The following is a 1,016,442-nucleotide window of genomic DNA, read 5'->3' as shown; positions in this document are numbered from 1 at the left end:
GACTCATCACTATAAGACTCATCACGAAGACTATAATACCACCTCCTCCGGAATGTTGAACCCCCAACTGTGCAACCAGGGGATAGGAAACTGAACTCATCACTGTAGACGACCTTCTTCCATCTGTCAAGGGTCGATTGCCGATGTTCCTTGACCCATGATAAGCGTTGTTGTAATGCCTGGCCGTCATCATTGGTACCCCTTGTTAGTCTCCGGTCTTGGAGTCCCAGACGAAGTAAGGTTTAGCGCATGGCGCATGTGGAAATGGGTCGAATACCCCGCTGTTGTATTGGTGTGTAAGCTGACTACGTGTGACTATTGTACATCGTTGCTGAGATACCAGTCCTGACACCCGATGCTCAACTCTAGGATCAACTACGCGTGGTTGACCAATGTGAGTCCTTCTGCTCGATGTCTGTTCATGGTTAATCCAGTTCTGGTACACCCTTGATACTAGTACGGAAACACCCAATAAGTGCGACTTTTTCCGAAATACTTGCACCTGTCCTCCAGGCCTCAACTATTTGCTCGTGGTCAATTCAGCTTACTTTGCCACGTCTCGCCATTACTGGCAAATCGAAACATTAATGTCTGTTGAGATTGTCCATAGATATTTGCATGAAAGGTTAATCACCTAGGTAAAACGTCGGTGAAAAATAGCCTAAACGGTTGTGCTGAGTAGGTGGCAGTATGAGCAAAGTGTTTACATTTGAGTGTGTGCTTGGATTGTTTCAGTAATGTGTTTTCATGTATGTTTAAATGTTACCGAATGATCGTTATTTTGATTAACAGTCTCACTTTAGTCTTATAATGAATATAAAAATGTGCTCATATGTAGGTTCTTAGGTGATTGCGAAGAATCTCATCCTATGGAATTTTTTGAATCAAGTTCAAGTACTAGCTTTTTAAGTCTACCTAATGAAATAATTAATAAAATTCTTATATTCTGCAGCATTGAGGATTTGTGTAATCTGCAGAAAGTATCTAAAAAACTTAGGGATAGTATTACATCAGAATATTTGTGGTGAGTAGATTATAATGGTTTGCTGTACAGTTGTGATTTTTGGTAATCGTTGAATAATGTAACATTTTGTCAATCTTAAATGCTTTATTGCTGCCAATTGAAACTGGTTATGTCATCCTTTGTAGCTTACACATCATGAACATCATTCCTTGAATTTATCTCGTAGTTTGTTATCTTTATTTGTAGTTTACTATTCGCATTGTTCGTTAATCGTGATTTTGCAGTCGTACTTTTCGGTATGAAGGGATCTAAAAAAGCGTTAATTAGAGATAAACATCGAGATTAGACTTTTGGCTTGGTTTGGTTGGTCGATTGGTAGAGCCTCTGCTACTAATGGCTTAGCAAGTTTGAGCGCGGTTAGTAGTTGGACGGAGTTCAGTCGTTCGATGCTGTTGGCACACTTTCCATCGATGAGGCTTTGGACTCCCTGGAGGTGTCACATAATAATAATAAATAAATTTTGTTTTGGCAGAAGCAGCTGAGGCTATGAAACAACTAGTTTTGGTCTCTAAATTGTATTTCATGTTTTTCTGGTTTGTATGTTTAGTAGGAATAAACATATTCTGGGGGAAGAATTCTACTTATATGTGAGGCCATCCAACTCGCCTGCAATTGAAAATCCCATATAAAGGCTCTCTACATCCTACACTGTCTTTCTGCCCAGGGCTTTCTGATCAAATGGGAAAGAGAAGTTAATTAGCACTACACCTGTTTTGAGATCCTTTTGATTTGAAAAATAGTAGCATCATCTGAAACATTTGTCTATTCCACCATCTGATAATTTCACTATACCTGAACTTTATGATCAGGAGTGCTTTTCTGTTGAGCACATCAATTGCATGACCTAAGGTCTTATTCCAGAGACAACTTCAAAAAAATGGTTCCATTCAATGATAATCCACTTGTCAAAAAATTATGACAAAGATATCACCTATAGATAAATCACCAGACACCCCACACACACAAAAAAAAATGAATGATTTGGTATCTGCTGAAAGTAAATTAAACTTGTCACTTGACCCATCAGATGTATTGAATATTTTACCAGAGGAAGAGATGGACACTGGCTGTCCATACTTCCCAAAAACAACAGATAAATTTAAACTTGACAAAGGTAAGCTTCCAACCTCTCAAGAACCAGACAGGTCTATAAAGTCTAAACAATAGGAGAATTTTTACAATGGAACTGGCATGGGTTTTGCCAGAATATTAATGATGTGAAGATTTTGCTGTAGAAACCTTTCTGTTTCTGTCTACAGGAAACATACTTATGACCCAGTGAGGATCCTTCCTGAAGGAATTTCACTGTTGTATGCAAGGACAGAACTGGAAGTGGTCATTGCTTATAGAGGAGCTGAGTAGCTATCCTAGTAGATAGTCATACTCCTTTCCATCATTTCCATCTTAATGCTGTGCTGGAAGCAGTACCAGTTTGTCTATTCATGGGATTTCTTATTACAGTATGTTCAGCTTATTTACAACTGAATGCTGAGTTAAATGAAATCGATCTTGATAACCTTATCTTATTGCCTAACCCATCCATCTTATGGATGACTTTAATGGTCACAGTACTCTGTGGGATAGTGCCAACACAAATGGATGAGGTCATATCATTTAATGAATCCTGAACAATAATGATCTCTCTCTTTTGAATAATGGACCCAATACTTTCTTTCATATGCTTACCTGATCATATTCTGCAATCGATCTTACAATCTGCTTCCCTTCCATTGGTCACATGGGATGTTGAAGAGAACATACATGAAAGCAATCACTTTTCTGTTCTTTGCATAGTGCCTTTATAGGACCCATGTTCTCTTACATGGATGGCTATATGGAAAATGGACCAGGCTGACGGAACATTTTTTCCCATCTTGCAAAATTTAATACTGATGCAGTCGATCAAACACCTATCAGTGAAGCAGTAAAGTATGCAATAGACTGCATTGTCCAGGCAGCAGCAGCCTCCATTCTAAGAACATCATCTCTCTCTCTCTTTCCACTCTATCCAAAGCCTTGATGGAACCCAGAATTCCAGCAGCCAAAAATGGATTAACACAGAGCATGGAGTATATTTCATAGGTACCCCACTATATCAAACTTAATAGCTTTTAAGCACGCTCTAGCCAGAGCATGTTATGTGAAACATCAAGAGTCAAAAACAATCTTTGATCCAATTTACTTCATCAATTAATCAAACAACTCAACTAGTGCAAAAATTGTATGGGATAAAATCCAGAAAATGAAAGATAGATATAGAACACACTGTTTGTCTATCTTAGACCATAATGGATGCATTATTGGTGGTCCCAAAGCTATTGCAGACACTTTGGGAGGAATGCCAAAATCTTAGCAACAGTTTCATATCCTACTGAATTTTTAATATTGAAAAAGCAGCATGAAAAACAAAGGCTAAATTTTTCTATCAGTAGGCTTGAATAATCAGCCATTTGTTAAGGAAGAACTAAAAAGAGCTCTTTTACTGTCTCACCCTAGTACAGTAGGACCAGATGACATTCATTAAGAAATGATAAAACATCTACCATTATCTTCAATAGATTTCCTTCTCTTAATATACAACAGAATATTGCTGAGGAAGAGTTTCTGGATTCTTGGCATAAGTGAGTTGTCATTGCTATCCCAAAACGAGGAAAGGATCCAAAACAAGCAAGGTCATAGCAATAATTATCAACTTATTGCTACGACCAGCTGTCTTTGTAAGATATTAGAGAAAATGGTTAATGGAAGATCACTGCTTTCTATTTACCAGCCTTCTCTGGTAAATAGAAAGCAGTGATCTTCTCTCCAATGCACAGTGTGATTTTTGTAGACATTGTTCAACTTTAGACCATTCTGTTTAGAAACTTGTATAAGAGATGCATTCGTGAAGCAAGATCTAGTTTCAATTTTCTTTGACATGGAAAAGCTTATGACACATGCCTCAGTAACTATGACACTAGGCCTCAATAACCTAGGTCTCAGATGACAACTTCTTGTATTTATTAAAAACCTTGTCTGGGCAAACTTTCCAAGTCAGAGTGGGAAGTACACTATCTCAGCTGTATCATCAAGAATAGGGTATTCCCCAGGGTTCTTAAGTGTGACATCAAAGTTAACTCAGTCAATGAACAGCTTCCTCCCACTGTAGACAATGCTTTATATGTTGATGACTTCACAATATACTGTTACTCTCATAACATAAGGATAATCAAAAGACAACTTCAGCAAGCAATTGGTTATGGTTTTGTATGGGTCTTTAGTAATGGGTTCAACAAATTTTTAGCAGAAAAAATGTGTGTGTACACTTTTGTTAAAAACACACTCTTCACCCAGGTCCTGAATTAAGAGCAGGACGAACTGTTATTCCAATAGCAGCAGAAGCCAAGTTCATGGGACTCATCTTTGACAGCAAACTTACATTCCCTGCATACATTCATCAACTAAGAGAAACATGCATGAGAGCATTGAATCACTCTGCACTCTATCCTCTACTGAATAGGGTGGAGATCAATCTTCATTTCTTCATCTTTATCATGTGCTGTGCTTAAATGCTCAAAGCTGAATATGGGTCTCAAGTGTATGGTTTTGCAAGGCAGAATAACCTGCGCTGGTTGGATCCCATTTATCAGTAGGATATATGGATAGCTACTGGTGCCTTTTGCACATCTCCCACTCAAAGTCTTTATGTTGAACCAAATGAACCAGCTCTATTGCTTAGATGGAACAGTTGTCTCTTAATTGTACCCTAAAGATAAAGTCTCTTCCAGATCATTCTACATAGACTAGTCTCTTTTCTCTCTCTGCATTGGAGAGACTACGCAAGCTGTTGGAATGAAATTTCATAACTTTATCTACACCAAGCATAACAGCATTCCTCCATGACAGGTCTACACTCCATCCTGCAACCTCTCATTATGTCAACTACAGAAGCTTTACTTCATCTGTCTACCTGCAACTGTTTAATACACACAGAGCAGCTTACTCTGATTTTCTTGCACATTTATACTGATAGTTCAAGAAATAACACCTGTGTTGGTTGTGCTGCTGTGTTTCCTGACATTACTATCTCCAACCAGATCCCACCTGATTGTAGTAATTATATGGCAGAATTGCATGCCATTCAGCTTGCATTTGTGCATATAAAAGAAAACCACTACCAAAAGTGTGAATTTATACAGACTCATTGAGTTCTTTACAGGTTGTATCCTTTCTTGTGTATCATCCACATCTAGTGCTGTGTGAGATGTTGCACCTGTTGTAAAAAATAAAAACCTTTAATTTTGATATTCGGTTATGCTGGATTCCCAGCCACATTGGAATTAAAGGAAATGAGATAGCCAATGCAGCTGTTAAATCAGCTCATACTTTTTTAACATATTGTTCAATGGTACCATATAGAGACTACAGACACTTTGCCCGTTGGCAGTCATCATGGCAGGAAGCATTGAAAAACAAATTACGTGATATTAAGTCTGAAATGAAGCATTGAAATTCTAGTCAACATAGCAAGAGAAGAGAGGAAGTTGTTCTTGCTAGGCTCTGCATAGGTCATGGTCATTTTACACATTCTTATTTACTGAGGGCTGATGACCCACCTGTGTGTGAAAAATGCAACAGTAAATTCTTCTCGCTCATGTAAAATGCTGGCATTTTACATGAGAGAGAGGGAAAGGAATGAAATTTTTACCTATCTAGCCAAGCCATATATGCTCATGCAGATGTTAGCAGAGTCAGACAGATACAAAGAATTAATTTGTATAAATACATTTGACTGTAATTTTATTTATATGTAGATGCTGCATTGCTTAACTTAATTTTGGTATACTACATATTATTTACTAGTTCATCTTTGACTATTTCTGTACTGCTGTAACCTTTGACCTTGTGCTGTTCTTGCACCGTTAAACCATAAACCAACTAACCAACTGGATAGCCATGCATGTTGCTTTTAGCATTTCAAAGTAGTTGATTTGTGTCTTGGCATCAAGGCCTGCTCGGCAAATTGCCATCCTTTGGTCTACATTCTAAGTGGGTAGCTAATTTACTGTGCTTAATCACTTTATGTCATTTTGGATGACTTCCTCTCTTTGGGCTTCTTTATAAAAGTAGCTTCAGGGTTCTATCACTTACATTCATTCTTCTATACATAAATGATCTCTCATTGACCAATTATCCTTTCCATAGTTTTTGCTCATGATAATACACTCCATTCTTCTTACCAATTCAACAAACACGGCAATGTATAAGCAACCCAGTGTTCAAAATATTCTACACCAGGAAGATTTCTGTACCATTCTTCAATGAGATAACCTTCAATGCTAACGAAACACAATCTTGTCTTCTTTCTTGCAAAAAGAATCTCAGTTTATCTTTACTGTCAGTAATACACAAATCACCGGACAAGATAAGATCTTTCATCTTGGACTGACATTTACCTCCAGCTGTTCCTTGCATAAACACATCACATCAGTATCTTTGTGTGCCTGAAAAACAAAAGGGGGAGGGCATCTTTTACTTCCATTCACAACACTGTTTTTCACCTATCCAGCTATTAACTTTGTATAAATGATCTGCCCAACTTTAGATTCTGTTTACATGTTTTAGTTGTTCACCAAAATCCTCCTTAAAAATTCTTGATGCTATCCAGAAATGGGTGATTTAGCTGATAGATGATATCTCTCTTTCACTGACTCACTTCAACCGCTATCTCACACATAGTCTGTTTCAACTATCTTTTCTGCATGTAGTTGAAACAGATAAGTGCTGCTTGTGCTTTAACAGGCACAATAGAAAGAGGAGATTATGTTGGAGGTTTAATGGATTTTGTGTGCATGTTACATTAATTGTCTTTGTAATCCCCGTAGATGTCCTAGTGACTAGGACGAAATATAGGAAGTATTAAATTCTATTTTAATTCTTTTTGAGTGTTGTAAAAAATCCATTAAACCTCCAACATAGTGTCTTCACAGCACTTAAGCCTCTACACAACAAGAGTACACAAGAAAGAGGAGAGATGACAGTCAGTTCGATGGAGTAGAATCCATGGTGCCTGTTAAAGCACAAGCAGCACTTATCCAGAAGTCTTTTTATAGCCCAGTTGTAAACTCACCAAAAATGCTTCTCCTCTTAGTTCATTTGCCTGTGTTCTCTGTAACGGCCTTCCTTGTGAAGTGTCTTTCTCATCCTTCAGCTTTTCAAGAAAAATGTCAATTTCCAAATCCACACCTACATCCCATTTTTGCACTGATGTGTTATAGGTTCTGCCATGGGATTGATATATATTCATTTACAGATGTACCCACAGAAGAAATATTAGTTCTTGTACACGATAAATTATCTTAAAAAAAAAAGAAGTCATGGCTCTTAAGTCGTATAAAATTCAGGTATTTCATTTTTCGAAACATGATCTACAAACAAAATTATGGGTTTACCATGGGCAACCCTCTGTCACCTGTACTAGCAAATACATACTTTGATGTCTTTGAGGAAAAAGCCATAAACTCCTTTCCATCGAAACCAGGAATGCAGGAAAGATATAGAGATATTGATTTCTTGATTTGGAGCCATGGTTCAGATTTACTCCAAGAGTTCTTGAACCATCTTAACCATCCTAGAATAAAACTTACAGCAGAACAAAAGGTGAATGGTTTTCTTCCTTTTCTTGATGCAAAATTTACTCATTTGAAAAACCTTAAGTTCTGTATTTACAGAAAACCTACACAAAACAACAAATATCTTCACACTCAGTCTCATTATTGTCCACCCCAAAAGCTTGGTATTATTTCTACTTTAGGAACCCATGTGCTTGTTCTCATCAGCAATGAAGAAGAGATCAGCAAAGAATTAAAGTTGCTTTTATCAATTTTTCAGAAGAATTGTTATTATAAACTGTTAATTTATAAAATCTTGTTTAATCCACCTACACACCATGTCGAAGAGAAAGGTTATCCCATTATTCCATATAACCACCCACTTTCCAACAAGTTAGCAAAAATTTCCCCAGAAATATGATTCGTACTTTATTCACTTTCTTAACAAAGCTTGAATCCTGGCTTAAAACATAACAATTTTAAGTATCAAGGTGTGTATGATCTTTGGTGTGGCTGTAATTCCTCATGTTATGGACAAACTGAGAAAATAGTTGAGTTTCATATCAAAGAACATCTCAGAGATATCCCCTTATGCAGAACCAGGGCCACAGTGTTATCCAGTCATGTTATTAATTCTTCTGATCCCAATAATGATCAGTCCACTATATACTCAGTAAACTGGGATAGATCTGAATCATATAAATGCTATGATGAACTTGAAAGATAAATATTGGAATCAACAGAAATGGCACTAAACCACTTGGAAATGAAATGACACTTTAAAATGTCAACTTCAGCTACATTTTCTGATTGTTACTCTTCTGCTATTCAGCTATGGTGGCTGCAAGACCACATCTTCATGCATGAGAACAACAATGCAACTAGTCTGAGAATTCATTTAAATGTGAGCATTCTATTGATAATTTAAAGCAATGATATGTATAATCTAGTCATGTTTTTATGTATCTCTGATTTTTTACACTTCTGTGTGATACACCTGATGTCTTCTAGAAATATAAAACTAGTAATACCTTTAAACATAAATTAGTTACTTTCTATATTTCATTCATCTATATAATCATATAAGGTATTTTTTGAAATATATAAGCTACAAAGGTGCTTGAGATGAGGCTGGAACTGCAGAGGAAGTTATTCTATAGAAGGTATTTGCAAGAAAATACCTTTGCATTAGAAATAAATATCACAAGCAAAAGTGACAAGTGTGTTAATAAGGAAGAAGAAAATGAAATATGCAAAGAAGGCCAGTAGCAATAGGATTGCTCCTAGCCTATTTTGATACTTATTCATTTCATCAGTCAATATTAATATTTTTGCATTTTTAATTTTATAGGTTTTAGAATTGGAAACAACTTGTCAAGAAATATGAAACTTTCATTTTCGTATTTACCTAGTTTTTTTGTTCCAGTAAAAGGAAAAATGAGTATGGAAGAATAGGTTTGGTGCTTGAGGTGAGATTGATATTAATAAGGGTTAAGGACTGGATGGAATATTGCAATAGGTGTTCCAGGAATGTGCACTGGAATTGTACTTTTAATTGTCATTGAGAATCTTACAACAAAGAGAGCGAGTTCCTGAGGAGTAGAAGGATGGGAAAGATAGTGCTGCTGCACTTAAAATTATACCAGTTTGTGATTTAAGATTAGATTGATGAAAATAGGAATCACTGCATAGGAGATGCATATTAATAGAACTTTTTCAGAATTTTGCAAAGGTATGTAGTAAATGCCACATGACTAATTGGTATTGAAATTGAGAGAAATGGGAATGGATATTAGGTGGGGGACTAGAGTATGAATTATGTATTGAGTCATTTTTTGGGAAGATGGAGATGTCAGTTGATATACCAGGTTCTTTTGCACAGCTGCTGCTTGTTTATCCAATTCATACATGGAAAATGTAGTCCAAGGTTTGGAGGGAAATATTCAGTTGTTTGCCAATAAGATGATACAAAATTTGGGAAGGTAATAGCAGATCATTCTGATGTATTATCCACTTTAGGATGATTTCAATAGGCAGATGGGTGGAAAGTGTAAAATTTTGCACTTTTGGACTGAGGAAATGGAATAAAGTGGAAATGCTAGAGAGGATTTAGAGGTGAGTAATTGATATTTATTGGGAATTTTGGAATATTGAGAGTTTGGATTGAGGGAGTGTGGTTTTTCATAACTTGGAGCTTATCAGATAGACTTATTTTAATTAAAAGGTATTTTAATATTAGTAATTCTAAATAAGCCTGGAAATAATACTAATATTAATTATATTTATACATTAATATTATTCAATTCATCGGGTCATTTTAATAAACTTTTTGCATTTTTGATTTTATAGGTTTCAGAAATGGCAAGAACTCGTCAAGAAATCTGGACTTTCATTTCCTTCTTTACCTTGTATTGTTGATGATGTTAAAAATTGCAGTCCTACTAGAGATGACAGTTTTAAAACAAGATGTAAACGACTTTGGCTAATTTGTCACCGTGCTGGTCAAGGATTTATTAATTTGCCTAAATGTATTCATTGCCACCATAAAACTTGTACTGGTGTTTGTTTAGATACATGGGAAAGGAAAGTTGCATTAGATATTGGGAGTAAAACAACATGGCTGCTGACTACAACTTTTGCTTTGCAACGACATCCTTCAGTACTAGTTTCACCAAGATCAAGGCAGTGGCATAGTTATTCTTGTAAAACTTGCTCAAATTGTAAACACAGGCGACAGCAACTATGTCTTGTTTGTGCACAGGACAAGTCATCCTTAGTATGTAGATGGCATTGCTTACATACTGAACAGCAAGGTAACTTAGGAAGTAATAGTGAATATTTGCCTTTGTATAGCACACCAACACAACAAGTTTCCCATCCCAAATCAAGTTATGCTACCAGTTCTTCTTATTCTGCATCATGCTTGCCAGATGACACATCTCCCTGCTCAAGTAGGACAGTTCAATATTCTGAACTCCCAGTAAATCATAGTGAAATAAACAATACTACTGAAATGAAAGATCAGCATAGAACAAATTCTTGTCTTTGGTCAGATCTTCAACTCTTTTTTCATGAATTATATCCTGATTGTGAAGTGGCAAGTCCTATAGACTGTTTTCTTGCTGAAAAGGATTTTTCAATTTTAGAACAGTATGTACAGCATCTGTTAGAGCGTTTTCAAATGTTGGAAGAGATTCAAAAACCTAATGTTTCATTTGTGTTTTGTGAACCTTTTAATTGTCCAGTGCATCTACTTAAACAGTTTGCCAAATTCATGTTTGAAAAATTACAAGTATCAAGGTAGGTTTAGCTGTTTTAAATGTACACCCATAACCTTTCATAATATTTTATATAATTCTGCTCTATAATATAATTAGCATTGGTAACTGAGCTATGATTTTTCAGAATAACTTGAGTTACTATATGACTTATGAATATGAGAAAAAAAAAATTTCATAGCTAGTATCAGGAAGAAGTGTCTTTTGTTGGTTGAGTTATTTTGTTGATATTAGAGGTAAAAGAAAATAATTATTTATAGAGAAGAAGAGATATTGGATTTTAGCATTATGAGGAGGAGGAAAGAATTGGAATAAAAACGTATTCAAGAAGTGAAAATTAGATACAAATATTTTGGTAATTTCTTTATATATCAAAAGAAAAGAGGGCTGAATATTGATTTAAAATATTTAAGCAATCTATAGTAGATGATATCATTCTAATAGCAACATCATTAAAAGAAGTAGAACACATGATTATTGAATTAAATGAAGTAAGTTTGGAGGTAGGCCTGCAATTATATATGGATAAATCAAAGACAGATGAAAATAGTGAGTTCATACTCTAGGACAGTGTTTCTCAAACTTCAGATATCTGCGTACCCCCTTCTTAAGTTTTCATTATTACCAGGTACCTCCTTATTAAAATAATAATAAATAAATAAAGTATATTTCATTATAAATGTGTATATTATTTGAATTTATATGTTCATGTAAACAAAAAATATGATTTATTTTTAACAGAATAAAATTTATAAAGATACTATACATTTTTGCCTAATTTAAATAATTTATCATCAATGAGAGAAGTGAAATTGCTTATGTTGGGATAAAATTTCAATCTCAGATGCAGTTTGACATCTATAATGCAGTTCCTCTTCTTCTTCTTAATATCTACAAGGGCCAAAAATCCAACTTTACATAGACATGAACTTGGAAATGGAAAAATGAACCTTAGAGTTTTATCTGTTAATTCAGGAAATTCCTTTATATTTGTAATCAAAATATATAATTCCATAATATCTGAAACACATTCACTATATATTTCTCAGTTTTAACACGTTCACGACGGGGTGGTGTCAAGCAAAACCATATGTTGCACCAGCAACATATGGTTTTGATTGAGTCTATACAGCAGTTTCTGTTGGAGGGGGAGATGCGATTCATTAGTGTCATTTTTATCCCAGTTATCTCTAATTGCACTATTTGTTGAGAAATATATTGCACAGACTGGGAATGTCTCTGTACCTTATTCAGTGATGCAATAAAACTACTTGTTTTTCTTGCATTTTCAATAAAGTGATGCTATTAGGGCGGGCGCGTTGTTTACCGTAGGGAGCGAGTTACTATCACTAGGATGCGAACGTAATGGCGATAGTAACTCATAAGTTGAATAGGAGAATTCATACATAATATATAATTTATTGAGAAATATATATGTTTAAAATAATTCTTTTTTTCTTAATAATGATTCCATGCATTAATGATGCATAGCCGAAAGTTGCCATGTATCCCCTGAAGACCTTTCACTTACCTGGGGTAAGTGAAAGGGCTTTGAGAAACACTGCTCCAGGACAAATCATTTCAAACAACCATAAACTTGATAATGAAATTTTCAGATAGGATAACAGAAGGATGGAAAGTTTTTAATAATTATATATATATATATATATATTATTATTATTATTATTACTTGACACCTCCAGGGAGTCCAAAGACTCATCAAGGAAGGGTATCTACTCTACAACTTTCTATCTCCACCACCCACAATCCACCAACTACAATGAACCACAACTACACCAACACCATCTACCACCCACCACCATCACTAGTATTTTCACAGACAATCACAAACATCCAAGCCCACGGCAGGATTCAAACCTGCATCCTTTTGGCTGGAGAGCGGATACACTAACCACTTAGCCAACCAGGCTGGCATATATATATATGTCTCTCTCTCTCTCTCTCTCTCTCTCTCTATATATATATATATATATATATATAGAGAGAGAGAGAGAGATTTAAAAGTAATTTACCAAACTGCCTAAAAAAAGATCTAGAACCAGTGTGTACTTCCAACAATGACCTATGACAGTGAAAACTGAGTCTGACTAAAAAAGGAGAACCTGACAATAACACAAAGAAACATGGAAAGAGCCATTTTGGGAATCACCCAGTTAGACAAAAAGAATAATACTTGTATAAGGAAGCAAACAAGGGTAATGGACTTTGCATAAAAGACAACAAATGGTTCTGGGCAAGACATGTGAGGAGAATGTCTGACAACAGATTCACAAAGAGAAACAACAGAATAGATGCCAAGAACTTGTTGTCAGAAATCAGGTAGACCAGTGGCAAGATGGGATGATGAGATAACAAGATGTTATGGACATTTAGGATGGAGAGAGAGATGCACAAGATTGGCAAAAAATGGAAAAAGCATGGAGTGGCATTCATTCAGCAGTGGTATGAAGAAAGCTGTTGGTGATGATAGCAACATCTCTATATTCCTGGTTATGATGATGATGATAGGTATGTATAAATGATTGGCAATGACGTTACACAAGGGTAATTGTGAGTATAAGAGGAAGTTGAAATGCATATGCACGAATGCTAGAGGTATCAGGAACAAGGGAGAGGAGTTTTTGTCATTGTTCAGCTTGACTTGACCAAAAATTATAGGCATCAGTGAGACCTGGTGGACAGAAAATGTTATAGTTATACGGACAGAATGTAAAGGGTATTGTATTTTCAGGGAGAATAGAGGGAATAGGACAGGAGGTGAGGTATTGCTGAAGATTTACAACCAACAAAATTAGAAGTTAAAGAGGATTTTAGGTCTGGAGGAGATGGAACATATAAATGTCATGTATCGGCAGATTAGCACAATGAGTGCAGGATATTATTATAGGAGACTTTAACTATTGGGACATAGATTGGAGGTAGGAAAGACAAGGTAGGCAATGTGCCTCCAATTGGGGGAGAGTGCCCATGCAGTCTTGTTCTGAGAAGTTGCTAAACATGTGGAATTCTCTGTCAAGAGTGGATTTATGTTGAACTATAAAGCTGGTAATTATGAGAGACTTAGAAGGCATCTTGGAACAGTGCCATGGTTTGAGAAATTACAAGAAACAAATGTCACCAGACATGGGAAGTGGTCAGGGATTGTTTGAGAGAAGCAATATCAGACTGCATACCCATAGTCAGGAGGATAAACCAAGTGTGGATTAAACAGATGAGTATAGTTATAAAGCAAGAGCTGCAAATAAAAGAAAAGTGCAAGCAAGAAGGGTGATTAGTATGGTAAAAAGGCCAAAAGAGATTTATGAAAGAAAATTAGCTAAGTAGGCCAAAATAAACCCAAACAAGTTTTTTCATTATACAACAAGTAAGAAGAAAAATTTCTATGGTAGAATGACTTTAAACAGTGCTCATGGTAGGAGAGTGATGGAACCAAAAGAAATAGTTGAATTGCTGAGTGATCATTTTGCAAAGGTGTATTATCCAGGTGGAGATTTTGCAGTTGCATATCAAAATTGAGGTAGACAAACAGGAGGTGTTTAGCATATTGAAAAATATTAATGTGAATGCAGCAGTAGGATGGAATGGCATCTCACCCCGTATACCATGTGAATGGTATACAGAGCGAGATGAAGTTGTTCAGTCTAAGTCTCAGCTCTGGCAGGGTTCCAGGGAAATGGAAAGAGGGTAAGATAGTTCTATTGCATAAAGGTGGCTTCAGGACAGAGGTGGCAAACTACAGACCAATTAATGTATCGGGAGTGGTTGTTAAAGTATTGGAAAAGTTGGTTAAAGCTAAAATCCAACAGTCGATGGATAGGAATGCAATACTCTATGGTGGGCAGCATGACTTTTTGAAGGATAGGTAGGTCCTGTCTTGGTAATTTATTTACATTTTACATTTTATAATAAATTGACAGCAGAATTGAATAAAAGAAATGACTGAACTATGATACTGCCGGACTTTGCCGAGGCATTTGACAGAAAACCACATGGAAAACTATTACATGTGGTATTACATGGAAAAATTTGATCAAATGGGAATGGATATGAAGCTGGTAGAATTGATGGTTGGGGGGGGGTGACAGACAGGCACTAGAGAGTAGTATATAGTGAAGTGGAATCTAAAAGAATAAGAATGACTAGTGAAATATCTCAGGATTCTATACGAAGGCTGCTAATTTTTTAAATTTGTATATCAGTGATATATTGAAAGATTTAAAGTCAGATATTCAGTTTTTGCTAATGATGCAAAACTAGGAAGAGCAATAGTTGATAAAGATTTTGTAGATATCCTGCGGAATGATTTAAATAAATTGACATTGTGGTCAGAGGTTGATGATTATCAGTTTAATGTTACAAAATGTAAGGTTATTAATGTAAACACTTCAGGTTGAAAAGCTTGCATATGGTGTATCATATTGATGGTACTGGATTGCAAGAAATTGATGAGGCTAGAGACTTGTGGATAATGGTGGACAGAGAATTGAAGTTTAGACGGCATATTGCAAAAGTTGATATGATGATGAGGATTTATGGTTTTGATGGTGCAAGGACAGCAAGTCATACTGCTGCATATCAAAAGTTATAGCAGTACACAAGGTGAGACAATCACAAAGATCCAATGCCTCAGTATGATTCAAACCCACAACCTGTTTGTTAGACAGCCACCTGGCCAGCTAGGCAGGTGTAAAAGTTGGTAAAATAGCTAAAAGGATTATTGGATGTTGAAAAACATGCTATCAAGTAAAGATAAGGAAATTATTATTCCTCTTTATAAGGCTATGGTTCGACTGTGTGTTGACTACTGTGCGCAGTAATCAAGATTTGTCCACTTGGGTTTCATGGAAATGAGGTGGTGGTGGTGGAGAAAAATTCAGAGACAAATGACAGGTTTGTTGAATGCTTCCTATGAGGATAAGTTTAAGGTGTTTGGGTTACCAAGTTTTGTTGATAGGCAGAAATGAGAGGACATGATAGAAACTTTTAAGATATCAAAGGGGCAGTTTTATAAAATTGATGCAAAGGAAAGTTTTCAGTATATGACAGATAGTCAAAGTATTAGGAGTCATCTGTGGAAGTTGTGTAAGAGTGTGGTTAATAGAGATGTACAGACTAGATTTTTTGCTTGGAGAGTGGTGAATGAGTGGAATCGATTGTCAGGATTAGTTGTGAGTTCTCTGACAGTGAATGAGTTTAAAGAGAAGTATGATAGATTTGTGTGTATAACAGTTAGTTTGGGTCTCCCATGATGAGTCTCCATGCTCTATGGAGATCCATGTAACAAGTTACGCGTTTGTAGCCATTATAAGTTGGAGGAATATGATGCTCCCAGGTCAGTGTAACTGTGTTTGAGTGAAATGACTGCAAGGAAGGAAGGAACTGATGGAGTTTGAAAGAGACATTGTGATAAGATGCCATGTTGCTGGCCTATGTGTTTGACAAATTGGGCCAGTCCATGTTAATAGTCTTTGATACCATACTGAGATGGAAGCGCAGGGAGTCAACTGCAAGTGCTACCACAGTGGATGTGGTAGCACTCGCCACACCCACTTCAGTCATGCTCAATTTTCTTGAGTGGTGCAAAGAGCTTGTACAGTGGAATCCCCCATAAAGTCACAAGACCCATCGCAGGAGGTCAACACTAGTGAACACAAAGTTTATCATATCACTCCTTAAAATCATCCACAGTCTGCACATTAACCACTCTCTCAGGCAATGTATTCTGTGCTCGTACCACACTCCATGCAAAACACCTACTTTATTATTATTATTATTATTATGTGACACCTCCAAGGAGTCCAAAGGCTCATTGAGGGAAGATGCTTACTCTACAACTCTCCGTCTCACCAACTCAATCCACCAGCAAACTGCAACTGCCATCAGAAACATCCATGCCCATGGTAGGATTTGAACCAGAGTGGATACGCTAACCACTTGGCCAACCAGGCTGGTAACATCTTACCCTTTTACTCACCACTTCCTTTTGCAACTTCCAGGGATGGCTTCTTGTCCTTGTTCCTTTCCCTCGTTCTACCATATGAAAAATCTCCTCAGTGTTAATAACCCTTCAACAGCTTAAATGTCTTGATCATATTCCCCTTTGCCTTCTATCCACCAAGCTCTGTAGTCCACGTGCCCTCATTATATCCTCATAATCAATGTTATACAATCCTGACATCATTTTTATCAGTCTCTGCGCGCTCTCCAAGGTTACTTTATCCCTTTCAAATCCCAGTGACCAGATCTGAGCACAGAAATCCAGAAGTGGTCTGATCAAAGTTTTATACAATGAGACTAGCTCACTTTTATCATTGTTCTCCTCAACATTGCTACAATTCTCTGAGATGTCTTCACAACCTGAGTGGAATGGATTGTAAGATGTGGTTGTCTGCATCCCAACAGTGAATCGGTTTAAGGAGATGTATGATAGGTATTGTGTTAATGGATAGAATGGGTCTTCCACAATGAGTCTTTTGACTCCGTGGAGTGCCCATATAAATGATATGATAATAAAACTTTTTCAATATGTCGGTTCACGGACAATTCATTGCGGGAAAAATTCATCGCAGGGGAAAATTCGTTCCAGGAAAAATCATCACAGAAAAAATTCGCGTTATTTGCTAGAAAATTGAAGTCCGTTTTGTTTAACACGTGTTATATAGAAGTGTGTGATATTTGACAGTAAATTGTATCTTAGAGATACCACGAACTCCGATGTCAGTATAGTATTGGTTTAGTTTTATTTATTTATTTATTTACCATCGAAAATGGCTGGAAAAATATATCGACAGGATAATCCATCAGATGTTGAAGAGATTGATTCAGCGTATGTTACTTGAGTCTGATGATGAGAATGATAGAGTCAAATGCGAAAGTGATATTTGATAGTAAATTGTATCTGAGAGATACTACCAACTCCGATGTCAGTATAGTATTGATTTAGTTTTTTTTTTTTGTTTGTTTCTTTTTTTCAATAATTTATAGAGTGTAACTGAAAATAAATAAACTATCATGCATTATATTTGTAGTTTTTTTTTTTTTATCGCATTTCAGCACATACTAGTAATGAATGAATCTCTCGGACACGCGACCTAAGCTGCAATTTTTTTCAACCGCGACCTCCAGGGTTAACCTCCCAACCACCAGGACATATATATATATTATTATTATTATTATTATTATGTGACACCTCCAGGGAGTCCTAAGACTCATCGAGGGAGAGTGTGCACAGCATTAAACAATTGAGTCCCCTCCAACTACTAACTGCACTCAAACTTGCTTAAGCTATTATTAGCAGAGGTTCTGCCAATCTACCAACATATGTCCAGCAAATCCTGGATAAGAGTCAGACCACCTGTTGAAAAAACATCGATATCAAGTGCATTCGACTGTTATATCCATTAGTAGTTGTGATAATCCTTTACTCTGACGAGAACACTTAACCAGATTCCCTCACGTACATAGCTATGTTCAGTTAATTGCCAGAAACGCAGTTGCCATTTGCTCGGTAACTGGAATCTGAATTATATTACCTACAAGTTACATTTATTTTTACTACTTGTTTTATTGTATAATTATAGTTTTTAATGCCAGTGCAAATAAGAGATCCTTTCATATTTCTTCACTCAAGATTGTATCATGAGTGAAGACAACCACGTTATTTGATGGTCTCTGGAGAACAATACCACTATCTTTTTTTTTTAATTATCTTAGTTGCCAATACATTTTATTCTCCCAGAACATGATTCAAGATAATTATTTTTGTCGAACAATTATTTTATAAATTCATAAAAATCTGAATCTTAAAATAAATACAGCCTCCACTGTTACAAATTGTTTTCTTTATTTTTTATTCAGAATCTTAGAAAAATCGTTCACAGATTGCGTGAAGGTTCACTTTTTTACAATATTACCTTATAGATAATCATATCACATAATGTATAATATTTATAATGTAATGTGCAGTTCTTTGCACGTCAACTTTCTTCGTTTCCTGGAATCGCTCATTACATATTGAAATGAATGGCTATTATGAAGTAAACTGTTATGTACATATTTTCTGCTAATTTTGATGTTATACGGCTATTTTGAAGTAGCAATACTTTTCCTACAGTTTATCATTCGAAACATGTATAGGTGTATACGTCAAAGTGAAATTTTATTTCCGGAATTTTCATAATAGAATTAAAATTCTATTTCGTTTTTGATGGCTCACTCCCCCTCCCCCCATTCCAAACTATCACACACACACAAATACTGCTAGGTAACGTGTGCACCTTCTTTTTATTTGAATTCGTTATTTTTTCAAAGTAATTGTACCAGATAACTTTTAATATTCTGATACTGAAATTAACTTGTGATTATTACAAATGAGCAAATTTTGTATATTTTCTCATTTGTATTATTTTCTGATAAATATAAATCATTAAATTATGTGATATTAGGGAAATTAATGTTTAATAAACAGTTTCATCATATAAAAGCAATATCAATTTTGAAGGAAGAAAATAAAAATGGAGAGAACCATCACAACATTCATGCCTTCTAGGTGCACAATACTTATTTTAGCATGTTTTAGCAGATAAAAAACAGCTCAAATAATTTTAATTTTCACTAATAGATTTCATGTTATCTTTTTATGTATAATATCATTTACGGTGTTCTTTTATCCCCTAAAAATAAGTCTTGATTATTACAATTGCTGATTGTTGTCAGAAATCTGAGATCTTTAATAATCCTTTCTGGTTACTAGACAGTAATCACTAGGCTAAAAGCTACATCTTAACATTGTTACGGATATAACTATTCTCCCTAAATACTCTTAAATATGGTGCTCTTTCTCCTTCACCATCCTATCCCAGTTCTGTAACAATTAATATTCCATCTACAGAGCTTGTAGTAAGAAAGAATATGAATAACCTTATATGTAAATTAAAAAAAAAATTTTTTTTCACATATATATCCGTGATGAATTTTCGTGCGATTAATTTTTCCCCACGATTAAATTTCCAGCGATGAATAATCTCCACAATGAATTTTCTCCGCGATGAATTGTCGGCGACCAATTTTCCCACGATGAACTGTCCAGACACATCTACAATCACCCCAAGATCCTTTGCTTGCTCCACTTTCTCCAGTATAACTCCACCAAGTGAGTATGAAGTATCCCTTCTGTAGATCCCAAAATTTTAAACTCTTACATTTAGTTGCATTAAATTGACATCCCCATGCCTTTGCCCACCCTTCCAGCTTATTCAAATCCTCCTGAAGAGCCAAAACATCAGCACTATTCCTAATAACCCTCCCAAGCTTCACATTATCTGCAAACAACTGAACATCTTTATGTAGTTCTGTGACAATATCACTGACATAAAGATTGAACAGCAATGGTCCTAGGACTGAACCCTGTGGTACCACTTGGAACCTTCCAGCATCCTGATATTGCTTCCCCATATACAACTCTCTAATATCCATCAGACAGCCAATCCAATTCACAACTTAAACTTGTCATGTGGTGTCCTGTCAAATGCCTTGGAAAAATGACTGTGTATGCCTTACCTTCATCCACTGCTCTTGTTACGCTATTGTAAAAGGTAACCAGATTACTAAACAAGAGCACCCTTTTAGAAATCTGTGCTGGTCTGCATAAATATTATCTTCATCTGCTCAATTCTGTATATGGGTTCTTAGCAATTTCTTCAAAATCTTAACTGCAGATGAAATACAAACAGGCTTATAGTTTGATACCTCCATTCTACCACCACCCTTTTGCAATGGTACCATCTTATCCTCCTTCCACTTTCTAGGAACCTGCCCCATTACAAGACTTTCATTAAACAACCAAATTAACGGCACAGTCAGTTCCATTGCACATTCCATTAAAACACGTGGTAAAATTCCACCTAGTCCCCTTGCCTTATTGACATTTAGTGTACTCATTATTTGGAATACATCCTCTTCATTCACTTCTAACACTTCACCACTCATCCTGGTACTACAGGAACAAAGCCTGTAGTACCAGGATGAACACTAATAAAGTGATCATTAAATAGCTCAACTATGCTATCTGCTTTGGTCACCTGATCCCCATCTCCATCCTGCAAGATAATCTGTCCACTATCATTTTTCCTCGTACCTCACCACAATCTTCTTGGATTGCATTGCCAGTCTCCTCTCATATTCTAATTTTTCTCTCCTTACGATGCTAGTCACTTTCCTAGCCCGAGCCTTGTATTCCTCATGCAACTGCTCTCCATCTTTCTCTCTCTTTATATGCCTTCCATAATCTTTTTTTCTTCTGCAATCCCCCTTTTATTCCTTTTGTCATCCATTTGACTCCAAATTGCTTTATCTTTTTCACTTGAGGTATACATTATATCATTGCTGTCAACAGTTCTTTCTTAAGAATCTCACATGCGCTAACGATCCCTCTTCCTCTAAATTCTTTCATCCACTGCACTGCTGCAAATTGATTTTGAAGTCTGTGATAGTCGCCTGCCTTAATTCTATGTAACTTCCTTCTGTTTTGATACTTCCCCCATGCCTATTCATCCTCCAAGTCGGGGCTACATGGTCACTCTCACCAACGGGGGGGGGAGATGCCTAAATATTTCCTGCTCATCGAGCCTCCGTAGCTCAGTCAGTATAGATGAAGAACTCTGTTTTTTTTATCCCACAGAACAGGCAAACTGGCACATGAACACATGGATCCACAGACATAAGACATACCTGGAGGCATAGGGCTAACCACCTTATCCTTGAGATACGGTTGCAGTTAAATGAATCGAAATCCTTCAAACCACTTCAAGGTAAAAGAGGAGGGAAGGAATAATAAGATTTCCTGCTCAGCATCATCTATATTCCCTGGTCTGTAACACCCCACTAAATATCTTGTTCTATAAACATCTATCTCACACCATATACTCTCAGACCATTAGTGTTATTTCCACTGAGATTCTCCACCCTGAGAGTGCACAATTCATCTCTTATCATGAGTAACACTCCACTACCACGTTTACCTACTCTATCCTACCAAAATGTACTATACCCTTCGATTTCTATCCCTGTTAGAACATCCTCCTCAACTAACCAAGTTTCACTGATACTAACAACCTTTGGAGAGACTGAGTTCAATCATGCCACAAACTCATTCCCTTTATTTGTAATGCTCCTAGCATTGTATAAGAAAAACCAGTGTATTGACAGCCTTCTTATAGCCATTATTACTTCCCTCACACTCCACCTAGCTCTGTAATGTAATATAGTGTGCACCCCGCTATTTCTCAAGCCTGTCCCCATGGGTCCATCTCTGCAACCTTTCACCTGTGCAGTTCTAGTTTCCCTATCCCGACACATTCACTTGCCCAGAAAACAACAATCTCTCCAAATGCTTGCACCCTCCTGCATTCAAATGCAGTCCGGCTCTTGCATCCATCTCCCTTCTATCTTCAAACATACTCTATGCATCCACATATTCCAGATCCCTTTTCCTGTACATTCTCACTATCATCTCATTCATCATCACTGCTCTTCTCCTCCACTCTGCATTATCATACCACAGCAACATGCTCACTATTTTTCCTCAGACATATTTCTGCCGCACTGTCTAACATCAGTGACATAATGACAATACAATAACAAAATAACAATGCAAATGATGTAATTAAAATTACTTAGTTTTTCTTGTATTTTGCCAAAATCATATTAGCACTCATAGGTACGCAAGTATCCTTACACAGATAATGAAAGGTCTGCATTTACTCATTAGTAAGAGAAATTAACATGTTTTTTTTTTGTTTGTGTGTGTAGGGAGGGGGTCATTGTTGGTGTGTTATGATTATTAGCTGCAGAATTTTGCTCTAGTGTGATAGTAGAGGCAGGTGATAGGCTTCTTAAACTGAATATGAGGATTTTTTTAGGTCTTATTTCTTGATGCATTCAAATATATCAGAAAACTCCAACACCTGCAAAAATAGTTAAATCTATAAACAAAAGTTTTCATATTTATATAAATAAATTAAATTTTGTAAAAATAAATGAATTTCTTCATTTACTTCTGATTTTTATTATGTGAATTAATTTTTCTGTTAACTCTTAACAATACCATTATGCACTCTCTAATTATTTATTCCTTGCCATATGTGCCCTTCTCTATTTCTCTTTTGCTAATTGCTCAACCTTACAATCGTATCACCAGAAGAAAATATGATCTACTCTGAGTTATTTGTTCCCATCTTACACATTAATTTCTCTTTCTGCTAATAGACTGAAACTAAATGGTTCCTCTCCTCTTCTGTGTAAGCAGTTTATTTCTTTCCTTTTTCTTTTGATAATATCAAATGAACCAGTAGAACACCACAACACTTTTGCAAGACATTATACGAGACCAGCATTCTCCACACAAGAGAACTAAGTAAGCTTTTTTCCTTTTCCTGTTAAGTAATTGATACTAACTCGAGCAAGCTCCTCCAGAAAAATCATAGCTTAGCTTGGCTATGAATTTTACAATTCTCTTGGTACATTTTGTCATTACAAGTGCTTATTTATATATTACAAGTACCTTTTACACATTTTATATAATATAATAATAATAATTATTATCATCATCATCATCATCATCATCAAATTCCTGCCATGTACCCTCAAGGGGTGTACAGGATATGACAGTACTACATGAAAAAATTACATCATTACTAACTTCCTATCTACAATTTTCCTCCAAATCAGTCTGTTACTTGTCAAGACTCCAACATTATCAGATCTTATATTTCTATCGTCTAAGGCACTTTGTACCGTATCAATCCACCTATATCTTGGTCTTCCTCTGGGTCGTTTTCCTGCCAACCTGGCAGAGAACACTTGTTTTGCTAATCTTTCCACTCCCATTCTATTTAAGTGACCATACCATCTGAGATTAGCTCTGCTAACGCATTCCTGGATGCTGACAATGTCAAGTTCTTTCCTAATATACTCATTTTTAATATGATATTGCCATTGATGCCATCTGTTCACGCCTCTAATCTTTCTCAGGACTCTCATATCTGCGGTCTCTAGTCTTTGGTCAAGTGTTTTACTTCTGACCCAGCTCTCAGATCCATAAGTTAAAATTGGTTTGAACACAGTCTTGTATACAGCTAATTTAGCTAATTTAATAATAATAATTATTATTATTATTATTATTATCATCTGAGACCTCCAAGGAGTCAAGGACTATAAATTACCCTAACCAATTGTCATAATCTTCTTTTAAATTCATTCAGACTATATACACTTATTACTCCTAAAGGTAAACTATTCCACTCACCCACTGCTCTGTGAGAGAAAAACCTAGCTCTTATTCCTTTGTTGATTGTGAACAAACTTAACTTCCATGGATGCCCCTGTGTTCTCTCCCCAACTTCCGTATAACAAAAAATTTCATCAGATGATATCCTGTAACATCCATTCAAAAGTTTATATACCTCTATCATCCTGTCCTGTCAGGTGTCTTCTCCTTCCAGGAGATTGACTACCATGTGTCTCCACCATGTCCTATTCTGCGCCTCTCTGCTGCATTCCTCATATGAGAGATAGGTCCAGTCTTCTATATTTTTCATCCACTCCAGTCTTTGTCTTCCTCTCTTTCTCTTTCCCTCAACAGTTCCTTCGAGAACTGTCCTTTGTAGGCAGTTATGTCTCAGAATATGTCCAAAATATCTGACTTTTCCCTTTTTAATTTCTTTCATCAGGCTCCTGTTTACGCTTGCCATCTCTAGTACCTCTTCATTTGTCTTTTTGTCTTTCCATGATATCATTCCACCTCTGTCATATCACCTCTCTTTCTCTTGTTATCAAAGTCTGTAATCCACATATTTGCAATCTGTCTTCATCATTTTCTTCTTCAGCTTATCCTATTTAAGTAGGGTAGCTGTTTTTAATCAGTCTTGGGCTGTAACCACATCTAAGGTTTTTCATCATCAGGTCCTCCTCCACCAGCTTCCTCCATCTCTTCTTTGGCCACCTGCGCTTCCTCCTCCTCCCCTCCTGCACATCCATCTGCATGACCTTTCTTCCCACATACTTGTCCTTCCTCCTCGTCACATGACCAAACTATCTCAACCTTGCCTCCCATATCTCTTCTCCTAAGTTAGTAACTTTCACCGTTCCCCTTACATAGTCATTTCCTGTCTGCAGTCTGTCTTCATAATCTAAATCCCATAAACCAGATATAATCTTTGTAACTCTTCTTTGCACTCTTTCCACAGCTTCTTTATCCCCTCGAAACCCAGGAGACCCAATCCATGCACAATCCAGGTGTGGTCATAACAAGGCCTTATAAAGAGGCAAAATGACTTCTTTATCCTTACATGTCATGGTTTGCTTCAACATCAGATTTGCACAAATTCTTATCCACCATTACACCAAGATCCCTAGGCCCATCAGTTTCTTGTAACATAACCCCGCATATAATATGCCACTGGAAATCTCATTATGCCCATGCATAACTTTACACTTACCAACATTAAACTGATAGCCATTTTCTCTTGCCCGAATTTCCAGCCTATTCAAATCATTTTGTAAGTGCTGAATATCCGTAGCATTCCTGATCGCCCTGCTTATCTTTGCATCATCGGTAAACAGTTGCACATATCCTGATAGACCTTTCTTGATATCACCACTTTTTGATATCTATCTGTCAACCATCCACCGATTCAACAGTTTATATTCCAGTCCCATATTCTCCAGTTTATGCAACAGCCTTTCATATGGTATCCTATCAAATGCCTCAGCAAAATCAACATTATCATAGTGTATCCATTCCCTTTATCCAACTCGGCTGTAACATTGTTATAAAATATGAGCAAATTGCTAAAACATGACCTTCCTTTAGTAAATCCACACGGCTCATTTCTTGTTGTCTACCCACCTCTGTATGCAAGTACTTACTAACTTCTTTAAAATCTGCACTACCATACCAGAGATACTGATATTTCAGTAGTTAGACACATCAGTTTTTGCACCACCCTTGTACAATGGAACTATCATACATTCCTTCCATTCCTGTGGTATCATTCCTGAGCTGAGACTCAAGTTATACAAACATATGAAAGACCTATCCAATTTGACTGCACATTCCTTTAGCAAACATGCTGATATTCCATCTGTCCTATTGACAAATTCTTATTTGTCGATAGGACAAAACTTTGTCAAAACCTCATTTTCATGAACTTCTAACTCTTCATCCAATGAGCAGTAGCACTGTGCACTGTCACATACACCTGGTTGATATATCTTAGCAAAATGAGCACTCATTAATTGAACAATCTCATTAGCTTCTGACATGAGAGTACCATCTGCATTCAATAAAATTATTCTTCCACATTCATTCTTTCTTTTTCTTGAGGCATAATAATAAAATTCTTTTGGGTTGCCTTTAGCTTGCATCTTTTCATATGCTGAAATCAGAATGGTATTCTGATTTAGCTTTTCACACAATATATTTTTCTGTCTTGAGCTTGATATATTTCATAACTCCTCACTCTTATTCCAACAATATTCTTTCCACATCATCTTCTTCTTGTGGATCTCTTGCTTAATAAGGTTGCACATCCATTTCATTCCTGACCTATTTAGTCTTCGCACACTAAAATACTGCCTCATTTAAGCACTTTTTCAAAGATTCTTATGCATTGTGAGATTTTCCCCATTCAACTGACTACTTTACCTACCACACTATTATTTTTCACTCTCCTTAACAACCTCATGACATCCCTCCTTACATTCTTCAGTCAGATCATTCATGCCAAATACCGCTATCTTACTCTCCTGCTCTTCCACAAAAGCAGCACCAACAACCCAGCAGAACAATAGAGCAGCATTGAAAGTTAAGGATAATGATGCATGGAATCTGGAAACGATAACTTTTATACTGATGACATAAATGAAGCAAAATTAACATATAAAATTTCAAGATTAAAAAGAATTATTCAAAAATAAAGCAGAGAGTTTGAGAGAGTAGAAAAATATTTACAAAAACTAAGAGAGGAAAAGAAAACTAAGGAGAACAATAACAGGAAGAAAAGTGCAGAAATTTGTTAATTATTAGTGAATAATAATTACAAGGTAAGTCAATTAAAATATAAGAAAAAAGAAGTGATATGTTATGGTGATTTGATAAGTAATTTTGTGCTTGACAACAGAGTCACTATATCGAGTTTCCCAGTTGCTAAAACAAAAGATGTGACAAGGACAATAAGAAAAACAGAAAAGAAAAGGGAAAGAGATGTGATGCTCATTGGAACTAATGATTTAAGTAGTGAAATAAATATATATACAGTAAAACCCCGTTTTTGCACTTTCCAGGGGACTGATGGAAAAAAGTGTAAATAGCAGAAAATGTAAAAAAGCATTTAAAAAAAGGCTAAAAGATGACTTATTGCTAGTATGTCAGTCTACATACTAGATTACAAAACTTAATAACTGAAAATAAATGAATTTACAATTACTTATCTATTTTAAAAAAAATCTTTAATTGTTGATTTTTTTTTTTTTTTTTTTTTGCTTTTTCTGCACTCTTATAAGTTCGACCTGCCTCTCCACAGTGTATAAGGCATTAAATGCCCCATCGTCTCCTGATGCACTTGCAATATACCAGTTGAAAACAAAGGCAGCTTCCATTGCTTCTTTACTAGTAGGGATGGTAGGTTCTTGATCACAGACTTCTTCCTCTTCTTCTTTACCAAGGTGGTTGGAAAGGATGTCTTCTACACTTGGTACCATTGATGTGATCACACCAGCATCAACATAGTCTTGATATGAGGAAGACTCATCCCTCACATACCAGTTGTTGGGCTCTGACATATCTTCTTTTTCCTCCTGTAGTTGTTCCTCCTCTTCCACAAACGTAACTCCTGCCTTCTGGAAACAGTTGGATATGGTTTCAGGAGTAACATGAAACCATGCTTTGGCCACATAATGCATGACATCAAGGATTGATATGGTCATTTGTTTTGGGTCCATACCATTATCATGCATAAACACAGCTTTTTTCAACAAGCATTTTTTTATATTTCCATTTAGATGCATGGATGATGCCCAGATCTAATGGCAGAAGCTCACTTGTACAATTAGGGGGAAAGAACACTAATCTAATGTTTCTGAGCTGCAGATCTTCAGGGTGTGCAGGACATTTGTCTAGCAGTAGTAGTATTTTGCAGTGATTTGCCCCCATTTTAGCATCCAGAGCATGAATGGTGGATGTGAAGATGCTGCTAGTCATCCATGCTGTGCTGTTGGCATCATACTTAGTAGGCAGATTTTTCACGTTCTTAAAACACCTTGGCTTTTTTAATTTACCAATTACCAGTGGAGGTAATATTTCTGCTCCATCAGCATTGACCATGAGCAAAACAGTTATCCCCCCTGCTTGCTGAGTTTTCCAGCGTGACACTTCTCTCCTTTAAAACACGTTTTACTTGGCAGAATGTTATAAAAGAGCCCAGTTTCATCAGCATTGGAAATATTTTTCAGTTCATAGTCCTGAATAATAGTCTTTAGTTCATGTTTCCACTGGTTTAGTTTCCCCTGGAACACTATTACTTTCTTCATGCACACTTGATTATACACAATATTGTGACGAGTTTTGAAACAATCAATCCATCCATTTGATGCAGTAAAATCATTAATCCCCGACCTTGCAGCAAATTCATGGTCTTTCGCTCTGAGTATAGTACCATCGACTGGAATACCCGACGCTCTCGTAGAAACAAACCACTGCACCACAAGTTTATCTAATTCATCGTATGTCGATGTCCTGATATATTTTCGTTTTTTTGACATAGCACCAGATTGCTTTGCATTGAGTTCAATGCTTGACTTGTTTTTTACTATCATGTTCAAAGTGAACACGAAGAGTCCAAGACCTTTTGCTAATTGCAAACGTGTTCTGGCATGCCAATCTACAGAATTGCCATTTTTTCTTCTACCGAAATACATTTTTTGTCTTTTTTCTCCATGTTACTAACATGGATCTTTTACCACAGCAACTCAAAAGCAACTATCACATGCTAAATTATGTAGCAGAAATTCTGCAATATCAATTCATACTGTGATTGAAAAATCAAGGTATTGCTCATCACTGCTGCAAGCCTGCACGTCACCGTGATGGTGGAAACGAAACTACAGCTGAAAGCAATGCCATCTGGGAACAGAAATGTGCAGATATCTGCAGAAATCGATTTGAATGAGAGGAAATCGATTCGAAAATCAGTATTGCAACCCAATAAAAAAAATGCAAATCACGGGAAATAATGTCCACATCAAGTTGTTAATGGCGGGAAAACAATACATCGTAAGAATAGGCCTTAAGACGGGACTAACGGAAAATGACATAAATTGCGGGAACATAAAAACAGGGTTTTACTGTATATATTATAAAAATATTAAAAAAAAATTTAAATATATTAATAACATCCCTATAGAACAAGTTGACTCCTACAATTACTTAGGACAAACAATAAAAATGAATAACGATTTATTTGAAGAAATAGCAAAAAGAAAGAAAGCCGCATGGCTATCATTCAACAGACTAAAAGAAACACTTACTGATCCAAATCTTGACATCTCTGCAAAGGCAAAATTATTTAATAGTGACATTCTTCCATCACTCACATATGGATCAGAAACATGGAACACGACAAGCAAAGAAGAACAGACTCTCAGAATAACTCAGCATGCAATTTATTTATTTATTTATTTATGCTTATGGCTACATGAAACGTAGGATTTGTAACATCAGCAAAATGGAATGTGTTAGAAACACGGAACTAAGATAGAGATCAGGCATAAAAGATGTAATAACTGCAGTATATGAAAGCAAGATGAGATGAGGGCAGGTCACATAGCCAGACTCATGGATAACAGATGGACATATAGAATACTCAATTTATTCTTGGCAACCAAGAATAAAGAGAAAACCAGGAAGACCACCTACAAGATGGGAAGATTCACTAGTGAAATCTATGGGTATAACATGGAAGAGGGAGAGGCTCAAGGTCGAGATCGTTGGAGGCATCTTTGTGACCTGCACTCATGGAGAAATCCTGAGTGAAACATGGGTCCATCAAGGTAAACATATTATGAGAGAGGATATGAAAGGCTTGATGGAAGAAGCAAGAAAGAAAAGTAAGAAAATAAAAATAGTTAGTTTTATTACTGAGATAGGATAGTAATGAGTTAAGAAGGAAGGCTCTGATAGCAAATGATTTAATGTGCAGGCTATGTAGAAGAAATGGGGTGTGAGTTTTTGAATGTATGGTGTTACATCCTGAATGAAGAACTTTATTAAAGAAATAATTCATTCAGGATTTAATAAGTCAGAATTAACGTACTGTTAATTGAGTATTAATCAGTTTGATTAAGTTTGATTTAGCATGTAATTGAACTAATTGAAAATGCATATTATGTCTTTAGATTCCAATAAATATGTTTTTTCTTTTATACCTGAGTTTCGCCTGTGATATGAACCAAAACTACCACTCATTAATTCGAACCATAGCCGGGGGGAATTGAAAGAAAGGTATAACGTGTTGTTATAGAGGTTACGACTGCAAACCAGAATTTACTTAGTCGTAGTAGAGCATTTGATTTAGGAGTATAAGCACTAAATTTATTCTCCTATGTGCACCAAAAGTCTGGAAAAGTTTCCCTAAATAAGAGTCCCCTCTATTCTGAGATATTGGCTGGCGCAGCTTTAAAAAATAAATTTGTCAATATCTGAAGAGGAGACGGTCCCGGACAGAAATTAGAGGATTCGTTTCTTATAGCAAGGAATAACCTTTAACAGTCAGGGTAAGCACGTGAGTAAAGTTAGGAATCGGCCAGAGATATAGAATTTGCTTTCCTTATAGAATGAACATGTAAGAAGTGATACAGATATTAGAGTCAAGGAAATTTTGTAAGTCTTGTAGTTAAAGTAGGGAGGTTAAAAGAATGAGGGAAGTAAAATGTTATAGGAAAAGCACAACGACATTAAAATGGCACACATGAGAACAACAAACCATATCAAAGAGGAACCAGATATAACAATGGAACCAGTTTAATGACAGAAAAGCCTTGTATAAGAGGAATGACTTGAATGAATTTGGAATCAGATGCCTAGAGAAATATTTATTGGATGTAGAGAGGGTCAGGGAAACTAGATCATCTTGGAAAGAAGGCTGAGGATGCATATGTAAGTTCAGCTATGATGTGCAGACGTAATAGTAATATGAATGCCAGCGAATCTGGTTAAGAATCTCTGAAGGGAAGGACTACACTTTGGATTTGCACATTTTGAGTCTGTTTGTCAAGAGATAAAAGAAAAAGTTGTCCAATGAGGCAATGCAGAGTGTAGATTTAAGTACAAGAAAATTGAGGAAGTAACTTATTTTGTCTGTACACAAATGCGAAGAGCGGAAACAAAGTAGGTGAATTTTCTGCTTTGGTGAATATGTTGTGGCCTAAAATTGGTGGTAGTGAAACCTGCATCTCAATCAGATGCATTAACTGGAATCAAGTGTAATGGATATAGTATTTTTAGGAATAACAAATAAAATAGGAGAGCAGGTGAGAACTATTAATGATATTAATGACTTAAGTCTGGTTAGAATAGAAATAACTGGAATCAAGTCATTAACGTTTAACATTCTAACTGGACTCATGACTTGAGTCCAGTTAAAATAGTAACTCATGAAAGTAATAATGATAATAATGTCCTGTGTAGCAGCGAGTTTGAGGCTATGTGGTGTGGAGGCTAATAAGATGAAATATGTGGTGGGGGTGTTGCTGGAGACCTGGCAAGTTCATTTGCTTGGGATGAAGAACTTTCATTGCCAAATTACTTTGCGTACTAAACAAGTAATTATTATAGCTGACTTATTTGAATATTAATTGGATAGCCAATAAAATTCATGATAAGAACAAAGGAGAATTTATTGCACTATTGCAAGACCACTTTCTCAAGCAATATGTGTAAAAAAAGCAACTTTAGGACAAAGACTGTTAGATTTAATCATGGTGTCAGAAGATGTCTCTGTTAAGAATGTGACTGTTTTGCCACTAGTTGGTGACAGTGATCATGCCTACTGGGAAGTAGCCAACCATGTGGATGTTCCAATCAGGAGAGGTTACATGCTGAATTACAAATCTGGAAATTATGATAAACTCAGGAGAATAGGATCTTTGGTTTTATTGTTTGAGTTACTGAATAGGACGAATATCAGTAGTGTGAGAAGCTTTTAAAAAACTTAAATGATGCAGTATCTTAATGTGTCCCTAGAGTTCAAAGAATAAATAGAATGGGAGTGAAATGGGTATGCAATCTCATTAAACAAGAGATCCATAAGAAGAAGAGTTGATGTGAAGGAAAGAGTGGTTATGAAATACAGGTATCCCTCGATTAACACGATTAATTAATCCCTCAATGTTGCCGCATATATTAAAAGCGCGGTAATCAATGGTAAAAAGTACAATTTGTCCCTGATCGATTACTGTACTAATAGTTCATTTTATATGGTACTCTTTTAGGAAATATAAAAAATGAATGCAAAGTAAATGTTTAATAAATACTTGTACCTACATTAGTTACTGCAATTTTTTTTAATCAAAAGAAGTTATAAAGAGTCGTTTGAACAGTTTTAGTTTTTTCTTATTGGCATAAATTCTATGATAACAAGCAAAATGACTCTCCAGACCTTGGCAAACAAGCATTCTTCGATTAACATCTGGATCCATATCCATTACTTGCTGCTTAAGTGATTCTAAACTGTAAAATATTCCATCCAGTTCTTTGACTGTTATTTCCTTTGGAACCTCATTTTCACATTCCATTTATTCGTTGTCTTCATGTGTACGTTGTTCAATTTCAAGAAGATCGTTTTCACTGAAATCTTTTGAATTTGAATCCAATAATTCTTTAACATCTTCTGCATCAAAACTGAGGTCTTCACCAATTGCAACGATTTCTTTGACCACGTTGTTCACAGGATTTTGAAAACAACCTAAGTCATTAACGCATTCTGGCAGAAGGTTTTTCTAAACAGCTTTCGTGCAACTAGAAGACACTTGCTACCATGAGTCACGAATGTTCTCAATTGCATGTTTAATGTTAAATTTTTTCCAAAATTCGTGGAGCGTAATCGCATTTTCTCCTGTTGTTGTTTCTACTGCCTTTGAGAATGTCTTATTAAGAAAATAGACTTTGAAAGTTGCAATGACTCCCATGTCCATAGGTTGTAACAATGATGTTGTATTTGGTGGGAAAAATAAAACTTGCACATTCTCAAACAGATCATTAAGAGAATTTGGATGACCATGAGGCTAGCAGCCTTGTAGCATGAGCATGATTTTGTATGGTAAATTTAAAGGCACGTTAATCAAAACTCTTGCCGCATATATCAAGGGAATTGCTGCAATTGATTTCGCTGCGATAATCAAATACGCGTTAAGCAAGGGATACCCGTATATAAAGCTCAGGTCAGAAAAGTTAAGAGTATTGTATGGAAAGCTAAGTTGTAGTATGAAAAGAAATTGGTTGTGCAGGCTAAAGGCAACCCAAAAGAATTTTATTGTTATTCTGCAAATAAAAGAAAGAATGAATGTCGAAGAATAACTTTTCTGAATGCAGATGGTACCCTGGTATCAGAAGTACATACATACATACATACATACATCTTCAAGGCCCACTCTTCCTAATTGGGTTGTGGGAGCAAAAGCTGCAAGAGGAACTTCCAATGGTCACGATCCTCTGCCACCAAGTTCAGGTGTTCTGGTGGGATTCCCAAACGTGTCCACCCAAGGTTTTGGATATAATCTATCCAGCGAGTCCTTGGCCTTCCACATGGCCTCCCACCCTCTGGCTTGGCAAAGAGAACCTGAGGGAGCCTCTCTTGTGGCATTCTGACCAGGTGCCTGTACCAGCGTAACTGTGATCTCTCAACACGGAGAAGTTGCAGAGCTTCTGACTCTGTCGAGTTTTGTCAGCCCCACAACCCCTCGAAGGAACCTCATTTCAGCCGCTTGGATTCGTGTCCGCATTCTTTCGGTCATTACCCAACTCTCATGACCATAGGTGAGGATGGGGACATAGACTGTATTGAAGACAGCCAGCTTTGCCTTCTGGCTTAACTCCCGCTTCAATACTACTGAACGGTATCAGAAGTAGGTGTGATATTTCAAATAATGAGGGCTTTGATCACTTTGAATACAGCTTTGACCCTTAAGCACCTCGGACGAACATTATCTTCACTCTTATTCATCATCTATATTGATCTTATTATGAAAGAAAGTAGCATTAAACCTGAAATTAGAATTGGAAATAAGAAAGTAGCATTAAACCTAATATCATCATCATCAAATTCCTGACATTTACCCTCAAGGGGTGTACAGGATATGATAGTACTACATGAAAAATTTACATCATTACTAACTTCCTATCTACAATTTTCCTACAAATCAGTCTGTTACTTGTCAAGACTCCAACATTATCAGATCTTATATTTCTATCATCTAAGGCACTTTGTACCGTATCAATCCACCTATATCTTGGTCTTCCTCTGGGTCGTTTTGCTGCCAACCTGGCAGAGAACAGTTGTTTTGCTAATCTTTCCTCGCCTATTCTGTTTAAGTGACCATACCACCTGAGATTAGTTCTGCTGACAAATTCCTGGATGCTGACAATGTCAAGTTCTTTCCTAATATCCTCGTTTTTAATATGATATTGCCACTGATGCCATCTCTTCATGCCTCTAATCTTTCTCAAGATTCTCATATCTGCGGTCTCTAGTCTTTGGTCAAGTGTTTTACTTCTGACCCAGCTCTCAGATCCATAAATTAAAACTGGTTTGAACACTGTCTTGTATACAGCTAATTTAATGTTCCGTCTAATTTCTCTGTTATTCCATATGAATTTATTCAGTTGACTGCCTACCATACCAGCTTTGTTGATTCTGTTGTCTATTTCCATATTTAATTTACCATCTTCAGCAAAAATCATGCATAAGTAGCTGAAATGTTTTACTTGTTTCACAGTTTCCCCGTTCACAACACAGTTGACATTTTCAACAATTCTGCCTATTTTCATTGTCTTTGTCTTTTTAATGCTGACCTTCATACCATATCTATTACAACAGTTATTCAGTTTAGTCAGGGAATCTTGCAAACTTGTAGCAGATTTATTTAGAAGTATAACATTATGCGATCATACGCATAAAGCAAAGAGCTGACATTAACATCTCCAATTCTGATATCATGTTTAATACCACTATCCTTCTTAATGTGATCCATATAGATAATGAATAACAGAGGGAATAATGTACATTCTTGTCTCATACCAGATTTAACATTAAACCATCTGCCTGTATTTCCTTCAATTCTAATTGCTGACTTACAACTCAAATAAAGACTGAATATTGTTTGATATAATGCCCCATTGACACCATATAACTGTAGCGTATTGAATAGCTTCTCCAATTCTTAATTGACACCATATAACTATAGCGTGTTGAATAGCTTCTCTCTTTGCACCTTGTCATATGCTTTTTCCAGATCGACAAAACTTAAATACAGATCTTTGTTATATTTCCATGCTTTCTCAACTATTTGTCGTAAAGTGAAGATCTGATCCTGACAGCCTCTATTTGGCCTGAATCCAGCTTGTTCTTCACCAAGTTTTCCTCCACAATTCTTTCCTGGCATAGATCTTGCCAGGAACACTCAGTAGGGAAATACGTCTGTAATTCAGTTTTATTTCCCTTTTTATATATAGGTACTATTAGAGCTCTACTCCAATCATCGGGAATTTGACCTGCTCTCCAGTCTGTCTGAACTATGCAGTGCAACCACTGTAAGACTCTTATACACCCGTACTTCTGCATTTCTGGTCGAATGTCATCTACTCCTGCTGCCTTTCCACATTTCAAACCTTTGATATCTTTTTCTACTTCGAGTATGGATATGTATTCCTGACTGTATGCCTGTTGAATGTTTTTTACTACTGTGCTATCACTGCTTGTTTCATTTAGCAATTTTTTGAATTAATTACTCATACTTCAAGGATATCTTTTTCTCCTGTTTGCATGTCACCTTTATCATCTCTAACTCCTTTTACAGCACTCTTTCCTCCATTCCTAAGCTTCAACAACCTCCAGAATATTTTGCCACCTCCTTGATATTTATTTTCTATGTTCTTGATAAGTCCTCCCATGACTTTTGTTTAACTAATTTTACACAGTGTTTCACTTTCTTACATTTGTCTCTGTGTTCTCTAAGAGCACAAGCTGACTTATTTGCCAGGAACTTTTGATATGCTTTCTTCTTTTCCTTCACTGCCTCTTTAACTTTCTGTGTCCACCATGGAGTTCTGATTTTTCTATCCTTGCAGGCAACCTCACCACATGCCTCTCTGGCTGAATCAATCAAGGTTTTCTTCAAGGCTTGCCATTGAATCTCTAAGGTTTGGTTCCTGTTCTCAAACTCTTTCATTTTTTCTTCAATAATCTTTGTGTATTTTAGTCTACAGTTCACATCTGAGAACTGCTCAACTTTTATTTCCTTTAAAACTTTCTTACATATTATTCTTTTCAATATGAAATTCAATTTTATCCTGCTCAAGACTAAATAGTGATCACTTTCAATTTCAAATCCTCTGTAGACTCTGGTGTCCTGCACCAGGGAGAAAACATCACTATCAAACAATAACATAGTCAATGAGACTTTTCTTATTTCTTGCCTCTCTCTCTCCATGTGAATTTGTGCACATTTTTATGTTGGAACATGGTGTTAGTAATAACCAGTCCATGTCCTGAGCAGAAATCCAACAGGTATTTGCCATTATTATTAGCTTTGCTCTTTTCTCCAAATTTTCCTAAAATATTTTTGTATGTCTGACAATCATTTCCTACTCTGCTATTTAGATCCTCAACACGCACCAACTTTTCCTTTTTCATTGTGTCAGTTGCTTTTTCTAAAGCATAAAAAAATTCCTCAACTCCTACCTTAGTAGAACCTTTTGTGGGACCATAGGCACAAATAAGTCTCATTGTCTAATTCCCCATTCTGATATTTGCCCACATAACTCTACTTGAGACTGCCTACCATTCAAGAAGATTAGCCTCATATTTTTGTTGATACTATGACTACTCCTTCTTTTCCTCGAATGTCATTTCCTGAATATAACATTTTGTATTTATCGCTCAGAAAGACCTCAGCAGTTTTTGTCTTTTTTGTTTCAGTCACACCTATTATGTCGATCTGGTACTTATCTAATTGTTCAGCTAGTTCCATTTCTTTGCCATTCAGGCTTCTTATGTTGATAGTTCCGATCTTTAACTCTGGTGATGTTGAGTTGGGGTGTGCTTTCAGATTTCAGGTTTGTTCCAGTAGTGACTTTTCGCTGTTTGCCCTGGTTCCCTGGCAAAAACAATGGGGGCCTTGTTTAACTGGGCGATGCCCCAGCTGGCATGAAATTTTGTCACGTTGTACCATCATTTTCTATATTGGTTTAAGCCAATAAGAATACAATTTGGTCGGCTAAATCCCAAATTACCAGCCCATCCTCGTTCATTCAGTATCCAGGTAGATACCCAACAGGGTGCACCACGAGAAGGTGAGGATTAGACATTAGGTCAGAAGCCCTTGTCGGTTCTCCGCATTCCTTGAAAGGCCATGTGGAGGTCTCCTCTCAGTTATACAGCTTTGACCCTTAAGCACCCCCCCCCCCAAACCTGATATTAGAATTGGAAATATTAAACTTTGCTATTTGCTTTATGCAGATGATGAAATTTCTAAATACTTGCAGTGCAGTTTTCCTTGTTTCTCTAGTTATAACATTTGACATGGAAATCAGCAATAAAACAATCCAAACTATGAAAATAGGCAGGAATTGAAAACTTCAGCAGCATTCTCAATGGTGATCCTATAGAACATTAAATTATTTCTGCTATTTAGGCACAGTTTTTAGTGAAGATGGCAAATTAAATCTGGAAATAGACCGGAGACTCATCTCTGGTGATCCAAATCCACCATCGTATGCTCAAATCATATCATGCCTCTTCTCGAATCCATTCATCGTCAAGGAACTTGCAACCAATTCTGGCAATCCATTCCACTCACAACTCTCCATACAAAAAATGTGGTCTGCACACACAGTCCTACTAACCACACTCTTACACAACTTCCATGGATGGCCCCTAGTTCTCTTGACTATTTGCTATATATATTAAAAATTTTCCTTTGCATCAATTTTATAATCCCTTTAATATCTTAAAAGTTTCTATCATGTCCCCTCTTTTTTGCTTATCAACTAAACTTTGTAACCCACACACCTGTCACTATCTTGGTCACTCTTCTCTGAATCTTTTCGACTGCCTCCTGGTCCCCAAGAAACTCACACAGTAGTCAAGATGTGGCCTAATCATAGTCTTATAAAGAGTGATAATAACTTCCTTATCTTTATTTGTTAGCATGTTTTTCAACATACAAGTAATTTGTTGAGCTATTTTACCAACTTTTGCAATATGCCCTCTGAATTTTAACTTTTTTTGCCCAAGTCCCTAGCCTCATCAGTTTCCTGCAAACCAGTACCATCAATATGATACACCATATGCAATCTTTTCAACCTGACCTTACATTTTGCAGCATTAAATTGACAATCATTATCCTTTCCCCACGATGGAAATTTATTTAAATCATCCTACAGGATATCTACATCACCTTTATCAACTATTGCTCTCCCCAGTTTTGCATCATCAGCAAACAACTGATTATTCCCTATTAAATCTTTCCCTATGTCATTGATATACAAAAAGATTAGTGACTCTAGTACTGAACCCTGAAGTACTAGGGCCACTAGTCACAAAAATTCTCCTAGACTCTGTTCCACTATATGCTACTCTCTGGTATCTGTCCATCAGCCATCCCCCTTTTCCATGCTACTAGCATCATATCCATTCCCATTTGTTCCAGTTTTTGTAATAGTTTTCCTTATGGTATTCTATCAAATGCCTTCACAGAGTTGAGCAATATCATGGTGTAGCCATTACCTTTATCTAATTCTGCTGTTACTTTATTATAAAATGTGAATTTATTTATTTGTATGCCCCCCCCCCCATTCCTCTGCTGTTCCCTTAGGACTGGTTGAGCACTCCTAATGAGGTATAAGTATGTATTTTATGACTGTAGATCCATGTGTGTATCGGCCAGTTTGCCTGTTTTGAGGGATGAAAAAAAAACCCAAGTTTCAAGGTGAAAAAATCCTCTATCTCCATATGAGACTGGCTAACTCACCTGCAGTTGAAAGAGACCAGATAAAAGTTCCTTACATCATGGACTGGATATTGAACCCATGTCTTTCTGACAAAGGGCTTCGTTTATACTGACTGAGCTACTGAGGCTCATAAAATGTGAATAAGTTACTAAGACAGGACCTGCCTTTTACAAAGCCATGCTTCGCACTATCAAGTATCACATCCCTATGCACCCACTGTTGTATTTTACCTTTCAGCAACTTTTTCAATACTTTAACAACCACTCCCAATATATTAATTGGTCTGTAGTATGCTACCTCTGTCTTAGATCCACCTTTACGCAGCAGTACTATCTTACCCTCTTTTCATTCCCTTGGAACCATGCCAGAGCTGAGACTTAGATTGAACAATTTTCTCAGAGGCAATGCCAATTCTTTTGCACATTCATGCAGTACACTGGCTGATATGCCATCCCGTCTCAGTGCTGTGTTTACATTCATATTTTTTAGTATGCTGAACACCTTCTGTTCATCCAACTCAGTGTTATGCATCTCTGCAACATCAGCAACTGTAAAATCACCACCTGGAGAATACATTTTTACAAAATGATCACTCAGCAACTCGACTATTTCTTTTGGTTTAGTCACCTTCCTACCATCAGTATTAAGTCACTCTACCATAGTCATTTTCCCTCTTACTTGCTACTTAGCAAAAAAAACTCTTTTGGGTTTACTTTGGTCTGTTTGGTTAGGTTAGGTTAGTGATTCCTTACCATACGAATCACTTTTCTTGCTTGCACTTTGTATGTAGATCAAGAGTATGCTGATCACTGTTTTCTTTATATTTCCTCCACAATGTTTTATTTTTTTGCAGCTCTTGCTTTATATCCCTACTCATCCACTTAATTCCAACTTGGATTATCCTCCTGACCTTTGGTATGCAGTCTGACTGCTACCCTCAAGCAGTCTCTGACCACTTGCGATGCACTACTGACATTCTTTTCTTGTAAGTTCCCAAGATGACTCCAGCCCTATAGTTGAACATAAACCTGCTTCTTGACAGAACTTCACATGCTTGGCTACTTCCTAGAACAAGACAGCATTGTGCTGATTTGCTGATACATGGCATCTACATCTTCCTGTGGACCTTCTGGTCTATAGCAGCACCCAACAATGTATTTTGTCCTATTTGCCACTATCTCACACCAGACAGCCTTAAATGCATCTCTCTCAGACATAAACTCCCCTTTAACTTACAATTTTGTTGGTTGTAATTCTTCAGCTATCATCAGCAATATCCCACCTCCTATCTTGTTTTCTCTATCCTCCCTGAAAATATAATAGACTTTACATTCTTTCTTTGTAATCATATCATTTTCAGTCAACTAGGTCTCAGTGATTCCTATAATTTTTGGCCAAGATTGAGCCTACCAATGTCAAAAATTCCTCACCCTTATTCCTGATATCTTGCATTCATGTACATGCATTTAAACGTCCCTTTGTTCCCATAGTTACCCTTGTGTGATGTCATTACTGATCCGTTTAAATTGGAGATCTGTGAAATCCCATTTGGCATTGCATAATCATTACTGTACCCATGCTCATTTATCACAGGGATGACTAGACACATGCTTGATTTCATCCTTCCTAATATCTCTAGTTTCTCTGGCTTTGCATTACCACATTCTCACTGAACAACACTTTCTCCAAATATCTAATTCCCAAACCATTCAAATGCAGTCCGTTAGGCATATACAAGTCCTTTCGTCCTTCAAACTCACTCCATCAATAAGCTGCACGTCATTTCTCCTGCACATGCTTCTCATTGATAATCATGACCCTTCTTCTCAGTTCTGTCCTATCATACTGAGGAAGCAGACTCACAATCTTTACTTTCTTGTCCTTCATTTTTGCTTCCAATAACAACTCTTTCATATCTTCTCTCATTGCATATTTCTCACCTTTCAAATCATTTGTGCCAGCCAATACATTCAACTCATTCACATCATTCTTCTGCATACTTACAGCATCACTAACATTCTTTATCTTTGCACCTGGAAAATATGCCTTCATCACTTTCTCATTAATTATACCACTTATCATTGAATCCCCCATACAATACTATCTCTTTTTTTCCCGGTTTCTCACACTTTTATTTTTTTCCCATTCACTCTTTCTTTTATGTTCTGTGCTTCCTTACCACTTGCCAATCATTTCTCCAGTCGCTATACTATATTCTTTCCATTCTTGTGAGATCTTTCCTGAGCTAGGACTCAAATTGTATAAATTATACATGTCAATGCCCAGCCATTTTGGTTGAACGTTCCTTTAGTACACATGCTGATCCTGTCTGTTCCTATTGCTGAATTGATATCTAGGTTATGTAGCAATTCCTGCACTTTATTCTTATGCACCTCTATCTCTTTATCCATTGTAATGGCAGTATTGTGCACAATTTTACATACACCTGGTTAGACCTTAGCAAAGTAAGCACTGATTATTTGAACATTCTTATCTGCTTCTGACACAAGGGTATTGCCTGCATTCACTAAAGATTTTCTTTTGCATTTATATTTTCTTTTATTTGAAGCATATCTATAATATTCTTTTGGGTTGCATTTAGCCTGTACAGTCAATGTCTTTTCATACTATGATTTAACTTTCCATACAATACTCATAATTTTTCTGACTTGCACCTTATATATTCATAACTCCTCTCACTTTTATTCTCGTGATATTTCTTTCACATCGTCTTCTTTTTATGGATCTCTTGTTTAATAAGCTTGTATGTCATTTCACTACCTCTCCATTTGTTCTTTGAACTCTAGTAACATATTCAGATGCTGCTGCCTCATTTATGCACTTTTTCAAAGCTTTTCATTCATTGTTGATATCATTCCTACATACTAACTAATACCTTGTGACCAAAGATAGTATTATCGTGAGTTGATCATAATTTCCAGTTTTTTAGTTCTCATGTAACCTGTTCTAATTGAACATCTTTATAGTTGGCTACTTCTCAGGTCAGTATGGCACGAAAACTGTCACCGGCTTGTGGCGAAAAAAATATTTGCAGCTAGGATCCCTTCTCATGCTATAATAAATTTGTTTCTGATTCTCCTGCTATCAGTCAGAAAAAAAGAAAAAATTTGAGCTGTTGCAAAATTAGTTTCTCGACAGCATGTGAAAGAAACTTGAGGTCAAAGAGTGTTAAGATTTGGTTATAGCATGAGAAGGGATCCTAGTTGCAAATGTTTTGCAACTAGAGAAAAGACAATTGCCCTATGCGGCAATTTTCTTTTCTCTCCACAGATCCATAAGTAAAAATTGGTTTGAACACTGTCTTGTATGCTGCTTATTTAGTGTCTTAACTAATTTCTTGTCCATATAAATTGATTCAAGTGACTTTCTATCATACCAGCTTTACTAATTTTGTTGTCTGTTTCCAAATTTAATTTGGAGTCTTCACTAAAAATTGTGCCTAAATGGCTAAAATGTTTCACTCGATCTATAGGTTCTCCATTCAGGATGCAGTTGATGTTTTCAATGTTTCTGACTATTTTCATTCTTTTTATTGTTGATTTTCATACTAAATTTATTACAGCAGTTATTCTATTTTGTCATGGAATCCTGCATCCTCGAACTGCATTTATTTAGAAATATAACGGCATTGGTGTAGTTGTGGTTCATTGTAGTTGTTGGATTGTGGGTGGTGGAGATGGAGAGTTATAGAGTAGATGCTCTCTCTTAATGAGTCTTTGGACTGCCTGGAGGTGTCGAATAATAATAAATAATAATAGCATCATCTACAGAAATAGAGTAACAAGCTGAGATTAAAATATCCAATTTTGATATCAGGTTCACACCACTTTTTTTCATAATATGATTCATATAGATGATGAATAACTGAAGATAAAGTACTCTTTTTTCCTCACACTGGATTTAATATCAAACCATCTTCCTGTATCTCCTTCATTTCTGTAATTGCTGACTTATAACTCATATATAGACTAGGTATTGCTTGATGCACTGGTGTTCAAAGGACGAACACTATTTCTGAAGATTACAACCACAAATTCAGATAAATCAGCTTGCAATTTATTTAACTGACAATTTTGATTAGAAAGCAGGTACATATTCAAATTTTTGAATCACAAGCAAAGGGGTCACATGGTAGCACTTAACAGGATAAAAGGCAAAAGGCTGCACTAAGCAAATTGTCTTTGAAGGAAGCTCTTTTCATGAAGGAATAAAGTTGCAAACTTCAATGTCTTGTCTCAAAGACATCATCTGGATGATTTTATTATTATTAGATAACATACCTCCAGGGAGCCCAATGACTCATCGTGGGAGGGCACCTACTCTACAACAACCAACTACAACGAACTGCATCTACATCAATGGCATCTACCGCCCACTGCCACCACTAGTATTTTCACAGACAATCACAAGCATCCATGCCCACGACAGGATTCAAACCCACAGCCTTTTTGGTTGGAGAGCGGATATGCTAACTACTCGGCCAACCAGGCTGACAAGAATTTTCTCACATTGTTGTTTCACATGGGGAACAATTATTGGAAAGCTTGAAGAAGGCCACAGAATTAGTGATATTGCCAGAGAGTTTGAAATCTCACATAGTGTTATATCCAAGCTCTAGGTAGCATTTCAAACCAATGGAATGTTCCAGACACTTTTGCTAAGAGGTCTCTCCCTTGCTCTACCATTGAGCATGAAGACAGATTTTTGATTATAACAGCAAGACATTATCACCACACCATGAGAGGTCAGATTGCAAGTTGGCTCCATTCCAGCACAGGTATGTGGATGTCTCTGCAAACTGAGGCAAGACATTCACAACAATTAACTTATATGCCCAAAGGCCTGTAGTCTGCATCCCTTTATCCACAGCTCATCGTAAACCACGTTTTCAGTGGTGTTGCATCCATAAAAACTGGACAAGACACCAATGAGCTAATGTACTCTTTAGAGATGAGTCATTTTAGTCTTTTCTCTGATTCTGCACAACACTTGATCTAGTGTGAAAGTGGTACTGCTTTCCATCTCAAGAATGTTCTTGCATTGTTCGATAAATGGCTTTTCAATCAATTGCCTCTTCAGCTCTAAATGGCTCTTCTGGTAGGCCAGACAAGCCCTTTGGTTTGAAAGACCTGGGTTCAAATCCTGTGTGATGTGAGGAACCTTTATCAGGTGTTTTCAGGCAAATAGTGAGTTAGGCAGTCTCATATGGAGGTGGAGGGTTTTTTGTCCCTTAAAACAGAGGCAAACTGATCAGAAGAACACATGCATTATACAGACATAAGCCACATGGGTAAGAACAATTAACCAACCTTTCCATCAGATTTAGTTTCAGATACATGAAGTGTGGGTCTATCCGTAAGCGTAAATCAGGAAGACCCTTCAGTTAACTGGTTTTAGATCTTTCACCCAAAAGTGCACATTATGTCTTATATAATGAAAAAAAAAAGTGTGTGTGTGAAAATGAAAGTTTTCTTCAAAATGATTGTAATTCATATTTATTTGTTCCAGGAGGATGTATGAGAGAGAGAGAGAGAGAGACATTTAAACAATGTTTAGACTGATTTAGTTATAGAAAATAATATGGCATTGTCACTGTCTAGGGACACTGATATTGCCAAATATTTTTTTAATAAGCACTTTTTGGATGCAAAACACTTTGCTTTTTTTTGTAGCATCTTGTTTTTTAAATGAAATCATCATTTAAAAACAAGTTTGTCATATCTCTTTTAATGAATTTGAAAAAAAGAAGCAATTTAAATTGCTGCTCTTGCAGGATTTTTTTGAAAGTGTAGAACATTCACTGGATGCTTACTCTTTTATGCTTTTCCTTTGAACATCATGTGTGTCCAGTCTCTGGAAGTTCACTTTATTCTCTACTGTTGAATTGAACTGTTTCAAGTAGATTTCTCAAAAGTTCAAAGAAATATCATCATTGTTTAATAAGGTTAATCCAAAAATTAAATTTAAAACTGAAAATTTGCTTTAACTTTTTCATCATTGGTTTAAAATTTTTGTTGCATCTTCATGTTTTCCTATACTTATTTGTTACTATCTGGTACCAACCACTCTAAATTGCGTACTGTCTCAGCTCTAATAATGAAGTCTTTAGTCAAGTTTTCAGTATTTATATCTTCAAGACACAGGTATGTTAATTAATATTCTTCCTTTTAAACTTTAGTAAATTCAACTCTTAACCTTTTGTTAATAAAGAAAAAAAAGGGTCTGCTCCATTGCAAAAATTGCTTAGCATTTTCTTTTATATTATAAACATTTTGGGAGCATCATGAATTTCAGTAATCTAAAGTATTACTATTCAGTCGATAGGATTTTACTGTACCTTTAGATGAAACAAACATAGTTTTGTGTATCTGTCAAATGTATTGCAACCGTGTTTATAATTTTAGGATTTGTTTCCTGAATAAGGCCCTTTCAACAGCAAATCTGATTGGTCTGGATACTTGTTTAGTGATAGATAGTGGTGCTTCTACTACTGTTATAACTCTGATTGTTGATGGGGAGGTACAAGTTGATAGAACACGTTATTGTCCAGTGGGTGGCACTACAATTGCTCAGTATTTAGGAGATGCCATTAGATACAGTGGTATGATGGAGAATGTAAGTATTTTTATAGTTTATTTTTTATTATAATAAAAATTAAACATTGATCTGTAGAACCACTTACTGGAACAGTGATTTTTCACATTTTTTTCATCCTAATTTCAGTCCTTTCTCCTTCCCTTGCTTAGGAAGAAAAGATTATTGCCTCTTAATAATTAAATAGTAATTAATTATTAATTAATTCATTGTTAATTAATTAAATAATAATTAATTACATTAAATAGAAAATATTTTTTCTATTATATAGAAAAATATCTAGAAAATAGAAAATAGTTTGCCAAACCTCAACAAATTTGGATGCATGAGACTGCCCCAAATTTGGGGAAACATTTATCAGAAGAACTTCAGCCCAAAGGCCAAGAACTACCAATATAGCCCGCCAGGGGGCACCATCAGGACTTTAGGAAAACGTTAGCTTCCTAGCTTCGGTTCTCATTTGCTGTTATGTAGTACTTGTGTGCACGTGTCTTTGTATTAAGTTCCCAAGAAGATGGCAACGTGACGTTTGCCGAAATATCAGAAAGTATATATTAAAGTTTATTTAATTTATATTTCTAGTATATGCTGTCAATTCCTTAATTATTAGTTATCATTAAATAGAAAATACCTTTTGATTGTACATGGCGATTGGAATGCCAAAATTGGAACAGACATCGGCAAGGATTATCTCCCATTTGTTGGACCGTATGGCTATGGGAAGACAAATGAAAGAGGTTTTGAATTGATCAATTTTGCCTCACAAAATGAACTTACCATTACTAACACTCTATTTCCCAATAAACCTTCCAGAAGATGGACATGGACTTCCCCTGATGATAAAACACACAACCAAATTGACTTTATCCTTGTAAGCACAAGATTTAAAAACTCCATCAACCTCACAAGAACCAGATCATTTCCTGGAGCTGACATTGGCAGCGACGACAACATGGTCATCGCAACTGTGAATATGAAAATGAGGGAAAGATTACGTACAAAATCAACTCGTAAAAGATATAATATTGAAAAATTAAAAGATCCCCAAATAAATACACTATATAAATAGAAATTAAAACAAATTTTTGACACAAGCTTCAAGAAATATAATAGTATCGAATCTAAAACCAAATACTTCTCACAAAAGTTAACTGAGACAGCTGAAGAAATCCTTGGATACAAAAGGAAAATAAATAAACCATGGATAACCAAAAATATTTTGGACCTATGCGATGAAAGAAGATATTTGAAATCTCATATTAATAGTGGTGATAATAGAGAACAGTATAAATATATTACTAAGATTATTAAAAAAGAAATCAAACATGCTAGAAACTTATGGATACTGGATGAATGCAAAAATATAGAAGAGGACTTAAAAAAAATAATTCTAAAAGTGCTTTTCAAATTATCAATAAGTTAACCAAACCTTTTACCTCAATTAATTGGAGCATAGATGATGAAGATGGAACTCCTATCATGGATAACCAGAAAATAGTTGATAGATGGAAATGTTACGCAACCAAGCTTTTTCAAAAGGACCCTCAGCTGACTGATGATATTTTGGACAGAATTTTGCCAGGAGGTTCGGAGGAAGGAGATTACCCGATATTAAAAGAAGAAGTTATTGCAGCAGTTATCTCCTCAAAAATAGGAATATCACCGGGAAGTGATGGTGTCACAGTGGAACTGATACGCGAAGGAGGTGACATCATCATAGACACCTCACTAAATTTATTCCAGGACGTATGGAACACAGAGACTTGGCCTTCTGATTGGTGGACTTCTGTCCTTGTACCTATCCCTAAAAAGGGAAACAGCAATAAATGTAGCAACTATAGAACAATAAGCCTTATTAGTCATCCAAGCAAAATCCTGTTAAAAATACTATTGTCAAGAATTGAAAAGAAAATAGAAAGCAGACTATCAGATGAACAAGCAGGTTTCTGGAAGTCCAGAAGTACAATTGACCATATTTTTACAGTACACGTACTAGGCGAAAAATACATAGAACATAACAAAATAATCTGTCACAACTTTTTAGACCTTCAAAAAGCTTTTGACTCAATATGGCACGAGGCATTATGGAAAATTTTCGAACATTATGGTATTGACAACAAAATCATTAGGATTATTAAATCTGTTTATTCCTCATCTGATATGAGAATTGAAATTAAAAATTACAGCAGTGAACCGTTCCGGGCAGAACAGAGTAAGACAGGGATGCATCTTGTCCCCTCTTCTTTTTAATTGTTTTCTGGAATATGTCATAGATGAAGCTCTTTATGAATATGACACTGGAATAGTAGTTGGCAGACTAACAATGAATAACTTATGTTTTGCTGATGATATCGATCTTCTGGCAGAAAGTGAAGAAGAATTACAAGAGATAACCAGCTGTGTTTTCAGAACATTAAAAAAATATGGATTATACATAAACCTACAAAAAACAAAAACAATGATAACCTCAAAATCAGACATTGAATACTTAAAGATAGAAATTGGCAATAAACAAATTGAGAATGTAAAGAAGTTCACTTATCTAGGAAGCACGTTGAGTCAAGATGGTCATTCAAAACCCGACATTAAATACCAAATTGCTAAGGCAACTGTAGCCCTACAGAAGTTAAAACCATTGTGGGGAGATAACAGAATAGCAATCACAACCAGACTAAGACTAATTGACACCTTGGTGAATTCTGTCCTTTTGTATGGTTGTGAGGCCTGGACTTTATTGAAGGAAGATGAGAGGAGACTCCTGTCTTTCGAAATGAAAACTTACAGAAGACTTTTGAGAATTCCCTCTACCGCTCATAAAACCAATGAAAATGTCCGAAAACTGATTGATTCAATAGATGGGAGAAAAAGGGAAAATATTCTCACAGTCATCAGAAGAAGACAGATGAAATGGTTCGGCCACGTGGAGAGGGATAATGGCATTCCAAAGCAAGCACTAGAAGAAATCATTCCGGGATCAAGGGTTAGGGCCGACCTCGATTAAAATGGACTGATAACATCAAAAAATGGACAAATTTCTCCCTTTCTCAACTGACATCAAGAACATGAGACCGAGACAACTGGAGGAGGCTAGCAAAGAGTATCACCTACCAGCTAACGGTAATGAACCGTTAGTCCTAAATGAACTAACGGTTCATTTAGGACTACGGGAGAAGAAGAATAATTAAATACCATTGTTACTAACATTAAAAAAGAAAATAAGCTGAGTCTTTTTTTAAAGAAAGTTTATAGTTTCAGGTCACAAAAACTATGAAAACTACAGTTGAGAATTGTTGCAGATGTGGTGTCAGTCAATTGACTTTTGGTTGGATGAGTGACAGCATACATACTCTTTAACCAATAGGATTGAAGGTCTGATTCTATGGTGGGTATGAATGTTTGAGAAGATTAATTTCATTGCTGTTTGTGAGACCATTACCTGTTTATTGAAGACCTGAAGTGACTTGAAAAGTTCCATGTTTGGTCTCTGGATTATCTGATTCTTAACCCACCCATAAATCTATAGCATAGCTTTACAACATTTTGTGGATAGGATTTCACATTAAAAAATTACTAATTTCAGAGAGGCCATTGAAGATTGTATAATTTGCTTGTTTACAGGATGTCAAGTGTAGAGGACATCCGCAACTGAACCACATATACAATGGATACTGTATATGTGGTTCATATACAGTATCCATTGGATGGATATTGTATCAAAGATAGTATGAAATAAAAGTAGTCATTGTCTATTTGAAGAAGATCTCCATGCTTTTTACATCTGCCTAAACTACCACATTCTTTTATCAGAAAAAACCAATACTCCGTTAAATAAACAATAGTGTAAAAATTAGGATTTTTATAGGTGGCGTTTTACTCAATTTTTTATTTATACTTGTTTTTAAATGTCTATTTAATATTTATCCGTTGCTCATTCAGTTATACTTATTAAATTCTTGTTGTAACGCCGAGCTCTTAATACGTTGCTTGATTTAGTCTCTTATCTTTAATCCTCTCATTCAACTTTAATTCCCCTTTTGTCTCAAGGCCATAATTGCTTCTTCACGTGCATGAAACTTTTAGAACTAAGAAATTGCCTCTGGCTGGAGCCAATTTGTTTGTTTGAACTACTCGCGTTTTTCTATATAGAATTCTGAAAATTTATTTGTTTATATCGACTGCACTATCAGGATTTGCGGATAGGAGTTGAATATCCTTCCAAAGAAAAACACTCAGCAAAACACGGAACTTTCCTCTCTTATCTCATCTTCCTTATACCCTCTTTTACCTTGCGGTGTCGAGGGTCCATTGATCATCGGACCTCACTCCGTTTACAGGATAAGGTGGTCAGCCTTATGCCCCGGTGTATCCTATGGCCTGTAGTGTTGAGTTCGCAAGGCCAGTTTGCCTGCTTTGCGGGATGAAAACCCCCAGAATAAACTGGGGAAAAAACCCTGCTGTCCACGCCCAAGACCGGCTAACTTGGCTATGGCTGAGGAAGATCCTTCAGCTCCTTACGTCACCGACGGGAATCGAACCTAGGACACTCCTTCCCCAGGCATATGGTTGCGAAGTGCATAGCCACTAGGCTAACCGCGTGGACTCCTCTCTTATACTTATTACTAAATCTAGAAACGAGAATTTACTAATTTTCAGTCGTGGCTACTTAACACTCTAGGTCACACAGATTTGATTTTTATGAGCAGTGCATTGGTATGTAGGAATCAGGCAAATTATTTGACAAACAAAACAATTTATTCACGCTAATTGAATGTACATTAAAAGTTAACACTAAACTCACAAATATTTCAGGCACTATACTTCTACATCAAATTATGTTTGGAATTATAAGTAATCCTCCTAAGTTAACAATTCTCTTTTAAATAGTTTAAGGTACTAATTTACACAGAGCAAACTTACACATGCTAAACATTAGGCAGGCTTAGCTAATAAACAATATTAAGCATATTAAATGTTCACCTTTCATTAATTCTATCCTGTCTCTACAACTAAACAAGTTAATTCAATGATTAGCTAAATGCCTTCAGTCCTCAAACAATATTAACATAAAAACTTTGAATAATCTGTCACAATTTCTGCCTCTAGTAAAATACAATATATTAGACCTTACTTTGGATATAGTCGTTTGGTCCACACTAATAGATTCTTGAAATCACTATCCTCCGTTACATTCCGATCTTGGCTACACATACGGGCACCTTTTTCTGAGATCGATGAGGTCACTTCTTATTTCTGAGATCATCAGGAACTTGGCGGCTGGAAATCCGGAACTCTTTCTTCAAAACTCAAATGAGTTATCTCGCACTTCTGGCGTCTGTTGGCTGGAACGTAGATCACCAACCTTGAATCGGCGCGACATTCTTGAACCTGGATAAGACCTCTCTTTTTATATGGCCATCTACCAGAAGACGACTGACCTCTACTCTGGTTTACAAAAATCCAACGACGCCAACGAACCATGGAAAGAACCACCTTCTGACGATGAATACCAAGACTCCTCTGTATGTGACTCTCCCCTTTGCCTTCGATGTCTCCCCCTTTTATATTGCTCCTTCGACCTTGGGTCCTGTTATGATTTTATTCCCTCGGATGTTTCATGGGTCTTCACACTGCACCCTTTTTGGTCACTGCATTAAGGCAGGAAACCCCGTACATACTTGACCTTCATGATAGCGACTGCCTTTGGTCATATCTTAATCCGTCTCAGATATATCTTTGTTTTAGCAATCCTTTGTTACAACTTAATTTTTACTTAACTTTCTTTGTTCTTTGTTATTATACAATATTTTGGCTGTTATACGATTTAACAGTTAACTCTAAAATAATTCCATATCACACAAACATAAGAAAAAATGCTAATTAACCACAAGTATGTTGTATGGATTTTCGTTCTCCAGTAAAATCGGTATATAAGGAATTTTGTTCAAAAATCCTTCTAAACAAGATTTTACAATAGGTCTCTCTGAAGAAATCCACTTAAAGATATCAAAAATAAAAAAGAATACATAAGTGAGGTCTATCCTTCAGTATAACAAGTGAAGGTAATCAAGTACTCTGAAAACAAATCAAAATGGTCTATACTGCTACAACAGCAACATCTGCAAATTTCAGGAGGCATCCAAGTTATGTATCCTCAGCTAGTGTAAAAACCAAAGACTCATTTTACACATAATCTGGTCCTCTGCTATAAAACATCCCAACCACAATGACAAAGAATATGATTAACATTGCACTTTTTACTATGATATTGCTGCACATGTATGCTACTAGTATGCATATAATTGGTGAACTGATTAATCCCTTATTCTTTTACTGTTGTTCATCATCATCAAATTCCTGCTATTTACCCTCAAGGGGTGTACAGGATATGATAGTACTACATGAAAAAAATTACATCGTTATTAAAATTAAGGGTCAAAGCTGTATAACTGAGAGGAGACCTCCACATAACCTTTAAAGGAATGCAGAGAACCGACCAGGGCTTCTGACCTAATGTCCAATCCTCACCTTCTCTTGGTGCACCCTGTTGGGTATCTACTTGGATACTGAACGAACGAGGATGGGCTGGCAATTTGGGATTTAGCCGACCAAATTGTATTCTTATTGGTTAAACCAAAATAAAAAATGATGGTACAACATGACAAAATTTACTGTTGTTTCAGTGTGTAATTATTTCAATAGCACTGACTGAGAGTGCTGCGTATTGTAATTTGTGCTATGATGCTGCTGTATAGAAAAAATAGTGAAATATTAGTAAGTTCAATTAATCAGTTGGTTTTTTTTTTCTTCTGGTGTTTTTATACTGTAAACTGTTATATATATTTTAAAAAACGGTTTAACACATGTAAAGGAAATTGGCATTTATTTACGACCTCTATATATTTTGCTCACTCTACATAAGCATTATTCAGGAAGAGAGCAAAAGAATTGGTTACAACACTTAAAATAAGACAACAATGGTTTAAACAGCATGAGTCATACTTTCATGCATTTCGGTTTCAGCTGAGTGAATAGGAGACAGCACTGAAAGTGCCAAGGAACCAGCTTAGGTTTAGTTTTCTAATGAAAAAAAAAAAAAAAAAAATACAACAATAATGAGAAATAAAGATTATTAATAGTTTACTTTTATTATGACTATTAATTTTGCAAACTGTTGCTTCTCAAAACTTGGAGATAGGCATGCAGTCTATTCAGTTAATATCAGGATGATGATGTAATGTTTCTCACGTTTCAATGAATAGACAATCCAATTTAAATCTACTATAGTGTAACATCTACCATAGTGTCTGATTCCACTGAACTCTATCTAGTGCTGATGGCATGAGAAGTAAGGCCTGAACCCTGTGCTAGTAGAAATCATGTGCAATTATGTTCATTTGTGATCTTAGCTGAACAGCCAGTCTATCCAAAATAGCAAATATGACATGAACAAGGTACTTGATAGATCCTAAGCAAGGATAGTGGAGGCACTTTGTGTATACTAGATGGTGAGAAAGAAGCAACTTTCATGCTGGTTTGAAAGTAATGTGCAGATTATATTTGCAGAAGATCCTTGTTATTTGTTCAGAATTTGCTTTAAGATAAATTCTCTTCACGTTAGATTGTTAGATTGGATATAAAGAAATTCTTTATATCCATTCGTGATTCATGTTCCATTTAATTCTTCTGATAGAAGACTGTCTGAAGAATAAATTGTACGTGCTCTGTGTAGAAGACATTTGATAATACCTGTCTTGTATGAAGGATGATGGCGTGAAGCTGATTGGATATATCTACCAGTGAAGGAAGGCTTTGTGTAGATGGAAAATTCAGTATTACCTGTAGAGTTATGGATTACTAAGATATCCAAGAAGGGAAGACTGTATTAGATTCACATTCAATAGTGAACTTGATGTAGTTCTATAAGGAGTTTCTATTTCAGAATGGGACCAGACTGCAAATATGTCATCAACAAAAATGCAGCCAGACACGAGGTTGAAGAAAAATGGAGTTAAAAAGTTGACTTTCCAGATTCTCCATGAAGTAATCAGCCAAAGCAGGTGAGATAGGGCTGCCCATGACTGTTTCTCTTCTGTTTGCTGATACAGTTTGTTCTGCCATGTGAAGTATACTGCATTGATAATAAATTTAAACAATTTAACACCATCCTTTAAATTGTTTAAATTTGCGAAAACTGAAAAGTTTCTTGGAGGGGTATGTTTTTAAGTAAAGAAACCACATCAAAAGAGACTATAAAGACTTGATGAGTATTTGGACTTGTTGGAGGTGTCACATAATAAAAAAAAATAAATAAAAATAATAATAATTTCAGAATCCAGCAAACAAATATCTTTAAGTTTCTCCTTGAAATCAATATAGCACTGTGTTTAATGTAAGTGTTAGTATGGCCAGTGGGGGCTTTGAAAGGCTTCCACATCTACTGTGATATATAAATAAGGTATGTGTCAAGGTGATAATGCCAAAATCTGGACCTTGTTTGAAAATGTGACTTTGTTTGAATCATTCTTGTGTTAATATTTTAAGTGTTGTAACAAATTCTTTTGCGCTCTCCCTAAATGATGCTCATGTTACAGTGAGTGAAATATATAGACCTACTAACTGCAGAAGAATAAAGATTGTTAATTACTGAAAAATTGCTTCCTAACCTAAAACCATTGTGAACAAATTCAAGCCTTTTCGTGTAAAACCATCCAGAATGTATGAGCACCAAAAATTCATAAACAAGATACACCACTACTCAATTAGGGATAGTATAAACAGTCCTACATATAAACTTGCTAAACATTTGGCAGAATTACTAACTTCCCCTTCACACTCATACACACATGCACGTGCACACACACACACATAGAGGTATTTCTTCCTCTTTTGTTAAAAAAAAATTTGTTCACCTATAAAGTATTAAAAGATCATATTTTAAAAAGTACAGACATATAGTGATTAGTTTCAATATTACTTCATTATTCACCAATGTACCATTAACTGAGACCCCCCCCTCTCTCTCTCCCCTTATCTAATGTGGTGCCAATTAGGATTTTGTTCTAAAAATTGAGATGTAAGAGGAAGAATTCATCATAACACATTAATAACAAAATCATGTTAATTTAAATGTCTTTATTTGCAAAATATTTTCGTAAGTTTCATAACCAATTTCAATACAGTTATTGGAAAGCACAAAAAAAGAACAACAGTCCAATTGAAGGTACATGATATTGACAATCTCTATGAAACTTATCCCAAAATTTCACAATAATGACATTTAAATTAACATAAGTGATTTCATTACTAATATATTCTAATATATTATGATGAATTAGGACTAGTTCTTTGTGTTGTCCATATATTTTACATAACACAGAAAGAATTGAAAAGCCAATTCCTTCCTGGGACCTGAAATTATCACCATAAACTGTTAAATGTCCATTTTTCAGATCCTTGTTCCTTTCAATGAATCTCAGAATTTCACTATATACTAATGTTAATTTTATTATTTTCTGTTTCTGTTACTAACCTTCTATTGTTTGTCATATTAATGATCTACAGTTGTAAAGTGTTCAGTGCCCTGTTATCGATAACAGAAGAGTTGTCGAGACTATGGACTAATATTGATACCAATAGATTTTATGTTCATTTTAGTTGCATTTCTCAATATATATATATATATATATATATATATATATATTTTTTTATCAAGAGCAGACCACTACAATAGTTTAATTCTGTCATACAGTTAAGAGATGTGCCTTAGACTCTCCATTATAATTATTTTTGATCATTTGAGAGATTATTGGTCTAATCATTCTTTGCTTGACAATGAGCTGATGATGGCTACTCGTCGAAAACTATTAATAAGCATCTATACTGCCGCCATCGAAACAACTTGGAAACACGACAACCCCAAAGATTTATCTCCTTACCATACATCAGCTCGCTCTCCACGAAACTAAGAAGAATTTTATGAAAGTTCAACATAAAAACCTGTTTCTCTACTCTTCCTAAACTAAGATTGATTTTAAGCAAATACAAACAAGCTCACAACCATCTACAATTCCCAGGAGTGTACAAAACACGTGTGACTGCGGGAAGTAATACTACGGCCAAACTGAAAAATCCATCCTCCTACGTCTGGAAGAACACCAGAGGGACATTGCCTACAAAAGAACTAGAGCAAGTGCCCTGTCAAGCCATATATTGTTTTCAGTAAACACAAATGATGAAGGTCGTCAACATGAGATAAACTGGACAACAACTTCAAACCTTCATGTATGCCGTGACAAAGTGGAGCGCCGCATAGTCGAGTCTAAGGAAATTGTTATGGACCCTCATCACATAAATAATAACCTTAGCTATAATCTACCGGACTCTTTCAGCTCTGCTATCCGATATTGGCACACTTGTGAAATCAGACGCACACAGATGCCTAACAATAGAACTTCAACACGGACTGTAGCTACAGTTCAAAGCTAACTGAATTTTATAATAGTCATTTTTATAGTGATATGATGTTTCTTATAGTGTTTATTTGCTTTCTATGTTTCCGCGCCTGAAGAAGTTGGACAATCCGATGAAACATGTTGCATTTTGAATAAATTTAATTGTTATTCTAGTCTCGGTTATAGTCGGTATATATATATATATATATATATATATATATATGTATGTAGAAAGTATTTTACCTTGGGTATAATAAATGTTAAAGATACCAAGCTATTTTAAACCTGGTTTTACTCCATTTCCCAAGTAAGCAAATAGACAAACAAGTTGAGTTTGCACCTGCAAGTGTTGCACGTCTAGCTGACTCTGCACGTAATGCAAGACCAAGGCAATTCATGGTAAAAGTAGAATAAACTCTGATCACTAATCTTAATATTTACCCTTAATGCAAAGCACATCTCCTGGAGGAGATGTATGATGCTTTGTATTAAAGGCAATGGACCACTACCCAGACCGATTTCAACCTTTATTGAGGTCTCATCAGTGGCAGCCAGGCTAGAAATACCAAGATTTTAGTAATACAGAGCTTATAAGTATTTTACCAGAACAAGTTACCATAAGGTGTTTTAACCTTATTAAATAAAAATCTCAGGAGGAGATATAAATGTAGAAAGTATTTTACCTTGGGTATAATAAATCTTAAAGATACCAAGCTATTGCATTAAAGATAAATATTAAGATTAGTGATCAGAGCTTATTTTACTTTTACCATGAGTTGCCTTGGTCTTGCACTAGACCTTTGTAACTGAGATTTTTAGTGGTCCCTTGCCTTTAATACAAAGCACCATACATCTCCTCCAGGAGATGTGCTTTGCATTAAGGGTAAATATTAAGATTAGTGATCAGAGCTTATTCTACTTTTACCATGAGTTGCCTTGGTCTTGCACTATGTGCAGGGTCAGCTAGACTTGCAACACTTGCAGGCGTAAACTCGACTTGTTTGTCTGTTTGCTTACTAGGGAAATGGAGTAAAACCAGGTTTAAAATAGCTTGGTATCTTTAACATTTATTATACCCAAGGTAAAATACTTTCTACATTTATATCTCCTCCTGAGATTTTTATTTAATAAAGTTAAAACACCTTATGGTAACTTGTTCTGGTAAAATACTTATAAGCTCTGTATTACTAAAATCTTGGTATTTCTAGCCTGGCTCGCACTGATGAGACCTCAATAAAGGTCGAAACCAGTCTGGGAAGTGGTCCCTTGCCTTTAATACAAAGCATCATACATCTCCTCCAGGAGATGTGCTTTGAATTAAGGGTAAATATTAAGATTAGTGATCAGAGCTATATTCTACTTTTACCATGAGTTGCCTTGGTCTTGCACTACGTGCAGGGTCAGCTAGACTTGCAACACTTGCAGGCGCAAACTCGACTTGTTTGTCTGTTTGCTTACTTGGGAAATGGAGTAAAACCAGGCTAAAATAGCTTGGTATCTTTAACATATATATATATATATATATATATATATATATAACAATGACATAAAAACTCAGCTCCTAAACAACCATTGCAGATAAAATAAAAATGGATTTACTGAAGTTATTGGAATTTTCTAATCCTTGTTTACTCTTCTACTTGATTCTTGACTATAGGTTTCTTTAGCATTATTCCAATGATTCCATCAGTTTTAAAGCTGATCTGTGTTTGTTCTGATATTCTGTTGTCAAAAACTAGAACTTTATTTTTGACTCAACCGTACAAATTACTGTGATTTTTTTTTTTTTTTTTTTTTTTTTTTTTTACTCTCCTTAAATCTTGATCTCTTCATTATAAAATTGTATTTGTGATGTTAACTTTTATAGCTCCCTCTAGGTTTCATTATCTGCTTTGTTGATCCACAAAACACTTCTTTGGTACACACTTAATGGTGATGAAGTGCCATTTTGATATGATTTCTGTAGTAGTATATGAGTGGAATATTATAATGGCTTTTCATCTAAAGGTGAGTTATTTATTCTCTTGCATAAGTCAGGATATTTAGATTTTCATCCTGTGAAACATGCCAATTGGCCTGATGTACTGGGCCAAATACTTTTCTCATAGCCTTAGTTTCTTTGGCATCACCTGTACAGAAAATTCACTCTACTGGTGGTAGAGATGCTGAGTGATGTATTCATAAAAACACTGAAGCCATGAACATTCATTTGAAGTTTCAGTGTTTGCTATTGTATGTTCATTAGTTACCTTAAAGAGGAGTCATTATTATTACTTGTGGTCCACAGACTCATTGAGAGAGAGATCCTAAATATTATGCCAAACACTAACATTCACACAGTATGTCCTACTTTGCTTTGAACTTATTGACTGACATGGCACCCACATCACTCTGGTAACCTATTTCACTCCCTCACCACTCTCTCTCTCTCTCTCTCTCTCTAAGTAAAAAATGTAGTCTGCACACCTATACTAACCACATACTTTGCTCAGTTTTCAGGGATGACTCTTAGTTCTCTCCTCACTTCCGTCATGTACTGAAAATTGTTAGTTTATTAGTCCTATACAACCTTTAAGTAATTTATTCATCTCTATCATATCATTCCTTTTCTGCCTATTAATGAAATTCTGTAACCAACAAATCTTCAACCTGTCCTCATACGGAGCATTCATATCTATCACAATCTTGATCACTTGTCTCTCATCCTCTTCTCTTCTTCCTCATCCCTGAGAAACCCAGGTGCATAATAATAATGAAGATGGGATCTTATCAAGTCCTTATAAAGAGGTATAATAACCTACTTATCTCTGCTCATCAGGTGTTCTTCACTCCCATATCCCTGCCTTCATCAATTTCCTGGAGTATTGCTGGTAATATTTTCATCCCTAAATGCATAACCATACACTTTGCCACATTAAACTGATAGCCATTTTCCTTTGCCCATACCAATCTATTAAATCATTCTGTGTCATCTGCAAACAACTATTTATTCTCAGATCATTTCCTATATCATTAATGTACAAATTAAATAGCAGTGGCCCAAATGCAGAGTCCTGGAATGTTGCTAGACATAGGCCTTTTACTGGACTTGACTTTTGAATAAACTACTGTTTGATATCTCTCTATCAGCTGCCCTCTTATCCACATCATCATATCTATCCCTATTTGCTGCATTTATGTAACAGAATTTCATTAGATATCCTGTCAAAATCACAGCAATATTATTGTGTAAATATTATCTTAATTCAACTCAGCAGTTACTTTATTATAAAAAATAGATTACTGAGACATGGCCTACCCTTCACAAAAAAAATGCTGCTCTCCATATAGCATCCCATCTCATTTCTATGTTCTCATTCTTGGATTTATCCCTTAACCAGTTTCTCCAGTTTCTTGACCACCGCTCTTGAGATGGTATAAGTCAGTTTGCTACCTTGGAGCATTCCTGATGCAGTGGAATTATTTTATCCTCTTTCCACTCCCTTGAGACCCACCCAGAACTCGCACTTAAACAGTCTGGTCAAGGGCAATGCCAGTTTCCTCATACAGTCTTATAATTTGTGAGTTGATATACCAACTAGTCCATAGTTGTATTCACATGAGGTTTCTGTACACCTCCAGATCCTCCCCTGTTTCCACATCAGCCCCTGCCATTCTTGTTGCTGCAATATCGCCACTTGAATGATATGCTCTTGCAATGTGATCACTTAGTAATTCAACTATTTCATCGGTTACTTCCCTACCATTAGCATTTAACAAAAATTATATAAAATTCTTTCTTTTACTTGCCGTATACCGAAAAACTCTTTGGAATCACTTTTGACTCACCTTCGGCAAAATCAGAATATGAGCGTTAATCCCCCAACTGGCCATGACGTCTATAGATGTCGAGCTAAATCTGGATACAAAGCTCTAAAACCCATTGAATAACATGGATAAGAAGTGCAATTTGGTGTCACTATTTCATCCACATTGGCCGGTAGGGAGGTTAACTGTGTTAGTTTCCTCTCATTTTCTGATTTTGCCTTCCTTACCATACTGGCTGCCTTTTTTGTCCTGTGCTTTGTTCTGCTCATGATGGCTGATCACCTTTCTCTTTAAATTCTCTCCACAAATATTTATTTTTTTGCATTTTCTGCTTAATGATGCTGTTCATCCATTTAACTTTCACTTGATCATCATGTTGGAGGTTTAATGGAGTACTGACAGCACTAGGAAAGATTATACAACACCTTCCTATCCAATACAGTTTGTGCAGAATTTAAAAAAATAATCATTCTTTCAGTGTGCAGCCATACGTTCATAAAGATTTCAGAAATGCCATCACCATCTGGGTTTTATATCAGAAAATATACCCAGGTCATTAAAAAAATACAATCTCTGCATCTGTTCTTCCAAAGATCAGCTCCATCCTCTCTCATTGCCTGGAGTATATAAAGCACCCAGTTCCTGCATGTTGGCAATGTCTATGTCTGTCTGTCCATGCAATACCATGGACAGAAGGTAGAGCAGCCTCCATCTGTTTAGATGAACACAAAACTTTTGCCTGCACGACCACAATCAATCTAGTCTTAAAGGCCATGTATCAGATACCACTCACAGGATCTCATGGAAGAAAACCACCATGCTGCATCACAGTAAATTTAAGAAAGAAAGATTGAATATTTAAAACAACTATGGAAACTATTAAAACTGTTGACTATTTAAAAGTGATTAAACATGTTGTTTAATTATTTATATGTGCTGCATTTATTCCATTAAACCTCATAATGAGTAAAAAAGAAAGTCTGTTTTTGGAATCTGCATCAGCACTTAGAAATCAACCAAATTTAAACAAATAGAGTTGCAAGAAACTTCCCATAATTTGGGAAACATTAATCCTCAGATATTTCAATTTATAACCTAGGCCTCCCTACAAATGCCCATACAGAGTGCACCACCTAGATAGGGCTTTGTAGTCATAGCCACATGATTCATTCAGTATTGTGTTACTTTTTTGTCTGTGTGTGTGTGTTACAATTGTTAGTTGTAATCCCTGAAGATGTCTCAGTGACTGAGATGAAACTATTGGAAGCATTAAAAATCATTTTTAATGCTTCCAATAGTTGTGAATACAACTATTTTTAAGCATTAAAAATCTTTCCTAGTGCTGTCAGTACTCCATTAAACCTCCAACATGATGTCATCCCAGCACTTAAGCCTTAATACACGAACTTCCACTTGATTTATACTCCTGGCCTAGGTATTCCATCTGCTATTAATTTCATCAGACATAAACTATACTGGCCGATAAATTATATTCTTTTTTAAACCTTTATCCAAGTAGTAACCCTCCCCTTAATGTAAAGCAATAAGGGGAGGGTCACTATTTACACTGGTTTCGGTCTTCATTGAAGTCTTGTAGGAGCTAAACCCAAGAAATACCAAGGTTGAATTAATGCAGAAGTCATATATTATCCACATACAAATAGTAAAAAAAATTATCACCATATTATTAAAATACTCTGGATCAGAGATAAACATAGAAAATTATTTTGCTTAGTTACACAGTAAGTTATACTTTCCAAGAAATCATATTCTTATTTAATCCTTTACACAAGTGTAAGCAAACAAAGTTTGTACATCAAGTGTCTTCATAACTAAGCTACTTGTATATAGAGGCTGTTGACTTCATGTCCATTTCCTTAATATCCCATATTGAAAAGCACACCTCCTTTCTTTGAGAGACATTATGGGATATTAACCCTCCAGAGGTCGCGTGTGGACTCCCAGCCCGCACGTTTGCTTTTTTGCGTATATTTCTAAAGCGGCTGGTTAAATCCGGTTGTGCGTTTATGTAGCTTCGTATATAGGCAGGACATATGTTAGTGTAGAATATTAAGTTGATGCGATAACAACTGTTCCCACGGAGACATTGCGCAGTCACAGATCCCATGCGACCCTTTGTGTTATAAGAATAAGCAGTCATCAAAATTTTTAAAATTGGTAAGTACTTGTGAATTATTTATATTTTTACATACAGGCTTATATATTTACACAGGAAATATATTTTTTATATGCATATATATCTATTTTATATATGTTTGTATATAATTGCAATATGGTAAATTATATTCTCTTTAGGTAAAATAAAATGGGTGACTATGAGAAGGAGCAAGAATGATTACAGAAGCTGATGAATGAACAAAGTGCAAAGTTACAAAGTGCAAAACCGGATACAATCTAGGTGCATTCGCTACAATCAATGAAAAGGTTTTCAAGGAAAATGTTCATTTCGCCAATACATACCAAGTAAACTGAATAAATACGGTATTAAAATTTTTGCATTATGTGATGCTAGAATGTACTATACAGCTAACCTTGAGGTATATGTTGGACGACAACCGGAAGGGCCGTACTTCATGAGCAATTCGCCAGGTGACGTTGTTGAGAGACTAGTAGAACCAATCAAAAATTCTGGGAGAAATATTACTTTAGATAATTAGTTCACTTCTTTTCCTTTGATTGAAAACTTGCTAAAGAAATATCGACTTACTGTAATAGGAACAGTTCGAAAAAATGAAAGAGAACTACCTCCTGAATTATTGCATGCAAATCGTCCTATATTTTTGTATAGGACAATTTGCTTTTTGTATGTTTGCTTTCAAAGATAAATGCACACTTGTATCATACTGTCCCAAAAAAAAAAAGAAATTTGTTTTGTTAGCATCAAGTTTGCATGAGGATGATGGCATTGATACAGAGAGTGGAGCTTTATACAAACCTGAAATTCTGACTACCTATAACCATACAAAAGGAGGAATAGATGTTGTTGATCAATTGTGCTAGATCAACAAGAAGATGGCCTGTGGTAGTTTTTTACTCTTGCATCAACATTGCTGGAATTAATTCTCAAGTTATTTACCATGCAAATAACATTGACAAAAAAATATTGCGACGTAAATTTCTGCAAGATCTTGGATTCTCTCTACTACAAGCACATTTTCAAGAAAGGGTATCAATTTAAAGTTTGCCAAGAAATATACTCACAGAAATTTGTGGATCACTCGAGAACAGAATTGAGAACGAAACTGCAGTTGCACATCCAGAAAAAGGAAGATGCTATTATTGTGATAGAAAAAAAAACCGTGCATCTAAATATTATTGTAAGAGATGTTACAAATTTATGTGTCTTGAACATGCTACAATCATGTGCAATGAATGTGTAGAACTTAAGTAAAAGAATGTTAATCCAGTTCTACACATTTATTGCACATGTAGTATGTAGTATATGCAGTTCTATTTCTAAGACATTTAATTATTTTTTTTATTTTGTTTTCTCTTACAAATATGTTATAATTTGAATAAATAATCGTTTTTCTACAATATGCTTATTTATTATTATTCAAAACACCTTCAATTTTGTTAAAAATGAGTGCAGAATGACAATCCATGCCCGACCCTTGATGCCAAAAATTTTCACGCGACCTCTGAAGAGTTAAGGCAGTTGATGGGAATTCAACAACCTCTATATACAAATATTCTATTCGTGAAGATACTTCATGCACAAACTTTGTTTGCTTACACTTGGGTAAAGGATATTTCTTGACAAGTATAATTTACATTTACTTTATAACCAAGTGAAAAAACTCTTCAAACATTCCTTTAACACCTTCCATAAATTAAAATTGGTTTGAACACTATCTTGTATATTACTAGCTTAGTTAATTTATCTCGTGTTCTGTATAAATTTATTCATTTGGCTCTCCATTGTATCAGCTTTACTTAATCTATTGCCTATTTTCACTATTTTAATTTGCTACTTTTTTAAAAAAATTGTGCCTTCAGAGAAATCTCTTGTAATATTTCATATACATTTAGATATTTTAAATATAAAGAATTTCTCAAAGAATTGCCTTCTCATAGCAATTCCGTAATTGCTATGAGAAGGCAAAGTATTTTTAGCTTTACATAAAGTGAAACAGAACTTAGTAGAAGTCTATATGGAGATTTCTTGGCAGTTTAAAAACTTGTCATCATAACAAATGCTAGTTAAAGCTGGTTAGACAACTGAAAATGTAAAAATTACCTTGCATCAAGCAGCCCATACGTTAAGTTGATTTCACATTACTGTTTATGCTGCAATAAATTTTATTAAATTAATCACAGTATATATCAATGATAAAAGAAAAACTGTAAGAATTAAAAATATGACCAGCAAGTTGCCAACAAATGATATTTAATCCTTTACCTAGATGTAAACCAACAAAGTTGGCATGTGAAGTATCTTCATGACATGAATAAGTTACTTATATACACTGCTTGGAAAGAAGTCAATGGACACCATAGTGTGAGGAACAAATAGCCATGGTGTCCACCTTAATTAGATGTAGGACGTCCTTTCACTGCAATGACTGCAGCAGTCCTACAGGGCATACTTTCCACAAGTGTATGATAGCAATCAATGGGAATTTTGGACCATTTTTTCCTGTAGGCATGTAATGGGGTCATGGATTGTTGTGGGGTGGATGACCTTGACCTCACCCGACACTCCAGTTCATCCCACAGATATTCAATATGGTTGAGATCAGGGCTCTGTGGAGGCCATCAAATTTAATTTGATGTTCATGTCCACAAACCACACAGTTGCAGCAGCCTTATGACACATGGCATTGTCTTACTGAAAGAGACAATGGTCACTTTTGACCATTCCAAATTTCACATTCCAGGTTGTGCACTCTGGTAAGAGACGTTTACTGGGCATCCGTCCATCTGCTCAATAGAAGGTGTAGCATGATTTACCTCTCCATAACATGTACTGTGAGAAGTTTTCCAAAGCTTCCACTTCTCACTGTACGTGCTCTTTGCACCACTGAAGATGATGCTTCCTGTTGGTTTGGGTAATGTGGGGCTTGCATATTTCTGTCCTACCATGGAAACCCATGTTGTGAGCCTCAATTCTCCATGCATTTGTGAAGATTCGTGTTCCAATCAATACCTGAAACTCCACATTCAACATGTTCCAACAAATAGTGGTTTATACATATTATTCTTTGTAATATCCTACAGGCATGTTCAGTTAGTGTGGTGGGTCATTCACTGCAAGCAGCACTTGCAGTTGACTCCCTGCACTTCCATCTCAATATGGTATTCTGATTGTTGACCTGGGATGACCCAATTTGTCAACAATTTGCCAAACAAATAGGCCTGAACATGGCATCCTATCACAATGCCTCTTTCAAACTCTGTCAGTTCCCTTCTCATAGCCATTTCACCTGGACACAGTTGTACTGACTTGGAAGTATCGTATTCCTCCAATTTATGTGCCAGCTACAAACACGTGATGCGTTACATGGCATGATACACCTTACACATGAGGGTGCCCATTGACTTCTTTCCAAGCGGTGTATATAAAGATGGATGACTTCACATCAGTTGCATTAGTATCCTATAATGCAGAGCACATTTCCTTTTGGATTTGCATAATGCTGCACATTATGGGGGGGAGGGGGGGAGTCATTCCCCAAACCACTTTCAAGCTTTATTGAGTTCTCATCACTGGGAGCCAGACCTAGGAAGGTTGAATTAATATAGAAATCATTTTCCCATATACAAATAGCAAAAAAGGAGTCTGGAGATTTTTTTTTTTTTTTTTTTTTTTTTTTTTTTTTTTTTTTTTTTTCAATTGGCTAACCAAGTGAAACTTTTTGCAAACAATGTAGCTTAAAGTTACATTGTTTGCACAAAAATATCAAAATACAAAAAAAAACATATATTGCAAACTTTGTCATCTTCTATGTTAATCAGTTCTGTAGCATTTAAAGACAGATTGACAGGTGTTCAATTTGCAACAGATGTCTTGTTTTCTATATTTTTTAATGTTAACAGTTTAGTTTTGTACTATTTTTTTTCATTGTGTACAGGGTGTTCGGGATAAATTTGACAGTTTCGTAAGGAAAAAGAAAATCTTCTTTATATCTATTAAATTTAATGAATTGACAAAAAAACATTACAGGCAGAGTTAATTACAATACTATCAACAAGATTTACTCAAAATAACCACCATTAGCATCGATCACAGCTTCAATTCTGCTTCGGAACCTCGAACAAGCTGATGCTACAGTCTCCCTGGGAAGGGCCGCAAAAACTGTTTTAATTTTATCCATTAACTGGGCTTTTGTATTACTGGAAGTGCGATTGGTGTCTTTTTCAACTGCGCCCCATACAAAATAATCCATGGGGTTAAGGTCTGGGGAGTTTGGAGGCCAAACATTTGGACTGGTGAAGTCGTAGAAATTTTCAGACAACCATTTTTGACTTTTCCCAGAGGTGTGGCAAGGGGCCGAATCCTGCTGCCATACATACGGCCTACCATTGGCTACCCTTGTTATCCAGGGCTTGACTACAGTTAGCAACTCCACGAACAAAGCCCGAATTCCAATGCCAGGGTTCTTCAACACCTGTTCCTGCAGATTTGCGAGGAATTCTGCTGTACGAACGCAATCAGATCATCTGCTAGGGATCTTTCTTCTTGCTACATCCTCGTAGTCACCATTGCAAGTCTCTAGTTCATGCCTGATTGTTTTTACTGTATTCAGGGAGCATTGGGCAGCAGTCGTAATATCCTTATTTTGATGGCGGGCACGAATCATCATGATACAAGTTATTCTCTTCCATGATTCAGGTGGGTTCCAGCTATCCATCCTTTCTGACATCTTGTATATGAATGAAGAAGGGTCCAAACTTTTAAATGAAGAGAAGTGTGTGTTAATACATGTAACTTACGGAAAAATATAATTAATTATAAATATGTCAAATTTATCCCGAACACCCTGTAATTTGCATGACTTACCTGAAAAAAAGCTACCAATTAAATGCTACCAGTAAAATGAACTTTTTCATTTGGAACAGCTTTTCAAAAGTGCTTTCATTTCCATTCACTAGTTATTTGTCATTAGTTTAAGTTTCTCAAGATTGCATTATTAATTTATTTTATTTATTTTTCCATTTTAAGATAAGTGTGCCTAGCTTAGATACAAGCCGAGTTAAGTCATGTTGTTATTTGTCCTATAACATTGCTGTAGAAGAAAGAAGAAAAACTGCTGTGAAGCGAAGCATATTTGTCAGAAGTCGAAGGTAACAATAAAAATATTATTGTATACTTAACTGCATGTAATAATGATGCATAATGGTGTGATGATATAACATCCTCAAGTAGTGGATTGTATTTGGTAATCAGTAGCACCATTGAAAGTGATCTCATACCTTTATCGTTACAGTATTTGCCTTTTATTTTAAAGAGTCACAGATTATGTTATAGTTTTAGATATTTTGCCACTTTTTTGTACTTGTGTATGGTATTATGCAATAAAAGATTTTTTTTTTACATATATGATATGCTAGATTTTGTTTTTAATTATGGATAGTTCATTTAATTATTTATTTATTTATTTATCATTCAATGTGAGCATTTATCATTCATTTTGTGAGCAAGATGTGGACTAAGGATTAGAAAATTTGGGATTCCTGTTATGCAGACTAAACATGGTACTATTTATGCTACTTCAGGTCTACAGTTAGGCAGTTTAATTTTAATGTGTTATGAATGATGAATTAATAGAATGGCAAGAGGAAAGAATCAGAATAAAATTTTAAAAAGATTTTAAATTATTTACTCTAAGGTTATTTAGGCATATGTTACTCCTGACCTTCATAAAATCAGTGTCCCCCTCCCTTTTTTTTTTTAAATATATTAATTCCACATGGGTTACAAAATCTATAGCATATCAATGTTATCTATTTGCACTTGATTAAGAAAGAACCCATTAATATATTTCTTGAACATATAGAGGTTATACTCAGTGGCGGACCTAGAACTTTTGCCGCCCGGGGCAGTCTCCAATTTGCCGCCCTTTCTAAGTCAAACAAATGGTGGTTTTTATAAATTAATAAACATAAATAAATAATTGTAATTGAGACAAACTATAGGTGGGGGCTTTTTTACCATTGGATGCCATATTTAAATTAGGCAGTAATAAAGGAGGCCGCATAAGTTGATATACCTATAAATGTAACTTTTATAAAAATACAAGATACTTTTTTAAAGGCCACAAGAAACTTACGGAGGCCGCAGGTTCCTCACCTATGAGACAAAACATATACCTAATTTTCAAAAAAAAATTACCATTAAATATTTTTTATTTTATATTTATAAATAAATAATTTCATTTCTTTTGGATAAACAAACAAATTGTACACATATGTGTATGTAAACATATTTATATATTTACTCTTCTAACTTTCATAGTAGAAAAATCGTGTATAATGCTCTCAAAATTTATATTATTTGTAATTTCTTGTTCTATGGACAATATTGCAAGATTTTGTAGTCTTAAATCACTCATTGTGGAACGAAGATAATTTTTTATCAACTTCAATTTGGAGAAGCTCCTTTTGCAACTAGTGACTGATAGCAATTGTTAAAAAAATTCTTAGCAAAATTACAATGTTGGGTACAGAATTTTCCAATCTATACTGTTGAATAAATTTTAGTAGATCAAGAGGGCCTTCCCCCCCCCCCCCCCCCCCCCCCCCCCCCCCCGTCGTTTTCCCACGTTTTGCCTCTGCTTCTAGTGTAGGTACAGCCATAAAAACCTGGATCCTTTTTCTTTCAATATGGAACTGTTCTTTATCAATGTCAATAAAGTCATTTATTTGACATTCAAATTCTTCATTTAGTAGGTTACATGGTATTATACACGAATATTTTCTTGCAAGGACATGCAACTGATCAAAGCGTTCTTTTATTTCCTTTATAATTCTATCCATATATAAAAACATTTCTCTTCGTACTTCTTGTTCTAAGGATAGCCTCACGTCTCGTCAATTTTCCCCACTCATATTTTTTCTCCTTCTAACTCGATGCTCAGTCGATATCTTCACAAATTGTTTTGGCTGCTATAACAGCGTTTTGTATTAGCGCATCTCTTTGTTCCATGAAATGGGTTTGCAAAGAATTTAGTTTTATATGGCATTGATGGATATTTAGCCCTTTTATTTGCAGGTATTTTTGCGCGTCATTAATTTCCAAAAGGACGGGTTCCCATAAATTGAGATAACATAGAAAAGAAAAAGATTGCATTGCATTGAATTGAGTAATATTCCAGCATCTGATCTCGTTTTACTATTTTCTTCTTCAGATGTCAATTTTTCTAAAGCGCTTAAAATGTAAAAAAATTGGTTTTTTTACTATAGTTACCGCTTCTGCTCTACCGCTCCAGGGAGTTTCTACACTGCGTTTAACACCTTGACCAGTGACAGAAAGTAAAACATCCCATCGATGAGTGGAAGAAGAAAACAACGAAAACAACTGTTCGATAGTACCAAAAAATGTTATAGAATCAATAGCAGTAGAAGCTGCGTGTAAACATGCCAGGTTTAAAGAATGAGTTGTACATGCTACAAATTCTGCATTTGGATTTATTTCCTTAATGCGAGTTTGAACACCGCTGTGCTTTCCTGCCATGATGGCAGCATTATCGTAAGCCTGTCCTCTGCAATTTTTTATATCTAAAACGTCATTTTCTAATTTTGTTAAAATCATATTTGTGATTTCCTCCGCAGTTTTTCCTTTAGTTTCTACAAAGTCAATAAACGATTCTACAACTTTAACTTCGCTACCATCAATAACTACATATCTAATAATTTGACTGGTTTGATCTTTGTGAGAAATATCTGGAGTGCTGTCAAATATCATACAAAAGTATTTAGCTTTCTTTATTTGATCCATAATTGTTTTTCTCACTGCGCCTCCCAGTAGCTCTATGAATTCATTCTGAATCTTCGGCGACAAATAAGAGATACTATATTTATTACCCATCCTAATTTTTATTACATGTTCACGTAATACTGGGTCGTACTTAGTCAACAAGCTCTAGAAAATTTCCTCTATTTTCCATTGAACTGATGTCTTCCTGCCTGATGAACACTTTCACGATGACCTCGAAACGCCAAATTTTGTTTTGCTAAGAATCTAATTATATCAAGTATTCTTGTAAGAATTTCTTTCCATTTTTTAATTTCCTTATCAATATTCTGTTGTTGTAGTTTATCAAAAAGTTGCGCCATGTCCAAGTCTTATTTCTAATTCCTTCCATTGGGAAAATGATCGAATGTGCAGTGGGCTCAACTCGTGTTGACTTATTTTGGGATGAAGTTTCCACCGTTTGTTAAAACCATTTTTCGTGTTAAAACTTGATTGACAAAGATCATCAAACAGTTTGCAGCAAAAACAATAAATACTTTTCTTCGATGGTGAATACACCATCCACGATCTTAACAGCTTTTCACCATTAGGCAAAATTTGAAAAAACCAGTCGCGATTAAGCTTTCTTGTTTCACCTTTGGCTTTAATTGTATTACTAGGACATTTTACTCCTTCACTAAAATCGGCATTTAAATTTTGAATTGCAAACGGACCTTGACGTACCAGGAATACTCTTGTATTGTCGTCATTCTTGTTAAGCCATAATCCAACATCTTTCATAGAAATAGATGGAATAATTTGTGCAGCAGACTCTTCATCAGAACTTGATGAACTTTCTACTTCTTTGCCAGTATGTGAGTCAGGTCTTTCTTCTTCAACAACATTGGAATAAGTTTTTTCGCCTTTGAGGGCAGCTTCTTTGCCAGTACTTGAGGCAACAATATTAAAAGAACTAGAAGTTGATTCACGGGAGATGTATTTGAGTAGTGCTCCAGTATTTTTATTCTGTATTTCCTCCCTTGCCTTCTTTTTCTTTCTAAATGACGCTCCACTTTCTTTTATTCGTTTCATCCTATGGATATATTAAAAAAATAAATTATAGAAATAAAACGTCTATTTCGTATTTTTTAATAAATAATAAATTTCGTGAAATTTTAATAGAACACAAATAATTTGTGCTACTTTAATGCAATAGAAAACAAAAGAAATTTAATTTGTAATAACTTACCTTAGAACAATTTTCTGAAAACTGAAACAGTAATATAAATTACTACTTGCAAGTTACACAATATTTGAACCACCATGCAGTAAAGAGTGTGTACAGGTCGATTGCTTAACTTATGAAAGTATATCGGATATCACGGACCTTCAAGATTATTCATACGCGGCCGCCAGTGTTTCGTCTAGTATTGTTGCCTGCGTACATTTCAGACGTAGCCTCGTGAGTGTGACTTAGCCGCGTCATCTCTATGGTAACGGTAATACTAAGCATTCGATAAACATCGAGCACGGAGTAGTACATAGAACTTCTACTCGACGTCAGCACCATTGATGTCTGTATCCGAGCAAAATTTTTAGAGATAATATTTTCTACCCTACATTGACTTGACGACGAGGAAAAATATTCAAAATCATATAGTAATTCATAATTCGTGGAAATCGAATAGTAAACTTATGAAGTGAACAAGTTGTTTTTTACAACTATAACTAAACATAAAAAATGCCGCCCCTAAATATGTGCCGCCCGGTGTGGACCGCACCCACCGCTCCTCCCTAGGTACGCCACTGGTTATACTTGGGGGGGGGGTGGATTGTGAAAGCCTTCCAAAAGATAGATAAATGGAATAAAAGAAAGAAATGAGAAGTTGGCTTGGTAGGTTTGAAGCTGAACTTAATGGAAGTCTGACATCAGTTGCTTAGAGGAAAGTGGAGGAATAATAAAGGCCACCTAAGAAAGAACAGAAAATACCTATAGAAAAGACATAAGGCAGAAACAGAATGTCTATGAGAAAGTGTGTGAGAGAAAAGAGACAGTGGCGAACCCTTTTTTTAATATCTGTTAACTAAAATAAACTTTTCTAGATAGTATGAAGAATTTTTAAGAATGTTTTAGTGCGTCATCCCCCAAATGTGACAACACTCAACACTTAGTAGCTGTTCATGTGAGAATTAGTGTCTTAAGTGGAAAAGATATAAATACTTTTGGAGATATGATGGATGTGATGTGTTTGTTCCAGGATGTTAGAAATTTGTTAGCCAACAAAGGTGTAGTCTTGTTTGGAGCCTACATGTTATCAAAGGTAAGGGGAGATAAAGTAAGATCGTTTCTCTCTAGAAAATGACACAGGACTATGTTTTGGTGGCACTGAAGTTGATGAGATTATCTGCATCTCACTAGAGAATAGTTATGAGATTAATGTTTGCACATAGTTTATGGATGGTCAAACTTGGAATGTTTGAGTATGCAAGAATTTCTAAAATGAAGAAGAGGAATAGGGTGTACTAACATCATCAGAACTATTGATAGGATTTAAGGTTATGAGTTATCAAAAGTGAGTTAGTATCTGCAGTATATTTAGAAGGAGAATTTATCAAGAAAAAAGGTTAAGAGTGTTGAGAGAATGATGAGGATTATATATGAGGTTTACCTTGATGGACCCGTGTTTCACTCAGGATTTCTCCATGAGTGTAGATCACAAAGATGCCTCCAACAATCTCAATCTTGAGCCTCTCTCTTCCATGTTATACCCATAGATTTCACTAGTGGATCTTCCCATCTTGTAGGTGGTCGTCCTGGTTTTCTCTTTATTCTTGGTTGCCAGTTGAGTATTCTATATGTCCATCTGTTATCCCTGAGTCTGGCTATGTAACCTGCCCATCTCATCTTGCTTTCATATGCTGCAGTTACCACATCTTTTATGCCTGATCTCTTTCTTAGTTCCGTGTTTCTAACATGTTCCATTCTGCTGATGTTACAAATTCTGCGTTCTATTGCACGCTGAGTTATTCTGAGAGTCTCTTCTTCTTTTCTTGTCGTGTTCCATGTTTCTGATCCACATGTGAGTGATGGTAGAATATCACTATTAAATAGTTTTGCCTTCGGAGAGATGTCAAGATTTGGATCAGTAAGTGTTTCTTTTAGTCTGTTGAATGATAGCCATGCAGCTTTCTTGCTTTTTGCTAGTTCTTCAGATAAATTGTTATTCATTTTTATTGTTTGTCCTAAGTACTTGTATGAGTCAACTTGTTCTATAGGGATGTTATCAATACATAGGTGACTGTCACTTGTGTAGATGTTTTTGATCCATTTTGTTTTTTCTAGATTCATTTCTAAGCCTATCTTACTGCTGTTTGCATATACTTTTTCACCCATTTCTTCTAGGTCTTTTGGGTTGTGGAATATCGGTACTAGATCATCGGCAAACATAAGAATTTTAGCTTTTCACCATCTATGCTTATTCCTCCGTTTAGGTCTATTTTTTTCAGAATGTATTCTAAAGTGCTGGTAAATAGATTTGGGGAGATCACATTGCCTTGGCAAACCCCTCTCTTTATATCTATATTTATAGGTTGATCAAATAGGGTTATTTGTGTGGTCTGATTTTTGTTAATTTCTTTTATTGTGTGGATATAAGTAGGATCCACATTTATTTCCAGTAAGGCACTGATGACTGTGTTGTGTTCTATGGTATCAAATGCTTTTTTAAAATCAATAAAGAGGAAACATAGAGGGATTTGGTATTCTCTGCATTTTTCTGTTAGTTGTGAAATGACCTGGATATGATCTATTGTTGAGAAGCCTCTTCTGAATCCTGCCTGCTCTCTGCTGGAGTTGTCTTTAAGAGTGTTTTGGATTCTGTTCAGTATTACTCTGTTCATGATCTTATATATGTGAGAGAGTAGACAGATTGGACGATAGTTTTTTATGTCTTCCTTGTACCCTTTTTTGAATAGAAGATGGTTTTTGAGGTTTTCCATTCCTCTGGAATCTTTCTTTGAAGTACTATGTGAATCTGGCAGCCAAGGCTTTGAAAATAATTGGTCCACCTTGTTGGATTTCTTCAGCCTTAACATGATCAAGTCCTGAGGCTTTTCCTTGACTCATTTTCTTAAGGGTATGCTCTATTTCTTCTGGAAGTACATCTGGTATATTGCTTGGTTTTGGAATGATAGGTTCTGAAACTTGGCACTTAGTTGCATAGAGATCATTATAAAAATTCTGCACAATTTCTTCTATCCTTTTTCTATTAGTATGATAGAAAAAGGATATCCTTTTTCTATTTTTCTCCATTTTGATCCTGTAAAGCAGATGGAATTTACTGTTTAAAATTTAAGTCTTTCTCTATTTTTTTCAGGCTGGTTTTTGCCTGCACTGCTTCTCTTAATTTTTGTATCCTGAAAGCTTTGTAGTCTTCTGGAATTCTTTTCCTTAGTAATTTACAGATAATTTTGTATTCTAGAAAATTTTCTTCAGATTTCTTCAGATCTTTTCTCTTTTTCAGTAGTTCTAGAGTTTGAAGTGAGAGTCATTCTCTTTTTGTTTTGTTTCACAGGAATTTGATTTTTTCTTGCACTCATTGAATTTATTAATAAAGTCAATGTAGTCATCATTTATGTAACAGTTTTTAATAGTCCATTCAGACTATTAAGCTTATGTACTTCCTGAACTTGTGGTAGTCTATTTGTTAGACGAACTTCCGATCTACAATTTTCCTCCAAATTGATCTTTTACCTGTCAAGACTCTCCAACATTATCAGATCTTACATTTCTGTCTTCTAAGGCACTTTTTACTATATCAGTCTACCTACATCTTGATCTTCCTTGGGTCTTTTTCCTGCCAACCTGGTAGATAACGCTTGTTTTGCTAATCTTTTCTCTCCCATTCTGTTTAAGTGACCATACCACCTGAGATTAGCTCTTCTAACACATTCCTGGATGCTAACAATATCAAGTTCTTTGCTAATATCCTCGGTTTTAATGTGATATTGCCTCTGATGCTATCTGTTCATGCCCATAATATTCACCAAGCTTCCCTTCCACAATCCTTCTCAACTGCTTCTTAAGTATACAACTAACCGAGCTCTCAGATCCATAAGTTAAAATTGGTTCGAACATCTTGTATACAGCTACTTTAGTGTTTTGACTAATTTCTTTGACTAATATAAGTTTATTCATTTGACTTCCTACCATACTAGTTTTGTTGATTCTGTTGTCCATATTTAATTACCACATTCACTAAAAATCGTGCCTAAGTAACTGAAATGTTTTACTTGATCTATAGGTTCTCCGTTCACGATGCAGTTGATATTTTCATTGCTTCTGCCTATTTTCATTGTCTTTGTCTTGTTATTGCTGACCTTCATACCAATTCTATTACAACAGTTATTCAATTTAGTCAGTGAATATTGCAGATTTGTACTGGATTTATTTAAAAGTATAACATCATCTGCATAAAGTAAAGAGGTGAGATTTACATCTCCAGTTTTGATATCAAGTTTAATACCACTCTCCTTCATAATGTGATCCATATAGATAATAAATAACAGAGAGGATAATGTATATCCTTGTCTGACAACAGATTTAACATCAAACCATCTTCCAATACTTCCTTTAATTTTTTACAACAACTGACTTACAACTCAAATAAAGAGTGAGTATTGCTTGATATAATGCGCTATCGACACCATATAACACTAGCATTTTGAATAGTTTTTCTCTTTTCATCTTGTTACATGCCTTTTCCATATCTACAAAACTTAAATACATCTTTGTTATATTCTTACGATTTCTCAACTATTTATCTTAAAGTGAAAATCTGATCCTGACAGCCTCTATTTCTCCTGAATCCAGCTTGTTCTTTGCCAAACTTCCTTTCCACAATCCTTCTCAACCTTTTCTCAAGTATACTTGCATAAATCTTACCAGGAACAATCAGTAGGGAAATATGAGAGCTGTACTCCATTATTCATCTGGAATTCGTCCTGCTGTTTAGGCCTTCTGAACTATGCAGTGCAGCCCTCTGCAAGACTTTTATACTTCCATACTTGAGCATTCCTGGTTAAATATCATTCACTCCTGTTGCTTTTTCACATTTCAGGCTTTTAATGGCTTTTTCTACTTCAAGTATGGATATGTATTCCTGATTGCATACCTGTTGAGTGGTTTTTACCACTGTGCTGTCACTGATTGTTTCATTTAATAATCATTCTGGCTTCAAAATCCTTAATGATGTTGAATTTTGCTTCCAAAGTCAATGTTTTTCTTTTCTTGCTAGCTGTAGAAGAATCGGACTTGCTTCTTTTGGATGACATTATTATTTTTTATGCAATAAAATTTTTATCAAGAACATAACATTAAACAATCGCAATGTTTGTAGACTATAAAAATAGTGTATGAATGGAGACTGCGCGAAACACGTCAGTGCTTGTTCACAGCATGTGCGACACTGGCGAATGCAGCCAGCGCCGGAAAGATACGACTAGTGGTGAGGCGTGAAGTGTAATGGGAATACTTACATATAAGAAACCGCGTAACTCTGGATTCGCGTAAGTCGGGGCATGACTGTATATACACACGAAGATAGTCTGAAAAGTTCTTGACCTAATAATGAAAAAAACGAATTTATAATTTCAAAATTATTTTTATTTTTCAATGTAATCTCCCTTAACTCTAATTCATTTATTCCATTGATGCTCCAGCGTCATTATCCCATCCCTGTAGTGGTTCGCGGTAAGATCTGCAAAATGCCCCTCTACAGCTTCAGTCACCTCTTGCTTCAAAGAAAAACGCTGACCAGCAAGGAAGATTTTTAGTTTTGGGAAGAGATAGAAGTCAGAGGGAGCCAAATTTGGGGAATAGGGTGGATGTTCCAACAATTCTTAGTGCAGATCCCTTAATTTTCCCATTGCCAAAATACCTTTGTGGGCAGATGCATTGTCCTGATGAAAGATGATTTTTTTCTTCTGCAAACCAGGTATTTTCTCTCGAATTTTTTCGTCTAGTCTAGTTAAAAGATCTGAATAATATTCCCCGGTTATTGTTTTACCCTTCTCAAGATAATTAATAAACAAAATGCCTTTAGCATCCCAAAACACCGATGCCATGACCTTTCCTGCTGATGGAACCGACTTTGTCTTCTTTGGCGCTGAACAACCGCTTCTGTCCACTGTTTTGACTGCTGTTTGGATTCTGGTGTGTAATGGTGGAGTCTCATCCATAGTAATAAATCGACACACAAAATCAGTTTTATTCTTGTTAAAGCACTTCAAGCACTGTTCAGAGATTTTCATGCGATTGCATTTTTGATCTGCTGTGAGCAAGTGCGGCACCCATTTTCTTCATCATCTGTTGAAAATAGTTATTCAGATTCATTGTTATATGATCGTCATATGGATCCCAGTTCAAATCCGGTGAATTGATTTCGTTTTCATCGTCATCAGTGTCCCACAACAGATATCATCTTCCATACCATCCATAAGATTAGAAATACCACACTTTTTAAACGATTTTATCAGTCTCTACTTTTGCTTTATTCCATGCTTTGTTCACAAAATTGCACAACATATCAAGTGATGGCGCTCATAGATCCACTGTTTGTAAATGATTTTTCACCAGTCAACATCCAATTATTCCACTCCTCTCACATGTGATCTTTAAATGGTTTGTTCAAGCAGACGTCTAGTGGTTGCAATATAGAAGTTAAACCACCTGGTATAACAGCAATTTTTGTGTTATTTTTTTTCTAGAAGACTTAGTATTCTTAGTTAAATGACTACGAAACATATCCCATACTAATGAACTGCATTTCTTCATTATAACGCCTGGTTGCATGCTCCACACATTATTTATCCATAATTTCACACCATGTTCATCCATCCATCCTTTTTCATGAAAATGTACAAAAACACCTGAAGGAAATTTTATCTTAGGTTTAGTTTTATGTTTGAAGATCATTGGTTTTAACTTGGTTCCATCAGCCAAACATGACAACACAACCATAAACCTTGTTTTGTCATGACCTGTACTTCGAACTAGCACACTCTTACTACCTTTAGACTCCACTGTTTTATTGCTTATCATATCAAAGCTCATAGGAGTTTCATCCATATTTCCAATATTTGACAATAGAAATTTATGTTCTTGTCTCAACTGAATAATAAATTTATGGAAACTGGTAAGTTTGTGGTCAAGATCTGTGATAATTTTTGAGCAATTTTCGTTTTTTGTTGTATTACCAGATTTTGTCTGTTCATAAAACGATTACACCATCCTGAAGTAGCTTGAAATTCTATACTTTCATCCAGATTCAATCTTGACCATTTTAGTGCTTATGCTCTAAATCATATTTCTTGTAACAAGATAACCATTCTGTCTTTGTTCGAATACCAACGTGATTTTCCAGTTGCTGCCCTCGGGTGATCCCCATTCTTATTGCAGATTTTTTCTTTGACAATTTTTTTAAAATATATTCTTTCTTCCTTCCTTCTCTTACCATCTTGGTTATGTCAAACTTTCTTGCAGCAGCACAATTATTAGTTTGCTTTGCCATTTCAATTACCCTTATTGTAAATCGAGCTTCATACTTTCTTCGTTTTGTTGCTGCTGGTTCCATGATTTTAAATAACAATTTTAATAATCCTAAAATTTAAAAAAATGCAAAATTAATAATTAATTAAAATTGGGCTAATTACTTTTAATTAGGGTAATTTGTGTAAATACTAAATCTATGCTATGCAAAAAAAATAACGGATGTGCATAGATATAAAATTAACAGATATAACAACAATACCTAACATTGCATTAATACAAGAAAGAAGAAATTGGGGGGCATCTTATACAACCAACATAAGCTTTAAACCTAAAAATAGCCTAAATTTTATGCCTCGTCTTATACGCCGACATATACAGTATATATATATATATATATGAGGTGTGACAATTTAATTCCCAGAATGCACCTGTAAAAAAACCTACATTCAGAACTATACATTATGGCTACTGTTACCTTTGAAGTAGTCCCCTTGTGCATTTATACACTGGTTTAGATGGGGTTCCCATTTTTGGAAACAAGCCTGGAACTCTTTTTCTGGAATGCTCTTGAGTTCCTTTATCACATTATCCTGGATATCAGAACTTCGTCCTTTTACCGCGGTTTAATTTTGGAAGCAGCCAGAAATCACAGGGAGCTAATTCAGGTGAATTAGCAAGATGACCTAATTTGGTAATTGAGTTTTTGGCGAGAAACACTCTCGTGATGAATACGCTATGGCTGGGCACATTGTCGTGATTGATGATCCACTTGTCAGAGCACAATTCAGGTCTTTTTCTCTGAACAGAATCTCGTAATCTTTTAGTCCTCTAAATAGCATTGTTTGTTGACCGTTTGCCCCTTTTTAATGAATCTATAGTGGACTATCCCTTTGTGATCAAAGAAACGCAACAGCATGGTCTTGAACGTGACATGCCTGCTTTTTTTGTACATGGCGAACTCGGGGGTTTTCCACTGCATGCTCTGGCATTTTGTTTCAGGATTGCACTGTAAGTACCAGGTTTCGTCACCTGTAATTACTCTCAGAAACGTGCCTATTTGCAGAAAGATCAGTCACAACTTGAAGCCACCACTGCTGCTTCTGTTCATCCATCAAGATCCAAGACACAAACTTTGCAGAAATCTTTCGCATACCCAATGCTTCAGTTAAAATTATCCTGACTGTTTCTCAATTCATTTGCATTTCATTAGCTATTAATCACACACTTAATCATCTGTCAGACCAAACTAAATCTCACACTCTGTTCACATTTGTGTCCATCATTTTCATTTTTGTTTTTGACTTCCCACTTCTGGGAAGTCAAAAACAAAAATGAAACACATCTTTTCACCCACCTTTGAATTTCTTATGCCACTCAAAGACACTGACTTTTTCAGAGCATCCACACCATATGTCACTTTCAACAGCTCCAACTTTTCAGTAGCAGTTTTGCCGATTTTCACACAAAATTTGATGTTAACATGATGCTTCAAATTTCGATTACACATTTTTATGCCAAAGTTTACAGGCAGATCTCTTATATTTACTTTAGTCAACTAGTAAATGGCTCTATCAGTTTAAGGTTTATGCATGCATTAGTTAAAACATGTACAAAGACAATTATTCACTTGACTCCAACCAAATCACCTCACTGGCAAACACTACGGGGCCATTCTGGGAATTAAATTGTCACACCTCGTATTTATACGTGGTGTCCGAAAAATAACTTTGGGGGTTTCAGTGAAATTTATTTTATGACATTTTGAAGCAGAAATGTGTGTAGCATATATTATCAAAGTACAGCAATCCCTCGATTAATGCCCCCCGATTAGTGCGTCATTTTTTTCGATACCCAGATTCAATTAGTGTGCCTGTAAAATTCGATTAGTGTGCCTATATACATCTTAAAAATAAATGTTACAGATTTTAAAAATTTTCGCTCTATAAATTTTTTATGGCTAACTGTTTTAAAAAAATCACTCACCAGGATGAAATAAATTAGTTACCGATTTGAAACATTTTACAAAGTTATTTTTTAATGGCATACTGCACTATTTCCATGTATACTATGTTCCAAATTTACCACCAACATTTATGTCGTTTGCTTTACATAGCATTTTGCTGATCATATCTCGTGCAATTGTTTTCCTTACTTTTTTATTTTAAATTATTTTCCTAACCTTTAATCGTGAGTAAAGAATTAGTGAGCAAAAAATAGAGGTGTGAAAATTATTTGAAAGTAATCTAATTGGAAGAAAAACTTGAAATAATAAAGAAAAATGAACAAACTGACTCCAGAGCAAAGATAGGACAAGAACACAAAAATGGGTGAATCCACTGCTGAATACAAAGAGAAAGGTAAGGCTGCTTCAAGTCCATCATGCATGCAGTCGAAATCAAAGTATTATAATGATTGAATTAGAGAGATGTCTTTTTATGGATCGAAGATTGTAACCAAAAATGGATCCCACTAAACACTGGCCTTATTAAATCAAAAGCATTGTCTCTTTGTAACCTGGAAAGAAAGAGCTATCTATGATGGAAAAGAAGAAGAATTCCACGTTGGTGCTGGGTGATTTCAGCGTTTCAAAAAGAGAAATAGCCTACATAATGTTCTAATCACAGGCGAAACTGCAATTGCAGATAAGGAGATATCCAGAGATTTTGAAGAAAACTGTGTAAGAAGGGGACTATTGTGATCAACAAATATTTAATGTCGATGAAACTGGCCTTTTTTTGGAAGCGAATGTCTTCCGAGACTTTTTTAACCAAATCAGAGAAATCTCATCCAGGTTATAAAGTCGCAGAGTCAAATGAAATTACTGCTAGCAATATGCGAGCCGTTTGGAAGCACATTCTTCCACATTGTGCAAATGATTTTAGAGGCTTTTCAAATGAATCTAAGTTAATTAAATCTCATTCTGAGAAGTTGAGTGATTCCGACCTGCTAAATTTAGATGCACAATGGGAAGATCCTGAAGAATATGAAGAAAATTTAATCACTGACAAGCCCAAAGAGGTTTCACAGAAACAATTTGAAAATATTTTTCATACAATCGAAGTTTTTAAGCAGCAATTCTTAGAAACTGACTCTGGTGAAGAGAGAACCAGTAAAATTTGAAGAAGAGGCAATAGGGTCATGCAATCAGTTTTATGAAAAAAAAACGCAGAATGCCTGCCAAACTACGTTAGCTCAATTCTTTGTTAAGAAGCAAAAGAATAAATTTATATTCTGAATATGTTTTATTGTCTTTCAGCTTCATGGTTTTCCTTTAACTAGGCCCTGAGACATATCCTAATTCTTTTATAAAAAAATTAAGGGTCAAAAAAGAAATTTGAGGAATGAATTATACTTTTTCCCATAGGTTATTATATTCGATTAATGCGCCTGTTTTAAAGAACGCATTAGCCTCATTAATCAAGGGATTGGTGTACAATGTCACAAGTTTGATTACCTGTAAGTGGAACTCAATGTGTGCACCATTTATAGCCCTATAGACATAAAAATGAAATTCCACCTCAGACACACTCGGGTAAGCATATCCATAGGAATAGTTTCTATGGTTGCTGTTATTCTATGGAGTAGTGGACATGGGACTGAATTTTTTCTTGATATACAGTGCCTTTTACATAGTCCCAAAGGAAGAAATCTGTTGTAGTCAAATAGTAGCTGTGCACATGTTTTTTCCACAAGGAGATGATTAAGAGTGTGGCATGTCTGGTTATGCTAGAGAACTTTGTGTTTTCCCAGATTGAGAATGTGGAGGGCCTCATTTTTCAACAGGATGAAGCCCTGCCACATTATGCAGCAATTGTGCAGACTGCTCAACAACCTATTTCCAGGAAAATGGATAGGCAGAGGAGGTCCTGTTTCTTGACCACCACTCACTCTCGATTTGACTACAATGGATTTCTTGCTCTGGGGCTACGTAAAAAGCATTGTGTATCAAAGAAAAACATCCCGTCTCTTGCCCACTGTACCATAGAATATAGGATATTCAACAGCAATCATAGAAGCAATTCCTATGGATATATTTATCCAAGTGTAATCTGAGGTGGAATTCCATCTTGATGTCTGTAGGGCTGTAAACGGTGTGCACATTGAGTTCCATTAACGTAACTTTGTACCAAAGTACAATGTACATTTGTACTTTGTACCAATATATGTATGTAACATATATTGGTAATATATGTTACATACATTTCTGCTTCAAAATGTCAAAATAAATTTCATTGAAAACCTTGGAGTTCTTTTTCAGACAACTTGTATATATGCATAAATGTTGTAGTTAAGGGGGTTATTCTTATGTTTGTTTTGTTTCTGCTGTTGTAGTACTATTGATTAGTGTTTGGTATTATGATGATTTTATAAACAAATTGTTTATAAAATTTTCTCTTTCAGCCCATCTTCTCACTCTGGCAGTGCAAAACTGAAGAAGCTTGAACTTGGATCAGAATTATATTTGGCTCCTGAAATGATGTATGTTGCTATGGAAATGCCACAGACTGTTTGTGATGTAGTTAATGGATTAGATTCAAGTCTAATAAAAGAGGCATTACGTCACATACTACTTACTGGAAGTAATACTGAACTCAATGGTTTTGCTACAAGGTCATTGCTATTCAGCTTTTATTAATTTATGTTATCAGATTTCTGTAGTTTTAGAACTTAACCTTAAAATTAGATAAACAAAAACTTTGCCGAGTTATACTTTTAAATCAGCAAAGTTTTTGTCACACAGTTGTTTTTAGATAGCCTGTATGTATTTTTTATGCTGATAGTTTAATTAAAGCTAAGTAATAGTTGACAGTGGTAGTCTACTGAAAAAAGTAGGTTTACTATTACACTCAGATTTAGAATTTGCAAAGCACTTGTTTGTGTAAATGATTAGAATGGTTTTGCAATTGCTGCATTCTGAATGAGTAATGGATATGTTTAGGATATGCCCATACTCATTCAGGTTCCATCCATAAGTTCATTGGACATCATCAGGTGCTATATGGTCACTCTGCTCCTCAGTGATGTGCCACACTAGTCCTGGCCAGGTGATCCTGTTGTATGCTTTTCTGGAAGCTTCAACTCTCTGAAGACCACTAACTCTAGATACATCATCCATCTATCTCATTGAGGGTCTATCTCTTCCTCTTTTTCCAGGGACTTTATCTTCTATTACTGTTTTGAGATGTCTTCCTTCCATTCTTTCAATGTGTCCAAAGTATTTCAGCTATTTTCTGTCATTATCCTTAAGGAGTATTAAACTTCTACCAATCCTTTCTAGCACCCATCCACATGTCTGTTTTCAACAGTCTCCTGTAACATCACATCTCAAAAGCAGTTGTCCTTTTGCTATCAAACTTCTTTTGGTTCCAGGTTTTGCATCCATAAATTGCTGTTAGTAAAACAGCTGCATCCAAAATCCTCAGCTTTGTTCCTGTGGGGATAGATCCATCCTTCCAGTCAGAGATCTGGATTAGGAAGATTAGGAATGGCTTAAACCATTCCTAATCACCCCCCCCCCCCACACACACACACATCTCTGATATCATCAGTTTCCAAGAGTACAGTGCCATCAATATGGTACACAGCTGGTAGTTTTCACCCAAAATGTATAACCTTCTACTTTGCCACATTAAACTGGCATCTGTTCTTCTTCGCCCATATTGCCAGTTTATTTAAATTATCTTGCAAAATTTTAGCATCTTTCATGACTATTGCTCTACCCAATTTTGCATCATTGGCAACTGAATAGTTCCTTTGAGATAATTTCCTATATCATACAAATTAAATAGTGGCCCAAGAACAGCCCTACAGCACACCACTAATCACAGTTCTTCTATTGGACTCTACTCTCAAATAAATTATCTGATATCTCAACATCACCATCCTCTTATCCACTTCACCAACTTTATATCCATCCCCATGTGCTGCAATTTATTGATTAGAATTCCATGTAGTATTCCTTGTCAAAAGCCTTTGCAAAGTCTAGCACACTTTAAGCATATTATTACCAAGCTCAGCTATCACTGTATTATAAAAGGTGAGCAAGTTACAAGGTATAACCTATTTCACAAAACCATGTTGTACCCCCATATAGTATTCCATTCCTGTGTACCCATTCCTGTATTTGGCTTTTAACCAACTTCTCCAATACTTTGACTATGACTTCTGAGATGGTAATTGGTTGGTAATTTCCTAACTCAGTCTTAGAGGCTCTTATATGCAATGGAACTATTTTTCCTTTTTTCCATTCCTTTGGGACCAACCCAGAGCTGAGATTTAAATTAAACAGTGTAGTCAAAATCACTGCCAATTTCCTAGTACCTTCTTGTGAAACCCAAACTGATACACCATCTAATCCCATAGCTGTATTAACATCAGGGTTCTGTAATATCCTATGCATCTCCAGCATTTACCTCTCTTTTCACATAAGCCCTTGTATCTCTTGTTACTACAATATCTCCACCTGAATGATATACTCTTGCAAAGTTTTAGTTAGTAATTCAACTATTTCATCTTATTCAGTTACCTCCCTACCATCACCATTCATTAAAATTATTTTGATATAAACATTCTTCCTTTTACTTGAAACATCTGAAAAAACTCTTTGGGATTACCCTTTGTATTGCTAATTTCCTTTCATACTCTAATTTTGCCTTTCTTACCATATTGACCACCCTTCTGGCATGTGCATTGTATTGCTCAGGTGCCATTGCTGGTCATCTTTCTCTTTGAATTCCCTCCACAAATTTTTCTTCTTTTGTAGTTCCTGTTTAATGATGGTATTCATCCATTTAACTCCCACTTGATTGATCCTCCTGACCAAGTATGCAGTCTGCTGTTACTTCCCTCAAACACTCTTTTACCACCTTCCATGCACTATCAAACATCCAGTTTTTCATTTTTTCATGCTATGGCACTGTTCCAAGCAATCTCCTAAGTTTGTCATACCACCCCTGTAATTTCACATATACCCCTCTCTTAACTGAAACTTCCACACATTTTGCCCAAGTCAATACCATGTGATCATCTTGGTTATAGACAAATTCTCTGATGCAGTTACTAGATCAAGAATTCTCAATATCCTAGTACATTCCATTCACATGCTGCCTCAGGTAATTATTCCTTAGGACACATTGGAAGAAGGAAATGAAATTTCCTTCCTCCCCTGTGTCCTTTCCTTCTTTTAATCTATGTTCCCATAGTTGAAGTTCTCTATAATAATTACCTACCCTCCACTCATTGAGCTTATTTGCTGATGCATACTATCCACATTATCCTTCACTACCCCTGGTCTATAGCAGCATCAAACTGTATATTTTGTTCTGCTGGCCTCTAACACCAGATGGCCTGAAATGTGCTATTTTCACTGGCCTACAATTGAACTGATACTCTCTGTGGTTATAATTTATCAGTTATTATCAACAATACCCCCTTCTCATTCTTTTCTCTCTATCCTGCCTGAAAATACTATACTGTTCACATTCTATCTCACTAACCATATCATCTTCTGTCTGCCACATCTCACAAATGTCAATAACCTATTGCCGAGATGAACTAACTAGTGCCAAATAAACTCCTCCTCCCCTTTGTTCTGAATGCACATCATCATCAAATTCCTGCCATGTACCCTCAAGGGGCATACAGGATATGATAGTACTACATGAAAACTTTACATTATTACTAACTTGACATAAAGTGGAATGGCCTCTTAAGAGCCATTGTACTAATTATTCCATTCTGGTTTGTTACCGGAGTACTAACTTAGCCATTTTTTTTTTTACATTCTTACATTCATCGCTCAACAGCCCCCTCCCCTCCAAAATAACTCTAGTTTCCCTGATTTTGAACATCCAATCTAACTTCATTCAACAGCACTTTTTTGCAGACTCTGAACATCAAATAAATTCAAATGTAAACCATCCACCTTGTATAAGTCCTTTTGTCCATCAAACTTAACAGCAGAAAACAATTGAAAAACATTTAGGCTACATTCATATTATGAAATATTTTAGGAAAATACATTATTCTTTCTTAACTTTCCAAGTTTTAATTTATCCACTATTAAATATCAAATTCTGCATATTCCATTCATTATCATCATCACAGCTTTCTTCATTTCACTGCTGGATGAATGTCTCTCCATGCTTCTTCCATTTTGGTTGATCTTGTGCATCTCTCTACCATAAATGTCTATAACATCTTGTTATCTCATCTTACCACTGCTCTGCTTGGTTTCTGATAGCCAGTTCTCAGTGTCCATTCTGTTGTTTTCTTTGCCCATTTAATATCTTTTATTACTAATGCAATGCCCATTACATTTGTTTGCTTCCTTATCCAAGTATTATTCTTTTTATCTATCTGGGTTATTCTGAAAATGGCTCTTTCCATGTTTCTTTGTTTTCAGTTTCTCTAGGTGTTTTTTAGTCAGACTTCAGGTTCGACTGCTATAGGTCATTGTTGGGAGTACACACTGTTTGTAGATTTTTATTTTTAAGCAGTTTGGTAAATTGCTTTTAAATATCTTTCTGTAATGGTTAAAAACTTTCCATCCTGTTGTTATTTGTAGCTGAAATTTCATTATCAAGTTTATGGTTGCTATGGCTTGTCCTAAATCTGGATGAAAATAGGGAATATTTGCACATTCTCTTACCAGGTGACAAATAAACTAATTACCACTGTCTGCCATGTATCTTAGGTCGTGGTGACCTCACAACATGTGAGGTCACCACTTTTATCTCTAAAGATAAAAGATGCATGCATATCCTATCCTCTCTTGGTCGTATTGAGTATGTGTGATTAAGTAAGGTATACAAAAACTTTTGAGATCACCGTTTAAAATGATCACTGATCACTGAATAAAGATTTTTTGAGAGAGAGACGAGATGAGTTTTCTTCGCACTGAAGGTGACTAGGTTATCCTCACCTCCATTAAATAATAGTATTGAGATCACTGTTTCCTGGTTTGTCGAATAGATAGGAGGAGTAAAACTAAAACTTTACTCCACTCCTGAAAAAAAGATCATTTGACTTGAATAGAGCTCTAGGACACTCTTGCAATGGTAGAGAAACCAGATCTGATCATGCATCCTGGAAATGCCAAGGACAGCAGCAAAGGTTACTTTCTGCGGGTTGGAGATAGTATTCAATCATATTATAATCATTTTGAAGATTTTCACCTGTATTAGTCTTCATTTTTCAGTAACTCCAATTATCTATAATTGCTTTGCTGTGTCTACCTCCTTTACATTAGTGCTTTGAATGTTGATCATTCCTGTTAACAGTTCTGTTGAGATTGTTTCAGCAGCTGACTTTTTTTTTTTTTTTGACAAAAACTATGTTGACTTTATATAACCAGGTAACACCTTAGATAGATGCCATAATGTTTGATTATATTAGAGCATTATAATGTATATGTTGTATTTTTTTATTTATTTTTTTTTTTAATGCATTCCACAGTGGTCATAGGATTGTGACAACTGCCTTCTATATCTTCACTCCATTAGCAACCATTGAAGTTACCTGTAATGAAATAAAAAATGCTTTTTTATTTTGAGTAGTTTTTCATTTTTAGTAATAACTTATATAACTTAATATTTGTAGTTAAACATGTCTTTAATTTTTTTGTAGGCTAATTAGAGATTTGCAAATGGCATTACCAGAATATTCTCATATTATTAATGTTCACACCTATGCTGGGAGCAGAAGTTGGGATGCTGTTATGGGATCTACTCGTATTTCTGTGCCTTTTCCATGCTCTTCTCCATCTGGTCATACAAGTGGCACTGCTAAGTGGGTAACAAGAGAAGATTATATTCTATATGGATTAAGCATATTTGAAATATAAATCATTTTATTTTGGTATACGTCACCTTAGTCATACATATAACTGCATAGACTTTTTTTTTTTTTTTGTAATTGTTTATGCGTAAATTTTCGAAGTTTCAGTGGCTGATTATATTGGAGCTTGTGTTTATTAAAACCAATTGTTAATGTTTATCTATTTTATTAATGTTGATTGTTTTTCTTAATAGAATGGAGACTGTTTTTGTGAGGGCTAGGGAAGGTAGGAAATTCTGATGAATCATGAAAATTTGTTTATACATATGAACAACTAGTGTACAGTCACATCTTAAGTATGGTGTGTGTGTGTGTGTTGTTGTAATTGCATTTACATTGAAATCATTACATTTATTTTTTTATTTTATTTTATTTAGGCTAATTAGCATTAAACTGATATTTGGCATTTTATGTTGCAGTGGATAGAGGATGATTATCCAAAATAGTTGGTTCACTTACTTTCAGTAAACATAGTGTCATTTAAAGAATATGAGAACTTCTAACATATTCTATTTTCTGGGTATTAATCACAAAAAAAACTGTTGATGAAAAATATTGCATCGATAAAAGTGGTAGTTGCATTTTCATGTGCAAAAATGTTAAATTAGATTTCTTTCTTGGATTCCTTAAGTTAGATTACTTGTCTAAAAAGGGTTGAATAATAGCTTTAATTTAGTTCTCTCATTTGTAAGTTTTATGTTTGTCGAAACATTTAATTTATGACTTCAGTAGTAGAAGAGGAACAGTTACACATCTGATTTATCATGCAAAAAAAAAAAGAAAAAAGAAAAAAAGGAAATGCAAGTTTTGTGAATCCACTTCTGGCACTCCGGCCTGTCTATTTATGAAGCTTTGTAAAATTCTTCACAGTTAGTACAAGAATATAGTAGTTTTAATTAGTCTTGTTCTCAGAACACTTAATGGGAATGAAATACAGTAATCTACCATTTATCTGACCTCCAAAACAGCTCTTTCAAAGATTCAAACCTTAAATCAGTTGACCCCTGAAATCGCACCTTCCTGCATTACATTAGTGCTCCTGTGCAGTGAGTCGAATTGAATCAAGTTTTTTTTTCTCTTAACACTAGATGTCATCACTCTTTATATACAGTATATTTGCCTGAACCATACTAAACTGCAAATATAACATTAAATGGGTAATATAACAGATTGCCCATTAAAAAAAAATCATAACATTGTTCAGTAAAAGAAAAAAAAAAAGCATGCCACCTTAAACAATTTTTTCACTTTTTTTTTAGAATGACATCTTAATGGATGTAATCCTAATTTATATACAGTCTCTTGTTTTTGTTTACTTAGCTATGATGATATCAATGTTTAGTTTCCTTTACGTCAATTTCTGTGAATTGTTAAAAATATACCTGTTCATTATTCATTTCTAAATTGAGTTAATTAATTTCAGTAATGAAGCCTCAATACAAAGTGTCCTTTGTATATCACAGAACAAAAACGACATATTCTGTTTCTTAACATAAAGTGTCATTTCCTGTTAGCTATGTATGGGAAATTTGTATTTACAATTATTTCATAAATTTGTAAGCTGCATATTTTTTTTTTTAATTCTTGGAAGCAAAACAATTTTTCCAGGAATGGTTCACTAATCATTTGGTGCCACAAGTAAACGTGCATGTGGAAAGCAACTTGGGCTTTGGAATTATTTTGCTAGAATGTACACATCAGTCACTTAGTGTTGTGTATGTTCATAACAATCGCTCTATGTAATTAAATTCATTTTTTTAATGAATTTAAAAGTAGAAAATAGAAACTAAGAATTTTAATTAAATTCTTTGTTTCTACTGTATTGTTAAATACAGGCATTTACCAATACAATAATATACACCAGTGGTTGATATAACGTTATTAGGGGTCGATTCGGGCTCAGGGGTCGATAGAAAAATATAAAAATATAAGCTTATTTACTTATCCTGATTGACAACGCAATTAAGAGTGAATCGTGGAAGCAGTGACATGAATAGGACCTGTAAGATGGAGCAAGGTCATGAAAATAGTAACGGAGGCCAATCATGTAGGCCTAAATGACATATTTACCAATAAACGGATGTCAGTGGTTCCCGCTGGGTGGCGCGGCGGGAGCGAGATTGCAACACATGCGTAGTTGCTTATTTACTTATACTTACATGTATTCGATCCCAGTCTCATTTTTACTCATCGGCATACAAGTGAGCGTTAATGTTCTAAAATTCATCAACATACATATTATAATTCAATCGTTATTCATTCACGAACTAAACTTCAATATGTTCAAGAGTTGAGCAGGGCTGGTAGTTTTGTACATCCTATATATACCTATAGGAAGATTGTATTATTGTTATCTAAATTAAATTTTATATTTTATATATTATTTATCCCTCCTAACAAATATGCAATATTAAGAAGGACGTCAAAAACAAAAACGTATCCTTTTGCCGTTAAACCAATATAATAATATATACTATATTATACATACAAGAAACACTGTAACTATAAAATAAACAATCTAAAAACTCACATAAGCATATTTTTTGCTTGTCCTATTATAATTACGTAATAGTAAAATAGAGGGGGGGGGGTCAAGAAACTCTTGAAGGGGTTGACGGTCAAAGAAGTTAGGCGATCCCTGATGTACACTATTACAATAAAATGTCAGAAACATTTGTACATTAAAATTATTTCATTTAAGAATTATATAATTCTTAAAGTTGACCCCTGATACACTAACCACTCAGCCAGCCTGGCTGGCCGAGTGGTTAGTGTATCCACCCTCCAGTCAAGAGGCTGCAGGTTCGAATCCCACCTTGGGCATGGATGTTTGTGATTGTCTGTGGAAATACTAGTGGTGGTGGTTAGTGAGTAGATGCTCTCCCTCGATGAGTCTTTGGACTCCCAGGAGGTGATGAATAATAATAATAATAATCATTTTACATAAAACTGAATATAAATTAGGTTTTAGGAATAATTAAGGCAATATATATTTTACTTGTATAAATATTCAAGAAATAATACTATCCAGAATATTGATTGAATTTCTCATACAATAACATCTGGATTCACACTTTTCACAATATAAATGGTGTTAAATAAATACATGAGGGAAAGTGACATGTTCATTGCTAATAATTTTGAACATAAGGAATGAATTTCACTAATTCTGTTGACTCTTATTCCCCCCCCCTCCCAACACATCCTATCTCTCTCTCTCTCTCTCTCTCTCTCTCTGAAAAACACTAAGAATTAGTTGCGTAGGAGCTTCAATACAGATTATCATCATCATCATCAAATTCCTGCCATGTACCCTCAAGGGGTGTACAGGATATGACAGTACTACATGAAAAAATTACATCATTACTAACTTCCTATCTACAATTTTCCTCCAAATCAGTCTGTTACTTGTCAAGACTCCAACATTATCAGATCTTATCTTTCTATCATCTAAGGCACTTTGTACCGTATCAATCCACCTATATCTTGGTCTTCCTCTGGGTCGTTTTCCTGCCAACCTGGCAGAGAACACTTGTTTTGCTAATCTTTCCTCTCCCATTCTATTTAAGTGACCATACCATCTGAGATTAGCTCTGCTAATGCATTCCTGGATGCTGACAATGTCAAGTTCTTTCCTAATATCCTCATTTTTAATATGATATTGCCATTGATGCCATCTGTTCACGCCTCTAATCTTTCTCAGGACTCTCATATCTGCGGTCTCTAGTCTTTGGTCAAGTGTTTTACTTCTGACCCAGCTCTCAGATCCATAAGTTAAAATTGGTTTGAACACAGTCTGTTATACAGCTAATTTAGTGTTCCGACTAATTTCTTTCTTATTCCATATGAATTTATTCAATTGACTTCCCACGAAACCAGCTTTGCTGATTCTGTTGTCTATTTCTATTTTTAATTTACCATCTTCAGTAAAAATTGTGCCTAAGTAGCTGAAATGTTTTACTTGTTCCACAGGTTCTCCATTCACAACACAGTTGAACATTTTCAATGATTCTGCCTATTTTCATTGTCTTTGTCTTTTTATTGCTGACCTTCATATCATAAACAGCTATTCAATTTAGTCAGAGAATCTTGCAAACTTGTAGCGGATTTATTTAGAAGTATAACATCATCCGCATAAAGCATAGAGCTGACATTAACATCTCCAATTTTGATATCAGGTTTAATACCACATTCCTTCATAATGTGATCCATATAGATAATGAATAACAGAGGGGATAATGTACATCCTTGTCTCACACCAGATTTAACATTAAATCATCTTCCTGTACGTCCTTCAATTCTAACTGCTGACTCACAACTCAAATAAAGACTAAGTATTGCTTGATATAATGCCCCATTGACACCATATAACTGCAGCGTATTGAATAGCTTCTCTCTTGGCACCTTGTCATATGCCTTTTCCAAATCGACAAAACTTAAATACAGATCTTTGTTATATTCCCATGCTTTCTCGACTATTTGTCGTAAAGTGAAGATCTGATCCTGACAGCCTCTATTTGGCCTGAATCCAGCTTGTTCTTCACCAAGCTTTTCTTCCACAATTCTTCTCAACCGTTTCTCAAGTATACTTACATAGATCTTGCCAGGAACACTCAGTAGGGAAATACCTCTGTAATTCTCACATTCAGTTTTATTTCCCTTTTTATATATGGGTACTATGAGAGCTCTACTCCAATCATCAGGAATTCGTCCCTCTGTCCAGGCTTTCTGAACTATGCAGTGCAGCCACTGTAAGACTCTTATAGTACGATACTTCAGCATTTCTGGTCGAATATCATCTACTCCTGCTGCCTTTCCACATTTCAAGCCTTTGATGGCTTTTTCTACTTCAAGTATGGATATGTATTCCTGACTGCATGCCTGGTCAGTGTTTTTTATCACTATGCTGTCATCACTGCTTGTTTCATTTAGCAGTTTTTCAAAGTAATTACTCCATACTTCAAGGATATCTTTTTCTCCTGTTTTCATTTCACCTTTATCATCTCTAATTCCTTTTACAGCACTCTTTCCTCCATTCCTAAGCTTCTTCAACAACCTCCAGAATATTTTGCCACCTTCTTGATATTTATTTTCTATATTCTTGCCAAAGTCCTCCGATGACTTTTGTTTAGCTAGTTTTACACACTGTTTAGCTTTCTTACATTTGTCTCTGTATTCTGTAAGAGTAAAAGCTGACTTATTTGCCAGTAACTTTTGATATGCTTTCTTCTTTTCCTTCACTGCCTCTTTAACTTCCTGTGTCCACCAGGGAGTTCTGATTTTTTTATCCTTGCACACAACCTCACCACATGCCTCTCTGGCAGAATCAATCAATGTTTCCTTCAGAGTTTGCCACTGAATCTCCAAGGTTTGATTCCTGTTCTCAAACTTTTTCATTTTCTTTTCAATAATATTTCTGTATTTTAGTCTACAGTTCACATCTGAGAGCTGCTCAACTTTTATTCGCTTTAAAACTTTCTTACATGTTATTCTTTTCAATATGAAATTCAATTTTATCTTGCTCAAGACTAAATAGTGATCACTTCCAATTTCAAATCCTCTGTATACTCTGGTGTCCTGCACCAGGGAGAAAACATCACTATCAACAATAACATAGTCAATGAGACTTTTCTTATTCCTAGCCTCTTCTCTCCATGTGAATTTGTGCACATTTTTATGTTGGAACATGGTGTTAGTAATAACCAGTCCATGTCCTGAGCAGAAATCCAACAGATATTTGCCATTATTATTAGCTTTGCTCTTTTCTCCAAATTTTCCCAAAATATTTTTGTATGTCTCACAATCATTTCCTACTCTACTATTTAGATCCCCAACAAGGACCAACTTTTCCTTTTTCATTGTGTCAGTTGCTTTTTCTAAAGCCTCAAAAAATTCCTCCACTTCTACCTTAGTAGAACCTTCTGTGGGACCATAGGCACAAATAAGTCTCATTGTCCAGTTCCCCATTCTCATATTTGCCCACATTACTCTACTTGAGACTGACTGCCATTCAAGAAGATTAGCCTCGTATTTTGTGTTGAATACTATGGCTACTCCTTCTTTTCCTTGATTGTCATTGCCTGAATATAACATTTTGTATTTATTGCTCAGAAAGATCTCACCAGTTTTGGTCTTTTGTAAAATAATTTAAAGACATTGTTTCTAATTGGGGGTGCTTAAGGGTCAAAGCTGTATAACTGAGAGGAGACCTCCATATAGCCTTTAAAGCAATGCGGAGAACCGACCAGGGCTTCTGACCTAATGTGTAATCCTCACCTTCTCGTGGTGCACCCTGTTGGGTATCTACTTGGATACTGAACGAACGAGGATGGGCTGGCAATTTGGGATTTAGCCGACCAATTTGTATTCTTATTGGTTAAACCAAAATAAAAAATGATGGTACAACGTGACAAAATTTCATGTCGGCCGAGGCGTCGCCCGGTTAAACAAGGCCCCCGTTGTATTCACCAGGGAATCAGGGTGAACAGCAAAAAGTCAGCTACTGGAACAAATCTGAAAACAAACCCCAACTCAACATCACCAGAGTTAAAGATCGGTACTTATGATACTATCAACGTAAGAAGCCTGAATGGCAAAGAAATGGAGCTAGCTGAGGAATTATATAAGTACCAGATCTACATAATAGGGGTGACTGAAACAAAAAAGACCAAAACTGGTAAGATCTTTCTGAGCAATAAATACAAAATGTTATATTCAGGCAATGACAATTAAGGAAAAGAAGGAGTAGCCATACTGTTCAACACAAAATACGAGGCTAATCTTCTTGAATGGCAGTCAGTCTCAAGTAGAGTAATGTGGGCAAATATGAGAATGGGGAACTGGACAATGAGGCTTATTTGTGCCTATGGTCCCACAGAAGGTTCTACTAAGGTAGAAGTGGAGGAATTTTTTGACACTTTAGAAAAAGCAACTGACACAATGAAAAAGGAAAAGTTGGTCCTTGTTGGGGATCTAAATAGCAGAGTAGGAAATGATTGTGAGACATATAAAAATATTTTGGGAAAATTTGGAGAAAAGAGCAAAGCCAATAATATTGGCAAATATCTGTTGGATTTCTGCTCAGGACATGGACTGGTTATTACTAACACTATGTTCCAACATAAAAATGTGCACAAATTCACATGGAGAGAAGAGGCTAGAAACAAGAAAAGTCTCATTGACTATGTTATTGTTGATAGTGATGTTTTCTCCCTGGTGCAGGACACCAGAGTGTACAGAGGATTTGAAATTGGAAGCGATCACTCTTTAGTCTTGAGCAGGATAAAATTGAATTTCATATTGAAAAGAATAACACGTAAGAAAGTTTTAAAGCGAATAAAAGTTGAGCAGCTCTCAGATGTGAACTGTAGACTAATACAGAAAGATTATTGAAAAGAAAATTAAAGAGTTTGAGAACAGGAATCAAACCTTGGAGATTCAGTGGCAAACTCTGAAGAAAACATTGATTGATTCTGCCAGAGAGGCATGTAGTGAGGTTGTGTGCAAGGATAAAAAAATCAGAACTCCCTGGTGGACACAGGAAGTTAAAGAGGCAGTGAAGGAAAAGAAGAAAGCATATCAAAAGTTCCTGGCAACTAAGTCAGCTTTTACTCTTACAGAATACAGAGACAAATGTAAGAAAGCTAAACAGTGTGTAAAACTAGCTAAACAAAAGTCATGGGAGGACTTTGGCAAGAATATAGAAAATAAATATCAAGAAGGTGGCAAAATATTCTGAAGGTTGTTGAAGAAGCTTAGGAATGGAGGAAAGAGTGCTGTAAAAGGAGTTAGAGATGATAAAGATGATATGAAAACAGGAGGAAAAGATATCCTTGAAGTATGGAGCAATTACTTTGAAAAACTGCTAAATGAAACAAGCAGTGATGACAGCACAGTGATAAAAAACACTGACTGACCAGGCATGCAGTCAGGAATACATATCCATACTTGAAGTAGAAAAAGCCATCAAAGGCTTGAAATGTGGAAAGGCAGCATGAGTCGATGATATTCGACCAGAAATGCGGAAGTATGGTGGTATAAAAGTCTTACAGTGGCTGCACTGCATAGTTCAGAAACCCTGGACTGAGGGACGAATTCCTGACGAATTCCCCATAGATCTTGCCAGGAACACTCATATATAAAAAGGGAAATAAAACTGCATGTGAAAATTACAGATTTATTTCCCTACTGAGTGTTCCTGGCAAGATCTATGCAAGTATACTTGAGAAATGGTTGAGAAGAATTGTGGAAGAAAAGCTTGGTGAAGAACAAGCTGGATTCAGGCCAAATAGAGGCTGTCAGGATCAGATCTTCACTTTACGACAAATAGTTGAGAAAGCATGGGAATATAACAAAGATCTGTATTTAAGTTTTGTCGATTTGGAAAAGGCATATGACAAGGTGCCAAGAGAGAAGCTATTCAATACGCTGCAATTATATGGTGTCAATGGGGCATTATATCAAGCAATACTTAGTCTTTATTTGAGTTGTCAGTCAGCAGTTAGAATTGAAGGAAGTACAGGAAGATGGTTTAATGTTAAATCTGGTGTGAGACAAGGATGTACATTATCCCCTCTGTTATTCATTATCTATATGGATCACATTATGAAGGAAAGTGGTATTAAACCTGATATCAAAATTGGAGATGTTAATGTCAGCTCTTTGCTTTATGCGGATGATGTTATACTTCTAAATAAATCTGCTACAAGTTTGCAAGATTCCCTGACTAAACTGAGTAACTGTTGTAATAGATATGGTATGAAAGTCAGCATTAAAAAGACAAAGACAATGAAAATAGGTAGAATTGTTGAAAATGTCAACTGTGTTGTGAACGGGGAAACTGTGAAACAAGTAAAACATTTCGGCTACTTATGCAAGATTTTTGCTGAAGATGGTAAATTAAATATGGAAATAGACAACAGAATCAACAAAGCTGGTATGGTAGGCAGTCAACTGAATAAATTCATATGGAATAACAGAGAAATTAGACGGAACATTAAATTAGCTGTATACAAGACAGTGTTCAAACCAGTTTTAACTTATGGATCTGAGAGCTGGGTCAGAAGTAAAACACTTGACCAAAGACTAGAGACCGCAGATATGAGAGTCCTGAGAAAGATTAGAGGCGTGAAAAGATGGCATCAATGGCAATATCATATTAAAAATGAGGATATTAGGAAAGAACTTGACATTGTCAGCATCCAGGAATGCATTAGCAGAGCTAATCTCAGGTGGTATTGTCATTTAAATAGAATGGACAAAGAAAGATTAGCAAAACAAGGCTTCTCTGCCAGGTTGGCAGGAAAACGACCCAGAGGAAGACCAAGATATAGGTGGATTGATATGGTACAAAGTGCCTTAGACGATAGAAATATAAGATCTGATAATGTTGGAGTCTTGACAAGTAACAGACTGATTTGGAGGAAAATTGTAGGTAGGAAGTTAGTAATGATGTAAATTTTTCATGTAGTACTGTCATATCCTGTACAACCCTTGAGGGTACATGGCAGGAATTTGATGATGATGTTTCTAATTGATATTGTTTGCAGTAACATGACAAATACTTTCATTTCAATAATTAAAACATCAATGCAGAATATTCTACATATTACTATGCTAGAATAAGCACCAATTTTATACAATTACATTGATTGAAATTACTGTAGTACAGAGGAAAAAGGAAAGAATAAAACATTGGAGATATTTCAGTATAATAATGTTTCTTTTTAATGGTAATTTATCAGTAAACTATTGCCAACTAAATTCATATCTTTTAATGCAATCAATTAATTTAAGGTATTTTGAAAAAGTTAATTTATTGTTTGAAATAATGACTCATTCTAAATATTTATATACTCATGAACAGATGCCTCATTTTGTAATGTTTGGGCTTATGTAAAAAATATGCTTAAATTAGTATTTAAAAGTATTTTTTATTTATTTATTTATTTTAATAACGGGTTCAGAAATAGTTTGGAAAGTTTACCATGAGTTTAGCTGGAAAAAAAAAAAAAGGTTTGATACACAAAATCACTCATATATAGGCGATGTGACAGAGGGTCAAACTCATGAATTTCTTAATTATTCTGCAATACCTCCTCAAGTTACACATTATTCATTACCATTTTTTAAAATATTGATAATAACTTTATACAAGTAAGATAAACTAAATAATACATAGTGAGCAAAACAATAGAAAAATCACAACTTTGCAGATGAAAGATATAAAAAACTACGTTTTCCCCACTTTTCTTCTGAAAAACATTGGTTAGGTGGTGATATGTGGCAGTTAACAATAACAAAATTTCACAAAAACCAGTTTCTTTTTTGTGAAACTTCCCCAGAGTCACTTCTTGTTTAATTTACGAGATAAGTTCCGATGGGCTGTCAGAGAAACTAAAATATACTTACAAAAAAAACTTTATTGGAAATTAAATTAGACATCTTTTGCTACTTTTCTACATAATTTCTGCCATTGTTCAGCCACTTATCATAATGGGGATCCAAGAGTTGTATACCTTTATCGTAGAAGGTTGCCGCCTGTGATGCAAATTACGTATTGACTGCTTCTATGAACTCGTCATCTTGAAACCGCTGGCCACCAAGGAAATATTTCAGATGTTTGAACAGATGAAAGTCACTTGGTGCGAGGTTGGAACTATATGGAGGATAATGGAATTGTTCCCAGCCAAAGGTGGTGAGAAGTTGTTGTGTTACACCGGCCGTGTGTGAGTGGACGTTATCATGAATCAAAACAACGCCCCTGTTAAGCATGTCCCATCGTTTTTTCTGGATCACACGACGCATTTTTGGCAGTACGTACTCACATTGATTGTGGAGCTTTGACCCAAGAAGTCTACCAGCAAAATTCCTTGTCTGTCCCAAAACACAGTGCACGTGATTTTCTGAGTGAAAACCGTTGTCTTCAATTTTGTCTTGACTGGTGATGAGGTGTGTCTCCACTCCATGGACTGTTGTTTGGATTCAGGGATTACGTGCAACGCCCGAGTATCGCCCCCGGTGACGTCTGCTCAGGAAAGGATTGCCATCCTCGTGGTAACGTGTCAAGAATTCCAACACAGTACTTAGCCGATTCACTTTGTATTGTTCTGTAAGCACTTTGGCACCCCCTGTGCACACAATTTCTGATAACTCAGTTGCGATTCGATTTCCTTAGACATTATAAACACACACGAAGAAGCATACACACTGCAAGAATCTGAAAATGGCACCAACGGCTTGCTAACGAATCAACAAATTCAGCGTGCATGCACACCATTGCGATCGCAGCGCTGAAGTGAAAATATTTAAAAACAGAACTTACTTTCTGGACGTCCCTTTAAATCCACTGCTTTTGACTTTCTCTGGTTCAAGCACTGATGACCACTCAGACCTCTTCTCATTCCTTTCTATGAAACTTGGCCATCTGCAATCCAGCTATCCAAATAGTCATTTTCCTAGGAAACCTCAAGTTTCAAAATCCCAACTGGCTCCCTTTTCCAACACTACTGACCAAGTTAGAAAAGAAGCAAGTCTTTGCTATAAGTAATGACCTAACATAAATCATACATCTGCCTACCCATATTCCTAATAAACTTCAATCTCCAAATACTCAGGATATCTTTTTGACCAGTTCTCCTTCCAGATACACAGACCACAATCTTGTACAAGTCTTTTCTTTCATAGAATGCCTCTCGTCCAGCCACTCCCAACCTTGCATCCTGCATCACCACAAAGGTGTCAATTTAGATGACCTCTGGAATTTCTGCTCCATGGAATATCATTCTCATATTTGGGATAGTACACCAAAATGTCCTCTAAAATTGCTTAATTCTATCTAGAAGAGGGCAATCCAGCTAATTAATGATTCATCTCTCAGAGATATTCAGTTTCTGCCTTGTGTCTCTTCTACAGATACTTTCATGGACAGTGATGTGCTGAATTAGCCACCATCATTCCTCCAAAATCATTAGAACAAGAGCTACAGCAAACCACAACACCCTTTTACAGTCCATCTTGAAACTCACTGAACCAACTTCACTGCTTCATTCCATCTACTTCTCTTCTTTGGAACAGTCTCCCTTATCTGCCTTCCCCAAAGAATATAACCTTCACCTGTTCAAACAAAATGTGAACAGATTCCTCCTTTTCCTCTTGCCTCTTAGCTCAGTGAAAATGGTGTTTGCACTCAGTGCTACACCGCTTAAAGAAAGTGTCCATGTGTAGAGGCTTAAGTGCTGTGAGGACATCATGTTGGAGGCTTAATGGATTTTTTACAACGCTCAAAAGAATTAAAATAGAATTTAATACTTCCTATATTTCGTCCTGGTCACTAGGACATCTACGGGGATTACAAAAACAATTAATGTAACATATACACAAATAACAATGTTTGTTATTCGTCGGTTCGATTCTAGTTACCGACTACAGGAACTTTTACTAAGAATTTTTCTTTTTATTGGTTCCTGAGTTAATTGATCTCTGGCACGGGCAAGCAACTTTTTCTCAAGATATGGGTTTTTCTTCCTGTAAACTCAATCGTTAGTAGAACCCATACTATATTTCAGCCAATAAAAATATTGTTAGAGACCATGAAATGGCAACACTTGTTAGCCGTCTTTTCACTGTGCCACTTAAATTAGTCATAGCCTTGGGCCATCTATCTTTGATTGACTACCAGTGGAGATTGAACTGCCCACTCAGTCCAAACTAGGGCTAAAACGCCGCTACTATAAGGGTATAAAAGGCCCATATAGTAAGATGTCAAAATAGTCATCAGATCAAAACAGGAAAACTTGACTCCTGTTCTCTTGCTATGGCAATTGAATGTAACTCCTGTTCACCACTATTACATTACTCAGAGATAAAGATGATCTAGCATCAATTTTACTCAAACTCCTTCATAGATGACCAAGGGAAATTGCCTCCTACCATACTGGGATTTCAAGCACCGTATCCCTCCAGAAGGTTTTCTACAAAAAAGACATCAGCAAACTACTAAATAACTTTGACACTAAAAAGTCTTCAAGTCCTGATGGCATCTCTCCAACTGTTCTCAAACATCATGCTCCGTAGCTAATACTTGTCCTGCATCTCTACAATCTATTATACGCAGCTGGTACTTATCCCAATATTTGTAAACAATGTTATATCCATCCTATTCCAGAAAAAGGGAGAAGTCTACTGACCAATTACTGTCACATCTGTCCTTTCCAAAATAATGAAAGTCATGAAAGCTAACCTGTCCACTACTGAAATCCACCAATTAATCAGCAGTCACCCAGTATGGATTTGCCTATTCAAAATCCACTGCTGACCTTGTAGCTTATGTCACCCACAATTGCACACTTACCATGGAAAGGTTTAGAAAAACTTGTCACTTCACATTTCTAGAGCTTTCTAATGTCCGTCATCGAGGCCTGCTAAACATAATGCCATCCTTCGGTCTCCTTGCCTCTCTAGTTGGGTTGCCAGTTTCTCTCTGTTCTCTGTGAGTCATGGTAGATGCTCCCTCTCTTCAAGCTTCACCACGAATGCTAGAGTGCTTCAAGGTGCTTCTACCATATTACCCACTCTCTTTTTCTTGATACATAAATGACATATTCACAATTTCTATTAATCCTATCTACAGCTTTGCAGATGATGGTACTCTCTATTTATCTTACTCTTTTGACAAACGATGCAGTACTTGACATCCCAGGCTACATGATCATCTACGACTAGTGCCTTAACCATTGATCTACATACTATCCTGTGGGGGACGAAGACAATCTTGTCACGTTCAGTGTTACCGAAACATAGTTTTGCATTTTCTCTTCCAGAAGAGATCTCAGCTCGCCTATCCTTACTCTCAGTAGTACACAAAACACCAGGCAAGATTAGATCTCTCTCTCTACAAACCCTTCGTGATTTCAAAATGCTCTCATCTTCAAGCACTTGCAGAAGTATCTGTAGAGGCCAGAAAAATGCATGGATTATGAAACATTCCAGGAACAGTTCACGAGTTATTTGGCACTCGAAGTAATCAGGTCAGTCTTGGACCTCAAGCAACCACTCTTGTGGTCTCGTTTTTAGAAAATAGCCTGGCATATCCAGAAATTGAAACTTACCAGAAGAGAGGCTCATAAATAAATGCAAAAATGAAAGGAGGGTGCATACTAATGTATATTTTAAGCATAATTTTGAAACAGCCGGTTAATTATATGCCAAGTTAAATAACTTATCACAATTCTAGTGTCAATACTTCATCGAGAGAGAAATTTATAAAACAACCCCCCCCCCCCCCCTTAGTAGCAGTGATGTAGCTAGAGCTTTTGCTGCCCCTCTCAATACACACCAAAATACTACAAAAAGTCAAAACGACGTATAGGGAAATAAATTAAAACACTAAGTTTAAGGGAGATGGTAAATCCCGTATTATTGTACAGCCGGGTACGAAACTCGGATCGAAATCCATCGAATCCTAGAGTTTCATGCCGAAAAAACTATCGGCGAGCCCAAGTGTAAGTAATCACTTGGGAAGTACAACACCAGGGCAACTCGGAGCAAAGGTGGAGCAAGCTCCGTCACTGTCCTTAATATTCTCTCATAATGTAAAACGCAGCTCCTAGGAGATGTATTACTGTTTTACATTATGAGATGAGGTCACTACCCAGACCGGTTTCAACCCTATGAATAAGTAGAGCCGTCTCTAAAAATTCGGACGATCCCTAGGCCACTCAATTGTGGGCGAAAGACCGTTCATCTCAGCGTTGGCTCCACTCAGTGATGGCCTTCCACCCACCACCACCACCGAGCAGAACCGCTCATATTCCGAAGAAAAGCATTCACCGACAAAGCCCCTCACCAGGTGTGCAGGAAAACACTTTCCTCGGAGAATATTAAAGACAGTGACGGATCTTGCTCCACCTTTGCTCCGAGTTGCACTGGCGTTGTACTTCCCAAGTGATTACTTACACTTGTGCTCGCCGATAGTTTTTTCGGCATGAAACTCTAGGATTCGATCCGAATTTCGTACCCGGCTGTACAATAATACGGGATTTACCATCTCCCTTAAACTGAACTTATATCCGATAAAATAGTCTTTTGGCTTGTTATAAATTAAAACACTTTATTTTTGAAGTAAAACTTTAATTTCAACATTCTAAAATGTTATTTTTCATGGTTTTTTTTTCGTTAGCAAAATCGCCGATGACATTTGCGAAGTCTATTTCATAGTAATGTAGGTAATTCGTAATCAATTTTATTTAGAAAAAGTCCTCTCACAACCAGCAAAACTTACAGCAATTGTGAGGAAAATTCGCTGTAGTATTACAATAGTTGGAACTGAGTTCTCGAGACTGTATTTTAGAATTGACTGCAAAAATTCAAAAAGATTCCAAGTGCTGCCCAGGGCGGACCGCCCCTTCTGCCCTTCCCTTGCTAGGCCTCTGCTTAGTAGGTTAGCCACTTTATCTGGAACCATTCATCCTTTGTCTTAGAACGTGTCTGAAAATCGCAGATTTTGTGAATAAGGCATTGGACATTTTAAAGAAAATCCAAAAAAAAAAAAAAAACGATGGAACGTTGCGCTCTTCGATTGGAAAAGGCCTAAGTTCGATTCTCGTAGTGGCAGGAGGAATCTTTATAAGGATATTTTCAATTGAAGGTGAGTTAGCCGATACACGGAGGTAGAAAGGGCTTTGTTCTCCCAAAAACTCGGGTTTTTCATCCCGCATACACACACAGATCGGTCCTTTAGAACACATGCAATTTACAGACAATGCTAGTGGTGAGCAATAGATGGCGTTGATGTAGATGACGGTACTAGAGGTTTTGATATAGATGTGAACATGGAGTCTCATCAAAGACCCTCGCTCAGACTTCGGACTCCTTGGAGGTGTCGCGAAAAATAATAGTTTTGCAAACTATGATGTGTAATAAAGTTTATTTCTGCTTTGTGCCATTGATTCCGATTTCAGCTATGTTTCTGAAATACACAAATTGGCCTTGTGAAAGTATGTTGCTTTTTTTTTTTTTTTTTTTTTTTTGGTTCTGCAGATTGATTTGTTATCAGTCTGTGGAACCAAAAAGTATAATCGCCCTCTTGGCGGTTATACTTAAATCGTTCTAATATATATAATATATATATATTAATTAAATATAATTAATATATATATATATATATTGACGTTGATATTTGCTCGGTAGATAATGTTATGAAAAATAAATTAGTTTGAATGAGTATAATACCGAGAATAAAAAAGAATAAAGTTTAATGCTGAGATACTACTAGTTTCGTTGAAAAACTCAACTTCTTCAGGTATCAGCGATAACGAATTATATAAAAAATAACAGAGACATTATAAAATTACATTAACAGATCTAATATAAAAGACCATAGTACATTTTAAACAGGAATGTGTGCTGGAGTTCCAAAAAAAGATTTACAAACAGAACTCAGGATTGGCTATGAGCAGTCTGTTCTCTCTAATTCTTGCTGATATATTTCTTAAGGACTTCGAAGAATAGGCGATTAATTCCTCAACTCTAAAACCCAAAATCTCGTACTATTATACAGATGATGTATTCCTAATTGGGAACACAGTTTAAACAATCTCAATATTTTTCTAGACGATCTCAACAAGTTTGTTGAGAAAATCAATTTCACTATATGAACTGGAATCCAACTATCTTCCCTTTTTGGACTTCAAACTTACAAGATGCGCTGAAAATATCAAAATCTATATTTTTAGAAACCCACACACACAGACAGATACCTTCATGCTTCTTCCCATCACTACCCTCCGCAAAAATTTGTTTTATTTCAACCCTGGTACATCGAGCCAGATCTTTATTAACAGACGAAACAGAGATTGAAAATGAACTCGATTTACTAAAAAGGACTTTTGTCAACAATGATTTCTCTCTTAAGAAGATTGATAAATTTATCTCTTACCATCGTTCACCTACTATTGAAGATTCTGCTACCCCAAGAGCATTTATATCTTTGCCATACATCAGCTCTCTCTCCCCAAAACTGGCAAAACTTCTTAAATTCAACATTAGAACTTGTTTGAATACGTTTCCAAACCTCCGCTCTACTAAGTAGACCTAAAGTAAAACATCTCCCTCTTCAGTATCCAGACGTCTACAAGATTATGTGTGAATGTGGCAAACCATATTATGGTCAGACGGCTAAATCTATCCTTTTACATATTGAGGAACACCAGAGAGACATATCCTACAATAGGACCAGAGCCAGCACTCTCTCTCAAGCCAAGTTCACTTCTCTATTAACTCGGATGAAGGCCACCAACACCTCGTAGACTGGCCGCAAACTTCTAACGTACATTTGTGTTATGATGACTCGAAAGAAAGGTAATCAAATCTAAAGAAATATCCCTCGATTCATCCCATATAAACAACAGCCTTAGCTACAATCTTTCTGATGCGCACATTGCCACTGTCCAGTATTGGCGCACTCGTGACAACTCACGCACGTAGTCAACTTCAATTGGAACTTCAGCACGTATTCCTGTTTAAAATGTACTACGGTCTTTTATAGTAAATCTGCTGATGTAATTTTATAATGTCTCTGTTATTTTTTTATATAATTCTTTATCGTTGATACCTGAAGAAGTTGATATTTTCAACGAAATTAGTATCTCAGCATTAAACTTGACTTTTTTATTCTCGGTATTATAGCCATTCAAACTAATTTATTTTTCATATATATATATATATCAAAAATTTTCGACCTAACAATGAAAAAAGGAATTTAAACTTTTAAAATTATTTTTATTTTTCAACATAATCTCAGTAAGACATACATTTATTCCAGCGTCATTATCCCTTCCCTGTATTGGTCCTCAGTAAGATTTGCAAAATACCCTTCTAGAGCTGCAATCAACTTTTGATTCAAAGAAAAACGCTGACCAGCGGGAAGATTTTTAGTTTTGGGAAGAGATAAAAGTCAGAAGTAGCTAAATCTGGGGGAATAGGGTGGACATTCCAACAATTCACAGTGTAGTTCCCTTCATTTTCCCATTGCCAAAATATTTTTATGGGCAGGTGCATTGTCCTGATGAAAGATGATTTTTTTTCTTCAGCAAACTGGTCTTTTCTCACGCATTTTTTGTTTAGTCTGGTTAAAAGATCGAAATAATATTCCCCGGTTATTGTTTTACCCTTTTCAAGATAATTAATAAACAAAATGCCTTCAGCATCCCACAACACAAATGCCATGACCTTTCCTGCTGAAGGAATCGACTTTGTTTTCATTGGTGCTGAACAACCGCCTTCTGTCCACTGTTTGGATTCTGATGTGTAATGATGAATCCAAGTCTCATCCATAGTAATAAATCGACGCATAAAATCAGTTTTATTCTTGTTGAAACGCTCCAGTTTCACTCGGATGAGTTTTTGATCCACTTTTTTTGGAGCAAGCGCGCCACCCATCTTGTGCAAAGCTTTTTCATTTGTAATTCTTCGTGCAAAATATATCCTACATGTTCTTTTGAAATGCCTATAGTCTCAGCAATTTCGTGCATCTTGACTCGCTGGTCATCCAATACCATATCGTGCACTTGATCGATGATTTCTGGTGTTGCTACACTTTTTGGACGTCGTTCACGTGGATCATCTTCAAGGCTGAGTTTAAACGGCCACGTTTAAACTCGGTAGCCCATTTCTTAATTGTCGAAAACGAAGGAAAAGAGTACCCATAAACTTTTATGAACTTCAAATGAATTTCTTTTGGAGTTAAACCTTCTTTTACAAAGAATTTTATAACCGCACGATACTCGGTTTTATACATTTCAAGGGATACAGACAACATGTTTGCTTCAGACAGGTGTATGAAACAAACAACTTGATAGAATGACTTGCAATTTCACATGGATGCTTATGACAGATGTACCAACTAAGAAAAAAAATCGTGCCGATAGTGTTACCATTTATGCTCAAGGCTGAGAACGTTTCAGACTACCCTCGTGTGTGTGTGTGTGTGTGTATATATATATATATATATATATATATATATATATATATATATATATATATATCAGCTAACGCCTTTTTATTCCCATATACGGGAGTAGGCGAGGCCAATTAGACTTATCTAACTTTGGAGACTGAGTGGGCAGTTCAATCTCCACTGGTACCAATCAGAGATAGATGGCCCAAGGCCATCACTAATTAAGCGGTACACAGTGAAGAGAGGCGGCTCAAATGTGCGGCCATCTCGTGATCCCTAACCCTAACACAATATATTTAATGTCTGATATAATGTGGGTTCTACGGTCGATTTTCTTGAGTTTATGGGAGGAAAAACCCGCTTTGGATGATTTCATGCGTGAAAGAATTATTGGAAAGCTCGAAGAAGGCTGCAGATTTTACCAGTTTGGAATCTCACATATCATGTATCCAAGTTTTGGGCAGCGTTACAAACCAATGGAATGTGTTTCCCTCGCTCTGCCACAGAGCATGAAGACAGACTTTTGGTAATAACAGCAAAACGTTATTGATGCACCGCAGCAGGTCAGCTTGCAAGTCAGCTCCATTCATGCAGAGGAACGCGGATTTCTCGACAAACTGAGGCGAGACGTCTACGACAAACAGACATATACGCCAGGAGGCCTGTAGTCTGCGTCCGTTTATTCACAGCTCATCGTAGAATACGTTTTTTAGTTGTGTTGCATTCATAGAATTTGGGCAAGACACCTTTGGGCTAATGCACGCTTTACAGATAAGAGATTACGATATTGTAACGAAGTTCTTCAACATCATGTTTCATTGTTCTGTGGGTAGGCAAAGAATTAATTTTTTATGGACAGTGCCATACCACATTGTACACGAGCAGTGCAGTGGAGATACTTCTGGAGAACCGAGGATAGTAATTGAGTCGAGTGGTCAGCACGCTTCTTAGATCGTAACCCCCCACACACACACACACACATAGAACATATTTGGGATGCAATAGGGAGATACATTGTGGCTCGAAATTCCTCTACAGAAAAAAAAAGTCTTATCCTTACTCTGAAGGAGGAGTGGGAAAGTTTGCCTCAAGAACTCCTGAATCGCTTGGTGATAAGCACGTATGCCGTTATGAGAGTGGAATAGCATTTTGGGGTGGACATATTCTATACTGATATCTCTCTCATAATTTTCTGTAAACACTACATTAATTCCTTAACTAGTTAAGCAAGTTTGAGTGAAGTTAGTAGTTGGAAGAGAACCAATCGTTCTGTGCTGTTGGACACTCTCCCTTGATGAGTCTGTGAACTCCCTGGAAGTGTCATGATAATAATAAGTAGAGCCTGTGCTACTAATGGTTCACGAAAAAAAGTTAAACAAGTTTGAGCGCAGTTACTAGTTAGAAGGAGTCAATCGTTCGATGCTGTGGGTACACTCTCCCTCGAAGAGTCTTTGGACTCCCTGGAGGTGTCATATAATAATAATAATAAAAAAAACTAGGTCCTTAAGAAATTTGTAATTTTTTCCAAAAACGTATTGCAATTTAATTTGTACAAAATTTACAACACACTTTTTGTGTAATATAATTTATTAGTATACTGGCAATAAATTTATGCCCACATATGGTGTAGTGATGAAAATTTTTTTCATTTGCTGGTAAAAATGTAGGTTGTCCTTAGCTTTTGGATACCAGTATATCTACAATTAAACAATAAAGGGAATAACTGAAGGTGAGATTTTTTATTATTATTATTATCCAAGACCTCCAGGAAGGCTGCAGATCACCCACACCAGACGTCATACCTTCTCTGAAACTCATTCACACCAGATGCACTCACCACTCACTACATCAACAGTTAAGTGTTGAAATAGTGAGTGAAACAATTTAATTCCTTTCGTAACCACACAAACCTAACTTCCACAGATTCCCCCTTATCCTCTTGCCACCTTCCATGTAATGAAAAATTTCATAAGTTGATAACCTATAATACCCTTTCAGAAGGTTATAGACTTCTGTCATATCACCCCCTCTTTTTCTTGTTTACTAGTGTCTGCACTCCATATACTCTATCTGTTCTCGTAATCTACTTTTCATAATCCCAATATCTTTGTTACTCTTCTTTGCACCCTTTCCACAGCTTCTTTATTCTCTCTGAATCTAAAAGACCAAATCTGCACAAAGTTGTCCAGGTGTGTTCATATCCAAGCCGTGCAAAGAGAAAAGTGATTTCTTTATCCTTACATGTCGATGGTCGATTCGACATCACAATTATCCTCTGAGATGCATTTTGCGTGTGACCTTTGAATTTCAAATTTCTATCCACCATAACTCCAAGATCCGTAGCCTCCTCAATTTCTTGTAAGATACTCCCACTATTAGTATATGCTGTTGGAATTCTCATCATGCAAAAGTGCATAACTTTATATTTACTAACATTGAATTGAGGATCCACTGTGCTATCTCATTCAGATCATTCTGTTAGTACTGTATATCAGCAGCATTGCTAATTGCCCTGCCTATCTTAGCATTATCAGCAAACAGTTGAAAATTTCCTGTCAGGTTAGGCTGACCATACGCACCGTTTTGAACGGGACAGTACCGTTTTTTTCTTATTTCCCGGCCGTCCCGTCTTTTAATAAAAATGTCAGTTTTATTCTGTTCTTAATAAAAACCATAAATATACTTTAATATTGGTCAATCATAAATTATTATTCATAACCTATAATTGCAAATCAATATCATGGATATCAGTCATTTGTATAACCAGGGAGTCGCATTGTTCGATACTAAATATCGAATTTGTAGTGATTTATTCAGAAAAAAAGAAATACATGTCGGCAACACTTGCACATCTCAGACGAGGCGTCTATTCTGCTGTAGCGTTCTGCTGGTGTCGACTGTTTACCAATTGAGATTGAATCTTGTCAAAGTATAGAAATACTTCAATATATACACAAGTTCAGAGTTGAAGAACTGAAAAACTTTTATGAATGCAGGAAACAATTATGCTAAATTGTTAGACCGTAGAAATACAAGACTTTTGTCCTTGGGGCCATCGATTGACAGAATTTTAAGTATGTTTGATGGGCTTCATTCGTATTTTCTTTCTCAAGAAAAATGCCCTATTATGTTGTGCAATTTTTTTTTAGATCCCTATTTGAAATTGTGGTTATCATTTGCAAGAGATCAAGTGTCTACGTCCCAAACATACATTAGCTTAATTGAAAAGATAATATTTCAGCTACATAAGTAGCCATGAACATTGAAAATCTTGTAAACAATTTAAAGTCCAGAAAAAGTGAAGTGTTTGTAACTACTGATGTCAAAAAACAACTGAGGATGTCGGTAGATTCAGGAGAAATAAATGAGGCTAAGCTTTTTGAGGTAGTTGAGAATTTCTATGAAATCAGCTTAGAATATGTCAATAAGTGGAAGTACAGTTTAGGAAACACTGAGAAGTTCAAGTGAGTGCTACTAAGAAAGACACCTGAATTGAAAGAAATACAGGATAGTCTGAACGAGGAACTCATCACTCACAGAAACAGAAGAAACTCGTGTATTCGATCAGTGGACCCTCAGCGAGGCGATTGGATACATGGAATAAAGAAAACATTCCTGTATTTTATAGATAGGTACAAATTTTTTTCTGAAATGAGCGAAAAGCACCTAAACTTTCAAGACTTTTGTAATATTGTAGTTTATTCTTTGTCTTCCAGAAAGTACAGCACCTGTTGAGAGATTATTTTCTGTTATGAACAGGATGTGGTCAAAGGAGAAATCTAGATTGTGCTGAGATAATGAGGGCTATATTAGTTGTAAGACAAAATTGTGTAATGGAGTGGGAGAAGTTTTGTGATAAGGTGTTGAAAGACAGAAATTTGATGCACAGGATCACTTCATTGGAGAAGTATTCATGGTATGATCATTTTGAAATACAGTCCCCTCTACGTCTACCTAAATTTTTTGTATGGGTTTTGTCACTGAAGAATAATGATAAACTCAATATGTTTATGTAATAACACTTTTTATCGTCTTTTTGAATACAGAATCTTACATAACCTCATCCCGTTTTTGCCATAGCAATGTCACGTGTTTGTCTCAAGCAAATATCGTCAGCCTATGTCAGGTCTTTTCCAATAATATTAATGTATAGACTGAACAATCATGATCCAAGAACTAATCATTGAATTGTACACCACAGGTTACTTTAAATCTGGTAAATTCACTTATCCATACATTCTGACACTTATCTGTCAGCTACCGACTTATCCAGATCGTTTATATTTCAATTCCATATTGTCTAGTTTATATAACATGTTTTCATTAAGTATCCTATCGGTTTCCATAGGAAAGTCCAATTGCATAATAGTCTATTCATTACATTTTTTATAAATTATGAACAAATTGCATAAACGTAACCCCCCCCCCCCTTTAGTAAGCCGATGCTATTCGTTTCAAAGTATAGCTTGCCTGTCAACCCATTTCTGTATGCCAGTTCTTATCAATTTCTCTAAAACCTTCACCACTCCAGAGACATTGATAAATTGTTAGTTAGATGCATCGGTTTTTGCATCACTGTTGTACAACGGAACTATTTTACATTCTTACCATTCATGTTCTTGAGCTGAGACTCAAGTTATACAAACATTTAAAATGTTGAGCCATTTCGACTGAACATATCCCATCTCGCCATATTGCCAGGTTATACAAAAGCTCTTCAACCTCATTTGTTGCTTCTATCTCTTCTAATTCAGTGATAATGCTGTGCATCATATTGTATGCACCTGGTTGATAAATTTTAACAAAGTGAGCACTCATTATTTGAACATCTAATCTGCTTCGGACACAAGGTGACCATCTGCTTTTTTATTAAAGTTATTTTTCCACATTCATTTTTTCTTTTAGTTGCAGCTTAGCATTAAAAATCTTTTGGGTTGCGTTTAGCCTGCACAGCTAATTTCTTTTCATTCAGCCATTCCTATAATGCAGATCTTTTCTACTATCAAGATGACTTGACACATCCAAAAGCTCACACCTGTTTCTTCTGGAAATACAGCTGCACATTGCATTTGTTGCTGCCATAGCTCTCCTTATTACTGTCATATCTCGGTAATAATCTAACAATTTTCATTCTTGCTTCTTCCAACAGTCTTTTCATACTGTTATTATTCGAGCCAAGAGATTCATCATGGGAGGCCCCACTCTCACATGCACAGTTCATACGATTTAAATGCATTTGCTGTCCCTGCACTTATCTCTCAGGCAATGTATTCCAATCACCTACCACCCTCCACGAAAAAAAATCTACTCCTCACATCCTCCTTATAGATAGAGCCAAATCCAGTGATGGTCTCCAGATATTCTATGAAAAATGTCATCTATGTTAATCTAGTAATTAGCCCTTACCAGCTTATACATCTCGATCATGTGTCCCCTCTTCCTTGTATCCTCTGTAATTTGTATTCTGTCCATCTACCCTCATATCCACCTTCCAGTGATCAGAAACCAACTTATTCAATAGTCTCCGAACTCTCTCCTAAAAATATCAACATCCCTAAAAAACCTGGCAACAAATCTGTGCAAAATAATCCATATGTGGCTTGATTAAAGCATTGTACAATGGAATCAAAGCATTCTTACTTCTACACGTCGGTGTTCTCACATCATTCCAATAATCGGTTGTGTTGTCCTCACAATTTTAGCAAAATGTCCACGAAATTTCAAATCCATATCTACCATTAGCTTAGATCCTTCATCTCCACCTCCTCTAAAATATTCGCACTAATCCTATACTCTATATCCTATCTTTGCTTCCGAAATTTTAAAACCTTACATTTTACAACATATCTTCTGTCATAGTATATTTGTTGCTACTTAAATCATTGGCAGATTCAACTCACCAATACTTTTAAACCACTTCAGGTCTCCAGTGAATGAGGCAATTTCTCACTGGGCGATGAGATTCATCACTCAGCAAAAGATATTGAGAAACATCCATGTCCGTAGTGGGATTTGAACACATGACAGACTTTAGTTGGATAACTCCAGAGATCAGAATTTCGGTTGTAGAAATATGGACTGTGGAAGATTTTGTCATTTGTGTGCGGTGTACCGTTTATCTAAATGAGAATAAAGACTGACTCCAATTCGTTGAGGAATAACATACTGTTATTCCTCGATGAATTGGACTTGATCTGAAGTCAAGTAGAGATCAGTGATGTAATAGACAAGCTTAGGTGTTGAACAGTATTCATAACTTATTTTAGCGGAATTAACATCAAATGAACTATTTTATTAAAAAAAAAATATCAGTTAACTAGCTTATATTTCGATAGTTTTCAAACCACCATCTGCAGAGTAGAAAGCAGCATATTATAGTTTACACGTGACAGTGAGTAAATGAAACAATTTAAAGCTAAACGGACAAAAGATCTAAAGTACTAATTGAGATACTGATTGGTCTATAATTTGCTATTGCAGTCTTAGTCTTATTCTGTATAAACATTTCATTCAGAATATCACACACTAATCCAACCAAGAGGAAGAAAAATCAATCGCAAAGACCACCTTCCTTGGCATTCTTATTAAGGCTTAGAATATGTGGATGAGGACCAGTGTTGCTAGATAAAGAAATCAGTATTGCACTGTGATGAAAATTGTCGAGGAAAAACAAATATACCAAGTGTACTTACAAGGATCAATGATGAGGAAGAATGAGTGTTTAGAGGCTGACCATGTGATTATCTGATAATCAATTTCTATATGATTGTTGACAGCATCTGCCTCAGTAGCTTTACCTAACGGATCAATGCACTTGGAGTTCTGCACATTTAAATCTCCGAGCAAGATGACTTCATTATTATGAAAGTTGGATTGGAGAAAATTACAGGTAAAGAAAGGAAATCAAAAGTTCAGAATAAGAGAAAAAGAAGGGAATAAATTCAATGGAATAAGGCATTCTTATTAAGATTCTATCAATCGAGATTCTAAGATGGACACATACTCTATTGCACAAATAAGAACTAGCATCAATAATTCCCTCTAAATCTCTTAAAATACATGCAGAAGCTATTCCATACTCTCACAATTAAATGCCAAACTCACAGAATTCTTCTCCTTGTACTTCATTCTTTTCTTCCCTCTTTGGAAGTCTACCCACTTATGTATTTCCAAGAGTAAAATCTGCAGGTCTTCAAATTTAATGTTGAGAAGTTTCTTATTTGTCGATTTTCTGCCAATCCACAGTATTAATATAATACAGGCTGAACAACTCTTGTGGAATTACCATAAAAAATATGCTAATTTTGAGACTTGTGTAATTTGAAAAAGTAAAACGAGTAGCGAGTTAAAAAGCTGAGAGTTCTGTCTTGTTAGGAAAGGTAGGTATGGTTAGTAGACCATGCAAGGAAATTAACACCAAGGTTAGAAGTGAAACCATTAACATTTGTGAAGTGGATTAGGAAGGTGTCAGGTTTGCATGTTTATTTTATTTCTCTATGCTCAGCTTTCCAGTGGGTGTCATTTAAGATGAGTTAAAACTGACAAGGACAGATTATACAGTAACAAATCATTTGCTAAGCCAAACACAATGGAAAATTTCACCCATACCCTTAGTGAATCAGTCGCTACAGTACTCTCTAGGCACAACTGACAGAAAAGTGGTACATTAATCGTTCATGTTTAATAGAGAAATCACGTCTAGAGATAAAAAACTACACAAATATATTTTGCCTTGGTCATTAAGGAATCTTCATGGTACAAAGACATAACTTGCAGAGTGGAAGGCAAAACAGAGTATAAGAAGCAGAAACCTACAGTACTAACTGGCACCCTTAATGGGTGCAGTGATGGAAACTTGCTGAAGGTCTCAAGTTTCCTATATTTATTTAGGTAAAACGAGGTCGGCAAAATTTCTTGAGATTTGGTGATGTAATGTGGTAGATTTTAGAAACAATTTCTCAGATTTATATCTGTTCCTGTATAAAAAAAGTTTTCTTCCATTGGATCTGTTGATTTCCTATGCCATTGCATAGGATACATACATACATACATGGCACGGCCCGTTACTCCAGAACTATACTGCTGTTAATGGATATAGTTTGTGTTAGATCCTATTTATCCAAAATATGAAAGTTTGCAGGACTAACGGATGCTATACACCCCACGACAATCTAGATGGAGAGAATTTTTTTGGTGAATAGTGCAGATAAGTAATTTTAAGTGTGGTTGGAACAAAGTCTGTATGTCATAGCTCTTTAAAACCATGACAATTTTTCTGAGGCATGGATGTAGGGAATAGCGATGTTTTATTTTTGGATTCAGCAGAAGGGAAATGCCATTGGCTAAAAATGTCACAGATGTGATACTGATTTCTGGAGAGATTAGTGTCATGTAAGCAAATACATGGGTGGTCAGAAAAGTTCTCAGCCCCAATCATAAATCGCGACACTATCAGCAAGCTGTTTTTCTAAGTTGGTACATCTGTCATAAGCATCGATGTGAAATTGCAAGTCATTCTATCAAGTATTTTTTTTATATATACAGCTGTCAGAAGCCAAAATGTTGTCTGTATCCCTTGAAATGGATAAAATTGAATATCATGTGGTTATAAAACTGTTTGTAAAAGGTTTAACGCCAAAAGAAGTTCATTCAAAGTCCATAAACGTTTATGGGCACTCTTCTCCTTCGTTTGCGACAATTAAAAAATGATCCGATGAGTTTAAACGCAGCTGTACCAGCCTTGAAGCTGATCCACGTAAAGTACGTCCAAAAAGTGCAACACCACCATAAATCATTGATCAGTGCACAATATGGTATGGGATGGCCAGCGAGTCAAAGTGAGTGAAATACTACCAAGGTCTTGATAACTCCATATCAGTGGGAGGGGGTGGTGATGTTACAGATGTACATTCCAGTGTGGGTAAGTTTTCTGCAGACAGAAGGATAAAAATCCATTGGGTAGTCAGGTGATCGGTGTCAAGGAAGGACAGACATTTTCCTCTTCACAGTCTATTTGTCGTACTTTTTTTTTTTTAAAAAAAAGGTCTGACATATGGACCTGAAATCACCTACCCTAATTGCTCACCAAAAAATCCTATCCATCATCTAGACCATCCTAGGGTGTACTACTACCTTGGTTATGCAAACTTCAGTATTTTGGACAAACCGGAAGAACCAACAATATTTATTTTTTTTAAAAAAAAGTCTGACATATGGACCTCCTGAAATCACCTACCCTAATTGCTTACCAAAAAATCCTATTCACCATCTAGACCAGGGGTTGCCAACCTTTTTGTTTCCTAGAGCACATTCTAAAATATCGATAGGGCGACTGGCACCATCTATTTTTTCAAGCAAATTTTTTGAATTTTTTTGTTAAATGAATACATACAAAGTTTACATTATATAAAAATTTAAATATACATATACGTAAGTTAGTGTGATCTTTGGCATTTCATTTCATTGGCCAGTGCTTCATAATTAGGAGAATATGATATTCCAGTTCTTAAATTGGAATGAACAACTTAGAATGCGCGTCTACTTTACATTGTATGCATTTAACACTCATCATGTGTCATTAACGCATACCATGAATTGTTGCGTGATTATTTCAAACTATACAGCACACGATTGAACAGCGGTGGGCACACACAAATTAGCCGACGGGCGCCATGGTGCCCGTGGGTAAGGGTTGGGAAACCCTGATCTAGACCATCCTAAGGTGTACTACTACCATGGTCATGCAAACTTCAGTATTTCGGACAAACAGGAAGAACCAACAATATTTATCTGGAGGAACATCAACTATTTCATTGTCATGGATACAGATCCAATGGAAAAAAATAACTTATATATATATATACAGGAACAGATAAATCTGAGAGAATATTTCTAAAATCGGTCATATTAAAATATTCACCAATCTGAACAAATCTGCCTACCTCCCATTACCTAAAATATAACTTATCTTGAACCCTTCAGCAAGGTTTCATCACTACTCCCCTAGAAGATGATAGGACTGTAGGATCTTGTATTTCATAGTTTAATTGCTTAATGCAGTAAATTGTTTAATAATTATTTAGTAATTATCTCTATAGACATTTTCTTCATTAAACATGAGTGATGATCATCTAGATAAAATTATTTGCTAGGTGACCTAGTAAAATTTTGGGAGGTTATATATAATAAAACATTACCATAACTACGCAAACAGGACAGCAAAAAACCGCCAAAAACAACCCAAGTACCAAAACGAACTTCCCAACACAAAAAATTATCAAACTACCATACACTCAAAACACATACAAAGCCTATAAATACATCTTCAAACATACTGACTACAAACTGGTATTCACCACAAACCAAAAACTGGCAAATCTCCTAAAATCCACCAAACCTCACACACAGAAAGAAATATTTGAACATCACAATGTAGTCTATAAACTACAAGAACACTTCCGTGATTGTAACATCTCTCTTCCTGAACATTTAAACACTAAAAAACGTAACATCAAAAAGAAAAATCGAATACAAAGCACAGGAAAAACGGAAATAGCTGTTCATGCCCTTGAACAAAAACATACTCCGCAGATCAACAAGGCCATCATAGTAGACAGACAAGACAATAAAACAATGCTTAGAATATCGGAAACAATAGCCATAAAATGCGACGCGAACTCTATCAACGTACGCAGGCCCTACATAATCTCCGAGGTTTGGAAGCTTCACAACATAAAATTGAGGTCACAACCCCAACCAATAGGCGATAACACAAGCACTTACTCGACCTAACATAGCATCCACTTTCCCAATGTGTTCAGATGACGACCAAAAATAGTCGAAACGAACCGCACCCCGTCAACCCCCTTTTCCCCTTCCTATATAAAAAATCAACCCTTTCACCTTTTCCCCACCCTATATAACATAATAATAATAATATAATATATATGCTTATATATATATCAGAAAAAACCTGGGTTTTTCTAATTTAATTCTCCCAAATTGCCTACCCCCCCACTCAGTAGTTTTCGGACATCACAGAAAAAAAGCCGCAACACCCAGAAAAAAGTGTGTAAATTTCTCTTCCTTATGCTACATATACTTTTTGGTAAATTTATATCTACAATGCCCTAAGAATCCATGAGTAAATAGCCAATGACATTTAAACAGGGGTACTCCTAAACTGAAGCAGGCAAAATAGCCGTAATTATAATACATTACCATTAGTTTTGGTTCAGTAGTAGCTAGTCTGCAGAATATTTTAAAGCTGTACCCTTGATAAGAAAACAAGTTGGTTTTCTTTATGATGCACAGTGTAATGATGAAAACATTGTTCATATGCTCATACTTGCATGATAGAAGAAAGTTTTGCTCTGGAGTTTAAAACATATTTTCTGACTGCCCCCAATAAGCAAAGTGGTGACACCAGGCAATGAAACTCTACTACCCGCTGGTGTCTAATAACAGCGAGGCTTCATTTCCTCTAAGGGATGTGGATGTTACACCTTGTTCTCTACTTATGGTAGTTCATCCTTGTTTCCACCAGTCTGACAATTTAATGCTTGATAACTAGGGGAAATATATCTAATGTTGTTAACAGGCTCTCCGATGTGAATGTGCAGGCAAATGATTTTGTTGGTTGCTGCTGACAGACTGCAGGTTTGGTATATACCCTCACTGCAGTGCCATTCAGTTTTATTAACATTTTAGACTTCCAAATTTTATCCCTTTTAAGTATTTGAAATGACTGAACTTTGTCAAGGGTTCAGGTTTTTTTTAGTACATGTTACCACAAAACAATATGCTTTAGAGAGACCAGCTCAAATGTACAAGTTCAGAAGAATTTTCAATTCTTCAGACTACTGAATAAAAAGATCTTGTGTTCAAAGTAATGAAGATCTTCCTGTGTGTGCACACCTGTGAAGAAAAATCTTAGACACTGAAACAAGTATTTTTCTATCCAACAGTGTTTCTGAGTGATAAGAATTTTCTTCATCTGGAAATCTTAGCTTTTTATTTTACTAAATAAATATTTAGTAAAATGACAACTTTCATTGTCTACTCTGCAGCAGAATATTGTTCACCAGTATGGCTAAACAGTTCTCATATCAAGAAATGTTTGCTCTTCATGCAATCCAATGAAATGAAATCCAGACTTATCTATAAGTCCACAACTTTGAGATTAGTCTCCAATTCATATTCTGAATTATGAAATTAATTTATTAATTATGTATAACATAATAAATAGGTACAGGAGTTTTTTTTTATTTTTTTTAACATCATTTTTATTATGTTTTGAATCTACCACTTTAAAATCCGGTCTGTGATACTGACAGCTAAAAGCTAAGCTTTACTATAAAACTGTAAAAAACAGTGAGTTGCATCAGAACTGTACATCATCAAGCATTATCATTAATTTGATTTTTATATTTAAAAATGAATTAATCCTTCTTAAAAGCACAACTGCCAAGAAAAGTACCCCTGTTCATGTTGGATCATAATCGAAGAAGATTACATAAGATTTTTGGAGTCAGAGGGTTCAGGCCTCGTCTCAAGCAATCAACATTATACAGAGCTCATTGGAATCAGACAAAGATGTTACACTACAGCAGATTTAATTTGTCTATTCATTGAAACATGTGAAGCACTACATCATAACCTTGATCTTAACTGAGCAGACTACATGCCCATCTTCAAGTTTCGGAAAGTAATCCCTATAAATTATTCAGTTTTTTTTTTTTTTTTTTTGAATTGTGCAATTATATCCAGTCTGGTTCCTTGAAACTTTAATAGTGTTGTCTCCTATTTATTCGACTGCAACAAAGATGTGAAAGCATAACTCATTCTTGTGTTAATATTTTAAATGTTGTAACCAACACTGTAAAGTGAGCAAAATATGAGTTGTAAATAAATTCTAATTTTCTTTACATGTGTTGAAGTGTTTTTTAAAAGCATCAGTATGTCTACATGTTTCTAAAAAAAAAAAGGTACAGTAAGAAAAATGCTATCACTATGGAGGTTAAATTAGATGCAAAATATTCTAAGAGCATTTCATAGTTACCCTGCCATTAATGATGGCAGGGTAACTAGGCATGTCTTAGTTTCATATTCCCAAGTAGATAGTAGTTAAGTGAGACTCAAGAGTGACAAGTGCAAAATGTTTAGCCAAGGAATGTATAGCCCTGTAAAACATAAGTATACCAAAGAAAAACAAATTCGATTTATGTTACAGCTCCTAGAAACAAACCTCTGCATAAACCAGAGTAGATAAACAGAATGTAGCCTGTTGAAATTTCCGTGCATACCTCATACACACATATAAATACATATAACTCTTACAAAATTCACAATTACATTGTCTTCCAAAGATAAAATGTGGTTTCGATAATTCAATTATCAAACCTACACATTTTAATTAGAACTGTATATCACATTCTTTAAACCACTATATAAAAACTGTTGTGTTATTTATTTTTTTACAAATTCTGTTTATAAACACGTCATCTCTCAAAAATCATTTTATTAGAACACGGGCTATTGTTTGTTCCATAGTATCCAGTTTTCTGTAATTATTTGAAAAATTTTCAAAATCATAAGCTCATTAATTATATACCATAAAGATCTGATATAAAAGAACAATATTGTAAGCAGCTGGTATACTGAATTTTCACATTGAACAGATTTTAAAATCAGCTTTTAATTTTTATTCAGGCTTCTAAGACAATGATGTCAACAAACATAACTGATGTGTGTTATAAAATATGCTACTTTGAGGGTAAATTTTAATAGGGGAAAAAATTATGCTTAAACAAATCTTTTATGTACAAGAGAATGCCAACATAAAATGTTGCTGTTCATATAACTGATTTCTATTAAATAATACAATATATAAATTAAATTTTACATAGGAGTGTAACTGACTTCTGCATTTCTTCTGAAATACTGAGCCGTGACTAGTTTTAATCTATGGAAAAAAAATCATGACATGCCAACTAATTAGCTACATAAGTGAACAGTATACAATTTTAAAAGAAATACAAATTTTTACATCTACATAAAAGATCACTGACCCATTGTAATCTTATATTGAGAAATTTAGTCATTAATTTTGGTAAACAGATTTTAAGTATTAGTTCACATATGAATAAGTTCTAAAACCTTCATGTATGGGATCAATATTCAAACAAAACAAATAAATAACTGCATTAGAGAAGAATCCAACTTAGGAACTCTGTTCTGCCAGACCAATAATGTTACATATCAAACTCAGTTACTTAATATTTCTCACATAATAATTTAATGCTATTATTATTCATTTCCATGAAACGTTCCTCAGTTATGCTGAAAATTCCAATTTTGTGTGTATGGATAAAAAGAAAAGGTAATTAAATAAAATAGTCTACCATGATAATTTCTGATATTAGCTGCATTCAAATTAACTGGATGCAGCTAATAAGATGAGGTTTGTAAAAATCTAACCCCATGATCAAAGAATTTCTAAAAGGATGTATAGCAAATTACCTTAAATAATGAAAAGTAACAGCCTAAAAACAGTGTTTATGCCGAGAACACTAAACTAAAATCTCCTATACCAAACTTAGCTGAATGTCAAATCCAAGTGCTACTCTATATTTTCTATAAGATCAATTAAACTTGTAACAAGTTAAACAAAAAATAGATGCAATAACATTTATACTTCAAATAAAATTTCACAACATAAATTAAAGGTAATCAAAGTGCCACAAATATTCAACAGAATGTGTTTTGTCAACATAATATACAAAATTTATGCCAATTAACAAAACGGTTCACAATGCATTGACATATTCTTCAGGAACTATCACTAAGATATATGTGTGTGTATATGTATATATATCTCTCTCTACTATACACAAATTTGCCAATACAACACTTCCAACTATACCTGTTCATTTTACTGGTAATAGCAAAAAGTTCAGTGCACTGTGATGGAACTTAACCATAGCAATGAATGCACATACATGCATGTATGCAATATATACGTGCATGCATATATATGAAGTACATAATAACAGCAGTAAAACAATTTCAACTATTTAAGAATCTGACTGGTGTTTTAAAAGCTTATTAATATTAAAACTGAGCATATACCAAGTCTATCATATACATTTTACAAGTCATTCCACAAGAGTCTGGCATTAACCATTTGGTGATAATGCTAACTGGAGAATGCAAGAATAAAAAGTATTGCATTTTTATTCTTTGAATTAGCAGCAGCCTCCTCCTTCTGCTTCTGCTTCAATTAAATGTAGATTATTTCTGGGTCGTGAAAATCCAGTTTTTATTCCATCCCACCCATCTTCCACTTTAAATTCACCAGCTTCAATTTTATTATATATATCTTGAGCTATTAGTGTAAAAGCTTCTTCTACATTATAACCTGTCTTTGCTGATGTTTCAATGAACTTTACACCATAGAATTCAGCAAAAGCTTTTCCTTCTTCACTAGGTACTTCTCTTGTTGCATCCATATCATTCTTACAGGCTACAACCTAAAGTGGACAAAGAGAGAAATGTTGTTTTAAACAGTAAAGCAAAATTTTAATGCCACCCCCTTTATTTTTTAATGGAAAAAAATTCTTTCTTTCCTAATTTGATAAGAAAATGAACTTAAAAGCCAAGTAAATTTAAGAAAAGAAAAAAAAACTTCATGTAATGAAGTATATTATTAATATTTGAATAAGCATGTTCTTGAATTGACACTGTTATAGCAATTTTATATTTTATTGTTGGAAATATTAGAAGTCATAAGTAAATATATTTAAAGTAAGTGTTGGAAGTGCTCCCACAGACTTGCAGACAAGTATTTGCTTGTTTTATCTTGTTGGTGAAGGTTCATACCAGGTGAGGGGGACATTCCTAATAAAGTTAATGACGGCTTCCTACAGATCACACAGACAATGTAGATTAAATTGATAAACTGTAATTTTATTTGATCTCCAAGGATAAAATCTTAGGAAATAGTGGATGAACTTAGCAAAAAAATATTCCTTGAACTGGTCATCATACACATCAAAAGTGCAACAGATGCATGCATGCTATACCATTAACCAAATGGAAGCAGGCATAGGTTGTAGCTGTTTGGAATTGCATAAAAAAAAATTAATGCTATGAGGCCAGTGTATTTATGTCTTTAAGATGCATGTGTTATTCTGGATGATTTGTAGAAGGAGTTTCCAGGAAGAAAAACCATGACATGCAACTGACTAGCTAACCTTCATCTAAAAAAACCCCTTATAAATGTTCTTCAAATCCCAGATGGGATTCAAACCCAGGTCTTTCTGATCAAAGGGCATTACCGATTAAGTGAAATACAGAAGCATGTGGACACAAGCAATTTCATCCTTGGTTTAAATGGCCAATGAAGGGGTAGAAAATCTTGTTGATGAGAGTTGATAAGTTCTCAAAGAGTAGGGGACCATTTACTTGACTTTGTGATATTGTGCACTATGTATACATATCAACCTTTGCATTGTGCATAGTTTTTCTGCAAGTACTATTTCACGAGTTACATGCAGATTAACTGCTGACCACATGGTTTGTGTTGGAGTTCATATACTCTGATTAATGGAATCATACTTCACTGTTAAAAAAAGACATCAAGAATGTCTTCTCTATTAGTTGCAGGAAGTCTTGAAACCACTGGCAATATTGCACATGCTAGAAGATGTCATTCTTTCAGTCATCCACTGATGCTATCATATATAAAGTAACATAAAGTAGTTTATAAGCATCTTCATTGCTGAGAATTTGCAAATGATGATCAGACTTTTCACGATATGATCAAAAATGTCCAGTACTTTGTCCTATGCAGAAATTGACATCCAGACTTTGTGTGTCTACAACTGATCCTAGCACTGTTAATTAGCAGCCATGCTATACTGTGATGTGACATGCAAAATTGATGTATATTGCAACAAATTTCTGTGAGAACTTTTCTATTGTCCAATGCACCATCAAAAATATTCGAACTTCAGTCGACAACATAAATTTTCAAATGCTTGCATGTATCCAAGCAGTTCGCTATTTATGGCATGAATAGTTGAAGACAATGGAAAACTGGTGTTTGTGTGTATGTGGAGGGAGGGAGGGAGAGAGTAAACAACAGTGCATACACCATCTACATTTAAGATTTCTTCAACCTCTTTCCACTTCCAACACAACACAACACTTCTTGCAAGCACAGAAATGAATTTTCATTCACCTGATATATCAGTAAGTTATATATATATATATATATATATAACTTGCTGATAAGAAACAGATAATCATTCACATAAATTTGAATTAAAAGGAAAATTCTTCCCATTATTACTTTTGTTACATTTTTAATTAAAAAATAAACAAGCAACCATCAAGCAAATTCATATACCTTATACAAATATGAGAATGATTAAAAAAAAAAAAGTACACTGCATTTTAACAAGATTCCAATTAACAAATTTCATCATAATGCTGATCTGGAGTGGCTTTGTTATGCATGCACACAGATAAAGCAACACTAACAGATGTTTACATATTTGATAAATATACTTTAAAAAAGTCAGAATTAAAGCTCTAAAGCATCTGCATTTAGCAATGACATACTCCACAAATCTCATTTTATTATGTGCAATTTACAAAATATTATTGACAGTTCAGCACAAAGAAATATCAATGTCTTTCCTGTAGAAAACATAATTTCACTATGCACAAATCATCAATCCAGACATCTGAATGATAATTTTAATATTAAAATTCAACAAATGTTCAACAGTTATGAGATGCCAATGAATTTTTTTGGAATTCAATTAAAGGTTTTAAATCAAATAATGTTTGCAGTGAAACATCATTCTGAAGGTAATGTTGGTGATATACAAAAGTTTGACAGAATGAGAGAATATATAAATCTCAAATAAACCTAACTTCACCTATTATCCTACAACCAAACTCCGAGAGTTTGAGAAAAACTAGTTTGGGAAACAGCTTGTACTGCTACAAATAGTACAGCATTTCTCAAAATATTTCAATGTAACCTGTAGCATCACATAGGAAATTCACTGTTGGGGCACTTTTCTACTTCAATATAGTCCTTTTAAATTCTGATGCAAACTTAAAAGTGCAAAAAGTTTTTTTTTTTTTTTGCTTTGGACTCTTGTGTTTGTAGAGCCTATATTTAGCAGTGTGTTAAGGTTTGCTGGAAGGAACTGGAGTTAGAAGCTTAATGGAGAAAAACGTCATTGAGAAGGCATTAATTCTTCCAATATTTTGTCTCGGTCACAGAGACATCTTCAGGGAATACAATATAAAACTTGCAACACAGCAAAACAAAACACGAGGATGAAAAATTATAGTCCTAACTAGGTTGGTAAACCTCTGTGAGTGCCCAGCCTGGTTAGGACTAGTTTTTTTTTTTTTTTTTTGTCTACTGTTCATCTCTGAAACCTGTTTCGGATATTAATTCTTTTTGAAACTTTCTTCCATTTTTCTTTTTAATATGATATTCATTCTTTTTTTTTCTGCTGAAAAATAAATAGTTATCACTTTGTTTTGAGTACTTAATATACTATTGTATCCTGAACTAGTAACTAGTCATTATCGTGCCGGCCTTACCATAAAGTGCCGGACTGGTTGGCCGAGTGTTAGCGGAGAGCAGATACGTTATAGAGTTAGAAGCACAGAAAATTGCAAAGCAGAAGAAAAGAGAGAAAAACTGCAGAAGAACAAGAAACTGAGAAGAGAAGTTTATAGCACAAAAACTGAGAGGCATTTGCCTTAGTTAATAAGCACTTCTGCTTGAGGAAATGGATCCCAATGGAGAGATATTTAACAAAGGAGACAGAATTATGTAAGCTGCAATTGCTTGCTATAGAGAAATTTTGAAGAAAAGATAAGGCAAACTGCAGACAATCATGTACACAATTTTAAAGAATTTCCACAAGTTATACATCCAGTGTACCATTCTTAGAACGCTCTGTTTCAATTCCTCAATTTGTTGTTGGTGAACTAATTTCTCTCTCTCTCTCTCCCTCCTCCAATGAATAAAATTAATGCATGGAATAAGAATTTCTCTTATTCCATGGGTTTCCAGGTGATTATTTTGCTGGTAAGTGCACAGAGGCAATGTACAGAAATTTTATATTATAATTTGTACAGTGGATTGTTTTGCTATAAACAAAGAATAAAATTAGTTAAAAAATACAATAAAACAGACCTACACATTTCAGCATCACTATATGGTTGATATAGTGATTTCTGACTTACAACGGGATCATCAGAATGGAATCCTGTCAACAGTCAAGGACTGGAAGCATAAGATGCTATATTGAAGTCTTGAAAGTTCACAGATTAATTTGGAAGAAGATTACAAGAACTTAACCTTCATCATCAGTACTACCATGTATTCTGTTCAACCCATATCAGGAATGTGATGATGATTGAAAACTGACTGTGCAATCCACTTCACTATTCTGGTTATTGTGTCCATTTTAATTTCTGTACTTACTGCTTTCTGTTTTCTTAACACAGTGCTGGGTTGGATCATTATTAACCTTTTATTAATTTAATTTTCTTGCAAACCTTGAGAACCAAAGGTAAATGTTTTAAAATCATAAACATCAACCCACCAGACAAAAACAAAACACAAATGGGAAACAACTATTAGCACAGGTTATAGGTTCAATGAATGCCATACAAATGTTGGTTAAATAGAATACCACTTAACCTGTCACTCAGTAGTAGAAGAGATTTGTGTAATGTGTTAAACAATGCGCTGGCTGAAATTTGAAGATTTTTCCTTTTGTGGAAATTAACATTTTCCAACTTCGTTTTAACAAAGTTTTGTTCTTAGAAATTTTGTTAAGAGAGAGGTATGGCTGTACATTTCAAGACCATGTGAAGTTTCCAATAAGCAGGGCAGTTCTCACACTGCATAAAAAAAATTGTCTGTTGCTGTAAATGTTTGCAAGCATATCCATACTACACTCAGATTCAAACCTACAGCATATTGAACACAGTGAAGATGCTATCCACTCAACCAACTAGACAATGGTTTAAGTGAATAATGCAAACTATTTAAAAATTTAATATAACTTAATTCATTAACAATTCCTGCATGACTCTTCTGTTAAAGAGGGCAGAATATAACACTAGTTACACACACACCTCTGACAACCTATGGAAGTGATGTAACAGCCCCCACCCCACCCCACCCTGGATGATCAAGAGATGCAGTATATATTTTTTGTGCATTTAAAGAGTAGCCAACATCAGGAAATACAATTCACAACAAAAGGTAAACAATCTATCCTTCTTAGACATGCTATACATCTTCCAAATGAACACACTATACATCATCCTAGTCCTGCCACCCCCACACACATACTGAAAGGTACTAGATAAGCAGTCACATCAGCATCTGGCCCAAACAGTATATGGAATTCTCAAAATACTAACCATGGCAGCACATTGGTTTCTTTTTTCTTGACTGAAATTTGTCAGTATATTTTCTCCTACAGGTGTAGGAGAAAATATACTGGCCTAGAGATTGGGAAACATCAGTATTCATCCCAATACCAAAAAAATCAAACGCCAGAGATTGAATTGTTTCCACAACTACATGACTGAGTGCTCCGAAAATGCTGTTATTATTATTTTTATATTGCTTCCACCCATGAAAGGTTATTTGCAAACCTATCTCAAGGGCTCGCTTTAGTGAGAATCGGAGTATATTATTTGTAGATTGGTTCCTACTCTTCTTTCTTTCTTTCCTTCTTGTCCTTTCCCCCAATCTTTCCTATATTACTTTTCTTCATCTCTCGCAGTTTGTTTAGCCTTACCTAGTAGGATAAACAAGCGCAGAAGAAGGCAACGGCAAACTACTTCTGTATATATTTTACCAAGAAAATCTTATGAACAGAGGCTTAAGTTATTGTGATATAGTACTGGAAGATGGAACATCTAGGTTGGAAGGCACTGAAATGGCTACTGGGGAAGAGCAGACAGGAACTTCCAATGAAGTTAACAAGAATGATGAAGCTAGATCGAAGCTTTCTGGAAGTTCAACTTCTGATAGAGTTAATCCCAGAAGAAGATGCCCCACTTTACTAATTTATATAAAATAGGAACATGGGATAAGAAGTATGTATCAAGGAAAACTGGAACTGGTGAACAAAGAAACGAGAAGAACTCGAGTTAAGATGTTAGGAATCAGTGAACTGAGATGAACAGGAATGGATCACTTTGATACTGATGATTTCATGATGTATTACTCTGTACATGAAAATCTTCAAAATAATTGGGGTAGCATTCATAGTTAGAAGAGAATACAAAAAATACATTTTGGGTTACAACCCGGTATTCGATAGAATAATTCTAATCAGAATAAAGGCATACCCAGTGAATGTTACACTCATACAGGTGTATGAGTGTAACATTCACTACAGATTCAAGTGAAGATGAGGTAGAAGAATTTTACAGCAGTTTGTGACAAGTACTATACAGTATTGATTAAAAAGATTTTCTTTTGATATTGGGTGATTGGAATGCAAAAGTGAGTGAAAAGATGAATGAGGCATCACTGGAAAATTTGGTTTAGGAATGAAGAATGAAGCAGGAGAAAGGATGTTGGAGTTTGTGTTGAGAACAGTTGCTTTATTGCAAACATGGGCTTCATCTAATGGAGAACACAGAAATCAGATAGATTACTGTTGCCAGCAGAAGGTGGAGGAGTGCTATCCGAGCAGCAAAAACACTACCTGGTGCAGAATGGGACATACGCGAATTATTGATAGCTGAATCAAATTGAAATTAAGAGCTAAGAAGAAACAAAAGGCCAGTATCAGATTTCATTTAGATCCTATAAATGAAGCATTTAAAGTAGAAGTTGGAAAGAAATTATAAAGTTTGGAGAAGACAGGAAGAGAATTAGAAGAACTGTGGAAAGAAACAAAATGTACAGTCACAGAAGAAACAAACAAGAAAGAAAGATTGTAAATGGTTGTCAGAAGAAGCTATTCAAATAGCAAAGGCAAGAAGAAAAACGAAACTTCAGAGAAACAAAGAAAGGGTCAGACAACTAAGTGCAGCTTTCCAAAGACAGGCTAGGAAAGATAAGATAAAACATCTAAACAAAAGGTGCAAGAAAACTGAAGAAAGCATATTATGGGTAGAACAAGAGATCTGTTTAGAAAAATAAATGACGTTACAAGGAAGTTAATTCCTAGATTAGGAGTTATAAAAAATAATATGGGTAAATGTCTGATGGAAGAATATGCAGTGAAAAAACATTGGAAAGATTATGTAGAGATTTGTGCAAGAAAGATAATAATATTGAAGAAGTATTTGAAAGGAGAGAATTTGTTGAGGAACCATGATAATGAAAAGTGAAGTGATATCAACAATGGAACAGCTGCCAAAAAGAAAAGCTCCTGAAGCTGATGAGTCAGTGGAATTATTGAGAGCAGCTGGGGATGAAGTAGTGAATATATTGACTGAAATTTGTCAACAGTTGTGGAAGAAAATATACTGGCCTAGAGATTGGGAAACATCAGTATTCATCCTAATTCCAAAAAAAAAAAAAAAAAAAAATCAAATGCCAGAGATTGTAGGAATTATAGAACCATTGCTTTTTCACATGCAAGTAAAGTTATTCCGAAAGGGATCCAACAAAGGTTGGAGCCATATATGCGAATAGAGAATGCTACAAGAACAGACAGGCTTTAGGAGAGAGAGAGGAACTAGAGATCAAATAGCAAACATGAGATGGATTATGGAAAAAACAAGAGAATTTCAGAAGGAAGTATTCATTTGTTTTATTGATTATAAGAAAGCTTTTGATTGTGTCGATCACAACAGACTGTGGATTATAATGAGATCAATGGGAATACCTGAACATTTAATTCTCATGCTAAGAGAGCTGTATGACAACCAAGAAGCTTCAGTAAAAACAGTCTTTGGAGAAACAGTGTTCAAGTGGAAAAAAAGGGATGCAGCAAGGTTGTATACTGTCGCCCTACCTTTTCAATATTTATAATACATATGTTATGAAAATGGCTGATTTAGACAAAAATCCAGCTGGAATTAAGATTGGTGGCAGAAAAATAAAAACTTTAAGATATGTGGATGATACAATCCTCATAGCAGAAACTAAGGAAGATCTGCAACAGTTGATTCTATTGGTTAAGACGGAAAGTAACAAAGCCAGGCTTTTCTGATGTTTAAATTGAGAATTTAAACAGAAAAAATTATAATAGAGGGAGATAAAATAGAAATTGTTGAAAGTTATGATTTACTAGGTTCAGAATCAGAAATGATGGTAAATGTTAAGATGAAATTAAAAGAGGATAGTCGGGTTAAAAAAGGCAATGTTAAACCTGACAAAAATTATGAAAGATAGAGGTTTGAGTAAGGTCACAAAAGCTAGAATTGTCAAAGTAATGGTATTTCCAGTCGTGATATATGGATGTGAGAGCAGGATTATTAAGAAAAAAGATAGAAAGCAAATTGATTCATTTGAATTATGGGTGTGTAGGAGACTATTAAGAATCTCATGTTTCTTAATAGTCTCCTACAAGAATGACCAATAAGAAGGTTTTAGAGTATAAACACAGAATGCTCCTTGGAGCATTCTGGGAGAAAAGAGCAAAAGCTAATAATAATGGCAAATACTTGTTGGATTTCTGCTCAGGACATGAACTGGTTATTACTAACAAATGTTCCAACATAAAAATGTGTACAAATTCACATGGACAGAAGATGCAAGAAAGAAATAAGAAAAGTCTCACTGACCATGTTATTGTTGATAGCGATGTTTTCTCACTGGTGCAGGACACTAGTGTGTACAGAGGATTTGAAATTGGAAGTGATCACTTCCAATTCAGTTTTATCTTGAGCAGGATAAAACTGAATTTAAAGCTGAAAAGATGAATGGGTAAGAAAGTTTTGAAGCGAATAAAACTTCAGCAGTTCTCAGATGTGAACTGTAGATTAAAATAAACAAACATTATTCAAGAAAAAATGAAAGAGTTGAGAACAGGAACCAAGCCTTGGAGATTTAGTGGCAAGTCCTGAAGAAAACATTGATTGATTCAGCCAGAGAGGTGTATGTGTTGAGATTGACTGCAAGAATAGAAAATTCAGAACTCCATGGTGAACACAGGAAGTTAAAAAGGCAGTGAAGGAAAAGATGAAAGCATATCAAATGTCACTGGCAAATAAGTCAGCTTGTGCTCTGAGAGAATACAGAGACAAATGTAAGAAAGCTAAACACTGTGTAAAACTAGCTAAACAAAAGTCATGGGAAGACTTTGGTAAGAACACAGAAAATAAATATCAGAAAGGTAGCTGTTAAAAAAGCTCAGAAATAGAGGAAAGAGTGCTGTAAAGGGAATTAGAGATGATAAAGTGAGAGAAAAAGATATCCTTGATGTATAAAGTAATTACTTCAAAAATTACTAAATTAAACAAGCAGTAACAGCACAGGGGTAAAAAAAAAAAAAAAAAAAAAAAAAAAAAAAAAAAAAAACTCAACAGGCATGCAATCAGGAATACATATCCATACTTGAAGTAGAAAAAGCAATCAAAAGCCTGAAATGTGAACAGGCAGCATTAATAAATGATATTCAACCAGAAATGCTCAAGTATGGAGGTAGAAAAGTCTTGCAGTGGTTGTGCTGCATAGCTCTCATCGTACCCATATATAAAAAAGGGAAATAAAACTGAATGTGAGAATTACAGAGGTATTTCCCTACTGAGTGTTCCTGGTAAGATTTATGCAAGTATACTTGAGAAACAGTTGAGAAGGATTGTGGAAATGAGGCTTGGTGAAGTTTTGTATACCTGCAAAAGGCATATGACAAGGTGCCATGAGAAAAAGCTATTCAAAACACTACAGTTATATGGTGTCAATGGGGTATTATATCAAGCAATACTTAGTCTTTATTTGAGTTGTAAGTCAGCAGTTAGAATTGAAGGAAGTACAGGAAGATGATTTGATATTAAATCTGGTGTCAGACAAGGTCATGTCAAGATAATGTCAGACATTATCCCCTCTGTTATTTATTATCTATATGGATCACATTATGAAGGAAAGTGGTATTAAATCTGATGTCCAAATTGGAGATGTTAATCTCAGCTCTTTACTTTATACAGATGATGTTATACTTTTAAATAAACCCAGTACAAGTCTACAAGATTTCCTAATTTCTCTCACTAATCTGAAATCCTATCCATAATTATGCTGATGACACAGGGCTGGATTAACCATTAAGCAAATTAAGCACGTGCTTAGGGCATCATGGAAAGGGGGCACCACAGAATTTCTGCTTTAGTTAGATGACGAATTTAATTTAAATGAACTTTTAATTAGTTTTTCATTGTTTTTATCTTTTCTTCCTGTTACCTACTTTGTTTCAATAAATAATGACACGTAGAAGGCCTAATAAAACTCTAATCACGTGCATGACGGTTCGTTTACACCGTATTATCGCTCACGGCGCTTTCTGGCACTACCATTGCCTCAAATGAGGTATTTTTTTATAATTAACGTAACCATTTTATTTTTTTATTTTCCTGTCTGTTTTAGGTCTTGTTTAAATAAATTATGTCTTAAAAAAGGCATTTTTATAAATTATGTCTCCAGAAGCAAATATAAAACAAATCTCGTGGTAGTCTCAGAAACGTGCCTCCGGTAAAAGGTCTAGCTGTTGCAGAAGTGCGACTCCAGTAAAATAAGAGTTAATTAAAGCACGAAATTCAGCTGTAAGCCGAAAATTAAATTGTTCATATGATTTTGCTTGTGATATGTGTAACTGTGTTGATTGCCACCTAATATTCAACAAAATAATCTTTTTATTTCTGTATTTAACAGATCCCAAGAACCAAGATGAAACGTGTTCAGTTAAGTGGTGTACAAAAGCGAAAATTATCAAAAAAAGAAACAAGAGGAGACTTTGGAATTAGATTCCAAGACTGCAAAGCTGACTGATTTCTTCACACAAGTTCCACAAAATTATATACCAATTCCTGATCAAAGCCAATCTCCATCATCAGAAGTGGACACAAATACCACTTTGATCACCTCAAAATCAAAATATGATGATGTTGGAATCATCAAGGTGTCACAAGCAGGTTCATCTAGCACATGTCTCACTACTGACCTCACTTTGTCTGTAAATTCTCTTGATATCTCTACTGCAAATGTTGATGCAAGTTGCTTTACAAAACATTCTGAGGTTAAAATAATTGCTGAAAATGAAAGTTCAGTGGACTATGGTGATGGTGGTAAAATGATTCAGTCTGCAAAAGATCTAGGGTTGTGGCTTGATTTCTCTGCTGATGATGTGGCTTATTGGACTGCTTGTGGACCCAGTGACTGTCAACACCACAATGGGCCATTTGACAAGTCTTACTGACATTTCAGTAGTGGCAAACCAGTAAGATACTGTTCGCAGAAACTTTTTGTTGGGACAAAAGCCAATGGTGAGGAATACAAGAGAGAGTGGTTATTGTGTTCACTATCAACGGGATCAGTTTATTGTTTTGTTTGTAAACTGTTTGCTCTAAAAATTTCTCACATTTTGTTACAAGAGAAGGGTTCAGTCACTGGCGAAATACTATTGTAATTGATCAACATGAAAAAAGCACTACTCACCGAGACTCTATGCTAACATACTTAACTCGTAGACAAGGTGTAGGGTTGGGACAACAGTTGGAAAAACAAATTCAGGAAGAGTGTGATTACTGGGAACATGTCCTGAGGCGCGTCATAGCTGTTATTCGTACATTAGCTGAATGTGGTTTGGATTTTCGAGGAACAGAAGAAAGATTTGGATCATTGCAAAATGGGAACTTTTTAGGGCTGTTTGAGCTCATAAGTCAGTTTGATCCATTTTTAGTAGGTCGCATTGTGAAATATGGAAATTGTGGCAAAGGAAATCCTTCTTATCTGTCCAAAGCCACCTGTGAGGAACTCATTCAACTGATGGCTCAAAAGGTCCACGTGCTTATTGTTGATGAAGTAAAATCTTCTGGTTATTTTAGTTTGTCAGTTGATTCAATACCAGATCTGTCACATATTGACAGTTAAGTGTTGTACTTAGGTACTTAAAAGATGGACAGCCTATTGAATGCTTTTTAACCTTTCTGAAAATGAAAAGCCATACTGGTGAGGAAATGGCAAATCAGGTGTTGCAGTAATTACGTAAAGGGGATGGAGCAAAAATTTTTAGAAACAAACAAGTTTGCTATTTATGTGCCCTGTGCAGCTCATTCACTAAATTTGGTAGGCCGAAGTGCTGTTGACTGCTGTCAAGAGGCGGTTAATTTCTTCTCTATAGTGTGGTTGCTCTATACCCTTTTTTCAGCCTCAATCAGCCGGTGGACAATTCTAAGGTTGTATTGGAAATGAAAAATCTTAAAATTCCTCTCTGATACCAGATGGGAGGCACATACTATGGCAATAGCAGCAATTTTGAAATCTTTCCTTCAAATTTTAGAAGCGCTAGACTGTATAACCCGAAGACCGGTCACAAAAGGGAGACACTAGAAGAGAAGCAGATAATATTGCAAATAAGATGCAAGAGCTAAAATTCGTTTTTATGTTGAATTTTTGGGATGAGATTTTGCAAAATTTTCATAGAGTAAGCCAAGTTCTACAGAATGAGGATGTCAACTTAAAAACATGTGCAGATCTGTACGGATCATTAGATGACAATTGTGCACTTCACGAAATGAATTTGAAAGATATGAAGCAGCTACAAAGGAAGTGCTACCAGATGTTGATTACAAGGTAGCTCAAACTCACAAATGTATCAGAAAGAAGGTACCGAATGACGGAGATGCTCCAGAAGTATATCTGATGCCAGAGATAAATTTCATATCACCACCTTTTACACAATTGTTGACAAACTTGAAACTGAGATGAGAAGAAGAGGAGAGATATACAAAGAAATATCAGAGAGATTTTCTTTTCTAAGTGATGTGCCACATAATGCTACTTCAGTCTTCATCATCTACTGAAATTGAAAGGTATTCTCAGTGTTGTCAAAAGTTGATTGATGCTTACTCAGAGGACTTGAACACTAATTTCTCAGTTGAGCTTCAGCAGTTTCGCTCATATGTGTGCCATAAGTTCAGTGCAACAAAAAATGTAAAAAACAAGATTCAATCATGCTGAATTTTATATGGTCACAAATTGCTCAGCTGAGTGTTCATTTTCTCAGTTGAAGTATATTAAGAATCCCATCAGGACAACTATGCAACATGAATGCCTTATCTATACTAAGGAAGCAGATGTGTTACGTAAGATTAATTTTGAGGATCTGATCAAAGACTTTGCAATTAAAAAAAGTAGGAGAAAACTTTTCAAATCTAAATAAAGTTGAAATATACAAAAATAAACATTATTTTCCATCTTACTATAAGGGGACACCAAAAAATCTTTTAAGTGCTTAAGGCCTCTATGGGTCTTAATCCGGCCCTGTGATGACAGTACACCCATACTTCATTTCAGCAGACAAACATAGTGCTCAAATATCCTTTAACAGTGATCCATATTTCAGTATGGCAAGGACAATCCTGTCACCTTTAATGCTCCCAAAACAGTCCTGCATAATTTATTAAAACAAAAATTCCACTTCACTTTTCTCTTACTTTCGATACTGACTCATATCTCTCATATTGGGCATATCTCAACACTGATTGTTTCAGCTTGTATCTCCAGCATGCTCAAAGGTGAGAAGATTCCTTCCAGTCAAAAATGGACATTAAAGGCCTGTGATATAGTCATTTACAGATCTGAGATCCTGACACTTGTCAATGCATTTTCATAATTTCTACCTTCTGTTTGATGCCTAGTTTTTTTTTCTGGTTTCTAGTGAAGTTTTCCCTTAAGAAGACAGCTATTGCAACTGATTTTAAGTATTAGGGAATTGGTAATAGAGCCCAATACTGTACCTAAAAAATAAAAAAGTTCTGCAACACCGAGTAATGTAAGTATGCTGTATAAAGAAATCAGTTAACTTTATCGTAAAACCAAAATATTTGCTCTCACCAGTGCTCACTGAATTATGCATGGAATCAAACCTGAAAGGTAAATTGCTAAAGGTTGGTCACACCATTGATGACTACTGGTGTGTGAAAATGCAACACATCAGATCAACCAGTAAAGTACCAATTCACTGTTTAAATTTGAATCGTCTTGACTGTGTGCATATTCTGGAAAGTAATTATTATAAATTATCATTAATTTTTTAAATTATAAAAGTTATAATGGGTGGGGGGATTCAGTTTACAATGCTTTAGAAAAGCACCAGTTTGGTTGTCAAGGGAAAAAAAAGAATTAACTAATAACAAATGAAGCATTTTCTATGGAAATAAAAATGAAATATTTTGTAGAATTTGCAAATTTAGGGAATCGTCCATTTCTCTCAGTGGTTTTCAACTCACAAGGAGGTTGCCACAGAAACCTCGCAATGTGGATACCTTGCAAGTGAATTAAACATATCATCCAATTTCACTTCCTTTCTGTATATTTCATTGTTGAAATGCACCAATTCATGTCTCATTTTTTACAAACTGCACTTTATTTTCAATATTTCTAATCCATCAATTTTCAGCCATAATACTCTTACAATACATTACTTCATTTCTACTTGTATATGATGCATACAAATGTAGAACAGCTGGGGAAAAATCGTCAATTTTTTTTGTTATATATATATTAAAAAATTAGGTTATGATAACAACTACTCAAAATATGCACAGGGTGTTAGTGTCTCCTCATCTCTGAATCTGTGCATCACTCTCCAGAAACTTTAAAGTCAGATTCAATTTCATTAAAGCATCATATTTCCAATTTTCATATCACTATGAAAGTTGCTTTCAGAAACCTTTTTTAAAAAAAGCATATATATACACATGCAAATAATAATTAAATTACAGAGCTTAAAGAAAGCTTAAGAGCACTAGAACACTATTCTTGATATCACAATATCCATCCATCTTCCAGGAGCAGCATATTACTTGGCATGTTGGATATTAATAGTAAGGCCTATTGGATATTAATAGTAAGTAAAAAAAAAAAAAAAGATTAAATTTTAAACAAAACAGAATTTTTATATGTATGTGCAACAATGGTTGCATTTTATGATATCACATAAAAAATAAGCTCAAAATGTCTTATACACTTCTTTAAAAATATATTCATATAAGCATCCCAATCTTAACAAAGATGCATATTCTCTTTTGCTAAGAACTAAACAATACCTAGAACTATACACGCTGTTCTCTGTTAACTGATTTTATTTTTATACAAAAAAAAAAAAAAAATGAAGAGCTAATATAAAAATTTAAAATTACTCTTAAAAGCCGAGATTTTATTTGGTTCTAATAAATGTCTACATTCAGTTAAGCTTTGTTAATTTATAAATTTCAAAATTAATAACAAATTTCACTTACCAACTTTATTGACTTAGGGTGACAGTTTTGTGGCAATTAAGTTTTAGCAGCAGCACTTATTAAAATTTTACACTATTTGTTCATTGTGAGCAAGAACAATGAAGCCACTAGTGATGTAGCAATGCAGGAATTTTTAATGCAGATTATCTAGTTTTTCATAAACAAGAGATAGTAGTAATAGCTTTTGAAAGTTTATTTTTCACTTGGTTAGACTATAATAAATTTAGTTTAATCCTTTATCCAAGTGTGAGCAAATAAAGTTTGCGCCTGAAAATATCTTCAGGACTGGGGTAAGGTAGTACACACCAGGCAACTTGCAGCAAAGGTGGAGCAAGCTAACATCACTCCTATCTCAGTATCTCCCAAAACGAAAAACACATTTCCTTGCGGATATGTATAATGTAATGCATTAAGGGAAGGGCCACTACCCAGACTAGTTTCAACCTTTATTGAGGTCTCTTCAGTGGGAGCCAGGCCCAATAGTGGAGATACCAGGCAGAAGCAATGGCAGATCATCTTTACCTATAGGAGTTGCCAAAATTTTATTAAATTACTCTGGATTTAGAGAAAGATGTTGAAAGTTTACTTTTCACTTGGTTATTATAGTCTAACCAAGTGAAAAGTAAACTTTCAACATCTTTCTCTAAATCCAGAGTAATTTAATAAAAAAAGGTGGCACACCGTTTGGCAACTCCTATAGGTAAAGATGACCTGCCATTGCTTCTGCCTGGTATCTCCACCTCTGGGCCTGGCTCCCACTGAAGAGACCTCAATAAAGGTTGAAACTAGTCTGGGTAGTGGTCCTTCCCTTAATGCATAACATTATATATATCTGCAAGGAGATGTGTTTTGCGTTATGGGAGATACTGAGATAGGAGTGATGTTAGCTTGCTCCACCTTTGCTGCGAGTTGCCCGGTGTGTACTACCTTACCCCAGCCCTGAAGATATTTTCAGGCACAAACTTTGTTTGCTCACACTTGGATAAAGGATTAAACTAAATTTATTATAGTAGTAATAGCTTGATATGAAAATTTCCTTGAAATGTTTTAGGCAATGGTTATGCATGTCCTACTAATCAAATAATACTTTCAATGACTACAAATGATTATTAGGCTGCAGTGTTATTTTATCTTTCTTGACAATTAATTATGAATTAGTTGGTGAAATTCTTTGTCAAAAGAGTATGACTAAGAATATGTATAGATACAAAATAGATTGTTCAGATAAAGAAATTAATTCAGTGTACAAATTTTTGCAGAAATGTTCTTTTCAAAAATTCGACACTGTGTTTGTCACTGGAGTATTAGCTAGTTTAATTATGATAAGTAATAAGACAGATTAAAAGGAACAAAAAAAAATTAAGTGGTATGGATATATAAAACAGCTATTCATACCTGGAATACTGCCCTCTGAGGTTCAATATGATGACGAGCTTCAAATAACCAATCAACTAGATGTTCAAAGCTGGAACGACGAGTAATATCATATACAAGCAAGGCTCCAACAGAATTACGATAATACGATCTGGTAATTGATCTAAAGTCAAAAATAAACAAATAAATAGCATCTAGATTTCTTTATTTTTCATAGTTTAACTTTTGTATGTAAGCTTTAGTCTAAATAGGATCTTAATTGTTAGTAAATTTTTTCTATAAAAACTACTTCTGTTTACAAAAGCCAAAATTTACACCAGTAATTGGAGAGTAGTGTAAAAAATATTAAAACCATAAAACCAATGTCACTTTTAAGTCAACTAAAATGTTGTCATAACAGTAAATTAATTTTTTTTTTAAAGATTCGAAATGCAAATTTCAAATTAAGTGAGTTAGCAATGCAAATCTCATATATCTTGCACTCTGCAGAATTTCATTCATACAAACTCAAGAGACCTAAACTTTCAGGTTTTGTAATAACAAGAGAGGAGTCTACACAGAAATGAACATATACGTGAAACAACTCTGAAGTCTTATTACTTTAAACTGTGTACTGAATAATACAAGAGGAATATCCACAAAGCTCAGTCTTGAATGTCATGTCACTGATATACGATACATGGTGAATCAAACATCTGAGTATATTAGGATATGTAATGTGATATCTGTGATGATTCAGCTGTTGGTGACAGCACAATTAAAGGATTGCCTACCTACTCTCAAACAGACTCAGGGTCTGTTTTTGGGGCCACTTGTTTATTTTGTATGTAAATGACATTGGAAAGGTGATATGCAATTGTTGCAGATGATGCAAAGCTGGACAGAGTTATGAAGAGTAGAGCAGATATTGTAGCTTTGCAAGAGGAGCTAAACAGACCAACTGAATGGGGGAATGTGTGGAGATGTCATTTTAATGTAACAAAGTGTAAGGTTTTAAACTTTGGGAAACAAAGATGGGATGCAGAGTATAGGATGGGTGGGGATTTTTAGAGGAGGCGAAAGATCTGGGAATGATGGTAGATAGGGATATGGACATTTTGTAAAATTGAAAACAACACAGTAGATTATGGGAATGATGCAAAGCATACTGACACATAGAAGTAAGGATGTTTTGATTCCATTGTTCAAGGCTTTGATCAGCCTGCATATGGGTTAATGTGCACAGATTTGGATACCTAGTTTTCAAATGGATGATGAGATGTTGGATAGGGTTCAGAGACAATCGACTAAGTTAGTTTCTGGAATGCTAAATATGAGAACAGATTGAGAGAATGCAAATTACAGAGTCTAGTGGATAAAAGAAAGAGGGGCATAATCGAAATTATAAGTTGGTAATGCTCATCCATGTTAATTACCAGATTAACATGGATGAGCATTTTCATAGAATGTCTGGAGAAAAGGGGAAGAATGAGAAGACATCCCTGGAAGCTGTATAAGGTGTGTGTGTGTGAGGTTTTTTGCATGGAGTGCAGTGAGTGATTGGAATGCATTGACCGAGAATGTGGCGAGTGCAGGGAGAATGAATGTTTAAGTCATTATGTATGATACCTAATGATGCACAGCAGGACCTACTGTGATAAGACTCCATGGAGGCCTGTTCATAATATTTCAGCAAGATTGGACTCATCTTCAATATCCACTCCTTGAGGGTACTACCACTGGGGAGGGAGGGAGGGAGGGAGGGAGAGAGAGAGGGAGGGAGGGAGGGAGGGGGGGGGAGAGATCCATTCCTTAGCCACTGAGAATGTCTGAGCTAACTTTTTTTTGTGTGTGTGGGGGGAGGGGGGAAAGGGGTAGACAAAAAGCAAAGTGTACTCTACTGAAAGGGTGCATGGAATCAACAGTGGCTTTTGCATTCCCTGACATGATAATGTGCAGAGGGAAAGTGAATACTGCTTTGATGACTGAGCTAGTGCAACAAATGGCACACACAATGAGTGTCTGTGACGCTGAACCATCACAGACATTACATTTATGTACTTGAATATACCTGGATGCTATGTTCCCATATATCAGATGAAATTCAAGCATACTGACAATGACCTACGTGAATGCTTCTCTGCATTTTTCAATAAACAGTTACAGGAATTCAAAGTTGTTTAATTTCTCTGCACACATCCTCTGTATATAAATTAACTTTGACATTAGTCTTTTCTTATGATAATATTTTGTTTACAGTCTTCTGAAGATGACTATTTTGAAATGTTCACCCTGTTGTTGTTCTTTTCATATATTTATTTCCTATAAAACATCACCCTCACTAAAAAAACAAGAAACCAAACTAAGCACAACTGCAGGAGACTTTAAAGTTTATAAACATTGTATATCAACTGAATCTGCATTAAAAAGATTTTACCACATCTTTTCTAATATAACAAAAATAATTAAATACACATTATATAAACAGTAAATCCACCTTAGCACTAAAAAAAAAAAAGGGGCATAACAGTCTGTGAGTTACACTTGATGATGTAAATCAACAATTTTCCCTTATAAAAAAAAAAAATAAAAATAATAAAAAAAAAAAAACGTTGCTTCAGTTATGCTGATTTTATTCAAAAGCAGCAATAGCCAAATTATGTAAAGTATAATACTTTTCATTCATTCACAAGAATCAGACAAGATTACAAAATTTCTATTTATGAAATAAAGAATTTAAAAAAGATTTAAATATAGCACATATTCTGTTCATATGGATAACTACTTATACTACATATGAACAGAATTCAACAAATTTTTCTTTTTTTTTTCTTTCTATAACATACATATTTTAACATATCTGAATAAGAAAAAGTAAAGAGAACTTGAGAGTTAATGTGTTACAGCTATTCCGCCCCCCCCCCCCAGTTAGCTAATGTTTTAACAATGCTGTGTTATGAGGGAGATGGCAGTTACTATAAGCCCATACCAATTTTTCTCTTTGATATGCTCTAAAGAGACAGCAAGCATATCATACCATTTAGGGATGTTGTGGTTGTCGGAAGATGAGATGGATATATACATGTCAAGGTCCCAACTGATGCTTTCTTGACAGCATAAGATGGTTAACTACTAGATGTTGTTGCACTTTTTGTAGTATATAGCCTCTCTGTCTCTTGACAGGGGATGCTCTGCTTAGCCTCAATTATTTATATCACCTTTTCATCTTTCCAATTTTGGCATGCTACGGAATAGGCTGGATGATCTCCCTCACAATCAGGGCATTTCAGTGTTTTGCACTCAGAGTCTTTGTTCTTGTAATCTTTACTGCCACTTCAAGCATAGATGACAGAGCCACAATTGGCAGTCCGAGAATGACCACACTTCTGACATTTAAAGCAGCACAAAGTGTTTGGGCAGATAACCTGTTTTCACAGATGTTGATTTGGTGTGTTGAATATAAGTATAATGTTCCTGGCGGGAACTAGATGACTATCACTGCATGTGAGAATTCTCCTTATGGCTATCTTTTCTTGGTCATGCAAAGCAAATATCCAAACACTCAGCAAATATCAGAGTGGTATCTCCTCATTAAGGAGATACCACTCTGATATAATGCCTATAGAAAAGTTTAAAGTTTTATGGGGTGACCATGATTGGTATTTTCCCAACAGATGTTGCCTGAAGTAGTTTGTCAGATTGTGTCATTGTTGCCACTTCAATAAGAATGTCTCCCCTTCAATTACTTTCATTTATAATATTACCACAGCATTTATAATCATATTCCTTGCTAGTTTCACAACTGGAAATTATAGATTAATATTCTCTTTGATGTTTTTAAGTTCTTAATTTATGTAAAATCCAAATCAACAAACCTTAGGATAAATATAAGTATTCTGAAAATGACCTATAGCCTCATTTCCATATATTTGCATTTAATAATGAATGGAAAATGCAGAAAAATTGAATGAAAAGTAGCTGGGTGAAATAAGTAAAAAATTATTCAAGAATGGTACTATAGGAAAATTTTAAATAAAGATATGGTGAATATGGTGAATAAGGTGCACAAGGTGTGCTTTCCAGGAGAGAGAAGATGAGCAGGGTGATTAAGGCTATGGAATATGTGGTGTAAGTGAGAAAGAGAGTTGGTGGCTGTAAAAAAAATGATTTAGTTGGACAGAAAGAGGCGAGGACTGTTATCAGGAAATTATCAAGGAGGACGAATGATAACAGTGTGGTTGAAAAGGTAATCATCATGTTGCTCAGTGATGAAGTGAGATGATAAACTAAGATGATGAATGGTATGTTGGAAGAGCGTGCCATTTGTCAAGGTGTAGAATGAATATAAGAGATGGATGAACTGTACAAAAGTGATGCATTTGAATAAATTAGGTGCAAGTCAACTGGAAAGGCAATTGCTGGAGGGGTGGGTGGGAGGGCAATGAAAAAAGTGAACAAGAGATCTGAGAAAATAAGAGATGCTGTGGAAGAACAGAAGAATAGGATATGAAGGACAAAAGAAGTGCTTGGAAATGGAGAAAAGATAATGTGAAAGGAGGATGAAATGCAAGATGGATAGGAAAATGGGTCCGAGCAGACAAGACAGGGTATAAAGAAAGTGACTGATGGAAGCAGTAGTGAATGTGTATTTGAGGATAGTCAACAAAGGAGTGAAATGGCTCAAGATACAAGGTAAATTTAACTGCAGATTAAGCATGAAGCATTTTAATCAGGAGAAAAGTATGGAATGAGTGGTGATATCAAGGAATTGCAAATAGCAGGTGTGGAGAAGTCACAGCTGAGAGGAGACATGAATAGGTTTGGTTACAAACCCAATCATGAATTACTGAATAGTGATGGAAGACGGAAGTTAATGAAATTCTTTTCAAATGTCAAGAGTATCAGAAATAAGGAAGATGAAATTGTTACATATGGTTAGAAAGGATGATATCCTTACAGGAAGAAAAATAAATGGTATGATGTCTTTCATAAGCCATAAGGATAGAAAGGACAAGGGAGGTAGGGAGAGTACTGTTGATGACAGAAAAAACTATGTCCAAGAAAGGTGGAGATGCAAAAAGGCAGTATGGTATGAGGTAGAGGTGAACAGGACGAAATATTTAGTGGATGTTGCTAATAGGAACATGAAGGACATTAACAAAGAAATGTATAAGCAAATTGGCCTAGCAAATAAGGAAAAAAAAGTGATAATTCAGGACGTTATTAATTATGGTAATATATATTGAAATGAAGAGATAGTGGTATCTGGGAGCAAAGAAAATAAATTTCTTGAATTTTTGAGGGACATCTATCTAAGGCAATATATAATACAATGATAATGAAGGGATATGAAAGATCAAGAGAGTTGGATTAAAGCATTTCTTCAAAGAATGTTATTGAAGGGATGAAAATTCTTTAAAATAACCTATAATGAAATGAGAATATAGTATTCATGATATTTAGATATAATAAGAATATATCTGAAAAATACAAGTTGGTGATTGTGGACTCAGGAGAGGGCCCAGGGCTATAACATGGAATCAGGAGTTAGGTGGAAAGGAGATCAATGCTGGAACCAGTCAAGAACTATCTAATAGTATCAATGTCAAAATGCATTTCAAACATCACAAGGTTAAATAAATAGGTGTAAAATGAAGAGATTAAGCTTGCAATCTGAAAGAAGAAGGCAGCATAAGTAGAAAGCAAATGGAAGAGCAGGAAGGTGACTCAGCAATAGCCAAGAAAAAAAATCCCAGTAAAAATGGTTACTGTTAAGGGATTTCCATTCCTTGAGTGACGTCATGCAGAGCATGAGTGGTGCAAAGGGAATGGAGGAGAAAGGAATGATAATGAGCAGTCCCTCACCATCAGTCTCTGCTTCTGGCTGATAGTAAGAGAGTATGATTTGATTATATATTACCACGTTTTAAAGGAAATGTTCGTAAGTTAATGGTAGCCTTGACATACTAGTTCGAGTCATGCAATATAAAGTCCATCAAAGAAGTGGAAGAAGGCCAAAACTGTTCCACTTTACAAAGAAGATAAGATTAAGGCTTCAACTTATAGGCCAATCTGTATGTGTGTGGAGTTGTGGTGTAACAGGATCTAGAATTGGGCTGATAAAAGTCTGTGATTTGATGGTTGTGGTCAGGTAACAGATTAGCAAGGTGTATCAACAATATCATTATCAAGCTGTAGCAAGAATATCTTTAACATATAAATTATAAGTAGGAGAGGATATCGAAGGGATTATTGATATGTAACTTATACGTTAATGATATTAGGAAATATTTAAAAGGGGATATGCAGCTGTTTGTAGATGATGGCAGGTTGAATGGAATAGAACATGTTGTGCCTTTACAAGAAAATGAAATCAACTGAGTGGAGTTACCAGTTCAATGTTACAAAAGCATAAGGTTTTAAAATTTGGACTGCATGGAGCAAACATCTTACAGAAAGTGGAGGAGATAAGGGATCCGTGGGTGACAGTAGACAAGGATCATGTCTACCATCACCCTGAGATTGTTTGGTGGGTAATGATTGCCAAAACTGTGAGGACATCACAACAGATTATGGCAGTGATTGCTATAATTTATACGCAGAATAATATTATAAAGATTATAATTCCCTAGTATTATACCAAGATAATCTTACTTCTACTTGTAATCTATATGTGGCCTTGAAGCTGCAGAAGTGCATCGACAGGATGAAGGAAATATGACAGACATGGTAGAGGCAGGCAGCGACCGAACTAAAAGTCATTCAAAAAAATTATGACATCTGCGAGCAGTGTTTTTTTTTTTTTTTTTTTTTTTTTTTTGCATGGAGTGGGTGGTAAGTGGAATGCATGCAGAGACAGTGAATAAGTTTAAGGCACGATTTGACGAATGATGTGGATGACAGTGAATCTCTGACAATGAGTCTTCTTACTACACTGGGATCTGATCCTTTATTTAACTTATTTACTTTTTTAAGGTATATTTTTGATGTACTGGTTTCCTTGTTTAGTCGCTAAATCCTTACTATGCTTTACTATATATATACATATAAGTCAAAGCACCTAAATTCTCTTAAATTTATAAAATGTATGTGAGAGAAATGAATGTATATGCAAAATGCAGGTATACTCTAAGGAGATGACGAACATGAACACGATGAAAGATGAAATGGAATGCAAGCATTCTGGAGAGCAAAATGAAAGAAAAGCAAATCTGGTTTAGTTTGGCTGGAACTACAAGCAGAGAAAACCAAGATTATTAGGCCAGCATATTACGTCTGTTAATCTTTTAGTCAGTTTGTGGGATGACACTGACAACTCTGTACAAGCTAATTCATCTTCAGTTGAAAAGTCTTTATAAAGATTTATTGCATTCTATGCAGGATGAGGCAGAAGAACAGGCAGAAAAGTCAGAGGAACAAGAGATCAAATCGCCAATGTGAGATGGATAATAGAAAGAGCACAGGAATATCAAAAGAATGTCTACCTTTCTTTCCTTGACTATAGCAAGGCTTTTGACTCTGTAGATCATGTGAAACGAGGAATGTGTTAAGAACAATGGGAGTACCAGAACCTTTCATTATCCTTCTGAGAAACCTTTATTATGAACAAGAAGCTACTGTCCGAACAGATCTTGGAGAAACTGAGTATTTCACTATAGGTAAAGGAGTGCAACAAGGATGTATTTTATCCCTGTACTGTTTAACTTATACAGTGAATACATTTTAAGAATTGCAGATCTCGGGGAGTCTTCAGTTGGAATTAAAATTCGTTGAAGAAATATTAATAATTTGATGCACGCAGATGATAACACCCTGCTAGCAGAATGCAAAGAAGATTTGGAGGAACTTATTATGAAAGTCAAAGAAGAAAGTGCTAAATATGGCCTTAAACTTAACCTCAAAAAGACAAAAGTTATGGCAATATGTGAACATTGATTTTGAAGTAAATGGGGAGAAAATGGAAGCAGTTAACAATTTTGTGCTCCTAGGATCCCGAAGTGATAAAAATAGGTACTGTACTGAAGAAATTAGAAGATTATTACTCGGAAAGAAAGCAATGCCAAATTTAAGCAAGATCTTTAAAGATATTAGCCTCACAACAAAAATCAGAATCGTGAAAGCAATGGTATTCCCTGTGGTACTGTATGGATGTGAAAGTTGGACCCTGAGAAAGAGTGAAAGGAGGAAGATAGATGCATTTGAATTACAGATTCGGAGAGCTTACTAAGAATACCATGGACTGCAAAGCAAACCAATAAATCAATGATAGACAGAATAAAGCCAGATTGCTCCCTCGAAGCTATGATCATCAAGCAAAAATTGTCATACTTCAGACATATTATGCAAGCAAGTGACAGTCAGGAGAAGATGATGATGCTTGCTAAAGTTGATGCAAGCAGGAGAAGAGGAAGACCAAGAATTAGATGGGTGGATGGAGTTAAAGAAGCAACTAGAATGCCCTTAGAAATTCTGAAAGATATATGACCAAGTACAGATCTGAATGGAGAATATGATCATAGAATCACCAGGAGTAGAAAACGACTCGATGGAACATAACAACAACATGAAGGATGAGAAGATGCGAGGAAAAGTAAGATGTTGAACAATTATCTAGAAAGAGTGTGGGATGAAACTGAAAAGTGGATAAGAAATTTGCTGGTGGAATGGAAGAAATGAGGAAAGAATGAAAGTGGCGCAGCACAAGGAAGAATGCAATAGATTTCAATTTGAACAAAAGGGGTTTGTAATGTAAGGTGCTCTCCATATATGAATTTGAAATCAATGTAGAGAGATTCAATGATTTATATATATATATATAAGGTACATAAGATAAGCATTTTAAAGTTGTACATATTAAAGGAATGAAGAGGTATTGGTTTTGCTTTTTAACTTTCAGCTTGGCAATTTATGTTTTAAGTAAGGCAGATGTTCTGAACATATACACTGGATTTTCCAAAAAGCACAACAAAAAATCATACAGAATTCACTCACCTCATCATTCCACATGGAGCATAGGATCTCAATCGTTGCTCTCCATCAGAATTTGTTCATTGCTTCTTTTTTGATCTCATTCCAGGATTTTCCCAGCAGTTTCATCTCTGCTTCGATTGCTCTCCTCCAGGTCATCTTGGAGTGTCCTCTTCTAATGATTCCCTGTGGATTCCATTCCATGACTCTTTGCTGTGGCCTATCTGCTTCCATTTTCTTTTTATTTCTGTTTTGATGTTGGATTAATTTGTTTTAAGCCAAGGTCAGTATATTCCTATTATCTTCCTAAGACATCTATTTATGTAAATCTGCAGTTTACTTAAATTCCTTTTGGTTAATCTCCAAGTTTCAGATCCATATAGTAAAATAATCTTTAGATTTACGTTGAAGTCTTATTTTTGTCTTGAGATTTATTTCTTTACTTATGTATATGCTTTTCATTATACTGAAGGCAATTTGTGCTTTTTTTTCTCTAAATTTTATTTTTTATGTCCTCTTCTGTTTCTCCTTCAGTACTCACCACTAAACCTTGATAAACAAAAGTGTCTATCTGTTCTGGTGGTTCTTCCATAATTTTGCATGTTAGGTTTGTTTGGGATTAATCTTCATTAATTTTCATCTTCTTTATTTTTAACCATAGTTTGAAGCTTCCAGGTTTAAATTATCTCTTTTCCACTGCATATGTCATTGCTTTTGAGTGAGCAAATATATTCATCAGCAAAATCTAGATCATTTAATTTATTTGTCCATGCCCATTCGTAGCAATACTTTTATCTATTGCATTTCTCATCACCCAGTCTATTGCTATTAAGATGATTGTAGGGGTGAGTATGAATCATTGCCCTACACCAGTTGTTATTATTTTTATTTCTTTAGTTCAATTCCCATACATCACACAGAAATTTATTAAATAAGAGCAATGGAAGCAGAAAAACAGCTGATTGCCTAGACAGGGTGATGCAACAGAATAATATATGGGTTGAGTGAGTGGATGGAGAAATAATATCTCAGAACAGTGACCAGTGGAATTCTACAATATTCTGTCAATGGGACAGTAGTGCACAATTTTTATGGTTATAATACCACGAGGGTCTAAAAACGATATTTGCTTATTTTCTGATTATGAAAGGTTGGAGAGTGTAAAAAAAGAATAGCATCAATGTTAATTCTTCATGATCTGAATAATGAATTATACTTTAATCATCTAATTATTTAATGAATTTTAATTCTGTTTAACCAAAACAATTTCTTTCATCCTTTGTTTTTAACCTGCTAGAATCAGCTATTATTTTATATAAGTAATCATATAAAAGAAAGTGTGATCATACAAAAAATGAAAAGCCTGAATCAGTAGCATTAAATATTGATAATTATTAAATACCACCTTGGAGAGAGAGTAAAAAAAAAAAAACATACCTGAAACGTTCCTGACCTGCTGTATCCCACAACTGCAATTTTACTCTAACACCTTCTTTTACTTCTATTAATCTGGCAAAAAAGTCAACGCCAACAGTTGGATCGGACACCTCTGCAAATTTACCATCTGTAAAAGCTTTCAATAAAGTACTTTTCCCTACGGTGCTGTCACCAATTAGTATCAAACGAAACTGGTAGTCAAAAATAGGTTCCACCATCATTCTCTTCCATTACAACTAATCCAGCAAGTAAATAAATTCTCAGGACGGAAGGTATAATAATCTTCACACAGTTAAGTCAAAATATCGTACGAGAAGAATGCTTATTTGCGTATAATAGCATATTGAAAACATTGCAGAACTCGAGGTACTGATATTAGGCCTAACACATTCCTTCAGTTCGATGAATTTACCAGCCTTTTAACAATATATGTCATTTTTTAAGTTTCAGAAGATACTGTAACAACATCATGAATGAACAAACAATTTACAAATAAACAAAACACTTATCTCCAAAAGCAAATGGAATATTCCATTTATCGAACACACACTTACTGTTAAGACAACACCGGTGTTGACTCAACCCCCTAAAATCCTTCGACAGTCACCAATAGATGTCGCCGCTGTATTGCTGATTTAGCTAGGGATGCTGGAATAACATGCTACTGAATCCTGCAGAGGTCGTTACTGCATGGCAAAGTGCAGGGATCAGAGAGAAGTGGCATTGCGCTCTTGCCCAAGACGCCAGTCCCAGGCGGAGCGAGGTTTGAGCCGTGTTCTTGATGAGTGAGGCGGTGCACATGGATGGAGATATACAGCGCGATTATGATGAGGAGTCGATGTCTTCCAGTAGGCCAACACCTTCGGCTGGCCGTAGGATACTTGGCTTCTTCGCAGAATTAGGAAAATGGTAAGTTGATCATTACTTCTTAACCTCTGAAGAACCACTTGTCAAGAGACGTCAGCAGAAGAGCTGCTGAATAGTCTTGTACATGCAGGAGATTCACAATCACACGTGAGAATTACTAGTGATTCGTGGCTAGGAAACTATGTATGATAGGATATATATACCGTCAAATGCAATATTAAATAGCTAGTTAGTTGTTAGATTATACATCAGAAAAGAACAGCTTCCTGATTACTTCCTGGGAACCTTAACGGCAATGTGAAATAGTTTTCTAAAATTTCTCTCACGGGTTGTATTTACAAGGTTTAACTCTTTGTTTTTCAGTGTTTTACAAGACCCTAAATTGGATATCATTTTGTGTTATTTATAATTGTCTAGGTGGAAAGTGAAAACGTGTTCTCTCACTAAAAGAAGCACGACTTATGGAAATATAATTGAAGTCAATAGTGTGATTGTCTATTATCCAGTTTAACTGTTTGAATTCTATTGATACCGAATTCAGTTTGAAGGGGAGAGCCTTAATTATCACCATGCAAAAATCATCGTTCTCCTGGTGATGTCATTTCCCGATAGAATAATAATAATAAAAGACTATCATTAATATTTATGTTTTATATTTTGACATTGAAGTCGGATTATCGAATATATTTTGAGTCTAAGTCATCCATTATTTTCTGCAACATTCATAAAACGCACACACAAATAGCTACTGGTTATATCTTTTAATTTCAAGGCTTAAGTATTAGTTTGGGATAATAAATTATGGAGTTTAAATACTCGCTATGATAATGAGAGTTTTATAACAAATATATGTGCTATTTCCGTTCCCCACCCTGATCATTTTTGCTTTTTTTTTAAATTATTCTTAAAATGCGAAACTCATCACTTGTTATGATACACAGATATCTCTATTTCGTCATACATTCTGTTGTTTCATATGTCTATAAATGTATGAAGAAATTTTCAATATAAAACCTCACGAGAATCGCTTGTCTATTCAAAAACTCGCGTGTTTCTAGACTGAACATACAATCGAGTATATAAAATCTGCGTGTTTGTAAACTCGGTGATCATTTGCTCATAAACACGAAGTTTACCGATTACGATATTGGCCAAACAAATAAAAATGTACATCAGAAATTGTACAGATATAGTTACGACTTTTGTGTATGTATATTTTCTCAAATGTCATGTTTATGTTTTAATCTATTACAAGACAGACATAATAGTTTTTGAAAATAATTTATCTTGATGTCATATGTTATATTTAAATATGGGAATAATTTAAGAAGGAAATACAGTTTAACACCGAAATATAAATTCTATTTCGTTTTCATCACTTTATTTCGTCTTTTCATATTGATATGGCGTGGTATTCATAAAGGCATTAAAAAACATAAAATTCTCTCTGTTTTCAGTGACATATACCACTTTTGCCTTGGGTTTCTATTTATTCTTGAAACATATATTTGTTATAAAACACTCACTGAAAGTTGCGAAATTACCTTCGAGATCTCTGACTTTACTCCTAGATGGCGCACTTGTCATTTAACTGATGTCCGTAGAAAGTATCTGGTTTTGAATTCCACCGTATTCTGTTCTATATTTTATTTGGTTTTATACGTCGAGACATTAAATAAGCGATAGGTTTATTCACATCGGAAATAAATAAAACTAAAATAGTGTTTTAATATTTCACTTTTATGGCATCTGTACTTTGTGGTACTTATTGTTTGTAATATGGAGAATGATGTAGTAGTTATTTGCTGAATGAGTTATGTGAAGTGCATGCATGAATGGCAAGAAACAGAGGATGGCTGCCGTTGACCGGGAGCTATGAGGAGTTGCATTCCAGAGTTGAACTTATACATTTACGTAAATGACTTCAGAATAATAGTTGATATAAGTCCGGTATTGTTTATGACGTTAAAGCAAAAATATAGTATATAACCACTATAAATCACCTGGATGATTCATAACTCATTTATATAACGCTAAATCATATACATAAATAAACGCACATCATTTTTCATATTGTCGAATTGTGATGAATCCATTTAGTATTCACCATTTAAAATACTAAATCGCCTTAGAAAGTATTTTAAGAAACTTAACGAAGGTAACCGAAATTTAAACTTAATAATACATGATAATTTTATATTTCGTCAACAGGGACACAATTCAATTTAGATTACGATATTAACGCCCGTTTTAACTAGTAAAGGCGTCGTTTACATCTACCTATTTTTGCTTATTGCTGTATCTGAAAGTGACCTTATCGAAATTTAAATTGATTAGAGATTAGATATTAATACCTGAAACAAATAATTTACTTATCTAGCCTCTTTTTTATGACCTCTTGTATCATCGTTCTAGTGGCGTTGCTTTTGTTTTTTTTATGTTTATGTTTGAAAATATATCCGATAAAAAGTCAATTATATATATAATAAAATTTATGACCATCATAAGCATTTCATCTGGCGATTAAAAAAAACAGAAGAAAGGTTACAAAGACACACAAGAAACGCTAAAAAGATCTCTTGAAATGAAAAGATTGCTTTCATTTGAAGCTATTCTAGATATATTGATATATACAACATTATTTATATAGGTGTTATGTATAATATTTAGCTCTGACTTTTTTTTTTTTTTTTTTTGAAGATCGGTTGGCAGCCAATTTCTACCCTTAGCCGCCACCGATAGCGCGCATAATGTTATCAGTGATTTTGTGGACATCGAGAGGACAGTATGGATAATAACTGACTCCATTTCTTGGTCCTTATCGCGATATATTGCCTGAAATAGTATGATCAACTTCGATTTTTTCGTGTTGTGGGATTAAAAATCTGAATTTTCAGAAGAAGAAAAAACTCGGAATTGGCTGCAAAATGCTCCAAAAAAGTACTTATAATGGCCTTTCTTCTGACAGACTAGTGCTATGAAAGCAATTGTATTGATAACTATATTTTCTATGAAAGATGAGAAATACAATAATGAAAATAAATATTATTTGAACGCACAAGCATTTTGTCTTCTTAGAAGACTTGATCGGGTGCATAACATGAAAAGAGAAATACAAAATATATACATTACAAGACAACAACCATAAATTAACTTGCAAACGTATTTCTGACATTTGAATGCATTCTGGATACTAATAGCTATGCATATTCACGCGGACATGATCTTGTGCACGTCAAAGTTGAATAACTGTAGAGTATATACATAATTTCTTAAATTGTATCATATAGCTGAGTAAATCAGTTGCATCAAATATACACTATCTACCAATAATTGTCCGGACACCCCTGTTATTTGAAATTATGGAACATTCCAGGTTTGTTAATAGCATAAAAACCAGTGTACAGATAGCAGGAAACAGTATTTCATCATAGCAGTTGAATACAGGTTGTATGGCAACACGACGTGAACTCAGTGACTTCGAGAGAGGTGTCATCATGAGATGTCACATGGGTGGCATGTCCATATATGCCATTACCGCCAGGAGCGAATGCTGGTCTCGAAATTCACGCTTGCTCTTGTTATCATTCAGGGAGTGAGAGGTGTGATTGAAGTCTGATTAGCGGAATAATGAATTACTGACCATTTAAATCGATGTAAGTAACCCTCGTATAACGCGGATGTCAGGTTCTGCAGAAATGTCGCGTTATGCGAGTCTCAGATCACATAGAAAAAGTAGGGTTATGTTCCGAAATTATTTATTTATTTTTTAAAATTTATAAACAACAATGACATATCCAACAAAAAATATATTTTTATTTAATTCATGGTAATTTACAGGTAATTCATGTAAGTTAAGAAAACATAAACTATGAAACAAATACATAGAATAAAAATTACAAATTGTTCTTAAACTTCATTGCTCATAATGCATAAATGTTTTAGGCAAAATAAAATAATGTATATTTTAATCTTTCATAGCACGAGGATCTGAGGCTTGGTTAATGAACACTGATTTTGTCATGTAATCACCTAATGCATTACTACAAAACGGTAGGGTAATCTGTCTCTGGAAACTTTGAATCCAGGAGCTGATCTTTCATTTTTCGAAATATAGGTGCGCTTTTTTCCAATATAACCCGGATTCTTCTCCATTGAACACCTGGTCTGCACTATAAATGTTTATAAACTTTGAGAGTTTTTTGTTTAGTAAGATTTCCATCCAAAGGAATTTTCTTTTGAGGTGCAATCTTCTATCGAAATCGTTAGAGATTTTTTCATTAGAATATCGCGTACACGCGCTTTGCACTTAACGTTGACCCAACAATAAACACTTTCTCGGATTTTATGTTCATTTTGTTTGATTGTTCGAATTGTTGATTCATTTAAATTCAAAGTCCCTGCAAAAACTCCTGGTTTTTCTCCATTTTTCAATCGATCTAAGATTTTGAATATTTTTCTTGGAGAGAAATTATTTTTGTTTTCAATGTTGGTTTTTCCCTTTCGTTGCAGTTTGTGGCCATTGTAAAAATACTTTTTTATACAAAAAAGCATTGCATATTGTATGGAACTCACCAGAAAATAAAGTGCTCAGCTTGAGATGAACACACTTATGATTTTTAATGCATTTTCCTGGCAGAAACGAGGACGATTTTCAACAATAAACGTTTTATACGTAAACAATTGAGGTGCATGCGTGCTAAAGGGTATTTCCCCTAATATAAATCCGCTACTTATAATTACATGAGGGATACAGGCAGACACAAATTTAATGAAGATAAAATTTGATTTTAAGTCGCACGATGAAAAACATATGAAAAAATAAAGGATTACTACAATTTGTAGACCGTGTTTTCATCGGAACCGTGTTGTATAAGTACCGCGTTCAACAAGGGTTACTACAATTTTAGACCGCGTTGTATAAGTACTACTGCGTTATACAAGGGTTAGCTGTATTTAGAAATTTATGTACATTTAATCATACAAATACAACATTTATTTTACAAATGATATTCTACCTTTTTCAATTTAGCTACTTGAATACAAATTCTACCCTACGGTTCTTCTTTATGAACGGGTCAATAACATCGTCATAAAAAGTTGGTTGTAACTTAATTTTCAAGCAACACGCACGCTTGTAAAGTCTGGCTGAAGCTCACTGGCTAGAGCTACTTTGACTGCGTATGGCCGTGTTTAAACAACAGGGTGAGATGACGTGGAATGAGCGGAAATGACTATGCGCGCGCATGAAATCACAGTGCTGCTGCTGCGAGGACCTGGGTGCTCCCACAACCGAGCAAGTCAAGGTAGCTTGACTAGTCTCGGCCTTCGATACACAACGCAAAACTCAATTATTGCCGCGCAAGCTTAAAACGTCTTCTGTCTAAAGAATAAAAGCCTAATTTGAATGCTTATAAATGCATGCATTTATTAACAAATAAATATTACTTCTTTCTCAATTAATGAGCTTGTGCAGCAAGCATGGAGAATTCGCCACTGATTACCGCTCAACTGGAGCATCCAAAATCAATGGTTGGCGATGTGATCAACAAATGGTTCTGTCATCAGTAGTGCAGGAAAACATCCAGGGCGGCCACCGAGAATTACTGACAGGAACAGACGAGTGGCACACAGAAACAGGCTACAATTGGCACAGACCATCTGCGATGAGTTCCAGAGCGCTAGTAACTACACGGTGAGAACTAATACTGTACGAAAAGAACTCCATTTATTGGGTTTCCACGGAAGAGCAACGGCACATAAGCCGAATATCACAACAACGAACAAGGCGGCTCATCTGTCCTGGTGCAAAGAGCGTGTGAACTGGACAATTGACTAGTGGAAAAAGGTACTCTGGAACGAGGAATCAAGGTTCACTATTGTTTCCAGTCTGATAGCAGGGAAACAAGTGAACCTTGATGGTGAACGCTTGTTACTACAGTGTGTTGTACACACAGTGATGTTTGGTGGAGGATGAGTAATGGTATGGGGTGCATTTAGCTGGTTTGGAGTGGAGCCACTAGTGGTTCTCTGTGATTCTGTGAAGGTAGCTCAATACCTTGATAGTCTGGATAATCAGGTGCTGCCTACGCAATGGTGTTTTTATGGAACGGACCCATGTTTCTTGATAGAAACATGGGTCCGTTCATGTTTCTTGATAGAAACATTTCTATCGTTTGATAGAAATGTTTCTATCAAGAAACGTTTCTAGCATGGAGTATTGTCGGGAAACGACAGTACTCCATGCTAGAAAGCTGCAGCTGTTATGTGGAATAACATGAAGAGAGAGGTGTTATACGACTTTCCTGGCTTGAACAGAGTCCTGACCCCATCGAACACCTGTGGGAAGAATTGGAGTGGCGATTGAGGTCCAGAGCAGCACGTCCTCGATCTGTCGCTGAACTGAGTGCTGCTTTGATGAATGAATGGAAAAATATTACACCTGATGCTGCCCCACATTGATGGAAACCCTCCCTCAAAGGGTGCAGGAGATGATCAAAGCCGAAGGTGGACATACCCAATATTAGGGTTCGCCTGCTGGTATCAGTTGTAAATTGCTAAAGTGCCTGGTTGTTAATATATATTAACAGTTGTTAATATGTATATATATTAACAACTGGTAAGGTATAAATATCTGTATCAAGTTGTTTATAGCTTAACAGCTTTATGTAGTTAGCTAATTTGTGTCATTGCTGTAAACATTTACAGGTGTACTCTTTTGAACTAAGCAAGGATAATCTGCAGTTTCTCTTTCTCCTTCCTCCAGGAATTTGATTTTCACAGGCCGGCTGTTATCGTTTTGTATGTTTGCAAAATTTGTACGCTTCGTCAACTTGTAAACTGCTGAACGAGGTGGACAGATCTGCTCTTCAACGTCAAGTCTCATCTTTTATTTTAAACATTTTAAATCTTTATTTTTAAAGTGCATTTTAAACATATTGTTAAATGTGTTATATATATATTTTTTATTTATTTATTTATTTTTTTTCAAAATTATTTTTTTATTTACTTCATTTTATTTACTGCATCTCTTGTGCAGTTTTTCGATAAATTAAAAAAAATCGCAGAATGTACTGATATAGAAGTAAAGGTGTGCAGAACAACAGTTTTTTTTTAAAATCAGAACTTTCTGTATAAACAGAGCAAAATGAGCGAGAAAATTGTCACAACGCGCCATTTTTTTATTTTTTATTTCGACCGTTTACGGAACATGTCTATCTTTTCGTGGAATATCTGATTGCCTACTCAGCATTATATACATTACCACTAAAAATGCATTGCATGCAAAGAAAAGGCTTGTTTTGTGCTGCTGTTATACACAAAATCTCCCATCGACGGGAACAGTTAATATTATTATTACATCACACCTCAGGGGAGTCCAAAGACTCATCGAGGGAGGGCATCTACTCTACAACTCTTCGTCTCACGACTCCACCAACCTTCATCATCTAACACCAACGCCATCTACCGCCGACTACCACCACTAGTGTTTTCACAGACAATCATAACACCCATGTCCACGGCGGGATTCGAACCCGCAGCCTTTTGGCCCGAGAGCGGATGCGCTAACTACTCAGCCAACCAGGCCGGCAGTTATACTTCGTTTTGTATGTTTGCAAAATTTGTACACTTCGTCAACTTGTAAACTGCTGAACGAGGTGGACAGATCTGCTCTTCAACACCAAGTCTAATCTTTATTTTAAACGTTTTAAACCTTCATTTTTAAAGTATATTTTAAATATATTGTTAAATATTATATATATTCATTTTTCTAAAATAACTGACTTAAAACCCGAGAATTATAACACAATGACATTTATTTGAAAAAACGCAACATGTTTCGTCAAGAATGACTTCATCAGGCGATAATAACATAGAAAGATATTAAAAGACACTGAAATTAACATTGACACACTCTAAAGCTATACAATTATAAAATATTATATATATTTCTATTTTCAAAATTATTTTTTTTATTTACTTCATTTTAGAAGTAAATAAAAAAATAAAAAATTTATTTAAGTTAAATATTCCAATAGATAGCGCTGCCGCTGCTATAACTGTTTTTTAATGATTAAGTTGTTTTCGCTGAGTTGTCTGTCCATTTCCTTGACTTTTATTATTATTATTTTAAGGGTGTCTCCATGGAGTCAAAGACTCATCGCGGGAGACCCGACATTGACACACTGACCATTATTTACACAATACCTGTCATATCTCTCCTTAAATTAATTCGCAACCACCTCTGGCAAAGCATTCCACCCATTCACAACCCTCCAAGTAAAAAATCTAGTCCTAACATCCTTGTTAACCACACTTTTACACAATCTCCAGGGATGGCCCATCGTTCTCTCACTTCCTGCACTGGTCTTAAAAATATCATCAGTATCAATCCTGTAAAATACCTTTTAACAATTTAAATACCTCTATCATATCTCCTCTTCTATGTCTATCTGCTAGTTTTTGGAGCCCACAGATCACCAATCTATCCTCATAGGGAACATCCCACAGACCTGCAACAATCTTTGTAACCCTCCTCTGAATCCTCTCCACCACTTCCGCATCATCAAGAAATCCTGGCGACCAGATCTGTGCACAATAGTCCAAGTGGGGCCTTATTAATGCCTTATAGAGTGGAACAATAACTTCCCTATCCTTGCTTGTTAGTGTGTTCCTCAGAAACCATGTAATTTGATGCGATGTTTTGGCAGTCTTTGCAATATGCCTTTAAACTTAAGTTCTCTGTCCACAATAACTCCCAAGTCTCTTGTCTCATCAACTTCCTACAGTTCAGTTCCGTTAATATAGTAAACAGCATGCGATGTCATCCTCCCGAAGTGCATCACCTTACACTTAGCCACGTTGAAATGACAGCCATTTACCTCATTCCATACCGTCAACCTATTTAAGTCATCTTGTAAAATATTTACATCATTTGAATTGATTATCGCTCTTCCAAATTTTCCATCATCAGCAAACAAGTGGATATTTCCATTCAAGGTATTTCCAATATCATTGATGTACAAATTAAACAATAGTGGACCAAGCACTGAGCTCTGAGGTAGACCACTAGTCACTTGCCTTTTCCTGGACTCAGCTCCTCCATAAACCACTCTTTGATATCTGTCCACCAGCCATCCTTTAATCCAAATCACCATCTTCGGATCCATACCCATTTGCTCTAATTTATGTAACAGAGTTCCACGTGGAATCCTGTCAAAAGCCTTTGCAGAGTCAAGCAGTATCACTGAGTAAGGATATCCTTTATCCAACTCCACTGTTACTTTATTATAGAAAGTAAACAAATTACTTAGGCAAGACCTACCCTTCATAGGACCATGTTGCCCCTTATAAAGTATCATATTAGAATTCAGGACTGTCCACCAAGTCCTGAATTCTAATTTTTACCAATTTCTCCCAAATCTTAACCACCACTCCAGATATATTGATTGGTGTATAATTTGCAACCTCAGTCTTGGAGCCTCCCTTGTGCAATGGAACTATTTCCCCCTCTTTCCACTCTATTGGCACTTTACCAGAACTGAGGCTTAAATTAAACATCCTGGTTAGAGGAGTTGCGAATTCTCTTGGACATTCTCGTAACACATGGGCCGATATGCCATCTAACCCAAATGGCAGTGTTAGCATTAAGGTTTAAGCACCTCAATTTCGTCTACCTCTAGACTCATCAGTCAATGGCACATTTGACACTGCACTATCACTACCAAGATGGTACACTTTTGCGAAATGATCACTAAGCAACTCGACTATTTGATTAGCTTCTGTAATTTCCCTACTATCAACACTTTTTAAATTAATCTTTCCATGAATATTCTTCTTTTTACTAGCCTTCGAAGGAAATAATTTGAATGATCTTGTTGCTTTGCTTTGTTTGGTATGTACTGTAATTTGATTATTTATCGAATGCTAGGTTGGGTTAGGAACGATTGGTGACATCACGAATCGTTCATAATTGTAACTAACCAATCAATCTTTGTGTGTGGTGTCATTAAAATAAGATGACTATTCGTCTGCGAACATAACTTATGACCATCCTATTTTTGTGCCCGATTTTTTTTTATTTTATTTCTCTTTTCGGATTATATTCGCCATTCCCAGCTGTTTATAAGCAGTTTAATACTTCACGTGAAAAATTTGTAAATAAATCTTAGTTTATTAATAATACATTCTTTGGAAATATATTCCATTTTCTGTTATAAATATTGTATCTAGGTGGCGTCAAAATTCGTCTTTTATACATTAGACATTCATTTAACGAAATCCATCCAAGGTTTTCAAACGTGATTATTATCGTTATAATCATACCAAGCGCGAAAGTGTCTCATTGAAGTACGGATAGAGTGAAAGAAATTGCTTAGAAAAATAGGAGACAGAATGAAATGATGTTAATCCAGTGATTTTAGTTTGGAAATCGAGGAACATACTTGAAAAAGTGACATTTTAAATTTATACGTACGTCTTCAGCAAACAAAATCATATTACTATCTGAAGAATAGCTCAAGACTCATTAACGATATTCAGTTATTCATTATTATACATATTGAAGCAGCATTCCCTCGACAGCTTTTCAATTGTTTTTGTGAAAAATCACTGCTAATAGTTGACATTCTCATGAATATAACGTTGTACAAGTGGGATTCGGTTGATTGTACAATAAATGGAAAAGGAACGCTTCCGTTTTAAAATATTCAAGTGTCATTTATAGTAAACATCTGTATTGCTATTAATAATCACAAGTAATTTCGATGCACTCTTCGCACTTAATAATGCTACCTTTGATCGTTGCAAAGATAATTACTCCTGTTAAACAGACAGATTGCTGTAGTTCTTACTGAGCTCGGTGCTTTGTGTAGGAGCTGTTGCACTCAACCTACGAGGGGGGGGGTTGGAAAGTTCTGAAAAACACCTAGAACAAAAATTAATTTTGTCGTCTTGTATATCCCAAAATAAAAGATGTTTTCTGAAAAAAACTTGTGCATGCCGTGCGTATGTGAAGTAAAAATGTCATTGCATAACTACAGAACCTAAACTTCTAATTCTAAATCCTGCAATTTTTTTCATAAATAAATCAATCTCCTAATGTCATTTGATTTCTCCACAGTCAGAATGTGAAACTTTTTTTTATCCCTAACGTTTGGAAATCGGTAGCCAGCCAGTTTTCAATTGTTATTACTGATAGTTGAGTTGAAATCTACCGATGATTTTGACAACTTGAGGGACAGTACTACGGCAAATAACTTCCACCATCTTGCGATCCTAAACCGTAACTCGTATTATTGTCTGAATTAGTAAGTTCTAGAGTTTCTAGGAAGAACCCTACATGCTTATATCAAAGGTTTAATAACTCGGTATCCAGCTGAAAAACGGCCAAGAAAATGTCATATAGAATAATAATAGAATTTTTAGTTCTTATTATTAACAACAGAAAAGATGTAAGCTTAATCCTTTGAAGAAGTGCACATTATACTATGACATAAATACTATGTATGACTTGCTTCATTAGAAACAAATGTGGAAATTAGTCTGAACATTAAATTTCCCCATTACCATTTATTTCTAGGCATTATTTTGTATATAGTATTTACAAAATTCAGTCATGATCCTTATTATATCATAATTTCTCCACTGTTATTTGATTTAAATCCGCTTGTTTTTCATCAAGTTCTGTGTCTCAGATTTTCAATGTTCAGTTTATGGAGAAAAATTATTTTTTAGAGTATTCTCTGATCGAATTTGTAGATCCTCTGATGTTACACTGAAGAAGCTGCATTATTTAAAAATAATTGGAATATGATCTACTTCAATTATCTTTATACGCTTGTGATTTCGGATGATAGATGGCTTTTATAGACCGATGGAAACACCATCTGGCTTGTTTGCTTATTGGAGGTCCAAGTTTTTTTGTTTTTTTATCACAGCAAGATCTCCAGCTTACATCCCCCCCCTCACCTCTTCTTACACTCAATGCGAGTAAAAAACAGAGGTTTTTACTCGCATTGAGTAAAACCTCTTTTATGCGACAAACTCGGGAACCTCCCCGGGCGGCACCTGAGTTTGTCGCCCCTCTCAATACACACCAATAATACTACAAAAAGTCAAAACAACATATAGGGAAATAAATTAAAACTCTATGTTTATTTTTGAAGTAAAACTTTAATTCTAACATTCTAAAATGCTATTTTTCTTGCTTTTCTGTTAGCAAAATCGTCGATGGCATTGTCGAAGTCTATTTCGTCACTCAGTTGCTGTTCTATAGACAGTATAGCAAGATTTCCCAAACAAACGCAAAGTGCCGCCCGGGGCGGACCTCCTCCCTTCTCTCCCCCTCCCCTAGCTACGCCACTGCATTTGGCATATCTAACACACACACACCGCACACACACTGCACTTAACTAAGGATTCAGTACTTTCTCCTTTTGTAGGTAAAAACCTGCAGCACCGTAAAACGGTGCTGCAGGTTTGCCACACGTGATGCATTACGAGGTTTTGGGGCTAGCTAGCGAATAATCCAAACAGGTTATGTAGGTGTGCGAGACTGTTGAAATCACGCATCAACAGAAGCATGGTGTTCCTGTGTAGAATGGCTGATTTATGAGTCTTTCTTTCCCGCACGTCGTTGCTCTGTGATTAACTTTCTCCAATCCCCATCCAAGAAAAGAACACTGCGTTTTAAAAAATAAATAAAATAAAATAAAAAATCACAGAAGATCAAAATACAACAACAACAAAAAAAAAACATGCATCTGCTCCAATCCAAAATATGGCATTTCTCAAGTGGCTCAAATCAACTTCCAGAACGTTACCATCATACATCACCCGAAGAAAGACTAACCTCCTGCATTCATATTTTGAAGATGAAGACCAATTTAGATCACCTAACAGCTGCTATGAACAGCTCATTACGTGCTTTCTCCTATATTTCGAAGAAAGATATCAGAAGATTTAGTCACCAACAAGTCTTCTGGTTTATATGGAACATCTTCCTCTACTGTGCTTAAAATTTGCGCTTAATAGTTAACGTCCATCCTATATTGTCTATACAGACTCTCATATTCGTATGACATCTACCACACAACATGAAAGCAAGCATATATGCCCATCAAAAACAACAACAAAAGGTAGATAAGTCAGCCATCAAACTAATGCTCTCACCGCACTTCTTTCGGAAACGATAGGGATCATCACTAGCTATCTTCACTGCCTGAATGCCCTCCAGTTACTTAATGATCACCAATATGGATTGTTTCACTCTGACTCCACAGCAGATCTCCTAACTAACGTCGTCTACCTTTGGACACAAGCCATGGAAACGGTTTGAAAAATTCATATAGTTGCTTCTAACATTTCTAACTTCTTAAATACAAGGCATTTGATCGGGCCTTGTATTTAAGCCTAACCGTAGTATGATATTATGTCTTCTGTCATGTGCAGCTGGATCGCCTCCAGGGTCTTGTTTTCTCCTCCCCTTCCTCTCTTCTCGTTCGTTATCATGGTAGATGACTTTGTCTTTTTTTTTCTATAACCCAAGGCTATTGCTCCCATACATTGACCTTATTATTTCCTCTTCTTCATTTTACAAACCTTATAATGCTCAAATTATCCGGACTTTAAGATATTCCATGACTAGTATTACAAATACTAGTCAGGGCATCCGTAACCTCCCAGGCCTCTAAAAGCCTTGATGTCCACTTCTGTTCCAGACAGTGTTTCTCAGGTCCGCGTCTGCTAACAATATATAAACCCCAGATTGCTCAGTGTTCGAGTATTCCTTTCACATTCGATATAGTGACGCATCAAACACTTGTCTTAAAAATGCCAGATGTTGCTCAGAAGAAGGCTGTATGCTTATTAAATGACCACCAGACTCTTTCCAATCACTTACTTATAGACTTTGTTTCTGCCTTGTTTCCTCTCTAGGTAGTTTCGTAGGTGCTGGCCCACCGACTTGACTACTGATATGCCTTGCCATTCCTCTATGCTTATAAAAACACCAGCAGTGATATCATCACCTATAGATCGCCATCTTCAAACTTACTGAACTATTTTCTCTTTCCCCCTTTTTCATGATACCTACCTGATTTTTTTTTTTTTTTTGAACAGCCATACTGTTTTTTCCAAGGTAGTAACGAATTCTAGCCATCCAACTAACAATTTTGTTTCATTTCCCTTAACTACATGTTCGCACACGACATTGTTGAGTTTTAGGTTTTTTGGGGGACCTGTTGTGTGGGTTTTAACATAATTCAGATTGTAATTTAACATAATTACAATATCCTATTATATTATATATACTCTATAATCAATTAAATAATTTTTCGTAGATAGTGTAGTTTTTTTTTTTTAATATAATTCTTTTGACTTGAAATCTGACTAGTAAGGTAAATATATTTGTGCTTAACATAAGAGATATTTACTCTACTCGTCAGCGACCTAATTTGCAATATAATGAAATCTACATTGTCTTGAAGCCAATCATGCATTTCAAATTAACAAAGATTCTTAATTTAAGAATCCCTACCATTTTTTAAGATATAAATCTTAAACACTTTTTAAAAATGAAACATCTAATTCTTCGCTTACTGAATAAAATTAGTAAGATACGTGAAAGAAACTTCAGCTCGTATAAACTGACATTTACGCTCCCCAGTTTTCAATTTTCTCGCACTTTTTTTATTATCGATGAAAAACGACATTCTATTTGCACGGTAATTGACGGTTTCGTTGTATTAACAATAATGAGAAAATTGAATATCAAAAGGTTGTAGACTAGCACACTTTTTTACCGTAATTAAATCATCATTTCTTTGTGACATTTATTTGTTAAAATTATTGTGCATAGAGCGACATTAATTACTAGTTCTGTAGCATTCTTTCGTTTAAGCCATACTTGTATATAATTAAAACATTATTTATACTGCAATGCCTCCATTTTTCAATATGCATGTATTAAAGCATTGATCCATTCAAAACGACGAGTCATTGTAGTGTCTAGGGGAGAGAGAGAGAGAGAGAGAGAGATGTGTGCTCTAAACAAGTTGTGAATATCTTCGTGCCGCTCGAGCTAGTCGATGCATATAGCAATTTTTCCTCCCTCAAGAAATCTAGGTTTTTAACCCCCTTAAAAATTAAATAAGGTAGAAATGGATTCTAACCAACGGTAAAATGGCAGACTGGCTGCCTACCAATCTCTAATAGTTAGTGCTAAAAAGTGTCCTGACTTTTCCCGTTTTAGAATAAAAAGGCATTATGGGATTTTTTTTTTTTTTTAGTTGTTCATTCTTGGCTCGATTTATATGCCTACGTTATCAAGTAGCACAAGTCGAGATAATGCATCCTAAAATATACGATATTATTATCTTGTGCTGCAACTCTAATTAGACGCTATGGAGTTAATATATATCAATGTGTAGCTTATATTTATACCAGTTAGTAGTATATACTGTATTGTTTATATGACTGTTGGACGTGAGTTTTAACGATGTTGTGACAGAACATATTTTTAACTTGTGATTTATCAGTGAAGGCTATTTGAAATTGTCAGAATTATCTTTTACTGATATTCGTAAAAAAAATTGGAGAACAAATGTAGAATATTTTCCCCGTTAAATTTCAAACAACGTTTTGAATCAGTTATTAATTTTTAAAATAGATACTTCTTATTATGAATCCATCCTTTAAATATATTTGTTTTATCAATTTGATATTACTAATGACATATTGAAGTAATTAGTTTAGTGAAGAATTTGACTGCATTTTCAAGATTCAGTAATTAAATATTAAACGAATAAAAGGAAATAATAAAAATAAAATAATAATAAATAAATAATAAAACTCTCTCAGACTACTCAGTTAATCACCATATGCCCACCTACCCCTCTCTCCCTCGCATTACTATAACTCAGAAGGGGGGGGGGAATAAATTGAAACAGTAAAGTGGAAGTGACCTAGCTGGATTCCAGATATGAAAACGGAAACCTATTTTCTTGAACGGTGGGTTTTGCACCTTGTTTATGGCGGTAGTAGAGTAAAGCTGATCGAAATTGGCTTTTCATATGAAGGGAGAGAAGAAAGACATGCACAGAATGACATGACCATTTTATTTCCATTGTCAAACCTGATTCTCGTCCAGTTTGGAGAAATACACTTTAGAGTTATTCTTTTCCCATTTTTTGACTGAATATTGATCAGTTGTTTGTCCCCCGAAATGTAAGAGTTCAGTTATGTAGCACGCATTAATACTTACATAAGTAATTGCTAAAACTGTAGCATGACTGATATTCAGTGCTATAATTATCACATTTTAATAATAACTTGTTAATAGCAATAATAATAATAATAATAAAGTAATTTAAACGTGCTATCGAAGCTTGTTTTAATGTGGTTTGAAATTATGGCCTAAAGGAGGATTAAGGCCATCAGGCTAGTGCAATTATGTCCGTAAATAGCATTATTCTTCTGCCCGGTTTATGTTGTGGGATGCAAAACCCTTTCACCTCTGTATCAGACTGGGTAACTCATCTTCAGTCGAAAATATCCTTATAAAGATTCTTCGCGTTCTTAACTGGATTCAGACGATCTTTCCATCCGAAGGTATTATCGAAAAAGACTGACCTACGGAGACTTCCGTGAAATTTAGAAAACACGCAGGTGTTCGTATAGTTTTCGCACCATAATGTAGTTAGATTAAAAAAAAAACATCTTTTTTATAGATATTATTGAATAAATTATATTATAGTAGAGTTTAATTGTAGAAACTGGGAAAAATGTACTTTATTTTAGTACTACATTACTAATGTGAATTTTTTTAAAAAAAATGCCATCCCACAGATCATTTCACATTGCAATATTACCGTCGCTGGATTAAAAAAATGTCACATAATAATAATAATAATAATAATAATAATAATAATAATAATATTATTATGTGACACCACCAAGAAATCATAGAACTCATCGCGGCAGGACACACCACTCACAACTCGCCATCACATCATTTAATTCTTTTTCTACACACAACGCCATCTTACCGTACAACAATAGTATTTTTGTGTGTCAAGTGTGTTCCTTGGCGTTTGCTTGTGTGCTGGACGAAAACCCCCGTACTTCAATACGAGATGGGCGAAATCTCGTTCGGTCTAAAAAAGTCCATATAAAGATTCTTCTCGTCACAAGTCTTTTCCAGTCGAAGACCATTGTCCATCGTTCTTCCCGTTAGGTATGGAGGCGCTAAAAATAAAGGATGAAAACAAGAATTTATTTATTTATTTGTAGAGTATATATTCTTCACTTTCATGAACATACCGCATTCTCCACATTCTGTTTGCAGAGGCTCATCTTCCTCGGTCAGCCACATTTTATTTATGTCTATAATCTTGTGTCCAGCACTCAATGCCACAAACTCGTCTTCCTTATTCGGAATGCATGCGACATTCATAAATAATCCTCTACTTCTAGATTTGTATGCCAAACCACTACTGTCTTTACTCAGTTCATCATTAACCTTAGCTGAATCAACCGGTCTCCATTTCATTTTACATTCTGTGTTTGTCTCCCCTCACCTAAGGCACTTAATTTTGTATATTTTGAGATCAGCTCCTCCAGTCATCTCTTTCTGTGCAGCCCACTTCATATTCTCCCTTGCGATTTTGAGTATACTAATACCATCAGGTCAAGAAAACATTCTTATTCAGCATTAACGTCTCTAGCCCAGAAGCATTCCTCCTCTAACCTATAGTTTGTTTCTTTATTTTTTTGTTTGTTATATATTTGTTTGTTACTCCATATAAATGTGTACGAAAGATTTGTACACATTTATATGGAGTAAGTGCCCTTTATGGAGAGAGAGAGAGGAAAAGAAATTTTGGGTCTGCTCTGCATTTCATATAAGATTCAAAGACTTTCTATGCAAGCATTCACCTTTTTTTACTTTAACTCCCCCAAAAAGGCAAAGACAGTTACCGTTATCTCTGCAAACTTGCGCGAATATGAGTAGCCCAATACGTGCAAAATCATAATGCAGAACCAATAATAGACACAATCTCCAAAGCGATTGGATGCTCGTCTATTATATAAAAATAAAAACTTTATTTTTAGCTCATTTTTAAGGTTCCACTACCAAACAGTTCAGTTTCGAATTATTACTGTTAATATCTTTTGCTTTTTATACTAGCATGAGGCTTTTAACGGTAACAGGAATATAACGATATATACACTAATTCGTTCATTAATTTCGTATGTTGATTCAACGGCCATGAGCCCCTTTTACGGGGATGTACAGCACCACCTCAATCCTCCCGTTTTTTATCCGTGCTCGGGACCGGCATAGCTGACAATTCAGACCTATGGCTGGAGGGATTGTCTTAAGTATTCCTGATTATATCCCTGTGTGTTCACGGGGCCAGTTTGAAACTAAGACACTCTTTCCCCAGGCATATGGCTTTCGAAGCGCATAGCCATTAGGCTAACCACGTAGACTATATATAATGAGACAACACGTTGACCATATACCTAGTAGGGTGTTGGGCCTTCTTTGGATAACCACTTGCTCCCATCTTGGCATTGACTCCAGTAGACTACTGAAGGTGTTCTGAAGTATTCAGTGATCGAGCGAGGTGCTGGCATCAACCGATGCCATATCCCACAAATGTTAGACGGGATTCAAATCAGGAGAGTTAGGAAACCAGGAATGCCCACTGAATGCTTGGAATTCACTTCGAACTACGCTTGCGCAATGTGAACCTTATAATAATGTAAGATGTCTTGCTGGAAGAGTCTAGATCGATCAGGCTACATTGTCATCATGTAGAGCAGTACCTGATCCGAAACGATCCTCATGTAAGAATTAGAGGTCAAAGTATGTTCAGTTGAGACAAGATGCCCCAATGATGTGCATAAGAACTATTTCCATGCTAGGAAATCGCCAACGCTGGGATTTTCGTCCAATATGCAGTCTGATTGGTCGGAATAAAGGCTTGGTGGTTCATAATATTCTGGCTCATGGATGCATGTGTATATATATGAGTAATTGCTTCTTTGTGTATTTGTTCGTTTACGATTTCCTAAATGTGGGACACAGTTTCTCTTAATCTTGCATCCAAACAGCAAAAGAGAAACATTTCGAGCTCATTGTGTCCCTCATTGTGGAAGTTGTTCAGTTCCAAGTTCGCTTTTGACTTTGCGAGAGTAGTAAATACAGCGCATGCCAACTTTTAAACATTGAAGGAGTGAATTTGACGTTGCTTCTTATGTAAGGAGCCATACATGGATAGAACGACTATGGGAAGTGAATTGTTTCTGATGGATTGGAATTATGGTCGAAACAATTACAAATCGAAATACGCAATCGAAACGAAAGTGTATTGCGCCTGTTTATTGCCGGTGTTCTACTTACCGGTTTGTGCAGAGCCTTCGTAGCTTAGTTGGAGTGACCGCGGGTTCGAATCCCGTCTAGGACCAAAGATCTTTTATATAAGGACCCTTAATGCGATGGTGAGTTCGCCGCTGTCATACGAAATTGGCACGGTTTTTCCTCTCGGTTAATGAAGTTTTTCATCCTGCAGAACGGACATACCGCTCAGGAGATCGGACCAATTCTTTCATTAGTACAAATTTATTTTTTTATTGCATTTGTGAAAGTAAAAGGAACTAATTTAATTTTTTTTTTCCCGAACTTTCCTATGTACCTAACAGAAAGCCGGTCTGATTGAGAGGATAGCATCTCTAATCTTCAGGCTATGGGTTCGATTCGCACTAGAGCATGAATATATTTAAGTGGTAAATAATTTTAATTATTATTCGAGCCAGAAATTATTTGAAAAACGTATTGTTTAGAGACTCTAGACTAGGGATTTCGGATTATCTATTCCCTAGCCACACACTGTATTAATGTACTATAATACAATATTTTGTTCTAATTTTGAACTTATAACTGCATTTTTCCATTAGGTAAAAAAGATTTCAAAGATTAGCATACATTTACTTACAAGCAATTGCAGTTTTTTTTTTTTTTTTTTTTTTTTTTTTTCCCCATGTCATTATTTCTCCTAATACGGCACTTTATGCATTAGCTGGGAGCTCTAACTGCGTAATCGAATACACTTCCTTTTGCATTATTTCCTCCTACCTTAATGCCGGATTGCGTTTTCCTGACCACAGATTTAACTCATTATACTTTCTCTCTTTTAATTATAAGAACAAAACGGATCGTATGATATTGCACCGTTTCAACAGCGAGGATATGGGGTCATAAAAAGTTGAAAGACGGTCTAACGTTGTAAACAAGATATCGTATTCATCCTATTTACATACCCCCCCCCCCCCCTGTCTTATACGCCTGGATTTAAGCGAGATTGTATTTCAGTTGTTATCGTTTGTTCATTGCTTTGGACGAAATTAATTTTGTTCTTGATTTTTATTTATTTTTTTAAAGCAAGGATTTACTTTCCCCATCGTATGAATCTCCGAGTTTCTAATAGAAAAAAAAAAAAAAAGAGAGAGAGAGGCTTTAAAAGCATCAGCGGACCTTAAAATTGAATTCAGAACCAACCGCATACTTTTTTGGGGTGGTTTTTATTTTGTGATACCTCTGATGTCCATACATAATCACGGCTGATGAATAAAAAATCATAATAGAATCTAAATATTTTCATATATGCATATTTTTATTCTATGATTTAGTATTTAGTTGCGTTTATAGATATGCAAATTACTGTTTTTTATTTATTTATTTTTATTTTTGTCTTCCATCTACCAAAGGTTGTAAACCTATAGTTCATTAGCACCGCTGGTTGGCTCAGGAATTTTTATTTATTTATTTATTTACTAATTTATTTTCTACATCCACCGAAAGGCCTGTTCTAAAAACCCAAACTTTTCCAAGTCGCTTCAGCCATCCAGTAAACGGGACGGAACGGTGGTGTCACATCGGGCGATGAAAATCATCATCCATGCCTAATCTCGCCGTGGGAGTTCCAACTCGCAACCTGTTGGTTTGAAAGCGACAATGGGATACGATGGATCAACGATGAGAAGACAAAAATATATCAAAATTATGGGAGCATAACAAAACACAAATACTGATTTAACAGATAGCAAATACCACACAGAAGTTTTATATAAAAAAATTAAAAATATACTTTTTTTATTTTTTGAAAATTTTAAGTAGGCCTAATTTTTTTAATTTTAAAGCTAAGTTATAAAACACTTAACCAGCTGGAATGTGTGTTATCGAATTCCTCTGTTCTCTCTCTCTCTCTCTCTCTCTCTCTCTCTCTCTCTCTCTCTCTCTCTCTCTCTCTGTGATATATTGCTATCATATTAATCGATAACATTGTTTGAAATGCGTTTTAGAGCTTCAAATGGACTGTACGTTGCCCCCCCTCCCAGATAATGGTTTGTTTTTCCTTTACACATTCACATTTATTTATTTTTACTTTAGTTGAAACATATAGTACCAAGTGCAAATTATATATATAGATATAGATTTTTTTTATTTTTTAAAATTTTTATTGTGAACATAACAATCTTATGTACAGGATTAACCGGTTTTTGGTTCTCTGCAGTCAGGCAGAGAGGTTACATGCTCATACTATACTACCAGCAACTGTAGTAGTAGTAATAGTAATATTTTTTAACAATAACAGTTTTATTATCTTTCAAAGAAATTACATGACTGTGGTGTACATTTTGTTACATGTTGTTAAAATTATTATAATTAGGACAATATTGTATTATAATTAATGTTAAACACTAATAATAGTCGTAACAAGAACAATTGACAATTATAGTTTTACATTAAGATAGTTATACAGTTATTTCTGCATTTTACCATTTACATGTCCGCGCGGTTAGCGTCGTGGCTATGCGATTCGCAATCCTTGGGAAAGGAGTGTCCTGCGTTCGATTCTCGTCGCCGATGAGAATACATTTATTACTCCATTGGTGCAATATAATTTGCACCAATGGAGTAATAAATGTACCATTTAGCTTCCTCAGCCGTAGCCAAGGTAGCCGGTCTTGGGCGTGGACAGCAGGGTTTTTCTCCCCAGTTTATCTGGGGTTTTTCATCCCGTAAGCAGGCAAACCGGTCCCGTGAACAAGCAGGCTACGGTCATAGCAAATACCAATGCATTTGCCCGCGTTAACCTTTTTTGAAGAGACGTGGACAGAGCGTGTTTGTTCTTTGTATTAGTGTTTGAGGGAACTTCATTATGTTTTTTTTTTAAGTAATTCCCCTCTAATTTTCCATTTCGTTATATCTATATAGCGCCTGTTTCAGCTCTCTTTAGGCCCCTAGGTTTCTGTCGTCGAATGGCAGTTTGTTTATCATGTCAGGTATGTAGAAGCTTCGGGTGGATTTTCCGAAGTGATTATTATATATTATATAGTTTGTTGACTGTCGCCTTGTTATCTGATGTGTTGTTGTAGTTATTCTCTAGTTTGGACTGAAGTAATGTTTTAGCATGACTGTGTAGTGGCATAAGTGTTTGACCATAAATCTTTTGTGTATCGTCATTTTGGCTCGTGTCAGTGTGGACTCTTTGTTCCCAGAATATCAGTTTTACCATTTTATATTGCAATGCCTGTAATCTGTTAAGTTTTAGTTTGCGCAGAATACGCATGATGTAATTGCATATCTTAAAATGTTTTCATATAATATTAGCTTTATAGATTAGTATTTTTATGTGTATCGGAGCAGTGTCTTTAATCGGTATAGTTTGCCTGAATTATCCTGAGTTTGTTGTGTAGATAATTTGTATGGCTATTCCAGCTTTAATCAGCATCGAAGTGAAGTGACAGATAGCGTGTTGTTTTCACCTGTGTGATGGTTATGGTTTTAGGATCAGTGCTTGGTGTATGGGAGGATGGATGTCGAACAGTGAGGTGCTTAGTTTCTATGGGTTGGGTCTGAGGGGTTTTTTGAATATCATTAGATTTGTTTTTTCAAAGTTTATATACATGCCATTTTCAGTTAGCCAACTGGTGATCAGATTGATGTCATGTTTGTGTAAGTTGTGTTTGCATGACGCACACGATACGGCCATAGTGCCCATTCCCAAATTGGAAGATATTATTTTTTAGGGGAAGTTAGTTAATGCAATGTGGGTATATGTTAAACAGAATTGGAGAAAGAACAGCTTCTTGTGGTACCCCCACACGACCTCCGATTCCGATATGTGCTAGTTTGTCCAACAAGGTTTTGTGTGTTATTAATAATAATAATAATCCCCTCTGTTCTGCTGTGTTGACTGCCTGGTTGACCTAATGATTAGCGTGCTCGCTCTCCGACCAAAGAGATCGTGGATTCGAGTACCACCATGAACATGGATTTGGAAATGCCTTTCAGTAGATGAATTTCTTGATCCATTATGAAACTACAATCCTTCTTATGAAAGCTTTAAGTAGGTTGAAAAGTTCTGTTTTGTTCAACAGAACAGGATTTCAGGAATATTTTACTTATTCTCGAGTATCCCTATGGTAGTAATGTACAAAAGGTTTGATGTTATGGGTGGAACTGACATTAAAATAATATTATTTCGGTGGTATCTAGGATAATTTCAAAGTAATAACTGCAGCAACATTATCTTTTAACTGTTAAGAGGTAGTAGACTTCATGCGTCCTTATCACGAGTAATGTTAGATTAATTGTATACAAGCTTTCTTTTGCAAGTGGCGAGGTTTAATTTTATAGCCACGTGTAGGTCGGATAGACTTTGCTTAACAGGAAGAAATACACCATACTTTATATTAGTATACGCCATTCATTTATTCTCTCTCTCTCTCTCTCTCGAGCAGAATGATAACCACTCCGATTCCAAAGATTGATTGTATGCTATCAGACGTATTGTTTTGGATATTGTGCAACCCTCATTGCGGCCATTGTTCTTCCATTATTATATAGCGATATAGGCATTTTATAAGGTTATAATTTTATTACAAAAGTTGATCTTTAAAACGTAAAACATAACAAAATTCAACTGCCTTATCGTTGATCTTTCCTTGCGGAATTTTGACCAAAAACCACAATCGGTAATGTATTAGGTACTACAAGATATCTCTCTATATGTCAAACGCCGTGGTGCCATCTGTTGGCTGTGCAACAAACCATCGCCTGATTACATGTACTTATTTATGAAAACAAAAACTACAAGCTATCTGTGAGTTAGCTTTTAGACCATCAAACATTTTCCTACATAGGTAAGTGAATATAAATGGGAAAAATAGTTCAATAGTAACAACATACGCAAAATCAGTCTTTAATATTATTAGTATGATTTTTTTTCTGTAAAAGAGAAAACGTGTTTTGTTTTCATATTTATTGAAATCCTAAAGTAGACTATGATTATGTCTGCATTTGTCGAAGCTTTAGTAAGATTTGTCCAGAATTTATTCTAGTCATTGTGCAATTTTAACAGATATCTAGTTGCAATAGCTAATAATGAAAGGATGGTCGCGGTCTCCAAAGTACCGATAATAGTAACATAATAATGGCGAACATATCTTTGGCTTATTTGGTGGAGTGAGACCACGAAGCTTACAACTCCGTGTCAATTTAATGGATGGATTATAAGTGTGATAGAAATATTACCAACCCAACCACATATATTTTTTAATCTTAATTATATCACGAAAAGGCAGTTGCACAGCAAAATATAAGATTTATTTATTCAGATGCTAAAGTTTTGAAGTGATGCTGAAAGAAAGCCTTAAGAATATTTTCAGCAAATCCAAGATTTGAAACATAATAAAATTTCCTAACGATCTCAGACATTTGTCATCAAGCTCTTTGTGGATGATGTAATTTCAGAACTATATTTAATTATTCATGTGCATCGCATAAGAATTTATAAAGAATGACACAATAGCTGTCCTCCTCAGTTATCGAATTCAATTATGAACTATACTCTTTCTGTATGAAAATAAAACGATGTTAACGGAATTAAGATTTGGGCTTTAAAAACCAGTGACACTAAATGGGTCATGCAAGTAGTCGTTTATTTTTCAAAGCATCTAGCGTTGCATGCTAGACAAATTTTAAATGCCACAATATATCTCTTGCTGTGGTGAGCGATATATTCACATCGTGGTTTTAGAATTTTAATGACTTGTTAGTAAATTAAACGAGTGCATTTATGTTTTTGAATGTTGCAATGAGCAATATAATTTGCACCAATGGAGTAATAAACGTACCATTTATCTTCTTTTTTTTCTATACAAGAAGAGAATGTTTCTTTGGGGGAGAATGGGATAATAACAATATTATTATTATTATGTGACACCTCCAGGGAGTCCAAAGACTCATCGAGGGAGAGTGTGCCAACAGAATCGAACGATTATTTCCTTTTAACTACTAACCGCACTCAAACTTCCTTAACTTTTTGCGTGAGCCATTAGTAGCAGAGGCTCTACCAATCGACCAACCTTTGCTGGGGTTGGTCGATTGGGGTTAGTCGAGAATGAATCAAAGGTTTAGAATGAACCTTTGATTCATTCTGATCTCTTCTGAAAACAAATAATAAATTTTAAAATCAATAATAGTCAATAAGATTGAAAGTCATGTAAAAGGCTAGGTGTAATTCACAATCATCTGTTTTTTAATATCTCTTTCGTAATTCTCGAACATTCCTTTTCATATACAGAATAACGTCTTCGTAGCTATCGATTTTGACGATTTCCTTTGGTTGGAAAGACCTGGGTTCGAATCGCTTTCGATACGAATGACGTTTATGAGTGTTTTTCATTTGAAAGTGAGTTGGCCGGTCTCCTGTAGGGTTTTTTCCTCCAGGAATTGGGATTTTTTCGTTCCGCAACCAAAGAAACCGCCTACGAGAACACACGCAGTTTACAGACACAAATACATTACAACCTTAATATTATATTATAATACTAAATAACATTATATAGGTTTCATAAGATGGTGCCGTATCTGTGCACTCGTGCCATCATCATACGCTAAATCAATATAGAATAAAAGCCTTTTGGCTCTTTATTTTAGTAAATATAGAATAATATGTGAGCCTAATCACTGCCAACGTGAAAATGCAATGGTGGAAAGAATAATGAGATGAGACGTACCAGTGGGGAACCTACAGATGGTTGGGAGGATCAAGAGGCCCTGGCACCCCACAAAGAAAAAGGGGAAAAAAAATAGAAAATTTTCCAAAAATCTTTTCATAATTAAAATTTTTTTAAAAATTTATGTTGTGCCGTGTCTTCTATTTCTATACTACTTATTAATTAGCGGTCACATAAGGTGGGAATACCCTATAGCTCTCCGGCCACTGTGAACACAAGGAGAATGAAGTAGTGCTCGGGCTGACCGAGTGCTACTTCGTTTGCCCGAGCCTGGTCAGAGGATATCATGGGTATCATGTATTGGTGATCATTGCAGATGCTCAGTCATAGGTCGTATGCGATGCGTAGTGTGTATTCTCAAATCGTCGACTCAACTCGTCCCCCCCCTAAGATTAAATCCTGAGTGCGCCACTGAGAATTCAACACGTACTCTGTGTTTAAGTAAGCACTAGGCCATGCATCCATCCATCCATTCATGTTAAGATGCCTATACTGTTATCCAAGACAATAGGTCTCTCTGTAGGATGGACTGTATAGAATGCCATATCTGTGGCCAATGGGTTCGGGACATTTGTAAAAGACACCAACACACCCAAAATCAACTGAAAGGCAATAACATCATACCCAGGAAGTTAACACAAGGGAACAAAGAAAAATGCTTTCAACAAATACAGTGCGGATTATAAATAAGCGTCACGTGTTTTTTTTAATAAAAAAACCTTTTTTAAAAAAATTAATAAAGAATTCATGTTTGTCGAAAACATCTTTCGTTAAAACAGATCACGTGTTTTGGAATTGCATCTGATATTGCTTCTTTTTTAGTGTGGTTCATTGTTAATTTGTTTTTCACTGCAAACGTTACATAATAAAAACCTTATTTTTATGTTAAATGATTTTATTTTTAACGACAGACAATCACGTTTACTAAATGCAAACGTGATTGTCTGTCGGGTCCCAGTTGTAAAACCTGCTGGTTATATTAACAAAAACAAATTCTCTGCACTGTATTACATTACACACGCCATTGCCAATTTGGCTAAATGTTTAAACTATTAGATTCAAAAAATTAGATAAATGAAAAAAAAAAAAAGTGAATATACAAGGAAGTTCATATTCATTATTTCTTCTTATAAGTAATTACATGATTATTATTATTTAAATATGTACAAAGTTAAATCTAACAAATTTAAAAATTGCTCATTGATACATGCAGTGATAGTTTCTAACTAAATCGTGCGCCTTACCCACAGTTTTGCTTTTTTTTTTTTTTTTAATTTCTTTTTCGATGTTGTTGATCGTCTTAAGCATGGATCACTTTCTATTTAAGTGCTTTCTTTCTCGAAATCGAACGAAATCGCTAGCAGAATTGTGCAATCCCCATAACATCATCTCCATGTCATTTTGAATATCCATCTTGACGAAAAATCTGCCGTTAATGGATTTCAATTCTCCGTTACTCTGCAAATCACATTCTTTCCTTACGGTTGCGTCAAATTTTAAAACAAACTTTAATACCAACACGTCACTGCGAACTTTCAAAAATTGTAAACATTTGTCACTCAACAAAATACGTTTCGATTAATTTGCTACTACAGCACAATGACGCTCCCTAGCGGTCAATAACTTATCTTGCACAAATCTGTACGATATGTTCTGCACTGCGTATAATGACAAGGCTCGACTAATATTGAATTCCTAATACTTCTTGAAAACTTCATACGCTAGATTTCAGTACTGATAATTCACCTCATTTTACGGTTCATTTGCTGACGTAAGGGAGGGCATACTCAAATTTCAGTTATCTGTTATATGGACTGAATAGTAATATCACAACATAAAATAATCAGGATTAGCAAATAATATATAGACATAGAGTAGAAAACAACACATATTTGAATACTAATCCACCCATATCTATAATACTTGGCTACGAGATTTGTGCTAAAAGCAATTCAATTCTTTTAAGACACGCGCTTACATAAATATTGCCAAAAGATATATTTGAATGAATAAAAGCAAAACATATTTTACATGAATATTTTACATCTTTGTATTTTATTTGGGTTGGGATTAAAATACAATTCATTAGTTCACATATCTAGTGATAGAATGCTGGTTTTTGATTATATTCAGGTGCTTAGGTAGCTAAAACGTTCTATCAAAGATTCACAAAGCTTATTGGTATACTTTTCACCATCATTTTTTTTCTGCTGAAGGATGGGTTATAAAAACACAAGGAACTGTCATAAAATTATACATGAATTATGTTAACAATTATTGTCAATGTATATGTCAATAACTATTAATCTGCCTTCTAAATGGTCGTAATAATATAGGTCTTAATATACTCAAGTACACTGCTTGGAAAGAAGTCAACTGACACCGCTATGGGTAAGGTGCATCGTGCCATGTAATGAGTCACGTGTTTGTCCGCTAAAAAAAAAAAAATCCGCTAACGCCTTTTTTTTTTATTCCCGTATACGGGAGTAGGCGAGGCCATTTAGCCCTATCTAACTTTTGGAGACTGAGTGGGCAGTTCAATCTCCACTGGTACCCAATCAGAGACAGATGGCCCAAAGCTATCACTAATTAAGCGGTACGCAGTGAAGAGAGACGGCTCAAATGTGCCGCCATCTCGTGGTCCCTAACCCTAACACAATATATTTAATATCTGAAATAATGTGGGTTCTACGGTCGATTTTCTTGAGTTTACAGGACGAAAAACCCGAGTTTCCGGGAGGAAAAACCTGCTTGCCCGTGCCAGAGATCGACTAACTCGGGAACCGGTCGAAAAAAGGGCTTAGAAAAATTTCCTCTAGTCGCCGACTAGACTCGAAATGAAGTCTTCCTTCGTGCGGCCAAGCGCGGTGGTGTGCAAACGCCACATCCACTGAGCTACACAGGCTCTTTGGTTGGCAAATTGTTGACAAATTGGATCATCTCAGGTCAACAATCATTGATATCATACTGAGATGGAAGCGCAGGGAGTCAACTGCAAGTGCTACCAGCAGTGGACAACCAACCACAGTGAAACGTGACCATTGGGTGCTACGAAGAATAATGTGTAAAAACCACCATTCATCAGGCGACACGTCGAATGCACAGTTCCACGCATCGACTAGAATACGAATCTGCACACAGATATTCAGAACAGAGACTCACAACATGGGTTTCCATGGTAGGACAGCAATACGCAAGCCCCCACATTACCGAACCAACATGCAGCGTCGTCTTCAGTGGTGCAAAAGCGTGTACAGTGGGACGTAGAAGTTCGAAAAGCCTGTGTTAACGGAGCGATGAATCACGTTTCACCCTCAATCGTGAAGATGGACTGGTGTGGCGGAAGGCCGGTGAACGTCTCTTACTGATTGCGTAACCTGTTTTTCCTGTTTGTGGTCCCATGAACATTGAACTTCGAGAGGTATTTGACCATTTTGAATGATCCGATGCTTCCTACTTTGTGGCATTTCTACGGAACTAACCATTGTCTCTTTCAGGAAGACAATGCATCGTGTCATAAGGTTTATAACTGCGCCGTTGTGGACATGAACGTCACCACAAACGAATCCGACTGGCATCCACAGGGCCCTAATTTCAAGCCTTGAACATCTGTGGGATGAACTGGAGCGTTGGGTGAGCTAAAGGGACGTCTGCTCCACAGCACTCCAGGACTTCATTACATGCCCACAGGAAGAATGGTCCAAAATTCCTATTGATCGCTATTATACGCTTGTGGAAAGTGTGTCTCGTAGGATTGATGCAATAATTGCAGCGAAAGGAGGTCCTGCAACTATTAAGGTGGGCACTATGGTTATTTGTTCCTATCGTGCCCGTTGACTTCTTTCCAAGCAGTGTACAATGAAGCCTTACTAAATTTCCAAACTGCAGTTTTAAAATTTAATTGGAACATTCCGCTCAGAATATGAATATTTTTTCGATTCTTAGGTTGTAATATGCGCCTTTATGAATTATTATTATTATTATTATTATTACGGGAAACTCCAAGGAGGCCTTAGACTCATCGAGGGAGGCCCTAAACACGGAATGTATGCATCTATCATACATGTGTATCTATCATACTTTGCTTTGAAATCATTTACAGTCATGGCTCCCCAAACAACAAACTCTGGCAACTTATTCCACTCATTCACCACTCTCCAAGTAAAAAATCTAGTTCTAACACCCTTGCTAACAACATTCTTGCCCAGTTTCCATGGATGGCCCCTAGTTCTCCCATCACCAGACCTGTTCTGAAAATTTTTCTCTGAATTAATCTTGTAAAGATCCTTCAGTAATTTGAACGTCTCAATCATATCACCCCTCTCCGCCTATCAACCAGTTTCTGTAACCCACAGATCTTCAACCTGTTCTCGTAAGGTTCATTCCATAGACCAGCTATCATCTTGGTCACTCGCCTCTGAATCCTCTCTACCTCCTCCCCATCAAGAAGAAACTCAGGGTCCCAGATCTGGGCACAGTAGTCAAGATGGGGTCTTATCAAGGCGCGATAAAGAAAACAATAACTTGCTTATCTCTGCTAGTCAAAGTATTCTCCAGTAACCAAGTGATCTGATGAGCTAATTTAGCCACCTTGCTATGTATCCCCTAAACTTCCACTCCCTATCCACCAACACACCCAAATCTCTGGCTTCGTCAGCCTTCTGGAGTACAGTTCCACCAATGTGATATATTGCTGCTAATTTTTTCACCCCAAAATGCATAACCTTACACTTGGCTACATTAAACTGACATCCATTCTCATTAGCCCAGACTGCCAATCTATCCAAATCATCTTGCAAAATTTTGACATCATGTGCATTCACTATTGCTCTACCCAACTTTGCATCATCAGCAAATAAATAAACAGTTCCTCTCAGATCCGTTCCTATATCATTAATGAACAAATTGAAAAGCAGTGGTCCAAGAACAGAACCCTGTGACACACCACTAGTAACAGGCTTTCTTTTGGACTCCACTCCTGAATAAACTACTCTCTGATATCTCTCCATCAACCATCCTCCTATCCGTGTCACCAACCCTATATCCATCCCCATATGCTGCAGTTTACTGATTAGAATTCCACGTGGTCTCCTGTTAAAGTCCTTAGCAAGGTCCAGTGGGATCACTGTAAACCTATTACCATTAACCAGTTCAGCCGTCACTGTGTTATAAAATGTGAGCAAGTTACTAAGGCATGATCTACACTTCACAAAACCATGCTGTTCCCCATACAGTGTCCCATTGTTCTTGACTAATATCTCCAAAACCTTGACAACGATTCCTGATATGCTGATCGGTCGGTAATTTGCAACAGCAGTCCTGGAACCTCTTTTATGTAATGGAACTATCTTCTCATCTTTCCACCCCCTCGGGACTAACCCAGAGCTGAGACCGAGACTTAAATTAAATTAAAATATATTAAATATATTTTGAAATATATAAAATACTATATGAAATACTAATCATACAATGAGGATATGAAGAACTCAAAACAGGCTTTTGAATATTTTTCGATTCTAAGTGTACTGTGGCCTAAAGGATGCAACTGTACTGTGTACAGTTGCATCCTTTTGATGTAAAGAAAGAAGATAAAATGTAGAACATTAGAGTTTGTTTGTGATTTTACTAAAAGTAAGGAATATATATGAGAGATGGGAAATATAGATCATTATGCATATATATTATTTTACGTTTTGGTCATTGATTATCCTGTTTTGATCATAACATAGCAATGAATTGCAATATATCAGTAATCTCCATTTCTGTTGGTAGCGGGGATGTTGGACTTAATCGCATGTTGTAGATATTTCAGAAGTTTTGGTTTGTGCATTTCAAATAGAGGAACATGTTTACTGTTCCTCTATTTGCATTGTTATTTAGAATGTAAAGACGAAAAAGCGGTTAGCGATTTAACTTACTCCAGTTATTAGTCAAATAAAAAAAATCTGCTAACCTCTTTTATTCTCCAAGGAAAGTAGGCGATGTCATTTAGCCTTATTTTATTTTATTTTGAAGATCGGTGAGAGTAGCCAATCACTTGAGAGCTGACCCTTGGCTATCAGCTATTTTAATAGGTATTTGGGGGACGAAAGTGCGGCAAACAATTGTTGACATTTCTTTTTCCCTGACCCTAACATTATATGTTACTGTTTAAAATAGCCTGAGTTCCACAGTCAATTTTCTCGAGTTTGAGATAACATTCACTATGATATGCGATGAGTGGTTCCAAACGAAAGTAGCCACAAAAATTATAAAAGGCATAAAGTTTTCATTTTCTTCGAAATGTTTAAGGGTGTATAGGTAGTTCCAAGTTGTTGCATAGTGTTTGCCTGTAATTGGATGAATTATGGGGAAGATCACATTTTGAATCCACATTGGCAAAATATCTACTACTAATGGATTTTTTCGTTATTTTACGGTTCGAACAAGAAAAATGGGGTAATAATGGAATGCGAAGAAACATTTATCATTAGGCATGAGCTGAATTTCCATGGCGTAATAAACCGACCAGAATAATATAGTAAACGAAAAGAAAGAGAGAAAAAAAGGACGAAAATTAAGTATGCAGGAGAAATTTTCATAGCAATTGGAAAATGTAATTAGGGGCAGAAAACTGTCTGGTTTTAAAACAGGATTTGCTTATAACACGAAAGTCTGTTGGACTTCAACACACAGGGAATTACCGTATTTTTAACAAAAGCATGATCTGGCCGTCTTGATGGTTTCAGGAACTGGAATCAGCAGCTTGTTGCTAATCCATTTATTTTAGATTCGTGAAAGAATAATCCACCACTACCTAAGGCTAGATTTATAGTTATTTAGGAATACACCAAAACCACTCAATCTAGGAGATGAATGGTTTGGTTTTCTAACAAAACTTTAGTCTAAAGAAGAATAGCTGTTTCACTTCTGTACGAGACTGATTAACTCACCTTCATTAAAAAAAATCCCTATAAATATGCCCCATATACTTCAAGAACGACCTTGCCCCTTGTTCTTTCCAACCAACGAATCCTTCTTTTGAAAGCTCTCCAATGAAAACATTCTCCAGCCATATTCACTAGGTCATCCTTCAATCTTCTCTCTCGTCGTTCAGGCATTCGTAATCTTTCATATGGATGCCACTGGGTGATTGTCTTTGTATATCTATCGCTGTTCATCCTAGTAATGTGTCCTGCCCATCTCCATTTTAATTTTAAAATCTCTTCACCTATGTCCAACACTTTTGTTTCTTTTCTTATATCTTCATTCCTTATTTTGTCTTGCTTGGATGTTGAGCAAGGTTCCCTCCATTCTGTGCGCAGTTTTCCTCATTTTGTCTAGTATCTGTTTGATTATTGATCATATTTCCGACCCATATGTCATAATTGGAATGATGCATTGGATGAAAAGTTTGGCTTCTATTGTCTGGTTTTATTTTACTGCTCAGGAATTTTTCACTTTGCAAAAGGCGTCCAGCATAGCTGAATCCTTTCTCTAAATATTATTGAATCAATTTCGAATAATGCTTTTATCTTTTTCTTACTTTATCCTTCGATATTTTTTTCTCCTCCTTCCTATCCGGTGTCTTTCATTACAGGCAGTATGAAGAAAGCTTTCCGGTCCTAGACAAGCATGTAAAAGAATAGTGTGTAAGCAGATAAAAAATGCATGAGTTGGTGGATTAAAAAATTCAGTCTACTGGGAATCGTAGCTAGTATGAGTGTTAGATTTCTTTTTCTCGTTCAAGTTAACTAATGGTGTTGGATGATAGGAGTAGGAAAAAGAGGGGTGATTGAGGGGGGGGGAGGGGATCGTAGACATGCGGTTCGATTACGAAAAACACTTAACGATAAAGTTAATTAGATTCAGGAATAAGAAGCGAAAATAAGATGTCATTTCCGGTTGCGCTGTGCCATAGTCTTCATGATTAATTACAGCGTTAAGCTCACCGCACGTGACCATGTCAGAACCTTGCGTTTGCTACCTGGCTTGTAATTAAACTTCTCCGCTACCACAGTAAGGATGTACATGGATTTGAAGTTGGGCATCCTCACATAAAAATTCATCGTGAGGATTGCATTCCAGTCATTTTCTAATTAAAGGGCCGGACTCTGGTTCTTATCATGCTTAACTCCACCCTATTAACGCCATCCTGCTTGACGGATGTGCTAAATTAACGTTCAATCCTGATTTATTTGCCCATTTTACAGTACGATTAATTGAGACAACCTTCGTAAAGAGTGATCTTGCTGTGCTTGAGGCCAAACTCCAATAGGTGTTGGTAATAAAAACGTAGACAAGAAAAATTAATGTTCCAAGATTCCATGATCTTCTAAGCCACCTGTGTACGTTGCGTTATTAGGATATACCCGAGGACAAGGAAGACAATCACTTTTATTGCCATGGGAACAAGCAAACTAAGCACTCTGGTGCTAATACAAACCTATTAATTATTGTACCGTTGTACGCAATGAATGCTAATTGATTATTCAACGTTAATTGATTCTCCATTTACCACTGTTTCTTGATTATAATTCACCATAACACGTACAGAAAAGTTCAGCCCTGTTCATTCTCATTGTCTGTTAAAAATAGGGAGAAAAATTAGTCATTAGTACTATAAAATTACTAATGACAAAAAGGCTTAGTGGCATTAGTACTTTTATAGTAGGGGAAATGAGTAGATAATATAACCATATCAAAACTATTACGTTTGCTAATGTTTTAATCAAGTAGTATTTTAAGAAGAGTGCTTACATAGCTTAGTAGTAACTTCTATGATGCTAGATCTCAAAAGAAGTACTCGTTGTCGGTCATTGTTGCATGCTAAAATAATAATTGTTTTTTTTTTTTTTTTGCTCCATCTTCAGCCAATTATCAAATTTAGTCGATCATTCGACTAAATTCGATAATTGGCGGAGAGTGATCATAGGGTCTTGACTTGGGAGGTGGCTAAAGGTGTAGAATTTTTCAATTAAGACAGGGTACATGTGGAATTATCGGGCTGGAAAGTATGACAAGCTTAGGAGTTTGATTGGCTCAGTGCAATGGCATGTACAACTGCAAGGACTAGAAGTTGATAATGCATGGAAGGCGGTAAAGAAGTGTTTGCATGAAGCAATGGCTGATTGTATACCTAGAGTCCGAATAATAAATCAAGTAGGGGTTAAATGGATGAATAACACCATTAAGCTTGAGCTGCAAAAAAAAAAAAAACAACTATGGAGGGAATTTAAGGAGAAAGGTGACCAGCAGGCACATGAACGGTATAAAACGCAGGCCAGAAGGGTAACGCGTGTGGTAAGAAAAGCAAAAAAGGATTACGAAAGAACATTGGCCATGCAGGCTAAAGAGAATCCTAAACAGTTTTTTAGATATGTAGCAAGTAAAAGGAAAAATGTACATGGCAGAATGATTTTAAAGAATGCCGATGGTAGGGAGGTAACTGAATCAGTTGAGATAGCTGAGTTACTGAGTGAGCACTTTGCAAAAGTATATCATCCAGGTGGTGACATTGCAGAAACGAATAAACCAGTAGATTATACGGGAATTGTGGTGAATGAAGTGGAGGTGAGTAGTCTATTGCATAACCTCAATGTCAATACATCCGTGGGATTGGATGGTATTCCAGCTCGTGTAGTACGAGAAGCAGCTAAAGAATTGTCAGTACCCTTGACCATTTTGTTTAATTTGAGTCTCGGGTGTGGGTTAGTCCCGAGGGGGGGGGGGGAGAGGGGAAAATAGTTCCACTGCATAAAGGTGGTTCCAAGACTGCTGTTGTAAATCTTCGACCGATTAGCATATCAAGAATCATTGTCAAGGTCTTAGAGAAATTAGTCAAGAAAATAATACAGGATTGGATAGATGAAAATGGGATATTGTATGGGGGACAACATGGTTTTGTGAAGGGGAGATCATGCCTCAGTAACTTCCTCACGTTTTATAACACAGTGACGGCTGAACTGGATAGGGGTAATGGGTTTACAGTGATACTACTGGACCTTGCCAAGGCCTTTGACAGGATATCACATGGAATTTTAATCAGTAAACTGCAGCATATGGGGTTGGTGAGATGGATAGGAGGGTGGTTGATGGAGAGATATCAGAGAGTGGTTTATTCAGGAGTAGAGTCCAAAAAGACGGCCTGTGACTAGTGGTGTGCCGCAGGGTTCTGTTCTTGGACCACTATTGTTCAGTTTGTTCATTAACGATATAGGAAAGGATCTGAGAGGAACTGTTCACTTGTTTGCTGATGATGCAAAGTTGGGTAGAGCAATTGTGAGTGCACAGGATATCAAAATTTTACAGGATGATTTGGATAGTTTGGAGGACTGGACTAGGAAAAATGGATGTCAGTTTAATGTGGCAAAGTGTAAGGTTATGCACTTTGGGGTGAAAAGAATAGCAGCAGTATATCGCATTGGTGGAACCGTACTGCAGGAGATTGATGAGGCCAGGGATTTGGGAGTGTTGGTGGATAGGGAATTGAAGTTTAGGGGGCACCTTGCAAAAGTGACTAAATCAGCTCATCAAATCACTTGGCTTCTGAAAGATACTTTAACATGCAGAGACAAACAAGTTGTTGTTCCTCTGTATCGAGACTTGATAAGACCCCACCTAGCTGGGTTTTTTACTTGGAGAGTGGTGAATGAGCGGAATAAGCTGCCAGAGTCTGTTGTGGGTGCTACGACCGTGAACGAGTTCAAGACAAGATATGATAGATACTGTGTGAATGTCGAATAGTTGTTTTTGACATGATGTTGGGGCCTCCCTCGATGAGTCTGTCGACTCCTTGGAGTTGCTCGGAACAACAACAATAATAATAATAATTCGACTAGGTGAGTAGGTTTTTATTCCGAAACAAAATGATTTTAAACCCATGACTCAGAAAAAACGACCGTAGAACAGAAGACAATATATATAAACATGTGCTAATTAGTATTAGAAACATGAGATAGCAGTAGTATCCGACTTATTTTAATACGTCGATACTACTTTTTCGCTCTCGTTTTATCCATGTCAGCTAGAAACGCATTCATCTCCTACACTGACGAAGGTAAAGACATTGCTAACCGATTGCCAAAAATGTAGGATAAAAGCACGTTCTTTGCGCTATCAACTGAAATAAAAAGGCTATAGAAGAAATAATCAGGATTACTTGAAAATGATATAAATCTCACATAGAAAGAAAGAAGGGACATAAAAGATTGCGTATGTAGGATCCATCATTAGGCGTTACCTATATGGATTGCGATAAGCAGTTTAGAGTTCAGCTGATCGAGTTTCGAATTCGGTATATCAGTAATTGCATTGCTAACTGTTCGAAACTTTCAATGTCAAAAGTAACCGAAAAAAGCGATCCGTTAATCAAAAAAAAAAAAAAAAAGAAAAAAAAAATCGATGGTTAGGGACCGACGATTGATAAACAAGGTGGTTATGTCATTCATGATAATATCCGTATACGACGCAGTCGCGATGTTGTATACGGTTTAAGCACCGGTTTAAATATACATCAAAAGAAGGAGAATTATTTTATTCAAGGCTTCAATATGATGTTCACGTTTCTATTAAACATTTAGAAAGGTGGAAAATGTAGGCGCTATTTCTTATATACAAAATGATAATAATAATTCCTCCCCGATATTTTTTCTGTTGGCTATAATCGAGTTATGCTTAGGACTGTTAAATCATTGTAGTGTGTTCTCATTTGTTAGATTGGCAGGATGACCTGCCATGTATTTAATCAGTATGCAATTGATATAATCGAATCATACCGAGAAGAAGACCACTTTGTTTCGTAAAGAACGTGCTATCACCATGTTAGTGCATAATTTATTTCGGAAGATATGGTACGTGTTTTAAGAGGTATTGGCGAGCAAGAGGAGCCATCACCAGTGCTTGAGTACCCTACGAAATCATGCAATGCAGAAACAGTCCAGTGAAAGTTTTAGAAGCCCAACAAATGCCGATAAAAGCATTTGTAAGCTGAACGGAAGGCTTATTCCCAAGGAGTGAATGTAGTTTCGCCATTAGCTACATCTGTAGTCTCTCTCTCTCTCTCTCTCTCTCTCTCTCTCTCTCTCTCTATATATATATATATATATATATATATATATATATATAAAATCCTACTTGAGGATACTCCCGTAGAAGAAATTGATCAGTTTAAATATCTAAGCAATATCTTCAATAAATATGGAAGATGAATTCAGAATGTTAGAACAAAAATTGCAAAATCAACACTGGTACTCCAAAAACTAAAACCACTATGGATAGATAACAATTACACACTGATTACGCCTTACCGACACACTAGTTAATTCAATACTTGAAGTTCTTGAAGGACTTATTCCAGGATCTCGAAAAAGAGGCAGAATTAGTGTTACTAAAAAAGAGTAGCTCCACCACAAATTGTAGTTTTGTTTTGTTTTTTGTTTAATTAATTAAATTAATCCATGGCATTTTGCTTTATGGCAAGTAATAGTTTTAATTTACGCAATTAATGGGAATTTTGAAAAAAAAATATATATCAATTGTAAGATTGCCCATCTTTACCGAAAAAAAAAAGTTATTTCCTACATGCTTTGCAAAATATGGTGCACACATTGAATGGATTACGTCAACTGAAAAAAGCGGTCATTAGGTACAAAAAGATCTACTAGACTGTAACGCACAATCCAACCAACCGACCACCTGGTTGGTAAAAGATGTCTATGAATTAGAAGTGGATTGTAAAATTTCACTCACCTAGTTCATGATTCTGTTTAATGATCTTACCGAAAGCTCGACATCAACATCCGGGCTTTCGGAACTTCAAAACGCAACAGAAATAAAATCCGAAGTACCATATGTTCGATTGCTCAACTGACTAGTAGATTGTTAAATTCCCTACTTTGGTGAATGTGCATCAATAAAGTACTATAAAAGACAGTTAGCGTTGCAATTAACTTGTAAATCGTGCAACCAAGGGACAGTATACTTCGAATATTTTCCGAATTCTTAGTTTACGGTGCGCGAAAGTAAGGAAAAAAATAAAATCTAATTGAAAACAGAAGGCGAGTGAATAGTTTGAATAACAGTTTTATTTAGTACAACATTATTTACAGCTACAAAAACAAATGTCAAATGTACTTCAGTTGTTATAACTTTATAATTATAATGTTAATAATGTATTTATAATTTTGATATTAATAAAATTTGACCGATATAATAGCCTTTTATTATTATTTCGGTTAAACTTATCCATAGAGTTTTTATTAGGTGGCGCTTTACCAAACATGAATGAGTGAAAAATTGCGCTTCACTGAAAGTACAAATTACCTGCGTCTCCAAGTTTCGTTATTAATATGGTTTAGTTTATTAATCTGGTTTTTATTAATCCTGGATTAATAAAATAAAATTAACCGACATTATAAAATAGCGCTGTAATTATTATTATTATGTCAGGTCAACGTTTCAAGCCGATTTTTATTAGGTGGCGCTTTACCTAAACGTGAAATGAGTGACGAGTGCGATATTGAGTATTAATTAACTTTCGTTTTAATATGGCTTAATTTATTCTTTCCTGGATTTTTATTTGATGGTTTCGCCTACACTAACCTATGTAAGTATTCTACTGTAATTATGATAACAAAATACATGCAGTTCATGATAATTTGTCTTCATTTGTTATCTTATATCATATACTCTATTTTGACTTAATATTTCGATGTTTTGTGATATTTACGTATTATATCGTCTGCCGCTCAACTGTTTCGCTTTTTTGTGATAAAGACTACAATCTGAATTGAAGACGTGCTTGTTTTCATCATATAAACCAGTGATTCCCAATCTTTTTCCACTTGCGTACCCCTTTAAAACCCATTTCTATAAATTGTACCCCCCCTTGTTTTTAAAATAGCATTTTCAAATATTGACACTTTTGTTCAGTGCCTATCTTAATGTAAAATAGCTTACTTGTTTTTCCCCCATGACTGATTATTTTTCGTGTACTCCAGAACGGTGTACCCCAGCACGTACCCCTGGGGGGGGGTACGCGTATCACCGGTTGGGAACCGATGATATAAACAAATAGATCACGTGAAGTGGACTTTTTTATGCATGACTTTATTTGTTAGTTTTTTTTAAAATCCAAATTGTATTTTTTTCCGAAAAAAAATAAAAAGAACGTTGATATCGTATCTTGTACACTTCAATTCTGCACCTAAAAACGCAAAAATATGTTTTCACCATATTTCACTCACCTAGTTCATGATTCTGTTTAACGATCATACCGAAAGTTCGACATCACAACATCCGGGTTTTCGGAACTTCAAAAAGCAACAGAAATAAAGCAAATATGCCGTTTTCTAAAAAAAAAAAAAAAATAATAAAAAACAAAATAAGTAATTTTTATGTGACCCTTTTTACAAAACTTTTTGTAAAAGTTCGGTTATTAATAAAAAATGAAACTTATTAATAAATTAATTCATTAAAGTACCTAATCATTTATTAATGAAGCAAATATTGTGGTCCCTGTTAATAAAATTAATAGAAATCAAAACTAATAATTACTGTAGTACCTGTTTATTATAATACTTGAACCTGAAGGTCCAAAATGTTTAAAAAATTCAACATTTCAACTGGTTTTTTTTACTAATTTGTTACATGCAAAATAAGTAATTGTTTTTAGGAGTTTGTTGGGAAATGGTGGAATATGGTCAGTTTAATTAGGTTTATTGATGATTATTTTAATGTTTGCTGAAATGTTAACTTCCTTTTGAAACGATGTCGGTATTTCTGACAACGTTTCATTTATTTGGATGTATTCGTTCGAAATGAAACATTTCTTTCAAGAAATTGATTTCTTTTCTCTGTTATGTAAATACAAGGAATCTCATACCGTAATGTGAAGAGCTGAACAGTCATAAACCACGAAGTAGTCAATTAATCTTTTAATATGTAATACGAATATAAGTACTTCATTTTTTTATTTTTTTACAAGTACTTAATATTTTTATTTATATTCAGTTATTCGGTCTTTCAATAATCATATTGGAAAGGATTTCACAAGTACACTGCTTTTTTGCTGAAGATGCAGAATAATCAGGAATGCTACTGATATGCAGTATGTACTTGCAGAATAGTGCAAGTACTTTGAATAAGTTGGAATTGTGGGCATGAAAATTGCTATCAGTTCAGTGTTAGAAAACTGAGAAGACTAGGAACCTTGGAGTTTTAGTAAATATGAATGCAATTCAGAGCATAATTGAAATGCTGAAACGAACCTTGACATATAAGACCTTACTTGGACTATTGTGATCAGGTCTGGTCTCCTGGTTTCCGTGGTGATTTTGATACCGTGGAGAGTGTGTAAAGAAGAGTGTTAAAATGATATCGGGGCTATGGTGTGTAGATTATAAGGAGAGATTGTGAATTTGTGGACTGTGGGCTCTAATAGACAGAGAAAGAGCGGTGATATGATAGACCTACAAGCTTCTGAAAGAGTCATACAGGATTCCAGTAGATGGAATTTTTTATTTTATGGAGGTTGAGGAGAACACCAGAGGGCATCAGTGGAGGTTGGGAATAAATGCAGTCATGAAAGGCCTAAGAGCTAGATTTTTCTCTCATAGAGCGGTGTGTGACTGGAATTGCTTGCCTTTGGAGGTTGTGAGCACAGATAGTTTGAATGAGTTAAAGAGAAAGTATGACATGTGGTGTGAGTGATATGTGGCCTCCCTCGACGAGTCCCCGACTCCTTGGAGGTCTCATATAATAATAATAATAATAATAATAATAACAACAACAACAACAACAACAATAATAACTTGTTATAAAATCCTTTTATTCGATTAATTTAAGTTGTATTTTATGTAATTATTTAAAATTGAATTTTATGTTTTTAAAAGATTTAGTTATAATTAAAAGACTTATTTTAAAAGTTATAAGTAATTTTTTTTCTCTTTTTGCTTCTTCGATCACATGGATTTGAACCTCAATTATATATAGTGCGTGCGTTCGTGCGCACGCGTCATAAACTAAATAGGAAGAAAATGAACTTCTAAAAGAAACACTACTTAAGGATATTCGTACAGAAAAGTTCGTTAATTCATTTTTTCTTCTTATATTTCTTCTTATTATTCTTTTCTTGAAGCATTATTACTAGATTTTGTTCTCTCTACTATGTAAAGCCAACATTCGTTTTAATTACCGTATTACTGTTTTACTCTGGAATGGAGCGATGTCATATCCTTCAAGCATCTCTCTCTCAATCTCTCTCTCTCTCTCTCTCTCTCTTTACACTATAGAAAAAAGAGAGGAGGAAATGATAATCAAATGAAACCATGATCTAAACAAATAAACATATTTTTAGGCTCCTTAGTAACCTCTTAATGCCTTTCTATAAAAATGATAGTAATTATGGTGATCTCAACAGACAATGACGATAACTTTCATCGTAAAAGCGCACACCTTGACCAATATCTAGTTTTATGCATCACCTGTTTGGGGCTTTGTCTCCGCGCTCTGAGCCAAAAGTTCTTTAACAAGATCTAATGGCGTTTATGAAATATAGCTAACACACGAATATTTAAGAAACCTATAGCAATTATTTCAGTAAGTGGGCATAGATTAAGAGAAAAGGAACCTATTGATATTCGTTAACAGCTGGAGATTGTAGTCTTTGGGAACTCGGTGAGGAAAATATTTTATAAAAACAATACAGAGTGAATTTCTTGTCCTTCTTGCATGCTAAAGTCAAGACAAATCATCCGGAGAACATGTGACATGGCCTAATTTCTGTGTCAGCATAATCCTAAACAACGAAACAACCCATGTAATATATATAACATTATAATCTGGTTTATGAAAGATTGGAAACCTATGGCATCTTAGTGCTGCAAATGCACTAATGTTTAGATTAGTCAGTAACGCTACTGGAAATAGCAGTCACGAACTTTTTTTGTTCCACTCCAAGCCCTCTCCTATAAGTAACATTGTGATATAGTGACCCCACCTAACAAATATTATCTATCGCTTAAAGAACTTTCACAGACGGCGTCCTTATCACAGTGGAATTTTTTTCTGCTCGACCATCCAAGTTAACATTAGAATTAGATTTCTTTTAGATTCAAAGTTCACAATTTTGAACTTTGAATTCAGAATAATCGTACAATTCAACGTCTTAAAGTATATCATACAATACATTTATGTTAAATTATCATTATACACATTTATATATATTTTTCCAATTTGCACCAACAGGCAATGCGCTGCTCTGATTTCTCCTTGATGTAAGTGTTTGTGATAGTCTTTAGGTTTTTATAAATGATAAATGCCTTTTGGAATCCTCACGTGGTTTGTTTAAACCGTGTTCAGTCTCATCAACGATTATCTAACCCTTCCCGTCCATGGTATGAATGTGCCATAGGTGACAAAAATAATAGGAAAAAAGACATTTATTTACATATATTTCACACATTTAATATGGATATATAATTTTAAGCGCAATTGTATGTCGAAATGTAGCGATGGAATATGTTGGAAAGCAGGCGTAAAATTAAAAGGTGAATCAGTCATTTTAAAAGCCAACAGCAGCAAATCTAAGTCTTGCTTGAGTCGGAAAGTAATAAAACTTCTGAAATCGTAAAATGTACATTTCGAGACATTAGGACTGTTAGGCATGCACTTGGAAGTTGAAAAACGCGAATTGTCTGTCATACCACTTTGAAGTGCCTACCACCACTTCAAAGAATCTGCGTGGAGTGGAGTCTGTCGAAATTCCGGGAAGTTATAACTTCCATATTTTATATGACACGATGTTTATAATGCAACTGATGTGAATTTATCAAACTTTCTATACAAATAATTGAATAAAGTTTTCCGCAGTATTTAAGACCGAGAATTGAAATTATATAATCAAATTATGTTTTTCATTCTTACTAAGAGTGGCAATATTTGCAGTTCGCCATCGATTAATTATAATCGTGACCGTTTATTATTAACTCATTTCTATAGTTACATATTGTTAAAGAGCACCAATGGATTATTATTTAATTTTTTCCCTTTCAAATATTTCATTATCATTCGTGTAAACCTGGTTGGTTAGCTTATCCGTTCTCCAACCAACAGGCTGTGGATTCGAATCTCACCTTGAGCATGCATGGTTGTTTGTAAATATATTTAGATGAAAGATAGATTTAATATTCCAGCGTGAGGCAACTGTCCGTAGGAGGAGGCCTGGAGTGGCTTGAAAAAGTTCCTTGTTTGGTCTTTAGAGCAGAGTTTCCGGATTATCTACGCTTAGACAACCCTGATAATCTAGTATAGGAAGCCCTTCCTCCTTATGGTCACGACTTAGCTTCCAGAAGCTTTCACGTCTTTGTCTCTGAACATGGACTTTGCTCAAGATTTCACAAGAGAGGCTGTGGTAAAACTACCTTCGTAATAATAATAATAAACTGCCTTCTTGGTAAAGCCGACCACATTTTAAATATACTAAGATATTCGGAAACTTGCAGAACGACAGAATAAATGTCTTGACAAAGTTGGGATTATGATGATATATAGCTTAAGGATTCCTCTTTCGTTTATATGTTCTGACATGTTCATAACTCAACAAATAAACTCAGATATTATCAAAGATTTTTCGATTTACCTTTGTAAATTTACAGGACATTATTTTAACATTCAAGCGTCTAAAACTCTTTTTTGGGGGAGTTAAACGTTCTCGATATGTACCAAAATAAGTAACTGTGTATATATCACACGTGGGCAATGCATCAAATTCTGTCAGACGCGACGGGATATGTTACTGCTCCTATCATTTCTGTTGACGCCGAGAAAACAGATCAGCTTTACTTAAACTATCATTTTGAAAGCCATTATGTTATTTTAAAACTGGATGACAGATTTTGGAGTTGAAACAGTACGTCAGCACCTCATAGTTTTATTCATGTTTTGTCTCGTGAAGGCTGGAATTGGACCACCGGGACGCTCACCAAATATTTTTGTAGATGGTGTTTTTACTGGAACCTTATTTCACACTGTTTACTTGGCGCAAAACTATGAGTAAGTGATTTTTCGCAGTTAAATCAATATCATCTGACAACGAAACATCGAATGCGTATTTGGTGGATGTACGGCATGGACCATGCTAGTTGCAATACATGGGTTACGTAACGTGGCACTAGAGTTCATCTTCATAAAGGGATCCATTACAGTTCAAGGTGATGGGAACTTAAGACTCTATTTAGATTCGTTATTTATGTGCCCTCTGAATGACATGGACATATTTAAATATGTCCATGTCATTCAGTTTTCGTTTCATTCAGATCTTTTTTTTTCCTCGTTTACAAAATGTGACAAAATGCTTAAATTTGATGACGTCATTTCCTCTCTGGCTGTATGGAATTTATTGAAAATTTGTATTATGCTTTCCAATAAAAAATAATAGTGTTTTATTTCAGTAGGATCATTTTTCGTGGCACATTAAACCAAATAAATTTATATCTATGAAGAAATCATTGGAGACTATCACAAAAATAGGCGTGTTTCATAATAACATTCTTTCGTTACAACGTCACAACTATTCAACCTAGAGCCGTTTCTGACCTCGGAAAAATGTTTAATTCCCTCCAGTTTTACTTAAAATGTTCCAGTTCCGACATTCCTCCACGTTTTTATAACCATTTAAAAACACGAGCGGTGCTGCACAACACACACACACACACACACACACACACACACACACACACACACACACACACACACACACACACTTTAAACTTACTGAACCAGTTTCTTATCTTCCTCTTTAATTCTATCTTCTGTTCTTTGAAACAGAATTCTTCATCCCCTTTCCTTCAATGAATACAACTTCCAGCTATTCGAGAAACGCACCAACATGTTCCTTCTTTCTCCTTAACTACTTGCCCTCGTAGGCATTTTTTTTATGTCGTAGGTGTTCTGTGATACTTATAACACAGAAATGCAAAGGTTGATATATGTATATAAAGTTGAAAAGACGAGATAAATTTCGAAAATTCTATTAAAATTTCATTTTAATACTTAATTTTTTTAAATTATATCAAGGCAACGAGGTATTACCACGAAACCGTTTTGCTAATAGAACAATCCAGTTATACCGGGGGGTGGGAATTTCATTTCGATTTAAATCGCTTTATCAATAAAAATGAAATTATAGCAAATTTTTCTCCCATTATTTAATCTTGAACTGGTAATTGAAGAATGTCAGTAAAATAATAGGCTTAACTAACAGCTTGTTATCATTATTGATACAATACACTATTTGTAATTGTTTGGAGTTGACTTTTCACTTGTCGATATTTCGTTTCTACGAGGATGATCTTAATTCCCGTGCCAAATTTACAGCGTTCAAAAGAGGATTATCAAATGGCGATATTGTTTCCAAAAAAACTTTTAAAAACCGATTTTTAAAACCTCGATCTGTTTTGGCGCATGTACTAAGCCCCTATCATTCTATTTTTTCTAATTTTGACATGACAGATGGTACAATTGAAATAAAATTCAACTTACCAGAAAGTTAATACAGATCCTAAAGACCAAATTTTAGTTACATTAAATTTCATTAAATATCCTCCAGCCAGTTCGAAATACTTACTATTACTTCGAATTGTCGCTAATAAAAACAGTGTCATTTACTTCAACATATTTCAGTGTACTCGTACATTCAAAATCCCAAACTTTATAAATGGTTGAATGGAGTATGATTGAATATCGCAATATGGCTGATTGAAATTTATATTGCGATATGTAATTGTGATACGTTTTGTATCCTTGCTCTACTGTATACAATTAGTTCACTGCGGAATTTCAAAAATATTTATACAGATTTATATTCAATGTATATACCATATATACAAATTACATATAATATTATATATATATTATATAAAACTTCCTTATTATATATAAAAACAGCTTCTGTTAGCGATGTATATTTGGTCGTGTGTTTAACACTATAGTAAAATGAATTCAAATTTTGGCTCCAAAATTCTTGGTAAACGGATCTCTCTCTTTCTCTCTCTTTCCGGATGGTGAGAGAGTGAGATTACGCCTGTAGTTAACCATGAGTCAAATCATGGTAGTCAACCTTCTAGATAGAAGACGACACACATGAGGTTCGGGTAGGATTCATGATTGTTATTAAATTTAGTTAACCGTTATTTTTGAAAGTTTTACTAATTATTTAGCATTGTACCGTCTCAATTTTGTTTCCTGGATACGGTAAAAATTCTGAAATTATATATTACTACAAAAGAAACACATACACAGAAGCTTCCGTAGCTCAGTCGGTATAGGCGAAGCACTTTGGTCAGAAACACTTGGGTTCCATTCCCGTCAGTGACGACTAAAGGTGAGTTAGCCGGTCTCATAGGGAGATAGGAGGGTTTTCAATGACGAAAAACCCGGAAACTCGAGTTTTTGGTCACCTAGAAGGCAAACCGGCTCGCTTCTACAGACATATGACATCTCCAGGAATAAGGAATAACCAACCTATTCCGTAGGATTTCGGTTCCGAGTGCCTACACTGTAAAATGTATAGGTCTACGCGTGAGCGTAAATTAGGATAGGGATATATATATATATATATATATATATATATATATATATATATATATATAGTGAATATGTGAATATAGTGAATATATGAATATAGTGAATTTTCAGATGAAACATTTTAGTAAAAGTACCTGTTTAATACAGCCTTCGTAATATCATTTACACTTAGGTTTAGCAATTGTTTATAGCAGTGCTAATAAAAGTGTAACTTCTTTGTTCGTGTCTGAAATTTAAATAATATCTGGAAGTCCTTAATATCGGATCTGTCATCATAACTGGAATATATCCACGTGATCATGTTTTAATTGTTATACACGGAGTTTCTGTTTGTCAAGTTTCAATATAATTATTTAAAATCCCATTGTAATGTTATATATATATATATATATATATATATATATACATATATATATATATATATATATATATATATATATATATATACACACACACCAATGTTTGCTACTGTGTATTCTTTGTGGAATTTGAAACGGTCTGGAAAACTTTGATATAATGCTTCAGGTCGCACAGAGTTTCGCTAAGGATACGTCTAATATCGACTTCGGCAATGCTGCCAATCCGAACGCGGACATAATCTCTCATTCATATGCAGAAGTCATCTGAATAAATAAAGAAAAGGCGTATACACACACATCGAACAAATCGCTCAACAGTTATTTGAATAAGAATGAGGGATTACGCTTCCATTGAAAAGGCCGTGTTCTCGTTACGGTGCGAACGGCATCGCAAAGCTGGTAACATGATTGACGTGATAGGAACGTGAAGTCTCATCAGGGTGCAATACTTCGCGACATTATTAGGAGTGATGGTTTCATATGTAATCTACAGTGGTTCGACTGAAATACTACCATTTAATTTTGGGTTTTGCTCGGTGAATGCATGTTTGCCTAAAGTCCGAAGTCTAATTTAAATACCATTACTACCGTTTATTTTAGCTTTGAAATTAACTGTTAGTTGTTATTAGAGCTTTATTAAGCAAATGAAAAAACTAAAACCAACTTAAAAAGAAAGGGTTACTCTGTTTTAAAGAAACAGAATCTTTGTAATGTATAAATTGAACAAAAGCTATTTTGATTAAAAAGATTTTACTTCCGGCTTCTAATTAGATAATTATTTTCACAGTGACTCTTTAACAGTTAGTAGCATGAGTTAGCGGGTACTTAGTGTACGATCATAACAAAAATTAAAGTCCTTTGACTAGTGGTAGTAATAACATACATGGTGTGGATATTAAATAAAGACTAGTTGCAAAAATGTGGGTTTATTATTACAACCGTACAACTTAATTGTTATCCCCTTCAACATACTCCCCTCCTCTATCTATACACCGTTGCATACGAATTTTCCCTTGTTGGAAGCAGTGCTGCAAGTCATCAGGTGTTATCTGCTTTAGTTTTCTCCTTTACCTCATTCACTAACTGAAAATGGGTGCCCTTCAATGCGGATTTCAACTTTGGAAAAAGGTAAAAGTCGCATGGAGCTAAGGTCTAAGTCCGACGAGTAAGGTGGATGGTCCAACACTGGGATCTTCTTATCAGCCAGATACTGCTTTACAGACAGTGAGCTGGAGCGTTGTCCTGATGGAAAATCCAAGCATTGTTCTTCCACAGATCGGGTCGCTTCTTCCTCACTCGTTCTCTCAGCTTGGCCATAACCTCAAGGTAATAATGTTGGTTAACTGTCTGATCCTCTGGTGCTGTGGATGAGGTAAAGGAGAAAACGGCAGCGCTACTGAAGCAGATAACACCTGATGACTTGCAGCACTGCTTCCAACAATGGAAAATTCGTATGCAACGGTGTATAGATAGAGGAGGGGAGTATGTTGAAGGGGATAACAATTAAATTGTACAATTGTAATAATAAACCACATTTTTGCAACCAGTCTCGTTATTTAATAGCCACACCTGGTATAAAGAACGCGTTGTCTCTTGGGATTAGCCATTCTTTAAGCGATATCCGAGGTTGGAAACTAACAAGAAATGATTAGAACAACCATTAATTATCCCACTGATTATAAACAGTGCCTGATTCTTTTGATAACTCAAACATCACCTGAAATAATTTGCCATTAACAATACCTATTCTCAAGCGATGTAAAAGAAATTCTTAATATTATTATTGGGAATGGGAGGCTAAGAATATTGAATGTATTTAAATTTTGTCCATGGATCGTCGGGTCCCTCTCTTTTCATTATCAGATATCTTTCCTTTTTTTTTTTTTCATCCAATCCATCAATGCTTCTGTAGTATATTCGTCATATTTTATTGGAAATAAGCATACTTTCGCTACACTGAAGAAACAGATAAAGCCGTGTGCATTCCAATAAGAATCGCCAGACGTTACTTTCGACGGAAAACCAGTCTAAAAAAAAAATAAAAAAATCTCTAGACCGACTTCGATATGATCAATTTTCTGTTGTTCTGATTACTTGTGGCAACAATGAGACAAACTTCTTCGAGCTTCTAGCATACCCATGCGACTTTATTAGCGGATATCTGATGGACCCCTTGCGGGTTTCCTTCAAGCACCCGCTCTCTGTCTGTGCTCTGATTAGTGTACGGAACATCAATAGGAAGCCACGTCTACGAATAAGCGTAACCTTACTAAAGCCCTTGACAATGTCTCCAGTGTTTCGCAGTACGGGACAAAAATCGATGCATTTGAACACTTCTTTTCGCGTCGCCGAATAAAAAAAAAATTGTAGCGATATGCAGAGTCGTGTTTAATCTTAACGTGCCCTCATATGAATTAAACATACGCGCTGGACAGAAAGAAAAAGAATGAATGAAATGCAGAAAGGAAAAGAAGGAAAAAAAGTAATAACAGCCACATTGTCCTATCTTCTCTTTAATGCTATAATAACGTTCCATTTTATTCTCGACAAGGAATTTTTTTTTAGCAAATTAACTCTTCACAATATACCTTTTTTTCCTATACGGTGAAGGAAAAACTCTTGGATAATAAAACAGAAGACGGTACATTAAATTTATTGCGAAAGTGTAGAGGAAGATTTAATATTTAGCATGCTTACTCCTGATGATTAACAAGGGATGAAGTACATTTTATTAAGGCATCCTGTATTTGTCAGGTACTTGATCAAACTGCAGGACTCGGTGTGATGAAGTCACAGCTGCTTTGAGAGGTCGTTTTTGTCGCTGTAAACATCCCTCCACTTAAATTTAAATTCAAAATCTTCTCGTTTCCATTAAACTCAGGTAATCATTACGTAACCCAGACTGATAACTTGAATTTTTCTGTTTATTTTTCTTTGAACTATTTCTTTTTCTTTGGACGTTTTTATCTTCAGCTGTCTAAATCATTTGTCACGAATGTAATCTTTTTTTTATTATTATTAGTAGATGATGTTTTGATTTGATTTTCTCATCACATAACTAAAAGAATGTATTATTTATAATCCTTGAATTTCAGTCTGTACCATTCAGAACTGAAGTCTGATTAGGCTACATGAGAGCTTCCTAGTTAGATCCCATCATTGTCTGGATCGCAGTTTTCATTTTTTACCCTGCTAAGTAACCGTTTTCCACCAGTGATTTGTCATCTTTCGCGAATGGAAAAACTGACATGTCGAACACATGAAATACGGTATCGGAAAACGCAGAAAGTAATAGCTTATTTTTATTCTACAACTTATCTATTGTTTTTCGTGACGACGGAAAAGATTCTGATTATTCCAGTTATATTTACTTTCACTATTAGGCTGACACCACATCTGTATGTATTGGGAAAAAGATAAAACATGTTCCATTCATTTATGTATGTGACATAAAATATGTAAGGTAAACTACACTGACGCTACACATAATTGTAAGCTGTATCTTCAAATTGCCATCTATGGGCCAAGAAGGGAACTAACATATATTGCTTCTAAAAAATATGTGACACTATCTTAAGAAGAATACAAACAAACAATAATAAACTGTGATATCTCTTGACGAAGCAGCAAACTAGTAATTTCTTTTATCTGCAATATGAATAAAAATGTAACTTGTCTTCAATGAGTCATTTACTGAACCATCATACATGTCTTATTTCTATAGTAGACAAGCAATGATTTGATAAAAAAAATTCTTCGTATTTAGAAGTGCCACTTATGATTTAATGTTATAGACCTATTTTCAAATAGAGGACTAGGCAACGCTATACAAATTCATGTTGTACCAATTAGGAATCGTAAGATACACCTTCTTTGAACCGAGTGATTATTTTTTTTCCCCATCCTTCCAAAAAGCTGCATTTTCATGTCATTTACGAAATGTATGGTAGGTTTGATTTTGACGCATGAGCATGAGGTTCTCGTAACTGAATCCTTGATTTGAACTTAACTAGCTACTAATATTAACCAGCGATCGTAATCAATCATATTTAGTTCTGTAGTAATAAAAAATGCCTATATCGTAATATTTAAAATAATCTCAAGTCAAGTGAAGAATAAGCTTACGCATGTTTGTAGTTGGAACTGCTTGAAATAGCAGTAACGACAAAAATTATTATAAATCTGTTATTCATGACAATAATTTATTGAGGCCAATGTGCACATTAATTCAATTATTATTTTTTTTTTGGTTAACAATGATAACAATAATTCGTCAGTTTTCAATATAACAAATGAAACAAATATTGAAAATGTAACTGTCCACTGACAAATTGATATCGTTTGTTTGTGCATTAATACCTTGCTTACAAAAGGGTCAACAAATATCGGTTTATTGATTTTAGATTTCAAATGTGCATTTTGTTAGGTACAAGTATTCCAGAGAAACGGATCGAAGTCATGACATGTAAAAGCATCGCATCTTGAGAAATGCATTGTATTGATTGGCATGCAGGACAAATGAACGAATGCAGATATACAAATTTTATATTCGATACTTCTCGTCTTTCTTTAGCTTTCATATACACGCACAAACACACGAAACATTTCCAGATGGTTGTAGACATGGGATGTTACCAGTGTCCTTTGCTTATCATTCATTCTTGTGGTACAACATTTGTCTTTTTTTCCCTTCTGGTACAATCGCTATTACATGTAATAACTTTGAACGACTGTGACATCTTTATCGACAACTATGACAGCCATGACAATATGAAACCACCCATATGAGATCAGTTGATATTTGACACTACGTGAAATGCAATTTTACTATTACATTCTGTGTGATATTCTCTTTCTCTTCTAGCGGAAATATTTTCACTCAGATACCTCTATTTAGGCTCTTTACTTTCCAGTCCAATAATACTATTTGATTTAGTTTATCACAGATGCAATTAACGTGATCTTTTGTTCGTTCTGGAATTCTATTCCTGAAAAATAAAACATTGCGTACAAATCCTGTTCGAAAAAAAAACATTGGGATTTTTTAGAAGCCATTAATCAAGCGCTAATTCAAAGTGCTTCTTGTGAAGAAAAAGTACACTTTTTTAGAAGAATAAAGAACAAGTTAGTTACAAGCTAGCGTATTTTTAAGATGCTATAATTTTATCAGTAAGTTTCAGTGTATTATGCTGAAGCTTATTACCAGTGGAGCATAGAAAAAGTTCAGGAATGTGTAGTATTCTAGTAGAACCACGAAGGAAGTAAAGATTAGAAAGAAAAGGAAAACATCTCTCATTAACTTGATATGAAATAACGATTAAATTAATATTTAATCGTTATTTCATAATCGATACTTCGGACACATAAGATGTTAATCTTAAATGATATGTCTTATTAGTGAAGTAAAATGATATTATACATAATAGATAGTGTCTGCCTATTTGTGTATTTCCAAACTGTTTTTTTGTATATGGAAGAAAGGCCCTTTTCCGGAGAGAAAACTTGTCCCCCCCCTCACAGTATTGTTGATGGATGTGTTTTCTCTACAGACTGTACTGCAGGCGCGTGGTTTATGGGGTTTCTCCCTAATTGACCTTTATTTTTTGTTTATGGGATTTTGTTTTGCCTAAAAATTCGGCTTTAAAGTCTTTCAACAGAGACCAAAGTAAAATTCAATCATATTGCAGTCCCTAGCGTGCTACAGAAGCAGTCTAGTGACTCCTTTCTAGTGAACTTCTTTTTTGAAGGCGGTCACTGGAAACACTACAGTCACAGTGTGAGATGATGTAACACCGAAAATGAGAATTCACGTCGGATTAATATGAAAATCGGATACGGATACATTTCATTGATAAGAAGTACATAAGTTCGCCATAAACAGATAGATCGATTACGTATAACATATTAATCCTATTATTTTATCATCGTACTGATTTAGTTTGATATTGGAAAATATTTAGATATTGTTTTTAATATTTTAAGAATCAAACACAGTTTGATATACGATCAAATTCAGGTTATAAATCAATAAATAAACCCAAATTTTGTTTACTTAATTAGATTTGAATTAATTACATTTTATTTTTATTTATTTTTCTTTTATTAAATTTTTATTAAACTCAATTTGATGGGGTTCATATAATGGAGCCCATCATATTGAGTTTTAATGGGGTCCATTTGTTGATTACAACCCTTCGACGTTTTCAGTATATAATTTATTTTTTGCTTTCCACTATTTTGAACTACGTACATTACCCTTTTATTTCATTTACCCAGCTGTTGTTCCCTCGATGGGCACCAGAAGTGGTGTTAACAACCTCCTTTCGGAATATGGTGGGCATTTTGTTCTCTCTCATTACATATTCCATTCATCGGGGCTCTTCTACGTGTCACTATGACTGGCTCATGTTTTATTTACGAGTGTCTAATGATTAATTGCTCTCCTCTTTGATAATATGTGCTTGCCGGCAGATTTTTTTTGTTGTTGATTTTTTTTATTCTCTTCGCCTTCTATAATGTGTTGTCAGCTGGCAATGCACTGTTATCTGAGAGCTGTCACAAGATGCACGCTGACCTTTTCCGACCTCCCTCTTTATATATCTGATCTACGATTGTTGAGTGATGTAACTCTATTTAATGTTATCTGTATACTAACCTTAGGTCTTTCCTCTCGCCATGTTCCCAACAATATGAGCTGGACTCCAACTGTCATGCCATCTAGCGATGTTAGACATTTTCTTGAAATGTAAAATTTACCATTTCGGTAACCTATTTTTATCTCATAGGCAGAGAAAGCTAAGATTAGATTTTTCAGCTGTGCGATAATAAAAACAAAAGAAGTTTTTTTTTGTTGTTGTTTTTAAAGTAGCTTTGTCGCGAAAACGAAATAAAGCCAGCTACTACATCTTATCGGTATTGATTCTAGCCTGAACGATTCTGACCTATTTATTTCTGGTGATTTAGACTGGCAAGAAAAACGAGAATTTCTCCGTTCGTATTTGTTTTTTCCTCGTTCTGACTTTCTGAAAATATCTCATTGTTTTTCTTCCTACTATTAGATGTTACCAATAATATTTTGAACAAACGGATGAGACTCGGCGAGTGAATGTGCCGGTTTAATTTATCGTTCCTCTGAGCTTTGGACGACTTTATAAATTAGGTTTAGAAAAAACACACGCGCACACACAATATTTTATTGTTTTCACAATCTTAGTGTAGAAAAATACGTAATGCACTTAGCACTGTTTTTTAAATTTAATAAGTTGGGGGAAATTTTGCTTTTAATTCATAAATTTTATATTCAAGAGCAGAAATTGCAATAAAATGTAAATATATAGCCCTAATAAACACGACCATTCCCTTTTTGATAAAAAAATAATTTACTAAAGATCATTGGAAATAGTATAATATAAAACGACATTAGTACGTTAAAATCAGACACTTCGCAACGCCTTGAAAAGACCTTGGAGTCTGTTGTCAGGCAAATATTATACTACAAGATTGTAAAACACTTAATTCTTCCACTAAGCACTCATCGCTGTATTTTGCCTCGACAATAATAATAAATATTGATTGCATTTAAAATTATCCCGGAACACCACCTGATTGCCGAGATATTATTTTATAACACATAAATTTCAACCAGCGATACTGTATTGGGAGGGCGCTGGTGCGTAATGGCGGTTGCCAAGTGTTTATATATGTGATCAGTGACTTAAATAGTTGTTATGAATAATTCGGAGTGTTGATTCAGATTTTTGATATAAGCGGAAAGCGAAGGTAATCAAGTAGCTGATGATCGTGTTGTTAATTAGCGATTGCGGTCTCGCGATAGTCCTTTAGTGCGTTATATTTTGTGTTTATACGCTATACGGAAATCCTTGAGATCCAGCTCAGGTAAGCATATATTTGAATATTTCAAACATGACCAGTTTAAGTCCCGATGACTTTATCCAATCGTTGGATAAGAAGCTAGCGCTCGACCTCCTCAAAAAACTGTTGAAGAAATTTGAGGTAGAGTGGCCAGGGTTTCTAAACCTATATTCAGCGACAGACGACTCAACAAGAGGACAACATTAGGGGAAGAAGGGAAGATGAACCTGATAATCTCTGCTCCCACTCCAAAACATGATACAGAAACCCATGCACGGAAAAAACGTAAAACAGCGGAGACTCAGATAAACGAGGGGATGGAAGAAGATGCCCCCAACACTGACCTCCCCACGCCCAGCAACGAAAAAGTTCCCCCAATTGTTCTACGGGAAAAAGAACGTTGGACGGCCCTTAGGCCTATTATGTAAAACCACCAAATTGCCTATTCTTGGGCAAAAAACGTAGACGACGGAGTTAAAATCCAGCCTACCACAGTAAGCGACTACAGACTCCTTACAAAAACCATGGACGAGTCAAATATTAAATATCATACTTACTCACTGAATTCGGAGAAAAACCTAAAAGTTGTACTCAGGGGAGTAACAGAAAACATCTGCACAGATGAAATTACTGAAGACCTCTGCCTCCACGATCTCCCACCTGTCAAAGTTAGCAGAATGCTACGGGCTGACAAGAGTCCAATGCCCCTAGTACTCGTTGAGATACCTAACACACACAAGAACATATACAACTTAACAACGATCTGTGGCCTGAAAATCACAACAGAACCACTAAGAAAAAGAGCCTGTCAGGCCACTGCTACAGATGTCAGAAGTACGGACACGCACAGAAACTCTGCAGAGCAGACTACAAATGCCTCAAATGTGGGCAAAACCACCCCACAGCAACCTGCTCAAAACCCAGGACCTCACCAGCCAAATGCGCGAACTGCGGGGGCCCCCCACCCGGCAAACTACAGAGGCTGCAGTCACTACTCTAAGAATAAAACAGACAACAAAAGGAAACAGATCTCTGAACCCTGCCCACAGGCACCTGAGTTGACTGCTCCCCAGTTGCCTGACACGCAACAAAAGACAACAAAATACCAGCTCTCACAAGTGGAAAATACCAACAGTCTGGAAAGCCACCGTCGAAGCAGGACATATGCCGAAGTAGCCCGCTCATCCAACTATATCCAGCAGGACCAAATTCTTCCAAACATGACAACAGTCATCACAGCCTCATTAGCAAACATGCTTCAAGACTTCAGTAAGTCAAACCCTTCACCAAACTCCACAAAAAGATTTCTAAACGAAACTCAAACCATATTATCAATGCTTGTTAATGAATGAAACTAGATTAATGCCAGACTCACTACAGATCGCCGCTTGGAACGCCAATGGCCCTAAAAACAAGACTCTGGAACTTCAAGAATTCTCTCACAGATACAACCTTGACGTCATCCTAATTAATGAAACTCATCTAAGACCTGCAGACAATCCAAAACTGAGAGGCTACACACTATACAGAAACGACCGACTGGACTACAAAGGTGGTGGTACAGCCATATTTATCAGGAACAATGGAATACTCGCCCCCCCCAACCTCCAACCTAGAACTCACCGGTGTGGAAGTCCACACAAATTCAACTGGAAGACTTAAAATCTACGCCGCCTACAACTCCCCTGCTAAGACCCTTCTATTTTCTGACTTGGATGCTGTACTAGGCACAAATGAATCCATCATCGTCGCTGGGGACTTAAACTCCAAACATCCCTCCTGGAACAGCAGAACCACAAATAAAAATGGCCGTATCCTCTTCAGCTACACAGGATTAAACAACGCTGTCATAACAGGACCCAGTGAACCAACCCACCACATCCCAACTGGCACAGCCGACATCCTAGACATCGCCATTCTACACAACATCAAATACCCGCACAGCATTCAAGCACTGAACGAATTATCATCAGACCACAACCCAATCCTACTTCACTTAGGGAACAAAGATCAGTCACCTCCCCCCCCCAAACCTCCATCATCTGGGAGAAACTCAAGAACGTGCTACCAGAACACATTGGTCCGGTTCCCCATATAAAAGCCAAGGAAGAAATAGACATGGCAATAAAGAACCTCACCAATCAAATCAATAAAGCCATAACAGCAGCCACAGTATCCACGATTACCCACAAACAAAATCGTCTCCCGGAAGAAATCATGGACTTAATAAGGGAAAAAAACAGACAAAGAAAAAGATATCACAACACTCGTGCTCCCCAGGACAAAACAGCCCTCAACAGATTAAACAAATCTGTCCGAGAAGCTCTTCAGAACCACTGGAACCAACAATGGGACCACAAGCTCACCTCCATCTCCACAGCAGATCATTCTATATGGAAATTCCTAAACAACCTCAGGATCAAGCGCAAATCCCTCCCCCCTCTGCAAGCAGAACAGCACCTTGCATACACAGATGCTGACAAAGCCGAAGCCATAGCAAGAAACCTAGAGAAACAATGCAGTCCTGCATATGATAACCTAAACATCAGCCACGTATACAAGATCCATCGTAAAGTCAGGTTCACAGTAAATCGTCCCGATGTCAATCCAAGTCCTATAATGCCTACCTCACCTACCGAAATAATCGGCATCATCAACCATCTCAAGATCAAAAAATCCCCAGGTCCAGATGGCACCACTAACCAAGTCATCAAGGCACTACCACGCAAATCCATAGCACATCTGGCAAACATCATAAACTCCATCCTCAAATGGCAGCACTTCCTCCAGTCATGGAAAATAGCTGACATCATCCCAATTCACAAACCAGGCAAAGACCCACACCTACCTGAAAATTACCGTCCCATCAGCCTGCTATCCAATTTAGGGAAAATAGCAGAGAAAATCATCCTCATCAGACTCCAAGATCATGTCAACCAATTAAATATCATTCCAGAAGAACAATTCGGCTTCCGTCAAAATCACAGCACCACCCATCAAGTCCATAGACTGGTAGAATACATCACCACAGGATTCAATTGGAATCAACACACTGGAGCTGTCTTCCTAGACATCTCAAAGGCCTTCGATAAGATCTGGCACCAAGGCCTCCTCTACAAACTTATCATCGCTAACCTTCCACTAAACATGATACACCTGATCAAATCATACCTCTCCAACAGGAGGATGCAAGTCAAAATCAATGAAACGGTCTCAACCCAACGGAAAATCCTCGCTGGAGTTCCTCAAGGATCACTGCTAGCCCCGATCCTGTTCAACATCTATATGGCAGACATCCCTCAAAATCCTCTCACATCCACCATCACCCTTTATGCCGATGACACGGCTATTCTAGCCAGATCTCATCAACCACTTCTCTTCACCAAAAAACTACAAGACACCATCCTGAATCTAGAAAAATGGTTTAAAGACTGGCGACTACAATTAAACTCCCAGAAAAGTACAACGATACTCTTCACAAGAAGACGAGCATCCCCCAAAGGAGACATCACCCTGTTCAACTCTAAAATTCCCTGGAAAACTGAAGCAAAATACCTAGGAATACTTCTCGATAAGCGATTATGCTTCAACAGCCACATCAAGAGCATATGCACCAAAGCTTCAAAAGTTATCGCCCAGCTATACCCCTTGATCAACAGACACAGCAAACGAAGCTCAACAAATAAAATACTACTGTACAAGACAGTGATCCGTCCCACAATTATATACGCCTCCCCAGCCTGGAGCCATACCTCCAAGACAAACATCCTCAAGCTACAAAGACTACAGAACAAATGCCTGCGAATGATTCTGGACGCCCCGTGGTTCATCAGGAACGCCCAGATCCACCGGGACATAAATATCCCCTACATCTCTCCACTACTACGCTCCCTAGCAGAAAAATTCTTTATGAAGACACCTATCCATCCAAACCAACTGATACAACAAGCCGGAAACTATGACGGTAATGACTACTGGAAACATAAAAAACCGAAAGCCATCCTAACACCCAACGACGAATAACCACTTCTGCCCACTCAGGGCGAGCTAAAATAGCTCACAAATCTCTCCCATCACTGCTCCCGAAACAGACAACAGGGAATATGAAAAGCGTCAAGCTTCACCCTCTGCGCCATATATGTCCTGCGTCCTGCGATACTGTATTCCCCCATTACAATGACGTCACAGTCAAATTAGGTTAGTTGCTGCAAGTGAGACAAAATGCAAGAACAAGCATTTTATATTAAAATATTTTACGATGGGTTTTGTAAATAATTTACCAAGTTCATTATATAAGTTCTGTACATAAATTTAAGTACAGTAGTTTATATATATATATATATATATATATATATATATATATATATATATATGCAAATTTGTTTGATGGCGCTTTGTACAGATAAGCTGAAACACAAGCACCATTTTTTTGCATTATTTATTAGTAAATACATTTAATATCTTCATGCTTCTAGTGCGTGCCACAAGAGCACAAAAGAGCGTTTAGAATGATTAAGCGGGTTTATGTATAATAAATAGTCCATTTAAAAACTATAATAAAATATGCAGAAATTACAAAAAATGGCAGACCTAATGGATCCTTTGATGTACGGCATTTTTCTTCAAGTACTTTAAAAATTCTTCCCATGATTTAAAATACATTGATGGCACATCCTCTACGAAAACGTTCAATTTACTCACCCTGACAAGGATAATAACCCCCCGTCTTTGGCCACATATGGTTGTAAACTGCAGGTCGACAGTTATATTTAAATAGTTTCTTTTGCATCTTCCTTCTTTGTTTTCAAACTGTGGCTATTTTGAGCACTAGCAGTGTCTGTCCAATGAAATGATTGCTACAAAAAGTCTCCAGATAATAATTAAAAGGCAGGGATGAGTTGCACGTTGCTACAGTACTTTATCAAGTCTTGTAAGAATACGCCGTATAGAAGCTTGAAACAATGTAACCAAAAAAAAAAAAAAACTAGTAGGAAGAGAAACAAACAGAAGATATTAGACAGCTAATTAGGGACTAAAAAACAGAAGAATTAGAGAAGAAACTTAAAAGATAAGCTATGGAGCTGTTAAAGGCAGGGAACAGGTGGTCTCTGGGAATAATTAGCAAGGAAAATAAAAGAAATCGTGAGAAAAATGAGGAGGCAGTTTATAAAAAAAGAGATTAAGTGATCAGCTAGCGTTGTAACTGAAGACGGTAAAAAATTAGTAAAGACAATGCTAATAAACTAGAACATGAGAATATTCTTATGTACAGCGCTGAACAGAATTAAAGCGAATAGCGCAAAACAAAGAAACAAAAGAAAAAAAACAATAATTGGTAAAAGTTAAACTAAATATGTATATTAGAAGAAAGCATTTATTTTAAATCTTTTTTCAGTAATTCACCCCCCCCCCCACACACACAAAGTCAACGTTTTTTTTTATAACGATTAGCATGGCGTTATTCTATTACAACTCTTATATTTGCTGCTTCAAAATACGGTAATTATTAAAATAGCATGTCAAGGAGCCGACAAGGAGGCATATAGATTAGCGAAGAAAAATGCAAAGAGAGCTGTGGCAAGGGCGAAAGCGAGGTCAGTTGATGAGGTTTATGAAGAACTGGAGAGAAACGGTGGTGAAGCTCAGTTGTTGAGAATAGCGAAAGCCAGAGATAAGGCCTCGAAAGACATAACATCAGTCAAGCAGATAAAGGATGCCTCAGGAGTAGTATTACAAGAGGAGGACAAAATCAGAAGAAGATGGAAAGAATATTTCCGTAAACTACTAAATGAGGAGAATCCGAGAGAGAGGTGTGAGGATGGAGAAGCAAACGAGAGACCGGTGAAAGACATAAGTAGAGAGGAAGTGGATTGGGTACTGAGAAAAATGAAGAATGGAAAGGCTGTGGGGGCAGACCAGATACCTGGGGAAGTGTGGAAAAGTTTGGGCAGTGAGGGCGTGGATATGTTATGGGATCTGATGAGGAAAATATCCCAACAGGAAAAGATACCAGAGGAATGGAGGAAAAGTATTCTCATCCCAATCTACAAAGGAAGAGGAGATTTTCAAGACTGTGGCAACTATAGAGGGATCAAGCTGATGTCACACACATTGAATATATGGGAAAGAGTAATTGAAGGGAGGATACGGCAGGAAACAAAAATTGGTGAGGAGCAGTTTGGATTTGTGCCAGGAAGAGGGACAACGGATGCGATATTTGCGCTAAGGCAATTGGTGGAGAAATATAGAGAGATGCAAGTGGAGCTGCACATGGTGTTTATAGACCTGGAAAAGGCATACGACAGAGTGGCCAGGCAGGAGGTATGGAGGTGTATGAGGAAGAAGGGGGTGTCGGAGAAGTACGTGAGGTTGGTGAAGGAGATGTATGAGGGAACAGAAACCCAGGTTAGGTCTAGTGTCGGCATGACAGGATTCCCCATTGTCGTAGGGCTACACCAAAGGTCAGTTCTGAGCCCCTACCTCTTTGACCTGGTCATGGATGTACTAGTGGAGGATGTCAAGAAGGGGGCACCATGGAGCATGCTGTTTGCCGACGACATTGTTCTATGCGAATTATCCCGAGAGAAGCTTGAACATACCCTGGAAGAGTGGAGAAAGGTATTCGAGGAGAGAGGCATGAAAATTAACTGGTAGAAGACTGAATATATGTCAATGGGGAGTGACGAGGATATGATCATACGACTTCAGGGTGAAAGGCTAATTTCAGGGAAGAAATTCAAGTACCTTGGGTCGGTTGTCGAGAGGAGTGGTGACCTGGATGAGGAAATAAAGCACCGAATAACATGCGGCTGGATGAACTGGAAGAAGATGAGCGGGATCCTGTGCGACAAGAGAGTGAGTTGTAAGAGGAAAGGAAAGCTGTATAAGATGGTGGTGAGGCCGGCGATGCTTCATGGCGCGGAGACGTGGTCTATAACAAAGGCACAGGAGAGGAAGATGGAGGTAGCGGAGATGCGGATGTTGAGATGGATGAGTGGTGTGACAAAGGACAGGATAAGGAATGACTACACCAGAAGGACGGTTAAGGTGGGACCAATTGGCAAGAAGATACAAGAAAGTAGGCTGAGGTGGTTCGGACATGTAGAGAGGAAGGGTGAGGAGTATGTTGGCAAACGAGTGGAGTATATGGAGTTGGAGGGAAGGAGGAAAAGAGGCAGGCCCAAGCTCAGGTGGAGGGATAAGGTGGCAGAGGATCTTAGGGAGAAAGGATGGAGTCTGAAGGACGCTCTGGACCGGAGAACTTGGAAGAGGAAGGTTAAAGATCGGTGCGCCGACCCGGTTTAACATGGGATAAGGAATAGTGAAAGAAGAAGATTAAAATAGCATGTCAATTATCGTTTTCAAGCATGCGCACATTCATCAAGCGCACCAACCATGTTCTTGTAGACAACAATACAATAATATTTATGGTATTCTTGCATAACAATATTCAATATCTGAACGGTGTTGATATCTTCATTATTTAATTTCTGTTCACGAAATGTGCATTTTTCTCAAATTTCTAACAGATGTTTATATCTTTTTTTTTTCCTATGAGGAAAAAAAAAGTTTTTGTTTTCATATTTTTTTATTTCGTCTTGATTTTAATTCACCTAATATATTAGCTACACTTATAATTTAAATTTATGATGAAATTAAGTGTGAAGGTAAATCTAACATTTCTTTTAGTTAACCTTTACGCGATAATTTATGTACATTATTGAATAGAACTTTTTGGTTGTTTTTAATGAATAGTAACAGACAAGCTGTGCATGCAGATAGCGGCATCTGTAACAAAATATCTAAATAAGTCAGCTGAGATACCGCCCATTCATATTAAACGCTGAACACATCATTTTTTTCCCTTAGTTATTTTTTCCGGAGATAGTAAATATTAGACAAGAAAAAGTAAATATAAACAAAGAAAAGTATAGATGCTGGTTTGAAGAAATGGATAGAAAAACGAGAGACAACCGCCCTGAAGGAAGAAAAGATAATGAATAAAAGATGTATAAAAATCTTCTTCTTAGGAAGTACAAAAACGGGAATCTTTGTACAGCGAAAACAAAAAAAGGACTACAGACAACTGGCTTAATGAAATTAAGTTTTGGATTTTTTGTCCCTTTCGTCAACTTCTTATTTGCTAGAAGGAATCTTTTTTTTTTCTAGAGCCGTCAAAATGTTAAACGAAAAGAAAATGCCTTATATCGATTGTTCTGTTATAGGGTTACGGTATGTAATAGAATTTCTTTAACAAAATGCAGATTTCTTTAACAAAAATACAGAAACAAAATTGTAATACAATTTTGTTTCTGCACTTTACTAGTATGTATTTAATTATAAACGAAACTTTACTGATTTGTCTTCTTAGTAATGCACTATGTTCTTCACGTATCATTTATCGAGCAAAAAAAAAGTCTGATCCTTGCAAGATCTAGTCAAAAGTCGCACCGCACAAGTGATATAAAGCTTCCTTTTCCCTGGATTTTCCTGTAAAATATTTACTTTTTTTCCCCTTTTTGATGTGAGCCTACAACTGAACCGGTGCCAAGAGACTTTGCACGTGCCTGTTTTATATGGCATCTAGCCAACTCGAGTATCCAAAGCTTTCTGAAAGTTTTCTCTTATTATCTTGAATTTGAAATTACTGAAACCACTTTAAATTAATTAAGTTATGCATGCAACAAATTCATTTGTGTGTGTGTGTGTGTGTGTGTGTGTGTGTGTGTGTGTGTGTGTGTGTGTGTGTGTGTGTGTGTGTGTGTGTGTGTGTGTGTGTGTGTGTGTGATTACGGGCAAAACTTAAATGGCACGAGAATTAAGTATATACCAATTTGGCGTCGATATTTCATATTACTTGAGATTTTAATTTATTAATGCATTTGACTGATTGATTCTTTTAACATCAATCTACGTCAAGTGTGTTTTGCGAATTTTGTAAATGTTTTTTTTTTTTTTTTTTTTTTTTTTACAACTGCAATAATAACTTATAAAATGACTAGCAGAACCATTAATAGCAGTATTAAGAAGTAACACCGAAATTAGTATCACTAAATAACTATGTCTTTAATAAGGAAGAAAAACTACGATATAAACAATACCAGTAACTGCACACGTTAATAAATTACGATTGCAGAAACAACAACAAAAAAAAACATAAAACAAACGTTTTAACATAAATATATACGCATTTTTCAAAAAATCACTTGCAACTATCACTTTTCAACAATGCGAGTTAAGATACGCGTGACCAGCTTTGATTACATGTACTGTTGTTATGTGTGCAACAAATATAGTAATCAGATCTGTTGGATAATGATTATTGCTACAATAGCGCGTTCTGTATTATGTTACTAACAATTATTAGTTCCATATTCTTGCACTGAAATTGTCGGATTGAAGCTGAAATGTACACATTTTGTTTACTAAATAGCTGAAAGTAGATCTATTTAATGGATCATAATCTGTCAACTAGATTGGGAATATAAAAGTCAGAGTATCCGATCTTAAGTTGGTTTATCATAGTCGGTATAATTTGTATTCCAATGGATAAACGAGTCTAGTATGGATCTCTACGTACTGTATCAAAAAGAGCATAATAAAATATTAATAATTTACATTACAACAACGAATACTCATAATACGTAAAAACAGTTGAATTTATTAACACAGGAATGATCGTAACATAAAACCGATCATCTACAAGTGTCATAAACTTCGGATGAATAATTTAAAATTCAAAAACAAATTAGTTTTTTATTTATTTTCACCAAGCATTGTTGCTTTATTGTTATAGATAGTTTTTCACATAAGGATAATAACTTGAACTTTGTGTTTAAAAAAAAAAAACTAGCAAAATTTCAATGCCTTTCTTCGCAAAATAACATCGTCATCCGTTTTCAATGCACGCAGTAAGCACCATGGAGTAATTCGAGATCCAAATGGTCAAATCCAGCTTAGGAGACTTGCACATGTTTTCTTTGAATTTGTTTCTTGAGTGATAAATTGAATACATTCCTCATCAAGCTAAGGAAGTAGGCAAAACGGGAAAAAATCCATTAAAGTTAATGTAAAATTCAATCAGATGAAGAAATCACATAATTGAATATTGATATGCTTACTTCCATACTTTATTCTCCGGAGAGAGAGAGAGAGCGAGCAATTATGTAAATGTGTAATTCACTCACCAGTTTAATGGCACGAGGACTTTTGTGTCACGTGAAGCTTATACTGACAAATTACATGTCTTGGGTATCCGAGTGTAGCCTCATTCCCCCCCCCCCCCGCAACGCTTTTCTCCCTTTTAGGTTTGTTCTGCTACTGTCGGTAGCACGTTCTAGATGCGAGAGCGTGAGTTCGCAAGAGACGTTTATCAAGCGAATGTTCATTTCGGAATGAATAGTGGAAATATAGATTTTCCCAACGGTATCTTTCTCTTGTTTCCGTTTCTATTGTGCCGTTTTCTTTTGTGTATATTCGGGTTCATAACTGTCCACTTGTATTATTTCGATTTCTGCGTTTTGTAGGTTCAGCTAGCGATGGTTCTCACGTAAGATCGATTCAAACATCGATCTGTGGCAAAAAGTTTTTTTTTTACTGTTTCTATATTTATGCGATCCTTTTCAGTGCTAGTTGCTGTCTAAAAATTGTTCTCCTATAAAAACATTTCACAGGAATGAAAATGATATATATATATATAATCATGAATAGACAATATATATGTATTGTCTGTTTCACTCTAAATCACATTGTCTTCTCTCTGGGAGAAAAAGCCTAAAAAGCCTGTGTTACTATTAGATGGAGAACTTGACTACCTCCGCGTGTGACGGGCTAACGCACACCTTCAGTTGAAGACTCCTTATAAAAGTTCGCGTCCCAAACAGAATTCAAATCCATGACTTCTCACTAAGCTACATGTTCCCTTAGAATCTACAGGCAACCAAAATGTAACAGAAATAAGGTGTGTGGCAATTCTTTGATATTACCATGGACACAATATATAACAGTGATGAGTAGGTTGATTTTATCGATCAAACGCAAATGTAACAAAAAAAAACCAACACTGGCACGGATCAGTCATTGTTCAGAAGGTATGCATGATAGTTGGCAGGAAAGTTAGAGTCGATGTTGTTGAAATATCTAATAAGTGACTTCCAAATGTCACTTGTTAGAATAAAATCATTCCTTGGTTTCTGTTGGATGTGCCTTGTGAGCGGATAACCAGCGTAACCTCTCTGATGTTGCAGGCGCTGAAGTTGTCTTCATGTAAGGCATGAAGCTCTTGTTCCATTCAATATTGCGGTGAGTGTAGGAGAAGTAGAAAGCTAAGCCTGAGCTGTCTTCTCAGGCTTAGCCTCCTTTTTATTGACGTCTCCAGTATTCCTTTGGCCTTATTTCTAAACTTCTGGATGTTTTCCCTATGTAAGTAAGGCCACAAGAACGTGGAATATTGTAAACTCCAGGATGTTTGTCGAAGGGGTTGTGCTCCTTAGGTGATAGAGCTCTTACAGTTACAATGGCTTTGAAGGTCACTCTTATGTCGTGAGAGTTCAGGAGATGGTATTTTGAGAGAAAGTTTGTCAATTTAAGGGATGGAAACAGAGGCTCTGTAGTGAATGTCAGGCATCTGTTGTGGGGCAGGAGTAGAGAATGGTATTCTTTATACCATTTTCTTGTAATATTCATTGCTCACCAATAGTTGGAGAAGTTAATGTAATTCTTCGTTTAGTGTTTCTTCTTCATCCCCTGTAATAGAGATCGCCCTTTTTTCAGCGTATGTACAATACCTAATTTTTGTGATACATGGTGAAATGAAGAGAAATATAGATAACGACGTATGAATGGACTTATATGCGCTAAGAGATGGGCCTCCTTCTGCTTTTTTTTTTCGAAATTAAAACAGCTAGAAAAGGCAATTTTCCTTCATTTGCAAGTTCTAAAGTGAATTTAATGTTATGGTGGAAGGAATTAATAGATGAAAAAAAATTGTGTAACTCATTCACACCGTGTTTCCACATTATAAATATGTCATCTACGTATCTCCACCAAAGCAATGGTTTCGGATTTGTAGAGAGCAGGAAATCTTTTTCAAAGTTTTCCATGAATAAGCCAGCACATGGAGGAAATAGAGGGCTTCCCATTGCAAGGCTCGATAGTAGCTTGTAGATTTTTCCCATTCCATCGGAAATAATTTGAATTGAGACAATGTCTAAATAGCTGGGAAATGTCATGAGGGAACAGACCATTTACAAGTACCATAACTTCGTCTACAGGAACATTTATGAACAACGGATTCACAAAGAACATTGGTGAATCCGTTGTTATTCACATTTGTGAATAACAACGGATATTCTAGCAAGTACAATATTGACTTGCTAGAATATCCGTTGGTAAGATAGAAATTTTTTCTAGTTTTTCTACAAATTGTTGCGAGTTTTTGATGTAAGCGTCCGTGTGTTTAATGTCCTTCTTCAGAAGATTAACAATGTTTTGATAATAAATAAGTAGACGAGCTAATACCATCTACGTAGGCCGAAGAGGAAAATTAGTGTTGTGTACCTTGAGCGTTCCATATAATCGTGGAGTTAAGGGGTGCATAGATTTCAATCTTTTCTTAAGATCCGTAGGCCATGTAGTCATGTTGCGTAAAATGTTATTTGCTTCTTCATGGTTTGTCCATGAAGAAACAAATTAGCTTCTTCATGGACAAGTGGGATTTAGCTGTATTTTTATTATTAGTTTTCTTCGCACATATGTTATTATTTGAATTTAATTTTTATTTAGTTATTAGTTTAAAACGATATCAGAGTATGATAAATCAGACTACTATAAGCGATAATATTTTATTTTTATTATTGCTCATATATTTTTTATCGTACAATATTTTGATATTTCGTTGCGTTCTCTTTACACTGTATGTATGTGTATATATATATATTTTTTTTTTTCGAATTTCTATATTACTACGATAATTGTGTTACTAAATGTCACTGTTCTGCGCATACCCAGTGATGGTATTATTATATTGGTACGCAATGAGGCATTTTGCTTTATATCTTAGACAGTATGATATCTAATTCATTAGTGCATTGGTTATTACTTTCTTCTGAATAATTACTTTCGCATTACGTGACCACCCAGTGTTATTGCGATATGATTTCACCTAGGATTAAATATTAACCCAATTTGTATCAATGTCTTTTGGTGTGTCTAAATATTTACACGTAGCCTTATTAGAGTATGTTGAACTAATTGCTTAAATAAATAAAATCTGTGCTCTACGAGAAATTGTTGTTCACCTTTTTGACCTTTAATCTGTTATCGAAAGAAAATTGCTCTGACAAATCACTGAACCTCGAAAATTGCTGGCAAATTACAATGTAGACATTGACAAAGATAAGCTATCAACAATCTGGATATGCGATAGCTCTTTTTTTGTTATTAAGTTGCAGAGAAATGTAAGGGATAACATGAAAATAATGGATTGCACTTCGTCTATGGAGTATTGTGAAATCTCGTAGCATTGTGATAAAGCGAGCTACGATATCATTCTAATGACTGAAGGATGATTACACAAAAGGATTATCTTTTCCGTTGTGATTAATAATAAATATTTGTTAATCGATTTATATAGCTTACACAGTTTTAGGATAATAAAAATATATTTATGTGAGGACTAGCCTTTCAGTGTGCATTGGTGTTTTTAAATACGCAGTTATACTCTCAAGAAAAAAAAAAAAACACAAATGGCTATTTTGAAAATGTCATTATACATCGCTTATTTTCTCTGTTTTTATTAACATGCAAATGAAATACACGCGGTGTGCAGAAATTATGGGACATCGATGCGTTGGCTTTGTTAACATGCGACTATTCATTGTTACCATTGCCTTACATTCTGATACAAAATTCCAATCTTTTAACGCTATTATTCCAAGCGAATGGAAGCGAATTGAATTACTTATTCATAGTTTAATGCGTTTTTTTTTCTTTTTCTCCACAAATGAAGCAATAAAAGAATTTACTATAGTCATTTATCCACACTTTACGACTTTTAACTTCCATACGTATTAATAGAATATAAACGAAGTGTCTGCCTGCCTATGACACAAAATATCTATTTCTCATAAAAATGGCTCCCTCTCCCCCCACAAGTTTGCACACCTCCCCCTGACGACACTGTCTTTAGTCACAGCGTTTATTACGTTAATATGCAAACCTCGGGCCCATTTGCAGGGCCGCATTTAGGTTTAATTCACCTCAGGACCTATATGCGGGCTATGAGCGTTGCACGAGAGAAAACGGCTCTTTATTGGAGGCGCGAAGGCTTTTTTTTAACGATATATTTATCATAGCGAATTCGCTGTCGGATAAAGCTGTGCAGTAGAGTGAAGCAGTCAAGGAACTGCATGTTACCATTTGTCAACCAACTGTGTGGGGTTCGCCGTTGCACGTTCTGTACGCGAGCTTCATTAATTTATCCCTTTGTCTATCGTCACGCTATTATCTGGCGTTGGTATCAGGCCTGCTTTTTTCTTATCTAGCCAATCAAGTTCCCTTTAAAGCCTCTAAAGAAATGTTATCAGTCTGCAGTATTCCGTATGGCTGCTGGGAAATTTCATGGCCGGGTCTGTTTTATATCTTCGCTGGTGCTAACTCATTATTGGAATGCAGCTTTTGTCTCGCGCGAATCTGCTAAAATACTTCATTTTTTTTATTGTTTAAGCAAACATCATCACAGCTCTACCGATAATTTGATAACTTGAATAAGCTGTATCATTAAACTTATGGAGTTTATTTAATTTTACGTTGCGTCGAGCTACGTAAAAAAACACTTAGCTGTTTAATCAGGTTTATTATTCACGCAAAACAGTTCGCATGAGGATTAAAAAGTTAAAGTAAACAGCAGTATTTTCTCATTAAATATTCCCAACAATTCGTATTATTATTGGTTAGTTTTGCATGCATTTTTGAAAACCACACGAAGCATATTTCACACGACAACAATGAAAGTGTTCATCGAACTGTCTTTAACAATTAAAAATCAAAATAATGTATTAGCAATGCATATTTTTCAGTTGTTTTTGAATATTTAAATAGGATGTCACTGGAATGTTTATCAAACTAATTAAACACATACAAATAACTCATAAATAGGATTACTATATAATCTTAAAGCATTACAGATCTTTTTGCGTTCTTATTCTCTGATCTGCTTCTGTATTCTCATTTTATTTCTTGCCGCAGTGAAACCACTCCATGTTTGATTGGACTTTTTTTTTCTTTTTTGTTTTCCCCCTGCGGTATTTTTCTTTCAGTTATTTCCCTACCACAGCACACAATCTTAAATCTGATAACCGTGAGTTTGGTAGTCTATTAACGTAATTCCTGTTAAAAATCGATCTGAAATCCTTGCGCATCTTCCTTTTGGGTCCACGTGATCCTATTATCGATGTTAGCGTCGTCATCCAACTCTAGCATATAATTGAACGCCTTTTCAAACATCGCTCTTTACTCTCTGCTTTGCGAGATATCCGTAACGCAATACCTAAAGATGAATGCACGATAATGTTTACTTTTGCACCAACATCCCTTTTCTGACAGGAAACTACAAGTCCTCTTATGTGTGTTTTTTTTTTTATGTTATTCGTAAGTTCCGATCTATATTTTAAGGATGTTTAAAGGACGAAATCAAAGGATTACTAGAGAAAAAATATTTTTTTCGTAATTAATTAATGTTTTTAAAAAATAAGCTAAACCATAAAATAATAAAACAAATAAGATAAAAAAAACACGTGCATGATGTATAGTGTACGCCTGCTTCTCAGCCTAAACATAATATTTTACAAAATAATCATTTTATTCCATTTATAATCAAAACAAACTAATTCTGTTATTATGTAACTTTATGTTTCTATGGAAACCAATAAGTTAGAGCGTCAACGATGAAGTTGAGTGAGCTGTGCGTAGCTCGGTGGAAAGATGCTCGCCATTACTTACAGACGTGCATTTGAGTCCAATTTATTACTTACGGACATTGTGCGTTATGCCACAAATATTGAATTGAAATGATTGAATTTACTTTGGGAACATTTTCTTAGTTCTTACAAGCCTGGCTATATAAGACTGAACGCATTTTCTGGAATACGGATATAGCTGGCTGCATGGAAATGTCAAATTGTATTCAGAGTAGTTCGTGGACAAATGTTAATTGCTACAAGCATAATGTTTGGCCCGGGCTTTATTGTTATTCGGTTCTGTTGGTGTAATGTTTTGCATAATTCGATCTGATTTTCCCTTTAAGACGTTTCCGAACCTAGGTGACTTTGTAGATATTGCCCACAAAGTATTCCTGGCGAGATTTTTACAGGGTAGTTCACCATTGCTTTCCCCACCCCACCCTAATTTTATCTGGCCTCGGGACCGGCATATGGCTGGGACGTATTCATGACTGTAATCCATGTATGTTCACGGGGACGATTTGCCTGTTCTGGGGGACAAAAAACTCGAGTTTCCGAATGAAAAAACCCCCTACCTCCGTATGAGACCGACTAACTTACCTTTAGTCGAAAGAGACCAGATAAATGTTCCTCACGTCATAGACGGGAATCGAACCCAGGTCTTTCCGACCGAAGGGCTTCGTCTATACTGAGTTGCGGAGGCTCTTTTGTATAATTGAGTGATTACAATTTAAAATCTTATTAATCAGAAGATTTGGTCATACATCCCTCTCTCTCTCTTTCATATTATCTTCTTTGTATTCATTTCTGATTTTGCAAATTTTATTTAGGAATTTGAAAGTAAATTAATTTAAGTTTTAAATAATTTATTGCACTCTCAGTTGACACTGAGTTTATTAAAGTTCAGAATAGTTTAAAATATTCAGAGCCTTAGAACACGACACGTTTACATGTAATTCACACATTTTCCAAAATACCTGTTTATTATGTCATTTTATTGTTAAAAACTGTAATGCAGAAGATGAAATAGCCTCATGTTGTTCAACATACTAAAGCATAAAAAGATACAATACATCAGCTAATTATAACAGTATTTTTTTCTTTATATTATTTACTATTACTGCAAAAGACAGTTCTGGCTTATTTGGCGACAAATATTAATGAATTTGGAATTAATATTTTAAAGTTCGGAGGAGTATGCCATGATTAAAAGTAAAAGTTTTTATTATTTATGCGAACAACGGGAGATTATTATTATTATTTTTTTATCAAGAGGAGAAGTCATAAGGGTTACGGTTTATTTCTGTGTATCGCTTTATTCGTTAAAGGTGATCAAAAATTGCAGTTTCTATGGACTGTCGGAGTTCTGCGCCAATGACACAGAAGACCTGTGTAGTTACAAGAGAACATTATCGGATGTATATAAGATTCCGTGGGGCATTTTTAGGTCACTTGGAGATAAAGTCAGTTTGTGAGAATATGTAGTGGCCAATATAAAAGTTTTAGGTAGCCCTGGATGCATCAATAAGTCCAAGGCAGGTATTGATTCATAATGTTTATAGGATTCAAGTAATACCAGTCGAGTTTTAGATCTATAAGCACCTTCAAAATATAGCTACGTACGTAGATCGTTAAATTCTTCATCCACAGGGGGATAGTTACTTCGGTAATCAAGGGAACAACGTAAAACAACCGATTGTCATGGCAGAGTGAGGTGAGGTAATCTATAAAAGACCGCCATCTGCGTTGAACTGCTGTGTATTGGTCTAAAACCATTACGATTCTCTCATCCGCAGAAGCCAGTCTTATTCTGTGAGCGATTGGTTGGCACCAAACTATCAGATAATAAAAACTACGTTAATAAAAAAGTAAGTCAGTTTAACTTAATAATCGAAAAGGGTTCGTATAAAATGTATTGTTTTACTGAATTTTTAAAACTTAAATAAAAAAAAAAAAGATTTCATTTTAATATCGGCTTTCAGTAAAACTTAATTTCGTTGGTATTTTAAATCGCTTGCAATTAAAAAGCAGTAAAATGCGATACCTATTAGATTCGTTAGTTTGGGAGTCTAGCTGGACTGATTTTGGTGAAATTTAGTATTCGATATGCATAAGAACATTTATTCAGTGATCTCAATTTTTCTTTCAATTAGGACATTTACAGGGATAAATGGTATTTAAATTTAGTATGTAAGTTGTAGCCAAGAATATGAGAATATTTTTTTATTGGCAAGATTTGGTTGAACGATTTTTATTACATCCATCAATTGAACTTTATTCGTACACTTTGTTTACATTATATAGATACGTGTACATATAAGTGTGTTTACTCAACATTTTCATATTTTGATTATTAAAGCAATTTGACCAGATTGTGGGCTTTAAGAGCTTGTAAAAAGTACCACGGATTATTATTACAATAAACTTTTATATAAAATTATAATATTATTTTTTGTACAAATTTTATAAAAACGTTGCTTGTTTTTTTATGCATTTAAATAAGTGAAATATTTTTCATTTTTTTAAATATCGATCGTGATCGAGATATAATAGAATATCTTGCTTCCTCGAAGTTGGGTCACGCTTCTCTGAAGTACCTAAACCAAAAACTGTTCTAGGTTCAATTGTTGAGATATGAATAACATCATCACCAGATTACGAAACCCATTGTTGTGATGAATGCATGCAGACAATCGTTTTAGTAATTGTTTTGCATTCATTCATTTCTTTACTTGCTTCATATAGAACGTGGAGAGCAACTTTTCTTCTAGTAGTTTTCATTAGACTGTCTACCAGACCTAATAATAATAATAATTAATATTTAAGTACTTCGAAAATATACACTTGAAACGTTAATTACAAGCCGGTAATTATTTCGAAAATGAAAACCTATAAGAATAAGCCGACAAAAATATTATTTATTGATTTAATTAATTGTTTAATTATAAAAATTGCATTAATCAGCAAATCTCAAAATCTAATAAGCAGATTCTTTAAAAATTTTGTTCTTTTCAATTATTTTGAATAAAAAAATAATTTGATGGAAAAAATTTATTCTGTTGTTATTTGATTGTTATTAACATAAATAAAATATTAGCTACAAGTAATATTGTTGCTTTTATCTGATTGACAGAATAACTACCTGCAATATCGGCGATATGTACGAATTATTGAAACGTAAATAAAATTTCCCTTTTATTTTTGGACGAAACTCTCGACAACTTTTTTCCTATAGCGTTATGGGTTTCGAAATGAATAATAAGACACATTTCATCGCTAAAAGATTCTTTCGATTGGCAGCCATCATTAATTGTATCACATAAATTTTCTACTTGTGACTGGTGCGTGTTGAATGCAATATTTTATGCAGTATTTCGTTTTTTTTTTCTTTCTCAAATTCCTCTTTGAACTCTTGGCATGTGGCGTTTTATAATCATGCATCCCGTCGGTGGTGAAAATGAAATAAAGCAGCGCCTATGCACGATGAGATGCATTCTCGTATAAAGGAATCAATAGCACGTGACTAACAACACTAGCTCTTTTTGGTATAACATTCTTAAATTTGTTTCCAGCAATTGGCGATGAGCATAAAACGATAGGGCTTTTTTTTTATTTTTCTGTAGGGAATCCGCATTGGAGAAAATGAAATAATTCTTAGTATAGTCATTTTTTTTAAACGACAAAATTAATCTTTGGAATTGTCTTTTTGAAATATTAGCTTTTCCGGATTATACTTTCATTCTAAGTATTAGCCCAATAAATTCTACGTAACATCAAGCTTTACTGTTATTGTGCATTCATGAGTATTTATTTTTGGCTTTTTCGCAATTCTTTTGGTGTTTGTTTGTCTCCGTAAAGAATCGCGGTTGCTTGTTAAGTGGTACGATTTTTATTTTATTTTATTTTTCATTAGCAGAAAGCGGATGTACAACATCAAATCTAGTTTCCTTTTTTTTTTGTGGACATTTCGCCAATTGATCTTGGAGAAAAGAAAGTAGTGAGCGACCATCGTTAGAATCCGAATATTTTATCTTTTATCTCAATTTGCATCCTTTTCTTTTAATTAACCTAATAATGTAAGCTGAAAGAGGAAATAACAGAAGAAAAAAAATTATGTGCCGAACAACTATTCGCTGTTTGAGCTCTTTGTCACGCATGCATTATAGATTGTTCAACCAGTATTGTTGAAGTTGATGGCATTATTGTTAGAATTCTTAATTATTATTATTTGTTGTCGATTTTATTTTGACAATAGAGTAATTGTTAAGAGATTAGGTAAAAGATTTATACGTAGTTAGCACTGCACTGCAAAATATATTGATATTCTTTTGCTTTTCATATATTAAGCAGAAAAGATAAAAATAAAATATAAAAAGATGACAACAAAAGAAGGGAAGTAGTTATTAGCGCCATTAAGCACAGATCAACCTACAGTATATTAGAGTTGGGAATGTTTTTTTAATCATTCCCACACACGATGACCTGGAAGGCTTATAGCAGTTTAATGCCATCTGTGGGGCTAGGAACAAGAACAAAGTAATTGGTTGATATTCTTCTTAAATCGAGGTTGTAGACTTGGGGAAATACTTCGTGGGTGGGAAGGCTGCTCCACAGAACTAAGATAGATAGAATGAAAGGTGATTGGAGGTAGCAGATTCGGTGATTCAGAAGTTCAACTGTAAACGGATGTTGGGCAGCTGTTTCTCGTGTTGCTGTTGATTTAGCATCCACCGTCTCTTAGATGGTAGATTGTGTGTGTATGTGTGCGCGCGCGCTTGAGAGAGAGAGAGAGAGAGATATGCCCCAAATGTGAAAACAGTATTCCTTACACTGTACAGTATTATACAAAATAAGTAACTACACAGAAAAAAAGTAATGTTTTGAGCAAACGAGGATGCTAAGTATTTTGAAAGCTAAGGCTGCTATAGTAGTGATGTGATTATTTCGCGAAAGGCTAAGGTTAAGTGCCACTCCTAGAAGAGAGAGTTCTAATATTGACTGTTGAGATGAGCATTGCCAAACATAAGGAAAGAACTAAGGTGTTTTTTTTTTTGTTTTTGTTTTTTTTGAGAGAAAAAAAAGAGAATATCATGTGTTGGAAGCATTGAAGGTGACTAGATTTTCATTGCTCATTGAGAATGGTGTGGATATCAGTGTTTAAGACACGTGTAGATCTTGAAGCTTGAGATGGTTACTCTACAGGGTTTGTCCTATGAGTAGGAAGATTGGACAGTGCTGTCATCAGCAAAAACGTGAACAGGGTTTGAGGTCAGTGAGAGCAGTTAGTTTTGTATATGTGGAAAAGGATTGGTGAAATAACAATTCTGAGAAAACTGGCAGTCCACTTGTAAAGGGAAGAAGACAGGCCACGAAGTGACAGTTTGCTAAGAAACCCAGAGTGCTAGACCTTATCAAATGCGTTGGAAATGTCGAGTGCAATCTCACAGGTTCTCCCACATCTTTCCATGGCCATTGGTGGATTACGTAGATGAGATGTTCCACTATGGATCTTGTTTAGCAAAATCCCATATTGGTGGTCGCTTATTAGTTGATAGTTCACGTGTCGAAGAAGTTGTCTATTTATGATCTTCTCCATTACTTTAGAGAACACTGAAGTGAGAGCAATAGGTCGGTAGTTTGAAGGTTGACACTGTTTTTAGAATTGACTGTGTATGGCTTTGCTTCCATGCTGTAGGGTCGATATCTGCTGAACATAATATAGCGTATAGACGACAACGAACAGGTGTTAATTTATCTCTTTGTGGAAGCTCACAGAAGGCATGCAGCGCAATGTTTCCAAGTAAAGAAGAATGTGATTTTCTAGGTAATCTATTCCGGAGTTGGATGAAAAGAATGATGCTGGGAGGACATTTTTATTTTTAGATGATTGAATACTACCCATTCTTGTTGCTGTACTAGAAATTGTGTTTGTTTATTAATTTTATATATTTTTGGTATTTTTATTTTTTTACATGGTCCGGAAACTATTCTAGAGACCAAACATGGAAATTTTCAAGCCACTTCAGGTCTCCAATAAACACGCCACTCACGAAAATTCACCTCCCATGTAAGGTTTTCCGTCATGTTAATTTAGGCTTACTGTGAAGTTAATATTTCATGCCATAACGTGGCATCAACAGTGCCTTTCGTACACCTTTACATGGCCTCCCTGTAGGTAGGACTTGTCAGCGTAGTTGGTAGCGAGATTATGCGCCAGCTAATCAGGAAGTCTCCTAAACGTGTTACCATCTAGTTCGATCCCATACACTGTCTATCGACCAGAACTTTACTGATATACCCTCGAAGAATGGGAGAGGTTCTGGACTTCTAAATTATGATTGACATGCCCTTGATGGTCATCACATACTGAAGATTTGGACTGGAGAAGGTTTACGTAATCAGCATTTGTCGGACCTCAGCTGTGACACTTTACGCGTATATCTCATCTTTCACTATTTTTTTTTTGTTTTTATTTTTAAGCTGCTGAGTTTAACTGATTAATCTGGCTTTGAATATTTTATCGATAATCTTTAATTTTCTTTCCGTGTACAATTGGAACTGAAAACTGGTAATAATGACAATACTAGTTTTCATTTCCAGGAAGTTCAACATAATAGTTTTTGCGTTTCTTTTTCTTTTTTTTTTATTATTAACAATACTATCATGAAAGCATTGTTGTTACCCAGGTTATTAAAGAAGTCAGAGGTACTCTAGACGTCCGAATATTGTGGGAAAAAGTGTTCATTTAAAGAGTTATTCTGTCGGATTTATTGGAGATGTGTAAAAATTAGTGGACTGCACATTGTACGTACATCGTTTAGAGTCTACACCGTGAAAAAGAATACGCTGAAATTCAATGATGTGGGATTACTACGTTTCAGAACACATCTTTCAAATGTTTACTGTGTATTTCTGTTTTTGGTGTAGTCACTTTTACAGAGAAAGGACCAAGTTACGAGAAAAAGCAATTCGCTTGCTTTATAAAGTCCAAGATACTAAGTTCAATTAAAGTTCGACATGACATACAAGTGAATCGCTACAGAAGCTCACAATCTAAGTAGCACAAGATGTTTATAGAGATTGGTAGCTTCCTTCGCGGAAGCCATTGGACTGCTCAAACATAAGCTTACGTCTCAATTTAGCCGGATGACTATGCGGTTAAATCGGGACGTATGGTTTTGAGCTCTTCCAAATCTGTCTCGGTGAGTTTCGTAATTTTGTCCAGGGAACGGTTGTTTTCAACTGTATTTTTAAAGAACTTTTTGTTGTTGTCGTTGTAGATTGCCGAAAGTATACTCAGTGATCTCTTTTGTATTGTAGGGTTTACTGGCGAAGAAAGGTCACATATTCATAACACGTGGATTTATTACAGCCAAATGTGTTCGGACAGAAAATAAGATATAGAAACAAAAGCAATCATTGTAAACAACCGGAGATTTTGTTTTTGAAACTTGGGTTTCCCAATGCAGTAATTAAGTACGCGCTCGGGTGATAGTGTGTGTCAAGTTGACACATTATTATTATAAAAAACACGCATTCCAGATTTTTACACTTTTCTACCTTTCATCACTGGTGTTCGTGTTGCCGTTTGTTTTTATCATACTTCCGGGTGAGTTATGTGGTTAGGGCAATGCATATAATACCTATGGCAGATTTTGTACCAGAAAACTGCGAAAAGTTATGCTAGTTTTATTTCGTTATATATAATTTATTATTATTATATGACACTTCCAGAGAGTCCAAAGACTTATCGAGGGAGGGCACCTACTCTACAGTTCTCTGTCTGTACCATTCAATCCACCAACTAACGAACCGCAACTACACCAACGCCATCTACCGCCCGCCACCACCATTAGTATTTTCACAGACAATCATAAACATCGATGGCCATGGCGGGATTCGAACCCGATTGGGAAGCCAATTTATATATTTATAAATATATAAATTCGACTATTCTTTTAGTTGGTTTCTGTATTCATCAACCGTCTAAGCGATTAAGACTCTGAATTGTGTATTCCGGGCTTTTATATTACCATAGCAACATACCAGCTTACTTACGTTTAGTTGATAGCTAATATTATGTGGAAGTAACAAGGTTTCTCCCTTCCGGAGAAACCCATTCTATTCTAAACATATACACAGATGGTAATCTGATGTATATGTTTCTTAGTAAAGAGCGAAGAAAATAAATAGGAACACCATAATGAAAGATTTCAAAAATTACAAGGACTTTAAACAGGTGGTGTGCTTCCCTAGATCTTAGTTGCTTCGTAAACTCCATAATTAGTGCACAGAAAAATCGAAAGTCGACTTGTAAGTTGGGTCTAGACTTCGTTTATCATGAACATAACACTACAACGCATGCATTTAAACACTAGCACTAAATAACTCACGCTAACTTTAGTTTAATATAATATTGGCTCGTAAATAACTGAGCTATTTTAAATGCAGTAAGAAAACTACGATTTTTTATTTTTATTTTTTATTTTTTGGCGAACTGTGCATATTCCATAGCTTTGTGTCACTTACTGTTAATAACACAGCTGAAAATGAATTGGATTATGTTGTTTGGAATTGATGTTGATGCATCCAAGACGACTGTATTACGTCCGTCAGTTGCGGATCTGTTCATCGCTCGTTTTCTCCTCTGTGAATGGAACACACAAACACACAAAAAATCGATTTTTCTGGATCAAAACTATTTCACCATCGTCTGAAATTAGGAAAATCATATGTTGAAAATGCTTCTCTCAGAATGTTTTATGAAATCCTCTTTATTATATTATATTTATTATATTAAAGTAGTATGACATGCATACTAGTTTAATATAATAAATATTATAAATTTTATTAAATTTAATAAAATTAAATATAATAAATAAACTTAAATATAATAAATTAGAAATATTTTTGAGAGAAACAAATTTCGTACTAATCTCTCGGCTAAGCGGAAAGTGTGTACGAAGAGATACATTTTTATCACTGGAATGTATAATAGCAAGGCAATCTGTATATTCGAACTGCAATAGCAACACACTGCGCATGTGTACAGTTCTTAGCGCGAGTTTTAAACTAGTTGCAGAACTTTGAATATTTTTGGGTTGCGCTATTTATATTGGTTGCAGGATTGTTAACATGATTTTAAAATCACTGGAAGGTTATTGAGGCATGGGCGTGCTGCCATTTATCCAAATGCCGTTCGCATCGGCTATTAATATTCGGAAGATCAAGTTTTGATCTGATACCTTGCAATTTGATAGTACTGGCATTGAGGACTAATGAGGTGTATTTATTGTTTTATATGGGCATTTATCTCTTGCCGAAACATCTTATCTGGAAATTTCACTTTTTTTTTTCAATCAATGTACTTATTATTATATTTACAATTTAGAATAAATGTTATGCGGAAAATTGAATCAAATTATATTAATGAATCGAATGTTAAGAAATTTAATAAGCATTTCTCAACTGTTTTTCATATATATATATATAAAACGATATAAACGGGTAGATGACTTACAGAACTCTTTAAGGTGTTCACTAATTTCAGATTTGCAGATCTAATATACGTAACAGTATGCTAGTTGTCGCCTTTATAAATATGAATGTTACTTTTCTTTTAAAGTTTGGCTTTTCTTTAATCATTACCCGTTTTCGTTTGGATATTTCCCTTAACAGTGCATATATTACGTCTTCCAACATAACTTTGTCACTGTTTCCACTGAAATCGAGTATAAATGTTGGTGGTTACTGTTGTAATCTTTAGTGATATTTTTCATTCAGCTTCTGATATGAGTGAAGGTTGATTTATCACCATCTTAAGAAGCTAGTGGTTTTTTACGATGGCAGTAATTGTCAATCCGTATGGACTTACAAACTAAGATTTTCACCACAATGTAATATATTGTAGTAAAAATGCTTCATATTATCAACTAACAATGCTTTCCATTGTTGATAATATGCGCAGTATGAAGCATTTTTGAACGTGAAACAGTAATTTGTTTTTACATTCAACAACTAACCCTCTATCAACAATAGAAAAATATTTATGGATTACAAAATTACCAGTTACTTCAGTTTTGTTGACAATTCTGTCCGTACCAGTTGAGATGAATGTCTGAATGTTTATCGTTCTAACCATCAACTAATTGTTTTCAACGTGATTACTTTCAGTTCTCGAGTTAATTTACTAACTAAGAACTGGAGAAACCACCGAATATCTTTCCATGCTTCGCATTCTATTTCACACTTCACTGCTCTATGTGTTGTTCCGTTATGTGGCTCATTACCCAGTTTTATTGGCCACACTCAACAGTTATGGGAGATACCGTGATTCATTGTATACTTTACCAAGACATTCCTTTTTTTTTTTATTTGGATTTCTCCTCTGTTCCGTTACTCTCTCTCTCACCAATTTTCTGTGGTGCAGACGAAGTGTTATGCACAACACTTTTATCGGCACTTTTTTATGCTTAATGAGTATAAACGGAAGCTGACCGTAGAAATAAACGCATTCTCTAGAAACCTATAGGGTGAGAAGCGATCGATATTTATGGAAGATAACTTGAACGGTGAATTCCAACTGGTGTGAAGGAACATAAATATCGAATTTGCCCGTCTTAAAATCCAGGAACACTCCTTTTATGACAAACAAATGAATTTGGGTAAATTGGCGCAGAAAAATTGGCAAACATCTAATTGAAGAATGGTTAGCGATAAATAAGATTCAAATATAAATGAAAATGATTTCAAAATTATCTTTAAAATACTTTTAAAAACTAAGTTTACGAAATTGAATTCGAATGCAGTCAATTATGCAAGCTCTTTTTCTCAACGCAGTTGTAATGTTATCATATGGAATATTTAAAGGTGTATGATTTTTTTTGAGTTATAGGAAATGTTTTTTTGCTAATACTAATTTTGAAATATAGATTATAAATAAAATATAAGTTAGATTATTATTTCTAAGGGAAATAAAAATTACATTTGGTAAATCGTATAAATGTGTATGCATTATTCTATTTCTCTTAAACCATCAATTTTTTAAAAAAATATTTATTTTTTTAAATATAAAGGTTTAATTTTTACATAAGATAATTTCATTCATATTACCCCGTGTTTATCTGAGCGTATAAATATAAAATGTGTTACAAGAAATAAACATTCGTCATCATCGTGGATATGTCATCTGATAATTTCAGAATGTTGGAAGACTTTATCAGTGCGAATTTTCATTGAATTCAACCATTGTAAATTAACTGTGTCGAGAGGATAAAGCTTATGACAATATTAGTTTTTATTGATTGTTGTTATTGCTACTTAATATAAAACCTAAAGATAAACGTTTAGATTTTTCAGAGCGAGCCAAATTTCTTCTGTTATGTTCCTCACAATTCCACAGAATTCTCATGACAGATTTTTGACTAGAACGCAAATTGTTTGAAAATAGTCACGCGTATCTTTTCGTTGAGCTGCTAAAAATAGAACCTGTGATTGCCATGGAAACGCGACGTCACCATGTCTGAAGCAACAAATGAAAACGTTTATTATGTAGTTCTTTTTAACATGATAATTACAAAACGAAATATTTTAGTAATTATATTTACTAATAAGAAAAAGGAGCCTCCGTAATTCAGGAGAAACTTCAGTTAGAATCCTGCCTAGAACGAGGAGAACCTTAAAATTTTTTTATCAAAATAATAAACAGAATCACCAGCTCATTGGACGAAGCTAAGCCTAATGAACGAGCTGGATTCGGGACGGGATTTAGCACAATCGACCATCTGTAGACATTCAATCTGCCAAGAGAAAAAATGCACAGAATACGACTTGCTATTGCACCTAGGTTTTATAGATTACTGGGGGGGGGGATCCATCCCCCCTAGAAATGGCGCCTACAGCCCCCCGAGTTCCGGACTGGTAGGCCGGTTCTCATTGAATTCTTGGGGGGGGGGGGGGGTGCCGGCTCCCCCCCGAGTTGCGGACTGGTAGGCCGGTTTTCCTTGAATTCTGATGACTCGAATTTTGAAGACTCGAAAGGGGGTTTATCCCCCCCCCCTCCGAGTTCCGGACTGGTAGGCCGGTTCTTGAATTCAGATGACTCGAAAGGGGGGGGGGGTTCCGTTCCTGGTGCCTAACTCCCCGAGTTCCGGACTGGTAGGCTAGTTCTCCTTGAATTCTGATGACTCGAATTTTGAAGACTCGACACTCAGTGTAGTCCGAGTTTCAAAACGCTTTAAATAATTTGACAAAAAACGTGACACGAAAACGTTACAAAAAAAGGCTTATAATTTTATATTATAGAGTAGATAAAAAACCTTCGATTCAGTTGAAAAACAAGCAATCCTAATAGCAATGAAGAAACATGGAGTAAGCTAAAATTATATATAGCTAATAAACAAAATATGTGAAAAAGCAGCTGCTTTTTTCATATATGAAAACAGTGGCTATTCCAAATAAATTCAAGGGGTATACCAAGGGCATTTTATTTCCCCCAAATTATTAATGCATTAATTAGAACATGCCCTGAATGAACTAGATTGGAGTGACAAAGGGATTAATATCAATGATAAAAAAATTGAATCATTTACGATATTGTAGTAATAGCAAACGCAAATATCCAAAGAGAACTAGAAGATGATTTAAAAAGAACTATGAATGAATTAAACGCAGATATATCAAATAAAGTAGGATTATACATGAATGAACTAGGAAAAAAAAGACAAATATTGAAGTAAACCAGATAACTGATCAAATAATAAACAAAAGAGACAAGTACAATACTAATAAGAAAAAGGAGGGCAATCGCTTCATATAATGCCCTCTAAAAGAATACCTATACATAGGAAGAATTTTTACATTAGAAAAAAGAAACATTCATGAAGAAATAAAGAGAAAAATTCAGCTAAGCTGGGTGGCTTTCGGCAAACTGAAAAGATCCCTGTGCAGAAACATAAAACGAGAAAATAAGAGGCAAACGTTTCAACCAGTACATCATCTCATTTGTGACATACGGATCAGAGTCATGGACAATAACCTAACAAATACTGGACAGGATGAGTAAAAAATTGAATGCAGAATGGAGAGAGCCATGCTAAACATTGGACTGCAAGATTAAATAAGGAATGACGATATGAGAAAACACTTTCCCTACATCCAATGTAGGGAAACATTTAAAACTGAAATGTTTCCCTACATTTCCCTACAATGTTTCCCTACATCCATATGAATCGGGGCGAACAGAGAGAAGATGAAAGGACATCCTTGTGGAGATGGCTAGTGAATCTGGCATGGGGAAGCCTTCAAAATAGAAAGATGGAAACAAAGGCCTATACTTATGGTTATCAGAAAGGGCTTAGAAGAAGAAGAAGAATATCGCTTTAGAAAATTGTCTACTGATTAATTTGACCACCAATTTTTCTTTTCGCTTAGGACTCCAAATTATGGTTAAACCTTTGATACGTCTTAGCCACACCAAAACGTTTGTTGCAATAAATCGAATTTCTACTGTTTTGGTGTAAAGTATTATAAAGTATTATAATAAATTAGATTTTTGTTTAAATCTTTTGCAGCATCGTCATTTCATTCAGATCTCAAAACAATATTTTTCATATTCATTCAGGTCCAAGAGTACACTTGCTAATTATTCGTCCATTTGCTAGAAGCTGATAAATTTCCGTCAGTTCAAATTCATAAACTAATGTTATTCGTATTTCAAATCACGTTTTCTTGTATTTTTGATTAACAGTATTTGTTTTGCATGCTTATATACCGAAGAACGCTTTAGAAAGGCGAATCACGTTTATATCTCTCCCTATTTTTTTTTTTTTTTTGCGAAATTCCACTGAAGTATGTAATTTCGTCTGCTTTATAAAAAGAAATCATGTACAAACGTAAGGAGGTTTATAGAAGAAAATCGGTTATTGTGTTAAAGGATATCAGGAAACGATTTTTATAGGAGACAATGTGCCATCATATAAAAAATTGACGTGATTACAGCAACGGCTTTATGATTGAAGGGTATCCAATCAAAGTTCAAGAAAGTCTTCTTCATATCTACAAGGCACGAACCATCGAAGACGGCAATCGCTTCATATAATGCCCTCTAAAAGATTAAAGCAGAAACGTGCAACATACCCAGAATTCCGTACGTGACAGAAATTGGTAGGAAATGAACAAAATAGCCTTCTTGTATTTGTAAGGAGTCAGCAGCCCTTCCGATCGTGCGATATCAAATTTTCTAGCTTCGTAGATGCCACACAAATACCATACATTTATAAGAGCGGGCAGGCAGCTATCGGAGCGTTAATAAAATATGCTGTAGAAGTGTCGCATCCCTAGCGTTTATTTGTCACGGTTATACGGTGAAGATGAAAAACATTCAACTGTCTTGAGAATATGTAACTCTTATTCCCTACTCGCTATAATATACCGATGGTCCACGCTGGGACGTTTATTTGCAATGTTTATCGCACGCGTTGGAAATTAGTACTGTCAAAGTTAAGTGCAGTTCGGTTTTTTACAGGTGAAATTTTCCATTTACGTTTGATTAGTTCAGAAATGTAATTTTTTTGAATCCCGATTCAATACAATTCGCTTTAAGATGTACAAGATCAGCAGATTGAATTGCAATATAATTCGCTTTCAAATGCACAACATAAGCATATTGAATGTCAACAAAACTCATCAGTAGAAGATGTGTTTTTAATATGAACTGGTAATATCTGCACATTTTTCAACTCATGTATATATTATTCTGGTTCTGTTATTATTCAGTTATAAATATCAAAGTTCTGTTATAAATATCAAAAGATAATTTTTGATATTTATCTTACCTTTGTTTGCATATCTGCTTACAGTCATATCCTAAAACTTCTAGAAACTTTTATACAATGAACAAAAAAAAATAATATTTTCCAACATTGTTTTTAACAAAAAAAAGTATGTATATTAGAAGTTTTATTAGAAGATTGGTGAATAACACTTACTAACTTTATTTCGTTCTTCAACTAATCGTCAACTCCCTTGACGCCAGTAAGTTTTCTTATGGAATGAAAAAAAAAAAAACGAAACGAAAAAATCAGTTCATGTTAAATGTGTGTCGGTTTTATTCAGTAAAAATGAAACAGTAAATATTTATTCACTGATTGTCTTGAAGAGAGTATAACTTAAATATCTTAACAGGTTGTTTACTCTAGCGACTTACATTAATTGAATTACATACTGTGTTTAATACACAAAGAAAATGCTGTTTTTAATTTGTTTAAATAAATGATTATCCTCTAAGTATATATATATATTTTCAAACCCAGCTTAATAGACAGGTATTTGACTTCCAAAGCAGTATATTAATAGATTTCAAAGTGGTTCAGATTGGTTGAATGAATGACACCAGTTTAGAAGTCTGATGCGGCTTGAAAAAACACCATGGGTAGTGTTTAGAGCATGGTTTAAGAGTTTGATATCGTCGAAACGCTGCAGCCTTTTTCAGGTGAGCTAGCCTTTCCAATTTAAAGAAACAAACAAAAAGTCCTTTCGGAATTATAAATCTATGATATCAATCCAACTACATTATGCTGTTGACATCGATTTACTTATGGCATGCTGCCTAGTCACTGTAAAACCTGCTCTGTTGTGTTGTTCAGAAACCTTCAGCTAACAACAACATATTATATATTTTTTTCTTCAAAAGACGAGCCTTATAAACTCGAACAACTATACAAGCTCGTCCAGATGAGGCTTTTTACAAACATCCATGCCTAAAGTAGAATTTGAATCTACGACCTGTTGGATGGAGAGTGGATGTGCTATTGAATCGGTCAACCTGACCGGCTGCCATATATCATTTATTGAATAAATATAGTTTGTAGAATAGTCTTCCGATAGCAGTTTTGTATAGATGATAAAAACGCAGTGGTTTTTAAACAGAATAATCATATCAGGAAAGGAAAGGGTTTAAATCCAGCTTATGAACACCCTTGCATTGAGCACATAAAAGGCAAGTCTTCCAGATTTCTGCTAAAGACTTGCCTTAATCCTGCTATCAATATAACTTGTTGCAAATGGCTGCAGTTTAGTTTTTAGCAGAGGTAGGCGCTTACTTCTGTCGGAGTATGCACCTGTCTCTGCTAAAAGATAATTTTTGATATTTATAAGATCTATGTTGACTATTCATACTGCGCGCACATTCAGACCCTCGAATTCTATTTATTTTATTCACAGCAATCCCGCATCTATTTTCTCCAAGGCTATGAATATAATATAATAAAGTACATATTATTATAATAATCATTTAACATTCCATTATAAATTCCACTACATCGCCGTCTTCCACTTTTTATAAGTAGTATATAATAATTCATTTGCTTATGTTTACTGATGTAAAATTAATGTTTATGACTGTGACGAATTAATTAAATCTTCCTGATCTCCCACCATTGTCATTAGTGTGAATGAATCGGTCGGAATTTTTTTAAGTTTTGGGGACGCATTTGTGTAATTTTCCTTTAAAATCTTTTTGATGTAAATGAGATGCGATGGAAAGAACCCACATCCCATTATAATGCTAAGTACGTATTTGAGCAATACGAGTCTTGGTGACAAATTATAATTATCTCGTCAATCACACGAACTGCAATAAAATGCCACATTCAGTGTACTTTTGCTACCGAAGTATTACAAAATGAGAGAGAGAGAGAGAGAGAGAGAGAGAGCACAAATAGCAAGGACTGTCAGAGAATGGAAATGCGAGATCGCCACACAAAACTAGACAAAGCGGCAAGAAAAGAACTAGGCGTGTGTAATTAGTAGCTGACAATAGCAGTGAAAGAAGACGAAATTATGCTATTTAGGATGAGTAGTTTCGCAACCAATCCAAAGTCCTGCTGAATTTGTTCAATCATCTTTGACCTTTAAGACGAATTAAGTAAAATCATAGAGAAATCGGTGTTACGTGCAACAAATTCCCTCTGGATATAATTACACCGGATGTAATTATGACACCGGAAACATCACGTTAAAAAATGTTCTTTTTTTTTTGTTTAGTAACAGAAATTAGTTTAATGCTATAATCAACCGTGAAAACTACATGCCAGTAAACAAAAACGTCTTACTTCAATTCCGACGCAAAAGTTTTAGAGTAAATGGAGAAAAAAATGTTGTCATGACAACCGTTAATTATTGTCAGTTTCCTGAAGCTTGCATTTTACCACATCAGTTCTTTTTGGCGATAAAGAATTCTCTAGAGTCCAGAAAGATCAATAAAGTTATTTATGTTTTATTTTTTTAAAAACATCATTGTTAGTAAGAAAAATCCATTGTTTAATGTATGTAATTGTTAAAATGCTAGCGCTCTTCTAACACTGTAATCTGTTGGCTCCAAAACGTAAATGATTTATTAATAGTAGTTTTTTACGTCAAAAAATAGCTTCATGTTATTAAGGCTGAACCTTAATAACAGCCATAAAAAAGAAAAGCAGGTGTCGTGAATGACATTCTCATTGTAAGTGAAATTTAGTTATTTGTCCCCTGCCCCGTATGAAACAAGAGAACACGACAAAACCGTTAGGAGGGCTTTTTAACTAAACTCACCTCTAGTTTTTATGAATGTTTTAGACCATTGAATAGCTTACGTTAACCTAAACACCTATCATACATGTCACTATGCAATGTACCATTTTTACTATCCGTTTGTCTATATACTGTATATGGACGTACTGTTACCACATTTTCCATCAATTCTGGTAACAAAGCATTCCATTATTCGTTACATAAATTACAGTTTTCCTGTGTATGTGTATTTATACGTATTTATATTTATATGAACATTTTATGAGAATGAAGATATTTGAAGAAGAAAAATTACTTGGTTCACTAAATGCCAAAATAATCTGGAATGCTTAATATTTGCCATTTGCATCGTGCTCCATTACTTGTGAAATGACTTCTAATGAAGCATTATTGTTGGAAAGTATTATGGGTCTATCAAAATGGATTTATTCCACTTCGTTATTAATGTGCTCGGGAAAACCTCATTTAATAGCATGCTCATTTTGTGTTTTGGAAACACAGACACGCGCCCGCTTGCTTTACGAATGTTGCAGTTCATTTAAAGATTACGTCAAAGCAAATACCGTGTGTGTGTGTATGTATGTGTGTAGCAGAGATTCTTACACGTCACTAATCATTTTCCTAAGAAATGTAATGCAATAGTTTTGGTAACCTTATGTGTATGGCTTTGAGTAATTACAATCAGAATCCTATTAAGAGAATTCAAAAGAGTCATCTGATATACAGTAATAGCTTTATTATATTTAAGAACTCTTGTGTTTAAACATCGTCCTTTGGCGGTGATGTTCTCTGGATTACATTTCGGTATTGCTTTATTAATTGCAAAAGGGTCGGAATGGGGGCACTTCTTTGATAAAGCATTGGTAGCTCCTTGCTATTGATTTTAGAATGATATCGAGATGAATAGCACTTGTTTTTTATTTTTTATTTTAATTTTGGTTTAATTTATGGTCTTACCTATCGGTGGTCGTGTAGTAGCAGACCTGTTTGCATAATATTTATAACGTAGGATGGTTAAAGAGTTGAGGTATGCACGAGGGTGGTCTGAAAAGTTCTCGGCCTACCAATGAAGAATTTATAATTTCAAAATTATTTTCATAATTATTTTTATTTTTCAACATAGTCTCCCTTAAGACTAATACATGTATTCCAGCAGCGTCATTATCCCGTCCCTGTATTGGCCCTCAGTAAGAGTTGCAAAATACCCCTCTAGAGCTGCAATCAACTTTTGATTTAAAGAAAAACGCTGACCAGCGAGGAAGATTTTTTAGTTTTGGGAAGAGATGGAAGTCAGAGGGAGCCAAATCTGCGGAATAGGGGGGGATGTTCCAAAAATTCATAGTGCAGATCCCTTAATTTTCCCATTATCAAAACATCTTTGTGGGAAGATGCATTGTTCTGATGAAAGATGATTTTTTTCTTCTGCAAACGGGGTCTTTTCTCACGAATATTTTTATCTAGTCTGATTAAAAGATCGGAATAATATCCCCCGGTTATTGTTTTATCCTTTTCAAGATAATTAATAAACAAAATGCCTTTAGCATCCCAAAACACCGATGCCATGACCTTTCCTGCTGATGGAACCGTCATGGCAATCGGTATGGCGCTGAACAACCGGCTTCTGTCCACTGTTTTGACTGCTGTTTGGATTCTGGTGTGTAATGGTGAATCCAAGTCTCATCCATAGTAATAAATCCACGCACAAAATCATTTTTATTCTTGTTAAAATGCTCCAAGCACTGTTCAGATATTTTCATGCGAGCGCGTTTTTGATCTGCTGTGAGCAACGGCGACATCCATCTTGCGCAAAGCTTTTTCATTTGCAATTCTTCATGCAAAATATACCTACACGTTCTTTTGAAATGCCTATAGTCTCAGCAATTTCACGCACTTTAACTCGCCGGTCATCCAATACCACATCGTGCACTTGATCAATGTTTTCTGGTGTTGTTACACCTTTTGGACGTCCTTCACGTGGATCATCTTCAAGGATGGTACGGCCACGTTTAAACTCGGCAACCCATTCTTAATTGTCGAAAATGTCCGTAAACTTTTATGAATTTCTTTTGGCATTAAACCTTCTTTTACAAAGAATTTTATAACTGCACGATACTCAGTTTTATCCATTTGAAAGGGATACAGACAACACTTTGGCTTCGGACAGCTGTATAAAACATACTACTTGATAGAATGACTTACAATTTCCCATGGATGCTTATGACAGATGTACCAACGTAGACAAAAAAATCTTGCTGATAGTGTTGCTATCTATGTTCGAGGACGAGAACGTTTCAGAGTACTCATTTGCTTTCCTCTGGTCAATCTAAATATATTTCGTTTCTCTTCATTATGACGTAGTTTATGTTATTCTTAAATTCCGGTATATTTAATAACAAAATTTATCTGAATAATATATTAAATTCTGTATTGTTGCGTAAAAATTATTCATAAAGACTGTTTCTTGAAAATTTTCAAAACCATTGGCTTATGTGGTTGCCATAGCAACAGTGATTGTAAAACGCCTACAGCAAATGACATGTTTTACACAATACTGCGTTGTATAATTTTACACAAACATAATTTATCTCAACAATACGTTAACCTTCAGTAGTACTGCTTAATAGTTATTCAGAAATTTCCTGAATAATCCCATGAGGAACAAATGCAGATTTAGTTTGCTTAATTCATTCCCTCAATATTTGTAAGTGTTGATTTTAATCACTACGTACTACCTGAAACCGTTGCGCCCTCCACCAGTTCGAGCTTGTGTGTTTATTATCACGTAATTAATATAGTCTAAAATATTTTAGACTATGTTTTATTAAAAAATATTTTATTAAAAAAATTTTTAAATGCTTTATTAAAAAACCTACATAATTCTGAATAAAACACTTAGGAAATTTGAAAACATTTAGTGACAAAGTTCACAGAGTGGAAGCACTAATTTACCTTCAAAAAAAGTAAACGAAGCTAAATCGTTTTCCAAAGTTTGATGCTAATCACGTGAATTGCCCCCTGCGTGTTCTCGTGCTTACTCGCGCGTTTTTCTTCGTCTGCTAAAGCGCGGTACGAACGTGCCCAAATAGTTTATTATTGCAAATTTGCATTCATTCTCTGAATTATGTAAGTGTTGCTTTATTTTTTATATTGTTTTTAAGACAAGCAATATAGAAGTTCTGTAACGATTGTCATTGTTGTTAAACACCACAATTCCCTAAAGTGTAATTTATATTTTTATGCATGCAATGTTTCATGCTAATGTTAATAGAAATAGCGAGTAACTTATGAACATAATAAAGTACTTTTCTTTTTTATTTTTTAAATGTAATTTTCTAAAAGAATTATTTACGTCTATAAATTTCATCGTGACAATCGCGAAAGGGCTATTTATTCTCATGTGGTATACGTAATATGTTAAGTAGTTAAGAATGTCGTATTTATTCTATTGAATATTTGATTAATGACTTGGACAAAAAAAAAATATCAACTTTAACAAGCAGGGTTATTGTGTTGCGAGTCCAACCGCGCTATGTGTTATTGGTGGACTTGATTTGACATATTACTTCGCATCTAGAAGTCAAATATCAAAGTGAACAAATCTAGAAAATAATAGCCTTGTATCATGAATGTATTACTTTCGGTTCCCTTGTGGCTTTGTGTAATGAACGTGCGGAATGTAATTTGACAGAGCGCACTTGTAATTGGTGTTAGCCGTTCAAAGTTTCCTGTTTCAATGACATTTGGCAGACTTTACAGGCTTCGGTTGCACATCATTAGGCCTTCTATTTATCTCATCGTTCTGAATAATCGAGTGTGTTTTCTTATGGTCCTTTTGCTCTGATCTTGTAATTTTTTATTTATCGCGGGGTCCCTTGTTAATGCGTTTTCTCAGACAAACGGCTTACTGTCATGAGGCCTGAAATAAATTTCTTGACCTTAATACATTTTGAAAGTAAAATGGCGTTAAGTGTTTATTGCTGATTCAGACCGCTGTATTTCATGATTTTTCCGCGCGTTTTTGCTCTGCCATTTATCTCAATTTTGTTGGTTCGGTGTATTTCCTTTAGACATTCTTCCGATGCCAAAGAAAGAGATGATGCATTTGGTGTCGCAGGGCTGAGATTATTTTTCTTCTCGGAAAATTCAAATCATTCGGTTTTAAATACCAGTTCGTTTGCGCAGTGTGCTAGAATGTTCAGTGGTCGGGAAACACGCAAAGTCTTGTGTGTTATTTTATTATATTAATTTGCATCCGGGTACTTTCCTATTTTAACGCGAAGTTTTGAAATAGAAAAAATTACTAAACTACATATGCAGCTTTTTTCTGATTTAAAATATACATACGGTGCAATTGTTAAAAAAACTGATTATACCAGTAGCAAGGCTATTTTATTTCTGAGTAGTCTGTCAAACACATGGTTTCTTTTGAAATTATGTGATTGAAAAGTTATTCACCCGTAGCTTGTAGTCTCTATTGTGTAAGGACCTCGTTTCTGAGGTTATTGTTAGTCTGAAAGATTGAGGAAAGGAAGGTTCTGGGGAAAAAGGAGGTAGAATAGAATGGTCGAGGAAAGAAAAGGGAAAAGTAATGGAAAAATCTCATTCCCCTTACATTTTTCATCTATAATAACGTTTTCATAGTGAAGAAAAACCTTCCCTCTACGCTTACATTTTTCTTTCTTTATTTTAAGTATCCTACTTCACTTCGTTTTCCTTTTAACCCTTTTCTTTCTTCTTCCAAGTCTTTCACACTAGCAATAACTCTATAAATGAGGCTGCCTGTTTGCACCAGTAGAAACCACAGTGATAAAGTGAATTAGACTTTCTGCATAATCAGTCAATCCAATGTAGTTTATTAATCGGAACAACTCTGGACAAATTCTAGCAGTTATAAAGTTCTCTGCATACGAAGGTAACAAACGCATAACAATCAATTATTTTTAATTGTTTTCCTGTTTCGTAATAATGAGAGCGTCCCATCCAGCTTGCAGGAATTTATCGAGTGTTTGCCAATCGCATATTTTTGCAATATACTTTTAGCTTACTTAAAGAAAGGATCAACTTACCCGTAATCCCAAGAACTTTAAAAAATTACTGTTATTAAATCAATTGTGTAAAACTAATAAGGATATAATAATAATATACTTGCCTTCTGGTATATTCAATCAAAACCTATAAACATGGCAATGTTAGATAACATATATAACCTGACATAAAATATATTTCTCTCCTAAGATAACTAATTGCTCATCCAACAATTCTCTTAATTTCGTAATTGTTGGCGATTAGTTTATCTGTAAGCTGTGGAACTTGAATGAATTTTACAGCAATTTTCCCATTTCGGTTTATATTAATATCTGTGATCATTGCGAATATGTGATTGTGCAGAAAGTTCTGTTTTAATATTTCAGTTTTATTGGTTGAAAAAAAAAAGTGCCCCACTTTACGTGCTACGAGAAAGAGAGAGAGAGAGAGAGAGAGAGAGAGAGAGAGAGAGGAGGAAAGTGTAAAAGTTAGTTGAAGATTGAAATCATCTCTTGTTCCGCATTTCTGTCGCTAATTGCTGGTTTCGAAGTCTTCGACGCAGAGAGATGAGGAAACTAATTATTTAGCGCACGTGAGAAATAAGCACCTAGAATACGTGATCGCTCCTGGTGTTCTTAAGCGCAAAGAAAGAGAAGTAGGAATTGTTGGATTTAAATTGCCGTTCTCCAGTAATTCATCACTCTGTCTGTCACCGGCATTAGGACGTTAGCCTCATTAATCATGGCCGTTTACCGAGCTTTGATGCCTTTACTTGCTACCATTGGAGATGTCTATCAGTTAGTGGATGCTGCAATATCTCTTTCGATCTGATCCCCAGTTTTGCTTTTTGGATTGCAAGCTGGAATTTTTAGGTCAGCAAGTTTGTGTTTTTCTTCTCTTCCAGTGGCGTCTTTGTTGCTCAAAATAAAACTTTTAGAAGGCAATTACTTGTCGCCACTCCACCCTGTCATTTAGGAGGTGGTAAGGCTTTTTTATTGTCACATTGAGTTCAGTTTTTTTCCTACTAATATAAAAAAAACACCAATTTTGTTCTAACTTCTACGCTTTCTGCAATACTAAGTTTCTGTGCATACTTTTCCGTAATTTCAACTTTCGTGGCCTACAAGATTATAACGCAAGAAGAAAATTAACAAATATCGAATCTCTTTTCAAATACTACTTTATTAAAATACCTTCAGCGAGTAGTGCTTGAATAAGTATGATTCTGTGATAAGAGTTGTGTTTTTTTTCACAATATATTTATAATATTCTGATATGCAACATTTAGAAGGTATATCTATGATTTTAGGCAATGTCTTAAACTAACCCCTTTCCATCTTCCCTGTTGTGTTAAGGTCAATGATCTATCAAGGGATAACCAAGTTACTCCCTTTCTTAGAAACCTGATACTACTGTTTATAATATGGCGGTTAATTTGCATTGTCGAACTATGACTGTAAACTGCATGTTCTGGCTTGTTCGCATGTTTTTACGCGATAAAAAAGTAGAATTTTCCAGATGAAAATTTCCCTGTGAGTTCTGTTTGAGACCACCTAACTCACTCTGATAAAGGATATTCGCTTTACTTTACTTTATAATTATTTACAGTAAATTATCCTACTAGGTGAATGTAAAGTGGTTTGATGGACTACTCATAGATAGTGGTGATTTACATTTTTGTATTCTTCTATAAGTCGGGTATATTCACTAGTTTTCCGTTTCACTGGTAGTACATGGCATGACAAGTGTATTTTTATTCTCTGTATTATCTGTGAATTCACTTGACTTTTTGATGGTATTTAACTGTTTATTTTTTGTTTGTTTTTTTGTATTAGAGAGTAATTTTTAATGTTTTCTATTTTAACTTCTTTTAAATTTTAACTTTTTTTAAGGTAATTAGCAAAAGAGAAATAGGAATTGCTATTTTCAATGCTCATGACTTAATTTCTCATTCATAAGCTTTGTCGGTGAATAATGTAAGTTCTATTTTTGCATCTAATGTTTAACTTAGGGTCAAAACAATGGCGCACGTAGCATAACATCGAACTTAAATGGTTCAAGAAATGTTGTCTTTTATGATATTCAACTAGGTTTGCTATTCCTGTTTAGATGACCCTAAGGTTCTCTTTGTACGTTTTTAAGATGAGAAATCCTCATCTAATTTTCCGCATTATTGTTAGTGTGTATTGCTTTATAGTTTGTTTTAGATAAAATAAACACTTTTCAGATATAGTAAATAATTGAAAATGGAAAGTTTAGAAATACGTTATTGTGGAAACGAACAAAGGATTTTAGTCAATCTGGACAAAAGAAGTTAACAATAAAAGAAGAGTGTATAGTGACTTATTAGAAATTATCACACGTCTTTCCAAGAGTTTCACAGATTGAATAAAGCCTGGGTATTTTGTTTTTACCTTCTTTTCTTCCGAGTCTTACTTCTATCTTCCTTCTTTAAATTACTTTTAAATTTGTAGTGCGATCACCTCTCGAAATCTATCGCATGTTCTAATAAAATCTTTTCTTGAAGTGGTTTAACTTGCCAGCAGCGTTCTCCTGGCATGTCCTAAAAGTAACAATCCCTCGAATTTCTCGATTACAGTTGATTTTTGTTCTTAATTCAACCACGTTTGGTCATTAATCAACAAGATAAATCCCTCTGCTATAGGCGCCAATTTGTGTCCCACTTGAACATGACTGATGATAATTACGCATTTTAATAAACCTTTCGGTAAGATATTTATTAATTCTAGCATTTATAGTATTAAGTAAGTTCCTTTTGCTGGCGAATGCATATTCCACTAAGACACCCATCAAAATGTTTTGACATATTACCGAAAACTAGCAAATTTCCCTTTAAGTCTGGCCTGTTGAGTGGCTAAGTGATAGATGCTTTTCATTTCACTGACGTGTCTAACAAATAATGGGATCTAATTCATGGACACATATTACTAATTGTACTATATTCGATATGTATTGCTTAATTGGTATCGACAATGCACTTTGGTTGGAAAGATCTGGTTTTTGGATCTCTGTTTCTTGGTTTGAAAATATATAAAGGTTCTTGACGTCCTGGACACCAATAACCTTTATAAATTTTGTAAATGTTCTTGATGTTTGAGACGCCACCTTTATAAATTTTCAAATAAAGCGCTTTAGCCAGTCTCGTGCAGTGGTAGAAGGAATTTTATTTCCCGGACTTTGGAGTTTATTCCGTGCAAAACAGACAAACCGACTAAAAGTGCACACGCAGTTAATTGCACTGACATTTAGTAATAGTTTTTTCGGCCGTAATTCCAAAAAACAGCCATGTCACTCTGATATGTACTAAGTAATATAATTGCACTGTTTAATACATTAAGACTTCGTTTGTAATTGAAATTAATTTGAGTAATTTTAAGACGTTTTGAAGTGCTGAACTCAAATTGCCAAAAATTCAGTTGAGCAAGGAATTTTTTAAAATAGATATACATGTTTTCCTAGGTTTTTGTATTATTTTATGGTATTTACTCCAGTTTGATTCACAATGTAGTATTACTGGATCGGTGAAAAACAAAGCTTTTGATTCTACCATAATACCAGTGCCGCATGCTTTAGATCCGTCGGCATCTGTTCACCCATTGTCACAGATATTACGGTATTGATGAATTGTCCGTTGCAGATAGAAAATCATCAGTTGAAAGCATTTATGAAGATATCACCAGATTTCATATGTCCGAAGAGAAGGAATTAAATGATCTTAGATATCTCCATTTGTCTAAAGGCATTTCTGAACTGCTTGAATCTCGTTTTCAGTAATAGTTCTTATTAGGTCCAAGAACAAAAACTTCTGTTTTTAGAAATAGAAGAAAAATAAATCCTCATCTCATATTTTGGGACATAAAATAGAATTTTTTACTGCTGTGATGCAGACGACCTTTTTTGTATAAAGAAATACAATTCCTGAGTCGTAAGAGTGGCGCTTATTTGTGGACTTCCCAAGCAACCTCGAAAGCATTTTTGTTGGATAATAGTAACAAGAGAAGTCTTCAATGCCTCATACATACAATACGTTTGAAGGAGTCCTTTGAAAATGTCCTTCAGATTGATGGAAATAATAACATACACGACTACCATTAGAATATTTGAGGCAATTTAAAAGGAACTGCATTACTGTCAGATATGTAAAATGGATTTTATAACCCACTGCTGATTTTTTGTGGTTATGGGAAAGCAAAGGAACTACAAAACATTACGTCCAGAAAATATACACCAAGAAGAATATATAAAATTCAAGTCCACATTGACCTCAGTAAAAGTATAAAGATATTTTGTTCACCATTTAATATTTAATAGGATTCATGAAAGCTTGTAAAAGCGCTAGAGAAACAGTTGTATTCCAATACCAAATACAAGATTGCCAAAACTTTCAGAAGCCAAATTCAAGGAAGATATATTTTTTGGGAGTCGAATTAAAAAGTATTGAAAGATGAAAATCTAGACGCCTGGAAATTATTCAGAGATATTTTTAGAAAACAGTAATAAAATTATAAAGAACTAGCTGATCCCTTCTAACAAACTAACCGAAGAAATGAATGGATTCGCTTCTGTATTTCACTTGAGCTTCTCTCCTGAAAAACTGTTGGCATAACGAATGACATAAAGCATGAATGGTTCCTCCAGGACATCTTGGTAACGGAGCAGTGATTCTACGGACACACAAGGGTACTTACAAGAAGAAATAAAACACTTAAAAGCGCGTTTATATTAGTGTATCTTAACACCGTTAATTTTCTTACTCATTTAAATATAGTAAGATAAGAAGCATGTACTTATAATACTTTATTTCTAATTAACAATCCAATCTTAATGTTTTGGCATGCTTATAACAACAAACCTTGAGTGCTAAAAATGAAAAGTTCGTTTTAAATTCTACTCACTGAAATAACTAAAATTCTGTTTTGATTGTAGTTACAGCCTTTGTAGATATTAACGTACGGTCTATTCAAAATAGCGTACCGCGTATGTAATAACTGCATTATACTTTATAAGCAGATATTAGCTCTGCGTTTTTCATGTTCTTACATTTTATTCTGATGAGGTCCGATTAAAAAGACTGTTAAACATATGGGAGTTTTATTTAAATAAATTAACAAAGTAACATAACAATCTAAACCATGATTACGTTTTGGACGTTGCTAAAAACGTTTGACAGGATATCGTATGGAAGGCTGTTACATGAGTTGGAGATATGGGATGGGATTATAAATTACAGGATGTCCCAAAATTCACGCAAGATTTAAATTTAGCGCCATTTGTGCGGTAAAGTGTTGCCAACGAGAAAAAAAGACAGCTGACAGTTCAGGGTATTACTATATTAGTGTGGATAAAAGGAGATGACTGACATTTCAAAAAAAGTGGTGTATGGGGGATGTAAGTCTAGCAAGATTTATGATGATCAGTGGTGTACTCCATGAATGAGTCCATTCTTATTAAATCTTTACATTAATGATATTGGGAAGGATTTGGCAGGACACATCACAGCTATTTACTGATGATGCAAAAACAGGCAGGATAATTGTGGGCATGTGAATATGGCTATACGTTCAATGTTAGTAATTAGTTAGTATTAATTAATTAGTTAATAAATTAATAAATAAATTAATTAGTTAGTAGTAATATAAATGTATAGTTATATACTTTGGTGTGATTAGATATCCAGTGTCGTATTATATTGGCTGGATCGTTGAGTTTTAATAGATAGGAAGATGAAGTTCAGGGTCCATATAGCAAAGATTTCAAATACAGATCAGAGGATAATTGCAAAACAAACGACATGTAAAGATCGGGAAATCATTTTGCTTCTTTACAAGGCCTTGATAGGACTTCACATGGACTATTGTGCGCAAGTCTGGTCAGGAGACCAGACTTGCGCACAATAGTCCAAGTCTGGTCTTTTGAGTTCCGTGGTGATGCAGATACAGTGGAGAGAGAGAGTGTTCGTGTGCAAAGGAGACTGTTAAATATGATATTAGGACTATGGCATGTAGATTATGAGGAGCGATTGAGAATTTGTAGACTGCAGACTATAGCAGATAGAAAAACAGGCGTGATATGACAAACAAAAGCTTGGATACCAGTAGATGGAATTTTAAATTTCATAGAGGGGCTGGGATCGGACGAGCCGGCGTCCATCGAAGTTGAGAATGAATGCAGTCTAGATTTTTCCCTCCTAGAGTGGTGCATGATTGGAATGGATTACTTTGGAGGTGGAATGAATTCAAGAAAAAGTATGGCTGGTCGTGGTGAATGATATATGGCCTCCCGCGATGAATCCATGGTGTCCTGTAACAATATTTTCACGATTAAATATTCCGATTGTATCTATTGACGTGTCTCGTTTATACTTATGTGAAAACTGTTTGTTTGCTGCTCTTTACTGAAGTTTCTCGTATGACCTATTTTTTCACTCTTGCTGCACTTTAAATAATTTCTTCGTTGTTTCAGAGTTTGTTGATTTAATTAGCATATTGGGGAAGAGAGAGACAGGTTTTATCAACTCTCACGTTTACATATGCAAATCAGTAACCAGTATTAAATTAAGTGTTACTGTTACTTTTTTCCCCCTCAAGTTTCCGGAGATATTTCAACTTAATGACTTATTCTCGACTGACATGCTTTTAATGATACATTTGTAATATAATGAAGAATATAAGCTTCCTCCGAAATCTTTGTGTGGAGGTAAATAAATGGAATAATACGCTTAGAAAACGTCAAATGAACTTTACTGTCTAAAGCATATTCTATAAGACCGAACTGCTTTCTATTAAACTTTCAATAGCTGTGGAGAATAGTGAGAATTCACCGGGGTATAATTCAAGCTCGAGCTACTGCAACAACCAAAAATATTCCATATTGATATTTTCTTCTGGTCTTTTCAGACCACACTTTCCTTCGTGTTTCTTTTGACTTTTGTACATTGCCGTTTGTGCGTGTGTCTCCTGGGAATCAGGTGGGGAGGGTAAGAAAGGAAAGACTATTTGAAAATAGGTACCGCCTGTGTTCTTGGACCGAACAGAGCGGATTTTTTTTTCCTGTGTATTTTGCGTGCATGCGGAGTTAGTTTTCTACCGCGAAACAATTTGTTAAAAAACTTTGGTGGTCATAAGGGCCCAATTTAATTTTACGTCAGTTTCAGGGGACTGTTTTTTCTTTTTTCTCTTTTTAACTATTGACCGAATCTTTTTTTCATTCTTTGAAGAAACATTCAGGGTTTTTGACACGCACAGCAAGTTACAAACTCCTTCTGTAAATAGATAGAAAAGTGTGGCGAAATACGTTTGCATAAATCAAATTTTCACTTTCTGTTCATTTTTTATGAATAAATAAAATTCCCATGGCTTTAGTGTTTTTCTCATTAATAATTGCAAACCACCAGCTGAGCCGGAAAAGACATCAAACATAAATTTTAAATTATGAACAGTGCTTTGAAACCGAATTATGAACGCAGTTTGATGACTGTTAAAAGTCACATTTCTTCTTTTAAAGGGTTCCAACGATATCATCGCTTGTTAGCAATTCTGTTTTCGAAAAGTTATCCTAAACGTGACGAAAAAAGCCATCGCAATGGGATAACCATCTGTATAGAATGTTCTAGAAAGCTTTAATGTAGTCCAATTTCGAATTCTTCCATGTTTGATAGTATCATAATAACAGGGCGTAGTGAACAAAACACACACACAGAGAGAGAGAGAGAGAGAGAGAGAGAGAATGAAAAGTAAGAAAAAACAATAAAACCCTTATGATTCTACGACAAATAAGCTTAGATAACAAAGAATTTGTTATCTAAGCCATATATAAAATGGGAAGATGCGGATCAATTTTCGATTCGAAATCACGATCCTCTGATAATCAAATAGAAAAGCCGTTGCAGAATTCGACGGCAGTTCAATATTATAAAAATTTCGTTTAGGGGATGTTTCTACCATGATTTAAAACACCATTAGTAGCACATTTGTGTAATGCTTCTTTTTTGATATATCAATTCTATTTATGGTACTACCTCTATATTGATTTTGGCTAAATCGAAATTACGTAGACACTAGTATTATCTCCCTTCCTAGATAATTTCACAGCGTACCTTTTTTGCTTAAATGACATATCAACGAAAATATCTGCCCAGTCACCACTTTTGGGCTTATCTTCCAAGATTATTTTATCAGTGGTATGATCTTGCCTTTCCTGCTTCTTACACAACAAAGTCGATAACGAATTAGACACACATTCAGAACGCGCAAATGTAAATTATAAATTACAGAACGCACGTTCTCACATAGATAGCCCATTTATGATATCTTATTTAAATCTATATTGAATTTTCTCTCTCTCTCTCTCTCTCTCTCTATTCTCGAATGAAACTTTCTACAAACCGCCTGAAGGAAGAGCTGCCGTACACTTCGGTCCTAATTAAGTCACGTGATGTTATCGTATTCACGTGCCTGTTATTCATGCTATTTCCTAGACAAAGCAGTGTTTAATAAATCCGAGCGTGAACATTCTCAACTTTGCCGCATTACTTAATGAACCAACCCAACTAATTTGGGTGCACTCCAGTTCGTATATATACACACACGGTGAATACGAAACTATCACATGACCTTAATTTCCTGTTTGTTTGTCTCGGAATTTCGAACTCCGTTGGCAGCACGGTTGGAAATTATTTTGAACAGAGAAAAATTCCTCGTAGAACATACACCTTAATAAAAGATGTTTATCTTCAAGTAGTTCTAAACCATGTTTCATAATCGGATTATGGTCTTCCGTCTCTTTCTTAATCAATTCCCACACCAACATTCAAATCCTTGGAGTTTTCCGTGTAATTGCTACCGTATGTCTAATTGCATTCTCTCCATCCTTGGAGTTCTTTGTTTTGGGAATTAATGCTTTATTGTGCAAGTAGATTTTTCCTTTAACACATGGAAGAAGATATCCGTAACAAAATCATCACAAAGAGATTTTTCCTTTAAATTTTTCCTTCAGAGGGATGAAGATCTCAGTAACAAAATCATTACAAAGAGTTTTGCACAACTTGCAAATGTTCGAACCTGATTGTAAAAGGTAAAAAACATAATCATGCGCCATATAAATAGACATCATCAGACTTAAATGGATCATTAAGAATTGGAATATTTTATTTTTGTATTCAAGATATAAATTGTAAACAACACAAGGTTATTTTGATGATTAGCATAAAATTTCATTTTGATTTTCTGCTAGCCAGGGGCGGCTCGTGCATAGGCACTACGGAACTGCTGCACCCCCAATTTTTCTCGATATATAAATATGTTTATTAATTTATTTATATTTGCTTGTAATATTTGATTTTATCATCAACAATCCTATACAGTTCTCTTATTTTGTATAAAAAATAATAAAAATCCATCTTGTAGCACTTAGGAGGGCGAAGGATGCTAGCAGCACTTTGTTTACCACAGTGCCATATTGCTACACGCGCAAGCATGTCATAGTGAGATGCGAGCTATTAGCGTAATGCGACACTGTCCGTCGCGCAGTTCGACTGTTGTTTATATGCAGTTTGCGCCAGTAGTAGTGTTCGTAGTGCTTATCGTGTTTACTCCGTCTCTTTAAATATTTGGACATTACAATTAAAGACATAGCATTTGTTATAGTTTTTATTTTAGAACATTATTGGGGTTATGATAATGGATTTTATTTTTAAGTAATTTTGAATTATACTAAACTGTATACTTTTATATAATAAACAAATTTTTTCATGAAACAAAACAAGAAGAATATATTTTATTTTTAACTAATTTTGAATTATACCAAACTATATAATTTTATCGATAATAAACAATATTTTATCATGTTTAATTTTTTTTTAAATTTTTACCATAATTTTGATATTTTTTTTCCAAACACGTCTACACTGTACTTACAGTGTGTATGTATATTTCGAAAGTTGCAGCACCCTCACGATTTCAAGCCACGAGCCGCCACTGCTGCAAGAATTTTTATTGTAGAAAATTGACTTCTTTATCGCTATAAAGATTAGAAATAAAAAAAAATAGGAAATGGAAATTTTCTGCGGAGTATTTGAGTTTTATACTCGGCCATCGAGCCGTGGTACAGTATAATAGAAAAAAAAGCACTTCTCTGGAAATAAAGTCCGAATCAAGAAAGATACCTTTGCTGTTACCGTGTGTTATGGTTAAACAAAATCATACCAAAATGGACCTTACTGCACTTTTCTCCAGTTTATGTACACAGAAGATTTTTATGCGCCGATTTTGAACCGTGTCATCCACCCTAGGTGCAGTGCAGTAAAAGTTTTGTTTGTAGTTTGCCGAAGCATTCACATTTGCCCTCAGTACATTGAAACACAATACTGTGACAGTAGCATGTTTGAAATATGCCAAATTCAGCCTGAAAATACTGATCAGAATACAGATAATCTACTTTGAAGGATATGTGATGTAATGTCAAATGTATTCGGCACTTCCTTAGCTCATTGTGCGTCCTTTGGTCTGTTTTGATCTTCTTTTCTTTCGTTTAGTGAGAGTATTTGTGAAGGTTTGGAAGTAACAGCACTTTTAATTCATCTACTGTTGGCACAGAAACATGACGTCACACTCGTTTGATGCATGCGACAAAACTTATTCATCCATAGAATGCTTGACATTTATAACTTTATAAAATGAATGCAATAAAAATAGATGTTTTTCACATTTTACGTAGAAATTATTCATTAGTTTTGGCAGGATCTTTTAATCTTTTTCAAATTCTAATTTAAAATGCAATTTAATATTTTTCCGTAAATTTTTGACCAAACACGGAAAAAATTCATTTCAATTTATGTTCAAAAATTATAATGTAATTGAATGGTGTAGATGGTTTTAATAATAATTCGTTCCTTAAACATTTTTAATTAAATAAAAAAATTAATAACTATGGGAAGCTTGATTGACTCATTTTTTATAAACAGTTTCGGTCAAATGTGTTATAAAGTAAAGAAGTCTAAATATGTAATTAGAAACACAAAATCATACAAAAATTTTGTTAACGGTATATTTGAAAGAAACATTCATGAAAAAGAATATATTTCTTAATATTATTTTTAAATACGCTAAATTGAACTAAATACCAGGCTGAGTAATTAAGATACAATTTCCCAATGAAGCAAAGCAGTTCTACATCCTAACAAGTACGCATGCTCGGTATCAATACCGAGATCAATATTATGCGAGATCAATGTTGTTTTTAGACAGAACAGTTATCTCTAGATTTGATTTCTTAAATTTTTTTTTGAATATGCAGTAACTATTAACGAATTAATCCAATACTGTTTATTGTTTAAATTTACGAGAAAACAGCTATTTAATATTAATTTGAAAATAAAAAAAAATCGAAATGAAACGAGATTGGATTATCCAATGAGAGTATTTCCTTTTAACTGTTATTCACAGATACGAATGATCCAATCCTGATGCAAGTTATAATAAGTCCATTTACCAGACTATTATCAATTAACTTCAAGATAATAAATAGAAATACAGAAGTTAGCGTCTTTTTATCTTATCTATGATCGTTTTTCTTAAGCCGAGCAAAAAAAAAAAAAAAAGGTTCCTCAAATATACATCAGATGGCGTCCTATTCGGTCAGCAAGCACACAAAGACAGTGAAAGCTTTTCTCGTCAGTCGTTCGGTATCTCAAAAATCAGCAGTTGGCTTTGGCATTCTTAGTACTTTGAAACGTCGCCGCGAGCGAAACTATACCTCTTCATTTTCCCCATCCCCCTAACATCCTACCGGATCTGTGGCTTTACAGCTGCAACAACACAGGCTCATGTCATCACCTGTACGTATCTGCGGTGAGACTCTGTTTCCTTTGAGGTTGCGGGATTTACATCTCCGCCTCAGGAGCAATCTCTGTTTCCAGAAAGTTAGGTGTGGGTGAGGGAAAAGACATCGATCCTCGTGTTGGCATGCTCGCCACGACCAAGTGTGCCGCGAACGCGGAGGGGGAAAATTTGATTAAGTGGCGAAACGGGGTGGAGGACTCACGTCCTGATTGGGTTGTGTAGGCCGCAGTCGGACTTGTCAAACAACAGAACTCCAAACTGGCAGGCACGTCTACTCTCGCATTTCTCTCTCTCTCTTCCTCCTTACATGCTCATGACTTTCTTATGTCCTTCTTTGGAAGAAGTACTTGTAATTTTGCACTTGCAGCCAATTGGTTGTATTTATTCTTTTTTCACCTTCTTCCTCCCTCCTGTTTGGATGTTAAACTAAACTTCTCTTAGCAGTGACACTCGAAGGAAACTGGCGACTTAAATTTCTGTTGAATGTTGAATATAATAAGATCCAACTTTAATCAGAAGTATTGTTTTTATTTATTTTAAATAAAAACAATGTGTAGCAAATTAGTTTAATTAAAAGTGTATATTTTGCTTACTTTTTTAAGATATTTTAACTTATCGTTATAAAATAAATACAACCTAAAATATATTTTTTATGATGGTTTATACTTTAATATTCAAAATTTAAATTCAAATAATTTATGTTAACTTATTCATACGAGTAAAATTTCATTTGTTTTGTTGATTGGATTTTAACGGTATAGATGCGAACACAGATTGATAAGAAAATAACTATTTATTAACTTAAACGCTAATATTTCGCTGGTATTATATCCAGCATCTTCAGAGCATACAAACACAGGAATTCCTGGAATCAACAGAAGCCCTGAAACATACTCCAAACCTCAACAAGTATGGCTGTATAAATCTCCCAAATATTTGGGAGACAGTAATCCTAAGACCAAATTAATGTCTTTTTTTTTATTATTATTGTTTTTTTTTTTTTTAACTTAGATGGCGCCTAATTAGGACTTTAGTCTTTGTGTTGCACGCTACAATTACTCATATTAGTCGCATTGTTACACCGGATTGTAGTTGTCTCGCTACTATAACAAACTGTGTTTGTATGCTCTGAAGATGCTGGATATAATACCAGCGAAATATTAGCGTTTAAGTTAATAAATAATTATTTTCTTATCAATCTGTGTTCGCATCTATACCGTTAAAATCCAATCGACATGTGTGACGAATACATAACCTTTCTGCAAGATTCATTTGTTTTAGTTATATTTTTAAGTAGATTTATTTTCGTTTACATATTGTTGTAATTTAACTGTTATTTTATAATTCTATAATTTTATTTCTTTGTTTTTACAATTATTTATCTGTATTTTGTTTTCGTAGCTTTGGTTATAATTATTTGTTTAGTTTACGGTAGTTTATTCATAAGAAATTTCACAAACGAAGAAACTAGAAGAAATCTTAGTTAAAATACTATTTTCCAAAGAATAAAACAAAAAAAATATATTAATGTACGAACAATTAGATTTAAAATGCATCTTTCCAAAAATATATATCTTTGTCTTGTTGGTGGCAATGAATGTAATTAAGGGATGCAACAGCTTGCCTTACGGGTTTTTTTAGTAATTATTTATTTCATAATGCAGATATATAAGTGCACCCAGGAAAGGTTTTAAACCTATACAGTGGGTGGCTAGATAATTTTTTTTTTCTATTCTTATTACTTTTTTATTTTTATTTTGGTATACCGTGAGCCTGTAAACATTACGGATCATTATACCAACACTTAACAATAATCGAAAGTTAAAAAAAATTCATTTCATTTGAAACATCACGATTAATGTTATTTTGGCAAAATGCAGCCCCCCCCCCTCCCGTGATGGATACTAATGAATACATATGTAGTATCTGTTCATCTTTTTCTGGTTTTCATTTCTTCCTATCATTTTATTACAACTTATATTTATCAATTTAAGATTTATTACAATAATCAAATTTGAAGCGGTTATTTGGCCAAATTTTTTGCGTTGTGGTTTTTTAAATTAAAAATAAAATAGAAAATAAATTAATTTTTATACGTGATTCTTTATATTCGGCTTTTATTATTCCTTCAAAATGCTCTTTATATTTATTTTTACTTATGTCTATTCCCACAAAATAATCATGGAGCTTGGCATCTGGACGACGTAGAAATTTACAACAGAGACACTGAAGATATTCACCTTTTCTATCTCTTGTCTCATTAACTCGAAATTTTATATCAAGTGATGACAAAAGAACTTCATTTGGCTTCGGTAAATTTTTACGGAGAATGTTTTTTGGGCTTTAAATGAAAAGAATAGTTTTTCTCCTTGAGTATTATTATTATTTTTTCTTTTACATAGAACGATTACAAGCTGCTGACATATTTTCATACTCCATGTACTATGTAGGTCTGTGTAATTAAAAGAATCGCTTAAAATAAGTAATCGCAGGGATTAAATAATTCCATCAATTAAAAATGTTGGGTAACATTTAAGAACAGTTCTGAAATTCTAAAAATGTATTGCTGTAATCGAAACAGTTTTTCTTTTGTTATTCAATAAAGAACTAAAAACAATCACGAGACAAGCATCGTCCATTGTTAACGATGTGATGTCTGCTGCACGAAACAAGTTGTTAATGTAAGTCTTGGGTCCATTGTTGATTTTATTTTTATGGAAAGGTTCTAAACATTGGTGTTTTTTTTATAGAAGGAGCAAGTTTAAAATACATTTCTAATCGATTTAAGTCTCTCTGTTGTTACTCTACGCACATTTGCAACGAGCAGCCTGTCCATTTTCCATTAGTACACAGAGGAAGGATTGTAAGAGCCACTACTGGGATAACAATGCTGCTCACAAGCTTAAGAGTTTGTAAACTAAAAACAACTGAATAAAAGCTTGTACCTTCTGAGGGTTTTTTTTATTTAAAAAAAATAAACGAATCAGAAGCGACCTTTTAGGGTTTTTTTCCCTTCCACCAGAAAGAAAATAAGTTTTTATAAATCAAGAAGGCTGTTTTACCTGCATTATTTCTTCGGTAGCTCTCAAGTAAACATGTCTGAGAATAAGCTGCCTGATGGTAAAGGTCGATGGTTGTTCTATCTAGTGATGTCAGGTAGTTACTCGTCTTGAGTATAACAGAAGGAGCATCAGACTTAAGAAAAGAGGATGTACCTCTTTCTCAGCGACTAGTCATAGTTTCTTTATTTTTATAATTCTGATTGCGTCTTCATTTAGAACTTGAACTAAACTTCATGTTATTCAAATAACATAGGCCCCATCTTAATATACATGCCTGAATTGGTTTGAAATTTCGGATAGTTCCTCTAAACATTCACAAATTATTTAAATTATTGCCAAATTTGTAATTTATTACAGATTAAAATCTTGTTCTTTATGTTAATTAATGATATTGCCAGATTTATGACATTATTATTTGTCTGTAGTCAAGCGAAGTGATTTTGCGTTACTTCTGAAAGAAAAGCCCAGGCAACATGCATTACCGTTAAGCTGCAGTTCATAAATAGTGCATGCGCATACATAAACAATGGACATTTTAGTCGCGTATTCTTGCGAAAGCAAATATGCTCATGAATATTTCAATTGTTGGAAAAATAACACAGTTTTCCACCTTTACAAAATCATGTAATAAAGAGTGAATGAAACGAGATACATTAATATTGTCCTGCATGCGAAATATCTTTCAAAGTTTCGTAACATTAAGGGGTTGCGCCCTGTCAGTACTTTGTTTTCACTTGTCTATTTACACTTCTGTATATTCATATAATGTATATAACTGGAAAGTGTATAAATCTACGTCAGAGGATGGAAGAATTTTGTCTCTGTAAACTTTATCGGTACATAAGCCGCATTTTTCTTATCTCTGTGACTTGGCTCTATGGTTGTCTTTCGAGCTCCATGTATCGCTGATATTCGTTTGAACAGCACACTACGGATTTTTGCTAGAGGATGATTGATTTAAAATGCTATTTTTCTTCTGTCCTTGTAGACTTATCAGTGACATTTTATCAGCCAAAACCTCTTCTTATGGGCTAATCTGAAGAGGCATTCTTTTAGGTCAAGATTTTATTCAAACGTGTTTTTTTCTCCACTTCACCCAATGTGCTATTTTTTATATTCCTCTAATGTATGCTTAGTTTTTATATACTTTCTCGATAGTTTTAATGCTTGTGTCGAATGTTTTCAAAACTCTTTTGTTATCTTCTAAGTGAAAAAAAAATTTTTTTGGGATATATTTTTTTTTATGTATTTCGCGCTACATTAAGAATACACACGCACGCACACACATATAAGACTGCAATTAATTTATTGACTGCTAAATTATCGTTTTTAATTCCTGTTCCAATTATAGTTTTATTTTATTTGTTATATTGCAACTATTGCATTTTAGAATAATACAAATGTATGCAATCCTGTGAAGAGAGCTCATTGGCTACGCATGACTAGTCTGTACAAGTCAATAAAAGGAATGCATCTAATTGTTAAATTCTAACTACAATGCACTAATAACCTTATTGCTAATAATACACTCTAAACAATCTAATTTGTGGATTATATTGGCTAGCATGATAAACATTTAATATTACACATATACTTTGAGACTGCAGTATGCAAATGAAGTTGAATGAGTTTCTCTGTTTGCTGTAAATAATTATTAAAAATATAATTATTATAATATTTATAAAATTATCAACAGCTGCTTTCACATTTAAATAACATATTTACCTGAGTACTGACAAAACATTCGCATAGACCACTTTCATTGATGTTTAGCAGTGTGTATTTAGTGCAACATGACAAATCATGACGTGTTTGACTCTAATATTTTCGTATTTTCATCCTTTTTCAATATGGTATTGTGTTTTAAATTTTACATTAAGCACAACAAAATAAATCGAAACGCTTCGAGAACGATAATGTGAATGTACCATAAAAGATGCAGTAAACAAATTACGCAAACTTGCTTTTAATTGTACTTTTATACAACTGTGGACTTGTCGTCCATTACTTGAAAATGTTTCAGAACCTCCACTGACGATTTGATAATAAACATTCTTGTGTATCAATTGCCCTGCAACGGTAGATACGAAATGTGCAGTAACGTTGATATCTGTGTTGGGACTGCAGGATTGGTAAGTGAGACCAGAAAATCGAGTCCTCACCCCCTTGTCAACTACGCTCTTGTTCAATTTAAAGGGATGCCCGCTATTTCTCTCCCTTCCAGATCTTCAACCTTTTCTCATAAGAAGTACCTGCTACCAATTTGAACCTGACCAGTTTTTGATTAATTTGATGACGTGTGTGTGTATAAATATTCCATCTTTCCTGTCACATTAGGTTCTGTTACGGCAAAGGAACTTGGCTTCTTAGAAATCTGGTAACTGCTTATGATAGGGCAATTAATCTCGTCTCCATTGTCTACTATGGCTAAACCTTTTATATTCTTATTTTTCCTGTTTTTTATGATAAAAAACAAGACTATGTAGGGAGGAAAACTCTGATACCGGCCTGTGAGACTTGATAATGATAATGCTACCACTCTGATAATAATTCTTTGTCTCCTAAGCCGAATTCCAACCCACGTCTTTCAAACCAAAGGTATCGTTTATACCTCCTAAGCTATGTATGTAGGTTTATTATTTTTATTTCATATGGGGTCCCCCCCCCTTCCACCCGTCCCTTAGGACGGGATGAGCCCTCCTAATGAGGGATTAAGTATGTATTTTATGACTGTAGATCCGCATGTGGAGCGAGTTTGCCTGTTCCGGTGGACGAAAAACTAGAGTTACCGGGTGAAAAAACCTTCTACCTCTGTATGAGACTGGCTAACTCACCTTTAGTCGAAAGAGACCAAACAAAGGTTCCTCACGTCATTGACAGGAATCGAACTCAGGTCTTTCCGACCTAAGAGGGAAGGAAGGGACATGACCTTCTTTAATCGCTCGAATAAACGCAGATTCTACCACATAGGAGTTCTTTTGAGAGAGAGAGAGAGAGAACGATGATTTCATCACGAAGAGAGAGAGTATTCAGAATAAGTATTTCTGTTTTAAAGTTTAAAGAAATCTTACATGGAGATTATATCTGAAAATATTAGGCATGTGAGATTTCTTGAATTAAGTCGCAGACTTAAAAAACTAGCCGTGGAATGTTTGTGACTAAGAGACATCATCGTAATTGGCTAATGTGTGGTTCTGCTAGTCTGGTTCCATTTGAATTTTTCACATCCATTGAAGGATTTTGTTTTCCTTTTGAAAATTGTGGAATGGAAAATTGAATTGAAAAGCATTTATACTATTAGAAAAGCTGCCAACAGACAATATCGATAAGATATTACGACTGATTGGACATAGCGATATCTTCAGTTTTATATCAGACAAGGGAAATGTATTTATTCGCGTAATCCAAAAGTGACACCATCCACTTCACCCTCAAAGTTAAAGGGATAACAAACGTAACTGCCATATTTATCGAATTGATTTTCATCACTATTGAGTTTCAGCCTGCCTGACGAGAATCCAAATAGGCTCACAACTTTGTTGAGTTTATTTGCAATAAAATGATTCATCGAAAAATATTATTTATGGGCATCAAAAACTATAAATCGGCAGCATTGATATTAATTTGGACTTATTTGAATTTCCCTAAATTGCAAGCGTTCTACTTATGTAAAAAAGCATGTTTTATTGCCCACCGATCTTTTGTATACCAAATTTATAATTAAAAATAAGCTATGTGTATCGAAATAACTTTGTAAATTCTTATGAAATACACTCAATATATTTGATAAAAGTTTTTACAGAACTTTTCATTCCTGTTTTGAATTTCTGCGATTCTTAATGTAAATACTCGCAACGTCACTCCACTTTTGTAACTACAGCGCATGCTCAGTTGGATACGGTGGGCTTAAGAAACTTGATATTGCCACAAGAGACAGTTTATTGAAACACCGATGTGGGGAACATGGTGAAGGGGAAATAAAAATTATTTCCCAGCTTAGGTTATTGCATTTTAGACGCGTAACACTTTGCAATAGATTTGTCCTAAAAGTGCATTTGGAGTGTCTATTACTAGCCATTGTGGTCGGAAAGAATTATTTGCGCACTGATGCCTTACATATGCGTTGTTCCATGGAGGACGCATTGAAAAGAAAAAGAGGCGCACAGCCTAGTCCCTTAAAAAAAACTCACCATTTTACAGGAGAATGGCAACACTTGAGCCCACAACGTGACCATCATAATTATAAAAGGTTTCAATGTAGTCTGGTCCGAAGGATGTGCTGCTTAGGAATTCCAAGTCACTTTTCCTGGCCTTGATGTTTCCCAAAAACTGCTTTACATTCAGTAAAGCGATGTGGTTGCTTTGTGTGGAAAGTGACGCTGGAGGCGAAAGGCAGAACGGAGAGATATGTCAAGATGTGACAGAGAAAACATAGAAATACACCACATACATATCCTGGAGGTTGGAGAAGAATCTGATAGATAGATAGGGAAAGGAAACGGAAGACGTTGAGTGAATAGCCACATGTGCGTTTGAGAGGAAAAGCGTGACTAGACGAAGAGGAGAATGAGATGCACGTGAATGTGGGAGACACACACAGAGAGAGAGAGAGGGAGGATGAAAATGAAAGGGATAAATGAATGTATAAAGCACAGATCGTTACAAATAGAGGAAAAAGTGGTTGATGCTGATATTCTGTGGATATAAAATGAGAGAGAAAGAGAGAAAAAAAAACATGGAAAAAGATTAAAGTCAAACTCAAAAGGAAATCAAACGAAATAAAAAAATGGCGATAGAGAGAAAAATCATATAAAAACTGGAAAGAAAAAAAAAGAAAAAAGGGAAAGAACACAATACGAAAAAGAAAATAAAAAATAAGGAAAAGATAAGGGAAACACAATAATAAGAAAAAGTAAACGGAAAGAAAACAAAAAATAAGGAAAAGATAAGGGGAACACAATAATAAGAAAAAGTAAACGGAAAGAAAACAAAAAATAAGAAAAGAAAACAAAATAAGAAAAAGAAAATAAGAAAGAAAACAAAATAAGAAAAAGAAAATAAGAAAGAAAACAAAATAAGAAAAAGAAAATAAGAAAGAAAACAAAATAAGAAAAATTAAAACGGAAAGAAAAAATAAAACAAAGAAAACGGAAAGAAAACAAAATAACAAAACACGGAAAGAGCAAAATAAGAAAAAGAAAATGGAAAGAAAAAAAGAATAAAAAATGGAAAGAAAACTATATAAGAAAGAAAACAAAATAAGAAAAAGAAAACAAAAGAAGAAAAATAAAACGGAAAGAAAACAAAAGAAGAAAAATAAAACGGAAAGAAAACAAAAGAAGAAAAATAAAACGGAAAGAACAAAATAGGAAAATAGAAAGAGAACAAATTAAGAATAAGAAAATGGAAAGAAAACGAAAACGAAAAAAAAACAAAATAAGAAAAAGAAAACGGAAAGAGAAAAAAATAAGAAAGAAAAAGTAAGAAAGAAAACAAATTAAGAAAAATAAAACGGAAAGAAAACAAAACAATAAAGAAACGGAAAGAGCAAAATAAGAAAAAGAAAATGGAAAGAAAAAAGAAAAAAAATGGAAAGAAAACAGAAAGAAAACAAAATAAAAAGAAAACGGAAAGAAAACAGAAAAAAAATAAGAAAAAGAAAATGGAAAGAAAAAAGTGTCATATAGAGCTCTAGACAAAAAAGGAAGTAATTGAAAGAAGTGTTAGGGAACAAAGAGTAATATCAAAGAATAAGTCAAAAGATGACGTCTTTAGAAAGAAACAAAGCTGCTTCTATTTTGAGTAAAGTTTACGAGCGTTAAGCGAGAATTATACTGAAGGAAAAAAAATCCAGACAAAGCAGTTAATGTAATGTTCAAGACTTTGTTAGGTAAAGACAATCGTTAAGGAAGGTTCTCTATGTCGCTTCTTCTTTTGTGAATGTTGCCAAAGGTAAAAGAAAAAAAGATTCGGCAAAGATTGGATGCGGGGATACAAGGATAGAAATCCAAAGGAAACAATGAAATAAAAATAGCTAAAAGTGAAACTCAATAAGAGAAAGAAAATGAAGGTTGCATTTAGCAACCGTTTAAAATAAACCTTCCGATAAAATTCCCGAAGAGCAGTAAAACTCCGTAAAAGAAAAAAAAAACGAGTACGAAATGGGCAAATATCCATCCTTCTTGAATTAACATCAAATCTTTGGAACATGGTCTCTAATGACCCTTCTGCTATGGACTCGCTGGACTGTTTCCAAATCTCTGCTGACAGTAGCAATTCTGATGTCGTTTTCCACTTTGTCGAGGCAGCAGGGGATGGAAATTGTAAAACAGGAGGCTGCCGGTTAAGCTTCTTAAATGAACGTGGATGTTATGTTCTGCACGATGTCTAAGTACAAATTTTATGGCAGTTTTATTCCTGTGTTATGGACTTTCATGTAATGATTCACTGTTACACTGCGTAACCATACCGTCTCTTCAGTTAAATTGCATGCAGAAGCCAAAGGCATCTCTGATCTGTGTCTGTACGTACATATCCCTTTGCATGCGATTGATTCTAGTAGAAAAGCAGGAGAAAAACTATTTTAACTGCACGCAAACTCTTTGACTGAGAAAGTGTGTAGAGTTAGGCTTAACGATGGTTGTCACTTACATCTTGCATTCCTATCTTTGATCGCTGACTCGTGTAGGCTACGAAAAATGTAAGATAGCAGCCTCCATTCTTCTCGAAGATTACCACCAACAACCATTAAGTAAATAGAGGAAGAGAACGGCTCACGTGCAAAAATTGCATAACCTTGGTGGTAGTTTTATTTCCCAAGACATAATAAATGGAGTTTCAGAACTTTGTTGTTGGTAGTCGGTTATCCATATATGGTCTCATTATTCTCGTGGCCACAGGTCATTAAACTGGTGATAAATGATGGAACATACTCACCACAACAGCTTCCTCGCTCCAGGTGCGAAATTTTTTTTCTAGATGGATTGTTTTTGTTTCTGTTCGAGTGTTTGCATATTAACCCGATTTAAATGGAATTCAGAGCAAACTGCTTGCTCATTTTCTTTTCCCTTTCTTTGTGTTTTGAGGTGAGATCAAACTTTATCGTCTACTTAATGAGACCACGCAATATTTTAAAGGTTTTATGGTGTCCAGGTGTCATGTTTCATAGAAATGAATTACTTGTGCTGAAAGAAAGTTATCTGTTTATTTATGTAGTATTTTTACATACACTCACCATATACGGATAATAAATTGTATATTCACATTTAACAACCGAAGGAGCCTATGTAGCTTGGGAAATAGCTGCCGTGAACAAAAGCACATAAGTTGAATTGAGCATTGTTATCTTTCAACCCCATTTGTTGTAATTATATTGTTGCTGGAAAGATAATGTCCAAACAGTATTGTTGGAAACGGATTTCCAGTACTGCCGTTTTTAGCATCATATGAATAGCTTGAAAAGTGGAAATCTTTTTAAAAGCAATCAATATGTCAACACACTATTCATTATCCGATATACATTATAACCATTGAAGAAAATAATTTATTTCTTACTTAAAAGGCAAATACTTGCCATTCTGTTCGTACTACAGCAACCGTGCATAACGACTTTGATGACAATTTATTAGGTTTAGTAATTCTGGTTGTGCGCCAACCCTTTACGGCTTTTAAATTGGATTGCGTTTGTTTCATGCACTGCCTGAAGGAAGGCGTTTACTCCCTAAAGGGGTCGTTATTAGCGGAGATGGTGAGAGTTTGATAAGTCCCAGACGAGCCATAACCAAAGCCATTGTACGCTGTTCAGGCTGAAAGTTAGGGAGTTGGAAGTGGAACTTTGTCACCGGAGTATACGGCATCCATTGTGACTCCTGAGGATGCAGAACCGAGCCAGCAAGAAAGAATAGAGCAATCTTTCTCCGAAGTTAACTTTTCAGACATATAAGAGTAATTGTATAAATCTCAAAGCTTTCGCCTTCACTGTGTGATATCAAGAGAGTATTTAAAGTCGTAAGGGAGCTTTGAATTAATATAATAAATTAAATCGTGATTACCAGACAGCGTGATTAACATCCAAGTACTATCTCGACCAAGTAGCGTATTGCATGTTACACGAACTCAATTACTACCTTTAAACTCATTAAAATAGTTTGATATTCTAGCTCCTTGCTCTTTTGTCTCTTTTCCAATAATCCAAATGTAAATTTGGCTTTCAATAATGCAAATATGAATGCATTACATATGATTACACAAATATTGACCAGTCTAAAATGCTCTTTGATTTTTGCTTCATTGTGACGTCATGCGATGCCCTGATAATACATCTTTCTCGTAATTCAATCCTTTGTGACAATCTACTTTTCATTGTAACTTTTTTTCCCTTCCACATGTAGCTTTACGAAGAAAGGAAAAACAGAATAATGGCATTCAGTTTAGGTAGGCTTTGTCCCCCTAAGAAAAGGGGAAAGAAGAGGACAAAAATAGATTATAGACATGATTGGTCGCACGAACTAGTAGGCACACAGCAACAACGGACGTGATTGCAGCAGCTAGGAATTTGATAACCGTGAGTTCTCTAACCTAATTCTATCGGTGCTGTTAGTCAGGGAAGATTTACAAGGGCAAAGGTGGTGTCAGAAAGAGAGAAGAAAATATTTGTAAAGCAAATATATATATATATATATATATATATATAGCAATCCATTTAATTCATTTTAGTGTATTGAATTCTATTGCGATAGTTAGTAGAAAACAAAATCACAGGAAGTGTAACAAATCGAGTAAATTGAGTCCAACATTATCTTCTGTTGTTTTCGCACACGTCACTGAACAATGCCAGCAAGTTTGTCTCGTGAGAAATCTTCAAACACGTGGCGCACGTTCTCATCGTGTAAAAATGTACATTGTTAAGAATGAATTAATTGTGTTCAGACTTTTATTTCTAGTTACCGCACGTCTGTCTTCTTAATCTCGTTCGTTTACATTTTTTCCCCTCCCATTGGCTTACTACAACCTGTAAAATCAATCGGGGTCACTTGCAAAAGGAGTGTTCGCGTCATGCGTGCATATAACGCACAGTGATGAGAATCCCAAAGAAGGAAGCAATGTTTCCTGATTGGATATCCGTCACGTTTTAGTAATGAAGTACATTGAACCGCGCGCACCAAGATGAAATTAATCGAGGAGTTAATGGAACATTAAAAGAAAAGATCGGTTAAGTTTCTCTGATTGTTCTAGAGAATAGACGACTTCCAAAGGCGTTTCACGCTTTGTTTCAAAGATAGAAGCATTGGTTAAACTCTCATTAATATTCTTGTTTTATTTGTACGATGACCGAACTATAAAATTACTCCATTTCTTGCACGCACACACATACACCAATGAACGTAATTGACAGAATGAAAATTAAAGGGAGAGTGATGGAAGGGGGGGGGATTTTTTTTATTTCGGAGGGACTGTTTTTCTTCAGTAAAATCTCCGATCATGTGACCCGCATTCACGCAATGTGAATGACTTAAGTGAAAGGGGGGAGGGAAGAGGTCCCCCGATGTCTTCAATCTCCCCAAGCATTCTTTTCGAGATTTAATTGTAAAGCATATAAGGTGAGGAAACTCCCGCATTGCATTTTAATCAGAGGGAGGAAACTAGAGAAAGAAAGAAAAAATAAACAAAAATAGAATACAAAAAAAAATTAACAGAAAGGCGACATCAGCAGATAAAAAATTATATAAATTAATTTTCCTGACACCTATTTTAATGTAAACTCAACATTTAACCTTCACACCTTCGTAGTGCAGTGAAAATGACATCCTTGCGTTCCAAAGACGTGATTAGAATCTCGTTTGCGAATGGTGAAATCTTTATACCACTTTTCAAATGAAGGAGAGATTGTCGATATAGCGAAAGGTAGGATATCTCTTTCTGGCAACTCAGATTTAACTTCTGCAACAGAAAAACAAGCCATCTCACAAGCATACTTACACTATGTTGTGGTTATAGCCTTTCGGCTATAACCACAACATAGTGTAAGCTATATAGGAGCAGCTATATACGCCACGATCTAGGGAAATGACTATGAGCAAGGTGGTAACATTGTCTCCCTTGCCGTACTATGACTGTATCTTGTGAGTTCAAGGGGCCGGTTTGTCTGCTTGCGGGATGAAAACCCCCAGATAAACTGGGGGGGGGGGGAACCCTGCTCTCCACGCCCAAGACCGGCTAACTTGGCTACGGCTGAGAAAGATCCTTAAGCTCCTCACGTCGTCGACGGGAATCGAACCTAGGACATTCCTTACCCAAGCATATGGTTGCGAAGGCACAACCACTAGGCTCACCGTGCAGACTTATATTATACAGACAGAATTAACCGCTGCATTACTCTTTTAGGTTTATATGAAGCCAAATGATGCCATTGGACTTCATAATCTGAAGAATGAAATGGGAAATTAACATTTAGAAAGAGAATATAAAGGTAGCACTATGCAATCGGAATAAAAGTTCACGCACGTTCTCTAACTAGCTTTCAATTACATAGTCAATAACGTTCTGGCAACTGTCCAATCACTTTCTTTAGATATTGTAGCAGAGCCTCTGAGGATGTGCAGCTGCAGCCATTATTACTTCCTCATCTGTTGCAAATATTACATAGAATAAACTAGTGCTTTTTCCTGCTTAATATATCCAGAATTTGTAAGAAAATAAGGTCTTATATGTGATACCCTCCCTCAAATTACTAATAAGAAAAATTAAGATGTTCGCGAATTGAGAAATGTGCTTACTGCTAGACGTCTCCTCATAACGTAGCGTCAACCACTTATGTTCTCTTCGTGGGCTTGTGGTTTAATAAAAGGCTTCTTAGACAAATTTTTATAAAGTAGCCATCTGATCTGTTATAATTGGAGAGATTCTGGACTACATCCAAGAAAAGTGCGCGTGCTTTAAATCTGGATTTCGAGATGGAATATTGTTTTCTTTCATAAGTAATGGATTTTATTGAAAGCCGTGGGAGTGTTGCTTTCAGTTGGCAATTGCTCACTTTTCTATTTTGTCTTATTATTGGTAGCTTTTCTTTGATTATCTCAAACTACAAGACCGAACAAGTGCTATTTAATGCATTTATTAGGGTTGTATATGTCAAATTTACAATTTTAAGAGAAAAAGTGCGTTGAAACAAAGCGACTAGATTAAAAGGCTTTGAAACCAATTGTTACAAACCTATTCTTTACTTTTCTTGAAGTAAAATTCGAGTTTCAAATGGAGGGGGGGGGGGAATCCCTTTCACCTCTTGCATGAGAGTAGTCCACTTGCTTTTGAAAAGATCTCTTGTCAAGACTTCATGATTCCTAGCTTCCTAGACAAAATTCGAGCCATTATGCCTATGTAATTACTGCATAAGTTTTATGTCTTTCCTTAGTCAATCTCTCATACAAAGGAGGGTTTTTCTCCCCAGAAAGTTTAGATTTTTCACCCACAAAACCGGCCTGAGAGCACAGACCATTTAGTGGTTTCATAGCCTTAGTTGTTGTTTGTACTGTGATTCCAACCAAGAAAAGCCAGCGCTTTGAAGTTACGGTTGGTGGCATACGCAAATGATATTCTTATTTCTCCGAGAGAATTTTTATTGTCTTTTTTTTTAAGTTGTGAAAAACACGTAGAAAGAAGTGATTACGGAGAACTTCTATATAGCACAGACTTTTCTATATTTTATTCAAGTAGTTGTTGTAGATATTAAAACTATAGAAGGTGATTTTAATTAAATTCCGTGTCTCATCTGCAGGTAGGATTCTCTCTCTCTGAGTGGAAAGACCGGCTGATTTCCCATCTCAGTCAGAGAAATCTTTAAGAAGGCTTCTTCGTAAAGATTCCTCTGATCCCGAGTTATCCCACTCATAAACAGATCAACTGACCTGAATGTATGCAGTGAAAGTGATTAACTTCTGTTTAGAAAACAAAATTGATTTACAAAAGCCGAGCGAACTCGATCGTGAGATGGGATGGGATTAATTTAGGATTTAATAGATTTACGCTATCATATTATTCGGCATAAGGAATGAGCGATTCTTGTCTTGGAAAACTTGCACAGTGAAGAAAAAATGATGACGAAATATACTTGTGAAAATACTTATAGTGAAATATTCTTATTCCTTCCATTCTGCAGTTTTAATCTTTTATCTCATCCTCCTTTATCATTACTTCGAAAGTATTTAATCAGCCCTGAAATTAATTTTCGACCATCTTATAATTGTTCTAGATAATGAAACCGAATGATTTGTTTTCGTAGGTGTGCCAGGTCAAAAGTCATGTAATGCATTTACGGGGTTTTAATGCGACTACGGCGATATAAATAGAAATGAATTACAGATCTGTGAATAAATTAATTATCACATTGTAACCAATTTGTATATCAGGACGGACTCTGCTAAGAGAATAATTCACAGAAAGCAATAACCGGAGCTCATCAAGCCTTAGCGGATAGTTTTATTTGAAGGCGCAGGCAGAATTTGTGTTAAATATTTCAGCACTTAGAGTTAGGTTAATGACAATAGCTCATTCAGTGTTACACGTTCTGATAAGTAGTAATAGTTTATGGTTGTGTTAAAAATAAATAAACACGATTTTAAACCGCTATTTAAAGGCGGCCAAATACCTCCGTAGCGAGCTGAAGTACCGAAATTTTCCTTTTCTTTGAAAAGGAAAATATTCGAAAAACTGGATTCGAATCGTTTCTTGGTCACGAGGAATGACTTTTCAATTGAAGGTGAGTTAGTTGGTCTCATGTGGAGGTAGAAGGGTTCTTACCAATCTTAGTTGTTTTCGCCGTAACTTTACCCATTACTAATATGCTGAACTTCGGTGTAAATGAAATTCATTTTCAAGCCATTGACTTGATTTCATCGACCAAAAATCCTATGTAAAGTTCTGATATTTTAAAAACAACTTCGTCTCAGGAAAGTATATCAAAACTGTTTTCTTTTCCACTTTCTTATATAGCAGGTTAACAAGATAAGTTTTCTCGGGCAGAGGAAGTTGATACCCAAGTGCGATCACTGGAAAGTATCCTCTTGGAACTTTAATGACCAGTCATTAGCAGAAACGCAAGAAAAATTGCTTCGGAGGCTGATGGGATATAGGCAGCCGTAAAAAGTTGTGTACAGACTGAAATGATGGGAAAGGACTCAATAAAAAAGAGAATTTCGTTTTTTTTTCTTCTTTTTTTCCAAGCAGAAATCGTACGAGGGAAGGCATCCTCATCTTGGAAGTCGGAAGCGATAAAGAAAGACCCTGGTATTTTACCGTTTTTGTGATTGATATTGTAAAAATATTAAAAATACTTTGATGAATGTTATGTTAATTCAGCAAGAGAAACTTTTCGTACTGGGAGGTTGCTTTTGAATAAAAGAAATTCCGCTGAAGAAAACTTCAGCTGCAAAGAAGTGATGAGAGAGCTTCATTTTCCTTAAGGTAGGACGAAAACGTTTTTAATGAGTTTTTTTAAGGTCACCGAAAAGCTTTTTAATATAAACTGCAGGTAATCTTTATAGCTAACGGGAGAGGAAGACAATTAGAATCAAATCTAGTAGAAAAGTAAGGCGGAGAGAAAGTTTAAAATCGAAAGTAGTCTTAAGATAATGGATGAGATTACGATGAAGACCATCATCCTCTGTTATCCTTACGAAGTTTCGAGAAGCTCATATAAATAGTTTAATAAAGTAACGGAACTCAACTCCGTGCATTTTTGAAGTGAATTTTCACGAGAAGATAATGGTATACTTTTAACTTAAAATTTCGTCATTTAATTGAAAAAGATGAATCAATGAAATTGCTTAATTGCAGTCTGTTTCTTAAAGCAGTTTAATGCAATACGAAATCCACTTCTATCAAGAGAAATGATGAGTTCAATAAAAAATGAAAATGATCAGCAAATGAACCTGGAACTGTATCAGCTATCATTGTTGAGTTGCCTGGTGATGCAATTGTTTGTTTATTTATCGACTTGTAAAACCAACAATGGATATGATTTTATGCATCTTTGTATTAGCCTGTCACGTATCACTAGCCTCGAGATAGCAAGCTCAACAATAACGGTAGTTTCAAACCTATTTTGATAAAGTTAGAGATACTTGCACGTGTTTAATTGTTAATATACTACATGATTACGTTGATACGTTTTTATTCGCTTAACTTCGAAATGTCCACGTCGCAAAAATTTCCATTTACAAACGGTGCTAAGTATTCAAGTAAAATACCAGTTTTCATCATTTGTTGTCGATCAAGCGATGTAAAAGTCAAGCCACCAGTGAGATGCCATCGTTGAATACGTGGCATGAAATACAAATTATGTATTGCTAATGCACGTGTAATGTAATGGCTTGGAATATGCGCACAGCATTTGAAATATTACCCTGTAGAAAAATCCATTTAATGAAAAGCTCTTTTCGTGGAATTATAATTGCATCACTTGTAATCTTTAAGCAATTTTATAATATCTCCGGCAGGCGATCCCTTTTTAATCTTTAATCCAAAACACGCCGCTCCTGCACATTTCTTATTCCGGTCCTCCCCTCATCGGTATGATTCCGAAAATGGTAAACGCGTCTTGTCAGGTTTCTGCCTCACTTCAAAGCCCCGCAGAATTTCATCGAAACTTTAAGAAGTTGGAAGAATGGGACGAGAAGGAGTGGGGGATTTGAAAAGAGGGGGGGGGGAGAGAAAGGGAATAAGCTGCAACCGTTTACTCATGTTCCACATGCATGAACGATCGCAATGTCAGAACAGAAAACGCCAGTTTTTAGCTTTCTTGTTGTCACGTCGGAGCATTTTAGAACTTCGATAAAAATCCATATCAGACTAGGCGGCTGCATGTAAATGGATGGCTTTAACATTTAAATTCAATCATGTAGTGCATATCTTTGAGCCACACTGTTGGCGTTATCGCGGCTAGAATAGAAAAAAAACGAAGATTCGCCAGATCACCCGGTGATATGAAACTCTAGAAAAGTTGTTAGGCCTAACAAGTTCTCGTGGCTGGAGATGTTCTTAACGGATGTTTTCGCGATTTTTTTTGTCTTTCTATTTTTTATTTTCTTCCTTTCAATCCGTTGTAATCAAAACAGGACAGACAACAATCGCGTGCTCCGGAGTTTATGATACCATGGGCAGAAAGCCATTTTTTGTAACGCGATGTTATTTCACGGGTAAAGAAGATGCGAAAATAAATCATCTGATGGGAAAAGAGATGGTAGGGGGGGGGCGCTTATTGGTTATTACGGTTTTCATAATGAACTCATTACTCTCCTTGTGGAAGACAGGATCTATCGCTAACGGAGGGCGAAACTCCCTCATATGTCCGGCCGTTATTTCGCCACATGGTAGCGCTTTTGCCAGAGTAACCACTCAGGGTTCAGTCAGCTGTGCCGGAGCGCCTCACGGCCTGCCAGGTGCCGGCTTGTCGTACGTATTAAGTCAGTAATTTCTACGCCCGTAACATGTCATTCTTGCGGTCCTGTAGTTAAGATATTATAATTATGCGAAACGGTGTTAGCAGCCCTTGCACTAGCACAAAGGCGTTATACGGATGAAATCCTTCGGAGTCATCTTTTCTCTTGCCTTCCTTTTATTGCCTCACAGTTGAGAACTAAGAATAAATGGCCTGTACCTAAGTAGGCTGTAGTACAATGATAACAGCGATATTCATCCCCGTGTGTGTGTGTGTGTGTGTGTGTGTGTGTGTGTGTCACCGGATCCTGGTAGTAATAGTGAACTACAAGCTCTGGAAGGCTTTCTAGTCTTTAGTCAAAGTACTCTGGCATTGGCGATATCTAAAAATGGCACTTCTTTGAAATCTTAAGCTAGACAGTACATACTTTGGACGGTTGATTTTTTTTTGTGCGTCTGTGCTTTCAGTCTATATCTCTCGTGTCCTTTATTATTAACATAATCTGTCTTTATTCGGTTTGTTGTATTGCAACGGGTTTGACTGGATGAATTCGGAGGAAGAAGTGTATTGAATTTTGAGACACCCTTAAAGAAGCGTTTGGGTGTGTGTTAGAAATGATACGACTTTAAGCATCGATCGAGGAATATATACGAGAGTGGTCGGAAACGTTTTAAGCCTAACAATGAAAAAACGTATTTATAATTTCAAAATTATTTTTATTTTTCAACATAATCTCCCTTAAGGCCAATACATTTATTCCAGTGATGCTCTACTCCAGCGCAATTATCCCGTCCCTGTAGTGGTTCTCAGTAAGATTTGCAAAATACCCCTCTACAGCTGCAATCACCTCTTGATTCGAAGAAAAACGCTGACCAGCGAGGAAGAGTTTTAGTTTTGGGAAGAGATAGAAGTCAGTGGGAGCCAAATCTGGGGAATAGGGTGGATGTCCCAACAATTCATAGTGCTAATCCCTTAATTTTCCCATTATCAAAACACCTTTGTGGGCAGGTGCATTGTCCTGCTGAAAGATGATTTTTTTTCTTCTGCAAACCGGGTCTTTTCTCACGAATTTTTTCGTCTAGTTCTAGTCTGGTTAAGAGATCGGAGTAATATTCTCCGGTTATTGTTTTACCCTTTTCAAGATAATTAATAAACAAAATGCCTTTAGCATCCCAAAACACCGATGCCATGAGATTTCTTGCTGATGGAACCGACTTTTGTCTTCTTTGGGGCTGAACAACCGGCTTCTGTCCACTGTTCTGACTGCTGTTTGGATTCTAGTGTGTAATGGTGAATCCAAGTCTCATCCGTAGTAATAAATCGACGCACAAAATTAGTTTTCTTCTTGTTAAAATGCTCCAACCACTGTTCGGAGATTTTCATGCGAGTGCGTTTTTGATCTGCTAACCCTTTAGAAAACGTTTGGGTGTGTTAGAAATGATGCGACTTGAAGCATCGATGACACTGCTTGGCTCCCTATGTGTTGCTGATATCGCCTACGAATAATTAAAACATTTGTTTGAAACCTGTTTCATTATAATTAATACATCAAAGTGACTGACAACAATAAATATTTAAGCACGTGGACACGATAAAGCACGTTTTGGAACAATGGATATCAATGAAATCTTTATAATTACACGTTATATGTATTTATTGAATTAAGGATTTATATAACTGCCTGCAGATGTTATGCAATTGATGATCGTTATTCAATTTAAATAGCACTTAATTCTCATAAAGTACGCCTTGAAATCTATTACCTTTATTAGTATACTTTGTCTTCTTGTTTATTATTATCATTATTAAATTTCATTTGTGAAAAGGAATCATTAACTCATTTATGAATAGAAAGAATGAGTACACGTACCTTGATCTTATTATGAAAGATAAGATTTAGCATTACAAACGCTCAGCCGTTCTTGTTTACCTATTTTCGCCCTTGCTCCATAGTTTCACTAAATCCTACTTAAGAAAGATCACATTTCTGCAAATTGCAACAATGTAATCTCTTTCCTAAGGCGGATTAACTGCTATCCGGGAGCTTTGCAAGTCCGACTGACTCGTCTCTTTGCGGCTCAGCACGTGATTCCCGAGCGGCTAGTAACAGAGAACAAATGGTGAAATGAATGATTACATTCTCAATCCCGATGTTTTGCTTGTCAGAACAAATGCTACAATTCGAATTTAGCATTTAAGAACAGATGCTACTATTCAAATTTACCATATAAAACAGATACTAGACTTAAATCCTATTAAGGCTATTAACAGTTTCCGGCATTGGAGAAAGGAATCACAACGTTAGCATAAGAGAAATTTACCACGAGACCAGCATATCTATAAAGAGAAAAGACAAAAAATGTTATGAAGTTTGCATATTAGACAATAAATTTATTGCATATTAAGCAATAAATATAAGTGCTTCAAACTTTTATATGAATCAGCAAATTATAATTTTTATATAATATGCAAATACACCTTTTCATTATTAGTATAGACATTATGGTATATAAAAGTGTGTAAGTACTGTATTTTAATTCGTCCATTAGTAGCTTTGATGTATGAAACTACTGTTATTTCATATTTTAAGCATTCCGTTTATAGAATTCATTTTTGAGATGTATCTAAAAGTTCAAGTAAAAATTTAAACCAATGCAGAAGAAAACAAAAGAGAGAAATTGAAAAGGGTAGAGATCAACTCGAAAGAGAGACTCACACACAGAAATCGATAGAAAATTAAACGGAAAATTTTTCTTCCAACTTAGAATTGCAGCGGGGTTCCCATCTTACCTGTAATTAATAATCCTGCGTTTAATGACTACTTTAATTTAGTTATCTTACTGACTAGAATAATAATAAGCGTGCAAAACAAAACAGAACATAATATGAATAAGTAAAGCTTGCACCGAAAGAATGTGCGAAGGAAATAACTTTTTTTAATTGTTCCTGCTTCTACTTTATTGTTTAATTTTATGTATTATATTTCCATCACTGAGAAATTTATTGTTGTGCTAAACCAATGTAGAAATCTTCTGGCACATTTTTATATTTCTCGTTATGTCCTCCCCCCTCCTTCGGTAGTTAGTAAGATTAAAATAAAATGGAAGCAATTTTTTCACCTGTTGTAATTCGGTAAGTGAAACAGTACAGTAGAAAATGAAAGAATAGCTGATTACGTAACCATAGTAACTAACAGATCATTGTTACATTCATCATATAATAATAGTGTAAATAATAAAAAAAACTATTATAATATATGCACATTTTTAACTTAAAAAATAGTAACCTTTCTCTAGTGAAGGACATTATGCTCTTAATATCGAGGTATTAACTAAAAATCGGAGCAAATTTACCTATTTAATTAGATATGCATACTTGTTCCTATCCTTAGTCATATCAAGAGACGTTATAAATATTTTCTGAATGCAGAAAGTTCTCTCTGTGTGTGCGTGTGTTGTGTCATCCATGTCAGCTTTGGAAAATGGATTTATGAATATAGAAAGAGTGTTTCTGGTACTACATCAATTTAATATTCAGAGTGAGGAAATCATATTCTTTTTTTACTCTTTATGTTTTCTTTTGAATTTATCATGTCTTCTCTTCTAGAAGCAGTGCTGCTGATGTGATGCTATGTAGATTCCTAGATGTTACTTATAATTTTCCCATCTCCGAAATGCTGACGCTGCATACATATTTTAAATATCTAGTTCATTTTTTTCTTTCATAAAAATATAATGGTGTTTTATGCGAATATCGATAGCATTTTCATTATATGAAATATTTAATAATTTTACTTGCTTCTATAAAAACAGTATTTCCGAAAATACTATTTTTATAGAAGCAACTCATCCATCAATTCAACTGTAATAGGTCATAATAACAATTTGTATTGAGAATATTTATTTTTGTAGCAATGTTCTGTACGTAATGCTGTGTTTTTCGTACTGATCGAAACTTTACCAATGATAATAGATCAGAAATCTTCGCGAGAGCTTTATTTATGAGATTTTCTAAAATTATTTGTGACTGAAAAAGTGTTACGGGTTTGAAAAAGATTTGTAAATATTCTTGTTTAACAAAACGTCATTGGAAAATGTTCTGAGTTAATTAAGTTTACTGACAAATGCTCTTATTGCATACTGCAGCGAAGTTTTACTTTATTGAACCACACAATATCGTTGACGCTCCACAAACATGCTTTCTTTATAAGACAAATCCTTAGCCATCTTTCCAAATCCGTTTTCAATCTCTTCATCCTTCTCTCATGAAACTGAGCCTACAATTCTGACGATTTCTTCAGCTTCGTTTTTTTTTTTTTTTTTTGATCCTCCTCTTCAAAGGTGTCTTTGTGATTTAGTAAAAACTCAAGAAATACTCAGCTCTTGCGGTTACGTCTTCCTGATGTATGGTGCGGACTTAACTTTAGCCTGAATTCGGAATTTATGGCTCAAAGACTATCGGAAATCGCTGCGTCTAGTCTTGTTTTGATTTTGCGGCTCACAATATGTTTGAATTCTTCAAAACGAGCATCTCTGTTTATTTGTCGCAGGAGAATATCAACAGAAATCGTTGGCACTTGATTTTTCTTCATCCTTTGTTTTAGAATTAATTGTTTCCGATTGCAAATATTTTTCAATAACATACTTAAGTTCAATAGGTGGTAAACGACTTTTGCTGCTTCGTATGACACCATCACTCTGTTTTTTGGAGATTTGAAGTGGATTAAAAGTTCCATGTTTAGTTACTAAAGCAGAATTAATCCCAGGATTATATAATCTTTAGTTTCAAGTTACTATAACTTAAAAGTTTTCGTGATCGGATTCACATAAAAATATGAGTTATAAACAGAATGTGCTCCTAAAGCCACTCATAACAGCACTTATAAAAACCTTCAGGTTCACAGCATATGTTTTTTTTATTTATATAAACTCTAATTAAGTGACTTTTTTTTCAATAAAGCATAGACCTTTCCTGTAAGTGCTATCTAAATTTAAGTAATAGAGTAGATTTTCAAGCAATGATTATAATTGTTAGACACATTACTGTATTATACCCTACACATCACGCTTTATGTATTAACTCCTATGTATTGCAGAGAAGCCACACAGGCAGTACTGTAAATCAATTTGTTCCGTTAGCTTGTATCCTTAATTTGATACAGATTTTTTCTTTTTTGTTTCTTTTTTGTAGACGGAAAATATCAACACCATACAGTTGTAATTTGCAGGGTACTTTTTTGATAAATAAAAGTGAACACGTTCATTTTTATTTAGTTTAAAAGCCCATCAGAATTTTCCTTGAAGTTTTTCTTCGCTTTCCTGTTCTGTGCAGCGCCTATTGGTGACGGGGTATGTTACGTGAATGATTAATAGGAAAATAAAAGGTTTGCAAATGAAAAATCAAATTAGTTGAAAGTCTGTGTGGTAGGGGCAGCAATTTAAAAATCATAAATATTATGAAATATTTTCGCTACTAGTCGAATGAAACCAGTACTAAAATAATGATCATATACAATAGACTATCGTCGTCTAATTATTTGTTAATTCAGTAGATATTCGTATCTTAATAAAGAAAAATAGCTTTATTGAAAGATCAGTGTTAGGAACTGCGGTTAACAGAACGGATTTTAAACCTCTGGTACTATAATTTCTATACATCTTCATAATCAAATTCTTTTCATTAATTCACTAAATTTTTATTTTATTTTATTATTAAACATACAGAATATGTTAATCTGTATGTTTAATAATAAAACAATTAAATATAATTGTCAGACACTTCTATAAAATGATTTTGAATCTCAAAAATCCACGTAAAATGTGTATTATTATATCCTGCACACCATGCTTTATGTGTTAAGTCACGTGTATTGCGGAGAAGCGATACCCTTTACAACATAATCTGCATGTTTAATAATAAAAATTAAAGAGCGACAAACAGTTGAATAAATCAGAGTCCATCACCTGTTTAATTCTTCAGCATTGCAATGTACTTATTTCTTTGGGAATCATGACGCCACATCCGTCTTATTCAACAACAAACAAAACTGTTTTATTATACAGAATGGAACATGAAAAGATAGGCATAAAACATGAAAAAAAAAACATTCTTAGAAATGGAAACCGGCGCAGACTTAAATCTCGGAGTGCTCCCCCTTTTAGTCTAGGCGACTGTAATTTTAATTGCGATATTCCATCAATATTGAGCTCATGATTGTAGATCAAGTTTAGTATTGATCGTTTCGACTGCGTTAATTACGAATTCACTACTTCAGGATTTCGCAACTTAAAATCCTCTCCTATATTGTTGAATTCACTGATCTGTTTGAAGAAGTTTGTCTAATTTAATTAATCGTAAGGAAATGTAGTAATTTTGCGCATTCTAATTTTCATCGAAATCAGTCCAAAGGTTAGATACCATACATGAACTTGGTATGAGGTATTTCCTCCTTTAAAAATACCTCGCATTTCATATACGAACCTCCTATTTTTGATTTATCGTATATCGTAGCACGTAATTCTTTTTCGTTTTATCAATCCAATAAATGAATGTTATTTATTCGGTCTCTTCCTGCAAAACTATCGGACAGAATTTACAACGTATAATTACGGTTGTTTATCCCCCCCCCCACACACACACCTACCGATTTTAATACGAAAACCGAGCTGCTAAGCAGAGAGAATGAGAGAAGTTGTTCTCCTAGGAACAGATTCAAAACAGGTACTCTTACTCTATCTGCCTTCCAGCTTATTATCCTATCGCATTTCCTCCCCTGCACTTTCGGCTGTTGTGCATAGCATTGTTTTGTGCAGGAATGCTACCTTCTGTGAATGGAACGTCTTTATTAAACGTAATTATCACTGTATATGGAAAGGTAATTAGTTGACCTCGCCATTGATTACCTGACAAAGCAAAGGGATTTGATGTCCCGAGGGATGAGCAGTGCCTGGCGTGTTCTCAGTTTAAATGACTACAAAGTGCACAATGGAATGCATTTAGTGTAGCGGGCAGCAGTGATATTGAATCTGATAGTGACTAATAATGCTAATATTTCGAATTCCTTATTCTCTTACAGCTGGTCGACTCGCTTTGCATCGCTTTTGCAAAGGACTGAAATTGCAAACTGAATTTCAGCGAAACTGTCTTCTCTCGCAATCGCTTGTTGTGAATAAACGCAATGTCCATATAAACCATGCATATGATGCTCGGGAACAAGTAAGAGAGAGAGACAGATTATAGAAATTCATTATTGATGCAAATTATATTTTGCACGATTGGTCGCTATTTGGAGTGTGCGTAACGTCAGCTGCTGTTTACTACTAATGGAAATGTTACTCTATTCAAATATTTTTACATGAAAGGACTCTTTGCTCTCTGAACCTGTATACCGATTTACTTATCCTACAGAATTTGAATATCTGCCGATGTGTACGATTATATGTTTCGTGTGTTAAGCCTTTCGCAAAAGATTCCAATTGATGCTTCTTAATGTTTGAACAACTAATTGCGTGCTATCAAGTATCTTACTTTATTTTAGTTGTTGACGTTTGTCGGTGTTGTTTTGAAAGTCGTTCAACGAGACTTCTAATCATTGGAGATCATCAGTTAAGATCGAAAGACCAAAAAAAATTTTTTTTCACCTTTTTAATCCTCTTAATTGCTGTTGTCTTCTGAGGAATGCACTTTTACGAAACAATTATTTTTTGAGATGGAGAAAAATACCAACACGATAGAAACAAAACTAAATATACTTGTGACAGTATCCGCGTTTTTCTGCAATATTTTTTACTCAATATGTTAAGTTTCATATTAGATCATTTTGTTTTTTATTTCTCTCATAAACCAAACTCTTATAAATTGCGAGTTAAAACGCAAATTCAAAAATTATTTTCTAAAACACAATCAAGCCTAAATTAATTTACAATAATAAAACTCAACCTTCGAAACAATAAAACACACAAAATAATAATAATAATATATTATATAATAATAAATCTGAGCAAATACTTCAAGCAATTACTCAAGAGAGCCTTCTAAAAGCAACTGGAAACAAATCCGATTACAAAAAGGAACAGCAAAATAACCGATATGTGCGCTGGAAAAATAAACCCTTGCATAGCCAATTTCTTCGAGATACTGAAGACAAAATTGACGTGAATAAGACGTGGCAATGGCTACAATATGGATATATGAAAAAGAAACAGAAGGATTTATTCTAGCAGCTCAAGAACAGGCATTACAAACTAATGCAACGAAAGCAAAACGTTTGAACATCAATAATAACAGCAAATGCAGATTATGCAATCAGAAAGATGAGACTGTAGAACAGTGATGGTTCGTACATAAGCACTGCGACACTGCAGCACCCGCAAGGAAAAAATGAAAAAATTAAATTTTGTCTGTGTTTATAAATAATAACAATGCTTGCAACATTATATAAATGCAATACAACATGTTAAAGTATACAGCTTATGTTTTGATATTGAATAGTTAATAATTGGAATTATTCGATTAACGCTTTAGATTACGAAACAAATGCACTGCGATCTAACGCCGATATTCGTTTGCGCTTGTCATTGCACGTTACGTCATTAGATACGCTGCCGCTTGGGCAGTGTATAAGCTTGTGCGCGTTATTTCTGTGAGATATGAAACGTTTATTATTGGTGCGTATTCATGGTGAACTACTTTTTGTAAATCTTTATTTTATTTTGTTTTGTTAAAATGACATATTATTATTTATTTATTATAGATACAAGGCTGAATTATGACGAATGGCACTGTTGAAAATATGAAAAGAATTATATTTTTTAAATTATCGTTACACGAAACAAATGCACTGCAATCTAACGCCGATATTCGTTTGCACTTGTCATTGCTATTGATACGAAACTTTTATTATTGGTGTTTGTTCGTGGTGAGAATCAAATATTTTTAATAAAGCATTTTTTTAATATGCAAGTTTATTTGTTAATAAATTCGTTACTGATTAAGAAAAAAGTTTTTTTTGTATATGCAGCACCCCCACTTAACATTTTCACCGGCTGCCACTGTTGTAGACCATCTAATCAGTGCCTGCAGCAAGATTGCTCAAACTGACTATAAATACCGCCATGATCAACTGGCCAAAATAATTTATTGGCAAGTATGCAAAAAATATGGCTTTTCTACTTCTGATAACTGGTGGCAGCATAAAATAGAGATTGTATTGGAAAACGAAACAGCAAAAATCCTCTGCGACTTTAGAATACAATCTGATCGACATTTGGAACACAATAGACCTGACATCACAATTATCGAACATCCACAGGTTTAGATTATCAATATCGTAGCACCCAGTGATAACAACATTAACAACAAAGAATTGGGGGAAAAATACTAAATATCGAGATCTGGTAATCGAAGCCGGCCAACTTCGATTACCAGATCTCTGGCTTAAACACACCAAAGTCATCCCAATAGTTATCGGTGCACTTTGTGTAACTTCAAAGAAGCTATCCGACTATTTACAAGAATTAAGCATCAACGAAGTGACCCCATATGACCTACAAAAAACAGCATTACTTTGAACTGTCCATATTTTATTACGCTACCTGACAGACTATTCTTAGATTCTTGGGTAGAATCTGAATTGTTCTGTATCACCAGTCAAATTGTTGTTTAAATAATATCTTGTTTTGACTGTGTGTCAATAATAATAATAATAATAATAATAATTTGAATTCAATAATATTAGAATCCAATTTTTCTCCATCCATTATGAATTGAACCGTCAATTATTTTATTAATATCACGCTATAATGCATTAAATGGCTATTTGAATTTATATCTTGAGTTAAAATATCAAATAAAAGAAAATATGTAATACACTATATTTCTTTACTGATAAAAAGCGGACATCCATAGGAGATCGTATATCTTTATTTACTGAAAAGACATCCTATAATGGTCTTGATGGAACTCTTTGAATATAAGGAAGATTTTTCGGAGAACATGAGAATAACATTTTTTCCTTCTAGGTGCAGTAGTGTTGTGAAAGAGCATGTTTATATTTCTAGCGATCCAAAAAAAAAAAAGATAAAACCATATTACGTTGTTCGGTATTTTTAAAAGAATGTCCATCCAACACTTTCAAAACTGATACCCGGTTTTAAAAATGAGAAAGCAAGTGAAACGTGGCACGCGGCAGCACTCCTCGCGGAGTAGTTGTAGGTTTCAGCGTGACTTCACCTTTTATTGAAACTCTATTTCGCGTGGAACAGAGCGTTTTGAGAACTTTATGTTCAACTATGTGACATCTCATCCAGCCACGAGATAAAAGCACCAGATATTCGCTATTGAAAAATATACGAGTTGGAAATATCCGATATTGCTAAAGCTTTTACGTACTTTTATAGAAAGACTTGTAAATAATTAGAGTGTTATTAACCGTACGGGATTATATATTTGTACGAATGAAAATTCAACAATGTTTTATGAGAATGCAAATCCAACAATATATTATAGGAACGCAAACGCAACAATGTTTTAAAACAGTTTCATATGACTGAGTATTTTTGCAATAATGAAACGAGATATTTTCTGATATTACAGCTGGGTTTGATTGTTTCGTTTTTATCGATTTTATTCCAATTCTTTGAGAAGAGCGGGAAACAGTAACCCCGTGTTTTTCAATTTTTTGGCGACCTCTTTTTTTCCCTAGCGCTTGTTTTTGTAGTCATCCAGATTAAACCTAAATCTTCCTCTTTGCAGATGCTTGCTTCTGCCATTATCTTGGCTCCCATCTCGACTGAACCGTAACTACTCAACATAAATGAGAGGGGAAAAAATTTCTTGCGACCACTCCTGAAAAGAAAAGCCTTAGTTTAATGCAACTACCAGGAAAGAGATTATCCCGTTGTTGATAATGTGTAGAGACTCATCACATTTCAGAGTCGGGGCGGACGATGGAAGATGGCATTCTTCCAAACAGTTCCTCGCTCCTCTCCCCATCTTTCCTCGCGATATTTTTTTTGCGTTCTGCTATTCCATTATATTTAATTAACGTTGTACGTGATGCAAAAATAAATATTTGCCTCGCAGTATTACTTTCTCATTGTGAAGCTAGCATGTTGTAATGGAAATTAAAATCTCTTACTAGAAGAGTAGCTTCGGTACGATAATGTCTGTTCTCTCTATAAATACTTCACTGTCGACAGCCTTTTCAATCACTGACGAAATCTTTGGACAATAGACTGAAAGATAAATTTACATGTTACATTATTATAATCCTAACGAGTTTATACATCCGCTCGTGCATTGAGATGTCTCTATTAAAAGAAATCTGCGAGTGAAACGTAAATTGTGTTATTTATGATTCGATTTGGGTGTCTCCAGTGAGGAATTAATAAAATTTTATTATATATAGAACACTTGCAAATAATATTGAATTACACTGTTTGATGGCTGTTTAACACACTTGTACTGGTATACGAAATACAAAAATTATTAAAAATTGTCTGGGGTAAAATATCTTTCCAACAATGCCAAGTTGACAGTTGGAAGGAGATTTGAATTTGAGTTGGAATGATTGGAGAAAACAAAAGGAAGTCGCAAAATACAGACAAGAGACAAAAAAAAGCACACCAAAAACAAAATGACGCAAATCGCTTGGAAGGAAAGCACTGAACAGAAGTGTCCAGGATGGTCTGAAACATTTTTCTAAGTTGGTACATCATAAGCATGCATGTGAAATTGCAAGACATTCTATCAAGTAGTTTTTTATACAACTGTCGGAAGCCAGAGTGTTGTCTGTATCCCTTTTAAATGGATAAAATTGAGTATCGTGCAGTTATAAAATTCTTTGTAAAAGAAGGTTTAACACCAAAAGAAATTCATTCAAAGTTCATAAAAGTTTATGGGCACTCTTCTCCTTTATTTCGACAATTAAGAAATGAGCTGCCGAGTTTAAATGTGACCGTACCAGCCTTGAAGATGATCCACGTGAAGGACTTCCAAAAAGTGTCCAGAAATCATTGATCAAGTGTGCACGATATGGTATTGGATGTCTTGGATGACCGGCGAGTCAAAGTGCGTGAAATTGCCGAGATTATAGGCATTTCAAAAGAACGTGTAGGATATATTTTGCATGAAGAATTGCATATGAAAAAGCTTTGCACAAGATGAGTGCTGCGCTTGCTCACAGCAGATCAAAAATGTACTCGCATGAAAATCTCTGAACAGTGCTTGGAGCGTTTTAACAAGAAATTGTTAGGCCGAGAACTTTTCAGACCACCATCGTAGATTGCGATACTTGAATGGATTGTCGGAAAACGAACTGACGGGAATTTGTGTAAAATATACCGACAGTCTTTGGAGAATAAATTGTTTTTATAATTTGAAATTCTTATGTTTATTGTTTAACCCACGTTTTTAAAGGCATCTTGAAATATTTCATGAGCTATATGTTAACTAATAGTTATTTTTTGCTTGATTTTGAGATATATATTTACGATGTTTTTAACCATGAATCCTTAAGAGAAATATAAAATATTTCTCCTCTTCGAGTATTTGGAATGTTAACTGATTTTATTTTATTTTTATTTTTCTATCTTCTTTGGAAATGCTTGTGTTGTAATCAAGTTAGAATACCACACAGACTCGTCTACGGTAATATGCTTGGTATGTGGAATGTTTTGGAAGTGTCAATAAGCGGAAGTAAAACTCTCCACATGACGTCTCTTTGTTTATGGCATTTTTTTTAGCTTTACCTCCTCTTCTTCCCCTCTTTAGCTTCCTCCTAATTTACTGGTGAACATTGTTTCTTCTTTTCGAAGAGAGACAGCGATTCACTTAATTAAGTAAAGACAGGTCGCCCTGGATAGCCGTATATACGGATCGCGCACGTGCAAGCAAGCAAACGGTACTTATGCCTTCGGGATATCGATCTCCTACTACTAGCTCGAGGTTGAAGGGAAATGTCGACTTGTTTTTCGACGACTGTCTCTTGGTGACGTTCTTCGCATGCCTGGCATTGTCTCCCTAACAAATAGATAGACTATCTTTTCAGTTTTCCATCCCTTTCTTCGCTTCCCTTCTCCCCCCCCACCCCCCAGTGAACAACGTGGAATGGCGATGTCATATTGTGTGTGTGATGTTCGCAGGTATGATTGGCGCGAGTCCCTCACCCCCTCCCAACCCACCTTAACTCAGTCAACAGCAGTTCAAAAATTACCGACATGATGGTGGAAAACATGGATAGAAATATTGCCATGTGCTTTCGTTTGCACTTTTCTTTACGGTTAATTTATTTTAGCATTTTTTTAAACCTTTGGTTATAGCAGTTTTCATCGATTTCTTCTGTCTTATTATTCCGTACTACTATTCCTTCTCATTGTGATTTTCCACACTTATAAATAATCAAAGCCATTTTGGTTCTTAGAATGTCATTGTGTTTTTTATTAAGACTTCAGTATTATTGCGTAACAATACTGAGTATTGTTACGCAATATAATGCACGTCATTGTACATTATCAGCATTTTAATTCGTGAGATTTATAGTCTGGTTTTAATCGTACGTTGTTCGCAATTAGTGCTAGTACATCTCATATTATGAATCATATTATTTACCTAATATTCCTTACATTCATGATATTGAAAAAGGTAGATGCAATACCATTTACTGTACTTAACGTAATTGTTATTAAAGATGCAACTAATGTTATTGCATTCTTATTAAGATGCACCTAATGCTATTGCATTGTTTTGAAAACATGTAACAATATTACTGCATTGTTTTGATAAAATGCGCTTACTGCAACTGCATTGTTTTGATAAAAATGCGACTAATATTATCCGATCTTGATAGTATTCGTATGAGAGTATTGTTAACAACAATGAAAATGAGAAGTGACGTTGTTCTACTAAAGCGAATCATAATCTTTTGATAGTGAAAAAGTATGTTTAAAAATATGATTTATCAAAGAAATATAAGCTTTTAAAACACACAATGACAGCATGCTTTATTAAACGGGTGGAATTAGAAAGAGTACATGCGTATTTTCCGTCCATCTATATAGCGTTTACTTGTGAACTCATTTCATATTTTCTAATTACAGGATTTAAAAATAACAGAATGGTATTAAAATGTTCGATGATGTCTGTGATCATTATTTATAAACTAGAAAAGTGTACGTTTAAGGGGGAAAACTGATTTCCTCCCAATGTCGGATAATTTCTGAATCTTGTGTTGTATTATGCTAGGGAGTTAACACATAATTGCGAGCAAACATTAACTAAAATCTTTTACGTTTGCATTAAAATACTATTGCTATTTAATTTATGTTGTGTACGAATTTATGCAGTTTTCAAAACCTAGAAAAATAACGCTAACGTGTTCTTTGAGATTTAGTATTTAAAATAAATACATCTAACGCGTCCCAGTTCTTTCAGAACACAAATGTTGAAATTTTGCCAATTTCAACAATGCATTGCCATATGGGAATTCAAGTTCTAGTGCTGCATATGCAGCGTTTTTGAAATCGGCATACTTGTCCATTGTTAGAAACTGATTACTATCGAGTATTTTATATTACAAATCCAAATCTTTCGCTATTATTGAAATACCACGTTAAAACAACATTTCCCCAGATACGTCCAGCATATATATATATATATATATATATACACACCTCTTCAATCTTATTCAGCTGTCTAAAGGCATAGGAGAAAGGTTGCGGTAGCTGTCACGGTTCCTATTAACCTAATCTGCCCTCAGTGGATTTTAATAAGGGATGCTACATAGCGATAACACACTGGACGGAGCAATTCGCTCTTGATCAGTGTCACTAAAAGACCCTAGAGATTGGATCATCCATGGGCGTTATACGAATATTCATATTTTAGCAGAAATATGGTTAATTGCCTCGATGTTATTGAGGTGAGGCTTAATTGAATTTAAACGACATTAGGATGTATCCACAGTTTTCACCTGTGTTTAAATAATCGCAATTTAAATTAGATGCTCTCTTAAAAAATAAAATTAAAACGACACGCATCCTGTTCTTGTTAAGAATGGTATCAAACATGGCATTTATTCTGTCCGTGGGCGATCGAAGCGCCGCCTAGTGGCACAAAATGGAAACAATCAAGTATTGCGTTTACTTTTATAGCCAATAAACAAAAGGTGTATATAGCAAAATTAAACACATGAAATGATTTATCGCTCGACTAGGATTTATTGTCCAATTCTCGCAGCTTAAGAATGAGTCAAAATAATTGTTTGACCCAGGTGATAAAGCTATTACTGCGTCGCTCTCACTTCCCGCGTGTCTCTTTTTTAATGTCTCTTCGAGTCATATGACAAAAAGGTATTGTTTTTCTCCCCAGTCGGTTCCGCAGCAGCTAAACCTCCCCGCAGGCTATTTATCAGGATTTAAACATCGCACGTGGCACGTGAAATTGCCACTGGGGAGGCACTGGATAACGTACCCACAGACCAACAATTTGTCGGTGGCTCCAACACCCCGAGACACTTTTTTTTACGATACGACAAAGACTAACGGTGGGGAAGGACTGTCGCGCGTGCAATGGCATTGGCTGCACACTTCTGGTCGAAAGGTATTACAAAAAGGATGGCGGGGAACCAGTGGTAAATATTGCCTTATTTTATCTGTGGAAACGGAGAATTTACGTGTTGCCAGGATTATATAATGTGCGAGTAACAGCCATGTTTATGTTCCTTCGCTCTGCTTTATATACAGACCAGATTTCTTCCTTCCAGCTATATAAAAATAGTTTCTCCAAAAGCGTTCATAAATCGAGCGATTTGGAAACGAAGGTACGGACGAGTGCGGCCCAGAGTTTGCGTTTTTTGATGATTGCCCAACTCTATTTCTCCTCAAGTTATGGAAAGTTCAAATACTCATGCGCATAGGATGTCTGCAGAACTGAGTTCTGCAGACATTACGTTTTTACTTAATGCATATGGAATTTCAATACAAGAATAAAGCAAATTGCAACAGAAATAAATTTCGTCGGATGCGTAATGTTTTATTTTACATAATGTGTCATCCATGTTGATTCTTCCGCTAAGTCTGGATCATATTCTTTTAGTATTGGAAGGAATACGGAATTTATTTCTCTCTCAGCTAGTTGTCCTCTGTACCATTTTTGAGGAAGAAAATCATTTTGAACTGCAATAATCGTCCATAATATTTGTTATCGTCAGACTTCCATTGTTGATAGCTGTTTACATTGTTGATGACTGTTTTAAACTATGCACGCGCTGCAGATTTTTTTTTATATACGTGCAACGTGATTTATTTCATTGTTAAAATACAAATTTTACCGGGTTGGTTTTATTTCAATAACACAGTTCACCTCGTTCAAACAAGGAAATAGTGATTTATGTTTACTGCACCAGGGGAAATTTATTCACCAAGATTCCCGTTCTTGTTCTTATGACTTGCAACGATTTCCTAGAAGGAAAAACAAAAAACACGAAACATTTTATGTACTTGTAAAGTAAATCCGAATAGGATTCTTTATGTATATTTTCGTTTGCTGTCTCTTTATCATCCTTGAATGGATGACAAGCGTTCTGTTTACCCTCACGATTCTAGTTAGTCTCGAGGTCACGTTTTACTTTAACCTGGTTCCTTGTTGTTTGCTGACGCGTGACTTTGACTTTTTATTAGACAGAAGGGCTTGAAGCTAACTCCAGACTAGGAAAGAAAAGAAACATTACAGAACAACAGTTGCTTTTCTGAAGGTTTTCCTCTTTGTCGTTGTCAACTGTTGGGTAATGGGAGACCGAACAATTGTTCCACCGTTTTTGCTGCGGGCGTATCGGCCGAACGAATCCTAAGGATGTAAAGTCCCCCCCTCAGTCTGAGCACGGATTTAGAAAAATCCTCTTTGTCTGTCAAAAAAAGAACGTAAAAAAAAAAACAACCTCCAGCGGATTTGGAGGCATTCTTTGGAGGCGATGGAAATGCCTATGTTTTCCGTTTATTCATTTGCAAGGATTTGTTTGAGGGAGCTCCCCCCCCTCCCCCAAAGTATAGAAGAAAAAAAAATTGTTCGTAAGAAATTAGCGTCGGTTACAGTAATCCGTGTGTGTCTGGGGCGGCACATGTCCCGAATGGCCACATATTTTCCTCCAGAACCGTACACCTTACTGCCAATTACGGCCGTTTTATGACCTTGTAAACATTAGTAGATCGTGTACGCGGGAGGCGAAAATACACCATAAGATTGGGTAATGGCTGGAAGCTGCTTCCTCGGACAAATCACGACTCCTCTCTCTGTTCTCCTCAAGGAGTTTTCTTCAAGGCGATAATTTTTCCCACCTTCTTTCCGTAGAGGTAAAAAAATGATGTCTCTCCATGCTTTATTACATCAGGGAGTACTGGATAGTGCCGCGTTACCTTCTAATCACCTTACAGCTGAAATAAGGAGGGTTTCGCAAGCTGTACAAAGTTGATGTCCTCCGATAGCTAATTTTTAACGCCGGCTATCAGCTCCAGTTACATGACCCAGCGGTGACATGAAGCCGCTGCTACTGTCTTTCGTAAGTAAAGCTAATTACGCTCACCCACTGTCACGTGGTAGTTATCTTAATGTGTGCAGGCAATAAGGGCGCAAAACTCTTCACCTACAGAGATAAATACGAACTGAGTACTCCCGTGCGTGCGCGCGCGCGTGCAGCTCATCTTGTGTTATAGTACCTTCGGAAATACGTCAATTTGTACGAAATTCTTTCGACCTCCTGCGAAACAGTGCGAACATTTTTTGCTCTATTAGGTTAGCCATTTAGAAGTAATTTTGCCAATTTTGGCTTGCGTGGAATGTGCTGAAGGTAAAAGCAGACCAGATAATTAGCAGTGATTTCAAATGGAAGCGATCCACTTCAGCTCTGTTTATCTTTTACATTCATCAAGTAACCTAATTATCAAGAACTGGGAAATGGGCTGTTTCACCATCAGTTGGTAATGCGATTAGCTGAATTACTAAGAAAAACAATCGTTCCGATTATTTTTTGCACTGATATAACCGAACATGTAAATCGATATATTTTTTCTCTGCTGTCGTCCATTTTATTCGAAATACACATCTTTTTCGCTATGTTCATTGACACTTCAATCCCGGTACTAAGTAAAGTCTAACAGTCACAATGTGGGAAGGGTAAAGAGGCCTACCGTCATGTCAAAGGACAAAATTCGGAGTAACGAAAGTCAAGAGATACTCGTAGTTGGATCTGTTGAGGTTATTGCAGGCTGCCATAAGAATTACAATGCAGATATCAACATATTTAAGTATCCTGTGTAAATCTAGAGTCCTGATGCCTCCAACGTATCTTCATACCGCTTTATTTTTCAGTTTTGGTCCCATCATTATTTTCAATGAAATATCAATCTAGTAGGGAGCATTAGAAATAGTACGATGAAAGTTATTGATAGCCAAGAAATTTGGAATTTTAAAACACGCACTTCATTTCAGAATAATTACTTCTATTCATTAGAAAATTTTTACCTTTTCTCTCATTCCAAAGCACGCGTAGAACCTTCTTTCAAATTAAACTTTTTTTACTCCTTTAAAACAGGAGAATTATTCTCTAACTGTGCTTTATTACTATTAAAATCAATTCCGCCACTAAACACTTTTCTCCTACATCACAATAATGTCCTCTGTATCGATACTTTTATTTTTATTTTGCTGTTCTCAAAATACGAGGGTCGCCGAAATACAATCGACAGTACACCATTAATCATTGAGCTAATTGTATAATGACAAATGGTTTGCAACTCAATAACAAAAGACTACTTGGATACACTTTGTCGCGAATGTGGTCCTTCATTGAAGAGCGAATTCCAATTTAAACGAACGAAATTATGGAGACTCGAACATTAACTGAAAAAAAAAAGATAGGAATTAAGAATCTTAAAAATTCCACATGCACTCCGCTTGAATTGGCTGTGGTCTGTTTATATGTACCAAATAATGGCTGGCACTATTATTGGCAAATTTTGAAGTGTATATTTTCCAAATCGGCAGCAGTTTTGTTTGTTGTCTGATAGTAATTGCGGGCAACAATCAATGTATGTTTCATTTATATCCTGCCGTTTCAGGCGTTTGATTTTTATACTTAAGACTTATAAATCATATTGTGTACCAGGTTTTAAGCTCAGGTGTGTTAGTCGACACTTACTAGCACATTTGAAAGTGGTTGACACTTTTAAACGGGCAGTGAAATTAAGTTACAAATCACGACATTCCTAATTCATTATAATTCCAGTATCATTAACACTAATGTTCTGCCTGAAGGAACGTAATCACATCTAACCCAAACCATAATAAATAATGTAAATAGAAGAAGTCACCTACAACATTCTTATTCCAGATCTATCGCAGAGATGTATATTTATTTATATCTCTTCAAATTTCAAATTTATAACTGTCAACTCATGCCTGCTTTTAATAATTCTATAATGTTTATAATTATAGAAAATTGTTCCATACTTTGATTAGTTTCTGTAAAATCGTAGCATATCTTTTAAAGATACCAAATCCATTTATCATGAATGTCCGTGTTATATACGTGTATATATACTACCAATGTTTTTTTAGCAATTCTTTCCAAGTGATTCACTTAATGATTATTTGCACGAGACTAAACAGTCGGAAGCACCTGCCAAAAATCCTAATTGCAGAAAGTGCAATTGATGTAATGAGCTACAGAAAAATTAATCACTATGGCGACTCTATCCTGAAAATCGTGTGGTGAATTTTAATTTAGTTAGTGGTGGAGAAGATAGAGAATTGTAGGAAGATGTTGCTTATCTGGATTTACAGGATTGTTTCCAATCTTGGCTCACTGCCTAGTAAAAATGTTGCTTTGTTAATAAAAGAATTAAATACAATGCCTATATATTTCATAGATATGGGCATCGTATCTTTTCTAGTTTTAAAAAATAGTAATGCTTTGTGCTTTTTTTTAAATTACCACGATGAACTTAGAGATTATCTTAATTTATCCTTATTTGAATCGAATATAACGTAAATTTTATTTAATATTATCCAGTACTCGTGATCTCTTCGTTCAAAGCATTGAAGGTGACTTAATAAGACCTTGCACTAACTTGAATATATTTTAGAGGATTCTGCTATTTCAGTGTAATTTAGACATCCTTGTCTTACCACGTTCTGAACTTTTCTACCTTCCAAGTCGGTCACCATTCGCTAGTTAGATTTTAAATGCATACATTTTGACACTGTTAGTGAAAGCGAATAAACCAAACTGACAAAAATTCCCCTTTGAATCTGAGGATGAACCTCAGGGCTAAGTAACGCCTCATTAATACCGGTTATCAGTTAAACCCACTTCCGTTGAAGCTCCTGAGGTTAAACGTGAAACTCTTTTAACGGTTCCGGTCATTGGTCATCAGAAGAGATTTCATCCTTCTCTATTGCACCGTCCACAGGGCTTGAGAAAAACAAAAGAAACACACTTATCACTTGGCCAAGTTGTTTGTTTCTCCTCAAGACAGTTTCTTCCCCGTCACTCTCCTTTTACCGTTCGCTTACTTCCATGTGCATGCGACTGTCTTTCTCTCTTCCTCCTCATTCTTAATGAGACGATCTCCTAAAGGACGGGATAGACTGGACCATTACGGAACAAGATAAGATGATCGAGACTTCCAAAGGATGCCAAGTGGTGCTCACATGTCGAGTCGTCCTCCCATTTGTTGCACTCGTTTCCCCCCCCCCTCCCTCTTTCTGGTGATCTTCCTTCACTGGGCTTCTCTACGTTACATAATACCGTCGGGTTCTGAAATCACGTGGGCTTTGGTTCGTAAAGTGCTTTGTCCGCAGGGGAAAATTTCAAACGAGACAGAGAGAGAGAGAGACTGGGCTTGCGGTATGCACGTGATCAAGGCAGTTACAGAGAAAGAGAACGCGCGCGCAAAGGCAGTCGGGATTGGTGAGCGATCGTTACGAATTTTCAGTTTGTGCAGCATTCACAATAGCATGACTCCCGTTCGGCTGTTAGGCCTAATTCCTGTCTTTGAGTGTATTAAGTTTTGGTTACACACGGTGGCTGGTTCACATGATCTTCTCCGTTATCTTTATCTCACTTCACCACCCGTAATTGATTCTTGTAGTGTGGTGCAGAAAAATCTCGTTTCTTTGCAGCCTGCGAATCGCTGGTTGACCACACAGTAAAATGAACTAGTATTGGTAATTCAGTGCATGCTTTGGCTTTTGTTGGCACTATGTTCCGCAAAATCACCGATATACGCATGAAATATTATCGCATTCGTCTATTTCTTTCATACGATATGCCAATTCTAGTAAAATTCATGAAACGTAGATTTGCTTATTATCAAACCGCACGACGATGGGCATTGACATTTCACTCTGTCACATCAAGAACGTGTTTGTTCCAAAGTCGATAAGAGCTGCTGTTTAAAAATAAGATTTTTATTTCTCTCGATAACTGAGAGCGCTTCCACACAACCCATTTGATATACTTTCACTCCTCTATAGTAGAAAAGCAACATTTTACCTGTAATAAATCTCAATTTACATAGATGCAGCTAGGGAACTGAAACACCTGACTGCTAACGGTCGCTTCGATCGTTTCCGTTTGCTCAAAGATTTCTGAGCACCAGCTGAGAGAGAGGGGGGAGGAGGAAGCAGAAATATTGTTGTTACACAGGAAAACAGGTCGTGAATAAATATTTGATCGCTCTTAAGCCTAACAGTGGACGTCTTGGTTTTGGCGTAAGACGGTGAAATCAAGCCATGCGAATAGCTTACCTTTCTCTAGTATTCCTTGCAGGATACACGCGCATTTTCCACGCTGAAAATGCAGTGTGTCCACGAAAGATATACCTTTATCTCTCTTTCTCTCTCTACCCTATGCACAAATTCGTACCTGCATATATGCAGGTGCTTTAATTCGATCATATGCCTTCATATGATGGAATTAACACTCCTTGTAGAGTCTGTAAAGGAACTGCTTCTTAAAGAGAAGGTAAAGAGTCTTGAAGGACCTGAGGATGAGGAAAGGAGTCTCTTAATTCTAATTCCAGAATATCAGAGACACCTTTTTCCTAAGGCATCTTTTGAGCAACGTATTAATATTTAAAACTGGTTAGTATGTGGAGTGTTTGTAATTAACTTTAGTTGCACCATAACCGGGTTGAAATACGGGTTTAATTCTACCGTCGGTTACTGCTACAGTACGTACACGAACTTAGTTCAAACGTTAATATTTTACGTTGTAATGGCTTTCTCTTCTGTTTTTGCTTTTTATTTCTATTTTATCTCTTCGCTTTCGCCGCCTTTTCCCAGCGCATCGAGGATACCTGTAGTAATTTTCGTTTAATTATTTACATTAGACCCCAATGCAACAGAAGAAAGAGCAGTGATGCAAACTCAGCAGGTAGCTGATGTTTCTTTGATGGCAGAAACGTAATAGAGCTGTCACATGATTGCGACAGCTACAAGAAAAAAAAACGGTACGGTTGAATGAACAATAAATTCCTTCTCACTTACATTTATGACGCATACTAAACGGAGATTTGAATTTTCAAAAACAAATAAAAGAAAGTTATTTGGAAGGATTTTTGTTTAAATCTAACGTTTCGTTGTTTGTGTGCGTCTTTATAATTTTCATTGTTGTTTTTATTTTAGATTTAATTTTTCAAATTGACTGCTTTTGATTGAGTGGCTTTTAATACATTGTTTGGATTCTATTGTTGCTTTTGCGTTAGGAGGCAGGTAGATTTTTGTCTATGGAAAATTAAGCTTACTATTTGACTTTTAAAGGAGGCGCTTCTGTAAGAGTATGCTTTCTAACAAGATAAAGCTAAGTGGGAGTAGTTACTAGTGAGAAGTTGCGTGTGTGTACTAATTACCACAGGAACTCCTTATCCTAAGCGACATTCTTTAAAGTATGATTAGAGGATTAAAGACACATAAGCTGTCTTAAAAGTAACAGGAAAGACAGATGAAAGATAAGAACAGCCTCATCTTAAAGCAATCGCATGATGACATTAATCACGTCATCCTGGATTATGACCTGCTGTTTGTCTTCAGTTTCAGAAGATTATAAAATAGGACGGGTAAGTGTAGATAAACATGCTTCTTGATATTAACGCAGACACCTAAAATACAATACCAGCAGAGAATATACTCTTCGCTATTTGTTATGAAATGGCTGTATATATGCATAGAAATGATTACAATGATTAAAATTAATTTTAAACAGACATTCTAGGAAACTAGAACTAATTCAGACGTATTTGATTACCTGAATCATTCGACTTCTCCAGTGAAGGAGATGAGGTGTTGTTGGCACGCTGTGATAAAAGATTTATAGCGAACAAGACACGCACCACCGCCACCATTCTACCCCCGAACCTGGACGTCTTCTTCCCGAGTCATAACGCCGACTGACAGACCATAATCCCCCCCCCCACCTACTTCACTCATATCCACTGGTCTGGTGGAATTAAACCTTTGCATTTCTTCCATGGAAACAAATACGATCCTAAACGGTCTGTAGAAGGTCTCAGATGCACTTTTTAGTACAGTGTATAACCGTCATGTTTGTCGATGACATCCCCCCCCCCTCCACATGTGCGTGGTAAGGATTCTGAAACACGCTTGGCGCCAGTGTGTTGGGAACAAACCTCGCGTTTTGTTACAGATGGAAGAACGCCAACAATAATAGCGGCTACGATTCTAGAGAAGATACGGGAGCTGCCTGTAATAGAGGTGTCGGAGGCTACAGTTCACGGTGATAGGATCCCTTAAGCAAGACTAATATGACTCGTATAGAATAGGTAAACCTAAAATATCCATCTAAAGCTAAGGTAGTTGATTACAGTTAACTACGGTTATACCAGATCGCTTATATTACGATCAGCAAAAATCTATTATAACTGCAGTTCGTTATGTCCAAGGTACGATAAAATTACATGTATTAAATTACTTTTCAGTTTTTTGCACACGCATATAATGAAGTAGTAATAGAAACAGATTTGAAACACATTCTTTGTCCTTGATGTACTGTATCTTCCTAGGTAAGATGCAAAGAAACATGAGGATTTTTCAAGTGAAGATAGATTAGCTAATCTGAAACATACATCGTGATGTTTATACAGGTCTCCTCCCCCCCCCCCCCCTTCCATGAGACCAAAAATCTAGCCGGACAACTCAATTCACTTATAACCGCAATTAACATGTAATGCTTTCCCGAAGTTATTTTAAACAGTGTAAAGCATGTTGAATGATCTACTGAAATTAGAAATATATATAAATAATATCGAGTTTATCATCGGACTTACAAATGACAACATTTTGAAAGCTTTCAGAGATTTCTACAATTTAAGGAGACAGTTATTTGTGTGTACACTCACTGATCTTATCTGTATCGTCGAGTTCGGTATATGCAGGAACATCAACGGCGATTTCCTTATCGATAACCAATCGGATTTTAGTTGGAGATAAATTAACAGGATCTAAACATTTTTTTGAATGTTTTTTTATTACTTTACGAAATAAACATTAAATCATGAAATCCAGAATAAATTAATTTTAGATTTTATATCGCTTGGTAGTTGGATGAAAAAAAATACTTTATTATTATTATATTTTTTAGATCCTGTAACATGCTTTAAGTTGTTGTTTCGAAGAAAACTCAGGAAAGCATTACATCTGCTAATAAACTCCAAGCTAAACATTTACTGCTGTGACTATTTATGTAACTAGCTCTGAGCAGAAACTGCTTGTTATTTCGTAAACCATTATAGCTGAGATAAATTTATTACTGGCCTAGAAATAGCGTAGAATTGCTGAGGAGTTGTTATTATAATGGAGTTGGTCTGACTGAGGGTTAATGTTTCGCATACATAGAAACAGAAGTTAGTTTTGTTTTTCTTTTAACATATTTATTACGGCAGATTCTTCCTTTAGTGAAGTCGTATTCTTTCCAAGTACACTGGATAGAATATTAAATGCTTCTCGAGGTGAATTATCACCTATGGATTATATTATTTTGTGATATTACTGGAATACTTTCAGATAAAACTTTTATACCTGAAATTTCAAAATATATTATTATTATTATATTACTTTTTATTATTATTACGTTTATTATATGTATGTGGACGAACTCATTTACTTTATTATACGTATAATATAAATTTGAATTTAAGGAATAAAGATATCGCACCGGAAACATTACCCTTAGTTCCAGACTATGAAGTAGAAACAGTCCTTATCCTTATAAGGATTGGCTTAAAGGGGTGAAGCAAAAATGCTTTTTATCTTCTCCATTATCTGTAGAGGACAGTGTTGGGATAAGGTGTTATCGAGCTATTTAAGCTCTGATCATGACAGGAGGGTAACAGCAATAGCCAAGCCTCAGTTAGAACTTCATTGGCTACAGCATTGCCATATTTAAAGGTAAAGCCGTCTCTAAAAATTCGGACGATCCCTAGGCCACTCAATCGTGGGCGAAAGACCGTCCATCTCAGCGTTGGCTCCACTCAGTGATGGCCTTCCACCCACACACCACCACCGAGCAGAACCGCTCATATTCCGAAGAAAAGCATTCACCGACAAAGTCCCTTAGCGGGCCATGCCGGAGAACACTTTCCCCGGAGTCTCAAATTGCTCCCTTAAGGCAAAAACCTTAAGAGAGCGAACTCAAACTCTCGAATCTCAGCTCCCCAGGGGTAACAGCAACAGCCGAGCCTCAGTTAAACTTCATTGGTACAGCATTGCCATCCATTACCCTGCAAGGGTATTATTAATCACCGACTATGTAAGTAAAGGTGAAATCTCAAAAAATCGGACGATCTCTAGGCCACTCCATAGTAGCGAAAGACCGTCCATATCTCAGCGTTGGTTCCACTCAATGACGGGCTCTCCAGTCACCGACCAGAACCGCTCAAAGTCCGAAGAAAATCATTCACCGACAAAGCCCCTCAGCGGGCCGTGCCGGAGAACACATTTCCCGGAGTCTCAAATGCTCCCTTAAGGCAAAAACCTTAAGAGAGCAAACTCAAAAACTCTCGAATCTCAGCGCCCAAGGGGGTAACAGCAACAGCCGAACCTCAGTTAAACTTCATTGGTTCAGCATTGCCATCCGTTACCCTATATGGACATCTCATATAAAATCAATCACCGCATCTCACGGTCGATTCACTCCTGAAGTAGAAAGTAGAAACAGCTTGTGTTTAAGACCTTTTATTTATGTCTTATGTTATCCGCTGAATGGCCGTGTTAATGTTTGTAACCAATTATATTAATTAATAATATCAATAATTTATGTAATTAATATAATATAAGCAATATTATTTTTTATATTTAATGTTATTAAATTATTATTGATACATGTATTAAAATGTTGGAATTTTAACTACTTAGGTTTGTTTTAAAACCGTAAAAAATAAAAAGCGTTAATAAGTTCTGTACTTTCTATGTGAAGGTGGTTTTGTATTTGAAGAACAGTTTAATACTCAAACGTGGCATCATAATTCTATAATTTTCTCTTAGAAGTCATACGACAAAAGGTAAAAATGAATCCTTTTATTCTATTGGATAGCTATCATATATGACTCATTCTTTATTGGTTTTTTTGGTTATTATGAAGTCATTTTTGGCCATTAATATGCTAGTAATTATGATAATCCTATTATAATTCGCTTAACGCTATTGCACTGAAAGTTTCATTTTTGATACGCTGTTAGATCGTTCGCTATAATTGACAACAAAAAAGAAATTATAGAGAGCGCCATCTGTGCTCATTAGAATAACATATAATGTATAGAATATGTCAGTAATTTATATATTCAGTGTAACTCATTCAAAATATTATGCATTCTGACAAAGTTAAAAATTACATAATGATATTTGTAAGCACACCTCTTCTTTATTAATATAACTTTTAAATTAATTTATAGTTTACTGTCAAGAGGAGTTAATGAATGAGTCAATCGACCGTGAGATGCGGTGATTGATTCATTAATGCCCTTGGGGGTGATGGATAGCAACGCAAAGCTGTACCAATGAAGTTTAACTGAGGTTCGGCTGTTGCTCTTACCCACTTGGGCGATGAGTTTTTGAGTTCGCTCTCTTAAGGTTTTTGCCTTAAGGGAGCACTTTGAGTCTCCGGGGAAGGTGTTCTCCGGCACGGCCCGCTGAGGGGCTTTGTCGGTGAATTATTTTCCTCGGAATTTGAGCGGTTCTGCTCAGTGGTCGGGGAGCCCGTCACTGAGTGGAACCAACGCTGAGATTAGGACGGTCTTTCGCCCACTATGGAGTGGCCTAGAGATAGAGATCGTCCGTATTTTTGAGATTTCACCTTTACTTACATAGTCGGTGATTGATTCATTCAATCCAATATCCTTGGAGGGTAATGGATGGCAATTCTGTAGCCGATGAAGTTCTAACTGAGGCTCAGCTATTGCTGTTACCCTCCTGCCATGATCAGAGCTTTCATTGCTCAATAACACCTTATCCCTACAGTGTCCTCTACAGATAACGGGGAAGATGAAAAGCATTCTTGCTTCGCCCCTTTAAGCCAGTCCTTATAAGGATAAAGAGGAGTTAATCACAAATATTCCCTATATTCTCTCTTATCTACAATCCTTAGTTTCCAAATTTTTTCTAAAGACGTCCACACATCCCAACGATTTGGTTCAACAAGCCAGCATACGAGCCAACGGACATTTAAATATAGAAGACCAAAAACTATATTAGCCTCCTATAGCGATATAGCGATACATAATCTCCATGCCCATTCAGGGCGAGCAAATTGCTTGTAAATTTTACCCTCACTGTAACTACGACAGATAGCGGGGAATATGCAAAGCATTTTGCTTCAACCTTAAAGAATAAATATCAATTGTCAGAGGAGTTAATCGAGCGATTATGAAATTGGAGGAAATCGACCCTTGGAGGGTTATGGATAGCAATGCTGTAGCCAATGAAGTTCTAACTGAGGCTCGGCTATTGCTGTTACCCTCCTGCCATGATCAGAGCTTTAATAACTCAATAACACCTTACACTGTCCTCTACAGATAACGGGGAAGATGAAAAGCAATTTTGCTCCGCCCCTTTAAGCCAGTCCTTATAAGGATAAGAGGGGTTAATCGACCGTGAGATGCGGTGATTAAAATACCTTTGGAGGGTAATGGATGGCAATGCTGTAGACAATGAAGTTATAACTGAGGCTTGGCTATTGCTGTTATTCTCCAGCCATGATCAGAGCTTTAATAGCTCAATAACACCTTATCCCTACACTGTCCTCTACAGATAACGGGGAAGATGAAAAGCATTCTTGCTTCGCCCCTTTAAGCCAGTTCTTATAAATGTAATGTGGGAGTCAAGGGAATAACATGGCGGCCCGCGTGTTAGTGTTTCGTGTCGTGATGGTGAATTGTGATATGTTTTTAGAGATTTATGGTTATTCATTAGTAATAGCAGTTAATTGCTTGCTGCCATAAACAGGCACTTTATTTTCATAGTGGTTTATCCAGGTAAGTCAATTGAATTTACAAGGGCGATACGCTAGGCCTACTGCCGCTAGTATCGCCAGTGTTGTATTTTATATCGTGACATCTTATTGCTGGTAGACACCTTAGTGTGTCTACGGGATTTGCGAGTGGACCCCCAAAAGTCCACAGGATTATCTTTACCTGCTCGGAACACCTGAGCAATCTCTACTCTTTCTCCATCTGTGTCTTAACACATTTCTAAATTATTGTCATGGCAAAACTTCTGAATAAGGCCAAATTCGAGGAAGTATACATGGAATTCCTCAGACTAGGAAAGCTGCTGAGTGGTAATTGGCTAGGAAAAGTCAAGCTCCTTGACACATACCACCCCCACAGCAGTCACAGAGGAAAATATGGTTGACATGAGTGAAGAGCCCATAACTCTGACGCAATCAGATTTAGCACACTCCCCAAGTATGGAAGATGCTACATCCCAAGACAGCAATCATCATACCTTGGAAACAGATACAGAGTTCCACATGGCCAAAAAGAAGAAGAAAATCTCCACCAATGTGTAAGAACCCAAAACACCAGGGATAGAAGCACTCAATGGTCCCAAAGAAAAGATACCATCAGTCATATTAAGGGATAAGGAAAAATGGATCCCTGTCTCGTCAGCGAACAAAACATCTCATTCTCATGGGCCAAAAACTCAGATGAGGGAGTTAAAATACAACCCATTACTGTCATGGATTACAGACAGATGACCAGATTTATGGACAATGCTAACGTCCCATATCACACCTTCACTTTACCCAGCGAAATGAACCTGAAGGTAGTTATACGTGGGACAGTTGAAGGTATCACTCCTGAAGACGTGAGCACTGATCTCTCCAGACAGGGTCTGTCCCCAGTAAAAGTGAGCAGGATGCTCAGATCTGATAAAAGACCAATGACTTTGGTGCTGGTGGAAAGAAGCAACACACTAAAGCAGATCTATGAACTGACTGTAGTATGCGGTCTCAAAATTTCAACTGAGCCTCTTAGGAAAAGAGCATCTGCAGGTCAGTGTCATAGATGCCAAAGGTTTGGACATGCCCAAAAATTATGTAAGGCAGCCTTCAGGTGCTTGAAGTGCGGCGAGGGACACCAGACCATCACATGCACCAAACCTCGCACAACTCCAGCATGCTGTGCAAACTGCAGACGTCCTCACCCCGCCAACTACAAGAGATGCCTTTCCATTCCAAAAACTCGAGGACCAACAAAAGTCAATCTTGCTCCTCCACGTTTTAAGCAACCAAACAAATCGTATTCCAGTCCGAAACACCTTACCTTCTACCTCACAAGAAGAAACAACCATGACTAAAACATATGATGCGGGTGCAAGAACTAAGCCTCCTACATCTCTCGAGCTAGAAAGCTCCAACATAAAATCCGTTTTAACAGCCTCACTTGCCACCATGCTGCAGGAATTCAGCAAGATATTCCCCTCAACATCTTCCAGAAATAGATTTCTGCAAGGCACTCAAAACATTATAACAGCCATCTGTCATGAGTAATAAATTCAAACCAAAAGCACTTAAGATAATTGCATGGAATGCAAATGGATTGATGAACAAGAATTTGCAACTCGTCTCAGTGCTGATATCATCTTGATTGGTGAAACACACTAAGACCAGCTAATTACCCAAAAATCCGTGGATACACTATGTACAGAAACGACAGAATTGACACAAGAGGTGGAGGCACAGCCATATATATTAAGAATTATTTGAATCATAATACAATAGACAAACCCAAAATAGTAATCTGGAGGTGACCGGTGTGGAGGTACATACCGTCAATGCTGGGAGTCTCAAGATCTATGCTGCTTATAACCCTCCGAGCATTCCTCTGCTGACAACAGATCTGGACTCCATACTTGGTCCAAATGACTCCATAATAATAGCAGGAGATCTCAACTCAACACACGCAGCTTGGAACAGCTCATCAACTAACACCAAAGGTCACACCCTTTTCAACTTTGCAATGCTCAACTCTGTTGTTCTGGCCGGCCCTACCGAGCCCACCCACTTCAGCCCTTCAGGTAGCTCGGATGTGCTGAACATTGTCATCTTTAAAAATTTAAGATACCAATTCAAATTGGAATCAGTCAACGAATTATCTTTTGACCACAGTCCCATAGTGCTTAATCTAGGTTCATCAGATCAATTCTCTCCTCTGCACACGTTCATACCGTGGGACAAGTTGGCCAAGGTTCTTCCCGATCATATTGGTCCGGTCTCCAATATCAGTAAAAAGGAAGAGCTTGACACAACAATAAATAACTTAACCATACAAATTCAGAAAGCAATAGAATCAGTCAGACAAGCCAGAGCAAATAATAGAGCCAAAAAGAGATACCAGAGCCCCACAAGATAAAACAGTATTGAACAATCTAAACAGGCAGGTCCGGGAAGCTCTTCAAAAACACAGAAACCATCAATGGGAAACCAAATTGGCTAAAATCTATACTGAAGATCATTGTGTATGGAAATTCGTAAGAGCAATCCGCACCAAAAAGCAACTCATACCCCCTATACAAACCAAAAAAACGGACAGTTCACAAAGATGAAGAGAAAGCCGAAGCACTAGTAGATAACCTAAAATCTCAGTGCAACCCTTCTTATACAAATCTAAATATCAACCTTATGTACAAGATTCATCGTCATGTTAAGACAACCTTAAGACAGAACACTGTTAACTCCGAATATATCACTCCTACAAATCCGGAAGAAATGATAAATATCCTATCTAAACAATAAAAAAGCTCCAAGACCGGATGGCATAACTAACAGAATAGTAAAACTACTTCCAAGAAAGGCCATAGTCCATCTCGTCAACATTACAAATGCCATCTTTAGATTCCAGCATTTCCCTACTACATGGAAAACAGCCACAATCATACCACTGAAGAAGCCAGGAAAAAAAATGCTCACCTTCTCGAAAGCTACAGACCCAGCCTCGGAAAGGTGACAGAGAAAGTGATCCTCTCAAGATTCCAAGCAGAAACAGATAAGTTTGGAATTTTGCCTAATGAACAGTTCGGCTTCCGTAGGACCCATAGTTCAGCTCAACAAGTGCACCGGCTGGTAGAAATCATTACTAAAGGTTTCAACTGGAAACTCAATACAGCTGCCATCTTCATCGAGGCAGAGAAGGCGTTTGACAAAGTATGGCATCAAGGCCTTCTCTACAAACCGATAAAATTTAACTTGCCATTCAAGTTAATAAAAATAATACATTCTTACCTAAAAGACAGATATATGCAAGTCAGGGTCGACGAAACGGTTTCGACCAGACGCAGGATCTCGGTAGACCTACCCAAGGGATCTCTTCCGGCACCTCTCCTGTTCTCAATCTATGTAGCCGACATCCCTCTGAACCCAAGAACAACATTCACTGCATTATATGCAGATGATACTGTACTGGTGGCAAGATCACTGAGCCCAAAACTGGCAACTAAAAGACTCCAAACCAGCATACACATTTTAGAAAAGTGGATGGCAGACTGGAGGATCCAAGTTAACCCCCAGAAAAGCTCACCTATATTGTTTACTAGAAAGAAAATCCATACCATGGAGGATATTTATTTATTGGGAGTAAAGATTCCATGGCAGACTGAAGTTAAATATCTTGGAGTGATTCTTGATAGTAAACTCCTATTTAGCAAACATATTAGTTACATTACCTCAAAGACATCCAACGTCTTATCACAGCTCTACCCCATGATCAACAGACAAAGTAAACTGGACACGCAAACAAAATTAACAATTTACAAGATGGTAATTCGACCGGTTATCCCTTACGCATCCCCAGCATGGATCCACACCGCAAATTCAAACATTCTAAAACTTCAGGGATTACAGAATGAGTGCCTGAGGATGATTCTGGATGCCCCTTGGTTTATAAGAAACACCCAGATCCATAGAGAAGTTAATATCCCTTATATCTCTTCCTTTCTCATAAATCTATCTGAGAAGTTCTTTACCAACACAAGTAACCATCCACACCCGTTAATTAAGGAAGTCACGGAATATAATGAAGAAGAAATCAACAAATATAAAAGACCAAAATCTATCTTAAGTTCAGCTGAACACAACTAACTTCACTGCCCTCAGTGGGCGAGCATATAGCTCACAAACACTCCATTCAAAGTTCTTTCAATACAACACAAAGGGGAATATGAAAAGCAATTTTGCTCCACCCATCTAGCCAGAAATGTTAAATGTAATGTGTTTCCCCGTGTGGTTGCCGGGATAAGAATAGCACCAATGCAAATCCAAGCATGTCGTAAGAGGCGACTAATTAGACGCTGAGATTCTAGCGTTTGAGTTCGCTCTCTTAAGGTTTTTGCCTTAAGGGAGCACTTTGAGTCTCCGGGGCGGGGAATTTCCGGCACGGCCCGATTAGGGGGCTTTGTCGGTGAATGCTTTTCCTCGGAATATGAGCGGTTCAGCTCGGTGGTGGTGTGTTGGTGGAAGGCCATCATTGAGTGGAGCCAACACTGAGATGGACGGTCTTTCGCCACTATTGAGTGGTCTAGGATCGTCTTAATTTTTAAAGATTGGCTTTACTTACGTATCACCAATGCAAATCGAAGCATGTCGTAAAAGGCGACTAAAATTGGTACTCAACGAGGGTAATGGATGGAAATGCTGTAGCCAATGAAGTTCTAAGTGAGGCCATGCTATTGCTGTTATCCTCTTGCCATGATCAGAGCTTTAATAACTCAATAACACGTTATCCCTACAGTGTCCTCTACAGATAACGGGGAAGATGAAAAGCATTCTTGCTTCGCCCCTTTAAGCCAGTCCTTATAAGGATAAGAAAAATGTAATGTATTAGTGAGGAACGCTGTAGCCAAAGAAGGTTTAACTGTGATGGCAACGTTGTAGCCAATGAAGTTCTAACTGAGGCTCGGCTATTGGTAATATGGGTACGCTCTCTTAAGGTTTTTGCCTTAAGGGAGCAATTTGAGTCTCTGGGGAAAGTATTCTCCAGCACGGCCCGTTGAGGGGCTTTGTCGGTGAATGCTTTTCTTCTGAATTTGAGCGGTTCTGCTTGGTGGTGGTAGGTGGAAGACCATCACTGAGTGGAGCCACCGCTGAGATGGACGGTTTTTCGCCCACAATTGAGTGGCCTATGGACCGTCCGAATTTTTAGAGACGGCTTTACCTTTAGATAAGGCTCTGCTATTGCCGTTACTCAGCCATGACTAGAGCTTTTAGCTCAATAACACCCCACCACACAGATTTTCTTTATTCAGATGACGGGATAAAGAGTCAAGGACTCGGTCCATCTCCCAGTCCTTTTTTAGGAAATGGAATGTATTGAATGTTATGAGTTGGCAACAAGAAAATCATTCATATACCTTCTGTAAATCATCAAAAGTATTAAATTATGAAACTATGAAAGTTTCATAAATTAATTATTTTGATTAACTTTAGAAATGGTTCTAGACTTGTTGAACAAAATTAGTAAGTATTAATGCCAATTTCATCCCAAAAAGTTACCCTCAAGTTTAAAGCGTAGAACTTATACTTTTTTCGCCGTATTTTAGCTGTTAATTCTTAACAAGTTATATTTTATAATCTAATAATAATTCCAATGTTATAAAGTATACTCCCTAATACTGCTTAGCCAAACAGGTATAGAAACCGCAACTATATTAGGCTGCTGTAATAGTAGCCGGAATTGTCAAGGAATTAAAATGAAGAAACTGAATTGCCCAAGGTTGCCATTATCTTCTAACAGATCTCTGTTTCTCTTTGAGTACTGAAAAGTTATTGCAGCAATGTACTAGAAATCGTCTGAGAAGCCTGTGGTCTGTAAGGTTGTATTTTTAACTGCAACAATTTACTCAGAACAAAGTAAGCACTATTGTCACAAAGCAGAGGATAAGGAAAATGCCCTGGAGAAAATCTAGCGCAGAGTAAACAGAAGCTATTAGCTAAGATTCCTGTCTTGAGTTGTTTGCACGGAGGTGCTTACACTCTGCGAATGAATCTCTGGTATATGTTCAGACGATTTTTATCAACTTGGATGAGGTCAGTTTTCTTAGAGAGGCTATCTACGGAAGGCGTAGGCACCTTTCGCGAGGTTACAGATGCAATATGCTTCTTCTTCTAATGATGTCTGGGTTGATATCCTAGCGGTGATGAACAGTGTCCCGTGGGAGGTGATTTCAGCCGCTGCCAGTGTTTTTACGACACCTGTAAACGACAACAGACTGCTTTGTCACGAGAACTAAAGCATCTGACCCACCAAGGGGGAATTAATGGCATATACGGCCTTTCTCAGGATCTTTTTGACATCAGTCGGTATTCTGTTTGTTGTTCTTGTCAGTGTTTTAATTTAGCGCATGTAGAACGTCAACAGGAAAATGTAATAGAGTCGGTATTACTTGAATTTCTCTGTTATCAAAAATAATCATTAATTTTATCACGTGACGTTTCCTAATCACGTATTCGTTTTTTTTTTTAGGATTAGTTACCGTGTAAAATATCCAAATAAACCTTTAGTTTTCTGAAATCAGCGTGTCATTTGCAGAGTTGGTGATGGATGGATGGCAGAATCTATAGCTTCATTTCCACGTGTGTTCTCTGCATCTTTACCCACAGATGCAAGCAATGATATCGACATTTTTTTTTATTCCCAATCAGTCGGATCCCCACATCACTTCCAGATGAATCATTCATCGATTCAGCAGCTGTGCCGTGTTTGTTAGGTGTTAGCAAACACCACTGATGGCATTGCCCCGCTGCTACTGCAACTACGATGGCTCTCTCCCCATATCGAATACATGCTTTCGCTTGCTATGTCTAACACCAACACACCTGGTGGCTGTGCTGGTGATTAATGAATCTATTGCGATGTTAGCACTACAAAAATATGTCACTTTTTTCAAATGCACCAAAGCTAAACGGGTGTCGATGCATAAACATTTAATGTCTGTTTTCCCTCCCATCGAACCCTTAACTTTTGTCGCTTGTGATTTATGATAAAATAAATAGATGACTTATCATTATGCCCTGCTGATTCCATGCATAGCAATGGAAAATACATGAAATACAAATGTTTGATGGCTTTATGGATATGACAAGTTAAACAAATGATTTGTGTAATCTGCTGTGCATAGCATTCAATATGAGTAATATATTAAATACTTTGCACAATTTTTCATTAAATAATTCATAATGTTATGTTTTAGTATTAATTTAGAATTATTCTTCAACATTGATGATTTGCATTGCGAATTCGCCGGAGAATAGATCCTTCTATTTTGGCATCAGCTAACTCACCTTTAGTTTTAAAGTTCTCTTTAAAGGAACCAACTTAACGTCATCTATGAGATTCGAATTTCTGTCTAAAGGGAAAATGTCGCACTGAACAACACAGTACTGCGTAGCATTTGCTACCATTCGGTTGCTTCAGCGATAACATTTACGTAGCAGCTAATCTTTTACAGAAAGAGAAACAATATATTACTTTAGCTATAATCTTCGTAAACATAAAGCCTGTTAGGCTCTTTATTATAGCAATTAACAGCAATATTTTTGTACTTTTTGTTCGCATTTTTATCTGGCTTCATAAGTATATTTCTAAATTATTTACAAAGATGTATATTTTTCAGATTTATTTACGTTTTAAAATATGAAAATTTCTATTTATTCAAGTTAAGGGATATTACATCCCATATTGTTTCATAGCCGAATAAGAAACTCAAAGAGTTTCATGCCGAATATAGAAACTATATAAAGTTCGGCGAGTCCAAGCGTAAACAAATACCTGGATAGTGTTACAACTGACCCTTTAGGGAGTGCAACACTGAGGCAACTCATGGTAAGGGTGGAGCAAGCTCCGATCACTATTCTTGATATTTCCCCATAATGTGAAACCCAGCTCCTAGGAGCTGTATTACTGTTCTACATTATGAGTGAGAGAAGGTCACTACCCAGACCGGTTAGTGAGGTTGAAACCGGTCTGGGTAGTGACCTTCTCTCACTCATAATGTAGAACAGTAATACAGCTCCTAGGAGCTGGGTTTCACATTATGGGGAAATATCAAGAATAGTGATCGGAGCTTGCTCCACCCTTACCATGAGTTGCCTCAGTGTTGCACTCCCTAAAGGGTCATTTGTAACAATATCCAGGTATTTGCTTACGCTTGGACTCGCCGAACTTTATATATTTACTATATTCGGCATGAAACTCTTTGAGTTTCTTATTCGGCTACGAAACAATATGGGATGTAATATCCCTTAACTTAAATAAGTTTATATGTCGCCGAATTGAAGCCTTTGGCTCTTCATATAATTAATAGTTCTATTTATTCGTTTTCTTTCACTCTTAAATTAATAGACGCAGAAGTTTCGACATCAATTTTGAGAAAATCGGCCGCACAAAGTTGACTTAGAGGACTCACCAAGCTACGTGTAAGATTTTGTTTTACATTGTCACCAGGAGAAAATAAGTGCAATCAGGAGATATCATTATTATTATTATTTCAATCAGCTAATAGCAGATCATTAAATAATTCATTAATGTTTAGTTTAAGAGCTGACTTACAAAGCAGTAACTTATTCTAAGGACATTGGCTGCAAAGTGGAAACACGATCAATATTGGATGAAAGAGAAGTAATTTGAATCCAGAGACACAAACATGGCCATTAAAAATTCCACTGGTCGGATAATTCGGCTTTCCATCGAACTGAAGTCTCCAGTGAGTGCTGTTTTGTAACGCTTTGATGAGTCGGCTTCCGATAATAGTTTGCTGATTTGATCTTTGTGCCTCTTAAGAGTTAATTAACAAAATAATTAGTAGTACGAAAATAGGTTTCAGTGAGATGTTAAAGATGTTAATAAATCCAGATGTATCGGAGCGTCATCTAGGATTTGGATGAGTAATTAGCAAGTTTTGTAGCCACACGCTAAAGAAGCTTGGTCACACTACTCAAGTTGCATCTCTCAAGATTAGAATCGCCTATTGGAGGAAGGATGGAGATAATTGCTGCGTATTAAGGTGATTAAAATTCTTATTCACTCTTTCCTTGAATTAGGAGGTGCATCTTGTCACCGGTGCCTCGTTGAAAATCCCAAGTGAATCTTGATAAGCGGTAATCTTGCGGGAGTCATGCATGAGATATCTTAAGGAAAGTCTTGCAGTACTATGATAGGAAAGATTTCTGTGAATTCGGCGAATCGGACATTTTATTTAATAAAAAAAAATCGAGACTTTGTTTTAAATTTCTGCGTTGTGCTCTCGTTGGACTTAGAACTCCATAATATAAGTTAATATAGTGAAAGATTTAGAAAAAAAGAGGTATTTACGTTAAATAGATCGTTAAGTAATATGGTAAAAAGTTAATCCAACAATGTTCAAAGTAGAAAAATAAGAGATCTAGACGATCGTAAATCAGTAAAATATACCAATCTGAAAGACGTCAATGTTAAATTCAGAGGGATTTAAAATAATTCGTAAAAATTCATTATAATTTTGAGACGTGAACTGTACAAGATTTAGAGAGATCGTCATATATATAAATGAATGTCTCTTTCTGTCATTGAATATATCCAATTTGTACTCACTCAGTTTTGGTTTTTATCTAAGATAAAGCTATAAATTTATCCAAGGCATACTTGAAAAAAGAAGTAAACATTACTGCATTCTGTATGGTAGTATTTTTGTGCTTTTTAAGCTTTATCATTTTAAAATGTTTACAATTTTTTTTTTTGGAAATTGTTAAAAATATTTGAAACTCATTTTAACACTTAGATTGAGATGGAAGGCAGTAGGTAGTTTCAATAGAAAGAAAGTTGACTAATCACGTTTATTATTGCATGAGTCTTATAAATAAAAATAGAAAACAGCGCGAGTAAAACAACAATAACAATGGGGGGGGGAGGGAAGAGAGTCGTGACAGACGAAGAGAATAACAATGTAAGTTGTTTCTGAATTTCGTTTGGTCAGTGATAGAATTCGAGCTAAGAGCAAAAGATAGATTTTAACAGTATCGCCTTTTATTAACAATAAAACTAAAGTACAGTTTAGGCTGTCTTTGTAATAAACGTTAATTGTGTTTCGCTTTGCTTATTTATTTAAAAAGTAGTTCTCAACTGAAGAACTTCCTCAACCACATATTTCCGGTTTGTAAGCGCCGCCCAACGTACAGCTAACGAATCTTTTGAAACCACAACATCAACGCATGCATGTCCTGAGGCTGATTTCACAGTTTCACGAACACCGACCAACACAATAAATAAAATGGAAGTTACTTTTATCGCGCCAGGCCAGTTTTACGTACGTGATGTTCAGTTTAAAGCGAAATTCCTCTGTTTAATGAGCGAATTAACGGGACTCATCAGTTACGCCCAGCTGGTGAGAGGCAGCTTCGTGGGCCATTATTGGAATGGAGATTTCATTTTCCGTTTGGAGGATTTAAGATGCGGTAATATTCTAACCCGCCCCCTTTTATGCTTGGTGTTCTTAATCACAAATAGGAACTGAATTAATGTTTGGTAAAGGCTATAAATCATTAAGGATAGGACTGTGTTGATATATATATTGGACTTTTATCGTAGATAACGGATTCAGCAGGCAGTCGGTTTTTCAGCAGTAAGACTGTTAACTAGTCGTATATGAAGACGTTATTGAAACATTTTTACATACTTCAGGTAGATCTAAAGATAATTTCACTACCTGAAAATCATAAAGTAAAATTTTGCTTGGTATACCTGAGAGATGTTTTACAAAACTGACATCTCGCAAATCTAAACGTTGCGATTAAAGGGAGAATTCCCTTCCCCCTTAGTTTGTCGTTAATTATTTTATGCCACTAAGATAAGCAAACATCTCTCTGGAGTCGACACTTCGACTGCGCTAATTTTCTGGTTTGTTTTGTGCCCGAGGAATGTTAAAGTTCGCTCGTAACTCGTTGCCACTTAACTCCTGTATCCTTGGCAGGAAGAAGTGTCGCGCGGTGTTGTCGGAGCCCACGTGTAATCACTTCTAATCACTCCGCGTGACAGCGACTTCTTGTTAAAAGCGACTCAAGGCGCTTTCTTTCTTGCCCGTCATTGAGCATGTGGGGAATTTGCATAAAACTTTGCCCAACACCTGAACCGTAAACAAGAAGTTTGGATGAGTTGCTGCCAAAATGAAGGCTGGTTTTGAAGAGCTTCAGTATGGAATTCCTAAAAAAAAAAAAATAAATAAAATAAAAACAGGGAAACGGATTTTGTTTGGCATTTTTCAAGAAGATTATTTAAAGAACATTTTCACAGAAGATAAATAAACCCCTGAATCAATTCTGGCCAGTGTTTAAAGGCGGTTGTTAGTACTATAACAGTATTTTCATTCTCAACTCAAAATGTTCTCAGTCTCTAGGCTATTTAAGAATTCTCGAAAGCTGGTGTAACTTAATGTATCTCCCTTAGGAAGGGCATCTTTCACTTGAAGCAATAAACCCGTTCTTTCTGGTCTCACATACAAAAATACGATATTTTTAGACTGCAAGGTTAAGTGCAATAGACGTTTTGCCTATCTGTTTCTCCGTTCATCCGTCTCTACACTTTATTCTTTCCTCACCCACTAGTTTCTTCAGTCTTTTAAATTTCCTCACGGAAAACTAAAACGTTTTTTTTTTTATTATCGTCAGTCAATCTCTCTCTTTCTCCTACGACTCTCCTTCAAATTTTCTTTAGCTAAATGTACTCCGGAGGTTGCTTACTATGAGTCTACGCATCGAAATGCACTCCGGAGGTGTATAAGTAAGTGTTAATTGATCGCTCTGTACTTAACGTGACATTTATGGCTCATAGGTGGCCAAGAAAATTTGACTTTTTTTTTTATAATGTCTCTCCTTTATTTTTTGTTTTTCTTCAATATTTCTGAGAAGTAAGTTTTCATGTTATTAATGTATAATGGCTAGAGCGATAAGTTGACTAAGTATTCTTATTATATACTCAGTAGCCACAGGAGAAAATGGAAGAAATCTCATTAGTACAGATAGCTGAATTGCGTTTGTTCTAAAATTACTCTTTAAGCAATTCTATTGGGATTGCGATAATTTTTCTGCATTTATTCGGTCCCCTCTCGTCCTTCAATTAAAGATGATTACTTGTGGCATTACCTTGTTTTAGTAGGACATTCGTGTAATACAGCATCACCACTCAATCTGAAGATTAGTAATGTACGTCCCGTATTGTTAGACTTTTCTGTATAACCTTATCTAGAATCTACAGAGACCCAAAATCTCTGTAGCTCAGTCGGTTTCAACGATATCCATTTGTTTGAAAGACCTGAGTTTGATTCCCGTCTAGGACTAGAAAAACATTTATTAGGACTTTTCATTCGAATGTGAATTAGCCGGAGGTGGAGGGTTTTTCTCTCGAAAACAGGTTTTTTCATTTCACAAAACAGATAAACGGTCAGAAGAACACACGTAATATATAGACATACGATATTGCTGGAATAAAGATTAGCCATCTAGTCCGCTGTTTTTTGGTATCGAACGCCTGTACTATTTGTACTAGTCGTATGTGGTTTAGCATAAGCGTAAACCAGGAAGGAAGAAATTCCATCTACGAACGAGTATTAGCCCATAGTACATTAGTAGCATAGGGGTGCTACTAATGTACTATGGGCCTGGGGCTTCATCTGAAACTTAAGCCTGGGGCTTCATCTGAAAATGAGGTACGATATTTTCTTTTTTCATGTCGGTTCAGGCCTGCAGTAAGCAGGATGTCGAAAAGAATCTAACGCCTTTTACACTGTTATAAATATTTACACGTAAATTATTATTACGTGTGGATAACTCTATTCTTCTTCTTAAGTATTCTGCAATTGAGCAGGTTCTTCTGTTAGTAGCAAAAACTTTTCTTCCACTCTCTTCTGTTTTGAGCCTTCTCTTTCAAGGTTGTGTACCTGTCTCCATTCAGCATGTCATCTAGCATTGTTTTCCTTACTCTTCCTCTGGGTCTTTTTCCGTCTATTTTTTCCTTCGATGGCATCTCTGATGATTCCATTCCCTAGAATATGTCCGATCCAGTTTCCCTTTCTTTTTATCCTCCTTAACAGAGTTCTTTCTTCTTCTACTCTTTTTAAGACCTCGTCATTAGTTATTTTATCTGTCCATTTGATTTTTTTTCCATCCTTCTCCAAATTCACATCTCAAAGCTTTCCAAAATCTTAGTTTTCTTCTTTCTTCAGTGTCCAAGTTTCAGCTGCAATAACTCTATTAAAAAAGAGAATTCTTAGAGTAAAACGCATAGAAAAAAAAGGCTATTAATACTAACAAAATTAGTTGTAACAAAATCTATATAACATTATAGATTTGTTGCGGCGTAAATTACAGAAGATATTCAAGCAATGTAATTAATTAAATTATAAATATAATTGCAATTTCCCGAAAATTGTGGGTAATTTGATCAACTTTAATAAAAAGAAATAAATGATAAAATAAAAAATTCGATCGTGCGTTGCTCTTTATCAATTGCTTTAGAATTGAAATAAATGTCAATAAAGCAATATCTACAGACATATTTAGCACTTCAACACATTCCTGCAAAAAAAGGAAAACAAAAATATTAAGGATGATATTTTGTCGGGTTGTCTGCCATATCATTTCGTATCATTGCTTTCTGAGGTGGCTTACTGCAAATTTGTGCTTTAGGCTTCCCTCCAAATAGATTTCCACGTGTGAAATATATGTCTCTAAATCCTTTATTATACGGTTTATGTACTGATTGGTTTAGATCACTCTAATAATCTCCAACAAGAAGACATCTCACAAGAAGCCCAAAGGTCATAACTACCTTCCTTTATGACGGTTGTACTGGCACACCGCACGACCCTATTACATGTTCTCCATTATATTATACCAGGATAACGGTGTCATCGCATGCTCAACAAAGTCTGTGTCGACCTCACAAAGGAAGCTAGAGCAACAGGGCACCAATGTCCCCAGGTGGTTTGAACGTGAAATAGCGAAGAGATCAGATATTGATTTCAACAAATGAGTACCTTCGTCATGTCCCTTGGGCACACAAAGGCGGTTAAAAGAAGCAAAGTGTTACCACCATTACACCTGTGTTCGACTGTAGGCACGCGGTAGTGAAGCAAAAATACTATTACAACATGGCCGCCTTCGCGATGGGTAGAATGGATTGCTGTGAAATTGCTGTCTTTAACGTGGAAATGCGGTATTTGAAGGTTCGAAACTGAAGTGATTGCGGCGTTTTGCTGTATTTCTAAGCAGAAAGAATGTATGACTCACATGGACACCTGGGACTCGCAGGAATTTTGAGGAAAGTTGTGCTATCATATAGATTCCTCAGTTTTGTTTGTGCATTGTTTTGAAGCGTTTTTTTTTTGTTAAAAAACCTGGAACAAGAAAGAAAAAAACGAAGAGCATTAAAAAAGCAAGTGATATAAAATAAATAGCTTTAAAAACGAAGCGATAAAAATGGAGAAAATAATTTTTTTCTATATAAAAAATTACATTCGAAATTGGCAACTTTCCAAATTCTAACAATGAAAAATTCAACAATGAAAGTAATAAAGAAGATTGATACAACAGAGAAAGGTTTATCTTTCTCTTTTTCGTTAAATAAATAAAACAATTTGGAATATAATTTCATTGTTTCGAGTTGGCATTTTGCCAATTCGAAACAATGAGCAAAATTACAATAAAAATGAATAAAAACAATAAATTTGAAAAATGAAGAAGAAATACACAAAAAAGAAACTGAGACCAATAAAAAAGGAATAAAAATATAGGAAAGAGTGATGAGATAGACAAAAAAAAAGGAAAAGGAAAAGACATCTGCAAAGGAAATTCACGTGATAGGGCGAAGACACCATCTAAGTTCATATATCACTCACGCATGAGCAGTTCAGACACGTGACCTGATGTGGACTCTAACAAAGTTCATCAGTTAGTTAGACGGCTGTTTACTCGCTCTTTATGGGAAAGTTTTGGAGCCGACAAATAAATCCACGAACAGAGTTTCTCATTAACATAGACACACTGTGTGTATGTTGTCTTTCAGGTTAGCTCTGCTTCATTTCGGTGCCTACATGTCTGCTGCCATTATATGTGTGGGCGCCGGAATTTCGTCTTCGCATCCTTTATATTTCCGATAGTGGCCTTCTGTGGTTTCACAAAATCTCTGAACCTGTTGCGGTCACGCACTCCTTGTGCATTTATCAGCATTACCGTTTTCAATCTACACACACAGTCAAAAGCCCCGTTCTGCATGTAATGGGCAACTGCATAAACCTTACTGCGAGTGATGTGCACTAAAATTTAGTTAATAAATAGTGAATGGATAAATAGTTTATTAAAGTTTGTCGTGTAAGATTATTTTCCATTGGAATTTAAGATGAAAAACTGGGAAATTTATTTGTCCAAATCTTATGAATATTTCAATATTCATAAGATTTTTTTGTCCAAGAGGACAAAAAATCACATGAATACTAAAATATTTTCATTACCTTGTTCTGAATTTTATTTTGGAAAAACAAATGAAATGAAAAATTGGGGATATTTTTGTTCAGAGGATAAAAAATTCATGCAAAACTGGGAGATATTTTCCCCAAGAGGAGAAAAATCTTATGAATATTAAAATATTTTCATTACTTTAACCCGAATTTTATTTTAAAAAACAAATGAGGTGATAATTGGTGATTTTTTCTCAAAGAGAAAAGATGTTATGAATATTAAAATATTTTCATTACTTTCAACGGAATTTTATTTTGAAAAACAAATGAGGTGAAAAATTGGGAGATATTTTTCTCAAAGAGGATAAAAAAGTTATGCAAAACTGGGAAATGTTTTTGTCGTAGAAGACAAAAATCTTATGAATATTAAAATATTTTCATTATTTTGTTCTGAATTCTATTTTTTTGTCCTGAATTCAGGATACTTTGTTCTAATTTTTTTGTCCAATAGGACTAAAATTTTTAGTCCTATTGTACTAAAAAATTTAGGAAATTTTTAATCCTTTTTTTAGGACTAAAATGTTTTCTAGTCCTATAAGACTAAAAAATTTTTAGTCCTATCGTATATTAAAATATTTTTTATTACTTTCACCCGAATTTTATTTTGAAAACAAATGAGATGAAAACCTGGGAGATATTTTTGTCAAAGAGGATAAAAATTTATGCAAAACTGGGAGATGTTTTTCTCTAAGAGAACAAAAATCTTATGAATATTAAAATATTTTCATTACCTTCTTGTTAGGAATTTTATTTAGGAAAACCAAATGAAATGAAAAATTGGGAATATCTTTGTCAGAGGATAAAAATGTATGCAAAACGAGATATTTTTGTCCAAGAGGACAAAAATCTTATGAATATTAAGATATTTTCATTACTTTAACCTGAACTTTATGTTGAAAAACAAATGTGGTGAAAAACTGGGAGATATTTTTGTCAAAGAGGATGAAAAATTTATGCAAAACTGGGAGATATTTTTGTCCAATAGGACAAAAATCTTATGAATATTAAAATATTTTCATGACTTTGACCTGAATTTTATGTTGGAAAAGCAAATGAAATAAAAACTGAGAGATATTTTGTCAAAAAGAAAAATTTTAATTACTTTTGTCCTTGATTTTATTTCTAGATGTTTTTGATTTGAGCAAATCAAAACATGTGAGACACTTATTTTGAAATTTGAGATAAAAATTGGGAAATTTTTGGTCAAAATGGATAAAAAATCTTATGAATATTAAACCTTTCCATTATATTTGTCCTGAATTTTTTTTATTTATATTTTGGCAAATCGAAATATGTGAGATATTCATTTTAGCGCCTAAATTTTGATGCCGCTTTTTCTTTTTTACTCTTTTTTTTTTCGCGCACTCATTGAGCGACTTATTTTTTTCCACTTCTTGTGCGATGCGTATTTTTATACCTCTTTAATTCTGTCAAGATCTGGTGTCCCCTTACCATAGAAACAGCGCACAGCGGCAAAGCGTCTTTGAATTGGCAACTTGCCAACTGGGAATAATGAAATCGACAAAAAAAAATAATATAAAAAAAAATTCAGAGCTGCGAAAATTGTATTCTGGATAAGATCTATCGTTATCACAACACAGGAAGGGGAAAGACGAACGTGAGGTTTTGGAGGGGGGGAGTAGGGGGGTTAGCAAAAGTCGCATAGAGTAATAAAAATCACCCTGTTTTGTTATCATGCTGTCTTCCAGGCGTACTAGTATGGCTGTAATCCTAGTGTGTTCCGGAATGACACGCGAGACATGCTGAGAGAGAATCGACGACCACCGCTTCCCCTTTCTTCCTTCGTCTCTCTCCGTCCACGAGCTGATGGAGGATGCACAAACGTCACTCTCTCTCTCTCTCTCTCTCTCTCTCTCTCTTTCTCTCTTCTGGCCTTTAGGACGAAGGAGAAATAATGGAAATGCTATTTTTCGTAGCCTAGTAATCTGGTCACATTTCCGACACCGGAAGAGAGGAGGCTCTATTATTCCAAGCACTGCCACCTGCCGGTGGATTAGAGGAAATCCGCCAAAAAACAACGGAAGATGAGTGTGCTGCTCAGTGCTATTATGGCAGCCATCGATCCCTCTTTGGCCGACCTAAAAGTGGTGATCGAGTTGTTGCTCGCGCAGTTACCGAAGGTGTCTGTTTGCTTTGAGTTCTCGTATTTCTCTTACAAATCAGACGGTGTTGTGTGTGTGTGTGTGTGGGGGGGATAGTTGAAGTTGCTAAACGGCTGGTTAATGCTGTCCCTTTGACCTTTTCTCCTTTATTATTCGATAGCGATATTTTAATAGCACGTAGCGACATCTATGCTTTATTGCGTATTTCAGGACACGTGTTAAAATTGTCATTTTCCGAGAGTTGATGAAATGATCTTGAATGCCTTCGTCATGTATTGTAATTGTGATACTGATGGAGTCTGCGTATTAAAATAGCCCTCGTGAACAAATGTACGATCTTCCGTCTAATAGGTTGCGTAAGAAGTTGTTCCATCACAAATGCTCTCTGATTTGGACTGCCTCTCTGACCTACAGAAGTGCATCTGATGTGTTCCCTTTATTCAGACAGTTCTTCGGATTTGGAAGAAAGATAAATATACTGTTATTTGTTGGTTTAAATGATTCGATTTAGGGGATCGATTCTTAGTACACCCTAGGTTTATATAGTCCTTTAACTGCGCTAACAGGGTCTTTTTCTAAACGAAATCGATTTATTGTTCCCTTTGGCATTTTATTCGTGTCTGTATATATGGAATCTCTCTCTCTCTCATAATAACAATATATATAATAGTCACTTACTTTCTGCATAAAAATATCGCAGTCAACACTTAGCAAAAAAAGAGATATTATCCTCGCTTTCATTTTTAATATCAGAAATTTAATATAAATCAGATTATTTAGTGTTAAAATCAAATCCGAAGTCCAAGATAAATTAATTATGATGAGCTACTTTCGTATTGTCAACAAAATCAGCCATTTTGTCATCATACATGAAAAGGTTAACTTTATCAAAATGGTGTGAAAACAACCTGTGCCACATGAGGGTAGTGAATATAATGTGGACGTCAATTAACCCCATAAGAATAGGATGCTTTTATTCTTCATTTTTATACTACTATGGAAGATAACTGCTAATCTAATATTTCTATTTCTCTGTTGATGTATTTGTTATTATTTTATAAATATTTAACACCCCATCATGCAATATTCCTACGCATCTGATTTCATTTACGGTGGTTAAATGAAGTTTTAATTTTATACCTTGATATCTGATTATAATTTTAATCTTGAGGTTTTATGTTTATTAATAATTGAAATCCCGTTTGTTTTGTAGTTGGATTTTCTTTGAATATTTTTTCCTACTCTAGTCTCTTATACAAATAGCTATACGTTTAATCAATCAAAAGGTTATAGTTTCATTTCTGCAACGTGCACAATGCACTAGGAGTTGATTTTATGCAGAAAATAAGTAGGCCATCAAATTACAAGATTACGGTTGTTTGAGACGTGAGAATATCATTCTTAATTTTCACTAATCATAGTTTCTTACACCTGCCGTGAGTTCGCAGCTGACATCTCTTTTGAGGGGGTGTGTGTGTGTTTGTTGTGCCAAGGAATAGCCCTTTATCTATTGAGTGAAACTGCTAGCTAAGCGAACATACACACGCAGGCAGCGTGTTTGTTATGGTGGGGTGGTATGACAAATGTCTTGCCAGTGTAGCCTGCAATTTTGTCTTTAGAAGAAGCTCACTGAAGGAAGCTAGATTGTCGTTAATGAGGTTTTAATCATTCTTTAATTTTGTCATTAGAGCGTTCTCCCGATGACTACTGACGTATTCAAAACTCGTTAGCAACCCTTCTCTCATTCATCACCAGTTCCGCCATGGCAAGAGATTGTTGTCTCATTTAGTACAGCGAAGGCAGTAGATAAGTTTTGTTTGTACTAATATGAAGCATCACTACGCAACCATTATCAAGTGCGTGCTTCGATATAAAGGATCGCCACATGGGTGCAGTTGCGTCACGTGTTTGTATTGTTTAAAGGAATGGTAGATGTTTGTGTGTCTTGGAATAAATTCTATGACTGACGTTGGTAACTGACTTTAAGTAAAGAGATTGTAATTGTAAATTTCATAGTTGGAATTGGCGAGTAACAGTGAAAATCCTATTCCATTGTTGTACAACTAGAAGAAAAAAGTGTAACAATTAAGCCGCGCAGTTTATTGTAGATTTCATTGTTTATTTTCCAACTACAGTGAAAATCTAGCTTCATCGTTGTTAGAACTGACTACTTGTCTTGGAGGAATAAATTCAGTGAAGTTAATTTCTCTCCAACAATGAAAATAAAGTTCCATTATTGTACAACTGACAACAATCGTAGAGTATAAATTCATTATTTGATCTGTGCATTAAGTTATATTAGGCAAAAGTTGTAGATTTCCATTGTTTGAATTTTGAAGCAACAATGAAATATAATTTCGTTGTTATTTATACATAATTATTTTAATCATCTCGATTACTCCATTGTAATATGTTTTTACATTCTGAAGATTGGATTCGTAAAATAAGCTTTCTTCACGCGCAACCATTAATGTCGCCTAATAGGCGCCACTCTATTGTGGGAGCACCACTCTAATGTCTCCAGCATTCATCTGTCAAGCTTGAACGATGATGCTGAGTTCTGTGAAAGGTAAAATTGAGGTCTCTGTTTGTGCTCACAGTTTTCTCTTTCGCCTGACTTCACCTCTTCCTTCACCTTCAACGCCACCCTATTTTCCCCACTACCCCCCCCCCCCCATCTCCAGAGCACTCCTACTGCCTCGCTCAGGTGTTCACACAGCACGTGCTCTCTACGCTCCAGCTACCTAGACGCAAAGTTGCGGGTACTTAGCTATCGACCACCGTAGCTTCGGGCCCTGTTAAGTTGAAGGGTTTGCGGGAATGTTTTGACAAAGAATGAGCACGGACCTCATCGAAGCTACAGATAACTGGCTGCTTTATTACGGAAGCATTCACAGGTGCGCACATCTGCGGATTAAATATAGCAGACAAGCGATATTTACATTCTCTGTGCATTTCGTGAAGGATGTTTTCTGTAATGAAATTTCCTGTTAAGTTTGCTCCCCAGTTTGATTATTTTCGTTATTTATCAGTTAAAATAAAGATTATTTTCTTTAGTGAAAATTTCTATTCGACATTGAAATAAAGCTTTCGCAAACGCCAAAAATATTGAAATAATAGTCAATATTTAAAACAATTAAATATTATTATTATTCGACCGGATTGTGGTAGTACGAAATAGATATCGAAGTGAAATAATATTTTTTTTCAAACTTTATTATTCATATGTAATATTTGTAATACATTACGTGAACACAATTGTGCATAACAGATACTAGCACACGTATATAATATTTTTTTAAATAATCATAATAATAATAATACTTGTTTACAGCGTATATTATTATAATATTAACAATGATGATTATTACAGATTTTTATTTACATTTTTACACTCTATATATACAATAACAATAGATATAATTTCTCTATATAATATATTTTTTTGTTTAATAATTTTTTTTTTCTGTTATCATCTTACAGAGTATTTACATATGTGCAATTAAGGCATATTACATTTTCTGCTCTGTACAAAATTCTGAACACAGTTAAGAGTAACATTTCTTTTTAATATTTTTTTCTTTTAATATAAATACACGCATATATAAGTATATAAATACACGCATATATACTTATACTTATATATATATATATATATATATATATATATATATATATATATATATAAGTATAAGTATCATTATTTATTATTATAGACCGTTCTGACATATATATTACAATAATTTGCACTCTATGATATGCAGTCTATAATAATAATTTTTTTAAAACACATTTTATTTCTCAGATAAATTACATACATACATATAATAATTTTTTTTATTAAAATCATGATTACATATTGTGATTACATATTTAAATTACATGTGATACTTACATATGATACGTACATACATTTCATTACATATGATACATACATTGATTACATTTTTTTAAAAAAATCAATCCTTTTTTTATTATTAAAAGTATGATTACATATTGTGATTACATATTTACAACGTTTTTTTTTGTAACAACGAAATTCGTACAGATTTTTCTTTTTTTTTTTCTTCTTTTTTATATCATGTGTTAATAATAGTTACTGTAGTTGCTAATTTATTGTTTCTGTGGTTGCATAGTATTGCTTTTTTACAGCATTTATATATTTTAACAATGAGTTATACATATATTTACAATTTTCATTTAATGTATTTAAGCGCTGCAACTACTGCACTTAAATGTAATATGTATATAATATATATAAAATTAAAATATTAAAATATAAAAAATTAAAAAATATAAACATAAAAGTACAAGCCATTAGGAAAAAGAAAACCAGGACGTCCTCTTAAACGATTCAATGACTTCTAAGGCCGGAACAGGCCATGCTAGGCCTAAATCCTTGATACGCATGATGATGATACTTTCTACATATATATATATATATATATATATATTTTTTTTTTTTTTTTTTTTTTTGTTGATCTTGGTTGAGATGTAATTTCTCGGCTTTCATCCTCGAGCTTATTTATTAAGCTTATCTGAGGATGACACCAGTTAGTTATTATTTATTAGTTTGTTTACTGTGTTGGGAAGTAGGCTGGTGTTTGATAGGTCTGATTTCCACTACACTGTAGGTCGAGAAATTCGCACACACACACACACACACACACTTAGACAATAATTTGGAATGTCTTGACGCGTCGCTGAACTGGAAAGCCTGAACTACTACTACTAATAATAATAAATATATGATTCAGACGTGTTTTCTGCGCAGATGGTTGATATTCTTAACAATCGAATTGTCTGTAGAGATTGTTAGTTTTGAAACAATGAACTGATTTTCATTGCAGTCCTTTGTTTACATTTCGTCTGCTCTACAGTTTAGTAAACAGTTGCATCACAATTAACATGACATTTGTTTTATGAACTGGACAAGAATGAAACGGAACATTAACAATTAGGATGTCATAGATCAATTATTAGAGAACCAAAACTTAAAAAAATAAGCAAAATTCTTTCCATTTTTATAAGATTACAGAACAGTTTTTTGTGTAGACTTGAGTTCCTATTTATTTTCGATAGTTAGTAATCAAAATGTTTAAAAGGCATATTTAGATGGTTGAAAATGAGCGAAGAAAGAAATAGAAAACGTTTTCAAGTAAAAACCATGTTAGGTGTTCAGATTAGAAATTACTACCCTGAATGATTCGGCATTTTTACGCTACAACCACTTCATCAAAGCGGAGATCGTTACCGTGAAGCGATATGCGTGTTACTTCAAAGGTTCTGGAACGCTTAATAACCTCGGAACCAAATGCAATTTTTAAAAACTATCTGCCAGAACCTGAACATAATCAGTGTTTCATTGCTAACATTGCTTATGTTCCTGATGTGCAAATTACGTAAAATGTCTTGACTTGCACGTTCCAAAGAATTGGGACTTTTTTTAACAGACTTACGACCAATTATTTTTAGTTAAAGTGAAACGAACGGAAATCAGACTAATGGTACAATAAATATTTATGGGATACGTCACGAAATCGATACATCAACTTATTAAAATTGCTCTTTTAAACAGCAAAATTTTGTTTGTGATTTCTGGATGAAAAGTCGATTCTATTTTATTCTTTAAATGTCTCATATTTAAATAACTCAAATCAGTAAAATGTATAAATACTTATAATCAATTTCTGGTTATAAAATTTAAAGAATTTCAAACGTTTTAAATAATTTAAATTAAGTAAATTAATTTTGAAAATTTTGAATTAAAAACTATCGAACAGAAATTTTATGATATGATTAAAAATTAAATAACTAATTGTACTTAATATTGTATAGCTATTTAGGTATTTTTGTTGCATGAACGTCGAAAGTTAAAAAAATTATCTAAAAGTTGCTCAGTGATAAATTAATAAAAAAAACTCAAAAATGATATTTATGATACATTTGCGTATAATAAATAACAATCGTTATTTATTATATGTATTTATAAATTCATGACACAACATAATCAAAATTATGATAAAATAATTTAAATATACAATCAAAATGATGAAAAAATTATAATTCAAAACATAATCAAAATTATGATTAAAATTAAAATTATCTTTGAAACCATAATCCAAATCATGATAATTAAAATTATCTTTGAAACCATAATCCAAATCATGATAATTAAAATTATCATTTAAAAAAATAATACAAATTATGATGAAGTTATCATTAAAACAATCAAAATTATGATAAAATTATAATTTAAAATATAATCAAAATTATGATAAAATTATAATTTAAAACAATCAAAATTATGATTAAATTATCTCTTAAATCATAATCCAATCATGATAATTAAAATTATCATTTAAACCATAATCAAAATTATGAAAATTTTGAATCGCAAAGGACGCGATATCATTGATGAAAAGAATTCCTTATAAATTGTTTGTATCGTAGATACATATTAGATTTTCTTACTTTAAAAGTATAGTTTATTTCAATAATAAAGCTAGTCAGTTTCAATATATCAATACTGAAAGAGAGAGTTAATATTCTACTCAGTAGCTGTATTTAATTATTTTCACTTTAAAATAAAGTATTACTAAGTTTGAAATTAGTCTAAACATTTAATTTTTCATTGTTGTAAACAAGTCATTTTTCTCCTATATTGTTGAATGTAACAACAGCGTTAGTTTTTGTGTAGCTGCATGAATACATAAACGATTAATTTGCAACCTCTTCCAATAATACCGTAATACTTAAGCTGTTTAATTTAATGAACATGTGCTTGCTATAGTTTATTAAAGCATTTCGAGGTATTTTCTAGGAAAAAAAACTGAAAAATACTTCGTTCTGCTCATTTAAAAAAGACCATTGAGAAGTTGCTAACCTGACTTACATGTCCTGCACAGTTGCCAGTGAGCTGGTTGCTAGGCAACGTTTTCCACCTGTTTCTAGGAAAAGCATAACATTGGTAATTGGAATGAAGCCGCTACAGCCATTGATGAAATATTCTGAATGTAGTGTGGAAAACTTACGGGAATAAGAGCTTTGGATGGTTCTTTCTTTCATTCGGGGTTTGCAAAAAAGATGAGTTGTGTACGTTAAACTTGCTCTGTTGAAGCTTTGCGGCTTTTTTTTTTAAAACCTAACGCCTGGGAATTCAATTTCACCTGTTGCCATTAACTTCATTCTAAATCTTTGTAATGTTCTGTTTTGTTGTTCCCCGAACAATTGTTTAAAAGAAATATGGATGTTTTCCATTTGGTAGGTTAGATGAGGTTATTCCGGATGGAAGCACTTCTTTGAAGTTTTTATTAGAAACATTTTAGGAATTACTGCACAGCAATTACAAAAAAAAAAAAATCTTTCAGTGATTGATTTTTCTTCAAGATTTCAACATGGAAATTACGCATGCGCGCTTGCATAGACTTTTCTGATGTTGCTTAGAAAAACACTTCCGATGAAATGAATATGAATGTCTTCATATTTCTATGTCAAGCATGCGCAACATTGAGCATGCTCAATATATTCCTAAGATAATTCTTAGAGAAATACAAGATATGCACGCGCTTTCTAGGAAGACTTGGTGCCATCTCTATGATCATGATACATTTTGCGCTCAGCTTGAAAAGATCTGAGTTAAAATTATCAAAACTCAGATCATTTCAATCTGAGGGCAAAAAAATTTCAGGTTGAAAAGAACTAAGTTCAAAACTCAAATCTTTTCAACCTGATTTTTTTTTATGTCCTAAGCAATTTTTTTTTCAACCTAATCTTTTTCATTCCCTCCTTTAGGAGATGAAAAACTCTACCTCCGTATGAGACCGGCTAACTCACCTTTAGCCGAAAGAGACCAGATAAAAGTTCCTCACTTCTTGGATGGGAATGGAACCCAGGTCTTTCCGACCTAAGGGCTTCGTCTATACCGACCGACCTACAGAGGTTCCATTTTATTTATTAGAAAACTAAAAATTGACACGAATAAAATTAAAGAATTTTGCTCTTAATTTAAATTAATTTAATACGATGTCAGTAAAAAAAATGGGATGAGAATAACAAATTAATATTAAGACCAAGCAAGATGTGTATCACGTCTCACCTATATTTCTCTTAATATGTGAGGAACAGGAATCCATTAGTATAACGTGGGACACCTCTCTCTCACATATTTAAGAAAAATATCGGTGGGGCGTGATACACATCTTGCTTGGTTTTAATATTAATTTGTTATTTCATCCCATTTTTTTGACTGACATCGTATTAAATTAATTTGAATTGAGAGCAAAATTCTTTCATTTTATAATTATTTTACTCCCAGATCGATGTTCGTAAAAGAGGGCTTTCTTTTAAGAGCAAGACGTGGATTTCGTTCAACACTTCTCCACTACGTGCTCAACACTCGCGCATCTAACATAATGCGTGTAACTTAAGTTTCTATTTTAGTTCAACTTACCGCGTATTCATTGAGTGTTTGCCTCTTAAGCGTCTAGGGAATGCCAGCGAAATATTGGCTTGTAAACACCTTCATCCCTGTAATGTTAGGCTCAGTGTCCTGTCACAGCCATGTAACGTGGCTTCATAGAAACGTAATTAATGCTATGAGAGGGCAGTTAATCCTGTCTGCTATGTCTGTCAAGATGGGTTTTCTCTGGTCAATTTGTCTGTCTTGTGTGATGGAAAGAAACTCAACTTTCCAGTAACTAAAACTATTATGAGACCGGCTTCACCGTCACCGTCTTCTACCAAACTGAGCATTTTTTCCTGTGCAGAGTTTGGTAGAAGGATATTTTGTTGTGTTAAAACAGTTCTTCTTGATAAAGATAAATAGATGACAAAAGTGACAGAAGGGAAGAGAATCAGTTATTTATTGCGACCATGTTGACACCTATAGATACAGTATCAGTTATCAGTTAGTCTCCAGCCGAACAGGATGACCAAGAAGTCATTTTCCAATATCATTTTGAAGGACTCGGGCTCAATGACCGCCTGTACAGAATCAGCTTCTTAATACCTGTCTTTGCTGATGGAGGGTTGCTTGCAGCCTCCTCCTCCTTCTTTTTCACGTCCCCCTTTCCTCCCAACAAGTTCTGTGACAGTCGTAACCACCATGGTTCACTTGGCACACACCGAATGACCGACACACCAGTAGAGGTAGTGAGTTGCCGTACTAGCAAAGGTCAGCCGACCATCGATCTTGCCTAGAAGGACAGCCCCGAACTGTAAAGCGCTCTCGAGTCAGAGTGTGTGCGGGAGGCATTGATTGTTAATGGTGTCCACACTCGTGCCCTGACAGTGCGGGGCCACTCCTGATCACTGCTTGTTCTACCATCTAACATCTGTGCTCTACAGCGTCCGTGCTAGACGGGGTAGGGTGCTGCCTCTCGCACGCTCTCTGTAAAGGGAGAGTGACGGAAATCATTGGACTGAAGCGGTCGTGTTCGATGTTGCTCAGAGCGCCAGAAGATTTCTTTGATGAGCGCAGTAAAGTGGCAACGTTAGACTCGAATGGCGTCAATTTATGACACTGACAGTTCCTCCCACTTAGAACGAACTATCTGCCCGCTCTCCCTGCTCTTAGCCACACAATATATTTCACTGTTTGTTTCCGTTTATTTAACACCTTCATGGCGATTCTTTAAAAAGAAAAGGTTAACTTGGATTTTATAGTTTTCCATTTCTTCAACTTTTGCTATCCACTACTCGTTGTTTCGACATTATTAGAGCTCATTATGAAAACCTCTTATATATATCGATGACTGTTTATAAAGCATGCTGGTTTGTTTGATAAATAGTTGTATTACATAATAATATTTTACCACACAGGCTTCGCTCTATCCAATATGAATTTTATTGCTGTTTTATGTTTCTTTAAGATGTCTGAGCTGACTTTTTCAGATCCTTTTGAGAAAGTTCGCACATTCCTGAGCAGTAAAACAATAATAAAAAGTTGTTAATATCATACAGTACCGTCCGTCCTCTTCTCCACTGTTAACTCACGCAATGCATTTAACGTGGTTCGATTCCTATCGCTGCACTAGAGGAACCTTGACGTGTACTATTATTATTTTATTTATTTTATTTTTTTGTAAATCGCAGTATTATCATATGCCTTCGGACTCCTGTGCTATCGGTGATTGAAATTGCTTTTTTTAAACATGTAGATGTCGAAAAATAATTTTAAAATATCAGATTATTCGTTTTAATGTTTTCATTTATCTTTTTAAATCATTACGATAATTTAAAAACAGCTTAAATGCAAATATTATAAACCAGAATTAAATACGCCGAAATGCACTTACTTAAAAAGCTGAAAGCGATCCTTATACTAAAAAAGAAAGGTTAGCGCAAATCAAGTTACATGACCAAGTTGCACACATCCAATAGGAAACAATTAAAAAATATTTATTTACGATATTTTATGAATGACGCATAGTCTATGCACAAGCATAACCTATTGTTGCTTCGCAAATATGGAATCATTACGTCACATAGTAGACAACAATGAAATGGAAAAAAAAACGTTTGTTGCGTAGAGAGAAAAAAATATCTTACAAGAACATTGGCTTTATTTGAGCAAGCGTGTTATTTTTTAAGTAGGTTTTTAATGTATTTTTTTATATAAATGGCGATATCCTTCCATTTTTGACACTCACGTAAAGGATTTGGTGGAGGTGAACGACTTTTGAATATTACTGATAATATTAAAAATTGCAGCAAACATGGATGTCAGGTGAAAGAATTATCTCATGACTTTATCAGATGCAAAGTGTAATTCATTGCAGGAGGACATCGTTACATTTGAGTCATGAGAAAGGTGCAAGGAACCGTGCTTTGCTATTTACCGACAACACGACAAACTAGGACAGATTTATGTTGGGATTAGTTTCATTACTTTCTCTAAGTTTCAAGTTTGGAAATTTTAGAAATCTCTGAATAAATAAATAATAAAAGTGACGTTAAATCAGTGGGAGAGTTTCATCTATAGAAGCATAAGCAAATCATCTCCGAACAGTGGACTCAAGAAGTCCTTTAAGTTTTCTCCACATTTGAAATCGAAAGATTTCAAATGTGGAGAAAATGACATAACTGTTGGATAGTCCCTTAACAGAATTAGTTCATCTGCTAGGCATTCAATACTCGATGTTTATAACCGCAGCTTCCCGAGCACCGGCACAGAGCAACCAACCTTGTTTACACGTTGTAATGGAGAAACATCAACTGTTTGTCGACGAACAGTACCTGGTCGTCCTATTCTTGTTGAATCTTCTTGTGGACCACTATTGACAATAGCATTTCCCAGGACTTGTAGGGGATTTTCTCCTATTAAAAATGAATAATTTCAAAAACCTGCTTTACAACCCTCACCGCCATCAATTTTTGCCATTATTTCGTACATGTATCATCATGGAATTTTTAACATGTTCAACATTAGGACATCGATAGCATAGCGACCAGCAGAAGGAGAAAGATTCATGGCATGTTTTTCGTTGATTTTTTATTTATTTTCTTGTATTTTGGTAGCATATTTCGCAGGTTAACTTTAAGTTCTACACTACAATATTAGCATAATATAACTGAATCATTTTCAAATGCAAAAGGTATGTTAATATATCAGTAAAAATAGGAATTTAATTTCGACTGGATTACACGTTTAACGCAAAGTATTCAAATCGAAGTATATTTTATCCAATTCTGTTGCCTGTTTTATTCTATTTGCCCACACAATTAAGGAAACTTAACAATTATTTGAAGAATTTAAGTCTACTTGAAATCAAACAGAGATAAGTTCGTACACTCGAAGACATGGCAATTTTCTACTAGTGGTAGATTATCTGTTCGATAAGTAGTTCTCTATGCACATTCCGTATTTGCCCTCCTCCCGCCCACATCAAGCTCTACCAGGTAGTTTCCCTGGCATCCCACTTTATTCCATCCTCTTCGTTCAGCTACGAATTCCCTGAACACAATATTGCCAGCAATGCGGGCTGTGGCTTCATCCTATTTGCAGTACGTTCTCAACCTTTTCCCCGTAGCAGCACAATAAACTGCATCACTAATCTTGGAACCGTTGTGTAGTTGTTATTTTCGTGAACAACAAGAATGGAATTATTCGCCGACGGGAGACACGAAACACCGAGCTTTGCGCATTGCGGAAGCATTTTGAATGTCATTTGGATTTCTACAATTCAATATTCTGTTCTGTCTGCGTTTACACTCCACAAGGTACCAATAATCCTACAGAAGTGTTTTACATATGTTGTTTACATGCATTGATGAAAGAAATATGCCTACTAGAGATATAACTGTCTTCTCCTTATCGATATAGTTAACAGAGTTGCAGTTTTTATGGCTTCCCATAACGCCAATTGTTGGTAACAAGTTTTGAATATTGCGCACATTGTTAGTAAGTTGGAACATTGTAAGTAGTTTTCTACATTGTTATCAATTATTGAGTCGGCTGCATTCTTTGTCACTTTGCTAGTGATATTAATAAAGCGTTTAATCATTTATATGTTATTTGTGTAATCACGGGGCCAGTTCCTTTTCTGAGGGATGTAAAACCCCATGTTTTACATCCCTGAGATGTTTAAGCTGTAAACTTCAAATTGCATTAAAGTATGTTAATTATGTGTTACGTAAATTTAATGGGAAGAAAGGGAATATAATCCAAACCGATGTTTAAATTAAATAAAATTTTATTTTTTGAAAGTTAGCAAGACTTTTAAGACAGAACATCTCTGCTCACGTGCGTGCGTGCGCGCCCACACACAGCCATCCGAACACAATTGTCCGTCTAGAACATATCTTTCTTTAAAATTACTTTAGTTTTCTTGTTTCTGTGGCCAAAACAAAAAAGGATTGTTTGATACGTCTTACTGTTGTAAACCACCTAATTTGGGCAACATTTTGTAGCTTCTGTCAGAGTTGGAATTACGTTGTTTTGGTGGTTTTGTGTACATTATTTGCAAAGTAATCAAAGTATTAGCTGAACCTTAAAATAGTTCTGAATGTACTAGGGAGTGTAGTTTGACCTCATTAGAATGAACTTCAAGTGCGCTCCAAGAAAAGGATGAGAGAGGATGAGAAAGAGTCGCTTGTGGCATTATCTTTGCCGATGCTATGTCTTTCCATTAGGGGCTTGGAGATGCTAAAGAAAAGCCTAACATCGCCTTTTCTTTCGTACACTGATTAACCTTCGATTTTTGCATGGTAAAGCATTGGCGGGGGACTCGTACAATGGATTAACAGATATTTTGGGACTCATCGGATAAAACGGAAAACTCCCTTGCGATTGCCTGACTTGTTTCCGGCTAAAGCGCCGTGTTTGTTGATCGGCATACAAAACAAAATCTATCCTCCCCAAAACAAATGGCAATACACCCATCACAAAAGGGAATTGTTGAGCGTGGAACGAGCGATTGAAGAAGAAAGAAAGAAAAAATAATTTGCTTTTCCCGAATCAGTTGCTTTAGTTATTTCTACGCCAAGATCGACGTCGAAATAAATATCGAAATATAAAAGAAAAACGAGATTAGATTGACCGTAGTCGAGCGTGAATGAACCAATGTATTCCAAAAATATACCGGTAAATTAGAAAATAATTCAGTTTCCTATATAGCAGATGACTTGCATTCACCTCTCTCTCTCTCTCTCATGATAGGTTCGATGTACGGTACGTTTCTACTATGAAATTCAATAAAATATTTTAAATTATGTAATTAGCATATTTTATGATACGCTAATTAATGTCGCAACTGACCTGACGTGCGTGTGTGTGTATGGGAATATCAGTGCGTTCACTAGTTAATATTAGGCTTAATGTTTAGGCAGCAGTCAAGCCAGGAGTACTTACAAATAGAAGATAGAGAAAAAGACAAACCAGCATCCTTCCTCTCAGAGTGTGTGTGTGTGTGTGTGCGCGCGCGCGCACGCACACACACACACACACACACACACTGATGCTCTAAGAGAGAGTTAAGTCGATAGATGGATAGAATCAGAAGGGACAACGTGAATGAAATCAATTCGCAGTCGAACAGTTCGCATATATTTGTCGGTAATAACGACGGTAACCAGAAAGATGTCACTTTACCTCTTCATTTCCCGCCTCAGGGGTTTCGTCAAGGGATTTGTTCGAAGGATGTATCACGGATGACCACTCTGAATGCCGGACTAGTAGCTTCCGTTAGTTGGAGGTAACCGGTTGAACGTGAAAGATAAGCCTGGTTGGACCCAGTATGCCTTTGTCGGCAGGATCAGAGGCTGCGTTCAATCAGAGGGAAACCAATCCTAGTCGAATTAAAGCAGCCACAATAAGCATCTCCTGGCAGTTCCACTCAATTATCCTCCTAGCAGTTCCGGTGAGTGGACTTAATGGATAAACGGACCGACCGTCGGGGACGCGCTAACTCCGACTACGGCCTTAGAATCACCGAGATGGCGTGTAATTTCGTCGAGAGGTCGGGATGTGGAAATTGTGCGTTCCTCCAACGTCCCCCCCCTCTCCCCTATACCGTTTTCCTCGTGCGCATCTTCACCGACACCAAAGAACTGTTTTACTGCGTCCCTCTTTCATTTCACGCGCTGCGTCTCTCCTATTGCTTCTCCACCCTCCACTCTCGAGCGCTCCGGCCGACTGAATAAACCGCCCTTATTGTGTCGATGTAAAATTACCGTTTCAGCCAGGATCGGAGGGTGGAGTTGGCTGGCACGCACTCCGAGTTTGAATCGTGTGAAATACCAGTGGCAGAGCTGGGAATAGACTGAGCGATCCTTTGGACTTCTTAATTTTTTTTATCCTTTCTCTCTCTCTCTTTCTTTCTTTCTTTCTTTCTACCTGTCTTCTCGCACGAATATCTGTCTATTGAAGAGAGAAAAATTTAGAAATTAGCCTGGCTGTCCACACATCACCCGCCAGTACACCGTAGGGTCAACGTTTACTCTCCCCGTAGGTTTTTATTATCACAGATAAACAAATAACAGTTTTTTTTTTTGTTGTTCACGGATCTTTTTTTTCCCTCCTAGTATTAACTCATAGAAAGATATTCGTGTTGTTCCTTAACCGACATACTCCATTGTAGATAAGTTTGTTTGGATGGAAGTACATCCTCTGTCCAAAAAGAGACCGAACTTTTCGAAAATAGAAGAAACTAGTGGCGTCACCTGTTGTATCTTTTTGTTGTAGAAAGCGGCAACCTTCATTAATGTTGTGTCAACTGTTTATGACATTTTTTCACTAGAAGCCGAGTTATAGTTCCAAGAGTAACTGTGTTTTGATGAACGGTCGGTCGTCACAATATTCATGCCGTACGCGACGAATTCTCGTTATCATTCGCTACAGAACTTCGAGATAAAAACTCACCATTGACTGTTTGGTCAGGCGAAACGAATTCTTTGTGGATAATGCCCTTGGAATAATAGAAACAAATCAGCATTGTCTTTACTTTTGACTTCTCCAAGCGACTTTATTTCGGATGCCCCTCTTCTGGTGGTCTCCACTCAGCACTCTCTGGCAATTTTTTTCGGGCTCTTACTGGTGACGAAACGTAGTGTTTTGAGTATGAGCCCGAAAAAAATTGCCAGAGAGTGCTGAGTGGAGACCACCAGAAGAGGGGCATCCGAAATAAAGTCGCTTGGAGAAGTCAAAAGTAAAGACAATGCTGATTTGTTTCAAGGAAGTTTGAGTCCTTAATAGCGGTTTTAATGAGGTCCTTACAGTGTTGAACTCGATACATTTTTTGGTCGTCGGTCAACTTGTGGGGAATAAATCGCGAATTCAATTTACGAAGGCCCAAACTCTCGTTCAAAATATTGTGCACAGTTGATTTTGGAATCCCCAATTCATCTTAAATCAATCTCACGGACGATTTCGAGTTAGTTTTCTTTAATGAAATCAAGCACTTTTTAGATGGTAACTGTACTCAGTCCAGTTTTTGGACGGCCCGGCTTTTCGTCTTACTCAAGCGTCTCACTACCACTTTGAAATCCCTTTAACCACTTGTAAACTTGAGTACGGGATAAGCATTCATCACTGTATGCTTTTTGAAGCATTTGATGCTTTTCGGTAAAAACTTTTACCAAGTTTAACACAAAAGTCAACCGCAGCTCTCTGTTTGAAACTCATTTTCCGACCGTTCGTCAAAACACACTTTCACTCTTGGCACTATAACTCGGCTTCTAATGAGACAAATGTCATAAACAGTTGACACAACGCTAATAAAAGTTGCCGCGTTCGACAACAAAAAGACACAACAGGTGGCGCCAGTAGGTTCTTCCATTTTCGAAAAGTTCTGTTTCTTTTTGGACAGAGAGTGTAAGACACTCCTTTTATAAATAAAATACACGATCCTATTTCTAAAAAACGTCCAATTTAAAAGTAATAATGCCTTTTATAGTATTTATAAAAAATGGAAAACAAATATGACCAAGTCCTTCACAGGTAAAAAGAAGCCATTATATTGAAAGGCTCTTTATAGATAGCATTTTGATATTACTCTGCAGAAAATGAAAATTTCCTTCCTCTATCTTTCATGGTGTAAAAGACACACAGGGATCAGAGAACGACTCGTATATCAACTGCTTTTAGCTGTGACGACCTTACTTTACAAATCATACGACTTTCCTGCGCAACACTAACATCGGCAAATAACATCGTACGAACAGAACAGTATTCAGAATGCAGTTTTTTGCTACATCCACAAGCGAGCGGCTGTGGAAGCTATAGTACATTAGTGATGTGTACTAGCAATAGGCTAAAAAAGAGAACGAATATGTTTTTCAAGAAAACACCCATCAATGTTGTTCATACATCTGGAAGTTTTTGTCCTTGGGGGAATATGCGAAAGGCTGTTTTAACGGGATAAAAAGATGGAATGAAAAAGGAATAGAAGTCATTTCGATGATTTTGAAGTTGGACTATGAATAGATGATCAACAGATGCTCAGGTTTTTATAAGCTTAGAAGAAAATGATGGGCAATAATTCAGTAAAGGAGAGCCTAGAAAAGGCACAATTGGATGTAGAACTGAGGTGACAAACTGATTGGAGTTATCCTATGAGAAAGAAAGAAAGTAATCCATAAACCAGATTGCTTCTGGATATGATCAAGGTTTTCAGAATGGCACTATTCCAAAAAGGAGAAGAGTATTCTACGATTGGACATCTTTGGGATATGTAGCTGGATGGATGAGAAGTGGTGTCTTGAACGGAAGAGGATACTATGCTGTTTTTTGGATGATGAAGTTATTGATGTCAGGAGAGGAAAGATGTGTAAATCTGGAGGAGAATAGAAATCTAATCTTGACTGGACGTCCAATTTTAACTGTGATAATAGGAAGAAAGTGAGATCTCTTTGCAAGAAATAAGACAGACTGTGTGTTTGGTTGCATTGAAGTTGACGAGGTTATCTTCTCCCAACTGAAGAATGGTAAGGAGTAAATACTTAAGACATTAATTATGGAAGATATTAAATTTTGAATAATTTGAGCACCTCAAAGTGATCAAATGATTTTCTACCAGAATTTTTGGATGTACCAAAGAGTTTTGGAACTCTAGATCTGTAGAAAGGTGTAAAATTCTGGCCTGTAGAATTAAATTTTACATCGGCAAGTAATGTTACTTTAATAATATACTTTATGAATAAGGCCTATTATGTAGCCAGGTTCTCACTGATTATTCACGTGCATTCATTAAAATGTTTAGAAGATTATTTTTCCAGTTAAAAAGGCTTCGCTATAGATATTTGGAATTTCCGATGCATTTTGGCCAATTTCTAGGAATCTGTACACATCGGTCTTTTATTTTAAAAACTTTTCTTCCTTCTAATAAGATTAATGACGCACGCCAAGACCAAGTGATAGATTTTTTTGTTCTTGTAATGGAATGGCGTCTCTGGGTTCACTAGACACTAAAGTTTTCCGTATAAGTGCCAAAGAAGTGCATTTCGAAGATATATCTCGATGATACATCACTGCTTGACCTCCGTCCATAACCTCCGGACGATCCTTTGCAGTCACGAGTTATTATCCATCCGGATATCCAGTAGTGATATAGAGGATAGAGGAGATTAGAGAAAGATGGCAGAAAACAGAAGGAAGTATTTGCCGTGCCAGTAGATGTTTGATCTCGCGAAAATTTCGTGTTCGAAGCATGTGCTTGTTTTTCTACGATTGTGTTATTTTTTACAGGAATCATAAATGCATTTCATTTTTCTTTTAAAACAAAACGAAATCACTAAGAAAATTTCGATAAAAATTCGAAAACAAAATCTTCGGGAAAAAAAAACAGTGATTCTCTTTCAAAAGAGAATCTTTGAAGAAAGCCAGCTGAAAAACAAAATCTTCCGAAAAAAATCAAAATCTTCCAAAAAATAAGTCAAAATCTTCCGAAAAAAATTAGAAAGCAAATTTTTTGGAAACAAAATTTCATTTATAAATAATTTTTGCACAAACGGAAAAAAAATTAGAAAATTAGAAATTCTTTGGAAACAAAATTTTAGTTTATAAAAATTTTCTTAGACAAACCGAAAAAAATGGCAAAAAATCTTTCGAAACAAAAATCTTTAATTTAAAAAAATCTTTGAGAAAAGAAAAACATATTCTGGAAACATCTTTGAAAACAAATTTTTTTTTAAAAAAAATTGATCACATTTTCGAAAAAACTTTGACAACAAACTTTTTGAAAAAAAAGTGGACAAAACCAGTTTCTTCAGCTTTAAACAAAAACAAAAATTTTGTCAATTTATTTGTGAAACAAAAAATCTTGGACAAAAGTTATAAAAACGCTTGCACACAACACAAAGAATGTCTGTCGAACACCGATTTCCTTTTTTCCCCCCTTCTCCACTTTCTTTTCGGAACTAAGAGCATGTCCATCAGTTCACAGTGTACTGTTTAATAGATCTCAGTGGAATTGGAAGTAAAAATAGACTCCAAATAACAAAATATGACAGCCTCTGGTGGCAGGTGAAAGTTATTCTACACCCAAGTATCATTTTGCTTAATTCTATAGAGAAGGATTGTTCGGCACTCTAGACAAGCGACTCGATGAAGACAGCAAGCCTTCTGCCAAATTTACGTCTTCGCCTTTTGCACGTTATTCTCTCCTGAGATATGTCGGCCAATTACTCGCGCCTATTGGCCGAATGCTGTCGATCCATCATTTTCCTCTAAGAGTGCTGACTTCCCTCGTTTCGTCGCCACTAGTGACGGCTACCTCTGCAGGTCCTTATCTAGTTCCTCTTAGCATTCTTGTGCCCTTCTCTGATTCTCAACTCTCTGCTGCCTCCCCCCCCCTCGTACATCCAAGTATTGATCTTACATTTATGCTCAAACAGTAGCCTTTCGTGGAGCAATTTAATAAATGGCATCCACCAAAGCTGTCTGTACGCTTGAATACGTGTCAGGAAGACTGGGAACGTCGGGGTGGGGAGGATCTCGTTCTATCTGGACCCCACCTGAAGAGATTGATCGCGAGTCGATGATCGTTTTCCCTTGGATGGAGATGCTACTCTATCGTAATGTTATCAAGAGTATCCAATAGTACGAAAAAAAAGCAGGTAGATAACCCTGCAGAGACCCAGGTGCATCAAAGTTGCACATCGAGTCTGATATTTCCAAAAATAAATGACTACGTCGCCTTCCGAGCTTCGTACTGAGAGCTATTAGCAGCGAGATACGGATTTTAGTTCGTTGTCACCGGAAAGCCGGGATATAAGCTTTAAAACCAAGGGACGAGGGTTATATTTCTACAGGGAATGGTACATCCTGTCTAGGGCGATCTCTTGTTGCACCTAGCACCGCTCATCCTTCCGAATCGAGAATAATACAGCTTGCTGGAGAAGGAAACGACGTGGATAACAGAGCCTTTGATTCCTGAACATTAACGTGATTCATTGGAGATGCAAGTTGCCGAAAAAAAAAACCAAGGATGTTACGAAGAAAAATGACAAAAATTTTAAATATAGGAATGCGTGCCAAGTATTCTTATCAAAAAAAAATACGAAAAAAAAAACCCAACCGAAATAACAAATCTCGCTCCAGACATTTCAGTTTTTACAGTTGTTTATAGGTAGAAATTGGATGCGTTTTATGGAATCTTGTTTCTGAAATTTATCACAAAAACTATGTTATTGCATATTGGTCTACAGCTTTACGCTCGTGTTTTTCAGCTGGTCCAATAAGACTTCTAAAATTTATTGAGAATCGTGTGCGCAATAAATTTTAGATGGCTTACTGATTGCACCTAAAACATGAGCAAAACATCCTTTTACAGATTCTACAGTAAAAAAAGGAGAAAGTAATTGCTTTGCATATTCTTTTCAAAATGTTTTCCTCTTAACCATTAGGCAAATAAATTTTGTTATTAAAAGATTACGAATTAATGCAAATGATAAACGAATACGTTTTTACATACCGCGAATTTTGGATGTTTTGAATAAACACACATTCTATCCCCGGTCAATGAACTTTTAGTAATAACTTCTTTCATTGATAAAGAGAAAAAAATATTTATTTGTTCGCACTTCTGTATATTATACTAAGATAATAACTTACTACTGTTCAACAATTGCTGTCAACAATACTGCTTGTTCTGATCGACAACAATGTCACTTCTGTTTTCAACAGAGCATCGCTTAACAATTACCTGCTATAATGAGTATTTAATCTCAATTTCGTTTTCTTTTCTTGTCTTGCTTGTTAGGATAGCTTTCATAAACTGTGTATGTAGTGCTTCTCACCCTTATTCATTTCGTAACATATTACGTGCTTTATTCTTCCGTCTTAAGTATAAATCAAATCATCTGTCTCCAAAAAAAAAAAACTGAAATGGTACTTGTAAAGGCAAGAAGTACCCGTAAATGTTACTACCGATACTCTCATTCTTGGAAGAGTCCTATTGGCGCGTGAGAAATCTCTAGCGTGTTATCGAAGTGTAATGAGGGATTTATGGGCGTATTGTGTACCGAATTAGGCTACTATCTTAAGAAAATAGAGGCGGCATTCAGCTTTGATTAAAACGGTAGTAAAATGAAAGTGTGTGGTGGGTTCGCCAGTGTCGCGGCGATGCATACACAAATTAGAACAGCGGGGCCGAAAGAGGATATTACATTTGTACGTGACGAGGGCGTCGTAAAGGTGGCAGCTGGTTCCGTCTCAAAGGAAGATTCGCATATCGACTGCACACACACATCAAACACGGCGACTGGTAATATCAACCCAAGGAAACAGACGCATTTAATTGGGCATTTTCGCTGCGTGTTAGGTGAATGAAAGACAACCGAAACAGCTAATGAAGGCTGGCCTCCAATCAAATAAAACCATTCAGGCGATCGGATTAATAAAATATGTTTTCGCCGTCAGAACTGATTAAGTTTGCCGAAGGGTGGAACTGGCAAATGGACTTGCTTCGTTCGAATCAAGTCTTAATTAGTCTTATTTTTAATATTTATAATTCACCCTTTGTGATGGTTTGATAGCAAGTAACCATCCCATTACTGAATTATTCTTTCAAATAACAGCTGATTGTATCTTAATCTCCTCGGATTTTTCTCGGTAATTAGGCTTCCTGCCTCTTTTAACACCTGCACTTACTATTTGGATGATTTTTCCCTTAGCTACTATTTGTTTGCAATACAATTAGGCAACTATGGAATTTGCCTAATTCTATATTTGGAATTAGGCAGATTCCATATTTGCCTAATTCCAAATATGGAAGACACCTTATTAAATTATATCGACCGAATAATGATAATTGAAACCGGCTCTACCTTTAATAGAATCACAACTTTCAGCAACTAACGTTAATGTCAGAATAAAAAGTTGCCGAACAAACATAATAAATGGAAAATAATTGTAATTGATTATTAATTATCCTATCAGCTGTCCTAACAGGCACTTAAGCGCCCACGCCATTTCCAAGTATTCTTGGACTTTGCAACAGTAACCCGAGGATAGGGGTGGTTAGCCCTATGCCTCCCGGTGTGTCTTACGTCTGTAGATGAATGTGTTCACGGGGCCGATTTTCCTGTTCTGGGGAATAAAAAAACCCAAGTTTCCGAGTTTTGAAATCCCTACCCCCCGTACCTTCGTATGAGCCCGACTAACTCACCTGTAGTCGAAAGAGGCCAGATGACGGTTCCTCACGTCACGAACCCAGGTCTTTCCGACCAAAAGGCTTCGTCTATACGGAGGCTCTGATTACTAATTAGGGATAGCTGAATAGATGAAATTTGAAAGAAGTTTTAAAAAGGGGGTAAAAGAATACGTCTAGTGGGGGGGTATGGAAAGTTCTGGTGTGATAAACACCAGAACAAAAATTAATTAATTTTATGTTTTATACATCGTGAAAGAAAAGATATTTTCTGAAAAAAATGTTTTTAATATGAAAAACATTTATGAAAAAAAAAAACACTTAATGTTTGAATCACCTACTGTTCTCATAGTCCTGCAGGACAATGGCTCAATTGGTCTTAAGTCGTTTGGTCCCGAAGCATTTGTTCATAAAAAACTTCTTCCTTTTTTTTCGTATTAGGCCTATTGGCCTGTTATGGAGCTATCCTAAGCCCTTCCAAGCCGTACCCGTCTCGAGGATAAGGTCGCTAGCCCTATGCTTCTAGATGTGTCTTATGTCTATCCTATGTGTTCACGGGGCCGGTTTGCCTGCTTTCGGGAAGAACTCCCCCTCCTTCCCCAGATAAACTGGTGAGAAAACCCCTGTAGTCCACGCCCAAGACCGGCTAACTTTGTAGGTCTGAGGAAGATCCTTAAGCTCCTCACGTCAACGACGGGAATCGAACCCAGGACACTCCTTCCCAAGGCATATAGTTGCGAAGCCCATAGCTACTCAGCTAACCGCGCGGACTGGTTCCAAACCAAGTCATCTAAAATTTGATTCAATTTTAGAACGTTTTGTTGAACAAAAGTAACGAAAATGTCTTTATACTAGTTGCATTTTTTTTTTTGTAAAATTATAATCAATAAAGATATTATTTCAATTTTAATATTGTTTAATAGTATGCATTTCCTGATACTTAATTATGTTAAATTGTTAACGCGTTAGTTGTCTGGACCTGAACCACATTTAAGATGCAGTTTAGATATCCCAGATGAACTAAGTGGGTGGCGTCTCCATTCTTTAACCAGCAAGTTTCGAATTCCACGTGGACAGATGTTTGTGAATGTCTTTGGATAGGGGTTAGAAGAGCAGGAATTTCATTGGCTTGTGAAACGACCACTATGCTTTACTTATTGAACCAAAGGCAACAAAAATGTCGAAGTTACATTCAAAGTTTATAATTTATTCAACAAACAAAGATTTTGTGATTTTTTTTTTTTTCAAATATCTTTGGGGGTAAGAATCATTGACGTACATTCAAAATTTCTGTCAGGTAAAAAAAAAATCATAATTCCATAATTTTAATTTGATTAAAATTTAAGAAAGTTAAAAAAATTTTATTATACCAGTTAATCGTTTATCATATTAAAAAAAAACTCGAAATACCGAATTATTCAGAAGAACAATATTGTTAGGCAAGTATTAAACAACAACCAAGTCGACTCGTTTGCTGCAGAGAAGTAATAGCGATCTAATGTAAACCCCAAATCAGTTTTGATTGGTTTATTTCTACATTTGATTCGCAGTTATTCTTTATTCAAATTAACAATGTTTAAATACAGTTTGATGAATAGCTTCTCTTGAATATAAAGGCAGCTTCTCCTTTGTTAGAAACGGATTCGCATTGTTAACTGAATAAACAATATAAACAATCTTTTTTTGTTTACGATCTCTTTCCATTGCTAACAGAACCGAATCGTAGCTTTGAAATCATGATTCGTTGTTACATTCTTTAATGATTTTCGTTTTGTTTGTATAAAAGAATAAAAAAAAAACGTACTTTCAAACGATAATTGTTCTGCTACAACGTCGAGTACTCACTGACATTTGTCTACATTTTTTCTCGGATATTCTTGCTTTTCCACTCTTACCAAAAGTGATTTTTGTTTATCGGATCTTAGAGATGAGTGACAGAGGATTAAAGTATCTTTGATTTCTTAAGAACCAAAAAAATCAAATATCGTTTAATGGAAGACCGTTAACATCCTCAAGAAATCAGATCTGAGAAACAGTTTGATCGAAGTGTTTTTCTCTATAGGTAAGTCTTTTCGAATGGAAGCCGAAAAGACTTACCTTTTCGGCTTCCATTTCGTTTTTATTAGATAAAATGAATTCCAAGAAGCCTGCAGTCAATTAGTGATTAATTAAGGTAGTTATACAAATATTAGAGCCTCCGTAGCTCAGTACGTATAGACAAAGACCTTTGGTCGGAAAGACCTGGGTTTGATTCCCGTCAGTGACGTGAGGAACCTTTATCTGGTCTCTTTCGAATGAAAGGTGAGTTAGCCAGTCTCATACGGAGGTAGGGGTTTTTTGTCACCCGGAAACTCGGGTTTTTCTTCCCCGCCAGAACAGGCAAACTGGCCCCGTGAACACACACTGATTACAGTAGGAATAAGGATCCAGCTATAAGCCTGATTCGTCAGCTCTACCGATCCCGAGCCCGGATAAAAATTAGGGTGGATTGAGATGTAAAAGTGGCTCACGGCCGTTGTATCATCATACGAAATAAATAAAAAAAAATACAAATACTATTTATTTATTTATTGTGAATATCACCTACGAAAGGTTTACGACCTTTCATAGGTGAGATTCTCCCCTGCTTTACGTTCAATGGGTGTACGACGGGTTAGATAATACTGAAATCCTGATTTTCAGCCAAAGATGGAAAGTTTTTGAACCATTTCAGGCCTCCTATAAGTAGGATGATGGTGGTCTCACATTGGCCAATGAGATTCGTCTTCTACCTAAAAATATTCACAAATATCCTTATTTTCATCAGGATTCGAACCCTCAACTTATTAGGGGTAGCGCAGGCGCTGCCTCCCCCTAATTTTAGGAACGCCGCCTTGGTTAACCAGGCAGCGTTTCTAAAATTACAAACACTTCTAAAACGGAAAGATTTTAATGTTTAAAACCTGAGCTTCAGGAAAATTACACAACTTCATGTATAATTCAAACACCTTACATTTACTTAAATATTCCTGTTTGATCTTTAAGCTTTTACGTTTTCACGTCTTTTTTTTTAATTTTTTTAAAATCACCATTTCAGCTTTTCATAATTGCCCCTATTTGACCTCCCTTTGAATGTGTGCGAATATTCGCGTTTAAATCTTTTGAGCCAGTTGTGTTGAAAGTAAAAGATGGAAGACAGAAAATTCTTTGGAGGTTTTTTTTTTTTTTTTTTTTGCTAAGTGACTGTACATGATTATCTTCGCGCGCTTGAATTCAACAAAAAGAAAGAAAGAAACAAACATTTGCATCCATTATTTATTTCGCACAGACAACCTGATGAATGCTGAACAAAGCGAGAAATTTAATGAATTAAGAGGATTGTCTTATTAATAAGAAATGAACTAAGGTAAACAGAGATTACTCGCTAACAAAATTAACGTCGAGAGAAAGTGAGTTCGGGCATAATATTTTAAAATGAATTACCGAAGCATTTGAAGATATTTACAGAAGGAAAGATATTTGATAGCCTCAATTCTATAGAACTACTTTAGGTCGCTTTGTTACATCAACATCACTTAAGTTAATGAGATAACATACAAGATTGGTTAGAAGTAACTTCAAAACTAGTAAGAGATTCAGTGTTAAATCTCTTCTGATAACAACCTGTGTATCAGTAATTATCGACACGTTTCATTTTATAACCGCCCTTGAAAACTGAGTCTCCGAGAAAGAGCTAATTTCGGCATCAAAATTGGTTACACATTATCAGCAGGTACAATTTTGGCTACTAAAGTATTACAACAATAAAGTACGCTATGGTTTGCTTAAGATACTTGGAAAGACTAAGATATTTAACACCAAACTTTCTATTGTATGTACGTAAAAGGCACAACTCCAAAACTCACAGCTAGTGAACTTTGACCTTCTCAGAACACCATTCAAACCACTGAATATCCCATTGTAAGAAAAAAAAAAGAACACTAAAGGTATATCAGGTATGGACAGCATGAAAAGTCAGGAGTAGCATGTCACGAAACTAAACCAATTTGTAAAGAAGAAAATTCAATTACTAATTAGATCCTGAATTTAAATCAAAACTTTTACTCACAACGCAAGACTGCCAAAATCAGAATAGCTGAATCATATATGTCGTATCACTTCAATCAGCTTTCATCGCATACAACAAAGAGTCACGATTTGGATGATTTTCATTGGCCAGAGTGACACTACCTTATCTATTTGGTTTCTGCATCAGTTCCTAGATTGTCTTACCCGCAACCCACCCACAGTGTTAGTGAATTGTTGAACAACACTTTAGCTGAGATAATTTTGTTATATCTGAGTTGGGAGTGTACTCCCTTTTTTTTGTAATCTTGACAATGCCACTAATTCTTTGGATAAACGTCGAAAGTTATTTTACTAATTTATTAAATCGATTTTTTTTCTATCTACAGTTTATTACGAACGTTACAACCATATTTCTATCCTGTTTAGTAGTAGCAAGCAACAATGGTTTTATTTTAATTTTTAACGTGCTTATTAACATCAGCCTTTTGGTTTGCATTGCTTGTAGATTATAACATATCGCAAACATATTTTCTTTTAGCTTCTTTGTACATATCGTTTTCATCTTCTTAGGTCAGAGTTTTTATTGTAGAAGTCTTTCCATGGTATTATTTCGTTATCCCCAGAACCTTTGGTGCCTATTTTAAGCTGATCAGTTCAATATGTTTATTCTTCAGCGATACATGAAGAGAAAAGTTGCTACCCGGATATAAGACGAAATCACGTGACCAAAAACGCTTTCCACTTTCTAGCCCGTTTGTTCTGGATGAAGCAATGTTTCTCTTTTGTTCTAAAACAAGAAATTAGCGCTTCAAAGTAATGAATTGAACCCTATGCATGTATTAGTTCATTTATAGCATGCATGCTACAGATGTGCAGCTGTCGCGTAAAGGTTAATGATGGCCACACAAAGTATTAAGTGCAGCCATCAAACATAATAATGTCTGATTTTAATTAAAGAGCATTATTTTGTACATTATGGCACATTTTCGTGATTTAAAACTCTGTCTGTTTTTCCTCAAGTAATCTTAGATTATAAATTAAATCCAATAGATATTTTATCATCAAATGCATATTATGTTGTACTAAATTGAAAGTAATTTTCCTTCGTTCATACATGTATTTTAATTTTAAATATTTTACTAACATGACATTTCTTACTGTATATTGTATTGTGTGTTGAGGTTTTATCTTTCAATTATTCATGTAGTTTTTTTTTATTATTACTAGACGCGAAATATGTTTGAACCTACCTGTTATTGGATTTTGTGTAAAATATTTATTTCACCTTTTAGTGATGCCAAAAACAATGTGAAACCAATCAATAAAAAAACTATCATCCACAAAGAGCATTAAAATTACAAAAATATTATTGTTCCTTACTTTATATATAATATAACATTAAGTTATATTTTGTCTATATGCTGTGGATTTCAACAATTGGATTTTTAATAATGTGGCACGCGAGTTACTTTCTGTCGCACAAAATAACAGTTATATTTTAATACCATGAATGTTAGTCTTTCAACAATTAAACTTTAACACAGTTTTGTAGTGTTAGTTTTTTAACAATGAGGCTATCTGATTCTTGATATTTCTGCAATTTTTTTAACATTTCATTCTTGCTGATTATACAAGTATATACGCGAAAGCAAATAAGTGTGGCCAGTTTTTGTCGCACACAATATTTCTAAATTTATTTTTTCCCTACAAACTTCACATTACTTTAAGTATTCTCCGGGGATATTCTTAACATTTGTCTCTTTTTCTACGATTGATTTTTGCATTAATGTTTCTTTTCCACCATACAATGCACTACTTCCAAAACATTGATTTAATATATCATTGAGGGTAACTTCGATTTGATCTTTTATTCAAACTTCCAAACAGACAAGCTCCTAATGTCTTATTTGTAAACCAGTTGAAACAAGCTAAATGATCATTTATCGTTCGTGTGTGGGTATTTTGCAAGAATATATTAAAATTACCATTTGTGTAATAACTGCAAAGCATTACCTGTAAACTGACAAACAATACCACACGAACATGATGGAGAAATAAGGGATTTTTTTTTTTTGACTTCTCAGTGAAAAAGACGTTGAAACATTTCAACAAATATCTGCAATCTAGCTTCTCATTCGTAATTGCATCGTCTGTATTCGGTGTGACAGCCTCTAAGCCGTATTAACGCTTGAGTGCCGATCTCAAAGCGTAGGTGCGGAAAGAGAAGGAGAGAGAGAGATAGAAGTGAATGTCATCGCTGAAAGGCGTCCACACTACATGGCAGGAGAGGCAAAGCAGCTTTGGGCGGTATAAATTACAAAGCCAAGAGGTATCATCAATTACTACGTCTCTTATCAATATGCATGGCAAGGTTAGCCGAGTAGGCACTGGTGGCAAAAGGGTAAGTGACGAAGGTGAAACGAGCACCGTAATAGTCCGGCGACCACAGAACCCGACCGAGTCTGTGCTGAATAAAACATTGAAACCAATCTATTCGCATCAGGAGGATTCTCCGGTTGAGCACTGAAGGTTTTCCGCTTCACCGGGGTCATCCGTGATGTAGCCTTTTACGAATAAAGATGGCGGGGTTCGGTGTTCGACTTTTTTTTCCCCTTTCTGTTGTTGTTGTTTCTCTTAAACGAATAATTGCTGTCAGGCGTGGTGACCTTTGACCTTGCCTGCAAAGAAGAATTGCTAATGAAGTCGGAATTTATTTATCGTTATTGGTGAAAGCTTTAGCGGGCGATCTATTTGAATAAGAATAAAAAAAAAAAAAAAGAAGAAACACACTTAGGTGGGAAGCTTCGTGTGAGGAGTGAGTTCGAAAGTAGTTGGGGTTTCAGATTTTATTGACGTCGCGGCGACAGTTCGCTCGTACATCACGGAATCCTCATGCGAATACAAGTATGAATTATTCATGACACCGACTACAGATCTTCTAATAGAATCTCCAATAATACTTATTTATTTGTTTTTACAGCGGTTTCATTATCATTTTTTTTATTGCTGATACGGTTGCCGATAATTATTTTAATTTTTTTTTTTTCCGTAATGCAGACTACTTTGCAACAAATCTCATCGCCTATTAAAAGCGACTTGTAATTTGATGGTAATCTGGATTTTTCCCTTTAATATATCGCTACAAAATAAGTTTTGTTAGCTGACGTCATAAGACAGACGGAACGTTATGCCTCCGTGTTTCCATAGCAATGATAGATTACGCTTTCGTCCATCAGATGGCGTTGTCAGATGAGTTGAGTAAAAATGCTTGTCGCTATCACTGCTTCTAAGCGTACTGCGCCATACACACTAGAATTAAGATGATAAATAAACCTCTTCATATTTGCTGCACTGTCTTATGCGTTTGTGTATGGTTATTCATCAATAGGTGGCGTAGCTGTCTTTTATTATTTTAAGAGGTTTTTTGTTTGTTTGTTTATTACATTCTTCCGTTTTATCGATAGACTAAATGCAATTTGCTTCGTTCACGGTAAAGCCGCGTAGGGAATCAGCAATTCAGACAAAGCCATTTCAGTAAGTCAACTGTGCTATAATCGCGTTCTTCTTCCCCCCCCCCCCCTTCCATGACAGTCATTTGGTTGTGAAGATATCGAAAACCAATAGGTGACGAGTTCATGAGTGCCTGAAACGCAAACATTGAGATATTCCTTCTATTAGATTTTCAAGTGTTTTCTGATTACTGTACCAACAGAACTTAGGAAATTATTATTATATTTTTTTAACAATAGAATAACTAATTGTTGAGAATGTAAATATCGAAGGCATTGTTAGATGTCAATAATGCAAAGATTAGATCGTATGTTGGAATGAATATATTTATAACTGAATATTTATAATTAATTTATCGCTCCACGTCTGAATTTTTTTTTTCTACGTACTAAACATATAGATAAGGTGTCTAGTGACTTTATTCCATGTTATGATTTTAATTCAGCCATTCCCACACACAAATAGAAGTATGTGGTAAAAACCACATACCATGTTTTTCATGTTCTTCCATTCATGGAAATGTATCGGAATGAGATCCAACCATGGTGTCGAATTCCGCATAGGGAAATTGCTCGTTCAAACATTGCGTAGCATTCCTGGGGATGTGTGTGCGTGCTGGAGGAAAGAGCGATCTTATCAAGATGGGAGTACATCTTTATTAGTAGTAGTACAGAACTTTCTCTAAGAGGTGCCGATAGTTTATTTTACAACCTCAATTTCACATTACAGATTAAAGACTAAATAAATGGTCGGATCCAATACCACACACACATTTCCAGAAAAACAATACTTGAAATTATTTTTTGTTGTTTTATGCCAATTGTTGTATTTTGACTTCTTCGCAGCAAACTGTGCTTGGTTGGTAAAAAAAAAGAAGGTAGCGATGCAAGTACGAGAGTCCTGGTCGTCTACTGCCTACAAAGTTAACTAAAGCAGATATCGTCTCACCTTTTCATCCCACATGGTATAGGTTAGAATCTCACTCACTATGAGCATGGCATGGTCATTCGTAATTAGACCAATTGTGAATGATGTGTTTAGGGGTAAAACCACCATCCTCCTTACTGGAGAATGACCCTGAATTCAAGCTGTTGAACTGTTGCATGGCACGGATACATTCTGAAGTATTTTCGAGTTTTTTTTTTTTTTTTCATTCTCTTAAGGCACATATTGACACATAAGGCACATATGCACACAAGTAGTACATAGGCACATATTTCTTACGATGTCATTGCTTATCCTGACAAACTTGTTTGAAACATTTGTAGTAAACACAGGTAATTGGCCATTGGTCAATAATCAGCGATTGCTGCATTTAAACAATGACTGCGAGTAAAAATTTACCCGCAGTCATTGTTTAAAATCTCCTTAAAGAAATGTTTTGCAACATTGTTGTTTTCACCTTTATCAGAGCTTTTCAGTTAAAGATGAGTTTGCCGGTCTCATACGGAGGTGAAGCATTTTTCATCCCTGTTAAACACACACATCTATAGAGATCAAATATTGTTGATCAATTATTGCTCTGTTGCTGGGAATATATCGTTATTCATTACCAACGTTTAGCAGTTGGGTCGACATATTCTAAATATATCGTTTCTCTTTTATATTGCTTGAGTTCTCTTGCAGAATAGTATTAAAAGTTTTTTGGAATTATTAAAAAATTATTAAAACAATTTTTTGAATTATGAAAAAGTATTAAAAACTTTTTTGAATTATTAAAAAGTATTAAAACTATTTTTGAATTATTAAAAATATCAAAACTATTTTTTGAATTATGAAAAAGTATTAAAGCTTTTTTGGAATTATTAAAAAAGTATTAAAAGTATTTTTTGAATTATTAAAAAGTATTAAAGCTTTTTTGGAATTATTAAAAAAGTATTAAAACTATTTTTTGAATTATTAAAAAGTATTAAAAACTATTTTTTTTTTCGAATTATCAAAAAATATCACAACTATTTTTTGAATTATGAAAAAATATTAAAAACTTAATTGAAAATGTTTCTTAGAAATAAGAAACATTATAAATTAATTTCTTGATTTATAGACTGCTTTATCTAAACAAAGATAACTAAGCTTTCATTATTCGTTGAAGAAGGTTAGATGAAGCTTATTGAAACGTCGCGTAATTAATCGTCAAGTCACTGAAAAATTATTCAAAATATATAACATAAAAAAAAAACTATTTTGCTAAAATTAAAGCCTGAAAGGTTTAATGTTAAATATGCATTAAGCCAGAGCTAAGCCTTATGTTTATGTCGTAAGTACCCAAAGAAAGAAAGAACAGCTAAAATAAAAAAAATATATATATAATATAAACGCTAACATATTTCACGCGTTCCTAACGTAATATCCAGGTTCTCCTCCTTTTAAGTACAAAGACGTGGGCACATTGCCCCTGTGGAACCTTTAGTTCGGTTGCGAGCTAGAAAAATAGCATTAGCGCGTGTTGGGATCACAAGGTGAATTTTAAAAAGGCTCCATTGCTTTGACTGCCTAAGCCATTTTAAGTCTAGGAACAGCCTCCTTCCTTCCTTTTCTGTTAGATGGGTCAGAGGACGGGGTGGGTTGCATGGAAGTGCTTAACAACCGACTGAATAGAGAGAAAGAGAGAGAGACTTAGATACGTTGAAGAGAATGATGGATACCTGACTCAGAGCATTATTCTTCTTAAAGCAGGAGGGATTTAAGGGGAGGATAATCCGAAGTGTTTTCTGGGCCCTAAGTGTAATGTAATAACTCTCGTTCCAGGCACGTAGGACAGAAAATTGTGCGATAAAGGGAACTGGGAATGTTTTAGTGATGAACCGGAGAGGCATTTTCCCCATTCGAGTTATCTGATATGTTATTAGTAACACACCCGTTGCGGTTGTAGAGTAGATACTGAAGGTTTGATCTCACGTGCAAGAAATAGAGCGAGAGAAAAAAAAAGGACTCCCTGGCGATAATTTCGGCTTAAGAAATTCTAAAGTGCTTCGAGACACACACAAGCCAAGGAAATGCATGGTACCGTCTACCGCTTTAATTTTTTTCTTTCTTATCCTATTGCATTTTACTTCCTTTTTTATATCGTACCGAAAGTGAAATTAACAATCAACAAGAACAATTGACTTTTTTTAAAAAACAAAATATTAGTTGTTGTTTGTATAGAGTTGCACCATTGTTCCGAACAATGAGACTAGATGAGTTAAATATAATGTGGCGCGTGCTTCCAACTTTTGTTATTGTTGTAGATTTCTTTTAATATAAACAGTTTTATTGTTATCATGCTAAAATGGTTTTTTTACATTGTTGCTATTTCTCCTTAGCAATGTATTGTAATAACACCATCGAAACAATGACAGCAGTAATAATGGTATTGCGAAATGTTTGCAGTCTATCCAGATCATACCGTGTCTCATAATTCCTCTTTGTGGTTATGCTTAATGGTATGTCATGGCCAAATCACTTGGCTTCATAGAAATCCAATTAATACAACTATAGGATAGTAAAGCCGGTTTGCAAAATCTGGTCTGTGAATTGCATGTGTTCTATGGGTTTATAATAAATAATAAAATATTTGGCAGTCTGTAGTTTGGTTTTTATTATATATATATATATATATATATATATATATATATATATATAATAATGTGTTACACATTAATAATGTGTAACACATTAATAAAATATTAATGTGTTACACATTAATATTTTCTATAGGTCTAATGCACAAGCATGTATAATTTTTAAATGCTAACGAGAATTACCACCTATTAAATATCTGCATCTTTACTATCCGAGATGAAAAACAAAGTCGAAAAAAAAAAGCTTATGTATAATAAAGAGTCTCGTGTTTTGAATCTAGAATTTACTCCACTGTTTCCTTCTCCCCCCCCCCCCCTCTATCATTTTTATCCATATATGTCTACTTTATAGTGTCTCGGTTACTATCACCTTGTTAGTAATGCATGTAAAGTTCTAAAATATATTTTATTTATCCTGCAATGTAAGACGACGAGTGAAAACAGCTTTGAAAATGAATTAAACAATCATTCCTAATCTTTAAGTGCATTTCGTATCAACTTATAAACTTGTGTTAGATTCGTCCGTATAATACCTAAACTGCAGATTGACAAATGTTGGTTAAATTTGATATATGGGATGTTTATTAAGATTCGTAGAGGCATCTAGAACTTTTATTGAAATAATTTTATTATGAAAATAGTGAAAAATGATTCGAAATTGCTTGCTACAGTTTGCAAGATACTGTAGTCGTACCCAACGTTTGTGCATGTCGTTTTAAAATTTAATCTATTGACATTGAAAAAAATATTTGATCTAAATTACAGTTCTTTAAGTCATTGTGTTTGCTGGCAGTCATTTAAAGGTACGAGTCCATTTTTTTTTTAAATAAGCATTCGCACAAATACCTGAAGTTAGCCTTTTCTCAATCTATTGCATATCATGTCGATTCATCATAATCCACTAAACTGAAGAATGTATCCGTTTCGATAACGAAACACCGAAACTTCCATTTCTGTTGTTTATTAGGAAGAATTTCTTATTTCGAATGTACTGTAAAAATGCATCTACCTCTAAAAAGATGTGCAGTTGATAAAACGGACGACAAACGCACGCAAGTATCCACTATATCTATTTTTTATTTTTTTTATTAAAGAGAAGATTGTTAAAAATAACATCACTGCAAGCTCCAACAATAAAAAAAAAAAGAAAAACACCAAAAGTAACAACGAGACAAACATCGATTTTGCATTGCACATATCGCGCGCTTGAATGAACTGGAAATTGTGACGCATAAGCGCTTGTGTATGCTACAAGTTACACGCATCACGCTAAGTACCATCAAATTCAAAATTTGTATATTTTACTGATTTAAAAACTAAAAGAAATGGAAATGAAAAAAAAAATAACGCTTAGAAAAGTTGTGATTTTTTTTTTTGCTATGAAAAGAAACTAAGTATATTTTTAAACCAACTGCCGTTTCCTCTTTTTTTTTTATTTTTATCGGTAACAAAACCTGCAAATGAAAGGTTTGATAAATGCCCCCAAAAGTCTCCCATTCTACAAAACTAACTGTACGTAGAATATTTTTTAAACTTCACATCCAAAATTATCACTTGAAGACCTCTCAAATGTCTAGAGAACAAAGAAGATATCTGCTTATTACAGGTAGTCATAAAATTTACGAAAGGTCGCTCTAATAATGAGACAAAAAAAATTAAGTTCTTTCTTTTGTCTGCCATTTGCATGTCCAGTACGCTGCCATTAGCCTATCGAAGATCAATATCTATCTGGAACAGTGCGCACTAGACTCCGAGAGATGGGAAGAGGGTGTTTGAAAAGCTCTTTTCTCCACAACACATTTGACTTATCTCTAACGTCAAAAGCTTTTTTTTTTTGCTTCCAACGTCAGGGTGTGTCAGAACCGTTCAAATGGAATATAAAAGGTTCCCTTATACACAACTTAAGTTTACTTTTTTCCGCTTTCTTAGCTTCGATGCTGACGTATGGGCTGCTGTTAAGAGTGAAGTAAGGTTTTATGTCGCATTGGCGAGGTTTTGCGTCTACCTGGAGCACTTTCCCAAACTTCAATCCCTAGCCACACGTTTGATTGCAAATATAAAATGAATGCGTGGGTGTGTTGGTCTTGATGGGTTCGAAGATTCTTCCAACTAGAACCCCTGCGAGGTAGTCACCTGTGAAATCAGCCTTTAGAAGTGATCAGGGTAGGAGAAAAGTTTAGAATGTAAAAACTTCCACTTTTGTAGAAGTTTCCGATCAAAATTTCATTTTAAAAATATATTTGCATAGTGGATGAGTGCAAACTAATCGCAGTTATTATAAATGGCCAAGTATGCATCCACAAGTAAGTTATAATATTTATTCGTATAAATAATTATCTAAGTAATTGTAAATTACGGTAACGTGTTGCTACTTCTTTTCGCGTAGTTGGTAGGTATTGTAGTTTATTACAAAAAATAACTATCAAGTGTGTGCAATTTACTAAGTTTAGTTTATAATACTTATAAAACATTAATGTAAGATATATGTTATATGTAATTTATACAAAATATTTTTTAGAACCGAAGAACTGAAATAGTTTTCCGAGATTTGCTTATACACCTTTAATTTATTAATATACTTAATTGTAATATATCACAAGGAAAACTAATCATTCGCTCAGATTGATGTTGAGAATCAATCGACCGTGAGATGCGGTCGATTGGTTCATTAATGCCCTTGGGGGTGATGGATAGCAACGCAAAGCTGTACCAATGAAGTTTAACTGAGGTTCGGCTGTTGCTGCTACCCACTTGGGCGATGAGTTTTTGAGTTCGCTCTCTTAAGGTTTTTGCCTTAAGGGAGCACTTTGAGTCTCCGGGGAAGGTGTTCTCCGGCGCGGCCCGCTGAGGGGCTTTGTCGGTGAATTATTTTCTTCGGAATTTGAGCGGTTCTGCTCGGTAATCGAGTTTCACTGAGTAGAACCAACGCTGAGATTTGGACGGTCTTTCGCCCACGAATGAGTGGCCTAGAGATCGTCCATATTTTTGAGATAGAACCTTTACTTACATAGTCGATTGATTCATTAATGCCCTTGGGGGTGATGGATAGCAACGCAAAGCTGTACCAATGAAGTTTAACTGAGGTTCGGCTGTTGCTCTTACCCACTTGGGCGATGAGTTTTTGAGTTCGCTCTCTTAGGGTTTTTGCCTTAAGGGAGCACTTTGAGTATCCGGGGAAGGTGTTCTCCGGCACGGCCCGCTGAGGGGCTTTGTCGGTGAATTATTTTCCTCGGAATTTGAGCGGTTCTGCTCAGTGGTCGGGGAGCCCGTCACTGAGTGGAACCAACGCTGAGATTAGGACGGTCTTTCGCCCACTATGGAGTGGCCTAGAGATCGTCCGTATTTTTGAGATTTCACCTTTACTTAACATAGTCGGTCGATTGCTTCAATATGAGATGCCCATACATATAGGGTAACGGATGGCAATGCTGAACCAATGAAGTTTAACTGAGGTTCGGCTGTTGCTGTTATCCTGGGTAAATGAGTTCACTCTCTTAGGTTTTGCCCTAAGGGAGCACTTTGAGTTACCGGGGAAAGTGTTCTCCGGCACGGCCCGCTGAGGGGTACTTGCCGGTGAATTATTTTCCTCGGAATATGAGTGGTTCGGCTCGGTACTCGAGTTTCACTGAGTAGAACCAACGTTGAGATTTGGACGGTCTTTCGCCCACGAATGAGTGGCCAAGAGATCGTCCGATATTTTTGAGATATCACCTTTACTTACACATACGGTGATTGATTTTATATGAGATGCCCATATAGGGTAACGGATGGCAATGCTGAACCAATGAAGTTTAACTGAGGTTCGGCTGTTGCTGTTATCCTGGGTAAATGAGTTCGCTCTCTTAGGTTTTGCCCTAAGGGAGCACTTTGAGTCTCCGGGGAAAGTGTTCTCCGGCACGGCCCGCTGAGGGGTACTTGCCTCTGAATTATTTTCCTCGGAATATGAGCGGTTCTGCTCGGTACTCGAGTTTCACTGAGTAGAACCAACGCTGAGATTTGGACGGTCTTTCGCCCACGAATGAGTGGCCTAGAGATCGTCCGATATTTTTGAGATATCACCTTTACTTACACATACGGTGATTGATTTTATATGAGATGCCCATATAGGGTAACGGATGGCAATGCTGAACCGATGAAGTTTAACTGAGGTTCGGCTGTTGCTGTTATCCTGGGTAAATGAGTTCGCTCTCTTAGGGTTTGCCCTAAGGGAGCACTTTGAGTCTCCGGGGAAAGTGTTCTCCGGCACGGCCCGCTGAGGGGTACTTGCCGGTGAATTATTTTCCTCGGAATGTGAGCGGTTCTGCTCGGTAATCGAGTTTCACTGAGTAGAACCAACGCTGAGATTTGGACGGTCTTTCGCCCACGAATGAGTGGCCTAGAGATCGTCCGATATTTTTGAGATATCACCTTTACTTACACATACGGTGATTGATTCATTCAATCCAATACCCTTGGAGGGTAATGGATGGCAATGCTGTAGCCAATGAAGTTCTAACTGAGGCTCGGCAATTGCTGTTACCCTCCTGCCATGATCAGAGCTTTAATAGCTCAATAACATCTTATCCCTACATTGTCCTCTACAGATAACGGGGAAGATGAAAAGCATTCTTGCTTCGCCCCTTTAAGCCAGTCCTTATAAGGACTATAAAAATCATTCGCTCAGATATTAACTGATCAGGGCCTTGCTCACACAGATGTGGACAAAGCAGAGGTTATAGCGCACAGCTTGGAAGAGCAATGCAGGCCTTCGTATGGAAACCTTGACTTTGACCACATACATAAGATTCACAGCAAGGTCAGACACTCACTCAAACTTCCTATCACCAGCACTGACCATATTGCATCAACATCACCTGCTGAGATATATGACATTATTAAAAATAAAGAACAAAAAAGCTCCTGGACCAGACGGCATTACTAATTGTGTGATTAAACTTCTGCCCCGGAGGGCAGTAGTGTACCTGACCAGTATAATAAATGCAATTTTAAGATTTCACTATTTTCCTTCCACCTGGAAACTGGCTGACGTAATTCCCATACATAAGCAAGGCAAAGACTCACAGCTACCCCAAAATTATCGTCCGATCAGTCTCATCTCAAATCTGGGTAAGGTTGCAGAGAAGGTCATCCTCTCACGACTTCAGACCTCAATAAATGACCTAAACATCCTTCCAAAAGAACAGTTTGGTTTTAGGCAACACCATAGTACTACCCAGCAAATCCACAGAATTGTTGAATACATCACAACCAGCTACAACTGGCGCCAGTGCACAGACGCTGTTTTCCTAGACTTATCCAAAGCATTTGACAAAATCTGGCATTTTGGACTCCTGCACAAGCTTATCTCAGCCGGCATCTCACCTAAAATGGTTCATTTAATCCACTCATATCTTCAAAATAGATCAATGCAAGTAAAAATCAACGGTTCTACATCCTCCCAGCGCCACATCTTTGCTGGAGTGCCGCAGGGATCTCTACTGGCTCCATTACTGTTCTCTATATACATGTCAGACATCCCGCACAATCCGATGACTTCCATTTTGGCCCTATATGCGGACGATACGGCAATTCTAACCAGATCTCTCAGACCCCTTTTCATTACCAGAAAGCTTCAAGAAAACATTCTAAAGCTGGAGGGTTGGTTCTCTAAGTGGAGATTGGAAGTCAACCCCCAGAAAAGCTCAGCCGTTCTTTTCTCAAAAAGGCCAATGTCTCCTGTAGGAGATTTGTTACTATTCAATACTAAAATTCCCTGGCAGTCAGAAACAAATTACCTGGGTGTAATTCTCGACAAAAAGCTATCTTTCAATCAGCACACCAAGTCTGCATGCACAAAGGCATCTAAAGCCATAGCACAGATCTATCCGCTAATTAATAGAAATAGCAAGCTCAGCAACAGAATCAAATTACAACTATACCAGATGACAATTCGTCCTATAATCACCTATGCCTCTCCGGCCTGGAGCCACACCTCTAATGCTAACATCATCAAAATACAGCGAGTGCAGAACAAGTGCCTGAGAATGATTTTGAACGCCCCGTGGTATGTTAGAAACATTCAACTCCACAGAGACACAAATATTCCCTATATTTTCTCTTTTCTACGATCCTTAGCCACCAAGTTTTTCCTAAAGACGTCCACACATCCCAACGATTTGGTTCAACAAGCTACAGCATACGATCCAACGGACATATTCAAATATAGAAGACCAAAAGCTATATTGGCCTCCTTTAGTGATGCATAATCTCCATGCCCAATCAGGGCGAGCATTCTGCTCATAAATTTTACCTTCACTGCAACCACAACAGATAGTGGGGAATATGAAAAGCATCTTGCTTCACCCCTAAAGACATAAATGTCAATTATCAATCATTCGCTCAGCCTGGTGAGGTTAGTTGTCTGCTACCATATAATAGGGAGATGATTATGGGGTTTCTCGTTGTCTTCTTTGCCGTAATATAATAATATAATATAGTATATTTTATGACTGTTGCCGTGTGTGTTCATGGGACCGGTTTGCCTGTATTTGAGGGATGAAAAACCCTCCACCTCCGTATGATATCGATTCACTTACCTTTAGTCGAAAGAGATTAAATAAAGGTTCCTCACGTCACAAAGGAGAATCGAACCCAAGTCTTTCCGACCAAAGGGCTTCGTCTATACTGACTAAGCTATGGAGGCTACTAGGATTAATATAATATGCATATTAGTGATGTCTAGTTCTAATTGTAATGCAGCGTAACTAGCTATAATTGGTGAAAATACAGAATTCATGGCGCGAATTCTTTATAATCACATTATCAAGTAATTGCAGAAACTACATTGAATCTAATATGAATAGTAACTCGTACCAAATCACAAGTTCCACACATAGCAGTGTTTTCCGTATGGAGTGGTCCGCTAGTGTTTTTCTTTTTAAGGAATCATTAGAAGAGTTAAATAGAGCGTGCTGATTGTATCTCAGTTTTGTTGGTCAAGTTAGTCCTTAATTCCGATATTGATTGTAGTATCTTTTAAGCAATCCTTATCCACTACTACGTATTTTTATTGCGATGATTCATTTCCATTCAACAACAATGTACCTTTTACGATGCTGCAAAGAGCTTGGCTCTGCTTCTTCTAGTCCATTAGTCAACAGACAGATTTATTAGCTCATTTTCAACTTGGCTACTAATGCTAGAGTGGCGTGTCATAGCGCATTATTCGAACAATTAGGCTACTCACTTTTTATTTAACAGAGGTTTTTAATGCACGATTAAACAATTTACTTCACTCTATTGGAAGTACGGTGGAGAATCCTTCATTTTTTATTTAACTTTCTGTTAGTTTTTTTTCTCCTTTAATTCTCACTTGGTGGCTTGAATAATTATTTTCTATTGGTTGTTGATGTGCTTTATTGTTAGGATTTCAGTGTTTGTTATCTTACCAAATTGTTTATTTTAATAGTTTTTGACTATCTTACTGATTTGTTTCGTTTAGCTAATTGCCATCTAGAATTGCTTATTTTGTCGGTGGTTTCAACTAATTGTTATCTTACTGACTTGTTTATTTTAATAGTTGGAATAATTATTATCTCATTGAATTGCTTTAATCGATTGTTATCGCAATGAATTGTTTATTTTAATAGAACAAGTAATTATTATCTCATTGAATTGCTTTAATCGATTGTTATCGCAATGAATTGTTTATTTTAATAGAACAAGTAATTATTATCTCATTAAATTAAAAATGAAACTAGAAATAGACAATGAAATAAGTAACAATTAACTGACACTGCTAAAAGACACAATTTTGTTTGACATTTCCGGTTAATTGTTGTCTTATAGAATTGTGTCTTTTGGCAGTGTCAGTTAATTGTTACTTATTTCATTGTTTATTTCTTGTTTCATTTTTAACGCTGTTAAATAATAACTGAAGAATCGTTATATATAATTTGTGTCCCGTTTTAAGAATTTTTCTCGTATGATCTGCTGCTTTTGTATTATTTGATGTACTATTCAATATAATGCTAGTGAAGTGAATGAAGTATGCATTATATAATACTTAGTTGCACAATTCAAACTTCGGTCAATTCTTATCGTTTAGTATTACCAACCACATATTTGGAATATCTACTAATTACATCACGCTGTGCTCTCGGACAACTGAAATTTTGAAAGTTGTAGGATGAGGATTTATCTCCACATTGTTCGAAAGTCGAATTAATCTGATGTTAATGATGAAAATTAATTAGAAACCGACCGAAAGGGCTTTAGATGATTAATTACACTCTGTCAGCGTCTGTGTGCCAGTGTCCAGTTGCTTTGTGACAGTATAGATGGGAAAACTTGTTATTCACGAAGTCTTTAAACTAGTAGAAAATTATAAAAGGGATTTTCTCCCACAGTCAGTAGTTTGTGTATTAAATGGATCAAAGTATTCCGGAAACCGTACATGCGAGATCAGTTGATGGGTGTCTATTTGTTTTCGGAAATTCGATAGTCTACGACATCTCCCCTCCCTGTCCTTCATAGTTGATCGAAACAGGTGGAGCCACTGTCGCTCACTTTAGCTGTGCGGTGTTTAGTTCGATGCGATTGTGTGGGAGAGAAAGAAGATGAATAAAAATACTTCAGTGACACGCAATTGACAAATGTGTTAGCCCTCAGGGAACGGCCCATCTCTGGGGGACATCACATTAAAAAAATGACTCTCCGATGACAAGTTGCGGAGATATCACGGATTGTGGTTGTTTCGTGTCTAACACCAGAGGCCACTTTTGTTAATGAAACTTTCTCCGGCCATCCGTCAATGTAAGCAATGGATGACACGACCTCACCGGTCCCTAGATAACTCGATTTTTATTTAACTTCAGAAGGCAGGAAAGAACTATGATACATGTATCTTTCACTCCACGAGAGAGAGAGAGAGAGAGAGAGAGAGAGAGAGAGAGAAAGTTTCGGTGACGATGAGTTGCGAATTTTGTATAGGATGTTAAACCAGATTGAGCGTCAAACCCAACACGTGGAGATGGCTGTCACCAACACACACATTTTCCATTTCCAACTAACATGACTGTGTTTAGCTTTAGTGCGCATGTTCAGATTTCCAACGTTACAACTTTGCTTCCATTCAGAACTGACCAAGTTAATTAGCAACACTGCTGTGAGTGGCAGTTTGAGGGATTCTGCAGCTAGTCGTAATAAATGAACTTTCCCAATCCTATCGCGGCAATAATTCGTTGTCGATCATACAAAGTGCTCATTCACACGAAAATAGAATGGCAAATTGCTTCTAGATTAAAAGCCTTTTAATGCTTTTTTTTATTTTTGGTTTCTAGGCAACAGAAAGATAAGGGAACTATTTTGTTGTACGATGAAAACTGTGGAGAATTCATGACTAAACATGCACACGTAACCACATTAATAAGATTTGTTTTTAAAATAAGTAAATATTTCATTCTGAATATCATAGGACATCGTTAGTACAGTTAATTCAAACAATACTAGGAATAACATAGGGCGCATGCTTACAATGGAATCCCTCTATGCGTGTTATAGAGTTAAATTAAAATCTATCTGGGGAAAAAAAAGGTTATTAAAATGAGATGACGTATATAAAATTATTTTAAACAATTTAGGATGACAATTTCGCAGACTTTAGGGATAGTTTATTTAAAAACATCTTATTATGGTTGCGTGTGTATTTTTAGTCATAAGGGAACTATGCACTAAAAAAGGAAGCATTCAGAAAAGACCACATAAAAATACAATAAATGTAATGATATTATTTTTATCTGGATATAATGATGAAATATAACGTGTGTTTGAAATTAAATTGTTCTCTAGGTGTGGAATTGCATACGATGCTGACTTTTCTTCTTTTTTTTTATTCGAACTGTTTTTGGAAAAACCCCTTAATCTTAGGGTATACAAATAGCGCTGTGGGACAGTAAAAATGTCATTTCATTTGTCTTCATCTCACCATTTTCTGGAGCTTCTTTCCCCCCCTTTTTTTAATTCCGCGTTTGTCACGGTCTGCGCTTTCTTTGCACTGGGCTCTTGCACAAGACCGCTATTCAAAGCACGAGAATGCTCAGAGAGAGAGAGCGAAGTTGATACGTCGCAAACCAGACATCAGTGATGTACGACGCCTGTCCCACTGCTGGTTCACTGTGTGTCGGAAGGTACCTCTGCGAACTGAAGGGGGATGAGGGGATTAACTTATCGTTTTGTCATTGGTCTTCACTTCCTTGCAGAGTCACAAGACAACGTGCACATGAGCACTGGCCAGAAAACCAAGTTTGGCGTTCCTTCCAACGCTTTCTATCCGCCAGATTATCGACAGTGACAAGAAGGGGAGTGGGGTGGAGGAGAAGCTTCACTCGAGAGAAAGTGGAAGAGCAGTTGAAGATGTAGACACGAACACGACTGGTCGGGCCCTGGGGCCATGATCCTTTCTTCTGTAGTTCCGAGTGAGTGGACGGAGGTCTTTTGAAGCGTTGCCTGCAGCTACGCCACTGGGACTCGCTTCGGAATGTGAAGAACGCACTCACCCCTTCAGTATATGGATTCTCACGAAGACTTTCCTCCCATTGCTGCTGTCGCTTTATTCGATATTCGCTCACGTGACCCAAGAAGTATTTTCTTCTCAACTTTCGCGTGCATTTACTCCTTTTGTGTTCAGCAACAGTTTAAATAAAGGTTCATAATGTAAAACTTAATCCAGTATCTTTTTCAGGACCGCCGTTAATAATTACTGACAGTTATTTTCAGGCAGCAAGTGCTTTGAAATTTGCTACAAGAACAATTTAATCGAAAAAAATTGAAAATTTTTAAAAATTGAAACAAATTTTAAATTTGAAAAATATAAGCTTTTTTTAACACGTTAAACGAAGGGGAAATAAAGACGGATCTTGTTAAATCCTGGTATTGCATTAACTAATTCATTAATAATATAATAAAAATAATAATTTCTAAAATAATCTTTAGAAAAAATTCTAAAACACGATTTCTTATTCTTCTAATTTAGAATTTAGAACATCGCGACTAGAAGAAACTTTCTTGGAATTATAGAACATTTAATTAATCAAACCTTCATAGCTAAATCCTCTAATGCTTTTCATTCCCCTTCCCCCTCCCTAATAAATAAACTCCTATTAGCCTTAACTATTGGAAATCGGTAGGCAGAAGGTCTTCAGTATCAGTAGAGTGCATTTTAAGACTTTGGGGTGAAAACAGGCAATCAACTGCCGCCATCACAGGTTCGTAATCATAATTAGTATTACTGTGAACTAATTGTTGATTTTTTGAGTTGTGACATTTACAAAGCCCACTTTCAGTGTGAAAACCCTCCTTTCCGCTCCAAATATCGATTAACTCGAAATCCTGCAGAAACAAATTCTCTAGTCGTTGAGTAAAATCGAATTTCTAAGTTTTTTTTCCTTCTGCCCTTTTATGGAAGTTGTCTCTAGCAACATAAAATTTAAACATGAAAATGCAGAATTAATTAATCACAAATTTTATTTATTTTTACTAATTCTGTATAGAATATTCTAAAGCAAGCTACGATTTTTCTTTAATTTTTAAAATCCAGGTATCTGCTAATAATTAAAACGATTAAATACTTGAGTGTTTGGTTTTTTTTTCTTCTTGATACACTAGCAGAAAAGGAATTTCACAGTAGTCTCAAATGTCTTTTTATCATACCTGTGTAACCCTGTTTTGCTTCCATGGCTCTACACCCCCCCAGAAGAAAGACTGCTGTGTATTTGATTTGAGTCGCCGATTAGAGGAACTTTTTCTTGGCCTTTTTTAAACCTTATTTCCGAGTTGATGGATCTTTAGGAGAAGAGTATGGACTTCTTTCTTCTGGAGACTCGAATTTGAACCCTGCATCTCAAAAATCTACAGAATCCTCATTATTTCAGACTAGGGGATACGGCATGGCGGTACTTGTCGGTCCGAACGGGGTGCCCACCGATTTCCAAAACTTAAGAGTAAAAACGTTCTGCATACTCCTGGGAATAAAATACATTAATGGTATTTTTTATCTTTTTTTTTTCAGAGGAATTCGCGATGATTTTTACTAAGATTAAATGTAGCATACCAGTGCTACATTTAATAATATCACACTGAGCGAAGTTCTAAATAAGCAGATATACGTTTGAGTCCTAAAATTCTCTCGCGCATCCATCGCAGACTGCGTCTTCCCACTGGATTGAAATTAAATCCTTTCCCAGAATCCAGTATCCAATTTTCCGTAACTCCCAAACGCGTAATAAGAGAAGTCAGGAAAATTGAACTGTATGAGGTGTTTCTACATAAATTTCACGTAAGGGTAATTCCAGTAACCCGGTCTCATTTCCGGGTTTGAAAAACATAACGCGTAGATTTACATACATACTACGCAGAAATATTCCACTGCTAGTTTCCGCCATCAACTGACTAAAAATAACGTATCGAAATATCACCCGTGTAGAAGTGCCGAAGTTATTTCTATACTTAATATGGAAAAGAGGTGCAGGAAAACGAAGTTATTTTCGACGCCAAATCTACAGTTAGAATTGGAGAAGCAGAAGTGTTTTTCACCTAATATTATCCTCTGTCCATATTACGATATGAATCTGGCAATTCTTGCTGCCTTTACTACAAGCTCAGCACGTCGATCTTCAATGTTCCAGTGCATTGTTGAATGTTGTCATTATTGTTCTGCTGTCCCAACAATACTTCGCTGCAGGCTAAAACATATATTATACTAATGAGTATAATATATGAGCTGATAACAAATTTCAACCGAACCTTCCATTTATCAAATATAGTTTGGCAAGCTTGAATATGTATTACTATTAGATATAATTGAGAACAAACTCGTCAAACAGGGTTTATTGTGGAAATCACGAATCTCACTGGGATTCTGAGCTTATGCCTAATTTTCATCATAGATTTGTTTGCACGCGGGCTATTACTTTCGTAACGTCATCAAATGGGTTACTTAGCAACGGAACTAAATTTGTCTATAGATATATTTTACACGATGCTTCTATTACCCGATGGACTCATTACGCTATTTTTATCTCCATCTTTCAAGGTCATTCATTCAATCTAAAATTCAAATATCTGAAATCAATTATAAAATAATTTTTATTAAGATTTCTTTAATAGTAACATTTTCAGATAAGTATTCTACATTTTCAAAACAAGTCGATGTTTGCGATAAAATTCTCAAAATAGCTTATCGTTTTCTTTTAATTGTTGCATTTTATTCAGCAAACTTGTTCTTGTTTTTTCTTTCCATTGTAGATTTTACTTTTCGTTGTTATCAACTATATTCCATATTTCAATTGTTTAAAGATGAGCGTGCTTGCAATCGGTAATAAAACATGTTGCATATACTTACTAACAATGAAATTTCATTGTTAGCAAGTATATTGTATATTTCAATTGTTTAATGATGCACGTGCGTCTTTCCATGTAGATTTTACTTTTCATTGTTAGCAAGTATATTTCAATTGTTTAATGATGCATATGCTTCTTTCCATGTAGATTTTACTTTTCATTGTTAGAAGTATATTGCATATTTCGATTGTTTAATGATGAGCCTTCCTGCAATCGTTATTTGAAACTTATTTTTTTTAAAGAATAAAATTAACTTGTAAAAATAAGCTACTGACTTATTTTTACAGCAAGTGTTTTAATCAAAATAAAAAGTTATAACTGTAACTCATGAATAAGAAATAGCTGTTTATGAAGAATATTATTGATAGTAGTATTATTCAAGCGAAAACAGATCGGATCGGTTTTTCGGTTATTGCAGTTAAAACAGATATAGAAAGCTATTACTTAAAATGTTCTGTTGTATAGCAAAGTTCCATTTCTAGAGATGAAATTTCTTCGTGTAACTAGCTGGATAATGGGGATATTTTGGACCCAGACACTGTTAAGCAATTGTTTTGTCAATATTCACAGTTTAAATTAGTGGCGTTTGCTTCGTTGTTTGTCTGCTACTTTGTAAATGATGTTTGCGACTTTGGGAAATCTTAATTTTATTAGGACAATAGTGAAAACAGACAACCAGAGTGTTGTTTATGGACTAATTTACAGTGTTGAAAGTGTATATTAAATATTTATTCTAGTGAGGATTTTAATGAAGTGTTTAACGAATTTGGATGACAAATAACTGCGAATAATTGTTTGTGAGTGAGGTGATATTAAGAGCTTCCTTGAGGCATTTGGAAGCAGTTCGTTTTGATGTTCAGATTGCATGGATTTACTGTGGGGGAGGGGGGGGGAGAACAAACACCTGCTAATTGTTAATGACGATAATAAAACGTAAGTGACCTAGATCGGGTTTGTTAAAGAATATGCAAGATTCTAGTGAGATAGTTTCCTGTTTTATGTTAAGTAAAAGATGCTGTGCTTATCGATATTGCACACATTTTAGCAGTTAGGTTTATGGGTGATCGATCTGGAAGTTCTTTCATTATTTAATTATAACATTCTTATAAAATACCTTACGAAAATACTCAACTTAATTGACTCAACTTCATTCTCTATATATCTATTAAGTCTTTTTTTTTTTTTTTTTTTGAAAATTAGAGAATATGACGGCATGCTTTATTTTATAGAGTTTATATGGTTTATGTAATTTGCGTCGCTTCTCTCAAAAATTATAACTTATATTTCAATTTTTAGTCTATAATTCATTATTTTAAGTAGTTTAAAACATTTTATGAAATTCCAAAAAAAAGTAACCAGGCTGCCGGCGTGGTTGGCCGAGTGATTAGCGTATCCGCTCTTCAGCCAAAAGGTCGCGGGTTCGATTCCCGCCGTGGGCATGGATTCCTGTGAAAATGCTAGTGCTTGTAGTCAGTGGTAGATAGCGCTAGTGTTGATGATGAAAGTAGCTACGGTTGGTGAAGTGTTAGTCGATCAGTCTTTGGACTCCCTGGAGGTGTTGCGTAGTAATAATAAAAGCATATTTAAATTTATAATAATTAAGTATATATATTTATAATTATGCATTATGTAAATAATGCACATTATAAATCCAAAAAATATTTACTTAAATATTTAAAAATTTTTTAAAGTATTTAAAAAATTAAAACTTTTTTAAAACATATACCATATCGTAATTTTAAAATGATATATAAAATTCTGTGCAATTTATAGTATAATAAATATATTTTATTATTTTATGTTATTTATTAATTTTATTATTTACTCTCTTTTTACCGTGCGGTGTCGAGGGTTTATTAATCATCGGGCCTCAAACCGTTATGGTGGTCAGCCCTACGCGGCCTTAAGTGGCGTAGGGTTGAGTTCTCAAGGACGGTTTGTTTGCTTTGAGGGATAAAAACCCCAGATAAACTGGGGGAGAAAAACCCATGCCCAAGATCAGCTAACTTGGCTATGGCTGAGAAAGATCCTTCAGCTCCTCACGTCACCGACGGGAATCGAACCTAGGACACACCTTCCCCAAGTATATGGTTGCGAAGCGCACAGCCACTAGGCTAACCAGCGGACTATTATATGATTTATTTAATATAATAAATAAATGTATTTATTATAGAATACTGTAATAAATCCGTTGTTCATAATATTAGTACAGTTTATAAAATTATAAATAATGTATCAATATTTTATATGAATACAATTATGGTATAGATTGTTCTTCAGATATCTGCATCACTTTTGTATTCATTTGAAATTATAATGACCATTTTTCTACAAAATTAAAGACTTATCATTTCGTTCATTGTTAATTTTATCTGTCCATTATTTATTTACTGCACATTAATAGGATAAATAAAAATATAATATATCGTGATGAGATTTATTATTTTTATTTTAATATTTTATTCCAGATTTTTTTGAATCTATAGTTAATACCGCGGATGGACAGAAAGTCAAAAATAAAGAATAAACTTTTTAATAATGTGAAGATCTGTAGATTAAACTCTTAAAGAATATGCTGTTCCAAAAATGCAGTAGAAGGAATAAATGAAGATGAAAAAATTGTTCTCCGAGTTTGGGGTTGAACTGTTAAGGAATGTTGATTAGCTGCATTAGGTGTTTTAATATATTCCCCATCTAAAACACCTGCAAGTGTGTTTAACATGAATATGTTAATTTATCTACGAATAATAGCAATCAATGTAAGATAAATGACTGTCTTAAATTTAAGACTATAGTGTAGTCGCGAAGAGAACTGTGCTCGAAACCCCGTCTAGGAAGCGAGATTTTTAAAAAGATTTAAATTACTTTACTACTACTACTATTACACGACGACTAACTGTATCGGGCTAGTTTTCAGCCTTTTATTGGCGAAACTGCTATGAAAAAAGCAAAAGTTAGAGATGTGTTTTTCAGGTGAAATATCTTCAACACTAGTTGTAATAAAATGATAGCAAATAATGCAACAAACGTGTGCTTAACTCATGTGGTGTGCAATAAATAATAAATACTCATGCATAGAAACATGTCCACTTCCTGATGCTAGGCGATGCACATCAGAGATTGGATGTACGTATTTCTCTCTCTCGCTGAGCATTATATATTAATATTTGAGGAGCTATTTTTAAAATAAAACGACTAACTATCTCCATTGCAATAACTGCGGAGTCAGTTTAAAGACAACTGAAAATCTCTTTCTCACATAATATTGTGAGAAAGGCATTCACTATCAGATTGTACATAAAGTAGCAAAAGAAGCAGTAAGAAAAAAGCAAAGCTAATTCAGGATGGAATGGAATCCATGGTATAAAGAATACCAGCATTTGAATTATCTACACTGAACAAAAATAGTACAAAAATCAGGGATATTTTGAATAGTGGAGTAAAAGTATTTTTAGGGAGAAAGCTTTTGGAATTATGCGGCTTACCGTACTAGTACGTATTTGAATTTCAGATTAAAGTTTTTTCCCAAGTGCGTCATTCTGTCTCTTTGAACCAACATTTACCTACATTATTAAAATGATTTTTACCTTTTCCCCTCATAAAACGTAAAAGAAATTCAACAGTGATTGTTATACCAGCATTAACAATACCTTCCTAAACAATTTTCCGAAAGTATTTGAACGATCTCGAAGTTGTTGAATTAAACTTAAAGGATTGGTTGAACTCAGTACATTGAAATCCTTTGCCGTTTGTCTAGCTGAAGCAAATGTTTTCTGATTTTTGATCCAACGTAATCATATCCACATTCTTTTACTTCAGTTTTTCAATTTCATATTTTTACTGACAACCACCAAGCGATGAGATTTACGTGTTAGAAGAAACATCCGATAGATTATTTTTACGTAGATAATTTTAAGTCGTCTGGCCTTGTGGAAATGACGTTTGAAGAAAGACCATTGTAGGTTCGATTCCAGTCACCAACTAGATTTTTCCTATGCCTTTTCTTCGACTGATTTCCGAGTTGAGCGATCATTTCCAAGCAAGTAAGGTTTCCCTCTTTTCTGGAAAATCGGTTTTTTACCAAGCACGTGTTAGGGATTATGGCCACGAGATGGCGGCACTTGTATGCTGTATAGTGTCTCTCCTGAATAACCTTGATTCATTGATATCTTGAGCTCGCTATCAGCGAACACTGCAGGATGGAGAATGTCTTCCACCTATCTTAAAAAAAAAAATAATTATGGGTAGAGGAACTGTTTGGGGAATAAAAGATATTCGAGGATTTTTTTACATAACGTATTTTATTCACAGACGTAACCAATATAATTTTTCATTAGGATTCAAATACCGAGAATACTGACGAGAATCCAGAATTATTTTACTAATAAAACCATTGTCTAGATCAGGAGTGTCAAACTCAATTGGACCGCTGGCCATTTGCCATAAAATTGTATCTCAAATCGGCCTCAAAAATGTTTTGATTAAAAAAACCTGCAATAATTAGAATCTAAGGAAAATGAAAGAATGAGTATAAATAAATTGGAAAATTAATATCAAAAATTTTATTTATTATAAGTCATTACATAACATGAAATAATAGTATAATATCATGACAACTCAAAAAAAATGAAGTTATTTAAGTTAAGGGATATTGCATCCCATATTGTTTCTTAGCCGAATATAGAAACTATATAAAGTTCGGCGATTCCAAGCGTAAGCAAATACCTGGATAGTGCAGCACCTGACCCATTTGGTAGTGTAAACTGAGGCAACTCATAGAAAGGGTGGAGCAAGCTCCGATCACTATTCTTGGTATTTACTCATAATGTGAACTTAGCTCCTAGGAGCTGTATTACTGTTCACATTATGAGAGAAGGTCACTACCTAGACCGGTTTCGACCTTTATTGAGGTCTCATCAGTGAGTAGGTAGCCCTAGTTAATACCAAGTTTGTAGCGAACAGAACTTACATCCCTTCTATGAGAATTGCCAAGAAGGTGTCCTAATAAATTACTAATTGTATGAAGAGTATTAATATTGTATTAATATAATAAAATATTAATATTTTATTATATTAATATTTATAATAAATAGCATTTAAACCAAATTAAACCGAAATTAAATTTCATTCGAATAAACAAAATATTTATACAGTCTAAAAATAGTATAATCGCTCATTAATAACCATCACAAAACTTTACAGAGCCTCGCGTTAGTTTGGATTTTTTTGTGTTTTTGTTGAAGTAAAATACTTCTATTTTTTGCGGGGGGGGGAGGTCTATATATTAGGGAATTTTTTAAATGTTAATGAAATTCTTTTAGGGAAAAATTATAATAGCATATAATTGTAGTATTTTATTTTATTTTCCGACACTAGACAATGTTTATTATTAACCAGCTTGTCAAAATTTGGACTTAAAGATTGAGAGCATACGACCTTCATTATGGCGGAAAGATTGAAGTCGGTTAATCTTGATCTGTGGGCTGTTTTCTTACCCTTCATACATGAGAATAATTGTTCACATAAATAGGTGCTTAAAAAATAACATAGAATATTTTTGCTGCAAACGTTTTTATTTCCGGATATTTTTGGAACACCAACTTATTGGTATTTTATTTCGCTTTTAGAATGGAATCGTTTTGGAAATCAATAAATTCCATTTGTATACAAATAGGAATTTTTTCGAAATTAAAGGAAAAAAAGGATCTGTAAAAAGTGAAAACACTTCTTGTTCCTTAAAATCTTTAAATCAAGTATCAAATTCTTTAATCTTTTCTGGTTTGGGACAATATTGAGAAAACTTTGATTTTGAAAGAAAACTAATTTACAACTAAAACTTGCCAGTGCATTAATCATGTGTGTTATTGAATGATCTTTCTCCTGAAGTCTGACATTTAAATCGTTCAAATCTCCTGTAATATCAACTAAGAATGCTAGATCTTGTACCCATGTCTGATCATTAAGAAGTGCAACATCATGAGTTTTCATTTCTAGGAATAATTTGATCTCCTCTAAAAGTAAAAAAAAAAAAAAAGCTTTTTAGAACCTTATGACAAGATAGCCAACGAATCTCTGTGTAATAAGGTAGCCTTTCAAATTCACTCTCCAAGTCTTTACGAAATTGTGCAAATTGGCGGTGATTGAGGCTTCTGGGTCGAATGAAGTTCACAGTATTTGTCACAGGCTTGAGTACGCTGCTCATTTCCAATACTTTGGAGCACAGAACCTGCTGATGAATAATGCAGTGGAACGATTGCAGTTTGGGAATGTCCGGATACATTTCCTCTAACTTTGCAAGTCTTTGCTGCTACACAAAACCTTTATTTTTGCCTGTCATTGCTGGAGCACCATCGGTTGTCACTGCTACGAGCCTTTTCAGAGGAAGTTGGTAATTTTCCAAAATGCTCGACACGGCGTCAAAAATGTCTTCACCTGTAGTGATTCCATGGATGGGAATCACTTCCAAGAACTCTTCAGTAATATTCATATTGTCATCGCAAGCCCGAAAAAACAGAGCAACTGGAGTCACGTCGTGAATATCGAAACTTTCGTGAAGTGGAATTGAAAACCGCTGTACCTTTGCGGATATTTCTTGCAACTGGTCACGCAGATTATCTACCATTTCGGTTATTGTTTCGATACAGTATTTCTGGACAAACAAATATGGCGAAATACTTGCACATTTTTGGGACAGATGTTTTCGGCTGCTTTTATCATACACTCCTTATCCAAGGAACCGTCACTAAAAGGTTTGGAATGTTTCGCCAATAAATAGTAGATTTCATAACTGGCTTCCACTGCTGATTCATTGTCTTTCATAATTTTGGAAAATATTTGTTGTTCACTTTGAAGTGAATTCCTCATACTTTTTAATTTTTCTTCTCTCAGTTTACTCTCAAAGCGTGAATATTGTTCTTTGTGAATTCTATCGTCTTTTCATATTATATTCTTTGGCGACATTAATTGTTTCTTTGCAAATAATGCACACAATTTTGTCCTTTGTTTCAGTGCAGAAGTAATTCAATTCCCAGTTTTCTTGAAATTTTCTCCCCTCATCAGCAATTTTCTTTTTCTTGTTGCTTAGAAAGCGACATTGCCTCGGTGAATAATTATATTATTAATAACAATTTTTATAAAAACATTTGAGTAAAAACGCACAAAAGTGTAGACCAGTGCGCGATACTATTGCAAATAAAAAATGATAAAAAAAAGGATTACTGCTAGGTTGTCGATGAATCGTGTTCGGCGCACTGACATGTGTTTCAAAGATCACTGATTGACTGTAGCAGGCAATTATAAACTCATAGCTTGGATTCATATGAAGCTTAGTATGCTGCGCATCATGTGAACAGCTGGAATTGAATCCTATTGGGTACAACTGGTCGTCGTCCGGTAGCATCCTCTAGCAAGAGGGTTACAACAGATGAACAGCTCTTCTCCATTTCTCTCTGTCTGTCGCTTCCGTCATTCTTAAACCAGTCCAATACACGATGTCATTGAACCACTCTCTAGTTGGTTTTCCACGTCTTCTCTTCCCTTCAACTTCCCCCTGTAATATAGTTCTTGTCAGGTGTCCCGAAGAACCTCTCAGAAGATGTCCTACAAATCTGGTATATCTTTGCATAATATTCTTGAGCAGTGTTCTTTCCATCCCAACTTAAAACTTCTTGATTTGATATTCTCTCTCTGTATAGCTAATCTTTTCCATCTTTCTATAACATCACATTTCCAATGCATTAATTATTTCCATATCTCTCTTTCTGAGTGTCCATGACTCACTTCCATAACTTGCAATACTCCAAACTGGTGCTTTAACTATTCCAATTCTATCACCTATTTTAATATTCTTGTTTATTAAAATTCTCTTCATTTCCATAAATGCCGATTTAGCTCTGCCTATTCTATTGGGTACAACTGGTACCCAATAGAATTCAATTTTTTCAGCACTATAAATTAATAATGAAAGCATAGATATAGTTTACGATTGATTAGGATCGGATCTAACATTGAAATTGTAATATAAATTTTTTATTATTGCAATTATATTATAGCAGATCGTTGCATCCATATTGTAACTATAAATGTCGTATGAAAACGAATAAATCGAAACCGCATTTACTCGAATATAACTCGCACTTTTGTCCCCAAAATTAAAGCTAAAAAATCGTGGTGCGAGATATATGAGGGGATTTTTAAAAACTAAAGTTTTCAGGAAAAAATTGAAAATGGGGATGACTTACCAAGAATCTCCTATTCATTATCGCTACTTCCGGTCTCGAGAGCGGTTTCTTTGTGTGCATTGTCAAAGTCATCTACCCAAATAGGGTCATCTTGTTTCCCATTATTCCAAGTAAATATTACAAGTAATTTACAAGATTTTAGATATATAGTGAACAAGCCTTCACGAATTATTAATGAGAAGTGAAAGCAAAGCGTGAAATAGACAACAATGGTACTCTGATAGAGATAGGCAGCTACGAACATGTGCATATGATTCATATGATTGGTGCAGTATTAACAAAAGATTGAGTTTCCAAAACAAAAAGTCAAGCTGATAATTTTTGAGTTGAAACGCTAATTTTCTTCAACCAAATGCCATAATATCCGAAACTGCCATAACAACATTCACTCTATATGTCTTAGTTTTAACATGTTTACGAATTTTATTGCAGCTTTGCGTTTGAGTTATTGGGTGCACTCACCAGATCTAACTAAAAACAATAGTTTTAGTTAGATACTGTGTTTGCCGGTGCAACATATGGTTCGACTTGAGTCTAAACAGCATAGTTATTGTGGGAAGAAACATGCGATTCATTAGTTAGTGCCGTTTTTCCCCAGTTGTCTATAATTGCACTAAAGACATATATTTCACATGTTGAGAAATATATTACACAGACAGCAAACGTGTCTGCACTTTATTCAGAACTACAATAAAACTACTTGTTTTTCTTTCATCTGCAATATAATGACAGTTAGGGAAAGCGTGTTGTTTACCGCGGGGAGCGAGTTATCGCCCCGACGCGAAAGTGGTTAAACTTTATTTTCGCGTGCGATGTATATGCAAAACTTTTTAATTTCTTTTTTTCATAAAGTAAAATCAGGGATACGAGTCATACGCGAGGGAGAGTTATATTCGAGTAAACACAGTATTTCTGTTTTATTATAAAAGGCAACCATCCTCTTTTTAATCTTTCCATAAGACGTCGTGGGCCACAAGAAAGTGGTTTGTGGGCCGCATGTGGCCCACAGGCCACCAGTTTGACACTCCTGGTCTAGATCCTTAAGTGTTCATAATTTGTAAAAATTACAAATTTAGAACACATTGTTCACATTGACTGTTCGTTGTTTTTCCATATTGGGCTTTGAATTATTCTTTGGGTTTCATTGGGATAATTAAATGAGGTCCTATAATATTGCTGAATTGCTCTGGGTGTTTCTAGAGGAAAGGGATCTGGAAATGTACGGAGGAACGAAGTGAGATAGTTATTGACTAGTTCAAATGACCCAGTGATAGTGTCGTTATGTAAGCCATTGCGCAGACCATATCGAGAACACTGTGCATAGATCAGATCAGCTGAATGGTTAGGGTATAGAGGTGAATATGAGTGAGACTGGTAAGAGAAATCTTTGCCGAAGCCGGTGGGCAACCCGCCAAAATCGAATCAAGTATGAAAGGAATAATAATGAAGATATGAAATTTATAAAGAAAAAAGGTATGAAAGTATGAAAGGAAAAAGAATGGAGTTCTAATATGAAATATATTAGAACTCCATAGAGAATAATTCGCTATACAACAGAACAGAATACAAAGAGTTTATTCGTTCACTCACTCACTAAGTTTGTAGCATTTTAACAGGACCTCAAAACGGCTATCCACATTCTGTCTCTTTATTTCGACATTCTGGAATATGAGAGTTTAGTCTAATTCTTGGAGGATTATCAGACAGTTGTAACGACATCTCCAAAGATCCATCCCTCTGATATATGTATAATCGAGACGTTCGTAGCTCGGATTCCTTAGGAATTTTGCATATAAAAATTTATGGAATGTGTTTCCCAGGAATTTTATAAATGCAAAGAATGCCACTGGTGTCTTAAAAAGTAGAAAGAGTCTTAACATCGGGATTAATTCCTTTATATAATTAGAATGTTAATTAGAAAATGAGTTATGGGGAATTGTCCTAAAATATACGATGAAGAGGATACTAACACCTGGGAGGGATTTTGACAAATATTACATCGCTCGAGGCTTCAAATTTTTTAATTGGTTTGCTAATGTTTTTATTCCCCTCCTCCGATATATGAAACATGTTTCACGAAGGACAGGAAGAAGGTCAATTTTCTTGACCTTCTTCTCAAAGCGCATTTGTACGATATTAATCCTACTCGAACTGCATCTTCTCTTTCCCCTACGCACGTGCATCCCGTTATCTTTAAAAAAAAATTGAAAATCTTGCTGTTTAGAGCATGTTCATATCCGAGTAAATGCAGGGAACTCATCAATAACAAATCTTTATTGTACTCAACGCCATTTTGGTGTCGAACACAATGAAGATGAAGAATAACCAAAAAATTCCTGCAATATTTACAAGAGGTTGGGGGTAATAAAAATCCCAGAGATCGACAAAAAAAAGAACAGCAAAAATCGTCATAAAACATTCCTCTGAGGAATTGGTAATAAAAAAGACGACGGCAGGTTGCGAAAAGTGCTATCGTAAAAGAGGGTGGCTTGTGAAGAACCAGTAGATAGCAATTTAGGGCAATTCATCAGTGAAAGGGAGTGAAAGAACAAACAAATCACCGTATTGAAGGTTAGTAAAAAAAAAAAAACAGCCGAGAAATTGTGTCAGCAAAGCAACACGTAAAAGAGAAAGATCAAACTGTCCTGTTATTACAATTCCTTGTTAGTAATTCTCATAGATGATTCATTGTTAGAACCTCTCATTATGACGTCATTAACAATACTTCTATGCTTACAAGTCACTGTTAGGGGCTTCCTATCGTGACAAATCCTTGTTAGGAGATTTCGTATCACTACAGTTCATTGTTAGGAATTATTATTATTAAATGAACGGAAGTCAAATACAAAATAAAATAATAGAATGACCATAAAATAGCGGTATAGAGAATTTGCATTTTAAGAAACTATAGAGAAATTCGATTCGTAATTTTGGGGGGATTTTTCTTTTTGTAATAATAATTTACTGTACTCTGCAATATAATCAGAGGCTCAAACTTAGGCTTAATCTTGCATTCAGTGTAACGTGTTACTTACGAAAATCAATAATGACAAAAATGTTCCTTAGCAGTCTTAAATGTAAACAGATGAGAAAATGGTTGCACTTGGATGATTTTGTACAAACACTCGAAAACTATAAAAAATGGCTAATTAATATTTATTCAGCAAATGGATTGGGAGCACTATTTTAAAATGCTAAGTATAAATAAGAAACCTCTAACGGGTAAATAGATTCGATCCGTTTATTTAGCTTTTATTATTATTACTTTTGGCTCTTAAAAGTTTAAGTAATTTTCGCTAATAGCCAAATACTAAAGAGCGCAACATAATCATTTAAAAGCACAAAAAAAATTTTTTTTTTTCTTTTTACGATTATAGAAACATCTTAGAATTAGAAAGTGCTTACCGGCAACAGTTAAGCCTAATATATATTAATACAACATTTTGAAATGAAATCCCACCAATATCAAACGATTTTTTTTTTTTTTTTTGGAAAAACAAACGCTCCAATTAGCTATTTTTGTATGAGGAAGCAATTATTACAGTAAGTATGAAGATGTTCGATAGTTATTACTAGAAAGTTTTTAAAAGAGTTGTGGACTTGCATAAGCTCCCTAAAAGCTTTTATTTTATCATTAAAAACAAAGCAGTAGATAAGAGATTTCGTGTGTTAAATTATCCTTTTAAGGCACGGATTTCCAATCCTTCAAGTTCATTTTCATATTTATCATCGTTAAAACAGAATCTACGTTAAAGTTTATTCATAGGACGTAGTAATTGTTGCATTTATATGCAACAATTAGCCACGTAGTAATTGTTGCATATAAATTTGGTATGTAATCATTCGGTAACTTTATTTTGCATTGTATAGGATGAGTTTTTTATGTAGTAGTCCATTAGTATCGTGAGTAGGCTAAGAATTCTTTTATATATATTTTTAATTAACTTTTTTGTATTTTTATTGATTTTTACATAGTCCATAAACCCTGCTATAGAGATTAAACATGGAACTAAATGCTAATAGGCCTCTTTAGCTTAATCGGTTTGGATGATACCCTTTGGAAAGACTTGGGTTCGAATCTAGGATGCGAAGTATCACATAAGTTTGAATTTTTTTTTTTCATCTGAAGTTGAGTTGCCTGGTCTCATACGGAGTTAATAGGGATTTTTCCGTCTGGGGATGCGAGTTTTTCACTTCACGTCAGAAGAACTCGCATTTGATAGACATAATACATTTTCTAGCCTTAGTTTCTTTGGCTTTAATTACGAATAACTAGCCAACCTCATTGAGGTTAGGTTGTTCGGAAGAACGTTACGAACTGATATAAACTACTTGGTCTTTGGTTACATACAAAAATGGTTAAAATCCGCTATGAAAAACAAATAAATGGATTTCTATACTTCACGGCGATTTCTGCTATATCACTAATAATTTTAGTCATTCTTAGCTATGTAGTCCTTATAAGGACTGGCTTAAAGGGGCGAAGCAAGAATGCTTTTCATCTTCCACGTTATCTGTAGAGATAAGGTGTTATTGAGCTATTAAAGCTCTGATCATGGCAGGAGGGTAACAGCAATAGCCGAGCCTCAGAACTTCATTAGCTACAGCATTGCCATCTATTACCCTCCAAGGGTATTAATCACCGCATCTCATCTCACGGTCGATTTATCACACCTCGACCATGCTCCTATAGCTATGTAGAACTACATGATAATTATTTGAATTTAAGTATTCAAAAACAATAATGGTATCTGAATGACTGTCCAGCTTAAAAGAATTCTGCTTATTCTAATACCTTCTGTTTCTTACTGTTGTAGATTTCTATTCTCTTGATACTTTATAATATACATGAATTCTATTTCTTTGCTTGTATAATCCGTCTATCTGAAAAAAGTATCGTTTTCAATTTCAAAAATATAAAATGGCTGGTTTTTCTTGAGTATAGGAGAAATCCTTGCGGCCAGTTATACTGCAGCGAAATATCAAGAGGGTTTGAACCTTTTTTTTTTTTTTTAAAGTTAGATCCACTCCGTTGAGATCACGTGATCAGGTGATTGATAGTAGGCGTCTGCTGCATGTATACGCTCGGTACATCAATCATTCGTCTGTCTATGGCATGTACGAGAGGGGATGCAAACCAGGACTTTGCCAGTGTTTGTATTTCCGTTAACTTAGAAGTTCACTCCTATTGTGAATCAAGATTCAGTCATGTTTTTGTGTATCGCGTTGCTCTGTTTACATTCGCCAGATTTCTACACATTAAAAGCGCAGGAAAATAAATAAAACTTGAAGAAATATAAACTGAGTATATCGCAGGATGTGTTTAATCTTTTAAGTTGGTGCATAGGTGAGTTTCAAACAATCCATCTGCTTTAAGATGCTATTTTAAAAGTATTCATGATAAAATACACACGAGACAAATCTCCAGTATAGAGATTCTCCCCATATGAGGAGATATTAAAGTAGAGATTCTCGAGTGTAGATCTATCCATCTAATCTCAAATCAAATCTCACATCAAATCTCAAATTTATCACTGCATTGTATGATGGGAGTTTACACGTTCGCAAAAGAGTGAATGAACAGTTGGTGATTGTATATCCCCCCCCCTCCCATAGAAATCACAATAATGTTAAACTTCTCAAATGACATCGAAACAGCACGAATTCAATCACACTTTAAAAATACCAAACTTTTCTGACTCTGAAACAAATTGTAAGTTATGAAAATTCCTGATACTAAAATTGAAAAAAAAAAAAAAAAGCTTTTTCAGAATGAAGCCATCCATAGATATCCAGCCACATGATTACTCCGATCTATACACTGGTCTTGTGGCATACATACAGTGGTGTTGCCTCGTAGGCACTTAGGATAATAGCACGTTGTAGTTCTTAAATTGTTTCTTCCAAGAATTCTGTTGTAAATAAAATATTCGCAATACCAATACACGCTCTCCGAAGATGTATTAGCATGCATGGAAAATATAAATTAGTTAAAAAAAATAGGGAAACTGGGATTTAATCAGAAATCTTTTTTTTTTTTTATATAAGGCTTAAGACTTGGAAAGATTATCTGGTTTTGAAATGGATGGAGTCAGTCAGTTAATGTAACAGCAGATCGGATTATTGGGTTTTCATTGTTTTCTAGAGGTAGATCTTGGTTTTGGAAAAAAAACGTTCACAGTCTGCCTGATAAAAAATGACATTTCGTATCACGTTCCCAGTGGATGACATGAAAATCGGGTGCAACTCATAATGATCTTGACTCATACAGAATAGGAATTTAACCTTGGATTTCGTTCAGAAATTCGGGTTGATCCCATGATAAAGTCACTAATACTTTTATTCCAACAGGCAAATAAAAAGAAGGGCATAAAAACCTGACATCCATCGTTCCGTTTCTTACGTAACTGAGTGCCTAAGGGTTAATAGAAGAAAAAAAAAGCTGCAATAACAGACCGCTCCATATTCAAGTAATGAAGTCCCTGTTACCAGGAATGAACGAAGAATAAAATAGACGATAATAAGAGGAAATCTAATTACATAGCTAAGTCAACAGTACTGGGCGCGCATCTTTCTACACGTGGCAATAAAAACATCCTGGAACAGGTGGCGCGAAGGCGTTCAAGGAAACAAAATAGCTAATTAAAGTCTGAAAAGATGTAACCATAATTAGAATTGGACTTAATTATTAACCGCAAAGAACTGCTGAGTGGTGCGGCTGTGGATTTCGATGGTTAGCCCAGAAAAATCACCCGTCAAGGCAATACGTGACTAAGCATTTAAATATTTTTTTTTTATTTGGGAACATTTTGGAGTGTCCCTACTGAGAGTTTAAGAAACTGCTAATGACTAATCATTTCAATATTTCTGAGTGCCGTCTGGTAAGTTTGAACTTGTGAATAAATATTTATTTTAATTTATATTTTTTGAATGCCCTCTGGTGTGAGTTTCAGAAAGTGCTATTTGAATCGAAATCTAAGATATCAGGTTTGTGGCTATTTGGAGTTTACAGATTTTTCTTTTAGGAATGAAACATACCGAACATGCTAAGCAAGGTCATACATAGTGGCGAAAAACATTCGGGGGTTAAAGGGGTGGGGGGTAAAGAAAAGCCCATCTGCAGATATTTACCATTCTAAATAAGGAACAATTTGTTTATGTTTGTTTCCATACTGCATTTTCTGAATTACTTCGGTTATTTTTATTCTAACATTTATGTTAATTTGATTTTATCGTATTTTTTTTTGTTTCCGATGGTTTTTTCTTTTATAAGTATCTTAAAAGGGAAGTTGTGAAGAGAGAGGAGCTTGTTGCTATGGTTCTTTCTAGACTCTGCATTTTTAGGTAAGTGGGGAGGAGAAGAAATGTCACTGGATGAATAGTTAGTATGACCTGTCTATAAATCATTGATGTAAGTTTTGGATAACCCGAAGCAAGAAGAGGATCTGGCTAGGATTATTTTGCATAATAAAATATTAATGATGTAGATTTGGGCGATCAAATCCCAAAATTCCATTTACGGCGAAGTAAATTGAAGTTTGTCGATGGTGAAGTTGGTGTGTGTGTGTGTGTGTGTGTCCTGACCGGCTGGCTGTCGAAATCTCTCCCTCCTTCTCTCGTCCAGAATATTTCTCCATCAAATTCACATCGCCCTTCTTCGAGGCAGGCAAGATGAATGCGCAAATCTAATTTCATATGTATGAACAGAATCAATGAAGAAATAAGTGCACCGCGAAATGAAATGGTAAGATCTTTAGGTTTCCATTCTTTCTCTATTAGATGTGCATCAGGGGAAGAACTCTTCATTCTGGATTTTTTTTTTTACTCTTCTTTGCATCAAAAGAAATATTTGATCAGTTTCTTCCGGAAAAAACCCTCAAAACCACGAAAAAATAAATCATAAATAGACGCAGAAAATTTTATTTCAAAGATATGTCTGTTACAATTTTTTTTTCTTACTTTTATCGAAGTACTTTTTTTTTTTGATGACGTTTCGACAGGACCTACGAAACGTTTTTTTCCATATACAGCTACAATTGGAAACAATGAAGTCCTTATAAGACATCTTATGAACGCAATTGAAATGACTGAAAATCATGCTACTCTGAGACGCCAACTTTATTGATTTGAACACTACCAAATGAAAATGTGCAACACTGGTGTCCCATACGTTATACAGGTAGAGTGTGTCCCTCCAGATTCTTCTTCCCCCCCCCCCCTTCGCTTCTTGCTGTCGTGAAGATCGGATGCCATTGATCACCTCACTTTGATGGTAGACGTCTGACAGGTCTTGACAGCTCGCGCGCTTCCAGGCACACCAGGGAAAAACTCGTAAATTAATTTCCTTACGTGGAAGACAGCTCTGTTGTACGACAAGACGAAGGGTGACTGATGAGGGCTTAACACCCCACTGTCGGCCCCAACTTAAATTTCTTTTGCTGGCGGGCTACTCTTATCATCATGTAATATTGTCCGTACGCGAACGTATCACGTGTTTATTAACAGCGAAAAAAAAATTGAGATTGGGATGGATTGAGTGGTTATTACGTGTACGTGTGTGTGTGTTTTCGTAATTGGATACGACTGTCTTGATCGAAACCTATTTGTAATGGGAGCTACGAGGTGTTTCGGGTTTAGCTTGACAACGCGTTATGATAGGATGACCCCGGTTTAGTTCCCATCGTAGTATGGGGAGACATTTATACGGGCTAACACACTTGAAGGAGAGTTACTCCAATGCATATAGTGGTATTAGTGTTTCTATAGCAACCGTTTTTTTTTTTATCCTGAATAATATGCAAACCACCCAAAGAACACACTAAATGTACCACCATAACCTCGGATTTTATTTTATTCGTACGAAGTTCCCCCCCGTAACTCCACTGTCTCTTAGGACTTTGAGCCCTCCAATGAGGGATTTTAAGTATATAATTTATGACTGTAGATCCGTGTGTGTGTGTGTGTTCACCGGCCAGTTTGCCTGTTCTGGGGGACGAAAAACCAGACTTTCCGGGTATAAAAATCCCTTACCTCCGTATGAGATGGGCTAACTCACCTTTAGTCGAAAGAGACCAAATAAAGGTTCCTCACATCATAAATGGGAATCGAACCCCGGTCTTTCCAACCAAATGCCTTCGTCTATATCGACTGAGCTACGGAGGCTCATAGCATTCGATGATTTGACACAATTTCAACTAAAACACAGGATATCCATTTTATAAAACATTTAAAGATTCTAACGACGCTGTTAAGAATAGGTGGGATATGAACTTCACCGTCCGGTGTGAGACCACCTCCACGCTTATTGGAATCCCAAATGGCTTGAAAAAGTTCCATGTTTGGTGTCTAGAGTAAGTTTTTCGGACTATGTAAAAATAAATTTAAAAATAAATAATATAATATCATATAGCACGATGGCAGATTTATTTAGTGCTGTTTGATTCAGTGTATATAAATTGCTCTTTATGTATAACACGTTTTATTGTATATTATAAAAAATAATAACATTTGTTTATATTGATTAATGCCTTTTTGTGTCGGGAGAGATATTAGCTCATCTGAAATATTAAAAAATAAAAAAGTGTTAAACAGACGTAATACCGAACACAACATCCAGATGGCACTGTTACCCATCCTCTTTTTTTTTTTTTTTTTTTTTCCCGGCGGTACAATTTCACAATTCACTGATGCAACGAACGCAGGATCCAATTCTGAAGAACATGTCTTCTCTTAGCATGCTTGTAAAAGGAGCACGGGAAAGGCGGACGAAGAAGACGAATGTAAATGAGACCGCGTACAGCAAAGAAGATAGGAAAGTAGAGAGATATTTATACCAGCATCTACAACCTACCTAATTTTTTTTCCTATAATTTTTCTGCGATAGAGATAGGGTTGAGGAGGTGGGTAGGGATGAGCACAGCTTACTTCTGAAATATTACCGCTGTCATTGGAATAATTTGCGTCATCATTCACCCAACCTGATAGCCGAGGTCTCTGACTGATGAGAATCAAAGCCGGAGTTAAAAACTAATAAAAAAAAAAAGAGAGAGAGTTGATTCTCTTTCATTGGCGGTAGTTAAAGCTGGCGAGTTAGAACTGCAGATTGCTTCAAGAGATAGTGTTGGGCAATGTAATCGGCGATTGCGCGTCATTTGCAAGTCATACTCAGATATGTTCGATGAGTGGCTCGATTTGAAGTAGGACAATCGCTTCTATGAAAGAAGCTTTAGGTGTAATCATGGCCACCTGGGCTTAGCCTTACATTAGAGGGAGAGTGAACCCGATAGACGTCGCTAGAGATAATGGAACAAAAGAATTGCTATTAGTCACAAAGCTGAAGTCATAGAGAATTATTGGCTACGTATTACAACAGAGTAAGGAATCATTTGAGTGATTTTTCCCCAGATAACCTAATGATTATTATACATATCTCCAATGGACGTTAGAGTTATGGAAAAATTGACCTTTTATGCGGAGATGTTGAAGAAAAGTTTGGTTCAAATTAGGAACTGTTATTCATGTTGGTAAGGGTCCATTAAAATTAGTCCAGAGGTTAGTTAGTATCATTTTGATAAGATTATTTGGTCTGCACGATATCAACATACACACACTTGTTTTATGTGTGTTAATTGGGTGTAGTTATTTGCAAAATACATTGTCAGGCGCTGTATGAATTATAATTAGTATGGTAAAGACTGATTATTATTATTATTATTTTCATCTACATGCCGAATAGACTGTCAGCCATGTGGAAAAAAAGGCTCAAGTCTATAAAAATCATTTTACTGCAGATTTATGTTATATTTGATTGTTTTCGTTTGATGCAATTATTTCTCTCAACAATAGATAGACGTGATTGTTGAAACTGGAGGCAAATTTTGTGTAATTATTAATTCTATTCTTATATCAATTAATGTTTACTATTCTCTCACGAATTTCGATCTAATAAAGAACATTTTTGTTTGAGGAATGTTCATGATTCTGTATCCGTATTAATCGTTGAGCACTACCAATTTAGTATTGCTTGCCATAAATATTAATGCGCTCTTTCTTACAAAAACTCAAGTATGCACTCGCCCACACACACACACACACACACGCACAGTGAACATCTTATTATAGGCTACCACACAAATAAAACGAATCTGGGCCATTTCTGTTTGACCGAGTTTCCGTCGAAATTGTGCACTTTTTTCTATTTTTTTTTTAAATAAAAAAAACCGTGACTGACTACTCTAAGTGGAAAATACCTCTTGAGATTTTCACTTGGAAAGTTTACTATAATAGAACTCTGCTCTTCATAGAAACTACACCCGCAGTTTCTATGGCGTCTCTTTTTAGCTTTTACACTACAGCGTTTTAGGGATTATTACTGTGAACAGATGCAGCGAAACGTAGAACTTCTGTTGAGGAAAAAGTCTTCATTAAAAAAAAAAAAATGCATCTCTCTCTCGGTACTTTGTCCATTCGTTGTGGGACAGTTACTTCAGACGTTTGAAAAGAAGTTAAAAAAGATACTTTTCAACCTGGAAACCACTTTCCAAGACTTTCTATGTGTTGGAATTCTCTGGATAGTGCGAATAAAAGAAGTGTGTGAAATGTGGTCCACACACATTTCACACCTATTGAGATCGCTTTTTTTTTTTTTCATTTATTGACTATTCACAATAAATGAAACAAAAGGCAGTCCATTCGTCTTCAAGAACGTCGAAAAAGTCGATCTCTTATAATCATCCTATCCCCCCCCCCCCACAGTTCCTTCTGAAAAAACGAATATCCTAGATTCATTCATTGTTCTTCGATTTAAACAGACTGCGCGCGATTTAATCGTGGTCGGAATGGTGCAATTCGTTTTAATTGGGTTGCTTTCCTAACGTTATTAACCCCTAAAGTGCACGAGGATATGCAATAGTTAATAACAGTTCGTGATTTTCTGTATTCTCATTTAAGGACGCACTTGCGCAAAGCATTCTGGATATGTTTCTGCCGAGACCTGTCATACACAGCCTGCGCCACTGGTGTTCCTTCAACAAATATGCCGTGAACTGGCTGCAGGCATATCTCATTTCATATTTATTTCCCATCTCCTATCAGTTGCTACTGTTTCAACAACGTCTGCTAGTAGTTCCAGGCATCGCTTTGTAAGCGGAACTACTTACGTATATATTACTATCTTAGAGTAGCTGAGAATAATTAATCTGCGGAGCAGACAGTCGAAACAAATCATATTTGTTTCTTTCGCTAAATATTGTATAATATTGTAGATTATTTGGATTAATTGCAATTCAAGACAGCTTCAGATTAATAGAGGTGGCGCCACGGTCAGTTATAATTCAGTTAAGTTTTTGCCATACGAACTTTTATTTTTATTTACTTATTATTTATCATTATTATTATTTTATTTATTTATTTATTTTTAAAATCCTATACTGTTTTCCGAAATATGTTGAAGATGGCGCCACTGGGCGGTACATTTTTTTTTTAATCTCCGAAGCATATCGTAGGTGGCGCCACTGGTGATAGCAAAACCTTACTTTTATATCGGTTTTTATTTCATTTTCACAACAGACATTTACGATTCAAGTACTACTTACAATGACTTCGTCTTAAAAAAAATATTTTAAACGCACATTTTATAACTATTTGATTACCTGTTTTATGAAACGGTTGCGTTAGCAAATATAACATTAAATTTCATACGTCGTACCCATTTAATTTTTTTTTCTTATTAAAGTTCCACTTTATTATTTTCTGTACTTCTTTTCTAGAGATTCTAACGATTGTATTGGACATTGTAAGTGTTCAAACACAAATTAAATTTTTATTGCATTTACTGATAACAAATACTGATGTTTCAGATCACGTTGTGGAAACAGACCAACATTTCGCACAATTAATTTTAAGTATGAGTAGTATTGCGCATGCCTATAATGGTCAAATTCATTGCACGCTAGTCACATGAGTAGTTGTAACTTGCAGATAGATGAAACCATTGTTAAGAAGAGCAATTTGATATGTCCATCGTTACGTCACGTGAATATCATATGCTATTCAAGCAAATGATATTCACGTGACGAATGGGAGTGAAATAAATTTATTTCATGCAGTGAATTTTAATAAATTTCACTGTTAATAAATAAATTAATAAATTTATTGTTAAAAATTAAATTATTTTATGCAATTCGTTTTTTTTTTTATTGCAACACTAAACGGGGGAAAAATTGCATCATTGTGTTGCGACATGGATTGGAAGTATAGCTCTTCCGATTGCTAATTTTCTTTCTGTATTTGGGAGGGAGAGGGAAGAATTGTCTCCATCGATAAACGTTCATGTGAGAAACGTGTCGTCTGATACAACTGTTGCTATATTTACAGTTCACACTTTAATCAACCCACCGGTCCTCTATATATCAGTCAGGGCATTTTTAAAATTGTTTGCCATGATGCCTAACAGGCATCCAACTTCGTACGATGAGAGGTCTATTTGCCGTTAAACTTCCCTATCGCTTGTTTTATCTCCCTCCGAAGTCTTAACTGCTTTAAAAATGAGCTTTTCACTCCTATCACGAATTTTAGATGCTCGAATTATGGAGATATGCACTTTCTTCGCCATCTTACAGGGATTTGCAGAATCTAGGCGTTACTTTAAAATTCCCTTCTACGCTTTATTACTTTCTTACCGCAATAATTTAGTCGGTGTGGTGGTGGTGGTGGGATTTTTTAACAGCGCGCGAAGCGGAAAAAGACGGGTTCCAAATGTTTAATTGTTTCACCTTTATGGGTTGCGTTGATGGCGTAAGCGCTAACCCAATAGAGCCACACCTAATTTTGATGTTTTGAATGATGATTTTAATGGGGGTGAGAACGCTATTCTAACAGTGATGTAATTGGATATTACGAGAGGAAATTGGTGGAATAGAGTAAGACAGTTGGACGAAGAAAGATTATAAACATAAAATCATTTTTTTTAAGTTAAAGATAACTGCATAGTTTATTTTTAATTTAATTTTGTGTTTATTTTTTTTATTATTTAATATAACTTAATATTAAATAAATAGTAATGTTTTAAAATAATTTTATTATTTAATTTTTATTTTATAAAAACATAATAAAATATTGATTTTTTTTTTTTTTTTTGTAAATTTACAGTTTCAATTTAGAATAAACGAAGTAGTGTTATTCCAGATTAATTCTGAAGTATAGTCCATTTGAGATTAATAATTTTGTTTATCTGCTTGTAATACCTGTCGGACTTTTGTCTCTTTTCTGTATTCAAAAAATCATATACATATGAATATATACACAGGTTAAAAGAACCTGACATTCTTGGTAAAGTGGTTACTTAGCTCACTGTTATCCATCGTGGGATAAAAAATGACGTTTTCGTGATTTGGCTATGTTAGTAATGAGATAATTTTATTCCCTGCTACCTTGTAAGAGATTTTATCATATTGTGCACTTATCATTGCTCGCAACTATTTTTGGCTTATTGCCAAGTTCTGAGCTTGTGAACAATTGTCAATTACAAAACGTACTTAAAAGGACTGGCTAGATGGGCGAAGCAGTAATGCTTTTCATATTCCCCGTTATCTGAAGAAGGTAAGGGTAAGGATTTTCATATTCCCCGTTATCTGTAGAGGACAGTGTAAGGGTGGGGTGTTATTGAGCTATAAAGCTCTGATCATGGCAGGAGGGTAACAGCAATAGCCGAGCCTCAGTTAGAACTTTATTGGCTACAGCATTGCCATCCTTTACCTCCCTGGGTACCCATTTTAGCACCTTGTACGAAATGTATGAGCTACATTGGGGCTGATACGTAAGTAAAGCCCTGTATAAAAATTAGAATGATCACTAAACCATTCAATAGTGGCCGAAAGATCGTCCAACTTAGCGTTAGCTCCACTCAGTGACCCCCTCCCCCACCGAGCAGACCCGCTCATATTCCAGAGAAAAGCGCCCACCGACGAGACCCCTCACAGGCCACGCCGGAGAACACCCTCCCCAGAGATTCAAAATGCTCTCCCATGGTTACTCCCCCAAAATAAGCCCCCCCCCTCACCGGGAGCAAAATTTCGGAAGAAACCTGAGAGAGCGAACTCTCGAAACTCAGCGTCCATTTTAGTCGCCTTTTACGACATGCATGTATTTATATTGGGGCTTATATGTAAGTAAAGCCGTCTCTAAAAATTAGGACGATTCCTAAACCACTCAATAGTGGCCGAAAGACCGTCCAACTCAGCGTTAGCTCCACTCAGTGATGCCCCCCCCCACCACCACTGGGCAGAATTGCTCATAATCCAGGGAAAAGCGTCCACCGACGAGGCCCCTCACTGGCCACCCCGGAGAACACCCTCCCTAGAGACTCAAAATGCTCTCCCAGGGCAAACGCCCCCCAACCGGGAGCAAAATTCCGGAAGAAACCTGAGAGAGCGAAACTTTCGAAACTCAGCGTCTATTTTAGTCGCCTCTTACGACATGCATGGATTTACATAATTGGCGATAATTAAGTAAAGCCAACTAAAAAAATTAGTTAGGACGATCTCTAGACCACTCCATAGTGGCCGAAAGACCATCCAACTCAGCGTTAGCCCTACCCAGTGACTGGTTCCCCCACCACCAGAACTGCTCATATTCCAGAGCAAGGCATCCGCCAACAAAGCCCCTGAGCGGGACGTGCCGGAGAACACCCTCCCCGGAGACTCAATATGCACTCCCAGGCAAACCTCCCGAAATCTAAGTCCCCTAACTGGGAGAGAAATTCCGGAAGAAACCTGAGAAAGTAAAACACTCGAAACTCAGCGTCCATTTAGTCGCCTCTTACGACATGATTGGATTTGCATTGGGCGATTCTTAAGTAAAGCCCTGTATAAAAATTAGAACGATTCCTAGCCCACTCAATAGTGGTCGAAAGATCGTCCAACTCAGCGTTGGCTCCACTCAGTGACGGACCCCCCCCCCACCACCACCTAGTAGAACCGCTCATATTCCAGGGAAAAGCATCCACCGACAAAGCCCCCCCCTCAGCTGGCCGTGCCGGAGGACACCCTCCCCGGAGACTCGAAATATGCACTCCCAGGCAAACCCTCCGAAATCTAAAACGCCCCCTCACCGGGAGCGAAATTCCGGAAGAAACCTGAGAGAGCAAAACTCTCGAAACTCAGCGTCCATTTTAGTCGCCTTTTACGACACGCATGGATTTGCATTGGTGCTATTCTTATCCTGGCCACCACAGAGGTAGTAACTTGCCATCAATTATAAACGTCCGCCATCAATTATAAACCATAAATTATAAGGACTGGCTTAAAGGGGCGAAGCAAGAATGCTTTCATCTTCCCCGTTATCTGTAGAGGACAGTGTGGGGATAAGGTGTTATTGAGCTATTAAAGCTCTCATCATGGTAGGAGGGTAACAGCAATAGCTAAGCATCAGTTAGAACTTCACTGGCTACAGCATTGCCATATTTAAAGGTAAAGCCGTCTCTAAAAATTCGGACGATCCCTAGGCTACTCAATCGTGGACGAAAGACCGTCCATCTCAGCGTTGGCTCCACTCAGTGATGACCTTCCACCCACACACCACCACCACCGAGCAGAACCGCTCATATTCCGAAGAAAAGCATTCACCGACAAAGCCCCTCAGCGGGTCGTGCCGGAGAACACTTTCCCCCGAGACTCAAATTGTTCCCTTAAGGCAAAAACCTTAAGAGAGCGAGCGCAAACTCTCGAATCTCTGCGTCCCGGGGGTAAAGCAACAGCCGAGCCTCAGTTAGAACTTCATTGCTATCTATTACCCTCCAATGGTATTAATTGCCGACTGTTTAAGTAAAGGTGAACTCAAAAAAATTCGGACGATATCTAGGCCACTCCATAGTGGGCGAAAGACCGTCCCTATCTCAGCGTTGGTTCCACTCAGTGACGGGCTCCCCACCACCGAGCATAACCGCTCAAATTCCGAAGAAAATCATTCACCGACAATGCCCCTCAGCGGGCCGTGCCGGAGAACACTCTCCCCGGAGACTCAAATTGTTCCCTTAAGGCAAAAACCTTAAGAGAGCGGACTCAAAAACTCTCGAATCTCATCACCCAAGGGAGTAACAGCAACAGCCGAACCTCAGTTAAACTTCATTGGTACAGCATTGCCATCCATTACCCTCCCAGGGTATTAATTAATCGCCGCATCTCACAGTCGACCTGATATTCTACCAATTACAATTATAAACTTCTTATAGTTCTTATAAGAACTGGGCGATGGACTGCGTCCTTGACTCTTTATCCCGTCATCTGAATGAAGTAAATCTGTGTGGATGGAGTGTTATTGAGCTAAAAAGCGCTCTAGTCATGACTGGGTAACGGCAATAGCCGAGCCTCAGTTAAAACTTCATTGGAGCAGCATTGCCATTTGTTACCCTGATTAGTAAGTAAAGGGTAAAATCTCAAAAAATCGGACGATCTCTAGGCCACTCCATAGTGGGCGAAAGACCGTCCATATCTCAGCGTTGGTTCCACTCAGTGACGGGCTCCCCGACCACTGAGCAGAACCGCTCAAATTCCGAGGAAAATAATTCACCGACAAGAACCCCTCAGCGGGCCGTGCCAGAGAACACCTTCCCCGGAGACTCAAAGTGCTCCCTTAAGGCAAAAACCCTAAGGGAGCGAACTCAAACACTCATCACCCAGGATAACAGCAACAGCCGAACCTCAGTTTACTTCCTCGGTTCAGCATTGCTAATTGTTACCCTGATTAGTAAGTAAAGGGTAAAATCTCAAAAAATCGGACGATCTCTAGGCCACTCCATAGTGGGCGAAAGACCGTCCATGTCTCAGCGTTGGTTCCACTCATTGACGGCCGCCCCGTCCAAGCACCCCGACGGGCTCCCCGTTTAAGCAGAACCGCTCAGCGTTGGTTCCACTCAGTGTCGGCCGCCCCATCCTAGCACCCTGATGGGCTCCCCAACTCCTGAGCAGAACCGCTCAAATTCCGAGGAAAATAATTCACCGACAAGAACCCCTCAGCGGGCCCTGCCGGAGAACACCTTCCCCGGAGACTCAAGGTGCTCCCTTAAGGCAAAAACCCTAAGGGAGCGAACTCAAAAACTCACACCCAGGATAACAGCAACAGCCGAACCTCAGTTTACTTCCTCGGTTCAGCATTGCTAATTGTTACCCTGATTAGTAAGTAAAGGGTAAAATCTCAAAAAATCGGACGATCTCTAGGCCACTCCATAGTGGGCGAAAGACCGTCCATGTCTCAGCGTTGGTTCCACTCATTGACGGCCGCCCCGTCCAAGCACCCCGACGGGCTCCCCGTTTAAGCAGAACCGCTCAGCGTTGGCTCCACTCAGTGTCGGCCGCCCCATCCTAGCACCCCGATGGGCTCCCCGACTCCTGAGCAGAACCGCTCAAATTCCGAGGAAAATAATTCACCGACAAGAACCCCTCAGCGGGCCCTGCCGGAGAACACCTTCCCCGGAGACTCAAGGTGCTCCCTTAAGGCAAAAACCCTAAGGGAGCGAACTCAAAAACTCACACCCAGGATAACAGCAACAGCCGAACCTCAGTTTACTTCCTCGGTTCAGCATTGCTAATTGTTACCCTGGAAGTCCTAAAAAGGACTATTCAAGGTTCAATACAATTATAAACTTCTAGTATGCAGTCGAATATGTAATCGTTGTTTATATAAATTTTTATGTGATGTACGAAAATGTATTATATTGTTTAATTCATTAATCATAAATTATTTATATTTATTAATATTATTATTTTAAATAATTCATGCAACTTAGTTTTATATAATGTAACTTTTGATTCTCAGTATTAAACTTTCTAAAGTAGTTTGAATCTGATATCGTGCTGTTTTGTAAAGTAGTTTGTTTTCGTAATTGAAAACAAACTACTTCACAGTAAAGTAGCAGCAAATCCCCTTTCTTCGTCAGCGTTTCTTGATTAAAGTGATTAGGCGTATGCAGCTGGTGCCGTTGACCTAATTAATAGTCCCTTATAAGCAGTACTTTAATATGCTAGTGCTAGAGCTTTCCCTCTCTTTCTTTTTCCATCAATGGCTTTCGTCATTAGTTTAAAGCGAATTGTAAGTAAGAAAAAAAAAGATTTTCTTGGCTTTTCCTTCATTTCTCACTCACTCGGGTTCATTACTTATCCAAAACAGGAACCTTTAAATATTAACTTTTCATCGCCCACCCCCACTGCCTAAACCATAGAAACTGTTTCGTGTTCCGCAAAAGGGGGGGGGGGAGGCAAGAATTAATTGTAACTTCATTAATTTTCAGGCTCAGTGCGTGATGCCTACTCAACCTTGACGAAACATTAATTTGCAAAACCTCGCTGACCTCAACGCCGACCTCTCCAGAACCCGCACTGGTAATCGTATAAGTGGAATTGCTTAGGGGGTTAATTTGTACGAAAAAAAAAAAGAATTTAGGGAATCGATGTCACTTACTTGCATACTGAGGGTGGTTTGGATTCGAGAATGCCTCCGTGAATAATAATAATTATTATATATAGAGAGATAGAAGGGAGAAGAAGCGGACTGCTAGCGCCCAAGAGCGATAGCCCTTTTAATTTCCCTCTCAGCGCACCTGGCAATAAATCTCTGACAGTGGATGGTAGAAATTTGGGGAAACAGCAGTGTTGTAGCTTCCTGCACGCTACATGGTTCGTATGCATAGATAAGGTTACCTAAATACGCTGAATCGGCATACAGTTAACAGAGAGAAGTCTTAAATTAATACTACAGTGAAAATCAAAACCAAATAGTTGCACTCCTGATGAGTCAGACAGAGCTGAGAATTGTGATTCGTTTTCTGCATGCAAGGGAAAAAATACCCACTACAGTCACACTGATCTTATTGGTGTGTATGGAGAACACGTGATGATCTGGAAACAACGCGATTGTTGAGGTCGGATGTGGAGAAACGTGATCTTCCGATCGCTGTTTGTCAATGAAGTCACCACACCCATTTTCAAATACGCTGGACCACACAGTGAATGATAAAACTCATCCACTATCTCTCTCCATAGTTCACCTGAGCCTTGTTCAACCTCTCTTTCCGTTTTGGTTATCCCATTCTCTGTTTATTTATTTACATATTCCTTATCTACTATCCTGCAGTCTTTCTATTTTGAGTTTTCAATTCTTGTTTTCGTTTTTGAATCCAATCATTTATTGGTTGTGTTTTTATTTTCCTATTTTTGTTTTATATTATGAAGTTCGTTCTCCATTTTTATCCGCAATTTCATTTATTTATCTAATTTTTGTGGTTTTTATTACAATAATATTTTTAATAGAATACTTATCTGACAACTCTTTTTTGGAATCTCAACAGAGTTAATAAGGCCACAGGGGATAGAGGGATGAGTGTTTCATATATTGATTACAAGGTTATGGGAGGCGAGATCATTACGTAAAACTGGAAGAAGTCGGTTTTCATATCACTCATCGGAAAGGAGATATGAAGGATTGCAAGAACTATAGAATTATTAGTGTAAACCCTCATGCAAGCAAGATTTTATTAAAGATCATTCTAAATAGGATTAAGGCTAAATTTGAGGTACAGATGCCTGAGGAACAAGCCGACTTTAGAACAGGAAAGGACACCAGAGATCTCCAGTTAAGGAATTTAGTCTCTCTATGGCGATGTGTTTCATAGACAGTTCTAAAGCTTTTGACTGTGCTTAGCATGCGAGACTGTGGAAAGTACGTTTTCTCAACACATTATCAGGGTTGATAGCCAACTTGTACAGGGAGCAAGAAGCCACAGTAAGAACAGATGTTGATTAACTGATTGGCTTCCGGTTGGAAAATGGAGTTAGGCAAGGATGCCTACTTTCTCCTCACTTGTTTAGTATCTATGCTGAAGACATTATGCGTTTAGCATTGGATGATCCTAAGACACGAATTAGGAAAAGGGGTGGACAGATCAGTAACCTGAGATATCATCAGCATAGCTTGTCACTGTAATGACAAGGAAGAACTTGGACAAATTCTTGACAAAGTTAACGAGATCAGTAAGATTAAAGGACTTCAACTCAATCCTAACAAGACAAATATTATGGTTCTCAAAGGAAATATAGACAGGGTAGCTCATGAGTAACAAGTTTACCTTAACGGAGAAAGCATTGAGGAAGTTAACAATTTCGAGCACCTGAGATCCATTGTTAATGTGAAGAATGGCTGTTCAGATGTCAGAAGAAGATTAGGAATGGCTAAAACAACACTAAGAGACTTGTCTAAAATCTGGAAGGATGGATCTATCTCCATGGGAACAAAGTTGAGGATTTTGGATTCAGTTGTTTTTCCAACAGCGACTTATGGATGTGAGACTTGGAACTTAAGTCTGATAGGAAAAGGATAATTGCTTTTGAGATGTGGTGTTACAGGAGGCTGTTGAGGATGTCACATACTGAAAGGAGAACAAATGGATAGTTGCTAGAAAGGATCTGTAGCACGCTACTGTCGCTTTTCATGACTTCCCTTGTTTTCGAAGTCATTTCGCTGACTGTTATTGTTGAAGTGCCTCTGAATATGCTAGCTTAACTGTGCGAAACGTCGATTTGCAAAGAATTAATTTTAGTCAGTTTGTTCTTATGCATTTATTATAAGCTCATTATCCGTATTATATATCTTTATTTATTTCTATTGTTTTTTTTCTTATTTTTAATATTATTGCTATAGCTTTTAACTGTATGAGGTCAGTAATTTATTTTCTTCCATGGTTTCTTTCTTATTTTAATTTCATCCTCTATCTTATCTATTCGAACTGGTTTTCTTTCTTTTAATTTGTGAGATTTTTTTCCTGTTAATTCAATTGTAATATTAATATCTTCATAGTAATCATTATGAAGAGGTTATATTAATTGAATTATTTTCTGTACATAAATCACTAACACAGTCTTTCCATTTATCTAATTCCAGTGTTACTTCTTTCTTTTGAGTTTATTTTATTCTCCAGAATATTCTAGTAGTAATTAAATCATATTTATTTCTTATTTGACTTTATTTTATATTATTTTATATACTTCATATATTTATCTGTTTATCTTGGAGATATTTATCAATTGTAATTTTTCTTTCCTTTGAACAAGTTTTTACCTCTAAACTATTCCACGCTGTCTATATTTATTTAGTTGTTGCACTAAAATCTAATTTAAGATGCATTTTTCAATATCCAGTATGTCCTACTGCGTATTTAATATATCTAACAGTTGGATTATTTTTATTTTCGAGCGCGGGTTGTTGTTTGTCTTTATCATTTTCGTACGTAATAATCTTTGAACTGTATCTTATACTTCCATCCAGAAATGAGTTTATCCTTTTACGTTTGTACGTTGCATTTCAAGTTAATATGTAATGTTTTTTCGTGTTTTATGTATCCAGTACTTTAGTCACTTCTTTTAACCTCTCTTTGTTACAACTCTTGTGTAAATACTTTTTCTATCCAGCGTACTATTAGTTGTAATAGTTTACAGATTTTTTTTCTTCTTTTTGTATTTTCCCCTGTTATTTTGCGTTGTATTATAATATTAAAATATATATTATTTATTTTTAATTCAGTTCTCATCTAATGCAGTAATCTATTCCATTTTCATTAATTTTCCCCCACTAAATACTACACGTATCGTGAGAGAAATGCATTGCCAATTATCGCACTGAAATCTTCAATTATTTATTTATTTATTTCATCTATTATATTTTAGAAGATTTTAGTTTTATTTATCGCGTCTCGTTATATACGCCACGAATATTTAATAATTTTTTGTTTTCTTTCATTAGTTTAAGTGGCGTATTCTTCTTAATACATAATTTGTATATGTGTGTATATATATATATATATATATATATATATATATATATACACTTCTTTTATATATATTTATGTTTCATTATTTTAACTAGAAGGGAGAATAACAAATTAGATGAAAAACTCAGCTCTTAAAACTAAGTTATTGTTCTTACTTGTCTTACTTTTCTCTAGTTGACAAACACTGTTGGAGTTATATATATTTTAGTCTTGTTTCCTCTTAATTTTTGTTTTTCTCTGTGAATAAGAGCGAAAATATATGGAGTAGTTAGAAGAATGTGAGAGAAAAAATGAATGTTTTAAAACAAGAATTGTAGGACAAGCAAACCTTAAATTTATGAAATATTTAGTGGGAGTAGAACTACTAGCATCTCATATATAAAACTAAACAAAGTGTAATTCAGAGGCAGCCTACGAAAATATTAAATACTTTAACATAACTGCTAGGCTTTAAATAATTATTTAACTAAAATGTTGTATTCTACCTTTTTAAATTCGTTTAAACAAAGCCCTTGTAAAATTCATAGATCTTGTGCAGTATACCGAACAAACACAGGCAACAATGATGATGTATAATAACACGTATTACGATGAAAAAGTGTTCTCCACTCCTTGAAGTGTTACTAGCGTATAAAAACGTGCTCCAAGACTATTCATCATCCATTTTGGTCACTTGAGCCACAGGTGGATTATGACCATGTGGCGTGTATCCGCTGCAAACTACAGAGCCCGCTCTTCCGAATACCAATAAGATAGTAGTGTGGTTAATCTACATATTTTATACTGCATCTTATCTGGGCACTGCGCGCGCTGATAACTTGCCATTATTCTAATAATAGAAAGCTGAGACACGAAATCTTAATCCTAAGACATTTATCTTACAGCACTTTCTTTCTAAGATACCACAGACATCAGGTCTAACATGTGCGCACCATTTTTTTCCCTTTTTCTTCTAAATTATTCTAAAGATAAAATATGATAATTCATAAAAATGTAAAATTAAACTTCGGGTTGCGCCTCTTTTTTTTTATTCTTGTACATCAAGTGGGTGGTTAGTTTTACTCCAATTTCCCCCCCTTATCCACATACTTTACCACTAACGCGCGACCAACCACAGTTATTGATTGAGTTACCCCCTAGCGGAGCAAAATTAAAACCAAAAATGTTATTATCAGTTTAAGAGAGTAGGAAATAGCCCAGTAAATGGTGTTAAAATTGAAAACTGTATTAAATAGATTGGAACACTAACACAGGATGCTCATAATGATATGCTAATCGAATTTATGATAATATACCTTACAAGATAATCGCATTTATGGTAATAGGGACATGAAGAATTCACAAGAAAAGTAATTATTACAATGACACTTAGGGAATTTTAAAAAAAAGTAAATAAGTATTGTAGAAGATGTAGTTTAGTGCATTTAAGATCATTTTCAATCTCTGTCTTCAAGAAGTTTTATAACTAAGGACTCGAAATTGGTTTATAGTAAATACTTGAGAAAAATGCACGTCTTATTTAAATACTTAATTTGAACTCTCGGTGAATTAAATTAGTATGACTCAAAGAATCTTTGTTTTAACGAAGATGATGATCATACTTCTGTGTATTTAATATCTGAACTGTTAAATTTGGAAATAATTTTTATAAATGATGAATTTTAAAGGTATTGCTGTATTGTTTAATATTTATTCCAGTGCTTCGATTAGAATTGTAAGTTGATTTGTATATAAATAATATACATGTTTGAAATAATCTCAAACAGATAGGAATTTGTTTTCTTTTAAGTCTTGTAAATAGAATTATGCCATTTGAAATAAGTTAAACAATGAACACGTTGACAACAATACGTAAGAGTCAGATTCAACAATAATATGCATTCTTATTGTTTGGAAGGGAGTAACAATGCGTCATGATTTTCTGCACATTAGTATGGAATGTAACTGTGACATAAGCAACTAACCACGAGGCCAGTACGTGTGTGAATTGCATGTGTATTTCCTACCAGCTGATGCATCTTCTATGGGATTAAACATCTCTTCTTCCTTCTAGCAGATTGAGTAATTCTTGTTTAGCTGAAATGGACTGTTTACGTTTCCTTGGGACCTAGACGGGAGTCGAACCCAGATGTATCAAAATGAAAGGCAAATGTGTCCTCCTCGCCACTGCTTTACTAATGCGCCCGCTCTCACATATGTGAATCGCATGCACTTTGGAAAGGCCGTAAAACCGTGCGATTTGAGAAAGATTTTGCTAGGACTGTGCGTGTTACAGATCCAATCGGCTGTTTGTGGAAACAGCAGCATTCATATTACACGTTTTATTCTGTTTTTCACTTAAATTACGAGAGCCATTTGTTGAGAGAGGTATTTCTTTTTCTTTTTTTTTTCATTCTAGAAGAATAGAAAGATGGAAAAAAAAGAAAGAAATGTCGTTTTCTGTGTGGTAATTTTCTTGTTACTTGAAAAATCTTATGATAAAAACATTCCCATATAAAAACAAATTGCATTTACAGTATTCATTATATAAAATATACAACGCGTATGTGTGTGTGGAATTTAACTTCAATTTTGCCACAATCAATCCCGTCAACCAGTATTTATGCGTTTTATGCTGTTGAAGGTGTAGCCACTTGTTTATGCATTCTACCTTTGCATCACGTATTGCCCATGTTATTGGTACTGGTTAGTCGAAATCTGCTGGACAGAGATAAGCGTATAATTACTATAGCACTGCTTTAACACACACACACACACACACACACACACACACACACACACACACACACACACACACACGTGAAATGCGTTGAATTGCATATCACTGGGATTTACAGCTGTAGAAATCTGTTATAGCAACGAGTCCTATCGTAAAACACCCCTCCAGTTCCTGCTGATTTATTTGTACTCTAAATATTATCTGTCCTGTTCAGTTGGGTGGGGGGAAGTAACTGTTAACAGAATCCGACACGAGAGAACAACAAACGCATTTCATTTCATTTCAGTGACCTTGAATGTGTCATCTGGCCGTACGAATTAATTTTTTTGCGCCAAGGTCTGTAATTAAATTGTACCTTATGGAGTCCCAGAAGTATTTGTAGTCATAAAATAAATAATCCGTTATGTTCTTTACCACCCCCCCCCCCTTTCATCTTACATGCTAAAAATGAAGTCAGCGAATTTGATAAGCTAGTCTTCAGTTTGCTGCAAACGCCCATATTTTGCCAATAAGCACAAAAAAAAGTCACGTGATTGAAGAGATCTTTCCTTCTTTAATTTCCCCAAAGAATCAAGAGAATCCTTTTTTAAAATCGATTTACCAGACGATCAGAGGATTTTGAACAGTTCAGCTAGTATCTCGTTGTTTCACCACTAAGAGAAAATCTCATTCTTTCCTTAAAATCCTCAGTAAGATATTGCTGTTGACAAGATGGTTCAATATCGCTTGCAGTTTTTAAGAGAAAATAAAATGTCTAGGAAATCACACCGTCAGAGACAAATGCTGAATTTTCAGTTTAATGATTGCTTCTAGACATGCGGCGCAGTCTCTACAACCAACGTAAACTTATTTTGTAGTCTTAGATTAAATTTGTTTTATTCTGAACTTTTTTATTGTAAAATGTACTTCATTTACACCTAGGTTGTAGCTTTCTTCTGTTATGTTGTAGTTCTTTCGTTACTGTGGGATTTTTCTGTTACGTTTACTTTTTTGTTATCTTCTAGCCCTTTATGTTGCATTGTAGTTGTTTCAATTACGTTGTATCTTTTTTCTGTTACGTTGTAGCTGTTTTCAGTTAATTTGGGACTTTTGTCAGTGAATTTGTAGCTTTTTCCGTTATGTTATAGCTTTTTCGGTCACATTATAGCTTTTTATGTTACATTGTAGTTTTTTCCTGTTTCTTGTTGATTTTCCTGTTATGTTATAGTTTTCCTGTTATGCAGTGGCTATTTTCTGTTCCGTTCTAGCTTTTTTCAGTTAAGTTATAGCCTTTTTATGTTACGTTGTATCTTTTTTTCTGTTACCTTGTAATTGTTTCAATTACGTTGCATCTTTTTTTCTGTTACGTGCTAGTTTTTTTCAGTTAAGTTGGAACTTTTTTCAGTGATATTGTAGCTTTTTTTTCTCTTACGTTGTAGCTTTTTCCGTTATGTTGTAGCTTTTTCTCTTATGTTGAAGCTTTTTTCTGTATGATGTAGCTTTTTTTTCTAATGAACCATCTTTGCTTCATTATGTTGGTACTGAAGATTTCACTAAATCTTCAGAACTGAATGATAGCTAAAGACAAACTTGGTGAAAAAATAATCGTTCTTTATCTTCCATTCTTGTTTTCTTTATACCATGCTTAATTATAATTATATTTGTCTCTTGTAAAATTTCTTATTACTCAAACTAATTATTATTGTTTTTTTTCCTGCTCAATCAAAACTAAGATCCATCTCATATGTTCTTTCTCTAGTACTGTCTCTTGTTTGATCCATTCTCTCTCTCTCTCTCTCTCTCTCTACATCTACAGTAAATATCTTCATTAAAAATAAGCTTTAGAACAATTAGAAAAAAAATTTCAAATAAAGAATCAGATTAGTTAAAGCTTAAAACACAATATGAATAAAATAGCAAGAACTAATTACTGAAACAGTCTACGATTAGAGATATTCAACAAAAAAAAGGTTATTTTTCTTCATGTGTGTCATCTCATCGGCTTCTAAGTCAAAACAATGACTTTTTTTCACTTTAAATACTTTTCGTTTATGTTTGAAATGACATTATTTCAAAACTGCAACATCATAGATTGTCACACTGTCGTGAATACGTTACCTCATCTGATTAATTAATGATATAATTTTGCGTAGCTTAAAGAAGAATTTTTATCAAATCGGCCTTTTTTATATTACGTTCAATTAATCAAACTGATAGAAATAAAAACCATCTTGCTTTCAATCTTAATTTCTAAATCTCAGTAAACACTTTTAGATACCTCTATTTTCGGACAGAAGATGGCGCTGTGTATACATTTAGATAGACTCCGTTTTCTCTATATAAACTAGGATGTATAAATTCTGTTAACAAGCACGTCTATACTTCATTCTGGTTGGCGACACATTCCATCTAAAAGAAATAGTTCTTTTTGATGTATAGTAAATCGAAATGAGGGTTCCACTTGTCCGTAAGATATGTTGATAAGAGCCATATTTATCTTGTAAAAATAGAAAGAAACACATAGCCTGCAGCATGTATTCTTTGCTGGTTTTTTTTTCCTTATCGCTGAATAGTTGGGATAAGTTTTTTCGATCTGTACGAAAACATACAAAAATACACTGAAAAAGGACTTAATGTAGGTGAATAATGACACCACAGAAGAAGGTAAACGACTTCATAGAATCGCTTACTTTCTTCTACGACATCTATTAGAAATGAGTCTTAGGGAGAGAGAGGTAAACAGGATGTCAAGTATTGGTTTAGCCCACGGCACTCGTGGTTGAACACTATATACCGTATCAATACTGAAAATGCCCACGCAATGTTTTGTGAGTGATCTTCCATAACTTGTAACTCATTCAAATATTTTTTCATATCCCAATACATTTTATTATGATTAATATTGGAAAAAATCAACTACATAATGGGCATATATAGTTATATGAAAAAAAAAAATCAAATATCGAGACATTTCCCAGAAAAAAAAGCTAACGAAAGATATTTGGCTTCTCTTAATAAATTGTTGCATTTCCTAAATAGAAATAAGAGATCTTTAATATTTTTCTGTTTATTTTACTTTGCCGAAAAGACTTGACTTCGATAACTGCATTTTCTTTTTTATAGTTATGTCCCTACGTGTATTCTCAATATTGTATGTAGATCGTTGAGATTGTCTTAAAGATAATATAAGGTAATTGTAGCAAATAATAGTATATTTGAATGAAACGTTCTTACGAGGTTGTCGTAAGAATGTTTGAAGAATAAAAATAACCTATTGAAACCTCCAAACAGGTAGAGCGGTCAGAAGAACACACGCAATTAATAGACACCCATAAACCTATCTTAAAAGATATTAACTCAGAATATTTTAAATATCTCACTGTAAGTAAATAAACAAACTATTTTATCAAAGGAAGTAAAAATAAGTTTTATATTTTTAGAATTATAAATGCAAGATCTAAAATTTAACGTTAGTATATTTTAAATATTATCTTCTTCTCCCTTCTACATATTAGGCCTAGTGGCCTGTTACAGAGCTATCTTAAGGATAAGGTGACCAGTCCTATGCCTCGCGGTATATTCCATGGCTGTAGCTGCGTGTGTTCATGGGTCAGGTTTGCCTGCTTGCGGGAGGAAAAATCCCAGATAAACTGGGGAGAAAAAACCTGCTGTCCACGCTCAGGACCTGCTAACTTGGCTATGTCTGAGAAAGATCCTTGAGCTCCCCACGTCGGCGACGGGAATCGAACCCAGGACACTCCTTTCCCAGGCATATGGTTGCGAAGCTTATAGCCACTCTAACCGCGCGGACTTTCCACATTACGAAACTTATAATCATGCCTGTGTATCTGATTATTGTGTGTATTATCTACGATAGTAGGTCCGAAGATCGAAGGTCCTTGAGAAACAACTCAGAATAGTCAAAGGGTTCTTTAAAATGTTTTTTTTTTTTTGATGGATTCCATGTATGGATGTTGTAGGCACAACTAACTGCGTTAAACAGTCTATAACAGACATATTTCTCTAGAGTATTTTTTTAATATTTTGTATCGATAATAAAAAAGTCAGCCTTGAAACTTTATGAACTAATAACGAAATTTGTATGAAAGGAGAAAACACTTTTAAAAAAAGAAGCCAAAGTTGGGTGCAGTTGCAGTGTATCGTATGGTTGCTATCCACTGGTTGTGACAACCAGTTCCGCCCACTCTCCAGCAGCTATACACTCCTAATGTAAGCTAAGACTCACAGAAGATTCTGTTGGAAACAGAAGAAAAATTTCGCATTGAGGGCCGAAGAAAATTTTTGGAAACAATAATTAGCCTATTCTAATTAATTAGGTTGTGTAAATTAATTATAGCTTGGCATGTTTTGGTAGGTTGTTGACATTAATTACACAAGTGGCGGGTATTACCCTTCGTAGTAGAAATTAATTAATTGGTCCACTGTTTTCTATCCCACTCTTCAAAGTAATTAGGTTTTATCCAATCTGCCTTAGTAAACCCTATCTTTAGCGAAGGGTGCGTGATTGAGATTGAAAAAAAAAATAATAAAAAGAGAAAATCATGACAACAAACAAGGACCAGGGATGTAAGAGAAGGAAGAGAAAAGAATTGAAAAATATATGGCGAACATTTGAAGGTTAATTATCTAGACGTTGTTTACTTTCATAATGACGTTTTGCAAAGGAGTGGTTACCATGACAACCGTGCGATGACTTTTAGATGATGAGAATGATCCTGAATTTGTCCCGCTCTTGCGAGATGGTTTCTCTGCGAATCAGGTCTTGTATTTTCGAGAGCGCCCGGAATGAGAGATAGATGAATTATGAATAGTTCGTTCTCTCTTTCCAAAAAAAAAAAATCTCTGTAGTATTAAGGAGAATATTTAAAAATTTTCGAGTGATCACTCCTTGCGACGTATTAATCGATTGGTGACCACCGACCGCAGTTTTGTTCCTCGTGAGATGTGTGTGTGTGTGTGTGTGTGTGTGTGTTATGTGCTCACGAGGGCTTCAACTTTTAGGACAACGTAGAAGGAATTTCTTGTTTTCGCCATAATTAATTATATCTCAGTAATTAAGGTTTCACATCCAACGTTGATTTATGGCCCCGAGTGTCGTGTGGGTTCATTTATAAGTGGGCGCTTGTTTTCGAAAAGAAAAAAAAAATGGTCTGCAATTTCCGGTACAAAGAGCCCTTTGAAACAATTGGCTGAAAAGACACGGACTTACAATACAAACTGGTGTGTAAAGTAATTGTCAGGATTAAGCGAGTATGAATAAAGATCTACTTAGACACGCGAGGTGCTCTTCACACAAATAATTTCCTTCAAAATGGCTCAAGATGGAAGTGACACTTGAATTCGCTTTGTCATTAGGACGGTCTTGTTTGGGAGAGAATTTCGTTTTGTTTTTTCTTTCTGTCTCTTCTTTTCAATTCTTTCTCTTCGACCATCTATTTTTCTTCGTATTACGGACATGTCACGAAGGCGCCCGTGTTGTTGATGACCTGCATGTTACCGTTTATAACAATTTGCCCTTCTTCCCTCCGATGCTCTTAACCTGTTCCTTTTCTGAATTGCACGAGAGGCTTTTTGCTCTTCCAGAATTCCCTCTTTCTCTCTCTTTGTGTTTCATTCGCTTTATGTCTAATATATAAACATGAAACTACTTATCCAGTAAATCTATTTTGAACCGACTACCATCAAACCATGCAAACTTTTGCCATTTTTATTGAAATATCAGAGGTTATTCAAGTAATATTTTCATCCTTTTACATCTGTCCATTTTATTTATGCTATTTGTGTATATCTTGTTTGATACTGAAGTCTTTTCCGCATTTCCCCAACTTTTTCGAGTATTTTCTTTCATTTGAAATTTAAAAATAAAACGTCCCACTAATAAGTAATCCATTAATAGTATTAAAAACTTATGACTTCTTGAAATCTTTAATCGCCTTCACTCATTCACAATCCCAATGCTATTGAGAAATCATTAGGCTAATATTACACAAAATATTATTTACGCAGCAGCAGGATTTAAAATATCTATCGCTGAGCTACTAAATTATTAACATTTTTGAGAACTGTAAATCCCAAGCCCATATTTATGTAATTAAGAAATGAAAAATGTATGCCTAAATATTCACTGATATCAAACAATGGCAAATAGCCGCAATATTCAGTGACATCAAAAATTCAACAACAATGGCAAATAACTGCAATATTCATTGGCATCAAAAATCAACAAGAAGAACAATGGGAAATAGACGCAATATTCATTGACATGAAACAATCAACAACAATGCCAAATAGCCGCAATATTTAGCCATATTTAACAATGAAACTACAAATATAACCACACATAGCTGAATATTCAATTAAAACTTCATTTCTGTGACATCAAATAATAAAATTAACAATAATGAAACAATAAAAGTAACATAATGAAATTAACAATATGTATCAACAATAATAAAAAAAAACATTGATAGTATGTTTCAAAATCCAAACGATGAATTAAAGTGACAATAATTAAATATTTCACGTATTAGATTTGCATTTTTTGGAAATCATGTCGCTATTCATTTCATTGTTAAATCACAATGTGCAATCGCATATGCGATCTAGGGAGGATTTATCTGCGAGATAAATGAAAATGACGATGGTCAGAGAGAGAGAGAATGATACAAGACAGGACAAACAAACCCACTGAGGAGAAATCAACTTGAAACAACGGCCTTCGTCTTGTCTTGTGTTGCCCTGTTGGTTCATCCTGCATGTCATGCCTTATTTATCCCTTCCTTCTGGCAAGTAGCCTCCCCGTGCAGTAAATACACCCTCGTTGTACTTACAGATGCCTCAATGGGACGCTAAACAGCGTCTAGTCCTGTAAGAAATCGTGAGTTACTCCAAACCTTTAAAGGTTGTTTGCAGCCAAGCGGAAGTAGGGCAAGATAAGAGTCGTATCGGTGTGCACGAGGTGAATGGCTGTCATACAAGTCGTTTGTTGTTTGTTCCCTTGAAAACAGTGGCCTCGACGGCACCCGAGAGGATGATCGTCTGAGACCCTTTCATCAGTGCATCTTACGAGAGTAAATGGACTTTTGGATGGCTGATATTCAATGTTGGGTGAGAACCGTGAGGAGAAACGGGGCCCCGAGGCAACAAGATAGTGACCAATTTCCTCTCGAAAAGCACGCATCATTTCTTTACTTCGAACTGGCCGCAGTAACACATTTGCTGTCTGCAGGGCACTCCAGTGTATAACAAGAGAGGAAATACAGCGACACACACTGATACATTCATTCACTCATTACGCTCAGAGAAAGAAAGAAAGCGCTGGATAGAGAGACGGAAAGTTAAAAAAAAAAAAGAGATGGATAAAGAGAGATGACGAGTTAAAATAGATAAAGTGGCTGAAAGTTAAATAAAAAGACCGAAAGATAAAGAGGTCGTAGATGAAAGATGACTTAAATTTCTGGAAGCTACAGGCGAAGAAGAAACAAATATCAATGGTATTAGATGGGACATGCCCTGTTGTTTAAGAGTTCGTTTCATGAACAAATAAGCAAAACTTGCCACTTGCAGTGGATGATCGAATACAAAGACTTGCAATATTGTACAATCAATACGTAAGGAAATAATCCATTTTAGAGGGTGGCTAGAAGCTGAATTAGGAAAATCTTCAAGTGTTCGAAGATATTCAGTTGATGTGTCAGTTTTTCTTTAATTCAGTTGATGACTTGAAATCTTTTTCGTTTCAAGCGATTAGAGATCCTTTCGTACTTTTCTAAGAGTCATCGGAACTAATTCTGCTGACACTCGCCCTCTATTAAAATCCCCCCGACGGCTATCATGCCCAGTACCGAGCCTTTTACAACCCCTTCTCTCAATGGGACACATTAGTCATATATATCTACTCTATAATATAAAATGATAAGCCAACGTTTTTGTGTCACGTTTTATGTCAAGTTATTTGAAACGTTTTGAAACTCAGGGACTACCCTGAGTGTCGAGTCATCAGAATTCAAGGAGAACCGTCCTACCAGTCCGGAACTCGGGGGTTGGGCGCCGTAGGCACCGGTGGGGTGGAACCCCCCTTTCGAGTTTTTAAAAATCGAGTCATCAGAATTCAAGGAGAACTGGCCTGCCAGTCCGGAACGCGGGGGTGGGCGCCGGGGGGGGGGAAGTACCCTTTTGAGTTTTCAAAATTCGAGTCATCAGAATTCAAGGAGAATCGGCCTATCAGTCCGGAACTCTGGGGTTGGGCGCCGTAGGCGCCAGGGGGGAGGATCCCCCCTAGTATATATATATTTAACTGAAAATGTTGAAGTAGGTTAAATTAAAACTGTGATTATCATTCTAGAAGAATTCTTGAGTATTGTTGAGAGTTGCATTGACAAGCAATAATGTTTTTTTTGGGGGGGGGGAGAGTAACGGTATGTGCAATACAGATTTTCATTTGTTTTTCCTCTTGAGATATATCTCCAGAAAAACAATAAATCTGTCACCGTTATTGCGTAATTTAAGGAATTATTATTTCCGTATCACTTCTTTCGTATATTGCTTCTCTCTCTCTCTCTCTCTCTCTCGTTATCTATCTAATTTAATCGATTCTTCGTAATTTGTTCTTAATCTTTCTGTACTTCACCACATCTTCTGATTCGTTTTCCAGCGAACAATGACAAAATTCACTTAACCTGACCCGTGAGGTCAAAACTGTCTCTACTAGTTATGTTTCAAAGCACACGAGATACACATTGAGTTGCTTTTGCAGCGGAAGTTTAGTTTATATTGATTCCGGTGTTGGTCTGATTAAGTGGGACATTTATTAGGATATTGAAGACAATTTCCCTAAGATTAGTAAAGACATCGGGATATTTTTGGTTTCACAGAAAAGGATTGAAAATTTGTTTTGTTTTATGTTTGAATCATCCAGGATTTTATTTCAAACTCTGTTTGCTTTGTTGAATAGAGCTTTGTTGGTTCTATTAATATATATGAAATAAAGATAGATTTTAAATAGAAATATACAAATCGTCCAGAACTGATTAAATAGTATTTAATTAGAGGATCGTCGCAATTTTGCTTACCCACGTGTTTCATATTCAACTACAAATAACATATATTCACTGATGCTAATTTGTAATCTTATTTATTGAATAAAAGCTTACGATCTGTACTAGTTAAATAATAATTATCAAGACGCACTTGACTTATTTCTTATAATAATACTTATATGTAAAATAACGGAATAAATCATCGAATAACGCTAGGATTTCTTTTTCGCTCAAGACGTTTCCTTACCGATGAACAGCTATTAACATCTGTACAAATCCCAAATCCCCCCAGCCATTGAATGCTATTCTCACATTTGAGACAGTGCCCCTAAAAGCTCCCTAAAATACTCGATTCGAGGTTGATTAATGAACCATCCCTTATCAATTCCCTCCAACTACTCTCCCACAGGCCTTTAGTTTTTGTTGCTTGCGTCTTCCATGAATACAATCACAACTTATGTTCTTCCGAACTGGCAACAATAATTCCTATCCTCTGTGAAATTCATTGAAACACGTGCATTATCTACTCACATATCCCTTCACTCTTCAACTCCAAACAATTTCCAATTTTGAATTTCAAGAAATCCATTGATGAATAATAAATTTCTTACCGATGGACGATGAATCAAATTCGCCGACTACCTTAATTAGATATCTAAAATACACCTAAAAACGAAAGAACGGGCTTCATCTTTTGACCGCAACACGTTTTGATCACGTGATCAACGTTGAAGTTTTCCATCATCAGCTTATTGACACGTACGAGCATCTTTACTGCTTCATTTGATGACGATTGAAGAGAATAATTCTCTAACAGCCTAAGCAACAGGTTGATGACGTCACGTCGAACATATACTGCAATAGATTCCATCCTTTATTATCCACACAGAGCGACTTTTAACTGCCGAGCGAATAAAGATACGGAACCGTTAGCTGTTCCTTCACTCACCGTAGCGAATGCACAGGGAACGGGATCATAAATTTATTCGATAGGAAGTTCAAAGTCAAAAGATAACGATTACGAAGATATTTTGCATAGTGAATCTCTGTAAATGATGTGTGACGTTGGAACTGTCTTTAAAAATGTCGGTAAATAATAGTGTAAAAATGGACGCAATCGCGGTGCCCATGGAATAAGTACTTTGTATGTGACGTACAGTTTTCAATATCTTCTGTCGCCTCAAGAGATATAAAAGGTCAATTTTTCACTGGACGCATCCGTACCATCAAGGCTTGTGACCGTAGATATTAAAAGACGTTTTTCTTTCTTTGGCAAAGAAGGTTTGATAAAAGCAGCCCATCACTGAAAGCTTGTATGGTAACCCGCTAAAAAATGACGGTTGCTATATTCCACCTATTTATCACAAAAAAGCAGAAATAAAAGGCCTCTATGATTTTTTTCTCCCATCGTAGTTTGTAAGTTTATTTCAATAGAGTTTTGTGCAATTTACGTTTATTTTAGCATACTATGCAATTCCAATAATGCATCGATGTTTAAATAGTTAAAATAATAATCTTAAAATACTTTTATTTCTGTCTTCCTAAAGAAAAGAATTTTAAATAAATTTCTATGGAAATACAAACAATATAGGAAGCGAAATTCCTTGGCTTTAATTAATGCTATTCAAATTTTCAAAACAATATTACGTGATAAATATTCCACTTTCGCAACAGAATAGTAGCGCTTACACGTGATCATAAGACAATAGCTACTGAAAAATTAAGATCTTCCAGTCCATATTTAACAAGTACCACGTCTAATGCATACACTGAAATTTTATTGTTCTCAATTGTTGCTACTAACAATAACAGTAAACAATGCCGAAAATAACCTCCATTGTTAAAATTCTAGAACAGATGCTCAATTGTTCAGAATCATAACAATGGAGTATGGTAGCTTATTGCATACATAACATTTTTCATTAGTGCAGATTACAGTTAGTGAATCTACGCTGGCAAAAGATTATTCATTGAAATATTTCATGTAATGTCCCGATTTTCGTGTAAATAGATGCAACATTTGACTCTTGATGGGTAGTTGTTGCGACGACCAACATATTCATTAAAAGTTGATCACAATTCTTGTTTTCGATGTTTCTTATATAAAATATATTTACGACGTCTTATTTTGTCAAGATAATATTTTGAAACGTCTTAAATGACGTTAATTCCTTAAAGGAAATCTAGTAAGCATAAATCAGTTGTGATTCTTAGCATTGCCATGGTAACGTCATCCGATATTCATATTAAAGATAGCATTTGTCTCATTACAAATTAATGAGAAGACATCAGTGATGTGAAATATCTGGACTTGATTACATTGTGCTTCTAGTGATTTCGTTCAGTGTTTATGTTAGTCTAACAGCGATAGAGGACGCTCCCGATGCCAGTTCCGAGTACTGCTCATATATGATATCTTTATATCCAGATATTACTCAGTCTTCTGCGTAAAATTTGTTTTGAGATCAATGACTTATCATAGCCAAGCAACTTAATATCCAAGGCGTTCGATCATCCGTAGCCAAGGAAGATCGAACGCAACAAGAATTTGAATTAATGTTTTTTCATACATAAAAATTAGTTCATTCTATTAATATGGAGGGATTCCCTGTTTTTTTTTTTTTTTTTTTCGTTCACTGAAAACTCTGTTAGGAAGAGGAGGGCGGAATAATTCCGCGACATTTTAAATTAATATTTTCCTAATCCAGTGAATTTTTCATTAAGGTTTTTTTTTTAAGCTGACGTGATTTTTTTAAATTTGTTTTTTATAGATAGGTAAGTTTTTTTTAGAGATGCTTCACATACGGATGCTCAACCGCAAATTTCATTTGAGTGTCTTAAATTTTATTAATTTATTTTTTCCCTTTTTTTTCGGTCTACTTAGTGCAGAAATTCTTATACTTGGAAAGATCCGATACATAAAAATATATAAATCTAAAATGTAACCATAAGAAATTGATGCAAACCACGTGACACTAAATAAAAAAAATCGAATCTGTAGTTTTATTTTCCTTTATACTAACGTATCAAATAATTAGATACATATATTGCATTCAACTGTTATTATATGACGTTCATATTTTGAACAATTCATAAGAGATTTTAATCCCCTTTAGGTTAACCCACGATCCCTTATCCCACCTTCCATTTCCCCCTTCCAAAAAAGTTAAAGGATTTATAAAGGTTATCAGATAAAAGACTCGAAGGGAATATTATGTACGTCACTGTTTACCATAAATTCTCCAAAAGGCTTGGAACACATGAAATGTCAAAACAAATAAAGTAAAACGATAATTAGCATAATATCCTGTAACCAGAGAATCCTATCGATGTTAGGATGTGCAGGGTTTCATTAGAAGAAGGTCCCACTTCATTCTCCTTGTCAGCTTCCACGGAAGATAATTTATATCGCACCCTCCCTTGCTCGGTATCACTTTATTCATATCGCGACATATAACACATCCAACTCACTTATGCTGATCTCATTATCTTCTCGACGATCTAGCATCTCCGCGGGCTGTAGCCGACAGCATCTATCTATCTATCTATCCGCATGCCGCTGTGGGAGACACCTACACGCCATTAGTAAAACCGTTTGGTGGCTAGGTCCCCGGGTCTTATTGATAATTAATAGTGAACCATACATTCTTATTACAACGGCACTGCCTGCTTGCTCTCCTTACCAACCATTACCTGATACCCACTATTTTATGTCATCTTGTTTTCCGCACTTTGCGGCCTAGCTTATGACCGAACTGGGTTTAGGAATGCACCAGATAACAAACACAGCTCTGGAGTTAACGGCTGAAAAATTCAGGCTAGGATAAATGGCATTTTAAACAATATTTCGAAGCATCTTTCAACTGTGCTGCTTGCCATTCACTTAAGTGCAATGTATGAACCATATAATGAAAAGTGAATGTGTATGCGGAGAATTAATTAGCCGTTAAAATAAGCCTATTAAAGGAAATAATTATAAAAAGAAGTTAAATTGACAAGACCTACAATTAAAGAGTAGCTGGTTGTTCTTATTTTTTTTTAAATGAGAGAAAGATCATCATAGTGGTTCCGAAGAAGAACGACATATCTGAAGAATATCACTCTTTCTTCATCGGAAGAAGAAGAAAGGGGATTAACTTATTTTGAAGACGACTCAAAATATGAATTCCCTGTAAAGAAGTGTAATGAATCATCTATCTTTTACGAAATCCAAAGAATAAGAAGAAATAATCTGCTTTATCGAAACGCCAGATTTGCTATTCCAGCAAGTAATGGAGTACATCAAGTCGTATCCTGTAATCACTATCTCCACTAGTTTCTCTCCAGAGGATATTCTTGGTTAATAAGAATCCACGTTCCATTTTTTCCCCATCCGCTACTTACAACTTACGCCATCTTTAATTTAGGCAAACTCATCGTACAGCTAATTTCTTTGGCTACACCATACGTATTCGAGAAACGAAGAAAAAGACTAATTTTCGCTGTTAGTTTCCCTTGTTATGCGGCCAAGTAGACAACATCCGTTGATACGGAGAACTAAGCGACATGCGTGAAAACTTGTAGATGCGTCTTTCGAGGTAGCGCACGTGGAATAGACTCCTCGCTCGCTGCATTTCTGTAGACAGCTGTGTTCCTTCTTTTGCAAACGGGATGATTTATTACTCTGTAATAAATTCATGCGGCCGAGTGACGCCAGGCGGCGCTGGTAGCGAAGAGAGAAACCACGTGATATTTTTAACAGCATCTTCTGCTGCTGATGTCCTCTTTATAGATGCACATAAATCATACCGGGAACAGTACCCTGAATTTAAATCCGAATTTAGATTTGAATCCTAGTTTTGATTTGAACTGAATGTAGAAATATGAAACGTATCATCTCTGCATCACACGACCAGTTCACAGTATAAGGTAAGCAATCTGGTAAACATGAAAGATTCCATACGTATTATTTTAAGTTTTCTCTGCAATAATCCCAGTATTATTTCCATTTCGTACCTTATGTTGATTTAATTAGTTTTTGTTAGCCACGTCTGTCTGTCCATATATCAAAATTCTTTTCCTGATAGATATTTAAATAACATTTAATATTTACACTGAAATTTTATGGCGAGTTTAGTTTTGATTTACATCGCACAACTTGCATGGACAAGCAGGCAAAAATTTAAATAATTATTTACTCATCTATGGCTAAATGAAATTGGATACATAAGTTAAAACGACTCCAGAGTTGGGACTTTGTCTCGCATTCATTTCTCTGCTTGTTCTTCACTTTCTTCATGGATTATCTGCAGAATTTCGGGGGTGGGGCAAAAGTAAGCAGAGCCTCCGTAGCTCAGTCAGTATAGATGCCCTTTGGTTGAAAGACCTGAGTTCGATTCCCGTCAGTGACGTGAGGAATATCTGGTCTCTTGCGACTAAAGGTGAGTTAGCCAGTTTCATACGGAGGTAGGGGATTTTTTCACCTGGAAACTAGGGTTTTTCGTCCTACAGAACAATCAAACCGGCCCCGTGAACACACATGCATTACATTCATGAATACGTCCCAGCCATATGCCGGTCCCGAGCCCGGATAAAATTGGGAGGGTTGGGGAAAGCAATGGTGAACTACCCTGTAAAAATCTCACCAGGAGTACTTTGTGGGTAATGCCTACAAAGTCACCTACGGTCGGAAAGGACTGAAAGGGAGAATCAGTAAATCATTAAAAACAACCAACAGATCTAGAAATTTCAAAAATGAATCTAATAACACTTAAAAATATTAATTTAATAGTTATTAAAATATATGCGTATACTGCATTAATGATTAAATATTTAGATATTGTTAATATAATGATAATAATATATCATAATTATGCCGGCCTGGTTGGCCGAGTGGATAGCGTATCTGCTCTCCAGCTAAAAGACTGCGGGTTCGAATCCCACCGTAGGCATGGATGATTGTGATTGTCTGTGGAAATACCAGTGGTGGTCGGCGGTAGATGGCGTTGGTGTAGTTGCGGTCGGTTGGTGATTGAATGGTTGAGACGGAGTTGCAGAGTAGGTGCTTTCTCTCGATGAGTCCTTGGACTCCCTGGAGGTGTCAAATAATAATAATTAATAGAAATGACGAATTTAGTTTCTCATCCTTCTATTCAAATAAAAATTCATTAAAAATTCTGAAAAATACATCAATATCCTACTTGCTATGAATAAAGCTACACCAGATAATTGTTATCTATTTGTGTTAATAACAAACCAAATAATTTCATGACAGATGCCATATTAGTCCTAGACAGAAATTATAGAAATACGAATTGAATCTATAATATGAAAATCTGTCCAGAACTTGTTTTTCCAATGCCATATGTTGGTATCAAGTGATTCTATTAATACGACACTTATGATACAAAAACGAAATTTCTTTCAAGAAAAAATACTGTTAGTGCCATCTATCGGAGATATAGTAAATTCACCTGTTTATAGATAAATTCTGGTTGGGGTTTAGTGGAAGTAGTGTTATTTCAAACTTTCTGATGATCCCGATCATCTGACTTTCATCAAGCTATTAAGCGAAAGTGTACGGCTTAGTTTTTTTATATAAAATATAATGCATAAACTTGATTTTTAATTAAATAGGAATCAAGTTGAACTCTGTCTTCTAATTAGGCGATAAACTTTAATGAGCTCTTTAGAGACGTGAAATGAGAAATGCTACATATTATTTAAGTAATCCTAAACCAGCATCCGGCTTTTACGAGATTCTACATTCTTAAAGAGGTAGAAAGTTAACTTTTTCCCTCCCTCCCTCCCTCTCGTCTGTCTGTCCATCTTTAATCTTTACGACCACCCTCATTAAACTCGTATCTTTGTGCAGTACATCATGCAGTGATTGCCTACAAGAAAGACAGAGATAAGGAGGGAAGGCGTACATCCGGGACAGCTAACTTACATCAAAATGTGCTGTGTAAACAAGCAAAATTTATTGGCCATTCCCGACTTGTCAGTACTCTAGAGGAACTACACCTTTTCAGGAAGTTTACGAGAAGCTAATGGCTAGCTATCTGTAAGTGGCTTGACAACATGTTTATTCCCTACCACGTCACTAGTTGAGAAAATGGTGGGTAGTTTACAGTGGCATATATCACGCGCGCTGCCTCCATAACCCCTTTTGTCGTTTAGCAAATACAACTTGGCAGCCAACACATCAAAATAGGTCTCCTGAGCCCCGATGAAAAGAATAGGAACAACAAAGATTAAGTTGGTGTCCTGGGAACTGCATTTCCGTGCAAGTTTCCGTCTTGAGACAGCGTATGAGTTCTTCCCCTTTCCTATCTTTCAACCACTCGTTTTCACACAGAAGCCTTGTTGGTTCCATACTCCGGGCCCCCTCGCTATGTGTATTAAAAGACAATCTTGATATTGCAACCGACTCGGAAGTGCAGTCTATTTCATTGAAATGGTCATTTATGACAAGAGTTGATTGTCGGTAGTGTCAAGCCACATATAATAATGAGAATCGTTAAAATAAAATGTCACCGACGAGTAAACGCCTCGGATATCACGAATACAGTTTCAGGGATGGTACTGGCGGAGGTTAATAATCACCCGTAAATTCATACCCGCTAGCAGCAGTGAAATTGCGAAACAATAGAGAAAAGAGGAATTTGTTTAGTTTATTATCTCTAGAATCATTTTAATGCGCCTTTAAAACAGAATTACTTATGTTTGTGGTAACGTAAGTATTTATATTTTTCTGTATTCTGTAGAGATTCTAGTTATGAAGTTATATTCTGTTTGCTTATTTCTTTGAACTAAAAAAAAATAATAAACCAGTTATCTCGAGATTCATAAATCGAAACTTTATCTAAAAATGACAAGTACAGAGTTCTGAAACAAGTTCCTGTTTTCAATGAATAAATTATAAGAAAAAAAATAAAATAAATATAGATGTGTTTGTGTTGAAGTGTAAGAAATATAGTGAACTCGCAATTCTCACTGAACCAATTCTGTTATTTAAGCGCATATTGAGTTTCAAAGCAAGCGAAAGAATTTTTACGAAATGGCATCCATGTTTTTTTATCTACCAAAACAATTTCATTGCACGCTTTCATTCTCATGTGAATTTAATATAAAAACCATCTGATCTACGTGCTGCGTGCTACAAGTTTCTATTGTTGTAGTAGTTTTATGTAATTCACTTAGCACGTGCTTAAATAATGGATTATTAATACTTTAATAATACTGCAGGTAATTCATTTGTGCCAGGTACGTTTACGAAGTATTACTGATCTAGTTACAGAAATTGGTATTATGATAATTGTTTATAAGAAACTCTGTACTTGTTTCGATTTCAGATATGTATATTTATCCATTTTACTGTTACCTAGGAATAGTTAGTAAAAATTGACTTAAGCTATTCTCCTTTGAGATATGATGCATATTAGTAAATCATTTTAATGTAGCTTATTTTTTATGCATTGCAAACAATCTAATTGTGGACTTCTTTACTTTGAAGGATTACCTAAACAACTAAAAAAAGAGTTCAGCTATTTTTCCTGTTAATGCATGAATGTTTCTTAAGTCGATTATCTCTTTTGTCTTCTTTATGAGATTTCATTTGTTCTTGTTCAGTTTACAGGATTTCTCCTTTCGATTTCCTTCTTATATTTTATATATGAAGGAACTGTAAGTACATTAAATATCGCGTATCACCGACAAAAGAATTTTGTTTGGAACAAATTGTTGTGATGTGGTGATAAAAGACGTCGCCATTTCTGAATTCACATTCATAGTAAAATACTAGAACAAAGAAACCAATAGAAGAACAAACTGATTACAAAACGAAAACTTAAAAGAAAAGAATAACGATTGAGGAATAAAATGTAAAACGAAAACTAAAAGAAGATCGAATTTATGCTAAGAACCAAACACTAAAAGAAAAACAATTTGATTGATGAACAAACATCTTAAGGAAGGGTAGTTGATTGTAGAATGGCAAAAACATGAAAGAATAGCGAAGTTATTAATTCATTTATTTATTATTAATTTATTAGTTATTAATTAACGAGGAATAGGGTTAACCACCCTATCCCACCTCCTTTAAAGGTAAAAGAGGAGGATTAAGAAAGAAGTACAACAGCAAAAACTTGAAAGAATAGCACAAGTACTGTAGAATAGCGAGGTTATTGTAGAATAGAAAGCAAAAAAGAATAGAGAAGTTATTAAAAACAGCAAATGCATGAAGAATGGCAAATGTATTGTAGACAGCAAACATATGAAGAATAACGAAAGTTATTGTAGAAGAGCAAATGCATGAAGAATAGGAAATTATTGTAGAATAGCAAAATCAAGAAAGAATAGGGAAGTTATTGTAGAATAGCAGAAGCAAGAATAGCGTAGTTATTGTAGAATCAAAGTTTCTGATAACTTTCTAGAACCTTTGTAGAAAGGAAAGTGAATTTATCACCAAACAATAATCTACAAGATGTATAAAATATTTGCAGATTAGCAGGATCACTGCAGAAACACGTCACTGTAAAGCACATCGAACGTAGATTACACCAGTAAAATGGTTTTTGTCTGTGGTCATCAAGATAAAATAAAAGATATAAGGATTTTAAATGTATGGATGCATTTGTGATGGTAGTTTGCCATACTATCAATGGTATATCGAGAATGGAAGTATTGCTAGTAAAAAGGTATGGGGAGAGAGAGAGAGAGAGAGAAGAGAAAAGTTGCAGAAACAAATAAATTTAAACAAAATGCTTCAAGGAACAATCGCATATCTAGTTGAACTAAGTTCCTATCCTTAGACTGTCACTGTTGTAGGGTGTTGTTCCGCTGTCGTCTTAGGCTAATTTTACCATTATATGTTGAAATATTCGTGTGACGATAAGATTTTAGTGGAAAACGGTCACTCATTCTTTTGTAATGCCCCGTTATCTGCACCATTACCGACGAAGAGGGTTGTTTCAGTAGAAAAGGACCAAGATTTATGTATGTAAAACAGATAGCGAGGTGGGGTTTTTTTCTTCCATACTCAAGCGAGTATGTCCTGTGTGAATGTCTTTGGTGTCAAAGACTGTTAAATAGAAGGTGCAGAGGGACGATAAGAAGGATGCGGCGTCATTAATTATCTCTTCCTGACATCCAGCACAGTCATTAAAGAGGTAATATAGAAGCTGTAGCTGTCTGTGTCTCTTCCAATCCTTCTTGTGTGAATGAACAAATTCTTGCTGAAGAATATATCGAGTATAATGGTTTTCTTTCATTGCTGCTGACACATTGACATTGCCCATGTGACAATGGTGGAAGGAGTCATTCCTTTTATACGGATCTCGGCTTCCCCCTCGTACCAAAAAGTCGATAAGTTTCTGTTTGATGGGTAAATGGTCCATGTCGTATCTCTATGGAAAAGTCGTAAATATTCTCTGCCTCTTCTTAATTACCTCTTCATTTATTTCGCATCCGACTTCTGTTACTGAAAAAAAATGGAATATTTTCGGCAAGCTAATTATCGTCTTGGGTTTGCTGTGGTGCCAACAACTCGCTTACATTAAAAAAATTGTCTGAAAGTTCAATTCCTTGAGACTTTTGTTCTAAGTTCTTGCAAAGTTCGCTTAATTAACAGTACCAAATTCAAACTTTCTTTTCATTTTTTTTAAACTGTGTTATTTACATTTGCGGCTGGTAAAACTGGGAAACCAGAGTGTCCCCGAAGTAAAACTACACGATGGAGTACACTAATGACTAATTCATTCAGAATGGAAAGGATTTTAAGAGAGTCAATTAAATGACGCAAATATTGAGGTGATTTCTAAACTTGTATTTAAAACCAAATACGTTTTGTTATCCATCTTAGCGTGCTTATTTGTTGAAGGAATTCTTATAAAAGATCTTATAAATTCTTTTAATAAACTTAGAACGAAAGTTAATGCCTTTTCTTCTGAATAATCAAGACGATTATCCTTGATTTGAAACTCGGTTTGGCCAGAATCCAAGTCATTTAGCCCGCTGAGTCTTTTGACAGTCGGAAGCTGATAGCATTTCGCTATGTAATATGAATTTGCAAAACTTATAGACTACGTCGGAGAAAGTAATGAGAAAGAAACTTGATACCTACGAAAAAAAAATCTGATTCGTAAAATCCATTCAAAATGATACTCTGGGGTTCCTTAGTCTGTACACGCCCATACACTGAAGACAAAAATGCCAACACTGTAAATTAACATATCTAATAATCATACTTTTCATATAAAATGTTATATTTATTTATTCGTATAGGGTTTCCCCCCTTCTTTTTCTCCTGCCTCCCTTTAGAAGGGCGGGTTGAACCCTCTTAATGAGGGATTAAGTGTATGTATTTTTGATTGTAGATCCGTGTGCTTTCACGGGACCGGTTTGCCTGTTCTGAGGGACGGAAAACCCAGGTTTTCGGGTGAATAAACCCCCTACTTCCCTCCGTATGAGACCGACTAACTCACCTTTAGTAAAGAGACCAGTTAAAGGTTCCTCACGTCACGGACGGGAATCGAACCCAGGACCAAACGGCTTCGCCCCTGTACCAACTGAGCTACGGAGGCTCTAATGTTCTCTTAATTACCAATGATAGAAATCACATGAAAGAGAATCTCCAAGATTTCAAGGGTTTGATTTTGCATTTCATTTCAGAATATATGGAATGGACTTCAGCAAAGAATTCGAAATAATTTGATAGTTTTAGATAAATGTTATGAGGAGAGAGTAAGTGATATAATATTCACTCTTATAATTGATGTACGGTTGATTCGTTTACCTACTTAGAAATATACGGTTATGTTGCCATAGTGATTATTATTGCTACTTGTCATTGTTGATTGTTCATTTTTATGACAATTAATATAAAATAATTGTTGATTATTGACAATTAATATCAATGCGTGATTGTTAAGAAATTAATTTGATGACAGATAATGCAGTTAGTTCTATTAATGCCTTGATGATGTGGTTTTATTTATGCAAAATGAAAAGTGCTTGCATTGCAACTATACAGATTATCGTAAAAATTTAGCTGGAATCGTTTTTGACACAAAACATAATAGTCCAATTATACAGCGAAAAAGATTAAAAATATTCTTAACATTTCACAACGCTTGTCGATAACAATATAATTAAAACGAAAATAAAAGAGAATTTTTTAAACCCAGGAACTAGTTGAACAATAAAAATGATTGCGTTACAACTTAGCCATGTGACTAAATAAACAAAAGCTCCGAACCTTAACAGACTTATAATTGTTTCAATACAATACAGTCAGAAACAGTTCAGAGGTGGATTTTCGATTGTCGATATTTCTTTGTTTTCGCAAGGACTTATCATGTCCGGGACAGATTTACTTCATTCAAAGAACTCTATCGAGTGGATGGTAGATTTAAAAAATCCCATGAGGGTGCTAAAAATAATTATTTGTTTTATTAAATTCCGATCATTTCTTTGACCTGTCTACTGATAAAAACGAATTTTAGGCGATTATGTGAAAATAAAATAATAAATATGATTATAAACAGAAACCAACCTGGAATTAAAAGAATAACAAAATGAATATAAAATAAATTGAAATTTGTATTCAAAGCTAATAACGTAAGAACCCTGTAATAAATGCTACAATGGATAATTTTCTTAGTACGAACTCTTATCATATCTTTTACTTAAAAGAATTCTGTGACATTGATGCGAAGGTTGTTATGTGTGTGGCGCATTTAACGTGACAGTCTACATAAAGACATAAGTAATTAGCGCGTGTCACGAATGTTGTTTTCGGAAGAAGAGCAAGTGTTATCATTGTTAACATAATGACATGTGCGACTTTGTAGTGCATTTGTATAGATGGTGCTGGGGTTTTAATAATTAGCATTTTTTATTTATTATGTTACAATTATTGTAACAATAAGTCGTTAGTGTGTTTAGATCTTGGAGTTCTTGGCGTTGCTGATACAGGTTATAAATAATAATACTAATAGGTTGTATAGTTTGTATAGAAATGTATAATTTTGTGGCAATGTAGTTTCTGACTACCATAATGCTAGACCGCCAGTTGAAAAACCTATCGGTTCTATTTCAGTCCGACTAGAGAAACATTTTTAGGCTTTCTTTTTCTGCCAGTTCAATATTAGTTTTTCTTTCACAACTAGGAGTTTTCCCCCTTCTGGAAACTTGGGTTTTAACCCGGCATCCTGTAAAAATCAATAGAGCTCACACTATTACAGAGACCACAATACGAGCATTAGGATTTGGTTTAGGAACACAAGATGGCATCAGTTGTCTTCCACTCTCTGTCTCTTTCTCTCTTCGATATGTTGAAAATCATGAAATAGCCATGAACTCTATTAGTGACAGCTGAGGTTGGATACTGGCTGATCATCGCTTTACAAAAGTTAACTAGTTATTATTTTATAATATTTTAGTCCCAACTTATGAATCTATCTTATTTAATAATAACAATAATAATAATTCAAGTGTAATTCATTATGTTTGAATTTTGTCTCCTGCAACGCTAGATCGATCATACCCTCGAAAATAAATAACAGAAGAAGAAAGCCACTCTTTTTATAGATTAATATAGATTTATTTACTAGTTAAAACAGAAAGGAAATCGATCGGTAGATTAAATTCTTAAAATGTCTATCACCACATTTGAAATACTCTTTCATTGTCTCGAATTTTCTTTCCTTTTATCTTTTTACATGCTCCAGCAACCACCGCTGGGATAATAAAATGCAAATCTGACAAACTAATGCCATGCTTTTCTTGACATAGGAAAAAAAAAAAACGTGATTTTCAATGCGGGTGTTTCACATAACTTAAGCAGCTTTTCCACCATCTAAGAAAGAAGAAAATGCTACGTAGTTAAGGATATAGCCTAGTACTTCTTTAACTAAAGTTGCAATTTCTGACCAGACGACGAAAGAGAATGCACAAGTAGTAAATTAAATTAATTTGTCATTACAAACCTTTTAGCATGGAGGGAGGGTGGAAACGGGGAGAGAGATGACAGCGGCATAGATTATGCTTTATATCTTAGCCGTTTCGGAGAAATTTCTCATACTCCAAGAAGTTAATTTTCATAATACGGCGTGTTACTTTTTAACAGCTTCTCATTATAGACACAGAAAGAGGCTGCGTTTTTTTTGTTTTTTTTTTAATATTAAAATGTCTTTGAAGTGCTTTTAGCGCAAATTTCCATTTTCGTAGTTCGTTCTTGGATTTCCCATTGAGCGAAGGCAGAATTGCGTCTTCGGAACCATTACGAGTGACAGAAAGTGTCAAGACACACACAGTCTCGTTATTAACGTATCGTAGAAATCTCGTCACACCGAAGCAAAGACATTTTGACACTCTTTTGCCAAGTTTGCTAGGTAAATGTAGCTAGCAGGTGATTAAGTTACGTCTTTCTGTTGTCTATCACACAGATCGAACGATGGACGTATAATTCTCTTAGCGACACTCTGTCACAGCCTAACCTTATTTTACTTTTCAGACCTTTCAAAATGGCATCGCATCGAACACTAATGCAGACAGACCAAAGCAAATAACAGCTGAATATCCCCTGTAAAAATACGTTCACTGCAATGCACAAATGTATATATCGGCAAGAACTGTACGAATTATTCATCAAAATCAAGTTTTGTTAACCACTGACTGATAATTATATATGATTGACATTATTGCCAGTGTGTGTAGGGGGAGGACATAATAGATAGATTAAATGCTGTAGATACGGAGAAGAATAAAAACATAATGAGTTGCTTTAGTGAACACAATCGCTTGAAATTCAACAGAAAATCCCAATTCCCTCTGTGCAACATTGCTTCTAGTTTGAGAGTGGTGCCGTGAGCAATATAGTTTGAAAGAAAAGAATGATCTTTGTTTGATAATACGCAAAAAAAAATCAGTTTTTCTTCTTTTTCTTTACATTTTACCAAGCGCGTATAAATAGACTTACGATCGTAATAAGTTCTTCTACTGAACTATTCTCTAGAAATATTAGCTCGTTTTTTACACCTTTACGAGTTTCTTTTCTTTTGAGATACTGCAATAGTTGGAGACTAATCTTCAGCATTTTTAGTAAGAGCTTTTTTTTTTTTCATATTGTAATTGAAGAAGGTTAAGTAAATATCTACTTAATTTACTGTAAAAAAGTTTCCCCGTTGCATAGCTGTGTCATGAGGAAAAGCACTCTTTACAGGGGTAACTGTAGAATTTGTGATGGAGTTTTACCATAACTGTTGCAACATTAATTTAATATATTATTTCTATTTGTTTATTATTATGCATGTGTTTTATTATATTATGAATCCGTACATTTTCACACAGTAGAGAAAACCAAAACAAAAAAAAAGCTTTGGAATATTCCTAAAAGACCTCATTGTTATTGCGCTTAAAATACAATAATTATGAGATGTTTCTAACAGTTTTCCAAAACAACACAATTTTTAGTGATATTTAGAGTATTTTTTTTAAATTTAAAATCTGCTGCTTCAAAAACACAAATCGAATCATTCATCACTAGAAAAATTACGTCATCATTTTCCGGCAGAAACAGCACGTGCATAAAACATCCTATTCTGTAAACTCCTGTTAGGTTATTTACCTCTCCGATAATATAGAGGGTGTTTTTGTGTAGGAAATTGCCCTAGAAATAACCCAAGAAATGGCTATAAAGGAGGAATTATGGGACCCGTCCTGAGCAGTAATTTAGATGGCTGTTGCATCGAGGAGGGCTAATCACTTCTCAAATTTCCTCGCAATTCACGAGCCCCTCAGTACGTGCATGGTTTGTGTTTTCTGTTTTGTCAGACACAAGATGCTTGTTTTTATCCTTATTGATTTCTCTCGCTGGGTGAATTACGACACGGCATAGACCGTTTGTGCGCACACTCGTGTAATCTTCACCAAGCATGTAGAGCCCACACGAAAATATTCTTTATTTATCTTCAGTTTCTGCTCCGGCGACAGCATAAGAGAAACGTTATTCATAACTTCCTTCATTTAAAAAAAAAAAAAAACGTATCTGCAGAACGCTATCATGCATATAATTAACTTGCACGAGTCTTTCATAAATAAAACATTCGTAGCTGTTACCTGTCTACGTACATTCTGTGTATAGTAGTTTTGGTATTAAATTCTGTATTAAAAGAAACATAGAAATGGTGTTTGATAAAGGTTCTTTTAAATTAAATAGAAATATTAAAAAAAAAAGGCTGGGAACGACGAATTCAGAGATGGGGTCCTATTTGCGTAATTATTTCTCTTTCTCTCTCTCTCTCTCTCTTCTGTGTGTGTGTGTGTGTGTTCTTACTTGAAGAGAAGTTAGATCTTTTTTCCTACTTGAGAAGTTGCAACCCATTTTTTAGTGTGCGTATGCACGCTGGATATTATTCTGTAGTCTTTTCTGTTGGCTATTTTTAATTAAAAAAAAGAAGTTGCATTCTTACCGTTTCCTAGTTGCAACAAAAGTTGCATATTGTTCTCTACTTGGAAGAAAAAAGTTGCGTATTGTTTTCTAGTTGCATAAAGTTGCATATTATTTACTAGTTGATCCGTTTTAGTTGCATAAAGATACATATTGTATTCTAGTTCCCTTTTTAGTTGCATCACCTTTTTTTGGTTGCAGAGAAGTTACATCCTCTTTCTTACTTGAGAAATTGCCGTTTTTTAGTTCATTTAAAAAATGTGATTAAATTAATATACTTTGAGATATAATATTCTAATTTCCATAAAATAAAATGAATATTTCGGAATGATAACCTTAAGAGGTTTTACTTTTAACTAATTGCATTCATTTAGCGAATTAGGTTGGTGAGGATAGCTAATAAATCCTAGAGATTCTCGTCAGGTTATTCCGAGACCTCTGAAGAGTAGTGAGCACAATTATTAGATGTACGCATTTTTGATTTAATTTCCGAGAGAATATTAAGAAATTATCCTTGGTTATTAAGAGTGTTACGGCGAGCTAATAAATGTCTGAGCGTTGCTCATTTCTGTACAAACCAAGCGGTTCCTTTTCTACAGGCTAATAATGAAATTCCCAAGTGAATTAAGAATCAGGCTAACTCCTAGGTTAATTAGAGAAGGCTAATTAAGACGTTCTCATGGTGTCTCACTTCGGCCGTAAGATAATTAAGAATTCCTCTGGTTTCTTTGTTTCGATAACACTTATAATTAAGACACTTGCAGGTTTGGTAATGCGTTAAAACACGTACCTAATTCCCTTCTTTATAAGAAAGAAAAAAAATAATATTTTATTACACTTCTTATTATAATAATGTTTCCAATGCGGATCGCAAACCGAATTTCTTCTTTAACTATCGCGTTCACCTCACCATTTTCAAATTCTTTAATTTAGTTGAATAAGAGTATATCTTTCCCTAATGACGCTACAGAGATTGTAAGAATCTATCGCTATGTGTAACGATGTTGTACTCTGCTGCTAGCTGTCTCGCCAGGGCCATAAAGGTGGCATCCAACCTTCCATACTAAACTACAATTTCCATGGTTTTCTGCTTCCAAAGTCATTCATTCATTGCCTTTAAAGCAGTGTTACCATTTACCGCATTTTGTTATTCTACCCACTACCACGTGCAATGACGTTGTAGATTTTTCTCCAGCCAGCCAGCCAGACGATTCCTCAGTTTCTGCGTTATTCACTAGATGCTGTTTACTAGCCACGCATGCGCAAACATCCACTAAGCATTTTCTCTAGTTGACTATTCAATTTTTCAGCTGCGTCTAAAGGCCATGAAATAGAATAACTGATGCCATATTTTTCTTTATGCTAGCGACACTGTCTTGCACTTCGTTAGAAGATTTTTACCCGACTGTTGTTTTACATTCTTCGTAGCAGCACAAGCTTCTTATTTCCATTCAAGTGCTTGCAGAATATATGAAACAAAACAGCGGGTTGTTTAGATGAATTCTTTTATCTTGATCTATGCACTGACGAATGTTAAAGAAATACAGTTTTTTAACAAAATAAATTGCGATTGTGTTATATTTATCCGCGTTTAATATATACTTTTTTAATTAATGACGAATAATTTATATTTTATTTTTAATTGATTCGTATTTTTCTGAATTTTATTATTTTTTTATAACACATTTATTCCACATATTTCTTTATATCCATTTTATAGAGATTTTGTTTTTATTTATATATGATTTAGCTACATATAATTTAAGCTATAATATAATATTTAATTTTTAACTATTTTATATACTTTTTATTTATTTATAATTTTGGGTCCGTCATTCCAAATATTAGTTAGGGGTCATAAACAAGATTTCAACCCAGGCCTTCGAAACCAACTGAGCTACAGACTCTCTACTTTCTATTATATTATAATTTTACATGAGCCAGGATCTTCTGTTTGAAACTTTTACTGTATATCCTATCATTCAAATTTATTTCATTCGACATAAATTTATTTTGTTAGTTCAATACGACTTTTAGGATTTTTTTTTTCTCCAGATAAGTAGCGAAAATATATTTTTTCTTATTAGGGTGACACTTCAGTGGTATCTGTTATCATTGAATTGCATTTAAATGTTTTAAGAATAGCTAATAATAATTTTAACTTATAAAAAAGTTAAAATACAGCAAAAGTGTTTATTATATTTCACAATGAGGTATTCTTCCTATGTGAAATATACGACATGTTAACGTTATTATAGAGTGATCTTATTATATTGGTTATGTATCGAAATTAAGAAAGTCGTGTATATTTACTCTTTGATTTGTATTTTAGTTTGCATTTTAAATTGTTAAATTCTTTAGATACTTGCATACTAAGAAGAAGAGTATAAGTTTCTTCCTTTCTATAAGGTCTTCCTTAAAATTACGTAAAAAAGATATTATTTTCGCAGATGATAAAAATTGCATTTCAGACAGGATTAATTTTTTGTAACAATGACAATAATATTTCATTCAGGTTCGTTGTAAATTTCTTGCAACAACGATATGTTCATTGTAAATTTCTTGCAACAATGATACGTCATTCAGGTTCGTTGTAAATTTCTTGCAACAATGATATTTCGTGCAGATTCGTTGTTCGAATTTTCTAGTTATGCTTTTAGTACTAATAAATACCTTCTTCCGAAAACAAAATCGTATTTATGGAAGCCAAAACTATCAGAAGTCCCATAGAACCAAATGTGCAGAAGAAAGGTCAAGCAAATATTCCTGAAAATTTGTCTGGCTACAATAACACCAAGTCTTCTTTCATGTTACCATTATATTCTTTGACATAAATCACTTGGTCCAAATCTTTATAACCGGTTTACTTTGATTCCTCCGCAAGAAAAGAAAGAACACACGAACTAGAGAGATCAGAAATAAAAAAAAGAGTACTTCTCTCTCCGCTCGCGGCTTTTTCCGTGCAGCAACTCAAGCCTACGACAACGCTAGGTGGTGGTGATGTCGCCTATGGCGGAAACTGGAGTGACAGTACGGGTGTCCTAGACGGCAGGGATAAGAAGCACGGTCTAGCTGACAGAGATGGATGGCTAAAGTCAGTGGCCGAGAGAGAGAGTTTCAGCAGGCAGGGTCTGTGCTGTCCAACTCTACAATATGAGACGAATAAAGAAAATTACAAATGTTTATGCGTCTTACATGTACGACTAAAACTTTAGTGGTATGTTGAATAAACGTTGTTTGTTTCTGCAGGTTTTATTCATCAGATATTTATGCACTCTATAAATTTTATAAATTATAAATTTTGCGATTCCTATATATATAGAAGAGATTTAAAGCTATAGATAGGCAGAATGAATTAATAAAATAAAATACCTGCGCATACCCAACTCTATATAAAACGAAAAATTAATATATTAAATATGGAGTCTTCATAAAGTAATAAATAACGATGAAAATCTGTTAAAATAGAAATTTGTGCCACTCTTAATATATTCGTATGCACATCACGCTTTAACATATGAGTCTTGGATATTATTTTGTTGAAACGTAAGATGGATACAATTAGACTTTTAATTTCTCTTTCTGTAAACAAAAAGAATTGCGTCTTTGTAAGTAAACAGGTTTATATATTCTGTTAATGTGTAAAAGATAATTATTCGCATTGCTTAGTATGAGCTCAAGTACTTTCATGTAATTTTAATTATGCTCATTCAACAGTTATTCTATCCAATGGATTCATTTGGCTGTTTTATTTATTTCAGAAGTATACTTTTCATTTTCATTACGCTTCTAATGCAGGGTGTTTCAAGTTCTGACAAACGATATCACGTGATTGTTGATGATATCTAACAACGAGACTTGAACAAGTTCGAGTTTCATTGTTGGACATCGTAGGCTTATCTAACAATGGATATTAAAAACTTCAACTGAATGTACATTTCATTGTTGAATAACTATCGTATTTTATTCAAATTTCCAACAATGCAACTTAAATACAAACATTGTTGATGCGATCTGCAGACGATAGAAGCTTAGCAACAACAGCAAATTATTATATCTGTTTGTATTTTATTGTTCAAATAATGTTTGATGTTCTGTTTCTTAGACAAAAATGAATACTATTTTTAATTTTAATTATAATCTACGAAATAAATCCACATAGTGATTTTTGTGATGCGCATTTAATTTTTATTGTTTTATTTCGTAAAGGATGAAAGGGGGGGGAGGGAAAGCTTAGTAAATCATAACGATGATTCCCTTTAGATTCCTTGTTCACATAATCAAGAAGATTCACATTGACTTTTGTCATCGCAGACCGTGGGATGTTGATTAACATTACTTAAGAGTGCATGGAATTTATCGACTCGCCAGATGATGACGGAGATGTAATTAACATACCGTTGCCGAAACATCAGGGGAAATAGCGCTGAAATGAGCGCACAGTAAACGCTTGTAATTCACTTTGTCCTGTGACGTTGGATATCTATCTTCCCCAGGAAATGATCCCTCACTATCGTCCCAGTCTTCCGCCACTCTCTCGTAGATAGCTCCTAGAACCCTCCCCCCCAGTACATTCCCCCCACACGAATACTGGAAAAGCCGGTAATTTCTGCACACTGTTTAGGCTGATGATAATTACCAATCCTTTGTCTACAGGTACTCTCCACACGTTATAGACAGGTGGCTGCATTCGAACTTCTTTTTTCATTCTATTTGCTTCTTTGGATCTCCGCTTTCATGCGTTCTCTAAGTATAGTTTATGGCAATAATTGTCGTTCATCTCATCTCAGGGTTTTAGTTTGAGAAGACGTTTTTCACGATGTACCAAAGTAATTTTTATTTCTCTTAAAAATAATATTTTAAGCTATATTTAATTTACAATCCGAAATATATTATTTCATATTACTTAAAATATTTTCTGAAATTCCCGAAACACTACCGACACCTTTAAAAATTCCATATCATAATATTACAATTATTACCAGTACCACTGAAATTTCTTGTGTTCCTAATAATAATATAATATAGATATAGACATAATATAGAGGGCCAAGTTGAGAAGAGGCTTGCTATGCGATTTACATGATTTAGTAAACATATATACTGTGTGAGTCCGGCAGGCTGTTGAGTTTCATATCCAGAAAACAATCGAATTAATATCGATTAATTGCTTAGTAATTGAAAAGAAGCAATGCAATGACAGATTACGTATCATACTTCATTCTGGTGTAGTTTTAAAGCAAATTATCCAACTACAAATAAATTTTGCTGTTTTCCTCGCGGAGCTGTTTAAAAACACGATAGTGTCAATGGAACAGCCTTGAAACTCTTCATATTTGACATCTTTAAGTAAAAGTGACATATTTTTTTCCTATTAGAGCTAGCCTGATGTTTTAAAGTACTTAAAGAATTTTTCCAAGTTCGTGAATCGGCTCACACAGACCTTCAGGCAGCGATCAACTTAAATTAAATTTTATACGATCAAATCCCTGTTTTTTATGTCGTAATCGTTACTTTAATTGGAAAATAGTGTTACATGATTTGGGGGTTGTCTCTTCTCCTAAACTATCGCTTAGGATGGGTTACTGAATCTGCCACTTATGAGGTAGATTGAAGCATGTTTAGTGTACTTTAATTTCACTACCTTAATCTAATGCATATTAAATTATTAAGTGTGCTGTAGTAATTTCTTTTGGAGACACTTGATTACTTTATAATTGATGCAAATCAAAGATTTATAGCAAAGATTTTTAATTAATTAAACATGGGATGGATGCGCTGAAACAAAATCCAAAAAAATTAATTAAAATAATTACGTTAAAACACTGTACCAGGATATCAGTGGCATCCTGTTTTATTTACAATGCAAAATATAATAAATAATTCTATGCAAATAAGTGTTATTTTATTTAAGAGTTGGAGAACAGTGATATCGTGCATACTATTTTTACAGTTTCTCACGATGTACCGAAGTAATTTTTATTTCTCTTAAAAATAATATTGTAAGTTATATTTAGTTTATAATCCATAAAATATTATTTCATATTTCTTAAAATATTTTCTGAAATCCTCAAAACACTGCCGACACCTTTATAAATTCTATATCATAATATTATAATTTTTACCAGTACGTACTCCCCGTGTGGTTGCCGGGATAAGAATAGCACCAATGTAGCTAATGCATGTCGTACGAGGCGACTAAAATTGGTACCCTTGGAGGGTAATGGATGGCAATGCTGTAGCCAATGAAGTTCTAACTGAGGCTCTGCTATTGCTGTTACCCTCTTGCCATGATCACAGCTTTATAGCTGAATAACACCTTCTCCTTACACTGTCCTCTACAGACAACGGGGAATATGAAAAGCAATATTGCTTCGCCCCTTTAAGCCAGTCCTTATAAGGATAAGGACTAATTTGTTTGGGAGGTCAATAGGATTGATTCATTCAATCCAATATACTTGGAGGGTAAGGGATGGCAATTCTGTAGCCAATGAAGTTCTAACTGAGGCTCGGCTATATTGCTGTTACCCTCCTGCCATGATCAGAGCCTTAATTGCTCAATAGCACCTTATCCCTACACTGTCCTCTACAGATAACGGGGAATATGAAAAGCATTCTTGCTTCGCTCCTTTAAGCCAGTCCTTATAAGGACTAATTTGTTTGGGGAGTCCTTTTTAGGACTTCCAGGGTAACAAATGGCAATGCTGTAGCAAATGAAGTTTTAACTGAGGCTCGGCTATTGCCGTTACCCAGCCATGACTAGAGCTTTTTGCTCAACAACAATCCATCCACACAGATTTAATTCATTCAGATGACGGGATAAAGAGTCAAGGACTCAGTCCATCGCCCAGTTCTTTTAAGAACTAAATTTGTTTGGGGAAAAACTCTTGAAGGATGATGAATTGTAATGCAGTAAGCCAATGAAGTTCTAACTGAGGTTCGGCTATTGCTGCTATCCTCCTGCTCAAGTTGATTTTAACTGGCATTCCATTAGATCTAGTCCAAATTATAAAGTAATTTCTTAGTGACAGATGAATGCAAGCCAAACTAAATGATATATTATCTACCCAGCGACGCATCTTGGCAGGAGTGCCTCAAGGGTCCCCACTGGCACCGATACTTTTCACGATTTACATGGCGGACATTCCGCACAATCCAATGTCATCCATCATTGCCCTATACGCAGACGACACAGCTATACTAACCAGATCTATTAAACCGCACCTTGGCACCAAGAAACTGCAAGAAAACCTGCAGAGATTAGAGCACTGGTTCTCGGAATGGAGATTGCAAGTAAACCCTCAGAAGAGTATCGCCATGTTCTTCACTAAAAACGTAATATCTTCCAAAAATGACATCTTCCTATTTAATATCAAGATTCCCTGGAAAGCAGAAGCCAAATATCTGGGTGTACTGCTGGACAGAAAACTAACCTTCAGTCCACATATAAAAGCCTCATGTACAAAAGCATCAAGAGTCATTGCACAGCTTTACCCTCTTATCAATAAGAATAGCAAGCTGGATACCAAAATAAAACTGCTTCTTTATCAGTTGATGATTCGACCCATTATTACTTATGCATCCCCAGCCTGGAGCCACACCTCAAGTACAAATATCCTCAAACTACAGAGAGTGCAAAACAAATGTCACCCCATGATCTGAAACGCACCATGGTATGTCAGAAATGTTCAACTCCACCGGGATACAAATAACCCCTACATCTACTCTTTCCTGCAGTCTTCGGCAGTAAAGTTCTTCTCAGCATACTCTTCACATCCAAATGAATTAGTGCAATAAGCAGCAAATTATGATGAAACAGACTTCTCCAAATATAGGAGACCCAAGGCCATCCTACTTCCAAATGAAGATCTTTAAATCGCACCTACTCAGGCAGAGCACTTAGCTCATAAACCTTTCCTCACACAGCAATCCTTATCAGATAGCAGGGATTATAAAAGCATTTTGCTTCACCCTTATAGTCAGCAACGTCTTGCGAAGTTTGTTTGGAGACAGGAATTATCGACCGTGAGATGCGGTGATTAATACCCTTGTAGGGTAATGGATGACAATGCTGTACCAATGAAGTTTAACTGAGGTTCGGCTGTTGCTGTTACCCCCCCCCCCCCTGGGGTCCTGAGATTCGAGAGTTTTGAGTTCGCTCTCTTAAGGTTTTTGCCTTAAGGGAGCAATTTGAGTCTCCGGGGAAAAGTGTTCTCCCACACTGCCCGCTGAGGGGCTTTGTCGGTGAATGCTTTTCTTCGGAATATGAGCGGTTCTGCTCGGTGGCGGTGTGTGGGTTGAAGGCCATCACTGAGTGGAGGCAACGCTGAGATGTACGGTCTTTCGCCCACGATTGAGTGGCCTAGGGATCGTCCGAATTTTTAGAGACGGCTTTACCTTAATATATGGCAATGCTGTAGCCAATGAAGTTTTAACTGAGGCTCAGTTATTGCTGTTACTCAGATATGACTAGAGCTTTTAGCTCAATCCACACAGATTCTCTTCATTCAGATGACGGGATAAAGAGTCAAGGACTCAGTCCATCGCCCAGTTCTTTCTAGAAGTTTGTGATTTTTGCGAAAAGTTGATTTGGAACATTTTTTTTCATAAAATTCTATTATATTATATATGAAATTTTTAATAGTTTTATTTTATATTTGATGATGGGGGGTCATCTTACTATAGAATATATGGATATGTAAAATATTACTTATGAGTAATATTTTACATATCCATATATGTAAAATATTACTCATAAGCGTACATTTATTATCCATATAAATGTACGCTTAATATTAAAAACACACAACGCAATTTTTCTGTTTTGCATTCCTAAAACGAGCGAGAAAATAGATTAGAGACTTTGAATTCTTAAATGTTAATTCATTTATAAAAAGTAGCTAATTAAATAACAGGGAAAATAAAGATTATTTTCAACCATCTATCGCCGGTAATTGTGGCGTATCCTGTGACGTCACAATACTCAGTAAAATCTCTTTATTCGACGAAAAGCAGTAATAATGATTGAAATGCTTAAACGAAAGTCGGCATAGAACTCTTTAAACTGAAACTCAACATTGGAAATTACTTCGAATCCTATTTATATTAACGAAATCCAATTAAACAAAGTGCTCTGTTTCTGTACTTAATCCTCACGCAGTTTATCTTCGTTCGTTTTCTCCGAATGTACGCTTATCGCCTGCAGACATAATAACTTTGGGATTTGAACAGTTGTCAACACAACCAAGATAATGTATACAAAGTCTCTGAGCTAACTTTATATGTATGTATTCTCTTGTAGGCCGATGGAACAAATCCCTTGTCAATAAAGCTACGGTGTTGTATCCCATCCTTTTTTTTTCCCCTTCACATTCGTTCATTTGCATGCTGACTTGCTAGCGTCGCTGGTGCTAGACCAAGTTAGATGCTTAGTACGACGCTCCGTCAATCCATCGTGCAAGTGATGGGTATCTTGGGACCTACGGCAGATGCGGACACTTCGGCTGTCGTCACGGTGAAAGGTTAAATGCCTCTAAAATCATCGTGAAATTCAGCATCGCCTATGGCACCTCCTTCCCAATGTGCTAAGGCGGAAGCGTGCCTGCTCCTCCTCCTCTTTAGTAGCCAGGATGTCGCACAGATGAGTATACTGTCCTGTTTTTCGTTGGTTCCGTCAGGGAATCAAGAAGAGAGAGAAGGAAGGAGAGAGGCAGCAAACAGTATACTCGCTAAATTGATTACACACTCTAGTGTGACAGGAAGACAGCTTGTTCTTCCACTTTACCATGGCTGATTCCAAGACATCGTATGATGGATGGTTTGTTGTCGAGATTAAAAATAACTTGGAAGTTTTTCTTGCCAAAGAAAAGAGTCATGTACACCGACAAATTCTCGACACAATCTAAAATCTATTACGAATTTAATAGAGCAAGTAATTACATTTATTTTTAGAATATTTAAACCATTATAATTTCTTTGTTTATGAAATGAACGCTAGAAGAAGTGTAGCTTTCAATTGTTGAGTTTTTTTTTTATTTGTTTACTCCTTAACAATTGAGTGATTGTTACATTATTGCGTAAGACATATTTTCTTTATTAGGTTTGTTGAATAATGATATTAACATATAAAATAGGATTGAAAAGATCGCAACAGTTGGGAAATTTATTATTACGAAACAAACAGGAAACTTGTATTGGATTTTTATTATTTCTTTTATCTGGCTATGGAAGTTTTGCTTCCAGTATCATACCACACATTGAACAGGAGTGTTTTGACACGGAAAACTGTTACAGTACTACGGCACCCTTCATGCATGGTTGGCGTTCTAAAAGTTGAATAAAAACCGATCATTTCTGTGTTCAGTCACGACTAGGGTGGCTATTGCACCGCACATTTGCCAACAAACATTGAACACACGCGATTATCGCATTTGGTCATGTCTACGTAAGACGCAAGCCGTGAGAAAACGCAAAGGAGACCCCCTCTTCCCCCCCCCCCCAACAAGGAAGGGAAAAATGTTTCTGGCAGACCTCTTCTCATGTGTCGCTCTTGCAAGTGGCGACTGTTCTTGTTATTTAGCTGACTCGTGTAGCAACGCAAAAGCATAAAAAAAGGTTCTAGCGGTGATGTAAACTTCTGCTGTTTAGTTTCCATGGATACCGAAAGAGAGCAATGGGGGATAAATACTTCTTTAACCATCAGAGCGAACTTAAAGAATTCAGAAAGAAAACACTTCAGTGGAGGTTCGTAAAGATTTTCGTATCAGAAGCAAAGGAAGTGAGATAGCAAATTGAAACGAATGCCAAATTTAAATTCGCTTCATCTGTTTCAAATTCATTCACTCTTACAGCTCGATCAGTTTATTCCACATCCGTACACCATAATAAAGTCTTAGTTTATTTCGTCAAACTTTCGACAACACCCCACTGTTGAATTCACAGTATTATCGCTCTTCAGATTTTTTTTGTATCGTATTTGTTGTTTAATAATTTATAATAATTTTAATAATTTATTGTAGTAATCCAAAGATAAATGCAATACGACGGACAGTATTTGCATTTATCGTTTTATTGGTGATAAATGAAATAAAGCATTTCAATTATTAGAAGCGCGCGTGTTTAATTTATACACAGTGTGAAATGAAGAATAAAACAGGCCTCCATATTTGTCACGCGATTAATTAAACAGCTTCAATTAGCACTTCAATTAACAGCTCTGTTGTTGTCCATTTTGATTCATGCACGCGCCTTTCATTGTTGTCATCTTTCTCATTTTATCTTGTCCATTCATTCATATTGATTAGCAGAATTTTAATATAAATGCATTGTTGGTTAGCTGGATTTACATTTATTTATTTATTTATTTTTTTTTTTTTTACAAATGTAATGAACTCTGTTTAAGCTACTCTACTCATAATTTTCCCAAACTTTCTTTACGAGCACTTAAGTTTTTATAAGATCACTTTTCTCACGAAAAAACATTGAACTGTGCTTTCTTGAAAAATCGTCACATCATGTTAAGTTCCCGACCTTAGCTGAAACAAAATGCACATGAGTTATCCTTTGAGAATAATTCTAAGAATAAACACACAAAAAGACGTACTTAATGTTCTGTCCATGATGCATTGATCGTTTTGAATTTAATGACATTTGATTTCACCACACTCTATTTCAGTAATCACTCTTATGCTTTACATTGCAGCTAAAAATCTTTAATCAAACAGTCTCGTGTTTGTTTTTTTTTTTCAAAATAAGATTGCGTGCAGAATTTATGCAAGTATTTTTGGCGAGCAGGCTTATCAGTGTACTAGTTTTGCTACACTATTTTTGCCCATTTTTCTCGTACCATGTTTTGTTATTGTTGTTTTCGTTTGCTAAACTTCTGGAGTTTGATTTTATTCAGCTTACCATTGTTATCGAGTTTGTCTCGAGCTCGCGCACTGCTATTATCATGACTGTCATTAGCCACGTGATCTGAATATTTTATGTATGTTTCCAATAGTACAATGGAATATTAAAGACATTACATAGCTGCATTCTAATTGATATTAATTAAATAAAAAGCTATGGGGATTATTTAAATATTTTGTGGTTTCTTTTTTGAACTATTCATTTACACTAAGATGAATGTAGTAAAGAGATAAGAAGTGAAAAAACATTTCTTTTTTCATGGGTTAGGTGCGCATACAGTCATTTGTATATAAAACGTCGCTTGGCGCATCTAGTCACTGTAAGATGAGGAGGGGGGAAAAAGAGGAAACTTCTCTTTGGACTGAACTGCATCATTTTCTCATTGGTCTTCCCTCTCTTCTTGAAAACCCTGCCTAACTGTGAGTTCGGCTGCCTTGGGAACGTAGAGTCGTCAGCACACTGTCACAGGCACAGAACGCAGCTGTCACTCGGTCCAGCATAGTTCACTTCTCCCGCGCGCGCCAGTCGACGGAGTTCGAAAAGCCATAGGAGGCTCTTTCTTGTTATCTTTCTTATCTTTTCATCAAAATGTATGCCGGGTAGGGAAAAAATAGAAGGAATGTAGCCAAAGAATTATCTAGCGAGGGAAGGCGTCGGAAATTTTTCGTCTGTGGCCGATACGGTGCATCAGAAAAAAAATTAAAAATATGGATTGAGCAAAACATTGGAAATGTCATCGGACCATAAAGGTACTCAACTTTATCCGGAAAAGCTTTCAGCTGGCTTTGGGAGTAGCATTCGGTTGTAGAAAAGATTTTTTTTTTGGTAGGATTTCTGTTCTCACTTCAATCTAGTAGGGATTGCTTGAAATATATTTTCAGAATTTTAATTTTTTTCATTATTTCCAAAATTTGTATTAATTTCAGAATTTCCGTAGTTTTAGAATTTTTATTTCTTGATGATTTTAATTTTTTTTCAGAATTGTTTTTTTCTAGAAGTTTTTTTTTCAGAATTTTGTTGGTTTTTCATTTTTTTCAGAATTTTGTTTTCGTTTTCAAATTTTTTTCAGATTTTTTGGATTTTTTTAGAATTTTTTCAGAATTTTGAGTAATTTTAAAATTTTTTCAGAATTTTGTTTTTTCTAATTTTTTCAAAATTTTGTTTAAAAAAAATTTTAAACATTTTTTCAGATTTTTTTTTTTTTCAAATTTTTTTCAGAAATTTTATATTTTTAAAAAATATTAGACATTTCTACCCAATTTCTTTTAATTAAATGTTTACCTTTTCCTATATTTTACCTTCATTTCATGTCGTTATTACCAACTGTGTGAACGTCTTTTGTATAATGATCGTAATACATTTTTAAGGTTGATAAGCTTCTTCTATCCACACCTGTACACTGTGAATAGTGCCTGATGAGCGATCATAACTCCCCACTGTGTGGAAAACCAACACATTCGCTTCATTTTCGTGTGGGAACTTCGGTTGATTCCTGATCACGCAAATACTGCTGAGGCTTGGTTTAGTAAATTGCGTTTCTCTTCTTATTTCCTGCATTTGAGGGCGAGAGTAATTCGAGACATGGAATGCGGGTTGTAAAAGGAGTTTGGGGATTACTTTTTTTGGTTCAGTTGCGCGATAAAAGAGATTCACACCTCTTGAGAAACGAAAGAATTAAGTACTTTATAATTAACCCTGACAGCTACTAATGAAAGTTATTTGAAAGTGGTTGCGAGTATTTAAATTAAAGAAAGTCTGGGACGTTTGTTATATTAGTTTTCTTAGGTAAGTTGTTGAATGATGCGTGTGTGCGCGCGCTCAATGGGGTTTCAAGTCACTTTTACTATTAATTAGTTCTCGTAATCTCAGAAGATATTTCGGTGCCTCCCCCCTCTCTCTCTCTCTCTCTCTCTCTCTCTCTCTCCTTTAAACCCACCTGTTTACTTTGTTCTCTACTTTAAACCCTTCTGTTTGTCTTGTTTTCTGTTTTTCGCTCTAATTTTTCCGTTATTTTTCTTGTTTTCTTCATTATGAAAAAAACAAGATATTCAAGAAAACTCAATATATTCTTTGTATACAATTTGGTTGAAAAACACTTGCGTTTGATTATCATCACTGAAATCAAGAATATTTCGTTGAATTAAAAGGACTTTTTAAAACCGAAAATGAATTAGCTATCTTCATAAAGCCAATTCACTTTCTTGAAGGAAAGAACTTGAAGTAGCGCTGAGATTTTTCCTTTCATCATCGCTGAAGATGAATGTATTTCTACAGAGCTCTAGATAAGAGGCGGTGTTCCTAATCCTAACTACTATATCTATGTATAATATTTCTTCCAGGAAGGGAAAAATTAATTGCCTGATTTAAAGAGCAAATAATCGGATATTATCTAGGGAAAAAGCGATTGGAATTGAACCTGGAAGTCTTTATTCTGAAAAACGTATTGTCATGAAGATTACAACCAAGCTACGCAGGCATCCAATATATATTTTTTTCTTATTCTTTTTTCTTTAATTTCTCTCTCTCTCTCTCTCTCTCTCGTATTTGTGTGATGCCGTTCTCTGATTGTGCTGTGCACTTGTCATTTAGTATTAAGCTCGAAGGTCGAACTCAGTACTCGCTGTCCTCGACTGGAAAATTAACGCATCAGAAGAGTCGCAGATAAGACGAATTTCACTTTCTTTTTGTACGACAGGCCGAACCTGATAAGATAAACAGGTATATAAGAAGCTTGACATTCATTCCAGCGAGGTGTCAGAGAAGCACCTTGATTTATTCGCGTCATTCATCAGGCTTCGCTGAGACTTAGTGCGTGTGTGTGTGCGTGCGTGAGTGAGTGCACGAAGCCTAATACTCCCATCAAAGAGAATGAGAGGGAATTAATTAGAATCTTTCCGCACAAAAACAGATAAAGTCATAATAATTCATGGCTATTGGAACCTAAAGTTTCCTTCTTATCTTTTAAAGATATTACTAAAAGGTCTAAGAACAAACTCAATATATTGTCGGAGAGCAATACGTCACTTTAGTCTCACTAACCTGGTTGATAGCGCAGCTCGAAATGTGCTTCTTAAGGACCGAAAGCTCACATCCGAAATCGGCACTTTCCAATAGAGAAAAAAGTCAACGCCTCCTTCGCCAAATAAAAAATAATAATAATCAGGGTGGTAAACGCGCAATTATTAATTCCAGGTATATGAAAACTACTTCAAACGCGTCTCTACAGAGTAAAAAGAGCAATCGGTAGAACTGTGTCTATTAATCCCTCCTCCCTGAGATGATAAACGCAGTGAATTTTCTCCCATCTTTACAAGCATGGGTTTATTGAGAGATCCGACAAAAGGCGTTCGATGTACCAAGAACTTAAGACTAGCATAATGCTTCAATGCGAATATCGGTTTCCAATCCACCAACCCATCAATTGCTCACAGAAAGAAACCAATCAAACGCATTCAATGCCATTTACACGGATGACTTGTTTATATACAGCTTTGCTATCGAAGATATTCGGCCTTATTATAAGTTCTCGGTTTGCTTGTCTTCGCTGATTACATTAAATATTAAATATCTCGAATTTCATTAACTTTCGGGGGGGGGGAATCGTTGTATGAACTATTAGTACCGATAGCCGGGTATCTTGCGGCCTGTTACAGAGACCATCAAGGTAAAGGAGACCCAATTAAGTAGGATTTCATCGATCATTACTGCAAGCACAGATCAATTACGCTATCGACCGACTGGATATTCTCATCCTGGAGTTTTCCAATGAATCCACCGGTCCCAGAGGCTCATGGGATGTCAGTTTATATTAGATTGAAATACTTTCTAGAGTAATGACCGTTCATATGCTGTAGGTTTTCGATTTTTTTCCCCCTTCCACTTCTAAAAATTCCTTTGAGACATCGCATGCAAGACCGGAGAGCTTCGGGATATTGATTACGCTGCTCCTTAAGCATAACCACAATCCAACGGGTTTGCGCATGCGCAGTATTGGTTTAATGCCCAGGTGGAAGGAAATAGTATCAAAGGGGGGAAAAAAACTAGAAAAAGCTTTTTTTTTTGTTCTTCTATAGGTTTTTAAAACAACATTCGTTATTAAGTTAATAACGAATATGTTATTATTATTATTATTATTAAGAGAGACCTCCTAGCAGTCAAGGATTCATCGAGGGAGGCCACATACTACACACACCAGCTTTCATACTTATTCTTGAATTCATTCACACTGCTTGCACTCACAACATCCAATGGCAATCCATTCCAATCACGCACCATCCTCTGAGAGAAAAATCTAGCCCTCACACCCTTCTTCGCTGCATTTATTCTCAGCTTCCATGGATGCCCTCTTTTCCTTTCCCCACCTTCCATAAATTGAAAAATTCCATCAACTAAAACCCTGTATGACCTTTTCAGAAACTTGTAAGTCTCAATCATATCACCCCTCATTCTCCTCTTTGCTAGTGTGTGTGTGTGTGTGTGTGTGTGTGTGTGTGTGTGTGTGTGTGTGTGTGTACAGCCTACAAATTCTCGATCTGTCTTCATAATCAGTATTCCACAATCCTGATATCATTTTAACACTCTCTTTTGCACGCTCTCTCTCTCCACTGTATCAGAATCACCATGGAAACAAGGAGACTAGACCTGTGCACAATAGTCAAAGTGAAGTCATATCAAACCCTTCTAAAGAGACAAAATGACATCCGTATCTTTACATGTGAACGTTCGTTTCAGCATTGCAATTATCTTGTGAATTGTATTTTCAATCGTTGTCACATGGCCCCTGAACTCCAACTTCCTATCTAGTAACACTCCAAGATCCCTAGCCTTATCAGTTTCTTCTAGCATAATCCCACCAATATAATACGATATTAGATATCTAATCACGCCAAAGTGAACTGACACCCATTTTCCCATGCCCACAGTTCTAGCCTATTCAAATGATTCTGCAAGTACTGCTTATCAGCAGCATTTCTGATTACCCTACCTATCTTTGCATCATCAGTAAATAGCTGTATGTCGCTTCTCAAATCCTTCCCAATATCATTAATGTACAGATTAAATAACAATGGACCAAGCACTGATCCTTGTGGTACACCACTTGTTACATTAAATTTTGCAGACTCATATCCCCCGTATACCACTTTTTGATACCACCCTCTTATCCATGCTAATATTCTATAACCAAGCCCATTTTCTCCAATTTATACAGCAGTCTTCCATGCCGTATTCTGTCAAAAGCCTTAACAAAATCCAAAAGTATCATGGTGTATCCACTTCCCTTTTCTAGTTCAATGGTAACATTGTTATAGAATGTGAGCAACTTGCTAAAACATGACCTTCCCTTAGTAAACCCATGTTGTTCATTGCAAAGTAGAGATTTACTGTCAACTCATTTCGGAATGCAAGCCCTAAACCAATTTTTACAAAATCTTCACCACCACTCCTGAGATACTAATTACCACTAATTCGTTCAGTGAAGAGGTAGCAGAACATGCCAATTAAGTTAATTCAAGAATTTAATATGTGATTATTTGGTATTATCGATATAATCGATCATCAGGTATGATAAACCACCACTAGAGGGAGCTCTTAAATGCCTTCGTAACCTAGTCACCATCACTTGTTGATAATATCACTAGTGGGCAACCACACACGCATTAAACGACTTTTTTTGTAGTTACTTGTTAGTTGTTTTTTTTCTTGTGCACTACAAAGCGATCGGAACTTCAAAATAAAAATAAGAAGGGGAAAAAGAAAGAAATATATTAAGTCCGCAAAGTTTCAGAAGAGCCGATCGTAAAAGTACAAAAGTCCTGACGTCTCTTGCTGACCTCAGCACATCCCCTTGGGAAAGTGAACACGCGAAACTGGCGCTGTCATTCGTTCCGCTAAATACGCCAAACTGTCGGAAACACAGCATGTGGTTGACGACTGTGTACATGTTGGAAGTGGAAAATGTGAAGTTGCGTAATTTAGAATTGTAGCTGCAAAACTTTCCTAAAGAAAAACAAAATAACAAAATCTGTGTAGTCTGTATTTTAATGGAAGTGCACCTGATTGTTATGAAATGGAAGTGATTGTATTGTTTTGTTATCGTTTCTGTTTACATTGTTTCATTTGATTACATCATTCGCAATCGGTATTGTTACGTCATAATGTTGAATTTCTCTTTTAAAGTTATTTTTTCCTGTTCATTTGGTTACATCATTCGCAAGCAGTATTGTTATGTCATAATGTTGAATATCTCTTTATTTTCCTGTTCTGTCAAACAGCTTTTTTTTTTTCAGATATTCACTCTTTCACTGAATAAATCGTGTCACTCATACTTACAGTGTGTTGGGTGTATGTGTTGGGGGGGGGGTAGCTACAAAGCCTTACGATCAGAAGAAATCACTCCTAAAAGTGCGGATGACCTCGTAATACTCGACCGGCTTCCGACACACACGTGCACATACTACGAAGCAAACCTCAACACCGGATTTCCACACATCCGAAAGCCTGGATCAAATGCTATTTTCAAAGGTGTAGAAAATCTTTGCAGAAGCTCTTTGGATGTCGATCTGAAAGCAGACGCTGCAGAATAAAATCGGATTATTTGTTATGGGAGTCAGAAATTATCTACATACTTTTCCATCCGTATTACTTGACGTTGGATTTGTCTTGCCAAATATCTGACAGCTCGCATCATCCTAAAGTATCTGAAAAACAATGAGAGAGCTTTATTTTGCAGTTCCTATCTATACTGTCAATGTAGTTGACAACTTTATTGTAACTGACTCAGTTACCAACATTGCCTACCTTCATATACATTTATTCTGTGTATGCTTATTGTTTTTTAAATACTTTTTGGAAGAGTATAAAATTGAGAAAAAAGTTTTAATTTTATCAGTACAAATACAAACATAAAATTAATACGGATAAACCAGTGCTTTTTTGTTAGATTAGATGCTGCAAACATACTTCGGTTTGTAATCTTTTCGAAGCTTAACATCGAATTAGTTTTGTTTTCCTCTTTTTTCATATTTATGCTGCAGAAACAACCTGAAGTCAACTTGTACATGAATTGCGTTATTGTGTTTATTATTACCACGCCGACTTCCCTTATGGTATCCCGATGGTCTTTCAACTTCAGGGACCTTTGCTGTGACACCGAACTAGTATAGAAAAGTAGATTATCACTAAGGGATAGACATCTACACGAGCTCTATTGGCAGTTCTGTCTAAGTTAAACATAAGAAATGAATCAAGTGTCTTGCACATTTCTGTATTTAAAAAAAAAAAAATCCTTTGGTGCCTTCCTGGTGCCGTTTATCCATACGTCGACTTCCCCTTTAGCTTCCGGGAGATGCTGGTAAGGGTAGCAAGCACGAGAAACATGTTAAAGGTGTCTGTTCTTGACAGATGACCTCCCTGTTCCGGTACTTCGCCATGAGACTGGACAAAAACAAAAAAAGAAAAAAAAAGAGAAAATAAAAGCGACATCACATCTTAGTGTACAATCCTACGACACCATCCACTACGTGTGACATTAACAAAGCGACGTCCCCTAAATTGATTACGACGGAGAGAAAAAAAACCGAAAACAAAAAAAAAGAAAAGGAAACAGAACAAGAGACGCTACCATTATTCACTCATACCATCCTCTGTGGTTCTATTCTCTGCCATTGCGTGGATAGAAAGAATGAAATGTAAAGCATTCTGTCTTTCATAGGGACCTTCGACAGTCCTCATCTTTCTTATGTCTCTTCTATCTTCCCTCTTTCACCCTACAGATGATTTTTTTTCCCAATGCGACCTCTAAATGACATCGTAGAACTTTGCTGTGCTTTCCACATCCATTTTATGAGCTGTGCAGGGAAGCGACCTTCTCTCACACGTCGAGTTTTATGACTATCTAATTAATATCGCCTGTAGGTGTCAGAGTAGTTTGTATTATTCTAGCATAGGTTGGAACGGTTGAATTATGTTCATTAAATAAATTCCTCCCCCTTCCCCCCGTCGTATGCGTCTTAGGAACTTCATTATAACTACTAAACTTCAATCTGCTAGAATGAAGTTATGGGCCTTTCGATAGGCAACCTTGGCTCGAATGGTGTCATCTCTCGAGCAGTTATTTTACCCAAGAGTAAAACAGTTAAATGACCTGACATGACGCCAGAATAGAGAGCGCAAGGCGTGCTTTATAAGTCATTACAATGTCACTTTTAGCGAGCTGTGAGTTTCATTAGAAGATCGCTTCGACAGTCCACTCCTGTACCGTAAATGTCATCGACTAATTATTCCACCCCCTTTTCTCGATAAATGGATGGAAATGCTTCTATCTTCTTAGCTATTGAATAAGAGTTCACAAATTTCCCATAGACCCAAATGGATAACATCGATAATTTATAATATAAATGTAAATTTCCGTACAACTTTTAATTATTTTATGAGTATGAATGACGTACCATTGCCTTACAGTTTTCTTTTATTTCAGTGGAGTGTGGAAAGCCATTATCTTGGGGCAGATTCTGTCAGCCTTACTTTGTGGTACAGGAGTAACTAGCCAGTTCCTTAACAGCACATACAGGGTCCAAGTTCCCACAGGTAGGCCGCTTCTCCTTTCTAAGCTCCGTTGGTTTTTACGTTTAAAATACTCGTCTAAAATAATCTGTAATGGTTGTACGATGATAAGCAGATCATTGTTGAAGTACTATATTTAGAGGACATGTGCTGCCGTCTATCGGTAACTGTTTGCGGAATCATGCACGCCTTTAATTACATAATTTTATTCATTTCCACAATGTACGTGTCTTGTTAGTGGGATCAGTCGGCTTTTTCTTGATCATCACACCAATGTATTGAAACCTTTTTTGTATCTATGATGATATTATTCGGTTAGTTTTTGAATGAATATGAATAAAGAATACTATTATTTATCTTTTTTGAATCATATATGCAATGAATTTGATCCACTTGCTTATCATGGCCCAGTATACAGTAAATACTGTGCAAACACAGATGCGAGACTCCTCGATATTTCTGCGCATGGCAAAAGAAGGCGAATCCATTCCGATATTAGGGTAATCAATGCGTTTCGTCGGATGAGTGTTTATTATTACACGTCAGAAAATTAGCTTCTCTTTTATGAAAATTCTAGTTTTTAAAGTGGCAACTGTTGTGCTTATACAACAGTTGGAAACGTTTACGTATAAAGCACGTGATTTCGCGTGTTGGTAACCAATTCGTACATCGCCTTATTCCTTTCTCCCCCTGTCCGACCACAGATCCGAGGGTCTCGGTTCTGTGGTCGGACAGTATCTTCCAAGTCGCGTTCTCTGAACAATTTTTCTGTTTAGCAGGATAAAAAAAGCGAGTCGCTACCGTAAGATATAGAGCAGCTCACATTCAGTTGAAAAGGCCTTGCAAAGGCTCATTGTTTACCAGATTGAGATCCGAAACCAGTTTTTTCCTAGCCAAATTTACTTTGTAATAAGTCTCGTTAAATTAAACTTTACTGTGTTTAATGCGATACGGTTAACCTGCTTCGATATTATATAAAGTCAGCAAAAAAGCCCTTTCTAAGGTTACGTATTAAAATTGTACTTTACATTTCTTTTCACGAGACAATAACGTCAACTGACTTCATTCTGTCGCCCTTCAGCTAACAATCGACTCCCTGACGCCAGACTTTTTCTCCTGGTTGTTTGAAGATCACTGATGTTGCCTACTCTGATAATCCTACGTTGCCAGAACACTTGATTCGTGTTTAATTTTATTATCCACCCCGCCTTATTTGCCACAAGCACTTCACTCTCTATTCTGTCGTAACACAATTAATTTTTCTTTTGCTTAGTGTTTTTGCCATTACACGTTTGTGCTTCTTAAGGAGTTATAGTTTCCCTTGGTTTATTTTAATTGGTGTGAACTATTACAAAAAATACGTCAATAACTTCGATTGTCTACGTGAATATATAGGTAATATGCTAAAGGCGTTATCGTGCACCAATTAAAAACGACGAAATAACTTTTCTGGGAAAAAACTAAACAAATAAATCTTTTTTGTTTCTAACAACTGTATAACGGATAAAGCTTCTCATTACTTGACTAACAGTAGCTAAGTGAATTTTAGGAACACAATCATTGATGTAACAAAAATAAGCCATCAATTACATGGGAATTTTGGAAAGAAACACGTCAAAACCTACTTCGTGAACATTAACATAAACATTTCTGGCTAGATGGGTGAAGCAAAATTGCTTTTCATATTCCCCTTTGTCTTGAAAGAACTTTGAATGGAGTGTTTGTGAGCTATATGCTCGCCCATTGAGGGCAGTGAAGTTAGTTGCGTTCAGCTGAACTTAAAATAGATTTTGGTCTTTTATATTTGTTAATTTTTGCTTCATTATATTCCGAGGCTTCCTTGATTAACGGGTTTGGATGGTTACTTGTCTTGGTAAAGAACTTCTCAGCTAGATTTATGAGAAAGGAAGAGATATAAGGGATATTAACTTCTCTGTGGATCTGGGTGTTTCTTATAAACCAAGGTGCATCCAGAATCATCCTCAGGCACTCATTCTGTAATCCCTGAAGTTTTAGAATGTTGGAATTTGCGGTGTGGATACATGCTGGGGATGCGGAAGTGATGACCGGTCGAATTACCATCTTGTAAATTGTTAATTTTGTTTGCGTGTCTAGTTTACTTTGACTGTTGATCATAAGGTAGAGCTGTGCTAAGACGTTGGATGTCTTTGAGGTAATGCAACTAATATGTTTGCTGAATAGGAGTTTACTATCAAGAATCACTCCAAGATATTTAACTTAAGTCTGCCATGGAATCTTTACTCCCAATAAATAAATATCCTCCATGGTATGGATTTTCTTTCTAGTAAACAATATAGGTGAGCTTTTCTGGGGGTTAACTTGGATCCTCCAGTCTGCCATCCACTTTTCTAAAATGTGTATGCTGGTTTGGAGTCTTTTAGTTGCCAGTTTTGGGCTCAGTGATCTTGCCACCAGTACAGTATCATCTGCATATAATGCAGTGAATGTTGTTTTTGGGTTCAGAGGGATGTCGGCTACATAGATTGAGAACAGGAGAGGTGCCAGAAGAGATCCCTTGGGTACGTCTGCCGAGATCCTGCGTCTGGTCGAAACCGTTTCGTCGACCCTGACCTGCATATATCTGTCTTTCAGGTAAGAATGTATTATTTTTATTAACTTGACTGGCAAGTTAAATTTTATCAGTTTGTAGAGAAGGCCTTGATGCCATACTTTGTCAAAAGCCTTCTCTGCGTCGATGAAGATGGCAGCTGTATTGAGTTTCCAGTTAAACCCTTTAGTAATGATTTCTACCAGCCGGTGCACTTGTTGAGCTGTACTATGGACCTTACGGAAACCGAACTGTTCATTAGGCAAAATTCCTAACTTATCTGTTTCTGCTTGGAGTCTTGAGAGGATCGCTTTCTCTGTCACTTTTCCGAGGTTGGACAACAGGCTTACGGGTCTGTAGCTTTCGGGAAGGTGAGGATATGTTCCTGGCTTTTTCAATGGCATGATGATGGCTGTTTTCCATGCAGTAGGGAAATGCTGGAATCTAAAGATGGCATTTGTAATGTTGACGAGATGGACTATGGCCTTTCTTGGAAGTAGTTTTACTATTCTGTTAGTTATGCCATCCGGTCCTGGAGCTTTTTTACTGTTTAGATGGGAGATATTTATCATTTCTGCCGGATTTGTAAGAGTGATATGTTCGGAGTTAACAGTGTTCTGTCTTAAGGTTGTCCTAACATGACGATGAATTGTCATAAGGTTGATATTTAGATTTGTTTAAGATGGATTGCACTGAGAATCTAGGTTATCTACTAGTGCTTCGCCTTTCTCTTCATCTTTGTGAACTGTACCTTTCTTGGTTTGTATAGGGGGTATGAGTTGCTTTTTGGTGCGGATTACTCTTAAGAATTTCCATACAGAATGATCTTCAGTATTGATGTTAGCCAATTTGGTTTCCCATTGATGGTTTCTGTGTTTTTGAAGAGCTTCTCGGACCTGCCTGTTTAGATTGTTCAATACTATTTATCTTGTGCGGGCTCTGGTATTGTGGTATCTCTTTCTGGCTCTGTTTTTTGCTCAGATTAGCTCCATGATTTCTTCACGGATATGGTTGGTTGGGTGGAAGACAGTGGATTGTCTGACTGATTCTATTGCTTTCTGAATTTGTATGGTTAAGTTATTTACTGCTGTGTCAATCTTCTTCCTTTTTACTGATATTGGGCACCGGACCAATATGATCGGGAAGAACCTTGGCTAACTTGTTCCATGGTATGAATGTGTGCAGAGGAGAGAATTGATCAGATGAACCTAGATTAAGCACTATGGGACTGTGGTCAGAAGATAATTCGTTGACTGATTCCAATTTGAATTGGTATCTTAAATTTTTAAAGATGACAATGTCCAGCACATCCGAGCTACCTGAAGGGCTGAAGTGGGTGGGCTCGGTAGGGCCGACCACAACAACAGAGTTGAGCATTGCAAAGTTGAAAAGTGTGTCACCTTTGGTGTTAGTTGATGAGCTGTTCCAAGCTGTGTGTGTTGAGTTGAGATCTCCTGCTATTATTATGGAGTCATTTGGACCAAGTATGGAGTCCAGATCAGTTGTCAGCAGAGGAATGCTCGGAGGGTTATAAGCAGCATAGATCTTGAGACTCCCAGAATTGCAGGTATGTACCTCCACACCTTTCACCTCCAGGTTTACTGTTTGGGGCTTGTCTATTGTATTATGATTCAAATAACTCTTAATATATATAGCTGTGCCTCCACCTCTTGTGCCAGTTCTGTCGTATGTACAGAATATTTGGGTTATTAGCTGGTCTTAGGTATGTTTCACCAATCAAGATGATATCAGCACTGAGACGAGTTGCAAATTCTTGTTCATCAATCCATTTGCATTCCATGCGATTATCTTAAGAGCTTTTGGTTTGAATTTTGTGCCTTGCAGGAATCTATTTCTGGAAGATGTTGAGGGGCATGTCTTGCTGAATTCTTGCAGCATGGTGGCAAGGTGAGGCTGTTAAAACGGGTGTTATGTTGGAGCTTTCTAGCTCGAGAGATGTAGGAGGCTTAGTTCTTGCAGCCTCAGCATATGTTTTTACGTTGTTACGTGGAGGAGTAAGATTGACTTTTGTTGATCCTCGATTTTTTGGATTGGAAAGGCATCCCTTGTAGTTTGTGGGGTGAGGTCGTCTGCAGTTTGCACAGCATTCTGGAGTTGTGCATGGCTTGGTGCATGTGATGGTCTCGTGTCCCTCGCCGCACTTCAAGCACCTGAAGGCTTCTTTACATAATTGTTGGGCATGCCCAAACTTTTGGCATCTACGACACTGACCTGAAGATGCTCTTTTCCTGAGAGGCTCAGTTGAAATCTCGAGTCCGCATACTACTGTCAGTTCATTGATCTGCTTTTGTGTGTTGCTTATTTCCACCAGCACCAAAGGCATTGGTCTTTTATCAGATCTGAGCATCCTGCTCACTTTTACTGATGACAGACCCTGTCTGGAGAGATCAGTGCTCACATCTTCAGGAGTGATACCTTCAGCTGTCCCACGTAGAACTACCTTCAGGTTCTTTTCGCTGGGTAAAGTGAAGGTATGATATGGGACGTTAGCATTGTCCATAAATCTGGTCATCTGTCTGTAATCCATGACAGTAGTGGGTTGTATTTTAACTCCCTCATCTGAGTTTTTAGCCCATGAGAATGAGATGTTTTGTTCTCTGAAGGCTGATGAGACAGGGATCCATTTTTCCTTATCCCTTAATTTGACTGGTGGTATCTTTTCTTTAGGGCCATTGAGGGCCACTATCCCTGTTGTTTTGGGTTCTTACACATTGGTGGAGATTTTCCTTTTCTTTTTGACCATTCGGAACTCTGTATCTGTTTCCAAGGTATGATGATTGCTGTCTTGGGATGTAGCATCTTCCATACTTGAGGAGTGTGCAAAATCTGATTGCCTCAGAGTTACGGGCTCTTCACTCATGTCAACCATATTTTCCTCTGTGACTGTTGTGGTGAAGAATGTGTCAAAGAGCTTGACTTTTCCTGTCCAATTATCACTCAGCGGCTGTCCTAGTCTGAGGAATTCCATGTATACTTCCTCGAATTTGGCCTCATTCAGAAGTTTTGCCATGACAATAATTTAGAAATGTGTTAAGACACAGATGGAGAAAGAGTAGAGATTGTTCAGGTGTCCCTAGCAGATTAAAGATAATCCTGTGGACTTTTGAGAATCCACTAGCAAATCCCGTAGACACTCTTAGGTGTCTACCAGCAATAAAATACAACTAGCTGTCCTATGATAGGGAAAAGGAGTGTCACGAAATCACTTGGCCACAGATTGAAATCCTATCTCCCTAAATAAAACAATAAATCCACCACCGGTCCACATTGCGGGTGGGGCCTGCCGGCCATTAGACCTCTTGCATGTTTCATGCAGAAGGGGGGGGGACAGTAGGAAACAAACTGTGTCTGTGCCAGTGCAATGCGTGTTTCGTGAAAAACCTTGTAAACAAACTAATCAGGCTCTGTCTAAAATAATACGTCCGTTCACATCAAAATCAGTCTCAAAACTCTCCACACTGACCTACTTCGTAAAATGTTTGTCACATCAAGTTATAGAAACAACATTAAGTATTTTGTGCGTAATCCTAAGTTTAGTATTTCTCTGAAACTAATTTGACTTAGCAATTATTTTAGCTTAAATATGCTAATTAATTATACTTACAACTCTTTTATATAAATCAATACCTTTTTCTTACAAACATTTAAAATTAATATTTAAATACGTATACACAATTTGCTGAATATGTTACAGTGCCTGTTTTTTGAATACTGTACAATCACCGATAATAGGCTATCTAATCAAAACACAATTTTTGTAGACTGCCTGAAAGATTAAATAAAAAATATGAAGGCTGAGTGAAGAAAAATTTATAATCTAAGTGTGAACATGACATATTACTTTTTTAAAATATTAATACAGTTAAAATCTACATTAGTATATTAACTTCCTGTTTGAGTTCTGACACCGTTAGATCAAGTAATCTAAAGCCAAAATTTAACTATCTTTACGGAAAATTATCAGTAGTCATTTCTCAACCGAGAGTGAAGCCTACTTAAATTCTCATTGCGGAGAGCCTAATATGTTATGACCCATTTATCAAAAGCTTCAACTGGAATATGAATAAAATGTTGGAATATTGCTACCATTTGTGAATAAAAGGAAACTCATGTTATCAAGTAAAAAGAATATCAAAGAAAGGAGAGTTTTTAAAAGAAAATTTGGAAACCCATTATATATAAAATCCTGATGTCAGTATAGCTGAGTCAGCTTAAAATATACAAGATATTTGATTTCAATTGAAAAGGAGAACCATGTCTAGTTTTTAGCCGATTTTTGGCTAAAATAAATAGGATTTTTTCCCAGGAAAAAAAAAAGAATTTTTAATTTAGTACTCAAAAAAATTAACTGCAGAGAACTCTCAATTACATACAAATAAATATTAGTTAGGATTGCGGACGCTAGGTGGCGCTAGTTTGCCCGATGTGTTCTCGTTGCCTTTCATTTAACCCGCTGGTCGAAGTGCACTCAACTACCCCAATGGTGGAATGCAACAATAAGGAAGCTACTGCTGACCAAATGTTAGGACTAAATGACTCTCTTATTAACATTAGGAAAGTGTTTATGATGATTTATAAAAGTTCATATCAATGATATTACTCAGAAGAGTCCACATATATATGCACCGCCTCCTTAGAAAGGTATATACGTTTGTGCCTCAACATTAATGCCTAAAAATGAAAATTATGGATTTATATTGTTTATGGGTTCCACTGGCTTACCACCCAGGAGTCCAAATAGGTGAAACTCACTGGATGCAATATTAGGACTGTGTGGTGAATTATTCAGTACCTTCCACCTCATGCCTTTGTTATAAAGAAGCCCTGGTATTTCCAATTACAAAGGTGTTACACCACATTCAAATCTGTTTCTGTGATTGGACATTTATTCCATTTTCTAGCAACAACTGAATGAATTTATGCAAGTGCGATACCGTTCATAAGCAGATCACGTTTAATTATTGAAATATGGCCATGTTTTTCTGTAATCTTGTAACCGATAATACAACCAACCATACATGATGCACGCAATGCTGCCATCTGGTGGTCATATTAGGAAAGATATGATGCAAACGCTCTCTTTGTGTTTTTACGTGATATGTTTACACCTTATTTTTTCAACACCCTCATATGAATATAATAATTTCATTTAAAAGATAAAAACACTCACAAAATGTCATGTCAGAGAAATGTAAAATGCACTTTAGTGACCAACAAACATCTGTATAATTGTTAAAACGGACAGTATTTACGAAACAACGGCTTTTAACTGGAAGCACTTCGTCAACGTGTTTTTGGTTAGTTTGCATGCATGATAGAAAAAAGATTAAAAAAAGGTAACGCTACTATAGAATTCGTGTTGTTACGTTCAGTAATCTGTTCTTGCCGGTAAGTGAATTAGTTTTTAAAGCTGTTTTTTTTTTCCAAGAGTTCTCCCTAAAAAGTAGCTTTAAGGGCAAAATAAGGCTGACAAAGGTCGTGAATCAATTTAGATTTTCTTCTATCACATTTTTCCTTCTAAGGTGTAGTTCTTATAAATAAATTAAGAACATTCATTATTGTAATAGCGTAAACAGCGCAAAAAATCTATTTATATTCAGATTACAGCGGCTCTCTGATTCTATAATTAAAAAAATAGCATCTTTTAGGAGAACTTTCATTACTAAAACGTCACCATGAATCTACAATAAAAGTTAAAATTTAATTACATTTCTTCCAAGAATTAATTATTCACCATTAAAATGTCATTAAACGCGAAAAAATAAATGAATAAAAAGTATTTTAATTCCTAATCCTTTTCTTGATTAGACATAAAAAAAGAAAGATGAAAGTAATTGAACATTTTTCTATCACTCTTGCACGAAAAATACTCACCAAGTGTACCATCATTCCCTTTCTTAGTTCTCTCAGTAATTGCTGCCTCATTAATGTTTTTAAAGCAATTCATAAAACTCAAGCTGACAGCTATAATTCATTTATTTCAAAAGATTTCACTTAGAAGTTTAGTTAGCAATGTACTAACCATCTTCAGGGTAATAAAATTAATAAAACACAACTTAGTTTCGTGTACATAGAACTGTTACGAAATATATAAATGGTCTTTATGGATTCTGCAATTAATCTGGCACTCCAGTTCGTTATCATAAGAAAATGGCGTCCACGTGCTCACATTAATTGTTCCGTGAACATTTTCAAGCTATTTTTCATTGTTGGTTGTTGTGTGCATGAATTCTAGTAGAAATACTACAGCAAACGATAGGATTATATATTGTTAGTGAACACGTAATCAAATTCTACTCTCTATATTGAACAGACGATACAACTCTTCATTGTTGGTGAAGGAACAATCGATTCTGTTAGAAAGGCATGTTGGAGGTTCAGTAGTATATAGTTGGACAGTTCGTGTTTGGCTCTGAACCAAGGTTAACGTATGCATTGTTTGTTTGTTTTATTTTGTACCAATAATCCTCCTCCTACTACTACTACTACTAATCTTTCTAAGGATATGCTGTATTTTAAATGCAGTGAAAATATGATTTTGAACAATTGATTTTGAACAATATTACTTCTACAATGAAGTATAAGGCAGTTGCAATGCATCCTCCAAGCTTGCTATAGGCTTATCTGAGATACGTAATATCGATCAGTTGTTGCGTATTAGTTTGGGCTGTTGGCGATAGTTCAGATATATACTACCGCATCAGTATGGGACTCACACACACACACACACACACACACACGCGCGCGCGCGCGCGCGATTCATAGGAATGCGATGATACCTTACTAAACTGGAAAACCTGAGCTTTCCAGTTTAGTAAGGTATCATGAATACATGAGGTCTTGTAATACGATACATCGTCCTAGCTACTATGTAGGTAGCATCAATGCTTTAGCATAACTGCATAGTGACATAGGTGTTTGGCTGTTAATATTTTATGTTCTGTCATTGCAGCGCAGATAACGTTGACATCATCTCTTTTCTCTCCCAAGATAATCCGTAATGTATTATACTGCATTCATATTAATCCGTTTAGTCTATAGTTTGCACAGAACGCATAGGTTGTTATAGCATATGTTAATACGTTTTCACATAATAGCTTGTATATAAATGCTTTTATATGTGTAGGAGCAATGTAAGTTTGATAAGCTCGCCTACTGTTATCTGTAGATGTTTATGTGGCCATTCCACTTTATATCTGCATCAAGGTAAATTCCAAGATATCGTATTATATTTAAATTTATTTAAATTAAATTATATTATATCGTATTATCGTATTAAAGTTTAATTTAACGAGACTTATTACAAAGTAAATTTGGCTAGAAAAAAACTGGTTTCGGATCTCAATCTGGTAAACAATGAGACTTTGCAAGACATTTTCAACTGAATGTGAGTTGCTCTATATCTTGGCACATTTCCAAGATATAGAGCACGAGTTGGCACATTGCCCTCGGCTGGTAGTGTGCCAGGAAGAGTCAATTCATGTTGAAGGGAAGAAAGGAATAAGGCGATGTACGAATTCGTTACCAACACGCGAAATCACGTGCTTTATACGTAAAATTTTCTAACTGTTGTGTAAGTAAAACAGTTGCCACTTTAAAAACCAGAATTTTCATAAAGAAAAACTAATTTTCCGACTTGTAATAATAAACAACTCATCCCACGATCCGCATTGATTATCCTAATATCGGAATTCACAAAATGTTTACATTATTTTGTGAAAAGATTGATTTGTCTTTAATAATAATAATAATGATAATTATAATAATAATAATAAACTGCCGTGGTGATTTATTTTCAATATATTTCCTGGATGGATTTCCAATTATTCAACCACCTCTCTAATAAGATGTAAAAAAGACAGGGAAAAAAAAAACACGGATGGAAACAAGTGTTGCTTCTTCCTCTTCATATACACACTTTATAATATTAATGTACCGTTACTATGGCGACCGCCTTTTCGCATCTCCTGTTTGCAAGAGACGTCAGAGACGATAATTAATTTTTTTTTTTTTTTTGTCGCTAGTCCGAAATGCGTTTGGTGTTTGGTAGTTGTGAAGACTTAATGTGTTCTCATTACCTGTAATATTATGTCGATATGAAGAGCACTCGAACAGGGACATTAATAAATCAGTGCTCTGATCTTCTGTTGTCGCCTTAATGACGTGTTCGATGCTGGAGGGATATGAAAAGGACATTCTCATCTGTCTTACGTTGTGGTCTGGATTCTAATGATCGCGTTATTTGACAGGGTTCGCAACGATCAGGAAAGTTGAGGGTTTTTTATTTTTATTTTTTTTTTTGCTTCTTTACTTTCTCTTTAAAAGGAATAACTTAGAAAGTCAGGCTACGTCTGTAATTAGTGCTCTACTGTATTCATTAGGTGAGCTAAAGAGTGTTCTCCGACAGGAGACAACTTGGCGATCTTCTATCTAGCGGTTTCTCTCTCTTAATGTTTCCATGGTCTAGCCACTAGATCATTTTCAGCTTGCGTATTTGTTAATTCTGTTTAGTTTCCTAACATTGAGTGATTGTTTTGAAGCGTACTGTAATATTTTATAATACAAAAAAGTTTGGTTTTCGTCCTAAGTAGGCTTTACACTTCAAGATGGCACGCGACCACCGTCTGCAGTACATAATTAGAAAAATTATTAATGAAGTAGCAATGTTTTTTTACGTTTTAATTTAAAATGTTACACCTGAAATTATAAAAGTAGTTTATATAAATTTTAAAATATAATTTGTGCAAAACACCTATTGTGAAATCGTTTGTATCAGGTCTTGTTTGATAATTTGAAATTTATGTGCAGTTATGTATTAATTTTACATTATTTATTTTACTTTTCTTAGAAATAATTATGTAAGTTATATTTTACTTATAAACAGCGAGGTAATATTTTAAGTAGATTGAAATATTTTTAAATCTCCAAAAACATAGCATACACCTGTAGATATTCAATATCGTAATATTATAATTATAACAATGTTAGAATTATGATATAGCAATGCTGTAGCCAATGAAGTTCTAACTGAGGCTCGGCTATTGCTGTTACCCTCCTGCCATGATCAGAGTTTTAATTTTTATGATTTACCTGAATGAAATAACCAACGTCATAAAACAGCTAAACAACAATAAAGTTCCATGTCCAGATGGAATTACAAACAGAATCATCAAACTACTTCCTCGAAAGGCTATTGTGCACCTGGTTAACATAACCAATTCAATACTGAGGATACAAAACTTCCCCACTGCATGGAAAACAGCCGACAGTCCTATAAGCCTTCTTTCCAACCTAGGAAAGATTGCTGAAAAAATCATCCACTCAAGACTACAAGAAAAATCAGACCAATTAGGAATAATTCCAAACGAACAATTTGGCTTCCGCCGTGTACACAGCACAGTGCAACAAATACATCGACTAGTGGAGCACATCACTCAAGGATACAACTGGAACCTTCACACAGCTGCAGTCTTTCTGGATATTGCCAAGGCCTTTGACAAGATATGGCATCAAGGATTACTCTACAAACTCATACAGGCCAACATTCTGACAAACCTTACCCGTCTAATAAAATCATACCTCACTGACAGATCCATGCAGATAAAAATAAATGGCACCATCTCAACTAGGCGCCAAATCACCGCAGGAGTACCACAGGGATCCCTGTTGGCTCCTTTACTTTTCACAATCTACGTGGCCAACATTCCACAGAACCTGAGGACTGCCATCACAGCCTTTTATGCAGATGACACAGCCATAATGACAAGATCTCTCCGCCCACACCTGGCGATCAGTCGTCTCCAGGACACCATCACAAAGCTAGAGAAATGGTTCTCGGACTGGAGGATACAAGTAAACCCTGTCAAAAGCTCAGCTATACTATTCACCAGACGCAAAGCCTTCATCCAAGATGACATCCAACTCCTCGGAAAAAAGATACCATGGCAGACAGAAACCAAATACCTTGGAGTACAGCTGGACAAAAATCTGAATTTCAACAGCCACATCAAGCTCATAGGCACAAAGACATCCAGAACCATAGCCCAACTCTATCCCCTGATCAACCGCAACAGCAAATTGGATACATGCAACAAACTGTTACTATATCAGATGGTAATACGACCAGTAATCACATATGCATCCCCAGCATGGAGTCACACATCCAAATCTAACATCCTGAAACTACAGAGGATACAAAACAAGTGCCTGAGGATGATACTGGACGCCCCATGGTTCGTCAGAAACATGCAGATCCACAGAGAAACCGGATCCCCAGACATCCATTATCTCCTTCATGACTATGCGGAAAAGTTCTTCAGCAAGGCACACTCTCATCCCAACCCACTAATCAGACAAGCTTCCAGTTATAGTGAACATGACTATCACAAACATAAAAGACTCAAGGCAATCCTGCTCTCAGCAGAACAGAGCTAACTCCGTAGTTCGCAAAGTGCGAGCATAAGGCTCTCACCCCCCCCCCCCCCATTAAGCTTCTCGACACAGACAAAGGGGAAAAACAAAAAACATTTTATGCTTTACCTAGCAAGCCAGTAACGTTGTTGTTGTTGTTATGATTTACCTGGGAGATTGCGGAAAATGAGATGATTGACCGTGAGATGCGGTGATTAATACCCTTGGAGGGTAATGAATGGTAATGCTGTAGCCAATGAAGTTCTAACTGAGGCTCGGCTATTGCTGTTACCCTCTTGCCGTGATCAGAGATTTAATAGCTCAATAACACCTTATCCCTACACTGTCCTGTACAGATAACGTAACGGGGAAGATGAAAAGCATTGTTGCTTCGCCCCTTTAAGCCAGTCCTTATAAGGGTAAGGATATGATTTACCTGATAACATCTCGTTTAAAAGATTTTTTTGCATCTTGTGGTTGCCAATGCAAATCCAAACACGTCGTAAGAGGCGACTAAAATGGGTACCCTGAGGGTAATGGATGGCAATGCTATAGCCAATGAAGTTTCAACTGAGGCTTGGCTGTTACCCCATGGGACGCTGAGTTTCGAGAATTTGAGTTTCGCTCTCTTAAGGTTTTTGCCTTGAGGGAGCAAATTTGAGTCTCCAGGGAGCGTGTTCTCCGACACGGTGAGGTGCTTTGTCGGGGGATGCTTTTCCCTGGAATATGAGCGGTTCTGTGCTCGGTGGTGGGGGAACCTGTCACTGAGTGGAGCCAACGCTGAGTTACACGATCTTTCGGCCACTATGGAGTGGTCTAGAGATCGTCCTAATTTTTAGAGTAGGCTTTACTTAAAAAAAGTATCTCATTGAAACTATCTTATCCACTTCACAGGCAATGCCAATTCTCTTGCTCATTCGTGTATGTATATGCCATATAGTTCCACAGCTGTGCTCACATTCTTATTTTTTAATATGCTGAACACCTCCTGTTTATCTACCTCAATGTTGATATGCAGCTTTTGATTGACAAATATCTATTGTGAGAAGTGGAAATCAAAAATATTGGAACTTCTGTGACAAAAAAAGCATTGTAATAATAGATTGTACGTATGCGACATTTACAGTGCTAGATTAATACTCTTTGGAACAGTCCTAGGTAAAAGTATTCGCTAAACTGTATATTAAAATTCAGTAAGAAGTGAATAAGGTAAAAATTGCGATAAATAATAAAATATTAGCACAAGTAAATACTTTCATAAAACTGATTTATCATATGAAGAATTGCCACTGGCATTAAAATATTTTAAAACTTAAATAGCGTAATAACATATTTAAACCATTTCTAATACAAAAACGTATTAGAATCAGACTCTGTAATGTCCTCCTTTGTATTTTCCTCACATAAACAGCTGCATATACGATATATGAACCACAAAAAAAAGAAGAAATCGTAATAACTGAATAAAAAACGAATACTTTATTGCATAGCTAAATATAAACAAGATCGATAGACACATCTAAATCGAATAGATAACTAAACTTATTGTATACATAATGGGAAAAGAAGAAATAGAAGACCAGAAAATCGATACCATTATCGATACTTAAAACGATGATATGATGATCAGGATATTCCTGGCATATGATGACCTCATGCGCAGCTGCCAACACGACCTTGCAAGTTATAACAATTACAGCTTGTATGTATACTAGCACTGCTATGTTGCTGGTGGATTTCGTTTAGCATGGGTACGTCTCCAGGGTTCCTGGCTTTAAATAGGATACACCTTCCCAGAAATTAGATTCAGAAGGTTTTAGATGCTTTCATCTCCCACCTGATTTGCAGCTTACCCTGGTGCATTTACTACACACGCAAGGGCGGCTCCGGAGTTAATAGAAATGGCAAGAAGATTTACTTTATTATCAGTGAACCCTTGGATCAAACTATGTCGCAGAAGTTTACAACAAGCAAGAAACCTTCGCTAGTCGAATGGCCTTCTGGGTAGTTGTAAATAGTTTGTATTGCTCGAGCTAATCCCTGGTGCCTAATATGTTTAGTTTCTTTTATCGTCGCCCGCCACGGACCGGTCTTACCTTCCATTAAGTTTGTTTCTCCCCTTTTCTTAGTAATCCTTGTCCCTCGAAGTAGGATTGTTAGAAGGCCGTTTCCTTACGATCTGCACTTCCTAGATTACTTTCTTGTTATCCCGTTAATTTACACGTCCGCAACCCAAAGCAGATCTCTCTGAGAGAGTCCTCTTGTCATTGGGAGCGAGATTAAGATCTATTGTCCGCGCTGGGTGAGTCATGACCCGTGCCATGGACTGGCTTAGGGTGTAGCTGTGTTGGTATTTTTTTATTCCCACGCTGTGATACTAGAGATAGAGTAAGAAATAAACGCTATGCTCCTTTGGGCAGTTAGAGAGCGACACTTCTTTAGTGCAATGTAAATCCCTCTAACGTCCAGTAGAGGATTAGCTACTCACTTAGCACCTGTCTTGCGAGAAAATACAGAACTTTGCCTCTCTGCTTTAAGGGCTAGCACGCGGCATTTGAACTGCTGTTCTATCGCTGTTACAGAGCGCAAATTTACATCTTTATGTAAGAGAGAGAAAGGAAAAAAATCACGCTTATATTTTAATTAAGATTTTAATATATTTAAGGTCTTAGAATGATTTCATAAACGCCTGATAATGTTCTCAAATCCTGAAATGAATTCGCACATTTTTGTTGTGATTAATCGTGTGTAGGTTATCGAAAATGTCTTCATGTCTTAGGTCAACCTAGTTAACATAAAACAATACAAATGTTGCTAACTTAGCAATGCAACGCCTGTCTGTTAATTACAAACATCGGTTCTACTTAATAACAATTAAAATATATTTTACTGGAACTTCAGCGCGCGTAGAATGCACCTATTTCGTTCGTTTTTTTTTTTTTGTAAATTAAAAAACTGGAATATTATATATACTTTTTTGTTGTGAATTAGATTTAAATGTAACACGTTTGGAAGTAATGGGAAGCATCTTATCACTGAGTTACGATGATCCCTGGAGGACATCGTAACTCAGTGAAACAGTTGCTCAGATAAAATGATAATCTTATGGTATATTAGTAGCTTTACGATGAATGCATTTTATATTAGTTATAATAATTAAGTTAGGCAATGAAATTAATACACGTTGAGTATTAGCAGCGTATTGCTGCGAGGCTGGTAATCCATCGACATTTTTAAATTTCTGTAAACTTCCTTGCGATTATTAAGCATGCGCAGTACGAGTATTAGCTAAGGCAACTTTGACATTTGAGTGCACTGCTGAAAGTGCTCAGAATGCCAATGTGATAACTGATGCGCGCATAGCACCATGACAAGTGGTAATTGTTTCCCCGAAGTTTGTTGCGAACATTTCCACAGTGTAATCAATTTGCGTTACTTTATAATTATCAATGACCAATGACCAAGTGTTTGCTTACCAGAATGCTAACATTCCTCTTTTAAAAGGTGCAAATGTCGTTTGGTTAGTGTTGAATTTACTGTTTAATTATTCAAGAGGTGTTTCAATTGTACATTGTTTATGATTATACCAAAACAATTGAGGCTACGAAGCGATTGTATTGTCTTTTGGTTTCGTGTGGAATGTGCCAGGATGTTAATATTTTCTGGTTGTATTAGGCTGAGTTCTTCACGTTCCTATTTTATTAATAGAATGCCCAAATTTGAAAGCGAGAAATCCATGTGCAGCGCAAACATAATTGTATTCTAAATTGATTATGATTATTTATTAATTTATGGGAGTAGTTTTTTTTTTAAAGGGAAATGATTTGGTGACGATGATGTCCACTTAGATGGACACCATCGCCATCAAATGGATCCATCAAAATGAATAAGGCAGTAAAATCTGCAACTTTTTTTAAAAGATTGGGAAACGACCCTAAAGGAAGTTACGGTGAAAGAGATGTTGGATAATAATATGAAGTTTTTTACATTAACGACAGAGAAAAATCGGCTTGGATGGTGATACCATTCAAGCACAAATTTGTACTTGGAATGTATCACCGTCTTATATACTAATGCACTTAGTTTAGATAAACAATCGTGTGATTTAAATTATAAACAGAAATTGGCAAGAAGTTATTATTGCTGGGATTGCATCCGAACGTGTATTCTTCTGGCCATTTTACATATTAACTAGTTTTAATAGACGTTAAGCGTCATGTTTGTTGGAATTTTTAAGTTTTGGTTATCGATGACACGATGTCTTGGCTAACATGATATCGACTTGCGTAAAGGCAATTGTAATGTTGTCAGAAGAGACTGAATACCAAAAAGGGAAGTTCTTACTTATTGGCCAATATTTGGACTATCCAATCATTATATGCATTGAATGCCTATTCAGGCCGGGATTTTGAGATACGATAAATGTATTGTGATCATGGGATCTGTACAGTTGAATTCGGGTTATGTTGCTATGATGGAGGAAGCAGTGAGAAGTGATGATATTGTGTCAGCTACTTACAGAGATATTGAAATATCACGTGAACTTAGTAGAGAGGAGATAACAATTGAGATTTCATCATAACATCAAAGGAATTAGTGAAGGACTCTATATTAATTACTTAAAAGGCGAAAAATGTTAATTAGAAGGGTTGGAATGGAATGGAATTCCATTCCATTGATGGAATTTCAAAAGCTTTTTTGAAATTCCAGGGATGGAATTTCAAAAAAGCTACCTTTGACGGAATGATATGCGAATTAAGGAGTATTACGAAGTATTAAGTAGGCGACCTTGCTGAATGGAAGTAACACCGACAGACATGTTGCATAATTTAATGTCCAAGTTTATCCTATAAGTAAATTTCGTAAAAAACATAGAATCAGCTAGTTCGTAAGGCAAAAAGCACGGACAGAGTACCGATCCAATAAATCAGTTAAGTTGTTAAGGTATTTTAGTGAACGCCACTGGTTTAAAATTACAGTCAAAGCTGCTAAGGCTACGCGACTAGTGTTAATTTGGGTTAATACATATTAACTAGTATTAATATGTATTAATTTGGGATAACGTACGCAACCCAGGGTTCGGTGTTAGAACCTTTGTTGAATATTCTCATAAACCGTAAAATTGCTCTCTTTGGTGTTGATGTAAGTTTGGGTAGATTGGTCAATTGTTTGAAGGACCCAAGTTCGTTACAAAATGATCATAAAATATTAGAAGTGTATGACAGGGAAGTGGAATTTATATTGTGAAAATGAAGGTAAGTATATTCGTTTCGGTATGACGATAATATTAAATTTAAATAGCCAGACTTTAAAAAAAGTTCAATAAAATTTAATTTGCTGTTGGTTGAATAGCTCAGAAAATTCTGTGTGCATAGATGATCTAGGAAGAATCTGAAATCATTCCGAATTGCTTTCTTTAGTGATTTTATATCAACATGATTCCGATTTCTAAATGGTATAATGTGGTTGTATTAATTTGTCTCCCTATCTTTGATTAGTCGCTTTGAATATAGTCTGCAGTGTCCAAAATTCTCAGACACGACGTATTTCCCTCGGTAAACCTTTACTCGTAAACTAATACGTGAAATAGGTTACTGTAGTCTGAAAAGTTACGGTCGGAGAATTATTTAGACAACCTAAGAACCTCTTTAACAATTCAAAACTGTGATCGGATAAATACGGTGGAACTCCATCATGATGGAAATCCACACGCCGTAGCATCTCATAAATAAACACATAAAAGTTCATTTTTGCCAAAACTTTAAAATGTTTTTTCCTATTGAGACGATCGTTGATCATATATGATGCGATGAATTACTTTCCAACACGACCACACGATACATTGACTGAACATTGTCATTGGAAATTCGTTTTAAGTGTTGCAATATATTCACCAACATTTATTGTTGATTCATCAGTGCACTACATCATCATTACTACAAAACTTTAGAGATCATGATGAAAATGATGGTGATTACATTGAAGTTATGAAGATAACGAAAAAGATAGCAATGTGTAAAGAAAAACTTGTAGGAAAAAATCTTAGTGAGCATACTGATTATATTACTCCATCTTTCAGAGACTGATAGATTCAGAAGTCTAACGTCTTGTGTATTTATTTCTCTTCTTACTCATTATATAGAGTAGCATCCTTTGGAGGATATATTTCATGAAGTAATACAATATGTCTTCTTAAATAAGCACCAACGAGATGCTATGCATTCTCTAGGGATGCAGATAAACAGCATCTATCTGAGAAGCAACGAAATGCATAGATTTTGTCTTTCTCAAGTTTCTCTCCATCGTTCTCCTTTCTTTCTGAAGAAAATTCATTTAAAACGAACATACTGTTTTTGTCTTTGCACTATCTCCTGTTTTCTCCCTCTTCCTGACTGAAGATTTTTTTTTTTCACTGTAAAAGAATTTCTTAATGAGCGATATGCGCAGTGGCTTGGCGCCACTACTGTTTCGCTACTGTAATCTTTTCTAGCAATTGTACTACCTTTCTAGTATGCAAACTTTTTCTCTTTGATCCTTATTTACTTACGTCACTCTCCAAGAACTTTCATTTCTCTTGAGCCACTTAAAAATTACAATGAAAAAGATTTTTCCTATATATAACTACGAAGAAACTTCCATATCTCACAGGAAGCATTAAAACAATACGTCTAGGAAAACGTCGATTTTTTTTTTTTTTTTTGTCTCTCGCGTTAGATTGTGTCCGTTATGAGAGAACTCATTTCGGAATTCTTTTGCAAGTTAAGGGTGAAAGATACATTTTTTTAAAGTAGATTCAGTTCATGTTTTTATCACTAGAGGTCGCTCATGGTCTTTCAGGTCAGTGTTAAAGTATTCATGATATACATTAAGTTTAGTTATAATGATAAAAAAAATTATGAAGGGAATAAAATAAAAAAACGATGGAATATATATATATATATATATATATATATATATATATATATATGGGAATAAATTTTTAACTTGGGTATATTGTATATTAGGATAACCAAGCAATTTTATATGCTTGGTTATTTTAGCTCCTAATCCCAAGTGTGCAAACAATTAAGTTTGCGCCTGAAACAAAGTTCAAGTCTAAAGATGGTACAACACCAGGGCAGCTCATTGTAAAGGTGGTTAAAGCTTTGATCACTATTCTTAGTATTTTCCCATAATGTAAAGCACATCTCACTAGAAGATGTATACTGCAATGCATTATGGGTGGGGTCACTACCCAGACCGGTTTCGACCTTTTTTGAGGTCTCCTCAGTGAGTAGCTAGACCCTAAATACCAAGGTTTTAGTAATACAAAGCCTTATCAACTTTAATTATATAAGTTGCAACAAGGTGTATTAAGTTTTAATAAAAATCTCTGGAGGAGATATTGATGGGAATAAATTTTTAACTTGGGTATATTGTATATTAGGATAATATACAATATACACCTTGTTGCAACTTATATAATTAAAGTTGATAAGGCTTTGTATTACTAAAACCTTGGTATTTAGGGTCTAGCTACTCACTGAGGAGACCTCAAAAAAGGTCGAAACCGGTCTGGGTAGTGACCCCACCCATAATGCATTGCAGTATACATCTTCTAGTGAGATGTGCTTTACATTATGGGAAAATACTAAGAATAGTGATCAAAGCTTTAACCACCTTTACAATGAGCTGCCCTGGTGTTGTACCATCTTTAGACTTGAACTTTGTTTCAGGCGCAAACTTAATTGTTTGCACACTTGGGATTAGGAGCTAAAATAACCAAGCATATAAAATTGCTTGGTTATCCTAATATATATATATATATATATATATATATATATATTTTTTTTTTTTTTTTTTTTTTTTTTTTTTTTTTTTTTTTTGCTAGATGGGTTTTCACCCATCTAGAAGAATCATTTTCATATTCCCCGTTATCTGGAAAAGAAAATTTTATTGAGCTATAAGCTGTGGTCATGGCGGGGTAACGGCAATTCGAGCTTCAGTTAAAGCATCATTGGCTACGCTGTATTATGTGCTGGGTTACCTCTCCAAAAATTCGTAAGATCTCCCAGGCCACCCAAGAATGAGTGACCCGAAGGATCTTTTAACTCAACGTTGTTCCACTCAGTGACAGGCTCACCCCGTCACCGAGAAGAACTTTCAGCGTTAGCGCTACCCAGTGGCAAGCCCCCCCCCCCCCCACTGAACAGAGCCGCTCATATTTCATCTGAGGGGTAACAGCAAATAGCCGACCCTCTGTTAACTTCATGGGCTACAGCTTTGTCATCCAATACCCCCCCCCCTCCCAGGGGGGGACCGCCGAGCCTCAGTTAAAACTTCATTGGCTACAGCAGGGCTGTCCAACCGTAGTTAATCCGAGGGCCGCATTTAAACAAAAGATTTATCCGAGGGCCGTATCCAATGTGTATCTAGTAATTTGGTCAGCAGCAACGACACAACGTCCATAGCTGAACAAACAAACAAATAACACCAATTTTGCACTGATCATGAGCTCCGGAACATGCGCTTTGGAACAAAACTGTGTAAGAACGCTTCTTTGACACATCTCATATTTGAAAAACACGTGGGTATATAGTGATGTAAAAATACCAAATAAAATTACCAACATCGAGATTATCGATTTGTGATAGAATTAAAATATCTAATACGCATTCGATTTAAATTATTATTTTATTTTTTCGCTTATGAAAATCAAAGCTCACACGTGGGCTGCGTTTTGGACAGCATTGCGACCTATTACCTTCTGGAGATCCGGTATTGAATATATTTATTTTTATATTCTGGATATATCAGGGCGAAGCAAGAATGCTTTTCATATTCCCCGTTATCTGTATCTGTAGAGGAGAGTGTAAGGTGTTATTGAGCTATATAAAGCTCTGATCATGGCGGGAGGGTAACAGCAATAGTCGAGCCTCAGTTAGAACTTCATTGGATACAGAATTGCCGTACGACATGCATGAGCTACATCGGTGCTATTATTATCCCGGACAACCACACGGGGATTCTGGATTTACCTGTTATGCTTATTTAGTGTCGCATATCACATTTATAAAAAAACTGTACTTTTAAAATTTGTTATTTTTTTTAATAATTTTGTTAGTTAGTTAAATATTTTGTATAAATAGCACGTACTATTTAAATATATTTCACATTCTATATGAAAAGGCCAATTCTTTTTCATTAATCTTATGTTACTTTAATTTCTTTCATATCTTTTATGATCTTGACAAAATCTATAGTGGCTCCATCTTACGTTAAGTATGCATATTTTTAAATATTTTCCCCTCAATACAGCAAAAAGTTACAATAATAATAAATTATTTAGGAATCCTAACTAGCGATTTATAATTTTGCTCCAGCACATGGGATTTGGGATTACTTAAAATTGACTCACAACTTATTTTAATGTTGTGTACTTAATATACCATTGTAATGCATAGACTATACAAACCTTATTATTATTTTCTAGTAGCAGAATGTTTGGAATGCACTTATTTACTGTAATTAAAAGGCAAATAATTTTCTGGTCGTGATTTATATGCCAATGTTTGTTTTAAAAACAGTACAAAATTCTGTATGCTTTTTGCTTCATTGCAAACGAAAGACTTTCATCTTATCCTACTAAAATATATTTGACCTAAAAATCAACTGAAAAGTATTGAAAATAAGGTTTTTTTATGCGTCGTACTTTTGTTAAAATAGCCATTATAGCATATAGGGATACTACATTAAGAGTGCACTTTATATTCAACCATTCCAAGCGAACAATATACATGGAAACCATACGGGAAGAAGTGCATTACCAAAGTAGGGGGGGATGTCATCGTAAAGTTATTACACTCGGTCTGAAAGGGTTTTTAGAAGCGAATGGCATACTATTCTAGAAACGACGTTATCCAAAACAAGCACATGCGTCAATTATCTCCCCGTGATAGCTATAATCAAGAATATCTTGTTTCCTAGACGGAGAGCAGCGCTAGTGTTCTTTCTTTCTTTTTTTTTTTTTACGTACATTAAATAGATTCCATTAGAGTTGAAGTGATGTCTGGCTACATTTTACTTTTGTGTTTCATGGTTCGCGACCTTCCATTAAGTGCCGAAGTTGCTATCTAAATGAAGCGTTACAAATGTGTACTGAGTTGCTTAGGAGCAAGCGAGTGTGTTTACTTGTGTGCGCTAGTCCTCCCCCCCCCCCCCCTGCGAACGTACACGTTTGAAACTAATAAACGAGAACAGTGCTTTGTAAATAACTCTTCAAACAGTTTTTTTTTAATTGTAATCGTTGTTTTGTTGTTTTTTTTTCTTTCAAAAAATAGTAACACATCAAGTGACACTCTCAATTAAAAAAAAAAACAGTAATCCACTTTAAATGATTTAGTAGACATTTGAACAACAATGGATTTTTTTACTTTGTTGCTACTTTCAATTGTTAATTTATTTAAGGTCTAAAGCGTCAAGTATATATCTTGTTATTTGTCACCTTAATTTATTTTATTTTTTCCCTCTTAAGTGTATTGATCTTATCTTCCTAAGAGCTTCAGCTATAGGTACAAAAATCGAAAAGGATTAACTTTGGAATACATTGAAACACGATTTGAATTAAGAATTGCTTAAAAGCACTTCATACATACACAGAAGTGGTACAGGAAAGATGCATTTACAGGGGAAACTCACGCTAATTTGATAAGCCTATGGACATCTGAAATGGTAGGTAGACTGAATACACGATGCTCCAAGACAAAACCAACAGTCACGATGAATTGATGATATCATTAGACTTACAGGAGTAACATGGGGAAGAAAATCTATTAAGTGTTGGAAAGAAAGACCATCCACCAACTGACTGATTTTCCCTTTCAGTCGTTTCCGACCAAAAGGGAAAATTCGTGGGCAATGCCGACGACTGTAGGCATTGCCCACGAAGTATTTCTGGTGAGATTTTTACAGGGGTAGTTCACCATTGCTATTCCCCCCCCCCCGTTTTATCCGGGCTCGGGAACTGGCATGTGGCTGGGACGTATTCATGACCGTAATCCATGCGTGTGACCGGTTCGCCTGTTCTGGGGCACGAAAAACCCGAGTTTCCGTGTGAAAAAACACCCTACATCCGTATGAGATCCGTATGAAACTCACCTTTAGTCGAAAGAGAGCACATAGCGGTACCTACCTCACTGACGGGAATCGAATCCAGGTCTTTCCGACTTGGGTTCGATTCCCGTCAGTGAATGAGCTACGGAGGCTCCTTCATCCACTAGTGGATAATAATAGCTAATGATGAGCTAAGGAATAGTAGGAAAATGAGACCCCCCCGGGGTTTAATTTTCCTATTATTCCTAATCTTGGGTTTAGATTCCTAAGGCTTATTGATCTTGTTATTCGTTGCATTTTGGCACCAAAATTGAACCAGAACCTTTGAAATAAACCCGATACCGTATTTATTCGTAAATTTTACTCTCTTTTATTCATCTTCCACATTCCACTTTACTTTTGTCCATATTATTTTACCTCAAAAAGGATCCACGACCCAATAATCAAGCAATCTCGCAGAGAGATGGTCTTCTACCAATACGAACTTTATTATTGGATTTTTTTTCTATATTGCGATATTCCTTCTCTCCATCCTTTATTTTTGAAATAGTCGCGACCACCGATAATCCCATAAGTTTCCAGACGGCTTCCATTCTTGTGTACATTTTTATTTACGGCCCACAACATTCCCGCTGTTCTCAAACACTAATCAGCTTCTCTTTTTACTTCGTTTGGCCGCGAAAGTAAGAAGTGCTTGCGCTATGTGAATTCTGTGTCTTAAATGCAGACTCCAATGCTCTCCTCATTGATTTATATGAGCCCAACGTGCTGTTCGGATGCCTTAGAGTGAAAAGTTCAACCTTCTTTTTTTTTTTTTACCATTCTCATCCGTGCGGAACACGCTAAAGTGCGTAATGCGAACTTGGATTATGACGTCATAGGAGCAAGGTGAAAAACACGAGATACGACACCAGGATAGAAAGAAAGTAAAAAAAAAGTATCCGCAAAATAAATCCCTTACCTAAGTCTTAGAAAAGAGAAGCCAAATATACGTTTCCGTATTCCACCCTCCACCGCTCTAATGTATATTACAAAATCGAATCCGCTAATGCACGTTTTACGTGTTTTATTTTTATTATTTTTTTTCCCTCTGCGATAAGAAATATTCAACAATGACCACGTGACTAATGCAACTTCTGACGTTTCAAGTTTAACAATAGCTCGCCGAGTAGGTAGTTTTCAACAATGGACTAGGACTACGGTTGATTCATTGTTATGAGAGTACGAGGTTTCTGTTCGGTGTAGATTTCAACAATGGAATATTTTGATATTGTAACAGTCAAATGATAGTGCAAATAATAAAATAAGATACTTCGAATAATAATAATCGTTGCATTATATTCGGTACAGTATTAATTGATTTAATTTAATAATTTATTAATTAGTAATTGTAAGAAAACTGTCCAACGATATTTTGACAACTTTCTTAGAAGTTATCCTGTAGGCCAAAATCACATAAGTTGAGCGCATAATTTGGAGCTCAAACTAACCGCTTGACTTTCTATGAAGTTACAAAGTCGTGTACAACTTGGCTGCTAATGGATTTTTCTGTTTTATATGGTAAAAGCAGATTTGTCAAGATCATCAATAGAGGATTTAGAGGAGAAGAGAAAGACAAATTTTGCGTTTAGATATCGTTATGCTGGAACCATCTGGATCCAGTACGATGAAAGCAGGCTGTTACTTTAGTGGCTGATGTAAGTACGTCAGGATGATCAATAGATGACAAAAATTTCCCTTTCTTTCTTAGTATTGGCCGGGATGTAGGAGCAAATCTCCGAAGTTAGAATAACTATCAATAGAATAGTACAAATAGTTGGGAAAATGTTTCAGAAGACGACCTGTTAACCGGATACTCCTCGATTAGGGCATGAAAGAAACTTTAATACATTTGAAGTGTTTATAGCAAGCGATTAGAATATATTATAATCACTCAACTTTGGTTCAAGTCATTTATCTTAATAGTGAAGATACTTGTATATCTTTAATTTCAGTGCAAATGCGACAATAAACTAAGTGGCATACCAGGTGTCTCTTCCCTACTTAGTCCCTCCCCGCCCACCAAACAATAGGGGAAACTCGTGTCTAAGTGAAATCGCAGTCAGTGATATTCACACTAAAAGATTATTCACATCTAATAAGTTTGCCATGGTGATGTTTTAAGTAATCATTTCGATTTTTTTTAAAGTTCCTGTTTCTCCTCTCTTGAAGAACTTCTGGTTATTAGTTCAAGTCCACATCTTGACGTGTGCACTTCTGTCTAAGCATATCCGGGAAGATATCGACTTCTTGTCAAGACTGGGTTTCGAAACCGTCCCCAAATTAGCTTACATGGTATTTGAACATTAACTCACCCGAAGCAAATGTGCGCCCAACTTAACAAGGGTTATTACTAATTAAAGGTTGTTGTTCATCGCCGTCCGAACACAATAAAAATAAGAAACCACAAGAGATATTCCATCTCGTGCATCTCATCTGCATCCTGTTCGTTACGGACTTCGAAATAATTCAAATTGTACGTGAATTTTATCCTCACGGAATTCTTTCTCACACAGAGCGATGAAATTCATCTCCCACTTAAGGGTAATCACATCGATGTTGATCACGGGACTCGAACCCGCAGTTTTTTGGTCGTATAACGTTTATGCGAACTAACCACCAGGGTCGGCTCGTGCATAGGCACTGCAGAACTGCAGCAACCACAATTTTTCTCGATATATAAATATATTTATTAATTTATTTATATTTGCTTGTAATATTTAATTTTATCATCCACAATCCCATACAATTCTCTTATTTTGATAAAAAAAAATAATAAAAATCCATCTTGTAGCACTTAGGAGGGCCAAAGACTCTAGCAGCACTGTGTTCACCACAGTGCCATATTGCTACGCGCGCAAGCATATGCACGTCATAGTGAGATGCGAGCTATTAGCGTAATGTCTGTCGCGCAGTTCCACTGTTGTTTATATGCAGTTTGCGCCAGTAGTAGAGTGTTCGTAGTGCTTATCGTGTTTACTCCGTCTCTTTAAATATTTGGACATTACAATTAAAGGATTTAATTGTAATGTCCAAAAATAGTAAATCCATTCCTTTAATTACAATTAAAGGAATATATTTTATTTTTAAGCAATTTTGAATTATACTAAACTGTATAATTTTATCGATAATAAACAATATTTTTCATGTTTATTTATTTATTTTTAATTTTTACCATAATTTTGATATTTTATCCAAACACATATAAACTGTACTTACAGTGTGTATGTATATTTCGAAAGTTGCAGTCCCCCCCCCCCCCACGATTTCAAGCCACGAACCGCCACTGCTAACCACTCACCAGTTAGGTGAGTAGTTAAGTACGATTTCGACCTAACTCTTTCCAAGTAATGTATTTCATGAAAAAAAACAAGAGTGTTTTGTTGAACATATAATCGATCAAAATTACAACTAGATTGTTATCGATAATCCTAATTAAAATAACAGATCAGTTTATGGACACCAGAACCCATTGTTTTTAGCAATTTAATCTAATTCGATGCATTTATCAACATTATTATTTTTTAGAAATAAAAAGGGAAATCAAGTGATCAACAACCTTGGAAGATCAATGCAAGTGATCCGCAGCAACAATGACTTGTTGCTGTTACTTTCATAATTTGAAATTGAGCGATTTATAGCAACAATGAAATTGTTGCTACTATAAATCGCAACATTGTTGCTAGAGTAATCTATAACAACAATGGAATTTGAAATTAAGGAATTTATTGCAACAATGAAATCGTGTAATTTGGAACAACAACAATGAAATTTAAAATTAAGTAACTTATAACAATGAAACCTACAGCAAAAATGAAATGCAAAACCAAATGATCTGTAGCAACAATGAAATGGTTTTTTTCAACTAAAAGGAAAGGAAATTGTATTCGACTGCTATATTATTACGTCACTTCAAACAAAGACTTATAACCGGAAAGAAAAACAATGGGCAGTGGCAGTTGGGAAATATGGAACAGTGTTAGCACGATGTAAATGGAAATCATAACCCTGCAATGTGACTATTCTGTGTTTGTATTTCCCGTCTTTTCTTATAAATATTTGGCGTTTTCTTCTTTTCCTTTCCAGCTATCGGTTCTTATCTCCTTCTTTCTTCTTCTGCACCACCCAATAATCACTCCGAGATATGTAATTCGTGACCACGTTTTGGATCTGTTTGCGAATTCTGTACGGAGAGAGATTCAGCTAACCACATCTTACCAGCACGTTTCTCGCCATTTCACAGCGATCCACGTATTGAAGTGGAAATATTTGAGATGGCTACCGAGAAAAAAAAAGAGAACAGTTTGCAGCTTTGGTGCATGTGGGAGAAGAGGGGGAAAGAGAGCGGGGAAAGCATCATTTCTGCACGAGATTCAATCTTTTAGTTTGAGGGAAAACGATACGATTTTGCGTCCCAACACTAGCGCCACTTTATGGAGTTATGGGCTGGGGCTATTGATTTTCACCTCACGGGTACCCGCTGAAATGGATGCGTTCAGTCCTAAGCGTGCTAGAATTGAAATATTTTAATGTCTGCTTTGTCCGGGTGGGAAAGGAAAAAGTAGCGCAATGGATAGGCTTTCATGTTTCAAAAGATAAGCCAAGTGTTATAAAAATACCTTGAAAAACAAGGCGTGCGCGCGACTGTAATGCATTGGAGGTTATTGGCTGGCTTTTCCACCGAATGCTGTCTCGATCAACACACAAAGGGTTCAGAGAGAGAGGAAACAGAGATGCAAATAAAATGGAGACAACCAAATAACACGAATAAAAATAGCGAGACATTTAAATTGAATGCAGAGAAAGTGGAAGATAGGTTTTGTTTCGACGAGCCATGAAAGTGACGGGAAGGTAGAGCACAAAACTTTCTTCAAAATATGTGTTTTTAAAGCGCTCAGGACGCTGACGACAGTGCCCTCTACTGGTTGAAAGAAACCCTAACAAAATCGGTTGATTACTTAATAGTCGCATTTGGAAATTTTTTTTTCTCTCCATCCGCAATAGATCCATCCCCTCCATCAACTGTTTTTTTTTATTTGCTATAGATGAAAATTTTGTTTTTCCTTGGTCCTCGTCATAACGAAGAAATTCTTACGGCGCTCTTCTCCCTTGTAGACACAACGTAATCAATCAAATCTAATAGAACGAATTTTTGTTGGTGTGTGTGTGTGTGCGCGCGTTTCGAAATGGGAGACCACAAATCTTGATGGTTTATTGTCTTGACAAAATGCTTTTTTGGCGAGTCTTTAACGTTGTCATTTTGTACGAGTCGTGCATCAGTGGATTAAATCATACACGCGCCAGGTGCTGTGAACAGATATGACAAATTGTCAACAAAACATTGACAATCAACTAGATTCCCCATGTTCACATTTCATTCCATAGTTTTGATTCAAAGACACGTTTATAAAAATTGAAGCTCATGATCAGACAACTTATTTTCTTGTGTGTACTGGTTTTAATAATATGAAATTTGTATTTCATTGTTGAGAGACATCACTGCTATTAGTGCATCTGAAGCGTGTTTCATTGTTGCAGCAATTGGATCTTCAGCGCCATTGTTTAAATTTTATCAGACAGAATCTGTATTTCATTGTTGAGAAATATCACTGCTATTAGTGTAAGCCTTGTCATTGTTGCAACAATTGGATCTTCAGCTCCATTGTTTAATTATTATCACATGGAATCTGTATTTCATTGTTGAGAGAAATCACTGCTATTAGTATATCTGAAGCCTCTTTCATTGTTGTAACAATTGTATCTACAGCTCCATTGTTTAAATTTTACCAGACAGAATGTGTATTTCATTGTTAAGATACATCGTTGCTATTAGTGTATCTGAAGCCTTTTTCATTGTTGCAACAATTGGGTAATCAATTCAATTGTTTCAATTCTATCAGATGGAATCTGTATTTCATTGTTGAGAGACTTAATATATGTAAAGTCACCCGCTTTCATTTTTGCAAATTCCTTCTATCATTCATCTTATTGTTTCATGAACTAAGTCCTAGCAAAGCTTCGAAGATTTAAATTGAAAGTTGATCTAAGAAGTAGAGGAAGTTATAAATAACTTGAACAACACATTCGGAAAGTTCCTTATCGATCCCGAAACACAAATGACCGGCACAATTTATGACTTATGTATTGTTCAATTTGGTTATCTTGTTTCGTGTTTTAGTCGCCATTAAGAGAAAGCTGTAAACATCATTACAACAATCGACAAAAGAATGTTTCCAATAATGGTTTGCTTTCATGGAAACCATCGTTATTAGCTAAAAGGTTACAGAGATTACCTTAGTCATCAATTAATGTGGGGAGGGCGAGGAGAGAGAAGACTGTTGGTATTAATTCTTCAAGCAGCGAACAACTAACTGGCCTCTGTTGTTTCCAATTCTCTCCCACGATTAATGTACTGTCTGTCGGCTACCGCGCACGTGCACACATAGCTCGAGAATAGGCAGTCCAACATACACCCAGCCACTTGATTAATTACGTCACCGGGCTGGAAGGGAATGAAACATTCTCGTGTGTATGTGCCGTCATTTTAACAACTTATGTGTATGTGTGCGTGCTCTCTGTCTGTCGTTAGTGCCCTCTATTGACAGCCGTTTGTTTTTCTCTCTCTACTTTGCTTCACTATTTCTCTTTTCGTCCATTTTAAACCTTTCTGTTATTGTTTTCCATTTCTCTTTCGTTTATTCCCCATTTGAATATCCAGGAATTTGAATTATCTTCCGTTCTTGAGTCGACAGCGTCCCCCCCCCCCAAAACCCCATCATATTCGTCAGTCTCCGTGTTCTCAGACTTGTCATTAATCCACACCAGCACTCAATCATCCATCTTCATAGTTGTCTGTGTAATTGCCTGTAAGACGAATAGTTGCCCATTGTCTGTGTGTGCGTGTGCGTGCTCTGAGAAGGACCTTATCTTGTTGACCCTTAAAGTGCGGTGTAATGTGATATCTAACTAGCCTCTCTACTGCCTTCCAGCGGAGAGGTTTGACGGACCATCTATGTTTTTACTCGGATTACTCCAGAGGATTCCCACAGTAGGAAATTTGTCACTGGGGGTAACCCCCGATACTTTTTTTTATCTGGAATCCTTGACATATGATTCCTACACTTGGATCTCAAGAGTTTAGAGCCAGGATTAAAGTTGAACTGCAAGCGTTTTCTGAGACTGTGAAAAATGACGTCACTGTTTCCAACAGGGAGGAAGGTCAAGAACTGGTGACTAATGGTGGGATGTAGACCGGTGATGCATTAGCAGAACTACGTAGCAGGACAGCAGGAGATTTGAAACTATTTCAGCTTTATTTTCTTGTCAGACCAGACCAGAGAGTTGCAATGAAAAATTGATCTAAACTTTTATCAGAAAATAAACAAGGGAAAAAAAATTCTTTTTAACCATCTCGATATATAGGATATCCTCAAGTAACGCCTATGAGTTTAAAAACTACTCTATATTATATATTCGAAGTTAGTTTTGGGATTTTAATTAGGAACGTGATTTATGTTTTAATAAATTACATCGTTATTACAAAGATGAATAACAATTATTATTTGTTAATTCCAAAACAATATTAAAATATGATTAGATTAAAAAAAAGAAAGTGAAGGCCTATATCGGTGATTATTATTTGAAAATTGATGATAAAGAATCAAAATTCATGTATAGTACTTGATTCTTCAGTGAATGGCAATTTATAGTGGTGTAGAACTTTGGTTCTTTGTTGAAGGAAGTTCTGCAGATCCAGTTCTATAGAACTCTTGCACTTCGTCGAACAACTAAGTTCTGTACTATCAATTCTCTAGAACCTTTGTTCTTTTTGTCGAACAACTAAGGTCTAAACAATTAAAGAGTTATATAAAGTAAAGTTCTACAGAACCGATTCTTTTGAACTCTTGTTATTCGCTGATAGACAGTTCAGTTCTTCAGAACCACTTCTCTAGAACCTTTGTTGCTTTTTGTCGAACAACTAAGTTCTAAACAATTAAAGAGTTATATAAAGTAAACTGCTGCAGAACCATAAAGTTTTTCCCTTCTCTACGTTTAACATCTCTGAGCTAAAATTGTTTAGAACTCGACAATGAACTTCTCAACAATTAAACAGTTGTTAGAACCTTAATTCTTAAAAGTTTTACAACAAATATTTGTCTATATAGCTCTTCTACTTTTATTGTTGTTTTCTTGAGTCGGTTTAAATGATTTCATTTGTTTTTCTCGTCTCATTTAAAAAAAAAAAGTTAGGATTTTAACTTGGAAATATAAATAAAAACAAAACGTCTACCACACGAAAATCACTGGCGAACAGATAAATAAACAGAGTTGTCTCTGGAATCCTTAATGAAAGTGGAAAAGGAAGAGTTACGACGCACAGCTGCACGCCGAAACTGTTTCACATATGTGACTATTTGCAGCGCGCGCTCTGCGGGAATGTATATATATCAGGTGAAGGATGCGAATGGTTTGTCCACCGGATTTCTCAAGTAGATTCCTCGCTTTCCATTCTGACCGGCTGTTTGGCGCGTGCGGCGGATTTTTATAGGAACTCTAGAACTCCTGGTATTTTCTTCGCAAGCGGAACATCTCTCTCTCTCTTTCTCTCTCTCGGAAAATTATGGAAAGACATTTAGCGTTTCATTAGAGAAATGTATCTTTTATTTCTTCCAGGATCGATGGGGGGGGGGGGAGGCGAGCAGTCGGTTAAGTGCGTTGTGTCTCTGGACAGCCTATTAACTTTAACGAAGCGTGGCTGTAACTTACTGTAAACGCCGTCCGGTTGAAAATGCCTATTGCGTTCTGTCTTATAGAGCTTCTGCCGTAAACGGCACACACGGTAGGGCATACCCGATTTCGTAGATTGACCTCTTTCTTCTTTTATTTTTAAGTAAACTAGTGACTCGCTACAGAAAGTAATCTGGTTTATTACGTAGATCTCGTTGTCTGGTCTGTCTCTTTCTTTCTATCTTTTATCCTCCGCGGCTGTCACTCAGTTGTTCATCGATGATTGTTTTTTTTTTTTTTTTACATCGCTATGCCTGCCAATATATCACCATCTTTGTCTATCTGTCACACTACTTACTATCCATCTCTCTCTCTTTCTGTCATCCTGTCTGCCTCTTTGTATCTTCTCTTCTTTGTGCAGATTCTCACCCGCTAAGACAATAACGGTATATCTGCAGAGTGGGTCTGGTTTTGCAGATCTCATTTGAAAGAGATTCGTAATAATTCAATCGGCTCTTCGAAGAGGAGGAAGAGATTGGGTTTTTATCAGGAAACTCATACTTTATGAAATGTAAATGCTTTGTTTCTACTATTTCATTATTTATTCTTCTGTTAATTTAAAGACACTACTTGAAATAGCGCATAATTTATCGATATAAACTGTTTTATTAAAACAGTTTAATCAAAGTAATAAAAAAGGCTGTACACAATTACACTCTATTTTATTTGTAATTAGCTAGCCAATAAGGAACAAAATGGATTCATTACGTAACAATCAGCAGATTTTTTACGTATTATCAAAACGCTACACGCGACAGAGTCTCGTATCACGTGTCCATAACTATTTGAAACGTCAACTGCTTCAGTAATTGACGTTTCAGTAGTTATAGGCACGTGACTACTTACGTCAACTGCTTCCCAATTTAAATAGTGGAAATTAAAACCACTGGAAGACAATAAAATGGCATTTTATCCACCAAAAACGATGAAATGTTGGCGTAATGAATTCCGAATTTGAAGCATTATTTTTTCATTCAATTAAATTATTAAAATTCAAAAATATGAAGTTAATTGAAGACATTTAGATGACCACAATATTACTTTATATCCTTACATTTTTCAGCGTGCCGCAGTAGTATTGAAAGAATTGATACGTGATTGGGATTTATATTGGGATAAGGGATTTATGAAAATCCCTTTTAAGAAAATTTCTAATCTCTTTGTATATTTAAGTGAAAGAGAAACACCTCGTTACCTTCTATAGTGAGATCTAAAGCACCGCAAATATAATACATAAAATGCGATAATCACTTGAACTAAGATTAAATAGTTCTAAACCACCATTCTAATAGACTACTTGCAAATCTCGCTGTCTGTTAAAATCCTCATTTGGAATTTGAATAGATGCAGTTACGACTTCGTGAGCTCTTTGATGGGAACAAGAAAACGGCTAAGGAAGGCTACTCATTTAAATCGATAATTACTTACCTTTAACTTCCATGCAGACATGAATCTCCTGTTTAATTGCTGCAGTGATAATTAAGTTGGCATCAGATGTACGATTTAGATTCAATACATGAATCGAGAAATATTTAAGGCATTTTTCCTTCAGTATTCTGCTTTTTTATTCTCTTTTTATACACGTACAATGTTAATTCTACTCGAAGAAAATGTAGTTCGTTCCCTGAATTTTTCTCACACCTATCCCGAGGTTCCTTACTTCTCCACCCTCTGTTAAATCTTTTAATAGATTACCGGCATATTTCTTTCTTACACTTTAACAACTTTTGCTCCATCGACTTTTTTCTTTTATAATTACAACATAACTTTCACGCATTAATTACCAAATATCATCACTGTTTAAAACATAATTTTTTTCAATAATTACTGCTATTAAATAGAGCAAAAGTTGTTGAAATATATTTCCTTAATAACGGTGTGCTGTAGAGTAGTGAAGTAGTTTGCCAAAGTACCAAAAGAAGATATGAAATATGATTAAGTCATGAAAATAAATATCCTGGCTTATTAATATGCACCATTAAAATCTAAATAGCAAAAAAAATCCTTAATGTGGACATTACTAGAAGTGAGTGCTATCTTGTGTCAGTTCTTGACAACGCTGTTGGAAGAAGTATGTACAAGTAGAATTAGAAATCGCCTTTGTGTAAGTTAATAGAGTAAATAAATATTCATATAATATTTAAGTATATTTAATAATTTATTTAAAACATTAGGGTTTCCGCACACTGGCACCTATGGCACCTCCCCCGTGTTCCGGACTGGTAGGCTGGTTCTCCTTGAATTCTGATGACTCAAATTTCGAAGACTAGAAAGGTGGGTTCCCCCCCGAAGCCTACTCCCCCCCCCCCCCCGAGTTCCGGACTTGTAGGCCGGTTCTCCTTGAATTCTGAAGACTCGACACTCAGGGTTGCGCCTGAGTTTCAAAACGTTTCAAATAACTTGACAAAAAACGTGACATTAAAACGTTACATAAAAAAGGGTTATCATTTTATATATATAGGGTAGATTTGTGTTTCTCGTAAGAAAAGTTACTAAATTGTTCAATATTTCGTATATAATTTTATAATCAATAAAATATTTTGAAGGCTTCAAGATTCAACTTTATTTTACGTGATACAATAATAAAACTTATTTTTAACAATGCCAAACGTATTACGTAAAAACACATATAGTATATTATATTACGTAGAAATACAGGACAGGACAGGACATATATGGCGCAAAGGGTGAAGCTTGACGCTTTTTATATTCCCTGTTGTCTGTTTCGGGAGCAGTGGTGGGAGAGATTTGTGAGCTATTTTAGCTCGCCCTGAGTGGACAGAAGTGGTTACACGTAGTTGAGCGTTAGGATGGCTTTCGGCCTTTTATCTTTCCAGTGATCATTACCGTCATAGTTTCCGGCTTGTTGTATTAGTTGATTTGGATGCGTAGATATCTTCATAAGAATTTTTCTGCTAGGGAGCGTAATAGTGAAGAGATGTAGGGGATATTTATGTCCCGGTAGATCTGGGCGTTCCTTATGAACCACGGGGCGTCCAGTATCATTCGCAGGCACTTGTTCTGTAGTCCTTGTAGCTTGAGGATGTTTGTCTTGGCGGTATGGCTCCAGGCTGGGGAGGCGTATATAATTGTGGGACGGATTACTGTCTTATAGAGTAGAATTTTGTTTCTTGAGCTTAGTTTGCTGTGTCTGTTGATCAAGGGGTATAGCTGGGCGATAACTTTTGAAACTTTGGTGCATGTGCTCTTGATGTGGCTGTTGAAGCATAATCGTTTGTCGAGAAGTATTCCGAGGTATTTTGTTTCAGTTTTCCAGGGAATTTTAGAGTTGAACAGGGTGATGTCTCCTTTGGGGGATGCTCGTCTTCTTATGAAAAGTATCGTTGTGTTTTCTGTGGGTTTAATTGTAGTCACCAGTCTGTAAACCATTTTTCTAGATTAAGGGTGGTGTCTTGTAGTTTTTTGGTTACGAGATGTGGTTGGCGGGATCTGGGTAGTATAGCCGTGTCATCTGCATAAAGGACGATGGTGAATGTGAGAGGATTTTGAGGGATGTCTGCCATGTACATGTTGAACAGGATGGGGGCTAGCAGTGATCCTTGAGGAACTCTAGCGATTTCCCGTTGGGTTGAGACTGTTTCATTGATTTTGACTTGCATCCTCCTGTTTGAGAGGTATGATTTAATCAGGTGTATCATGTTTAGTGGAATGTTTGCGATGATAAGTTTGTAGAGGAGGCCTTGGTACTACCAGATCTTATCGAAGGCCGTTGAGATGTCTAGGAAGACGGCTCCTGTGTGCTGATTCCAATGCAGTGATTTTGACGGAAGCCAAATTGTTCTTGTGGAATGATATATAGATGGTTGACATGATCTTGGATTCTGATGAGGATGATTTTCTCTGCTATTTTTCCTAAGTTGGATAGCAGGCTGATGGGACTTTCATTTTCAGGTAGGTGGGGTCTTTGCCTGGTTTGTGAATTGGGATGATGTCAACTATTTTACATGACTGGGGGAACCGCTGCCATTTGAGGATGGAGTTTATGATGTTTTATGATGTTTAGATGTGCTATGGCTTTGGGTGGTAGTGCCTTGATGACTTTGTTAGTGATGCCGTCGGGACCTGGGGCTTTTTTGATCTTGAGGTGGTTGATGATGCCGATTATTTAGGTAGGTGAGGTAGGAATTATAGGGTTTGGATTGTCATTGGGACGATTTACTGTGAACCTGACTTTACGATGGATCTTGTATACATGGCTGATGTTTAGGTTATCATATGCAGGACTGCATTGTTTCTCTAGGTTTCTTGCTATGGCTTCAGTTTTGTCAGCATCTGTGTATGCAAGGTGCTGTTCTGCTTGGAGAAGTGGGAGGGATTTGCGCTTGTTCCTGAGGTTGTTTAGGAATTTCCATATGGAATGATTTGCTGTGGAGATGGAGGTGAGTTTGTTGTCCTATTGTTGATTCCTGTGGTTCTGGAGAACTCGGACAGATTTGTCCAGTCTGTTGAGGGCTGTTTTATCCTGGGGAGCACGTGTGTTGTGGTATCTTTTTCTTTGTCTGTTTTTTTTCCCTTATTAAGTCCATGATTTCTTCCGGGAGATGGTTTTGTTTGCCGGTAATCGTGGATACTGTGGCTGCTGTTATGGCTTTATTGATTTGATTGGTGAGGTTCTTTATTGCCATGTCTATTTCTTCCTTGGCTTTTATATGGGGAACCGGACCAATGTGTTCTGGTAGCACTTTCCTAAGTTACTCCCAGACAAACGGAGGTTTGGTACACAATAAATAACGGAAAAAACTCACGTCGAAAGATTATTTATTAGTATAATTTTCGCCTGTGTGTCACAGGCATCTTCAGTACATTAAGTTCAAAATTAAACACTAACTGACAATTCCAAAAAGCACCACCTAAGTAGCTGGTGTAAGATAACTAAAAATGTCAATAACTTTCCTAAAAAAAAATAATAAAAATAAAAAAAAAGTTAGGAAAGATTAGCTGATTTGTAAAGTACTATCTCCCATAAAGGGGATAGACGTAAGCCGTCGGATCTGTTTAAGTTAGGAGAATGAAATAGAGTTTCACATGTTTCTTTATAAAGGCGTTCCATCTTTCTCCAATGAACTCTGTGTTAGTGAAGATGGCATGTTCAGAAAGTCCAGACTTTTCAGGTTTAAAGTATTCAATATAAGATTGGTGTTCTTCTAGCCGAATAGAGGCAGATCTTCCCGTTTGTCCGAAATAAGATAATCCACAAGAGCACGGAATCTGGTAGACACCTGGATGATTAAGATGTGGAAGCTTGTCCTTAGGAAAAGTGAGAAAGGTGGAGATTTTTCTAAACGGTCGAAAGGCAACAAAAATATTCAGTGGTTTTAAAACTTTTGCTATACGTTCACTGATGCCTTGTACATAAGGGATCAGTGAAGAACCAGTGTTTTAATAGTTCCTGCCTTTTGACTGGGATGGTGATGAGATTCCGCATGGATATAATATTCCTGTATGAGTCTTCTTTCTATAAACTGAGAAATGTAGGTTACCATCTGGTTGGCGAAGAATTAGAAGATCTAAAAAGGCTAACTGCTTATTTGATTCTACTTCTAGGGTAAACTTGATCCTAGGATAAAATGCGTTTAACTTAGTGAGAAATTGTTGAAGTTCATTAGAAGAGCCATTCCATACAGCAAAAATGTCATCGACATATCTGAACCAATGCGTAGGTCTGGGAGAAATATTGTCAAAGATACGTTGTTCAAAATGTTCGTAAAGAAATTGGAGATAGCAGGAGAAAGAGGATTACCCATTGCTGTTCCTTCAATTTGTTGATACAACTTATTTTTAAAGGAAAAATAACCAGAATTTATTACAAAATCAAATACGTTTACAATGTCCGAAGGAAATTCCTGTTGTAGTAATTCAATACTTTCCGAAAGAGGCACATTTGTAAATAAAGAAACAACATCTAAACTGATCATGATATTAGAAACGTCCAAATGAAGATCTGAAATTTTATTTTTGAAATCCAAAGTATTTTTTATATAAGTATCAGTTCTTCTAGTTGAAGAGGAGAGTAAATTAGATAAAACTTTTGAGATTTTGTAAGTGGGGCAACCTATCTTCTTTTCTATCTAATGGTCATAAGAATTGTTTCATTAAAAGAACTTTCAGTAGTTTTAATATATCTTCCTCTTCAAACACAGAAGAAATAACGCGCATTACTCTCCCTTATGTACAAGGCATCAGTGAACGTATAGCAAAAGTTTTAAAACCACTGAATATTTTTGTTGCCTTTCGACCGTTTAGAAAAATCTCCACCTTTCTCACTTCTCCTACGGACAAGCTTTCACATCTTAATCATCCAGGTGTCTACCAGATTCCGTGCTCTTGTGGATTATCTTATTTCGGACAAACGGGAAGATCTGCCTCTATTCGGCTAGAAGAACACCAATCTTATATTGAATACTTTAAACCTGAAAAGTTTGGACTTTCTGAACATGCCATCTTCACTAGACACAGAGTTCATTGGAGAAAGACAAGAGTTCTTCACAAAAGTCAGTTTCTCATGGATCGCCTTTATAAAGAAACATGTGAAACTCTACTTCATTCTCCTAACTTAAACAGATCCGACGGCTTGCGTCTATCCCCTTTATGGGAGATAGTACTTGACAAATCAGCTAATCTTTCCTAACTTTTTATTGTATTATTATTTTTTTTTTAAGGAAAGTTATTGACCTTTTTAGTTATCTTACACCAGCTACTTAGGTGGCGCTTTTTGGAATTGTCAGTTAGTGTTTAATTTTGAACTTAATGTACTGAAGATGCCTGTGACACACAGGCGAAAATTATACTAATAAATAATCTTTCTACGTGAGTTTTTTCCGTTATTTATTGTGTACCGATATGTCTACTCACGGTTTACCTCTTTTAAAACTTAATGGAGGTTTGGTGGTGGTGGTGGGGGGAGGTGAGTGGTCTTTGTTCCCTAAGTGAAGTAGGATTGGGTTGTGATCTGATGATAATTCGTTCAGTGCTTGAATGCTGTACTGGTATTTGATGTTGTGTAGGATGGCGATGTCTAGGATGTCGGCTGTGCCAGTTGGGCTGTGGCGGGTTGATTCGGTGGGTCCTATTACGACAGCATTGTTTAATCCTGTGTAGCTGAAGAGGATACAGCCATTTTTTCTTGTGGGTCTGCTGTTCCAGGAGGGATGTTTGGAGTTTAACTCCCCAGCGACGATGATGGATTCATTTATGCCCATTACAGCATCCAAGTCAGAAAATAGCAGTGTCTTAGCGGGGGAGTTGTAGGCGGCGTAGATTTTAAGTCTTCCAGTTGAGTTTTTGTGGACTTCGACACCAGTGAGTTCTAGGTTGGGGGGGGGGGGTTTGAGTATTCCATTGTGCCTGATAAATATGGCTGTACCACCACCTCTGTAGTCCAGTCAGTCATTTCTATACAGTGTGTAGCCTCTCAGGTTTGCATCGTTTGCAGGTCTTCGATGAGTTTCATTAATTAGGATGATGTCGGGGTTGTATCTGTGAGAGAATTCTTGAAGCTCCAGTGTCTTATTTTTTAGGCCATTGGCGTTCCAAGCGGCGGTAGTAAGTCGGGGAGTAATCTAGTTTTGTTCATTAATAAGCATTGATAAGATGTTTTGAGTTTCTTTTAGAATTTTTTTTTGTGGAGTTTGGTGAAGGGTTTGACTTACTGAAGTCTTGAAGCATGTTTGCCAATGAGGCTGTGATGACTGTTGTCATGTTTGGAAGAATTTGGTTCTGCTGGATATCTTTGGATGGATGGGCTACTTGGCGCATGTCCTGCTTCGACGGTGGCTCTCCAGACTGTTGGTATTTTCCATTTGTGAGAGCTGGTGTTTTGTTGTCTTTTGTTGAGTGTCAGGCAACTGGGGAGCCGTCGACTCTGGTGCTTGTGGACTGGGTTGAGAGATCTGTTTCCTTTTGTTGTCTGTTTTGTTCTTAGGGTAGTGACTGCAGCCTCTGTAGTTTGCCGGGTGGGGGGCCCCGAAGTTCGCGCATTTGGCTGGTGAGGTCCTGGGTTTTGAGCAGGTTGCTGCGAGTGGTTTTGTCCACATTTGAGGCATTTGTAGTCTGCTCTGCAGAGTTTCTGTGCATGTCCGTATTTCTGACATCTGTGGCACTGGCCCGACGAGGCTCTTTTCCTTAGTGGTTCAGTCGTGATTTTCAGACCACAGATAGTTGTTATGTTGTATATGTTCTTGTGTGTGTTAGGTACCTCTACGAGTACTAGGGGCATTGGACTCTTGTTAGCCCGTAACATTCTGCTGACCTTGACAGGTGGGAGATCGTGGAGGACTTCAGTTATTTCATCTGTGCAGATTTTCTGTTACTCCCCTGAGTACAACTTTTAGGTTTTTCTCTGACTTTGGTGAGTAAGTATGATATTTAATATCTAACTCATCCATGGTTTTTGTGAGGTGTTTGTAATCGCCTACTGTGACAGGCTGGATTTTAACTCCGTCATCGACGTTTTTTGCCCATGAATAGGCAATTTTGTGGTTTTGCATAATAGGCCTGAGGGCCGTCCATCGTTCTTTTTTTCCGTAGTACAATTGGCGGAACTTTTTCATTGTTGGGCGTGGGGAGTTCAGTGTTGGGGGTATCTTCTTCCATCCTCTCGTTTACCTGAGTCTCCGCTGTTTTACGCTTTTTTCAAGCATGGGTTTCTGCATGGTCGTTTGGTGTGTAAGCAGAGATTATCAGGTTCATCTTCCCTTCTTCCCCTGGAGTGGAGTTGAGTTGTCCCCTTCTATGGAGTCATCTGTCGCTGAATATAGGTTTAGAAACCCTGGCCACTCTACCTCAAATTTCTTCAACAGTTTTTTGAGGAGGTCGAGCACCTGCTTCTTATCCAGAGATCGGACAAAGCCGTCGGGACTTAAACTGTTCATGTTTAAAAGTATTCAAATATGCTTACCTGAGATATATATATATAATGGCGAAGAGAACGGGCAAGGGGCGGAAAATTGCATCAAAAGTCAAAGTCTTACCTTGTACTCCGCTAATCAAAGAAGGGTCACAAAATCTAAAACTCACTAATTACCACTGAAATCAAAACATTCTTCGCAACAACAACAACCATCATGCCGGTCTCACTTAAAACTCACGTAGATAGAAATATCATTTTAACCATTAACATTACTGACAGGATGGGTGAAGCACTTGTGCTTTTCATATTCCCCTTTATCTGTAATGAGAGTTGTTTGGGAATGGGAGGTTTGTGAGCAGTTAAGCTCGCCCTCTGAGGGAAGTTGTGTTAGCTATGATCAGTTGAGAGAAGAATAGCCTTCGGTCTTTTGTGTTTGTAGTAATCAGTCTCATTGTAATTGACAGCTTGTACGATTAGTGGGTTTGAATGTGAACTTGACTTCACGAAGAATTTTTCTGAAAGATTACGAAGAAAGGAGGAAATGTATGGAATGCCGGTTTCTCGGTGAATCTGTGAATTTCTGATGAACCACGGTGCATCCAGGATTATCCTAAGGCATTTGTTTTGGATTCTCTGTAATTTCGAAATGCTTGATCTTGAAGTGTGACTCCATGCTGGTGAGGCGTAGGTAATGACTGGACGTATTACCATCCGGTAAAGAAGCAATTTATGATGTAGGTTCAATTTGCTCTTGCGGTTGATCAGTGGGTAGAGCTGTGCTATTACTTTGGAGCCAGTGAGATTGATGTGCTTGTTAAAAAGGAGTTTCTTATCCATTAATACCCCAAGATATTTAGTCTTTGATTGCCATGGGATCTTATGACCAGAGAGCAGGATGTCTTCTTTATTGCAGACTTTTCCTCTTGAAAACAGCATGGCTGAGCTTTTCAGGAGGTTCACTTGAATCCTCCAGTTGGTGGACCAGTTTGCTAGCTCATTGATACTTCCTTGGAGTCTAGTGATTGCTAGGCGAGGGCTGAGCGATGTAGCTAGAATAGCGGTGTCGTCGGCATAAAGGGCCGTAGTAGTTGTTCTTGAATTGAGAGGAATATCTGGCATGTAAGTTGTTAAAGTATTGGGGCCAGAAGAGAACCCTGAGGTACTCCCGCCAGAATTTTGTGCCTTGATGACACAATCCCATTGAGTTTTACTTGCATGTATCTTTCATTAATATATGCGTTTCACTAGTTTAATTGGGATATTGTTTTCAATTAGTTTGAGGATAAGGCCTTGATGCCAGACCTTATCAAAGGGCTTGGCAACATCCAAAAATACAGCAGCAGCAGTGTGAAGGTGCCAGTTAAATCCATGAGTGATATGTTCTGTTAGTCGATGAATTTGTTGTACTGTGTTGTGAGCTTTGCGAAACCCAAATTGCTCATTTGGGATTATTTTTTTCTGTTTGTCCACTGGTGATTGTAGTCTTGATAGGATGACCCTTCCTATTACTTTGCCAAGACAGGAAAGAAGACTGATGGGCCTGTAGCTTTTGGGAAGTTGTGGATTATTACCAGGCTTTTTCAGAGGTATAATGTCCGCGATTTTCCAATCTGTGGGAAAGTACTGGAATCTTAAAATGGAATTGGTAATATTAACTAGATGAATTATGGCTTTCCGTGGGAGTAGCTTTATTATTTTATTGGTAATGCCGTCAGCCTTTTTATTCTTCAGAGGGGAAATAATATTTATCATTTCTGTTAGAGATGTGGGGGTGATGGTTTCTGAATCATCCTTAGGCTGTCTTAGTGCATTTCTAACTTTACAATGAACTTTGTAAATGAGATTGATATTTAAATTTACATAAGATGGGCTGCATTGATTTTCCAGATTGTCAATTAGGGCTTCTACTTTTTCTTCATCTGAGTGTGCAATTCCAAGATTGGTCTTCAAAGGGGAAAGTGGTTGTCTTTTGGTACGAAGAGATTTTACAATCTTCCACATGGAGTTATCTTCTGGGTTGATTTCCCTGAGTTTGGATTCCCATTTGGAATTCCTGTGCATCTGGAGGGCTTCTCGAACCTGTCTGTTCATGTTGTTTTGTCTTGCGGGGCTCTGGTGTTATGATATCGCTTTCTGGATTTATTTTTGGCCTTAATCAGGTCCATTATCTCTTCTGGGATCCAGTTGGGAGCGCGGAAGACAGTGGTTTGAGTGACTGATGCTATTGCTGTGTTGATTTGCCTAGTTAAATTGCTTACAGCTTGGTCTATTTCTTCATTTTTACGAATGACAGGGGCTGGACCGGGAGAACCTTAGAGAGCTTGTCCCATGGTAAGAAAGAAAGAGTGAGATAGAAATATTATAAGAACTGGGCGATGGACTGAGTCCTTGACTCTTTATCCCGTCATCTGAATGAAGTAAATCTGTGTGGATGGAGAGTTATTGAGCTAAAAAGCTCTAATCATGGCTGGGTAACGGCAATAGCCAAGCCCCAGTTAAAACTTCATTGGCTAGCATTGCCATTTGTTACCCTGATTAGTAAGTAAAGGGTAAAATCTCAAAAAATCGGACGATCTCTAGGCCACTCCATAGTGGGCGAAAGACCGTCCATGTCTCAGCGTTGGTTCCACTCATTGACGGCCGCCCCGTCCAAGCACCCCGTTTAAGCAGAACCGCTCAGCGTTGGTTCCACTCAGTGTCGGCCGCCCCATCCTAGCACCCCGATGGGCTCCCCGACTCCTGAGCAGAACCGCTCAAATTCCGAGGAAAATAATTCACCGACAAGAACCCCTCAGCGGGCCGTGCCGGAGAACACCTTCCCCGGAGACTCAAAGTGCTCCCTTAAGGCAAAAACCCTAAGGGAGCGAACTCAAAAACTCACACCCAGGATAACAGCAACAGCCGAACCTCAGTTTACTTCCTCGGTTCAGCATTGCTAATTGTTACCCTGATTAGTAAGTAAAGGGTAAAATCTCAAAAAATCGGACGATCTCTAGGCCACTCCATAGTGGGCGAAAGACCGTCCATGTCTCAGCGTTGGTTCCACTCATTGACGGCCGCCCCGTCCTAGCACCCCGACGGGCTCCCCGTTTAAGCAGAACCGCTCAGCGTTGGTTCCACTCAGTGTCGGCCGCCCCATCCTAGCACCCCGATGGGCTCCCCGACTCCTGAGCAGAACCGCTCAAATTCCGAGGAAAATAATTCACCGACAAGAACCCCTCAGCGGGCCCTGCCGGAGAACACCTTCCCCGGAGACTCAAGGTGCTCCCTTAAGGCAAAAACCCTAAGGGAGCGAACTCAAAAACTCACACCCAGGATAACAGCAACAGCCGAACCTCAGTTTACTTCCTCGGTTCAGCATTGCTAATTGTTACCCTGATTAGTAAGTAAAGGGTAAAATCTCAAAAAATCGAACGATCTCTAGGCCACTCCATAGTGGGCGAAAGACCGTCCTAATCTCAGCGTTGGTTCCACTCAGTGACGGGCTCCCCGACCACTGAGCAGAACCGCTCAAATTCCGAGGAAAATAATTCACCGGCAAGAACCCCTCAGCGGGCCGTGCCGGAGAACACCTTCCCCGGAGACTCAAAATGCTCCCTTAAGGCAAAAACCCTAAGGGAGCGAACTCAAAAACTCACACCCAGGATAACAGCAACAGCCGAACCTCAGTTTACTTCCTCGGTTCAGCATTGCTATTTGTTACCCTGGAAGTCCTAAAAAGGACTCTTCAGTCCTTCGAGATAGAAATATAGTCCTTATAAGGACTGGCTTAAAGGGGCGAAGCAAGAATGCTTTTCATCTTCCCCGTTATCTGTAGAGGACAGTGTAGGGATAAGGTGTTATTGAGCTATTAAAGCTCTGATCATGGCAGGAGGGTAACAGCAATAGCCGAGCCTCAGTTAGAGCTTCACTGGCTACAGCATTGCCATCCATTACCCTCCAAGGGTATTGGATTGAATGAATCAGTCACCGACTATGTAAGTAAACGTGAAATCTCAAAAATACGGACGATCTCTAGGCCACTCCATAGTGGGCGAAAGACCGTCCTAATCTCAGCGTTGGTTCCACTCAGTGACGGGCTCCCCGACCACTGAGCAGAACCGCTCAAATTCCGAGGAAAATAATTCACCGACAAAGCCCCTCAGCGGGCCGTGCCGGAGAACACCTTCCCCGGAGACTCAAAGTGCTCCCTTAAGGCAAAAACCTTAAGAGAGCGAACTCAAAAACTCATCGCCCAAGTGGGTAAGAGCAACAGCCGAACCTCAGTTAAACTTCATTGGTACAGCTTTGCGTTGCTATCCATCACCCCCAAGGGCATTAATGAATCAGTCACCGTATGTGTAAGTAAAGGTGATATCTCAAAAATATCGGACGATCTCTAGGCCACTAATTCGTGGGCGAAAGACCGTCCAAATCTCAGCGTTGGTTCTACTCAGTGAAACTCGAGTACCGAGCAGAACCGCTCACTTTCCGAGGAAAATAATTCACCGGCAAGCACCCCTCAGCGGGCCGTGCCGGAGAACACTTTCCCCGGAGACTCAAAGTGCTCCCTTAGGGCAAAACCTAAGAGAGCGAGCTCATTAACCCAGGATAACAGCAACAGCCGAACCTCAGTTAAACTTCATTGGTTCAGCATTGCCATCCGTTATCCTATATGGGCATCTCATAATAAAATCAGTCACCGTAATGTGTAAGTAAAGGTGATATCTCAAAAATATCGGACGATCTCTAGGCCACTCATTCGTAGGCGAAAGACCGTCCAAATCTCAGCGTTGGTTCTACTCAGTGAAACTCGAGTACCGAGCAGAACCGCTCATTCCGAAGAAAATAATTCACCGGCACGTACCCCTCAGCGGGCCGCGACGGAAAACACTTTCCCCGGTAACTCAAAGTGCTCCCTTAGGTCAAAACCTAAGAGAGCGAACTCATTTACCCAGGATAACAGCAACAGCCGAACCTCAGTTAAACTTCATTGGTTCAGCATTGCCATCCGTTACCCTATATGGGCATCTCATAATAAAATCAGTCACCGACTATGTAAGTAAAGGTGAAATCTCAAAAATACGGACGATCTCTAGGCCACTCCATAGTGGGCGAAAGACCGTCCTAATCTCAGCGTTGGTTCCACTCAGTGACGGGCTCCCCGACCACTGAGCAGAACCGCTCAAATTCCGAGGAAAATAATTCACCGACAAAGCCCCTCAGCGGGCCGTGCCGGAGAACACCTTCCCCGGATACTCAAAGTGCTCCCTTAAGGCAAAAACCCTAAGAGAGCGAACTCAAAAACTCATCGCCCAAGTGGGTAAGAGCAACAGCCGAACCTCAGTTAAACTTCATTGGTACAGCTTTGCGTTGCTATCCATCACCCCCAAGGGCATTAATGAATCAATCACCGACTATGTAAGTAAAGGTGAAATCTCAAAAATACGGACGATCTCTAGGCCACTCCATAGTGGGCGAAAGACCGTCCTAATCTCAGCGTTGGTTCCACTCCGTGACGGGCTCCCCGACCACTGAGCAGAACCGCTCAAATTCCGAGGAAAATAATTCACCGACAAAGCCCCTCAGCGGGCCGTGCCGGAGAACACCTTCCCCGGAGACTCAAAGTTCTCCCTTAAGGCAAAAACCTTAAGAGAGCCAACTCAAAAACTCATCGCCCAAGGGGGTAAGAGCAACAGCCGAACCTCAGTCAAACTTCATTGGTACAGCTTTGCGTTGCTATCCATCACTCCCAAGGGCATTAATGAATCAATCACCGTATGTGTAAGTAAAGGTGATATCTCAAAAATTTTGGACGATCTCTAGGCCACTCATTCGTGGGCGAAAGACCGTCCAAATCTCAGCGTTGGTTCTACTCAGTGAAACTCGATTACCGAGCAGAACCGCTCACATTCCGAGGAAAATAATTCACCGGCAAGTACCCCTCAGCGGGCCGTGCCGGAGAACACTTTCCCCGGAGACTCAAAGTGCTCCCTTAGGGCAAAACCTAAGAGAGCGAACTCATTTACCCAGGATAACAGCAACAGCCGAACCTCAGTTAAACTTCATTGGTTCAGCATTGCCATCCGTTACCCTATGTGGGCATCTCATATAAAATCAATCACCGACTATGTAAGTAAAGGTGAAATCTCAAAAATACGGACGATCTCTAGGCCACTCCATAGTGGGCGAAAGACCGTCCTAATCTCAGCGTTGGTTCCACTCAGTGACGGGCTCCCCGACCACTGAGCAGAACCGCTGAAATTCCGAGGAAAATAATTCACCGACAAAGCCCCTCAGCGGGCCGTGCCGGAGAACACCTTCCCTGGAGACTCAAAGTGCTCCCTTAAGGCAAAAACCTTAAGAGAGCGAACTCAAAAACTCATCGCCCAAGTGGGTAAGAGCAACAGCCGAACCTCAGTTAAACTTCATTGGTTCAGCTTTGCGTTGCTATCTATCACCCCCAAGGGCATTAATGAATCAATCACCGACTATGTAAGTAAAGGTGAAATCTCAAAAATACGGACGATCTCTAGGCCACTCCATAGTGGGCGAAAGACCGTCCTAATCTCAGCGTTGGTTCCACTCAGTGACGGGCTCCCCGACCACTGAGCAGAACCGCTCAAATTCCGAGGAAAATAATTCACCGACAAAGCCCCTCAGCGGGCCGTGCCGGAGAACACCCTCCCCGGAGACTCAAAGTGCTCCCTTAAGGCAAAAACCCTAAGAGAGCGAACTCAAAAACTCGTCGCCCAAGGGGATAAGAGGAACAGCCGAACCTCAGTTAAACTTCATTGGTACAGCTTTGCGTTGCTATCCATCACCCCCAAGGGCATTAATGAATCAATCACCGTAATGTGTAAGTAAAGGTGATATCTCAAAAATATCGGACGATCTCTAGGCCACTCATTCGTGGGCGAAAGACCGTCCAAATCTCAGCGTTGGTTCTACTCAGTGAACCTCGAGTACCGAGCAGAACCGCTCATTCCGAAGAAAATAATTCACCGGCACGTACCCCTCAGCGGGCCGTGCCGGAGAACACTTTCCCCGGTAACTCAAAGTGCTCCCTTAGGTCAAAACCTAAGAGAGCGAACTCATTAACCCAGGATAACAGCAACAGCCGAACCTCAGTTAAACTTCATTGGTTCAGCATTGCCATCCGTTACCCTATATGGGTATCTCATATGAAATCAATCACCGTAATGTGTAAGTAAAGGTGATATCTCAAAAATATCGGACGATCTCTAGGCCACTCATTCGTGGGCGAAAGATCGTCCAAATCTCAGCGTTGGTTCTACTCAGTGAACCTCGAGTACCGAGCAGAACCGCTCATTCCGAAGAAAATAATTCACCGGCACGTACCCCTCAGCGGGCCGCGACGGAGAACACTTTCCCCGGTAACTCAAAGTGCTCCCTTAGGTCAAAACCTAAGAGAGCGAACTCATTTACCCAGGATAACAGCAACAGCCGAACCTCAGTTAAGCTTCATTGATTCAGCATTGCCATCCGTTACCCTATATGGGCCTCTCATATAAAATCAATCACCGACTATGTAAGTAAAGGTGAAATCTCAAAAATACGGACGATCTCTAGGCCACTCCATAGTGGGCGAAAGACCGTCCTAATCTCAGCGTTGGTTCCACTCAGTGACGGGCTCCCCGACCACTGAGCAGAACCGCTCAAATTCCGAGGAAAATAATTCACCGACAAAGCCCCTCAGCGGGCCGTGCCGGAGAACACCTTCCCCGGAGACTCAAAGTGCTCCCTTAAGGCAAAAACCCCAAGAGAGCGAACTCAAAAACTCATCGCCCAAGGAGGTAGCAGCAACAGCCGAACCTCAGTTAAACTTCATTGGTACAGCCTTGCGTTGCTATCCATCACCCCCAAGGGCATTAATGAATCAATCACCGTATGTGTAAGTAAAGGTGATATCTCAAAAATATCGGACGGTCTCTAGGCCACTCATTCGTGGGCGAAAGACCGTCCAAATCTCAGCGTTGGTTCTACTCAGTGAAACTCGAGTACCGAGCAGAACCGCTCATATTCCGAGGAAAATAATTCACCGACAAAGCCCCTCAGCGGGCCGTGCCGGAGAACACCTTCCCCGGAGACTCAAAGTGCTCCCTTAAGGCAAAAACCCCAAGAGAGCGAACTCAAAAACTCATCGCCCAAGTGGGTAAGAGCAACAGCCGAACCTCAGTTAAACTTCATTGGTACAGCTTTGCGTTGCTATCCATCACCCCCAAGGGCATTAATGAATCAATCACCGCATCTCACGGTCGATTGATTTCATTCATCGAGATAGAAATATAAACATAGTACGTTTTTCTTATATGAAAGCTATATTAGCTACAAAATGGTGTATTTGAAAATCTTACTGCAAAGTTTTAATATTTAAAGACTAAACGATTTATTCATTATAATATATATGAGTATATGTATGGCAACATATATGTATAGTATAATTACGTTTAACTAATCTTGCGTGAGTAAATTTCTTATTGCTCTAGTATTGTGTTTATAAATAACAGTAGCGCTGTATTTATATATTGCTACTCTTTTCGATTGTTAAAGGTGTTCGCTTGGGGCATGACTTAACCACGATGGAGTTTAAAAATAAAAGGAATCTAAAACTATATTTAAATATGTGCCACTTTGAACATGCACCATAATAAACCGAGAATGTTTCTTCGATTCCCTCAGCTATCGTGTGCGAGATGAAATTCGTTCTGTTGGAAAATAAATACTTACCCTGTGCCATTCACCGTAGTCAAGCTGAAAGCTTGGGGCTCTCTGGCTGTTTATTGTTGTGTGAATGGTTGCAGAAGACAGTGTAAATTAGAACGAGGAGACAAGTATTACCACCTTAGAGACGGAACGAACATGAGGATGCTAGAGATGACAGATATATTGGCATTATCGTTGTTGCCCTGGGAAAAGGATTGTGTGTGTGCGTGTGGTGCGCAAGCAAAACTCTTGGACTTTTCTAACTGCACGCGAATGGTTGGTACTCCGTCATGATTGGTAAGTGGCCCACTGATTGCTAGAAAAGGGAATTAGCACCAGCGGAAAAATTAAACTGTTAATCCCCCCCCCAACCTTTACTCGATCGGATTTGGAAAACGATGTTCTTTAGGAAGAGAACAAAAAAAACATTAGCCGTTAGATGGCGCTAATGATTCGCTTTGAAATAAAGCGGATCTCTCGTAAAAGCATTGCAAGTGATTTTTGAGAATGCAAAGGCGATTAATGACAGAATGAACGAGGATGGCTGGCAGAATGCCAAAGTATTTAATAAACAAATAAGTGTGACAAGGACGGACACTATCTGTGGGCCGTAGCGCAGCTTCGAATGCAAATAATGACTTTATACATCCACGTCATAAAGCCGAAACTCATGCATCAAGTCAGCGAGGGATTCCAATCCTTGTAACAGATAAAATGACGCTTTTCGTTGACATGGAAACAATCCCGAATAAAAAGAAAAAACCACAATAAAAGTTAATGCTCCAACATAGTTAATTTATGCGATAAGTTCTAGCAATGCGTAAATACGATACTTTTATTTACTATCATTTTTTTTCCTAATCAAATGAGTTCTCGAAAAAAAACACTTATTTCGAAATTTATGTTATCTAAGTTAGCTATTTATTCAATTAACACATAGCTAATTATTATTAATAGAATAATTTAAAAATTTTTAAAATATCGTCTAACATTAAATTACGAAAACTAAGCTATAGAAATGGTAGATGTCAAAACTCATATTTGAATTATGAATTAAATTAATAATGTTTAAAATCAGTCGTATTAGGATAATTAAAATTCATAGATTTATTTGACAAAAATGCAATAATCTTTATTATATATTTTACATAGAATAATAACAATAATAATAGTTTCCAAATAATTGAGACTATTCAAATCACTGTTAAAAACGAAACAATAATTATTACTCTGAAATCCAGCACTTGATTTTTTTTTACTTACGCGCAGAATGTATCAATCCACAAAATACACCATTCTTATGCAACAATCGCTCACTAGTTACATAGCTCGTGAGCCATTGTTGCTTGGAATTTATTGCACGAGTTTAGTATAATATATTTCCAAATTGTAATTTTCACGTCACCTGAAATCACGAGTTGTCTCGTGCTTTATTGTTTGCCAGTAAATCGCAATTCTCGAGCCTTGTAGTATTTTAGCTTATAAATTTCACTTTACCACTATCCTGTGCCTTTAACGACTATCATATCCTAAAACAGCGAGGTTCTTTTATTTTTTTTCTTTTTGAATTTGTATTCACCATAAATTAATTTGCTCCAGGTCGTAAAATGATAAAGTATATTCTAAGGGATTTGAGATAATAGACGAATCCATAGTCTAGCATTAAAAGAATGGCAGTCAGCAAGTCTCGATGAAATATGGTTATTTACCTTTATTGCGATCATAAAGCCTCTTCGATTACTGTGTCTGCTCTAGTATTGAAGAAGGCATTGACCGTCCGACGGGATGTCGTAATTTACACAAGAAAATCGCATGCCATCAAGATAAAACAGGAGAGATGTTCTTGGAAGCACGTGTTTAGGGCAATGATGACTGAAGAATACAAGAAGACGATAGATATCTTACCTATGCATCCTAAACGCACTTTATTAAATTTGGAATAAGGAAGCACACTTTGCTGAGAGCTGATACAGCATTTTCAATGGATAAGAGATTGGAATCGTGATGCTGTGATATATATTAAATGCGCTTTTGCTTATTACTTCTCTCATTAGTCCCATGTGGTGATGGAAGCAAGGCAAACTGTGATTGGAGGAAACAAAAGAGGGTATATATATCGTTGTAAAATGCACTTTATCTTAAATCGGATATATAAAATCCGACTTGAGTTTAAGCTTGTAAATAATGCGATCAATGATTTTAATATGCAATTTTGTCATGCATACTGCGCATTTTGTAGATACACTTTATCAGTGGCTTTGTTTAACACTAATCATTTCTTATTAAAGAAGGAATGATGATTTTTTTTCTATAAGAAATAATAATGGAACAGATATTTTATATATAAATACTTAATTTAAAATTTTAAACAGCTAAAATATTTTCTAGAATTCTAAAGTCAAAACATACACCTTTCAGGATTCCATATTATAATGCTACAATTGAAGTATGATAAGAAGACTTTTGGTAGATAGTAATTGTCTTCGTCACCAAACCAAAAATCTGTCGGACCTTGTTTTCAGTAAAATTTCATTGGAATTGTCTACACGGTTGAACTTTTGGCTTCTTCAGTCAGATGATTATAATAGTAAAATTTTGAAAGGCGAGTCATTTCAGTTTAGATCGAATCAATTGTAATAGCCAAACAAAATGGTATGTTTAATGAATATAAGATAAAAATAGATCGAAGTCTTTTTGACATAGGTGCTATAACTTTTGATACACTCATCACATTTTTACCAAAAATTATCACCATTAAGTTAATAATACTACGGTGAGTTTTTCATATAATAGTTCTTGTGAAAAAGACAAAAATATACAATCGAAAATTCAACTCTGAACTATTTAAAATTGTAACAGTATGCAATTAAACCAGATGCTAAGTGTAATGTTTATTTGATCACACGTGCGCTGCAGTGGAGTAATTGTTATTAGTGGGCCTGTGGTCCAGAACTGTTCGCCGAAGGTTTAATTTTAGTTATAATTCCATTTCTAATGACAAAATTATAATTGCACTTCTCTGTGGCATTCGTGGGCTTTAATATTTATGATCTCTGCTAACAGTTGCTGAGTAATTTCAATTTTAGCTTCAATCGAACCATTTATAGCGGCAAAAGGAAGTTGTATCTACGGTACAATTTGTTATGATAAGTAAATGTATCACTATACAAGAATTTGATTACAAACCTCACGTTCTTATTATTGTATATCATATTTTCTTATTTTATTTTTACCTCATGAAACAGTTTTTCAAAGAAATATTTGATTGGTTTCTCAAAGATTTATCCAAAGTCCATGTAACAGGCAAAAGTCAACTACACATCATTTTCTTGGTTCATTTCTAGTTAATGCTTGAATGACCAACTTTTCACTAGAGGGCGCTACTGGGCATTTTTCTCTAAACAATGCCCTTAGATATTCTCTTTTATTTCATGGTATTTGGTTGATATATTATGCAGTATTTATTGAAAAATGAAAAATGTTATTGCAAACAGAAATAAATAAACTAAATATATGCCTTAACTGTGGTTATTATATTACTAGTAGTCTAAGGATGCCAAACCTATATAAGAAAGTATTTCAGATCCTCTTTCTTTCCTTACATGACAAGCGAAAGTCTTTAATAGATAGTTCGGTTTTTTTGTATTTGTCTGTCGTGATATACATGATTTTTATGATGATTACAATTCTATATTTACTATTGGGGGGGAGGGACTTGCAGTTGATTTTTTATATTACGTTTGGCTTAGAGAAAAACTTATTGTAGCATGCTGTACAAACGAGAATAAATATAACTATAAAAATGATCGGTGTTATGTTGATCTGTAAAAGACGCCTTGACAAATGTCTTCTGAAAGTAGAGTTTCTCATATTTACGATTTTTGTTTTGCAGTCTTATTTGATAGAGTTAAGACATTTTAACAATCTATTACGCTTAGGAGGCGTTGCTTCTGTGTCGCTTTGATGACCTTTCACTTCATCGTTTTCGTTTGGAACCTTTTATCAAACGATGCTTCTGAAACCAACCAACTCCATCTATAGTGATGCGTTGTCATGGTAATTGACTCTGGTAGCAAAATAAGATTTTCCTTTATCGGTTCCCATTCTCATTTTAAGCTCCTCATTTCGGACTCTATAAATTCACAGGGACAAAGACGAAGTGGGGGAATAGGTGCAATTTGTGCCCCGTTTTATACTAAAGATACTCTCGCGAGGAACAAGGATACACAAACACTCGCACACACTACATCAGATTTGTCAACACACGCACACAAAAAAGTCATCCTCTGAACCAGCCAGCGGCACTTTCACAAACGCCCTCAGCGGAGCCACCTAGGGATATAAATGTCACACAATAAAATGGCGTCGGAATATATGTCCTGACGGTGGTAAGTGCCTAGCCGAGGTGGTATTGTTGGAACTGCGAACACTGTCCGACATTCTCTGAGTAATGGGATGTTTTGATCATGGTGTTGTGTTTGCTGTTAGTCCGTATAATACCGGGGCGTCTAAATTCGGAAACTGCATTCCAAGACTACAAGGTAACCGAAATTGCTTCGGATCATATCTTTGGTGTCTTAAGATGCATGCATTTGCTATACCTCGGAACATTCCATTGTGCTAAAGATTTTATTATTTAAGAGTTAACACAATATTAATTCCAATGTAATATAATCTGACATTTCAAAATTCCATTTCCGTCTTTTAAGTTATCGTATTTGGAATTATAAATGGTGTGTCTACTTTAAGTTTGAAATTTTGTTTGAAAATTAAGAATGTTAAAGATAGAAACATGGGATCATCCGGAGTATTTCACGTCCTGTGATGTTCTTATTTGACATGTTAGCGAAACTGTGACATTCAACTGAGAGAAAGTAGCAAGGTGTGTTTGGTGTAGATGTCACTAGGCGACTTTTAAAGGAAGCTCTTGCTCATCATCAAAGTGACAAAAATCGCAAAATGACAGTCGTGAAACACGGAAACGTACTCTCAGCCTGTCTCTCTCTCTCTCTCTCTCTCTCTCTCTCTCTCTCTCTCTCTCTCTCTCTCTTTCTTTCTCTCTCTGATATCGCTAGTTCAGTGCACTGTCGAATGGTTCCGGCATTCTCATGGTGACAAAATTGAATTTATTTATGTGAGGTCGCATTTAAATATGAAATAAAAATAATAATATCCTATTATGTATGCAAATGCGATACAAAAGCTTTATAAATTACACGATAGTGCAGAAGCAGATCTTAGATTACTTTCCCAACAATTAAAAAAACACTTAACAGTTAAATCATTGTTCTAATTACATTACTCTAACAACATTCAAATGCTTTTACAACAATGAAAACGTGCAGTAAATAATAATGTACTTAATTGTTAATTAAAATGCGATTCAAATTTTCCTTTAAAAGGTACATATTATAGAAGTGTATGCTAATTTGCTATAAGATAAAAACTTAAAGAATATTAAAGTAAATAATTTTAAAAGCAAAACATATCATCTTTTTATGAACAGTTTGTTTATCAAACTTCCCATCATTGTTTCATTTGAATCAAGGTAAAGAGAACAACATCTACTTTTGTATAAGTACAACTATTTTGTTTGCAGTGTCAAAATAAATAACATGTTAAAGATCGCTTGAGTACATAACATTAAAAAAGGATTCATATATGATATCTGTTTGCTATTTTACTGAAAGCAAATAATAAATCCTATTTCCTTTTTGCTAGAGTATCGTGGGTAAATTTTGCTTCTGTGTCAATACCATCAGCGTATCTATCCATTTAGGCTACTCTTCAAAGTTCTATGTTACGTTTGGGGATTTTCCGTGTAATATCTGACACTGCACATCTCTCCTTATTGTTCAAGCACTGCGTTTTCGCGTTTTTCTTCTCTACCTTACTTTTTTTACGTAGTAAGTGATCTAAGCTTTGAAAGTTATCAATAAAAAAGCTGCATGGATCTCAAATTGCTCAAACTACAACAAAGATTTGCTCTTTATCACACCAATATAATCTATCATACATGCACGATTCTTTCTTTTTTATGTCTGGCGTATTCTGTAGATGCATCCTCCTAACAGAGAAGCAAGGAATGATAAAAATTCTCCACTTTCATCATCTATTTTTGTCTGTTTTAAAATAATGGGTGTATTACCCAGGACACCGCGAACATGATGGGATTTGAATGCCAAATCTTCCAACTGTTCGTTTCTGTTAGGAAGGTAGCATACAGGAAATAGCTTTGTGATGGGGTGGCTAGCCAATTCCACCGTGTCATCGATTACCAGGACGTGCATCACCAGTTCGATGGAGAACTTGATAAGTTGATCCACTTAAGAATGGATGGATGTAGGGGGGGGTGAAACGGGATCTGGAAGGATGATGCAATGTCTTCTCTTTTGGAGAATTGAATGGAGAAAAGATTAAAATAATTTATGGTTTTTATGTCGTTTAACCGCCTATTAAAATATTTGGTTAACCAATTAAAATCTGGTTAGAACGTTATCTTTTTAGCATAATAGTTAGCATTTTTAAAACGGGTTTTATTTATGAGAGTTATCTTGTTAAAGAACTTTTTACGTTCTCAAGTGTGTGCGTGTAACTTAAATCGATACAGCCACAATCTTTGCAAAAAAAAAATGTTTTCTTAGGTTTCTCCCATTTGGGAAGCTGAGGGTAATTTATCGTTGCATTTGCCCTCTTTTCAAAAAAAAAAGAAGAAAAAGAAAACTCGGAACGTCTTGAGAATGCTAATGGGAGCGAAGGGTGTTCGCACGATAACATTTTTAACGCACACAGGTGTTCCCAAGTTGTGGCCATTTGAGAAGAAGAAGCAACGAATGGAAAAGCTAACGCTGAAACATTTTACACAACCGGTTTTCAAGCCTCAGAGTGGTTAAGATATTTTGTGCACGGAACATTGATCGCCACAAAGCGAACAAAATACTCGAGATGTATCTGGATATTCTTCCATCGTGCGAGTAATTGGGAAAGACAAAATAGCAGAGAGAAACTCGCTAAATACATTAAACACCCCATAGTAGAAACCTTATCACGGAAGCGAGAGAAAATTTAAACGTCACTTCCTGTTTAGGTTTGTGACGTTCCTCTAACTTCCTACAATGATATCAGACGATCAGTTCCACTTGTAATTTGGTTACGAATTACTCTACAAACATGTGGGAAATGTAAGACGGCCCTTCTTGTTCTGTGGGACTTTTTTAAAGCACTAAACTACTTCATCATCAGATAAAAACAAACGTTTACTAGCAATGCACTTTAATACAGATGTGATATTTTATTTTTAATGTGGTGCACAATCTATAGATACAGTTTAATCGAATTATCTCGAATAGTTGTGCTCCAGCTTTTTTTTTGGCTAAAATAATGGTTAAGTGATTGAAGTTTAAATTGGTGCCTGTATTTTAATGTGAAATATTAATTTCTTTAATATGAAATGGTATTCTGTTGCATTTTACGCATCTACGTTACAATGGGTGTCATCTATAGAATTCGTTGGATATGTGGATTGTACTACAGGAGAGGGATGTGCCCAAACTTTAGGGAAACTAGTAAGGCATCCAAACACAAAACAAAGAGCTATATATTAAAACAAACATAATGACAATCTTTAGAACGGATGCCACAAACACAAAGAGCGCAACACGATATCGGTATTAAATGGCCATATAGGCATTGCAGCCTGTTTGCGTAAAATATCGAAAATATTTTGGTCCCAACGTATGACCAATGAATCATATAAACGAATTGAACAAAACAAAAAGTATAAAAAGTTAAATAAAAAGCATCTGGAAATGGATTGCAGCTGTACTGAGAATGGACACAGCAGATTCCAAGATGAGCTTTGACACGAATCCCGAAAGGAACACCTAAACGAACGTGACAGAGAATGATAGAAAAAGAAACAATGTGCTGGTTGGGAATTGTGACGTCACAGAATTAGTTGTGTCGTGTGCAACAGAATTAGTTGCACACGACAAGGATAACTGGAGGAAACGGATCTCGGCCTTAGTACCATGGGACACAAAGAGGATAAGTAAGTAAATAGCACAGGGATTGCTGGGAGTGGAGACCAATAGGATTTCTACTTGTCAGGCAACGATATTTAATCGAAAGTCGTTAAAATTGTTTGATTTCATATAATAGTAAATTAAAACGTTATCTATTTAATTTATGGTTTTAAATAATGATAATAATCGGGATTACCTGTTGATCAATGTATTTTGTAAAATGCATGGACACCTAGGATTTGTTTTGTCCATCCGTACGCATGCTATTGCGTAAATCAGAGTTATTCTTTTAATACATAGCTCAAAAATAGCTTACGATTCAATTGTTGTGATAATCTGTGACGTCACAATACAAGAATGCCATTGTGGAACTGTTATTATTATTATTTTCTAGGAGCATATTGTTTCTATTACTCTTTCTTTAAAGAATTGGTGGTCGATTTTATTGAAAAATAGGTCTTTAACAATCTTTATTTTAAAGATTTTTAGTGTCAGGTAAGATTAATTCCCCTGATGGTAGAAGTTCCGTTTATTTTATTTTATTTTTTACCATGAGCCTGTGTAGCTCAGTGGATGTGGCGTTTGCATACCACCGCGCTTGGCCGCACGAAGGAAGACTTGGTTTCGAGTCTAGTCGGCGACTAGAGGAAATTTTTCTAAGCCTTTTTTCGACCGGTTCCCGAGTTAGTCGATCTCTGGCACGGGCAAGCAGGTTTTTCCTCCCGGAAACTCGGGTTTTTCGTCCTGTAAACTCAAGAAAATCGACCGTAGAACCCACATTATTTCAGACATTAAATATATTGTGTTAGGGTTAGGGACCACGAGATGGCGGCACATTTGAGCTGTCTCTCTTCACTGCGCACCGCTTAATTAGTGATAGCCTTGGGCCATCTGTCTCTGATTGGGTGCCAGTGGAGATTGAACTGCCCACTCAGTCTCCAAAAGTTAGATAGGGCTAAATGGCCTCGCCTACTCCCGTATACGGGAATAAAAAGGCATTAGCTGATTTTTTTTTTATTTTTTACCATTTATTATTTATTTCAGTTGGCTTCTAATATATCAATAGATAATGTTATTAAAAATTGCAGATTATTAAATTAGTTACCAAAAAGATGCACTTTACCAGTATACGGTATCGAACATTTAAAAGATAAAAAAATATTATTTGTGTATTAATATTAAACGAATATTGATTGGTTGGTGTCTTACTGTCACAAACATCTATTGTTGAGCCTTTTGGTGTTTGGGAAATTCAGAAAATTCCCAACAATAAGCATTACGTCACAAAGTCTGTCGAATCAACAAGATAACGATGTTGTTCTCAAAGGACCGTATGGTAATATTGCTGTCATAGCAAAGACAAGATCCTCCCCATTGCCACCGTTTGTAATCCCAGATGTGTTCTAAAATGTCTTTTTCTTAATAATAATGGTTATTCTTTTGTTTTTTTTTCATTTTTACCGATAAAGGAATTCGCATGCCTGACATTCCTTGCTTGTACATGCCTTTGTTCGGATATTTGGTGTAAGTGATCAGCTGGGAGATTTTCTACCATAGCAACCATGATAAAAAAAAAAATGAAAGTAATTTTCTGTAGGCTAGGAATGAGCAGTCCTTACACCACCCACTACATTCATCAGATGATAGGGGAAAAAAATAGTAAACAGTTGTACAAACCACCGACGTTGTCTGAGAAGCAAATAGCTCGGAGGAGGAAGAGAATAACTAGGAGGCACAGTTCGCTGCCCAAAGCATCGAGTGTGATGAGACACACACACAAGCCAATATCACACTGTTCGCCCAGTCAGTATGAGCGATGTCGCTGTGATGATGGACCAGCGAAAATGCACGTGCACACAGACAGTTCTAATCTTGCTAAAGTGATATATTCGGCATGCAGTACCACATTGATTAAAGTGTTCATTAGTAGGCTATTCGAGTGTTTCAGTTCGGTTTCATGTTAATCGATGACTGTTTCTGTTTACACAAACGTTTGTAATAATGTTGAGTAATGAGTATGATCAGCCAGAATTCTACCACTATTATTTAACTGCTGCTCTAAGAGTTTTGTTTTCACTCATACTTTGGTGTTGTTTTATTGTTGAGACTTTTTAAACAAAAACGTCTTTCATGTCTTTATTATTTAAATTGTTTTTATTTTCATTGTTTCAAATGTTTCTTTTATTGTTGAGACGTTTAGGTTTTAATCATTGAAAAGTTCTTGTTTTAATTTCAAACGTTTCTGACTTGATTGTTGAGAAGTTTCATCTCCATATCATTGTTTGCCGCTTTCTGTCTTCATTGTTTAAACTGATTCTGTTTTATTGTTGGCATGTTCTATTGAATAGTTAGTTTTGAATCGTTTTCCTCTTTATTGTTTAGACACCTGATTTTATTTTAATTGTTGACATTTCCGATCATTGTTTAGTTAGTTATTATTTAAACGTTTCTCTATGTTTACAATAATCATTATTTGATTTTTAAGTTTTTTTTTTTTTTGGTTTTATATTAACATTTGGATTACTTTTATGAATCATTTCTGTACGTGATCTGAAACACAAAAGCAGTATGAATTTCCTACATTTGGCTGCGGTATCACTCAAATAAATAAAGGGATATAAAAAGGTTATCCGAAGTCATCCAACAGACAAGCTTGACTGATTATTTAAACTTTTCCTTAGTTATAATTAGAGAAATGGTATCGGTAGAGTTGACTCACCTCTAATGCCATTTCTGTTATCAGGGAGAACTTAACAGGCTTCCCTGGAGAACAGAAATGCTCACTTTTCCACGTTTGTCCCGGAAGAGATAGTCCCCATGGAGAAAAGACGAACACACTCTCACTGTTCTCTTCGCTCTTTTGAGCACTCAAGTGCTTCGTGCCATGCGAATGCACGTTTGTAGCGATGGGAATGACATTGTGCTTTAATTTAAGCACGAAACTCACAAGTTGATAGCAAGAGAAACCTCCCATTGGAGTAAGTCCCTTCTCAAGAAGAAGAGGGACGGACTCGTCCAACCCCCCCCCCCCGTTTACAACATCCCCTGTACCATCCTGGTTACTTGGAAGAACCCGCTGCTTGTAATGGTGATAGATGAGTGGGTCTCTTGTTAGTGGGCCTGCCGAATACCAGCCACAATTAAAGCACTTTGGTACGTAATTGTCGAGTTGCTTGTCACGCACTGGCGATCCCAGAGTGCATCTATAAACAAATACCGATAGCAACGGAGCACTGTAAGTGCGTCACCATGACGGTGAAACAGAGATGAAGTTTTCTATTGCTCCACTCTTGTCTTGAATCGGATTCAATCTCATTTGGATTTGGGGATTTGGAAGTGATGAGGAATTGCATGTTAATGGAGAAAAAAAAATTTTTTTTTTTTGGGGGGGGGGCTATTATTTTTCTTAATTCCACACGGTATTTAAATTCACATGAATTTTCTAGAAGAAATTCATTACATGCTTCTTCTTCTTACAAAGTTCTTAGACTTTTTTTTTACCCTTTCTCTTCTTTGTTTCAGACAGACCACAGCACGTAGAGTTTGTACCCATTAACTCCTGCACGCACGCAGTGAAGTATCTGTGTCAGCATTAATGCAAATGAGCTCATGATATTCGGTAGTAGCAAAACACCAAACTGTCCCAACAATCACTATTATTCACGTGCGCTCTCTGCGCGATGACTCGATTTATGACTTGACATTTTTGCGTGCTGGTTTTCATTGAAAGAACACAGTCTGCTTGGAAATGCTTTCGCTTTGAAACAAAGTGGGTGATTATGAGATAACATATGTCACTGAACATAGGCTTAAATTTCCATATAAACGCAAATCTTTATTTTATTTTTTTTCCTCTCTCTCTCTATCTTCCCAGAACGGTGTGCTTGTATTTCAAAGTCGTTAAAAAGAAGAGTGCTTAAAAGGCTATTTTATTGATCACCAGATTCCTGAATATTTAATCCTATAAAATGGAAGTTTTTTTCCTAGATAAATCAACTTTCTGTGAGTTGCAATGATAAGAGTGCGTTTACGATACATTCCGATTTGCATAAGACGTATCTTCATATACATATTAACGAAAAAGAAATTAATACCTGCACACTCCATATTTTAACAAAATTAAATTTGATTTTTCATATATTTATGAACTATTCATAATTTTTTAAATATTTCATAAAACAATGAAAAAAGTCCCTACAATTAAAATACTTCAAAAATTATCACGTAATTTTCATGACATTATTGGTAACCATAATTACCAAAAAAAAGCTGTTAGCATCTCATGGAATGTTTGGTAACCATGGCTACTAAATATTAGCAACCATCACGAAGCTATACTTCAAACACGTATTTGTTTGTTCGAAGTTGGGTATTGCCTACTGATAAATATTTTTTTTTTCATATTATTCATAAGCGTTTTTATAAGTTAGCTTCTAAACTCGTAGAAAAACATGCCAATAAATAGAACCTATCAGAAGAGATATAAAAAAGCCAAATAATCACAGTTCAATTGGCAACATAAACAAGATACGCATGTGTTTGAGTGATTGTTACACAGGCCTCTTTTACGGTACAGGGAATGTCTCGAGGCAACCAATCATTAAAATAGTAGACAGTGACTAAGCTATTTGTTTTTCAGAAACGGTGGGGGGGGGATATTTTCTTAGTAACTAGTAAAGTATTTCATATCGATGATTCTTTGATGTCTTTTTTTCGCGAGTATCTTAGGTTTTTTTTGGCTTTCCGCTAATTAATTTTAGAAAGAAAAATGTGACATGTTCACCACTAATATCAATCTTACATTCCGATAACGTGACAGAACACATTCTAACCCCCCCTCGACCACCTTGAGCTATCCTTTTCCAAAATTATTAACAAGCTTTTGCAAATTGCATCGAACCTCAGATGAAAACGGCAATCAATTAGGATGGCGGCACTTTAAAATAAACCTAATTTATGTTACCCAGACGATGTCGACGTATTGACAACGCAGATGTACTACTGTAACTGAATAATTTATTTCCGTGACATTTCGGCGGTCATTTAAGAAAACGCCAAGGTGAAGATTTGGTTGGTGTTGCACCTGAGCGCTCAGAATCATCTGGGAGATGATTCTGAGCGCTCAGCATTTCCTGAACTTAATTAATTTTACAAAGATAAATTTCAATACAATCCACGAATTTGAAGTGGCTGCAAACCCTATTACTAATTTAGAATAATGCTGCAAACCCTGATACTAATTTAGAATAATCCTTTGTTTCTTTATCCAAATGAAGAGGGGGGAATTTCCCCCTCTTCTTTCACTCTTTATCTGTAACAATTTAAATCATCTTTCTACGCGTGAAATCTATATACAATTACATACACTCATAATAAGCTCGGCTGAATCCTTGATTCTGATGGGTGGGATTAGCCTAAGCGGTAGATGCTGTTAGGAAATTATATTTTCCGAGGAGGTGTTTTTTTTTCCCTCCGAGTTCATCCCTTTTATTAATTATCTTGCCCATATTGGCTCTGTCTTCGAATAACCAGCTTAATGCGTCTAATTTGTCGTTCAGTCTGCAGCTTACTGTGATGACTTTCAAATCCCTTTCGACGAGTTTAGACAACACGGGATCGTTAGAACCACGACAGTGTCCAATACTTAAATGTCTTCGGAGGGACTGCTGGGCTGTTTACTTAGTTAAATTAGCTTTATGGTATTTTTTGATCTTTTAATTTTTCGTCGTGTATGTAAATTGTGCGATAATACATTCGGAGTGTGCTCTTTGTATGTAGATCACTTAGTTATTTTGAATAATGTTGCGTAGACAATTTTCGCCATTGCGTATGTACGAGTGGTGCCATCTGTAGTATTTATGAGAAACTAAAGATATCCTCCCCCACCCCAAAAAAAAACAAAACAACAAAGCTATTACTTTTTTTTAGTCAATATTTGTTTGTGTAATGAAAGTTGATGATACTTAGGTTGTTGCCTTAAAATCTGTTGTTTTCTAATAATTCTAATAGAATACAAATAGGCACACCTCCACCAATAGGCGGAGGTGTGCCTATCTTTAAGGGAGATGTTGTTGATACCAAATTAATCACCTACATGTTTTTATTCCAATTAAATGCATCTAATTAATCTAAAATGAATAATTTTAGTAATCTACAATAAAATGAATATAATTTTAATAAATTAAACTAATTTATACAACACATTTTAAATTGATTGTAATTATTACATTTTAATCAAAAATTATAATTTAATTAAAATTTAGAAATCCATATTTTGAAACTAGAGCTAAAGCACATAACTACAGGCTAAAAATATAGCTTATTTCGCTCTTAAAAGTGCGGTGCAGATGTTCGTAGAGTAATTCAGACTCGAATGCCAAACATTCGGAAGATAGTTCGCATAGTTCGTTCATGACGACGTAAAAAACCTTGGTCCCGTGATATTATTCTTATTATTACATGGCACCTTCAGGGAGTCCAAAGACTCATCGAGAGAGGACACCTACTCTACAACTCTATTTCCACCACACGATCTACCAAATACATCATCTACACCAACGCCATCTACTGCCCACCACCACCATCACCACTAGTATTTTCACAGACAATCATACCCACGACGAGATTCGAACCTACAGCCTTTTGGCTGGAGAGCGAATATGCTAACTAGGCCGGCATTTTTCTCCCATCTAGGGAGCAAAGAACCTATTCAAGTTTTTTTTTTTTTTTCACCTTATGGTGAGGAGCTGACGTCAATATGGAGATGACACGGTTTTCCTCCCAAAAACTATGGATTTTCACCCCACAAAACAGGCAAACCGACTTGAAGAAGGTAGGTGGTTAACAGACATAAATACATTAACGTTCTATCCTTAGTTGCCTGTGCTGAATTCGAAACAATCACTTCATATCCGTCTTATCATGCTAAGTAAAAACAATGAGATTGTTTTGCATGGAGACTAACAACACTGTTCGGCTAGCTGAATTCTTAATTGTTATATTTTTAATAATTGTGATGTGTTTTTTTTTTATTTAGTTTTTCAAATTCCAAACAATATTAATAAATCCAACTGTTTTCCTTTACATTTTCCCAATAATTTATAACAATAATGTGTCTTTATATGAATTGAGGAATTTCATAGAAAAAAAGTTTAAGCAGGCGTTTTTTTTATAACACGATTTTGAAAATAGTGAACGATATTGTCATATAGTAAGTCATTTTTTGACGTTGTTATTCTTTTTTTATTTAAAAAAAACAATGAAAAACAGAAAAAAAACACTGTCGATAACAAACCCTTCTTGTAATATAAGCCAGAAACTATATTTATGTGCGAGATTAATTTTATTTAAGCAGCTCATTTTTAAATGTATTAATTTATTTATCTTATATATACCATAATTAATTTATCTTAAGTCACGTGTTTTATTTAAAAATATATTCAAATATTCCCATAAAAAAAAAAGTATGTTCTTCACTTATCAGGCAATATCCCTGAAATCCGTTCAATGAATAACAACGTTATTCATCCCGTTGCCATGGTTACCGCACTTTCCACTTTTTATATTTATTTAAGGCTCATTGTTCTTGCTTGCTAGAATGGCATTTTCGTTTGCATGTTTCATTCGCGTTCTTTTCAGTGACATTTCTACGAAAAGATTAATAACATTCTCGGTGTGACTAACTCCCCCCCCCCTCATCGATTGGCGTTAGTGTTGAAGGATTGGAGTCTATTTGAAGCTCATCGCACAATCAGGAATGCGTGCAGTGTCTTGTTTCAAGTGTTTCTGAAAGCAGAGGGCGCTCTTTAAGAACATGTGTTTTCATTTGAATGTTCCGTACAAAGTTTGCTTTCTTTAAAAAAAAAAAAGTAAAAAATAAAATAAAATAAAACAAGCTTTATAAAAATCTAAAGAAGCCTTTCGAATAACAGCTAACTCCTCACAGCTCGAACTATAGAAGTGGGTGAGAGATGAATGGATACTCCATTCTGCTTAGACAGATATATCTTCATTTGTTACACCCAGCACATAGCAACGAAACAAAGAGAGCCGCCACGTGCACAAAAGAAGAATTTAACAAGACTTGAAAAATACACTAATATAAAAGATGCTTAACATTGGTTTTGTCTTTAGTCATCTGGCAAAGGAACAACTATTGTATGGTTCATGACGTCATCAAGTGAAATGTGCCACTGGCGACACTTTGACAGGGTATGCAGACAAATAGAGTTTGGTACAATTAATAAAGACAGATAATCCACTTCTTTACATTCTTTTACGCTACTCACATTCCTACTGAAATAAATTTGTAGTTTTAAAATATTTTATTGAAATGTTTTGAAATAATTTTTCGCATGCGCAGTTTGCTTTATTCACTGCGTCATTTAAAAGCATTGTTGGTGAAGAAATCTACATTTTCTAACAATGTTCAATTAGCGCGCGATTTCTGTTACAGAAATGTATTGTTGAAAAAGAACATTCGCAAGCAGACGATATATTACGTTCGGTTCATAATAAAGACAATGGGAAAAAAAAATAAAAAGAAACAGGATGATGTTTAAAAGATTTTTGAGAAGAAACAGGGTGATGTTGGGCGTCCAACACCAGATCATTAATAAACAGCCTGAGGAAAGTTGTGAAATTTTGCATGACTAATGGTATCATTAGTATGATATTATCTTGAAGGTATTTTTGATGAAAAGGTGAAGCTCTCTAACTGTTGGATAAAAAAAAAAAACGACGTTGTTCGTATCATATCACAATACTGACGAAACATTCAGCTCAGATTAAGTCGTAGGACTGCTAATTACATTAATAAGAAAATATACATTAGGAAAAATAATAAACAGCTTCAAGGGGCGCTAATAAATATCCAGATCCGATGCAAAGTGAATACCCGAGTTACCCACCTCATTAACTTCTGGGGGAAAAAATGGCGAGTTCCGAGAATGGTACCAGCAGTCATTTATTGTAGACTAATTGAAGTACTGGGTGTTGTCCAGGACAAAATTTAAATTAAATCATGTCTGTTAGCTAAGTGCGATATTGGATTGGTTTGTCCGTTTTGCATAACGAAGAATCCTGCATGAGACTGGCTAACCCCCTTTCATTAAAAATCCCTTATAAATGACCCTCTCATACTGCAATAGCATTGATGTTTATAAGATAAATAGACTCCTCAGCGCAGTCGATAGCTACGGTGATTTTCGATAAGAATGATCTGGGTTCGAACCCCATCATGACTTGTCGTACCTTTATAAGAACATGTGATTTAATGGGGAAGTTAATCTTTTTATGAAGGAGAAATCTTGGCAGAAGGACAGAATAGTATTCTCCTATTGTGAAAACAGACAATCCGATCCGAGATCGCACACATTGATAGACATAATCGACTATGCATAATAATAATAATATTAACCGTTCTATCACAGCATTATTTCGTTTCATAAGAATCCAAGTTATTTGGCTGGGACAAGCCAATCTTTTTTGTAGCATTTTTGAGATTCGTCTCCTGCAGTTTTACATTATAACACAGTGACATCTGGTTGACGGCCACCTACTGTTTCCCATCATTTTCAGTCACGTATTGAAAATATGTACAGTATACCAACGTGTTTGTAAAGTGATTTGGGGGAGGATAAAGGTTTGGAGGTGGGGGAATAGTAAATCTTAACGAATGTAGAAGTTGGCATTCTATACAGCTGTGAACATTTTGTAATCCCAGTGATGTTCGTATGCTCTCTTGAACTTTGCCATCTCTGCTCCCGCCTGGGCATTCATAGGCGTCCGTAATTGAATTCTGACGACATAACAATGACTGCAGTCATCTCCATTTATTGTCCGGAATGCATTATTAACTGGCAGATTAAATAGTGGAGAGATGTAATGAATAGCTGATTTGCATGTTTATTGCCCGCTGGGTGTTTGGGCTAATTATTAAAGAAAGAATACTTTTAAGTGATTGAAAACTTTTAAGAAACATGCGTGACTTCTTTTTTAAAAATACAATAGAATAAGAAACCATCGATGATGTTTGGAAAAGTCTGCGTTTCATTGCTTCACTTACGTTTGCTTGTCCCATATGCAAAATAGCAGGCGAAAGAGAATGTATAAAGTATTTTCATAAAGGCATTGTTGCAATCTATTTGATTTCTCGCGATGTCTCATTGTAGCAGCATTAACAATCGCACGTCGATGCACTTGAACAATGTCTCGCTACATTATTGCGTTGTATCGCGCGCTAACGTGGCACGCGTCAAATTAAACATAAACATTTGTCTTCTGGTAATGTTCATTTGAACCAGAGGTTGAATTATCAATAGTATGTACACTCCTGCAGCAAAAGATTAGGCAATTGTGCCCATATACGTTTGAGTGAACAAATATGTTTTTCTCTGAAACACGTTCTGTAGAGGAGGAGACATCATTAGTCTAGAGTGGGAATTTTTACCGCTTTTTTCTCTCTTGGGATAGAAACCACTGCGTTTTTTTTTTCCTTTTAAGAATGATGTGATTGATAGTCGGACTATATAACGCCTGCCGAAGCGTGCATCGTTTCTTGACAATAGACCTCACTCATCTTTCCTGGTTTTCTTGAAGGATGGAGCCTTGTTTTCGATCGACTTAAAATGCCATTTGTCAGGGGAGCCAAGAAGTAAAGCGGGATGGGGGAACGTCTGTGAGATCAAACATTTCGAGGTGTTTTCGGCAAAGATTGAAGGAGACGGAGGAAAAAAGTTTGGACTTTGGAATTCGGGATAAGCTGAGGATGGGTTTTGTTTAAAATATAAGTTTACGGGTAAAAATATTCTTGCTGTTGGGTCTGATAGCGTGGCAATTTTTGAAACTATTGCAGAATTGCTTAGTAAAATATCTACAAAAAAGGCCTATAAGATTAATGTTTATCTCACCATTTTCATATTCATCATATTGAAATCCACGAGTCGTTAGTGTTGCTATGACAACGACATTAAATCCAAATGAAATGCTATTTTTAATTAGGCGAGTAATATCAACAATAACTTCACGCTGTATTGAAAAGCGTGCAACCATTGTTGAAATATTTTAATTGTTGGAATCTACCTGGCTTGTTGAAAAGCATGCAACCATTGTTGATACCTCTTTAGTAACATATGCATTTTCAGTTCTTTTTTTTTTATTTTATTCCAGTCAAATTTTTTTACACGCAAGCTTACCAATAAATTAAAAAAATATAAATCGATATTTTATATAAGACAGGTCAATCAGAAAATGCAGCAAAAGCTGTTTTGGATAAGAGATGTGAACTCTTATTGTATTCAGTGGCATCTACAGGAACCTTGTGAATATTTATAGTTCCCTTCTTCCCCTTACTCACTTAAACTCTCCCCACTGTATGCTTCCATCCTACTACGAGGCAAAGCACGAACAGTTCCTTCCCGAAAGCCTATTACACTACGAACGAAGGATATCGACATAAAAGGTTTGAAATGAGCCCCTTGCCAGTGCTTGTTCGTTTTCTCCAGTTAGAAAGAGAGAAAACGAAGAAATGAAGACATTCTCTTGGCGTGTGCGGACTTACGTAGGCCCTCGTCTTTTGCTGGGAATGATCGTATTATGTAAGTTACTGAGTCTCTCTGTCTGGAAAACTCCACATCTTCCAGCAGATAATCTAATAAAAATAAAACACCATCCCGATCTGACTACATCATGGGATGCCTCTATTTCTTTTAGTTTTCTCCAAAGCACCCTTGTTCATTCAATCTCTCGGGAGTTTCTTTCTCTTCTCCCCGCCAGCTTCCTTTCCGGGGGTGGGGGGGGGAGAGTGCTATGCATCACGCGCGATAACACCACCCTTTACAGCTTGCTGATGTAATTGTGCGTGTGTGTGTGTGTGTGCGCGTGAGCGCCAGAGTTCGAACATGGGCTAGCCACTGACTTCCTCGTGATGTTTTCTTTTTTTTTCTACGTCCATTTCCTGGTAGTCCTTTCTCACTTTCTCTTCAACTCAATCTATAGAGGTGAACCGGCAGATGAAATCCAATTGCTCCGACCTATCACTAGGACTATAGTCTGTTTGTGCTTGGTACAACGTCCGTTTTTTTTTTCTTATTTAAAAAGCTTCAGATGACGTAAGAAATCAAAACCAATGTTTGTTTGTTTGCACTCTTACGTTTTTCCATTAGGCAAAGCTAAGTAGGTTATTATATGATAAAAGATTTATGCCACGTGTTCACTTTCGGCTTCCGTAGTTTGCAATTTGAGAAAATTTATTTGAACATCGGAATAGAAGAGAGGATGAAAAAAAAAAAAAAGACATCCTTAAAGTCGACGGAAAATAGCCGATCATTTAAACCCGCGCTTTCCAGTTGCGTCGCGCGCGGCTAATTATTCGCATAAAGACTCCGAACATAATGAGTGATCATTGCAGTTTCAGAGCACATCCCCCCCTTACCCCCCACACACGAGACAGGCACAAACACCAAACGAATTAAAAAGAAGCATACCTGGCTTTAAAAGAAGAAATACTTAGTGTCACATCTGCGTACAAAATATCCCACCTTCAGCTCGCGAGACTTCAGAAACGAATGCAATTTGTTAAGTTAATCCCAACTTTCTGGAAAAGTACGTCTCCGAGTAAGACGTCCTCGCGACTACTTAATGATGCCGTCAAGCGTGGAGTCTAGTGCAGAAACGGAATTATTCTCACTGTTTCCTGATGACTTACAAGATGGGTCTACATACGATGAACTTCTGTGACAGAATCTATTGCTTACAATGGAATTTCGTTTTATTATTCTGAATGAGTCGACATAATTCTCTCTTTTTTGTGTTCGATTAGGATGGCATTTGATTGGTTAGTTATTTTATTAATATAATGGATTCCTATTCCACGATGACATCGTTAATGCAGCATGTTTTGTAGGCTTCATATATAATTGTAACTACTATCCAGCGCCATTATTTGAGATTACTGCCACCTACACGGCATGTCAGTAACTATCTTGTAACTGACAATTTATTATTACGTCATTTCAGGAATATTTTTACTGTATTCATTTTAATAGATGGTGTGGGAAAATAAAAATTCTCTAAAATAGAATATTTAGATTCTATTATGATTTTAGTCCATTTTATATAATAAAATATAACTTTCTTCTTTGTTTTATATAAAATTTCGCATTCGAAATAACCGTCGAGTATTTTTATTTGAAATATCGGAAATTAAGCTTTTGATATTACTTCAGAATATGGCGAGTGTTTACTGATTTTTTTCTCTATCAGTTTAATTTTTATATGAGCAATTTTCAATTAAGTTTATCGAAATCAATTGCGTAATTCTAATTTTAGTTTGTTCGGTGGATAAAAATGTCTTTTAAAAAAACATCTTTAGTCTATAAGAAGTGTAAACGTAGAAAGAGAAAGAAGTGAACTATCCTAACTTATCTTTCGACGGAAAAGTTGTTCAAAAGAACTTCCAGTGTCAGATGGAGTTTCTAAAAGGAATAAAAGAGAGAAAAAAAAAACAAAAATAGAGTGATTCAATAGAGATAAGATGAAATGGTGCAGATTCATCGGGTTTTTGGGCTTCTTGTGTATTTTTCTTTTTGCTTTTTCACCCTCCCGTGTCGCTGTTATTCATCGCAATATCACGGCTGAAAAATTTCCAATTGGCGGCTAACCGTGTTCATCATGACGAGCAAGCCCTCACAGAGAACTTTGGACCAAGAAGTTTTTAAATCTCGCTACCTACCAGTCGTGGATTACCCCCTCTTCTTTCCCCTCTTCGCCGAGGTTAAAAATAAACCAGCCGTCACAAGACTTTTCCTTAACAAGATTTTTTAATTGTTCCTAAGAACAGATAATGAACCCTTGGCGAAAAAATAAAAAATAAAAAGAAATTAGGGAGCACGGTGTTTCACTTCTTTTTTTTTTCGCTTCTGTTTCGGAGATCTCTTTTGCTCCCAGAGGAAGATGTAAGAGAGAGGGAGAGAGAGAGAGAAGAGAGACAGGACACAGCGAAAAAAAGAGAGCTTCATGCGTAGGTTCGACTCGGCAGTGGATCGATCACCAGTGAAACGATGTATTTACGGCAGTTACCTTCAGCGAAGAAATATCCCGAGGGGTCTATGTTATCTGTCATCTCTGATTCCTTTGGCTCCATATGTACTCACCGATGTGTTCTACACACACGCACGTGGCTCGGGAGATTGAAGAAGAAGAGTTTTTAGTGGGACGGAGCCCACTCTTGTGTACATTATCAGGGCTTGATTACGTTGCGGGACCTTGCGGAGATGCTGCGCAATCGTGGCGGTTGTTCGACCGATGATTCGGTGAATGGTTTTTCTTTGCTTCATTCTTGTTTTATGTCCAATCTGAGAGCGATTTTATGGCACTGTTAATCTTCTCAGTATAGTTACTTCATAAAAGACGTTGTTGTGGTTTATTTGTTTTCCTTTTCTTCTTTGTAAGTCTTTATTTTTCTTTCCTTGTTAACTGAGATTTTTGCTCTATCTCCTGTTTGCTTGTCTCTAACATTCCATAGTTAATATTAACAAATATATCCCTAAAGGCTTACGTTTACAGTCTACTTAATACTTCTGACCAATAATAAATGGTAAATAATACTTGAAATGAGATACACGTTAAGCTTGGTTTTCAAATGCAATGTTCGTTTCTTCCCCTTGATCATCCTTGTTTGAGGCCATCGTAAAAATTTTTAGAAAAAGCATATTAAGTATAGTATTTATAAACATTAAATATTTTAAAAAATTAAAACTTTAAATTCTGAAAATCACGAAGCTTCTATATTTGATATTAAACAAAAACGCAAAGCTATTTTGGGTAATAGAGTGCCCCCCCCTTATTTATTCAACTAGGTTAAAAAGATGCTAAATAAATGGGAATTATATTAAATAGGGATTATTAATTTGACATACTTGTGTGCATTTCTTGAAAGTAAGGATGATATAGAACTTCAGCAACATTTGATCAGGCTAAGACCGTATGTACTTACAGGTACTGAAGATGAAAAACCAATAATTTGACCGTAGATATACTTGAAAAAAAAACCATGAATAAACTAATGACAAAGTAAAAATTTAAACTGGTTGAAAATAAAGAACAAAAGGAACATGAAACCTGTTATATACACGACAAGCCAACATCATGACGGTGTGCTGGCCGTTTCGTTTTAAAACGTCATCAGATATAGAAGAGAGATAACTAACCGTGAGCTTAGTACCCATCCATGAAAGGTTTTTGTATAAACGTAAGGTTCATTAGTAGCGTAGGAGGGCTAAGGATTTTTTCTATTTTTGTTTATATTGTCCGAAAACTCCGTCGTAAAACGGAAATTTTTCATGGAACAATTTCAAGCCATATCAAGCCTCCAAACAAGCAGGGCGATGGTCTTACACCGGGGGATAAAGTTCATCTCCCCAGCTAAAGACAGTGCATGCTACAGCGAGATTCGAACAGTTAGCCTCTTGGTTGGACAGCGGATACGCTAACCACTTGGTCATGCAAGCTAGTAATTGGATTGAGGTGCTCCTATTTATGCGAAGTCTGTATTTTCATTAGCTGTAGAACGAAATTTACTTATTAAATAATATACCTTTCCTGCGTTCGGATTGGTTTATTTGCAAGATCCTTTTAAACTGGAGTATTTTTATTTTTCTAATTTATTACTTGATATTAGTGTATGATTATTCATACACTAATAATATAAGTTCTACATTTTTGTTCTACACTTTTGTTCTACATTTAATTCGGGTTATTAGTACTTGGCTGGAATTCTAATTTCAATATATTTCATTTCAGTACGAGTTCTTTACATTTTATCACAATTTTACTATCTTGATAATGTTGGCAATATGGAGGATCAATGCTAATCGAATATCCTGTGTTTTTTTTTTTTTTTTTTTTAATGGAGAGTTCATCGCTGCTACACGATGCTCTCCGTACCATAAAGACGGCGCCACCATCACATTGCCGCAACACCACAACATACCGAACATATAAATCCTCATGAAGCCCATGGTAGCCAGAGTCCTTTGTTGTGGGGTTCTGTAGCCAGTTGGACAGCTTTGGCAGCCCACTGGGATTTTCGGAGTTACGCTTGTGTGAAATGTGGACGTTCAAGCCTTACAATTATTCGCAGCCGTTACAAAGTGGAGTTGTCAGGACGTTGTGTGGATGCGTAACCAGCCGATCGTTACCTGAGATGTGTTCGATGTTTTCAATCAATATATGGATCAAGAGAGAGAGAGAGAGAGAGACACTGGATGCGAGGAGGAGGGTGGGGTATAAGAGAAAGTGGGATGTGATCGCAATGATTTCTACTCGTCAATTTGTCCGAAGACTGTCGTAGATGTCATAAGCATGGACACATCGGATCCAAATTACGGCTACAAACAGGTGTAGCTGACGGGCGAGGACCCACCTTCGACGTATTATCCATTAGTGATCCTGTGCACATGCGCACTTACACGCACACAAACACAGAGATGATTTTTTTTAATCTTTCTGAAACAATTTGTTAATATCAGCTTCTATATCTGTCGGCAGGGGGAGCTAATTATACTTTTTTACGTGTGTATGTGACTTCATTTTTACTAATGATCTGCAGGCTCATTAAGGGAACAATTGGGGGGAGGCGTCTATGAGAGGGACATTAAGGGAAATTCTCGGCAGGTAGATGAAGAGATAGAAGCTCCAATGGAAGCGTTTCTAGTGTGGTGTGTGAATATTAATGAGGTCTCGTAGTTGTAGTGATTACATGGCTCCTAATTATCGGACTTGGCTAATATTCGCGTAGGGAAAAAGACAAATTCTCAGTCTCATTACTAGGAAGCTGTAGATTTGTCTACTGATAGGACTCCTACATTTGTGAAATCTTCTAAGGATCAGATTATTTTTAATTTTTTTTTTATATTTGTAATGAAATGAGTTGAATATCTGACGTCACTTCCTACACTAGTAAATTACACATTACTGTAATCCCGGTTCAAATATATTCTATCACACAGTGTCTGAGTTTACTTTCAACCGAGTCTCTCTCTGCACAGTAGCCTAACACGCCTAATTGGGGTCGGGTGGATAACCCATCATCCATCAAACGATATCCGCTGATAAAGCCTACTATGGCCTTACACTCCGACTTCCGGTGATGTAGCCCGGAAGTAGAATCTTCATCATGAGTGGCTACCGTGTGCTCACGGATAATTATTTTAATGAAACTAGACTTGCATCTAAATCTCTGTTAATCCGCCTTAGATTTAATAAGGTCAGCACATCATAGCGGAAACCACGCGATTTATGCTGCTTAGTCGACTCTTTTATTAACAACAATGCCTCTGCTAGTAAGACATAAAAAGAATTTTACTCATGTTATTTATAGTAATATTTCGCATCTCTTCTTTAGATGTAATAGCGATTTTATATTATAAAGGAAAAGTGAATAAGTCGTCTAAAACTCATTTCACATTAAAATGTGGAGTACTTTAATGAAATATTATTATACTTGATTTAAGTTAAAGAAAATGAAGAAACAAAAAAAAATTCCACAGTTTTCTAAAAAGCTTTTAGATAAGTTTGGCATTCGCCTAACAAATACACCCTGTAAATATATCTCTGCTGTAAAGCATGCCAGCTATCCGGGTTTTGTATTAGTTACCGATCTTGAAATTTTGCCACAAATGGTAAGACCGTAAGCTATGTTTGGACCATAATTTTTGATATCGTTTGCTGTTTGTCAGTTTTATGTGGTTAACTACTATCCCGGGAACAGTTCAACGTAGAGTTTTGAAAATAACGATTGTATAAGACTAACTTTTTCTTGTTTTTAGGATACTATTCTATAAAAAAAGTATACTTAATATATTGCTTTTGAGATCCAGTAATATACTATGAATACAGGTAACTTAAAAGCGATTTCGTTATCTTCGTTTTCGCATAAACGTGGTTTTTTCATTATTACGGTACATACGGACTATCGCTATTATCTATATATGTAATTTTGTAGGTGAGGAGGTGAAGGATGGGGTATTCTAGTATTAGGATCCGACCGTAAAAGGAATATTTTATGTGCTTTTTTTCGTTTAAATATTCATTACTCTCGATCACTGATCTAACTTATTATGTTTACTATCGAAGCAGACAATAGAAATCACTGCAGTAGGAAAATGTCAACTATATGAATTTTGAATACAATGTTGCTGCGTTATTTTCCATATTTTCACTTTAAAAGAATATAAAATTGATATCGTTGAAGACAAGAGATAAATCATTATTTTACCAAAATTACAGTCGTAATAAAGGAGGTAAGAAAATATATTCTGTTGCAAAGAAGAAACTGATTTCCATGGTATCTATTCAAAACAACCATTCTAAGCACAAGTCTTAGTTTAAAAATAAAAAGAGGAAAAAATACCCTTTCTGGTTTCTCTAACTCGGCATTCAGAGCAAAAGGGATCGTCATACATTGCCAAAGTTCGTTCCACTTCTTATTCTGACAAAGTTCAGTGGATAATTTAGAAGCAATCAATGCAAATCACGCTAAACAGATATTTAAAGGGTGCAAATGTATCCATCAAAAGGAAGAAACCGTTTGATCTGGAGAAAGACTTCCATGCGATGGTCTTCTTCAAAGGGCGTGTTAAGTGATTGTGAAGAAAAGCAGCAACATCACCTTTCCTCGTCACCTGTTTGGCTCACTGAGATTCTGTTTAGCTGAAGCGAGGAGCGTTTCTCCTTTGTGAATGAAAGCTGTCATAGAACTACAAGCAATAAATCTTATGTCAACACCCCGTAAATGATCCTCAAATGAGTCTGAATAAATGGAGAAAAGAAAAAAAAAGTCTTTTTTTATATCGAAGAACATTCTAATTTACAACACACAACCCCCGATGTCTGATTTTCCAAAGTTCCATTTCCCCTTTTCTAAGCAAAAAAAGCATCTCTTTGTAAATATGTTAAAAAGAAGTAAAGTGACTCCTAAGATGTAGAATATCCTTCTCGAAGAGTAAACAGGGATTTTTTTCTTTTTTTAGAAAGTAACACGTGATATGCAAATCGATTGGAAGAAAGAGATTGGCAGAGAAAGAAAGAAAGAAAGAGAGAGAGGTGCTAATGACCGAAGAAAAGGTGCTTTACAAACAACCCTGGAATACACAATAAGAATTTGCGTCTTATTTCCATTTTGGTGCCTCTAACTTCGTACATCGTTTTATTATCCTGCCAAAGCGTCAACTATACAGGGGGCTCGCCGCAGGGTCACCATTTTGTAAAATGCGATACCTTAGCATTCAATTTATCCAGTATTCCTTAGAGTGTTAAGACACTCGGGTGCTGTCTGTGTGTCTGGTGTTCTTACACGAAATCTCGTCATTATATTGATCTTGCAGACTTAAGGCAACAACCCCCCAATACAGTGGCGAACAGAGAGATGCGCGCACTGGCTGATAGTGAGACCACTGATTTGATACAAACATATTCACCCTTCTGTTAGTCGTGAAAGCTAATCACGGCCTTAGCTTGTTTATTTAAGTGTTGTGATAGAGTTATTTTCTTCTGCTCTTCAAAGTATTCCCTTTCCAAATGCCCTCATTTTAACATCTTTTCAATTATATCACCTAGAACCGCTGAGAATCGAGTGAGTTATTGTTCGGTCCATTGCAAATTTTATAGTGAAGCCTTCTTTAGTTTCTTAAAGATGTCTCTTTATGGAAAAAGTGGCGATGGTTGAAAATATTTGTTAGGAAAACTGCATTGTTGCCCACCACGGAATTTAAAATCTAGTTTGGAAAGATAACTTTATTTGCTCATAAAATTGACTATTGTGGTTCAGTTCGCATCTTAATATTTACTACTGGATTCGTTGCAAAATACACCACACAACTCCACTATACGTAAATTAGTAGGAAATATCCACCATAATTTTTTTTTTAAAAATATAAAAAAAATTATAAGGCTCATTTGTCCATCTGCAAAATCTACAGGATAGTAGCGAGACTAGCAATGACGTATGCTATGGCTCTGAGGAAAAATAACATCAGCAGGATGGAGGTAGCGGAGATGAGAATACTTAGGTGGATGTGCGGTGTGACCAGAAAGAATCGTCTGAGAAATGACTATGTGAGCGGAGCGATGAAAGTTACGATAGGAGCAAAGATACAGGAGACAAGGTTGAGATGGTTTGGTCAAGTGACGAGAAGGGAGGAAGAGTATGTGGGAAGAAAGGTCATGCAGATGGATGTGCAGGGGTGGAGGAAGCGCGGGCGACCAAAGAAGAGATGGTGGAGGAGGACTTGAGGAGAAAGAACTTGGATGTGGTTATAGCCAGTAGTGAGCTATGGAAATTTTAACAAAAGGCTCGCATCGTGGAGCAAAAAAAAAAAGGCCTAACTTAGCCCTTATAATACTTATATTGGACTTTGTAGAGCTTCTGACAGATATGATAATTCCTGTAGGATATCAATCATTAATGATTGATCTTTTAAAAAATTCGAAATTGAGAAGTCGGTTTGAAAAGCCCCTTATGTTTATCGTTCGATGCAAAATGCTTGCATAAAGCTGGGTAATTTCTCCACAAAGCAAAAACGGTTCGTAAACTGCAAGCTGCTCATCGTGGTCCAAACACACGGCCGATCTTTAAAATTTCGATACCAAGGTCTTTTGCAATCGTATTTAATTCTCGTTGATTTTTTGGTGATTGATGATAAAAAGCAAATAATTTATCCATAAATAAATAATTTATCCATAAATCAAAATAATTTACTTCTTTAATGTTTTTTATCGAATCATCTAATGCTAAGTGTAAACGATGAGCGCAATGCCAAATCAGAACGTTCGGAAATTTTTGTACAAGTTTGATTGCAACACATGATTTGTTTCCTAACATTACGCTAGCTCCATCAGAACAAAATACAATAAAATGATTTTTTATATAGTTTTCAGAAAATCCATATGAATTTAAAGTAGCAATTATAGTAGTATGTGTACATTCCACGGGGGTATTTATCTACAAGATTATTAAACAAGAATTAAAAGGGGCTCGCAAATTTCAGAAAAATTTAATAACGGGCTCGCGCGAGCCCCTTATAGCTCACCACTGGTTAATAGCCCAAGATAGGAAGATGTGGAGGAGACTCACTATAAACAGCAACCCTACTTAAGTGTGACAAGCTGCAGAAGATTTGTCCATCTGCAGTCTCAATTTCAATTGAAGATGCTCAAATAATTTGACCTTTATGGATTCGTGTAGTATAGTACGCCCATACCTGATAGAGCTTCGCTTGGATTTGTGCCAAGAATAGTCGACTCATGCTGAAGGGGGAAAGAGAAATGAAGAACGTACGAATTGGTCGCCAACACTGGAAATCACGTACTTTATAGGTAAAATTTTCCAACTGTTATACAAGCAAAATAGTTACCACTTAATAAACTACAATATTCATAAAAGAAAAATTTTAGTTCTATCAGATAGAACTAAAAGTTGTATATTATTAAAACAAATATCAAATAAGTGTAATACGTATCAATGACTAGTGCTTTATTCTCTTGATGACACCGATCTTGATGAGAAGATCGATGTCATCACATGTCAAATAACAAATATCCTACTAGTTTTGAAATATGGAGTACATTCGTTTAGTCTACAGTATTATCGGAAAGGATAACACAACTAGAATCAGACTTTATAAAACAGTTGAAGAGATTCGCAGTTAATGCGAGATTTCTGATTGTTTTTATGCAAATTTTTGTACGTGATTTTCTTTATAGCCATGCTCAAACTAGAGACCGTAATCCCATTGGCTATTCCAAATCACGTGACTTTCAACTCTATTTCAGGCATCAATAAAAATTGTTTGCATGGTGGTAATTTTTTTTTACCTCCTGGTTCTCGTGTGTGGTTTCCAATTTGCATAAAAACCGCTCAAGACTTCGACGAAATTTTGTTTTCCCCGAAGAGTTCTCCGAATTTGTCGATCAATACTTTGATTCCAAAGTGCGACTTCTGTTTATTAGCAGGCAATCTAACCGACAAATCTCTGTGATTGGCTAAAACTTCCCAATTTTCCCCCCAACAACAATTCTCGACCCTGCTACCATCTGGAACTAATCATATAGCTGCAGTGAGGTTTTCTTGCCGACGCTAGCGACTCTTTTTTTTTACCACCGCAGTATCTTAACCGAATGCAGATGATCCCGTTAACCTACTAACACTTTCGCATTGGGAAGAGGGGATGCCTTATCCCTGACGATCGAGACGTTTATGGCTCTTGGTGTCCTTGTCATTAAGCCATCAAGTGGTCCCAAGTTGGATAATAATCTTGATTTATGCGGCCCTCGACAAAAACATGCAGCTGTACTTTTCTCGTTACCATGACAATGCGCGTGCTGGTGTGCAATCAACATAAGCAAAAAAAAAAAAAAAAAAAGCGAAGTCATTTAATGAATTTTTTCCCCCAAGTGATATAAGTAAAGGCTCGCAAATTAGAACAGCGATAGAAATTTCTTCATAAAAATGTTTAAACTATTTTAGTTTAAAAAAATAGGTGAACAGAGATTGAAAAACTCAGTATAAAAGATCTTTTATATAAAATGTTCTTTTTTCGGATAGAATTTTTTTTTCCTTTTAAATTATTATTGTTTGGATATATAATTGACAAAAAGACGAAAGAAAAATGATCTTTCATTAATAAAAATACACTTTAATGAAATATTCATTAAGGTATTAATGACAAACTTTTGCTTTAGAAGCTTGTCATTGAATAATCTTTATACTAGAGGAGGGGGGGGGGGGTTGGAAGAATTGGCAAAGTGCCAGAACACGGAATTTCTCTTTCAGTAAACGTTAGGTATTATAATTAAAATAAATTTATTTATTGACATTGCGGATAATTTTTTTTTATTTTACGTAATTTAATTTTTTAAATAAAAACCAATATGATTATGCGCCTTAAATTTAGGCCTGTAAATATTGCGAATTATTTATTATTATTACGAATAAAATTCTGAGATTAAATTATTTACCACCAATAATTAAAACAAGTTATTTTCTGTAAACTACGGGGAAAATAAGATGGAAAAGCTATTACTCGTATACGTTATCCTGTTTTACAAATTTGGCAAATTCCCTACTGCTCTCATATGGACATTCTTCCTCCGGGAACTCCGGTTTTTCATACCTCAAAAGAGGTAAAGCTACCAAAAGAACATACGCACATCGCTGGCTTTGTTGCATTGGTTGCTTCGTTCCTAACTACAATACAATCCTCCTTCTCTCTCACAATGTTGCTTGTACAGAATCTCACTGCTGTTATAGAATTTCTCATCATTTGAAAACATCACGTAATTCTTAGATTTGTAGCAAGTTAAGGAATCGTCGTTGAAGGTTTTTTTTTTGTTGTTGTTGTTCGCTGGAAAAAAAAACAATCGCAAATAGATAAACCTGTTTTACAGAAATTAAATTTCTACTCCTAACGATATTAACATTTCTGACTTCAAGGGTGAAGCAAAATGCTTTTCATACTCCATGCTATCTGATAGGGAAACACTGAGTGCAAAATTTTATGAGTCATTTGCTCGCCCTGAGCAGGCTTGGAGATTAAACATCAGAATTGGAGTTTAAGATGGCTTTTGGTCTTTTATGTTTGAAGTAATCCGTTGCTTCGTAATTTGCAGCTAGTTGAACCAATTTGTTGGAGTGTACAGATGCTTTTGAAAAGAACTTTGTTGCTATAGTTTGCAGGAAAGTGTAAATATAGGGGACATCTGTGTCCCGATGGAGTTGCACATTTCTAACGAACCATGGAGCGTTTAGGATCATTCGTAGACATTTATTTTGCACTCGTTGTAATTTGAGAATATTAGTATGAGCGGTATGACTCTAGGCTGAAGAAGCATAAGTGAGTATAGGACGGACCATCGGTTTGTAGATAAGCAGTTTCATTCTGGTGTTTAGTTTTACTGTTCCCTGTTGATTAGAGGATAGAGTTGGGCAATGGCTTTTGATCCTTTTGCACAGAGAGCCTTGGTATGGCAGCTGAAAGTTAGCCTTCTGTCGAGTAGTACACCAAGGTATTTGACTTCTATTTGCCACGGGATTTTTGTGTTAAACAAGAAGATGTCCCCTTTAGGAGGTATCGGTCTTCTGGTGAATAATATGGCTATGCTCTTCTCGGGATTTACTTGCAGCCTCCATTTGGAGAACCATTTTTCAATCTGTAGTAGGTTTTCTTGCAGTTTTTTGATGGCAAGATGTGGCTGTAGAGATCTGGCTAATATTGCTGTATCATCCGCGTAAAGGGCCATGATAGATGACAATGGATTGTGTGGGATATCAAACATGTATATGGAAAATAGAATCGGTGCTAGTAAGGATCCTTGTGGGACTCCAGCCAAGATACTTTTATGTACTGATACCGCACCGTTGACCTTGATTTGCATAGGCCTGTGAAAAAGGTATGATTTAATTAAGTGAACCATTTCCAATGGTATTCCAGTTGAGATCAGTTTATGCAGCAATCCGAAATGCCAAATTTTATCAAATGCACTGGCTATGTCAAGGAAAACAGCCCCAGTGCATTAATGACAATTGTATCCCTTGGAGATGTATTCGACTAGTCTATGTATCTGTTGGGTGGTACTATGGAATTGACGGAACCCAAACTGCTCTTTAGGAAGAATGTTTAACTTGTGTACGGAGGCTTGGAGTCTGGTGAGAATAGCGTTTTCTGCGATTTTACCCAAATTTGAGATGAGGCTGATTGGCCGATAATTTTGAGGCAGGTGCGGATCTTTTCCGATTTTATGGATTGGAATTATCCATAAGACCGGAACCGCCACCTTCCAACAGGAAGGGAAATGTTTGAAACGGAGGATGGAATTAATTATGTTGGTCAGATATACAATAGCTATACGAGGCAGCAGCTTAATCACCTTGTTGGTGATGCCATCAGGTCCAGGAGCCTTTTTGTTTTTTAATTTCTTGATTATATCATATATTTCTGCTGGTGATGTGGGTCCAATTTGATTGGAGTATGTTACAGAAGATTTTAATGAACATCTAACATGCCGATGGATCTTATAGATGCGATTGAAGTGTAGATGTTCATATGAGGGTTTACACTGTTTGTCTAAGTTTTCTGCTATTGCTTCGGCTTTATCTGCATCGGTATGGATGAGGCCTAGATCTGTTTGGAGAGAGGGAAGAGATTTGTTTTTGAGCTTTCTTATTAGATTTCAAATGGAGTGATTGTCAGGAGAGACAGAAGTCAATCTTTCTTCCCAAAGTTAACTTCTATGTTTAAGGTGTTTTGTGGTGCGCGGGTATTATGAAACCTTTTTCTAGCCTTAGTTTTCTCCTTGATCAGATTCATGATATCTTTTGGCAAGTGGTTGGGCCTGAGGGCAGTTGTGGAAGTAGTGACTGCTGTAAAAGCTGTCAGGTCTTGAACAGCTGTTCGAATTTCTTCTTTGGATTTTATAAGCGTAACAGGACCAATATATATTTCGGGAGTACAGTAAACCCTCGATTAAACGGACTAATAGGGGCTAAGGAGTGTCCGTTAAATCGCGAATTTTTTTAAATAAAAATATCTGTAACATTATACTGCAATTTTATCAATATTAGCACTGTAATAACAAACAAAATTGTTTTACACACAATTTTTAACACAATTCTCACACTTCTAGATAAGTTAATGTGAAGTTAATGTCCGATGTTGAGCCGCTTCTGCTTTGAAAAAACTATGAAGTTTTTTTGTTTTTTTTTTGAACTTTTGAATTCTGCAGTTTTTTTTCATATTTAACTCCCTAAAATTACGAAAATGTGTGTAATAAAACTGCTGCAAAAAGTCACCACGCGACAAAAGAACCAGTTACAGTGCGATTGGTGTGATCACGTCCTAATCATTCGCCGAACATGTTTTATGAGCGGTGACTCATTTATGTCGGCTAAATTACTACAGTGGTTTTCCAACATATGAAGACCTATTCTTCAAAATCTGTTTAAAATAACAGGAAATTAATAACAAAAAATAACCTGTTAATTTAATTATAAGCAAATCTTGGTTAATTTTCACATGTGACATACGGACCGGAAATTTTGTCCTTTACATCCGAAGTCCGTTAAATCTAATGTTTACTGTACTTTGAACAACCTTTCCCATGATATGAATGAGTGTGTGTGGGGGGGGACAGTTTTTCTTTGTTTCCGGACTGCAGCATTATTCGATTATTGTCAGATGAAAGGTCATTTAGTGTCATTGAACGGTGCTACAGTCTCACATTCTGCAGTATGACTATGTCCAAGTCATCAGCAGTAAGTCCAGTGGGACCTGCCACAACCACATTGTTGGATCCTGTATAGATAGCAAGTATCTGGCCATTCCTATTGGTAGTTCGACTGTTCCAGGCGGGATGCTTGGCGTTTAAGTCACTGGCAATGATGACAGGCTCTCTGATGCCCAAGATGGCATCCAAATTCGAGGACAGTAATGATTTTAATTGTATGCTGCATAGATTTTTAGTCTACCAGCCGAGCTCGTGAGAACCTCTACACCTGTAACCTCAAGATTAGTGGTTGGTGGAATGTTTACAGAGTGATGACTAATATAATTCTTGATAAAAATGGCAGTGCCGCTGCCTCTGTGGGTCAGCCTGTCAATTCTGTACAGATGATATCCCCTAATTTTCGGATTGTCCGATGGTCTCATATGTGTTTCACTTATCAAAACTACATCTGGCTGATGTCTTTGGGTGAACTCTTGGAGCTCCAAGATCTTATTTCTGAGGCCGTTTGCGTTCCACGCGATAATCTGCAGAGAGTCTGGATTTATTTTATTCCTGTTCATGAGTGAACGCTGTGAGGATGGTGCGTATTCTTTAGAAATCTTTTAATAGAGGATGGTGTATGGTTGGATCTGTTGAAGTCTAGTAGCATATTTGCCAGAGAAGCGGTAGTGATAGCTGTCAGTTTTGTGTGTGTACTGGCTGATCCTGTTCATGGGTTATCTGTTTAGAACGGACTACATCCGCATATGTCCTTGTCTGTAGTTGTTCAGTTGTTCTTTTAAAGGCCTCTGACTGGCAGATGGGCTTCTGACAATTTTTGCTGGTCATTGAGAGGCTGTGGAGGTGAGGCCTCTGGCGTGCATCTACTAGGGGAGAAGACTGTCTGTCTGTCTCCGATCTTCTGTTTTTTGGGTTTTGAATACATCCTCTGTTGGCTGTGTGTGGGCCACCGCAGTTGGCACATTTAGCTGGGTTGATTTTCTGCTTTATACTGATATTGGGTGGGGATGGCTGTTCTCGCATTTTAGACATTTAAACTCGGCCTTACACATTTTCTGGGCGTGGCCAAACTTTTGACATCTGTGGCACTGACCTGTTGAAGCCCTTTTCCTTAAGGGTTCTGGACTGATTTTAAGTCCACAGATTAACGTCAGGGTCATAAATCTGTTTGTAAGATTGATGGATCTCAACTAATACTAGTGACATCGGAGTCTTGTCTTTTCTGGTCATTCTGCTGACCTTGATGGGTGGCAGGTCCTGATGGCGTAGATCAGCAGCCACTTCTTCTGTGGGTACGTCTTCAGACACTCATCTGAGCACCACCTTCAGATTTTTCGCTGAGCCGAGCGAGAAGGTGTGATTCATTGCTCCTGTCAGTTTTCGGTAGTCCATCATTGTGGTGGGCTGAATCTTGATGTCGTCGGTGACATATGAGATCTGTAGATTGGACATGGTGGCCCTAAGAGACATCCATCTTTATTTTTCGCAGAATATGATCGGAGGTATCTTTTCTCTAGTGGAGGTAGAAGAGTCCAAAACTGGACCATCTTCTTCCATTCCATCCTCTTTTGGTGGTTCAAAGGCCGTGGTGTTTCGCTACTTGCGCGCTCGGACCTCTATGAAGTCTGTGGGGGGGGGGGGAACCACCAAGTCCAGTCTCTCTTCTATTGGAGCATTGTCGTCACCGTCTTCGTCGTCCCCCGACATAGAGTAAAAATTGATTTCAAATTTTGTAAGAATCTTTTTAAGTATGTTTAGCCATCCCTCTGTCAAGTGACTCTACCAGGGCGTCAGCGTCAACTTCACTCATATGAGAAAATGAGGTGTAAAGGCACGGTTTAAGAGCGTGGGTCCTTAAGTCCGCGTAAAAGTCCCGTAGATCCAATTAATGGTCTACCCGCAGAGAGAATCCCGCAGCCACAAAGGACTGCCAGCAAAACCGAGTGTTGGAAAAACCCGCGAAATAGCAGCAATTTTTAAAATTGTAATGCCTAATAAAGGGTAAAGTCGAGAATTCATTTGGCCACAGACTGAAAACCTACCTCCCTAAAATACCATACGTCCACCACTGGTCCTCATAGCGGGTGAGGCCCACACGGAAATCAGACCTCGTCCATTTTTCATGCGGGGGGGACAGTAGGTTACAAACTGTGTTAGCGCCAGTGCAGTATGAGTTTCCCGAAAAACCTTGTATAAAATTCGATCATGCACAGCATAGCCTAACACGTCTGATCTCATCAAGAGTCACCAAAAAAATAAAAAATCATGTTTTAAAAACTCCTTCTTAAAGTTCTTAAAAGAACTGGGCGATGGACTGAGTCCTGGACTCTTTATTCCGTCATATGAATGAAGAAAATCTGTGCGGATGGGATGTTATTGAGCTAAAAGCTCTAGTCATGGCTGGGTGACGGCAATAGCCGAGCCTCGGTTAAAACTTCATTGGCTACAGCATTGCCATTCGTTACCCTGGAAGTCTCTCATTTCAGCTGGATTTAAAAACTCCTTAAATCCTTAAAAGGACTGGCTTAAAGGCGCGAAGCAAGAATGCTTTTCATCTTCCCCGTTATCTGTAGAGAACAGTGTAGGGATAAGGTGTTATTGAGCTATTAAAGCTCTGATCATGGCAGGAGGGTAACAGCAATAGCCGAGCCTCAGTTAGAACTTCATTGGCTACAGCATTGCCATCCATTACCCTCCCAGGATGGGTTCCTAGAACATTTAAAGGTGTACTCACTTCTGTTCAAAATTTTTAAATAATTAAAATTATTTTACATTTTAATCATAATTTATTTAATTATATTTAATGTGTAATATATAAATTATATTATTATTTATTATTATATGTAAAAATGAGAAAAAATAAATAAATGTATATCAAAGTCTTTGGCAACTCGTGACATTATGAACAATGACCTTCAAAGGGATAAATAGATGGAAGAACAAAATAAAAACTACAACAGTGGAAGTATTGGTTGGAAATGACTTTACGACCAAAAAAGCCAATTGTATGTGGCTAGTCTGTTAGAGAGATGAAGGCCTCCCCATTGTTGGAGTTGTTAAACCCAATCAGCTGTATATGGGCAGACATTGTTATGGGATTAGATGCTCGTAACAACGGATATATATTGACTACGACTTTTTCGATTTGCTCTTCATACGTCATCAATGACGTCATTGCGCAGCTTATCAAACTCTGTGACATACAATTACGTAATGCTTGTAAATGCACACAGAATATGATGCTTAAGACTTTATTTACTTCTAATCATATAAAGAATCTTTTTTTGAAGGAGATTTTATCAAAAAAAAAAGAGCAGATATTATTGTAAATAAGTATTAAAATTAATAACGGTTTTGTTGCTATTTTAATCTCCATAGTGTTCATAGGAGAGAGCATCGTAAACTGTTTATCGAAGTGTTGTTATGAAAGATCTTTCGGTAGCTTCTCAGTAACGTCAAACAATTTTGCCGTCTCTTAGCAACCACTAACAGGAATCTTTTGTTTCAAAAAAAGAAGAAAAAATGCATCACAAACAAAAACATCGGGTTATTCGGAGCATTCAATTTTCACCTCGATATTCGTGTCGATTGAATGTACAGACACGAATACAGAAAGACTTAAATAAACATAAGAAATAGAAAAGAGAACGCGGTTGGTTTCTGTGTCTGGAGCGATAACCAGCTGTCAGGTTGAAAACTGGCTGTGGACATTAAAAGAGAAGCAGGAATACAAAAGGAGTGGAAGTTGTTTGTGTGGAAAGACAGCGGTGAGTTCGGGCTCTGTCAGGCATTGAATATAAACGTTGTTTAAACTCCTTAAGGATGTTGCCGATGTACGTGATGTTTCGGAACACGACCAGCTCGTACCCGGAATCCAGGCTCTTACACGTGGTGGTGGTGTGCGTGCGTGCGTGGGGGGAGGGGGGGTATTATTAGCTGCGTTCGTATACTAGCGCCGAACATATACGTGTTAGAAAACGAAACTATTAATGTGTAGTTTTTATAAGCCACATTCTCACAGAGAAATATTGGTTGAACTGTGAATAGAACTCATTAGATTAGACTTATAGACTCAGCTGCCGTTTGAGATTTTAAAAAAAAAACACTCTACTAACATTAAAATGCTACGTTTCGACTTTACATGAAGATCATCTTCAGGAATATATACATTGCATTAAAGCAACTGGCACCATACTATTGCAATCTACATAAAATAAATCTAAAATTAATTAGCTAGACTAGCTTGACGTCTTGTAGTAAAATAATAAACCAACAGACAAATAATAACTAAAATAAAAATAAAATTAATGCAATAATTAATTGTAACAATTAATTAATTAACAATCAATTAATTATTTGACTGCAGTCAAACAGAAAATTATTTATTTACCATAAGAGTCAAGCTAGACGGGCTAATTTAGTCGGCGCCAGTTGCTTTAATATAATGTATATACAATATACTCGTATTCCTGAAGATGACCTGATGTAAAGGTCGAAACGTAGAATTTTAAAATTAAAGCCTTTTTTTTTTATCTCAAACAGTAGTCGAGTCCATGAATATAGTATAAAAAGTATTTTCTATTTGAGATATTTTTTATGGCTGGGTAATTTTGTTATTTCTTTAGTAGGATTTTTAAGTCTTCGATAGAATTATGAATAATTTTATAATCTCATCAATCGTCTATTATCTTGTTATTACACAAATTGGTGATAATCTTATAGTCGTATGCATATTTGCTAAGATGAATTAGAATGATAGAGAATTAATCTAATAAGGGTGTGTTTGTGTGTGTGGTCCTCTCATTAGTAAAATCTTTTCCCTGTGGGGGGAGACTGACATACTCAGTACGGAATGAAAATTTAAAAAAAAAAATTGGAAATATTCTTTTGCGATTAATTTCTAACTACAAACATCTGCTAAGTCACACAGACGCTTAGAGGAAGCTGTCCTCCTCCGTGGAGGTCACGGAAAACTTCGGTACATTTAAAATAAAGGTTGCAGTGTCAATTAATTGGTCACAAATCCGATCCGATATTAATCAGACTTTCCATGAACCACAACTATACGAAAATTGATATTTTTGAAACTTAACAACCTTTTCAGACCTTCTATAAATTAATTATTTATTTAATTACTACAAATTCAATCTTGATTCAATATCGTATCCTATTACAATGAGTACTATAATCGTAAGGGGTTAACAAGGTCGGAATTCGAAGAGTAAGACGATTGTCTTCTCTCGCCAAGGCTGTACGGATTGCATTTTCTCCGTTAGTTCAAAGGTGGAAAACGAAATTTGTTTCCACAGAGATGATACGATCTCGTTAACCTATAAACCTTAATGGTCTTTTGACCTCAGAATGGACTCGGATAACACGTTAGGGGCGGGTACACTACAAGGCATACCAATGTTCGAGTCTCTCTGAATTGTATTTAACATCTTGGGATACTCCGATTGACTTGTGTCATTGGACGATATCTTTCATGATTATTATTCATTGGAAATCAATTTGATTTGCATAATTATAAAATCACTGTAGACTACACGAACATTACGAATTTTATCATTCGATTGCAACTTGTGGAACAGTTGATGGTGCCAACAGATGGCAGCACAAGACATTCCTTCGCGTATTCGTTTTTTTTTTTTTTTTTTTTTTTACGTTTTCACCTGCAACACAGAAACAGTTTTATTTTTGTAAAAAAACGTCAGGATGACATTATTTTATTAGATAAATGGAGAATTAATCAAACTAAAAGCGTTGCCAGAGATTAGACATAAATACGTGATAGATTATTATTTTATCTTACAAATATTGGCAATCGGATGAAAGCGCCGCCTAGCGTTAAATCAATTTAATCGCCATAATTCGAATGGTTGGCTATAGTTTTGTTGAATCGTTTTAATTTAATGCGTTTTGTCTAACATTAAGGCGCTAAATAAATGAATTGATCTTATTTTAATGACAAAGAAAGCCCTTATCTCAATTCTCTCTGCCTGCGACCTCCATTTTCATTTGGCTCTCTACATAACAGAATATAACGATGTTGAACCAAAAGTGCAATGCATTCAAATTACCTGATTACGTTTGCACCTAGCGCATCGACATCCTATCGTATGTTCCGCACATCTCTACGGATATCCCTGTTCATTTACACTGGGGGGGGGGACGATTTGTAGCAAGTATTCTAGCACTTCTGCCATAGGTGTTGTACAGTTTGCCTATAGCGCAATACATTTCATAATGAGTGCATTGGTGGATAAATCCTTCCACTTTCTCTCTCTCCTGCTTCTCCGACTCTATTTTCGATAACGTTTTATTCCTCCACGAAACCAAAAACTTAGAGAGTGAATCGTAGCAAGGGAACAACCTTAGAGAGAGAGAGAGAAAGAGTGATATAAAAGCAGACAAGGTGGTCAGTATGGCTAGTGACTGAGGATGAAGTAAGAAAGGCGGTCATAAAGCGCACAACGTTGGAATCAAGGTTGTAGTCATGTCTCCGTATCGATCGAGTCCTCCAGTGAATGGGGCCAAGTGTGCAGATTGAAGGACTGATTTCGCCGTGAAACAAGAACACGAAGAGATGGCTATTATCGTGAGATACTGAAGAGGTATGGCCCTTAACGGCCTGGCTACAGGAACAGATAGAAGGATGCGAAAGAATGGGTTAAATTTCGCGAAGTCGGGGAAGGGTCTACGAGTGTTCCGCTTCAAATTAACCGACTCGAACAGTCAGTTCGTCTAAGAACACGGCAGTTAACTCTCCTCTGCAGTCTTTCGTGTAACTACACCATGCATCTTGACTCTCTTCGCTAGACAGTTATGATTCTAGTGCGAAAAAGGAAAAAAAAAAACAAGAGATGCAAAGAGAAAAAAAAAGTACAAATAATGCAGGATTCGGTAGATATAACTTCACATACATCCAAACGTTCCATTGATATAACTAGCCAGAGTCGTCGCCAGATTAGGTCGCGCCCTGGCAAACAGTTAAATATCACCCCTGATGGATTGTAAGACAAAAATATAAGAAAATCTCCAATTGCTATTTTATTTTTATTACAAGAGAAACATTAATGCAAAACAATTACATAATAATATTAATTAAATGTTTGCCTCTACGGGGATATCGCGCAATAAACCAGTTTATAAGTTCTTCTAAATTTAAATTATAAGCTATGTCCGCCTCTATCGATATAGCTGCTAGACCAACCAATCTTTCTTGAATCATTGCTGTTCGCAAATAACTTTTAATCAGTTTAAGCTTGGAAAAACGTCTTTCTGCACTTGCTACGCTAACAGGAATTGTTAGCATAGCGACGGCGCTTACCGCAATATGGCTGAACGAGCGCCCTTATATGCCGCGCCGTGAGGCAGGCTGCCTCTATGCTACACCCTGTCGACGGTACTGTAAACAGCCCTTAGAACATTATCTTAATGTGTATGACCGTGGTTAGCCACCGAGTGTTATCTTTATTTCGTTATTTATTAGCTACAACTCCTTTAACATAATACGAGAGAGGAGAAGGGGTGGGTAATGACAGTGGTGGAGCTAGAGCTTTTGCCGCCCCCCCCCGGGAGGTTCCTGAGTTTGCCAACCCTCTCAACACACACCAAAAATACTATAAAAAGTCAAGACCACGTATAGGGAAATAAATTAAAATACTATATTTATTATAGGAAAATAAAAACACTATGTTTATTTTTGAAGTAAAACTTTAATTTCAACATTCTAAAATGTTATTTTTTCTTGCTTTTCTGTTAGCAAAATCTTCGATGACATTGGTTAAGTCTATTTCGTAGTAATAGGTAATCCTTAATCTATTTTATTTAGAAAAACTCCTCTCACAAGTAGCAACACTTACAGCAATTGTGAAGAAAATTCGCTGTAGTGTTACAATAGTTGGAAATGAGGTCTCGAGACTGTATTTTAGAATTAACTGCAAAAGGTCAAAAAGGTTCAAAGTGCCGTCCCCTCCTCACCCCCCCCCCTAGCTACGCCTCTGGTGAATGAATATTAAGGACGAAAAGGAATAATGAATATTTTAGAATTCTTCATTTCCGATAGCAAACCGGAAGTTATCTTTCTCTGGAAACCCGAAATGATATCCAGACTTGCAATAAGAATTTTAGTTTTGCTATTCAAATAAAACTGCTTTAATTCGAATAGATGGCGAATAAACAAATTATTCGCCGTCACTATTCAGACGATGCAGCCGAGGAAGATTTTTCACTCGCATTTTTCCAAGATATAGAATTCATAACCGGAAATTGAACTTTTACTCTCGGGATTGAAGTTTTTAATATAGATGCTTATTTAAATCGGCCTCCCAGGTTAAATTAAAACTTATTCAAACAATCCTCAAGTTCCTCGAGATAAATAACATCGTTTTCCGGAATGCAACAGGAATTTAAACTGATATCGATGAGTTCAACAGGATAAAGTAGGATTCGTACGATCTTCTCTGCACTAAAATTAATTAAAATGAACAAAAAAAAGAAGCTACTTCGTTCGTCTGGTAGCGAGGGAATGTTTATTTGCTACTTATTGAAGTATAGAAGCAGCTATAATTTTATTATAGTTTTATTATGCACACACACAAAAGAAAATATCCAGCCTTGTAGAACGTCGTCTGGTTTCCATTTCGTATGCTGTCTGACTTTCATTGTATGCATTCTGCATTCCATTGTTTTCTGTTGTAATGAATTTTTGAACGAAAAACCAGCGTGTTTGGATTTTGGCCGTTTCGTACAGTTTACGATACTCAAAGCAGAAGGTGGAAAAAAAAAAAAAAAAAAAATGTAGTAAGATGGGAAATATGTACAGTTGATTTCACATCCAATTTTTCTTCCATTACACTTAAAAATGCTTACCGAAATATACTTACTGAATGATATACATTGATCAAAATTCATATGGAAAAAGAAATTACAAATGAAAACAATCTCGGAGCGACATCTAACGGCAACTTCCGGAACTATTTTTGTATTCTGAAAAATTTTACCGACAAAAAATAAAATAAAATAAAACTTTCCCTTATTTCTATAAGGGAGAGTTTTATGGCTATTACGTACGTAAGTGATAAGTTCTCATTTAAAGAAAGCAATTCGCCACGTGACTGCTAAACATAACAAACAGATGGTGCTCATCTTTCTATCTACCTTGATGTGTTACGTGATGTTGGACCATCAGACACTTTGATGGGTTTGGCCCGACATAAACTTGTCATTTAACCTATCTGCTAGCACCTAATTGCAGTGTAATCTCTCTCTTTCGTATTCCCTAGTCAATTCTTTTACCCCCTAATTAATCCCAAAGAGGAACCACCTCCGTGTGTTTTACGACCGAACTCCTAGGCGGGGTAGAAATCCAACCACTTTAATTCAAACAGTTATCGCCAAGTGTTTGCAAATGACAGCTCGTGCATCAGGTAATTCCCTCCATTTCTAAGATTAATAAAAGCTTAGAAGAGTGAGAGGAAAATAGCCCTGTAGTTTTTATGTTTTTGTAAGAAGATTAATCAAGTAATTTGATAAGGAATTTGATAAGTGCTAAATCTAGAATTTATAAAATAGTACGAAGAATTAAATATACATAATTCTTATTATTATTTTTACAACGAATAAATTTTATTTTAATAGTAGATGATTTTTGAAACCATTACTTATTTCATGAAAAAGGATCGTAAAATATGATCCTTTCAAAAGATTTAAACATTTTCTACAACGGAATTCAAAATTCTCCAGATGGACTTAACAATAAAAGATCAAAATGGTGTTATTTTGGAGTGGAGATTATGCTAAAATATTTGATTGAGAGATTAGTTGAGTTATCTTAGTTTTAAAATATGTTTTGTAGGCAATCTATACCTCAGATTGTGATTAATCAAGTCTAATCTATTTATTATCATCTTAACGTCCTTTATGCTACCTTTTTACACACACACACACGCGCGCGAGAGAGAGAGAAGTTGCAAAACCTAGAACATACCAATATTTACCAGTATTTAAATAATTAGTGTTTGATGATATAACGTTCTTAATACCGTACTGGTACATATAAATCTTATTAAACCGATATATTGCATGCATTCTCTGGCCAATATGTCTGTTTTACAGAATGAAAAAAAAAAACAGGGTTGACTAAACTCTTCACTTCGTATGAGACTGGGCAAACTCATCTTCTAATCTTTCTAAAAATTCTTCGCGTCCTATCCGTGAAGATCCTTCCATACAGATCCTATCTTGATTACCAACCGATTTGCGATGGCTTAGCACTGAATCAGTGTTATGTGTACAAGCAGTCAAAAAGAAAGATCTTTTGTATTTTTTGAAGAGATGTAGGTTGTAGTCCTCGAGAACAATATTGCGAGGAATGCTTTTCAGAATAGCGGTAGATGAAATTGTTTTAAGTGCTTAGAGAATGATGGTCAGTTCAGTTCAGAAGTATGGTACACCCACAGTTCATAGAACCGAGCTTGGCAATGTGCCAAGAATAGTCAATTCTTGCTGAAGGGAAGAAAGATATAAAGGATGTACGAATTGGTCACCAGCATGCGATATCACGTGTTTTATACGTAAAAAAAAATTTCCAATTGTTGTACAAGCGAAAGAGTTACCACTTTAAAAACTAGAATTTTCATAAAAGAAAAGCTAATTTTACGACGTATAATAATAAACGCTCATCCCACTAAACGCATTGGTTACCCTATTATCGGAATGGATTCTCTTTTTGTTGACATGCGCAGAAGTGTCGAAGGGTCTCGCGTCTGTGGGCGTACAGTACTCATAAAAATACCTACAGAAAACATAAGGCAGAAGTGGATAACCATCAACCGTTGTTACGGGGGATGCATCATCGCAAACGTGAGAACAGTATTCTAAAGTTTCGTGGAATCTTTGATTTGGGCAGTGTTAGAAGTTGTGCAGGAAAAGTGGTAATGCCTCGAAGGGAAAACGGCACCAAGTTTGAATGTGATGTGTTTATAACGGAAAAGACTGGCGACGTACTCCGAGAAATTTAATCGTGCATGAAGATCCGAATATTATCAGGAGGTGTTGGGAGAGATGAAGGGATCAGAATAAGTGATCGAATTGCCTTTCATATTATGTTCGATGCAGTTGGCTGCTCTGGTTGTCTAAATAAATATCGACAGGCCGTCAGTTCAAATACCATCTTAAGGATAGAAAGACTTGAACTTCATCGTCCATCAAAACACCATCATCGTACTAATTGGTGGCCTGAAATGTTTAAAAAAAAAAAAAAGCACCATGTTTGGTCTCCATGTCATTCAGATTGTCTAATCCTTATCCACCTACGCTACTATTGAACTACAAGGTCTATGACGTTTCGTGGATTTGGATTCATAAAAAGTTTTAAACTTAAATGTAGCGATAATCTTCTTTATTTTTTTTTTAAATCTATCTAACCTCAAACGTAATATTTTGCTATCTCTCCGGCCATTTTTGCACACAAATTAAGCTGATTAACACAATAAAATTAAGAAGCAGCTAAATATTTTCGAAGTAAACTGTTTTTAAGAGTAACAGCTTCTTTAGGAAACATTCGAGAAACAACATTACAGTTGGTTGGAAAAAAAAGCTTAATTTTAAATTCTTATGTTTTTTACCACTTAATTATGTCTGCAATTAAATGCAAATTCTCCTCAAATAAATTAAGTAGTTGTCATTTGTATCACTTTAAATTGTGTGAAATGTGTATATTCAGTGGGGGTAATAATTAAAGGTTAAGTTTTGAATAAAAGTTTAAGTTTTGCTAATAATGTGTTTGAATTGTTTTAAATTGAGAGCTTAACACACGCACGCACACGCACCTGACACTATGAAAGGGAATAGAAGAAATTGTCTAAACCATCAAAACACACTTTTTACAGTTGTTTCTATTTTTTTTATTTATTTATTTTTTTTGTCTCAGAAAGTAATTATGCTAAGCGCGTAAAATCACATCAAAAATGGCAGTCTCCAGATAACAGTTTGAAAAATTAATTAACCGTCTTTATTTAATTACGTAATTAGCTTGACAAACACTTTCATTAAACTGCTTTTTATCTTTTTTTAGGATAATCGACGACGCTAGTGACCTCTAGCGAATAAATCCTCGCACTATTCTAAAGCATGCAAATGAAACAAAAATTTACATCACTGACACAAACATCGTTTGGGAAATTATACGATTTTTACTTAGTAATTTCCCCCCATCTATCACTCTTTATAAAGTTATAGATTTTTTTTTTCTCTTTTGTATTTCATTCGGTGCTCACTAGAGGGCGTCTTAGCGTGACAGGTGGTCCTGTGAGTTATGTCGTTCGTATATAATCTCGTCACGTAAGGTTGCGGAGCCACTGTAGTAGGCAAGAAGATGCAATATGTCTTGGGATTCAATTGGATTTTGTTCTTAAGAAGTGGCGTAGAAGTGGCGCATTACGGGGCGGAACAGAGAAGTCATTAACCCGAGCGAGTGTGGAAGTTAGCAGAAAGGCTTCTTTCTGGTGCGTGTGTCGGTGTACAACAATAGCTTCGGCGTTCCACCGACGGAACGTGCATGTTTGCAGTGATTAGATGTCTGAGAGGTCGGATCAGATTGTCTTTGGTGTGTGTGTGTGTGTGTGTGTGTGTGTGTGCGCGCGCGCGCGGGAAGGAGATGTAAGAATGCCGATGTGATTTCATTTTCTTACGTCTTATTAAATTTGCCTTCACAGGAATGATGTTAGTGATTCTCCACTAACGTTGTTCTGGGTAAACATGATGTTCCTAAAGCCGTGTGTTCTCCAATAAAACTGTAACAGCACGTTCAAACTCAAACACACGATAATCTTTTGTGATTAAAGAACATTTCTCTCTCTCTCTATTTACATAAATATATTTGACGATCTTTTTTGCAAACAATGACGTCATACCTAATTCTTTTTTCATTTTACAAATATAATTGATTTTAGTAATTATTATTTATTTAATATATTCGTAGTTAATAATTTCTCTAAAATAATAATGTAAATTATATATGATAATAGTTTGAAATATTTTCTAAAATTCTCAAAATTTAAAATACACCTTTATTCATTCTATGTCAGAATACTACAATTGCCACAAAGTAGATGCGATTATGGGGATGATCGAGGGTTGACTGTTGCTGTTACCCCTTAAATACACAAATGAGTGACTCTGTTCGATGGTGGGGACACCTGCCACGGTGTAGAGCCTACCGGTTCTCCGAGATTCCGACTTGGTCCTGCGGACCGCTCATCCGTGGGATCTTACACCGCACCTTAACATTACTGTGGAGGGTAATGGATGGCAATGCTGTAGCGAACGAAGTTCGCTACAGCATTGCCATCCTGAGCCTACAGCATTCAGGGTAACAGCAATTGCCGAGCTAAGGCTCGGCTATTGCTGTTACCCTCCTGCCATGATCAGAGCTTTATACAGCTCAATAACACCTTATCCTTACACTGTCCTCTACAGATAACGGGGAAGATGAAAAGCATTTTTGCCTCGCCCCTTTAAGCCAGTCATTATTATATATAAGGATGCGATTATGTTTTTAACTTGCATACGCCTGTCAAAAAGGTATGATTTAATTAAGTGAACCATTTCCAATGATATTCCAGTTGAGATTAGTTTATGTTCATAAATTTTTCACTCACCGTTTCCCTATCAGATAGCTGGGAGTATGAAAAGCATTTGCTTCATCCTTTATGCCAGAAATGTTAATTGTTAATTAATTGTGTGATTAAGTTATTTTTGATTTAAATAGGTTAGAACTTTTTGCTCTCTTAAGGTTTCCGCTTAGAAGGGGGGGGCTGGCTTCAGATTTCGGGGGTTTTTGCCTTGAGAAAGCATTTTGAGTCTCCGGAGAAAGAACTTTCCAGCGTCATCCGTTTCGGCGGGTGCTTTTCCCCTGGAATATGAGCGGTTCTGCTCAGTGGGATGATCCTGTCACTGAGTGGAACCAACGCTGGTTGGAAGATCTTTCGGTCACTCGTAGGGAGTGGTCTCGGGGATCGCTTAATATTTAGATGGGACTTTACTTAAAAATCGTTCCCACTGAGGTTAGTATAGTGAGTGGGATAAGAAATTTTTATTAATTTTTTTTTTTTTACATGGCATGGCTTTATTTCTTTCTCTGCTGAATCTCAGCGCTGATTTCGTTAATGTTTATTTTGTCGGAAAACATCTACATGTGGAATCTTAAAGAAATACCCGTCTTGTGATAAATGTCACGACTATTGTTTGTAGACATTATTTATTATTGTTATTATTTTTTTTTTGAAACAAAAGAAACCGGTACATTGGAGTAGTCTTATTACTAGAGGTCGCTACTTAACCTCTAGTTGAGTATCAGGTTTTCCTCCCTGATCAAAGTCAGGTAGAAGATCGTGCAGAACCGGTGCAGAACTCATATTTCCTTATGTAATATAATAGTTTTGTTTTAGACCGGATGTGACGTGAGGGATGTGTTTTCGTTGTAATAATAGGTTCTGTTTTCTTCTACCAGATGGCAAACCTTTAGTGTATGGCAATCTTTAGTGTATGTTTGAGCTATCTCGCAGAGAGAGAGAGAGAGAGAGAGAGCGATGTCATCAATAAAATCATTCCTTGAGAGAGCGTTATTATTCATTTATTATATTCGCAATTAATAATTTTTATAAAATAATAATGTAAATTAAATTTTACTGAGCTTCTATCTTTAATGATAATTAATAGTTTTAAATATTTTCTAAAATTCTAAAAATTTAAAATACACCTTTATTCATTCTCTATTATAATACTACAATTGCACAAAGAAGTGATCGTGTTATTTTTGCATCTGACGTGTTGTGCTGAGTCTTTGTACTACCTAGACTACTCATCGATTACACTGAAAATAAATTAGTTGTAGGTTTATATATACACCATAGGAATTAGCCTTAAAGCACTGGATAAGCATTTGGCTGTCTATAGAGAGTTTAGACAGATCTGTAAATGATTGTAGGCACTTCCCGTTTAGTTGATACTAGTCTAATGCTATTGAAAGAACAAACACCTATTCGAGAACCAGATAGTGTCGTGTAGAATATACGATTCCGTTTATTTTTTTTTATTTATTAGATCACACAGTTACATTTCATGCTTTTATTAACAGTCTGGATAAAAATCATATTTTCCAGCGAGATTACTTTTCTTTAAGTACTTTTATTTCAAATTTCTCCTATGTTGACGTGATGTATTTCAGATTCGGGTGTCTGTTTAGTAATAGACACTTTTATTTAATCCAGCACTTGAAATACGATTGATAATCTCGCATTCCAATTCCATGTAAGACAAACACTGCAAAATCCCATGACTATTGCCCTCTTTTTTTTTTTTTTTCTTACGTGTGAATGTAGTAAAAAATATGATAAATTGACATCAGAAATACGCAGCCAGCTCGCGCCAGAAAACAGGAACTAATCAGGAACTGACATCTTTTGTCAAAGAATAAATTCATCACGAGGCACAAAAAGAAAAGATAGAGCTATTCGGGAAACCATAAATATGGAAATTCTACACGAACAAAGGCAAGCTAACATTTGCCTGTCCCTAAGCTATAACATGCTTCCAAAAAGATGTATCAAGGAGAAATGGATATGTCGTACGGGCGGAGGTGATCAATATTACATCTGACTTTTGTATCTTCTCCATCTTCTAATCCTTTCTTTTGTGCCAGCCTCTTTCAAATACTATATACATATGTTGATAAAGATGAACGAACGCGGAAGATAAGTAAAAGAATGTGTATGTAGAAGCAAGGTTAATTTAAATATCGATGAAAGTATACACAGCCTGCGGCATATAAAATATATTTAAAACAGCCTCTAAATAAATACGTACATACATGCATATTATTGACATGGCTAATAATTACGCATACATGATTTGTCATTGTTGTGAATAACTGAACAATATACACAAAGGCGCGAGGCAGACCTCGAGACGTCTTTTGGCTTATTACATTTCACAACTACCATTGTTGACTATGGCTTTCTTTTTGAGATAGAGCGCATGCTCATAGATATGTATTTTCACAAAACTGGTAACTGTTGGAATAGCACGTGAAAAAAAAAAAAAAAAAAAACTAAATTTAATAGAAATTGTCTGATAGGAGTAAATGCTTCGTGTTTACATAGCGGTGTGTATTTAAACTAAAGTACGAGAAATTTCCTTGTTGTAAGACACGCACACATAAAAATTTGGAAAGAAATGAGTTTCACGAAAGAAACATTTTAAGGAATTGTTATGATTTATATAGCACTTTAATTAATTTTTTTTATGTGTGTATGTGGGGGGGGGATGAATGCTTAAAATTCATTTTTGGCTTGAAAAATATATTTCAGAACATGGTTGAAAAAAAAGAATGAAAAAAAAAACGGTTGTATAAATATTTATTTTGTAAGATAAGATATTTCAGATCATAATTAAGAAATAATATCCGCGATAGAACGAAGCGGAGAGAGAAAAAAACAATCACACTTGTTAGACAATATTTTATTTCTTTATTCTCAACAAAATGATTTTTTTTGTTCCTTCCCAACTTGTCAAGAGTATTCTCCATTTTTCGCAGCAGGATAAAAATGTCTCATCCATCATCCTTCACTGTGTTGACTTTTGCTGCTCTGTACACGTTGAAGGATCACTTCTTTGGACCGAAAGATTCATTGACGAACTTTTAGGCCACCTGTAATAATTTTTTTTTATGTGTGCGAGCTACTGGAATTATTGCTGTGTGCAGTTCATCCAGGTGGTAAATGATATCGCATAAACGAAAAAAAAAAAAAGCAAAGAAAAAATCACTATCCTCAACTCAAAAACATGTTTACGTTCTTTACCGTGTTCTGTTTCACAAAACGAATAATTTTTCAGTTTTGTACACATCTTCAATGCATCTATTACAGTCCTATTAGTTTAAGAGATTTTTAATGTTAGCGTCTATGTTGCCGTCCTAAATAGACGTTTTTTCAAGTACAGCTGTCACTAATACATTTTTTTTTTACTCTAGTAAACAATGAAATCAACACGATTATTGCAACAATGTTTCAAACATTCGTGGACATTGTTGGAAACATATTGTTGTTAGAATGCTTTTCAGCAAACACTAAACAATGTTCGACATTGTTGTGCGTGGACTTTGTTGAAAAAGCATTGCTGACTTTTTTGTTTTGTTTTTTAAAACTTTTAACAAACTTAGCGTACGCATTCAACACAGACATGATGCCGTTTTGTGGAAATCTCTTATGCTTCTAGGAAAATATTTTATTTGGTCGAAAAAACGGCTATTCCTTCTTATGATTCATTTCAAATCTTTACCCACTGTTCAAATTTAATCAAATGATGTTCGAAATGTTTTTTTTTTTTAACATTTTTCGCGATGATTTATAAACACCCAATTATCTTCAGCAGTGCCGTAGGTACTTTTGTCCAATGTTGTCTGCAGGTCGAATTTTCTGGTACTTCACAAAACTATTGAGTTGGCAGGTGTTTAAGACAAGTAAATGGTTGCCTAAGACCTCTAGGGAACTTCTAAACTAATAAGGAAAGGATGAAACCGATTGATGTGCTTTTCCTTACTGTCCCTGTGGATTTCGAAGAAGGAGAAACATCATTTGCAGGTTCTCTGCTTCGAATATTAATGGATTACAACTCCATGCCCGTCAATTGGCTTGGATAAATAAATAAAAGTTTCTACCGCTAGGTGGCGCTCATCGAAAACTATGGGGGATTAACTTTTAGCTTCTAGGTAAATAGCTGCAGTTTTTCTCATCCATAAATCATAAGAATGATGAAGATAGACATCTTTCTATAATGTTTGTGTGTTTATTGTAGCTGCCGCTAGGAGCATTCTTTGGAGAATGCGGCTAAAACATAATCTCGAACTGGTTTAACAAACTACGTTGGCATCTGCTGTTGTATCATTAAGAGTTGGTAATGTAATTATTGTTTGTTTTTTATATTTATATTTAATGTCAGTAAATGTAAGAAATTCCGATGATGTTCACGTGCCTATTTAACAGCAGATGTATTTTTAATGAATATTGTTTAGATCTGTTTCAATTTGCAGCGGCCATGATGTGACATCAGACGTATTTTTACAGTATTGTTGCAAGAAACAAATATATTTAATTATCATTGTTAGATCTGCTTCCGATTTGAACAGTATTCATGTGCATTGTTAAAACATTGTTTTGTTGATTAAATGAAACAGTTATTAATATTCTGCCTACTTTTCTACCACTGCATCTTCCTCTCTATATCTTCTTCTTTGTTTAAAATTTAAAAGAAAAAAAAAAGCAGCGGTGGAATAAAGTTGGATACTTTTCTATCCGAATGCTATTGTATCGTCATCTATACTTTAGCACTAGAAAGCAGAGCTACTGTTTTTTTTTTTTTTTTTTTGAGCGTCTTTTTTGAAGTTTCAGACTTAAGAGATAGGCGTTTCTTTTTTCCCTTTTCACAATGTATATATATATATATATATATATATATATATATTATTCTCTTGCATTCTTGGAATAAAGATAGTTCGCACTTGCAAGGTAATGGCTTCTCCGTTGCGTCGTACTGAAGGATTCCGTTTATAGCTCTCGTACTTACGGCAATTCTCGGTTCAGTTGGTCCCCTCTTTGCCATGGGGACGAGGGAAAGTCCGACTATAAAAACACCAATTTCGAAAATAGAAAATAAAACGACAGAATACGTATACAGATTTTGAAGGTTTTTGTTTACCCAGCTGCAGATGAATAATATGTGTGGATTTAAATGTCTACTAATAATTTGTATAGGGTGTCCCAAAATTCACGCAAGATTTAAATTTAGCGCCATTTGTGCGGTAAAGTGTTGCCAACGAGAGAAAAAAAGACTGTGTGACAGCTGACAGTTCAAGGTTATTAAAAATGGAGCGCTACACGAAAGAACAACGCATTTTCATTGTTGAGCAATATTTTAAAAATAATGAAGGTTTGGCAGCTACAGTTCGCAATTTTCGTACAAAATATGGTCGGAATAGTGATTTAACTTCATCAACTGTGAAAAGATTAATTTAAAAATTCAAGGAAACTGGATCAATTAGTGATCTTATACACTCTGGCCGTCCTTCAACAAGTCGTTCAACAGAAAACATCGAAGCAGTTCGTGAGAGTGTTGCTGAGAGTCCAGGAACATCAATTCGCCACCGCGGTCTTGAATTGGGCATTTCGAGAAGCTCTCTACAGCGTATTCTCACAAAAGATTTGCATCTTTATGCTTCAATTGACTCAAGAACTGAAGCCTACTGACCACACACAGCGAAGAGAGTTCGTTGAATGGATTATTGAACAACAACAAGTGGATGCTTATTTTTCGAACAAAATCATCTTCAGTGATGAGGCTCATTTTCATCTTGATGGCTTCGTTAATCGACAAAATTGTCGCATTTGGGGTTCAGAAAATCCACGAGTGATTGTTGAGAAACAAATGCATCCACAACATGTCACTGTTTGGTGCGGATTATTTTGGGCTGGAGGTATCATCGGTCCATTCTTCTTCGAAAATGTGGCTGGTAAGGCAATAACAGTTAATGGTGCTCGCTATCGCGACATGATAATCCAGTTTTTTGTGCCTAAATTGCAAGATATGGATGTGGACGACATGTGGTTTCAACAAGACAGTGCCACATGCCATATAGCCCGAGAAACAATTCAATTACTGCATGAGTCATTTCCTGGTCGTGTAATTTCCCGTTTTGGTGATCAGAATTGGCCACCCAGATCATGTGACTTAACGCCGTTGGACTTTTTTCTTTGGAGGTTTTTGAAGTCTAAGGTTTATGCCAACAAGCTCACGACCACCCACGCCTTGAAGGAGGAAATTGAGCGCTGTATCAACGAAATTCAGCCACATTTATGCAAAACGGTCATGGAAAATTTCGACAAAAGAGTGCCAGCAAAGCTGTGGAGGCCATTTACCCGATATGCTGTTCCATGAATAACCCTATATTGTATACTTTATGAATCAATAAGAAATTACAATTTTTAATTAAAAACCTGTGTTTTCTATCAAAATTACTTCTTGCGTGAATTTTGGGACACCCTGTATAATATTGTATATTTAGAGCAAAAAATATGCCTTTGTAATAGCAACGAAGCCAACTGGATACGTTGATTGATTAGCTTCCTAGAAAACTTAAAAATGCCGTTGCCATAGTGATGGAGAAGTATGATTATGCGTGGAGTAGAAGGAGAAAGGTTGAAGAATTGTATTAAATATTTGCATGATGAAACAATGCCTCGTGCATAATTTAACTCAGTCAAGATTTAGTTGGAATAAACTTTCAATTATAAATTAGCAACGTTGGAAACCTCGCTGTTGTTCGTATAAGGTGCAGCTTTGGAAATACGTAGGGGAAGTAGATTTCTTCAAAACGATAGCGTAGTCTACTTATGTTTTACCTTGCTTTTGACAATATGTGGTCATATTTAAAAATTTAAGCATCGGGAATAAAATCAGTTGATGTCTATGACAATTCTCTTACGATAGATATCCTCACAAATTACTCTGTTAAAAATAGATGAATAGGAAGTGATTTAAGAACGGTAATTGCATATTTAAGTATTGATCATTTATTTATGAACAATAGACAGCAAAGTTTTTTTTCCTTCAAGCTTGGTAGAGTATACATGCAAATGTATACGATAGCATTTCAGCAATTGGAGTTACCTGAGGTTTTCAATTTCCATATGTCTAATGATAGTTTATTTCTTTGAAAATGGTTTCCAATAATAATTTTTTTTATTTAATTCTTGTTATTTAATTTAATTCCCTTAGGACGAGTTGAGCCCTCCTAATGAGGGATTAACTATGTATTTTATGACTCTAGTTCCATGTGTGTTTACGAGGACGGTTTGCCTGTTTTGAGGGATGAAAAACCCGTTACGGGAGAAAAAACTAAGCACCTCTGTATGAGACCGGTTAACTCATCTTTCGTCGAAAGAGACCAGATAAAGGTTCTGAGATACGGAGACTCAATAATAATAATAATAATAAACCTTTGCGCCTTTTATTCCCTGGAAGGAGCAGACAGTACCGTTAGTCTTCACCGATATCCGAGTTCATGACTACCGATGATTTTAAAAGCATCCCAGCGAGAGTATGGCAAACAAGTGAATCTTCTAGTGATCTAAATTCTAATTCATTTTATTGTCAAAAATAGTGTGTGGTGAGTTCGATGTCGATTTTTCGAAGTTGCGAGATAAAAAAAAAATAGTTACTGGGGGAAGAAATGTTACTTACCTGATCCAGAGATCGACAAACTTTAGAATGGAGCGGAATCAAAACTAGAAATCCAATCCATAAACAATTTGGCAATCTGACATTATAGAAACAGAAACATTAGCACAGGGAAAGAATGTTGTTTCAGTTATTATTAAATATTGAAAAATATAGCTAATTATTATCTTAACTTATTGTTGTGTTGATTGTTTCACGAAGCTGATTATTTTTATGCTAACAGCAGGAATCTCATTGTTGAGCTAATTGTTTCTGGAATCATTGTTGTAAATTATTGTATATATTTTTTCTCTAAAAAGTTTCTATGCAATGACTTAGTATATTTTTTCTTTTGCATATTTCCCAAGCTCAGAGCTTCCTCAATTACGTCTTGCTATGTACGGTTTTTACCACGTGGCTTGCATGTCGCTCAGGAGATCAGGGCCTTATTCCGGTGTTGAGGGCGCGAGGATGGAAATATTTTCTTCTGGCAGCCGTTGACGTAGAGGCCAATTTCTTGCTTGTTAAAGCCTACCAGTTCACGACGTTAACGAGTGTTCAGGTACGTTTTGGTTTTTCATTTAAAAGAAAATTTTAAATGAAAATAAATAAATAAATCACACGATAATCAAAATGATAAAAAAACTAGATATTAAACAGGCCAACGACAATGAAAAATATTACAAAATATATTTTGTAATATTTTTCAATCAATCAAACTTTAAAATTTTAAATTTTTAAAAATTCAAACTTTCAAAATTTATATATAATATAATATTTATAATACATTACATGAACACAATTGTGAATAACAGATACTTGCACGTACATTATATTTTTTAAATAATAATAATAATAATAATTGTTTACAACATATATTATTATAATATTAACATAATGATTATTACAGATTTTTTGCATTTTACACTGTATAATTTTTTAAATAATAATATTTGTTTTCAAAATTAAGTGGATGATGAATACCACATTATTTCTTAGCCGAATAAGAAACTCAAAGATAGAAAATCTAATGTAAGAGTTTCATGCCGAATATAGAAAACTATATAAAGTTCGGCGAGTCAAAGCGTAAGCCAACACCTGGTAGTGCAATGCTAGGGCAACTCGCAGTAAAAATGGAGCAAGCTCCGATCACTCTTCTTAGTATTTTCTCATAATGTAAAACACAGCTCCTAGGAGATGTATTACTGTTCTACATTATGAGAGAAGGTCGCTACCCGTCAATCAGTAATAATTTTTTCTATTATCATCATACAGAGTATTTACATATGTACAATTAAGACATTACATTTTCTGCTCTGTACAAAATTCTGTACGCAGTATAAAGTACCTTGTTTCTTTTTAATATTTTTTCTTTAAATATAAATACACATTTTTTTTTTCATATCAGTGTCATCATTTATTATTATACATAAGTTTTATTATAATTTGTAGTCTATGAAGCGGGCTAATCTCCCTACTTCGAAGTTAGGGTTAGCTTTTATGATGAGAGTAGGATTAGCCTTCACTTTCTATTTTGTTTAGTACTGTTTATGGATGGAATGTAGGCGGTGGATGCTGGTGATTTGTGATGTGTATATCAGTGTTAATGCTATATTAACTGTGTTCGTATAGCTTCCAGAGATCGTGTTTTAATGTTCTGTAGTTATCTATGTGTTTTAAATTTCTTGGTAGGTAGGTTGTTGAGTAGCATGGGTATCTGATTTGATCTCACTGTAGAACCGTATGAGTTGTTGAAGGGTCTATGGATGTAAAGAGCTGTTGTGGGTCGTGGTATGCGATATGTGTCTCTGTTGTTCCGACAGGTGATGTTGAAGTAATTCCTTGTTAATGCATGTAGTGTTTCATATTTTTAATGCTCAGGATTCTGTGTATCGCCACGGTTGGGATATTGGCTGTTGTGTATAAGGTCTCCAAATCATTGTTCACACAATTTTCTTATGTAATGTTTCTAATTTTGTTAGGTAATTCTAATTAGGTTTCTAAGTTTGCTAGGTAATAATAATAATAAGCATTTCGTGTTTGAGCCTTTGTTTGCACCATCCCACCTAATCCCACCATCCTATTTATAACGTGATACATTGTTGCAAATTTTAGTAACGACTCAAATACCAAATTTAATTAAACTCTCCTATTCAAACTGATGTTATTATCCATACAGAAGATATCGATATATATGAAATCATTGGTGTATAAAGTATTGTTGCGAAACACCTGAAAACGGTTTTGGAATTCAGTTGTGGTGCTAATGTATGACATCACCATAACAATACTTGTATATCCATTGAATTGGTGATCTAATTAATTAGTTTAATTGACAACAGTGCAGTTGCTTAAAATGTTTATAATTCTTCCGGATTACTTACAAAATATCCTCCCTAATTTTTGATAATTTTATCTTTCTCTCTCAAAAAATTCATGTCAGTAAATTATACTTTCTATATGTCTTATGTTTTTAGATGGTTCGTTTTTTTCATTTAAGGCATTGTTGTGAATTTCTAATTGTTAAAACAGCAAATTTCATTGTTGGAAATTCTAACAGAAAAAAACAAACAAAAACAATTGAATTCATTTTTGTCATTGGATTGTTGTGACTTACTTAATGGGAAGAGTTTGTAAACTAAATTAAAGTTACAAAATAAGTCATAACTATAAAGTTTTCCCTAAATTCTTTCAGAAGATAATAATTCCTATCCCATTTTTCTACTGCACCTGATTTTTATGCATTCAATAGCAGATATCAAAGCTAGCAACTGCGAAATACGACAAAAGTCGACGACCCTCAGGCATGCCTTCTTCACTAAAGAAATTGAAAATTTGTTTGTTGTGAACCCAATATAGCATCATTACTCGTCCGTCTCGGATCCTCTTTCCAACCCTATTTTGTGCATCGTAAGAAGGGAAAAAGAGAAAGAAAGATAGGATAAAAAAAAAATCGAAACTGTCCTTACGGAGATGTTCGTATTTGCTCCTTTCATACAACCATAAATACTAGAGGAATATTGATAAAGTAAAGAGGCAAAAGTAGTGAACAAAAATAGGAGATGACGTCAGAAGGTACGACGAAATATCCAATGAAGCACTGGAGTTATCATTTGCTAGAAAGAAATGTGCTTAGGAAACGGGGACTTGGCATTCGGTAATGATAAGACAGATTACCTGCACTCCGTAGCTTAGCGACGCCCGAATAGTTGCGGATTGAAATTCTTCTCAAAATATGAAAAATTTTCAAGATTTAAAATTAAAAACGTAACATCCAAATCCTCCATTTCATGATCCATATAGAGATGAAAATCAGTAATGAATTATTCGAACTGTTTCCAGAAAAAAGCGCCAGGTGGCGCTTCAGTCTCTTAGTGTTGGTGGTCAGTTGCTAGCTGATATGCTGAACCTGGAAGCTAGTGAGTTAGATTGTTGCAGCAGCAACAATAATCCTATTACGTAACAATGAAGTTCTAGTGATCAACACTAGATGGCACAAAAGTCTGCAGTGATCGTATGCGTCATCATTGCATTAACTGTACACCATTCTGCTTTCTTTTAATGCTGTACTCAGCGAAACTGATGAATCAAAGCTGACTTTTGAAGAGGAATTAAGTTTTCTTCCAGGCTTTATGTACACTTCCAGTTTACACTGGACTATTTGGTTCCTAATCCATGTTCAAAATCCTTGCAAAGAAGAAATTAGCTGTGGAAATAACTGTAAAAGAAAGTTTCTTAGCATTTCGCTAGGCTGCCACTATACATCACGTCTCTCTCTCTAGCCGAATAATTAAAGATGTGAAAAAAAAATAAATAAAATCCCCCTCAGTTATAGGTAATGTTCCGTAAAAGAGTCTCTCTTTCTCCATTTGAAATGACTGAATAGAGACAAGAAGGCGTTTAATTTCTTCACTTAATGTCCCGTGAAAATCCAAATCTTATTGGAAATTCTGGAGAGTTTAAAGAAAAATAAAAATCGTTAAATATCTTCAGTTTTGTTTGTCATTTCTTTGCTTCCTAAGGAGGATACTTCTCCTTACCTTCCATGCTGGGTATTGGAAATCTGATCTGTAGGCAGTGGCCTGGCAAACCTTCTGTAAGAAAGAAGCAAATAAAAAAAAAAATAAGTTATTAAAGCCCACGTAGATTAATATTCCACATTATAGCAGAATTCACTTTGCACTATAGCGATTTATAGCTTATAAACCACTAAAAAATACAATGACAATTCTTTTATATCAAGATTATCATAAAAAGATTTTGGTGTTTATATTTTTTGGCTATTTGTAAATTAAATAAACTAAAGACAGTAATTTTATATAAGTAGAAAATAAACAAATAAAGTAATTTTATTCGTTTTATACTTGTTTGTTTGTTTTATGTTAATTTCATAAACTAATGGCATTTTATATTAGAATATCTTTAAAATATTGCGTTAATAAACCAACTTATTTGTAGAATGTAATTTTTTTTAAGAAATTAATTCATAAAACTCTTTGAATTCATTACTATTTAAAAATGTATTGCTGCATTTATGTTGTTAAAGCTAAATATTAAATGCAAAAAAAACTTTGTTTAAAATTTTTTCTTAATTTAATATTTCAAGACCTTTTCTTATTTATCTGACAGAAGAATAGAGACATACCGACAATACTTTAATATCAAAGCTTTAAGTTGTTGTTTTTTCTGCTAGATGGGCGAAGCAAGAATGCTTTTCATATTCTCCGTTATCTGTAGAAGAAAATGTATGGATGGGGTAATATAGTGCTATAAGCTCTGATCATGGCAGGAGGGTAACAGCAATAGCCGAGCCTCAGTTAAAACTTCATTGGCTACAGCATTGCCATCCATTACCCTCCCTGGGTACCCATTTTAGTCGCCTCGTACTACATGCATGGGCTGGTATGTAAGTAAAGCCCTCTAAAAATTAAGACGATCCCCGGAACACTCCTCACGAGTGGCCGAAAGATCGTCCAACTCAGCGTTGGTTCTACTCAGTGACGGCCCCCCCCCCCCTCACCACCAAGCAGAACCGCTCATATTCCAGGGAAAAGCGTCCACCGACGAGGTCCCTCACTGGCCACGCCGGAGAACACCTTCCTAGAGACTCAAAATGCTCTCCCAGGGCAAACCCCCTCACTGGGAGCAAAATTCCGGAATTTTGCGTCCCATTTTAGTCGCGTCTTACGACATACATGGGTTACAGTAGCGCGGTATATAAGTAAAGCGCACTCTAAAAAGTAGGACGATCCCTAGACCACTCCATAGTGGGTGAAAGGTCGTCCAACTCAGCGTTGGCTCCACTCAGTGACGGGCTCCCCCACCACCGAGCAGAACCACTCATATTCCAGGGAAAAGCATCCACCGACAAAGCCCCTCACCCAGCCATGCCGGAGAACCCCCCCCCGGAGACTTAAGATGCTCTCTCAGGGCAAACCCCCCCCTCCCCCGAAAACTAAGCTCCCTCACCGGGAGCAAAATTCCGGAAGAAGCCTGCTGAGAAAGCAAAACTCTCGAAACTCAGCGTCCATTTTAGTCACCCCTTACGACATACATGGGTTACAGTAGCGCTATAGCCCGGCTACCACACGAGATCTTTAAGTTTATTATTATTATTATGTTTTGATATAAAAAGATTATTCCCCGGAGACTTAAGATGCTCTCTCAGGGCAACCCCCCCCCCCCCCCCGAAAACTAAGCTCCCTCACCGGGAGGAAAATTCCGGAAGAAGCCTGCTGAGAAAGCAAAACTCTCGAAATTCAGCGTCCATTTTAGTCACCCCTTACGACATACATGGGTTACAGTAGCGCTATAGCCCGGCTACCACACGAGATCTTTAAGTTTATTATTATTATTATGTTTTGATATAAAAAGATTATCATAAAAGCATTTGTTTGTTGTTCATATGTTTATTAATATTGTAATAGAGAGATATTACTTTTATATTAGTACGAAAAGAAATCAATTTTATTATTTATTTTATAGATTTCTTATTTGTTTATATAATAATGTTAATTTAATTTCATAAAGTAAAGATAATGTGTATATAAACCAATTCTTTTGTGTTAAGCAATAATATTTTGAGAATTAATAGTAAAACACTTTTGTATTCCTTACTCTTTTTAAATATGTTTATATTATATATATATATATACGTATATATATAAAGTTTCTCTATAGATGTTTACTTATTTTAATGTTTCGAACAATGTTGTGATTTTATCGGAAAATAGAATAGAGACATCTATCGGATGTCTCTATTCGAAAGCCATTTATGTCCAATACTTGGACATAAATGGCTTTCAGTTTTATGTGACCACTTAACCATATAGGCTTAAATAACTTCATGAAAGGATACATTATTTCCTTTTCAATAGAAAATATACACATTTGACACTCTTAAAATATTTTTGCGAACCGTTTTCAATCCATTTTTTTTCTTCCTTTGCTAAACTACCTCGTGATATAGCGATCATTAAAATAAGATTTTATCCATCTTGCAATAACTCATAGACATGCGCTGATAGAATCTTTACTGCGAATTATGATTCGATTGTGTCTGGTTTCTATGCTTCTGTTTATTGGTAGCGACAATGCAGCTATTTGTATGCGTCCACATTTACGTAAACCAAAGAAATGTGACAAGGTACGATAGCTATTGGATCTTTGGCAAGGGATAAGGAGAAAGGAAGACTTTCTGCACGTCTTGCGCTTTAAAATAAAGGGAAAAGTATTTCCCCTTCGTCGCCCACTACGTGAATTACATCCAAATGAAATTACCAGCTTCGGAAAGTGTCTTCGCCTATATCGGTGGGCTAAGACGAAAAATTCACTTTATGTGTGCAATCCCCCTGGCGAGTCGATTTTGCCTTATATCGATACAAAGTGGACGAAATGAATGTATTCTTCGCATCGCTTAGCTAATACACTTTATTCGCAGATGTCGTGAAGGCTGAGAAGAGAGAGAGAGAGATGCATTACTTTAGCTTGTTACTGTTCGGTGAATGGATTCAACCCGTTTGTTATTAAACATGTTTCATTTGGAGAAAAGGCAGTGAACTGTAAATATTTGAAGAGTTCTTGAAAAGGCATGACAGGTACGGAAAATTGGTCAAAATTTACGAATAGCTCCCAATTTCTGTTGCACTGTTTGTTGTCGCAAAATTCCATTTGATTTTTATCAAGTAGGTTGCCAAATTCCACTGATTTATCATTTGCTGTTTTTAATTTCCATTTTTTTTTAAATTTCTAGTTGAAAATATATTGCATGATATCTGTTTACTACCTAAATCTCAGATTCGATAAATTACTGTTTTAAACAAACGAGAAAAAAAATAGTATTCATAACTGTTAACAATTGGCACGTTCCATTGACAGAATGCCAAATAAACAAATAAAAAGTGCAACAATGGAAACAGTAACTCTATTACAATAAGCTCTTTCACATAAAGAACTCAAGGTGGTATATTAAGTATTCAATATGGGTTAAAATTAAATTCGGCAGTTATATTTGAGGGAAGAAAATTCTGTGCAATTTCTAATGAAGTATTTCGTTGATCTTTTGTCCATTTTCTACTTTTATTGGATTCTTATTGCAGTTTTAAGCCTTAAATATAAGCATTCTACTTCGAAGGGCTAAAATGTTTAATAATAATAGTTGAAAAAAAGTCACTGTTGCATGTCATATAACAAAAGAATCGGCACACTGCTAATTCTTTACTAGCAACAATTTATTCGGGGAAATCTAATGTTTTTAACTTGAATTTTTCTCATTAAATATATTTGAATGAGGGGAAGACTTTTTCGTTAGTAAACGTCATTAAAAAAAGTTTTGTTATAGCATTTCTCACCAACCTGAAATAACATTTCCAATTATGCTTGTTTTTTTTTTTTTTTTTTTAACCCTACCTTCGCGTGAAACGTCTACCGTTTGTTAACTATATACACATAACTATATTTTGGAAGAAAATGAACATTATATTGTTCATCGATTAATGTTATTATTATCATGAAGTTTCTTTAAAAAACATAGCAGGAATTGTAATACCTTTTGTGTTATATTTTGGAAGAAAATTTGATCCACAAGTATAGAATTTACAGGTGCATTTACGCATCTTAAATACGTCTGAAGACATGACCATGCACAAACTCCTTCCTTTCGTTAATCGTATAAAGATATGACGCCCCCCCCGTCCATACTTTTGATAGTATCTTTTCATGTTTCTTTTTTTTATTATTATTTCTCTGATTTCCCCCTCTCCATTAACATAAATATTAATATACGCACTGTTAAAGTGAAAAAATTGCTGAAGAAAAAGGAATATAATACGAATCAAGAATCACAGTAGTGTACAAAGTCCTAATACAATAGCTAAGTTATTATATTATTTTGCAAATTACTGTTATTTGAAGAACCATTAGGATCATAATGTTAGAAACCCTATGACTTCAGTTCTAAGCTAAATATTATCGACCAGCCATTTTTATTGGACGCTGTACGCCCACAGGTGCGAGACCATTCGACACTTCTGCGCATGTCAGAAGGAGAATCCATTCCGATAATAGGGTAATCAATCCGTATTGTCGGATGAGTTGTTTATTGTTACACGTCGGAAAATTAACTTCTCTTTTATGATCATTGTAGTTTTTAAAGTGGTAACTATTTTGCTCTTATAGTAGTTGGAAAATTTTACGTATAAAGCACGTGATTTCGCATGTTGGTGACATGCGAAATCGTATATCCTTTATTTCTTTCTTCCCTTCAGCATGAATTGATTCTTCTTGGCGCATTGCCAGCCCCGGTTCTATGAACTGTGGACGTACGATATTCATTAGTGCACAGCATGCAAACTTTGAAGCGATAAGTCCATGTAAAATAATAAAAGAATAGAGCAGTTTAGAAAGTGGTCAAAATCTCTAAACAAATTGTAATTGTTCTTCTCTCTCTAGCCAACTGTATAGTTCACATCATTCGATCGTATTAAAATTGTTGAGTAAGGGGTTGATTCCTTCTGAGACCCCTGTAGGTTCACATCTTTCGGCTAAATTTGGAATATAGTTGTTTCTTAGGTTGTTTAAGCGCCCCTGGCGATTTACAATTGGAACAAACTGGACCGAAGAGTTGATTGTAAAACAAATTAAAATACTTCAACTAATCGCATCCTTCAGCTGAGTGAAAGTTGATCGACTAAACATTCCTGGTGGTTTCCAGGCTATACAGTTAGATAGCAATAACAAGCAATTTGCACATCATTAGAAGAGATAATTAAAAAAAAAAGGAGTTCTTTTTTCTTCCTTTAAAATTCAGTAAATTACCTGTTTATTGAGTTTAATAAGGCTTAAAATGTCTTCTGTATAACGAGAATCAATACTTTTTTTTTTGGGGGGGGGGGGGAATAAGATTTGTTTTAGCGGAACTTCCTCGTCTTCGAAGGTATGGATTTCTAAATGCATTGTTATGAATCCCATCCACCTGTAATGGTTAACATTGATGAATTGCCCCATAGATCTTTGTGTTTTTGACAATTTATTAATTGCTTTTTAATAAAAACTTTCTTAAAACGAATGAAAAAGTAAATTACACCGCATTTGGAGGAATAGAAAGAGTTGTTAGGCAATTATTAAATTCCTGAATAGTGGAAAGTGCTTAGATTGGGGGAGGATTCGTAGCTGTTTCGCTGTGTATTTATTTCTTCGATATGGTTGCCAAGGTAATTTATCAATTAGCATAGAGTTCGAAGCATCTCTCTCTCTGTCTACGAAATTAAATTATAAGTTACGAGATGCTCTTCCGCACACGATAAAAAGGGAAAAAAAAACGGCGTTAGCCACAGGCTAGAAACAATTGATGCGTGTTCGAAATGGGGTGTCGAAAAGCCACAAGTGGCGTATTAATGAGCTGAAGAACGTACTCTTCGCTGGTTGACCATAAAACGCATCGGTGGGATGCTTCAGATTTTTCATTTGCTCCAAGAGGGCTTTCTTTACAGTTCGTTGCAGAAGCCACTTGACGTCGCTGGCGAGCGAATCCCGTCCGTAAATGTGGGCGTCACTCCCAATGGTCTTCCTTCAAACAAAGGTGCGTCGACTTTAATGCTTTCATTCTAACTTTCCCGATTTTCACCAACTTTCTTTTTCTTTCCGTTCTTTCATTCTTACCACCTTGCTTTCACTTTTTTGTTTTTCCATCTCTTTGTCTTTTAATCCTCCTCTCCCTTATTTGGTTTCTTTCTATCCTTTCCATTGTTTGTTTTTCTTTATTGTTCTTCCTTTTATTTTTATCTTCTTTTTCTTTCTTTTCAAACATTATCAATAGAAGCAATACTAAGTTTTTTTTTTTTTTGGGGGGGGGGGCTAGATGGGTGAAGCAAAAATGCTTTTCGTATTCCCTATTATCTCTAGAAAAAAGTGTATGGATGGGGTAATATAGAACTATAAGCTCTGATCATGGCAGGAGGGTAACAGCAATAGCCGAGCCTCAGTTAAAACTTCATTGGCTACAGCATTGTTATCCATTACCCCCCCCCGGGTACCCATTTTAGTCGCCTCGTATGACATGCATGAGCTACGGTGGGGGCTGGTATGTAAGTAAAGCCCTCTAAAAATTGAGACGACCCCCCCCCCCCTACGAGTGGGCGAAAGACTCCAACTCGGCTTTGGTTCCACTCAGTGACGCCCCCCACCACCACCACTGAGCAGAACCGCTCATATTCCAGGGAAAAGCATTCACCAACAAGGCCCCTCACGGGTTACGCCGGAGAACACCCACCCCCAGAGACTCAAAATGCTCTCTCAGGGCTAACCCCCTAAAATCTAAGCCCCCCCCCACACACACACCGGAAGCAAAATTCCGGAAGAAACCTAAAAGAGCGAAACTCTCGAAACTCAGCGTCCTATTTTAGTCGCCTCTTACGACATCCATTGGCTACTAATTAAGTAAAGCCCTCTCTAAAAATTAGAACGATCCCTAGACCACTCCATTGTGGCCGAAAGATGGTCTAAGTCAGCGTTGGTGGTTCCACTCAGTGACAGGTTTCCCCCACCACTGAGCAAAACTGCTCAATTTGCAGGGAAAAGCATCCACCGACAAGGCCCCTCACGGGCCAGGCCCGAGAACACCCAGAGACTCAAACTGCTCTCTCCGGGAAAGCCCCCCCCCTCACCGGGATGAAAATTCCGGAAGAAACCTAAGAGATCGAAACTCTGTGTCCATTTTAGTCGCCTCTTACGACATGCATGGGTTGCGATTAAGTAAAGCCACCTCTAAAAATTAAGACGATTCCCCGGACCACTTCCAACGAGTAGCCGAAAGACCGTTCAACCCAGCGTTGGTTCCGCTCAGTGAAGGGCCTCTCTACCGCTCATATTCCATAAAAGTGTATGAATGGGGTATGGAACATCCTCCCCAGAGACTCCGAAAACTCTCTTAGCGCAAATCCCCTGAAATCGAAGCCCTCTCACCACGGTCACCACTCTCAGCAAAAATATTTCGTACCATCTAATGCAAGAAAAAGGTACTAAATCTGATAAAAAGTACTAGATTTTTATTTGCTTTCGTTTCACTCTATTTAGGGCATTTTACGATATTACTACCTTATTATCATAGATGAACTCAATGTAAAACCTCTAAATTAACACATGTACGACAAAAATTTAAAAAAAAAAGTCAAAACTCATCTCACTGTAGTCATCTATGAGTCCAAGAGCTGTAGTTGTCATTCATCATAACAGAAATCCCAGTTGTAACTCTAGCGCTTAACATGTGTATTAATTTAATATATAATGTTTAGTGTTTAAAATAATGTAACATTAAATTTTCAGTTATTTAATACGCTATTTACATATATAAATATACAGGGAAATATACAAGAATAAATAAGAAATTTTATTCTTATTTATTGTCACTGCTGAAAATATTCTTTCAGTTTTTGCTGATGAATGACGGAGGCAGAGTCCATCTTTAACTAATGTTGTTAAATTAGGAAACATTTGTTCTCCTACAGCATTTTTCATTTCAAAAACTTTATTACATAAAACCATGAATTATTGACCTTTTTTTCAAGTGCTACTATCTTCAATAGTTGCTATTCTCTATCAAGCTCTTCGTAACGTCACTAGATATACATTTTCTATGTCTAAAAACTGACCATTGCCGGATGGATTTATCTTTTCAATGGAGTCTATGCTGTGCATAAATAGAAGGTGGTTACTCACATTAAAATATTTAATTTTTCCACTTGTTTTCATTGCTGTAGTGATCTTATAACGCGCGAGATGTGTTTGAATAGCAAAGAATATATTTTCATTAGCTAATGCCAGTCGGATTGCGTGAGTATGAGTTCAGAGGGGGGGGGGGAAGAAGGTTAGCGAACAGTGAGAGGAAAAAAGAGAAATCATGCTTGTATCACCGAATGTGACATATGGGGAGGTGGAAGAAGAGAAAAATATTAAACTCATATATCTAACTCTCGTGTTGTTATGATTCGGAAGGAAGAACGTACTAGATTCACAGTGCTTCCCAAACTTCTGGATGTCAGGGCCCCCTTTGGAAAAATTAAAATATTTCACGGCCCCCCCCCCTCAAAAAAAATCGTAATTATAGACATATATGATTATAATATTTATTGTATTTATATTCAATACAAAACATACACAGCGAATATTGCAAAAATCAAATGCAAATATTACATTTTTAGCATCTTACATACACATTTGAGATGGTATATTATCTCATATTTTTATATAGATAGATATATTGTTATTGTACATTTGCAGTACAAGCACATGGAACGTAAAACGTTTAGTAATAAAGAAAGAATTAAAAACATAAAAGAGGTTTAATAACAATTTAATGTGATGGATATGTTTCAATACTGCTACACGAAAAGTCAATATCAGGTGAAATATTTGAAACTGTAATTTTTAGATTTCTACTTTGAAATGAAACTTACATGAATAAGCATGTATTTACTAACTTCATTAAGCGCCGAAATACGCAGGAAGCAAAATTTGTGAACTTGCACCAACGTGTGAGTTTTTCCCCATTAAAATATAAAAAATAACAAAAAAGAAATAATAAAAATTAAATACGTTTCTTTGAAGATAAAAAAAAAAACCTACTTAGTCTTAAAACATTTTTAAATTTGTTTTCATTATTTCACAGCCCCCCCCCCCCCTCAACAAAACCTACGGCCCACAGTATGGGAAGCGTTGTACTATTAACACTAAAAATTTATAAAAAGTACTAGACTAGTGGTGGTCAAAATCTAGAAGGAAACTATCCTGGCCATTACACTGGATAAGATAAGACGAAGATTGAGGTACGGATTTCATATACTTCCCATATGCAAGTAATAAAAAAGGTGTATATCTTATTATTAAATTACTCTGGATTATAGTTAGATATTGAAAGATTTTTCACTTATTTTTCTATAAATTAAAGATTCCAAGATAATTATATATATAACCTTTTTTTTTTTTAGAAAAATCAGCTGTTCGTAAAACAAGAATATAATTTATAATAAGAATATGTATAATTCATTCAGTGTATGCCGGAAATAATTGCATTATTACGCATATGGAATTGAAAAAAAAGTTTGTATTCTGTATCGCAATCTACATAATTTTAAAGACAAAAATACATTCATAAATTCCTCCTTTTTTGTACTTAAAATAATCCTGTAGGGTTGACAATCCTGGTTTATTCGTTCATTCCAAGTTATTAATAATTTCCAAAGCGCATATTCCCAATAGCTCATCAAATAAACATTAAAATAAAATTATTAGAGAGAATTATTCAATAACCATGACTTCACGTGCTCTTGATGTTTGCTGTTGATTTGCTACTGTAGATGGCGCTGCGTCCATTCGTACACATAATGATAGATTAATCAAAACAAGATTAGCCTAAGTTATTTCTGGGCGTAAATTAACAGCCGCTGAGTCACGTGATAAAATAGCCTTTCCTTGTGGAGTGCACACACACACACACACACACACCGCGAAAGCATCGGACAATTTAATAAGGCTAGCAATCAGAGATCAGTGTTCGTTTATAAACAATGCATTACAACTGAAAGCCAATGGAATTCTGGGAGGACTTGGTGCTCCTTCGGATGCTATTTACAGACTCTTAAAATCAATGGCAAATTGATCTCTCGCCGTCTACTTTCGTGATTCTACGAAACGTGCGTTTACGCCCCCCCCCCTCTATCCAGCGCTGCCATCATCGGCTGTTTGTGAAAGTTGTTCGCATCTACTTTCTACACCTGGTGAGATGAAGAGTAATCATGGGATTGCTGTTGGGGATGATGTAGTTCACGTTTGCCAGGGAAGTAAAGAAATCTTATAACTACGTTCCAGTTTGTGTGTTTGTTTTTTTCTCTAAAAAAAAACGTGTTCGTAATTTACTAACTTCTAATACAATAAGTATACGTGAAGCTGAAGATTCTTTTTCATCGTGAATCTCACATGTGGTTTCTCCCATATTAAAGTTCTGTCTTTCACCTCTCGTGTTTGTTCTCGGAAAATATAACGTAAAGATTAGTTTTTGGTTTACGTCTAAGAATGTCAGTGTTTTAATTGCTGGCAATATTAAGATCAAGTAATATTGAATGCTGGAAAAGGTAATATGGTGTGCAAAGGTGTTTTATTATTATTTCATAGTGAACACATTCAATGGAAGCTCCACGTGTAGCTTCGTACACCTTTTTTGTACACCGTCAACTTTATCTTTGACTTAATCCAACAAAAAAAATACAATTAATAACATCTTACATCCGAAATACTGGGCTGTGAGAACGAAGACATAATGAATAACAATGAAGCCTATTTCAAGACATTCTGTGATTTATAAGAGGTAAAAGAATTCAATGGTTTGATCGTGCATGGAGGGAGGGTAAATGACACTAATTGAACAACCACGTGCTTACAAATAAAATGGCCAAGAAAAACCTGTTGGAACCAGCACAAGTTAGATGAATGTAGTAACGAAATACCTAAGACAACCGGATGAACAAACTCCGGATACAGATTATGATTAGGACAGATACATAAACTACCTGTTGGTGGCAGTATTATACCTGCATGGTCTATTAAGCTGTTGTAGAAGTTGGGAATGTAATGCCATACCCATAACATGAGCTAGAAATTGATTATTAGTTTTAATATATTTACACTCAACATCTATTCGGAAAATAGACCTGAGTTTGCCGTACAATGTTCTAAAAATTTATGAAAGGGATTCTGTCTAGTTGGAGGATAATACCAGGACTTTCTTTAAATTTGATTATACTAGTCTAGGTGAATTAACATGAGATAATTTTCCTAATTTCTAGTTACACAAGAATGAATCTTAGACTCGAATTTTGTGTACCATTAATAATACATCTTTTGGTTTAGTTTTTTTTTTTCCTTTTTCATATCTACCCACCGGGATGGGATAGGCGCCCATACGCGCAGAACTCTTTGATTAGGAGAACAATTACGCTCTTGGGTTAGGAAATTCTGCAATAGTTTGATGTGAAAAACTTCTTGGGCTCAACAGCATGTTATCGCTAAGTAATGTTTCAGAGCAATGTCATTTAAGCTATGGCGGGGCAATTAATTCAATGAGTTTATTCTACATCTGTCAATTATTTGAATTCGCTGACCGGTTTGATCGTTTTTCGGTATAAAAACTCGAGGTTCCAGGAGGAAAAATCCATTCTCATACGAGACTGTTAACTCGTCTTCATTCGAAACCCTCCTTATGAAGTTTTTTCGCTTTCTAGATGGATTCTTACTCTTCTTGCCATACGAGGGAATTGTTGATTGGAGGCTTTTTGAAATATTTGCAACATGGCATTCTTTTGTGGAAGAAACTTGACATTATAATTATCATATATGAATATTTCTCACTTGTTTTTCTATACAATAAAGTAAAATAGTTTCCCTTTGAATGAACATATCATCTATCAGTGAAATATAAAAGCAAATTCTTCAAGAGCAATATATCCGATACACGTGTTCTCTGCTAGGTTGGTAGGAAAAAGACCGAAAGGAAGACCAAGATGTAGGTGGATTGATTCAGTCAGAAGTGTCTTAGAAGCACGAAATGTTATCTATGACAATACTGGAGTGCTTGCAAGTAATCGATTGATTTTGAGGAAAGTTGTTAACAGGAGATTAATAATAATGTAAACGTAATCGTGTAGTTCAGTCATAGTAAACTGAACCCCTTGGGGATACATATCAGGAAATTGCTGATGTATATCAAGTGCTCATTTTTGTATATGTGCGAGATATGTTTGTATTGCTATTGGATATCTTTTATTTCAAGATTTTATCTTCAAAGAAATCACGAAAAAGCTGATCAAAATCAATCTGTTTTTTTTTTTACTTTCAAGGCTTTAACATTTTCATAAATTTCATTCAGCTGTTAAAGTTCACCGCTCAGGATTCCCTTGAATGCATCAAATAAAATAGCGAGCCAGTAATATTCAACCTTTAACAGACTTACAGCAAGTCGAATCGTAGTTCTAACCATTCTTGTAATAAGCACATCCTACGAATCTACAATACTCGGCTAAGAGTCACAGCCCACACTCTTGAAGCAGTCTGTCTTAGCTCAGCGAAACAGAATAATCTGAAAATGTGCTGTTCTTATGTGATTTAGGTTCTTATATTCCAAATAATTCCCCTATTGCTGGTTATGTTTAAATCTAGAAAGATTATTCAGTTGCTAGCATACCAAAATCTTTACAGGATGATCTTGAAAGAGCATATCGGGAAGTGGGATTTAACTTGAACAAATGCATGTATTTTGGGAAGAATATAATAGTAGGTGTACATAAATTGCATGGACGGACTTTAGAAAAAGTTGATGATTACGAAGATTTGAGTATTTTGGTTGATAAGGAACTGAACAGATTGTGGTATTAGTTAAAAGAAACTTGACTTCTATAAGGAGGGAAGGAAAGAATGCCGTTATATAAAGCTTTAGCCAGGCTACAAAGCCAATAATAATAATAATAGCCTTTCAACTGAAATGAATTAGCTGGGGCATACATAGGTGGTTGGATTCCCTTCCTGGTAACTCAAGTTTTTCAGGCAAACTAGCCGGAGAACTTGCGCAATTAACTGGCACTATCCATCCAACCATAAAAGTTTCTATTATACCAGGCAGTACGTACACTATACGGAGAAAGTACCAGGTCTCCCTTCTTCACTGCGATCTTCTACCAGAGTTTTCGAGTACAGTTGTTGGATTTTCTCTAGCTATCCTTGTTTCTTTTGCAGCGAGATTCACCGACTGTTCATACTACTCAGGACTCCAAACACCTACTTAAAAAAATTTACCAATTTTCATACTTAAAAAGAACGTGATGACAGTAAGTATCACATATCACCAACTGAGTTGAACAGTGAAGGTAAGGTGTGTATGTGTGTGTACTTAGCAAGTATGTGAAAGCTTTTTCCAATACGCGATTTTAATTCCTCTAGTTCGTCAAATTTCTTGTTGGGTTTTAGTGTTATGGATTAAGTCTGAGAGGATCAAATGTTTATCCTTCGAGTTCACTAAACTTCTTTTGAATTGGGCAAAAAGACGTTTTTTTTTTTTTTTTTTTTTTTGAGTCCGTGACTCTTCCCACATAGGCTAATTCTTTCATAATTAACCTCCTCTGAATACGGTACTTTTATAGTGTTTTATCCTATTTAAATATTTATTTTGAATTGTCGTAGAAGGAAACTCTTGACATGTATTGTTTACAGCTTCACCACGTCCATCATCATCATTCCCACTCTTTTCAAGCACATGAAAAAAAAAAAAAGCTGATGCGTCACCCAATCAGACCTGTCCTTAATGATTTCGACCGAGGGGATTAAAAACAGCGATGCGTCAAAAAGTGAAGTTTCCATCGTCCACCAAAGTCCTCATTATATCTCCAGGAATCAAGTAAATCTTGCTTCCAAAGCGACTTTTGACGTTATCCTCTTAGGAAGTTTTCCCAGCCTTCTGTAATCACGACAGCAGATCACCGTCCTGGGAGATTAGACAAGGAAATGGGTAATTAGGAAGCCCTTTATCGGCAACCATCTGATGTCGTCTGTGTAGCGTTTGCTGTGGGACTCTCCAGCGTGAAAGGCCAATACGACGAAGCTTTAAGGCGTAGCCTTTTAGATTGTCTCTTGTATCCTGGTTGTTCGCAGCCTTAGCGAGGCTCAGCGGTAAATCATATCAGGCCGAATAATACCGTCGTAGATAGTCATTCATTACAGAAGTTAAGAGTTAACCTTCACTTAGAAAGATGCCGAGGTTTGCCACATCACTAGCGAATTATTCGACCATAAATTTTAGCTATTGTTTGTGTCATGAGAATTTTCGAAAATATTGTCTGCACAATACTGAAATAATTGCGACCTCGTTATAAAATGGGCTACAGAGATTAGTTCGTTAGGAGAACTGCATAATGCTGTAATATCAATAACAGCCAATTCTTTGCTTCAGTTAGTAGATGAATATAATTGTCAGATGCCAACATGGTTGACCGATCGGGTAGTATATTTGATCTCCAACCAATAGATCGCAGGTTCGAATCCCGCTCGTGGGCATGGATATTTGTAAATATCTTTAGGTTGGAGATGAATTTCATTGTCTGGCAGAAAGTCATGTTTGACCTCTAGAGCATGGTTTCCGAATTATGTAAAAAAATCATTAAGATAAAAGCATGAGCGTCCGCAGAAAATTTTCCAGGCGGAGCAAAGCAAAATTTTCCAGGGGGGGGGGGGGGGCTTGCAGACAAATAATTACATCAATAAATTTTTATTTAATTGTTCATATTTTTGTTTTTTTTCACAAGTAGATCGGAGGGGGGAGTGGACCGTTTCCCCCTCCTCTGCGGACGTCCAAGGATAAAAGTGTTTTCACTGAAAATACTTTTATCTTGCTTTTTTCTATTTCTTGCATCCTTTTTGTTTATTATAGTTTTTTATCCCTTTCTTATTTTATATATTACATATATTATATCGGTTTCTTCTTTATCATCTTTTTTTTTTTTAACTCCATCACGTCATGTACATCACTGTCTTCAGCACGCCTTTCCCATGCACCTTTTAATCAGGTGTCTCTTATCCCTGTCACCAGTTTTGCGACTAGCTCCACGAATTCAAGGTGTTTTTATTGGGTGATGATGAAACCTGGTTTAACAAATTGAGATCTGAAATCTCCTAGTTGTCATCTTTTTTTTTTATCCATGTGGGTTCCTCCCCCCCGTTCCTCCACCGGCCCTTAGGACTAGTTGAGCCCCTCCTAATGATTAAGTACTGTATTCTATAACTGCATCCGTGTGTGTTCACTGGGCCGATTTGCCTGCTTGTGGGATGAAAAACCCCAGATAAACTGGGGGAGGGACCCTGCTGTAAACTCCTAAGACCACCTTGGCTATGGCTGAGAAAGATCCTAAAGCTCCTCACGTTGTCGACGGGAATCGAACCTAGGACACTCACTCCTTTCCCAGGCATACGGTTGCGAAGCGCAAAGCCACTAGGCTAACAGCGCGGACATCATCTTGGTAATTTCTTACAACTCAAAATAAGAGGGAGTTCTGTGGTTTATTGTTCGCAATTTGTTTTTGAGCAATATTTTTACATACAGTTCAGTGAGCAGTCTTTAAATTAGTCTTAATTCCAAATCCTAATACTTTCTCTCTCTCACTAAATGCGCAGCACAGTCTTGCTACCTCAGAATCCATAAGGCCTATTCGGAAGTGTTTCCATAACCAAACGAAGAAAATTTCCCATTTTGGTCCTCCTATCCTTCTATTTAGCCTGATCTTTGTTGCCATCGTTACGAGAATTCCATTCATTCAATTATTATTTCTTTTAAATTCTTCCACCTTCTGTTTTTTTTTCCATAATCTCGACGGATTTCAGCGACATTACCGACATCAATCTGTGTAAGGGCTCGTGTGTTTCACTATCGGCCTTCACTTACACAGACGTACGCCCCGGGGTAACAATGATCTATCTTTACACTGGAGCTGTTTAGTCTGACGACGCTACAAGTATGCGATGCTTCAGGAATCTCAGTAGTACTCCCGCATGTTTGCGACAAGATCACGTGTTTACGAAGCCCAAGAGGTGCATTGAAATAAAGTAGTTCAACGATCTTAAAAATATATATATATGCTTTACACTTCTGGAAAGTAATTAGCATTTGCGTTTTAGTGTTATTTGTTATAACTGAATTGTTGTGAGAAGTACATTGTTACGTCATTTATGTATTCTTGTGCTTTGAAAAGAGAATATCTGTGTAGATTGCTTGTAATGCGATATTATTTTTCCAGCTTGGATGGTGGTTAATACATCTGCTCTCCAGATGTCAGGAATGTCCTCTAATTGCATGGATGGGCTTTTTTTTTGTTTTCTGCAAGTCTATTAAGTTTAAGCTATATTTACATAATAATGATGACGAAACTGTTCATCTAAGGCATTTATTTCTAAACGGAGTATGTGGATCGATGGGTGGACAGCTAGCCGTCAGTGACAACTAAACTCGAGGCTGTCAGTGAATTAAGACTTTCAGATTATAGCAGGCATCTCGTGGTCCTAAACCCTAACAAGTATATATTGTCTACAATAGTCTGCGTTCTTCGTGTTTCTTTAGCTGCTGTGTTAAGACTTCGAGTTTCCAGAAGAAAAACGTTCCTTTTTTAATAATAATAATAATTATTATTATTATTATTATTTGAAATTATCTACACAGATATTGTTGACAATGTTTACACAACCAACTCAGGATAATAGTAAACAAACTATATCGACTGAAAGACATTGGTCCGACACAGACAAAAATACTAATTTATAAAGCATTATGTGAAATCATTTTAAGATGCGCAATAACATCACGTGCATTCTGCGCAGACTACAAACTTAATAGATTACAATCGTTGCAAAATAAAATGGTAAAACCAGATGGCAAAATCCAGATTATATCTGAATTTTGGGATTTAGATTACGAGTATGTGGATTGCAGACTCTGGTTAGCAGGAGAAAGAGGCGGGGGGGGGGAATGACAGAGGTCTATAAACTTCTGAACCCGTGTGTAATAGGATATAGTCTGATGAAATTTTTCGTTATATGGAAGGTGGGAAGATAACACGGGGAGCATCCATGAAAGTTAAATTTATTTGCAGTCAAGAAAGGTTTAAGAGCTGGATTTTTTTTTCCAGAGAGCAATGAGTGAGTGGAATAATTTGCCCTTAGGGGTAGTGAGTGCATTTAGTGTGAATGAATTGAAGGGAAGGCATGATAGCTGGTTTGGGTGATTTATAACCTCCCTCGATGAGTCCTTGACTCCTCGGATGTCTCAGATAATAATAATAATAATAATAAAAACTGGTATTCTGGAAACAAAGAGAACAGCCCACACTTATACGGGCAACAAGGATGGAACACAAAATATTTAAGGTGGAACACCTATGCCACAACACAGTCATGCTAAAACGTTAGCCCAACCTAAGTAACCAGAACAACATACGAGATAACAAGGCCACAGTCAACAAACTACATAACATATAGTAATTACTACGGAAAAGCCACCCGAAGCTTCTGCATACCTGACACATTATCAACAAACTGCCATTCAACGATAGAAACGTAGGGTCCTACAGTGAGCTAAAACAGGCACTGTATACATATTATAGCGAGATGGAAAATTAGAGAAATTTCTCTCTTTCACACACACACACACCTAACGAATTCCTCTCAAACATCATTACAAGGAACACAAACACGCCATATCTAAATCCCCCCCCCCTTTCAAAAAAGGTTAAGCCGCGCTCGTGGTAGTTCGTGGACGCGTGTACTCACCTGTACATGTTAACCGAAAACAAAAAGCATTTATATATATAATATATGTTTCGCGGATAAAATGGGGGGGGGGGAACAGTGGTGAACTACTCTGTAAAAAAATCTCACCAGAAACGCTTTGTGGGAAGAACACTTGCCTACAAAGTTACCAAGAGTTGGGCACGACTGAAAGGTTGAATCATGATCATCATATATATTCCCTAATACATACATATGAACAGTTAAATCTACACCTGATTGGCGATGGGTATTGAAGCAAAACCACAAAACCACTGCCATCTATTATCTTCCTCAGATTAGTTCTGCAGAAGCTTCGAGAAAGAAAGCAGAAATGCCACCTAAACAAACAATGTATATCAATATTTTTCTAGAGAATTAAATAACAAAATAAAATATTATTATTAAAAATATCTGTTGCAAAAGTCTGTATTAAATGCAGAATGTATCCAAATTATTATACTCAATCGAACTAAATTATACTCACTTAAAGCATACCTGGTTTATGAATTATCTCTCAGACAGAACACAAGTTACAAAAAGATCGGCACAATTCACAGCCGGAGTATGCAGAGTCCCTCAAAAAGCAATATTATCACACAGTCTGTTCAATATACACATAAAACAATATTAACATCTTGGCCACTCAAAGTCAAATATACCAATATGTAGATGACGTCACCACCGCTCTCTCTAAAACACAGCAGGCCTGAACGAAATAACCATTTATTTCACTACAGTTCATTTATAGTAAACAATATAATAATAATAATAATAATAATAATAATAATAATAATAATAATAATAATAATAATGCAGTGTTAGTGAGCAGCTACTATAACATTTGCTGTATAATTCTTAGTGTATATATTAATTTGCCATTGCAACTCAAATATTACCGCACATATCTTAATGTTATTCTGAAATTCCTGTTAATATTACTATTGCAAAGCTATACGATATATTGTAAATACATTCCAAATAATATTCCAAAGATTTATTTTTAATGTTTGAAATCTTGTACATAAGTAAATACTTTAAGAATATTTTTATTTGTCTTCTAGAATAGAAATGAAAAATTATCTCAGAAAAAGATTTTTCTTGGTAACTAATGCTCAAACTTAGAACGTAATTAAACACTGTTTGTAAAAAAAAATGAATTCAAAATGTGTGCCTGAATATAAATGGTTTTCCCAACTTTTAATGATTGTTCTTTCCTGAGAGATTCGGACCACTTCGAGTTCCTTCCCCCTTATAATTGATGACCGTTATAATAGATATGTGACCATTAATGTATAAAAATGAAAACAGCTTGCGTTTTTCTTGGGATTTCAAGAAGCACATTAACAAAGTTACTAACATTGCAGAAGTAATCGTGAATGTTTGCTCGGAAGGCAAAAGGATTTTTTTTTACAAATATTTTTATTAAACAAATAATCGGACCTGTCAAAGGTCAAAATGATGCCTGGGACATTTATGCACCCCCCCCGTCGGTGGTTCTAGTTCCCATTCCTATTAGTTGTAGTTGGTAGCAATGACACTCTTTGGCTGTAAAGACCAGATCTGAATCCCACGTGCGATTCTAGGAACTTCAATACCTCAAACAAATCCAGTCTCATAGGGTGTGGCGAGGATTTTTCATTCTTTAGTAAAAAAAACAACCTTGTTATAGACACATTCAGTTTATATACCTAATCAGGGACGGCTCGTGCATTGGCACTGCGGAACTGCAGCATCCCCAATTTTTCTTGATATATAAATATATTTATTAATTTATGTATATTTGCTTGTAATATTTAGTTTTATTATCAACAATCCTATACAATTCTCTTATTTTGTATAAAAAATAATAAAAATCCATTTCGAAGGAGGGCGAAGGACGCTAGCAGCACTGTGTTTACCACAGTGTCATATTGCTACGTGCGCAAGCAATATACACGTCACAGTGAGATGTCGCGCAGTTCCACTATTCTTTATATGCAGTTTGCGCCAGTAGTAGCGTGTTCGTAGTGCTTATCGTGTTTACTCCGTAAACACGATATATCCCATGATCAACAAAGAAAAACTTGAAACCGAACTTCGAGTATTCTACCATAGACTCGACATGCATGATTATTGTGAATTGACTTGTTAAAATTTGGAACATAAAATAACTTACATTGTGTTCTTAGTGAAATTACTGTATTAATAAAAATTCTCTTGACAATTCCTATGACTACATCAGAGCCTGAACGCTGTTTTTCAACATTAAAGAGAATAAAAACATTTCTGAGGAGCACTATGAATCAGAATAGGTTAAATGCACTTGCCATGATTTCAACGGAGAAAAAATTCTTAAACAGTCACATAAACATCAACGAAAAAGTTATTGACCTTTTCGCTCAAAACATAACAAGAATAATATATTTTATTTTTAAGTAATTTTGAATTATACCAAACTGTATAATTTTATCGATTAAGTAAAATTTTATTATTATTTTTACTGTATTTAATATTTTATCAGCAAAGGTATCTTATTTACACATAAAATAGAAGTATCTTATTAGAGATGTTCAAAAACGCCAGATTTAATTAAAGTTTATGGTAAATATATTAATCGACTACGCTGCCATATTTGGGTGCAACAAGAAGTATAACGTTTTAAAAACGAAATGGTTTAATTCTAAAAACGCTTCTTTAATTTGAAAAGAAATTTCCGCCAAGGGTGATAGATAACCCTCATTCTCTAATGACGTCGAAAAAGAGAGAGAAAAAATGCTTAAAACAGATCGACGAGAAACATTTGTGGAATTCCTAAAGGAGATTCATAATGCGAAATTTGGAACTCCCAATCGAACGATGCTTCAAGTACATAATAAAGACAGAAACCGCAGAAACACATTACAGAAAAAGAAACACGCGGAGCTATAAATTAACACCGAAGAAAACAGAACACCGGGGATATGTAAATAAGAATCCGAACATTAACCCGGAAATTCTTGTAGAAAAAATAAAACAGACATACATAATTCTCAGCAATCAAAAAAACTTACCGAAATGTAAATTTTTAAAGAAAATTTCCGTAAGGAAAAAAAATGAAAATATTCTACTCCAGAAAATGTTTGTTTGTAGAAACGTTTTGAGTACGAGGCTATGGTTGTGTTCACTTTGATCTCTAGTGTTAACACCGCATTATTGAGGCCATGGGATCCCGTTTCACCAGCTAGCATCATAATTATATTTAATTATTAACTAATTAATTTTATCATTCGCAAAGAATAGTTTTAATGATTGTGAACATTTAAATAAAATCGTCATTTTCATTGTTAGATGCTGTTTTTAAGAGAATAGTTTTCAGTTATTTTTTTTGATGGAAGTCAGGCTATTCAACAAGTGTTTCATAGGAACTTGAATCACGTTTGTGATGGCTACTTTTCAGTTCTTGAATTTTTTTATTGCAGCTTTAACAAATTTTTTTGAAAAATTTGTGAGTTGCTTTCACACGTAACTTTCACGAAATTTTTGAAAAATGCAAGTTTCACGATTTTTAAACGAAAGTTTCATAATTTTTTTTGTAAAAAAAAGCAACTTTCACAATTTTTTGAAAAATGCGTTTCACAAAATTATCTGAAAAAACAATTTTCACATTTTTGAAAAGGTGAAATGTGAAAATGTGAATGCAAATTACTCAATTTTTAAACTCAAGTGTCATTTTTTTTTTCAAAAATAACTCACAATTTTTGGAAAAATGCAAAATTTTCGGGAAAAAAAATGTTCACTAACTTTCCTGAAAAAAATTTTGACAATTTTTTTTTTTTTGAAAAAACGCAAGTTGCACAATTTTTAAACGAAAGTTTCAGAAATTTTTTTAAAAATGCGTTTCAGAAAATTTTCTGAAAAAATAATTTTCACAAAAATTGTGCAGCTTGCATTTTCTGAAAAAAAAATGCAAGTTCCGCAAAATTTTATGAAAAAACAACTTTTGCAAAAATTTTTGAAAACTGCAAGTTTCACAAAATCTTTTGGAAAAATGCAAGGCTCTGCAACCAAACAGATTTGTAGAAATCCTACATGTGTAAATTAACATCTATAACAATAGATGCTTATCCATTGCAGATGTGAACTGTTTCATGCCATGTACTGTTACATGTACTGTTTCATGCCATGCGTATCCATAGATATTTTACGATCGTGGAAATCTTTATTTTGGTGAATTTTTAGTGATCTAGTAACGTGGTTAATTTTTACCTAGTTAAAAGTGCTTCGTTCAAATTACAGCTCTTTTCAATTAAAGGTTTCTGTATTTCGTCATGAAAAGTGGAAGAGAAAAACTACACGAATCACCTCTTGCAGCTCATCATTCTCTAATAGTCTTACCTTTCAAACCAAGTATGGTATGGGGAGCTTAATTTTTAAAGGAAAATCTTAAATTGTTAAGAATTCTTGAGATCTTAACACTACCTGCGATCTTCAAACCTACAGGAAGAGATTTTCATAGACGTCTATTTAACTGTCTAGTAAGGAGATTAAGTGGGATGAGGTGTTTCTCTCGTAACAGGTTCAAGAAGAGAGAGAGAGAGAGAGAGAGGTTTAATCTCTTCTTCCAGACGGTAACTATTCGCATATGTAGTGAAACCCAACCAGTTGGCTCTCATCACATCCTCCCCTCGTTTCGCTTAATCCCTGCATATTAAGTCTGTGAAATGTGCTTCAAAAAAAAAAAAAAAAAAAAAATCCAAGCATAAGCTGTATTAGCACGCACTTTCCTCACTGATAGGTCTCTAAGAAAACGAGGACTCAAGCAGTAACTGTAATGAATTGATATAATTAAGTATACAAAGTACGATATAAGTATACCATCTGGATTTAAATTAACCGCAAGATTTATATTTTTTTCAAGATTATGGAAAGATCAAGCAGCTGTTCACAATACAGGAAATGATTCAAGAAGCAACTTGTGTTTTGATTTATAATTAAATTTATAATAATAATTTAGCAGTGATTTTGTATAAACAAATCCTGACGTCACTTCCTGTTCAGATTCACTTATTACTGTTTTTATCTTAAGTAAGACCGAAATATAAATTCATTTATTTCCGCTTCCGGGATAATTTTCTGTTTCGCTTTTCATATGATAAAGAGATAATTATAAATTATTAGCCAAGTCACTGACGGCCTGGTGTGTGAACTTCTTAATATGTCCTTAATCACATGTTAGTGTGCGTACATTCTGGAAGCGTGACCAAATCTTTAAGGAACGTGATAGACTAGATCCGTTCCCTAATGACAATGTGTCTAAGCTTCAATTTGCGAAATGGCTGTGCAATAAAAAATGGTTCACTCTTCTGGCACCTCAATAACCGTAAGGCTCCAAAAATGAGTGCGTGCACGTTCCTAATTCATATCACATACACGTGTTTAATCACTTTCCTTTGTTTACCGTGTATTCAACAGTGTGCTTGTATTTATCTGTTTTTTTAATCGTCTGCTAGTTCGTTGTAATTTTTTTTGTGCCACAATCAAATTAGCTCAACATTCGCTTGAGTTTTCAAGAATGGTATTTCTAACGTAATTGTTGGGAGTGATTATTGTTAATTCTATCATTTTGACATTCTTGGCATCTAGTTAACCAAAATGATTGCGTACTTCACTTTATTATAAGCATAAACGGTATATATTCATATGTTAAATAATAAAGTTGAAAATTGTGGCTCTTACCACTTCCTTCTCTTTACGAAGATCGTCTACGTGGTTGTAATGTATTATAAATATTTACTAGCCTACCATAAGGGATTCGGTATCGCAGCCGAAACGTTTGCATTATTAACAATACAAATAATATTCAAATATAGCAACTGCGTTTTCAATAGAGTTTTTCGAATTATTTAACGTTGAGTTTTCCAAAATGTTTTTACCATCATAAATAATCAAAAACTTAATTTAATCCCCCCCAAAAATATAACGCACCAATATTTACCGATGTTTGAAATTTCAATTGTTACCACAAATATAATAAAAACTGCATGCAATTGTAAATGGACCAGCACGTTGCATTTTTATACATTTCCTTAGGGGTCTTTTGAGTACGATGTGTAGATGGTTCTTCATTTGTTCATTGCAACAGCAAACAGGACTTTAAGGGAAAGCCTTAAGATCACATGATCTTACTCAAAGCATGCACCTCTTTTCAGACCGACATCGAGAAAAAATACTGTTGCAAGAATCGATTACAATTTCATGCCTGTGTGTAAGAACGTAAGAAAAAAAGGGGCAAAAAAAAATTCTTTTCCAACAAAGAAGTTTTAGGAGTGAAGTTAAAGCGTTTATAGATTCAGTGAAAAAAGATTGGCTTGATCCTAACATAGCTATAGCCAACAGGGAACAGGTGGTCTATCCTACGTGACTCCTTCAAGAACAAGAGCGGTGTATCAGTGCAGAGAAGGGGATGGCGATGGAATTTATTTTCAGTGAAGGACTTCGCAGGCGTTGTTCTAGAAAATTCCTTTTTTACAGCCAGTTTCTTTCACACAATTACTCTCTTTCTCATTTCTCTCTTCGTTTCTTTTTCCTGTCTTTTTTTTTACTCTCTTTCTGTTCTTGTTTATGGCTTTAATTCTTTCTTTCTTTCCCTTTTTTTTTTGGTTTGTGGTGTAAGTGTTTTTTTTTTCATTGATACCAACCCTGAACAGAACCATTTTTTGGAGGGAAGACGAAAGTCAAGCGGATAAATAATGGTGAACGATTGAAAGTTTAGGGAGATACTTACAAATGTTACTGGTTTAAAACAAATATTTCTTCTTTTAATTAATTAATTATCATCATCATCATAACGCTAATTACGGGTATAGACCATATTGGTCTGTTCCGGTCTCATTATCCATCCAAAATCCTTTTTTTAGGTCTACCCTGCCTTCTCTTTCCAATTGGCTTATATTTTAGTATTTGTTTAGGATGTCGGGTGTTGGCCATTCGGTTTACAAGTTCAATCCATTTTTGTTTATAATTGTTTAATTTTTCTTCTATTGATTTGGTTTTTAGTTCTTTTAAAATGTCTTCGTTCCTTTTTTGATCGAATAATGTGTATTTTGCAGTTCTCATAAATTTCATTTCACTTATTTTTATTCTTTGTTTATTGCCCAAATTTCACTGCCATATAATAATGTGGGCACTACTCAAGTATTTTGTATTTTCAAGCGTGTTTCTTTTTGTACTATACTTGTTCAGTACGAATTATACCAATCAGGCCTATAATTTGTAAACATTTCGAAGTTTTTAATTTTATGTCTTTTTCTCCTTTATATGATATTTCACATCCAAGATAACTGAAAGTATTTATCTGTTCTGTTATTTTATTATTAATAACTATTTTGCTTCTAACTGTAGTCTGTCTACAATCATGCCATTGTTTTAGTTTTATCTATGGAAATTTTCATTCCAAACTGTTCTATTATAAATTAATTAATTTGTATTATAATTCAATATATAGAAGAGATAGATTTCTTTTGAGATTTAATCAAAATTTCACAATGGCGATACCCTTTCTCTCTCTCTCCTCCTGATTCACTACTGATCCAATGAAAAGCGAAGAATAAATCAGAACCGCATGGTAAACATTCTCTTAGCCAGCAGATGGTCTAGAAAGTGTTTGTTGTAAACCCAGATCTCTTCGCTGTTCCATTTTAATTCACTCGAGTGTAAAGAATTATTCAAAATGTTAAAGGTCACCTTTCAGAATGTTGAAAGCAAATAGGATTTGAATTAAAAAAAAAGGAAGCAGAAAAAGAATAACATGCCGCTGGTAGGAAAAGCTGTTCTAACTGGTGTAAAAATTATCCAACGACATTTCTAACTCCTCCTGTTAAAGTAATTACGGGTAGACTTTTGCCGTTAGGCTTAGCTTGTCTGACTCGTTCACAGGTTAGAATAGAGTTCATTATTCGAATTGCAAGCAGAAAAAGAGACTCTTTAACAATTACTTTGGTATAATTAAGTATAAGGTAACAATTATGGCTTCCAGCATATCCTTGTAACGACATCATTCCATGAGCCGAGCAGTTGATTTGAAAAACTAATTGGGGAGGGGCAGAAGGGGAAGTTGAAAATTTTCAGTGCCATCTAGGGAGGACTCGAGCCAACTCGCATCTTTACTTTTTTCCGTTCTTGTTTATCGGGCGTTAAGATAAAGGAGGTGTCCAAGAGTCACCAGAGCAGTGATTACGGACCTGTAATTACAAGATATTCTACCTCACTAGCACATTACTGCCGGGATAAGTATCGCATCTTCGCCAGTTCGTGGCAACGTGATACACTAAAGGGAAGATGGGGGGGGATGATTATAATTACGGAGTTCAATGGACGTCTTATGCAAATTTTCGTTCTTGTGTACGAAGAGAACTGCGCCAGATGTTCGCTTTGCTGTCATGAAACTTGACGTTTGGGAATATATTTGCTGTAATATGAAGTTTGGATAGAGTTACGCCAAGTCAGAAATCCGCTTGGTTTCGATACGCATCCAAATAAGGATAGCTCTGTAAACAATGTGAAAAATAGTTTTCAAAACCCACTCGAAATGGATTAATATATAATTGATATAGTAAGGTTTCTAAATGGAAATGCAACTTTAATCTTAACCAGATGTTTGTGGCTATCGTAATGGATGCAAATAATAAATTCGGCTCTGCTGGGTAGAAGTTTCATTATTTCTGGGCAAACGCCCAAAATGCGCGTATCGTTCTACTGTATCATTAACAAATGTCGTAAGCCTCCGTGGCTCGGTCTGTTTCCACGATGCTCTTTGATTGGAAAGAACTGCGTTCGGATCTCGTTTAGGATGTTAAGAATCTTTATTAGATCTTTTTCATCTGTGTCTACCGTCCACGCAAACGGACCAGGAGAACGCATGGAATTAACAAAAAAAAAAATCATTACTCGCATAAATAATAGCTCTATATTGGTTTCATAAGATGCTGCCGTGCCTGCCTGTATGTGCCTCGCGCCCGCTGTATGCTATTTACAAATGTAGTGTCTTAAAATAATTAAATAAAAGATGGATTAGTAATTAAAAATAATTATCTACGAACTCTTCTGATTCCTTTTATTCCTCAAATGGAGCCGACAGACCGCTTTTAGTCCTAACTTTCGAGGATCGTTCGGCAGCCAGGCTTCACCGTTAGTTGTCACCAGTAGTTGAATTCATGGTTACCAATGATTTAAAAGCTGACCGCCATCCTGTCAATTTTAATTCTAGTTGGTATATTATTATTATGAAATAGTTGAGTTCTATCGATTTTTCTCATTTGCTACTTAAAAACTCCATTTTCTTAGAGGACAAAAATCTACTAAAACTCGAGTAACTCTTTATGGATAAAATAAAGGGGGAGGGGAAGGAAGTAAAGAAAAGCCGAGAAATAGATTCTCTAGCTGGCAACTAGAATCGAACCTATAAATTGTCTTTCTTCTGCAAGCCTAGCGCTATGAAAGCATTTCCACAAGGCTAAAGAAAACATTAGCACTGAAATTCTACAATTACTAAGAGTTCTAATTGTCTACATTATTAATTTAGATATATTTGAAGACATTACAAGAAATGATAAGGATAATGACGCACTCCAGATGAGTTTCACAGTGAACGCGAAGTGTGAAGATTTCTTTTGATAGTCGAATATCTTAAGACACAAGAGATGTAAGATGCGTATTTCATGTTAGATATCGGTGGTTTTAAGACTAATAGCTCCCCTCTCTCTTTTCCAACCAGCCATATGACTCTATGTAAGTCTAGATCATAAATGATTTTCATCTACCGGTGTGAGACCATGTGTTTATTGGAGACCAAAAGTAGGTTTGAAAAAAAGTTGTTTTCTCTCTAGAATAGGATTTCTGGGTAATCTGTTAGCTTCCCGTAATAATAATGTAAATAAGTATATTGGTTTGCAAACTTTCTTGGCGACCGAATTCACATAAAAATGCTGATCAATGATAATATTTAAAATGTAGCTTTTTTTTTCTAATCATTACTGTGGTTACTTCAGTTTAAAAGAATGGTGTAATCTCCATCTTTCAGGTTAAAAAGTGCATTTAAACCTCGATTCTTTACTGTTTGATACACATAAGACTGATTACGTTCGTAATTACCAGAAGTAGACAAGAAAATACGGGAACTACTTCGGACAAAATTAGTGCAATATTTGATATACATTTTAGTGCTTCAATTAGATAGGAAGTAGAGGAGTACACCAAAGTAATTTTTGAACAAGTTGGATCTATCATACAATCTGAACCTTCACGAATAGAAGGCTGATATTTCTTGTACTGGTTTTTCGTTTTAAATCATCCCAACCTTCCTTCCTCAGTTGCTTAAAGTAACTGGTCCTCTTTATACTCAAGTTAGGTAAATTTATACGTCAGCTGTCAATTTATACGTGTTTCCACCGTCTACTCTGTGTGTTCACAGGTTGGTTTATCTGTTTTCAGTAGCAAAAAAAATCTAATTATCTAGAAGGCAAGTTCTTCCACTTCTGCATGAGACTTACTAATTCGCCGTAAATTGAAAAATCCATTTTTATTTCAGATCAATGTTTCCCACCTCAGCCATCAGATAGAAATCGGATTTTCCAAAAAGGACTCAAGTCATTTGACATCTTCGCACGAGACGCACAAAAATAATTCAACCAGCTCGAGAACACACGAATTGGCAGATATAGATTTAAGACTCTTAAATCGAAGCTTTAATTCACATATTCTTTTTTTTTTTAATTTTGGCATTCCTTTTAAAAGTTATTAGAAAAAATTAATATGATTTTTTTTCCTACTCCGATACAAAATTCGACAGGAATTTTAGAAGATATTTGTCAACATTTTTTTTTTTTGTTAACACGATATCTACGGTTAAATAAATTAAATAAATATCATTTCCACTAACTGATTGTTTTGAAATTTAATCTCTTTCATCTTTTTTTTTTACCTCTTTAGCAATACATCGCGATGTTCTAGAAGACCTCTCTATTTCTCATTAAGCTAGCCGTTTTCTCTCCAGCGACTGTATAGCTGATTTTTTTATCTCCGATGTGTGAAGATAGTAATCTCATTTTAAGTTCCAACAGCTTTGTAATTGGGTTCTGAAAGCTACAAGTTTATGTAGTTGAAGTTTCGCAATGAGTGTGTAAAGCCAAAACAATGACTAACTTCCATCACAGACGCATTTGATGTTCATAACATCCAATAAAAAAAAATAACTACGTTAATGTAATACTATAAAATTCAGTTAGTCGAGTGTTTGCTATGATATCCATTAGAGTTTAGTTCGAAGGAATATTAATGGATCAAATAATTGTGAAAGATTCTTAGATGGACAACAGTTAAACCAAGAAGGTTTTTTAACTGGTTTAATTCATGACAAGAAACCAGCAAAGCGGTTTTTCATGTATCAAGTCATCTAGTGAGAAGCATTAAGAACAAATACTTCTTAATGACCAAGTAATTAATTAGAGTATTAATTATTGGAGCTTTAATTAATGATGAAATAATGACAAAGAGGTTTTCCACTGCTTAAAAATTTATCTTTTCTTTGTTAATGGAGTAAGCGGACTCCTGACTGCCATTGTTTCTCACGAATGCTATTAAAAAGATTAACAGTGTCCTCTGTTGGTAAAGATAGAATTCAATTTAAATCATCGTCTCCAGACTTAGAATAGAAAAAATAACAAAACTACCAGTCTCGCGAGGAATGGGAAATCAAAGCTTCCTACAAACTCGGCATCTTAAATATAGTTTTTTGAGAGGGGAGATCGAAAAAATATTTATTTTAATTAAGTTTATAGTTGATCAAAATGATAATAATTTGAAGATTTGTGTGAGTCAGGTGTTTAGAAACACATACCCTGAGATCATGATACATGAGCATGATTATTAAGACCATGCTTAAAAACACGTAGGCTACTAGGATTGATACATAAGAAGTACATACTAAGATCATGCTCGTGAAGCATGTACTAATGATGATGGTTTTAATACGTACTTCTTAAGTATCATCTTAGTATGTGCTTCTTATATATCATCTTAGCATGTACGTCTTATGTATCATTCCTAGTACTATGAGATCATGATTCTTAAGAAGCATCTACTAAAATGATACTTAAGAAGTACGTACTAAGATGATGCTGAAGTACGTATTAAACTCATCATGCATGATGCTTACTAATATTACGTTGCATGGGGATTGAGTACGAAAATCATGAAAATACGGATCGCGTACCAATCAAGATGCTTAAGAAGATTCTTGGTATTCATGAAGTAAACCAATTTCAAAAGTTGAAACTAGAAAGTTGACTTTCTGGAAGTCGAGTAAAATGAATGACGACTATAATGAAACAATAACCTCTGTGTGGACAGGCTTATGTGTTCGTCGTACATGCTGTTTATTTATTAACTTATTGCTGATATTTCATAAACAAAATACTGAATACAAGATAAACAAACTACTAAACGCTCCTACGAAATCCCTCCCACTATCCACCACAGAGAACTACAACAACACAGTCACCATCCCATACATTAAAGGCACATCCTAAAAATTTCTAGAATTCTTAATAAACATGAACTACGGACCACATTCAGACCGTGTGGCAAATTAGCAACCCTTATCCGCTCACCCAAGGACAGCATTCCCCCTTTATCACATCTAGGAGTCGACGAAGTACCCTGCTCATGTAATCAAGCCTACTACGATCAAACAGGAAGAACTGTGAACATCCGCATCAACGAACACAAAAGATACATCCGGCATTATCACTATGGCAAGTCGGGCCTAGCAGACCATGCTCTGGATACCCCTGCACACAGGATCAACTGGAAAAACACAAAAGTACTGCACAGAAGCTCTTACAAGTCGGAGAGATTGTTCTTAGAGGCAACAGAAGCGCTGAAACACACTCCAAATCTCAACAAATATGGCTGTATAAATTTGCCTAAAATCTGGGAGACAGTCATCTTAAGAAAAAACTAGTACCGGTTTTTTTCACTGTTTAGGACTCTAGTCTTAAGTGATAGCTGCATTTTTTTCAGATAGAGGGCGCCAAAGTCAGGACTCTAGTCTTTGTGTTGCTGCTACAATTTTGTTTAGCTAGTCCGTTGATTACACCATTTTGTTATAGTCTCGCGTATTGTGACAAACTGTGATTTTGTGCTCTGAAGATGCTGGTTATATCACCAGCGAAATATCAGCAATAAGTTAATAAATAATTATTTACTTATTATTCTGTGTTCTAATATATACCGTTAAATAATAAACAACAATAAGCCTCTGTGATTAATGAAACCTTTGTAGATTCGGATTGGATATTCAACCTCATCTAACTATGAACAGTTATCATAAATATCCTTTAAGAGTCTGAATGAGGTTTTTTACTGATGTAACGATGCAGTCTTGCTTAGGAAAAGAACTGAAATGATACGTCATGGATGGCCTCCAGGTTTTGAGAATGTCCTATTATCTGCTTATTGGATTTACGATTAATGCATTAGTCATGAGATGTTATTTCACTGCTAACTGTTACTAAGGAAATCATAATAATTTTAAAGTATTATTTATAGATTAAAACGTAATATTAACATCATATGACCATTAATATACAACAATTTAATTATTTGCATTTAATTATCGACATTTGTTAAGTGAATAATCTTGATTAGTTTAAAGTGAATTATGCCGTATCTATACATTTAACGAAACAATAGGATAGATATAAATAATTGCAACCTGTGTTTTATCACGTTATCTGTTATGAAAAAAATAGTCAATTGATTTTTGAAGAGAATGTGTAGGCTAGTGATGTGAAGTTTGTTGACTGGCATTCAGGCTATTGGAGTTGATTCGTGATCCGAATATATTGATTTTTATTTCTCCTGAGGCAAAGGCATTGTTCAGAGAAACAAGTACCACTTGCTCATCTTCCCAAGTCGTTTTACATCTCATATTTCTGAAATAATGTCATTTATGTACATTTATAGACAAAACAAAGATGCCTGAATGCACCTGAGCATGCTTAGTTGTGATCAATATGTTTGTTTGAAGTACGTTTTCCAGCTATTTTTATTTTGTAGCTTTTTAGAAAATTATTTTATTTATTTACATACATTATAATGCTACTATTCGAAATAATGGTATAATAAAGATAGATTAAAATCATCCCAAGAAATGTAAATCTGCGGTCTACTTAACATAGAAGTTAAGTAGACTGCAGATTCTTAGATAAAATATACTTCGGCGTATATATATTTTTTAAATCTTCATTCATTGATTTTTTTTGAAAAGAAGTTCTGTCTTTAAAAACAAAACTCGAATACAAGCTATTTAAAAGAAATCACGTGTTTGAAGTGATCTTCGTGATAAAAAACGCGTCTGTCTATAATGACTAATGAGCGGATATTGTCTACAGGCTAAGCTTCTTTGGACCCCCCCCCCTTAATGTAATCAATCCGTATCAACGTGTGCTTAAAAAAAGGGCCAATGAAATCAACCCGAGTTTGCCCTTAAAAGAGAAATTCTTTATTTCATCATTAAACTGCTCATTAATTGAAATATTTCGTGTGTACATCATTAGATGCTTGGTGACTTAAAATTATTATTTTAAACTAAGTCTCTGGTTAACGAAATAACTTACATTTGCTTCGGGAATCAAAGAAATAAAAACTCACATTAACGACCTCATTCCCAGCTGCTTGGGGGTGGTGTATAGTGATTTTTTGCTTACATGTTCAGCTCTCTCTTTCTCTCTGTTCTCTTCCTTTCCCATTAGGCTAAATATAACGAGCCATGGAAACAAACAAATGGGTTTGAATATTTTGTTCTAAAGAAGAGATCTCTAAATGAGTCCTTGGTGTAAAAATGGCCTGCTCTTATATCCAACATGGTTCATTCACATTATCTACAGATGCGTCCCTTTTTTGTGCGGGGTTTCTATTAACGACAGCCACAGAGACTTCTATCGGCAGTCAGATGCGATACACATGCCTAACTTTTGGCAACTCTTACTTTCCTAACAAACACATGGGATCTTAGCCTAGTCGAAAAAAGAAGCGCCTCGTCACACACATACGGTAATATGCTGAACAGTCTTTCCTTCGCTGTTTACGACCTGTGAGGTAACGCTTCGCTAGACACCTTCTGACTTAGGCAGTCAGCTCATGAACATGTTTTTTCCCTCTCTCTCTCTCTCTCTCTTATTTTTAGCGCACCTTTTGTGTAAGAGATTCAAATCGGAACTAACTTTTCTAGCCATGTCGCTCATGCGCAAATGTACTAACGCATGCGCCCAAACAAGAACTGTTATACACCTGAGGATGGTAAAGTGTTAACTTGACCCATCGCTCCACCACTTCTGAAAGGATTTTTTTTTCTCTATTATTATTGTTGTTATTGGAATCGTGAAGCGTGACGTATTTTTATGATGGCTATGGTCTTCGGATAGAAAAACTGTAGCCCTCTTGTTAAAATAATTTTCAACGTATAACGTTGGAAGCGTATATGTACAGTGGGCATAAAACATTGAAATAGGACACTTGAGAAGTGTAAAATGTCATGCTACTATCGATGTACTCTCCACATTAACTGGAGTAGAGAATATAGCGATAGTAGTATGACGCAATGGATCCACGCGCCCAGCAGAATATGCAAACTGTTCTAATAAAAAGAGGTTCCTTAACGCGAGTTAGATCCCTAGGATATATATATATATATATATATATATATATATATATATATATATATATATATATATATATATATATATATATATATATATATATATATATATATATACGTGAAGGGATGAAGGCTACTAGGAGTGGTGTATTTACCTAACGAGCTGTTCTCGTATTCTGAAGGAGAAGAGAACGTTCGTCTGATGTCTTACAATAAAGTCTAAGCATATTAGCGTAACGTAAAATTTTGATAGGTTGTACGTGACGTATTTAGGAATATGCCTCTTTAAAGGCCTTGATAAGACCTCACTTGGACTATTGTGCCTGGTTTCCGTTGTGATTCTGATATATTGGAGAGAGTACAAAGGAGAGTGTTACAAATGATATTAGGACTGCGGAATATTGATTATGAAGACAGATTGAGAATTTGTAGACTTCCGACACTAGCAAACAGGAGAAAGAGGGGTGATATGATTGAGACTTACAAACTTTTGAAAAGGTCATACAGGATTTCAATTGATGGAATTTTTCAATTTATGGAGGGTGGAGAAAGGACGAGAGAGTATCCTTGGAAACTGAGAATGAACCGTTAAGAAGGGGTGAGGGCTAGGTTTTTCTCTCAGAGAGTGGTGCGTGTTTGGAATGGACTGCCATTGGATGTTGTGAGTGCAAACAGTGTGAATAAATTCAAGAATAAGTATGATAGCTGGTGAGTGTAGTATGTGGCTTCCGTCGATATGAGTCGCTGACTCCCAGGAGGTCTCTCTAAATAATAATAATAAGAAGAAGAATAAAAAAAACTGAAATAATCATTTTCAGAATGCTCAAATTACCACTTTAGTAAAAAAATCCGTTAGAGTACATTAGAAAGATAAATTGGAAATATTTTTCTTGCTAAGTTGTCATTTTAATTCCGGCTCCCATTCTATTCATGTCTGCAATTAAGGAAGTCTTGGATTCGTGTGTTTAACCTTCAACGCATGTATTGGAAAAACAACTAGCCGTTCCTTCACAACACATAGTTTCTTGGTTGGATCCGTAACAGAAGAAAGAAGGCTGTCGACGCGAACATGCGAGGCCTTGGCAAGTAAGGGGGAGCAAGCTGTTTCCTGGCGTCAACTGGAGATTTCTACAGGGGGGATCTTATTTCTGAATCACCACTAGATGTTCGGTAGCCCAACTGCCTCGCGCACGCGTGACAAGCTGTGATAAATGACACTTGTTGCTAGGTGATAGATTGCGTTCCGGGGAAGGACAGGTTGGCTGGTTGGTTAGGCGTTCCTAAAGTGGAGCAGTTTGGCGTGAATTAATCGCCAGAAACTGACCAAAGAGAGGAGTCGTTTTGCCTGCAAGAAGCTGTTGTTACTGCGTGGGAGATTAAAAGTGAGTTTTGTTGATGTCGAGAGTAATTTGTGTCTCTTCACCTTCACTGCTGGCTCATTTTCATGTAAGAGTAGCGCTCACTGAATTCTTAAAACTTGGCCCTCTTTAGAAAAATCTGAGATCACTCGTGGATCGAAAGACATTTGCAAACGTCGGTGGACGAAGATGTATTTTAAGGGTCAGCACTTTGAAATTTATGCACCAACTATTTTTAAAAAAATCAAACGATTTTTGGTTCGGAGTAATGTTTCTCCTCATTCCGAAAAATCTGAATTTTTGCAGTATTTTCCGCTAATATAAAAAAAAATTATTTTCCACCTCCCATTCTCTGTCTCTCTCTTTCTTTCTTTCTTGGTAAGTGATATTCAGTAATAGTTATTCTATTAAAGAATTTTAATTTGTTCAGAAAAATACTGCAAGGATTTCTTTACACACCGGAATAAATCGGACCTTCGGTTACGCAGGCCCGATTTTCGCGTATGTAAAAATCATGAATCTTATTTATCATGAAAAGGATTAATGCTTAATAATCATGCAGTATGCAACGTATAGATTGTTTCCTAATGCGTGATCTCGGTTGTCGAAACATTCGTAGGCTTCCCTGCATGACACAGGGTATTGTTGGAAAGACGTTTTGCAGTAAACGAAATAGGTGAAAATTGTTCTAGCAATACATTTTGAATTTGCTTGCTGTATTTTTCATCCGGAGAAATCTATTTAGCAGGTTATTTCACTTTGGTCCCGGAAATTGCTGATTTATTAATAATCTGTCCCACTATTAAAAACGATAAACGGATTACTTCATTTTTTGCGGCTTTTTTTTGGTTCCTAAATTTAAGTAGGTTTTTTTTTTTTTATCTTTTTCAAAACTTACCATCAAATTACTGAAAAAGAGAGCTAAAAGACTTCACTTCGGCGATGCAAAATTATTCAAATTAAGCGGATATTTAATCCAACATTACTTCAAAGCCGAATAGAGAAACTACAAGAGTTTCATGCCGAATATAGAACCTATAAACCGGTCTGGGTAGTGATCCCCCCCCCCCATAATGTATAACATCATACATGTCCGCTAGGAGATGTGTTTTACATTATGGGAAATAGTAAGGATAGTGATCAGAGCTTACTCCACTTTTACCAACGAGTTTCCCCTGTCATGAAAGGTTTGCTTACGCTTGGATCCGCCGAAACTTTTATAGTTTCTATATTCGGCACGAAACTCTTGTAGTTTCTCTATTCGGCTTTGAAATAATGTTCGATTAAATATCCACTTGATTTGAATAAAAGATTAGCATCAAAGATTAGCTTAACAGGAACGATAAAAATATATTTGGAAATTTCTAAATTTTTAAATTTAATTGAAAAATGAAGTAGTTAGCATGCGTGACATAATAGAAAAAAGAGTAAAAAGTGATGTCAGGATGTACACGTTTGGATTATACGCAGATAGAGAAGAAGGCAGCAAATATAGAAACGTTTGGCTAGAAATGAATAGATGCAAGATTGTTTAGTGTTGAAACTCCAAATATAGTTTCTGGTGTTGAAGATGAAAACAATAAATTAATACGAATTAAAACCTCAAAAAATATGTTACAAATGTGACCGATGTTGTAGTCTTACTTCGGATAAAAATGTGGAATAAATTTTCATGGAACAAAAAAAAAAAAATCTTAAAAATCAGTGGACCAAATGTGATTTGGACATAAATCCAAATGAGAATTATTTGGATTTAGACTGCATTTCTGTACGTATTACATATTTAGGGGTAAGGCGAAAGATGACTAGGAGACACTCATATTATTACTGTACTAATGTGCAATCAAGTCATCCTAACAAAAATCATACATGCTTTCATAATTATCGTATCTTTTTTCGTGCTTTAATTTACTTGCGAACAACTAAATCAAAAATACAAAGTACTTATGAATCCTATCTTTCATACAATAGTGGAAACTTGCTGTTTTAAAAACTTTGGATTGAAATGTTAAGCAGTAATTCAGGCATGCTTGATTGCGTACACAGTCAATACACAATAATTAAAATGTTTGGAAGATTGCCACATGTCTATAAAGTTGAAGAATGGAAGATCTACGACTACGTTGGAGTTAATGCAGTTAGATTTGGCATTTTGTTACTGAAAAAAAAAATGGTTTTAGAAAACAACAGAAATGCGGAGAAGAAAAATGATTCTTAAGATGATGGCTAAGAAGAGGAAATTCCACCTGCTACTCTGAAGATATCCATGTGTCAGATAACCATTAGTGTTGAATTAATCAAAGCAACGCTGATTTTAGCTTGCTTCTGTATTGATCTTTCCTTTCTTCTTGTTATTCTGCGAAATATGTTTTTAATGGAACCAAAGTCTGTTATAACAGACTCGTTCTGCCGATGTGTTTGGGTATAAATATGGGACGAAACCACACCAATCATATTTTCTTTTCCGATGATTTTTTATTATAACAGTACTGGAAAAACAGCGGTGAATCAGATCGCCATACATACTTTAAGATGCAATACCAAAAGGGTATATTTTTCAGTTCATCTCTCTCTCTCCGAAAGAGAAAGTTTCATTGATTTTGGGCTCTTCTTCCTAAAATCAATTTCCTGCGCCATCTCTAACATTTCAGTTCCATTTATAATAGTCTAAATGAAAGTGTTGTGCGTATACAAATATTATAAAAATTATATTATTCCTTTTTCACTCTCTCTACACACACTAAATTAAACTTGTCAAGAAATTATATTCTTGGTTAATCCTTTATCCAAATGTAAGCAAACAAATTTGCGCGTGAAGTAACTTCACAACTGGGCTTCTTGTATATAGAGGCTAATGAATTCACATCAATGTCTTAGTATCCCATAATGCAAGCACACTTACGTAGATGCATAATATTATATTATGGAAGAGCCACTGTCCAGACCGGTTTCGACCTTTATTGAGGTGAAAAAATAAAGGAACGTTCATCACAGGTCTAGAAGAGTTAGTATAGGTGTATAAGAGAGCTTGATAGTATTGGAAGAAAAGACAGATATACGAGGATAGAAAAAAGGCCTCAGCTCTTTTATATCATCATGTAATCAAAGGCTATCGTTTTTTTTTCTTTTTCACCAGCTTCATGTAGCTGAAGAACCAAAAGACCAACTGAAACTAAAGTACAAAGATGATCGATACTCAGATGGTTAGCCTTATCTGAGTTAACTGCCTTGAGATGGCCTTCTCTGCCTGGGATTGGCCAATTGGTCGCAACTGACCATAAGATCACAGTGCACTAAGAGAGTGGAACCATTTAAAACCTCTCATAAAAAAAGACAGAATTTTATCTCACCTGATGAATAATACATAATATGGATGGCCTAACATCACCAAGCCAAAAATTTATTATCTCCTGGACTGCTTTTTTCTAAATACAAAAATACAGAGACACGTGGAGGAGGGGGGGGGTATTACAAAAGAAAAAGAAAAAAGAACCTGTTCTGTTGTAAGGGGACGTCAAACACATTATAACCTGTTCGACATACGCAGGGCAAGAGGACAGCTGTAGAATGCATGATGGAATTTACTGGAAGGTTGCTACACGCAATTCTCCAAGCAAGATCCTCCTATTAGGGTATCCATGGAACGTCACTAAGTTATGAAACAAAAGTGTTATTGTCAATACACAACTGTGGAAGTTTGTAGCGAAAGAGGTTAAAGATTTCTTTATAGCAAGTTTGAGGTCCCATCATTGGGAGTCAGACCCAGAAGAGATACCAAGGTTCCCATATATAAGTAGTGAAAATGTAACGCCTTATTAGTAAAATACTCTGGATCAGAGATAGTTGAAGAAAGTACATCCAAAAGGAAATGCGCTTTGCATTATGGGATACTAACGCAGTTGTTGTGAAGTCAACAGCTTCTATATACAAATAGCCTAGGCGTGAAGATACTTCACATGCAAAACTTTGTTCGCTTACACTTGGATAAAGGATTAAACAAACAAAAAAAATAATAATATAATTTCTTGGCATCTTTAGTTTATAGTATAACCAAGCGAAAAAACTTTCTCAAATATTTAGTTAGAATGGATGATATCTATAAAAACATCTTCTCTTCTTCCTTTTCGTATTAGCTTCATGGCCTATTACGATTCGAAACCGGAAATCCCACTGAAGAGGTTGGTCAATCCTATTCCGGGAGTGTCTGTAGATGCGTGTGTTCACGGGACCAGTTTGCCTGTTTTGAGGGCTGAAAAACCCGAATAACTGGGGTAAAAACCCCTCCACCTCCTTATGACGGGAATCGAACCCAGGTCTTTCCGACCAAAGGGCTTCGTCTATACTGACTGAGCAACGGAGCTCAGTCAGTTTCAATAGATTATTAGTTTTAATAATCTATTAAAACCAATGTGCCAGTATTATACTACTGATTATTATTACAAACAGAATACAGGTAACTTACTCATTAATATGACTGCTTGTAACGAGAGAGATTTGAAAAAAAAATCAAAAATGCTTCCCATTATCTATAGTCAAACTAGACCAAACACATACTTAACTTTAAGCCGAGTTGAGATCTTTGATTTCACTGCGACTATTTTACGCAAGCTTTTAAGGTCTTTTACTTCTCTTTTCCTCTCAATCCTTTGTGAAAACATTGGAATACAATTTTATCAATATATCCACTGTCAGATAAATTTAAACGCCACCGGTGTATACACTGTGGGAATATTTACACGCATTCTAAATACCCCCTCAGCAGTAGTAGTAGCATGTGGCAAGTAGAAACAAATCATCGCTTATTTCTTGACCTCTCGTCGCGAAGGAAATATACGCAAGATCAAATGTCTGTGGAATATGTTGGGCTACTGTGACAAGTTGGTTGTGACAGCCATCGATAGAGTCTGCATACGGTGTGCTAGCAATAAGAGGATATTCCGTCTACTAACGTTACGGGCATCATCTCCAAGCACGCGATGTGGATGGACGTCAATCGCAGTTTCCATAGCCAAAGGAAGTCTGATACACAAAAGAACCAAACCAAAGTGTCTTTTCTGTTTGTTTTATTATTTTTTTCCCGTTTCTTCATCCTATTGCCGCTAGCATTTGCCACCTCTGGAAATCCTTCTATCTACCGTCTGCTATCCGAACGGCCAACTTACTCTACATGTAGGCTACTTCTTTCCCGTCCCCCATCCCCCCACCTCGGTCCGAAAGGAAAGTCCGAAGCCTCGAGGGAGCGGAGGATTTATCTCGAGATTTACAAATCTCTAAAATGTTTAGGATCGCATTGCATGACGGGATTTTTTTTTTTTTTTTTTTTTTTAATAAATTTGGGGAACACAACGTAAGAATCGAGACGAAAATTAAAATCAACTCGGTAAATTGTCATTAACAAAATTTCTTATTTAGATGACTTTTGTTTTTGGAGAAAAAAAAAAAATACAAACACGCCACCAGACTAACTTTAATCGATGGAGCGCGTGATGAATTTCTTCCACCAAATGGAGACTTAATAAACTTTAATTAATTTCAATTTCGGAACTGACGCCTAAAATTAATTATGTTTTATTAATTAACCCATTTGAACTAATTTTCGCTTTTCATTTCTCATAAAAATGCACTTAAGTAGAGAGAGAAGAAAAAAAAAATCAGTATTATGTCAGCCATGTTTAGACTCACCTGCACAAAGCTAAATGCAATCTTTGGACTTTGTTCTTCTTTCGGTGATTAAAAGCATAAGTGCTTTGAATTATTGACTTTCAGTTTTCCATTACAGAAGTGCGTGACATTCATTTTCCAATTAAATTGGCGAAGATACTGATTGCGTGGAAAGATTTGCAATGGATTTACACGAAAACTCCATAGCAAGGTACACGTGTTCGAGCAGTGTTTTTATATAAAAGTTTCACTCATAAAAGGTTACAAATCAGTTTCTGTGTTGGGTAAGAAAGATAATCTAACGAAAGATTATCTAACGCTTTTAAAGTAAGCATTGAGATCAGGAAAAGGGAAAACTATGAGGTGTGGCTATCAAATAACGAGGCTGGTTGTTTGACAAACACCTGCAAGTCATCAGGTGTTTTTTTTTTTATATATCAATGGCGTGGTAATGGTTGAATGGGTAGTACTAGAGGGTCAGACAGTTAACGAACATTATTACCTTGAGGTTCTAGCCAAGCTGAGAGAACGAGTGAGGAAGAAGAGACCCGATTTGTGGAAGAACAACGCTCCAGCCGACAGTGCACTGTCTGTAAAGCAGTATCTTGCTGATAAGAAGATCCCAGTGTTGGACCATCCACCTTACTCGCCGGTCTTAGCTCCGTGCGACTTTTACCTTTTTCCAAAGTGGAAATCCGCATTGAAGGGCACCCATTTTCAGTCATCAGGTGTTATCTGCTTTAGCACCGCTTCCAACAATGGAAAATTCGTATGCAACGGTGAATAGATAGAGGAGGGGGAACAATTAAGTTGTGCAATTGTAATAATAAACCACATTTTTGCAACCAGTCTCATTATTTAATTGCCACACCTCGCATAGGCGAAGCTTGTACAAGTTGAAATCGGAATTACATGTGGGAGGTTTCCTATCAACAATATGGCTGACAGATTTACTATTGGAAGCATTGGGAACACGTTAAGAAAGAATATATCTTCTAGTATTTGCAGTTTCTGGATAACTTTCAAGATTGATCACACACACACACACACACATCGGTCGTCAATTAACGAAAATACTCCAAACTAGTTTCACCTCTCCAACTACCGAGGAAGTTTTTTTTTTAAAAATATGATGGAACGAATTGCGAATTAATATATTTTGGTTCTTACCCTAAAAAACTAACGTCCTATAGCAGCGCTGGAGAGAAAATCAACCTGTCTACTTATGTTTTTACATCTTGACGTCTTAGACTTGTTGTGAGACGGAGGGGGGTAGTTTGTGTCTAATTACACGGTGTAGTTTTTTTCAACGGCGGTGCGGGCTGTTGTCATTAAACATCAGTGTCCCTGGGCAAACTCGATGCACTCGACGTTTTCATAGCTGATCAGCGTATGTAAGAAGTTATTTCTAAGTGAATGTTTTTCTTTTTTTTTTTTCTTTTTGTTTGAAAACTTCGTCGGGACTTATAATGAATTGTTCGTTGGGTGGCGCGTTGCCGAAGCCAGAAGCGATTTTTATTTTGCTTTGTTTTGTTTTTTCCTGAAGAGGATTTGTGTGTGGCTTTCATTTTACTTCTTACTTAGGCCTTTCTTTCATTCCTGAGGGTGCTTGGGTAATGTCATTACCGCGGCATCCCCATCTTCGTTCCGGTTTCTATTAAATAACAAGACATCTGCTGAGCAAATCAGTGCACACAGCCAAGTTACAGTTCTTTTCCTCCCCCCTCCTCCCATCCCAGCGTCTCTGACCCGCATGATCAGCACCCTAATTGTATCGTTACGGTTTCTCGAAATGCAGCAATTTGTCTGCTCCAATATGATAGCATGTGTGAGTTAGTCTGTGTTCACCTTCATTGTTACGTCACTAATTGTTGCTAACTAGGCTCGCGGTCTGCTAACACGAACCGCTCGTGAAGCAGAAACGTGACAAAAAAAAAAAAAAAAAGATAAATGTGAGTTTCATTTGAACACTAATTTGCTGTATAAAGCGACATCTGGTGTGTATGGTTTAAACTAAGAAAACGAGATTCACTTTGCAATGGTCATCTAAATCCCTAAAAGAATAAATAAGTTTTGATTTGTTGGCTATAAATAAACGCAGGCAGTTTAGGATTATACGAACGACTACATACAGATGTCGCTACGATGTTAGCTGTGCATTCTTGCGTCACCCGTACCCTGGGGATCCATCTATCCATACGTCCAATGTAGTTGTTCCACAAGACGAACAAATATTATGAGTTCTTTCAGCCTGCCTGCCTTGTGGATGGGATGTCATGTAGTCGCGTCAGCTAAAGGCCGCGTATTATCTTTAATTCATAGAAATCGATGGCGAACATGAAGGGTCAGCCAGCGACGGGGGATGTCTGCAACTACATAAATTGCTAGTGTTGTGGACAGAGGGAGCAACAGATGAACGAACACCAACATCAAATATTTCTGGCGACAGATAACTGAGTCCGGAAATATTAGGTAGGTTAAGTGCTTCGGGACAAACCCACTGTTAACAACAGTTGTGAAGGTGACCTTTCGATGCCCAAGAAAAGCACAAAGGCCACTAATGTTATCGTAAATGTAATCAATAATGGACTTTGGAAAGTCAAGTCATGGGGACTGCTGGTCACCCTGCTCATTTCCGGAATGTCTCAGAGCGTGGAGGTCAGTGTTTTTTGGTTGCATTTACTGCCATGATTCCTTTTATATCCGTTTGCTTCAATTAAATCGCATTGAAATGACAATGCGCAGTTGCTAGGTCACAATACGTACTTCGGATACAACTTAGTTACACAAATGCAGAAATATACAACTTAGTAGGTAAACATATCAATAATGCAACTTAAAAGATAAACACAGACAAAAATGCAATCCAAATAAACATAGAAATAATGCAACTAGTTAAAAGATAAACATAGCAATAATGCAACTTAGTTAACAGATGAGCATAGACAGAAATGCAATTTAGCAAATAAACATAGAAATAATGCAATTTAGCAAATAAACATAGAAATAATGCAACTTAACAGATAAACATAGCAATAATGCAACTTAGTTAACAGATAAACAGACAAAAATAAAATGCAACTTAACTAATAAACATAGACAAAAATGCAATTTAACAAATAAACATAGCAATAATGCAACTTAAAGATAAACACAGACAAAAATGCAATCCAAATAAACATAGAAATAATGCAACTAGTTAAAAGATAAACATAGCAATAACGCAACTTAGTTAACAGATGAACATAGACAAAAATGCAATTTAGCAAATAAACATAGAAATAATGCAACTTAACAAATAAACATAGCAACAATGCAACTTAGTTAACAGATAAACAGACAAAAATAAAATGCAACTTAACTAATAAACATAGACAAAAATGCAACTTAACAAATAAACATAGCAATAATGCAACTTAAAGATAAACACAGACAAAAATGCAATCCAAATAAACATAGAAATAATGCAACTAGTTAAAAGATAAACATAGCAATAACGCAACTTAGTTAACAGATGAACATAGACAAAAATGCAACTTAACAAATAAACATAGCAACAATGCAACTTAGTTAACAGATAAACAGACAAAAATAAAATGCAACTTAACAAATAAACATAGCAATAATGTAACTTAGTTAACAGATAAACATAGACAAAAATGCAACTTAGCATGTAAATTTACCTGCTAAGTAAACATAGAGTAAGTAATTCAGCAGATAAACAAATAGAATAGAACTTAATAAGTGTGTGTGTAAACATTACTGTAACTTTATCTGGTCTCTTTCGACTAAAAATGAATTAACCGGTCTCATACGGAGGTAGAGGGTTTTTTCACCCGAAACTCGGGTTTTTCGTCCCTCAGAACAGGTAAACCGCCTCATGAACACACACGGATTACAGTCATGAATACTTACGACTATATTTGGAAGAGATAGGGTCCTCACCACATGTCTTTACTCCCGTAGTTAACCTCGTAGATAGGAGACGACACATGAATGGGATGGGGATTCTCTCATCATCCCTCAGGACTGGTTGAGCCCTCCAAATGAGGGATTAAGTATGTATTTTATGATTGTAGATCCGTGTGGGTTCGCTTAATTAAAAACATCATTGTGATGTTTTTAATTTAAATATCACAATTTAAAAAAATCTAAACGATTATTGAAATCTGTGTAGAAAGAGTATCGCGAAATTGTTACTATGTGTGTGTGTGTGTTCGCAACTAATGTATTATATTCTGTTTTATTTCCCATGAACGACTTAATAAGTATGTTATTACCTCTGTTTTATAGCTGCTGGACTGCTTTACCATCCCAACTGTCTTGGCTCTTTCTTGGATATTCCTGAAAGTTCGATACAAGATCCTACACATTCTAGGAGTGGGTGTTGCGCTATTAGGTGTCGGCTGTCTCGTTTGGGCGGACACGGAGGAAGGCCGAGTGAACAAAGCCGGTACGTTTTTCTTTGTTGATTAGCTGGTAGGAGTTATCAATTTGGCGAGGCAAAATGAGCATCAAACACGACGTCAGTGGTTTTTGTTTACTTCCGAAAGATGGCATAGTAAGTGCGTGTGTGTGGGGAGGGCTGTTTGTTTCTCTGCTACCGTTTTTCTCACGACCTTAATCCAATTCATCTACGTGATATCAAGAATAGGAGTGGCAAATATATTCAAGTCAGTCAATTGTTCATAACTAAACTTCGTATAGGGTTTTACATAGATCGTGATTATGCATGCACAATCAGTATAAATAATAACGACGCCATGTTTAATGTAATTTCGATTAATTTAATTAATTTTTTTTTGTTGTTTTCATCAAAAATTAAAAAAAAAAGTTTGTATTAATAAATGAATTAAAGTGATTGAAACATTGGGTAAAGCATGTCGTATAAACCAAATACATCTTCCCCCATTTACTAAAAGAAATACACAAATTGATTTTTTTTTTTTTCTCTCTTTGTGGTTAATCAAATATGGTTGAAACAACTTATCTTCAAATCCTGGAAAAGGAATTTTGTCAATAGTGAATTCTTGGAGAAGAATCAGTCTTCAGCCATCGATGTATGAATTTTGTAGAATGCTTAGTGCGTACTTTATTTTAAACTGTTGAAGTCTCATAACGCAAACAATCGAAGTGTCCTTCCAGCAACTCCAATGTCAAACATGCTTCATTAAATAAAATAAAAAAAAATAAAAAATAAATAAAAAAAAAACCGTCCTTGTGTCGCCAATCGCAATAGTATCAGTTTTCATCGTCCATCTTGCTTGTTTGGAAGAAGCAAATCTCACACGTATTCACCAGACCTGGTAAACGATATTCAGCTTTTTGTACTAAAAAAAATCGCATTACAACGTTATTCCTCTTCCCTTTTTATACACCATTATATCTCCTCCCCCAATCGCTCATTTGAAGAGCAAAAAAATCTTAAAATAAATCCTCAAAAACATCTGGCCAGTAACAAAAGTAAACTGATATTTAACTGAACAATTCCATTGGCTCATCTTAAAGTTTTCGTTACGAGAGAGATGTATCTAAATATTAAGTAAATCTCCCTATCTGCTACAATGTAATTAGATAATCTCAATTTCTCTCCTGTAATTCTTTCTCTCCCTGTTTTGGTTCGTTTTATTGTGGGCCTATAATCCCTTGCTTTATTTTAATTGACAATTGAGAAATACATCCCTGGAAAAGCTGCGATTACATAAAAGTCTTTAGTATAATGTTATAATTATTGCGTTTTCTCGTTCTGTGTTTTTGTATGAAATTATGTTCTGTTTCCAAATGTTATGTACGACGTCGCTAGCCAGTTACATGCCAAAGCGACTTGTGTGCTTGCGTTTGGACTCTTCCAAACAGCGGTTAATCCTAACTGTACGACGAGATAGCATCCTCATTACGTGATGTATCGCGAGATAACTAACAGAATACTAATTTGCTAATTCAATCAGGCTTAAAAGCTGAAATTCAGTGGTAATGTTACATAATTCATTGTGAGCAAAGGAAGTTTAGAATTTTATAAAAGCAGTGATTCTTATTATTCGTTTCCCCCCTTCCATCCGCTCTGGAATACGTATCGCCATCTGGTGACGAACATTAGTATTTTTCAGTAAAGTGATCTGTTGGTACTTTATTTTAAAAAATGCGCTCCACTTGGTACATAAAACTGTTTTTTATGTAAAGATCGTGAAAACTTGATACGAACAATCTAATTATTTGAATTATTATTACATGATACCGCTAAAAAGTCCAAGAACTTATCGCTAGAAGGCATTCTACTCCACCTACACACACTACATAACTCACTATCTACCATCTGCTAATTATAATTGCGTATTGATTGCATCTTTTGGGATTTACGGTCGAAGGCAACTCAAGAAAAAGCCCTCGTAAAGGTTTTTCGCATCCTATACGGGATTTGAACCCGGGTCTTTCCAACTAAAGAACATTATCAATACCGATTGAACGGAGAATCGATTGTGCATGTTCTCTGGCCGATTTGTCTGTGTGCGGGTATAAAAAAAAAGACTCAAAAATCCGGAAGAAAAAACCCTACAGTTTCATACGAGATTGGATAACTCATCTTCGGTTGAAGTCTATAAAAAAAAGATTCTTCTCAACATAAGGAGAATCGAATTCGGGATTTTTCAGTCAAAGGGTTGTAATGTTCCGTCGTTCTTCCAACTGTATTACGATGGCGCTTAATTACTTTTTTCCTAATTAATTAAACAAAATTAAAATATCAAATTATGTGCTAAAAAGTAATATTAATTTTTATATTACTTTTCCATAATTAAAATAATTATAAAAAATGCAAAAAAAAAAAAAATTCAGAACTCTTACGTCTTCTTTTTAGGATTAAAATCACAACCGGGGAATTTTTTAAGCCACGTCGATTGAAAAAAAAAAAAAAAAAAGAAGAAAATGCCGCATTTGCTAAACTCTTGTTTAGTGTGTGTGTGTGTGCGCGCACACACAATTGCGAACCAGCTTCCTACTATTCGTCTCATGCAAGGCAGAGAAGAGAATGCTGTTATAGCCTTTGGTTGGTCAATCATCTTGATTGCTACAATCGCTTAGTTTTTTTATTATTTTTTTTATTTTCTGTGCTGGGATGTTTTCCTGTACGCTGAATTTGATTGATGATATTTCCTTTTGCCCGTGCTGCATTTGATCGTTTGGTCCATTGTGTTTCGACGAACACTAAGGATTGCTGTAATGGCACAAAACGATGTGACCGGAAATTTAAGTGTCACCCTGTTCTTTGTACATTCGTGATTGTCTTGGCCTCTTTTTTTATCCAGCGCCGTGGTGAGATAGACATCGGTAAAAGTCTGGTGGTAGTGTTGTACGCATATCAGTGGACCGCTTGTTTGGCCGATTTCCTTGTCCTTTTAAATCACTACGGACAATGAGTAACAGAAAAATCTCATTCAATGGGGCTTCTGATGTTAAATGGACCGTTGAAATTTCCTAACTGACTAAGCGACTCGAATGGAATGTTATTTCTATTGCTTACATAACGTGTGTATCGTCAGTAATCTTTCGATACCATTTCTAGTTTCCAATATAAGCTGTTAGAATATTTACGAGAGTCAACGTGCTTATTTAATTGTGTACTTTTTATTCAGGTATAAAAGTACATCATAATTTATTGACTCACAGATGGTAGCTTATTTATTTATTTATATTCATATATAAGAAATATGCATAATTAGGTGATAGTTCGTTGTGCATCCGATAGATGGCACCACGAACTCATCTTTTTACGTTTTTGTATTATAGCGAGATTATGTTATCTTTAGGTTGGCAAAACCCGCTTTCATATATGAGCATATAATAAGGTTAACTGTATTGTTATTGATATGTGTCACTAGAAAATGATAACTGATGTACAAGGAGCCAAGTTTAGTTCCTAAGAGCGTGGTGGAGCAATAAAATATAGAGAGGAAAGACAATGAAATAAAAAATCTTATGGAAAAAAAAAGCCGTTAATTATAGAGAATATAAATTACAGAAAATAAACCGAAGTTTGCAATTGTAAATGCTGCGATTGGTTTTATATTAACAATGTAATATTAACAATAACGTTTTAACAATGGATAGCTCTACATCGATAACTTTCATTAACAATGGCTTGCCCGCGACTCGTTCGACATCAAGGAAATTTTATTGTATAAAGCGCCACCTAGCGGTCATAAACTACACTAAAATGTTCTGAACTAATTAGGTATAAATCTTGACAGTAAATGAATTGCTAGAACTTCTATAAAGACATTCAATTATGAAATCTTAAAAGGGATTTCAAATAACAAAATGGCCAATCAAATGGAACCATAAATGTAATATAAAATGATTCTTGCTCTATCTTAGCGTACATTTTCTTTCTTTCTTTCTTTGTTTTTTTTTTTTTCAGCACGATTTCTTGGCTGCATAATTGTGCACCCAGAAACCATCTCTCATCTCAAGCCGCTCATTTTCTGCCCGTTGTACTCCTTCAGGAAGAGCTGTATAGGAGGCACGATTTAGCAGCGCGTTTTATCTCGTGCTTCACCGCCTTGCTGTAACTAGTACGGAGGATAGCTGTATTAAGGCAGCAGAAGTGAACCATGCTGGTCACGCTATAGCTGATGCTGTACTTATCTTGTGATGTGTTTCCGCCATTTGTGACGCCTTCCACAGCAGCTAAGTTATTACAGCCAAGCTTCAACACAAGCGTGGAAGGTTTAACAATTAGAAGAGCAGCCGTGTCATATCTTAATGGAAGCGAAACCCCATTGTTGCAACAATGCTTGCACGAAAACTACAAAAAAAAAAAAGTTTTAGAACTTCCAGCTGTTGAATATTTAATATTGTTGTAGATTACATTGTGGACGATTCATATTGTTTTCACTGCTTATAGGTTTATATTATTTACAACTTTGTTATAGATTACATTGTTGAAGATTCCATGTTGTTTTCACTGCTTATAGCTTTATATTGTTCCTAACTTTGTTGTAGATTACATTGTTAACAATTCTTGTTTTCACTGCTTATACGTTTATATCGTTTACAACTTTGTAGATTACATTGTTGATGATTCCATGTTATTTTCACTGCTTATGTTGTTTACAGTTTTGTTTTAGATTACATTGTTGACGATTCCGTGTTGTTTACAACTTTGTTGTATTACATGTAGTTTTCACTGTTTACAAAGTTGTAAACAACATGGAATCGTCAACAATGTAATCTACAACTTTGTTGTAGATTACATTGTTGACGATTCCATGTAGTTTTCACTGCTTATAGCTTTATATTGTTTAAAATTTCGTTGCAAATTTTGTATTTTCGAAATTTATCTCGTTTTAAGATTGTTCGATTGTTGGTAATTTTATATTCACCACTACCTTTCAATTATTTCGTTTATTATCGTCATCTTGTTGAGATTTTAAAGGATATTTTACAGGATGAAATAATTAATATTTCATCCCTTCAAATGTCAAACAAGACTTTCAAAAACGACTCATATTTTTCCAAAGTCAATGCTGGCTTTGATGTACTCTATTTACCATGCTCATAATCATAGACATCGAGGAGTGGATCGACAAATATTTTATGGAAAGTAGAAACTCTTAGCATCTAATCTAGGGTATACGTCAGCCCCAAGAAGCACATAATGAAGTGTCAGAAATACAATTCTGTCAAACATCCACACTTGGATGTATCTCCCATCACTTAAGTGTAGTGTGCGCGGTATAATTTCGTCGCTATTTCTCCTGAAGAACAATCCGTCAGCATCTAATTTTCTGCCGAAAAGAATGATGCAGCCAATAATCAGTGACCCTTACGAAATGTAACATTGAGCAGTTAATTCTGCTCCGAAACATAATTTCGCAAACAGGTAATGTCCTATCCGAAGAATAATTTTTCATCGGGGCACAAATTAGTAGAGGCCCCAGATCAAATGTACTTATTATAGATGGTAATCCGTAGTCAAGGCTGGCATGCTATCGGCACTGCTCCGGCTTGGCGAAGTGTCGTAATCGTTGTGATTAATTGTCTTAATCGCTGCTAGGTTTACGTACAGCAAACCCATTGGGTTTATCAGTAGTTGTCGGCACATTGCTTTGTTCGTGTGTTATGAATTTTTATCGGATATTTTCTTGGACAAATCACATCCAGTATAACTCAAAGGAAGACTAACGATGTTTGGGAAACATTTTCATTCTCTTTCTTCTCCGTGCCCTCCCCCCTTTCTCTGCCCTCCCCCCTCTTCCTCCTCTAGCGCAGTTCCCTTTACAACGGCACATAAAGAGGAGATAGACGGGTTTATGTTTCTTTCATGATGCTGTTTCTAGCATAGAAATGAAAAAGAGCGATCATTTAGACTTTAGTTTTATTGTCTTTGTGCACAGCGCGACTGTCTATCACCATCACTCAAACACAATTGAGTTTTTCCTGCACAACTCGATCTTTTCTATTCTAATGTCTTGCGCAAGACAAAGGATGTTATTCTCGTCTGAAAATGATCCTCCGTTAACAGATATATAATATATAGTGTTCGGCTCGGATGATCAATTGCTTCTGTACCGGATGTCAAGAAAAATCCCAGTTGTGTGAAATCATGCAGAGACATAATTAAACAACGCCCGAAATTTGTCCAAAAGAAGCGATATGGTATTTATAAGGAGCGCGCGCACACACAAAAACACACAGACACTGACGAAAATAGAAGTCAGAGTGAAAAGCAAGGACAGAGCAGCATGTATACCGGCTAATAAGTGCGTTTTAGATTCACATAACAACAGAAACTGCACGTTAAATGCTTGTTACTATGACAACAAGCGATTTGACATCTGTGTTTACTATGGAAACCGGTGATACTAGAGAGAATCGAAAATGACGTACTCCCCATCCTCACACCCCCCCTCACACACACACACATACACCATAGCTAGCAGTTTAAGTACGGAGTACTTGTAACGGTTCGTCTCTTCTCTAATACGTAATCATCTTTAAGAGGTATGCGTTTCTATGGTTACAAAGATTTGATGTGATTCTGTAAAGTTGTATACGCTGTAGACTTTTTTTTTTTTTTATTGCGCGATGCTTCATTAAGTACAGAATTGGTGTGCAAGTGCATTCGGCACTATTAAACCATTGGTTGACTTGTAAGTAGAAATGTGTTTGTTGCTCTTAAAAGGAGAATTCGAAACATAAATGGGTTGCATTTAGAGATGCAAAATAAAACTTTGAATATTTAAATAGCTGCATTTGTTAATAACAGGATACTACCTACCTAAATCTATATCTGCTCTGTTCTCTTCTTCAGCTTCTATTCTTTCTGCTTCTCTTTTTCAGATTCTATTCTTTATGCTCCTCCTCAGCTTTTATTTTTTATGCTCCTCCTCAGCTTCTATTCTTTCTGCTTCTCTTTTTCAGATTCTATTCTTTATGCTCCTCCTCAGCTTCTATTTTTTTCTGCTCTTCTCACATTTTTTCGCTCCTCCTCATCAGTCTATTTTTTCCTTCTCCTTCTCTTTCTGCTTCTAATTCTCCTTTCCCTCCCCTCTCCTTAAATGCGTATATCTCTTGGTTTATAGCTGTATTATTATGTGAAATGTTCATTTAATTTCAATTAATGAATGATAAATTAGATTTTCAAGTACTCTGCTCAAGTCAAATTACAATAATCAATTACAGGTAATAGATTAACGCAGCATCTCAACCCTTCATTGAAAGATGGCGCTAGAAGCACAAGCAAACGTCTAATATCTCAAGTTATATTGTTACCATTAAAGTCAATATGAGCATACGTATAGTATAAATATTTGTAGATTAATTTATAAATTGTAATGAGACAACTTACTGCCATAACTCCAAATATATACCGACAGCAGGAATTTGTATGTTAATAGGCGACGACCCACACCATCAACAAGAAATCCCCCTCGAAACTGACTGGCAAAACGATATACGAAGATATATTTCGCCTCGTTTGGTAGATCGACTTCGATGCTAATAACCCCCGTTATGGCTAAAGCGTTTAACGGTCGGAAGAATTACGGAGAACGTTGCTAGGACACAGGTGCTGTTAGTGGAATCATTTCTGCTAAGTGTTGCATGCAGGCTAAGCCTGTTACTCGAGTTTCCAACAGAGAGGAAAATATCCTCGCTGGTAAATACCTGAAACTGATATGATTAATTAGCTTTCGGCATGTTTGGTGGAAGCCAGTAAAACCCTGGAATTTTATGCATTAGTTCTGAGGATGAACCCCATTAGCTCCCTTTTCTTGACGACCTGTTGACTGTCCTTGCAAACGCTAAGGGAGTGACACGCCACTTCTCGATGGGTTTGTATGCATCGCTCGCTGTCCATTAGATGGTGATGGCTTCGTTGTTGTCAGCTTGGATTCATGTTTTCCCAATTCCTCGCCCTCATATCCCATATTTCAGGCCTATTATAAACTGCTACTATTTTCACATGGTTGAAAATAGTAGCAGTTTATATGCATATTACGTAACTCGGAAATCTTTGGCGCATGCGCCAAAAATGGCACATTGAACCCCAATGATAATAATAAAAAAGTAAGCTTATTTATACAAAAAGTATTAACCAAAAACTGAATTGTAGAAATAAAGCTAAAACTTAGAAATTATTTTTAGCGATTTTATTGTTTCGGGTAGATTTTTGCGCATTCATTTGCATGATCCTGAAGCGCCAAGTGTTAGCAACAGCGGTGCGTCGCAGGTTTTTGTCAATCAGTTTACAACCTTGTTTGTCCTTTGTGAACATTTATAGTTTTGTAATTTTTCTAAAAGTAAACCTTGTCTATATTATTAACATATTTTTACAGCGAATTTTTAAGGGTACAAGAGTTGTATAGCGCATCTGAACTCGTATGGGAAAAAAATTGACCCATAGAACGTAAGTGGCCACCCGTGCTCTAGAGACTAACGTGGAACGTTTTCAAGCCACTTCAGGCCTCCAATAAGCCATGCCCACTGCGAGATTTGAATTGGCAGTCTGTTATGTAGAGATGCTCTAACCACTCGGCCAACGAAGTCTACTTTTTTCATTAAAAAAATAAATAAATAATTGAATTTCTGGAAGCATAACCCATCCATTACCGTATGAGAAAGACCAACTGATGTTAGTTTCAGTTAAAAAAAAATTAAAAAAAAAAAACATTTCATAGGAATGTACTTTAAATGCGAGACACGAACCCACTTATTTTCAAACATATATTAAAATTATAAATATACAATTTTTCCCTATTCTCTCTGATCATTTCCACAAATTAATCAATTGCCCATGGGTCAAGACAGGTCCCAGTGAAACGAAAAGTAATTGAGTCTTCTCTGTGAACATCTATAACTCCTTTTCGTTCATTGAAAATAGCTACTTGGAAAGAAAACGCATTTATACGGAAAGAAAAAAATATATAGAAAAGCTAAAAATTTCCAAAGATATCCTAAGATGTATTGGTATCTGCAACTCCTACAAGATACGCGAAGAATGATCACAAAAGAACGGGACATCGATATAAGACTGCAAGAACCTTCTCTAAGAACTTTAGAATAGATGTAAACCAGAGTAGACAGTTAATGTTCTCTAAGATTAATGATGGATATAATACATTACTATCGATACAGCTTGTGGGAGTACTAATAAAGAATAAAGCTATATAAAAAAAAATACAAGGAGTGGGGGACAGTGGCAGAAGTTTAAGAAGATTAGTGTTCATGCAATGAGTTTAAAGTATTCGCCAAGGTATTTATATTCTGTTTTTTATTTCCACTTTTTCATTTTTTGAACATGACAGATGACGCCTTCGATAATAAAAAAAAAGTTTGGTCAAATCGAAGGCTTGGTTGTGAAAAAAGTGTAAGGTTAATGATCTTCACACTTCGCATTAAAAAGAGACAGGGCTGGGAGGAAAAAAAAGTTAACTTTGATACTGAATTGCTTATTTTTGAATCCATAAATTGTGGTAAATGGGCTATCAGAAGATGGGAAATTTAAAAATGTGTTGTTCGTTATTGGCTGGTTAATTTCAGTTGGTTAGACTGTTGTTAACAATACAATGCATGGCGCGTGAAGGTGAAATGAACAATTATTTATACTTGCAAGTTTGTTAGTGATTTACCAAACGATAGTTTGTGATTTTATTTCATTGTTAAATTACTGGTAACAACAATGAAAAGCATGGCAGATTAATTGTTAGGAACGTACTCTATTTTGGTACTTACCAAATTTGTACTTATCAAAATTATTTCATAAGTTAATTGTTGTTTTAATCCATTATATAAAAAATTATATTTTTGAGATCGGCAACTTAAAATTGCAACATATCTAGTTACCTAAGTTACTCTGTCTCTCAGTATTATCTCATAATGCTTCTCTCTCTCTCAGAACGCAACATACCAAACTAAAAAAAAAAAAAAAAAAGATGACTTTTCCCTCTTAACGATCCTCTTTTACTAAGTGTATCATATATTATTTTCCGAAGCAAGCTAATTAAATTCCTAAGAGATAAAGCAGCAGGTCAATACATGATCTAACTGGCAATCATGCATCTCGCCTTATTAGGAATCATTGCATATTCAACAAACTTCGTAATGAGATTATCCTGATTTTTGACTCTTGTTTCGTCGGCGTGTTACGTGCTTGCATTATAAAAGCGACGAGCTATTGGCTAATAATGCCAATGAATGTTGTAAGTTTAGAAATTTGCACAAAAGTAGATTTCTCCGTGATTTTTGGTGCCACAGAAAAATTTCAGTTAATTTAATTTTTTTTTACAATAAGTATAAATAAATAAATAAAACATAGCTTGATTTCCTTATCTTAATAACAATAATATTGTGTTTTATTACATTATTAGATTTTATCATATACAACTATACACTTAATATACAATTGAGTGAAATTGACTTAATATGAAGCAAAAAATAAAAATAAAAATCTCTAATATTTATTTCTAATAGGAGCAGTGGAACAATTCTATCTTTTTAAAATCGGTTTATAGCCGATCTCTTCAATTAATCATCACTAATTGTTGAGGTTATGGCTACCGAAGATTTCAGGATTTCGGGAGGGGGAGAGAGAAAAAAACGGGTAACTGCTGCCATCTTGTGATCCTGAATCCTAATTGGTATATTATTGTAATATGATACCGTATTCGGGGGGGGGGAGACCGCAGATAACTGCGTCCATCTTGTGATCCTAAACCCTAATGCGGTATATTATTTATTTGAAGCTGTATGTGCGTTCTACGGTTGATTTTCTTGATTGACGGGAATAAAATTAAGAAAGAGTTTCTGGGACAAAATCCTACTTGACTGCGCCATAGATCGACTACCTAGGAAATTGGCTGAAAAAAAAAAAGGCCTAGAGGTTCTTCTAGTTGGCAATTATAATCGAAAGCCTACCTACTGAACTAAGTAATTGCTGGAGATAAAAAAAAAAAAAAAATTGTCAATCATCTTTGACTTATTTTCGTGAAACAGACCCAGAATTTTGGACTGGTTTAAATTATTTTAAAAAATATGATTATTTGATCAATTTAGTTCAATAAAATAGACTTTATCTTGTTTTCTGACCAAAAATAGCAGCGTCTTTTCCCATAGTTGTGAAAAATGCGAGATATTCAATACTGGAAGAATGGGACTGACTCACTCAGTGCTTGTAATATAATCCTGCAATCATTAATTAATCAAGTAGTTAAGATATTTTATTCTTACAGTTAATATCAGTGGTCTTTTAATTTCAATACAATCTCAGTCAGATTCCATTTATATAATCTGTAGTTTATTTTACTTTATAAACTTATTCTCATACTTTTATTTTCAGTGGGTTTTTCCCCTTTAAAGTAAAACACAGAATACATTTTTGGAACACTCACTGAACTGTATTAGTATTAATAATTACACTTTCGAAACTAATGGCTTTGGGTGTCACTTTGATGATAGTAGTAACGAGTTCAGGGTATGTCAGCACCGGCGTGCATGTGGGAAAACTGTCATTATGTATAAGTGAATTAGGGCGCTCTTTTAGAGACACATCTTTGCTTGTAAGTAAAGCCACTAACTGTTCGTTCCTTAGCGAACGCCTCCTTCAAATACCAGCGAATGAAACGCCCAAGGATATTTAGTCTGAGGCACTTGAAAAGAAGGCAACTAGCTCGTGCGTTAAGATGGCGTTTTCTGTATTGAGCATATCCAAATTTTAAAGGCATCGGAAAAACCTAACCCTGATTTTCCGTAAAGAGAGAGAATCAGTGGTGTTATGCATTCTATAGCTGATACCCAACTTGAATAGCTAAAAACGCAAGCGTGGTTTTCTGCATCCGTTTTTATTGATTCTTTTCGGGGGGAAACTTAAGGTTTTGTGACGCATCTTTTTTCACCTCTTCAACTCCTCGGCGCGCGCATGTCTTGCAATTTGCTCGATATATACCGGACACGTTGACGCCACTAGCACGCTATGTTTTCTTCCCCATCCACCCCCCATCACAGTCTCGTTTCTGTAAATCGCTTACCAAAATTTCCATAGCGCGGTTTTTAGGAAGTTGTCCATTTGAACCGGCGAATAATACTCTTGTTTGATTGTCGGCAATGTCGTTTGAAAAGAGTGAATTGCAAAAAATACTCTGCATGTATTCCATTTTGCATTTTTCATCTACAGCACTTCGGGGTTTTTTTACGTATATATTTAAATTGCACATTTTGATGGAGAAGTCACAGACATATTTTACGCTCCGGGCTAACGTAAGGAATACAAAAACAGGTAAAGTCGCAAAAAATATTTTCTATTTTTGTAGTAAAATTAACTTCCTTTGGGAGGGGGGGAGAGATCGTGTTTATTTCCAAACCCTCTTTTTTTCCAATAAAATGTGAAAGTAGGGGGCATTTGTCTAAAGTATATTCGTGTAATTTTATATATTGATTATTCATTTTCAGGGGAAAGTTATATATGTGGATTTATTTTTCCGTTTTTTTTTTTTTTTTAACTCCAGGCATTAAACGGAAGATTGATTTACAAAGAAAAAAAATTATAATGTACTACTAAAAAGTTAAATATAAATAAATAACACGCTGTTGGTTACTTCATACACTAAAAATGCAGACTGTGACTCCACCCTAAAAAATATGTAAACTTAGTATGGGTGTTAAGGTATTTTTTAATTTTTTTATTATATTTTATCCTTTAATACTGAGATGGGATTGGTGGACGAACTGCTTTAAGGATCCTGTGAGATAGGCGATTTTTTCTTTTATTTAATGTTTTTAGATTAATGAATGTATTTTTAGTATATTATTGTATGTCTTAGTGTAATTATTCTATTTAGTGTATTTACTAATACAGTCGACCCTTGAAGAACGGGGTTTGAACTATGCGGGTCAAACTTATACGCTGTATTTTTTTTAAAATAAATATATTGAGTTTTTTTTTAGAGATTTCGACAATTTGAAAAAAGTTGCAGACGAACCGCGTAGCCTAGAAAATCGAAAAAATAAAGAAAAAGAAAACGTTAGATATGTCATGAATGCATAAAATATATGTAAATACTTGTTTATTTTATCATTTACTACCATAAAGTATACACAAATCTATTATAAAATGTCAAAATCTATCAAAACTTATGCACACAAACACTTACAGACCATACATGATTATTTGCAGTCGAGAGAAATGTAAACAAACGTAAATATGTAGTGTTAAACCATAACTGCATAAAATTAATTAATTAGCATAAAATAAAAAAATAATAATTTATTCATTAGTGTATAAGCTAGGCTACCGTGAAGCAATCGTATCGATTACACTAGGCTACCATAAAGCAATCATATTGCTGCTTCTGCGTTATCAATGCATGAATCGTTGTACCTGTAAATAAATATGAATTTCTTTTTCACATTATCTTTTCATTTTTGATGTCTAGTGTTAGTAATACGTATAAGATCTGCAGTGTTTTGTACCATATAAGACAATATTGATGTAGGTACTGACAGACATACGATTCATCTTGTAAACAGACGACATAAACTTACTGTATCTATAAATGCAGTATAGTACGGTAAATGTATTTTCACTTCCTTATGATTTTCTTTTCTATAGTTTACTTTATTGTAAGAATATACTATATATACATACATGCATACCATATAAAATATGTGTTAATCGACTGTTTATGTTATAGGAAAGGCTTCCGGTCAACCGTAGGCTATTAGTAGTTTTGGGGGAGTCAAAAGTTATACGCGGATTTTTCGAACAACGCATGGGGGTGGGCGTCCCTAATCCCCTCCACACACACACACACACACACACACACACACACACACATTGTTCAAGGGTAAACTGTACATATATTGATTTAAGGAAGTGTGTAAAAATGGTGCCCAAATGGATGGACGTCAAAAACAAAGGCTAATGTTTTGAACCTTTGCTTCGCTGAACAAACACATTACTACGTGATTCCAATGAACACAGAGAATTTAAGGATGTGAAGAATGCAATCGAGAAACAGAAAAAGAGATTGTAATGTTTTTTGGGAGAAGTCATTTGTTCAAGTAAGGATTGCTGGAAAAAGGGAGAAAGAATTGAAAGAAAGAATATTTAGTTTGTTACCGAAATATGATAGTACTGAGCCTGGAAAAATTATTCATTGGGGGGAGACCAAATTCGAAGTGTCAGGGAAATTAAATCATCGTGGGAAGAATGGAGAGAATGTAAATATTAGTGCAGCTAAGGTAGTAGATGTGATAATTATATGAATGTCATTGAGTATGGTTTTGAATCTGGTGAAGGGATGGACCTGTTGTTGTGCGTTCATGTTTTTTCAGAGTATGTGTCAGAACGGAAAGAGAAAGTGGCCCAACTGGGGGCTAAGCAGACCGTAAATGTTAGTATACGAAAAAGCCAGGAGACAACTTAAATACAAGGAACACCAGGAACATAGAGTTGATTTTGTTGTGGCCTAAGATGCTGGCATTAGTGAAACCTGGCTCTTCTAGTTACGTGGCAAAAACTGAAATCGAGTATAAAGGGTATTATGGTATTTTCATAAAGGACAGAAGGGGTAGGAGAGGATGTACTACTAATGATCGCAGATGATTTGCGTCAGCTTACGGTAAAAACTCATAAAAACAATAATACCGTTCCACGTAGCAGTGAGTTTGATGCTATCTGCTGTGAAGCAGAAACCAACAGGATGAAATCAACACTGGGATGTTCTAACAGACCTACGAATTCATTTGCTAAGGGCAATAAAATGTCAAATGACTCTGATGGATACTGAACGGGTAATCATTACGTTGACTAAAATGATCCAAATATTCTCTGGACAGCAGAAAACTCACGAGAATGTGGGAGAATTTGAGCTACTGTTAGCTTTTCTGTGGTATTTGAATATTACGGAACTCCTTTTGTCTAAATTAGAAGATATAGGACTGGAATATTAACTTAGATAAGAAAGTGGTATGTGGGGAATGTGCAAGGTTGCCAGATTTAAAGTGTCCACTGGTTTTCCCTAGGAATCAGTTCTTGGACCATTATTGTTCAGTCTATACCTCAGTGCAATTGGGTAGGCGAAGAGATGTTCAAGTGTTTGTTGACGATGCAAACATAGGCAGGGCAATTAGGAATGCTACTGATATGCTGCGCTTACAGAATGATTTGAATAAACTGTAACAGTGGGCAAATGATAATGGCTTTCAATTCAGTAAGTGTAAACGTATGCACTTCCATGTGATGCGATTTCCATCAGCATATTATATTGGTGGGATTGTCCTTGCGAAATGAGTTTAGAGATCTCGGAGTGATGGCGAATAAGATGTGAAAGTTCAAAGGTCACGTATTAAGACTGTAAATACTGCTCAGAGGATAATTGCAATGCTCAAACGAATAGTGACGTGTAAGAATAGGGAAGTCAATTTGCCTTTTTACAAAGGCACAGTACGACTGTATTTGGTATGTGTGCGCAGATTTGTTCCAATGGATTCCGAAAGGAAGAATATGAAGCTGTGGAGGGGGAGTGTAAAGAAAAGTTACAAACATGATGTTGGGATTGTGGGATGCCGATTATGAGGATAGTTGAGAATATGTGGACCGCAGAGCATAAGGGAAAAGAAGGGATGATGTCAGAGATTCCTGTAAAGTTCTGAAAGGGTGTTATGGGATACACCGATGTGCGATTAAAAAACATGCGCGGGGGGGATGCTAAATATTTCTATCACAGGACAGAGACACTGAATGGGGTCTGCTGAGTGGTGAGTGCATCTGCATGAATGACTTTAAGAAACCGTATGACAGTCAATGTAGTTGATACGTGGCCTCTCTCAATGAGTCCTGATTATCTGGAATGTATTATTATTATTTTATTTTACTTTTAAACCACTTTTATTTTATTTTTTTACATAATTTTGAATTGTGAACATCTTTTTTAAATCTAATTCGGCAGTAATCTCATTTTAATAGAATTTGAACAGAAAGTTAGCTATGTTACAATATCTTAGGTAGGAAAAATTTGTAGGAAATTAAAATTGTTTATTTATTCCTAAAAATGTTGAATTTTGCAATTTTTTTATTACGTTTAGAAAACTAAAATACCATTAATAATAATAATAATATTTATTTTGTCAAACAATTGTCAAATGTCAAACAGTTGGTCATAGGAAACATTAGAAAAAATATAAAAATATATCAGTTATCAGAAAACAAAACAAAAAATGTAACTATCGGCTGTTTCACACTTATATTCTTTGACCTGCGCATGCTGTCTTTTTTAGAACTACTTGGATTACTGTATTCCGTTACAATCGATGCCAGAATGGACTTTCTACTGCAGCAAAATTTCCTCAGATTTGTCCTTCTAGTATGTGTGCGTGAGTGTGTACGCGCGCTTGCGATGTATCCTAAAAAAAAACGGGAGCTAGCCGGTCTTCGATGTCCATTGTCCCACTACACCATCTTTTTGCACACGAAGACAACTGATCCATTTGTCACCTCTCTGACTGACATCATGGATTGATTCTGTCCACCTGTGATAAACGACGAATAAAAGCCAATGTCCCATCGACCAGCTCTTCTAGCTTTGGCCGACTGTTCATCACTCCATGACAAATTTACAGTAAGGTGAATCTGTCTTGTAGTTATCATTCGAAATGGTTTTGATGCCTATATCGTCACATCCGGCTACCGACCGAGACTGGATATAGAGTGAGAAGGCAAAAAAAAAAAAAAAATATATATATATATAAGTTCAATTCTATCACATATTTCTATTTTCTTTTTCTTATAGTTTTGTACCAATTTTATTATTATATTTAAGTGAATCCCACGCTCAAAAGGTTGTCATACTTTCTTCGGAAGATTAGCCTTGGTTTTAATATGGATGACGTATACACTCTGAATTATGATGGGCTTCTCGTTTCTCCCATAGACGAGACGTTAACTTTAGGCAAGGGGAGACTTCTTGAGATAATGCGTAGAACTAATATATTATCAAAAATATATTTTAAAGATAATTCTACTTCCGAGATGCAATTACCGAAATCCAATATCAAACAAAGTACCAAAAATAGCATCTCTCTTTGTGTGGAAATAGGTTGGCACAACCACTTTTCTCATAACCCGATTTCGAGCAGTGAACTAACGCATGGGAATTTACAGCTGGTCAACGTAGAGCAGTGTTACAATCGGCCAAGTTACGAACTTAAAAAAAAAAAAAGAAACGTTGAACGTCGGAAGTAAAAATGAAAAGAAAAGCGAAAGACGAGGTTTAATGCACAAACACCGTAATTAGTCCAGAGGGCGCAGATGTTTGAAAGTTTTGGCCTGGATTCGATAGTAATGCTATGAGCGGAAAATAAGACTCAGACAGCTTAACTGGTCTCTTTAGTATGGAGATTTTGAAGCAATTGGAGAAGTTAGTAATGGGTATGTCTCGAAAGACATGAAAGGATGGTCTAGGAAACAGGAAAAATATTTAAAAAAATCGAGTAAATTATCAGAAGCTGTCGCTTTAATTTGTAAAGGCTTGCATTTGGGAAAGATGCTATTTTTCAATATAGACACGATTTTCATTCTTTAAAAAAAATTTTCCCTACTAAAATTATTTGTTTTAATTTTTTAAAAAAAATCCTATCTTTATTGACAAGAGTAAAAAAAAAAAAAACGTTTCACACAATCTTCACTTTGTGACTGTGGCGCCGCCTGACGACAGTTATTTGCAACACATTGAAAACCGTGTGTTGTAGCACTTCCATTTTTGCTTCTTTCAAATGAGAATACAATTATAGTGTAATTAATGCGTCCTCACTCGTGTTAGATTTAAATTTTCCTTGCGAGCATGTTCCTCCAACATTCGCACACAATTTTCCACTTTAGTGCCTTTATTTCATTATAATGAGAGTGTTGTATATGATTTGGAAACCGACCGATGTTTGCTTTGGTGAACTCATCTCACCTCATCACCATCAAGAAAGAAATGGCTTCTCGAATAGCTTGGTAACTGTGGCGACATTAAATTACTTCGGTTAGCTAATTTGTAAAAGAGTAAATAAGCAAATAGAGGTTTAAATTAAGCTAAGATAGCTCCCATGATACCGCAAGATACTCTCGATACCAGAAAGTTTTTTTCGGAATTAAGGACGTGAATATATTTAAGCAGTGTCTGGTTGAATCTTAATAGCATTTACCTAAGAACAAATGATCATTTCATTTTATTACAACTCTTGTAGGTTATTATCATGACTTAAATTGAATAAATTCCATTAAAAACGTTTTAATGGAATTTATTTAATAATGAATATATTAATCTAAAAAGCTATTGTGACATTGTTCAAATTTTGTGTAAATATCCACTGTAAGAGATTGTTTCAAGGATATACGATACTGCCATCTACCGACGAAATTCGCAACGAAAGGTATAAACTTTCGTTCGAGATGTCGGATAAAAATATCATGTAACTACTAAATATCAGAGTCTGTTTTCATTAGAATTTAAAAATCGGAAAAGAATGTCGAATATTAATTTGGAACACTTTCTGAGCATGCATCAGTTAGCAACACATAAATCGTGTTAAGGAATTCACACAAAATACAAGGGAATTTTTCTTGGCTATTTTAGTGAATAAAAGAGGAGTTTATTCAGAATAGTGCTTTCTAGAAGTAAGACATTTTATTTTTCTTAAATGAGTTTGTTTTCCTTATCTCTCTCTCTACTGCCAAAATCCAACACCTAGTTGATACACCTTCGTACCTGTTCGCTGTCTGAGGCTGATTCTGTAAGACAAATCGGAGCCAAATGCCTTCCTATGAAACTGCAGAAGCATTCCTTATGAAATTAAGTGAGGCGTAAAGAAGGGTTGGGGGGGGGGAGATGAAGGAGAGAGAAGGAGTTGCTGCTCTCCTTGTATATGCAGTGTGAGCACACGCGCGCACGCACACACTATCTCGCGTACATCAGAATCGTTTCTCTCATGTGGTGACAGTTAACTTAAAATGTTTCCCATTTAGTCTTATTTCTACGTCCGTCCTAGAAAGACAGGCTGTAGGATCGATACATCTCGGAGAACGACGCTGTTTCTCTTTATCCACCATGCCTGACCTTCCATCTTCCGCAGATGCCGTGACGATGGTAAAGGAACCTTGCCTGTATGATACATAGATCGCGCGTGTTACACACACACACACGCACACATGCCATCGAAACGGGTGGCTATCACTCGACTGTTTCCTGCAGGCTTTTCTTTTTTATATATATATTTTAATTCACTTCTGTTACAGCGTCGAAGAAAATGCCGATAATAGAATAAAGCTTAAGCAATTTAATTCTCTTCGCACACCTCTGCTGCTCACGCAGTTTTCTCTTTCCTCATCAGTCTTCTGTCGGTGGTTGGGCGATGTTGATTTAATTGTTGATCGCCAAGGAAATTTGTCAAAAGTTGCTCTGGTTAGTGATTTGTTACAGTGCGAAAGTTCTGTTGTTGTGGAGCTCGACTGACTCTCTCTTTTCTTAGATCTAGTGGGAAATTATTGGAGAAACAAAGGCGGGTCTGTATCTATACAGCTGTTGGCTTAGATGATGATTATTTAGCAATAATTTTAAATTTGCTGATGCTACGTGAGCCCTAGAATCCCACTGTTTAACTCTTTTCATCTTGTCTTCCTACAGTGTTTGATGGACTCTATTTGGTTAGTGCAACCTCGCGAAAAATTAAAAGCATTAGTGTGATTGAGGCCAATAAGGAAAAATACAAAATCGGTTGCATCTATAGGCCGGGGGGGGGGGTGCTATGGAAGACATGCTTCAGCAGATTAGTACAATGAGTAAAAGTCGATTAATTATTATGGGGAACTTCAACTTTTGGAGTAATTATAGTTTTTTTTGTTATACTTTGTTATAGTGTCAGAAGATCCGCCCATAACTAAGGTGGCTACATTGCCTCTGAATGGGGAAAGTGATCATGTGGTCACTTTGGGGGAACGTGGCAATTCCAGTTAAGAACAGGTATATGTGTGGAACTACAAGGCAGGTGATTATGATACACTTGGAGGCAGCTTGAAGCAGTACAGTAGCATAAAGATCTGCAAGGGATGTTCACAGTGCATGGGGGAATAGTCAAGGGATATCTGGAGGAAGCAATATCACACTGTATACCCAAGGTCAGAAGGGTAAATCGGGTAGGCGTTAGATGGATGAATATCATCATTAAGCATGAGCTGCAATCAAAGAAAATGTTTGTGGAGAGTATATAAGGAGAAAGGTGACCAGCATGGTAAGGAAGACGAAATCAAATTATGAGAAGAAATTAACCGAATAGATAAAAGGAAATCCCAAAGAGATTTTTCGTTATGTGGAAAGTAGGAGAAGGAATGACCGTGGAAGGATAACTTTAATGAGTGCAGATGTGAATAGACCCCCTCTTCTGTTCCTCTTGCCCACACACGGCACTAATGTGCTATAAGTCTTGTGGCCTTTGTGTGTGGACCAGATATAAAAAAAAAAAGATGATAGAGAGGTAACAGAGGTAGACAACTGAGTGATCATTTCACAAGAGGATATCATCTAAGTGAAAATATTATTATGGCAGAGGTGACGAGGACTGGTGTAAGAACAGACGTTACTCTAAATTAAAGATGCCAAGAAATTATATTCTTGGTGTAATCCTTTATCCAAGTGTAAGCAAATAATGTTTGTGCGTAACCTTTACATACAAGTAGCCTAGTCGTGAAGATACTTCACACGCAAATGTTGCTTGCTTACACTTGGATACAGGATTAAACCAAGAATATAATTTTTTGGCATCTTTAATTTATAGTATAACCAAGTGAAAAACTTTAAAAATATGATACCCTAAGGGGAAGCATGGCTTTGTGAAGGATTGGTCATGCCTTAGTAACCCATTAACTCATTATAATAGAATGACAGCCCAGTTGGATAAAGGGAATGGCTATATGACGATACTGCTGGATTTTGCAGAGGCTTTTGACAGGATACACCATGGAACTCTATTATGCAAACTGCAACAAAAGAGGATATAAGAAACTGGTGATACTGAAGAAAAGGGTGGCTGATGAACAGATATCAATAAGTAGTTCAAGGAAGAGCAGAATCCAGGAGAAGGAGACGGCTAGTGGTGTGCTACATGGCTCTGTGCTTGAACCCACTGCTGTTTAATTTGTACATAAACGATACAGGAAATGACTTGACGGGAGATCTTCAGTTGTTTGCTGATGATGCGAAAATAGGTAGAGGAATAGTTAATCAAGGCGATGTGGAGAGCTTGCAGGATGATTTGCATAGGATGACAGTATGGGCAAAACATCATGGATGTCAATTTAACGTGGAAAAGTATAAAATTATACATTTTGGGACATAAAGATTACAAGGTGTGTACCACATTGATGGAAATGTACTCTAGGAAATAGATGAAAGCTAGGGATTTGGGAGGTTGTAGTAGAGAGAGATAGAGAATTGACGTTTAGAGAGCATATTGCTAACGTTGCCATGGTAACTCACGGGATTACTTGATTATTGAAGAACACACTAACAAACAGAGATAACGGAGATTTCATTCCTCTATAAATCCTTGATACGTCCGCATCCAGATTACTGTGTTGAAGTCTAGTCACCTACATTTCTTGTGGATGAGGAAGCGGTAGAGAGGATTGAAAGACGAGTGACCAAGTTGGTTAAACGTTTTATAGGATTGATGCAGGGGAAATGTTTCAGCACTTGGCTAGAGGGAGTAAAACAACAGGTCATCCCTGTAAGTTGGGAAAGAGTGTGGTTAACAAGAGCATGAGGACTAGATTTTTCGCTTGGAAAGTGGTGAATGAATGGAATGGATTGCCTGAGTCAGTTGCGAGTGCTTTGTCTGTCAATGGGTTCAAGGAGAGGTATGATAGATATTGTGTTGATAGTGTGGGTCTCCCACGATGAGTCTTAGAACTCCATGGAGGTGCCCATAATTAATTAATTTTAATTTAAATTACTTTGACCGGTGGTCAAAGTAATTTAAACATAGTTTTGACCTTATTTATTCTCCAATATGTAAGGTCAAAATATAAAGTTTTAGCACGTATTTTGTTATTTATTTATCAATGAACCCTGGTGAGGAATGTGTTTTGACCGTGTTTTTATTTGGACAGTGCGAAGATTGTTACTACATATTTATGTTTTAACCTGTCATACTATAAAAATTACTTGGATTATTTGACGTGGTCTAAAGACCACTAACGAGTTCTGCAGGATCACACGAACAGTATTTTATTCTACATAATGAGTTCAGTTGTGAATTTATTGAGCCAAGGATTCAATAAACTCTCGTGCCTTGCTTCACAATTATGATTGTGAAGCAAGGTATTTACATAAAGCTCAGAATATAGAACTTAAATCAGTATGGGGATTTCGAAGATAAATTTATATGGATATTGACTGCCTGAAATCCAAGAGATTTCTCAATAAATGCTGACCTGGTTGGCCGAGATCATTTCCTTGCTTACTGGAGGATTGAAGTGGATTGAAAAAGTTCCATGTTCGGTCTCTAGAGCAGGATTTCTGAACTATGTAAAAAATTTAAAAATATATAAAATTAATATTAATAAAAACTAGAAAAAATCCTTAGCTCATCTGTGGTTTACAACCTTTCGCAGGTGAGAGCTACATAAAAGAAAAACAAAGTTATTATAAGAATTAAAATGGGCATCGGTCTGATTTTAATTGTTCAAGGCATGTTTAACAATTATAAAGGTTGCCTAAGATACGGACTTTGATCATCGCACTTTCGATCGAGAAATACTGGACAAACACTGGGACCGCTTCTCTCTCTCTCTCTCTCTTTCTTTCTTTCTTTATTTTCCCATTTCCAGTGATGATATCTCGTCACTGCTTCCACTATTTGACATTGTCTTTAAACTGTAATCCAGGCCAGGCAAAAGCGAATGCTCAATTTTTGTTTTTCGTTCTTTCACTGCACCATTTTCTTGAGTATGTTATCTAATCAATAAGAAATTGATTTTTTTTTTTTCCCTTTTTACAAGACAGTGCAGCACGTCTGGCGGTTTTTAATTAACGATACGGTCGATCTAACTTGTAGCGGAAAAAAAAGAAAAAGATGTTTATAATCATCCGATAAAAATTAGCCGGATAAAGACGAGACAGCTCGTCTACCTGAAACTAGTATGGGTTCTCGTGAACGTGATCTTTTAAGTTTATAAAAGGGGGGGGGAGTACAAAGCAATTATTGAGGATGAGATGGAGAACACATTTAATGGTAAGCAGAACACTACTTTCTACTACAACGCAGAGCAGATTCTAATTTAATTTAGGCTTAACGTCGTGAATTATTTATTCGTAAGTTATTTGAAAATTTAGTAGGGAGGAAATTTTTATGGCTTCATAAAGTCACCGAAAATGGGAAGACATATTTGGTGATTTGCTTTTAAACGTTTTTTTACAGCTTTTTCCCTTTATTCGACCATATTAGATAATAGAGGTTTGATAGGAATTTGAACAGTGAGCACATTTAACGATGAAGCAATCGAAGTGGATGTTTGCACAAGTAAGCTCTTTTGCAGCCTGTTAAATAACACCCGTTTCATCAACGCAAACGAAATCTAAGACTCTCTTTTCCTCCCCTCGGAGAGCATTTACGCTAGATCATCGTATGAACTCGAGTGGCAATCGGTATTTAAAAAAAAAATAAATAAAATAAAAAATCGGTAGCCGAAACTACCAACGATCTTCTTTACCGTATTCGTTGAGAACGGTTGGGCCCTTGTATTTATCAGCAAGCGGTTGGAACCCACACTGGCTTCTAGTCAGTAATCTCCTTATCAGTGGATGCCGTTGGATGGCAGTAGCTGAGGCGTCAGCGAACTCATGAGCACGCACACATGAAAGTGATGCATGGAACGATTGGATCATAAAATTCTGTGTAAACCTTCGAGTGAAAAGCTTGCTATAAAAGGTCACATCCAATGTGCCGGGCCATTTTAAGACTCTAATCAAGCTAACAAAGACTAGACCGGAGGAAAGACCTATTTCCTTTTCACTGTTGATGTGGTCTGCGCCAGGGAGGGTTGTATGTTTTGGCGTCGCTCGTTTTTGAACAAGAGAGAGAGAGTGCAAAAGATGACGCTATGTTCATGGTCCATTTGTTTGATGGGTGCAGCTAATGAGATGTCAGAAGATTACTCTTTATTAGATCTATAAGGCAGCGGGCGAGCATTTGATATTGAAGTGGATTTTCTCCTTCTATCTCTCGGTGAATTTTATGTATTCTTTTTTTCTTTTGTGCTATCTCTATTTTCTCTTTCTTTCTCTCAGCATTTCGTCCCAGTTTTAACAAATAAAATGTATGTAGGGTACAAACCTGTTAGACGCTGCTGATAAGGCTTACAAGTTAGGTCAGCGACCCTCATGTATTCACTAAAATGTATTTTTTTACAAGCATTAAAATCCAGGACTAAATGGGAGTAGTTTAAGAAACAAAACTTAGGAATAAACATATTACAACATTTATTACAGTTTTCTGCAACGATGTTCTATTGCATATTTTATCTCGTATCTTGTTATAATGCGGTTAGCTTGTAATGCAGTTGTGTATCTCCCAAGACCATGCTGCTCCATCCTTTTCAACTAAATAATCAATTGTAAAATATGCAGCCTAACAACGAGATCTTTTACAGTTGTGATTAGGTAACTTCTCCCCGAACCCGAGACACCAACTGGTCTCTTTGGACATCATTTCTCATGGGACTGCAGTGCTGCAAATTACCAAAGTGGCTCCGTTAGAAGACACTCAACTAATGCGCACACACACACACACACACCATGTACATTTCGAATAAGTTACTTAATTGTGGTTCGCATTATGTCTTGAAAGGAAGAAATTAGAGAAAATTAAACTATGTTGAATGATACTTATATTTTCTTATATATTTGAAATATAATTTCAAATGAGGAATTTAAAAAAAAATAAAACTAAAATACTTTCAAATGAAATACTTTTCAAATGAAAAAAAGAGGATGGATATAAAGGACTTTTGAAAGTGAATTAGCCCGTCTCCTGTGGATGTGTTAGGTTATATTTTCATCCCTATAAATAGAAAACTAGCCCAAGAACACAGGCAACGCATATATTACTGTGTACTAAAATAGAAACGCGGCGACTGCCGACAGTTGGCTTATACTATTGCAACTAATCAGGAAGTCTTGACTTCAGTGACCACTGAACAATTGAACAACGAACTCTACCAAAATCCCTTCCTCCAGATAGTACAATCAAGCGATGCTCGACCTTCCTTGTATATTGGTTGTTTCATAGATTAGCTGATGTGCAGTGATCCGCGAAATATAAATTAATCTCATTGTATGCTTGCGTAATTCTGGTGAGTCTCAAATATGGAGATGGTTTTATGAAAGCGTAAATACTGAATAACACCATATTTGGTAAAGGTTTGCATTACGTTGCATAGAAGGACTAATATAACTATACAGAAAACGCATTTAAATTTGAATATTTTGCAAGTGGAAGTTTACAAGGCAGCTTCCCTATATCGGATGTCTAAAATACGTCCTTAGGTAATTATTTCGCAACGGGTAGTGACTTTAACTGTTAATTAAAAAAAGTCAGATTGTTGTGTTATGCAGCATTTGAAACTGAAGTGCAACTGTGCCTTGCGAACTTGATTAAAAGATAAAGCATTTTGGTCATGCAAAGCTTGATGTAAACTGGAAGAGTCCAAGATATACTTCTCCAAATTCGGGTTGAAAAAAATGAGACCACGAGTGGACGTGATGAAAACTTTGGTTTTTCAGTGTTGAGCTGGTCTCCACATTCATCCAACTTTACTTCTTGTAGTGTGTCTTATGGGGAAACGACCAACTGAACCACCGTCATTCCCCGCCAAAAAACTAGAGAACAGTTGCATGGAGTAATGAATCTTAGGTCTTGCTATTTCGTACAAGCAACACATATCTAAGAGCCATCATGCTTGACGAGAACAATAGATCATCTAGGTCCTGTTTACCCCTCCTTAGATTCCTTGACACCAGTTGAATATTTGAATATCATTGCGAACACGTAGCGCCATTTACTCTGCATATTGTAGACAATTCCAAAGATAACAAGGCATGTCACAAGACAACACATCCATGAAAGATTACTAGAACAAACATAATAGTGACTCTGCCTGAATGGATTGCCTTCTCTCTCTCCAAATATCCCACTGGGCATCTTTGGCATGTGGCGCAACGAATATTTTTCAAACATAACTATAGAAATCCATCGTATTCATCTGTAATAGGATATTGTGAAGTGTTTCCGAAATTAACACGCTACTAGGTGGATATGGCACTGTAAGCAGTACTTGTTGCAACTTACGACATGCATATAACAACTGACAATAAACAGAATGTGTGCAAGAAAAGTTGATTATAGAAAAGAGAAATGTTTGATTACAGAAAGCTGCAAAGCTTTTTGTAATGAAAAATTTCTCTTATATATATATATATATATATATAAATGATTAATTCATCTTTCATTTTTTTTTATAATGTCTGGTTTTCCAGACCAAAACTAAAACACTACTCATTACACTTAGGTAGTATCACAGTCAAAATAATAAGGGCCCGCTCGATCGAGAATACGTGGCAGAACAACACCGCTGTACGGAGAAGGTAAAGATTGAGGTACTGCAAGCACACGAGCCTCTTCTTCTGCTCCCCGCCACCACGATATTTGTGGTATATTAAAGGATTATATCTGCTTCTTTTTATATCCAGGATTATGTGAAACATGCGAAGTATTCAGTTACGTATTCTCCAATTTTCGATTCTTTTCTCAAACGTTTAGCAGAAAAGCTCTGAGGAATAAAGATTTCAGAATCAGTACTCTGCTATCCTCACTGGTATTCGTCCCTACGTAGATTGCTTGCTCAGGTAGTCCCAAATCCAGGTTCTTCCTAATCGGTTCCTAAACCAGGACTTAAATTTCTTGTACTACATATGGCACTAGAAATTGAGGTATTCTGGAGATATTCATGGAGAAGTTAGTCACTTATCATACGTGTAGCTGGATATTACATCGGAGCGCTTAATGGATGAAATTATAAAAAGACGGCAAATAATGTTGCATATTTTATTGAGGATCACATAAAATATCATTAATATGTAAATGGCAAATAATTTAAGAAAACTACTTTAAATTAAAACATTCAGAAGACAAAAAATATATCTTTTTCATAAAACAGCGGGAATTTATTGATGCAAACCTCTCGAAGAGAGAGAGAGAGAGTAATAACTAGAAGAATAAAGAAACAAATAAACGTAATAGGGGAAATGCCAAGTAAGAAAAATAATTGCACATTCGAAACTGGATACACGACAAATGGAATGGAAAGAAAGACAAAATGAGAATTTAGGAAAGCATGTAACAGTCAACCCATAAACGACAACATTGAGAAACAGATGAAGAAATAAATGAAAAAGCCTATAGAATGAATTGCCATCAGGAGGGAGCGAGAGATTGAAAAATCGAAAGTAAGGATCAATCACAAGATAGATTGAATGTGTATTTAAATCCACTCAAATTGTAACAAGAAAACCCCCCAAACAAATATGCTTACGCATGAAAAAATAGCAAATTTGCACCTTGTTAGTAAGAACTTGGAATACGTAACGAGATCTAAAAAGAAATTCTTGGTATCGGCAGCTCGTTTCCATATTGCTTTGCTCACTGGAGAAAAACGGGTGCAGGTTTAAAAATAAATGACCTATAAATATGTAATATGAAGTTCCAAATGCAGGAATAATAAAATTCTGCATTTTGTAAGTGTAGCTCGCAATTTTGTTTGGGATAGATAGCTATTGAAAGCTTTTCGATCTGGTGTCACTTGACTAAGAATGTGTGTTATTTTTATTGACTGCGTGGCGATAAGCAGAATTGAGGGGGGGGGAAACAACATATAGAACAGGAATTTCGGAAATTCTGCCTTTTCTTTAGAAGTTTTCTTCGACTGTTATCATATTTTATGTCTTGTAATATTCCCTGACACATTACGCTGTTCAGGAATGCAAACTAAAGGGGGGAAATGGTGAATAAATGTGGAGATCGCATTTATTCATTCTCCAGGTTAATAAGATATTTCTTTGTGGTAGCAAATAAAAGGACTTGATATTTGTAAAAAAAAAAAAAGGGGGGGGGTAAAAATAACAAAAGATTATCCGACTACTATTCACGCTATGAAAATCGTATGACACAATAACTTTTCATTTATTATTTCAATGCACTAATTGGCAAGAAAATAAATACGTTTCTCCGCTTTCTCTTAATAATACTAACACCGTTTTCATGAAAATTATAATCAAGAACGTAAGAAACACCCATTAAATGCTTTTTTTGTTATTGCAAGCGCAAAAACTGAACTAAAAATACCAAACAGAAATTGAATTATTAAACCTGTGACATTTCTCAAAAAAAAAAAAAACCGAGTGAAAATATTACAAAAGAAACGAAAGCCTGAAAAAAAAAAAAAAAGCACCAGTGAAGAAACAATACCACTGTCATCTGCACCTGTCGCAAAGCAGAAAAACCGGCAAAAGTTGTGAACGCTATCAGAAACGCAACTGTTCAGGTTGCCTGAACAAATAAAGCATTGCGGTGCTGAATATCTGGACGATCGCAGTAATATCGGTGGGTGCTATAATACGTTGGCAGCAGAGATCCTTTTGACGTGTTATGTAGCAAGAGGGTGAAGTAGAGAGACTATCTCACATATCCTCACTTTCTGAAGTCAACAACGCGAGAATGTCATAGTTTAGAACCCAGCGAAGATTAATTTCTTTAGTTTGTGCCCTGTGAAAGTTAAAGAAAGAAATACATGTTTTATGAAAGGATATCTGGCAAGCGGCTTTACAGTAAAACGTCAAGAAGGAGATTGAGTTCAGATCTTAAGCCGTAAATCAAGCCTAATAGGAATTCGAGACAGCAACACTGTTGGTAATTCGCGCATACGCAGCTACAAAAATGCAATATTAGAAATGCAAACTCTACTCTTTGACTTTACGGTTGCATAATTAAACTTTCAAATACTAGTGGCTTTATTCCCCAAACCAGTCATTTCGAATGTGCACTAGAGCATCTGTAACAAGCAGTAAGATCCGTTTGCTAATTATACTAATCCCCCCCACCTCTTTTCCCCCGTCGAAAGAGGCAAGCGACGAGGCCTGTGAAGACCGTGATGAATTGGCTATCCTGCGAATGCCAGAAATGGTATCTCGTTGTGTACAATTGTATAGCAAAGTAATTAGTCAAACCCTTCCGACAATGTGGTCAAACCTTTAATTACAAACGTAAAATGGCCCCTTATTACTGGTTTGCACAACACTCCGAAGTAATTTAGGGTAGGCTCTGGTATAAAGTATCACATTTCTAGATAACTTCTGTTGTTCTCGGCGAACAATTAGACAAGCAATACCCTTCTAGGAATAATGGTGCGATTAGATACGCAATAGGGGGAAATCGCAGACCTCTGCAAATAAAGATCAACAGGGGGTTTGCGAGTAAATATTCTTCTTCGTAAAAGGTGAATAATACACGCAACAGAATGCCATATTTAAGTGACCTCACTGCATAAGTCACCACACACACACACGTACCATCGTCATATCAAACCGACAGTACGCTTCATGGTTTCTAGCAATCGGTCAGATCGTGCTATTTGTTCTACTGATTGCACGACTAAATCAATCCCCCCCTCACTGCACCCAGTTGGACATACCCCCCCCCCAACCATCCCATTGGTCTGATGGCTAAAAGCAAACCCAATTATCACATTACCGAAGCCGTCCCAGCGTAAAAGTGTAGTTCCCTTCAAACTCCACATACACACAGCTGTCATGATTGCACCGGTTTGACAGGAAGGTACTGACGTCATGATTTAGACGACCTCACGTATTTCACTTGGCGCCTGACGTTAACAGAAGGGTATCATTCATCCCCCTTTCTCTTAATCTTCCGACTTCCCCCCCATCCTTTTCTTGGAGGCGGCGAGCCGAAAGATTTTTCCGAAAAGAAAACTGTCAGCATCGCACCTCTCTCTCCGTCCATACTGCGCTCGTGAGCCAGCTGGCCTTGTCTTCTCGTCATCGACCGACCCATTACAGCGGAAGCAGAAGACCATCGAGAATCGAGAGACTGACGACCTTTCTCCCAATTCAGCTAAGATGGGATAATGCCTTGTAGCGGTTATTCGTCTAAAGTCTCAGTCATAAGTCTCTTAAATTTGTCCGCCTGGAGTTAAAGAAAATGTTTTGTCCTCTCTAAGTGACATCCCGTCAGCTGGTACAGAGAACAGGATCTATTTGTTCAATGTCCCCCATTTTCTTCTCCTGAACAGAGAGATTTGCAAAGTCTTACGTAGAAAAAAAAAAAAAAAAACTATACTGAAGTGAAGCACAGGAGGAGACAAATCTATTGGACGGCAGATGGCGACATAATAGATGTTAGCTCTTGTAAGTGTCCGTGTTGGACCATATGCTACGATTGACCAATTAGATGAGCCTACTTAAACGAGGGGATGAAATAGGGACAGCAAGCGAATTTAAGTGCTTGTAGTGCGTTTAAGATTTCTTGCTAAGAAAAAAAAAGACATCAAAATACTAGGATGACTGCAGTTACTTTTTTTTTTAGTTTACTTTGCTTTTTTTTTACGAGGAATTCCTTTTATATTTTGAAAGACAGACGAACGAATACCACAAAAGAAGAGCGGATTTCTTTATATTTGCCTAAAGACAGGATTTTAAAAAAGGGGTCTTTTAAATATTATTGCGTTCTTTCTCTCTCTCTTCCTTCTGTTTAAAAGATGTCAGACGTGTTTCTAATTTTGATGTTCATTTATAAAGGTCTTACAAACGAACACTAAAGAATGAAAACAAAAATACGGGGAAGAAAGAGAGAAAATAAAATAAAAAAAAAGTTTAATTGTAATATAGCCAAGAATTTTAAATCATGTCACATAAAAATATCAGTCTGAAGTCCGTGGGTTCGAATCCAATTGCGACATGGATATTTGTGAAAATTAAGATGGTGGTCGTTCTCTTCTCTTCCAGTGAAGAGAACCTAGAGAAAGAGAAAAGTTCAGTTGTTTATTTTTATAAGCAACTGAACCCCAACCGCGAAGGGTTGCAAACTTAACGTCCATTTTAGCCAATGGTTAGATAATCCAGGAGTCCTGCTCTATAAACCAAACCCGATACTTTCCAATCCACTCAAGGCCTTCAATATTCTGGGTGCTCTTATGCTGGATGACAGAGAACCACAACCCCCTAAAGACTCAGAAACATCCGAAACCACAGTTTGTTGGTTGGAGAATGGAAAAGCTACCAACAGCCAACTACGCCGGTTTGAAAACCATTATCTGATATTTTTCTATGACATTTCTTGATTGTATTGAAACTTTTATAAAAGATTTTTAATCATTTTCATGTAAAAATGATCAATAATTGAAATTTTTTTATAAAATATTTCGATTAACAAATTAGCTGCTCTCGTACGGGCGTGGAAGGGTTTTTGCCTATCTGATACTGGGATTATTATTTTTTTCTATCCCGCAAATCAGACCATAAGAACACACAATTAAACAGACATAATCTGATCTCATAGCTCGAGTCGTTTCTGCCATAAATAAAATATAACAGTATTCGAGTCCAACTTACACTAAAGAAGACGCGTATGTTTCCTGCTTTGGGAGGGGGAGGTGAAGAACAAAATAGGCAATTATTTTAGCATGTCAAGGGTTGTTATATTATCATAAAATCGTTGCAGTTCTTTTCATTGACTTTACATAAACTGTTGAGTTCTCACTCTTCATAAAATAAAGGTTGAAGGCTTGTCACCTTACTTCGATGTTGCCATCATTCTAATAATGCTATTGATATCTAATTATAAGCTAGGCAGAGTTTGAACGTTCGTCAAATGAATACGCCGCTCTTCTTTTGGTATTAGATGCTACAAAACTACGCTTTCGAAGCCTGAATGAAAGCTTCTTTCTGATCATGGAACCATTACTTCATTCTAATGGGCTTAAGAAATTGCCTCTCATAATTGCCAACAAGATACGAAGAGATGTTTTACAAATAATCCATTAACATCGAACGAAATATGGTGCAGTGGCATCTTTTCTCTCTCCCTGTGTGTGTGTGTGTGTGTGTGTGAGTGAAAGACAGACTGTAATTTGATTCTTAACAAAAGAGAGATATACTTTTCTTGGTGCTCGTAATAGATATCAAAAGGTTCCCATTCTAAAGACACCTTGCTTAGTTTCTTTGTGAAAGAAGCCATTCCCCAGTCTCTGAGGAAATCAGAACCCTCGGGCAACAATAAAAACCCGTAAACGGAAGTGACTCAGTCTTTACTCCTGGCATTAACAAATAAGTTTCTGGTCTATTCGATTCCTCAAAGTTTGAAGTTCCGCGAAGATTCAACCCTCGGCCAACACACGTCCCTTGAAGAGAAACAATTTAATTATCAGTCTGTAAAGAGGCATTACATCTTTCCTGCTCTTCAGAACCCACCGTGTGTGTGTGTGTGTACGTGCACTAACCGAATTAGTGTAACACGTGAGCTCAATATTTACTGCTTGTGGCGCCTCCTATGAAACACTTTCATTGGTGTGTAAGAAAGTCTATGCAAATTAACGAAGCAAGCAGTGGAAGAAATATCCTGCCGAACCATTTCTTCTGAATGAGTTTCCATGGCAGATCTATAGTCATTGGTGATCACTGAGGCGACATAAGACCCATTTAAATAAGGTTATTTAAGTATTTTATGTCTGTAATTAATCTAGATGTTACTTCCAAAGTGTAATCAGAAAAATAAGGCTTTTTTTTTGCGTTTAACTTCCTTATGCTTGTTCTTTCCCTTGACAACAATGGTGAGAGCACACCTCCAACCAGCAACACTCCGACTAGTTCATTACAACGTCCATCAGGGGCAGCTCGTGCATAGACACTGCGGAACTGCAGCACCCCCAATTTTTCTCGATATATAAATATATTTATTAATTTATTTATATTTGCTTGTAATATTTAATTTTATCAACAATCCCATACAATTCTCTTATTTTGTATAAAAAATAATAAAAATCCATCTTGTAGCACTTAGGAAGGCGAAAGACGCTAGTGGCACTGTGTTTTTCACAATGTCATATTGCTACGCGCGCAAGCATATGCACGTCATAGTGAGATGCGAGCTATTAGTGCAATGCGGCACTGTCCGTCGTGCAGTTCCACTGTTGTTTATATGCAGTTTGCGCCAGTAGTAGAGTGTTCGTAGTGCTTATCGTGTTTACTCCGTCTCTTTAAATATTTGGACATTACAATTAAAGACATAACATTTTGTTATAGTTTTTATTTTAGAAAATTACTGGAGTTATTGACAATTATGACCTCAGGCCGTCCTTTACCCGATATTCAAATATCTGTATAATAACTAAACTGTATAATTTTATCAATAATAAACAATATTTTTTCATGAAACAAAACAAGAAGAATATATTTTATTTTTAAGTAATTTTGAATTATACCAAACTGTATAATTTTATGGATAATAAACAATATTTTTTCATGTTTAATTTTTTTTTTTAATTTTTACCATAATTTTGATATTTTATCCAAACACGTCTACACTGTACTTACAGTGTGTATGTATATTTCGAAAGTTGCAGCATTGCCACTGACTTCCATATAACTGGCTTTCCACAATACAGATTTCAGCTATTTTATTTTATTTTTTTTAATGTTGACAACAACTGTGTACAACAACTTATGTCCTTCCTAACCATCACGTTTATATCAGTGACAATATAAAGAAGGGTGGTGTTCCACAATTTCATGCCCGGCTTGTATTTACTCGATTACATTGTGACTTTTATTTCAGTATGTGCTGTCTGATAAATTCACTTTGAGAGAGATTTATTCTTAAGCAACTACAATTCTGTTTATAAAACATTATCTACACTTTTCCCTTTTTTCCTTCCCCCCCATCCTCCTATTGAAGCCTCAATATTTGCAATATCGTCCATGGTTTGTTTACAAAACGTTACACTGCCACGAAATTGAGGTTTATTGAAACCAAGAGCAGCACATTTCTCCTAAGTACTGTCATATCTCCTTGGTATAAAAACAAAGCACAGGAGGAGATATTTATATATGGTCACATCGGACAAACATGTGAACATATATATAGTACTGTCTTTCCGATTATTCTGTAAGACAACATGTCTGTATTCGAATCATTTTTTTGAAAAAAAAATGTTTACAAAAACAGAAAATTACGTATAATGTTAGCAAAAGATACTATTCAATAAAGTCTTTCATATCTATAATGCAATTCGCATAATGAATAAATAAATATATTTACAGAATGAAAAGACCGATTTCGCTTTCACAAGTCAATTAGTGATTGACTTGTGACTAGGATGCTCCTCCCCCTAATTTCCTGCAGAGTTTTGCGTAAATACGCCATTGAAATTAAAAATTCCTGATTCATATTACGAATGAAAGTTGGCATTAATAAATGGTCTGATGAAATAACAGCAGTTGTTAGAACCACCTTTTTGCAATGAAACATATTATCCGCACTTCTTATTTTTGCAGTGAACTTCTGGAAGGTTCCTATGTTTAGATGTCCGTCAATTCCATAGAATTACTGGAAGGGGGATAGGGAGAGAAGGTCACGTATTATTTCTTCGACTCAGTCTGTTCTTCAGATGCAAACCACAGACATGCCAACTGCAGAGTCTTCTCGTCGTATTCTTTGACGCGTGCCGTACCAGCGCTCCAGTTCTTGTTATGCAAATATCATATCTATGAACTCAACTCCAAACTGTCCGTTTTTTTTTTTTTTTTTTTTTTGTAAAAAACCATCGGTTAGTGAAACAGGACTTGAAAATAGAGATGAAATAGAGGTAAACTTGCCCAAACAAAGTCGATCTACATAAAATACTTACTTAAATTTAATTGTATTATTATTTTACTTATCCAACTTATAAATTAATGATAGTAAGCCTTCTGACAAACAGTATATACCTTGTTAAAACATTATCCACTGTGATTTCTCTTTTCTACCTTACTTAATAAAATATTCACTTATTTGCAGCTAGCAACCGTCTCCTTGGTGATATGTTATGTTTGTCAGGTGCTGCCCTCTACGGAATCTCCAACGTTGCTGAAGAGTTTGTTGTTAAAAGCTACAGCATGGTGGAATTCTTGGGAATGTTAGGGCTATTTGGTAGTGTCGTTAATGGAATACAACTGTAAGTTATTTTCTGATGAATTTTAAATCGATTACTCGAAAAATGTGAGAAATACGATTTGTATTAAATTATTGATATTTGTATTATACCTACATTTAAGCTACATACAAAGTTTTAGCGGATCCATGTGAGTGTGTGTGTACTGTGACGAAAAAAAAAAAAAAGGAGGTGACAGACCTTCAGTGTTTTGTGCAAAAAACGAAATGTTCAATTTTGATATTATTTTATTTGATGCTTCCATATCATTTTAGGATATTAGGATCTGTCACAGCTATTCATGCCAGCAAAGGTTGGTCGATTGGTAGAGTCTCTGCTACTCTACAATTTGGGCGCAATTAGTAGTTGGAAGGGGATCCATCGTTCGCTGCTGTTGGCACACTCTCCCTCGATGAGTCTTTCAACTCTCTGGAGGTGTCACACAATAATAATAATGCAATGATATGGCAGTTTAATTAATCAGATTTACATTATCATATGTCTGTTGTTTGCCAGGAGAAAAAACCCTACCAGCTATGTTGCATTCAGTTAAAAAGCCTTCATTAATGTTCTCTCATTCCAGACAGGATTCGAACCGCTACTGATTGAGTACTAAACCAAGTTTAATGTGAGCGTTGAAGCATATTGTAGAAGGTATGGAAACAGCATAAGATGAGTGGTAATAACCAGTTGCATGAAGTATATAAAGAGAGGGCAAGGGAAGTGACTCGCTTGGTGCGGATGGCAAAAGGATAGTATGAGCAATGGTTAGCTCACAAATCCCAAGGAGTTTTTTTTTTTTTTCCGATACGTAGACAACAGAAAAAAAAAGATTGTGGAATGATAACAACTGCAAAGGATATAGGCAAGATGTTTAATAGCAATTCATAAAGGTATTTAATTCTTATGACTGTGACATCATGCAAATGAATGCATTGGTAAAGAAGGAGGAATAGGTACTCATGAAGAGTGAACAGGAGGAAGTATATGAGGAATTAAGTAAACTTCAGGTTAAAAAGGCAGTAGGGCTCCATAATATATTACCATGTGTTTTTAAGGGGCGTTCCAGACAGTAAACAACACCTTTGACATATATTTTTTTAACATGAGTCTTGCACTGGGATGAGTTCCAAAAAAAGAGTGGAAATAGGACAAAGTTGTTCTGCTTCATAAGGAAGGTGATAAGACTAAGCTTAGCATTGCAAATCAATCTGTGTATTGGAGAATTTAGTCAGGACCAAGATTCAGAACTGGGTTGATAACAGCATTCTCTTTCATGGTCAACATGGGTTTACTAAAGGAAGATCGGGTTTTAGTAAACTGCTTACTTATTAACAAAGTGGCCAAGGCATTGGATACAGGTGATGCGTATACAGTGGTATATTTACATTTTGCAAAGGCCTTTGATAGATTGCCACATGATAAGCTGGTGATTAAACTAGAAAACATGGGATGGATAGTAGATTAGTACATTGGATAAGAGATTGGTTGTCTGATAGATATCAGCAAGTTGTGTACGGAGGAGCGATACCCAGTGAATTAAGTGGTGTACCCCAAGGGTTTGTTTTCAGAACGTTGCTGTTTAACTTGTATATTAATGATACCAGGAGGGTCTGAATGGTGATATTTAGTTGTTTGCAGGCAATGCAAAGTTGGGGATGACAATAAGGGATAAAACTGATGTGGCTTTGCAAGAGGAGTTGAATGCACTTGCTAAATGGGCAAGTGATTGGGATTACCAGTTCAATATTACAAAGTTTAAAGTTTTAAAATTTGGGAAGCAAAGATGGAATGTAGATCATACAGTTGGTGGCAGTATCTTGGAGAAAGTAGGGAGATGAGGGATCTGGGTGTGATTGTGGATAAGGAAAAAATTTTGGGCACCCATTGCTAGAATTGCGAAGACAGCATGATGGATTATGGCAATGATGCTGACGTGTAGAAGTAAGTATATTATGGTTCCACTATATAAGGCTTTTATTAGGCCCCATATAGACTATTGTGCACAGATTTTGTCACCTGGTTTTCAAAAGGATGAAAGGCTGAAAAAGATCCAAAGATGACTCGCTAAGGTGGTTTCTGGTCTCTAGAATGTTGAGTGTGAAGACAGATTAAGGAAATGCAAGTTGCAGAGACTAGTGGTTAGGAGGGGGGGGAGTGATTGATATAAGTTATTAAGAAGTTCTTTCCAGATTAATGTAGATGGTAGTTTACAAAGAATGGAGACAAACAAAGGGAAAACAAGAGGTCATTCATGGAAGTGTAAAATCTCTCATGATAAAGTAACTTATCATGTTCAGTTTTGCATGGGTTTTTTTCCTAGGAGAATGTACTCGGAAAATTGTTAAATATTCCTTAATGTAAAAGCATTGTATTGAGTCTTTGTTAAACTAATGTAGCACATGACAACAAAGAAATCAAAGAAAGCTCTAAATAATGTAAGTCAATAAGATAATGCTAAGATTAGTGAGAAACTGCTGAGAATTGCCACCATGAATGGAAAATTCCAGAGACCCGCAAAAATTTCATCATGTCCAGAGGTCAATACGTGATTACAGTTGCCATGGACAAAGAATTCGAAGACATGTGAAGAATGATGTCAGCATATCCGAAAGCAAACACGTGATGGGTTTCGGGGGACTCGTGCATGCTATGTGACCAGTTTCGAGAGACGTGCACTTGCACACAGTGGAGGTTCAGGCCTATAAAAGGCAGTTCATCCACGAAGAAATTTGTCTTAGGATTTTCTTCTCATTTCTCATCAGAAGCCAATCTATGTCCAGCTCAACAACCCATTATCCAACCAATCTGTCCTAATTTAATTATAACTTTTCCTGAGATTTATCAAAGGCCATGGCAGAATCAATGTATTATTATTATTATTAACATCTGACCTCCATGGAGTCAGAGACTCTTCATGGGGAGGTACACACTATTACATATACAAAGCTCATCCAACCATGCTTTAAACTGATTCAATGTGTCTACATTCACAACACACTCAGACAATGCATTCCACTCACCAACCACTCTAAGAACCTGCTTCTCACTCCCTCCTTAATTTCTAGGGATGTCCTCTTGTTCTACACCCTCTCCCATTCTATGAAAAATCTCTTCCATTTCAACCTGATAACAACCCCTGACTAACTTACATGTCTTAATCATATCCCCACCCTCCTATTCACGAGGCTTTGCAATTTATGTTCTCTCAATCTGTCTTCATACTCCACATTCCAAAGACCACTGACCACCTTTATGAATCTTCTCTGAACCCTTTCTAACATATCCTCATCACTATGAAAACTCAGTGACCAAATCTGTGCACAGTGCATCCATCTTGTTGTTTTAGTAGTCTATTTATACCATAGTCCCCCCCCCCTTTATCTGCAGTCAACCCCAGTCCGAAAATACCAAATGGAAAATTCCAGAAATAAACAATTTATCATTAATTAGCAAATCAATATAGCAAATAATGAAATGCTATATTTCATTATTTGAAATAATGAAATATAGCATTATTTCATTATTTGAAATAATGAAATATAGCATTATTTCATTATTTGAAATAATGAAATATAGCATTATTTCAAATAATGATATTATAGCATTATTTCAAAACCAAATGGTTGTAGAAAGTTTGAAAGTTTCGTAAGTTGACCTGAGAGCTTACGAGAATACAATCCTCGGCATCCCAAATTGCCTTAGCTACTTAAGTCAAGTAGTGCAAGCTAAGGCAACTCAGGGATGCCAGGAATTGTATTCTTGTAAGCTCTCAGACCTGCTGGCCTGGTTGGCAAGGTGGGATGAGTCCAACCAAGAGGCTACTCCAGCCAAGAGGTTGCAGGTTCAAATCCCACATAGGCATCGATGTTTGTGATTGTCTTCTCCCAATATGGACTGGGTCACCATGGAAGTAGTAGACCCAAAAACCTCCTGCAATGTGAGAGCCCTTCACCCTGCTATGGGTAGAAAAATAGGCTGTTAATTTTTTTTTTTTAAATATAAAAATGTATGTATAGAAAAAAACATAGTATATATAGGGTTTGGTACTATCTGAGGTTTCAGGTATCCATGGGGTGTCTTGGAACATATCCCCCCCCCACAGATAAGGGAGGGGGACTATTGTATATTACATGACTTCTCTTTAACAAATTAATGCTCATCATAGAGGATCCCACTATTATCAAGCCAGTTCAGATTTCTAACTTTCACTAACTTCACAAGCACCTGGCATTATGAAAAATTTCAAAGCCTCTGTCATTTTTTTTGTTTACATAATGGATATCTAGTTCAGCTCTTCAACTGTATAAAAAAGTAATATTTTATGAAGCCTTGCCACATGTGCATTAAAGGTGCCTATTATGAGGTTGCAAAAAATGTGTGTCTATAGCCATAGGTAATGTCTTTAATAAGAAAAACTGTATTCTCATGTGATTCCTTCATATAAATAGCATTTTTTTATGTGGCTCTCACCCATAAAAGATTCTTGTAAACCTATAGTACATCCATATCATGGGTGAGCTAAGGATTATATTTATTTTTTTCATTTAGTTTTATATGCCACACACACACAGACACACAGAGAGAGAGAGAGAGAGAGAGAGAGAGAGATCGATTGATCTCAAGTATATAGAAGCCTATTCTTCAAATTTAAATTTGATGCATTTTTTAAACAAAGGCCAGTTATTGTGATGATGTTTTTTTCTCAGCATTTTGATTAACATTATTGCAAAACATAAAAAAACTGTTATAGATCTGATTCTTGTCATTGATTAGAACGTTCTAGACCTGCTATTTTCATTTGGGTAATTCTTCAGTTAGTCGAGTTTTGCAGGCACATAGGGTTTTTCACTCCCAGAAACTTGTTTTTTTTTTTTTTATCTTACATCTAAATTTTATCTTATACTATTTGGACACCAATTTACTGGTTTTCAAAAGTTAGGACTAAAAGAGTTCCTCTTACTCCCTTGGTGAATGAAAGGCATAAGAAGGTTTATTATTTATTTTATAATTTTGCTAATACTTTTAGAGCTGGGTGATCTTACTACCCTTCTTGGAGAGGATCCAACTTTGCAGCCTAAATTCTAATATTTTAGGATGTTTTGTAAGATTCAGATCTCTCACAAAATCATTAAACTCTGCTTTTGTAAGTAGATGAAATATACCTTAAAATATGGGTCAGGCAAATGAGAACATACTTTGATACTCATTATCTTCATCCACAGGTATGTCTTGGGTATTTTTTAAGGAACCAGCAATGCACTGTCATGAGGTGCTAGTCTCATTACAAGTAATTTTGTTACATGTTTTGATTTCATAAATAAGTCAGAGATATTTCTTAAACAGAATTAGCATCTTGCATGGTATTTATACTCCCTTCACTTGAGCAGCAAATAACATGAAGAATGTATAGCCCTTAAATATACTAACTAGTGATATGCATCTGATGCAAAATTGGGGAGAGTTGCAGAGTCAAGCAGATGTTATGGCCTTACAGGAGGAGTTGAATAGATTGCATAGATGGGCAGGTAAGTGGAATTATCAGTTTGGTGTTGCAAAGTGTAAGGTTTTGAAATTTGGTAAGCAACAATGGGATGCAAAGTGTATACTTGGTGGGGAAATTTTAAAGGAAGTAGAACAGATGAGAGACCTGGAAGTGGTGGTAGACAAGGACCTCAAATTCAGGGGCCACATTACACAAGTTGTGATTGGATAATGGTAATGATGTGGAGGACCCTGACATGCAGAAATAAAGAGGTTATGATGCAATTGTATAAGACCTTGATCAGGCCTCATATGGATTATTTGCACAGATTAGGTCACTGGGTTTTCATGGAGACAAGGATATGTTAGAAAGGATCCAGTGAAGATTCATGGTCAGTGGTCTTTGGAATGTGGAGTACGAGGATAGATTGAGAGAATGTAAGTTGCAAAGCCTCACGAATAGGAGGAAGAGGGGGGGGGGGAGATATGATTGAGACATATAAGCTATTCAGGTGTTGTTGTTATTGAAAATGTATAATGAGGGAGTGAGCAGAGGAGTGAGGAGCAGGTTCTTTGCAGGGAGAATGGTTGGTGAATGAAATGCATTGCCTGAGTGTGTTGTGAATGTAGACATATTAATTAAAATTATAATAATGGAATTCAGGTAAAATATTATTTATTAGTAGAATTTTCGCCTGAGTATCACATGCATCTTCGGTACATGTAAAAAGCTAATTAAACAATAACTGACAATTCCAAAAGAATTTTGCCACCTAAGTACCTAATGTAAGATATCAGAAGTTTTTTCCCACTTGGTTAGACTATAATAAATTTAGTTTAATCCTTTATCCAAGTGTAAGCAAACAAAGTTTGCACCTGAAGGATCTTCAGGACTGAGGCAACTCGTGGTAAAGGTGGACCAAGCTCTCATCACTACTTGTCTTAGTATCTCCCATGATGCAAAGCACATCTACTTGCAGACATGTATAATGCTATGCATTAAGGGAAGGGCCACTGCCCAGACTGGTTTCAACCTTTATTGAGGTCTTGTCAATGGGAGCCAGACCCAGAGGTGGTGATACTAAGGTGGAAGCAATGGAGAAGTCATCTTTACCTATGAGTTGCCAAAAGGTCTCACCTTATTATTAAATTACTCTGGATTTAGAGAAAGATGGCAGTTTTTTCCCACTTGGTTAGACTATAATAAATTTAGTTTAATCCTTTATCCAAGTGTAACCAAACAAAGTTTGCGCCTGAAGTATCTTCAGGACTGAGGCAACTCATAGTAAAGGTGGACCAAGCTCTCATCACTACTTGTCTTAGTATCCCCCATAATGCAAAGCACATCTCCTTGCAATATTCGGCACGAAACTCATGTAGTTTCTATATTCAGCTATGAAATAATGTTGGATTCAATATCCACTTAATTTGTACCATCATGTATTATATTTGCAGTGTTTCTTCTTTATGTTTTATTGCTTGTTTGCTGAGGTCTGGAGAGTCATTTTGCTTGTTATCGTAGAATTTATGCCGATAAGAAAAAAACTAAAACTGTTCAAATGACTCTTGATAACTTCTTTTGATAAAAAAATTGCAGTAAATAATGTAGGTACAAGTATTTATTAAACATTTACTTTGCATTAATTTTTTATCTTTCCTAAAAGAGTACCATATAAAACGAATTATTAATACAGTAATCGATCATGGATGTAATTTTTAACAATGATTATTAGATTTGATTAACGCGATTTTGATATACGCGGTAACATTGAGGGATTAATTAACCGCGTTAATCGAGGGATACCTGTATATATAATGTATTTATTTATCTATTTTTTTATTTATTTATTTATTTTTTAAAAATAAGTTAGGAAATTTAATAACCTTTTTTAGTTATCTTACATTAGCTACTTAGGTGGAACCTTTTGGAATTATCAGTTATTGTTTAATTAGCTTTTCACATGTACTGAAGATGCTTGTGATACTCAGCCGAAAATTCTACTAATAAATAATATTTTACGTGCGTTAATTCCATTATTATTTTAATTAATATGTCTACGCACAGTATTTCCTTACTGAAACATGAATGTAGACACATTGAATCAGTTTAAGTCACGGTTGGATGAGCATTGTGTGCAACAGTTTTACCTCCCACGATGAGTCTGACTCCATGAAAGTCAGATAATAATATTAATAATAATAAATATTCTCTTAAATATATGCATGCTTTTGCATCATATGCAGAAGCCCAGATCCAATTCTGATTTTCCACTTTAACATCCAGAGTATATAACTCATGTAATTGTTTGCTTGTACAGATTTACAGATTTTAATGCCACTTTGTCGCACATACACACATTTAGCTAAATGATTTCGTGCAGTTCATACACTTGTATTACATTGTTCAATTACAAACTCAGATGACGATCATAATCATGCAGTCTTGGCATCGTGTAATAATAAATGAACAGCTATGGCAAGATTCACTCCATCAAGTCACTTTGAGGTGCACAATGCTGGTTAAGAGAAAGTAAATGCCAAATTTTATGAGCCCTGAAACAGATGTGGCAGCACTCAGTGGTTGCCACATATCTGCTTTCTTTTGCTCTTCATGGTAGTGCAATCACAGCATAAGAATGAATGAAACCATCTTATTAAACTGTGGCAGTAACACATGCACATCAGATGATGTGAACAGTGTAATCCTTGTGCACTCGCATTTCATGGAAAGTTGTTGACCCTGAACCGACTCATTGTAACTCAGTGCTGCTGACTTCTGCCAAACAAAAGATATTTCCTTAAGCAAATATCAGAGTTTATTGTGCAGTACAAATTATCAAAAATTTTTACTTCAGTGGTTTGCTAATAGCATTTCAAATTTTACTTAATTGTAATATGTACAGAGATCTCATTTGTCCTGATTTTTGGAGTTTTTCAGAGCTCTGTTTTGGACACTAAATGTCTTGGCTTTTTTTCAACTAAGACTATTTCAAAAATTAGTATCATATTTTGATGTGCTTGATGTTAGCACACAAAAAAAAATAAAATAAAAACATATATGGCTCCTGCATCTGCATCTGCATCAGTTATAGATTATTAAATTAAAATAAAGAAATAAAACTGGACAAACAATTAAGAGAGGCTAACTGCACAAGAGGCTATCTTTTGTTTATCACACTGTTAAACATATCCATATTTCTGGTCTGTGGATTGGAGCTAGACTATTTTATCTTTATTGAAAAATTGGTGTCTGATTGTTTTCTTCTTTAATCTCTTCCTCCTCAAATTAAAATTTATTTTAATTTGAGGAGGAAGAGATTAAAGGAAGAGATTAAAGATTCCCCGGTTTTTTTTTTTTTTTTTAAAAGTGGGATCCCTGTATAAATGATTGTGTGTGTGTGTGTGTGTGTGTGTGTGTGTGTGTGTGTGTGTGTGTGTGTGTGTGTGTGTGTGTGTGTGTGTGTGTGTGTGTAAAAATTCACTTCTTTCCCTCTGAGGTTTCTTGTAGAAAACAGATGTTCCCACTTTTTTTTAAACAACGCATTTCTGTCTTGAAACATATACATACTCAAACTCTAATGAATTTTGTAATCATTGGCGAATACAATGGAGATTTCCTCTTACATTTCGTTCTGTCTCTTTAAAGTTTTAATCACTTGTGCATGTGGTTATTTATTCATCAAAGGGATAATTGTTCCTTTTCAGTTGAAATGAAATCTATTTTAATTCCAAATGAAGTTTAATTAAATGTCATTGTAATTACACACAATCACAGTTAATCAATTGTACTTTAATTATGTACTGTTAATAGAATACTAAAACAGCTTATAATTGGTGTGAAACTTGAAGCTATAGCAAGTTAGTTCAAATAACTTTCAGTTAATTATAATATTAATGATCATTTGTATCAGTTTCAAATAATGTAAATATCTGCATGTGTCAGCCTTCCAGTCTATATGGTATTTTCATTCTTTCAGAGCAGTATTAGAAAGACAAGAAGTGGCTGTGATAGACTGGGATCAGTGGGAAGAAGGTAAGTAAGTCCTGACATAATACATTCATACAGTATATGGCTTTTAAGTATTACAATGGCTCATACAAAAGATGGTTTAATGCATAAGTCTCTGGAGTGGAAGAAACTCTATCTAATTTACTGAAGTACTATAATTTGTTTCATTAATTATTAATGTCTTAATAACTGCCAATGAAGAAAGCTAATTAGTAGCAAATATCCTATACTGACTACTTTGCAGACTTAAATGACTTGTTTATACAAAAAGATAATTCTGTGTCCTCAGACTTATACACACACAATATATTCCAAGCATATTCAAAATCATCACTAAGTAAAAACAAAATAATTTGGATTTTATGACTTGTTATGGCAGTGAAGCTACAAATGTGCATGGCAGTACAAACTCAACAGGAATCTAATGCTTAACATTAACTGATTGCTGAGCCATTTGGAGATGGCCCTACTTATCTTTTTTAGCCCATGTTGAAAGTGCATCTTATTTTTTGAACTTTGGTGTGAGTTGTAATGCATTACAATGATCACCTATATAATTATTATTAACACCAGTCCTCATGGAGTTTAAAAGACTTATTGCAGCAGGTATACAAACTGTTACACACAAAATTCACCAAACCATGGTTTAAATCCATTCAATGTATTTGCATTCACTATGCATGGAAAAGTCCCAGAGAGAGCTGTAGGAACCAGATTAACTATATAATGATTAAAAAAAGATTCCGGAATAACATCTTACAAGCCAAAACATCCCCAGGGACTGATGTTGGATCAGACCACAACCCTGTGGTTATTAAAGCAGCGATAAAATTAAAGAAAACAATGAAACCTATAAACATAGAAAAATATGATCTCGGCTCCCTTAAAAATCAAGAAATACAAGATACATTTTTAAAGGAACTGGCACAATCCACTGCTGTTAATGTTCCTGATCCTACCAAGTATCCTTACCCTAAAGATGAGATTGAGGATAGATGGCAGAAATTTAAAGAGGGCATAAAAAAAGGCAGTAAAACAAACAATTCCCAAATTTGAGAAGATAAGTAAACCCTGGATGAATGACAAGATACTGAAAATGATGGAGGAAAGAAAGAAACACAAAAATCGTCCTGAATACAAGAACTTAAACAAGGAGATCAGGAAAGAATGTAGGATTGCAAAAGAACTATGGCTCAACAACAAATACAAGGAAATTGAACTTCTGGACAAAAAGTACAAAACAAGAGAACTTCATGAAAAAGTTAGGGAGCTAACTAGCAAATCTTGCAAAAGGGTAAGCTCTCATTGCATTGAAGATACCAGTGGAAACATCCTAATGGAGAAAGACAAAATAAGGGATAGATGGGTAGAGTATTCAAAGGAACTCTACTTTCATGATAAAATAGATAAGCCAATGCAAGAAGATTTGGAGGGGCCTACTATTCTTACCTGGGAAATAACAAATGCCATTAGGAAACTGAAACCAGGAAAAGCTCCAGGAATGGATGGAATTATGGCAGAATATCTAAAGGCTTTAGATGATAAGGCTATAAGATAACTAACTGACATATGTAACAAAATATACGAAACTGGATACCTGCCAAAAGATTTTAAGCACTCGTTGTTCCTACCAATACCTAAAAAATCGAAGACAATAAAATGTGAAGAGTACAGAACAATCAGTCTGATCAGTGAGATAGCAAAAGTTATGTTATATATCATCCTAGAAATAAATAAACATAAAATCAAAATGGAAATTACGAAACACAATCTGGTTTTCAGGAAAAGAAAGGAACTAGAGAAGGACTCTTCAACATTAGAACTATTATAAAAAGATATCTGGAGAAGCAGAAAGAAGTCTACTTATGTTTTATTGACTACACAAAGGTCTTTGACAATATACAACATGAACAACTAATCAAATGCATCAGAAATTTAGTAGTAGATGGTAAAGATACCAGATTACTGATAAATCTATATTGGGAGCAAACTGCCTCAATAAAAATATCAGGAGGAATTCCCAGTAAAGAAGGGTGTCAGATAGGCTGTTTTCTTTCTCCTATATTGTTTAACCTCTATACTGAAAATATCTTCCAGCAATTAGAAGAATTTAAAGGAGGCAGGAATATAAACAACTTAAGATATGCGGATGATACAGTACTGCTAGTTGAAAATAAAAAAAAATCTTCAAACCCTACTAGAAGAGACACGGAAGCTAAGTGAAAAATATGGACTTAATTTTAACTTCAAAAAAAACAAAATCATGCTGGTAACAAGAGAAAAAGGGAAAATACCCGATATAAATATTAAGATCAGAGGAAATACTTGAGATCAAGTAGAGAGTTATATATATATATATATATATATATATATATATATATATATATATATATATATTTGGGTCAACTAATTACAGAGAATGGAAAGTTTAAGGAAATATTAAGAAGAATAGAAATGGCTAGATCAACCTTCATTAGCATGAAAAACATTCTGACCTCAAGGAAAATTCACACAAAAACAAGAATTAGGCTGTCCAAATGCTACGTATGGTCAACACAAAAAAATATGTTGCTATAAGGAGCAGAAACCTGAACAATATCAAAATATTGTGAAAATAAACTAAAAGCCTTTGAGATGTGGATCCTCAAAAGAATTCTTAGAGTCCCATGGACTGCCAAAAAAATTAATTTAGAAATATTAGAGATGATTGGAGAAGATAGGAATCTGTTGAAAACTATTAAGAAAAGGAAAGCCACCTACCTTTGTCACATACCAAGGCATGAATCCCTACAAAAAAACATTCTAGAAGGAATGATACAAGGAAAAAGAAGAAGAGAAAGACAAAGAACAGATTGGATATTAAGGACTGGACCTTTTTGTCCTATGAAGAATGCAAAAGAGAAGCACAAAATCATAGATGGTGGAAGCTCGTGGTAGTCAACCTCCTGGAAGGGATGACATCTGACAAGACAAGACACTGTCAGGCAATGCATTCCAGTCACCAACCACTTTCCATGCAAAGAACCTGCTTCTTATGCTCTTGCCCACACCTTCCATATAACAAATACAATTACTTTCCAGGGATGGCCTCTTGTTCTACTCCTTCTCTTATTCTATGAAACATTTCTTCTGCATTAACCCAGTAACAACCCCTTACCAACTTAAATGTCTCAATTGTATCTCCCTCTCTTCTCCTCCTATTCACGAGGCTTTGCAAATTGCATTCCCCTCAATCTGACTTTGTATCCCACATCCTAAAGACCAGTAACTACCTTATTCAGTCTTCTCTGGACCCTTTCTAACATATCCTGATCACTATTAAAACCAGAGGACCAAATCTGTTAACAATAATCCATATGAGGCCTGATCAAGGTCTTATACAATGGAATCATAATCTCTTTATTTCTGAATGTTAAGGCTTTCCACATCATTGCCATAATCTGATGTGATGACTTCAAAACTTGCACAATGTGACCTCTGAAATTCAGATCCCTGTCCACCACCATTCCAAGATCTCATCATCTCAATCTCCTCCAAAATTTCCCTATGAAGTGTATGCTTTGCATATCATTATTGTCTACCATATTTCAGAATAAATTTAGTTTAACCCTTTATCCAAGTGTTAGCAAACAAAGTTTGCACCTGAAAATATCTTCAGGACTGAGGTAAGGTGGTGCAACTCGTAGCAAAGGTGGACCAAGCTCTCATCACTCCTTGTCTCAGTATCTCCCATAATGCAAAGCACATCTCCTTGAGGACATGTATAATGCTATGCATTAAGGTAAGGGGCCACTACCCAGACCGGTTTCGACCTTTATTGAGGTCTCGTCAGTGGGAGGCAGACCCAGAAGTGGTGATACCAAGGCAGAAGCAATAGGAGAGGTCATATTTAGGTCATAGGAGAGGTCACCTTACCTGAAGATATTTTCAGGTGCAAACTTTGTTTGCTTACACTTGGATAAAGGATTAAACTAAATTTATTATAGTCTAACCAAGTGCAAAATAAACTTCCAACATATTTCAGAACCTTACACTATGCAACATTGAACTGATAGCTTCACTTACCTGCTCATTCATACAATCTATTCAAACCCTCCTGTAAAGTCACAACATCTGTTTGATACCTCATCACACTCCCCAGTGTTGCATCAGCTACAAACAGTTGAATATCTCCAGTTAAATCATCCCAATATTAGTAAAGTTATATAATAATATTTTAAAGGTTAAATAATACTGTATAATGATTTAGAAAATCTTTATGCAGTATTATTGTATATTGCATACTGATGAGCCAGGATATATGGTAAACACTTAACATAAACTTTACCTGTACAGTTTACCAGTCACTGATAATCTTTCTCTGAAGTGAAATAAGTGATCTTGTTTCTCATTTTTAAATGTTCATTTGAGATCCAATAATCTATGAATATATGTAGTTTTTATTTTAAAATGCAAAAGTGCAAAGTAAAATAATGATAATATCTCTGGACATTAAGAATATGAACATTTGTGACCTTTAGCATGGCTGGTATAATTTTGATATCCTGATTTATAGAAAACATTTGTTTTCATCTGTGAGCTTTTATCAGTACAGATGTATATCATTTTTCCCAAGGCTCTGGTCAGATTTTCAGATTTGTACTCTTTTATTTATTCATATGGAGTTTTCTCCCTTTTTCTCCCCCGTCCTTGGGGCGAGTTGAGCCCCCCTCATGGGGGGGTTAAGTATCTATGGCTGTAGATCTGCGTGTGTTCACGGGGCCGGTTTGCCTGCTTGCGGGATGAAAAACGCCAGATAAACTGGTGTAAAACACCCTACTGCCCATGCCCAAGACCGGCTAACTTGGCAATGGCTGAGGAAGATCCTCAAATTCCTCCCGTCTTTGACGGGAATCGAACCTGGGACACTCCTTCCCCAGTCATATGGTTGCGAAGCGCACAGCCACTAAGCTAACTGCGTGGACAGATTTGTACTATAATATTGTAAATGTCAGGTTAGCAAATTGGATTGGAAATTGGCTGTCTGATTGATAGAAGAGAGTTATGTGGGGGGGTCAGTATTAGGGAGAAGGCAGGTCATAATGAGATTCCACGGAACTCGGTACTGAGGCCTTACTGTTTAACCTTTGTCAATGATATTGTCACTGGATTTCAGGGAGATATTCAATTGTTTGCAGACGATGCAGAGCTTGTTTGTGCGATGTGAGGATTGTTAGTAATAGTGCTGATGTGCCTTCAGGAAGTTGTTATCTAGCTGGAAAGAGGTGGGTAAATGAATGGAGATATCAGTTTAATGCAACTAAATATCTTAAATTTTGGGATCCACCAATGGAATTCCAACACACTATTGGTGGAACTATAATAGAGGAAGTGGAGGAGGTAAGGGATCTTGGAGAGGGGGTGATTTTTGATAGAATTCTGAAGTTTAGGGAACATATTGTGAACATTGAAGGTAACTCAGAGGAATGCTGTAATACTGAGGATAACCAACATAAATAAAATGGTGTATGAAATCCTGATCAGATGATATCTAGATTACTGTGCTTGCTCAGATTTGGTCACACTGATATTTGAAGAAGTTGAAGTATGAGGTACAGATATAGGCAAGAAATATGTTTTTAGGACTATATAAAGTTGAGCACAGACTGGGGGCATGCAGAGTTTGGCAGCTCTAGGACAAAGGGGTGACATGATCGAGGCATTTAAGCTGTTGAGAAGTTTTACAAGACACTGGAGAGAGAAAGATTCTTCATATAGAATAAGGGGAAAGAACAAAAACAAAGAACCATCTCTGGAAGTTGCAAAAGAAAATGATGAGTGAGCAGTTGCTTTTTTGTATGGATGGTTGTTAGACTATAGAATGCATTGTCTGAGAGTGCAGACGATGAAAAGGTTTAAGGAGTAGTATTTGTGTTGCCTAAGGTGGGCCTCCCATGATGAGTCTTGCACTTCCATGGTAATCCTGAATAATAATAATAATTTTTATTATTAATAAATGGTTCAAACTCATTGTGAAAGGCCATTTTATACTACACTATGCTATCTATATCCCACACAAACATGTTTTTGTCTCTTAATTGCATATTGTGTTGGCTGGTTTGCCTCTTTTGTTGAAGAAAAAAAAAAAAGACCCAAGCTTATGGAAGAAACACTCTGCTGCTACTGTGTGAGATTAACTCTCATCTTCATTTGAAAATTCCCATATAAGAATTCCTTACATCATAAAAGAATTTAACCCTGGACTTTTCCACTGTAAAGGTCACATATTGTGTTACAATTTTGGTCTTCTAGCCTGCACTACATACATAGTCTTTAGAATAATTCTACCTGCAACACTGAGACATATATCTTTAGTAGTTTGGTTTTATAGTGCAAATTTTGGTCATATTTTGTCCTTAATTATATACAGGAATACCTCGATTATCGTGATTCTCGATTTATTGCGGTTTATAATTTGATACCAAAATTCCAATTATTGCACTCAAAATTCGAATTATCGCAGCCACGAGATGTAGCCCACTACATATGCAACCAGTTTGAGTCGCCACTCTCCAGGTATCGCTTTGTTTTTATCCAACAGCGCCTGCTCACCAGTAACTGTCCGCCTTTGCCTGAAGTACATGTGGATATTTATTTCTCTTATTTACCCCTACAATGAATGCTAAAAAAAACAAGGATAATATCAAGTCTACAGCTATCAAGAAGAAACGTAGAGTGATCAGCTTAGTTGCATATGATAAATAAGTATGAAACAAGCATAACCAAAGCCAAAATTGCAAGAGAGTATGGTCTAAATGAATCAACTGTTTGCCATATTTTAGACCACACTGCAAACTATAAGCAACTAGGACAAAGTGCATCGACCTCATCTGGGTCCCAAACTATGAGAAACAGAAGCCATCTTATGATTGAAATGGAAACGTTATTGTCAGTATGCATAGAAGATTGTAACCAAAAGAGAATTCCTCTTAGTCAAATGACTATAAAACAAAAGCATTGAATTTGTTTGAAACTTTGAAAAGAAAACAATTAGAAAGCGAAAATGATTTGCCATCAGTAGTGGAAGAAACTTTCTCTGCAAGTTCAGGGTGGTTTGATCGGTTCAAAAAGCGATTGAGCATTCATAGTGTTCGTGTACAAGATGAGATTGCAAGTGCTGATGAAAAAGCAGCAGCTAGTTTTCCTGGTGAATTGCAACAGATCATTGAAGAAGGAAACTATACCAATGATCAGATATTTAATGCTGACGAAACAGGCTTATTATGGAAAAAAATGCCCACTAAAACATTTTGAAATCCAGCGAAATATAAACAAACTGATGAAACATCTTTTTTTATAAAATAGTTTGTTCAGTGTTGTTAATACTATTAAATTCTGCGCAGTTAGCCTAGTGGTTTTGCGCTCTGCAACCATATGCCTGGGGAAGGAGTGTCCTAGGTTCGATTCCCATCGACAATGTGAGCAGCTTAAGGATCTTCCTCAGCCATAGCCAAGTTAGCCGGTCTTGGGTGTGGACAGCAGGGTTTTTCCTGCTGCATCTGGGGTTTTTCATCCTGCAGGCAGGCAAACCGGCCCCATGAACACACATGGATTACCTTCAGAAATACTGACCCAGCCATAGGCCAGATTTATCAGTTATACCGGTACCTAGCCTGGATAAAATTTGAGGGGATTGAGATGGTGCTGTACCTTCCCATAAAAGGGACTCACGGCCATTGTATCATCATATGAAATTAACTAATACTGTTAAAAATAAGTCATGAAATACCTTCAGCACCTAAGCTTATCTGTTTGACATTATACAGAAACACCAAATAGGTTGTTTTGCATTAAAACAGCTTATTTGTTTTGTGCATTGAATAAAGATGTAATAGAAGTTGAATTTATATTTCCTGTTTATATATTTATATTAAGTTAAATTTTAATGTTTAATGAATGTAAACATGAATGAGCAATTTATCCTCACAAAGTGTGACATCATGAGAAGCTTGAGCATATAGAATACTGTGAAAATGACAGTAATCCAGAAATAAGTCACTTATTGAGATTGGGAAAATAATCTTACATTTTGGTGCATAGAATTATTATTTACTTGTTATAAAAATCAATCTTTTTCCCTATTTGTCATAAAAATAATATTGCAATATGTTATTTTATTTCATAATACAAATAACTTGAAAGAATAAATATTGTCAACTACAAAGTATATTATAATTGATAATACAGTAGAATGTGTATCTTCTGTTACTGTATATTATGTAATAATTAACATTTATTTGAATTATTGCATCATATAACTTTACGTTGTATTTGTCAACCTGTATGACTGAGTGGGTAATGTTTCTGATTTGCATTCACCAGTTTGCAGGTCCAAATCCCTACAAATAATTTGTGATTTTTTACTTTCTCACCGCCTTGTTTACTGATAGTCTAAAAGTACCTAGATGCAGGGATTCTAGATTACTCTTAGTCCATAAGATTTAGTTCATATGTTATAAGTTTCCAACTTTTTATTATTATTATTATTAACATCTGACTTCCATGGAGTCAGAGACTCATCACGGGAGGTACACATTATTGCACACAGTGCTTATCCAACCATGCTTTAAACTTATTCAATGTGTCTACATCCACAACACACTCAGGCAATGCATTCCACTCAGCAACCACTCTCCGTGCAGAGTACCTTCTCCTCGCTCTTCTGCTCAAACCCTCTTTATGCAATTTCAGTGAAGGCCTCTTGTTCTACCCTCCTCTCTTCCATTCTATGAAAATTCTCTTCCATGTGAACCTGATAGCAACTCCTGACTATATTGTAGGTCTCAATCATATCCCCCCCTTCCTCCTATTCACAAGGCTCTGCAACTTACATTCTCTCAATCTACCCTCATACTCCATATTCCAAAGAGACCACTGACCACCTTTGTGAATCTTCTCTAGACCCTTTCCAACAAATCCTCGTCACTATGAAAACATAGCGATCAAATCTGTGCACAATAATCCATATGAGGCCTGATCAAGGTTACACAATGCATCATAACCTCTCTATTCCTGCATGTCAGGGTTCTCCGATGTGGCATCTTCACAACTGGTGAAATGTGGCAGCTGAATTTCAGGTCCTTGTCCACCATCACTCCTAGATCTCTCATCTCCTCTACTTCCTTTAAAGCTTTCCCCTTTTGCATCCCATCATTGCTTATCAAATCTCAAAACCTTACACTTTGCAAACACTGAACTGATAGTTCCACTTACCTACCCATTCATGCAATCTATTCAAGTCCTCTTATAAGGCCATAACATCCACTTGACTCTGCATTGCTTTTCCCAGTTTTGCATCATCTGCAAACAGCTACATATCACTACTTAAATCTTAAGAGCAATTTTCACATAACTGCAATATATATATATATACAGGGTGTTCGGGATAAATTTGACATATTTATAATTAATTATATTTTTCCTTAAGTTACATGTATTAACACACACTTCTCTTCATTTAAAAGTTTGGACCCTTCTTCATTCATATACAAGATGTCAGAAAGGATGGATAGCTGGAACCCACCTGAATCATGGAAGAGAATAACTTGTATCATGATGATTCGTGCCCGCCATCAAAATAAGGATATTACGACTGCTGCCCAATGCTCCCTGAATACAGTAAAAACAATCAGGCATGAACTAGAGACTTGCAATGGTGACTACGAGGATGTAGCAAGAAGAAAGATCCCTAGCAGACGATCTGATTGCGTTCGTACAGCAGAATTCCTCGCAAATCTGCAGGAACAGGTGTTGAAGAACCCTGGCATTGGAATTCGGGCTTTGTTCGTGGAGTTGCTAACTGTAGTCAAGCCCTGGATAACAAGGGTAGCCAATGGTAGGCCGTATGTATGGCAGCAGGATTTGGCCCCTTGCCACACCTCTGGGAAAAGTCAAAAATGGTTGTCTGAAAATTTCTACGACTTCACCAGTCCAAATGTTTGGCCTCCAAACTCCCCAGACCTTAACCCCATGGATTATTTTGTATGGGGTGCAGTTGAAAAAGACACCAATCGCACTTCCAGTAATACAAAAGCCCAGTTAATGGATAAAATTAAAACAGTTTTTGCGGCCCTTCCCAGGGAGACTGTAGCATCAGCTTGTTCGAGGTTCCGAAGCAGAATTGAAGCTGTGATCGATGCTAATGGTGGTTATTTTGAGTAAATCTTGTTGATAGTATTGTAATTAACTCTGCCTGTAATGTTTTTTTGTCAATTCATTAAATTTAATAGATACAAAGAAGATTTTCTTTTTCCTTACGAAACTGTCAAATTTATCCCGAACACCCTGTATATTACATCCCAATATAATTGACATAAAAATTGAACAACAATGGTCCCAAAACTGACCCCTGCAGTACACTGCTAGTGACCTTTCTATTTTGGAACTGAACCCCCTCCCCCCATATACAACTTTCTGATACTTATCTAACAGCCAATCACTGATCCAACTCAGAAATCTGTTATCCAGTCCCATCTGTTTCAATTTATTTAACAGCTTGTCATAGGGCAGTCTATCAAAAGCTTTTCCAAAATCCAAGTACACCACTGTATATGCATCTCTCCTGTCCAAGGTATTTGTCACCTTGTTATAGTACATAAGTAAGTTAGTGAAACGTGATCTCCCCTTAACAACCCATGATAAACACAGAGAATACTGCTGTTATCAACTCATTTCTGTATCCTACTTCTAACCAATCTCTCTCCAGTACCTTCACCACAACTTCAGATATACAGGCCTATAATTTGAAGCTACAGTCTTATCACCACCTTTATGCAGTGGAACAATTTTACCCTCCTTCCACTCCCTTGGAACTTGTGCTGTTGCACGATTTTTATTAAACAAGCATGCTGATGCTACTGCCAATTCACTGGAACATTCCCTTAAGACATGTGGTGATATGTCATGAAATCCTAACACCTTATTGACATCAGGTTTTTTTATTTCCTCAAATACCCCCTGCTCACTCACAATTAAGCCATCCTCTCCTATGTTTTCTACACCTAAGTTCCTCATGATTCCACCCTGATCAGGATGAAACACCGTTACAGATTGATCATTGAATACCTCAAGAATGTCTTCTACAGCAGTTACCAATCTTCCACTTTCATCCATTAACATCATCTTACCATGATCATTCTTCCTTCTGCTTGCCACATCTAAAAACTCTCTAGGGTTTTTCTTCACCTAGTCTGCCAATTTCTGCTCATACTGCACTTTTGCTTTCCTTACTAACTGAGTCATTCTCTTGGCTTGTTTTTTATACTCTTCTTGTAACTGATTGTTACCATTATTCATCTTATACTTCCTCCAAAGTACCTTTTTTTTTCCAGATTTCATGCTTAATCTTCACATTCATCCATTTTATACCTACCTTATTCAGCCTTTTGGCCTTCAGAATACATTCACACATTGATGCTGTTATGTATTTCTTTGTCAATTCTCATGCAGCATTTATTTCCTTACTGCTCAAGTCCTCGTTCCATGTTATAGCTCCAAGCTGTTTCCTAAGCTTGTCATAATCATCAGCTTTGTATATCCACATATATCCTTTCCTCATAAAAGTCTGCATATGACTAGCCACAATACCGGTAATCACTTTCACAACTTGAAATGTGAAACCCCTCTCACAGTTACATTCTCTGATGAAATGACCAGATCTATAACTCTTGATCCTTGCATGCCCTCCTTTACATGCTGCCTGAGATAGTTATCTCTCTCAAGAATTCGAGAAATTTTCCTTATTCCCAAATGCTCTCTCTTCATGCTAATCTATACTGCATTAATTAAAATCATCCATAATAATTACCATTCCTTTTGTTCACTAATCCAATTTGTTTATACATTTCTTCATCACCATCCTCCTCCACATTTCCAGGCCTATAGCAACATCCAACTAAATGTCTTCCTCTCAACCTCCACATTACACCACACCACCTCATAACCATTGTCACTATTTCCATCTTTGGTGTCTACCTCATATGGACTTAATTCCCCTGCTATCATCAGCAGCACTCCCTCTCCCTTCTTCCCCTTTCTATCCTCATGAAAAATACTGTATCCTTCCATTTCTATTCCCATTTGCGATATTACGATTAATACCATTAAAAATAAGTCACGAATAACCTTCAACACCTAAGCATATCTGTTTGACATTGTACAAAAACACCGAATAGGTTGTTTTGCATTCAAATGGCTTATTTGTTTTGTGTATTGAATAAAGATGTAAAAGAAGTTGAGTTTATATATTTATATAACAGTTTAATTTTAATGTTTAATGAGTGTAAATGTGAATTCCTTTTACAATACTATGCTAAGATTATTAGAAAAAAATTTCAGTAACATAAATTAGATTTTACTTTCATTAATTTCACTAAGCTATACAAATTCTACTAGCTCTTTGAATTTTTGGAAGAACCAAGGATTTCCTCTAGAAATAGGATATTCCATATTTATAAAGAAATACATGTTTGGACTCTGCAAATGGATTTGATACATACACATGATCATTTGGTTAAAGAAATTATACTTAATGAGAAATTAGCATGTGAAACAATGTTGCAATAGGCTACTTGGTTTTGAATACCAGATTGCTGTAGTATTTCAGAATGCAGAGTCCACTTCTTTTCAGATGTGTGTATTACTATGCATTATGGGAAGGATCACTACCCAGATTGGTTAGAATGACTAGTGACTAATCTCTGACAATACTAGCAATGATTTAGTAATCATTGTTATTGTAATCATAACTAGCAAAGAAAAGTAATTAGTGGTGTTTCTTTAGACCCATGTTCTATGTTCTTTAGACCCATGCGGTTTAACTTATTTGTTAGTAATATTTGAATTGACTAGAGATCTTCAGTTGTTTATTAATGGCAAGTAGGAGAGAGTTTACAAGAAGGAAAATATCGGGAAGATTTATTCAAATCTTCCTGATATTTTCCAAGATACAGGCTGTTATTTTGGGCAAATGAGTGGAGTTAGGGATTTAATGTTCATAAGTTCAAGGTGTTCCACTTGGGAGTGCAGAGGTATAATGCCATTTACTGTATTGGTGGAACTCTGCTTCAGAAGGTGGATGAGATTTAAGATCTGAGATGATAATTGATAGTGTTTTGAAAGCACACTGCAAATGTGTGTTGTAAATTCTACATAGCACATTGCTGCTATGATAAGGAGTGGATGGTTATGCTACTATAACATTGGTCATACACCATGTGAATATTTGTGCTAATCCAGTACAATGTGGAAACATGGAAGGTCCATAAACAAGTAACTAAAGCAACATCAGGAGAATGCTGGTTATGGAAGAGGTTGAGGGAATGTAATTTGCTGAGTTTAATGGATAAGCATAAAAGGAGGTCATACAATAGAAATGTTTAAATTAAGTGATTTTTACTGGATTAATATAGACTGGTTATGGTTATGCTACTGTAACATAACATATCAAAAGTAATGGAGTTTATTAAAAGCCAACTTCTTCACTACCTGGAAATCCATTAGTTAATTAGTGATCACCAGGTTAGATTCTGCAATTCTTGTTCTACAGCCAGTCTGCATGTTAACCTTGTCCACCTTTAGAGACCATCACTGAAAGAGTATGGTGAAGTGGAGAATGAAAAAGAGATAATTTTACCTGAGAGTAGTGAGTAAATGGAATGCATTGCAGTAATTTTTTGTGAACTGCAAAGAATATGAAGAAGTTTTAGTATGTTAGATATGTTGCTTATTAAGTGGTACATCCATGATAAGTCTGACTTCATAGAGGTTGTTAATAATAATAAAGAAAACTAAATGTGTACATAATAAAATAACTACATTATTATATACCAATGTATGAACTTTCTTATTTGAATATTATACTGTGCAGTTAAATTTTATATATTAAGGTTAGCCAAAAATAAAGTACAAAAAAAGTTACCTTTTTAATTTTTCCCTTTTAGTAGCCTTGTTAGTGGGATTTGCAGTCTGCCTCTTCCTGCTTTATGTAATAATGCCTATTGTCATGAAACTCAGCAGTGCTACTGCAGTAAACCTGTCCATTCTTTCAGCAGACTTTTACTCCCTCCTCTTAGGTCTTCAGCTTTTTGATTTTAAGGTATGTTTCAAATTCTCATCATTTATAACACCAGATAAACAACTATATTGATGAAAGCATTTTTAAATATAAGTTATTCCTGTAGTATGGCAGATAAGCCATACTACAGGAATAACTTATAAGTCATTATAGTGACATATAATGACTCTTGTGCAGTGAATATAATCAGTATTAGCACCATGTTCTGGTACTCGGGGTAAGGATAAAATATAATCTGGCATCCTTTTTAAATTCAATCTTTGTAGATTTACAAAGGTTAAATTTAAATTACATTTTTGTAATTTAGTACATTTTTAATTGGAAAACCACTTCCACTTGTCCCTTGGTGCAAAATATACTGTTTTTCTATCCCTTTTATACCAGATTAAGTAGATTTAATTCTGGAAAGTATACATATAGTCAAGAAATTGAATAATCAACTGATGAAAAATGTCAGGTAGCAATTTAAGATATGTCATCTATTCGTAAATATTTCATGAATTTAAAGCTACTGTCACTTTGTACATTACCCTACCAAGTTTTAAGTATTTCATACATGCGAGTATGTCTTATTTCATTTTGAATAATTTTAGGAAGTTGTTGCTTTAGCTTTTTACTGAAATTTTGATAATAACACCAGGAAAATTTTATATGCTATCCTGATCCCCTTCCCTATCTGATCACACTTCATATTACTTAACTTTACACACATGTCAAAGGAACATGAAAACATTTCACAAAGTATAATCTTCATAACCAATGAGATCAAGGGTAATTCCAAGGAGTTCTTCCGCTATGTGGCAAGTAAAAGGGAGAATGACTTCGGAAGGATAACTTTAGTGGGTGCTGATGGTATTGAGGTAACAAAATCAGATGTAATAGTCGAATTACTGATTGATCACTTTTCAAAAGTCTATCACCGAAATGAGGATATCTCTGTACCTGTAGCAATAACTAATGTGAGAATTGAAGCTAAGAAATCAGAGGTATTTAATATATTGCAAAATTTAAATGCAAACACTGCTGTAGGTTTAGATGGAATATCAGCTTAGGTGTTGCGTGAATGTGCAAAGGAATTGTCATCCCCTCTTACTTGGATATTTAACTTAAGTTTGAACTCTGGTATGGTTCCTAGGGAGTGGAAGTTAGGCGAATTGGTTCCTTTGCATAAGGGTGGCTCTAAAACTGCAGTAGTTAATTACAGACCAATCACCATCTCAGGAGTGGTGGTAAAAGTATTGGAAAAGTTGGTTAAAGACAAAATTCGAAAATGGGTGGATCAGAATATGATACTCTATAGAGGCCAACATGGTTTTGTTAACAGTTGATCCTGCCTTAGCAATCTATTAACTTTTCATAATAGAATGACATCTGAGTTGGACAAAGGAACTGGCTACACAGTGGTACTTCTGGATTTTGCTAAGGCTTTCGACAGGATACCCCATGGAACAATGTTACACAAATTGGAGCAGATGGGAATGGATACTAAACTGGTAATATGGATAGGAGAATGGTTCAAGGAGAGATACCAGAAGGTGGTGTATGGAGGAGCCGAGTCCAGGATGAGGCAGGTGACCAGTGGTGTGCCTCAGGGCTCTGTGCTTGGGCCATTGTTGTTTAATTTGTATATAAATGATATAGGAAATGGCTTAAAGGGAGATAATCAGTTGTTTGCTGATGATGCAAAGTTGGGTAGTGCAATAAAAAATCAAGCTGATGTTGAAAGTTTGCAGGATGATTTAAATAAGCTGGTAGAATGGGCAAAAGGTAATGGATGTCAGTTCAATGTGGAAAAGTGTAAAGTCATGCATTTTGGGATTAAAAGATTACCAGCTATGTACTGCATTGATGGAACAGTACTCCAAGAGATTGATGAGGCTAGGGACTTAGGGGTGTTGGTAGATAGGGAGATGAAGTTCAGGGGACACATTGCTAAGGCGTCAAAGATTGCATATAGGATTACTTGGTTGTTGAGGAACACACTGACATCCAGAGATAAAGAGGTTATTATTCCCCTTTATAAAGCGTTGATACTTCCACATTTGGATTACTGTGCTCAGGTCTGGTCACCTGGATTCCTTGGAGATGAGGAGGCTGTGGAGAGGGTTCAGAGAAGAGTGACTAAGTTGGTGAGTGATGTAAAAAATGCTCCCTACATTGATAGATTGAGAGTGTGTAGATTGCAGAGGTTGGCTGATAGGCGGAAAAGAGGGGATATGATAGAAACATTTAAGTTACTGAAAGGTTTTTATAGGATTGATGCAGGGGGAATGTTTCAGCTGTGTGATAGTGATGGAAGAACAAGAGGTCATCCCTGGAAATTAAAGAAGAGTGTGGTTAACAAGGGTGTGAGAACAAGGTTTCATGCCTGGAGGGTGGTGAATGAGTGGAATTCATTGCCTGACTTAGTTGTATCGTCTGTAAATGAATTCAAGAAGAGATATGACAGATATTGTTTTGCTAGTTTGGATCTCCTGCGATGAGTCTACTGACTCCATGGAGATACCCGTGATAATAACAGTGGGGGGGGGGACAAGAAAAATATCAAGCAGCATGCCACATGATTCTATATTGGGACTATAATGTATTGTTAATGATATTGTGAATTTTCAGTTGCTCAGGAACTCTGGAAGGTTTAAGGCACATTGTTCATGAGAATAAATGAACAGTTTATATCTAATTAAAACTTTTAAGATATAATTCGGGGTGCTTAAGGGTCAAAGCTGTATAACTGAGAGGAGACCTCCACATAGCCTTTAAAGGAATGCGTAGAACTGACCAGGGCTTCTGACCTAATGTCCAATCCTCATCTTCTCGTGGTGCACCTTGTTGGGTATCTACTTGGATACTGAACTAACGAGGATGGGCTGGCAATTTGGGATTTAGCCAACCAAATTGTATTCTTATTGGTTAAACCAAAATACAAAATGATGGCACAACATGACAAAATTTCATGCCGCCTGGTTAAACAAGGCCCCCCGTTGTTTTCGGCAGGGAACCAGGGCGAACAGCGAAAAGTCAGCTACTGGAACAAATCTGAAAACAAACCCCAACTCAACATCACCAGAGTTAAAGATCGGTACTATCAACGTAAGAAGCCTGAATGGCAACGAAATGGAGCTAGCTGAGGAATTAGATAAGTACCAGATCGACATAATAGGGGTGACTGAAACAAAAAAGGCAAAAACTGGTGAGATCTTTCTGAGCAATAAATACAAAATGTTATATTCAGGCAATGACAATCAAGGAAAAGAAGGAGTAGCCATAATATTCAACACAAAATACGAGGCTAATCTTCTTGAATGGCAGTCAGTCTCAAGTAGAGTAATGTGGGCAAATATGAGAATGGAGAACTGGACAATGAGACTTATTTGTGCCTATGGTCCCACAGAAGGTTCTACTAAGGTAGAAGTGGAGGAATTTTTTGAGGCTTTAGAAAAAGCAACTGGCACAATGAAAAATGAAAAGTTGGTCCTTGTTGGGGATCTAAATAGCAGAGTAGGAAATGATTGTGAGACATACAAAAATATTTTGGGAAAATTTGGAGAAAAGAGCAAAGCTAATAATAATGGCAAATATCTGTTGGATTTCTGCTCAGGACATTGACTGGTTATTGCTAACACCATGTTCCAACATAAAAATGTGCACAAATTCACATGGAGAGAAGAGGCAAGGAATAAGAAAAGTCTCATTGACTATGTTATTGTTGATAGTGATGTTTTCTCCCTGGTGCAGAACACCAGAGTGTACAGAGGATTTGTAATTGGAAGTGATCACTATTTAGTCTTGAGCAAGATAAAATTGAATTTCATATTGAAAAGAATAACATGTAAGAAAGTTTTAAAGCGAATAAAAGTTGAGCAGCTCTCAGATGTGAACTGTAGACTAAAATACACAAAGATTATTGAAGAAAAAATGAAAGAGTTTGAGAACAGGAATCAAACCTTGGAGATTCAGTGGCAAACTCTGAAGAAAACATTGATTGATTCTTCCAGAGAGGCATGTGGTGAGGTTGTCTGTAAGGATAAAAAAATCAAACTCCCTGGTGGACACAGGAAGTTAAAGAGGCAGTGAAGGAAAAGAAGAAAGCATACCAAAAGTTCCTGTCAAATAAGTCAGCTTGTGCTCTTAGAGAATACAGAGACAAATGTAAGAAAGCTAAACAGTGTGTAAAACTAGCTAAACAAAAGTCATGGGAGGACTTTGGCAAGAATATAGAAAATAAATATCGAGAAGGTGGCAAAATATTCTGGAGGTTGTTGAAGAAGCTTAGGAATGGAGGAAAGAGTGCTGTAAAAGGAGTTAGAGATGATAAAGGTGACATGAAAATGGTAGAAAAAGATATCCTTGAAGTATGGAGTAATTACTTTGAAAAACTGCTAAATGAAACAAACAGTGATGACAGCACAGTGGTAAAAAACACTGACCAGGCATGCAGTCAGGAATACATATCCATACTTGAAGTAGAAAAAGCCATCAAAGGCTTGAAATGTGGAAAGGTAGCAGGAGTAGATGATATTCGACCAGAAATGCTGAAGTATGATGCTATAAAAGTCGTACAGTGGCTGCACTGCATAGTTCAGAAAGCCTGGACAGAGGGACGAATTCCTGATGATTGGAGTAGAGCTCTCATAGTACCCATATATAAAAAGGGAAATAAAACTGCATGTGAGAATTACAGAGGTATTTCTCTACCAAGTGCTCCTGGCAAGATCTATGCAAGTATACTTAGAAACGGTTGAGAAGAATTGTGGAAGAAAAGCTTGGTGAAGAACAAGCTGGATTCAGGCCAAATAGAGGCTGTCAGGATCAGATCTTCACTTTACGACAAATAGTTGAGAAAGCATGAGAATATAACAAAGATCTGTATTTAAGTTTTGTCGATTTGGAAAAGGCATATGACAAGGTGCCAAGAGAGAAGTTATTCAATATGCTGCAGTTATATGGTGTCAATGGGGCATTATATCAAGCAATACTTAGTCTTTACTTGAGTTGTAAGTCAGCAGTTAGAATTGAAGGAAGTACAGGAAGATGGTTTAATGTTAAATCTGGTGTGAGACAAGGATGTACATTATCCCCTCTGTTATTCATTATCTATATGGATCACATAATGAAGGAAAGTGGTATTAAACATGATATCAAAATTCGAGATGTTAATGTCAGCTCTTTGCTTTATGTGGATGATGTTATACTTCTAAATAAATCCACTACAAGTCTGCAAGATTCTCTGACTAACTTTAATAGCTGTTGTAATAGATATGGTATGAAGGTCAGCAATAAAAAGACAAAGACAATGAAAATAGGCAGAATCATTGAAAATGTCAACTGTGTTGTGAATGGAGAACCTGTGGAACAAGTGAAACATTTCAGCTATTTAGGCACGATTTTTACTGAAGATGGTAAATTAAATATGGAAATAGACAACAGAATCAGCAAAGCTGGTATGGTGGGAGGTCAATTGAATAAATTCATATGGAATAAGAGAGAAATTAGTCGGAACACTAAATTAGTTGTATACAAGACAGTGTTCAAACCAGTTTTAAGTTATGGATCTGAGAGCTGGGTCAGAAATAAAACACTTGACCAAAGACTAGAGACCACAGATATGAGAGTCCTGAGAAAGATTATAGGCATGAGCAGATGGCATCAATGGCAATATCATATTAAAAACAAGGATATTAGGAAAGAACTTGACATTGTCAGCATCCAGGAATGTGTTAGCAGAGCTAAACTCAGGTGATATGGTCACTTAAACAGAATGGGCGAAGAAAGATTAGGAAAACAAGTGTTCTCTGCCAGGCTGGCAGCAAAATGACCCAGAGGAAGACCAAGATATAGGTGGATTGATATGGTACAAAGTGCCTTAGACGATAGAAATATAAGATCTGATAATGTTGGAGTCTTGACAAGTAACAGACTGATTTGGAAGAAAATTGTAGATAGGAAATTAATAATGATGTAATTTTTTTCATGTAGCACTATCATATCCTGTACACCCCTTGAGGGTACATGGCAGGAATTTGATGATGATGATGATGATGAAGAAGATATAATTCTACATTTCATTTGTTTCAAAAGGACATCCTCAAGAAAGTGTTATACTGTGACAAAAGGAACTGCATATTAATGCTACTATGCATGTGCTGAATTATATGTAACTTTAGCCACTGGCACTACCTTATGATGAGTCTTAAAAAATCTTTGCTCAGGAGAGCAATCCAAAATTTTGAAATCTTAAGCCAGCCATTGTTATATTCACAATATCAAACTGTCTATTAATGACATGGGCTGCTAGACTTCTCAAGATGTTAAAATCTTATTTTTATGGTTGAAATTTCTTTTCCTTATGGCTATCTCTCCATAATATGCTATATTATAATTCTTTTGTACTGCTCTTTCTTTTATTTTTTTTTTTTACTCATTTGTATGGTCCTTCAGCAGAGTGACAGAAAATAATTTATAACTCTACCTGGATAGCCATTATCTGCAAAGGAATACTCTAGTGTTTTCAATTCATGTTCTCAAATAGGGATACACTTACATTGTGTAAGTGTATCCCTTGGGGGTACGTGGTAAAAGTTTTTTGGGGGGGTACGCTGTGAGAGCTCAAAAGTAGCTAGATCTAGTAACAAAGCCGCTAAGTTGGCAACAGTGATACTGATTCATTTCTGAGAACTGAGTAACAAAACACGGTGCTGTAGTTCATGTCTATACACATTTATCAATCCTCCCTCTCCTTCCCTACCTGAGAGCTGAACCTACTTGAACAGCTGATTGCCCAGTCAAAACATCCATTCAAAGTGAGTGAATGTGCCTTCTTAGTGTTCTATGTATTTCTTGCGATTTATTTCACTTGCTGTGCTTAAATTTATTTTTAGTCTTCAGTTTACTGTGAAATTAAATGAATGTGTTTCTAAAGTGCCTTGAAACATGGATAAATGAATAATTAAGATGAAAAGTAACGTGGAGGCAGAGCCGATTGCTTCTACATCTACGACTATGTCATCATCCTGTGTAAGTAAAGAGGTGGATTCAGTACTAACTAAAAGAACATTAAATGTTAATCAATCAAGCATAAAAAAATTAAAACAAATAAATATCATGAATCATATTTACAATTTGGCTTTACATGGACAGGAATTTAGTAGAACCAAATCCACAGTGTGTTGTTTATTCTGAAGTCCTGTCACAAAATTCTATGAAACTGTCTCTCTCTCTTATGGCGACACTTTGAAACAAAACATGAGCATTTAAAAAATAAGCCTTTAAGCTATTTTGAATGTCTCTTGAAAGACTTGAATAGTAGAAAAACCATAATTAAGCATTTTCCTGGTGTAGAAAAAAATGAAAGTGCACTTAAAGCGTTTTACAAAGTAAGTCTTCAAATTGCCAAAGCTGGAAAGGCTCACACAATAGGCAAGTCACTTGTTCTTCCATCAGCAAAAAAAAGTAGTTTGTTGTATGTTTGGTCAAAAAGAGATAAACCTTGTCAGAACCATTCCTTTGTCAAACGACACAGTTTCCAGGAGAATTAAAGATATGGCCTGTAATATTAAGGACCAACTCATTCAAGCTATTCAGTGTAGCCCATGGTTTGCCATACAAGTGGATGAATCGACAGACATAGCTGGGCTAACTCAATTATTTGTTTTTGAGAATGGAAAATTCCAGGATGCAATAATTGAAGATATTTTATTTTATAGGCCTCTCAAAACTTCTACTATGGGTGAGAATATTTTTAATATGATTGATTCATTTTTTGCCGAAAACAACCTTGAACGGAAAAATTGTATTTCTGTATGTACTGATGGAGCAAAAGCAATGAGTTGTTATATCACAGGACTAGCAAGTCATATAAAATAAGTTGCATCAGAATGCAAGTTCACTCATTGTTGTCTTCAGCGTGAAGTGCTGATAGCTAAATTTCTCCCTGATGATTTAAAAAGAGTTTTGGATGAAAGTGTACAAATGGTTAATTTCATCAAAACCCAACCGTTGAGGTCTTGACTTTTTTTCAATTATCTGTGAAGAAATGGGTAGCCTACATGAGAGATTGCTGCTTCACAGAAGTATGTTGGTTGTCACGAGGAAATGTTATTTGCCGTTTATTTGAACTCCACAATGAAGTACGCTTTTTTTTTCATGGACCATGAATTTTGACTTTCTTTGAGACTGCAAGGCTTAGAAAGGCTTCTACGGTTAGCATATTTAGCTGATATTTTTGAAAAAATGAATATTTGGAACTTATTGCAAGGAGATGTTGATGTGTTCTATGTTGGGAAGAAAACAGAGGCCATGGTAAAAAAAAAAAATTATCTCTGGGAAAACGGAATTAAAAAGAACAGCTGTGATAAATTTCAGTGATTAGATTCATATCTTAAAGAAAATGAGCAAACAATTACAGACTTTGAAGACATCAGACAACAAATTATCTTTCACTTAAGCAAGTGAAATAAGGCAGTATTTTCCACCCCCTGATGAAACGCAAGAATGAATTCGAGACCTCTTCACATTTGATTTGGAAAAATGTAAGCTCCCATCATCCAATAAAGAAGAGTTGATTGAGATTTCTCGTGACAATAGTTTAAAAAACATTCATTCCAAAAAAGCCATTGATTAGTTTTTGGATTGGAATGGAGAAGGAATATCCGTCTTTGTCAAAAATTGCAGTCAAATATTGTTACCTTTCACAACAACTTGTTTATGTGAAAATGGTTTTTCATCTTTACTGCTTTAAAAAAATATAGGAACAGGCTGGATGTTGATGATGACTTGCAACTCTACCTTTGCAAGATAACCCCAACCATTGATGAACTGTGCGAGCGTAAACAAGTGCAACCATCTCCCTGATTACCCAGTAAAATATTTATAATTTTATAAGATTTGTTAAATTGTTTATGTCACTCTTTGTGTTTATCAATATATGTAATTTAATAATACAAAATTTAATGTGTATATATATATATATGTTTTATTTTATTCCCATTGTTATACTATGACTATAGTTTTATCTATCTATACAAGAGGTATGCCAGTTACATACACATTTCCGAGGTTGAGAACTACTGCTCTAGAAAATATTCATTGGAACAGATCCTATTGACTAGTGACCAAGTATAGATAATACTATGTTTCTGGGCAAAATTTTGGTTTGGTTTGATTGGAATTAGCTAAAGCAGCTAACGCTATGAGGCCAGTACATTACATCTTGTGTCTACATTCTTCTCTTTTCTGTTTGTCTTTTATATGATGAAAAATCTGAGTTCCTTAAAGGGACAAAAACCTCTTCCCCCTACATACAGAGGGGGTTAGGGGTTTTGAGTTTTTCTCCCTTACACAGGTTAATTCATCTTCAATCAGATAGTTCTTAAAAAGGCTCTCACATGTCAAACAATCATTGCTTTTATTTCAAAGGTAACTTTGATATGACAAATTTGATTGGTTGTTTTAGTTGCCAAGTGGATAACATCTCCACTCTAACCTCCAGGCTGTGGGTTTGAATCCCACCATGGCATAGATATTTGAGATATTCTTTAGGTGGTAGAAAAAGTTCATTGCCTGGTGTGACAACTTGAAAAGTTTTCATTTTTGATATCTAGAGCAGAGTTTCTTAATTATCTCAATACTTAGCCCTTCTTCTACAATGGTACCTTTTGTGGATATTTATACACATAAAATTTTTTTGACGATTAAGGAAAGAATTGTGTTTGAATTGACCAAAATGTGAAATGCAAATATATCAATAAAACTAAAAATAAAATATATCAAATTTTAGGCTGAGGAAGGCTCCATTTCCATTTGCAAATTTTTCATTCTGTAGGCAAAATGCATCTTGTCATGAATTAGAAATAAATTAGAAAATGCATTAGAAATAACAAGAATTAAGGACAAGTTTGAAGAGATTCATGATGTCAGCTGGAAATTTTTAATTAAAATGAGAAAAGTTTCTTCAATTAGTATATTTTTATATACTAATATAATTTTTCAGTTTCAATATTATATATTAACCAATGTACACTATGTTGTTGCAAGTAAATTGTTTTTTTTTTTAATTTAATTTCTGATTAAAACTGTATTGTTTTGATAAACTTGAAAAAATTTAGTTTTGGACACATAAGAAACAACTGCTTTCACATTCACTATCTTCATGTTCATATGAGGATGACTATGACAGGGGGCAGAAAAAGATCCTGAATTTAACTATTTGGAATGGGTCTTAACATGAAAAACTATTAAAACATTGTGTAGTTGATAGAATATCTTGATTAACTTTGGCAGTATAATTCTTCATTCCTGTTTAATTTATCATTGATGCTCATGACATTGACACAGAACTCTGTGGTGCAAATATATCTGTAAAAGAAAATCAATGTTTTGTCAAAATGCAAGGAACCAATGCCATCTGTATCAATATTTGCATTTATGGGTAGCCTTCTGAGGGGATGGTGCAGAACATCAGTAGAATGGAAGTGACGGAGGCCATGAAGAGGATGAGGAATGGAAAAGCGGTGGGCCTCGAAGGAATTCCAGTGGAGGCATGGAAGGCACTGGGGGAAGAGGGAATTGACCTGCTGTGGGACCTGTTCATGAAAGTTTGCCAACAGGAAAATATAACCGAGGAATGGAAGGAGAGTACTCTTGTTCCCATCTACAAGGGTAAAGGGGATGCACAAGACTGTAAAAATTACAGAGGAATAAAGTTGATGTCCCACACAATGAAGATCCTAGAAAGGGTTCTTGATGGTAGATTGAGGGAGGAGGTGGAGATTGCAAAGGAACAATTTGGCTTCATGCCTGGCAGATCAACAACAGATGCTATCTTTGGGTTATGACAGATGATGGAAAAATATCGAGAGAAACAAAGGGAGCTACATCTGGTATTTATTGATCTGGAGAAAGCATACGATAGAGTGCCAAGGCAAGAAGTCTGGAGGTGTCTGAGGGAGAAGAAGGTGCCGGAGAAATATGTCAGGTTGGTGCAGGAAATGTACAGAAATGTGAAGACAAGTGTTCGGACCTGTTTGGGACAGACAGAAAGTTTTCAAGTAAGAGTTGGCTTGCATCAAGGGTCAGCATTAAGTCCGTTTCTGTTTAATATTGTGATGGAGGTGGTAACAGAGGAGGTGAGAGAAGATGCACCTTGGACAATGTTGTATGCAGATGACATCTTGCTGTGTGTAGATTCAAGAGAAGAAGCGGAAACTAAACTGGAAAGATGAAGAAAAGTACTGGAAGAGAGAGGTATGAGACTGAGCAGAAGTAAGACAGAGTATATGTGTTGCGCAGTGGGCGGTGGCCAGGAGACAGATCTGGAGCTGGAAGGAAATGTCATCAGGAAGGTGAGAGACTTTAGATACTTAGGTTCAACAGTGGAAGAAGATGGAGGAGCTGAGAAGGAAGTGGGATGCAGGATACAAGCAGGTTGGAGGAACTGGAGGGAGATGGCTGGAGTGTTATGCGATAAGAGGGTGCTGATCAATCTGAAAGGCAAAATTTATAGGACAGTAGTGAGGCCAGCTATGACATATGCTATAGAAACTGTGGCCCTGAGGAAAAATAACATCAGCAGGATGGAAGTAGCAGAGATGAGAATGCTTAGGTGGATGTGCGATGTGACCAGAAAGGATCATCTGAGAAATGACTATGTCAGGGGAACAGTGCAAGTTACGAACTTAGGAATGAAAATACAGGAGGCAAGGTTGAGATGGTTTGGTCATGTGATGAGGAGGGAGGACGAATATGTGGGAAGAAGGGTCATGCAGATGGATGTGCAAGGAAGGCGGAAGCGTGGGCGGCCAAAGAAGAGATGGAGGGAGCTGGTAGAAGAGGACTTGAAGATGAAGAACTTGGATGTGGTGACAGCCCAAGACAGGAAGGTGAGGAGGAGACTCATAACAAACAGTGACCCCACTTAAGTGGGAGAAGCTGTAGAAGAAGAAGTTAACAACAGGGAAAACTGGTTGATCACATTCACAATTGAACTATCATGCTATTGTGATATTGTTTGTGAAAATATATATCTGTTAATTTCTTACATTACAGCTTGTAACATTCGGCTTTTTCTTTTTTAGCTTTTCCCAACTACCTTGTTATCATATGCATGGATATATTATTATATATATAATAACACTACATAACACACGGTAACATATAAAAATTTTAAATTATAAAAGTTAAAAATGTGGCTCATACATAGTTATTATATATTATTATTATTATTCAGGCCTCCATGGAGTCAAAAGACTCATCGTGGGAGGTCCTTCCTAAGAAACACAAAGTCTATCATACCACACCTTGACCGTTCTCGCTCTCACCACTCCATCAGGCAATGCATTCCATGGTTCAACCACCCTCCATGCAAAGAAACCACTCCTCACCCTCTTGCGCACAGTTTCCTTTCGTAACTTCCAGGGATGGCCTCTTGTCATCACTCCTTCCCGCTGTTCAACCAAGCGAAAGAACTCCCCAGTGTCAACCCTGTAACCACCTCTCAACAGTTTAAAAGTCTCAATCATATCACCTCTCCTTCTTCTATCCACCAACTCTGCAGTCCACATTCCCTCAGCCGATCCTCATAACTATCATTGTACAGTCCTGAAACCATCTTTGTTATCCACCTTTGTACCCTTTCCACAGTTAATTTATCTCCTTCAAATCCTGGGGACCAAATCTGAGAACAATAGTCCAAGTGTGGTCTGATCAGGGTCTTATACAGCAGAATGATAACTGTTTTATCTTTGCAGGTCAGTGTCCTTCTCATTATTGCAGCAATCCTCTGTGTTACCTTCGCCACCTTTGCAATATGTCCCCTAAATTTCAGGTTTCTATCAATCATCAACCCCAGATCTCTTGTCTCCCCTACTTCCTCCAGTATAACTCCTCCCATAGATATGAGCCACAAATACATCTCATAACTCACAACATAAACAAATGAATGCTGATATGTCATTTGCACAAATCTGAACAGTGGGGAGTGATGTCACTGTCATTGCTATGGGCTGCAAAAAAAAAATAAAAAAAATCAGCTAATGCCTTTTTATTCCTGTATATAGGGAGTAGGCGAGGATGTTTAGCACTATCCAACTTTTGGAGACTGAGTGGGCAGTTCAATCTCCACTGGTACCCAATCATAGATAACTGGCCCAAGGCTATCACTAATTAAGCGGCATGCAGTGAAGAGAGCCGACTCAAACAAGTGCTGCCATCTTGTGGTCCCTAACACTCGTATTTAATGTCTGAAATAATGTGGATTCTATGGTCAATTTTCTTGAGTTTACGGGACAAAAAACCTGCTTGCCCATGCCAGAGATTGACTAACTCAGGAACCGGTCGAAAAAAAAGCTTAGAAAAATTTCCTCTAGTCGCCGACTAGATTCGAAACCAAGAAGTCTTCCTTTGTGCGGTTAAACGCCGTGGTGTGCAACCGCCACATCCACTGAGCTACACAGGCTCTAATGGGCTGCTACCAAAGTACATTTATTGCATTATCATATGTATATTTTACCATATTTCCCACGTGCATTTGAGAAGCATTTTTATTTACAATTGTATTTTCTGAATAAAAATAACACTTAAATGAGTTTAAAAAAAAAAAAAAAAACATGGCAGATATTTCAGTCCATTTGCATGATAGCCCACCAGAAAACTCCTGGAAGCCTGTCAGGCCAGTCTGCCCCTAATAGCAACACTTCAGTAGAGCACAAAGAGTGAGTGTACAAGGATGGCAAGGTGAAAGAGTATGAATGTAAAGTCCAGTTTGGGTTTTCTTGCAAAAAAATAAGAAGTGTAATGAAATGAAGTAGAAGGTCTAAAAAGGGTTGGAGAAGGACTATCTCCAAGAATTTCCTGGAGATATTCTTTGTCTTCCTCACAAATAGTTTTACGTATGTCAACTCATGTTTTTACTCATGTTGAGTCTTATGTTACCAACTATATGCCTTCTTTAGAACCTTCCCTCCCAAGAAGACTCATTGCATTACCATACCTTATGTTAAAAGTATTTTTGAGCTTAGATCTGTTGGAATCAGGTGTTCTTTATGCTATATTGACAAGATTTCTGCCTTTTTTTTTAGGCTCTGCAAAGCCTACCCTGGTGTTTATGAAATTTCTCGTGATTGTGAATTATTATACTTTGGCATTGCTGGTAGATCTGTAGCTGGTTGAGATAAATATCTCAATTTAATTGAATTCTATTAGCTGGAAAAGTTTGGACTTGCAGAACTTGTCTTCTACATCTAATATCAAATCTTTTGGAATAAGACTAAGCTCGTTCACGAAAGCTTTTCTCTCTCTCTCTCTCTCCCCCTCTTGGAATATTTTTACAAAGAAAGCTGCAAAGCCTTGCTTCGCTGACCAAATCTGAACTGAAATGATGGACTAAAGTTGGACTCTTATGGGAAATAGTTCATCATCACCAGGTGCACTAATTTTACTCTTGGAATTAGTCATATCACAGGATATTATTGCAAATAAGGCATCACATCCATCTCCATTAAGTGAAGTGATCATGAGATAGCCATTTTCTTAATGGAGATAGTGAAAATCACATAGTCACTGACCTGAGTGGTGGCCAGACATGAGGTTTTCTGTGAATTGAGAAATTATAGGGCAGATGAGTGATCATAAAAAAAGTTAGGAATCAGCATGGACAATAGTATGGAATGTGGAAGTGTGTGTGTGTGGGGGGGGGGGGGCTATATTGCCTGAATAATCAAGAACTGTTTTTTAACAGGAGCAATATATGAATGCTTACTAAGGGTAAGGAGAATAAATATAGTAAATAAAAAAATAATAAAATAAAATAAAAAACAGATGAATGGTAGAAGGCATCATGGAGGCAGTATAAAATGATGGGTAATAGTTAGTTGCATGAGGAGCATAAAGAGATAATAGAAAGACACTAAGTAAAAAAAAAATGGAAACTACATTTTGAACAGCACTTATAACCATCACTCAGGATCTAGAAAAACTTCAAGGAGAGGAGGACATATTTTCATATGTATCCAAGAGTTACATATGAAGAATATGTAACTCTTGAAAGGAAGAATGGTTACAGGAGGATGATACCAGTTAATAGGAATGGTCAGGTGTCCAATGCAGAGGATATAGCTGAAGTGAGGGATTTAGTTCATAGTTGACTTTCCTGGAACTGTTAGATGACTGTTTTTCATAAATGTGTAAAACATGACAGATAGGGAGGGAATATGCTGTCTCTGGAAGTTTTTGACATTGGTTAGTTCAGCTTGGTCTCCGGATTGGATTGTTTAATTTAAGTTCTGGGAGTTATTATCATTGTTATTTTGATTAAGAGTCCAAATTCAGAAATGTACAGATGAGAACAGTGTGGCTCTGTAGGAAGGGCTTTCCTTAATAACTTACTCATAATTTATAAGAAAACATGTGCTGAGTTTAATAGGAACAAGATACCACAAGAGGAACAATGCAAGTTTGTTGAGAAAGTCTTGCCTTAATAATTTGCTTATAGTTTTTAATTCTTTCTTTCAAGGTTACACGGTGGTCAGCATTCATTGTGTAGAATTTATGGAGATACAAACACACACATGTTAGAGCAATCTTTACTTACAATTAAGAAAATAACATTAGACATTTCAACCTCTGTATCAAGGTCATCATCAGGAAAGCATACATATGAACAAGACACAAGCTACATGACACTACACAAAAGCAAGCTAAATCTAAATGTTTTGCTAATCATTTACACTAATCTGACCTCTGATAAAAAAAAAAATTAATTAAAATAAATTTTTATACATAATATATATATATATATATATATATATGATAAAAAAATTACAGTGGAACTACATCAATCACATCTCTACAGTCCTAACTTAAGGTTTTCTTGTGTTGGGGTTCTGCTATCTTGTTCTGGATGCTATATAGGTTGCAGATGGGTCTTCCAGATTCTTGGAACTACTACTAATCCATTATTCTTGTTGAGATTAAGATGATGAATCAGTATCTCACAAGCTTCCTATAATTTTCTTTCAAACCAGGTTTTGGCTGTTTAGGGATTTCGTGCCTTTCCAGTTAATTCTGTGACATGTTTGGAGGGCATGGTCTGACAGGCCTATTTACCATAGTGAAGGAATTTAATGTGGCATTTGTGTTCGCCTTTTCTTGTTGGAACGGTATAACTTTTTTTTTTTTTTTATTATGTAGAATAAGTTGCAGGTGCATTGGATTTTGTAAACCCCCAGGTAGACAAGGTAAGGAATGGGATCTTTGGATGAACTAAGTAATCTTTTTAATTTTCCAGGATACATCACATTGTGGTAATCACAGGATTAACTGTAAAAATACCCACTTGCTCAACAAGTCCAAATGTAATCATACTCCTCCTCCTCTCTTACAGGCCATCCACCATCACCCTTCTTGCTATACCCCCCCCCCAATCTTCTCATTTTCCTATTCCTAATTCCGATTTTTATTCTTATACTGATCTATAATATCACTTTCTCACAATGTGTCCATCTTCCACAACCTACTTCTCAATTTCTCTCTCTGGATCTCAGCTGCATTCACTTTATCTTAGCTCTGTTCTCAGCATAAGTAGGACAAATTTTCTCAATGTCACAATAGTCAAAGGATGACTACTGTGATATTGAAAAAGAAATTATCATTAATTTCTTAGGAAATTACTCTTTCTCTCTTTAAGTTCTAAATCAAAATGCATCTAAACTGTTAAACCTAGGTTGTCTTGGATTTGCCATCCTGAGTTTGGAGGGGATGATGAAGTGGAGAAAAGAGAGAGTGAAGAGGCAGGTAACCAAGATAATATCAGGATTGTGAATAACTACAAGGATAGATTTAGAGAATTTAGACTACAAAGTTTGGTAAATAGATTGAAAATATAAGATTCTATCTATAGTGACACGTAAAAGAGTAAAGGAATTATATAGAGAAATGACAGATTTTTCGATATATATTAAAGAATGGGAGAAAACAAGGTCAAATCAGAAACTAGAGCAAGAGTGTAATTAACAGGACTGCATGGGAAGACTAAATTTACGTGTGTCATGAGAGAAGTGGAATGGACTGCCAATTCACTGCCATGGTAAATAATTGCAGTGAATGAATGAATTAAAGGAATGGTGTGATGGGCATTATGTTAAAATGGGCCTTGCATGATGACACTGAGGACTTCATGTGGAGATTTCTGAATACTGAATTATGTGATTTAACTCACAAAACGAAATGAATAGACTATACAAAAGTTAATAGAATGCTTTAAGTTTGAGAGCCTAATAATAAGGTATACTAAGTTCTCAAACTTGCAGCACTTCTAACTGGCCTTTGTGCCATCTACAATTTCTGAATATGCTACATATTAGAGAAATATTTCAACAGTATTTGGTCCACCAGCAATCAAAATTTTTTAGAATTTTTTTTTTTAATTGTGTATCAGGAGAGCACTTTAAAACTTATTTTAGAATACTGTAATTAGTTGTATTATAAAAGTGTTATCAAATTTCTACCAATTCTTCAAATGTTTATCTAGCATTATATAGCACTTTGAGTATTATATTATATATATTATATAACAGAATCACTGACATCAACTGATTTAAGTTTCTTTTTTATTGTTTTTCAGTTCCATTGGCTTTACTTCCTGTCATTTGTTCTTGTCATGGTTGGAGTGTTTCTGTATTCCCTGAAGCCCACACCTATAGCGACAGTCTTCTATCATGAAATGTCAGCAACTGAAGTACAAGGTGATGTAGAACTGGCTAATCAAACTCCTTGCAGCACAGTAACATATAATTCTGTTGGCAGCACTCGTGGTGACACTGAACTTAGTGGTACTGATGTTCGGACAAAAGGGTTAATGGTTGTTTCAGTTTCACACTCAGTGAGTGTTCATGCTAGAGAGAATGAGGAAGCAGGATTTCCACTGGATAGGAGAAACGGGTCAGCAGGATTTATTCAGGGAAATGGCTGCTGACAGAAGAGAATAGGGCCACATTCTTGTGTTCTCTTTTTGAGCTGTGTCTCTGGAGACACAAACATTTGGTGCTCAAGCAAAAACTGCCTGTATAGTCTTCAGATGTACGGGATAGTATAATCTCGTGTATAGTAGGAAGCAAATTGTTGGACAATGCTCATCTTTTTATCAACAGACCCAAATGTTGTTTAAACAGAGTACAAGTTACAAATCTTCTATTCACGATCCTTGTTTAACCAGCTATTAGTGTGTGTTCTTCACCACACAAAAACAATTAAATGCCACCGCTTTCACCTAACCATCTCATAAGCACAACTAACAACTGAGAAACGAATCATTTGTAATTGTTTCACATTTCCCCATTGAGAAGCATCAAATACCAACAGACTGATTTGTTGAACTCTGTGACCCATCTTATCTCAAAAAAAAAAAAAAAAAAATGCTCAAATGTTCATTGATACTGGTATTTTTTATTAGAAAAATAACCGTGTCAAAGCAATACTGGAGTGTCAGTGTTCTACAATGACAGTAAAGGGCGATTTAAAAAAAAAAAAAAAAATTATGTACTTCCACAAAGTGACAAATTTCATAAACAAACATAAAGCTGGAAATATAGTCACATTACTCTGTCCATTGATGCTATAAACTTCAAACACCACTGGAATTTTAGTACTGGCTGGCAGCAAATTAAGTAGTTTGTTTTTTTTTCCTTTGTTATTTTACTCTTCAATGAGATAACAAAGATAAAAAAAAAAAAATTGTCTTATCAATCACACAATGCATTTTTTTTCTCCTAAAATACTTCTGTAATGACAGAAGGCTAGTATTTAAAAGTGTTCAAGATGTGGTATCTCATAATGAGATGTTGGAATAAATATGTTAATGCTCCTGTAGAAGTTATGTTGAAAATCATTCACAGAAATTGAAGTAAAAAACAGTTTCTTTGGTTTCATAATGACAGCATATTTGTAAGGAGATGCCCTCTTGTTACTCAACTAGTTTTTTTAATGAACAGGTTATATAGCATTTATGAATATCCTCAATCTCTCAAACTGAATTACTATGAAAGATGCAGTAATACATTTTTAGCAATGCTGGTGAGATACATAATATTATGAATATCAATTTTTTATTTTTTTTTAGTGAGATTCAGCATTAAAAATATTTCAAACTATTCATATTTAAGTAACAAAAGAATCCTTTTAGTGAATCATTACATTAATTCCTCCAGCTTTGAATGAACCTAAATATAAATGTGCCTGTGAAAACATTGCTGATTAGAAATCTGTGCTAAATTCTGGTATTCATAAATAGCTTCCCTCTGTTCTTGATCAGAATAACAGCTCTGTATTCCAAAAAAGATCAAGTGTAATAAGTGCAATACAAAAGCACATGCATTCAAATCTCTAAATTTTGGTTTACTGAACAGGATGCTTCTATTTAATATATGAGAATAAAGAGTGTTTGGGGTTAGGAGAGGGGAAAGAAAAACAAAAACTACAACAGTTCAAACCAGTAAGTTTTTTGTGCATGTGCCTTTCACAACACACTAATGCAATTCCCTGTCTATCATTTGTCAGCATAAATAATAAATCATCATCAGGTATGAACAATTGGACAATCTAAAATTTGTTAAGCACATATTAAGCAATACAATAAAAGAAAATCTCAAACAGAACAGGAAAGAATAAAGATAGCAAACATTAATAAATAATCAATTTTAATTATCTCCACTGTTTGAATTATCATTATTTTTGCATTAACTTTTGTAAATAATTCATTTAAATGCAAATCCATTTCCTTATTAAATAAATAATTAGAAATATTGTACAAATTAACTAGGAAATTTGTTTTCTCAGTAAGTAAACCAACTAAATAATTGCAATAATTAGACCATTACAGTTCTCCAGTCAATAGTATCATAAAAGTATGTGGGATGAAGGGGACATTACCAGATAATATTGCTTTACATAAGCTTTCAGGGTTTTTATAAGAAACAACAGTTCGATAATTGATATTCTAAATAAAATAATAGCCAAGAGTGCTCCGCCATGGCCTAAGGATGCATCTCCCAAGATATGTGGAAGTTTATTGCAACCAAGTTTAATGAGAATGGAGTGGTTCTTCAAAGCAAAGGTAGATTCATGAGAAAGTATTTATATTTATTTCTGTGAACTAAGGTGATCTTTTCCGAGGAGATTAAAGGAATGGATATATTCCAGTTCTAATATAGTAGCTAATTTTTGTAATATAGAATGCAAATTTTTGATATGTACTACTTTAGTATGTTTATTTCTTTAGAACTTCAGTTACTTTTTCTGAAGTTTCTTAGATATGTAGACCAGTAGCGGTTGACTTTCTGTAGTCTGTAAAGTCTACCGAAAATAGACTGTACAGACTAAATCTTGTCTAAATATCCCTCGAAAGGGTGGAAGGGGAGAGAGGGTAGAGAATGTATTGGTGCTAATTTTATTTGATCTGGTGGGAGTTGTATTATAGCCACTGGCTAAGGAAATTGTTGTGTATGTGAACAAGCACAGTGATGAGGGCTTTATTATTAGAAGAAATAATTTTTTGCTAAACTAAGATTTTCGAAATGCTCTATTGTTGTGAAAGATGTTGGTGTGACTGATGATGGATATCGCCCTTTGCGTGTAAATTTCCTGTGGTAGTGAAAGGCAAGGATCCATTATGTTGATATGTTATCTTTTTTCTAATGCAAATAGATCTTAGGCTGTTGACTGTTCAGATGTGCTACAAAAAAATAAATAAAGAGCATTTAATGTGTCTTGGTCATGTGACCAAACAGCAAACATATTGTCTACATAGCATAGGCAAATGGTTGATAATGGATCTATGCAAGGCAGTGTTTAGAGCATTGTTTCAAATGTCTTCACAAAAAGTTACAACCTTCAATGATTTAGCAACAGAAGAATTTTTTTAAAAAATAGCGTTGACATACACAGTAATTTGCCAACCTCACAAACACCTGTTATTTCTATGCTGCAACTATGACCCAAGCACAGTGTTTTTTACCCTCAAATAAGAGGCATTAGCCTGCTGGGCCAAAGGCACAACAACTTTTGCCATAGCATCTAAAAGATACTCTCTGACAAATTCATGAAATGAATAGAGCAAGGAAGCTACAGTCAGATGCCAGCCTACACAGCTGATAATATTAGGTGCAATATAACCTACATCTTAAACCATGTAAAACCTCTTCAAATAATATGTAGCCTTAACATTGAAGTGTTTTGATTATATTCATAAATTAGTTACCCCATTTATGAGAATCTACCACCTACCATTGATTGGATTAATTCCATGACACACACATTCACAGAGAGAGAGAGAGATATTACAACTCTCCATAGGTTATTCAAAAAAAAACAAATAAGAGACAAAGTGAAACCATACAATTCTACACTTCCCCAGGTATGAACTGTCCAAATCCAAACTGTTCTGAATTTTCTTTTTTAAAAAGTCGGTGGTCAATGGTGTAATGGCACACACCTAGCCAAACATTTAACTAGAATATCGTTATCACTAGAAATATCCTTTGGAACATCAACGACTCTGTCCATTTTTAAATTCTATACAGAAAATCATATTCTCAGTAGTAGTGAAATCATAATTAGGTTTGACATCATCCTTTTGTTTTTCTGTAAATCTATATTTATGTAAACCTAAACCCACCTATGGTATATTCATACCATAGGTGGGGTAAAGATTTTTTATTAATTTTATATATTTTTTTGATATTTTTATTTATTAGCATTATTTTTATTATTTTATTTATTAATATTATTTTTATTATTTTATTTCACATTTTTACATTATATTTATATTTTTTTTTTGTTTTATTACATATTTTATTTGCTGGAAAAAAAGGCACCATACTTCACAGATGTAAATATAAAAATGAAAGACTATTTTTGTCACTTTGCCTCTGCTCCAACCTCTGTAATAGTATATAAAGGAACCTATTGGTTTCTTGAAACTGAAACTTAAAGTCCTTTAGTTCTATGTAATATCCCCCTCACCTCGATATATGAATTACCTAAAATACACAAACTTAACCTCTCCAATCCACCAGGGAGACAATTCAGTTATCCATCCTGAATTGTCTTCCTGCCAACCCCTACATGGAGAATTTTGAAAGACATGTTCTTAACAAAGCCTCAATTAAACCAGCTATCTGGTTAAGATAAATCTATGTGTTCTCCGTTTGGCCTCACGGTACAGACATCTTCCTTTAGATATTTCCCTTCTCCACTTCAACAATCAAAATCCAAGAATCTAGTTCATCATGGAAAAAAAGAGAATAATAATAGTCTCGTCTTACTACATGTATAATATTAGACACTAATAACACACTTTTCTAATGGCAACTTTTCTTTTATAGTATACAAAAAAGCCTATAAACACAAGCAGATACATTTATCCCCTCCCCCAGGGAAGATGGTTGAGTCTTGATAGACTTGTGTTTCTTAGAAAGGACCTCCTATGATAAGTCTTTTGACTCCATGGAGGCCTGAATAATAATAATAATAAAAATTAACTAATATAGCCATAACACCTTCTTATCCTGAATCTTATCTAATAGCTATAAATTCTGTAACGGAATTAATCCCCTCCCCACAATCCATGATCCTCTCTAAATGCACAGATTACTGTAGTGTTGTTACCATTCTCTATACTGGATGCTTTAAAAAAAAAAAAAATAGAGATGTCCTTGAGGGGAGCAAATACTAGTTCCTGCAAGTTGGCCTATTATGAACAGAAGAAGATTGGTTAATATCAGTTTAGAAAAGAATAAAAAATACATCCACCTTAACTATGGATAGTTCTAGTGGATCATGTCACACTGTCCTTAGAATCAAATGGAAGAAAGCCACCATTGCTTCATTGCACCATGTTTAAATGTGTGAGGCTTTTTTTTAAATAATCTTCAGCTATACTTAAAAACAACCTAACTTAAATAAATACAATTTTGAAGAACTCCCCAAACTATGAGAAACTTTTATTTCAGGCATACCATGCAACAACCAAGGCTTCTTATGAGTGTCTATAGAGAGCACTTTTCTTAGTAAGTCAATTTGGTTACACTTTATTTTGTAGTTTTAGCCTGTGTTATAATTTATACTGCACACTCCTGAATATACATCTGTGACAAACTATTGGGGACATTAAACTGTTGTTTAATTTATTCCTTGTGATCTTTTCATTCCATTAAACATTCAATATGAGTGAATAAAGCAACCTGTTGGTTTTTCATAAATTTAAATTAACATGTACCACAATTGAAGAACTAAAATTAATTGAAAGCAGTCAATAACAGATATTTCAGTGTGTCCTTCATGACATCATCGATATACAACTCTGAGACTATGGAAAATTCAAAAGCAACAGATTATTCTGTATGCCTGACAATGGCATATCACTGTAAGTGTGTTATCTATAATACATTAAAAGTAAACTATTAGGATTATGATATTAAAATAAATTTGGAAGAATTAAGAGCTAAGAAACATTTTGATACCATTTGAAATTACAGTGTCCCATACTTTGGGTATAAAAAAATTTGCCATATGATTCAGATTTCACCTATCTCAAATCTTTGGATTTGAGAGATGAAAGTGTTTTGTTTACTGTTCTGTAAAGCATATCATGCTAGATAAGATACTGGTTGTTTATGTTTGGGAAAAATATAAATGAAGACAGAATATAATTCTTTGTCAAATATAATATACTTTCTAACCCAGTGGGCAAAAACTCTGTAATTCATATTTGAAGATGCAGTTAGTAATCTAGAGTTAGTCAGCAGAATCTTATGGCTAGTGTTAACCCCATGCTGAGTTAAACCAGATTTATGTAGTTTAATAAGCTATATTTAAATTGCTGTTGAATTTCTCATAGTTCTATATGACTAACAATGCTATGAATTTTTTTTTTTTCATTGCTACAGGTCTTCCTATAGCAAAATATTTGTTATTAACTGTTTTTCTTTAATTAAATTGTAGTTCTTTTACTGGCGTATGTTTATTTATGTCAACCTCGATAAGCTAGTTATATAAAATGCCCACATGCATGGGAGTGCTTCATTCTTAGACCACTGGTCATGCTTCATCGATGCATGACCAGTGAGCAAGCTTCCCTGTATAACTGCAAGGCTTATTATTATTTTTTTTTACCTTTCATATCTCACTTATCCTTATGTTTCTTGTGTATAGGTATCTATATACTTGTATCCTGCCTCCTAACAATACTCATTTTTGTTTTAGTAAAATAATAGAGATAATTAAGTAATTTAGTTACTGTATCCTATATGTTGTTGTTTCCATCCCCCCTCTCAAAAAATCAACATAATATTTTGAATAGCTGTAAATTGTATAAAATGGTAATTTCTTTGAATTTCTATGTATGTTTGTGATAATGAAATTGGCATGGTTTATGCAGTAAACATAAACAATGACAGAGCAACACAGAAGCTTTATGTGGGAAAAAAAAAAGTTATTTGAAAATTAGCAACCTGTGAAGGGGGGGAAAAACTGATTTTTTCACTTATTTCATTTTTGTTCTTTAATTTTAAGTTGTTATTACCAAAATGATTTTACAAGTAGTACAGAAAGCAGTTGCTGTGAATATGATTTATGCTTATACTATCCATGTATTAAAATGAACAATGCAATTAATTTTAATTTATTTACAAACTTCAGTGTTTCATTCTTGTCACAAGTACATCAAAAATGTATTGCTCAATAAATAGATAAATGATGTGTAGGATGATTCAACAGGATGATTACTGTGATTGTTAAGTGCATTACATTACAGATAAACCAGTCTTCTGGCTATCTGTTTTGTAGCAGAGGAGTTAAAAATTCCAACACCATGGGCTGAGACCAACTAATGCACATTTAATTAAAAACATTTGCACTGCATTGTGGTTAAGATCTTGGGGAAGTAATAATTCTTAGAGTTGGTTTCCTTGATGCTTTGTTTTGCAATATTATATTATATAATAAAATTTTGATACATAAGTGCAACCATCTATTAGATGCTTGAAACTTTGTACCATATACTACCAGAAATCTACTTCATCAATTTTCTTCATTACTGCTTTAAACAAAAGTTGAAGTGATGTATATCTGCAGAAATTGTGTAAGTTCTGAAAAGTTTATCTAGAAGTTATAGGAAGCTCAGTTCATACAATGTATTTTTTTGCATAAGAGCTTATTTTGAAACTTATTGATCAATGTTTGTGTGCGTAATGAGTAGCACCACTGTAATTGGTAATTTTCCTTTCATTTGTGTTATCTATTCAAGGAGAGAGGTACTGGTATTTATAACATTTTTTTGTTGCACATTATAGATCAACCAGAACTGAAATAAAAGATTATTATTATGTGACACCTCCAGGGAGTCCAAAGACTCATCGAGGGAGAGTGTGCCAACAGCATCGAATGATTTATCTCCTTCCAACTACTAACCACACTCAAACTTGCTTAACTTTTTTGCGTGAGCCATTAGTAGCAGAAGCTCTACCAATCGACCAAGATGCTGATGAAGAATGGAACACTTCTATTCAAGAAGACAACGATGAAAATACGTTATAAATTTATGTGCATTTGAAATTTATACATTTATGTCCTGAGAGTCAATTCATCCAATTTTATCCACCTTTTAAATACAGCTCAAGTTGTATAAATTCTTTCTAAATTATGATTATTTCCAAAAGCTTTATTCTGAACTCAAAGGAAGTTCACAAAGTTCAGTGCAAAGCATATTTTTCAATAGGGGCCAATTTTAGATGGTTAACCAGTCATTTTTAGAGATCCACTAGGACTGCTTATTCTTTGTTTTCAATTTAAATGAAAACTGAACTGATGTGGATTTGCAGAAAACTAAAAATTTCCAATGATTCACTTGGGGATCAGCTGAAAGCATGCACAGTTAAATTTTTTATAAGACCTGATTTTGGAAACTTAAGTAACCAAAGTCTGCATAACATAATGAATATTATATTTCATAAGCGATTAAGTACATTATGCTGTTATTAATGGATTACAAATAACAGTCTAACATCTAATTCCATTTAAATTCATAATGGATATTAAACAAGGAAAAATTGTACTACCAATATTTAGAAAATTTTTGTGTTGTCAGTCATTTAGACCTTGTGCCATATGCAAAAGTTAGATCTCACATAATAGTGAAGTGATGCTGATTGATAAAATCAATGGGTATCATTCTCAATAAAGTAGATTGAGTTGTGGCTTTTGCAGATTCTCTGAATAATTTTTCAAAAATTTAGCAATGTCAGTAGTGTTTTTTTTTTTTTTTTTTTTGATAACATGGTCAGCTAATCCTGATTTACTGTACTTGTAAGACTCTCTCATATAGTCTCTGTGATCCTTGTATCTAAATACTACTGTATAGTTTGTTTGGTCACAATGTAAAGTTTTGCATAAACAAGGCAATGTAAACTTGCGGGTTTTAGGATAGAGAGAGAGAGAGAAAGATCCAAACTTTCCTTAATAGGAAAAACGAAGTGATCCATTTCTTAATAAGTTAATGTACTTTTGAAAAGTATAAGCTTTCAGCTTGTTACAAAGAAGAAATACTCAAGTTTGTAACTGAAATTTTGTTTATTTGTTGTAATATTATTATCCTAAGACTCCTTGGAATCAAAGACACATCTAAGAGGTGAGTAGCATAAGCCATAAATCATAGAATTCACAGAATGTAAAGTGATCAGCACACAATCATAATCTTTAGAAAAGAGTGAAACGTTTATGTTATTGTTCAGTTTTATTTTCGTAAACAACTTAAAATAATTCATTATAAGTTCATATTTAAAGTGTGGAAATAAATTTTATTTCATCTAATAAAAAAAAAAATCAGAAATCAAGAAAACGTGAATTTCTCTTGTTCCTTCATTCTACAAGTATACTGTTGGTCTCCAACCTTTCATAGGTGAGACTGCTGTAAAAAATTCTATAGTAAGAGAAATTTGGTAATAGAAAAAAAAGAAAAGAAAAAAACTGCTTCATTTTTAAAGTTTTTATAATTATTTCAGCAGGAAAAGAGTTTCTTGATTATTAAATATTTTAAGTTAAATGGTTGGGACTGGTAAATGCAAGATGATATGCTGAAGAATATTATAAACACAGAGAGCATCAAGTTAAAAAGTATTGAATCCCAGCTTTTTTATTATTATGTTTTTTATTTATTTATTTATTTATTTATTATCTTTCAATTTCAGAAACTTGCATGGAGTAAATGACTTGTTTCTTTATTTTTAAACTTAAATAAATGCAGAAGAACCAGCAACATTTTTGATGGTTCCTCTGCACTAGATGTAGATGATATTATGGATGACTTATTTACCTGTGTTATTCTTATTTAATATTTTTAATTACATATGGATGAAATATCTATATTTCAATTTTCTTTAAAGAAAAAGCATTCAAAGATAGGTGCAAGGAAAACATGAAAATAATATGAAAATCTTACATGTTGTACTATTTTTGTTTTTTTTTTCCTCATAGATTATATAGGAGGACATAATGAAAAATGCCAGTAGACAGTAACTTTTATTTTTTACTTGAATTCAGCTTTTTTTAAAGATTTCTTGTCCAGCAGGGCAAGCAGTCTTTAATGAAATCTGGATTCTATAAATTAATAACTGAAAATGGTAAAGCCTGATTTTTTTTTTTTTTAATTGGGCCCACTAGATAATTAAGTTACATTTTAACATATCATAATATGATATGTTAAACATACATTAAAAAAAAAAAGGGAAAATGAAAGATGAAATTTAATTAATATCAAGCAGGCATCTATCTCTAGGGAGTTTAAAGACTTCATTAATCATGATTCACAATACCTATCATACACCAATAAAGCACTCACAATGAACTCTTGCAATCCATTAACCATTCTCCTAGCACAAAATTTAGTTTTAGGGCTTTGCTAGTCATACTCTTTATGCAATTCCAGGGTTTCTCCCCTTCCTCCTTGTTCTCTCTCTTTTTTTCTTCATAAGAAATATTGAAATATTTGTTATGCATCAGTCCTATAAAATCCCTTCAGTAACTGATATGTTTCTACCATATCACCTCTTTTCTACTTATCAACCAATTTTTGTATACCTAAAATCTTCAATCTGTCCTTATGGCACATTTCGCAGACTTGTCACTATCTTGGTCACTCACTTCTGAATTCCCTCTACTACTTTCTCATTCCCCAAAAGAACCTGGGCAACCAGATCTGTGTGTAATTGTCCAGACATGACCATGTCAAAGCCTTTATAAAGAAGAATAAAATCTGCTTGTCAGTGCACTCAAGGTAGTCTGATGTTTTGTAATATGCTGTCTGAACTAAAATAATTTGTAATCATTTCACCATCACATCCAGTCACTAGCCCCATCAAATTCTGCAATCCAGTTCTTTCCATGTAGCACACACACAGCGCAAACCTTACATATTACCCATACACAGCATTAATGTACTATACAAGGGTAGTCTGAAAAGATCTCGGCCTAGCAATGAAAAAACGAATTTATAATTTCAAAATTATTTTTATTTTTCAACATAATTTCCCTGAAGACTAATACATTTATTCCAGCGATGCTCTAGTGCCATCATCCCGTCCCTGTAGTGGTTCTCAGTAAGATCTGCAAAATACCCCTCTACAGCTCCAACCACCTCTTGATTCGAAGAGAAACGCTGACCAGAGAGGAAGAGTTTTAGTTCTGGGAAGAGATAGAAGTCAAACGGAGCCAGCTCTGAGGGAATAGAGTGGATGTTCCAACAAGGACATCCCACGATGAGTCTTTTGACTCCATGGAGGCCTGAATAATAATAATAATAATTCATAGTGCAAGTCCCTTAATTTTCTTATTGCCAAAATACCTTTGTGGGCAGGTGCCCACAAAGGTGTTTTGGCAACGGGAAATTGTCCTGATGAAAGATGATTTTTTTTTCTTCTGCAAACCAGGTCTTTTCTCATGAATTTTTTCGTCTAGTCTGGTTAAAAGATCGGAATAATATTCCCTGGTTATTGTTTTACCCTTTTCAAGATAATTAATAAGCAAAATGCCTTTAGCATCCCAAAACACAGGTGCTGAACAACCCGCTTCTGTCCAGTGTTTTGACTGCTGTTTGGATTTTGGTGTGTAATGGTGAATCCACATCTCATCCATAGTAATAAATCAACGCACAAAATCAGTTTTGTTCTTGTTAAAATGCTGCAAGTTCTGTTCAGAGATTTTCATTTGGGGGTGATTTTAATCTGCTGTGTGCAAGTATGGCACCCATCTTGTGCAAAGCTTTTTCATATGCAATTCTTCATGCAAAATATATCCTACATGTTCCTTTGAAATGCCTATAATCTCGGCAATTTCACGCACATTGACTCACCAGTTATCCAATATCATATCGTGCACTTGATCAATGATTTCTGGTGTTGTTACACTTTTTGGACGTCCTTCACGTGGATCATCCTCAAGACTGGTACAGCCACGTTTAAACTCCGCAGCTCATTTCTTAATTGTCGAAAATGAAGGAGAAGAGTGCCCATAAATGTTTATGAACTTCGAATGAATTTCTTTTGGCATTAAACCTTCTTTTACAAAGAATTTTATAACTGCATGATACTCAATTTTATCCATTTCAAGGAACACAGACAAACTTTTGCTTCAGACAGCTATATAAAACAAACTACTTGATAGATTGACTTGCAATTTCACATGGATGCTTATGACAGATGTACCAACTTAGAAAAAAAAAATCTTGCTGGTAGTGTTGCCATCTATGGTTGAGGCCGAGAACTTTTCAGACCAACCAACCTCTCGTGTATGTGCTCAACATAAAAGAAAAGAAAAAATATTACCACATTAAACTGGCAACCATTATTCTTTGTCCAAATGCCAGTTTATGGACCATCAACAACTGGATATTTCCCCCTTAAACCATTTCATATATCACTGATGTACAAATTAAATAGAAGTGGCTGAAGCTTAGCTCTGTAGCACACTGTTAATCATTTTCCTTTCCTGGATTCAATTCTTCATCAGCCACCCTTTTATCCATATTGCTAGCTTCATATCTATTCCCAGCTGCTCCAGTTTATGTAAAAGAGTGCCATGTGGTGTTAAGCAGTATCATTGTGTAGCCATTTCCTTTATCCAACTCAACTGCCATTTTATTATAAAAAGTATGTCACTAAAGCAAGACCGAAAGCATCATGTTCATGCAAATTCTGCCACTAACCAATTTCTTTTCCCCTCCTAAGATACTAATTGGCCCATAATTTGCTACCGCTATCTTGGAATCCTTCATTATGCAAGGGAACTGTTTTGCCATTTGTTGATACTTAAATTAAACGGTCTGGTCAGCGACATCAATACCCTTTCACATTCTAGTAATATACAGGCTTATATTTCATCTAATTCCATGGCTATGTTTGAATTAAGATTCTGCAAATCCTCAGCACTTCAGTTTATCTCCTTCAGTCCCTATGACATCTTCCTGCAGTATCTACACAAGTATTAATAAACATAGATATTAATTCCTGAAGATGCTTTTAGCCACACAGACAATGATACATGTTGGTAAAGACATCTAGTATAAATAAAATATATATATAAGTTAAAACCTGATTATTTATTATTCTAATATATCTTCTTCTTCTCCTGTAGTCCCAAATGAACCGTTGGGTCATTCATGGCTGGTAGGTGATACTCTTTGCTAGCCTCCTCCAGTCGTCTCTGTCTCTTGTTCTTGATGTCAGTTGAGAAAGGGAGGAATTTGTCCATTTTAATCGAGGTCGGCCCTAACCCTTGATCCCGGAATGATTCTTTCTAGTGCTTGCTTTGGAATTCTAATGTATACACTTGCAAAATTACGCAGCTATTTCATCTGCTTCTTTCACCTCCTGTCAGCAATCATTAAAGTTATCCTTTCTCAGTTTTTTTACTCACCATGTAGCAAATGAACTGTTTGGGATTTCTTTTAGCCTATTTGTCTATATATTCCTTTCATAAGCTAATTTTGCTTTCCTTACTATACTGGTTATCTTTCTTGCCTCTATATTCAAACTGCTCATAAGCTTGCTGGTCACCTTTTCCTTATATACCTTTTACAGCATATGCTTTTTTGCAATTCTTATTTAATGATGCTACTCATCCAACTGCAATCTGATTTATCCTCCTGACTAGGGTATACAGCTTAATACTACTTCCTTCAAACATCCCTTGACCATCTTCAATGTACTGCTTTCCCTATAGTTCAATACCAGAGGCATTATATGCTGGGTGCAATAGGGGTGTGGTGCACACCCACAGAAATAGCAATATCACCAATATTATATTTTTGCATTTATTCCTGTTAAAGTCTCCCCTAATTGTTTCCTGACTTCATGTGATTCCTGAAATTAAACACAATATACTAATGCTTCATGAAGAGGACACTTTTCGATGCATAAACATTGCATCCCAGAAATAGCAATATCACCAATATTATATTTTTGCATTTATTCCTGTTAAAGTCTCCCCTAATTGTTTCCTGGCTTCATGTGATTCCTAAAATTAAACACAATATACTAATGATTCATGAAGAGGACACTTTTCGATGCATAAACATTGCATCCCATTCATGTTAATAGCCTGGGTGTGCGGTCACAAATATGGACACCTTTGAGCCCTTTGAACAGACCAGATGGCATAGTGGATCAAATTCCTAGCATTCCAGTAGTTTTAAACCACCTAGAAAGCAAGGCAAGGTGTGCACACTGAGACAATAGCACCCAGAAATAAGTGGCTGGGATTGGTTATTGTGTCAGCCAATCCAATTGAACGTTGTCATTTGTCACGAGTTGCTGTTTTTGTTATCCAAGTTTCATCTATTTTGTGTGCGTGAAGTGTGAACTAACATGTTTAGGACACCGATATATCCAGGGGGGTTTTAAAATATAATTTTCTATAAATAATTTATAACTTTTTCTGCCCATATTTACAATGGGAAACAGTGTTGACAATTCTACCGAACGTCCTGTTTTCTGCCAGAGCTTTCATAGATTATATGATTAAAGTCGAGGGAGGTTGGAACTTGTGTATAAATAAGTAAAACGAGTTATTTCAGCCTTTCTTTGGTTCAAGCTGGAAAAATTATAATTTCCCAAGTGATTACTTTTTCCATTCTGTGCATATTATATTATGTGGCTGTATTTAAAAATCGTATCAAAATTCAAATTATCCATGTCTCACTCTAGTATTTGCCAATAATAATCTAATCTCACCGTGAAAGGCAAACCCTTTGTGCTTCTCACATAAGCAGCATGTGTGTAGCATAGCTATTGTCCATTTGACCTTTATGCTTTCCATATTTAAAATTATATTAATTGATAAATTAAAGTATTAAAAGTTATCCTACAATTAATTACATTGGACCAATTAAGATGAGCACTGATGTGCTATGCACTCTTAAAACTTTCATATATCATTAAAACTGCAATCATATGATCAAATTGACATGAATTTTGTAGCACGGGTTGCATAAGCCACATGACAGGACACCCAACCTAAATGGGCATGCACTGTTCAATATATAACTCTTTCTTAACTGAAAATTCCACATGGCAGCCTCCCATGTCAAGACTGCATGATCACTCTCTCCAGCTGAATACAATACAGCTATGTTGGTCATTGACAACTCCTCTGATGCTATCACCAAATCCAGCACTCTCAAACAATTAGTCCCTCCATTATATGCTGTCTCAGATAATTATCACTTAGTAGTTGTATAAGTTCAGACATTCTAACTCACATTAAGACCAAAAAATGGAAGTGGGCAGGTCATGTAATGAGAAGAGAGGATGGACACTGGACCAAGGAGCATACAAACTGGCTACCAACAGGAAAGCCAAGGACTAGATGGGATGGTGAACTTGGACAAGAAGTGGAAGAAGACTGCCAAAGATAGAAAGAGTGTGGCCAAAAAATGGGGAGGTCTTTGTCCAAGCAGACCGAACAAGGCTGAGAAAGAAAGAAGAAGAAGTTGTATAAATTCCATTTCCTTCCCTCCATATGACCTGTCCTACTCCCAATCTTCCTTGCACTCCCTGGCTTGTAGTATCAAATGAGTACAGTCAGTGCTCAATTTATGATGGGGTTCTGTTTTGACAATCCCATTGTGCATTACATCCAATTTAGTTTGCAAAGTTTGCCTTTTCTGCATAAATTTTTCTGTAGCAAGCAAATTCAGCTTGCATCAATTCTGTCTACTTTGCTAAATTCTGTCCATGTTGGGATCCATTTCTTCAAACCAAATTACCTTATTAACAGACAAATGCTTTTGAGAATTTTTTCAACATACTTTTTACGAAGGATCAACTTCTTGTCTGTCTTGCTTTTTCTTCTTGTTCTGCAGTTTTCTGTGCTTCTACCTCTATATGGTCTTTGTTTGTAAACTTTTCTTCCACAGCTTCCACTAACTGCTCTACATCTTCATTGTTAATCTCCAACTACAACTTTTTAGCTAGTAGTGCTATTTCATTACAAACTTCTTGTGAACTCTGCGAACGTATAAACATATATTTTCAGCAGCTTCTTTCAAACACCATTCATACATTCTGTTGTGACATGCTGCATCTACATTTTAATGTTCCTTCCAAAATCTCTGAGGATTTTCTCATCTTCATTAACAAAAGCCTGAAAACAAGCATTTCTTAAATAATGTATCTTGAAGGCAGCATTAACACACTTGTCCATGGGTTGCAGGAGTGAGATGGTATTCAGTGAACATGTTAATGAGATGGCGATTGGAAGTATGAGTGGCCATTAGTTACATACATTGTAGGTTGAGGACTGACTGTATATGCTTTTCATGCCAGATAGCCCAAAATGCACTAATTTCTGCATCTGTTTTTGGCTGCAATTCTACTATTAATGACAAGTGACTAAGGAAATAACAGTTTACTGCTGTTATCATCCTCTGTTGCTTTATGTAATTAATACCTAATTAGAAATAAACAAACTATACTTTTAATTTATTATTTTTAATTCTGTAGTATTATCTTGAAGTGGTTGTAAATGAGAATAGTAGTGTGAGAGAGAATGATGAGAGAACAAGAATACAAAATGGACGATGGAAATGGGGAGAGAAGTTAGGTTGGACAGAGAGACATAGTATAAGGATAGTATAAGTATAATATGTATTTTAATTTATGGATGAAACTTAGAATTTGGTTATTCATTTACAAATATTACTGTGTCTAATTTATGTATTTACTTGACCACAATTTCCATTTTTTCCATAAACCGTAATTTAGTGCTTTAGAATTACAGTTTAGTGGAGGAAACAGGTCAGAATTAACATCCAGTATGTGTGATGTGAGCAAGAGACCAGAGAAAGTAAAAGTAAGATGTGAAGTGAAAGATCAGGAAAGAGAAACTGGTGAGATTGAAGTGGTTGTAAATGAGAATAGTAGTAGTGTGAGAGAGAATGATGAGAGAGAACAAGAATACAAGATGGACAATGGAAAGGGGGAGAGAAGTTAGGATGGACAGAGAGACATAGTATAAGGAAAGTGGATGCTGGAGGTGGTGGTGAATGTGTGTATGAAGATGGTCAGCATAGGAATGGGATGTAATTGAGTCTGAGGAGTTAGAGTAAATGGTGATAAAGGCAATTAGCAATGGTTAGATGGAAGGAAATCGCAACCAATAAATGGCATGTGCAGAACTGGTTATAGACCTAAAAGTGAACTGCTGTGTTTATTTACAAATGCCAGGAGTATTAGAAATAAGGGAGATGAAATGGTTTCGCTGATCGAGTTAATTCATCAAAAAATTGTTGGAATAAGTGAAACATGGTTGGATAAGAATGATATCCTGATAGGAACAAAAATGGAAGGTATGGGATGTGATTGTGAGTGAGATGTCACATGCTCCCCCCCAAGTCCTCAGTAAATAAGACTGTGAATCATGAACATGATACACAGTCTTATTTGCAGAACCTAACAAGAGCAACTTTCTCTCTTCCGTTTCTATGTTAACTAGACTGCCAATGCTTAATTTCAGGCTTAATATCATGCAATTTGCTTGTCAGTGCTTCCTGCCATGATGACTGCCACTGAGCAATTATGATAGCTCTGATCTTATAAAATGTTTGCAGTTTGTATAGGGAACTATTAAACAGTATGTGGGAAAAGTATGAGATGATCTAGCAGCTGCATCAGGAATCCAGCACAACCGAACATCAAAATTAAGAGTTTTCATTTTGTACAATAGCTGTAATACTTCACAAAACACTGCATGAGGATTATACATAGCAGAGGAGACAACAGCCTGTTAAGAATTGAGTATATATTTTCTCTTTTATATGCATAAGTGTAAGCTGAATGGCATGCAACTCTGCTGTATAATTACTGCAATCGAGTGGAATCTGGTTGGAGATAATAAAGTCAGGAAACAGCAGTACAGCCAACAGAGATCGCTGAATAGTTCAAGGGAACCACCAATATAGATGGGCAAGAAATCAGACTGCTTGGCTCTGTGTGCATTAAAAAAATTGACAGTAGACAGATGATGATATATATGAGACTTTGGTAGTTGACAAAGTGAGAGGTTGAAGGATGGCATGCAAACCTGTCATGGGGGAATGCTGTTAGGTTTGGTGCAGGCAATGTTGTCAACAGCCCCCATAATCTCTTTAACATGGATACCAAAAGGATGTATGGCAGTCTGACGTGTGATATTGAGCCTTCCAACATAGAGAAAAGAGACTAGTCCACATAGGATGCTCTGAGAGAGACTTTAATTTTAGAGTATAGTTAAGAGACAACTGTTTCCATCTAAGTGATAGACTGGTTCATTTGCTTCAGCATAAAGGCTTTGAGTGGGCAATATATGAAAGGCACCAGTAAATATTTGTATACCCTGATGATGGATGGGATCCAATCATCACAGGTTACTCTGCCTTGCCAAACCATAGACCTGAGACCCATAATCCAGCTTTGAAAGTATAAGAGCATGATAAAGATGAAGCAATGAAGATCAATAAGCACCCCTATTAATTACAGGATAGAGTGCAAAGAAAATTCAATGCCCTCTTGCACTTTTCTCTTAGTTGACGAATGTGTGCAAGGAATATTTTTTCATGTTGACCCCACACATAAAGATCACAAGACCTATAACATTACAGTGCCATGGAGCAAGTGATTAAGGAGAAAAATGTAGCCTGTTGATATGTTTTCTTAAAGAGTTGGAGGTTGTATTCAGTGGGAAAACAGTATGGGGGAGATTGTGAAAGATAAGTCCCAATAACTTGACTTCTGTTACTACTGGAATAACAATTTGTACCATTCTTAATACAGGATCTGAGTGAAGAGTGCATTTTTGCAGAAGTGACAGTTTTATCAACTGAAAACCTGAAACTATTACTGAGAGCCCATGTAGAGACATGATCATTTGCCTGTTGAAGTTGTCTTTCAACTGAGAGACAGTCAATTGTGAATTCATCAACATATAAAGCATTGTCTACAGTGGGAAGAAGCTGTTTAGTGATTAAGTTAACTTTGATAACAAAGTGTCACACTTACTGCTCTGACTTGAACAATTCGGCTAGACAGAAAGCTTTTAATAAATACAGGAATTTGTTCTTTGAGACCTAGGTTATAGAGGTCTTTTAATATGCCATATCACCAGGCTACATCATAATCTCTCTCTCTTATACAAGTTTCTAAATGGTCCAAAGTTGAACAATGTCTACAAAAACCACATTGCATATTGAAGAGAAGATTGTTCCTTTCTAAATATCAGAGAAGTAGTCTGGCATTAACCATTTTATTTAGTATCTTACAAAGGCAGCTGGTCAGAGCAATAGGTCAATAATTGTTTGCTTGTGTTGAATCCTTTCCTGGTTTTGGGATAACATTGACAACTGACTTATGCCAAGAATCCAGAAACTCTTCCTCTGTTATACATTATGAGAAGGAGATCCATAGAAGATCATTTCATATTGGATGCCATCAAGACCTACTGAACTGGGGCTAGACAAAAAAAAAAAAAAGGCTCTTTTTAGTTCTTAACAAATGGCTGATTGTATAGCTCAAGCCCATTGGTAGAAAAATTTAGACACCGTTTCTCTTATTGCTCTTTCAATATTAAAAATTCAGGAGAATATGAAGCTGTTGCTGAGATTCTGGCAAAATTTTCTCCCAAAGTGTCCACTAGCTTTGGGATCAGCAACAATACGTCCATTATGGTCGAAGGTAAGAGTAGGTTTTGTATCTACCTTTCATTTTCCAGATTTTATCCAATACAATTTGAGCACTGGTTGTTTGAGGAATCGATGAAGTAAAATGGATTCAAGACTGTTTTTGACTCTGCCATCTCACATAATGTGATTTGGCCTGAACACATTTAAAAGCTATTAAGTTTGATGTGGTGGAGTATCTACAAAATATACATCATACCCTCTCTCTGTCTTGATCTTTTTTTGGCTGCTTGGACATGATGGAAAGGAGGATGACTGCCCACTAGGATAGCTGCTCCATATTATCATCATCAAATCTTTCCATGCCTACTGGCACATAAGGCTGCAAAAAATTCGCCAAGAGCATTTGTTCATCCAGATTTGAAGTTTCTGTAATCAGATAATTTTTACAGGGAAGGGTGATTAGCCCTTCGCCCAACCCCCGAATGGGACCTGGCTATACCACATGGGACTGGGTCCTCATTTATCGCCTCTTACGATATGCAAGAGTGTGGTTGGAGTATTCTACTATCTATCCCAACACGGGAAACTCCATATATATTAAGAATATAATATGGAATGGTGCAAATGGAATACTTTGTTTGCAATATGGAATGCAAACAAAGTATTCTGGCAGACCATCCATCACCTTCGAGGGAGGAAATCGTGCACAGCAAGGGCAATTAAGGCCTCTGAGTGCACTTTTAACAACCGAGAAGGATATCCTCCACAGATGGAGGGAATACTTTGAGAGCCTTCTTAACCCAGGTGGCCCAGCAGTTGTGGACATCCAAGAGGTGCAGATCGGGGCAATGATTAGTCTCACAGCAGAAGAGGTCCATTTAGCAATAAAATCGGGCAAGGCTGCTGGCAATGATGAAATTCGGCCCGAAATGCTAAAAGCCTTAAATCGAGATGGTGTTCTCTGGCTGACTCGAGTCTGTCAGGCTGCTTGGATATCTGGGCGAGCACCAAAGCAATGGCAGACAGGCATAATAATACCAGTCTTTAAGAAGGGAGACCAGAAGGATTGCAGTAACTATCGTGGCATCTCTCTGCTCAGCCTGCCTGGGAAAGTGTATGCTAAGTGCTTGGAAAGATGGTGCAGGAGCATAGTTGAGTCATAGTTCCAGGAAGAACAATGTGGCTTTTGTCCTGGTAGAAGCACAACTGACCAAATCTTCACTTTAAGGCAAGTCTTTGAGAAATCTTGGGATACCAAGAATGTCTACACATGTTTTGTGGACTTGGAGAAGGCATATGACCGGGTTCCTCGGGATAAGCTTTGGCAAGTAGTACAGGAGTATGGAGTGGATGGTCAACTATTAGCTGCCATCAAGTCCCTGTATGAATGCCCAGAGTTTTGTGTCAGGATAAACAGCACAAAGTCTGAACCTTTCACAGTCTCCGTTGGCCTCCGTCAAGGGTGTGTTCTGTCACCCCTCCTTTTCATAATATTTATGGACTGGATTGATAGGCACAGCCAAGGCAGTGAGTGTGTCAGAATTGGAAAATGTAGCATTGGACATCTGCTTTTTGCAGATGCCCTAGTTCTGCTTAGCTCTTCCACAGATGACCTCCAGCAGACCCTGGATAGGTTTGTAGCTGTTTGTGCAGATGCCGGAATGAAGATTAGTGTGGCCAAAACTGAAATGTTTGTGGTCTCAAGACAACCATCCCAGTGCACTCTAAATGTAAGTGGAGTCCCAATGAGGCAGGTGGAGAAGTTTAAATACCTTGGGTCCATATTCACAAATGATGGAAAATGGGACGTAGAGCTAGATACTCGAATTAGCTTAGCAAGCTCAATATTGCGGGAGCTTGGCTGTTCGGTAGTATTGAAGCGGGAGTTAAGCCAGAAGGCAAAGCTGGCTGTCTTCAATACAGTCTATGTCCCCATCCTCACCTATGGTCATGAGAGTTAGGTAATGACCGAAAGAATGCGGACACGAATCCAAGCGGCTGAAATGAGGTTCCTTCGAGGGGTTGCAGGGCTGACAAAACTCGACAGAGTCAGAAGCTCTGCAATTCGGGAAACCCTCAATACTCAACTGCTGCTTCTCCGTGTTGAGAGATCACAGTTACGTTGGTACAGGCACCTGGTCAGAATGCCACAAGAGAGGCTCCCTCAGCAGGCCCTCTTTGCCAAGCCAGAGGGTGGGAGGCCAAGGACTCGTTGGATAGATTATATCCAAAACCTTGGGTGGACACGTTTGGGAATCCCACCAGAACACCTGAGCTTGGTGGCAGAGGATCATGACCATTGGAAGTTCCTCTTGCAGCTGTTGCCCCCACAACCCAATTAGGAAGAGTGGGCCTTGAAGATGTATGTATGTATGGTGCTAGGTTTTAAATATGTTTTTTGCACCCAGAAACAGAAAGGCTTCTGTTTCTGCAGGATAATTTTAATATCATCAATATTCTTTTGAAATCTATGACAGTTCCATTGGTAAAAATTTTCCTATTGTTTTGGCTTCGTAAACTTGTCAGATTTCCAGTAGACTGAGCACTTACCTTTATCAGGTTTATATCCATCAATTGGACTGCGATATGCATCACTTGCCCAAGTGCCAAATTGATGTTTTGGAGATTAATTTGCCATCTGATGCATAATGATGTAACCTACCTATAAAAAAAATTGAGACTGAGCAGGAGTCTATATTTTCACAGTTATGTTTCAAAGAACTAAATGCCAAACAGAATAAGTTCCTAAGAAAATTTTACAAAACATGACCTTTTTTCCAAAAACATCAGTTTGGTGCTTGGTCAAGTAATGCATAACATGGTCCAATTGATTTTGGGAAGTATGGATGGCCAGTCCATCTCTTCCTCTGGGAAGGAGTATGACTGCCCACTGAGTAGGATAGCTACTCCACCATGAGCAGGACCATTTCTATCCTTGCATGCTCCTTAAGGTCCTTTCACTAGGTTTTAAATGTTTCCTGCAGACAGAAACAGAAATGCTTGTGTTTCTGCAAGGAAATCTTAATATCATTGATATTCTTTTGAAATTCACGACAGTTCCATTGTAAAAATTTTCCTATTGTTTTGGCTTCACAGACTTATCCAATTTCCAGGAAGTTGAATGTTTACCTTTATCAGATTTATATCTATCAACTGATTTCAGAAGCATGGACAGCCATTGTCCATCTCATCCCCTAGAAAAAAAATTCAATACATCATCTGATGTGTCAGGATCAGTTGGCAAGTTTAATTTCTTTCAGTATCGAAGTATCTATTTATTTTAGTGCGGGGTGCCTAGTGATTTTCTTTAACTGATATCCTTGCCATAATTTTTTTGACAAGAATACAAGTGGATTCTCTTTAAATGGAATGAACCATTTTGGAGTGAGATTGTGTCATGTGATTGATGCCCTCAACAGAGAAACACTGACAATCATAATGTTCAGGTATGGGGAAATTATCAGATGGTGGGAAAGACATACGAGTTTGAGTTGCTGTTGATATTTTCTTAACTGCTACCTTTTTAGCATAAGAAGATCTCAGGACAGGTGTGGTGGCAGTGGCTAACTTTCATTTTGCATCCTGATATGATATATTTTGTTCTGTTTTAATCTTCTGTATTTCTTTTTCATCATTCCACTTCTGACATACATGGGAATAAGCTGGATGATCTCTCTGCAGTTCACACATTTAGCTTTCTTTGCAGAGCAAGATTTTTTATCATGCTCTACTACCACATCAGACACAGATGGTAGAGCCATGAGAGGCAGTTTGCGCATTCCTATATTTCTGACATTTGAATTATCTTAGTGGATTAGGGATGTACAGTCTAACACTTTTTACAGATGGGGGGGGGGGGGCTTAGGTGTATAAAAAGTATATTTCTAGATGATGTTCCTAGTTGGAACCAAATGACCATCCCTACAGATCAGGATGCACCTCATACATGCCACTCCCTCATTTTTAAGTTCAGAACATACATTTTCATCAGGAACATTAAGGAGGGCCTATTCTGAGATTACTCCTTTAGTGTTTTATAAGGTGTAACTGGTATTCTACCCATTGATGTTGCTCTGAGTAGTTTTTCAGAAGGCTGTTGACACAATGTTTCTACAAGAATATCACCAGAATGTGGTTTCTTAAGTTAACTATTCAGAGAGCCTGCCAGTCCTAAATCCTTTTGAATAAAGAAGGGTGACTTTTTACCTGTTGCATGGATAATGAAAAAAATTGCTATATTTATATTGGTATCACATCTTTTCTTTCTTACTTCTGTTATCAATTGATGTATTTTCATGTGATGGTTTACTCTGTTGGCTTATTTGATTTTCTATTTACCATTTCATTAATATTAAAATCTAATCACACGCAACTGTCTTGACCTCATTTCTGTAGTTAATCTTAGTGGATCAGGAATCCAAAATTAACTCTCTCCCTGGTACCATAGGCCAACAAGTTATGTTTAAATTTAAAAAGGGAGAGAGGAGGGAGGAAAGCAACCAATAATTGCCAATATATATATAAAATTGCACATATTAAACAAATATGTGCTAAAAAAAGTGCCAACCTACAAAGTTGATTATGATAGAATTGATGATAATGCAGAATTAATTTAGAAAAACGTATATATAAATTTTATTTGTCTTTAATATTAAAAACTCCTATTCTGCTTTAAATCAATAAACAAAGGCTGAGAAAACAAAAATTATATTAAAATGTAACTTTTATTAGTATCATTTCTAACTAGAGAAGGATACTCATTTGTAGAGTGCTAATTATCACTGAGAAAATGAAAATAACTGTGCTTATTATATAAATCAATATGGTGTTTCATAAATACATGAATTATTGCAAATGCTTATTTCTCTACAGTTGCTACAAGAAAAGTATAAAATCAAACATTATTTTCACCATAGCAAATATGATGCTTTACTTTGAAATGTTGCATGTTAGGATTCCCATACATATATGCACCTTGAATAACATAGTAACAAATATCCATAACATTGTTTCATGGTATAAACAACACCTAAAGAAAATAAATAATTTCTAAGAGATTCTGGCATCATAGTTGCTATTCCTAAGCATTTGTATTTAGTCAAGTCTTGATGAAATTTACTATATAATGCCTTTTTATAACTGTCTGAAACTATTTTGATATTTAATTTTATTAACTCCAATCTTAAGAATATCTTTTTAGGGTAATAAAAATAGTTATGTAAAGTATTAAAATAGTTTCAATTATGAAACTATCATTTATTGCTATAATTAATAAACAAACAAATAAAAGTGCAATATTAGCTTTAATTCTAAAATGTTTCTTGGAAACATTTTTAAGAATTTTGGGACTTCGGAAAAACAAATCAAAATGATAGTGTAAAAAGGTAAATCACACTGAGCAATTCAGTTTTGAGAGAGAGAGACATTGAATATACTTACCAAAATCAAGATATGACAAAACCTAATTATATTATTAATATTAATATATAAATTAATTTAATGCTATAATTCTGGAATGACCAGCAAAAAAAGGGAGTATATCATTAATAAAAATGTACTATTAATGTATAAGTAATATTACTGAGATATAAGCAAAGGACAGAAAGTTTCAAGATGAGTTATTTTCTAACAGCATTACTGCAATATTAAAAACAGCATGAGAATAATCACTTAAGGTTTCATTTAGCTCAAATTAATAAAAGCAAAGTCAGCAGGTTTTAAATAACTGCTAACATTACTTATCTCATTACAATGAATAAGAATTCTGTAAGAGAGTGACATCTAGTTATTACCTGCATTTCATTATAATTAAACTAGTTTAATTATAATATTAATACTTTATGCAAACATGTACTCAGTATAATACTATTTGTGCTGATGATAATACTAGAACATAAACTTCACCAACTTTTACCATATCTAGATAGAGAATTGTTTCATAGTAATATGATAATAATCACTTTAGTAATTGAATAAAACAAAATAATTATATACAGTAATAATGGGATCCAGAATATGTTTTTATTCTTCCATTCACTTTTTACATTTAATACTTGAAACAAAAGGCAGCCTCATTAATGATGCCCACTATTCAATTATTCGATAAAATGAAATTAATCTAATCTGAAAAATTAACCAAGCAGTCACATTTTCCATAAGATACTTTTCCTCTTGAGAAAAATAACTAATGTTAGGTGTTTCTTTTTAAAGAACTTTGAAAGTGTTGTACTAGCATGTTATGTTAAGATAAAATGCTGAGGAGTTGGAGGAAGATTCCTGTTTTTGTCATTTTGAATATCCATGAATGATTTGTAAGCTGTATAGCCTGCAAATCATTTATGGTTGCATAATTGTAAATAAGATATCATTTGAATTCTTAATAAATTTTAAAAACTTATAGCTGTTGGTTAGAACAGTGGTCACTGGAAATTGCATAGCTATTGCTGTATACACAGATCATTCTGAAATTACAAAGAAAGTAGTCATGGGAGGTCTTCTGGTAAGAATATAGAAAATAAATATAAGGAAGATGGCAAAATGTTCTGGAGGCTATTGGAATGGAGGAAAAAGTACTGTAAAGGGAATCAAAGATGACATGAACACTGAAGATAAGGACATCCTAGATGCCTAGAGTAATTACTCTAAAAGAAACAAAACAAGCAGTGACAGAACAATAGTAGAAAAATTTCAAGGAATGCAAACAGGAGTACATTTTAATACTTGAGGTGGAAAAAGCCATCAAAAACTGAAAATGTGGAAAAACAGCAAGAGTATATGATATTCAACCAGAAATTCTTAAATATGGAGATATCGCTGGCCGAGCGGTTAGCTTATTTGCTTTTCAACCAACAGGCTGCAGGTTTGAATCTCGCCATGGGCATGGATGTTTGTGAATGCATTTAAGTGGGAGATGGATTTCATTGCATGGTGTGAGACTGCCTCCCTGTATATTGGAGGCCTGAAGTGGCTTGAAAAAGTTCCATGTTTGGTCTCTGGAGTGGGGTTTCTGGACTTGGTAAAAAATAAATTTTAAAAAATCCCAAAAATATATAAAATCAATAAAAATAGGGAAAAAATTATTAACTTACCCATGGTATGAATGTACCTATAGGTTTGTGGGACCCATATAAAATTTTTTTTTTTTTTAAATAAAAGTTTTGCAGTGGCTACACTGCATAATTCAGAGGGCCTGGTCAGAAAGTTGAATTCCAGATAATCAGAGTAGAGCTCTCATAATTTCCATCTATTAAAAAAAAACAACAACAGAGAGAATAAAGCTGAATGTGAGAATTACAGAGGACTTTCTGATTTAAGTGTTTTAGGTAAGATTTATGCAAGCATACTTGATAACTGGTTGAGAAAAATTGTTGGTGAGAAGCTTAGAGAAGAACAAGCTAGATTCAGACCAAACAGAGGTTGTCAAGATCAGATTTTCACTTTACAACAAATAGTTGAGATAGTATGGGAATATAACAAGGATGTGATCTTAAATTTAGTACATCTGGAAAAGAGATATGACAAGTTCCTAGAGAAAAACTTTTCAACACACTACAATTATATGGGGTAAATATTCTTTCAGAGATATTTGTGCCATATAGTTTCTTCAATGAAAACACAAGGAAACAAGTGAATAATATTTATTCAAAGGCCATATATATAGGCCATAACTAGCTGGCCTGGTTAGCACATCTGCTCTCCAGCCAAAAGGCTGTGGGTTCAAATCCTGCCATGGGCATGGATGTTTGTGATTGTCTGTGAAAATACTAGCGGTGGTGGTGGACAGTAGATGGTATTGATGTAGATGATGAGGTCGCGTGGTGGAGGCAGAGAGTTGTAGAGTAGGTGCCCTCCCTCGACGAGTCTAGGACTCCCTGAAGGTGTCAAATAATAATAATAAATAATATATTTCAGTCTGAAAATTACAGGCCATCATCATAAACTACCAATTGCCACTGATGATGGCCTGTAATTTTCAGACAGAGTTGTATAATGTCTGGTTTGCTGTTTAAAATAGTCAGTGATTGGATTATGAGAAAAGTCACAGGTGTAAAAAGAGGAATTCAATGGAATCCTATGTCACAGTTGAACTAGATTATGCAGACAACATAGTTGGGATATCATCAAAATACACTGATATTCAAGCAAAATCAGAAAGAGTACTGTAAATGTTATAATAATTAAATATGACTGAAGCTCTTAAATAAAACAGCAAATTCCACAAAGAAGCTAAAATCGATCATCATGCAGTAGAAGAAGTTAAGAATTTTAAATACTTGGAGCAAATGTAGATATAGGGATAGAATGCAAAGATTGAAAAAGAAAATACTGCTTTCAGAAAATTAAATAATATATGGAAATTATCTAAATATCATAAGAAAACCAAAATAAAGATTTTCAATAGCAATGTTAAGACTGTATTATTCTATGGATCAGAGACATACAAACTATCCAAAAAACAGTAAACTAAATTAATCAGTTTTCAAACAAAAAAGACTGTGTAAACTATTAAAAATATTTTGTCCCCTAACACATAATAATGATGCCTTATATAAATGACTGAGCAAAAGCATTACCAAAAGAAGGAAATAAATTGGACATGTCCTAAGAATGGATAGCAGAGAGAGAGATTCCAAACTATCCTTGACATGGTTTCCAGAAGGAAAAAAAAGGAAAGGTCTAAATTAACTTGGCAGAGAATGACAGAAAAGGAAAGCAGAATTGCTGGCTAGGATAGTTGGAGAGAAGCTCAATTGGTAGCACAAGACAGAGGTATGTGGAAGAACTGGATCTCAGCCTTATGTGCCATAAGACACAAAGAGGATAAGTAAGTAATATCAATTTTTGCTCATTAGTGATTGCAACCAGCACATCAAGGGTTCAGCAAGATCCTTTTTCCTGTAATTCTAGCATGAACTAGATTTTTGGATAGATCTTTATGAAGCAGACTCAGAAAAGAAAAGGAACTAAGAATAAGGCTGGTGATTATGAGAAACTCAAGAGACAGCTTGCAGCTGTAGCATGGAATGAGTAGTTGGATAAAGAGATCAGTGCTGTTTGGGTGATATTCATGAACTATCTAGTAGAACCAATTGTCTAATGTATTCCAAGGGTCAGAAAGTTAAATAAGGTAGGTGTGAAATGAATGAATGAAGAGAGATTAAGCAAGCAGTACAGAGGAAAAAGGCATTATGGAAGCAACATAAGAGGGGTGGTAATAATCAATTGCATGAGGAATACAAAGAACAGGCAAGGAGGTTGGCTCAGTTGGCAAGAGTAGCAAAAGTTCAGTATGAGCAGCAGTCAGCTAATGAAGCAAAAAAAAAAAAAAAAGAATCCTAGAGAGTTCTTTCAATAAGTAGCTAGCAAAAAAAGAATGGTTATGGTAGGATGGCTTTGATTGGAGAAAATGGCAGAGGATATAGTTCAGATGTTTAATGAGCAGTTCATAAAAGTCTTTCATCCTTGTAAAAGTGACATCATGGAGAGCTTGGGAGGAGAGACCGACTGTGAGTGAGGAAGAGGTATATGGGGAAATAAGCAAACTTGATATCAATAATAGCGATGATAATAGAGAACAGTATAAAAATATTAGTAAGATTATTAAAAAAGAAATCAAACATGCTAGAAACTTATGGATATTGGATGAATGCAAAAATATAGAAGAGGACTTAAATAAAAATAATTCTCAAAGTGCTTTTCAAATTATCAATAAGTTCACCAACCTTTTACCACAATTAATTGGAGCATAGAAGATGAAGATGGAACTCTATCACAGATAACCAGAAAATAGTTGATAGATGGAAATGTTATGCAACCAAACTTTTTCAAAAAGACCCTCAACTGACTGATGATATTTTGGACGGAATTTTGCCAGGAGGTTTGGAGGAAGGAGATTATCCGATATTAAAAGAAGTTATTGCAGCAGTTAGCTCCCCAAAAATAGGAAAATCACCGGGAAGTGATGGTGTCACAGTGGAACTGATACACAAAGGAGGTGACATCATCATAGACACCTTGCTAAATTTATTCCAGGACTGTGGAACACAGAGACTTGGCCTTCAAATTGGCAGACTTCTATCCTTGTACCTATTCCTAAATAGGGAAACAGCAATAAATGTAGCAACTAGAGAACAATAAGCCTTATTAGTCATCCAAGCAAAATCCTGTTAAACATACTATTGTCAAGAATCGAAAAGAAAATAGAAAGCAGACTATCAGATAAACAAGCAAGTTTCCGGAAGCCCAGAAGTACAATTGACCATATTTTTACAATACACATACTAGGCAAAAAATACATAGAACATAACAAAATAATCTGTGATCACAACTTTTTAGACCTTCAAAAAGCTTTTGACTCAATATGGCACAAGGCATTATGGAAAATTTTAGAACATTATGGTATTAACAACAAAATCATTAGGATTATTAAATGTCTTTATTCCTCATCTGATATGAGAATTGAAATTAAAAATTTCAGCAGTGAACCGTTCCAGGCAGAATGGGGGATAAGACAGGGATGCATCTTGTCCCCTCTTCTTTTTAATTGTTTTCTGGAATATGTCATAGATGAAGCTCATTATGAATATGACACTGGAACAGTAGTTGGCAGACTAAGAATAAATAACTTAGGTTTTGCTGACGATATCGATCTTCTGGCAGAAAGTGAAGAAGAATTACAAGAGATAACCAGCTGTGTTTTCGGAACATTAAAAAAATATGGATTATACATAAACCTACAAAAAACAAAAACAATGATAACCTCAAAATCAGACATCGAATTCTTAAAGATACAAATTGACAATAAGCAAATTGAGAATGTAAACAAGTTCACTTATCTAGGAAGCACGTTGAGTCAAGATGGTAGTTCAAAAACTAGTAGGAATAATTGCAAGTAGGAATGGGGAATGGATAGCTTAACTAAGGTTAATGATGAAATAAAGATACCCTGTTTGATTCAAACTGTGAAGAATAAAAATGGCATTTTCTTAGGGATAGTCAGAATTGACATGCCTTCTGCTTGAAAAGATCTGGGTTTTAAATCACGTTTAGGATGCAAAAAAAACTTTCACAAGGATATTTCATCTGAAAGGGAATTAGCCAGTCTCATGGCAAGACTTATGAACTCAGCTTTTTATCCTGCAGTATAGACAGTCTAACAAGAGAAAATAACCAATTGAAGTGATATGCTTACTTCATAGTCTTAATCGCTTTAGTGTTATAAACAGCAGTATTCTTACAGGACTATGTTATTATGGCTACATCTAAAGATATTGGCAGTCTAGTTTTTTTTCTGAACTGGTTAGGCAAAGTTAAAGGCAAATTACTTTCACTTTCTTGGCAAAGTTGGTACACTTTTGTATGAAGTCATTCTTTATATGATGAGGTGGAAGAAGAGATATAGAATCATCTATGATTCCAGAAAGTTTGCACTATATAGAAGTCAGATTGTATACAGCTAGTATATCAAAAGTATGTGGAACTGATAGTAGTAGTAGCTTTTAAGTGGAGAGCTATAGAGACTGAAGTTTAGGCTTAACTGTAATACATATAAGGTCCAAGTTACAGCAACATTTAAGGAAAGCCATTACAAAACACTTGCAGTCTCAGTACAATGTGCTGTCTTTGATGATAATAATAAAATAAAGTTGTGGTGAAGGTATTGGAGAAATTGGTGAGAAGTAGAACACAGAAATGGGTTGATAATAGTAGCATTCTCTGTGGTTATCAGCATGGGTTTGTTAAAGAGAGATCATGTTTTACTAACTTATGTACTATAACAAGGTGACAAATACCTTAGACAGGGGAGATGCATATAGAGTGATGGATTTTGCAAAAGCTTTTGATAGACTGCCACATGATAAACTGTTAAATTGAAACAAATGGGATTGGATAACAGACTTCTGAGTTGGATCAGTGACTGACTGTCAGATAGGTATCAATAAGTTGTATATGAAGGTGCAGTATCCTGAAAGAAGGTCACTAGTGGTGTACTGCAGGGGTCAGTTTTGGGACCACTGTTGTTCAATTTGTATGTTAATGATATTGGGATGGGTTTAACTAGTGATATGCACTGATTTGCAGATGATGCAAAACTGGGGAGAGCAATGCAGAATCAAGCAGATGTTATGGCCTTAGGACTTGAATAGATTGTATGAATGGGCAGGTAAGTGGAACTGTCAATTCAATGTTGCAGAGTGTAAAGTTTTGAGATTTGGTAAGCAATGATGGGATGCAAAGTATATACTTGGTGAGGAAAGGAAGTAGAGGAGATGAGAGATCTAGGAGTGATGGTGAACAAGGACTTGAAATTCAGGTGCCACATTGCACAAGTTGTGAAGATGTCACATCAGATAATGGCAATGATGCAGAAGTTTCTGACATGAAGAAACAGAGAAGTTATGATGCCATTGTATAAGGCTTTGATCAGGCCTCATATGGATTATTGTGCACAGATTTGGTTGCTGAGTTTTCAGGGTGATGAGGATTTGTTGGAAAGGGTCTGGAGAAGATTGACAAAGGTGGTCAGTGGTCTTTGGAATGCGGAGTATATTGAGAGAATGTAAGTTGCAAAGCCTCTTGAACAAGAGGAAGGGAGGATATGATTGTGACATATAAGTCAGTCATGAGTTATTAGGTTGACATGGAAGAGATTTTTCATAGAATGGGAGGGGGTAGAACAAGAGGCCATTGCTGAAACTGTATAATGAGGGTGTGAGCAGAAGAGTGAGGAATGGGTTCTTTGCATGGAGAGTGGAATGCATTGCCTGAGTGTGTTGTGAATGTAGACACATTGAATCAGTTTAAGGCATGGGATGAGCATTGTGTGCAATAGTGTGTACCTCCCATGATGAGTCTCCGACTCCATGGAGGTAGGATGATAATAATAAGTCGTCAGACTTACATCATCAGGGGTACTAGTACAACAAAAAAATTTAACAAAAGACTATAAATACACATAGTAGATGTTATCATAACTTCACAACTGGTACATACAAATAAGAAGCCAGAATAAAAAAAAAAAAGTTAAATTCATTATTTTATTCTGCTAGTTGCAAAAATTTCCTTAAACTTTCTTGTAAAACAATTATGATCAACATAAGGCATTTTTGTTTGTTACCAAACTACTTGATGGCCTGTGGTAGTTGTGTGGAATGCTGCCTGATTTATGATGTCTTACAAAAAAGTTTAAGGAATCCCCACACAATGTAATAAAAATCAAGGCTTAATCTTACACCAAGTATGGTCTGCTTTCGTTAATAACTGCCACTGACCTAGGATATGACATGTGTGATGCTACAGAATGTGACAACAACTAGTAGTGTTCCAACATGGATAAAGTAATGAATTTAACTTTTTTTTTTTATTCTAGTTTCTTATTTGTGTGTAACAATTGTGAAGTTATGATAACATATACTATGTGTGATTAATTTTTTATAGTCTTTTGTTGCGTGAAACGTTTTTGCACTCCCTGACGATGCAAGTGTGATGACTTACGTGACTTGTAGAGTTATTTTGTTTATTTTTATGAAACTTTATTTACATTATAATGTGGTCCCAATATTGGAAGCCTCTCACAGAACTGCTAAACCACAGAAACCTACGTTTTAATTTAATACTAAAATTTGTCTTCAGGGAAAAATAGATAATATTAATAACAAAAAAAAAAAATGCACACACCATATACAAAAATTACATCCATATTTTTTGGTATGTCTTTTATTTGTCAGAGTTAGCATCATTGTCAGTTCAGGGTTGATACCTCCCAAGAAATGAATGTTTGGAGGGATTATGCGATCACATCATATCATCCCCCTTATACCAAAAGTGACTGCTACTTCTCTTTAGCAAACATCTTCTTGCTTGTACAGCTAAAATATGTGATAAAATATCCACACTTGCTGAGACCAGTATCCCATGACAGTGTATTGCCTGCTGCTAAATCACCTCGGATATGGACTATGGGTGAGACAATTTGACCAGTATATCTGAAAATACAATATTATATTCTGATGAACTGGATCTTGATTTTTAGCTGCTAGTTATACAGTCACTCCATTTGATAACTCAGAGTTAAATGGTCTTGTGAAGATCTAAATCTTACCAAAAAATGTGCATTTTACTACTTTCGATAAAAATGCAGTTAAAGTTTTAAACACTTACACTTTTGTGGAAGTTAACTTTGAATTATTTCCCATGGCAGCATTGCTATGCATTTGTCACTATGGTACAACAGAGATTGTTCAAAATTAAACTTAGTGCTTAAGTAAAAATTGTCATTTTGGCATAAGCAGAATGACATGATATGTATGTATGTGCTGTTGTCACCATCCAGTGGAATAGTGACAAAGCTATCCATTAAGCTTTGTTCATATGCTGTAATCTCACTACAGCAAAACGTGACAGATGTATAGCTACTACCCAAATGATTCTGCTCCCATGTGATTTATTATATGCTCTCTCTCTCTTTCTTAAAGGATGTTGTGCATTTAAAATGACTTTGTGGAGTGCAATTTGGTGAGTTGCCCATTTGTTGTTGCACGGACAGACTGTGATTTTGATTACCATCTGCAGTTGCAAATTCATGGTCTTATAGGAGCAGTGCAGACACTTGCTATTATATGCATGATGAAGTGACAAAAAATCTGTGAGACAAGCATTAGCACCTCTATCAGGAATGCATATCAGTTATACTTTGGACAGGAGGACAGGAACTGGGTTGAAGCAGGTGTGCACAGTATTTAAGAAGAAGGATCAAGGATACACCATCAATGCCATTTGCTATCCCAATAAAGGAAACCTAAAAACCATGCAAGTGACTGCTACTTCTGTTTAGCAAACATCTCCTTTCTTGCACAGCTAAAATATGTGATAAACTATCCATATTTGGTGAGACCAGTGTGCTGCCATGGGATACTGGTGCTGCAATGTGATCACTGGTCACACTATCATGGGACCAGTATCCCTGACAGTGTGCTGCCATGATGCCTGCTGCTAAATCACCTCAAATATGGACTATGGATGAGACGATTTGACCAGTATATCTGAAAATACAACATTATATTCTGATGAACTGGATCTTGACTTTTAGCTGCTAGTTATGCAGTCATCTCATTTGATAACTCAGAGTTAAATGGTCCTGTGAAGATCTAAATCTTACCAAAATACCATATAAGATAAAATCATGGAGTATAGACTACAAGTTGGAACCTTCATGAAAAAAGCACAAAGATCACTTCATTCTTAAAATATTATCAAAATTCTGATTATATTTTTTCTATGAGTGTAATGACTGTGTTTTGTAATGGCATTGGAGGATTAATGGAAATTCTGTAGAGAAAACATTATCCTAACGAATGGCATTTGTTTAAATATGCATCAAAGCCTAATTTGAAGATTGTATTTCAACGACTGAAATTAAATATCTTTCATTCCGGTAGAATAGGAAAGAATTCTATGAGAATATATGGCTTTGCTTCTTAAATACATTCGCTATGGCAATGACTTCTTTGTGGGACATGTTTGGTGACCTGAAAATGATAGCATTTGCAGCTAGGCTTCCTGAATTTATACTTTTTTACATATACAAAATGGAATAGTCAAGCTAAAGATTACCATTACAAAGTTCATTCTATTAGTTCCAAGTGGAAAAAGCATTTCACATCCTCTCCTTGTGACAAGAAGCCAAAAAACATTCTCTTGCAACTGCTCCACATTAAACTTGGCTCGATGAAAATTTGTGTTAAGGTCTTAAATAGAAATGATAATTTCCAATATTTTAAATCCCTTTCTTTGAATTATAGCAGCTAATCCTGTTGTAATTGACACAATGAAGCACATAAAGCAATGGAATACAAATGCCATTACAGATACATTTTCATTCATTTGGATTTCTTTTCTTTCTGATTTGGACAATAATGATGATGAACCATTCCCATCAGGATTGGTTCTTAATCAAAGAAGACAATGATACCAATTATAAACAGAAGATATAAAGGAAGATTTTTTAACTAAGAAAATTTGTATCTGGGTATTTATAGATTTATGTGAAATGCAAATTAGTATATCAACTCATAATTTTGATTCTTGATAAATTCTAGAAACTGATAGAACAATTTCAAGCTCTTATTAGAATTCAGCACATCAAAATTTCGACTTCCCCAATTTATTTTCAAGGCAAATTGAAATTTTCAATTTGTTCCTTAGTGTAATTAATCACTTCTAATATTTCACCTTTGTCATGATGATACCACAGGATACAGCTACAAGGTAGGGACTACAGAAAGTAAATAAAAAAATAACATCTGTGAACATTATTTTGACATGCAGCCAATGCATCACTGCTTATTTTTTTTTAGAGGGTGAAGTTGTAATGGTAATATTTTAAGCTGTGAACATCTTTGTTTATGCAACAATTTCCATAGGACTGATAACATGTTCAAAACAATATTTCTATTGGCACATTTTATTTATCAAACTTTTTAAAATTAATTTAGAATACTGGCTTGCTTAAAATCATTGTATATGACTTTGATGCAGGACAAACAGCATGATTATATTGATATTAGAAAAATATAATTTTGGGGAATACATTAATTTTAATGAAACTTTTTTGGTGTTAGGTTAAAGACAGGTGAAAATAAGTCTCATCTTATATTTACCAGGAAAAAAAAAATGAACAAAATACCAGAATTGGCTACTGATTACCAGCTCAAAGCAAAGATCTCTCTAGAATTCTACACAAGTGTACTTTAGTATTTTCACTGTTGAAATAAGACATTACATTATTCGTGATTAAATGTAAACAAGTACATCACAATAACTGCAATGTTTGCTAATTGTAAGAAAAGCAAGATATTTAAATGAACAAATATGTATATATAGATATACTGTGATATTATTAATAATAATATACCTATAACATTAGTCTAGAAAACATCAAATCAGATTTTTATAAACTAATGGAAAAACTATAGAATTTGTTTTTAGTACTTAATGCAAAGAAATATAATAGAATTTTCATACTGTGCTATATAACTTGAACAACAACAACAAAATAATAATAATTTTATTCGTTGAGATGTTCATTTGTACGGGTTTTTTTTTTTTTTTTTTGCACATTTGTAGTCTATTGACTGGCTGATATGAACTGTCTGTCATTCAAAATAAAACATATATGTGTTCTTATGGAAAGAAATTAATTGTTTTGATAGTGAAATAATGTCATCGCATATCTGAACATTTAGAAACCCTATCAGATTAAAACTAATGAAAGGCTGCTGTTTTGAGGAAACGATTTCATAAATTTATTCACGGGTTTAAAAAAAAATTTTTTTATCCTTCCAAATAAACTGCATTTAAACTTTTATAACTTATTTAACAAGAAAATGTATAATATACAAAAAAGGGTAACCATAAATGGCTTTGAGAAAAAAATAAATATAGTCATACCCCGACTTACTCGAATCCGGAGTTACGCAGTTTCTTATATGTACGTATTCCCATCACGCCTCACCACTAGTCGTATCTTTCCGGCGCCGGCCGCATTCGCCAGTGTCGCAAATGCTGCAAACAAGCACTGACGTGTTTCGCACGGTCTCCATTCATACACGATTTTTATAGTCTACAACCCTTGCGATTGTTTAATGTTATGTTCTTGATAAAAATTTTATCACATAAAAAATAATAATGTCGTCCAAAAGAAGCAAGTCCAATTCTTCTACAGCTAGCAAGAAAAGAAAAGCATTCAAAGCGTACTACACACGCCGTTCGTTTGCAAGTCTGAATGAAGCTATGAGGCAAAATGAGCAACTGTCTGTTACAGAGTTTTGGAAACGGTTTAATGTTTTAGATGCTGTAAGGAGTATCGGAGATTCTTATCGGAGACACCTTTAAGTAGTGAAGAGTCTCCGATATCAGAGACTCTTCGCTACTGAAGAGACCGAAACCTCAGATCCAGTTTTACCAGAACAGCACATGACAATTGCAAAATTAACAGAAGGTCTCAGCTTAATTAAGAAAGGTTTACAGATTTTGGAGGACATAGATTCCAATGAGGAACGAATTGTAGCCACAAAGCAAGGAACAAAAAAAAAAAAAAATCACTGGCTTGCTATGAAGAAATTTTTCGTGACAAGAAAAAGACATTATGCCGTCAGACGAATCTATTACATTTTATGAAACCATCGACATAACTTTCTTTTTTTATGTACGAAAAACTACAATTATGATTATATTTCTTAAAAAATATAGGTTTTTGTAAACCTTTGGTCCCAATTGTATGTTTGTATATATAAATTACATGCAAAATTATATCCCGAGTTACGCGCTTTTCGTTGGTCCCACTTACCGCGTAACTTCGGGATATCACTGTATATATTTTTTGAGGTAAAACCCAATAAATCTGATCATAATTACTTAGAAAAGATTTTTTTTAAAAAAAAGATAAAAAAAATAAGTATATGTTGGGCTGGTGTGCAGTACAAACAGGAGGAATGTGCTCTGCCTTGCATAAATTCAGGGAAAATCAATTTTGATAAGTTTTTTAGACCACATCAATTTTTTTATATATATTTAAATTGCATAAATTAAATTAAATTATATTGGGAATGGGGATGCGAGTTCAATGTTGCAAAATGTAAGGTTTTAAAATTTGGAAAACAAAAATCAGATGCAAAATTTATGCTTGGTGAGGATATATTGTTGGAGGTGGAGGATGGAGGAAATAAGAGATCTGGAAGGTGATAGTAGATAAGGATCTGAAATTTAGGGGACACATAGCCAAAATTGTGAAGACAACACAAAGGTTTCTGGGAGTGATGCGGAGGACACTGACTTGTATTGAACAATTCTATCCAGAAAAAGTTTGCGTTGCTCTCTAGGTACCTTTCTATGAGCTATTTTAGCATAAAGATGGCATCGGTTGTTCTCCAGCCTGGAATAAACCCAAATTACTCTCTGCTAATTGACATCGTCTTGCAATCTTTTCTCAATTACTCTTTCTCATATCTTAATAGTGTGACTCATTAGTTTCAATCCTCTGTAGTTACTACAGGACTAGATAATCACCTCTGTTCTTATATATTGGAAAACATTCATATTGTTTTTTCCAGCATTTTCTCACTTTTAATGAAAATACACAGAGGACCTAAGTATACGTGTATACTTAGGTCCTCTTGCAAAGCTGCAACATTTGCTCTAATTCTCACTCTCCCCAACTTTGCATCATCTGAAACAACTGTATATCACCATTCCAATATCATTTATATACAAATTAAATAACAATTGTCCCAAAAGAGACCTCTGGGGCACACCACTAGTGACTTTCATCTGGGATAACACTTCTCCATACACAACCTGATGATACATATCAGACAGCCAATCTCCAATTCAACACACTAATCTACTATCCAATCCCATCTGTCCCAATTTAACTACTAGTTTGTCATGTGGCAATTTATTGAAAGCCTTTTCAAAATCTAAATACACTACTGTATATGAATCCCCTTTGTCCAATGTATTTGTCTCGTTGTTATGATAAGTAATCAGAATGCTAAAACATGATCTTCCTTTAGTAAACCATGCTAAAGAAAGATCAATTAAAGAGAATTTTGCTGTTATCAACCCAGTTCTGAATTCTTGTTCTCGCTTCTCCAACTTGACAACCTTGACCACAACTGTAGACAACTTTTGACTGGCCTATAATTTGAACCCTTAGTCTTATCACCCCCTTTATGAAGTGGAACAATTTTGCCATCCTTCCATTTCTTTCAAACCTGATCTAAACTAAGACTCGTGTTAAAATTGTAAGTTAAAGCTGTTATTAACTTTCTGGAACAGTCCCTCAAGACATGCAGTGATATACCATCAAATCCCATGGCCTTATTGACGTCAAGTTTACTCAATTCCTCATATACCTCCTGCTCACTCTCTATCATTGGTTCCTCCCTCATTCCCACTGCTCTCAAGTTCTGCATTATGTTACAATCACAAGGATGGAATACTTTAATGAACTGCTCATTAAACAGCTGTACTATATCTTCCTTAATGTTTATCATCCTCCCATAATCATTCTTTCTTCTACTGGCCACATATTGGAAAAAAAAACCTCCCTAGGATTTCTTTTAGCCTCATTTGCTAGCTGCTTCTCATACTGCACTTTTGCTACCCTTATCAAGTGAGTCGCCTTGTTTACTTTCTTGCTCACACTGTACTCCTCGTGTATCTGATTATCTCCACTTATTTTGTGCTGCCTCTACAATGCCTTTTTCTTCCAGATTGCATGTTTCAACTCTTCGGTCATCCATTTTACACCTACCTTATATAATCTCTGTGGAATACCATGACCTGTGGAATACACTCAGTCATTGCCTTGGAAGCCAAGGGAAAAAAAAAAAACTGTTAGAAAAACTAATAACCAGCATTTACTGAGATATACTTAATGTGCAGATGTATGCCATATTACAAGATGACAAAAATATCCCTCCCCTTTTTTTTTTCTTTGTCCTCATCATGTCACAAAATTAAAAATAAATAAATAAAATACTCAAATGATTAGAGTTTTACTAGTATTTTAGATCACAGACAACTGGCATTAATATATATATATATATATATTTTTTTTTGGGGGGGGGGGGGGAATTGTTGGAATAACTTATTCTACTCTGAGTGGAAATTGTCGTTATTAGTGTGGACTTTCTATAATGAATCTTTGGACTCCATAGAGGTTTCCATGATAAAAATGACTAATGATAGTAGGTATCATATCTTACCTTAAACTTATGCACTGAGAGAGTACTCATGAATGCCTCTGGCAACCCATTCCACTCACTCAGTCACCACTTCCAAAGCAAAAAAATCTAATCCTCATCGTCTTGATATCCACACTATTACACAACTTCGAAGGACTATTTGTTCTCTTTTCTTGTCATGAACTGAAGTAATTCTTTCACATCAGTACTATAAAATCCTTTTATTAACTTATATGTTGCTATCACATTCCTTCATTTCTGTCTATAAATTAAACTCTGTAATTACAGAAGTTTACATCTCTGTCTGTAAAGGATATTCGTAGCAAGTATATATCAAGCTTAGTAAGACGTGAATTACAGATAATATATTGCATTGATTAGTGCCATGAGTGGAACAAGGTCCATGCTGTCATTTAACTCTGCCCACAAATATGAATTAAACAGGGGAGTGAATCATTTAACTAAATGACAATCTGAATGAATCTGATCTATAATACTAAAAATTGTGCTTTTCCACAGTGGTTACATCACATCTTGTTTATCGAATGGATAGTACCTGTTTTCTAACCAACAAGCTGTGGATTCAGTTCGTGTATGAATTTTCGTAAGTTTTAAGTTGTAAATGATTTTTGTTGTCAGGTGGGAAACTCACTCTACTAGAAAGTTTTTTCCTTCTAGGTAATCAAGTAAATTATGATAGATAAACTGTTTTAATCCTATACTCATGTTGAAAGTTTATTTTTCACTTGGTTAGACTATAGTTAGAATAAATTTAGTTTAATCCTTTATCCAAGTGTGAGCAAACAAAGTTTGCATCTGAAAGTATCTTCAGGACTGGGGTAAGGTGGTACAACACCAGGCAACTCGTTGCAAAGGTGGAGCAAGCTAACATCACTCCTATCTCAGTATCTCCCATAATGCAAAACACATCTCCTTGCGGATATGTATAATGTTATGCATTAAGCAAAAGGCCACTACCCAGACTAGTTTCGACCTTTATTGAGGTCTCTTCAGTGGGAGCCAGGCTCAAGTGGAGATACCAGGCAGAAGCATTAGCAAGGTCATCTTGCTCCACCTTTATAACGAGTTGCCTGGTGTTGTACCACCTTACCCCAGTCCTGAAGATACTTTCAGGTGCAAACTTTGTTTGCTCACATTTGGATAAAGGATTAAACTAAATTTATTATAGTCTAACCAAGTGAAAAATAAACTTTCAACATCTTTCTCTAAATCCAGAGTAATTGAATAAAAAGGTGGCACACCGTTTGGCAACTCCTAGGTATAGATGACCTTGCTAATGCTTCTGCCTGGTATCTCCACTTGAGCCTGGCTCCCACTGAAGAGACCTCAATAAAGGTCGAAACTAGTCTGGGTAGTGGCCTTTTGCTTAATGCATAACATTATACATATCCGCAAGGAGATGTGTTTTGCATTACGGGAGATACTGAGATAGGAGTGATGTTAGCTTGCTCCACCTTTGCAACGAGTTGCCTGGTGTTGTACCACCTTACCCCAGTCCTGAAGATACTTTCAGATGCAAACTTTGTTTGCTCACACTTAGATAAAGGATTAAACTAAATTTATTATAAATCCTATACTCAAGCATAAGCAAAGTTTGTGCACAAAGTATCTTCATGACCAAGCTACTTCTATATATATAGAAGCTGTTGACCTTCAGATCAATTGCCTTAATATCCCATAATGCAAAGCATACTTTCATTTGGGTATGTATATTGCTATGCATTATAGGAAGGGTCACCACCCAAACTAGTTTTGACCTTACTGAGGTCTCTACTTATGCTTAAGTATGGGATTAAAACAAGAATATAATTTGTCTGTTATAATTTACCATCCTACTAACTAGAGGCTTGAAAAAAAGCACCATATTTGATCTTTAGGACAGGGACCTCAGATTATCTCACCCATACCCTGCTTATGATACTAATGTGCAATAAATTAGCAGCCTTATATGTGGATGAGGCAAATATAACAAAAAAAAAATTAAATCTATTCCTGCAACTACTCTATGAGCAGCAATTATTCTACCTACCTTTACCAGTGTTGGATCACAGTTATTCTTTCACTGCCACACCAAGCTTTCCTTTCAGTTGTAGCATTAGTTTGTAATTATACAAAATTACACAACATGAAATTATATTCTTAATTTTATCTTTTACCCAAGTTTGAGCATGTGCATGATAGGATATGGAGCAGATGACTTGACATTAAAACTGATCTAGCACACACTTTTAATGTACTATAATACATTTTCACATTCTCATGTCTTTTCTGTTAAATCCAGATATCTCAGAAAACATTAATTACTAATGATGATTTTTTTTTTCTTTTTAAATCATAGAAAATTCATTATATTTCTTGAGAAGGTCAACAGCAGATATAATTAGATATTGAGAACAAACTAGTATAAATTTAGTTATATATTTCCAGCCTTCCAGTTACTTATCAAATATGATTTTTTTCCCTAAAGATTTAATTACTGTAAAACTGATTTTCACTTAATTTACATCATCTTTTTTCAGGCCTCCTTTGTCAGTTAATTTCATCTCATAATTTGATTTTGCTTTCTTTTCATGCTGGTCACTTTTCTTGCCTGATCCTTGTAGTATAAGAATGCTGAAAGAGGAATTAAAAATGCTGGTTTGTCCATCTAGATTTTTGGTAATGGACAGACTTTTTACAAATTCTAGTTTCTCCATCACTCTTGTTTGGCTTAACTGCCGAGTAGAACTCATGTTAACAGGACTGTTGTTAAAAGTATATACTGCCTATAGGCAAGCACTATTTTGCCACTTGTAAATTCAAGAAAATATGTAAAAAAAAAAATTAAAAAAAAGAAGTTATGGTTGAGATACAATTTTGCCATTTTTACTCTTACAAATTTGCTCTCCTAGGCACTGGCTTAGTTACTTAGTGGGTTACGATGGCCCTTCATGTTAAAGATTTAAATCGATTAGAAACATCACAGAGAAAGAATTAAACTAATGTTTAATTATTCCAATATTTCATCTCAGTCACAAAAGACATTCTCAGGGAGTACAAACTAAATTGTAATGTTTAAGAATTAATGTTTCCCATATTGTCCTGACTAGAAAGAGCACCTTCTTTGAGTACTAGTTGAAAGCCTAGGTTGTTACTTGGGAATTCTAAGAATTACTGTTTCCTGTGTTTTTGGAAGATTAACACATTTGCATTCATTTAAATTTGGTTGGTTTTTAATGGAAGCCGCAAATTCAGAAAAAAAAAGCCTTTTGTCTTTTTTTTCTGAACTTGCTGAAATCAATCATAATGGTTTTTTCCATTTGATTCTGTGTGAGATGTTCAAGGCATGCCTACTAGACTTGACTGTAGTTATAATTACAAATGCATATTTTGTGTTTTCTTCCAAGTGGATAGTGGCTGATGTTCCATTCTGTCCATAGTAGACCAACTTACATGAAAAAGGAACTCTATACACACTGTGAACTGATAGAGGAGATAGTCAGTCCTTGGGGAACAAATAAGCTAATTTAAGTGATGCTTATTTAAGCTGCTAATTTAAGTGATGCTTGAAAACAGTGTAAATCATATCTTTTTGAAAACACTGGCTATATTTTTGATGATAATTTTTCTGAGGAGAAAGTTGAAGACTGGGTGAAGGATTAAGTATTTTGTTAGTTAAAGTTCTAATAATATTAATTTTTTTCTCTCTCTCTCTCTCTTCAGAAAAATTAGAGCAATGCCATGACTATTCTGTTTGTCTGGGATAGATTCTGTATCTATTCAGATGAATTCAGTATTGATTCAGAATCTATATTCTGTCTTCACTTCCCACTTGAAATTGGCAGCCCTTATCCATTTACCCTAATGACCAACTCCTCTCAGATGCTGATGTGTAGAGTTTCTTGTCCACTCAATTCTAATTTCATCTCATAATTGGATTTGGCCTTCTTATTATCATGCAGGTCACTTTTCTTGCCTGATCTTCATAGTTTAGGGAACACTGAAAGAGAAAAATGGACTTGTTCGCTCAAGTTGACCTGTTATGGACAGACTGGAAAATTAGCCACATTCTTCTTGAAAGACCATAAAAAATACATTTTTGTAACCATGCCTGCAGTCAATCAGACCATTCCTTGGACATCCCCTCACACAGAATCAAATGAAACAAAAATAAACTGCTCTGTTCCATTTCAGCAAGTTCAGATAAGAAATGCTTTTTTTTTTTAGAATCTGCAGTTGTCCTTAAAAACCAAACAAACTTAAATAAATTTGTTTGTTTTTTTTTTGGTTTATATTGATGTCTTAAACTTCCCAAAATATGGATAATATTAATTCTTAGGGATCCAAAGTTACAACCTAGGCTTCTGGCTAGCTAACAAAGTTCTACATATAGCTATGTAGGACTTTGTTTATACTACAATTTAGTTTGCACTCCCTGGTAATGTCTCTACCACTGAGATGAAATATTGGAAGCATAAAGCAACACAGGGAAAGAAATAAACATTAGTTTAATTCTTTCCCTGTGTTGCTTTCAATCAATTAAATCTTTAATATGAGAATTTATATACAGGGTGGTCATAAAGTCCTGCTCCAATTTTAAATTTTAATAACTAAAGATATACAAATAATATGAACTATTTAGTAAAAATTATATAAAAGTTCAAGTCTTCAAGTTTTATTCTTAATGCAGTTTTTAATTATCACACTTCAACATGGCCACCATCATTGTTGATAGACCTTTCAAGTTGATTCTTGAACTCCGTAAATACATTATATAAGAGATGCAGTGATATTGCTTGAATTGCATTTGTTATTCTGAACTTGAGTACATCCAGAGAGAGAGGTTTGATGAGTAGGTAAGTGTTTTGACATGGCCCCACAAAAAAATCTAATGGAGTTAGATCAGGTGAACTTGGTGGCCAAGCAATTGATCTACCTCTATTGATCTATTGGTTTGGGAAGGCATCATTTAATGTGGCACTCCATCTCATGTTGTTTGAAAGATTTAATCTCTGCAATTAGGGGATGAAGAAATGTAATATGGCAAGATAACCTTATTCATTAATTGCTGATTCTTCAATTCTTCAAAGAAGAAAGGGCTTATAATGTGAGAAACTGCTTAAATAAAAAAATCTTCTTCTTCTTCCTCTTTATAGTGCTTTTATCCCACTTGGTGCAGGGCCACTGGTTTGTCGCAGAGTCTGGCATTGGGGGGAGGGGATTTTGTATGTGTTCACAGGGCTTGTTTGCCTGTTCTTGGGGATGAAAACCTGAGTTTTCAGGTGAAAATATCCTCCCCCCCCCCCACCTCCATATGAGACCAGCTAACTATATGTGTGTGATATTTGGAGGAAGAGACACAAGAAATTAATATAAGAATGCATTAAACATTAAAGGCATTTATGCCATGAGGTGGCACATGGTACACAATTAGCATCAGGGACACTGCTGAAAGAAGAAGCAACTGTTTTCAAATTTTAGTTAATAACGTTAAGTTAATTCATTGTAGATTTTGTTTTATATGATTGTGCACTAGACTGGGTAATTTAGATTTAAATAAAACTTGTATATTTTCTGAAAGTAGATATTATCAGTATAGTACAATGCATAGTAGAAGAAAGGCAACCAAGACATTCTTGTTTGGGGTGTGAATTTGCATGGTATTGTTCAGTGCAGTAAATGTGAGATTTATTCATTGTAAAAGTTGAAAGATTTGTTGAAGGAGAGCAAAACTGGTGTGCAAGTTTGTAGTAATTGTTTTGAGAGTGAGTGCCAGTTGGGTGGAGAGAATGTGTTATCAGAGTAGGCAGTCTTGACAACAGACCAAAAATGTTAATACTGGAGATAATGTTGAAAGTGCAGTGGTGGAAAGTCAAAACAAAGAGGATCTCGATAAGGATATAGTGTGCTTATGTGTAGTCCTTCATAGGTCAAAGCACAAAATTGGTAGAGCTGAGAAGAAAAATAAAAGCAAGAGGTCTAAGGTAAGAAACAAAGTCATATGAATAAATATGAAAAAGAGAACAAGGAGAAAAAAATTTTAGTGATTCTACGAAAAGAGAAATATTTAATGAACGTGTGAAAAAAGCTTGTTTCCCTGGTGTGAAAGTGAAAGTTAATAATATTAATGATGCTGCCAGGATGTAAAAAACAAAATAAAAAAAAAAAAGATAAAGTTAAAGAATTGATTGTTTTGGGTGTCACTAATGACCTGAGCAGTGAGAAGTATTGTATGAAGGAGAATGTAAAGGAGTTATTGGAAGAAGAGAAAAAGAAGAGCAAGAGAGTAAAGATTGTAAGTCTGTTACCATGCTATGATAGAGGCAAACAAGGAATAAGAAAATGATAGCAAATGAATCTGTATGCAGGTTGTGTAGAAGAAATGATATAGATATCTAAATTAATGCTGATGGACTGCACATATATGGATTTGGAGTGAGGTGTCTAGAGAAGGCTTTGTTCACTGAGAGTGTGAAAGCAGTTCAGGAAAACTAAAACAATTAAGGTGGTCGAAAGTGAGTGTGCAAAGGCACCCATGAGGTGAGTGAGCACAAGAATGACCAAAAATGTAGAATGTAGTCTCTCAAGCAATCATATCTAATGCTAGAAGTATCAGAAGTACCAAAAACATATAGGCATTAGTGAAACTTGATTAATAGCAGATTATGTAGTTACATCGATAGAATGTGAAGAGTTTAGTATTTTCAGGGAGGATAGAGAAGATATAATTAGGAAGGGGAGGGAGTACTGTTGTTGATGATAGGATAAATTGCAGCCAAAAGAGTAGGAGACAAGTGGTAAGATGACAGTAGTTTTGAGGCAGTCTAGTGTGAGGCTGAGGCTAATAAGACAAATACATAGCTTTTGCTGCTACAGGCTGGGAGGGGGGGGGGGGGGTTCCAGGAATGATGTGGAAGACATGCATCAGCAAATTAGTACAGTGAGTGCAGGCCAAGTAATTATTATAGGAAACTTCAACTATGAAGACATAGACTGGAAGAAGGAAAGATTATGTGGCAGGAGGGAAATGGAATTTATATGCCTACTGAGAGATAATTACTTTAAGCAGCATATGATTGAGAGAACTAGGGGTATGAGAATAGGATCTGGTCATAGGATCAGAAGATCTGTCCATAACCAAGGTGGCTACATTACCTCTGACTGGGAAGAGTAATCATGCAGTCTTCACGTGGAAGGTTGCTGAAAATAGTTGCATATTTTCCCCCCATCTCATAATCAGATTATAAGATGAGGGGAAAATATGGAACTAAGGTAGACAATTATGACAAGCTTAAGAGACAGCTTGAAGCAGTGCCATGGTATTAAAGTCTGTAGGGGAAGGATGGTAGCAGTGTATGGGGGGGGGGGACAAGGGGTATTTGGAGGAAGCAATATCAGACTATATCTGAGACCACTAGGAAGGAGTTAGATGGATGAGGAGTATCATTAAGAAGTAGCTGCAAAAAAAGAAGGAAAATGTGAAGGCAGAAGGTGACTAGAAAACAATACCATAGTACAATAGGAGAAGTGACTAGCATGGCTAGGAAGGCAAAATCAGATTATGAGAAGAAATTAGCTAACCAGGCCAAAAGAAATCCAAGAGTTTTTCTTTCATTATGTGAAAAGTTAGAGGAGGAATGACTATGAAAGGAACTTTAACGTGTTGATGGTAGTGAGTGACAGAAGCAGATGAAACAGTTGAATTACTGAGTGACCACTTTTTGCAAGGATATATCATCCAACTGAAGATATGCTGAAACATATATGGCCACGACTAATGTAAAAACAACAGTTGATGAAATAGAGGTACTTAGGCTACTGCCTATACCTAAGAACATTAATGAAAAACATTAAAGAACAGAAACTTAACTATTTTGGACATCTAACTAGACAAGAAGGCATTCAGAAATTAATATTAGAAGGGAAACTGGACAGAAAAAGAAGAGGTAGACCCAGGAGAATGTGGTTTGAAGACATTAAGGACTGGACTGGAATGGCTTGAATTACCATAAATGTTCCAGAGCAGCAAAAAGAAAGAAAAAAGTTCTGTGACATGGTTGCCAACCTCCTTCTAGGGGATGACACTTGAAGAAGGCTGCTGCAAAATTTCAAAGCAAATATGGCCATGGATCAGCTTGCATTTTAAGAGAATGTGCAAGGGAACTGGCAATACCTCCAACTGCAATGTTTAATTCAAGTCTCAGCTCTGGCAAAGTCCCAGCAGAGAGAGAAAGGAAGGAAAAATAATTCATTTAGATAATGGAGGATCTAGTAAAAGTACTGGAAAAGTTTATCAAAAAAATAATTCAGGAATGGATAATAAGAATATGTTACTTTATAAGGTGCAGCATAGCTTTGTGAAGGATTGGTCATGCCTTAGTAATCTACTAACTTTTTATGATAGAGTGACAGCTGAGATGGATAAAAGGAATGGTTACACAATGATAATGCTGGATTTTGCAAAGACATTTCATGCCACATGGAGATCTGTTATGTAAATTAGGGATGGACATGAAACTGGCAATATAGATATGTGAATGACTGATTGATAGATACCGAAAAGTGGAATACAGAAAATCAGAATCCACTAAGCTCTGTGCTTGGATCACTACTGTGCAATTTGTACATAAATAATATAGGAAATAATTTGAAGGGAAATATTCAGTTATTTGGTGTTAATGCTAAACTGGGTAAGTTTAGTTAATCAAGGTTATGTGGAGAGCTTGTGGGATGATTCAAATAGGTTGACAGTATGGGTAAAAAGATAATGGATATCAGTTTAATTTGGAGAAGTGTAAAGCTAGAAATTGGGGGTTGAGATAGGATAGTGGATAGAGTTGAAGTTTAGAGGGCATATTACTAAGGTTGCCAAGTTAGCTCATAGGATTAACTGGTTATTGAAGAATACACTAACAAGTAGAGATAAGGACGTAACATTTCTCTTTATAGGGCCTCAATATATCCACATCAGGATTACTTTGCTCAGGACTGGTCACCTGGGTTTCTTAGAGATGACAAGGTAGTGGAAAGTACCAAGAGGACAGTGACCAATATGGTGAGTGGTCTATGGAATACTCCCTATGAGGACAGATTGAGAGTTTGTGGGTTGCAAAAGTCGGTTGAGAATGAAAAGAAGGAATGTGATAGAAACATTTAAAGTTACTTAAAGGGTTTTATACAACTGATGCAGAGAAAATATTTCAGCACTCACTGCAGAATAAGAGGTCATTCCTGGAAATTGAGTAGGAGTGTGGGTTAGCAAGGTTCTGAGGACTAGATTTTTCACTTGGAGAGTCATGAATAAATGGAACAAGTTGCCAGAGTCAGTTGTGCATGTTGTTATTATTAACATCTCAGCTTCATGAAGGTGAGATGTTAAATGGCAAATGGAATATATTGCCTGAAAGTGCAGTGAGTGCAGTAACTGTGAATAGATTTAAGCACTCACTGCACTTTCAGGCAATATATTTCATTTGCCAATCACTCTCCATGCAAAGATCCTACTTCTCACTCCCCTGTTCACGTCCTCCTTTATCAATATACATCTCTACTCTAACAAAAATCTCCTCCACATTAATCTGGTAACAATCCCCACCAACTTATATGTCTCAATCATATTCCCTCTCCTCCTTATATTCACAAGGCTCTGCAAGTTGCATTCTCTCAATCTCTCCTCATATCTGACATTTCATAGACCTGACACTGGCGTAGTAAACCTTCTCTGTACCCTCTGCAGTACATCCTCATTCCCTTAGAAACCAGGCAACCAAATATGGACAGTAGTCCATATTTGGCATATTATGGCAATAATGAGGCAGAGGACACTGACATGCAGAAGGGAACCATAACCTTCTTCATGTCAATGTTCTCTTCATTATTGACATAATCCATTGTGATGTTCTTACAATTTTAGCAATGTGACCTCTAAACTTCAAGTCTTTTTCCACTATTACTTCCAGAAGATCTCTCATTTCTTCCATCTCCTTCAAAATTTCCCCATTAATTGTATACTCTGCATCACTACCTTGCCAACCAAATTTCAAGCCATTGCATTTTGCAACATTAAATTGATAGCTCCACTCACACAGTCTACTGAGATCCTCTTGCAAGGCCACATCAACTCTAATTCTCATAGTTTTCCCCAACTTTTCATCATTGGCAAACAGCTGCATATCTCCAGTTAATGATCTCAATGCCATTAACAAACAAGTTAAACAATAATGGTCTCAAAACAGATCCCTTTGGCACTCCATTAGTGACCTTCTCTTTTGGAATACCACTCCTCCAAACACAACCTGCTGATATCTATCTGACAGCCAATCAGCTATCTAACTCACTAGTTTGTTATCTAATCACATCTGTTGTAATTTAACTACCAGCTTATCATGTGGCAGGCTATCAAAGGCCTTTGAAATATCCAAGTATCCTACTGAATATGCAATATACATCTCCTTTATCTAGTGAATTTGTCACCTTGTTGCAATATGTAAGCAGATTGCTAAAGCATGACCTCCCACAAAACAAACCCATGCTGATCATCAATAAAGAATACTGCTATTATCAACTAATTTCTGAATCTCAATCTTCACCAATTTCTCTCTAACGCCTTAACAACTCCAGACATGCAGATCAGCCCATAATTTGTATCTCAATCTTATCCTCTCCCCACCTTTGTGAAGTGCAACAATTTTACCCACCTTCCATTCCTTAGGGATTTGCCCTGTCGTCACAAGATTTATGTTAAACAGGTGTGCCCAAGATGCCATTAATTCTCCACATCATTCCTTTAAGACACACAGAGATATACTGTCAAGTCCTGCTGTCTTATTAACATCAACTTTACTAAATTCCTTATATACCTCCTACTCATTCACCATCAGCCACTCCTCCTCCTCTACCATATCCTCTATAAACAAGCTTCTCATTATGTTGACTTTGTAAGGATGAAATACACTGATAAACTGCTCACTGAATACTTTATATCTTCTGCATCGATTACCAATCTGACAATATCAACTAGCATCATCCTCCCATAGTCATTTTTCTTCTTGCAACATATCAAAAGGATTTTTCTTAACTTCATTGGCTAATTTCTTCTCATATTGCACTTCTGATGTCTTTACCAACTGAGTCACCTTCTTGGCCTTCTCTTTGTACTCTTCAAACAACTGATTATTACAAACATTCATCTTGTGTTCTGCACAGTAGCTTCTTCTTTCAGATTTTACACTTAATCTCTTCATTCAATCATTTTAGGCCTACCTTATTTAGCCTTTTCACCTTTGGAATACACTCAGATATTGCTGTTGTTAAATGGCTCTTGATCAATGCGCCAATCAAAGCAGCATCTCTCCTTTCCACTCGACACTTCTTTCCATGCTACAGCTCCCAGCTGTCTTCGAAGCTTTTCATAATCACCAGCTTTATCATCATCATCATCACAAACCATGGGCTCACTGCCTGTTGGTGTCCAATGCCTCCTTCACTATCTTCTTCCACCTTTCTTTGTCCAGTGCACATTGTCACAGTTTCTTACATCCATTCCACACCAGTCCTTTATGTCATCTATCCATTCTCTGTATGCTCTACCTCTTCTGTTTACACCATCCATAATACCAAACATTAATGTCTTTATCTTCTGGTCCTCGCTCATTCTGCAGATGTGTCCAAATAATTGCAGATTCCATTTTATGATCTTCCGATAGAGCTCTTCATTTGTGATTTTCTTTACCCATCCCATTCTTAGAATCTTCCTGTAATGAGTTCTTTCAAATGCCAAAATTCTTTTTCTTTATTCCTTATTTATAGCCCACGTTCAGATCCATACAGCACAGCGCTAAAGATGCATGTTTCCAGCACTCTTAGTTTTGTTTGCAGGCTGATCACTTTAGTTTTCCAGATGTTATCCATGGCCTTTAGATTTGTTCTTCCTTTTGCAATCCTGATCTTTATTTCTTTTTTACAGTCCAAATCATATGTCATTTTACTTTTCAAATATGTGAACTGTTCTACATTTTCTATATCAATTCCATCCACTTGCATCTTTTGTTTCATGTTCTTCTCACCAAATACCATTGTCTTTGTTTTTTCCAAGTTCATAACAAGTCCAAATCTCTTTCCTTCCTCATTTAACAGTTTCAATGTTTTTTGTAGTTCTCTCTTCTTCTTCCTTAATAACAATGTCATCTGCAAATCTCAGATTGTTAATTCTCATCCCATGTACCAATATTCCTTTTGCACTTTCCTTCATTTTATCTATTGTTTTATCTAAATGTGCAATGAAATTGCTTGGTGATGTTGGTCCCCCCCCGTCTAGTAACTCTGCTTGTTCTAAACCATTTCTCCAAATCATCACCTATTCTAACTGCTGCAACTGCATTCTTGTAAACATATCTTAATATAGCTATTAGTTTTCTATCAATTCCATAAGATTCTAGCACTGCTAAGGTCGATACTGTCAAATGCCTTCTGAAAATCAACAAAGCAGGTATATATTTTGGTTTTTTCTCCTAGCTTTCTCTGCTATTAACTGCATTGTCAAAATCTGTTGAATTGTGCTTCTATCTTTTCTAAATCCTGCTTGCTCATCTGCAAGGTATGCTTCCAATTGTGTTCTCAATCTTTCTGTCAATATCATCATCATCACCTTACCAAGGTGACTCGTCAAAGCAATTGTTCTATAATTTTTACATTCTAGCTTATTTCCTTTCTTGTATAATGTCACTAATATCGATTTCATGCACTCCTCTGGCATTTTCCCTTCTTACCATACCATATTACATAGTTGGTGCATTTCTGTAACCATACTTTTGCCACCATATTTAATAATTTCTCCAGTGATGTTATCATTACCAGGACTCTTGTTGTATTTTTAGCCATCCTATTGCTTTTTTTTACCTCTCCTCTTAAACTGTCTACATCATACTCATTACCTGGTGGTGATATCAGCTTCAATTGTTCTACTTTGGCCAAACAGGCAGAACAACAAATATCAGGATTTCAGAACACCAAGACTACATCCGGTTTCACCAGTACAGCCGCTCTGGGCTGGCAGACCATGCCTTAGATACCCACCATAAAATTCGTTGGAAGAAAACAAAAATAATTCATCGCAGCAAGTTTAAATACGAAAGATTATTCAAAGAATCTTCAGCAGCTCTCAAAAACATTCCTAACCTCAACAAATTTGGGTGCATGAAACTGCCCCAAATTTGGGAGACTTTCATTATGAGAACTTCAGCCCAACTGCCAAGACTACCAAATTAGCCCGCAAGAGGGCACCATTAGGACTTTAGGAACAATATTAGTTTCTTGCTTTCTTCCTCATTTGCTTTGTGTTAGTTCCTGAGTGCACATACCATATCTTTATGTTCCTGAAGATGGCAATGTGACGTTGCCGAAATATAGAAGTGATTCATTAAAGTTACCTTTAATTAATTTACTTTATTTGCGTTGTTAATTCCGTAAACTAATTACCAGTTCAATTCTTCAAGCAGTTTCCCAATGCTATCTAAATCTAGTTTTTCTTCATATAACTCACTACAGTATCTTGTCCACTGCTGCACAGTTTTATCTTTATTCATCAATACTTTTCATTTTTCATTTTTAATTGTGGTCTGTTTTGGTTGCCACCTGCTATTAATGGTTCTAATCATTTTGTACACTTCCCTAGTTTTATGCTCTCCATAGTGCTGTTCTATATTATTGCATTGGGCTTTTAACCATTTCATCTTATCCATTCTGACTGCTATTTTCACCTCATTACACTTTCTTCTATACTGCTCCTCTATTTGTTCTGATGTATCCCTTCCCTTCTTCAGCATTTTCTTTTCCTGTACTAACTTCAGTGTTTTTCTTGTCTAATATAGACAAGCTTTATAGTTCCACACATATATAGCCAGTCATATAAGAACTTCACAGAAGTTCTTATATGACTGGTTACAACCCAGGTGATCACTTCATGGTCACTCTCACCAAATGGGGGAAGAGTGGACATTCTATTCACAATCACATCCTCTGATAATATAACCAGATATAAAACTTTACCCTCATGTGCAACCTTCTATGTGTGTAATCCTCTGTTACATATTATCTAAGATTGCTATCCTTAAGAACGTGAGAAATTCATTCTCCTTATTTCCTAGTGTTATCTCTTCATTCTAATCAGTAATGCTGTAATTGAACTCATAATGATCACTCATAATTGAACCCATAATGATCACTCGCTCACTAAGCAAGTTGTGTACACATTTCTTTGTCTCCACCCTCCACATTCCCTGACCTGTAACAAAAAAAAAACAACCAAATATCTCACTTCGTCCTCCACCTCATGCCATACTGCTTCAAAACCACTGCCACCCCCCCCCCTTGTATCTCAAACTTGTGTGTACATAGTTCCCCACTATCATCAGCAGCACTCCTCCATTCTTCTTTCCCTTCCTATCATGAAAAACATCATATCCTTCCATTTCTATTCCTGTCAAGATATCATCTCATCCAACCATGTTTCACTTATTCCAGCTATTTTCAGACAATCAAAACAATTTCATCTCCCTTATTTCTGAAACACATGGCATTCATAAATAAGCATAACAATTTATTTCTTGGTCTATAACCAGTCTTACACATGCTACCCCTTATATATCACTTCTCCAAACTTGCTCCTGTCTGCTCATTCTTATCATTTTGATCCCCTATCCAGAGGCTCAACTACCCCATGTATTCCATTCCTATGCTGACCATTCCCATGCATGCATTCATTATTGCTTTCAAAATCCACTCTCCTTATACAGTGTCTCCCTGACCCACCCACTCCATTTCCCTGTGTAATTTGCATTCGTCATTCCTATTCTCACCTCCATTTGCAATCACATTGGTCTCATCTGGTCCACTCTTCTGCTCATTTACATCATTTCTGACTTCTGCTGATATGTTCTTCACATCACTGATTACACTTCCGTCCAGCAGCAGCCTTTCCAGATGACTCATTCCAAAACCATTCGGATGCTGCCCATCACTCTTATACAGCTTCACTTGTCCCTCAAACTCATCCCACACATTCACAAACCACTCCTTTCTCTTCACACATTTCTGCTAACATTCCATTCAAGATCTTTGCTCTCTGCTGCAACTTATCATTGTCATATTTGGGCAACACACAAACTAATCTTCCTACAACCCTGTTTTCTTTCAGTCTCCTCAATAATCTCCTGATATCTATCCTCACATTCTCCCCATGCCCAACCAAATCATTCATTACAACCACTAACTCCCTCGTCACATACTTACTTCTCATATCCAGCACTCAATATTCATCTTCCCTCCTGGAAAACAGATTTGTGCACCCCTCCTTGTGATTTGTTAATGGGTTCACAAAGGAGTACAACAGTTATTGTGTGATTAGTTCAGGTCTTCCACAATGAGTCTTTGGACTCCTTGGAGGTGCCCATGCAGTAATAATATTAAGAAGAAAAAAGTTAATGACAATCAGGGATTAATGACTGATACAATGTATAGTGGTTTTTTTAAAAAAAAAGATTTTAAATGTCTAAGTAGAAGACAAGTAGAAGTATATATATTTGACGCAAATCAAATAATTAAGAATGATATATCACACACTATAAAAACATAATACATCAATAGAATGTTTGTAAATTTTATTTGCTATTTAATGTAGTACTGCATTTCTTAAAATATTTTAATATTAAGTGAAAACTTTAAATGATAATTAAAATTTCATTTTGTATTCATCAACCAACAAAAATTTATGCAAAATATATACTTAATTACTTACTTTACATACATAACCTTCTTTTTCTAAAGTGATGCTGCTCAGTTTTTTTTTTTAAATAATATTTGATATAACATGACAGAGTGTAATATTATAAAATGAATGAATTAAAAAAAAAAAAAAGAAGAAGAAGAAATAATGTTGACAAAGTAGTGATAGCCATACTGAAAAATTATGCTTATCTCTAGAGATAATGAATATGTAATTTTATGAACTTATATGTTATCTGTGATGCTGCAGAAGAAGAACACTAATGCAGACATCTTTGTACAGAAGCCAAGCTAATAGCTTTACCTGGTGATTATTATTTGTGCCTGTACAGAAATGACCTAGAGAGATATAAACCTTTTGTAACATGTTATATAATTTATAAAAATATGTGTTTTGCATTGGGTTGATGCAATTTAGTAGAAAAAGGAATTCTAAAGTTCCTGGTGTTGTAAGCACAACTGTTACACAGAACCTGAATATTGTAATATGAATTAATTCTTCATTACATGGAAATGTTACAGATAATTCCTACATACATTTCTGTAAACTCTTCTCCCGAGTTTCTTTCTCAAATCTTTTTTTTTTTACACTACAGAAAGAAATCTTGGTACATGAAACTGTTTTATAGAAATGTTATATGAAACAAAAATCAAGTTATGATAATAAAAAATAAATAATATTAAGTATAATCTGTATCTTGTTCGATGTTTTCTTCTTCAATATTTGGAAGTTCATAATTCAAAGCAGATATGGTCAATATATACACATGCAAGCTCTATTTAATAGTATATATATATAATTTTTAAAACTCATATTTTTAATTTCAAATATCTAGTAAAGGCTTTAGAAAAGTTCTATTAATTTTTTTTTTCAATACATCATTATATCTGAAATTGAGAGTGGTGAAGAGCAGCTGATTATAATGAAGCCAAAAGATGAGCAATTAGCTGATTTTTATTAGTAGTGATAGAACAAATTGTTTGCTGGTAAAAAAAAAAAAACTATATTTTTTATTATACTAGATATTATCAATATGGTGCTAATGTGTAATATAACAATGGCAACTGAGATATCTTTGTTACAAGGGAGTTGAATATGAGTGATTCTGTTCGGTGCAGCAGGTGTGTGAAATGTATTCATTATAAAAAGTGAAAATGAGACTGATGAGTGAATATGTCAGAAGAGATTTGAGTACCAGTTGTGTGGGGGGTGAGTAAAAAGTGTAATAGCAGAGTGGAATAATGTTGGCAAAAAGTAGGAAAATATTGAGTGCAAATGAGATTGTTGATGAAAGTGCAGTGTGGAAAATCAGGAGAATAATGAAAATGTCATGAAAGAAATAACATTTCATGGAGTTTTTCACATGACAAAATGTGAGTTTGTGTGAGTAGTAGCAGGAAGAAAAAGGAATGTAGACATTCCTTTCACTTCCCACATTTCAGGCAATCCCATGTGAGAAAGAGGCTAATGGGACAAGATATACAGTCAGTCGCTATTAAGGGATTATAAGAGAAGATATGAATGACATGCATTGGTAGATTAGTACAATAAGTGAAGGACAACTAATTATTATAGGTGACTTCAACTATATACAAATTAAATAGATTGGAAGGAGGAAATATCACAATGTGGGAAGAAAATATTCTTGAACCTCAAAGAAATCCAAGGACTCATCAAGGGAAGGCACTCTACACTATACAATTCACTGTCTACGCTTCTGGCTTATTTACTGTTGTTCATTATCCACAGTATGCCAGGTTATATCGCATATTATTACCATATACTAATATGCAATATAATCCACCACTATTTCATCTACAGCACAATGATGATATTTCTATATGAGATGAAAAACCAAAGTTCTAGAAGAAAAAATGCTACTGCCTCATTATGAGACTAACTACTGAAAAAAAAAAAAAAAACTATAAACAAATATACACTTGCCCATGGTGAGTAGATTTTTCCAGCAAGCAAGTAGCTTCAGATTGGACAAAATATAATTTATTTTATTTAGTAAAAAAATAACTTTCTAAACAAAATCTTAAAAAGAAAATGAGCATATATAATATAAAGTGCCATTCTAGTAACAAAAATTAATGTAACAAATTATATTTTCCCAAAAAAGTCAATGTTGCTTTTACTGAACTTCCTATTCTTATTGTTTACTGAGTTCTCTTGGTATGGTTCTTACAAAAAGGAAATGTTCTCCAAATAGTGATCTAGCCACCAATCACTTTATGGAATTCCTATTGACTTATTAGGACAAATCATTAAAATAATGGGAGGGAGTCTCTGGTGAGAACTTTTTTTTTAGTGGCAAGCAGAATTTTGCATAATTTATCACACCTTGCACATAAAGATTCCTCTCATCACGATGAAAATTAAACTTAGTTCTTTACCAGTCAAAGGGCACACTAAAATAGTGTATGTGTTTCCAACCACCATGCTTTGAATCCCACCATGAGCATGGATGTTTGTGAATGTCTTTAGGTGGTAGACAATGTTGGTGTGGAACCACCTTGCTCACTGGAGGCCTGGCGTGACTTGTAAAAAAGTACCATGTTTGGTTTCAGAGCAAGATTCTAGAATATCTCATTCTTAGCTTACCCATAGTATTAGCATATTATTGATAACTGTTTTGAATGGAATTCATATTAAAAAAAAAAGATACTCATAAACTTATTCATTTCTTAATTTTAATTCATGACACTTATATGCAAATGTGATTTTAACCACAGTATGTTTCAGCATGGTAAGGATAATAGTCTAGATTATGTGTGTGTGTGTGTGCGTGTGTGCATCATAATTAGGTTTAATGGAAAGAAATAGGATTGAGTGATAAGATGAGTAATAAAGATTCGTTTATTCATTTATTCATGCATTCATTTATTCTTAGTATAAAAATTTCTAAAGGATGTTTATTTATAAAAACTCTAAATGACCCTTGCGGACCAATATCTTCAAGAAGAGAAAATCATACATATGGACTGGCCAGCCAGGTCTTCTGATCTGAATCCTATTGAGCATGCCTAAGATGCTCTAGGGAGACATGTTGCTGTTCTCAACCCTCCTCATAACATTGAGAGACTTAGAGATCATTGCAAGAGCAATGGTTGTTAGTGCTGTATTGCTGTGAGAGGTGACCACCTTTCTCATTGGAGCACTTGGATAATCTCATTTTGACCTTTTGTTTTTGACCATGGTCAAAAAAAAAAAAGGTCAAAATGAGACTGTTATTCATTTGCAATTTTTGTGAGTGTTTCTTTCACATCAGATATCATACTGCTTTTCACTTAATTGCATACAAATTCATCATACAATATGAGTCACTGTGATTTTTCTCTTTGTCCTTAATTTATGGAAACCAGTGTAAAATTAATTTTGTTAAAGCTTTATAATTCTTGTCAATGAATATGGACTCCAGCCATAGCTTTTATAGCCTGTGCACTTTAACAATTGTTTTTGCAAATGCTTGTGCACATTTCGCTGTTGATATCTGCATATGCCTAAGTTTATTCTGAACTAGCCACATACATCAAGAATTAATCTGAATGAGAGAATAAGAGAGAGTAATTTAAAAACTCAACATGTATCAACACATTTATATTATATACTTATTTTACAAAAAGTATATAGTAAAAATGTGATGCACACATATTTTATTTGATTATCTTTATTTGTATGTTTTTTTAGTCATTACAGAAAACATACATTCATCTATGCACTTGGATATGAAACTTCTGATGTCCTCTATTCTAAGTACTATACATTGACTATTTAACAATATAAGTTTACACAGTTTTGTATGTTAAGAAAAGTAAAACATTCCATGAGTTGTAACTTGTGCAGCATCTAACAACAAAATGGTAGTTAATGAACATATTGTTGAGAACCCATGGGGAGTGATGCTACAGCTCTTTCTGTCCTCAAGATATTTCACTTACTTTTAAGGATTGGAATGAGGTCCAAATATAAATTAAAATGAAATGCAAGGAATTAACTAGTTTATTAATAATTAAAAAGGCTAATTAATGAGAAATGAAGTAACCAGAAACCCTGGGTCTACTTGTATGTTTATATGTTCAGAAACAAGAATAAATTGTTACTCTATTAACTAAAAACTGCATTTTTGGAGGAAAAACAGAAACAAAGGCAAAATTGGAAAAAGAACATTAAGACAAATGTTGATAGGAAATGGCCATTATAAATCACAACTATATGAAATGTACTATAACTTGGTATTCTTTCAAATAAGGAAATATATTTTGTGACATCATTATAATAATTAAGATTTCAGCAAAGGTGGGAAAGAGTGAGTGAGAATGGGCATTTGGTGAAAGAATTCAGGACTAGGTGGATAGGAATATGATGTTCTATAAGGGACAACATGGTTTTGTGAAGGGTAGGTCTTATCTTAGTAATTTGTATTTTGTCCAACTCCATTGTAACTTTTTATAATAAAGTTACAATGGAGTTGGATAAGGGAAATGGCTACTGTGATATTGCTAGACTTTGCAAAGACATTTGACAGGATTCCAAGTGGAATCCTGTCGCACAGATTGGAGGAAATGGGGATGGATATGAATCTGGTGATTTGGTTTAGAGGGTGGCTGATGGAGAGATATCAAAGAGTGTTTTATGGAGGAGTTCAGTCCAGGAGAAGGCAACTGATCAGTGGTGTGCCACAGGGGTTCAGTACTTGGTCCTCTGGTTTAATTTGTACATCAATGCTATAAGAAATGATTTGACAGGAAATATTCAGTTTCTAGTTAATGATGATAAACTGGGAAGAGCAATGGTAAATGAAGGTGATGCAGAGATCATGTAGGAACTTAAATAGACCAGCAGTATGGGCAAAGGTAAATGACTGTCAGTCTAATGTGACCAAATGTAAGATAATGCACTTTGGGAAACTGATGAGGATAGGAGCTCGAGGATGGCCAGGGAGTTAAAATTTAGTGGGCATATTGCGAAGGTAACCAAAACAGCACATTAAATTACATGGTTGTTGAAGAACAAACAAGTAGTGATAGAGAGGTTATTGTTCCTATTGTTAATAAGCCCACATCTGAACACCCAGGATTGTGACAGTCTGTGGCATGTTTCCTATGAGAATAGATAGATGGTCTGTGGGCTTCAAAAACTGGCTGATAGGACATGATAGATGCATCTAAATTATTAAAGGGGTTTTATAGGATTGACATTGAAGACATTTTTTTCTGTAAATGGCAAGAAGGGAGAAAAGGAGTCACCAGTGGAAGTTGTGTAAGAGTGTGGTTAGCAAGGATGTTAGAACTACATTTTTGCTTGGGTGATTGCCAGAGATGATTATGAGTGCTTCGTCAGTGAACGAGTTTAAGGAGAAGTACGATAAGTGCTGTGTGAATAATGGATCTCCTGCAATGCGTCTTCTGACTCAATGGAGATACCTGTATGATAATCATAATATTAAATTTTGCTGCTTAATAAACTGCATCATGCTGAATAACCGGTCTATCTCAATTAGGGTATATGAAAAATACTGTTATTCTATCTTTTAGAATAGATAAAAAAAATAACACATACCGGTAGTTTTTGCATATACACCCTCCATAGAGCAGTTGGGAAATGACAGGACAATGTTTCCTTCAGCTAGAAAAGACCTCAGCTCAATTCTCATCATGATGGGAGGAATCTTTATATGGACTTTTCCATGTGAAGATGAGTTATCCAATCTCATACAGAGGTAATAGTTATTTTCTCCAGCACACAGGTGAATCAGACAGAGAACACAGACAAAATGACTGTTAGTGGTGGTATACGGCATTGTTTTGTATATGTAGAAGACTGTGTAGAAATTGAATTGTGTGGTGTAGAGTACTTTCTCACAATAAGTCTTTACTTCATGGAGGTGTCACATAATAACAATAACATGCAAATTTGTGTTTCTTTTTGAAACTAACTCTGGAATGCTTCAAAAACCTCTTTAGATGTTAAATAAACGATCAAAAATTAACTACATGAAAAGGGTTTAATAATAAAAACTGTTTTGTGCGTGAAATAACGAATATTCTAAATTACTGAGATTTAATGTTAAAAATTGATTCAAAGGTATGGTAGCTTTAACATCTGTTTTTTATTGTTTTGCAGAGTCTTGTGAAGAAAGAGATTAAGTTATACAAAAAGAATGGAAGCTTACAAGCATCACAATATTAATTTTGTTTAGTTTTGATTATTCAAGATTATATGATTTTGTTCTTTAATTTTTGTAACTTATTTTTTTTTATCTTAATTTATTTTTAGAAGATTAAATTTATTTACATTTGTTTTTGTTAGGTTCTTTTGCACAACTTTGCACTGTGAGATATATCATGTGATGACCATTATAAGATATATTAGTGATGGCTCCTGAGCTATCATAGTTTTATTATTCTAGAAATATGCACACACACTATGTACAGAAAGCTCTTGCTTTATACAGTTAATATATCCTGTGAAAATGCCATACTAAGTGAAAACCAAATATAATAAGCAATGAAAAAAAATGTAACTCATCCATGGTTTTCAAAACCTTTATTAAATTTTTAAAAATACATTTGTTTTTACTGCCAATATAAAGTAAAGGATAATAAAATGTTTGAAACAAATGAAAGTTTATTAAAACACATGCATAATATGTATTCATAATTATACATACAAGTATATTTAAAAGAAAAAGAAAATTATGGGAAATATTGGAACAAGATAGTTTGCACTGGCTTTTGTTTCTTTTTCTATATGTTCATCTCACAGCAACAGTTCATACCTCTGTCAATATTCTGGCAGGCTTACATACTGCAGTCAAGGTTAGGGCTAATGTCCGTAAGTTGTTTTCATCAACAGCACAAAGCAATTATTCAAATTCTTTTCAAGTTATATCCTTCAATAGTACATTTCTTCTCCATTGCAATCATCTTGTTCTTCACATTTATGTTGTTTGTCAACATAAATGAGGTCATTATCACTCAGTTCCTCTTAATATGAGTTTACTATTTCCCAAACATTTGGAGCACCCATTTCATTTAAGCCTAGTTCTTTAACATCTTCAATAGAGACTTCTAGAGCCAACAAATGTGCTATCTCAATCACAGTTGTTGCCTTTTTCCAAAGAACATTCAAAACCTTCAGTCTTCAATTAACTGTGAGCAGAGTTTCTTTCAAACTCCCTTTGAACTGGATTCATACAGTTCATTCTAAGCATCTCTAATGGCTTTTTTTTAGCACTCAAGTCCCGAACTTTCATCATATTCTTGGCATTGGGCTATTTACTAATCAACTGCTTTATCCAGACATAGTAAATTGCAGCGACAGATTAAAATTAAATTTAAAAAAAGCAAATATGTATACAATATTTTGTGACATTAAACTCAGTTATCAGATAAAACAATAAACATGTGGATTTAGTTATTAGAAAACATTCATACCAGTTCATATATTTTATTCTTGGTTGTATAATGTGGTCTCAGTCAGTTGGTAATCTATCGAAGGATGTGCATCTCAGTTACCTTACCTTACTTCTGTGGCTTGACATTTCATACAGTAATAATAGAAAATTTATATTTGTCAAAAAGGCATGTAAAGAGTGGGGGAGAAAAGAAGGGGGGAGTTTGACTTTAAAATAGTTGATCCACAAACTGAATGTAAGATAATATAGTGAACTAAATTTAAAACTAGATTTATCTGAAATGGCTGAAACCATTTCCACAGGTGAGCTATAATAATGTACTGTACTGTACTATACTTACAGTAGTTAATTACTAGAATGTTTTAACAGGGATAGAAATCGAAGGATATAGGGAATGTAAACAAGGCGGTGGAGTGCTACTCATGATAAGAGATGAATTATGTACTCTGAGGGTGAAGAATCTCAGTGGAACTAAGATCATTGGCTTTGAGAATATAAATAGTGATGAGCAGGAAACGTTTAGGCAAATTACTTTGCCGAGTGCAAAGCAGGCAATTATTATGGGGGACTTCAACTACAGTGATATAAACTGGGCAGAGAAGACAGCATGCAGTAATAAGAAATTAATTTTTGGATTTTTTGAGAGACAACTGTCTTAGGCAGCATATGGTGGAAGGAGCAGGAGGATCAAGAGTTTTTGATTTGGTCATAGTAGCACAGTATCTGACTGAGATTGAAATGACATAAAACGATATTTAACAATATCTTTATCGATGATGAATGCATTCCAAAGGTCAAAAGAGTGAATAAAGTGTCAAATGGGTAAATAAAGGGATTAAACATCAAATTTGTAAGATGAGGATACTGTGAAGGCAGCACGAGATGAATACTGGTAGCAATCAATTGCATGAGGAGTATAAAGATCAGGCCAGGAAGGTGACTCAGTTGGTAAGAACATCAAAACTATGATATGAGCAGAAATTAGCAAATTAGGCCGAGAAAAACCCTAGAGAGTTTTTTTTTAGATATGTGGCAAGTAGAAGGAAGAATGATTATGGTAAGATGATTCAGTGAATAATTTATAAGGGTGTTTCATTCTCATCATTGTGAATCATGAAAAATTCAAGTGTAGAGGACATAAGAGAGGACAGCTTAATTGTGAGTGAGCAGGAGATATATGAAAATAAATAAGCTTGATGTCAATAAAGCGATAACATTTGACAACATATCATAACAAGTTTTAAGAGAATGTTTCATGGAATTGGTAGTAGTAGTAGTATTGGCATGCTTGTTTAATACAAGTCTTCCAACAACAATTAAGTCCTCTTAATTGATTCACAGGTTCCAAGAGAGCAGAAAGAAGATAAAATTGTTCCAATGCATAAAGGTGGTGATAAGGCTATGACTACAAATTATAAGCTAATCTGGTGTTGTTAAGGTACTGGAGAGATTGGTGAGAAGTGGGATACAGAAATGGGTTCATAACAGCAATATTCTCTGTGGTTGTCAGAATGGTTTTGTTAAAGGGAGATCATGCTTTATTAACTTACGTATTATAATAGTTGATAAATGTCTTGGACTAGGGAGATGCACATACAGTGGTATACTTAGATTTTGCAAAAGCTTTTGATAGACTGGCACATGACAAGCTGTTAAATAAACTGAAATGGATGGGACTTGATAACAGACTAGTGAGTTGTATCACAGTCACTGATCCGACTCACTAGTGAGTTGGATCAGTGACTGGCTATCACATAGTATCAGAAAGTTATGGGAATGTAGTATCCCGAAAGAGGAAAGACACTAGTGGTGTGCTGCAGGGGTCCTTTATTAGGGCTGTTGTTGTTGTTCAATTTGTACATTAATGATAATGGGATGGGTTTAACTGGTGATATGCAGCTGTTTGCAGATGATGCAAAATTGGGAAGAGTAATGCAGAGTCAAGCAGATGTTATGGCCTTATGGGAGCACTTGAATAGATTGTATGAATGGACAGATAAGTGAAACTATCAGTTCAATGTTGCAAAGTGTAAGGTTTTGAAATTTGGTAAGCAGCAATGGTATGCAAAGTATACTTGGTGGGGAAACTTTAAAGGAAGCAGAGGAGATGAGGGATCTACAAGTGATCGTGGACAAGGACCTGAAATTCAGGGGTCACTTTACACAGGTTATGAAGTTCACATCAGATAATGACAATGATGCGGAGCGTCCCAATGTGCAGAAAAAGAGAGGTTATGATTTCATTGTGTAAGGCCTTGATAAGACCTAACATGGATTATTGTACACAGATTTGGTCACTGGGTTTTCATGGTGATGAGGGTATATTAGAAAGGGGTCCAGAGAAGATTCACAAAGGTAGTCTGTGGTCTTTGGAATGTGGAGTATAAAGACAGACGAAAGAATGTAAATTGCAAAGCCTCGTGAGGAGGAGGAGGTCGGATATGACTGAGACATATTAGCTAGGGGTTGTTATCAAGCTGACATGGAAGAAATTTTTCATAGAATGGGAGGAGAGGGTAGAACAAGAAACCATCCCTAGAAACTGTATAAAGAGGGTGTGAGCAGAGGAGTGAGGACAGGTTCTTTGCATGGAGAGTGGATAGTATGTACTTCTCACAATTTTATTATTATTAATAATAATAATAATAATAATAATAAAATATATTATTAATTAGGAAATAATAGAAACTGTAACTCAGTCTCCTGATACTGTAATTTAAAAGGATGCATTGACTAAACTCCAGACAGTGTCACTCTCAGAGTCGAACTAGAATATGACTATTTTAATCTTGTGAGACAATTCAGCCAAAAGAATAAACTAGTTAGATTCCAGTTACTATAAAAGAATTTCCAAAATTAGATTCTAGTTACTACATTTACCAGCCTGGTTGGCTGAATGGATAGCATAACCACTATCCACCCAACAGGATGCAGGTTCATTCCTGCTGTGTGCATTGCTGTTTGTGATTGTCTTTAGGGAAAGATGAGATCCACTGCATTGCTTATTGGAGGCCTGAAGTGGGTTGAAAAAGTGCCACATTTGGTATCTAGGTTAGCGTTTCCAGATTATGTAAAAAATAAGTAAATATAATAAAAAATACACAGAAATCCACTGCTCACCCACAGTACTTAATGTACTATAGGTTTGCAACCTTTCATAGTTGAGAGTCACAAAATAATTAAATTAAATTATGTGTGTGTGTCTATATATATATATATATATATATATATATATATATATATATATATATATATATATATATATATATATATTTGTTTATAATTATTAACTGACTTAAACACTGAGAAAAAATATAAGAGATTTAATAAGATTTCACTACTAGTTTCATCAGAAATGCTGACTTCGTCAGGATGAATACAGTACCACGAAGAAAACAACATCTTAAAAATATATTGTACTTTAGACAAACACAGAATTTAGAACAAGTAGTAGTTGTGTTTGAAATTGAGTACGAGCATTAGTTCTGGTGTGAAGCACTCAGCGTGTGAATGATATCATGAGTACACCAAAACTGGATTACAGCACTATGTGAATCGGGTAGGCTGTAACTGAGATTGCTGTTTAGATGGGTAGGGTCGAGAGCTATTTCTTCGGATTCCAAGCTACGTCTTTCTAATTCATCAGAGTATTTATGAATGTTTGAAGTTAAGTTCCAGCCTATTTGATGTTGTCGTCCTTCAACATTGGTATGGCCGAGAATAAAACGTGGCTGGATAGGGCATTAGTACGGACTCTCTTATAAGAATTGTCACATTGGTGTTCTTCTAGGCGGAGAGAGATGGACTTTTCTGTCTGGCCATAATATGGTTTGCCGCAACTGCAAATGATTTTGTATACTCCAGGGAACTGAAGAGGATTGTGTTTTACTTTAGGTTAACTGAGGCAAGATCGGAGTTTTGGAAAGGTGGAGAAATATGTTTTAACATTAAATTTCTTAAGGATTTTTGCCAATTTAGGAGAAAGAGAACTTATATACGGTAAGGAGATGGTGATGTAGTTTAGACAAACTATGTTTGTGTAAAGTACAATATATTTTTAAGTTGTTGTTTTCTCCATGGTATGGAGAAATTCACCTGACGAATTTCAGCATTTCAAATGAAACTAGTAGTGAAACCTTATTAAATCTCTTATATTTTTTCTTGGTGTTTAAGTCAGTTAATTATAAATATGTCATTAAACTGAGTCAAATTACTCTTTAAATAAAAATAAATACAAATATATATATATATATAAGAAAGCAAGAAAATTTTTAACATGAGCCTGGAAGCTTCCCTATCAGCTAGCGAAAAATCCTACAACCACGTATTTTGCCAGTTCGTGACTAGAAGGAAACCAGATACTGTGGCTGCAAGTCATGGGGGGGGGGGGGATCTGTCGAGGCCAGGTATAAACAGGAGACAGACTTCCCTCTATGTGGGTGGTATGTTAGCGAGTAATCTTTTCCTCACCAAACACAATGAACCACAACTGAAAGAAATGCATTTTTATTGTGGATTTCAAAAAACCTCCAACACAAAATAGTTCAAAAAATCCACAAAAACCATCAAAAATCTAAATCCCCCCCCCCCAAAAAAAAATCATAAAAGGCAACAGAAATCCAACCAAACAATCCAACAACACTAATTCTTACTAAAAAAAGTTTTCACATTCACTTCAGCAACATTTGTGGCCTAAACTACAATATAAATGATGCTCAACATCTACAGTCATCTAAACCAGAACTACTATTCCTTTCAGAACCCCAAATGGCAACTTCAACAGCCACTGTACACCTCAACTGCCCAAACTTTACATTACACAGCTCTTACTGCCACAAGAGTGCCACTTGTGCATTCGTGAGAACCAACATACCATGCCAGAGATTGCAAATCCTTGAATCCCCACTATTTGATTTGCTTTGGCTCAAAATTTCTCAACCAAATCAACCTGTCCTTTTCATATGCTCCCTCTATCGCTCTCCAAACTCTGTCAATAACTATGACCTCTTCAACTTTTTGCAGTCAAAGTACCCCAATATTATGGGGTCATCCTTCTTGTGAACTCCAATGTCCACAACTTATATTGGCATCCCTTCTCCACTTTGATTGATCAGGGATGCTGAGGTGTTCGCCACCAGCAATGACCTATCTCAGATCATCAATCTTTCCACCAGAATACCAGACAATCCCCTCCAATTTGCCAATAGACTTGTCCTCTTCCTAATAAGCTCCCCTTCTAAGTATACTGTGGTTGTCAGTTCTCCTCTTGAAAACTTGGACAACAACCTCATACAAGTCTCTTCTGCTTCAGAACAACTTAAACTCACCATATCACTGTCTCATGTCCTTTGGCACCACAAGGGTGCTAACTGGGAGGACCTCCATGACTTCTATTCCTCCTTTCGATGGTCCGACTACTGCTTCAGTTCTTCTGATCCAAACACCTACTCAGACCGAATAACACAAATCATGCTCACAGGAATGAAGGCTTTCAATCCCCTATTCCAGTCCAAACTCTCAGCCACCATCCAAGCTTTAGTTCTCAAAAAAGTGTGCCAATACTGTAAAAGACAAAACCTCTGCTTACCACAATTGGCTCTAAACTAAAACTCCAGCTGCTCTTTCTGCCTATACTGCAGCCTGCAACAGTTCCAAAAGAATCTATTACCAAGTCCAAGTCAGACTATGAAAGGACCAAATGCTGAAACTCACCTCCTGCCCAAATAGAAGTTACTCCTTCTGGTCCCCTTGCCAAGGCCATTGGGTGCAACTTCTGTCCACTCAGGTTTCCACCACTCATTTCCAGATGATACTGTAGTCAGCTCACCAAAAGACAAGGTCAACTTGCATCACTCTTCTCTTCAATTCCTGCATTGATGCTGTGGGCAAAGTTCCCTCCATTCCACAAAGAACAGCTCCCCTCATGTCTCCCATAGTCTTCCAACAAAAAAGAAATCCGAAGAATCCTTAAAAACCTGAACACAGACAAGGCATCTGGTCCTGATGGTATCCCACCTATTGTGTTCAAAAATTGTGCCCCAGAACTAACACCAATCTTCTATTGCCTCTTCAATCTATCCTATTTAAATGGCATCTACCTAACAACATGGAAACAAGTTCACATCCAGGCCATCCCAAAGAAAGGTGATAAAAGTCAACACAAACTACTGTCAAATTGTTCTCACTTCTGTTCTCTCAAAAAAAAAAAAAAAATCATGGAAATCACCAACAACCAACTCTTTAACCATCTAGAGGCATACCAACTACTCAGCAGTATGGATTCTGCCATTCACAATCTACAGCTCATCTTCTTGCTTTCACTACCTATGGACTCAAGTCATGGAGAAATTCACGTGGTTGCCCTTGACATTTCAAAGGCATTTGATTGGGTTTGGCACAGGGGCCTACTCATCAAACTGCTATCCCATGGTCTGCTCTCCTTTCCCACTCTGCAACAGGATTGCCAACTTTCTCACTGGTCACTCACTACGTGTCATAGAGGATGGCTTACTCTCCTCGGATTTCCCCACCAATGCAGGAGTACTCCAGGGTTCTGTTCTTTCACCACTCTCTTTCTCTTGTATATAAATGTCCTGTTCTCACAGACTTCTTATCCTATCCATAGCTTTGCTGACAACAGTACATTCCATTCTTCTTTTTCATTCAACAAACCTGTTAGTGCTCAAGTATTACAATCCTCAAAATCTCCCATGACCAGTGGAGCAAAGACAACCTTGTAAACTTTAATGCCACCAAAACTCAGTTCTGTCTGATCTCTCGCAAGAAAGAGCTTGCATCCCTTCCTCTTACCATCAGTAATACTGAGATATTGAAACATGATCAAATTTCTCTTCTTGGACTGACTTGCACCTCCGATCTTTCCTGGCACAACCATATTTCAACTATAGCTTCTGCAGTCGCCAAAAAACTTGGTGTACTTTTTCCCACAAGATACTACTTTAAATCTTCACAGCTGCTAACTCTATACAAATCCAAATCCACCCAGCCATGGAATATCACTCCTATATTTGGGATGGTGCACCAAAATCCTCTCTAAGATTGCTCGATTCTATCCAGATCCAGCTAATTAATGATCCTTCTCTCACCGACCTACTTCAATTCCTCTCTCATAGACATCCAATTTCTGCCTTGTTTCTTCTACAGATATTCATAGACAGTGCTCTGTTGAATTGGCCACTATTATTCCTCCACTCTCTCTCTCTTCCAAAATCATTAAAATAAGAGCCACTGCTAACCAACACCCTTTTACAGTCCATCTTAAAACTTACAGTGAAAATGGAAAATGGTGGCAGTGAAATTGGTACAGTGAGTTTTAAGATGGACTCTCCACTCTGCTTTCCCCAAAGATTACAACCCTCAACTGTTCAAGCAAAATGTGAACAGACTCCTCCTTTCTTCTATTACTCTTACCCACACGTGGCACTAGTGTGCTATTATTGGTCTTGTGGCCTTTCATGTGTGGACCAGATATATAAAAAAAAAAGAATTGATTCTTATTAATTCAAGCTTTGTATTAAAATAATGCATTTTTCATCACAAACAAGGAAACAAGTAAGTTGTAGAACTTCTCTACAACTTTTCTTAACTATATTTTCTAGTGATCCAAAATAATATTATATATATATTTTTTTTTTTCTGAGATTAAAAAAAAAAAATTGTACTGAAGTTATGTTGAGTACTTACATCTTTATGCACTTTTTAGATTCTTAAAAACTGGTTGGACAAATGGGTGCATTATCTTGAAGAATCTATATCTGCAAAATCCAATATTATGGAGATTCATTCAAGATATGGATGACAGAGTGAAAGAAAAGTAATTCATAGAAGAAGGGGGGGGGGGGGAATATATATATATATATACACATATACACACACATATATATAAATAGAATCCGATGCACATAGCTTTATATTGTAATCTTGTAAATAAACAAACAAGTGATTTTGCTTAATGGAAGCTGAGTCCGAAAATATCCATATTGTTAATACTTTTCTATTACACAAATTTGATAAGAAAAGTTAAATCTTATTTAAATTCTGAATATGGTGATCTCTCAATTATACACCCTTTAAATAAATGAACTTCAATTAACCAGCCCTTGAATGGGTTAGTACATAGATGGCGAACCTATGGCACGCATGCCAGAGGTGGCACGTCTGAGAATTTCGCTGGCACGTCAACGATTTACAGGTGATATCCTTTTATACGCTTATAAATTATTCAACTTTTTTTTAAAAAATTATTACAATACGTACAAGTTAAATTTTGTTTTACATGAGAGAGCAGCTATGAAGACGTGGATATTATTGGTGCGGTATTAACAAAAGATCACGCGACCCAAAGACAAAGGCAACCGACAAGTGTTGAGTTGAAATGCTAATTCTCTTCAACCAAATTCCATAACATCTGAAACTGTCATAACAACATTCACTATATATTTCTTAGTTTTAACACATTCACAATGGGGTGTCGTTTATTGTTCCGACAGAACTTCTCATTACCGTAGGGTTCAACTCACACAAAGTTTCAACCATTGGTTGAATTTTATTGCTGCTTATTTGAGCTGGCAGGTGAACTCACACACGCATTATATGTACAGTGACCATATTTTTTTGGAGAAAATAAAGAACAAATCAGAAATTGTTTCATAATAAATAAATAAATAAAAAAACAGGTTGCATTTATTTGTTTCACTAAAACTAAAAAAGCTTTATAACGATTATTGTAAAACATAAGCATATATATAGCATTTTAAACAATGAATATTATCACTTAAAAAAATTTAATTTTGATACTTTTCACAAGAATGAACTTTTTTTAATAAATCAGGTTTGTGTTTTAAAAATTCATAAAACTGTATACAATTCATGTCAAAGTTGCATTTGGTATAAATGCGTGCTTTCAATGTTTCGATTTTTAATTGTTTTTTTCCACTAGTCCACATATTGTTCACTAATGAAAATACTCGTTCAGTGGGGGCATTAGATCCAAGGAGACAGAAGCAAAATTCAACGATTTTCAAAATGTTTTTAAAAGATACATGTTTATCTGTGAAATATTTAAAATTTTCAACCCATCTACGTCGGCAGTACTCGTCATTTTGTCGCCATTCTTCAATCTTCTCACTGGTAACATGACTTTTAATACACGAAACTTCATCAAATAGTTCGCCGTCATTTATATTTAAGTTCCAGTGACTGGCAATGAACAAAACAATTTCCTCGATCTTTGCCCGCAGAGGGATTTCTCATAGTAGGACCCATTCAAATACTTCCATTTCCACGAAACAGCTGTACCAGTTACAGTATTTAAATAATCAATGCAGGTTTGGTAAAATTTATGAATTGCATCTTTAAATATGTTGGCATCAATATTCAATTTATTATTTAAATTCACAAAATAAAGGACAAAATGGCCATTTTTGAAAAAAAAAAAAAAAATCTAAAGGACAGAGCAGTGAAATAAAGGCCTCTCCTCTTAAATAAAGGACGTATGGCCACAGTAATTATATGGCATGTTTCAATTCATGGTAGAATTTTATTTGAAGTTAGCCTTTGTGATCTGTCATAATGGCAACGAGAATTTCAAATGCTATCTAATGAATCACACTATTGTTGAGAAATATATTACACAGACTGCAAAAGCCACTGTATCTTATTCAGGGATACAATGAAACTACTTGTTTTTCTTGCATCTGCAGTATAACACACACACACACACACACACACACACACACACACACACACACACACACACACACACACACACACACACACACAAAATGGAAGATATTAGACTAGAAGTCTAAAGATGAAGAGCAATCCTCTATGGGTGCTGGTACTAGCCATGTGTTGGATAAAAGATGTAAGAATTACTGTTATTCAAATCTTTGGAAGATTTGTACAAGTGAAGAGTGTGACAAATCATACTAAATGAATAAATTCATTCAGTGAAACTGAACAAATGTCATAAATATAACCAACTTCACCCATTATCAGTACCTAAAATATACACTGCCAGTGTAATTTCTCTTATTATAGACATAGTGGCAGGTCTGCAGTGAAATAGACAGAACACCAGAATTATATATAACTTTGAACCAATATAGATTTAGTGGATTGGCAGACCATGTACTCAGTATCCTAAATCCAGTTAAACTGAGAACAACTGTTACCCCCAAAAAAGAATAAGCTTTTAAATTAACAGATTAGTCTGAGCATCATCCTATGATTTACAGAATGCTTCTAACCAAAAAAAAAAAAAAAAAAAAAAAAAAAACCTATGAATGTACAAAACTTCCAAACAGTTGGGAGATTAATTCTGCATATAAATCAACAAAAAAAAATGGCCGCCTTTGATTGTTCCCAGAAGATAATAAAGCATTCAAGTTCTTTATTAACATGTGTAACCAACACCATCAAAATAACTGCTTAGCTCTATATAGTGGTCTAATCATGAAGTTACTTCATACACAAACTTCTGCTTGCTCACAGGTGGAAAGAGGGGAAAAAAAAAAATCAAAAATATGATTTCCTGTCACATATAATTTACTTGATAATGCATCTGCTTTGGTGGAAAGCAAATGTATGTTAAGATTAATCAATATACTGTTGATAATTCGAAGGTTAGAGTAGGAAAAGTATTTTCTGACTGGAATTTTGCAAGAGTAACAACTAATCATATAGGTGGTTCACAGCAAGGTGAAGAGTCATAAATAAGTGAATCTTAATTTCATTTTGGTAAAATTATGGAGACTACTACCGTGTTAAGAGTCATAACTTTAATTTCCTAACATTTCAACCTTTATATCAAGGTTATCTATTATCTGGAGTACACACATACATATATATACAGAGAAACAATTATTATTATTATTATTATTATTCGTGACACCACCAAGGAGTTCAAAGACTCATCGTGGGAGGACACCTATTGTATAACTCTCCGTCTCCACCACCAATCAACAACATCAGCGCCATCTACCGCCCACCACAGCTAGTATTTTTTGTCTGTAAATTGCGTGTGTTCTGAAGGGCCGATTTGTCTATGCGGGATGAAAAACCCTACTACCTCCGTATGAGATCGGCTAACTCACTTTCGATTGAAAAAATCCACATAAAGATTCATCCCATCATGATGAGAATTGAACTTAGGCCTTTTCCAATCGAAGGGCCCAACGTACCGTCGTTCTTCCAATTGCACTACGGAGGCAACAATAAAAGAAATAACAAAAAATGACAAGTTACATTAAAATCCACACAGCATGTCAGAGTATCGCTCATGTGGTCAACCATTACTCTACTGACCTGAGCTCTAGTGAAAAAAAAAAACTAGTCCTGTTTTACATGACTCAAGAACAAATTGTTATTAATTTTTGATGATACAGCATTAATGGTGGCCTAATCAGTATTTATAAATATGGGCTGCGAGACCACCATTCTGCTTATTGGATGTCTGAAGTGGCTTGAAAAAAAAAATTCAGTGTTTGGCCTGTAGAGCAGGGTTTCCAGAATATGTAAAAAATAAATTTAAAAAATTCAGAAAAATATGTAAAATTCAGAAAAATAGAAAAAATAAATAAATTTAGTCTGCCCATGGTATGAATGTACTACAGTTTTGCAAAAAACCTTTTGTGAGTGGGAACTACATAAAAAATCAGGTTGTCAAGTGTAAGGAAAGTGCTCTTCAAGTCACTTCCGCGTGGAATATCCAGGGAATGATTAGAAAACCTATTATATTTAATATAGACCAGTTATTAAATGAAAGAAATTTTAAAATAGCAGTAATCACTGAAACAAAAAAGAAATTAAAAGGAACTATGAGAAGTGAAAATTTTAATGTGATATACAGTGGAGTCGACAGAGACCAAAGAGCACAAGCAGGAGTCATGATTTGGATTCATAACTCCCTTTCAAAACAGTTAAAACATTATAAATTATGGAATGAAAGAATAATAGAAGCTAGAATAAAAATAAATAGAGGCTATTTAACAATAATTGGTTTATATGCCCCAGAAGAAGGAAGATAACAGGATAATATTGATTTTTTTAATCAGCTACAAAACATATATAATAAAATAAATAAAAATGATAACATAATTTTAGTAGGAGACTTAAATGCAAGAATTGGAAACACGACAATTAATAATAATATAGGAATACATGGAGAACACACTCTAAACAGAAATGGTAAAAAATTGATTGACTTTGTAGTTTATAATAACCTAAAAATAATGAATTCCTTCTATAAACATAAAGACATACATAAATATACTTGGGCAGCAAGAGGATGGAAATCAATATTAGATTACTTCATATTAAATGAAAAGACATCAAAAGAGTTCACAGAGGATATGAAATAAGCAGTGACCACTTCCTTGTTAAAATAAAATTAAGATTACCACCTAAATGGCTACAAGTAACAAGAACAGAAAGAAAAATTGAAACATTTGTTTATAAAACTAGACTATTGAATGACACAAATGTACAATGGCTATATGAACAAAGAATTAACCAGTATCTAGATAAAATAAAACAAAATGAAGAAATAGAAATAGAATGGCTTAATATAAAAACGATACTAAATGCAGCAGCAAATGAAAGCTTAGGAAAGATCAAAAAATTCAATAAAAGAAAAAACTGAAGATCTGGGATGATATCAAAGAAATAATCAAAAAGAAAAAAGAAGCTTATCACAAATGGTTAAGCAGTAAAAGATTAGAAGATGAAATAGAATATAAAAGAATAAGAGCCATAGCTAAAAGAGAAGTCAGAAAAAGACAGAGAATCATGGAATAAATTTGTTTCTAATTTAGAACATGATTTATATAAAATAAGACCCAATGTATATAAGATTTTGAAACACCTAAATGCAGATACCAAAGAAAACATAAAATTAAACACTGAATTGAAATTAGAAGAATTTCTAAATTACTACACAGAACTGTGGACAGACAAATATTTTAAAAAAGACAACTGGCAAACAATTAACGAAAATGAAAAGGAAATAACTGAAGAAGAATTAAAAGTTTATTTTTTCACAAAGGATTAAACTAATATTATTATGAAGAAGAATTAGAAATCAGCCTGAAAGAAACAAGAAACGGAAAATCACCTGGAGAAGATAAACTAGGTTCAGAACTATATAAATACGCAGGAACAAGATTCAAAGGAAGACTCTTATTATTTTTAAATAAAATTTACTCAACTGGTATCCCCCAATAGAATGGAAAAAAGCAATTGTGATTCCTATCTTTAAGAAAGGTAATAGAGATGACCCTAAAAACTATAGAGGTATCAGTATACTAAATTCATGTTACAAAATATACAGCAGAATCTTAAATAACAAACTAATGAAATATTCCGAAAACTTTATTCTAGAGGTACAAAATGGATTTAGAAAAGGACGATCATGTATAGACCCAGCCTTCTGCCTAAAATTAATAATAGAGAAAAGAAGAGAATATAATTTAGAAACACATATTGCATTTATTGACTTTGAAAAAGCATTTGACAAAGTTAAAAGAAACATATTATTTAACATATTAAAAGAAAGACAAATACCAAATAATATCCTAAAAGCTGTCACAAGTATATATGAAAATAATCAAATACAAATAAGATTAAATCATGCGCTATCATATACAAGAGAGATAAACCAAGGGGTCCGACAGGGATGTCCCCTCTCAGCAACTCTTTTTAATATCTACTTAAATGAAATAATAATAAAATGGAGTAAAAATTTACATCAAGGAATTAAACTTTCACCTACAGTTAACTTAAACACTCTCCTCTTTGCAGAGGACCAAATAATAATTACAAATTCTGAAGATAACTTACAGAAAGCTATTTTAAATCTAAATGAGATATCCAAAGATTATGGTATGATAATATCAACGGAAAAATCAAAAACTATGGCCTTTAAAGGACAAGATCCAGCAAGAACTAAAATAGTATTAGATAACAAGATCTTAGAACAGGTGAATTCATTTAACTACCTAGGATGTATGATCACTTATGAAAATGAAAAAGATATAAACATAAAAATTGCAAAATATTTAAAAATAACAGGAGTAATTAACTCTATATTTAAACCAAACCTAGTTCAAAAACAAACCAGGCTAAAAGTATACAATACATTAGCCCTACCGGTCTTAATGTATGGAAGCGAAATCTGGACAATAAAACAAAAAGACAAACAAAGATTAACAATGAGAAAAACTGCAAAGTATACCCTATTTGATCACAAAAGAAACGAAGATATTATGAAAGAATTAAACCAAGAACCAGTAATTGTAAAAATTAAAAAATATAAACATAGATGGATGGAACACGTTCAAAGAATGAAAACAGAAAGATTACCAAAACAAGCCTTAAAGTACAAGCCATTAGGAAAAAGAAAACCAGGACGTCCTCTTAAACGATTCAACGATGACTTCTAAGGCCAGAACAGGCCATACTAGGCCTAAATCCTTGATACGTATGATGATGATGATGATGATTAGAAAAGTCAGATTCATTATAATTATTAAATTTAATGTGCCATCTGCATTCCTTTTACAGATAGGAATTGTACCTCCAGTTTCACCTATACATGGAAAGTTACAGGTGCACTGAATATAGTACACTCTTGGGTGAGCAAGGGGAGGAAAGGGATCCTTGGAGGAGTTGAATAGGTTAGTTAATTTTGTAGGAGGTTTAAAGGTGGCATTAAGGTTGTGTTTTGTACACTGTTTATTTATTTATTTTTTTATTTAGATTTATTATATACAAAATAGTTAATTATTCAGATGTGAATATCATTTTGATGCCATATGGTCACTCCCATACCTCACTGGGTTTTGGGAGTGAAGCCTTCTGCTAGAAGAAGTGGTAGGGTTGCAGATTCCCTTTCCACAAGGAATTAGTAGGACAATCACAAACATCCATTCCCTTGGGGGGGGGGGGACTTGGACCTGCAGCCCCCTTGGCTAGAGAGTGGATACACTAACCACTCGTTCAATTATGCCAACAGAGAACAAAATGAAATGAAAGAGGAAATATGATGTTAAACTTTATGATGAGGAACCAGCTGAATGTTACCAACACATCATTATCATTATCATCATTATTATCATTATTATTCAGGCCTCCAAGGAGTCAAAAGACTCATCGAGGGAGGTCCTTCCTAAGACATAAAGTCTGTCAAGACTCACTGAGGGGAGGTCCCCCCCTGAGAAACACAAAGTCTATCATACCACTCTTTAAACTCACTGACCGTTCTCGCTCCCACCACTCCATCAGGCAATGCATTCCACGGCTCGACCACCCTCCACACAAAGAAACCACTCCTTACCCTCTTGCTCACAGTTTCCTTTCGTAACTTCCAGGGATGGCCTCTTGTCATCACTCCTTCCCGCTGATCAACCAAGCGAAAGAACTCCCCAGTGTCAACCCTGTAACCACCTCTCAACAGTTTAAAAGTCTCGATCATATCACCTCTCCTTCTTCTATCCACCAAACTCTGCAGTCCACATTCTCTCAGCCGATCCTCATAACTATCCTTGTACAGTCCTGAAACCATCTTTGTCATCCGTCTTTGTATCCTTTCCACAGTTAATTTATCCCCTTCAAATCCTGGGGACCAAATCTGAGAACAATAGTCCAAGTGTGGTCTGATCAGAGACTTATACAACGGAATGATAACCCTCTTATCTCTGCAGGTCAGTGTCCTTCTCATAATAGCAGCAATCCTCTGTGTTACCTTCACCACCCTACCACATCTGCACTATTACTAATAATCCTTCCCAGCTTCGCATCATCTGCAAACAACTGAATATCCCCCTGCAATCCACTGGCTATGTCATTGATATAAAGGTTAAACAATATAGGTCCTAGTACTGAGCCCTGTGGGACCCCACTTGAAACCCTTTTAAAACACATTTTTAAAAGTTTAAAACACAACCCTTGTAAAACACATTTTACAAGAAAAGACAAAACTGAAAATGGACATTGATTAATCCAAATGGACAAACAAAAGGTGAAAGAGATTATATTTTATCATCTCATGTAAGAATATTTAAAGAATTCATAGTCACAAATCAAAGTCATAGGGGGTGATTAGATAAGTTAGAGCATAGGTGGCCAACAGCAGGCCCGCGAGCTGTATGTGGCCCGCAACGTGATTTTGTGTGGCCTGCAGCAGGATAAAAACTATATTAAATTATATGTATTATCAATTTAGCTATTAGTTTCGACCACAGATTTTCTGATTGATATACCAGTTATATTCATTATTTCTGATGACGGAAACAATTTATATTCTCAACACGGAATCATAATTGCTTTAAAAAGATTACTCAATTTATAAAATCTACTGCTTCTGTGTACGAGTTGTAGTAGTGGGAGTGGTAGATTTCTATGTGCTCCAGAGTAACGCATCATTGAAAGTCACTTGCTCTGCTCTGGTTACAGTGATCAGTTTCAGAACTTCAGTTTAAAGTATTTTATATTGTTCTCCCAGTAATAAAATGATTTAACAAATATAGTAATTCAATACATATAACTATTGCCTTGAAAAAGTGTGCGGCCCGTAACGCTACCACTCATCATATATTGGCCCTCGTATAGAATAAAGTTAGCCATGCCTGAGTTAGAGGGAAAATAACAATAGAATAATTTTTTTAAAAAATGACAGGATTAAATACAATAAAAGAAAAGATGTAAAGATAAATTAGTAGCCAACAAAAATTATACCAAGCAGAAATTGTAAAAAAAAAAAAAATTATACAATCAAAGAAATAACACAAATGAAAAGAGACATCTACAAATGGATAATACACAGGAAAATCTCATTCTAATCCCTATAAAAAGCACACATAAAATTGCAAAAGATAAAAAGATTAAAAATAAAAATCTCTTAGAGAAAACAAAAACATCTATTGGAGAAAAGAACACAACTAACTGGAGAAGGAAAAAGAAATAGTAGAACTTACAGAAATAAATAAAACAATCAAAAATATTAAAAAGATAAAAAAAAGAGAGAAGATAAAATGATACAAGTAACAATAGATAACAACAAATATATGAAAATACTATAGAAACATAAATAAATAATAATATTAGAAGATAAAAAGGCATAGTTGAAAGGGCTAGACTGTATTTTTCAGAATTGTATAACACCATGAGCACTGTTGAATACACTATTACATGGAAGCTAGAAGAATTTTAGTCGAAGAAAGTATCCCAGAAATACAAATTTTGAAACAGAACAAGCACTGAAGGATATGAAAATTAACAAAATGCCAGGAGAAAATGGAATTACAACAGAAACGATGAAGGCAGCGGGAAAAATGTTAACAGAAGAAGTAAAGAATATATTTAATGAATGCCTAAAAGAAAAAGATATATCAAATAAATAGAAATATGCTGTCATGAATCTCTTGTTCAAAAATGGTAATAAGAAAAGGATAGAAAATTACAAACCCATAAGCTTACTACTACAAGTATATAAACTGTTTATAAAAATAATAACAAACAGAATCATCAGATTACTGGATGAAGCTCAACCTAACGAACAAGCTGGATTCAGAAAGTAGTTTAGCACATTTGATTATCTGCAGACATTGAATCAGCGCTAAGAGAAAAATGCAGAGAATACAACTTACCATTATACTTGAATAGATTATTAAAAAGGCCTTTGATTCAGTTGTAAAACAAGCAATCCTAATAGCAATGGAGAAACATGGAGTAAGCTGAAATTATATACAGCTCATAAACAAAATACAAAGGTGGTCTGAAAAATTCTCGGCCTTGACCATACATGGCAACACTATCGGCAAGATTTTTTTTTTTTTCCAAGTTGGTACATCTGTCATAAGCATCCATGTGAAATTGCAAGTCATTCTATCAAGTAGTTTGTTTTATACAGCTGTCTGAAGCAAAAGTGTTGTCTGTATCCCTTGAAATGGATAAAATTGAATATCATGTGGTTATATAATTCTTTGTAAAAGAAGGTTTAACGCCAAAAGAAATTCATTCGAAGTTCATAAAAGTTTATGGACACTGTTCTCCTTTATTTCGACAATTAAGAAATGGGCAGCCGAGTTTAAACATGGCCGTACCAGGCTTGAAGATAATCCACGTGAAGGACGTCCAAAAATTGTAACAACTCCAGAAATCATTGATCAAGTGCACAATATGGTATTGGATGACCGGTGAGTGAAAGTGCATGAAATTGCTGAGACTATAGGCATTTCAAAAGAACATGTAGGATATATTTTGCATTTAAAATTGCAAATGAAAAAGCTTTGCGCAGGATGGGTGCTGCGCTTGCTCACAGAAGATCAAAAATGCACTCGCATGAAAATCTCTAAACAGTGCTTGGAGCATTTTAACAAGAATAAAAGTGATTTTGTGCATCGATTTATTACTATGGATGAGACTTGGATTCACAATTACACATCAGAATCCAAACAGCAGTCAAAACAGTGGACAGAAGCTGGTTCTTCAGCACAAAAGAAGACAAAGTCGGTTCCATTAGCAGGAAAGGTCATGGCATGACCTTTCCTGCCATGTGTTTTGGGATGCTAAACGTATTCTATTTATTAATTATCTTGAAAAGGGATAAACAATAACTGGGAAATATTATTCTGATCTTTTAACCGGACTAATCGAAAAAATTCATGAGAAAAGACCTGATTTGCAGAAGAAAAAAAATCATCTTTCATCAGGACAACGCACCTGCCCACAAGAGTGTTTCGGCAATGGGAAAATTAAGGGATCTGCACTATGAATTGTTGGAATATCCACCCTATTCCCCAGATTTGGCTCCCTCTGACTTCTATCTCTTCCCAAAAATAAAACTCTTACTCGCTGGTTAGCATTTTTCTTCGAATCAAGAGGTGATTGCAGCTATAGAGGGGTATTTTGCAGATCTTACTGAGAACCACTACAGAGATGGGATAATGGTGCTGGAGCATCGCTGGAATAAATGTATTAGTCTTAAGGGAGATTATGTTTGAAAAATAAAAATAATTTTGAAATTATAAATTTGTTTTTTCATTGTTAGGCCGAGAACTTTTCAGACCACTCTTGTATGTGAAAAGCAGCTGTTGTTTTCATATATGAAAATAGTGTCCATTCCAAATAAATAAAGAGGTATGCCAAGAAAATACTATTTCATCCAAATTATTCAATGCATTATTAGAACATGCCCTGAATGAACTAGACTGGAGTGACAAAGGGATTAATATCAATGGCAAAAACTGAATCATTTACGATATGCTTATGATATTGTAGTAACAGCAAACATAAACATCAAAAGAGAACTAGAAGAAACAATGAATGAATTAAATACAGTATCAAATAAAGTAGGAGTATATATAAAATATGAAAAAACTAAAATAATGATGAACACTGAAGGATAACAGAAGGACAAATAACTAAATAGAGCAAGTACAAGAATATATATATATCTGGTTTGTCTGGGAAATTCCCAAACTTTTTAAATAAAAATTTTCCTGTCTAACTTAGAAGCTATTCGGCCTTGTTACCTTCAAAGTACTCTCCTCCACTTTATACACCACTGCCAGCATTTCTTCCATCCTTTGAAGCATTTTTGGAATGCTTCTTTCAGGATACTGCGCAGCTCTGCTAGTGATTTCTTCTGTATTGAGTCAGTTGACTCAAAACATTGGTCTTTCAACATCGATTTCAACTTGGGAAATAAAAAAGTCTGCTGATGCAAGGTCAGGCAAGTAAGCAGGCTGTGGAATAACTGTTGTTCCGTGTTTGGTCAAACATTGACAGATTAGTAATGATGGGTGTGGGGGGGGGAGCACATTATCATGATAAAGCATCCATCAGTTTTCCTTCCAAGCGTCAGGCCTTTTTTTTCCCGACAGCCTCATGAAGACATTGCAGTATCTCAAGATAATACTCCTTGTTCAGTATCTTGCCTTGTGAAAGAAATTCATGGTGAACATTGCCCTCAGAATAAAAAAAAAAAATTGTCATCATCACTTTGACATTTGACCGTACTAGTCTCGCTTTTTTGGATGGCGGTGACCGTTTTGACACTGACTGTGTGACAACTAGGCTTTTGTTTCAATATCATAACCTTAAACCCATGTCTCATCCCCAGTAATGATGTTTTTTAAAACGTTTTCATCCTCATAAGCTCGGGCTCACATCAACTCAAATTTGTTTTTGATCGTCAGTCAACAGGTGAGGCACAAATTTGGCTACAGTGTGATGCATGCCTAAATTGTGTGTAAGAATCTCATGACAGACATTTCTTGAAATGTTTACTCCTTCAGCTACCTTATGAACAGTTAAATGGCTGTTAGAATGGATGACTTCACAAACTTCTGCAACATTTTCATCAATTTTTGATGTCGACTGAAGTCTGGCCATCTTTGAAACGTTTCCACCATTCGTACGTTTGGGTCCAGCCTAAAGCCTCATTCTCAAAAGCTGTTTTTAACCTTTCAGATGTCTCCATGAAAGATTTTTCCCAATTTGATGCAAAACTTTACACAAATTCATTGATCATGAAAATCACTCATTTTAAACACAAAAAAAATTGCCAGAAACACCAAACAAGTGTTGACACAAACAGATTAAGCAAAATATTATGCATTGCAGTTTCGCTAGGCTATTTTCCAATGTTGCTGCTAGATTGCAGCATATGAAGCATTTAGTTAGTAGCACTTCTGGCACAATAATTCAAAAGTTTGGGAACTTCCTAGACAAACCTCATACTTTGGAAGAACTTTTACATAAAATAGAACCAAACTTTTCAATCAGTGCATCATTCCATTTGTTACATATGGATCAGAGACATGGCCTATAAACAAAACTAATACTGCACAGAATGAGGAAAATTGAATGTAGAAGGAAAGAGCCACGTTAAACATTGGTTTACAAGACAAATTAACAAATGAAGATATAAGTAAATAAACAAAAGTGTTGGATAAAGGGGAAGAGATGACCAGTAAAAAGATGGAAGGATAATCTAGTGTAGATGGTTTGGAGAAGGTTGGTCAAGAAGCTTTCAAGAGAAAGATGGAGACAAATGAGGGAGGCCTATAGCCAAAAATGTTTATTAAAGAAAAAAGACTTAAAATGAATATTACGAGCGCTGTTCGATAAGTCCGTGCAAACCTTTTTATGTACTGGTGCCACCAGTACGTATCAAAGTTATTTTTAGTTGCCGGCAACTGTTGGAGGATCACACACTAAGTTTCAGTCAGATAGATCTATTACTCTGTGTTTGGCGTTCATTTGAATTGATAAAGTACCGTGATTTGTGAAAAATGGATGAGAAAGAATTTCCTGTAGTGATTAAACATTACTTTTTTAAAGGTAAAAGCTCAGGAAACCAAAGTTAAGCTTGATAAACTTCATGGTAGGTCTGCACCTTCGATTAGAATGATTTATAAGTGGTTTTTTAACTTTCAAAGTGGCCATATGAGCACAAGTGACGTTGAACATTCTGAACATCCTGTTGAGGTCACTACTCCAGAAATTATTGAAAAAATCTATGATATGGTGATGGATGATAGAAGAGTGAAGGTGCGTGAAATTGCTAAGGCTGTGGGCATCTCAAATGACCATGTACACAATATTTTACATAAACATTTACATATGAGAAAACTATCTGCAAGATGGGTGCCGAGAGTTTGCTCACACTGGATCAAAAATGCCAACGTGTGAACTATTGCAGAATTGTTCGATTTAAGCTATGAAGTCCTTTCGCATCCGCACCCCCTCCCCCTACTCTCCAGATTTGGCTCCCTCAGACTACTATCTGTTTCCAAACATGAAAAAATGGCTGGCAGGAAAGAGATTTTTATCAAACGATGAGTTGATTGCCAAAACAGCTGCCTATTTTGAAGAGTTATTATTATTATTATTACCCAAGACCCCATGGAGTCAAAGACTCATCTAGGAGGTCCTTTTATCATACACACAGCTCATCATACCATGCTTTAAACACGCTCAAATTCTCTGCAGACACCACACTCTCAGGCAAGGCATTCCAATCATTCACAACTCTGCATGAAAAAAAACCTGCTTCTCACTCCCCTACTCACACCCTCTTTATACAGTTTCCAGGAATGACCTCTGGTTACCACTATTTTCTGTAGATTCTCTCCAGCATTGATCCCATAACAACCACTTAATAACTTGCAGGCCTCTATCATATCTCCCCTCTTCCTCCTGTCCACCAGACTCTGCAAGTTACAAACTACCTTAGTCCGTTGCCTCTGGACCCTTTCCAACATCTCTTCATCCATCTGAAAACCAGGTGACCAAATCTGGGTACAACAGTCCATGTGTGGCTTAATCAAAGTCTTATACAACGGAACAAGAATCTCCCTACTTCTACAAGTCAGTGTCCTCTGCATCATTCCCAGAAGCCTTTGTGTAGCCTTCACAATTTTGATTATGTGTCCCCTAAATTTCAGATCCTTATCCACTATCACCCCTAGATCTCTTATTTCCTCCGCCTCCGACAATATATTCTCACCAAGCATAAATTCTGCATTCCATTTTTGTTTTCCAAATTTTAAAACCTTACATTTTGCAACATTGAACTCACATCCCCATTGCCAATCACTCAATTTATTCAAGTCTTCTTGTAAGGCCACAACATCTTCTCTACTCTTCATGGTTCGTCCCAACTTTGCACCATCTGCAAACAACTGAATATCTCCATCCAAATCTTCACCAATATCATTAATATACAAATTAAACAGTAATGGCCCAAAAACAGACCCCTGAAGCACACCACTAGTAACTTTCCTTTTACTGGATATCGCTCTCCATACACAACTTGTTGATACTTATCAGATAGCTAGTCTCCAATCCAATGCACCAATCTAATATTCAACCCCATCCACTCTAGTTTGACTATCAACTTATCATGCGATAATCTATCAAAAGCCTTTGCAAAATCTAAATATATTACTATGTATCCTTCTCCTCTGTCCATGAAAGAAGTCACCTTATTGTGATAAGTAAGTAGATTACTAAAACATGACCTCCCTTTAGTAAATCCATGCTGTCCATGAAAGATAATACCATTGTTGTCAACCCAATTCTGGATCCTAGTTCTCACAAGCTTCTCCAATAACTTAACTACAACAACTGACACACATATAGGCCAATGGTTTGATGCTTGAGTTCTATCACCTCCTTTATGAAGTGACACAATCTTGCCCTCCTTCCACTCCTTAGGAACTTGACCCAGTGCAAGACTCGTATTAAAAAAATATGTCAAGGCCGGCATCAACTCTGTGGCACATTCCTTCAGAATATGTGGTGATATATTATCAAGTCCCACAGCCTTATTTACATCTAGTTTGCTCAACTCCCCATACACCTCTTGCTCACTTACAGTCAGTCTCTCTTCCCCATCATCAACTGCTCTCAATCTCTCCATGAAGTCACATTCACAAGATTGAAAGATCTTTATGAACTGCTCATTAAGTATCTCCACCACACCTGCAACAGCTGTCTTTATACCATTTTCTCCAATCAATGTCATCCTTCCATAATCATTCTTTCTTTTGCTGGCTACATATTGAAAGAACTCCTTAGGATTCTTTTTGGCTTCATTAGCTAACTGCTATTCATACCTCTCTTTAGCTACCTTCACTAACCAAGTCACCTGCCTTTCCTGGTCTTTGTAGTCCTCATGGAATTGGTTATTTCCACTTCTCTTATGCTGCCTCCATAATGCCCTTTTTCTCTGTATTGCATGCTTAATCTCTTTATTCATCCATTTCACACCTACCTTATTTAACCTTCTCATCCTTGGAATACATTTAGACATTGCATCTACTAGATAGTTTTTTAAAATCCCTCAAGCTGCATTGATCTCTTTTCCAGCTAACTCCTCATTCCATGCTACACCTGCAAGCTGTCTCCTGAGCTGTTCATAATCCCCCCTCCCTTGTAGTTCCACATATATCCTTTTCTTACAGAGGTCCTCACACGCTGTCAACCACCCAGGTAATCACCTCATGGTCACTCTCACCAATTGGTGGGTGATTTGACACTTCATTTATAATTACATCCTTTGATGAGATAACCAAATCCAAGACCTCAATCCTCGTGTGCCCTCTGTTACATACTGTCTGAGTAGTTATTCCTCAAAAACTCATTTTCTTTACTTCCAGTTGCTATCTCATCATTCCAGTCTATATTGCAATAATTAAAATCACCCATAATGATCACTCTTTTCTTATTTGCTTGGCTAATTTGATTATACATTTCATAGTCACTACTATCCACATTTCCTAGTCTATAACAACATCCAAAGGAGTATTTCATTCCATTAACCTCCATCTCACACCATACTGCCTCAAAACCACTGGCACTATTTCCCCTCTTGCATCTTTACTTTGTATGGACATAACTCTTTCTCTATCATCAATAGCACTCCGCCTCCCTTTTTACCCCTTCTATCCTCATGAAACACATCATACCCTTCCATCTCTATTCCTGTCAGGATGTCGTTCTCATCTAACTATGTCTCACTTATTCCAGCAATTTTTGGGTGAACAGACTCAATTAGTGCAACCATTTCATCTGCCTTGTTTCTTACGCTAGCATTTGTATATAAACACAACAGCTCATTCCTGGATCTACAGCTAGTTCCACTGATACCACTCAGACGATGTGATCTCTCCATGCTCGACTGGAGCCATTTCCCTTTCTAATTATTCATTTTAGAATCCTCTTCAATTCCAACTGTTTCCTCTTGATCCCAGGTCATCCCATTCCTTTCCTGTCTACACATGCTCTCACATCCTCTTGGAGCGTCCACCTTTCTCATGCCATACAATGCCACTCGCTTGTCTTTCGTTAACTCTTTTGTACTTACTTGATTTCTTTTAATCGTTTTCACCCAAATTTTCTTAATTTCACTCCGCATCCATTTCATCTCTTGCCTCATCCAACCCAATTCAACTTTTGAATCTCGCGTCACATTCTCTCTATCATTCAATCTTTCTAATTTTCGAACTCTTGACTCCCACTTCACACTTTCTCTCTCATTCATCCCTTTGAGTTTCTGTACCTTTGGTCCATGCGTCTAACTTTCGCTTTCATTCATTCTTTCCATTTTTCCTACTTTCGAACCTTGTATCACACTATTTCTGGATTCATTCATTCTTTCGATTTTTCCAACTTTTGATCCTTCTGTCATGCTATTTCCGGTTTCTTTCTTTCTCTCAAATTTGTTTCCTTCCGCCACATTCGCCTCGCTTTCATTCTTTTTACCATTCTCTTTTTCAATGATTTTTTTAACAATTTTTTGCCGTTTTTTCACACCATGCTTCTCTTTCAAATGAGCACTCATTCTTCCTGCAACATTCTTGCTACTAACACTTTGTCATCAAATTCACATTCTTCTTCTTTCGCTATGCCTTATCTGGTGTTAAATGGGGTCGGCATTCCCATCTTTAATCTTCTTCTTCCAGATTCTCCAGTCCAGGGCATCTTCCCCGACTCCATCCTTTCTCCCTAAGATCCTCTGCCACCTTATCCCTCCATCTGAGTTTGGGCCTGCCTCTTTTCCTCCTTCCCTCCACCTCCATACCCTCCACTCGTTTACCAACATACTCCTCACTCCTTCTCTCTAAATGACCGAACCACCTCAGCCTGCTTTCTTGTACCTTCTCTTACCGATCAGTCCCACCTTGATCGTCCCTCTGATGTAGTCATTCCTTATCCTGTCCTTCTTTGTCACACCACTCATCCATCTCAACATCCGCATCTCTGCCACCTCCATCTTCCTCTCCTGTGCCTTTGTTATAGGCCACGTCTCTGCGCCATGGAGCATAGCCGGCCTCACAACCATCTTATACAGCTTTCCTTTCATCTTACAACTCACTCTCTTGTAGCACAGGACCCCACTCATCTTCCTCCAGTTCAACCAGCCGCATGTTAATCGGTGCTGTATTTCCTCATCCAGGTCACCATTCCTCTCGACAACCGACCCGAAGTACTTGAATTTCTTCCCTGAAGTTAACCTTTCACCCTGGAGTCATATGATCATATTCAAGTCACTCCCCATTGATATATATTTGGTCTTTACCCAGTTAATTTTCATGCCTCTCTCCTCCAATACCTTTCTCCACTCTTCCAGGGTCTTTTCAAGCTTCTTTCGGGATGATTCGCAGAGAACAATATCATCACCAAACATCTTGCTCCATGGCACCTCCTTCTTGATGTTCTCCATTAGTACATCCATGACCAGATCAAAGAGGTAGTGGCTCAGAGCTGATCCCTGATGGAACCCTACGACAATGGTGAACCCCTCTGTCATGCTGACACTAGACCTGACCTGAGTTTTCGCTCCCTCATACGTCTCCTTCACCAACCTCACATACTTTTCCGACACCCCCCTTCTTCCTCATACACCTCCATACTTCCTGTCTGGCCACTCTGTCATATGCCTTTTCCAGGTCTATAAACACCATATGTAGCTCTGCCTGCATCTCCCTATATTTCTCCATCAATCACCTTAGTCGCAAATATTGCATCCATTGTCCCTCTTCCTGGCATAAATCCAAACTGCTCCTCACCAATTTTTGTTTCCCGCCATATCTTTCCTTCAATTACTCTTTCCCATATTAATATTAACACTCATCAAATCCTTGTTTAGCTCACACTTTGCACATACCCTCCTTCCATCAGCCCTAAATGTCCATAAACCATGTAGCACACCTCGCACTTCACAAAACGACTGAAGTCTAAGTTAAAGTCATGCACTGACAAATCAGTTGGATAAATCATGCCATATGGATGGGATCAAAAAACTCGAGAATCGTTGGACTAAGTGTATAGACCTCAAAGGAGACCATGTTGAAAAATAAAAAAATGTTTGTCCCGAAAATATTGTTTTCTTCATTTTTGCACGGACTTATCGAACAACCCTTGTATATATGGGTATATTTCATAATTGAGAGTTTACAGTAATTTTCTGAATCAGCTAAAAAAATTTTAAAAAAAATTACAAAAAGTAAACGTGGGAAGACTGTTCCAAACAACAGTGATAAAAGGAATAAATGAATATGAAGAAAAATTTGTTCTGTGAATCTAAAATTGAACTGATAAGTTTTGAAAATCTGCAGTCCTTTAACAGATTTTTAAGAAGAGTAATGATCAATACTAATTCTGATTAACAGTGACCATGGAAATATTTGTAGAAAATACAAGCAAAAGAAAGTGAACATGTGTAAAAGAGAACAGAGTGAATTTGTGAGAGAAGAGATCGATCACTGATCAATCTAACTGTTCATTTTTGCACTAAGGCAAGTATTTTTTTGTAAGCTTCTAGGAACCATGCCAAACATGAGAACAGTAGTCTACAGATGAATTTGTGAGTTATAGGAGTTAGTAGCTGTTCAAAAATTAAGCCTTGAAAGAGAAAAATCTTAATTTTTTGGATGCCAAGGAGGCAATATTTTTAAATCTGTTTTTGTCATAAGAGACTAGCAAAAAAAAAAAAAAAAAAACCTTATAAAGGTGTTGTCAAAAGTATGATAGGAAGATGAAGTGTTTTTCTCTCTCAGAGAGAGAGAAATAACATATTCAAGATTTACTAACACTGAAATTAACAACATTATCAGTGCCTAATAACTGAAGAATGGTATTAAACAACACTACAAGAACAAAATAAATACATAATTTATTAAATTACTAATTTGTTGATAGATTTCAAAGCTCAAATTACCACTGTAGTAAGACATAGTTGTAATTTGTGCTCTGAAGATGCTGGTTTAAAATCCAAGAAAATTTATTAACTCGATAAATTACATATTTCTTTTGTTCTTCTGGTGTTGTTTATATTGTGAAGTATAATTATAAATAACAACCAACACCTAACTAAGTCTATCATTATGTTTTTATCAAAAAATGGGTAGGATATCAGAATTTAGTTGTAGAAGTTTAGGCAACTTGTGCAGGGCAAGCCTTCTGAAATGAGACAGAGGACTGCAATGTACCATCATTAGTAAAATTATGTATTGGATTGGTGGTCAAATGGAGATATACAGAATAAAGACGGTGGGTAAGAGTAAAGAACCTTGTGGAGTACACCAGCAATAGATGCAAAATGAAGAAATTATCCAACATCATAAAGTGCATCCAGACAGAAAGCTGGTAACTCAGTTGCTCTCAGAAGATAAACCATATGATTGAAGCATACTTAATATATGTTTGTGCCAAGCATAGTGAAATGACTTAAGAGATATCAAGAGCAAATACTTCAGATTCCCCAACCTTTTCCATGTTATTTAATCAAAGATAGGGTGACATTGGCAAAATTTCCTATTGATCAATAGTGATGGAATCCACAATGGAGAATATTTGTTAGCTGAGAGGCTTTAAGGTAGTATAAAAGTAAAGTGTCATTTTTCCCCATTACTTTAAGAACTGAAGTGAGTGAAACTGGAAGATAAAAGAAAGGTAAAGATTTGTCATCTTTTTAAGGAATGGGTTGAACATAAATTAATATCTAGACTACGGGATAGAAAGCAGTGGAACAGAAGAGAATAAAAAGAAGACACAGAACAGGAGTCAATTCTGAAGCATAGACCTTCAGAACAATTTATGGAAATACCATTTGAACCACGAAGCATTTAGATACCCAGCTAGGGTTTCCAACTTCTTTCTGGCATAAGTTAGAGATGCCAAGAAATTATATTCTTGGTTTCATCCTTTATCCAAGTGTAAGCAAACAAAGTTTGTGTGTGAAGTAACTTCGCAACTGGGCTATTTGTATACAGAGGCTAATGATTTCACATCTATTGCCTTAGTATCCCATAATCACAGGAGGCATGGAATGTTGCATGTTTGAAATAGTAGGAGGATATTTATCAAAATTATCTACAAATATTTAATTTTTAAAAGTACATGTGACATAACTATAAAACAACAAAAATTGATATTTTAAATTAAGGGGATATAAAATCCACATTGTTTTAAAACCGAATAAGAAACTCAAAGATTGGAATCAGAGAGTTTCATGCCGAATATAGTAAACTATAAAGTATCGGCGATCACTAGCGTGAGCTAATGCAAGTGACCTTAGTACGTGGTACAATATCGGACAACTCATTGCAAAGGTGGGGAAAGTTCAGATCGCTATTCTTAGGTATTTTCCATAATGTAAAAACACATTTCCTAGGAAATGTATGCTGTTATTACATTATGGGGGGGAGGTCACTACCCAGACCGGTTTCAGCCTTTTTTGAGACTTCATCAGTGAGTAGCTAGACCATAATACCAAAGTGTATAGCGAAAAGAACTTATATACTCTGCTATACGAGTTTCCAAAGAATATCGCCGAAATGAAGCTTATTAGCTCTTTATATTTAAGTAACTTAATAGTTGCACCTCTAACTCACAACTGAGTCAGGCAATGCATTCCACTTATTCACCACTTTCCAAGCAAAAAATCTAGTTTTCACACCCTTGTTAATCATGCTTTTCCTTAATTTCCAGGGATGACCTCTTGTTCTTCCATCACTATCACACAGCTGAAACATTTCCCCTGCATCAATCTTATAAAAACCTTTTAGTAATTTAAATGTTTCTATCATCTCACCTCTTCTCTGCCTATCAACCAATCTCTGCAATCCACAAGCTCTCAATCTATCAATGTAGGGAGCATTTTTTACATCACTCACCAACTTAGTGACTCTCTTCTAAACCCTCTCCACAACCTCCTCATCTCCAAGGAATCCAGGTGACCAGACTTGAGCACAGTAATCCAAATGTGGAAGTATCAATGCCTTATAAAGGGGAATAATAACCTCTTTTTCTCTAGATGTTAGTGTGTTCTTCAATAACCAAGTAATCCTATGTGCAATCTTGGACACCTTAGCAATGTGTCCTCTAAACTTCATCTCCCTATCCACCAACACCCCCAGGTCCCTAACCTCAATCTCTCGAAGTACCGTTCCATCAATGTAGTACACAGCTGGTAATCTTTTAATTCCAAAATGCATAACTGTGCACCCATTTTGCAGCTTATTTAAATCATCCTGCAGACAAGCAACATCAGCTTGATTTTTTATTGCACTACCCAACTTTGCATCATCAGCAAACAACTGAATATCTCCCTTTAAATCATTTCCTATATCATTTATGTACAAATTAAACAATAACGGCCCAAGCACAGAGCCCTGGGGCACACCACTGGTCACCTGCCTCATCCTGGACTCTTCCCCTCAATACACTACTTTCTGGTGTCTCTCCTTGAGCCATTCTCTTATCCATATCACCAGTTTAGTATCCATCTCCATGTACTCCAATTTATACAACAGTATTCCATGGGGTATCCGGTCAAAAGCCTTAGCAAAATCCAGAAGTACCACTGTGTAGCCAAATGGCAAGAGGTCATGGATGTAGCTATGGGAGTAGCCGGAGTTGACGGTATGTCTGAGTGCTTGAACGGTAATAGTAAGACAGCAGGCTAAAGTGACAGTGAGTTAGTGATGTTGATTGGTAAGGCAGCATATATAGATGGAAGCATTGAGTGGTAAGAGAGCTGGTGATGTGATGAGTTAGCAGCAGTGAGTGGTCAGACAGTGGACACGCAAGGTAATGAAAATGTGATCTGTATAAATCTGATATAACTGAGAAAGTAATTGAGGAAATGAAAGTGGAGTTGGTAAAGGTGAGGCAAGAGATTAAACATATGAGGAATGAACTGAGGAGAATTACAGATTTGCATGGGAATGTGAGGAAGAATGGGAAAAAAAAAATTTGAAAGAAATATCGAATGATTTCTTTCGATGAGTTTAAGGAAGGGTATGATAGACTCTGTGTTTCTTAGGAAGAACCTCCGACGATGAGTCTCGACTCCATGGAGGCCTGAATAATAATAATAATAATAATAATTTGAGAGTGGCAACATAAGGAGATTCGACGATAAAAAGTCTGGTGAGTGAAAAGGTGCATAAGGTCTGTTTTCTGGGAGGTAGAATGAACAGAATGGTTGAAGCATTGGGTAAGAGAAGTGCACAAACAAAAGAGTTGGTAGTGGTAGTTGGCACGAATGATTTGACTGGTAACAAGAAGAATGCAAGGAGGAATGTCATGAGGCTGTTAAGGTGAGTGTAAGATAACAGTGTTTAGGAAAGGTAGTCACAGCATGCAGCCAGATATGATAATGATGAGTTGAGAAGGTAAGTGAAGACTATGAATGTGTGAGATGAATGAAGATGAATGAACAAAGAGAATGAGAGAGAAGGAACACAGGGTGGATGGGGAGATACTGTGTGAGAAGTGTAGATGATGGTTTCAGGAGCAGATATGTAAGTGTGCAAAAAAGGATTAAGATTTGATGTGAAGGCAGCATTTAGGTCTGGGAAGGGGTATAATATCAGTGGTGATAGACAGGAATGGATGAGGGAAGTGTAGAGGAGTCATATCCAAGTGGGGTCAGCAGGACTTGTTATATAGAAACAGAAATGTCCCAGTGTGTATATTTACAAATGCTAGAAGTATTCAAAACAAGGGGAATGAAACTGTAGCATTGATAAAGTTCATTCATCCAAAATTTGTTGGTATAAGTGAAAGATAGTTGAATGAGGATGACTTTCTGACAAGAATAGAGATGGAGGGATATGTAGTCTTTCATGAAGACAGACAATGCAAAAAGGGAGGAGGAGTGCTATTAATGATGGCAGAGGATTTGTGCCCATCTAGGGTGAAGATGCAAGGAACAAATACTGGCAGTGGTCTTAGAGCAGTATGGTCTGAAGTGGAGGTGGACAGGACAAAATTTTTAGTAGGGTGTTGCTATACATCTGATAATGTGGAAGGCAGTGAGAAGGAAATTTTTAGACAAATTGTGTAGCTAATAACAAAAGGGTGATCATTATGGGCAATTTCAATTATGATAATATAGACATGGAATGAAAAGACAGTATCAGGAACCAAAGAGAATGAATTTCTCAAGTTTTTAAAGGACAGGTACCTTGAGCAGTATGTAACAGAGGCCACACGTGGATCGAGGGTCTTGGATTTGAATATCTCAAATCTATGACCAAGATATTGTTGGAAATGAAGTGTTAAATTTTTCCTCAGTTGGTGAAAGTGACCATGAAGTGATCACTTGGGTGGTGGCAAGCCATATCGGGACTTCTGTGAGAAAGAGCTATATGTGAAACTATAAGGCAGGTGGATAATAACAAACTCAGGAGGTGGCTTGCAGCAATACCATGGAATGAGAAATTGGATGGGAAGAAAATCAATGCTGCTTGGTCTCTACTCAGGAAGTAACTGGCAGAGGAAGTGACTGAGTGTATTCCATAGGTAGGAGATTAAATAAGGTAGGTGTAATGGATGACTGAAGACTTGAAAAGCATGCAATCTGGAAGAAAAAGGCATTATGGAGGTGGCACAAGATGAGATAATCAGTTACATGAGGAGTACAAAAAGCAAGCCAGGATGGTGACTCATTTGGTAAGGGAAGCAAAAGTGCAGCATGAGCAACAGTTAGCAAATGAGCCTAAAATAAATCCTAGGGAGGTTTTTTTTTTTTCGATATGTGGCCAGGAGAAGGAAGAATGATGTTGGTCAGTGATAATGGGAGAATGATAAATACCGAGGAGGATATAATACAGGTGTTTAACGAGAAGATCATTAAAGTATTCCATCCTTGTGATTAACATAATGCAGAACTCGAAAGCAATGGGAATGGGGGAGGAACCAATGATGGGGAGTGATGAGCAGGAAGTATATGAAGAATTGAGTAAACTTGATATCAACAGGGCTATGGGACTTGATAGTATATCACTGCATGTCATGAAGGAATGTTCCAAGGAGTTAACTTCCTATTTTAACATGAGTCTTAGATTAGCCTAAGTTCCAAAGGAGTGGAAAGATGGCAAAATTGTTCCACTTTATAAAGGGGGTGATAAGACTAAGGGTTTGAATTATAGGCCACACAGCTTGTCTGAAGTTGTGGTCAAGGCTGACAGCAGCAAAATTCTCTTTAATTGACAGCATGGGTTTGCTAAAGAAAGTTCATGTTTTAGTAATATGCTTACTTATTATAACAAGGAGATGAATACAGTAGACAAAGAGGATCCACATAAGTAGTATATTTAGATTTCGCAAAGGCTTTCAATAGATTGCCACATGACAAACTAATAGTTAAATAGGAACGGATGAGGTTGGATAGCAGATTAGCACACTGGACTGGAGATTGGCTGCCTGATAGGTATCAGCAGGTTGTATATGAGGGGAAATGATATCCTAGTAGAGGAAAGTCACTAGTGGTATGTCCCAGGGATCTGTTTTGTGGCAATTGTTGTTTAATTATAATAAAAATAAATTGTAAAAAGAGTGGATGTTAAGATGGGAAGAATGAGAGGTCAACCCTGTAAGTTGTATACAGATGTGGTGAAGACGAGTGTGAAAAGTAGATTTTTTAGGCGAAAAGTTGTTACACTTTAGGATACAGAGATATAAGGCTACATACTGTATTGGTGAAGCTGTACTTCAGGAAGTGGACGAGATTCAGCAATATGATGTGCATACAGCAATATGATGTGCACCCAGAACTTCAGTGGACTGAAGTTCTGGGTGCACATCATATTGCTGCTTTGATAAAAAGTATATTGACATATAAGGATAAGGAGGTGGTGATGGTGCCTCTATATAAGGCATTTGTCAGACCACATATGGACTATTATGCTCAGATTTGGTCACCTAGTTTTCATTGTGATGTCGAAACACTAGAACATGTCCAAAGGCAAATAACCAAAGTGATGTCAGGACTGGTGCATCGGTTATAAAGAACATTTGAGAGAATCTGGATTACAGAGGTTAGTGTATAAGAGGAAATGAGGGGATATGATAGAGACCTTGAAGTTATTAAAGGATTCTATTAGATTAATACAGAAGAAATTATAAAAAGAGTGGATGTTAAGATTGGAAGAAAGAGAGGTCATCCGTGGAAGTTGTATAATGATGTGGTAAAGAAGGGTGTGAGGAGTAGATTTTTGTTTACGTGGAGAGCTGTTTAGTGAGTGGAATGAACTGCCTGAATGTGTTATGAGTGCAGGTAGTGTAAACAATTTCAAAGATCATTATGACAGATATGTAGCTGGTTGAGTGGCCTTCCACAATGAGTCTGCTGACTCCATGGAGGTTACCAAATAATAATTTGCATTTAAATGACATTGGAAAGGTGATATACAGTTGTCTGCAGATGAGGCAAAATTGGAGAGAGATGAGAAGTAGAGCAGATGTTGTAGCTTTGCAAGAGGACCTAAATAGATTGCTGAATGGGGAGTGTGGGGGATGTCAGTTTATTATTATTATTATTATTATTACGGGCAACTCCATGGAGTCGATAGACTCATCAAGGGAGGCCCTAACATCACGTCAAGAACAACTACTCAACATTCACACAGTATCTATCAATCATACTTTGCCTTGAACTCATTCACAGTCATGATGGCACCCACAACAGACTCTGGCAGCTTATTCCACTCATTTACCACTCTCCAAGTAAAAAACATAGCTCTAACACCCTTGCTAACCACACTCTTGCCCAGTTTCCATGGATGGCCCCTAGTTCTCCCACCACCAGTCCTGTTCTCAAAAATATCCTCTGAATTAATCTAATAGAAACCCTTCAGCAATTTGAATGTCTCAATCATATCACCCCTTTTTTGCCTATCAACTAATTTCTGCAACCCACAAATCTTCAACCTGTTCTCATAAGGTTCATTCCATAGACCTGCGATCATCTTGGTCACTCGCCTCTGGGTCCTCTCCACCTCCTCCCCATCAAGAAGAAACCCTGGAGCCCAAATCTGGGCACAGTAGTCAAGATGGGGTCTTATCAAGGCTCAATACAGAGGAACAATAACTTCTGCTTGTCAAAGTATTCTTCAGTAACCAAGTGATTTGATGAGCTGATTAAGCAAATTTTGCGATCTGCCCCCCCCCAAACTTCAACTCCCTATCCACCAACACTCCTAAATCCCTGGCCTCGTCAATTTCCTGGAGTACGATTCCACCAATGTGATATACTGCTGCTAATCTTTTCACCCCAAAATGCATGACCTTACACTTTGCCACATTAAATTGACATCCATTCTCCTTAGCTATCCAAATCATTCTGCAAAATTTTGACATCCTGTGCACTCATTATTGCTCTACCCAACTTTGCATCATCAGCAAACAAATGAACAGTTCCTCTCAGATCCTTTCCTATATCGTTAATGAACAAACTGAACAATAGTGGTCCAAGAACAGAACCCTGCGGCACACCACTAGTCACAGGCTGTCTTTTGGACTCTACTCCTGAATAAACCACTCTCTGATATCTCTCCATCAACCACCCTCCTATCTCACCAACCCTATATCCATCCCCATATGCTGCAGTTTACTGATTAAAATTCCATGTGGTATCCTGTCAAAGGCCTTAGCAAGGTCCAGCAGAATCACTGTAAACCCATTACCCTTATCCAGTTCAGCCGTCACTATGTTATAAAATGTCAGCAAGTTACTGAGGCATGATCTACCATTCATAAAACCATGCTGTCTTCCATACAGTAACCCATTCATCATCTATCCAATCCTGTAATTTCCTCTCGACTATTTTCTCCAAGACTTTGACAACGATTCCTGATATGCTGATCGGTCGGTAATTTACAACAGCAGTCTTGGAACCTCCTTTATGCAGTGGAACTATTTTGCCCTCTTTCCATCCCCTTGGAACTAACCAAGACCCAAGACTCAAATTAAACAAAATTTTCAAGGGCACTGACAATTCTTTAGCCTCTTCACGTACGACACGAGCTGGTATACCATCCAATCCCACAGATGTATTGACATTGAGGTTTTGCAATAGACTATTCACCTCCACTTCATTCATCACAATTCCCGTATAAGCTATTGGTTCATTCATCATGCAATGTCACCACCTGGTTGATATACTCTTGCAAAGTGCTCGCTCAGTAATTCCACTATATATCAACTGATTCGGTTACCTCCCTACCATCGGCATTCTTTAAAATCATTCTGCAACATACATTTTTTCTTTTACTTGCAACATATCGAAAAAACTGTTTGGGATTCTCTTTAGCCTGCATGGCTAATATTCTTTCATAATCCGCTTTTGATTTTCTTACCACACTCGTTACCCTTTTGGCCCGCGCTTTATATCGTTCATGTGTCTGCCGGTCCTTAAATTCCCTCCACAGTTGTTTCTTTTTTTGCAGCTCAAGCTTAATGGCGTTATTCATCCATTTAACCCCTACCTGATTTATTATTCAGACACTAGGTATACAGTCAGCCATTGCCTCCTGCAAACATTTCTTCACTGCTTACCATGCACTATCAACATCCAGCCCTTGCAGTTTTACATGCCATGGCACTGAACCAATCAAACTCCTAAGCTTGTCATACTTACCAGCCCAATAATTCCATATGTACCCTGTCTTAATTGTAAATTCCACACCTTTAGCCACCTCCCAACTCAAGACCCTATGATCACTCTCACCAATTGGTGGCAACGTGGTCCTATTCGTTACAGCCAAATTCTCAGATGCAATTACTAGGTCAAGCACTCTCTGACCCCTAGTATTTTCCTTTACACGCTGTTGCAGATAGTTATCCCTTAATAACCGAATAAAATTCAAATCCCTCCTCCCATGTGTCCTCTCCTCCTTCCAATCAATGTTACCATAGCTGAAATCTCCCATAATAATTACCCTCCTTCCACTCATTTCTTCTATTTGCTTATGCATACTATCTCCACCATCTATTCCATCACCTGGTCTATAGCAGCACCCAACTGTATATTTTGTTCTGCTAGTCTCAATCTCACACCAAATAGCCTCAAATGTGCTCTTTTCTCTATCCTGCAGTTTCACTTCTATTCTCCTTGGCTGCAGCTCATCAGCTATCATCAATAACACTTCTCCCCCCATTTTATTCTCCCTGTCACTCCTGAACACACCATACCCCTCACATTCAATCCCACTAGCTATATCATCTTCTGCCAGCCATGTTTCACTAATGCCAATAACCTGCGGTCTGGAAGTGCCAACCAAGGCCAAAAATTCTTCCTTCTTGTTCCTTATACTTCTGGCATTAGTATACATGAATTGCAAAAGCCCATTTGTCCCATCCTTATTTTGATGTACTAACTATCCAATTCTGATTTGCCGTCCTTCGTACTCACTCGGGCATATTACATACATTCATACACTCAACTGTCTCCCTAAAGTCTGCATATCTACTCCCCCCCCACCACAACCCCCTTAATAACTCTAGTTTCCCTGATTCTGCACATCCACTTCATTCAACAACACCTTTTCAAGTAGCAAAGTGTAAGGGTTTAAAATCTAGGAAGCAAAGAAGGGATGCAGTGTATAGGATTGGTAAGGATATTTTAGAGGAGGTGGATGAGATGAAGGATCTGGAGGGTGATGGTGGATAGGGACTTGAAATTTCATGTATATTTTGTTAAATTGTGAGCACAACACAGTGGATTATAGGAATGATGCAGAGAACACTGATGTGTAGAAATAAAGACATTTTGATTCCAGTGTACAAGACTTTGATCAGGCCACATATAGATTACTTTGCACAGATTTGGTCGTCGAGTTTTTCAAAAGAATGATATGATGTTGGAGAGGGTTCAGAGATGATTCACTAAGTTGTTTTCTGGTCTCAGGAATGTGGAATATGAGAAAAGATCGAGAGAATGCATATTATAGAGCCTAGTGGATAGAAGGGAGACATGAAAGAGATGTATCAGCTGGTAAAGGATAATTACCAGATTAACATGAATGAGATTCTTCATAGATTATCTGGAGACAAGGGGAGAATGAGAGGCCATCCCTGCTGTATAAAGTGGGTGTGATCAAAGGGGAGAAGTATATTTTATGCACGAAGAGTAGTGGGTGATTGGAGTGCATTGCCTGAGAGTGTGGCGAGTGCAGGGAGGACAGTGAAATGCATTTAAGTCAAGGTATGATGAACTGTGCATATTAGAGTGGGTCTCACATGTGATGAGTCTCTTGACTCCATGGAGGTCTGTTAATGATAATAATGTTAATAAAAATCTCAAAAATATGAATGGCCTACATAACTTTTGTTTAAAGAGGATAAAAACATTTATTAATTTAAATAATAGGATTCTAGGTCAAGCAGTACACAAATTATTAGGACTAAGTCTCTAATCTCTAACTCCTGGACTGCAGTCAATACATAATAATAACCTCAGTCTATATTTTGGACACAAATACCTCACAATTATAGCTCTTAGACCACCCATTAACATGCTGTTAACTTTAAACAAGTATCTTTCAAAACCAGTACATAATTATTTTCCAGCTACCAATAAAAATCATGACTATCTTTGATGTAGTTATCCCCCTTGCTCAGAGATCAGGATAGTATGATTAACACTTGACCAAATTAGTAATATTTTGGCCATGTGTGTATTACGAGGGTGGTCTGAAAGGTTCTCAGCCTAACAATGAAAAACTAATTTATAATTTCAAAATTATTTTTATTTTTCAACATAATCTGCCTTAAAACTAATACATTTATTCCAGAAATGCTCCAGTGCCATTATCCCATCCCTGTAGTGGTTCTCAGTAAGTTCTGCAAAATACCCCTCTATAGCTGCAATCTCTTGATTCGAAAAAAAACGCTGATCAGCGAGGAAGAGTTTTAGTTTTGGGAAGAGATAGAAATCAGAGGGAGCCAAAGCTGGGAAATAGGATGGATGTTCCAACAATTCATAGTGCAGATCCCATAATTTTCTCATTGCCAAAACACCTTTGTGGGCAGATGCATTGTCCTGATGAAAGGTGATTTTTTTTCTTCTGCAAACCAGGTCTTTTCTCATGAATTTTTTTGTCTAGTCTGGTTAAAAGCTCAGAATAATATTTCCAAGCTATTGTTTTACCCTTTTCAAGATAATTAATAAATAAAATGCCTTTAGCATCCCAAAATACCGATGCCATGACTTTTCCTGCTGATGGAACCGACTTTGTCTTCTTTGGTGATGAACAAACGGCTTGTGTCCACTGTTTTAACTGCTGTTTGGATTCTGGTGTGTAATGGTGAATCCAAGTCTCATCCATAGTAATAAATTGCATGTTCAGAGATTTTCATGCGAGTGCATTTTTGGTCTGCTGTGAGCAAGCGCGGCACTCACCTTGCACGAAGCTTTTTCATTTATAATTCTTCATGCAAAATATACCCTACACATTCTTTTGAAATGCCTATAGTCTCAGCAATTTCATGCACTTTGACTCTCCAGTCATCCAATACTATATCATGCACTTGATCAATGATTTCTGGAGTTTTACACTTATTAGACATCCTTCATGTGAATCACCTTCAAGACTGGTACAGCCACGTTTAAACTTGGCAGCCCATTTCTTAATTGTCGAAAACAAAGGAGAAGAGTGCCCATAAACTTTTATGAACTTTGAATGAATTTCTTTTGACATTAAACCTTCTTTTACAAAGAATTTTATAAACCGTATGATACTCAATTTTATCCATTTCAAGGGATACAGACAACACTTTTGCTTCAGACAGCTGTATAAAACAAACTACTTGCAATTTCACCTGTATACCTGTATAAAACAAAATAGAATGACTTGCAATTTCACATGGATGTTTATGACAGATGTACCAACTTAGAAAAAAAAAATCTTGCTGATAGCGCTGCCATCTGTGGTCGAGGCTGAGAACTTTTCAGACCACCCTTGTATAATGAAACTTGTTTCTCTATATGTGTATATTACATATATAAAACCCACGGTAGATGCACACTATAGCAAACACCATCGTAATGAAAGTTATAATGAACTATGGAAAAGAAATGGCTTAAGTCCAATAGAATCAATGTTATTATATGCAGTTAAAAAACAAAATCTTCACAATAGCAAACTGAATTTCCTCCCAAATAACATCACAATACATGTCACAAAATACACCTGTTGGCAATAATCCTGTGTTAGGTATTGGATACATTTATTTGCCTTTAGCATTAAATCTAGAAAATAAAGGAAAAAAGAAAAGTGACGTCAGTAAACAATGAAAATTTCAGTTCTGTATGTTATGACAACAGAAAGCAAAGGATTAGAAATTATATAAGCAGACAAAACAACATGAAAAAAATATAAATCCAAACAATAATTAGAGATGTATGGAAAGGCTTAGGTGTTGCTGATTATTCAAAATAGTGCTTCATAGTATATTTACTGGTTTGGATGGCCAAGTGATTAGCATACCCACTCCCCAACCAATAGGCTGCAGATTTGAATCCACCACGGGCATGGATGTTTGTTATTGTCTTTAGCTGTAAGATTCATTGACCAGTATGAGATCACTGCCTTGCTTATTGGAGGCTTGAAAAAGTTTCATATTTGGTCTCTAGAGCAGGGTTTCTGTAAAAAAAATATAAACATAAAAAATTAAAAAAATATATAAAAATCGGAAAAAAAATTCTTAGCCAACTCATGGTAGAAAATGTACTATAGGTTTGCAAATAACCTTTCATGGGTGGGAACAAAATAATAAATAAAATAAAAAATCAAGAGAGGAAAATATACATTTACTAGACTTACCAATATTTTGCTGGTTTCTACCCAGCATCTTCAGACTTGCTTGTGAAAGAAGAAAAGTGATTTGGATAAATGTTGAGCTAGTTTGGGTGGGGGATGTCTACTATTGGACGAAGAGGGGTATTAGGTATTTTGGGGCCCCTATTTATATGGGGCAGTTTAACATGATAAGGTTTAAGCTTTTTGGTAATCTCTTTGGGACAAGATGCATACCTTTTTTAAATAATTTGACCTAATGGCCTAGACAGCAAAGACAGCTCCCACCTACAAACTGGCCAAACATTTATCCAAATCATTTTCTCCTGTCATAGGCAACTCTTTCTCAACTATTAAAAATTCTCTGCACTTTAAAACATTAATAAAAAATCTAACCTTGACACATTCTGGTATCATGGTCAGCTTTGATATTACTTTACTATTCACTAATGTACATTTGACAGAGACTCTTGACCTCATTAAGCCACATTCCCTCTCCTCCCTTCCCCAACACAACTGAATTATTCATTCACACTGTGTATTCAGGTTATTTCTTATGGAAAGGAAAAATATACAGATGGAATTGGATTCCCCATTTTATACACCAAGCAGTCCACATAACCATACTTAAACTAATAGTTTGGCTGCACTATGTTGATGACATTTTTACTATTTGGTCTTATAGTCCAGACACATTGGATACATTTTTAGCAAATCTTAACAGACAACATCTTAAAATAAACTGCACCATAGAAAAAGAAAGTAATGATTGTCCCCTGTTGCAGGAAATCCACTCATGCAGAAGAGTATTTACATAAGCAATCATATCAAAACCACCCTTCCTGACAGTATTTCATCCTGAAAACACTGACTCACTCAGTCAAAGCTATTTGTTCAAATGATACAGTCCTTGAAACTGAGCAACACACCTTTTTTAGCCAATAGTTACAAACTCATAAAATAGATAAAATGCTGCATGCAACTCTTTGTCCCTTCTGCAACCAACACAAGATCACAGCAAAACTATTCCTATCCCACATATTAAGGGTACATCAGAAAAAAAAAAGCCAAAGTTCTCTGTAAATATGATTTCCATGCCACTTTCAAACCTCTTATTCAGCTACCTACCTTCATCTGTTCTCCTAAAGATCAACTTCATCCTCTTGCTCATTAAAGAATTATAAAGTTTCTTGTCAACTACTTAGACTCACGTGCTTAAAAAGATCACATCTTGAACTCCTGAAATAGTTAAAAAAACTCAAACCATTTAGTTCAAAGCCCTCCCCAAATATACAGATTGCCAAAAATTCATAAACCCAATAACCTTCTCTGTCCCATGGTAGATGCTGCCAACCTCCCAACCCCTCTCTTTTAAGTTAGTCACACAGTTAGATAAATCTTTAACCCCACTTACAGGTCATTCTTCTTCTTATATTAAAAATTCATTCCACTCATTTCAAATGTTAAATCCAAAATTTTGTTTTAGATAATAATAATATTATGGTAAGATTTCATATCTCTTCTCTTTTTACCAATATCCCTCTTTCTGACACTTTAAATTTACTAACAAAAAAAAAATTGATCTTTTTAATTTTACCATTCATTCTGGCTACTTGAAAAGATCCCATTTATAAACAGATTGAGAGCACAGCCATCAGCTCTCTCCCCCTCTAGCCAATTATTGTATGGAGCATTTTGATAAATATGCTCTTGATATTCTCAACCCTTCTATCTGGCAAAGATATACTGGTGATGTGTTCTTTATTTGGCCAAATGGCTCTTCATTAGAAGTAGCCTGCCTTTTCTAAATATTCTGATCACATGTCTTCCCAATGGCTCCTTTTCTTTCTCAGTTTACAGAAACCCTCTCTTATAGGTAGAGAGGGTTTCTGTATACATACAAACTTTCCCATCCCCTCTCAACAATATGGTGTTATCAAAACCTTTGTCCAATGGTTACAATGCCAAAAGGATTAACAAATTACAAATTAATTGTTCCTCCCATTGCCTCACATCCCATTCAACGTGCTGCCTATAGTAATGCTATCATTAGAGGGAAGATATGAAAGAGTTATTGGAAAAAGTGAAAAAGAAGAGCAAGAGGGTGAAATTTGTAAGTCTGCTGCCACACTATAATAGAGATGAAATGAGAAGGAGGGCAATGATAGCTAATGAATCAATATGCAGGTTATACAGAAGGAATGTAGAACTTGTGAACCTATGGCCGGAGTTTGATGAACATAAAGATTTGTACAGTGGTGATAGACTGCACCTAAATCAATTTAGAGTTAGGTGTCTAAAGAGTTTTGTTCATTGAGAGTGTGGAAGCTCAAAGTTAGGAAAACAAAAGAAAGAAATTAGGGTGGATTCAGACATGTGAAGGCACCCATGAGTCAAATGAGTGGGAGAATGACCAGAAAGTACAGAATCTAGTCTCTCACGAAAAAATATTGAATAGGACAGTCAATTCAGAAAGTAAAGGTGGTTTGGGGCCTAAAGAGATGCTGCAGTTTCTATATGCTAATGTCAAAAGTATCAGGAACAAGAGGCAGGAGTTTTTGGCATTGGTTAGTACAACCTTGCCAAATGTTATAGGCATTAGTGAGACTTGGCTAACAGCAGATGATGTAGTTACAGGGATAGAATATTATGAATGTAGTATTTTAAAAGAGGATAGAGTACAAAGGACAGGGGATGGTACTGCTGATGAAGGCGGCAGTTATTTTGAGTCAATCTGGCATGAGATCAAGCCAATAGGACAAAATATAAAACTGGTTGCTGCTATAGGCCGGGGGGGGGGGGGGTACCAGGAATGATGTGGAAGACATCCATCAGCAGATTAGTACAATGAGTGCAAGTCGAGTAATTATTATGGGGGACTCCAACTTTGGAGACATAGATTGGAAAGAAGAAAGATCACATGGAATGAAAGAAATGAAATTTATACACCTACTAAGAGATAATTACTTGAGGCAGCATGTGATGGAGGGGACTAGGGGTGGGAGGGTATTGGATGTGGTTATATGATCAGAAGACTTGTCCATAACTAAGGTGGCTACAATGCTTCTGATTGGAGAAAGTGATCATGGTTTTGACTTGGGAGGTAGCAAAACAAGTGGAAATTCCATTTAAGAAGGGGTATATGTGGAACTACAATGCAAGTGATTATGATACACTTAGGAGGCAGTTTGAAGCAGTACCATGGCATAAAGATCTGCAAGGGAAGGGTATTCACAGTGCATGGAGGATAGTCAAGAGGTATCTGAAGGAAGCAATATCACACTGTATACCTAAGATCAGGAGAGTAAATTGGGTAGGAGTTAGATGGATAAGTAGTACCATTAAGCATAACCTGCAAACAAAGAAAATGTGGAAGGTATATAAGGAGAAATGTGACCAGCTCACTCATGAACAGTACAAGGATCAAGAAAGATGACCAGCATGGCAAGGAAGGCAAAATCAGATTATGAGATTACACAGAAGTATTGATTTGCCAAAGATGTGGGAGACAGTCACTCTGAGACTTGATATCCTGACTTTTCAAAATTAACTTTATGCTTAGTTGGTGCCCTCTATGGGCCAGATAACCATAAAGTTAATTTTGAAAAGTCAGGCTATCAAGTCTCAGAATGACTGTCTCCCACATCTTTGGCAAATCAACATTTCTATGTAATATCATAATCTCTCATGAGTATATTGTAAAATCTCTCACAATATGTAACTTATCATGTTTTCTTTTACATATTTTTCTAAGGAGATTGCACTTAAAGAAATATCAAATTTCTGTAATGATCTTGTATTTGTAATAACTTAACCATGAGCCTTTGTCAAAATAATGTGGCACATGATGTCATTATGTAGATGCTACCATATATGGCAATTTCAAAAGACACGCGAAGTATGACATCATCATGATCAGATACATGATCATATATGGAAATTTCGAGAGATGTGCGCATGCATACAACGGAAGTTTGGGTCTTTATAAGGCGAAACTTCAAGAAGGACTTTGTCTTAGGGTTTTCACCTTCTCTTACCTGGGTACACTACCGCATGAGGTTTGTTGTAGGTAATCAAAAGAGAAGTGTCATAGGTTTCTGAGTCTTCTACCTGGGTCCACCATCATGTGAGGTCTGATGTCGGGAATCAAAAGGAAAGAGCTGCAGATTGCGCTAAGCTAAGGGTCCTATAGGACATGGATCAATCGACGACTCGGAACAAAGAAGAAATTTGGCAGGAAATCAAGAACGAGCCAGTAGAAGGAAAGAAAGACAAGGAGCACTTATGCATGAACTAAAGATTCATGTAAAAGACAGTAGTGCTGAATGAGAATTGTAAGTACTGAAGTATGTGATAATTCAGGACAAGAATGTACATCAAGTGTGTCTGTTTATGGGTACAATAAGATAATGTAAACTGATAATGAATTAAGCTTACTCAAGGTAAGCTTTATTGTCAGTTTGTGTATACATGACAAGCAGGATATTCTAGAGTTTGAATTAGTTTTACAGTCTGAATTAGGAAAAATTGAAAATAACAAAAGAATTGCAATGCAATTGTATAAATATGTTAATGCGAATCGAACTGTGATTTAAATGGTTTGTGAACAACACATTGGACTGATTCTGTCAATGCACTATCATGAAAATTTCGAACCTGTATAAGATAAATTTCAAGTGATCAATAATTAAGTCATGACTAATTTAAGGTAAGGATTAATATAAGTGGGGAATACAAACAATATCTGCTTTATCTTTAGTTAAAAATCTTATAATCTCGCACGCAATACATAGTCTAACTGGCACAGTTGTAAAGCAAATAAATCTGTTAGAATATAAAGCATGAGAACATAAGATCTAGTAGAAATAAATAAATGGCTGCAGTTGATAGTTAATACAATCGACCATTCACACAGATTTAAGTAAAGAACAACAAAGACAAAGCAGGGTAATAGAAATACAGAACATTATAACTGTTTCAGTTACAGTTTGAATCATTTTCCACAATTATTTAGTTCAGTGCTGTGTGTGTGTGCTTGTCTATAATTATATAGCCACACACACCAAGTATAATTATAATTTGTACTCTGAAGATGGTGAGTAGAAAACCAGTGAAATATTAGTAAATTTAATAAATATATTTTTTTCTCTCTTGGTGTTGTTTATTTTGAATAAACAGAGATATAAGAAAGAAAGAGAACTAGAGGAGCAGAAAATTATAAAAACAAAAATCAGATTAGCATTTAAATTTTGAAATGTTTTGTTATATTAGCTTAAATTAAGGTCAGTTACCTGAACCATAAAAATAAAATATAATCTGAAGCATCAGTCAAAATCCATATTGGTGGTCACTGATTCACTGGTTTTCCCCATCTCTTCTCCAAGTAGTAAAGAACTGGTTGTTGACTTTCTCCATTATTTTTGAGAGAACTCAAGATAACAAAATATATAGTGTAAGTGTTAATCATGGAATAGGTGTTTTAAACACAACTGTGAGGGAAGGGAGCATCAGGACCAGGACTTGCTGGTATCTAAGCTATTTAGAATCTTCTCATAATAGAACAGATATCTGTTCTATGCATGAAGTAAGTTGTTCTTGGAAGTAATTTGCCTTATCAACTATACAGAATATGGAGGGAAAGAATGACACCAGGAAGTCAAACTTGCTTTTGGGTAATGATGTAGCTGTATCCAACTGCATGTGTGAGTGAGGGTGTATGTGAGAAAGAGAGAGAAAAATGAATGGACAGCAGTTGTGTCAAACAATCCTAGAAAACAATCTGTGTGCCAGGTGCTGTGGTTAGAGTGTTGGAAAAACTGGTTAGAATCAGCATCAAAATTAGGTTGACAACAATGCTATTATCTTTGATGGATAGCATGGATATGCTAAAGGAAGATCATATTTTAGTAATCTACTTGCTTATTATAATAAGGTGACAGCAGCATTGAATATGGGAGATAGATACAGAGTGGTATACTTGGACTTTGCAAAGGCTTTTGATAGATTACCACATGATGAGTTGAAAGTCAAACTAGAGTGGATGGGATTGGATATCAGACTAGTGCAATGGATTGGAGACTGGCTCTCTGACAGGTATCAACAAGTTGTGTATAGGGGAGCAATATCCTAGAAGAGGAAAGTCACTAGTGGTGTGCCTCAGGAGTCTGTTTTTAGATCCACTCTGTTTAATCTGTTTAGTGATATTGGGGAAGATTTGAATGGAGATATACAGCTGTTTGCAGATGATGCAAAGTTGGGATGAATGATGAGGAGTAGAGCAGATGTGGCATTACAAGAAGACTTGAATAGACAGAGTGAATGGGTATGTGAGTGGGAATACCAGTTGAATGTTGTGAAATGTAAGGGTTTAAAATTTGGAAAACAAAGATGGGATGTAGAATTTATGCTTGGTGGGGATATATTGTTGGAGGAAATAAGAGACCTTGGGGGTGATGGTGGATAAAGATCTGAAATTTAGAGGGCAACGTAGTGAATTCTGGGAATGATGCAAAAGACACTGACTTGTAGAAGTGAGGGGATTCTGGTTCCGCTGTATATGGCTCTGATTAGGCCATATATGAACTATTGTGCAAGATTTGGTCACCTGGTTTTCCAAAGAATGAAGAGATGTTGGAATGGGTCAAAAACCAATTGATCAATATAGTTTCTGATCTTTGGAATGGTGAATGTGAAGAAAGGTGTTGAGAGGATGCAATTTGCAGAATCTAGTGGATAGGAGGAAGAGGGGTGATATTATTATTATTATGTGACACCTCCAAGGAGTCCAATGACTCATCGAGGAAGGATGCATACTTCACAGCTCTCTGTCCCCCACCACTCAATCCACCAGTTACTGCAACTACCATCATCATCTGCCCAGCACCACCACTAGTATTTTCTATAAATTAAAGATGCCAAGAAATTATTCTTGGTTTAATCCTTTATCTAAGTGTAAGCAAACAATATTTCACCTGAAGTATTTTCAGGACTGAGTAACTCGTACATAGAAGCTAATGACTTCATGTCACTTGCCTTAGTATCCCATAATGCAAAGCACATATCCTTACGGGCATGTATAATGCCATGCATTATGGGAATGCTATCTATCCAGACCGGTTTCAACTTTTATTGAGGTATCATCAGCGGGAGCCAGACCCAGAGGTGCTACCAAGGTTGAAGTAATGCAGAAGTCATATTTTCATGTATGAGTAGCCTAAAGGTGTCACACCTTGTTATAAAAATACTCTGGATTAGAGATAGCTGGTGGAAGTTTTTCCACTTGGTTATAATATAAATTAAAGATGCCAAGAAATTATATTCTCGGTTTAATCCTTTATCAAAGCTGTATAACTGAGAGGAGACCTCCACATAGCCTTTAAAGGAATGCGGAGAACCGACCAGGGCTTCTGACCTAATGTCCAATCCTCACCTGTACCCTGATGGGTATCTACTGGATACTGAACGAACGAGGATGGGCTGGCAATTTGAGATTTAGCCGACCAAATTGTATTCCTATTGGTTAAACCAAAATACAAAATAATGGCACAACATGACAAAATTTCATGCCGGCTGGGGTGTCGTCCGGTTAAACAAGGCCCACGTTGTTTTCGCCAGGGAACCAGGTAGAACAGCGAAAAGTCAGCAACTGGAACAAATCTGAAAACACACCCCCAACTCAACATCGCCAGAGTTAAAGATCGGTACTATCAACATAAGAAGTCTGAATGGCAAAGAAATGGAGCTAGCTGAAGAATTAGATAAGTACCAGATCGACATAATAGGGGTGACTGAAACAAAAAAGGCAAAAAGTGGCAAGATCTTTCTAAGCAATACATACAAAATGTTATATTCAGGCAATGACAATCAAGGAAAAGAAGGAGTAGCCATAGTATTCAACACAAAATACGAGGCTAATCTTCTTGAATGGCAGGCAGTGTCAAGTAGAGTGATTTGGGAAATATCAGAATGGAGAACTGGACAATGAGACTTATTTGTGCCTATGGGGTCCCACAGAAGGTTCTACTAAGGTAGAAATGGAGGAATTTTTTGAGGCTCTAGAGAAAGCTACTGACACAATGAAAAAGGAAAAGTTAGTCCTTGTTGGTGATCTAAATAGAAGAATAGGAAGTGATTGTCAGACATACAAAAATATTTTGGGAAAATTTGGAGAAAAGAGAAAAGCTAATAATAATGGCAAATATCTGTTGGATTTCTGCTCAGGACATGGACTGGTTATTACTAACACCATGTTCCAACATAAAAATGTGCACAAATTCACATGGAGAGAAGAGGCAAGGAATAAGAAAACTCTCATTGACTATGTTATTGTTGATAGTGATGTTTTCTCCCTGGTGCAGGACACCAGAGTGTACAGAGGATTTAAAATTGGAAGTGATCACTATTTAGTCTTGAGCAGGATAAAATTGAATTTCATATTGAAAAGAATGACATGTAAGAAAGTTTTAAAGCGAATAAAAGTTGAACAGCTCTCAGATGTGAACTGTAGACTAAAATACGCAAAGATTATTGAAGAAAAAACGAAAGAGTTTGAGAACAGGAACCAAACCTTGGAAATTCAGTGACAAACCTTGAAGAAAACCCTGATTGATTCAGCCAGAGAGGTATGTGGTGAGGTTGTCTGCAAGGATAGAAAAATCAGGACTCCATGGTGGACACAGAAAGTTAAAGAGGCAGTGAAGGAAATGAAGAAAGCATATCAAAAGTTCCTGGCAAATAAGTCAGCTTCTGCTCGTAGAGAATACAGAGACAAATGTAGGAAAGCTAAACAGTGTGTAAAACTAGCTAAACAAAAGTCATGGGAGGACTTTGGCAAGAACATAGAAAATAAATATCAAGAAGGTGGCAAAATATTCTGGAGGTTGTTGAAGAAGCTTAGGAATGGAGGAAAGAGTGCTGTAAAATGAGTTAGAGATGATAAAGGTGACATGAAAATGCAAGAAAAAAAGATATCCTTGAAGTATGGAGTAATTACTTCGAAAAATTGCTAAATGAAACAAGCAGTGATAGCACAGTGGTAAAAAACACTCAACAGGCATACCGTCAGGAATACATATCCATACTTGAAGTAGAAAAAGCAATCAAAGGCTTGAAATGTGGAAAGGCAGCAGGAGTAGATGATATTCGACCAGAAATGCTGAAGCATGGTGGTGTAAAAGTCTTACAGTGGCTGCACTGCATAGTTGAGAAAGCCTGGACAGAGGGACGAATTCCTGATGATTGGAGTAGAGCTCTAATAGTGCCCATATATAAAAAGGGAAATAAAACAATGTGAGAATTACAGAGGTATTTCCCTACTGAGTGTTCCTGGCAAGATCTATGCAAGCATACTTGAGAAACGGTTGAGAAGAATTGTGGAAGAAAAGCTTGGTGAAGAACAAGCTGGATTCAGGCCAGATAGAGGCTGTCGGGATCAGATCTTCACTTTACGACAAATAGTGGAGAAATCATGGGAATATAACAAAGATCTGTATTTAAGTTTTGTCGATTTGGAAAAGGCATATGACAAGGTGCAAAGAGAGAAGCTATTCAATAAGCTACAGTTATATGGTGTCAATGGGGCATTATATCAAGCAATACTTAGTCTGTATTTGAGTTGTAAGTCGGCAGTTAGAAATGAATGAAGTACCGGAAGATGGTTTAATGTTAAATCTGGTGTGAGACAAGGATGTACATTTTCCCCTCTGTTATTCATTATCTATATGGATCACATTATGAAGGAAAGTGGTATTAAACATGATATCAAAATTGGAGATGTTAATGTCAGCTCTTTACTTTATGCGGACGATGTTATACTTCTGAATAAATCTGCTACAATTTTCCAAGATTCCCTGACTAAATTGAATAACTGTTGTAATAGATATGGTATGAAGGTCAGCATTAAAAAGACAAAGGCAATGAAAATAGGTAGAATTGTTGAAAATGTCAACTGTGTTGTGAACGGGGAACCTGTGGAATAAGTAAAACATTTCAGCTACTTAGGCACGATTTTTAGTGAAGATGGTAAATGAAATATGGAAATAGACAACAGAATCAACAAAGCTGGTATGGTAGGAAGCCAATTGAATAAATTCATGTGGAATAAGAGAGAAATTAGTCAGAACACTAAATTAGCTGTATACAAGACAGTGTTCAAACCAGTTTTAACTTATGGATCTGAGATCTGGGTCAGAAGTAAAATACTTGACCAAAGACTAAAGACCACAGATATGAGAGTCCTGAGAAAGATTAGAGGCGTGAACAGATGGCATCAATGGCAATATCATATTAAAAACGAGGATAATAGGAAAGAACTTGACATTGTCGGCATCCAGGAGTTCGTTAGCAGAGCTAATCTCGGGTGGTATGGTCACTTAAACAGAATGGGCGAGGAAAGATTAGCAAAACAAGTGTTCTCTGCCACGTTGGCAGGAAAACGACCCAGAGGAAGACCAAGATATGGGTGGATTGATACGGTACAAAGTGCCTTAGATGATAGAAATATAAGATCTGATAATGATAATATTGGAGTCTTGAAAAGTAATAGACTTATTTGGAGGAAAATTGTAGATAGGAAGTTAGTAATGATGTAAATTTTTCATGTAGTACTATCATACCTTTGAGGGTACATGTCAGGAATTTGATGATGATGATTTCTGAAGTAATTACTTTGAAAGACTGCCAAATGAAACAAAAGAAATGATATAACAGTGATAAAAAAATATTCAAGAGGAGGAAGTTTTTTCACTTGATTATAGAGAATATTATACTTTACAAGAAATTATATTATTCTTTTAATCCTTACCCAAATGTAAGCGAAAACAAGTTTGCATGTGAAGTATCTTCATGACTGATCTATTTGTATATAGAAGCTGTTGCTTTTATATATAATATATAATATATAGAAATGATATAGTATAATATATAATATATGATATATAGTAATGATGTAAATTTTTCATGTAGTACTATCATATCCTGTACATGGCAGGAATTTGATGATGATGATGATCCTTTATTCAAGTGTAAGAAAACAATTTTGCACCTGAAGTATTTTCAGGACTGAGTAACTCATATATAGAAGTTAATGACTTCATGTCACTTGCCTTAGTATCTAAGTGATGTTACCTAATTACCTAAGTAGCATTCATAAAGAAGCTCACCTGTGGCACCGAAAGCTTCAGCATGAAGCTTGAGCTCTGCCGTGGATTTTACCCAGTTGATGCATTACATTGTTTCATGTATGCACCAAAAAATGTGAAAGATTTGTAGACTGTTAGAGTGAACGAAAAGAAGTAGAGGATTAACGTATGTGAAAAATGTATTCATAGAATAGTGTGTTCCAAAATGGGAGTTAGAGTTGCTAGTAGGTCATGATAACAAAGGGACTACAATGGAAGAGCTTAGGCAAAAGTTGATGACAATGAAAAGTGAAATGAAGCATCTGAAAGATGAGATTAAACATTTAAAGAAGAGGTTGGCTGATGTGAATGAAAAGGAGGAAGTTAATATTATGAAGAAAGAATCAAAGGATTGTATGGCAGGAAGAAATTGGATACAAGATTGAAGATATGGACAAGGTGATGGAATGCATATAGGTTAGGATGAGACAGGTATGGAAAGCAATCAGTTCAGTTCAGGGAAATGGGAGTGGTCAGACCTGAGAAAGAGAGAGGTGTGGTATAGCAGTTAGAGTAGAGAATGCTGGTGTTTGTAGAATGGTCTCAAAGACAGAGGGATTGTTATGTTTTTATACATATATAAGGAGTATTCAAAATAAGAGAGATGAGTTTGTTGCAGTGATCGAGTCAATATGCCAAAGATAATCAGCATAAGTGAAATGTAGTTGTCTGGGGATGACATGATGTCGGGAACAGATATGGAAGGATATATAGAAATACAGAATGGAAAGAGGAGATAGTGTATGGGAACAAGGAGAAAGTTTGTTGAATTTCTGATGGATAAAACTGTATGAGGGACAGCATGGTTTTGTGAAGGGTAGATCATGCCTCAGTAACTTGCTGACGTTTTATAACATAGTGACGGCTGAACTGGATAAGGATAATAGGTTTACAGTGATTCTACTGGACTTTGCTAAGACCTTTGACAGGATATCACATGGAATTTTAATCAGTAAACTGCAGCATATGGGGATGGATATAGGGTTGGTGAGATGGATAGGAGGGTGGTTGATGGAGAGATATCAGAGAGTGGTTTATTCAGGAGTAGAGTCCAAAAGACGGCCTGTGACTAGTGGTGTGCCGCAGGGTTCTGTTCTTGGACCACTATTGTTCAATTTTTTCATTAACGATATAGGAAAGGATCTGAGAAGAACTGTTCATTTTTTTGCTGATGATGCAAAGTTGGGTAGAGCAATAGTGAATGCACATGATGTCAAAATTTTGCAGGATGATTTGGATAGATTGGAGAACTGGGCTAGGGAAAATAGATGTCAATTTAATGTGGCAAAGTGTAAGGTTATGCATTTTGGGGTGAAAAGATTAGCAGCGGTATACCACATTGGCGGAACTGTACTCCAGGAGATTGACAAGGCCAGGGATTTGGGAGTGTTGGTGGATAGGGAGTCGAAGTTCAGGGGGCATATTCAGTGGCGTATTTAGGTATAGGCCATACAGGTCCGGACCTAGAACGGCAAATTTTGAGGGATGGCAGAAATTTTCGGGCTCTAATTTTTGTAATTATAGCATTGTTAGATCCTGAATGAAGGAATCTTGCAAAGAAATCATTCATTCAGGATTTAACATGCTAAATATTACTAATTAAGGAGATACCTGCACATCAGCTAATAATTATGAAAAATTTCTTTATGTTATGTAATAATGTGTAGTCCATATGTGCCATATATTGAAATTTATTCCTGTATAACTGAAATGAGAAGCAGAGAATTTTGTGTCAGAATAGTAAGAATTATTGTGGGGGGGGGGGGGGGTGGGGGGGGGGGGGGGTGGGGGGGGGGGGGGGTGGGGGGGGGGGGGGGTGGGGGGGGGGGGGGGTGGGGGGGGGGGGGGGTGGGGGGGGGGGGGGGTGGGGGGGGGGGGGGGTGGGGGGGGGGGGGGGTGGGGGGGGGGGGGGGTGGGGGGGGGGGGGGGTGGGGGGGGGGGGGGGTGGGGGGGGGGGGGGGTGGGGGGGGGGGGGGGTGGGGGGGGGGGGGGGTGGGGGGGGGGGGGGGTGGGGGGGGGGGGGGGTGGGGGGGGGGGGGGGTGGGGGGGGGGGGGGGTGGGGGGGGGGGGGGGTGGGGGGGGGGGGGGGTGGGGGGGGGGGGGGGTGGGGGGGGGGGGGGGTGGGGGGGGGGGGGGGTGGGGGGGGGGGGGGGTGGGGGGGGGGGGGGGTGGGGGGGGGGGGGGGTGGGGGGGGGGGGGGGTGGGGGGGGGGGGGGGTGGGGGGGGGGGGGGGTGGGGGGGGGGGGGGGTGGCTTTGGGTTACGACAGATGATGGAAAAATATCGAGAGAAACAAAGGGAGCTACATCTGGTATTTATTGATCTGGAGAAAGCATACGATAGAGTGTCAAGGCAAGAAGTCTGGAGGTGTCTGAGGGAGAAGAAGGTGCCGGAGAAACATGTCAGGTTGGTGCGGGAAATGTACAGAAATGTGAAGAAAAGTGTTCGGACCTGTTTGGGACAGACAGAAAGTTTTCAAGTAACAGTTGGCTTGCATCAAGTGTCAGCATTAAGTCCATTTCTGTTTAATATTGTGATGGAGGTGGTAACAGAGGAGGTGAGAGAAGATGCACCTTGGACAATGTTGTATGCAGATGACATCTTGCTGTGTGTAGATTCAAGAGAAGAAGCAGAAACTAAACTGGAAAGATGGAGAAAAGTACTGGAAGAGAGAGGTATGAGACTGAGCAGAAGTAAGACAGAGTATATGTGTTGCGCAGTGGCCAGGAGACAGATCTGGAGCTGGAAGGAAATGTCATCAGGAAGGTGAGAGACTTTAGATACTTAGGTTCAACAGTGGAAGAAGATGGAGGAGCTGAGAAGGAAGTGGGATGCAGGATACAAGCAGGTTGGAGGAACTGGAGGGAGATGGCTGGAGTGTTATGCGATAAGAGAGTGCCTATCAATCTGAAAGGCAAAATTTATAGGACAGTAGTGAGGCCAGCTATGACATATGCTATAGAAACTGTGGCCCTGAGGAAAAATAACATCAGCAGGATGGAAGTAGTAGAGATGAGAATGCTTAGGTGGATGTGCGGTGTGACCAGAAAGGATCATCTGAGTAATGACTATGTCAGGGGAACAGTGAAAGTTACGAACTTAGGAGCGAAAATACAGGAGGCAAGGTTGAGATGGTTTAGTCATGTGATGAGGAGGGAGGACGAATATGTGGGAAGAAGGGTCATGCAGATGGATGTGCAAGGAAGGCGGAAGCGTGGGCGGCCAAAGAAGAGATGGAGGGAGCTGGTAGAAGAGGACTTGAAGATGAAGAACTTGGATGTGGTGACAGCCCAAGACAGGAAGGTGTGGAGGAGACTCATAACAAACAGTGACCCCACTTAAGTGGGAGAAGCTGTAGAAGAAGAAGACCATGTTTTAGTGTGATGTAGACAGCTAGTGGTTTTCCAGTCAATTCTGTGTAAGGTATTCAAGGGCATGATTAGAAAGGCCAGCTTCACCATAATTATTATATTTAATGTGTCGTTTATGTTCCTTTTTATCTAATAGGAATTGTGCATCCTGTTTCTCCTATATATGGTATGTTGCAAGTACAATAAATCCGGTATACTCCAGGGTGGGCTAGTGGAGGGAGTGGGTCTTTGGATGAGTTGAGTAAGCTTTTTAATTTTGCAGGAAGTTTAAAGGTGGCTTTGAGGTTATACTTTTGTAGTACTCTGTTTATTTTGTCTGATATTTCTTTAATGTAGGGAATGGTTATAGTTTTACTGTAGTCTGGTTTTTTTTTTTTTTTTTTTTTTTTGTGGTTTTGTAGAGAATTTTGTTAATAGTGTTTTGGCTGTATCCGTTTTTTTGTAAGTTATTACTGATAATTTTAAATTCGTCTTTCAGTGCCTGTTCACTGGAACAGATCGTCTGAGCTCTGTTTTTTAGCGTGTTGATGACACCTAGTTTTTGTGTTGGGTGGTGGTAGAAGTTTATGTGTATATATTGTCCCGTATGTGTCGGTTTTCGGTAAACGGTGAAGGAAAGATTGCCCGAGGGAAGATGTGTGACAAGTGTATCTAGAAACGGAAGTATGTTGTGTTTTTCAATCTCTATTGTGAACTGTAAGTGTTTGTGTTATTTGTTGAGGTGGCTAAGGAATGTGTCTAATGTCTGGCGGCCATGGGACCAGATCGCAAAAACATCGTCAACGTATCTAAGCCAGACTTTGGGTTTTAGAGGGGAGGAACTTAAAGCACGTTGCTCAAAATGTTCCATGTAAAAGTTAGCAATTGGGGAGAGATAATGGCGAGCCCATGGATGTGCCTTTTTTTTGTAAGTAGAAGGCGTTTTTCCATACAAAATAACCCGACCGTAATACATGCGCAAAGAGCGCCGTGATATCTGGAGGGAATTTGTTCTGTAGGAGAAGGATTGTGTCATTGATTGGGACATTCATAAAGAGGGCAGAGATGTCAAAACTGACTAATAAATCATCAAAATAGGAAACCAATTGTTTCTGAAAGAAAACCATCTAAAAGACTGTTTATTCCTGTCATTGTAAAATAGAATTTAGCTTGATGTAATTTATAATTTTTTTTTTTTTTCACCAGAGGTCACGCCAGTAGAATAACATGTGATCAAATCATTGTTTCTCTAGCTTACAGTTAATGATGTAACTCAGCTTGTCCTGTATATTTATGTATGCTCCAGATGATCTTGATATGAAGATCAAAACGTAGGAATAATAAAAAAAGTTTTTTAACATGGTTGTAAATTCCATAAAATTTTTAAAATGAATGCTGATCACCGTGTAACCCTAAAAGAAAAGCGTTAAAGTAACACCTTGAGCAAAAGAGAAAGCTTAATTTTTTGGATGCAGAGGAGGCAAAAGTTGTGATATATATGTAACAAGAGAGAATACAAGTTAGAGTTATTCCAAGAAGGTGAATCTCATCTTGTTTTATTATCAAGGGCAAGATTGGAAGAACAGGGTTCTTTTTTGTGAGAAATAATGCAGAGCTGTGTTTTGCTGGCACTGAAATTGATAATGTTATCCAAAATGCATTGAAGATCAGAATTTAAGGTAGAAGAGATCAGATATCTGGAGGCTGTGGCAATTTGTGCTTTGCAGAGTTCGCCAAATGAAAAGAAGGAGTATAATGTGCTGTCATCAGTAAAACTGTTGGCAGTTAGCTGGAGTAGATTGTTTATGTACAGAAGGAAGAGAGTGGGCAAGAGAATATAGTGCAATTATTAAATGAGCACTTTATCAGTGTATATCATAATAGTGTAAATAATGACGTGCAATATGTAGGAGGGAGGCAAGCATTAGAAGAATTGGAAGTGAAAGAATCAGAGGTATATCAGCTGTTGACTGGGTTAAATATTAATAAGATTATGGGAATGGATAACATATCACCACATATTTTTAAGGGATGTGCACAGAGTTAGCTATGTCCTTGACCTGGTTATATAATGAAAGTCTTGCAGTGGTTAAGGTTCCTAAGGAGTGGAAAGAAGATAAAATAGTAACACTCCAGAAGCATACTTCTCAGACAGAAGTTTCCAATTACAAACCAGTCTTAGCAATTTGGTAGATGGGTTGATGGACATAGTATCCTTTATGATGGTCAGCATGAATCTGTAAAGTGTAGGTATTGTTTTAGCAATTTACTTGCATTTTATGATAAGGTAACGAGTATGTTAGATAAGGAAGAATCATATACAGTGATCTTCCTGGACTTTGCAAAAGCATTTGATAGATTACCACATGATAAATTGGTGTACAAGCTCAGAGGATGAGAATAAACAGCATACTGGCTAGATGGATTGGTGATTGGCTCTGTGAATGATACCAGCAAGTTGTGTGTGATGAAGCAGTGTCTTAAAAAAGAAGGGTAACCAGTGGTAAGCACCAGGGTTCTGTTATTGGGCCCTTGCCATTGAACTTGTTTGTAAATGATATATCATATGGACTGACTGGGGATCGTCAGCTGTTTGCTGATGACGCAAAGTTGGGAATTATTATAAGTAGCACTGCTGATGTTAATTCCTTCAGGAGGATTTGCATAGACTTTTGACTTGGACAAAGGAGTGGGGTTGTAGTTTTAATATGAATAAGTGCAAGGTGTTGCATTTTGGAGTGCAGAAATATAAGGCTGTGTACTATATTCATGGTGCTGTACTGCTGGAAGTGGATGATATTCAAGATTTGAGAGTGATGGTTGACAGTAGACTGAAATTAAGAAGGCATGTTTCAAGTGTGGTTATGATAAGAAGTCCATTAACATGTAAGGATAAGGAGATGGTTGTGTCACTGTATAAAGCACTTAAACTATTGTGCTCAAATTTGGTCACCTGTTTTTCACTGTGATGTGAAAACATTGATGAGGGCCCAGAGATGAGTGACTGACAAAATATCAGGCATCTGTAATGTTGGCTATGAAGAGAAGTTGAAGGAATGTGGATTGCAGAGTTTGGTGAATAGCATGAAAAGAGGTGATAAAATAATAATAATAATAATAATTAATAATAATAATAATAAGTAATAATAATAGAATAAGTAATATCATATGGGGAAGGGTCAGCTGAACAAATATTTATAGAAAATAAGAAAAAGAAGCTATCCAAAACACCAAACTAGAACTACACAAGATAGTGTTTCATCCAATTTCAACTTGTGAATTTGAGAGTTGGAGAAATAAAACAGTTTATCAAAGACTAGACATCACAGTCATAAGTGTTTTGATTAAAATTAGGGGAGCAAACAGATTTCATCAATCACAATAAAATGAATGCAAAAATAATGATATTAGAAATGAACTTACATCGTTATGCCAAAAATGTGTGAACAGAGCTAACTGACATGGTATGGTACGGTATGGTTACTTATACAGAATGAGAGAGGAAGGTTAATAGAATAAGTATTCAATGCTATGATTGCAACCTGTGAGCATTGTAATAATGGCAGCCATGTTGGCAGTAGAGTTTTGCTTTGAATCTCAGTAACAGATATGCACATTAGTTATTTTTAGAACAGCTGTTTTTGAACAAAGTAACTAGAACACTAGCCAGAAAACAGTAGGCAAGCATGGAAGTAGAGCTGGAATAAAGCTCTAGTTAGTTTCTAATTTAAATTCTGTATCTTGGCAAAATTTTATAAGCTTCATTATCTACACTAAGGAGTAACTGTGAAGTTAATAATTGAAAGACAATATAATGTTTCAAGCCTTTGTATATGAGAAGCAAGTGATATATGTTCCAAGGAGCAAGATGGAATCTGCATTCCTTTGATTGGAAGTGAATCTTGTACTGCTCAATTACACACATTTTTATTGCAAGAGTGATTATTCTTCATGCCAACTTCAGCAAAATGAAAGAAAGAAAGATGTGTTAAGGACACTTGCTTACTGAAAGAAGAAATATGCAAGTATGTTAGTTAAGTGATGCCCTTTAAATTTTATTGTATTCTGAGGAATTTAAGATATAAGACAGAATTAATGAATACAATGATAAAATAAATGCTGCAAGGAAGTTCTTATATGGTCAAGTGAAACTACAGAACTTTCAGCTGAATGCTGTTCAGTTTGTTTTGTATAATATTTGACATCGTCCCTAAGACTGAAATTTAACTGTGAAAGTCAGAGTATCAGAGAATATTACTGAGCTCATATTATGTAATTCCTAGAATGGCCATTTAATTATATGTATATATTAAAAAGATGATATTTATAATAGCAGAGATAAATTCACTATTTTTAATTCTAAAGAATATGAATATCAGATCTCTTTAAAGAGATAAAGTGAATTACTTGATATATAGAATTTCTATCTTGTGTATATATTTATATGTACAATAGATACATTACTATGAATAACATTCATAGTCCAGTTAAATGACAGATGATGGTAAAAAAGTTAAAGCATTTGATAAGATCCTACCATACATTAGCAACGTAGTAACAAAATCTGAAGGAAAAAACAATAATTGACTCTGTCACAGAAATACATGGTAAAGTTCAATGCAAAGATGGAAAATTAAAAACTCACTGTGGATACAGGATACTAAATAAGTTGCCCAAGAAAAGCAGGCATCATATTAAAAGTTTCTAGAATTTTATTATCTTAGAAAGCAGAGAATAATGCAACAAAATTAATTTTAGTCTAAAAGTAACTAAGCAAGTGTTATGGGAAGAACAGGGAAAATAAAAATGTCATTAAAGTGACAAAAAGTTTTAGAGGCTACTAAAAAAAAAAAACCTGAAAGAGATTAGTTAGAATGCAATAAAAAATATATTTTGAGATCTAATGAATATCACAAGTGATGGGTGATTATTCACAGCAGTGCTTCACAGCATAAAAACAAAATAAATACAGGTATCCTTCGATTAATGCAGTTAATTAATCCCTCGATGTTTCCGCGTATATCAAAATCGCGTTAATCAAATCTAATAATCAATGGTAAAAATTACAATTCGTCCATGATCAATTACTGTATTAATAATTCGTTTTATATGGTACTCTTTTAGGAAAGATAAAAAATTAATGCAAAGTCAATGTTTAATAAATGCTTGTACCTACATTATTTACTGCAATTTTTTTTATCAAAAGAAGTTATCAAGAGTCATTTGAACAGTTTTAGTCTTTTTCTTATCGGCATAAATTTTACGATAACAAGCAAAATGACTCTCCAGACCTCAGCAAACAAGCAATAAAACAAAGAAAAAACACTGCAACAAATATAATACAAGATGGTACAAATTAAGTGGATATTGAATCCAACATTATTTCATAGCTGAATATAGAAACTAGAAGGGTTTCGTGCCGAATATATAGAAAATAAAAGTTTCGGCAGATGCAAGCATAAGCAACCTTATGGGCAAATCATAGTAAAGGTGGAGTAAGCTCCAGATCACTTTCATTAGTATTTTCCATAATGTAAAGCACATGTATGATAAATAAGCCTTTGGCTCTCTATTTCAATAATACATGATGGTTTATTTATTTTCAGTTACAATCTAGAAATTATTGAACAAATAATAAAAAAACAACAACTAAACCATACTCTACTGACATCGGAAGTCACGGTATCTCTCAGTACAATTTACTGTCAAATATCACAAACCTTTACATAACGTGTTAAACCAAATTGATATCAAAAAACAGTGCAAAATATCACTCGTAACATATGAATGCACAGCTACTCATGACCTCCAAGCTATACAATGAATTGTGCAAGAATATTTATATTAAATAATTTGCAAATATCTGTCAGATCAGCTGCGAGCTCCACAGAGTTAAAGGGGCGTTAATCAAAACTCTTGCTGCATATATCAAGAGATTGCCACAATTAATTTCACAGCATTAATCAAATCCCGTGTTAAGCAAGGGATACCTGTATATTAAATGAGTTTTTAATGGCACTTGTGACAGTAAAGATGATTAGACACACATATTCACAAGAATAAAGAATAATATATTATTATTATTATACTGAATAATATTCTAAAAGCTATCATAAGTATATATGAAAATAATCAAATACAAATAAGATTAAATTATGAACTATCATATCCAAGAGAGATAAACCAAAGAGTCTGACAGGGATGACCCCTTTCAGCAACTCTTTTTAATATTTATCTAAATAAAATAGTAAAATGGAATAAAAATTTCCATCAAGGTATTAAACTTTCTCCTACTGAACTCAAACACTCTCCTTTTTGCTATGATGACCAAATAATAATTACAAATTCTGAAGATTCTTACAGAGAGATGTTTAAATTTAAATGAAATAGACAAAGATTATGGAATGTTAATATCAACAGAAAAATAAAAAACGATGGCCTTTCAAGGACAAGATTCAATAAGAACTAAAATAGTAATAGATAACAAGATTTTAAAGCAGCTGAATTCATTTAACTACCTAGGATGTATTATTACATATGAAAATTAAAAAGATATAAACCTAAAAATTGCAAAATATTTAAAAATAATTGGAGTAATTAACTCTATATTTAAACCTAACCTAGTTCAAAAACAAACCAGACTAAAAGAATACAGTACATTATCTCTACCAGTCCGAGTGTATGGAAATGAAATCTGGATAATAAAACAAAAAGACAAACGAAGATTAATTACAACTGAAATGAAGTTTTGAGAAAAACTGCAAAATATACTCTATTCAATCATAAAAGAAATGAAGAAATTATGAAAGAATTAAACCAGGAATCAGTAATAGAAAAAAATTCAAAAATATAAACAAAAATGGATGGATGGAACACATTGAAACAATGAAAACAGAAAGATTACCAAAACAAGCCTATTACAAACCTTAGGAAAAAGAAAACCAGGACATCCTCTAAAGAGAATCAACGACGCTTCAAAGGCTGGAACAGGCCACTCTAGGCCTAAATCCTCTGAAAAGCATGATGATGATGACATTATTATTATTACAAATATTTCTATGTTATGACCACAGTAATCTACCAAATATTTGGCAGACAATCATTTTAAGATAACATCTAGTCTTTTCTTTCTTTTATGTGGCCTTAAGATGGCCATGATAGGACATTAGTTCCTCCCCCCCCCAGCTACAATGTGCATTGTTTCCACAATTACCTCGTTGAGTACTCTGTATTCTGCAACAAGTATATATTTGTGCTCTGAAGATGCCAATTTGTAATCCAGCAAAATATTAGCAAGTTAATAAATATATACATATTTACAAGAATAAAGAACAATAATTTATTACTATTTTTTTTATTATTAAAAATATTTCGGCCAAAAAATGGGCTGTCATCATTGTATCAACATAATCACAAGGTGAAACTAGAAACAAAGAACAGAATGCGGGAATGCCATCATATGGGTAATTAGTAGCATATTATTGCCTATAAATAGAAAATATATGATTTCTGAATTGATTCAATGTTTAGTATCTTCCTTAGTCTAGCTCTCACTGATATGAGACCTCAATAAATCAGTTATAAAGCAACAGCTTGTGTATACAAGTAGATCAGTCACGAAGATACTTCACATGCAAACTTTGTTTTCGCTTACATTTGGGTAAGGATTAAAAGAATAATATAATTTCTTGTAAAGTATAATATTCTCTATAATCAAGTGAAAAAACTTCCTCCTCTTGAATATTTTTTTATCACTGTTATATCATTTCTTTTGTTTCATTTGGCAGTCTTTCAAAGTAATTACTTCAGAAATCATCATCATCAAATTCCTGACATGTACCCTCAAAGGTATGATAGTACTACATGAAAAATTTACATCATTACTAACTTCCTATCTACAATTTTCCTCCAAATAAGTCTATTACTTGTCAAGACTCCAATATTATCATTATCAGATCTTATATTTCTATCATCTAAGGCACTTTGTACCGTATCAATCCACCCATATCTTGGTCTTCCTCTGGGTCGTTTTCCTGCCAACGTGGCAGAGAACACTTGTTTTGCTAATCTTTCCTCGCCCATTCTGTTTAAGTGACCATACCACCCGAGATTAGCTCTGCTAACGAACTCCTGGATGCCGACAATGTCAAGTTCTTTCCTATTATCCTCGTTTTTAATATGATATTGCCATTGATGCCATCTGTTCACGCCTCTAATCTTTCTCAGGACTCTCATATCTGTGGTCTTTAGTCTTTGGTCAAGTATTTTACTTCTGACCCAGATCTCAGATCCATAAGTTAAAACTGATTTGAACACTGTCTTGTATACAGCTAATTTAGTGTTCTGACTAATTTCTCTCTTATTCCACATGAATTTATTCAATTGGCTTCCTACCATACCAGCTTTGTTGATTCTGTTGTCTATTTCCATATTTCATTTACCATCTTCACTAAAAATCGTGCCTAAGTAGCTGAAATGTTTTACTTATTCCACAGGTTCCCCGTTCACAACACAGTTGACATTTTCAACAATTCTACCTATTTTCATTGCCTTTGTCTTTTTAATGCTGACCTTCATACCATATCTATTACAACAGTTATTCAATTTAGTCAGGGAATCTTGGAAAATTGTAGCAGATTTATTCAGAAGTATAACATCGTCCGCATAAAGCAAAGAGCTGACATTAACATCTCCAATCCTGATATCATGTTTAATACCACTTTCCTTCATAATGTGATCCATATAGATAATGAATAACAGAAGGAATAATGTACATCCTTGTCTCACACCAGATTTAACATTAAACCATCTTCCTGTACATCCTTCAATTCTAACTGCCGACTTACAACTCAAATACAGACTAAGTATTGCTTGATATAATGCCCCATTGACCATATAACTGTAGCGTATTGAATAGCTTCTCTTTTGGCACCTTGTCATATGAATTTTCCAAATCGACAAAACTTAAATACAGATCTCTGTTATATTCCCATGCTTTCTCGACTATTTGTCGTAAAGTGAAGATCTGATCCCGACAGCCTCTATCTGGCCTGAATCCAGCTTGTTCTTCACCAAGCTTTTCTTCCACAATTCTTCTCAACCGTTTCTCAAGTGTGCTTGCATAGATCTTGCCAGGAACACTCAGTAGGGAAATACCTCTGTAATTCTCACATGCAGTTTTATTTCCCTTTTTATATATGGGCACTATTAGAGCTCTACTCCAATCATCAGGAATTCGTCCCTCTGTCCAGGCTTTCTGAACTATGCAGTGCAGCCAATGTAAGACTTTTATACCACCGTGCTTCAGCATTTCTGGTCGAATATCATCTACTCCTGCTGCCTTTCCACATTTCAAGCCTTTGATGGCTTTTTCTACTTCAAGTATGGATATGTATTCCTGACTGCATGCCTGGTCAGTGTTTTTTACCAATGTGCTGTCATCACTGCTTGTTTCATTTAGCAGTTTTTCAAAGTAATTACTCCATACTTCAAGGATATCTTTTTCTCCTGGTTTCATGTCACCTTTATCATCTCTAACTCCTTTTACAGCACTCTTTCCTCCATTTCTAAGCTTCTTCAACAACCTCCAGAATATTTTACCACCTTCTTGATATTTATTTTCAATGTTCTTGCCAAAGTCCTCCCATGACTTTTGTTTAGCTAGTTTTACACAGTGTTTAGCATTCTTGCATTTGTCTCTGTATTCTCTAAGAGCACAAGCTGACTTATTTGACAGTAACTTTTGATATGCTTTCTTCTTTTCCTTCACTGCCTCTTTAACTTCCTGTGTCCACCATGGAGTCCTGATTTTTCTATCCTTGCAGACAACCTCACCACATACCTCTCTGGCTGAATCAATCAGGGATTTCTTCAAGGCTTCCCACTGAATCTCCAAGGTTTGGTTCCTGTTCTGAAACTCTTTCATTTTTTCTTCAATAATCTTTGTGTATTTTAGTCTACAGTTCACATCTGAGAGCTGTTCAACTTTTATTTGCTTTAAAACTTTCTTACATGTTATTCTTTTCAATATGAAATTCAATTTTATCCTGCTCAAGACTAAATAGTGATCGCTTCCTATTTCAAATCCTCTGTACACTCTGGTGTCCTGCACCAGGAAGAAAACATCACTATCAACAATAACATAGTCAATGAGACTTTTCTTATTCCTTGCCTTTTCTCTCCATGTGAATTTGTGCACATTTTTATGTTGGAACATGGTGTTAGTAATAATCAGTCCATGTCCTGAGCAGAAATCCAACAGGTATTTGCCATTATTATTAGCTTTGCTCTTTTCTCCAAATTTTCCCAAAATATTTTTGTATGTCTCACAATCATTTCCTACTCTGCTATTCAGATCCCCAACAAGGAACCAACTTTTCCTTTTTCATTGTGTCAGTTGCTTTTTCTAAAGTATCAAAAAATTCCTCCACTTGTACCTTAGTAGAACCTTCTGTGGGACCATAGGCACAAATAAGTCTCAATGTACCAGTTCCCCATTCTCATATTTCCCCACATCACTCTACTTAAGACTGCCTGCCATTCAAGAAGATTAGCCTCGTATTTAGTGTTGAATACTATGACTACTCCTTCTTTTCCTTGATTGTCGTAACCTGAATCTAACATTTTGTATTTATTGCTCAGAAAGATCTCACCAGTTTTTGTCTTTTTTGTTTCAGTCATCCCTATTATGTCGATCTGGTACTTATCTAATTCCTCAGCTAGCTCCATTTCTTTGTCATCCAGTCTTCTTATGTTGATAGTACTGATCTTTAACTCTGGTGATGTTTAGTTGGGGTGTGTTTTCAGATAAATCTAGAATATGCTTTCTTCAGTTTTCATGTCGCCTTTATTATTATTATTCCAAGACTCACCATGAAATCAAACAGCTCATCATACCATCCTTAAACACATTCAAATTCTCTGCAGACACCACACTCTCAGGCAACACATTCTAACCATCATTCACAACTCTGCATGCAAAAACACTTGCTTCTTACTCCCTTGCTCACACCCTCCTTATACAGCTTTCAGAGATGACAGCTTGTTCTCCTACCATTTTATGAAAAACTTCTTTGACATTAATCCTGTAACAATCCTTGACCAACCTGTACATCCCTATCATATCACCGGTATGAGAGTGTGGTGTCTGCATCGAATCTGAATGTGTTTAGGCATGGTATAATGAACTGTTTGATTTCATGGCGAGTCTTGGAATAATAATAATAATAATAAAAGTGACATGAAAATTGAAGAAAGCATATTCTAGATGTCTGGAGTAATTACTTTGAAAGACTGTCAAATGAAACAAAAGAAATGATATAACAGTGGTAGAAAATATTCAAGAGGAGGAAGTTTTTTCACTTGATTGAAGAGAATATTATACTTCACAAGAAATTATATTCTTGTTTTAATCCTTACACAAATGTAAACAAAAACAAAGTTTGCATGTGAAGTACTAGTGATTAGTCTACTTATATGCACAGGTTCTGATTTATTGAGATTATCAGTGAGAGCTAGACTAAGAAAGATACTAAACATTGAAGCAATATTTTCCATATACAAGTAGTTGATGTGAGATCAGCAGATTCTATATAATTGCTTGTATAAAGAAAATATGAACTTCTGTATTGATTCAATCTTAATATTTCCCTAGGTCTGGCACCTACTGATGAGACTTCAATGGTTTCAGCAGGTGTGAGTAGTGATTAGTGATTTTTCCCATATTGCATAGGAATATGGGAAACTAGTATCTATAATCTATAGAGATTATAGACACTAGTGCAATCAATGAAATCAAGTCTCTATACACACACACGGTAGTCATGAGGATACTTCATGTGCAAAGTGTTTGTTTATACTTTGATAAGGATTAAAACAATATCAGAGTCATATGGCTATCAGAATTAGATGTTGTTTACTGGGATTGAAGACATGTAAAGAGTACATTATTTTTAGGAAGGAGAGAATAGATAGGAAAGGAAGGGAACATATTACTCATGTCCACCCAGGTTCTCCTGGATGGATGGGGAGACATGGCAATAGAGAGAGTGGATGTTGAAAGTAGCAGTGAATGTGTGTATGGAGATAGAGTATATTGTAAGTGGGTGGAGAAGTTGAGACTGAATGGATATGTGTAGTAAGCGGTGATTGGAGAGGGGCAGGTGTGGTGAGGAATCACAACCAACAAGTGGCTCGGATAGACTGGTTACAGACCAAAAAATGAATTGCTGTGTTTATTTACTAATGTCAGAAGTAAGAGAGATAAAATGGTTTCACTGATTGAGTTGATCCGCCCCCAAAATCATTAGAATACACGAAACATGGCTGAATGAAGATGATATCCTAACAGGAATAGAAATGGAAGGATAGAGCATTTTTCACAAGAATAGAAAGGACAAGAAGGGAGGAGTGCTGATGATGATAGCAGAGGAATTATGTCCACATAAGGTACACATGAAAAGGGAAATAGTGGAAATGGTTATGAGGCAGTGTGGTGTAAGGTGGAGGTTGACAGGAAGACATTTAGTTGGATGTTGCTATAGGCCAAGGAATGTGGAGATAGTGATGAAGAAATGTATAAACAATTGGGATTAAAGAACAAAGGAAGGATAATTATTGTGGGCAACTTTAATTATAGCAGTATAGATTGGAATGAAGAGATAGCATTTGGGAATAAGGAAAATGAATTATTATTATTATTATTGTTGTTGTTCCGGGAAACTCCGAGTTCTTGAGAGATCTTAGACAGCATGTAAAGGAGGGCACAAGAGGATTGAGAGTTTTAGATCTGATCATTTAATCAGAAGATTGTGAGTGTGGGTTCTGCACTTTCCTCCAGCTGGTGAGAGTGATCATGAAGTGATCACCTGGGTTGTGGCTAGCCATATGCAGACTTCTGTGAGGAAAGGATATAAGTGGAAGTACAAGGTTAGTGATTATGACAAGCTTGGGAGACAGCTTGGAGCTATAGCATGGAATGAGGAGTTGAGAGGTAAGGAAATAGATGCTGCTTGTTAAATGACAAAGAAATACATAACAGCATCAAATGTCTGAATGTATTCCGAAGGCCAAAAGGCTGAATAAGATAGGTGTAAAATGGATGAATGAAGGGCTTAAGCATGAAATCTGGAAGAAGGTACTTTGGAGGTAGTACAAGAATATGATAATAATCAGTTACATGAAGAATATAAAGAACAAGTCAGGAGAGTGACCCAGTTAGTAAGGAAAGCAAAAGAGAAGTATGAGCAGAAACTGGCAAATAAGGTGAAGAAACAATTTAGAGAGTTTTTTAGATATGTGGCAAGTAGAAGGAAAAAGGTTTATGGTAGGATGATTTTAATGGATAAAAATGGTAAAATGGTAACTGCTGCAAAAGACATTGTTGAGGTATTCAGTGATCAATTGATGGATGTTGTCAGAAAGTTGTATATGGTAGTGCAGTATCCTGAAAGAGGGAGGTCACTAGTGGTGTGCTGCAGGGATCAGTTTTGGGATTATTGTTGTCCAATTTGTATATTAATGATACTGGGATAGGTTTAACTAGTGATTTGCAGATGATGCAAAATTGGGAAGAGCAATGCAGAGTCAAGCATATGTTATGGTCTTACAGGAGAATGGGCAGGTAAGCAGAACTATCAGTTCAATGTTGCAAAGTGTAAGGTTTTGAAATTTAGTAAGCAGCAATGGGATGCAAAGTATACACTTGGTGGGTAAACTTTAAAGGAGATAGAGGAGGTGAGAACTTTGGGAGTGGTTGTGTACAAAGAACTGAAATTCAGGGGTCACACTGCACAAGTTGTGAAGACATCACATTGGATAATGGCAATGATGCGGAGAACCCTGACATGCAGAAACAAAGAGGTTACGATGCCACTGTATAAAGCCTTGATCAGGCCTCATATGGGTTATTGTGCACAGATTTGGTCACTGGGATTTCATGGTGTTGAGGATATGTTAGAAATGGTCAGAGAGAGAGAGAGAAGCTTCACAAAGGTGGTCAGTGGTTTTGGAATGTGGAGTACGAGGACAGATTGAGAGAATGTAAATTGCAGGGAATGGGGATATAATAAGACATATAAGCTAGTCAGAGGTTGTTATCAGATTGACATAGAAGAAATTTTTCATAGAATTTGAGAGGGGGTTAGTACAAGAGGCCATCACTGGAAATTGTAGGTGTGAGCAAAGGACTGAGGAGCAGGTTCTTTGCATGGAGAGTGGTTGTGAGTAGAATGCATGGAGAGTGGTTGTGAGTAGAATGCATGCCTGAGTTTGTTGTGAATATAGATACACTGAATCAGTTTAAGGCACGGTTGGATGAGCATTGTATGTGATAGTGTGTACCTCCCATGATGAGTCTCTGACTCCATGGAGGTCAGATGTTAATAATAATAATGATGATGATGATGATATCTGATGAATCCAGTTAGGGTAGAAATGAGTGAAAGCAATAATAATAATAATAATAAGATCCCATGTAGCAAAAAGTTTGATGCTATGTGATTTGAAGTGGAGGCTAATAGGGCAAAATATATGGTGGGCATTGCTACAGGTCTGGCAGTTCAGCTGCTAGAGATGATGAAATGCATCATCAAATCACCCCTTGTTGGGTATTAAATGAGCAATCATTGTAAGTGACTTAAATTATTATTATTATTATTATTATCTCGGGCAACTCCAAGGAGTCGACAGACTCATTGCGGGAGGCCCTAACATCATGTCAAGAGCAACTATTCGACATTCACACAGTATCTATCATACCTTGCCTTGAACTCATTCACGGTCATAGCACCCACAACAGACTCTGGCAGCTTATTCCACTCATTCACCACTCTCCAAGTAAAAAACCTAGTTCTAACTACACTCTTGCCCAGCTTCCATGTATGGCCCCTAGTCCTCCCACCACCAATCCTATTCTCAAAAATATCTTCTGGATTAATCCTATAGAAACCCTTCAGTAATTTGAATGTCTCAATCATATCACCCTTTTCCACCTATCAACCAATTTTTGCAACCCACAAATCTTCAACCTGTTCTCATAAGGTTCATTCCACAGACCTGCTATCATCTTGGTCACTTGTCTCTGGATCCTCTCCACCTCCTCCCCATCAAGAAGAAACCCTGGCACCCAAATCTGGGCACAGTAGTCTAGATGGGGTCTTATCAAGGCTCAATATAGAGGAACAATAACTTGTTTGTCTCTGCTTGTTAAAGTATTTTTCAGTAACCAAGTGATTTGATGTGCTGTTTTGGCCACTTTTACAATGTGCCCCCTAAACTTCAACTCACTATCCACCAACACTCCCAAATCCCTGGCCTCATCAATCTCCTGGAGTACAGTTCCACCAATGTGATATACTGCTGCTAATCTTTTCACTCCAAAATGCATAACCTTACACTTTGCCACATTAAATTGACATCTATTTTCCCTAGCCCAGTTCTCCAATCTATCCAAACCATCCTGCAAAATTTTGACATCCTGTGCACTCACAATTGCTCTACCCAACTTTGCATCATCAGCAAACAAGTGAACACTCCCTCTCAGATCCTTTCCTATATCGTTAATGAACAAACTGAAAAGTAGTGATCCAAGAACAGAACCTTGTGGCACACCACTAGTCACAAACCGTCTTTTGGACTCCACTCCTGAATAAACCACTCTCTGGTATCTCTCCATCAACCACCCTCCTATCCATCTCACCAACCCTATATCCATCCGCATCTGCTCCAGTTTATTGATTAGAGTAACATGTGGTATCCTGTCAAAGGCCTTGGCAAGGTCCAGTAGAATCACTGTAAACCCATTACCCTTATCCAGTTCAGCCGTCACTGTGTTATAAAACGTGAGCAAGTTACTGAGGCATGATCTACCTTTCACAAAACCATTTTGTCCCCCATACAATATCCCATTTTCATCTATCCAGTCCCGTATTCTTCTGTTGACTAATTTCTCCAAAACCTTGACAACGATTTCTGATATGCTAATCGGTCGGAAATTTACAACAGCAGTCTTGAAACCTCCTTTATGCAGTGGAACTATTTTTCACTCTATAATAAATTTAGTTTAATCCTTTATCCCAGTGAGAGCAAACAAAGTTTGCACCTGAAAATATCTTCAGGACTGAATATAGTGTTGTGCTATCTTACCTGGGTAAATAGTACAACACCAGGCAACTCATAGCAAAGGTGGGGCAAGCTACCAACACTCCTATCCCAGTATCTCCCATAATGCAAAACACATCTCCTTGTGGATATGTATACTGTTATGCATTAAGGGATTGGCCACTACCCAGACTAGTTTCGACCTTTATTGAGGTCTCTTCAGTGGGAGCCAGGCCCAGAGTTCCAGATACCAGGCAGAAGCAGTAGCAAGGTCATCTTTACCTATAGGAGTTGCCAAAAGGTTTGCCACCTTTTTTTATTAAATTACTCTGGATTTAGAGAAAGATGTTGAAAGTTTATTTTTCACTAGGTTAGACTATAATAAATTTAGTTTAATCCTTTATCCCAGTGAGAGCAAAGTTTGCGCCTGAAAATATCTTCAGGACTGAATATAGCGTTGTTATCTTACCTGGGTAAGTAGTACAACACCAGGCAACTCTTAGCAAAGGTGGAGCAAAATGAGAGATACTGGGATAGAAGTGTTGGTAGCTTGCTTTACCTTTGCTACGGGTTGCCTGGTGTTGTACTACTTACCCAGGTAAGATAGTACAACACTATATTCAGTTCTGAAGATATTTTCAGGTGCAAACTTTGTTTGCTCTCACTGGAATAAAAGATTAAACTAAATTTATTATAGTCTAACCTAGTGAAAAATAAATTTTCAACATATTTTCCCCTCTTTCCACCCCCTTGGGACTAAACCTGACCCGAGACTCAAATTAAACAAAATGGTCAAGGGTACTGACAATTCTTTAGCCGCTTCACGTACGACACGAGCTGGTATACCATCCAATCCCACAGATGTATTGACATTGAGGTTTTGCAATAGACTACTCACCTCCACTTCATTCACCACAATTCCCGTATAATCTATTGGTTCATTCATTTCTGCAATGTCACCACCTGGAAGATATATTCTTGCAAAGTGCTCGCTCAGTAATTCAACTATATCAGCTGATTCGGTTACCTCCCTACCATCAGCATTCTTTAAAATCGTTCTGCCATATACATTTTTTCTTTTACTTGCAACATATCGAAAAAAACTGTTTAGGATTCTCTTTAGCCTGCATGGCCAATGTTCTTTCATAATCCTTTTTTTGCTTTTCTTACCACACTCGTTACCCTTCTGGCCTGCGCTTTATACCGTTCATGTGCCTGCAGGTCACCTTTCTCCTTAAATTCCCTCCATAGTTGTTTCTTTTTTTGCAGCTCAAGCTTAATGGTGTTATTCATCCATTTAACCTCTACTTGATTTATTATTCGGACTCTAGGTATACAGTCAGCCATTGCTTCATGCAAACACTTCTTTACCACCTCCAATGTACTATCAACGTCTAGCCCTTGCAGTTGTACATGCCATGGCACTGAACCAATCAATCTCCTAAGCTTGTCATACTTACCAGCCCAATAATTCCACACGTACTCCGTCTTAATTGTAAAATCCACACCTTTAGCCACCTCCCAAGTCAAGATCCTATGATCACTCTCACCAATTGGTGGCAATGTGGTCATATTCGTTATTACAGTCAAATTCTCAAATGCAATTACCAGGTCAAGCACTCTCTGACCCCTAGTATTTTCCATTACATACTGTCCGCGCGGTTAGCCTAGTGACTATGCGCTTCGCAACCATATGCCTGGGGAAGGAGTGTCCTAGGTTTGATTCCCGTCGGTGACGTGAGGAGCTGAAGGATCTTCCTCAGCCATAGCCAAGTTAGCCAGTCTTGGGCGTGGACAGCAGGGTTTTTTCCCCAGTTCATTCTGGGGTTTTTCATCCCACAAAGCAGGCAAACTGGCCTTGAGAACTCAACGCTACAGGCCATAGGATACAGTGGGGCATAAGGCTGACCACCTTATCCTGTAAACGGAGTGAGGTCCGATGATCAATGGACCCTGGACACCGCAAGGTAAAAGAGGGTATAAGGAAGATGAGATACTGTCACAGATAGTTATCCCTTAATAACCGCATAAAATCCAATTCCTTCCTCCCATGTGTCCTCTCCTCCTTCCAATCAATGTTACCATAGTTGAAATCTCCCATAATAATTACCCCCTTCCAATCATTTCTTCTATTTGCTTATGCATACTATCTCCACCACCTATTCCGTCACCTGGTCTATAGCAGCACCCAACTGTATATTTAGTTCTGATAATTTCTATCTCACACCAAATAGCCTCAAATGTGCTCTTTTCTCTATCCTGCAGTTCCACTTCTATTCTTCTTAGCTGCAGCTCATCAGCTATCATCAATAACACTCCTCCCCCATTTTATTCTCCCTGTCACTCTTGAACACACCACACTCCTCACATTCAATCCTACTAGCTGTGTCATGTTCTGTCAGCCATGTTTCACTAATGCCAATAACCTGTGGTCTGGAAGTGCCAACCAAGGCCAAAAATTCTTCCCTCTTGTTCCTAATACTTCTGGCATTAGTATACATGAATTGAAGAAGCTGATTTGTCCCATCCCTATTTTGATGCCTTATACTAACTATCCCATTCTGATTCGTGGTCTTTCCTACTTGCTTGGGCATATTACACACATTCACATACTCTACTGTCTCCCTAAAATCTGCAAATCTACTCCCCCCCCCCCTTAATAACTCTAGTTTCCCTGGTTCTGTAATTCACTTCCACCACATTCGACAACAACTTTTCAAGTATCCGCACACCAAATCCATTCAGATGTAATCCATCCATTTTATATAAATCCTTTCGCCCATCGAACTCATTCCACAAATTCCACACCACTCATCAAACATAATTCATGCATAAAGTCATTAGCAATTATGGCCCTCCTATACTCTTCACTGTCATGCCGTGGCAACAGACTCACCATCCTAACTCTCTCACTCTTTTCTTTTGCTACCTCAAGCAATTCCTTCACATCCTCACTCATAGTCTTTTTATTTCCTTTCAAATCATTTGTACCTACTACCACTATCAATTCCTTCACCCGCTGTTTTTGCATCCTAATTGACTCGCTTACATTCTTTACGATCACACCGGGTTGGTACGATTTTGTTAAACTCTCAACTAACACACCTCTTACTAGGGAATCTCCATACAATACACACTCTTTCATTTTGTTTACACTCACTATCATACCCTTATTTTTTCTATCATACTTTTGCCAATTATTAGTCGGTACGCTTGTTAAAGATTTTTGCCAATGTTCCAGTTGCTGGTTTACACTATGTATCATTCCGTGTAATAAAGCTATTTCACTCATTGCGTCAGTATTGTCATTTTTATTTTCCGATGATTCATTCAATCGCTCTGTAGGCTTAACTTCATTCACTCTATCAATGCCACTCTCACAGCTGTCAGGTACTACCTCGCAAATATCCTCATTCATACCTCGAATATCGCTGTTATCCAGATTCTCACTTTCGACAATATCATTCACACGACCTGAAACATTCTTTAAATCCTAATATTCTTTACACTTTTTGCACACATTCACTCCACAATTGTTGTTTAACCAGATTCTAACCGCTCTCCTCGATGCATACATTTCGCAAACGGAACACTGAATCAACAACAGCATAATTTACAATTAAGATTTTCCGACAAATATGGCTACCCGGACACCATCTTTATGTTCCTCTTTATGGGAGCCATGAGCACAGATAATCGATCTATCAGTTTACTGTTAAAATATTCAAAAAACACACAAAAATCACCCAGACACGTTAAACTACTAAAGGAAACAATATTATGTACTATGTAATACTTAATTATTCCTAGAATAACTTATCTCAATCAGGAGCTCTTCTTAGACACGTCTACAGCGCTTTGCTCACTAGCGCCACCCTATGATTATCCAAACATTGATTGGATAGAAAAGAAATCTCAAATAAAAATGAAGAATTTATTGACCTGTTGAAAGCCAATTGTCTCAAGCAGCATGTGAAAGAAGGAACTTGAAAAGAAAGAGTGTTGGATTTGATCACAGTGTCAGAAGAAGTCTCAGTTAAGAATATGACTATATTACCACCAGTTAGTGACAGGGATGATGCCATTCTGTTCTGGGAAGTAGCTAACAATATGGATATTCCAATCAGGACAAGTTATATGCTGATCTACAGAGCTGGAAATTATGACAAACTCAGCAGAATAAGATCTTTATTCCAATGGTATCAGTTACTGAATGAGAAGGATATTAGCAATGTTGGGCAAGTTTTGAAAAGAGGTGCGTAAATGAGACAGTATCTGAATGAGTCCCTAGAGTATAAAGAACAAACAGAGTGGGAGTGAAATAGATGTACAATTGTATTAAGCAAAAGATAAATAGGAAGAGATGAGGAAGGAATATCACGAAAATAACAGTGAGAGGAGTTATGAAATATATAAAGTGCAGGCAAAAAGAGGTAAGAGTATTGTACAGAAAGCTAAAACAAAGTATGAAAAGAAAATTACTGTAGGAAGGCAAACCAAAAGAATTTCATTTTTCAATTTAAAGAAAAAATGAATGTCAAAGAATAACTTTAGAGAATGTAGACGTGGTACCCTTGGTGTCAGCAGTGGAAGTCTGTTACCTCTCTCTCTCTTCATCTAGTATAGTGTGAGTATTATGCTTCATGTGCTCACTTTGGTAAGATCTATCAACTAGGTGCATGTAGCATGGTGAATAATATTGCCACTATACTAGATGAAGAGACAGAGGTGCATAAGAATGAGGTCCAAGAGATGTTGCATAACTAACTTAGATATCAGAGCAATATGGGATATCAGCAAATATGCTACACAAATGTTTAACCAAAATGGCCTGGCCCTTGACATATTTGTGTAACTTGAGTCTCAACTCAGGAAAGATTCCACAGGATGGAAAGAACACGATAGTTCTGTTGTACAAAAATGGTACAAAAACCGAAACATAACTAATAACCTACCAGTACCTCTGGAGTGGTGGTGAAGATTTCAGAGAAGTTGGTGAAATGGGTTGACAGACAAGCTATGGGGGGGGGGTCTGGAAAGTTCTGATAAACACCTAGAACAAAAATAATATTAAAGCAACTGATATAACCACATGAAAGAACATAGCAGAGTTATGAAGGTAACTTATGTTCTTTCTTGTAGTTATATCAGGTGATTTAATATCATTTTTGTTCTAGGCATTTATTAGAGCTTTCCATCCCCCCCCCCTCCTCATATACTTTGCAAAAAACAGCATGTGGTCATTAAAGGGAGGTTGTTATGTTTCAGTAATATGCTCATATTTTATAATAATGTTATGGCTGAGTTGGTAAAGGCTGTTGCATATACTGGTGAATATGGGATTGGGAATATAAATTATTGACTTGGACAAGTGGGTGGCTGATGAACAGGTATCAGAAAGTGGTATATGTTGGTGTGAATCTACCAGATTTAAGGTTATAAATGGTGTTCTCCAGGGATCAGTCCTTGAGCCATTAGTCTTCAATCTGGTTTAATGCATCAATTAATGTATACATTAATTAATGATATTGGAAGGTCCTGACAGGAGATGCTCAATTGTTTGCTGGCAATGCAAAGATAGGCAGTGCAATCAGGGATGCTACTGGTATACAGTGCTTACAGAATGATTATAATAACCTGGAATTGTGGATAAATGATAATGGCTATCTCAGAGAGCAGTGAGTGAGTGAGTGTGTGTGTGTGTGTGTGTGTGTGTGTGTGTGTGTGTGTGTGTGTGTGTGTGTGTGTGTGTGTGTGTGTGTGTGTGTGTGTGTGTGTGTGTGTGTGTGTGTGTGTGTGTGTGTGTGTGCTGAAGCAGTGAGTGAGTATAAGAGAAAGTACAATGGGATATATCAGCACATGGGCTATGCAAATGTTCAACCAAAATGGCCTGGCTCTTGACAGGTTTGTATAACTTAGGTCTCAGCTCAGGAAAGATCCCATAGGAATGGAAAGAATGTATGATAGTTTATCACAAGCAAGTAATAATACTTCATACAACTTTCTCTGATACACAGTATTTTCGTGCACCATTTTGCTACTTGAATATGAAAAATATGACTTCTGCATTTATTCAACAGCATCTCACTCCCACTGATGACACCCCCCAACAAAAGTCAAAACTGGTCTGGGTACTGACCCTTTGATTCATGACATACTAAAGCAAATGAAGTCAATTCAACAGTCTCTATACATACACAAGTAGACTAGTTGTGAAGATACTTCACTCACTCACACACACACTTGGGTAATAAGGATGAAAACAAGAATATTATAATTTCTTGTGAAGTACAACACATTCAACAAGAATGCAAGCAAGAATACATATCAGTACTAGAGAAGTCGAAAAGCCATCAAAAACCTCAAAGATGGAAATAGAGATTGTTAGGATCAGATTTTTACTTTAACACAAACAGCTGAGAAATCATGGGTAACAAAGATCTGTATGGTTTTCATCAGGAAACCAGGGTGAACAGCAAAAAAGTCAGCTATTAGAAAAAATACCAACAGCAGAGTTCAATATTGGCACCATCAATATAAGAAGTATAAATGAAAAAAATAAAACTAGCAAAAGGATTGGATAAGTACCCTATTGAAATGATAGGCATTACTGAAACAAAGAAGACAAAATCAGGTGAGTTTATCTGAGCAAGAAGTATAAGATGTTATTCAGACAATGATCAGGGTAAAGAAGCAACAGCAGCTATAGTTAATTATGAGGCTAATCTTCTTGAATAACAGACAGTATCAAATAGTGATGTGGAAAATATCAGAATGGAGAATGGGGAAAATGAGAGTAATTTGTGCTATGGTCCAACAGAAGATTCTACTAAGGAAGAAGTTGAGGAATTTTTTGGAGGCATTAGAGAAGGCAGCTGACACAATGAAAAAAGAAAAGTTGGTTCTTGTGGGACATCTAAACAGCAGAGCAGGAAATGATTACCAGACATATAGAAATATTTTGGGGAAATTTGGGAGAAAAGAGCAAAGCTAATAACAGTAAGTGCCTGTTACATTTCTTTTCAGAAAATGGACTAGTTATTAACAACACCATATTCCAACATGAAGATGTGCAAAAATTCACAATGGAGAGAGAGATTTGAGTAATAAGAAAAGCCTTATTGACTATGTTATTGGTGATAGCAACATCTTCATGCTGATTCAGGATATAAGAGTATACCTAGGATTTGAAATTGGAATTGAACATCATTTAAGAAAGTTTTAAAACAATTAAGGTTAAGCAGCTTTCAGAGGTTAAGTGTAGACTCAAATACATACACATCATTCAGAAAAATATGAAAACCTGAGATTCGGTGGCAAACCCAGAAGAACCCACCGACTGATTCGGTCAGAGAGAGACATATGGTAAGGGTGTCTGCAAGAATAGAGAAATCAGAACCCCATTGAGGACACAAGTTAAAGAGGCAGTCTAAGAAAAAAAGAAAGCATATCAAATTTCTTGAAAAGTCAGATTGTGTTCTGAGAGAATATAGAGAAAAATGTAAAAGTTGAAACACAGTGTAAAACTAGCTAAACAAAGCTCATGGGAAGACATTAGTAAGAATGTAGAAAATAAATATCAGGAGGGTGGTAAAATATTCTGGAGACTACTGAAAAAAACTCAGAAATGGAGCAGAAAATATTAAAATATTACAAATAGGAATCGAAGATAATAGAGGTGACATGAAAACTAAAGATATTCTAGATGTCTGGAGTGATTACTTTGAAAGATTACTAAATGAAACAAGAACAAGCATCACTGCTTGTTTCATTTATGTTCTTGTGACAGCAGGGTTATAAAAAACACTGAAAAAGAATGCAATTAGGAATATATATCAATACTTGAAGTATAAAAAATCATCAAAAACCTGAAATGTGGAAAGGAAGCTGGAATAGATGATATTTGACCTGTCCTGTTAAGTGTTATCTCCATTCAGAAAGTTGATTATTATGGCTCTCTACCCTAAGATCCATAATGTGCAGTAGAGATAAGTGTCAAAACACTTAAACGATTTCAAACCAATTCTTCAAACTAATTTTATATTTTCTTCTAAGAGCTGGGTTAAAAATAAGATATTTGATCAAAGCCACAGATATGAAAGTTCTGGGAAAGATTGGGAGAGTGAACTGACACCATCAATCATATTAAAAAAATGTGGATATTAGGAGAGAATGTGTGACATTGTTAGTATTCAGGAATGTGTTGGCACAGCTAATCTCATTGTATGGTCACTTAAACAGAATAGAAGAGGAAAGGTTATCAGAGCAGGTGATTTTTTGCCAGAATGCCAGGAAAAGTTTTCAGTTTTAGCTGAAATGTGTGAGGAGAAAGGAGTGCAGTTTATTAATGTATGGAATGAATTTGAAGGACAAAGTGAACTATATAAAAGTAATGGACTGCATTTGAGTGGTTTTGGTGTGTCGCTTAGAAGGACTGCTGATGGAAGGTAGAAAAGTGAGTACAGAGAATAAAGCTGATCAAGTGAGAAGCAATGTGGAATTATAGGATCATGTTGGAGAGGTTCTACAGAAAACAGTGGGAGATCAAGGGGAACCAGAGGTCATCCCTAGAAACTGTATGAAGAGGGTGTGAGCAGAAGAGTGAGAAGCAGGTTTTTTGTGTTGTGAATCACAAAAATTCCAATCATTCACAGAGTTGTGAATGATTGGAATGATGTGCCTGAAAGTATGGTGTCTGCAGAGAATTTGAGTGTGTTTAAAGCAGAGTATGATGGGCTGTGTGTATGATAAAAGGACTCCCTGGATGAGTCTTTGACACTATGGGGTTTGGGTAATAATAATAAAAGATTTGGAAAAATACCAAGGTCTAGGCGAATTGATAAAGTGAGATATGCCTTGAAAGACAGAAATATAAGATCTGCTAATATTGGATTCTTGACAGATAATACATTAATTTGGAGGAAAACTGTTTATAGGAAGTTATTATTATTATTATTATTACCTCAAGACCTTGTGGATTCAGATTCATCTGGGAGGTCCTTTTATCACACACACAGCTCATCATGCTGTGTCTTAAACACACTCAAACATCTTGCAGACACCACACTCTCAGGCAAAGCATTCCAATCATTTACAATTCTGCACGAAAAAAACCTGCTTCTCACTCCCCTACTCACACCCTCTTTATACAGTTTCCAGGGATGACCTCTGGTTTACCCCTGATCTCCCACTATTTTCTGTAGAACTTCTCCAGTATTGATCCAGTAACAACACCTTACTAACTTGTAGGTCTCTATCATATCTACCCTCTTCATCCTGTCCACCAGACTCTGCAATTTACATCTTCTCAATCTTTCCACATACTCGACATTCCAGAGGTTATTAGAAACTACCTTAATCAGTTGCCTTTGGACCCTTTCCAACATCTCTTCGTCCTTCTGAAAACCAGGTGACCAAATCTGGGGCACAATAGTCCATGTGTGGCCTAATCAAAGCCTTATACAACAGAACAAGAATCTTCCTACTTCTACAAGTCAGTGTCCTCTGCATTATTCCCAGAAGCCTTTGTGTTGGCTTCACAATTTTGGCTATGTGTCCCCTAAATTTCAGATCCTTATCCACTATCACCCACAGATCTCTTATTACCTCCGCATCCAACAATACATCCTCACCAAGCATAAATTCTGCATCTCATCTTTGTTTTCCAAATTTTAAAACCTTACATTTTGCAACATTGAACTCACATCCCCATTTCCGTACCCAATCACTCAATTTATTCAAGTCTTCTTGTAAGGCCACAACATCTTCTCTACTCTTCATGGTTCGTCCCAACTTTGCATCATCTGCAAACAACTGAATATCTCCATCCAAATCTTCACCAATATCATTTATATACAAGTCCATTAGTGACTTTCCTTTTCCTGGGTATCGCTCACCCATACACAACTTGTTGATACCTATCAGATAGCCAGTCTCCAATTCAATGCACTAATCTAATATCCACTCCCATCTGCTCTAGTTTTACTGTCAACTTATTATGAGGTAATCTATCAAAAGCCTTTGCGAAATCCAAGTATATTACTGTGTATCCTTCTCTTCTGTCCAAGGAAGCAGTCACTTTATTGTAATAAGTAAATAGATTACTAAAACATGACCTCCCTTTAGCAAATCCATGCTGTCCATCAAAGATAATACCATTGTTATCAACCCAATTCTGGATCCTAGTTCTCACAAGCTTCTCCAACAACTTAACAGTTAGTAAATAATTTTTTTTTCATATAGCTATCATAATATTTTGTACCCACCCCCCCTCTGAAGATACATATCAGGAATTTAACAATGATGCTAATGTTGTACTTAAGCTTGGAGATCTGGAAAGGTATATACATTAAACACCACAAGGATATGGTATAAATGGGACATTATAATGAGCAATGCATACTCTATATTTGAGTTGTAAGTCAGCAATTAGAATTGAAGGAGGAACAAGAGAATGGTTTGATGGAAAATCAAGTGTCAGACAAAAGTGCGCATTATCTCCACTGTCATTCGTCATCTTTATGAATCACATTATAAAGCAAAGTGGAACGAAACCAGATATCAAAATTGGATCTATTCATCTCAGATCATTATGTTGTTAAATAAATCCACAGACTGCAGGATTCGCTAGCTAAATTGAATAACTGTTATAAGGAATTTAGTATGAAAATCAGCCATAAAAAGAGTAAGACAATAGTTAGCAACATTGAAAACATCTACTGCATCAATGGAAAATCTGCAGAACAAGAAAAAAGCATTTCAGCTTTTTTGGCAGGATTTTAATGAAGACTGTAAATTAAATATGGAATAAATAACAGAATTAGTAAAGTTAGGTTGCATCTGGTATGGCAAGAAGTCAATTGAATAAATTTATATGGAATAAGAGTGAATTTAGTTGAAATGCTAAACTAGCCGAATAAAAAACAGTGTTCAAACTGATTTTAACTTAGAGATCTGAAAGCTGGGTTAGAAATAAACCACTTGTTCAAAGACTGGAGACCACAGATATGAGAGTTCTAATAAAAATTATGACTAGATTACATCAATTGCAGAATTATATTAAAATTTTGAATATTGGGAAGGAAGGTAACGTTATTAGCATTTATTATTACTATTATTATGACGCGTATCTCCATGGAGTCAGTAGACTCATCGCGGGAGACCCAAACTATCAAAACAATATCTATCATATCGCTTCTTGAATTAATTTCCAGACGAAGAACTCGCAACTGAGACAGACAATGCATTCCACTCATTCACCACCCTCCAAGCGAAAAAAACCTTTTTCTCACACCCTTGTTAACCACACTTTTCCTTAATTTCCAGGGATGACCTGGAATTCCATCCAGGTCATCAGTTCTTCCATCACTATCACACAGCTGAAACATTTCCCATGCATCAATCTTATAAAAACCTTTTAGTAATTTAAATGTTTCTATCATATCCCCTCTTCTCTGCCTATCAACCAATCTCTGCAATCCACAAGCTCTCAATCTATCAATGTAGGGAGCATTTTTTACATCACTCACCAACTTAGTCACTCTCCTCTAAACCCTCTCCACAACCTCCTCATCTCCAAGGAATCCGGGTGACCAGACTTGAGCACAGTAATCCAAATGTGGAAGTATCAATGCCTTATAAAGGGGAATAATAACCTCTTTTTCTCTAGATGTTAGTGTGTTCTTCAATAACCAAGTAATCCTATGTGCAATCTTGGACACCTTAGCAATGTGTCCTCTAAACTTCATCTCCCTATCCACCAACACCCCCAAGTCCCTAACCTCAATCTCTTGTAGTATATCCATCAATGTAGTACACAGCTAGTAATCTTTTAATTCCAAAATGCATAACTTTACGCTTATTCCATTATCTTTTGCCCATTTTGCAGCTTATTTAAATCATCCTGCAAACATGCAACATCAGCTTGATTTTTTATTGCACTACCCAACTTTGCATCATCAGCAAACAACTGAATATCTCCCTTCAAGCCATTTCCTATATCATTTATGTACAAATTAAACAACAATGGCCCAAGCACAGAGCCCTGGGGCACACCACTGGTCACCTGCCTCATCCTGGACTCTGCTCCTCCATACACCACCTTCTGGTATCTCTCCCTGAGCCATTCTCCTATCCATATCACCAATTTAGTATCCATCCCCATCTACTCCAATTTGCACAACAGTTTTCCATAGGGTATCCTGTCAAAAGCCTTAGCAAAATCCAGAAGTACCACTGTGTAGCCATTTCCTTTGTCCAACTCATATATTATTCTATTATAAAAAGTTAATAAATTGCTAAGGCAGGATCGACCTTTAACAAAACCATGTTGGCCCCTATAGAGTATCATATCCTGATCCTCCCATTCTTGAATTTTGTCTTTAACCAACTTTTTCAATACTTTCACTACCATTCCTGAGATGGTGATTGGTCTGTAATTAACTAACGCAGTTTCAGAGCCACCTTTATGCAGAGGAACTGCTTTGCCTTCCTTCCACTCCCTAGGGACCACACCAGAGTTCAAACTTAAGTTAAACAACCAAGTAAGAGGCATTTACAATTCCTTTGCACATTCATGCAACACCCAAGCTGATATTCCATCTAAACCTACAGCAGTGTTTACATTTAAATTTTGCAATATACTAAGTACTTCTGATATCTTAACTTCAATTCTCACATTAGTTATTGCTACAGGTACAGAGATATCCTCACTTGGGTGATAAGACTTTTGAAAAGTGATCACTCGGTAACTCTACTATTACATCTAAATTGGTCACCTCAATACCATCAGCACCCACTAAGGTTATCCTTCCGAAGTCATTCTTCCTTTTACTTGCCACATAGCGGAAGAACTCTTTGGGATTACCCTTGATCTCCTTGGCTAAGGTCTTCTCATAATCTGATTTAGCTTTTCTTATTATGCTGGTAACCTTCCTAGCTTGAGCCTTGTACTGCTCATGGGTGTACTGATCGCCTTTCTCCTTGTAAATTCTCCATAACATTTTCTTTTTTTGCAGATCAAACTTGATACTACTACTACTCATCCATCTAATGCCTACCTTGTTTGTCTTCCAACCCATGGGGACACAATCTGATATTGCCTTCCTCAGATACCCACTGATTTTATCCCATGCACTGCTAACATCTTTCCCCTGCAATATGTTCTGTCATGGGATGGCTGCAAGCTCACTCCGAAGCTTGTTATAATTACCTAACCTGTAGTTCTGTATATACCCCTTCTTAAGAGAGAAATCGACAAATTTTTCAACCGCCCAAGTCAATACCACATGATCGCTCTGACCAATTGGAGGTAACGAGGACACTATACTTAAGCATATATCTTCTGAACCAATGACCAGGTCCAACACTCTCACACCAGGTGTCCCTTCAGTTATGTGCTGTTTCAAGTAATTATCTCGTAGAAGATGAATGAATTCCATTTCATTTTTTGCCACGTGATATTTTCTCCTTCCAATTTATATCACCATAATTAAAATTTTACATATACCATATTTATACCATAATTATATACCATAATTTATATCATCATAATTTAAAATTTATATTACGATATTTAAAATTTAGTAATTAGAAAGTGACCCTGCCCCATTAGATTAGGGCAAGTGTTAACCTTTAGTTTAGGGAAACTAAAGGTTAACAAAACAAGTGTTTGTTGGTAGGTAAAAGAACAAGACCAAGATTTAAGTGGATTGATAGTATTAGAAGTGCCTTAAAAGTCTAAAATATAAGATCTGACACTATTAGAGCTCTGACAGATAAGAAATTAATTTGGAGGAAAACTATTGATAGGAAGTTAGTAATGATGTAAACTTTTTTCATCATGTAGTCTTCTTTCACTAAGCGTTATTCCTGCTTCCTATGCAGGCTCTGTGTGTTATTAGCTGCGACTTCTTGTTAGTACCACTCCCAACCGACCTGTCGCCTAGCCTGCCGCTGGGGGGGAGATATATTTTTCACTGTAGCAGCGTATGTTCATGGGGCTGGTTTGCCTGCTTGCGGGATGAAAAATGCCAGATAAACTTGCGGAAAAAACCCTACTGTCCACATCCAAGACTGGCTAACTTGGCTATGGCTGAGGAAGATCCTCAAATTCCTCACGTCTTCGATGGGAATCGAACCTGGGACACTCCTTCCCCAGTCATATGGTTGCGAAGAGCAAAGCCACTAAGCTAACCACACGGACTTTTTTTTTTTCATCATGTAGTACTATCATAATATTATGAAAGAGATATGAAATAATGAGAGAAGATATGAAAGAGTTGTTGAACGAAGCAAAAATGAAGAGTAAGGAAGTAAAAATTGTAAGTCTGCTGCCTCGGTATGATGGGACAGATGTTGAGAAGGGCCATAATTGCTAATGAGTTAATAAGAAGATTGTGAACTCATTAGCAATCATGCACCTTCTTCAATCATCACTTGTTTAGAAAGAATTTTAATGCATAAAAGGAAAATGGTAGCAAAGGCTTCCTTTGTTCACCAATTTAGCATGAGGGATTTTGTACAATGTAGTGTATGTTCTCTGTATTCATTGCTAAGAGTGAACGGGCTGTGGTATGATAGTGAGAATGGAGAGAGAAAATTTGTCATAAATGTTTTGTGTGCCAGTTCAAGAAATAAAAGTCGTGTGGAAAACAAGGAAATTAATTGAAGAATGTTAACTATATAAAGAAGATTAGAGAAAGTGTTGGGGCCAAACCTGAAATAGTGAATGATAGTGCACAGAATGAGTGTGTGAAAAAAGTGGCTAAAAGTAATGTGGATGATGAAGTGATGATAAGAAGTGAAACAGCATGTTTACACTGCGTCCTTCACATAAGAAAATGAGAGCAAGAGTGACTGGAGAAATAACTGTCATGTATTACAGCATGAAAGAAATGTGAATTCAGAAAGTATGAAAATGCGAGAAACTGCAAATAAGGATATGGGATTGTATGGAGATTCAACAATAAGAGGTATACTTAATGAGAAAGTGACAAAGCATGTTTTCCAGGTGCAAAAATTAAGGATATTAGTGATGCTGTCGGTCACTAATATGGCAAGAACAAATGATTTGAAAAGGAAGTAATATGCAATGAGAGAAGATATGAAATAGTTGTTGAAAGAAGTAAAAACGAAGAGTAAGGAAGTAAAATCTGCAAGTCTGCTGCCTTGGTATGATAGGACAGAGTTGAGAAGAAGAGTCATAATTGCTAATGAGTCCATGAGAAACGTGTGCAGTTTATTGATGTATGGAGTGAATTTAATGGATGAAAGGATTTATATATGAATGATGGACTACATTTAAATGGTTTTGAAATTAGATGTTTCGAGAAAGTGTTTAGCAACAAGAGTTTGGTAATGCAAAACCAGGGAAACTAGAGGTATATTGGGGGGGGGGGGATACAATCCAGCATGTGTCTGGCCACACCTGTGATAAATGTAGTGTCTGTACAGAAATTATTATTATTATTATTATTATTATTACAGTCCAAGGAGTCCTTAGACTCATCGAGGGAGGCCCTAAACATCAAGTCCATCACAACTATTCGACATTCACACAGTATCTATCATACTTTGCCTTGAACTCATTCACTGTCATAGCACCCACAACAGACTCTGGCAGCTTATTCAACTCATTCACCACTCTAAAAGTCAAAAACCTAGCTCTAACACAATTACTAACCACACTCTTGCCCAGCTTCCATGGATGTCCCCTAGTCCTCCCACCACCAGTCCTGTTCTCAAAAATATCCTCTGAATTAATCCTATAGAAACCCTTCAGCAATTTGAATGTCTCAATCATATCTCCCCTTTTCCACCTATCAACCAATTTCTGCAACCCACAAATCTTCAACCTGTTCTCATAAGGTTCATTCCATAGACCTGCTATCATCTTGGTCACTCGCCTCTCGATCCTCTCAATCTCTTCCCCATCAAGAAGAAACCTAGGTGACCAAATCTGGGCACAGTAGTCGAGATGGGGTCTTATCAAGGCTCAATACAGAGGAACAATAACTTGCTTGTCTCTGCTCGTCAAAGTATTTTTCAGATTCCAAGTGATTTGATGAGCTGATTTAGCCACTTTTGCAATGTGCCCCCTAAACTTCAACTCCCTATCCACCAACACTCCCAAGTTCCTGGCCTCATCAATCTCCTGGAGTACAGTTCCACCAATGTGATATGTTGCTGCTAATCTTTTCACCCCAAAATGCATAACCTTACATTTTGCCACATTAAATTGACATCCATTCTCCTTAGCCCAGACCTCCAATCTATCCAAATCATCCTGCAAATTTTGACATCTTCTGCATTCACTATGGCCCTACCCAACTTTGCATCATTAGCGAACAAATTATTATTATTATTATTATTATGTGACACCTCCAGGGAGTCCAAAGACTCATCGAGGGAGAGTGTGCCAACAGCATCAAACGATTGAACCCCTTCCAACTACTAACTGTGCTCAAACTTGCTTAACTTTTTTGCATGCACCATTAGTAGCAGAGGCTCAATCGACCAACCTTTGCTGGCAATGAACCGTTCCTCTCAGATCCTTCTGCAATTATGCAATGTGAATGATATTTCACAGGTTTTCGATTCGAATGGATTGGTAACAACATTACACAAGGGTAATTGTGGATACAAGGGGATGTTGAAATGCATGTACATGAATACAAGAAGCATCAGGAATAAGCAAGAGGCATTTCTGGCACTGATTAGCTCATCTTGGCCAAAAATTAAAGGCATCAGTGAGACCTGGTTGACAGAAAATAATATAGTTACAGGGATAGAATGTAAATGGTATTATATTTTCAGGGAGGAGAGAGGGAATAGGACAGGAGGAGGAGTATTGCATTCAAGGCTGTCTGGTGTGAGATAGAGGCCAATAGGACAAAATATATTGTTGGATGCTGCTTTAGATGAGGAGGTTCACAGGAAGATGTAGATGCCATGTTGCACAATGAGTACAGGCCAAACAATTATCATGGGAGATTTTAACTATGGGGACATAGACTGGAGGGAGAAAGGAGGCATGGCAAGATGGAAGGGGAATTTAAAAGTTGCTAAGGAATAAATACATGAAACGACATGTTATAGAGAAGACAAGGAGTTTCAAAGTGTTGAATCTGATAACAGCATCAGGGGGATATGTCCATAACCACGGTAGACAGACACTTTACCTCTAATTAGGGAGAGTGACCATGCAGTCTTGTTCTGGGAAGTTGCCAAACATGTGGAATTCTCTGTCAAGAAAGGTTTATGTGAACTATAAAGATCATAAAGATTGTTTGAGAGAAAACAGTATGAGACTGCATACCCAAGGTCAGAAGGATAAATCAAGTGGGAATTAAGTGGATGAGCAGAGATATAAAACAAAAGCTGCAAGAAAAGAAAACACTGTAGCAGGAATATAAAGAAAATGGTGATCAACATACTCATAATCAGTACAAAATGCAAGCAAGAATGACTAGTTTGATAACAAAAACCAAATCAAATTATGAGAGAAAATTAGCTAAAGAGGACTAAGTAAACATAAAAGAGTTTTTTTCATTATGTAGCAAGCAAGAGAAAAAATTACTATGGTAGGATGACTTGAAACAGTGCTCATGGTAGGAAGGTGACAAAGATAAAAGAAATAATTGAGTTGCTGAGTGATCATTTTGCAAAGGTGTATCATCCAGATGGAGATTTTGCAGCTACTCATGTGGCAGAGATTCATATCAAAATTGAGATAGATGAACAGGTGGTATTCAGCATATTGAAAATTAAGGATGTGAACACAGCAGTGGGAGTAGATGGCAAGAGAAATGGCACTGCCTATGATGTTGTCTCTAAGTCTCAGCTCTGACTGGATTCCAGGAGAGTGGAAAGAGGATAAGATGGTACCACTGCATAAAGGTGGCTCCAAGACAGAGGTAGCAAACTACAGACCAATTAATATATTGGGAGTGGTTGTTAAAGTATTGGAAAAGTTGGTTAAAGGTAAAATCCAACAGTGGGTGGATAGGGATGCAATACTCTATAGTGGGCAGCACAGTGTTAAACAGTGAATGAAATTGTTTTGTATGTTTTTATTCTTCATTCACATTTAACATAATCTACCATATACTAAGCAAGACTTGTTTAAATATTATTTGTTAGTCCCTTGCTTAAGATTTATTATTCATGTATTATCCTTGAATTTTATCAGCTATTATTTAATTATATAATTTTAATGTATATTATACTATTGAAAGGACTCTGTAGTAAATAACATTTATCTTATTACTTTGTTCCTTCAATAATATTATGAGGAATTCTATGTATGTAACTTCCTTATATAAACTGTAACATATATTTTATTATTACTATTTGTAAATGAAATGAAAGAGAAATTAAGTAACTATAATAATTTTATTCTTGTTTTTCATTACTCAGTGTAAAGGTATAATCTTATGTAACGTTAATGCTTATGTTTACGTTCTGTTTTGATCGTTGCTATGGAGATAGAAATAAAATAGAACGCGCGAGCTTCGATAATTGGGAGAAGAGAAATGAATGAGTTGGACGGAGTGAACAAGTTTAGGCGGGAAGAAGGAAGGCATATAAGCGAGAGGTAAAAGTAAACAAAAACACTGAAGGGCAGGGAATTCAAGGGAGTAGCACTCAGAAGTGTATGGAGACGAGGAGAAAACTTATAGACAGCTGAAAGTAAAGTCAACGGTGGCAGTAATAGGAATTTAGTGCCATAATGAGATAACTAAAAGACCAGAAGATTAATAGAAGATTCAGAATAAATCCACTAAGTTTTAGAATTACTATGTATTCCTATATCGCTTTAAAGAAGGATTGTACAAAGCTCAATTTGTTATACAGTAGTAAACATGGAATAATTATTCTGCCCTATAGTAAGCCCATCAAGAATTGTGTAGCGCAATAAATAATAATTCAGTTATCTCCTTGAAGAATTCTTTTGAATAGTGTTCCATCGGAGTAATAAGTGAGTATAGTTTGAAATGTGCTCACATTGAATTTGATGTGCTAAGGATTAATCCCGGTAAGAAAGTCCTATTTTATTTTTATTTCAGTGTGAAGGTTTAAGTGATAGTTCCGTCTCGAATATCCTAACATTTACTGTGGCGTTTCACTGAATTTAGCCGAAGTTAGAAGTTGAAAATGATTCCCCTTGAAGCAATAACTGCTGCAATTAATAATGTTATAAGTGCTTGCTAAGTGTTAAATATAGAGTGTAACTGAGTGATACCAGCAAATTTATTTAGCAAGAAATTCTGTAGCATTGATTAGCGTGAACAATTTTTGTGATTGAGAGAGCCGTGAATTTTGTATCTGAAGATTTAAAGTCTAATTTAATATGAATGTTCTGACCTGAAGAACTAAGTTAATTGTATTATCTTATTTTCGGAGTTAAATTTATGTATTTGTCATATAACCTTGTATTAAATGTTTCGTTTTGTTGATTTCAATATTGTGTGTGCCTGATTCTTTTTCATTGCACCGTTCATAAAAAGTTCGAACCTTGCGGGAGCCCTAAGTGAAAAATATTAAATTTGGCCTGTATGAATAAAGGAGACTGCTAAATTAATTGAAGATTGATCCTACTATTTTACATAGACTAATCTAAATATAGGGTGGAGCAGTATAAATATAAATTTCCCTACATTTTGATTAGTAATCAACCAGCAATTAATTGGTTTTATTAAGAACAACATTACAACAAGATGGCGAACCATAGAACTAAGAAGGACGTTCCAACAACAGCTTTGTAAAGGGTAGGTCGTGTCTTAGCAATTTATTCACATTTTATAGTAAAGTAACAGTGGAATTGGATAAAGGAAATGGCTACACCATGATATTGCTGGACTTTGCAAAGGCATTTGACAGAATACCACATGGAAAACTTTTACAAAAGCTGGAGCAAATTGGAATAAATATGAAGCTATATGGTGGAGTGGAATCTAGGAAAATGAGGATGACTACTGGAGTACCTCAGGATTCTGTACTAGGGCTAATACTCTTTAATTTGTATATCAATGATGGAGGGAAAGTTTAAGAGGGATATTCAGTTGTTTGCTGATGATGCAAAACTGGGGAGGCCAATAGTTGATAAAGGTTATATAGATATTGTGCAGGATGATTTAAATAAATTGGCATCGTGGGCAAAGGATAATTGTTATCAATTTAACCTACTGGTGAGGTGGATGCAATAGTGAAACCAAATTGCACTTCTTTTCCATATTATTCAACGGGCGTTACAGAATCGTATCCAGATTTAGCTGGACGTCATGGCTAGTTGGGGGAGGGGGGGTTAACATTGGAAAATGTAAAGTTATGCACTTTGGTTGAAAAGGTTGCATACCGTGCATCACCCTGACAATTGTGTATTGCAGGAAATTGATAAGGCTTGGGGATAATGGTGGACAGAGAGTTGAAGTTCAGAGGGCATATTGCAAAAGTTGGTAAAACAGTCAAAGGATTACTTGGATGCTGTAAAAGATACTAACAAGTAAAAATAGGAAAGTTATTATCCCTCTTTACAAGGACATGATTTGGCCCCATTGTGATTAATGTGCACAGATTTGGTTGTCTGGATTTCTTGAAGACCAGGAAGTGGTAAAGAGAATTCAAAGCAAAGCGACTAAGCTGGTGACAGGTCTGTGGAATGCTCCCTATGAGTATAGGTTTGAAAGTTTGTGGGTTACAAAATTGAGTTGAGTGGAATAGATCCCCAGAATTATTGTGAGTTTCCTGACAGTGGATGAGTGTAAGGAGGGGTATGATAGGTTGTGTGTGTATAATAGTTAGTTTGGATCTCCCACGATGAGTCTCTGGACTGCATGGAGATACCATATAATAATAATATCCCATACACCTCCTGAAGATACATCTCAGGAATTTGATGATGATGACAATATTCTAGCATTTACAAGGATATCTGAAAGAAGAAATACATCCAGCATCAAATGCACTTAACAACTGAGGAGGTCACCAACTACATGAGATTACTTTGGTAAACAAGAGTTTGTACCAGACCATCAAGAATAACCATATAGGTTCCTTGAAAGTTTTCTATTGCCTATTCGCCAGCCTGGTTGGCCGACGTTAGTGTATCGGCTCTCTCCAGCCAAAAGGCTGTGGGTTTGAATCCTGCTGTGGGCATGGATGTTTGTGACTGTCTGTGAAAATATCTATTGGCAGTAGTGAGCAGTGGATGGTGTTGGTGTAGTTTTGATTCGTTGTAGTTGGTGGACCGAGTGGTGGAAACAGAGAATTGTAGAGTAGGTGCCCTCCCTCGATGACTCTTTGAACTCCCTGGAGGTGCCATATAATAATAATTTCCAAAGGGAGAGTTGGACCTCCAGTTGATAAATAAGTTGACTGTTGATGACTTTCTCCATTATTTTCATGGGCATTGATATGAGGGGAATGAAATGATAGTTTGATAGCTAACTTTTATGGAACCATTACACAGAGCACTATATATGTTATACTAAGTTGCAAATCAGCAGTCAGAATTAAAGGATATACTGGAAGATAGTTTGAAGTTAAATTGGGTGTAAAGCAGGATGGTACAATATTTCTGCTGTTATTTATAATCTATATGAGCACCATCAGTATGGAAATTGGTTTTAAATCAGATATTCAGATAGGAGATATTAAGCTAATTCTTCATCTATGATGATGACATTATCCTCTTAAATAAATCTCACGTGAGTCTTTAAATGTCTTTAGCCAAATTAAATAATTTCTCTGAGCAATTCAGTATGAACATCTGCAATAAAATGACAAACTAAGGAAACATGCAATAAGGTTCTACAAGAAACTCAATTCTCAGAGATGAACCTTAAGAAGTTATTATACAAGACAGCAATTAAATATGAGAGTTTTTCTTTTTATGCTTTTATTTTATGTCAGAACCTATCTTAAGTCACATTAGATGTGATTTAGCTGATCACTTAGCAATACTACTGATCATTCATTCAGGATCTGAGGAAAAACACAGTGTATTCTAGCTCCATAATTTCTCATTATGAATTATAATGGGGAAAGGGGTTGATGAACACAAAAATCTATCATGTGCAATCTTCTGCAGCCTAGCAATGAAAATACCAAAATTCCCATGACTTGGCTGGGAAATAAGTCTTAAATGAAAAGGTTTCTTGTCTGTTACAGAGGTTTATATTGCAAAATAGAACATTTGGGACAGAAGGAGTAGGGGGACTCTTGTTTAAGTAGTCTGAAATAATATCCCAAACTTGAACAATATGAAAACCTGAAAAGCCATTTAAGTATTTCTAAATGTACTGGACTGTCTCTATCCTCCACATTACATTGAATTTCAAATCATCTGGTAAACATTATATTAAAAGTATAATGAATTTGTATTTGTTTCGTTTTCAAAAATTTACGAGATATTAGCTGAAAAGTCTTAAAAATTAAATGAAATATATTTAAAATAAAGCAAATAGTTTTATCTGTTATCTAAATTTTATTTCATAGTTACTTGCACCCAGAATCCTAAATTACCATAATTAATTTGCATGTGTAAATTTAAGCATTTGTTTTCATGTTTTTAATAATTACTGCATTCAAAACAGTAATGATTATTTTATACTTACATAACTGGACTAATTAAGGCATGAACCTTCCAATTTGATATATCTTAAAGTTATCTATGTAAGAAAAACTATGTTAATTACTAATGAAATTCCTATTTATACTTTTATTTAATAATCAAATGTCATTATCATTTATAATAATAATATGAATATAGTAACTGCCAAGAAATTCAATTACACTTTTTTAAAAAAAATTACGATTAAAAAATTTTTAATTATGTAATACACATTTTAAAAAATGTGTATTACATAATTTAAATGTGTATTAAACAATGAACTTCATTAACCATCTAAAGCCAATTTTTTTATGGAAGATTTTGAAAAACATGCTTTTGATTCAGCCCCTCTCAAAACTTCTATCTCGCTAAGATATGTCGATGATGCGTTTTCTATTTGGCCTCATAGCCCAGGCACATTAGATTCTTTCCTCTGTCACTTCAATAGTGTTCAATGCTGTGGTAACATGTCCATGTCCTTTTCAGTATACAGGAACCCCACTCACACAGGAAGATACATTCACAAACTTTCCCATCACACCTCCCCCCCCTCAACAATATGGTATCATTAACACACTAACCAATTGAACTTAAAACCTTTGTTCCAATGAGGCCTCTCTTCCAGCAGAAGTCACTGATATACACACCTTAATATCTAATGGCTACATTTCCAAAGAATCAAAAAAATTATTCAATCCTTTCCCCCAATCCCCGTTACTAAAATCTTCTGAAGACCTTCTCTTCAGAAGATTTTAGTAACGCTATTACCACCCCTTACTTTCCACGCATGTTCAGGAAATAGCAGAATCTTAAAGAAATACAACCTCTGCACAGCTTTCAAGCCAAACTTGAAACTAGCTATCCTTATCTGCTTCCCTAAAGACTAATTCTCTCTCAGTTCCTGGTGTATACAGAGTTCTCTGTTCCTGCAAGTTAGTCTACTACATACAGACAGGAAGATCAGCCACTATCTGTATGGAAAAATGCAAAAAATTCACCTACAATCATGACTATGGTTAATTAAGCTTTGCAGGTTATGCTTTGAATATGGCTCATAGAATCAATTGGAAAAAAAGACTCCATATTCCATCACAGCAAATGTAAAAGAGAAAGACTGCTTTTTAGGAACTGCAGCTGCTCTCAATAATTAGCCTAACCTGAACAAATATGGTTTCATGAATAAATGGAAACACTAATACTTCAAGATCCCAGTTGACATCCTAGGCTGTGAATAGGTGCTCACAGTTTTTTTGTTACCTTTGTGTGTGTTACAAGTCTATTATTGTACTCCATGTTTCACTCCACTAAGCCTCCGACATGACACTACTTCTCACCTGTACAACTTTTAACCCTACATAAATTCTTAAGAATACTACCCTCAGATGTGGGATGGTGTACCATCCCATATCTGAGAATAGCAAACGCCAACCTAAGGAGGTTTAATGTTAACCAAAAGAGTAGAGTCTGCTTAACAAATGATCCCCTCTTTCCTCCATCCTTTTCTCCCTCATAGACTGTTTCTGTGGAATGCCTTATCAATACATATTTTCAAGAGTACTGCTTCACGAATGTGGCAACCCATTATTCCTCCAGTTTTCTCTAAACACAATAGCAAACAACTGTTGAACCAATGTTCATATTACCTGCAGTTTAGCTTCAAACTTATTGAAGCAACTTTTCATCTTCCTCTTTCATTCCATTTTATGACCTCCAAGACATCAGCAGATTCCATCTTTCTTCCTCAGCACTTGTCCACATAAATGGCGGTTTTGCAACCTCTTATTATTAGTATTATTAAGAGAGCACTCCAGGGAGTCAGATACTCATTGAGGGGAAATCTTATGATATGACTGACTCTCTCTCTCTCACACACACACACAGAGTAATCTTTCAATTACCCAACCACAGTGGAAGAGCAACTTCCACTGTGGTTGGGTAATTGAAAGATTACCCAACCTTCAGTCACCTTCAGTCTTTGACACCTCCAGAAAACACTTTGACACACTAATCCATTAAAGGGTCTGTTAATTGCAGGTCATATGAAAGTCAGATAATTGAGAAAGCACTGCATATATATGTGTATGCATACTACTAATACACATAATTTCTAATGGAGTGCACTATCGATGTGTCCCAAGGATCTGTTTGAGGCTAGTGCACTTGTATGCTAATGATATTGGGAGAGGTTTATAAATTAGGATATGTAAATTATATACATTAGAAAAAAATATGAGTAACAGAACAAATATTGTGGCCTTAACAAGAACAGTCAGAGTATGAGTCTCAATAAATCACAGTATGGCAGCTGATGTTCTAAGCATCCAGACCAGTAACCAGGTCGTCTGCAGGCAATTTGGTGCCTGCATGTCACCTGAATGATGCAGTGTAAGAAGCAGTAGCCACATAGTCTTAACGGCTGCCTTAATACTAAGGCAATTAATGTGAAGTCATACAGAACCTAGTCATGATGATACTTCATGCACATACTTTGTTTGCTCATTTGGATAAAGGATTAAATGAGAATATAATTTCTAGCATCTTTAATTTAAGACTTGAATGTTGCAAAGCAAACATTTGTAATCTAGAATACAAGGATGGAATGAATAAAGAAGGTGATGGAAATAAGATCTCACAGGATGAGATAAGATATATGGTGGAAATGGGGAGATGAGAACCTGAAATTTATGGACAATATTGCTAAAATTGTGAGAAAATTACAATTGATTATGGAAAAAATATGGACGACATTAACATCATAGTTCCCATGTATAAGGACTTATCAGGCTGCATTGGATTACAATTTCATGAAACAGAATAACATGTAGAACAAAAGGCCATGCCTGGAAGCTGTATAACGAGTATATGAGCAAGGAAACAGAATGCATTCCTAGAGTGTGATGAGTGCAAGGAAATAATGAATGAGTTTAAGGCATAGTTTGATGAGTTTTATGTATTGACAGTTCCACAATTAATCTTTTGACTCCATGATGGTCTGATGATGATGATGGTGCCGGCCTGGTTGGTCAAGTGGTTAGCGTATCCGCTCTCCAGCCAAAAGGTTGCGGATTCGAATCCTGCCGTGGGCATGGATGTTTGTGATTGTCTGCGAAAATGCTAGTGGTGGTAATGGGCGGTAGATGCCGTTGGTGTAGATAATGATGGTAGTTGTGGTTCGTTGTAGTTGGTGGAGACAGAGTTGTAGAGTAGATGACCTCCCTCGATGAGTCTTTGTACTCCCTGGAGGTGTCACGTAATAATAATAATAATAATAATAATAATAATAAATGAAAACCAAAAACATTATTATTATTTAATTCCTATATGGAATATTAAGACTCATCATGAGAGAGCCACCTCAGGTAACACAAAGTCTATCACACCACTCCTTAAATTCATCCACAGTCGGCACTCTCACCATCCTCTGGGTAATACATTCCATGTTCCTATCACTATCCATGCAAAAAATATACTTCCATCCTCTTACTTTCTACTTCCTTTCATAATTTAGCAGTTGTCCTCTCCTTCTTCTTCAACTTCCTCCATATGAAAAATCACCCCATTGTCAATCCAGTGGATGTCATTCAACAGCTTAAATGTATCACCACTTTGTCTTCTATTCACCAGACTCTGAAGATTACAAACTCTGAATATAACCTCATAACATTCTGTAGTCAGTTCGATATCATTTTTGTTCTGGTTCTGTACTTTCTCCAAAGTTGCTTCATTCTCTTCAAATCCTGGTGACCAAATCTGAGCAAGATAATCCAAATGAAGTCTGCTCAGAGCCTTATGTAATGGAACTACCATCCTCTTATCTCTACTGGTCAATGTCCTCCTTGGTATTGTAGCAATCCTCCAGGTTGTCTTCACAACCTTCGTAATATGTCTTCTTAATATCATATTTCTATCTATTGTCACACCAAGATTCTTTACTTCCTCCAATAGCTCCATCAAGATGGTATACAAGTGGAAAGGCTTATGTGTTATCAGTATTTGTTAGTTTATTTTCATGGTAAAACTGTTCTTGTGCTCTGAAGATGCTGGATATAATACCAGTGAAATATTAGCTAATAAGTTGATAATTATTAATTATTTTCTTATCATTCTGTGTTGTATTCAATACCATGAAAATAAACTAACAGTAAGATTCCTTGCTTCTTCCAATAGCTCCATCAAGAGAGTATACAGCTTCCCATCAGTGGGTAAATGAATGGCATTCCCCATTCATTTACCCACTTTTCAGCTTATTCAAATCCTGCAGAAGAGCCACATTATCAGCACTAATAACCCTCTCAACTTCATATCATCTACAAACAATTGAATATCTCTTTGCAACCAATCTTCTTCTTCTTCTTCTTCTGCAGCTTCTCCCACTTAAGTGGGGTCACTGTTTGTAATGAGTCTCCTCCACACCTTCCTGTCTTGGGCTGTCACCACATCCAAGTTCTTCATCTTCAAATCCTCTTCTACCAGCTCCCTCCATCTCTTCTTTGGCTGCCCACGCTTCTGCCTTCCTTGCACATCCATCTGCATGACCCTTCTTCCCACATATTCGTCCTCCCTCCTCATCACAAGACCAAACCATTTCAACCTTGCCTCCTGTATTTTCGCTCCTAAGTTCGTAACTTTCACTGTTCCCCTGACATAGTCATTTCTCAGACGATCCTTTCTGGTCACACCGCACATCCACCTAAGCATTCTCATCTCTGCTACTTCCATCCTGCTGATATTATCTTTCCTCAGGGCCACAGTTTCTATAGCATATGTCATAGCTGGCCTCACTACTGTCCTATAAATTTTGCCTTTCAGATTGATCGGCACCCTCTTATCGCATAACACTCCAGCCATCTCCCTCCAGTTCCTCCAACCCGCTTGTATCCTGCATCCCACTTCCTTCTCAGCTCCTCCATCTTCTTCCACTGTTGAACCTAAGTATCTAAAGTCTCTCACCTTCCTGATGACATTTCCTTCCAGCTCCAGATCTGTCTCCTGGCCACTGCGCAACACATATACTCTGTCTTACTTCTGCTCAGTCTCATACCTCTCTCTTCCAGTACTTTTCTCCATCTTTTCAGTTTAGTTCCTGCTTCTTCTCTTGAATCTACACACAACAAGATGTCATCTGCATACAACATTGTTCAAGGCGCATCTTCTCTCACCTCCTCTGTTACCACCTCCATCACAATATTAAACAGAAACGGACTTAATGCTGACCCTTGATGCAAGCCAACTGTTACTTGAAAACTTTCTGTCTGTCCCAAACAGGTCCGAACACTTGTCTTCACATTTCTGTACATTGCCTGCACCAACCTGACATATTTCTCCGGCACCTTCTTCTCCCTCAGACACCTCCAGACTTCTTGCCTTGGCACTCTATTGTATGCTTTCTCCAGATCAATAAATACCAGATGTAGCTCCCTTTGTTTCTCTCGATATTTTTCCATCATCTGCCGTAACCCAAAGATAGCATCTGTTGTTGATCTACCAGGCATGAAGCCAAATTGTTCCTTTGCAATCTCCACCTCCTTCCTCAATCTACCATCAAGAACCCTTTCTAGTATCTCTTTGCAACCAATACAATTCATTAATCCTATATCTAAACCCATACATTGCAACTTAAATATCAACTCACCATATGAAACACTGCAAAAATGACTTTGGAAAATCCAGAAAAATAACAGTATGTGACTTTCTCTCATTATTATAAAAAGCAACTAGTTACTGAAACAAGTGCTCCATCATGTTGGAGGTTTAATGGAATATTTACAGCACTGGGAAAGAATTAAAATTAATTTTAATGCTTCCAATATTTCATTCCAGTCACTGAGACATCTTCAGGGAATACAAATAATTTTTGTAACAAAACACTCAAATACAATACAACACTAAATGAAACACATTTATAACAACACATTTGTAACAACACACTCAAATACAATACAATACTAAGTGAAACACCACCTAGATAGGACTCTTAAGTCCTATCCAGGTGGTGTGCCCTCTATGGGCGTTTGTAGGTGGCCTAGGATTGAAAGTGGGATCTCTGATAATTAATGTTTCCCAAATTTTGGGAAGTTTTATGCATGTCCATAGAGGGTGCAACACCTAGATAGGACTTTAGAGTCACCCACGTGTTTCACTTAGCATTGCATTGTATTCAAGTGTGTTGTTACAAAAGTTATTTGTAATCCCTAAAGATGTTTCAGTGACTGAGATGAAATATTGGAAGCATTAAAATTAGTTTTAATCCTTTCCAGTCCTGTAAATATTTCATTAAACCTTCAATATGATGTCTTCACCGCACTTAGGAGCACACATGGAAACAAGTGCTCCATAACAAATCCATGCTGACCTTCATAAACAATATTACCCTCATTACTTTCTCATTACTTGAGAAAGAAGTAATATTTATTTGTTAATAAATGCATGCATTTATAAGCATTAAATTTAGACTTTTATTTTTGTAGACAGAAGACGTCATAAGCTTGCGCAGCAATAATTGAGCTTTGCGTTGTGTATTGATGGCCGATGCTTGCTCATCTAGTCAAAGCTACCTTGGCTTGATCGGTTGTGAGAGCATCTAGGTCCTCACTGCCACACTGTGATTTCATGCGCATGCATAGGCATTTCTGCTCCCTTCACGTCATCTTAAACACAGGCCATATGCAGTCAAAGTAGCTCTAGCCAGTGAGCTTCAGCCAGCCTTTACAAGTGTGCGTGTGCGTGTTGCTTGGGAAAATTAAGTTACAACCAACTTTTTATGACGATGTTATTGACCAGTTCATAAAGAAGAACCATAGGGTAGAATTTGTATTCAAGTAGCTAAATTGAAATAGATATAACATTTATTTTACAAATGATATTCTATTTGTATGATTAAATGTACATAAATTTCTAAATATATAGTTTTAAATGGTCGGTAATTCATTAATCTGCTAATCAGACTTCAATCACCCCTCTCACTCCATGAATGATAACAAGAGCAAGCGTGAATTTCAAAACCAGCATTCGCCCCTGTACCCTCATGTTCCCAATTCTGTATGGGAAGATGGCAAGAATTTTTCTAAAAATTTAATAACTAGAGAAGAAATATAAACTGGTCAATAGTTTGATACCTCCATTCTACCACCATCCCCTTATAAAATGGCAGTATTTTACCCTCCTTCTTCTCCTTAAGAACCATCCTTTTTTTTTTTCAAAAATAAAAATCTCACCCATAAAAGAAGACATTCAAATAATTAACTCCTGAATATGTTTGCTACTTAATGCATCCCATGCAAATTAGCTTATGTGTATAGAACAAGATGCAAATTTATATTTAAAATGTTAAAAATAAATAAATTATTATTAACAATTTACATTTTTAAGAATATACGACAATCAAGAATAATAAATGAAGACTCAAAAAATAAAAGCATAGTGCTGTTTTAAAATAAAACTCATCAGCAATTCTGATTATTATCTTTTTAATATATGTACTACACATACTAGCCAAATGAAAGAAACTTTTATGCAGATGTACGTAAACTTATGCAGAATATATGCAAAATACTTGTTCATGTACATTACGTGTTCTAGGCAACTACTTAAGAATGCTGCTGCTGCTGGTCAGTAATCATCAATAGTGTTGATCACAATGGGAAAAACAAAGGATCTTTTGGAGTTGATAAAGGACTTATTGTGGGTACCTGTCTGGCTGGAGCCATGATTTTGAAAACAGCAGAACTGGTTACTTTCTCAACAGGTCATATATCCTAGATGTTTAATCAGTGGAAAAATAAACCATTCTGTTTGTCTAAGAGGCATTTAATCAGAAATGAAGGCTGTTCTCAACCCATATCTCAGTGAACTATGCACAGGGAATTGAAGAGAATTAGTATTGGCAGTTGCATGCCCATACGGAAACCACTGATTTCTGTGTTCTTCTAGATAGATGTTAGCAGATCTCCCAGTCTGAGAATAATATGATAATTTGCAAGAAAAAGGAACCTTTTAAACACCTGAAGTAAGGAGGAGGAGGAAGCAGATCTTTAGAAGAGTCAAGAAGGGAAGCCAGCTTCAAATGAGGTTTGAAAGCAGCAGATAGATTATATTTCTTCAAAGACTTCATAAAGACTACAGTAACATCCAATGCCACAACTATAGTCAATCAGGTCTAGAAGACCATCCATTGGATACTACAGAATCAGATGGAAGAAAACCACCATGCTCCAACTATTCCCTATATCCAAGGCATTTCCAGAAAAGCCCTGGATATATGGAATAGTAATGCCAAAACTTAGAAGAAATATAATCTCTGCACTGTTTACAAACCTCATTTGAAGCTGGCTTCTATTCTCCACTCTCTTAAGGATGTGCTTCCTCCCCTTTCTATTCCAGATGTTCACAAGGTTCCTTGTTGTTGCAAATTATCATATTGTGATCAGACTGGAAGATCTGCTAATATCTGCCTAGAAGAATACAAAAAATACATCCGCTGCCACAACTATGGTCAATCAGGGGTCTAGAAGACCATCCATTGGATACTACAGAATCAGATGGAAGAAAACCACCATGCTCCATCATAGCAAATACAAACTTCAGACTCTTTTTAGAATCTACAGCAGACTTAAAAAACCAGCTTAATCTTAATAAATATGGTTTCATTAAACTGGGAAACTTGAATTCTTAGGCCTCCCACCCAACATCTAAGGCTAGCCAACAATACCCATGGAGGGAACCCCTCTTAGGACTTTAGTCTTTATTTATTCTTGCTCATTTCTTCCACTTATTGTTTCTTGTGTGTGTTATTACAATTTTAATGTTGTATTCCTGATGATGTCTCTCTGAATAGACGAAATATTGAAATCAATTAAATTTGTTTAATTATTTCTCTTTGTGCTGTAAATTATTCCATTAAAGTGCAACATGAGTCTAAACCATTTAAGCCTAAATACTCATTCTCCCATGATGATTGCTCAGCCTGCACTCATGGTGCTAATCTTCCAATGCATGTCAAGTGCCTCTTGTAGTGCAGTTGGAAGAACGACAGTATATTGCGCTCTTTGACTGGAAAAGACCTAAGTTTGATTCTTGTTATTATGAGAGGAATCTTTATATAGGCTTTTTCATTTGAAGGCAAGTTATCTGATCTCATACAGAGGTAGCAGGGTTTTTCTCTCAAAAACTCAGGTTTTTCATCCCGCATACAGCCTTCAGACCACACACAATGTACAGACACTGTTGGTGGTGATGGGCAGTAGATGGCATTGATGGTAGTTATGTGTAGTAGGAGAATTAAGCAGTAAGGGAAATGGTTAGATGTGGGTAGTGGAGTGGAAAAGAGTGCACTCCCACGATGAGTCCTTGGACTCATTGGAGGTGTCACATAATAATAATAATATAGTAATAATAACAATGTCATCCACATCTTCTTCTAGATCCCCCAGATCTATAGCTGCAACCAATGATATAATTTGTCCTATTGGCCTCTATCTCACCAGATCACCTCAAATGAACCATACCATTTCCCTCAGATTTACTATCTTAACTTCTATTTTTGTTGATTACAGTTCTTCAGCTATCATTAATAATACCCTCCTCCTGTCCTATTCCCTCAATCTTCTCTGAAAATAAAGTATCTGTTCATTCCATCACCGTAACTACACCATTTTTTTGCATGTATTTCAATCCCCCCCCCCCTTTTGAGCCCACAGTTACCCTTACATAATGTCATTACCTGCCCATGAATATTCAAAACCTGGGAAACTGTAGCTCTTCACAATCATTCCTGCACTCATACTCTTCTATCCTAGGGGTGGCTATTTCCTCACATTCATTCTTCCTGCACTGATACTCATTTTTTTATTATTATTATGTGACACCTCCAGGGAGTCCAAAGACTCATTGAGGGAAAGGGTGCCAACAGCATCGAACAATTGTTCTCCTTCAAACTACTAACTGCGCTCGAACTTGCTTAACTTTTTGTGTGAGCCATTAGTAGAGGCTCTACCAATCGACCAACCTTTGCTGGTAATTTTTTTGTTCCCAGTGGTGGCTAGAGACATGCATGATTGCTTCCCTCCTAATACCTTTACTTTCCCTGGTTTTGTACTTCCAAACTCTCACTGAATAACACTTCAAGTGCAGCCCATCAGGCATATTATTATTATTAACATCTGACCTCCACAGAGTCAGAGACTCATTGTGGGAAGTACACACTATTGCACACAGTGCTCATTCAACCATGCTTTAAACTGATTCAATGTGTCTACACTCACAACACACTCAGGCAATGCATTCCACTCACTAACCCAGTACCGTTGACAGGGTGTAGCATAGAGGCAGCTTGCGACGCAGCTTAATAAGGGCTTTCGTTCAGCCATATTGCGGTAGGCACCATCGCTAGGCTAACAATTTCTGTTAGCTACGTTAACAGGAATTGTTAGGTCATTGGGAACAGCAATGACCTAAGAAAGATTCGTTGGTCTAGCAACTATATCGATAGTGGTGGACATAGCTTATAATTTAAATTTAGAAGAGCTTATAAAGAGTTTTATTTAATGTTTCTCTTGTAATAAAAACAAAATAGCAATTGGAGATTTTCTTATATTTTTGTCTTATAATTCATCAGGGGCAATATTTAATTGTTTGCCTCAGGGCACGATCTAATCTGGCGATGGCCCTGCACCAACCACTCTCCATGCAAAGAACCTACTCTTTACACCTCTGCTCACATCCTCCTTATACAGTTTAAAGCAATGGCTTCTTGTTCTATCCCCCTCTGCCATTCTATAAAAAATCTTCTCCATGTCAATCTGATAACAACCCCTGACTAGCATATATGTCTCAATCATATCCCCCTCTTCCTCCTATTCATGAGGCTCTGCAATTTATATTCTCTCAATCTGTCCTCGTACTTCACATTCCAAAGACCACTGACCACCTTTGTGAATCTTCTCTGAGCCCTTTCCAACATCTACATGTCATTTTGTCCATCAAATTCACTCCACACATCTATAAACTTCACACCATTACTCCTACACAATCTTCTCATTGACAATCCTGGCCCTTCTCAATTCTGTCCTATCATACTGAGGCAGAGACTGACAGTCTTTATTACTTTATTACTAGAAATAGTTGCATATTTCTCACTTTTCACATTTCTCAAATTATTTGTGCCTCCCAAAACAATTAACTCATTCACTTCTTTCTTCTGTAAACTTACAGTTTCACTAACATCCTTTATCTTCACAACTGGGAAGCATGCTTTCATCACTTCTTCATTAAGTATACCCTCTTATCATTGATTCCCACCATACAATACTTCATATCCTCTCCCCCAAGTTTCTTGAATTTTTATGCTTTTCTCATTCACTCTTTCTTTCTTTCTCCCTCCTACTGTACCACATGTCCAATGGTTTCTTCAGTTGCTCGAGCTCACATTTTGTCCTCTGAAGGAGTCTACATAAGCATGCGATTTCTTTCTGTACTGGCACCTCATAAGCCACATTATTACTTTCATTCACTTCCTTCAAACTCGCATTCATATTTCATGCTTCTGCTACATTCCTCATAACAATTTCACAATCCTACCTTTATTCTTAACATCAATCACTTCATTCTTCTACTCCTGACATGACTTGAATTTCTTGCATTTGCTCACGAAACATTTCTAACAAATATTCTCTCTCCATTCTCGCTCTCATACCACAAACCATTCACTCTCAGCAATGAATACATTAAACACATGCTGCATTGCACTAAATCCAGCATATTAATATCATTCAACATCAATGACTGGTCACCATTTTTCTTATATGAGAAAAATAATAATGTTTATATAATAATAATAATAATAGTTGCAAATCAAAAATCAAACTCCAGCAGGATATTCAGTAGCATATTACTAGAATGGACAACAGGAAAGGGAAAGGAAAATTTGCAAAGGAAAAACAAGACATATAGCATACATGTTGCTATAAGAAATTTGTTTCTGTTACTACAATGTTAGTTATTTTCAAGCATATGCAAGTCAAAAGACTTACTGTAGGAGGACAAATACTATACAGAGCACAACATACCATACCTTGTCTTGAAGATGCTCAACAATGATGCACTTTACCATCCATTCCAGCAAAGCATTCCCCTCTTTCATCACTCACCACACATAAAAATCTATTTTTCACTTTGTTACTCAAATGACCCTTAAAAAGATTCATGGATGGCCTCTTAATCTTTCACTACTTATTACGTTATGTAATATATCTTAGAATTGGCAAGAGGAGTCTCATACATTTCTCTTACCAACATATGTTTCAATGGGAGGAACTTAGTGAGTTAGATATTACAATAACCGACCTCATTGTGTCAGGGGCAGGAGAATCTCAACCTAGAGAGAGAGACAAGTAGTGTAATAGAGGGTGAGAATAACGAGCAGAATATGAATGAAAAAATAAGAGTGGGGAGTGTGGAAGGCTTGAATAATTGCAAAGTTTTCAGAGATTGTCTTGATTGGGAGGATGAATGGTGAGCAAGAAATGGCTAACTTGCAGATAGAGAAAGAGAGAGAGAGATAAATGAGCTGAAAGAGGAGGTGGAATGTTTCGGAAATGAGATGAGAAGTATGAATGATGAGATTAGGTGAAACAGTCGGAGAGAGGGAATGAAAAGAATGTGAGGGAGTGCTGGAACCTGGGATAGAGTGATACCAAGACAGCAGGTAAGTAGGGGAACACAGAGAGAAAGGATAAGTTTTAAAAGAGGTATACCATGAGTAGACATATCGATACAAAATTAATAATGGAAAAAACTCACGTACATAGATTATTTAATAGTATAATTTTCGCCTGTGTGTCACAGGCATCTTCAGGTACATTAAGCTCAAATTAAACAATAACTGACAATTCCAAAAAGCGCCACCTAAGTAGCTGGTGTAAGATAACTAAAAAGGTCAATAAATTTCCAAAAAAATAAAAAATAAAAATAATAATAATAATAATAATAATAAATATAAAAAATATAAAAAAATAAAAAATCAATACAATAAAAAGTTAGGAAAGATTAGCTGATTTGTAAAGTACTATCTCCCATAAAGGGGATAGACGTAAGCCGTCGGATCTGTTTAAGTTAGGAGAATGACGTAGCGTTTCACGTTTCTTTATAAAGGCGTTCCATGAAAAACTGACTTTTGTGAAGAACTCTTGTCTTTCTCCAATGAACTCTGTGTCTAGTGAAGATGGCGTGTTTTCTGCAAGTTCAGACTTTTCAGGTTTAAAGTATTCAATATAAGATTGGTGTTCTTCTAGCCGAATAGAGGCAGATCTTCCCGTTCGTCCAAAATAAGATAATCCACAGGAGCACGGAGTCTGGTACACACCTGGATGATTAAGATGTGAAAGCTTGTCCTTAGGAGAAGTGAGAAAGGTGGAGATTTTTCTAAACGGTCGAAAGGAACTATTAAAACACTGGCTCATTGGGCCCACTCCTTTTGTTCTTCAGACGATCTTTTATAGAAAGAACTACAATATATAACTTCTTCCTTTCTATCTGATGGTTATAAGAATTGTTTCATTAAAAGAACTTTGAGTAGTTTTAATATGTCTTCCTCTTCAAACACAGAAGAAATAACACGCATTACTATCCCTTATGTACAAGGCATCAGTGAACGTATATTGAGTAGTTTTAATATGTCTTCCTCTTCAAACACAGAAGAAATAAAGCGCATTACTATCCCTTATGTACAAGGCATCAGTGAACGTATAGCAAAAGTTTTAAAACCACTGAATATTTTTGTTGCCTTTCGACTGTTCAGAAAAATCTCCACCTTTCTCACTTCTCCTAAGGACAAGCTTCCACATCTTAATCATCCAGGTGTTTACCAGATTCCGTGCACTTGTGGATTATCTTATTTCGGACAAACGGGAAGATCTGCCTCTATTCGGCTAGAAGAATACCAATCTTATATTGAATACTTTAAACCTGAAAAGTCTGGACTTTCTGAACATGCCATCTTCACTAGACACAGAGTTCATTGGAGAAAGACAAGAGTTCTTCACAAAAGTCAGTTTCTCATGGAATGCCTTTATAAAGAAACATGTAAAACGCTACTTCATTCTCCTAACTTAAACAGATACGATGGCTTACGTCTATCCCCTTTATGGAAGATAGTACTTTACAAATCAGCTAATCTTTCCTAACTTTTTATTGTATTGATTTTTTATTTATTTATTTTTTTTTTATATTATTATTATGTTTTTATTTTATTTATTTATTTTATTTTTTTTTTTTTTAGGAAATTTATTGACCTTTTTAGTTATCTTACACCAGCTACTTAGGTAGCGCTTTTTGGAATTATCAGTTATTGTTTAATTTGAGTTTAATGTACTGAAGATGCCTGTGACACACAGGCGAAAATTATACTATTAAATAATCTATGTATGTGAGATTTTTCCGTTATTAATTTTGTATCGACAGAGAGAAAGGGTTAGAGGAAAGAGAGAGAGTGAGGGATGCAGGTGAGCAATCAAGGAACAGAGTGGTAAGAGGTATGATGTATGGAGACGCGATGATCTGTGGTGTGCAAGATAGGATGTCAGAGGAGTGTTTGCCTGGAGGAACAACAGAAAATGTGGCTATGGCAATTAAGTGGGGCGAAAAGGTGGATGAGATGACTGTGATGGTGGGCACGAATGACTTGAGGGCAGTGTAAATAGGGTAGCAAGAGATCTGAGATTCATGCTTGAAGTTGTACAAAAACACAGAGAGGAAAGATAGTGTGTGTGTGTGTGTGTGTGTGTGTGTGTGTGTGTGTGTGTGTGTGTGTGTGTGTGTGTGTGTGTGTGTGTGTGTGTGTGTGTGTGTGTGTGTTACCCAGATATGATAATGACGAGCTGAGCAGAAGACCAGTAATAATGAATAGCATAATAGCCAGAATGTGTTCAGAAGAGAGGAGTGGAATATGTGGATGCTTGAAGGGCATTTGAGGATAGAAAGGAGCTGTATGCGAGGGACTGCTTGCATTTGAATGAGGAAGGATGTAGGCATCTGGAGAGATTGCTGTTTTCTGAACGAGTCAGCGTGTCAATGCAGGGAAACTAGAATTCTCAGGGTGGATGGTAGCAGGGGTGGCCTCTTGTTGGAATGGATGCTTGGGGGAAGGGGCATGACATCAGTTAACACTGAGTTCAGTGGAGTCTGGAGGAGATAATGAAAGGTATAGAAGCAGTGACATTTTTATGCTTTATACTAATGCTGGGAGTATAAAGGAGATGAATTGGTGGTGCTGATATCATCAGACTGGCCAAAGATTATTGGGATTTCTGAGATGTGGTTGACGGAAGGTGGAAAAAAAAAAAAAAAACAGGAATAGCAGTAGCAGGATATAGCATTTTTCAACAGGATAGGAAGGGAAAAGGCAGTGGTGGAGTACTGCTTATGATAAGTGACGACTTACGTCCTGTAAGAGTAGAAGCTTTGGAAGACAGTGACCCTAATGGTTTTAAAAGCATATGGTGTGAGGTAGAGGTGGGCAAGACAGGATATTTACTGGGATGTTGCTACAAGCCAAGGAACACAGAGGGTGAGGAGAAGGTGATGTTTAGGCAGTTGAGCTTAGCAAGTGCAAGAAGAATGCTGCTCATTCGGTAGAATCTGTTCAAGTTCTGACAAGTCAGTTCAGTACTGTGAAAGCCTAATGTGTGAATAATTTCTAAATTGTAGAGGTTAACCATTTCTATGATGTTAATCTTAAAGGGAAAATATCACCCAACCCAATAGAGTTCACTTAGTCTATAAATATATCGAACTGCATCGATTGAATCGAACCTAATGTCCTAGGTTCAATTTCCATCGACGATGTGAGGAGCTTAAGGATCTTCCTCAGCCATAGCCAAGTTAGCTGGTCTTGGACATGGACAACAGGGTTTTTTCTGCCAGTTTATCTGGGGTTTATCATCCCTCAAGCAGGCAAACCAGCCCCGTGAACACACACGGATTACAGTCATGAATACTAACCCAGCCATAGGCCTGATTCATCAGCTATGCTGGTCCCAAGCCCGGATAAAAATTTGGGAGGATTGAGATGGTGATGTATCTTCCCGTAAAAGGATCTCACGGCCATTGTATCATCATACGAAACTACTAACTAGCAAGGAGAATGATTGTTATGGGAGATTTTCACTACAGCAGTATAAGTTGGGAGGAGGAAATTGCATGTAGTAATAAGGGAATGGAATTTCTGGAATTCTTAAGGGACAGATGTCTTAGGCAACATGTAATAGAGGGAACAAGAGGTTCAAGAGTTTTGGATTTGGTTATAGCATCAGAAGAGCTGATAATAACTGAGATGACATCTTTCCCCCTGTTGGAAAGAGTGACCATCTGGTTTTGACTTAGGAGATGAATAGACATGCAGAGGTATCAAAGAAAAGGGAACGGATATGGAATTATAAGCAGGTGATTATAATAGTCTTAGATATAAACTTCGGGTAGTTCCATGGAGGGCAGAATTGGAAGGCCATAATATTATTAATGGTTGGGAAATTGTAAAATATATTTATTAGCAGCAATAGTAACTGTATTCCATGAGTGAAGAAGAGGACACAATTTGGTGTAAAATGGATGACAAACAATATCATACAGGAACTGCAGGTGAAAACTGCAGGTGAAGAGGTTATGGAAGAGATATAAGAAGAGAAGTGGAGAGCAGACACATGAAGAAAATAAGACTCAGGCCAGGAGAGTGACTAATACGGTAAGGAAGGCAAAATTGGAATGTGAGAATAGATTGGCACTAAGATCCAAAGATAATCCTAGGGAATTTTTTTATCTATGTGGCCAGTAGGAGGAGAAATGATTGTGGAAGAATGACATTGCAGGGATAAAAATGGGAATACTGACTGATGCAGAGGACATAGTGTAGTTGTTCAATAAACACTTTATTGGAGTATTTCATCCTGGAGAAGCAAGTTTTAATACTAGAGGGATAAGACAGGTTAGAGATTTAGAGGTGCAAGAGGAGAGTGTGTACCAAATACTGAGCACCCTGGATGTCAGTAAAGCTGTGGGACTGGATGGTATTTCACCACGGGTTTTGAGAGAATGTGAAAAAGAACTGACAGCTCCATTGCTTTTCAATGAAAGTCTGGCTATGGGAAAGGTACTCAAGGAATAAAAGGTAAGATAGTGCCATTGCGTAAGGGTGGTAGCAGACTGGATGCGTCTAACTATAGGCCATGTTGTGTTTCATCAGTAGTTGTTAAGATCTTGGAGAAATTAGTGAAGGACCATATACATCGTTGGGTAGATGAGGGTAATGTTATCTGTGAGAGTCAATATGGATTTGTTAAGGGGTGCTGTTGCTTTAGTAATGTGATTGCCCTTAATAATAAACTGACAAGAGCAGCTGATGAGGGAAAGGCATATACTGCCATTGTTTTTGATTTTGCAAAGGCATTTGACAGGGTGTCACATGATAAGCTGATATTTAAGTTGCAGCACATGGTTTAGATTGGGTTAGTCAACTGGATTCAGGATTGGCTGTCTGATAGGTAGAGAGTTGTGTATGGTGGGGCAGTATCAAGGAGGCAGAAGGTTACAAGTGGGGTCTCACAGGACTCAATACTGGGACCTGTATTGTTCAACCTTTATATCAATGACATGTCAATGGATTGAAGGGGGATAGTCAGTTGTTTGACAATGATGTGAAGCTGGGAAGGGTTATCAGTAATAGTGCAGATGTGGCAGTCCTGCAAGAGGATTTGAATAAACTAGACAGATGGGTGAATGAATGGGGATTTCAGTTTAATGCAGCAAAATGTCAAGTTTTGAAGTTTGGGATACATCGATGGGAGGCTGCATACTCAATTGGAGGAGCTGTACTGGAGGAAGTAGGAGACAAGCGATCTGGGAGTGATGATAGATAGAAAACTGAAATTCAGAGAACATATGGCAAAGGTGGTGAAGATAACCCGGAGGATTGCTGCAACACTGAGAAGATAAAAGAGTTATTGTTCCATTGTAAAAGACCCTGATCAGACCACACTTAGACTATTGTTCTCAAATTTGGTCCCCACAATTTGAAGGGGGATAAATTAACTGTGGAAAGGGTAAGGCAGATAACAAAGATAGTTTCAGGACTGTACAATGTTGAGGATCAGCTGAGGGAATGTGGACTGCACAGTTTGGTAGATAGAAGAAAGAGAGGTGATATGACTGAGACTTTTAAACTGTTGAGAGATAGTTACAGAGTTGACACTGGGGAGTTCTTTCGATTGGTGGAACAGCAGGAAGGAGCAATGACAAGGGGGACATCCCTGGAAGCTGCAAAAGGAAACTATGAGCAAAAGGGTAAGGAGTGGTTTCTTTGCATGGAGAGTGGTTGAACCATGGAATGCATTGCCTGATAGAGTGGTGAGAGCAAGAACAGTCAATGAGTGGTATGACAGGAATGGTATGATAGACTTTGTGTTTCCTAAGAAGGACCTTCCACGATGATCTTTTGACTCCATGGAGGCCTGAATAATAATAATACTGCACCTTCTTTTTATCTGTCTTCATATTCAATGTTTCACATTACTGTATATCACAAAAGAAAACAAATCAAAGGCATATATACAGAAATAACAGGAAATGCATAAGCTTCCTTGTACTCTGTATGTCCAAGAACTATTATGCTTCTTTAAGTATAATTTTTCCATTCACATTTTCAAACTCTAATTATGACAGCATTCTTCTTGCATACCCAGAAAGCATTCCTGTTATGAAAGGATATCTTTGGTAACAGGAATTGTTGCTGATTACAAAAGGAAATGCCAACTAGAGCAGCTAGGTGAAAATGACCTTCTTCACCAGTGAAACACCATTGCCATCCTACTTTATGAAGACCTAAATTTTCATAGACCATGTTTGGCTACCTGACATGAGTGAACCTAATTAAAGGGCATGGAAAAAATATTTGGTAACCTAAAACCTCCTCCATTTCAAGGGTACAGTAGCAAAAAATGATAGTGCCACAGGCTGGCCAGCTACTACACAGCACCTGAACTTGGCAGAACTGCTATTCCTGAAAGGCTTATCCCATTTAGAAGATGCATAATCTTGCTGGCACATATTCTTAAAGGTTGTACCTAGGGGAGTTGGGGGAGATTCTGAGTACTGGCATGAAGGAGGTGCTGTTGATGCTGCGATATTGCAAGGAGACAAGTTGTTCTCTGAAGGGTTTGCATTATGGTCACGAGTCTGTCTCCTCACACTGCATGTCCCTAATCTATTCTTTCATAAAATTCATAGTCAATAACGAAACATACAACAATGATAGTGCTATTGAAATTAAAATAAAACTACCTCTAAAATTAATTTCACTACAAAAAAAAAATTCAAATAAAATATACAAAATGAGTCAAAATCTCTACAAAAAAAAAAAAAATATATATATATATATATCACTTTCACATCCACTTCGCCCACATCTCTGGAATAAACTCCAACATAAATCACTTACAGACATTCAAACCAGATCTTTTCTTGACAGAAATTCAAATTGCATCTACATCAACCACATTCCACCCTTAATTTCCAAATTTATGATTCCTTATGCCCCAAGAGTAGCACTGTGCCTTTGTGAGATCTGACACTGCTTGCCAGAAAATGTCAAATCTAGAATCCTCTGCTTTTGGCATTCTCTGATTAAAGGTTTCCTTGCCTCATTCAGTAGCATTCATCTTCTGTGTTTACTGCTCTTCAAATTATGAAACCCACTCCGACTTCTTCAACTTCCTATTAATACCTCAAAACTTGGATTTTGTGCAATCCAGCTATCTAAATAGTAAAGTCATCTTCCTAGATGACCTTAATGTCCACAACTCTGACTGGCTTCTCTTTTCCAAGACAAGTGACCAAACTGAAGAAATATTTTCCAACCAATGACCAAATGCAAATTGTATTTCTATCAACTGGAATTCCTGATAATCCTCAGTACTCTCCCAGTATCCTTGATATATATTTAACCAGTTCTCCTTTCAGATATACTGGAAAGGAAACCTCTCATCTCAGTAACTCAAAGAATGTCCTGTATCCAGCAACTCCCAACATGGTGGCCTTTCAGTACAAAGATACCATAGGATGATTTCTGGAGCTTTACCCTTCTTTTACATGGTTGAATTACAGCTTCTGTGCTACTGATCCAAATACTTGCTCTGAATAACTTGCAGAAATTATCCTTACCAGCATGAAGCCCTTATTCCCCATTTCACCCAAAATTCCTATTCACTTTTAAGCTTTGGTTTAACAAAAGTGAATGGGTACTTGGACTAGCATTTACCTCCAACCTCTCCCACCATAAACACAAAATCTCCAAGAAATTAAGCATTCTTTTCTGCTCTGGATATTATGTTTTCATCCATCCAGCTACTAACTCTATACAAATCCCAACTTTGTCCATCCTTAGAACCACTATTTACATATTTGGGATGGTGCACCTAAAAGCTTCCCTAAAAATTCTCAATGCTCTCCAGAGGAGAGTGATTCAGCTGATAGATGATACCTTCCTTAATGATTCAGTTCAACATTATCTCACTAATGTACTGTTTCAGCTCTGTCTTTTCTACAGGTACTTACATGAACACTGCTCCACTGAACTAATCATCATTCCTCTGCTTTCTGTTGGGGCCTGTAATAACAAGAGCAGCAGCTACCCAACATTCCTTTTCAGTACAACTGCAAACCTGAGTCTCTTCCTCCTTTATTCATCTATCTCTTTCCTCTGGAACACATCATGAAGTTTTCCCAACAACTACAAACCACTAACTTTACAAGAGAACTGACAATAAATTTCTTCTTTCCTACTTATCACCTGCACCCCCTCACATGCCATTGATGTGCTATAGGTGCTTCTACTTGTCCTGTATGAAATCAAATGATCAAAAAATAAATAAAAAATCAGAGATGATGAGAAGCAGACATTAGATGATATGGATTTATTTTAAAAATATGAGGGTTGAAAGAGTGTTGCCTATTCCAGCTAAAGATATCAAAATGTTTTGAGGATTTGCCTATAAATTTAATGTCCCAATAGTTTTAAAAATATAAATAAAAGTTTTGTATTAAATATATACACACACACACACACACACACACACACACACACACAATAAAGATATGCAGATGATATCATAATTTTTGCAAACACTCCAGAAGATCTTAATATAATGATAGAAGACCTATATCATGAAAGCAGAAAAATCAGTCTAAAAATAAACAGAGAAAAAACTAAAATCATGTTTAATCATTTTGTAACACCAAAAAACATAATAATAGAAAACAATTTCTTGGAAAGAGTCTCTTCACATACATACTTAGGTCATCTCATTGATCTAAACTATGGACTCCAAAAAGAAATAAATAGGAGAGTTCAACTTGACTGGCATGCATTAAGAAAATTGAAAAGCATTTTTCAAAACAATGATGTCTCATTCTGTTTAAAAAGGAAGATATTTAACCAGTGTATACTTCCAGTCATCACATATGGTTGTGAAACTTGGTCGCTAGCAAAAGCACTGGCGAATAAACTAACAACAACTCAAAGAAAAATGGAGAGGTTGATGCTAAGCATCACATTAAAAGATAAGAAGCAAAACACCTGGATAAGAAGCCAGACTAGCATCACTGACATCATTCTTCACCATAAGCAACTAAAATGGAAATAGGCCAGACATCTATCCAGAAGAGAAGATGTGCGATGGACCACCATACTAACGAACTGGATTCCAAAAGAAGGGCCGAGGACGTCCTAAAAGAAGGTGGAGTGATGAAGTGTCAAATTTTGTTGGGAAAAATTGGTCAACCATTGCTAAGAACAGAAAAAGGTGGAAAGAACTGGAGGAGGCCTTTGTCCAGCAGCGGACAGAAAATAGCTGAAAAGAAGATATATATAAAATCTATCTTTGTTGACTAAGTTAAGAGGGGCTAGATATACCACTTGCAGGGATATCTGATTTTAATTACTCGTACATCACTGATCTCTACATAAGGCATCGCCTGCACGCAAATCTTAAAAATAAAAATAAAAAAAAGTTTATGTATCCAGCGAAATAGCTATACAAATATTAGTTATTAACAGGAACCACGAACCACCGTGCCGGCGTTGACATATTCACACGTCAATAAACAAATATCTGATATACCTAGATATCTAGGTATATCAGATATTTATAGCAAGTGGTATATCTAGATATTTATATATATCTAGATATACCACTTGCAGGGGTATCTGATTTTAATTACTCGTACATCACTGATCTCTACATAAGGCATCGCCTGCAAGCAAATCTTAAAAATAAAAATAAAAAAAAGTTTTTGTATCCAGCGAAATAGCTATACAAATATTGGTTATTAACAGGAACCCCGTGCCGGCGTTGACATATTCTTACGTCAATAAACAAATATCTGAGATGTGCACACTGAACTTTAAATAACATTTAGATAGCATTACAATAACATGGATAGGACGCAAAAATTAATTGATATATTTCACCCATATGACCATTTGGGTCGTTAAAAATAAGTGGGGAAATTTTCTACTACAATGAATGCATAACATGACATGACACTTAAAAAACACAAACATGTTGCCTCAGCAACAATCTTTCTTGTAATCCTTTTTTTTTTTTTTAATTGCGCAAAATTCTAACAAGGTTGGAAATGGGTTTCGCACGATGCTGAATTCATTATTCACCGAAATACCCGAGGCATGTTTGTTTTAAAAAACATTGTGTGCACGTACGGTAGGTGGTAAACACCTATTAAACTAGTGTTGACCTTCGTTCCATGTGGAGTAATCGAGAGAATAAAAAATAAAAGCGATTTACTCTTTTAGATAGGAAACGCAGCTGCTTAATATGCAAGAGTACTTAAATTTTGATAAGGTAACAATTCATACATACGCATAAATAATATGGTTTTGCATAAAAAGCACAATGTAGAAATTGGAATCATTTCTAAAACGGTTTATTCGTCGTTTACATAGTGTTATTAAAAAGCAAAACATTCACTCCACTTACCCTTATTCACCTAGAAAGTAACAAAAAAAAAAACCCTAATAACAGTAATGATAAATAAACGAAAGCAAAAGTTGCAGCATTTCAAATCCATTTCTTACCGATAGAGTGCGCTGTCATTTGACTTTAAAAATGGCGATGTGTCTGTTTGTGGATTCGGCAAAAGAGGCTTCTTAAGGTGGATATACGAGTTTATGGGTAGAAATTTCCAAGTGTATTAATACCTTAAAGCATGAAAGTATTCAGTAACATTTCAAAAGTGATGGAAGACGAAAATACAATTGATTATTCTGATGAAAACGTTGACATTACGGGAGAACTATCGGATACGTCAGATTTACCAACATCCCTTATAATTACGAATGTTGATGCGCAAGTGTATTCGGATACAGAACAGAAGGTAGGAAACTTATTGGGAACAACATATCAAATGATTATGAGAACCATAAAACAGTATTTGAAATAATTTCTATCCTTCTTTGACATATACTTGCTAGCTAGTAACTGTCCAAGTAAGAGTGTAAATGAGGAAGAGCAGCACTTTGCTTTTAGGCAGAGCTCGAAACAGCTGATGGGAATAGATGCTACATTTCGCTATTAACCAAAAGAAAGAAATAGATAGATATTAATCACATTTCCTATGGTAAACAAAAGTATATTCTAAGCAGCTGATAGTAAGCACATGTATGTTGCCTCTACCACTAATCTGCGTCTCCTTCAAAATAAAAAATAATCTTTAAAGGTACCTGTAGCATAACTATAAAACAACGAAAATAACACCATAACCACAGTAATAAACTTAAATTAATAGCACAGATATTTCATCTAAAAATAACAGTACTTCATCAGTGTGTGGGAATAGGTAATTCAAAGAACGGGAATACAATATAAACTGATTATTGTACCTTGTATTCATGTTCTTTAAATTGCTTGTTACCACACACCAATGAACTACTGTTATTTTTAGTATAAAATATCTGTGCTTTTCATTAAAGTTTTAAAATAAATAAAATTTAATTTTTTGAAAGGAATAGTATTTTATTTTGCATAATCACTATAAAACCTGTAAAAATGTATATAATTGTGAACTTAAATTGTACATATTTGGTCTGATGTATTACAATAAATAACTTTTATTATTAAAAGACCAGAAGATAAATGATAAAATATACAAAGAGCCAACAAGTTTCACTAGCCACTGTCTAGCATTTTCAAGGCTGAACTGGTGTGAAAACAAATGTATTGAGTTACATTTCAAAAAACATACACTTTAGTAACTGTTAGGCCGTTACATTTGATCATTCTGTTTGAAGGCGTGCATGTGTTCGAAAGCTTCAGTTAGATACCGGTACATGACCACGTGTTTTGTAGTTGTTTGCATATTGTAATTCTGTTGAACTGTGAGAGATGATGAGATTTTTCCATATGTCTTTAAGAACAATGCCCTGATTTCTATTTAAATTATTGCCTGTGCGTAATACCACAGCTGCTTCTTTTAAAGTTCTGTATCTGTAGTCATTCTCGATGTAAGGCATAGAACTGTTTTTCCAATCTATAACGTGATTTGATGTTGAGAAATGATGTGCTAAACCAGATGTGATGATTCTATTATGATTGACATCCCCCACATGTAGTGAAACTTGTTGGCTCTTTGTATATTTTATCATTTATCTTCTGGTCTTTTAATAATAAAAGTTATTTAATGTATATAATTCTCAGGTTGGTATTGAACCACACTTGTAAGCTAATTATTTGTCAAGACAGACAACAAACCTCTACCCTTCTATTTTTTGCTTCCTCCAGAGTTATGTCCATTTCTTTGAAATCCAGTTTGAAATTTTGTTTGTTCCTTGGTGTTTTATGTTCCTGTTTGCTGGTTTTCATTCATCAACTGGAGCATTCATTTTTATCTTTACTTGGCTCATCTTAGGGATCATAATCTTTTTAGAAATTAAATTTGTGTTAAATTTGTAATATTCTAAATTAATACATCTTGGATTGTCTTTGCTTTTATCTTGGATTTCTCTCGCACAGTTATTTTCAAACACTTGTAATTTATTTGTTATATAGTATTGCCTGTTTTTGTCTGCTTACAGATATTTAGCTCTAAATCATAGTGGTCTTTTTTTTTTTTAATTAATTTTGCTTTGCTAACTTTTTTTAAGCTGGAAAACTGCTTATGCTTTTCCAGTTTTGGCCCCTGTATTCTGTTTTACATTGCTATGAATGCTACTTATGAACAATTATTAGTCACATTCTTAATTACCTGAATTGTGTGTGAATTTGCTCTTTCATGTTTGTCTTAATGGTGCCAGATTTTTCACAAGGATGGTGGTGTGAAAGGGCATGAATATAAAAACTAACATTGGTTTTCTTTCTAAAAGCAGATGTATAAGCTATTATTTGACTGACAGAGAAGGTCTAAAAAGGCAATTTTTCGACTGCAAATTAAACTGAACATGATGGTGAACTCTATTCATACTGATTAATCTAATTCATGATTTTAAAAAAAATCTTATTAATGATGCTCTTGATACTAGAGCAAAAATATTAAGGGAGGCCACATATCACCAGCTGTCATTTCTTGAATTCATTCACACTACCTGCACTCACTACCTCCAAAGGCAGTCTATTCCGATCACGCACCACTGAAAGAAAAATCTAGCTCTCGGTCTCTTCTTGACTGCATGCAATTTTCATGGATGCTCTCACATCCTTAAAATTATCACCCACGTTATTCAGTTATTATTTAGTTATGATGGCTTACAGTTTCAACCTTTAGTTAAACATGCTAAGTTTGTGTCAAAAAAGATTAGATTACTAAAGTGGTGTAAAGCAGCCCAAGTCAGTGGTGCACCCAGGGAGGGGGCCGAGGGGCCCTGCCCCCTCCAAAAAAAAGAAAAAGGAAAGAAAACATTAGAAATTTTTTAAAAAATCTTTTCCTAACTAAAATTAATTTTTTTTAAATTTATGTTGGGTCTTCTATTTATGAATTAGCGGCCACATAAGGTGGGAATACCCTATAGCTCTCGGGAATCCTGGCCGCTGTGAACGCAAGGTGATTGAACTAGTGCTCTTGCAGACTGAGCGCTACTGACTGAGCCAGGCCAGAGGAGATCACGGGTATCATGTATTGGCGATCACTGCAGATGCTCAGTCATAGGTAGTATGCAATGTAGTGTGCATTCTCAAATCGTCTACTCAAGTGGGTCCCCACCAAAATCATGAGTGCTCTCCCTCCCCCCTGCTGATTACAGAATATGTCATTACATTCTGTAATTAGCTGTGTTTGCTCATCTTTGCAGTACAAATTTACAAACAGTAATTTACAAAATTGCAAATTACTGTTCTGAATTGCTTTTATCATTCACAAGAAAATTTTCTGCCTTCATTAAGAACATCTTTCACTTCAAAGAAAGTCTCAGAGCTTCTTCGTTCCAGTGATCTGGTTGCTTTCCTTGTCAGAACAAGCTTTAACCGTAAATTGAAGATAGTCATCCTTTCACTGAGTGGTTCATATGAAGCCTACTAGGTAACACTGCTCCTAAGCCTTCTTTAGGTTACCAGTATGTTGATGAAATTTTTAAGATTTGGCAAGGTTTTCTTCGAAACTTCAAGATTTTGTGATGAAAATTAATGGAGTTCACCATCGCATTCATTTCACTCTTGAAATAGAAAAAGAACATCATATTACTTTTTAGTCAATATCAGTGGCATCACATGCCCATTTAGGTTGGGTGTGCTGTCGTGTGGCTTATGCAATCCACACTACAAAATTAAGAGTGCATAGTGCATCAGCACTCGTCTTAATTGATCCAGTGCAATTAAATGTAGGATAACTTTGAATACTTTAATTTATCAATTAATATAATTTAATTATGGAAAGCATAAAGGTCAAATGAATAATAGCTATGCTTCGCACGTGCCATTTATGTGAGAAGCATAAAGAGTTCACACGTCATGGTGAGATTCAGTGCTGCCCTGTAGGTAAGAGGCACCTTTGTTGAAAGTTATATTTCAGTGCCTCCATAAAATAGAATTTGCAAATTAAAATGAAATTTAAATGAAATGGCACCCCTCCTGATCAGGCACCTTTGTGCGTGGCACTGGTGAGATTAGATTATCTTTGGCAATACTAGAGTGAGATATGGATAATTTGAATTTTGATACTATTTTTAAATACAGCCATATCATAAGCACAGAAATTGGAAAAAGTATTCACTTTGGAAATTATTATTTTTCTGGATTGAACCAAAGAAAGGCTGAACTAAATCATTTTACTTATTTATACAAAATTCCAGCCTCTTTTGACTATAACATTACACACTGTGAAATCTCTGGCAGAAAATAGGACATTCAGTAGATCATCAACACTGTTTCCCATTGTAAATATGAACAAAAAAGTTATAAATTATTTATAATGTGTAAATTATATATTAAAAATTGTCTATATCAGTGTCCTAAACTCGTCAGTTCACACTTCGTGCGTGCAAAACAGATGAAACTCAGAAAACAAAAACAGCAACTCATGACAAATGGCAACATTCAGTTGGATTGGTTGTCACAATAACCAATCACAGCCAGTGATTTCTGGGTGCTATGGTCTCAGTGCACACCCTGCCTCGCCTTATGGGCAGTTTAAACCCACTGGAATGCTAAGAATTTGACCCACTGCACCATCTGTTCAGAGGTGTCTGCATTTGTGACCACACACCCAGACTATTATTAGTGTAATGTTTACATGTCAAAGTGTTCTCTTCATGAAGCATTAGTATATTGTGTTTAATTTTAGGAACCATGTAAAGCTAGGAAACAATTAAAGGAGTCTTTTACAGGAATAAATGCAAAAATATATTGGTGATATTGCTCTGTCAATATGCCCTATCAACTTGTCTTCTTTTTTGTCAACCAGATGACCTATACTTCATTGTAGTTAATAATGGCAGATAAAATTCAACACTATTGAATTTTATCTGTCATTATTAACAACAATAAAATAAAATTGATTTGGATAGTTCAAACTTTTGTCAACAATTTGGAGTTCTGTGCTTCTCACCCAACATTGCCTGGCCTTCCATTGGTGCCTTGTATGAGAAACGTTCATGACATCAGATGCAATCCAGGAAGAAAGGAAAGAAAAAAAATAAAATATCATATAATAAAAAGCAACAGTATACTTCCAAATCAAGTGATTCTATTTTGTGTTGAGGTAACCATATCACAGAGACTGAATTCACTCTCTTAAATATAAGAAGAGCAGAGTGTGTGTTGACAACTACTAATAAGAAAAGCAACCAATTTGGTCAGGAAAGAGTCTTACATGGTAGTAAGGTTACCAGGACAATTCATTCAATATATCAGACATTTTAGAGGATTTTAGCATACCTGCACAAAGTTCAACTAATGAATTAAAATCTGATACATCTGTTTTTTTCTCTACCAATACTCAATGATGTGATATTTAAAACCAGTATTAAATGATGTGTCTGTTTGATTTGTGCCTCAGGCTTTAAAAAAGCATGATTTAAATATTTATATATGTGAGAAATGTAAACTTCTTGAAGAGATGATACATGAAAGCATAAAGCAGAATCATGAAAGTGAGAATGATTGCTGGATGAGTGAATAACAGAAGTGTGGAACTGAGATTTTAAAGAAAGTGGGGGTTGCTTCTGAGTGAAATGCAGGCAGTATAGAGTGAGCTTGTAGATATGGGAATTGTGGAAATTGGAAAGAAATAAATTAATAGAGATGGATAAGCAGGAGAGGATGAAAGTAAGAAAAGGGAAGGAAAGTTAAGAAAATAATGTTAGGAGATTTGATGATTTGCATTGTACAAAGCAAAGATATAATAAAAGAATATTTGCAGGGCAGTACTTTAGATTGTAAGAGCTATAAAGAGGAGTGAGAACATAGATGATTGTGATGGTTGGGATTAATGATTTGAGAAGCAGCATAAATAGTGTTGCTAGAGATTTGAGTGAGATATTGGAGACTTGCATCAAAGAGTGAGTGTGCTGCCTAGACATTACTATTATTATTATGGGCAACCCCAAGAAGTCCTTAGACTCATCGAGGGAGGCCCTAACATTCACACAGTATCTATCATATGCTGCAGTTTACTGATTAGAATTCCATGTGGTATCCTGTCAAAGGCCTTAGCAAAGTCTAGCAGAATCACTGTAAACCCATTACCCTTATCCAGTTCAGCCGTCACTGTGTTATAAAATGTGAGCAAGTTACTGAGGCATGATCTACCCTTCACAAAACCATGCTGTCCCCCATACAGTATCCCATTTTCATCTATCCATCCTGTATTTTCCTCTTGACTACTTTCTCCAAGCCATTGACAATGACTCCTGATATGCTGATCCATCGCTAATTTGCAACAGCAGTCTTGGAACCTCCTTTATGAGTGGAACTATTTTCCCTTCTTTCCACCCCCTCAGGACCAACCTAGACCCAAGACTCAAATTAAACAAAATGGTCAAGGGCACTGACAGTTATTTAGCTGCTTCACTTACGACACGAGCTGGTATACCATCCAATCCCACATGTATTCACATTAAGGTTTTGTAATAGACTATTCACCTCCACTTCATTCACCACAATTCCCATATAAGCTGTTGGTTCCTTCATTCCTGCAATATCACCACCTGGATGATATACTTTTGCAAAGTGCTCGCTCAGTAATTCCACTGTATCAACTGATTCGGTTACCTCCCTACCATCGGCATTCCTTAAAATCATTCTGCCATATACATTTTTTCTTTTACTTGCAACATATCGAAAAAACTGTTTGGGATTCTCTTTAGCTTGCATGACTAATTCCCTTTCATAATCTGCTTTTGCTTTTCTTACCACACTGATAGTGAAAAATTGAAGGGTTTTCATAATGAATGAAATGGTAGCTTGAATGTGCATGAACAGAGGGTTTGATTATTGGAATATGGTTTGGCTATATTATAATGTCGACAGGGATCAAGGAAAATTGATGGGAAGCAACAAAAAATCAAGGGCACAATCTAAATATACCCTCTTGTGCTTATACACCAAATTTATTGCCTATGTTCTTATAGTCTGACCTCATGTAATAGGAATAATAAAGACATAGTTGAGTGATAATGATATCTTGATTGGATTCTAAGTTGATGGGTATATATTTTTAGAAAAGACAGAGATAATAAAAAAAAGATATGCACTAGATGTTAAAATAACTTTCACAGCTTACAAAGTAACAAAAATTATATAGAATTTATTCAAATACTCCAATATATTTCATCCAATAGGGAGACTACATCATAATCTCATTATTAGGCAGATGTAAATCTTTTATTTTCTTTATTCACCAACATAACACTACAAGAGACTCCAGTTTTCACAATCTCATTTCTCAGAAAACTTCAACCTATTTAAATTTACCATCGACACTTGGCTATTTTGCATCACATAATGAGTTGTTAAAAAAAATAGAAGGAACAGCAATAGGCAGTCCTATTTCACCAGCCTTAGCTGATTATTTTATGGAGCATCTAGAAAATTAACTCTTTGACACCATATTCCCTAACCCTCGTATATGGTTACATTTGGATGATGATGATATATTTGCAGTCTGGTTCCACACGGAGACAGTTACTTCAGTTCTAGAGAAAATAAACTCCTCCCTTATCAAGTTCACTATTGAATGTGAATCCAGTAACCAACTACCCTCAATGGCAGAGGCAGATAAAGTAGGTATTGGACCTGGTGGCTGCCAGGGTCCCCTCCGAGCTGTATTGTATATGGAACAAGAAGTCAAGAAGTGTTAAATAGCATTAATACTTTGAAAATAATTAATGAATTTGTTAGAGAAAAATTAATGGAACAACTTTTTATTATTATTATTGACAGAGATTCATCGTGGGAGGTACACACTATTGCACACAGTGCTCATCCAACCATGCCTTAAACTGATTCAATGCGTCTATGCCCACAACACACTTGGGCAATGCATTCCACTCACCAGCTACCCTCCATGCAAAGAACCTACTCCTCACTCCTCTGTTCACAACCTCCTTATAAAGTTTCCAGTGATAGTCCCTTGTTCTACTCCCCTCTCCCATTCTATGAAAAAATTTCTTCCATGTTGACCCGATAACAACCTGAGTAGCTTATATGTCTCAATCATATCCCCCCCCCCTTCGTCCTATTCACAAGGCTCTGCAACTTACATTCTCTCAATTTGTCCTCATACTCCACATTCCAAAGACCACTGACTACCTTTGTGAATCTTCTCTGGACCCTTTCCAACATATCACCATGAAAACCTGGCGACCAAATCTGTGCATAATAATTCATTTGAGGCCTAATCAAGGCCTTATACAATGGAATCATAGATTTGGTCACCGGGTTTTCATGGTGACGGGGATTAACTCTATTTCTACATGTCAGGGTCCTCTGCATCATCGTCATTATCCGATGTGATGTCTTCACAACTTGTGCAATGCAGCCCCTGAATTTCAGGTCCTTGTCCACCATCACTCCTAGATCTCTCATCTCCTCTACTTCCATTAAAGTTTCCCCACCAAGTGTATACTTTGCAACATTGAACTTGCAGTTCCACTTACCTGCCCACTCATGCAATCTATTCAAGTCCTCTTGTAAGGCAATAACATCTGCTTGCCTCTGCATTACTCTCCCCAGTTTAGTATCATCTGCAAACAGCTGGATATCACTAGTTAAACCCAAACTAATATCATTAACATACAAATTAAATAACAACGGCCCCGAAAACTGATCCCTGTGGCACATCGCTAGTTACCTTTCTCTTTCGGGATACTGCACTTCCCCTCCCCCCCATATACAACTTTCTGATATCTATCTGACAGCCAGTCACTGATCCAACTCAGAAGTCTGTTATCCAATCCTGTCTGTTTCAATTTATTTAAGAGCTTATTGTGTGGCAGTCTATCAAAAGTCTTTGCAAAATCTAAGTACGCTTCTGTATATGCATTTCCCCTGTCCAAGGTATTTGTCACTTTATTATAGTACATAAATAAGTTAGTGAAACATGATCTCCCTTTAACAAACTCATGCTGATAACCACAGAGAATACTGCTATTATTAACCATTTCTGTATCCTACTTCTCACCAATCTCTCCAGGACCTTCACCACAACTCCAGATATACAGACTGGCCTTTAATTTGAAGCTACAGCCTTATCACTATCTTTATGCAGTGGAACAATTTTATCCTCCTTCCACTCCCTTGGAACCTGTGCTGTTCTAAGACTGTTATTAAACAGGCATGCCAATGCTGCCAGTTCCTTGGAAACATTCCCTTAAGATGTGTTGTTGTCATCAAATCCTATCACTTTATTGACATTAAGTTTATTTATTTCCTCAAATATCTCCTGCTCACTCGCAATTAAGCCATCCTCTCCTACGTAATATACACTAAGTTCCTCATCCCTTAACTTCATCTTACCATGATCATTCTTCCTTCTACTTGCCACATATCTTAAAAAAACTCTCTAGGGTTTGTCTTTGCCTGATTTGCCAATTTCTGCTCATAACTAACTGAGTCACTCTCCTGGCTTGTTCAATATACTCTCATGTGACTGATTATTACCATTATTCATCTTGTACTTCCTCCAGTTGGGGGGAAGTTGGGGCAGCAACAACTTTCATCCTGATCAGTGGAAGATCCCCATAAGTGACAATGGTGTAAAGGATACTGTGGTAGGCCAATAATCATGAAGAATGAGAAAAGGCTAGCACACTGAGCCTCTCTAGAAGGCAAGGGGACACCACCTTGTTCTATTTTTCCCTAGTCAGATAGCAGTATGGATGTACATTCTAAAAGATAGTAAAGTGCACAATGGTTCAATACTTGTGCACAGCAGGGGAAGAAGCAAGGCTTCCCAGGTCGTAAACCAGCAAAATCCTTGTACGTTCATTGGGACATGGAATGTGAAAACGCTCCTACAAATTGGAAATTTTGAAGAGAGAAATGGATAGATTAAAAATAGCCATATTGGGAATTAGTGAAATGAGATGGAATGGAACTGGAGACTTTTGGAGTGGTGATTACAGAATCATTTATTCAGGTGATGAGACAACAAAAAATGGAGTCACGGTGGTTCTTAATAAGGAATGGGAAAGAAGAGTAATCATCATCATCAAATTCCTGCCATGTACCCTCAAGGGGTATACAGGATATGATAGTACTACATGAAAAAAATTACATCATTACTAACTCCCTACTTGTCAAGACTCCAACATTATCAGATCTTATATTTCTATCGTCTAAGGCACTTTGTACTGTATCAATCCACCTCTATCTTGGTCTTCCTCTGAGTCGTTTTCCTGCCAACCTGGAGAACACTCGTTTTGCTAATCTTTCTTTGCCCATTCTGTTTAAGTGACCATACCACCTGAGATTAGCTCTGCTAATGCATTCCTGGATGTTAACAATGTCAAGTTCTTTCCTAATATCCTCGTTTTTAATATGATATTGCCATAGATGCCATCTGTTCATGCCTATAATCTTTCTCAGGACTCTCATATCTGCGGTCTCTAGTCTTTGGTGAAGTGTTTTACTTCTGACCCAGCTCTCAGATCCATAAGTTAAAAACTGGTTTGAACACTGTCTTGTATACAGCTAATTTAGTGTTCCGACTAATTTCTCTCTTATTCCATATGAATTTATTCAATTGACTTCCTACCATACCAGCTTTGCTGATTCTGTTGTCTATTTCTATATTTAATTTACCATCTTCAGTAAAAATCGTGCCTAAGTAGCTGAAATGTTTCACTTGTTCCACAGGTTCTCCATTCACAACACAGTTGACATTTTCAATGATTCTGCCTATTTTCATTGTCTTTGTCTTTTTATTGCTGACCTTCATACCATATCTATTACAACAGCTATTCAATTTAGTCAGAGAATCTTGCAGATTTGTAGCGGATTTATTTAGAAGTATAACATCATCTGCATAAAGCAAAGAGCTGACATTAACATCTCCAATTTTGATATCATGTTTAATACCACTTTCCTTCATAATGTGATCCATATAGATAATGAATAACAGAGGGGATAATGTACATCCTTGTCTCACACCAGATTTAACATTAAACCATCTTCCTGTACTTCCTTCAATTCTAACTGCTGACTTACAACTCAAATAAAGACCAAGTATTGCTTGATATAATGCCCCATTGACACCATATAACTGTAGTGTATTGAATAGCTTCTCTCTTGGCACCTTGTCATGTGCCTTTTCCAAATCGACAAAACGTAAATACAGATCTCTGTTATATTCCCATGCTTTCTCGACTATTTGTCGTAAAGTGAAGATATGATCCTGACAGCCTCTATTTGGCCTGAATCCAGCTTGTTCTTCACCAAGCTTTTCTTTCACAATTCTTCCCAACCGTTTCTCAAGTATACTTGCATAGATCTTGCCAGGAACACTCAGTAGGGAAATACCTCTGTAATTCTCACATTCGGTTTTATTTCCCTTTTTATATATGGGTACTATGAGAGTGCTACTCCAATCATCGGGAATTCGTCCCTCTGTCCAGGCTTTCTGAACTATGCAGTGCAGCCACTGTAAGACTTTTATACCACCATACCTCAGCATTTCTGGTCAAATATCATCTACTCCTGCTGCCTTTCCACATTTCAAGCCTTTGATAGCTTTTTCTACTTCAAGTATGGATATGTATTCCTGCCTGCATGCCTGGTCAGTGTTTTTTACCACTGTGCTGTCATCACTGCTTGTTTCATTTAGCAGTTTTTCAAAGTAATTACTCCATACTTCAAGGATATCTTTTTCTCCTGTTTTCATGTCACCTTTATTATCTCTAACTCGTTTTACAGCACTCTTTCCTCCATTCCTAAGCTTCTTCAACAATCTCCAGAATATTTTGCCACCTTCTTGATATTTATTTTCTATATTCTTGCCAAAGTCCTCCCATGACTTTTGTTTAGCTAGTTTTACACAGTGTTTAGCATTCTTGCATTTGTCTCTGTATTCTCTAAGAGCACAAGCTGACTTATTTGAAAGTAACTTTTGATATGCTTTCTTCTTTTCCTTCACTGCCTCTTTAACTTCCTGTGTCCACTGTGGAGTCCTGATTTTTCTATCCTTGCAGACAACCTCACCACATACCTCTCTGGCTGAATCAGTCAAGGTTTTCTTCAAAGTTTGTCACTGAATCTCCAAGGTTTGGTTCCTGTTCTCAAACTCTTTCATTTTTTCTTCAATAATCTTTGTGTATTTTAGTCTACAGTTCACATCTGAGAGCTGCTCAACTTTTATTCGCTTTAAAACTTTCTTACATGTCATTCTTTTCAATATGAAATTCAATTTTATCCTGTTCAAGACTAAATAGTGATCACTTCCAATTTCAAATCCTCTGTACACTCTGGTGTCCTGCACCAGGGAGAAAACATCACTATCAACAATAACATAGTCAATGAGACTTTTCTTATTCCTTGCCTCTTCTCTCCATGTGAATTTGTGCACATTTTTATGTTGGAACATGGTGTTAGTAATAACCAGTCCATGTCCTGAGCAGAAATCCAACAGATATTTGCCATTATTATTAGCTTTTCTCTTTTCTCCAAATTTTCCCAAAACATTTTTGTATGTCTGATAATCACTTCCTATTCTTCTATTTAGATCACCAACAAGGACCAACTTTTCCTTTTTCATTGTGTCAGTAGCTTTCTCTAGAGCCTCAAAAAATTCCTCCATTTCTACCTTAGTAGAACCTTCTGTGGGACCATAGGCACAAATAAGTCTCAATGTCCAGTTCTCCATTCTGATATTTGCCCAAATCACTCTACTTGACACTGCCTGCCATTCAAGAAGATTAGCCTCGTATTTTGTGTTGAATACTATGGCTACTCCTTCTTTTCCTTGATTGTCATTGCCTGAATATAACATTTTGTATGTATTGCTCAGAAAGATCTCACCAGTTTTTGTCTTTTTTGTTTCAGTCACCCATGATACTTATCTAATTCCTCAGCTAGCTCCATTTCTTTGCCATTCAGGCTTCTTATGTTGATAATACCGATCTTTAACTCTGGTGATGTTGAGTTGGGGTTTGTTTTCAGATTTGTTCTAGTAGCTGACTTTTCGCTGTTCACACTGGTTCCCTGGCGAAAACAACGTGGGCCTAGTTTAACCGGGCGACGCCCCAACCAGCATGAAATTTTGTCATGTCGTACCATCAATTTTTATTTTGGTTTAACCAATAAGAATACAATTTGGTCAGCTAAATCCCAAATTGCGAGCCGATCCTCGTTCGTTCAGTATTCAAGTAGATACCAAACAGGGTGCACCACGAGAAGGTGAGGATTGGACATTAGGTCAGAAGCCCTGGTCGGTTCTCTGTATTCCTTGAAAGGCTATGTGGAGGTCTCCTCTCAGTTATACAGCTTTGACCCTTAAGCACCCCTGACCCTTAAGAAGTGTAATCAACTAAGTAAAATGTAGTAGCAGATTGATAATGGTAAAACTAGAAGCAAAACCAACAAATATTATAATAATACAAGCTTACATGCCTATTAGTGACCACAGTGATGATGAAGTTGAGAGAGTATATGTAGATATTGAGAATCTAATCAAACTGACCAAGAAGGAAGATGTAGTAGCAGATTGATAATGCTAAAACTAGAAGCAAAACCAACAAATATTATAATAATACAAGCTTACATGCTTATTAGCGACCACAGTGATGATGAAGTTGAGAGAGTATATGTAGATATTGAGAATCTAATCAAACTGACCAAGAAGGAAGATAATCTTATTGTCATGGGGGATTGGAATGCAGTCATTGGTGAAGGCAAAGATGGTAGAGAGGTGGGAAAGTATCGACTTGGATGCCGAAATGAAAGAGAAGATAGACTTTTGGAGTTCTGCCACCAATTCAATCTGATCATTACTAATACCTGGTATGAGGTACTAAAAAGAAGAAGGTATACTTGAAAAATGCCAGGGGATATAGGAAGGTACCAAATAGATTATATTATGACAAGAAATAGATTTAAAAATCAAGTAAAATCATCCAAAAGTTATCCGGGAGCTGATGTTGACGGTGACCACAATTTGGTTTTATTGAAATGTAATCTGAAATTTTAAAAGCTGTCGCAACCAAGGAAAAGGCCCAAATGGAACATAAGTAACCTGGAAACAGAGGAAAATCATAGAAACTATAAACTGCAAACTGATGAAAGCATTAAAATGGGAGAGAGGGAAAAGAAAAACATAGAGGGAAAATTGACTCATTTGAAGGATACAATCATCAAGGCTGCCAATGACTGCATAGGATTAAGGAAGAAACAAATAAAAACACCATGGATCACCCAGGACATTCTACATCTAACAGATGAAAGAAGAAGATACAAAACCTCCCTAAAGGAAGAAAGCAAAGACAAATATGAACATATAAAAAATACGATAAATAGAAAATGTAAAGAAGCAAAAGAACAATGGTATACAGAGAAATGGAAAGAAATAGAAGATCTAACAAAGACTGGAAGAATCGATAAAGCTTATAACATTATAAAAGGAATAAGCCAGCAAAACAAGACAAGAATTACAATTATCAAAAATAAACAGGGGAACATACTTATAGATAAGGAAGAAATTTCAGAAAGATGGAAGGAGTACTTAGAAGATCTATATAGTAGAAAAGATCTAGATGTCAAGGCTATAGAAGATGAAACAAGATTTGATGTGGAAGAAATTGGTCCAACTATATTAAAAGATGAATTCGAATAGGCACTATATGAATTGTCAGCCAACAAGGCACCGGGCACTGATAACATCCCTTCAGAATTAATAAAATACTCAGGAAACATAACTAAGTCATATATGTCACCGAATTGAAGCCTTTGGCTCTTCATATATCTAATAATTAAGTCATACCGTTTCAAGATCATAAAGGGGATCATCCCCAAAGATTTTACACAATGCTCTATCATACCCATTCCTAAAGTAAATAATGCAAACAAGTGTGAAAATCATCAAACAATAAACTTAATATCACATGCTTCAAAAATACGACTCAAAATTATACAAAAAAGACTAACAAAGAAGGTTGAAGAATATGTTGGCAATGACCAGTTTGGATTCAGGAAACAGCAGGGGACAAGAGAAGCAATCCTAGCTCTAAGAACAGTTATTGAAAGAAGATTGGAGAAGAATCAAAATACTCTGATAGTCTTTCTTGACTTGGAGAAAGCCTTCGATAGTATTGACTGGAATCAAATGTTTCGCCTCCTAAAAACAATAAAGGTAGATTGGAGAGATTGAAGGCTCATATTTAATCTTTACAAGCATCAAGAAGCCCTAATAGAAGCAGCCAGCAATACAACAAAAACCTCAATAGCAAAAATACGTAGAGGTGTAAGATAAGGATGCTCTTTCACCCATATTGTTTAATCTGTACATTGAAGATTGATGCAATAAATAAACTGAAAGAACTAATAGAAACAGGAATTAAGATAAATGGAATTGATATTAACTGGCTACAGTTTGCGGATGATACAGCAGTTATAGCTAATAACGAAAACAAACTGAAAGCCACCCTAACAAAGATGGAAGAAATCTTCACACAGTACAGCCTAAAAATTAATTATAAGAAAACAAAATTATTAATTACAAGTAAAGCAAATCCAATGAAAATAAACCTGGAAATAAATAATAACCTACTACAGCAGGTATCCTCTTTTAAATATCTTGGAAGTCTTATCACAGAAGATGGAAGAAACCAATCAGATATTAAAGCACGAATAATCCTAGCCAAAAAAGCATTCTATAACAGAAGAAACATTTTTACCAGTAACGGACTTAGCAACTTAGCATCCAGCTCAAAAAAAGACTAGTGAAAACATACATATGGTTGTGAGGCCTGGACTCTAACACAACAAGACATGAAAAAGTTGGAGGCATTTGAACTTTGGTGCTGGAAAAAGATGATGAAAATTAGTTGGACAGAAAAGAAAAGTAATGTAGAAGTTCTGAATATAGTTCATGAAGAGCGGTCATTAATGAAACATCAATAAGAGAAGAAAAAGCCTAATTGGACACCATTTGAGGCATGGGGGACTGATTACAGAAATAATGGAGAGGACTGTAGAAGGAAAGAGGCCATGAGGCAAACCAAGAATTTCATATATAAATAACATAATGATGCTAACTGGCGCAAAGAGTTATGAAGAGATAAAAAGGAAGTCACAAGACAAGATGTTGTGATGTGCTGCTATATTTACCAATCTTCGGATTGATGCACCAAAGAAGACTTCCTCCATAGTACTTTCTTTTTCCAGATTTCATGCTTAAGCTCCACATTCATCCATTTTACACCTACCTTATTCAGCCTTTTGGTCTTCGTAATACATTCACACATTGATGCTGTTATGTATTTCTTTGTCAGTTCCCATGCATCATTTATTTCCTTACCACTCAACTCCTCGTTCCACGTTATAGCTTCAGCTGTTTCCTAAGCTTGTTGTAATCACCAGCCTTATAATTCCACATATATCCTTTCCTCACAAAAGTCTACATATGATTAGCCACAACACAGGTAATTACTTCATGATCACTTTCACCAACTGGAGGAAAATGTGAAACCTCTCTAACTTGCTCTGATGAGATCTAGACCTCTTGATCCTCGTGTGCTCTTCTTTACGTGCTGCCTGAGATAGTTATCTCACAAGAACTTGAGAAATTCATTTTCCTTATTCCCAGATGCTACTCTTCATTCCGGTCTATACCACCATAATTAAAATCATCCATAATAATTACCCTTCCTTTGTATCCAAGTTGTTTATACATTTCTTCAGCACCACATTCCCAGGCCTATAGCAACATCTAACTAAATACGTCTTCCTCTCAACCTCCACGTTACACTACAATGCCTCATAACCATTGCCACTATTTCCCCTTTCATATTTACCTCATGTGGACTTAATTCTCCTGCTTAAAGCAGCACTCCCACTTAAATATGCATTTCTTTTTTTTTTTCTTAATATATTTTATTTTGTTTTAATTTTTATATTTTTTACATATTTTATACCTGATATTGTTATAAAGAAATTTATTGCAGTGCTTTTTGAAAAAATATTAAATCACACATTGTGTGTGTGTGTGTGTGTGTTTAATTTCTTGTTATAGTGAAGCTCTAGTTCTCTTTTAAGCATATATATATATATATATATGCTGAATGAGATTGTGTGTTCACAAACATTTAATCAATTTAAAATGAGGTATGATAGATATTGTCTCTGTTAGAGTGCAACTTACTATTGCCTCCCTCAATGAGTCTTGATCTTGACTCCAGGAAGTGTTTGTAATAATAAGTTAAAAGTTTATAATTCACAGTGAAACACAGATGTAGCAATCAATATATCATAAACGGACTTTTAGTCCATGGAAGCTGCACACATTGATTGATTCAGGGATCGTCATGTTGCTAAAAGCAACATATAAATGGACATTGGTCATAATTGATGAGTGTCATATGAACAGATTGTCATAATGCGGGATATTGCTCTATGATTTTGTGACTCAATGTTTTTATTTTAATGATTTTAATTTACAATGCAAGAGTAATATGAAAATAATTAATATTTGTTTTCTGATATTCTGCTGATGTTATACCAGCATCTTCACAGCACAAAGAATAGTTTGTCACAGTATGTAGACAGCAACAATTAGTTGCCAGAGCCTGGAAAAAACAATGTTATGTGAGATTCCAAATTCTCTGGCCATCTTCAAGCTTTCCATTAATTCTTCCCCACATGACATCATCTACATTAGGGGTTCTCAACATGGTGTATGCATACCCCTTGGGGGGTATGTGGTAAATTTTTGGGAGTTTGCAGTGAGAGCTCAAGTTGCTAGATTTAGTAACAAAGTTGCTAAGTTGGCAACACCTGATTCTGATTAATTTCTGAGAACTGAATGATGAAGCGTGGTGCTGTATTCATGTCTATACATATTTGTCAATCTTTCCTCCCCCTTTCCTACCTGTGAGCCAAACCTACCCGAACAGCTGATCGCCCAGTTAAAACATCCATTCTAAGTGAGTGAATGTGCCTTCTTACTGCTCTATGTATTTGTTGTGATTTATTTCACTTACTGTGCTTGAAGTTATTTTTAGTCTTCAGTATACTGTGAAGTTAAATGAATGTGTTTCTAAAGTGCCTTGAAACCTGGATAAATGGATAATTAAGAAGAAAAGTAATGTGGAGCCGATTGCTTCTACATCTATGACTATGTCATCATCCCATGTGAGTAAAGAGGTGGATTCAGCAGTAACTAAAAACATTAAATGTTAAACAAACAAATGATAAAATAATTAAAAACATAAATATCATGAATCATATTTACAATTTGACTTTACGTGGACAGGAAATTTAGTAGAACCAAATCAACAGTGCTTTGTTTGCTCTGAAGTCCTGTCACAAAATTCTATGAAACCGTCTCTTTTATGGCGACACTTTGAAACAAAACATGAGCATTTAAAAAATATGCCCTTAAGATATTTTGAATGTCTTTTGGAAGACTTGAGTAGTAGAAAAACCATAATTAAGCATTTTTCTGGTGTAGAAGAAAATGCAAGTGCACTTGAAGCATCTTACAAACAGAGGCATGGTAAAAAAAAAAATTATTTCTGGGAAAACGGAATTAAAAAGAACAGCTGTGACCAGTTTCAGTGACTAGATTCATTTCTTAAAGAAAATGAGCAAACGATTGAAGACATCATACAACAAATAATTATTCACTTAAGCACCCTTAAAACTCTTAAGGCAGTTTTTTCCACCACCTGATGAAATGCAAGAATTCGAGACCCCCTCACATTTGATGTGAGGGGGTCTCAAAAAATGTAAGCTTCCATTGTCCAATAAAGAAGAGTTGATTGAGATATCTGGTGACAATAATTTAAAAAGCATTCATTCCAAAGCCATTGATTAGTTTTTGGATTGGAATGGAGAAGGAATATCCGACTTTGTCAAAAATTGCAGTCAAATATTTGTTACCTTTCACAACAACTTGTTTATGTGAAACTGGTTTTTCATCTTTAACTGCTTTAAAAAGTAAATATAGGAACAGGCTGGATGTTGATGATGACTTCCAACTTTACCTTAGCAAGATACCATTGATGAACTGTGCAAATGTAAACAAGCGCCATCATCTCACTCATTACCCAGTAAAATGTTTATAATTTTATAAGATTTGTTAAATTGTTTGTCACATTTATTAAATACAAAATTTAATGTGTGTGTGTTATTTTATTCCTATTGTTATACTATAACTATAGTTTTTTTGTGTCTATACAAGGGGTATGCCAGTTACATACACATTTCATTAAAGGTTGAGAACGACTGATCTAGATGATGTCTTTGAGACATTACAAGACATCCAAGTTTGCAACTTTATTTCTTCATGAAAAGAGCTTCCGTCAAACACAGTTCACTTAGTACAGCTTTTACCTTTTATTCTGTTGATTGTTACCACATGACCCCTTCGCACACGATTTGAAAATTTGAATGTGTATTCCCTTTCTAATCAAAAGCATCAGTTTTACAAATTTCCACAAGCAGATTTGTCTGAATTTGCAGTTGTAATCTTCAGAAATAATGTTGTTCCTTAGGTTTTGGACACCAGTATATGAGTCAGTTGAAAATCCGAAAATGCTTTTATTGTGGTTATGAATGCTGTTTGGAAAGTATCCAACAACATTTGAAATACATAAAGAATCAGATGAGAAAGCTTGTGGAAGATCAGTTAAATTACCCTTGACAAGAAATTGTATTCTTGTTTAATTCTTTATCCAAGTGTAAGCAGAGTTTGTGTGTAAATGTGTCAAGTATCTTCATGAGTAGGAGATATATATATCAGTGGCATTGCATGCCCATTTCGGTCGGGTTTGCTGTCGTGCGGGTTATGTAACCTGCGCTACAAATAATAAATTTTTATAATTATTGATTTAATTAAAAATTACATCGATAAACGTCTTTTAGCATTTTGTAATTATTTGTCTATGTAAACTATAAGTACATTATTTTCATTTTACATCGATTTTAATGATCTTTAATTCTTGGGGAAAAAAGTATTCAGAATTAATACAATTTTAGCACAATTTCATATATAAAAAATTTGACTGGCATATTTTATTAAAAAACAAGTAATTAATTAATCCTAAAATCCTAAATTAAATTATTTTAGTTTAAAAGCAAAGAAATCATAAAACTAACAAGTAAAATAATATTAAATTACATACACTTACCTTTTAAAAATGTATTTCTCTGTTTAAATTTGTTTCACTATAAATTTACAATTCACACTTCACTCAGTGATTCACTAGACACAGATGGCAAACGAACTGGTCTCTGTTCACAACAGTAATGAACATTTTTTTTCACAAACGGAAAAAGATGAACCAAAAACGGGAACACGTGTTTTATTGCTGCAATAAAACGTGTTCTATGGCTACGCCCGTGCACCGAAACAGGTTAACCCATAATAAACTTTTAAGACAGACGAGGTGTCCCAGGATCGAGGGTGTATGATTACATATCTCAATCACTTTTACGATTATAATTTGCGGAATTTTTTACTCAATCCCAGGGGAAGTGTCCCCCCCCCTGTGGATGCCCATGACCGTGATTGCATTTTTATCGATGTATGAAAGTTTTGAGAGTGCATAGCGCATCAGTGCTCATTTTAATTGGTCCAGTGTAATTGGACTAATTATCATTGGTCCAATGATAACCTATGCAAAAAAGCCAAAGAAAAATGGTTAGAAGAAAAAGCTAAGAAATGCCAAGAAGCATACCAACAAAACAACCTAAAAGTCTTCCATGATACTGTAAGAGAAATTACCAAGTAATTCTCAGCAAAAGCAGTAACAATGATAAACAACAAGATGACTGAAACCGGGAATATTGAATATATAAGAAAAACCTGGTCAAACCATTTTAAGACTATCTTTCACCAAGGAAACAAAACTACAATGCCAACAATAGAAGAAAATAATGATCACCCAAAAATTTTACAAGAAGAAGTTAGATACGCAATAAAACAGATGAAAAACAATAAAGCACCATGCATTGATACTATCCCTACTGAACTGTGGTCATATGGAGGCAGCATATCAATAGAATATTTAACAACCCTATTCAATAAAATACTACAAACAGGAGAAATCCCAGATGACTGGAGAACTGGAAAGATCATCCCAATATACAAGAAAGGAGACAAAAGAGACTGCAGAAATTACAGACCAATCAATTTACTCCCTCACACTTATAAAATATTCATAAGAATTATACAAAATAGATTAAAAAACACCTACGAAGAAATGATAGGCATAGAACAAGCTGGTTGCCGAGGAAACTATTCAACAATAGACCAAATTTTCACATTGCACCAACTAGCAGAGCTCAGCTGGGAAGACCATAAAGAACTATATTGTTGTTTTGTGGACTTTAAACAAGCTTTCGATAACATCAACAGAGAAATCTTTCTTAAAATTCTACTAGACAAATGCAATAATTAAAAAGGACACACTCACAACAGAACTCATAGAGATCCAAAAAGGAGTAATGCAAGGATGCCCATTATCAACATATATCTAGACGAAGTTGTAAAGAAAGCAATGGACAATGAGCCTGGAATCATTGTCAATGGTGTAAACATAAATAATATCAAATATGCAGATGATCTCGTCCTTCTTGCAAGAACCCCAATTGAACTACAAAAGTTCATCAACAAGCTAAACGAAACCTGTAAAACATATGACATGACAATAAATATACAAAAGACAAAAGTGATGAAAATAGGGAGGAACAGAACTACCATCTCAGCCACCCTAAATGGAGAACAAATAGAACAAGTAGACAACTTCATATACCTTGGATCAAAACTAACAGAAACAATAGATGAATTCAAAACAATCAAACACAGAATAGCGATAGGATGGACCACCATGGGAAAATTACAGAAAATCTGGAAAACAAACAAGATATCTAAACAAGCCAAAATCAAATTATATGAAGCAATAATTATACCAACAGTCATCTATGGAGCAGAAGCATGGACAGTTAAAAAAAGAGAGGAGAAAAACCTGCTGGCATTTGAAATGAAATGCTTAAGAAAAATAGATAGAAAAGAAAACAAACATCACAGTCAGACAAGAACTATTGTATAAAAAGACAATAATAGAAAAAATTAGAAAACAACAACTGAGATGGTTTGGACACACTGTACGCATAGATGCAGACAGACTTCCTAACGTCCTAATCAATACTTTTCCAACTGAAAAAAGAAGACCTGGAAGACCAAGAATTACCTGGCTGAAATTAATAAAGAACATCTCGGGATGCAGAACATATAAGGAACTTTTTAGAACAGCAAGGAATAGAGAAGACTGGAAGATCCTGCTCAAGAGAAGACTCAACCTGTCTTAGACGGAAGAGAAGAAGAATGTAATTAATTGCAGGATAACTTTGAATACTTCTGCATAGAGTGGGGAAACAATCTGTTTGTTTTAGGATTTATTAGAAAAACAATGAAGGTGAATGCTATATTTGGTTGGTATATTTGAAATACTCAAAGATGAAAATATGTGAACCATCATTTATAAGACATGAGAATAGGAAAGAATAGTGAGTAGAAACACTTTCATTAATGGTAAACAAATGATTAATAATTATCATTTGTGATATGTGTGTCCTATAAGTTGCTGGGTAGAGTGAATAGCACGATCCTATAAATTCTAAGCATGAATAAGTGAATTTATGATGGCATAATTAAAAAAAAAACTTATGAAGAGAGAGAGAGAGAGAGAGTATTGCAGAAATAAATATGGTTTGATGGAGCAGCAAATCATCTCGTAAAATTTGTTGCATATGTTATGAGTATTTCTCTGGTTTGTGTATATTTCACTCCATTTTCCAAGAATTTTATTTTGTTTACTGAGACTCATAGTACATAACATCTGATCATTATCGGAATTATCCACACTTTCGGGAATTCTACATTCATTAGTTGTTGTTTTTTAGTATTAGTGGCGGTTCTTCTGTCTTATCAATCTCGCATGTGCTTGTATTTTGTTGTAGATCAAGAATGTCTTATAATACACGGAATATTCATTTTTATTCAGGAATAGATTTTTTTTACTGTCTGTTGTTTCCGAAGACTAGAATAAAAATGTCTCTATACCGTTAAAAAAACTTTGCAACCTCAATAGATGCTATACTGCACAAGCAAAATAAAAAACAATTAGTATTTTTCTCCTAACATCCACTTTGGAATTTTCAGTTCCAGAAAACATGTGTAACAGCTGCTTGTAATACAGCCATCAGATACAGAAAGCTCTCAACTCATGACAAGTGACAACATTCAATTGGATTGGTTGACACAATAACCAATCACAGCAGCTAGGTGCTGGGTGAGCTCAAAATGTTAGCTCACCCAGCCTCACCTTCTCAGCAGTTTAAAAATACTAAAACACTATGAATTTGACCTGCCGTGCCATCTTTGCATCTTTTCGAAGGGCTCAAAAGTGTATGCATTTTGAAAGCACACCCAGGCTATTAACGCAAATGTGACACAATGTTTACGCTTCAAAAAGTGCCGTCTTCATGAAGCACTAATGCTTCATTACCCTCATGAAGAGGACAATGAAGCATTAGTATATTGTGTTCAATTTTAGAAATCACGCAAAGTCTGCAAACAATTGGGGGAGTCTTTAACGGGAATAAATGCAAAAATATAATATTGTGATACTGATATTTCGTGGATGAGCACTGCACACTTAGCACACCTGAAATATTCATCCCTGATATACGCATGCTGCTGACATCGCATCAGTTGCCTCAGTATCCCATAATGCAAAGCACGCTTCCTTTTGAATGTTTATATCAATATTATTATTATTCATGACACCTCCAAGGAGTCCGAAGACTCATCGCAGGAGGACACCAACTGGTACAACTCTCCATCTCTACTATTATGCATTATGAGAAGGGTCACTATCCAGACTGGTTTTGACCTTTGAGATCTCATCAGTGGGAGTCAGACCCAGGAAGATATCAAGGTTGAATTAAGGTTAAGTCATATATTTTCCATATACAAGTAGTAAAAAGTGTATTACCTTATTATAAATACACATCTAAAAGGAAGTGTCTTGCATTATGGGTTACTAAGGCAATTAAGCTGAAGTCAAGTAGCCTAGTCATAAAGATACTTCACACACAAACTTTGTTTGCTTACACTTGGATAAAGGATTAAATCACTTCTTGTAAAGTATAATTTACTTTATAACCAAGTGAGAAAAAAATTACGGTTGCAGAATCAATGTAGAGAAATGCTAGTGTCAGTAACATGAGAATCAAGGCCAGTCTTGTCTTTCACCCCAGGTTTAATGGAGTGAAACAGCACTGAGAAAAGATTAAAAATGCTATTTAATTCTTCCAATATTTCTGCACCTGTTGGTGGCCTGAGATGTAAACTGGGTCTCAGATATTAGTATTTCCCATTTTTTGGAAAGTTGAATTCAACCATATTTATTAGGGTGATTTTTGAGAGCAACTGCAGATTCCAAAAATAGTCTTTCTTTTCTAAATTTACTGCGATGAAGCATGGTGTTCATTTTTCATCTGATTATATGAGCTGTTGCTAAAGCATGGTCTGCAAGGCCCGATTGACCAGTCGTGCAGATGTTGGTTGATCTTCCTGTCTGTCCATAGTAGACACCAACTTGAAGGAACTGGGCACTTTATATACCCCAGGCACAAAGAGAAGAGGGAGCCGATCTTTAGTAGAACGTTTTTTTTTTTTTTATTATCCCATGGTATTATTACACCAGATCATAGAGGTCAAATTCATGTATTTTATACAGCACCTTTTCTGAGTTATTATGAAGTTCACATTTGGAAATATTCATACAATTTAGTAAATGCAGTGGCAATGCTTCCTCGATGTTACAGATTTTGCAGATGGGGAAGACTTTTATGCCATTGCTAAACTTGTTGGTCTTGTGTGGCTGGTCTTGAGGCAAGAGATCATGGTAGTGGCACAGCAATTAAACTTAGAGTTGATGGTAGCTCCCAGTTTTTCTGTTGAATACCAGTGGTGAGTAATTTCTTGGAGAATCATTGTTTTTTTTTTAAGTGGTTTTAAAAAGATCAAAATCTGTGGTATCACTTGATGTTGCAGCTATTTTTGCTATTTCATCTGCAGTTTCATTTTCCTTTAATCCCACATGGGATGGGATCCATTGGAAAATTATTTCGGAATCCTTATGTAGTTTATATTTTTTGCTAAGTCTCTAAGTAGAACATATAAAGGTAGCAAGCTTTTGGTGGGGCTTGAAAGCTGTGTAGAGATTGTATTTTTTCAAGACTCTGGCTATTTTTTCTGAAGTGCCTCAGACTTGGGGAATGATAATAGCATTACATCTAAAATCTTTCTGAAGAGAAGGTTGAGGATATGGGGGAAGATTGATTATTATTATTTTATTTATTTATTTATTTATATTTTGATACTGTGGGAACTGTAGCCATTAGATAAGAAGCTGTGGTGTATGTAATTAGGTTCTTCTTTAAGAGAGGACTCATTGAAACTAGGTTATAGGTTCTATAAGTTAGTATTTTAATGATACCACATATTACCAATATGTGGTATCATTAAATTGGGCAGGAATATTACCAATGGTGATATTCCTGCCCAATGGTAATCATTGGGCAGGAATATTACAAGAGTTAAAAAGGCTAAACTATTACTAATTTCTTTTTCCATGGTAAAGTGGATTCTAGGGTGAAGACTATTCAGGTGAGAGATGAGAGAGTGCAATGATTACCATTGCACTCTGATGTGTGAGAGAGGGCCATGAGGCCAAATGGAGGCACATCATCCACGTATCTTAACCAAATAGAAGGCATGAGAGGAGATGAGTCAAACTTGTTTTTCAAAAATATTCTATAAAAAAATTGGCGAGGGGAGAACACATAGAGGTACTGTCTATCTGTTTGAATATTGCAAAAAACACGCTTTCAAACCTTCTATCTGGTTAAGATATGTGATGATATGTTCTCCATGGTTGGTAGGCACTAATGACTTGAGAGGTGAGAAGTATTCTATGAGGGAGCATGTCAGGAGTTGTTGGATGAAGTGACAAAGAGTGAAGATTTTAAGGTTCCTGTCTTGCTATGATAGAGGCAAACTGAAGAGGAAAGCGTTGATAGCAAATAAATCAATATGCAGATTACGCAGAAGGAATGATGCAGAGTTTGTGGATCTATGGTCTGAATTTGACAGAAAGAAGGATTTGTATAACTCTGATGGACTGTACTTAAATGGTTTTGGTGTTAGAGAACTTTGTTCACCAAGAGTGCTGAAGCACAAAATCAGGAAAACTTAAGGATGCAGGTGAGTGAGTGTGTGTCAAGGCATCTATGAAGAATATTATTCCTGACACCTCCAAGGAGTCCAAAGACTCATCGTGGGAGGACACCTACAACTGTCTCAACCACTACACCGAACCTCTACTACGAATCAACGGCATCTACCTCCACCACCACAACTAGTATTTTTTGTCTGTAAATTGCATGTGTTCTGAAGGGTCGATTTGTCTGTATGTGGGATGAAACACCCGCGTTTCCAGGAGAAAAAACCCTGCTATCTCTTTATGAGATCGGCTAACTCACCTTCGATTGAAATCGTCCAGATAAAGATTCCTCCCGTTGCGATGAGAATCAAACTTAGGCCTATTCCAATCGAAGGGTGCAATGTACCATCATTCTTCCAATTGCGCTACGGAGGCGCTAAGAGTGAAGATTTTAAGTTTCCTGTCTTGCTATGAAGAGGCAAACTGAAAAGGAGAGTGTTGATAGCAAACACATAAGGCAGTTGATTATGGAAAGTTTAGGAGGAAGCTTGAAGCTGTGCCATGGCATAAAAACTTGGAAGGGAAGAATGTTAATAATGCATGAGAGGTAGTTAAGGGGCATCTGGAGGAAGCAATATCTGATTGTATACACGAGGTCATGAGGGTTAATCACGTAGGAGAGTTAGATGTATGAGTAGTATCATTAATGAAGTGAAAAAAAAACAATGTTGTGGAGGATATATAAGGAGAAAGGTGACCAGCAAGTTCATGAACAGCATGGTAAGGAAGACAAAATTAGATTATAAGAAGAAATGAGCTGAGCAGGCCAAAGGAAATCCTATAGAGCTCTTTCAGTACATGGCAAAGTAAGAGGAAGAATGATCATGGAAGGATAACCTTAATGATGCTAATTAGATGGGATATCTGCTTGTATTTTACTAGAATATGCAAGAGAGCTGACAATCCTTCTGACTAGGCTCTTTAATCTAAATCACAGCTCTGCCAGAGTTCCAAGGAAGTGGAAAGAGGACATAATTCCTTCGCATAAAGAAGATCCTAAGACTGCAGTATCAAATTATAGACCAGTCAGTATCTCAAGTGGTAGCTGAGTTGGATAAAGGGAGCTACATAATGATTCTGTTGACTTTTATAAAAAGCATTTGACAGGATACCACATGAAACTCATGCAAATCAGAACAAATGGAGATGGATATACCATTGGTGATGTGAATATGAGGATAACTGATGGACAGGTACCGAAATGTGGTATATATGGAAAAACAAAATCCAGGAGAAAGCATGTGACTAGTGGTGTATTGCGATGGGTATTCTGTGCTAGGACCACTACTGTTTATTTTGTACATAAAGGTATAGGAAGCAATCTGAAGGGAAATAGTCAGTTTGCTGATGATGCAAAATTAAGTAGAGTAATAGTTAATCAAGACAATGTGGAGATGATTTAAATAGGCTGTCAGTATGGGCAAAAGATAATGCATGTCAGTTGAATGTAGAGAAGTGTCAAGTTATGCATTTTGAGATAGATTACAAGCTGTGTATCACATTGGAACTATACTCCATGAAATAGATGAAACTAGGGATTTGGGCATGATAGTAGATAGTTGGAGTTTAGAGGGCATATTGCTGAGGTTGCAAAAGTAGCTTGTATGATTATTTGGCTATTGAAGAATACACTAATAAAGGGTAAGGAAGTTATTTCTCTTTTTAGTCCAAATCTGGATGACTATGCTCAGGTCTGGTCACCTGGATTTCATGGGAATGAGAAGAGGATCCAGAGACAAATGACCAAGATATTGATTAGTCTGTGAAATGTTCCCAATGAGGATAGAGTGAGGATTTGTGGGTTGCAGAAGTTAGTTGAGAGCAAAAATGAGGAGATGCGATAGAGACATTTTAAGTTACTTAAACAGTTTATACAATGACAGAGCACAATGCAGATAAAATATTAGTGATATTTTATCTGCATTAGCGCAATTCTACTTACTTATAACAAGGTGACAAATTCACTGAATAAAGGAGATGCATATACAGTGCTGTACTTGGATCTTTCAAAGGACTTTTTGATTGCCACATGACAAGCTAGTAGCTAAATTGAAAGAAACTGGATTGGTTAAGAGTAGTGAATTAGATTGTAAAAATTAGATTGTAAATTAGTAAAACTATACATAAAAGGATGAAACATGAAATTAGATTGTATAATACTAGGAAAATTAAAGAAACAATAGTAATATGAAGGTCCTACGATGAACATTATCAGTTGGTACAAAGGAAATAGCTGCTGTAAGAGATAAAAATGGTGAACTTATAAAAAATAGAGATGCAATAATCAAAAGAATTCAGGAATTTTATACTGAATTCTATGAAGACAAAGACCAAGACATCCAGGAATCATCTATGGATAACTCGAGTGAGGAAGAACATGATGCCCCTGAGATCTTACAAGGTGAAGTGGAAATGGCACTGCAGGAAATGAAGAATGGAAAGGCCCCAGGAGAAAATGGAATTATGGTAGACTTCTTAAAACTGGGAGGAAGCCCTGTCATCAAACAGCTGACTAAACTCTTTAATTGATGCCTAAAACATAGAAAAATTCCAAAAAATTGGAACAATTCACTTGGAATAATATTAATTTTTAAAAAGGGCAATAGGGAAGAAATTAAAAACTGCAGACCTATAAGCCTACTCCCCACCATATATAAAGTCTTCACAAAAATTATAAATAATAGAATAAATAATTATAAACTAGAGGGAATGCAATCCTGTTAACAAGCTGGATTTAGAAAGAATTACAATGCTTTGGACCATATTCACATATTAAGACAACTCATTGAAAAATCAATTGAATACAATAAACCCTTATGTCTGGCTATATAGACTACGAAAAAGCACATGAAACCCAGGGAACTGAGAAACCATATATTGAAACATTAAACATGTTTACAATAATGCAACTTCTGTAATTAAATTATATAAAAGCAGTGAAAAGTTCCCAATACAAAAAGGCATCTGGCAAGGCGACACCATATCTCCCAAATTATTTACAGCTGCACTAGAGGAAGTCTTTAGAAGCCTTGATTGGGAAACAAAAGGAATAAACATAAATGGAGAAAGGCTTCATCATCTGAAATTTGCAGGTGATATTGTACTAATAGCAGATAATCTCGAAGATCTGGAAGAAAGGCTAAATCAGCTAAATGAAGCCTCCAAAGTAATTGGATTAAAAATAAATAGAGAAAAAGCAAAAATAATGATGAATAAATACATAAACCATAGAACTGTCAAAGTTGTAAACCATGAAATAGAACAAGTTACTTCATATGTATGTTGGAGCCAATTGTTATCCTTTGAGGATTGCCAAAGAAAAGAGATTGAATGAAGAATTTGCCTTGGATGGATAGCTTATGGGAAAATGAGAGACATTCAGAAGTGACATCCCTATGAGTCTAAAAAGGAAAGCTTTTGACCAGTGCATACTTCCTGTCCTAACATACAGAGGAGAAACATGGACTTTAACAGAAGCTCTAAAAAAAAAAAGCTGAGAACAACACAACATCACATGGAGAGAAGTATGCTAAAAATAACATTAAGAGATAGGAAGACAAATATCTGGATAAGATCTCAAACAGGCGTCGTGGATATTGTAAAATACATTAAACAGGCTAAGTGGAGATGGGCTAGCCATATTGCCAGATGTAGTGATGGGAGATGGACTAGAAAAACAATAGTGGAGACCAATGGATGGAGCAAGACAAAGAGGAAGACCGAGAAGAAGGTGGAGGGATGAACTGGAACAAATTGCAGGAGTTGAGATTGATGGGAGAGGCAGATCATGGGGGAGACCTTCGTCCAACAGTGGACAGAACCAAAAGGTTGAAGAAGAAGAACAAAAGATCACACGACTCAACGACAAAGGCAAGCCGAAGATTATTGAGTTGAAATGCTGATTCTCTTCAACCGAATTCCAAAATATCTGAAACTGCCATAACAGCATTCATTATCTATTTCTTAGTTTTCAACTTTTTCATGTGCAAGGTATATGCAAAACTTTTTAATTTCTTTTTCCATAAAGTAAAATCAGGGGTGCGAGATATAAGCGAGTGCGAGTTATATTCGAGTAAATACGGTACATCTAATGGTATCCCATTCCACACACACACTACATGCCATGAGAAGAAATTTTATATCTTGCATGCATCTTTCCCATACTGTTAGCCAGGGATGATCGATGTGTGATGTATGAGATCCCCTTGTTCTTCATCCTGTATCTATTCTTCAAACTTGAAGCTTACTTTGTCCTGATATGCATTTCCACAGGTCATTATCATCTTGGTTTTTTATGTGGCTCCTTTCCATGAAAGATTTTTGAAAATCTATAGCACATGTACCATGGGTTATATAGAAACACTGCTTAGAATAAGTCAATGATCCCCACCACCACCACCATGGGCAAGGTGCATCATGCCAGAAGGGAACTAACTGAGTTTGAAAGTGGCATTGTGATAGGATGTCATGTTACAGACCTATCTGTTTCTGTTTGGCAAATTGGGTCATCTCAGATCAACAATCAGTGATACCATACTGATATGGAAGCACAGGGAGTCCACTGCCAAGTACTACCCATAGTGGACTGCTTACCACACTCAACGAACGGCCAATGAATGGTGTTATTTACATATTATCATTCATTGGCCAACACGTTGAATGCAGAGTTCCGGGCATTGACTGGAACACAAATCTGCATTAAAATATTCAGAACCAAGGCTCTACTCAGTGTCCATGGAAGAACTGCAATATACAAGCCCCATAATACCCAAATCAACATGCAGCATTGTCTTCAGTGATGCAAAGAGGGTGTACAGTGGGAAGTAGAAGCTTGGAAAGTGTTATGGAGCAACGAATTATGCTACACTCTACTGAGCAGATGGATGGATGGGTGTGGGTGGTGCAGATGCCCAGTGAACATCTTGCCAAAATGCATAACCCTAATTATGAAATTCAAAGGTGGCAATGTGATGGTGTGGTCCTGGTTTGGCCTCAGACCTCTGTTTTTTTGTGGTGCTAGGAACATTGAACTCCAATAGGTATCTGAACATTCTGAGCAATGCAGTGCTTCCTACTTTGTGGCATTTCTGTGGAACTGACCTTTGTCTCTTTCAGCAAAACAATGCACCATGTCATAGAGCTCTGCTGCTGTAACTGCATGGCTTGTGGACATGAACATCACCACACTTGACTGGTCTCCACAGAGCCCCTGATATCAACCCTATTGAACATCTGTGGGATGAGCTGGAATGTCGGGTGAGGTCAAAGAACGTCCACTCCACAACAGTCCAGAACCTTATTAAATGCCTACAGGAAGAATGGTCCAAAATTACCAAAATTATTGTCCCCTTGTGGAAAGTGGAAAGTATGCCCCATAGGATTGCTGCAAGTTTTTGCAGTGAAAGTAGGTCCTACATCTTATTAAGGTGGGTGCCATGGCTGTTTGTTCCTCGTGCTATGGTGTTTGCTGACTTCTTTCCAAGCAGTGTATACAGTCGTAGCTAGAGCTTTTGTTGCCCGGGACGGTCCCTGAGTTTGCCCCCCTTCTCAATACACACCAAAAATACTACAAAAAAGTCAGAAAGATGTATAGCATTTCTGACAATCTGAGGCTTAGTCACCATCACCACTGGTCAGATTGGCAGGCATTTTCGCCGCAGCTCCCTAATCGCCATAAACTCCCAAACGTGCAGCAGTATGATAGATTTGTTTAAATCTAGACTCTAGACCAGGGATGGGCAACTTTTTTAAGTGTGCGTGCCAAAATCGCCAAATCTTTGATGCAAAATTTTCTCACGTGCCAACCAAAATTTTGGGGAAAATTATTATTTGGTGTCTTTTAAGTATTGGGAAGACCTTTTTCAAATAATCAAAAATCACACTAGAATGGTAAAATCAAAGAATATCGTAAGACTGATTATTGTATGTCATGTAAGATTGAATGAATGTAAAAATTAGTGACGGGATTTTTACTTAAAAGTAGTTCTACCCTGTTGATAGCGTGAATATTTTTATTTGCATTTAAGTGTAATTCTAGCTGCTATATAAAGCTGCACAATTTAAAGCAGCTAGGGGGGGATCTGAGATGAAACAAAAGATACAAGTTAATGGAGCTGATATAGAAAATGTAGAACAATTCACATATTTGGGAAGTAAACTGACATATGACTTGGACTGTAAAAAAGAAATAAAGATCAGGATTGCAAAGGGAAGAACAAATCTGAAGGTCATGGATAACATCTGGAAAAGTAAAGTGATCAGCCTGCAAACAAAACTAAGAGTACTGGAAACATGCATCTTCAGCGGTGTACTGTATGGCTCTGAAACATGGGTAATAAATAAGGAATCAAGAAAAAGAATTTTGGCATTTCAAAGAACTTGTTACAGGAAGATTCTAAGAATAGGATGGGTACAGAAAAAACTGTTTGGTATTTTGAGTGGTTTAAACAGAGAATGAGGTAGACCATACAGAGAATGGATAGATGATATAAAAGACTGGTGTGGAATGAGTGTACAAAAACTGAGACACTGTGAACTGGACAAAGAAAGGTGGAAGAAGATAGTGAAGCAGGCATCGAACATCAATGGGCAGTGAGCCCATGGTTCATGATGATGATGATGATTTTTAGCAGAAAACGATTGCAGAATCTAGAGAAAGAAAAACAGTGAACATTTTATTTATTTAGCATCAATGAGACTTCTGCTGCTGCTGCGTCACAAATGACAGATAATTTATATCAGGTTTATATTTTGTAACCTGTAGAGATATGCATGCATTACTAGTTTCATCTGTAAGGCTACTCCTGTTACAAGGATTTAACAAAGTTCATCACTGAGAACAATGATTCACAAGAATATGTAGATGCAAAAATGGATAATAATGCTGTTACAAGGGTTTTGAAACATACAAAAGTTTCGGGAATAGCATTCCAAGTTCTTAATACCTCTTTTTCTGCACTTCTCTCTGTTACTCTCATCTCTAATCGCTCCTTTTCAATATTTTCCAAGTCAGCTCTGAGGTCAACAAATTTCTGCTTCAAAATTGAGCTACTTTGAAAATCAATCAACTGCATTTCAAAAGCATCCATATTTATCCACAAAAACATCTGCAAGTTTATTTGAAGATGTTTTCATGTCCTGTAGTTTGAGGTTCAAGTCATTTAAATGTTCGTAAAAATCTGAAAAAAACATCAGTTTACAAACCTACTCAATGTCATACATTTCTTTATAACACATTTGTTGATTAGTCAAAAAGAGATTTATCTCATCCAGGCATTCAACAAATCGTTTCTGAACAAGACCTCAACTAAGCCAACAAAAACATAGTTGTACATTATTAGTCCTTTGTGCACAGAATCCACCTAATTCGATAGATTCTAAAATTGTCTTTTATTCAAAGCACGTGCAGAAATGTAATTAACAACCTTTGTTATTAATTACATTTCTGTAATTAGTAACCAAGTGCATCACTTCTTGAAGTTACTTTAGGCCAGCATTTACACATAAATTCTCCTAATGTAGGATGCAATGAAAAACCTATCAGTGGATGACCAACATATTTTGCAAACAAATTGACAAATCCTGCTTCCTTACCAATCATGCTGGGCTCACCATCTGTTGTGACGGATACCACTTTTGAAATATCAATTTGCCAAATAGATAATTTGTTCATAACTGCTTTACATATTTCAACCCCATTGATATGCTCAGGTAGTGTTACAAAGTTAATCCTCTCTTTGCATACTTCGTCATCCCTACAAAATCGAGCAAAGATTTGCAGCCTAGCTGACTATGTAATGTCTGTGCTCTCATCAACAATAGAAAAGAACTTACATGAAGCCAAATCTTTTGTTAATTGTTCTGCTGTATTCCTTTCCAACTTAAGTATTCTATCCTTGTTTTTCTACTCACAGACAATTCTTTAATGTGCTGAATAATTTTTACCTTTTCTGAAAGATGTCAAAAAAGGAAAGGAGCACATTCTTGCCATACTTCTTTAATATACTCCCCATCACTGAGTGGTTTTCCATGTTGGGCAATAACTTTTGAAACCTCAAAACTAGCAGCAACTAAGTTGGAACTAGGCCTACCTGAAATAAATTTCATCAACGTATTGGACTGTTTTTTTGTCTTGCTCAGTTCACGAGAAATTCTCTTTGTTCTTGCTCACTTTTATTACTTAATTTCTTATGAACAGTTTCAGAATATCTCTTTACAGAAAAACTTTTTACAAATTTACTTTTTACTTTTTACAAAAATTTACAAATAACTGATTCCGCACATAAAATGCATCATGCTTTATTATCTTTCTTAATCATGCCAAATTTTTCAGTCCAGTATTCTTTAAATTGTCTAATATCCTTTTCATTTGAATGTCTGTTTCTTTGCTGATGGTTGTGAAATTCTGCTCAATCTGTGAAGAGCAGGAAGCAAATAAATAAATGTGTGTGTGTGTGTGTGTGTGTGTGTGTGTGTGTGTGTGTGTGTGTGTGTGTGTGTGTGTGTGTGTGTGTAAGAAAGCAATTAAATAATTGCTTTCTTCATACAGCTTTTAACTTTAATGAAAATCAGATTATGGGGTGTAAAAAAATGTGGGAAGAGACATACAGACACTGATAAAAATTATAATTTGGACTTGAAAAATCTCATCATAATCACTCTCTGCATATACCAACCAAGTTTAAGCAAACCAAAAATTAGTACAATTTTAAGCCAACCTACACACATGCAAATGAAAGAGAAAGGTATGCATGTAATCTAATCATGTGCTGATAACACTTCATAATCCTGAATATTGATAATACATTTCACTTAGCTTTAAAAATAACTTACCATATTTACTCGCACCCCTGATTTTACTTTACGAAAAAAGAAATTGAAAAGTTTCGCATATACCTAGCACAGGAAAAAAAAAAAAGTTTAAACACATTTCAGGATGATAGTAACTTGCTTTCCATGATAAACCACATGCCCTCCCCAGTAGCCACTAGTGACTGCAGACACAAGTAAAAACAGGTCATTTTATTATATCACTGAATAAGGTACAGAGACATTTTCAGTCTGTGTATATATTTCTCAACAAATAGTGCAATTAGAGACAAATGGGATAAAAATGGCACTAACAAAATAATTCACATGTCCTCTTCCCACAGAAACTATGTTATTTAGACTCAAGCAAAACCATATGTTGCACCAGCAAACACTGTATCTAACTAAAAACTAGATGTATGAGAGTCTTTTCCCCCAGCTTAAATGCAAGGCAGCAATAAATATAAATGGAAAGTGTAAATTAAAATTCGTAAATGTGTTAAAACTAAGAAATATATTTTGAATATTTTTATGGCAGTTTCAGATATTGAATTTGGTTGAAGAGAATTAGCATTTCAATTCAAAAGTTGTCAGCTTGCTTTCATGTTTGACTCATGCGATCTTTTGTTGATACCACACCAGTCATATGCACGTCTTCATAGCTGCTCTATCTTTACTGGCCTAGTACCATAGCTGTCTGTTCATTAGTCATTTGTGAAGGATTGTTCATTAAGTATCTCAAGTCTTGTAAATTACTGTAATTTTTGCTTGAAATAACGGGAAAGAAGATGGCGCTATTTGGGTAGGATGCACACAAGGAAATTGCCTCTAGACAGGAAATAACAATAGCAATCATGGTGCAAGATATATCCAGGGATTTTACGAAAAAAAACTGAAAACTTTATGTGGAGATTTTCAGGAAACTTTTCCGAATATCTCCCCAAATATCTCACACTACGATTTTTAGTTTTAATTTTGGGGGAAAAAAGTGCGAGTTATATTTAAGTAAATACGGTATGTTTATGGCAATGTAAAGGAAATTTGCTTTTATATCTAATAAGTTAAACATATTAATTGACAATAAATACTTCCAATCCATATTTTAATGACTTACGATTTAATAAAATCCAAATCCACATATATACACACTTTAGAAAACGGATACATTCTTTACAAAACACGAAAAGATATATCAAATGATGGTAAAGGAGTCATGCCACATCTGGCTGCCTGACAAATGATGCAACAACTGATCTGGATGAAACTTGTACACCAGTATATATCTGAGATAGATGGCTTGGAAATGGGATCTTTGTTTCTTATTTTCTTATTACTTATTATTACTAAAACAGTTGGTAGGGTTTGCTTCTTTATTGCATTTTTATTTGGTATCGCTGTACTTAATAAAATTGTATTATATTAAGTTAAGATATACAAGTCAGCGAAGATGTTTGAAATGTATTTATATTTTAAGATGAGCCCTGGGTTGTGTGCCGGAAAAAAGTCGTTGGCATACCACACATGCCAAGGGTTGCCCACCCTGCTCTAGACTAACCATAGATAAAGAATACAATAAATGTTTTCACTGGTTTCGATAACGACCCAAATGATATAAATGTGTAACAGATTAAAAAAAACTAATGATGAATCAGGCATTTTAGCATTTTTTAGGGTAAAAATGGAATCATGCTTGTTAATTTGTATACACGAATCAAAAAGGTTAAGCAAAAACCCTAATATAATAGGGAACTACAGAAATATTATTATTACTGGGACCCTAAAACCCTGTCGATGGCCTTAGTTATACGTAAAATTAGAAGAAGGAAAAAAATAACAATACATTTTTGCAAATGTGTACTGACTGCGCAGTGCCTGTTGCTAAGATGCAGCTGCCACGGTATAAGCAATACCCAATAAAGCAATCGCCTGACCATGCGTTTTATTGTTTTATTTTTAAGAATTTGAATTATAGTATGATAGAGAAATGTAACGCATTTTGTTATATTTTATTTATTTTAGTTGTAAGTATAGCTGTTAAAAAAACAATTATTATTTAAGTAATAAAAATTATTAATTTAACATAAATAAAAGAATCGTCGACAAATAAAATTGTCTCACGTTAAACTCCAAAAAAAGTGCCGCCCAGGGTGGACTGCCCCCTTCCCAGCTACGCCACTAAGTGTGTGTGTGTATGTGTGTATATATTTTGTGTGCATGTGTATAATCTATACACATGCACACAAAAAGTATGTAAAATTAATGTTAAAAAACCTTAGGTCACCCATTTTTTAATGGGTGAGGATTTTTTTTATTAATTTTATATATTTACTTTTTGTATTTATATATTTTTACATAGGCTGTAAACCCTGCTCTAGAGACTAAACATGGAGCTTTTCAAGCCACTCGACGCCCCCAATGGAGCAAAATTGGCCTTGCACTAGGCAATGAAATTCATCTCATGTCTAAAGAGACCTATCACAAACATTCCATGACTAAGGCAGAACTTGACCTTCAACTTGTTGGCTCTAGAGCAGTGCTTCCCAAACTTCTAGATGTCAGGGCCCCCTTTGCAAAAATTAAAATATTTCACGGCCCCCCTCGAAAAAAAATCGTAATAGAGATATATTATTATAATATTTATTGTATTTATATTCAATACAAAACATACACAGCGAATATTGCAAAAATCAAATGCATATATTACATTTTTTGCCTCTTACTGTTTGGTTCGACGAAGACGATGCGGGCTGTTTGGTAAAATATGAAATACTGTCCTTTTTTTGAGTCTGTTTCTGCTTGTTCTTGGGAATTTTTTTTAATTTTTTATCAGCCACTTATCCATCTCGGTTAAATTTTTAACGTAGAATAGATCAAATAATATCACCACTTACCGATACTGGCACACCACAGACTGATAACATGAAATTAGTGAATATTACCTGAATAAGGGAATCCCCGGACCAGGAAATTGTTCTGTTTTGTGACTTTTCTCCCTTTACGGTAATTAAGCCTAATGCGAAACAGACAGCAAAGGCAGGGTTATTAAAAGGTGCATATGATTGGTGCGGTATTAACAAAAGATCGCGCAACCGAAAGATAAAAGCATAGCTGACAATTGAGTTGAAATGCTAACTCTCTTCAACCGAATTCCATATGTGAAACTGCCATAACATTCATTATATATATATATATATATATATATATATATATTACTTAACACTTTTTCGAATTTTAACACGTTCAGTCGAATTTTATTGCTGCCTTGGGAAATCGAACTCACACACATCTAATTAATAACAATAGTTTTTAGTTAGATACTGTGTTTGCCCATGCAACATATGGTTTTGTTTCAGTCTATACAGTTTCTGTATGAGGGGGACATGTGATTCATTAATTAGTGTTTTTATCCCAGTTGTCTCTAATTGCACTATTTGTTAAGAAATATATTACACAGACTCTTCATACCTTATTCACTGGCATAATAAAAGTACTTGTTTTTATTGCCTCTGCAGTATAGTGGCTGTTAGGGAGGGGTGTTGTTTACCACTGCAAGAGAGTTACTATCTCCCCACATGAACTTGTTTAAGCTTTTTTTCATATGTGAAGTATATGCGAAACTTTTATTGGTAACAGAAAACTAGCTCGGATGACAGTGATAATATAAAATGAGTTTTGATATGTATATAAAGTCAATATCAACAGTCCCTGATTATGAACGCGTGATGAAAGGGACAGGAAGATTTGGAGCTTCCCTGGAGAGCATTCGAAGTAACAATTAACCACTGCTTTGAAAGGAAACATTCATTAAGCGCCGAAATACGCCGGAAGCAAAGTTTGTGAACCAACACCAATGTGCGAATTTTTCCATTAAAATATAAAAAATAATAAAAAAAATTAATAAATAATAAAAGTTAAACACGTTTCTTTTAAAATAAAAAATCTACTTAGTCTTAAAACATTTTAAATTTGTTTTCATTATTTCATGGCCCCCCTCAACAAAACCTATGGCCCCCAAGGGGGAAGCAGCCCACAGTTTGGGAAGCGCTGCTCTAGATCAGTTACACCCCTACCACGGCCAGTATCTACTATCTCCTTGGAACCTATGCAAACATAAATGTGCATTGGAAATGGAGTCAATTAGAAAAGATCCAGTGGTTACTGGAATTGTGGAAATGTGGTCTTCAAAGTTGAGTAATTGTTCTAAAAATCAAAACATAAGATAATTCATCATAACATATTAATAATAGAATCACTTACATTAATTTAAATGTCTTTATTTGTAAAATTTTTGGCTAAGTTTCTTACAAGTCTCTTTCCATCCAGTTTGCAAACTTAATACCTTCTTCATCTCTCCTAATGACAAATATCCTCCTCTTTCTTATCCTGGAGCTTACAGAATCCTCTACTCTTTCAGCTTTGCTATTATGGACAGACTGATGATTCTTCACAAATTCATCTTGAAGAACATCAGGATTACAATTCACTTAAATAACCCAACAAACCTAGTTTATCAGGCCATGCATTATCTACAAAACACAGGAGATTCAGCAGAACAACACCAAAGTGTTACACAAAACTTATTTTCTTCTGGAAACACTGTACAAGACAGCTTTGAAGCACACATTCACAACCTAAACCTGAACAAAAAACGATTGGCTAAAACTTTCTCAATTTTGGGGAGTGATGCTGAGTAATACTTGCTATTCATATGTTCTTTAATTTGTAATTCATATTGTTTATATTTAAAAATAATTTATTAACTAAATTATTTTATTGTAATTTATTTTGGATATATATTAATGCAGAAGGAGCTATTCTCCTACAGCCAATAGTGCACATATCATGCACTTTCAATTGAATTGTTCTCTTTTTTGTGTTTCCTATAATTATATTCACAGTGGCTATGAAACTTAGTGGAAAATTTTACAAATAAAGGCATTAAATTAACTTAATGATTCTGTTATTAATATGTTATGATGAAAGTTGAGTAACGTATGGAAGAGTTGTAAGATCTCCATACAAGTAGGTAAAGAGAACCTTACTATTATAGACACAAGTGAGATTTTAGTGTATAGAGCAAGCTACCAGCGTGTTGTGACTGCATTTTGCAGTAAATGATTTTAAAGAAGACAATATTTAGGCATGTGACCTGGAAGAGACTTCCTCAAAAAATCTTCAACTCCCTGGAAGCATACTTAATAATAATAATAAATATATTCCCAATAAATTGCAAATGCATTTTTGTCATTTTTACATTTTGCCATTTTTGAAGAAATCCTGAAGAAAATCCATTTTTGCAGAAAACCATTTTTTCCAAATAAATCGCAAAAATGACATATAGGATTTCTGTGCCTTTTTTTTCTATGGTCTGATTACTGTTTCAGATCCCCAGATCCAAACACCTGCTGTGGCCAGATAACTAAAACAATCCATAATTTAGGGTATAATTTGACAAAACACGTCACAGATAAGAATGGCACCTGTGCGAAGGAAAATGGCGGCCAGTAATGAAGGTTCGCCATCGTTATCAAAGAACGGTAGCATAAAAGAAATGAGTCGGTGTACTAGCTGTGAAATGTACGCTTTGCGGAGTGCGGTCGGAGTGTGGTTAGAAGATAAAGGATTGAATGTGTGTAGAAAATGCAGGGAGAATGCGGAATTGAAGTGTATTTCGGATCGTGAGTGTGATATTTTTGTCAACCTTCAGAATGAAGGAAACAGGGATATGACAAGAAACGGCAAGGTTGTACATGAAAATTGTGAGAGTGTGAATGTAGAAAGTGTGAATGATAGTATAAATGGTTTCTCAGAGAACAAAAAAGATGAGATAGATGCATTGAGTGAGATCGCGTTGTTGAATAGTGCGATAGAAAGAGCAAAACAGCAGCTAGAGTGCATGAACAAAAGTAGACTGAATGAACCAACCAATAATAAAAGGTATGACAGGAAAAATAGACGTATGAATGTGAACATGAACAAAATGAAGGATAGAGTGCTGTATGGAGACTCGTTAGTACGAGGTGTGTTAGTAGAGGATTTGACAAAATCATACCAACCTGGTGCGACCATAAAGGACGTAACTGCGTCTATTAGAGAGCAAAAGGAAAGGGTGAAAGAAATGATTGTTGTGGCAGGTACGAATGATTTGAAAGGAGATAAAATGGAAATGATAGAAGACCTGAATGAATTGTTTGAGGTAGCAAAAGAAAAGAGTGAGAGAGTTAGAATGATTAGTCTTTTGCCACGGTATGACAGTGAAATGTTTAAAAGGAGGGCTATAATTGCAAATGACTTTATGCGTGAGTTATGTATGACGAGTGGTGTGGAATTTGTGGATGTGTGGAGTGAGTTTGATGGGCGAAAGGATCTATATAAGATGGATGGCTTGCATTTGAATGGTTACGGTGTAAGAAGACTTGAGAAAGTGTTGCTGAATGTAGTGGATGTGCAAATTCAGGGAAACTAGATTTGTTAGGGGGGGGGAGTAGAGATACAGTCCTTATGGAGGCAGTTGAATGTAAGAATGAATATAATATGCCAGAGCAAATAAGGACAACAAATCTGAGTGGGATAGTTAATATAAGGCATCAAGGTAGGGTTGGGGCTAATGGGGGTCTTAAATTCATGTACATTAATACTAGGAGTATTAGGAACAAGAAGGAAGAGTTTTTGGCCATGGTTGGCACTTCCAGACCACAAGTTATAGGTATTAGTGAAACATGGCTGACTGTAGATGATATAACTAGTGGGATTGAATGTGATGGGTATAGTGTGTTCAGGAATGACAGAGAGAATAAAATGGGGGGAGGAGTATTGTTGATGACAGCTGATGAGCTCCAGCCAAGGAGAATAGAAGTTGAATTGCAGGATAGAGAAAAGAGCACATTTGAGGCCATTTGGTGTGAGATTGTGGCTAGCAGAACTAAATATACAATTGGGTGCTGCTATAGACCAGGTGATGGAAAAGATGGTGATGACAGTATGCACAAGCAAATAGAAGAAATGGGTGGAAGGAGGGTGATTATTATGGGAGATTTCAACTATGGTCGCATTGATTGGAGTGAGGAGAGGACACATGGGAGGAAGGAACTGGATTTTATGCGGTTATTAAGGGATAACTATCTGCGACAGCATGTAATGGAAAATACTAGGGGTCAGAGAGTACTTGACCTAGTAATTACATCTGAGGATTTGGCTGTAACAAATATGACCACATTGCCACCAATCGGTGAGAGTGATCATAGGGTCTTAACTTGGGAGGTGGCTAAAGGTGTAGAATTTTCAATTAAGACAGGATACATGTGGAATTATCGGGCTGGAAAGTATGACAAGCTTAGGAGTTTGATTGGTTCAGTGCCATGGCATGTACAACTGCAAGGACTAGAAGTTGATAGTGCATGGGAGGTAGTTAAGAAGTGCTTGCAAGAAGCAATGGCTGACTGTATACCTAGAGTCCGAATAATAAATCAAGTAGGGGTTAAATGGATGAATAACACCATTAAGCTTGAGTTGCAAAAAAAGAAACAACTATGGAGGGAATTTAAGGAGAAGGGTGACCGGCAGGCACATGAACGGTATAAAGCACAGGCCAGAAGGGTGACGAGTGTGGTAAGAAAAGCAAAAAAGGATTACGAAAGAACATTGGCCATGCAGGCTAAAGAGAATCCTAAACAGTTTTTTAGATATGTAGCAAGTAAAAGGAAAAATGTATATGGCAGATTGATTTTAAAGAATGCCGATGGTAGGGAGGTAACTGAATCAGTTGAGATAGTTGAGTTACTGAGTGAGCACTTTGCAAAAGTATATCATCCAGGTGGTGACATTGCAGAAACGAATAAACCAGTAGATTATACAGGAATTGTGGTTAATGAAGTGGAGGTGAGTAGTCTATTGCATAACCTCAATGTCAATACATCTGTGGGATTGGATGGTATACCAGCTCGTGTTGTACGAGAAGCAGCTAAAGAATTGTCAGTACCCTTGACCATTTTGTTTAATTTGAGTCTCGGGTCTGGGTTAGTCCCGAGCGGGTGGAAAGAGGGGAAAATAGTTCCACTGCATAAAGGTGGTTCCAAGACTGCTGTAGTAAATTACCGACCGATTAGCATATCAGGAATCATTGTCAAGGTTTTAGAGAAAATAGTCAAGAGGAAAATACAAGATTGGATAGAAGAAAATGGGATACTGTATCGGGGACAGCATGGTTTTGTGAAGGGTAGGTCATGCCTCAGTAACTTGCTCACGTATTATAACACAGTGATGGCTGAACTGGATAAGGGTAATGGGTTTACGGTGATTCTACTGGACCTTGCCAAGGCCTTTGACAGGATTCCACATGGAATTCTAATCAGTAAATTGCAGCATATGGGAATGGACATAGGGTTGGTGAGATGGGTAGGAGGGTGGTTGACGGAGAGATATCAGAGAGTGGTTTACTCGGGAGTAGAGTCCACAAGACGGCCTGTGACTAGTGGTGTGCCACAAGGATCTGTTCTTGGACCACTGCTGTTTAATTTGTTCATAAATGATATAGGAAATGATCTGAGAGGAACAGTTCATTTGTTTGCGGATGATGCGAAGTTGGGTAGGGCAATAGTGAATGCAGATGACATCAAAATTTTGCAGGATGATTTGGATAGATTGGAGGTCTGGGCTAAGGAGAATGGATGTCAGTTTAATGTGGCAAAATGTAAGGTTATGCATTTTGGGGTGAAAAGATTGGCGGCAGTTTACTGCATTGGTGGAACTGTGCTCCAGGAAATTGATGAGGCACGAGATTTAGGAGTGTTGGTAGATAAGGAATTGAAATTTAGGGGACACATTGCAAAAGTGACCAAAACAGCTCATCAAATCACTTGGTTGCTGAAGAATACGATGACAAGCAGGTTATTGTTCCTCTGTATCGAGCCTTGATAAGACCCCATCTAGACTACTGTGCTCAGATTTGGTCACCTAGGTTTCTTCTTGATGGGGAGGAGGTGGAGAGGATCCAGAGGCGAGTGACCAAGATGATAGCAGGTCTGTGGAATGAACCTTATGAGAACAGGTTGAGGATTTGTGGATTGCAAAAATTGGTTGATAGGCGGAGGAGGGGAGATATGATTGAGACATTCAAATTACTGAAGGGTTTCTATAAAATTGATTCAGAAGATATTTTTGAGAACAGGGCTGGTTGTGGGAGGACTAGGGGACATCCATGGAAACTGGGCAAAAGTGTGGTTAGTAAAGGTGTTAGAGCTGGGTTCTTTACTTTTAGAGTAGTGAATGAGTGGAATGCGCTCCCTGAGTCTGTGGTGGATGCTATGACAGTGAATGAGTTTAAGGCGAGGTATGATAGATACTGTATGAATGTCAAATAGTTGTGATGAATATGATTTGGGGCCTCCCTCGATGAGTCCAATGACTCCCTGGAGTTGCCCGTAATAATAGTAATAATAATAATAATAATAATAATGAAAATGACCGAAATTGTATCCAAGCCCTGGTTTTTTAACATCTGCAAAGCAGTTCTAGATAAAAATTCAGCATTTCAATGTCTCAAGTCAAAAACTCCATCTTTTCACTCATCCTACACTATATCCCAAAACAAGTGTAAGAAAATCATCAACAAATCCAAAATGGACTTTTCATTTTCTTACTAAGACTGTTGAGCATAACCTCTTTCCTTTTTTGTCTCCAACTCTTACACACATCCTGATAATACCATGGTGATATTACTTCCAATTCTTGTATGGACAAACCAAGCAGATCATTTCCTGTTATACTACAAACTGCTCATAGCATGTCATCTTTGATCTTTTACCAGAAGAATATCAGAAAACTTCTCAATAGTCTTGGTTCTAAAATCTCTTCAATCTGTAGGATACTATTCCTTCGAGTGTGCTAAAGGCATATGCTCAGGAATAACACACACCCTATATCTATTATACAAGCGCTTTCACTGTCTGACCTCAGACATCGATACTCTCAAAAATAATAGAGAAGGTTATTAATGGCCAGCTTCTTCACTACCTGGAGACTCATTATTTTATTTATTCATATGGTTCCTCCATCTTCCCATAGGACTGGTTGAGCCCTCCTAACGAGGGATTAAGCATGTATTTTATGACTGTAGATCCGTAAATCTTGCAGACCATTTGTTGGTTTTGGTGATTAGTTGAAAGAAATACTCTTGGGCATACTGCCCATCTGAGGGTACCCAATCTACTGGCCACATTAAGGCCTCAACAGAGACCCCCAAGCCACTACTGACCTCCCTCCCCCCTGTCCAGGCCATGATCTGGCTGAATGTTGCAGCATAATTATCCACCAACTGATTGGGCATCACATTCTTCCCCATGTACTTCTGATGGTTGGCCTGCAGAACTTCTTTACTGCTGTAAAGCACTGTAAGCAGTAACATATTAATGTTATATATAATGCATGTGCATAAAAAGCATATTTTTATTGCTTTTTTAACTCACGATCTTCAAATGGAGAGGTTTGGGGTATTACTCATACTAAAGGGAGGGGAAAGAATAGAAACAAACTTTTGCTCTGAAGACCAAACTTAGCATTAGCCATACCCAAGCTTTCAGTAAGCAAAGCAGTGGTGTTTCACTGGGCAATGAAGATCATCTGCCATCTAGTATAGCTAGCATTTATTCTAACTAGGAAAGTATCTTAAGGAAATGTTTTGAGAGTTCATCAGTCTCTTTTGTGGGAATATACCACACTGTGAAAAAGTGGGTTTGAATAATGACTGGGAGAGGTTATTTTGTGCTTTATCTGCCCATTATTGGCCTATAATTATGCCCGTGATTTTTGGTATTTTGCTTCATGAAACTGGGGTTATGCAGACAGAATTGAAGTGTCACTGATCACTGCAAAGGTGGTGTAAACACAGGATAGCAGTAATGCTCAGAATGTGCATCCAAAATAAAGAAAATGTGGTGCTGTTTTACAAGGACTTTTGATCGCCTCTCTACTACTTACATGTATTTCAGTTTAATTCTTGGAAGCTAACAAGGAGGACTAGATTTTTTCTTGCATTGGGTTACCAGTGAAAAAATAATGGGAGAGCAGAGTAGAGTAGCTTACCATGACTCTTGGACTTCTGGAGATTTAAATATTATAAACATTGTAAAAATATTATAAATTGTTATTATATATTAATGTATTAATATTATATATAAAATCATTGTAAAAATATTATAGATAAAATCATTGTAAAAATATTATAAATCATTATTATATATTAATGTTATATATAATGCATGTGTATTTTTATTTTTTAACTCAGGAAAGCTTTGAGGATCTTTTCCGGAATTTTGAAGAAGGTGTTACATTCCAATACTTCAAAAGCTTCCGGCGAGCTCGAGTAAATTTTGAAGATCCAGGATCTGCTGCTAAAGCTCGAATTCAGTGTCACCAGACAAGAATTGGGGATAGTATTATGAACTGTTATTTTGCTCAGGTATTTTGCCTTTGTGGTTTATGAAGAAATGGGATTATGTGAAAGTTATGCACTGATTTCATTTTTCAGTAACACAAAACTCTTAAATACTTTCTTTGGCTAATGCACATACCTAAAGATGGTTGCAACATTTACATTAGGTTGCATGTTTTGATTTTCTTTGTGGGTGTGATTTGATTTCTTTCCTCTGTTGTTCACCTGTGGTCAGCATTCATTATGCCAAAATTATGGAGACATTTGTTACTCCAGGTTGAAATAACAACTGTGCAATTTAAAATAATCCAAACTAATTAAGGGAATAAGCATGAATCTGGAAGAAGGCGCTGTGGAGGCAGCACAAGATGAATAATCAATTGCATGAAGAGTATAAAGAGCAAGAAAAATGCAGTATGAGCAGAAATTAACATATCGGGCTAAGAAAAATTCTAGAGAGGTTTTTTTTTTTTTTTACAATATGTGGCAAGTAGAAAGAAGAAGAAGAATTATAGCATAATGATGATTATGGATGAAAAGAGTAGATTGGTAACTACTGCAGAGGACATAGTTGAGGTATTCAGTGAGCAATTCAACAGGATGTTTCATCCCTATTAATGTGAAATCATGAGAAGCTCAACTGTAGAGGAAATGGCAGAAGATGACACACTGGTGAGTAAGCTAGAGGTATATGAGGAGTTAAGTAAATTTGATGTCCATAAGGCAGTATGACAATGATATATCACCACAAGTCTGAAGGGAATGTTCCAAGGAGGTAGCATCAGCCTTGGTTTACCTATTTAAAAAGAAAGTCTTACAAATAGCACAACTCCCAAAGGATTAGGTGGGTAAAATTGTTCCACTTCACAAAGGTTGTTATAAGGCTGTGGCTACAAATTATAGGCCAAATCCATATATATCTGATGTTGTGGTTAAGTTATTTGGAGAGTTTAGTGAGAGGTAGGATACAAAAATGAGTTGATAACAGCAGTATTCTCTGTGGTTGTCTATCAGCATGGGTTTGTTAAAGAGAAGTTGTGCTTTACCGGCTTATGTACTATAAGCTGATGAATGTGTTGGAAAGGCAGATGCTCATGGTGTTTTACTTAGATCTTGCAAAGGTTTTTGATAAATTGCCACAAATATGCTGGTAACAAAATTGAAACTGGACAGATTTGTATAATAGACTAGCGAGGTGGATAGGTGATTGGTTGTCAGATAGGTATCAGTAAGTTGTGTATGGTGATGCATATCCTGAAAGAGAACATTTGCTAGTCGTGTGCACAGGGATCTGTTGTGGGACTGTTATTGTTCAACTTATATTGATGATATTTAGACAGATTTAACTGGAAATATGCAACTGTTTGCAAATAACGTAAAATTGGGGAGAACAATGAGGAGTCAAGTGGATGTTATGGCCTTTCAAGGAGGACTTGAGTAGATTTTATGAGTGAGCAAATGAGCAGAACTGTCAGTTCAGTGTCGCAAGATGTAAGGTTTTGAAATTTGGTAAGCAGCAATGAGATATACACTTGGTGGGAAAATTTTGAAAGGGGTAGAGGAAATGAGGATCTGTGAATGGTACAAGACAAGAACCATGAAATTCAGGGATCATATTGAATAAGTTAAGTCATTGCATCAGATTATGGCAATGAAGAGGACCTTGATTAGGGCTTTGATCAGACCTCATATGGAGTATTGACCAGATTTGGTCACCTGGTTATGATGGATGAAGGATATACTAGATAGGGTTCAGAGAAGATTCACTAATGTAGTAACTGGTCTTTGGAATGTGAGGTAAGATTCACAGATTGAGGAATGCAATTTGCAAAGCCTCATGAATAGGAGAAGGAGAGGATTATGATTGAGTCATGTAAGTTGGTCAGAAGTTGTTACCAGGTTAATGTGGAAGAAATTTTTCATAGAATGAAAGAGGACGGAGGGAGCAGAACAAGATGCCATCCGAAATTGAGGAAAGTTCTTGTAAAGGAGTGAAAAGCAGTTTCTTTGCATTGAGGGTGATTGGTGAGTGGAATGCATTGCTTAAAAGTATGGTTAATACAGACATAGTGAACGAGTTTAAAATACAGTTTAATGAGCTTTGTGTGTAACAGTATCTACCTCCTGTGATGAGGCTTGATTCTTGAAGGTCTGTCATTAATAATAATCTGAACTTTGCTAAGATTGTATCACCAACTCTATGCAACCTAGGTCAATGTAGAACTGAAGTGAATGGAAAGCACATCCTCTCAGCTTATGCTGATAACAACATTATCCTTGGAGACTTGTCAGGATGTTATAAAAACTACATCTAATTCAGTTAAGAGAAGTAAGCCTGTGGGCCATATCATACACAAAACTAAGTATGTATGCATTTTTAGGACCCATCAGCACTAATTTAACTTGTTTGTTGATAATTATATCCTTGAGCAAGTTGGATAATTTTAAATATTTAGGAATCTACATTTGCAGCTATAATGATGTGCATCAGGAGATAGAAAAGAGAGAATGAAGAAGGCCAATCATGAATATTTTGCAGTCTTACAGCTTCTAAAATCAAAACACTTATCAAGAAAATCCCCCAAAAAAAAGGTCTTAAGTTATCTACATTTGAAGTTAACCTTAAACCTATGGTTCTGAAAAATGGTCAAGAATAGAGTAAGATAACAGAAAAAACATTATGTTTGAAAGTATTGAAAACAAAATTTGGATCATCTTACAATCAAAATATTCGACATCTATGAATGAAGAAGTAATGAGGAACTACAAACCTGTTTCAAAAATATGCATGCTGTCATTTATAAGAAGTCGGAGAATTGAGATGTTTGGATGGTAGATGGATGGTTGATCAAATAAGTGCTTCCAAATAAATTAACAACGCCTGCAAGAAGACCCTAAACTGCATTAGATGGATATGGGAATGAAAGACCTAAAATAGCTGAATATTAACTCCAGATACACTAACTCCTGTGATGGAGAAACCTTGTGATAGCAGCATTAGACCTAAATGGTCCATGAAGCAGTTAAAGAAGAAATTATTAACATAAGAATATAAATTCTTGTCAAATATATATAAATATATATAAATTCTTGTCAAATATAATTCTTGTGTGTGTGAGCACATGCTCACACACATGCAAAAACATAAAACTGCATCAAAGGTGGAGTTCTCTTATAGATTGCTGGAAAATTATTGATATTAAATTAGTTTTAAAAGATGCTAGTTCAATGCTAGTAGCTTTAAGTGGTCATCCAAGAGCTGTTATTTTTTAAAGGTATTTATCCAAAATAAGGACTAAAGTTTAATTACTTTTTTTTTTTTTTTTTAGCCTAGAGTTTGGGATTTCTAGTGACTTTATGATTTGCTTGACCTTGATTCCTATTATTTAATTAAGAAATATAGTTGTCCTTTTGAAATGAAGTTATGTGTGGCTGAATGTGAGTATCCATTTTCTTGTGATTTTTAGGCCATTATTACTGTTGAGATTAGAGTGGTTGATTAGAATCTGACTAACTCCTTTAAAGTTGCATTTATACCATGTTTTGGTGTGATATAAGGAACAAGTGCCTTTGCAATCAGTCCTCTGAAGAGTGTTTCCAGGATTATAATCAGAAAGGTCTGATTTCTCATATTGAATTTGATACATCATTTGCACTCTTTTTTTCAGATATTGGAATTGTGCATCCTGTTTCACTTTAAGTGTAATGGTGGAGTGGAGTTATTGATTGATCTCATCCATCCCTTTAGGACGAGTAGAATCTCCTAAAGGGGTTTACAATGAATTTAATGTGGCCAGTTCATCACTAGTTGCTGCATTCCTTAAGGGCAATATTCATTACTGTGTCCATTTGTGTGTTCAAGCGACCAGTTTGCCTGTTCTGGTGGACAAAAAACCTGAGGTTCCTGGTGGAAAAAAAGAAAACCCTACCTCCATATGAGACTGGCTAATTCACCTTTTGTCGAAAGAGACCAGATAACAGTTCCTTGTTCATTCACAGGAATTGAACCAATGTCTGTTCGATCAAAGGGTTTCTTCTCTACTTACTGAGCTACAGAGGCTCTGGGGTGGAGTTATGGTGGTATTAGCGTATTTTTTTCAGGTATGTTAATGTATCACTATAATCAGTTTATTTTTAGGTTTGCTATCACAAAGAACTTTTTTGCTACAGTCAATGTTCTTAAATATAAATGTTTTCTGATAACATAAATAAATAAATAAATAAAATTGTCCATCAGAGCTAATAAGCATTGTTTTATTTTTAAGAGTGCTAATAACATGGGGGGGGGGGCATATAGGAAAGGATAGACATCATGAGAGAATTCATGTAGCAAATGTATCAGAAATGGAAGTGTGTTCTGGTCAGTTCAAGTGATGAATTGTATGTGTTTTGTGTTGTTTGTTCATCTGGTTGCGGGATATGATTAAAGTTGGGTGGTTGTGGAGCCAAATAATGAAAATATCATAGCCAAACTTTGGGTTCTAAAAGTGAAGCAGCTAGAAGTTGGCTATTGGAGAGGAGAGGATTGTGGCAAGAACATGGCTGTGCCTTCTTTTCGAAGATAAAAATTATTTTGCCAGAACATTGTATGCGGACAAAGAGGACTACAAGCAAAAATTTGTCCTGTAAAATAAAAAATAGCACTTGGATTGACACATTTGTGAAAGGGGTAGATATGTCAAAAGTAACTAATAAATCATTACTGTTGAGATTTTAATTTGGTATATGAAATATGTCTTTGTTTTATATCTTTAATTTATAAATACTTACACCAGAAGTCAGTAGTTTCAAATAATTAGTCATAACATCGGAAAATAGGAGTAATTAGTTTGTATTTTGAAGTACAGTAGCCTCCATAATTTGCCACATTGGTTTAATTACTTGCTATTAACATACTCTATTTTCCTGATCAAATAAGTTTTAGAATTCTTTTTTTTTCTTGTTAAATATTATACAAGAAATGTTTGCACAATATAGTAGAGATGTATAATACATTACCAAAAAATGTTTATTATATTTGAATAATCTCTTTGTAGAAGTGTACTGATATAAATTTCAGTTTAATTTTCGTGGTGTTTGCTGCTCTGTTTTCACTGTTTTCTTCAGTAATATTCAGTAAGACAGAACATTTCATAAATGTTCTAGAATAGTTTCTAAGAATACTTAAATAAAATAATTAGGCAAGCCTTTGGCTCTTTATTTTAGTAAAAAAAAAGTTTTCCTTTGTCTAAATGTTGGCTTAAAATTAAAAAATATTGTGAACCACTCAAACATCTGAATCGTGAAAATTTAAATATTTCACAACTTTACAACTGTAAAACTAACTTACGCAACTAAGGAAAAGGTCCTTGGATTCCTTGGTGTCAAGTAATAATAATTTACAAAATTTTTCACTTAATCTATATACATTTTCAGTGAAATCTTTATCACCCGGTTTCTGGAGTATTTTTGCAATATTTAAGTATTATACACACATGCACTGCTTGGAAAGAAGCTAACCGACACCATAGTCTGAGGAACAAACAGCCGTAGTGCCTACTTTAAGATGTAGGACCTCCTTTTGCTGCGATGACTTCAACAATCCTATAGGGCATACTTTCCACAAGCATACAATAGTGACCAATGGGAATTTTGGACCATTCTTCCTGTATGCATGTAATGAGGTCCTTGATGGTTGTGGGGGTAGACATCCCTTGACCTCACACAACACTCCAGTTCATCTCCCAGATGTTCAGTAGGGTTGAGATCAGATTTCTGTGGAGGCCAATTAAGTGTGGTGACATTCATGTCCCAAACCACACAGTTACAGCAGTAGCGTTATGACACTGTTCATTGTCTTGCTGGAAGAAAGAATAGTTCTGTAGAAATGTCACAAAGTAGGAAGTGATTCATTGTCCAGAATGCAATGCTTACTACTTTGTGATGCTTAATTTGAGTGAACAGTGAACTCTGAGATACTTCTCAGAGTTCACTGTTCACTCAAATTAAGCATCACTTAATTTGAGTTCATGGCACCACAAACTGAGATCTGAAGCCAAACCAGCAAAAACAGGACCATACCATCACACCACCACTTCTGAATTTCATAGTTGGGGTTATGTGCTCTGGTGAGAGACATCTACAGTACTTCTGCCATACTCATCCATCTGCACACTGTACATGCTCTTTACGTTATTAAAGATAACGGTGCATGTTGGTTCAGGTAATGTGGTGCTTGCATATTGCACCTATCATGTTGTGAACCTCTGTTCTGAATGTTTTGTGCAGATTCGTGTGTTACAGTCAATGCCCGAAATTCTGCATTCAACATTTGTCCAACAAATGGAGGCTTTTACATGTTATCCTCTGTATCACCCTACAGTCGTGTTCAGTGAGTATGGCATGTTGTACACTGTGGGTAGTGCTTGCAGTTGACTCCCTGAATTGTTGACCTGGATGGCCCAATTTGTCAACAATCTTCCAAACAGATAAGCCTGCAACATAGCATCCTATCATAACACCTCTTTCAAAGTCCCTTCCAGAGTCCCCTTCTTGCAGCCATTTCACCTAGACACAGTTGCGCTGACTTGGGAGCATCATATTCCTCAAATTTATACTGGCTGTGATGCTCCCAAGTCATTGCAACTATATCCAGGTGAAATATCTCTGAGAAGGGAACTGATGGACTGTTTTTGTTCCTTACGCTATGGTATCTTTGTACTTCTTTCCAAGCAGTGCATATACTTCAAATAGTATAGTTGATGTATGCCAAAAATATTAATTGCTAATTGAAATCACACTGGATGGGGCATTAATATAATGAGTTTCAGTGTGATACATTTCAAATATTTATTAACTGTTTATGGTTCTTATCCTTCATCTCCTTTACATTTATCTCTTCTCACTTATTGCTTAATATACCTCTTTATAAGGAAACACTTTACAAGTTTTTATATGCAACTAATTAAAGTTGCACATATCAGTTTGTAAAGTGTCACAGTATAAAGTTTATACTTATATCTGTTCATGCTTATTAACATATTTAACACGAATATATTTAGTCCCTGGTGTAAACACATATAAATATGAACAATAATTTTCAGTAACTTTTGAAATGCTCAGAAATATGCTCTTCCTTAATTTTACAGCATTGCTGCTCCAATGCAGTGAACAACTATTAATCTAATATGTAATCAGTATAATTGCCTTTCTGATGAAATTGTAATAGTACTAAAATGCATTTTATACTAATTATGCAATGCATTTTCTTTTTTCTTATTTTGCAACTACGATTTAGCAGATTTTGTTTCACTTATTATGAAACAAAATCTGTCAAAATGTATATAAAGAGTTCATACAAGAAAATAGAAAATATATACAAATATATATTTCTAATTAACAAATTAGTTTAGAATTGTATATTTTCTAATTTTTTAATTAGAAATATATATTTGTATATATTTTCTGTTTCATAAAAACAGATTTTTTACTAATTCATGGATCCTATCTTGTATGTCAGTGGGTTATTTATTTTTTTAATTAAATTACATGAATGATTGGACATATAGGATTCCATAAGTTTTTAGACTGGTGCTGTAATTCAGAAAAGTTTTGGGACCAGAATCACAAAATTGGCTTTCTGATATACTTAAGTCATCATTGTTATTGTTCACCTGTTACCAACTTATCTGTAGAATCAGCCGTGATTGTTGTTTGGTCTGTTTCTACCTTGCATTCCTGATAGAGGGATAATATGAATCAACACACAAGTATATACATAATTTGAATTGGAAAAAAGGAAAAAAAAAATTGCTACCATGCATTGGTAAAAATGTACTGTTTTTATGGAGCAATTTAGAATTCTATATATTTTCTAACTTGCGTAATTAATTTCTTGTATGAAATCACATTTCACATCAAAGGCAGCACCAGGTGATATTGCAGGATTTTGAACTCTGTTGCAAAATATAAAATAAAAATATATATAATACTTAAATTAAGAAACAAGTGTGGACTAATATAAGTGTCCATAAATATTAAAAATAGGAAAATGGCATTTTATGATTTGTGTCAGGCAAGAGCTTCTTGAGTTTTAAGATTGTAACATGACCAAAAGTTGGTCAATCTGACACCAGTGGCTTATATAGTAAATGCATCACTGGTACACACTTCCAAAATTACTATTGAAAAGTTGTATACTTAAATAATTAATTTTTGTTTCAAATTCTGAATTTATTTCCATTTCAAGTACTTATTTAAAAACAACAGTTACATTTTATTTTTAAGCATTTCATTATTTGTTTGACACATGACACATCTTCACTTGATGCATTCGAGGAATATCATCTGTTTGGGAAAAACATGGAAGAAAGTGTTTTCTTTTTAGTTTTTGCCTCCATAAATTCTGTGCAATAAATGGATTGGCCCTTTAGAGGATAAGTTGACATCTAAAGATGTGCTTTGATTTTCTGGTGGTGTTTTTAAAATTGCTCCAATCATAGACCTTAAGACCACTGAAGATTGGATAGAGCTTGCACTTTGTGAGATGTTTCACTAATCTTTGCTCAGTGTTCTCACAAGTATTTTTGTTATTGATATTAATTTTTTTCTCTTTCATCACTGGCAGATTAGTTATAGCAATATTGTTATATGAAAATTTAGTGGCCATTCACCTAAAATTCACTCACAACATCCACTGATATCTCATTTCACACACCATGAAAAGAACCTGGATATCATGTTTTTTCTAACCACACCCTTACTTAGTTTTCAGGAATAATCCTGAGTTCTCCCCTACCTACCAAGAGCTATAAAATCACTTGTCTATAAGGATCTCCTTACTGACATGTTTATCATATCTTCCATGTCTTTTACTCAAACTTTGAACATCACATTCTCTCCATATACACATTTCCATAGGCCAGATATCATTTTGGTAACCTGCCGCTGCAACTTCATTGGTCTCATCTTCTTTGAGCCCAGCTTACTACATGTGATCACCTTAATCAATGTGATCTCATGAAAAAGCCTTGTGCAGTGAAGAATAACTTTCTTCCCAAGCAGGACTGTTGTTAGGATATATACTTCCCCTAAGTTTTGGTCACCTATGTTTCTTCTTGATGGGGAGGAGGTGGAGAGAATAAAGAGGCGAGTGATCCAGATGATAGCAGGTCTATGGAATGAACCTTATGAGAACAGGTTGAAGATTTGTGGGTTGCAGAAATTAGTTGATAGGCAGAAAAGGGGAGATATGATTAAGACATTCGAGTTGCTAAAGGGTTTCTATAGGATTAATTCAGAGGATATTTTTGAGATCAAGACTGGTGGTCGGAGAACTAGGGGGACACCTATGGAAGCTGGGCAAGAGTGTGGTTAGCAAGGGTGTTAGAGCTAGGTTCTTTACTTTTAGAGTGGTAAATGAGTGGAATAAGCTGCCAGAGTCTGTTGTGGCTGCTATGACAATGAGTGAGTTCAAGGCAAGGTATGATAGATACTGTGAGAATGTCGTATAGTTGTGTGGACATGATGTTTAGGGCCTCCCCTTGATGAGTCTAAGGACTCCCTGGAGTCACCCATAATAATAATAATAAGTAAGTACTATTTTGCCATCCCTAAATTCAAGTGAATATGTAAAAAAATGAAATAACCATAAAAACCGTTTTTTGAGATACAATTTATTTTGGCCTTTTAAAACATAAGTTTTATGGTAAGAATATTGACACAGTATATTTTTAATAATTAAACAAATGCAAAATAAAATAACCACCAACAAACTAAACAATAATTAAATATTCCACAGGGCTCAGTGCTGGGACCTATATTGTTTAACCTTTATATCAATGCCATTGTCCGTGGATTGCAAGGGGATATTCAGTTGTTTGCGGATGATGCGAAGCTGGGAAGGGTTATTAGTAATAGTGCAGATATGGTAGCCCTGCAAGAGGATTTGAATAAGCTAGACAGAAGGGCAAATAAATGGGACTGTTGGTTTAATGCAGCAAAATGTAAAGTCTTGAGGTTTGGGACACATCGATGGGACACTGCATACTCTATGGAAGGAGTTAAACTGGAGGAAGTAAGGGAGACGAGATCTGGGGTTGATGATTGATAGAGAACTGAAATTTAGGGGACATATTGCAAAGGTAGTGAAGGTAACACAGAGGATTGCTGCAATAATGAAAAGGACACTGACCTGCAGATATAAAATGGTTATAAGACTCTGATCAGACCTCACTTAGACTATTGTTCTCAGATCTGGTCCCCAGGATTTGAAGGGGATAAATTAACTGTGGAAAGGGTACAAAGATGGTATCAGGACTGTACAATGTTAGTTATGAGGATCGGCTGAGAGAGTGTGGACTGCAGAGTTTGGTGGATAGAAGACGGAGAGGCGATATGATAGAGACTTTTAAACTGTTGAGAGATAGTTACAGGGTTGACACTGGGGAGTTCCTTCGCTTGGTTGAACAGCGGGAAGGAGTCATGACAAGGGGCCATCCCTGGAAGTTATGAAAGGAAACTGTGAGAAAGAGGGTGAGGAGTGGTTTCTTTGCATGGAGGGTGGTTGAACCATGGAATGCATTGCCTGATGCAGTGGTGAGATCGAGAACGGTCAGTGCGTTTAAAGAGGGGTTTATGATAGACTTTGTGTTTCCTAGGAGGGACCTCCCTCAATGAGCCTTGATAGACGTGTGTTTCTTAGAAAGGACTTCCCACGATGAATCTTTTGACTACATGGAGGCCTGAATAATAATAATAATAATAATAATTTACTTTTGTTGACTTTTTTAATTCAAAATTGGCGATGAATTCTGCCAAATCTAAACTTTGTGCAATTTCATTTTCAGTTGAAATTGTTGCTAGACTTTGTATCTTTGTTCAGCCATTGTTGACCTTAAATGATTTTTTATTAAGTTTTGAAAAACTTCTTTCAGCACTAGCAATAATTACGAATGGTTAATAATATTCACAGAATTGCAGTTAAATTTGGATACCTTTCTGTTAAATTCTGATTTAATATTAATTTTATTGCATCTCGTGGTCCAACACTTAGCAAAATGGTTGTTTGATATATTTTAAAATCTTCTTGAAATTCTGTACAGTCAGTATGATCTATGTTGTCAATATCATTAATAAAATTTCTCAATTTTTTACAATAATTCATACCATTGCTTGAAGGTAACTAACTCTTTGAATGAATTAATATAATATAAAAATTGACATGAGAACTGACTATTTTTCTCAAATCTTTTTTATAAAGCTGTTATAGTGATATCTACTCAAGTATTTCTCAGCAAAATTAATGTCAGTTCTAATTGTTTGCTTACTGAATTTATTACACATAATAAATTCAGTAAGCAAACAATTAGAACTGACATTAATTTTGCTGAGAAATACTTGAGTAGATATCACTATAACAGCTTTATAAAAAAGATTTGAGAAAAATAGTCAGTTCTCATGTCAATTTTTATATTATATTAATTCATTCAAAGAGTTAGTTACCTTCAAGCAATGGTACTGAATTATTGTAAAAAATTGAGAAATACTGCACTTTAACACTGCAAATAAAAACCAATAATTACAAATGTTTTGCTAGGTGAATGTTCATTCAACCTTGTTACATAAACCACGTGCTCCTTTTAAATGTTCATTCTCTTTAATGTAAACTAATGCATCATACAAGTTCTTCTTTCTCATCCATCAGATGATGCATTGAGTCCCCTATGTACAAATCTTTTTCATCTGGTTCTATCTCTGGCCATTTCAGTCATCTCTCTGAAGTTTGATAATTGTGATCTATCTTTTTAAAGACTATAGCCAAGTTCTTTTTGGTCTACCTCTTGATTTTTTTCCTCCAATGATTCCATTCAAGACTATTTGGTAATCTTTGAAAGGATACTCTCTGGAGGTGTCCTAACCATCTTAATTACTGTTTAAGAATTATAGCTATGATATCTCCTCTATAGTTTAATTCGTGTTTTGACTTGCTCATTTGTTTTGTGTTCTGACCAGTGAGTCTTATTTTTTTAACATTTTATTTTGAATGTTCTGATTTTCTGTATTTCTTTCTGATTGAGTGTCCAAGTCTCCATACATTGCTGTAGGTATAATAATGGTTTTATACAGTTTTAGTTTGTGGCTTTTGAAATGCTGTTATTTTTCGATATTTTATTTATTTTATTCATATTAGACCATCCTTTCTTAAGACTGTATTTTACTGTTTCTATGTTGTCGAGGTTGTGAATAATGAGGCTGCCAAGATGTGTAAATTGGTTAACTTGTGAAGTATGTGATTTTCTAAGTTTATTGAATTTTTTCCTCATCTCTTCCTATTTACATTGTTCTGCTAAAGTTGCAAAACTTTTGGAATGAAAATCACTGTACATTTAAAATTTTTATTATTTTTCCCCCCCATTGTTCTTTAGATTCTGCCAGAATAATAATATCATCTGCATATTTATTGTGCTTGATGTTCATGTTATTTATTTGTAAACCTGATTCTTCAGCTATGGATTTGCATATTTCTTTAAGATAGATAATAAATAAATTTGGTGAGAGTGGGCAACCCTGCATGACTCCTTTTTTCTACTTTTGAATTTATCTGTTTTTATTTTATTAAATTTGCTTTGGTATTGTTATAATAAGTCATAAGAAAGGTTTGTAGTTCTGAATCTAACATCATAGATTTTAAGATGCATATCATTTTGTTTCTGTCAGTGGAGTCAATAAAACTACAGTATCTAGGTAAGTTTTATGTTCAATAATTTTCAGCTAGGCTGTTACATGTGAAAATATGGTTCACAGTACACCTTTCAGGTCTGAATCCTGCTTGATCTTCTATTGTCTCATTCATTAAAGTCTGGATTCTATTTTGAATAATGCATGGCTGATTGGTCTTATTGCTGAAATCTTTTTAGTGTTAAATTTAATATTTTTTTTTAAATATGCCATCTGTCAATGTAGCAAAAAAGTTACATTATGTATAATGTAATTTTTTTTGTAACAGAAGGAACTCATGGTCAAAGAGTGTTAGATTTGATTATAGTGTCAGAGGGTGTTTCAGTTAACGATGGAACTATTCTGCTTCCAGTTGGTGACAGTGATCGTGCGGTACTCACTTGGGAAGTGGCTAAGTTTAATGAATGTTTCCATTCAGAAAAGGTTACATGCTGAACTACAAAGCAGGAAATTATGACCAGCTGAGGAATATACTGAGTTCAGCAGAATAGCATCGGTTGCTGGATGGGAAGAATATCAACAGTGCATGAGAAGCATTTAGAAAATACTTAAATGTTGCAATATCAGAATATGTCCTGAGAGTTCGAAGAATAAATAGGGTCAAAGTCAAAGATGTGTAATCTTATTAAGCAAGAGATTCATATAAACAGATTTGGAAGAAATACCATGTGCGTAAGGATGATGCTGCTTATCATTTTCATAATGGACATAATGCGACTAGATTAGTTACAAGTGTTGTATGGAAAGCTAAGTCTGAGTATGAAAAGAAACTGGCTCTGCAAGCTAAAGACAAACCACAAGAATTCTATCGATATGCTGCAAGTAAAAGGGAGAATGAATATGAAAGAATAAATCTGAATGCAGATGGTGTTGAATGTGACAGATGCAAAAGAGGTTATTCAATTGAGTGCCCATTTTGCCTAAAAACTATCAACTTGCTGTATGCAGCATTGAGTTCACTGCTACCTGTTCACTGAATGAAGAAACTCAGCTGTATAAATAGGAGGTATTAGAGCTGTTGCACAGACTGAATAAGAATTCAGCAATAAGGACTGATGGGATATCAGCACAGGTGCAAAAAATATGTTTAGCTGAACTGGCTATTCATTAAACTAGGCTATATAATTTGAGTCTCAAAACAGAGAATATTCCATAGGAATGGAAAGAATGTATGATAATCCCATTGCACAAGGGTGGTGCAAAGACTGTATCTGGCTATTGACCAATGAGTATCTCAGAAGCAATTGTGAAGATTTTGGAAAAGTTGGTTAGGGCTTGAATTCAGAAATGAGTTGAGAGAGAGAATCTCTACTTTCTAATGAACAGTATGGGTTTACTAAGGGAAGGTCATGTTTTAGCAACTTGCTCACATTCTATAATAATGTTACCACTGAGTTAGACAAGGGGAATGGATACACCATGATATGCTTGGAGTTTGCTAAGTCTTCTGACAGAATACGGCATGGAAGACTGCTGCATGAATTGGAGAATATGGGATTGGATTATAGAATATTAGCATGGATAAGAGGATGGCTGACTGACAGATATCAAAAAGTGGTATATGGGGAATGTGAGTCTGCAAGATTTAAGGTAAGTTAGTGGTGTACCACAAGAATCAGTTCTTGGACCATTATTATTCAATCTGTACATTAATGATATGGGGAAGGATTTGACAGGCAACATACAGCTGTTTTCTGATGATGCAAAGATAGGTAGGGTAATCAAGAATACTGCTAATTCTTGATTTCCCTAGTAATGGAATTATAAAGAACTATAAAGTAATGCAGAATTCAAATCATTCTGTATGTACTTGCAGAATGATTTGAATAGGCTGGAATTATGGGCATGTGAAAATGGCTTCAGTTCAATGTTAATAAATATAAGGTCATGCACTCTGGCATGATTAGATATCCAATGTAGTATTATATTGGTGGGATTATGCTAGAAGAAATTGATCAGGTTAGGGATCTTGGAGTTTTAGTAGACATGAAGCTGAAGTTCAGTGGTCATATAGCAAAAATTGTAAATACAATTCAGAGAATAATTGCAATGCTGAAACGAAGCTTGACATGTAAAGATAAGGAAGTCATTTTGCCTCTTTACAAGGTCTTGATAAGACCTCACTTGGGCTGTTGCACACAGGTCTGGTCTCCTGCTTTCTGTGGTGGTGGTGGTGCTGATACAGTGGAGAGAGAGAGAGTATAAAGGAGAGTGTCAAAAATGGTATCAGGATTGTGTAATACTGGTTATGAAGACAGATTGAGAATTTGTAGACTGCAGACACTAGCCAACAGGAGAAAGAGAGGTGATATGATCGAAACTTACAAACTTCTGAAAGGGTCTGAAAGTGGTGCGTGATTGGAATGGATTGCCATTGGATATTGTGTACAAGCAGTATGAATGAATTCAGGAATAAGTATGATAGCTGGTGCATGTAGTTTGTGGCCTCCCTTGATGAATCCCTGTCTTCCTGGAGGAGCCCCTTAATAAGGATGCCCATCCTCCATAAAATGAAAAATTCAATCAACTGAAATCTTGTATGACCCTTTCAGAAGGTTGTAAGTCTCAATCATGTCATATCATATCATCTCTCTCTCCTGTTTACTAGTGTCTGCAGCCTACAAAGTCTCACTTTTTTCATAATCAGTATTCCATAATCCTGATATCATTTTTGACACTCTCCTTTGCTCTCTCTCTCCACTGTATCAGCATCACCACAGAAACTAGGAGACCAGACCTGTGTGCAACAGCCCAAGTGAGGTCTTATCAAGACCTTGTAAAGAGGCAAAATTACTTCCTTATCTTTACATGTCAAGATTTGTTTCAGCATTGCAATTATTGCTATATGACCCTTGAACTTCAGCTTCCTGTCTACTAAAACTCCAAGATCCCTAACCTGATCAGTTGCTTCTAGCATAATCCCACCAATATATTACTACATTCCATTTTCACATGCCCACAATTTCAGCATATTCAAATCATTCTGCATGTCACATGTCAAATCCTTCCCAGTGTCATTAGCATGCAGATTGAATAACAGTGAACCAAGGATTGATCCTTGAGGCACACCACTGGTTACCTTGAATCTTTCAGATTCACCTACCCCTTTCCGACTTTTTGATATCTCTCAGTCAACCATCCTCTTATCCATGCTAATAGTTTATAATCCAATCCCATATTCTCCAATTTATGCAACATTCTTCCATGCTGTATTCTGTCAAAAGACTTAGCAAACTCCAAGCGTATCATGGTGTATCCATTCCCCTTGTCTAACTCAGTGGTAGCATTATTATAGAATGTGAGCAAGTTGCTAAAACATGATCTTCCCTTAGTAAACCCATTCTGTTCATTACAAAATGGGTTTACTAAGGGAAGAATCTATGGTATTCTCCTGTTCTGAGACTCAAATTATATATCCTGGTCAAAGGAATAGCCTGGCTGAACACTCTTTTAGCTTCCATGCTGACATCCCATCAGTTCCTATTGCAGAATTCTTATTGAATTTGTGCAACATCTCTAGTACTTCCTCTTCATACACAAGTTTCCTCATACAGTGCAGAGGTAGCAGTGAGTTCAATGTTGCATATACCAGGTTGATAATTTTTCATAAAATGGCTACTCATTAGTTGAACTATCACTTCTGCATCAGTCACCTGCATACCATCTACATTCAGTAGAGTTATTCTTTGAAAGTCATTCTTTCTTTAACTTGCAGAAAGAGTGAATTTGAAAGAATAACTACTGAATGCAGATGGTATGCAGGTGTCTGATGCAGAAGACCACTCAGACTTAGATTTCTGTATGACACAACTCTTTTGGCATGCTGCTTATCATTATCTAACTGACATCATCTTTATGCACATGGTATTCCTTCCACATCATCATTTTCTTATGGATCTCTTGCTTAATTAGATTACACATCCATTTCAATCCCACTCTATTTATTCTTAGAACTCTTGGGACACCTTCTGATATTGCATCTAAGTACTTTTTAAACACCAGACATCCAACAACTGATACCATGGTACAGAACCCAGCATACTTCTCGGGTGGTCATAACTTCCTGCTTTGTAGTTCAGCATGTAACCTTTTCTGAATGGAACATTCATCAACTTGCTCACTTCCCAAGTGAGTACTGTATGATCATTGTCATCAACCAGAGGCAGAATAGTTAAGTCTTTAACTGATCCACCTATGATCCTGTAATCATATCTGAACACACTTTGACCATGAGTTCCATCACCTGCTGCTTGAGGAAGTTGTCCTTGCAACAGCTCAATAAATTGTTCCATTCTTCTCATGCAATTTCACAGCTAACCAATCAGTATTCAGATAATTGAAATCCCCCATTATGATTACTCTTTTCGCACCCATTATATTTTATTATTATTATGTGACACCTCCTGGGAGTCCAGAAACTCATCGAGGGAGAGTGTGCCAACAGTATTGAATGATTGATCCCTTCCAACTACTAACCACGCTCAAACTTGCTTAACTTTTTGCAAGCCATTGGTAGTAAAGGCTCTACCAATCAACCAACCTTTGCTGGCAAATTTATTTGGTGATGCATTTCTTCATCACTAGTAACCAATCCATCATGTCTGTAACAACACCTCACTATGTATTTAATCCTGTTTGACTTCATCTCACACTAGATAGCGTCAAACTCACTGCTACATGAAAAACTGTAACTACTATTGCAGTAATAAGTCTCAGCTCTAACTGCATTCAAGTCATCTGATATCATTAGTGGCATGCTCCCCTTCCTGTCTATCCTTCCTAAAAATACTGTGCCCTTTGTACTCGATGCCAGTAGTATGTCTGCTTCTGATAGCCAGGTATCACTAATGTCTGACATATGAGGTCTCAATATATTAACCAAGCCAACAAACTACTCATTTGTTTCTGATATTCCTAACATTCATATTTGGGTTGGTCTTCATATTACTATGAAGGCCAACTCAAATATTAATATACAGGTCAAACAACAGTATCAGCACAGAATCCTGTGGTACTACACTAGACACCGTCCTTTTCTTATATTCAGCACCTCCAAATATTACTCTGTGATACTTGTCAATCACCCTCCTATCTATCACAAATGTGTATACTTGATAATAAATTATATTGTTTCAATTCTTTACTCTAGCATTAGCAAACAATTTGCATTGGAAATATCTTCACAGAACTAGCCTCTGTGTATGTAGAAACTTGACTTCTACACATCAGTTTCCCATTATATAACCAGGATATGTTTAGACAGTTGAGCTTGGCAAGTGCAAGAAGAATGATTGTTATAGGAGATTTTAACTACAGCAGTATAAATTGGGGAGAGTAAGATGCATGTAGCAATAAGGGAATGGAATTTCTAGAATTCTTGAGGGACAAATATCTTAGGCAACATGTAATAGAGGGAACAAGAGGCTCAAGAGTTTTGGATTTGGTCATAGGATCAGAAAAGTTGATAATAACTGAGACGACATTTCTCCCACCAGTTGGAGAGAGTGACCATGTGGTTTTGACTTGGAAGATGAATAGACATGCAGGAGTATCAAAGAGATGGGAACGTATATGGAATTATAAGGCAGCTGATTATAATAGTCTTAGATATCAACTTGGGAAGTTTCATGGAGGGAGGAATAGTGCTTGGGAAATTGTGAAGGAATATTTGTTAGCAGCAATAGTAAGCTGTATTCCACAAGTGAAGAAGAGGACACAATTTGGTGTAAAGTGGATGACAAACAATATTAAAAAATGAAAATGCTTCTATGATGTCTCCTCTTTTCTTGCTTATGAAGTAGTTTTTGAAGCCTACGGACCTTCAATCTATTCTCATAGGGAGCATTCCACAGAACTACCACACTCTTTATCCCTTACCTCTGGATCCTCTCCACTTCAACCCCACAGAAGCCAGGGGACCAGATCTGTGTAAAGTAGTCCAGATGTGGACTTAGAGAGGTTATTGTTTCCTCTTTATATCTCTGCTCAACCATATAATCTGATGTGCTGTTTTGGCTACCTTTGCAATATGCTCTCTAAACTTCAACTGCCTGTCCACAATTACCCCAAAGTCTTGACCTCATCAGTTTCCTGCAGTTCATTTCCATCAATATAGTGCACAGCTTGTAATCTCTTCTTCCCAAAGTGCATTACCTTACACTTGGCCACATAAAACTGGCAACCATTTACTTTTGCCCATAATGCCAATTTATTTAAGTCAACCTACAGAATCTCTGTATCATCAGCAAACAACTGAATATTTCCAATCAGATCATTTCCTTTATCATTGATGTATAAATTAAACAACAGAGAACAAGATGCTGAGCCCTGAATATACTACTAGTCACTCGCCTTTTCCTGGACTCAACTCCTTCGTAAACTACTCTTTGATATCTGCCATCCTAATCTATATCACCAGCTTTATATCCATCCCCATTTGCTCCAACTTATGCAACAGAGTTCCATGTGGAACTCTGTTATATATGTGGAATCTTGTTGCACAATGTGGAATTCTCTCAAACACTTCTGCAAAGTTCAGAAGTATTGCTGCATAGCCATTTCCTCTATCCGCCTGCATTGTAATTTTATTATAAAGTAAGCAGATCACTAAGGCAAGATTCTCCTTTCACAAAACCATGTTGTTCCTTAAAGTATCTATTTCCTGTCCATCCAGTCCTGAATTCTATCTTTTACTGACATGTCCAGTACTTTAACTACCATTTCTGAGGGATTCATTGGCCTATAACTTGCTATTATGCTGTGGGACTGTTTTGCTCTTTCCACTCAGTTGACACCTTCCCATGCCTGAAGCTTAAATTAAATAGTTGGGTCAGTGGAGGTACTAATTCTCTTGCACATTCTCATCATACAGAGGCTAATATGTCATTCTAATCCCATGACTCTATTCACATTAAGGTTCTGCAGTATCCTGAGCATCTTCAATTCTTCAACCTCTGTTCTCCCATCAGTCATTGTCACATCCAGTTACAATATCACCACCTAGATGACTTCATTTCTTCTATCATTAACAAACTTCATCTCCATTCTGTTCCCTCTGTCCTCTCTGAAAACACTATATCTCTTTGCTTTCAGTCAACCAATTCTCACTAATGCCTATAACGTTTAGCCAAGTTGAGGTAACTAATGCCAAAAACTCCTCTCCTTTATTCTGAATGCTTCTGGCATTAATATACGTAAATTGCAATATCTCTTCATTCCACAACCTCCCTTACACCTTGTGTTGATTAGACCACTAAAGTAAAGAACCTGGGGAGCTACATTCAGCATCATGCAGTCACTCTCCCACTTATTAACCTGTGCAGGTTGCCTGAACCTACACTTATCTGCATTCCCCCCCACCACCACCACCCCAAGTGCAGAGTCAGAGAAACATAGTTTCTCTGACTCTGCACTTCTAAATTCTCACTGAACAACAACCTTCTCAAGACAGCTGACTCTCATATCCATTCAGATGCAAACCTTCCACCTTATGAGCTGAGCAGAAAAGATGTTGACAGTGCCTGGAAACTCACAAGTCAGTATCTGACAAAAGCAATGCATAACTGTATACCAAGAGTTAAGTGAGTAAATAGAGTAGGAGTGAAATGGATGAACAGTGAAATCAAGCAAACTATGCTGGTAAAGAAGCTGTTATGGAGGAGGTACAATACAAGTTGGTGGTGATTGGATACATGAAGAGTATAAAGTGCAACCTGGAAAGGTAATGAGCATGGTAAAGAAAGAAAAGTTGCAGTATGAGAGGAGATTGGCTGGTCAGGCCAAAATTAACTCAAGGGAATTTTTCTGCTATATGGCAAGCAAGAGAAAGAATAATTATGGCAGGTTAACACTGTTGGATAGTCATGGCAGCAGAATAAATAACATCTGCAAAGGATATAGTTGAATTATTGAATGAGCACTTTATCAGCATATATTATACTGTGTAAATGATGCCATGCAATATATATATAGAAGAGATGCAAGTATTAGGAGATGTGGAAGTGAAAGAATCAGAGGTGTATCAGATGTTGGTTGGGTTAGATGTTAATAAGGCTGTGGGAGTGGATGACATATCACTATGTATTCTTAAGGAATGTGCACCACAGTTGGCTATGCCCTTGATCTGGTTATTTAATGAAAGTCTTGCAGTGGGTAGGGTTCCTAAGGATTGGAAAGAAGGCAAAATAGTACCACTCCACTAGCATGGTTCTTGGACAGAAGTCTCCAACTATAGACCAGTCTGTATAACTGCAGTTGTGGTCATGTGTTGGAGAGAGTGGTAAGGAATAGAATACAGGATTGGGTTGATGAATATCATAGTATTCTTTATGATGGTCAGCATGGATTTGTAAAGGATAGGTCCTGTTTTAGCAATTTACTTGCATTTCATGATAAGGTAACAAGTGTGTTAGATAAAAGAGAATCATATACAGTGATATTCTTGAACTTTGCAAAAGCATTTCATAGATTACCACATGATAAGTTGTGTACAAGCTGCAGAGGATAGGAATAGACAGTATATTGGTTAGATGGATCAGAGATTGGTTGTGAATGATACCAGCAGGTTATATATGATGAAGCAGTGTCTCAAAAAAGGAGAGGAACAAGTGGTGTGCCCCAGAGTTCTGTTCTTGGGTTCCTGCTGTTTAACTTGTTTGTAAATGATATATCATGTAGACTGACTGGGAATCTTCAGTTGTTTGCCGAAAGTTGGGAAGAATTATAAGTAGGACTGCTGATGTTAATTCCCTTTAGGAAGATTTCAATAGACTTTTCACTTGGACAAAGGAATGGGGTTGTAGTTTTAATATCAATAAGTTCAAGGTGTTGCATTTTGGAGTGCAGAAATATAAGGCTGTCAACCAACACATCCCAAATTAGAGATTTGGGAGTGGTGATTGACAGTAGACTGAAGTTTAGAGGGCATATTGCTAGTGTTGCAAAGGCTGCACATTGTAGTACATCTATGATAAGAAGTACTCTAACATGCAAGGATAAGGAAGTGGTTGTGCCACTGTTAGGTGAGAGGGGAAAAACCAGAGGTTATCCCTGGGTGTTATAAAAGTGTGGTGAAGAGAGGTGTGAGGAGTAGATTTTTTTCATCGAGAATTGTCAGTGAATGGAATGCATTACTAGAATGTGTTGTTAAAGCAAGAAGTGTTGAGGAATTTAAGATTCTATGTGATAAATACGTTGTCAGTTGAAGAACCTTGCATGATGAGTCTGCCAACTCCATGGAGGGTATAATAATAATATAAATCCTTCCTTCCATCAAACTTTCACCCCACATATTCACAATCTGTGCACTGAGTCATTCAAGATCATAACTCTTCATTTCAGCTCACCTCTGTCGTACCGTGGCAACAGACTCACAACTTTTATTTTCTCATCCTTATTCTCTTGTAATAGGAACTCTTTCACATCTTCTTGCATACGACATGTCATCTGCCAGATCATTCATACCAACCAAAATAAACATCTCCTTCACTCTCTGCATCCTTGTGATATTGCTGACATCTTTAATCGTATCTCCAGGAAAACACAATTTTGTCACAGTCTCCTCAAGCATTCCTCTTATCATAGTTGGCTGATCTCATCCAGATGGCAGATATAGCAGACTCTAGAAATAGGTAATCAAGCTATCTCTATAGGTTGTCGACCTATTGTGATTAAAATTAGCTTTATGAAAAGCCAAGAATCATGGTCATAATGGGCATTCAGCCTAATAAGAGATAAAAGAACTTTGCTCAACTAAAATGTACTTTTTCACTATCATAAACAGTGCATGGGAATAGTCAGTATATACAGTAATAATCAGTTGATCTAGTAAAAATAATAAAACTGTATTTTAACACAAGTACAAAAAATCATTTGAAAATTGCATCCACTTATAACAAACTTTGGCATTGGGAATTATTTAGTGTTCTCTTTCCTGAGTGACACTTAGGTGGAGACTAAATGAGACTCGAGAGCTTTCTCATTTATGCAGTTTACTTTTTTTTTGGAATGTTAAACATTTGCAAGAATATCTCTACACTTCAAAGAATACTTATACTTCTCTCCTAAAATGAAAAATGTTTCTCTCCTAACTATCTTGGCTGTATGATTTGATTCTAAATTTGATGATAAAATGGGATTGATACATTTGTGCAAATTGCACAATGTTTTCTGTTGAATGAGTATGTTCTTGCATATGCAGTGTTATAATATTATAATACTCCCAGTGAAAATTGTGTAGATATTTTCTTATGGAAATTGTATAAATGTTAAGTGATTTCACACTACATAATAGTGTTCATATAACAAAAAATACATATTGTGATGCTACTTTTCCATAGCCAAAATCTTTGAGTAATGATGGAGAAACATCTGATGGATATCTCCAACCACCTTCCCCTGTTCGGCAGTTCCTTATATCTCCACCAGCTTCTCCACCTGTTGGTTGGAAGCCAGTTGATGAAGCAGAACCATGTGTTAACTATGATTTACTTGCAGCATTAGCAAATTTATCTCCAGGTAAGTTAAAATTTTTTTAATCCTATGACATTTTGTTTCAGATGTTCTATGGATAATAACAGCAGTGAAATATTATTATTATAAATTAATCAAGTTCATTTTGTAAATGTTTCACTGATTTTATTATATGACCAAAACAGAATTTCTACTCCAGGATACCAACGTCCAAAGATTTTGAGTATTCATCTCAACATTTGTTACATGCAAGAAATTTTTCCAGCTTGAAGAATAATGGTCTAGATGTGTCTGTTTGTCTTCGCCATTGCTATGGAAATAGTTGTCTGATATGGCTGAAGTCCACTATACTGGAACTCAAGTTCTGGAAAAAGATCAATCCCTTTGCCTCTGTAAGTTCTCCATGGAGGTGTAGGATGAATAGCAATCTTCATTGCTATGACGAGTTCACCTAACTTATGATTCTTGATCTTAAATGCTAACCAATATTCTAACTTACACAGCACTCATTTATAGCCTGCACGTGCACCCACACACACAGCTCAAGAATGTCAACTGGAATCCATTGAGCTAAACTGTATACATCTTATGATATGCAATATGTTAGACAGAAGACAACAAACTAACTTGCCTTCATTACTAATTATATCTCCTTTTGGCATTAATCAGATGTTCTGTATATTTAATATGTACTTTTGAGTCTGTCTCTCTATTCTCAGAGATTGACTAGGCTGATTTTGTTTTAAATAAAGTCTGGAGTGGCATAGATCTGCTCAAAGTTTCCAGAAGTAAAGTCATAGTTCTCTCTAACAGGAAAAAGGGACTGAAAGTGCTAATTACAACTGACTCAAAAGAATTTTAGAAAGGCATTAACAAATGCCTTTCTGTATAAACACTATGGTAAATAAAATAAATTATGTTGATGAGGAATTTATGTGGCCAACAGACTTATGAATGAAGCCAGGCTTATTGGTTTGGGGAGAAAAAAAAGCATGCAAATTGCCATGGCATCTCCAAAATTTATGCATTATGGAAGTATGAGTATTACTGCTGCTAAGAGTAGATCTAATCCTGTCTATTACCACTATTTCATTTTGGTGGAGATGACAGTACAGATATTACAATCAAGTCAAATGGTAGAAATGCACTTATGGAAATCAATTTTTACATATAGGCAGCTTTATATAGCACTATTCTAAATATGATCATTGGAAAATTAAAATAATGAAATTACATATTGGAAAAATGAGAACCCAAAATATTGTGTTTCAGGAAATCTTATCTATAATAGAGCACGTTTCATTTGTCCAAAAGTTTTCATTCAGTATTAATGAATGATTACACAGAAATTTTTCATTGATATTATGAGTAATATTTCTTACAAACTTGGATTAAATTTGTTTATAACTAATGCTTAGATTTCAAAAATGCTTACTTTCTTTTATGGATATGTAAATTTTCAACGGATCAGAGTTTGATTTTTTGATGGTATCACTTCTTAATTTATTATTGAAATCGTTTGGGTTTGTTTTTTTTTAATGTCAAAACCTGTAAAATATGGGTATTCTGTTAGTTTTCCCTGATATGTGCTAATGTTGTTTGTTTCTTGCATATAATTTGTAAATATTATTTTGAGAGTAACTAACTTTAATGTAGAGAAATAAAAAAAATCATTTATTCCAAAATGATAATTTATCTCTGAGTTTCCTACTATAAGTGCTGTGATTACTGAGATTTTTTTATGTTGATACTTCCAGTTAAGATGAAAAGTGCGATTTTTGTAGTTTAAACTTTTACAGCCAAAGATATAATGCCAATCTCTACCAAAAAAATAATAAATCTTAGTGGTTTGCCTTTTGATAATGTTCACCTCAGTGGTCAAGACCAGATCTCTCTCTTCATAGACTGACACTCATCCTTTCATTGTTCAAACATACCACTTTAATACATCCTCAGTTTCCAAAAAAGCTTGGCATCCTTTTTCACTCAAGGCATTACTTTTAATTTTTCCAGCTACTAATTCTGTACAAATCCCAAATCTGCCTAATCTTAAAATACTCCTCTCATATATAGGCAGTGGTGCATGAAAAATCTCTAAAAGTTCTTGATTTTGAGAGATTTTTGGCATTTTGGCTATTTGATAACTGCTCTATTTTGCAGACTCTTCAGGCACTGTTCAGCAGAATTGACATCCATCATTGCACCCCATTTCTGCTAAACCTACAACGTGAATAATAGCTGCCCAACATTCATTTACAGTTGTGTTAAATTGCTAATGCACCATATCTGCTAATCTCATTTATTTTTATTCCACATACTTCTGTTCTTTGGAACAGTTTTCCTCCAAAAGCTTTCCCTGAAGAATACAATCCAGATTTTCAAAAAGAATCTTCACAGAACTCCTGTCCACAACATGCCATATAAATTTGCTATACTGTATTTACTTGAATATCACTTGCACTTTTTTTTCTCCCAAAATTAAAGTTAAAAAAAAATCATGGTTCGAGATATATGCAAGGATTTTCATAAACTAAAGTTTTTCAGATAAAAATTAAATTAATGTTTATAATTAAATTCTCAGTATTCATTATAATTTATAATTGCTCACATTATTTATAAAATGAATGTATTTAAATTTTAATTATGATCGACTGCTCACCAAAAAAATAATAAATCTTAGTCCTTCGCCTTTTGATAATGTTGACCTTAATGGTCAAGACCAGATCTCTCTCTTCATCATGCAATATATTTGAATCTTTAGCAACAATACTTCTGTAATTAAATTAAAAACAAACAGTTTCATTATTGCTTGTCCTTTTATCATTTCATAATCATAAGATCGCCATGATTTAAAAAAAAAAAACTACTCATTTTCTCTACTTCTTAATACTCATTTTGTAACTGTAAATTAATTAAATATCTCTGTTATAATTGATTTCTTCACATTTTCAAAACAGTAAATCCATGTTTCTGATAGTTATGTATACAGTTCAGCCATTAAGATATGAACTATTTCAATAAATGTTAATGTTGAACCAGAAACTATTGTTTCTGGTTCAACATTAATTTTTATCATCATTTGAAGAAGTTATTTAAAATTAATATCTAATTCTAATTAATAAATACTAATTCTCTTTTATTAATATAAAAGAGAATTAGTTTTTCTTTAATATTCTTTTAAGATGTATAATTCAGATAAAAAATACTTTTTTATACTGGATTTTGCCAGACACCTGTAAGAGTGATCCAGTATAACCTGGTTAGGAGATGAAATTTACTATTTTTTTGTTATTACTGATATTACAGTGGAATTTTTTTTTTGATAAGTTATGCTAATCATAGTGAGTTGATCTCCTGATTCTGAGGACAAGTTGGCTGTTAGGAATAATTGCATGTTAAGATGGGGGAATTTGATGATAGGTAAAAATACACAGCTAAATTCTAAATGACCAGTTTTCAAATGTCATGTCTGATATTAATCATTTTTCTGATTCACTATACTATAATCATAATCGTTCTAATAAAATTTTAAAACCAACAAATTATACTGTTATTGTACTTTTCAAATAAACATTAATGTGTAAAAATGCAGGTCCAATGCATTTTGCCATCCATAAAGAAAATTAATTAAAAAAAAAAAAAAAAGAAAATTTAGTATAGGAAAATACTAGTAACGTTTCACTTTTTGCACATTTTTCCTTATAACTAGGAGAATCCCATGAATTACATCCACCTTCTGAATCCCAACCAGGTATTGTTGTCCATATATGTGAAGATCAGCAACCTGAAAGACCTAAGCTGAAAATTGTTCAAACCCGTCGTCCCATTGGAGGAACAGATTCCTCTGGCAGCAACTCTCCCCCTACTCCTCCTTCTCCTACATTCTAAGTAATTCACCATCCATAATTGTTTCAAAGACAGACATACACATTTTGGTCCATGTTGTTTTGGTAATGTTACAGGTTGTATCCTACATTGTTTCAAGTATTGTAGATAAATTGCTATTGAAAACCTGTGAATAATCCAGAAAAAAGTAAAGATGTTAACATTTATAAAATATACCTGTATAATTTTATTCAGAATTATATTATCTATTTATTTTTTTATAAGATTTAGTAATGTTACAAGTTTAAAATTTTAAGCGTAAATGAAAATTTAGTTATACTAGTTTTCAAGAACAAATTAGAAGGATCAAATGTGATTTATTTTTCAAATTTATATCAAAGTACTTCAACAGCAGAAAGTTAATTATAAGCTTTTCTTACTCTGCATTGCTTATAACTATGTTTATAACAATGTTACAGGGTATATATTTATACATGTGTGACTGTGATAATTTGCTAAAGCTGTAACTGACAATGATGAACTTTATCTCAAAGTGAAAATGTGCAGTTTTTAATGTCCGTACGTTGTATACAAGAATGAACCGGTTGTTGCTTATGAATGAACTATTTATATTTTATTTATGAAAGAAATATTTTATATAAGTTCTTGTCATTACAAATTTGTTTAGTTGTACCTAAGATTTCTGTACAGGAGAAAATTGCAAGTCAGTTATTTGTGTTTGCAATAATAGAGAGGATTCATTTTATCATGAATGATACAGCTATTTTCTCTTTGAAAAGCAAGAAAAAAGGTTTTGCCTTTATCCATGAAATAATTATTTATTCTATAAATGTACAGATAAAGCTTACTTATCATTGTGTGTGTGTGTGTGTGTATGTATATATATATGTGTGTATATATATATATATATATATATTCACAGATAGAGGTACATCATTCTTTACTTTGAAGGCAAATATACATATAGATCTGTGGATGAAGTTGCATCTCTGAACTGTTGTATCAATCACTACAATTCCTACTGTATATTCTAGAAAACACTACATTATCTAAATATTGTGCATTGGCTTGCCACATGTAGCACTTAGTGGTGTAGAAAAGGCCTTGCACCTTCCTCGTGTAGTCAGTATGCCCATTGGCATGTATCAACCTAAACAATGATCTGATTTCAGATTATTCTTGTCAAATCACAGTGTACTTAGAAAAGCAAAATTATAGAAACCTCTTGATAAAAACATATACAGACTTTCTTGATAAAAGCAGAAGTTGTAGTGAAAGCAAGCATGCTTAGATCAATTCAAGCTGCTTAATGTTTTAAGAATTTTTTATCTTTATTAGTTAATTATAACTGTGGATAAATGCCTAAAGAAAGTATATTATATTGCAAAGTAAACCACTTTTAATAGGAAACAGTAAACTGTAACTATTCACTGAGTATTTACATTTGTATACATTTGAGATAAAGCTATATCCATTTAGTTTCTGACTTCAGTTCAAGTGGGAAAAATGGAGAAAGTGACATTTAGGCATATGGAGAGTAGGCTTGACCAGTTGCCTCTAGAGAACCACTTCTTTCCTCTTAGTTTAATACTTATTTCTGATATTGTGCTTTTTTTTATTTTTCATTGACCATTTTGCATATCTTATTCTGAAATGGAGGAAAATGCATAATGTAAATAAGATTGCTACTTTTACTAAACAACTGCAAAATAATAAATACAAGTAGAATTTTAATTGCAAGTTTTGATGTTTTTATTATTGTCACAAGAATTGGAAGAAGAGTACTTGTATCTAATACACAGGCTACTGAGATGATTGTGCAGCATAATCCATGCAATGTAGATCTTCGTGCAAAATTATTTTTATTTGTATGAGTATGGTCCAAAAATTTTTAAATATTAGCATAGTCATTCTTGAATCTTGAAATGTTGTACTACATTCCTACAAAGGGGGGAGGTGAAATTGGCAGCATCAGCCTTAATTGTGCATATGCAAATTATATTGTGCAAAATTCCTGTAGCCTCTTTACAGATATTAATACTTTGCTTCTTTAATATTGTAGCACATATTTTTATTGTTGTTGTTAATGTTCTTGTAACAAGCATGAAATGTGAAAATATGTCTTGTCATTTTATTTATATCATGTCAATTTTAGTATGTGATCATAATTATTATCAAATGTTATTTTCTCTCTACTGAATATATATATTGTTACTATTGTTAACATTATTTCTCTTTGGCAAATCCTACGTTTTATGTATTGGTCTTTGGATTGCAATGGTTCGATTTCTTGATGAGCAACATTCAAGTCTTTGTATAAAATAACAGGTTTTTTTGTCATCCAAAGATAGTTTCAAAAATTCTTATCCCAGTCCATTCTGTATTCCAGTTACACTAGCATTAGGAACATATGCATGCCAGATGCAATCGCTCTACCATTTAACAGGATGTCATATGACAACTAAGATAAGGTAAACTTGTATATTCCTAATGCTGTGAGAAGTTTAGTGAGACTAGATTACAGAATGGTCTGGGATAAGGATTTTAAAAATCATCATAAACATTTGCATGACAACCCTGTTAATTTATGTGGAGATCTGAATGTTACTCATTATTATTACATGGCAATATTGTGGAATTCTGAGGATTCATCATGGAAGACCACTCTACACCATCCATAAGCATATTTTTATCTGGTATTTAAATTAAGGGGATATTAAATCCCACATTATTTCAAAGCCGAATTGAAATGTGAAAAGTTATTATCTAGGTCTATATCAGTATTATCTAGGTCTACCTACTCACTGATGAGACCTCAATAAAAGTCGAAACCGGTCTAGGTAGTGACCTTCCACCATAATGTATAACATCATACATCTCCTAGGAGATGTGTTTTACATTATGGGAAATACTAAGAATAGTGATCAGAACTTTACCCACCTTTGCTACGAGTTGGTTCAATACAATCTTCCGAAACTTTTATAGTTTGCTATATATTCAGCATGAAACTGTTTGATTTCTATCTTTGAGTTTCTTATTCGGCTTTGATATAATGTGCGATTTAATATCCCCTTAATTTAAATAATTTTACATCGCTGAAATGGAGCCTTTTGGCTCTTTATTTTAGTAGTTTTTATCTGGTATTTGTGCATATTCTTTGGCCAGTTTATCTAAGGAAAGATCTGGCTCTTTGGAAAGAAAAATCCTACTTCCTACCTGTGAGAATGGCTAACTTTCATGACAACTAAACCAGTTCCTTTTCAAACTGAAAGGCACATGTTGCACAGTCTTCAGTTTTTTCCATATGTATATGCATGTGAAATATCCAAATTTAATAGCTCTTTCAAAAGATAAATGTGATTCAGATGAAACTTAGATAATGAATGATTATGTAATATGTGGTTCAATTGGAATTCTATTTAGGGATGCAGTTCAGTATAAAATAAATTTAAAAATCTTCAACCAGAATCAGTCTACTGCTGGATTAAGTTCTCTCCCAATTTTGTCTGTTCCATTCTCCTTTCAACTTTTCTTATTCATTGCACTCCAGCATTCCTCACCATCTCTAATTTAGTCTTCTGCCTATCATCTATAGGGCTCCATTGTGTAATAAAATTTAGACTATCTTAGTTGTCTATCCATCTATTTCTTGTCCATTAGAGATGGTGGTGAGTCTCCTGATTAGGGAATCAGGAGACTCATCCCCTGATTAAGCAATGTAGCTGGCTTGCCATTCCTCTACTACCTCCCTCTAGGAGTAAATATTTTGTCTATCAAACTATACATTCATGAGGCCAGTTTGCCTGTTCTGAGGGATGAAAAATCTGAGTTTCTAGGAGAGAAACCCCTCAATCTCCATATGAGATTGCCCATTCGATGGAAAGGACCCAATAAAGGTTCTTCACATCGTAGACAGGATTTGAACCCAGATCTTTTCAACAAGGACTTATCTATACTAACTGAGCTACGGAGGCTTTTAGTTACTTTGCATTATATAAATCCAGCATATATCCACTTTGAATGCATGATGTATTGGTTAATATTTGGTACACTCTAAGTAGCACACCAAGCATATTCCTTTCACTCTTCTCCAGGTGACTCAATTTGTGAACCACATATTTAGCTAAATTCCAGTAGATCTGAGGTTATTTTTAAATAATAATTATACCTTAATCTGTGGTATTGTTCTAAAACAGTATTGTCTGCCCTTTTGTTACTCAGATGTTGCATATTTTAGTTATGTAAATTTTGCAAAACACTAACATCTATTAGATTTTGTCCATATGCATATAATAAACCTGCTCTGGTGGATGATTTTTAGTTTTCAGAGTAAAATTAAGCAAAGCATTTTAAAACAAAGGGTTTCACTCTGGGTGGATGGAATTTCCAAAAATGTGATATGTTGGTCTTTATTAAAAATCATATCTTACTTTAGATGGAAATGAGATCATGTGTACGGGGGAAATTAGGTAAAACAATTCAGAATGACACAAAAGTAGCTTCTCCATATTTAATGGAATTTGGTTTTCATATGTGAATCTTCCCTGTGTAAGGTTATAAACCTATCATATATTAGTACTGCATTGCCTGTGGAGGAATCATGTAGACCAAACGTGGAACTGTTTTCCCAAGTGACTTCAGTCCTCCATTTCAATAGCATAGTCATCTTACACTATGCATTGAAACTTGTTTCTAATGAAATATTTAAGATCTGTTTGTCACATCATTGAAATCCAGTTAAACATTATCTCTGGAACAGCCAGATTTCAAAGGTAAAAAACTTTGAAGCATGTCTGTCTACTGCCTTTACTTTGAAATTGAACTATAATTATTTATGGATGATTACATCAAATCCAAAACGACAGTTTGGATATCTCTCTTGGTCAGTTTTCAGGGAATTTCAGATAAACATGAACAACAGCAGAAAAAAAACTTATCAGAAAGATGTACAGCACATTATTTAAAAAAAAAACATTACTCTCTAAGTGGAAACAGTCATCTGCTCTTACTTACATTACTCTTTTTACATCCTGTAAAAAGAGTAATGGAATTTGGTATTTTCCTGACTCCCATCTCCCCCCCCCCCTCCAGTATTGACACCAGGAGATTTTGAAAACCAGACTTCACACGTAAAATGATTTATTTGTTATGCACAACTCTATCACAAACTACTTTTGAAATATGATAGATATGGGTCTGGGTTTATTTTATTAATAAAAATGAACTTAAAAAAAAAAAAGTTTACTTCCAGCAAAGTTTTTTTTTTCCCATCTTGTGATATTATGAATATCTGTTTTGATATGTAAATCACTGATAGACATAGCATTCTTTCTGTCTGTAAGAGGATATCATCTATGCCCAAGATTGTTCACTATAAATTTCTGAAGAAATAAAAATAAAAATGTATATTTCAAGTGGCAGCATAGAAAAGCTGCTTAAAATTTAAAGTAAATCATTTGAACTCTTAATTCAGTGTATATTTATACATAACTATGTTAGTTTTAAATTTCATTTAAATTAAGAATGTTTGTTGATCTTAAAGTAATCTTCGAGTGGTTAAAATATCTAAAGAAATATAACTAAACAAAAAAAAGGGGGGGGGGCAGAGTTATATAGTTTGAATCCAGCAACTTTGGCATCAAACATTTTTCTGGACTAAAGGTCAAGACTGAAGTTCCTTTTTATTTTTTTTTTTCCCCATTAAAATATTGTGGCATATGACAAGCATACTGTTATTTATATACACTTTCTATTCATTCATTATATAAACAACATAAAACATGTAGCCTTACATCTGAATTATATTCTTCCTTTATTTTAGAACAAGAACACCTTTACATCCCTTTTTTACTCAATCAGGCTTACAATGGATGTAAAGGTGGAAACTGTAACATCATGGCGATTGTGCAGTGAACAGAACTTTTGAACTCTATGTTCATAAAAAAAAGTTTAATCATTTTTAGTGGACTACTTGTAAAATTTGTGCATGATTTATCTTGACCATACAGAAAATCTTATTGGATTCTAATAAATTCTCAGTTTTTTTAAAACATGCTAAGAATAACTGAATCCTTATCTTTCTTTATTTTGACTAATTATTCCATATTACAGCAAATTACCTATATTTATGTTGTACAGTATATCTTGAGCATTATTCACCATTTTTATTAAACAAAATAGGATTGTGTAAACGACTAAGAAGTGTTTCTTTAGTGGCAAGGTAAGCTTCCAAATTACATGGCATTATTAACACCGATGTTAATATGAAGTCAAAATGAATATTATAAAATGCTTACTGTGTATTTATCCACAACAATACTCAATCAGAATTATCTTTATTAAAAAAAATGACACTACTTTAATCAGGTTTTTTTTTTATTATTATTATTGAAAAAAAAAAAAAGTGTCATGGCAAAACCCTTACTTTAACAAAGTATTTTTTGAGGAAAAATGTGGTTTATTGGTGAAGCAGTTTGCTTCTGATCTCGTGATCTAGATATCAGAAAATAGATGCTTTTTTTTTAATGCAAATTTATTATTACACTCCATTTATGTACATTATTCCTCAATATTACTATTATATATATATATATATATATATATATTTATCACAAATGACAGGTTACAAATTTTTTTGTTTTAGAATTAATAGTACTATACAGTTCATGGAACTGTTATTCAATTATTATAAGCTGAAGATCAATTGATATTAAGATGCATAAAGATGATTGAAGGTAGACTGGAATCTTTAACAGCATATATGGTGATATCACTATAGTTAAAACAGCAATATTAATATAGTTTTAATAATAATAGTAGTGATGATAGTTTATTAAGCATAAGAGAAAAGAGAAAGTATTTTTAGTGCTAAAATCTCTAAAATAAAATGGTCTATTCACAAAGATCATGACATATGTGAAAAAAAAAAACTATATACAAAATATATTTAATAGTTGGAAGAAAATCCACAAAATGAGTTGTTTTTATTTAATATAGATTTAATGTTTTATAGAATCTGCATTTTGTTTTAAAAAATGTTTTAAAGACTTTATTCAACTTTACTTTTAAGTTGTATTGTGTGTAATTATTTTTAACTGCCTGAGATGGAAAATAGGAAGCAGTTGTTATTAACATGTTGGTTGATCTGTATAATTTATTGATTTTGATGTAATTAAATAAAATTAGAAGAATGTCATTTTGTTTTGGTCTATTTATAATATATTGGTGTTTCATGCCTTAATTATCTTACATATGTGCATGTTTTTTTTTTCAAGTTATTTTTTTAATTTGTGATATATAAAAGATTTTTATATAATTTAAAATTTCTTTTGACATTCTTTTCTATAATTTTTTTTAATGATTATATCATTTTACAGCATAAGGCTTTAGATCAAAATTCTGTAAAGCGTATGTGGCTGTTCTGTCTCCATTGAGTATTTTTGTGTATATTACAATATTTTATGTGTGCCATTAATGTCTTAGTGCTTAGGATTCCCACCTTTTAGAACTCTAATAAGATTAAACTTGCCAAGAAACTATATTCTTCTTTAATCCTTTACCAAACATAAGCAAGCAAAGTTTGCACGTGAAGTATCTTTCACAATGAGGCTACTTGTATATAGAGGCTGATGACTTCACATCAGTTTCCTTGGCATCCCAAATCCAAAGCACACTTGGTACAGGATTAAACAAGAGTATAATTTCTTGGCAAGTTTAATGTAATTTGTAACCAAGTGAAAAATACATTTAATTCTATCTCTTATTTCTAATCTAAGTTGGAATTTTCTTGAGCAGCTTAATATGAAAGTTCAGTTTCCTGTTTGTGAGGTGGGGAAAAGAAAAAAAACTGGATGCAAACCAATTCCATAGTCACTGACCTACTAATTCAGTAATGGAAAGGGAAGGGGGAAAAAAAAAAACATATTGCAAGTGAACCAGATAATTGGTTATCATTATCATAAAAAAAAAAAAACCCTTAAGATGAGCTTTACTGATGACATTGACCTGTGTAAATTCATATGTACAACTTATCTCTTCCCTTTCTTTCATTAATAATGAAATTCAACGAAAAGATTTTTTTTTTGCTTGCATATTTCTGCAAAACATATACTAGGATTTTCAGTAATGACAAATTAGGTAACATTCAGTAGCACACTCAGATTTTATCTTGGGGGGAGGGGGGGAGTTGAGTAGACAATTTGAGAATGCATACTAGCATCGCATACGACCTATGACTGAGCATCTGCAATGATCGCTAATTCATAAGTAGTATAGAAATAGAAGATAATACACAACATAAATTTAAAAACATGAATTTTAATTAGGAAAAGATTTTTGAAAAATTTTCTAGTGTTTTCCCTTTTTTTTTCTGGGGGGGAAGCACCTCCCCCACTCTGGGTGCACCCACTGGTAACATTAATATACTGTAGGCTTATTTGTAAACCTGTAGTACATTTGTACCATCGGTGGGTTAAGAATTTTTTTTACCAGGTTCAGAAACTGCTCTTGAGACCATACATGAAACTTTTTCAAGCCACTTCTGGTCTCCAGTAAGTGGGGGGGTGGTGTAACACATAAAGACAAACATCCATGCCCACAGTGGTAATTCAAAGCCACAACCTGTTAGTTGGAGAGTGGATATGCTAACCACTTGGCCAACCAGGCCAGCAAATGATAAAAAATGATACATTTTTAATTTGCTCGTATATACTCCCAATCCATAACTATATAATTCTTAGTTACATAAATCCATTCTTCTAATAACCATTGCTGAAGACCATTCCACATATCTGCAACACAAATGGGTAGAAGATGAACTCCCTATGTTTGTTCTCTTTTCTTCACCTTCTCTTTATGTTCTCCAGTAGAGTCTGTTTCAGTCAGTACAACAAACTCCTGCTATTACCTTATATATGTGCCTAAACTCAAGTTTTAAAGTCTCTTGCCAGATATGTGACAGATTAAAACTGATTCTTGTAAATATCATAATGAAAAAAAAAAAAAAAACATTAAAAAAAATCAACAAATCAGTGCCAGTAAAGTTGTGAGCCGCAATCTGTACTTGCCTGACCAGAAACTAATATAATTATATTATGACCCTTTCTCCCATAAGTGAAACTTTTAATTACAATAAGTCTATAATCTGCTTTGCTTGAATAGACTAGCTGTCTTACCAATATGACTCCTGAACTTAAATTCCCTATCAACTGGAATACCTAAATCCTTGTATTCATTAACTCTTTCTAAAGCTTGTCTATTTATTCACTTTAAACTTCATTTGCCTGTCAACTCATCCAATATTTTTTTAGGACCATCATTGTGAAGAAATGAGGTCATCCAGACAACTAGGTGTTATTCAACATCACATCATCTTAAAAACTTAAATCATTTATGAATACACTAACCAACAAAAATCCTATAGTCGTCAATCCCTTGGGTAAAAGATTTCTTATCAGTACATATTTGGCACAATTCATTGGCAGATTTTTATTGTGGAATACTATAAGCTTTACTGAAATACATATTAATCATTACTTTGATCTATTTTCATGCAGCTTCCTAAACAATGAATTATTCTATTCCCTCAGCCATACAGCTGGTGGGGGTAGCTATATGCTACCATACTAGGGAGATGATTATGAGCAAGGTGGTTTCCCCATTGCCTTCCTTGCCCTACTATATGACTGTAGCCTGTGTGTTCACGGGGCCTACTTGCAGGATGAAAAACCCCAGATAAACTTGTGGAAAAATCCCTGCTGTCCACACCCAAGACCGGCCAACTTGGTTATGGCTGAGGAAAATCCTTAAGCTCTTCACGTCGTCAACAGGAATCAAACCTAGGACACTCCTTCCCCAGGCATATTGCGAAATGCAATAGTTTTGTTATAACTGATCTTCCATTAGTAATATCACTGTAACCAGCTATTTTATAATTCATTTTTCCATTAGTTTATTATCTTTAATTCTCTCCTTTATGCAATGAACTTCCCTTTACAAATTGGAAATATACTGCAATTTTCCAATGAGAAGGTATTATTCACAATCTCAGCTATTCACTGAAGATGATCAAAATTGAAGTAATTAACTCTGACATAACAGCTACTACAACAATTTAATTTTTATTCTAATTTCCTAATGAGTATTTATTTTGGTGACTTAAATCAGCGCTTCCCAAAATGTGGGCTGTGGGCCTTGGCCCTCTTGGGGGCCTTTAGTTTTGTTGAGGTGGGCCATGAAATAATGAAAACAAATTTAAAATGTTTTAAGACTAAGTGTGCATGGCAAATGTGTATGTAAGATGCTAAAAATGTAATATTTGCATTTGATTTTTTTTTTGCGATATTCGCTGTGTATGTTTTGTATTGAATATAAATACAATAAATATTATAATAATATATGTCTGTATTACAATTTTTTTTTCGATTGGGGGTATGTGAAATATTTTAATTTTTCCAAGGGGGCCTTTACATCCATAAGTTTGGGAAGCACTGACTTAAATTATCTGAGTATTGATTTGGTATCAGAAAACTCATAAGGAGGAGGGAGAATTTGAATTATTGCATGAAAACTTTCTCAAGCAGCATAGAAAGAAACAACTCAAGGACAGAGAATGTTAGATTTGATCAGAGCATCAAAAGATGTTTCAGTTAAGGATGTTGTTTTGCCACCAGTTGGTGGTAGTGATCATGCTGTACTCAGAAGAATACTATCTTTGTTTCATGGTATCAGTTGTTGAATGGAAAGGATATCAGCAGTGGATGGGAAGTTTTGCAAAGATGCCTAAATGATGCAACATCTGACTGTGTCACTAGAGTTCAAAGAAGAAATAGAATGGAAGTGAAATGGATGTGCAATCTCATTAAACAAGAGATCCACAAGATCATGTGGCTGTGAGAATAAGAGTGATAGGAGTTATGAAATATATAAAGCATAGGCCATAAAAGTTACAAGTGTGTGTGTTTATATATATATATGTGTGTGTGTGTGTGTGTGTGTGTATGTATGTATATATATATATATATATATATATATATATATACACACACACACACATACTTGTAACTTTCTGTACTTGTGTGCAGAAAGCTAAGGTGACGTATGAAAAGAAATTGGCTGCAAAATCTAAAGGCAATGCAAAAGAATTTGATCATTATGCTGCAAGTAAAAGAAAGAATGAATGCAAAAGTATAACTTTACTGAATGCAGGCAGTTCTCTGGTATCAGAAGTAGATGCAGTAGTTCAAATAATGATTGCTCACTTCACTAGTATCTATCAACCTAGTGTAATGCACACTGGATGAAAAAATAGAGATGCATGAGAAGGAAGTTCCAGAGCAGTTGCATGACTTGGATAAGAATTCAGCAATAAGAACAGATGGGATATCAGCATGTATACTAAAAGAATGTTCAGCCAAAACTGGCTAGGCACTTGATATGCTTATATAATTTTAGTCTTATCTCAGGAAAGATCCCATAGGAATGGAAAGAATGTTTGATAATCCTAGTGAACAAGGGTGGTGCAAGGAATGATGCTTCTGACTATCGACCTGTCAATATCTCTGGAGTAATTGTAAATATTTTTGGGGAGTCGGTAAGAAGTCATACAAAAATGGGTGACAAACAAAATATGTTTTGCAAGGAACAGCATGGGTTTACTAAGGGGAGGTCATGTCTGAGCAATTTGTTCATATTTTATAATGTTATGAATAAGTTGGATGAAGAGCATGGATACATTATGATACTGTTGGACTTTGCTAAGGTATTTGATAGGATATCACATGAAAGGCTGTTTTAAACTAGAAAATATGGGATTGGAATATAAACTATTCGCTTGAATAGGTGACTGACAGACAGGTATCAGAAAGTGGTATATGGGGAATGCAAATCTGCCAGATTTAAGATGACCAGTGGTGTACCCTAAGGATTCATCCATGGACCATTGTTGTTTAATCTATACACCAATGATACTGGAAAGTGCTGACAGGATATCTTCAGTTGTTTGCTGATGATGCAAAGATAAGCATAGCAATCAGAGATGCTACTGCATTTGCAAGGTTATTTGAATATGCTGGAAGTGGGCAAACGATAATCTCTGCTAGAGGGTTGCCACGTGCTTACTGTTGATAAAGAGCTCTGGAAAAGATAAGTGCTGTTTGTAATAATCAAAGATATTGCATGCATTTTAGTATACTATTGTTTATTTTTGATAGCTTAGTGTGTCTTCATGATTATTGGCCTTGTGGATTATTACTAACTTTTTCTAATTGAAATTCTGCATCTTGCTTCGAACGAAACGCAATGGCGGTACACACAAGATCATCTCGTAGAAAGGCGCGAAAATCAAACACCGTCATGCACTGCGATCTAACGCCGATATTCGTTTGCTCTTGTCATTGCATGTTACGTCATTCCCAACTGTAACTGCTCAAACAGCAGTGTATTTTTAGTATGCTTACGTGCCTTATTTCTGCGAGATATGAAACGTTTATTATTGGTGCTTGTGTCTGGTGAACTATTTTTTGTAAATCTTATTTTATTTTGTTAAAATAACATGATTATTTATTTATTATAGATACAAAATATGAAAAGAATAATATTTTTTCAATTATCGTTACACGAAATAAATGCACTGCGAACTAACGCCGATATTCGTTTGCTGTCTTTGCATGTTACATCATTAGATACACTACCGCTTGGGCAGTGTATTTAATGTTCGTGGTGAACTATTTTTTTTTGTAAATCTTATTTTATTTTGTTAAAATAACATATAATTATTTATTTATTATAGATACAAGGCTGAATTATGACGAGTGTCACTGTTGAAAATATGAAAAGAATTATATTTTTTCAATTATCGTTACAGGAAACAAATGCACTGCAATCTAACCCCGATATTCATTTGCACTTGTCATTGCTATTGATACGAAACTTTTATTATTGGTGTTTGTTCTTGGTGAGGATGAAATATTTTTAATAAAGCAATCTTTAATATGTAAATTTATTTATTAATAAATTCATTACTGATTAGGGAAAAAAAAGTTTTTTTTTTTGTATGTGCAGTACCCCCACTTAAAATTTTCACCGGCCGTCATTGATGAGTGCGAGCATGAGTAGTGAAATATGAAAGATGTGTTTGTAGAGAGATGATATGGATTTGTAGAAAGTGTGATAGTTTATTAAACTACGAGTTAACGAATGTGAAACAGAAGGAAGGAATGAAAGTTAGCATAAATGAAAGAAATCGAATGAAAGCCAGTGAGACTGAGGTAGTGGAAGAATGAAGAAGTGAAAGTATGTGATATGGGAGCGAAAGGAAGCATGAATGAGGAAATGGGAGTCAGATGCGGCACAACGAGATATAGCGAGGCTACGGGAACAGCAGAGAGAGTGAAATTGTCAGAATGCAAGATTTGAAGAAAGAGTTATTCGAAATGAATATGTGGAGTGACATTAGACATTTAGAGGAAACAAATGAAAAAGAAAAAGAGGCGACAAATGATTTGAGAATGGCAGTGTATGGAGATTCTATCATTATAGGATTGGTAAATAAGAGAGTCCATAAGGTATGGTATCCAGGAGGGAGAATGAGCAAAATAATTCATTCTTCGTACATGAGGAAGAAATGAGCTAGAGAATTAGTGTTGGTTGTGGGAACCAATGATTTAAGTGGACATAAGGAGAATGTAAGGAAGAATATCAGAAGGTTATTGAGGAGAATGAAAGATAACAGTATAGTGGTGGGGAAGGTATGACTGATGTGACAGAAAGCCAGAATCATGATTAGCATGCTGGTATACTAATCATGATTCTTTGGTAGGCTGACCATATTTCCTTGATACAAAAACGATAGGGAAGTTATGTAATATTCTGTATTCATGAAAAAGTAAGACGATAAAAAAAGTTTTATTACATAAACATACTGAGCTTTAGTGGTGACAGAACCCATACAAAAATTTAAGTAGACGTAGATGGGGGGGGGGGGGGGACTGTATTTCACTACGATCGAATTATGAATATTTCTCCGATGAAGTGATCTTATGCAGCAAATTTCGGTCTTCCAATACCTTATAAAACTTCTCACACTTCATGACACAATTTTGTCTTGCAACTAACATAGCCCTCATCGTCTCAACATTTAATCTAGATTTCTACTTTGAACACGTACTGTTCATAACAGGAAATATTCTCTTAACAGGTGCTGTACTTCCTGGAAGACAACGAATTAACTAAAATATTACAAAAGTCTTGAAAGTCTAGGCGTTTCTCGCACATTTCCGAAAAAAATCTGTACTTTTGTTCCATCACTACACAGCTTGTCCACTTAAAGAAATTTGAATTCTTTCTGGGGATCGTCATTAAAACTGCAGTTTCGCCTCTTTGACATTGCAAAGATAGACTAAAAGCTTTAAAAATTAAGACTTTATTATTCGTGACACCTCAAGGAGTCCGAAGAGTTGCGGGAGGACACCTACTGTACAACTCTCTGTCTCCACTACTACACTGAACCTCTACTACCAATCACCTACATCAACGCCATCTACTGCCCACAACCACCACAGCTAGTAATTTTTTTTTTGTCTGTAAATGGCGTGTGTTCTGAAGGGCCGATTTGTCTGTATGCGGGATGAAAAACCCGAGTTTCCGGGAGAAAAAACTCGGCTAACTCACCTTCGATTGAAAAAATCCATATAAAATTCCTCCCGTCATGACTAGAATCGAACTTAGGCCTTTTCCAATCGAAGGGCGCAATTTACCGTCGTTCTTCCAATTGCGCTACGGAGGCGCTTAAAACTTTAAAAAATATGAAATTTAAACCACCGGGACTGAATAACAAAGCCACCGGTTAGCATACTGGCAAAACGAAAACTAACACTACAGCAGAATAGACGCCGCGTCTGAGACGCGCAAGTGTTGCCAACATGCATTGTTTATTTTCTCTGAATATCACTGCAGATATCGATATTTAGTATCGAACAATGCGACTCCATATTAAAACGACTGCACGGCCGGGAAATATGGAAAAAAAAAACGGTACGCATGGTCAGCCTATTCTTTAGATACCATGCGTGAATGTATGCTATCTGAAGGCGGAATGAAATTATAAGAACGTGACAGATTGTATTTAGATGGCTTTGGAGTGAATGAACTGGAGAAAATGTTGCTGGATGGAAGTGCAGTGCGTGTGATGAAAGCAAGAGATCGGAAGTAAGAAGTGAAGTGAAACATCAGGAGAGTGGTATTGAAGAGACAGAAGTGTTGGCATTGGAAACAGTAGTAGTGTGAGAGAGATGAAGAGAGAATGGAAATACAAGACGAAACAGGGGGGGGGGGGATGAACAGAGAGGCGTCGCATACGAGGTGAATGTTGGGAGTAGCACTGAATGTATGTATGGGGATAATCAGCATAAAAATGGAACAGATTGGAATGCAGGTGTGGTGATTGAGACAGCCAATATATGTGGTAAGCGGTAATAAAGGTGATTGGTTAGGTGTGGTGGGAAAATCACAGCTAAGTGGATTGGGTAGAACTGGTTCGAGACCTAAAAGTGAACTGCTATATTTATTTACAAATGCCAGAAGTATCTGAAATAAGGGAGATGAAACGATTTCACTGATTGTGTTTGTTCTCCCAAAACTCGTTGGAATAAGTGAAACAATGGTTGAATGACGCCGATAACGTAACGGGAATAACAATGGAAGGGTACAGTGTTTTTAGCGAGGACGGAAAGGGGGGGGGATAGTGCTGATGATTGCAGGGATGTCCAGTCCACGTAAGGTAGACATGAAAGAGGGAAATAGTGTAAATAGTTATGATGCTGTGAGGTGGAATTTGACAGGAAGAGATATTTAGTTGGATGTTGCTACAGGCCAGGGAATGTAGAGGATGGAGAAAAGTAAGCAACTTCGGTTAGTGAACAAGGGAAGAGTCATTGTCATGGGTGATTTTAATCATGAGTGTTTAGACTGGAATGAATTAATAGCATTTGGGAATAAGGAAAATGACAACTATATCAGGTAGTATGTATAGGACACGAGAATTGAGAATTTTAGATCTGATCATTTCATTACAGGATGTAATTGTGAGTGGGTTTTCGCACGTCCATCCACTTTGTGGGAGTAATCATGAAGTGATCACCTGGGTTGTTGCTCATTAATTGAGAAAGAAGTAATATTTATTTGTTAATAAATGCATTCATTTATAAGCATTCCATTTAGGCTTTTATTTTTGTAGACAGAAGACATCTTAAGCTTGCGCGGCAATAATTGAGCTTTGCGTTGTGTATCGAAGGCCAATGCTTGCTCGTCTAGTCAAAGCTACCTTGGCTTGCTCGGTTGTAGGAGCTTCCAGGTCCTCGCTGCAGCACTGCGATTTCATGAGTGCGCATAGCCATTTCCGCTCCCTTCACGTCGTCTTAAACAGGCCATACGCAGTCAAAGTAGCTCTAGTCTTTGAGCTTCAACAGCCTTTACAAGTGTGCGTGTTGCTTGGGAAAATTAAGTTAGAATCAACTTTTTACGACGATGTTATTGACCAGTTCATAAAGAAGAACCGTAGGGTAGAATTTGTATTCAAGTAGCTAAATTGAAAAAGATAGAATATCATTTGTAAAATAAATGTTGTATTTGTATGATTAACTGTATATAAATTTCTAAATATATAATTTTAAATGGTCAGTAATTCATTATTCTGCTAATCGGACTTCAATCACACCTCTCACTCCCTAAATGATAAGAGCAAGCGTGAATTTCAAGACCAGCATTCGCCCCTGATGTAGACTTCTGTGAGGAAAAAATATATGTGGAAGTACAAGGCTGGTGATTGTGACAAGCTTAGGAGACAACTTCTAGCTGTAGCATGGAATAAGGGGGTGAGTGGTAAGGAAATAAATGCTGATTGGGAACATGCATTTATTTCAATAAATAAATATATTCACACATCAATGTAATATAGCATTGACGTGTGAATGTATTCCGAAGGTCAAAAGGATGAATACAGTAGGCGTGAAATTATGGATCGATGATGGATATAAGCGTAAAATCCGAAGAAGGCACTTTGGAGGCTGCACAAGATGAATAATGGTAATTAATCAGTTGCATTAAGAGCAGACTAGGAAAGTGACTCGCAGAGCCGGCGCTAGGGTCTTTGTCGCCCGCATGCAATGTCTGGTTGTGGTTCTTTTACGATAATAAAAATTTTAATTATTTGAAATTTCTTAAATAAACTATGACAGAACCGCCACACGTGGGTTCGCTAAATGTAACGAACCTGGGGTGTTGACTAGGCAGGATAATCGTTAAAAACCCGAATATTCAAAAAATTCTCAAAAGTTAAAGCAAATTTTGATAAAGCCATTTCACTTTAATCGTTGAATATAATGATACAGGGATTATAGCCTTCTCACCAACCCGAATCGCTAAAAAAATTAAAATGAATTTTAATTTAAGTTAAAATTTATTTGAACTAAAGTTTAAAAAATTCTTGCATTTTACAAGTTACTAAATTCTTAGTAACTTGTAAAAAATTTTTAATAATTTTTATAAGTGGAACTATCTTTTAGGAAAATAAAAGAAATTCAAGATAGATGAAAAAATAAAAGAATTCAGAAATAATTAGAACATTTAATATAAGTATTCAAAAAATAACATCTTTACAGAATAACAGAAAATAAATTAAATTACATAAATATACTTGAATATTTTTAAATTAAAATTTAAGGGTTTTTGATTTCACATTCATAAAATTAGAAATAATGGTCTTAACGTCTAATTCCGCACATATATCATTTTCAATAGCTATTAACGCCAAACTAACAAGCCTTTTTTGTGACATACTTGTTCTTAAGTAGGTTTTAATCAATTTCAACTTGGAAAAGGAACGTTCACCACTCGCTACACTAACATGTAAGGTTAATAGTATTCTTAAAGAAATTGAAAAGTTAGAGAAAGATAAATTATTGGACACAATAAAATTAAGAATATCGAAAAAGTTTTGAATATTTAAATTATCCTTCCGAAAAATATCCCAGAAAGCACATAACTCGTCATATAATTCTATTGCATTTATGTCTTTATTGTCGCCGTCCTTCAAGGGAATCTCTAAATCGTCACAATTTTTTCGTAAATCTTCGTTATTAATTTGTAGTAATCTATACAATAAATTGAAATTATCATGTTTTTAGTTGTTCAAAACGTTCTATTAACGAACACATTCACTCTAAATTTATCTTCTGGCGATTGTGGCGTTTCGTCATGATGCTCGTAGTCAAATTGTCGTGTCTTCTTTCGTCGTCGGACTTCCGTACCAGTATTAAATTCTTGTTCTCCGTCCACCTCTTCACTCAGTTCTTTTGCCGTTTTAGAACTTCTTTAAAATTTGTATCTCATCGATACTCTTGTAAGAATATTTTTAAGATTTCGATAGATTCTAAAGCAAGTGTAATGTACATATTTTTGTCTTGAAGCATTTTACTCACAGGGTTTATTCTGTTAAGTAAATCATGCCCAGTTATAAGAGAGCAAATAAATTTTTAGTCCTTTATTTTAGCACATAATGTTTGTGCTTCATGCTGAGTTTCTTTATTAAAATTTTCATTATTTAAAATTTCAAAAAGTGCATCGTAAATTTCTCGTAACTGATATCGTAGAGGGCGGATTGCATTAATTTTACTTTCCCATCGCGTTTCTGATGGCTGTTTCAATGTTAATTTTTTTACGAACTTTAAAAGGATTGCCCAACATTTGTAAGAGAATGAAAAGAAATTGTATATTTCTTGAATAATTGCAAAGAAACTAATTGTATCTGCATTCACTTCGGCTGCATCGTTAATGATTACATTTAGAGTATGAGCAGCACATCCACGTAAAATGCTCGAGGATTTTTGTTTAAAAGCATATTTTGGAGCCCATATTTTTTCCCTTTCGTATTTGCCATTGTCATATCTTTGACTTTGCATGTCTTCAATGGGAATGTTCCATTTTTCCAGTTGTTCCATTATTGTTGCACATAAACCACGTCCTGTGGAATCTGATATATCTGCAAAACCTACAACGTTTTCCCTGATCTTGACAATTCCATTGTCACAGGAAACAAAGCGAATAATAATGGTCATTTGTTCTGTTTTACTTGCATCAGGTTTGCAGTCTAAAATTATGGAATAATATTTAGATTTTGGAATTGATAATAAAATTGTATCCCTGATTGCGTTACTTAAAGTTTCCAATATTTAATTTTGACTGTCTTTACTCAAATCGTGTACTCTATTGTTTCGTTGTAGGGCCCTTTTAACATGATTTTCCATAACGGGATCAAACTTCGCAAACAGTTCGACTAATTGTAAAAAATTGCCGTTATTCCTTTCATATAATTTATCAGATGATCCGCGAAAAGCTAAATTTTGGCTACCAAGGAATTTTATAATTTCAATCAAGCGTTCTAAAGCACTCGTCCAATGTTTCTTTTCCATTGAGTCTGCCAATCAATAGTAGTTTTGTTTTTTAAATTTTTTATCAACTTCCTTCCATTTTAAGAAATTTTTCATGTGAGTTAAACTAGTCTCATGTATATGCAAAGTTGTAGTTACATTTCTCCAATCGTTATAACCTTCTACAAGACTACTTGATTCGGTAGGTGCGAAAGGTTTGCAACAAAAGCAAAAAACAGAATTTAAAGTTTCGGAATAAATGAGCCATGTTCTTGGCACGAGCTCACCGTTTTCCATTTTTCTATTATAATACGTGTCGCCAAATTTATGACCATATGTATCTCTGAGATATATTATATTTTTCTGTTGAACAGGCCCCATTTCAATTAAAACAACTCGTAATTTTTCATCAATATTTCCCCATTCACCTGAATCTTCTAAATTTACAGAGACTAACAATGTTTTAGTTTCATGGTCAACTACAACTAAATCTTCTGTTTTTCACTTAAATCATGCGTCTTGTTATCTTGTTCAATAGTTGAAATAGTACTTTCAAGAAACTGGATGATGTGCACGGTTCTTCAACTCTGATTTCTGATGTATCGAGTTGGTTACAATATGCATCAGAATATTTTAACAAATTTATTAAGAGCCCCAGTTTGTTTCTTAATATCTGCTTCTTTCGCAGCATGACGCTTACGATTTTGTGCACCGGATAACTTTTTTTTTTTAAATTTTGATTCCATTTCTATTTTATACCCACAAGAAATTATTACACAACACGACACAGAGACGAAATAATAGTCCGCACTGCGCTACTGTCAGTAGCCTACTGAGATGCGTACCATATGACTGGTTAACTAGCAACAAATGTTTTGTACGAAAATTCGTGTCTGCACATAAAAACCGTTCACCATTTCACTTTAGATAGACTGCAGTGGACACAGCATTCTCTAGGCAATCATTTAGCCTGCTCTCGCTGCAAAATTGTAAGTAGCCGGCTGATCAAAGAGGCTGCAATATACAATTTTTTTTTAAATTTTTATTCGGTGTATCCGGCCTTATTTATTTTAATATTGATCATTCTAAGAATTTTTTGTTTTCGTGATAAAAATTTTGTTTCTTAAAAATGAACTTATGAACGGTGCCCCAGCGATAGCGGCGCCTGCATGCCTGCTTCCACCGGCCCTGGTGACTCGGTTGGTAAGGACAACAAAAATGCAGTACGAGCAGAAATTAGCAAATCAGGCCAAGCTAAACCCTCATGACTTCTATCTATATCTGGCTAGTAAAAAGAATGATTATGGTAAGATGATGTTAATGGATGAAAGTGGGAGATTGGTAACATCTGCAGAGGACAGTATGAAATCAGAAGCTCAAGAGAAGAGAATGTTGAGGGGGCAAGAGGTATACGAGGAGTTAAGAAAGCCTAGATGTCAATAAGGCAATACGACTTGAGGACATATCACCACGTGTTTTAATGGAATGTTCCAAGAAATTAGTATCAGCCTTGGCCTACCTGTTTAACAAGTCCCAAAGGAGTTGAAGGAAGGCAAAATTGTTCCACTTCACAAAGCTGGTGATAAGGCTTAGCAACAAATTATAAGCCCACCTGCATATCTGAAGTTGTAGTTAAGGTACGAGAGGTTAGTGAGAGATAGGATACAAAAGTTGATTGATGACAGTGGCATTCTTCCTTCATGTTAGCATGAGATGGTTAAAGGGAGGTCGTGTTTTACCAACTGATGTACTATAACAAGTTGACGAATGTACTGGACAAGGGAGATGCATATACAGTGGTCTTAGATTTTGCACAGACTTTTGATTAATTGTTACACCTCAAATTGGTGATTAAACTGAAGCAGATGGAAGAATTGATTGATAGACTGGTGAGTTGGATAAGTGACTGGCTATCAGGTAGGTATTAACTAGTTATGTATGGGAGGAAGGGATGCTATGAAACATCTGGAAAGAGGAAAGTCATTAGTCATTTGGGACCATTATTATTTAATGTCCGCGCGGTTAGCCTAGTGGTTATGCGCTTCGCAACCATATGCCTGGGGACGGAGTGTCCTGGGTTCGATTCCCGTCGCCGACGTGAGGAGCTTAAGGATCTTCCTCAGCTATAGCCAAGTTAGCCGGTCTTGGGTGTGGACAGCAGGGTTTTTTTCCCCAGTTTATCTGGGGGGGTTAATCCAGCAAGCAGGCAAACCGGCCCCGTGAACACACGGATTTACAGCCATAAATACTTAATCCCCCTATGAGGGAGCTCAACTCGCCCAATAGGGACGGGGGAGAAAAGGAAGGAAACTCCATATGAATAAATAAATAATTATTTAATTTGTATATTAATGATATTGGGATGGGTTTAACTGGTGATACAAAACTATTTGCAGATTATGCAAAACTGGGGCGAGTGATGACGAATCAACCTCACAGGAAGACTTGAATAGATTGTATGAGTGGGCAACAGTATGGAACTGTCAATTCAATGTTGTAAAGTGTAAGGTTCTGAAATTTAGCAAGCAACAATGGGATGCAAAGTATACACTTGGCAGGGAAATTTTTGAGGAAGTTGAGATAAGAGACCTCGGAGTGGTGGTGGAAAAAGATCTGAAGTTCAAAGGTCACACTGCACAAGTTGTGAAGACATCACATCGGATTATGGTAATGATGTGGATGCCCTTAGCTTGTAGAAATAAAAAGGTTCTTGTTCCAATGTATAAGGTCTTGATAAGGCCTCGTATAGATTATTGTACACAGATTTGTCCCCTTGTTTTCATGGTGGTAAGGATATATTGGAGAGGGTCCAGAGAGAACTGACTAAGGTCTTTGGGATGTGGGATATGAGGACAGATTAAAAGAATGAAGTTTGCAAAGTCTTGTGAATAGGAGGAAGAGAGGAGATATGATTGAGACAGTTAAGTTAGTCAAGGGTTGTTACCAGGTTAATGTGAAAGAAATGTTTCATAGAATGGGAGAAGGGGAGATAGAACAAGGAGACATACGACATACCTGGAAACTGTATAATGTGTGTGAGCAGGGACATAAGGAACAGGTTCCTTGCATGGAGAGTGATTAGTAAGCAGAATACATTGACATTTTCGTGGTAGCAGATATACATTGAATGAGTTTAAAAGCACGATTTGATGGGCTTTGTAACAGTGTTTGCCCCCTGCGATGAATCTTTTGACTCCATGGAGGTCTGGTGTTAAATAATACTATTACTACTAATAATAATAATGGCTGTCAATTCACTGTTAGCACGTGTAAAGTTATGCCCTTTGACGTGATACGATATCCAACATCACATTATATTATGGGATTATGCTTGGAGTAAATGAGTCAACATGTGGTTATGCCACATCATGCCCGTTCCAAATCTGGATAAGTAGGTTAGAACTGAGCAAAGAGCTAGCAACTCTTCCTCATAAAAAAAAGTGCTCTTTTGATATGGAAACCACGACCACAGAAAAATCTGACCAAAAATGAACCCTAAATGAAGACAAAAATTGCTGAGAATGACATTCTCTAGCGAAAGCTCTTATGGAGAAACTATGGAATTGAGGAATACAACAGAAAATTCAGACAAAACTCAAAAAAACAAAAGAGAAATCAGCTATTATTATAGCCAAATATAATTCCCAAAATGAAATATTGGGAATAAGCGAGACAAGATGGCATGAACAAGCATTGATCCAGTTGAGTTCAGGAGAAACAATAATATACTCTGGAAACAAAGACGCAGATAGTGAACATGCAAAGGAGTGACAATAATGATGTCCAATAAAGCAAGAGCAGCAATGATAGAATGGGAACCAGTTACACAAAGATGCATAAAAGCAGGATTTGACTAAGTATTCTATAAGGTGGCAGTTATAAATGCATATGCACCAAGTAATAATTTGAATTTTTGATTCAAATAACTTTGAATTTGAATATATATTACAAAAAAACAATAAATGTCATAAATCCTAGAGATATAATTGTAGTAATGAGGGATCTAAATGCTATCATAGGAAATGATTGTAAAGGAAGAAAATTTGATAATGAAGAAAAAAAGTTATAGGAAATATAAAATTAAACTGGAGAGATGTTACTGAAGTTTTGCACAGCGAATGAATTAATAATAGGAGGATCAATCTTTAAGCATAAAAATATACACAAAGAAACATGGAGAGCACCAGATGGAAAAAGGTATAACCAAATTGACCATATAATGATATAAAGAAAATAGGGAGGATATCTTTTGAAGGATATCCTCCCTATTTTCTTTAGATCAATCAATGAGAGGAGCAGATGATTATACAGACAAATTTTTAGTAATAGGAGAAATTGAAATTAGATTAATGACTATAAAGAAAGTAACAGACAAAAATAGAATGTATAATATAAACGAACTAAAAATATGGAAACTAAAAGAAAACATGTATAGAGATTAAAATATATATATGAAGTGCTTACTCAGACCAGACAGAACGAGCATGAAGAATTCAGAAGAATTAAAGAAATGTGATCAGATATATATGCAGTGGTGAGCTATAAGGGGCTCGCGCGAGCCCTTTGTTAATATTCTATTCATTGCCTCTCTGAAGAATTCTACCCATCTTTCTATTTTCTTTATGTTCCTGTTTATTTTATTTCCTTGTTTTTAATAATATCTACTCTTTTTTTTAAGTATTCCCACTATTAGGTGCAATTTCTGCCTCGTTTAGTCGGTTTTCTATAAACCTCTTTATGAATTTCTCCATATTTCTCTTGCAATCTGATGTTTTTCTTATCGTGTATTATTTTTTCTTTATTTTTCTTTTCTTTTTTCGGTTTTGAGATTTATGCGTGAAGATATCCTGTATTTTCTTCTACGAACTCTTAGTGTTTTATCTGCGGCTTCATGGTATATGTAAAAACATATATCCAGTAGTGAGCTATGGAAATTTTAACAAAGGACGCGCATCGTCGAGAAAAAAAAAAAAAAAAAAAGGCCTAACTTAGCCCTTATAATACTTATATTGCGACTTTGTAGAGCTTCTGACAGATATAATTCCTGTAGGATATCAATCATTAATGCCAGATCTTTTAAAAATTCCAAATTGAGAAGTCGGTTTAAAAAGCCCCTTATATTTATCGTTCGATGCAAAATGCTTGCATAAAGCTGGGTAATTTCTCCACAAAGCAAGAGCCGTTCGTAAACTGCAAGCTGTCCATCGTGGTCCAAACACACGGCCGATCTTTAAAATTTCGATACAAATCTTTTGCAATCGTATTTAATTCTCGTTGATTTTTTGGTGATTGATGATAAAAAGCATGTAATTTATCCATAAATATTTCAAAATGATTTATTTCTTTAATGTTTTTTATCGAATTAAGTGTAAACGATGAGCGCAATGCCAAATCAGAACGTTCGGAAATTTTTGTAGAAGTTTGATTGCAACACCTGATTTGTTTCCTAACATTACACTAGCTCCATCAGAACAAAATGCAATGAAATGATTTTTTATATAGTTTTCAGAAAATCCATATGAATTTAAAGTAGCATGTATACATTCCACGGGGGTATTTTCTAGTTCTACAAGATTATTAAACAAGAACAACAAGGGACTCGCAAATTTGAGAATATATATGCAGTGGTGAGCTATAAGGGGCTCGCGCGAGCCCTTTGTTAACTTTTTCTCAAATTTGCGAGTCCCTTGTTGTTCTTGTTTAATAATCTTGTAGAACTAGAAAATACCCCCGTGGAATGTATACATGCTACTTTAAATTCATATGGATTTTCTGAAAACTATATAAAAAATCATTTCATTGCATTTTGTTCTGATGAGCTAGTGTAATGTTAGGAAACAAATCAGGTGTTGCAATCAAACTTCTACAAAAATTTCCGAACGTTCTGATTTGGCATTGCGCTCATCGTTTACACTTAATTCGATAAAAAACATTAAAGAAATAAATCATTTTGAAATATTTATGGATAAATTACATGCTTTTTATCATCAATCACCAAAAAATCAACGAGAATTAAATACGATTGCAAAAGATTTGTATCGAAATTTTAAAGATCGGCCGTGTGTTTGGACCACGATGGACAGCTTGCAGTTTACGAACGGCTCTTGCTTTGTGGAGAAATTACCCAGCTTTATGCAAGCATTTTGCATCGAACGATAAATATAAGGGGCTTTTTAAACCGACTTCTCAATTTGGAATTTTTAAAAGATCTGGCATTAATGATTGATATCCTACAGGAATTATATCTGTCAGAAGCTCTACAAAGTCGCAATATAAGTATTATAAGGGCTAAGTTAGGCCTTTTTTTTTTTTTTTTTTTTTCTCGACGATGCGCGTCCTTTGTTAAAATTTCCATAGCTCACTACTGGATATATGTTTTTACATATACCATGAAGCCGCAGATAAAACACTAAGAGTTCGTAGAAGAAAAGACAGGATATCTTCACGCATAAATCTCAAAACCGAAAAAAGAAAAGAAAAATAAAGAAAAAATAATACACGATAAGAAAAACATCAGATTGCAAGAGAAATATGGAGAAATTCATAAAGAGGTTTATAGAAAACCGACTAAACGAGGCAGAAATTGCACCTAATAGTGGGAATACTTAAAAAAAGAGTAGATATTATTAAAAACAAGGAAATAAAATAAACAGGAACATAAAGAAAATAGAAAGATGGGTAGAATTCTTCAGAGAGGCAATGAATAGAAAAAAAAAACATGAAAAAGAAATTCAAATAATGCAAAGAAAAGAAAAAAATATTAAAAATAGACTCCAATGAAATAAAAAAAAAAAGTGAAATACAAAAAGCACTAAAAGAAAATAAAAATGGAAAAGCAGCTGATATAGACGGTATACCAAATAAACGTTTAAAAGCAGATATAGATTTAACGGCGAATATACTCTACTCATTTCTCAACCAAATATGAATGCAGAAGGAATGGCCGTGAATTGAATTACCGATCAAAAGACCAAAAAAGGATATTTAACTGATTGCAGTAATTGGAGAGGAATATCATTAATGCTGTGCTAACAAGAATAATATTACAAAGAATTAACAAATAAACCAAAATCTAAGAGAAACACAAGCAAGATTGTTCATGTACAGATCAAATAGCAACACTCTTCAGAATAATAACAAAATAGTCAAAATGACAGCGAAATCTTTATATCAACTTTGCTGATTTCGAAAAAGCTTTTGACAGAGAAGCAATATGGAAATCGATGTCATATTATGGCATACCACGTTAAATTAGTTAAGGAAATTTATGAAATATATAAAATACAAATCATACACAACCGAGAACTTCCAGAAAAGTTCCAGTACTATTTCTTATTGTTGTAGACTTATGAGAACTGCCATAAACTGAGCAATAATGGCAACTAACATGATGCCAACGTGGAGCCAAGGACAGAGTTGCATAATCGAAACGTTCTGCTACAGACCATATAATGACAATGACATCACATGTGCAAATTGCCGTCGTATGCACTATATATGAAATGACTCAAATGAAAAATGCTCTGAAACTGTCACTAGAACTGCAGATTTGAAAACTCTTTTCGCATGAGTTGTTTTCTTACAATAAAAAGCAATTGCATAAGTGATGATGTGGTGACAAATGCGAATATCCGCACATGGCACTTGCCAAGTTACACGTTCTGGAACCTTCCGTTTATAGAAAGCTGTTGCAGTACGATTTAAAAAGTAAAAAAGAAAAGTCTTCCATATTTTGAAATTGATTCTTTCTATTTTGATAAAAATTGTTTCTATAGCCAAATTCATCTTAATATGAGTTGGTCATCAAATAGTTTTCCATAAAATGAAAAAAATGGTCCCTGCTCTTTTGCGAGACAATATTATCCTTTGTTTTTTTTTAGATGCGTTTCGTAAAATACGTAAGCAAGTATCTATTTTAGACTGATTTTGTACGTCCGTACATACGCAAGTAATTTTGGACTGTTGTCTTGATAAGAGTAAGAAAGATACCACAACAGGAAATATTATGGATCCATTCATATTTTATAACCAAAATATAGAAAGGAACATAAAAGTTTCGAAATTTACTCGATAGCTTATATAATAATATAACCTCTTGACATCGGAGTTGCCTTGGTATGCACTACTCAAAAGACACGAACTCTGCTCAGGAGAATTTTGATTTCGATCAGATCATTTTTACTGGCAAAATGATTCCGACTGATATTAATAATTCTGCATTGACTGAATAAATTTAATGAAATGGGGTATTTAGGATCTCGGTTAAGATTTGCTCGAGTAATTTCGGTATTGGTTTCAATCAGAATATTTGTAATGGCAAAATTACGCAGTACAAAATTATGTCTATAGTAAAGCCAAAAACGGGTTGTTCCTTACCTTCGCTTGTTATTTGTTGCAGATCCAATGACATTTAATCTGCAACAGAAATATCGATCTAAAATTCATATAAAAACTGAACTGCATGTAAACGATTATATGAGAGCTTACTAAGTTTAGTAGCCAAGTCCGCCAATAGTTTCAAACGTTCAAGTTCACCTTATTCCATAAATATACAGACGACACTTTCACCCGTTTGGACACATTCACAGATATTGTGAATTTTATTTTATTTAATTATTTTCATTTTTATTATTCCACGGCTCTACGTCGAATTATTATGATAATGAATGGTGTTCACAGTCTATACAAGAAAACTATTCCAAAACGCACTTTTTTCTTTCTTTTTTTAATGACTGCAGTTATTTCCTTAATTTGTTGCCTGGTATAACAGATCCATTTAATTATCCGTAGTGCAGGACTGATTTCTTTTTTTTATTATTATTTTTATTTTTACTGTTTTTTTTTTATTTCGGAAACTTAACTCGTAGAGTGATCAATAAAACTTATAATGCCCCACTATTTCCTTCATGTTGAAGAATACCGACAAAAACATTATTAATATGATAGTGTAATTTTTCTCTAATCAGTTTTAATTGATATAAATCTCCTAATAACATATTTATAAAAGGGAGGGGCATGTACTGAAACAGAGGATTCGCTGCTGAAATTTTTATTAGTAGTCTTATTGCTGTATTTGTCATGTTATTCAATTTTCAGGGGGATTTTATGTTCTCAGTAATGTCGGCCAAGTAGCCATTACCGGTAGTTTACCCATAGTAGTTAACATTCATAACACAATTTTCAATTACACAACGTAATATTTAGCTAAAAATATCTTCTTTTTCTCGGGAAAGAAAAATCTTAAGCTGTGTATCAATGGATGATAAAAGTCACTGCTCGTTTACTGCAAAGATTACAAGTCGGAACAGCCGTAAGACCGGGATGTCCGAAAAAAAATAATAATGAAATAAGAAATAAACTTATCTGAATGAGTAAAACTCGTTGAATTTGTCTTGTCTTAAAATTCATGCAGTCTGTTCCCGCAACTAAAAAAAAAAAAAAAAAAAAACAGAAGAAAACATGTATTTAACAAAGACAATACATCGGTCTCATAGCCTTCACTGCTTCTGCTAATTCCAAACAACAAGCCCTCTTAGGAGGGCTTGTTTGGAATGTTCCTACAGATTAAGAACTTATGAACCTGTCATTCTATTCTTAATATCCTATTCACTTAGGTTAAGTTCCATGACCCGGATATTTTATAATCTTTCGCTCACGAACGGCACCTGTACATACGTACATCTTCATAAATGAATACGATTCAGAAATCAACCAAGTTTACAACAATTTTTTCAGTATTAAAAAAAAAAACGTGACTTTTTTAATACTTGGGAAGTTTCGTTAAAAGTCACACAAACGCAACATTAAATTTGAGAAGCACAGATGAATGACAAATCACTTTATGGGCACTAACGGACGATCAACTTCTATTCTTTTTAAACAATATTTTTATTCATGTTTTCTGTTTTGTTTTGTTTTTTAATTTTTAATTAACATAAACTAACTGAGATTTTATTGTAAAATAATAAAATAATTACCAAGGTTAACTGCTCTATAGACATCTTCCAAGAAATTACCAATAGAGAACTTTGTAATAATGCTCTTTTTGCTAGTTGCTCAAGCATTAAAATCCTTGTACTGTTTGTGTGCATAGTACATTGCTATTTAAAAACCACTATTGCGTGCGCTTATCGCTCACCTTAAATTTCATAACACTATAAATACTTAGAAATGGAAAAATGTTAAGGTATTAATCGAAAACAGCAATCTTCACTAGCATAACACTTGAATGTAATTATTAATAAATAAATTCGATAGCAAAAGACACAATTTTAAGCAGACAAAAAGTTTTAAACCAGGGCTTGTTTCATTCTTGGCATGATGCCAACCGAAGTGATAAAACAAAGATATGAAAATTATGGTTATATTAAATAGGCTGTTTCGTTAATGACACTACTTAAATTGGTAATTAAATTATATAATTATATAAATAAAACCATTCTTGAGGGAGAGGGTGAACTGAGAGTTTGCTAATAAATGAAAGCATGCATTTAGAATATTAAGCCTGCTGAATATCAAAAAGGCAGTGGAAGTAGATTGGGTGTTTCATAGGAATGTGCCAAGGAACTGATGTCCCTTTTAGCTAGTTGTTCAACGAAAGTTTTTCAATGCAAGAAAAAGAAGAGTCCTTCAGGAGTGGAAAGAACATTATCATCAAGCTATAACTCCAATGCTGGCTAAGATTCTGAACAAGTTATTAAAGGTTCACATGCAGAATTGGGCAAAAAAGACAAGATTATTTATGGAAGTCAACTTTTTAGAAGAAAGTGATCTTTAACAATGTACAAATACGTTGGATTTTGCAAAAAAAAAAAAAAAACATTTGACAGGTTATTGCATGAAAAGTTAATACTTAAGTTACAATGAATGAGTTTAGATATGAGGTCAGTGGATGGATTAGTAATTTCTGTTATGTTCTGTTAGTGGGATTACAGTGGAGAAAGTTGGAAAGGCAAGGAATCTTGGACGATCGCGGATAACTAGATTGGAACTCAGAAGAACATTTTAAAGAGATAGTGAAGACAGAGGATAGCCTGAAACAGCGAAAAGAATCCTGATCATTAGAGATAAAAGTATGGTAATGCCGTTGTGTAAGCTCTAATATCCGATTACTATGAACAAATTTGATCACCTGCATTTCGAGGGAACGAGAAGACTTTAAGGAAGGTACAGAGTCAACTAATAATATCGGCACAGTCCTTTCGACGTGTCAAAAGGTCTAATGCAATACTGTAGTTGTGTTTTAATTATTGGTTGTTTAGTTCTTGGAATATTTATAATTTTTTTAATTCTTATGAATTACCATTTTATTTCTTATTTCAACCTGTTACATGTATTTCGTTCTTATGCACATAACGTGTACTTACATACATGTACTGTCAATCATCGTACATGTACTATCAATTCGAATGCTTTTGGAATCTGACAATGAGGTCTTCCCTTTATTACCTCAGATAATATTTCTAGCCAATTCACTGAAAGAAATAAAGGAACTAAGAATGAAGGTATGTACCATATTGTAAATGTTGAATCTTACGAATTTTGGATTTGTTTTAACGTATTATTTTATTAGCTGTGCTTTTATTGTTTGTTATTATTATATTTATTTATTTATTTGATTATTTTTACTATCGTTATTCATTATTATCATCATCATCAGACCTCCCTGGAGTCAAAAGACTCATCGCAGGTCCCATCACACACAGTTTGTCATACCGCGCCTTAAATATGTTCACTGTCTCCCCACTCACCACACTCGCGGGCAATGCATTCCAATCACTTACCACTCTCCATGCAAAAAACCTTCTCCTCACCCGTTTGCTCACACTCTCCTTATACAGCTTCCAGGGATGATCTCGTGTTCTCTCTCTCTCTCTCTCTCTCTCTCTCTCTGTCTTCACCCATTCTATGCAAAACCTCCCCCACATTAATCTGGTAATAACCTTCTTAACAGATTATATACCTCGATCATATCCCTCTCCTCTTTCTCCTATCCAATTTCTGCAAATTGCATTTTCTCAATCTGTCTTCATATCAACATTCCAATGACCAGAAACCACCTTAGTCAATCGTCTCTGGACATTTTCCAATACAGCTTCATCTTTTTGAAAACCAGATGACCAAATCTGTGCATAGTAATCGATATGTGACTTGATCAAAGCCTTATTCAAGAAAACCTTGACATCCTTACTTCTACCAATCAATGCCCTCCACTTCATTCCCATTATCCGCTGTGTTGTCCTCACAATTTTAGTAAAATGTTCCCGAAATTTTAAGTCCTTGTCCAGAATCACTCCCAGATCTCTCATCTCTTCTACCTCTGCCACGATGTTTCCACCGATTGAATAAGCGTGATGCATACTCAACAGTGAATCGACATCCCCCATCATTTACCAATTTAGCCGGTGTATTCAAGTCCTCTTGCAAAGCCAATGCTTCTGCTCTACTCCTGATAGCTCTCCCAACTTTGTATTATCTGCAAACAACTACATATCAGGCCCATTCAGACCTCTCCCAATATCATTTACATACAAATTAAACAGCAATGGACCCAAAACATACCCTTGGGGTACACGATTAGTAACTGTCCTCTTCTGGGATATTGCTCTTCCACAGACAACTCGCTGATACCTATCAGATAGCCAATCTCCAATCCAGCGAACTAATCTACTGTTCGGCCCCATCCGTTCCAATTTAATTACTAGCTTGTCATGTGGCAAATTATCAAATGCCTTTGCAAAATCTCATTATACCGCTGTCTATGTATCGCCCTTATCCAATGCATTTATCACCTTATTATATAATAAGTAAGCATATTGCTAAAACACGATCTTCACGATCATGCTGTCAACCAAAGAGTATTTTTCTGTTGTCAACCCAATTCTGAATCTTGGTCCTAACTAACCTCTCTAGCATTTTAACCACAACTCCACACACACACACACACACACACACACACACGCGCGCGCGCGCGCGCGCAGGTCTATAATTTAAAGCCTTAGTCTTATCACTTCTCTTATGAATCGGAACAATTTTGCCGTCTTTCCACTCCTTTGGAACTTGGCCCAGTGCAAAATTCATGTTAAAAAGATATGTAAAAGCTGTTGTTAACTCTCCGGAACATTCCCTCAAAACACGTGGTGAAAGAGCATCAAGTCCTATAGCCTTATTAACATCAAATTTATTCAATTCCTCATATACTTCCTGTTCACTTGCTAACAGTTCTCCCCTCCTCCCCTTCTCCTTTCCCACTGCATTTGAGTTCTGCATGATGTGACATTCACAAGAATGAAATACCTTTAGAAATTGCTCATTAAACGTATTAAATACTCTCTGCAGCGTTTGTCATTCCTCTATTTTCACCAATCAGTGCCATCCTTCCATAATCATTTTCTTCTACAGGGATTTTATCATTAAAATTCTAGGGAATTTTAATGATAAAATTCCCTAGGATTTTTTCATTAGCTAACTGCTGCTCATAGTGCTAACCTTATCAAGCGAGTCGCTTTCCTCGCCTACTCTTTGTACTTCTCATGCAACTGTTTGTTATAACTACTCATCTTGTGCTTCTTCCATACCTTCTTCCAGACTGCATACCTTATCTCTTGATTCATCCATTTCACACAAGCTCTATTTACCCTCAACCTTTGGAGTACATTCTGATATTCCCTCCACCAAATAGTTCTTGAGTATGGCCCAAACAGCATTGATATCTTTTCCATCCAGTTGCTCTTTCCAATGTATTGCCGCAAGATGTTTCCTAAGCTTTTCATAATTACCAGCTTTATAATTCCGCATATATTCCTTTCTAACAGACGTCCTCAAATGACTGGTCACTCTCACCAACTAATGGAAAATTTAATACCCCATTTATAATAGCATCATATGGTTATTCATTTTCGATTTTAATTCACATACATATGAATCTTATACTTTAATTATTCATTTTCAGAATATTATTTATTACTATTCTAAAGAATAGTAATATGTTAATATGTTATTCATTTATTACATTCTTGTCTTTCCATCCTTCTTTTTTTATGATACTATAAGTTAATTTTCAAGCGGCTCCTTCACTGAACGAAATTCAAATTTTGTCTAATAGTTATTATAATAACAGACATCAAAAGTATCCGGGGAAAAACCAAAATTATAAATTACTTTTAAAATAAGTAAGGTAATAATTCTAATTTAACACATTTTAAACTATTAAAAACTATATTCTTTATGTAAAATTTCGTTTTTTTTATAAACAAAAAAACTGCGATGTCATTTTTGATAACATATTTTGACGAGAAGGTTTTTTTCTCTCTCGAAAATCCAATTTTTCGTCTCCCAAAACAGGTCAACCGGCCAGAACATACGTGGTATACAGATGAACCACCCTATTCCGTGGGATCTAATTTCGAACGACTGCACGGTAAAAAATGGATCTGCGCGTGAGCTTAAATCAGGAAGGATGGTATTTTAGAGTTTGAAAATCGTAAAATAAAATGAATGAATGAATTTCGTATACAGACATCTGTTCCTTTTCGACCAATACTGAAAAGGGAGCATATGTATTGGGTAGGATGGTCATCAATTCTTTACCTTTCTTCCGATCTAGCAGCGTCTCGCTTCTCCTCCTCCGTGGTCTTCCACATCAACTCTCTTTTGGTGAATCCTGTTTTATTCTGTCCTTCTATCGACGTCTTAATTTCTCGTGAGGTAGAAAACCTTTCGTTTGTAATTCCCAGTCTTTTTTTGGCATTCAGTTTTCCTCTATCCTTTTTAAAATGAACAAACCATCGAAGATTGAGCCTCTTTACTGTACTATGTATGTAATTTAGTGAGTAAATTTATTGGCCTAGTTGGCTGAGTAGTTAGCGTACCCGCTTTCCAACTCATGTGCTGCGGGTGCGAATCCCGCCGTGGGCATGGATGTTTATGATTGTGTTTAGGTGGGAGATAAATTTCATTGCCCCTCTTATTGGAGACCTGAAGTGGCTTGAAAAAGTTCCATGTATGGTCTCTAGACTATGTAAAAAAATAGGTTAAAAAGTGCAAAAAAAATCAGAAAAAATAGAACAAATCCTTATCCCACCCACGGTACCAAACGTACTATATGTTTGCAAATAACCCTTCATGGTGGGAGCAACAAAAAAAAATCTAATCCCTTAAGTAAACTAACAGAATGCGTTTAAAAATGAAATATATGATTACAGGAAAATTCATCGAACAGCAATTCATAGAAAAAGCAATTCGCCGAATAAACAATTCATCGAACGACAATTTGTCGAAAAAACAATTCACAGAAAATGTTTCGGTTAATTCTTTCATAAGTCATCAAAAAATCATTTTTCTTGCAAAGTATTGCTTAAAAATGTTCAGTAACAATACGGAACGTTACTCATGATCAGTGCCGATGCCAGGTTATTTTGCACCCTAGGCAAAGTTTACAAGTGCGCCCCTTATTTCACAAGTTGGACATTTTTTAAAATGAAATTTTAAATATAAAAAATAAAAATTATTTTGGCATGATTTATTAATAATATACAAAGTAATATACAATATGTATAATATAAGAAAATCAAATTTTAATTTTTCTTGCCTTTAATTTTGCAAAATTTTCTACCATTTCCTTTAAATCTAGTGTAGAAGCTAGCTCGTGTTCGATTGAAATTGTTGCCAAATCTGTTAACCTGTTTTGGGGCATTGTTGAGCGCAAATATGTTTTAACAAGTTTTAACTTTGAGAAACTACGTTCTCCACTTGCTTCTGAAACTGGAAGTGTCAGGAGAATTCTTAGTGCAACAAAAACGTTGGGTATGCAGTCGACAGGCTTTTGCTGTACTATATAGAATAGCACTTCTGCAGTGAACTTCAAGCAATAGCTTGAAGTTCACTGCAGAGATCATCGGCATCAATGTCTTTATTAGCATTATGAGTCAAAACATTTTCAAGACTTTTGCAATCGTTTAGTAAATCAGCAGTTGTTTTTTCAGTGATATTATATATATCATAAAGAAATCCAAATAGAACATTATGCTGCTGTAGTTGTTGGAACCTCTCTTCAATTGACTGTATAGCCATATCCAAGACACAATAGTAAAATTCTATTTTGAACTTCTGCTGAGGATCTTGCAAAGCCTCATCTTGACATTCATATTCGAACTGCCGTTTTTGTCTTCTCTTTTTGTTTCTTTCTATTTCAAAATTCGGTTGAATCTCCAATTCTTTTGCAATTTCAACCGCATTAGTCAACATTTTTTTTATCAGTTCTACATTCCAGAAGGTATTCTTTGGTTACTTGTAGTTGCTTCGTGACTTAATTTAAATCAGCCTCTTTTCTCTGTATCATTTTGCTTGAAATATTTACCTCACAAAGGATGTTGTACCACGCGACAAGGGATACTATGAACTTAAATTTAACAAATGGAATCAGCAAGGGCTTTTGCTTCATGTCGGATAGTATTTCCATTTGAATTATTTAATCTTGGGTCATCAAAAATTTGCATGAGTGCATCATATATACTGACAAGATGATACCTTAGTGGTTTTAAAGCGTCGATACAGCTCTCCCATCCTGTTATTCAACGGTTTAATAGTCAAGTCCGAGATACAAGTAGAAATAATTCGCCAACGAGGAGTAGATGCAGAAAAATAGTTATAAATCTGTTGAACTAAAGTAAAGAAGCTGGTTGCATCTAAACAACACCTGGAAGGGTCATTGAACACTAAATTTAAAGAGTGTGAACTACAAGGAATAAAGAACATCATTTTCTTTGGCCTTCATATTACTTCCGTTATCATATCCTTGACCACAGAGATTCTAGATCGGTAATTCATTTGCCTTAGATGTTCGATTAAAGTTTCTGTTATGAATGAACCTGTAGTTTCCTCTAGTCTAGAGGAACAAATCCTAAAAAATGCTCTCTTACTATTACCTCAGGTTTAGACATCTCGCTATCTGATGGAATGACAATATCAACAAAACGTACAATCATTGTCAGCTGTTCAATATAGCTCGTCTGGAGAGCAATCCAAGATGACTGAATAATATTTTGCCGATTTTACAAGGGATAGGATATTATTTTTTATAGCTTTTGCCAAGATTTGTATAAGCTCATTTTGAATATCTTTTCCTAAATAATGGATCATTATTTCTTGACTTTTGACTCTATGTACATGTTCTTTCATTACAGGATCAAAGAGAGCTAAATATTCAACAAACTTCAAAATATTACCGTTAGTGGCAGTGTATGACTTTTTGTTAGTACCGCGAAATGCAAGATTTTGTGTGCCAAGTACTCTAACTAAAGCAATCAAACGTTCCAATATTTGACGCCAGTATTATTCTTCTTCTCTGATTGAAATTATCAAGAGTTGTTTCTGCGATTAATCGCAATTCAAGTTCTTTCCAAGTTTGATAGCTTTCTAAATGAGAAGTACTCCTCTCATGTGAAGAAAGGATTACTACAATATTTTTCCAGTCTTTGACTCCTGATTTTTGTAGAGTTGATGTAGTTTTTTTACTGAATATTTTACAGCAAAAACAAAAAACTGCATCCTTTGATACTGACTATATTAACCATTGACGGTACACTACTTCATTGTTCGGTAGTATCCTCTTGTAGTGTAAAGAGGAAAATCTTCTTTTTTGTGAATCTTTGGGGAAATCGTATGACACAATCTGTTGTGGTCCATTTTGTACTAAGATTTGTCGAAAATTATCGTTAAAATGAGAAGGCCAATCCGCGGGATCACTGCTATTTAATACAGGAATAGTAGTATCTTCTTCTGGTTTGGCTTTGGTATCTTCGTTTTCTTTATTTTGCACATCTGTTCTTGGATCGTTATCGTTAATAAGAGCAACACAACATTCATCTTTCGTATCTTCCGCAAAAGAATTATCATGTTCATCTTTATTAGTTATTTCTCTTGTGCAGAGATATTTCAAGAAAGAACCCTCTTGCTTCGCTAGTTCTTTAGCTTTTCTGATTTTCTTTTCCGATACTGAGCTCCAGATGGTCGTTTTTTATCAGCCATAGTTAACTAAAAAATTATACTTTTATAAATAAACTTTCTTATAAAAATAAAAGTATTTTTTAAAAAAAGTCACAGACTTATTATTAATTACTCACACGTTATTATTAATTAATTTATCGTTAATTCATTTTGGACACTAAAATTAACTCGAAAAATTAATGTTTTTTAAATTATTTTTAACAAATTAATTTTTAATAATTGTTTATTGAAAATAAAACGAACTCACCTGATTCAATCGCTCGATACTTGGAACAACTTATGGAGATATTGAAACACGTTTCAATATCTCCATAATCCCCACTTTCTCCACACATTGTTTGGAAAATACCCACCCAACATAAACTAAAATGTTTCTAATTGACATTAAACAAAATAAAATTGTCTTTCCGGTTAAATGAATAGGGTTTTTTTTTATTTTATTTTTTAATTAATTTGAAAATTCTCTGGTATAATTCATTTACATTTTTTGTAAATGAAAAAAAAATTGTAAAAAAAAAAAAAAAAGTTATAAAATACCGAAATTTAATATTTTAAAATGTTAACATTTTAAAATATTTATCTTAACTGAATTTTAAATAGCGGAAAGTTCAAATCATTTAGGTAAGGAACAAAAAAGAACCAAGAGTTAAATAGTAAAATAGTGTGATGTGTGAGGGATAAGGAAAAAGAATCGATACCTAAATCATATATCACTATTTAATTTCGATATTTTAGTAAAGTATGAATAAAGCATAGCTTGAGTTTTTGCGCCCCTTCATGACTTACGCCCTAGGCGATTGCCTAGGGTTCCTAAATGGTAACGCCGGCCCTGCACATGATACAGACAACATATGGAAATGGTCATTGAAACGTAATAATTATTTCCTTGAATTTTAGAACATGTAATGTAAGTGTACATACTGCTTCATTGTGCAGATAGCGATTTATCCGTAGAGAAGACATTTCGTTCTACCAAATTTTGTCACAATAACTCTAGTCCGACTGAAATTTTTAATTTCAGTTGGACTAGAGCGGAATTTCATCCAGCCAAAGCGGAATTGCTAATATCATTTCGGAACTTCTTTACGGAAATGTTATGATAAAAGTGATCCATTTGGAACTAAAACCCGAACCGTGCAGACAGGGGCGTGCCAGTAGTGTCCGGCGCCTGTGTGCAAAACTTTAGTTGGCGCCCTTATCTTTAGCTGGCCCCCCCTCCAATACAAAAATTACTTTAAAAAAACGTTTTTTTTAAGTATTTCCTCCTCTTTGGCGCCTTTACCATCCTGGCGCCTGTGTGCGTCGCACACATTGCACATATGGCCGTCGCGCCCCTGCGTGCAGACAGCTTGTTGTACTGAAAGCTTCTGCGAATTCTGCTAAGTCAGCGAGTTATTGTGATACATAATTTCGACACTTTTCTTTGTAGCTCGGAATATAGCTGAACTGAAAACTGGAATGGTTCGACAATTTTTTGTAAAAGTTTCAAATACCGAATCCGAGTAAAATTTGTCCATTAATAAATGTACAAGGAGCATAATTTTTATCAGTCCTCTTCAACTGAAGGTAAGTTAATAGGCCTAATACGGAGATGACTAGGCTTTCCTTTCACCACACTACTAGTGACTTCCTCTTCTGAGATATCGCAAAGACACATGTTGATATATCAACAAGTCCTACATGCTGATTGATATCGAGTTTACTGAATTCCTCATGTATACCTCCAATTCACCATCAGTGTTCCTTCTCACTGACCTCAAGTTCTGCAGGATGTTATTTTCACAAGGATGAAATACATTTATGAAATGTTCATTTAACATCTCAACTATATCTACCTCGGTGGACATCAATCACTGCAACCAGTATGCCCGCAAAAAAAATCGCTTTCCGAACGAAGTCGGATAAATAGTAGTTTACCGTATATAAGCGGCCAGAAAGATATATCCCTCTCAAAACAATTCAAAACAAAAAAAAAATTGCACACACACACACACATCTTCACCCCACACGCCTTATAATTTATTTTTCGGTGAACTGTATTTTCGATGAATTGTGATTTTTCGATCAATTGCGTTTCAATGAATTGTGTTTTCGATTAACTGCTCATCGGTGAATTGCTTTTTCGGGGAATTGTCTTTCGACGAATTGCTTTTTCGATGAACTAATTTTCGATGAATTGTTTATTGGGTGAATTGCTTTTTCGATGAATTGTCTTTCGATTAACTGTTTTTCAGTGAACTCTCCGGATACCAAATATATAGAAGATTTTCTTCTTAAAGATAGTGTTTCAATAAAGTTTTCTTATAAAAAAACAGCGACTTTTGGCCTGATTTGCTAGAGGAATTAGAATTTATTCCTTGGAGAATAAGGAAGTCGAGAGACCTCTGATCGTCATATGAAAAAGGGTTCCTCCCCATCCCTACTATTGGAAAAACTTTTTTTTTTTAAAAATTATTATTCTTGTGGTGCTAAATGCATGTAACAAAATGTATGTGCGTGCACGGGAGATGGGGCAACTAAAACAAATTTAATTTCCCAATTATAACGTATTTAATGCATACTTTGTAATTTATAAAATAAACGGAAGAAACTGTTAAAATAATGCTAAATGCCAAGGACGTTTGAAATGTAATTTCAGTCTTCTACCTATCACAGCACCAATATTGGTGCTGTGGTAGATATCTTCGAAATCTGCTATGCTCATTCGAAGCTTCTGAAGAAATTTAGCAGAAGTCGCTGAAGTAAATATTACAGAAATAATTCCGATGTTCTAATAAAGCCAGACTTCAAAAACAGATTTTGCGAAACAAATGACATATATTTAAGCACAGAGCTCTTCTTAACGACGTTAGTTCAGAGTAAGAAGGGGAGTAAAAACAACTTCATTCTATTTTATGCAATGACTAGGGAAGGGCAACTGCAAAAATAAATAAGATTTATAAACATCAAAAACTAGGGTTAGGGTTCCTCCGTTGTTACTTACACAACGGGAAACGTTTACATTATTTAAATTGTAACATATTCACGCAGCGTTTTTTTTTTATTTATTTTTTTTATGAAGACTTGTAGTCGCTAACAAACCCAAAGCTGCTTTAATGTTATGTGAAGTAGAAGCGAGAAGCAATTGGGAATTGCATTTCGTTTTAAATAAAGACAAATACACAGGCTTGTTGTTAGCACGAAATAAAAAAAAAAATATATATAATGCTATAGTCAGAAAGCAGAAAAGTCCAAGTACGTCATTTTTTGAGAACAGAGAGCTGAGAACTGTGCACTGCAGAAAGCGAACTATAAATATTTGATGCAAGTTGATGATCACACACAGAGAACGGCAAACAGAATACTGTTGTATCTATTTTCTGTTCGCTTCATGACTCATTTCTTGTGCTAGCAGTTATATTCAGCTACCGTTGTGTTCTCCGTCGTGTAAGCAACATTCTAATATAACGGGAGATGAACGCTTCATGCGTCACAGTGTGATAAATATTCGTCAAGCATGCAATCAGCGGTGTACTTGATATTTTGTGTGTGCGTGTGTGGAAGGGAAAGAAATTATTTATCAGGTTTCTACTCTAGGTTTAAGCGAATGTGACGTTATTGCTTCCATGAAATTTACAAATTATGTTTATTTCTGTTTATTTTCATGTTTATTTACAAGTCATGTTTATTTCTGTTTATTTTTATGTTGATTTATTTTCTTATTCCAATGAAATAAGATGATTTCCATAAAATATGACGGTTTGGATCTCACTCCATTTTGTCGCACATCAATTTTCGTTTAAATCAGATCATTTGTAATGGCCACAAACTGCAACGGAAGGGAAAAACCAACATTGAAGACAAAATTAATTTTGTCTTCAATTGTTTCTCGGATTTTGTCTTCAAAATCCGAGAAAGTGTTTATTGCTGGGTCAACGATGAGTGCAAAACGTGTTGCTCGTGTACGCGATATTCTAATGGAAAAATGGAGAAATCTCTAATGATTTTTTCGATAGAAGATTGCACCTCAAAAGAAAATTCCTATAGATGGAAATCTTATTAAACAAAAAACTCTCAAAGTTTATAAACATTTATAGTGCAGACCAGGTGTTCAATGGGGATGAATCCGGATTATATTGGAAAAAAGTGCAAAAACGCACCTATATTTCGAAAAATGAAAGATCAGCTCCTGGATTCAAGGTTTCCAAAGATAGAATTACTCTACTGTTTTGTAGTAATGCATCAGGTGATTACATGACAAAACCAGTGTTTATTAACCAATCCTCAAATCCTCGTGCTATGAAAGATTAAAATATGCACTATTTTACTATTTTATTTGCCTAAAACATTTATGCATTATGTGCAATGAAGTTTAAGTACAATTTGTAATTTTTATAATTTTATACTATGTATTTGTTTCATAGTTTATATGTTTTCTTAACTTACATGAGTTACCTGAATTAAATAAAAATATTTTTTTTGTTGGATATGTCATTGTTGTTTATATAATTTTAAAAAATAAATAAATAAACAATTTCGGAACATAACCCTACTTTTTCTATGTGATCTGAGACTTGCATAACGCGATTTATATAACTTGGCATTTCTGCGGAACCTGACATCCGCGTTATACGAGGGTTACCTGTACATAGTTTTAAATGGTCAGTAATTCATTATTCGGCTAATCAGACTTCAATCACACCTCTCATTCCCTGAATGTTAACAAGAGCAAGCGTGAATTTCAAGACCAGCATTTGCCCCTGCCCCTTAGGATTCCTTTGATAATGAAAATTACTATAGTGCATCATATGCACTATAGTAATTTTCCCAATAAACACATTGTCAGAGGTCGGTAATGTGCGGCTCTTTGAACATGTAACCGTGGCTCTAACTTTTAGCCTACATGTACGACAAGTGCACGCAAAAATACTTCTCAGGTTAGTTTGACTGCGCATTTCGACACGCACTGCAAGGCATCGAAGGTTAATTGCTGCGGCGTTGGCGAGTACAAAATATATAAATGTGAAAATGTATTTGCGTTTGGACTTCTCTCAGTTTTTGGCTCGACGTATTTCTGCGAGCAAAATACTATATTTTGAACCATGTTAAAAAATAAATCAAGAACCCGCCTGAACGATACGAGTCTCTTAGCATGTTTAAAGATGAAAATTACTGCATGCTCGCCTGATGTTGAGAGACTCGCTCAAAGAAGTTCAGCAGAAAAAATTACATTAATTCGTATCTAACTGGATGAGCTGAGGAGCGGCTCTTCGGTTATTAATTTTTTTTTTTTAATTAGATCAAAGCTGTTTCTTCACTTAACGTGGTGCATATAAAAGGCTTATCAGTTTCGTATATTGTTTACATACAATAATATTTACAGTTTAAAATATTCAAGACTAAACTTTTGATTATTAATATGTCCATTGTTTACGAGAGAATTATCACGATATCTGTGACAAATTTAGATTATTCAAAGGACTATCGAGAGATAGGGCATGCTTTTGGGAAAAATCTGATAAAAAGTGTATAGTTATCATGTGATTATAATGATACCTCGATCTGTTTGGGTATTATAGACTATAATTTTGTTGTAGTCTATAATAATGAAACCAATGGAAACCAAAATTGCGAGAATGCGACAAAAAAAAAGTGAATGCAGATTGTAACTTTCGTTAAATTCCAGTGCAGAATTACCGATATCAGTTCGAATTCTTTTTCTAATAAAAATGCGCTGATTCACACCAAAAATTAACTAAACGAACTTTTTTTTTGTAATCAAATCCTAAATTTTATTATAAAAATACATTCTATACAACCAGAGTGGGGGTTATTGCAATATGTAAGCGCGATCACCGGAAACTCATTGTGCCCTTGTAAACGTCCAGCTGAAACAAAGTGAAATCGCTCGAAAATGTTTTCGTAAGAATTACAAATACCAAATATAAATAAAATCAACAGAAGCTTGAGTATTTGAATAACTAGTAGAGGACCAATAACGTATTTTTATAAGCGCCTGGCACTAGGTTCGATTGAGTGCTAGTGCAATTGTCACTAAACAGGTATGCTACATTTTATGTGGCATACATGTATTTTATTCTCTCTCTCTCTCTCTCACACACACACACACGCACGCACGCACGCACGCATCATAAAAAACCATCGCAGTCATTCCTGTGTTAATTCAAGTACAGCCGTTAGAAAGTGACAAAACAGTAATAACCGGAAGGTACAAGAAATTCCATGCGACAAATTGGGTCTATCTAACTAGGGGCGATCACAGTTCCTGATGTTCAGCAGGATAACATTCCGGAACAGGATATAGATTAGCATCGTGGAAGAGTTACAATTCTGTCGATCCACGAGAGAAAAGAAGATTTTTTCAGCATTTGAACATGTGACAAAAAAAAAAAGTATTGTAAAAATGTTATTATTATAAAATTGTTTTCTCATCTTCACATTCCACGAAAAGAAATTTAAGTTGTGTGCATATATATATATATATATATAAAGTTTTGTTTTATTGGGAAAAAATTGTACTTTAAACTGCGAGAATGACTGTCAACTGATATGGGTTTTTTTTATGACTAACATTCTCGAGATAAAGGATGGCTGTCTTTCATGTAGTCGCATGCTTGCAAATACGTCAGACGTGTGAAGAAATCCGGTTACTTTAAGCTGCCCATCAATAATTGGAAAACTTATCAGCGTTTTCTAAAATTAGACCCAAGTGAACTGCAGGCCACGTCATAAAATTCGATGAAAGAGTTTGGCATGCATTAAAGTAGAAAATGTTGGAAGTGACGTCAACACCGTACGTTATCACATTAAAATGCAGTAAATTAAAAAAAAAAAAATCTGAATTTATTAAGCATTAAATAGTCTATTTTTTCTCTCCTAGAATGTCTGAAAGTTACTTTGAAAACAGAATCTAATCTTTTTTTTTTCTCTTTTATCCATTTTATATAATATAATTCTCACGTGTTAGAAGACAAATTTTCAACTTATGAAAATCTGAACAAATTAAAATAAATACTAGAAATACAGAATTTCTTTTTGCTGAGTCCTAAAAATGTTAACATTGAACTTCCCATAGAAATATGCTAATAAGTATTTTAGTTGACTTATTTGAAGGACATTCAAGGTTTGGTTAACTAATAAATGTTTTGAATGGACATTCAGCATGTGTTTTCTTTTGTACTATATGGACGGCTACTTTTAATACGGGAGTTAAATGTTATTTTATTTTTTCTCCAACCTTTCCAAAAACAACTGCGATAATTTTATGCCGGGTATGCCAATGCGCAACTAAACCTGGGACCCCTAACATGCCTTTCTCCAATATTATTTTTATTCAGAATATATAATCACGCTAATGTAGTATTTAATACCATCTCAGCCTTCCAATAATCATGGTAAAAGCGTACGTTTGAGGTAATTTCCACTAAGCTACTAACAACGATGCTCAATGTTGCGATGGAAACATCGCATCCGTTTTAGCCTCTAGCCTTGTTGGACAATTTTTTTTGAGACTAATGATGAAAATTTCTAATAAAATATAAGTATTTGGTTACTTTTTTAGAAATACATAGTCAGAGGCACATATTACAAAAATTTGGAAATAGAAAATCAAGATCAACAGATAGTTGTGGGAAAGGATTTTGGTAATCAGGCGTCAAGAAGAAGAAAAGAGAAAACGGTCTGATTATTCTTGAAATTACAAACAAAGCTTTAAAATGAAGGATCTCTAAATATAGAACACTGTTTTTAATCTAAATATGAAACCATTTTTTTATCTCTTACCTTTTTCGTCTATCTTTCGGCATACAAATAAACAGTAAAGTAATTTTAAAAGAATGAATAAATAGAATGCAGACGCTTTATAAAATATTATTGCAAGAATAATTTATCTAAACAAAAAATGTTGTCTTAAAAATAAAAATGTAAACAAAATATAAAATAAAATGTATTCGGATAAAGATAGCTATGGGTAAAGTAGACCAGCATATTGCTAATGCTGTAAGCCACCACACCTTTTACTGTTTTAAAAATCAATTATATAAAATAAATAATTCTCTCAATATACAGTTAGAAATATGACTGTTTTTATTAATAGCGTTATGTTAAAAACTAATTATTGTGCCGTGTCCTTCAGCGCAGATGTGGGCTGAAGGACAAATCCACTAGTTGATTGTTTACAGTCATTTCTTGGAAAAGTAAAACCCATATCGAACAGTAAGGGGGGGTAGAATGTTCAAGTAGTAATTGTGTTTTTTTCTACCGTCACGAGTAGCTATTCATACACGTACTATACACACAACTGTGTTGACAAGGGCGTCTTCCAATGTTTACATAATTTAGTTGCAATGCTTCATTTCTAATTACTTACGCTTGCTCTAAGTTATGTTACACCATAAACTCCTCGTTTTAGTGGTTAAAAAAGAAAGCTTAAAATATTGCTAACTAAATTTATCTTGAAAAGTAATAGACTGATACTAACTTGAAATATGGAAGTTGTTGTGATATATAATTTCTAAACGTTCATGTTATGTAACAACACGAGGAGGTATTGTTCATATATTTTTTGAAATGTTGATGAATTCATCTGCGTTTGTTGAAATTTAGAAAGTTTCAGCCATAAATTTTATGGACTATATTTTTTCTTCATTCCTTCAATAATTCTTCTGTTTTGTAAACAAAAATGTATTGAAATGTGTTAATTAAATGATAGTCATACGTTACTAATAGAATCATATTGAAGTGGAAGATGAAAAAAAATCGGTGCTTCTAATAATAATAATAAGGAACGACTCTGAAATATATATTTATTAGACCAAAACAAATACTTTGACTGATTCCTATTCACATGCGTAGTTTATTCGTTATCAACGATGCTTCTTGGTTGGACTGGATTCGAATCCATTTGGAATGCGAAGCACCTTTATAAGGATTTTCAACGGAAGGTGAGTTAGCCAGTCTCTAACGGAGCCAAAGGTTTTTTTTTTTTTTTTTTTTTTTTTGTCTTCCAACAACTCGGATTTTTGCTGCGGTAAAAACAAGTAAAGTAGCCTAGGAGAAGAACAAGCTCAGTTAACTGCCATAATACATTGGCCTCAGAGCCTTAATTTAGCCGTAACCTCCTCTGCCATACATCCTACTCCGGACGAACAATCCTGCTGTAAGCCATCACAGCATAAATGTCCTTGACTATGAAATTGATTCTTAACATATATCTTTTCCTTTACATCAGGGCCAGCCTTAAACCTATTTAACAGAATGTGCTCATTCTGTTAAATAGGTTAGATTTGAAAATGTTATGGAGGTTGAATTTGAAACCTATTTTAACATTGTTAAAATAGGTTTCAATTTTCAATCGGGTTCAACCGCTCCACGATTGAAATTTGAAACCTGATAATAATTGTGGAAGATTTTGTTGATTCCCTATACCTAATTATTTTAAATTAAGGGTCCTATCAAACAAAATGTCCCAAGCTGGGCCCCGGATTTTCCACCAGTCAGAAGCACTTTACCACCCACGGTAAAGTGAACTTCTCAATGAATTATTTCTTCCGGCTGAATCCACCACTATCATTATCACTGATCATTATTTATCTATTCGAATTGCAACGAATAACTATGCTTCGTTCATCTTACACCGCATAACGCAACACCATGTCAAACTGCAATAATGATTTTCAGATCAACTTCAAATTAAAGGCTTTTATGCTCAGGTATAGCACAAATCACCTTACTAAGACACATGCCTGAAAAAAAGAATTTCTAAGAGTACCTAAATGTGCAATCATCAAAGCTTTTCTTAGTTTAAAATTTAGCCTTTTAAACTCTGCTGGCAGAATGAGGAATAATTAACTTTATTCTTATAAGTGTACTAATAATTGAAACCACTGCCAACCTAGTTGGTAGAACAAGAGAGGCTTCCGCTCTCTCCAAACCAACAGATCGTGGATTCGAATCCCGCCATGGCTGATTTCATTGCCGGTGAGGGACTATCGCTTTGCTTACTGCAGATGTGAAGTGGGTCGAAGCATTTCCATTTCATTTGTAGAAAGAGTTTTAGCATTATGTCATGCTTATCCAATCCACAGTACTAATGTACGAAACCAATATGATATCGTATAGTAGGATAGATTAACAACCTTTCGTGGTTGGGATTCATATAAGGAAAAAAAAAATAGAACTGATAAAATTCTACTGATTGTTAAAAGTAGAATACTTCATTATCACCACCATCACAATGGTGCAGCTCTTTAATAGGAAATGGATGCCTGCATTAGAATCCCATCTAATATACAATGAAATAAAACTGGGTTAGTGTGTCTTAGACGTGGATAGTAGTGTTTGTTTCCCCCCTATAAACTCAGTTTTTATTTCCTAAAAGCAGCCGAACTAGCAGAAAACTCAAAAGCTTAAATCATCATATAGCCTAAATGTCGGATTTTGGATTCTGATTTAATATCTGTTATGAACAGTGTTTAAATTGGTAGGTGCTAGTGGAAGCTAGTACGGCATCTTCTGATAAAGACAGTTCACTAATTCACAAAATAAAAAGTTTTAGAAAATCATTAATTATAATTATTATTTACTTTATTATTTATTTATTTATCCTTTATGCATTCACATAATTACATAAATTACTTTTACACAAGCCGTCTAATGCATACATGACCATTTTAGCTCTTGCAGGGACTCTATATAGCAACAATACACTTTGGTTCGAAAGACATAGGTTCAATTCCCTTCTAGATATCGTTTTTATTACATATAAAGGCTTTTTAGCAAGGCATGAATTCGCCGGTGTAGTAGGGAGACAGTAGGACGTTTTACTTCCAGACTCTCAGGTTTTTCATCCTGCATAAATGCCCTCGAGAATACACACGATGTGTAGGCATAAATTGGCGTAAACTTAACAACCACCAATCCAACCGACTTTTGAAGAATAAAAAGAGTAGTAGGTAGTACATTAATAAAGAAAGGTCAAAGGAAACATGCTAATTTCTTATCAGTTAATACAAGATAAGAAGTGAACCGGGAAGATAGAAAAATTAATTTACAGACCTAATCATTCTTCAGTTTTACAACCGAGTTATATATAATCTGACATTTTGGGAAAGTTTCTTCGACAGTAAATGACGTCTTACATATCTTTTATTTGTGTGTGTGTGTGTGTGTGTGTGTGTGTGTGTGTGTGTGTGTGTGTGTGTGTGTGTGTGTGTGTGTGTGTGTGTGTGTGTGTGTGTGTGTGTGTGTGTGTGTGTGAGTGAGTGAGTGAGTGAGTGAGTGAAAAGACTAATAGACTAATGCCTCTCTAAATTAGTCACCTAGTATTGTTGAAATCGTCAAGCAAGATCACGTCTTACGCAACTACATGAACCAAAATAGATGCCTCGGTCTCAGTTTTCAAAGTGAAAATAGCATTTTCACAGAAATATTTCGAATGATTTTTCTCGGAATCATAAATTATACTGCTGTTTCATCACAATCCAAGTTTTCGTGCCTTTTTCTAAGCCGCTGTAATTAGCTAAATGGTTGTCAATTCTAAAAGGTCTGAGAAATTCAGCATATTCGGACACTGTCCAACCGTTTTCGACTAAATTTGGAATATACTTCTTTCATCGGGGAAATTCAGTCCAACTGGGGTAGTCTGATATGCCCTTTGAAAGGTGTCACTAATACTGCACGTAAGATATGAGAAGGAGAGAGACCGAAACTGTAGGCTTTCTCTAGAAATCGGTGTCAATTGCGATGTTTCGCCCGGAGGTGAAAGCCATCTACCGGCTAGAGATCAAGTTCGCATTTCTTCAAACCAGGAATTTACTGTATACATTTGCAGTACCATTACTAGCCGGATTTCAGTTGAGTTTGTGGAAACAAACATAAAAAGGAGGAGGCGATATTACCTTTGCTGGGAAAGGCTATTATGCTGTACAGCCTATTATTGAACCTTTAACTGAAATAAAATGGAGCACGGGATGTATAGGAGGAGGAAGAAGAAGGAAAAGTGCTGCATTGACCGCCACACACACACACACACACACACACACACACACACACACACACACACACACACACACACACACACACACACACACACACACACACACACACACACACACACACACACACACACGCATGGTCTATATTATCTCTAGAGGTATACAACCGATATGTAACGAGGGCTGCAGTGTGTATATCAAGTACACGCATAAGTATCAGGTATCCTGATATTGTTTTCAACACAGTATATGCAATGCTCTTCAATTTCTGTTCCTGTCCGGACTTAGCTTCTGCCAAACATGGGTCATTAATACCAATAATCTTCAAGTGATTGGATCGAAAAGTTATTGGATTGAAAAGGGAACACCTGGAAGAAGAAAAATATGGCTAGACAAGATAAAAAAAAAACTGGACTAAAACTGAACGCAGAGTTCTTATTCAGAGCCATTAAAGACAGAAGTAAATTTGCAAAGGTGGTCGCTGAACTCTGGTTAGGAAATAGCACTTAAAGAAGAAGAGTGGATCGATCTATCACTGCCGTCAAACCTATTCCCACTTACTCCTTATACTACTAACGTTCGTATATAGACAAAACAGTACGCTGCCACTATTCCTATTAGCCTTATACGTATTATTGTTTTCTTTAGTCTCTACCACACTCTTCACACGAGAACTATGGCTGCCTCCCACATTAATAGCTCTAGTGTCGCCTGACTTTTTTCTGCTAACCTGCTTTAGCAACGATGAGCAAAGGCGGAAACTAAATCACTAAGTTGGAGATGGTTCTGAATTTTAAAGGAAATAAAAGGATGGAAGAAAGTGAAGGTGATTTTCTTACGTCAGTGGTCGCCAAAGGGGTCGATATGACATTGTTAGGGGTAGATTCGGGCTCAGGGGTCGATATGACATTGTTAGGGGTAGATTCGGGCTCAGGGGTCGACAGAAAAATATAGGACATCATTGTATGGGTAATATTTAATTCGGTTAACTTGGATTACCTCCATGACACAAAAGACATGGAGGTAATGACAACGCAATTAAGAGTGAATCGTGGGATCAGTACTTCCATCTTACAGGTCCATGAATAGGACCTGTAAGATGGAGTAAGGTCATGAAAATAGTTACTGAGGCCAATCAAGTAGGCCAAAATGATGTATTTACCAATAAACGGATGTTGGTGGTTCCTGCCGGCCGGTGCAGTGGGAGCGAGATTGCAACACGTGCGTGGTTCTTATTTACTGATACAAGTATTCGATCCCAGTTTCATTTTTGCGCATCGACATACAAGCGAGCGTTAATGTTCTAAAATTCATCAACATACATAGTATAATTCAATCGTTATTCATTCACGAACTAAACTTCTCTATGTTGAAGAGTTGAGCAGCGCTGGTAGTAATACCAGTGATATTACTAGTGATAGTAATAGTAATAGTAATATAATAATATATACTATGTTATACATACAATAAACACTGTAACTATAAAATAAACAATCTAAAAACTCACATAAGCGTCTTTTTTTGCTTGTCCTATTATAATTACGTGATAGTAAAATATAGGGGGGAGTCGATAACAAGTCAAGAGTTTCTTGACTTGTTATCGACCCCTGGCTTACATTATGACTTTTAAAGAAAACCAGCAATTAAAATTGCAAGTTTTTTTTTTTTTTTTTTTTTCAAGGGAGCACTGTAGTGTTCGAAAAATATAGCTTGACAGTGAATGAGATGACATTTTAAGGGTAAATTATGCGAAGAAAGTAATATACTGTATTTTGAATGCACTCAGAACAAGTTGGCTGTCCAACCACAGATCCGAGACCCAAGTCTGGCAACTTGCCAAGAAGTCAGTTCATGTTGAAAAGGAGAAAGAAATAAGGCGATGTACGAGTTGGTCACCAACACGCGAAATCATTGCTTTATACGTAAAATTTCCAACTGTTATACAAGCAAAATAATTACCACTTTAAAAATTACAATGTTCATAAAAGAAAAGTTAATTTTCCGATGTGTAATAATAAACAACTCATCCCACAAGACGGATTGATTACCCTATTATCGGAATGGATTCTCCTTCTTCTGACATGCGCAGAAGTGTCGAAGGGTCTCGTATCTGTGGGCGTACTAGTAATAGGATCTCTACAAAGTACAATAATAAACTTAAAAATACACTATTCTAGATAAAGCATATAGCTCCATGACTGAAATTTCTGCAAGCACGAAACTAGCTGGTAACTCTTGACGGAGTAAATGAATCAATTCATCTTAATATTCCTAAAATATATCACTGTGGAAATACTGAAACATTTTTTTCATTCAAAGAATTAGATATTGTATAACGCACAGTATAATAAAACATGCATGGTTCATATATTCAGGCTCAAAATTAATAAGAGGTAAGACGTAGTGATTTCTGTGTGGAGGATATCACCATTCTTTGGTCTTGCCTATCTTTAAATAAACTGTCAGTCGATATATACCTAAAATGAAACTTAACGATAAGGAAGTTCGGAGGGTGATGTTGAATTATTTTCCTCTCTCCTTTGGAAGAATCTCGATGATATCTCGTATGAATCTTCACGTGCATCACCGAACTTGTATACGCATTTATTGGTATCTTAGTGGAGCTGGCGAAACTACTTACCAAAAAAAAAAAAAAGAAAAAGAAAAAGAAAAAAAGAAAGAAAAAGAAAAATTAAATAATAAATAAAACAATTGTTTGCGCAAGTGTAATTTAACATCAACGGTTTTTGTTCTCCATTAAAAAAAAAATTGCATAACTGAATTAAGAAAGCGCGACCATCATGTGATGTAAGAACCACGGTTTCCTCTTACAGTGTCACGGCAAATGGGAAAAGATTAACGATTTTCTTAATGTACTTTCATTGTGATAAATGCCAAGTGGGAAATGGAGAAAAAAAAAGCACAGTTACGTGAGTTTTCGCTCTTAGCCATTGTTACTTCGTGACTCGAAGATATAACTACAAAAGCCAAGTGACTGATGTTTCTCTGGAACGATCAAGTCATTATCGTTAAAATCATAAGGTTTACACGTTAATGCAAAAATAGCACTGCATTATGTATTAAAGCCAAATATAACACGAGGTTCACTGTATTTAAAGCACGATGTTGTCATCATTTCAATAGGATATGAAAGGAAGAAAAATCTCCACAATTAAAGCCATGTACTGTTATTATTATTATCGGTGATAATATTGATCGCTCTATATAAAATATCAAGGTAATATCAATTAGTTACCCTTCATATGGAGCAAGTGACTTTTTTAATTATTACTTTTGAGATTTTTTTCCCCGGAAAATTACCCTCTCTCTCTCTCTCTCTCTCTCTCTCTCTCTTTTTTTTTCCTCTCTCTCTCTGTATTAGTTACTCACACATTTGTACATTTTGTGTGTATTTAAATTTCAAAAATTAATTATTGAAAAATATTTCAAAATAGTTAAAAAAATCAAGTTTTTCTTTTATTATTTGTTTGCGTGCAATAAACTGATAATTTACGTATATAAGGGAAAAAGTTAGTTGTTTTTATTTGAAGAAGGCAAGCTGATTTAGAGTGAAATGCATCATAGCATTTCACACTAAGTGTGAAATTTCAGCAGAGGAAGAGGATATGTTTTTATTGTATTTTTATTGCTTCTTAAAATCTAAACAACAACAGCCATGTCTGAACATTCTTCTTTTATACAACACACTTAACGATAATCAGCATGAGAGAGATAAATGAATTTAAATTAAATATAAAATATTCTTAGAAAACAAAACTGCAGTACATCAAAGAAGTCAAATCAAAAGAATTATAGACATGAACTTAAAGCATACTAGAGGGTGTCAGAAACTTTTCAACTGAATGTCGCTTGCAGAAATATTAATTGTCATATCCCCACACCACTTAATAATTAATTAAAATAATTACAGATGTAAGCTGTTTTGTGGAAACTTCCATGATTCTTGATAAACTGACTTATACTGTTCGATTCTAGTACTCTCCTAGAATTTTTTTATGCTTTTTTCAGCTGATTCTTGAGTTACTCCATCTTTTGGGAAACGCAGGTGTTAGATGAATTCTATCGCTTGGTGCGAGACCTCTACCTGCTTAATGGAGGAATGAAGTGGCTCGAAGTTCTGTATTTAGTCTCCTGAGTTATATTTGCGAATTTTCAAATCCTTGGCCACTTGTACTAATGTATGATATGTTTACAACCTTGCGTAGATGAGAATCACTTAAAAAAGTAGCTTTTTTTAACTCCTGAAAGAAATTCGGGTTTCTGATATACCTCATGATTTATCAGAAAGATTCGAAGATACACGTACAGACATTAATAGGATGTGGAACATCATCTTTCGTCTAGAATGTAGTTGCTAATGAAAGATGGAGTCCGATTGCCTATCAATTTCCAAAAGGTTAATGCTTAAAAAAAAGTACTACTATCTGAGAAAAGAAAATGGTTAGGTTTATTTATTTATAGCATTTTGAGCGTAAATTTATAATTAAACTTTAAAAATATAAAATACTTTATCAGTAAATTTATATTTACAATTATTTTAAATTATAATAAGCCACAGTTATTTGAATATATGGAACCCACTTATGACAGGCTGTAAAAAGTATATTAGTTTAATACTGTGGGCTTGCTAAGAATTAGATGGTAGAAGAGGGCTTAATGAAACTGCAGTAGTCTGTTAATTAGTATATTGCCGAGAGGACTTCCTTTGTTTTTTATTTTAAAATGTTTAATGTCAAGGTGATGTTCTAACTTGGGATATATCAGAGCATATTATCTATATTAGGGTCATTTTTTCATTTTAAAGTCATGCAAAGAACCACCCATCCAATCAAAATAAAAAACTAAACAAAACATATGTAATTTCTTGATTTCAATTGGGCGTTTCCCCTAAGGAAAGAAGAAAATTTGTGTCTTTCGTATAGGGGGGGGGGGGGATTGTACAAAGAAAAAGAGTGAATGCTACTTCCTTTCTATTCTGTTCTTTCACTCGCTTTCCATATGCGTGAAGGGAGTCATAAAAATAATACAAGATACCCTATAGAGCAAGGAAGAGTGTATTAAAAGAAGTTACAAAAGTAACACCACTATGAACAGCTGAATGCGTTAAATCCCCTGTGCAACTGGCCATGGTACATGGTATTATTTAACAGAAATTTTCCTCATTTTTTCAAAAAGAGAAACCTTAACATGTGTACGTGTCGCTAACAGGTTTTATTAATTCAAACAAGCGTCTGAATCGCTAAACACACTTGCCTCCCAAGTGTCCGTCTAGCAGCGTTTACTAAAGTGTAGGTCCCGGCGGAGTACTCGTTCTTGCAAAAAAAAAAAAAAAAAAAAAAAAAAAAAAAAAAAAAAAAGTTCCTCAGAAAATATAAAAATCTAAATGTGGCATGTAAGGTGTCTATAGAGCAAAGCCATAAGCGATAAAAATTAAAATTAAACAATGAAAATATGTACACTACTTTTTGACCCATATATACTGTATATGGGGGTGAATGAAAAAAAATCAACTAGAACAAAGCCATAAGCGATAAAAATTAAAATTAAACAATGAAAACATGTACACCACTTTTTGACCCATATATACTGTATATGTGGGTGAATGAAAAAAAAAACAACTCTTTAAACCCCTTTGTGACTAAGTCACAAAGGGGTTTTAAATGTGAATAACTTTTTTGATTAATAATTTTTTAATTTTATTTTTTCAGTTATTCTAAGGAACATCAGGAAATTAATCATGGAAAAGTTCACAACCTAACAACGCACCAAAATTGGGCAATTTTATTTCGAAAATCTGTATTCGGAGAATGCGAAGAGCGGATAATTTCGCGATCTGCAATTGATTGACCATCACGTTCTGCAGATTGACGGCTCCCGAATTCTTCCTGTCCTTATTTTTCCTGAGTTACCTGAAGGAAAAGGTATATGTGAACAAGCCATAGATAATCGAACAGCTGAAGGAGAACATTCGTGCAGAAATTAGGGCACTGCAAACAGAAACATTAACAGCTGTTATGGAACATTCCGTAGAAAGCATCTTTGTGAAGCCGAAAATGGAAGGCATTGACGTGATGTGGTTTTTCATAACTAATAATAAAATCTCCAGGTTCTGTATTTCATTATAACAAAAAAAATAATGAAATATAACAAAAAAAGGAATAAAAATAATTAATAAATAAAAAAGTTTTTAAATGTTTAAAACCCCCTTGCGACTTATGGGTCACTTTGGTGCGCACGCACGCACACACACACACACACACACACACACACACACACACACACACACACACACACACACACACACACACACACACACACACACACTTAGTCCAAGCACGATGACAAATTGATACCAGATACAAATATGGGCAACAAAATTTATACAAAAGAAAAAAAAAGTCCCCAGTAACGTAAATTTTGGGAAACGCTAGCCTAGACTATGTGTTTCTGCTTAATTCTTCAATAATATGTTAGAAAGTAGTTGGTTTTATTATTATTTATTTTTCTCTGATGTCCTACTGTTGAATGTACGAGAAACCTTAAATCTCATTGCTATTTAAGCGAGATATGTGACCTTGACTAATCCGTTTCGTTGATTCTACGTATCAAAGAAGAACAGCATGCAATGTTTCTGTTTTTTTTTGTGGACTGAAGGTGCAGACGATGCGCGAAATCCATGAAAGACTTATAGTATAGTATGACAAAGAGAATTTTCTTGGGGTGAAACATATACTGGTGGATGAATGCATTCACAGAGAGAGTCAAACAATATTGCTGATAAGAATGATCAGGGCACTCATTCACATCAATTGATGAGAACACTGAAAAATCCCACAACTTATTATTGATAGCATTCTCAACAAGTCACCACTATCCACGAACTGGAAAAGCAAACAAGGATTTGTCATATTTCATAGTTATGCCTATGAAGTCATCCATAAAATACCAATAAAATATGCAAATTGTGTCCTCCTGAGAAGTCACCGTTTCGACATTTGAACCAATATATCATATACATATCACAAGGAAAGGTGAGCTTTTTTTAATCCTAATATACATTGTCACGAAACGAGGGATCTACGCTACGAACCGGAGATATATAGAGGCTGAAATGGAAGCGCACAGAGTCGCATGTCAAGAAAATGGAAAGCACGACCTTCAACAGGGAAAATGATGTTGCCACTTTTCTCGTATTCACAAGCACTAATCCATGTACGTTATCAGGAAAGGTATATTCACAGTATTCTTTCCTGATCAGCTGAAGACAACGATAAGACATAAACGTCAAGGAAAGCTGTCACAAGGTGTGGTATTGTTGCATGACAAACGCCTTTCTCCTACTTCCCATACTGCTTTATAAATTGTGTAAACTTTCCAGATGTTTGAAGTCTCACAGCATCCTCCCTCACAATATCGTCTGTTTTTTGGGTCGCTCAAGTGTGCTTTGAAAAGCTGTTATTTGCCAGCTGGCAAGAGATGAAAATGCATGTGTAACTTTCTCACCAGCATTTTTTTTCTTTTTCTTTTCTTTCTTTTTCGTTTTTCATGTTTTTTTTTTCCCTGTTAGCATATAAAACCTTGTAGACCGCATTGAAAATAATGAAGGCTGTGTTGGGAATAATACATTTGTTTCTGTATTACTGTTATACTAATTCTAATAAATACACTGTCTATACTTTGAACCACTCTTCAGTCTAATGACCATTTAGTATTTGTGCTGACAAAGTTATATAATACGAATACTAATAAGATATTGCATAGTAAATAATGTACAGAAAGATCCAGAAGTAATCGGCTAATCAGAGAATCCACATTTAAGCAGAAAACTACAGAATATAATATACTCGTATATGCAATGTATGTTCAGAGTTTAAAATTCCATTCATATTAATGTATTTATCAACTCTTTTCCCCGCAGAGTTGTACACCTTCCGACATAAATCCGTAGTAATCTGTGGGCTTAAACAAAACAATTTTCTGTTTAAGTTACTCAGTTGTCTGGTTTTGTGAGCCTAAACCGCTTTGCTTAGAGTTCCCTAGAGTGGAAAAAAAAAAAAAAAAAAAAAAAATCCGGAGAGTAACATCTTGTGATCGCGAAGGTTCCTCAACTTAACGGTAACAAATCTACCGCTGAGGAAAATGTCCATCCGGCGAACTAGATGCAAAAATACTGTAATGGGCTGGTGGCCCATCACACAGGCACCGCATTTCGTCAAGCAGAAATCAATTAATAATTAAAATAATAATAATAATCAATTATAAAACACTAATGAAATTGTAGTGACTACTGCTCTGGCAACTGCCCTTTTACCTCTGGGCCACTCTGTATTTAAACCTCATGAACCTCAAAGTCTACTTTCACGAGGTAATGAAAAACTGTGTGTACATATATATATACCGTCCGGAACTCGGGGGATTGGGCGCCGTAGGCGTCCAAACCCCCCCCCCCCCCACCCACCCGAGTTTCGGACGGGTAGGCCGGTTCTCCTTGAATTCTGATGACTCGAATTTTGAAGACTCGAAAGGGGGGGGTCCCCCCCTGGCGCCTATGGCGCCCAATTCCCCGAGTTCCGGACTGGTAGGCAGGTTCTCCTTGAATTCTGATGACTCGAATTTTGAAAAATCGAAGGGGGGGGGACCTCCCCCTGGCACCTACAGCGCCCAACTCCCCGAGTTCCGGACTGGTAGGCCGGTTCTCCTTGAATTCTAATGACTCGAATCTTGAAGACTGGAAAGGGGTCACCCCCCCCCGGCGCATACGGCGCCCAACACCCCCGAGTTCCGGACTGGTAGGCCGGTTCTCTTTGAATTCAGATGACACGAATTTTGAAGACTAGAAAGGGGGGTTCCCCCCCGGCGCATACGGTCCCAACCCCCTGAGTTCCGTACCGGTAGGCCTGTTCTCCTTGAATTCTGATGACTCGAATTTTGAAGACTCGACACTCAGGGTAGTCCGTGAGTTTCAGAACGTTTCAAATAACTTGACAAAAAACGTGACACAAAACGTTACAAAAAAGGATTATCATGTTATATTATAGAGTGTATATATATATATATATATATATACCAATTAGGTATATATATATATACCAATCTCCTATTCCAATTAGGAGAAGTAGTCAATGAAGGAAGTGAATGAAATAAAGTAGTCAATGGAATGAAATAAGAAATAAGCCAATGAACAGTAAAAACAACATTGATTCTTTGGAAAATATAATTCGTTACATTAATATTTGTTACTAGACTTCCCTTATACTACGCATATTCTTCAGTGTTTTCTTAAAGTTAAAAGCAAATATTTTGTTTGTCCAGTCTGTAGCCACTCTCCAGGTAGCAAATTCTCGCTAAGAACAAGGGAGCGAGTTCAATAGCTCTTAAAATAATAATAATAATAAAATAAAAAATAAAATAAATCTGTCTATATATTTTATTAATCAAGAATACATATAAAACTTTAAAATAAATGATTAGGGAGGAAAAAAAAACAAGTAGATTATATTAATGAGAAATAGCAAAAAATGTATTTGTCAACCGCTTTTACCCGCCTAAAAAAAAAAAAAAGTTTCGATCTCCTAATGGACAGCGCGACTGGAAGTTATAAATAAAACACACACATCGAGAGATGTGACTCATATTCTACATTAAAGCACACACACAAACCGATTACCACTAAGCTTGTTAGCGTAATGGTGAACACGTGATAAGCAGGAAAAAAGTTGCTGTATGGTGAGGTGCATTCGAAATGGACACGTTGATTAGAAGGACGAATCGCATTTGGGAAGACTGTTCTCACATGGGACGAACAACACTGCACCACGGCGAAAATTGCTTTACACTTATCACGTGGTCACTGTACACACCAACTAGTTTACTGTGGCTTTGGGTCAGTTTATATCTTTTACATACAGAAAAAACAAAACATTCCCTACCCGTCGCAGCCATGTTTGTCCAGACCTTCAGAATACCCATTTTGACTGCAATATGCGCGCGCGCGCGCGCACGCACACACACACATATACACACACAATCAACACTATCGCCGCGTCCTAAAATGCTACATAAACATTTATTCAGATAATAAGTAGTTTTATAAATTGCTTTATACAGAATTTCAATACATTATTTTAGAAACTGAAGATAAGATATACGGATTTTATATGATAATTTTAGGTATTAAGTTATTGAGTGCGCCTACAAGATGCAGTAGCGCACTCAGGATTTAATCTTGGGAGGTGGGGGGAGGCGAGTTGAGAATACACACTACACATCGGATACGACCTATGACTGAGCATCTGCAATAATCGCTAATTCATAAGTAGTTTAAAAATAGAAGACACGACACAACATAAATTTAAAAAAAAAAAGAAAAAAAAAAGAATTTTAATTAGGAAAAGATTTTTGGAAAATTTTCTAGTGTTTTTTCCTTTTACTTTGGGGGGATTTCCCCCCCCCCACCTCTGGGTGTGCCACTGACAAGATGTTACTGAAACAGGAACTGCTAAGGCTTTTTTATTTGTCTAACTTATGATTTCAAATTTCTAGTAAAATTAATGACCGGAGAAAATGTAGGGAAACACGCAAATTCCAGTAAAACTTTAATAAATTAAATGTATTTAATTTAATACGTTTAATGTATTAAAATTATTAATAATCTTTAATATAAAAATAATTGCTAATAAATTAAATTAAATTCCCGAATTTTAAGTTATTAAAATTTGACTGTGTTTATGCGTTTCCTTACATTGGTGTAAAGATATCCTACAGGTTTTATTACACGACTGGATTCATCAGGGAATTCTTGAATTAAAAAACAATGCCGATATTCCACCCTTTTCCACTCCACATATAATACAGTGTTTGTTAATCTTTATATAATATTAATCTTTAAATAAACTACAACGGTATTCTAATTCAATGAACTTAGATGTTGCATTTTTTAAAATTCAGAATAACTGTGTGTTTGCAAAAGTTATATCACTCTGTGTCTGTTGTTGAATATACGTTCAAACATTAATACTGCATTTTAAAATATTAATACAATAATTGCGAAGATAAACATTATCTCTGTTAGAATGCATCTTACTATTGCCTTCCTTGATGAGTCTTGACTCCAGGAGATGTTTAAATAATAATAATAATAATAATAATAATAATAATAATAATAATAATAATAGCGAAGCTTAAAGTATTTTTAGCAAGAAGCTCTGATTTCTCATTGCTTTTCTGTTGAAGATAAAATACACCTAGTCTTGAGCTTGAAGTCGTTATCAGAAACTAATAATTTTATGATTCTACAAGTTATGGAATCATAAAAAAGATATACCTGTAGATTAAATATAATTACAGAAGATATTTTTGGTAGCTCTTACCGTCATACAATTCCGGTTCAGGAATAAACAAAGATTATCAAATATCAAATAAATAACCAAAAGACACAACGCAAAGATGAAACAAAACATACTACGACACCTAACGGCTGAAAAACATTACGCACATAATACAAAAATAAAACTTTAAATCGCATTAAATAAATAATAGATAATTATTGTCTAATATAGTAAAGTGGGAAAGCTGAAACAGGAACAAAAAATTAATTTTAAAAAAGAGAGCATTATTTCTGCTTTACTTTCGACCATGATCTTCGATGATAAAAATCGTGCTTTACTCAACACGTATAATAACTGCAACTTTCCCGTTCACTGGCAAACATATTAAATGGGTTAAAAAATGGAATTTTCTTAACATATATCTTCATTTTATATAATTTTTTTTTTAAAAAAGGGCTTAGTCTTTAGTTTTAAATAGCACATATTCATTCATATTATAAATTTCTAGTTTTATAAGTGTAAACTTTGATGCACTGTGTTTATAATTATTTCTTCCTACGTTATTTAAGGAGGATTTTAAGATCCAAAATTACAGCATAGGATGTAGATCTAGTCTCCTACCAAGAACGTTAAAATATCTGAATCTTATTTTTCTCTATTACTGCTGAAGTGTAAAAAATATTACCAATACCACAATTATAAAAAATAATACCACAATTATAATTGTGTATAATTATAAAATCTTTTTGGAACGATTTTCTTATTGGAATGTAAGATGTAATATGTGTGTGTGCGGGAGGGGGGGGGGTAACGGTACACGGAACGATGACTTTTTTCAGTTTTGATATTTTTGCAATGTAATCCCTCACAAAGTCCCAGAAAAACATACAAATTGGGCACCGAATTAACTCAGTTAACATAAAAAATACTCGCCTCAGAGTCAATACTAATTAAATACAGCCAAATAGCCATTGTCCAATTCAGTACCATGCTATTTCAATTTATTCCCAACCGTTTGTTATTGCCAAATAAATTGGTTAAACTTAGTTTAATAGTAAAGTAACTATTCATATCCTTTTTACGGGAGGAAAAAATCCAAGTTTCCTGCTGGAAAACTTTGCCATCTATTCCCCCCCCCCGTATGAAACTGGACGGAATCCTAATTGAGGTTTAAAAAAATACTCTAATGTCTTTTATTCCCTAAGGGAAGCAGGCGGAGCTCTTTTAACTGTAATAACTTTAGATTTTCTAATTAAAGGGTAGCGATACATCCTTTGAGATTAATAATGGGATAAAATTAGGAGTACTAAGCGCTCCCAATTTAATCCAAATTTTATATTCGTAAATAAAACATTCTAAAAAAATAGGACAAATATTAAAATTCATGTTTATTTTTCACAGAAGTGTAATAATTATCTCATATACAGTCCAATATCATCCTTTCTAAAAATGTTTCCTAATATTGTATTGAGTTACAACATTCACAATAACATGTTCTGGAATATCCTTTATTTACATTTGAACAATTGCAAAGCATGATCATGCCCAATCAAGTATGATTCAGCATTAGAAAGGAAACAAACATAAGTACACACATCGTAATCATTGAATATTTGAGGATTCACAATATTGTATCATAGAAACAATCTATTTTTATGTATATTGCTGTATAACTTCTCAGATTTAGTGCTCATCTGGGTTTTTCAACAGGATTTTTAGCTGAAAATCCTGTTTTCGAAAAGAAGGTAAAAGGCAATCGCATAGTTTAGATGTAGTCTGAAAATATCAACAGACAACCTATCTATCTTTTTTGCTCATTTAAAGGGGAAGGGGAAAGACATGCCTAGAATCTACTTATAAAATGTTTCCCTATTGATTTAGATCCTTTGGAATATATAGCTTTTTTTTTTTAATAAATTAAACTCTTTATATAGATTTTTTTCAATATATTTTGTAATGTATTATTTATTGAGGAAATGTTTATTTCGCTAGAAATAAAAATACCGCGTCTTCCACCCTGGCGGCTGCATCTGCAATTGAAAAGGAACCAGTTGTTACTCCTGTTAATTAATCTGTTATCCCTTATCGTTGATATTTTGTTGTAGGCTGTTCACATATTTTTGTGCAAAGTCAGCTATCTTCAAGGCAATTTGACGCCAACCCGTCAAATCAGCAATGTGAAATTTATATTTTTCAGTAAACTGATTAGGCTCCTAATAAATAAATAAATAAATAATTTTCTGGTAATCGGATACAGCATAGGTAGGCCTTTTATGTTGTATATATTGTACTTATGGAACAACGTGATATAAATTTAAAATGAAAAAAAAAACCACGAAATAAGTATATTTTAATGAAAGTATTAAAAAGTATATTTTAGTCGGTTGTAGAGAAGACTGGAGCGTCATAACAAAAAAATTTGATAATGTGGAGAAGTTTTACTGTGCATGCATCTTTATATGAGAAGCCATATTATTATTATTTTTTGACTTTACATAAACTTAACTGATGGCTTCTAAGATTAAATTTGTCATGATTTGTAATGGCTAACTATTTACATATTGATGAGGATGTGTATCTAAGGTATATGCATTAAAATTTTGCTATTTACATTATATAAATTGTGACCATTTTCAAAAATGCATGGCATATAACTAGGTTATGCAAAAGTTATTACATAAGAAGTGGAATTATTATATAAGTTTACAACACAGCAATACATACATAAATTATATACATATACATAGAATATTCATATAATCAGTGCATATTATACTAGTATATTATACATGCACTAGAATGTACTCTAGAACATTAAAAAAAAAAAGCTTGATTCTTAGAAAGAGAATGCGTGTTCGCTCAAATCTTATGTAAATTTTCATCTTTTTCTTCGTGTCTTTCTGATCCCTCCCCTTTTGTAATTATAAGATAAATCTCGGATTCTATTCAAGTTCAGGTTTTTGGATACTTTAATGGTTTTCAAATTATGTTAAGGTGTTATCTTTCGAATTAGAAAAATTCAAAATTCTACAAAAAGAGCGTCATCCCCTTAATGAGATATAGTTCTAGATATATTCTTCAACATCCAAAATATCATTCCAGACCTTTAGCTCTAAAATAATATTATTTAAGGAAAATCCATACGGGATTTCATTTTATGAAAGCAAACTTGCAAAATAATACATTGTTATTACTTTAAAAAACGTGTGTATAATAAAAAATAATTTCATAAAAATAAATATCATGCTGAGAGCAATTACTCTAAAAGCCAGGTGATTGCGCATAACAAGCACACATAAATCTGTCACATTTAGATGAATATAAATCTGTCACATTTAGATGGATACATGGAAGCTGAGCAAGAATGTGGTTAGCAGGGGTGTTAGAGCTAGGTTTTTTACTTGGAGAGTGGTGAATGAACGGAATAAGCTGCCAGAGTTTGTTGTGGGTGCTATGACCGTGAATGAGTTCAAGGCGAGGTGCGATAGATACTGTGTGAATGTCGAATAGTTGTTCTTGACATGATGTTAGGGCCTCCCTCGATGAGTCTGTCGACTCCTTGGAGTTGCCCGAAATATTAATAATAATAATAATAATAAAATGGTGAGAAGTAACGTTCCAGCATATAAAGACAAGAAGCGTGCATGTGCGCGCAAATTCTGCAAAACAACTAATAAATCTTTAGAATGATGATAATTATTCAATTAGTATAATAATCAATTTGTATAACCGTTTCTAAAAAGATTTCAAGAGCAATTTAGAACTCGCGATATTATACGAGATATAATCTCTTGAAATTATCGGAACCCTTTTGTTTACCAGAAGAGATATCAGAATAGTTATTATTATTATTATTATTATTATTATTATTTTAGTACATTCATACCTTGGGTTGGGCTAAGGTAATTTTTTCTCCTATTTTATTAATTTAAATATTTTTTGTAATTTTTTTGTTTTTACATAGTCCGGTTTTTATGTTTTTACACAGAGCTCAAACATGGAATTTAATTTTTCAAGCCACTTTAGGCCTCCAATAAGTGGAGAAATAATCTCACTCTATGGGCGATGAAATAATCCAATAACACACTGATCACATATTAAAGACATCATTATATTTTATATCTACAATAACAATAACTCGAATCTCAATGTTTATATATTTCTCTCTTCTAGCTTGTAATTTAGACCACTTTTAACAGAACTGAGTTCTTTTTTCATAATTCAGATTTATTTCAATTTATTTTTAAATTGCTTCTACTAGATTTATTTTCTTTCCAATTTATTTATGTGTCATATCGTTCGGTTAATGGTTTATCTAAAAACCAGTTAACAATATTTAATTTGAAACCATTGAACATTAGCAATTAACTCTTAGTAATTAACTCTTAGTAATTAAGAAATTTCTTAAATAAATTGCTTCTAGTTAATGACCAACAGATGATTAGTATTAGTATTTAATGGTCTAAAACATCAACCGTTTCTAACAAAAGTACATTTTTATGTCACTCCCATCCAAGAAAAGTTGTAAACCTATAGTACATTTATTACTGATGGCAGGATCGATAAACATACTAATTAATAATGTCCGACCGCAGATGCGAGCTCCTCGGTTGGCAATGTGTCAAGAAGAGTCAATTCATGTTGAAAGGGAGAAAGGAATAAGGCGATGTACGAATTCATTACCAAGACGCGAAATCACGTGCTTTATACGTACCATTTTCCAACTGTTGTACAAGCAAAATAGTTACCACTTTAAAACTTAGAATTTTCATAAAAGAAAAGCTAATTTTCCGACATATGATAATAAACACTCATCTCACGAAACGCGTTGATTACCCTATTATCGGAATGGATTCGCCTTCTTCTTCCATGCGCAGAAGTGTTGGGGGTCTCGCATCTGTGGTCGCACTATAGTTATAGTAACCAGATGCAATACGGCAACCATAAGCGCCCTTACCGATGAACTTTAAATAGATGTAGAAAAGATTAAGATAAAGAAAAAAACAAGAAGATAAAAGATACTTCATAATGGCATGTATAAATAAAAAAAAATCTTTCATAAATAATAATAAATAAAAATTAATAAATCTTTTAAGAAAGATATTTATTTTTGTTTATTTATTTTTATGTAATTTATTTATATTTATTTAAGTAACATACGATAAGAAGAAATTATATATTCTTTCTGATTATTATATTCACAATGAAATATCATTATTATTATTAAAATAGCGATCAAACAAGCAAACGCTAGTTAACATCAGAAAGTAGTTCAAAATGAATTAACTACACGATAATGTGACTGGACCTACTTTTGCACATTTTATAAAAATGTGAAAAATCTCTTGTCTTATTGGAATAAATACCAAATATATTTAATATGCATTATATTTATTTGTTAGTTTATTTTCCTATAGTAATCATTTTAATCACAAAAATGATTAAATAGGTGAGTTTACAGCAGATGAATAAAAGGCATTATTTCTGGGAAAATTCCCATAATTAAAATTATAAAATTATAATTAAAAGTCTCATGAATAAAAGGTTGTTTAAAGTTTTTCTGGTTTTAGTTAAAAATCCAAGTTTCTTCCAGGAGGGGGGGGGGGGGATTAAACTTTTGTTCTGCAGATCTAGCGTTGTGGAAGATACAATGACACAGCTACGCAAGCTTACTAAAACTTATTTTAGTATGATTATATATTGTATTAAATTAAAATTTTATATTAAAATTTTAAAAGAATGTAGTAATTAAATAAAAAAACAGTTGTAAAATTATGTAAAACAATATATATTTCAGAATTTTAAGACATAAGAGATGATGTAAATATGGCTCTTCCAATACGCAAGTTCACAATAATTTATAACAGTGTAACTGAGGTATTAACTTCACGTTTATAATAAAAGCTTTAATTTAAACATTTTTAAATGTAAAACGTGCAGATTTGTGCCTACTGTCTTCAAATTTTCATATAAATAAATAAATAAATACTCTTTGGAGCATAGAAGTAGCTTATTAAAATTAAACCATTGTACGTGTTCAAACCCTAGGCTTAAACAAACACAATATGAAATGGCGTCCCGAACACATTTTAAAGAATTGTTGAAAACCTTTTAAAATTTTAAAATAATGCGGTGAACCGCAATATTTTGTATAAAACGTTCATGTTGTTTATTTACGACCATTTATTTTTATAATGAATCAAACATTTAGGAGAGTCGTGTATCACATCGTAGCAACAATATCATTATTTAAAAATCAGGTATCATAATTTTATTATGACACCCATGATAGCCAATGGGATTTTCATTGAAATGAAACAAAGCAAAATGGTCAGATTTATTTCTTTCAGAAATCAAACACTTCTGGGCTCAAAGATGTTGGAGTGCTTTGTTTTGACTCTGTTGGGCTACTGTGAGTCACTGAGGTAGTACCATCATGAGCACGAGAAGGCCATGCCGACGATTTTAAATTCGTTGACGATCCAGGACGGAACGTAAACACTGGTGGTGTCCTCCATGTTGAAGGAATAGTAGGTGATAAGGTATGAGATTCTAAATATTGAAAAGAAGAAAATTAATTAGTTAATATCAACAGGAAATGCTGCATTAGATTATAGTCAATGGGCAAGGAAGAACCTATATTAAAATTGTGACCTTCACTGAGTCGACTCTTATTGACAAAACCAGGTATTTCAAATTACCAAGTTCCATAGTAATGTAAACTCGCTGGTTTCGCGAGAACTGTAAGTGATAATTGTAACATTCACACTATTCAAAGAAAGCTATTCGACAGTTGTATGCCTATTAAACTCCAAAAAGTGTGTCCAATGCAAAAGCGTAGTATAACGAAAAGGCTATGAGTTTGAAGCTCACTTATGAATACTTGTGAATGGATTTAGTTGTAAAATAAACTTCATTTCCTAGTTCACCACTTGCTTATTGTAAGCCTAAAGTGGTAAAAATGTTGTATGTTTGGTTTATAGGACAGGATACACGGACCTTCACAATATTGTGTTATAGGTTTCGAACCTTTTGTGGGCGGGATTCGAATAAAATAAAGAACTGTGAGAAAAAATACATTTTTATATTTTACATTTTAAAATACACAGTATACTAATAGGGATAATAGAGGGTGTCCCAAAATTCACGCAAGATTTAAATTTAGCGCCATTTGTGCGGTAAAGTGTTGCCAACGAGAAAAAAAAGACAGCGTGACAGCTGACAGTTCAGGGTTATTAAAAATGGAGCGCTACACGAAAGAACAACGCATTTTCATTGTTGAGCAATATTTTAAAAATAATGAAGGTTTGGCAGCTACAATTCGCAATTTTCGTACAAAATATGGTCGGAATAGTGATTTAACTTCATCAACTGTGAAAAGATTAATTAAAAAATTCAAGGAAACTGGATCAATTAGTGATCTTATACACTCTGGCCGTCCTTCAACAAGTCGTTCAACAGAAAACATCGAAGCAGTTCGTGAGAGTGTTGCTGAGAGTCCAGGAACATCAATTCGCCACCGTGGTCTTGAATTGGGCATTTCGAGAAGCTCTCTACAGCGTATTCTCAGGAAAGATTTGCATCTTTATGCTTACAAAGTTCAACTGACTCAAGAACTGAAGCCTACTGACCCACACACAGCGAAGAGAGTTCGTTGAATGGATTATGGAACGACAACAAGTGGATGCTTATTTTTCGAACAAAATCATCTTCAGCGATGAGGCTCATTTTCATCTTGATGGCTTCGTTAATCGACAAAATTGTCGCATTTGGGGTTCAGAAAATCCACGAGTGATTATTGAAAAACTAATGCATTCACAACGTGTCACTGTTTGGTGCGGATTTAGGGCTGGAGGCATCATCGGTCCATTCTTCTTCGAAAATGCGACTGGTAAGGCAATAACAGTTAATGGTGCTCGCTATCGCAACATGACAATCCAGTTTTTTTGTGCATAAATTGCAAGATATGAATGTGGACGACATGTGGTTTCAACAAGACGGTGCCACATGCCATACAGCCCGAGAAACAATTCAATTACTGCATAAGTCATCTCCTGGTCGTGTAATTTCCCGTTTTGGTGATCAGAATTGGCCGCCCAGATCATGTGACTTAACGCCGTTGGACTTTTTTCTTTGGGATTTTTTGAAGTCTAAGGTTTATGCCAACAAGCCCATGACCACCCACGCCTTGAAGGAGGAAATTGAGCGCTGTATCAACGAAATTCAGCCACATTTATGCAAAACGGTCATGGAAAATTTCGACATACGTACTCTTTTGTGCCAGCAAAACCGTGGAGGCCATTTACCCGATATGCTATTCCATGCATAACCCTATACTGTACTTTATGAATCAATAAGAATGTACAATTTTTAATTAAAAACCTGTGTTTTCTATCAAAATTACTTCTTGCGTGAATTTTGGGACACCCTGTATATCTTCGTATACTGAGCAGTAGGTTAATCAAGCCTCTTTCAACGATTTGTTTTTATTTTCATTTTAATTTCAATCGGTAGCTGACTGAAAGTTGGCAAGGGCTATTTCAGTTCATCAAAGAGAGATCAATTTTGTAAAGCGTTATAGTCCATTTAGTTCTAAAGATTGTACACAAAGCAATGAAAAATTAATTAATTAGGAATCGTGTCCAGGATCAATTATAACAAACCTGCTCATTTTTTATGAAAAGGTCACGAAAGACCGATCATAAAAATGGTTATGATATTAACGTTTTCAAAGCCTTTTCTAGCTTTCCAGATATGCATCTGCTGATTGAAATCCACTCATATTTGTTGATGATTATGTATACCTATTCATTTACGCAGTTTAGAAGGGACGGTGCACATCATTCACGTGATTGCTAGTAGGCGATTGAATAACGTTTTTCTTCTGTCGAGTAATTAGGATATTAATAATGGTAGGACATGAAAAGAGAGTTGCTTATAATTATGTTCAACTCTTTGAGTGAGCAGATATCATCCTTTCTCTTCATCCATTCATTAAGCTTCTGGTTCGAATCTAACTGTGGCATGAATTTTTGTGTATACTCTTAGGTAGTAGAAAAATTTCACCGTCCAACGGGAAACGAGAACTGACGTGATTTGAAAAGTTCTTTGTTCAGAATAACGTTTCAGAATTATCTAACCTTCCCACCCCACCTACAACATTAAAGTGTTTTGTTTCGATTCTAAAACGTTGAGGCTTGATTATTATACCCACTGTCTCAAATGCATGAACCGGTTAGGAAAACAGTTGACGGGTTGATAACAAGAGTAGTGTTTAGAGAATATATGAATGGCTTAGGTATTCAAGAGGGTAGCACTTCCGAGTTTAGTTTCAGGAGCTTGTTCCAAGACTTGTTAATGATGATTGAAGTTTCAGATATTAGAAGAAAAATTTCTCTTTGTTAATGAGAAAAGAAGCAGGGTGTAATAAATTATCCGGACACCCTCAAAGGTGATAATATCTAATTGTATTTTTTGAACGGTAACATAATTCAAGTTGAATTAAAGTCATTCAAGTTGAATTAATGGTTGAATCAATTGAATTAATAAATTTAAAAGAGAAATCAAATATTTCTAAAATCATGGATCATATTATCATAAGATAAGCGTGATGATTTTTGTATAAAAACATGACGAAACAGTACTACAGATGATAATGACCAGATAGGTTTTGAGGATTTTCTAAGTAACGACTCGGAATTACAAATTAGAATCAGCTATGGCAAACATATTCATATATTAGTTATCTTAAAGTGCGTGCTGTCACAGCAGTATACCAACGAACAAGTGGTGAGTTAAATGACCGAAGAACGATCTTCTTGTCATTGATTATCATACAACCATGCACGACATTTGTTGGGGGTTCAGCGACTTTAGTTTGTTGCTAGCCAGTCACATTCACGCGTTATGAGCCTAATCTTAGGAAATACAAGATGCATCGCTTGCATTGAATTGTTGTTCTATTAAATTACAAAGAGGCAACTTAGGCCAATCTCCCTTAAATCCCCCCCTCTCCTCAATCGCCCTTAAACACTCCAAAGTATCCATGTAAGGATTATCGGTTGACTGTTTGTTCTGCTGGAAGTTAATCATTCCTTGAATATCGTCTGCTGAAAGAAGAAATGCAGTCATTCATTGAATGTGCTCGAAAGCTTTCATTTGGTAAAACCTGATCAACATTTCTTCGCTTTGAAGCGTGATATTTGTGTCTTCTTCGGTCAGTGAGATGCAGCATTGAATCTTTGTCCACTAGAGACTGTTTTCTAGTTTCAGCTACTGTTTTATTAGATTTCATTAGAATATTAATGTTACCGCACTACTCGACATTTCTGTCATACATTTTACAACAAGACAGATAAAACACAATCGCTAAAGCAGGAGTGTTAATTTTAGGGTTACCCAAATGGATGTAACGCTAACACTATTCGATTCAAACACGGGAATAATTGTCAGGTCTTGTAATGACCACGCAAATCGGCTCACTGATCTGCCTGATTGTGGAGATTGTATTGCGTAAGCTAATCGTATCATCTCTTTCTTCGTTTTTCTTCTCTTCTCTCTCTCTTGTATGTCTATCAGTTGCATATGTTTTCCATCCAGTCTTTCTGTTTTTTCAAGGGAAGCGAGAAACTTAAGTTTCCCCTAAATTTCTCGCTACGTGTTATTTGCATTGAAAGATAGCAGATTAATCTGATATTTTTATTGAATGTAGATGACATATATCAACAAAAATATAGCACTTATCTTATCTAACAGGACAATCCTACTACGTCTGTCTGAACGTGTTTGTCATCAATTATAGGTAGTAGTCAACTGGATACAAGTGACCTTAATGGCTGAACTTATACAGTACGTAAACACCCTATTAAGGTTATTTTATTATTTCGTTTCCTTGCATTATAACACTTATAAGATTTTGATAAAAGTTGGTATTTATCATATTTTATTAAAAATGGTTTAACAATTTCCATTTTTTTAAATCGAACAAAGCTTTAGATGTATTTCGAAAGGAGGGGGGGGGGTGAACATTTTCTCAGGCTCATTTAATTTATTCCTATTAGTATTTTGTATTTTACTGAAATTTGTCAAGAAGTTGCACTGAATATACGAGTCAATTCTGTGTTGATAAAACAAGTCTCCAGATATTATCATTATAATATTTACAGACTTGTTTTTTATATACAACAATCGCTTAAATACTCATACTTGAAGGAGTATTATTATATTTTTAGTTTTTTTTTTTATCCATTCAACTGTTGTCCTTCCAATACGGGTGCGTCCTCTAATTAGGAATTTTTTAGGTAATTTAATGCAACTGGCTTGCTGTTCCTCTGCTGCATCCCTCTAAGGATAAGTATTTTATGTCTGTAGATATGCGTGTTCTGTGAGCAGATTTGAGATGTTCAGGTTGTGATTGGAGCACTAAGTCTCAATCTTTTGTGGTTGGGGATTCATAACAGCTTTAATATAAAGAAATGAAGACGTTAGTAAATGTTTTTTTTTTCTTACATTATCTGATTTTCCCTATCAGTCGTTTCCGAACGTAGGTGACTTTGTAGGCATTGCCCACAAAGTATCCTAGTGAGATTTTTACAGGGTAGTTCACCATTGCTTCTCCCCCCCAATTTTATCCGAGCTCGAACCCGGCATATGGCTGAGACATATTCATGACTGTAATCCACGTGTGTTCACGGGGCCGGTTTGCCTGTTCTAAGGGGCGAAAAACCCGAGGTTCCGAGTGAAAAAACCCTACCTCCGTAGGAGACCGGCTAACTCACCCTTAGTCGAAAGAGACCAGATAAAGGTTCCTCACGTCATAGACGGGAATCGAACCCAGGTCTTTCCGACCAAAGGGCTTCGTCTATACTTACTGAGCTGCGAGACTGTTTACATTAATAAGAGGAGTAAAATATCTTTTTCCAACACAGCATGATTCATCAACAAATAGTTCTTACAAAATATCTGAAATATTTACTTCCACAAATACTGAATCATGCAGTAAAACATAGAGGTTTTATCTTAGCGAGTTTCCAGTTGAATTCCAATCACTTTAAACAAATGAAGAAATAGGTTCATCTGATATAGCAAAGTGACATTCAATAGATGGAAAAAGATAAATAGAATAGAATAGACGGAATTTCTATCCTTTTTTTTTTATTCCTGTCAAAAGTAAACATAAAACCTGTTATTTCGCAAACTAAATTTTTGTGATTTAATTTAAGAGGAAAAATGTGTCAGGTTATTGTGACATGTAGCTGGAACGGTGTTTTTTATATATTTATTTTTTAAATCTACAGATATAGTAGGAGATGGATAATAAAAATAGAAAAGCAAACAGTTTTTAACGCGTGTCTTTGCATTAGACCTTCAGAACACTTGGCAACTTTACTGCACCGACAGAAATCTGATAACCATACAGTATTGGAATGCTGAAGTTCTTTTCTTTTCTTTTTTTTTAGAACCTTTATATTGAAAGAGTAAACAAAACGAATGTTTAGACAGAACATCCTTTTGTGTCTTCCCCCATCCTACACACAAAGTATTACGTGGTATAATTCTTTTTGTTAAGCTGAAGAAAGAAATCGCGATAAAATGTCTTCCGGTAACTCGCTCTATATTAAATTAAAATCAAAAGAAGTCGCTACTGTCTGAATGACAAGTTGAGAAATGTTCAAATCGAGTCGCACTGAAATTTCATAAATGTCACTCATTTCCAAACAGTCTTTTTTATGTGAGCAAAAACTTTTCAATACTAACATTCGCGAAAACAATATACAACGCATACAACATCAGGTTAAATAAACGAACTTTGTCTCTTATTATTATAATATATTTTCTTAAAATTGTGCTTTTGAATAAACACACACACACACACACACACACACACACACACACACACACACACACACACACACACACACACACACACACACTATTATATTGTTAACACATCTTTAGTTTTTCATATCTCAGAGTGCGAAAGATGGAATACGAAGAACCTAAAATTTAAAGAAAATCAAGTAACAATCGATATAGATTGATTATTATTTATTACTATTACTATTATTAGTACTAAAATAAAGAGCCAAAAGCCTTCAGTTCGGCGATGTAAAATTACTTAAGCAAAGTGAATTTTAAATCCAGCATTATTTCAAAGCTGAATGTAGAAACTATGAAAGACCAGAGACCAGAGAGCTTGCGGGAATACATTCCACGGAATCCTCGAGTTTACCCTAGTGTGGGCTACTTAAAAGACATAGGCGCTGCCCAAGCGCTCAAGGTGAATATACAGGGTGTCCCAAAATTCACGCAAGAAGTAATTTTGATAGAAAACACAGGTTTTTAATTAAAAATTTAATTTCTTATTGATTCATAAAGTATACAGTATAGGGTTATGTATGGAATAGCATATCGGGTAAATGGCACATACACTCTCTTTTGTCGAAATTTTCCATGACCGTTTTGCATAAATGTGGCTGAATTTCGTTGATACAGCGCTCAATTTCCTCCTTCAAGGTGTGGGCTTGTTGGCATAAACCTTAGACTTCAAAAAATCCCAAAGAAAAAAGTCCAACGGCGTTAAGTCACATGATCTGGGCGGCCAATTCTGATCACCAAAACGGGAAATTACACGACCAGGAAATGACTCATCCAGTAATTGAATTGTTTCTCGGGCTGTATGGCATGTGGCACCGTCTTGTTGAAACCACATGTCGTCCACATCCATATCTTGCAATTTAGGCCCAAAAAACTGGATTATCATGTCGCGATAGCGAGCACCATTCTTACCAGCCGCATTTTCGAAGAAGAATGGACCGATGATGCCTCCAGCCCAAAATAATCCGCACCAAACAGTGACACGTTGTGGATGCATTTGTTTCTCAACAATCACTCGTGGATTTTCTGAACCCCAAATGCGACAATTTTGTCGATTAACGAAGCCATCAAGATGAAAATGAGCCTCATCGCTGAAGATGATTTTGTTCGAAAAATAAGCATCCATTTGTTGTTGTTCCATAATCCATTCAACGAACTCTCTTCGCTGTGTGTGGTCATTTTTAATAACCCTGAACTGTCACGCTGTCTTTTTTCCTCGTTGGCAACACTTTACCGCACAAATGGCGCTAAATTTAAATCTTGCGTGAATTTTGGGACACCCTGTATATTCGCCTTTTATTAGTACATGTTGATAAGGTTTCACTGGCCTGGAAGCTGTTTCAAACTGGTTGGTTCTCTTCAGAGACCAGTCAGAAACCTTAAGAGAACAAAAACACTCGTTCAGTACTAAGGAATTTGAAATGTCAGTGAAATGTATTTTTCGTAAGCGAACTCAGTCTAATTTTAGTAAAAGTAATTACTAAAATTAAGAGCCAAAAGGCTTCAGTTCGGCGATACAAAATTATTTGCCAGGTCTCTGAAGAGAACCAATAATTATATATATATATATATATAGATAGATAGATGTTTGGCCAGCGCCTGTCTTTTAAGTAGTCCATACCAAGGCAACTCGGGGATGCCGAGGAATATATTCCCGCAAGCTCTCAGGTCAACTTACGAAACTTTCATAGTTTCTACATTCGGCTTTGAAATAATGCTGGATTTAATATCCACTTTGGCTTATGCTATTATTATATTTTTCTTTACATATAAAAAAAAAAAAAAATACATACCACTTTCCGATTTTCTAGAGGGAGATAAATGGCCTGTAAACAAATCAGAAAATAAAGGAAAATAATTTCACAATTTAAATACTTTTTTTTTATAATTTTGTTTAAGAATGAAATTCATAAATACTCCTATATTTTGATTCATATGGAAGCAATTACAAGAGGAAGTGGATACGCATAAAAATGACTGTGTTTCGATATGATATGCCAATATGGTATCTTCAGATTAATATTAATTAAACTTTTCCCAATGGCACGGCACTTTATATGCTTATTATATCGTTTTAATTTTTTAAAGGAATCCCGGTGGGATTCCTCGCAAAAAAAAAATTGTGGAAGCCTCCCTGCCGAAGTAATATTAATAAATTCTAACAAAAGGAATGCAATACTGGTAAAATTAAAATAAAACTATAATCATGAAATTTTTATTTATTTTTTTTTAGCTTCAAAGATCACATAAGAATTGTCATTTTCTAAAATAATATTTCCAAGTTCTTTAAATCTATCCAAACAAGGTACGCTGCCTTTTTCAAGTTTATATCAATTTTACAACAGATAATATTGTAATAATTTTCTTTAAAAAGCATTATATGCAGTTATATTATAAATATAGTTATTATTTTGAGGTTGCAAAACAGTGAAAATGAAATTTCATTAGGAAAATAAATATTTAAAACAAAGATTCGCTTCCAGAACTGAAAACAATTAGTACCTACGTCAGAGATACGCGATACACTTAGAACACAAATAGTTACTCAGAAAGTATCCAAAGCATATGTACTAAAATGAGAATAATAATAATAATAATAATAATAATAATAATAATAATAATAATAATAATAATAATAGATTATTATTTTTTTTTATTGATTGCTAAAATATTTATACATACAATAAACATCTTGTGTGACATTGCACCTTATAATTTTACAGAGTTCAGCACTAAGTGCTGCAATTCCTACATTGGTTTTCAATTAAAATTTTTAATAATACTTTTTTGCCTTTATGTTATGTATTTACAATTTACAACACATATTCTTCTAATATTAACAGTGAAGATTAAACAGAATTTTTTTGTATATTTTTTTATTTATTTATTTTTATTTTATTTTTTTTTAAAGTTTGAGAAAGAGTGATTATACATACAAATTTCTGAATTTGCTTATAAGGATTATTACTTGTAGATGAGTGAGGCAAGTTAATCCCACCTACTTCGAAGCTTGGGTTAGCTTTTATGACGAGTGTGGGATTTAGCCTTCACTATTTGTGTTGTTGCTACTGTTTATGTATGGGATGTAGGCATTGGATGCTAGTGATTTGTGATGTGTATATTAGTGTTAATGGTTTCTTAACTTTGTTGGTATATTTTCCAGAGTTCGTTTTTTAATGTTCTGTAGTTATCTACGTGTTTTAACTTTCTTGGTAGGTTGTTGAGTTGCGTGGGTATCTGATGTGATCTCACAAAAGAACCGTATGAGTTGTTGAAGGGTGTGGGGATGTAGAGAGTTGTTGTAGGTCGTGTTATACGATATGTGTCTTTGTTGTTTCGATAGGTGATGTTGAAGTAATTCCTTGTTAATGTCATGTAGTGTTTCAGGTTTTTAATGCTCAGAATTCTGTGTATCGCCATGTGTTTGTCGGATATTGGTTGTTGCGTGTAAGGTGTCCAGATCACTGTTGACACGAGTTGCCTGTGTAGTGTTTCTAATTTTGTTAGGTGGCTGTTTGATGTATTTGCATAGATTGTTATTCCGTATCTGAGTAGGGATTCGCAGATACCGTGATATAGGAGTTTTTTATGTTGGGTGGAATAATGTCTTTAACTTGGAAGAGTTTTGCTGCGTTGATCCGGAATTTGGTATGTAGGTAATTTATATGTTTTGTCCATTTAAGGTGGGAATCTATATAGAGACTATATAGGTATTTTGCGTGTGTTACAGATTTGATTTCGGAACATTGGCAGGTATTTTTGTTGTTAATGCAGCCGTATGTGTGACAATGTATCGATAGTGATGCAGGGCGTATGATTCTTGGGTTGTGTATTATCAACATCTGTGTTTTGGTGCCGTTGATTAGAATTGCGTTTTGGTGGAAGTATGTTGTGATTTCGTTTAGGTCTTGTTGTGTTTTGCAGAGAGCTGTGTTAATGTCTGTGTGGATTGCTAGTAGTGCAGTGTCATCTGCGTATTGAAATATTTGACTTCTTATGGATATGTTATGAACATCGTTAATGTATATGTTGAACAGAGTGGGTGATAATATGGCACCTTGAGGTACACCGTGTTTTACTTATATACTCCGACTGTGACATGAACCTATTTTTGTTACTTGTGTTCTGTTTGAGAGGTAGTTCTTGAACCAAGTATGCAGTGTTCCTCTTATACCTATTGAGTATAGTTTGGTGAGTAGTATGTTATGTTCAAGTGTGTCAAATGCTTTGGTTAGGTCCAGCAGTATAAGGACGGCGTACTTGTTTTTGTCGAGAGCTTTGTTTATTGTGTCGGCGATGTCTTCTAATAAAGTAATGGTGCTTTTTGTTTTCTGAAAGCCATATTGGTTTTGTGAGATGATGTTGTACTTCTGTAAATAGTACTATAGTCTGGTGTGTGTTATTTTTTCTAGAATTTTTGAGATGACTGGTAGTGTAGCTATTGGTCTGTAGTTCTGAGTATCGTTTCTTTTGCCGTGTTTGTATATTGGCGTAATTACTGCAGTTTTTAGTTGTTGTGGAATAATGCCTGTGTCGAATATTATGTTCACGAGTTTCAAAAGTATTGGATTTATTTGTTCAAAGTGTGTTATAAGGTCTGTGAGTCTTATTTTGTCTATTCCTGGAGTGGTCTTTGGTTTTAGTTTTAGGATTGCTTCTTTCAGTTCCTGTTTTGTTATGGGTGGAAAATACATCGTTTGTTGTTGATTTTGTGTCGGTAGTTTTTTGTTGATCGTTGGTAGTTTTTCTTTTTTGAGTTGTGTGATGTTGTTTGTGAAAGCATGGTTGAATGAGTCTGCTAGTTCCTCTTGGTTTGTGTCCTGACCGAAGCTTTTTGCAATAAAATCTTGTGCTGAAGTTTTCTTTTTTCGGGTTACTAATTCGTTGAGTGTAGCCCATATTTGCTTAATGTTGTCGTTATATTCCATGAATTTTTGGAAGTAATAGCGTCTTTTTGCCCTACGAATTTTGCTGTTAGTTTATTTCTTGTGTTTTTGTATAAGGTTTGTAAATGTGTGTTACTGGGTGACTTTTTAAGTTTTTTCCATAGATTTTCTTTTTCAGTAATAGTATTTAGTATGTCGTCATTTATCCATGGATTGTTGTCTGTTTGTCGCCTCGTTTGTGTAGGTTTTGTTGCTTTTTTGTATATTTCTGTGAACTTTAGTTGAAAATTCTCGTATAATGTTACAGGATTGTTTATTTTAAGTAGGGAATTCCAGTCTGTATTTTTTACTTGGTCATCGACAATGCTCTTTAGTATGATCGAGTTTTGTCGACTTTTGTGGTGGTGGAAGGAAACGTAATAAAACGAAGTTGAGACAAAGTAGTGATCGGCAATTTTTACGTTAATTACTGATGATGTATATGTATGTATGGGAGCCCGTATATTGATATGATCAATGCATGATTGTGTTAGTGAGTTATTGAGTATTTCTTCTCTTGTTGGGGAGTTAATGGTAGGATTTATGTTGTACTGACTTAGTATATCAAGATATGTGTTAGTGGTTGAAGAAGCGTGGTCAAGAGTATTTATGTTAATGTCTCCTATTAGGATGAACCTGTGTGTTGTACGCGGTTCGATGCCGCTTAGCCATGTTTCTAACTCGTGAAGAAAACTGAGTGGATTATTATCTGGGGGTCTGTATATTGTGTTTATTGTGTATTTGATACTACTGTGGCTATTTGTGAGTTCCAAAATTAGTGTTTCCGCATGTTCGAAGTGAGTTTGTTTTTCTGTCACATTGTATTTTTCTTTGATAAATGCCACAATACCACCTCCTCTTTTGTTTGGTCTGAATAAGTTATAGGTTTGACAAAATTTTTTTTAATAATAATAATAATAATTAAATATATTATTAAATAATAATAATAATAATAATAATAATAATAATAATAATAATAATAATAATAATAATAATAATAATGGGCATACAGATGCAGCATTTTTCAATATCGTCCCAATAAAAATATACATAAGTTTCAGTAAGGAAATATCGTGAGTAGACATATTACTAACTATTATAAACACGGAATTAATTCACGTCAATTATTCTTTATTTGTAGAATTTTCACCTGAGTATCACAGGCATCATCAGTACAGGTACAAGGCTAATTAAACAATAACTGTTATATTCAAAGCGCCACCTAAGTAGCTAAGGTTAAATTTCCTAAATTTATTTTATTATTATTTATTTTTTTTTAAATTTATTTAAATTTAATTATTTAGTTATTTAATTATCAAATAATAGTAATAATAATAATTAAATATATTATTAATTATTAAAAAATATACTTATAGAACGATAAATAGAAATCGTAGATAGAAAATAGATAGAAATTCTCAATAAAATAGATAGAAAGATCCACACATATAGACAGACAGATATGACGATATATTTAAGGAATGGTTAGAAAACTCAGTAAATATCTTTCTTATAACAGTCCAACTTATAGGAATGGTTGATGAATCGGCATTCATATAAAATTTGAACAAATAAACAAATAAACAAAACGGAAAATATTGAGTGGGATTTTGTAGGTTGGAGAGAGAAAGCTACTATATGATAGCCGTTAATTGCATATGTTTGTGAACCGGATTCTATTTTTCAGGAGGAAAACTCTGCTATCTCCGTATCAGAATGATTCAAGTGTATATGCTACAAATATATCAACGCTATCATTAGATAAAAACAGATTACGAATAAAGGCTGCATTTCCAAATCTATTTACGATTTATATCTCATCCCCCTTGAAAATAAGTCTACACACTTTCAACTATTTCTATACCTCTTTCAGAGAAGTTCTATGCTGAAAATAAAATTTTACAAGGCATAGATATAAAAATATGCTTTTCTTGCATCCTACAGAAATGATAAAAGTTTCATCCTTATTTGCAAATTCATGATAGTTTAGCCCAAACTTTTTTTTTCAGGATATACTCAAAATGGATCATTCTCAGTCCATCTTTTTCCTCTTTTGGTGATGACCCAAAGGTATCTCGCCGATAAAGACCTCTTTGTCGGCGAAAAATTGCTGAGTGTACCAGTGTCGACATAAGAAAAATTAACACACTATAACATGGGTGTAATTTTATATCATTATTCCATGCTCACATTATCTTCACCTTTGATACCGGATATTAGCATCAAGTGTGAAGGCTCAAATGACACCGACACTTCGAATTTCTATTCGCACTGACAGTTTGTTATGTAGAATTAAATATATGTCGTCATACATAAACCGGTTAAAGCGTTAGTGAAGCATTTCGATTTCAAAGAACTTCACAAAAAAAAGATATAAACCTTTAATTTTCTGCCAGGGGAGAGCGGATACTAGTGACGCAAATACCCATAATTACAGTTCTACTCTGGTTATTTCAATGTCATTTTTCAGGTGGTACTGTATTTTGCTGTTTCGCATTTATTTGTAACCGGCCTCCCAGAATGCGTTAAGAAAATTACAAATTTACTGCGCAGTGTGTAACATAAGACTGACAATATCAAGATTCCCTCTAGCGGATTTTTTCCGAAACATTGTTATAAGAATTCGAATACATAATTTATCTAACGTAAAATAAATAGCATTATCTCAGAACTAAACCTACCTTTGAGGACCTGATGTCTAGAATAATATTCTGAGGGAACTGTTCTACAAAGGCCATTATCATTATGTTCATTCGGAAAACGATTATTCTGTCTCATCTTTAACTTAGGCAACCATACTTCCTCCAAGTCAAAATCAAATCCTGGAATCAGAAATAAGCTAATAAAACTAAACTTTGCTTCAAGCGGTTTTACATATTAATTTGTAGTTTATATTAATTTTTTAATTTATAATTAATTATTATAAATTAATTTTAATTTATAATAATTAATTTATATTAATTTTACGTAAATTAGGACATGTGGGCTTTGATGTGGGAACAAAAATCGGGCCCCTGAGTAACAATAGTTTTCTCTTGTTTTGTAACATTCATTTCATTTGAGTAAATAAATAAAATAACCAATGTTGCTTTATTCTCATGTCCGATTTACTCATTTTTTTCATAATAAACACAGTTAAATCGATATTAAAACAACAACAAAAAAACAAAAACAAAAAAACTCCAGACGGGTCTTTCAAAAATGAAATAAGTGGTTGATAACATCCAAAATTTTAAAATAAAACCTTTGTTCTTAGCGTTTAAATTGAATGAAAAATTTACTTTATCTGTAGGCCTCTTGATTTACAAATTCACTAGTGTTGTCTGGCTTTACCTTTAGGAACTGACTGATCTGTATTTAAATTTGAAACGTTTTCTGAGAAGTCCTGTTCTACTAATTCTTCAGAATGCAAAAGTATTGCAATTTTAAAGTCACTGTTGATAGCATCAACACAAGTAAGTTGTAGAAGTATTAGATTCTTCATACTTTTTTTAACAAATCATTCTTTAATTGTTTCACAAAGCGCTTACTGGGGATAGCTTACACATCGCTTTACAGGCAGCTTCAATGTTTGCAAGTGTTGAAAGCAGAGGGCGCTTCTTTCGTTCATAAACAATTAATTAATAATGTATTTTAACTATTAAGCTTGAAACTTAGTCTCAAGGTCAAAGACGACGTAATAACAGAGCGTGTTTTTATTTTCGTAATATTAATGCAGTAGTAGATCAGTTTGATTTTTAGAAATTTTAAGTTTGACTCCGCAAAGCTTACGGTATATATGTATAGCATATTTTATGTGCAATTATATTTTCAATCGAATAAAAATATGCAGATTCTCATTTTTTTTTTTTTTATAATTTTTGGAGCTTATAAATGTATATTATGCACATTTTGCAAAAAACCATTGCCCCTTCCTCGGTCCAGTGTTGCCAAGGCCAACCAATTTGCTGCTTAGAAGATTGCATGACTTAACATTTGCTACACTGGTTTAGCGTGAATGTTGCTTGCAATAATTTGTGCCGAGAACAAATCGATTTATAAAATATAATAAAATGATAATATATTCGCAAAATCTTTCTTTTCGAATATTAAGTAATGTTTATCCAACCATCTCGGTCAAGGCCCATATCGGGCTTCGAGCTCGGGCCCTGGTGCGATAACACCGTTTGCACCATTATAGTTTTGTCACTGTCTATTCACTTCTGTACTTAAAGAATTTTCAGTCAATATACAGCAACTAGACATTAACTTCAGAAAGTACCTCTTATATTATTACCTGTTGTAATAGAGCGTCTTTTTGGAGGGAACTGTCTTTTTTGCTCTTCGTCTTCTTTATGATTACCACGGAAAGAGTTCTTTCCAGAACCTACAGAAAATAAAGCGGCAATCTGAAATTATCTAGATTTCAAACCGAAATAATATTGGGAAATGAATTTTACAAG

At 35.7% G+C, this 1,016,442-nt stretch overlaps 4 protein-coding genes and 1 long non-coding RNA gene across 10 annotated transcripts; 3 read left to right on the top strand and 2 right to left on the bottom strand.

Moving 5' to 3' along the window:
• The first annotated feature begins 735 nt into the window (after nucleotides 1-735).
• LOC150096228 (uncharacterized) lies at nucleotides 736-88,780 on the top strand. The gene is made up of 6 exons (XM_090409118.1): nucleotides 736-1,024; nucleotides 9,964-10,914; nucleotides 45,618-45,828; nucleotides 67,252-67,373; nucleotides 82,934-83,143; nucleotides 88,160-88,780. The coding sequence occupies exons 1-6, from the start codon at nucleotides 870-872 to the stop codon at nucleotides 88,374-88,376; spliced, it is 1,866 nt and encodes a 621-aa protein (XP_090265244.1). The 5' UTR covers nucleotides 736-869; the 3' UTR covers nucleotides 88,377-88,780.
• A 31,750-nt stretch (nucleotides 88,781-120,530) lies between these two features.
• Nucleotides 120,531-150,133, bottom strand: Rab39 (RAS oncogene family member Rab39). Its single transcript, XM_090409173.1, has 3 exons — nucleotides 149,556-150,133; nucleotides 139,194-139,335; nucleotides 120,531-122,854 (listed from the first exon to the last, which is right to left on the bottom strand). The coding sequence occupies exons 1-3, from the start codon at nucleotides 149,774-149,776 to the stop codon at nucleotides 122,570-122,572; spliced, it is 648 nt and encodes a 215-aa protein (XP_090265299.1). The 5' UTR covers nucleotides 149,777-150,133; the 3' UTR covers nucleotides 120,531-122,569.
• Nucleotides 150,134-150,268: 135 nt separating this feature from the next.
• LOC150096226 (solute carrier family 35 member F1-like) lies at nucleotides 150,269-743,747 on the top strand. Of its 5 annotated transcripts, XM_090409172.1 has the most exons (9): nucleotides 150,269-150,464; nucleotides 447,593-447,702; nucleotides 554,119-554,312; nucleotides 602,585-602,744; nucleotides 637,943-638,099; nucleotides 647,537-647,592; nucleotides 661,548-661,702; nucleotides 679,296-679,416; nucleotides 741,528-743,747. In XM_090409172.1, exons 1-9 carry the CDS (start codon nucleotides 150,337-150,339, stop codon nucleotides 741,548-741,550), a joined length of 1,104 nt encoding a protein of 367 aa, XP_090265298.1. In that variant the 5' UTR covers nucleotides 150,269-150,336; the 3' UTR covers nucleotides 741,551-743,747. The 5 variants fall into 5 exon arrangements, with proteins under 5 accessions (XP_090265298.1, XP_090265295.1, XP_090265294.1 ...); XM_090409169.1 differs by lacking the exon at nucleotides 741,528-743,747 and having other exon boundaries at nucleotides 661,551-661,702; nucleotides 679,296-680,542; XM_090409168.1 differs by lacking the exon at nucleotides 741,528-743,747 and having other exon boundaries at nucleotides 679,296-680,542.
• LOC150096225 (uncharacterized) lies at nucleotides 683,735-836,734 on the bottom strand. Its single transcript, XR_016549932.1, has 3 exons — nucleotides 836,681-836,734; nucleotides 750,526-750,596; nucleotides 683,735-683,945 (listed from the first exon to the last, which is right to left on the bottom strand). It is a non-coding gene; the product is annotated as an uncharacterized LOC150096225 (long non-coding RNA).
• A 23,123-nt stretch (nucleotides 836,735-859,857) lies between these two features.
• Nucleotides 859,858-1,015,362, top strand: sra (RRM_RCAN_like domain containing protein Sra). 2 transcript variants are annotated; one of them, XM_090409652.1, is made up of 5 exons: nucleotides 859,858-860,109; nucleotides 906,252-906,425; nucleotides 929,453-929,630; nucleotides 933,295-933,473; nucleotides 1,015,340-1,015,362. In XM_090409652.1, exons 1-4 carry the CDS (start codon nucleotides 859,942-859,944, stop codon nucleotides 933,471-933,473), a joined length of 699 nt encoding a protein of 232 aa, XP_090265778.1. In that variant the 5' UTR covers nucleotides 859,858-859,941; the 3' UTR covers nucleotides 1,015,340-1,015,362. The 2 variants fall into 2 exon arrangements, with proteins under 2 accessions (XP_090265778.1, XP_090265777.1); XM_090409651.1 differs by lacking the exon at nucleotides 1,015,340-1,015,362 and having other exon boundaries at nucleotides 933,295-940,626.
• Nucleotides 1,015,363-1,016,442: the final 1,080 nt, after the last annotated feature.

Source organism: Typopeltis vanoorti, chromosome 19, assembly GCF_054136105.1.
Source record: "Typopeltis vanoorti isolate ZY-2024b chromosome 19, IOZ_Tvanoo_1.0, whole genome shotgun sequence".
NCBI lineage: Eukaryota > Metazoa > Arthropoda > Arachnida > Uropygi > Thelyphonidae > Typopeltis > Typopeltis vanoorti.
This window is presented reverse-complemented; position numbering and strand designations above follow the sequence as displayed.

Bases quoted from the DNA above. Each gene is read 5' to 3' on its own strand.
- LOC150096228 (XM_090409118.1), top strand. From the start codon at position 870: ATGGAATTTTTTGAATCAAGTTCAAGTACTAGCTTTTTAAGTCTACCT. The intron at 45,829-67,251 runs GTAAGTATTTTT...TTCCATTTTAAG, and splicing joins ACAGTGGTATGATGGAGAAT to ATAAGTGTGCCTAGCTTAGA. The intron at 83,144-88,159 runs GTCATTGCTATT...ATTTTTTTGTAG, and splicing joins CTCAATGGTTTTGCTACAAG to GCTAATTAGAGATTTGCAAA.
- Rab39 (XM_090409173.1), bottom strand. From the start codon at position 149,776: ATGATGGTGGAACCTATTTTTGACTACCAGTTTCGTTTGATACTAATT. The intron at 139,336-149,555 runs GTATGTTTTTTT...TTTTGACTTTAG, and splicing joins GCAGGTCAGGAACGTTTCAG to ATCAATTACCAGATCGTATT. The intron at 122,855-139,193 runs GTATGAATAGCT...TGTCCACTTTAG, and splicing joins CTCAGAGGGCAGTATTCCAG to GTTGTAGCCTGTAAGAATGA.
- LOC150096226 (XM_090409168.1), top strand. From the start codon at position 150,337: ATGAGTGAGGCGGTGCACATGGATGGAGATATACAGCGCGATTATGAT. The intron at 447,703-554,118 runs GTAGGCCGCTTC...ATATTTCCCAAG, and splicing joins CAGGGTCCAAGTTCCCACAG to CTCAGAGCTTCCTCAATTAC. The intron at 661,703-679,295 runs GTATGTTTCAAA...ATTGTTTTTCAG, and splicing joins TTCAGCTTTTTGATTTTAAG to TTCCATTGGCTTTACTTCCT.
- sra (XM_090409652.1), top strand. From the start codon at position 859,942: ATGAAAGTATTCAGTAACATTTCAAAAGTGATGGAAGACGAAAATACA. The intron at 906,426-929,452 runs GTATTTTGCCTT...ACTTTTCCATAG, and splicing joins TGAACTGTTATTTTGCTCAG to CCAAAATCTTTGAGTAATGA. The intron at 929,631-933,294 runs GTAAGTTAAAAT...CCTTATAACTAG, and splicing joins ATTAGCAAATTTATCTCCAG to GAGAATCCCATGAATTACAT.